The sequence below is a fragment of the Oryctolagus cuniculus genome, chromosome 6, assembly GCF_964237555.1.
Source record: "Oryctolagus cuniculus chromosome 6, mOryCun1.1, whole genome shotgun sequence".
NCBI lineage: Eukaryota > Metazoa > Chordata > Mammalia > Lagomorpha > Leporidae > Oryctolagus > Oryctolagus cuniculus.
Window position 1 is genome coordinate 164,795,345 of NC_091437.1, and position 918,373 is coordinate 165,713,717.

General features: G+C 56.1%; 4 protein-coding genes and 2 long non-coding RNA genes across 8 annotated transcripts; 2 read left to right on the forward strand and 4 right to left on the reverse strand.

Moving 5' to 3' along the window:
* Nucleotides 1-132,622: 132,622 nt before the first annotated feature.
* Nucleotides 132,623-191,332, reverse strand: KCNK9 (potassium two pore domain channel subfamily K member 9). 2 transcript variants are annotated; one of them, XM_002710554.5, is made up of 3 exons: nucleotides 188,550-191,331; nucleotides 140,813-141,685; nucleotides 132,623-136,795 (listed from the first exon to the last, which is right to left on the reverse strand). In XM_002710554.5, the coding sequence occupies exons 1-2, from the start codon at nucleotides 189,157-189,159 to the stop codon at nucleotides 140,862-140,864; spliced, it is 1,434 nt and encodes a 477-aa protein (XP_002710600.2). In that variant the 5' UTR covers nucleotides 189,160-191,331; the 3' UTR covers nucleotides 132,623-136,795; nucleotides 140,813-140,861. The 2 variants fall into 2 exon arrangements, with proteins under 2 accessions (XP_002710600.2, XP_069931640.1); XM_070075539.1 differs by having other exon boundaries at nucleotides 132,623-141,685; nucleotides 188,550-191,332.
* Nucleotides 188,642-211,689, forward strand: LOC138849991 (uncharacterized). Its single transcript, XR_011389348.1, has 2 exons — nucleotides 188,642-188,778; nucleotides 210,076-211,689. It is a non-coding gene; the product is annotated as an uncharacterized lncRNA (long non-coding RNA).
* Nucleotides 211,690-213,275: 1,586 nt separating this feature from the next.
* Nucleotides 213,276-776,005, reverse strand: TRAPPC9 (trafficking protein particle complex subunit 9). 2 transcript variants are annotated; one of them, XM_070075537.1, is made up of 24 exons: nucleotides 775,871-776,005; nucleotides 768,175-768,768; nucleotides 765,888-765,908; nucleotides 760,078-760,223; nucleotides 758,604-758,732; nucleotides 750,534-750,560; nucleotides 734,702-734,823; nucleotides 720,910-721,035; nucleotides 699,946-700,162; nucleotides 689,874-690,017; nucleotides 646,974-647,100; nucleotides 637,832-637,977; nucleotides 631,178-631,263; nucleotides 628,580-628,706; nucleotides 626,233-626,365; nucleotides 621,116-621,279; nucleotides 607,914-608,066; nucleotides 572,569-572,699; nucleotides 418,239-418,381; nucleotides 391,065-391,175; nucleotides 328,842-328,995; nucleotides 314,768-314,858; nucleotides 214,591-214,811; nucleotides 213,276-213,921 (listed from the first exon to the last, which is right to left on the reverse strand). In XM_070075537.1, the coding sequence occupies exons 2-24, from the start codon at nucleotides 768,756-768,758 to the stop codon at nucleotides 213,754-213,756; spliced, it is 3,471 nt and encodes a 1,156-aa protein (XP_069931638.1). In that variant the 5' UTR covers nucleotides 768,759-768,768; nucleotides 775,871-776,005; the 3' UTR covers nucleotides 213,276-213,753. The 2 variants fall into 2 exon arrangements, with proteins under 2 accessions (XP_069931638.1, XP_069931639.1); XM_070075538.1 differs by lacking the exon at nucleotides 765,888-765,908.
* LOC127490769 (uncharacterized) lies at nucleotides 457,332-469,913 on the reverse strand. The gene is made up of 2 exons (XR_007919192.2): nucleotides 469,691-469,913; nucleotides 457,332-469,646 (listed from the first exon to the last, which is right to left on the reverse strand). It is a non-coding gene; the product is annotated as an uncharacterized lncRNA (long non-coding RNA).
* Nucleotides 776,006-807,639: 31,634 nt separating the features above from the next.
* Nucleotides 807,640-809,062, forward strand: CHRAC1 (chromatin accessibility complex subunit 1). Its single transcript, XM_051844845.2, has 3 exons — nucleotides 807,640-807,904; nucleotides 808,516-808,642; nucleotides 808,724-809,062. The coding sequence occupies exons 1-3, from the start codon at nucleotides 807,761-807,763 to the stop codon at nucleotides 808,828-808,830; spliced, it is 378 nt and encodes a 125-aa protein (XP_051700805.1). The 5' UTR covers nucleotides 807,640-807,760; the 3' UTR covers nucleotides 808,831-809,062.
* A 12,379-nt stretch (nucleotides 809,063-821,441) lies between these two features.
* On the reverse strand, nucleotides 821,442-867,147 carry AGO2 (argonaute RISC catalytic component 2; the record flags this gene model as incomplete). Its single annotated transcript, NM_001082710.1, is given in 18 exon segments — nucleotides 821,442-821,823; nucleotides 821,929-822,128; nucleotides 825,180-825,281; nucleotides 828,612-828,746; nucleotides 829,778-829,972; nucleotides 831,474-831,564; nucleotides 835,030-835,189; nucleotides 836,067-836,251; nucleotides 838,412-838,545; nucleotides 839,625-839,747; nucleotides 839,838-839,957; nucleotides 840,396-840,543; nucleotides 841,300-841,387; nucleotides 843,148-843,282; nucleotides 844,121-844,257; nucleotides 845,870-846,051; nucleotides 851,132-851,252; nucleotides 866,990-867,147. Coding segments are annotated over 18 exon segments (2,442 nt in total). The 5' UTR covers nucleotides 867,067-867,147.
* Between the last annotated feature and the right edge of the window lie 51,226 nt (nucleotides 867,148-918,373).

Below are 918,373 nucleotides of genomic sequence, written 5' to 3' on the forward strand. Positions count from 1 at the left end.
ACAGACTGGTCCCGAAGTCTAAACATTTGTTATCCGACCTTACCCAAAAACGTTTGAAGACGTCTCTTCAAGACTGTCATGCAATATGGAGCCCTATATGCAAATTTTGGTTTGTGACCATATTGGTACCAAGGGGATATTAATGTTGCATTAACTTTCTCAGACTGATGAGAGAGCAACACGACAGATTAACTTGGCCGAGTAAATGAAGGGTTGGGGTCTCATACAGTGAAACAGAATGATACACTAGTGCATGGTACTGGTTAAGTCTTGGAGTAGTTTGCAATGAGACATGGGAGAGGAAGAAGTCTTCACGGAGCAATGAGAAGCCAAGGCACGAACATGTCCACGGGCTTGTGGGATGGCAGACATGAAAATCTGTGTTGCACCTGGGCTTCCCATCTACCTGACTCACCCACCCACTGACACTGTCATTTTGGAATTCTTGTGTGCGTTTTGTTTGTATTTTTCTGGCTCATTCTCTCCGCTTCTGTTGTGGCCTTAGGGTCTGGGGTTATTTTCTAAAGGTTGGAGCAGAGCCTCTGATGTCACCAACCCCGCCCCCCACTTAGATGCAAGTCGCTGGGACAAGCCAGGATCAGATGGCAAGTGGGGGGGGGGGGGCTCTGCCCCAGCCTGGGCTGTGGTCAGGCGCGAAGATGAAGCATGTAAACTTGGTCTGCCGGCCCCCATGTCAGCGTGCATGTTACAGACACGGAGCTGTGCGGTCCATCTCCAGATGAGCTCCTTACGCAGAGCAAAGCAAGTGAGAACAAACAAAACCGCGGAGCAAAGGCAGACAGAGTTGAAGGCAGAGACAGGTAATTCAAGGAAACAGTGACTGCTTCACCAGTGCACTGTCGGTAAGGTACAGGACAAGGCAGATTGTCGCTCCCCCTCTTCGTGGAGGAACGACACTAAGCCCTGCCTAGGCTTCATATCCGAGTCACGGCACCATTATGTCGCTCCCCGTCTTCGTGGGGGAACGACACAGGACCCTGCGCTGTTCTTTTTGTCTGCTCGGCCCTCCCCGGGTTTGCTGCTGGTTCTTCCCGGGTTGGCTACTATCTCTTCCACCTCCGTGGAAGGGCGGTTCCCCCTGGCCGCTTTCCCCACTTCCGCAGGGGAGCGGCACACCGCCGGCCGGCTTTCTCGGGGGCTGCACGGGTGTTCCTTCAGCTAGATGTTCCCCTTAGATGTTCCCGGTGCATGCCGTCTCTCTCCTCCTTTATAGTCCTCCTCCGCCAATCCTAACTCGGCTGCCCACACACCGAGTACGCTGCTCTCCTCCAATCAGGAGCAAGTCCTACAGTTTATTAGTTGAACTGGAGGCAGCTGTGCGGAAGCTGTTTACTTCTCTCCCAGCGCCATATTGTGGGGGAGCAGATGCATAGAATAAGTCTTAATTCCAGTAACTCAGTCTAGTCCGGTTTGCTCCCCACAGCAGATGACCCACAGGGGATGGGGGGCTCGAGGAGCTGTCCTCAGCTGACCCGGCCCAGGAGATGGCACCGTCCACCCAGCAGGGCACACCACCGTCGCACGTCACGCTCTCCAGGTCACAGACAACAAGTGAATCTGAATAAATGTGAGAGCAGCAAAATTATACAAAGTATGCTGTCTGACCACTCTGGAATTCAGTGTCAGACATTCTAAGTATGTGGAAATTAAATAATACTTTCCTAAATAATTAGTGATGAAAGGAAAAAAAATCACAAGGGAAATTAGGAAACACTTTAAGGTGAAGAAAAACAAAAACACAACAAACTGAAGCTTTCAGCCAAACAGGGCTTGGAGGGAAGTGTATTATCTGTAACTAGAGAGAGATTAGTAACCTAGATTTCAACATCAAGAAACTAGGGCAAGATAAACAAATTGAACCCCATGTGAGCAAAATAAAGTAAATTATATTAGAACAGCTATCGATGCTTGAGGGAATGCAGAAAGCATTGAGAAAACCTATAGCTGGTCCTCTGAAAACATGGACAAAATTCACAAATCCTTATGTGTACTGGCCAGGAAAAAAGAGAAAAGACCCGAACAACTAAAATCAGGAATGAGAGAAGGGATGTTGGACTTTACTTCTGTGAAGTCCATGCATCCATAAACTATAAGGAAAGACAACAAAAACGGTGCCCTGACAAACGAGAGAGACATCCTAGACGAAATAGAAAGATTCCTAAAAAGACAGAACTACCGAAACCAAGTCAAGAAGACGGAAATCTGAATGATCCTATAATGAGGAAAGAGATGAAATCAGTAATCAAAAGACTTCCAGCAAAGAAAAGTCTTGGGGGACCGGCACTTTGGCGCAGAAGGCTAAGCTTCTGCCTACAGCACCAGCATCCCATATAGATGCTGGTTCACGTCCCAGCTGCTCCTGTTTCAATCCAGCTCTCTGCTTATGGCCCAGGAAAGCAGTGGAAGATGACCCAAGTGCTTGAGGCCCTGCACCCAGATGAAGCCCCTGACTCCTGGCTTCAAATCTGTCCAGCTCTGGCTGTTGCAGCCATTTGTGGAGTGACCCAGCAGATGGAAGATATTTCTCTCTCTGTCTCTCCATTTCTCTCTCTCTATCTTTTCCCCCACTACCCTGCCCATAACTCTGCAACTCAAATGAATAAATACATTTTTTTAAAAAGTCTTGGACCAGATGATTTCCTTCACGAATTCTACCAATAGTTGAAGGAACAATTAATAACCAATGCTTCCCAAACTTGGAACGTGAAAGAAAACAGAAGTGAGAACATGTCCCAATTCATTTATGAAGCTGGTACTACTATCCTAATATGAAAATCTAAAAATGGCATTACACCAAAAAGAAAGCTATAGACTAGTATCCCCTGTGAACATGGATGCAAAATTCTCAACAAATTACTTGTAAACCAAACCCAGCGGCATATCAACAGGATTATGTAACACAACCAAGTGAGATTTACCCAAGATACACAAGGTTGACCCAACATAGAAAAACTCTCAAAGTGACAGATGTTAGTAGAACAAAGGACAAAAAATCCTGGTTGCCTCAACATGTGCAGAAAAAGCATTTGTGAAAGCCAATACTCTTCTATGAAAATAAAAATACTCAACAAACCAGACATACAAGGGGATGTTCTCAACCTGATGAATGGCTAACAGGGCCGTCCATGCTGAAAGACGGAAATCTTCCGTTCCAGGACCAGGAACCAAATCAAGATTGTCACTCCCCCTCTTCGTGGAGGAACGACACTAAACCCTGCCTAGGCTTCATATCCGAGTCACGGCACCATTATGTCACTCCCCCTCTTCGTGGAGGAACGACACAGGACCCTGCGCTGTTCTTCTGTCTGCTCGGCCCTCCCCGGGTTTGCTGCTGGTTCTTCCCGGGTTGGCTACCGTCCCTTCCACCTCCGTGGAAGGGCGGTTCCCCCTGGCCACATTCCCCACTTCTGCAGGGGAGCGGCACACCACCGGCCGGCTCTCTCGGGGGCTGCACAGGTGTTCCCCTTAGATGTTCCTCTTAGATGTTCCTGGTGCATGCCGTCTCTCTCCTCCTTTATAGTCCTCCTCCGCCAATCCTAACTCGGCTGCCCACACGCCGAGTACGCTGCTCTCCTCCAATCAGGAGCAAGTCCTACAGTTTATTGGCTGAACTGGAGGCAGTTGTGTAGAAGCTGTTTTCTTCTCTCCCAGCGCCATATTGTGGGAGAGCAGATGCATAGAATAAGTCTTAATTCCAGTAACTTAGTCTAGTCCGGGTTGCTCCCCACAAAGATGTCCACTCTCATAGTAGGTAAAGCCACTGCCTACAATGCCTTTGAGTCCTGGCTGCTCCACTTCCAATCCAGCTCCCTGCTAATGCACTTGGGAAAGCAGCAGAAGATGGCCCAAGTGCCCAGGCCCCTCCCACCCGCATAGGAGACCTGGAAGAAACTTCTGGCTCCTAGCTTCAGACCCATCCAGCCCTGGCTGTTGCAGCCATTTGGGGAGTGAATCAGCAGATGGAAGACCTCTATCTATATCTTCCCCTCTCTCTGTAACTCTGCCTTTCAAATAAATAAAATAAATCTTTAAAAAAAATGTCCACTCTCCCTCTGTTCACTCACCATGGCCCTGGGGGGTCTGGCCAGGACAATTAGGCAAGAGATAAAAAGACAAAGCATCTAGACTGGAACGTAAGATGGGAAAGGACCACTGCTTGCAGTCAGTACATAGAAAGAAAATCCCAAGGAATCACAAACAGAGCAGTAGAGTCAAGCACGTTCAGGAAGGCAGGGGAATGCCCGATCCATATACAAGTCAACAGTCTCCTGTACATGTCCAGTGAACAATCTGCCAATGAAGTTAAGAAAACAACGCCATTTATAACAGCACCAAAAGAACAAAAACATTGGGGGTCAATTTAAAAAACCCAGTGTAAAACGTGTACATAACAATGTGAGAGGCATATGTATTAACTATCAATAGAGCTAAAGGGAATCATTTATAACAATTAACGGGTCCATTCATAAAGAGGGCATAAACATCTTACGTACACCCATGCCTAAAAGAGACCTGCAGAGTACACAGAGCAAAACCTGTGTTTCCTAACACAGTTTGGAACTAAGAAGGCAAAATGTCCTATCTGCAAGGCCTTGCAGGCACCACCACGCCTTCCTCAACAGCTGTAGAGGAGCTGAAAGGAAACCTGAAGATCCGGAAGACCTGAGCCACATTACCAATCAGGTGGACCGTTCCATTGCCAGAACAGCACTCCACCCCGGACAGCAGAGCACACTCTGCTTACGTGCAAATGAGTATTCCCCAAGGTAGACCTGGTCTGGTCCAAAGCAGGTCCCCCGCACCCACGTTACAGGATTTCATCACAGACAGCGTACTGCCTGCCTGCCATGGAATTCAACTGGAAGTCAGCAGCAGGAAGGTACCTGAGAAACCCCCACAAAGCTGGAAAGTAAACAACACAGTTCTCAATGCCCATGGGACCAGCAGAAGGCAAAGGGGAGATCAGTGAGCAGCTTGGACTGCAGGAAAACAAGAATACGACTTTTCAATAGTTGGGGGTGCGCGACGTTATGGAGCGTTTACAGCACTAATGTGCATACAGCAAAGAAAATCTCAAGTTCACTACCTCAGTCTCCACCTCATGGAAACAAAAGGAAGAGAAAATTAAATCCAAAAAAATGGGGCCAGCGCTGTGGCACAGGAGGCTAAGCCTCCGCCTGCAGTGTCAGCATCTCATATAGGTGCTGGTTTGAGTCCCAGCTGCTCCTCTTCCGATCCAGCTCTCTGCTATGGCCTGGGAAAGCAGTAGAAGATGGCCCAAGTGCTTGGGCCCCTGCACCTGCATGGGAGACCTGGAAGAAGCTCCTGGCTCCTGGCTTCAGATCAGTGAAGCTCTGGCCATTCTGGCCATCTGGGGAGTGAACCAACAGATGGAAGACCTCTCTCTCTCTCCCTCTGTTTGTAACTCTGCCTCTCAAATAAATAAATCTTTTTTTTTTAATTAAGCCCAAAAGAGGGAAGTGGTTGGGACAGATCCAAATATTAGTGAAACTGAAATAAGAAAGGCACAACAGACACAACCGAGTACAATCCAAGTGTGGTTCTCAGAGGTCAGTGGGCGGCCGATCCTCCAGGAGCTGAATGGGGAGGAAGTCGTCCTTCTGCAGGTGCCGGGCTCAGTCTCAGGCTGCATCTCCCCTCATTTTCAGCTGTGTCTCCTCTCATTTCCTTCTACATTCTTTCTGATCCTCACAGTTTTATCAACTTCAAAGGAAGAGCTGGGGAACGTGAGGAAGGCACTTCTGCAGACCCCAGTGGTTGAGGGACGCCGGGGGTACCCGCACCCCAGCCCAGGCCTCAGAGCCTGTGCCTCCAGGATGCAGCTGCAACCGTGTAGCCAGTCAGACCCGACAACAGGCAGAAAGACGAGGCAGCAAGAGCCAGGGGCCTTCATCCCAGGATGTGAGGCTGGTTTGACATGTGAAAATCAGTTGTGTTAACCAAAAGGGGGAAAAGCTCAATCGATGCAGAAAAGCCTTTGACAGCATTTACCACGCATTCCTGATGCAAATTCTCAATGATTGGGGACAGGAGGAATTTTGTGCAACACACACAGATGTCTACAAACACCTGGAGTTAACACCACCTCGACAGGGAGAGTGGGGTCCCCTCCCACACGTGGGGACCAAGCCAAGGCTGTCGGCTCTCCCCACTCTCACCCCACGTTGGATGAAGGTTTGAGAAAATGGAACAAGGAAGGAGACAACAAAGAAAGGGCATCTGATGCTAGGTGCTGTGGCTGCTCACACGGAACATTCTAGCACATCTGCAGAAACGTTCTGAGAATTACTGTGTGCATTTAGCCAGCCTCAGGATACAGGATCAACATGAAAAAGCAATCGAGGTTCTGTTCACGGGCAAGAAACAACCACAGCAGTACTGCACAAGCCAGGGAACCACAGTTAGTAAGAATACATCGTCTCGGGGCCAGTACCGTGGCACAGCGGATAAAGCCGCAAACTGCAGGGCCAGCATCCCACATGGACGCCAGTTTAGGTCCTGGCTGCTCCACTTCCAGTCCAGCTCTCTGCTATGGCCTGGGAAAGCAGCAGAAGATGGCCCAAGTTCCTGGACCCCTGCACCCACATAGGAGACCCAGAGGAAGCTCCTGGCTCCTGGCTTTGGGTCAGGACAGCTCCAGCCATTGTAGCCAATAGGGCAGTGAACCAGAGGATGGAAGACCTCTCTCTCTCTCTCTCTCTCTCTCTCTCTCTGCCTCTCCTCTCTCTGTGTAACTCTGACTTTCATAAATAAATAAAAAGAATATATTATCTCTTACAAAAATGCTGAGAGTGGCCAGCGCCACAGCTCAATAGGCTAATCCTCTGCCTTGCGGCACCGGCACACCGGGTTCTAGTCCTGATCGGGGCACCGGATTCTGTCCCAGTTGCCCCTCTTCCAGGACAGCTCTCTGCTGTGGCCCGGGAGTATAGTGGAGGATGGCCCAAGTCCTTGGGCCCTGCACCCCATGGGAGACCAGGAGACCAGGAGAAGCACCTGGCTCCTGCCATTGGATCAGCGCAGTGCGCCGGCTGCAGCGCTGGCCGTGGCGGTCATTGGAGGGTGAACCAACGGCAAAAAGGAAGACCTTTCTCTTTGTCTCTCTCTCTCACTATCCACTCTGCCTGTCAAAAAAAAAAATGCTGAGAGTAAAGTTTAGACATTCTGAACACATAAAACAGTACATGAGGTGACAGATAATTAAGTTAATTTACTCTTACTACTGTATATATAACATCCCTCAAAACACCACATTGTAAGGTGCTGTGGTGTAGTGGGTTAGGCCTCCACTTGTGGCACCGGCATCCCATATGGGGACCAGTTCGAGTCCCGGCTGCTCCTCTTCCAATCCAGCTCCCTGCTGTGGCCTGGGAAAGCAGTGGAGGATGGCTCCAGTGCTTGGGTTCCTGCAGCACCCACAGGGGAGACCTGGGAGAAGCTCCTGGCTCCTGGTTTTGGATTGGCCCAGCTCTGGCTGTTGTGGCCATGTGGGGGGTGACCCAGCAGATAGAAGGCCTCTCTCTCTGTCTCCTTCGCTCTGTAACTCTGCCTCTCAAATAAATAATATTTTTAAAAACATCACATTGTACCATATACACATAAATAATTTGTCAATTAAGTGTCTTAAAGTGTAATTTTGAAACAAAAGAAACAAGGGCCTCCTCTTCCAGGAAGATGAGCGGGCACTGCTTCCCACCCCTGTCGCTAAGTGCGATGGCCACTCCTGGACATCTGAAAACCAAACACAGGAGACTCTGAGGCTGCCGGGAAGAAGGCAGCTCCTGGGATTGGGGCCAGTGCCCTGGCTTTCCTTTTGCCTCATTTATTCCAGACTCAGAACAGAAGAAAATGGCAACCCCAAAACCAGGCGCAGGAGAGACCCCCGAGGCACAGGGAGGAGCTCTGGGGCCCCGTGGGTTTTCTCGTCCTCATCCCCTGGGTTCACCCCTGTTGACTAGAACAGGAGGGTCTGGAACACAGCTGAATTAATGTGATTGCCTTCATTAATTAAAGTAAACTAACGGGGAGATGACTTTCTCCTCCATCTGCATTTGAAAAACCAAGTTGCAAGCGAAATATAGGGGTTATCCCCCAAAATAAGGAGGCACTTGGCACCATAAAAGTAGGTCCCCATTAACCGATAGCACGGTCCCCCAGGATGAGTCTGCAGGCTGAGCCCTGAAGGGCAGGAGTGCCAGCCCTGGGCCTGGGGATCCCACAGTGGAACAAGGGGCCTCCTCTAGTCCAGGAAAACCATGGACACCCTCGCATCGAATAAGCTGGCTGCATCGTGGACCCTCGGACGGACCTCCGGGCTGGAGGACACGGCTGGGAGAGCCCCTGGTGGCCAGCGCGTGCGCTGGGTGTATGAGCAGGGGCAGACCCGCGGCCCGGCGCCGGCTCAGTGGCGGCTCGGCGGCAGCTCGGCGGTAGCAGGTGCAGGCTCCACGCTCCGTGCTCCGTGCCCATGGCTGAGATGTGCACTGTGCCCTACTGTGCTGGAGGGGCGGCTGCCTGGGTCGTCCACCTCAGATGCCCGGCCACACACTGCGACATAGACCCCTCCTGATCTGTGCCCCGAGCCTCTGCGAATTCCCCTGCTACTCTCGGTCCCCGTTTCCCGAAATTCAGCCCAAAGTGAGACAGACGCGTCTCGGGCTGTGTTCTTTCATCCCCAAGAAGCAAAAGCAAAGAGTACCTCTGATCAAGTCCCAGAAACGCATGTTCTCCTGGGTCGGCTCCCACCTGAGCAGAAAATATTCCTGCTTTAAACTGGAATGCTAAAAACATATTCCAAACAGTGTTGAGTTAAAACACACACACACCCACACACACACACACACACACACCTGTTAGCTCTCTTAAATACAGCGAGGCACAAAGAAATTATGCTTTGTTAATAAAGGACATATTCAGCTCGTGACATCTCCACGCATTCTTTTTTTTAAGATTTTATTTATCTATTTGAGAGGTAGAGCTACACACAGAGGGAGAAACACAGAGAAAGGTCTTCCATCTACTGGCCGCGATGGCTGGAGCCAGACCAATCTGAAGCCAGGAGCCAGGAGCTTCCCCTATCGGAGGTAGAAGTCAAGTCCCCTCCTCACCACAGAATGTGGACCCTCTGCCGTGTGGGAGAAGGATGCCCCACCTCCCACTGCCTCGTGTGGTTGTGAGATCACAGAACTTTCATATTAGCAAATGAGACTTCACACACACTGGTCATGACAAGGGAAATGCTACAGTTCAGAAACTTGGCACAAAACTTTTTTCAGCCAAGAGTAGTCAGCCTGTGGAAGCTAAAGACAAGTTCCAGCTTATCCCACAATACACATTCACCTAAAAACACATTACAAACAACCTGGGAAGACTTCTAAGTGGGCAAATGTTCACCAACTGGCCCCGCTGTTCCTGTTCTTTTGCCCAAAATCCATGGCCTCTGACAGTTTTTATTGGCACTAACCCTTCCCTCCCCTGCAACTACCAGAATTAGAAACCCCAAAGACATCAACATTTGCATTTTAGTTGGCCTTCCTGAGCCGCAAACTCTGAGAGAAGAGAGACGGGTGACAGAGATTTTCAGGAGTTAGAAACCCCAGACTGTGACATGGTGACTGAGTGAATTTTTCTTACTACACTGCTGTTTCTGGAGTTTTCTCCTGGCTGGTTCGCCAATATGTCCTGGGAGAGGTGGGGTCTAGGTTCCTATTCCAGGTCCCTGCCTTCTGCCTTCTACTTAGTCACACCTTCTAAGTGCAGGCACATACCTGGTGCACCAAGTGGAAAAGTTTATGTAAAAGGTGATGGAGATGGTTGGTGCTGTGGCTCACTAGGCTAATCCTCTGCCTTGTGGCACTGGCACACCAGGTTCTAGTCCCGGTCGGGGTGCCGGATTCTGTCCCGTTTGCCCCTCTTCTAGGCCAGCTCTCTGCCTTGGCCCGGGAGTGCAGTGGAGGATGGCCCAGTTCTTGGGCCCTACACCTGCATGGGAGTCCAGGAAAAGTGCCTGGCTCCTGGCTTTGGATCAGCACGGTGTGCCGGCCGCGGCGGCCATTGGAGGGTGAACCAATGGCAAGGGAAGACCTTTCTCTCTGTCTCTCTCTCTCTCACTGTCCACTCTGCCTGTCAAAAAAAAAGGTGATGGAGAAACACGTATACATCTGGGCATAGTTCATGAGCAGAGCAGGCCAGCCAGGGAAAGGAATGCGGGAGAGAATGAGGGCTTAGAAATAGCCCTCAGCACCATCCCTGCTCTCCAAGCCCCTCCCAGTTTCCAGACTCTTCTTTGAGGTTGGAAGGGGAGTGGTTACATGATGCCTCCCCCAGTTCTCAGGTGAAGGGAGACAAATCCCGGGAAAGGGGTCATTTGACAGACAGGTAAGCAGAAGAACTACATGAGGTGGGGAAGGTGTGGCTGCCAGCTCATGGCCTTAATCCACCTACCTGCCTTATTCCATATCAACATTAGGGGTTAGGGCTTCAACATTTGAATGGGGGAGGAGACAGGATTCAGTTCCCCTGCACCAAGAGTCTTTATATTTTTAATTTTGTATTACAGAATAGTTTTAAATTGACAAACCATAATTGTGGAGTTGCAGAGAGTCCCCACATACCTCACCCCAGCTTCCCCCACTACTTTAAGCTTTTGCTTGTTCTTTCCACGTGACCTTTGATGGATCGATGCAGAGAACACGGCTCCCTAAAAGGACAAGCAAGTTCCCTGGGCAAATCCTCTCAGGCTGACCTCAAAAACCCTGCAGGAGTCCCTCTATAACTAAAGACCATAGCCAAAAGCATGCACGCTCAAGCTCTGAAGAGAAAAATCTAACACACATTTGTTGAACTCCAACGTAAATGTCTCTGCAGTAGTATCTGGGAACAATGCAGGCCTTCGATGGCAACCCTTATAGATGCAGAGGGTTGAATAGTGTCTTCCAGGAGTTGGGGAGGCAGAGGAATAGGGCATTGTAGTGCAGCTAAGCAAGACGAACTGTGTTCTAGAGACCTCTGTACAACATCACATCTAGTTAACAGGACCGTACTGGGCGCTGGAAATGTGTTAGGGCAGTCCATCTCATGTGCTTTTTAAAAAAGAGTTATTTATTTGAAAGGCAGAAATACAGAGAAAGAGAGTGCGCTTCCATCTGCTGGTTCACTTCCCAAATGGCCACAGTGGCCAGAGCTGGGCCAGACTGAAGCCAGGAGCTATGAGCTCTTTCCAGGTCTTCCATGTGGGTGCAGGGACCCAAGCACTTGGGTCATCTTCCACTGCTTTTTCAGGTACATTAGCAGGGAGCTGGATCAGAAGTGGAGCAGCTGGGACACAAACCAGCACCCATATGGGAACGCTGGCACTGCAGGCAGAGGATTAACCTACTATGCCACAGCGCCGGCCCCTCATGCTATGTGTTCTAAAGACCAAAACAAAACAACCACACAGGGACCAAAGGAACCTTGGAGGTGATGAACTTATTACCTTGATTGTGGTGATGGCATCATGAATGTTTGCCCGTATCCAAACTCAGGAGATGATGTGAGTTAAAGAAGCACCGCTGTTCTGTGCATTTGCTAGACTTCTAAAGTGGCATTTTTCAGTGGTAGGATAGTGATGTGGCCAAGGCAGGGAGTCAGGAAGGCGTAGGGAAAAAGGACGGCCAGCACCGAGCTGTTGTGCACTGCCCAATCCCACCACCTTCCATGCTGACCCAGCACAGCTGAAGACCAGGCATGCCCAGACCTCCTCACGCAGCTAAGCCTCACCTCGCATCAGGTACCAGGTGCCAGGACACCTCCTGGAGACCACCGTGTGCACCACAGCCCCACCCCAAAGCCTGACGCCCTTGGATTTCAGTCATGCCCTGAGCACCATCCCTACCCTTTCAAAGGATGACCCCAGCCTGTGTGGCCAATTCTCTCTTGAGGTCACCTGGACTCAGTCTAGATGGGGGGTCGCTGCAAGCCCAGCAGGGCTCTCAATCCCCACCACATAACCTAGGGATCCCCAACACCACAGTGCCACTTGTTTCCAAAAGTCTAAGGTCATAACAGAGTTCCACGGACTGAGCGGCTTCGTTAACAGAAATGTGTGTGTTCCCAACGCAGAAGTCCAGGATTGAGGTGCGGGCAGGGTTGGTTAATGAGAAGGCCTCCCTCCTTGGATTGCAAATGGCCATCTTCCCCCCATGTCTGTGTTACCAGAGAAGGCCATCAGGGGTAAGAGAAGAGTTTCAGACGTGGGGCAGAGTGGCTGTGAGCTCGCTGGCTGAGTTTAATGAGAACACACCTGACAGACCACGCTGGCGTCTCAGCAAAGAATGGACAACCGGGCTGCATTCAGATTGCGGTTGTTATAGACAGGGGCACAGACCCGCCGTTCCCCCGACCCCTCTGGGGGATATTAATGGGCCCAGGGCTTTCTGGGTGTGGAGTTCATGGAATTCCTCCCAGACCTTTGGCAGCAATGATATTGGCCTTCATAGCTCTCTTCTGAGCTGCCCCCCAGGCTATTGAAAAGGGCAAGACTCTTAATGGACAAATGCCGGTCTGCTCCCAAGGCTTGCTTCTACAGTTCTGTCCTCAGTGAACTGCATAGAAATTCATTCCCCTCTATGTTCTACAGCCCCTCTCTCACCCGTGGGCGAACTTCTACCCTGGTACCTAACATGTTCATCCCGCCTGCCCTCAGTGTGTGTCCATATCCAAATCTCCTCTCCCCTGAGGACTCCAGGTTGGAATCTGCCACCCTAACGACCTCATTTTAACTTAGGTGTCACTCTGAAAAGCTAACCCCAGGGGCCAGTGCAGTGGCATAGCAAGTAAAGCTGTCACCGGCAGTGCCAGCATCCTATATGGGCGCTGGTTCGAGTCCCAGCTGTTCCACTTCTGATCCAGCTCTCTGCTATGGCCTGGGAAAGCAGTGGAAGATGGCCCACGTCTCCACATGGGAGATCCGGAAGAAGCTCCTGGCTCCTGGCTTCAGATCAGCCCAGCTACGGACGTTGTGGCCATTTGGGGAGTGAACCAGTGAATGGAAGATATCTCTCCTCTCTCTCTCTCTCTCTGCCTCTTTCTCTCTCTGTGTAACTCTCTCAAATAAATAAATAAATCTTTAAAAAGAACAGCTATCTCTAAACGCGGCTCATTCTGAAGCCATGCGGGCTAGACGTCAACACGTGGATTTGGGCTCACAGCTCATCCCGTCGACACTGCATGTGCAGGGGTCTGAGCGTGTGTGGAACATGTGCAGGTGTATCTGTGAAGGTGTGAAGCCGCCTTTGTAAACGTTCACAGAAAGAGCCATCACCTTTTGCTCAAGGAGCTGCGTTTTCAAGACACGATATAAGGGGAGCTTTTGCTTTCGATTCTCCAGGAGTGTTCCTTCTTGATTTTTTTAATGACAAAAATACATTTGTTTGTATTGAAAAGAAAATGTTTTTCCAGCAATAAAGGGAGGAGTAAGGAACCAGGGTCATTTTGCACTTCATTTTGTAAATAAGGTTCCACGGACTCCAAGCTTGTGGAGCTTAACACCAAACCAGATGGCAGTGCCTGGTGTTATTGTTACCATGCAAAATTAGTCCCAGGCTGCCTGGTGCTGCACGGTCACACGGGGAGAGAGGGCCGGCCGCCAGGAGGAAGTGGGCTCCAGCATCCTAACTGTGCTCTTCTGCAAGGTGCAAGCTAGCAGGATGGCTTCTAAAGGAGAAAGGGGTTTAGGGGCAGGAGTGCAGGGAGGCAGTAAGGAAAAACCTTCTTGGAGTGAGAAAAGGGACAGGGTCCTTTTAAGAGTGGACAAAGTGCTCACTTCTCCCCAGAAGCTGCCCTTAGCAAGACAGACTTACCATTGCACCCTTCTGATGGGCGTTTTGTCTTGAGCAGGCTCCACAGCATTACAATTCCTGCCCTCTGGTGGCTTTGTCCCCACCCTCCTCTCTGATTGGCAGCTGTTACTCTGCTCCGCCCCAGAATTGTGCCTAAAAGACCCCACACTGGCAAATTTCTCCTCCTCAGAGCCCTGCTCCGACTGCTGGGCAGGAGGCTTCTCACGGAAGTAAATCTTGCTCTGCTCCTTGTCCACGTGGGAATTCTTCTTCCGCGTGAGGCCAGAACCGAGACCGCCTTCTTCACCCCGTAACAATGTGGCCAAGTCTCGAGGTACAGAAGGAAGAGGAGAGTGAACCAGAGAGACTGCAGGAGTAGCAGGGAAGAGCAGGAGGGTCAGAGGCAGCTCAGGGCATGAATCAGATGAGATAAAGAACAAGGCACCCACGTTGTCATCCAGAGCGCCAGGTGACCTTCCAACGCAGGGGCCCACCTCCCAAGCCCCACGTGGCACCCCTGTGAGGTGGTGTTGTGGGCTAGTTGGGCCTAAATTAATATCCCAGGCTCTTGCCTTTTACTTAGAGAAGTCTAAGCACAGGCACAAACACGCATGCAGAGTGTTTAGGTTTATTTAGAAAGAGAGCAATGCACAGGTGCATGAGGGCTTCATTCAGGAAGAGTGCACCAGGAAAGGTTAAAAGGGGAATTTATACCCTGCTCTGCTGTCCTGGGTCCATGAGGTGGGGGGGGGGAGAGAGCCCTCCCCATAACCAAGCTCCCTGCGAGCTTGGAAAAGGGGAGCAGTGACCTAGTGCTGCCCCCAGGTCCCAGGTAAGGGAGGTGCATCTTGGGGAGGGATCATCTGATTGACAGGTGGGTTAACAGGATTACATGGTGGGGGAGGTGTGGCCTCCAGCTCATGAACCATCTATCTATCACCCTAACTTTTCCCACATGTGTAAGAGTAAGGGCCCACACTCTGCTGGCTTACAGAGACACAGAGGGAGACAGAACAGAGCTGGCGCACAGCCAGGACACAGAGCAGGGAGCTGGCCCCCACCGCGGCCTCCCCAGAAGAGGAGGCTCTTGACCTCCCGAGGCCGGTAGGGTTTGAAGATGTGGAGGAAGAGGGCTCAGCTGCAAACCCATGTCAGCAGCTGTCCACTCCAAAATATTTTCAGTACTTTGTAATGAAGCCAACTCTGAAACCAACACGGAGAGTGCAAAGGTGAGGGCTACTTCGGCTGTTTCTTCTTCTTCTCTTTTCTGACGAAGCTCTTGTAATTAAACGCAAATCTTGAATAATGCAAACCTATAATTCATGCAAATTGATCCCTAATGAGATGGAAACAAGCCAGGTTTTAATTTGTTGAACTTGTGGGAGAGCGGATAATGAGTTGCAAAGAACAGATGCAGAAATATGTCCCCTTTCATCTCAAATGAGCCCGACACTCCATTTCTGTGTTCAGTCTCACAAGCTGTTAATGCCTTCAACGCGATTGTAAATCTTCTTGCTGAGGAGAGGCTCATTCGGCACCGGGGCGTGGAGCTGCCTGCATGGAAACCTCAGAGCTTTCCCAGGTGCCCAGGCTCTCCACAACCCCACTTCCTAGAACTTTCAACCCTGGGTTGTGGGCAAGGGTGCGCTCCTCTCACACCAGGCTCACACCAAGACACGTGGAAGGTGCACAAAGCTATAGCAGAATGTATTCAAAAGGTGAGGAAGAACACGCAGGCACAGGTGAGCGTGGGTTTGCCCCATAGGGAAAAACACCCATTAGGAGTGGATTAAAGGACTTCCTGATGGGAGGGGTGGGGAGGGGGAGGAGCAAGGGCTGGTGTGCACACTTCCAGCTGTGGTCTGTGGGCAAAAGAGCGGGCTCTCCCACCAACCCCCCCAACACGGATTTGGGCCCCTTTTATGAGGCAGAGGGTACGGGAGGTGCAGCCAGAGATGTGAAGCCACCTGGGAATTGTGTGATACTGTCACAAATTCCAGGTGGCACTGGTCCCCTTAGGTTCCCCTTTAAAGTCCCAGATGGAGCAGGTGCAACCTGGGAAAGGGAGCATTTTGATTGACAAGTAGGAGGACCAAAATTACATTCTGGGACTTGCAGCGGACTTCCTGCAAAGGGAAATTAGCTACCTGCCTAAAGCACCCCACATCACCGGGAAGTTTACAAATTAGCAAATTAATGTGGAAGTTTACAAATTAGCAAATTAACGGTGCGTGACCAGGAACCCTTCTCAGTGCAACTCCAAGCAAAGCCTTAAGATTTCCGGTGAATGGTTGGCAATTGGTTCTACATATGGAGACAAGGAAATGATAGTCACAAACCGTCTGCTGGTGGTTTTGCCAAGAACAGATGCCAAGAGGAGAGAGCAGAAAAAACACGTTAGCAAAAATATGGAAGCAGGACTGTGCCTGACTGCTTTCACACGCAAAAACTCAACGGAGGACATCCTGTTCATATTGACTCTTCTCCTAGGTGCATGCAAAAGGCAGCCAACACACGGAGGGTCTCCACGTACCCGCTCCTCAGTTCCTCCGCGTCTGCCCTCCCCAGGGAGTGACGCTTCACTGCCTGAACAGAAGGAGAAAGCACTGTGACTTGGATGCAACCTGTGATGTGTGCCGAGTAGGGGTGCTCAAATTGTGGCCCCTGTCTTGGCAACGTTGCCAATTTCCTAGAGCTGTATCTGGGGTCCCAGGAGCATTCGGTAGGCAGAGTCAGCGCATCAGGGTACCGGTGCCTAAGCCTGATTATAGTGAAGGGAAACAAAGAAAATCAGCAAAGAGGAAAGCACACAGAACAATACCCCGAGGAAGTCAGCTGCGAGCCTCCCAGATCTCTCCCCCAGGAGACTCGCACAGCCTAACCCAACTCCCACGGCTGTGAGCTGTGAGGAACATGTGAAATGTTGTCTACCCAGGGAGCTCATTAGAGACTCTGTGTCCGCGGTTTTTATCCCGGGCTGCTCTCGCAAACTGTCTCTCCCTCACACTCCAGGCTCCCAGAAGAAATGCAGCCATTCAGCATAAACCACACTTTGTCCAAAAAGCTTATGCACAGTGAGGCACTCTTACAAGTTCTGGGCATGGAGGGAACTGGCACCCAAATCTGAGTTCCCATCTTCCTGCTGGGCAGGTGTCTGTTGGATTAGCAGCCCAGGCTTATCTTTTCTCCCTGGAGGACACGGGGCTCTCGAGCAGTTGTCATCCAGTGCGAATGAAGAGAGTTACACCGGAGACTGGAACTGCATTGGGCAGGAACACGGAAGACAGAGAAACCGCATCTACATTAGGACAGCTCAGCAAGTACATATCCCCGGCTTGCAGCAAACCTTCAGGGAGCCCAGGTGATGAGAGAGGAAGGCCCGAGTGCTGGCGAGCCGGGCAGCGGCCCCCAGGCTGGTCTGGAAGCAAGGAGACGGACGGAGCCATGTTGCAAGATCACCTGCAGAGCCCGGGCAAGGCACGTGGGTGATGCGGGAACGAAGGGGCTGACCGAGTAGGCTCATTCAGGCAGCTGTTAGCCTCCTGTGACTGCTGTAAAGATGGCCACGAATGTAGTGGCTTAAAATGACACATGTGTACCCAGCTCCGCAAGTCAGGCCTCTGAAGTGAGCCTCGCAGTGCAGCCCAGGCTGGTTTCTCCCGCAGACACTGATCTCCTGCCCCGTCCCCCTCCAGTGGTCTCCCACATTCCTGCGTTCATGAACTCTTCCTGGCACCCTTGCAACTCTTCGCTCCCATCAGCACATCTGCTGCCCCTCCCGCCTCCTTCTTAGAAGGACTCTCGTGCTTACATTGGGACCAGCTGGCCGGCTCCGGATCATTCTCCCCATCTCAAAACCCTTGGCATAAACCTCCCTGCAAAGCACCCTTTGCCATCTGGGGCTATGTTCACCTGCTCTGGGACTAGGGCATGGACAGAGGACAGGGGCGTCACTCCGGCCACCAAGCAGTCATCCGCCCATTCATTTCTTCATTCAACAAATAGATATGGGTCTGCTGAACACAAGATGGTTTTTAAAGCTGGTCGGCCACTCTGCACGTGTGTTAAGAGCTAGGGTCAGGCCGGCACCGTGGTTCACTTGGTTAATCCTCCACCTGCGGCACTGGCATCCCATATGGGTGCCAGGTTCTAGTCTTGGTTGCTCCTCTTCCAGTCCAGCTCTCTGCTGTGGCCCAGAAAGGCAGTGGAGGATGGCCCAAGTGCTTGGGCCCTGCACCCACGTGGGAGACCAAGAGGGAGCACCTGGCTCCTGGCTTCGGATTGCCACAGGGCCGGCCATGGCGGCCATTTGGGGGGTGAACCAATGGAAGGAAGACCTTTCTCTCTGTGTCTCTCTCTCACTTTCTAACTGTCAAATAAAAAAAAAAAAAAGAAAGAAAAGAGCTAGGTCAAGGGTCAAGGGTCAAGATCTCCCCTGGGTGTGGCAGGAGTATATTATAATCCCCCTTAGCCACGATTTCACCATCCGTGGTCCAGCACAGTCAGGAAATGTTAGATGGAAAATTCCAGAAAGAAACAAGTCACACGTGTCCTGAGTGGCATGATTAAATCTCGGGCTGAGTCGCCCGTTTCTCCAGTGTGTCCACACTGTATACGCTACCTGCCTGTCAGTCACTCAGTAGCCGTCTCAGCTGTCAGAGCAGCCCCATTTCAATGGACCTTCCTTGTACCCGGTTACAGCTGCAAAGCGCACATGTTATGACAGTTTTTCTAATCTTCCTGTTTGATTAGGAGTCATTGTTGTCAACCTCTTATAGATTAACCTTGTTCACACGTGTCGTGTGTATAGGATGAAATGTGGTATACTCGTATATAGGGTTTGGTACCATCCACGGGGGTCTTGGAATGCATCCTCCATGCATAAAGGGGACTGCCACTCAGGTGGCACATAACTCAGAACAGGATTTTTGAAAAATACTGGTCATGGGGCCAGCACTGTGCTACAGCAGGTTAACTGCCACCTGCAGTGCCAGCAGCCCACATGGGCGCTGGTTCCAGTCTCAGCTGTTCCACTTCTGATCCAGTTCCCTGCTAATGCATGTGGGAAAGCAGCAGAAGACGCCCAAGTCCTTGGACCCCTGCACCCCGTGGGAGACCTGGATGGAGTTCCTGGCTCCTGGCTTTGGTCTGGCCCAGCCCTGACTATTGTGGCCATCTGGGGAGTGAACCAGTGAATGGAAGACCTCTCTGTCTGTCTCTGTCCCTGCCTCTCCCTCTCTGTAACTCTGTCTTTCAAATAAATAAATACATCTTTAAGATAAATAAATAAAAACAAAACTACTGGCCATATGTGGAGACATCATCAGGGGATTTTGTTGTAGCCCCACAGTGAGAGCAGATAAGGAATGGTCTTAAAAACCCACGAGAGTGCTTTGCTCCTTATAAGAAGAAAACATGTGTCCCGTGGCATTCCCCAGCCTCAAAACACGGGGGTAGATTTGTAGCAATTCAGAGATTTTATATAAAATGCTGCGGACCTGGAACCACATGGCTTCTCTCTCTTGTGAGTGAAGACCCCAGGCCAAGCAACATTGACGACGTTAACCTTCAGCCCGAGAGACATGCTTCGAGATGTTCTGATGCCAAATTAGGGAATACACTTCCTTGGCTCGTGCCATTTTTTTAATATCAACTTGATCAAAAATTAATTGTTGATGATGACCTAAGCTGAGAATAAACTGCCCCTCCACCTCATTGTTGGGAATGCACAGAATCCCGAGACCCAGGCTTCAGTGTGGAGAGCAGAGTTGGAGCCCACGCTGCCTGGACGTGAGGAGCAGGGAGACCCTGGGGCCCCGTACGCCGCAGGACTTCCCACCTGCAGCAGGCACTCAGGCACTCACAGGTACTGCTGAAGCTGGAATGCCGCTGGTGTTGTGAATGGAGATGCAGGGGAGCCCTGCTCAGAGGTGCTCCTCACAGCTCAGCCCACAAACACAGGCAAAGGCACAGCTCCCGCCAGGTGCGCTGATCCCATGACCGCCCCGCCAGACCCTACCTCGTTCAAAGCCATGGGCTAGTAGCAGGGAAAGCATTGCCATGCGTCCCAAATGCCCGTCACTGCCCAGTGCTGGCCCTAAGGAAGGTGACAACATCGAGAAGACTCTATTACCAAAAATCCCACCTGATTTTATTCAACCAGGAGGACTGACAGGCTGCGTACCACAAGGGTCCAGCACGCAGTGGCCTCTGGAGCCATACAACCTTGGTCCAAACACCCGCCCCACCACCAATGAGCCACACGTCCAGGGCTGTGGTCTGGCCACACCGCTTTGCTTTGAGGATTGAGTAAAGCGAATTTCTTTGTAAGGCATTCAGAACACTCCCTGGCACAGAGTAAGCGCGGTGCGAGTGTCTGTTAAATAAATGACATCTCGTTTGCGTTTCCATGATGTTTCAGGTGTTTTCAATCTCTCCTCAAATGCTGGTTTCAGTCAATTATGTGGCTGCTCGGGTTTCGAATTCCCATATGATTGAATACAGTGCCCCATCATGCTGAATCTCTGCCCTCCACACCCGTTTTTTTGATTCTCATTGAAATCTCCAAATCTGGAAAGCACATTTATCAACCCCTACTTTTTTTTTTTTTTTTTTTGGCAGGCAGAGTTAGACAGTGAAAGAGACAGAGAGAAAGGTCTTCCTTCCGTTGGTTCACCCCCTAAATGGCCACTATGGCCGGCACTGCGCCAGTCCGAAGCCAGGAGCCAGGTGCTTCTCCTGGTCTCCCATATGGGTGCAGGGCCCAAGCACTTGGGCCATCCTCCACTGCACTCCCGGGCCACAGCAGAGAGCTGGACTGGAAGAGGGGTAACCGGGACAGAATCTGGCGCCCTGACCGGGACTAGAACCCGGGGTGCCGGCACTGCAGGCGGAGGATTAGTCAAGTGAACCGTGGCACCGGCCAACCCCCACATTTTACGAACAGAGAAACCGAGGTGCCCAGAAATCACGTGGCCCCGACGCCCCAGCACCCCCGCAGGGCTGAGCTCCCTCCCACCAGAGCCCCCTGCCCAGGATCCAGCCTCATTCAGGGTCTTCCTGTCCCACCACTGCCCTGCTGTCTCCTCCAGCGACGCCAAGCTCTGCTCTCTTCCTCAGAAGGCGAGTTGGACGCAGCCTCACGGCTTCCTGCTAGCGCACAGCCAGTTTGCATGTTGAGCTGTTCCTGAGAAAAATCTCTTCCCGTGAGACTGACTGTTGATGAACTGCACATGGGATTAAAGCCACAAAGGTCGTGAGGTCGTGTGACCTGGGTCTGATTCATGTTAGTGTTGGAGTCCTCTGAAGCTGATGTTGCTGGTGGAAAATTGCTGAAAACGTGGAATTTTGCACAAGACCTTGATTTTTGTTTCCTCTGCATTTTTTAAAAAAGGGCTTTTTCCAAATGAATAAATGCTTCCTACAAGCATTGAATATTTCAACCCATATTAATGATACAACTAAATGTGAAATGTAACATTTATTATCAGTGTTAGGGAAGATCTCCCACCTCAACAAGGAAGCAATAACAGTAAGGGAAACACACTGCAACCTTTCAACACATGAAAACAAGCTTCTTATTTTATCCACCCCCCCCCAAAAAAAAAAACCCATGATGTGACTAAATGCAATCTAGACACTAATACAGGCACAGTAAGACATGGCCTCCAGGGGGCAGCATTGGGGAATTGGGGCACAGAGGGTTAAGCTGTCACTTGGACACCAGCATCCCATGTTGGAGCACTATTGTGACTCCTGGCTGCTCTGCCTCCCATCCAGCTCCCTGCTAATGTTCCTGGGAAACCAGTGGAAGATGGCCCCAATGCTTGGGCCTCTGCCGTCCATGTGGGAGATCTGGCTCCTGGCTTCAGCCTGGTCCAGACCTGGCTGTTGTGACCATTTGGGGAGTGAACCAGTGGACAGAATGGATGAAAGATTGATACCTCCTCCCTCTCTCTCTCTCTCTCTCTCGTGTGTGTATTCATCTCTGGTGAGCTGCCTTTCAAACAAATAAATCTTTATCTGTATATCTATATATACATATGCATACATATATATATATATTCCCTCCCACCCCCTACCCAGACATCAGATTCCAGCTTAGCTGAGAGTCTGTAGTTCCACTCTGTCCTCTGATGCAGGCCAGGTCTGGCCAAGCCCAGCTGGAAGGCACAGTCATTAAGTCCCACAGGGAGTGGGGCTTTATTAACAACCAAAGGTCTGTGCGGAAACCAGCAGAAATCTTCACAGGAATCATGGTATTTTTGGTCTGGGGTGGGGAGACGAGGATTACATTTCTTGGCAATGTTTCTCATTTTTATAAAAATACAGACCAAACTCGGGGATGGCCGAGAGTGCCTAGCAGGAAGAGTTCCCATTCCTGGTTTTATCCCACAGGATGCAGCCAGCTGCAGATCTGCAGTCTTAGATCTGCAGTCAAAAATCTGCTGTCCTTGTGAAACAGGGAACTGACCCTTAGTCACAGTGCACTCAGCAGCGAAGCGTCCATCTTCATTCATCAATCTGCAGAGTCTATTTCTAGGCACAGCTGTGGCCGGTGCTCCCAAAGGTCAGGCGGCAGGAGTGCTGCTCACAGGAGCGTTTGCGGCACCAATTCCCATGAGAGGCCGACGTGGCGTTCGGCGGGGAAGGACCATCGATGCACAGACCCAGCTGGCCATCAGCACGCAGGGTCCCTGGAACCCACACACCCAACACAACAACACATCTGGCATTGACACAGAAGAGAAGGCAAAGCGCTGGGGATATTTATCATCTAGGAAGCGGCACCGCTCGGAAAATAAAGAAAATGCTTCATGATGCCCAAACTCTAGGAATCACGGGGAGCTGTGAACTTCCACACAGTGAACGCTCTCTTATGAGTGCCCGCTTTCTCCCCGTGTCTGCTAGCAAACCTAGAAACAGTGCCCGCTTTCTCCCCGTGTCTGCTGGGAAACCTAGAAACAGTGCCCGCTTTCTTCCCGTATCTGCTAGGAAACTTAGAGACGGCCAACTCACACCCTCACACCATCTTCTCTCTCCTAGGATTCTACAGCACAGATTACATCTATGCCACAACATGGGCTTTATAACGCAAGTTACTTTGTCATTCGCTAGAGTGTATTCATAAGACAAACATGAGCTGATCTCCTTCTGTGGCTGCCCCATGGTCTTGGATCTTGGAAAACGACTTATTGCAACCTTCATATAACAACTATGCACACAAAACTGCCAATCTACGTCTCCCTGTGGCGAACCAATAAGGAGAACCCTCTAAGCCATCTCCTACGTACAAATCTATATATCCAAGCACCTGTAATGCCAAGCCTCTTCTCACCTTCAGCAGTCGGTAATTTAAGCAGTCATAGCAATGTCCGTGATCACCTGAGACGATACACCTGACCGTGATATCATGACGTTAACTCCAAATTAACCTTGAACTTCAATCCCCTTGTCCAGTCCAGAAGCTGGGGTTTGGGGGTACTTCCAAACAGAAATGATAAATGCAATCCACCTTGTAGTCTGAAAGACCCTGTATTGAATTCGAAGTTCATTCCCAGTGAAATTCATCAAAAAATAGGTGCAGCCTCAAAGGACGTCTTGGAGTCAGATGAATTGTGTTCGGCACCTACATTTCCCACCTCCACGGCCTTGAGCACCGCTTCCCTGTTTAGACTCAGCTTTCTCGTCTGTGACATCGGTCACCCACATCTGCCACTCTTGGCTCTGTCTGTCCTCAGAGCTTAACCCTTCTCTTCTTTTCTCGCTGCTGTCCAAACGTAGCGTCTTTGTTTCACATTTGCTGTGTGTTTTCCAAAGAGCACTCAACACAAAGGAGGTACACTCAGTACTTGATGCCATCAGCGTCCGTCCCTACCATGGTGCTTGTTCCGTGGCCATGGTGACAGAGGTGGGGGCTATGCACAGGTGCGAAGCCAGGAGCACGTGCTGGGCCAGCCTGCTCTGGCTGCCACTGCTCCCCTGGGTCTGACTTGCCAATCACGAGCTGCAGCCAGGTCCCCAGTGCCTGTGCTGTCCTGGAGAGCCCGGCCAGCCACCAAGTGGCCAACTGAGTGCACTGGTCTGTGATTTATAGTCACTCTGACGTGCACAGATTCTTGGCTCAGGATTAGCCTTCCTGTGTCTCGGCTGGCCTCTTCCTGCTACTATGCCTCATCTGTGGCCTTACAGAATTCCTCGTCCATCCCCACACCATAGCACGCTTTGGCTAAGAAGTTCACTTTACCACCAAAGGAGAGCAAAAATGGGCTAGGACACATTCTATTTCCTGGGCTGCCACCCACCCGAGCCACATTGGGCAGTCATGACCTGCTACGCAGGCAGGATGTCCTCCTAAAGCCCGAGAGCGAGATTAACTAGGAGAAAACCAGGCAAAGCTGGGGAAGCGGTGGCCAAAGCGAAACACGCGGGCCCAATGAAGGATGATGGCAGAGCAATCCCCTCACTGCAGCACCTGCTCACCCGCCGGAACCCGTCTCTGCTGCTTGTCTTGAAGTCGCGAGTGCTGCTGAGTAAGAGGCTTTGGTGGCCGGCGCAGCGGCTCACTAGGCTAATCCTCCACCTAGCGGCGCCGGCACACTGGGTTCTAGTCCCGGTCAGGGTGCTGGATTCTTTCCCGGTTGCCCCTCTTCCAGGCCAGCTCTCTGCTGTGGCCAGGGAGTGCAGTGGAGGGTGGCCCAAGTGCTTGGGCCCTGCACCCCATGGGAGACCAGGAGAAGCACCTGGCTCCTGGCTCCTGCCATCGGATCAGTGTGGTGCGCCTGCCGCAGTGTGCCAGCCGTGGCGGCCATTGGAGGGTGAACCAACGGTAAATGGAAGACCTTTCTCTCTGTCTCTCTCTCACTATCCACTCTGCCTGTCAAAAAAAAAAAAAAAAAAAAAAAAAAAAAAAAAAAAAGAGGCTTTGGTGCCCCAAAGAAGGACTCTTCCTGTACAGGAGACAAAAGCAATCTAATTAAATTGGGGGCTGAAAACAGCACCTGGCTCTTTTCATCTCGGAGAACAACAGGCAGAGAAGGGACGTCCATATGGGCTGGGTGGTTGATTCAGATGACCACGGGAAAACTGATGTCTGTGCCAGGGTGGGGCAGGGAGAACAGGGAGAACGGAGAGTGAAGTCTCGGGGTTCGAGGATTCATTAGGGCATTTATCAGTGTAGCTGTGTTCGCTGGGAAGAATCAATGGGAGATGATGGCATCCCAGCCAACCCCGGGGCCCCCAGTGACTCACACTTCAGGAGTGAAGATTTAACCACAGCAGGTTAAGACAAGCACACCCCTCTGAGGGGCTGGTTGGATGTGAAAGTAAAATGGATTAACAGAAAAAGAAAGCAACAAATACTGACTACGGCCGCATCCCCATCACGTGTATGGGAACTGTTAAAGCCGGGCATTTTCCCACATGAACAAGTGGCTGCTTTTTTCCCATCTCCCTGTACTCCTGGAATGAAGGTGTCATCGATGCTGAACCTTATAATGTAATCCTTAGAGCATGAAAAGCCTCTAAATTGAGGACTACTCATCACCGACAGGTGCTGAGCTTGAGCCCTGGCCACTTGGGTCCAGTGACAGCGCACTTCATCTCTACAGAGCAATGAAAGTCGTGGGTTTCTACTGCTACCTAATCTGGGCAGTCTCACCATTCCCATGTACCAGTTTTCCTACTCCCCTCTTGGGCTAAACTCCCTCTCTTTCAAATGTTCAGAGTGGTGTCTGCTTCCCTGGGTTTATCCTGCCATGCTGTCTCTCTGGATGTTTGTAAAGATGCAAAGTTAGTCTATGAGCGTACAGATATGCATGCGCCTAATACAACGCCCATCATCAAGCCAGCAGTCCATACACCGTTAGCATGGCGGCCTTGCCTAGGGCAAGGATTTGAAATCTGGCGCCATCACTCACCGGAGATGTGGCTGCTTTGCACAGCAATTGTGCTCCAAGTGTGCCCAGATAGCACCACCACCTACCAACGCGGTGCTGTAGGCATCAGTCGGAGTCACGTGACCCCTTGGCTAGTCCCAGGCACACACAGATCCAGTGAAGGTGGGTTGTTTCCATGAGATCATCAGCTGACAAAATTCCCACAGAAAAGGGAACAAGAAGTAAACCTTTGAGCACCTAGTCGTGGCTGGTTGAAAATCATGATTCCAAGAACAAAACAAAAATCACCTTTTACATCAGCCCTCAAGGCAAGAGGTATTATCCTGGGTGAACCGAAAGGGTCAAGTTGGACTCCCCTATGGAACCGATCAGTAAAAATATGTGTGCGTCCTGGTAGCTACCCAGGGTCAGCTGGACGGCTCGGTGACCACGCAGCTCTGGCAGAAGCAGCACGAGGCCTGGAGTCTGCAGCTGGCATGTCCAGGCCTGGCTGTACCATGTTGAGAACACGGTAGAAATTCCCCAGGTGTCACTGCACCTGCCTATAGATAGAGGATTATGCCTGCCTTCAGCATCTGTCACACAGCTGAAAGGGGATTTTGCCGATTATAAGAAAACCGCAAATGATGACCAGTCTTTCAGGTGTTCTCCAACGAGACGCAGAGGTGCAGAGTACGAGGCAGAAGAACCAGGAACCGATGCTGTCTCCTTGAACACTCGAAACAAACCTACAGTTTGGGGGCTAATATTATGCCTCTCCTTTTCCAGATGAGGAACGAGGTCCGCAGATATAGGATTGGAACCTCAGGGGTCTGGAGCCAGGGCTCAGGTCAGCGGCCTTGACCCTCCAACCACCTCTAACCGGGAGGGGTATGGCCTGGGCTGCACTGTTCCTGGGTCAGAGAGGCAGGACTGTCAGGCGGGCAGAGTGCGAACCCCCGTGAAGGCAGCTCGGGGTAACCGTGAGGAGTCGGGGAGGCGGCTTTATAATCCCCAGGAGCTTCTCGGGGCTGCAGGGGAGGGCCGACATTGCAATTCCCACGAGAGCTTTGCTTTCTCGACAACAATGAGGGGCTGCAGCCTTACCAGCGCCTGCACGTTGGTATTAGGCATCGGTCTGTAACTTGCTGAGCCCTCAGCCAGGCTCGGGCAGGTGCTCAGAAGTACCAACCACCATCACTGTTACTGAGTATGGTACTGAAGACAGCTTGCTGGATTCTGAGCTTACAGTGGACACCTACAGGGGTGCACGGGGAAGACGTGAGGAAGAGACGCTGAGACAGGACAGACGTGGGGCGGGGCACCAGATGCCCCGAGCTGTGGCGTGGCAGAGCCAGGCCTCTGGGGAGTCCCGTGTCACATCCAAAGATGCACCAGGAGAATTGGCAACAGGGCAGGAGTCGCCCTTCCTTCAGGACCCAGGTGATGCGGGGCAGTTGCATCCACCTCTGTATGGGAACGTCCCCTGTCCTGTCTGCGCCAACTGATTCGGAGCACACGCAGGTTTGCAAACCCATCAGCGAGCAGTTTCCATGGGCTTTTAGTTTACTCCTTCAGACAACTGCCTTGTCTCGCAGGAGAATAGGATTGTGAGATCCCTCAGAGAGAGGGACAGCAAGGGACAGGGGCAGGGGCAGGGGGCCAGCCAGGAACAGTGGCCTGGAGGAGGCAGCAGACTGGGGAAGAGATGGGGGCCGGTTGGAAGAGTCACTTGCTGGGGACCAGAAAGCTGAAGTTTGATTCCCGTGGGGATTACAGCTTTGCGCTGATCCAGTTAGACTCTTTGCACTGTGATCAGGGGACGTGGGCCTGGAGGAGGGGGCCATGGGGAGGGGGCTGCTGAGGGGTCTGCGGGGAAAGCACTCACACCAGGGCTGCAGCAGAGGGATGGGGAGCGGTGCAGGAGCCCCTGGGTCCCAGGCTGGGCCACACTGGGTCCTGTTGTTGGCCCCTGTGGAGCAGGAGAGGGGCTGCAGCCTTGGCAGGCAAGAGAGAGCGCTGCCTGAAGCAGGCACTTGAACAAGGTGCTTAGACGGAGATCCAGGGCTGCCTGTCACTCAAGCCGCACCACCAGGGGCTCCAGCCTGGCTCCCTGGGTGACTTCTAGGGGCAGCTCTAGGTACGGTGGAAGGGAGAAAGATGAGGTCTCTTCAAGACGATGCCACTGGCACGGCATCATTGCTGCGTGGGCCCTGGAGGGCAGAGGATGGGAGAGAAGCAGCCCCCGCAGCTACAGTGCAGACCCAAGGCGGCAGTGTCCCTCATGTACCCGTTCCGTGAAAATCCCCGTAATTCTCTTTCGGGTCTTTTTTTGGATCCCCTCAAAAATAGAACATGTGTTTGCATCACTGCTCCCAAGGCACAGAGGGGAAGCCCCATGCTCTGAGCACAGGTCCCAGTCTGGCTTAGAAGCTCTCTTTCTGCATGTGCTGGTCTCACGGCACTCAACGGAAAACCACTACTAGAGCCATGAGCCGGACGACTCCAACTTCCCCTCAGCTGCCTGCAAGAAGGTGGGCTTGGAAATTGAGACTGTAAGCTCAGAACCCAGTGAACTGTCTTCAGTACCATACTCAGTAACAGTGATGGTGGTTGGTACTTCTGAGCACCTGCCCGAGCCTGGCTGAGGGCTCGACAAGTTACAGACCAATCATACGTTCTCCACTCAGCTCTTACAGCAACCACGGAGGGGGCTTCTGTTACCCCTGTGAATATCCAGGGACCAGAGTCTCCTGGATACCAGGAGGCAAATAAGGGAGGCGATCAGGTTCCTTCTATCCCCAAGGCAGGTTGGCATTTCAGACTAACCTGCGACTCACGAGCAGCCGTTTGCTGCCCTCTTCCTGCCCTGCACCTGCTCCCCGTCCGTCCTGAGCTTGCTCCCACTTTGGGACATGGATCGACAGAACACCCCGGCTCAAAACCAGAACCAACCTCCACTCTCCTCTCCCCCATTTCCACCTGATCCACGGCCACCCCAAACCGTCTTTTTTATCCCCTGCGTGTCTCCGCTCCGATTCCGTCTCCCCCGCATCTCACAGCATGAGGCATTTCCCGCTGCTCTCTTTATTTTCCCACACTCAAACCTAAGGTGCAGGAAGCCCACCTGGAGGGCTGCAGGCGTGGATCCCTGGGCCCGGACGCAGAGACTCTGAATCAGCCGATCTGAGGGGTGACCTGCAAATTTGCATCTCGTGTGAGTTTGAGAGGAGGTGACAGCTGCTGCACTGCAGAGCTCACCCTGGGGACCCCCGCCCTGTCACGACCACCAACACGGCCACTTTCCTTCTATGGCGTGACCTCCCCGTGGCTCCTCAGGGCCCCGGGGCAGACAGACACCCCGAGTTTGTTCCATCAGCAGCTCCGACATCGATGAGGAACAAGAGCTGAGAAATGCCACTCACGTGATGGGCCAGCACTCAGCGCAGCACCGGGGTTTTCTTTGGCTCAGAAAAAGAAACTGATGCCGGGAGTATGTGGTCCACAGTGGGGCAGCTGGTCTGTGTTCAGGAGTCTTTCATAACATCAACTTTTCATTCATTCGATTACTCATTCTCTTACTATTGGTGTGGCACCTTTGAGCAAGTGGACAGGTCCTACCTTCGGGTTAAGTGTTACGACAGACACATCTTGTTAGGAGACACAGAAAAGAAGTGGGGGGCGGGGTTGAGAGACTATCTCGCACCTCCACATGGGCTGCCCATTCGCAGCTTGGCACTCAGGCCTGGGGATCCCAGGGCACGGGGTAACAAACACAGGCTGCTAAAAGCCTGCCTGTGCTACGACTCACAAATCCATCTACTGCAGCGTCCTCGCTTCTCCGCGGTTCTTTCCCTCTCTGTGGTTACACATAGTGAACAAAGCTTCGAAAACATTACCTGCAAAGTCGCCGAAATAAATAATTCCTAAGCTTGAAATAACTTTTATTACAGTACACTATTATAATTGTTCTATTTGATTGTTAGTCGTTGTTCTTCATCTCTAACTAGGCCTAATTTATAAACAAAGCTTTATCATAGGTATTTATTTATAGGAAAAACACAGTACCCTTGGGGTTCAGTCCAACCTAGTTTCAGGCACTCACTGGGGGCCTCGGAGCATGTGTTAATAAAACAGGGAAATCACATAATAATCACAGTAGATGCAGACGAAGCACCTGACAGAACCCATCACCATTTCATGATAAAAAATTAAAAAGTCAACCAGCTACGACCCAAGGAGGGTTTCCCTGACCTGACGAAGTCCACCCACAAAACACTCAGCACCGTGCTTCACGGGGAGACAGCACGTTTCACCACTGACGCCAGAGACAGGGAAGTCGCCCTGTCACTTCCCTTCAACATGTAATGGAAGTTCTAACCAGAGCTGCCAGGCGGGGAGAAAATAACATAAAAGTCATGAAAAAAAAAAAACTGAAAGATTTCTGTTTGCAGATGACAAGATCTTGGATATGAAAAAGTACGAAGGAATCCTCCGAAAACCTATTAGAGCTGGTACGCAAGTTGGGCAGTATTTTAGACACAAGGTCACCATACAGTATCCCTCTTCTCCATGTACCCTACAGATAAACAACCCCCCAAGGAAACAAAGAAAACAATTCCATGCACAAGGGTATCAAAGAAGAATAAAGCAGGAATAAAGTTAACCAAAGAAGTGCAATGCTTACACACTGAGAAGTAGCACAAAATACTGTTGACAGAAATCAAACAAGATCCAAATAAACAGGGAAATCCCGTGTTCTCTGATCTGCAAAGTGTCCTTGGACGACAGCAGTCGCCAGCGTGAAGTAGAGATTCTGTGGAATCCCTCTCGAAACCCCAGGCGACAATTCTGCAAACACTCACAGAATGATTCTAAAATCCAGGCGTAAATGCAGGAAAGAATAGGGCTGGGGAGCTAAACTCCTCCCAGGGTTTGATAATCAAGATGCTGGCGTAGGGTGTGCACACAGATCTGTGGAAAAGAATTGCAAGCAAAGAAATCGTCCTTCCTATTTCTGGTAGCTGAGTTGCAGAAGTCTGCCAGAATGGTTCCATGTGAGAGGAGGTAGCAAGTGTCACCAATACTGCTGGGAAGCAGGAATGCACAACACAGTGATGACACTGGGCCTCTCCCTCCCCTCTCACACACACACACACATACACACACGTGGGGTAGGGAGAGGGGTGTGGGAATGAACCTAACCACCCCCCTCTCTCTCTCTCACACACACACACACATACACACACGTGGGGTAGGGAGAGGGGTGTGGGAATGAACCTAACCACCCCCCCCTCTCTCTCTCACACACACACACACATACACACACGTGGGGTAGGGAGAGGGGTGTGGGAATGAACCTAACCACCCCCCCCTCTCACACACACACACACACACACACACACACACGGGGTAGGGAGAGGGGTGTGGGAATGAACCTAACTGAAAGTGGATCAGAGATCTAAGCACAGGAACTAAACGAGGGGACTGGTGTGTGTCGCAGGGGGTCAAGCCTCGGCCTGCAGTGCCGGCATCCCGTATCAGAGCGCCAGTTCCGGTCCCAGCTGCTCCACCTCACTCCAGCGTCCTAGTAACACACCTGGGAAAGCAGCAGATGGAGGCCGTGCACCCACATGGGCAACCTGGAGAGAGGTCCAGGCTCCTGGTGTGGCCTGGCCCAGCCCTGGCCATTGAGGCCATCTGGGGAGTGAACCAGCACATGGAAGACCACTCTCTCTTTCTCTCTCTCTCTCTGTGTGTCACTCTGCCTTTCAAATAAATAAGCTTCTTTTATTAAAGAAAATAATTCAACTACAAAAATCTTGGAAGAAAAGATAGTTTTTATTTTTAATGCTCTGTGTAAGTTACATATTTTGGAATTTTTACTTATCTTTTTTAATTCTAACTAGTTTTTAATGATTCAATATGGTTTGTAGATACAATTCTAAGAACATAATGGTATTCCTTTCTCCCTCCCTCCCCCTTTCTCTCTGCCATCCACCCTTCTTTCTTCTTTTCTCTTAATTTTTGAGACAACATATTTTAAATTTACATTACAGTAGAGCCGGCAATGCGGCTCAATAGGCTAATCCTCCACCTTGCGGCGCCAGCACACCAGGTTCTAGTCCCGGTCGGGCGCCGGATTCTTTCCCGGTTGCCCCTCTTCCAGGCCAGCTCTCTGCTGTGGCCAGGGAGTGCAGTGAAGGATGGCCCAAGTGCTTGGGCCCTGCACCCCATGGGAGACCAGGAGAAGCACCTGGCTCCTGGCTTTGGATCAGCGCGGTGCGCCAGCCACAGCGCACCGGCCGCGCCGGCCATTGGAGGGTGAACCAACAGCAAAAGGAAGACCTTTCTCTCTGTCTACTCTGCCTGTCAAAAAAAAAAAAAAAAAAAAAAAAAAAAAGAGTTCTCCTCTCTCTCCACATCCTCACCAGCACCTGTTACTCTGTGTTTTGGGTTTTAGCCATTCTGACGGGGGGAGGTGATATCTCAGTGTGGTTTTGATTTGCATTTTCCTGGTGGTTACTGCTGTTGACTATTTGTTGGCCATTTGTATTTCCTCTTTTGAGAACTGTTTATTGCAGTCCTTGCCCATTTTCTGGATAGTTTGTTATTTTTTGTTGAGTTGTTGTTTTTTTTTTTTTTTTTTTTTTTTGACAGGCAGAGTGGACAGTGAGAGACAGAGACAGAGAGAAAGGTCTTCCAGGCCGGCACCATGGTTCACTAGGCTAATCCTCTGCCTTGCGGCGCTGGCACACCGGGTTCTAGTCCCGGGCGGGGCGCCAGATTCTGTCCTGGTTGCCCCTCTTCCAGGCCAGCTCTCTGCTGTGGCCAGGGAGTGCAGTGGCATGGCGGCCATTGGAGGGTGAACCAACAGCAAAGGAAGACCTTTCTTTTTTTTAAATTTTTTTTTTTTGACAGGCAGAGTGGACAGTGAGAGAGAGAGACAGAGAGAAAGGTCTTCCTTTTGCCGTTGGTTCACCCTCCAATGGCTGGCGCGGCCGGCGCACTGCGGCCGGCGCACCGCGCTGATCCGATGGCAGGAGCCAGGTGCTTATCCTGGTCTCCCAAGGGGTGCAGGGCCCAAGCACTTGGGCCATCCTCCACTGCACTCTCGGGCCACAGCAGAGAGCTGGCCTGGAAGAGGGGTAACCGGGACAGAATCCGGCGCCCCGACCGGGACTAGAACCCCGTGTGCCGGCGCCGCAAGGTGGAGGATTAGCCTAGTGAGCTGCGGTGCCAGCCCTATTTTTTGTTGAGTTTTTAAAGTTACTGATATATTCAGGATATTAATCCTTTGTTGGATGGGTAGCTCGCAAATATTTTCCCTTTCTGTTGTTGTCTCTTCACTCTACTGATCATACCCTTTGCTGTGCAAAAGCTCTGTGTTTGCTAGAGTCCCATTTGCTTCGTTTTCCTTTTGTTGCCTGGGCTTTGCAGTCTTGTCCAAGCAGTCGTCCCTGCACCAGGTCCTGGAGTGCTTCCCCTGTTCTCTTCCAGCAGCTTCTCCCTCTCGGGTCTTCGCTCCATCTTGAGTTGCCTTCTGCACGTGGTGAAAGGCATGGCTCTAATTTCATTCTTCTACGTATGTACACACAATTTTGCCAGCACCATTTGTTGAAGAGAGTATCCTTGTACCACTGTATGATCTAAGCACTTTGGTCAAAAATCAGATGTATGTACATGGATTATCCCCACTCTGCTCCATGGATCTATGTATTGGTTTCTATACCAGTACCATGCTGGTTTTTAAAAAATTTATTTATTTATTTGAAAGGTAGAGTTACAGAGAGGCAGAGGTTGAGAGAGAGAGAGAGAGAGAGGAGTCTTCCATTCACTGGTCCACTCCCCAGATGGCCTCAACAGCCAGAGCTGTGCCGATCTGAAGCCAGGAGCCAGGAGCTCCTTCCAGATCTCCCACATGGGTGCAGGGGCCCATGTACTTGGGCCATCTTCTACTGCTTTCCCAGGCCATAGCAGAGAGCTGGATCAGAAGTGGAGCAGCCAGGACTCGAACCATCACCCATATGGGATGCCGGCACTGCAGGCGGCCTTACCCACTATGCCACAGCACCAGCCCCCATGCTGTTTTAATTATTATACCTTTGTAGTATGCTTTCAAGTCAGGTTTTGTGATGCCTCCAGCTTGATTTTTCTTGCTAGAATTGCTTTGACTCTTTGGGTTGTTTTGTGTGTGTGTGTGTGTGTGTGTGTGTGATTCCATATGAATTTTAGGATTGCTTTTTCTAGTTCTGTAAAGATTGTCATTGGTATTTTGATAGGGATTGCATTGAATCTGCAGATTGCTTTAGGTAGTATAGACATTTTAACAATATTGATTCCTCCAATCCTTGAGCAAGGAATATGTTTCCATTTTTTTTTTGGTATCCTTAATGATTTTACTCATCAGTGTTTGATAATTTTCATTGTCAAGATCTTTCACTTCTTTGGTTAAATGTATTCCTAAATATTTTATTTATTTTTGTGTGGCTATTGTGAATGGGATTTCTTTCTTGCTTTCTCTTTCTGTGAGCTCGTCACTAACATACAAAAAAGCTACTACTTTTGTATGTTTATTTTGTAACCTGCAACTTTACCGAGTTGGTTTATCAGTTCTACCAGCTTTCGGAGGGAGTGTTTAGTTTTCCGGTACAGCGTCATGTCATCTGCAAACGTGGACAGTGTGACTTCGTCTCTTCCAATTCTGGTGCCCTTCTCTCCTCCCCAGTTGCTCTGCTAAAACTCCCAGTGCTGACTGGGTCAGAGTGGCAAAGCGGGCGTCGTGTGTTGCTCCAGTCTGAAGGGGAACGTTTCAGCCTTTCTCGTGCCGTCCAGCATCGGCTGTTTGCCCGTCACAGGCGGCCTTTCTAGCTCTGAGGGGGATTCCTTCCAGACCCGAATCCGGGGCGTTGTTACCGTCAGGAAGCAGTGTCGCTTTCTCTGCGTCTGTTGCGGTGACTGTGGCTTTTGATTCCATTTTGTCATGTGATTTATGACATTGATTGATTGTGGATGTCGACCCACCCTTGCAGTTCTGGGGTAAATCTGACTTGATCGTGACGTATGATCTTTCTCACGTCGTTTTGGATTCGATTTGCTAGGATTTTGTTGAGAATCTTTGCGTCTGTGTTCATTAAGGAAGTAGGTCTGTAGCTTTCCTTTCGTGTTGTGTCTTTGATTGGTCTGGGTATCAAAGTGATGCTGGCCTCATGAGAAGAGTTTGGCAGAGTTTCATCATGTTCGGTGTCTTGGAATAGTTTGCTATCTTCATGACCTTGGAGTAGGCTATGGTTACTTAGATACAACTCAAAAGAAGAGCACCAAGATAAACAAACTGGACTTCCACCAAATTTTAAAACCTCACTATCAAGGAACTGGAAAGCTAACCCCAAGAATAGGGAAGAACGTTTTTTCTTCATGCCACAAACAAGGAACTTTAATTCAGAATATTTTTATATGTTAAAATGGAGAGTGTTTCTGAATAGATTGTCCTCAGAGAACAGATTCAAATGGCCAATAAACACAAAACGAAGCCTGACATCATTAGTCATTACAGAAATGCAAGTCAGACACACTGAGTTCCCACATCGAGCCCATAAGGAGAGCTACAACCTGAAACACAGACGACGGCATGTGTTGGCAGGATGCGGACACACCTCGGGCAGCATCAGCCAGTGCGGCCACTTTGAAGACCAGTTTGGCAGTTCCTCAAAAGCTCAGTGGGTCAGGGCCTGTGGCAGGGCAGTGAAGATGCTGCCACACGCATCAGAGCGTCTGAGCGTGAATCACGGCTCCTCTCCCAGTACCAGCTTCCCGCCGATGTGTGCCCTGAGAGCGGCAGTTGCCAGTTCAAGTCGTTGGGCCCCTGCCTCTATTCAGTGCCCCAGTCATCATGGGCAGCTGGGCAGTGAACCAGCAGATGGGAGGTCTTTGTTTGTCTGTCTGAATTTTTTAAAAAATTATCTAAAACATAGGTCCCAGCATTGTGGTGCAGCGGGTAAAGCTACTGCCTGCAACATCAGCCCCCCATATGGGCACCGTTTCGTGCCCTGGCTGCTCCACTTCCAGCTCTCTGCCAATAGTCAGCAAAAAGCACCAAGAGACGGCCCAAGTCTTTGGGCCCCTGCACCCTCGTGGGAGACCCAGAAGAATTTCCTGGCTCCTGGCTTCGGCCTGGCTCAGCCCTAGACATTGTGGCCACCTGGGGAGTGAACCAACAGAAGATCTCTCTCTCTCTCTCTCTCTCTCTCTCTCTCTCTCCTTCTTTCTCTCTGTAGCTCTGATTTTCTAGTCAATAAGTCTTTAAAAAATAAAAGTTAAACATAGCAATCCCATATGACCCAGCAAGTCCACCCAGGTGTGCACCCCAGAGAAGTGGAAACCCCAGTCCACGTATGTCCACGTGAGCATTTGCACAGGAACGCTCGCAGCAGCGCAGTCACAATCACCCACGTGTTCATCAAGCAATGAATGGCGAACCCCAGTGAGCTGCAGTCAAACAACAGAACAGTACAAATAGAATATAACCCACGCTGCAAACCAGCTGTTACGGAGAAGCAGTCAGACATACAGGCCGCATCCTGTGTGACCCCCCACCTTGTGAGATGTCCAGAAGAGGCGAATCTGCAGAGCAGAGGTGGAGGGGGCAGCAATGGCCACTGGGCGAGGCAGAGGAAGAGGTGGAGTGGGGCGTGGTGGCCACCTGGGCCTGGTAGGTGCAGAGGTGGAGAGGGGAGTGGTGGCCGCCTGGCCTGGCAGGTGCAGAGGTGGAGGGGAGAGTGGTGGCCGCCTGGCCTGGTAGGTGCAGAGGTGGAGGGGGGAGTGGTGTCTGTCTGGGCCTGGTAGGTGCAGAGGTGGAGGGGGGAGTGGTGGCCGCCTGGCCTGGCAGGTGCAGAGGTGGAGGGGGGCGTGGTGGCCGCCTGGGCCTGGCAGGTGCAGAGGTGGAGGGGGGAGTGGTGGCCGCCTGGCCTGGCAGGTGCAGAGGTGGAGGGGGGAGTGGTGGCTGCCTGGGCCTGGCAGGTGCAGAGGTGGAGGGGGGCGTGGTGGCCACCTGGGCCTGGCAGGTACAGAGGTGGAGGGGGGAGTGGTGGCTGCCTGGGCCTGGCAGGTGCAGAGGTGGAGGGGGGCGTGGTGGCCGCCTGGGCCTGGCAGGTGCAGAGGTGGAGGGGGGAGTGGTGGCCACCTGGGCCTGGCAGGTGCAGAGGTGGAGGGGGGAGTGGTGGCTGCCTGCCCTGGCAGGTGCAGAGGTGGAGGGGGGCGTGGTGGCCGCCTGGGCCTGGCAGGTGCAGAGGTGGAGGGGGGAGTGGTGGCCGCCTGGCCTGGCAGGTGCAGAGGTGGAGGGGGGAGTGGTGGCCGCCTGGGCCTGGCAGGTGCAGAGGAGGAGGGGGGAGTGGTGGCCGCCTGGGCCTGGCAGGTGCAGAGGTGGAGGGGGGAGTGGTGGCCGCCTGGCCTGGCAGGTGCAGAGGTGGAGGGGGGAGTGGTGGCTGCCTGGCCTGGCAGGTGCAGAGGTGGAGGGGGGCGTGGTGGCCACCCATTGTGGCAGGTACAGAGGTGGAGTGCGGAGTGGTGGCCACCTGGGCCTTGTAGGTGCAGAGGTGGAGTGGGGAGTGGTGGCTGCCTGGCCTGGCAGAGGAAGAGGTGGAGGGGGGAGTGGTGGCTGCCTGGGCCTGGCAGGTGCAGAGGTGGAGGGGGGAGTGGTGACCACCAGGCGTGGCAGAGGCAGAGGTGGAGGGGGGAGTGGTGGCTGCCTGGGCCTGGCAGAGGAAGAGGTGGAGGGGGGAGTGGTGGCTGCCTGGGCCTGGTAGGTGCAGAGGTGGAGGGGGGAGTGGTGGCCGCCTGGCCTGGTAGGTGCAGAGGTGGAGGGGGCAGCAATGGCCACCGGGCGAGGCAGAGGAAGAGGTGGAGGGGGGAGTGGTGGCCACCTGGGCCTGGCAGGTGCAGAGGTGGAGGGGGGAGTGGTGGCTGCCTGCCCTGGCAGGTGCAGAGGTGGAGGGGGGCGTGGTGGCCGCCTGGGCCTGGCAGGTGCAGAGGTGGAGGGGGGAGTGGTGGCCGCCTGGCCTGGCAGGTGCAGAGGTGGAGGGGGGAGTGGTGGCTGCCTGGGCCTGGCAGGTGCAGAGGTGGAGTGGGGAGTGGTGGCTTCCTGGGCCTGGCAGAGGAAGAGGTGGAGGGGGGAGTGTTGGCCACCTTGGCCTGGTAGGTGCAGAGGTGGAGGGGGGAGTGGTGGCTGCCTGGCCTGGTAGGTGCAGAGGTAGAGGGTGCAGCAATGGCCACCGGGCGAGGCAGAGGAAGAGGTGGAGGGGGGAGTGGTGGCCACCTGGGCCTGGCAGGTGCAGAGGTGGAGGGGGGAGTGGTGGCCGCCCGTTGTGGCAGGTGCAGAGGTGGAGGGGGGAGTGGTGGCCGCCTGGCCTGGCAGGTGCAGAGGTGGAGGGGGGAGTGGTGGCCGCCCGGCGTGGCAGGTGCAGAGGTGGAGTGGGGAGTGGTGGCCGCCCGGCGTGGCAGAGCGGAGGAAGGAGCGCTGGCTGCCAGTGGAAATGCGTCTGTTCACAGGTGATGAAAGTGTTCCAAGTTTAAACTGCAGCAATAATGATGGAACTGTGAATACTCTAGAATGCCAGTGCACGTTCTCAGTGGTGTGTGAGTTGCAAACAGCTTTTAATCACATTTGGATGAACTCTTTAATTCTTCAAATTGTCACACAATTATCCGAATTTGTGGAGTACAATGTGATGCTTCAGACACATGTACACATTGTGTAATGGTCAGGATAATCAACCTCTCTTTTCCTCTGAACACTTAACCATTCAAAACCCCTCTCTGCAGGCCTGGTGTTGTGGCACAGCAGGCTAACCTCCATGGGCAACGCCAGCATCCCATATCAGAGCACCAGTTCCAGTCCTGGCTGCTCCACTTCCAGTCCAGCTCCCTGCAAATGTGCCTGAGAGAAGAGGACCAAGTGCTTGGGTCCCCACGACCTAGGTGGGAGACCCAGATGGAGATCCAGGCTCCCGGCTTCAGCCTGGCCCAGCCACGGTCTTTGCAGTTATTTGGAGAATGAACCAGCAGATGGAAGATCCCCCACCCCTGCCCACCTCAGTCTTTCCAATAAGCCAATAGATCTTAAAACAAGTCCTCTAGGCTGGTGCTGCGGCTCAATAGGCTAATCCTCCAACTGCAGCGCCAGCACACTGGGTTCTAGTCCCAGTCGGGGCATCGGATTCTGTCCTGGTCGCTCCTCTCCCAGTCCAGCTCTCTGCTGTGGCCCAGGAGTGCAGTGGAGGATGGCCCAGGTCCTTGGGCCCTGCACCCCATGGGAGACCAGGAGAAACACCTGGCTCCTGGATTCGGATCAGCGCAGTGCGCCGGCCACAGCGGCCACTGGGGGGTGAACCAATGGTAAAGGAAGACCTTTCTGTCTCTCTCTCTCTCTCTCACTGTCCACTCTGCCTGTCAAACAAACAAACAAACAAAAAACCAAGTCCTCTCTCCTAGCTGTTTTGAAACATGCACTATGGTTGAAGGCAGTCACCCCACCAAGCAGTGGAACCCCAGAGCCGAATCTTCCTGGGTGTTGACTGCCCTCCTCCCCCATTCTCCCCCCTCCCACCCCAACCCCCCAGCCTCTGGTAACCACGACTCCAAGCTCTACTTTCACGGGACCTACTTTTCGGTATTTTTCCTGCTGTACCTGGCTTATTTCATGTCACATTAAGTACCCTAACGCCCCCCAGAATTTTGCCCTTTTTAAGGACCGAGTAGTATTCCATGGTGTCTGTGCCACCTTCTCTTCTTCTTCTTCTGATAGACGCTTGGGCTGATTCCGTATTTTGAGCATTGTGAGTACAGCGGAATGAGCACAGGGCTGCAGACCCCTCTGACACCTGGGTTTCATCTCCTCTGGGTATACACTGTGGGCTAGACCCAGCAGAAGAGTCCAGGCTGAGACCAGCACTGATGGGATCACCAGGAGGCCGCGCCCGGTGACAGGGAAGGAGACACCCAGCCAGAAGCACAAGGCTGCCTCGGGAACTTCGATAACAGTGCCAGAAGAGGGATAAATGAATGTCGACATTGGAGGCAACAACCAAGAGTGTTCTAGAAGTGAAGAGCTATAGCAAGACATTGCAATTCACCTTGGAAGAGGATAGTCTGGCTTAAAGTGATGGACATTGATGCAAGAAACTTTTTAAGATTTATTTATTGGAGCCGGCACTGTGGTGTAGTGGGTAAAGCTGCCACCTGCAGTACCGGCATCCTAAATGGGTTCTGGTTCAAGTCCCAGCTGCTCCACTTCCCATCCAGCTCTCTGCTGTGGCCTGGGAAAGCAGTGGAAGATGGCCCCAGTCCTTGGGCCCCTGCACCCACGTGGGAGACCCAGAAGAAGCTCCTGGCTCCTGGCTTCAGATCAGCACAGCTCCAACCACTGCAACTAGTTGGGGAGTGAACCTGCAGATGGAAGACCTCCCTCTCTCTCTTCCTCTCCCTCCCCCCCCCCTCCGCCTCCCCCTCTCTGTAATTCTGCCTTTTAAATAAATTAATTAAAAAACTATTGTAACATGTGTTTGCTACCCAGCCATTCAAAATGTTATTAAGTTCATTAAAATGGTGAGACTAATGCCGTAAGTGTGTGTGTGTATGTGTGTGTGTGTGTGTGTGTAATAGTCAGTGGGGACTATAATTTCCAGGAGGAGAGCATCATGTTTTATTCACTGTCATGCCCCCGTCCCATCCAACAGAGCCTCACACAGGAGAGGACAAATGTTCAGTCTGTTGTGGTTGAATATGAAGTAAGCATGAGTCAGCAGCTAATTCAGAAAATTTTTCCAAGTCAAACAAGCAGATTACAAGCCTGGTTCTGGAAGGGTCTGGCTGGACTCTGGGAAGGTGTCACTGTCTCTCAGCAATAGCTTTCCATGGCACACGACGGAAACAGCAGTCTCTGCTCAGCGGTGTCTCCCAGGACGTAGAGGGGACCGCGTGTCCACTACTGCTTCACTGGGTCTCAGCTTCTCTGGGCTTGGGGCGGGGACCACAAACCCAGTGTGTAGCTTTCTACTTAGCCAGCTGGTGCCATGGTGCCCCTTGTTAAATGGACTTTTTCCAGAAGTCGTTAGCCCTGTTCTCTTTTACGATAATAATCTGAACTAGATGTTAGTCTTCACTGACATTTTTAAAAGATTTTTATTTATTTAAAAGGCAGAGTTACAGAGAATGAGAGAGAGAAGGAGAGAGAGAGAGGGAGAGAGAGAGAAGGAGAGAGAAAGAGAGAGAGAGAGAGGGAGAGACAGGGAAAGAGAGGGAGAGACAGGGAGAGACAGGGAGAGAGAGAGAGAGGGAGAGGGGGAGGGGGAGGGAGAGGGAGAGGGAGAGGGAAAGGGAGAGACTCTTCCATCTGCTGGTTCACTTCCCAGTTGGCCGTAACATCCAGGGCTGGACAAGCCCCAAGTGAGAAGCCAAAACTCCACCCAGGTCTCCTGGTTCGGTGCAGGGGCCTGGGCCCGACTTCTGTGGCTTTCCTAGGTGCATTAGCAGGGAGCTTGACTAGAAGTGGAGCAGCTGGGACTGGGGTGCTGGTGTTGCAGGCTGTGGCCTGGCCTTCATTGATTTTATTTCAGCAGAAAATAGAATTTGATCAAAATCTCTCTCTTTTTTTTTTTTTTTTTTTTTTTGGAAATGGTTTCCCTTACACCAACGTTGGTAGTACAGACAGGTGCTGCTTTGCAAATGTGTGACCCCAAAGCGAAGTGCACAGGTATGGTTTCCTTCCATCAGCCATCAGGCAGCCTTGGGAAAGACCTGGAGCCAAGTGACCTAGTGAAAGATAATCAAGTTCCGGGCCGGCTCTACAGCTCACTAGGCTAATCGTCCGCCTGCGGCGCCGGCACACCAGGTTCTAGTCCCGGTCGTTCCTCTTCCTGTCCAGCTCTCTGCTGTGGCCCGAGAAGGCAGTGGAGGATGGCCCAAGTGCTTGGGCCCTGCACCCCATGGGAGACCAGGAGAAGCACCTGGCTCCTGCCATCGGATCAGCGCGGTGTGCCGGCTGCAGCGTGCCGTCCGCGGTGGCCATTGGAGGGTGAACCAAAGGTAAAGGAAGACCTTTCTCTCTGTCTCTCACTGTCCACTCTGCCTGTCCAAAAAATAAAAAAGTTAAAAAAAAAGATAATTAAGTTCCAAACCCAAATCCTGCGGCACGTGGCACTCTCAATGCCTTGCTTGACTTCCACAGAGATCCAACGCTTTCTGTACGGTTCCTGGCACCTACACTAACTCGACGAAAACCACTAGGACACAGAGACTGGTCCAGTCCTCAAAGTGAAATAAAATGTCCCTGTCTTTAAAATTCTCACGAAGTACAACTGGAGAGCGTTCCCATCTCTGCGGGTCTAGGGAGGCTTCCCTGCCACCCTGCTGCGTGGCCGGAGGCCGAGTGTTGCTCATCGATGCCTTTAGGTTTCTGAGCCTGCAGGCGCTCTGACATCCCTCCAGGTCGCTGGTGAAGGAATCAACCCCAACGTGAAACGGCACGAAACCTGCAGAACATCGGCAACCCCAGCAGGTGGGCCGGGGCTCCAGCTCCTGAAAGACACCTGCAGGGCCCAAGGCTGGACATTGCTGCTTCTCCTGTCTGTGTCCTTCCATTTTGCTGAGCCCAGTGGCGACTGCCCCAGCAGGCCAGCAGGGAGATGGCCGAGGACGCCGCACCTGCAGACGAGCCACGGTCACCTCCCAGCTCCCTCTCAGGGCCCCAGAACGCTCCTCAGGCTTCACCTGCTGACCCGCGGCACAGCCCGAGTCCAGATGATCATCGGCGAGACTCGAACGCAGGCCCTGACCTGAGGCTGGAGCGGGAGCAGGTTTTCTCCAAGGTCCCCTGGTGCTTGGAAGAAGGCGAGAACCTCCGAAAACACAGAAACCAGGTTGCCCGCTAGGAAGGAAGGAGTGGGGCTGGGAAGGAGAAGCTATTGCAAAAATGCTGCAGGGCTCTGAGCCCAGTGGGGTCCAAGGTTCCTCTCGGTTCCCCCTCCATGGGGATCCCAGCATAGATCTGCGTCCCAGGGCTGCCGTAACAGGTCATCCCCCACCGGGCAGCTCAGGGCAATGGGAATCCATTCTCTTGCGTTTGCAGGAGACCGGATCAGAAATGAAGGCATAGGCGAGGCCCCAGGGAGGACTCATCCCTCCCCTGCCCCAGCTTCTGTGGCTCTGCGCGTTCCCGGGTTTGGAGCTGGGTCACTCCAATCCCAACCCTGCTGGTGACACTGCACCCCCCACCGCCTGGTCCTCTATCTCGCTCGGAGCCTGTCACTGCGTTGAGCTCTCACCTGAACAATCTAGGATGATGTCACTTCAAGCTCCTTCACTGATTTCCATGCACAAAGACCGCTTTTCCAGACAGAACCTCCATAGGTTCTGAGGATCTGAGCCTGGGCATGTGTTTGCGGGGTTCAGGGGGACACAAGGCTCTGTCCTGGGCCACAGGGTCATTGTGAAACGATGGCTTGCGAAAGCTCCAGCAAGGCGCCGGCACCAGCAGGCATGTGATAAATAGTGGCTGGATCTAAATCCATTTATATATCTTTGCAACCTCAGCATGTATCTTACTCCCTATGCCATGACTTCTGGGGCTTTGGCAAAAGCGTTCTCTTGGCTTGGACAACAGGAATGGAAGCCAACAGGGCAAAGGCTGTAACTGTGGGGATGGAGAATGGGACGCTGGGGAAGCAGGCTGACCCAGATGGCAGAGGAGAAGGCCAAGATGACCATCGCAGCAAGGGGCCGGGGGTGGGAGGTGGGATCCGCAGCACCGAGGGCACGGCACAGGCCTCCCTGCTTTTCTTAGACCTGCGTGGGTTATAAATAACTCAGACGCCTCACGTTGCGCGGCAGCCCCACGGGACTGCAACTCCTTTCGTCTGAAAACTCCCAGCTTCATCAAGGATGTGCTTCACGGACCCCTTAGCCAAGCTTATTTGTCTGCTAGGCAAACGCATCAATCTTCCCCAAGCCCTCATGTTTCAAATAATGAGCCACGGCAGTGTTCTCATTACTCTGCTTCCTATTTTTCAAAGAAAGGTGATGCTGAAATTTCATACTCAAACTTCTGCTCGGAGAACTCCCCAGCTGGGATGAAGCTGCAGGAGTCATACCCGAGCATCTTACAGGAAAGAACCCAGGGCCAGGAGGCTGAGCCACCGTCCAGGGTGACAGCCGGTGGGCTGGGAGGAAGGCGCGCACTGCCAGGACTGACTGTGTGAGCCAAATCCCAGATGAGGAAGTATTCCTGGAAAACCAGGTATTCGACAAGACAGGGAGCGAGGGACAGCTGAGAAAGGGGACCAGCTTGTCACCTTCCTGGGACACCTAGTCCAGTGAAAAATGCCCATGTTTTGTGCCTCCAATTCTCTCTAAGATTTATTTTATTCATTTGAAAGGAAGAGTTACAGAGAGGAGGGAGAGAGAGGGAGAGAGAGAGAGAGAATGAATGAATGAATGAATCTTCCATCTGCTTGTTCACTCCCCAGATGGCTACAATGACCAGGGCTGGGCCAGATGGAGCCAGGAGCCAAGAGCTTCATCCGGGTCTCTCCTACGTGGGTGCATGGGCCCAAGCACGTGGGCCATCTTCTGCTGCTTTCCCAGGTGCATTAGCAGGGAACTGGATCGGCAGTGGAGCAGCCAGGACCCGACACCATGCGGCATGTCGGTGCTGGAGGCGGCTGTGCCCTAACTGTGGACCTTAACTACATCTGGAAAACTTGGGCACAGTTGCATCCAAGTAGTGTTCCACTAACGGGGTCACTGTCAGCCTCACTGAGCAGACAGGTGAGGGATCATCACAACCACTGATGCCTGCCTGCAAGGCCCCAGGGGAGCGGGGTGGGGCTGGAAGAGGGAAGAGGGAGCGGCTGTGAGGCTGGCCCATGATGACAAGGGAAGAGCCGTGGAAGACACCAAGGCACTAGCTGTGTCGCTGAGCGTAAGCAGCCACACCAGTGGATTCAGGATCTGTGCACCTGTTGTCACGAGACACGGTGGGCTTCCCTCTTCCTCACCCGTGATCTCTCTCTGTCCAGCTTCCGGGTCAGGATGCGCTGTCAGAAGTCAGGCGGGGCTCTCCTCGTGCTCCTCTGGGGACCTGGCCCCTCTCTGTGAGGCGGCAGCTGGGGAGAAAGTCAAGGGAGGAGTCAGGAAGGAGAACAGGATCATCTGAATTCGAAGGTGGGGGCCCAGAGGGCTCTGGCAGGTGCTCACCGCTTCATGAACCAAGCAGAGCCTCTCGTGCATGGACCCCGGTGAGGCTGGTCGGACTTGGCTTGACAGGCAGTCAATCAGTCGGATCTGCCGGGGAGAGGGGGAACCCCAGGGCAGAGTTGCCATTCCCCCAGAACAAGAGGTCCACCCCTCAGACACCCACAAGTGGGTGGCTGCGGCTGCAGTCCAGAGCAGAGGAGCAGCCATGAGGGCCACTGGCACCCAGACACCAGGAGAGGCATGTGGGTCCCCAGCAGGTGCAGGGCCTCTGGCCAGACATCCCCAGATGGGAGAACCTGGTTCTCAAACCTCAGAGCCTCAGGATACCTGGAGGCACAGCTGCCAGGGTGACCAACAGACAGCACAAGGTGGTCATCTGGGTGTCAGATAAACATGAGCAGTTTCTAGCACCAGTACTCGATATTGTGTGGGACACATTTAGTCTAAAAATACCCATTATTTATGTTAATTTCAAATTGAACCAAGCATCCTGTAATTCCCCTCCTCCTGGGGTGGTGGCTGGGGGCTCCTGGAGCCCTGGCTCGCAGCTGCTTCCGACTCACTGGGAGGCCTGGGGTGGGGCCTGCAATGAGCCCCACGTTTAACCCTTGCAGAGAGCACACGCATGTCGAAAAGCACTGTCACGGTGCAGCCTTATAAAGCACGGCCGATCGTGAGCTCAGAACCTTCTAGGGCTTTCAAAGTCGTGAGGACGATGTGCCAAGGTCCACACAGCCCACCTAGCCTTGTCCTCTCCTGCCCCCGCCCCGCCCCCCACCCCTCACTCACCACATGCAGAAATGCTGGCTGTACAGCTGTTCCCAGCACCATCAACCCCAGGACCTTGGCACAAACGCTCCCTGTGGCCAGATGGTTCTCCCCTGGGTAGAGACATGGGCCGTTCTTGTGTCTCCTTCAGCTGCGGCTGACCGCCACCCTTTTGCCCTGTTTCTGATTGGACTCCACGCACAGCCATGCACAGCCACGTGCCCTGTCTGTGGATTCTGCTGTGCCTCTGCAGCCCCGTCTCCAACTGACAAAACACGTCATTGCTTTCTGTCTGCTTCCTTCTGCTAAAATGAAGTGCCAGGAACAGAGAGACCTGCGTTCCTTATATTTGCCACTACCTGGTAGCAGTGATACCATCTCCCTGTACGTACATACTAGGTGCCCCCCCAAACATGTGCCATAAATGTTTCAAGACAAGGCGTTGTCGGGCTCTGAGCCTGCAGGGGCTGCCATGCATGCATCCTGGGAACGCTGGCGTGAAGCCACCCTGTGCACGAGCCATGAAGGATGATTGCAGAAGCTGCCTCATGTGCAAACCAGCAAACCTCAGCCGCCCCCGTGCGGGAGCGGACACTGGGGCTTTTGAGAAACACTGTTGCCAAATGACTGCGGGCACTTCCGGCCGGCAGCAGCCGCTGCAGTGGGGGAGGGGCTGTATTGTTGGGTTTCTGTCTTTAGAATCAAGGCTCAGGCAGCAGAGGCAGGTGCAAGGTGTGTTCTGTCTTCCACAGTCCACTACCAGAGGGAGCAGCACAACCAACACTCACAGCCTGTCCCTTCCCAGCCCCCGCCACCCCAGCCCGGCTTCACTGGCGCAGAATGGACGGACATGGAACACACTTGATGCTGTATGCATTGCAGAGTGAGGACCACAAGCCACTGGGGCCCGTTCTGACCACTGTGTGATGAGTGTCGGCCGGCAAAGGAGCGCCAGTAGATACCCTATTTGTGTAAGACCACAGACGTCCCTACATGCTGCTGTCAAATGTTCCAAAAGCAGGCTGGCGACTGCCCTCTGGGGCACGTGTGATGACGTCCTTGGGCAGGAGTCCTTCATGGGGGCAGGGGTGCTCTGACCACCCTGGGCAAGCAGGCAGGTGGCAGCGGACGGGGCCTCGTTGCTCAGATCTCGTCCACCCTAGGGTGCAGACTGTCAGTGTTCCTCCAAGCCAGCCCCATGGCGTCCCCACCACCCACCTGCAAAGAGGCAAACTCACCTGTCTCTTAGATACAGCTGGAGGGGTTTAGAGTGCTCTCTGCTTTCTTTTTTTTTTTTTTGCAGGCAGAGTGGACAGTGAGAGAGAGGGAAAGAGAGAAAGGTCTTCCTTTTGCCGTTGGTTCACCCTCCAATGGCTGCTGCGGCTGGCGCGGAGCCAGGAGCAGGAGCGCGGAGCAGGAGCCAGGTACTTCTCCTGGTCTCCCATGGGGTGCAGGGCCCAAGCACTTGGGCCATCACTGCACTCCCTGGCCACAGCAGAGAGCTGGCCTGGAAGAGGGGCAACCGGGACAGAATTCGGCGCCCCGACCGGGACTAGAACCCGGTATGCTGGCGCCGCTAGGGGGAGGATTAGCCTAGTGAGCCACGGCGCCGGCCAACTCTCTGCTTTCTTCTAAGGGGAAATCTTCCTTCCAGGGTTGGCTGAAGGCCTCAAGGGTATTGACGCTGTTTATGTCGAAACATTTTGATTTAAAATACACACGCAGAAAAAGAATTGGCATTATATGTTAAGTTTTGAAGCCATTAGCTAAAATCATGGCCAGGTGTATCTGCTAAAGTGACCCTTTGCAAACAGATCCAAGATGCTTGCTGTGACATCAACGTTGAAACAGAAACAGAGTGCTGGGTTCCCCGGTCCTGAGGACAAATAAAGGGAAACAAACAAACTGCCTGGTGTGGCATCGTGAAGATTCCAGATCCTTCCATGTACACTGTCCTGTGGAACCAGGTGTCTTTTATGCTGGCAAAGTCCTAACACTAAAACCCCCACACGTGACTTAAAGAGAGGATGATACAACTTGCAGAAAACCATCTCCACCGATGTGATCGGTGAGCTGACGCCTAACAAGTGCTCCAGGGGCACACTCAGCCAAGCTCACCCGACATGCAGCCTCCCTGCCCCTAAGGAACACCACCCGAATCCCCAGTGAACAGGCGGGCCTGGGCGCAGCTTAGGGAAGCTCCGAAGCGTTTGCTTGCCGCTGCCTGTCCCAGCCCAGGCACCCCCTGCCCTGAGAGTGGCAGTGGCCCCTCACCCCGCGGCGGCAGCCCCTGCCCTGTGCTGGGGGACCAGCCAGCACAGGCAGTGCTAAAACCAGGGAAGTTGGGGACCAGCAGGGATCAACCTGCTGTGGCCCCTGAATCCTGGGGCTCCTCGCCAGCCTGGGGCTGCCCCACAAGGCCAGCCAGGATCTCCCCTGGGCGGCATCCTGCTCAACACGGGTGCAAAGCCTCCTAGCCATCAGCCAGGCTCACCCTCAGCTGCCCCTCATCTGCCCGGCAACCCAACAGGACGCAGAGGGGCTGGGCGAGACGGGGGCTGCGGGGCCAGGTGGCTGTAGTTCCAGCTGATTGGGCCGGGAGGGTATAAAGAGAGAGGCTGCGGCCTGGCTGTTCTCCCTAGAGCTGCTGGGGAGAGGGGCGCTGGCTCCTTCCTGCGGGGAATGGACTCTGTGCTGCTGGGGAACCGGGTGGGTGGGGGGTTCCTTTCTTTCTGAAGATGCCTCAGTCTTTCTCTTGCTCAGCTCAGAGAGCCCACAACCTCCAAAATCCTCCCTGGGGTGGTCTCCCTGAAGGAGTCAGGCTGAGTCTGCCAGACTCCCCCTGCTTGGAGGCCTTTCCTTGGAAAGCCGGGTGGAGGGAGCTGAGACCAGGGTAGGGCATAGCTGACTGGGCGTCTAATGGCCTTGCCTCTGAGCGTGTGGGGGTGCCCGGAGGGGGGGGCGGGCTGGCAAGAGGCCTCACCCCCAGGAAAAGCCGCCGAAGGGGAAAGCAGCAGGCAGGGCTGCTACAAGGTGTGAGGCAGGAGCCGGGGGCGTGGGGGAGCCGGGGCCTCGGGCAGGCGGAAGGGAGAGCTACGGAAACCCCGTTGCCTGCTGCCCCCTCCCCCAAGGTGCAGGGCTAGAAGGAGACTAGCGGCTGCAGGGAGTGGGGGCGTGGGGTACCAGGCACCCTAGATGTTTCCTTTAATGCCTTCTCGGGTGGTGGGGGCCTAGGCAGCTTCTCTGGAGTCTTACACAGATGCAAGCGGACCCTGGCCACAGGCGCCCACAGTCGTCCTCTGAGTCGGTTGCGTCAGCAGGCGCTGTTAGCTTGGGACTGAGTTGGGGTGGGTGCCTGACGGAAAAGAGGCGCGCCAGGGCCTCGTCTCAGGCATGGCGGGGAGTCGGGGTGCCGGTAACGGCTCCAGGTGCCGTGTGGCCAGAACAAGGGCTCTTGTTCTGGGGCCTGCGATTGTTAAGCCAAGGCTTCAGAAGCAAAAAGCCGAGGAGTGTGGCCGTAACTGGCTACAGCTGGCTTCTAGGAAGCTGTCCTGAGCAGGTCTCACTCGCGAAGCTCGGGTGTCGCTGTCCTCGCCCCAGGGGTGCAGCCTGGTGTCAGACCAGCAAACGGGAGCAGCAGAGTTTGAGTGCTCCTGTGCATAAGACCTGAGAAGTCCCTACATCCTGTGGCCGAATGTTCCCAAAGCAGTGGAAACCCTCTGGGGCAGCTGTGATGTCCTCAAAGTGGAACCCTCCCCGGGGGTGGGGGTAAAAAAAAAGCCCCCTTGAATGAGGATCCTTGAGACTCGGCCCATTCTAGAGTGCCAGAGTCCCAGCTGGCGGAGGATCCCATGCTCACCGCCACGGCTGTGCTCCTCGTGCCGCCGGGGAAAAGTGACTGAAGTTCTGAGGGAGAGAAAGGTCTTCCACCTGCTGGTTCACGCCGCAGATGGCCACAATGGCCAGAGCGGCACTGCTCTGAAGCCTGGAGCTTCCTCCTGGTCTCCACGTGGGTGCAGGGGCCTAAGCACTTGGGCCATCTCTGGCTTTCCCAGGCCACAGAAGGGACCTGGGTCAGAAGTGGAGCAGCTGGGTCTAGAACTGGTGCACGTGGGGCGCTGGCACTGCAGGCAGAGGCTTAGCCTACTGCACCACAGCGCTGGCCCCTGAGGTTGATCCTCTTGCATATTGCTATCTTGAGACATAGCCTCATTCAACGTCTTTCTCAGTACTATGACAGGCTTGCACCTAAAGACTAAGTGGTTTCAGCTATGAAGCTAACAAGATACAGGGCATATAATCAAGCATATAGGTCCTAATGCTTTTTGGCATCAACTTAAATACAAACCTTCACACTCAAGAGAAGTGGCTACTCATACCAGCACCAATCTTAAACAAGTTTTTTTCTAATGTGGCACATAGGAATTACGTGCACACAAAGGGAAAGGAAACCAATGGAACGGCAAAGGCCGCGTCCCAGGATGGCCATGTCCATCGGCACAACTCCTTCCTCTCCTGTCTGCAAGGTCGGCAGAGATCTTGGAAGGGGGCGGAGCCTGCAATGTTGGGAGTGTCTTGAAGCGACACAGCTGGCTGCTGGTAGAGCAGGGGCTACACCCAGGTCTGTTCGCAGGTTGAAGGAGCCAGGTGAGTCTCGTAGCTCTAAGCCTGGGTTTACTTACCTGCTGGGGTGCAAAATTGCCCCACCTGAGAACCAAGCTCATTGTGTGTGCCTGCTTAGCAACTTCGGTGGGTGCGGGACTGGGCCTGAGGCTGGCCCCCAAATGCTCGCAGTAGCCACGGCTCACTTTAAACACAGGTGGTGTCAGCATTCCTTGTGGGGACCTTGGCAGTGTGGAGGCCCGGAAGCCGGCTGCCGAGCACACTGGCGCTGTGGAGTGCTGCCCGGCTCTAGCTGTCTCGGTAGGACGCCCCCTGAAGCTGCCGTGTGGCGCGGGTGCTGCAGCCCAGCTTCAAGGAGGTTGCCCCAGGTGGTCCTGCGTCAGGCACAAGCCCAGCTTCCTGACCTGGCTGCTGCAGCCCATCACGGGGGTTTTTGCCAGGTGTTTCCTGGACAACCGTATGAGGTTCTTCAGCACCGGCTGGTTTCCACCTCAGAGTAGTGACATAGGCTGGTTGTAAGCCTTAGGTGGCCATCTGAGCCCATGTGCCTTAACCTTACTCCAGGTCCTACCCCCCAGAGACATGGCTCCTAAGTGGAGGCCTAGGGTAGTGCACAAGCGAGAATGACTTGTTGAAGTGAGAGTGAACCCAGTCCCAGGTGAGCATGGGCTTCCCCACGTGGCCACGCCGGGGTGTGGCCACATCACGGGAGCAGGGGAGAAGTCTCAAGCACTCCAAGCGTGGTCCATGACGGACTCCCCCTCCCCCAGCCCATTCGCAGCCCCTTGTGAGAAGGTGGAGGTCTTCTATAACGCCTCCTGGGATTTCCCCCCAACTCCATGTGGCACTTAAAGTCCACATGGTCACTGTCATCTCTGGGTCTGAGACCCAGGTGCACTCTGGGAGGCTGTCTGTTAAACCTCACCTTACAGGACGGGTGAGAATGCCAGCTTGCCCACACCCAACTCCCTGCCTACTTACTCCATACCAGGGCTGCTCCCCAATGGTGCACAGCTGGGAGGGAGCTTGCCAGCGCCTGCCCGGCATCCATGTTGGAGCCATTTGGATGCTGTCCTGTAGGGAGCTGGGGGCCCAGGTGGCAGAGGACAAACTTGCAACGGCCCCAGGGAGATGAAACTGGTTATCGCTTCCATGATCGGCCCTCCATGTCCCCCTCCCCTGTTGGATTCCTTGGCATGGAGGCAAGACACACCTTTCTCAAGAGAGAAACCTCGCCTGAACACCAGGTCTCGAGTCGGATCAGGAAGCACACTTGCCTCATCCCCGGGGAGGGATGAGCCTGGAAGGACCGAAGCTCAGTGCAGGACTGCAAGGGGGGGAACGGTGCCCAGTGGTGCTTTACAGGTTCTGGTTCCCCCAAGCAGAAAGCAAGCAGGAGCCAGCAGGGATCACCTTGGTGCCTGCAGCCGGCCCCAAGAGCTGGCTCTGGCCACAGACCGGAGTATCTGGAGTCTGTTCCGGCCCGGCTGGCTGTCTCTGTTACAGGCTCGTGATTGGGCTGGTATGGAAAGGGCTTGAAAGGCTGCCCTGAGGCCCTTGTGGCCCCTTTAGTTATTCCTTGGCTCTAGGAGCCTTGGATTGAGTGTAGCACAGCATCAAACAGACTGCATTTGTTTGAAAAGCTCATTGAATGTAAGTCCTCAAAGCTGCTGAGGGCTGGGTCACTTATTCCCTGGCTGAACCTGACCTTGGGTAAGAAGCAGGAGAATGAGCTGGCCTGCAGAATGTCGGGGGGCTACCAGCCTCTAGTGGCTTTGTTCTGAGAGATGGGGGCCCAGTGGGGAGCCAGGGTGCTAGGGAGAAAAGCCTTGCTCTGTCACTGGTGAAGCCAAATAGAAGGTGCTAGACTTGGAGATGCCCAGGGTCTCCTCGCCAGCCCTACACCACTTGATGATTCCTGCAGGATGGGATGGCTGTGACACATACACGCACACACCCCCAGATGCTGTCTTGTAGGTCCTGCCTTCCGCCTTGAGGCTGACTGGGGTTGGTCATGCATGCTGCTAGTGAGTTGGGCTCCCCATCTCACATCTGAGATGTCCTTGCTGGGGCCGGAATCTCCCACACAAATTCCAGCTTGGGGTTGGTGTTCCCTTTGGATGCACAGCTATGCATAGTTCCAGTGTGGGTGCTGACCTGAGAAAACAATGTGGGGTTGATCACGTCTTGGTGCTCAGCATGGATCCCAGGCAGCCCACTGCTGCCACAAATGAATCAAAACCATGAAGACACCCAAATCGTGGGCTCACGGCCTCGCTAAGCTGAGGACAGATGCTACAATGATTTCTGGGGCCAGGGTCACTAGACCTGAATGACCTACCTATCTTCAGCTGTAGAACCCACTCCTCACTGTCGGGTACAAGTTGGAGGAACGGGCCATGTGAGATGCTCGTACCAGCTGGGCTTCTGAACAATGCCTTCAGCGGAGAAACATGTGTCCTAGTGGTCACAGGTGATACGGCATCTAACTGGGAGCATTGCTGTGGGGATGGAACCTCCCAGGTGCAGCCCAGAGGGGGGCTCCCTTTGTGTGCAGATGCAGCGATTATTCAAGGCTGCTCAAGAGCAGAAGCCCCAGAGGCGCCTTGGACGCCAGGTCTCCAGCCCTCCTGCCTCTGCAATAAACCTGGCCAAGCTGCTGTGAGATGAAGAACCACTGGCTGCAGTGACTTCGTGCAAAACCAGAGACGAGATTCTTACAACTAGAAGTCCAGACCCATTCAGATGTATATCAAGTTAGGGGTGTCCCTGCTTGCAGCCCCTAGAAGTGGGTTTGATGGGCAGTCTCTACCCTACCTCTCACAGGTCACCCGCCAAGGGAGCTTGTTCTGACTCACCTGGCAGGTGGTAGAAGTTGAAGTTATAAGCTAGCCTGGGTATGAGAAAGGGACTGAGGACCAGCACCTACTGGGAAGCCCCAGAAGCCCAGCACCTCCCACTTCAGTCCTGCCCAGACCTTGATGACCTCCCAGGTGGACCCAGCCCTCACCTTAAAGCTCCAGGAGAATGCTCTCCTCAGGACCAAAAGGGTTACCTGATAACATGGGCAATAAGTCCTTCTCAGACACCCTAAGGGAAGCTCCCCCTACTCTGCCCTGGCACCGGCAAATCTTAGGAATGAACCTCTCTGCCAGGGCTCCCCATCACTGCCCCTGGAGGAGAGGGAGTGTAGACTCCCTTAACCTAGGGAGTCCAAAGACTGCATGTGCAGCTCTGAGCCACCCACCTGGCCTGCCCAGGTGTATTCTCCACTCAACCATGTAACCTCGCTCTCCCCAGTCCGAGTGACTGGGGGCATCCTATCTGTCCCTTCTGTTCTGATGAATGCCCTGTCCCCAATAAAACCTTATCCCTTCACTCTGTCCCATGCCTGAATTCCTTGAAGACAAGAACCCCATGGCTCCCACAGCTCTTCGACCGGGTCTCCTGATCTTTGGGGGGAAGCGGGGAGCCTCCCAAATAGTGCATTTCAAGTCTACAGAGATGGAAATCAGCAGAACCAGGACGTGTGCTTAGGCACATAAAGGGGTTTACTAGGGCAATTCTCTCACGTAGTAGTAGCTGAGAAGTCCCCACACAGGCTGTCAGAGGCTGCTGAACCTGTATGACAGGAGCATGGCCCGGTCCATGTCCAGGAGCCTTCAGTAGCAAAAGAAGCCACCAAGGAGGAGCCCTTAGTTCAGGGCTTGAAAGCCTTCATTGCCAGCGAGAGTGGTGAGGGCGAGTGCTGGAGGCTGAGGGCCAGCCACGGACAAGGCAGGGGCGAGATGTGTCCCAGCTGCCCAGGGAAAGGCCAGATCTCCTGTGTTCATCCTCTCCAGATGCCCAGCCGGCTGATGGTGCCCACTGCACCCTGGCCAGGCCTCCCTGAGTCTGCACGCTCCATGCTGGTCTCCTGGAAACAGCCTCACAGACCCCCAGGGTAGCCTGTATCTGGGTTCTGCATCGCTCCGTCCAGTCCAGTTGGCACCTACAGCTGCCTGTCACCAAGGCAGGGGAGGTGCCTTGGCTCCTAAGCCCTTTCCAGCGACAGGTCATGGAGACTGTGTCCTGAGCTCACAAGGTGCCCTTGGAGAGGTGACCTCCCTGGGTGTCGGCATGCCCAGCAGCTCTCCAGTGTGAGCCTAGGGCAGCTGTGAGCACGAGGCTGGCACGAGCCTGGTGTCCTACGACGTCAGAATGTGCATTTGGGTTGGGCGGTGGATAAGACTGCTAGAGGGTAAGTAGGTCCTGTTGAGTCCCCCCGCCCCAAGCCTCACATGTCAAGCACTCCAGGCTCAGTGAAAGCTGTTAACGGACATTGAAGAGGATCCAGTTCTTCAGACTAACAAACTGAACTGTCCATTACCAAAAGGTCAAGGTGAAGGAGTAAGGTCCTAGAACTAGGATGCTGTTACTTCTGAGTCAGAAGGATCCCAAGGCAAGAGGGACCTCCCAGGAAGTGACTATGCTAGTGTGGTCACAGGTACTGTCTAGGTGTCTGAACCTGGCAGTTATGACGAGCTCTAAAAATGGAAGAATGAGATCATGGAAGAATCCAGAAGGAAAAGTGGGCCTCCCACTCGACTGAACTCTTCATCCCAGCATGGCTGGTGAAAGCATAAATTGACCTCTATCAAAGGCCATGAAAAGCTTCGAGTTGACTTCTAAGGACAACAGGGATTAATATTGATGTGAGGTGTTAGGAAATAGGAAGAAACCACATATCCGTCAGTTGTGTTAAAGCTCATGGCGAGGAATGAGGGGGCCAGAAGGGGTATCAAATATGCCTGTTGATGGCCTCTGTAGCTTCGTCTCAAAATAACGTGGTGCCTGTGTCGCCAAGAAAATGCACCTTTCACAATCTCCTAGACCGGCGGGATGGGGGCCTGACCTGAGACGAAAGTCAACCTTGACGTGGTCTTTGCTGTAACTTGGCCTCCTACAGTGAGGACCTGGGATAAAATCGTGGTGGAGCAGGGCTTCTGCCTCAAGCCCTCAGCTCTGTGTGCTCACTCAGGATGCTCTGTGCGCAGGAGCCACGCCACCCTCTCGGGGGGGGGGGGGGGGGCATGCTTGCTTCTGAGTCTCTGCTGAACATATCCAGGATCCTCAAGCCTTCGGGGTCTGGGAGTCCTGAATGTGCCCCACAAAGGAGCCAGTTTCTCTGCCTGGACACTAGGCGGTGAGGGCCTTGTGCAGCCTGAAGTCCCAAGGACCCAGGCATAGCTCTCGAAGCTCTGGTCTTGGCTTGTCACTGCTTCTCTGGGTGCTCCCGCTCAGCCTTGGGAGACCTGGACCCCAGTGGCTGATTCCGACGTTGGCCTCCCTGCATACCGGTGTGCATGGATGATCTGCCCAGTGTCACCAGTGTGACTTCTGCCATACAGGATGCAATGTGCGTGGAGCTTCTGGCCTGGGTGCACACAGAGCTCTGGGAAGCTGCCCTGACCACTCTCCACTTCTGCATCTCTGTCCTTCCTGGCACTCATCCCCTCCAGGGCAGCTCCTTGGTTGTAGAAGGCGTCCTGATTCTTCAGGGGTTTTTCTGCCATGGACCACTTCTGTTCTGTGATGCCCCACCCCCCATGCAGGTTCTCTCCTAGCCAGTCCCCGCAGCTCCAGCTGGGATCGTGTTCTGGCAGGACCTGTGACACCCCCCACCTTGCTCCAAGCGATGGTTTGGGCCCCCACCTCCCCTCCTGCCCCCTGCCTCTCTTCCAAGCGTCTACTCCACAGCCTCAAATGCCTACTAGTTAGGTCTCTCCTGGGGACTTCAAATGCTGGTGGTTCCAAGTGGAATTTGTCAACTCCCCCAACCCTATTCCCTACCTGGCGAGGAAGAGTGAAGGCTCCTTTGTCTTGTTCCCTGGTGTCATCTGTTGTGGGCATTGCTGACGCTGCATGGGTTTAAGCGGCTATGTAGAGGTGGATACTGAGGAGCCACTAAGGAGAGATGTCTTCATGTGGAACTTCATGTGGGCAATGCTGCCGCTCCAGCTGTGGGGCCTTCTGTCTTCCATCTCAGCAGAAGACCTGAGAGCCATGCTCCAGGGCCCGGAAACCGGGATCAGCATTCCAAGGGGTGGAGCGGCATCTTCGCTTGCCCTGCGTACAATGCATGAGCCACTGAGGGGGATGTGGAGTCCCAGGTATCGCACCCTCAAGTCTGTCCTCGGGTAGCAAAGCCCAGCACCTAAAGCTGGCCCAGGGTCACCTTGTCACAGGAACAGGCCTGGTCAAGGGCTTTTCACCTGTGATGCTGAGGTGGCAAAAGTTGTCTTGGTCTGGCAGCCTTTGGGTCCCAGTGAATTCTGAGGGCCCAGTAGCTGTAGCTTACACTAGAGCTCCAGATTCCTTGGAATATCCTGCCTGTGCATCTAAAGTATGGAAGGTGTTCCCACCAGCGTTCTGAGAGCTGTCTTTGCCTAGCCTTCTCGCCCACTGCTACCTTGTTTGTTTGGAGAGTGGTCCTCATGGCAATGACTGGAGTGAGGGCAGGGAGGTGGCAAATGGTCAGAAGTTGACTCCTTCCCTCCACCTCCACTCTAGAGCCCTAAACTCATGGGTGACATGGATCCCGAGCCCTTCAGACCCAGGGCTGCAGGAGGAAAGGCGGGGCTCTCCTTGGACCCCAGGAACCACGTGGTTCCTCTTCCTCCCTTCCCAGGGCTCTCGATCACTTAGACTTGGGTCATAGCAGATCTTGCTCTCCTGGATCCGGAGCCCTATTTCTGCCCTATGCAGATCAGGCCACCTCTCCCACTGGGGCACTGAGTGCCTCCCTCCGTTGCAGTCTCTGCGCTGGGGTCAGGTGCTCAGGGCAGACTCGGTGGCACTGGGAAGTTTGAGGTTGACCAGCTGTCTGTTTCTGCTTGTTCCATCTGTAATCCAGGTGCAAGGAGCCACTGGTATCCTTGATCATCTTCCTGAACTGATCTGACTTGAGTGGAAAGAATGTTACTTCCTCTTCCACCATCCCCCCAAAAAAATCCCTCTACCACATCATAAGGTGAGACTTTAGTACTCAACAGGAACTCTGACCACCCTGAAGTCCACTTCACAGCTCCTGCCCCTGGTCATGTCTGTTTCCACGGTGGTGACTACACACTTGCTGGTGATGGCCGTGGACCTGCCTGAGACCTAACAGATGAAGGTGTGCACCACCTGGTCTGCCCTGACTTCCTAAGCGAGAGTCCGTGGCTTATTCCTGAACTTGGTCTCTGAGGAACCTGCTACTGCTATGAACACTTGGAACAGGGTACAAGACAATGTGGATGAAATCATAGGTGAGTGAAAGGGAGAGTTGGGAGGGACACCAGACGGTCAGTGTGACCTTGGGAGCCAGGAGGCTTCTTGGTGAGACCTTCACTGTGGGGACAAACGAGTTCCACCGAGGTGCACTCCACTGTTGTGCTAAGTATCTGTAAGATCAGCTTAATCCCTAACACGGTTGCAGCAGGGTATTTTTTCTCAGACCATGTGACTACCATTCTGAGGGTTCCCAAAACCTAAGATGGTCTCAGGCAGCTGGTACTCGGGAAACCCGACTCCTTCTCCCAGAATCTCCCATGAGCATAAGGCCCTAATGGGTCTCAAAGCTCCGTGCAGAGTGCCCCTGGCCCAGGCCTACCATAGAAATAACGTCTGTCCAGCTCACAGCCCAAAGGGAAGCCTTCCCAGGGTCCAGGACCACCCGTGAGCCACTGCTCTAATGTGTTTGGAGTCCCTAACCCCAAGGACCACCTCGTGGACTTCCTTTGGTAGATGGGGGTCAGGGTGCTTGCACTCGGAACAAGGACCTGCTGGGAATACCAAGGTGAGCAGAGCTGGCCAGGATGCTGTGACACGAGTTGTCTCTGAAGGTGATGGAGCCCGGACATTCCTGAAGAAGCCACTTGTCACAGCAATGGCAGGAGACCCTCCTGAGTGCTGGATCTCGCCATGCAGCCGTGTGAGTCGGGGTTTGGTCCCTAGTATTGTTCTTAAACCACGGACTTTGCGGTTGGAGGTGAGACTCTGCCCCTGCCTTCTCTTCTCCACCCAGAAGCTTTGTTTGGCCTTCGGACATGCACTGGCCCTTCCATGACCCTGGCTTCCTTTGACACTCAAGTGATGGCCATGTATTTCAAGGCAGTGCTGGGTGGTGCTTGGAATACGGACACCTGGCTAAACTGACTCTAGCACATGAAGGGGTGGGGCTGGGGGAGAGCCCCCTTTCCCTTCAAGATGCAAGTACTGACGGAGGGGTGAGACGGTGCCTTCTGCAAGTGCTGGGCTAAGCAATCAGTGCTGAGTCTCGATGCTCGGAGACCCCCCTCCCGCCAGTTCTGGGGCCCCCAGGCCCTCTGTGGGGGAGTCCTAAGGCAGCATTGAGGATTAACTGTCCTCCACTAGGAATGGCAAGGTTTGGACAAGGCTTGGTTCTGCTAGAAGCAGAAGTGGTTCAGTCTCACTCCCATGTTCCTCAGCCGGGTGGGACCAGGATGCAAAGTGTTCACAGTAAGAACACGGAGCTCCCTGGGGGCCGCTCTGTGCGAGGTAGAGCAGGATGACAGCACGACCTTCCACGCCTCAGGCCCCACGCTCCCGTCTCGGGTGCCTCATGGGCCAGGAAACTTGCTTGTGGCTCTCTGGGTTCTTGGAGCCATGGTCTCTAAAAGGGGGAAGAACATCAAAACTTAAACACACAGAGCTGAAAGCAGCTTGGGCTTTGGTACCTGCACCAGGAAATGGGCCAGACCCATGGGGATGGACTTGGCCAGGAAGTCTCCCGGGCACTTGGCCTGCCAACATGAGGCCAGAATGGCTCTAGGCCTGGTGGCATCAGCTCAAGCCTGGGTCATACCCTGGAATCCCAACTTCATCTGAACATTGGCTGCTGTGCTAAGGGAAGTCAACTCCCATCTGCAGCAAAGACGCTGGAATTGCAAGGAATCCATCTTCCCAGGCTTGCCTGCCTTCACAGATCGGCTCCCCGGGGGAGGTTTGAGCCTCGGTGTGGTTTGGGCTGCTCACTGCGTGTGGTGCTACAGCAGTAGGGCAAGAGGTTCAGTAAACAGCAAAGCAGAAGTCGGCGTAGTTAAGCCACCACTTAGGACACGGAGCTCCTGTACAGTGTCAGGTCAAGCCATGGCTGCTCTGCTTCCAATCTGGCTCCCTGTTAATGTGCCTGGGAAGCAGCAGATGGCTCCAGTGCTTGGGCCCTGCCACCCACGTGAGAAGAGAGCTCCCGGCTTTGGCCTGGCCCAGCTTCAGCGCTGTAGCTGTTTGAGGAGCGACCATAACACTTAAGTCTTGTGTTTCACCTACTCTGCCTTCTGACTTTCCTGAGCTTGGTGTTCTGTCTAGATCCCATCTCTGCACATTTCCTACTCGGGAGAAATACCTGTAACCTTCCTGCTTACCTGATGGTTCTTAAGCTTCTGAGACTTGCTTTCCCCAGTTGGTGTACAGCAGACACCAAGGCTGAGAATCCCGAAATGGGCGTCTCTAGATAAGAAGGTCCTTATGTCGAGACCAGACATGGTTTGGTCCACACTACATGCCAGGGCTGTTTCTCCATTAATCTCATACTTGGGCTTTTGTGCCTCAATTTCCCACCCTAACCCATCTGTTAGAGGAAGATTGGTTTGGGAGCCAGAGACACTAGCTTGGAAGTTAACTGCTGGTCAGGAATGATGGATGCAGAAACTTATGCTAAAGTGGAATAAGGAGGCTGCAGGGTCTTGGCTCAGGGCTGTCTGATCTGGGAAATACTCCCTGGGAGGACTTGCTGTCACAGCTGGCCTCTGCCCTACACTCCATATTCTGATGGGCCTTTGTTTTCCGGAGTCTTGCGATGCTACCTTAGAGGGCCCTGTGTGGCCAGAAGTGCCCTTGGGTGTCCTTGGTGAGATCCAATACCCTACCCTGACCTTAGTGGCAAACAGTCTGAGGGTCTTGGAGTTACTGAGCTGGTTCTGCTTGGAGTTTTAGAAGCAGGAGTGTTATGAAGGGTATGAGACCAAAAGTCGCTGAGAAAATTCTAGGAAACTAAGGAATGTCATGCAGGAGTAGGATTTTGACTGGTGGCATTGGAAAAGGAGGCAGGGGAGGCTGAGCTGAACCCAATGGACTAGGCAGTGGGTGGATTTGCTAAATAGGACCATAGAAACCTCAAAACCAAGACTGGGTGGCTTACTGTCAGAAAACCAAACTGGATACATTACCCCTTCCCCTTACAGCCAGGCTGGTCTGGTCTCTGAGGACTTGGCACCAAGATGGGGCTGCCCAACATCGCAGCACTGGGTGTCTTGGTGTGAAGACAGGGCCTTGCCTTGGAGTAAAGCAGGACTCCAGGCGACCCTCCTGGTGTGCACCTGGTGAGCATGGACTGTGTGCACACGTGGAGCACAGTTCTGTCCATGCAGGCTCCTGAGCACAGGTCAGAGGGTGAGATAGGAGAAGCATCTCCCCGTGCTCCTCACCTTAGCTCTGCGGAATGTCAACAGGGCCTCCCCAGGGCTGTCCTCGGCACCACTTGCACGGAGCTGCACGTCTGGCAGTAAGCTCATCAGCTGCTCTGACCAGGCGCTAGCCGGCTCCATCTTGACCCCCACTCGTGCGGAGGAGAGTTTGATTCAAACCACCGATAGTTGAACAGGAAGAAAGATGGAAACCACGAAACTGGCTTAGATCCTCAGTCCCAAAAGCTAGCACGGGGGCAATCATGCTATTTCTTGTGGTCCACCCCATGTATCTGATCACAGGAACTCTGGGTGAGAGCAATTCCAAAGGGCACACGTTGGTTAAGAGTCAAGGTACACAGCTAAAGACATTCAGGAGGCATCGAAAGGGTCTGCCTCTTGGATTTTGGTTGGCCCAGGCCACAGACAAGTCCTAGAAGCATTGCCTCTTCCATTCACTGTCGTGTGTGCTAGTGTAGGGCTACCTAGAGCACCAATAACCTGACAGTCCCGTGTGCATTGTGGGGGTGGGAAGAGGGTACTGAGTTCCTGGGAGCCCTTAAGGGGGGCAGTGGGTGGGGCTGACTGCTGGCCAACAGCCTCACCTCAAGACCTGGGCATTAGAGACCCAGGTCTGTCCATGGTCCCAGGTGTAAAGGACAGCACTGCGTGGCTTTGGGGACCTCATGGGGCTCCACCATATGTGGAGTTAATAGAGTGCACCTACATGGTGTTGCCTGTGCTTCTGGGGACAGACAAGTGGGGGGTGGTGTTGAGGGAGGCGGTACTTCGTGGGTGGGGGGGTGGGGGGCATTCTCTTATGCAAGAGCAGACTGGGCTGTGCGGCTTGCAGCAGCTGGAGGGTCTGCACTGTGTGAGCCCTAAAAGGAGCAAAGCTTCCTAGCACTCCAACCTGTTTCCTGGTGCTTCCGCAGAGAAGGACCTCCTCCAGGAACCAACTTCCTGGCATAGATTTGACCGTGTGTGTGGTTGGTCTCTGCGGGATGAGCTTAGCTGAGGATAAAAGTGAGAGGAGATCTCGGGTGAGCAGAAATGACTAATGAGTAGCCAGAAGCCCCCCAAGACCAGTCTCGGTGGTGGTGGTGGGGTCTCTTACGACCCCCTGGGTCTTACACCCTCCAGCATGTTTGCTGCCTCTGGGTGCTCACTCGGCAACGGCTCTGCCTGTCTGGTTTGGCCAATGGGAAGCTCCAGGTGATACAAGACTGTGGTAGAAAGTGACCCCAGGATCTCCCTTTGTAGATCATCTGGCTGGCTGCATCCCCCATCAAAGTTGCACTCAAAAGCTGTCTTTCAGAATCTCCCAAAATCCAACTCTCCATCGCATCCCTTGGAATCCTCCAATTTGAGTGATAGCTCCCGTTCCATGCCATCTGTGGTTTGATAAACTTTACGCCAGTCATTCTAGCCAGGTATTTCGCAGGCCATCAATACCTGGGAACATGCTAGAAACTCAACCTCCCCCGACTCAACGTGATGAAACTAGGCATGGACCTGGAGCTGTGTGGCCTCTCGGGTGTCAAATGATAAAGCCTAAGAACCCCTGCTCTGGACAGCAGAGCCCCAGTATCTTACTCCCCATGGACCTGATGTGGGTCACCTCATTCTGTGAGGTCCAGCCCTGCAGTGCTGGGTGAGCTTTGGAGTGCCCTGTGGTTCCTGAGTGGAAGCAGCAAGTGCCTCGCGATGGCTAGAGTCTTCCTGTGGCTGTGGATTGCTTTTTGTCTAACGTGGGTAGCAAGCAAGGACAAGGAGTTTCAAGTCAAAAGGGTTCCTTGGGAAGGCAGCATTTCTCCCCCTAAAGCAGCCGAGGCAGGTTAGCCCAGGCTGTCAGTATCTGATGGAGAGGATGGTGGCAGAAAACAGTCCCAGGTGGAATCCACTTCATGGTCTCGCAGGCTAGAACTTCTCCCTGACTTCATTGTGGCTCAGCCCCGATGCCAGACCATGGTCTGGAAGTCACCTTTGAATGGCAGATCCCGTGAGGTCCCACTTTGGAATTCCCAGTAGAGTTCCAACTGGATGCCTTAGCTCAGGACACCTGCCTGCAGCACTTCTCTGAATAAGCCTCTTGCTCCTGGTGCCACTGGCCCTGTCCCTGGGGGTTAGATCGGGGTCAGAAAGACTACATTTCCTTGGGCTGTGCTGCCAACACCTCTAGTGAGAACTTCTCAGAGCACAAAGGGTTGGGCTTGGCTAGTCCCAGAACTCTGGGATCATAGCTAAGCCTTCTAGGTACAAGATCAAGAATTTTAAAAGGTGAACCTTGGCGTTCCCTCGCCATGTGGAGTTGTGGCCCTGAGTCAGTCAATGGCAGAACTTCGTGCTGGTGAAGTTGGCCTGAGCCGTCCTATCCTAGGCTCCTGTTCCGCATCACAGGACATCCAGCCTGGAACCCTGCAGCTCCGGGACGACGTGGGCTTTTGACGACTTGTCTGTAGGCTTCTCTTGCTTCCAGGAACAAGCCGGGAGTTGGTTTTCCAATGTGACTGCTGGGACAGAAGCAGGCATAGCACTGCTCCTTCCTAGAACCTGTGCTAGGAGCATCCAGTGGGGTTTTCCAGCAGATCCACATCGCAGACTTCTGCCAAGGAGACTTCTCCCATGCTGTCCAGGTCAGGTGGAGGCTGCTGTCGTGGTCTCAATGGACAATGGAGCCCGCCCTGCCCTGCCGTGCCCTGACCTACGTCCAACTCAGCAGCTGTTTGCTGTCCTCAGTTCTCAAACATGAAACAATGTCTTTGCCCATCATTCCACCTTAAGTTTACTAGCATGCAATACCTGCACACTCCTGGGGCACAAACCCGTAGTTCACATGGGCACACAGTATGAGCTGGTAGAATGGGGTGACTGGCAGCCATGCCTCCCAAGCTGCCTCCGTGTTTAGAGCCTACCAGCTGCTCGTCTCCAGCCCTTGATCCAGTAGGTATCACACATCGATCTGTAGTCACCCCAGCATGCTGGGGCACGCAAGAGCCTGTTTGTCTCGATTCTCCTCATCCGACTTCCTGCATGTCCTACCTCACCCTGTCCACTCTTTAATCACGGCTCCGAGTTTAGATCAACGTTCTCCATGTGACAGAAGAATGCAGTATTTGTCTGCCTTATTCTACTTGATCTCAACTGCCATCCTGTCTGTTCTCGATGTAAACGTCAGAATTTCACTTTACAGTTGGGTGACCTGTTTACACACCTCTTCAAAAACCAATGGACAACCTAGGCTGATCCTATCAGGTCTGGAATAGTGTTACATTAACCATGGGGGTGCAGCTGTCTGGTATGCTGGCCTCACTTCTGTTAAACCTTGGGGCCTCCGGGCCAGACGGTGGATCTGGTTTTAGTTCTCTGAGCACCCTCCACGTTGTGGTGCAGAACAGCTATACTGACTGCCATGAGGGTTCCTTGTTCTCCAAATCCTTTCTAGCAAGTATTTTGTCTCTGATAAGTCATCCTGTTAGGATCTCATTTAAATCCTACCTCATTGTGGGTTTGACTTGTTTTCCCCCTGGTAGTAATACTGAAAGTCTTCCTCAATACTTGTTGCCTGTACATCTCTTAACTGTGTCTTGAATTTTGAGTTGCTGTCTATTCTAGATGCTAAGACTTTGTCCAAGGAATGGTGTCCAAGGGTCTTCTCACTTCCTGTTGGTTGTCTCGACTGCTCGCAGAAAGCTTGCTTAGTTTATTGTAATCCCAAAACCTGGGACTAGAAGACAATGTCCCCTCACTGCTACTTGTGATAGTGTTGTGTCAGTGACACAAGGAGCAGCAGGGGGATCGGTCTAGGTGGCAGTCAAATGCAGACCCTATGAAGCTGTCCTGACTAATCGGGACCAGACCAGCGTGTGCAGCCGTGGCTCCAGGCCACAATTCCCCAATGTGGCATCCTCCCTGCAAGTCTGAAGCGTAGCAAGTGCTTAGCTGTTCTGACCCCTGGGTTGCAAGGTGCTTTTACTGAGAACGGAGCTCTGACTGCAGACAAACTGCCCTCCGCCTGGGTGTATCCCCACCGGGGGCTCCAGCTCTCACCCGGGGTGCACCAGCCCGGTGAGCTGATGCTGCTTGGAGAAAGCACACCTGCCCTGAGGTGTTGGTGACTGGGGTGGCCTCCGGGAGCATGTCTTCCCCCAGCGCCTCTAAGGAAGTGGCCGTTCTGCCTGCTGCACGTTGCTTCTAAAGGATGTGTGCAGAAGATGCTGCCTCATGCTCATGGCATCGACCAAAACCATGATCGAGAGCACCAACGTTCCATGTGCACGTCTCAGTGAGCTTGATCTCTGAAACAAGAATGTCCAGCGTTCAGCTTTGTGTCCTGAGGTCCTCAGTGTCCTGTTCTCCCTAAATATTTTCGGAGACTTGAGTTTTGGTGTTGCTACAGTAGAGAGAACAGAACTTGGATTGCCCGCAGGCTGACCCCAGTGTGAACCTGTTACTGCAGTGGAAGTGTATCGGGTATCTGAAGGTGGGCCCCTGGTCCAGTTGTCTGGCATAATGAAAGGGACACGTGGCCACACATCACTGCCACAAGATGAGTGGCGCTTCTGACAGTTGCACACGCCATCCTCCCAGCACTTTTCTCCCAGGGCCATGCATGGGCCATCCCTGAGTGGAGAGCGGCCTGCCTGGGGAAGCTCTGGCTTTCCCCCAAAGTCTGTCATGGATCTCAAGAGCACCTGCATTCTTAAGAAACCAAACAGTGAACGGGCATCTGGGCACCATGGCACCAGAAAAGGACCGTCCCTATGAGACATGAAAGGGACTTGTTTGGAAAGAGGAGTCTCCTGTTCCAAGTTCCTAAGCTGATGTTGACACTGCTCTTTGCAGGTGGACTAGCTGATCTCAATCTGGAGTTGGGTGGGTTCTTTTGGATCCTGAAGTTTTGAGGGGAATGGGACTCTGCAACTCGTTGGGTGACAGACGATGCACCTGCCATATCCAGACCCCCACTCGGCCCCTCTGACAGTGATGCACTGTCAGACCAGTTCATGTGGACTTGTAACCTCGAAGTGAAATGCACATGACCTCCGTGCAGAGATCCCTAGAGTAAAGCCAGTGGGCTGAAATCCAGAACAAGGACCCCCAGTAGTCAGTGGCAAACTAAGCCCAGGAGGTCTTAAGTAGGTGTGTGTGGGGGGTGGGGGTCACGTCCTGGCAGAAATCGCCATTTTTCAACTAATGTCGCTCCCGCCCGCGGAGGAACGACACCGAACGCTGTTTGCTTCCCCTTCAGTAGGGCTTTATTAATAGAAAATGTTTCCTCTTTTCTATCTTTCTACCCTGTAAAAGAGCTCTACGCTGTATTCTCTTCCATATAGTCCTTTTCCACCTACAGAACTGTCCCTCAGTTCATGCAGCAATCAGACCAATCAGGTTTGAGTCCACGTGGTGTGCATGCAGTTCTCCAATCCATGATAAGGTCAGCTCCCAGTCATTCAGCATTTGCAGCACTCCATTCTCAGTTCCGCATTTTTCCACTTCCTCTCAGCGCCATCTTGTGAGACGGGCCCTGTCTCCCACAACTAAAACCTAGAGTTGGAATTTCCAAAACGAGCCCCTCCCCTATCTTCGGACATCTAAGGGTTTTGTGCAAACTCTTGTGTTGTATGATCCCATTTATAGAATTCTAGAACATGCCAAACCAGTTGACCAATGGTGTGGGTGTCCAATCGGTGGCTGCCTCGGAGGGGTTGGGAAGGGTGAGGAGAGACGTTCTCGGCAGTCATGCCTTCTGTGACGCCATGGGGGTTCCGGGTACTTGTTCAACACAGAACACGCTTGTGGTATGTGAATTCATTGTGGATTTCTGTAAACTTGAAGGGAGGAAAATGAGACCAGTAAAACACTGAACTGAGTAGTCACTGATATGTTTAGGAGCAAGAGAGCTGATGACTAGAACTCCCCTTGAAATGCGTCAAACACAGCCCTACAGACGAGTAATAAAGCAGGTATTGGAAAAATGCTAATTACAGTAACTAAGGGAAACGGTAGAATTCAACTTTTGTGTTTGATTTCCTTGGGTTGCAGCTTGTTTCTTAAAGTATCTGGAAGTCGAAGTTAATAGCTTAATACCTCTGTATCTGAGCACTCATTCCCCTGTAGAGAAACAACACTGCAAGGAATTCCGTGGCCCCTCTTTTCCAGCTGGTTGTATTGAGCCATAAATCATGACTCTTGCTGGAAAACCAGAATTGCAGTTCCTGTAGAAATAAATTACAATAATCAATCACCATAGCCATTATGGGTAACAGTAAAATGAAAAGAGAAGCCATTTAATTGGCAAGTACTTGAGACATCAAGAGAATTAAAACAGACCTCCTAGGCAGTATTCCCTGCTCTGCTCCTGTGCAGGCTTGGGCTTCGGTAATTTAAGGCTTAAGTGAAGAAACGGAAGACTCAGACTGATCTCGGTTATTGAAAGTCGACAGGTACAACTTTGAGTACGAGGACATCTTAACTTCTCAAAGAGCCTTTGAGTAGCCTATCACAGTATCTTATGCAAATTGAAATAACTAAGTGGGTATGACTGTAAAATAGTGTTTAACTTACAGGCTCATCAGCCTGAATGAGAACCCGTAGCTTTACCTTTAGTCTAGTTTGCCACTTCTTGGGTAAATATTTCAGACGTTGATAATGCTCATTCGTATAGCAAAAAGGAAAACGTGATAGAATTGCAAATGAGTGAACTTGACATTATCACATGGTACGTACTGATGGCTGTGGCAACGTATACGACTCCAGGTTGCCAAGAAGGGAGAGGCAGCCTGACAAGTTTCTCTGGAGATGGACAGTGGGCTCCGGTTCCTGAAGCTCTTGGAGCCCACAGCACATCTGACTGCCTCTGGCCATGAAAAACTCATGCTGTCATGACAAAGCATCAAACACCCAGAGCTCTCCCCAGGAGATAACTACCTGCCTGTGGGAGCAGTCCCCAGGGTCCTTACCTCTTGCCTCTGGGGGTCGGTTGGCCTTGATGCCCGACTGGGCTCTGAGACCACCATCCCCTTAACTCGCCGAGAGCCTTTGAGCAGTGCAGCCCGCACTCTCACCTGCCTGGACTCAAAGTGGAGCGGTCTGGTCTCCAGCTTGACAAGAGGCAGGAGAGTCGCCACTGGGCAGCCTGCCCCACTGATGGTGTCAGATTCCCACTGTGTGCTCAGAAGGTGAGCGAGGCGAGGGAACCAGAGCTGATCTTGGCAAGAGTGGGAGAGGGGGGCACACATGGGACTTGAGCAAGATCCACCACCCCATCTAGGGGGCTGGAGTCCACATGGGACCAGGAAGTGTCTGTCAATGTAGAGGCACTGTCCTGGGGTACAGGGCCCACTGCTCTAGGAAGGACCTCATGGGGTGGTACAGATTGACTGCCAGCAGTGCCTGGGGACCTAGGGAAGCCCCACCCCCGAGAGCCAATGTGTTTGCGCTGCCCTGGGAGAAGTGGATGAGTAGGCATGCTGGGGTTGAGTGACAAATGAGTCTCTGCATGAATAGTGGGCGGCGTCAGTGCAGAGGCCCAGAGCATAGGGGCTTCACAAGGCCTGTAGGGAGTGCACTGGAGAGCGCCACCTCGCCGAGGGGTGTGGCAGCTCCTCTGCAGACCAGGGCAAATGGCACAGGGAAAGGGGCTCCTAGAAATCCCTTCACTGACAGTAGGGACTCTCCCACAACCCTACCCCATCCACACAGAAGTCGGGGGGCAACACCAAAACCCCCACTTAGGACTACAGCTGAGGCAGGACCTGCAGAACAGTGGAGGTGACAATATGCTGGGCGCTGGGCGGACACGTGGCTATCCACCTGTCTTGCCCCATGGATATAGTCAAAGGAATCCAGAATGAAGACCAGGAAACCCGGGGTGGCTGGAATAGACTTAATTTCTCATGTGCACCTGTACCTAAGATGGCTTTAGGACACAGAACCCTGACAAGGGAGAAGACCATCAGAAATAACCTGCAGATCTAGGTCCGTGGTCTTGATGTGACCAGTTGTTTCCCAAAGAGGCCTAGGAGCACTTAATTCCTAGGAAGAGTCCAGCCCTTTGAAAGGTGTGGCTAAAAGATGAATTGACGCTGATAACCAAATACCCCTGCCATCCTGGTTCCTGGCTAGGTGGAGGCAACTTGTGAGGAGTCACCTGGACAAGGTCTGCGTGCCGGGTCCTCTATCTGCATCCACACTTGGAAGCCCCTTTCCCAGCCTCTGTCAGATCCCAAGCCTGTAGCCTAAGAGCTGTTGCCATAGGAAGGCGGGGAGAAGCTAACCTTCCCTAGTCTCCAAGATGACAAACCCAAACAACACTACATACTAGGGAAGGGACACACCCATGCCACTCAAGGATGCTCAGTGTGCAGGGATGGCTGTCCCCACCATGTCCCCATCTGATTCACTGTCTTACCTCCCAGCAACTAGAACCTATGGAAAGACCGTAGGACCATCATGAGCACGAAACTCGAGTCCTGACCCCAGCTGCTGGGTCGGGCACTCACACTGTCAGGGCCGGTCAGCGCTACCTATGCCCAGGCATTCCTGGTGCCCACTGTCTTGTGTACCCTCTGTCCTGATAAATGCATTAGTTAGTGAGCAGTTGTTGCAGCAGTGCAGTCCCTGCTCTGGACGCTTGCATTCCTCATCAAATCTCGGCTACATGGCTTCCTGTAACACGTGCCCTGGGAGGCAGCAGACAATGGTAGCATACTTGGGCTCCTACCACCCACCAGGGAGACCCCCACTGAGCTTTGGACCTCTGGCTGCTGCAGGCATTTGGGAATGGGAGACCTTTGGCTCTTTGCCTTTCGAGTAAAATGATTACTTGTGTTTGCGCAGAATGTCCAACCACATGCATTCACCTTGGGTCCAGAACTGTAAACTTCTTGCATATTCATGTCACAGTCCAAGAAAACAGCTGTTTGGGCACCCCACGGAGCAACACACCGACCTGCTACCCTGAGGGTGAACACGAGGGCACTAGCGTGTGAGGTGCTTAGGGAGACTCCTGCACCATAGGGGGGGTGGGGCAGAAAAGCTGCCAGGACCCAGGCAACCTGCTGAGACAAGGCCTCCAACGTCCAGTTAAAGGGCACGCCCGGACAGCTGTGCAAAGGACGAAGTGCAGCATCTGGGCCACAACGACTCGCAATGCCTGTAGGTGTCTGGAAATGCTAGTGACCACACTTTAAATCCAGGGACACTTTGCCAACTCGTACTGGATGACAAGAGGCTGCCAGCTCAGGATAGGCTGAGAGCAGAACGGTGTGGGGAGGGGATTGCAGCAGCTCACTCAGTGGGGCAGGAGCCTCTGGCACTGGGCCACACAACCAGACCCCAAAGTGTTAGAGGCACCAGTGGTGGAAAAAAGTGGTTATGGTTTAAACTCCATAGGGAGGCCCCAGCTTGGAGGCAGCACCCTGAGGCTTGGAGGCCACCCTCCAGGGTACGAGATGTGTGCTAAGCTGCAGAAGTCTGTGGCCTCGAACCCTAACAGCAAGGACACGTGGATCCAGAATGAACCTAGGCATGGGAGTAGACCTGGCCTTTCTTGCCTTCATAGCCAGCGACTCAAGGGACTCGCTGTCTTCCCTCTCAAATTTCAGGCTTTGCCAGATTGAACGTTCTGACCCCCCCCCCCCAGGGGGCCTGGCTATTGGAGGCACAGACTGGGAGGAGGATTCCTTCTTCCCAGGGAACACAAGGGCCCCACTGACTGAGCCGTGACTGCAGCCCAGGCTCTGTGGGCTGCTTGAGCTCCAGGCACAGGTGATGTCCTGATGGGGTGAGGGCGGAGCTGCCACTTCCGAAGGTTGGAAAGGAGAGGTAGACCTACAGGTGGTTCCCAGGGGACCCACTTGGTGCTCCTGCCCCGTGATGCCAGGGAGGGACGAGTGAAAACGGGGTGGGGGTCGTTCACCAGGGACTCAGACCCCATGGATGAAGGCTAATTGCAGCCCTCTAAGCCAGCAGGTACAACTGAGGTGGCTGTTGAAAGAGGGAGATGAGGGGTACCGATAGAGGGTGCCATGATGTGGGCTGTAATCACCCCACTAGCTTCCTCTTGATTTCCCATTGGGAAGGGAGCCCCACCAGAGGCCAGGAAAAACTGACCTCCCCCCACCTCCATCACCGCTGAGACGGCCAGTGCCGTCCTAGCCTCTGCCTGACCCGCTTCAGGCTGTGGCTGATGCACCTCGGATCACTTGGAAAACCCTGTGCTGATGGCTCACAGGCGCTCAGGGGCCACGCACACATCTTGTCCTTGGAAGGGTGTTGGTGTATGCTCAGAAACCCAGAGACCCCGGGTTCTCGTCTGTAGCCAGACACCTCCCTGCCTGTCTCAGCAGATGCCCACCTGTCCCATGTGGGAGTCCCCAGGGCTTCTGGAGAGGTGTGGTGTTTGAAGATGCCTCCAGCAAGGTAACTTGGTGACTGCATGTGCAGGTGTGGCTCTGAAATATTGCAAGTTGGAGTAAATGTTTTCCCTCCCCAGACACAGCAAGAGGAGGCTTCCTCAGGAACCCACCCATGAAACATCACTGCGTCTCCCTGTAGACCCACAACAAGGAGTTAGCTGTGGCTGGGGGTGGGTACCAATGACTATATGCGTTTTAGGAAGCCGAGAAGGGCGGCTACCAAGTAACCTTTCCCCGTGGCTCACCCACACTGCTCAGGGAAGCAGAGCCCTGTGCCTGTGTGGCCCCTACAGATTCTGGATCAAACTCCTTTGTGGGAACAGGTTTTCAATGACTCCCCTATCAGCAGGGCTTCCTCCGGGCACCTGCAGGAAACCCAGTTGCCCTTGACCCCTGTGCTGAGCTTCTCTGGGTGCTTACAACAGGGCACAGCAGACAAAGGCCCCAGGCTCCCAAGCCCCCAACAGAGGACCAGCAAGTGGCTGGCATGAGACAGGGCTCGGAAGAAGGGAACATGGAGCCTAGCGATGCTCTGCCTAGACTGCTGGACTCCAGTCCACAGCTGCAGCCTGCTGTCCACCCAGCAGGGGCATCTCCTAAAGTTAGCACAGGCACCTCATCACCACCCCAAGAGCTCAGCCAGATCAACACTGGGCAGAGCTGACCCCCTGGCTGCCCTGGGGACACCGAGTCACATGGAAAGTTGGCACAGCCCCCTTCTGAAGGGAGGGCTTCATGGGCAGTTGTGGCTTCCCAACGATGCCCTTCTCACAGGACAACAGACTCTGGGGCTGCATCTGTTGCCACCTCATACACATCTCCTAGGATCTTGTTACTGTTCCTCTGAGTGACCAGCTGGCCTGCTGCCTGCAGCCCATCTGCGTTGGGACCTGGCTGAACACTCACATTGGGTTGGTGAGAAAATGCAAAGGGCTTGGGAGTACAAGGTCTGTGCTCCTTAGGGTGAGTCCTGAGCAGCAGGGAGAGGACACTGAAAGCAGGCCAATAGCCTCTGCTTTCTCACTCCCACCGTCTGCTCCAGTGCGACTGATGCTGTGGCCCTGCTAGGCAAGGCCCGCACGCCTGTTGGGCAAGGCCCACATCAATGCACCACGTCGGCTACGTCCTCATCCTCGCCATCCTCCAGCATCCTGACCGGGCCCAGAACGTGGTGCAGGTCTACTTTAATCAACCCGATGGGGAATGACGGCACACAAACTGCCCCTACAAGAGTCTTGCATTGCCATAGCACTGTGCCATGGTCACTGTCTGGTAGGGGCTGCCCAGGTAAGACACTCTCAACCCTAAAAACCACGATTCCCAAGGTATGGCTGCTGGAGGCCCCAGACCAGTTCTCCAAGAAGGAGGAATGTCTTTAAAGGAAAGTCCGAGTTACCCCCCCCTGGCTGCCACAGCCCATCCTGTGTTTCAGGCACATTTGCTTCCCCCGTGCAGAGACTGGCTTCCAGCCTTGAAGAGCGGTCACTCCCAGGAGTTCAGGAGACTAAACGACAGCCGGGTGGCTGCACTTGCTCTTGGGTCACAAGCTCTCACCTCCCGGCCTGTTCCTCCTCCCCATCCATCGGAAACCTTGTTCTCCACCGTGGGCTCATCCTGCGAGGCCCACACTCAGGATGGTGGGGGCAATAGCAGTCTTCAAGAAGCACCAGAGCCCGTTTTGGTGAACATGTCCATTTAACAGTCAGGCATGAGCTCTTACAGGGCAGGCAAAGGGGAGTAGCTGGCTCAGGGTGGCAACCCTAGTTCTATGGGATAAAGCAGAGGCCAGCACCTTTATGCTTCTCCAATCAGCTTGATCGTCACGAAGCCTTCCAGGTGATCTTCATGGGTCTTGGCCACACCCCGGAGCTGTTTACCTAGTTGACAATCACAAGGCCCTTCAGCAGGAAGTAGGGGTGGGAGGAAATGTGCCTGACACCACCCTGGTGATGGGCTCTTAGCTGGACCTCCTCCTGGAGGACCTGAACCCCGGCTACTTCCCTTGGGCTGGCATTGCTCTTTACCCACCTTCACAACGGAGCAAGGGGATGGCCTGAGTGTCTGGGACCCTCCACTCTCCTGTCACGATCAAGTGGTCAGTGCTAACCTCTTACCTGCAGGTCTTAGGCAGCAGCTATAGCTTGAGGTTCGACGGGACCCTCCCCGGGTTCCAGGACTGCTGTATGCCTCCTGTCCTGGTGCCCAGTTGGCTCTGTAGAGCTGTGGATCATCTCCCTGTGGTCACTGGGAGCCACAGGCTTGTCCCGGTTCCACTCCTCGGTCCCTGGATCCCCCGGAGCTGCCTTGTCAGGGAAGCAGCACTGTGGCAGTGCTTGGTCTGCACCCTGCAGCAGAGCACCCATCTGGGCAGAGGACTGCCCTGGAGCTGGTACCCTGGCTGCACCTCCAGGGTGCTGTTCCATTGTTCCAGTAGCAATCTCATCTGATAAACCAGCACCCCCAGGGCTCCTGCCCACCCTGTGCTGTGACGCGACTCTGCCATCAGATGCCAAGTGGTCAATCTTGTACCATGGGTCAAGCATCTGGTAGCCACCCCACCCACCCACCCACCCAGAGGCAGTTCCTGCTGAGGTTTTTAACATATGAAAGGCAAATCTGTACCCTGGCTGTGTATCTGTTACCATGGGAACAAACTGCTGGCCCCTCCAGGGAAGGACCCAGTGGAATGTGGGGGGCATGGTGGCCAGTCTGTGCATCTCGAGGCACGGAGCTGGGTCAGGCATCTCTTGCTGCCAGGGTGGATGCTCGGAGGCCACACTCACTGTACTGCGGGGCCTCCACCTCTGAGTCCCTGCTCCTGCCCCTGCTCCTGGGTCCATCGGGCCCACAAGCGTCTCTACAGACTTGAGCTATAACTCGACTACTGTGAAGTCGCTCAGTAAAGCGACCAATTCAGGGAGTCGTGGTAGAGGTGGTTACACAACCTGGAGAACGAGGCGCCTCATTGTAGGACGATTTTATCTGCCCAGCAGAGCAACCCCATACTGCGAGTCTTGCTCTCTGAGTCGCCCTCTTCCCTCCGTCTTGCTGTAGCTTCTACATCTGGGTATGAAGGCAGCTTTTGAGCAAGAAGTGCATTCCGTGTCTTATCACAGAAGCATGGAAGGCCTGTGGAGCTGGCTTCCTAATGGCTGGAAGCCTCGCCCAAAATTGGCCTGTCGCCCCGGTGGACGTGGCGTCCAAGGACAGAATGTCCCCATCACAGAACCTTGACTTGCTACTCAAAGACAAGGGGTGGCAATTGCTCCTCTATTGCCAATCTGATGTGCCCAGAGGGGAAGGTGGCAGGCTGTACAGCTCAGTTAAGGGCCTTTGTACCCAGGCCGGAAGAACTCACTTCAGGTGACAAATGGCTGTGCATCCCCAGGAAGGCCCAGGCTTGAACAGTGTACTCAAAGGCAGAGTTACAGTACGGATTCTGTGTACCAGCAGGGTCAGCTAAGAGTCTGGGGTACCTCCAGCTAGGAAAACCACTTCTCTTGCAATCAACCACCGGCAGCTCCACTGGAATCAGGTGCTGCTCCTGGTCCAGTCAAGATGGGGCCAGAGGTGCCCTCTTGGTAAAATGACTGGCCTTGGGTGTTTGAGGAGACCATGGGGGAAGTGCTGCCAGGCTCCAGCCTGCGGGCAAGTTCACGTACGCCAAGCATGAAAGCCAAGAGATGCTGGTTCCTGGCTCAGTTTACCCAAGCAGGGGGCTCTGCTGACAGCCAAAGCAGATGAGGGTAGGGTGGGAAGAATTGCTATGTTCCTAGATCTGTATGAAATGCATGAAGTTCATGTACCTTAAATACGAGGTTTCTAGGTTAAGTCGAGGGCTGGCACTGTGGCGCAGTGGGTTAAAGCCCCAGCCTGCAGCACCGGCATCCTATGTAGGCACCAGTTCAAGTCCTGGCTGCTCCACTTCCAATCCAGCTCCCTGATGGTACACGTGGAAAAGCAGCAGAGGATGGCCCAAGTCCTTGGGCTCCTACACCCATGTGGCAGACCTGGAAGAAGCTCCTGGCTTCAGACCAGCCCAGCTCTGGCCATTGTAGCCATTTGGGGAGTGAACCAGCAGACAGAAGACCTCTGTCTTTTGAATAAGATGTAGTCAAATGAATAAACTAATTCCTGATACAAGAGCTTTGGTAGACCAGGAAAACTATCTCAGACGTGTAATTACTCTATCAATAAAACACACTCCGAGTTCTGGCCTCCCAATGAACCCACAGTGGGAATGAGCCTTGTTCTGGGAGCACCAACTTCGGGCTGCAGCTAACACATCCTCCTCCCCACCTCTGCCATCCACACTTCATCCTGCCTCTGTCGAGTCCTCCCATGAAGCTCGGGGGACAGGTGGTAAGATTGGTCTAGAGCAGACACGGCTTGGGTCAAGGTTGCTACCCTCCTAGGAAGAGGGGACAGTCCTCCCACCCCCAGCTGAGTGGTGCTGGTTGTTCCTCAAGGTCTCCTGGGTCCTTGTTTAGAAGCCCTCTGGGAGTTGGGCAGGTGCATCTTCTACCTGGCATGCTACTGACTTCTTACTCCCTAAAACCAAGCACTGGACCAGAGTTGTTGGACCACATCGGGTGTGGGTGTTGTGCAGTCTCACAGCATTCCAGCAGTGTAGCCGGCTTGAGCCACAATGATGACCGGCTATGGTGCCTGTCTGGTCGGGGCCCCGTCAGGCACTACTCTGCCACGTGGAGATCCTGGTCAGGCTCCAGACCTGCCCCACCGTGCTCTGTCAGTGAACCACAGAACGATGAGTTTCCTGGGTTTTGCCGAGGAAGAAACCTAGTTTGAGTCCAGGAGAACAGTGGTGGTGCCCAGGGGAGGAAAGTGGAGGCCAGTGTCCTTGTTCCGGGCTGGGCCCTGCAGACAAAGTGCTGGAAGCCTTGATCCTGGGTTAGGGGTGTGAACTGAATTTTCGTGGGGTGGGAGCAGCCTATGCCAGGTCTGACTCTTGGCCTCTGAAAATAGAACACAGGTTCCTGTTAACCACAAGGGGCGTGGATTCTATGGCTGTTGGAGCATCCCAGGGGAGTCCTCTTCCGGGGTTACCCTTACCTTGCTGCTCACTGTGGGTATTTCTCTCCGTCTCTCTCGCCTTCTATGATTGATAAGGAACCCTGGGCTGCGGTTCATGCTCCTTGACCCTAAGTGGGTCTCGTCGGCCTCAATTACCAGGCTAGACTTATCACCTCTTGGCCTCCAGGAGGGCCCTTCTAAGGGTCTCCTGGTGTCCAGTTCGCACAACGTCACTGCTTCTCCACCAGGGGTGGGTCGTCCTTGACCCTGGATAAACCTCTGCTGCCCCAGGCCCTGTGTCGGCCAGATCCTGGGGAGGCCCCTCCCTCTGCTGGCTGTGCCCTTGCATCCTTAGAAACTCCCTGGGTTCCTTCTCTGGATGCTGCTGCTCCGCCTCCTCTGTGGCCCCTGCCTTCTTTGCACCACGTTCTTGAGTCCCCGGGTTCTCCAGGAACGGACTTCTGAGGGCGTGCCGTTTCCCTGGGTGTCCGCAGGAGAAGCCCTGGGTACAACGTCTAGCCCGCTACTCGATTCTTGCACTCGTAGCCGAGGAATGAGCTAATGCTCAGACCTGTGCGTATGAGTGTCACACGGGCCCTCCTGACTTCATCTTGCCCAAGACTGGTCTCAAAACCTTGCTCCCCAAAAGTGCCCCCTCCCCACATTCCCTGCTCCTGCAATACGGGCAAGCCAACAGCGTTCAAGTCCCCTCCACCTCGGCACCCAAACAGGTCAAACCATCTTCTGTCTAATCTCCTGAATTTGCCTTTTGTGCGTTGATCTTCTGCTGAAATCAACCTTCATTGCTTACAACCACCCTCACTCTCCGGCTGCTCACAGCAGCAACCTAACTTAATCCCATTTCCAGGTTTCCTCCTGTAGCCTGCGTTCCGTCTGGGGGAGGTCTGGCCCCGGCTCCGTTCTTGTGGCTTCTTGGGTGTCTATGAGCTGGGCTATGGGGAGGAGCCACCTAGGGAAAGGACTGAGTCCTGGGTTCCCATCTCCACCCTGCTTTGACAGGACCTCAGACGAGTCTTCTGTATTCCATCTGTAAATGGGTAACCCTCCCAACGACCACCTCGGGTGGTCTGGATGTACGAATTCCTGGGGTGTCTGTAGACAGTGCCTTGCCTGTGCCGAGTGCACAGCTGCTGACTGTGCGGTTGGTGGGCTACCTGCAGCACATCCGTCCTCAGTAACGCCTTGAATTCGATTCATTTGAACTCCAGAAATGCTCAAAACATGTTCTTGTTCTGAAGATCTGTCCATGCTCTTGGAGACATTTTAAGAAGGCTTGCCAAGAGCATGGACAGATCTTCAGAAGGCTTGCCATTGGGTGGCCTTGTCTCCCCCCGCCCCCTCCCGTGTCCGTTTTTAAGCAAAGGTCCCTTTTTGGGTCCTTCCTGATCACACTTCCGTCCTCTCTAAACTTGCGTGACAGCTGTAGACTGGGCTGCATTGTAGAGTGGTTTGTGGGGAAATTGACACGAGGCAATTCAAAGATGGCACCCAAAGGAAGTAAGGTGGGCGGCACCCAGAGTTTACCAAAGCTGATTGGCCATGCAGCATCAAGGTGGCAACTGATGACGAGTGTACAGACATGGTTGGTCCTGTCAACTCGCCCCGTAAAATGACCTTTTAAGTATTTGGTCCTTATGCCCTGCCCCAGTAACCCTGTGGTCCTGTGCTTTAGGAGGCATTGCTATGCATGCAATAAATGAGTTCTTGCTTACTCGACTTGACTCCCCGCTGCGTCTGACTGTCCCCAGGATCGGGGGGCTGGGGAACGGGCGAGCGGCGCACTTACCTTCGGACCCAGTCCATCCTCATTCAGGTGGACTAAGACCCTGGAGTGGTTGCCTCCAGTGGCAGCATCTGCTGCAATGTTGTATCATGGAAACCAGTCCTGGTCTGGACACGCCGGCAGCTCAGACACAACCTCGTGAGGCTCCCCGATGTTCTTCCCCCGCCCACTGCCTTCATCCACTGTCTCCTTAACCCCTCGCCACCACCCCTGATGCACAAAACCACACTTCAAGAATGTCGCATGGGCCGGCGCCACGGCTCACTAGGCTAATCCTCTGCCTTGCGGCACCGGCACACCGGGTTCTAGTCCCGGTTGGGGCACCAGTTCTGTCCCGGTTTCCCCGCTTCCAGGCCAGCTTTCTGCTGTGGCCAGGGAGTGCAGTGGAGGATGGCCCAGGTCCTTGGGCCCTGCACCCCATGGGAGACCAGGAGAAGCACCTGGCTCCTGCCATCGGATCAGCGCGGTGCGCCGGCCACAGTGCGCCGACCGCAGCGGCCATTGGAGGGTGAACCAATGGCAAAGGAAGACCTTTCTCTGTCTCTCTCTCTCACTGTCCACTCTGCCTGTCAAAAGTGTCGCATGAATAATCCGGGCAGTATGTGAACTTCTGGATGGACCTCTCGTTCAGCAGGAATCTCTGGCGGTACACTAGGCTGTTGCAGTGGCTAAGAGAGTGGATTTTGAGTTCTCGCCACAAACTGTAAGGTGACGGGTGTTAACTAGCCTGATACAACCACTTCACAATTTGTCAATTATATCAAAGCTGGAAAAACGAGGAAGACATGAGACCTACTGATGGCAAATCGGCCTTGAAGCCATATTCAATACTGTGCATTTCCACATGGCCAAGGATGAGGTCATGGAATGGCTCGAATAAAAGGACAACAGCAAAAACGTGGAGACAGTCACTCGGCTTGCAGGTCAGGGTGTGTGTGGGGGGTGGGGGGTGAGAGTGCCGCCAAAACTGGCTAACACACTACTCTGACCAGCAAAATCGCGTTCCAGTGAGAATGGGTTGGAGTCGTGGAAAATACCTGCTTTAGAAGGGCAGGATACCAAGCCACAGATAGAGGGTAAGTGTTCAGGTTATACCGGGGACTTCAAGAAGCTCGTGAAAAGTGGAATTAAAAGCTAATTTTGGTTCGAACACAAATCCATACAGTCGAATGTGTTGTCCATGACCTTGAAGATCCCTTATACGCAAGGAACTCAAACTTCGTGGTGTAAGTGAAGATAGTACATACTGCGTATTTCAAATCGCTAGGAGTGAACATCAGATAATCTCACGCTGACGGTGTTTGCAGGAGCTGGTGGTGTGGCATGACAAGCCTCCACCCATGATGCTGGCATCCCATGTGGTTGCCAGCCTGTGTCCTAGCTGCTGCGCTTCCAATCCAGCTCTCCCTGCTAATGGCCTGGGAAAAGCAGTGGACGATGGCCCCAGTGTCTGGGCCCCTGCCACCCATGTGGGAATCCTGGTTGAAGCTCCTGGTGTAGGCCTGGCCCAACCTTGGCTATTGAGCCATCTGGAGAGTGAATCAGTGGATGGACGCTCCCTATCTCCCTAACTCAACCCTCTCAACTACTTTAGGTGATACGTTCATTAGTTTGACTTCATTATTCCCCATGATGTTCACGAATCTACTTGTGCCCCCACAAAAGTACGATTATAATTGGTCACTTTTCCACTTAAAGACCAATCTTTGCCTGCACTCCTGTATCCCAGCACAACCTCATCTGCTCTGTCCCACACCCATTGCTCCCAGTGATAAATACCCCCTACCCACTCATGGGATGGCTCCACCTCCAGCTCACTTTCTGTTCTACCTTTGTCCACTGCCCAGAGACCAGAGGGTTTTCCAGCCAAGGAAGTGGAGGTGTGTCTGAATTGATGAGAAATAGATCAGTGTTGCTGACTCCACACTGTCCAGTTCCTGCAAGGCCCTGAGCTGTGACTTCTGGAATTCACCTTCTCTTCCTATACCCCTTCTTCTGCCTCTTCCCTCGCAACTGTGTCCTGGAATCGCCTCCCAGATCAACTACAGCATCGAAGGGCCTATCTCAGGGTCTGCTTTGGAGAAACATGGCTAACCCATGGCAACCAGAGGGAAGCAGGTTTTATGTTTCTACAGATCTGTCTGAAAGGCGGAGTCACAGATCTTCCATCTGCTTGTTCGCTCCCCAAATGGCCACAGCAGCCGGGCCTGGGCCAGGCTGGAGCCAGGGCCTCCATCTGGGTCTCCCATGTGGGCACTTGGGCCATCCTCTGCTGCCCTCCTGGACTCGCCAGCAGGAAGCTGGACCGGAAGCAGAGCAGCCAGGATTCCAATCTGCACTCTGATAAGGGTTGTTAGTGTCACTGCACCAGCTCGACCTCTGCCATGAGGCTGGCCCAGGAAGCAGGTCTTAGTCGCCAGGGCCTCACGCTCTGACTTGCCCGGATCCTTCCAAGACTTTTAGCCAGACGCACAGCCACCTGATGGCTCACGTGGGAGGCTGCGGGGCAGACAGCAGAGGGGATATCCTTGCAGACTGAACAGACACCTGTGTGCTCCTTGGACTACAGTTCACATGGAGTTAGAAGCCTGTTTCCAGCGGATGTACTCGCAGAGCGAGCCCTGACCTCACTCCATCTTTTCCACTTATTCCACATACTAAGTTCCGATCTCTAGCTCTCCCCTCCAACTTGGTTTTGATATAACAGTGGACCTCCTGCTCCTGCCTCTTCCTGGAAAGTGGGAGGATGATCCACTCTTGGCTGTAACGTTCTCTTCACATACGCTACTCCAGGATCCTTGGACGTCTAAGGCCTTCCTGTTCCAGCCAATGTTTTTGTTCTTCCTCATTCGCATGCCAGTCTGATCACCTGGAGTCCCTATAGTGCAAGTCTGCCATGACAGCGTCGGTGTTTCTCACTAGGAGCCTTCGTTTAGTGTCACAATTCGAGTGTGCTGTGTGGCAGACCACTGAGGTGTGCCTGTGAGTGTCGCTGAAGTCCACAGCCACCAGGACGCATGCAAGCTGTCGGTGCCACTTGGTCCACTTCCGGTACCGTGGATAGAAATGCGATGTTTCTGTGTTGGCCTCGTACCCAGCAGTTTTCCTGAAAGTCGTCTTACGGGACTGGATTTCATATACAAAATCGGATCATCTGTGCTTTATCTCCTTGGAGTCCCAAGGCTTTATCTTTTATCTCCAATAATTCTTCCCCCGAACAAGGTATTGGACATCTCATTCCAAGCTTGGAGCGTTCGGTGAACCTACCATTTGATGGTAAAATGCTGAAGGGCATAGCTTACTTGGTAAAGCTTCTTTAAAACCTTGCAAAGGTGTTGTAACAGCATGCATTTCCTGCACCTGTCCCCATGATTGTCACTTCTTCCCTTTTGATGTGGATTTAAGTACGAACAACGCTGGCATTCTTGCACAGAACCCCATCTGATCGTGAATTGTGTGTTGCTGGATCTCACTAAAACCTGAGGATTTTACAACTGCACTCAGACTGCTGTACAGTTTCCTGTGGACCATTGATGCTGGCCTCAAAGCATGAGCTGTCCCCGAGCAGGTGGTGGAGTTGTGCGAGACCAGGGGGACGGGGATGGCCTCCCATTGTGTGCAGAGCTGACGTCTGGATGACCAGCAGGTGAGCTGACTTTCTCTGACGGCACTTCTCCTGGCAGGGAGAGATGGCCTGTGTTCTTCCCCAAAAAGGAGCCTTTCCCGGCAGTCTGAGCATGATGGGGTCGGTGCCCTCGGTCCACGTGCCCAAAGCGAGGGCCAGGTGGCAGCTCTGCTGATGCTCCATCCACCTCTGCAGGGTCTCTGCTCCCAGACTGGTGGTGGAAAGCCTGGGAGATCTGGCCCCTGTGGGCCACCAGGACGGAAGCTCCAGCTTCATCCATCAGAGGGTCCCTGCCGGGCGTCCCAGCCCCCCACCCCCGTGCACTCGGGCAGGACCAGGCAGATGGCTGAGCTCGCCCCTCCCCCAGAGGTCAGTACTGCACAGCAAGACTGTCAGTGGCCCTGCTCCTCTGTTCAGATGCTTCCTGCCCAAGTCCCCGCCACCTCTGCAGCCTCACAACCTGGAAGGTGTCCTCTGAGAAAACTGGCCCTGGCTCGAAGCCCTTCAAGCTCCCAATCAAACAGCAACCCCTGTAGGAGCAACAGTAAACCCTGGCCCAGCGGAGCCCCCCACTCCCAGGCTGCACCAACCATGTCCTCAGGCCTGCCTGGAACGCTCAGTGGTCACCCCTGAAAGTGGTGGCTGCTACACACAGCTCGCCCCAACCGTTCCTCTCTTCCAATCCCTTTGCTTCTAGGTTTTTTCTGATACCTGTAAAAGCATGAGTTAAAATACCCCAACTTGACAGTTCAATCTGGGATTATCTGAAAAGCATTCGGTAGAAACCACACTTTGGGGCTGGTGCTGTAATGCAGCAAGTTAAAGCCCTGGCCTGAGATGCCAGTAGCCCACAGGGGCACCGGTTCTAGTCCCAGCTGCTGCTCTTCCTATCCAGTTCTTTGTTTATGGTCTGGGATAGCAGTAGAGGATGGTCCAAGTCCTTGGGCCCCTGCACCCATGTGGGAGACCCAGAAGACTCTCCTGGCTTCAGTTTGGCACAGCTCCGGCCGTTGTGGCCATCTGGGGAGTAACCAGCGGATGGAAGGCCTCTCTTCTACTGTCTTACAAATAAAGTCTTCAAATTTGAAGTATTTTTTTAGTTCTCTCTGCCTGGTTAGCACACTGTGGTCCAATTCCCTGTGAGCAGGGCCCCCTGCCTGACTCAGCCAGCACCACCATCACCAGGGGAAACACCTGGCACTCCCCTTGTATGTACGTGGGCCACACGGGTCTTCAACTTATATTTCCAAATGATGGATTTAGCAGAGTAGCTCTACTGTAAGTCTAGGAGCCAACTAATAAGTATAACTTCCCCCTACTTAGCAAGAGTTGTACCGAGTTGTACCTTGGGGTGGGTGCTAGAGACGCCTGCATCCCATATTCAAGTGCTGGTCCAAGTCCTGCTGCTCCACTTCCAATTCCGCTCCCTGCTAATGCACCTGGGAAGCTGCAGAGGATGCCCAAGCACTTGAGCCCCAGAGGGGAGAGCTGGATGGAGAGCCTGGCCCAGTCCCAGCTATTGCCAGCATCTGGGAAATGAACCAGTAGACGGAAGTTCTCTCTCCCTTTCAAAACCATCTTGAAGCAGACATGCTTGGAACAACCTCCTAAAGCTCTCTGCTTCACTACAAAAGAATCCCCGAGAAAGTATAGCATGTTTGAAGCTGTTTCCACAGCCCACCCTAGTGAATAGGCATAGTGTGAGGCCCATTAGCTAAAACAGCACGGGACTGGCAGGAAGACCAGCACATGGATCACTTAGCCCAAAAAGGAATCTTCATACAAACACAACTTATTTTGACCACAGTGCCCATTACATATGTGTGAGTGAAAGTATCTCAGTGTTGGCAAAACTGGATGGATGCTTCTCAGTGTCCCTTTCACTTCACCAGGTTTCCTTTTTGATGCTCGGTTAGCTGTCACCAATCAGGGAGAATATTTGTCCCTTTGGGACTGGCTTATTTAACTCAGCATGATGTCTTCCAGATTCCTCCATTTTGTTGCAAATGACCGGATTTCATTGTTTGACTGCTGTATAGTATTCTATAGAGTACATATCCCATAATTTCTTTATCCAGTCTACTGTTGATGGGCATTTAGGCTGATTCCAGGTCTTAGCTATTGCGAATTGAGCTGCAATAAACATTGAGGTGCAAACTGCGCTTGTTTGCCAATTTGATTTCCTTTGGGTAAATTCCAAGGAGTGGGATGGCTGGGTTGAATGGTAGGGTTATATTCAGGTTTCTGAGGAATCTCCAGACTGACTTCCACAGTGGCTTAACCAGTTTGCATTCCCACCAACAGTGGATTAGTGTCCCTTTTTCCCCACATCCTCGCCAGCATCTGTTCATAGATTTCTGTATGTGAACCATTCTAACTGGCCCTTAAGGCATTCGGATCTGGCTGAAGAGCCCATGAGTATTTCAGGCATGGAAAGCCAAGACACTCTAGCCAAAAAAAAAATAAATAAATAAAAGATCTCTGCAAGTGAGATCCCAGTGGAAAGAACAGGGCCATCAAAGGAGGTACCTTTCTCTGGAGAACTTCCACTTTGACTATGACCCTGTCTGAATAAGATCAGAGTCGGTGAACTCAGGCTTCCATGGCCTTGGCAGCTCATGACTAGAGCCTAGGGTGATTACTGATGCCATAAACAAGAGTGTCAATTTGTTAAGTCAACAACAGGAGTCACTGTGCCCTTACTCCTCATGTAGGATCTCTGTCCTTAATGTGTAGTTCAATGTGAATTAATGATATAACTAGTGCTCAAACAGTACTTGGCAACTTGTGTTCTGTGTGGGGGCAAACTGATATCTTTATATTCAGAAGATCAATTTAGTATAAAGATTAATCGAAAATCTTGATGTGAATGGGAGAGGGAATGGGAGATGGAAGGGTTGTGGGTGGGAGGGAAGTTATGGGGGGGGAGCCATTGTAATCCATAAGCTGTACTTTGGAAATTATACTAAGTTAAAAACTGGAGGATGCATATAGAATGAAGTTACATGTCGCCATATACAAAACTCATAGAGATGGATCCAAGACTTCAAGACCCAAGATTACAAAGGTGCTGGAAGAAGGCGTAGGGGAAACACTTCACGTTGGTGTGAGGACTCGTATAAGAGGATGAAAGCAAAACTCGAGCTTCTCCACAGGGAAGGAGACAACAGACATCCAATGAAATGGGAGAAAACATTTGCAAGCTACTTAAAGGATTAACAGCAAGACTACATCAGCATGTTTAAAACTTCAACCATGAAACAGGGCATCCGGTTCAGTGAGCAAAGGACCTGCATAGATGCTTCTCAAGAGATAGATAGCCAACAAGTATGATTTGCATTTCCCTGGTGTTGAGCATTTTATCAAGACAAAGATCGCCTCACCCCGTCTGAATGGCTATTGTCCAAAACAAAGTTACATGCTGGCGAGGATTTGGAGAAAGGGGAACTTCATACACTGCTGGTGGGAATGTAAATTAGTTCAGCCACTGGAGACTTCTTTAATTAGAACTAGACCTGGGTGGGGGCAGTGCTGTAGCATAGCAGCCATAGCCTGTGGCCCCGGCATCCCCTATGGGCACAGGTTCAAGTTCCAACTGCTCTGCTTCTGATCCAGCTCCCTGCTGATGTGCCCAGGAAAGCAGAAGATGGCCCAAGTGCTTGGGCCCCTGCACGCATGTAGGAAACCCAGAAAAAGCTCCTGGCTTCAGACTAGCCCACCTGTAGCCATCAAGGCCATCTGGGAATGAACCAGCAGATGGAAGATCTCTCTCTGCCTCTCCTCTGTAAATCTGCCTTTCTATAAAATGTTAAACCTACTTGGCCATTGCCGAGGGTGTAGCAAGCTAAGCCTCCACCTTCATCCTCTGCATCCCATATGGGCACCGGTTTGTGTCCCAGCTGCTCCACTTCTGATCCAGCTCTCTGCTTGTGACCTGGTAAAGCAGTGGAAGATGGCTCAAGGGCGTGTGCATCCTAGTGGGAGACCTGGAAGAAGCTCCTGGATTCAGATTGGCTGAGATCCAGCCACTGCAGCCATTTGGGGAGTGAACCAGTGGATGGAAGACCCCTGCCTCCTTTTCTCTAACTCTGCCTCTCAAATTAAAAAGCCTTAAAGACTTGCTATATGATCCAGCAATCCCACTACTGGGTATGTACCCGAAAGACATGAACACATTACATCCAACGCTAATAAATACTTACAGCTTCCTGGGGAGTCATGGAGCCATGGAGGTCACTGCCAGCGGGGAGCTCCACAGGTGCAGTGGAGAGTGGTCCGTCCTGGAAGGTTGGGGACTTGTACTCCAGAGAGCCAAGCGGTGAAGCTGCTCCTGACGCCTTCACTGAATTCCTTCCCCTTAAACTCCATTTAACTCGGCAATTCTGAGGGCCTAAGGCTCAGATGGCTCTTGATTGTATGCTAGCAGTTATGTCCTTAAACTGGAAGACTTGGATTGCTCTGAGACCCCACCACGTGGTGGCCATCTGTGCTACAGCTGCTGGGCACTGCCCGCCAGGAGCCAGCCCAGTCCTGCAGGGGTCATACTTCAGGAGCCCTTCCTTATCTAAGGAGAGCAAGTAGGGACAGGCGTAGCTGCCCTGTCGGTTAACGGGGACGTGGGGGGTCAGTGTGCCCTGTGCTGGATCCAAATCGCCCTGCCCTGAGGCAGATGCCCTGTGGGATGGTGGGGAACAGGCCCTTGACAAAACGACCTGAGGTTCAGTGTAGTCCTCTGAGCAGAAGAGGAAGAGAAGCCGTTGGCCCTGTTGTGCCCTGGAGAGAAGTAAAACCACACCTGGGATAGACACGGATGGGACCCCAGTAAGAACTGGGTGGGGGGCATCAGTAACCTTTGCTCCTCCCCCCAGGAAACTTGGAGTTAAACTTCCTGAAGTCAAGAACTGAGGAGGCATGGCCTCATGGCATAGGTTGGAAAATTAAACAGTACCTGCCCAAGTGTGGCGTTTGCTCGTGTAACTTGGAGAGCACTGGTCCTGTGTTTGTCACAACTTGTCACAACCTAAATTCCAGTTAACACTATCAGCGTCACTTGTCATGCCCGATGTCTCCACGGTTTGTCGGTGCGCCAGGCCTGAGTGCATGATCCCAGACAACACCAAAGGGGGCGAGTAGGGGTGTGGCAATCCCAGACAACACCAAAGAAAGGGGCGAGTGGGGGTGTGGCAGTCTTTTGCAAGATGCAAGGCCTGCTTTCCCCTCCAACTGTACCCCTCTCCACCTCCCCTCTGGTCATCCCACCTCAGCTGAGGCAGCCTCTTCCTGGGTTTTTCTCCGTGGCTAGCACCATCCTGACAGCTTCATCTGAGCTCTATTCATAGTCCCTAGTAGGGACAGTTTTCCCATGGCTTCTCGTCTAGTTGTCGTCTAGGAATGCGTGTGTCTGGGGGAGGGACAGCAGTGCCTCATCTCATTAAGGCAAATGATACCAGTTTCCAGGAACAGATCTGTAGCCATGCTTTTGTGGAATCGAGTTTCTCCCACTCCTACTTGGATTCTCCCAAAAACAGCCTGAGATAAAAGCAGACCTGAGACAGGGTTTGCTTTGAGTGCATGGATGACGCGCAGGGAGTGTGGAGAGGATGGAGGGAAGGGACAGGAGCCAGGAAGGGGTATCCTAATGAGCCAGCTGTCTCAGCAAGCAACTGGAGATTAACCCTTCAGGAAGGCTGTAGGAATTCATATGAAGACTTTGGAATGGCCTGGGGCTGGGAGAGCTGGCTTAAGGTCATGGGTGGGAAAGGGTGCCTTTTGGGGGTTGATGTCAACTCCAAGATGCTGCCAGCCAACAGTGTTCAGAGCAAGTAGCCCGTGGGCAACCCTTCAAAGGAGATGTGGCAAGTGCCTGCTGTGAGGAGGTCCACTTCCTGTGCACAGAAATGGTGGTGCAGGATCTGCCACGCGTGGGTGGTGGGCTGACGTGTGCTCTGGAGAAATGGGTATGGAGTGAAAGTATTCCTCCAGCTGCTGCCTACCGCCGAGTAGGTGATGAGTGGACGGTAAAGTTAGCAGTGGGTTTACCAACTTTGCATTCAAATAGCATTTTAAAAAGTACTAACAGCACCCAAGTACTTTTGTAGTCATTTTGTCTGACAGATTTTCTCCTTTCAATACTTTAAATGCAAACCATTAGCTGAGAACTTCCTCCCAACCCCATCTTAGAGGAGAAAGTGCTGTTGACAGATCAAAAGATGAAAAAGTCCTTGATTTCCCTTTGAAATCTCACATTCTATATCTGGTCTTAGGTCTGTGAAAACATCTGGTCATAGCATCCACAGGTCTGGTCAGTTTACTTTCCTGAAGCAGGCAATCCCAGGAAATGGTGCCACCAGCCAGAAAGTCCTTATCACATCCGTTTCTTGTTCACTGTTGCTTTGGATTCTACAGCTCCCGGTTAGGAAGTTCAGTAACTTCAAGCTGTGCCCAAGACGTGAGCTTGGCCAACTGGTGGTTGTGGGCTCACTGGGTGAGGAGTAGTGAGGTCCTTAGTCCTGCATAGAAGCTGCCGTAGCTGCCCCTCCTTCACCAGGTAGTTGCCAAGCCTGCACATCCTATTTAGATACTGGCAGATATCTCAGACATTCTTCAGCCACCGTCTTGTTACAACACTAAGTCCCCTCTTGCATAGTGTTCTAGGATACAGGAGTATCTGAAGAAGCAAAAGTAGTATGAGGACTGTGACAATGGTGGGGACAAGGACAAAGAACAGCAAGGGTTCAAGGTCGCAACCTCCCCTAGGAAGAAAAAGCTGATTCTTTTATCGCACTTATTTATAGACCAGCACTCTACTTGGTTCACATGACTCTAAAATGAACATCCATGATTACGATGCAAGATGCTAGGTCTATGTCCTTACGATTTGGTTCCTTCACTCACTGGACTCTGATCAGCATCAAACTCTTCCAGGAAGTTACTGAAAAATGGAGTAGGTAGTTGCAAAATGCCACCCTCCCACAAAAGTGACTAATAATCCAGAAGTAAGGAACTGCCACTTCTGAAAGAACTTGTAGAATCCAAGAGAACTCGACCAGTGGAGCAGTTAAGAGAACCTGTTGACTTTTAGTAAAGCACTGTGGCTTCTCAACTTATCTGCTTACTGTCCTCTCTCTCCAGCTCAGCAACACACATGAAAACAGCAAGCTGCATTCTGAGAGGTTGCTGGTACCAGGGCAAGCAATGGAGACTTTATTCCCAAAGAATGTGACTATGTGTTGACTTCTTTTATTTGAATGTTAGAAGTAGAAATGTCATCTATCCCCAAATGGCCAAAACAGCTGAGATGATCCAAAGCCAGGAGCTTCTTCCAGGTCTCCCACATAGGTGCAGGGGCCCAGACTTGGGCCATCCTCCACTGCTTTCCCAGGCACATTAGCAGGGAGTTGGGTCAGAAGTAGAACAGCCAGGACTTGAACTGGTGCCCATATGGGATGCTGGGGCCGCAGGCCAGGCCTTTACCCCTCTGTGCCACAGCATCTGCCCCAACCTCCCTTAGACTCCAGCTCAAGGGCTTGTCCTGGTCTTGCCTGCCACAGAGCTTCTCCAGGGATAAAACAGATGGCCTTTGTCAGAAGCATTTAAGAGTGAATGTGTTGGCCACAACCACACACACATCTAGGATGGGACTCCTATACAGAATTGAAGACTCTGCTTTCACCTCTGGCTGAACTTGAGAATTTGGGCAAGTAGGAAGTGAAGGCTAAGGCGGAGTTACAAATGGCCTGATGAAGCATTGAAGAATCGCCCAACACAGAGCTGGCCCACAAAGATCACAACAGGGTGTGTTGTTCCAGTTTTGATTAGAAGGATTTAAGGAGTCTTGCCAAAGCACTAGCTGAACACTAAGTTAAAGGAATAGATGGTAGTGACCACATACAGAAAATCGACCTCCTAAAAATAGTTCAGAAAGAAAAACACAAGTAATGACACTAAGAAATGGGGGGGAGGGTCTTATTTGTGGCTTTGTCATATTCTAACCAAAGATTTTCATATGCATGGATTTTTTTCTGGTTAAACTAGACCATGTATACCCCAATCATGGGGATGGGAGAGTAATTGGAATTCTCATTGAGGAGTCCCAGACGTTGGGCTTTACTACATAAAACTTCAACCATCGTATGTATGCCCAAAGAGCCAATGGTAACAGACACAGAACCAAAAGGCAAACTGTAGCACTAAATGAGAATACAAATAAAGAGAAATGTGAAGACGACATAAAGTCCTGGGGGGGTACAATACTAAAGTGAAATTCCCCACACAGGTTCAATGGTGGACTTGAGTGGGCAAAAATCAATGAAGCTAGACCAGTTGATGTCATCCAATCTAAAGAACAGAAAGGAAAAAGAAAATATACCACTGAAATGTCATCAACTGTTAACATAAAAGGGCAGAAAATCTTTAATGGTCAAAAAATCCCTGGTTTAATGAAAGACATGACTCTACACAAACAATCTCGGCAAACCCTAAGTGGGATAAACTCTCAACACTGCACACCAGTGGACACTATGATCAAACTGACAAAAGTTAAGAGCTCTTCAGCCAGATCCAAATGCCTTAAGGGCTGATTCTGAGGCCAGAGTGCTATTTAGGACATCTGCCATTCTATGAGTCTGCTGTGTATCCTGCTTCCAGTGTTGGATCGTTCTCTCCTTTTTACTCTATCAGTATTAGCAGACACTAGTCTTCTTTATGTGATCCCTTTGACACAGACCTATCAATATGATCTAAAAAACATGGGTGCAGGGGCCCAAGGACTTGGGCCATCCTCTACTGCTTTCCCAGGCCACAGCAGAGAGCCGGATCAGAAGAGGAGCAGCCGAGACTAGAACCGGCACCCATACAGGATGCTGGTGCTTCAGGCCAGGGCTTTAACGCACTGTACCACAGCGCCGGCCCCATTACAAAGTCTTAAAAAAAAAGAGGACCTAAATGAAAGATTTCTGCAAGTGAGATTCCAGTGGAAAGAATGGGAACATCAAAGGAGGTACCTTTCTCTGAAGGGAGGAGGGAACTTCCACTTTGACTATGACCCTGTCTGAATAAGATCAGAGTCAGCGAATTCAAAAGGCTGCCATAGCCTTGGGAACTCACGACTAGAGCCTAGGGAGGTTACTGACGCCATAAACAAGAGTGTCAAATTAAGTCAACAACAGGAGTCACTGTGTACTTACTCCTCATGTGGGATCTGTCCTTAATATGTTGTCCAATGTGAAGTAATGCTATAACTAGTACTGAAACAGTATTTTACACTTCATGTTCTGTGTGGGTGCAAATTGATGAAATCTTTGGTGCTCCCCGTCTTCGTGGAGGAACGATACAGGACCCTGCGTTGTTCTTTTGTCTGCTCAGCCCTTCCCGGGTTTGCTGCTGGTTCTTCCCGGGTTGGCTACCGACCCTTCCACCTCCGTGGAAGGGCGGTTCCCCCTGCCACTTTCCCCACTTCCACGGGGGAGCGGCACACCGCCGGCCTGCTCTCTCGGGGGCTGCACAGGTGTTCCTTCAGATAGATGTTCCTGGTGCATGTTGTCTCTTCTCCTTTATAGTTCTCTTCCACCAATCCCAACTCTGCTATCCACACGCCGAGTACGCTGCTCTCCAATCAGGAGCAGGTCCTGCTGTTTATTGGTTGAACTGGAGGCAGCTGTGTAGAAGCTGTTTCCTCCTCTCCCAGCGCCATATTGTGGGAGAGCAGATGCATAGAATAAGTCTTAATTCCAGTAACAGTCTAGTCCGAGTTGCTCCCCACAATCTTTACTTTATATACAGAAGATCAACTTAGTATATATTAAGATAACCTTTGTGAATGGAATGGGAGAGGGAGCAGGAAATGGGAGGGGTGCAGGTGGGAGGGAAGTGATGGGGGAAAAGCCATTGTAATCCATAAACTACTTTGGAAGTTAATTTAGTAAGTATAAAGAGCAGTAACTCGTCACATTCAAGGGATCCTTGATAAAACTAGCAAATGCTGTCTGACTACAGAGGCCGGAAGAAGGAATGACAGAGTGGCCTCCTCTCCATAGTTGCAGTTATCTGCCTCAGTCCAAAACCGGTACGTGGAGAATTCCTGGCAAGGGTTGCTGCGCACATATCCGTAGGATAGGAGATCACTGTATTTGGCAAGGCCATTACACAGAAAATGGAGGAATTGGGGCATTCACTTATGAAAAACTAAAGGGGTTGGCACTACTAGGCTGCATAAGAAGTGCTGATCGGGATTTAGTAACTCAGTAACCAAAACTCAACTATGCAGTTTCCTTCAGAAATGATTAAATCGTTCTGGAACTGAACTAGTGTGGTTTTTAACTTTGACAGGCAGAGTGGACAGTGAGACAGAAAGGTCTTCCTTTTCCATTGGTTCACCCACAATGGCTGCTGCAGCCGGTGCACTGCACTGATCCGAAGCCAGGTGCTTCTCCTGGTCTCCCACGCGGGTGCAGGGCCCAAGCACTTGGGCCATCCTCCACTGCACTCCCAGGCCACCGCAGAGAGCTGGACAGGAAGAGGAGCAACCAGGACAGAATCCGGCACCCCGACCAGGACTAGAACCCAGTGTGCCAGTGCCTCAGGTGGAGGATTAGCCTAGTGAGCCACGGCACCAGCCTAGCGTGGTATTCTTACAACATGAACACACTTGGTGCCATTGATGTGAGTATCAAATCTTTAGGGAGACTGGGTTAGCTGAGGAGCTACTTAAGATCTGATTCAATTATTCCCCGACCCCAAAATCTGACACATCGAGGTGTATTGGGCTGCACAATCCTTATTTTGAACAACTAGGACCATCAGATGTGTTCAGCAGGTTGAAGCCAGTCCCACTGAGCTATCCCAACCTTCAACCTTGAGTTCATTGCTTTTGATCCAAGACCAAGATGGAGACCACCGCCAAAAATGCCTGGACCTTGAACCGCATTGGCCTGGGGCTGCCCTGCCCACCGTGTGTTCCTCAGATGTGATTAACTTCACGGTCTGGAACTGGAGGCCAGGTTACCTTCTGGTATACCAGTTCTTCCCTCTTGGGCTGTGTTGGCTCCTCCTGGGAAGGAAATCCATCTTAAACGGTCTTCATACTAGTGGATCGTGGGAGATTTGAAGAATAGATTCATCACGCCATGCTGACTGTTCAGGACAATGATTCCCAACCCAGTTTTTTTCCCAACTAGAAATAGCTGGGAAAGGCTGTTCCCCCTCAATACCCTAAGATTTCTGAATAGCTCTGCTTAATTGGTCTCCAATTTGAGCAGTATATTTGCTTTCCTGGTGGCACTAAATTTTCTTCCAATTTTGTACTACTTAGCACCAATTAAGTGAATTACAGTTCAATCTGTTCTGTATTAATGGAAGCACTCAATATTCAATTGTTTCCAGTTGGGTCCTTTGGCCTCAGATGGTGCATATTTCTACCCAAACACCATCTATTAGGACGTACACCCCTTTGATAACCTTACCTGATAAGGTGCTCAGTTAAACTGTTACTATTCTGAAATTTGAAGTCTTTCTGGTGTAAATGTGTCCCAAATTTTTATTGCATAAAGCAGACTTATACTAGAAAAATCATTTACTTTGTCAGAAAAACTTAGCTTTTGCCATTTAGATAGTAAAGTTGGGATCTCCACAGCCTTATTGCAGCAATTTGCCCAAACCAGTATTATGTTTCTTGACTGTTTCCTGCCACTAACAAAGCCACAAAGCTTCACGCCACTGGTCAGCTAGGGTGCTGGGATAGGAGGTGCTTCCAGCAGACCTGGATAACCGACAGCACCACCTGGGACCTGCCTTTAACACTTGGGCCTTTGGGTACTGTGAACCCCAGACCACAGCCATTGAGAGACCACTCATCTGGGCTCCACACTGCTCCAGAGGCCCCGCAGGACCAAGTACCCCTGGAGGCAGGGCCTTATGTGGGTGCACCTGCCCCACTGCTCGTGCACCCTGGTGCTGAATCGGGAAGCTAGCTTCTTGGGGTTTTGGGGTCCCCACAGAGCCTCAGCTTATTTTGGAATTTGTTTATACCTGTCTGTAGTGACACTGAGCAGACTTTCCCACGTTTTAACCAATGTCCTAGCTGTTTCAGGTTTTTCTGTAAAGATGTACAAACTGCAAAGCAGATACGGACAAACTTCATATCTAGTTTTGCAAAGGGAATTTCGGCCATTTCTTCAGTTCTTTGAAACAACTTGCAGCTCTGGTTCTCGGGACCAGGCAGGTTGTAACTGCGGCATCAAAGGCATCCACAGCACGTGGACGGCGCCTACCTGGGTATTACATGGTATTTACCTCTTAATTTACTCACTTGAAGAGAGATGGGGAGAGAGCTCCAATCTGCTGGTTTGCTCCCCAGTTAGCTGCATGCTAAGAATGGGCCAGACCTGAGCCTGGATCTGCTTCTGAGTCCCCCACATGTGTATAGGTCCCAAACGTGGGCCATCTTCCACTGATCTCCCAGGTGCACTAACAGGGAGCTGGATCAGAAGTGGAGCAGCCAGGACAGGAACCAGCACCCATATGGAGTGCTGGGTGCTGCAGGTGGTTGCTTTATCTGCTGCTCCCCAATGTCAGTCCCAGTGCCTCTTCTGTTTTCATATACCTTCAACATTGCCACTGTGTTTAACTGCACAGTAAAGTCCAGGTGATCCTCTGACTAGAGCAGCCAGGATGACAACCAGAGCTTAACAGGGAGAGCGCACAGTAGGACAGAGTTGAAACTGATACACTGGGAGAAAACAGGACCCAGGACAGCAGGCCAAAATCGGACCTGCCTTCACTAACACTTAAATACATATGTTCTATCTTCCTGAATACTTCAAATTGTTAAAGCTATAAAACAGTATGTCTTCCATCCAGATCACCTTCAAACATTTTCCCACATATGATCAATATCTACTCCTTTCTCCTCTCACATCCTCATTCAGCTTCTTGTATTGCATTGGTTTCTTTTTGCATTTTATAACACTTCTAGGGTGCTGTAACTCAAGTCAAAGTCCCTCCTTTTAAAGTATACAATTCAGTATTTTCAAAACACTTGTAATTTGATCAACACCCTATTTAACTTTATAGCTCTGATTGCCCCAAGTAGAAATGACCTAAACATTAGGGAGTCATTTATCCTCACCAGCACCACCAAACTCCCTGTCTCAGCCCCTGGAAGACACTAATTTTCAGTCTCTGGATTTTCCCATTGTAGACATCTACTGAATAATTACTAAGTATGTGGTCTTGCCAGTGCCATGGTTCAGTAGGCTAATCCTCCGCCTGAGGCACTGGCACACTGGGTTATAGTCCTGGTCGGGGTGCTGGATTCTGTCCTGTTCGCTCCTCTTCCAGGCCAGCTCTCTGCTGTGACCAGGGAGTGCAGTGGAGGATGACCCAAGTGCTTGGGCCCTGTACCCACGTGGGAGACCAGGAGAAGCACCTGGCTCCTGGCTTTGGATAGGCGCGGTGCACCAGCTGCAGCTTGCCGGCCGCAGTGACCATTGGGGGGTGAACCAACGGAAAAGGAAGACCTTTCTCTGTCTCTCTCACTGTCCACTCTGCCTGTCCAAAAATAAAGTATGTGGTCTTCCATGTTTTTTCTCGTGTTCTAATATTAATGTTCATGAGTGGTGTACCAAGCACCCGTTCTTCATTCCTTTTATGATCAAATACTCATGGGTACAGTGCAGCACTCTTATCCATTTGTTTGACAGGTGTTTCTGCTACCATGAACAGTGAAACTGAACACACATGCAAGTTCTTGTGCCATGTGTGTTCGCTTCTCTTGGGTCGCTACCTCCCAATGGAGTTACTGGGTAACATACTTAACGCTTGGAAGAAATGTCAAACTGTCTTTCAAAGTAACCGTGCTGGGTTGCACTCCCACCAGCAGTACGGGAGGCTGGAGTGAACCCCTGGAGCTCTACGTTGCCTGGAGACTGATGCTGAATCCAAGTTGGACTTCCTCATATTCCAGGTGAGTTCCAGGTTCTTGTTGGGCTCAGTCCAGACGTGCACCTCACAAAATCGCCTCCTGGTTCCCACTCCTCCCTGGGGCAGTCGGGCTCAGCATTGTACTTGCCTGCTAATCCCCACACCCCTCATGGGCTGCACCAGCTTACTGCAGTGACCACTCTCATTGGGTGACCTTGATCTAAACCCACCTCCTAGAATTCCCTGTGGGAAACCCGGCTGAGTTAAGGCTTGGATCCGGGTCTCCCCGCCACTGGTGGAATGTGTGTCCTGTCTGGGTGCTGCTTCCCCACTGGCCGTGCTGAGCGTGTGCTGCCTGTACCTGGTACCTGGGCTCTGGAAGCATGCATGTTGAGTTGTCACCTCACTGAAACAAACCTAACCCATCCTGAGCTCTTCCACGGTTGGAATAAGCTGGGCCCCAGTCGGACAAGAGCCACAGGAGTGTTCGCCGGTGGAAGCAAGTTTCCCGGGACAGGACGCTGGTGATGGGGCTCACACATGGACATTAGGTTGCCCACCAAGATGCAGATGCTCCTGTGAAGGGTCCACCATCAATCTGCTCACCCACACCCTCCAGAGCTCTGTCGGGCAGGGCCAGAGTTCATGGCCACATGCAAGACCAAACTACTAAAGGAAGCTTCCTTGACTTCATGCATCCTCATTAAAACATTCATGTCTTTGTTTTGGCCATTCTAATGGGTGTGAAGTACATTCTTCTCTGTTTGACTTTTATTTCCCTGATGACAATGATCAGAGTATCTGTTTATCAACCTTGGGTACGTCTGCTCTGGAGAAATGTCTGAGTGTATTTAAAATTTCATTTGTGTTAATTTGTAAGAATTCCTTACACATTCTGTATATGAAGTCCTTTATGAGATATAAACACCTTTCCCCTATTATGGTTTTTTTTTTAAAGATTTATCCATTTTTGAAAGATACAGAGAGGTCTTCCATCTGCTGGTTCCTTCCCCAGATGGCTGTAACAGCTGGAGCTGTGCCGATCCAAAGCCGGGAGCCAGGAGGTACTTCTGGGTCTCCCATGTGGGTGCAGGGGCCCAAGTACTTGGGCCATCTTTCACTGCTTTCCCAGGCCACAGCAGAGAGCAGGATTGGAAGTGGAGCAGCCGGGTCTTGAACCAGTGCCCACCTGGGATGCTGGTGCTGCAAGTGGAGGCTTAACCTACTACGCCACAGCACTGGCCAATTTTATGGGTTTTTACTTTCTTGAGGGTATCCTTTTAGAACTCAAAAGTTATTTTTAACTAGGTTCAACTCACCTACACTTTTCTAAAGTTATTTTTTCTTATTTGAAGGGAAGAGAGCTTCCATTCACTGATGCACTCCCCAAATGACCGCTGCAGCCAGGAGCCAGGGACCCCATCTGGGTGTAACAGCTTTTGGGCCATCTTGCACTGCCTTCCTGGATTTACTGCTAGGAAGCTGGATCAGCCAGAGTAGCTGGGACTCAAACCAGTTCTTGTATATGGGATGCTGATAACACAAGTGGCAGCCCCTATCTACCTCTTAAATTCTAATCCGTCACCATGTGAATCATTCCAGCCTGTTCCCCTTGTTAACCTGTAAGCTCCCACTCCCACGGTGGACTCGGCACCACTACCCATCATCTATTTACTTATTCAACTACACATACAAGGCAATAGAATTGGCACCCCTATGGGAATGTGTTTTATTGACTAGTTTGTGCATGGGTCACTGCCTGTATCTGCACAGGCTGACTTCTCATGTTATTTGGCTTGTCTTTTCCCTGGCCCTGTAGGGTGGAGGGGTGGTTTCATATGTATCTAATGCAATTGAATTCTCTCATTACACTCTGCCTCTGGCTGAGTTGCCCTGGCCTCAAATCTTATTTGTAAGATGTACTCTTGCGTTCTAAAGTTCTGAGGAATAACGTCACATACCATCGCTACAGTGCCATAAACAGATCCTGTCTCTAAGTTCCCCTGACCCTGCCTGTTTCTCCCCACACCCCCCGAGCCCCGGAAAGCACTTGCCTTCTTGTGTCTATAGCTGTCACTGAGCGTGTTGGAACAGCACAGCACATGGTGTGTGAAGCTTGGCCTCTGTAACTCGGTGGTATGCACTTAGGCTGTTTCATGTCTTGGGACAATCGATCACCTTTAGTGGTAGACTCCTGCTCCATAGTGTTTGTGGCAGAGTTTGCATATCCTTTGATCTTGTGAATTCCATGACTGGTCCCAGTTCTTGGCAATTATCAGTTGCTAGAAACATGTGCAGGTTTTTGTGTGGCTTAAGTTTTGAGATGGATAAAGACACTTGGGTGGGGCCAGCGCCGTGGCTCACTAGGCTAATCCTCCGCCTTTCTGCGCTGGCACACCGGGTTCTAGTCCCAGTCGGGACGCCAGATTCTGTCCTGGTTGTCCCTCTTCCAGGCCAGCTCTCTGCTGTGGCCAGGGAGTGCAGTGGAGGATGGCCCAAGTGCTTGGGCCCTGCACCCCATGGGAGACCAGGATAAGTACCTGGCTCCTGCCATCGGATCAGCGTGGTGCACTGGCCGCGGCGGCCATTGGAGGGTGAACCAATGGAAAAGGAAGACCTTTTTCTCTCTCTCTCTCTCTCTCACTGTCCACTCTGTCACACACACAAAGACACTTGGGTGCGTGATTATGCTAAGGTCATGCTTACTTGGTAACTACCAACCGTGGCTTTCAATGTGGCCGTGCCTTTTTGCATTCCCTGCATCCTCTCCTGCATCTCGAGCAGTTGGCGCTGTGGACTTGATCCTCACGGGCATGTCCTGGCATCATTGTTCTACCTCGAGCACCTCTTCATGGGCTTAGCTGCCATTTGTGTGTCTACTCGGCTGAAGTATCTGGAGGTTGCTGGCCTGTGACTGAGTTGGACTGCTTGTTCTTGTAGTTCTGTGAGCTCTCTGTATGTTTCTCTTACCAGCTATCTTGTTGTTTTCCCCTACTCCCTGTCTGTCCTCATTACTAACAACTTTCACAGGAGTTTCTAATAAAGTCCAATTTACCAATTCTTCCCTGTAGATGGTGCTTAAAGAACCCGTCAAGACTGCCTAGATTTTCTTTAAGCTTTACGTCTGTATACTTAGGTCTGTGACTTGTGAATTTCTGTGAAAGGCACAAGGCCAGTTCCCAGATTCTACTTTGCATAGAACCCCCAGCTGTCTCAGCATCATGGGTTGAAAAAAGATCCTCTGCAGTCGTGACAGCCTCACCAGAGACGAGTGACTGCTCTGTGGGTCTATCTGGGGGCTTCCTGTCCCATGTCTGTCCATCCGTGGGTTACCCTGGATTGATTATAGTACCCTAGAGTAAGTCTTGTGGTTGGGTAACATCAGAATCCCAACATTTCCCTTCACTACCGTGTTGGTAATTCTGCACAGCAGTTCCTCAATCCACACCATGGCACAGTGGGACTTTGGCTGGCATTCTATGCTGTTGTCTCAAGTCAGAACAAAGACTATATAAGTCTGCATATGAACTGCATGTGGCAAGACATCAAAAATCACCTTAAGACTAAAAATCATAGAAAAAACAGTGAACAAACAACCTTGCACTGCCTGCCTTCCTATGCACCTACGGCCTTGCCTTCCCTGGGCTCCTTATGTCTCCCTGTGGAGTCTGGGCACTGCCTGGTTTCTTTGACTACAACTCCTTGAGCACCTGTGAGGGGAAGGTGTGATGAGCTCTGAGCTCTGTTCATCTTCCCTTCTGTGCAGGAGCGACCATTTCTCTGGATACAGAGTTTGGGGCCGACATCCTCTGGGTACTTCGCACCACCCTGCTGCCTCTGGCCCCATGGCTTCTGACGAGAAGTCAGCTGTTGGTCTTATGCAAGAGCCCTGGACGCGATGTGTCAATGCCCCTTTCTGCTTTCAAGACCCTTATCTTCTCCTTGGCTACTAGTGCTTCATGATGTGTCTGGGTATGGATGTGGTGGTTACTGCTCCAGGTCACTCTTCATGGTGTGCGGATCTTTTTAATCAAAACCTAGAAGTCGTGAGCGCTGCTCCAAATATCTTCCCTGCCCGTTTCTCCTGTTCTGGCCCTGCTTATCCATATGCTCATGAGTGCCAGGAAAAATGTTCACCAGCCCCCAGGACTGGGTCCTCTGGTCACAGAGTGACAATTCTCAGGGCTGGAGCTTCAAGGGAACCCCCGGCTAGCTACCCCTTCCAGTGACTCCAGGAAGCTGCTCTTCATGGCTGTTGCAAGGTTGGTGTGACCCCACAGCTACCGTGGAGCTCTGAAGAGGAAGATGGTTCAGGGCAAACTTACTGAAATTAGGGGCTTCTTCCTGTGTTGCAACCTTTTGGTTAACTTCTAGTTATGAGAAAATGGAACTTTGTATACAGATTTCTAAGTTTTATGGAAGAATATTTTGCTGGAGCCTCTTGATCGTGGATATTTCCTCATTGTATTAGGAAAAATGGACACTGTTTTTAAGCAGTTGTCTTCATATTATCATACTATCAAAATCCAAAAAATGTCTTGGGTCAAATGTATTTTCCAAGGAAACTGAGTGAAAGTACAATTTGTTTTCTCTGGAGAACAGGATGGTGAGATTAAGAAATCCAAAACTATCACATTTAATGAATCGATACGTAAAAGCTTCGAGGGAAATCTCTTGTCCTTTGAGAATTTAGTCTACATGAACTCTTGTGTGCTGTCGATGGTTTAGGTCCACAAGAACCAAATGTGACAATCCTACAGCACTTGTGGAATTACAGCATTTAAAGGACACGTTAACATTTAGATACTCTGAAGTCACATGTACATAGCATGAGTTTCTGTAGGAAATTCAAATTCTTACACAGAATGTCTAGTGAAATGCCTGTTTCAACTTTTGTTAGCTGTTTCAAAACTTTTGCATGACTTACAATAGGCTATACCTGCAGCTCAAATTTGTTTTTGGTAATTTGAGTGAAATACACAATCACCATTAAACGGAAGCCTGTTAGCTCCTTGCCACAAGATGCTTTCCCTGATGCAACTAGCAAAGTCAGACAAGGATGTTAGCAACGTGAAAGCTGAAATTCCACTCGCACTCTACATATTCTAACGGTTTCCTTGAGTGTGCTTTACACGTGAGGTACTCAATATCTTCATACTGCGTTACAGGACTTGGATAAGGAAAACCAGGAATAAGGAAATCTAGCCACCCTTCCACTCCACTGAGGTAACAGCCCCAAATAAGAACTTTGTCACTTTTATTTTTTGCCTTTTATACTGAGCCTAAGAGCTTTTATTTCCAAGTCCATAGTATCATTCAAGCCGATTGCTCTATAAAAATGCCTTATCATAAAAGGGATATGAAATTAGAAATATAAGTTAAATCACGTACCTTATATTTAATATTGTTGTCTTATTCATGTGTACTTGAAAGCCATAAGTCACTTTTTTCTGAGCAAATAAGATTTACCAAGCCTTGGCCTAGACATAAAATATTATAAATAGGAGATGCTAAAATAAGCATCTGACAAGTTTAGCAATGGAAATTTCATGTCTCCAATTAAGGATTGTAATTGATTTAGAAGGCTTCTTGCCAAACAATTACTTGGAAAACTTTGTAAATGCCAGGCACTAATTTTAACCCAATTATCTTTCTATTTGAACAATCGAAGCGGAGGGGTTGGAGGTCTCTCCTGAAGGCTGTTCTATGCAGCTTCCTGACTGGAACTGGAAGCGTTTCCCTCAACCCTCAGAGCCTCCACACGCTAAAGCCAGCAAACTTGAACTCCGTCTCGGGGCTGGCTGCTGTCCATTGGTGGCAGGGCAGTCGCCCTTCCCTGCAGTGCCACAGTGGGTGGAAGTCCAGTGACAGCATCGGCCAGAAGCCCTCCTGCTGGGTCCTAGCTACAATGCATATTCTGCCACTGGAAAATAGTCCTGCAGGGGCCAGCTCTGTGGCCAGGTTAGGCCGCTGCTTGCAATGCCAGTGGCCCATGTGAATACCAGTTTGAGTCCTGGCCACTCCGTTTCCACCCCAGCTCCCTGCTAATTGGCCATCTTCCACCGCTTTCCCAGGCTCAAGTGCTTGGGCCCCTGCACCCACATGGGACACCCAGATGTTACAGACTCCGGACTTTGGGGTGGCCCAGCCCCAGCTACTGGGGAGTGATCCAGCAAATGGGAAATCAACTTGCCCTTGCACGGCCCCCTCCCCCTTTCGAGTCTTAAGTCTTGAAGAAAAATACTCAGAGCCTTTGAGGGTGTCCCTAAAACAACTTACTCTTCGACTACAACCGCTCGCCAGCCTGGCCCTCTAGCTCCCGCTACCGGATTGCCTTAAGAGCGGCGATTCCCACCGAGGCTCTTGGTGGCAGCTGTTGGGTGCTCTGTAGTAATGACCTCCAGGCATCCCCGTGATTTGGAGGATGCGATTCCCTGGCCACCTGACTTGAGACACCTGCGGTGACCCTGTGCACCCTGTCCGTGTGTGCTGATGCTGAAAAGCGGGGCGGCCCGATGCTTGCCGCATGGCAGAGCTTATGGAACTGAGAAGGGTGCATGGAGGCCTTGTTTTCAGCGCTGGCTGCCGGGACTGCCTCGAAGCACTTCTCATCTCAGACGGTCAAAGCACTGTAAAATCGCGTCTGCATTTTGATCCTTCTGCTTGGGAAGTAATCGCGAAAGTCGGCTTAATGTCCACGCAGCGGCTCTTACGGGAAAGTCGGATCCATTCGGGTGTCAGCATCCCAATTCCTGGAATTCTGTTCTTTCAAGTTGAACGGGGGCCCTGAAATCCTACTGAGCACCATTGCTAAAGGACTCCATCCTCACCTGCCTGAGGATTGAGCTGCTTTGCTTTAAAAATCCTGTCCTCCACTTAAAGAATGGACTCCAGTTCCCCAGACCCAGAAAGACACTTTATGTGTGGAAGTTAGTATATATTGCAAGTGTAAAAACTACGTGGGTATCACCATATCATGTGGTATTTAGCTAGAAGTCCTCCACTGGACCACAGCATGTATGTGACAATGTACCTTCTCCACGGCAGTAACACTGTCATGAATCCCTAATGATAACATCTGTCTTTAAAGAAAAATACATAGGCATAATGCCTACATTTGAAGTGAATGTGGTAAAGGTTTTCTTTTCAAATACTTGACAGAGTTAGAGAGGTCTTCCATCAGCTGGTTCATTCCTCAAATAGCTACAACAGAGCTGGGGTGATCCAAAGCCAGGAGCTTCTGGGTCTCACGTGGGTGCTGGAGCCCAAGAACTTCAGCTGTCTTCTGCTTTTCCAGGCCATTAACAGAGCTGGATTGGAAGAGGAGCAGCCGGGATGTGAACCGGCACCCATATGCGATACCAGCGCCACAGGCGGAGGCTTAGCCTGCTATGCCACAGTTCCAGCCCTGGGAAAGTGGTGCTAGAGTGTAATAAGAGACGTACAAGGGAAAATCCTCTCTTGACCCTCACATGAAAAAGGGACTTTGTAAGGGTCTTGATCTGTGCAAAGTCCATCCTGGTGCAGCCGTTCTTCGGATGAGTAACTGACATTACTCCACATGAACTCGGACAGCAAAGGCTGGACTACAGAATAGAACTTTGTACACGGTCAAGACTACAAGTGGTGGCTGTTACAGCTGCAGAAACCTAGGTCTGTATGGGAATAGACTCCATGGTGCAAGACCAGGGAAGAAATGTAAAATAGCATTGGTGTCACTCCCCCACTCGCGGAGGAACGACCCCGAACCCTGCGCTGTTCTTTGCCCGGCCCTTCCCGGGTTAGCTGCCGTTCCCTCACTCGTGGAGAAACGACGCCATCCTGGGTTAGCTGCCACCCCCCCACCCCCGCCTCCGCAGAGGGGCAGCACCCCCGTTGCTTTCCCCGCTTCAGTGGAGGAGCGGCACACCGCCGGCCGGCGCTCTCAGGGGTTGCTCAGATGTTCTGCAGATGTTTCTGGTGCATGTTGTCTGTCTCCTCCTTTATAGTCCTCTTCCACCAATCCCAACTCTGCTGCCCACACGCCAAGCACGCTGCTCTCCTCCAATCAGAAGCAGGATCAGCTCCTGCAGCTTATTAGTCGAATTGGTGAGGCAGCTGTGTGGAAGTTGTTTACTCTCAGCGCCATATGATGGAAGATCAGATGCATAGAATTAGTCCTAGCAGTTCCAGTAATTTAGTCTCGGTTGCTCCCCACACATTGGTCCAAAATGGAGCTAATATCCATGCATATAGGAAGACAACTGTATAGCATCTTATTTAGGCACTTAAGTGTTAGGTATGTAAAGGGTTTAAAATCTTGTTTCTGCATCTATAATTCTATGGGCAACTCTGTGGTAGCTTGTTAACTTTCATAGAGTTATACAGTAATTTAACCTGAAATCCAATTTTCCCAGCACCATTTATTGAATAGACTGTCCTTACTCCAGGGATTGGTTTTGGATCCTTGATCAAATATAAGTTGGCTGTAGATGTTTGGATTGATTTCTGGTGTTTCTATTCTGTTCCATTGGTCTATCCATCTGTTTCTGTACCAGTACCATGCTGTTTTGATTACAACTGCCCTGTAGTATGTCCTGAAGTCTGGTATTGTGATGCCTCCGGCTTTGTTTTTGTTGTACAAGATTGCTTTAGCTATTCGAGGTCTCCTGTGTCTCCACATGAATTTCAGCATCAGTTTTTCCAGATCTGAGAAGAAGGTCTTCGGTATCTTGATTGGTATCGCATTGAATCTATAAATTGCTTTTGGGAGAATGGACATTTTGATGATATTGATTCTTCCAATCCATGAGCATGGAAGATTTTTCCATTTCTTGGTATCCTCTTCTATTTCTTTCTTTAAGGTTTTGTAATTTTCATCGTAGAGATCTTTAATGTCCTTGGTTAAGTTTATCCCAAGGTATTTGATTGTTTTTGTAGCTATTGTGAATGGGATTGATCTTAGCAGTTCTTCCTCAGCCGTGGCATTGCCTGTGTATACAAAGGCTGTTGATTTTTGTGCATTGATTTTATACCCTGCTACTTTGCCAAACTCCTCTATGATTTTCAATAGTCTTAGAGTTCTTTGGGGTCCCTAAATAAAGAATCATGTCATCTGCAAAGAGGGATAGTTTGACTTCTTCCTTCCCAATTTGTATCCCTTTAATTTCTTTTCTTGCCTAATAGCTCTGGCTAAAACTTCCAGAACTATATTGAATAGCAGTGGTGAGAGTGGTCATCCCTGTCTGGTACCAGATCTCAGTGGAAATGCTTCCAACTTTTCCCCATTCAATAGGATGCTGGCTGTGGGTTTTTTATAAATTGATTTGGTTGTATTGAGGAATGTTCCTTCCATACCCAGTTTGCTTAGTTTTCATCATGAAAGGGTGTATTTTATCAAATGCTTTCTCTGCATCTATTGAGATAGTCATATGGTTTTTGTTCTGCAGTCTGTTAATGTGGTGTATCACATTGATTTTGCACACATTGAATCATCCTTGCATACCAGGGATAAAACCCACTTGGTCTGGGTGGATGATCTTTCTGATGTTGTTGCATTCTATTGGCCAGAATTTTATTGAGGATTTTTGTATCTATGTCCATCAGGGATATTGGTCTGTAATTCTCTTTCAATGCTGCATCTTTTTCTGGCTTAGGGATTAAGGTGATGCTGGCTTCATAGAAAGAATTTGGGAGGATTCCCTCTTTTTCAATTGTTCTGAATAGTTTGAGAAGAATTGGATTTTCACGTGGAGAATCATGAGGCAAGACCCCTACCTTTCACCTTACACAAAAATTCACTCAACGTGGATTAAAGACTTAAATCTATGACCCAACACCATCAAATTATTGGAGAACATAGGAGGAAACCCTGCAAGATATAGGTACCAGCAAAGACTTTTTGGAAAAGACCCCAGAAGCACAGGCAGTCAAAGCCAAAATTAACTATTGGGATTGCATCAAATTGAAGTTTCTGTACTTCAAAAGATAGTCAGGAAAGTGAAGAGGCAACTGACAGAATGGGAAAAAATATTTGCAAACTATGAAACAGATAAAGGGTTGATAACCAGAATCTACAAAGATCAAGAAACTCCACAACATCAAAACAACCCACTTAAGAGATGGGCCAAGGACCTCAATAGACATTTTTCAAAAGAGGAAATCCAAGTGGCCAACAGACACATGAAAAATGTTCAAGATCCCTAGCCGTCAGGGAAATGCAAATCAAAACCACAATGAGGTTTCACCTCACCCCAGTTAGAATGGCTCACATTCAGAAATCTACCAACAACAGATGCTGGAGAGGATGTGGGGAAAAAGGGACACTAACCCACTGTTGGTTGGAATGCAAACTGGTTAAGCCACTATGGAAGTCAGTCTGGAGATTCCTCAGAAACCTGAATATAACCCTACTATACAACCCAGCCATCCCACTCCTTGGAATTTACCCAAAGGAAAGTAAATTGGCAAACAAAAACTGCACCTTAATGTTTATTGCAGCTCAATCCATGACAGTTAAGACCTGGAACCAACCCAAATGTCCAACAGTAGACTGGATAAAGAAATTATGGGACATGTACTCTACAGAATACTATAAAGCAGTCAAAAACAACGAAACCCGGTCATTTGCAACAAGATGGAGGAATCTGGAAAACATCATGCTGAGTGAATTAAGCCAGTCCCAAAGGGACAAATATCATATGTTCTCCCTGATTGGCGACAACTGAGCACCAAAGGGGAAACCTGTTGAAGTGAAATGGACACTATGAGAAATAGTGACTTGATCAGCCCTTGTCCTGACTGTTGATGCACAATGTAATACTTTATCCATTTTAGTATTTTTTTGTTCTAGTACTATTGGTTGAACTCTGTAATTAACACAATTATTCTTAGGTGTTTAACAGGGATCACTTCAGTTAAAACTTAAATATAAGAGTGGGAATAAGAGGGAGGAGATGTACAATTTGGGACATGCTCAATCAGACTTGCCCCAAATGGTAGAGTTAGAAACGTGCCAGGGGATTCAATTCAATCCCATCAAGGTGGCATGTACCAATGCCATCTCACTAGTCCAAGTGATCAATTTCTGTTCACAATTGATCACACTGATAGGTCTAAGAGTCAAAGGGATCACACAAACAAGACTAGTGTCTGCTAATACTGATAGAATCAAAAAGGGAGAGAATGATCCAACATGGGAAGTGGGATACACAGCAGACTCATAGAATGGCAGATGTCCTAAATAGCACTCTGGCCTCAGAATCAGCCCTTAAGGCATTCAGATCTGGCTGAAGAGCCCATGAGAGTATTTTAGGCATGGAAAGCCAAGACACTCTGGCAAAAAAAAAAAAAAAAAAGACCTAAATGAAAAATCTCCGAGTGAGATCCCAGTGGAAAGAACGGGCCATCAAAGGAGGAGGTACCTTTCTCCCTTTCTCTGAAGGGAGGAGAGAACTACCACTTTGACGATGACCCTGTCAGAATAAGAACAAAGTCAGCGAACTCAAGAGGCTTCCATAGCCTTGGCAACTCATGACTAGAGCCTAGGGAGATTACTGATGCCATAAACAAGAGTGTCAGATTAAGTCAACAATAGGAGTCACTGTACTTACTTCTCATGTGGGATCTGTCCTTCGTGTGTTGTCCAATGTGAAGTAATGCTATAACTAGTACTGAAACAGTATTTTACACTTTGTGTTTCTGTATGGGTACAAACTGATGAAATCTTTATATACAGAAGATTGATTTAGTATAAAGATAATTGAAAATGAATCTTGATGTGAATGGAATGGGAGAGGGAGCGGGAGATGGGAGGGGTGCAAGTGGGAGAGAAATTATGGGGGGGGGGAGCCATTGTAATCCATAAACTGTACTTTGTAAATTTATATTTACTAAATGTTTAAAAAAGTTAACCTGGGCCAGCGCCATGACTCACTAGGCTAATCTTCCACCTTGCGGCGCCGGCACACCGGGTTCTAGTCCCGGTCGGGGCGTTGGATTCTGTCCCAGTTGCCCCTCTTCCAGGCCAGCTCTCTGCTGTGGCCAGGGAGTGTAGTGGAGGATGGCCCAAGTCCTTGGGCTCTGCACCCCATGGGAGACCAGGATAAGTACCTGGCTCCTGCCATCAGATCAGCGCAGTGCGCCGGCCGCAGCGGCCATTGGAGGGTGAACCAATGGCAAAGGAAGACCTTTCTCTGTCTCTCTCTCTCTCTCACTGTCCACTCTGCCTGTCAAAAAAAAAGTTAACCTGAAAACCTAGAGGAAATTCTGAATGCAATTTTTAAAAAATATTTTTTTGAAAGGCAGAGAGGTCTTCCATCTGCTGGTTCACTCCCCAGATGGCCTCAATGGCCAGAGCTGTGCCCATCTGAAGCCAGGAACTTCTTCTGGGTCTCCCGCTCTGGTACAAGGGGTCCAAGGACTTGGGCCATCTTCTACCGTTTTCTCAGGTCAGAGAGCTGGATCAGAAGTGGAGCATCCAGGACTTGAACTGGTGCTCACACAGGATGCAGGCACCGGCTTTACCCACTATGCCCAGCGCCGGTCCCCTCTGCATGTGACTTTGAGACGCTTGAAAATCTGAAGTGCCCAGCAGCTTCTGGCTTGCCTTGGTCCCTTTTCCCCAACAGAGTGACAAATTCTAGTTCAAAGAGACAAAAGTGGTGAGAAATCTACAGAAGTACATTCCAAAGAGGGCTGGGCTGGTGGGGAGAGCCCACGGCAGCCTTTCTCCCCAGCTTGGGGCTTTAATCCCGAAGGTGTGAGGGGTGTCAGTGGTGATGTGGCCCCCGATGCTCATGATGGACAGCTGGGAGGTGCATGCCTTTGGGCCCTCTGCCTGTGGCTACAAACTCCCATAGTTTGGTAGAGCTCCCACTTTATCCCACAAGTTAAACTGCAAGCTGGGTGGTCTCGGGAGGGTCCCGCGGAGAGCAGGGTCCTTAGACACACCCCTTGAGGGTGGTCTTTGTGGCCCCAGTCACTTGTGCCTGACTCCCTACCTGCTAGAAATGGGTGCTTCTCTGTTTGCAAAGGAACAGCTGGCCACAGGGAGAAGACTTGACCAATCCCATAGCCCTAAGCCTCTCAGTGTAACCGAGGTTGCAAGTCTCTCTTGCAGTATCCTACAGTCAGATTTTTGTCTTAAACCAACATGAGAACCATGGACTTCTATATAATGTACTCATTCCCCCACATAAATGAGTATTTATTACCTAGATATTTTTCTTTGCATATTTATAACCTGGGGTTAAAATACAGAACACAAGGCAGTACCCTGGAATTCTTCCATGTGCCTCCCTGGTAGCATCCCCGTTTCCTGCCAGCGTCCGAGAGATTGCCCTAAAAGTTAGCATACTGACTACGATTAACAAGGTCCACTTCAGCACAGTTGGTGGACTAGCTCATGGAAACCTACCATGTCCAGGGTTGAACCAATTACCAGGAGAAAGAGGCTACTCTATGCTGAGCTCTCCTTCCCCGGCTCCAGCTGTGAGAAATGGGGTCCAAGCAGAGCAGGTCTGTTCAGAAACTAGTGTCCTCTAGGGATTCCAGCATCCGGACCTGGGGACACAGGGCCAAGCTTACCTGGGAACTTGTCCTCAGTGAGAGGTAGATCTGGGTCACTCCCTCTGGGGACCCCGTCAGCAAGCTGGTCCCAGTGCCCTGTGCAGGCCATGGGCAAAGACTCCAGAGCTCTCCCTGGTTGAAGGCTGTGCACCCAGCCTGGCCAGCGTCAGCTATGGGCACGACCAACCCCACATCCTGCACAGTGGAGCCTTTAGTGGAGACCCTGTAGGGTGGTTCATGTGACGTCAGTTCTGCTAGGTTATGGTGCCGGTTGTTCGGCCAACACCAGTGTAAATGTTTGTTTCTGAAAAGGCATTTCTAGAGTGGATTCACATTTAAATCCGTAGCCTAACATAAACAAGTCTAGTATCTGCTAACACTAACCGATAGAATAAATAAAGGGGAGAGTGATCCAACATGGGAAGTGAGATACTCAGCAGACTCATAGAATGGCGGATGTCCTAAATAGCACTCTGGCCTCAGAATCAGCCCTAAAGGCACTCGGATCTGGCTGAAAAGCCCATGAGAGTATTTCAGGCATGGAAAGCCAAGACACTCTGGCAAAAAGATCTCTGTGAGTGAGATCCCAGTGGAAAGAACAGGTCTTCAAAGAGGGAGGTGCCTTTCTCTGAAGGGAGGAGAGAACCTCCACTTTGACTATGACCGTGTCTAAACAAGATAAGAGTCGGAGAACTCAAGGGGCTTCCATAGCCTTGGAAACTCATAACTGGTGCATAGGGAGATTACTGATGCCATAAACAGGAGTGTCAATTGGTAAAGTCAACAACAGGAGTCACTGTGCACTTACTCCTCATGTAGGATCTCTGTCCTTAACGTGCTGTACACTGAGGCTTAATGCTATAACGAGTACTCAAACAGTATATTTCACTTTGTGTTTCTATGGGGGTGCAAACGACTGAAATCTTTACTTAATGTACACTAAACTGATCTTCTGTAAAAAAAAAAAAATCAATTCCCAACTTGACTCTCACTGGGATTAAACATGACAATAGGTCTGATCTGATTTCATCATTTAAAAAAAATCATCTATTTTTCACTTTATGTTTCTGTGTGGGAGCAAACTGTTGAAATACTTAAGGTATACTAAGCTGATCTTCTGTATATTAAGATAATCGAAAATGAATCTTGATGTGAATGGAAGGGGAGAGGGAGTGGGAAAGGGGAGGGTTGTGGGTGGGAGGGACGGTATCGGGGGGGGGAAGCCATTGTAACACATGAGTCGTACTTTGGAAATTTATATTCATTAAATAAAAGATAAAAAAAAAATCCGTAGCCTATAAATAAAGCACATAGCATACCTTAATGTGGGGGTTGGGGGTGCTCCATCTGACCCCCTGGAGGCCTGAAGAGAGCACGGGACAGACGCTCTGAGCAGGAGAATTCTGCAGCAGACACACAACTTGGGCTGCAATGCTGGCTCTCGCTGGGGTTCCTGCCAACGGCTTTGAACGTGAACTGTAACCCACTCTTCCTTGAGAATCCAGCCTCATGACTCCCTTGCAGATCTGGGACTTCCAGTCTCCATGACCTCACGAGCCCATTACTTAAAGTAAGCGACACCCAAGCTGCATACCCGCAGTATTGGTTCTGTTTCGCTGCAAAACCCTGGCAAATCCCCACATCCGCTGCAGTCGTGGGCAACACGCTTGGTGGTCTGCTTCCAGTCTGACTTGGACAACGGCCCTTGATGGTTTGGCTCTGTTCCTGGAATCGCCTTGTACTGCCAAGTGCCTGCTTTCTCACTTGACCAGCAATCAGACGCCCCACCCCCTATTCCTCGCCAGTCCCCTTCTCCTGCTGTCCAGCAACTCAACCAGGCATCCACTCCTCTACTACGGTCTTGGGCAACATCTGGGAAGAATGTAACCCCCCCAGTATCCAGCTAACAAGGACCCGGCAGAGGGACTTGCACACTAAGACACAGATGCTTTGTTCCGGGTGTGCCTGCGCAGTCGCCCGTCCTTACCAGGTCGGGAATCGAGCCTCGCTTCTTGCCTGACTTCACATGTTGGAGTTCATCCTTTGAGCAGGTGGTCTCCAGTGGGCGTATTTCCCACATGATCACAACAGCAGATACACAAACACAGCTGCAATCAACCCCTCTGGGGGGGGGGGGTCTGCCCACAGCACACGAGAGCCTCGTGAGAGGATGTTAGCAGGAGTTGGGGTGCTCTGCCACCACGATGGGTGACTGGAAAGCTCGGCCATGCTCTGCAGGCGTCCTTCATTTGCACCCTGCAGATTCGTCACAAGGAGCTGCCTGCCTTTAATTGGCTCCTCCTGTGTGGTCTTGATATTTGAGTTTTTGTTCTTCCTTCTCCCAGGCCAGAGAACGCTTGCTTTGTTCAGAGCAAGTATCTATTTTGACCTTGTAAACACTTGAAATACCTGTATCGGGTCTCAACTCCTAAACACAAGGAGACCAACAAAATCAAAGTCCTTTGCAGACCTGGGGCTGCACTGATCCCCGCTGGAGTCATTTGAAATTCAAAAGAGGGACTCTTCCCAGGAAAACACTGGCATTAAAGGGTTTTCACCATTTTGTTCGATTGATCATTGCAGCAGGATTTGGGGACAGGAGTGGAGTCATACAGGAGTATGGTGGGTGTTTTGGAAGTTGGCACTTATTTTTATCGTCTCTGTACAAGCAAGTACATACCAACTGTCTTGTCTTCCTTGTAAATTGATCAACTATTAGTACAAAATAGCCTTTCATTCTGCTTCATGCTGTGCCTGAAATCAATAGATCCACGTTGGCTTTTTGTTTGCATTGCCGTGAAAGATAAACCTAAGGTTTTCTTGCAAGCAACATTGAGTGTGTTTTGGCTCCTGTAGTTGAAGTGTTTCTAGCCCAGTCAGAGAACTGGGTTTCTTGGAGTTGAAATTGCTGATTCCCTGCCTTTCTTCACCAGTATTGTACGGTCCTTTCAATTCCTGCTTATGTGTGCAAGAGGAGTCACACACAGCCTTAGAAGGTGAATCCTGGACAGCTCCCTTCAAAAGGGAACTGGAAGTTTAAGGAAAACTGACACTATCGAGCCAGTTAAGCTTTGTAATCGGATTAACTGTAGCATCAAGTCACTGTTGTAAGGGTTGAATTAATGTGTATATACGTAGAATCAAGGATGATCTATACACAAGCTGAGTCTGGCTGGCCTTAATACTTGAACAGCATTTTAACCTTTGTTCATAAATGTGACTTCAGATACATACATAACAGTACTCTAGAATCTAAAAGATTGGATCGAATTATTACAAACTAGGAGTGTGAAGAGACACTTGAAGAGGGTATTGTAGTCTGTTTGGCCATTATGGCAACAGGCTGGAGTGCTTCTAAGCGACTGACTCCCACATTCCAGAGGCTGCAAGGCCAGGATCGGGTGGCAGCGTGGCTGGGCTCCACTGAGGGCCGCCTTGTCGGCTTTCTGTGTCCCCACATGCCAGGAAGACAGCTCTGGCTCCTCCGTAAAAGGGCGCGATTGCGTCTGCAAGGGTGCTGCCCTCGGAACCCCCCCACCACTGCCCCAGGCCCCACCTCCCAGCACCTTTCCTTGGGGCTGGGTCCTAAGGAGCTCCTAGTGAGTACCCCCACCCTCTGGTTCCCCACAGGTTCTGGAACTCATGGGGAACAGGTGGGGTTCCGCAGGAACACCTCACTGCCAAAGGTGAGGCCAGAGGATGTGACTTCTGGTCAGAGCCGAAGAAGCGACTGCATCCAATACGCCAGCACATGCACTGGTCATGGCAGAGGAGGCGGGGCCCACCCCGGTGGAGCCCAGGCACCCAGGAGGAGAGAAGGAGGGGCTGCACTTGGCATCCCAGGTTCTCTGAGTTTGCCATTGGTCAGGTTACTCTTGCCCTCCCTGTGCAAGGTAAAAAGGTGGACAATTTTTTGTTCTAGTACTATTGGTTGAACTCTGTAATTAACACACAATTATTCTTAGGTGTTTAAATTTTAACTGAAAAGTGATCCCTGTTAGGAATTTGGAAAACATTATGCTGAGTGAAATAAGCCAGTCCCAAAGGGACAAATATCATGTTCTCCCTGATCGGTGACAACTAACCGAGCACCAAAAAGGAAACCTGTTAAAGTGAAATGAACTCTATGAGAAAGTGACTTGATCAGCCCTCGCCCTGACTGTTGATGAACAACTTAATACATTATCCCTCTTAGTATTTTTTTTGTCTGTTCTACTTAATACTTTTGGTTGAACACTGTAATCAATACACAGTTATTAAGTGTTGAAACTTAACTGAAAAGTGATCCCTGTTAAACATAAGAGTGGGAATAAGAGGGAGGAGATGTACAATTCGGGACATGTTCAAGCTGACTTGCCCCAAATGGTAGAGTTAGAAACATACCAGGGGATTCGAATTCAATCCCATCAAGGTGGCATGTACCAATGCCATCTCACTAGTCCAAGTGATCAGTTTCTGTTCACAATTGATCATAATGATAGGACTAAGAGCCAAAGGGAGCACATAAACAAGACTAGTGTCTGCAAATACTAGCTGATAGAATAAAAAAGGGAGAGAACGATCCAACATGGGAAGCGGGATACACAGCAGACTCATAGAACAGCAGATGTCCTAAACAGCACTCTGGCCTCAGAATCAGCCCTTAAGGCATGCAGATCCAGCTGAAAAGCCCATGAGAGTATTTCAGGCATGGAAAGCCAAGACACTCTGGGGGAAAAAAAAACCTAAATGAAAGATCTCCACGAGTGAGATCCCAGTGGAAAGAATGGGTCATCAAAGAAGGAGGTACCTTTCTCTGAAGGGAGGAGAGAACTTCCACTTTGACTATGACCTTGTCTAAATATGATCAGAGTTGGTGAACTCAAAAGGCTTCCATAGCCTTGGCAACTCATGACTAGAGCCTAGGGTGATTACTGACGCCATAAACAAGAGTGTCAAGTCGTTAAGTCAAGAGTCACTGTGCACTTATTCCTCATGTAGGATCTCTGTCCTTAATGTGCTGTACATTGTGATTTAATGCTATAACTAGTACTCAAACAGTATTTTTCACTTTGTGTTTCTATGTGGGTGCAAACTGTTGAAATCTTTACTTATTATATGCTAAACTGATCTTCTGTATATAAAGAGAATTGAAAATGATTCTTGATGTGAATGGAAGGGGAGAGGGAGCGGGAAAGGGGAGGGTTGTGGGTGGGAGGTAGGTGATGGGGGGGGGGGGAGCCATTGTAATCCATAAGCTGTACTTTGGAAATTTACATTCATTAAATAAAAGTTCAAAAAAAAAAAAAGGATGGACAAAGCCACAGTTAACCAATTCTGTCTACCCAGAAGACACCATTCCCAGTGATGGAAGTTCCGACCATCACACTCACCTGATGGGGAATCCGGGTGTCCCCATGGCTGTCACTGGAGCTCAGAGCTTCCCCAGGGATCATCCCTCCTCACCTGTTCTGTCACTGTCTCCTCTTCCCTCGCTCCAGCTCGGCACCAGCAAGCCCTTCCCGAGAGAGCTCCTAGAGGCTCCTCAATGAATTGTCCAACTCAGCTTTAATAACCAAACTAAGATGGAAGCAAAACACCAAATCTAAAAGTTGGGTAGGACATAAACCCAGTAGACCAGCAAAATGCCAGCTGTGGTGGATGCCGCAGTCCCCATACGGAGGTCTTGTGGTCCCTTGTAGGACTCTGTTACTCCACTGTGGTGAGGGTTTTAGCTGGGAGCTCTTGGCTGAGTCTTGCTTTGGGCCTTGACCCTGACTGCAAGGAGCCATCTTGCTCAAACACACCCTCGTGGAGGCAGAGGTGTGAAAGCCTGGCCACCTCAACTCCTTCCAAGACAACTGAGCCACCCGGTTCAAGTTCACTGTGGGGTCAAGGTTGAGCATTTCCTTGCATCCAGCCCAGCCTCACTCCCTCAGTGCTGTGCTGCATACAACTCGCCCATCCTGCAATCCATGCCCATGGAATCCAAACTCAACATCAGTAGTTGTTGGCCTAGTCGGCTGTAGTCCAAAATACAAGAATTCCACATCAGGGGTCCTAGTCTGATACAGGACTACAGGAAAAAGGAAACAAAACAAAATATATTGGATGATGTAAATCTGAACACCATGCAATATATGAAAATGAATATATTTCCCACCAGACATCAAATGGATAACTTTTACTGAAATTGCTTCAAATTTTCTAAAGGAATAAACGTAAATAGTGTGACACATGGGAGAATGCCCTGGCACGTATTAAAACTTACCATGAAGCCAGCATGGTAATGTCAAAGGAGGACACGGATCTGTCCAGATGCTACCGCAGGGGAGAATTCTGACTCGGTGGGAGTCTAGGCACAGTCTACACACACCTCAGCTAATCCCAGGAAACTTGTACAGCATTGTAAGCTGCAGGTAACTGATAGCAAAGCCAAATAGTTCAACTGTTCTACCACCAGACCCCAGCTTAGGGCCAAAAAATGTCTTGCTTCTGCTATTTAGGCACTTTCTTGAACATTCCTGACCTATAAATACCTCAGCCCGTTGAGTCTCCTTTGAGCTAATACTTAGCATCTGTTGGAAATTTTTACCTAGTTAGCAAAGAGTGGGCCTCCTGCTCTTGTTACTGGATACAGGAAAAGGTTTCAGGACTGGAAGGGTCCCAGGCAGAGCACCAGGGCAAGAAAACTGAGCCGAAAGCACCCGAACCACAGAGCGGAACAATGGGATGTCTGCAGACAACGTGATGTTTATACCCCAAGGTGCCGGGAAGCCAACAGAACTAGACGAGCTGCAGGACACAAACCAGCCTACAGAGGGCGCAGCTGCATCCCGGAGCTCTGAGGCACGCGTGATGCCGGCTGGTGACCCTGCAGGGGCCTCCCACTTGACATGTGTAAGAGGGGACTGTGCGTGTTCCTGCCATGCCGACACTGGGAGCCCCTCTAGGGTCACCAGCCGGAATCACGTGTGGGTCAGAGCTCCAGGATGCAGCTGCGCCCTCTGTAGGCAGGTGTGTGTCCTGCAGCTCATCTGGTTCTGCAATGTGTAGGAGGGGACTGTGGGCGTTCCTGCCACCCCGACACTGGGAGCTCTGTGAGAGGACGGATACTTTCTTGTCATCCCCACTTTGCGTGTGGACAGGAATCTAAACGCATCATGTTTTACTCTACACAATTCTTGTCAAATATGCCTCAAATCTGAAGAGTGTTGCCACCTGTTCATTCTTATATCTGTGTGAGGGCCATGATTTTAACTTGTTAATTGCCTTATGGCGGGTTTGGCAGTGTCTGGCAGAGCTGATGAGGGCCAGAGGACTGTGCTGTGGGCTCTCCACGCCCAGGTGTGAGTTTCTTGGCTCAGAGGTGAATCTACAGCAGCAGTGACACTTGGCTGACTTGGTTCTTCTAACTTCCTGTTTCAGCAATTCTGTATTTTTGCTTTTTTTGCTTCATTTCTGGCCTTTAAGTCACTTCTTCCCAATGACAATGGTGGCTGGGAACTTACGAGGCTTCCATTTGGTGGTCTCTGTAAATTGGCTAATGATGCTTAGAGATAGGGGCTGTCACTTCTTTTTTTTTTTTTTTTTTTTTTTTTTTTTTTTTTTTTTTGACAGAGTGGACAGTGAGAGAGAGACAGAAAGGTCTTCCTTTGCCGTTGGTTCACCCTCCAATGGCCGCCGCGGCCGGCGCGCTGTCAGCGCGCTGTCACCTCGCTGTCACCTCGCTGATCCGAAGCCAGGAGCCAGGTGCTTATCCTGGTCTCCCATGGGGTGCAGGGCCCAAGCACTTGGGCCATCCTCCACTGCACTCGTGGGCCACAGCAGAGAGCTGGCCTGGGAGAGGAGCAACCAGGACAGAATCCAGCGCCCGACCGGGACTAGAACCCGGTGTGCCAGCACCGCAAAGCGGAGGATTAGCCTAGTGAGCCACAGCGCTGGCCAAGATATAGGGGCTGGATAATAACCTGGTGTTAGTCCTGCTCGCTCTTTGAAGACTTCCCTTATTGGAGAGAGATCCTCCATCCACTGGTTCCCTTCTCGAGTGGAATGGCCAGGATTGGGCCAGGCTGAAGCCAGGAGCCTAGAGCTCTATTCAGGTCTCCCATAGGGGTGGCAGGAGCCCGAACTCTTAGGTTAGCATCCTCTGCTTTCCAAGGCCACATTACAGGGAGCTGGATTGGAAGTAGAACAGCTGGGACTCAAACCTGCACCAATGTGGGATGCTGGCATTGTAGGTGCTGGCCCCAGTCTTGTCTGTTTTCAATTAGCAGTTGTGCGCTGATGAGAGAGGGACCATCTTGATCTGTGTTTTCTGTCACCGTGCTCATCCTTGCTTTATGACCACAACTGTAAATTTGAAGCTCGCGGCTCTGTGTGTCTGTAACTGAGTCCTTTACCTCTCACTAGATGGGAAATGTTTCCCTATGTAGGATGATATTAATGAAGTAGGTTGTGTCTTAAGTGAGCTCTCTAATTGGCGCTTCAGTAAGCATTCCTGATAGAATATCCCCAAATATTCCAGGAAAATAAGGAAATGGAAAATCTAATTTAAAATGCACTACAGAGACTTCTACAAAATCAAAGACGACCCTGCAGACTAGAGAGAATACTTTAAAACCTCTGTCCAATGAGGGGCTCCTATCAGGATATATAATGAACTATCTGGCTGCTCCTCTTCCAGGCCAGCTCTCTGCTGTGGCCCGCGAGTGCAGTGGAGGATGGCCCAAGTGCTTGGGCCCTGCACCCCATGGGAGACCAGGATAAGCACCTGGCTCCTGGCTTCGGATCAGCACAGTGCGCCGGCCGCAGCAGCCACTGAGGGGTGAACCAACAGAAAAGGAAGACCTTTCTCTCTGTCTGTCTCTCTCACTGTCCACTTTGCCTGTCAGAAAAAAAAAATGAAAATATATATATAATGAACTACTAAGCTTGATAACAGCAAGCCAATGAAAACAGCAAGGGACTTGGGCATTCGCAGACGTGTGCAGTGGTCAGTAAGGACAAGATGCTCTGAAGGGAGTTGTTAGGGAAATACAAATCGGCAGTAAACGCCACTCCATGCCCAACAGGATTGGCGTCTGTTGTTGGCAAGAACGTAAGAGCCATTCCAGGAAGCAGTCTGAGCTTCTCCCGACCCTAAACACAGGCCATCTATGACTCAGCAATTCTCCTAGGTGCCTTTTTTATCTGATGCCAAGAGTCATTTTGGATATTTATAACATCATTCGCAGGCCACACAAAATTATCAGATCTATACCAGGCTAGTTTTTATTGAACTTCAAGTCCTGTCTGTGGCTGCCTTGGCAGAGCAAGGCTACAGGATTTTGTGGGCTTTGAACAGCCCACAGGCTGGCCACGTTCCCTCCCTGAAGTGAAAGCGTCCAAGAACTCGGCACGGGTGCCCACCAGAGCCCTGTGCATAATAGACCCAAGGGCGTAATGGCTCAATGTCCATGAAGCGATGACCATGTACATGAGTGGGGTGTGTGTGATACGGGATCCTGGAAGCAGTAAGGAGAATGAAGTTCTGACGGATGGCCCCTACGTAAACGGGCCTACAAAGCACCACGCTAAGTGAGGAAAGTCGGATGCGAGAGGACACACGCCAACGTCCAGAGCAGACAAGTCGGTGGGGACAGAAGACACGTGAGAGGCCTACGGGCCGGCGGAAGGGGACGTTGGGCTTGGGGTGCTTTCTGGGTGCTAGAAATCATCCACAATGAAACATGCTTGCAGTAAGTTGCACACTTAAAACAGGAAATGCTACGGCTTAGAACTGATCAAAGCTGTCTTCAAAACTCCAACTCCTGTTTTAAGAGATGACACATCTTTGGCAAACAAAATTATTTTAACAAACTGATTTATCTTATATAATACAAGCATGAGGGAACTTCTCAAACGTTTTGTGACAATGGAACCAAAAGATAAGTTTCTCTGATGCCAAAGTGAAATCCACGTGTCTTTTATACACACTTTCCATAAACCTTCTGACGACTTCTTGTGTTCTGATTCCAGCTGGAAGTTCTTCCTAAGCACGTGCAAGGTTACCAGGATAATTAACATGATTATTATGTGTTTAAGACTGTATGTTTAAAAAAATTCAAACACTTAGCTACACTGAATCATTCTTATGGTGAACTTGCATTTTTCAGTGTTAGTTTATTGGCTTAAAGAATTTCCAGGCCTGCGCCACAGCTCAATAGGCTAATCCTCCGCCTGCGGTGCTGGCACACCAGGTTCTAGTCCCAGTCAGGGCGCCAGATTCTGTCCCGGTTGTCCCTCTTCCAGTCCAGCTCTCTGCTGTGGCCAGGGAGTGCAGTGGAGGATGGCCCAAGTGCTTGGGCCCTGCACCCCATGGGAGACCAGGAGAAGCACCTGGCTCCTGCCTTTGGATCAGCGCAGTGCGCCAGCCGCGGCGGCCATTGGAGGATGAACCAATGGCAAAGGAAGACCTTTCTCTCTCACTGTCCACTCTGCCTGTCAAAAAATTTCCAAGATCATTAGGTGGCTTAAAACCTTGGACTGATTTTTAAATTGAGTTAATTAATGGAGACCCTCTGCATCCCTAAAGAATCCCAGAGTTAAATGAAATAGTGACACACATCACTAAGCACACACTTAAGCTTGGATGCCTTTCTTGTATGTTACAGAAAACCTGCAACCTTGGGTCTGTGGGGGAGACTTCACTGGTGGCATCTTGGATTGAGTGGGGGTGCATGTGGCTTTAAAGAGCTGTGTCATATGCATGAGCTCAGACAGGTCTTGGGGACACACCAGCAGGGACATCAGGCTTCTGGTTTTCAAGAACAAGGGCAGTTTTGTCACAAAGCAGCAGTCGGGGTATTTCTGACCTCCAGACCGCGTCGTGTTCTTCGTGGTCTTGAAGGGTGGGCTTGTGGTGCAGCAGCTAACTGGAATGCTCCCGCCCCCCTGGAGTGCTGGGATTCAAGCCTTGGCTTCGCTCTGCATTCTCGCTTCCTGCTCTCGCTCAACCTAGGCAGCGCTGGGGTCCCTGCCGCCCACGGCGAGACCCAGCCTGAGTTCCCGGATCCCGGCTTCAGCCTGGCCCAGCCCTTACTTCCAGGCATTTACCAATCCTTCAACCGGAGACTCCTTAGGAAAGCTTCCAGCAGCAGAAACTGAAGTCCTGGTGGTCAGTTGAGCGTCTTGCTGCACCTGTATGTGCAACCAGGCCAGGGCTGATGAAGCTAGCCTTCCTTGATGATCATGATCTTCTCTGTGCCATAGCTTTTGAAAAACCACATTTGAAAGGTGGAAGGATGGAGATCTCCCATCTGCTAGTTCACTCTACAAGGGATAGCAACCGTCGGGGCTGGGCCACCTGACACCAGTGTCTCAGAACTCTCGGCCCCCGACGTGAGTGGCAGACACTCAACTACTTAACACCTGCTGTCTTCCTTGTTCCCACTGGCAGGCGGTTAGAATCAGAAGCTGATATAGGATGCTACCTGCAGTGCCTGGGTCCAGGTAGCGCCCTAACAGGTGCACCAAATGCCTGCCCCTGAGATAACTTTGATCAGAAGTGGGGGAAACAGTAGAGAGAGAAACATGCTTTGAAGGCAAACATTAGAAGATTGTACCCATACAGTGCCTGAGTTCCAGTTCTTAACTAAAAATGCAAAATAACCCTTGCATATGGCAATGAAGTGGACCCTCCCCTTCCTGCTCTCCCACCTCACATCAACCCGGTTCAGCTCCATTTGTACATTAATTCAATGTTCAATAACTCGTACCATCTCAGTTTTCTCATTAAAACCTCTAATGGTTTGTTTTCATATATGTAGGAGGGTCATTGTTTTTTTTTCTTAAGATTTATTTTTATTTGAAAGTTACAGAGAGGTAGAGACAGAGGTCTTCCATCTGCTGGTTCACTCCCCAGGTGACTTCAATGGCCAGAGCTGCACCAATCCGAAGCCAGGAGCTTCTTCCTGGTCTCCCACTGGGTGCAGGGGCCCCAAAACTTGGGCCATCTTTCACTGTTTTCCCAGGCCACAGCAGAGAGCTGGATTGGAAGAGGAGCAGCAGGGACTAGAAGTGGTACCCATATGGGATGCTGGCGCTTCAGGCCTGGGCTTTAATCCATTGTGCCACAGTGCTGGCCCCAAGGAGGGTTACTGTTTTACCTCTTGAATATGCTTTTGATGCTGTTCTCTTGAAGAACCCACTGGTGTCCTTGGGAGAGGGTGTTGTGACAAGGATGTGTCACAATTCAGCGAGGAGGGACTTGCTAGGTTAAATGTCCCTGGTCAATTGACTCCACAGCTGGAAGAACACATAGCTCCCCTACCTGACACTGCCCATAGAAGTGAACCCCAGGTGGAATGAAGATTTCCACACAGGCGTAAATAGGAATCATGAAACTCCTACAAAGGGAGAAGTCTTAATAAGCTTGGCTGGATGAGGGACGGGGGAGTGTGCTGCCGGAGCCTAACTATGCTGAATTGCATCTTTCCTGCAGGCTGTACAAGAATCCTACCTATTAAACCGCAAAAGGACAGCATTTCCTCGGGCTGCTATTGTTCTTTTGACTTCCTATCTTGTTATTCAAAATCTAAAACTCCGGTCAACTTTCTGTTACTAAATGGCTTCTGAGCTGCTTATCTCGCTGGGGAAGGTCTCCACTGCAATAGTTACAGTTTTTCTATCGTGCAGAGAAAGCCCTCTACAGACCTAAGAATAGAAAACTCGTCTGGGTGATTATGTAGCAAAGCACTCATTGTATCGGTAGGATTAGGAGTAATTCTATCCTGTGGTTTTGTTTGCTTATCCGTTTTAAACAAGCGATTTGTGTTCACTGTAGTACTACAAAAGAAATGTAACTTCCTAAGAAAACCTAAAATGCCATAATTCTAGAAGGACACATGCACAGCAGGGTTAATGTGTGCCTCTCAGAGTAGCCGCTCGCTGAACGTCCTCATCCCTTTGGGATTGTGAACTCAGTGCAATGCCTAAGGGAGAAACTGGGTTACACTGCAATGCGACTCCCTCCTGCCCCAAGGGAAGTGCCCCACCAGATGGGTGCTTGGGGCATCATGCTACCCTGCCAGCTTGGCTCTCTGCCCCCTCTCGCCCCACAGCTCTGCAGACCACGCCACAGGGCCGTGTGGGCAGCAAAGCTTGGGTTTCAGAGCTAGGCCGGCTTAGGTTTGGACCCAAACCCTTGGCGGTAGAGTCCCATAGAGACCTGGTTCTAGCGCTCTGCTCCGTAACCATGCCTGCCAAGTGGAGGGCATGACCCCAGCAGTCTCTGCGTCCAGAGGTGAAGTACTGTGCAGAAAGCAAGATCGGGAGCTCGGTAGATGCCGGAATCGCCTGTGTCTGCCCCGTGTCTGCCCCGTGTCTGCCCCGTGTCTGCCCCGTGTCTGCCCCGTGTCTTCCACAGCAAGGCTTCACGGTGCGGCAGCACTGACGTTACAGGAGCTCAGCCTCTGTGGCAGGGCCTGTGCAGCCTCCCTGGCTGTGAGCGCCTACCCTGCAAGGCCGTGATAATCAAACGGCTGCAGTGTTGTCCGAACATCCCCTGGACGACAAAACCGGCCCCAGCTGGAAGGCACTGAGGGCAGGGATCTCCAGGGTCCAGAGGGCCTCAGTTAGGTGGGCAGGTATGGGGTTTGCCTACACAGGCTGATTCCCCTCTCGGCGCTGGGCAGCCTGGTCTGGCCATTCCAGGAAGGGCTGGACACCTGTCCTGCAGTGGAGACAGAGGTGGATGCTCGTCATGGCCTTCTCTCCACCTGCCCTGTCAGGTTGCTAGAAGAATTCATTGTGCCCGCTTCCCACGACTCCTAGCAGGACCGTGAAGAAGGGAGCTGGGGTGAGGGGGCAGTCTGTCTCCTGAACCACGTGCCCGCCACTGCCTGTGCCACCTCGGAAGACCATCTCTGGTCGGTCACTGTTCTGTTGCTTCGCAGGAACTTGGAGAACAGCAAACGACAGTCTGGGTTCCCGCTGCTTCTCTGCACACAGGTGAACGCCTGCAACCCTGCGTTTGCACGTTGGCCATTCGGTGGCCAGGATGAGGCTTCCTGGAGCCTGAGACAGTGGGGGGATAAGCGGCTTCCCTGAGACGCAAGGGCTGCTTGGGATGAGCTTCGGTGTGGAAGCTGGGAAGCCACCTGCTCTCAGAGGCTGTGGGGGCTTCCTCCGCTGCCGTGGCTGCACCTGCGTCTCCACCACCTCACCCCTGAGGAGCGGCCTGGAGGTCCAGGGGAGCAGCTGTGCCTCTACCAGTGAGAACGGGGAGCAGGAGGGGCTGTCTGGGTGTTGCCGAGAGCTGATGAGCAGGGTCTGAGATGAGAGCGTCTCCGTCCCGGGGCCTGTCAGGTGTTCAGTGGCTAGAGCTGGCCCTGAGGGCGGCTTCCCTTGGCCAACCCTGCCAAGAAGTGGATGGGGAACACAGCACCCAAGTACCTTCGCAGTCCCTCACGAGTCATGCAAACAGGTGCACCTGTGGCTGGTGGGACCCAGCACTGGGTGCACGCTGCAGGTGGTGGTGGCCGGATTTCCTTGAACTGTCAGGGCTGCAGAGAGACCACCATCAGCCCAGGGGCAGCCTTCCCATCGAGAATCACCCAGGCATGCCGGGGGCTTCCTCTGTCGGAGAGCCTAGCAGAAAGCATTGAAGGTGACCTTGCACAAGGTGGGCAGAATGGAGGTTACCGGGGCTGGGGGGAGCAGGGAACAAGGTTGACTAACAGGTGCTAAGTTATGGTTGGGAGTAAGAAGCTCTGCTCTACTGCGCAGTAAGAGGACTATAGACAGTGATAAGGTACTCTGTATATATTTTTTCTTCTAAGTTACAATCAGTTTTGAGTCTCTTCACCATAAAGAGATGAAGTGTATGAGGAGATAACGTTCCAGTCATGGTACGTGTTAGGTGATGTTTACATGTGTCAAGAGAATGAGCAGGTACCCCATAACTGTGTCCAAAGTTTAAGCAGCAGTTAAAAGTTCTTACTGTAACATAGCTTCCAAAAGCCAAAATGACATCAAAAGACTACATCGTGGCCCAATTAAGTATGAACTGAAATCGCCAACGGTTGGTGTCTGCCCATGCGAGTTCACCGCAGCTGTGCTGCAGGGACGCCCATGCTGGTCCAGGTCTCCCTACAGCCCCCTGGGTGCCCGGGAAGGGGCTCTCGGTGGACTTGCCTGGCTCCACTCTGTTCTCGGCAGAGGCGGCTAGCTGGGGAAGGCAGCAAAGCTTTCCAGTGCAGGCGGCGTCTGAGTGTGGGTTCCGTCCTTGCCCGACACAGCTTGGGAGCTCGGATCGGGGTCACTGGGGAGAGGCAGGGGAGGAGAAAACACACCCCAGGTGCTCCGATGCCACCCGCTACCCTCCATGCCTTTCTTCACCACTCTCGGCTCTGCCCAGACAGCCTCACTCCAACCCTCCCCCAGGCTCATCTGAGCGGACCCCCTCACCACATCTGAGTTCATCTGCCTTGACCTCCAGCCTCCCCACCCATAAAAAGGTGGGGGGAGAGGGTCTTTGTGGTCATTGGGGAAAACATGGAGGAGAACACAGTGGATGTGCGAGAACGTAGAAGGTGGAGCTGACCAGAAGCCCTGGGCACGTGGGGCATTTTGCCAGTGTTGACTATTGCAATCGCCAGTGATCCTTTAGGATCTCTGCACCCCCGACCTCGCCCCCTTTCCCGGGCAGGATCTCGAGTCTGTGACCAGATATCATTGCTGGCAGCATCTTTTTTTTTTTTTTTTTTTTTTTTGACAGGCAGAGTGGAAAGTGAGAGAGAGAGAGAGAAAGGTCTTCCTTTGCCGTTGGTTCACCCTCCAATGGCTGCCGCGGCCTGCGCGCTGCAGCCGGCGCACCGCGCTGATCCGATGGCAGGAGCCAGGAGCCAGGTGCTTTTCCTGGTCTCCCATGGGGTGCAGGGCCCAAGCACCTGGGCCATCCTCCACTGCACTCCCTGGCCACAGCAGAGAGCTGGCCTGGAAGAGGGGCAACCGGGACAGAATCCGGCGCCCCAACCGGGACTAGAACCCGGTGTGCCGGCGCCGCTAGGCGGAGGATTAGCCTAGTGAGCCGCGGCGCCGGCCTGCTGGCAGCCTCTTGACCCGAGGCATTGTTCCGTCTGAGGAGGAACCTCAGCAATGCAAAGCAACTCGGCCAGGCAGGGGTACTCTTGGCCCCCCAGGAGAAAGCTGCCCTGGGCGTGTGATGATGGAGGGGCCTGGGGTGGGGGGTCTTGTCCTCCTACCCACATGTGCAACTGGGAAAGGGGTGGGGGGTTCCAGCTCCTGGGGCCTTGTTCCCTCCCCACCCCTGTGACCTGTGCAGGTGTACCCCCAGCGTTCTCCCTTCAAGAAGGGCCTTGCTGTCCAGTAGCAAGTGTGGAGCTGGTGGCTTCCAGCTGTGAGCACTTGCAGTGTCCACCCCACAGCTTCTGATGTGAGACTTGCACTCTTCCAGGAAGCCCACAGCTGAAGACTGAGCACCAGGAGGTACTAGGGCTTGGTGATACCTGTCCAGTGCAGGCTCTGCCAAGAAATCGTCTCTGCTTGGAAGCTGCTGCTTGGGCTGGCCCGGCCTTCGTTGGCTCTGCTCGTGGTCTGAAGCCCCTCTCTGCCCAAACCTGCTTCCTCCTCCCTCCATCTAGCACCTGACTGGCTGGAGGTGGGCAGAGCCAGCAAAGACGTTCTGGGCACCTTTTATCTGAAACTGTCCCCTCCACGTGGCAAGTTATACACACAGGTCTGGCTCCACTGAAGCCCAAGAGAGGATCTGTTGCAGCTGTCCGTACTGAAAGAAGGGGAGTTGGACAGTCCCTGGAACAGGAGGGCCTCGTCCAGCCTCCCTGAGGAAGTCCAGGTCTAAATGGGCAGAGAAGGCCCTGCGTCAACCGGTCAACTGGTAAACCGAGAATCCCAGACAGATGTAGCAGCCAAGTGCTGGAGAGTGGGAGAGGAGGCTCTGTGGCTGCTGCGAAACCCGCCCTGGCCCCACCCTGCTCTGTGGCTCCCCAGCTCCTCTTGGCAGCCCAGAGAGTGAGACATGGACTCCATAGGCTAGAGGACAGCAGAGCATTTAGGCTGATGGTCTCAAGGTCATGGGTACCCAGTGTGCCGAGATGGCCCAGCCGACAGGAGATGAGACTCTCTGGATTCTGCGACCTCATCCTACATCAACAGTCACAGCCAACATGCCCCACCGTGTGCTCAGAGCTCTTCAGCTCCATTGTCTGAAACAGTCCCCTAGATCTGCGGGCACTGTCCTGCAGGGAGAAGCAAAGTTGGAAAGAACTGAAAGCAGAGGGAGATGTCAGGAGGCTTGTCAGTATCCTCAGACTAGAGCCATGGCCAGCTACAGGGAAAAGTACCTCACAGAGCAAAGGTGCTTTTGCAATTGAAAACAAATGCAGATAAAAAGAGAGAAACGAACTCTTAGAAGCTGGGAGAGCACACTTAGATGGGTGGGCAAAGCCCACCTCCCAAATCGGAGCCCCCAAGTTCAAGTCCCACCTCCACGTCCGACCCAGCATCCTGCTAATGCACACCCTTGGAGGCAGCAAGTGATGGCTCGAGTGCTGGGCCTGCCACCCGTGTGGGAGGTACTGGGTGGAGTCTGCTCCTGACTTTGTCCTGGCCCAGCCCCTAGCTACTGAGGGCATTCGAGGAGTGAACAAGCAGATAGGAGAAAAGACTTCGTGTCTTTCAAATAGTTTAAGAACTAGAAGAAACCCCCAGGAAGTAAGAACAAAAATCAGCGATAGGAGGAGAGATGTGAGATACTAACAGACTATCCCAGGAGAAACAAGAGCTGAAGGGCAGAGCTTTCCAGAAAAGGAAACCAAAGCAGAAACCATTAATAAGTTTGAAACGTCTTCCCGGAAACAAAGGGTGTGACTTCTGAGACTGAAAGGGCCCTCCAAGCTCCCTCAAACAGAGGCCATCATTCTGAGCCGGCAGAACAGTGGGCATGGAAAGAGGATTTTGTGGTTCCAGAGGCAAAACTTGGTCAGGGAAGCTGCCCAGGGCTGGCTCAGCAAGAGGGAGCCCGGGGATTCAGATCTGGACCCACCTGAACCCAAACCCTGCACTTCCCCAGCGACTGCAGCAGGCTGTGTGAACCGAGAGTACACGCTGGGGGCCCTCCAAACCCCCCACCTAGGATGCTCTGGACTTCCCACCCCACGCCCTCACCGTGCCCAGGTCTGTGACCTCTGCCCCAGGCAGGTGTGAAGCCTTCATAGGAGGCAGAGCCACCGGCAGCAGCCCTGGGCTGTGTCAGACGCTGGGACCGGAGCCCAGGCCCTGCTGAGGATCCCTGCGGGGAAGATCCCCTCGCTCCCAACCTGTCAATGTGTTTTTTTTTTCCTTAGAGGAAGTTGCCACCTTCAAAAACCATCTATTCCTGGTGCTGCACTGGGGTGTTGCCATGGCAACAGGCAAAGCAGAGGCCCGGTGAGCAGGCTGGCTTCTCGTGCGGCCGCTCTGTGGGGACTTCACCACTCACAGGGCAGCTGGGCGAGCTAGCGCCATCTGCTCTGAGCAGCAAAGACCTCTCCCTTCTTCCTCATAGCCCCAGACCCAGGCCATTGGGTCCAGGACCCCGGCTGGGGACCACAGAAGTGCAGGAAACCCTGAGTTCGAGTTCTGGGGCTGAAGGCATCGGGGCCAAGATGGGAAGGAATGGTGGCCCCTTGAGGGGAGCATGGGGTGGGTGACACTTCCCAGGGCCATGATGAGAACCAAGCACTCTCTGGTCCCCTGGCCCTCTGCCCACAGCCATGTAGATGTCAACTGTGACCCCAGGAAGGGAGGTCCCCCCACTGGTGAAACTCGGCTTGCACAAAGCCACACATCGGTGGCGATCACCCATACCCTGCTGGAGGCCGTCACCGCCTGTCCAGGCTGCCACCTGCACCAGGTGAGTCGGCAGGTGGCTGGGTGGGCGGCTGCCATCCCCGCCACGCTGCATAGCCCTGCAGAGCAGGTGCACCAGCCCGCCCCAGAGCCCCATACCTCCCGGCCTCGTCATTTGGAGCCACAACCTTGCGAGGGAGGAATCCATGACTTCACCGCCTCGTGCGTGTGGCGTAACCGCCATCATCACAAACCCTGGGGTCCGTGAAGGAAGGGTGAGCCAGCAGGTGGGAGTCGGCTCCGTCTGCTCCGCGGCAGCCTTCTGTGTTCAGTTCCACGGGTGTCCACGCCTGCCTCCCCGTCCTGCCTGAGGTGGCTCCTGCTGTGGATCTCGGGCTGAGCCAGACCGAGAGCTCGCCCAGATAAGGCCTCGGGGAGAGAGGACAGTTGCAGAACTGGGGCCTTCCACTGGCTGGGCAGGGTAGGCTAGCTGGAACCAGGCCCTAAGAGCCCCTAGCTCGCGGGTCTCCTGCCGTGTCCTTGGTCCTGGCGGCTCCCCTGCTGGGCTGTCCTCTCTGACCCCCATCTGCTTGGCACTCTCCTCCCTTTGCTCAGCACCCCCCTTCCGGAGGAAAGGGCACTGCTCCCACTGCCCGCTGAGCTCTAGCTCCCCCTCCCTCTGCCCTTCTCCCTCGTCTGCGGGCTGCCTTCAGACACGCTGCCCATCATCACGCTGGGTGTAAACTGCGCAGAGGCAGGTGGGAATCCCAAGTCCCAGGGACAGCGGCATCGAGTCGGGGGCTCGCAATATTTCTTGAATGAATTGTTTTTGAAAAGGGTTCAGAACTGAGTCTGCCTTAGTGGGTACTCCATAAACTCTGGCCTGTGGGTTTGTGTGCTCAGGACAAGGCATGTGTCAATCACCCACAGAGCCAAGTCCGACTCCCTTCAGTCAACTGACCGCCCTGTGGGATTTGACGTCTGGTCAGTGCCAGGCCTCTGAGAGGGCCTTCCCCACATGACCTCAGGTGCTGCTTTTCCGCTTCCCTGGGAAGACCGAGGGCTGCTGTGTACGGCACAGGTGTGCACAACCAAAGTGAGGCGAAGAGATGGAAATGGGGCTGATGCGGAAACAACCGTGCTGCTGGACCCACGGCCATGCCCAACGTGAAGGAAGGGGAGACTTTGTCCTCCATGGAGGGCCCACGCACCCACCAGATATGGACCCCACTGGACGTAGCCTGTGAAGTTGTTCTTTCTGAGCATAGACCTCCTCTGCTGTCGACCCGGGAGCTGCTGCCTGCCACAGCGCGTTCAACATGAGCCCTGGTTCGAGTCCTGACTGCTGCACTTTCAATCCAGCACTTTGCCCCCGGAAAAGCAGGGAAAGATGGCACCAGCCCTTGGACCCCTGCATCCCCCCTGGGAGACCCTGTTGGAGTTCCTGGTTCCTGGCTTCCGCCTGGCTGTTGCAGCCATCTGGGGAGTGAGCCAGCGGATGGAAGACCTCTCCCTGTCTCCCTCCCTCTCTCCCTCCCTCTCTCCCTCCCTCTCTCCCTCCCTCTCTCCCTCCCTCTCTCCCTCCCTCTCTCCCTCCCTCTCTCCCTCCCTCTCTCCCTCCCTCTCTCCCTCCCTCTCTCCCTCCCTCTCTCCCTCCCTCTCTCTAAATCTCTCAAGTGAATAATTTTTTACAAAAAGAGAAGCAAGGTCCGGGTGTTGGTCAGAAGGCTAGTGCCTTCCGGACTGACTGTGCTGCAGCTGGTGGAGAGAAGGGGAGGCCCCAGGCCAGGACTTCCCCCTTCACCAAGGGGTGTCCTGTCCCTGGTGTGGACTCCCCGACAGGCGCTGTCAAGGGTGTGCTGACTTGGAATGAAGGCCACCTTTCTGAAAGGAGGGTCATGTGTACCAGAGCTTTCCTTTATGTTCTTGGAAGCAGGAAGGACAGGAGTGGGCGGCGTTTACCGCAGAGTGTACTGCATCACGCATGTCTCCAGGAGGTGAGGTGGGCCAGCTGGTCATTCAACAGCTACCTACCACCAGCCAGCTGTGTGCAGGGCACTAACACCCTGGGGAGCCAGCACCGCCTCTCACCTCTGCAGCTGTTGCAGGTGGAACAGAGAGTAAGAATAATCTGGAGAGCCTCACTCCGATGTTGAATGCGCAGGGGCTGGAGCAGCACAATGGGTTAAGCCACCACCTACAACACCGGCATCCCATAGGAGTGCTGGTTTGAGTCCCAGCTGCTCCACTTCTCATCCAGGTCCCCACTATGCCTGGGAGGTTAGCAGAGGATGGCCCGCGTGCTTAGGTCCTTGCCACCCAAATGGGAGACTTGGGTGTAGTTTCAGGCTCCTGGTCATGGCCTGACCCAAGGTGTAGCCATTGATGCCATTTGGGGAGTGAAACAGCAGATGGAAGCTTGTCTCTTGACAATGTTTAAAAAGCTTAATGCCCCAGCCTGGATGTGACAGTCACTTCACCTGAGATTCATTGGTCAGAATGTGTCCCATGGCCACGGCCACCCTCCTACCCTTGGGCTGGAAGGGGGCAGCATGGGGGTTAACCCTCCTGCAGAATCTCTGAGCGGTTTGGTGGCAGGGGGAGGGAGAAATGGGGTCAGAGTCTGAAAATAGGCAGGAGGTACAGCCAATAGGATTCTTCAAAGGAGTGGACTGGGGGTGGCAAAAGTCGGTGGTCCCAAAATCAGCGGGTCTGGAACTGCTGGGAAGACGGCATTGCTGTTGACCAGAGGGGAAGAACTCGTGTGTGGCCCAGTGAGGGTTAACCCAGGTGGAGAGGTGGGCAAGGCGCCGGTTCTACAATCCACAGTGGTTAATGAACATGTTGGGAAGAGATGCGGGGAGGGAAATAGGAGGAGACAGGATCCACTGCTGCTCCCATCCCAACAACCTCCCTCTCTGAGTGGACCTGACAGGTGCACAACCACCCAGGTCACCAGCAGCCCTGGCGGCTTCCATTAGCCAGTGGCCTTACCCCCTACACACACGAGGCGAGGAGGTATAGGGCTTCATCCCCAAGACATGAACGAGACAGGTTTTTAAAAATCCTATGGCAGGTGCTGCACAGAATCTGTTTCCAAACCCAACCGAGCAGGTGGCAGGCTGGAGGATGCTCCCCTGCGCCCCTTCCCACACCTGGTACGTGAGGCAGTGCCCTTGGCCATGACACCTGTGGCTGGCTCATGGCTGCTCTTTGCCTGTGCTGGGGTGGGAGGGGTGTGGCATCAGGCAGCACCACACAGGAGACATGGGCTTTGAGGGTCGGGGGAGCCTTGCCCAGGCAGAAGCCCAAGAAGTGTGGGTGACCCAGGTACCTCCCCTCCATGTCCTGCTAGGGGTGCTTGCTTGAGAGAATGGTTATGGGGATGAAAGTGTGGACACTGGTACCGGACAGCCTGTGAATCCTGGCTCTGTTGCCCCTGGAATCTCCCGAGAACACCTACCCCAAAGACCAGGGATGCAATGAATGCATGGTTGTAAAATGCCTTGGAACAGAAGTCCGAGGACCGCAGGCCCTGGCCCCACCTCCCACCTCCCGCACACAGCCTGTTTCTGGGCGACCTGCTGACTATGGCCTCTATGTCCTCCTTGGGGGGTGTAGGTGGTTCGGAATCAAGAAAGCAGCATTTTGTGTCCTGTGAAAGTTAACGAAGTTGACTTCAGGTCCTGTAAATGTTACTGGAACGCAGCCCATTCGTGCATGGGTTGGTTAGGGTAGCTTTGGGAGACCACAGTGGCAGAGCTGAGTGGTTAAACCGAGTGTAGGCTGGGCGAACCCTGTGGCCCGTTACGGGAAGCTGTTGCCCGACTTCCAGCCCCTGAAATACAACCGGCCCCTCACAGGACAAGCGGCGAGGATGGAACAGAAATCGCAGGACTTCAAGTTGCAGCCGGGGGCTGGCCTGTCGGTTGCCTGCGATAGCAGTTGGTGCAAGGATACAGCTCCTGCAAGACAGGAGCCAGGTCTGTGTAGCCAGGACTCCTGAACACAAAGGACCGAGCTGCCTGCAGCCGGGATCTCCCGTGGACTTCCAAGGAGGAATGGTATGAAGTTCTAGAAGGCCACCTAGGGTGCTCTCCACGCCCAGCAGAAACGTGCACTCCTACCTGTCCCAGGGCAGGCACAGCCACCTGTGTCTCAAAGCCCCAGAGGCTGGGGGCGGGGTGGAAGGCGTGGATTTGGCCTTTGGTTTAGAGAGCACCGGTCTTCTCCTCCCACACAGATAGGCGGGAAGAGGAGTTGTGAGCCAGGAAAGAACGACAGGCGGCCCAGTGGGGCTCCGTTCATTAAGGTCAACGTCTCGTTCTGATTTGGGTTCATTTGCTCCTTGAGATGCAAACCTGTCAAACTTCTGACTCCTGGAACCAAGTCCAAACACCCAGAGAACCAAGCGGGCAGGCGGAGCCCAAGGGGGACTTCCTCCTGCTTAAGGCGAAACCCTTTATTCCCCGGGAACTGAGACCAGGGATGACCACGACACCCACCCGGGCCCTCACCTGGCTGGCCTTTTGCCAGGTGGCTTGGAGGTGGGCGAGGTTGCATTGGGGCGGCTCCCAGCCCAGGCTTCGTCCACCAAGGAAGACCAAGACGCATGTGCAAAGGTGCCTTAGAGATTTTAATGAAAAACTAGAAAAGTGCATTATGTTACAGCGCGACAGCGAATGATGCTCTCCGTTTCCATAAACACACTGTAAAATATTTACAGGGTTGCCCAGTGCATTGGTTACAAAAGACAGGTGTGATCTCTTGCATAAATTACATATGTTACACGGGCTGATGTCTACTTGGACTTGTAAACATTGGTGATACAGGATTTTCTGTTGTCATTCTTGAAGCTGCAATGATAATAAACACATCTAGTATCGGATGGTTGTCTCATCCCGTGAGGCTTCAGCCGGGCATTCTAAGGCCGTTGGTGAGAACACCCTCTCCATGCACGAGAAGGTTGGGAAGATAGACGAGAGAAACACACAGCAGCAGGCAGCGGCTTTGATCCGGGTAGTCTGCAGTCCAGCTGGCATCCCTGGCTCTGCCGTATCTGGTGCGGCTTCCCCCCAAAAAGGCAAGCCCCTGGGATGTCCGTCGGGCCTGCTTGCACTGGCCGTGGTAGGGGAGGGCCCAGCCATTCCATTCCCCCCTAGACCCACCCACTTCCCGTACAGTGTCCGTCTGTGCCCGCCCTCCACTGCCCATAGCCTCCCACTGATAGGACAGAACCAGATCCAGGGCCACACTGCACAGCTGGGAAAGAAAGCCACCCAAATCCAGAGACCCGAGGATACCCAGTGAACACACATACAGCCCACAGACAGACAAATGCGAGGGCCCCATCCCCGTGCCCCTCCCCCCGCCCCCAGGAACCTGCGAGTGCACGCCAATCATTTTGATGGGTATGAGTTTTGAACTAATTCAAGCATAACCTTTATGACTTTGGCCACAAATGACAGGTGAGTTTTCTCTTGTACAAGGATGCATGGTTGACTGAAGGGGAAAAAAAGGACCTCTAGGAGGGACGATGACGGTTTGCTGGCCGGCTATCAGTGCGGCTGGGATTCCACTGGTCATCCTATCTGACGTCTTTGGTGCTATGTCGCCTCTAGGTGCTAACTTGTGAACCTTCTACTCAAAGCTTTGGGACGTACCAAGGTCTCCATCTTCCAGTTGGGTTCATCTGTTTAAATCGTCCTTGGCAGTAGTAACAGTCTCGCCCACCCAATGCAGTGTACTTGGTGGCGTCCCTGCTACAGCTGGGGTGGGCTGATGGACACCCCCACCCCAGGGACCTCCCAGCCCAAAAACGGCTGTCAGGATGCTTTTTCTGGGATGAATAAACAAACGTGTAATTAGCCCTTATCAGAAGTGTGGTGGTCTCGGAGCAGCCATCAAATTAGGGAGAAACCTTGTTAATTGTGGGTTCTGCTCCATTGGGTTCCAGCTAATTGCATTTTTCCTTGCATTTTTTAATTCCACCCAACTCTTTAAAAACTCAGCTTGGGAACATGAAAAATGGCCGAGGCACATTCTGGGTTCCAGGGGTGTGCCGTCTGGCAGCTTGAGGCCCACTTGCCATGGTGGTTCGAGATGGTTGAGATCGCCCCAGCCCCTCACTGAGGCTGACAGTGCAGAAATCAGCAGCCCGCGGTGTACACGGGACCCCAGGGAGCCACCAGACCCTCCACTGCTGCTGCAGCTGCTGCTGGGAGGGGCACCATCCCCTTGCATGCAGGAAAGGTGCGAGGTCCCCTAGGTTCACCAGACGCAAGGTGGGCTTCCCCCGTTGCAGGTTCGCCCCCTCCCCGCCATCCCCTGGGAACTGAGCGGGCCCATAACCGAGAAGCCGCCTTGACGTGCAAGCTCATCCATGGAAGGGTTCTGGGGGCAGGGCGGGGACGGGATTCTTCAGTGGGAGAAGTCCATACAGCACACGTCCACCTGGAAAATGGGGAGCCCCCAGGAAGCAGGAACCCAGCCCCTGGCTGGAAGGGTCCAACCCTGGGCTGCCTCCATGCCTACCCAGCGTCAAAGTCTTGTACATAACACCACCAAGTCTGTCTCCCTGTACCTGCCTGGCCAATGCCTGCGTCTCACCTGGCCATTTCACCTTTGATGGCAGAGGTTAGGAGGTGACTTACCAAGCCATGAGGTCTGACTACATCTAAGGGAGGCCAGGGCTGGGCTGGTGGGAAGGTTCCCATGTCCTCTCCAACCTACGAGAGGCCAGACTGAGCTGCTGCGTCCATGGGGGCCAGGTTCATGAGATGCCACTCCCTGGTGAGGCTGGGCCAGACGCTCCACACAGGGATGGAAGAGTGAGAACATCCCAAGTGGGCCTCTTGGACACTCTGACGCATCCTTCCCCTGCCCCTCCACCGCCCCTCCAGCTCTGACCCCCCCCACCCTCCCAAAGGTCCCCTGCATTGTGCTGACATCCACTGTCCCCTGTCAGGTAGCCCCCCCCCCAGCTTCCTGGCTAACCTGTGTGTCCCACACAGGCTCAGAAACCCCACGCAGCCTGCAGGCACGTTCCTGGATGCCCCCTGCCCTGACCCTTAAGTAGCGATCCCCGTTCCAGGCCCTTCACAGAAGGGGAGCTGGAAGCCTGGGGGTGGATGGGGGTCACCAGCGCTTTCCTCTTATTCTCAGACCTCCCCAGGCCACCACACTGCAGGGACCAGGAAGAAGACACTGCAGGTATCCGGGCAGCTGGCACCCCATCATCTCTTACTGCTTGTGTCAGGCTGGGAAACCTAACCCTCCAGGACTCTGTTGGTCCTCGGGGACCCGCAGGAATGGGGCAAAGCCTGAGGGCCAACATCTGCATAGGTAGTGACCACTGCTGCCTCCACTGGGACGTGGCTCTCCCCTCATCATCGTCCCCAGGGCACAGGACCGAGCCCGGCTTTTGCAGCAGGTGCAGGAGTAGGCAATGCAGCGAACACTCCCTGGCTGGCCTGGACCCATCTCTGCACTGGGGCGAAACGCTCCCACCCCTGGCAGGTGCAGTTGGCCCGGTGCCCAGGGTAAGCTCTGGGGCAGCAGCACCTTCCTTTGCACTGTGCCGCATTCTAGGCAGGGCAGAGCTCCCCTCAGCCCTGGGCCCCACAGAGCAAAGACAGGTTGACACAGCATGGTGCTCGGCGCAGAACAGCCATCGGCAAATGTTACCTCCAGTCCTCACCGGCCCCCTGCGCAGTAGGGGTTATTGGTCATCTCCACGGTAAAGGGGGGGGGGGACCAAGGCTGGTGAGAGGCAAATCCACCACCCACCTGGGAAAGACAGGTGGATTCCAGGGCTGTGAGATGCCGGGGGCCTGCTGCTCACTGGAGGCATTGCCCGCCAACCCTTGCCTCTTCCCGGGGGCCCGGAGCTGGAAGTGGCAGGTGCAGGGCTGTCCAGGCATGGAGTTCTGTGCCAATCACTGTGCACCGCGCTCAGCCACTCGGTCTCCCCGAGACACACCACCATGAGCACATGGCCTAGGCCCAATACAGCACGGCGTAACCGACACCTGCAGGCGCCTATGGGAAAGGCCGGGCTGTGAGGTGGACAGGTGCCGGCTCTGCCCCACATGGCACACTCATTGAATCGTTGGGGGGTGGGGGAGATTTGCAGCCCATGCGTGGGGTTAGGCCATCGGGAATGGAGCAAAGTCCCCAAATTCCCTTGTTAGCAAGGGGAGACTTGCCTTGCTTATTGGTGGGGGGAGGGCATGGCCATTTGGGTAAGAAGCTAAAACCTGTCTCGGCTCCTGGGAGCAGCCCAGCAACTGCTGCTCCAAGGAAGTTTGTCTCTCAGGCTTTGTCCATGAGAGAGACAGGGCCAGGGGAGGCCACCGCTGAGTCCTCCAGGGGGCAGAGGGGCAGGAGAGTGAGCTGCTCCCGCACCACGTTGCAGAGTGACAGGTAGCAGGAACAGCATGGGCAGAGGCGCAGACCTGCTCGGGCACGGGTTCTGGGCTGCAGCAGGCAGAATGCTCAGTGCGCGGGGACCCAAGAAGGCCCCGAGACAGAACCCGCCGGCGCCAAGTATCTCAAAGGCAGAGACCACAGATTACAGCAGAACGGCAGGCGCGTCTCCAGGACCGAGAGCAGGAGGGGCCCCGGCTCCCCGTGCTTGTGCCGTGGAGAGCTGGACCGTCCCTGCGGGAGTTTAGGGACAGGGCACGGAGGAGGTCGGCGTGAGAAGGCAGAGTTCCCAAAGCCTTGTGGGGCTTTGGCGGGGAGACCCAGCGTCCACGGGCACCACTCGCGAAGCTGCAGCTACTTCGCCTAACAGAGGAAAACAACATTTAATATGATTTATTTATCCACGATAAAAGCAGTAACCACAGAGGCCCCCAGAGAGCCGAACATCAAGTGCGTAAGTCAGGGCTACACGACATCAACTATTTTTTAGTTTTTTTTTTGTGGGTTTTTTTTGTCTTTTTTTTTTTTTTTTTTTTTTTTTTTTTGCTAAAATATTCCTTTAACCTGAGGAAACAAGCAGGTAGAAGCAGGTCACAAGGCATTCACAACAACAGGCCTGGACTCTTCAAAAATGCCAACATCGTGACAGACAATGGGGAGCAGAGACGGCAGGATGGGCGGGGCTGGGGTGCGGGTGCACGGCACAGGGACAGTCAGGGTTGTGCACACGGACTGTTACATCGCATCACGTGAAGGCTGAACCGCTTGGGTATGGCACTGGTGCGGAGAAGAATGCTCTTGTTCACGGGGAATTTACAACGGTTTCTTTGGCTGAACCACCCAAAATCCGCAGCCTCCACTGACCAGATCCTGCAAACATCTCGGACTGTGAGTGTCGAGGGTGGGGCAGGGGCGGAGTCCTGAGGCTGTAGGGGCAGGGCCAGGGATGGGAGCTCAGTGTATTTTCACCTTTTTTCCAGGTAACCCTGGAATTCTCAAAGCAGGGAGCTGGCAGAGGGGGTGAGGGGGCAGATCGTGGTCAAGAGCAAGCCCCGTAACGTGGAGCTCGGCCCAGCACTTTGCAGACCCTGGGAGGGGGCCGCGGCGATGGGCGACTCTCTGAACATCTCCCACGCACCGTGCACAACAAGGAAAGCCTCTACTGCTCTTCCCCGGCGGCAAGGGATGGTGGACCAGGAGGAGCCAGAGGGGCCCACCTCTACTTCTGTGGGTATCCCGCTTACCGTCTGGACAGGCTCTCAAGCATGGCCGTGGCCCAGGGGAGCCGCTCTCCCCGTGTGGGGTGGGCTCTCGGGGGCAGCAGCCTGGGAAAGGATCGGCGGCCCAGAGGGGCTCGGGCTGCTTTGACCACCCTCACAGTGAGTGGTGCGCAGATGGGGGGGGACCTCCAGAGGCAGAAGAGACCGACACGTCGATGACTAGAAATAGTGGGGCAGGTGGCAAGATCCCTTTGGATCCGAGCTCTGGGGCTGACCAGGATGTATCAAAAGCCAGAGAGGGCACTGGGCCAAGGGCCGAGATGGCACCTCTCACCCAGGATGGGTGGTCTCGGGGGTAAGAAACGGGAGGGTCTGTAGAAGGCTGAGCCCAAGGCTCCTGCCCAACCCTCTGCCTGTCTTGGGGTTTATAGGTTGAAGAGAGCTCTCTTGGGCGAAAAGAGTTCAAGCAAGAGTTAGAAAATCTTTGGGTATCTACAAGGCATGGAGGTTGCTAGGGAGTGGGTGGGAGGGCGGGGGCGGGCCACCCTGCCTCCTTCCGGCAGAATTCAGCTCTTCCCAAGTTCATCCTCCAGAAATGGGATCCCAGATCCAAACCATCTGCTGTCGTCCTGGCCCCCTAGGTGAGAGCGCATGGCTAAGTGGACAGGAGTGGGCACCCGGCTGGGAGGAAGAAGGTTCCAGCTGCAGGATTGGGGAGGAGAGGCCTGGGCCTGAGACCGTGAGTGCAGCACCAAGGGGTCAACAAGGGTGGCCAAGAACACGGTGGACAGAAACCAGCATGAGCACCTGGCTGCCGGCTGTGAGCTCACACACCACCTCTCCCGTCCGTGGGGCACTCGGATGCGTGTGCGGATGGAGGGGTGGGGCGCTCAGCCCTGTCTCGTCAGGAGAACCCTGGAGCCCCTTCCCGTGCTCCCTGCCCCTGCTCTGTTGGAGACCACGGGAGGCAGACCAAGGTTGGCCACGAAAGTCGCCACAGATATGCATTTCTGCAGTTAGCACAGGAGAGGCGCCACCCTCCATCCGGGATCCTCCAGAGAAGACCCAGCTCCGGGGAGACAGAGGCTTCTACGCCTCCCCCCAGGGAAAGGGGAGGAAACACAGCCCCTGCAGCACCACCCTGGACAGGGACCCTGCTGCCATCCCCGTCACTGACACCAAGGGCCTGGCGTGTGCCCCTGCAGAGAAGCGGAGTCGGGGTCCTGGGTGAGACCATGGCCTCAGCCCCATCGAGACCAGCTCCGCGACTTTGAGCCAACCGCCCGTCCTCTCGTGCCTCGGCGTCGCTCTCCGGTCAGCCAGGGCACAGACGGGCACACGTTACAGAGCTTGGCACGACAGCCCCCACACGTGTTCCAGGCAGAGCGCACTCTGCAGGTGGGCCTCAGTGGTCTCCCACCAACCATCCCTACGGCCACCAATCTTCCAAGGAGGAGAGCACCTGCTCCTATTCTCCGGCAGCCTAAACGGCCACCAGGCGCTCCTACAGACAAGTGCACCCATCAAGACCTTGCAGGCTGAGGCTTCCCCGGCTCCTCCCGCAGGTCCTTGTCCTGGGCGGAAGGGAGGTGGCAACAGGGGTGCAGCGGCACAGTACAGGCACGGCCTTCTCGGGGTCTTCGGTGCTTGTGGCTCCAGCCCAGCGGCCCATGAGCACGGGGCGGGTGGCATTTGGGTGCTGTCTCCTCTTAAGACATCCTGTCGGCCAGCAAAGTCTCCTCCTGAGCAGTACAACCAAAGCCCATTTCATCCAAGAGCCGCGGATTTCCGGCTTACGAGAAAGGCGTGGGAGGTTGGGGGAATGGGTGAGTTTTAGAAATGGCACAGATGGCAATGAGGCAGGAGGTCAAAGCACCCTCGGGGGAAGCTGAGGGTTAACATGAGACGCTGGACCCCCGAGTGTCAGTCTATGCAGCCCCTCGGAGAGGAACAGGCTTCCCTTTGGGACCACCCCCTGCTGACAGTGGCGCAGGGGGCGTTCCCGTGAGATTGACAGGTCCCCAGCAAGCCAAGACCCAGCCTCAAAACTCAGACCAACGTGACCTTTCCCCTACTTAGCAATCGAATGCAATGTGAGCCACTCTTCTAGAAAGTCTCTCACACGTCCCAAATGCCCATTCTCAGCCAAGCATTCCAAAGCTGCCCTTCCTACCCCTGCGGGACGAAGCTGCCCCGAATCGCCAGCATCGTCAATGAGAGGGATGCGAGCCCCTGGGGTTCCAGGCGCGTGTGGCCAAGCATGGGAACCGGAGATGACACAACTGAAAAATGGCCGTGATAACTCCGTACGGTTGGCTCTGGACCGTCCAACCGTCTCTAAGTGCTGTTCTCATATGTTGGTGAAGCGAACCAGTTTCACAAAGTGCATGCTGTAAGTGTTGGAACTGGCAAGCTAAGTGACCCTTTGTCTTCATCCCCACCCACCCTTCCCACCCACCCTGAAAATCCGTGAATACAATGTAGAGCCTAGCGTTTTTTTAAGTTACGGTCGAGACGCGTCTGGGAGAGACGGCTTTAACGGAGCATGCTTGGTTTGGCAACTATGAGAACTCAAAAGCCCCGTGGGTTCTGCTTGTGCCGTGTTGGTTTGGGAGCAGCCAAAGGTAGGCTATGAAACCAGGTGAGTGGAGGGAGAGATGAAGAAATTCTGGAACTTTCCGTCTCATCCCGTGACACACACTTGCACCATCTGAGCGTGCCCCCCCACCACACACACAAACACCCCCCAGTCCTTGGGGGAAGGAGAGAGAGAGGCGCTGGGCAGAGACGCCACTTGGGGCGGGCGACAGCAGGCTCTTGGCTGGGCTTGTAGCTTTGGGTTTAAAATCCTCTTAGCTCTGTCTGCGTGGGCTCCATCTCACCCTGGGACCGGGCCAGTGGCCTCAGGTGGGGAAGGGGCAGGGGGCGTATAAGGCATACTCTGCGGGAAAGGACGACCCATGCCTGCGTGCTTGGGTGCGGGTTTCGGAGGAGGAGGGGCCTTGGTTTTCCCCTGGGCCTGTTCTGCCTGGCTGGAAAGGTAGGGAAGAAATAAAGCCGAGAAGAGGAGAGAGAGAGAAGGCGATGACAGATGGCCGGCACGACAAAGGGTAAATCACAAATAAATAGGGAAAGACGAGTCGGGGCCGATGGAACTTACGTCGACTCTGACACAGGGGACGCGGCCGTGCTGGCGCCCGCCCCGCACCTTAGACGGACCTCCGGCGCCGCATCAGCCGGTGGTGCTCGGAGAAGCTGTGCACCCCAGGGGAGATGGAGCTGATGGGTGATGGGAACAGGCTGTTCTTCAAGGTGCTCGGGGAGATCTCCTCCATCCTGTACGAGATGGACTGCAAGTTCTGGGGTGCGAGCTTGGCACCGAAGGAGTTCTGGTGCGTGGCCACCGAGCGGTAGCACGAGCAGGCGCACACGGACTGCAGTTCGGTGCCCTCGCCCTTGGCGCGGGCACGGCCTGGCCGCGGCTCGTCGGGGACGTGGATGACCAGGCTGTGGTGGTTGCCGGTCAGCGACGCCCGGTCTTCGGCGTCGCGCCGCTCGTCCTCACTGTTCATGGTCAGGAACCTGAGCACGACCAGGTTGAGGAAGGCTCCGATGACCGTGAGCCCCACCAGGATGTACATGAAGCTGAAGGCCACGTACAGCGGCTTCTTCTGCAAGGCACCCTTGCTCTGCAGCGCCACGTAGTCCCCGAAGCCGATGGTGGTGAGCGTGATGAAGCAGTAGTAGTAGGCGTGGAAGAAGCTCCAGTCCTCGCACTGGGAGAAGGCGGCCGCGCCGATGCACAGCGTGCCCATGCAGGAGAAGAAGCCCACGGTCACCATGTTCTCCATGGAGACCTCCGTGTTGCGCATACCACAGCCCTTCTTGATGCGTTTCAGCAGGTAGCGGACGAAGGTGTTCATGCGCTCGCCCAGGCTCTGGAACATGACCAGCGTCAGCGGGATGCCCAGCACCGCGTAGAACATGCAGAAGGCCTTGCCCGCGTCTGTGCCGGGTGCCGCGTGGCCATAGCCTGCGGGGGGAGGGGGGAGAAGAGTGGGGAGAGCGGTCAGAGGCCAGCCCCTGGGGTCTGGGAGGGAGGGGTGGGAAGAGAAGGACAAGGGGGATTGGCAATTTTTTGGGGGGATCACAGGGTCAGAGTGGGAAGGGGGCACGGGCGGATCACCCCAAATTCAGAAATCGGGAACGTTCCAGAATCCCAAGTGGAAAGTTCCACCATGAGAAAGTGCATGGGAGACTGGTTCTGGGCGTCACTCGGGAAACGCGTGGGCGCCAAGCGCACCACATGGTGGGGCCTTTCGGGGGTCTTGGAGCAACACCACTAAGATAACTACCAGAGACCCAAAACCCAGGAGAGAAATTAAAAATGCCCACCGCAGCCGGACACACAGAACATGCTCCTTGGACGATGCCTGCGGTGAGCCGGGCTCTGGGGCCTGCACCAGGGCGTCCACCTTGGCAAGGACACCCAGCAGGTTCCCGTGGGCAAGGCCGCCACCCCCCCCCCGCAGCCGAGGAGGCGGCCAGCAGGGGGCGCTCTGAGCCCCAAGAAAGGCCCGGAGAGGGGGCTGTTCTTCTGTGTCTGCTGAGGCCCCGGCAGCCAGGAGGGGACCTGCCCCTGTGACCCGGGATAGACACGCCCAGCCATTGAGGAGGATGGTGGCCGAGCTGCAGACGGATGCCGCGGGCCCGGGTCACCCAGAGCCTGGGGCCGAGCACTATGGCCTGGCCGGAGGAACACCACCCAGCAAAAGCCGGAGCCGGCCGCGCTCGCTCTGATACTTCAGAGGGTAAGTCGGGGCTGCGGGCGGTTGCCCGCCAGGGTGGGCTTCTCTTCCGAGACCCTGAGCTGCTGAGCGAGCTCCACCCACCGGGGCCTCCCCCACCCAAAGAGGGTAAGAGCTTCAGGTGCGGTGCGCTGAGAGCCAAGGCCACCCAGGCCGGGCTCGGGACACAGCAGGAACCTCACAGCCCCCACGGCTCTCAGCAGGAAGCCCACTGCCCACGCCCCCGGCGTGTACACAGGCCAGCTCCTCGCGGGAGAGGAGACAGCCCATGTTGGTCTCCATGGCCCTTGATCCCCGTCTCCCAGCTGGCACCAAGCTGGGGCCCCTTGGGAGCCCCACAGCCCTGACGCTGGAGCGTGGACAGGGCCACCTGCTCCCTCCAGGTCTCTGCAGCTGCCCCTTCCCCCAGAGAGCACCCTGACTGACCCATGTTCACAGCCAGCTCGGGGCCTGCCCTGCTGCCTCCATGGGAGGTCCCCGAGCCAACTTTGCATTCCTTCTGCCACACAGCAGGGACAAGACCAGTCCCCAGCGGCAGGCTCCTGGTTTGAGCCCCGACGCTCAAGAGGAGGGGGACTCCTCTTCCGGGTCTGGTTCCACCTCCATGAACCAGCTGCCCTGCTCCCTGGGGTCTGACCCAGCCCCTGCCCCCACATGCCCATCCAGGGGAGGGGAGGTCCCCAGCCTGTGGGCTGCCAGCAGCCAGCGAGAAAGCCGGGTCTGCTCAGAACAGCTGCTCCCCAGGGCGGTGTGCCTGGCAGACTGTCTCCTGAGTCTTGGAGGCTAGAAGGATGGAACTTAAGGATGCAGGATCTCAACAGTGTCTAATGCAACACTGGACCAGAGACCCCGCAGGAATGGGCAAGGGAGAAGAGCAGCAGAGGGCAAGACCGGCCCACCCCGGCCAGCAGCACCGGCTTAGCCCATCTCACAGGTGCACCTCTGCCTGTGGCCGCCCACAGCCGTACCTGGAGAGCTCTGGAGTCCCCGTGCAGACAGGCCCAGACCCCCGACACGCCCCCCCCCCAGCACAGTAGGGGCTGCAGAACTCTGCTGAGGGCTCGCCCTGAACACGCGCCGGGGCCCTCGCACCCTCCACCCACCCCGAGGCCCTGGTGACAGCTGGCCCGGGACTCCCTGCCTGCCAAAGGGCAACCTGGAGGACTCCATGCTGGCTTGGGTGGGAGCGCGGGCGCCTCCATGAAGAAAGTAGAGGAAATTGCAGTCCCTCTGGGTTTCCCTCCATTTACATCTTGAGAAAGCAAACCTGAAGAGATTCACGCCAGCCAGGGGCAGGCCATTCTCGCTTCTCCTCCCCCCTCTGTTCCCTGCGAGGACCCCCAGGGAGCGGCTGCCGGACCCGGCTCGGGCCCTGAACACCACGGACCCGCGGATGGCACTAAAGGTTTCATGTTTTAAAAGTCTCAAAGAAAAAAACCTGCTTTCACGCCCAACTCCTCCCACCCTGCAGGTGAGGAGGTGGAGCCACAGAAGGGTCCTCCCCCTCCCGGGCAGCAGCCCCCCAGAGCAGAGCCCCCCAGGAGGCAGCGTGCCGGGCAGAAGACAGCTCGGCCAGGGTGGGGGCTGCAGTGGCCTTCAAGAGAAGGCATGGAGAGGCAGACCTCGGGGTCCAGCCGCAGCCGCCCTGAGCTTGGAGCCACAGGGGCCTGGGCTGTCTGGGCAGAGGCTGGGAGCAGTTCCTGGGCAGTGATGGCGGCACAGGCCTGCAGCCTCCGCACCTGCAGGCCCCTGTGCTGCCGAAATCCGCGGCAGGGAGCAGCGACCAGAGGTGCAAGGGCGCCCTCTGGCGGGCAATCGGAGAGCTGCAGAAACCCAGAGGCCACACAGGGCCACCTGCCCACACCTGGCACGGCAGCTCAAGGGAGAGAAATTCCCTCTTTTCCAGGGCTGAGGATGAGGCACGCGGTGAATTTCCTCTCGGTAAGTCTCATCAGCCAGTGGAATTCTAGCGACGACAAAACCTAACTATGCCAGTGGTGATGACGACACCAGAAATCTGTCACCGCGTCTGCGCTGGGGCAGAGGAGCCCATCTCCTTGGCGGTCAGGCGGTCCTCCTGAGCACCCCACGGGGCTGATCTCGGTTCTGACCCCACCCCGGGTGCAAGGGTAACCCAGTGGGCGCCCGTCTTCGCCTCCTCTCTCACCCAAATTAAGAAAAAGTGCACAGGAAAAAAAGCTGTGAGGGTAGAATGAGAACACTCGAGGCTGGGCCCTGATACGCACCCCCAGTAAGTCACGGAGTAGCACCCGCGCAAGGCGAGCGCTGTGTGCTGACAGGGCTGTGCACGTGTGGTCACAGGCACACCTGCAGGAGTGGGGATTTTAAATGTTGCAAAGATGGCGAGGCCCAGGCACAGGTGCAATCGTGGGGTCCGTGAAAGTGCACATTACGAAAACGTGACGCAGGGATTTCCAAGTTTTCTGCACCAAACTACTTATTTTTTAAATGCACTATCCACAGCGGTTTGGAAGAGTCCCACGTGCACATCCACGCTCATGCACACACACACTGGGCACACCACACGCCTGCTGTTGCGCTGGACCAGAAGAAACGAGGGGAAAACTGGGACTAGGGAGCACTGCCCCCCCCCGTTATTGGGAGCGAACAAACGCTGCGGCTGAGCACGCAGGCCAGGGCCCCAGTCTCCTTGCCAAACCCAGGGCCCCAGTCTCCTTGCCGAACCCAGGGCCCCAGTCTCCTTGCCGAACCCAGGGCCCCAGTCTCCTTGCCAAGCCCAGGGCCCCAGTCTCCTTGCCGAACCCAGGGCCCCAGTCTCCTTGCCAAACCCAGGGCCCCCAGTCTCCTTGCCAAACCCAGGGCCCCAGTCTCCTTGCCGAACCCAGGGCCCCCAGTCTCCTTGCCAAACCCAGGGCCCCAGTCTCCTTGCCAAACCCAGGGCCCCAGTCTCCTTGCCAAACCCAGGGTGCAGAGCAAGGACCTCCTGGAACTGCAGACTCAGCGACAGCGGCCACATCACCTGTGACTCAGCAGACGCCCTGCGCTGGCCGCCTGCTGGAAAAGCTGCAGCCAGCACCTGCGGCCAGGGCACAGCCACACCCGACAGGTACTCTCACCACCACGCCGTCGGTGCACAGCCCCAGTGCACACACGCACATACATCCCTGATACACCCTCAACAGTCACCACTACACTCTCACATACCCCTGACACCACCACCATGCACACATGCCCGCACCCCCGACACACGCACACCACTGTGCACACACCCCCGACACTCACCACTGTGCGCACACACACCCCCGACACACCTGACACACCCTTGCCCTGCAGACACGCACACCCCACCCCAATGCAGACATTGAACAGACATCCACATGCACACACACACACACACGCATGCCGAGGCCCACACCGCCCGGAGCCCATGCTCCCAGGCCCTCCCTTACATAACCACGACCCGAGATGTCTGCGAGCCTGCAGCGTGGAAAAAGCCAGGCTGAGCGCAGCCTCCTGGCCCCGGTGACACACACCGCCTCCCAGGGCTTGCTGGGAGTGGGGAGGGGACAGGCCCTGCGACGTCTCCACGTGGGGACTCCTTGCAAGATACAGAAGGCACATGGTGGCCATTAAGAATAAAGTGAGCAAAAATAAATGGCCCCGTGAGGGGACAGGTCCCTCCTGGGCTGCCAAGCTGACTCAAGCCAGCACCTGGGTGGCTCCCCAACGGCACCAGGACTCCTGAGAGGTGAGGAGAGTAACCAGGGGTCGGGGGCTGGAGACGGAGCACCTGGTCCCCACCCCCAACTTGGGATCTGCAGCCGGACCCGGTGGCCCTGTGCTGCCGGGACAAAGCCATATTCACCGTGCCCTGTGTCGTTCCCCCTCTTCGTGGAGGAGCAACACTGAACCCTGCGCTGTTCTTTTCTCTGCTCGGCCCTCCCCGGGTTTGCTGCTGGTTCTTCCCGGGTTGGCTACTGTCCCTTCCACCTCCGTGGAAGGGCAGTTCCCCCTGGCCACATTCCCCACTTCCGCAGGGGAGCGGCACACCGCCGGCCGGCTCTCTCGGGGGCTGCTCAGGTGTTCCCCTTAGATGTTCCTCTTAGATGTTCCTGGTGCATGCCGTCTCTCTCCTCCTTTATAGTCCTCCTCCGCCAATCCCAACTCGGCTGCCCACACGCCGAGCACGCCGCTCTCCTCCAATCAGGATCAAGTCCTACAGTTTATTGGCTGAACTGGAGGCAGCTGTGTAGAAACTGTTTTCTTCTCTCCCAGCGCCATATTGTGGGAGAGCAGATGCATAGAATAAGTCTTAATTCCAGTAACTTAGTCTAGTCCGAGTTGCTCCCCACACCCTGGAAGGCCCAGCCGCTGCCTGCCCAGCCAGCTGAGGGGGCTGTGGACCTGCCTTCATCTGCACAGCCAGCCACTTCCGGGGTGACGAGGGCTGCCTGTCTTCCCCCATTGTGTCTCCCACACCTGGCCTCCCAGTGCCTGGCCACGCAGGTAACCACAGCACACGTGTCGGCCACCATGCTCAGCCCTGTGCAGCCCACGTGTCAAAGCGATGCTGAGGACAGCAGTGGCATGAATGATGATGGTGACGTCAGGGGCTGGTGCAGGCACCAAGGACCCCACAGCAACGGTGCTGCTGTCGGGCACCACGATGACCATGCACCCTCCCACACACACCCCCGCAAGCTCACTCAGCTGTCTGAGCAGTGGCGGGTGCTCTAATGGCTCTTGCTACCAGGGTCTGTCCGGCGCAAACCCCTGCCCAGCCCCAGCTATAACCCGGGAGTTAGGCTGTGCCCCGCCTGGCCCAGCAGGTGCCTGCGTCCTCGCTCTGCAGCCCGCAGCTGGCCCTGTCCCATCTAATTAGAGCATCTGCCCAGATGGCGGTGGATGAGGGATGGCCCTGGGACAGCCAGGGCAGCACCACGCACGTCTTGTTAGTGGCTGGCGCTGCTTGTGCCAAAAGCACAGCCCTGGAGAGCCTGCCCCCCATCCCACAGGGGCTGCCCCACGGACACCAGATGCTGGCCATAGCCCTGGGGAGCCAGGCCTTTGAAAGCCAGGCCTGGGTTGCGTGCCGGCGGCAGTTGGAGCCCAGGGTCGGTGCTGGGCCTCACGTGCCCGCTGCCGCTTTGGAAGGAGAGTGCTGCTGCCTGGGGTCACCCTGCATAGCGGCTGAACTCGGGTAAGACAGTGCCAGGTATACAGAAAGTGCTGCATTAATGCCTGAAGCCACAACACCACCGCCCTGGTGGTGAATGTCTCCCTCGGAGCACCGAGGTTGATGTCAAATCAGGCCGTGCCCCGCCCCTGCGGCTCCCCCAAGTACTGCTGGGAAAGCCGGCTCCCTGCGGGGCGCGAGAGGCCTCCCAACTGTTTCCTAACAGGATACAGGCGCCCACAGGCAGGTCTACACAGCCAGTGGCCGTGTCCGCACTGGCCGTGCAGCTGTAAACGCATCCCTCAGCCACAGCGCCTCACCCGCCCAAAGGAAAGTGCTCGGCGCACTCCTGCGGCACCCCAGCTCCTGCAGAGCCCACCTCCCATAGGCCGCTCACGCATCCCCCAGCCCAGGGTTCTCCAAGTGGAGCTGCAGACCCTACACGGGACTTCCTCATCTGCTGCCCAAAAACACACAGCCCAGCCCCTGCCCCTCCGAATCGGCACCCGGGAGCAGGCCCTGGAATCTGCACTAGAGAAACCCAACCTGGGTCTGGTGCCCACGTCTGTGTCGTGAGCTGGTCCAGGGGCCCCCCAGAGTTACGCCACACTGCCCCAGTCTGGGAGGGGGGCTAATGGGGGGTGGGGAACCATGCGTGACCACAGCACTGCCCCAAATACCCTTCCCAAGAAGCCAAGGGTGACAGTCACTGGGCAGACACTTCTGCATCTGTCACTGCCAATTCTCATCAAGACCAGAGCCAGGCACCACCAGCAAGGGGCGGCCGGCATCGCCAAGAGGGGAGCGCCGACATCCCCATCACTCTGACAGCAGTTACAGGGGACCCGGCTCCTGCCACCCCTCCCCGTGTCCCAGCTGTGTGGCCTCACCGGGGTCAGGAGGCGGGCGTGCAAACAAGAAGTGGACCAATCCGCACCGCACCATCCCAACCCATCGGTCTCCTAAACGTCCAGCGCCTCCCCTGGGTCTCCGTCTCTCTGGCTGGCTGATGGGGGGAACATACTTGCCGGCTGAGGAGATGCTCAGAGCCATACCGAAGGACACCTGGAGAAGCAGAGGAAATGATGCGTAGCCCCTTCCCCAGGAGGTCTCCGTCCACCTCCAAGTCCTTTTTCCTAAGTTTGCCCTCCACAGCTGTGCGCGAGCAAGCATGCAGCTGGCTTCCCTTCTACTGATAAAGGCGTCTATAATGATATTCCCCATAAAAATCGTTATGAACGCCATTTGTAATTCTTCATCAACTTCAAGCCCACGGCCCTAAACGTCTCTCCCTAAGTAAGATGTCTCGTGGGTTCCAGTGTGTCTTTGTTACAGTGTGCTGTGCTGTGACCAGCAGCTACCTACCGCCAGCTCCCGGCATGTCACTCACCCCACAGGCAGAGCTCTGCAAGGCGCCCCCTCTCCTGACACCCCACAACGGAACAGCTCTGGGAGCGGGCACGTGACTCGCTGCCATGCAGGGCTTGTGAGTGGTGAGGTTGACATTCCCGCCCTTGTCTCTGCCACCCAGCACCTCGGCTCTCCTCTGGTCCCAGCCCGGGCTGGGGCCACCCTGAGCTGGTCACACACCAGCAGGTAGGGTCACCCCTGAGCCTTTTGCCAACCAAACTCTCTCCTCCCCCTCACCGTGGCCCCTGCCTTTCAGCTGAGCAGGTCCCAGCTATAGCCACAGACCCGACCCTGCGTGTACACCCACGGGGCTCCACCACAAAGCCAGAACACAGCCAAAGCCATTGGACGCTGAAGCTAAGGACGTGTCATCGTGCTGGAATGACGGACCTCAGCAAGACGGGGGTGCACAGTGGGGTTGTCCCTCAGGTCCCCCCATCACCCTGCCCCAGCACCAGGGCAGCCTCAAAACCCAACAGCCCCATGAGCACAAGAGTTGCGGAAAGCAGTGTGGGTTTGGAGCTGCCCCAAATCCCCATGTGTGGAGAACTGACCCATCTACAAGGAAGAGTTCCCTACCCAGCTCCTGTCTTCCTGTGGCCTGACTCTGCGCTCCTGTCAGGGAGAAGCTACACCCCAGGTGTCTGCTGCAAAACCCCATCAGAGCCAACATCTTCACCTCGTGGCTGCCTGCAGCGGCGTTACCAGCTGGAGCAAGTGACTGGGACTGGAGGCTCGCTGGCGGCTCTGGGCAGCGCGGGCACGTTCCTGGGCAGCGGGGCGGCCATGTGCACGCACAGAAGGCCCTGGAATCTCACTGCAGGCAGGAAGCGAAAGCTATGGTGGCGCTGTTAGCAGCCTGCCAGGGCTCCCTGACATGCCACCCTGCACACCGGCCCTCGGCTTGAGGCTCGTAAGGACGTCTCTGCCCGGTCCAGTCGTCAACTGATGACCGTGTTAGCCAGGCACCACGAATACGCTCCGAGAACTGAGAGATCACGTCTGAAGATCTCAAGGGAAGCAGGAGGCTAACGTCTCATGGAGCCGACGTCCCCAAGGCATTATAGGAAGAGGGGAAGGAAGAGATCCCGCCGTTCGTGACCACGTGGGTGAGCCTAGGAGGCCCAGTGAACTCAGACACAAAGGCCAGCGTGTCGCCCACACGTGGGACACAACAGTCCCACTCAGATGCAGAGGTGGAAGGGTGGATGCCGGGGCTTGGGCGCGGAGTCTGTTATATACACGGTAAGTAGTTCTGCACATCCACACGGCAAACACTGTGAATCTGTTAGATTAGTTAGAATCTGCCAAGGGCAGGCAGTGTAGCCTCCCTTGGACCCCTGCATCCCACACTGCAGTGCCAGGGTTCAAGTCCTGGGGCCACTGATTCCAACCCCTGGGGGGCAGCAGGTGGTGGCTCAAGGACTTGGGCCCCTGCCACCCCTACGGGAGACCTGGACTGAGTTCCAGCATCCTGGCGTGGGCCTGGCCCAGTCCTGACTACTGCAGCCATTTGGGGAGGGAACCAGCAGATGGGAGATGTTTGCCTTTCAAATAAAAATGCAAACTCTCTAAAGGTGCTGAGAGGGTTCACAAATAACAGTAACCGTTATGACGATGATGAAGGAGGTGGCGGGAGGAAGCCCTGGGAGGTGACAGCTGTACATCTATGGTCTTGGCAGCAGTGATGGCTTTATGGGTACACACTTAGCTGCAAACTCATTGACTCATATGCATTCAACGTGTACAGCTTTGCACCTGTCAATCATACCTCAGTAGTACATACCGTGGCCTAGTGGGCTAAGCCTCTGGCACCGGCATCCCATATGGGCACCAGTTCACATCCCAGGACCCCTTCTCCTGATCCAGCTCTCTGCTGTGGCCTGGGAAAGCAGTGGAGGATGGCCCAAGTGCTTGGGCCCCTGCACCTGCGTGGGAGACCTGGAAGAAGCTCCAGGCTTCAGATCGGCGCAGCTCAGGCCGTTGCGGCCATTTAGGGGGTGAACCAGCAGATGGAAGCATAGAAATCCCACGTTTGTAAAGTACAAAAAATCACTAGTGAATGTTGACGGGTTTCAAGAGTAACTCAAGGCTGCCCGGTCTGAGGGACAGGAAGGAAAACCACACTTAACCTTGGACCTGATCGATATTCTCACGAATCCAGTGAGGCCCCAGATGGAAGCTCTCACACAGGGCAGTGAGGGACAGCATGCTGGTGAGCGGATGTCCACACAGTGTCCCCGTATTGATGGCTGACAACGAATGGATGGATGCCATAGTGGATGACCATCCTGGCCATCTTCCCAGCCTTTCAAATCTCAAATCTAACACAATCAGTCACAGCAAGCATGGATGCACCCGGAATGTCCACGGCAGAGTGTGGCCACCAGTGGGTCCCGCCACTGTGGGGATCAGCAGGATGGCCCCTCAGAGAGAACACAGAATCGCCACGTGACCCAGGACCCTACTCCTTGGAATATGCCAGGGAATGGGAAGCAAGTCCCGAAAACACCTGGCCGCAAACGTTCACAGCAGCGTTTGACCAAAGGGTGGACGACACCCGTGTCTTCCACGCCAGGTGTGGATCAACACCTGCTGTGGAATGTGGCGCCCGCCATGTACCACGGGGTTCCGTTGGCAGGAAACATCCAGAAACAGCCCAACCGAGGGAGACAGAGCGGGCAGGAGGGACTGCTAACCAGTCCGGGTCGGTGTTCCGGCCCCAGCCACTCACAGCCGTGTGGCTGTGCTCAACGCAGCTCAAGTCAACACAGAGGGCTGGCTTGATGCAGTGCCTGTTTCAGCTCCACTCAGGTGGCGGGGGCTGCCACGTTGTCCTGGCGTCTGCCCCCACGCACAGGAGCTGGCTCGCTGTGCAGCACACGCACCCAAGGTGCCAGCAGCTGTGTCTCGGCTCAGAGCCTGAGAGCCCGGGATTCGGAGGGAGAAACACTTCCCTGCCGGCTCGGGGTCAAGGCCCAGGCCATCAGCAAGGAGCCGGCGCCAGGCCCCTCACAGGACCATGATGGGTGGACCAGTGGGCAGGGCCAGCGACATGTCCCGCGGGTCCCTGCTGCCTCTCTGCCCGTCCTTCCTGGATTTCAATCTCTGCCTTACACCTCCACCAGGGAGGCAGCAACCTTAACAGAGAGGGCAAAGAAGCCACGAAAATGGTGGCCAATTCCACAATTCTCTAACAACTCTCAGAAGACTCCATCGCCCACGCAGGGTTCTCCCAGCTGGCCCCTCAGCCCCTGCCATCCACTGATGGATGGGCAGGGCCGCCAGCTCCCAGGGAAGATGGACACCACGGCGCTCCTTCCTCACCGACCCTTGGCTCCTGCAGAGCGGCAGGGCTGTCGCACACAGGGGATCTGGGAAACTGGCCGAGCAGCGCACCAGCCATGTGCGTTGGGTTTATGAGGAAGCCCAGGCACAGGCTGGAGGCACCCACACCAGCATGGGAGCCGGCAGCAAGCAGATGCTGGGGGTGTGGGAAGAGGATGGGTGCGGCCAACAGGTGGTGCTAAGTTCACTCCCAAACATGGCCCCCAGGAACGCCGACCCTTGCTGCGCCCTGCCACTGCCTGCCTCCTGTGGCTTCCCAGCCCCACAGCAGACAGCCACTGCCTGGCTGTGGCCTCTCCACCCCTGCTGTGCCTGCCATCCCTCCCGCCCCCCACACTGTCCCATCACAGACCCTGGCCTGCTCAGAAGCTGCCGACGGCTCCCCAGCGCCGAACGCCAGCAGGGACCAGGTCCAGGCTGTGCGGCCCTGAGAGGACTTGACCTCCTTGCTTGCTCCCTTCTACCCCTCAGATACTCCTGAGCACCCAGGCACCGAGGCCTGGGGTACGGAGAGAAGAGAGCGGCAGTCTGGTGGGTAAAGCAGGAGGCCCCCACTGTGATTGAGACCCCTCCCCCCCAGCTAGGCAGCTCCATGCACTCAGGGAAGGCTCTCCAGCTCCCATCTCCCTAAAGACGGCTGCCAAGTGACATGCGATCCCCTGGGACCTGGTGGCCACGGGAAGAACGTGGCTTCTCCACCCACACAGAGATCCAGAGACTGCGTGGAGTGATGGTTGGCTCACCCTGGCTGCTATTTGAGGAGTGGCCTGTAGGGGGCAAGGCGGGGCCCCCTCTGTCACACCAGCAGAACCACCATTTCCCGTCCATCCAAGCCTCCGTCTTGCTGCATCTCGAAACCCTGGAGGTCCAGCTCACCCCACAGCTGCTAGGAAGAGCACCAAAGAGCCCAAGGAGGCAGGTGCTGATGTGGGACAGGCGCTGGGCAGAGCCGGTTCCTTGCCCCTGCTACACTGCCTGAGGCTGCCGCTCCTCCCCCTCTGGAGGAGGCAGGCTAACCAAGCAATGGCATCCTCGCCCCTCTTCAGGGCCTCGGGGTGCCTGGCTTGTGAGCGGAGGGGACAGGATCTGTCCCCAGACCACAGTGACTCTGGTAATCTGCAGTCCCCGGGAACCACCCAGGACGTCACCCAGCACCCTTGCCCCAAGGGAGGCAGAGCCCCCGTCACAGTGGGTTGCAGCCTGTGGAGGAGACTGGAATCCCAAAGCAGATCCCACCATGCCCCTTGGGGGCCCCCGGCCCCCTCCCCCATCCTGGGAGGACTGCTCCTAATAACACTGAAAGTCCCCGGGTAGCCGGGCAGGTGCGAAGGAAGGAGTGCTGGCTGCACGTCAGGACGAAGGTGCTTTCTACCCCGTTCTCCTCCTAGCTGCAAGATCAGAGCTGTGCATGCGCACAAGGGCAACAGGTGGGTTGGAGGGTCCAGCATGAGACGCCCGACCCCTGGGACCAGGCACGACGCCCACACTGTCAGAGATGCAGGCAACTGGGTCACAAGGAGCCCCTTCCTCTGCGACACCCCCATGTGCATTGCCAATCTGTGGTTGGGGGGGGCTGTAAATCGCAGCCCCACCCCTGATCACAGGCAGGCTCCCTCTAAGGGACGAGCTCGGCAGCCACGCCTTTGCAGAACCTGTTGCTCTGGGCTCAGGACCCGGGACCAAGTGCCAAGTGCCAGGGGCGGAGCTGCAACTCAAAGACCCCCGTCCGCCCTGCCCTCCAGCACCAGGCCTCCCCTCTTGGCTCCTCCTGATGGCAGAGGAGCAGGGTTTGAGCTCCTGGACCCATGAGCACCTGAAACCCGATCCCCGCTGAACTCTCCCATCTTGTAAAGGCCTTGTGTTACCGCCCAGAGTCTCAGGTGTCCTCAGACTAGCCTCTCCCACGAGGAGCAGCATAGGATCCCCGGCTCATGGAGATCAAGGGAGACGATAGCACAGACAGACACAGCCACGGGACCCCCAGGTCCTCCCACCACACACACACACACACACACACAGAGCAGCAGCAGCATGGCCACAACAGCCCAGCGCGTGGCACCAGGCGTGGTCAAGAGCCGAGTTGCCAAACCCACAGTTGTAGACAGGCTTGTTCCCGCATCCCCCAACTCTAGGCCCTGCCCCGCCCCACCCCGCTGCCCATCACACCAGATACAGACACTCCTAGGCTCCCCAGTGGGTTACAACCCGACAACCCCCTCGTACGTGCAAAACACATCAAATGCACCCAACTCACAGACATTACGGCTTAGCCTTGCCCTCCCAAAATGTGCCAGGGCCTCTGGCGTCAGCCTACAGTGGGGCAAAATCACCCCACACAAGGCCTGGGTTCTCATCAGGACTTGAATTCCTCGTGGCTGTGACTGACCTGGATCCATCAATGCTGAGAACGTGGCATGCCGGGGTGCATCAGCTGTCCCCCTCTGGCCTCGGGCTGCCTGGGAGCTGCAGGGGTCCCCACTGCCCGGCATGGGGAGGGGGCACTGGACCACTCAGCGCTATCCTGCGGCTTCCAAGGATGTCCATCTCCACACCCGTGTGGCCAGCTGGGCATCTGAAGATGGAACCCGCACACCGGGAAGTCTGCTGAGCTCACGCATGGCGCGTGCCACAGTGCAGTTGCCCCCCTACCCGGCACGACTCACACACACCCCCCCCCCAAGAGAGGGCGGCTTTGCCCGCTGTGGGGGTTGGGGGAGCCCGCCTGCCCGCCCGGGCTGGGAGCTGCAAGTTGATTAAATAGTTATTTGTTCTGCCTTCCAAATGGGGAAAATATGGGCCTGCAAGGGCTTTCAGGAGACAAAGTGCTGTGTGATAAGGATTTAATATTTTATGGGCCCATAAATACACAAGAGCACTGTGCAGCCAGATGCCGGCACACCAATCAGCAGGTGGCAAGCTCTCGGTACTCCTCGGGGCTGGACAGGACAGCGGTGACCCCCGCAGGGTCCTCTGTGCCTGGAGCTATGATAGATCAGCCGGAAGCCCGACTCCAGGGCCAGAGTCAGAGCCCAGTGCCTGGGGTCAGGGAAGTGTGTGTGGCTCCATCTGAGCCATGCAGGGGCCAGGCACGCAGGCAGGCCCCAGACACTCACACGACACTGACATGCCGGAGCGCCAATGGCGGGCCACCTCTGCCCAGCACTTGGCCAGGCACACACAGGCGCTGCTGGAGTGAGTGTGTGCCATGCAGGCCGGTGAGAACCATCACAGAAGGCCCCGCCCCAGAGGCCTTGGGCTCCACACTGGGTTTCCAAGTGGGCAGAGACCACTGTTTTAAGCAGCACGTCGTTAACTGGGAATGGGGAATGCTACAAACACAATTCATTCACGTTTAGCTTGACGGCAACACAGTAAGGGTGCCCCTGATCAGTGTCGTATTTCTCCGTGACTGCCTGAAATCACAGGACATTCGTGGGGAGAGTCCAGCCTGCGGGCCGCACAAGGCCCTGGGAATCAACTGGTCTGGCCCAGCCAATGCAACCACAGGCAGGGCTCAAACTTTCAACAAATCCACAGCTGGCCGATTTTCACGTCTATGATTGCATGTGACCCACGAGTGGCAAATACCCAGATGGACCTTGGCAGAAAAAAGGTCCTGCACCCCTGAAAAATCCAAGCAAAACCGAGGTCCCCTACCTGGAGCACCTGCCTGGTCAGGTCCCTCCCCCTACGTTCAGGCTCTGTACTCACTGTCCCCAGAATCCCACTTCCTGTCGCTCCAGGTAGACATTCCCGGGGTGTGGCTGAGACCCCCATGGGAAAGCGCGGCCCTGGAGGCCTGAACCTGCCCCCTTCTCTCCCTAACCTGGAAAGGCCCAGGCTGGCATCCCCCGCCCACCATATGCAAACGCCTGTTTGATACTGAACATTCAAATCCCACGAAATGAGGGAAAGTGCCCTCAAAACCCAGAAATCGCTCTACAAACACAAGGCGGCATTATAAGCTCAAGAAAAATCTATCTTCCACACTGCCCAGAGGCCCAGGCCCGCCTCACTCCTCCCCACGCCAGCCAATTCAAACACGAGAGACCCCAAATCCCAAACCCCCGAGTCTCAGAGCACAAGAGGCCGGATCTGAGCACCACGTTCCTTTCTGTGACCTCGGGAGAAGTGGAGGCTGAGTGGGCAAGTGGACAGCTCTGAGGCCACACCCAAGTGCCCAGGCCTGGATGTCCATCTGCACACCCGAGACCTTGTCCCAGGAACAGAGCCTTCTAGGCTCAGACACCCACACAGCAGACAGGTCATTCCTTCATCCAAGGGGAGAAACCGAACGAGACCAAGAGCAACCGCAGAGGCTGACACTCATCTGAATTTCCCGCTGCTACAGCCAGGGAAGGCTCTGGGGAGCACTTTCAACACTTATACCTTGGGGCTGGCGCCATGGCTCAATAGGCTAATCCGGCACCACCTATTGAGCCGTGGCGCCGGCACACAGGGTTCTAGTCCCAGTCGAGGCACTGGATTCTGTCCTGATTGCCCCTCTTCCGGTCCAGCTCTCTGCCGTGGCCCGGGAGTGCAGGGGAGGATGGCCCAAGTGCTTGGGCCCTGCACCCGCATGGGAGACCAGGAGAAGCACCTGGCTCCAGGCTTCGGATCAGCACTGTGTGCTGGCCGCAGCAGCCATTGGAGGGTGAACCAATGGTAAAAGGAAGACTGTCCACTCTGTCAAAAAATAAAATAAATTATTTAAAAAAAGCATTTACACCTTGGACGCCAGTGCCCAGTGTCCTGCTCTGTCCAGCCCTCCTCATCCACGGACAGCTCTGCCCAGGTAGAGCGCAGCTGCTGACCACGAAGTTGGCCCAGTGCACCCTTGCCCCGCAGGCACCTGTGGACTACATCCAGTGGGGCAAGTGGACACTCGCCTGCCTTCAGGCCCCAGTGCCGTCCTTGTCCTCCTCTCTGTCCCCTCCCCTGCAACGAGCCATAGATCCTGTGGCTCTCTGGTGGGTCCCCCAAAACCACAGCTCAGAGCCTCCCTCTTCTCTCCACAGGGAGTGTGACAGTAGGGGACAGACAGCCAGCCCTGAGGTCAGATGTGAAACATGGCCTCCCCTGGGAGTCTTCCATTTTGGTCCTTGTGCAGTTCTCTCTCTCCACCCTCCAACACACAAGACAAGCCTGAAATCTCAAATTCATTGTTGATCATGGTCTTGGGGGTGTGGGGGTGGGGGAGGCATAATGGTAGCACTGTACCTGTTTCTGTTCCATTACCGTAGCTAGTGCACCACCCAGTACAGATGCCAACTGCTCCTACAGTGTCCTGCACTTGCAAGGGTTGGTGAGGGCTGGGTGGGTAGATAAAGAGGGCAAGCAGATAATGGGAAGCGGGTGGGTGGGTGGTGGATAAATAGACAAGTGGATAAGTGGGTGGATGGACAAATGAGTGGGTAAGTGGATGGATATATGGACAGTCAAATGAATGGATTAGTGGACGTGTAGATGGATGAATGGACAAATGGGTAAGTGGATGGATGGATGATCAATAGATAAGTGATTGATATATGGATGGGTAAACAGATGAATGATTAGTAAATGGGTAGATGGATGGATGGATGGATGGACGGACAGATGACTGGACCAGTAGATGGACAGATAGATGGTTAGCTAAAGAGACTTCCAATGCACAAACCAATGGCTGGGTGGGCAGATGGATGGACAAACAGGCAGATGGCTAGTTGGCAGGCTAGAGAGAGTTCAAATGGACAGATTGATGGGTGGTAGGTGGATGGGAGAAGGGCAGAAAGAAGTGATACGTGGTGGCAGCATGGCTGGTTGGGGTGCGGGGTGGGTGTGTAGGCAGATGGCCAGCTGAAGCCAAAGTCTGATACATCAGAATCCACATTCTCTGGTTTCTCAGTGGCCCCGTCCACTCAGACATCGCTTGAGGATGAGCCGACAGCGACGCAGGATTGGAGTCGGGCTGCAGACTCCTGCGGCCTCTGACCCTCTGGGTGTCTGGACAGTCTACCTCACAGAGAACCATGTCCCTCCTTGCTGGCCCCATCCCTCGCCCAGGCCTCATCTGGTGACCAGGAGAGGAGAGCAGGGCTCTGCCACCCCCTGTCATCACGAGGAGCAAACAAAACACTCCTTCCAGACTCCTTCCCAAAATAGCCTCTCTCGCCACCCAGACACGCTGGCTGGCTGGTCCTCCCCCACTCAAACCTGACAAGGCAGATTTTCCAGGCCCTGAGCTGGAGTGGGGCTCCAACTACCCCCAGGTCCAGGCGAGAACATGGCAAGAGCCGGTGCCTCCAGAGGGAGGCAGGCACAAGTGGGGCCAAGCCCGGTGCTAGGGGCTTCAGGATCACTAGTGTGTGAGCCCCCAGACCCATCCTGAGAGAAAGCCCTCTGTTTCTTATCTGAATAAACTGAGGCCCAGAGAGAGAAGTCAATTCTTGGGTGTCCACACATTTGAACCCAAGCAGATGGGGCTAACTCCAGAGGCTTGCTCCTCCCACGGCCCTGGGCAAACTTCATCTGGAAGCTCCCAGAGCCCAGGGCCAGCTGGACAAAGCAGGTGCAGTGACCAGCCCAGGGCAGTCAGGGATGGCTTCTTGGTGGCAGGACAGGACTCAGAAGAGGATTTCTGCCTCTAGCAAGTGAGGAGCAGAGTCGGTGGGCTCTGGGGAAGTGGTGGGCCCTTGGAGACGCGGCTGCATCTGCATATGGGAGCCCAGGGAGGGAGGGAGGGAGGGAGCTCCAAGGGTGGCGACACACTCGGGACCTTGGTGGGAAGCATTCGAGGGGACACTGGCCTTGCCACCTGCCAGCAATGTGGCCCTGGGTGCACCCAGGCTGGTCAGCTTCTGCGTCTCACACTCAGGGTCCCCGAGGACCCACGGGCCTTGGTGCAGAGCAGGAGCCAGAACCGAGGTCTGACTTCTCGTGGGCGGCAGCTGAACCTGCAGAGGTAGGAGCTGGGCTGTGCTCTCTGCTCCCTGATGCCTTTTGAGGTGTGGAAGCAGGCAGGCTCTGATCGAGGGGGAGCTGCAGACAGGGGGCCCAGTGGGAAGAGCAGCAGGGGGCATCAGATGTGGCCCACGTGGCCTGATGCCACTCCAACTTCCTGTGTTCAGGAACGCTGTGGGGGCTACTGCTAGGGGACAGAGCTGGCTCCAGCCACGGCAACCCTGCTCCCTGACCCGCCAGGTGGTCTCTGCCTCCCCTAGTCCACCATCATCCTTGGACTTGGCTTCAAGCGTCCAGCTGCCCTGCCACTGTCCATGGTGCTGACACTCCCTGGGGCACTGGCACAGCACAGCTCAGAGGGTCACAGTGGGAGGCTAAGGTTCCCCAAGGCATCCCCCAAGCAGGGGGTCCTGGAAAATACCTGAGCAGCTGGGACAGGAGTGGGCACAAACATAAAACTTAAGCTTTTTATTGAGGGAGGTTAGCAAGGCAGGCACTCTGGGTAGAAAGCTCACCACCTGCAAAGACCCTGAGCTACAGAGGCCACAGGCTAAATGAACTCAGAAGCAAGAAACTGCGGTGACCTGAAGCCAGCTGTGGGCTGGGACGATGGTTGCTAACTGCCAGCCACTCGGGGGGACCTGCCAGACTATGGCCTCCCACAGGCTAGGGCTAGCTCCAGTCCTGAGACCACACCTAAGGCTTTTCCTGCCCCCCACAGCCCCAGCCACACACACACAAGGCCTCCTTCAAACTACCGGGACAAAGCTCCTGCCACGTGGGGCCATGTTGTGGCACAGCAGGTGAAGCCACCGCCTGCAGTGCCGCATCCCATATGGGCGCCAGTTCAAGTCCCGGCTGCTCCACTTCCCATCCAGCTCTCTGCTGTGGCCTGGGAAAGCAGTGGAGGATGGCCCAAGTCTTTGGGCCCCTACAGTCCCGTGGGAGAACGGGAAGCCTCTCCTGGCTTCTGATCAGCCCAGTTCCAGCCATTGTGGCCCAGCAAATGGAAAATCTGTCTCTCGCTTCTCCTTCTCTCTGTGTAACTCTGACTTTCAAATAAATAAATCTTTAAAAAAAAACCACCTCCCACCACTGAAGGCAGATTCAGGTAGTCTCCTATTTCTTCTCAGGTTCTTGGAGAGCTTGCACTTGAACTTAGGCAGCTGGCCTCGGTCCACTCTCAGCCTCCACGTCTCTGCCGAGTGGGCCACAGGCCCCACTGTGTGCAGCAGGTCCTCAGGCAGCTGCTGACACAGGCCCTGGCTTCAGAGAACTATCCAGAGCCACCTCGGGCTGCAGACTAACAGGCTCCCACCGTGCACCACCACGGGTCGAATTCTGAAATTCCTTCTCCTACCGTTCACTCTCAAGGCACCTGCCGCCTCCTTCAAGAAAAGACCCAAGCCAGGCACCGCCACCTCTGGCAGTGCAGTCACGCCCTCCCCTCCCCAACTGTGGCAGTGTCAAGAGGCAGCGTGTGAGGCCACACCAGGCCATATGCACCACCCAGCGCCCACAGGGAAGGAAGCATAGCCTGGGGTCTCGGGCCTGTAAGGCCGGGTCTTCCAACGAGCAACTAGTACAGGTGAGGAGACTCACTCCCAGGACAGGTGAGGAGGCTCGGGCTGGGCCCACCTGAACCCACTGCGTTCCGACCTCTGCTCCCAAACCCGCCAATCACTCTTCCCAGTCAACAACGGCCCCATGAGACGGCCACATCCATCTGGGCTCCTCAGAGCCCCCACACCAGGGAGGATCAGGGGCAGAGGTGCCCCGAGTGCAGAGTGCTCCACACCAAGGCCAAGGTCAGCACCCCCACAATACTGCTCCTCAGAGAGACTCACTGAATTAAACCATAAATGAGGACAGGTCCCAGCGGGTTCTCAGGGCCAGCATCTGGCCAGATACCTCCAGGGGAAAGGCCCACAGAAACCAAGGCCCAGGCCTCCTCCCCTTGAGCCCATGTCCGCTGGGTCCCACTCGGCCGCAGAGGCCCAGTCTCACAGCAGCCAGCAAGCCGGGCATGGGACACCCTCGGCCGTGGGTAGAGAACACGCTCAGTGAGTTCCACAGAACGCCAGATGCGTCTCACCTTTCCTAGGCTGACTGACGTCCCTAAAATCCGCCCTTGAGCCCTTCCAGTCTCCGCATGGGACAGCAACAGCCCATCACGGGAGAGCCCAGGCCGGCCAGCTCGCTCCTCACGCCAGCTCGCGGGCTCACGTGCCCTCCCCTTCCTTCCGCCCTCTCCACACATGCGCACGTACCTGTTCCTGGTGGTCTGGATGCAAACCTGCTGCACCTGCGCTTGCCTCGCCTGCTCCCTTCTTGAGCCGTCAGGGGGAGCGTAGGTGGGGTGCGGTGGCCTCGGGAGTGGGCCCCTCCATGGCTGGGGGTCCCTGAGCAGGACACTTACTTAACCCCTGTGGCGCCTGTCTCTGTCAGAGAAGCCAATGCGGAAACTCAGCCAGAGCACACACCTGTTTCCCAAATTCAGCCTGGGCCCATGGTGCGTGTTACACATGCTCTGTTGCATCCTGAGACTTAATCAGCACGAGCTGACCCCCTTCCCTGTCCTCCAACCGGCTGCAGCCCTGTGGGCAGGACAGTAGCAGTTCACCCGCCAGCAAATGCCAAGGGGCCCCGGAATCCTAGAGCCAAGGTTGAGGCAACAGCTTTGGCCAGGCAGGGCAGGGGAAGCCAATGCCAACAACAGCTCAACACCGGGCCCCTCGTCTGTCTCCATGGAGCCCTGATGTGGCTCCTTGGGCCAGTAGGGGCACATGCCCCTGTCTCCTGCCTCACCCTGCAAGCTGAAGCCAGGAGCCGGGCACTGTGGCTGTCCCCGGCCACATGTGGGCCAGCAGCCCTGAAGAGGCTCCTCCCGAGACCCCTGCCAGCTGCTACTCATGGGCCTGGGGCACGCTGCATCTAAAGACAGGCAGCAGGCCCTCTCTGGCCAGGGGAATCCGTCTGCTCAGGCAAATGTGGGAAACCGACAGGCAGCACCAGGCAGTATTAAAAATCATGCCACAAAAAAGAGATCTCAAAATAGATTCCCAGACACAATTCCCATGGCAACGGCCCGCGCCTGAGGGAGCAGGGTGGGGAGAGTCCAGGTGTCCACAGCAAGCACAGGTGCACAGGGGCCAGGCTGGCGCCCGAGGGAGGCACGGTCTGGGAAAGGAGTCGGGGTCCCACGTCCAGAGTGGGTGCAGGCCAGGGAGTGTCACGGGAGGAGGGTCCCGAGGCCGATGGCCCCTCCACAGCCCAGCTCCTCTGGGTCATCGCCAGCATCACAAGGGTCCTGCTACTGAGCCAGGCAGGAGGTGGTGCACACACATCAGGGGCCAGCCAGTGCAGGGGAGGGGGCAACCCACCACACGGAGAGAGCCCCGCTGTGCACCACAGGACCTGGGCGTGGTGTGACCTGGGGAGCCGGTGGCCCCTCAGCCTCCAAAGGAGCACCCAGCAGGAAGGAGCTGGAATCCACGCCCAACAGAGACAGAAAGTAGACCCATGGTGGTGGGGGGCTGGTGGGGGGCTGGGTGCCAGCTGAAGGGCAGGGCTTCCTGGGGAGGTGACAAAAAGGTCCCCAAGCCCCCTGTGGAAGTGGCCACCCAAGCCCCTGCCTGTGCCTATGCCAGGAGCCACCAACGGTGCCCTTCAAGTGGGGACACCGGTGCTGTGTGAGCTACAGCTAGAAAACCCTGCCATACTCAGAATGGAAATGAGCCACCAGGCCCGAGCCGGGCACACGAGGGGTAGGTGCCACACCACCTGTCACCTGGGCATCCTTCATCTCTCCTGTCCCTCGCAAGCTGGCCTGGCAGATGCTATGAGCCCATTTGACAGATGGGAGCAGTAGGGTAAGGGGAGCTACAGTGGCTTCCCAGGGCTGCACAGCTGGCCAACAGCAGGCTGGGAAGAGGGTACATGGACACAAGCCGAGGTTGGCAGTATACACATAGCACCACGGGTTAAGCCCGTTCCGAGGTTACAAGAATCCCTCCCAGAGACAAACATCCCTCCCTCTACAGCAGCCAGGGGTGGGGCGGGCCTTGGGGTGCTCCCAGATCCCAGCCCTTGAAGAGTTCCTCCTAGGATTGCACTGAGCCAATGCCCCACCCACTTCCTGGCTTCTCCAAAGCCAGGTCGGGGCGAGACCCAGTGCTCCAGTGGAAGGCAGCTCTCCTTCCACCCCCAGGCCCCAGAAGCTCACGAGCGAGGGAGCCAGTGACTCCAGGCTGGCTTCCCACAGCTTATCTGGGGTGTGCCGTGCACCAAAGCCCCCTGTCCCCCACATTGAAGCCTCCACTCTTAGATGATGGGGTTGAGGTCACAAGGGTGGGGCCCTGTTCCTAGCACCCACCTGCATTCATGTCCATCTCTAGATCTATCATCTCTAACTGTGTAACACCTATCTCTGTCTCACTGACCTCATATCTGTGTGTCTATTCCTATATCTATCACCTACCTATCTCTGTATCAATCATCCACCTGTATCTATAAACATCTGTATATCTCTGTATCACTATCCATACATCTCTATCTGTGTATCTTTTCTCTGTATCTCTGTCACTCATTTTATATCCACGTACCTACATCTATATCATCCATCTGTATGTAATCTATCTCTATGCCATCTCTCTATATATCTATAATCTATTTCTGTTCCTATATCTCTATATATTGTCTATCATCTATCTGTATCTGTATCTCTATATCTGTGGATCATCTCTGTACGTCACCTATCTCTGTATCTACCTTTATCTCTGCCTATATCATCGACCTGTATCTACGTCTATCTCCATATCTTTTCATCTCCGTGTATCTCCATCTCTGTATCTATCTCTTCATCGATGTCTATCTCTACAGCTCTGTACCTGTCTCCATTGCTATGCACATCTATCCTTTTATCTATCTACCCCTGGATCTATCCTCTGTCTATCAGCCGTCTATCCACCACCATCTCTCCATTCCTGTCTCCCGCCACGTGAGAACCCAGAGACCAGCAGGCTGCACCAGGACCCCGTCCTGCTCACGCCTCGATTTTGGACTTGCGGCACCCAGAACTACAAGTTTAAGCCCCATCCAGTCTGTGGTACGTCCACGCGGCACCTCACGAAGTGCCGGCCCACGGCAGACACAGACACGACCCCGGCCCCACAGATGACAGCGCCTGAGATGCTGTCGCTGGTGAGCACCCTCGGCGACGTCCCACGGCGAGGAAATCGCAGCGCGACGCATCTCTGACGCACCCCGTCACTAAGAGACGCATGGCTATCTTACTGTGGCTGCCCAGCTGAGGAAGAGGGGCGCCAGGGCTAGGTGGACAGAGTCTCGGTGGCCACCTGTCTGTGAGGCAGGGACCCTGGCCCTTCATGCACTGTGACAGGTATGGCGCCGGAGCACTTCAGTGGCCTTGGGGCTGAGCAGGAAAACAGGAACTTGGCCGGGTGCAGAGGCCCCGAGCACAGCAGAGACACAGGGATGGGGGGGCGCCCCAGCTGCTCCTTGCAGGCCCTGCCACCTTCTCCACTCCTCCCTACTCTGCGACGGATGGGATGTGCGGACGCCTCCGGAATTCATGTTGAAACCCTATAAGCCCAATGTGACAGCACTGAATCAGGCCACAGGCTGGAGCCCCCGTGAACGGGATGGGTGTGCCCTCCCTGGGAGGGGCTGGGGGCCTGGAGGCCGGCTCACTCCGTGCCCTGCGAAGTTACAAGGAACGACGGTCATCTTTAACTTGACCCTGCCGACTCCTGACCTCAGCCATCCGAGCCTCAGGACACCCGTGCTGTGTGAGCTACAGCTACAGTAAGGAGTGAGTTGCTGTTGCTGCAGCCACACCCGCTGCCGTGTTTTGTCACAGCAAAGTGAAGCAAAGTGCCGGCAGTCCCAGCCTTGCCCAGGCTGACCTGGCCTGGGGAGCAGGTGTCTCTCAGCCCCGCCCGCCTCCTAGCCATCATTCACAACCTAGCTTTTCTGGAAGCTTCCTGGGCCTGACCCTGCTGTGGTTCAACAACCCGCACACGTGGCGCAGCTCGCCCCGCACACGGCTGGACTACATTTCCCAGATACCTCTGCGGTTAGGTAGGATCATGTGACCAAGTGCTCGTCCAGGCCCCTCCCATGTATGCCTGCAGACCGGCTTCCCTCATTGGCTAGCTGCATGGAGGGATGCCAGGCCCTGCAGGAGGGCAGAGTCAGGGGACAGAAGCAGCCAGGGCCCCGAGTGACCCAGTGGAGCAGAGCCTCCGTTCCGAAAGCAAAATAAATTTGTATTCTGTGAAGCTGTCGAGACGTGGGGCTGCTCACTAGGGCAGTTCACACTGTGACAGGAACACACCCGCCGCTCTTCTCCCAGATGCAACTATGGGCCAGTGACTCCCTGCCCCAGCTCCCCTCCCACCACCTGGCCCGTGTGCGTGATCAGCTGGGCACCTGTCTGTCTCCTCCTCTGCTCAGGTGCAGCCCAGGCACACACAAACTGGGCCTGATGAACACACCAGAATCCCTCAGCACAGGGCTCCCTGGGAAACTTCCAGACGGCCTGCCCCCTCTCTCCGAGTGCATGGGCCACAAGCCAGGCACCCTCCCCAGCTCTTCCCACGTGGGTGCTCCCTGAGCCCGCCCCACGGGAAATGGCTCGGGCACAGCCAGCAGCAGGCGCCGCAATGTGCCTGCTTCCTGCAGTCAGGCCTGCCTCGCCCTGGGGTCTGTCGCTCCTCCCCGCTCACTCCATCGACCATCCAGCCTGCTGCTGAGCCAGCCCCTCGCCGCCATCCACCCTTAGCTCAGCGGAGGATTCTGGGAGCACAGGGAGTGGGAACTAGAGCTAGCCCTGCCCACCGAGGGGCTGTGAGGCCAAAAAGGCACTGGGCCAATGGCAGACACCAGCTGGGCTGGACTCGGGCGCCCCCTGGGGGCTGGAAGGAGTCCAGCGTGGTGCGGGAGTCTAAGCCATATCCCTGTCTGGTTGGGAGCCCTGAGGCCACTGTCCCTCCAGGAACCCTGCCCTGCGTCCACCCAGAGCTCCCTGGAAGTCCCCACGAGGGCACTTGTGAGTTGGGGTCTTGGGCCTCGTGGCTCTTGAGCTTGGCCATCGTGGGCCCCTGCTCTGTGGGACGAGGCGCCTGGATGCCCGCTCCTCACCCTTCTCCAGCCTGCAGTGGTCACTGGGTCAGCCCTGAGGAAGAATTAGCCCCGGTGCAGCCACATGGAGCTGACCAGCTACACGGCCCGTGGCCGGCGGTGGGCTGGGCCGGCCTCCAGAGCCGAGGCCACCGCCAGGCCCTCCTGGCCCCTGGCCCCCAGCTGAGGTGCTTGCTCTGCAGAGACGGCATCCACACGGTGTCTCCCCAGACAACCACCCACGGGCAGCGCCCAACCCTTGGGCTTCTCCCTTGGGCCCGCAGGGGCGGGGCCAGGCAGCTGTGCAGAGGCTGGGCCCCGCCCACGAGCCTCTGTGGTCTGCCCCGGGCTGCCCCTCCTAGGTGCTCTGAGCTCTGCATCAGGAGTGCACGGTCGTCCACTCGATCCCTGCTCCCTCCTTCCTCAGCGACAGGGCTGCAGTTTGATTTGGAACCGCAGTGGGTGACCACATGACCTGGAGCCGGCCAATGACGGCCAGCAGAAGTCCATGCCAGGTGGAGCGCTGGGGGTGGGCCTGTGGCCCTGACACACAGGTGCAGGCCCAGCTGGCGCCTGCCTCCCCTCCTCCCATCCTCCCCTCCTCCCTGCCGGGCAGGCAGGGTGCGGGACAGCAGGGACTCGCTGCGCATGGCAGCTCAAGAGGCTGTGGGTGGCCGGAGTCCTGACACTTCCTCAAGGAACCAGCCCCGCTTCCCCGGATGGGGCAAATCCCGACCGGGACGACCCCTGGGTCTGGCTGATCCCAGAAGCAGCACAATCCTTGCTGAGACAGGCGGTGACCGTGTGGGCCGGGGTCCCCCAGAGCTTGGTTCATGCCCTGGGAGCCCCACGTGACAGGTGAGAAAGCTTCCCAGACAGGTCACAGGTCCCACAGCCTGTGAGCGACGGAGCCCGGACTTGAACCCAGGTCTTCTCGTTCTCTCTCGCAGAAGAGACTGAGGCCAGAGAGGGAGGGCTGGGCTCTGTGCCCACTCGCGCAGCAGTAAGCGAGCGTTTGCCAAGCGCTGCCTGCGACCCCCCCACCCAGTGAAGGCAGAAGACAGCAGGAAGGCTGCAGCCCCTCTGGCCTCGCCTCGTCCACTCGGGCCTGCCAGCCCCGTGGGCGTCTCTCCTGAACACCCCTCACGTCACGTCACAGCCAAATTCCTCAGGGAGCCACGGAGTGGGGCCAGCTGAGCACTCACCTGGCCCCCACCCCCACCCCTGCTGGGGGACTTCCTGCGGGGCAGGGCCTGGGGACCAAGGCTCCCAGCCCAGCTGGGTCTCTTGCTGCACCACCTGGTCCCAGCCCCGCACCTGCGGGGACTCGGCAGGAACTGGCAGGAACCCTCTGGCTGGCAGCGCCTCTGCCCAGAGCAAGCCAAGCGCGGGCTCCAGCTAGCCCTCTGGAGCAGCGGCAGGAGCCCGGGGACCCAAAAGTCCAGTGCCCGCGGCCTGGGAGCGGCAGAGGAGCAGGCGGGGCCGGCTGCACCAAGGGGCCTCGGCAGCCACAGAGGTGCTGTGCTGCCTCCGAGCCCCAGTCTGCACCTCGCCTTCCCGGAACCAAGGCCAGGCCGCCATCCTGGGCCCGCAGGTGGCAGCTCTTGGGGCCGGCTGGTCCTGCTCGCCTGGGGAGAGGCGCTAGGACCACTTCAGGGACGGTCCAGGGCAGAGAAGGGACGGGAGGAAAAGCGCCTTCCCCACTGCCACCGCCCCACGCCGGGCCTCCGCCTGCGCGCACCCCCGCCTCTGTGCTGTGGCTCTGCAGCCAGCACCTGCAGCCCGGCGGCCGCTACTGTCTACGGAGGGAAGCCGGCCTGCATCTGCAGCTTAGGCGAGCGCCCACCGCGGGCCTGCACCTGCAGTCTCTCTCTGGATCCACACCCAGGCCTCTGAGCTGCTGCAACGCCACTGTGCAGGTAAGGGAATGAGGGCAGAGCGCTCTCTCTCTCTTCTCACTCTCTCTCTCCTCTCACTCTCTCCTCTCGCTCTCTCACTCTCGCTAGCAGGCAGCGCTCGGGAACCACCAGCACTTACAAAATGGCCAAGCCAGGACTTGTACCCAGTTGGTCTGATCCTCTAATCCCAGAGCGAGGCCACCTCCGATTTCAAATCTAAATTCTTGCTCATCGTTTTAAGGCCAGCCCCCTGCTCAGGGACCCCCACCCCTACCCCACCCAGTCATCCGCTGCCAGCTCTCAGCCTCTCCTCCCACCACCCAAGGCTTCAGATTTGTGCCTGTCCTCGTGCACCCAATGTCTCATGCACACGTGGCCTTCATGCCTGATTTTTCTTCAAGCCAACAGCATCTACTAGCGTCTCGCACAACACAGAACAGGCAAACAATACGCCTACCGTGGGCAGGCTTTAGCCGGTGAGATGCCTGCATCCCACGTCAGAGTGTCCGCGTTCTGCAGCCGGCTTCAACTCCTGACTCCAGCTTCCTGCCTCGCAGACCCGGGAGGCAGCAGTGATGGCTCAAGTGGTTGCACCCTGCCATCCACGTGCAAGACCCCGGTTGCATTTCCGGCTCCCCTGAGGCCCTGAACCAGTCCCCGCTGTTGTGGGCATTTGGGGAGCTAGCAGATGGGAGCTCATGCCCTCTACCGCTGCCTGTCGGACAAATAAACACAGTTTTACATTAAAATTATTGCTAATAATTTCACCGGCTGTTCACTCACTGCATGCCAGCTACCCCTCTTCTCTCAATTAATTCACACAAAATCTGCAGGAAGCAGCCCTTATTCTCCCCACTTTATGTATAGGAACACTGAGCTCTGAGCTTTGTGGTCTCCTTGAGGCTGGGAAACCAGGAGGCAGGGCTGGTTCCTGAGGGAGAGGGAGCCACGGCTGGCTGCAGCCACAGGATGGGGAGCCACAGATGGCTGCAGCCACGGGACAGGGAACCACGGATGGCTGCAGCCATGGGACGGGGAGCCACGGGTGGCCACAGCCACAGGACAGGGAGCCACAGATGGCTGCAGCCACAGGACAGGGAGCCACGGATGGCCACAGCCACGGGACGGGGAGCCACGGATGGCCGAAGCCACGGGACGGGGAGCCACGGCTGGCTGTAAGCTCAGGCTGGACTCCCACTTCTAGCTTACTGCTCAACAAATGCAGCCTGGCCGGCACTCAGAGGCTCAGGGGGCTGGGACGGAGCCCCAGGCTGCAGAGAGCTCAGAGGTGGCCACCCACTGCCTGTACCCTTTGCCCTAAGGGAAAAGTGTCACAGAGGCTACTGGGCCCGCCCCTACCTGGGGAGCTGGGCACTGACCCAATTCTTTATTGCAGCGTGGGGCACAGGCCACTGAGAGAGGATGCCTGCATTCCTGGTATCCTACTCGGGAGAGACAGTGTCTGTGCCGGGCATGCTAGTGCTCACTGCTGGCTGGCACTCCCAGCTCCGGCGAAGAGAGGCCCGCCCCGGGAGGGCACGAAGGGCTCCTGTGACCCGGCCCTGTGCGAGCTCCCAGCACCCCTCGGGCCAGGCCTCACACACTCCGGGGTTTGGAGAAAAGCCAGCAAGCTCGGCAGCACATCCGTGGGCTGCTGCTTTTCGAGGATTTGCTTTTCTGAAAGACCTAGAGAATATTCTAGAAAAGTTAAATATAGCTCTCGTGAAAGCTGTGTCATTTACACGCCAATGTTCATTCAACAGACGTTCTCCAAGGGCCTGCTTGGTGCCAGACACCGGCAGGCGGGCGCCGGGGCCTCTGGGAGATGCGAACACGACAGCCCCGGCTGAGCTCTGAGAGGCGGGAGACCAGCCTGGGAGGTGCTCAGCATACCCAGAGTGACAGGCATGCAGCTGGGGCAGCCCTGGGCAGCAGAGACACACAGGAAGGCCCCGCACCGGCCAGAGAAGGCTGCACAGAGCAGACACGGGTAGTTAGGCATGCCCCGCCCCAGCCGGTGGCTGTCCGCACCTGCTGGGTGGCAGGCAGGAGGTGGGGTTCACATACCCGGGTGTGCAAGGCAGGCTGTAGACCACGGGAGCCCCTGCCGGCTGCAGAGCACTGCGGGGGGCCCAACCTGCTCCAGTGGCCCGCGGCCAGCACATGAGAACAAGCCTCAAGCCCTCTCAAAACACACACAGCCAGGAGAAGGCCGGGGGGGATCACTGTCTCCGTGCGTTGTAGCACCGGCTCTGAAACCAATACTCAGAGCAAGCCAAAAGTTAGAGAGGGCTCCTCCACACGCCCTGTGGATCTGTGCTGAGCTGGGAAACAAAACCCAAAAGAAGCGGGGGGAGGGAGAGAGGGAGAGAGGGACAGAAGGACAGAGAGAGAGAGAGAGAGGAGAGAGAAGAGAGAGGAGAGAGGGAGAGAGAGAGCGAGCGAGAGAGAGAGCATATTTCCAAACACTGGGCTCTTGGGCTTTGGGGCAGGGAGGACAGGATGATGCAGCCAGAACCAGGGACAGGGGCACTGGCCATTCCCTCTGGGCTGATCCCTCATGTCCACCTGCCAGGACAGAGAAAGGGGACCAGCAGCACCTAACACACTCGTAAGGGGAGATTCCTGGACCCAGGAGAGGAAAAAGATGCCCCTCCCCAGCTATAGCTTGCCCCCTCCCCTCCCCCAGGGTGAACAGCAGGTGTCCGGGTGCCACAGAGGGGCTTGGCTGGCCCTGTAGGGTCCTCCTGCTCACCTCCTTCCCTGTGCTCTGCCCCCTGGGAGGAGCTCCCCTGCTAATGGCAGCTCCAGTCCCCCACTGCAGCTCCATTTTTTCCTCTGCATTCCAGGGCCCTCCTGGGTCTGCCCGAGATGCCGCAGGAAGCGGCTGGTGGCCTCTGTTTCCAGCAGCAGGGGTTAGGGCTGCTGTTGCCAGCCAGCCGGGAGATTTCAGAGCCACCCTGAGGCCTTGGGTTGGTTGCACACACACAGGAGGGCTCAAGCCTGGACAACAGAGGCAGCTGCGCCCGGGGTGGTGGTGGCTGACCACGGCCAGGGGCTCGGAGGGCTGCCCTGTTACACAGGGTGTGAGCAGGGTGCTCAGGGCCACACAACAGCTGCCAGATATCCCCACCCCCCTAACGAGTCCCCACGGGCCCTGAGTCTCAAGGCAGACGGATCACGGAGCCACGCCCATGATTGGTCTTAACGTGGCCATGTGACCATTCCTGGCCAGTGACGATGCAGCCAAATTTCCAAGTGGAACGCCCATATAATTGTGTCAAGGGAACACTGCTTCCCTCTGCCCTGAACGTCTTCCTTCCTGGGACACATATGTGATGAACAAAGTACAAATGCCCACACGCGAGGGAAGAGAAAAGGGGAAAATTAAGGACTCAGGCCCCAGGTAGTCCTGCACAGCGAAGCCATTACTCACTGAACACTCCCACAGGCCTCCTGGGGGTGCCACGCCTCTGGCACCCACAGCACCCACGTGTCAGCAGGGTCCTCGTTGATGTGGCTCATGCCCATGAGGCTTCAGCAAGGGCATAAAAACACAACCGTGTGAGAACCAGCGCTAACTGCTCTGATGAGAGCCCACATGACGTGTGCTTCCCACCCTTCTCCCCGGAAAACCTGCATGTGAATCTGAGCCTCTCTCACACCAGTTTGAGGGTTACAGCTCCTGCATCTCACACACACACACCCATGAGATTTTCAAATCAGCTTTGCGCCTTATTTCTGTGCCTTTGTGATAAACCACACCAAAACCTTCCTAGAAGAAAAGGGAAAATACAAGCTAAAAACATGAACATATGTGAAACTGTACTAATAAGAAAAGCAGGCACAGCAATGATATTAGGGGATAAAGAACTTGAGAGGAGAAGCATCCAACTTATTAGAGAAGCTTGTTTGCTACAGGTAAGCTTACCCCCTTACTAAGAAGAAACAACAAACATGAACCCTTATGCATCTCACCACATAGCTTCAAAATGCACGAAGCTAAAAGGGTCAGAAATTGAAGAAGAAACTGACAAATCAGAGGGGTAAGACACAGAAAAGATGCACTCATGGGTCTCCCTCAGAAGTCAAGTGGACCTGACCATCATAAGCCGTTACGTGAGTGAGCGAGGGGAGCCGGCACAGTGACGCTGAGGACTGAGGGTGCTGGCACAGAGCACATGCTCCACTCACAGCTCACACGTCCACACGGCCTTGACCGTCCCATCACCGCATGGCTGAACCCAACAAGTGTACAGGCTGATGGAGCAACTACCACTGCTTTTCAACCCCTGAAAAGGATTTTTTTTTTTAAGATTCGCGTTATTTATTTGAAAAGAAGAGCGACAGAGAAAAAGGGAGAGATAGAGGGAGAGAGAGAGAGATCTTCTACCCACTAGGTCATTTACCAAATGACTTCAGATCCAGGGCTGGTCCAGGATGAAGCCAGGAGGCAGAAACTGCATCTTGGTCTCCTACATGAGTGGGAGGGACACAGGCTGCTCCACTTCCAACTCAGCTTCCTGCCAATGCACCTGGGAAGGCAGTAGAAGATGGCCCAAGTGCTGGGGCCCCTGCCACTCATGTGGGAGACCCAGATGTGTTCTGGGCTCCTGGCTTTGGCCTGGACCAGGTTCAGGCTTTTAGCCATTTGAGGCATGGGCCAGTGGAAAGGAGATTTCTCTCTCTCTCTCCCTCTTCTTCTCTTTCACTCTGCCTTTTAAACACAAAGAAATAAATCAATCTTTTAAAAAATTAAGTAAATGACAAAAGACAAGGTGCAGGGACACTGAATTATATACCCAAGGTTGCAGTTAGTAAATGGTCAAGACAGGAAAATGCCCAGGCATTCTGGCCCCCAAGCTCATGCTCTGAGTCCTTACGCTAACAGAAGTGTATGTGTGTGTGTGTGGCTTTAAAATGCATTTTAAATAACTCTTGGACTAAAGAAAAAATAGTCTTGCAAATTATCTGCAAACAAATGATAATGGGCCATCTATGGGATGCAGCCAATGTCACACTCAGAGGAAAACACATAGCCTTTTGTACATTTATTAAAAATAGATAAACTCTAGTGTCTGCCAGTGCACAACTCCAGGAAAAACAAACACCAGTAATCTAACATAAGCAATAAATATAGGAGCAAAAATAAATGAGATATTCTATTACAATCAGCCAAAAGCAGCTCTTCTAAAAGATCAGTGTCAGCAACCAATTCTACATATTCTCCAACAGTGTGAGAGCTAAAGCAAGCACACGTGCAGGCAAGAGCCTGCAGGGCCCAGGGCCGCCTCCTCCCCACGGAAACCTGCTGCCACCTCCTGGGAGTGGGATGAGACGGAGCTAGGCCAGGAGGGCTCCACTCTTACTCTATGCTGTCTTTGATTTTTTTTTCTCAAATTTTTACTACACGAATTTTCAAATCTAGACGAAGGTAGAAGAGGAAGAAAACTTCACCCCCAGAGGAGAATCAAGCCAGCCTCCTTTCCTCTGAACCCTGGCCCCCTCGGGATGCAGATGATTCTAAGGCAAATCCCAGTCGGTTCATTGAGAAACACTTCAGTATCTGCTGAAGACAAGGACTCGCTTATGTAAAACAATCAACACCAAAGCCTTCACGTCAACACTCGTGCATGTAAATTACAGAAGCGCTGCATATTATCAGTGTGAAAAATGCAGCCTCAGAAACAGCTTCAAGGCACAGTAGACTCTGTGGGTCTCAACACCTGCCACGGCATTGCCAAGCATTCGGGCGGGGACACTGAGGACAAGGAGCTTCCCTGCCGTCCCCTGCTCATAAGAGGGAGCCCAGGTCCCCCCGCGCCCCACACCGGGCTCCATTCTCCTGCCACGTGACCTCTCCACTCAACATTGGCCAGACCTAGAAAGCCACAACAGAGGAACCTGGGTGACCCGACCTTCTGAGTCACATGTGATGAGATACTCAGACTAAGCTCATGTCCTGTGAGGTGGCAGAAAGCCAGGCTTTGTCGTGTGACTTCTGGGGTAGCCCTGGGCTCGTTTCATCCTCACAGCAGTCCTGGAGGCTGTTCTGAGCGCACTAACTGAAAGGTGGAGGGGAGACAACTCGACAAACAGGAAGACAGCACATCAGGGGCCGGCGCTGTGGTGTAGCAGCTTAAGCCACCAGCAGCCCACATGGACAGCAGTTCAAGTCCCAGCTGCTGCACTTCCGATCCAGCTCCCTGCTAATGGCCTGGGAAAAGCAGCAGAAGATGGCCCAAGTGCTTGGACTCCTGCACCCACATGGGAGAGCCCAAGGAGGTTTCTGGCTCCTGGCTTCAGCCTAGCCCAGCCCCAGCCATTGTGGCCATTTGGAGGGGGGCCCAGCAGACAGAAAATCTGTGTGTGTGTGTGTGTGTGTGTGTGTGTGTTTCTCTCTCTCTCTCTCTCTCTCTGCCTTTCAAATAAATACAAAAATAAATCTAAAAAAATAAAACAGCATATCACTTCAGAGCTGTGAAATGGGCAGGATGTGAACCCAGATTAGAATCCGAAGCTGCGCCCTCTCCATGGCATCAGGCAGTTAGAGCGGAGAAGGGCTCAGCAGAGGTGCGGACGGTTTTAGGTCAGCAGGCACGATGAGAAACTGTGCTGCTGCTGCAGCAGAAAACTTCCTGCCCACAACAAGGCCTGCTGTGCCTTCTGCCACCGTTCAGAGGAAACCAAACATCTTGGGACAGAGTGACCCACTCACCTGCAGACCATCAGTGAGAAGAACCTGCCCAGCTGAAAAAGACTGCAAAAGACAGCGAGTGACCGCAGTTGCAAACGTCCACATTAGCCGGCCATTTGTTAGACGTTGCACGCTGACTGCTGCGGAAGCCCAAGAAAGCAGGATGCAACATTATAGTTACAAGGGCGGACTCTGCCAGCCATCATAGCCAGCTGGCAGGACCAGCCGGACAAGGCAAACCCGCACTGTCCCTAGAGCTGGACTGGGGTCCACTGGCCCCTTACCCCACTTGGTTCCATGGTGCTCAGGAGGCTGTGAGTTCCAGAGGTCTCCTTGGACCAGCTGTGTCTGGGATGAGCATGGGTTTCCATAACTGTGGGCATCAGCGCCTGGGTGTGGCCTTGTCTCAGCCACACAAAGATGGCTAAGAAAATGCTATTTCATAGTGAGATCGAAACATTCACACACTTCTGAGGGCTGCTGAGGCTACAGCGAGAAAACCAGCAGCCTTGTAGACGTATCCAAGCTGTAGTCCGGGTACAGCACAGGGACCTGACGGGGCACTCGTGCCCTCTGACCCAGGAACAGCACCACCTGCAGAAAACCTCCAAGGGAGGACCTAGCAGAATCAATAAATGTAGAAAAATGCTCAACAAAGTATTATCTGTGGTGAGTAATTAAAAAAAGGAAATTACACAGCCCTGGCCAATGAGGTACAAGCACGCTGTGAGTGGTCCAGGAAAGCTCTTTAGAAAGAAGTAGGCTCTCCTGGCATTTGCACGGAAGGATGTTGGAAGTGATGGTGGAAATGGGGCAGCCATCCTGGCAGCATGAGGTACCAGCCTGAGGCTGAAAAGGCAAAGGAGACATGCCTTTGGGGAGCTGCCCATCAGGCTCCCCCAGGCTTCCTAGCTGAGGACGGAGCTGTTTGCTGGGGTCACTCTTACCTGGCTCCTCCACTACAGCAACAGGACATGATCCCCAAATGGCTCATTGTGATGAAAAGCAGTGGACACCTCTCGGCGATGACAAGAAAGTAAACACAGGGGCTAAAGCCATTGTTGTGTGTGGCCACAGCATCACAGGTGGGCGTGGGGACGTCCTCCTGGCTTCAGACAGACCTCTTGGCTGCCACATACCACGTCCCCTTCTCGGTGTGCTACGAATCCACATACACTGCCTCCCATGTGCCAGGGTCTGGGTCCCTCTCGCCTGGACAAGGTCCCAAAGAGACACTGGGTCAGTTTCCCCAACTACCCAGCTCCTCAACACAGGGCAGCTGGCAGAGGTTGAGAGGCTGGTATCTCCAGGAACTGGCACCCAGGCCAGCTGTGGCCCTTGCTGTGACCAACAATATCTCTGGACCAGACCCTCTCCTGGGCCCAGACCAGCAGCCCTGGCAAGAAGTCCAGCCTGGGTCTGCCCTGCACTGGCAGTCACCTACCACCAGCGCCTGGCCTGCACCTCAGCCTCACAGTCAGGGCTGCCAGAGGCCAGATGCTGCCTGAAGCTTTGGCCTGGAAAGCAGACACCAAGTGTCCACCCCAGGTCTCCCCATCACTACCCAGCTCACCCCAGTCTCACCCGAATGGGGCACCCCAAACGCACACATCTAAAGCCTTGGGAGTATAGAAGCCCCTTACTGGGTGAGGCAGGTCCCTAACCTGTCCTCTTCTCTTCAAACCAAAAGCTCAAGTTCAAAAGGCTGGAACCAGGGTCCAGCACCTGCTCTTGCCTCAGAGGCACATCCGAGCCCACAGGCATCGCCCTGGACCACTCAGCTGAAGCCAGTGTGCAGCAAGTACTCCCTGTGCACCTGTGGAGGGTCTGGCTGGGCCCTGCTGAACCAAGACCAGGAAGCCCCAGGAGGCCCCTGGGGAGACTGAGGCACAGAGTGCTGGGGAGCAGAGAACCTCGTCTTTTGTTCAAGAGGGGTGAAGAGGTAGGCCGAGCTGGAGCCAGGGAGGAAGGGTGGGCACTGGACCTGGGTGGAGCGTTGTCACCTAGGCCTAACTCCCGGTGGGGGAGGGGGGGATTCGGGAAGAAGATGGCAGCCAAGGGCTTCATAAGGGTCACCATGGTGACAGTGTGGAGGCTGGGGTCCCAGGGGGACTCAGGTGGAGAAATCTACCTCTGTGATTGCAGCCTATGGCCCTATCAGCTCCCAGTCTAACACCAGCCTCTCTCCTTGGCAGGGCGGGGGCTGTTCCTTCTCCAGGGGGCAGTGCTAAACCAGGTTGAGCCTCGGGAAGCCACTCAACAGGATTAGGGCCCTGGGACCAGGAGAGGCAAGGGAGGGGCAGCAGGCAGGGCTGGGTGGGGGAAGCTGCCAACATGGTCTGCAGGCTTGGAGAAAAGCAGCTGCGACCCACGGGGCTTGTGGCACAGGCCTGATACTCGACTTCCCTGGCTGCCTCCTCTGAGCCAAGTAGGGGAGGGAGTTTGCCACACACACCCCTTCCCACCCTTGGGGCTGCATAGATGCTGAGCTCCAACGCCCCATTCACAGACAAGAAAGCCAAGGCTTCGCGAAGTGCCTGGGTTTGGCCTCTGGGATGCTGGGATGGGCTAGGAGCCAGACGCAAGCCTGCAGGACCCCGCATTCTGCCTGTTCCCTGCTCCTCTGCCCGGGTTCCCAAGCAAGCCTCAAGGAGCCTCAGAATCCCTGCCCAGGAGGCAGGCAGCCTTGCGACCCAGGCATCCCACAGGAAGACCGAGGAGCTCCCTCATCTGGCCAGAGCGCTGGCTGAAAAGCTGGCAGGAGGGAGATTGGGCTGCAACATCTTAGAGATGTGCCCACTGACGCCATGGAGGCACCGATCCTTGCTGGGCGCACCTGGGCACTGCACCTGCTCACCACCACGTGCCCCAAGCCAGCACAGGGACACAACTCCACCAAATGCAAGGAGAGGGGTAAAAGGTCAGCGAGTGAATAGCGCAGTGGATGAGCAGGTTAATGGAGAGCCAATAGTATGCAGAAGAGGGCGTGAATGAATGAGTGAGGGGGTGAATACATCGGATGCAGAGGTTGGTGGGTGGGTGACTCAGCAGGTGCATAAAGGATTCTGTGAGCCCTGGGAGATGGGAAGCATGGACAACAGGCATGTGGAGGGCTGAGTGATGCAATGAAGTGAGAGGAAAGAAATGGCAAGTCCACAGAGGAAAACGTATGGAAGGAGATATGAGCCAGTGAAGGCCCGGGGACAGAATGGCGGGTGGGTGGGGGGCCTCGTCACACTGTTGCAGACTGCAGTCAAGAAGGAGCAGCTGTGACAGAGACAGAATGAAAGACAAGCATGTGGAGGCCTGAGCGATAGGCAGACAGGCAAGTGAATGGCAGGTGCACGGAGGACCCACGGATGGAGGGGTAGATAGAGGCACTTCTGAACAGCTACGAGGAGAGCTATGTGTGTCACGTCTGACAGAGCACTTATGAAAGCTATGTGGGAGAACCAGTACAAGGGCAGAAGGGGAGATGGGTGACAGGTGCACAGAGGACCAAGCGAACAGTGACAGCTGGGGCAGTGACGCTAAGTGTGTGGAGGGCCAAAGGATACAACTGTGGATGGGGGGAGATGAGCAGGTGTAGAGAGGCAGCTGGGAAGGTACGGCAGGTGTGTGAGGACCAAGTGACACAACTGCTAGTGGAGAATGAATGACAAGTATAAGGAGCACCCAGTGAGAAACTATCATGCAGAGGAAATAGGAACAAGTGATGGATGTCAAGTGATACAGCTGACGTTGAGGGAACGTATGAACGGGTGGGCTAGGACCCAGTAATGGCAGGAAGGGAAACGAGCGACAGGTACTTGTTGGACTCAATGACGCAATGTATGCAGAGGCCGTGGGTGAAGAGGTGCCTGGAAAAATTGTGACATGCACTTACGGATGAAGCACCGCGGGAGAGGTGCACGGAGCGACCAAGTAGCCCACCACAGTGGTGGGCGGGGAGGTGACAGCAGGTGCACTGAGTAGTGCACCCGGCAGGGATGCCGTGGCAGCTGAGGTATGAGCAGGGGTGTGGGTACAGGCAGGTGTGTGCAGGTGCATGGGGAACCCAGCGACACAACTGCAGTGGGGGAATGAACGGCAGCCGCATGTCAGGACTGAGTGGCATGATGGCAGATGGAAGAATGAGTGACAGGTTCACGGAGGACTAAGGGAAGCAACAGCAGACGGAGAGCTGTCAACATGTGTGTGAAAGATCGGAGGATACACAGCTGATGGGAGAATGACTGCAGGTGCACGTATGAATGAGTGTGTAGAGGATCGCACGCACAGTACTGGAAGGGGCATGTATGATGAGGTGCATGCAGAACTGGGTGAGAACAGCTGCGAGTGGGGAAAGGCACGAGGAGTGTGTGAAACAAATGTGCGTTGAAGGATGAATGAGCGGATGTGGGAGAGCTGAGTGATAGTGACGGATGGGCGAACAAATGCACAAGCCTGTTGAGAGACGAGCGGTAAGGCTATTACAAAGCGGATGGGGTATTACAAACGGGGGGGGGGGGACCAAGCGACACAGTGGCAAACGAGAGGATGAAGGCCAGGCGCGTGAAGGACGGGGCGAATCACTATTTGGTGGAGAAATGTATGAACAGGTGGGGGGGACCAAGTGACACAACGAGGAATGGCCGAATGAATGACAGGGGTGCGGAGAACTGAATGATACACCTGTGTAGGGGGGGACGACTGACAGGTGCACGGAGGGCTGACAGACATGGTGGTGGGGAAGGCAGGCAGGAACGAGGAGCAGGCTCTACGACCGTGGACAGGGGAGTGAATGAACAGCTGTATGGAAAACTGAGTGACTCAGTAGTGGTTGGCAGAGAGTACTAAGTACTGAGTACTGAGTGATGGGATACCCATGAACAGATGTGGGGCCTTAAGTACAGATGTGTCGAGGATGGGCACTGGATGAGCAGGTGTGTGGAGGACAAAGTGATGCAGTGATCGGTGGGGGGCTTGCGAGCAGGTATGGACTGGACCAAGGGATAAAATAAATAAATAAATAAAAAATGGTGGCCAGAGAGATTCACGAACAGGTATGTGGAGACCAAGTGAATAATTTTGGAAGAGGGGATGTCTGAAGGAGGAGTGAGTGAAGGAACTGCGGAGGAGGCAATGATGGGAGATGCGCGGGTGACCCGGTAACACAGTGCAGGGTGGGGGAGTGAGTGACAAGTGCACAGAGGACCAAGGACCATGGTGGCAGAAAGTTGCATGGACAAACAGATGCCTGTAGAATCAAGTGTCCCATGGATGGGGCAGAGGCGGCCAGGAGCGTGGCGGACAGCACGATGCTGGCAGAGAGGTGCATGTGTGAACAGACGCTTGGAGATGGAGGGTGCAGGGTTGGATGGGACCAAGTGGTGCTGTGCAAGGGGACATGAATGCCCAGCAGTGCGGAGGAATGAGACTCTGGTCGGTGGCAGGTGGGGAGTATGAGCGGGTTGTGCAGCCCAAAGTGTGTGAGGTCAGGCAGGCACAGGTATGAACAGGTGCATGGGGAGGGGTAAAATGATGGATCGGGGAATGAATGAATGGGTGTGTGGTAGACTGAGTTACAATGGTAAACGGGGTATGTGTGAACAGCATGTCGGGGACTGAATGGCATAGCAGTGGGGCGGGGGGGAAACAGGTGAATATCTACATGGAAGACAAGTGATCCAATGGCGGGTAGCTGCATACAGGAACACGTGGAGGACTTAGGGCAGCATGTCGGAAAGCGGTATGTCTGAACACGTGTGAGGATCCAGCAATATGGTCGTGAAAGTGGAAAGGCGTGGAGGCTGGAGGAATGAGGTTTTCACGGGAGGATGCATGACAGGTGTGTGAGGACGGAGTGACAGTGCTGCGTGAGGAAACCAAGGAGCAGGTGCATGGACAGGGTGGCATGATGGCAATGGGAGGATGGATGTCAGGGTGTGGGGGGAGGACAGGTACGTCGTGGAAGGAGGGCTGAGTGTGCAGGGTGAAGCACAGGCGTGTGTCTGTGGGCCTCGGGAGACCCGAGGGTCCAGCTGAGGAAGTGTAATTGAACGATCAGGTGTGTGGAGAACCGAGTGTACATTTCTGTACGCATGGAGCGTATGGACAGTGATCGATGAGGAAACGAACAAGCTGGCGGACTGAAGACAGAGTGACACAATGGCAGAGATGGAGCTGTTGATGTGGGAACTATGAAAAGTGGGAGGGGACCCCATCATACAACCGCACTACAGCAGGCACCTGCACAGTTGAACAAGTGATTGGAAAACAAGTAACATATTTGTAGGTGAAAAGAATGAATAGAATGGTGTGTGGAGCCCTGAGTGACACAGTGGGCAATGGGGGGATGTATGTACAAGTGCGTCATGTGCCACCCACTACAGAGAAAGATGGGCAGTAGGAACAGGCTTGTGAATGGGGGGCATGTGTGAACACACGTGTATAGGGCCACCAGATACAGCAGAAGATGGGGAAATGAATGAACAGGTGTATCAGGCATGAGGGAGGGGAAATGTAGGACTAGATGTGTGGAGTAGCCAGTAGCCAACATATGGACAGGAGTGTGGAAGGGCATGTATGGACAGGAGCGTGGATGGGGCACGTATGGACAGGAGCATGGATGGGCACATATAGACAGGGGCATGGATGGGCACGTATGGACAGGAACATGGATGGGCACGTATAGACAGGAGTGTGGATGGGCACGTATGGACAGGAGCGTGGGTGGGCATGTATGGACAGGAGCGTGGGTGGGCATGTATGGACAGGAGCGTGGATGGGCACATATGGACAGGGGCATGGATGGGCACATATAGACAGGAGCATGGATGGGCACGTATGGACAGTGGCGTGGATGGGCACATATAGACAGGAGCGTGGATGGGCACATATGGACAGAAGCGTGGGTGGGCACATATGGACAGGGGCATGGATGGGCACATATAGACAGAAGCGTGGGTGGGCACGTATGGACAGGGGTGTGGATGGGCACATATGGACAGAAGCGTGGGTGGGCACGTATGGACAGGGGTGTGGATGGGCACGTATGGACAGTGGCATGGGTGGGCATGTATGGACAGTGGCATGGGTGGGCACGTATGGACAGGGGCATGGATGAGCACGTATGGACAGAAGCGTGGATGGGCACGTATAGACAAGAGCGTGGGTGGGCACGTATGGACAGGAGCATGGGTGGGCACGTATGGACAAGAGCGTGGGTAGGCACGTATGGACAGGAGCATAGGTGGGCACGTATGGACAAGAACATGGATGGGCACATATGGACAGGAGTGTGGGTGGGCACGTATGGACAAGAGCGTGGGTGGGCACGTATGGACAGGAGCATGGATGGGCACATATGGACAGGAGTGTGGGTGGGCACGTATGGACAGGAGCATGGGTGGGCACATATGGACAAGAGCGTGGGTGGGCACGTATGGACAGGAGCATGGGTGGGCACGTATGGACAGGAACATGGATGGGTACTATAGACAGGAGCGTGGATGGGTACATATAGACAGGAGCGTGGATGGGTACGTATGGACAGGAGCATGGATGGGCACGTATAGACAGAAGCGTGGATGGGGCACATATGGACAGGAGCATGGATGGGCACGTATGGACAGGGGCATGGATGGGCACGTATGGACAGGAGCCTGGGTGGGCACGTATGGACAGAAGCGTGGATGGGCACATATGGACAGGGGCATGGATGGGCACACATGGACAGAAGCGTGGGTGGGCACGTATGGACAGGGGCATGGATGGGCACGTATAGACAGAAGCGTGGATGGGCACATATGGACAGGGGCATGGATGGGCACACATGGACAGGAGTGTGGGTGGGCACGTATGGACAGGAGCATGGATGGGCACACATGGACAGGAGCATGGATGGGCACATATGGACAGGGGCATGGATGGGCACATATGGACAGTGGCGTGGGTGGGCACATATGGACAGGGGTGTGGATGGGCACGTATGGACAGGGGCATGGATGGGCACGTATGGACAGGAGCCTGGGTGGGCACGTATGGACAGGGGCATGGATGGGCACGTATAGACAGGAGCGTGGGTGGGCACGTATGGACAGGAGTGTGGATGAGCACATATGGACAAGAGCGTGGGTGGCACGTATGGACAAGAGCATGGGTGGGCACATATGGACAGGAGCATGGGTGGGTACATATGAACAGCTACACGGAGGACTGACAGTGATGGATGGGGGAATGTATGCACAAGTGTGTGGGTGACCAGTTGATACAAGAGTCGATGGGATTATGTATGAAGAACTGGTTGCACAAGGCCAGACAGGGACATGTATGAACAGGTGTGTTGAAGAGTCATGTGATACAATTCTGCATGGGATGGGGAACAAGTGAACAAGTACATGGGCAGACCGTGTGACACAGCTGTGACGGGGAGATGAGTGACAGGGCCTGGAGGACCAGGAGACACAACAGTGGGTAGGTCCATGTAAGAGCAGGTGTGTGGAAGGCCAAGTGACTGTAGCTATGGTGAAGGAACGAACGGGCAGTTGTTTGGAGGACTGAGAGACAGCAGTAGATGGAGAATATATCAACAGGTGCACGGAAGGTCAAGGTCAGACTGGGGGAGGGGAATAAGTGAAGAGGTGTGTGGAGGACTCGGGTACAGTGGTGGATGTGAGCGAGTGACCAGGTGAGGTGCGTGGCCGACAGAACAGTACGTGGCAGATGGTGGTATGAACGGAGTGTGCAGATTGGGTATACAGTGGTTCATGGGAGCAGGTACGAACAGGTGTGTGGAGGTGCCAGGCCTAAACAGGTGCGTGTGAGACCAGATGAGAAATGGATGATGGGAGAATGAAGGAACATGTGTAGAGACCGGGTGCACAGGAGCACGTGTGAACAGGTGTGTGGAGGGCCAAGTGAGTACCTGGGGGCTGTGCGGATGGAGGCCCGGACAAGCAGGTGCGTGGATGAAGAGCTGAGTGCCGGGGTCTGGCTTGCCTTCTGCTTCTGCCCTTACCTCGCTGAACTTAGCTGGGGAAGACAGCCCAGGATGAGCTGCAGTGGCCGATGGGCGTCTGGAGCCCACCCACTCCCACCCCTGCCTCAGAGCGCCAGGCTGGGTATCTCCATCTCACCAGGGAGCCACGCCTCCGTTACATCACCCAGAATCAGAGGGAGCCCCACTCCTCCACCTCCCCCCGGCTGCTGTAAGCAGGCCACAGGTCCAGGAAGCCCAGAGGCAAGTCCAGGTCCAAGAGGAACCAGGGGAGGAGGAGGAGCTGTCCACATGCCTGCTCTGCATGGCCAGGGGCAGAGTGGACAACAAGCCCCCTCTCCCCTGGTCTGCCCGGGACGCTGGCTAGGCGGTCCTTCGCCGCGGTCTGACTGAGTGGAGTTCAAGGCAGAAGCCGAAAGGTGTGTAGAACACACCGCAGGCCCTGCCCCGAGCCAGCTCCACAGCTGGAGCCCGTGGGGAGGAGCTCCTCATTGCGTCATGGAGAGCAAGACCCTCCACGCTGGGGCACGCTGCCTTCCCGGCCTCAGTGCCCAACTGTGAAGTGGGGTAGCACTCCACCCCAGCATTCGCCCCAGGGGCGAGGACAGCACAGGTGGGTGTGGTCTCCCTGGCACCAGTGTGCAGTGCCATTGGCGCTGCTTCGATTCTGCAACCAATGCCTAATCTGTGCCAGACCCTGCAGCTACAGGGAGAAAAGACGCCATTCTGGTCTGGGGCAGAATGAAATGGGATCAGCCCGGCTGGGATCTCGCGAGGCAGGGGTGGGGGCACTGCTGGGGGGCGGGGGCACTGCTGGGGGCGGGGGCAGTGTAGAGGAAGGCTGGGGGAACACCTTGGAGAAAGAGGACCCACGAGAAGCACTCGCAAGACCAGCGAGGTGCAGGTCGCCTGTGTGCTAAGGCAGGTGGCACAGGTTTAGCCGTCCCCGCACTCCCCCAGGGCTGCAGCCAACTGTTTGGGTTTCCAGCTCGCTCTGCCTCAAGGCCAGGCCTTATCTTGTCATCTAGACTGTCCCCAGAACCTTGGCAGCAGGTTGCATAGGCAAGGCAGGGCCAGGCTCTCGACAGGTGTGGGAGCCCCACACCCAAGCGTGCCCAGAAAAAAAAAATTATAATAAAAGGAAGATGCTGCCCATTTCATGAACCCCCTGGAAGGCTGCGTTGAGGAACGAGACTCGGAAGGAACAAGAAGGCCTCTGGGCTCCAGCAGGCGCAAGGGGATCTCAGAGCTCCTGCTCTAGGTGTGCCCCCGCCCCAGCCAGCAGACCCTCGTCCTAAGTCAGCCACCTCAGTCCCGTCAGCTACTGCCCCAGCTCCAGATGAGCCCCACGCCCCGGGAGTACTGTCCCTCGCGGCTATCTACACCTCCCCCCGCCCCTGCAGCTGCAAAGGAGACCCTCCGGTCCCCGGCTCCCTGCCTCCCTGCAAAGCGGTTCGCCAGCATCTCCCGCACTCTGCAGTTGAGATCCGGCGCCTTCTGTTTTCCCAGTCCTGAGGGCGGCAACAACTTAGATCACAGATGTTAGATGGGAAAGAGAAGTGTCGCAGACAGTCCCGCTGCATCACGGCCAGCAGCCCATGGTGGGACAGGATTTCAGCCTGAAGCGCCCACTACCGGGAGGCTACAAGTTTGCACCAGAGATCCCTGGCACCCAGGCCCTGGCCCAGAGCAGACACGCCCAGAGGAGGCACCTAGGCCTCATCCAGCCCGGCCTGGAGCCTGCCCTTCAGGCTGCCAATGTGGGTGGTAGGCCGTCCTGCTGACCCGACAGCCACACAGGGTGCAGAGCCTCAGACATTTAGAATTAAACAACACAACCCCTTGGAAAAGCTACAAGTGGTGCAGACATCCAAGCAAGCAACTGGGGGAGGAATGGGAACCAGAACAAATTGTCTAACTACACCTGCCCCTGTGAGCCCGGCTGGAAGCGTGCTCTCTCCCGGATATAGGGACGGCCGCTGCCCAGGGCTCCCCAGAGAGCATCCCTCCCAAGCCTTCCACAGGCGCACAGCTGACTGACTCCTTTGCACAGAGGGCGCGCCGGCCGGCCCGAGGAAGCCCCGTTCATTAGCGCACACCCAGCACCCAGGCTCCCACGGCAACCTCCAAGGTGGAGCGCGCCCGCTGGAGCAGGGCTTACAGGAAAAGTCAGGATGCAGGTGCAGTGCATTAACCTCACTGGTTAACACGCCTGTCCAACAGGAGACAGCTCCAGGGAGGGCGTGGCTTCCGGCCGCTTCTCAGGCTAGACCTGGGAGCACCTTAATTTGCATTTATATTAAAAAAGAAGAAAACAAACGGAATTAACCAGAAAGGTGCTTTGTTTCCTGTAAACTGCTGAACTGCCTCTCCGGGCAGAGAGCCTGAGGCGCACTGAGCCTCTGGCCCAGGTCGCCGGCGCCCGGGGTCCCACCCGGCCAGCTAACTGTGCCCCGTCCCTTCTACAGGTGGAGAAGCTGAAGTCAGCAGTCAGGAATGACCTGCTCACGGCCTCGCAGGATTCCACGGCGGGTCCGCGCGCGCCAAGGGCGGTAACTTTCCACTACTGGGCAGCTGTGTTAGCAGAGTCTTCGTGTGCGTGCACACTTGTGCAAGGGCCTGTGTGTGCCATTATTCCAACCTTCCTTTGCAGAAAAGCAGTCGAAAACCCAGTGAAGGCAGTGGGAAAGGCACCCTGAGACCCTGGGGTCCTGCCCTGCCCTCTGTGTCCAGCTCCCCTCCCAGCCATCTTCTCGGGGTTTTGGCCGTTGGAAGCACACATCCAGACGACTCACTGGGAACCCAGCATGGACACGCACCTTGACGAGAACGTCAGAACCAACTTTTTGTTTTGGAACGCTTCCGGATGTGCCTGCAGCTCGGCCCCTTCCTCAGTGGTGCAGTTTACTTGTTGGAACGGGCGAAACGCTTTGTGTGCCCATTTTACCCTGAGAGCCAGCAGAGCAGCCAAGTTCACCTGCCCTTAGCAAGGAGCAGAGAAGGCACCAACCCTGAAGGGTTGGGGGCCCTGTCCCCTGCCCTGGCAGGCGGGAGTGCAAGTGCACAGGCATAGTTCTTGCTCTCTGGTTCTGGGGTGCACAGGCACCTGTCCCCAGAACCAATGCCATGCACGAAGCAATGGCAGAGCCCAACAGGACGTCTCAGAGCCTGGAACACTGTGTGGGCAGGAAGGACAGTTCTGCGTTTCGGGTGCTAGGCAGAGGGCATGGGGCCATGAGGGAGCGGAGTCGGTTGTGTAGACAACAGGAGGACAATTTTCTTCCCTGAACATAAAAGACCTGCACCAATGAATTAACATAGAAAACACGATGACTCTCTCAAAAAAAAAGTCTTCAACCAAGGAGACAGGCCGTCCTATGCTACTGCTTCCTGTTGCATATGGCACTGAAAAATGCTGTTTTTTTTTTTCTTTTTTTTTAGTCACACAGCTTCCACACAAAGCAAAAACACCAAGAGGGAGACAAGAGGGGTGAGTCCAAGGGGGGCTGCGAAGGCACAGGGGCAAAGGGGCCCTGAGGGGGCTCTGAGGTTGGAGGGGATGGCCCGAGGGTGGCAGCTGCCATGCTGGGGAGGCGGTGAGCCAGGGACGCCGCCCTGTCTCCTGCCAGCCGGGCACCAGGATGTGGGCACTTGCTCAGTTCCCACGGGTCTCAGATGGGATGGCAGTGAGGTCTCCCCAGGGGCCACCACAGCCTTCCTTTCAGCCAGCTCTCTGGAGCCGGGGACCCACAGGCAATCCACAGCGTCCCAACTGCACCCTCCCTCGAGAAGCCATTAAACTTGACCGGTCTCTGGACAAGGTCCAGCCTTGCCTTTCTCGCTGTCGTGGCCTCCAGGGTGGGCAGCTACCACCCACCCGGCCGGCCCCTGCCCTGGATCCTGGAGCAGCAACCCACCCACCTCTGCTGCCGTCCCCACCCCAAGCACTGGTGCGCAAACTCCCTCCTGGACAGGGGCTTCCCACCTGCCTCAGCTCCACAACTGGCGCTTAGGGGCCAGGGTGGGGGCAGGGGAGCAGACCTAAAACCTGGGCCCAGAGAAGGGGGGGGGGGGGGCAAAGAGGCAGAGCCCGGCCACCCCAGGCGCAGTCCCTCGTCCACCTGAATCCGTCTCGGCGAACCGGTGCCAGGCCAGCCCTCCCCAACTCCCAGGGAGGTGGGAAGTGCGAGGCTTGGAAGCCCGCGCGGCGACGCGCAGCCCGCGCCGGGGCGGCGGGTGGGTGGGTGTCGGCTCCGGGATTATTCTTAGCGCTCCGCTCTTTTCGCAAAAGTGGCGCCTCCGCCCTCCCCGCTCCAGCACGCTCGCTCCGGGCTCGCGCGCCCGGCCCAGACACCAGAGCCGCGGAGCGCACACCGGGCCGGGTCCCCAGGGGCGAGAAGTGGCGGCGCAGGGCGAGCGGGGCGCGGGGGGGGGGGGCTCCCCCTAGGGAGTCGGGGGCGCTGGGGGAGGGCCCTCGGCCCCCAGCACCCAGCCCTGCGCCTCGCGGTTACCTTACCTATGGTAGTGATGACGGTGATGGCAAAGTAAAAGGAACCGGCGAATTTCCACTGGACGCCGGCGCGGTGCGGCTCCGACTGCAGGATCACCAGCTCCAGCTGCCGGTAATCTTCGTTACTGATGTTGTACTTCCCCTTGATCCGGATCTCCTCCGCCTTGAGTTTCTCCTCCTCGCGCATCTCGTGGTCGGACTCCAGGGCGTCGAAGACCGCGGCGCCCACCAGCAGGTAGGTGAAGGTGCACGCGATCAGCGACAGCGTCCGCACGTTCTGCCGCTTCATGGCTGCGAGCAGGGAGCCGGCGCGGGGGGCATGTCCCGCGGGCTCACCGCCGCCCTCGCCCCACTGCAGCGCCCGCCGCCCTCCGCCGCCGCCGCCGCCGCCGCCAAGTTGCAAGCGGCGACCGCAACAGCAGTAGCAGCAGCAGCCCTGAGGCGGGGGGCGGGGAGGCTGGCGGGGGCCCCGCTGCCAGTGATGGCGGGGCAGGGGCTCTGTGGCAACCACCGACTGGCACAGGACGTTGTTGGAGCGCCGGGGCCAGGCGTTCCGGAATCTGGACACCCTGCGCCAGAGCCGGCCGAGGTAGCCGGTCCCACTGCGCAGGGCCATGCAAAGTGGCCCCACTGAGCACCGCGCGGGCTACGCTGCCCTCCGCACCCCGCCCCCCTGCACCCACCGGAAAGGCAGGGGCGGGAGCGAGAGCTGGCGAGAGAGGCGGGAGTCGGGGGGATGGGGTGCGGCGGGAGAGCCGGGCCGGCTCCCGCGCGCTGGCACCCAGCTAAGAGCCCGCAGGTGCGCGCACGCCCCCTGGGACCTCCTTCGCTTTCACCCCTTCTCGCTCCCCCTCTGTTGGGGGTTAGAAAAGTTTGCTAAGTGTCCGCGGCTCGCGGGTCTCCGGAAAGCGGGTGGGGGGGTGCCCAAGCAGGTGCAGCGAGCAGGGCAACCGCACGCCCCTAGGTCCGAGCGCCCCGAGCCCACCTAGGCGCGCGGGAACGCAGGAGGGTCGCCGCCGAGCGCTGGCTGGTTGGCGAAGTTTGCTCCGCTCAGTCTCCGAGGCGCGGGAGCGGGGCGCGGCCCCAAGACGGCAAAGCCCGCGGCGGAGCGGCTTCGGGTGCGGCGGCGGAACCGCGCGCGGCGGCGGCGGTCGACCAGCCGGCGTCTCCGGGGGTGGCAGTCGCGGCGGCGGCCGGAGTGGTCCCGCGGTCCTGGCGGAGCTGCAGGGTGGGCGCGGGCGCAGGAGCCGCGAGTGGGTCAGGGCCCTTCGGCGTCCGGGTGTCCAAGCAGGCGGCTGCTGCGCTGGTCTGCCCGGGGCGCAGTGTGCGTGCGCGCCGGAGGGAGCCGGAGTATGTATCTGTGTGTGCGTGTGCGTGTGTGTGCCTGTGTGTGCGCTTCACAGCCCCGCTCCGGCGGGAGGGCCGCGGGGGGTGGGGGCCGGGAGACGCCGAGGCCGGGCCTCCCTCCCTCCCTCCATCCTCCCTCCCTCCCTCCTGCAGCCTCCAGGGCGCGCCACCGCCCGCCTGGTCCCCCGCCAGCTGGAGAGGCGGCCGCGGCAGCTCCCACTGCAGCCCGAGCGCGGCGCAGGGCGCACGCGGAGGGAGCCCGGGAGAGGCGGCCAGAGCCGCCTGGGAGCGGGTGGGGGAGGGCCGAGCCCTGGGCGCCGCCGGAGTGGGGTTGGGGAGGAGCCGCCAGCCGGTTTCGGCGGGGGATGGGAGGATAAATGAGACTGGTTAGGTCTTTCCAGCCCGGCTCCCCGAGAGCGCACGCGGCCATGGCGGGCGGAGAGTTTGAGGGACCCAGGGCTGGGAGAGCGACATGGGATTCAGCCCCCGCAAGCAGATGATGGAGGGAGAGGGGAGATCCGGCAGAGAGCGGGGTGCACGCGGGGAGCGCGGCCCACCCCCCGCCAACGCCGCGCCAGGCCCAGCCACCCCGCGCAAGAGCGGGCAGCCGGCCAGAGGCGCAGCCGTGCCGAGTACCGGGTCCCCGAGAACGGCCCAGCACCCGCCGGTCTGAATCGCGCCCCGCGCCCCGCCTGATGGTGGGACTGCAGCGCGGGGACGGCGCACTCCCACCTTCCCTCTTTTCCAAGAATTCGCCTGGGTTCCCTGCGTAGCGCGCCGGGCGCGCCTCGAACGAGGCGGCCCTGCCCCTAACCGCGGCTCCGCGAGCTGCGCGGGGCGCGGAAGGAACCAGGAGCTCGGAGCCGGCGCAGCCGCTCCTCGCGTGCAGACACAGGGCCTTGCCCGGCATTGTCTGTTTCCCGCGCCCCTTCCCCATCTCCCTCTGGGTCGTCGAGAGGTTTTGCCTCGCACACCGGCCTCCTCCATCCCCTGGAGCTCGAAGCGGGGACCCGCCGCAGAGAGAACCCCCTGCCCGGGAGGAGGCGGCCACTTGGGGAAAGGGTAGCTCCCGGTGGCGGGCCAGAGGCCGCCCCCATAGACTCAGGGTGCGCTGAGGAGTGGGGTCCAGCGCCAGCACCGCTCGCGCGCTCCCGTATCCCTGTCCCCTGCGCGAGCCGCCTTGGGCTGTGCTCGCTCCCGGTCTGCACGGATGGGGCCCAGCAGATCCGAGCCCCCTGTGCGCCACCGGGGTCCTAGCGGGGACGCTCCTCACCCCCTTGGAGGGCTCCGAGTGTCCGCTGGGTGGGGAGGGGGCGCGCGCGCTGCGGGCCACGTGGGGACGGCCGGGGTTCTGTGGGGTCTCAGGCGCCGCGGAGCGCGGGGGAGGGGAATGCCACCCCCACAAGCGCTCTCCCCAGAATTCGCTATGGAACCCGAGGCCCCCGGCTGCCGGGTGAGTCACCGCGAGCGGGCGACAAGGATTCCCAGCAGCTGGGAATTCATCGCACCGCGGCTCGGCCCACGACGGATCCCCGGGAAGGCGCCACCCCCGAGTCAGCCGTCGGGCCGCCGCGGAGCGCAACAGCCGGCCGGCCCGGGCGCCACCAGGGGGCGCTGGACTCCGGCCCACGGGCGGCCCCGCGAAGTCCAGCCACCCGTGGGCTCGGTGCGCTCCCGGGACAGGCTCCGTGCGGTGCACGGCTTGAGGCTTCTTGCAGCCCCGAGGGGAGCGAAACGGCTCGTGTGTGTGTACGGGTGGGGACATCACGACCCGGTGTTACAGACTGGAAGGCTTCCAAGGAGACCGCTCCGCGCCCAAGATTGCGCAGCCGTTCTCCGCTCCCTCGACCCCGCGACCGGCCCTCCTCCCTGGCTCCCTTCGGGGACCCCAGCTGCTCTGCGTCTGACTTCAAGCTCCAGGCGCCTTGAGTGGCGGCCCGCGGCTCCCAAGGTGGCCACTCCCTCTCCCGCTCCCTGGGAACCACGGAAGGAGAGGGGGCGTCCCAGCGGGGCAGGTGCATCCCGAGCTCCCTGCAGCAAGGCCTGGGTCCTGCCCGCCCCCTGCACCCGCAGCACGGGGGTGGTCTGGTTCCAGTCCCCGCAGCTGCCCCGGCAGGGGTCCTCGGGGTCTCAACTCCCTTACAGCCTGGACAGGGACGTGGAACTCAGGTGTGGCCAGTCAGGGCCCTGGCTCTCCCGGGGCCACGGGCATTGGCTGTCGAGGGCTCAGGCGCCCACCTCTCAGCCAATGGGAGCCTTGGGACAAAGTCTGAGAGCGGCTGGGGCAGAGCCAGGAGGTGGGAAGTGGGCGGATCACCCCCTGATCTTTCGGATGGTGGAAGTAGGCAGTGTCCTAGAGCAAGCCTCTCTTTGCCAGACGCCACCTGCCCAGTGCCTCCTGGGCCTGCAAGCCGGGTTCACAGCCTGTCTGCGCCCCTTCAGTGGTCACCCCTAAAGCAGTCTTACAGATAATACAGAATGCCATGGCTTTATGGCTCCATTCCCTATGCAGGGAGAGCGTGCCCACTGCACCCTCGCTTTAGTCAGCAGGGCTGGGCAGGACCCGGCTCCCGAGCCAGTCCTTCTTCCCCAAGTCCCCTGTGCCCGGCTGCGCTGGGAGCAGGCAGGCGCCACGCTCTGGGCCTGTTTTCCCCAGGCCAACTCCTGGCTGTGTCTACCAGCACAGCGCAGGTGCACCCTGCGTGCTGGGGAGAAGCCAGGGCTGTCTGTTGCTCCAGTCCAGCTCCCTCCGCTGTGTCTACTGCTGTGTCACACTGGTGTCCCCACCTTTGAAAACAAGCAGAGCACAGGCTCCGTATCCCCATTTCACAGACCAGAAAGGTGAGGCAGGAAGAAGCCTCAAGCCCCAGCGGGGAGCCGTGCTGAGAACAGGTCTCCACGTCCTACCTCTCGGGTTTGGCAGCGACATCTGCACAGTTGATGGACCTCAGGCTGTGTCAGTTTCTGGGGCCTGTCCGGAGCTCCCCGATCTTGGAGCTGACGGCGCCGTCTGGGGAACCGTGGCTGGAACAACAGGCAGTTTCCCAAACTCCTGCGGCCATGCACCTGCCTGTGGGCCGGGAATCTGCCACGCCACCAGTCGTCCTGGAGGTTTCCACGTGGGCACCAGCAGCTGGGTGGCCCGCACGCACGGTTGTGGCAGGAGTGGGCTGGGGGCAGGGCACACAGCTAGAGGACTTGCAACAGACGGGACTTAGCGGATGATGAGCAGGTCACTCGGTGACTCGGGGCACCGGCCTGAGGCATAGCCCGGCCAAGCCCCCTCATCCAAGCCCCTCTGGGCTGAAGCCAGGGACGGCCCCACAGGCTTCGCAAGGCAGCCTGAGCCAGCAGTCTTGTCCACACAGATCCAGAAATAGCAGCACAGCGTTCCCCACAGAGCCCAGGTTGCTGCCCAGATCAATCGGACACTCAGCAGAGGGCTGCCCAGCTGACGGCTCCCAGAGTGGGAGCGGGAGCCCTGTGTCCACCACGAGGGTCTCATTCATGGGGGCTGAGAGGCAGAGCCCCTCCCCCTCCCCAAAGGCCACTCTCCAACCAGGCCCAGGGGATGGAGGGCAGCTAGCTGGGTCCAGGGCTGGCAGGGAGGCTGGTCTGACCCTGGCTTCTGCTTGTGGGTGCCCTGGGACTGGGCACAGAGCAAGGCTGCTGGGAATTTTCTGACCAGGGTAGTGGGTGTGGGGGGAGGTGGGGGGAGGGAACAGGACACGTGTGGCCAGGAAGTGGCACTGGCAAACTCTCTGGGTCACCTCCCCACAGCTCCATGCAGAGACAGGCATTCAGAGTAAAGCGACACTGGCTGGCGGCTCGTCTGCCCCCTTAACGACAGACATAAATTAATTACAAATCAAATTAAAACTAAAACTCTTCTGCTTTTACAACTAAACGAAAATCGTAATTGAGAAGTCACCAAGTGTGAGAACCAGGGGAAGTCAACAAACGCGTTTCCCCGTCTTGCACCTGGGAGACGGGCAGGACTGCCTCCGAGGGCACGGGAGAGGGAAGCACACCGTGGCGGGGGCGGGGGGATTCCCGGCAGAGCGAGGGGCACCCCTGGGATTGAGCTGGGTTTGCCCTGGGCGAGGACCCTCTCCAAGCACGGGCCTGTCCCTAGCGTACACACCCAGCTCCCCACTGGAACCCTCGGTTTGCCCAGCCGAAGCCCCGAAGCCTGCTCAGGCTCCTGTGATGAGCCAGTTCCGAGTCTCTGTGCGGTCATCTGCTCCCTGTGTGTCCTTGGGAATGGGAGGGACCCTCGCTGCTTGTCCATCAAACACTGGGAAGGGAGCTCGACCCACCAGGACAAAGTGAAACGGGGCGTGGCTTGGCCCTGCCCGAGCACCCAGCACCCAGCACCTGCTTGGGCACGGGGGACACGCTGCCCTCTTCTCCCCGCCTTACTGCCCGCCAGCCGGGGCGCAGTGCCAGCCGCTGCCTGCGTGCCCTGGAGACGCTACTACGCCGCCAGCGCCCTCCCGACGGGAGCTAACTTTAGCCCAGTCACATGGTGCATTAGTTGTGCCTGTGCCGAGAGTTTACAGATCCCTGCGGAAGGTGTTTAAATATTTTTCCTTTTCGGAAGCCTGGATCTCGCCTCTGCCATTTTCACCTTTGTGTGGCAGGAGGTATTTTTGCAAACGCAGCTGAGGTGGCAGCGATTTCGCTGCGTGACACGGTGTCCCTGTACACCGGCTGCTATTTCGGGGACACACAGGTGCACGTTTGTATCACTGCAGGCATTGTCAACTCCAGGGAGAGGGACGAGGGTGCTTCCAGAGGCCCCTGAAGGCCCTCTAGGCCCTGCAGCACTGGTGCCTCCCCGAGAAAGCCTTCCTGGACCCCCAGGACTGGGCCAGCTCCCTGGCCCTCAGTATTCCCCACTGCAGAAATGCCTCTGCCCTCAGCACCGTTGTTCTGGCCCCTGCACTAGATGCACAGCTCTCTAGGGGCTCAGAATCCTACTCCACACGCAAGTCCCCTCCCTCGAGGCCTCAGGAGGGGCATGGCTGCTTCTGGGCGGCTATCCCTACCTCTAGGTCGCTCTGAGTCCCCAACACCACCTCCCAGCCAGGCAAGGTGGGCGAGTGATGGCCGAGTCGGGAGGCGGAGGCCCCCAGATGGCACAGGAGCTGGGGAGCGCAGGCCGGCTCCGGCCGTGTGGCCGTGGCGGGCTGGTTGGCAGAGGGGCCAGCTCCCAGGCTGCCAGGATGTGTCCAGCACGTAGTGGGGCCTCAGCCAGTGTGTTAAGCCCTTCCCATCGGGCTGGAGGGCGCTCTGGCAACGAGGTTGTCTTTCTTGCTTGGGAAGTCCAGGGCCTTGCCCAGGGTCAAGGAGCTAATTGCTGGCAAAACCGGGACAGTGTCCCCTGAGGGGCAACCCGGGCTCCAAGCAGCTTAGCAGCCCAGTCCCTGCCCCCAGGGGCAAACAGCAAGAGCCCTGTTTCCACACAGAGATGGTTCACGGAGAAAGGTGGTCCCAGCAGAGCAAAGCCTGAGACAGGTGCCCGTACCGAGACGATGAAGCTGAGGCCAGTGATGGTCTGGGCCAGGGTGAGGGCAGAGTCCCTGGGAAGATGGCATTTGGCCTGAGGCTTGGATGACACACGTGGCTTTGGAAGCAGGAGCCTGGGGGCAGAGGGGACGGATGCAAAGGCCCTGAGGGGACAGGACAGAGCAAGGGGCAGACGAGGCCGGGCTTGGCAGCAGGAGACGCTGGCCTGGAGAGGCTGGGGCTTCCCTCTACAGGCACAGAGCGTCCCACTGCGCTCCGGGTGGGAGTGGGAGCCGTGGCACCCCCAATCCTGCCAGCACCCCAGCACCAGGGCCCGGGGAGCTCCCCCATGGGGCTTCTCTTTCTGGAGGCAAAAGGTCGGCCAGAAATGGGCCGCCAATTAAAGCGATAAAGACTGCAGCTCTGATGAGTGTAACCACGCCAGCTGCAACACGTGCCCGTCAGCAGCCTCCCAGAGACCACAGCGGGCACCCTGTCCACCCTGACCCCTCACGGGGCCGAGACGGCTCCGAGACACCTGGGACAGCCCTGGCAGACACTAGGGGATGGACGTCGCCACCCCCACCCCCACTCCTGGATCCTCTTTAATGTGGGAGGTTGAACCACTGGCCCCGTCTTAATATCATGTCCTTTGTTTTCATCATAGAAGTAATACTTGTTTTGCACAAAACCTGAAAAAGTAGAGAAAAGTATCAGAAAACAAACAAACAAAAAAAAACAGCCCCCCAGTCCCAAGGATCCACCCCCAGGTCAGCGAGACAGGACCACTGCAGCCAAGGGGGGCCAGCACGGCAGGACCACCAAACTAGGAGTCTAGTTTGAGGGAGGAGTGGCAGTGCAGGGTGACCAACGCTCTGGGGGCTGGGGCAGGGGCTGAAGGAGGACCTGGATAGGAGACAGGGATGCCACTGAGGCCACGCCCCTCCCCAGCCAGCACGCTCCGAGTCCATGGTGCCTCTTGTTCTTGCTTTAATACTCAGTTCCTGCTTGTAGCCCTGGTCAGCATGGCACAGGGCTCTGCCCCAGGCCACAGAGCCGGCTTGGGTTGTGCCAGACAGTGGAAGCCCCCCACGCCAGCCCAGGGCCCTCCTGGCTCCCCAGGGAAGCCACCTTCCCCCTGGTTCCCTCCTGGGATCCAGACAGGCTGTGTGGTTCCCTTCTCAGCACAGGTGAGCACGGCACGAAGGCGCGCTGGTCACCGCTGTCTGTCCCCAGCTCTCCAGTGGTGGCTTCCCCTGAGACTCCTGGACATCCAAGCCAGGCCATTCCACACCCATCAGAGAAAGGAGGTGCAGGTGGGGCGCCCAACAGGACAGAGCATGGGGCCAGGTGGCCAGGAGACAGGAGCGATGGTGGGGAGAGGGTCAGTGGCACAGGCTCCTGCCTCGGGTCCAGGTGTTTCCACGCCAGAGCCCCACCTCCCCCAGACTGGAGCCCAGGATCCGGGGGGCTCAGCACCAGAACAGAGCCTCCTTTCTTTCCCGACTCACACACCTGTTGGCCTCTACCCGGCCAGTTCCCAACCCAGGCTCCAGAGGCTGCACCGGTGAGGTGGGCACAGTCTGGGTCCCCAAGGAGCTCACATCACAGCCCCTCCCCCCACGGCTTGGCCACCATCAGCCATCTCCCCCACAGCTCAGCCCCAAACGCACCCCTCCCCTCCTGCCCCAGTACAGCCCCTCCTTGCCCTGCTGAGCCACCCAGCTCACGCCTCCCCCAGCCACGACTTTGCCGTCTGCTCTGGCGTCATGGAAAGCACGTGGGGGAAGGACTCGGGGTTCCCCTGCCTCTCCCTGCTACACACGCACTTGGGGTCAGGTCTGCATCGCCGAGTGAGCGCGCCCAGCCTCTGCCGCTCCCTCTCCTTTGTGTCTCCTGAGTTTCTCTGAGGTTCAGCGTCTCAGCCCAGGGTGTCAGCCATCAGCCACCGTCCCTGAGCCCTCAAGAGCTGACAGTCGGATGCTCCCAAGAAGGGAGGGGTCACATGTAGACATTTCTCCTTCATCCTATCTTCACCACAAATATTTGAAAAATAAAACAAAAAATGTATTTCTCGCGCATGTGAGTCAACAGAGGCCCCTGGAGCCTCACGCCAGGCTCCCCCCGATCCGGGATTCAAACCCTCAACAGGGAACAAGAAGGTGGCAAATCCAGCCATGGTTCCCAGCGCTTCTGCCTTGCCTCGCTTCTGTTCACATCTCACGACTGACCTCACACTCAGCAAAGACCCTGGCCCGAGAGTCGTGTTCCCACCCAAGCTCTCGTGCCCCCCAGGAAGGCAGAGAAAAGCCATCTGGGGGTGCTGTGCATGTCATCAGCCCCCACTGAGGTGAAGACTCAGGAAGACTTGAACCCAAGAACAAGACAGAACCAAGTCCACAAAACAGCGAGATGAGCAGGGCGAGGTATGGCGGTGAGCTGGGACCCAGACACAGGGGCACGTTGACCAGAGTGGATGAGGCTTGGCCTGTCTTGGGCTCTGCAAGGCTCCTGAAATAGAGACCAAGGACAAGCTCCAGTGCCTGCCTCCTCAGAAGTCACAGCACAGGAACCCGAGGAGCTGGCGGCAGGGAGAGGCCGGAGTTCTGCCGTGACCAAGGCCGGAGTTCTGCTATGACCAAGGAGGGACAAGCCGGGGGCCAAGGAGGGACAAGCCGAGGGCCAAGGGAACTTGGTGCTGTGTGACACAGTCGGGATCTTGTCTTTAATCAATAGCAGAGAGATCTGGGTGTGGTTCAGTACGCGGAGAGAAGGAGGCGGCCCTGGAGGCGGGGCAAGGGGACGCAGGGACTCCCGGAGACACGAGGGGAGGAAGGGAGGCAGCACTACTTGAAGAGGGAGGAAGAGCAAGATGAGTCTTCCACCAGAAAACTTAGGAACTGCATGGGATGCGCCAATGGGATAACGGGGAACTTTTAGACGGAAGCGTCCGGATTCTTCCTAGGGAGAAGGGATCCCTCACACGCAGTTCAATGAGCCACAGAAGCCAACTCCAAGCTGTTTATTAGAAACGCACTCAAAAGTGATTTCCAACAGTACTGAAAATAGAAATGGCTGGAAAAATATGGACAAGAGTAAAGTAGATGAAAATAAGGCAGGACTGGCAAATATTTATCTCAAAAAAGTTCCGTGAATTTAAATGTGGTAAATTACCACATTGTACCAAGAAGCAATATATAGCCAGAAGCCTGTGTGAAAAAAAAAATAAAAAATAAAATGAAGGCTACATATGTAGAGCAAAAACTACTAGCAAAGAAAAGAGCATTTAAAAGAAATATAATTACAGGGAAAGACGACTGTGCACCTCTACCAGAAATTAGCAAAAGTGTCTGACAATGATGTGCAGTCCAATGTACCACACGGGCATGGCTTGCATCCTGGCTTGGACAAGTCAGATTTAAAACATAGCTTTAGGGACAATGAGGGCCATGTGGGTGAACATCAGTGGAGCTGTAGCTGATCAGAGAACCTCACTCTGACTTTCTCATCTGCATTAAGCTGCTGGCTATGTAGGGAAGCCTACTCCTTAGTAAAAGAACCTTGGGTTTCCAGGGAGTGAGATACCATGAAGCCTGTGGATTACTTTTACCCACCACAGTGACAAATGTGGCAGAATGAGCACCTCTTGCATCTTGGTTCATTATACGAGAGGTCTTCAAAATCTATGAAAATGTGTATTTTGTCTATTTTCTAAAAGATTTATTTATTTATTTTGAAAGTCTGTTACAGAGAGAGATCGAGAGAGAGAGAGACTCTTCCATCCACTGGTTCACTCCCTCAATGGCCACAAAGCCCAGCACTGGACCAGGCTGAAGCCAGGATCCAGGAGCTTCATCTGGGTCTCCCGTGTGTGTGGCAGGGAGCCAAGCACTCAGGCCATCTTCCACTGCTTTTTCAGGCCATTAACAGAGAGCTGGATCGGAAGTGGAACAGGCAGGACACAAACTGGTGCCCATATGGATGCTGGCACCGCAGGCAGTGGTTTTACCCACTATGCCACAGTGCCAGCCCACAAAAACGCGTCTTCTGAAAAAATTATGAATGGATTTAATTTTGTTTGCATCAGAAACTTTCTGAAGTTCTCTCTCTCTGCTTTTTCTGGCACATTTGAAAATTTTCAAAAATAAAAAATAACCAACGTAATGACACCATAATTGAAAAATGCGAAAAACAAATGTATATATACAAAGGAGAATACATTTTCATACGTCCAAAGACTACTGGTAAGAACCAGCCTGTAATAGGATGTATGTCTTCCCCAATTCAAGAGCAGAGTTTTGCACAGGCTGCGTGCCCTGTGCATGCCTCATGCCAGCAGGAGTCAATAGTAAGAGGGGAGCAAAACAAACAAACAAACAAACAAAAACTTTACCTGAAAAATTCCACAAGCCCAACCTGACCCCTGAGTCAAAAAGAGAACCGAAGGCTATCTGGAAGGCAAAGGATGAGAGAAACGCCTCATATTAAAAGCCAGGGAGCTGAGTTGAGACATTCCACTAGAAATGAGGAGAGACTGAACGTCGGCATTTACCACTTGTCTGGAGAAATCCAGGAACGAAGCAACAGAGGAAACAAGAAAGAGGGAATTCATGAGGATAAGAAAGGCAACGGATGAAAGAGAAAATTATTTAAAAAAAAAAAACAGAAAAATAAGTAAATGCAAAGGCTGGCTCTTTGAACATGCTAATAAAATAGAGAAAAACCCTCGTGAGGCCAATTATGGAGAATGAAGAGAGAGTGAAAAGTAAAATTAGACCAGATTAGGGATGAGACGGCAGGCATAACCAATATAACTACAGATACAGGGGAGATAAAGCCATTAGGAGAGGATATCGTTTGCAACTCTGTGATAACAAAATGAAAACCTCCAGGAAATGGACGGCTTCCTAGTAAAAAAGTAAATTACCAAAATCAATCCAAGAAAAATGGAAAATTTTAATAGACCAATTACCATGGAAGATACTAGCAGGTCACTGGAGATCTATCAGTGAAAAGACACCAAAGTCAGACAGGCTCATGGCTGAGTTTTCTGTAACTTCTAAAGGACTAATCATGTTGATGCTGTTTGAACTATTCTGAGCCACAGAAAAAGATATTAGAGACAGTCCCTTATTCGTTCTATTATTCTAGAATAACTTTAACACAAATAATGCAAGATAATGTGAACTACAGCCCAACAGGTCTTAAAAACATAGGTAAAAAATTCTAAATAAAGTGCTAGCAAATAGCACTTAGCAGCATACCACAAAAATAACTCATGGCCTTTGTCAGATTTATTCTGGGAACTTGTGGCTGAGACCATTGGCCCATTCTCATTTTGTAGGCATACTGATGCCTGCTGTTGGCATGACCCACGTCAGGGCAGGTGAGGCAGTGGTCATTAGGGCACTGAGGTCTAGAAGTGAACAGGGACTGGACAGAACCAAGACATCCAATGGAGCCTAGACATTTGTCAGGAAATGCCAATATTCTGCAGAGAAATTTTACTGGGTTTATTTTCAGAGCAGGTTCTAAAAGATAATAGTGTTTCAGCATCTTCTAAACATTCCGTAATACCGATTCCATTATGATTTGAAATGCACCGAAGGAAAGGCTAAGGGAATTTTCCTGGGTTTTGATTGCACAAGTTGCTGTGCTGAGCACGTGCCAAACCTAACATCACTGAATTCTCCCAGCAACCCTGACACAACTGATGCCCAGGTAGGCAGGGAGTAGGAGGTGCAGGACTTCCTAGACCATGAGGATAGTGAGAGCAGAGTGCAGATCTAAGTGGCAGTTTTCAATGGCACACATGGAAGCCTCACATGTCCCCTGGTGCCTTCCTGGATCATGGAAGTGTTCCAGTCTCTTTATTCAAAGCCAGGAGCTATGGACTGAGCACTGAATTAGGTATCAGGAGACCTGGGCTCTGTTTCATGTTCTGGCACCAGCCTGGCTGGGGGTTAGGCTCTGACTTTTAAGACATTCTCAGGTTTACAACCTCCTGAGGTCCTCCTAAGACTTGCCCCAGCAGGGCTGGCTGCAGGGAGCTGTCCGTGGTGCTGAAAGCGATCCTGCCTGGAGCCTCCAGCTTTACCCGTTTTCAGAGGAGCTGGCTTGGGAGGCTGCCAAGCAGCACACTGTGATTAATCAGCAGGTTTGAAATGGCAAACTAAATTCTAAAGGGGGAAGGGAGGAAGAATTCTTTATTGGTTTTCTGAGTCAGTGCCAAAGGATCTTTCATTTTCCCAAAAAAGCTATGTCTTTGACACTTCTCATCAACTGAATTGGATATCTCAGTTTTTGCACAGAGACATAGAATTAAGTTCCCGCCGTTCAGGTGAAGAAATGGAGAATCAGCTAATTCCAAAGCCCCGCTTGCTCCTCAGAAGGTCCTTTTCTCAGTGGGAGTCAGCATATGAGATCTTGTGTCCATTACTCGTGCATTTTTATTGTTATTTTGGTTTTTTGAAAACAGCGTGTGTATGTATCCTTCATAAACACACTGATTCACTTCTGGAGTTTCTTGTAATTGGAACCATCCTGAACACATCCTTCTGCACCCTGCTTCATTCCTCCCACAGTACGTTTGTGAAATGCATCTGGTCGGCTGTGTATTTACCATTCTGTAATATTCTATGGGAATATATCACAATATATTTATCCATTCCCCTCTCAATGTGGCATTCCAGTTTAGTCCTTCCCCCTATTGTTAACAATGAACAGCTCTGGAATAAAATTCTGGAACATACCTCACATTGAATAAGACCTTGGATTTCATCAAATGGAATTGCTGGGTCACAGCATATGACCACATGACCAGTTCAGCTCTCCTAGGAGTGGTAGAGAATTCTGGTGCCACCACATCCATTCTCCCCTTCGCCCCATGGGAGATACATCCCATGTGCAGTCTGGAGAGGCAAGTAACTTACTCTGCTCCATCGATTGTGAATGTAAATGGCCTATAGCATTCTAGGCGGAGTCATTTCATTAAACTGTCAGACTCTCAGTTTCTTACCTTTTTCCTCTTTATGGGATATGTTGATGAACAAAAGTATTTTCATAAAGTTGAGTCTATCATTCTTATGAATTTTTGTGTCTTGACTTTATACTTTCTGTGTCTTGATTCAGAGTATCTACTCTCTGTGGCAAGATGATGACAATATTTATGTCTTCTAATTGTTTTAGATGTTCATGCCTTGGTCTTTATCTACAATAGATTTTTGCATGTGATGGTATTATGTTACAACATCTCTCTTTCTTTATAGTTGCTTCTACCACACTGTTTCAGGAAAAGTTCATCCTTACTCCACTGATACGCAGCAGTAACATTTCATACATCAAGTGTGCACAGTCAAGTCTTGGCCCCCCATTGGTCCATTTGTCTACCCACATTAATTACTTCATTATGATACACTTTGACTTATTCTTCAAGAGTGTGTTGGTTATTATTGAGCCTCCGCATTCCTATATAAATTTTAGAATCATTTTGCCAAGTTCCACCAAAAATTGTTAAGGCTTTTACTGTTATTGCATTGAATCTATAGATCAATTTAGTGGGAATTTATATCTTTATGATAGAGAGTCTTCCAACCCATTTATTAAGATCTCCTTTAATGTCCTGCAATAACTTTTTATAACTTTTCCTATAAAGGTCTTAACGTTAAAAAAGACTTATTGTTAGGTTCTGTATTAGTCTCCTATGGATGCTCTAACAAATTACCACCAGCGTGGTGGCTTAAGGCAACACAAATTCATCATCTGACAGTGCTGGGAGCCCAGAGTCTGCAATGAGCGTTTAGGAACGAGCTGGCTGAACGCTTTGTGGAGGCTCTAGGAGAGAGTCTCCTTCCTTCACTCTTCCAGATCCGAGTTTGGGGAATTCCTTGGCTCACAGCCCCTTCCTCCATCTTCAGAGGGAAGTTTAGTTCGTCATGCTGCCATCTGTTTCTCCTTTGCTTCCATTCTCTTCTTTGAAGGACTCTTGTGATTACACTGGGATCACCTGGATAATCCTCCTATCTTAAGGTTAGGCCATCAGCAATCTGAATCTGGGCCCATAATTCTCTTCTGTCATGTAACCCAATATATTCACAGCTATCTTGAGGATGCCTTATTCTTTTCATGGGTTCTTTATATTTTTATAATTCTATAAGTAATACTTTTATAATTTTACTTTTTAGAATTTTGCTTCTTTGATACAGAAATGCTGTGAAATTTTGCTTGCTGATTTTTGCTAAACTTATTAATTCTAATAAATCTGAAGATGCAGCAGGATTTTTGTTATTGATCATATATAAATGACAGTTTTGTTTCTTTCTATGCTTTATGCTTTTTTATTTTCTTTACTTCTAGTGGTTCTAGTATATAAGGACCACTTATATAATGTTGAATAGAAGTGGAGATAATTTCCACCCTTGTTTTTTTCCTCATCTTGAGAGTATTTATAAAGCTACAACAGTGAGAATAAGGTTTGCTTTGTTACTATCTTTTAAAGATACTGTTTATCAAGTCACCAAAACTCTCTAGTCCTAGCTTACTGAGAATTCCTTTTAGGTTTGGGAGCTATCCATTCATGAGTGGATACTGATTTTATCAAGGCATTTTCTTATCTATAAAGATGATTAAAGAATTTTACTCCTTGTTATTGTGATGGATGCATCAATAGTTTTTCTTTCTTTTTAAAAAAGATTTATTCATTTATTATTTGAAAGAGTTATACAGAGAGAGAGAAAAAGCAGAAAGAGAGAGAGGTCTTCCATCTGCTGGTTCATTCCCCAGATGGCTGCAATGGCTGAAGCTAAGCCAATCCGAAGCCAGGAGCCAGGAGCTTCTTCTGGGTCTCCCATGCGGGTACAGGAGCCCAAGGACTTGAGCCATCCTCCACTGCTTTCCCAGGCCATAGCAGAGAGCTGGATCAGAAGTGGAGCAGCCGGGTCTTGAACCAGTGCCCATACGTGATGCCGGTGCTTCAAGCCAGGGCATTAACCCACTGCGTCACAGTGCCATTCCCACATCAATAGTTTTTCTAGAGTGAAACCAACCTTGCATTCTTTGAGTTAAGGATAACCTGGTCATGATACCACATATTTTTCACACATTACTGCATGTTTGCAAAAATTTAGATCAGAAATTTTGCACTTAGGCCAATGAATGACTTAGGCTGATGTCCCCTTTCTTGTGGTGTCTTTGTCAAGGTTTTCTGTTAAGGTTGCACTAGCCTCACATAAAATATTTGAGTGTTTATTCTTTTCCTACACTTAGATATACTTTATAATTATTTTTTCTTTGAATGTTTATTAGAACATATAGTTAAAAACCATCTGAGCTTATAGTTCTCTTTTTGGAAAGTCTTTTAACCACTGATTTTGCTTCTTTAATGGGTTTGGGGTTATTCAGTTTTCCTGTATCACAAATTTTTTTAATAATTGTTTCCAGAAAATTTATATTTTATTTGAGTTTTCAAGTTCATTGGCACAAACTTCTTCATAATGTCCTCTTCTCATGTTTATAATATCCTGCTATTACTGCCCGCAGTGTAATTTGTAATGTCGTTATTTGTGCCTTTTCTTTTTTCTTTAATAAGCTAGTCAGAGGTTTTCTATTTTATCAGCTTTTTCAAGAAATAACCTTCGGCTTTGTGCTATTGTGTATTTCTTCCCTATTTTATTAACTTACAGTCTTGCATTTATTACATCCTTTTACTCTCTTCGCTCTCTTAGACCATCACTTCCAGTACCTGGGGAGGTTGCCTGGCTCATTAACTTTCATCTTTTGATTGTAAGTCTTTATGTTTACAAATTGCCCCTCTAAAAGAAACGACTTATCTGAATCAGACACATTTTTATATATACTCTTATTTTCAACGTTTCCTGTTTTCCATCTGTGGTGATTTCTTTCTTCAACTAGGAATTACCTAGAAGTGTTTCCTAGTTTTGAAACGCACAAGACTTAGACATGTCAATCTGTGACTGATTTCTATCTTAGTCATATTGGGTTCAGAGAATGTGATGTATATGCTAATAGCCCTTCCACTGTAGACTAGGGCACAAAGCAAGGCACACCATATGCACTTGATAAAAGTGTCTTTCCTCAGTTGTTGAATGAAATATTCTATACCAGGGCACTTCAAAGATTCCAGAGAATACTGGAATTAAAATAAAAGTCTAGGCTGGCGCCATGGTTCAATAGGCTAATCCTCCACCTGTGGCACCGGCACACCGGGTTCTAGTCCCAGTTGGGGTGCAGGATTCTGTCCTGGTCGCTCCTCTTCCTGTCCAGCTCTCTGCTGTGTCCCGGGAGTGCAGTGGAGGATGACCCAAGTGCTTGGGCCCTGCACCCCATGGGAGACCAGGAGAAGCACCTGGCTCCTGCCATCGGATCAGTGCAGTGTGCCAGCCGCAGCAGCCATTGAGGGGTGAACCAACGGAAAAGGAAGACCTTTCTCTCTGTCTCTCTCTCTCACTGTCCACTCTGCCTGTCAAGAAAATAAAAGTCTACGTTGGTGAAAACAACTTAGAAATCAATGGAAAACTTTTTCATAATGCACATTTTCCACAAACTATTCAAAGACCCCCTTCATGTCAAAGACCCCTTCCACTAGGTCAAAATTCATTGAATCTGAGAAATATTCCATACCAATCTTTGTCCCCTTGATTTTTCATTTACTGTGAGAGGTGGGTGAATTCAAATTTCCTACTATCATTGTGTGTTTGCACCTCCTTGTAGTTTTTCTGTCAGCTTTTGCTTTACGTGTTTGAGATTATTAGTTGCATACATATTTGGAATTACAATCACTCCCTGCTGAGGTATCACTTTTATCATCATGATGTCACTATCTTTATTTTTAGAATTTATGTTTTGTCCTAGACTTCTTTTATTTATTTTTTTTCTGGTTCACTTTTTCTTACCATTTTATTTCAACTTTTTGTAACTTTATATATTAATATCAAATGGGGGGCCAGCGCTGTGGCATAGCAGTTAAAACCACCGCTTGCAGTGCAGGCATCCTATATGGGCAACAGTTTGAATGCTGGCTCCTGGTTTAGGGTCAGTGCAGCTTCGGCCATTGCAGCCAATTGGGGAGTGAACCAGCAGATGGAAGCTCGCTCTCTCTCACCTCTCCTCTGTCTGTGTAACTATTTCAAATAAATAAATAAATCTTAAAAATATCAAATGGGAACATCATAAACCTGATTTATAGTTCTCATCTCATCTTTCATTTAGACTATTTAGTCTATTTTCATTTATTGTTAGTACTGATACAGTTATTTTATAGGTATTTTCCAGCTATTACTTAACTGATCTCTGCTTCACTTTTCTCAATTGTAACCTGTGGAGAATGACATCTATAAACATTTTAAGGGACTTATACACATTTATATACATACATATATATGGGAACTTAGAATAAGGTAAACATATTTATTAAGTGTAAACATAACTATTAGCCATTCTGATTGTGGCTTTATTTGTTCTATCATTTATATTTCTTCCTTTAGTTCCTATTCTTTCCTTTCTTGTCTCATTTTGGCAGGAAAGTTTTCCTCATTTCAATTCTGGATTTCACTCATTTATAAGTTGCTCATGTTATTTCCCATTTCTTAATAATTAGCCCAATAATTAAAACTTCTTTAATTAAAGCACCAAGGTCCAAGTTAATCTTTGAGAATGATATTAAAGTGTCCTATGTTGACCCCCATTATCCTCTCAGCAACATTTGCATGATTTTGCTGCATGTGTTAATCCTACCAGGTTTTAACTCCATAACTCATCATTACTGTTCATTCTGTAAATGTCAAGACTTTTCTCCAGATGTACCACCTTTTTCTTCTTTCCCACATCTCTAACATTTCATCTGCCATCCATTTTCTTCTGCCTATACTTCCTTCTTTCAAATCCCCTTTGATGAGGTTTTATGATGAAAAACTATTTCTGATGATATGAAAATGTCAATATTTCACCTACTGGAAAGCATTTTTGTTACTAAGTATATTCTCAGACATCATTCCATTGCCCCGGATAAGAAGTCATCTGTCAGTCAAATTGTAATGTCTCTGAGGGTAATTTGGCGTTTCTTCCTGTCACTTTTTAATAGTATCCCTTTGTATCTGGTCTCCTGAGATTGCATTGTGATGGTCAAGTGTGTGTTTTAAATGTACTGGTATTTGTAATTTGCTGGGCTCCTTGAACATGTGGACTTTTGTGCCTGTGTGTTCCGAGACATTCTGAGTCATTCCATCTCCAGAGGCTGCCTGCTGTCCATCCTCCTCATCTGTTTCCAGGGTCTGAGATCAGACATACTCGAGAGAATTTCTCATGGTGTCTTCCATGTTCTCTCAAGTCTCCTTCAGATTTTCTGGTGCTTTTGCACTGCATTTATTATCATTATCATTTAAAGAATAATTCTATTTATTTGAAAGGCAGAGTGACAGAGAGGGACTGCCTGTTTTAATAACACCTTAAGTTCTCATTCTTTACTGGGTTAATCTGCTCTTCAACATACTCACTAAATATTTCATTTCCATTCTGTTTTCCAGCTTTGGCATGATTCTTTTATGATGTTCTTGTCTTTTTTAAGATTTGTTTGAAAGATACACATATGAGAGAGAGCGGGAGAGAGGGAGAGGGAGAGAGAAGGAGAGAGAGGGAGAGAGAGAGGGAGGGAGAGGAGAGAATCTTCCATCCACTGGTTCACTTCCCAAATGACTGTAATGGCTGGGGCTGGGCCAGGCCAAAGCCAGGAGCCTTTTCCATGTCTCCCATGTGGGTGGCAGGGGCCCAAACACTTGCACCATCTTTCACTTTCGCAGGCAGATTAACAGGGGGCTGGATGGGGAGTGGAACAGCTGGGACTCAAGCCAGCAGCCTTATTGGATACTGGCATTGTAGGCTGTGACTTAACCCACTATGCCACAACACTAGCCCCAACATTCTGGTTCTTGACCCATTTTGATACATTTTTATTTCAGATCATGTATTAAGGATACTTATTTTTCAGTCTGTCTGATGAGTTCGGTAACTGATTCTTTGGCAAGCTGGCATCTGTTGATTTTCTTTTTTTTTTTTTCCTTCCTGGCTCTCACGTTTGAGGCATTGCTACCTCATGTATTTAGTGACTTTGTTTGTGAAGTCTGACTGATTCATTTTCCTTGTGCAGACTTTGTGGGTCTGGGAGAAAAAGTGGGTTCCTCCAGAAAGGATGCCTTTGCTCTGTAAGATGTCTGGTGTGTGTCTGGATTCTACCGATCCAGGACCACTCTGAAATCAACCGACAGCCTGAAGCCTGAGGGAGGAGTTTACGCCGTGCCATCTGGGGCTGTGACTTCTTGGGTGGGTCCAGTTGGGCTGGACTCCAAGGTGCAGGCAGGGAAACGCAACATCTCCTCTCCTAGGGCGGGAGGAAGGCTGATGTGCACTCACCGTTGACTAAGGCTGTAACCCTTTGGCTCCATGATCAGTGGGGAGCAGTCTCCCATGGGGTCCCCTGCGCGGATGCTCCCACGTCAGCCACACCCACCAAAGTGGCAGCTGGCCTCACTCTTTCTTCCTTTCCTGCCACTCGGATGTATCTAGCACTGTGTACAATCACCATCCTTGTCTGCAATAGGAGTCAGGGCCCCCAGCCCACTCTGCTGAAAGCCTGTTGTCTTCCCCCTTGAAGACACTGTTGGGAGGCCCCAGAAGCCAGGCAGGAACACACATCCCCCTCTCCCCTGCCTGCTGGGGCCAGGTCGCTTCTTCAGATGCCATACTGGCAGTGGTTTCCTGGGGCAGCGGACTAAGAAGCCCCATCTGATGCTTGAAGCTTTGGGAACCACCTGTACCTCCAGCTTTTGCTTGAATACCTCTAGTGACAAAGTGCTCACTCCTTTCCCATTGGAGCATTGCTGTCAGCAAGTTCTGCCTTGCGTTGGTTCTTGTTACCTGATACATGAGCTCAGGCAGGAGACGAGGCGGGCACAGAGGGTCGTGTGCTCAGAGTGCCAGAGGGCATTGGGAAGCGTGTGAGAAGGCGGCAGTTTTGCTGTTGCTCACCAAGAACGACTGGTGTAACGGTGCCCCCGAAATGTGCGTGTTTATCACACTATGGCCAAGCACGGCCACAGGGCTGGCGGGGGCTCAGCTGGGACTTGGCTCCCCGCACATCTCCCCCTGATCCTGGCTCCTGCCTGTGAATGCCTGGTGACTACGGGGCCACTGCAAGCCCGTGCTGCCCAGCGGGAACAAGGATCTGGAGAGCAAAACCAGCCCAGCCAGCTGGCAAAGACCAATGCACAGGGCTCTCATTCCAGTTCTGCCTCTTCCACCCTGGGCAGGGAAGAGGTCTCTGGACTGACAGGGGCTCTGTGTGACTCCACTGTCAAGGAGCTCACAGCCTGGACCTCTGCGGGCCCACGAGGAATGGAGGCATCCCTGGGACTCCTGCCCCAGGTCCTCTGTCTCAGCCACAGGCCCTGCCACAGCTCTCTGGCCAGGAGGATGCAGCCCTGCCACCTGAAAAGGCCCCTGGCTCCCCACGGCCCTGCGACCAAGCCCCAGCTGGCCAAAGCACGCTCAGGGCCTCCTTGCCCTGACCCCAGGTCGCATCCTGCAGTGGAGCAGGGAGGGTACTCGGGGCACAGGAGAGGGCCTGGAGGCACTAGCGCCCGGCCTCATTTGGGCTTCTTTCCAGGTGCCACGGCCATCTCTAACACCCCCTTCTCCAAGAAGGCAGCTTCACCTCCTGTCCTCAGAGGTCCTCCTCTCTCGTGCCATCTGGCTTCCCGTTTTTGGAAACCGAACATGAAGAAAACTTCATGGAAGAATCACCAGCGTGCTTGCCACTCAGAATCAAACACCGCATGGTTCTCCACGCTGGCTTTCCCAGCATCCTGCGTCTCTGCTGCTCTATTCACAGCCGTATCTTTGTCTACATACGCACTGCACTGACACTGCAGCCTCACCAAGTCTCCGTGAGGACGCCAGAGGCGTCACCTGTGCTCCAGGTCAGCTAAGGCAGGTGTCGCATGTTCTGCGGACACCAGGTGATGTGGAGGGGCTGCCTCCAGGCGTGGGAATGCTCACCCCGCGCTCCAGCGAGCTGCTTCAGCAGGTTTTGGGGTCTGTGCATGTAGAGGTACAGAGACACTATTGGCTCCATCCAGAAACGAGGTGCCCAGCCCTGATGCACCCAGAGTCCCTGCCCAGCGCAGGTGGCCCTTCCCAGGTTGCTTCCCCTGCGGATCCTGGAGCTGGGGCTGCTGCTGAATGCGAGCCCAGGCTGAGAGGGGGCGGGGCCCTGCACACCACATGCTCCCACGTCTGCTGGGCCTGGGGCCTGCATGGTGGCCCTGTTGCAGCCTGGGAGGCTGAGACCTGGAGCTGCAGGGGCGTGGGTCCCCAGGCCCCATGGCCTCCGCATGTGGATGGGGCCCTCTCTGTTTCCTGAGAGGTCCGAGCAGGGTAGCCCTCCCTCCCTGGCCCTGCCTGCTTGGCCCCAGCCCTGCTCTTTGTCCCCCACTGCTCCTGGGAGCCATCAGAGCCTGAGGGATGCCCCACACCGGGGTCTGCTGAGGCCCCAGGGCCGTCTGTCCTCCTGGGAGCAGGGGAGCGCAGATCTGCTCCCAGCAGCAATGGGAGCTAAGACAGCCAGGATGCAGGCCCTGAGCAGGGGCTCTCTCGCTCCCCGGGATGGATGACGCTGGCCATGGGCTCTCACTCTCCCTTAAGTCTCCCCGAGGACGTCGGTACCAGGGCCACTGGGTGCCGCTCCACCCGCTCCTCTTATGGCTGCTTCTCTGTCCCAGGACTCCACCCCTCCCCTCCCAGACAACCTTTGGTTCCTGTCTCGTCTCAGGGTTTGCTTTGGGGGCACTCTAGCCGGGACCCTGGCCCGTGCGGGGCCGCAGGAGGCCGGCTGCCACGGTTCCAGTGCGGCTCGTCCACTGGAGCCAGGCTGCGCACACGGCGCTGGTGCCCCGGAAGGGGCTCCTGGAGAGGACGGACGGCCCCAAGTAGTGCACACCTCGGATGCACAGGGCCACCTGGCTGGCAGCTGCACAGTTCTCCAGCAACCCACCTCGTGCTTACGTGCCTGGCTGCCGTGGTGGTGCTGCCAGGCGGCGAGCCATCCTCTCTCCTCTAGGGACTGGACGGTCGTCACGAGGGCATCACGAGGGCAGGGTGCTTCCCGCGAAGCTGCTTCATTTATAAACGCTCGCCTGTCTGATCTCCCTCACCCGCACCGCCACCATAGCCGTGGCCTCCCAACCTCCCAGCCGTGAGCCGAATAAACATGTGTTCTTCAGCGCTTAGTCCTGGCTTTTCTGTTACAGCCGCACAGAGAGGACCAAGGCGCCAGCTAAGGTCCAGCCTCTGTACAGGGTACAGCGCCCAGGTATAGCAGGACCCCAGGCTCCTAGTGCGTGCCCTCAGGGGCAGGGAGGCAGCAAGGCCATGGGGATGGGGGTGGGGAGGGGAGGGGCAGGGGGCACCCCTCAGCCCAGGCTAGGGTCTGTAGTGCCATCGTGAAGGGAGAAGGCTGCCTTCTGGGGGGGCACGGGTGGGGCAGGGTAGTTTTGTAAGATTTATTTATTTATTTGAAAGGCAGAGTTAGAGAGAGGGAGACAGGGAGGGGGAGTGAGAAGGGGAGGGGAGGAGGGAGGAAGAGGGAATGGGAGGAGAGGGGAGAAGGAGGGAGAGGGGGAGGGGAAGAAGGAGAGGGAGGGGGAGGGGTGAGGGAGTGGGGGAAGGGAAGAGGGACAGGAAGAATCTTCTGTCTCTTGGTTCACTCCCCAAATGGCTGCACTAGCCAGGGACGGGCCAGGCCAACGCCAAGGTGCAGGGGCCCAAGTACTTGGGCCATTTCTGCTGCTTTCCCAAGCTGTTGGCAGGGAGCTGGGTTGGAAGTAGAGCAGCCAGGGCTTGAACCAGCATAGATACGGGATGCCGGCCCTGAGGGTGGTGGCTTAACCCACTGCACCACAGCGCCAGCCCCCGCCTGGCAGGATTCCGACCCCACTCTGCCGCTGCCTGTGTGGTCCGAGTGCTCAGAGACTCAATTTCCCTGTGATGGGGGTGGTATGCGGTCCTGAGGCCGGGGGGGGGGGGTGTCCAGGCCAAACCTGGCAGCAGACAGTGAGATGAATCCAATGACCCAAGGATGGCCATGTTACCTCTCGCAAGGCACGTACTCGGGAGGTTGCTCCCTTCCCCAAGCTGGGACTTTCGAGGGAGCTTTTCTAACCAGGGCGCCCTGGACCCTGTTACAGATGAGCACCTGTTGTCACGGCGCCCCTGGCCCACCCCTGCACCCTGGGCCCACCCCTGCATCCCACTCAGGGAGTGACTTCCTTATGGGAACCAGGGCTCAGGTGCAACTCTGCACCCCCACGCAGCAACAGCGGTGTCTGGAGCTTCAGGGTGACCCCAAGAAGAGCGAGGTAGGAACGGGGACCCTCAGGGCAAGTCACTGGGGTTGCCTGTGTCAGAGCCAGGGACGCTCCCATAAGACCTTGGTCTGGCCTTCTCAGGTGCCCGCTGCTACCCTGGATGTGCCCGTGAGTACCTGAGTGGGGCAGGATGAAGGGGCAGGCGTGTGGACCTCCTGAGAGCCAGCCAGAAGCCCAAGTGGCAGGGTCAATGGGGGAGTCCCCAGGGCAGAGGACAAAGTGTGGGGTTCCCATTTGGGGGATCCAGGCCCAGGAAACACACAGCACAGCACGGGGTAGGGGTGAAGGAGAGGTGACCAGGGAACCTGGGGGTGGGGGCTCCCCAGGGCAGACACACACAAGGCCCACCCTGCTGGCCGCGGGGCAGCCCACATGCTGACCTCTCATGACATCAGAGGTTGAGGGGGCGGCCGCTGGCCATGCAGGGCGAGCAGACTCAGAGGAGTGAGGCAGGCCCTTTATTGGAGAACTGGTCACAGATAGACAGCACAGGCCCGGCACCCAGAGTCCAGCCCCGCAGGAGAACATGGTGCAGACGCCTTGGGCAGGGGACAGCCTCCCACCCTCCACAACGCCTCCACTGCCTGGGCTGCTCAGGGGGCATCTGGGAAAGAACTGGCCCTCGGGGGATCCCAAGGGCCAGGGGAGAGAAGGAGGAAGACTGCCCAGCAGGTGGTGGGGACAGGTGCAGGGGACTCGGCCTGGGCGGGGTCTGCGTGTGATGAGCTACAGTGGGGGCCCCTGAACATCAGGATGGGGAAGGGGCGGGGCCGCCTGCTGGGGGCTCCTGCGCAGCACTGGAGCAGCTGTGGGCTGTGGGAGTGGGGGGAGGAGGAAGAGGAGGAGGAAGATCAAGAGGAGGACACGGGAGTCGCAGGGAAGGCCTTGCCTGCTGCAGGGAGCGGGCGGGCAAGGGCGGCTCAGGCCGGGGCCTCCAGGGCGCGCACGTGCACGTTGGGCAGGCAGAACCAGGATGGCGGCAGCTCCTTGCTCCTGCTGTCCTCCTGGAAGCGGATGTGGAGGAAGAAGTCGCCCGTGTAGAGGAAGAGGAGCGCCCCGAGGCAGGCGGACTGGCCCGAGGGCTGCGCCTGGAGGGGCAGGGAGGAAGGGGAGTCAGCACAGGCCCCAGAGGCCTCCTGACCCCACCTGCATCCCCACCCTCAGCCCCACCAGGGGCCTCCTGACCCCCTGCCCCCACCCCCACAGGGGCCTCCTGACCCTCTGCCCCTCCCCCACCCCCACCAGGGGCCTCCTGACCCTCTGCCCAGTTCCCAATCCAACAGGGGCCGCCTGGCTCCTGGGCCCTGCTGTGCTGCCTTGGGCAGGTTGCTGCACCTCTCTGAGCCTCCATTCTCCTCTCTGAAAGGGGGTGCCCCCGGTTCCCTCCCAGAGCCGCGTAGGGGTCAGCCAGATGAGATTGTGGGTTGTGGCTGGGGCTTAGGTGACCTGAGAGGGAGGTCGTGCAGGGGCGTGGGTGGGAGGTGGAGACTGGGTGCTGGGGCTGACCCAGGAGGCCTGGCCCCAAGACCCAGCTCTTGTGGAGCTACCCTGAGGCCCGGGCACAGCCCAGGTGCCACACAGCTCCGGTGACCATGGCACCATGGCGTCATCCCTGTCCTGACACCCAGGACACAGACACACAGCGGGCAGGGGAAGCGCTGACAGGCATACAAGGGAAGCCACTGTGCCTGCGGACGCGCTGCCCCGAGGCCTGCCGCCCAGGACAGGGGACAGTGCCCACCCGGCTGCCTGCTCACCGCGTCCAGGTGGAAGGTGCTGGAGCCCACGAAGGAGACGGTGCTGTGCAGGTCGTAGTTGTGGACGCCGTTCTGGTGGTCCTGGAACGGGACCACGGTGAGCGCGAAGGGTCCCACGCTGCACGGGCTCCGGTTGGTCAGCCGCACCTCCAGACGCACAGGGTCGCCCACCTGGCAGGCCGCTGCCCCCGAGTCGCACAGCTGTCCGTCCACCAGCACGTCTGCAAGGACACACGGCTGTCACACAGCTGCCTCTGCTTCCCCACCATGGCGGCCACCCACGGAGGTGACTGGTTCCTGCTCTCTCCACGTGGGTCCAGCAGTAGACCAGGGGTCTGCCCCTCGCAGAGGGGCCAAGAGGGCTCCAAGGCCACTTTTTTATTTTTTTAACAGGCAGAGTGGACAGTGAGAGAGAGAGACAGAGAGAAAGGTCTTCCTTTTTGCCGTTGGTTCACCCTCCAATGGCCACCGCGGCCGGCGCGCTGCGGCCGGCGCACCGCGCTGATCCGATGGCAGGAGCCAGGAGCCAGGTGCTTCTCCTGGTCTCCCATGGGGTGCAGGGCCCAAGCACTTGGGCCATCCTCCACTGCACTCCCTGGCCACAGCAGAGAGCTGGCCTGGAAGAGGGGCAACCGGGACAGAATCCGGTGCCCTGACCGGAACTAGAACTCGGTGTGCTGGCGCCGCAAGGTGGAGGATTAGCCTAGTGAGCTGTGGCGCCGGCCCCAAGGCCACTTTTGGGGTGGGTCTTGGATGCTGCTGCTGCAGCCTGCCTAGGAGGGGTCAATTTCTGGCCACAGCCCCCAGAGCTCTCCATGAGTCAGATGGAGGACTTGGGAGCCATAGGGGTAAGCACAAGGCAAGGCACGAGGGCTCCCCGGGAGGCAGCGGGCAGGCTGGCAGTGACCCACCATGCAGAGGCCTCTCGTCTCATGCACAGCACCCTGGAGCCAGGGCACCATGGGAATGCCCTGCCCCGAGTCCCCAGGAGACGCCTGGGGTGACGACTCAGTGTCCTCTGGGGACTTCTCCCTCTCTTTTCCCCAACCAGGACCAGGCCAACAGGATGACTGGGGGGAGGCATGCCCTGAGACATGTGTGGGGGGCCAGGCAGGGATCTGAGAAGGGGCTTCCCTCCTGAGGGTCGCCATGTGCAAGGGGTGGAGTCAACCATGCGGGGGCTTCCAGGCTTCAAGGAAGAGAGGCCAGAAACAGGGACTTGAGATGCCCCAAGCCTGCCCAGGGCCTGTCCAACTCTGTCCTCACGCTTCTCCAAGGCGCAGCTTCCAGGGTGTGGGCTGTGCGGGAACCAGGACACTGCCCGCCAGCACGTGCCAGCACAGTGAGAGTGCACGGAGACCACCACGTGCCAGGGTTGGCAGGGATAGGGAGGCCGGCCGAGGGCTGGGCCACACTGAGAGTCTGCAGAGCTCACCACGGAGGGGTGAACGAGACTTTGTGTGGACATAGGTTTTCTTCCTGGTGCGCCCTGGGGCAGGTTGCTGGGTCCATGGGCAACTCTGTCGAGCTGTGGGAGGGGCTGGCCACATTCCTGGTGTCAGTGGCCAAGGGCTTTGACTTCTGTCCTCCTCCACTGCCCTTGCCACTGTCCTTTCCAGTCTGGCCGTCCCGTTGTGGGGGAAGCAGTGGGCATGCTGGTTTTCATTAGCATCTCCCTGTGCTGCTCCAGCCTGGGCGGGAGTCTGCTCCACTGGTAAGCTCTGAGAATTCTCTGGAATCTCCAGCCCCTTACCTCCACTCTCACGTGCTTCTCTCCCATGTAGCCAGGGCCCGGCTAAGGGGTGGATGCAGGCTGGACATCAGAGGTGGGGACCAGAGACTACCAGAGAGGGCCTCGCTCAGACGCCAGGCAAGACACAGCCCAAGAGCAAGACCAGGAGCAGAGCAGGGTGGACCCAGGGGTTAAGAGCCAAGAAGGGGGCCGGGCAGAGGCCAGGTCCCCAGGAGCTGAGGGAAGCAGGTCAGGACAGCCCTGCAGAACCTGTGCAGCTGTGGTCCCAGTCAGCTCCATAGGGAGTGGTGGTTATGGGAGGCTGGGCCTGGGACACCCAGGGGACATCTGCCAGACGGCTGCCTCTGAGAGAACAGCCACGTGGGCAGGGGCTGGGTCAGTGCACACGGCAGTTCTGGGCCCGGGGCAGTCTCACCTCTGCAGAGCTTCTAGACTTTCAGGAGCCCTGCCTGGTCTTAGCCTGGAGAGCCCAGCTCTCTTAGTCCAGGCTGTGCTGGTCCCTTGGCTCTGGTGTGTGTGAGTCCAGGGCCAATGTCCTGGCTCCACTCACCTCTGTCTCACCAGTGGAGGCACAGGTGCATCCCACCCCTCAGGGGGCTGAAGGGAACACGGGAGATGTCCCCAGGCCACGGGGCGCTGTGCAGATCACTCTTTAGGAACAAGAAGGATGCTCTGTGGACCTGCGGCCCGGCTGGCTCATCCCACAGTCTGCTCGCCTTCCCTCGGACGCAGCTCTCCGGCCCAGCACTGGCAGGGCTCCTTCTTCCCCCAGAGCTCAAGATCCCGCCCACGGCCGCCACCCTCTGCCTGCACGACCACGGACTCCTGGCACTGCTGAGGAGACCCTGGTGCGATCGGATTTGGGCCTGGAGAACAATGCAGACCTAAGGCCTCTGCCACGGGCAGAAATGCGCTGGAGGCCCAGGAGAGCCCGAGTGCGTGAGGTGGCCAGGCCGGCCTCAGCCCAAGCGTGCTGCAGGTGCAGAGGGCGCGCTGAGGTTTCCAGGAGGCATCCGTCTTGGATGGAGGGTCCTGGCTCCCAGAGCCAAATCTGATGCAGGAAAGCTTTGACGGCTTCGCTGCTCTGTACTGAAGCCAGGGAAGTTCACGGGTTAAAAAAATTAAATGCAGCCGAGGCGGAGGCGCGGGGTGGGAGACGAAGGCGGAGCCCACAGCGGGCCCAGGAAAAGCCGGTGGTCTTCTCTGCCCTCCCTAGCCGAAGTCTAAGAAGCCACGGGAGTTTTTCTGGTTCAACACAGCACGCGGCTGGGTACACAGCCACCTGATTTCTAACTCTTCGCCAGAGAGAGCTGAGACGCTGACCTTGACTTTGGCTGTGGGGACGCTCAGCACCGTCGGGGCGACCAGCACGCACACTGCCACCCTCCCCCTCCCACTACCCCGACAGCACCGGCTCTGCCTCTCTCGGTCTCGCCAGGTGCAGAGCCCTTGCGTGTTGTCCCGCTCCTTGGTTTCCCGTGACAGCGAGGGGCGGCATGGGAAACGTGCAAGAGCTGCTGAGTCGCTGACCTTGACTTTGGCTGTGGGACGCTCAGCACCGTCGGGGCACCCAGCACGCACACTGCCACCCTCCCCCTCCCACTACCCCGACAGCGCCGGCTCTGCCTCTCTCGGTCTCGCCAGGTGCAGACCCCTTGCGTGTTGTCCCGCTCCTTGGTTTCCCGTGACAGCGAGGGGCGGCATGGGGATGACGCAAAGCAGGCCTGGCACCAAGAGCAGGTGCGCCTCGAACCTCGCCGCCCTCTGGCCCCTCCCCAGCCCCCCTCCTTCAGCCCCAGGCCCGCTGCGGCTGTGCTGGAACCGGAGGCAGGCTCCGACCCAGAGGCGTGGTGTGAAGAACGGAGGAGGGATTGCCTGGTCTCCCTGGGCTTGGCCGAGGCTCCCTGGGCACCCGTGGGGCACGCCTGCACCAACCTGGGCGGGGATGGAACCCCAGCCAGCTCTTCCCCTCTCAGTGCCTGCTGGGGCACACGCCCCGGGGAGCGCCATCCACCAAATGGCATGCGTTTCTAACAGTTATGGAGACAGCTAATGAGCTCATAAAACAGGATGCCTCTGCCTCAGTCGCCAGGGAGGGGCCTGTGTTCAAGATCCGCATGTGTAATTACCCTCAAGTCAGGAACAGCTCCTGAGGAGCCATTTGGCTCTCTGGGGTAAATAATTTACTTTTACAACTTTTCATTAAAGATTAAAGGGAATTAAATTAAAATGAAGGCGAATTGGAGCTGGAGAGACCTGTGCCACTCGGGGTTCTCTCGGAGGAGGCGCCAGGCTCCTGAGCTCCCCCGCCCTCAGCCCTGGGCCAGGGGCGGGGCGGCAGGTGAGAGCCTGTGTCCCAGGGGCCCACGGCTGGTGGTGGGCAGGACAAAATGCACAAGTCCAGGGCTGTGCAGCCCACGACAGCCTCTGGAACCCCTGGGCCACCCAGGGAGCAAAGCTTCACAGCCGGGACCCAGGCTGCAAGCCAGAGCTTCCCTACCTCATCTGGAAAGCAGATGGGGTGTGTGCAGTGTGGGAAAGGACAGGGGACTGGATGCAGGGAAGCCCCAGTGAACCGAGGGACATGACTCCTGGTGGCCCGGGGCCAGGCCAAGCACTCGCGGCAGCCCCAGGCACAGGTGAGGCGGCACACGGAGCTACTGGATCGCTGGGACGGCAGGTGGGCGGGCAGGCAGGTGGGCAGGGCCCCTGGGCTCTGCAGGTCAGTGGGTCTGCACTGGTTGGAACCAGGGCAAGTGGTCACGGAGGAAACAGGAGGTTTCTGGCAGAAGCAGGCCCCGGGCTTGGCCTCTCCACCTGCTGAGCAGCTGGGGGCTGGTGCTATGCATCTGGGAGCTCAAATTCACCCACCAGCCGCACAGGGATGAAAATGCACGAGGCAGCAGCCCGCCTCTGTGTGACCCTCGCGTATTCTTGGCAACCTTCTGGGAGGCCCACTGTCCTGCTCAGTTGATACGTGAGGCTATTTTGGTTTAAAGGAGCCAAGGCAGGGACTTGAACCCTGGTCAAGCACTTGAACCCTGGTCTCTCAACCCCAAAGCCTAAGCATGCCTGTTGAGCCAGCAGCCAGCTCTCAGGACAGTGCTGGCCGCCAACCCCAGCCCTCTGTACTGGGCACTGTGGCCACTCTGTGGGCAGTACCTGTAGCTCAAGGCCTGGCTCACATGCCCTCTGCAAGAGGCTCTCTCTCACTGTCTTCATGGAATACCTGACCTTGAGAAGGCTCTAGCCACAGAGGCCTCTGGGAGCTCTCCAAACCATTCCTGGTCCTCCTGGGTACAGGGGAGCCAGCTGTGAACACGAGACCAAGTCCCGGCCCACACAATGTGGGGGAAAGTGATGCCCTCCCAGACCTGGCCCCCGCACACCCTCTCCAGCCCCACGTCCACGCCAAAGGAAGAGACTGAGAGGTGCAGATGGAGGCACTCGATGGGCGGGGCTGGGTGGGAGTGGCCACAGGATGGGTGGGACACAGGATGGTTGGGCCACAGGATGGGAGAGGCCATGAGTTGGGCAGAGCCCAAAGCCCACGCAGCCTGGGGTCCCTGGAAGAGCTGAGAAAGGTGCCCCCATCAAGACCACCCCCAAAGGAAGGATGGTGTGTGAGGGCCCTGGAAGGCAGGCTGTCCATGGCAGCGGTAGCTGAGACTGCGAGCACGCCCTCCCCTTCAGCCCTGGAACTGGCCCCTCCCATCCCAGCACAAGCCTTGGCTTTCTACAGCACCTGCTCACGGAGGGAGTGACCGTCCTGAGTCCTCCCCTCCACCATTCTCTTCTTGGACGAGCACGTCGGGTAATGGAAGATAAACCAGGAAGTGCAAGAGGGGCTCTGCCTGCTGGCTGGTAGCACCATGCAAGACGCTGTTCTGAGAACAGCAGAGTTCAAGATGGCTCCTCCGTGCCTGCCTCTACCTCTTCAATCTCTCAGTTTCCGTCTTCTCTTAGCCTGTCTCAGTACAGCAGACGCCCACTGTGCAGGCATGCCCCCCACGGCCCCGGCAGCTCCCATCCCACCTCACAGTTGGCCCATCTGCTCATCAGATCACAGGCAGGGCACTGCTGGCACAGGGGTTCCCTGGGGTCCTGGGCCCCTTTACAACGTGAGGAAGCTGAGGGCTGCAACACAGGAGGGTCAGAGCAGAGCAAGCATGGAGGGGGCTAAGCAGAGTCAGGGAAGGTGGGGGCTATGCAGGGGTCAGGGAAGGTGAGGACTATCCAAGGGTCAGAGCAAAGTGAGTGTGGTGGGGGTGTGCAGGGGTCAGAGCAGTGAGTGTGGTGGGGGTGTGCAGGGTCAGAGCAGTGAGTGTGGTGGGGTGTACAGGGTCAGAGCAGGTGGCAGGGAGTGTGGGGGTTGGGACAGGTAGGCAGTGGGCTTCACAGCTGGGCCTGGGTCTTGCTGAGTCTGTTGCCGCCTCTCTCTGGGCATGTGTGTCTCTCTGGACCTGTGAGTCTCTCTGGGCCTGTGAGTCTCTCTGGGCGTGTGTGTGTCTCTCTAGACCTGTGAGTCTCTCTGGGCGTGTGTGTCTCTCTGGGCATGTGTGTCTCTCTGGGCATGTGTGTCTCTCTGGGAGTGTGTCTCTCTGGGCCTGTGAGTCTCTCTGGGCGTGTGTGTGTCTCTCTAGACCTGTGAGTCTCTCTGGGTGTGTGTGTCTCTCTGGGCATGTGTGTCTCTCTGGGCGTGTGTGTCTCTCTGGGCATGTGTGTCTCTCTGGGAGTGTGTCTCTCTGGGCCTGTGAGTCTCTCTGGGCGTGTGTGTGTCTCTCTAGACCTGTGAGTCTCTCTGGGTGTGTGTGTCTCTCTGGGCATGTGTGTCTCTCTGGGCGTGTGTGTCTCTCTGGGCGTGTGTGTCTCTCTGGACGTGTATGTCTCTCTGGGCATGTGTGTCTGGGTGTGTGAGTCTCTCTGGGCGTGTGTGTTTCTCTGGGCATGTGTGTCTCTCTGGGCGTGTGTGTCTCTCTGGACGTGTATGTCTCTCTGGACGTGTCTCTCTCTGGGCATGTGTGTCTGGGTGTGTGAGTCTCTCTGGGCGTGTGTGTTTCTCTGAGCATGTGTGTCTCCCTGGGCGTGTATGTCTCTCTGGGCGTGTGTGTCTCTCTGGGCATGTGTGTCTCTGGACCTGTGTGTCTCTCTGGGCGTGTGTGTCTCTCTGGGCGTGTGAGTCTCTCTGGGCGTGTGTGTCTCTCTGGACCTGTGTGTCTCTCTAGGCATGTGTGTCTCTGGGTGTGTGTGTCTCTCTGGGCGTGTGTGTCTCTCTGGACCTGTGAGTCTCTCTGGGCGTGTGTGTCTCCCTTGGCGTGCGAGTCTCTCTGAGTGTGTGTGTCTCTCTGGGCGTGTGTGTCTCTCTGGTTGTGTGTGTCTCTCTGGGCATGTGTGTCTCTCTGGGCCTGTGTGTGTCTCTCTGGACGTGTCTCTCTGGGCATGTGTGTCTGGGCGTGTGAGTCTCTCTGAGCGTGTGTGTCTCCCTGGGCGTGTGTGTCTCTTTGGGCGTGTGTGTCTTTCTGGGCCTGTGTGTCTCTCTGGACCTGTGTGTCTCTCTGAGCATGTGTGTCTCTCTGGACACGTGTGTCTCTCTGGGCGTGTGTGTCTGTCTGGCTCAGCCTAATCTCCCAGGAGACTCCCGTCCCAGGCCAGCTGCTGCACTCTGCACGCGCACTCCTGCTGTGCCACCCACAGGGCGTTCACCTTGGGGCAGCATGAGCCTCCGTGCCCTAGTGGCGGCAGAGGCTGGCCTGTGCGGCAGGTCCCTGGAGTCCGGGTCTGTCCAGCAGGAAGGGCAGCCATGGACAGGGAACAGGCTTCCAAAGAGGGCGCACGGAATGAGCACAGGTGCTGACGGACACTGCCGATGGCTCCTCCAGCACTGATGGACACTGCCGATGGCTCCTCCAGCGTGGCCAAGGCCCAGGTCCAGCCAGGCCACCCTCCTCCCGGTGCCTCCCCAGCAAGGCCCTCACACCCTCCCTGCTGCTGGCCTTTTCAAGACGCAGTTTCAGCAGCACCTCCTCCAGGCAGGCTTCCTGAGCTACATCAAGCTGCAGCCCACAAACCCTGGCACCTCCCACTGAGCTACTGATCTCTGGGAATGCTGGGCTGCGGGAGGTGGAGGTCAGGGTTCATTCACTGGGTCAGTGGGTGACGGAGGAAGCGCGCTCGGCCCTTCGTCGGCTTGCCCTGTGATCTGAGGTCAATCACTTGACCTCTCCGAGCCTGGACAGTTTAAAAACAGGCGTCCTGTTTCCTGTTCTCACAGCTGGACTCTGCCTCCTCCACCCTCATGCAGACCAACCATCTAAGGGGCCAAGCGGCAGGGGCCCCCCCTCCCTCCTGGGCCAGCCCCTCAGAGCCCAGGGCCCGACACCCGCCCGGTGCCGGGCCAGCACTTAGCAGATGGGATGGATACTCTCAGGGGTGACTGCCCAAGTACCACTAGGTCTGTAAAAGTCCAGGGCACGGACAGGTGGGACAGAGAGGAGGCAGGGCCCAGAAAAATGTTCCGATCAGCTGGTCGCCTGAACACAGGGCGGGCAGCTGGGCAGACAGGGTGGTGTGGCGAGCCTGCTGCCCATGAGCTTACATGGACAGACCAGGCAGCTCCCGGCCATGAGAAGGGGCTGAGGGCCTGCCCTCTGAGCCCAGTTTGGAGTGAAGGGACTTCTGGAATGGTTGTGTGGATGTGGCCAGGAGCTGGGCCCCGTGTTCTCTCAGGCAGCATAGACTGCGGGAAGATCAGAACACCTCCGGGGCGCACAGTACGGGGGAAATGGAGGCTCACAGGACCCCAGGAGCTGGCGAGGCCCATGCCCCCCAACCTGGGCAGAGAAGGGTCCTCCTGAGCGCAGTTCCCAAGACCCCCACCAGCGGTCACTTCGCTGACCAAGGCCCAAGGAACAACCTCCCCATCTGGGCTCCTCTGCAGCTGGGCCCCGGCCTCCTCCTCTCTGAGATGGGCTGGTGACACCAGCCAGGAAGGAGAAATACAGGGCGTTTGAGCGTCAGAATGTCCTGGACCAGTGCAGGCGGGCAGGCGGGCAGGCGTGGCAAGCAGTGCCTCCCTCGTCCTGCAGCTGCAGCCCAGGGTCACGTGCCGAGCTCACGCTCTTATTGCTTGCACCTCTCCGGTGTACTTGTCCCTGCTGTACCAGGTGGCATTACCGGCGGGCCACCACCCCAGACAGGGAAATGGAGGACAACCCCCCTCCCCAGGCACGGTGGCTTGCGGGAGGAGCCCTGGCGATGCGCCTGGGTGGGCCAGTGGAGCTGTGGGATCATCTCAGGGAATGGCTGGCCTGAACCCATCCCAGGCAACCAACCCACCATTGAAAGGAGCCCCGGGCAGTATGGGAGAAAGAGTGTGGGCGGTCACATGGTCTAAACCTCCGCTGGTGGAGTTCTCAACTGCAGAGTAATGAGCAGCCAGCATGAAACACACTACATGCTTGAAGCAGACCAGCAGTGAGGGCACCCAAGGGCCAAGCCCGCCACACCTGGGATTGATCCAGCCTCGGCTCTTCACTAAACCTGGCCCTTCCAGACACGCCACTGGCCACAGGCATGCCTGCGACGGGTGTCCGGCCAATTCCTGGCCCTTGCCTATCTCTGTGCACGCTGCCCGCTGGCTTCCAACACCAGCTCACAGCAGTAGCCTTGGGCGCTGCCATGTCACTTGCTGAAGTTGCTGACCTTGGCCTTCTGACCCCCACAGCTCCTTCTATTTGTCTAACCACCCAGGTTCCTATGCTACTATCCCAGCACAAAGACCTGGATTCCACTTATTCTGTCCACAAACTCAACCGACGCTAGGCTCAGTGCCATCCACCCATCCCCCATCAGTCCCTCCACCCGCCATCTACACTGCATCCATCCACCTATCATCCAATTCACCTCTCTTCTAAGCAGCCACTGACCACCCTTCTATCCACGCATCACCCCTCCACCCTGTCTCCCTCCCTCCCTCCGTTCACCCCATGATTTCTGAGCAGCCCTTCCCGCCTCTCCCTGCTTTGCCGTTGGTTCTGCTCCTCCCTTGGGGTTGAACATCCCCAGTGCCTGCGTCCTCGGAGGCCTCACTAAACGCACAAGCGTCAGACCACGAGACCCTCTGCACCTCCAAATCCCTCGTTGCTTCCCTGGGCTTTGCTCACAGCTGCACTCGCAGCTGAAGGCTCCCCCGCCACTGGTCAGCCGTGTGCCCCTTACAAGACCACACAGATCCTGGAATCCCCACCTGGTGACTCCAAGGACAGGACCCAGGTGTACAAAGCTCCACCCCCAGCACCTGACCCAGGCAATGTCCCCACCTGCCCCCACCACCATGCTTTCTCGGTCTGCGCCACAGGTGTTGGTGGCCAGTTGTCTGCTCAGCCACCGCCTCCGTGGGCGCGACCACAGCCGACCGTGTGTCCCGACTGCATTGCGTGTGCATCGCAGGTATTCACTAAGAACTTGCTGATCCCAAAGGCTGAGAAGTGAGAGAAGAGGCTCTAGCTCATTCCTGCTCTGAGGCAGCGGCCATCAGCCTGGGCAGCCACGGTCACCTCTACGCCATGCCTGCTCTGGACCCATGGGGCTCCCAGGGCTCCTGTCTGGTGACCGAGACACTCAGACCAAGGCCCTCACAGCCCTTCCTCTCTGAGGGACTCATCCCAGCTGCCAAGGTAACAGCAAAGCCACCAGGAACCGGCCAGCTGGTACAAGCCACAGGTGCCCACATCTGCCCCAGGTAGGGTGCCGTGCATAGCGGACACCGTGGCGCCTGCCCAGTTACTGCTCACCAATGACGGCTCTGGGGGCGCTACCTGCACAGAGCCCCCTCTGCAGGCTGCCTCCACTGACCCAGGTCACAGCCCCTCCCTGGGACGGCCCATACCACATGGGGCCACAAGTTCCGAGACTGCCAGGCCTGGGTCCACCCCGCCTCTCACAGTCGGCCACCTCTGGTGCGTGATCCACGCCCCAACTTGGGGCAACACCAAGGGGCCACCCCTGCTCCCGAGAGTTGTCTGAGGCCCTGACCGGCCTGCGGGGCAGTCGGTTTCCCCTCTGCCCAGCGACTGCTCCTCTCCTTCCCCCAGTGCTGGCCTGAGGGCTCTGGGTACAAGTCTCCCTCCCAGAGAGCTTCCTAGGGCCCCTGACCTGTGATGCCAGGGGACTAGCACTCTCCCCTTCCCAACGCTTTGCTAGGCCAAGTGACTCTGGGGGCCTCCATTGCCCACCTATAAAATGGGATAAAGAAGAGATGGTCCCTTAGGCCAGCACTGTTGTGTAGCGAGTGAAGCCACTGCCTGCAGGGCCAGCAGCCCATATGGGCACCAGTTCGAGTCCTGGTTGCTCCACTTCCTATCCAGCTCCCTGCTAATGTGTCTGGGAAAGCAGCAGAAGATGGCCCAAGTCCTTGGGCCCCTGCACCCATGTAGGAGACTGGGAAGCTCCTGGCTCCTGGCTTCCGACCAGGCCTGCTCCAGCTATTGTGGCCATTTGAGGAGTGAACAAGCAGATGGAAGATAACTCTCTTTCTCTCTTTCTTTGCCTTTCAAATAAATAAATGAATATTTAAAAAAGAGAGAGAGAGAGAGAGATGGCCCCTGACTCACAATGCTTGCATGTAGGGTTGTCTGCATTTATCATGGTGTGGAAGTGACACTCGGCAGACAAGGTACTTTGAGTTTTGAATTCGGGACTTTGCCTGGGTTGGCTATGTGGGTCGCACCCTCTCTCATGATGCTGGTGGTGGCTGCCCCACTCCCAGGCAGCCCCATGGTCACAGGGAGATGGCAGGCACTCCACGGCGCGCCATGCTGACAGGTTGCCGTGAGTGGGAGGTCAGGGATAGCACACGCATGTGCGGTGAGGAGACGCTCAGCACACAGTGTGGGGTGCATCGGGACACAGCCTCCTGCTAAGTCGAGGAGCAGGTGCCCTGGGAATGCGAGGTGTGGCTATCACGGAGACACACTGTGACTCACGGGTCCTTTGTGGCACATGGCACCGTCACTGGGTCACTGCCTACGGTCCTGGAAGGACTGGACAGGGCCATCTGTCTGGGAGCAAAGGGACAATAGGTGACAAGATGGCCCTGAGCCAGCCTTGTGGGGGACCCAGGGGGCGCTATAACTTGAGGGCAGAACTGAGAGAAAGGGGCACAGGGAGGCGTGAGCTCCAAGCCAGCCAGGCCTCTGTCCACCAGGCCCTGTCATCAGCCCAGTGCTGGCACAGCACCTGCCACCTGTTCAGTCCTCACATAACTGCGTCCAGGGAGTTAATGAACCTGAGGACGCGCAGAGAAAAACTCCCGGGGAAATAGCATCCCTGCTCAGCCAGACAACTTGGGGCTTGGGGACAGGGGTCACAGGCAGCTTGGGTTCATGGTGCCACCAGCCCTGGACCCCCAGCCCAGCCTATCGTCCTCTTTTGGTGCTGCTCAGAGCTTGCTCTCTTAGGGCCCACTGACCTGAGCACAGAGGTAACTTCCGCGGTTTCCCGAGGGGATGCCTGCCTGTGGCACCGGCCCTCCTTCCTGCTGGGGACGGGAACAGCTGCGGCAGGGAGGAAGCTCGGTGGGGGTGGCCTGCCCAGCGAGACGCGCTCCAGGAGGAGCATTTCCTGGTGCCTTCGTTACAAACAGGGCCCTGCCTCTGTTTTGCTTTAAACAAACGGCCCACGGCTTGTGCCTAGGTCCTGGGGTAGCCTCTCACAGGAGAGGGCTCACAGCAAAGCCACCTTTGTCCTCTTCCACTGTGGGACCACACGGTGACACAGAGCAGGCCCAGCTCTTGGAGCTAGGAGAGCGGGTGCCCCTCCAGGATGGGAATGGCACCCTGACCCTGCCAGCTGAAGTGGCGCAGCTGCCAGGGTCGTGTCGGGCCGGGTCAGGTGTGCTGGAGGGGTGGAGGGGAAAGGAATCGAGCCACGTTGCTCTGTGTGGGACCCGGACTCTCACTGAGGGCCCCTCGCGTCGGGGGCTGGGCCATTTCTCATTTGGCAGCACAGGCTCCCGCCCGCCTGCCTTGAAGACGAGGGAAAAGCAAAACACCTGGGTCAAATATTGACTTAATGTCCTAGCTCCTGGACCAGCGCTGGGGAGCCAGCTGGAAGACGGGGTGCACGAAGAAACGGGGCACCACAGTCCTCCGGCAGGAGGCTTGAGCCGGGGCGGGGGCAGGGACGCCAGGTGAGGAAGGCCTCATCACTCACTCACCCAAGACGCAAACTATTTCCTGAGCACCTCCCAGGTGCCGGGCTTCCTGGAGGAGGCACGGGGGCTAGGTCACCTTGTTAGGAAGGCGATGGCGGTGGGTGCAGGGGAGCCCTGAGGTTTCAGAGGTTCCTCAGGCGGGGCCGGGGAGGGAGCAGTGACAGATACTGGGTGGGGCTGTGGTAGAAAACTCGGGTCACCCACACGTCACTTGAGGGAGCTGGGGAGCTGCTCCAAGCCGCTGCTGGTGTATCTAAGTCAGGCTTCGAGTGCCACAGCGTGTGCTGCCATCCCGTCCTCTGAGGTCCCCGCCCAGGCATCTCTGCAGCTGCGGGAAGGTGTGGAGGGGGAGGGGCAGCCTTGAAGTCCCCAAAATCGAACCCAAGATGCTGTGAGAGCGAGCAGGTGCCTCTGTCTCCTTCCTGCCCTGGTTCAGAATGAGTGGTGGCATGGATGCCGCTGAGGACAGCAGCCGGCTTGCCTCCAGAGCTTACCCAGGGCAGGGCAGGGTGGGGCAGGGCGGGGGCGCTGTCCGAACCCTCACAACAACCAGCCGCACTGGTGAGAGTCACACCCATTTTATAGGTGAGGGAACTGGGGCTTAGAGAAGTCAGTGACTTGCCCGGCTGTAAAGTGGCAGAGCTGGGGCGGGCAGCGGGCTGTCCCCCGGGCTTTCGACGTGCGCAGTCCCCTGCAGCCCTGGCTGAAGTCCCCTTCATGAGGAAGGCAGGGGCAGGGCCAGGGCAGCAGGTGCAGCAATGTGGCCCAGCCAGAGACTGTGTTCCAAGCTTTGCTCCAAGACAGCCCAAGGCTGGGGTGCAACCCCCTGGAGAGAGATGCTGCAAGACCCCCGAAGGCTGCACCCCTCTCCTGCTGCAGAGGAGCGGGGCTGAGCGAGCTGGCAATGTCTCAGACGAGGGCGAGATGGACGAGCGGCTGTTCTGAGCACGAGCCAAGAGCGTTTCTGAAAGCAGCCTCCCCTGGGAAACGCCAACTGCCAGCAGACGTGGGGGCTGGGCTCCCCAGGGAGGGACATGGACTCTGGCTCCAGCTGCCTTCCAAACGCTCCCTGGGGCCAGTCACCCGCTCCTGCCCTTCCCTGTCAGTCCTGCCACATGTGGAAGCACAAGACTGATCCTGATGCCTGGCGTGGGGAGGGGTCCACGGCCCCCACCTGCTGACCACGGGCAGCATCACTGTGCCCATCCCACACCCCCAAGGCCAGTGCCCCCCAATACCCATCCTGTCTCTGCAAGTCCAGACCCCTGGGCCCTCACACTGCAGGTCTGCCCTGCTGCCTGCATCTGAACATGAAGCGTGTACGTCAGTGTGTGCCTGTGTGACATGTGTTCATGCACATTGTATGTATGCATGTGTGTGTGTACTGGGTGGTGTGTGTGCATGTGTACAATGTTCGCCTGTGTAAGTGTGTGCCTGTATGGCATGTGTGTTCATGCACATTGTATGTATGCATGTGTGTGTACTGGGTGGTGTGTGTGTGCATGTGTACAATGTGTGCCTGTTTGCCTGTGTAAGTGTATGCCTGTGCACAATGTGTGCCTGTGTGGCATGTGTGTTCATGCACATTGTATGCATGTGTGTGTGTACTGGGTGGTGTGTGTGTGTATGCATGTGTACTGCGTGTGCCTGTGTGTATAAGTGTGTGCATGTGCACAATGTGTGCCTGTGTGGCATGTGGCATGGCTCCCCCCCTTCCCACCTCACCCTCAAATGCACTGAGCCTGCTCCCCGCACGGGGCCTTTGCACTCACTGTCCCATCCATCTGTGCTCAGGGTCCCTCCTCAGAGAGAGCCTGCCAGGCACACAGGGGCCTCTGCAGCCACATTCCCTTGTTGTTTTTTTTTTTTTAATATTATTTGAAAGGGAGAGTTATAGACAGTGTGAGAGAGAGAGAGACAGAGAGAAAGGTCTTCCTTCAGTTGGTTCATTCCCCAAATGGCCACTACGGCCAGTGCTGCACCAATCTAAAGCCAGGAGCCAGGTGCTTCTTCCTGGTCTCCCATGTGGGTGTAGGAGCCCAAACACTTGGCCCACCCTTCACTGCCCTCCCGGGCCACAGCAGAGAGCTGGACTGGAAGAGGAGCAACCGGGACCAGAACCCAGTGCCCAAATGGAATGCTGGCGCCGCAGGCGGAGGATTAACCAAGTGAGCCACGGTGCCGGCCCCCCCTTGTTTCTTATCTTGGTAGCACAACACTGAGCAGTCTTATGGGTCCAATTAGGCCCCTGACTACTGCCCTCAGAAGGGGTCAAGCCTGCCAACACCTTGGCCTTGGACCTGCAGCCACTCAGTTTGTACTCCTTGGTCCTTTCAGCCTCAGACACTGATCCCACAGTGTTCATTGGGGAGCAGGGTGGCGCCAACCCTCCACCCCGGGAAAGAGCTGATGGGAGTCCTCCCAAACAGGGGGTGTTACCCATTGCCCAGAGCTACCCTAGAAACGTCCCCAAAACACAGGAGCTTACAACAGCCAGTCCACTTTGCTCACAGAGTTGAGAAAGGGCTCAGCTGGGCGGTTCATCTGCGCCCTGTGGCCTCTGCTGGGGCAATGGGCACCAGAGAATCCACCTGCTACTTGGCTTCTACTCCACGCCTGGCATCCTGGGACCCCTTGGCCTCCCTGACTCCCTCCCTTTCCCAGAGGATGTCTCATTCATCAAGGTCTCTCACGGGGATTTGGGCCTGTCACAGCAGGGTGGTCTCAGGTGAGCCCCGACTCAGAAGGGGCAGAAGGTGGAGCCGTCAGGCCAGTTAAGTTACACCAGAACCGGCACACCGTGTCTTCCACCGTATCCTGTGGGTCCAGGCCATACTGCAGAAAGGCGTGTGGGAAGGGGAGAGCCTGTCGTGACCATCTGAGGAAAACATGATCTAACACAGGGTGGTATTTTTCAGTTCACCACTCCTGGCGCCCACCTTGGCTGTTTGTCACTGGCTTGAGTCAAACGGTCACAGTGCTGTGTGTTCCTGTGGTGTGCGTGGGCCGGGGGTACAGGCAGGGTATGTGTGTACAGGTGCATGTAGAGGGGCACGGGGGTGCTGGGAACCACACAGGGGAGGTGATTCTGCTCAGTGAGGGCATTTGAAGGGATGAGCACTAGGGTTGGAGCATCAGGTGATGGGAGGTGGGGATCGGGGGTTGGGTGGTCAGAATCGGGCCTCCCAGCACCTGCCCTGTCTGGCTGGCCAGCCTCTCACTGTCAACCTAGAAGCAGCACAGCTTATCTGGGCCAACCCCACGGCTTCCAGGAGAAGAACCAAAGTTTCAACAGCAACTTGGAAGGCACTGCCTGCAGTCTGCTCAGCTACCAGGAAAGCCATTTCAGATCCCCAGGCTGCATTCTGGGCAGAGGCCAGGGCTGTGATGCGGGGGAGCCGCTGGAAAGGCCGAGGGCAGAGACAGAGACAGCTGGGCCCCCACAACATTTGTAGGGCTCAGGGCCGGGGCACAGGGGACCTGCCAGCCACATGATACCAGCATCTATGCATTGACGAGCTACCAGTCATTATGACATCCACGATACAACACTGGTCTTGTCCTCCCAACTTGACCAGTTTACCTTCATCATGGCCAAGAAGGCCACATCCGAGTTTAGAGTTTATGGGCCCCTCAGAGTCCTGGGCTGGAAAGGTGGCACAGGGTAGACAGCCCTGACTTGCCTGCCTTCTCTATCCAACATCTGCCCTGCCTTGCGCAGTGACCTCATTCTGGCTCCAGACCTGGGAACCCAGCTCCTTAGAACACCTGCCCCAGGTGTCGTCAGGTGTCGTGTGCACTGATGTCCTTGCTGGTCCCTTGCAGCTCTGTGTGCTGTGGGGTCCCTCACAACAGCGTGCTCCACTGCCCCACTCTCCCAGTGCACACCAAGCCCAGGGCCCTCACCTGTGACACTGGCCCCTGACACGCTCCATCCCCAGAGTCCAGCCTGCACCAAGTGCACACCTGCCTCCCGGCGTGTCCTCCACGCAATCCCCCTGAGGGTGCAGGAGCTCCAAGGCAGGCTCATGACTTGGAGAACCACAGGTTTTTCATGGTGGGCAGTCACATGGGGACCTACACAGCCACAGGGCCCTGCATGGATGCGGCCTCCCGGCTTCCCCAGCCCTGCACCCAGAGTAGCCCTGCACCCATTTGTGTAGTCCGAGCAAGCAGCATGGATGGAGAGCTTTGCTGGGCTGTTGCTCGGGAGAACAGGGGAGGGATGGTTTGTAATGAGCATATTAAGGGCTGCTATGCAAATCAGGGTGCCTGAAAACAGTTTGTTCTCTTAAATAATGCAGTCCTGCCACTGCTGTCTCTTCACTGCTGTATGCATTTGCTCAGAAAACAAGCGGCTACGGCAGGCGAGGTCCAGGGAGCCCCAGGGAGCCCCAGGGCTACCCCTCTTGGCAGTGGGACCTTCAGGGAAGCACAGCTTACTGCGGCTTATCTACATCCTTCCTTCATCAAACATGCTCTGCTCTCTGGGGCTGGGGCTCTGCAGTCTGACCTACCTGCCACTGGGCTCTGCCATTTACCCGAAGGGGGGTGGGGGGGCGTAACTAGCTCCCGCCCCCGACCAGGCTTGTTCCCGCCCAACTTGCTCCCCTGGGTAAGTCTCCTGTGGCGATGCAGCAGGCCGAGCAGACACTCCACACGCGGTATCTCATGGGGACCCAGCCCGTTCTCTGGCCTGAGCACGCTGCCCACGCCGGCCCCTACCTGGCTCCTCCCAAGTACGTCGTCTCTACTACAGACAAAGCCAACACTGAGGCTGCCTCCTTCGGGAAGTGCCCGTTTTCCACAGGGAATGGCCTGCCTGTGCATCTCATCCAACCACTGTACCACAACCCCCAGGCCCCAGCCCTTGGCCCGCCCAAGGTCATGCCCTGTGGACCCTGACGTCACGATGAGCCCAGCCACAGCCGTGAACTACTGCCTGGCCCCAGGGGTGCCATGTGTACTGTCTGATGTGGAACTCAGAACACCTCCACAGCAGCCATCACTGCTCCTCACACAACACGGGCAGGATGGACTCGGGGCTGTGTGACAGGGGACTTGCCCGCATCACACTGCTGGACAGGGCACGGGGCAGACATCAACCAGGGCTGTCTGTTTCCACAGGCTGCCTGTCCCACTGTGGTGGTGTTCTGGGAAATGAGCTGTTGATATGAGACACAGGTAGAAAACAGAAGGATCATTTCCTTCTACCCACACCAACAGAGCAGCTGGCCCAGGACAGGGCGGGAAGGGGCTGAGGCCCCCAGGGCTGGGGTCAGGGGAGGGGAGAGAAGATTCCAGATGCAGGAAGCATATGAGCCATGGTGCAGAGGCAGACAGGTGGGCGTGGGCTGGGGGGACGGGCCTGTGGCTGGGCCCGCATCCCGCAAAGTGGCTGACGTGATGGGCACATCACCAGAGAAGCCAGCAGACGAACACACGCTGAAGTCACAGCACCAGGAATCACAGGATGCCACTGGGCGGCCTGACGCCCCAGTCCTTCGACCCAGCAGAGCGGTGCACGCTTTTCCAGAAGGCAGAAGCTGCTGCTTGCCGGGAGTCAAGGGGGCTGGACTTCCCCCTGCGCAGTGACCAGAGGCTGACAGCTGTGGGTTCACAGAGGGCAGTCTCACCGATGAGGCACAAGCAGTCTGGGGACACACTCAGGTCTCGGACCCCACAATCTCCCTCCCGGAGCGTGATTAACAGGGGCACATCCAGACCATAGCCTGAGTCCCAAAACCACAGCGAGAGGGGCTCAGGAGGTGTGGGAGCATCGGTGAGAGCGAAACCCGGCATCCGTCCCAAGCAGGTGCGGACAGGCACCACACACACCAACAGCATGTGTGGCTGAGACCCGCAATGTCAGCTACGCCTCAGGTGGCAAAGCAGGCACCAGACAGCAGCGGGGACCCCCACACAGCTGTTTGCGATGGTCGCCACCTCTGGATGGTGGGGCTCCCGAGTGCCCAGTCCCTCTTCCTGTTCACTCGGGTTGTCCTCCACAGCAGAGCTCAAGGCTCGCTTTCACTCCAGTCCCTGTATGGTTTGTACGGAACCCAAAGTGCACTCGCGTCTCGTGTCGTGAACTGAACTGCATCCCTCAAAATCCCTGCCTCAAGTTCTAACGCCAGGATCTCCAAACAGAGCCAAGTCCTCTGCAGGCTAGCGTCACAACGAGGTCGCAGGGGAGGGCCCTGACCCCCTATGAGGAAGGGGTCGGGACACAGGCCTGCCCAGAGTGAATGCTTCGTAAGGACACAGGAGGAAGACGCCCCTGCCGTCCCCGGGTGGGGAGACCCCAGAGCAACCAGCCCTGCCAACGCCTTGGTGTTGGATGGGAGCCGCCACGCTGGGAGGCAGTAACTCTGCTGTGCAAGCAGCCTCAGCAAACCAGTACGTCTCGACAGCTCCTGCAGTGTGAAAATACACGGTACAGTAAAACAGAGTTAAGGACAAAACTAAACGATAAATGCCCAAAGGTAACCCAGACCCTAAGCGTCACAGAAGGTGTACTCACTGTGTTTCACATGGAGCGTGAGTTACTTTTACATTAGTACCTCATGTTATTTAAAATACGTTTTAAGGAAGGGGAAAAAAAATGGTAGGAAAGAATTGGTCGCTTACACACCAGCTCTGGATCGAATGCCCCCTGGGTGCTGGGCACCTTGCTGGGTGCTGGAGCTGTGACAGTCACCCCTGGGCTCCCGGGGCACTGTGGGCCATCAGGGCCGCTGGGGGCATGGAGTAGGCAGATTCTGCCATGGCCAGAGCCGGGCCAGGCTCTGTGGGTTCTGCTGACTCTACTGGCCTGGCGGCCCTCCAGCCACCATGGGCAGGTGCCAACACCGGCCTCCCTCCCAGAAGGTTGCCCGTGCATCTCACAGCACTCACCTCTCTTCCAGACCTTTCGTTTCCCCCCAGAGCCCAGGGCTGGGCCCTCGGCATTTCCAGCAGCCTGGGTGGTACAGCGGGGCACATGGCTGCTGTTGCGAGCCTCTGCTCATAGCCTGGTGTGGCTCAGACACTCATGCACAAGCAGACGGCTCTTCCAACCCCTCCTGCCTTGTGGGCACTGCACCTGCCCCGAGATGCGCTGGCTCCCGGAAGCTACTCCTCCACTGTGTGGCTTCATCCCCCTCTTCTGCCCTGACCCTGCCTCCCCAGCGGCATGAGGGTAGAGGGACCTGCCCGGGACATGGGTCTATAACGTCACAAGAAAGAGCTGCATGCTGGTCCTACAGCCTGGCCCGTGGTGGGCCTAGCTTGGTGACCTTGTGAACTCTGGCTTGACCTTGCCATCTCTAAAGTGGAATGATCAGACCTGGCTGAGAGCAGTGTACCTGGGAGGCAGGGTGGGTGTGGCAGAGTCCTCTTCCCGAGGACGAGGGCTGGGGGGGGGGGGGGCGGGGGGACTTCATCAGACACGCAGGGCCTGCAAAGTAGGAAAGAGGCAGGGCTGATGGCGAGAGCCCTCAGCACGGCACAGAAGACGACTCATCAGCCCAGGCTCCAGCTGGCAGCAGGAACATTCCAGAAGACGAGAGTGCAGGAAGGTGGCTGAGGACTGGCTGGAGGGGCATGAGGGAGTCTTGGCAAGTGGAGGAAAGGGCTCGGTGAGGGGGTGTGGCCTAGAAAGAGACCCCCCACCTCGGCCAGGTGCAGGAAGCTGCGTAGTCAGCCGAGGCCCCCGCCCCAGCCTCAGCACCTGCCCTCCCGACCCTGCGGAAGGACAGCTCGGTCCCTGTGCCCGCGCCCCCAGGGCTTGCCTGGGCAGCCTCACACTGATCAGCTGAAGGAAGCATGACGCTCCCTTCTGTCCACATGCCAAGGCTCAGACCCCTGCCCCAGTGATGGGCCTGATCCAATCCGCCTCTCAGCAGTAGCTACCGCCTTCCAAGGTCAGGGCACCCAGTGTCCAGCCGTCCAGATCCAGCGTGTGGCCCTGGCTGAGTCTACCTGGCGTCGTCCACATGCCAGGGACAGTGTCCTGCCGACAGCTGATGTGGAGGGCAGCGCCCCACGGCAGGGAGCAGCGTGCACCTGGAGGCTGGGCCTCGTGCTCTTTCCTGCCAGCTGCTGTCCCCTGTGTCGGTAGAGAGGGCTCAGGAGTGGACCTGCCTTGGTGTGTGTGTGTGTGTATGTGTGTGCACGCGCGCATGCGTGTGTATGCACATGGGTGCTCACCAGGACCAGGGCAGCTCTCTCCATTGCCCACACAGCCTCTCTGGCATGGCCATTGGTGTCCTCTCCAAGGGGCTGTCGGCCAGGCCGGGCCACCTTTCCTCCCTGCCCTCTGCCTCCCTGCCCCACACTCACCAACCTCAGGACAGACACTGAGATTCCCTCAGGGCCAGAGAGAGCATCTGGCAAGGAGTGGGTGCTGTCATGGGGACCCAAGGAATGGGTTGCTGCTTTTGAGGTTACGGCTCCCAAAACGCCCAGGCAGGCTCAGCGAGGGGAGGAGTCCATTCACCTGACAGATGACGGACAGCAAAGCCTGTAAGTCTCAGGGAAATGACTCGACCATGGTGTCCAATACCTAAGGGCACTGCATGGCTACAGAGCAGGTGGAGGGTTTCGGTGAGTGGCCCACAGGGTGCTGGACCCTGGGAAGGTCCAAGGGTTACAGCAGGTGCGGGAGCACCTTATAGACAGCTGAGGCCTGTAGGGCAGGAAGCCCTGCCTGGTTCAGACTGCAGGACACACTCCACAGAGGCCCACGTCTTCCTGAGCCGATGCTGGGCAGAGCCCAGGCCCCCTCCTGCCCGTCAGTCTGGGAGGCCTGGAGCGGCTGAGGTCTGTCCTCAGGTCCCTTCTCCAGTGAAGCTGGACCAGACTAGAATATGGGTCTCTGGGGACCCAGAACAGGCTGCCATCATTTGTTTGCTTTGCTCCCCTCTTCCTGCGCTAATGCATTTGCGTTTCCCAGAAGCGCTTGGTACAGGGCACAGAGTGCTGGGAGTCGAGGGGCTGAGGCCGCACCTCAGGGGAGGGGGCAGGTTGGCTCAGGGCCTGGTGCCAACTCAGGGCTGACGTTGTCCTCGCGGCCCCCTACCCGCCCCTCTCACTGCCCACAGGTTGCAGCCCGACCCAGGGGCCTTCGGTGGCCTGGCAGGCGCTCACCAAGGTGACGTGCCTGTCCTCCGCGGCCGCCTGGCCTCCCACACCAGCACCTGGGCCTCAACGTGCCCCCTATGGGGGATGCCCCCTCCGTTTCAGCCCCTGCAATTCAGCTCTAGGGCTCACCCAAAGCAGGTCCACTCCTGAGCCCTCTCTACCGACGCAGGGGACAGCAGCTGGCAGGAAAGAGCACGAGGCCCAGCCTCCAGGTGCACGCTGCTCCCTGCCGCGGGGCGCTGCCCTCCACATCAGCTGTCGGCAGGACACCGTCCCTGGTACATGGACTCAGCGGGGCCAGGGGACTGGTCCTGTCGGCCCCAGCTGGACCCGGTGCTGAGTGGTAAGTACGGGCAGCGGGGGTCCCGGGTGTGTACCTGCAGACTCTGTGAGTCAAGGAGATGGGACAGGCAGCTGCGGGGGCGACGGCCATGAGAAGTTCTTAGACAGAACATTGGAAAGGAGATGGCTGGCGAGGAAGAAACAGGGACCTGCGGGGACTGCTCAGGTATTCAGCAGGACACTCAGGTCCCTGAGGCTGTGGGCAGGAAGTACCTGGGAGGCCTCGCCGGGAGGAAAAGTGACCAGGACCCAGGCAGAGTCACGAGAGCCTCTGACTCGTTCTCAGACAGCAAACCACAGAACCCGTAAGGCATTCAGTAGCTGGCATGGAACAGTCCTGCATCAGTCCTGGAGAGTAACTATCCATAGACTAAACCCTGCTCCAATCCTTCCTAAAAACATAATGGAGGCCGGCGCCACGGCTCACTAGGCTAATCCTCCGCCTGCAGCGCGGGAACACCCGGTTCTAGTCCCGGTTGGGGAGCCGGATTCTGTCCTGTTCGCTCCTCTTCCAGGCCAGCTCTCTGCTGTGGCCAGCGAGTGCAGTGGAGGATGGCCCAAGTGCTTGGGCCCTGCACCCCATGGGAGACCAGGAGAAGCACCTGGCTCCTGGCTTCAGATCAGCGCGGTGCGCCGGCCGCAGCGGCCATTGGGGAGTGAACCAACGGCAAAGGAAGACCTTTCTCTCTGTCTCTCTCTCTCACTGTCCACTCTGCCTGTCAAAAGATAATAATAATAATAACGGAAGCAAATCCCCAAAGGAGGGGCCAGTTTCTAAGCAATTTAACTGTGTCCAGGACTCTCCAGGGTGTGGCCTTCCAGTAGCCAACAGGTATCTGGGGAAAGGGCCAGGGAGGCTGAGAAGCTGACAAGCAAGGCCCACCCCAGGGAGAAAAACAACCAATCAAACCGAGAATTGATAGGATGACAGGGTCAGCCAGGAGGACGTCTGAACGGTTACTGTAACTGCATTTCCCCTGTTCACAAAGCTAAGTAACGTCACAGAAAATACAAAAACGATCCGTGCTGAACACACCTTCGCGAAACTTATAGTGTCTGAGATGAAAATCAACAGAATGAAGCAAATAGCAGGACGGAAAATACATCAACTGGAAGACAGCAGCAGACACCATTCACACTGGAACAAAGAAACTTTAGAAGAGTATCGGCAAGCTCTGAGCCAGCCTCACTTGACTGAAGGGGTCTATGACGGGGTCCTCTGAAGGAGAGGACAGTGGGGGAAGGCAGAAAAAAATAAGAAATATGGCCAGGGGCTGGCGCTGTGGCGCAGTGGGTTAAAGCCCCAGCCTGCAGTACCAGCATCCCGTACGGACGCTGGTTGGATTCCCAGCTGCCCCACTTCTGCTCCAGCTCTCTGCTCTGGCCTGGGAAGCAGTGGAAAATGGCTCAAGTCCTTGGGCGCCTGCACCCATGTAGGAGGCCCACAAGAAGCTTCTGACTCCTGGCTTTGGCCTGGCCCAGCCCCAGTCATTGTGGTCACTGTGGCCATTTGGGAAGTGAACCAACGGATGGAAAATCTCTCTCTCTTTCTACCTCTCTACCTCTCTCTACCTCTCTCTGAAACTCTGCCTTTCAAATAAATAAAATGAACCTTTTAAAAAAAGAAATAATGGCCAAATTCTTCCAAAATTGAGTCAAAAAAATCTAAACTCACAGATCCAGGAGGCAAATAAACCCCAAGTATAAGAAATATGAAACAGGGAGGGGGTCTAGCATGGTATGGCAGTGGTGAAGCTGTTGCCTGTGATGTGGGCATCCCGTATGGGCGTGGATTCCAGTCCTGCCTGCTTTACTTCCGAACTTTCCGATCCAGCTCCCTGCTAATGCATCCAGAGACACAGCAGAAGACGGCCCAAGTGCTTGCCCCTGCCACCCACAGGGAGAACCAGATGGAGTTCCAGGTTCCTGGCTGCGGACGGGCCCAGCCCGGGCTGTTGTGGTTATTTGCGGCGTACTGACAGCACTAAACAACCATCAGAAAAGAAGAGCACAGCTCAAATTTATGATTTCAGCTTCCACTTTAGAAAATGAGGAACAGAAAAACAAATTAAATCCAGTAAGAAAAGCAGTGAGAAATAATGAATGGCAAAGTAGAAATCAATGAATAGAGAAGAGAAAAGCCAACGAAACCCAAAGCTGGTTCTTTGAGAAGTTCTACTCAACTAACAAACCTCTAGCTAAGCTGACCGAGCCAAAGGAGAGAACACATGAACCATGGATTTGGGGAAAGAAAGCGGTAACACATTATAGGTTCTGCCAACATTATGAGGAAAACAAAGGAATATTACGGAAATCTTTATGTCATTAATTTTTTTTTTTTTGACAGGCAGAGTGGACAGTGAGAGAGAGAGACAGAGAGAAAGGTCTTCCTTTTGCCGTTGGTTCACCCTCCAATGGCCACCGCGGCCAGTGTGCTGTGGCCGGCGCACCACGCTGATCCGATGGCAGGAGCCAGGTACTTCTCCTGGTCTCCCATGGGGTGCAGGGCCCAAGCACTTGGGCCATCCTCCACTGCACTCCAGGGCCACAGCAGAGAGCTGGCCTGGAAGAGGGGCAACCGGGACAGAATCTGGCGTATGTCATTAAATTTGACAACTCAGATTAAATGGTTAAATTCTCTGATAGACAAACCAGAGCTCACTAAAGAAAAAAACAAACAAACAAACAGAGGATCTGAATTGTCTCCAATGTGTCTACTAACAAAATTGGATTTGTAGTGAAAACGCTTCTCCTGAAGAAACTCCAGGGTCAGATTATTCCACAAGTAACTTCTACCAAATATTTCAGAACTACATAATACCAATTCTTTATCAACTCTCAGGAAATCAAAGAAGGAATGCCCCTCAGCTCAGCCTGTGAGACCAGCACTATCCTGGCACCAAAATCAGACAGTTACGCTATAAGAAAACTACCGTATTCGTTTACAAAGAGCAGCGGCAAATTTCCTAAAACGTTTTCTTTAGGAAATCGAGTTTGAGATGCCCGAAAAGAACAACATTATCAGCAGCTACAGCTTACCTCTTGAATGCAAGGGTGGTTTAACCACTTTATTAACCAGCTAAACAGAGCAACCATACGATGGTCCCAGCAGACACAGAAGAAACATCTGGCACAATGCAGTATTCACTCCTGACAGAGACTCAGCACAGAGGAGGGCAGAGAACAGTCGGCCTCAGCCTGACGAAGGACACAGCAAGGGGACCCAGCGCTCCCCGTCGGACGAGGGACGCGGTAAACCGTGCAGCCCCACCACTCCAGTCCAGTATCGTGCTGAGAGTGTGGGCTGGTGCTCAGAAGAAATAAACAGACAAGTCAGACTGGGAAAGAAGCGGAGCTGTCTGTAGGCTCCAGTGACGTCATCAACTCTGTAGAAGATCTACACACAGTGGAATCTACACACGCAGCTGGTGAGTGGGGCTAGGGCTGCAGGATGTAAGATGGACACAGAAACAGCAATTGGGTTTCTATTCTAGCAACAACCATCACAGACAAAAATATAAAAAATAATACCACTTACTGAAGCATAAAGAAGCCAAGATACTTAGGGGAAAACCAGACAGAGTATGTGTACAACAAACTCCACTCCTTGGAAAACCAGAGAGGACCTATGTTAAGTGGGGAGATCACGCCTTGATTGTGGATAGGAGGACCTGGCCCTCCCCAAACTGCTCTCTGCAGGCAGCAAAATTCCAGTCAAAATCCCAGCAAGCCTTGCATTTTAAATAGAAAAGGACAAGATGAATGGATTCGTGTGAAATGCAGAAGACCTAGAATGGCCAAAATGCTACCTGATGTCGCGTTTCCACAGAGCTCCGATGGCCACACTGTATGGTATTAGCTTCCAGGTGGACAAGCAGGCCACAGTCAGAGAATAAGGGGCCCGGCAGCAGATCCACACATACACAGACAAGAGACGCCTGACAAATGTGCGAAACCTTCCCAGCCAACGGATGCTGCCGGACGATTCCACGGGCACATGCGGAAATGCGCTGCAGCCATACTTTGTACAATTTACAACAATTCACTCAGCATGAGTCAGAGCCCAAATGTGAAACCTGAAGTTAGAAAAAACTCCTAGAAGAACGCACAGGAGAAATTCTTTATGACTCTGCATTAGGCCAACATTTATTACTTATGACACCAAAAGCACACTCTGTCAGAGAAAAATTCGATCAGTCAGACTTCATAATTGAACACTGGTGCTCTCCGAAGACACTGCTAGGCGCATGACAGGTTGCAGGCCGGGAGAATCTATTTGCAGGTCCCAAATTTGATGGAAGATTTTTATGCACAATCTATAAAGCATGCTTGAATGTCAATAATAAGAGAACCCAACAGAAGAATAAGAAAAGATCTGAATAAACATTTTGTACAGATAATGAAGAAGGTAAAGAGGCTTGTGGTGAGAAGCCGTCAGTAGGGACCTGCCCATCACATCTACAGTGTGACACGACCTGTTGCCTACCGGGAAGAGCTGGAGTGAAAACTGACCTTACCAGGTACTGGGGAGGACAGGGGGGACTTGGCATGCCCACACACTGCCAATGGAGGTGCGGAACGGCCACATCACTTTGCGGAATGGTTTGACAATTTTCTTGGAAAGGTAAACATGCAACTATTATGTGACCCAGAAATGCCACTCGCAGGCAGCCACTCCCACTTAATGAGAGCACGCATCCACACAAAGCCCCTGTCACCCAGGGTCCAGCCCCCCAGGGAATGCATAAGGAAACCCACGGTGCTCACACACGGCAGAGTGCGCCCGAGAGACACAGCCGCAGACTATTGACGCACACCAGACCTCCACGGAGCACCCAGCGAGCATCCAGAATCAAAGGCCTGAGAGCAGAGCGTGTGGGGCACAAATCCATTCACAAAAGATTCCGGAAGGTGACGACGGATCCACAGTGAGAGGAAACGGAGTGCTCAGGACACGGTCGTGCTGGGGGTCTCACGGCGTGGGGCCCTCATTTCTTCAACGTATCAAGTGATTCACTTTGTATATGTTCACTTTACTGTATGCCAATTAGACCACAACAAAACTGCCTTAAAAATCAAAATCCAATGACCCATATCCATCGTGGAACACAGGTTCACTTTTGTCACTGTCCGCACCCAAGGCCACGGCTTCCTCTGGCGAGCAAGGCCCCCCCCCCCCACGCACAGTCACGGCCCTGGGGGCTGTGTGGAGCAGGATCCCCCGCACAGGGAAGCTGCCTGCCCCCCCTGCAGCCCTGGTGTGGGGAGCAACTCGGACTAGACTAAGTTACTGGAATTAAGACTTATTCTGTGCATCTGCTCTCCCACAATATGGCGCTGGGAGAGGAGAAAACAGCTTCTACGCAGCTGCCTCTTGCCAACTTGAGTGATGACCTCCAGGAGCTGATCCTGCTCCTGATTGGAGGACAGCAGCGTACTCGGCGTGTGGGCAGCTGAGTTGGGATTGGTGGAGGAGGACTATAAAGGAGGAGAGAGACGGCATGCACCAGGAACATCTAAGGGGACACCTGTGCAGCCCCCGAGAGAGCCGGCCGGCGGTGTGCCACTCCCCCGCAGAAGTGGGGAAAGTGGCAGGGGGAACTGCCCTTCCACGGAGGTGGAAGCGATAGTAGCCAACCCGGGAAGAACCAGCAGCAAACCCGGGGAGGGCCGAGCAGACGAAAGAACAGCGCAGGGTCCTGTGTCGTTCCTCCACGAAGAGGGGGAGCGACGTAATGGTGCCGTGACTCGGATATGAAGCCTAGGCAGGGTTTGGTGTCGTTCCTCCATGAAGAGGGGCAGCGACATAATGGTGCCGTGACTCGGATAGGAAACTTAGGAGGGAAGAAGCGGGAAGAAGTGGAAAATACCGGAGAGAGAGACTAGCAAAGAGCCTAGGGGAAAGCCGGACGGAAAAGGTGCCGGAAGAAGCTATTGAAAGCCTAGGCATAGACTCGGATATGGACTGTGGGAAAGAAGTTAGGATTGAAAGTGAAAGCAAGAAGAAACTTAGACTCAGATACGGACTGCAGGTTGAAAGCGAAAGTGAAACCTAGAAGAAACACCACGGACTGTGGGGAGAGGCCAGGAGAAATGAGAGGGGAATATTGTTGGAAGAAAAGTTAGGGAAACATACCGGGTAGAGAAAAATGTTAGGGAAATTGAAGCCGCCGCGGGGCGAGGCGCCGAGAAGCCGCAGGGATAAGAGAAACAGTTTAGAAGTAAAATGAGAGAAATAGGAATGCTGGCAGATAGAAGTAAAATAGGAGAGATAGGAATGCCCGGAGGTAGAGAAATAGAGAAAAATAAGGCCTCCCCACAACGTGGCAATGAGAGAGCTTGGATTCGGTCTGCCTGATTAGTAAGACGATAAGCACTTGTGGGCGGCTGCAGGTCACTGAAGACAGGCACGTTATCAACACCAATAAGTCTCCCCACAAGACGGCAATGAGAGGGCTTGGATTCGGTTTGCCTGATTGGTAGGGCTTGTAAGCACCTGCAGGCAGTTCTAGCAGAGCAGAGCATGCGCTGCAGGGCACCGAACACAGGCACGCATCAGCGCCTAAAAACCTCCTCACAACATGGTGAAGAGAGGACCCGGATTCGGTTTGCCTGATTGGTAGGGCTTGTAAGCACCTGTGGACAACTCTAGCAAGCAGAGCAGAGTGTGTGCCGCGGGGCACCGAAGACAGGCATGTATCAACGCCAAAAATAAAAAGAAAGGGGGATCTGTGGGGAGCAACTCGGACTAGACTAAGTTACTGGAATTAAGACTTATTCTGTGCATCTGCTCTCCCACAATATGGCGCTGGGAGAGGAGAAAACAGCTTCTACGCAGCTGCCTCTTGCCAACTTGAGTGATGACCTCCAGGAGCTGATCCTGCTCCTGATTGGAGGAGAGCAGCGTACTCGGCGTGTGGGCAGCTGAGTTGGGATTGGCGGAGGAGGACTATAAAGGAGGAGAGAGACGGCATGCACCAGGAACATCTAAGGGGAACATCTAAGGGGACACCTGTGCAGCCCCCGAGAGAGCCGGCCGGCGGTGTGCCGCTCCCCCGCAGAAGTGGGGAAAGTGGCAGGGGGAACCGCCCTTCCACGGAGGTGGAAGGGACAGTAGCCAACCCGGGAAGAACCAGCAGCAAACCCGGGGAGGGCCGAGCAGACAGAAGAACAACGCAGGGTCCTGTGTCGTTCCTCCGCGAAGAGGGGGAGCAACACCTGGGAGTGGGCGCTGCAGGACCTGCTCGGAGGACAACCTCGGGTTCAGAGAGGCGGCTCCTCCCCCAGCGTGGGGGCAGCCCTCACCACAGCCTGCTGCCTCTACCCTGAGGGTCCACTTACAAACACCAAAACAGAAAACAGGTTTCACCAAGAGCCCAAGGGCAAACAGCTCAAGCACGACACTGGCACAGGTTCAGTCTTTCTCAATCTCCATCAGGTAGAGGCGAAACGTTTGGCTTTGAATGTATTCTCAGGTGAACTCTATTGTTTTTCAAGCGGTGAACGCAGAACCTCCCCACCGCTGGGTCGGGGACCCCTGCCTGTGTGCTTGTGGCTGCTCCCTGGACCCCACAAGAGGGCCGCTCGAGGGGTGTGACTATGAGCGTCTCTCACTGCACCCACTGGCTAGGCCTCCAGGTCTGCCCAGGGTACATGGGGCGAAAATCGTGGTCTGCCCCTCCCCCAGGGCTAACTCCAGGACCAAATGGGTAGGGATGTCCTGGGGCATGGGACCTCCCCACTGTGTGTCCTCACAGCTCCCAGCCCACTCACATGGCCCCCTGAATGCCTGGAGTCCAGCCGGGCTCTGGCCCTGGTCCCGGCTTCAGACTGCTGCTGGTGCCTCAGCCTAACGGGACCCTGCCCGGGTCAGAGAGCCCTCTGGGAGCCCCTCCCCCGCTCCGGCCTCTGGGAGCTCCACTCCCAGAGCAGGCAGCGCACTTGTCAGCGTGTGCTGGGGGAGGGGAAGATGGTGGATTAATTTTAAAATTTAACTTGCTTTCCTTTTCCCACAGGGAGAAGCAGTGGGAACGGCGTTCTAAAAATAGTCTGGCCTGTCAAAACCGCTAACTATCAGGCAGGGCCAAGGCAGGCTGCTCGGGAGGGAGTGCGGCGAGGAGCGGCAGGGGTCCCAGGCCCAGGAGCTTCCTGGTGCCAACACCCTGGGCACAGGTGGCCAGGGGGCAGCCCTCGGTTCCAGCTCGGTGTCCGCTCAGGTGGTGCCATCCAAGCCCTGCACAGGCATCCCAGGAACACCGCCTGACAGCCCCGCCCACCCGGTAAGGAGCAGTAGCCCCACCCCCAAGTCAGATGCTGGCACTGGACCCCACGCTTTGCTCTCCACCCCGCTCCTCACCCCTCACTGAGGACAGAACTACCGTGACTCCCACCTCCACCGAGGCTCAGAGAAGGGGAGCGCCTCTCGTGAGGCACCCAGTGCGCTGGTGCTGTCCCCGCCCGCAGACCCTGGGGCTAGACACGCTCCAGCTGGGCCTCTGTCCACCACCTGCCTCCCTCTCCAGGAAAAGAACAAATTCTGCAGAGAGGGGACAGGAGAAGATGGGAGGAGGCCTGGGACCACCAAAGTGGGGGGCGTGCTTGAGCATGTGGCCCATGCCCCCTAGGGATGCAAAGTCAGTGCTCCACGACCCACAAGCCACAGAGAGCACCCTGGGATGCCGGCCTTTCCAGGGTGGACAGGGGACTGCAGGTGGTCCAGAGAGAACGAGGCATCGGGCGCCAGGCTGGGGGTCCCTGTGGCATGCACCGGAGGTCAGACCAACAACTTTGAAGGAAAAGTCCTAACAATGAGCACCTTGACTCCAAACAGGCGAAAAACACAACTCTATCTTGGGAAGCGTTCCACGCGAGCATGCCAGTGATCGCGGGGGCTGAGAACACCCCGCAGCCACGATCAGCATGCACGTGAAACGTATCACAGAACACACCTGTGATGCCAGTCGGGCGCATCCGCCTGTTCTCACGGCATCATGCACACGCATCCATTGCCTTTCCCACGAGGCCTGGACAAGCAGCTGACAGCTCAGGCCCCAACAGGCCACGGGACCCGCGTCTGCCCTGAAAGCACAGGGCTGGGGGCCTCGGGCCTCAAGGACATCGCTGGTAACCACGCCAGCCTTGTGCCCTCCACGCATTCGAAGGCTCAGGCTACTTGGAGTCCAGCCCACCTGAACCCCACACTACAATGGGAAGGGTGGCACCCATGTGCACGGGCTGCTGTGGGTCCAGCCCTCTGGGGCCATCAGTTCTCGTAACCCAGCAACACCCATTGTGTGACAGTCAGGATCCTCATGCCATTGTGGCGGCCAGGGACGGGTGTGCATGTGTGTATGTGTGTCAACGCTGGCTCAGCAGCCCCTGGGGTGCCCTTACTCCCCTCTTCTAACCGTTCACGAGATCCTGGCTGCTTGCTCGGGAGTCTCCCAGGGGGCCTGGAAGGGTGCTGTGGTCCCAGAGCACTGCAGGCAGAGGGAGTGAAGGGTGGGAAAAAACACTGAGAACAGGGCCAGACGAGGGCGCCCAAAGGTAGCCACAGTGCACCCAGACCTCGGCCGGGGCCTCACACCCCCGTTTTATTACCAGGCCTTGGCTGGAAAATCTGTGATACGTAATCTGATTAAGGAGAGCCCCATTGGCAGCCTTCTCCCACTCTCTCCCCTCCGGGCCGTGGGAAGGGCGTTTGGTGTGGATCATCTTTCCCAGTAATGGGGTTATTTGGGGCCTGGTGGCGCTGGGGAACATTACGACGTGCGGCTGCTGGACTGTGACAGCAGGTGTTTGTCCGTGCATCTGTGGAAAGCGCTCGCAGCACAATCTCCCCATCAGGGCACACACGTGGGCAAGGACACTGGGAAATTGAATCTTGTGACTAATTAATGGTTTTAATGCCTATGATTAGGCCGCAGAAACAGTCTATTTTCTGAAAGATAAGTTTCGTCCTGTTTGAACGGGGACTCCAGGGCCCTGCTGAGGCTGACGCCAAAGGGCTCGGCTACGCTAATCAAATTCAGAAGTTCTAACTCCACCGCCTATGTCGCCACAAGCTGACCGGAGTGGGTGCTCTGTGCCAGGCTGGAGCCAAGGGTGCTGGCAATGTCCTGCCTGCTGGGCCTGGGCCAGGCCCCGAAGCCGCCGCACGGGCAGACTATGGTCTCCACCCCAAGTGGGGGACCTGGGGTGCTATGAGCATTCCAAGGGGTGATGGTATTGATGGGGGGGGGTCCCTCGGTGACATCCAGAGTGGTGACTGTCATACCTGAGGGAGGGAGGCGGTCTTGGCACCAGGGGTGAGAGGCCAGGGATGATGTCAGGGTGCCCAGGCGCAGGGGCTTGCAGGGGGAGCCCACACATGCCTGGTGAGAATGGCTGTCGGCACCTCCGGCTAAGGCCAGGCGTGCTCTGCAGCGGGCACACAGGCACACACACAGTGGCATGTGACGGCTTGCACATGTGCACGCACACAGGCCCGTCAGGGGCTAGGCATCGTATGGTTGGCTCCTGAAGTCCAAAGTCCAGGCAGGGTAGTGGGATGGTGACCACCAAGACAGGCTCCAGGCCTAGCCTGCTGACCCGCTCTGGGCACGATGCACAAGTCCTAGCCTGTGTGTGTGTGGTACACAGGGTAACATCAGGCCCCTGACAGGGCATTTCTGCCCACTTGTCCCCACGGCTGCACTGAAGGCTAAGGGGGATTCACCCAGATGCTGGAAGGTGGGGAAGACCCAGACCCATGAGGTGGACAGGACGGCATGAGCAAAGGCCGAGTGGCACGGCACAGCCCATGTGTATATGTGTGTGTGTGTGCACATGCATGAACACATGCGTCAGGCAGGAGGGGGCACATGTGTATGTGCCCAGCATGGCTTGTGGTGGAGCACACAGGGGTGCTTGGGAAACAGGCCTCACTGTTCCCATCTGGACGAGCAGGGACCTCAAGGCAGGTGTGGCAGGGAGGCCAGGCTCAGGCCACCAGCTGGGAGCCCACTCCCCACATTGCAGGTTCTGAACAGACCACACCGGGGAGGGGGCAGGGCTGAGACACTAACCTCAGCCCCGTCTTCCACAGAGCTGGCGTCCACAAGCCACAGGAGGGTCACAGCCTGCATCGCGCTGCTGACTGAGATTTTAAATCCCATTTATCCAGAGGGGGCCGTCCATGGTAGGTGAAAAACTCAGGATTCTCAGGGACGCCAGGACCAACCACGGGCCTCCTGAGCTGTTGTCTGCCAGGAAACGGCGCCACAGGAGAGCCTATGGTCTTGGGGCCCACAGGCCTGGCCTGCCTCTGGCTCTGGGGATGCAGGGCAATGCACACCTGATCAGGGGTCCCCGGGGCTCATTGCACAGGGTGGAAGAGCTGTGTTCAAATCCAGCCTCACTCGGGCAAGACGCTCACTCTCTCTGAGCCCATCTCTTCCAGCAAGGCTGCGAGGACGACACTGGGGGTCACTGCCACTTCTCTGGAGCCCCTTGTGCCAATACCCCACTCCCTGCTCCCCCTCGGCTGGCCCATTTCCTCCACCACATTTTCCCTTGATTTCTCCCAGCACCTGCTCAGGTCCCACCTCCGGCTCTCCCTGCTCCGCACCTGCTCAGCAGGGGGCCGGGCTCTGCCACTGCTGCCCGTCAGGTAGGAGCTGCCTCTCCATGCCGCAGGCCTAAGCCCAGCACCCTCTTGTTACGGAAGCCTTCCCTGGGCTCCCTGCCTGCTGCCTCAACCCTCAGGCCAACCTGGGAGGAGGCTGGGGCACTGGGAGGGGAAGGGAGGGCGCCCACCTGTGTGTGCTGCCCTGGACAGGAGCCCCAGGAAGGCTGACTGCAGGCCCAACGCCCACCCAGCTCTTGGCATGGAGGTGCAGTGGGAGGGTGGGGGGCAGGCGCTGACCAGTGGGGGAGCTGGGACAGGGTGCCGCGACACATGCTGCAGCCAGGTTTGGTCCGCTCTCAGGAGGCCAGGTGTCCACCCTCGCCTCCTCACTTTCACATTCCCAGGATCTTGCTCTCTGCAGACGGCCGCCCAGGCTCCACGAGACTCGAGGTTCCATGTGGTTCCTGACCCAAGGGGCTGGTTCGTGCACAGGACAACTCCCGGCTCCTGGGACTCCACCTGGCCCTGAGACCTAGCCGCCCACTAGCCGGGATTCCTCAGCTTCTGTCAGCTACAGCTGGTTCACAGGCGCTTGCCCAAGCAGGCCTAGCCCGAGGCAGTTTCCCAAGCTTGCTGTCCGGACAGTGGTATCAGAAAAAAAGGGGAGTTCTGAGACTAAAGACGTGCATCTCAGTTACGGTGGGGGTCGGGTTCCCTTACAGGGTGACTCTGCAGAGGCTCAGCTGGCTGAGGGGCACAGTGTCTCCGAGGGGCACTGTCAGCAGCATCCCACTCACAACCAGCACAGCCCTCCTGGAGCCAGGCCCACCTCCAGGATGCCAGGGGGAGCCCCGGGCATCTACGCGCCCTGGGGTGATCTTTCTCCCTCACTCTGCAGCACCCGGGGCACCAGGCTCCTGCTCGAGAGCGCTCAGTGGCTCGGCCTGTGCTGGCCCCGGCCTCCAGGGGAGGGTACAGCAGGTCCAGGCACTAAGTAAAGGCGTGCAAGCCGAGAATTCATTGTCCCTGAAAGGCCATGCATGTGACAGAGGCTGTGTCCATCCCGTGGGTCACCTGCTGTCAGCTGATGGCCTGGGAAGATGCATTCAGCTCCCCTTCTAACCCCAGAGTGACCACAGCAAAAGGCAGGAAAACCCCAAACGCCAGCATTCGCCCAGCACCCACTGTGTGCTGGGCACTGTTCACACTTGAACTTGACAGGTCTTCCAGGGGAGACATAAGACAACCGGCTCGCCCACAGCCTGGCTCCTTCTGCTGAGGCTCCGAGGGCCAAGCGCGCGGCCACAGTGAGGCCAAGATCCACCCAGACTCTGCTCATGGCAAGCCCGCATCTGCCCATGACCCCAGTTCCCCAGTAGGAGGAACAGCGCGGCCAAGAAGCGGGGAAGTCAGCAAGATCCCGTGTCTCTTGTCAGCTCTCCATGGCCCCCCTGGCAGGCAGGATCCCCACCCCTTGCTGGATTCTGAGCTCTCCAACCCTGCCCGTGAGACTCGGGGGAGTCACAGTGCCCAGGGACCCTCCCAGCTCCAGCAGCCTGCGCGTCCTGATTCAGGCACGGCTTTCACCCTGAGCCTCACGGCTTAATTGCTAGGCCATGGCTGATAGGATCTGCAATCAAGGATGGCAGGGAGGGCTGGAAGTGGACACGTGGCTGAGTGCTCACCACCATCACCTGGCTTCCCAAAGCATCTTTTCCAATTATCCAAAGACCCCCTCCAACAACCCCCACACTCGGCGATACCATCAGACTGCCCAGGGGACCTCTGGTGCACCCGCCAGTGACAGCCTGAGACTGGCCTGGGGAGGGAGGGGCTCGTGCACCTGGCTGCACATGGTGGCCAGGAGAAAGCCGTCAAGCTCCACCTGCCTCTGTGCAGAACCTCACACCCTCTGCAAGGGGCACAAAACGGGCCGGGGGCCCTGCTGGGGCCCCTTGCTCTCTGTGCCACTTACACATACTCATAGAAAGCGGCCTGTCTGGCAGGCCCTGCTTGGCCCTGGCAGGTTGCTCTGGGAGGCAGGCTCAGGCCTTCACCAGCAAAGGGGGACGAGCTGCCTCAGTCACCTGGCGGGTTGGGGGCTCCAGTCCCAGGACCCCAATCCTTGGTGTATGCATGCCAGCTACCACTTTCCTTTCCCCGCGGCCACCAGGCACCACTCCGGTGATTCGGTCTCTGTGACATTGCCTGCTCTGGTTCCTGGACGTTCCGCATCGGTGGAACTGTGCCACCAGGACCTTTCGGGTCCGGCGTCTTCGCGGCGGTTTTGCAGGCCTGTCCGTGTTACAGCACAGGCCTGCACTGCACTCCTTTTCAGCGCTGACCGGTTCTCCGCTGGACGCATGCGCCGCTCTCCTACCCCGGCTTCTCGGCTGATGGATGCTGTTGCTGCTTCCACATTTTGGCTGCTGCTGCGAACGCTGGTGTGCAAGTCTTCGTGTGAATGCGTTCAGTCTCGTGGGTCTCCAGGAAGGACACTGCTGGATCGCAGGGTCACTCCCTGCTTCACACGCTGAGGGACCCACAGGCTGTTTTCCAACGCAGCTGCACCGGGTCACCCTCCCAGCAGCTGCGTGGAGGCTCAGCGTCTCTGAGCGGCCAGCAGCGCCTGATGACGAGGGTCGTTTGGGCTCCGGCCGCCCTCGGTGGTGAGGGGCCGAGTCTCACTGTGGTTCTGATCCGCATTCCCACGAGGACTGAAGGCTGATGCTGGCATCCCATGTGCTTTCTCCTTGAGAGATCGTGCATTCAGCCCTCTGCCATTTTTTAGGTTGGATTATTCGTTCTTTTTGTTATTGAGCTGTGAGAGTTCTTTATATGTTCCAGACCCAGTGCCTTATCCAGTCCCTGACACGCAAACCCTTTCTTCCACTCTGCGGCTCGCATTCGGTCTGGATGGTGTCCTCACAAGCACTGACGATCTCATTTTGATGAAGTCTAATTTATCTCTCTACATATTTTTTTGCTTTTACTTTTGTTGTTCTACCGAGGAAACCCTGCCAAATCCAAGGTCCTGAAGACAACCCCCCGAGAGTTTTACAGTTTACCTTTTACATGGAGGCATTTAATTAACTTAATTCTTTCGCATGTGGACAAGCCAGCAGTTTAAGCACCATTTTTGGAAAACATTCTTCTTCCTCTATTGAATTATCTTGGCATCTTGTCGAAACTCAATTGGCCATAAACACACGGGTTTATTTCTGGACACTCTATTTTATTAAATTGATCTGTGTCCATCCCTGTGCCAGACCACACTGTCCTGACGGCCACAGCTTGTAGCAACTTTGAAACTGGGGAGAGTGAGTCGTTTCCTTGGCTCTCCTGGGTCCCTTGGAGTTTTGCTCAGGGTTCCGAGTCAGCAGCTTCTCCCCCTACCAAGAAGCCAGCTAGGACTTGACGGGGCCTGTGCTGCACCACAGACCACAGGGGAGAAGCAGGCCATCCACTCCACTGACACAGGCCTTTCTGCTCATTTAGGGTTTCCAAGCTTCTTTCAATGATGTTTTATAATTTTAAATGGTCGTAACATTCACTTTTACGTTCAATGTATCCCAAGTATTTTATCCTTTTGGTTGCTATTGTAGTTGGAATTTTTTTCTCTTCTCAAATATTTAATTATTTACTTTCATCTGCTTGAAAGAGAAGCTGGTTCACCCCTCAAATGCCCACAACAGCCGAGGCTATGCCAGGCTGAAGCCAGGAAGCAGGAACTCAGCCTGGGTCTCCCACGTGGGTGGCAGAGGCCTAAGCACTTAGTCAGCTCCTGCTGCCTCCCAGGGTGCAGTATCAGGAAGCCGGATGAGAAGCAAAGTTGGCACGACTGTACCTGGCACTCTAACGTGCGGTACCGGCATCCCAGAGTGGCTCAAAGTCAGCACGGCTGTATCTGACATTCTGATGTGGGGTACCGGCATCCTGGGGTGGCTCAAAGTCGGCACAGCTGTACCCGGCACTCTGGTGTGGGGTACCGGCATCCTGGTGGTGGCTCAAAGTCGGCACGACTGTACCCAGCACTCTGATGTGGGGTACTGGCATCCCGGGGTGGCTCAAAGTTGGCACGGCTGTACCCGGCACTCTGATGTGGGGTACCGGCATCCCAGGGTGGCTCAAAGTTGGCACGACTGTACCCGGCACTCTGATGTGGGGTACTGGCATCCCGGGGTGGCTCAAAGTTGGCACGGCTGTACCCGGCACTCTGATGTGGGGTACCGGCATCCCGGGGTGGCTCAAAGTTGGCACGACTGTACCTGGCACTCTGATGTGGGGTACCGGCATCCCGGGGTGGCTCAAAGTTGGCACGGCTGTACCTGGCACTCTGATGTGGGGTACCGGCATCCCGGGCTGGCTCAGCCCGTAGAGCACAACACCTGTCCTGCAACAGCTTCCTTGATACAGTTGCTGAAATGCTCATTGCTGGTGTATAGAAATGCAGTTGACCTTGTAGACCAACCCAGTGTGGCAAGAGAGACGCTCAAACAGAAGTGGAATCTGAGAATACGACCGTAGCGTCCTTAAAGCACAAGCCTTTGGAGACAGAGACCAGGGGTTGTTGTGCCAGCCCAGGGAGAGAAGATGCGGCTGTTCCTGTTGGTTTAGTTTCTCCACAGACCACAGACGGGCGTGGTGGGGAGGCCCGGGTGGCTGTCGCAGCATCCATGCTTTGAAACAAGTGGCCCTGTGAAGGGGATCATGAACTCGGGGCCCCTGGAGACGGTGTGAGCCGCTGCTCCGGCGGCCATTGTTGGTGAGTGCCAGTCCTGGCCATCACACCGGTCAGTGTGGGACCAAGTGACAGATGAGCGCCGAGCACCTGCGACAGGTCCTATGGCCGCCCTGACAAGTCACCACAGATGCGCTCACTCAGAACCACGCACCCTCTCATGTCTCACAGGTCTGGGGGCCACACAAGTTGGAAGCCGGGCCCTCCAGGTGAGTACCCAGGTGCCAACAGTGCTGTACTCCTGGGCCCCTGGGCGGGACTCCGTGCCTGGTGCTCCCCAGCCTCTGGTGGCCACAGGTGCTCCCTGGCTTGCAGCCATATCATGCTGACCTCAGCCACACGCCCCTTCCTCCTGTGGTGTGACCTCTCGGTCCATCCACCTTTCACAGCACCTCCACATGGGTCCACCTAGACCACCCAGGAGTCTTCCTGACTCAAGTCCTTGACTCAGTCCCAGCACCAAACACCTTGGTTTCTCTCTGGCAGTATGAGGTCACATTCACAAGCCCCAGGGATGAGGAAATCTCTTAGAGGCTGCTTTGCAGCTGACCGTCTTGCCCAGGTGAAGGCGAGGATGGCGCTGACCATGGGCACCCTCATATCCACCGCGTTCACCAAATGACAGCCCGCAGCCCTCAGCCCGAGCCCTGCCGTCAACCCGGCCCCCTCCCAGTTCTCAACAGCGTCCGTTTGCTCAGCCCACACTCTCCTTCCAACTACACAGGCGAAGCAGGACCCTGGGACTCCTGTTCTGTACCGCCCACATCGACGTCTTACGCCCTGTCTCTGCCGTACCACCAGCAGCACGGAAGGGCTCCCGCGAGCTCTTTCTGCAATAGCAGCAAGAAGACCCTCGCCCTGGGGACCTGCAGTGGAAGGAGTGGCCATGCACTCAGTCATCAAACCTTGGCCGGGCCTGCACTGGGCACGGGGACATGGAGGCCAACACAACGCACTTGCTGTCCTCACACTTCTCAGCCTGCTGCAGGAAAACCAACTGTTATAGTCCAGAGAGACCCAGAGGCAGCTGCTCTCAGACGGGGGACACAGGGTGGGGCACACTGCCAGGCACACAGATGCCACAAGACAGCCACAGGCTCAGCTGATCAGGGTGCTGTACTGCACAGGCTGGGCTCTGCCCCCGCCCCGTGCTGCTTTTGTGTGAGGTCCCCTGTCCTTGGCCCTCACTGCCTGGTGCCCCTACACATCAGAGGAGCAAGTGGCGCCTCAACCCACGAGTGGGGACCATGGGGAACATCCCCACGGCAAGCAGCCTGAGGTCAGACTGGAGCCCCTGACAGCAGCAGGGAGGAGAAGACTTGGGAGCAACAGCAGTGGCAGTGAAGGCATGGTGACCACGGCCAGGGCCAGGGCCAGCATCCTGTGCTTGTCAACTCTTCCCACGCCTCACACGGCCTTACTAGTGTCACGAGGCAACATGGCCTGCCCCTGCGACAGGGGCCATCGCTGCCCTGCTAGGTGAGCCCAGGAGTACAGGGAGACCTTCCACAAAACCCACTCTGGCCTGCAGAGGGCCCTGCAGGAGGCAGCCCTGAGTCCCTCCACACCCCAGGCCTCAGTGTGGAACGGGCTCTGCTACTCCGTGTCTTCTCTGCCTTGCTGTCCTGCACACGACAAGGTTGCAACAGCCTATGCCGCCTTTCCCCAACACCTGGCACCAGAACCTGCTTCTCCGGCCGCTGAAGGGGAGGCACAGGAGCAGCTGAATCCGCAGACGCCCTCTGAGGCCCCGTGGTGACCCATCCAGTGGGCGACCATCTCACCCACAGCACCCTGCTTCACTCAGCTGCAGCCCAAGGCTCTCCCTGCTAGTCCAGGACGCGGGTCAGCTGGCTCCAGGGATGTGTTCTCGCACACGCCACTGGTGTAGGCCCTTTCCTTGGGGCCTCTGCCCAGTTGAACGTGCCACGTGTGCCCACAGCCACCTCCCTGGCACCCGCCACACCTGACCTTTGCTCACTGATTCTCGCCACCCGTCTTCCTGCTAGAACGGGAGCTCGGCGGCGCAGGCTCGTGTCTGCTTTGCTCACTGCTCCGCCCAGGGCAAGCAGCAGGTGTTTGACGGATACTGAGAATGTACTAATAGTGACAGGGACAGAAAGTGTGTTCCCCCGTGTCCCACGGCAGTGGGGCCAGGCTAGGATTTACTGCAGAAGTGAGGGTGCAGGGTGCTGCTGCCTGCACTGAAGAATCCTGACAGCGATCAGGGTTAGGCTGGTGCTGTGGCACAGGGGCTGAGCTGCTGCTCGCGAGGCTGGCAATCCAAGCCAGAGCGCTTCCTTGGGGTTCACTAGCCCCTTCTGATCCAGCTCCCTGCTAGTGTGGCTGGGAAAGCAGCAGAAGGTGCCCCAAGTACTCAGGTCCCTGCTACCCACATGAGAGACCTGTTCCTGACTTTCGCCTGGTCCAGACCTGGCTGTTGCAGGCATTTGGGGAGTGAATCTGCAAATGGGAATCCATCAATCGATTGATTGATCGATCTATTTCTCTCTCTTTCCTTTCCTCCCTCCCTCTGGACTGCACTGCCTTTCAAATAGATAAATGAAAGCTGAATTCAGCCTACTTTTTTTTTGACAGGCAGAGATAGATAGTGAGAGAGAGAGAGAGACAGAGAGAAAGGTCTTCCTTCTGTTGGTTCACCCCTCAAACAGTCGCAACGGCCGGCGTGCTGCACCGATCTGAAGCCAGGAGCCAGGTGCTTCCTCTTGGTCTCCCATGTGGGTGCAGGGCCCAAACACTTGGGCCATCCTCCACTGCCTTCCCGGGCCACAGCAGAGAGCTGGACTGGAAAAGGAGCAACCAGGACAGAACCGGCGCCCCGACCAGGACTAGAACCCGGGGTGCCGGCGCCGCAAGTGGAGGATTAGCCTAGTGAGCAGCGGCGCCAGCTCAGCCTACTTTATAAGAAGAAATTAAACCATCAATCACTGAGCCTGACAAGTAGGAGGAACACCTCTCGGAGGTGAGAGAAGCCACGGCAGGGGCAGGGACTTCACGGCAGCCCCATGGCCCTGTGAGAGGGGCAAGTGGAGGTGAGGGATGGGTCTTGTGGGGAACCCAGCATGCACCTGCCCTGCCCCACCACTGCCCATGCCCAGCCGGGAATCCTTGGGCCAGACCCTTCCAGCCCTGAACTCTGAGCTCCTTGTCACTGGGGGCTCCTTATGCCCGGTGCTCTGCAAGTGAGTAGGGCAAGTGCCAGGGGCCTTCCTGGGGCAGCGCACACCCTCCCCCACTGCAGACCATTCTAGGGGAAGCTGTGAAGTCATCCTGTGGCAGAGCTGTCACCAGCTCTGGGGTCGTCCAAACAAATGGGTGTCACACCTGGCACCCATGTAGGTACAGCCCCACGTTCTACAAAAGACAGAAGGCAGCTGGCACCCAGAAGCAGGCTCTCGGCACGCACTTGTTCACGTGTGTGGGGATGCTGGTGCAGCAACCCGCATGTCTGCTGCCACACAGACGGTAGCCCACACCACGTCCTGACACACACACACAGGTGACCGAAGACACCGGGCTCAGTGAACCGAGCCAGTCCCGAGGGGACCCCCGCTGTCTTTCCTCGCGCACGGAACTCCTCGAGGAGTCAAATCCGGGGGCAGAAAGTAGAGTGGGGGCTGCCAGGGGCAAGTGGTTTCCCATGGGGACAGAGTCTCAGGTGGGAAAAAGAGAAAGTGCTGAAGATGGTGGTGGCGACAGCTGCACACACGGTGAACACACCTGATGCCCTGAGCCAGCGCATAAAAACCTCTGCTGTATGTGCATTTCACCAAAATGCGAAAACTCAAAAGAACAAAAAGCCCCGTGTGTGTGGGCCACATGCAGTCACATCACAGCTGAGAGATTTTGACCCCCATCCTTGCCAATTTCAGGGGCTCAGGGAGGAGCTAGGACCAGGGGTCCTCCCCCAAGGGGGTGCCCAGGCTGTGCACTGCCCGGTGCACATGACAGATACAAACGTGCACAACGCATGCCCGCACACAACAAAGGGGCCACAGGAGGTGCATGCTGTGCGCCTCTGCAGGCCAGGCATCACTCTGGACACTGGCTGAGCTGCACCCAGCAGTCAGTGCGGGTGTCCGGCAGGTGCCCCTCACGGCCATGCCGTTCAGAGCCACAACTCCACAGCCACACATCCTGCCTGGTCCCCCGATGCCCTGTGAATTCCCTCACAGGACAGTGGGCTCAGGCAAAGGGGGGACAGCCCGGCTGGGGCTGCTGCGATGCACCTGCACAGGAGCGAGTGTCCAGCAGAGACCCCCCCCCGGGCTGTGCTGCCCCCACCCTGCAGTCGCCGGCCCCTGTGCCCCATGGCTGCGGGCAGTGCATCCTCCTTCACTGTGCTCTTTCCCCGTAAACCACTCAAGTGCCAGTCAGCTAACGTGGGATGTGCCAAGCACGCGAACATGAGGCAGTAGTTCTGCCTGTGAGGGCAGTCAGGGTCTCGGGAGCCTGCTCATCCAGGCCAGAGCGTCCCCCAGGCTTGCAGACGCGGCTCACGGACCTCCCCGCTCCCTTCCAGAAGGCCGTTCCCGCCCAGGCAGGCGCTGTGATCAGACTCCAGCGAGGAACCGCCTGCTGCTTTCTTGCCAAGCTGGGGGCTTCTTCTCCCACCTGCTCCTCTCTCCCTTCGTCCCTCACAGTCCTGTTCACCTCTGCACAGCTTGGCCGAGGGCCTGCTCTGTGCCAGGCAGAAGGCGCAGGGTGGTGAGAGTCTGTAAGGCACACCCGCCCCCCAGTCACCACTGCCCAGACTCCGGCAGAGGCCAGGGCCCCGCAGGCCAGGCTGTGGCAGCAGCTTCCTGCCCACACACGCTATTGGCTGGCAGAGGGACCTGGCTCTTGCGGAGGGGTTGAGGATAGATGAGGAGAGGTGCTGCGTGGGGGTTCAGGGCCCTCTGGTGATCTGGGGTGCTGGCACGGGAGGAGCACTGGGGCAGAGGCTGCACTGCTGTGGTCAGACAACCGCGGCTCCCATCCTGGCTCCCACCCCACCCGTGGGGCCTTGGACTCAGTTTCTCTGCCTGCAAAGTGGGGATGCCGCTTAAGCAGTCACGGGACTGCCATGAAGATGAACTATCACAGGAACCGCGAGCCGTCCGTCCTGCACAATGCTCGTGCTAGTCGGACGCAGTTGTGTAACGCGCTTTTTACGGGCAACAAGTTGACGGTGTTTTTCTGAAGGTGACGGGAATGCATCCTGTTTGGGAGAAAATGGCTGCCTTGCATCTAGATTAGGAGCTGGTCCCCACTTGGGAAGTGAAGCTTCGCACCGTAAGCACCAGCAGGGGGAGGAACGCGTGTGTGAGCCTGGGGTGTGCTTATCCAGTGTGACCACGCGTTGTGCACTGCCCGTGTGTAGGGCTATGACTGCGTATTTTGCATGTGCATCTAGGCACTGTATATGTCTCTGTGTTGTGTGAGTGTTGTATGTGTCTGCATTGTCTGTGTGTTTGCATTGTGTGTTATCTGTGTGTGTCTGCCTTGTGTGTGTTGTCTGTATGCTTGCATTGTGCGTGTGTGTTGTCTATGTGTCTGCACTGTGCATAGTAATGTTGTCTGTGTCTGCACTGTGCATGTGTGTTGTATCTGTGTGTGTTGTCTGTGCATGTGTGTTGTATCTGTGTGTGTTGTCTGTGCATGTGTTGTATCTGTGTGTGTTGTCAGTATGCTTGCATTGTGCGTGTGTGTTGTCTGTGTCTGCACTGTGCATGTGTGTTGTATCTGTGTGTGTTGTCTGTGCATGTGTCTGTATTGTGTGTGTGTTGTCTGTATGCTTGCATTGTGCGTGTGTGTTGTCTGTTGTCTGTGTCTGCACTGTGCATGTGTGTTGTATCTGTGTGTGTTGTCTGTGCATGTGTCTGCATTGTGTGTGTGTTGTCTGTGTGTCTGCATTGTGCATGTGTGTCTGTGTATGTTGTCTGTGCATGTGTCTTCATTGTGTGTGTTGCCAGGGCCCCTTGCTGGCTGTCACCTAAGCTTTGCACCCACTCAGGAAGGCAATGTTGGGAGGCAAACTTGAGAGCAGCCAGTCCCATAGCCTGCCCCTGCCCTCCAGCCCAGTGTGTGGAGACCAACTCCACTGTCCCTAGGACCGGTGCTGAAAGTGTTCCTGTCTCTGCTGCCACCACACAGCACCAGCAGCACAGCCACGTGGCCCAGGAGGGGCCCATCTCCACACAGTGCACCTGCAAAGCAGACCTCGGGTCTGGTCTCTCCATTTCTTGGTACAGGGCACCTGGTCAGGCCAGCAGCCATGGTCTTGGATAGCCCTCAGTCCCCCACACACTGACACAAGGTTCCAGATGCAGCTGAAGGGCCATCCCTTCTTAGGGGTCAGCCCAGGAACAAGCACCTCGTAGACTGAAAGCAGAAGCCCATTTCCTTTCCAATTTGCTGGCAGAAGGTTTTCCAAAGAGCTTCACACCCCCCTGCCTCCAAGGGCACGTTGCACAGACCTCAGGCAGTGGGGCGGGGGGCCTAGTTCTCTCTGGCCCCTGTGCTCGGGACCTGCCACTCAGCTCTCTACTCTCCCAGAGCACCAGGCTGCCACAGGGTTTTATTTCAGTCCCTCTGGCAGTAACCAGCAGTAAGGGACATCCACATGTGCCACCGGAGCGTCCGGTGGGGCTCACCACCTGCCCAGGCAGCAAGGCCCCGCCAAGCCTTGCACAGGGGGCGCTCCGGGTGCTGCCCACTCCTCCCCAGCCTGCACTTCACAGGAGGGGGCTATGAACTTCGGCCGGGCCAAGGCCCCCACCCGTCCTTGCAGCTGGGAGCAGAAGAGCTGGGGTCCAGGGTCATCCCCGACAGCCCTGCCATGCCCACCCTCAGTCAGCAGCACCCCACCCCGTGTTGCACACCTGAACTCACTTATTCCCTGCCCCAGGGAGGGGCCTTCAAGTCGGGGTCCTGGAGGCAGGAGCCCAGGTGAGGCACCTGCTCCCCACGCAGCCAGCGGGGTAGCTGGTGAAGGTGACCGCTGTGTCACCTGCACTTTTGACTCCCGGTCCATCAGTAAAGAAGCCAGGGCTCGGGGGTGGGGACGTGACCACCTGCAACCCAGTGGAGCTGCAGACGGACATGCAGGGTCTACTCCTGCCCACGTCCCGACTGGGTGGAACAGTGGCTACCGGCAGAGGGGGCTTCTTATCCCTCTTCTGTCCCAATGTAGGTTCATGGTCTGGGCCACCAGGACGTCCCCACGTGGGCCTCAGAGGGAGTGACCCAGGGATCTTGGGAGACCCTAACAGAAGCAGGAAGATCAGAGTGGAAGGGAAGCAGACACGGGCTACAGACACACCTGAGTCACACGGCTCGGGGGGTGGCCTCACCTGTGCTTCCAGCAGCCCCCCTCCACCCTCCTGAATCCCCTCTCTGAAACACCCCGTCCCGGGTCATCCTTGGCTGCCTAACTGGCCCGACTCAGGGTCTGTGGGTGCAGCCAAGCTCCCCGACAATCGCCCAAAGGGCCTCTCTCCTGCCAGGATCCCGCTCCTCATGCAGGGGCAGCTGAGCAGCTTCTCCAGGGTGAGAGGAGGCCACAGACACTGGGGGAGCCTTCTTCCCACTTGGCCTTGGAAAGGGCCAGAGCCTCCGTGAGCCGTGGCCACAGAGCTCTCGCTGGTGCCCCGCTCAGAGCTGTCACAGCTGATGGGGTCCCTGAGTGGAGGAAGGCGGCTGCCCCCAATGACAACCCCATTCGGATCAGCCTCCCACCCCGTGAGGGGCTCAGGCTGCCCAGGAAAGGGGGGGAAGCTTGGGAGTCAAGGTCTCCAACATTGAGAGCTGGAGTCCCGCAGTGGGACGAGGGCCAGAAAGCACAGCCAAGGTGTCAGGGCCCTGGCAGTCTCCGCTGATGCTGAGGCCATAGCTGTCTGGGCCTCTCTGGACTCACAGCCCAGAACCCTCGAATTCCCAAGTCTCTGAAGTTCAAGGCACAAGGTGGACATTGCTCAGCCCCTCCCGTGGCCAGCTGGCAAGCTGATGAGCGACGCCTCCTTGCTCCCAGAGTCCCCCAGACAAGCAGGCCCTGTGCGAGCTGCACCCGTGTGCTCTTTCTCCGTCACCAGCACACAACTGCAAGGCAGCCCAGGGGACGGCACTAGACCTGACCCTCACCAGCAGCCTGGATACAGTACTGACCGAGCAGCGGCAGGTGGGGCTGGGAGGTCGAGGGAGACCCCGTCGAGGGCCGATGGCACCAGCGAGGGCTCTGGCTCTGCCCACATACACAGAGGTGGACTGTGCTCCGTGAAGCCTGGGGGGAGGAGCCAAGTCCAGGCACTTGACAGGCGGGTCCTGGAGTCCGGAACCCAGTACTAACTTCCTCTCTGAGGGGCTGTACTTCTCACGCTCAGGCAGGGGACGCCACAGCCGAGGTGGCAGGCGTGCCCACAGCTGGGGTCACAGGAGGGCGAGACGCGGGGAAGTCTCAGGGGCTGGGCTGGGCACACGGAGTACAAGGGTCACAGAGAGGCAGGAGTGGGCATTGCCTTTTTATTTAAAAAAAAAAAAAGGTTATTTTTACTTTTAATGAGATACATGGGGGAACTTCAAAAAGCCCATGGGAAGTAGAATCAAAAGACGTTCATTCTGAAGCCAGCAATTCTGAAACTGATGCACGGTTTTTTCATGAGACACGCCATTCTGTGGAAGCTTTAAGGACTCCTCACACTGATATCTGCTCAGGTCACCCACTGGAGTCCCCAGCCCGGCTGGCTCGCAGCACAGGCAGAGCAGCGCAGCCACCGGCACGGTTTAACCCCCTCCACAGCAGGCATGCCCCCCATCGCTGTGGCTGGAGCACCCTGGGTGCGCGCAGCACCACGTGGCCTCCTGTGTCAGCTGCTTCCTGCCTGCACGGGATTCGTGCAGCACAGCCGTGTCTGAGCGCGCGTCACGGCTACATCGTCCCGCTCGGCTATGTTCTCCCTGTTGTACACACCCGGGGCACTCGTCCTGATGCATTGCAGGGGTGCTGTTTGCACGTCCTGGCTATCTGACCAATGCCGCCACAAGCGTCCACAAGCGTCCACACGCAGGTTCCTGTGTGAACCTGTGCCGGCCTTTCCCGTGGCCCATGTGCCAAAGCGAAGCCTGCGTTCCTCCCACCTGGCTCCCAGGGATGCTCCACCGAGGACACAGGCCAGATTCTCCAGCGACGGTAACTCTTCATCCTCAAAACACTTGCCTGACATCCCTCCTGGGGACAAGGAGACAGCTGCCACACCCAAATGATCCGCTGAACGTCCACCCCCTCAGCGTTTGTCCCCAGAAAGGAGGGGAGTCGCCTCGACGTGCACAGAAGCCATCTCTAAACTCCCTCCACCCTGCAGGCCTGCCCGAACGTCTGCTCTGCAGCGCATCCTGCATGGCAGCAGCAGCAGTTCAGCTGTGCAGGCAGGGGCCGGGGTGACACGTCCTCCCTAGTGCAGGGGCCGGGGTGACACGTCCTCCCTAGTGCAGGGGCCGGGGTGACACGTCCTCCCTAGCACATGGGCCGGGGGTGACACGTCCTCCTTGGCACAGGGGCCAGGGTGACACGTCCTCCCTAGTGCAGGGGCCGGGGTGAGACGTCCTCCCTAGTGCAGGAGCCGGGGTGACACGTCCTCCCTATTCGGGGGCCGGGGTGACACGTCCTCCCTAGTGCAGGGGCCGGGGTGACACGTCCTCCCTAGCACATGGGCCGGGGGTGACACGTCCTCCTTGGCACAGGGGCCAGGGTGACACGTCCTCCCTAGTGCAGGGGCCGGGGTGAGACGTCCTCCCTAGTGCAGGGGCCAGGGTGACACGTCCTCCCTAGTGCAGGAGCCAGGAGTGGCACGTCCTCCCTAGTGCAGGGGCCAGGGTGACACGTCCTCCCTAGTGCAGGAGCCAGGAGTGGCACGTCCTCCCTAGTGCAGGGGCTGGGGTGACACGTCCTCCCTAGTGCAGGGGCTGGGGTGACACGTCCTCCCTAGTGCAGGGGCTGGGGGTGCGTCCTCCCTAGTGCAGGGGCCGGGGTGACACGTCCTCCCTAGTGCAGGAGCCAGGAGTGGCACGTCCTCCCTATTCAGGGGCCAGGGGTGATGTCCTCCCTAGCCCACGGGCCAGGGATGACACATCCTACCTAGCGCAGGGGCTGGGGTGACACATCCTCCCAATTCAGGGGCTGGGGGTGACAAGTCCTCCCTATTCGGGGCCGGGGTGACATGTCCTCCCTAGCCCATGGGCTGGGAGTGCGTCCTCCCTAGCACAGGGGTTGGGGTGACACGTCCTCCCTAGCCCATAGGCTGGGGGTGACACATCCTTCTTAGCGCAGGGGCTGGGGGTGACGTCCTCCCTATTCAGGGGCTGGGGGTGCATCCTCCCTAGCGCAGGGGCCGGGGGTGACGTACTTGAGCAGGAGTTTAGACCCCAGTGTCTGTCAGTGACCGAGAAAGAGATGAGCCCAGCTCAGGGTTTAGAGGAGAGGCATGTTTATAAATATCAACATGGAAAGATAAATCTGACAAGGGGATGGGAAGACAAATGGCATGGCAGCAATTTATTTGGTGCGGCAGCTCAGACACGGCTTAGGATGCCCACATCCAGAGTATCGGGTGTTGGGTTCGAGTCCCACCCTGTCTGCTGCTGATGCAGATCCCTGCTAATGCACACTCTGGGAGGCAGCAGGCTCAAGTACTTGGGAGACCTGGCTTGGCTTTGCCCTGGCTCGTCTCTGGGTGTTGTAGCATCTGCAGAGGGAACCAGCAGAGGGGAGGGTTCTATTTTCCTCCCTCTGTCCCTCTGCCTTTCAAGTAAATAAAAAACAGAAGTCAACAAATGATTTAAAAAAAAAAAAAAAAAACAGGTAATTTTACTTTGCAGCAAAAAAAAAATTTTGAACTCGGGGCACAGTCTTTTCATTCCGTGCACTTTCCATGAACTTTCTGAAGATCGCTGAGGACTCCTTTATTAGACCCTGGAGAAAGCAGAGGAGGACGTGGCCAGGGTGGCAGGGACATGGGGCGTTGTGTGCTGCTTTGTAGTTCACTGGTGAAAACGAGCAGCGATTACTTTTATAATTATTTTTTCAAAAAAGTGTAATAAAGGATGTTTAAGTGCTTTCCAGACTGAAAGCCAACATGGATGGCAACGGTTTATCCATTATCAGCGCTAATGGCCCGTGAGCTTGTTAGGCTTCTGAGGAGGGAGAGACAGCCTCACGGCCCCGCGACAGCCTGGTAAATGCGTCTCAGGGAGCAGCCACCAGCTCCCCACGGAGCCCAGTGGGGAGAGGATGGATCATGGTGCCATGCACGGCTCTTGGGCCTAAATCGTCCCCACTTGGGGAGTTCAGGCACGTGGTTGGGCAATAAAGACAAGAGGTCTGAGAGTTTAGTCTGGGCACCATGGCCTGCACTTGTGCTATGCCAGTCAGGACGGCTTCGTCAGAGAGCCCCAGGGTCCTGCCCTCACGAAGCCAGCCCAGCGGCAGTACCAAACAGGAGAGCTCATCCAACTCAATTAAGACCCAGCACTGAGCTGAGCCGGGCCAGCCTCGGGGGTGATCTCTTCGGTCACTCTCAATCCTACACTGGTGGCCACTCCAGGCCAAGGAACCGGCCCCTAGGCTGGTGACACACGCATGATCTATTGCAAATGTCCTGTACATCAACCAAGAGAGCTGAATCCGAATACTGCCCACATACTCACTCGTATGCTAGAACATGCTAGAATGGTGCTGGTGTGAGGCACACGGGGCCAGGTGGGGGCAGGGACCTGCATCCCCACATGCAGCGCTCCAGGACAGCGCTGAGAGAGAAGGTGCCTGGGGCCGAAGGTCGGGTGGGCAACAGAGGCAGAGGCATCTGGGCAGAACTAGAGGGAGGGGGAGGGCAGGGAGGGACTTTCCCCTGCCAGGGGAGGCCTCCAACACCAGGGCCACATGCAGGACCGGGCACTGGTGACAGGAAAATGAACAAAGCCTTGTCACTGCCCATCCCAGGCAGCTGGGGCTGCCATAACTCCCACAGACCCCAGGGCGGAGACTGCTGATGCGGGTGCCAGCAGGGCCCACAGATGGCCTACAGGTGTCCTCCTGGGGTCTTTCCTCGGTGTGTGTGCCTCTCCCAGTGCCACTCATAAGGACACAAATCCCATGGGGTTGGGCCCCTACACTGCAACCCCATTCAAGCTCACTAAGGCTACCACACCAGGGGCTAGGGCTCAGCATACATACACTTGGAGAGGGTGGGCTCAAACACACAGTCCACAGCACTGGCTGTGCCCGCACCCCGGAGGTACAGAAGAGGAAAGCGCTCAGGTCGTCCTGGAGCACTCGAATGGGCACCCAGATCGTCCTGATCCAATGCACGGGAGGGGGGCTGGGAGTGGGCAACGGGCTGAAGGGCCAAGCGGGAAGAGCCTGGTCCCAGACAGGCAGCCTGGGTGTGGGGGAAAGAGATGGGACAGAGATGCCTGCAGGGTGAGGAGTTCGAGAGGGTGCCAGGAGGGCCTGGAAGGCACACCTAGGACTTCAGATCACATCCTGCAGCCCTGAGCCCGACAGACACCCAAGGGGAGGGACAGCTGTCCAACACAGTCGGCTGGCACTTGCATTTCTCCACACTGATGTGCCTGGGCCTCTGGTCCCGCTCCAGGAGTAGCCGCAGGTGGCTGGGACACTGCAGGGGCCATGCCAGGCTTCCTTGACTATGGAGCGGAGGGGCAAATGCCGTGACGGCTCAAGGGCCTTCTGAAAGGGTCCCATGGGGCAGTGAGCTGCACTGGCTGTGATGATCGGATTCCTGTACTCAGAACGTCTCTGGGATCTCCTGTCCACGTGAGGCCCTGGAGGCGAGAGCTGTGAGCAGGGAGGCCTTCCTGCCCTTCACAGATACCACAAATAACTGGTTTTCCACAGACACAGTCACGGCCTGGGCTGCTGCTGGAGGGAACTGGGAATGGGCCTGGGTCTTGGATGAGGAGCAGCCCCGGAGGTCCAACTCAGCAAGGCTGCCGTCACCACAATGCCTGAGAACGGCAGTGAGGGTCCCAGGAGGGGGAGTCTCAGGGCTGTGGGTGGGGGATCCCCTGTGCCCAGACAGGAAGACATTGCTCTGCGCTGGGGTTCCAGGAAGTGCGGGAGGCTAAGCGTGGAGTCTGGGCAGCCTGACTCAGGGCCCAGTGCTCTCAGGGCTTCGGACGTCAGGCAGGCCCGAGCTTGGGAGCCGTGCAGTGACCCTCACAGCGTCACAGCAATCTACGCCAGACATGCCTCTGTCAACATGAAGGAGGGTCCAGCGAGAGGGCCGGTTCCTATGGGTTTATCCATTCAGACGCTGGGCTCTGCTGCCCTTCGTGGACAGTGCCACGTGACCAGCAGCCCCGGGTGTCTCCACCTTATTGCTGAGGCCACAGGGATGAGACGGCTGAGTGCTGGGAGCAGCAGAGAGAGGGCGGCCTGGGGTGATCTCACAGGACATGGGCCCTGGGCACAGTCCGGCACTTGGGCCCCCAGAGCACAGAGAGACCCCATAGAGCAGCTATGCAGGGCCGGCACCACAGTCCCCGCCTTTGCTGGCCCCTCCCCCAGGACCTGTGGCCACACTGAACACAGAAGGCCCCCCTCCAGCACAGGGCTGGGCGGGCAGCACTGATGCTCCCCTAGGCCAGGTCTTGTTCAGTGGCTGCAGAGGAGGGAAATGACAGACTTTGGGAAGCCCCTCCCACAGGCGGCCACCCTGCAGGTGCCCAGAGTGCTTGCTGGACCCTGGCAGACGGAGCGGGAGCAGGGCTGGGGAAAGGCTGCGGCGGCACCATGCCCTGGAACTCCATTCACAGAGTCTCTGCCTCCAATCCCTTGGGATCAATTAATGTTCCCAGTGAAAATGGAAATTGAATTTCCATACTGAGTTCTAAGGAAAAGGTCACTTCCACCCAGGGGAAATTCCACGGCTTTGGTTGGTTTGTTTATGGCCAGGTACCCTGTGCGGGAGGGCTGGTGACCAAACACTCTGCAAAGGCCCCACGCAGCCCAGGATGTGATGTGAGAGGCGGCTACACCCCACTGCAGGCTGGCATGGGGGCTGTGGGGACGGCGGAGGACAGCGAGGCAGCTGACCCCCCCAGGCTTCTGGCCAGAGCGGTGGGCTGGACGTCCTGGGAGAGAACAGAGTTCCCTTCAGAGAGACACAGGGAACCATGGAGAGAAAGGCCAGCGGGGTCACGGTGTGGTCACGGCCAGGAGCCGGGACACACCTGGGAGAGGAACCACTCACGAAGCTGTCAGAGAACGGGAGAGAACAGGAAATACGTGTGTGATCCGACGGCATGGGGGTGCTTGCAGACGCCCCCGCTGGCGGCTCCACAGGAGCTGTGGAGGAAACTGTGGGGACGCCCTGGAGGCCGGGACCCTGACCCTGCCTGCCTCTTCCTACGGCTGGCACCTGCTCCTCACCTCCACAGACGGGCGAGGGTGGGGCCCTCTTCCGCTGCCAGGGAAACCTGTGAAAGGGCAGAGCAGGAGCGGGGGCTCGGTGGCGGCACCTGGTGCCCTTCACTGTCGGTATCCCGGGGCCTGGGCAGGTGTGCGGCACAGGCTGGACGTTCAGGAGAGGTGTGAGGAGGAGAGGAGGAGAAGTCCTCAGCATGCGCTACCCCACCTGCCCGCCCAGGCCCTTCCCTGCAGGATGCCCAAAGCTAAGTTCAAGGTGGCCACAGAGAGGTCACCCTCTTGTTTGTAAACCCATCTTCAGAGAGGCCTCACTTCTAGAAGAGCATCCGAGCTCCTCCCTCCCCCTCCACGTCTTGGCTTGGCTTCCCATTTGCTCAGCCTCCAAGGGATGGGCCCTTGTCCCGGCAGCAGCCTCTTCCTGGGCCTGACAACGCTCACTGTGCACCCTGCAGACCTTGGCAACCCCTCCTTGAAGACAGGAAAGCTGAGCTCGGTTCACGTGCATCCCGAGGGTCACGTGGCCAGTGAGGGCTCAGCCAAGCCTCTAACCCAAGACTGCAAGTCCCTCCTGCTGCCATCTGATTCCGAGACTTGCCCTCCAGGCCGTGGGAGGGAAGTCCAGGCGTGATGACCCGGTGCAGCCACGATCACTGTGGTCAGCCGGTTGGGAGCTGATGAACACTGGCATCCTATGAGATGCTGCCATCATTCCTCTGCAGGAACCCGCACCAGCGGCAGAGCCAGGAGTCTGGGCCCACAGGGCAGTGCTGGCACAGCTCCGCCTCTCTGCAGCTCACTGTTCAGGCCCCTCTGTCCTTCTGGGTGCAGTGGGCTGAATGTGTCCCCACAGTGCCCGTGTCAGAAACCAACTCCCGTGTTCAGTGTGTTTGGTGGGGGGATCTTTGGGAAGCACCTGGGAGTAGACGAGGTCATAGGTAGGGCACCCACGATGGCATCAGCAGCTTAACAGGAGGAAGACAGACCCCAGCCCGTGCACCTGCTCAGTCTTCAGCACGTCACGGCGCAGCTCACACCAGATGCCACCACCATGCCCTTGGACCTCCCAGTCGCTAGAACCACTAGCTCTACATCAATATCCCGATATCCTTAGCACTCGGTTACAGAAAAGGGGCAGAGACGCTGAGGACAAATACTGTTTTGCTGGCAAACTGCGGAACCCACCAAGAGGCCCTAGGACGAGATATCACCACCCCAGGCAGTTAAAGGTTCTCCTGTGTGAATCACAAGTGACAAGGCCATGTGAGTGGGTGGGGCCACAGGGCTCCTGCACTGCCACAAGGAGGCTGGTGCACCACTCCTTGGGTGTTTTCCAGCTCCAGGGGGTTGGAGGGCAACCTTCAGCTCAGGTTAGCTCACCGGCACCTCAGGAATAGGAGACTGTGGGCCGACCATCTGGCCAGCTGGTGCACAAACTCTCCACAGCGCAGAGTGGACAGAGACATCGGCACAGGCGTGGGCAAGGCGATGTCTCCTGGGGGCCTCCTGTGTGCTGGGCACACAACACAGCCTCCCTCCAAAACAAGGTCTGCTTTCTGCTCCCCACAGTGGAAAAAAAGAATGCTCAGAGAAGGGAGGCCCCGGGCCCCACCCTACTGTTGGCCCCCAGACTCCAAGCCCACAGGCATCCACTTCCTCTCTTCCAGGAGCCCCTGGTCCAGGTGTGCCAGCGCGAGGACAGCTGCAGAGGCTGTGGCGCTCGGAGTCGAGGCTGCGCTGCAATGTTCACCCAGAGGTTGCTCTGCTGGGCTTCACGCCCTCCCCAGGTCCTTCGCACAGCAGGCACAGGACGCATCAGCTACGGGGCATGGTGGCACTAGATACACAGGACCAGGCTTCGGGGTTTCAAGGAACGGGACAAAGCAAAGGGCACTTTTCCCGAGCACCAACAACACGCAGGCACCTGCAACACATCGTCTCCCTTCCCTTCCACCCCCGGAGTAAGCCCACATGGTTACTAAGTCCTGGATGCCAAGGTGACAAAGTCACACCAGGGCACGCCAGCCTGGTCCAGCATGTGGGCCAGGAAGTCACCTTCCCACAGCCTCAGGGGAGAGTTCCCACCTGCTGGAGCAGCCAGTGCAGCCTCCACAGCCCAACACCTGCTGAGGCTGCCCCCAGGTCCTGTGGCCACAAGGTGAGGCTCTCTGCTGGGACCCTGGACAGGGAAGGCCACAGCATTGGCCAGTAACATCTCCCACAGACTGGAAGGTCAACACCCTGGCTCCCAGGACCAGCAGCTCACTAGGAGCCACAGTGAGTCTCAGTTTCTGAGGACGACAGAGCGATTCTCACGGCAAAGGCCAGCAGGATGAGGACCCCAGGGGCCGCTGCCACCCCGAGCAATCTCCTGGCCAGACGGAGGCCCAGCTCTGCGATGACGGCCAGTGCTTGGTGCTTGTGATGAGATCTACACTCCCTCTCTTGGTAGAAAAGGAGGAATTTCAGGGTGTACCCAGGTCCTTCCCCCTGGAGCTGTCACTACCAGATTGCAAACACAGCCCTATAAGGGGGACTGTCCAGGTCACAGACCTGGGGAAGCTCAGGCTGCAGCTCCTACTGGTTTCCATCATCTCAGGACAAGTCACCCTTGACCTCACTGCTGGTGGCCTTTGTGCAGGACAGAGGCAGGCTGAGCTGTGGAGGGTGCCTGCAGCCCGGTGCCAGCTTCCGCAGACATGGTGACAGGCAGGCTCCCTGGAGCAGGGTGTTCAGAAAAGCAGCTGACGGGGCTGGCTCCAGAGCCCTTGATGGGCTTTCTGGGGAGCACAGCGGAAAGTGTGAAGGGAGGCGAGGCCTGCCGTGTACCAGGGGGCTGCTCACCAGGACTGGCCACCCCCTCGGAACAGTGAGCCAGCGAGAGAGAGAAGCTCCACCCAGCATCTGTGGCTGTACAGCTGGATTCCTCTTCTCTACATCTCTCTCCCTACGAACACAGCCACTGCTCTACTGCCGCTGGCCATGCAGCCTCCAGCAGCCCACAGGGGCACCGGCCCATATAGTCCTGGTCTGCACTAGCCCTTCCGACAGAGTATCTTCTACCATGCAAGGCAGCCGCGTCTCCCACTGTGTGCTCTTCTTTGATATCTCTGCTTCCTGCACGTGCTCATCTGGAAAACACAGTATCCATCACCCTGAAATGAACCAGACAGTGTGGCCTCAGACCCCCAAAGGCCGTCAAGTGCAGGTAACAACTCAGGTGTTCCACCAGTGGGTCAGAGACCCAACCTCCATGGAGAAACGTGATGGTGGGATCAGGAAAGGCTCCTCCAAAGGGGGAACCGAGAGTCCTCAGCGCGGGGATGGGCACAGATGGATTCACTGGCTGGGCTGCCCTGGGTCTGACCCTGGACTGAAAGGTCTAGCACGGGCCAGGCCTACAGATGAATCCACACAGCATTTCATTTCTGGGAGGCTGATCACCAGAGAGCAACTAGAAGGATCCTGCCCAGGCTGGCGTCCCAGGACCATGCCCCAGGGCCCCGCCCCCGAGTCTAGGGTCTGCACCTTGGCAGGAAACCAGTAAACAACAGACACATGGTATCCACAGGAACGGGTGCAGAGGGAGAAAATGAGGTCTGAATAAAATCGGACAAAAGTGGACAAACGCAAATGCTCCTTGACTTACGATGGGCTATGGCCCAACAAAAACATTCAACACACCTAGCCACTGAGCTCCACAGCTCAGCCACAAGGTGCACAGCGGCATGGCGGTGACCCCGTGGCTCCCCGGGAGCCACGCCTCACTGCCAAGGCCCAGCAGAGACCAAAATTTCAGAAATCAAAGCACAACGCCGGCTGGCGCCGTGGCTCACTAGGCTAATCCTCCGCCTTGCGGCACCGGCACACCGGGTTCTAGTCCCGGTTGGGGCGCCGGATTCTGTCCCGGTTGCCCCTCTTCCAGTCCAGCTCTCTGCTGTGGCCCGGGAGTGCAGTGGAGGATGGCCCAGGTGCTTGGGCCCTGCACCCCATGGGAGACCAGGAGAAGCACCTGGCTCCTGGCTCCTGGCTCCTGCCATTGGATCAGCGCGGTGCGCCGGCTGCAGCGCGCCGGCCGCAGTGGCCATTGGAGGGTGAACCAACGGCAAAGGAAGACCTTTCTCTCTCTCTCTCTCTCACTGTCCACTCTGCCTGTCCAAAAAAAAAAAAAAAAAAGCACAACGCCCACCGAATGCTTACTGCTTTTGCGCCATCACAACGTCAAAAAAAAAAAAAAAATCCCAAGATGACTCATTGCAAAGTTGGGGGTCATCTGTGTTCTAGAACTCTATGAGCAAAACTGAGACAGGAATCCCTCATCCCTTCCCATGCAAGTCCCTTACTGAAAACCTCCTACAAACCAACGTGGTGAGCTTCCCTCTCTTCTTGGAATGCAGTACACGTGTGCAGGTACGTGTCGGGGCAGAGAGGCACACTTTGGGGGGCAGAAAGCCTCTCCTCTCTCTCCCCAGAACTCCTCACTGCTTTGGCGTGTGTCCCACCTTCGCACACCTTCATCTCGTTAACTCCTCACAACCATCATGCAGGCGGGACACAGGAGTAAGCCAGGCTCAGGGAAGGTGAACTTGGGGCCACGTGCTCACAGCCAGGACACGGCGGCCCCTGGCCCCAGGCTGCAGCCTCGGACTCCTTCACCACGTGGCCCTGAGTCTCCCCGAAACATGGTAACGCGAGAGAGGGCACAGCATCTACACCGACCTGCGGCTGCCCACGCCCCGGCTCTCACCAAGTGCCCTGCACAGACTCCCACTGGCGCAGGGAGGGCCTTCCCAGCTCCCACCTCTTGCAGGGCTCTAATTCTACATATTGTAATACGTAGGAGGAAATGACATGTCCTAAGAGGCAGGCGAGGAAGAATACACCGAGGAAGAACCAACCGTAGCTCCTAACTGTAGTGGGCAGCACACACACAGGGATGGCACCCCACTGGCCCTCAGGCCCTCCAGAACCCCCCTGCCAGGGTCCATGAGGGAGATGGCAGCTTGAGCCTCCCCGTTTCTCAGGGCCGGAAACTGAGGCTCAGGGAGATCAAGTGGCTGGCCACGGTGGCCTGCCTGGTGAGGGCCCCAAACACCACGCGTGTAACATTGGCTTGTGTCATGGAACTTGTCTCTCTGTACACGGGTTATGGGAGGGGCAGGGAGAGGAATGTGGCGGGAGGAGGAGTCAGCTGATGAGGAGCCCACACTCTGCTGGGACAAGTCTATGCTAGCTGGGAATAGGAATGCAGCCAGACAGCTCTGCAGTCCACCCTGCACAGCTCAGCAAGGCAGGGCAGGCAGGAAGTGCGGGTGTGCCTGTGTGCAGGCACACACATGTGCACGTGTGTGCACATACATCCACACACACACACACGCACACACGTGCACACACATTCACGGGTGTGCAGGCATGTCTACGTGCACTCATAGACAAGCACAAGTGAGTGCCTGCAGGCCTGTGCGTCTGCCATCAGTCAGCTGCTCCGCTCCTCCCCAGGGACGGGCGCCAGGCATTTAGACACAACCTCACTCGTGGCAGTGGAAGTGTGGCTCCTAGCGTGGGGGAAGCTGAGGCCCAGACAGGCTTGAGGGATTGTTTGCTAGGGCGCCTGGGCCACAGGTGAGGGCTGGCATGCCACCCGGCCAGCTCCTTGGCCCCTGCTCCGGTCATGAGCCTCCTGTTAGAGTCCCCACCTGCTCCTCTGTGATTCTGTGAGCTGCTCAGGGGTGCATCTGCCTTGAGTGTCCCTTTCCCTCCACAGGAAGCGCCATTCACCGGGGCTCCAGGTTTCCTGCTCCCCTCTCTCAAGGTGCCCATGGCCAACTCCCTTCCTTTGGTGCTGTTACTACAACCCTACCAGGAGTCAGCCCAGAGCTTCCCCTGGGAGGCTTGGCTCTGTGAGGCACCCTGGGACGTCAGAGTGAGCCTGTCACTAGTGGGAGCGCTGTCTGATCAGAGAGCGACACGGCCTCCTCCTTGTCCTGGGCCATCACGACTGACAGCAGCATTTGCCTGACAGCACCTGCGGCCACAGAGCAAGCACACAGCCTGCTGCAACACTCCAAGTCTAACGGGGCACCAGGACAGCAGATATGGCTCTCAGGACCCTAGTGCAGAGCTGCTCCTGGGCCCCGCCCGGCTCTGCCAAAAGCTGGCAGGCATGACCACAGCACAGAAGAGCTGAAGGAGGACCACTTGTTTTACCCTCTCCCCCAGCCCAGCGCTGCCACCTTGAACCGAGTGAGCTCCGTGACAGGCAGGGAGCAGAGAGCGCCTGAACCCTGGCTGATGCTCGGTGGCTCCCCAGGGCTGCCACGTGGGAACAGCCTCCTGCAGGGAGCTGCCTGGGCCTCCCTGCAGCGGGGCGGATTACCAGCAACCTGCAGGGACCCTCACCCCTGCACAGTGTCCTACCCAGGAGTGCGAGCTGTGCCTCCCATGATCAGGGCACCTGGGCGAGCCGCTTCACACCACAGAACACTCCCCAGCCGACCTCAGAACAGGAAGGCAGGGATTCAAGCTGGAGGAGAGGTCCACATGCCCTTGCAGGTCCGAGGCAGAGGGGCCCACATGTCAGGGAAGGGGCAGCCCCTGGCTGATGCCAACAAGGACCCCAGCCTTGTGATGTGAACTGCGATGGATGCGCCCAGCCTGGGATGTTCCCCCTGAACCTGCACAACAGCTCAGTCTGACAGGCGCCCTTGAGTGTGGCCCCTTCAGCAGGGAGCCCTCTTGACACCTGAGGCTCCCTTGCCGCTGGCTGGCATCTCCCTGGCTTTCAGATTCTGCCAACAGTGGGGCTTCTGCCTCAGGTTCTCCAGAGAACTCCCTCCTGCCTGCTGAACAAGAAGCATTCCTGGGCGGCTGCCGATTCCTCCCCAGCGCCTGTGCAGCTTTCTCTCCCTGGTCGGAAGGAGCCGCCGTTGACACCTATCTGACTTTGGAGGCTGGATGGACACAGGCTCTGCAGACCAGAGAAAGCTCCTTGCTGCGTGGACGCTGCCCCTGACGCAGGTGCTGGCCTGTGGCTCGCCGACCAGACACTGCCACAATCCTCCCAAGGTGTGGCCCTCCCTCCAGCATGGGCATAAGAGAGACGCACTTCCGGAAGAGGCTGGTGCCAAGCTGGGGGATCGATGCTAACGTCCACGATTGACTTTCTCATTAGAGGAGCTGAAAGGTGCGCCTGTGGCAGGAATGACTCACTTCAGCTTCGCTCTGCGTCACGGGCCCAGGGGGCAGAGAACGAATGGAGAGGAAGGGATGCAGGTAGAGGCCACGCGCAGGGCTACCAAGAGTCAGTGGGGGTCAGAGACGCGAGTGCCATCCGTGGGAAGGAGCTACGTCAGCAGAGGGAGTGCAGGCTTCACCCGGCACCAACTGCGCGCAAATCCCTGCCCAGCACCCATGAGCCATGTGACCCTGGGCAAGTGATGGAACCCCACGGGCCTCTGTGGTCCAAGTCGCTGTTTCATAGGCTCTCCCTTGGGGCCACTGGCTGCCAGGGCTGCGGCCACTGCTCTTTGCTAGGAACTGGTTGAGGCTGGGTCTCACGCCTGCATCTGCGGGGAGCGGGAACAGCGCCCAGCTGCCCGTTGCTCTCTAGAGGAGGAGTGAGGCGGCAGACGGCTGCCCGTTGAACAGCCAGCCTGAGACACCATGTGCTCACACTGCAGGACTGGTACGACTTCCAGCGACAGCTGCGGGGCTGGTGGGGGACCTGCTGGGCAACACGCATGTTTGGTGCCACATCCATGTCCGGCGAGTGCCAAGGAAAGCGTCAGCAAGGCACTCGGCCCCCAGGCTCCGGGAGCAGCAGGGACTTTACTGCCCCTTCCCGCAGCAGCTGGGGGAGCGACTTGCCCAGGGTCCTTCCGGGAGCCAGGGAACAGCCCCAGCGTGGACGTCCCCGCTGTTGGGTTTTCCTGGCTGTCTTTGGCAGAAGCAACCGATGTCCCACACGCTGATGCTTTCTTTCACCTGTATGGTGGCAGCGCTGGGACGGGCATCTCACCTGAGTGTGGCAGGTGTTGGTGTCGTCCCTGCCACCCTACTGCACGCCAGCCGAAAGCTGATACCGCCCTCCCACAGCAGTCACTAAGCTACCAGGCTTTTACCCCGTGAGCTGTGGACTGCTTCCACTCCACAGCTGCCAGCTCGGACAGGGCAACTTGGAGGCCGAGGTCAGGATTTCAGAGGTGGCTGGCAGGAGCCCTGGGCCCTCATGGTTTGGAGGTGTTTCTGCCAATCGGGGTCTTGCTGTGGGTGGACGTGACCCTGACAGCCGGGGACGACAGCGCCGGCTTTTAAACTGGGAACAGCTCCTCTGGCTGCCTTCCTTATCGCTTTCAGCCAGAGCAGGGCTGCTCTTTATTTGTTTTATACACTGGGCTGGGCGCACGTTGCATTTGATTAATAAACTTTTAAGCCCTGGGCTGAAGAATCTGGAAGGTTCTACACTGCCACTCTGCGATAAGCCTCTTGTCACTGCCGTGCCTTCCCCTGTGGGCCTGCGACCGTGACGGAGCCTGTGCGTGCTCGCCCCCCATGCGCGTTTAGACACCTGCCCACCTTTTCATCTGGGTGTCTATTTTTGTATCCACGAGACAAGCTCTATAATGACCATGGGGATGGCAGTGAAGATCAGCAAGAAAGACCATCACTGCTGCCGCTGTAAACCGTGCAAGTCCCAGAAGGCAGCCGAGACGCTGGCGCCAAACCGCTTTCTTTAATTACGGGGAGATTGATAAGAACTGTCAGAGTGAAATGAAGACACTGCAAGCCTCACTGGTTTGCTAAGACACGAGAGGGAGGGAGCGCTGGAGATTAAAAATCCACAGGAAAAGCTTCCCCTGGAAGGCCGCAGAGGCAGCTGCAGCAAGGACGGGGCCCCGGAGGCCAGCAGAGGCCCAGGACGAGAGGCGAGCGGCCCCAGGCCACCAGCAGGGGATGGGCTTGGGTAAAGCACAGCTGTACCTGGATCTTGCATGAGCTCCCTTAGGCACCCTTCCCGAGGCTGGCTGGAGCTGCACAAAGGGGAGCGACCCTGGACCAACACGCGGCTCCCCACATAGCTAGACAATGGTGGAGGCCTGTCCTGCCCTGCCCCAGACGCTCCCACGCACCTGCCTCATGCACTGCTCCCCACCCCCAGAGGCAGGCATTGCCTGTGGCCTGTGCAGAGACCTGGGAGAGGGTAAGAACTTGCTGTGACTGAGCCCCGAGGTGGGGAGCAGGCCCGGTCCCCACGCCACTGCTGCATCCATGCCCCACAGAGCCACACGGGAAGGCTGGGCTTAGCTGCGGCAGACTGACGGCTCACGGTTCACCCGGATCCCAGAGAGAACAGAGGGGAAGCAAGCTCTGGAACGTTCTGTCAGATTCCCATGGGCGAGAGCAGAGCTCTGAGACGGCTCGTGAATGTGTGCTTTGTCACAAGGAGACAAAGGCGCTTTCGGGACGTGCTGCTAACTGGTGACATTTTATCTTGTAAACTGCAGTCGGATGGTCACGGAGCCCCAGTGTTCGCTGTCACTGCTGGCCACAGTGAGCCATGCCAGGTCTCTGACGTTGGAGGGTCCCAAAGCCGCGACATGGATCAGAGACGTCTGGCCCTGTGCAGTTTTCCCCTTAAGATGAACAGCAACCGTGAGGACTTGGAGACTATAGATCTGGGTCCAGTGCCCACTTAGCCGTGAGACCCTGGGCAGGGAGCAAAGGCAGAGGTGGGGAGTGTTAGCAGCTCCCCTGCCATGGTGTTGACGTGGGCATCCACTAAGAAAGGGGCAGGAGTATCTGATAAAGCATCAAGCTCTCTGCAGCACACGTGGACAGCCGAGAGGCCCGGGCAAGGTCGGCAGCTAGAAGATGTTCTTACTGTTGCCATGATACACAAGTGCAGTCCTCCTGTAAGATACATGTGAGGACACACGAGACACACACCAGAGCCCCCTGAGAAACATGGGAGGTCACATCAGGCACGCATGAGAAGCCTCCGATGACATACACGGGATAACGCCTGAGTCACGTGTAAGATAACGTAAGACATAGCTGGGAGATACACAGGAGACATGTGTGACAGCCTCCCTGAGGCCCTCACTCGCCTCCCCACTCCTCACTCGGCACTGAGATCCTTCCGGAGCCCAAACCACACAACGCTTCCATGCCAGACACCTGCCCGTCACCCAAACCCTCCCATGCCCAGGGCCTCTCTGCGAGGACTCTTCTCTCTCTGTGCAGTCTTTCCCCCCACCGTGCTGCTGCCCAATGGGGAAGCGTCCCCTCTTTGTGACTGGCAGCTCTCCTCACGCTGCAGGTCTTAGCTTACACACCACCTCCTCCAGGAGGCCCTGGCTGGGCAGGGAGCTGGGCTCTCCGCTGCAGTTGCCTGCCCTCCACGTAGCATCATGGAGCATTGACTACACACCTACTTGCTTTCCTTCCCGCTAGGCTCTGAGCTCTGTGAGCCAGGAGCCCTGCCTGCCCAGCTTACAGTGGGAACTCCAGGTGCTCGCTCCTCCAACTGGCAGGAGCAGCAGGAGAGTAAGAAAGTGCGAGTGACAGGAATTGGGGTCCTGGGCACTCCCAGGGACCGGAGGGAGAGCAAGCTAGCACCATGGACAGCTCCATCCCAGCGTGTGCTGTTGTCAGGAGCCTTGCAAAGGAGAAGCTGAGTGCCTGGGAGCCACCCAAGGGTCCTTGGCCAGCGGCAGCTCTGATGCTGTGCTTGGTGCCGGGGACATCACCAGGGCAGAAAGATTAAGGTTCTGCTGTCACCAAGGCCATTCTTGAACGGGATGCCCAGCTGGGCACTGAGTGCGCTGCACTGGGGGTGGGGCTGCCCTGGCGTGGCAGAGAGGGATGGCTCTCACCCAGGGCAGTCTGCACTGAAGGAGGTAGCCGGACAAGCCCTAAGAAACAGCCCAGGCACGAGACAAGAGGCTGGCACTGTGGGGCAGCAAAGAAACGGTAGGTTCAGGAGAGGTTCTCAGGGAAGTCAACAAGGCAGCCACAGGGCCGATGGCTTCTGACCACTGAAAACTGACTCGTTCCAGTGGAGTCCAAACCCCCGGCAGCTGGCCGTGCTCTGGTCCCGCCCTGAGCCAGCCTCACCTCCCCACCTGGGCAGCTCCTCCAAGTTTGGTTCACAGGAAGGGAAGGATGGACTATTCCAGAGAGAGCAGGCAGCCTGTGCAAAGCAAGTGGGAGAGGGGCACCTCCTAGAGACAGGAGGTATAGCCCCGAGCCAGACACTGGAGCCTGGGACAGGACCTCAGTTCCCGGCACAGGATCTCGGCTTTCCCGGCGCAGGACCTCGGTTCCCGGCACGCTCTCCTGTAGTCCCCAGCAGCTTCCCCAACCCAGAGACCCATGAACACAGGAGCTGCGGCTGTTAACGGCTGCTTTGATTCTGGAGGGAGGGCCGTGAAGGCTATGATCTTCCACCAAAAGGCACAGTGGCTGGACTGCCAGCCGGCCTTGGCAGCCCGGACCCAAGCTCTCCGAAGGGCTGGAAGTGGTTCTCAGCCCCCAACTCCCTCGGAGACCAGGAACCTCAGGTGGGACCCACAGGGAGATGGGCCCTGGGTGCTGCCGTGTGCTCAGGAATTGGCAGAGGGCAGAGCCAGGTACAATACAAGATGATTTCAAAGGCTCACGGAAAATTGAATCAAAAGATAAATATATTTTGGCATAAAACATTGCAAGGCACACCATAAGAGGGCTCTTCAAAACGGTCATGGAGAATGTGTCCGACAAGACACTGTAGGTGGATTTCAAGACACCTGGGCGGCCCCTCAGCATGGGGTGCACAAGGAGGAAGGGACATGGTGTGCCACGTGGCAGAGGGCCCAAGGCCACGGTTTTGCCGTCGTGCACAGGGGCAGATCCAAATGCAGACTCTAGTGACAGGTGTGAGGGCCCTGCCCTGCTCGGGAATGCACCCCGGTAACCCCGGGGGCCTTCTGTGGCAGGAGCTCCTAGCTACTTCCTCTTGCAGGTGGCTGTGGCTGTGCGGGGACTCAGGCACCTCCTGACGGCATCCCTGCCCCTCAGCAGAGGTGTCTTTCGCTCCTGTCCATCCCTCAGGCACCTCCTGACGGCATCCCTGCCCCTCAGCAGAGGGCGTCTTTCACTCCTGTCCATCCGAGGGCCCAGGGCAGAGCTCGGGAAGACTCGTGCAACCCAAAGTTGCTGGAGAAGCAGCTCTCACAGTCTCTGCCACAGAGGACTCCAAAGGCACACGCTCTGGGTGGCATCCCTTGGCACTGGTGACATATGCCCACCCACCTCCCCCAGCAGCAGGGGACAGTTCCCGGGAACTCGAGGTGCTCCTGATGGAGGTGGCAGGGGCATGGCCTTGGAAATCAGACACAGGCAGGTGACCTGGGAGGAGGGCCTCGGGAGAACACGGGAAACACTTTCCCTGCCCCGGGGGAGGACGTGAGGACTTGAGGCCCTGAGGCCCTCAGGACCCGGCTCAGCACAAGGTGCTCTCCTCTGCCTTCCCTGGCCACTGCAGCCTCCAACCCAGACGCGTGGCCAGCTCCCCATGACCCTCACAAGTCCAGCTCCTAGAGCTCCATGAGCAAGACCTGCTCAGCTCCTGGGGCCCTGGCCCAGGTGGGGCCAGAGAAGGACAAACCAGCTGAGCTCACAGCCACAGAATCCGCAACTGAATCCCAACTCAATAGCTACTTCCTGGGCGTCTCGGGGCTGGGCTCCAGCCTCACTCCTGCTGATCTAAGGTCCCTTGTTCAGTCTCCTGACAGTCCTGGGGCGAACACAACGGCTCCACTGCACAGATGTAGCAGTAGAGGGTCAACCTGGTCACCAGAGTCCCTCAGTGACACGAGTGACAGGCGGCAGGTGCTGGACTGGGATGTGAGAGAAGATACGGCCTGGCCGTCATGGCCACGGGGGAACAGGCAGTCAGCCCAAAGAGAGGAGGGCAGAGGGGCCACTTGAGACGAAGCTGGATGCTGCACTTCTGCTGAGCCGGGAGCGGCGGCTCAGCCACCCGGCCTCCCTCCCAGGGTGCTGGCAGGGTAGGACCAGATGCTTGGGATGGGACGGCAGCAGGTTCCTCCCTGTTCCCAGGGGAGGCTCCAGGGAGGAACCTGCTGCCGCTTCTCCTGCTCCTGAGGTTGCCCACCCCACCCGCCTTGGCTGCACGCCCCTCCACTGCCCTTTCACACAGCACCCCTGTGGGCCCCTCCTGCCTCCCTCACCTGCTTTTAAGAACCTGTGTGACGACACTGGGCGCACCGCATCATCCAAGCTGACCTCTTACTCAGGCCAGACGACTGGTAACCTTCACTGCACCTGCAGACTTAATTTCCTTTGGCACGTAAAGTCGCACACTCATCGCTCAGGGATTCAGATGTGGACACCTTCCGGGGCTGTTTTTCTGCCTAGTACACTCTGCTGCTCTGGGTTAGTGTATCTTGCTACTGTGCCACACTCCTGCCTTCGGCTCTCCCAGAATCCCGGCTTGCCCAGCAGGAACAGTGACTGTGCTAGTGGTCAGTATACCTGCCAACTGTCTGCCTCCCTCGCCTGATCTGTCTCAGGAGCACATGCATGGTCCACTGATGGCTGTCTCTGAGACACGGGTTCCCATGGCGGGCAGAGCGCAAGAATCTGCGGGCCACAGTGCGGAGCTCAGGGAAGTCACCTCCGTGCTGGGCCCTGAGGAGACACAGAGCAAGCCCAGAGCTCACCCACCACACGAGGCCACATGACGTGTCCCAGGGCAGACGCCGACCAACGCTTGAGCTCAAGGAGGAGGCGGCAGCCCTGAGCAGGGGCAGTCAGAGCAGGTGGCACAGCAGGGGGAACCTGTGTGGGCCTGCGCAGGAAGGGCCAGCTCCCTCCTGGTCAGTGTGTAGGACAGCAGCAGGGGAGGATGCATGGGGCTGAGCAAGTGAACAGAGGGGCAGAGGGGAGGACACCTGTGAGTACAGCCTGGAGGACACCTGTGAGTACAGCCTGGAGGACACCTGTGAGTACAGCCTGGGGGACACCTGTGAGTACAGCCTGGAGGACACCTGTGAGTACAGCCTGTGGGACACCTGTGAGTACAGCCTGGAGGATACCCTGTGAGTACAGCCTGGAGGACACCCTGTGAGTACAGCCTGGGGGACACCTGTGGGTACAGCCTGCGGGACACCTGTGAGTACAGCCTGTGGGACACCTGTGAGTACAGCCTGGAGGATACCCTGTGAGTACAGCCTGGAGGACACCCTGTGAGTACAGCCTGGAGGACACCTGTGAGTACAGCCTGGAGGACACCTGTGAGCACAGCCTGGGGACACCTGTGAGTACAGCCTGGGGGACACCCCTGTGAGTACTGCCTGGGGGACACCTGTGAGCACTGCCTGGGGACACCCTGTGAGTACAGCCTGGGGGACACCTGTGAGTACAGCCTGGGGGACACCTGTGAGTATAGCCTGGAGGACACCTGTGAGTACAGCCTGGGGGACACCTGTGAGTACAGCCTGGAGGACACCCTGTGAGTACAGCCTGGGGGACACCTATGAGTACAGCCTGTGGGACACACTGTGAGTACAGCCTGGGGGACACCTGTGAGTATAGCCTGGAGGACACCTGTGAGTACAGCCTGGGGGACACCTGTGAGTACAGCCTGGAGGACACCCTGTGAGTACAGCCTGGGGGACACCTGTGAGTATAGCCTGGGGGACACCTATGAGTACAGCCTGGGGACACCTGTGAGTACAGCCTGGAGGACACCCTGTGAGTACAGCCTGGAGGACACCTGTGAGTACAGCCTGGAGGATACCTGTGAGCACAGCCTGGGGACACCTGTGAGCACAGCCTGGGGACACCTGTGAGTACAGCCTGGAGGACACCCTGTGAGTACAGCCTGGAGGACACCTGTGAGTACAGCCTGGAGGACACCTGTGAGTACAGCCTGTGGGACACCTGTGAGCACAGCCTTGGGACACCCTGTGAGTACAGCCTGCGGGACACCCTGTGAGTACAGCCTGCGGGACACCCTGTGAGTACAGTCCACAGCAGGGGCTCCCAACCACGGCAGAAATCAGCGGCAGCCAGGCTGCGAGGCCCTGCAGTTGGGAGCCAGGACGTCTGGCCTGCACTGCTGGCTGCTGCTCAGAGTTGTGCTTTTAGAAGATTGTCCTGGCAGCAACGAGGCTGACTGGCAGGCTTCTTACGGCTGCAGGGATGGTTCATTTCATCGCCTATTGAAATATTGCTGCTGCTGGGCCTGGGGGCTTTTCCCTCTTCCTCCTCTTTTGGGCTGGGGGTATCCAACCTATGGGAGCACACTCCAAAATGTCCAACACAGCCCCCTGCTTTCTCCTAGGGAGAGGCCCTCCAGCCAGGCCACCCTGCTCCGATCAAAGGGAGCAGAGATTCCGTGGGGGGAACACAAACCCAGCTTCCAGCTCCTATCGGGAGCAGGTTCCTGCTTCTACCGGCAGGCACAGGCACCCCCCCCCCCCCGCCCCGCTGACACGGGGGCTTCAGGCAGCCCTCACACACACACACATGCACACACACACACACGCACACTCAGTGGGTGTTTCTCCACATTGGTAAACAGAATCAACATCTCCCATGCTCCTGCCCTGAGCCACCATCACAGCCCCCTATGCACAGGAGCCTGGGTGCCCACGGAGGAGGGGCAGGCAGAGGTGGGTGCAGGATGCAAGGTGTGGCTGCCCAGAGAGGGGGAGGGGCAGTCCTGTGCCTCCCCAGATTGCAGGAGGGACCTCACACAGCATGCGTGAAACAGAGGGGCATCCCGCCACCATTCCCACCACTGGGCTCAACACCTCACCATCAACAGTTCCTGCCATCTCTCTGCTACCAGCCAGCATCTGGCCAACCTGGACTCATACTGGAGAGGATGCCCTGGGGCGAGGCCTCGCTTAGTCCAATGCCCTACAATCCTGGGAGGTGGCTATGAGTATTTCTGTTTCACAGAGTGGGAGGTGAGGGGCAGGTACACGACAGGGCTGTGCCCACTGCACCAGATGCACCTGGCAAACATGTCCCATCCAGCCACTGTCCAGACGGCCAGGCAGTGGGAACAGAGGCTGCGGGAGTGGAGGGCCACTTCATCTTGTTCACCAGTCATAGCCAGTGCCCAATACCCTGCAAGTACTCACATATATGCTGGATAAACAGGTATTAGGAGAACAGGGCCAAGACGGGGGGGTGGGGGGGTGTGTGCACACACATTCCACATGAGTCAACCAAGGCTGGGAGAGGTGAAAGTGAGGAGTCAGGGTGTGGCAGGGCCGGGGCCAGAGCCCTGCTGGACTCTGCTGACTGCCCACAGGTCCCTCCGGCCCCACAGTACCTGAGGAAGGCCCTGGAAGGCCACTTGATGGGGCAGTTCCCCTTGAACTCTGCAGCAAATGTGACTGACAGAACAGCGGCCCCCACAGATGCTGCCCCCGGAACTGTTACCATGGGTCCTGCTGTGGCCAAGAGGAAGTAGGGCAGCCAATCAGTACCCTGCATTCAGAGAGAACCTGGACCTGCCCAGCTGAGCCCAACAGAATTACAGGGTCCTGAGATGAGAGTGAATGGCGTCCAGAGGAGGCTGGCCCAGCCCTTGCTGGCTCCACCACGGGAGGGCTGACGGGCCCAGACAGGCAGGAACACAGAGAGCTCCCTCCCAGATGCTTCTTCAGGGCATCACAGCCCTGCTGACCCCTGGACTTGACCTCCAGATGCACAGGGAACAAGCATGGGCTGCTAAGGGCCACCCTGCATGGACCACCACACCATGAGACAGCAGCCTTGGCCACCGAGGCAGTGATGGGCTCCAGACCTCAGCCCTGGGCACTCGCCACAGAGCTCGGCTCTCCTCACTCCACATCCTAGAAGGCTGGCACCCACAGGCTTCTCCTGGTCTCATCCCCTGCTCATCTAACAGGGAAGGTTTCCCCAGGATACCTGCCCTAGCACCCAGACAGACAGGCCTGTCCACCCAGGAGAGCTGGGCACACACAGGAAGGTGCATCCGCACGGCCATGCACCCTCAGACACCACAATGCCTCAGCCTCACTGCCCTCTCCTGTGCACAGGGTCCTGGCCCCCAGCCCAGGTGTCATGGAGGCATGCCAGACAACCGCCAGGTCTCCAGGCAGAGTGCCTGGCACTGAGAAGGGGCTCAGCCCGGGCAGGCTCCCTAACCCCACCATGGTAACACCCAGGCCTTAACCTTGTCCCAGGGCAAGTAAGAATGCACCACGTCTGCCCCAGGCAAGCTGCCCACCACCACTCTTCCCCAAGAAATGGAGGGGCCACCGCTTCCCCGAGGCCATGTCCAGAGGAAACACACAGCGTGCAGGAGGGGCAGTGAGGGCGGCCTGGGGCTGGCCGGCTCCTGGACGCAGGCGGGGGGCTCGGAATCTACACGTTGGGGAGGGAGGGCGAGGAGCCCGAGGAGAGCTGCACCCTCACTGAGCACTGGCTTGGCTGTAAATTGGTGCAAGCTTTCCGGAGGACAGTCCAGAGAAATAAAGAAAAAGACACTCTGTTCTGTGCAAGGCAAGCCCTCCCCATTTGCCAGCTACAGGAAGTATTTCTTCTGCTTTCGAGAGCTGGGTCTGGGCTGCCTGGGTACGCAGATGCTCTCGCCTGGGACCCTCGGGCTGGGCTGGGTTGGGAGGCCTCAGCCACCGCCATGCTCTCGGCTCACTGCCCGACACGCCGCTGTTGCTTCTGTGTCCCTCGGATCAGCGTTGAGGGCCTCCGACTGGAAGCAGCTACAAAGCCTACAGCCTTTGCAGGCAGAAAACGGCTTTCACCCAGGTCTAGCATTTGCACAGCGTGGGGAAGTCACTGCACCTTTTCTGCCTGCCGGGGGCGGGGCTAACCCCACCAGCACACTATGGGGCTGTCATGAGGACCTGCAGGGTCCCGTCCTCACGTGGTGGGCATCCAGGGACACCTGCTCCCTGCCTCAGGCCCCTGCAGATACTCACCTATGTGGCCCCACCTCAAAGTGCACACGTCAGGAAGGAGGCAGAACGGCCAAGGTTGCACCTGCTCCCAGTCTCCACCTTCCCCTGCCCGTAACGGGGGAAGCCCGAACTTCCCAGCTTCCCTTGCAGCTAGGTGCAGAGCTCCATGGACACAGGGCGGGGGCTGGTCCAAGGACAGTGCCCTGCTCCTCCCCTTCCTGTCTCCTGAGGCTGAGGGTCCACGTGGTGGCAGGTGTGGAGTGGCCGTCCTCACTCCAGTGTGGCCTGTCTGTCTGCCACCAGACTTCTGTGCGATTGAGACATTTCAGGGTACTGAAGCCACCATTATTTTTTGGGGGGTGGGGGTTTCTTCTATTTGTGGCCAAATGCAACCCTAACAGATAAGCTGTAGCCTTCTGTGTGTCACAGACAGGATCCTCGTCTTCCAAGAGTGGCCAGTCAGGTGAGCCAGTGGATCACAGTCGGAGGAGGGATCTTCCCTGGAGTGAGAACACAGGACCAGGGCTTCTGGGAAGGTTTCCTGGAGGGCATGCTGACCGGGAACTTTCAAGGGCCAGCGGCAATGCAGGGGAGGGGGCCGCAGACCGAGGGAGAGGCAGGGGACCCACAGGGAGGCTGCAGGGGAGTAAGGGAGAGGCTGTTGAAGTGGTCAGGCCCCCAGCTTCAGGGAAGCCAGGCGATGCCTCCACAGGGCTGGCCTGGGAGACATGGTCAGGGCTGCACTGCAGAGAGATGGCTCTACCAGAAGCACCAGGCAGAAGGAGCTGTGTTAACAGACCCGGCAAGACCCGATGCCGACCTGGGCTGGCCTGAGCTTGGGCTCCCCATGGAGAGCCAACAGCACCCCTCGAGGGGAGGGTGGTGACCAGGGCCGTCCTCCTGCTTGGCTTTGGCCACCGTTTTCTAACCCCACTGCCACAGGCCCCGCTACAGCCTCACCGCCTGCAAAACAGACTCTTCCTTCTCTAAACTGAAAGATTCCAGCAGGATGCACTGAATTACATCGTAAATCAGACTGAGGTAATGAACACATTATTTCAGGAGAAGATGAACAATGGAGGTAGCTATTTACACATGCCTTTAAAGGAATTCACACACACACACACACACGCATGCACGCACTTTCAGGGTCTCCGACACCACAGCCGTGTCACTTCAGGCTCACCTGTTTTGGCAGGTTCTGCTCGGGCCACGATGGAAGCTCACAGGCACCAGGCTGCAGGGTCCCAGTGGACTCAGAGGTGAGCGCAGAAACGTAGCTGGAGAAAGCACGTCCTACCCCCACCCGCGGCCCTGTGGTTACACAGCTGTGCCCGGCTGGCAGCGCCTGGGGAGGCGGGAGGCCAAGGGTAAGCAGGACAGGCCAGGAGCCTGGCTGCACGGTGCAGCCCTGCAGTGCAACATCGCACCAAATCAACAGGACTTTCCTTTACTTCATGTCTCCTTGATTACCCAATGTCATTAGCAAGCACTGAAGCTGTGTGGTCCAGTCTATCGGATTGTTCATTCTTTCCATCATCCACTCAGTGACAACCTACTAAGAGGCACTTTTGGGGCTGATGCTGTGATGTAGTGGGTAAAGCCGCTGCCTGCAGTGCTGACATCCCATATGGGCACCGGTTCGAGTCCCAGCTGCTCCATTTCCCATCCAGTTCTCTGCTATAGCATTGGAAAGCAGCAGAAGATGGCCCAAGTCCTTGGGCCCCTACACCCATGTGGGAGACCCAGAAGAAGCTCCTGGCTCCTGGCTTCAGACTGGCCCAGATCCAGCCATTGCAGCCAACTGGGGGAGTGAACCAGCAATGGAAGACCCCTCTTTCCCTCCCTCCCTCCCTCCCTCTCTCTCTCTGCCTCTCTGTAATTCTGCCTTTCAAATAATAAATAAATAAATCTTTTTAAAAAAGAAAAAAAAAAAGAGGCACCTGTTAGCTGGGATTCCGCAACCATCTCTGTCATGTGGGACCCCTAAGACAAGGCACTTCTGGGTGCACAGGCAGAAGGGAGCCCCGGGGCTGCCTGGGAATAAACGCACTGGTTTTCCATAGACTGGAGCTCACACCCAGAGATCCGAGCACAGGCTTGCGACTAACAGAAAACAATGGACGTTTCTGAGCAGAGAACACACACAGGCGTGAGGTGAACAACAAGCGGAAGCACCTCTCGTCCTGCGTGAAGGGAGGGCTCCAGCCCAGGAAGGCATTATGGCGACACGCACAGGCCCCTGCAGGCAGCTGGAACAGGCCTCCCCTCACAACCACCTTATACCTGCAGACAAACACGGCCATGGGCCCCACTCTGCCTGGGACTGGCCCAGGGTGACATGAGAGCACCTAGCCCACGTGAAGCAGGTGCAGATGGCAGTGGCTCTAAAGCCCTCTCAGCCAAGGCACAGGGACCACCCCCTCCCCACCTCCAAAGCAGGGGCTCCCTAGCCGGTGGCCTGGGCCCTTGTCCCAGAGCAGGAACTAGGTCTACAGTAGCTAGAACCTGGTCCCAGTCCCTCTCACAGGGCCTCTGTCGGGAAGAGAAGCCACAGGGTCTCCCTTGTATAGGCACAGCACTCAACCTAACTGCCTGTCTCAACAGGTTTGGGAGGAAAAGGCAAGAGAGGGAAACAGGTGATGGAGGCAGGATCAGACGGCCTAGCTCGCGGCTGAGGGCAGACCCGCAGTGCCCAGCCAGCTACCAGCTCTGGAACCAAGAGGGCATCCTGCACAGCGAGAGGGGGAGAGGCCCCTCCCGACAGAGAGCATACGACTAACCAGTCCCTCTGACACTACCAGGATTCCAGATGGCAGAGGAGGCACACCCAGCCTTCGCAGCGTGGTAGACTGCCCTCCGGAAACAGCTTCCAGTGCTCCCGAGAGCGCCACCGTGTGATGCGGGGCTACCCATATGCACACGGAGCATACGTATGCAAAGCCACATGCCTGCATCTCCAGTTGGATGGCTGTCTACATACAGACCGGCAGAAGCATGACGCAGCTCCCTGCCCGTATAAAGATGCACATGTGGGTGTACACATATCTCCTTCTCTCTCCTCCCAGGCCCTGGGATGGCAGGCTGTCTGCTCAGATGAACGGCACCGCTTAAAAACAGAGACTCCAGCACTGTGTGTCCCAGGCTGCAGACGAAAAGCACCCAGGTTTTTCTTTCTCTGGGTTCTTCGGCGGCCGCGCCTAGCTCAGTGCTGGCTCTTCAGAGGCCGGGTGAGGCGAGTCGGAAGCCGGAGCCCAGCTCTGGGTGCGCCGTCCAGGCTGACCACCCCGCGCAAGGGGCAGACTTGCTCAGGACAGGGTGTTCTGCAGACATTACAAGCTGCGGAGACCACCTCAACGGGCCCTGGCCTGGTCCGTCCTCAGTGCCCCACACAGGAGGGCCCAGATCTTTCTACCTGGGAGCTGGACTCAGAGCTGCCGGCCCCCACACCCCCACACAAACTGCTGGTGCTCAGCGTCCGATCAGGCCTGGATGAGGCCTCCCCAGCCGTCCCTGGGTTGCCGTGTTCTCCTCTCTGGCCTTTGGGACACCTGGAGAAAAGCCCCCTGGGGACCTCAGAGAACAGGCTCGAGGGGCCACAGCAGGGGACGCAGCGCCGGCAGGAAACAGGTCCCGAAAGGAGGGGACCAGCAAGGCGGCTGCAGGCGCGGAGTGTGAGCACTTGTGATCTGGGCCGCTGGGGCTGTCCCCGGGGGCCAGGCTTCGCCCCGATCAGGTGTCGGCAGGTAGAGCTGCCCGTCTGGGGAATGGTTTCAGGGTGCCAGGCACCAGAGCAGAAGCGGAAGTTTGGTGGCTTCGATTGTTCCTCACTGTAACTGTAGGTGTAACTCCAGGAACTTACTAATGAACACAAGGGAAACTGCAGGATGGCTACCATTCAGTGAGACGCGCATTCCACGCGCACTGGTAAACAGATCCTACGTTCTAGGCTCTACGGGACGCTACGCACGCCATTCAGTAACATAATGTACAGCAGAAGAGACTGTCATGCTGACGTGTCCTGAGCGTCAACTCCGCTCGGGGCTCTGCCGCGCACACTCAGCTGCCACGCTGCCCTGCGGGCAGAGGCTTAAGGCTCCATTCACACCGGGCCAACAGTCCGCAGGTGACACGGCCTCCTTGAAGTCCCCCGGCTGACTTAGGTGTGTGACTCAGGGACCGGCTCCGCCAGCACTCCTCACCTCAGCCCACTGGCACGGGGCTCCCTCGATCCTGCACCAGGGAAGGCCTGGAGGCCTCGGAGGCCTGCACACTCCTGGCCTCCTTGAGGCTTCCTGCTCTTTCTCGGCCCTCACACTGGCTCCAGGGCAACACCTGAGCCCAACCCTGAGTCTGCCCGACTACTTGGGTCTCTGAGCTGGTATCAGTCCTGCCAGCAGAGCTAGGACGTCAGGAAAGCGCAGCAGTAGCTTCTTCTTACCTGGCACACTTGAGACATGGGGACAAGGGACTCAGAGGAGCCTTGGAAGAGTGGAGTGCACACTGCAATCTGAGTGCCCGTCCTGTGTCCCCCACAGTGGCCCTGACTGACTAAACGGGACTTCAGTCACTGCCCAGCTCTGCAAAGTGGCCCCCTCTCGTGAGGAGTTGTGGCAGAGCGAACATGAGAGCCTGCGCTTCCTGCCTCCAAGCTCAGTCCTCCCAACACGGCCGAGGTCAGGGCCTGGGAACTGCCAGCCCCCCGCTCTGCCTCTGCCCCAGGGAGAAACTGGGTTACCTGTGACAAGGCTTCAGGCACAAGTCACCACGGCTGCTGAAGAAAAGCAAGTGGCCTACCACACAGGCCAATGCAGCTCAAAAAGCTGGGCCGAGAACCCGCCATCGGCATGGCCCTAAGTCAGGCGGGCTTTGCAGGGATCAGTGAGTTGGGACACTGAATCACCCACCCAAGCATAAATGCACACAGCCATCCACCCCTGCACTGGCTGTCCCCACACGGATCCTTGTCACCCAACCAGCCATCCACGAACTCTACTCTTCACCCAGCCTACCACTTACCCATCTAGCTCCTGACCCCTCTTCCCATCTAGCCCGCACCTGTCAGCCTCCCCAGCCTCCGCTAAGCAGTCTCAGCCCACACTGAGAGCCATGCCAGATGTCAGAGCACCCAGATGAGGACATAGCTCCTGATCGAGCTATGCCATGAAGACAGCGCTGTAGACGCTCTCCCGCTGCATGTGTCTGCCTCAGGAGCCCCTGTGAGACCAGATAACGGAGAAAGCACAGGTCAGCTCTGCCCCCAAACCACAGGCAACGCTGTGGGTCACTGGCATGGTGCTGGTAAGCAGACGAGCATCTGCACACAATGCCACAGGTTCTCAGAGACAGAGGGCTGGACAAAGAACCGCAGAGGCCGGGAGGGCACAGTGCCACGGTGAGGGAACCTCGCGTGTTACACGCACCTGACTGTCTGCTGACTCCAAAGCTCATCCTCGCCCCAGGCCAGCGTGCTACTCGCAGAACGCAGCTCGGGCCCAAAGCCATCAGAACAGAGACACGCCCGACCCCAGGTGCTGCCTGTCATCCCAGCATCTGACTCCAAGAGCAGCAAGGGGCAAATGGACAGGGCTTCTCCTGGGAATATCGCATCCTGACAGCCAGGGGACAGGCTCTGGTCTTGCCATGCACCACTTTCTCCAGAGGAAGCCCAGAGAGAGGGAGGCCAGTCCAGGCAGGGCTGCAGCTTGGAGAGTCCAAAACCCAAATGGCAACGCTCACCTGGGGAGCGAGTCAGGACGGGGACGGTCTCCCATGGATCTGCTGGAGAGGCTCATATTTAATGACCTGGGCAGAGCAGGCGGTAGCAGCATAAAATAATCTCATTGTAACATTCTGGGGGAGAGGGAGCTGGGGTCAGCCCTTCCACCCACGTTGTCAGGCCACGAAAGGGGTGCCTGGAGGAACCCAGGGCGATGGAGAAGGGACCCCGGCTCACAGGGTGGGGCCTGTGACGCAGAGAGCACTGCCAGGTGCTGGGGAACAGAGGGTGTCTGAGGACTGCTTCCTGCCGTCCCCACAGCACGCCGGTGTGCACTGTGCTGGGCGGTGCCCACGCGCCCGCTGGGCCAGGAGCTCCTTGCAGGGAGCCGCGGCTGCAGTGGCAGCTTCATCGGCACGTGCTGCCTTCCCTGGCCCTGGCTGTGCCGCTGAGAGACTCGGTCCTGGCAGGCAGCTCCTGCACGCATCAGATACCAGCAGAGTCAGGCTGATGGCTCTCCCCTGGTGCTCTTAATGGCATTCATGGTAATGATGTTCAATATTTCAAACCGTCAATTGGAAATCTTATCTTTATCCTCCGTCAGGCAAGCACAAACCAAAGGAAACGTTAAATTAGATCTCTCCCCTGCGGTCTGGACCAGTCTCAGCTCTGTGAGGCTACACCGCCTACCCCAGGCTGGCCATGAGCACGCGACTTCTGATTAATGGCATGAAGACATGAGTGCGTCAGGTTGGGACACAACCTCTCACCCTGTGGGGGATCCTGGGAAAGAGTCAGCTGCAGACAGGCGTCTCCAGGCAGGCAGGGAAACCCAGCCTTGCGTCCTGTATCCCTGGCCCAGCATCAGTGCAGGCTGCTGACCAGGACGTGTGCTGTTCCTCGTGTCTAAACGTTCCTCGTGTCTTCTTTCCTGAAACGCTTCTGAGTCAGAGCTTCCCATGAAACGCTCCGCGGGCCGTCGAAGCCTGGCGCTGCTAGACTGCTCTCCTCCTGTCTGCACAAGGGGGCTCCAAGCTCTAAGCTGGCGAAGCCCCAGGTGCACAGGCCTCCCACCCATACTGTCACCATGTGGATGACACCGTCATGGGAGCCTGCCCTCTTGGAGACCCAAGGGACCAACTTCCCCTCTGCAGCCAGGTCCTCGGGAGACAACGAATGGGCAAGGCCAAGTGACCGTCCGGGCTCACGCGGAGGCACTTCACACATCTTGTCTCCTTTCTGGAAGGAGTTGAGAAGCAGAACTTCAGCCCACAGTGCCCGGGGCCCCTCCGCCTTATTCACCTTGCGTGCTCTGGCTCCGCGTGACTCACAAGCACCCAGCACAAGCTAGGGGTCTGCCATACACTCATGGAAGAATGAGCTTTCAGACGACAGACAGCGAACCAGAGAGTGAGCTAACTGACTACGGACAAGTCACGGAAAGAGTGGGCTAACAGATGAAGGACAAGTCAGTGAGCTAACAGGATGGACCCCTGACCTTGCCAAGTGTGGGTTTAGCTCTAATCTCCCAGAAGACAGAGGCCAGGCCAGGCGGCTCCATAGAACTATGATTCTGTTTCCTTCCAGGTCAGCGATGGCAGGGCCAGCTGAGGGGTCGGGAGCAGGACGCACGAGGGGAAGGTGAGCTGGGGGTGGGATGCACTGTGCACCCACTCTGAGGACCCACAGGTGGGCCGGGCAGGTCACCCACCGTGGGCAAGGGTTTGAGGGCCAAGGCGGGTCCCTTCATAGCACTTCATGCAAAGTGCTCTTGCCTTAGTTTTGTGTTTTCAGATTTGTGTTTGTGAATATAAACAGGTAAATATTTAGTATTTAATGTCTGCTGTATCATATATGTGCAACTACGACACATACATGTGTGCACACATGTAGCTACATGTACTTACACTCATACAATACATGAGGGCTCTTTATTTAATTTCATTCTGCTTCAGTGCTTAGCGCAAATGTTCTTACTGCAAGGGTCATGCAAACACAACAACAAAACCGGAAGAAGTCACAGCCCAGACTGCGTTCTGTGAGCGTACTCTATGGTAGAAAACCCAAGACCTTCAGGTTACCAGGCTGGGGAGGGTTCCATGGACGCAGGCCACGCCCAGAACTCAGCTCCACGGGCTCTCCGGAACTCTCTGCAGGTCCATGTGACTTCCGAACTTGGAGAACTATGATCACCCTCTTCTTGAGGCAGAGTTCACAGAGCCTCCACGCACAGATGCCAATACAGGGGAAGCTAATAGCCCCGCGCCACAGCCAGGCCTGGTTCCAGCCCCACCACGAAAGCTGGGCACCGGTCAGACTGCTGCTGTCCTGGTCTATGTCCAGGGGTGAAGAGGGGACACCCGGAGCCCAGCACAGGGTTTGGGGCACACAGGAAGCCACGAGAGCAGAGCAGGAAATCCAGCTGCCCAGACTCAAACCCTGGCTCCTCTCCTTCCCAGCTGGGCAGTTCTGGGAGAGTGCTCAAGCTCCCCGTGCTGGGGTGGCCGTGGTTACAGCCGCTCCCTCACAAAGGGGCACAGCGACGTGTCTGGTGCACCGCACACGGCAACCAACACTGCCCTCGCTGGCTCTGCTATCCTTCCCTCCGCTGGTCAAATCCTGCAGAAGACCTGGTGCCAGGCCCAGAGGGTGCCAAGCAGGCGCCGAGGCCAGCGCTGGACTTCCAGGCCCCATCAGGATGCACACTAGTCTGCCTGCATCCCTGAAAATGACAGAGGCCTGGCCGTCCCCTTCCCAACAGGACACAAGGACCTTTGACAGGCTCTCTGGTTCCTTCCTTTGTGCCATCAATCACCTTCGTCCGCAGCTGGCAATGCGCTCCCAAGACCACACACCCATTTTTAAACCATTGTCCGGGGGCCAGTGCTGTGGTAGTGGGTAAAACCTCCACCTGCAGTGCCAACATCCATATGGGCGCCGGTTCAAGCCCAGTTGTTTCACTTCCAATACAGCTCTGCTGTGGCCTGGGAAAGCAGTGGAGGCTGGCCCAAGTCCTTGGACCCCTGCACCCGCGTGGGAGACCCGGAAGAAGCTCCTGGCTCCTGGCTTCAGAATGGCCCAGTTCTGGCCGTTATGGCCATTTGGGGAGTGAACCAGTGGATGAGAGATCTGTCTTTCTCTCTTTCTCTGCCTCTCTGTAACACTGCCTTTCAAATAAATGAATAAATCTTGAAAAAAAGTTAAAAACAAACCATTGTCTATTTGTGTCTGGAGAGGCAGGAGCTATTGCCTCTTCCACAAGTATCCCTGGAAGACGATCAAGCCTACGTGGTTACTTGGCAACCAGGAGCCAGGCCACAGATTGCGAGACAAAGAAATAAGACAGGTCGAACACCTGGAATCTGAGAACGTGGAGACAGGTGTGGAAGGTGAACAGGGAGCCATCAGGAGAACAGGCACAGGCTTTCCAGGCCTCCGGCCACCAACCTCGAGCAGCTCCCACCCCATGCTGGGCAAGGTGGCACATGTGCCCAGCTCCAGGTGTGACCCGGCCAAGACTCCTTCCTTCTCTGGGCATCAGACTCAACACCTCTCAAGCGGCAAGGGTGTCACCAAGAGGCAGGCGCACACGGCAGCAGTCCTGAGGCCACGGAAGGCAGAAACTCCAGGCAGCTCTGCTCAGACGCTGGGGAGACGCTCAGCACGCCCAGGAAGCGCCATGCTCAGGAACCAGCGAGCGGTCACCACGCGCCAGGACTGCTGAACCAGGGCACAGCCTGCACGGCCACCCTGAGCCCCGACAGCCCCTCCTCCTGGCCTGGCACACCTGCTGTCTCCACCCAGCCCGACAGGTTCCTTCTTCCCTGAATTCTGCCTCGCCACCTCCAGCAGGCGCGGTCCACTCAGTGCTGCGAGGGTGCCTCAGCCCCACTGGCGGACTCTGGGTCCCTGTGGGGCTCAGGTGCCTGAGTCACCATTCAGGAAGGGATGCTGGCTTGAAATGGGGTGCTCATGGCTGGGTGCCTGCAGGGCCCTTTGCTCGCAGGAGCCTTGAGGTGGGCTCCATTCACAACTCCCAGCCGCCCATGTTTCTGGTTGCAGAGGGGGCAGCAGAAGCGCGGCCGGTTGTGCTCATGACCCACAGAGACGCTCCACCGAAGCTGGCCTTCTACTGCGTACCACGCAAACCGGAGCTGTGCACAACAGAGTTCATGCTTCCAGAAATAGAGGCGGCATCTGGATGGTGACACGCCAAAGCCTCAGAGGCAGGGAAACTAAGGCTTCCTCCCAGTGGTAGCATTCGGCTTCCCGACCAGAGCCAGGTCTGCACCACATGACAGGGCCTGAAGCCAGCTTTGCCCCAGGAGGCCAGCCAGGTGCTGGGACAGACCCTGGCTCCCGGAGGGCCCAGGCCAGGGTTCTTGAGGGGTGGAGAGGGAAGTCCCCCAGGGAGCCGACGATGACTCCCGTCCCAGCCCAGCCCTCTGTGTTTGCTGAGACCCACTGCCCCGAGGCTCATCCAGGCAAAGGCCAGCAGCCCTGCCCTGCAGGAAACAAGTTCACAGTCAAGCGCAGGACATCACAAAAACTACAGGTGGATTTTCACCAAGACAGCCTAACAAATTCAAACCCATCCATTCTAAACCAAAATTCCTGAGGAGGCGGGGTTCCTTCCCCACCCCCGCCGTTCCTCTCTTTCAGGACGCCTATGGGGCCCTCTGGGCCTTGTCCCAGTCACTAGGGCCAGGAGGGACTGGAAGCCCCCAGCGGCCCCATGTTCACAGCACAGCTGCCCATGATGCCTGAGGCACTGACACACTTGTCAGAGCTCAGGACCCAGTTTCAGCTTCACACATCAGGAGGTCACAGGGCCTGTGTGGGCACCCACAGGGCACGAGCAGAGGGGAGATTCTGACCCCACAGAGATTAGTGAGGACAAGAAAGCAACCTCATGAATGACAGTCTGGCAATATCAAGAGTGGCCGGCAGGGCCGGCACTGTGGCTCAGCGGGTTAAAGCCCTGGCCTGTGGCGCCAGCATCCCATATGGGTACTGGTTCGAGTTCTGGCTGCTCCACTTGCAGTCCAGCTCTCTGTTATAGCCTGGGAAAGCAATGAAAGAAGGCCCAAGTCCTTGGGCCCTTGCACCCATGTGGGAGACCTGGAGGAAGCTCCTGGCTCCTGGCTTCAGAACAGCATAGCTCCAGCCATTGTGGCCATTTAGGGAGTGAACAAGTGGATGGAAGACCTCCCTTTCTCTCTCTGGCTCTACTTCTCTATGTAACTCTGTCTTTCAAATAAATAAAATAAAAATCTTAAAAAAGAAAAAAAGAATGGCCAGCGTGCCCAAGAAGGGCAGAGGGCAAGGCCAGGTGTGTGGGGACGGAACCTGGGGGCAGAGGCAGGGTGGGATCACCTTGGGCGGCAGTGGTTTGCTTTCTCATCTCCATGGCAACAGGCAATTCAGGTCCCTCTGCCCAACTCTCTACTTCCTCTTGGTTTTCATAGTCGACTCCCTCATCATCCCAGCCCCTTTTCCCAGGACCCCCTTCCTCCACGTACACCCACATGGAGGGACCTGCCTGCATCCCCTCTCCAGTGCAGGGCTGAGGACCACGGGAAGCTAGAAGGGAGACAGGAGGCGAGGCACAGCCTGGATCAAGCTGGCGGAGCTCAGGAACCAGGGGCAGGGGGCCTCCTGCTCCTTCCTGTTGCTGTCTGTGCAGCCTCAGCAACACTGAGGTGCGGTGATCAGTGATCCAGAAGCAGGTACACACCTGATGACAGCCGCTGCTCACGCCGGGAACTCTGATTCTTGACCATTTCCTCCCTCCTTCCCGCTAACTCAGTGACCACTGAGTAAACCCTGACTGCAAGTCGTGCCTGACTGCGTGCACATCCCCAGGACCACGAGATGACCTCACTTCCTGTTCATGAGGAAAACCCACCCCGTCAGTGGGGGCTCTGTGTCTCGTCACTGCACACCACCCGCACCCCGACACACAGGACCCTGTCGCACTTAGTGGAGCGCGACTCTGCCTCCTCCTGTGACGGCCGGCACTGGGGACAGGAAGCAGATCAGACTTGGCACGGCCCTCTTGGTCTGGCACTTGCCTCGGGCTCCGGCCTCCTCCTGCACGCACACTCCTCGTTGCTGGGCTCAGGCCACCTGCCCCTCAGAGAGCCTCACGCAAACCCGGCATCCGCAGGCCCGCTCTGCCCCACTGCCCCCTTCGCCTAGGGAACTCCCTCCTGCTCATCTCCACTCGGACACCGCTGCACACGCTGGCCTGTGTCCTGGGCACGCAGAGGATGCTCAGCTTGCACCGCTCCATTCCCACACGGCGTCTGTCACCTGGTGAGGGATGGCTGCCTCGGAGACAGTCGGTCGCTGTGCTCCTGTGGGCCCCAGCGTCCCTGGCCCTGAACTCAGAGAGGCTTTGACAAGGCTTGTGACTCACTCACGGGCCATCCAATGAGCCAGGATCAGACCCAGGAGCGTGTGAGGTCTGGGCCCAGCCCTCTCTGTTGCACCCCAGGTCCTGGCCTGGAAGTCGGTTTACAGCTTGTTCTCAGGAAACAACCACTCAAAGGAGTGAGTCCCACGCTGAGCAGGGACCCGACGCTGTAGCTACCTACTGTCCATGCAAGGACAGCTTCCTTCCCTGGGACGCTGGTGAGGGGCCTCTGATATCTGCATGCCTCCTCTGCTCTGGGGTCAGCCACCTAAAAACAGCTGCTCCTTCCTCCAGCTGCACTAAGCGAACACAGCAGCCCATAGGTTCTGGAAGCTTCCAGGCTCATAGCAGCTCAGCCCTCACAGGCTGGTGTGAGCTGGCCAGGCTTCCCTGCCCCTGCCCACTCCTGGATGGCTGCACTGCTGTCCAGCAGCACAGGTGCAAAGGAGGAGCTGGCTTCTGCCTAGGCCCTGGGCCTGGTACCTCTCCTTGGCCCACTCTGGACAAACTAGGCCCCAGGGTCCTGCGGAGACTGCGACTTGCGTGATTTTGATACTCAGAGCCTCTGACTCTTGGTCTCCTTGGGTGGCAAAGTGGAGGTGACAACGTCCACCCTGCTGCCACCTGATCACACACCTGCGCCCTCAAGAAAACAGGGCTGAGGCATCTGCAGGATCTGGTCCCCTCTCAGAGGGAAGGCATGTGCACAAGTCCTGCTCTGCAGAAACTCCATGGGAAGACCCACCCGTGGATCTCACAATCATTTTTGCATCCAATAAACGTCTCCTTCTAGTTCTGTCTTCCCCACAAACTTTCTCAAGTGCCCGAATGTCTGTCCTTAGATTCCCCAGAGGTCTCGACACAAGGCAGCCTCAGCCCGGCTCTCCAGCACAGATGCCACGTCTGGTAGGCACTCAGGCCAGACAGAAACAGTGCTTACAGCACAGCGTCCCCTCTTCTGCCCATCGCAGGCTGGGATCAGAGCTCCCCGTGCAGGGGCAGGGCCCACAAGGGAAGGGGCGGGATGGAAGACGGTTCTGTCGGGAGAAAGCGCGGGCTGCTTGCTGCGTTCGAGGAGAGCGACCAAGGCCCTGCCTTCCTCCCACCCCACTGGGACCTTTTCCACTAAAACTGGCACGTTTGCTTCCGGCGTGAGGACTGGCCTGCGATCGGCAGCGGTCTCGGGAGCCAAGGTTACTCAGCTGTTTTTTTCCAGCTGTGGGAATGGACCCAGCGCCTGGGGACGGAGCAGCAGCCTTGGCCTGGGGGCGAAGGACGCCTGTCAAGGGCTGCTGGGGAAACGTCAGGGGCTGAGCCTTTGAAGTCCCTTCCTGGCCACCCTCAAGGTCCGGCTTCAAAGTGGCCTGGAGGCCGGCTCCCCTGGAAGGAGCCCTTCCTCTGGCATTCCCCCAAGTGGGGAGTGGGTACTGGTCCCCAGGCTGCAGGAGCTGAGGCCCAGGCTGACCCACATTGGCTCCAGACCGCCTTTTTCCCTAAGAAACTCCACATCTGCACTCTGCATAGTCTCCATGGGGCACCTGCTCTGCAAGGCTGAAGAACAGAGGCAGAGCCAACCCCTTCCGGCAGGCTCCTTGTCCCTCAGCCACGGAGTCTGGGGTCTCTGGTCCCTGTGTGTGAGGCCAGGGAGGGACGAGGTGACACTTACACTCCACACCCGGCCACCCTCAGCTTGGCCCAGGAGGACAGGGAAACAGCCCTTTCTCTTCACCTGCTTCCCACAGCCTCCACAGCCCCCACAGCCCCAAGCCACCTGCTGGGGCCCCTCTACAGCCAGGGCAGGGTCCACGGTGCCTCTCCCCTCTCCAGTGTGTGCCAGGGCCTCCCAGGAAGATCCAGAACCTCAGGTACAGGCCCTGCTTTCATCTCTATAGGTCGTTCCAAGAGCACCAACAGAGGCTCATCTGGCTCATCTGCTCTGCGAGGACAAGCGCAGGACCTGGCTGCATCTGAGCACAGCACAGGACCTGGATGCCTCGGAGGTGCAGTGCCGTGGCCGTGAAGGGACAGCTTCCAGGGCTCTCAGCTTCAGCTGAGCCGAGGAGCAGGGACTATGCCCAGGCTCAACCGCATCACAGCAGGCGGGGACACGTAGGGGATCCCCCAGCCTGGAAACAAGGAGGGCATGGCCAGCTTTCAGGCTCTCGCTGTGTACCAGGTAAGAGCTCCTGAGGCCAACAGGTTTCTGCAGGTGAAATCTAGGGTACAGCTTCAAGCCGGCCATTTTACTGGCCCATAGGTAGCTCAGCTCCTGCCGCACCTGGACCAGGCCTCAGGTGGGACCCAGCAACTGTGGGGAATGCGTGACAAGATGCCCGTGCAGCACTTCCTATCCAAACATCCTGCGGCATCCCTCCCTCACACACAGCTCAGCAGGTGCACCTGACAAGCTGTTCCCACCACTGAGAAAGGTGAGACCGTGAACGGGTCAGCACTGGGAGGGAGGGCAGGGATGGCCCCCAGCCACAGCCTGCTTGTCCCGCCTGGACGCTGCCTGTCTGATTGCTGCAGCTAAGAATAGATCTGCCACCAACAGCACAGGGAGGGGCCTGCCAGGCTCCGCAAGCAGCGGCGTCCTTACCATGGCAGGCTAGAAATAGAACCCGGGATTTGGGGTTGCAGCCAGCATCGCCCCAGATTGCCAGAAGCCTGGCGGTTCCCTGCCAGGATGGGTCCACAGAGCTCAGGGGACTTAGCACCCACCAAAGACAGGGCCGAACACTGGCCTGGCCCTGGGAAATCATCCACCCTTCCAGGCCCTCCATGCCCTCCCCCCTGCCCTTACGGGGAACACAGGGCTTGGTTTAACTCCCTGTGGATGGGTCTCCTTGCCCTCGAGGATGCCCGTGGGGTTGGGGGAGAAAAGGAGGCTGGCAGTGACTCCCAGAGCACCACTGACGCACAGGTCTACTCTGGGTCTTAGGGCAAGGCGCCTGCTCCAGGTCAGAACACCGGGACTGGAACCCAGGTCAGCTGCCTCCCGAGTCCACCAAGCAGGGAGATGGGGCTGCAAGTCGTGGGAGAGGAGAGGGAGGCCAAGGCTGCACGTGCAGATGGGGCTATGTGGGAGTGGGTGTTGCCTCTGGAGAGGCAGCTTCACTCCAGGGTTTTCCCCAACACCTGTGTGGACCCAGCAGCACCCTGCAACAGTGTGGTGGCTGGGGAGGGGCTCCAGGCGGGGACAGCAGGTGAGGAACAGCCTGCCGGGAGCCCTGGCAGCACAGCCTCTGGCCTGCTCCTTGATGACAGGAGCTGACCCGGGCTCTGGGGCTGGGAAAGCCACTACTGTCTGGGGAAATCCCCTGGAAGTGGCCAAGCACTCAGAGACGGGAAGAGAGGCAGCCACTCCTGGGCTGCACACACCTGCCGGCCACTGCCCAGCCCAAACGACAGCCAATTTCTCCTGTTGTGGTCTTCATAACTCAGGGCCCCCCCCCCAATGTGCTTGCAGAGTAACAGATGCCCGGGGTCTCAACAAGGCCCTCTCTGGTGGGCTTCATTCACCACACTCCTGGGCACCCAACCACCTGCAGCCAGGGGCTTGGCCAACCCCCCTCTCCCTCTGAGACAGCTTCCCCACCACAAGCCTGGGGTACCCCGGGGTAGCTCAAGGAGACATGCACTCAGCGGGCACCCGAGATTCCTTCCTGAGCCGTCCTTGGCCAGGGCATCCAAGAAAAACAAGAGGTTCCACTCAGTGGTACAGTGAGTCTCGGCTGGCTGCGTCCATACGTCCCACTCAATTACTCTTATCTCTAGCAACAACAGATGCTCTCTCCCTCCGTGTCCTTCAACACAAGAGTTTCAGACTGCTGCACCATTCAAAGACACAAGCTCCTGCAGGATGGACGCACCAGGGGCCAATTTTAAAAAAGAAACAATGAAAAAAAAAACTGGGGAAAAGAATAAAAACCCCAACCCTTATTTTTAGCATGTCATACTGGTGTATCTGGAAATCTGCCTTCCCACTCCAGGGATGGAACACACCTAGGACACTGTGTCACACGCCACATCCTGTTGCCAGCCCCATAAAGACAACAGACGCAAACACCAGCCCTTTGACAGCCCAGCTGTGGACTGAGAGGGGCGTGGGGAGCCAGGGGGATGGTGTCTGCAGGGCAGGCGCCGTTTTCCTGGTTGTGATGGGGAAGTCAGCCATGGGAAGAGCCCTGGATGGCCAAGTCCAGTCCCCTCACCTGGCCTGCCACTTCTGCTGGGACCGAGGGCTGCATCCCACAGTCATTCACCAGTACGACGTCCCTTGCCCTTTGCAGACGTGGGGTGATGGCAACCATGAGGATGCGGGCATTCTAGGGTGCGGACCACAAACATCACGGGTTCAAGGGCAGCGGCACGAGCACCGTAGAAACACATCTGTGGGCTCTGCCCGGAAGCGCCCGAAACTTCGGAATGAAGAAGCCCTCTGAGACCTGGGCTTGATTTGTATCTGTGCTAATTAGCATCCATTCAAGCCGGCAGTCTCAATTCACTTGATTTCACTGTGATTAGATGGCAGCAGAGGAAAAACTCAAGGAGCCCAGCAAGAGAAGTTGTCATCACACTTCAGGCCGTCTCCACAGGTCGGACGGGGACCCGGGGAAGGGCTGCCCCTCATGGATGAGCAGGACCCCTCTCCCTGCCAAGGGGTTCTGGCCTGGGGACTCTGGTCTGGGGGGTTCAGAGGCCTTGGCCCCAGCAAGCCTGGCCTTCATGAATCAGGCCACTTCCCTCTCCCGCCTTCCCTCCTTCATTCCTTTCTTCAGCGAGTTTCACTGCAGGCTTCCTCTCTCCCACCCATTCAGTAAGCACACACGTTCTACCTTCTCTGTGTTCTGAGTTCAGAGAGAGCACAGGACACAGACAATCACGGAAGAACCAGGAAGGGCCAGGCCTACTGTGGGGACGGAGCGGGGAGCAGGGACAGGTGGATTTGAGGAGAGCCACAGCTGACCAGGCAGGGGCGTGAAATGGGGCAGGGGAGGGAGTCATACAGGCCCAGGCACAAGCCTGTGACACAGGCAGACAACAGCGCCTCTCACATGACTCAGTGGCAGGACGGGGCGGTGGCCCAGGAGGAGGAGGTTCCAGGGGCACAGGAAGGGTGAGGGGCACCTGCACAGTAAAGCTCCATCCTCGCAGTGTGGGATCTGCCCTACTCGGGTCTCGGAGCTCCTGGAGGGCAGGAGGCATAAGGAGGGTAGCCCAGCCCGGGCACTGGTGCTCGCTGGGGAGTGGCCAGCAGTGTCCGTGGGGCATGTCCTACAAAGGGACAGGAGGGGTGGAGATAGGACACTGGTTCCATGGAGAGGATCTGCACACACCCAGCGACTAGGCGAGAATACAGAACACGTGAGCATTTTTGAAGAATAATCCAGGGGGACTGGCACTGTGGTGTAGTAGGTTAAGCCACTGCCTGTGAGGCGGGCATCCCATATGAGCACTGGTTCAAGTCTCAGTTGCTCTGCTTCCAAACCAGCTCCCTGCTGATATACCTGGGAAAGCAGCAGAGGATGGGCCCCTGCCGCCCATGTGGGAGACAGGATGGAGTTCCAGGATCCTGACTTCAGACTGGCCACTGCGGCCATTCAAATAAATTAATTAATTTGGATTAAAGTGAAAAAGAAGCATCCAAACGGGGAAGTCTTTCTAAGTATAACACAAAAACCAGAGAGATTTCTTAAGAGATTGCTCAGTTTTCAATAAACACCCCATCGTGTGACTCACTCTGGAGAGGAATATTTACAAGGCTATTTATTGCAACAGTGTTTGTAACAGCAAAAGAGGAGAAGCAACTTAAGCACCCACCAGAAGAGGCAGAGAGGCAGGATGGGGACGGGCTGGACGCAGTGGCTGGACGCAAGCTGCGGGCCTGCAGGGCTGGGCAGGCTGCCGCCCAGGGCGCAGAGCCCAGAGGACAGGGTGGCTGACCACAGCTGCCGCTGGGGCCGAGAAGCAGCAGACCACGTCTGGAAACCAGAGCACAGCAGGGACAGCTGTACGCAGACAGAACTGGGACGTCCTTTGCACATCTTAAATTCTGAAGCACATGCCTTCGCGTTTGCGTTTTGCAAAATAAAGAAGCCAAACACACACCTGTGTGGCCTGGGCCCCATGGAGGCTGAGGCCGGAGGCTCCGTCACAGGGGCCGCTGTGGGTCCCTGGCTCGCATCTGAGAGCAGAGGTTATCCTGGCCTGTGGCTGTCTCGCTGTAACCGGGGTGCCTGCTCCCACTGCGGTGGCTCCACTGAGTGCTGACCTCAGCCTACTCATCAAGCTCTTGGCTGGTCAGGGCTGCACGCTGGCACCTGCCGCTCTCCGCAGACTCCAGCCTCCTTTCCTCTGCCTTTCCTGGAAACCTGGAAGCTCCACTCACACCTGCCCTTCTACCCAACACGTGGCAGGCAGGTGTGTTGCATAAGCGTTCACACTGCATCCCTCGTCTCTTGTTGGGTGATCTGCCCGGCCCAGGAGCCAGAAGGTACTGGGGACACACTGGCAAACCACAGGCCACAAGGGAGGACTGTCGGAACAAAGGGTGCTGGGTCTGACCCACAATATGGAAGGTCCCCGCCGCCCACAGAATTGGCCCCTGCTGCAGTCCTACCCACAGAGAAGCCTCTTGAAGAAGCCAGCAGTGGGAAGGGGGTAACAAGAGGGGAGGCACCCCAGAGGCAGCCCCCAGGTCCAGACTAGCACACAGAATGTGCTCAGCAGCACTTGCTTGATGGCCGGGTGAAGGGACAGGTGGGTAGACAGGTGAGCAGAAGGCTGAAGGGGATAGGGTGAGGATGGATGGACAGACGGACAGATGGACAGATGGATGGATTGAGGAGGGAGGATGGACTGAGGAGGGAGGATGGATGTGTCTATACCTGGGTAGGTGGGAGAATGGATGAGTGGACAAGAACGTAGATAGGCAGGTGGGGAGCTGTGGGGAGCAACTGGGAGCAACTCGGACTAGACTAAGTTACTGGAATTAAGACTTATTCTATGCATCTGCTCTCCCACAATATGGCGCTGGGAGAGGAGAGAACAGCTTCTACACAGCTGCCTCCAGTTCAACCAATAAACAGCAGGACCTGCTCCTGATTGGAGGAGAGCAGCGTACTCGGCGTGTGGGTAGCAGAGTTGGGATTGGCGGAAGAGGACTATAAAGGAGGAGAGAGACAACATGCACCAGGAACATCTAAGGGGAACACCTGTGCAGCCCCCGAGAGAGCTGGCCGGCGGTGTGCTGCTCCCCCGCGGAAGTGGGGAATGTGGCAGGGGGAACCGCCCTTCCACGGAGGTGGAAGGGACAGTAGCCAACCCGGGAAGAACCAGCAGCAAACCCGGGGAGGGCCGAGCAGACAAAAGAACAGCGCAGGGTCCTGTGTCGTTCCTCCACGAAGAGGGGGAGCGACATAATGGTGCCGTGACTCGGATATGAAGCCTAGGCAGGGCTTAGTGTCGTTCCTCCACGAAGAGGGGGAGCGACAGGGAGCTAGTTAGGTGAGTGAGGGGGTGACTGTAGAAGGAGCAAGAAGCCTGCACCATGCTCGGAGGCTGGTGTCTTGAGGTTAGCTGATTTACTGGGAGCCCCGAGTGGGTCCATCACCCCTCCGAAGCTCGTGTTCCTCTTTGACAGGGAATGCTCGCCTCTCCTTCACAAGAAGCCGGGAGTAGTAAGTGAGCACTCACCACGGAGCCAGCAGCTATCTTCCAGAGCCGTGCGCTGCACGGGACTCCCCTTCCCTGTGACCACCCAGTACTTCCATTCCCCGCCACCGTGCGGGGCCACAGGCATGGATCAGGCCCTGCTGTGTCCAGGGCCTGTGGGCAGCTGCTCGAGGACCAGACCCCTCCAGATGGACCCAGGAAGCCCTGCAGACCACCTGCAACCTGCCAGCACTCAGTCACTGCTCCCCGGAGCTCAGTCTTGGAGGGCAGGCGAGGGAGCAGGCGAGAGGCCTCCGAGTGGTAAGGGAGGAGACAGGGTGCACCCTTGGTGGCAGTGGTGACAGCTTCCCACAGGGAGGATGTCAGAGCTCGAGGGAGCTCCGTTATATGAGGGAGCGGGGGTCTGGAGCAGCACCCCGCACTTGCTTTGTTCTGGGCCCTGCTCCTGTCCTCTGTACTTGAGTACCCGCAGGGCCTGGCTCAGAAACACTTGTTCCCGATCAGACCCTTGCCCCTGGAACAGAGCTCAGCCCAGCCAGCATCACCCCACGTTCTTTGCTAGCACTGGAGTAAGACAGAGGCAGGGGCTGCGCCAGGCTCAGGAAGGCAACCACACCTGGTGCCTCATAGGGCACGCAGAGGGACCCACACTATGTCACTGTGTCGTGGCTGGCAGGTGAGTGGATCGGTACAACTTCCCCAGAGCCACGCCAGCCACAAGCACGTGGGTCCTCACGAAGCTCGCTCACACCACACCCCTGACCCTGCTCGAGACTGAGCCCTAGGAACCCACCAAGCCTGCCACAAGGCACAGGATGCCCACCTCAGCTGTACCGATGGGGAAATGAAACCACTGACGACAAACAAGAAGGGATCGCCTGAGTGCACGTGGGCACGTCAACATGGAACCAGTGAGGTTGCATGGACAAGTAACCGCGATGCCGTGGCTCGAATCTGGCCATGCACACGTGGGAGGAGGACGGCCTCCTTCACTGATGCTGTCATATAGTCAACTCCCCCTTCCTGGGCACCACCTGGTTGCAGGGGACACGGGCACGCACCAAGGGAAACCTCAGGGGAAACCCACAGCGCAAGGGCTGTGGGAGGGCACAGCAGCACCGGAGCTCAACTGAGAGGGGTCTGGGACATCCAGAACGAGAGAGCTGCATGGGATTACGAGGGCAGCAGGTGCAATGGCCCATGAGAACAGGCTGTCCATGGCCACAGGGACAAACGATAGCAGGTGATGGAGTCTGGAGGCAGCTCCCTAGGAAGATGCAGTGGGTGAGAAAGGAGGAGCAGGTACGAGGCCAGCAGCAGGGCACTGCCGGCCAGGGAGAGCTCTCTGAGCCCTGCCACAGGGGGCCCCTGCAGCCTCCCAGGGCCCCAGAAGCACTTTGGGCAGGAAGCCAACACAATACGGTTGGAAGATGGCCCTGAGCTACAGTGAGGACCGCAGGCAAAGCAGCAGGCCTGGCAGTGGGGACACCGTGGGACAGCTCCTTGCAGACGATGGCTGTTCCCGAGGGACTGCGCAGAATCCAAAGGGTGACACCCACATCACTCAGCTCTCACGAGGAAGATGATAGGGGCAAGAAGTCCCCCAGGAGTTATCTTAGAGGAGGGTGTCCATGGCAGCATAGGGGCTGGAGGGGAGGAGAGGCATAGCCATGAAGGGAGGTGGTGTGGAAGCGAGGGGAAGGGGCCAGGTGCCTCTCAAAGCTGCAGCAGGGCACAGAGACAGAGGAGCAGCAGGAACAGCAGGCGGTGACCTCCAAGCACAGGTGCTAGGAGCTGGGGCTTTTTCCCCGCATAGGGATTTTTATTTTTTGTCTTCACTTTTTATTTTTTTCAAAAATAAATAAAATCATTACTCCTGGAAAGAAGAACAAAAGAAGAGTCCTCTCTTTCGCTCTGTGCCCAGAGACACCAGAGTCACAGGAAGACATCCCTCAGTCTCCTACTGCCCGGCCAGTAGGGCCTCAGGCCAGATGGCTACCAGCCACGGCTGTACTCCAAGGAAGTGGTCCTCGGCCCCAGCAGAGCAGCCTCCAGGCCTCACGGAAACCACCTGGCCCAGCTGCCTGGGAGCAGATGTGGGGAGATACGGGTGACGCTGGGGAAGCCACATTCCAGGGCCACTGCTAGGTTACCCGGCAAGGAGGGGGGACTCCGTGGGCAGGCTGCTGCCAGGGAGGCCACACGGAGGTGCTGGTTTCCTTGCCACCTCGCCCGGGCAGTCTGAGACGTGGCTGCGCCTGGTGAGCTGTGGTGGCCACTCCGCAGGGACCTCAGGTTAGAAATACACCACCCTTCTCCCAAGACAGCTATGCATGCCATCTGACAGGAAACGTCTCAGCAGAGTTCTGGACAGCCCCGAGAGGTAGGCCGGCGGCCTCAGCGCCTGCACAGCCTTCCAGCTGCCTGGCTCTGCAGGACGCAGACCTCTGAGTGGAGCTGGCTGGGTGCAGAAGGCGCCGCAGAGAGGGGAGGCCTGGTGGGCTCCATGGCCTCGCCCAGCCGCTGAGTTCAGTCAGTGCCCGCAGGATCTGCGCTGCATCCCCAAGCACTGGCTCCTTCCCTGCTCCAGCTGTGCCCAGGACACTGGCCTGCTCTCCAGGGCTGCGCGTACCAGCATGGGTGCGGTCTATGGAGCGCTCAACAGTCTGTGCCTCTCGCCATGGCAGGGAGTGAGGGTCACTTATTCTGGGGTCCCCCACACCAGGAACGGTGCCTGGCTCACAGCTGGCCAATGGGTAGTTACTGAATGATGGATGAATCAGCCAATTGGAGAACCAGCAAACGCCGTGCAGCGCGAGGTCAGGCCTCACCTCTCTGCTTCCCAGTTGGTGAAAGAGGAAGAGCAATTTGGTCAGAACAAATGCACGTGGACAGTCTGGGCTCCACGCCGGGCTCCCCCCGTGTGAGGGAGGCAGCCACGTCCCCTCTGGGACAAGGCAGAGGGGCACCCTTGCACAAGCGACCAGGCGACCACTCTGTCCCTGCTGCCGGCCTCATCCCCACCTCCACCAGCAGACGCGCGCTCCCGGGGGCCCTGCTGGCTGATTATTTGGAGGCTGTGTACTGAAAATACCCACTCCACCAGGCAGCTCCAACCTCATCTGTATTCACTGGACGTCCCGGAGGGACAGCACAGACCAATCACTGAGGCGTCTGAGAAGACATGAAGAGCTATAAAGAGAAGAGTGTTAGCAGTTGAAGGAGGTGGTGGTGGCTGGCAGAGCAGTGGGACATTCCAATCAGTGTGGCAGAGAGTGAGCCCCATTAGTCACCATGGCCAGGTATCTATGGAAACACCAGGAAGACGCGCCTCACAGCAGACTGCGAGGGAGCACACCGGGCTCTGCGACAGGCACAGAGAGGTCTTGCCTGCTCGCCTCCTGGGCCTACCTGGAGCTGCTTCCAGGGCCACTCGTGGACTGACACAAGAGACGTCTCAGAAGCCACAGCTGACACGCAGACTGAGGGTTGGCAGAGGCCCACTGGACCCTCTGCAGCCGCAACACTCAGCCCCAAGCTCGCATCCCAGAACCTCAGCTTCCTCTTCTCCACATCAAGACAGCAGGGTGATTCCAGTGGTCCTCACAGACCCCGGTCCACCTCCAGTGCCCACAGCATGGCTTCTGTGAGCCCGAGGGACAGCTCTCCACGGCGATCTAAGAGCTTCCTCAAACCCTACTGAGGATCTGTGGCCCCCGGCGTCTTCACTCTACGGAGGAGCAAATGGAGGCTCAGAAAACAGGCTCACTGGCCCACGCCGAGATCCAGCAGAGGCTGGGGCACCCGCGACTAGACCATGCTGAGGCCATACCCTGTGCTCGATGCACAAACCGCTGCTTAGACTGACATCAGTCAACAGTCTGCACGGATGTAGACTGCGGCCAACAGGACCAGACTGTGGTTACCTTGCATCCATCTGACCAAGCCTCCTTTAGCCTTGAGCGACATGTATAAAACATGTTTACTATACAAGAAACATCAATGTTTCCGTTCAGCATAAAAAGCACACAGATGTACACACACACACTACAATCACCTCTATGAATAAAAGTGGAGAGCAGCAAAAAGACCTGGAAATGCACAAAAATGGGGGTAGGAAAGGCTAATTTTTCATTTTGTCTCTTGCTATCTGCCCTGAGGAGGATCCTTGTAGGAAACCAGCTGTCTCCCCCTGGCCATGCAGTGTGGTGTTGTCCCGTCCCAGAGAGACGCTAACCCTGCAGAGTTGCAGGTCCTCACTCCACTTCCTGCAGGTGACAGGTTTTGCAACATGGTCATTCTAAAGGAGCAACCGTTTTCTTCTTGAATGGCCTGTGGGAGGCGGCTCTAAGGGTGAATATGGGGACACCCAGAAGCAGCACCGTGCAGGCGCCCACATGCTGTGATCTGCAGCCTCGGCTCACTCTCTGTGGGGACACAGGCAGCACAGTTAGGGGAGCCCACGACATGGAGGCTGGGAACACAGGAAATGAGCCCATCAGCCCTCGGAAGCCCCAGCTTGGTTCCGAGCTGGCTGCCTGAGAGGGAGATCAATCTAGCACACAAGAGATGGGGAGGGGACGGTCCTGAGGCTACCTGTGGGGACCCTGCGATGCCACACTCCACCACGGGGCTGGGAAGCAAGCCCAGGGCGAGGCGGACGGAACTCACCTCCTGCCTGGCACCACCACGCTGCAATGGCTGGAATGGCCGGCCCACAGCCCCTTCCCTGTTGGCGAATTCTGCCTAACCGCTGATCCCCCAAAACCAGCTGGACAGCCCCCCAGCAGGATAGCCCCCCAGCAGGATGCTGAGCCCGGCCCTCCTCCACCCCCAGACGCTGTCTGCAGCCTGCAAGGTGCCCCACCCTGGGGAGCCAGGCTGCTCCCACCCCCAACAGTCCCCCCACAGCCTCCTGTCTCTGCTCCCGGTCTGTGAGCTCCCTGAGGGGACGGAGGAAGAGAGAGAGCCTCAGAAGGAAGCCTGAGCCTCAGAACACTGAGTCTATGAGCAGCTGCACTTCCTGAGGTTTGGAATCTCCCCACAGCCCTGTGAGGTTGCTGCTGCCACTCTGCCTCGAGACCAGCCTGGAGCTCCCAGCACTGGGCCAGCGCCGCCAACCAGGGCGAAGCCAAGGCCTAGCCCCGGCCTGCAGCCACCCTCTAGGGTCTGTGTGTGGCTTCCTCCTCGGCACTGCGGGGCCGGGGCTGTAGGTCAGGTGGCGAGGGTGCTTGCTCCCCTTCCAAGCACAGGGCCCACCAAGTCCTGTTAAGAAAGGGGACCCACCTCTCAGCCCAGTCCCCTGAGGACACTCATTGTGTCTCCTCATAGTCAGACCAGCCTGGGGGCAGGCAGACACCTGGGGCCTGAGGAACGCAGGGGCAGTGGCTCTGGAGCCATGGCAAGATCTGTGGTTTAAAATGTCTCAAGGAGGTGTTGGACCTGACTCCAGTGAGGCCACCCTCTCTGCCTCTGCCCAGTTTCTGCCTGTGATGAGTGAAAACGCCACCCCAGAAGTCCAAGTTCCCACAACATCCCTACGTGACCAGCAGTAGCATCCTCATTTGACAATAACCATCTTGAGAGCCTTCCACATGTCACAGCTGCGACCCAGGAGTCTGGCCGGAACACTGATCTGGCCAGAGAAACAGACATAAATCTGTATGTTCACTGGAAGCAGACAAATAGGATAATAGCTACATCAATCAGGACATGCCCGTCAGGACGATACGGTGCAGGCTCTTTCCGGAGACACTGCTGTGCCCTAAGGACAGGAGCGGGGCCTTGGCTGGGGCCGCGGCTGCAGACCACGGCACAGACCCAGAGGCTGGTGGAGGGTCTCCTGTGGGACCTGGCTCATGTCTCCTTATCAGCAACATCTTCTAGGTCCTCATCTTACGTTTGAAAAGCTGTGTGCGCTCTCCAGGGTACAAGCGGCAGTTCCTGCAGTATTTGCCACTGTACTGCTGAGCACAGGAAATGTGCCCAGGCAGCTGGCCCAAATGTCCACTGCCCACAGCAAGAATGCCGCACGGGAACGGTGCAAACAGCAGCAGGAACCCGGACCCCTCCTGAGATCCCTCCCAGGGTCTCCGGTGTCAGAGGCCCTGCAAGGCTTCCTCCAGGGCATGGCACAGCTGGACGCCTCCTTCACTGGGGACTTTATTGGTAGTATTACTTTTCAGATTTATAAAGGCAGAGTGCCAGAGACAGAGAGAGAGAGATGTTCCATCAACTGGTTCACTGGCTCAAGTCAGGAGCCTGGAACTCCATTCAGGTCTCCCACAGGGGTGCAGGGGCCCAAGCACTTCAGCCACCTTCTGCTGCTTTCGCAGGTGCATCAGCAGAGAGTGGGATCCGAAGGCAGAACTTGAACCAGTGCTCTGACAGGGAAGCCGCCATCGCAGGCAGCAGCCTAATGCTCTGTGCACAATGCCGGCCCAGCTGGCATGGGGGACGATACACTCGGCTTCACTTTCATCAGCCCTTTCAGGGAACACAACCCACTTCAGAGCCAGGTGGGCTTTCTGCTCCAAACTTGGTATTACCAGGGGGCCTCAGAGAGTTCACAGGCAGATGGAATGGGAATACATTTATTTTTCCATGAACTCTCTCAAGCACCCGTTTAGAACAAGAATAGGTCACGCTGTCAGTCCCCTTGCGGTCTGTAATAGACAGCTATTCACAGATCACCTCACCCGCCTCTACTTAGCACCACCCACCCAGCCACTAGGCCAGGCAGGTGTTCTGTGTCCTTCAAACAAGCAGGGGAACGTGGGGTGGGGGCAGAGGAGCCTGTCCAGGCTACAGCACAAGGAAGTCCAGTCGCACCTCAAAACCATCCTTAGAGTTCCAACACGCTGTGTCTCAAGTCCCGGGCTGAACTTCCAACAAGGCAGACAAAACGAGCTGCCTTCCACACTGCTCACCCTCCTCTGACATGCTAACGGGACCCCACAGCAGCCCTCTCAAGCTGTCCAAGGACAGAGACAGCACAAGAAGTCAACGCCCAGGCCAACCCCGATGCACTTGCGATGAACGTGAGCCCCAGACATGGGCGCTGGGCCATTTGCCTTCCTGGCCACACCCCTTCCACACTGCTCCTCTTCCCCAGGACCCCTGGCAGGCACCTCCCTGTCTCCCTCTGAAGGTGACCAGGCTTCCTGCAGATGGCAGGGAGCTGTCCAGCTGCTGCCCAGGCTCTGGGGCAGAGCCGAGGGCTGTGGAGGGTCAGTGGGACGGATTCCCAGGCCCCTCCCAGGCTCGGCTGCGTGGCTCCTGGATCTGAGCTGATCTTCCAGGGATGACAGGAATATCTGCATGAAGACAGCGGTTTCTCAAGCATGAGTGATTACACCAAGTCCGTGCTCTGCAGCCCACCAGACACAGTCACCAGTGCCATCTCCCCATGACTGGTCCTCAGAGCAGCCTGCGTGCTAGGCAGGCGGACACCTGAGAGCTGGAGGCTCGGGGACCCGACGACCCCCTCCGACCCCCACCCAATACATGGCAAACCCAAAACCGAAATCTGAGACAACTGAAAAGACCCCTGTTCTCAGAGAATGTGGCCCAGACAGGGCCCCTGCTCCCACTCCACCCCACCTCCCACTCGGAGCCCACAGTAGGCCCCACCCCACTTGTGTCTCCTCAGCTTCCAGGCGTGCCTGGCCAGCCCGACTCCTGGCTCCGTCCAGTGCTCCCCCAGCTTCAGAACTTTTTAAAGGGTATTCTTAGGACCACTGGGGAGGGGGGAAAAGGAGCAGAGGAGACCTTCATTATGAAGTACTGGACCCTACCTTCATCCACAAAGCCCAAATGCCCAGGCTGCTTCCGGCCCAGACTGGTGTGGGGCCAGTCTGCACAGCGCCTGGGGCGGGAGAGGCTCAGCCACCACTTCCCCCAACTCTGCCCCGTGCCCCTCAGGTGTCAGCACCCTCCTCTTCCTCACAGTATGCCTGGAACAGCACCCAGCCAGCCCTCACCCAGGGCAAGGCGTCCACGAGAGATAGCACATTTGACCCCCAGCACATGAGAATGCAGGGCCTCCCCCCACCCCGCACCGCTGGGCCTCCTACCTGAATTTTCCCCGGGCGTCTGCTCCTGAGCACTCCCCGGGCCACCCCTAGCCCAGGCTCCAGTGCCATAACACAGAACCTGGCTTGGGGCTGGGCCACCCCTAGCCCAGGCTCCAGTGCCATAACACAGAACCTGGCTTGGGGCTGGGCCACCGCTACCCCTCACCTGCTGCCCGCCACCCAGCAGAACCCCTCTTCTCCTTGGCACAGGCCCTGTCCTGCCTGTGACCCGTCTCACAGAAGTCTAGCTTACCTCCCCCAAGGACTCTCTCTGCCTATGGATTGAACAGGACTGGTTTTCGGGGCCCCAGCCCAGCACAGCAGCCAGGAGAGTCCAGGTGCCCGAGAAACGCCTGTTTCTATCCCGAAGCCCTGGGATCAAGCCCACATGCCTCCAGCAGGCTAAAGGGGCTGTGGAAGCCAGCGCATGGCTAGATCAAGAGGAGACGCTCCCTGCCAGCACCTCCATGGAGAGAAGACGCAGGGCCTCAGCACGGGACTGCTCGCTGTCGACCCAAAACGGAAATCATTTTCCAGGAACAAAGACTCTCCCTGCAGCAGAAACGCTCACTTGTATCTCAGAGGGGCACGGCGGAGGCCACTGAGAAAGGCACAGGCTGGGGTCAAAGGTCACAGGGCGACAGACGTGCATGTGCAAACAGTGCTAGGTGTTAAACCATGGCCATCGCTTGAGGGTAAAACATCAAATGGAGCGACGGTGTTTCCAGAACACGCACCCCCACAGTCGTTGGTGTGAGAAGCTGCCAAGGCCAGCGCAGGCAAAGGAAGCGAAAGCATGGAAGTGGCCACACTCTTGCTCTCTTCCACCACCCAGACCCACTCCAAGTAAGGCTCTCGGCAGCCCGCACAGGGAGCTGGGCACAGCAGAGGCGCCGGACCACCAGCTCTAGCTCCGCAGTCACCTCTGCTGCCTTGGGAAAGGAACCCCCCCCCCCCACCGGACTGCAGGCGCAGACGCCCACCTGCAGAGGGCCTGCTGCCCCCCAGGTTTTCATGGCTACCTCAGCACCTGCCCACGCCTGGGGCGCCCACTGTACTTCCCTGTGCACGGAGAGCCACTGGCGTCATGCGGAGGTACTCACCCCACTGCAGAGGCGCCAGCTGCAGCTGCTCCAGGACCAGCTGGCTCAGCACGCCCTCCACGCTGGCCTCGCCGCTGCGCTTCAGGGAGGGGTGGGACCAGGTTAAGGAAAACTCGGCTCCTGCTGAGCCCCGCGGGCAGGGAGAGAAGTTCACAAGTTTCGAGGCAGAGACCCCTACCTCTCCACCCCCAAAGCAGGTGTGTCCCCTCCTCTCAGGAGATGGCCCAGCCCACCCTGGGACAACACGCTGAGTGTACGGAAGTTAGGGGCACACAAACAAGTGTCCCCCCACCCTCCAATGTCCCCCAGCCCTGCCCCAACTGGTGGCATTAAAGCTACTGCCGGAGAAGGAAGGGAAGTCCCCTGGGGTCACTGGAGCCCAGCGACTGCTCCTGTGGGAGGGAAGAGGGAGAAATGCAAGGTTATCACTCCTTAATGAAACACGCAAACCACGGTTCAGTGTGTTTCCCGACACGTCTTGGTTCCATGCTGGTTTCATTTTTGCTGCATTACACGTCCTGATGTAATTATGTATATTATTACGAATGGCTCACTTAGGCAAGCTCATAATCGAGGAAGTCATAAAGCCTCCCAGCGAGTATCAGTGGATGGAGAAATTAGGTTTAGAAATGCAGAAAACGCAAGTCCCCAGGCACTGCTATCAACCAGCCAGGGTGCCTCTCGGAACCTCGCCCCTCTTGCCACTGTGTGTAAGCTGCAGTCAGACAGGAAACATGCAGTGTCTGACAGCCCAGTGACAGGGAAGTGGGGTCAGGGAACCAGCCTGCTCTGCCTCTGGGGGGTTAATTCCACTCAACAGGCGCATGGGGCATGGCTGAAGCCAGACCGGCCTGGGGGTGACAGGTTGAGAGACAACCAGCTTGATCCCTGAAGTTGAGGGGTTCACGTGGGAAGGTGGTAGCACCACAGTGGGGGTGTCCTGGGGGGGGCTGGGTTCTGCAGGTAGAGGGCGAACCATGCAGGAGTTGGACGGAGAGGGCGCAGGACCTGGAGGGAATGGAGGCCAAAGGGGCTGGCTCAGCTGGGAGTTGGCTCGGAGGCCCCGGCAAGACAGGCCAATCCCGCGTCCACAGGAAGCTGCACGGCCAAGAGAGAGCCGGGCTGGCCACAGCAGTGCAGGGTGAGGAGCAGAGAGGCCTGGGAAGCCCTGGCTCCTGAGTCTAGCGCAGCACGTGGGACTTCTCTCAGCTCTGGACCAGGCCCTGTGCCTCCGGCATGGGGAGGCCGCCCCCGCCCCTGCTCCCCCTGACTTCCCTTAATCCCTTAATTCTCCCTTAATTCTCCGTTCAGGCTTCCCTTCCCCCAGGAAGCTCTCCTGTTCCTTTACAGACACTGAGCCAAGGCTGGGAGCCCAGGCCTAAGGAGCTCACAGATTGCGGGGTTTGGGGGGGAAGCTAGCCTTGTGGACAGTAAATGCCACTCTCCAGCAAGCCCCTCCCCGAGGAGAGATCCCAAAGAACTGAGCACAACGTTTGTGGACCAATGGTCACAGCAGCGCTGTCCACTGCATCCAAAGGGTGGAAGAAACCCCAGCGTCCAGCAACAGAGGAACAGACCCACCAACAGCAGCTGGTGCACACAAGGGAACGCTACGCAGCCTCGGAGAGGAAGGAAACTGGCGGGTGTGAGGACACAGACGACCTGTGTGACACTTCCCCAGGGAAAGAAGCCAGTCCCCAGGGGAGGAGTCAAGTCCAGAAACTGGAACTGGGATGGGGGAGGATGCTGTGCTGGGTGGGACAGGAGGAAGTGCAGGAGCCGGGTGGTGGGGCTGCCGCACAGTAACCAGAAGGAATTTCACTGCCGCAGGGTCGGTGGACAGCCAGCCTGGGCGAGGACGACTGTACTCAGGAGAGAGCGCTGAGGCCAGGAGCAGTGCCCAGGTGCAGGGCACAAGCACTTTCCCTGAGCCGTGCCCACGGGAAGCACTTGGGAAGTCTGGAGAGGCTGCCCCTGGAGCCGTTGCCAATCATGCTGGTCTCAGAGGAGACCCCATCCCCAGCGCAGGACCTGGTGACGCTGGCGGGAGTGGGGGGTCTCCTCACAGGGCCACCTCTACTGGGTCAGTTTCCCAGGCTTTGGCCCAGAGCCACGGTCCCCAGCGAGCATCCCAGCACCTTTCCTCCCCCAGAAAGGCCCCCGCAGACTCCAGGATATGGGGGTGGAGAGGAATTCGCTCCTTTCACAACTTTCTGCCTTGTGGAAGACATCACAGGCCCCTCCCCAGCTCACGCTCTGATTGGCTCTAGCCAAAGCCAGGGAAAAGCAGTGGCATGTGTGTAGTGCTGGATCAATGTACCCCACCCCACCCCCAGCTCCCACTCCTGGCCCACCCAGCCCACTGGCACATGGGGATGCGCCCTCAGTGCAGGGGATGCTCCCCAGGGAATGCTGTATCCTAGGCTCAGAGTCCTGCACCTGGGTCCCAGAGGGCAGGCCCAGGGCTGATGTGGAGAGGCCCCTGGAAGGTGGTGGGCACTCTGGGGAGTGTTTCCCAGGCTCTCTTTAGCTAGCTCAGGCTGCTGGGGACCCGGACGACAGAGGCTTCAGCCACCGGGGGCGGGGGTCCTGGCCCAACCCCGCGAGGGGCAGCAACCACGCTGCCTTGCACTGCAGTGGCAAGTGCTCTCCTTGCCAGGCTCCTCCAGCACGCACACCAGCCAGCGTGGCACACGTCCAAAGCCGAGAGCAGCCCTGTTGACCGAGCTGTGGGCACCAAGCACACGGACGCTTTGCTGCAATGTTCCACAGTGGAGAGAAGAGACAGGAAGGTCTCTACAGAGGATGCGTGAAGTTTTCCAAGAAACGTAGTAAGTGAAACAAGCAGGATGCAAGACAGCATATTCCTCGTGTGTGTGTGTGAGTGTGTAAAAGGGACTAAAAATAAGACTATGTTTGTGTTTACTTATAATTTCAGAAATTCCAAAAACTTCTACAAAGAAAGAGTTAAAATGGAATCTCAGGGGGCAGGGCAGGAACGGGGAGGGTGGCCACAGTTCCACTGTGAGCCATGTGCACCCACTCCGAATAAAACAAAAATCATTTCAGAGAAGGTAAGTAATCGTGCCCCAGAGAATGCTGTGGACTCAATGCCATGAGCTGCTCTAGACCTTGGACGTGGGGGTGCAGCCAGGAAGGCAATGTGGTTTAAAATGCATCTGTCTGGGGCAGTACTGTGCCACTGCCTTCAAAACCTACATCCCATATGGGCACTATCTTGAGTCCCGGCTGCTCCATTTCCAATCCAGCTTCCTGCTTCTGCTAATGTACCTGAGAAAGCAGCGGAAGATGGCCCAAGTGCCACCCATTTGGGAGACCCCAAGTGAGTTCCTGGCTTTGGCCTGATCCAGCCCTGGCTGTTGCAGGCATTTGGGGAGTGAACCAGCGGACAGAAGATGTCTCTTTCTCTGTAACTCTGCCTTTCAAAAGAACAAATAAATCTTTTTGAATAACATGCAAATGTTCGTGTTTTCTCTGCTTCCTTCCCGCACTCTCTCCACGCTTTAATTACTTTCAAAGCAAGACCTCAGAGTAGAGCATAGTACAGTCTTATTAAAAACCCCAGTGCAGAGTTTGTAGAGGCCGGTGGAACAGGCAAGGCCCGACGGACAAGCCAGCTGACGAGCTGGGGGACACCCAAGCAGAGGGGCAAGGGGCACTGTATGAACCGTCACCAAGTTGCCATGGGCCACTGGGGCAGGGAGTCTGTTTCCAAAGCACAGCTCTGTATCAAGTCACTTTCGGACGTGAGCCACGGAAGTACCCAGCTGTACCAACCAAGCAAGTCCCCTGTGTGCACCCCCTACACCCACCACCAGCTGCCTCACGCCTGAGCCTGTGCCCACGACTATGATGTTGGCTGGCCCATCCACCACCCTCTCAGCAGTACTCATGACCTTATCATGACCTCCTAAATCCGCAGAGCCCAGCATCTGCTGCCAGAGCAGGTAGATGATGACGACAGCGATGAGACGACACCCACAGTTCCTGACATGGTGGCTCCTACACAGGACAGCTCCAGGACCTTCCTGCTCAAAGAGGCCTGTGCTTCTTAGGGTTATCCTCCGGCTTCCCTGTCCTCTATAGCCACATCCAGGCTTCAGGGCTTGGTGGGTGTGAGGAATGAGGGAGCAGGTCCTGCTGGCCAGCCCTGAATCAGATAGCGTCCCTGGAGCCCCACCCTGGAGGTCACTTTCAGACCCTACCGCAGGCCTGGTGTGGATGCCTCATAGTACTCCCAGAAGCCAGCAAGGACCCTGCTGGCCCGCGCACGAAGCCGTGTCAGGGCCCTGTAGCTGACAGCAGCCCGGCCACATCAGCCCAGGGGAAAAGCTCTGCAGAGCTCTCGTGGTGCTCAAGAGCTGCCTGGGCTGCAGGACCTTCCTCATCACCAGGGGACACAGCAATCACATGTTCAAATCACCCACAAGTTCTTGCACCTGCCCTCTCAGGAGGGTAGGACAAGGACACCAGCAGCGAAAGGAGTATAAAATCTCAGCTGGTGCCAAGCCAGCTTTGCAAAGTCTGCTAATCCCACCCACTGCCACAGCTGACCATCTCTGGGATAACACAAGTCCCAGTTCACTAAAACCCAGCTCCCAGTGTGTGTCTGGAGCGGCCCACAGGCAGTCCTACCACCCTTGCCAGGATGCAGAGAGTCCTCTCACAGTGCCACCTCCCACCACCACCACCACAAGTTCTGCTTTCTACCTGCACTGAGTTACACGTCCTGTGGGTCGCAGACTCTTGGGGGCAGTGAGCGCAAGGCCCAAGGTCTGGGGTTGGCCTTCGCTTGGCTTAGCCCTCCCCTGCCATCCTCACACCAGCAAGGTCAAGGAGCAGGCAGCCACCTTCCCAGCTGCTTGGTTTTCCCATGGGAATCCATTACTTTATGGGGCAGAAACACACAAGCCAACGAGGCAGGCCCTCAGAGGACTGCCTGTGGCTCTAAGCCCAGGATGCTAAGAAACAGTGTCCTCAACTCACTAGCACGACACAACATACAGTAGCGTGTGCAGGTGCATGCCTGCGTGTCTGCTGCAGCCATGGAGCTGCCTCCGTGCCTCTGCTCTTGCTCTCCCTCCAGCTGGAGCTCTTTTTCTCCTGCCCCGTGAACACCAAATCCCCCTCCACACACACACACACAAACACACACACACACACACACACCAAGCTTAAACGCCATCTCCTCCAGGACGTCCTCTCTACCTACCCTGCCCAGAAGCCCATCTTGCTTCTTCCCTGAAGAACCTCTATCCAGGGCCAGCCCCATAATGCTGTGTTTTCCTCTCTAATGAGTGCCTGGTTCACTGAGTTCACGTATCTCACACACCTGCTACCTGTGTGGGGTTAGACGCTAGGGACAGGAAGATAAAGAGGACATCTTCCTACTCTCCAGAAGCCCAGTTTCTCGTGCAACCATATGTCCTGCTCATTGGTCATCCATCATTTTTATTATATCTGATTAATTAATCGATACCTGTGCAGAATATTTTTGTTTACAGACGCTTTCGTGCATGCTGTCCCGGTTAATTTATGTATCTTGGGAGCCATCAATGTTCGCTTCCAAAGCTGAAAAACACAGCCAGATGCGAAGAAAATGCAGACGGTTAATAAAACACCTCGCCTCTCATTTCCTGCTAGGCCATTATCAGCGACATATTTGGGAACAGACCATAAGCGAAGGGCCATTTGAAACCATTCGAGCAGCTTCTGAGATCCTGTCTGTATTTATGGAACTGAAGTCTACCATGACCTGGCCGGGTATCTAGGAAAAATGACTGCTCAGTCAACCCTGAGCTTGGGGAGTGTGAGCCCCTCTGGTGAACCCGTGGACCCCAGCAGCGCCAGCCTCACCGAAAGGGGCAGCAGTGTCTGGCTGTGATCCCAGGTCTACCAAGCAGACGCTGGAGACCCCACGGGGGTGTTCATGCTGGCCCTGACGCAGGTGCTCCCCGGTGGGTGTGCCTTCACCTGGGGCACCCCCTCGCCTCAGCAGACAGACTGCATCCCATGTGTCAGCTCTGGAGCAAACAACTACAGGTGCCAGGACTCAGCCCAGCCCCACTCGAGCTCAAATAAATTAGCAAATTGTCATAAATAGGAATTACACTAATGGAAAGGCTGCTTTAAATGATTAATGAGCCTCTCTGCCCTGACTTTGTTTTCCAATTTGCATCGTGAACTTTCAGAATGCTGACGCTGCTCTCCTTCTCATCTCACTAAGTGCTCAGCAGCTCAGCTGGTCTCCCCAGCGTCAGAGGCCCAACTGGACAGGGCACACCCCGCTGCGAGGGTGCTGCCAAGGGGGAGGGGAACAGCTGTGCACTGCTGCCAAGTCTTGCTTGGTGGAGACCATTCTAGACTCCCACGGTGGACAGCAGGTGAAACACAACTCCGCACTGGGGGGCTGGCACCTCTCAGTGCTGGGATCAAGAAACACTGCCCTTGCTATGGGCTTCCCCTAGGATGGGACAAGTGCAAGGGCACGGCAGAGGCCAGAGGCTCCCACACTGCTCCTAGACAGGGCACAGGCCACAGCCCCAAGGACGGACAGATGGCTGCCTCCAAGTCCCAGCTCTGCCACTTACTGGCTGGGTGACCTTCGGCAAGGAGCCCACCCCACCAGGCCTCAGTTTTACCATGTGGCTGGGAAGGACCTCAGAGAGCTGTTGTCAAGTCCAAGCTGTGTAATCTGCTCAGAACGATACCTGGCACCCAGTAAGTGCCATATGGACGTGAGCTGTTCCATAAGCTGTTACGTAAGATACGCGTGCTCACAATGACAGCGGCACAAAAAACAGAGGACGCGTGTGTGCCCAGCCCACAGCCAATCACACGAGCACAACACACGGCGATTCCTGCGGGTGTACACACACACACACACACACACACACACACGTCAGTGCCATGCAAGCCAGGGAAACGCCCCTCCTCGCTTCCAGCAGACAGCCAAATCCGAAATGTGGGTTCTCTGTGTGTCCAACTCTGACTCCTTTCATTTTAAGGGGTGTGTGTCCACCACATGTGGATTTGGGGGAGACAGCGCATCACATCGGCATCCTCCTCCCCAGCGCAGGCCCAGTACCGGGGAGACTGGATGGCATCACGGGCCAGGCACAGCTTCCCTTCAGCTGGCAATGCTTGTCTGCCAAGACTTAAGGCCTTCGAATCAAGTTGTTCCCAACAGCTCTGAAAGCCAAACTCCCTGCAGGCAGATGCGAAAGGCAGCCCTTCCTTTCACTCAAGGCGATCAAGGTGTCCGCTGAACCAATGATGGCAGCTGTTTGCATTAAAATTCAAGCCGACTCTGCAGCTCACTAGGCTAATCCTCCACCTGTGGCGCCGGCACCCCGGGTTCTAGTCCCGGTCAGGGCACTGGATTCTGTCCCTCTTGCTCCTCTTCCAGTCCAGCTCTCTGCTGTGGCTCGGAAAGGCAGTGGAGGATGGCCCAAGTGCTTGGGCCCTGCACCCGCATGGGAGACCAGGAGGAAGCACCTGGCTCCTGGCTTCAGATCGGTGCAGCGCACCAGCCATGGCAGCCATTTGAGGGGTGAACCAATGGAAGGAAGACGTCTCTCACTGTCTAACTCTGCCTGTCAAAAAAATTTCATTCAGATAAAATTATGTCTCCAAACACGCCTATTACAAAAGCAGAGTGCCCTGTGTCTTCTAAGAACCATACTGAAAGGGCTTATTATTTTATTCAGAACATGAGAAGGCAGAGCTCCATGCAGAAGCTGCTTTGAGCGTAATCGAGACGTCAGTCACTGAGGCTGATGGGGAGCCTGCGCAGCCCGGGGAGAGGCAGGAGCCGTCAGGTGAAGCCATCGCCCTCCAGAGAGAGCAGTGGTGGGGACCAAAGACTCAGAGGCAGGTTGTGGCGGGTGGGGCTGTGCTCCAGGTCAGCGGTCCTGGTCATTATCAACCAGACTGATGGCACTGCGCCCCATGTCTACGCAGGGCTGTGCTTGTGAACCCAAAGCGGAACTGCTGAGAAACGTCTCGGCCACTGGGAGCTCCTTCAGCATGCCTGAGTGAGGGGAGAGTACTGGGACCCCAAGACAGGAACTGTCCTCGGTCCCCCAAGACAGGAACTGTCCTCGGTCCCTGAGCCTGGGGTCCCTCTAGGGGTGCGCTCTGAGACAGAGGCACTGCTGCATCCTTCTACCTTGCAAACCATGGACATTTATCTGACCTCTGCACCCACAGAGGAATTCCATCTTCCAGTCCAGGTCACAGATTGCTGGGTGTCCAATGCCCGGCTTGCTGATGGGATCTCCAGGCCTCCACCTCACCCTCAGAGCAGCCAAACACGTTAAAAATGCTTCTCCATATAGAATGAGAGGGACAGAGAGGGCTCCGAGGTTCCGGCCACTGGCCTTTGCAAGTGGGAGAGAGAAAGGTCAGCCCAACCGTGCCCACCACACTTCCTCATTAAAATTATGAGTCTTTAGGCCTGGTGCTGTGACACAGTAGGTTAAGCCTCTGCCCGTGCTGTCAGCATCCTATACGGCCACTGGTTAATGTCCTGGCTGCTCCTCTTCCTATCCAGCTCTCTGCTAATGGCCTGGGAAAGCAGTGGAAGATGGCCCAAGTCCCTGGGCTCCTGCACCCATGTAGTAGACCCTGAAGAAGCTCCTGGCTTCAGATTGGCCCAGCTCTGGCTGTTGCAGCCATTTGGGGAGTGAACCAATGGATAGAAGATCTCACTCCATCTCTCCCTCTGTCTGTAACTCTGCCTCTCAAATCAATAAATCAATCTCTAAATAAAATTGATGAGGATTGGACATGGCTATGTCAGCAAGTCTCTCACCAATGCCCAAAATGGTCTTTGAAGAGATTTGAATAAACAAAACCAAACAATGGGGAATGAGATGAGACAATCTCACAAGCTCGTGTGAGCCAGATGCATGTGTGTTCAGGGATGGCTTTGGAAAGGGACTGGTTTCAATTCAGGTCAGTGCTGCTGCTTGCAAACTCGTTGTTCACTGCAGCACTCAGCACAGTGCAGCCAGGCTGCCCAGTGCTCCACTGGCTGTGCCATGGGCTGGAAATGCTTCCCTCGAAGGTTTGGGAATCTATGTGCTGGGACCACACTCGGGGCGGGGCTGGGAAGTGGGGATGCTCTAGTGGGGCAGGTGCACCTGTGGCTCTGCCAGCGCTCAGCACACTCTCCAGCACCTAGCAGGTCCTCAAGACTTGGCTCTGTTGGGAGGATGGGATTCCACCTGACTCGAGAGAGCACAGTGCAGCAAGGGAGACAGGCTCACAGAGCCCAGGGCAGTGTGGAGCCCAGGACAGTGTGGAGCCCAGGGCAGTGCGGAGCCCAGGGCAGGGTGGGAGGGAGGCCAGTGCCAGCAGGGCTTCTGGGAGGACAGGAGCAAGGTCCATCTTCAGCATGAATAAGAGGGAGCGCACCTGAGGCCAGGGCACAGGATGACCAGGCATCTTACAAAGGCGGGGGGAGCGGGCTGTGATGCGGAGCTCGTATCTGCCAACGCCTTGTGGCCATGACCGCAGGTGAATGACCTGCATTGATTCAACGGGAGAATGAGCAAGCTCAGGGTCCCACTGGTATAGCAATCTGAGGCAAGTCACTGCACTTCCAAAATTCCCTTATGTCTGGTGAGTAGAAGGGGTAGAGACTACCTGTCTCCCAGGTATAGGATAAGCAAAATGCTTGTGCAATGCAGGTGGGCTATCAGAACACTCGGCAGCCGCCCTCATCACTGTGGCCCGACAGCGGCAGACAGGGCCCTCCGAGGTCCCCTGGCCTCCTCTCCTAGCTGCTGGGAGCAGCAGGGCCCGCCTGATCCCAGCAGCCTCTCTAGTCTTGGCTCAAAGTCAGATGCAAGTTCTGGGTCCTGTGCTTGGAGCTACCATTTGCTATTAACAGAGTACACAGAGAGAGCTGGCTATCTTAAGATTTTCCAAGTCCTGTAAAAATAATCCAATACTGGTAGCCAGAGGGGAAGAGGAAGGTTAAAAGGAGGGCACACTGGGGAGCTGAATCTACGGTTTTAACCAACAAGCCTGGCTCCTTGAGCAGACGCTGCCAACAAGCCTGGCTCGTCAAGACAGCGCGCGCTGGCCAGGAAACGCCCTTTCTAAAGGACCAATGTCGTTGACGAGAAATGGGCGGAGCAGGGGGAGAGCTGCACAGAGGCTGCAGTCTGAGCAGTCCCTTGTGAAAACTTTGATCCCGGGATAGAACCAAGATAAAAGCAGGAGAGGACAGAAGGCCCCATGCAGGCTGGGCGGGTTGGGGGCGGAGAAGCACGGCCCACGCAGGGCTACACACTGCCCCGCGGCACTGGTGAGGCAGGGCCAGCACCGTCCCCACTGGAGGAAGGGAACAGAGAAGGAAAGAGAGCAAGGCCATGGCACAGGTCGTGCCGGGAGGAGACAGGTGAAGGGTGCCAGGCAGCCATCAAGTCTGACTGTCCTGTCTGGGCCCCTCCCTCCTGGGCACTGTGCCCTGGGACGCTGTGGGGTGTGGCGAGGCCAGCCACCACCCAGGAAGTGGTTTCTCACCATAGGCCTAGGGATAAGAAAAGTGAGAGGGCTGAAAAAAAGAAATAGATTTCTTAGAGAACAAAGGGAGTCTCTCACACACGAGGGCTGGCCACACAGGAGGGAGACTCCTACTGAGAATTAGCAAGCTCCAGGGCTCAGAGCACCAAGGTGAAGGCCCCAGTGCTCACATCCTTGAACAGCTAACCATCCTAGGCTAGTCCTCCACACAAGGCCACCCTGTCCTCAGCAAGGACGGAGCCCTCGTGACCTCCCTAGGCAGCGGGGCTCTGCCGAGGTCACGGCAGGGGACTTGGGATGCAGTGGCCAGCTCCTAGGGACGGCGGCCTGAATGGCGCGAGTCTCAGGCTCCCATGGGAAACCCTGTAGCCTCCTCCACAGCGCTGGGACGAGGCCAGGCAAGAACGTGTCACGTGCACAGTGGGGGCCTCTCAGGCCTGCTGCAGTCAGTGGGTCCCACAGTCATGCTCACAGAGCCGGGGGCGGCGCAGGAACAACGGCCACCAAGTCCAGCTCTGTCTGCCACAAGAAAGGAAGGACAGGAAAAACGAAGAAGGGGCTCCGAGTCCCTGAACTCTGCAGTGCCTGGGGACGAGCGGCCCTTGCACTGAACTGGGGTGACGGGCACGGCTGCCTCACTTGCTGCTGCCGGTGCCCAGTCTCTCACAGCCTCTAGCTGGGACTGCTCACAGCACAGCTCCTCAGCCCACTCCTCAGGTCACTCTCGCTTCTCCGAGATCTGGTTATGTGGTGGCCAGCGTGGCTTGCTGTGACCTCAACCTGGCCACAGCAAGACTCCTTCTGCCTTTGCAGGTTCCCACCGCCCTGATGGGAAAGGCGTGGCTTCTCACCACAGCACAGGGGCCCCTGTGAGTCCTGCCGCACCCTCTAGCATCACTGGCACACAGAGGACCTCACACACCTGCCTTTTTCCTGTTTGTGGCTTGCGACACTGCCCAGGCCTGCCAGCATCTTCCTAGCTGAGCCTCCGTGTCTTTTCCCCCCGACGGGGACATGTCCAGGCCCCACACACAGAACAGGGGAACGTGCCAGGGCACAAGCATCAGGGCAGGCAGCTGTGCCTCCACCACAGGAGCCCCTGTTCCTGCTACAACAGGTCACCGGCCACGCGTGCCGCAGAAGGGCCACTGCTGTAACTGATCGGTGTCAACGCAGGCTCAGTTTTTTTTTTTTTACAAAGTCTAAATATCTAGAAAACATTAAGAAACGCATAATGAAATTATTAGCCAATTCAGTCACAGAGCTTTCCCTCTGCTTCAATTCAGGGGCACAGCAACCGAAGCCTGCTGCTCGTCTCACGCAGACGTCACCCCCAGACGGCGTCACCGAGGTCACGTCTGCCTCCGGGGCACTCTCCAGCAGCAGGTTTGTGGGGCAGGTGTGCTGAGCCCCAGGCAGGCGCTCAATCCACACTTGTGTGCGCACGGGAAACAGGATGCCAGCCTCTTGAAGGAGGCCAGGCTTCACAGGGAAACACGGAGACTCTTCTGTACTTCTCTGCTAAGAGTGCAAAATCCCAGGGGCCCGTGGGCCACTGGGGTCCTGTTAGAAGGCCGCGTGCTGGAGGCAGCTCTGAGAGCTCAGGTGCGCGTTCCTCCACACTTCTCACCTCACACAGGAGGACGAGGTCACCCTGGTGTGCAATGCAAGAGACAGGTGCAGCCCCGGCAGGTGGCAGCTGTGACATTAGTCAGATGCTGCTGGGTGCCCCAGGAGGGCAGAGCCCCATCTCTCTGTGCAGCCTGGGGCTAGGCTTCCTGCTATTACCTGAGTCCCAGAGCGAGACATCCATGAGATTCCAACTGGGCACCAAGCACACTGCTGTATCTGCCACTGGGTGCTGCTGATGGTGTCAGATCAGCGCAGGCCTGCCTTGCTTAAACCCCACGACCCCAAGCAAGGAGACCAGCTCCTCCCCAGGGGATTTCCTGGCAGGAGGTCCAGGAGTCTCCCAGAGTCCTGCTAGCAAAAAGAACAAGTCACTCCCGGGCACCAGGGTCCCATCCGAGAGACATACAGGTCAGCACCCAGGGCCCCTCCTGTCCCCACCCAACAAGACCCAAGTTGTCACTGCCCACCCTACCCCCTTGCAGGCTGGGACTTACGGGGGACACTGTGTGACAGCTCACGACACCTGGCTGAGACTCAATTCCCTCCATGCAGTGCCAGGGGCCCGTCTGAGAAATGTAGAACTGAATGAGCTCACGGCCATGGCGCACCTGGCTACAGCGGGGGCCGATACTGGACCTGCCTCCTCCTCCTTTGTCCACTCAGTCCGCAAGAACTGAGTAAACCCAGAGCTCTGTGGGGAACACCGCCTGCCAGAACCCTGCAGCTCCCACCCCTGCCTTCTCTGCGTCTCCACTGCAGGCTGTGCCAGGCATCCCTGAGTTCTATTCTTAGTGTCTGGGAGGCGGGACTTCCTGTTTTTATCAGACTCCTTGGAGTTAGTGGGCCTACCAGGCCCAGGCTCACTCAAGTGCAAACGGAGGAACTGCCTTGGGTCCTGGAACCTGTGTGTGTGTGTGTGTGGCCACAGTTTCCTCTCCATCTCAGCACCCTCGGGGCATTTCCCACCCTTGTCCCTGCGATCAATCTCTGGGCACACCCGCCCACCCAAGGCCATCCCTGATTGCCCCTCTGAACCTGGGGTGCGGGGCTCTGTGCTCTGTCAAAGCTCCAGAGACTGCAGACTCCACTCCACTTCCTGCTGGACCGGGAACCACACCGACACCCTGCCTTGGCCTCTCAGCCTCCCAAGGGCCTCAGGGAGCACAATGGGACTTCAAGCAGCCTGCGGAAAGTGGAATGAAAATGCCTGGTGCAAAGAATTTTGACTTCTGCACAGTCTTTTTCTCAGGATACGTGTGTTTCATGAACTCTCTGAAGCCTGTTACATGCACGGAGTTCAAAAGTCTTCTACAACAGACTCATCTTTTAATGCCACTGGCCACGGACGATTGGAAGCCTCAGGCAGGAGCCCCTGAGGACAGCTGGGGCGCATCGCTGGGTAGCAGCCACGCTCCAGGCGCTGCTCTTGAGCTTGGAGCAGGCTTGGACAACTGACGAAGCGCCCTTCATCACACAGACCTTCTGGAAACTCTCCCGGTCATCTCCACACCTCGCCAACTTGTGTCACCTAACTCCCGTTTCCCGGACAACTGCCTCGCATTCCCAGCCGTCGCACGGCAAATCTCCCTGGCCGGCACTGACAGGCGGCCGTCAGGACCCGTCTGACGCGCACGTGCACACCGGCAGTGAGACACGTGGGACTGAAGGCGAGAGCAGCACCAGCCCGGAGACGATCAATTTTCCCGGCCCCGAATGCCCACCCCACCCAGTGGGGCCTCTGAGGCAGTCAGACGTTAAGCACAGGACAGGCCCCGGGCCCCGGGCCCCTCACCACGGCGCTTCTGAGCACTCCGTAGCTGAAGCTTCAAAGCTCAACCCGCCCGGGCGCTCGGCGGTGCACAGCTGTGCAGCGTGGGAAGGATATGATCGCCCAGTGGATGTCCAGCCTGCTGCTGATCTCCAAGCCGCGGGCCTCCTGCCGCTCCTCTGCCAGCTGCTTGGGGTTTGCAAACTGCCCCTTCTCCCCAGGGGACTCGGGGACGCTCTCGAAGCTGAACTTGTCCACTTGAATAGCCATTCTGCAAGAGGAGAGAAAACACAAGAGAGCATGCATCAGGAGGGCAGCTTGTGCTGCTGGCGTGGGCGTGCCAGCGTGAGACAGCCTAATGAGTCATTATCGTCAGCAATTCAGAACAGACGAGACAACTCCCAGGAAAGGCTCCCAAGGTGGCCCTGACCAGGTCGGGCCCGACGCACCACTGGGGCCTGGAGACACTATCGCAGGTGCAAAACACGCTGCCCTGGATGAGCGTGGTGGACAGGACCCAGTGCGTTGTGGACAATGGGCAGTGCCTCAACTTGGAGTCCTCTGTGGGCCTTCACAGAGAACGCTGGGACTTGGTAACCAGGGACCCCCCAAACCCTATGGGGAAACCCCTTCAGCTCTGGGCTCCTCCCGTCATGTCCCCAGTGTGCACGTCCTCCTCCAGCCAGAGGGACTGGTCAGCCCCCGTGCATGCCCACAGCTGCCACAGCAGACTTCTCACCCAGTTCCCTGCACTGTGGACCCCTCTGGTCTCCTGAGCCACTGTCATCTCCACACAGCTTCCCTTTGGTGGCTGTCTCGCCCCCTCAGCGCCTGACCAAACATCCCTGGAATGCACCAGCTCTCCCTGCTGTGGCCTTGGTACTCGCTGCCTCTTCTCCTGCACCCTGGACTGCAGGACTGGACAGCTGGGACCTGCCCATGTGAGTCCCCAGGGTGTTCTCCATCCCCTCACTTTGCTCCCCATGGCAGCGTTCAACGTGCTTCTGGCACAACAGCATTTATTAGGAACCGGAAAACACATCTTTCAACTTGTAACCTGCCCTTCAATTCCACTGGCATTTGGCTCCCGAGGGCAGAGACCCTCTTGGTTGTGTGTCTCAGTTTCCTGGGCCTGGAACACTGCCTGGTACTGCAGTAACTCGACTCTTAGCAAGACAAACACATGAACGAGCCAATCACAAGCCTTCCCTGACATGGCCTATGTTAGCACCCACTGTGTCCCGGGCTTCCCAGCACAGGCCCTGGCCTGTACAATGCAGTCCATGTGTCTGCCTGCTCGAGGGACCTTTTGTCTCCTCTGCCAACTCCAAATCATAATGCGCAAGTAGGCAGAGGCCATGTCTCACGGATGTCTGAAACCCAGTGTCTTAGCACAAAGTCAGGCACACAGTAGGTGCTCACTACACAGGGGATGCAGGGAGACAGGGAGGAAGGGGCATGCCTTCTGTGAGTTCTCTAATCTGGCTCCACCTGAGAGGCCTGCGTCCCTCCAGCGAGGCGTACAAGAGGAGCACGTGTGACCGCCAGGACACTCAGCGGGAGCGTTCCCAGTGCTTCGTGCCGGGACCCCAAGAAGAGGCCTGGGGAGCCACGACAGCTTGGGGAGCACCCAGAGCACACAGGGCGTCTCGAGCACTCGCCACAGCCTGCAGGGGAGCACCGGGCGCACACAACAGCACCTGTGCTGGCAGTTTTTTATGTTTTTTTTGCTTGTTTTTTGTTTTAATTACCTTAACTTTTTTTCTCTCAATTACTAAGGTTGATGGCTCAGTGTAGAAAGTCAGAACAGAGAAAAGTACAAAAAAGAAAGCAAAAACACACAGAATCTTACACTGTAATGTAAGCAACCTGACCCCACGGTCTTTGTCTTCAGTGTTTGAATTTTGACAAGTTAAGCCGTGATATGTACACTTGTCAATCATGGTGCATGTATTGTTCACATCCACACACCCACAGCGCAGGTACAATTTTCAGCCTTGTTTTATTCTCTTAATACACTATGTCCGTTCTCACGGCACCCATCACCATCCTTAACAATTTCCCTACTTTTGGACCTTTCGGACTCAGATCACTTCCACTACAAAAAAATGACAATTATAAAATGTCCTGGGCAACAGGACTCTGAGGGTTTATTTCCAGGGCAGACCTGCTGACTTGGGTGCAGCATGCGTCAGGTGTGGCCATGGTCTCCCCATCTATTTCCAGGTCTTTTCTGAGGTCCACTGGCCCCGGTGTGGTGTGGAGGGGCCTCTCCCTTCCTGCCGGCCCCTTACCAGCACTGGCAATGACCAACTTTTTCATCTTTGCTAGTAAAAGATAAAAAAGTGCCTCATGGATGCTTCAATTTGCGGGTGTGGATGAGCTGAGGTTGAACATTTTTCCAGAATACCCATTTTTCCACACACCCTCCCCCCACCCCGTGAGTTCTCCCACCCAGCCAAGCTCCTCTTGTTTCCCACCACCAAGAAGAACGAGGCCAAAGAGCACACTCTTCAGAGACGGTCGGAGGGCCTGCTGAGCTTCGCCCGAAAGGCCACTTGGAGCTCACTGGCTGGGTACCAAGAACTAAGAGCTTTCTCCTCGCAGCTGGGCCTGCAAACAGTCTCGGACGGAGAGGCAGCCACAGGCAGCCGCCCGAGTGCTCCCGGGGCCGTGGGCCCTGTGGCTGCTTCGAGTGGCTGTCTGGGGTGTCTTCGGAACCACTGTGAGAAGAGTGAGGATCGCTCACTGCCGTGCCGTCTTCCACCCTCAACAGCACCACAGCCAAGTGTGCCCCCGGAGCCGCAGAGGGCAGAACGCGAAAGGCAAGGAGCACCTGCCACCTGCCACGTCCTGCACACTGCTCCCTGACCCACAGCAGCCCAAGCTGTGCAGCAGAAGCCATGGGCCAATGTCACGGAACCATGCCACGTGCCCAGGCTCAGCCCTGCCCTACTGTGCTGTTTTAACTTGCTTCTCCTGTGGTGTGGCAGAAGGTCCAACAGGAGACTGTCTCTTGCTCAGACTGTGTGCAGTGCAAGTTCGGGACACACAGCTGCCCTCTACAAACGCACAGCAGCCCTCCACGCCCCGTCCCCCCGCAGCCCTGTGATGGGCAATGCTGGTGGGCATCCCAGGGGCAGGATCCCCTTTCCTAAAGTGTCAAAACTGAGCAACTGGCCGGCACCGCAGCTCACTAGGCTAAGCCTCCGCCTAGCGGCGCCAGCACACCGGGTTCTAGTCCCGGTCGGGGCGCCAGATTCTGTCCCGGTTGCCCCTCTTCCAGGCCAGCTCTCTGCTGTGGCCAGGGAGTGCAGTGGAGGATGGCCCAAGTGCTTGGGCCCTGCACCCCATGGGAGACCAGGATAAGTACCTGGCTCCTGCCATTGGATCAGCGTGGTGAACCAGCCGCAGCGCGCTGGCCGCGGCGGCCATTGGAGGGTGAACCAACGGCAAAGGAAGACCTTTCTCTCTGTCTCTCTCTCTCACTGTCCACTCTGCCTGTCAAAAAAATAAAAATTAAAAAATTAAAAAAAAATTAAAAAAACTGAGCAACTAAGGAATGCAGAAATTCACCCAGGGTCATCCACACTGGATACGGCCTGCCTCTAACAGCCAAGTACCATGCCCCAAACCAAAGGAGGCGCTGCCCAGCAGATCCGCCCTGTAACCACACGGACCTGGAGCACAGTCTCCAAAGCCGACGCCTCCTGCCCCTCCCCCCCTCCAGGAAGGGCACTTACGGCGCACGAGGGCTCCCGAGGAGGAGGTCTCCATGCGTGAGGCACTGCAGGAAGAGACTGCCTAGCCACACATGGCTGTGGCAAGGGCAACTGGATCAAAGGGGGTGCCCGTGGCCCGGCTGCCTTCGCGGGGACTCGCTGTAAAGCCGACCACACAACTGACAGGAGGACTGAAGCCATCGTGCTTGGAGGCTGTCACTTCCGTGGCCAGCAGGGCTCCCCGGACATGGTGGCGGCTAGAGAGATGAGCATACAGACTGGGCCGCAGCAGGCTGCCCAGAGAGGAAGCCGCTTGCTGACGAGGGCTCCCGGGGAAGAGAGGGCTGGCTGTGTGGGGAACTTGGGTGCTGAAAGCCGGAGAAATCCAGAGCAGTGAGGGTGACAACCCCCTGCGGCAGTGGACCCTCGTCCCCCCGGAGGGCACCGAGGCAGCAGTGGTGCCGAGGGCGGAGCTAGGGCTTCTGAGCCAGCCACGGGGCTGGATGCCAACAGCACCTCCGCCCGGGGTGACCCGGGGCAAGGTCTTTGTTCTCGTGGAGCGTCCCTGTGGAGTTGCATGGCCTGCACCGAGAGGCGTGGGTGAGGGGACTCTCGTGCTCTTGGTCAGTGCCAGCAACGCGAGCTGCCGCACCAGCCCAGGCTTCGAGACCAGCGCCTTGACAACTTGGAGACCGCTGTCTCAACTGGCCAGCAAGTTTTCACAACAAGGAAGCTGCAAAGCCTTGAAATTAAATGAAAGCCAGGCCTCACCATGCCTGCTGCAGCCTCTTAGAGAAGCCCCAGCCCTGCAACGTGGGTCGTGACTGCGCACAACCTGGGTTCAGCCTGTACACACAGCTGAGGCCTCTTATTGGGTAGGGTAGCGCTGTGGTACAGCAGGTTAAACCACCACCTGTGGTGCTGGTATCCCATATGGGCGCCAGTTTAAGTCCCAGCAGTTCCACTTCTGATCCAGCTCCGTGATAACGTGCCTGGAGGGACAAAGTGCTTGGGCCCCTGCACCCACATGGGAGACCCAGGAGAAGCTCCTGGCTCCTAGCTTTAGCCTGGCCAAGTCGCAGCCATTGTGACCATTTGGGGAGTAAACCAGCAGAGAGAAGCTGTCTCTGTCTTTCCATCTGTAACTCCACCTTTCAGATAAATGAACAAATCTTTAACACACGCACATACACACCAGAGAGTATGTGCACAACCCACACTAACAAGTGTCCAAAGAGTAATTAAAAATGCAGCTGATGATGCCGGCCAATCACAGCACAATCCATGGGAATCACTGGAAGGAGGCTGAGCAAGCCCCCACGTGACTGGCACCCATGCACCTGCGGCCTTTGCAGGGACGGTGTTGGAGGCGGTGATGCGTAGGAAGCCTTCTGAGGGGTGGCGGCACCGGCCTATGCCCGGGGCTCTGCCCACCATGCCAACTGTCCTGTGAGAACTCTTGTTGCCTCAGCGGTTTCTGCTGGTGGTTCTGATTGTTCACAGAGCCAGGGCATTCTGACACGGAGAAGAGGGAGCAGCCAGGGGTCAGCACACCCACAGCGTGGGAGCCCGAGACCGGCTCCTGGAGGAAGCAGCCTCCGACAGGGCGCGCACCTCCAGCCTGGGCTCTGCGGGCAAGGCTTGCTTTCTCTGCAGCTGAGCTCTTTCCTAGCCCCAAGATCGAACGCCCGTCAGGTGCAGCAGATCCAGCCCTCGTCAGTCACCAAGTGCTTCTGAAAAGGTGCACTGCACACCGGTTCTCGCTGCAGGGCCACCCCTCCCCCAAAGCGTGCGCCCCTAGGGTCGGCTGTGTCTGCGGCTCCGCAGCCTTGTCTTCCTGCTGCACGTGCAGGCCTCCAACAGGGAGCTAAGACAGACTTCCAAAAACACAACCTGAGAACACTCACCTGGGATGAAAGTCTGGCCCCTGGCTCCTGCCTACGACTATACACACACACACACACACACACACACACACATACACACACACATGATATAGGAGGACTTTATTTTATTTATTTGACAGATAGAGTTAGACGGTGAGAGAAAGAGACAGAGAGAAAGGTCTTCCTTCCATTGGTTCACCCCCCAAATGGCCGCCATGGCCGGCGCTGCACGGATCTGAAGCCAGGAGCCAGGTGCTTCCTCCTGGTCTCCCATATGGGTGCAGGGCCCAAGCACTTGGGCCATCCTCCACTGCCTTCCTGGGCAACAGCAGAGAGCTGGACTGGAAAAGGAGCAACCAGGACTAGAACCCGGCGCCCATATGGGATGCCGGCGCCGCAGGCAGAGGATTAATCAAGTGAGCCATGGCGCCAGCCCAAGGAGGACTTCTTTTTAATATTATTTAATATTACAATATTAATACTATTCAATATTAAAGATTTGTTTTTATTTATTTGAAAGGCAGCGTTACAGAGGGAGATGCACACACACACACACACACATACACACAGATCTTGTATCCATTGGTTCACTCCCCAAATGGCAGCAAAGACTAGGGCTGGGCCAGACTGAAGTCAGGAGCCAGGAGCTTCATCCAGGTCTCCCACAGGGGTGCAGGGGCCCAAGCACCTGGGCCATCGTCTGCTGCTTTCCCAGTCACATTAGCAGGTTGCCGGATTGGAAGTGGAGCAGATTGGACTTGAAGCACCACCCATACAGGATGCTGGCATCAGAGGCGGTGACATCCCCTGCTACGCCACAAAACGGGGCCCCAGCAGGACTTCTTTCAGGAACACAAGGATGGGGGTGCCTTCCCAGCGACAGGGCATGGGGCTGCGAGGCTGGGCCTGTCACAGCAGTCGGCCGACCCGGGGAGTGCTCCATGCCGCACTGGCCTTCTCCGTCCTCTGTGTCTCTTCCTCCACACTCCTCTTGCACATGGCGTGCGGTGGTGGGGTCACTGGCCACCCTATGAACGGTGCTGAGCACTGAGATGGTCCCAGCAGGGCAGCTGAAGGGGTGAGGCGTGATCTCATCAAAGCCAAGATCACAGCTCAGCGCTTCAAGTGGCTCATCCCATGACATCAGCTGGCTCCAGACACCTGCCTCCTGCAACAGCTGTGTTGTCTCACAGCCCTAGCGTCCCTAGCCCCGTGCAGAACTCCCTGGTTCGGTGTTGGCATCAGATCAAGCTCACTTCAGAAAACTTGGTGAGAAGTAATTAGGAGGCTGGATACGGACGGAGTGGCCAGCCACGCGAAGAGGAGATAAAGAGACGAAAGGGCCTGCCGGTCCGGGAAGTGACCGCAGGGCTTGGCCGCAAAGGTCGGACTCTGTGCCGACCCCAGACTCGCTACTCCTGGTGCTGCCCATCTTGAAGGTTTGAATCTGTTCATCTTTGACGGGTCAGAGTTAAATAAAATCACTACTATCATCAAGCACCGATTTTCATGCTTAATGTTATGGCCAAGGTAACAATAACAGTTAAGGGTGGCACTAAGGAAAAAAAAAAAGTCGCCAGGAGTTTTTGAAGAGTCTACAAAAACAGCGGTGGTTTTTAAAATACCATATCGTATGATTCAGTCTTTGAGCAGCTGATCACCTCACTAGGGAAGTCATAATGATGACATTTACATACAAATCAAGGAGTCGGATTTAAAAGGACTATCCGCGTATAATTAAATTGAACTTTCATTGGGAGATAATTGATAGTTAGGAGACTCGTAGTCTAAATTTATGAGGCACATCACGTGGAGCTCTACTTCTGCAGAATACCTGCCTATGCTAGTTTACAATGAAGCTCAATGCCCAGTGAAAGGAAGCCTCCCGAGAGGGAACCGGACTTCAGGCAGACAAGGACATGGCACCGGCACCAGCACCCGAGTCACGCCCAAGGCCTCACGGATCAGTCAAGGATGGTAAAAGAAGAAAAGTCCTATTCCATTACTTCTAATGAAAGGGAAACGATAGGCTGTCAGTCAAAGCCCTAAGTGGCCCAATCACAGCATCCCCAGGGGTCCCAGCAACACCAGGGAGAGGGCACCCCCACCCCCAGGGTCTGTCTGCTGCCGCACGGCCCCTCGCGTGTCACCCCGTCCAGTCTCGCGGCAGCAAGGAGGGGGTGCATCTGCAAGCTGCAGAAAATCAAGAGGCTTGTCCGAGGCCACAGGAAGCACACGGGGGAGACGGAGAAGTCACAGCCAGGCCCGCAGGAGCCTGGAGCCTGCAGCTGAGTGATGTCGAGAGGGTCCACAGGGCAGCCCCATCCCCTGAGCTCAGGCAGCTGCGCCGATGGACACCACTTCCTGTTAACCAGCAGGCTCACCAGCAGCGGCAGCCCAGGCAGCCCTGTCAGGGTCAGGGAGACCTGTCAGGGCCAAGGCTGCCCAGCTGCAAGCTCTGGCTGGGCCAGGCAGTGGACAGTGCATCTCTCCTCTCTGGGCACGACGAGACCACTGAACTCGAGGAGATACAAGCACATGCTACAACCTGGACTCTCAACCACAAACCCCTCTGATCCTGAGCCAGCTGGTTTTCCTGGGTCTTGATTCCCTCAAGTCTAAACGGAAGGTTTTCCGGATCCTCCTGTGCGGACCGTGTGAGCGTGGAGAACGCCAGGGGCTGGGATCAGAGTGGGCACTGGGGCCGTAGTGGCCTCTGGCTGCAGAGACGGCTTCACAGAAGCATGATGGTGTGCCCTGCGTCCACCTCAGCCCAGCCAGACCCACGGGAGAGCGGGGCAGCAGGGCGATCCCTGACGCACAGGTGGCCTGCGTGCACAGCGGCTCAGCTTGTGCTTCTGCGGACACTGCTCCCTAGCCTCACCCTACAGAGGGCAGGTGGAACTCCTGAGGGTGCCAATGACCCACCATAGTCACCAGAGTGCTGGTGAGAGAGCCGGACCCTACGCCACTTCTGTTCACGGAGGCCAGAGGCCAGAGGCCCTGACCCGTCCGTCCTGGTCTAGCCTACCCTGCACAGGGCTTGCTCCACTCCCCATTGAAGACCCAGCCATACATGGCCTCCCCCAGGTTGCTTTCTGGCCTGAGCTCCCTGTCTTCCAAGCCCTTACTGAGTGTCAGTCTACTCTGGGCTGACCTCCTCCCTGAGGCCAGGGACCTAGTTCCAGCTATTTTGTGTGGCTGCAGCACGGTGCTTGCTCCACACACCTGCTACGGGGGCACGTGGTAATGAACCAACTTGGAGGCTCTGAAGGATGCCGCCGGATGCTAACCAGTGCTGACGTAACACTTACATGTATTTATTCTGCATTGGGCGGGGGGATGAAGCAGTGCTCCTAATGGCCAGAGATGGATGCTCCTTGCCTCACCAGAGCACAACCCCTTACCTTGCACTGCTCTAGACGAACATTCACTTTGGGACTGTGAAGTCCCTTCTTTACCCAGCACAGAAAATGTGCTTAATACAATGCATTCACCCTCAATGCCACTGCCGCTGGCCGCCCCCTCCGCAGTTGGCCCAGCAGGACTCGGGTTTCTACATCACACGTCACGTGTGACCAATATCCCCCCGCACAGGACTCCTGACAGAGTGGCTTTTTCACCTCACCAGGGCTGCCTGGCCCGCACCATCCACACGGTCACCAGTCTAGCAGAAGCAGGGAGCAGCAGGGCCCCTGCCTCTCAGCAGGCTTCCCAGTGCCACAAATGGGTACAACCGTATGGTTTGTGGCATCTCAATACAGATGTGAGATACCGCAAACCAAAACCACAGTGGGTTATCATGTCACCCCACGCAGAATGGCTCTCATCAAAAAGACAAAAGGTGACAGACGCTGGTGAGGAGATGGACGGATGGGAGCCCGAGCCTGTGCACGCCATCACAGAGCAAAACGGCATGAAGATGTCCCAGAACATTAACGACGGAACTGCTAGGGGACCGGAAACCCCACCGCGAGCATTTACCCACAGGGAACGAAACGGGTCCGTGGAAGACGCACCTGTACTCCTCCCATCAGCCAAGGCAGAGAATCGAGCCTGGTGTCCATCAGCTGGGCGAGGGCAGCGGTCACAGGCACCGTCGGACACTCCGCCTTAGGCAGGAGGAGACGCAGGTGCGCCTGCGGAGCAGATCAGGGGAAACAGGCGAGGGGCAGGGGAACGTGGCATGAGCGTGCTGGCATGTGGGGTCTGAGCAAGCCCGCCGACAGGCACAGAGAGAAGCAGAAGCTGCCAAGGCCTGGGGAGGGGGAGGGGCAAGAGCGGCCACAGGCACAGTGGCAGTTAGAGGGGAGGAGGGGGTTCCACTGCCAGGCAGGGTGGCTGCAGTTAACAACTCTGGATAGTGAATTCCAAACAGCTTCGAGAGAGGAGCTTGCTCTCAGCACAAAGACAGGAAAACGGCTCCGGGTGTCAGATACACTCGAGGCCCTGGTCTGCCCGATCCATGCGCACACGGGATGCATTGCACCAAAACCCAGTTATTGGGTGTCGCAGCAAAGAAAACAAAACTAGAGAAAGTAAAGCTGTTGTTAAAAACTGGGGCTGTTGAAGGAAGTGATGGCGGCGAGGATCACGGGAAGACGTTTTGATGTACACGGTGCCAGGTACCTTGTGTGTTCTCACTGACTGTGCCGTGCTCATCAACAGCTCCCCACGAAGGCTGCGTGCCACAGCTCTCTCCTAACTCGGTTCCCGCACTAGCTGAGTGTAGGGCGCCATGCTGGGGAAGGAGCTGCCCCAAGCATCGGCTGCAGGAGTCGCGCCACCCTGCTCCCACTCCCGCCTTCCATACCTGCCCTCTACCCCCAGGCACAGCGCAGCCCTGGCCAGCACCAGAAACAGCCAACGTTTCTCCAGATTTGTGGGGATTTGGGTGGGTAGGGGGGTGTGCTCCAGTGATCTCCTGAATATTCTGGGATGTTTGTACTAAGATTCAAATGCAAATGTAGGGGCAGGCACAGGGCCTGAAGGTTAAGATACCCGTGTCCCAAATGACAGTGCCTGGGTTGGATACCTGGCTCCAGCTGCCAGTTCCAGCTTCCTGCCAATGCAAGCTTTGGGCTGTGTAGGAGTCCTGGGTTGAGTTCCCGGATCCTGGCTTCAGACCAGACTAGGCCTGGCTGCTGCCAGTATCTGGGGAGTGAACCAACAGACCAGAGTTCTCCGTATTTCTATCTGTGTGTGTGTGTGTGTGTGTGTGTGCACTTACCAAATAGATAGAAGCTAGACAGACAGATAGATGACAGGCAGGTAGATGGGTAGATGACAGTTGATATACAGATGACACGCAGATGATAGATAAATGATAAACAGACTGAATGACAGGCAAAAGAGATGACAGATAAGGAAGTCTTCAAGGCTTCTTGCAGAGGTAGAGGGACCTGGACCATCAAATCCTTTACCAGTTTTCTACTTTTCTTCAAAGTCTGAGAAACCTGAGTTCTAACTGGGTCTGACTTTGCTGTGTCTTTAGGGAAGTCCCAGACCTCTGAGCCTCTGTCCAGGTCTGGACAGGAGGGGCCACACCCTGCAGCCATGACAAGGGGCATGAGTCCGGCCCCCCTGATCTGCAGTCTCTCTGGGATATGACCCAGGGAGCCAGCTCTCTGGATTCCCACAGGGTCGGCCCAGCTGCCCTAGGCTGGGGATGAGCCATGGCCAGAGAATCCTCAGGGCTGCAGGGGCTCACACAGGGACTCAGATAGGCGGACGTGGGTGCAGACGTCCTTAAAGGAAAAGCTGGCATATTAACCAAACCTCAGGCTGCCTTAGGTTCGCACAAAGTCTTGGCTAAGCCTGTGAGGGATAAAGCAGCAGCTGTGTGGTAGACACGGCCACCTGAAACACCTGTGGCACAGCGACAGGGTGTGGGTACCACAGCCAGGAGCTCCCCTGCCACATTCACACACTGTGTATCTTGTCCAACAGCTTGAGAGCCCAGCACGAGTGAGTGCAGCTGCCCCCAAAAAACTCAGGTCAGGGGTGCCCACAGGGCCAGAGTGGCCTGCTGCTCCACAAGGTCTCGTCCAGCGAGCAGCTCCACCAGCTCATGCGTGCAGAGGGCAGGCAACAACACACGGTCCACACGGGGCCACTGCGAAGGGAGCATCGCTGGCCCAGAGCCCAGTATAGGTGAGCAGGGAGACAAGCCAGGGGAGTGGACGATGACAAAGCTACTGGGGCAGCTGGGGCCAGACATCAAGGATCCTGTCTGCCTCTTCTCTGTTGCCCAGATGGCCAAACAGAAGGCCGCTGGAGCCACAGGGGAATGACCATCAGAAAACAGGAAGTCACGGGGACTGGCACTGTGGTGCCGTGGGACAAGCGCAGCCTGCAGTGTGAGCACCACTTCAAGTGCTGGCTGCTCCACTTCAGATCTAGTGCCCTGCTAATGTGCCTGAGAAAGCAGCGCAAGATGGCCCGAGTACTTGGGCCCCTGCCACCCACGTGGGAAAGCTGGATGGAGTTCCAGGCTCCTGGCTTTGGCCAGCCCCAGCCACTCTGTCCTTCTGGGGAGCGAATCCGTGGATGGAAGATCCCTCTCTCTGTAAGTCTGTCTTTCAAATAAATAATATATACCTTTAAAATATGTAATCTCAAATATATAATAAAAATAGTTGAAAAGAAGCACAAATATTTAAAATAAAAAACAGTAAGAGAGGAACTCAAGAGAGGGAGCAGAACAAAGGACCCCGGAGGAGGAGGAAGAGGAGGAGGTACCTACTGGGTGCCGGCAGTGGACACACGAGTAGCTCACTCGTTTCCATCTCCCTCCAAGACTGACCCTTGAAAGGGGCTTTACCTGCACAGAGATCCAGGCAATGCCATGGCCAGCCAGCATCAGGTCTACATGGGGGCATACGGCACTTCCTTCCATGGAGCAGCCCAGGGTGTGGCCAGGCAGCTGAGCAGAGGGGACAGAGATCCACACGGCCTCCTCTCCCATTCCAAGTGACACCTGGGACACGGCTCAGAGCCAAAGCCCAGCATCAGGGTCAAAAGTTCCGAAGGACAGAGCGGGGGAGGTGGCCAGGTGTCCTCAGCTGCCAGCAGACAGAGGACGCAAGCCAGGGTGCCTACTGGGACCCAGAGAGCCAAGGGCAGAGAGAGGGAGATTTGGATCCTCTCAGGCAGGTTTTTCTAGTGTGTCCCTAAAGAAAGAATGCAAGAGTGAGCCTCGAAAGTGCCTCTGACACCGGATTTAAGACGCTGTGAGGGCTGGCATCATAGCATAGCTGGTAAAGCCTCCGCCTGCAGTGCTGGCATCCCATAAGGACACCAATTCCAGTCCTGGCTGCTCCACTTATGAACCGGTTCCCTGATGATAAGCCTGGGAAGCAGTGGAGGATGCCCTGAGCGCTCGGGCTGCTGGTACTCAGGTGGGGGACGTGTATGAAGCTCTTGGCTCCTGGCTTTGGATTGGCCCAGAGCTAGCTGTTGTACCCACACGGGGAATGAACAGAGGATGGAGGCTCACTCTCTGCTGTCTGTTTCTCTCTCTGTGTAATTTTTTCAAATAAATAAATAAATCTTTGAAAAAGACAGAAAGATTCTAGCAGGTTCCCTCCTCAAGCTGATCAGGAGGCAGCGGTCAAATCCTGAAGTCGCTGTTTATAGAGCAGCTGGCAACGGATCCCCTGGGGAAGGCAGACACAAAGGGAACCGAGAGCCCGCGGAAAGACGGGGAGCACGCGGCCCCGCTCACCTCCACGCTCACCGAGGTCCCTGTGCCGAGCGGCTCCTGCTCAATGGGGCCGAACCTGTGGGACTCCCGTGCCACATCTGCCTTCATCGACAGAAACCTTTCCATGTCAGGACACCGGTCTGCTCTGGCACAACGCCGTGCCGACTTGTGGTGAGGGTCCTTGGCATGTGCGTGAGCCGGCAGCAGGGCAGTGCACCATGTGCCTGGGCCGGGCCCGGGCCCCTGACTCTGCAGACCTGGCTACTGCACCTGCACTCCACATGGCCCCAAAGGCGGGGCTCCCACGAGGCAGGCACCCACTCATGGACCCCGTGGCACAGTGGCAGCCATCACAGACCAAACCCACAGAGAAGGAAGCTGAGGTTCAGCCATCCCGTGGGGTGCACGTGGCAGGTCCCACAGGCTCGGACTGGCCCCGTGGCACTGCACACTGGAGCCGACTGTGCACAAGACTCGTGACTGCTGCCATCGCCACAGCTTGAGAACTCACTGCACCTCAGACTCTATCACACCCCATGCCAGGCTGCTTCTCTCCTCTGGCACAGCCTGCCAGGGCCCCGGCTCACCCCAGATCCCCCCTCTGCCTCAGGGGTGTGCACCTGCCTCAGCCACATCTCACCCCTGGAACCCTGCCTCCTCTGGGGCTTGGTGGCAGCAACACCACTGCAGCCCCCGTCTGCTCTCTCCAGCTCTTGCGGTGTCAGTGTCCCTTCGGCAGGAATCGGGCACCTATATACAGAGCAGGCCTGGTTCTGAGGGCTCCTGCTGCCTGCTGGGACTGCGGTTGGGGCCCCAAAGGTGGGAGAGGCGGGAGCCTGTGCAGAGACCCACCTGGAGGGTGCAACAGGGCCCAAATTCAAACCCAAATGGCCCCCAGGAGAACGGCAATACCAAGTGATGGAATTCTCAGGGATTCAGACATTGGAAACTGGCTAATTATCATCCGCGCCTACAACAATGTTCTCATAACCATCAACAAAGAGTGTAAATACAGAATGGAATAAAGCATTAATATTCCTTTAGAAAATAACAATTCCATGTGCATCTTCAGAAAGCCAAAGCCCACTCAGGGGCACGGTGCTGGGAAGGCGTTAGGATTTACAAATGAGGCAACGGCCCGTGTGGGGCTGTCACTGGGACACAGCACCACCGCCATCCTCACGAGGCCCCTGGTGGCAGGCACTGCCGCTCCTGAACCCCTGGGACGGTGAGGAATACAAACAAGGTGGTGACACCAGTGGGATGACAGGTGGCAGGAGGAGGTGGGTGCAAGAGAGGGAAGGAGATCTTCCATCTGCTGCTTCACTCCCCAAATGCCGTCAACAGCAAGGGATAGTCTAGACTGAAGCCAGGAGCCTGGACTCCACCCAGGTCGCCCACGTGGATGGCAGGGACTTTAGCACTTGAGCCATCACCTGGTGCCTCCCAGGGTGCATTAGCTGGAAGCGCGACAAGAAGTGGAGCAGCCAGGACTCAAACCAATGCTCTGATTATGGGATTCAGGCGTCCCAAGCTGTGATAACCTCTGTGCCACACACCTGCCCCTCCACACGCTTGAGAACATCACAGGGCTCAGCAGCATCTCCTACAACTTCCTGCCTAGGGCATCACCAGGGTTTGTGGCTCCCTACTCCCGGCGCCCAGCCCACTGGAGTCCGCCCTCACTGGAGGGCTCACCTTCCACCCAGCTGTTTCCCTGCTGAGGCACACGGGGAAAGACCGGCCTGCATGCACCTTTCTCCCCTTGCCAGGGTGGACACGGGTGGCTGGGTCCTTGCCAGCTCACAGCCAGGGAGAGGCCTGCCGTGGAGCTGGCACTGGAGAAAAGCCTCTACCATGAGGAACCGAGAGCGTTTTATCCAGCAGGAGTGGGCAGCTCGGTGTGGAGCTGGGTGGCACCCACAGCCCAGACACCCACAGGAACACCGTCTGCCTGTCCAGGGAATCCAGGAGGCTAGAGGATGTGTCTATGGAGCTAGGGGGACTTGGAGGGGTGAGCCAGAGAAAGGGAGCCTCCAATTCCAAGTGTGAACCTGCACAAATCTGAGACCTGACCCAGCATTTCAACAGCACTGAAAACAGAACCGGGAGCCACACCCAGGGTTCAGATTCAGCTCCCGGCTATGTACGTAACGGACTCCGGCCAGCAGAGGACTGGACTGAGGTTGGACCCCTGAGGAACTCACAAGTGGGACAGACACAGCAGCACGCTGCAGCCAGCCACAGACCAGACCATCTCCCGTCCAGACCACAGAACGCTCAAGACACGACAATGAGAAAAACGCCGGGTTAGAAAGGGGCAGAGTATGCATCCAGATGCTTCACCGAAGAAAGCATAGGAAAGGCCAATGAGTGTGCAAGACCACACACAGGGCAGGGGCCGGCTCTGTGGTGCAGCTGGTGAAACCTCCACCTGCGACGCCGGCATCCCACGCGGGCGCCCATCTGAGTCCTGGCTGCTCCCCTTCCAATCCAGCTCCCTGCTGATGCACCTGGGGAAGCAGCAGTGGACGGCCCGAGTGCCTGGGCCCCCAACCCGTGCAGGACACCTGGATGATCTGGCCTAGCCGGGGCCACTGCAGCCATCTGGGGAGTGAACCAGCAGATGGAAGATTGCTCTCCCTCTCTGGAACTCCCACTCCCAAATAAAATAAATCTTAAAAAATGACGCACAGTCAGCAGTTATTAAGGGAATAGGAATTTTTAAAATCACGACAGACACATCCACCAGGATGGCTGCAACGGCAAAGACGGAGCCTGTCCAGCAGGGAGGAATTGGACCCGTCACGCACAGCCACTGGAGACGGCTTGGTGATCTCCCGGACGGTTACGCACGCGCTGGGATGCGTGCGCCTGCAATGTCACTGCTACACGTTTACCTAGAGAGAGGCTTGTAAATGAACGGTCACAGTAGCTGTAACCACAACAGCCACAAAGTAGGCGATGCCCAATGCCCCTCAGCAGACAGTGGCACAGACTTGGAGGGCGACACCAGGCAGCTGTGAAAGGGGACAGCTACCGTTCCATGCCGAGGAGGGGGCTCCGTCTCGGCGTCACTGTGCTGAGTGACGTCACACGAGAGCACACACGCACTCCCGGACCCCGCTAAATGACGCTCCGGGACAGACACGCTAGCTAACCTGTAGCGGCGGAAAGGCGCGAGTCCACAAGAAGCACGGGGGACGTCTAGGGAGCGTGAGAGCGGGCTCTACCGAGTGTGCTCACAACCCCCGGTGTGTGCTTGTCACAGCGTACACTTGGCACACATGCAGTCTGCTCACGTCAGCAGCCCTCTCCTGAGGTGCTCTGAAGACACACATGGTGCACACCTGGCTCCGGGAGCCGGAGACTCAGACCTCATGCCCGGGGCTGCTGACGGGCTGGCCATCCGCAGTCTCCGCTTCGTCGTCTATAAAACAGAAACACCCACAGCACCTGCCTGGCCGCTGAGTGATCACTGGGGACCCCCATGTTCTGTGGCTCTCTGGGCTTTGCGATCTCCCAGCTCCTCCCCATGGCGTACCCCTAGCCCCACACAGATGCAGTCTGTCTGTGGCGCTTACTGGCTTCGCCCCACATTTTGCCTCTAAAGAAAAATGTGGGCACTCAGGGCGTGGGGTGAGTCGTACTCTGTGGAATCCCCCGCGAGCCCCAATGCAAGGCCTTGTACACCCAGAACTCAGGGAGCCGCAGCAGGGAGATGGCTGAGGGGCAGGGAGCAGAGTCTCCACCAGGCAGCTCCCCCGGGGGGTAGCTTTGTGACTGGCAGCACCTCGGTCCTGTTCCTTTAGAACAAAAGCGACTGTCCCGAGAAGGTGTTAAATCACAGCAACCCTCTACAGGCTAGGTCCAAGACAGCTTCCTGTGGCTGTGACGGCCAAGTCACAGATGTGGGGACCATGCCCATCCCACCCGGCATGCCGGCGACCGAGTCCCACACAGGGCGGCAGAGGCCGTGAGCAGCCCTGGACGACATGAAACCTGACACGCCCGAGTTAAACAACCCCGAGACGGCCGTTCTCACCACAGCTGCTGGCCTCAGAGTTGCTGAAGCAGAGCAGCCAGAGTTCAGCCCTCCTGGGCCCCGGGCAGCCACTGAGCTCCTGGCGCTGGCGTTCTCGCCTCACCGAGCCATCTGCTGCCCGATGCACTTCCACAGCCACCGGAACGGTGACACTGAGCCTCTTCTGAAGCCGTGTCCTGCGTGTGCCCTGCAACTTCGGGGATTACGATGCCACACATCCACATGCAAGTGCATGACCAGTGAATGCTGAGATACCCCGGGCCCATGACCACGGCCGAGACTTCATGGGATTTGCCAAGGGTATCAGGCGAAGGCACTGGGACCTGTCCTCACGGTCCAGCCCAGGCCTCTCTCCAGTGGCCCAACCGAGGGAGGCAAGCACGCAGAATGGGGGCAGGTCCAGGCCTGGGAGCAGCACGCGGCACACAGAAAGCCATCAGGACAAACTGCAGATGCTCCAATCATGTTCTGCCCTTTCTCTAAACTTCTGTTACGCACAGGTAACTTAGCAAGGTGTACAGCAGGTAACAGGTGTCGGACAAGCACTGCTTCATGTCTCTTACTGTGGGGACCTCCTGTCTTAGATGTGACAGGTGAGTGGTTGAAGTCTTGTGCCGTCTATTTCAAATTGCATTTATTGCCCCCATACCCCTCCCCGACTCCTGGGAGGGGCCGCAGAGCCGCAGTCGACCTGCGGGTGACAACTAGCGTGAACGATAAGCAGCAGGAAGAGTCCTCCATCTGGCAGAACCCCGCTGCGGAGCAGGTAGGATGGATGGATGGCTCCGGAGTACATGGAAAGACAAGGGAGTTAATGATGAGATCAAAGCCTTGGAAATGAACTTCTGTTTTGCATTTAAACAGCAAGCGCCAGACAGGTCTGTGAGGAGGCAGCCTGGCACTACCTACAACCCCCTTTTCCAGGGCAGACATTAAAGGGACACAGAGGTGGCAGGGGAAGGTGAACATATGAAGCCAATCCCAACACTTCTAGGCCCTTTACAGACAGTGAGGGGCAGACCCACAGGGAGACGCGTCCAGCCAGCCCTGCAGACTGCCAGGTCTGCGTGCTGTCCTATGCATGAGACGCCAGGAGGAGGAAAGGGAGAGAATGGACTGCCCGGGGGCTCACAAGGACGGAACAGGGACAGTGTTGAGTACTCACCGTGCACCTCACAGTTCACCAGCATCAGCCCCTCGTCCCACAGGCAGGCACAAGCGGGTCACCCGACTGCCCAGTGCAGAAAGCAGACCGAGGCCCTGACTCTGCCCTACCTCCCAGGCTGCTCCCTCGGGCTCAGAGAAGCCGTTTCTAGATGATTCTAACCCCATCTCCACAACCACCAGCGGTGAGGTCATCACAAACCTCCTTCAGCCTCATGAGGCTCAGCCTTCTAATCTGAAATCTGAGGGTATCTGTAAGAGGTAACTGGTGTGAGCGGACGCCAGACGCCCTGTTTCCTGCAGTCATCACAACCCCTGTAGGAGCTGGGCATTAACATCCCCACTTCACAGAAGGGAAAACTGAGGGTTGGGGAGTCGATGACACGCCGGCACAGGGTAGGGCGTCTTCACACGAGATTCTATCAGTGGGGTCACGCGCCGTGTGCACGGAGCGCCCTGCGCTGGGTGACTGCACGGGGCACCAACTTGAGATGGTCCCGCTCACAAAACCGCATCTGTGCAACCTGGGCACGGGCAGGCCTCTCTGAGACCGCCGCCCTGACCACTCCCCGCTTCGCAGTGGTGTCCAGGATCACAAGCGCAACAATGAGAAATTAAACTCATTTGGCGCCGAGAGTGCGACTGTGATTCATTGCTCCACAGCGGCTGACGATGGCCTGTCAGAGAGACCCTGTCGCAAACGAAGAATGAAAATCACCCCGAGCTGTTCGCCACACATCCGAATCAGGGAATGCTACTCGGCGCATGAGTTATGCTTCAATTTTTCTCCCCTTATTCACAGGGAAGTTGTCAAGCACTGCAGGAGCTCTGACAAGCAACAAGACAATTCAGAGAGAGAAAAGCCCCGAAAAGCCCAGAGCCACAGCTCGAAAGCACTGGACGCCCGGGGGCAGCGGGGAGACCGAGGCAGCCCCCAGGGCCCCTGCAACTCTCACACCACCAGGCGTGCCCTGCATGGCCACCGCAAGAGGACGTCACAGAGGGTCAGGCCTGCCCACGAGGCTGCAGCCACCAGACCTGGGTACAGGCACGCATGCCACATCAGGTCTGGGGTCTGAGGCTGGACGTGACATGAACATTTGTCTCTCCCTGCCCCCAGTGCAAGCCAGGGGCACTGGCCAGACTCCTGGGATGGGAATGGCACGTGGGGCCCCAGCTCAGCGGTGGGAAGATGGCGGCGACTCTGCTGTGACACACTGACACTCGGGGTGGTAGCCAGCAGGGCTCTCCCTGGGTGACCCCCGGGCATCCTCCAGGCCTGGTGCAACAGGCACTGCTCCGGAAGGGCCTCTCAGCCCCCAGCCCGAGCCTAGGTCTGTCGTGCAGACCCTAAGCCCAGGATCCGTGTGCCGAGGGAAGAGCGCTCTGCCTTGCTGGGACCCTGTCCCTATCGGAGACAAGATGCTCTGTAACCAGCCCAATCGGCACACGAGTATGCTATGAGTTATGAAGGAATCAGGACACTGGGAACCAAACGCAACCCACCTGCAGGCTGAGGCATCGTGTCTCCTGCACAACCCGACTCCCAGCTCTCGTGAATCCATTCAGCACAGCAGCTACAAACCTCAGCTGTGAGCTCACCACCAGAGGCCCTGGCACAACAGGGCTGCAGGTGGAGCCCTCGGCAGGACGCCTCTCCAGGCTGCTACCCAGTCCTCACCTCCCTGAGCACCAGCTGAGTGCCCCTCAGACCCGGGCCCCTCTGCAAGGCCTGCACACCACTCTTCCTCCCTCCCAGCTGCTCCCGGGGTGGTGTCCGTCTGGCCACACTAGGTGTTCCAGCTCAATTCACAGGCAGTCGGAAGATCACTGAAATGAGTGCCGGGTGTTGGACTGACAGAAATCCCAGAGCCACCACCCGCAGCTCTGTGAGCTCAGACAAGCTGCAGTCCCTCCCTGACTGGTGACTCCTCCTCTCCAGAAGAGCAAGGCCAGGTAAAGACTAGACGACACCCAGCTGTCGATGGTGCCACGCCACTGTGGGTGCGGCACCGGAATTATCTTCTGTGTTGGCCTGGCTGCGCCAGCGTCTGTCCGGAGTTCCCACCTCTACCAGACAATGAGCTACAGAAATCTGGGTGAGAAGTTGGATTTCACAGGCTTCATTTTTGAAAACAAATTTAAAGGAAAAGAGACCGAGTTGTGCCAGTGCTTTCATTCCTTCAACCAAATGCTTGTGTGCAGACGCAGTCAGTCAGAGCCCCAGGAAGAGGCGGCTCAGTCCCTGGCTTCCAGTACAGAGACAGACGGGCGGACAGAGGCAAGTGACCGTGGGCGCTGCATGAGCAAAGCGGGCTGTCCTGGAAGGCGGACTCCGTCAGTGTGGTTTCTGACGGCAGCAATGAGGACCACGCATGACGATTTGCACACACGGAACAGCTGGGGCCTTCAGGGTTCAGCAGGCGCACTGCTGACTGGCTTTCCGGGTGCTACCTGGTGGCACTCACAGCGCAGAGAACATCTTTTCTCAATAATCAGCCCTTGATTGAGCCATCACTTCTAAAATACTAAGCGGTTCTCCTTCATCCTACCTGCAGGGAACGGCCTCCTGCCCGGCAGAGCAACCTCCACGGCCCCACTGCAGACCAGAGGCCGTTCTCAGACACACAGCGCCCACTCCGGAGGTTCCAGTTACAGGCACACAGAGACCCTGGCCTGGACAGGACAGCATGCTGACCCAAAGACCAGCACAGCCTAGCCTGGAGCTTCCCACAGTTGGGTCTGCAGCTCCGGAGCTGCCCAGTCCTGTCTGTGGCCTGGGTAGAGCCAGGTAACCATCCAGACGTCTCACCTTGTTCACTAGGGTAGCGGGGAGAGTGCCAGCTTTTGGCTGGTGGTGAGAAGGAAGTGAGACGAGGGGCACAGGTCTCTGGTAAGACACAGTAGGAGAGACACACAGCTGAAGGTATTCCTTGGCGCACCTGTCGCCTCACCACTCAGGGTGGACATGTGTTTACCCGGAAATGGTCCCACACAGCCATGCAGAGGCCGACGGACGCAGGAATGTGTGAGAACCCTTAGAAAAAGACAGAGTGGGCTTGGTAATCCTGGACACGTCCGTCAGGGAAAGTGAAGGGAGGACAGAACTGCTGCTTCTATGTTCACATCCACCATGGGAAGCCCTACTTGCCCCGCCCGCTTCCCAGGGACACGGGGCCCAACCAGCTCTGAAACCTCCTACTCTTCTAAAAAATTATTTTTTTAAATTTTTAAAGATTTATTTATTTTATTTAAAAGGCAGAGTTACAGAGAGGCGGGGGGGGGGGGGGTCTTCCATCTGCTGGTTCCCTCCCCAAATGATCCCAATGGCCAGAGTTTTGCCAGTCCGAAGCCAGGAGCCAGGAGCTTCTCCCAGGTCTCCTACGTGGGTGCAGGGGCCCAAGCTCTTGGGCCATCCTCCACTGCCTTCCTAGGCCATAGGAGAGAGCTGGATTGGAAGTGGAGCAGCCAGGACTTGAACCAGCGCCCATATGGGATGCCAGCACTGCGGGCGGCAGCTTTACCAGCTACACCACAGCACAGGCCCCTCTTTTTTATTTTTAAAGATGTGTGTTTTTGAAGGGGAGAGCAGGAAGGCGGGAGGGAGGGAAGGAAGGCAGGGGGGAGAGAGAAAGATCTTCCATCCACTAGTTCACTTCCCAAATGGCTCCAGTGGCCTGGAGTGGGCCATGCTCTGCAGCTTTCCCAGGCCCATTAGCAGGGAGCTGGATTGGAACTGGAGCAGCTGAGACCTGAACCAGTGCTCTGACGTGGGATGCCAGCTCGCAGGCAGCAGCTTCGCTCCCTGTGCCGTGACACCAGCCTCCGAAACCTCTCCGTCTTGTCTCACTTCTCTGGGCCGCAAGGGCCTCACTTTCGACTGAGGAAAACAACCTGCGCTGCTGCGTTCCTACCAGGATTAAATGACAGAGAACGGAGCAGGTGCACGGTGAGGTGGGGTCCTCGACAGGTCTGTGTAACCCCTTCCGTCCCTCCTGCCAGGCCCTGCACAACGGGCGGCGGGGACCCCACCGCAGAGCTCACGGAGGAGTGGCGCACGTGGCACACGCAGCGTGGCATTCCTGCGCAAAGCCCGAGAGCTGAACCCCACGCTGGAACACGCTGCTCCGGACGCTGCATTCTGACCCAGTCTGCTGGCCTCAGGCCCGGGGGACTTGCTGTAGAACCAACCACGTGCTGAGGGTGCTGTTTCGGATTCGTGCCGTGTGATGCAGCACCTCCAGCTCAGCCTCCATGCTCCCCAGCACAGATGGGGAAATCAAGGCACACAGCAGGCTCCACAGTCACCCCAACGCCTGAGCTGGAAGCAGTGCCAAGACGTGCACACAGGACCCCTCCCCTGCTTCTAGGCCAGACAGGGGCGGTGTGGCACTGAGGGGGTGCTGCCCAGAGCCACCGCAACCCCCCATGGCTGCTAAGACTCACCCTCGTCCAGGCCAAGGCAGCGGGTGCCACGTTTGTCCCAATGCATCAGTCTTACTAAGGGGGACTGGGAGACAGAGAACCAAGCTCATTCCAGGGACCTTTGAGTGTGGCAATACATTCACTCAATCATAAAACGTGACCTAAGCAGCAGCCTGTATACACCAGAGACACAGACGCAGGCCCTGCGGTCAGGAGTGAGGTCAAAGGCACCAGACGCACACCCACGGGGCCCTGCAGGTGCCCCAGCAGGGCTGGGCACAGGGCCCATGGGGACGGAGCAACCTGCGAAGGGGGCCGAGAGCTAAGTGTGCACCAAACCGCACTGCCCCCGGGGGAAGGGCCCCACCGCCAGGAAGAGTCTGCTCATGTCAACTGTTCACTGAATGTTGGGAAGCCATGAAGAATTCTTCTCCTGAAGAAGGACAATGAAAACTTGGACAAGAGGGAAAAGGCAAGCTCCAAGAGTGGGAACAAAAGGACCCCTGCTTTGCATAAAGCCTTAACCGAGGCACAGACGCCAGCAGAGTTGTGGGTGTGCACAGTGAAGGCGGCGGTTCTGGGTGGGGGGTCTGGCATCATTTATGTTATTCTCTTCACCCTTTCCCTTGTTTCCTAAAGAGGATGTACGAGGGAACCCTCACGGGCTGACCAGTTCCATCTCCAAGGAGAAAAGACTCCCCACTCCTGGGGCTCAGCTGGAAGCAGCCAGGACCGGGAGGTGGCAGCCGGGGGACGAAGAGGTAGGTGCGGTGCGAGCAAGAGACAGGGACGAGCCGGGTCCAGAGGCGACACGGCCAGGAGCGGGCGGTGGGAGGATTGCCGTGAGGTGGTTCCAGAACGGCTCCTGGCAGAGGGCAGAGCTGTGAGAACCCTGGGAAGGCAGGCACAGCGTGAAGTGCAAATGCTAACATAAATGTCACCGCGGCTTCGGATCACATTAAGCACGGGTGATGGAGCTTTCTCGGCGCTGCTGCCCAGCCTCACCCCGGCTCCGGGGCCCGGCAAGGCCGAGGAACACAGACACGGCGAGGTGATGCCACCTGAGCCGTCTGGCAGGTGTGGGGCTGCACGTCACACAAGTCAGCCTCGAGGGAGCGGATTCCAGGAGCCTGGCTCGGCGCGGAACACGCCCCGACACGGAGACGCTGACAGGAGCAAGCCCTCTGGAGTGTGCAGCTGACAACTGGGGACAGAAACGAACTCCTGAACTGGAACAATAAAGCGTGGCCTCCTGCCCCACACACAGCACGGCCAGCCTTTGGCGAGCGGAGCAAAGTCCCGGCAACACCCTCGGGGTGTGAAGACAGCTGAGAAGCAGGCTGCGAGCTGGTCACCTGTTTGCCTGCGAGAGCTCGGAAGCAGCTGGTCCTTCCAGTCACGTCGGTCACTTCTCCAAGGCCAAAGGAGAAATAAGGCAGGACTGAACACAGCTCCGCGCTTCCTCCCTTCCTCTCAGCAAACAGCTCAGGAGAGCCAAGGTGTCTGCTTCCTCTGCCAGCTACTGAGGCCCAGGGCAAATCCAGCAGAAGCGGCTATGTGTCCTGGGGAGACACAGATACTGGGGGACACACCATAGGAGCCAGAGAAGGAGCAAAAGCCCAGAATGAGACCATGGGAAGTCCCCAGAAGATGTGACACCTTGGCTGGGTCCCCGAACCCACAGAGCCAAGAGCGAGCCTGCAAGCCAGGAAGGAGAGTGGAGGGCAGGTGGCAGAACCTGCCACAGAGGCTAGTAGGGGGCAGAGCCGGGGACAAGCCAGGTGAGGGCTCATGAGACCCCTGGGAAGGCAGGAAGTCACCCTGAGAAGACCGAGTCTGTGAGTCAAGACCCCTCCCCAGCCCCCAGCTCCCATGTGCTGGGTGGGCTCTGCCCGGCACCGTGCAGGCTGTTCGTCAAGATCCAGGCCTGCAGGTGGAAGGAAGGCGTCAGTACCTGTCTCAAGGCTGCGGTGGGCTCTTGCGGCCCCCCGTGCCCGGTCTGGACAGGCCAGAGCTCACACGCTGAGGCTGGCTGGAGGGACACCCTGGTCTTACATAACGGCAGCTTATTCACAGTTGCCCCATCTCGCCGTCCTAAATTCGTGAACGAGGAAGACTCCTCCGGGTTGGAAGTGACAGCAAGGGTGCATCTGGGGCCCAGGAAGAGAGGGGGTGCGGAGTCCTGGCCCCAGTCCCTGTGCGGTGGTGACCAGGAATGAATGACACAGCCAGGCAGATCTTCGGGTGCTGCCTCTTCTGCCTCCTCGAGGTACCAAAGATGGAATCCAAAATGTCAGAATTTTATAAGCAACAGCCCAGTTTGGTCTTTTTTGGGGGAGGCCACACATCTGTGAGCTGGACTGGGCGACAGCCACGCATCTGGGGTGCACTGACGGGTCATGTGATTGGCACACACCCTCCTCAGCTACCCCCATCCCCACTCCCACCCCAAACACTCCACAGCCCCCGCCCCAGGCACAAGGAGCACAGGCTGCAACCACAGGCCCCTCCCCAAGCAGCTCAGGCTGGACGTCTCCCCTTCCTCATCGCCCGACAACCTGACACAAATTGCTGGACAGAGAAATGGAGAAGGAAACCAAACACAACACGGACGTTTATTTTAATTGCAGATTCTTCGCTGTGTTCAATCCCAACCAGTATTATCATCTTCGTTATCTTAATTTTAAATTTCATACTGTGAAAAACCTCACAGAGCCAGATGGAAGGAAATGAAACATCAGAATGAAATGGGGAAAAAACATTAAAAAGTGAATGAGTCAGACGCACAGCCGAGCACACCTGCCCCCTGCAGAGCCGGAGCAGGAATCTCAGGCCACACTCCCCAGTCCAGCTGCACGGGCCGAGCCCCCGGCCCCAACAGCCAAGGGGAGGGGCAGCACTGTGGCCAAGGCCCGTCCCCTCCTCCCAACTGTCAGGGCTGATGGGGCTTTGGGGGTGGGAGCCAGCCATTGGCAAGGTCACCCACGGCTCTCAAGGCACAGAGCTGCTACCCCGAGAAGCCCTGGGCCCGCGTGAGGGGCAGTCAGGGAGGGGCCCAGGCAAAGTGTGCTGGCCAGAAAGCCACAGCACCAGGGACCCCTGAGAGGTGACGGAGGTGGGACCTGCGTGACTGGTTTCCTGGTGGGCCCAGACACGTTGGCGCAGGTGAGGGAAAGCCTCAGCCACGGGTGGTGCGGCAGGACTGGGGGCCGGGCAGAGCCCCCGGAGGCCCTGCGGCCCTTCCTCGGAGATGTCAGCGCTCGCCCTGTGCCCCAGCGCTCAGCAGGGGACTGCAGTCCACACCCACCATGAGCAGGATGAAGACAGACGTTGAGGGAGCATGCGTGGAGGCCCCGGAGGGCCAGCGCACCTCAGGCCAGAGGCAGGTGCTGCCCCAGCACCCAGAAATAGAGAATGAGGTGTGGCTTCACTCAAAAGTAGCCAGGTTTGTGGCTGCAAGACCTCAAGAAGAGGCGTGAAAACAGTGCAGAGTGGCTGGTGGGAGAGCAGGCCAGGCCCTGGCAGGAGGGCAGTCCACGCCCTCAGCCCAGCCTCTCCCTCCCACCGCAGGCAGGGAGAAGCCAGGCTCGGCGGCACCCACACAGCACAGCGAAGGTGATGTCCCAAGGCTAACACGGCGGTGACCGCCTTGTCCCCCCCACAGAGTGCGTGAGGAACTGCAGCCAACTGCTGGCCCAAAGTGTGAGCAGATGCGGCCACGTGGACGTGCAAAAGGCAGACCGGGCAGAGGAGGTACACAGGCCTGCGGCACGGGCTCCGTCTCCTGCCCGCAGGAGCTCGGGGCGAGCTTTGCTGTGCGGCTGTGCAGGTATCTTCTCTAGGCCTGAGGGAGGAAATGCGAGTGCAGAGCCGCAGGAAGTGCCTGGGCGGCACAGACACTCCGGAGCAGATCCCGAGCTTGCGGGCTCCGGAGAGAGGCGGAGCTGGGCCTGAACCCGCCCAACTCCTCCTTCAAGTCCCTCAGCCTCTGAAGCCCCAGTTCCTCGTCTCCGTCAGAGGAGCTGGCCCCCTGATCAGCACCCACCAGGGAGTGCAGGCTGTGACCTCAGAGGGCAGTGGCACTATAGGACAACACGCGGCCCTCGTCCAGCTCTTGGCAAAGGAGATGGGGCCCTGGCAGGCCCTGCCCTCTTGGTTTCCCTGGTCAGGTCACGAGGACCTTCCTGGTGTCAGTTAAGGAGTGGACAAACGACAGCTATGGATTTGGGGATCTCTGGACATTGACCTAAAGGATTCCCGTTTGGATCAGGAATTTGGTCACTTGCTCTCAGAAAGCAAGAAGAGTCCCCTCGAGCTTTGCCCGCCCGGAGCAGCAGCTCCCAGTGGCCAGAACAGAGGGGCAGAGCAGCCCTTGGTGGCAAGGGGGCAGCAGTCACGCCATCCCAGGGCCACACGAGGCACGAGGCGAAACCTAAATAAAGAAAGAAGTAAAATAAAATAAAATAAAAAAAAGAAAGCACGGAGCACCTCGACAGTGTGCCCTCACTGGAGACGGAACTTCAGCAGACAGGTTCCCAGAGGCCTCAGCGCTGTCTCGCAGGGCAGGGAGAGGGCTGGGGTCAGTAAACACGGGCCACGCGAGGGCTTCGGGGCCAAGAGGGCCGCGCGCGTCTGACTATGCTCCAGCCGCCCGGCACAGCGCGACGGTGCATTCCAGGCAAAAGCTTTTCAAACAAGCAGCAATCTGAAGGCATCGGAGGGCGCGGCGAAACAGGCACGTGCGTGAGGAAAGCTGGCATGGGGGGAGACACGTGGGGGTGTTTTCCCTTTCTTCACGATCTTTGGCCTGAGAACAGACCAAGCAGACCACACGGCAGGGAATCCAAGCAGAGGAGCCGCCTCTTCTCTTGGCCAGAGGAACCGGCAGACGGATCCGGGCATGCACGCAAGGCGAGGTCAGGGGAGAGAAGTCCGCAGAGCAGAGCCCAGAACGCGCATGGACCCTGCCCGCATCGGGGGGCCGTTCCTGAACCCTGTGTGCAGCCAGCAGAGCCAGTGAACTTCAGCTAAGTGTAAACAAGACAGTAGTTGAGATACTCAAGAGAGAGAATTTTCAATTAGAGTCCAACAAAGATAAGTACCTGCTGGATTTGTTTTTAAATCAATTCCCTTGAAAATATAACAGAATCCAGAGACTCCACAACACAGCCCTGTGATGTCCAGGATAGAAGCAAAACCTAACTGGCCTTGCAGAACCAAGAAATTTACGATCCAATCTTATCAGCAAACTGGTATCAACCTGCGATGAGCTGGGTGCTGAGATCACCAGACACAGGTCGTGAGGTCGTGAACACAGCACTCAAGGACATTAAGGAAACAGTCTGACAAGAAGTGAGCAGAAACACTACTCAGCAAAGAGACAAGGTTACAAAAAAAAGTATAAAACTAAAACCAAGAAATAAAAGATGTAAAGAGGATAAAGAGCTGACGGGGTTATGAACGAATATGATTCATCTGTAAATGCATGCACACAATCATAACATATCGCATTATTAGAAAGATGGTTCAAAAGAAAGCAGAGGGGACATATAAGAAACCAGGAATAAAATGGTAGACTTAAGTCAAGTACCAATAAATATTAATGAACATAAGATCCCAATAAAAAGCAGAGATTATCTCACTAGATAAAAAGCAAGATTCATCACCTATCCACAAGAGGGGCTATTTAAATATAAAAACGTAAACAGGTTTAAGGTGAGCAGGAAGAAACAGGTGTCCCTTTTGAAGAGCATGGCATCTGACCACCGTCCTGGAGAGGGTACACGCACACCACCCACAGCAGGCAGCAAGAAGAGAGTATTCCCAAAGACAAAACGTCTGTGTGGAAAAAGGAATCCACCAACGGGGCTCAACAGTCATACAAATTGGGGGATGTAATAAAAGACAATGAAATTAGAGAGCAAAAAATGGCTACAATGACATGGAGGCACACACAGCTCCATGCCATGTTTGGACAGCTGCAGATCCCGCTCTGAGCAACTGGGAGAAGACTTACACGGTCAGAACACCAGGACAGACGTGGATGGACCAGCACGCTACCTACTGCGGATGTAGTGCATGGAGAACACTGCAGCAAACAACTTCAGAGTCGCATTCTCAAGCGCCAGGGCCAAGTGCATGCTGGGCCACAAACAGCTCCCCATATATTGAAAACAACTGGAAACTACTGAGGACGCATGAACTCGGGTCACTGACACACACACACCGAGCTTTTTAGGTGGAAATACGGTGACATTTGCAACTCACTTCAAAAGCATGAACAGGGGCTGCTATTGTCGCTTAGCAGGTGAAACCACCACGTGCAATGCCCCCAGCATCCCATATGAGCTCTGGTTTGAGTCCCAGCTGCTCCACCTCCCATCCAGGCTCTGCTAATGGCCTGGGAAAGCAGAAGATGGTCCAAATGCTTGGATTCCTGCACCCACGTGGGAGATCTAGATGAAGTTCCTGGCTTCAGCCTGGCCCAGCCCTGACTGCTACAGCCATCTGGGAGTGAAGCAGCAGATGGAAGATCTCTTGTTGTGTTTCTTCCTATCTCTCTATAATTCTGACTTTCAAATAAATAAATAAACCTATTTAAAAATGCATGTACTGTGTATGATGGATGAGTGGATGAATAAAAGGATGGATACACAGGTATGTGACAAAGGAATCATAGCAAACTATTAATGGTAGAACTGAACTGTGATGTCTACATTTTTCATAATAAAAATCAGAAAAACAAAATCACATTCTTTAATTTCAAAGACTTCTCAGAAACCTCAAGTTACAACTGTGCAGTGACGTCTCCAAGAGGTGTCGGGGCTCTGCAGCTGATGGTTGGTTATGGCAATGACTGTGCAACTCTGAATATATTAAATACATTAAAAACCACTGACCTGGGGCCGACATTGTGGCACAGCAGGTAAAACTGCGACGCTGCTTTCCTATAGGGACAGCAGCTTTTATCCCAGCTGCTCCTCTTCCAATCCAGCCCCTGCTAATGGCCAGGGAAACGCAGCAGAAGATGGCCCAAGTGTGGGCTCATGTGTGGGCCCCTGTCACCTATCTGGGAGACTGGATGAAGCTCCTGACTCTGTAAGCCCTGGCTGTTGTGGTCGACTGGGAAGTGAACAGCAGATGGACAATTCTCTCTCTCTCTCTGTAACTCTTTCAAATAAATAAATAAATCTTTAAAAAAAAAAAAAAAACAAGCCATTGACTATACCATGTAAAGGGGTGTGCCACACGGTATGTGAGTTACCTCTCGACAGAGCCATTATTTGAAGATACTTGCTATCGATCACCTCCATCTGCCGTCACTCACTCTCAGCACCCTGGGAGCAGGTGTCTACAGAGGCTCACAGGCCACAGAAGCCGCCCCCAAGATGGCAGCACGAGTGACACGCCCAGCTCAGGGCGGCTGTGGGGCGGCAGGAGGATGCAGGACGGCACTTCAAATGTGTCACAGAAAAATGGGATAAAAGAGAAACTTAATTCTTTGGGTTTTTTTTACAGATAGAAGTTGAAATCCCTGCATAGTCTTTTCACCATGCACAGTTCCCACAGAGTTTGCCGGGCACCCTCACATGGCCAAAGGAGCACCAGACAGAATCAGCATTTTCGTCTCAAGTCCAGGTTTGGCTTGATTCTCTTCCACATAATGAAGAGGACTTTTATCCTCAAATAGTATGGTGAGGATTAAAAACACGACGTAAACACGCGTGGCATACTCTGTGAACCACTAGGCTCAGGCTCTCACGGCCGGCACACCAAGTGGAATCTGCGTCTGATCCCTGGTCAACTGGTCATTCCTCTCCCCAAATCAAGGACAAGGTCACTCATGTCCAGAGTGCTGAAGGAACGCATCCCACCACCTCCAACATTGCACAACGAGGAACCCAGGACTCAGACAGACGCGCTGCCCACTGAGCAGCATAGCCCACCAACAGGCAGGAGCTGACTCCCCTGCTGGGGGGCATGGCAGGCGTGGGATCAAACAGGTTGCACCAGCGATTGGTGTTCCAAGTACGGAGAATGAAAATGACACAACAGAAACCCAAAAACCCTACAGGTGTGAACCAAGTGGTTCCCAAACACCATCATTTCTTGATGGTCACAGCAATCAACAACTCTGGATCGCTGAGTAAATATGGCGACTGGCCACTCAGCGAGGCTACCAGGACAGGGACAGCTACCAGTGCACCGGGCGCACACCACACCCTAAACTAACACAGGCCCTGGCAACTTTTGTGGGGTGCACCAGAACGTATTGGCACGTGGCCACAGACTGCAACGGGGAGGGAGTGGCAGTGTTCCCATCCCGTCATGGAAACAGACAAACTCTAAGGAGGTTAAACAAGTCAACCTGGTGGTCACACTCTGGAGTCAGCTGCCACCTCCTCCCCGTGACCCAGGCCAGGTCCGTCACCTCTCCAAGGCCGACTTCTTCAGCTGCAGAATTAGGGGGCTTGGCCGGAAAGGAAGTGAGAGAGCAGCTGTCAAGGCCCCCTGACACAGAGCCTGGGCATGCAGGGGCACCACACCTGCAGGGCCCTGCCTTTGTCCCTCAGAAGTGGCCCACAAACTCGTGTCCCAGTGACCGGAACACAAGGCAGGTGAGCGGAAGCAAACCGAGGCTTCTGTCATCTTAGTAATCAATACAATGAACAGAACCGTGCCAAGAGGGCCAGGGAGGATGAGGACAGACAGGGCAGCTGTTACCACACCACTGTGATGGACTGGGCACCGGCGCGAGCTGGCTGGACCTCCTGTCTGCTGCCAGTTCTGCAGGGCAGGAGGCGCAGAGCCCACGGTGCTCGCTGGAGAACAAAGTTGGCATTTTACATGGGCACCGGGGCCACCAGAGACGACTTCTCCCAGGCTCATAATTGACAGCTGGGATGCAAACGCAGGCCATGGCTCTTTTCACTGCATGGCTGCCAGCTCCAGGTTCATCCTGAGTTTGCACCAAAGGGCTTGACAGGACGGAAGGGGGGCTGGCCACGAGCAGGTGGAGCCCGGAGCACGACTGCTGATCCATCAGTCTCTTCAGCTGTATGCAATGGAGGAGCAACGTCTCCTCAACACCCGTCAGGCGAGTGCGGGAACAGGCACTGCTCACCAAGCTCACCAGGAAATGCATTTAACTGAAGGACAAACTCCCTCTTCTGCTTCCCCTTTCCAAGGGGCAAGAAGGAAACAAACCCTCTCACCAAGCTTAAGATCTGAGCTGAACTTTTTGCTCTCCCTCCTCCCTATGAGGTAAGCTGTCAAGCTCACTCTCCACACAGCTAGACCTGAGGCAGCACTGCAACCCACAGTGTGCGCCCACGCCCGCGGTCACTGCAAGGGCCGTGCAGCCAGTGCCCTGCCTCACCCCACAACAATCCCGGGAGAACGTCCTTTTCCTTATCAGAGTTCAAGTGCCTCGCCCAAATCAAACAGCCGAGTAAGTGACCCCACCACGGTACAACCCTGGGTCTGTCAGCTGTAGGTCCAGGACTTCCTATTTCACAGGACTTTCAGGGGAGAACAGAGTGGAGCAAACCAAGCAGGACCTGAAATTAGGAGACCTGACAGGAGTCCAGCAGCTTAGATTAGCAGAGTGGACAAAGGCCTGGAGACACCGCATCCCCGTGGATGGCACAAGAAACAACGGTGGCCCAGAAGACGGAAGCAGAGGACACAGGGAGCACGCAGATGTGCAGAGTGAGAAACCACAGGACAGGGCCGGACCTCCGAGGGCTGGGGCTGGCAGTAAGTGCTGATTGCTGCAAGGAGGCCAAGGGGCAGCACTGAAGCCAGAAGGTGACCCTGACCGTGACCATGACCGAGGGCTCCCATGCGCCGGACGCTGCCCTGTGCGCATCAGATTCATTCTCTAATCGGATTTCACAACTCTGGCAAGTGTGTTCTATTATTAACTTCGCTTTGCAGATGACGAACTTTCCAAGGTCCTACAGCTCACAAGGGGCAGAGCTGGACTTGAATCCAAGTCTGAGATGGCAAAGGCAGTGCCCTGGGCTGGGTACGTGCTGGGATGGCTATTCCGAGCAAGGAGAGTGACCCCTGGGCCACACTGTGCGCCATCCACAACAGTTAACCCGAAGTGGACGACTGATGGAAAGGTCAGACCTCAAACCACAAAACTTGCAGAAGTCAACCAGTCCTTGGGTTGGCAAAGGTTTTGCAGCAACAACCCCAGAGGCGTGAATCATGAAACTCATCAATGACTTCACCAAAGCTAAAACCCGTCACCCTGACGCTTGAAAAGATAAACCCGATTGGAATCAAACACTTGCAAGGCACACACCTGATTAACGACTTCTATCAAAAGTATACAGAGATCTCAAAACTCACGCACTTCACTGAGAAAAGCTTACAGATGGCCAGTAAGGACATGAAAAGATGTTCGTGAATCATTAGGGAAATTCAAATCAAAGCCATAACAACCTGCCACTACACACCTGTTAGAACAGCTACAGTGAAAGAAACAGACGGCCGAGTGTTGGGGAAGACAGCGTAATTTCTGATGTCTCAACAGCACGGCTCCATCTCAAAACAAACAACTGTGCTGACTGACAGAAGCCAGGCCAAAACGAGCATGCAATGCACTATACAACCCGCCCACAGAAAACTCTAGAAGGGGCCTAATGGGTTACACTACAACCTGTGACACCAACATCCCATACGGGTACGGGTTCAAGTCCTGGCTGCTCCACTTCCCATCCAGCTCGCTGCTAATGCGCCTGGGAAAGCAGTGGAAGATGGCCCAAGTACTGGCTACTGGCTTCTGACTGGCATAACCCTGTTGCTACAGTCACCTGGGGAGTGAACCAGCAGATAGAATCAATCAATATCTCCTCCACCCCCCCCCCCCCGCCAATAACTCTTTCAAATAAATAAATGAGTCTTAAAAAAACTCCAGAAAATATGCACAAGTCTAAGTGACAGAGAGCAGACTGGTCCCCTGGGGACTGGGCCGGGGCAGGGAGGAAGGACAGGTGGTGATGGGTATGTTCACTGTCATGACTGCGCACACATGCACCCAAACTCAGCAGATTATACACTTAATACCTATAGTCTACTGGATGTCAGTCACTTCTCCAGAAAGCTGTCGGTACTACTGTAGACCTGCATTCCCCTAAGACACATAGGCCAAAGCCCTTGCCCCAGGGTGATGGCATCTGGGGAGGGGGCCTCTAGGAGGTCATGAGCACAGGGCCTCCATCACGAGGTAAGCGTCCTGACCAGCAGATTCTCTGGAGAGATTCCTTGCCCTCTCCAGGCACACACGCTGAAGCGAGGCCATGTGAGGACACGGGGAGAAGGCACCCGTGTGCAGGCTGGGATGAGAGCCCTCACCAGAACAAGCCAGCAAACTCTGTGTGGTGTTTCCCTGTGTCCCTGAGCACACTAAGACGGCTGTTCGACACCAGCCCCAGCACGTCCTGGTTCATGTTGATGACCAGCTTGCACGAGAAAGTACCACGAAGCCCCCAGACCCGCACCTGCTCTTGTGCCTCTGCCTGTGCTGATGCAAGTCTCCCTGCTCTCACTGTCACCAGCTAACAGTAAAAGAATGAGGCTGGGCATGCAGACACCACAGGACACACCAGCGACATCACGGCCCTCGTTTAAACCAAGACAAACACGGAGAACCCCATCTGTGCCATTGAACCCAGAAGCCTGGTGAGTCCAAAGGGCCCAGCTCCACACTGGGCAATGTCACGTTCACAATTCTACTGGCAAGTGATTTCCACTGAAGCATCTTATCCAGCTTCACTGAGATCTGCATTCAGATTGATCTTAAGATCTGTCACTGGCTTCATAAAAATGAGTGCTGAATGCCTAAGGAGTCCATACTTAATTTTATGTGAATGCATATTTAAATTATTTTATTGCAGCATGAGTTACATTAACAGTAGGGATCTAAAACATGCTTTCTTGTAGAAAGGGTCAGATTTCAAAACCCAGGAGACACGGGCCATCATTGAGCCTGCCTGCCCACCTCCCAAACCACGTGCCCCATTTCTCACCAATCTCAAAGGAACTGTTGGCACAAGAAGGATCCTGCAACAGACACACACACACGCCTCGTTTGTTGGGTGTCTGAGATCCAAGTCAGGAACTCAAGCATATCCTTGTGGGCTCTCAGCAGGCTGTGGCACACAGGACACACCCCACACCCTGGGGAGCCCTGGGAGGGTTCCAGAGGCTCCTGTGGGACGGATCCAAGGAGGAACTAGTTTCAAGGGCCTGCCCGTGTCCCGCATCAACACATGGAACAGATACCAAGTCAAACAGCCCCGTGTAGCCCGGGGCAAGGCTCCATCTCCACTCTTGAGAAGGCTCCAAGACAGAAGGCAGGCCGGGGCAGCCTCCTGCGGAACCACTCCAGCAAGGCAAGTCCGAGAGGAGGAGAAGCACCTAACTGGGAAGCAACAATGTCCTAAGTTGCCAGGGCTGCTGCAGCCGGAAAGGCTGCTCCCCCGAGCTGCCCGGCTCTGGGGCGCACCTGCGTTCTGACCTTGCAGTTTTTGAGGTCTCTGCTCACGGTCAATGTCCAGTCAAGAATCCCTGCAATGGGCCAAGGTCTTTTTCCGAAGAAACTCAAGACACCTGTTGCACCCACCATGGCTCTTGGCAAACGACTGGCACTCAATCACGAACATGCACGATGACCCAGGTCGCCCACATCCCACAGCCTCCTCCAGGGACCCACCTGGCACCCTGAGCAGGGTCCCAGTCTGGGTCCTCCTGACGTCCCCGCTGCCCCTCCTGCCTCTTGGCTCTAGGGAAGACAGGTGCTGAGTCAGCACAGAGCAGGTGCGAGGACAGGTGAGTCTCGATGCAGACCAAACTCTCCTGGTGGGACACGGACCCACCTCTGGGCACACGGTGCTCTGTTCCTCTCTTGCTAGGTTTTGCCCTACTTGGATCACTGTGCCTAAGGATAAGCCCCATCTGGTTCTACTTTTTTGTTTTGTTTTTAATTTAAGTTTCATATATTTCATATATATGGATTTAGGAACAAGTGGGGCTTCCCCTCCCTCCGGCCCACATTCCAGCCCTCCTCCCACCCCTTGGATTTCCATTCTTAATGTATACGATAATCTATTAGCAGTTTAGTTAGTGATCTTACAGTTACTTTAGTCTAAGTGGAGGAGTTCAGCAAATAGTATGAAGACAGATTGTTCCTCAATGGAAGAGACAAGGGCTATAGACAATCACCCATTCTCCTTCTCAGGGGGGCCTACCTGCTTCTCCTCCCTCCGGCCTGGTTCCTCCCCAGTAGCAATGCTTCATGGGATTGTCTGGGAACAGACTGGGAACAGCCAGCGGGTGCTGGCTGACAAGGAGCAGAGACCTGTGTGCCCAGGTCGGCTGCGCTCAGCTTGCTGGAACCAGAGACTGAGAAAAGCAATGGGGGAAGAAGGTCACTTCCTCTGCTGGCAGCCCCAGAAGCTCTGAGGAGGAAGTGGCCGAGCTCGGCTTGGGCACTTGGGGCCTGCAGAAGACAAACAGACCCTGAAACTGAACCTTGAGGGGTGAGGACAACAGGGTTGGGAAGAAGCGGGTCCCGGTAGGTCTTCACAGGTGAGCACTGCAGCAGAGAGCATGCCCACGAGCGCAGGCCACCTGGGGGGGGGGGGTACAGGCCCAGACAAGGGCAGGTGCAGGGTCTGACGGGGTGGAGGCTGGCTGCTGCATCAGGGAGGAGCTACAGCCGGCCTGGGCTGTGGCACAGGGGACTCCACTCCCTAGGGAGACCCTTCACACCGTGGCCACGGGAGAGGCACAGATGGGACTCGGAATCACCATGCCTAGAGCAAGGGCTGCATCTTGGAACTCGTTCAAGGCTATCCCTTCTGTGCCCACCCGACCTTGATGAGGAGTCGCAGGGCTGGGACGGTGACTACGACCCTGTCCAGACCCGATCCAGCAGGCTGGTCACTTCCGTAGGCAGCCCTGGATCAGAGGCCTGGCTGTGTGGTGGAGTCAGCATGGGACCTCCCTGCCCACCCACCCTGCAGACCCAGGGAAGGGGACATGAGGCCCCCTTCCCGGGAGGAGGCGCCTTGCTTTCAGGCCAACTGAGTCGATGAAAGAACCATCACCTTTTGTGTTTAACCCAGAAACTCTCTCTGGGGCTCAAGCAGTGAGGCCAAATCACCCTGGGCAAACCCAAGAGGCACTTCTGGGGAATGCCTTGGAGTCTGAGAGGAAATTGCACCAAATGGCCATGTCCCCAGAGACGGCACGTTCACGTTCCACACACATGCACAAACGTATTTTATCCTGGAACATTTTTAAGCAAAAGAGCTTCCTCTCAGGAGCTAAAAATAGCAGACAATTCCAATTAGGCACAACAGCCACAACCACCTCTGTCCATGGATGCACGGGCCAGCCCAGGCCGAGGCAGTTGCCATGGCAACAGCGCACTGCCAAAGGCTCAGCGAGTCAGAGGACACAGCGCGCGACTCCCCGGAGGCGGCCCAGGACCACACTGGAAGGGGGCGCGGGCTGTTGCCAGGAGATGCTCCCCAAACACCTGTCTTAGGGCGACAGCATCAGACCTTCTAAAGCACTGACATGGAATCCAGCCCCTTCTTTCCAAAACAAGTGAAGGGAGATAGGGAGGCGTTTTGGAGACGGGTGCAGTCGATGGGCACTGCCTGCTTGCACTACAGCAGAGGCCCCAGGGAGTACCAGGGGGACGGCAGTGCCCACCCCCCAGGAGTGTGTAGACCAACATGAGGGGGCTCTGGGGCCCGACGCACGGGAGCTTGGTAAACAGGACCATGAGAGTGTCTCGGAGAGGTCTGATTCCCAGCACAGCTCAGAGCAGCAGCCCCAGGTCACACTCCACATGCCCACACCTCCAGGGCAGAGACACAGGGGACTACGGTCAGCCTGGCAATCTGGGACCTGCCAACGGCCCCCAGCCTCCACTTAGTCCCCTCTGCCCATCTTCTAGCCCCTCAAGGAGCAGCCCTGTGACTGAAGGGCCTCCGAGCATCAGAAGGTACCTGTTGGCCTGCACCGGCCGCAGGTACAAGTCAGGTACATGACTGGCTCGCCCTAGACTGGGGGACTGGAGCTCCAAGGGCTCGGTGCCTCGTGGCCAAGCCAGCCTGGAAGGGGCCCAGGCCCGCTGCAGGTCACGGCGTGAGAAGAGAGGCTCCCAGCACCTGTGCCACCCACCCTGACCTCACACTCACTCTGCACCACCCGTGTCTTGTTTCCTGCCAACAAACAGCCTTGCGTCTCTAGCTTCCGTGCTCGTCCTCATTCCCCCTTATGGGGTCACAGCTCCACTCCCAAACGCCGCCACAGAACCCACGCCAGGGCTCGCACCCGCAGCCCCTCTCAGGGCATCACAGGCACTGCCGCATCCTGTTTCCAGGGCTGTCGCCCCGTATCCTCTCGGGACAGTAGCACTGGCAACGGCCCCGCTCTGAGTCATGGGCTACACGCGGGAAGACTGATCTCTAAGCGGCTCATTTTACCCGCCACGGCGCCTGGCACAGAGCAGCCGCTGGGCGAAAGTCACCTGACCCATGACCTCACTACACACCTGCTGAGCACCTACTGTGTGTCGGTTACTCTCTTGGGAGCCACAACGTCCATAAATCCATGGCCTTCAAAGAAAGCTTGTAAAACCAGCTACCACTATCCCCACTTACAACCAATAAAACGGAGGCTCCAAGAGGCATGAGTTGTTTAAAACCCCACAAGTGCTAAGAGGTGAAGCCAGGCCTTGCACTAAAGGCATCTGGTACCAGGCCAGAGGCCCCTTCAGGAAGGCCATGGCCAGTGGCCACTGCTCCATAAGCAGTGCCCTTCACCTGAGGTCGCCTGGGCACTGAGGGAGGGAAACCACCCGAGAACCCCCAATGATGTCGTGGGGCGCCCTCATAGCCACCCTTCCAGCCAAGCTGGCCACACAGCAGAGACATGAGCTGCAGGACATGCAACCCACTGCTGCTCCTTGGTGGTGACCCCACGGGGGCACAGGTCAAAGACTCCATGGTGGTGACCTCACAGGGCACAGGTCAAAGACGCTAACTGGAGTCCCCAGTGGAACTCTGCAAGCAGAGAATGTCAGCTCAGGCCACATCTGGGTGTGTCACCACAAAGACAAGAAGAGCAAGGCCCACGGGAAGGAGGGAGGGAGGAGCTGGCAGGAAAGTGAGAGCTCCCGGGGCAGCTCAGGGAACGGCTGTGCGTCACTTTCAGATGTGAAAATCATGGCCTGCAGGGCAACGGCAAAGTGATGCCAGGGTTGGCGGCAGACAAAGGCTGCCCGGCCTCCCTGCTGGGATGGGCGCCCTGCAAACCATGCCCTACGCCATGCTGCGAGTGACCAGGGCTGGAATACGCACTTCCAAGGAAAATACAGAAATGAGGGGCTAAAAATGTATGCCCACAAGAGAACAAATGACTCACAATGAGGTCTGGGGTGTCAGGAACCCCAGGGAAAGTCACCCATCACAGGGAGCAAGGGAGAAGAGTGTCCCTGTGAGGGCACAGCACCTGTGGGGAGTGACACACCCGCCTCGGTGGGGCCAGCCCTGGGCTAGGATGTGAAACGCACGAGGCAGCGGCAGTGGACATGAGCAGAAAGAGCAAGCCAGAAGACCACACGGGAGAGGAAGCCAGGGCCTTCCCTGCAGCCTGACGGCTGTGCACCTGCCTCTGCCTCCCCCCACCCTGACAGCAGGTTTCTTTAAGCAGAAACTGTGTCTTTTGTCCCCGAGTCTGGAACAGCACCTGCATGACCTCAAGGCACATCTGCAGAACAGGTCGGGTGGGGAGGGGACACGGCACTTGTGAGGGAGCTGTGACTGCGTGGGATACCGAGAGGGGTCTCGGGATGACGAGTGGACACTAAGAGGTGGGCATCTGCACAATGATCTTGATTAGGGATGCGGGTGGACAGCAGGGAGTCCTGTGTGGCTGGTGGACAACAGCAGTGGCCCTGCAGGCTGGGCACAGAGTGGACGGCATGGAGTGGGGGGCGCATCTGGTGCAGTCCCCGAGGGAGGCTGCTTCCACATCAGAGGTGCTGCTGAGAGCGCCCCCGGGCGAGGCCCCCTCCCTCTGGGTGCTGTGAATGGGAGCCAGGTGAGGACTCTCCTCCACTTGCTCTGGGCGAGACTGAGCAACCCCAGCGAGAAGAGACCCCATCACATGCACAAGTGATCAGATGAAAAGACCAGGGGCAGCGGTAAGTGCAACAGTCGGCCACAGGTCCCTCCCAGGGAGCACTGGCCCCAGAGTGCCCCCTCTTCCACACAGGCTGGATTTCCCACGGGCCTAAGAACCCCTCAGCTCCTCCCAGCCCCTGCAGCTGAGCTGCTGCCCCGGCAGAGCCCTGGCCCCACTCCGGAAGCTGCATGGGTGAGCAGTGGGAGCTGAGGTCAGGTACACACGTGTCGAGCTGGAAACTGTGTGGGACACAGTGAGGAAGTCCAAACACACACACAGACAGCAGGAAAGGACAAAGGGCAGGACGACGTTTTGAGAACTGAGAGGCCCTGGGAAGGCTGCTGGTGGAGGATTTATATGCAGCTTGTGCACGTTCCTGATTGCAACATGACATGCACTTTGTAAAAGCTGGAAAACGCAAGAGGGCAAAGTCGGCAGTGACTCTCCACCACGGACACCCACACTGCAGTACTTGCGTTTGGTGATTCGCACATTGTGTATCGTACCTAAGTACCATCTGTAGCCTGCCTTTTCCACCTGCCAAGTAGAGGCTGGTGACCCACTCTGCGAGAAAAATGTAGACATGCTCACGGGTAAGCCTGGAGCATCACCCCTACATGGGTGACCCGACTGTCCCAGCCTCGAGGGACACTCCTGGGAAGGTGCCTGCCCCGGTGTGGAGCTGGGGAGGGGAGCGAGGGTGCACGGTGCAGAGAAGGCCAGAGGCCTGAGCTCAGCAACCAGCAGCCAAAGGCAAGGGTCCCGGGGGCTTCTGGCAGAAAGCTGCCCGGATGAGGCCAGTGCTGTGGTGTAGCAGGTAAAGCTGCCGCCTACAGTGGCAGCATCTCATGTGGGCGCTGGTTCAAGTCCATACACTTCCAATCCAGCTCTCTGCTATGGCCCAGGGAAGCAGTAGAAGATGGCCCAAGTGCCTGGGCCCCTGCACCCACGTGGGAGACCCAGAAGAAGCTCCTGGCTCCTGGCTTCAGATCAGCACAGCTCCAGCCATTGCGCCCAATTGGGGAGTGAACCAGCAGATGGAAGACCTCCCTTTCTCCCTTTCTTTCTCTCTCTCTCTTTCTCTCTCTCTGCTTCTCCTTCTCTCTGTGTAATTCTGACTCTCAAATAAATAAAATAAATCTTTAAGAAAGAAGGAAAGAAAGAAAGAAGGAAAGCAAGCAAGCGAACAGGCAAGCTGCCCAGAGCCCACCCCCATGGGAGGGGACACAGCAGCTCACAGGGGCCCTGGGCCCTCTGAGGGCTGGGCCGTTGGTCTCCCCCGACCCTGTCCCCGGCCTGGCCGTCTCTGCAAGGACGTTTCCTTCCTGTGCGTATGGGACACTTATCTCTCTCCTTAGTCCGCTGGCATCGCTAGCCTTATTGTGACAGTCGAGCCTGGCATTACAAATTCTATAAAAGCACAGTTTCTGTGTACTGCCTAACAGTCAATTATACAAATGTACCATAATTTGCTCATCACGCCCTATTGTTGGACATTTTGGTTTTTTGCATTGTTTCTGTATTGTAAATAACACAGAAAGGAGCATCGTGTGGTAAGACTTGGTCTGTGGTTTGGAGTCCCTTCCCGAGAGCGCTTCCAGGGGGCAGCCACTCCCCCGGGCCCTGCTCTCGGCTGTGCAGCCAGACAGGTGCGGCGTGGAGTGTTCCCTTTCATGGAGACCTGACCTCCGGTGAGGCAGCTACGGTGGCAGAGCGCCCACAATCTGGCGATTGGTTAAGAACAGAGACGGATGCTGCTCGGGGTCTGGAGGCTGGGCGTGCAGGAGCAGGGTGCCTGGTGTGCTCGGCTCCTGGGGGAGACCTGCTGCTGCACGCCCAGCACAGAGGCACCCAGGCAAGGGCCGGGAGAAGAGGGACAACCCTCTGGCGAGAACCAACCCAGTGTGGCAGGAACTACATCCCTCCCTCCCTTCTTAACTACTCAATCCCCCCCCCTTTTTTTTTTTTTGACAGGTAGAGTGGATAGTGAGAGAGAGAGAGAGAGAGAGAGAGAGAGAGAGAGAGAGAGAGAAGGTCTTCCTTTACCATTGGTTCACCCCCCAATGGCTGCTGTGGCTGGCGTACCGCATTGATCTGAAGCCAGGAGCCAGGTGCTTCTCCTGGTCTCCCATGTGGGTACAGGGCCCAAGGACTTGGGCCATCCTCCACTGCACTCCCTGGCCACCGCAGAGAGCTGGCCTGGAAGAGGAGCAACCGGGACAGAATCCGGCACCCCAACCGGGACTAGAACCCAGTGTGCCGGCGCCGCAAGGCGGAGGATTAGCCTAGTGAGCTGCGGCGCCGGCCCTCAATCCCCTCTCAATGCCACTGCACTGAGGCCAAAGCACCACATTTGGGGGGGCAGTCACATTCAAAATACAACACTCATCTTCCCTTAAGAGGAGGGGTCCCTCATTCCTCCAAGAGCTCCTCAATACCGGGGGCCACAGGAGCCACGCCTGCCCCGAACAAGGAAGAAACGGATGCTGAGAGGATGCGGACCAACACCTTGACGTAGCACACCCAGCAACGCCAGAACAGAAGGCAGCGCCCGCTGCGAGGGATGAACCTTGGGGCCAGCATCACCCACGATGCAAACGCGCTTCCTGAACCTACCAGCTGGTCCCTTAAGACGTGAGTGGGACGGCGCCCGCCCTCCCTCCTGCTGGAACCCTGCCAGACCAAGTAGGCACTGAAACACTTTGCAGCCCGTGAGCGCTTGGCCGCCCTGCATGTGAGCGAGCGGGGACTCGGCTGCTCAGTCTGCACGGCCCCCTCGCTCCCCCACTTTCCTCAGAGCACCTCTGGTCACCCAATAAACCACAAGTGGACCACCAGCCCCCCCCCCCCCCCCAGCTCACAGTTAAATCCCTGCAGCTTGTAGGGATGTGGCAGCCCTCAAGGTGTGTTAGCAAAGGGACGAGGGGAGGAATAAAATACAAAAAGTAAAAATGGCCCACTTACTTAACTCCTCCAAACCCTGGCTCTTGCTTGCAAACTCTGGGACTCAATCTTCGACCATGCGGGAAGTGCCAAGTCAGGGTGGGGCACAGGAGTGGGCAGGGCCCACCGTGGCCATCACACCCTGGCTGGTGGCAGAACGTGCTGAGAGCGGGCAACCCACGCACCCCAAATCCACACCTCGGTCCTCCAGAGCTAACTCCTTAACAGAGCTCTCAGAGATGGGGAATGCAGACCACATAGAACCAAGGCCACCGAAGGAAGATGATCCTTAAGGTCTCTGGACACAGGAGAAAGCGGTTGAAGGCCTGAGGCCCCAAACCCGGCACGGCACAGTGACGTGGCCACAGTGCAGCCTTAGGCCCCGCAGTCTGCAAAGGAGAAGGCACCAGGACCCGTGTCTGGGAAACAGAAAGAGAGGCTGAGGGGCCAGGGCTCCGGGGTGCACGTGCCCCCTCTCCTCTGTGCTGTGCCACTCTCGATTGTGGCCTTAACAGGTGACCACAAGCTCAGCCCCTTCAGACTGCACAGTTCCAGAGGTCAGAGACCTTCAGGGTTGTCTCCAGGGGAGCTCTTCAGCTTCCAGGGCTATCCACGGTCCTTGGCTCACACCCCCGCACCCTCCAACCTCCCCTTCCCCTTCCAAGGGCCTAGTGACCACAGGGACCCACCTGGCTGACCTAAGGCACACCCCCAATTTAAAGTTCCCTCTTTGCCATATTATGGTGCCACACACTCAGGTTCTGGTGGTGGGAGGCCTCTGTCCTGGGGAGGGGCATTAGCCCGCCTCCCACTACCCACACACATGGCAGCCACAGGCCACTGTGGACAGAGAAAGTGCAGAAGGCATCTACTTAGGCACAACACCCGTTGACACACGGTGATGGCACAGATGAGCAGCCGTCATGGGGCAGGGTGGGTGGGAACCAGCTACAGGACAGAGAAGGAAGGACCGTGCAGGAGGTCGAGGAGGGCTCTGTGCTGACAGGCGCCTGCCGTGGGCCTGGCAGAACAAGCAGGGCTCCCGCAGGCTGACGGCCGAGGGAGACACAGGGTGCGTGGAGCTCAGTCCTCACAGAGAAGCCCCCCTCAACTGGCCGAGAAGAAAACGGCTGTGACCTGGGCCTCCGCAGGCCAGGGTCTAGCCCGGGCTATTCCCCCTGCAGACCTTCAAGAAGCCGCTCTGCCTTCTGTGAGCCGTGGGAGTCCCATAGTAAACCACGGGCCTGGGCTGGAGGATGGCAAGGCCTGTTGCCACGAAACCAAGCTGTGACGGGCGCAAAGGGTGCTTCCAGAACCACAAGCCACGAGAACTCAGGACTGCAGCCCCAAGACAAGGCAGGGATCATCACTCAAGGAAACATTACTAGACAAAATATGGAGGGGAAGGGGCACAGGGCAAGACTGTAGCTGCAAACACTCAGCAAACTGGAGGAAAATCATCCAATGGAGGCTGGATGTTCAATTTCCTGAAGACACTGAACACGGCCACCACCAGCTGAGACCCAGTGCGGTCAGCACAGCCATGTGAGCACAGTGCTGCTGGCTGGCTGCAGGACAGGACAGCGGTCCCAGCACCCCTGCCCTAGGCTTGCCTTGGTCTCCTCCTCCGGGAGGCCCCTGGGGTGGCTGCTGCCTGCCACCCTTGGCCACTGCTTCTCACCACGAGGAAACAGCTTGTTCATTGGCACACTCCTGCCCTCAGCACGAGGCCTCGCATGTTCCTGCGTTCAGAAATGAGTGGTGGCCCATGGAAACAAAGACTCGGAACATTCTTGAACATTCTGGAATGTGCCCCATGTAACCCACAACGCAGGGGCCCTGTTCTGCCCCCAGAGGGACATGGCCGCCCTTGAACTCGTGCCTGTTTTCCCCAGGCTGAGTGCTCTGGGTGTCACAGCAGCTCCCCAGGGCCCCCAGAGCACCCCTGGCCTCCTGCAAATGGACTGGAATCTGTGCAGCCTTCCCCTTGGTGGACGGAGCGGTAGCCTTGGGCAGAGCTGCCAAGCCACAGCCACAGCGGCCCTGAGAGCACACTGAGCAGGAAGTGATGTGCCCAGAGGCTTCCAACAGCCAGACCCTGCGTCAGGAAGGAAGAAGGTTGCCAAGGCAAGGCAGCTCAGCCTGTGTCCCCAGCGTGCCCCACTGACCCCAAGGGGCCGTGAGCTCCCACCCTCCCTAACCTCTGCTTCCCTGTCCCAGAGGCAGCCCCCAAAGCACAAGCAGCACTGGTGCAAACAACGCGACCTCTTCTTAAAAACAGGAGACTCGCACAGGGGAACGTGCTTCCTGTCTAACAGGGAGTGGCTGAGTGATGAGCTCAGGGTCGGTCCACGAGGAGGACAAGGAAGAAAAGGAATCCGCTTTACTCAGTCGCCCATATCCAAGCACATGCAAGCCCTACAGCCCGCCCAGCACACACGACAGCACCTTCCAGCACGGCACTGGGCTTCTCTGCAGGGGAGAGACGTCCTCAACACCTCCTGATAATGGAGATCAAAAACCCTCTGTGGGACGTTTCCAGGAAGGGAGCGCTGTCCTGCCCATGTCCTCGGAAGCCACTCCTCCCTGCCAGCCACAGCATTCGAGGAGAGGGTTCAAGGACAGAACAGATCCGGTCCCTGGTGTGTGTGGGGGGGTCTCACTCTGAGGGGAGCTGGATGCAGATGAGGCCATGTTGCACAGCCCTAGAGCAAAGAGATCAGATACCAGGGGCTGCACTCAAGTGTGAACGACTGGCTTCCTGGGGCCTGAGTGTAGAAGATGGGGAAGAAGGAGGGCCCAAGGGGTGGGAGACAGGGGAGGGGCAGGGTCTGTCTACTCCTCCGGCTGACAGGGACAAGAGGCTCCCACCCCATGTCCAGGACTTTGTCCAACGCGCTTGTCGGTCCTGCTACCTGCTCCCACCAGGCACACTGGCTCCCACAGCTGGGGGAGACACACAGGCCCAAGCTTGGTCCTGCTGACAGCAACGTGTTTTTGTTTTCCACTTGTTCTCAGTCTGTTGGTAAACAGGCATGGTTCTCACTGGGTTTTCAGGTTACAAATGAAGTTGAGCCTGGTGCATCTTGGGTGTCAACCATGGGGGTCCCTTTCTGATCCCACTGTAACAAACGCTTTGTGAGAGCAGACCGGGCTGTGTGTGCTGCCAAGGGAGCTTGAGTCTCATGGGGGTGATAAACCCCTTCACTGACACGAAGCACACGTCTGCAGTCATGCCATACACAGGTCAAAAAGATTATTTCTAGTGACCGTCTACCCCGACACAACACGTTCCAGTGCAGGAAAGAACGAAAGGACACTGAATCAGCTCTAGGAAGCCATATTCATGTGGGATAAGAAACAAGCACACGTGGTTAAAGAGGACATAAGAGTGGGGCGGTCATTTGACATGGGTTAAGACACCGCTTGGGATTCCTGGAGTGCCTGCCTGCATCCTAGACCTGGCTCTGCTCCCCATTCTAACTTCTTGATGGCGTCCACCCTGGCAGGCATCACGTGCTGGCTCAAGTCGTTGTGTCCCTGACACCCATGCGGGAAACCCGGATTGAGTGGCGGGTGCTGGCTTCAGCTCCCAGACTCAGCTGTTGTAGGCATTTGAGGAGTGAACCAGCAGATGGAAGATTCTCTCTCTCTCTCTCTCTCTCCCCATCTCGCTGTCTCGCTCGCTCACTCTGTGTCTCGCTGTCTGTCTCGCTGTCTCACTGTCTCTCTTTCCCTGTCTCTAAATAAAATAAATTTTAAAAATAAAAACTAAAAGCAGAGGGCAAAATACTAAGATGAAGACTAAACACTGAGAAGCAGCAGTTTCCCTTCATACTCACAGGAAGCGTGGTCGACTGTGTCACTGTCCCAGCCTCGGTGTGTACCCCTACAGGATCAGCCAACCTCGCCTCCCCGACTTCAGGCTGCCCCGGGACCTCCAGGCGGGCCAGGAGCCACTTCCAGGCGGGTGCTTGGGAGGCCCACATGGTGCCTGCCCCTCCTTTTCCCTCTACCTCACAGCCAGAATATCTCAGGGGTCAAGGCACAAAGCCCAGGGGCTGTGCGGCTAAGACCCACCAGGGAAGGTGAGCTGTGAGCAGACACGAAGGAGAAAGGTATCTGTGCTGCTGGCAGTCATTTGTTCCTGCAGAGAACTCTTCATAAAATGCATCGTCCAGATTAGGATTCAATTCCATTCAGTGCCAGCTGTGCCAGGCAGTAGGTAGGGGTCAAGACAGAGCCATGGTGTAGACAGGGCCGCTGGCACAGGTGGCTTCCAGCAGAGAGATGGATACCCCAACAAAGAGCAAGCTACAGCACGGGGTGCACTGGACACATGGACAGAGGAGCCCCTGCCTGCATGGCGGGGAGGCCCAAAGGGGCCCTACTGTGTGGGGAGATAACTGGACACAGCTGGGGTGCAGGAAGAGGACCCCAGACACAGACGGGGGGCACTCTTGGCTGTGTCACCCGGCTCTGTCCATCCCTTCAGCTGTGCAGCAGCAGCTGGGAACAGGGTGATGAAGAAGCGCTGGCATGTGCACAGTCTGTGGCTCTTCAAATGCACACACATGCCTGCCTGTGCCCGGCTGTTAGGTAAACTGAGAACCGTGCAGCTGTTGCCCCTCTGCACAGCCGCCTGTGCTGCCCACCCAGCATCCCGGGCCCCCGCTCAGCCTCACAGCAGCATTCCCCAACGTGGGATGCTCAGCCCGTCCCCATCTTCCTTGCATCTCAGGCATCTCTAAGACCACCTGGAATGGGCGGGTGGGGGTGGGAAGGACAAGGCCAGGAGGACAACAGGCTGAGCCGGCCAGGCAGTGGAACCGTGCTGCTGGCACACCGCCACCACACGCCTTCTCCAAGTCACCGTCCCTGAGCTGTGGTGTCTCTGCAAACCTCATCTTCGAGAGGCGTGGCCTCTCCTCTGCAGAACGGCGTCACTGACACTAGAGTGGCCCACGTCCTCAGAGGGAAGAGGAGCAGCCCCTGGGTGTCCGTCAGTCCCCAGACACTTCAGGGACACGCCAGGCGCCCAAGAGCTGTCTGCCCAGCCATCCTCACGCTCAGGCCTGGGGAGGCACAGGTGTCAACACTGATGCTCAGAAAGGCCAGAGGGCTCACCCGGGACTGTACGGGGTCCAAATGTAGTGGGGAGGCGACCCCAACGTCTCTGGAGCCCTCAAGTTCATGGCCTTTCTACTATTTTTTAAATGGGGAGAATATCTTTGCAGCTGGCCTGCAGAAAAATCCAGTGAGTAGGACAGAAACAGTCCAAGGACAGTGAGAGCATTCATTTATTGTCACATACGTGTGTGTGAACCCCTCTCCAGATACCCGCATGCACACAACAAACCTACTGTGCACGTCTCACACAGTCACTCCCACACTGGTTGCTGAGTGAAGCCACCGAAAAGATGGCCTGTGCCTGTGCCCCTGCTTTATGACTTCGGGAAGGAGACAGGACACCCCCCATGGTCCCTGCTACCCAGAGTGACTGGCAGGCCCTGTCCTAGCACCCGCTGTGCCCTGGGCTTACCTTCTGTGCAGCCTTTCCCTCCCGTGGCGCCCCAAGGTCCCATCAATGTCTCTCTCTTTCCCCCTTTCCAGTGCCCAACACACAGCCAGCTCCCAGCAAGGACTTTGGACTCAGCAAGCAAGCCAAGTGCAACAGAGCTCCCTGGAGTGGGCGTCTCACAGCCTCCGTTCAAATCCTAGCACAGACATGGCCAGCAGGGCTGCCTGGGCCAAGTCCCTCAATCTGGCTGTGCCTCAGTTTTCTCAGCGGGCAAGTGGGGTGGTACAAGGTTCCCAGGGAGGGCCTGATGGACCTGGAGACCTGCTGCTCATGCTGAAGGCCCTACCAGAGGACGTGCACAAACATGCATCAGCAGTGGGCAGCGCAGGAAGCCATCCGTGCATAGGCCGCCCTTCCTCCAGCGCTGGAAGACAAGACACCCCTCTGACCCACCTCATTTCACTGGATCTACCTGGGGCAGGTACCAGTGGCTGATGGGTCTTCTGGGTTAACGTGACTTCAAGGGGACTTTCTGAATGAATACAAACTAAAGGACTGCATCCCATCGGCCTCATTTTGCCCAGGTCTTGGTGCCAACAGCTCTAACAGGCAGGCGAGCTCTTCGCTCCCGGTGCTGCCTTGCCACCTGCGCTCCTACCTCGTTTTCAATGCTCAAGTATTTTTCTCACTGTGTGAAAAATGTTGGGTGAGCCAATATCTCGGGAATGAAAGGGTGATCTTTCTGGGCCACTGACAGTCGGCTGGAAGAGGACAGGATGCTCCCCTCCCCCACCCTTGAGGACTTCCTTCCCGCAAGCAAGTCCCCAGACCGGCTCCTGCCCTGCAAGCCCACCAGCCTGGCCGCAGGGACCAGCCGGGCCAGCCTCAGACGTTGCCACAGAGCAGACTCTGATGAGCAGCCTCATCCGTATTTCTCTGCTCCTGCTCCAGGCCACAGGGGGGTCCAAATCCAAGGGAACAGACGCACAGTGTGGGAGGCGGGAAAGCAGCGCCCATTCGGGGTTGGAAGGAGAGGCCAAAACACATGGGCCAGAGTGAGGGCAGAGGCAGAAGGCCCCGGGAGCCAGACCTGCAGCTATGAAACGGGGCTGAGCCTGTGGTGCAGTGGGTTACGCTGCCTCCTGGGATACCTGCAGCCCACGTCAGAGCGCCCAGTTCAAGTCCCTGCTGCTCTGCTTCCAATCCGGCTTCCTAACAAAGCATCCCGGGAGGCAGCAGGTGACGGTTCAAGGACTTGGGTCCCTGCCACCCATGCAGGAGGCCCAGATGGGTTTGCTGGTCCCTGCCCTTGACCTGGCCCAGCCCTGGCTGTTGCAGGTATCTGGAGAGCAAACCAGTGGATGGAAGATAGCTCTCAACCCACCTCACTCTGCCTTTTAAGTAGATGAAAATAAGCATTTTTAAGAAAATAAAACTACAATTTGTGAAAGAAAAGTTAGGAGAAAATATTTGTGATCTTGGATTATACAAAAATCTCCATGGATTAGACACCAAAAGCACAATCAACAAAAGGAAAAAAAAAAACCCTGAAATGTTGGAGGTCATCAACGCTGAAAACTCCTGCTCATCCTCAAGGGGGCAGACCACACAGTGTGACCCAAACCGTGTGGCTGCCAAGAGAGCAAGCACAACTCACAGCTCTACAACTCACTGACAAGACGACGCCCAGCAAAAATGACCTCAATGAAAGATCTCTGTGAGACCCCAGCAGAAAGAACGGGCCGTCAAAGAAGGAGGTACCTTTCTCTGAAGGGAGGAGAGAACTTCCTCTTTGACTATGACCCTGTCGGAGTAAGATTGGAGTCAGCGAACTCAAAAGGTTTCCACAGCCTTGGAGGCTCATGACTAGAGCCTAGGGAGATTACTGACGTCATAAACAAGAGTGTCAATTGTTAAATCAACAACGGGAGTCACTGTGCACTTACTCCCCATGTAGGATCTCTGTCCTTAATGTGTCGTACTATGAGAATTAACAGTAAAACTAGTCTTCAAACAGTACTTTATACTTTGTGTGACTGTGTGGGTGGAGTCTGTTGAAATCTTTACTTAGTATATACTAAATTGATCTGTATATAAAGATAATTAAAAATGAATCTTAATGAAGAATGGGATGGGAGAGGGATTAGGAGATGGGATGCTTTGCGGGTAGGAGGGTGGTTATGGAGGGAAAAGTTGTACTTTCCAAATTTATATTTATTAAATAAAAGTTTTCTAAAGAGAGAGAGAGAGAGAGATTACGCCTAGCCCAGTTAAATCCAGAGGCTCCGCCACTCTGACAGCTAGCAGTGGGTGGTCAGCGTACCGTTGGGGCAGATGCTTCTCACTGCCGACCACAACACATGCAGAAGGGGCCGGCCCCTCACACTTCCAGGGAGCGGCCTCCGTACCCTAGCCCTTGAACACGTGTGCTCATCTAAGGGGAGCAGTGTGGGGCAGGCTGTGCAGGCGAGGGACACGGGGTCCCTGAGACAGGCTGCTCGGGGTAAGAATCTGGCAAAGGAACTAACCCAGCTGTGACTGAGCAGTTCTGAACCCATCAAGGACGAACCTCACACAAAAACACAAAATGCTGCAGGCTCCAGTGCCTGGAGGAGCTGGCCCGAGGCGTGGCACACAGAGATGCTGCCCAAGCTACCTCACGCCCCAGGCCCCAGACCCCCTGGGCCCAGCATGCCCTGCCCTGTCCCAGCCCCGACACAGGTCCCATGGAGGGTGTGTGGTCCCTGTTGCTCCCTCGGCAGCTGAAGCCAGCAGGCCCTGCCACGACCCAGGGCCACCCTCGTGGGCTCAGGGCTGCCTCAGCCCCTAGAGGTTATTCGAGGTTTCCAGGTCCGGCTGGGCCAGGTTTCTCTCCCCGGGCAGCTGAGGAGCCCACGTCACCCGAGGAGGGTGAGGATTTAGTGCTGACAGCATGCAGGCAATGCCCCTGCATCTCACTCTGACCGTTTCCAAGCCTCAGATGGAAAAACGCCTTTGTGTTCTGTTTTCAGCCGAGGCAGGGAAGAGTTAAAGGATTTCTGAATGTTGCCACGGGCTCTGGGGAGGAACGTGCGTGCACGTGGCATAAGGACTCCATGCTAGGCATGTGGGGCTAGGGAAGGGGAGCGATCCAATCCAACGGCTCCATCCCGGCAGCGTAAAGCAAGCCCCTGTCCCTCGCAAGGGAGACTCACGGGGCATCCCTGATGGAGCCTGGCACGAACAGTCACCAAGTGTTCTCAAGCCTCTGGATCCTACTGCTAATGTAATATGGAATAAGAGAAAAGAAAGAAGTCAGAGAAAAAGCAAATGCCACCACGGGCACGAAATGGCAAATCCCCAGGGCAGAGGACCCGGTTTGTTCCATGAAAAACCTATGAGAGAAAGAGAGACGAGCCAAACCCTGCCCATTAAAAAAGGATTTGCAATGTGACAGTGCCTGGAATCCTGATTCAAACGAACGTTATAAGAGATAACAAACATCTAGATGTTTGGCAACTGGAACACTGGCTGGATTGTTGCTGATAGTGAGGAACTGTTGGTTTTAGGAGATAACATGGTTTTGTGGTTTTTTAAAAATGAGTTCCAGCATTAAATATTCAAATAGTTACAGATGAAATAAAATGAAATCTTGGCTCTGCTTCAAAACAACACAGGAACTGGGAAGAGGGTAGAGGAGGATGGACAGGCAGGAGCTGCATACCGGGAACCTGGAGTCCGTGACACCATCGCGGCACCTTCTGTGTGCACCTGAGATCTCTGTACAAGGTCTGGAGACCAGGGTGCACAACAGAAGCTCGCGTGTGCACACCAGGCTGCCCTCCGCCGCCCCGTGGCTCGGGTGCTGAGGTGCTGGACAGGTGGCCGAGGCAGGGAAGGGCACAGGACACAACTGCTGCCTCAGAGGGCACGAGCAGCTGCGTGTGGCATGGCTGTGCCATGCGTTGCTGCACGTGCATCAACGTGGAGTGTTACACAACCTGTGGCCCAAGTTGCACACTACCAGTGAAATCTCAGTGCTGTCAGGGATGAAAGTGGGCCATCACATTTTGGAAAGATCCCCAGGCAATTACAAGACGCAGCAAAGAGTAAGAGCCTTGAGCCACAACAGCAGAGAGGCAAGACAGAAAAACCCAATCATGGCACAGTGGGTTAAGCCACAACACGCAATGCCAGCATCCCATACAGGTGCTACTCAAGGCACAGCTGCTCCACTTACGAACAAGCTCCCTGCAAATGCACCTAGGAAATAAGAAGCTGGCCCAGGTCCTTGGGGCCCTGCACTCATGTGGGAGACCTGGATGAAGCTCCCGGGCCTGGCCCAGCCCTAGTCTTTGCAGCCGTTTGAGGAGTGAACCAACAGATGGAAGATCTCTCCCTCTCTCTCTCTAAATGTAACTCTGCCTTTCAAATCAATCAATCAATCTTGAAGAAGGGAGGGAGGGAAGAGGAGAGGCACGGCAAGCTGGAGGCAGCGTGTGAAGGAAGCAAACAGGTTTGACCGGGTGCAGTTCTACAGCCGCTGCCCGCACTACACACACCTTAGAGAAGCAGGGCCTCTGTAGGTCACACTTCTGCTCTCTGCTTCGGCTTCCCAGTGTGCCCGGAGGGCCTTCGGTCTGCCTGTGATTCCTCCTGCAGCACACCCAGCCACGTGGCACCTTCACACCCCCTTACACAGGGGCCCAGCTGTGGGACCGTGCTGGGCCCGCAGCTCTGCTCCCAGCCACCTTCCACGTGTTCAGCTACCCACACGATGATACCACCTGACTCTCCACAGGAAGGGCTCCCTGGGGAGTGGTTCTGTGGCTTCCCACACTGCCAGAGAGAAGACTTCCTGCCTGCACTTCGATGGCACTGAGCAGCCAGGCAGTGAGGCCACCAGCAGCCACATGTGTGCAGAAGAGCACCCTCCTCGCAGGCTGTGCTGTGCTCCAGCCGTCGCGCCTGCACGGGCCTCCGTGAGGGCACAGCCCAGGGGCGAGCACTCGACATGGGTTACGTCTGCCACTGAGCACACCCATGGGGCTTATCATCCCCATTTGGTTCAAAGCCCTTGGGAGCTTAACAAGGCCAGATGAGCTGCCTAAGACAAGTGAGCCAGCTTATGGCTTGGAAAGGAGCCAAAGAGCGGACAAGTGGGCCTACAGGTGGGAGGCAGGGGCCAGCCCTTGGGTGCCTCCCAACCTTCAGGCTAGGCATGCCCCTGCTGCAGGAGCCCCTCTCACGCCTACGATCTCGGAGGAACGAAAAGCTGCACAGACTACAAAGACCCAAGCAAGTCGTCGTATTTTTCTTTGCTCACAGAAAGGAAAGAATTTCTCCTGGGTCAGCAAACCCCCGCGCCTTCCACAGTATTGAACCTGGCTAATCAAATTGGTTCTCTCGGCTGAGCTCTGCCATCTCTCCTTTCTGCCTATTAATCATCGTGAGGCACCTATTGATCCCAGGCCATCTGGGCTTCCACCAGGAAAGCTTTAAGAACTGCTAATGAGCAGGGGGACAGTCTAGGGTGCAGGGCCAGCTCCGGGAAGGGGATTGGGAGCCTTGGGGTTTAAGGACCCTGTGACAAGTGCTTGCCAACTGAAAGGGAGCCTCGGTTTTCCCCACAACCAGACAAGGCCAGACCACATCAAGATGCTTCCTTTTATAAGAAATTTATTTATTTATTTGAAAGCCATTGTGAGAGAGAGAGAGAGAGAGAGAGAGAGAGAGAAATAGAGATCTTCCATCCCCCAGCTCACTATCCAAATGGCCCCAATGGCCAGGACTGGGCCAGGCTAAACCAGGAGCCAGGAGCTTCATCCAGGTCTCCCACTGGGTGCAGGGGCCCAAATACCTGGGCCACCTTCTGCTGCTTTCCCAGGTGCATTAGCAGGGTGCAGCCAGGACTGGAACCGGTGCCCATGTGGGATGTGGGCACTGCAGGTGGCAGCTTCACCAGCTGCACCTCCGCACCAGCCCAAGATGGTCTCCCCTTGTTTCCTGAAGGACTCTCCCACTTTCCTTTCCAGTAAAACCGCAGGAGACACGGGAAACCCCCAAAAAGTCTACGAGAAAACTCAGAGAGCCGGCAGAAGGGAAGCCTGGGCCGAGGGATGCAGAAATGTAAAATGTCGTAAGTGAGGGAGGAGAAGGATTATGGGCCCCTGGATCCCTGACGAGGCTCTGGGGATCGCTTGAAAGAACAAAGGGAGAAGCAGAGATACTGAGGGTGCAGCCGGTTCTCGAGTGTGGGGCAAGGACCCCCAGAAACCACAGCCGCGGGGCCCCCAGCTGTGGAATCACCTCTGAGGCCCCTCCTAGGCCCGGCTGCGGTGCCCGGGACTGACTCAGACCCCCGGCACTCAGTCTCTCCAAAGTGACAGTGCACGCACACACTGCCAGGCCTGCTGCCGAAATCTCGGTCTCTCCACCACCACCGTGGGGGGCACAAAACCAGGGATCCCGAAGCATGGAGTGAGATACGTGCATTCCCATAAGTCATAAAGAGATTTATGCCTAAGTGAGAGTTATCACAAAATTCAATTTTAATGGTTGGATAATTAAGCCAAAGAAGCATAATAATTATCATATCTTAATTTTCCACTACGTTTGCTGCTGGCAACACCATTTTTCTTGAGTTCATGGCATCTCTCGGAAAAGCCTTCCGCTGTTGCCAGTCATCTTGGATGAGGAGCGCCCAGTTCTGTGGCCTCGGGTGCCCAGCAGCCGCCTTCTAGCTCCAGGTGACCGCAGCTCCTGGCTTCCTGGGACCAAAGGGTGCAAGGCCCACCCCCTGCAGAGGTCCAGTGAGAATCAAAGGGTCTGAGCCTGTGAAAGTGGTGCTTACGGAGACCACCCTGGGATAACAATCACAGCTGCACTGCTGGTGGCACTGAGACGGACGGGGTGGGCCGAGGAAATGCGGGTCAGTTCTGGCGAGCACCACGAGTCGCCCCGCAAGAGCACGGGGCGAATGGCCCCAATCGCAGAGCTGATGCAGAGCGGGTCACGGGCCCTGTGGGCGCAGACGTGAGTCACTCATTCCCACAGGGACTTTCTCACCGGCCTGTTTAACTGTCACTTTTCAAATTGAAAGATTAAGAAAGTCCCTGTAGGAAATAAGGTGATGAGAGCATTTTCTAACTTCAAAAGACCTACACACTCACTCTCTGAACAACGCTTTCTTTGAGCCACAGCGTGCCTGCACACACATACACCTGCACACACACAGCCCACACGTGCTCCCATACCTGCACGTCACAGACCTGCACATGCACAGACCTGCACACACGCACACCCCACACGTGCTCCCATACCTGCACACACCCCACACATGCTCCCATACCTGCACACACCCCACACGTGCTCCCATACCTGCACATGCACAGACCTGCATGCACGCACACACACACACATAACTGCACATGCACCTTTCCACGCTGTGCTATGTCTCCTGCCTGTGCTGCCCTCTCAAGCCCTGGCTAACTCCTACTCATGTGCCATGCTCTCCTATGGACTGAATGTGTGTGCCCATTTCCCACCCCACCCCCGATTCCTACACTGGAACCACCAGCCCCAAGCGGTGGGGAGACCTTTGGAAAATCAATGCATCCCGAGGGTTGAGCCCTCTCCAATGGGATTAGTGCCATCCTCATAGAAGAAGCCCAAGAAAGACCCCCGCCCCTTCCACCATGGAGGACAAAGCAAGAAGGTACCATCTCCGAGCCAGAGGGCAGGCCTTGACCATGCACCAAACCAGCCGGCACCTTCACCTGGGACTTCTAACCTCCACAACAGAGAAGTCAACTTCTGTTACTCCCAGCCCAGGTGGACTAGCACAGGTCGTTGGTGCTGAATGGAAGTGCCTGTGACAGACCCCTGAAGCTGCGGAAGCAGCTCTGCACGGCACATGGGCAGAGGCTGGGGGAGGGGTTTCCGAGGGAAAGCCGGCACTGCCCTGAGCAGCTAAGGGCAGCCTGGTGAGGACCAGAGGCAGGAACTCTGCAGGGAGGGGCTGGGTCTTCTAGGAGAGCGCATCACGTTCTCCCAAACAGATCATTAACGGAAACCCAGATGAGATAGCAGAGAAGAGTGTGGTGTCAGACAGCAGAAGGAAGGACATCCTCGTCAAGTGCCAAAGACCTTGGCTGACTGGAACCTTCTGGAAGGTAGACCTTGTGAGCTATGTGACTCGGTATTTGGCAGAGGAAATATCAAACCAAATGTGGAAGGTGCAGCCTGGTTTCTCTTGACTGCTGGTGGCAAACTCAGAGAGGAGACACGTGGTGTCGAGGCGGAACTGTCTGTCAGGAAATGGAACTCAAACCCTGGAGCATTCTGACTTTCCACATCGAAACCGGCGGTCAGCTCTCCTCTGGGCGCCTGCTTGGTCCAGCAGGTGTCCTCTCCTTCGTTTACCTTTACTTCACAATTCAAAAAAAAGAAAGGGAGACAGGGAGGGAGGGGAACAAGGCAAAAAGGAAAGAAAAGAAATGGAAGAGCCAGCACAGGTGAGAACATGGAGGGTGTGGCCAAGTGACCGCCTGATGAGGTTAGTAAGCCACGAAACAGAGGCCAGGACCTGTTCTCCAAGGCAACTCGGAAGCACCAGGACGGCACGTCCCATCACAGGTGCGAGAGTTCCACTGAGACCACAGACAGCCTCCTTCACAGCCATGCCGGAGGAGCCACCAGTGCAGGCTTCTCAGCCAGGGGACCACAGACAGAGGGCTGCCTCAGGGTGGGGCCACCCAAATCCGTGCCTGGCAAAAGTGTAGGGTCATCATCCCAGTGTGTCCAGAAGGTGGGACTCCCACCCCAGCATGCCTGGAAGGCAGAGCGAGCCAAAGAAGAGAATCGTGGAGCCTCAAGGTTGATGTTCACTTGCCCTGCTGGGTTTTGGACTTGCCTGGGACTGGTGACTCAGTTCCTGTTGTCCCTTTCGGATTGGGAACATCCTACACCTGTCCCACGTGGTATTTAGCAAGCACAGACTCCCGCGTGGACTTGACCTTGAGTCTCGCTCTCAGTGACTTGGGTGTTTGGGTGAGGCCATAAGCTGATGCTAGAATGAGCCGTGACTTTGGGGTGTGCCAGGGTGGCGTGAACGTACTTTGCATATGGGAAGAGGGCCAATGGAAGAGTACTGTGCTCTTGAACATGGTCCCCACAAATTCACCTGTTGGAGTCCAAACCCCAGGGGTGACAGTCACAGGAGGCGGTGATGTGCGGGGGTGATCAGGTCAATATAGCAGAGTTCTCCAGAACGGGATCAGTTTTCAGAACAAAGAGGCAGAGGCCCCTCCCTCTGCCAAGTGAAGATCTGCAGGAAGAAGCAGCCGCCCAGGCCCACCCCAGACACGCACCCTGCTGCAGCCTGGATCGTGGACACTCAACCTGCGGAACCGGGAGCCATCGCTGTCTGTTGCTGATAAGCTGAAGTGGACTCAGCCACTCTCCCTGCTGACACCACTTCCTCCAGGAAGTCTCCCGAGCCGCCCTCCCAGAACCTCCAGCCTGGGCGGGCGCCTCCCACGCGTCTTCACTTCTCACTCCACACAACCATGGTCTGTTGGGTGCTCTACTTCCACACAGCAGCCAGAAGGCTCACTCAGGGCCCTTCCAGCACGGCTGGGTGCCTGGCAGACACCGGGGAAGCTCCTGCTGAACCAGCCACGGGACACTGTGAGTCGTCTGTCTGCTCTGCCCACCTTCACTGCTAGCCGTCTGTCTGCTCTGGCAACCTTCTCTTCTGCAGGCTGAAGTGAGGCTTCCCCACGCCGAACGCCGCGCATGGAGCCTGCTCAGAGCCGAGGGAGGAGGACGTGCCCCTCCTGCCAGAGCATCCCGCTCTGCGCCAGGCCCGCTTAGTGGGAGCGTGGCCTCCCCACAGCGCCGACCCGGCAGGAGCACAGCCTTTGGCAGCTGACAGATGGGTTCCCGCTAAGTGACTTTGATCAATTTATTCAGTTTGCTTTTCTGGAAAATGAGTACAAAACCTTCCACAGGAGGATTCTGTGAGGCCTGAATGAGATTTCACACGGGAGACGCCCCCAGCTTCCCAACACACTCCCATCCCTGCCGACACCCCTGCCCCAGGCCGCAGGCGACTCTGCCCTCCCTCCAGGGCCGGGTGCTGGGAGAAGTGAGCCCAGCTTTCTCTCCCAGAGGGAGTGGTACGCCACCAGCTGGGACCAGGGGCCTTCCCAGGGCGCCGAAGGCCTGAGAGGGCAGCTTCACCCACGTTCATTGTTAGATGGTCTCTGAGAAAAGGCTGCGCACGCTCCAGAAGAAAGCACTACGCACCTGCTGCTTCCTTCAGGCAGCGAGAGCATCGCCCGCCAGTGCCGCTGGTAGAGAGGTGACACGGGATCCCAGGACCACTACCAGCCCACAGCAGGGGTGACCACCAGTACAGGGAACCTTTCTTTGGCACCTGAGGAGCAGCAGGGGTGCCCACCATGGGGCCAATGGAGAACCAGGATTCTGCGAAGTAACAGAGCACAGAGGGGCCAAGCCAGGGTGTTTGAGGACCGTGTCGAAGGCAGGGCCTGTGAGACGCTTCCCAGGTGAAAGGTACAACTACCTCCACCTCCTCCACCTGAGCTGCTCCAGGAGCCCCAAACAACTGTGCGTCCCACTAAACTGGGAGAAGGAAGGAAGGGGCTCCCTCATGCTGGGCCTCCAGCCTCACAACGGGGACTCGGGTGGCATCTCCCCGGGTTAGCAGCAAAGTGCCAAAGACGACTCCCGGAGAAATGCCCCCTCTGCTTGGCCCTGCTTGGCCCACACGCACTGCCCCAGTCATCACAGCCAGGGGCCCTTGTCGGGCAAAAAAGCCAGGGCCCCAGGCCGGCTTCCCTGTGTGTCACACCACGCCGCCGCTCCCCTGCCAGGAGGGGTCTTTATTTATTCATCTTGTCACTCCTGGAGCCTGACGCAGGGCTCGCCACACAGCAGGCTCTCCAAGTATCAATATTTATTGAATGAATATTTCATGAAAGAATAAAAGAATATGTGAGTTAGGAGATTTCAGAAATGAGAATTTAAGCAAAAAGCTTAATAATGAAGGAGCCCGGAGCACAAAACAAAATTGCAATTATTTGAGACTGGGGCTGTTAATATCACCCAGCCTCCCATGGCCAGAGCGAGGCAGGCTTCTGACACAGAGCAAGCCTGGCCAGCTGCAATTTCTCAGGAGTGTTTTATATTTGGTGCCATCAGAAAGCCAGACAGTGTCCTCTGGGACTCCAGGCTACATCAAAGCGTCCCCACAGGAAGAGCAAGACCGGGGTGGGGCAACACAGATCCCCACGCAACTGTGGGAGCAGCACAGGCTGCCACCCAGACACCAATCGGGCATGTCACAGCCCTCGGGGGCCCAACGTGCCCCACAGCACACACACGGGAGGGTCCTGGAGCCCCCACAGGCCTGCACGCTGCACACAGGGAGGAGGGCCGGCCTGGGGAGGCCGTGTTTCCTGGCTCCTCTCAAAGGAAGACCAGAGTCACTGGACCTGGCGCGCCTGACCCCCAGGCCAGCCAGGCCGTGCTGGAGGGTGGCGGGGCCTGCCTTCCAGCTGTGGACGGTACTGACAACAATCACGTTAAATATGAACGCCCTGGAAACTGCCCCACAGCAGTGCATTGGCATGGAAATGAAACAAGTGGCCTATTTACACAATGAAATATTAATAACAGCCAAAATGAGGGGATCAGATTTATGATTAGCTCCAAAGTGTAGAGCTGATTTTAAGCTTTAAAAGCACGTATATATGGGGCCACTTATGTCAGTAAAGAGACACAACTCTCAAAGAGGCGTTTGGTGGTGGATGTGCGCATGAGTGTGCACAGTGACTGGAGTCAAGTCCGAGCGTGCCAGCACCATCACCCCCGACAAAATCTATCCCCAGGGGGAGGGGAAAGAAGACAGCAGCGGCTGGGGAAGAGGCAGACATCGGCGACGCGTGCTTCTCTCGTCATTCCCAGTGTTTTCTCACGAAAATCGGCAGTCACTCTGAGAGAAACGAGCCCCTGGTCCCGCCCAGCACGGACCAGGGAGACGCTCCGGGTGGTGCAGCCCCACCCCTGCTGCAGCTCCTCGCTTGTCACCTGCTCGCCCCTCTGCCTGGCCATTAATCCGGCTGTGTTTTTGTGCATTCCAAACACTGCTGCTATCATGCAGAGCCTGCGCGTGCCTGTCATTAACCGGAGCTCAACTTCTGTTTACAGCTTTTTCTCTTGATGTAAAATTGACAGACAGTGAAATGCACACATCACATGTGAACATATCCTGAGTTTCAACAAATGTGTAGCCTTGTGTGACCCAAACTCCCGTGGAGTTAAAACCACAGGACTGTGACCTAGAAAATTGCCATAAGCCCTTTCCCAATCAAACCCCTTCCTGGCCCTCTCCGGAGGCCTCGACTGTCTGGTTAGGCTTTGCTAGGACTTTTACATTAATGGAATCACACAGCATGGCCCTCAGCACGACAGCCGTGACCTGTGTGCGGGTTGCCTGCAGGCTGTGTGGGTCATCTGCTCCCTGTTCTTGCCCCGGGCTGATCCATGGGTAGGAGATACAACCAGCGCTTATCCATTCTCCCATGATGGACACCTGGGAGCCCTGTGCTGTCTGGCCAGGAATGTTCTAGCTCAGGTCTTTTGTGGCTGTATAATTTAATGCTTCTTGAATAAACGTAGGGTTGGAGCAGCAGGGTGAAGGGGAAGTGTGTTTAGTTTTACAAGAAAGTGCAAGCCCGTTTTTCACAGCCACTGCACCAGTTCATGTCCCCACCAACGGGGCCCGAGGGTCCCAGTGGCTTCCCACCCTGCTGCCACTGGTGGCTGTGCTTTTTAATTTTTAGTCTGATGCCCATGTCAGGGCATCACACTCAGGTTTGGACTGGCATTTCTTTGTTGATGGAGAACGGCAAGTTAGTGATTTCTTAAACTATTTCATTTTCTTAAAAGAGAGGAGAGAGACAGAGAAGCAAAGAGAAACAGACCTGGAGCAAAGAGCTAAGTGTTTATTCTAGGACGTGGTGTGCTGGTTTCTAAATTATTTTCTACATGTTTGCAGTATGTGGTGGCTAAAAGTAAAACATACTAGTCCATCCATAATCCCACTCATGAGCACATACACCTAAGGCCGCCCGGTGTGCACAGAGGCTGAGGGGCAAGGGGCTCTGGGTCCTCCCTGCCCCGGGACACGCCCAGGGCTCCCGCCTGGCCACTGGCCGGCCCACCTCCCCTCACGCGCAGGGACCTCTGCTGGGTCAGGGAAGCTCCAGAGCCTGACCCAGGCCTGGATTCGCTGGTCCCTCTCACTGCCCTGCACACAGGGCCTGCAGCAGTATCCCTCTCCCACGGGTCTCAGCCAGGCCCACCTCTCTGCGGCATTAAAGGAGCTTGAGCCTGAAACACAGCTGCCGAGTCAACAGCAAATGCTGCCAGAAACCACTTCCTTCAGCACTTAGGCCTCAGCGCCTCAGGCCCGGGGCCCGGCACATGCCACCACCTCCCATGCCGGGCTCTGACCCAAAGCCACCCTGGACTCTGTCGCTGAACCTGCGGAACCACCACCACAGCTTCAAATCAGCGCCAGCACTGGCTGAGCTCGGTGGTCCCAGAGGCCAGGTTCTCCCCGCCGCCCCTCCCCCAAGCAGATGAAGGACTTCCAACAGGAAGCCCGGCCAGGGGGGGCCAGGGGACTACAGGACACTCACCGCTGGCACTCGCCGGCACGCAGGACGAGCTCCTCATTGCTCCGGGCACTAACTGTCAGCTCCTGCTCCGTGGAGTTGAAGACATCCAAGAGCAGGTGGCACTGTCGGGTGCTGTGGTGAAAGACAGATGAGAATTCAGACCATTCAGACCCTCAGACGGCCATGGGCCCCTGCCATGCCTTACCCCTCCCCAGGGACTACCCACTCCCTGAGGCTGAGCCCAGGCGGCCCTGTCAAAACCCCAGAGGCCCTGGACACAGAGAGGTACTGAGGCTCGGTCTGAACCAGCTGTGGACGATAAAGTGGCTTTGGGCATCAGTCTTCCCTGGTCCTGGGGATGAGTGTTTACAACGCAGCTGTACTCTCCAAAGATGTGACCTTGGCTGGGAACTCGAGGCCTCCAAGCCTCTGCCTGTGAGTGGGACCAGGACACCTGGCTCTCATATAGCATAAGTGGAAACACCTGTATACAGTGGCGCTCGATAAATGCTGAGTCAGAATCCCTTCAGCTACCAGGTACCACAAGAGGTGTTAGGGACGGGAACCCCAAGAACTTGTGCACACGTCGTCCCCGAGCGCCTGACCCTGGGCTCCCCTGGCTCCCCTCCAACTGCAGCAGACACCACAGGCTACTCCCCACCATCTGCTACCTCCACACCTCTTCCCGCACTGCACAGCTGCAACAGAAGAGACGTCCATTCCCAGCACTCCCGGCAGCACCAGGCATCCCAAGTGCACAGCGCCTTGAGAGGAAGCCATCACCCTTCAGCCTCTCCCACTCCCCGTCCTCCTGCTCCCGGAACAAGAAAGACCCCTAGAAGCTTGAAGACGACAAGGACCAATGCCACTGGTGGGGGGGGGGGGCAGAGGAGAGGTCAGAGGATGACATTCTGCCTGCAGTAGCTGCCACAGCCCCCACCACCTCCCATGCGACATCAAAAGCCCCGCAGCATGCATTCTGTTTGTGTCAGTCACCACGGGCTGGCTTTCCTTCGGTTCCACGAGCCCTTGCCTAACACCACCATCACGGAATCCTAAATCGGAAGCGTCACAGCTAGCACTGGGCAGACTGGCCCTGAGCGCTCACAGATCTCAGTGGGCCAGCCACAGCCATGGTGGGGATGGACAGAGGAGATGGCCACAGAGCAGAAGCCATGGTCCCTCCTGGGGAGCAGGGCAGAGGGACTCCGTGCTCTGGGCTGTTACTAGCTCAGTGTGGCTGCCAGAAGGCATGTGGGTGGCCAAGTGCAAATGCCAAAGTGGCAGACAAGAGGACTGACACCCCAACACCGGCCCTGTGCCTGGGCCACCGCCCGATTTGCTCTTTCACACTGACAGCCCTAACAGGTGGTCCTCCTGACCCCTTCACCCTGGGGCAGAGGAGGCTCTGGAGGGGCTGAGAGCGCTGGGTGATGGCTGAGATCAAGACTCGGACTCAGTCCTTCACGTTCCACGAGACATCATGGTCCGTACTGCAGAGCCACAGCTGCCATCTGTGCCGTTCAGGGATGCACAGGGGTTCACACAGGCCCGTGCACACACGTGTAGACCCGAGCACCCATGCACACACACCTGTGCTCACACAGACACAGCATCAGTGTGTGTCGGAATGTGTGCGTTCCCTGTGTCCACGGGGGCCCGCCCACGCTGGCAGATCCCAGGGGTCCTGGGTGGAGGGCCTGCCCCAGGGGCTCCGCACACGGGCAGTTTTCACCAGCTGGGCAGCTGCCTGCCACGCCCCCTCAGCCAGCTCGAGGGGGACAAGCGTCCGGGAAGGAAGATCTGGCCCACCTCCGTCGTGACTGCACGGATTCTTTCCTCAGGAAATCTCTCGTCAGGAGGCAGAACTCGCAAGACAGTGATCAGAGGAGGAAAGCCGAAGAGACCCGGAATAGAAGACTCAACTTCACGTTGCTCTCACTCACAGCCTGGACTGGCGGGAGGGCTGCACGGAGGGACCAGCATCGCCGCGCAACACGTCCTGCGAGCTCCTTCCCTTCTCTGCCTCGCCGTCTGAGAGCGGCGATCTCCATCCAGAGCCCCCATTCCTCCGATGGTTGACGCTATGACGTATTGGTGGGCCTTGCTTACCGTTACTCATAAACCAATTCCCTCTCCAGACAGCAGCAGCATTTTTTGCCCACCATAACCTCATTTACTCTGTGTATTTTTCCACTGCACTTTGGATAATTTTCTTTAAGGCTTATGGTCTACCTGGGTATCATGTTTATCTTTTTCTAAAAAAAAAAAAAAAAAAAAAAAAAGATTTTATTTATTTGAAAGGCAGATAGAGAGAGAGATATCTTCCATCTGCTGGTTCACTCCCCAAATGGCCACAACGGCCGGGGCTGGGTCAGGCCAAAGTCAGGAAACTGGAACTCTGTGTGGGTCTCCCTAGCGGGAGCGGGAGTCCAAGGACTCAGGCTACCTTCCACTGCCTTCCCAGGTGCATCAGCAGAGAGCTGGATCAGAGGTGGAGCAGCCAGGACTTGAACCAGCACCCCTGTAGAATGCCAGCGTTGCCTTAACCTGCTGTGCCATGATGCTGGCCCCACAGTTAACTTTTTTTTTTTCTTTTTGACAGGCAGAGTGGACAGTGAGAGAGAGAGAGAGAGAAAGGTCTTCCTTTGCCGTTGGTTCACCCTCCAATGGCTGCCGCGGCCGGCGTGCTGCGGCCGGCGCACCGCGCTGATCCGATGGCAGGAGCCAGGTACTTATCCTGGTCTCCCATGGGGTGCAGGGCCCAAGTACTTGGGGCATCCTCCACTGCACTCCCGGGCGACAGCAGAGGGCTGGCCTGGAAGAGGGGCAACCGGGACAGAATCCGGCGCCCCGACTGGGACTAGAACCCGGTGTGCCGGTGCTGCAAGGTGGAGGATTAGCCTAGTGAGCCGCGGCGCCAGCCCACAGTTAACTTTTTTTTTTTTTTTTTTTGACAGGCAGAGTGGACAGTGAGAGAGAGAGACAAAGGTCTCCCTTTGCCGTTGGTTCACCCTCCAATGGCCGCCGCGGCCAGCGCACTACAGCCGGCGCACTGTGCTGATCCGATGGCAGGAGCCAGGTGCTTCTCCTGGTCTCCCATGGGGTGCAGGGCCCAAGCACTTGGGCCATCCTCCACTGCACTCCCGGGCCACAGCAGAGATCTGGCCTGGAAGAGGGGCAACAGGGACAGAATCCGGCGCCCCGACCGGGACTAGAACCCAGTGTGCCAGCGCCGTAAGGTGGAGGATTAGCCTAGTGAGCCGCGGCACCGACTCCCACAGTTAACTTTTAATTGTTTTGGTTGTGTTTTCTAGATGTGTCTTTCTGAAGGGGAAGGCCAAGAAAGCTTCCTGGAAGAAGTGAGCTCAGAGCAAGTCTTTAAAAGGCTGAACCCTACGCCTGGTGTCAGGGAGAGAACACAACATGGGACCAGCAGTGTGAGGAGCACGAGGACCCTGGGGTCCAGGGTGAAGCTGGGAGAGGGGCTCAGGCTGCTGGGCAGAAAGGCAGAGAGCGGCCTGTGCACAGGGACCTGGGTGTAGGGACTCTGCTCAGGAACGAGGGTTTTGTTAACTAATCTACCCAACAGCACTCCACAGAGTGCCTCCTGTTGTGAGCATGCAGGATGTGCAAGGGAGCAGGATAGACCGGACCTCTGCTGTTACAGAAATCACACCTCTGGGAGGCAGGAGGGCTGGGAAGGCCAGGGGAGTTAAAAAAATAAAAATAGGGGCCGGCACTGTGGTGCAGCAGGTTAAAGCCCCAGCCTGAAGCACTGGCATCCCATGTGGGCGCCAGTTCTAGTCTCGACTGCTGCACTTCCGATCCAGCTCTCTGCTGTGGCCTGGGAAAGCAGTGGAAGATGCCCAGGTCCTTGGGCCCCTGTACCCTCGTGGGAGACCTGGAAGAAGCTCCCGGCTCCCGGCTTCGGATCAGCTCGGCTCTGGTCATTGCAGCCATCTGGGGAGTGAACCAGCAGATGGAAGACTTCTCTCTCTCTCTCTCTCTGGCTCTACCTCTCTCTGTAATTCTATATTTCAAATAAGTAAAATAAATCTTTAAAAAAACTTAGGCTTTTTTTTGTAAGATGAGAAAGACCAGGTTCAAAAAGGTTGTTTAACAAAAGGTTAGGACATGCAAAACCCCACAGTATTCTTATATATCAACTAAAAAGTTACAAGATAAAAAAAATTTAAAAACATAAATTAATGACAGCAATGCAGTCCAAAATGCACATGGGACTAAATCTAAGAAAACAGAGACGAAAGCCATTTGTACAGAAAATTATAAAGGTTCACGTCAAACAAAGGCAGAGATGGCTTATAGTCAAAGATGGGAAGACTTCGTATTTTAAAGCGACCATTTTCCAAATTTACATAAATTCACTACAACTCAACAGTAAGTTGTGGTTTTGGTGAACTTGTGGTGCTGATTCCAAAATGTACATGTATGACAAAGGGCCGGCAACAGGCAGGACACTGAGGAAGCAGACCGTGGGAGGGATCTGGCCTTCCCGGTACGAGGCCAGGGACAGAGCTGTAAGTTAAGGAGTGACACAAAAACACGGGAATGAAAGGAAACAGGGCCCAGAAGCAGAATGGGGCTGTGCGGGGCTGGGGCTGGCGAGATGGGGATGTCGGGAGGGTCTGGTAAATACACCAGGAAAATGGTTCTGCAGAAAGACAGCAGATGACACCCCTACCTCACACCATGAACAAAAATAAGATTCCAGATAGATTAAGTATCTGACCACACGCAAAAACCTTTAGAAGAAAACAGAGGTAAAGGGCTCATGACCCTGGAAGAGAGAGAGAGAGAGAGAGAGAGAGAGAGAGAGAGAGAGAGAGAGTGTTTTAAAGAGAGAGTTCAGGCACACAGAAAACAAAGAGAAAAACTAAAATGTCAGACTACATTCAATTAAGAACTTCAGCACAGAGAACCTCCAGAAGCCAAACCAAAGGCAGACTACCTATGAAAAGGTGTTTGCAATACACAACCCTGACAAAGGGCTGAAATCCTGAGTTTATAGGGAACTCTTACAGATCAATGAGAGAAAATCAAGCAAAGGGTTAAGACTGACAATTAAGTAGGGAACATCAAAGGGCTGACAGATGGGAACAGAGCCCAACCCAACCAGCAGCCAGAGGAAGGGTGAGAAAACCCTAAGATATCATTCCCCACCAAACCTACTGGGAACATTTTAAAAGTGGTCCAGCTCCAAGTGTTGGCCAAGACACACATCAGTAAGAACCGGGAATTCTCCCCTCTGCGGGCAGGGAATGGGCACAACTCCTTCACAGAGAACATCGGGACTACCTGGCCAGTCTGTAAATTGAGAACTCTCTGACAGAAAAATTCCACTTCTACTTGATCCATTTCTTTTTTTTTTTTTATCTTTTATTTAATGAATATAAATTTCCAAAGTACGACTTATGGATTACAATGGCTTCCCCCCCATACCGTCCCTCCCACCCACAACCCTCCCCTTTCCCACTCCCTCTCCCCTTCCATTCACATCAAGATTCATTTTCGATTACTTGATCCATTTCTTGGATCAGCTCAGAGTCTGGCAGAAGGACACATCCAAAAATGCTCACTGCCATACTGCTTATTGTAAAAAGCAAAGTGCTACTTTTGACTAAGTGTGCATCAGCGGGAGGGCAGCCCTGGGACCTATGCAGACGGGAAGATGGAGTCACAAGAGCTACGTGCCTCCCCGCGGACACCTATCGCGTTAATAACCTTGGGTATATAAAATTTGCATCAAATTTATCAAATAATTTTTAAATTAATCTGCACCGCTTATACACATCAAATTTGCTTACTGCCTATTCATAGCAAGGAAGAGAAACACAAAGAGCTTTCATAGTATAGTTTTATTTTTTTAAATTAAAAAAAACAGAAGCAAATGCAATATCGCAAAACATTACAATCTGACAAAGTGGGGTGGTGGACAGACTCCTGTCCCCTTGATCTTCCTTTATGTGTCTTCTCTGTGAAATGTGCACGCAATGTCAAGTGCTAATTCACCTGGCATCAGGGGCTGCACCTGGCTCTCCCCAGAACCGGGTCTGCAAAGCTCTGGCGTGAGGGTTCCTCTGGGGCCTGAGGAAGAGATGGCGGGAGGGGCAGAGCCTGGCAGGAGGGCAGCAAGTCCTGGGACCTCTCCTTTCGCACTGCTCAGCCGGATGCCCTGTGACTACTACGGCTCAACCTGACAGGTCTGGGAAGCCCTGGGGAGCTCAGAAATGTGCACTGAGACACAGCGGAAGGCGGAGCTTCTCCACCAACTCTTGCCCTCACAGCTCAAGCCCTCGCCAGGGGGAGGGGTCCATTCCCTCCCACTTCCTGTCTGTGCTGTGCAGAGTGGATACTCACAGGCACCCAGTCCTGCAGCCCCACAGAAGGCCTTTAGAATATTCCAGAAAGCCAGAGAGGCCCCGCACGGCTGAGGTGAGGTACGGTGCTCTCGGATTACACCTGCACAAATCTGGTTGCCTTGGCAATGACTAGAGCAGAACTTGGTTGTGACGTACGGCAGGGCCCAAGACTTGGATGATACGAGATTTGAAAAACAAAAAAACTAAATGCTCCTGAAAACCTAACCAGGGCTTTACAAAATGAATTCAGTTTGACAGCAAGGAGGCCTCCCCAGGGAAAAGGCACCTGAGACTCGGATGACAAGAACGCAATCATGCAAAGGTGTGGAAGGGCCGTGTTCCAGGGAGAACAAGTGCTTCACGCAGAAATCCTGCGATCACAGGCTAGAACAAGCAAAGGGCGTGGCACGAAATTGATGAGAGGTTTCGGGAAACGCTGACTTGATGCACGGCGTGATGCGGCACCGTTCGAGTGTCTCAAGCAGATGAGTGACATGCATCGGCTTCTGTTTGAACCAATGGTGAGCTCCAATTTTGGAGGAGACGGAGCAAGCAGGGCCCGCCCCGTCTCTCCCCCAGAAGGCAGCCGAAGTCACAGAACGCATGGGGACTCAGAAAGCAGCCCGAGGCCAGGGAACCCAGGGGACAGGGCAGTCAGCGCTCCTGAGCAGGGAGCCAGTGCCACCTTCCCTGGAGCCGAGTGGCCTGGACTGAGAAGCAGCTATGGCGGCTGCCGGAAGGGGGGCACCGAGAAGCCCTCTTCCTGAGCTGATGCATGGGCAGAGGCGCCAAGAAATGTTCGGGAGGAGAGGTCCCTAGAGACTCCCCTTCCCTTCTCTCCCAGCCCAGTCTATAGGCAGCACAGCAGAGGGCCCCCAAAGGTCCCCAAGGCTGCTCAGGCACATCCACCTCCCTGACCTAGGAGCTGGGGTCCCCAAACCCCAGGGCCAGTTCCTATCGTCCCCCTCTGGGCCTCCGCCAGTTAGTCCAGTGCTGAGGAGACATCAGAGTCAGAGAGGAGGGCGATGAAGGGAGCCACCTGAGAAAGTCACACAGAAACCCCCAGTCTCTCTGTGGAGCTGAGCAGAGGGAACCAGAGCCCACACAGTCAGCTCCAGGTGTTGGCAATGAGTCCCGGGAAGGGTCCTGGGTGGTGTGCACATGCAGCTGGCCCAAAGGGCACCACGGTCGCTTTGAAACCCCAACTGCAGCACAGCCCATGGTGGACACTCCAGAAATGGGAGAGAGGGAGGGGACGGGAGGGAAAGACCAGACCCACCCAACTCTGGGCTACCTGCTAAACCTGATTCCAACAGTCTCTTAGGATTCCAAGAACCCATGATCTCACCACATCGTATTCAAAACGTCCAGAATACACTCTAAAGCGACTTAGGGTAAGAAGATCTGGGAACACATAACTCATAAGGAAAATGATTAATCAACTGGCAGAGACCTCAAACACATTGTGAGAGGCAAGGGTGAACATACCTCCAAGCCACAGGAAGACAGAGTCAGCAGAGCCACGGGGGACACGAGTATGGAGACAATGCTAAGAGAACCTTCAGAGAGCAGACAGTGGGCTGACAAACTCCATGGGGAGTGCGTCAGCTCAGTAACTGATGGGACAAGCAGACGGAAATCAGAGGATGTAAAACACACACACAGCAGACGGACACTGGGATAATACCCCCCCCACACACACACAAAGCCAGCAGAAGACCCCTGTGTCTCAAGGGCGCATGTAGCCCGACATGAGAATGAGATGGAAAACAAAGAGGAGATGGAACAAGAAGAAGAGGTGACAGACCGCCAGCTCACAGGCAGTGCAGGCTACTCCAAACCTGAGATAGTGACTCACTGCCAGAGAAGGTAGACAGCCCCCTCCCTCACAGGCTGGGGTTTTACAGACAGGAGTGGGTGGGCTGCAAGGCAGGGGTCTCGCAGGCTCAGCGGCTGTGGCAGGGTTATACTGTTTGTGAGCAAGAACACCGGGAAGGGTTAAGTCAGACAAGGAGCCTTCGAGAAAGGGCACAGGGGATTGGGATGTGTTCTCAGCTCCAACACACTGGCAAGGGAGGAACATAGATCTAAGGCGTTCGTCCTGGCTCCAGCACCCACCAAGAACCACATGCCGGCTATGGAGGGAGACAAACCCTCTCAACCTCGAAAAGAGAACACTCACCAAGTAAGTTTCTGGACCGTGAAGAAATTAAACTAGCAAACCTGGAGATAGATTCACAAGTCTCCAACGGAAAAGACAGAACAAAACTGGGGGAAAAAATCACATCCATGGGACAATAAAATCCCAACAGGCTGTGTCATAGGAGATCAGAAACAAAGAAAAAATGCAACGTTTAAAGAAATAATTGCCGAAAAACTCCTGAATTTTGGCAAAATACATGAAGAAATTCACAAATCGCAGCGAACCCCAAAGAGTGTAAATTTTAAAAAAAGCCTTATGTAGGCACATCATGAACAAGCTTGAGAACGCTGAAGAGAGTAAATCTCAAAGCAGCCAGGATGGCCCGGGGAGGCAGGGACGGACAAGTCCAAAAGCAGAGAGGGCCGAGATGTCATTTTCAAAGTGACACAAGAAGAGCTGTCGCCCACGAAGCATATACCTGGGGATAAGACCGTCGGGTGTGAAGGCAGAATGGGACCCTCTGAGAAAGTTAGTCACCACAACCTCCACAAACCAAGTGTCACTCGGTTCTCCAGGTGAGCGGGAAACGACATTACCAGAAAACATGCACTCAGGGGAAAGAAGGAAACGCTGCAACAACGGGGCAGTACCGGGCAGAGCAGAAATGCCGAGGAATTCAGCTGTCTGGGTCGCTAACTCTGTATATTCACCCTGTGTTACTGGGTCGGGCACTCTGTGTGTTACTGGGTCTCCCCCTCTGTGTGTGCACTGTGTTACTGAGTCTCTCTCTGTGTGTGCATCTGTGTTACTGGGTCTCTCCTCTGTGTGTGCATCTGTGTTACTGGGTCTCTCTCTGTGTGTACACTCTGTGTTACTGGGTCTCTCTCTGTGTGTGCATCTGTGTTACTGGGTCTCTCACTCTGTGTGTGCATCTGTGTTACTGGGTCGAGCACTCTGTGTGTGCACTGTGTTACTGGGTCTCTCTCTGCGTGTGCATCTGTGTTACTGGGTCTCCCCATCTGTGTGTGCACGCTGTGTTACTGGGTCTCTCTCTGTGTGTGCACTCTGTGTTTCTGGGTCTCTCCTCTGCATGTGCATCTGTGTTACTGGGTCTCTCCTCTGCATGTGCATCTGTGTTACTGGGTCGGGCACTCTGTGTGTTACTGGGTCTCCCCCTCTGTGTGTGCACTGTGTTACTGAGTCTCTCTCTGTGTGGGCATCTGTGTTACTGGGTCTCTCCTCTGCGTGTGCATCTGTGTTACTGGGTCTCTCTCTGCGTGTGCATCTGTGTTACTGGGTCTCCCCATCTGTGTGTGCACGCTGTGTTACTGGGTCTCTCTCTGTGTGTACACTCTGTGTTTCTGGGTCTCTCCTCTGCATGTGCATCTGTGTTACTGGGTCTCTCCTCTGCATGTGCATCTGTGTTACTGGGTCTCTCCTCTGCGTGTGCATCTGTGTTACTGGGTCTCTCCTCTGTGTGTGCACTCTGTGTTACTGGGTCTCCCCATCTGTGTGTGCATCTGTGTTACTGGGTCTCTCCTCTGCATGTGCATCTGTGTTACTGGGTCTCTCCTCTGTGTGTACATCTGTGTTACTGGGTCTCTCTCTGTGTGTACACTCTGTGTTACTGGGTCTCTCTCTGTGTGTGCATCTGTGTTACTGGGTCTCTCACTCTGTGTGTGCATCTGTGTTACTGGGTCTCCCCATCTGTGTGTGCACTGTGTTACTGGGTCTCTCTCTGCGTGTGCATCTGTGTTACTGGATCTCCCCATCTGTGTGTGCACGCTGTGTTACTGGGTCTCTCTCTGTGTGTGCATCTGTGTTACTGGGTCTCTCCTCTGTGTGTGCATCTGTGTTACTGGGTCTCTCTCTGTGTGTACACTCTGTGTTACTGGGTCTCTCTCCGTGTGTGCATCTGTGTTACTGGGTCTCTCACTCTGTGTGTGCATCTGTGTTACTGGGTCGAGCACTCTGTGTGTGCACTGTGTTACTGGGTCTCTCTCTGCGTGTGCATCTGTGTTACTGGGTCTCCCCATCTGTGTGTGCACGCTGTGTTACTGGGTCTCTCTCTGTGTGTGCACTCTGTGTTTCTGGGTCTCTCCTCTGCATGTGCATCTGTGTTACTGGGTCTCTCCTCTGCATGTGCATCTGTGTTACTGGGTCGGGCACTCTGTGTGTTACTGGGTCTCCCCCTCTGTGTGTGCACTGTGTTACTGAGTCTCTCTCTGTGTGTGCATCTGTGTTACTGGGTCTCTCCTCTGTGTGTGCATCTGTGTTACTGGGTCTCTCTCTGTGTGTACACTCTGTGTTACTGGGTCTCTCTCTGCGTGTGCATCTGTGTTACTGGGTCTCCCCATCTGTGTGTGCACGCTGTGTTACTGGGTCTCTCTCTGTGTGTGCACTCTGTGTTACTGGGTCTCCCCATCTGTGTGTGCATCTGTGTTACTGGGTCTCTCCTCTGCATGTGCATCTGTGTTACTGGGTCTCTCCTCTGTGTGTGCATCTGTGTTACTGGGTCTCTCACTCTGTGTGTGCACTCTGTGTTACTGGGTCTCCCCATCTGTGTGTGCACGCTGTGTTACTGGGTCTCTCTCTGTGTGTGCACTCTGTGTTTCTGGGTCTCTCCTCTGCATGTGCATCTGTGTTACTGGGTCTCTCCTCTGCGTGTGCATCTGTGTTACTGGGTCTCTCCTCTGCGTGTGCATCTGTGTTACTGGGTCTCTCCTCTGCATGTGCATCTGTGTTACTGGGTCTCTCCTCTGCGTGTGCATCTGTGTTACTGGGTCTCTCCTCTGTGTGTGCTCTGTGTTACTGGGTCTCCCCATCTGTGTGTGCATCTGTGTTACTGGGTCTCTCCTCTGCGTGTGCATCTGTGTTACTGGGTCTCTCCTCTGTGTGTGCACTCTGTGTTACTGGGTCTCCCCATCTGTGTGTGCATCTGTGTTACTGGGTCTCCCCATCTGCGTGTGCATCTGTGTTACTGGGTCTCTCCTCTGTGTGTGCACTCTGTGTTTCTGGGTCTCCCCATCTGTGTGTGCACGCTGTGTTACTGGGTCTCTCCTCTGCGTGTGCATCTGTGTTACTGGGTCTCTCCTCTGTGTGTGCATCTGTGTTACTGGGTCTCTCCTCTGTGTGTGCATCTGTGTTTCTGGGTCTCTCCTCTGTGTGTGCATCTGTGTTACTGGGTCTCCCCCTCTGTGTGTGCACTGTGTTACTGGGTTTCTCTCTGTGTGTGCACTCTGTGTTACTGGGTCTCCCCATCTGTGTGTGCACGCTGTGTTACTGGGTCTCTCTCTGTGTGTGCACTCTGTGTTTCTGGGTCTGTCCTCTGTGTGTGCATCTGTGTTTCTGGGTCTCTCCTCTGTGTGTGCATCTGTGTTACTGGGTCTCCCCATCTGTGTGTGCATCTGTGTTACTGGGTCGAGCACTCTGTGTGTGCACTCTGTGTTACTGGGTCTCACTCTGTGTGTGCATCTGTGTTACTGGGTCTCTCCTCTGCATGTGCATCTGTGTTACTGGGTCTCTCACTCTGCGTGTGCACTCTGTGTTACTGGGTCTCACTCTGTGTGTGCATCTGTGTTACTGGGTCTGTCCTCTGTGTGTGCATCTGTGTTACTGGGTCTCTCCTCTGCGTGTGCATCTGTGTTACTGGGTCTCTCACTCTGCGTGTGCACTCTGTGTTTCTGGGTCTCTCCTCTGTGTGTGCATCTGTGTTACTGGGTCTCCCCCTCTGTGTGTGCACTGTGTTACTGGGTCTCTCTCTGTGTGTGCACTCTGTGTTACTGGGTCTCCCCATCTGTGTGTGCACGCTGTGTTACTGGGTCTCTCTCTGTGTGTGCACTCTGTGTTTCTGGGTCTGTCCTCTGTGTGTGCATCTGTGTTACTGGGTCTCTCCTCTGTGTGTGCATCTGTGTTACTGGGTCTCCCCATCTGTGTGTGCATCTGTGTTACTGGGTTGAGCACTCTGTGTGTGCACTCTGTGTTACTGGGTCTCACTCTGTGTGTGCATCTGTGTTACTGGGTCTCTCCTCTGTGTGTGCATCTGTGTTACTGGGTCTCTCCTCTGCGTGTGCATCTGTGTTACTGGGTCTCTCCTCCGCGTGTGCACTCTGTGTTACTGGGTCTCACTCTGTGTGTGCATCTGTGTTTCTGGGTCTGTCCTCTGTGTGTGCATCTGTGTTTCTGGGTCTGTCCTCTGCGTGTTCACTCTGTGTACTGGGGCTGGCTGCTTTGTCTTCTTCTGGAGGAATGCTCTGGCTGTTGCATATGCCATTCTGTGCACACCGTGTACTTTAACTGTATTTCTCTGTGTGGTTTCTTCAGGAGCTGCTGTGAGGATTACAGGACGCCTTCTTGCCTTTCAGTCTACTGGGAAGCACTCCTTCCTTTCTCACTGGAACACAGATTCCCAAAGCACCACAGCCCCTTCGGTAAAGACTCCCTGCTTATGCTGTGGCTGCCAGCATGCGCTGGTAACGCACACGGTGCTGGAACTTCTGTCTAATCATCACATATGTACGAGGCATGATAGATATAAGATATAGATACCTACAACAGACATCACAGATCTAGTTATCATAGATACACTATTTAAAAATCCAACTATGCACTCCCTACAATAAACCCACTCTAAATATAGTGATACAGCTAAGTTTAAAGTAAAAAAATAGAAAATGGCATACCAAGCAAACACTAAGATATATAAACAAGAAACAAAGAAATAAAGTGAAAGACCCAAATCCAAGCTTATTAAGAATCACATTAAATGTAAATGGCCTAAATAATCTAATTTATAGGTGTTGTCAGGATGAATTATAAATTATTTTTAAAATCTATAAATATACCTACAATAAATCCACATTCAATATAGAGAGCAGCTTTCTTTTTAAAGATTTTATTTATTTATTTATTTATTTGAGAGGTAGAGTTACTGAGAGGGAGAGACAGAGAGAGAGAGAGAGAGAGAGAGGTCTTCCATCCTCTGGTTCATTCCCAAAATGGCTGCAACGGCTGTTAACTGGGCCAATCCGAAGCCAAGAGTTTCTTCTGGATCTCCCACATGGGTGCAGGGGCCCTAGGACTTGGGCCATCTTCCACTGCTTTTCCAGGCCATAGCAGAGAGCTGAATCAGAGGTGGAGCAGCCGGGACTAGAACCTGCGCCCATATGAGATGCCAGTGCCGCAGGTGGAGGATTAACCTACTGTGCCACAGTGCCAGCCCTGAGATAAGTTTTAAATAAAAGAATAGAAGCATAGTAGGCAAAGCCTATGTCTGAGACACGATATCCCATATGGATACTGGTCCAAATCCTGGCTGCTCCATTTCCCATCCAGCCCCCTGCTGATGGCATGGGAAAGCTGCAGGAGGTGGCCCAACTGCTCAGGCCCCTGCTGTCCACATACGTGACCTGGATGAAGCTCCTGGCTTTGCCCTGGCTCAGCCCTGGCCATTGCAACCATCTGAGTGACCCAGAAGGCGGAAGATATCTCTTTCTCTCTTTCTCTCTCTCCACCTCTCACTGTAACTCTGACTTTCAAATAAATAAATAAATCTTTAAAAGAAAAACAAGCTGTAAAACAGGTCCCCTAAAGACAGACCTGAGTGTAGACGCAGAACCAGCCAGGGTATGCATGGGCTGACACCAGAATCAGGGAGCACTGACTCTGGAGTCCTTGTCCACCGAGTGGGAGGGAATGCCTGCTTGTCCTTGCCCATGGCAGGCGGGAACCACCTCCTGACCTGCACGCATCCACAGTATGTACATAACTGGACATGACAGGGAGCGTATTCATCGTTTCGCGGGACACGAGCCAACACGTAAGGGGTGGGGTGACCCAAACTCATCAAGTTGCTACGCTCCCTTCCATCCAGCAGCATACGAACTGCCTGACGAGTGACAACAGTCTCGGACGGGATGGGAGCTCAAACACGACCCCAGCCCCTGAGCTCAGGAAGTGGGTCTCAGGGCTGCCACTCTTGGCGTCTCCCTGGGGGTCTCCTCAACAGCCTCGTGTGACCACTGACTCCCGCTGTGGTTAGGGGGCTGAGGGCCACTGTGGGTAACAGAGCCCCACCAGGATGGAACTGGCCAAGGGCTAGTCTCTGCAACCTGCAGAAGGAAGTGGCTGAGCCCCTTACTCCATTTGCCCCCAGACTCTCCTCCTGGGGATTCCGAGATGGAGAGAGCTGCTGGAGGCATCGGAGTTATGAAGCCTCCAGTCACAGTGGGAGTGGGCAGGTCACTGACATGGGAGGGAGAGCAGGGCACGGGCACACCCTCAGGAGGACCACCTACATTGTGGAGGCACTCACTGTGCCACAGCTGCTTCCCGGCCCACAGATACCTGTGACAGATACGTAGTGTTTCTCAGGGAAAAAAATGTGATCAGATCTTTAAAATATCTCAAAGCATCCTAATTTGGTACTTAAAAGGAATTCCTTTCAGTATTTACTTTCTAAGCATCCCAACCACAGACGGAATATTCTATACCCCAGGCAGGGAAGGCTGGGTGCAGTGTGCGTAACGGATTCCCTGTACAGCTTTTTTTGTAACTTCCTGTGAATCTATAATTATTCCAAAATAAGCTAAAAAAAAGTGACATGGGTTTGAATTGAAACCACAGAATCTAGAAAACACTTCTATTTTCAGTCATCTGAGAACAGGAGGAGAGGAGAGAATTTGTCTCCAGTGCTGCAAAATGATGGCCAGGACTTAGAAGCATGATAGGGTGAGAACATTTTTTTCCCTGTAGAAATGCACTTATGAAAAAAAAATGTTTTAGATTTTATGAAAAAATAGTCTTAGATCCTTAGTACTACAGGAGGGCATCAACAGAGACCCCATTTGCACGCTAACATCGCTGCCGCGGTGCCCACGTGCGGCTCTTCCTATGAGCACACCTGATACTGTCAGGGCGCCACAAGACAGACAGGCAACAGCGACTTATCACACACAAAGGCGGAAGCCCAGGAAGCAAGGACCAGGGGGAAAATGTCATATGGAAGACAAAATGATGTAAATTAGAAAAGTGTCTGACCTTTATTCATGCTTCATACTTATTGAATTATCAAATCATTTAACAACGCGTTTCCCCTACAATCTTCTCCCTCTCAGCACTTGGCACCTCCAGTTGCCCGGACTGCTCGGGACAAAAGCCATGGAGCCACCATGCCTCCTGGGAAACAGCCATTCTCATCCTACATATGGTTCTTTCAAAGCATATCCAGGACTGGACTGGTTACCAGCCCTCCTGCATTCCTCCCCCAACCCCAGGACTGTCATGTCAACCACAAGATGCCACCCTCCACCCCAGGACTGTCATGCAACCATGAGATGCCACCCCCCACCCCAGGACTGTCATGTCAACTACAAGATGCCACCCCCCACCCCAGGACTGTCATGCAACCATGAGATGCCACCCCCCACCCCAGGACTGTCGTGGCAACCATGAGATGCCACACCCCACCCCAGGACTGTCGTGGCAACCACAAGATGCCACCCCCCACCCCAGGACCGTCATGCAACCATGAGATGCCACCCCCCACCCCAGGACTGTTGTGGCAACCATGAGATGCCACCCCCCACCCCAGGACTGTCGTGGCAACCACAAGATGCCACCCCCCACCCCAGGACTGTCATGCAACCATGAGATGCTACCCTGCAGCCTTGTTCCTATAGTAGATTCTCCCCACAGCAGCTCTGCTTTACTTTGTAAGACTTGTCACCTGGTATGTTTATGTCTGTTGTCTCTAAGAGGGTACCTGAGTAGATTTATGGAACACAGAATTAAAATGTAAGTTCATCTTGGTCCAAAAACTTTTACATTCCATGCACAGTTTTTTTTTCACAATACATATTTACATAAAATTTTGAAGACCTCTCATATACTGGATTTCACATTTGTTTTGCACCAAAATATACTTATCATTCAATTCTGTTTTCTAAGGATATTTTCAAGTGTGCTCACGCTCTGTGGAGAGCACAGCCCCGGGGGTACTTATGCCCACTGCCTGGCTCTTCCACGGAAATGCAAGCCGTCCGAGAGCATGAACTCAGCCTTACTTCCTGCTGTGTGTTCAGCACCTAGGACAGCGCCTGGCGTCACACAGGCTGCAAAGGAGCTGCTGCCCCAGGAAGGAAGGGGAGAGGGAAGTGGATACACTCTGGCGTGGCTGCATGGAAACAGGCACATTCATGCACGCTGAATTGTGCATGAAACTGGACATTTTTGAAAGGCAATCACAACACACACAGATCCAGAAATCATCTGTAACTTTTCTAAGAATTATTTATACTACAAATAATGAATATTTAATTTTTAACAGTGATAACTAGATTTATGTAATACTTTAGAGTTTACACTTTTAGATTTTTATATTACAATCTCACACTATGGATAAAACATAAATGAAAGATGGATGAAAAATTTCAGTACAAAATTATAAACATAGCAGAAAATCAAGGGTAACATTTATGAAACTTTGAGGAGGGAAAGTTTTTCAAAACAATATATGAAACCAAGAAGCTGCTAAGAACAAAATGAAAATTTTACCACCTAAAAATGAAAAATATAGTAAAATGGCACCAAAATAATTTGTGTTAAACTGCAAATGTAAATTGTTTTTAAAATACAAATGACAAACTAGAATAAGTTTAGAACACACAACATACAAAAGTTCCTGAACATCAATAAAACTTTCATAAAAATTTTAAATAGGCTACAATTATGTATATGAAAGAACACACAAAAGAAATGTGAATGTTAAATAAACATAAAAAGATGGTTCACCTTACTCAAAATGCAAGAAATTAAATCACAAAGAACGGTGAGGTATTATTTCACATCCATCAAACTGCAAACAGTAAAGAGTAACAAAGATGTGGAAAGAGAAATATCCTCACGGGCTCAGGACTGTCAATTGTGCAGGGCATTCCATAGGATATATTAAAACCACAAATTCTGGGCATGTGTTATGAAATGACTACATGTGCACGAAGATTTATGTTCAAGAACGCCTGATGGATGGATGGATAAAGAAAATGCGGTAAAGGGCAGGAGTCTCCTGCAGGAATTATGATGCCCGTTGGCATACCCACATCCCACGTGCCTGCGTTCCAGTCTCGGCTCTGCTCCTGACTCCTGCTTCTTGCCAAGGCGTACCCGGGAGGTAGCAGGTGATGGCCCAGGTGGTCAAGTCTCTGCCACTCTCATCTGGGGGACTGGGTTTGAGTTCCTGGCCCCAGGCATTTGGGGAATGAACAAGACACTAGGATCTCTGTCTACTGGTCTCTCCAAATAAGTAAACATACACAAAGATAGCCAAGAGAGCGTCATTTGTTTAAGAATGGAATATGGTTCAGTACAGAATGGAATATGGCTCAGCTGTAACAAGGGGAATGCGATCCTGTCACATGCAGCAACATGGATGGGCGTGGAGGACGTGCTATTAAGTGAGCAAGTTGGCCATGAAAAGACAAACACCACATGTTCTCACTCAGATGTGGCGCCTCAAAGAGTGGGTTTCACAGAAGTGCAGAGCAGAATCTTGGTTCCCAGGGGCTGGGTAGGGTGGGAGGGAGGAAGGGTCAGGGAGAGATGGGTTAGCAGGCACAGGGTGCAGCTGGGAGAGAGGATTAACTCCTAATGCTCTACACAGCACAACAGGGTAACTACGCGTGATGGCAATCATTGATTTCTTTTTTTTAAAGATGTATTTTATTTCTTTGAAAGACAGAGTCACAGAGAGAGGTAGAGCCAGAAAGAGAGAGTTCCTCCATCCACTGGTTCACTCCCCTAATGACAGCAACGGCCAGAGCTGAGCTGATCCAGAGCTTCCTCTGGGTCTCCCATGTGGGTGCAGGGGCCCAAGGACTTGTTTTACCATCTTCCACTGCTTTCCCAGGCCACAGCAGAGAGCTGGATCGGAAGTGGAGCAGCCGGGACTAGAACTGGTGCCCATATGGAATGCCAGCATTGCAGGCTGGGGCTTTAACTCGCTGCACCACAGCGCTTCCCCTACGACCACCAATTTCAAAAGAGCAGTAGAGAGATTCTGAATATCCCCAGGACTGAGCACTGCTGAGTGTCCAGGCTGAAGGATGTGCCCGTCACCCTCACCTGCTCAGGACTCATGGTACACAGGCTCTGAAACACAAACCTGTACCCCATCACCAGGTGCAATCAACGTGTGTCAATTAAAACGTTTTTAAAGAATGTTCGATGATAAACTCTTTGAAATAGCAAGAACAAAAACGACTCAAATCGCTAACAGAAGTCACTAAAGCATCCAGGTGTGCCCATCTGATGGAAGAGCCCGCGGTTTGTAAACCAACAGGAAGACCAACAACGGACCAGAGGAAAAGGTGAACAACGTGGAGTATAGATGTTATTAATTTTCAAAAGACTAAGATTTCACTGTTAAAATGATAGCAACAAAGCAATGGGTACATACTTCGATGGATAAGTAATTTGGGGAAATTTGCATCGAGCGGTTATAATGGGCGTCTTTGCGAGAAAACACTGTGTCGCATGCTCATTTTCTACTTTCCTCATGTCATGAGGCACAGATTCTGTGCAACAAGTTCTACCGGCTTCAGTGTTCGGCAGAAAAAAAGCGAGGGAGGAAACATCTTGTGTTACGCAACACCCCTCCCCCGCCTTTTCAACACAGAGCAAGCAGGGCTCAGAGCATCAAAGACGCTGTCCAAGGTAGGAACCAGACAGCCAATCCCCTAACTCCAAATCTTTTCTTCCCTGCATAAAATCAAGATGCACTATCAGTCAGCCACTCGCTGAGTCCCTTCCGTGTGCCAGGAATGCGGGACTTTCTGAACAAGTGGAAAGAAAGAAAAGATTGTGGCCTGCACCACAATGACCAGGCCTGGAGACAAGAAGGCAGGCCAGTACCAACCTCCCACCCCAGGCTGCACGCCCGCCCTGGGCGAGGCTACACTGTTGCATGTCACCCACAGTGTCCTACTCCAATCCTAGCAGCAATCCTACAAGCAGCCCATTTGATAAAGACTCCATGCCTCACCCAGCATGACACCAGTCAGTCTGCCTCTAAACCCCGTTCTCCACTCCATGACTTGGCAGGCTGGCCCACAAAGCCCCACTGAGGCCACACCCACCAAGGCACAGCCTCAGGCAGCCACACAGAATCACAGCTCAGCTACTTCTCCTCCCTGTACCTTGGTTCTTTGGCTACAAGATCCCATAACATGTGGTGCAGCCACACTGCCCAGCCCGAGGCCCTGACCAGGATGGCCCCCACGTAAATCTGCAATGAGCCTGGGAGGAAGTGACTGTGGTTGTGTCACTTTCCAGAGGGGCCCCTGGCAGCAGAAAGGTGCCGATGCCCAGAAGGTGCTCACAAGGCGGTGAGGAGCCAGCACTTGGTGGGCACTCAAGGACAACTCCACAGACACACACGCAGAGGGCCGCCTGGGGAGCACGAAGTAATGAGAGGTGCTAGCATCTTGCTCGATGTGACCCTAAGATGAACTGGCAGTCAATTCTTTTGTGAAAATACGAGGTTGTTCTCGGGTGCCTGCCGTACAGTTAAGGGTCAGGTAGGGTAAGCAGGGGACGTGAGCTCCACGCTGGTCAGCCACCTCTCCTCCAGGTACCCCCAGGAAACTGCATGCCTCGCAGACAAGGGGTAGCCTCATCCTTCTCCCTTTAACTACACAGAGGCCTCTTGCTGCACCTCCCACGTCATCAGTGCAAGCTCAGTTGCTCTTTATTTAAAGCTCCTGCCACGCAACACTGTTCCCTGCCTGATTGTAATATTATGTGACAATTCAACAGAGTATTAACTGCCACGTTTACACCAGGCACCAGGCGAGGTGCTGCCAAAACAAGTGAGTCACGCCTGCCTTCAGAGAGCCAGCAGGGAGGCGGGACACCCCGAGGAGGTTGCTGGGGATGCCCTGACAGGACAGACTCCTCCCTCCATCCCCAGAACTCAGCACACCTGTGCACACACTGGAGCCAAGTGACTGCCACCAATTCTCAAAGATCCACCATGGGCCAGGTAGTGTGTGAGACTCTACATAGTTTTGGTTTTTTTATTTAAAAGATTTATTTGTTTGAAAGGCAGGGAGGGGCAGAGAGAGAGAGAGAGAGAGAAAGAGGTCTTCCATCTGCTGGTTAACTCCGCAAATGGCAACAACAGCTGGAGCTGGGCTAATCCAAAGCCAAGAGCCTGGATCTTCTTCCAGGTCTCCCATGTGGGTACAGGGGCCCAAGGACTTGGGTCATCTACTGCTTTCCCAGGCCACAGCAGGGAGCTGGATCAGAAGTGGAGCAGCCAGGACTCTAACTGGCACCCACGTGGGATGCTGGTGTTGCATGTGGCGGCTTCACCCGCTAACCACAGCGCCAGCCCCGTGCAGTTTCTAACACCACGGTCTTGGGACCCCCAGGATCTGTGGTCCTGTCGTTTCAAAAGGAAGGGAAACTGGTGCTTCTGGAAACATGGATGACCTGCTCAAGACCACAGTGCACACAGGCAGCAGAGGGAAAACCAGGTCCATCTGGGCCTGAACCCCGGCGTTCCTCAGAACTGTAAATTCATGTTAAGTTGGAAATCAACTTAATAAACAAAATACAGCAACTTGAAAGGGGTTCCCCATGAGTGCCCACTGCCGTGGGGGAGGGGAGATTTCTGCCAATAAGTAAGGGAGCAGTTGCAGTGTCTCAACGTGACTTCTTCTTCTTCTTTTTTTTTTTTTTTTTTTGAAAGGCAGAGTTAGACAGTGAGAGAGAGAGACAGACAGACAGACAGACAGACAGTGAGAGACAGACAGAGAGAAAGGTCTTCCTTCCGTCGGTTCACTCCCCCAAAGGTCGCCATGGCTGGCGCTGCGCCGATCCGAAGCCAGGAGCCGGGTGCTTCCTCCCAGTCTCTCATGTGGGTGCAGGGACCCAAACACTTGGGCCATCCTCCGCTGCCCTCCCGGACCACAGCAGAGAGCTGGACTAGAAGAGGAGCAACTGGGACTAGTACCTGGCACCCCAACCAGGACTGGAACCCAGGGTGCCAGCGCCGCAGGCGGAGGATTAGCCAAGTGAGCCATGGCGCCGGCCAGCGACGTGACTTCTATTCCTAAAGCGGTAACCACTGCACCCACCCCCTCCTCCGGGCTCAGGGGAGAAGGGTCTAGGATTGGATCACTGATTGAAATAGGCTGGAGAGAAACTGCCCCTGGGGGTGGGGGGGAGGCAGCTCAACGTTCAGACAGGGACGGCCCGGCCTAATCCACTTCAATCCGGCCCCTAACAAGGTTACAGCAGCTCTGTGCAAAAGCAGACCTCCGAGGAAACCGATTTTCTAAATAAAAGTCAACGGAGACCTCCGTGGGCCCTGCAGGGAGAGTGGTTCAAACAGAAGAGAAGAGATTCCACCTCACAGCTAGACTGTGCTTTGGTGTTCGGGGGAAAAGCTGCCCCTCTCTGGTTTGACGTGACTCTCCCCTCACTGGGCCCAGGAGAAGTGGTCAAGTTTCAGCCGTCGTTAGGCAGGGCCGAAGAACCCCGGCCCCTGGGCCAGAGCTCTTACAAAGCTGGGGGTGGAGGCGCAGCAGTGCACAACCCAGCGCCCAGAGGGAGTGTGGCCACAATCTCCCGTCCCGCTGCCACGAAGCCACGATTCAGTCTCCTCCACACACGGACCTGCACCACACGTGAGCTATTTCACCTCTGCAGGTAGCTACAAGGACTTCAAAGGCCCCCGCAGCTTACATGGCACGTGGAACACAACACATCCAGGACACCCCTGGAACATGGAAGGCTCAGAACAAACTGGATACTCTGCCTTCGGACTTCCAGAAGACTGTCTTGGTAAACACTCCCAACGAATAAGTAACTGCAGAAATCGTCAATATTCACGAGAGCAGGTACACCGACTTAAAATCCATACCCACATGCATTTCACAAAAGAATGTGCCATTCTGTGCACGCCCGCAGTACAGTGATCTCCCATGTCTACTGGCCCCTGCTTACACGAAACCGGCCGTAGTCCGCACACACCTGGCTCTGCACACTGCATTAACCTTCAGGCTGAGCTGGCGACAAACCAGCCCCGTCACCAGCGAGCTCTCGGCCTCACTCCTAATGCAAACGTGTAGAAACGGGCCATCTCTGGGGACGTGGCCAGCTCTAACACGGCACGATGCAAAAAGAAAGATCCTCACCTCTGAGCAAAATGGAAAATTAAGAAAATCACAGTACACCAGCCACACGACTTCAATGAACTACACTCACCCAGGGCCCAGAGTGCAGGCTGATTCTGCTGTATCACCAGCCGTGCAGTTTATACTGGTCACAAAGAAAAACAGGACTTCCACCTACTCCAGACTTGAACAAGGCCCAAATTCTAATGAGAGAGTCAAAAATACAATGCCATTCACCCACCCCCGATCCCTCCCATCAGCAGGGTTGCAAAATCCTATTAGTTCTGCAAGGATGAATACGAAGGCACTTCAAAAAGTTCATGGAAAACAGAATTAGAGGGTACCTTCAGGGGGCACATCAGGGGTTAAGATAGCCCCTCCCACGTCACAGCACCTGGTTCAATACCTGGCTCTAGCTGCTGACTGCAGCTGCTTACCAAAGCAGAGCCTGACAGGCAGCCAGGGTGGCTCAATTCACTGGATTCCTGCCACCCACAAGAGAGATCAGGATAATGTTCCCAGCTCCTGGCTCCTCTGGGCATTTGCTGAGGGAGCAAACAAGTGATGGGAACTATGTGTCTGTTCCTCTCTTGCTCTCCATCTCTTAAATAAATTATGTGTGTGTGTGTACATATATATAAATAAAAACTAATTTGGGTACAAAATATTTTTAAATCCATATATGAGGGGTCTTCAAAAAGTTCATGAGAATGCGTATTATGAAAGCACTATGTGTGGATGTCAACATTTCACATGTGTGCTAACACTAGGCACGAGGTCCCTGTTGCATAAAAGTAGCGCAAACCTTTGGTCCCAGCGTGCAGCTTGCTGCTGCCTGAGCTCAAGTTCCGAACTCTCATGAGACGGACCTCGTCGACTTTGCACTTCACTGTTAGTGGTTTCTGATCCCACCTAAGGAATCTCTGCCACAGAGCCACGAGGATGTCATGCTATGCTGTCTTTGAGGAGGCTTACATATAGCTTGAGGGGTACTGTTGGGCCCAGAACGCGTCACACGTGAGTTTGAGGGGAGACAGTGCTGTGTTCAGGTGACTGTTCACTGCTTCCCTGCTTCTCAGAGACACGTTCAGCTGTTCCAGCATCATTTGTTAGGAAGACTTTTCTTTCCCCACGAAACTGTTCCTGTATTTATTGAAATACTATTTTCTACAATATTCTCTTATCATCCTTTTAAAGTCTACAGAATCCATGTGATGCTTTTTTCAATGTTCAGTATTGGTAATCAATCCTTTCTGTTTTTTCCTGTTCATCCTAGCTACAATTTATTAACTTTATCATAGATTCTCAAAACCTCGACAGTTAATTTCACTCATTTTATATATTCTTTTTACAAATTGTTTCACTGATTCCTGCTCTTTATTTTTCCTTCTGTTTATGCTGGCTACATTGCTCTTTATCTGATGCAGAAACTTGACCACTGATTTCAGGCCATTCTGTGTTTCTAAAACAAGCATTTACTATTCCATAAGTATCAATTAGATCACACAGGTTAATACACTGTCCAAATTTTCTACATTTTATGGACCTTCTTGTCTATTTCTTTTACCAAATACCGAGACAAATGTTGAAATACCCGACAATAATGATGGAGTTATCTAAGTCTCCCTTCAGTTCATCAGCTTTACTTTGGAATTATGGTTAAAAATACACTTGTACTTAGGGCTGTCATCTACCGCAGTGACTCAATCCTTCAATCACGGTATTCCCCTGTCTCCCTTCCCCACCCCACAATGTCTGCCTGCTTAATATTAGCACACCCATGCCAACACTCTTCACGTTGGTGTTTGCGTGATACGCCTTTTCTCTCATTTTTTCTTTTGCTCTATGCATACTGAACGCCCGCTCCTTGTGAAAAGCACAGTGGACATTCTGCCTTCCCGCACAAGGCGACAACCTCCACTTACACATGCAGAGCTTAGTCTGTTTGAGTCCCGCAGCATCCTTGACACAGCAGGTTCAAGTCTTCCACACTGCCGTCGCTGTCCTGTTGGACTAGTGTCCTCTGTTCTTTCCTCCTTCCTTCTTGAAATGACTTCCTCCTTTTTTATGGATTAATTATTATTTAAAATTCCATTCTATATCTTCTGGCTTATTCCCCATAGCTCAAGTAGTTGCTCTACAGTTTACAGTATGTGTTTTTGGCTTTTCATTTGCTAACTTAAACAACATTGTAACACTTCACACATAACACAAGAACTTCTCTTTCCCCACCACCCATTTTCATCACATATTTTACTCGTACACATGCCAGACACTTTCATAATATGATTTTTTCTTTAAACGGGCAACAGTCATCTAAATGAGGACTGTGTTCCACCCACCTCTCACTCCAGAGAGTGACTCACATAACACCTGAAATGTGCACCTGTTGGTTTACAGAACAAATCAAAGTATTTCCAACTCAAGCTGGTGTGTATTTACTGAAAGTACATGCAATGTGGTGAGCATTTGGTCTAGCGCTTAGGATGTCTGCTGTCCCACAGTGCAGTGCCCGGGCTTGAATACTGTCTCCTCACTCCAGACCCCTGCTGACATGTACCCTGGGGAGCAGCAGGTGATGGGTCCCTGCTACCCATGGGAAACCGGGATTGAGTTCCCAGCTCCTGGCTCATCCTGGCCCTGTCCCAGTCATTGCAGGCACTTGGGGCGCTCTCTTTCTCTCTCTCTCTCCATTTCTCTCTCTTTGACTATTAAAAAAAAAGTATGAGGAGCATTCAGGGGAACCCACACAAAGAACCCAGTCTGCCTAGTCACGCTCAGGAGGACTTCACAGAAACGGCAACACAGCTCGCCCAGGGCAGGGTTCCATGAAACAACAGTTAGCTGGACGCCCCCCAGGGGCCGTGGCTTGCGATGTGGCGAAAGGAGCTGAAGGGGAGGTCTCGGTCACATCTGCACACACCCTGGCCGTGGCACGCAGGCCTTGCCACCTCCCCTGAGCACTGTGAGGGCACGCACCCCCGACAGGACCCGCGGCGGAGCACTTGCATTTCAGGGATGACAAAGACGGGCCCGGCGGGCAGAGAGCAGGCCACAGGATCTGGTGACCCACTAGATTTAGGGAATGGGGGAAAGGAGGAGAAATCAACTCTCAACCCCAAGGCAGGGAAGGGAAACGCCTGGGCCCCAGGACAAGGGTGGGAGGTGTGCAGGCTGAGGGGTCAGGATCCAGCAGCACTCACTAACGCGCTCGGCGGTGCCTTTCTCACCTTAAACTGTCATCCAGAACGGCAGAGGCTGTGATGCAGAAGCCAGATATCAGTAAGAAAAGGGGAGAAAGGCCGTAGTGACAGCCTGTGCCGCTTCCAGAAATTACCACTGGGGGCAGCAGCAGCAGGAGATGCAGGAGTGCCAAGACTCCCGGGTTACGATGGAGCCGACCTAACGCACAGGCGGGGCCTGGAGACTCCAGCGCCAGCTGGCAGCGGGCCTGGCCACCTCCTCCCCGGGGGCAGGTACCGTAATGCTTCACACAAATTCAAAACCGAGGCAGGTCTTGGCAGAAAGACCATTACTCTGAGGACTGAAGAAGTGATAAATGATGAGAGGTGATGCTGAAAGGTCCAGCGGAACCATTAATCTTTGCCGAGGCCATTCTCCAACGGCTGGGAAGAGTGATCGTCTCTCCTGTACGCCAAAACCACACCGGGCATTTGGGGCTGTAGTGCTTTAGTGGCATTTTTAGCTCAGAATTCATACGGGCCTCAATACAGAGCCATTTACACCATGGGACACAGGGTTTTCTCTCTCTCCCCCCACCCTGCCCACCCATGTTCCAGGACACCCTTGTCCTCACCACCACCTTAACTATATTAAGGAAGAAGTCACACCCAGCCCTGCTGTGCACAGCTGGAGTCTGGAAGAACTCAATGGTGACCAGCGCCTGCTTCCCAAAGACACCTGGCTCCTGGGACACCTGCCACAGTCTCCAGGGGCTCCTGGACTCCATTCCTCCTGCCATACCCAGGTCAAAGTTTAAGGTGAGAAACTGTCACTACCCCATCTCAGAGGACGGCACTCCTTGCATCACGGCCCACTTCTCTGTCTGCGGGGGACGCATGTTCAGTTCCTTGCTCCCTGAGGGAGGACCAGGCCTGGGACAGTAAACCCGAGAGTGCTGTGTGCAAGAAATGCTCCCGGTACGGGGCCCGAGGCCCCAGAGGGCCAGGAGCTGCAGGAGACGCAGCGGACTCAGTCCCAAGACCAAAGCTCTCATCTCAGGAGAAGCCAGGCATGTGGTCCGTGCGAAGGCCCCTGCAGACTGGAGGGGAGCCAGCCGCAGTGAGGACTGGGCTCGGGCAGGGGCAGGGAAGGCTTCCACACGAGAGGAGCCCAGGCAAGAGGCTCCCTGCAGGATGCCTGCTTCTCTAAGCCCTACGTCCTACGTCCCAGAGAGGCTGGGCCAGCTGCAACAGGCCGGCCCCCGAGAGGGGCGCGGGCTCAGCCTGCAGGACGCGGCTCTTTCCTTTACCTGGTGGCTGGGAGAGTGCTGACGCGGGTGAAAAACACGGATGGCTCCACCTGCACGTGCAGCCCCAGCGCGAGGTTCCTGTAGTACCCTTCCACGTGGCCCGGGCCGCCGGAGTACTTGAAATTCAGGATGGCTTCCAGGGTCTGGAAGGACATAGAAAGGCAGAAAGCAGTTAGCACTCCCCAGGAGGCAGATCCCACGGGAGGGGTCCCGTGATAAATTCAGCCGCAGCTGCTGTCCTGAGCACCCGGCTGCTCTGGCTCCCGGGGCAGGCCCGGCACCATCTTCCTGAGCCAAGTCAGCCCAGACGCACAGGTGCACGGAGTCCCAAGTTTTCCCGTGCCGTGGGACAGGGCATTTCAGAGAGAAAAGATGGACTTCACCTCCACCTAGGTCTAGTGGGGGCAGGGTGGGGGCTCCCACCAAGCAGGCACCGCGTGGAAAGGCAGCCAGCTCCACACACTGGACACGTCCCGAGCCCACCCAGAGGTGGGTGCACTGCCCTCCCGGAGGGGCAGGTCCTGTGCCTCAGCTGCCCCACACAGGGGTGGCTCCTCAGGAAGGAATTGCCCAAGGCCGAGCAGGGGCACCCGGGGCCCAGGCAGAAGCACATTTCCCACCCCACCCAGGCTCTTCACCCTCTCCTGGGCGCCCGCACAAAGGACGGGCAGGTGGGGGAGCAGAGAGCGCCTCAGTGGTGCAGCTGTGGCCAGGCCCGCTGGAGGGCAGGAAAAGGGGGAGGCCCTTGCGCCACAGGTACAGCCTGCCGGAGACCACAGAGGACGGGGATGAGAGTCCCACCTGGCCCTGCCAGCAGTCCAGCAGGCACCCAGAGAGAGTCACCAGAGAGAGGAAGTCGAGGTGTGGAGAGCCCCTGTCCCAGGCCGCTGCTGAGAGCTGGGGGCAAGGATCTACCATCTGTCCCCGGCTGCCTCCTGGCTTCATGACTGCCCCTGAGGCCCACAGCAACTCGAGAGGAGCTTGGAGGCCTGTGGGGGAGCTGAGGTCCCCAGCAACAAGCAATCCCACCGGCTCAACTCCTGACTACAAGGACTCCTCCTGCCACTGAAACACCCAAGGATGGTGCCGGCAGGCCCGGGCCCACCGGCCGGATCCGAACCTCAGCCTGTTCTACTCGGCCAGAGAGCACAGAAGAGCTCTGACGTTTCATAATGGTCACAACCAGAACAAAGCCTCAAGCATTTATGATCCAGCCCTGCCCAAAAAAGACTTGCGGATCAGACAGGACAGGAGGAAACCTCCACGACCGTGGGCCAGGCCTTGGTCACACCTACAGCAGCAAAGCACAGCGACAATCAGCAGTGTCAGGGAACGAGGAGGAGGGAGGGCTCCAGGCAGACGGAGCAGCGCAGCCACGCTGCAGGCACCGGTCCGGGAAAGTCTGAGAGAGCACGCCCACACCAGCAACTGGCTGCTCACTCATGACCGCAGCAGCAGCATGTTCCAGAAAAGCACAGTGCATGAGCTCGGAGCGAGAGGCCAGCAGTCGGCCCCACCCACTCAGGCCGCCAAGCCACATGCAAGGGTGCAGACGGAAGCGCGTGCACGCACCTGGCGAGAGCAACACGCAGCCACGCTCCCTGCCTTCCTCCCTGAGCTCCCACCGCCACTTTTTCTCCTTCAGTCTCCCCAGCAAGACCCATTTAGCCTGCAGTTATCGCTTTTTTGTTTGTTCTTCCTTCTTTCCAGTGGGGAGGCAGCCACAGGTACGTGGCTGCTCTCAGAGGCACCAGTCTGCATATGCATGTGTCACAGACAGGGCACAGCACTGAGGACAGAGGTCTCCTGGGGGAGGCAGCGTGGTACGGAGCTCGGGGCAGGTGCAGCACTGGTCCATTCTGGTTTGCCCTTTGGGCTCTGGGATGCCAGGCACAGCGTCCTGCTATCTCAACCTCGGCTTCCCAGCTGTCCCTTGTGGACAACAGTGGAGGGCCACCTCACTAGGCTTTGCTGAGGACGGGAGGGGGAAATGCAGTAGCAGAACAGGCAGGTGCTCACAAATCTCTCTCTGTGTCTCTGTGTGTACGTGTCTCTCTCCCTCCCTCCCTCCCTCCCCCTCTCTCTCACACACACACAGGCTTACCACCTGACACCCTGGGGCAACGCGGGAGGCCAGCTCACTTCCCTGCTGGCTCATCCGTGTTCTCATGGCGGCAAAACGCACCCAGTGCAAGTGCTCAGGTGTGCAGTTCTCCGGCACACAACCCCCACTGCAGCGGCCCTCTGCTTCCCCAGCTGACCCTTGAGCGCAGCGGACACCAATCCCGAGCCCCTGGCACTGCCTGCACTTGCCGCCTCTCTGGGGTGGACGCCTCGGGGAGCCTCGTGCAAGTGGAACGTGCCACACTTGCGCTGCGGGGTCTGGCCTGTCTCGCGGAGCATCCTGAAGGTCCGCCCACGTGGCAGCTTGCGTCCCACTCCCCCATTTCTTGGGCATGAATGAGCATCGCTCATCAGCCCAGGCTCGCTGGAGTTGCCTGCCTACTTGGTGTACAGACTGAGACCCTGCGATGCACTGGGACGTGGTCTCCTGGCTCTTACGCTTAGTCCACCCATTGTCCTTTCATGGAGTCGCCACACTGTTTTCCCCACCAGTTGCCCCGTGATGCGACCCCACAGCAGTGCCCAAGGCTTCTGCTTCCCACGCCCTTGACTCCCCTGGCTATGTTCTCCCTCTGTGGTGAGAGCCACCCAAACGGTGTGAAGCGGCAGCTCGGCGTGCTTGCGCCTGCACTGCATTTCCCTGCCGACCGGGGACGCCAAGCCTGGCTCACCTGCTTACTGGCCACTTCTGAGTCCTCTTTGGAGAAATGTCCACGTGAGCCCTCCAGTCCCATCTGAAAAGTCCCTGTCTCAGCTCACCGGCCGCCACCTCAAAGCACCCTCCTGGCCTGCGTGTCAACAGGGTTCCCTCGGGGTCTGGGTTCCCAGAGGATTCCTGTCTCCCCTTCTCTGACAGCCCGCAGAGACCCTGCCTTCTCACTTCCCAAGCGCCCAAGGAAACAAAGGTTCGCTTTATTAATATCCAAAGACCACACTCTGACCTCCTCAAATCCAAAATCGTGTCCCCCTCTCCTTGGCCCCAAGCACGGGCCCCACATCTCCCAAGCGTTGCTGGCGGCTCCTGGGCGCTCCTTCCCACCTGGGAGTCAGCCCTTGTGGGCAGCAGAGGCGACAGCCACCCAGGCTCAGTGCTGACTGCCAGGCGCCCGTGCCATCCGCTCTCCCCTGTGGCTTTGCAAGCTCCCTGGGAAGCCACTGGGAGCCAGAGTCTGTACTTAGGGCAAGACCAAGACATGGCTTCTGACCTCTGAAAGCTCAGTCAACACTTGTGGGGAGCAACTGGGAGCAACTCGGACTAGACTAAGTTACTGGAATTAAGACTTATTCTATGCATCTGCTCTCCCACAATATGGCGCTGGGAGAGGAGGAAACAGCTTCTACACAGCTGCCTTTCACCAACTTGACAAGCTGCAGGAGCTGATCCTGCTCCTGATTGGAGGAGAGCAGCGTACTCGGCGTGTGGGTAGCAGAGTTGGGATTGGTGGAAGAGGACTATAAAGGAGGAGAGAGACACCATGCACCAGGAACATCTACGAGGAACACCTGAGCAGCCCCCGAGAGAGCTGGCCGGCGGTGTGCTGCTCCCCCGTGGAAGTGGGGAAAGTGGCAGGGGGAACCGCCCTTCCACGGAGGTGGAAGGGACGGTAGCCAACCCGGGAAGAACCAGCAGCAAACCCGGGGAGGGCCGAGCAGACAAAAGAACAGCGCAGGGTCCTGTGTCGTTCCTCCACGAAGACGGGGAGCGACAAACATTCAGTGACTAAAGAGACGTAAAAATCTCCCCACGCACAGACAGGCACAGCCACGCCACCTGACCCGACACGCAAAAAGCACTTTTCTCAAGCTGCAGGCGTCGTGGCCGAGGCAAAAACCAGACTCGGAAATGATGGTGAAAAGCCAGAAATCTAAGACCTGTGCACTAACAACCCGTGGCACGCTGGCTTCTCTGCTGTTGCTGGTCAGCCGTGAACCGAGACGTCACCTCCAGAGGATCTGGTAGGAGAAGTCGCCAAGGAAATGAGCAAAGCCCCAAGACAGAAAACTGTCAAGCACCATGTAACAAAGGAGAGACGCTCTGTGTGTGTCGTCGTGAATGGCTGCTTCTTTACTCTCCAGACAGCCTAGGAAAGGATCTAATTACGGGGGGGAATATCTGTCCAATTTATGAAAATCAAGTACAGAAAGGGTTTTATGAAACTGAGCATTACCGCTTTCCTCCTAATGATTAAAAAAGAAATCCTTCTCAGCCTGGTGAAATGAGGATATTCTAATACAACCACAAAGCGGGCTGCTAAGGCAGAAGACGCAGGATGCCCTCGCTTCTGTCCCACTCTAGAGCAGCAGGAAGCAGGGCAGGGCTCTGCTGTGAGACTGTCTCCTGGGAAGACGGGGGTCTTTACTCCAAGAAAAGACACTTACAGAATCCGCCAATAAGCAAGCAACGTTTAAAACAAATATTTGTTTTCCAGGCATCCTGCAAGCTACTGTTCAAGCTGAAATGAAAGGTCTGTGGATGCTCACCTGCTAACCAGGGCCTCTGGTTCTCATGTTCACGGAAGCCTGGTGCTACCTTTGTTAACAAGGCTCAGAGCGATCAGGTGACCAGCCTAGGCCACAGAAGCAGCACACCCAGAGTGTGCGTGCCAAGCCCCATGGCTGCACAGCGCACGCTCCTGTCATCCTGAGAGCAGCCCTCACCCATCGCCGTTCACTTGCTGGCCCACACAGGTGTCCACCATCGCCAGGCACATGGAACACAACTGAGAGGAAGCAGACACCGGGCCACCGTTGTGGTGCGTAAGAGGATCAGCCCAGAGACCTCTAAGAGAAATGGGGACGTGTGACATCACAGACAAGTGCATCAGGACGCAGGCGGGGACGTGTGACATCACAGACAAGTGCATCAGGACGCAGGCAGGGACGTGTGACATCACAGACAAGTGCATCAGGACGCAGGAAGGTGTAGGCAGGGACGTGTAACATCACAGACAAGTGCATCAGGACGCAGGAAGGTGCAGGTGGGGACATGTGACATCACAGACAAGTGCATCAGGACGCAGGAAGGTGCAGGCGGGGACATGTGACATCACAGACAAGTGCATCAGGACGCAGGAAGGTGCAGGCGGGGACATGTGACATCACAGACAAGTGCATCAGGATGCAGGAAGGTGTAGGCGGGGACGTGTGACATCACAGACAAGTGCATCAGGATGCAGCAGGGTGCAGCAAGATAGAGGACAGTGATATGTGGGCAGGAGCTGGACAGGAAGGAACAACAAGCAGGCAAGGAGGACAGGAGTGGGCACTTATTAAATTGAAAATGGACAGAGAGAAACCAATTAAGCTAAAACCTTCTTTAAAGATATCAATAAATGAGTCTGATAAAGGAAAAAAGGAGAAACAAATTGTCAACATCAGGAAAGAAAGTATTAGTATAGATTCTACAAACATTAAAAGGACAATGAAGAAGCAAGGCAAACAATGTGGCAGCCACAGACAAAACAGCTTGGCTGAAGCCGGCACAGTGCAGAGGGGAACGCAGGACAAACGGAAGCCTGCCGACCTCACCCGTGCACGGCTGGGGAGGGGAACGCAGGACAAACGGAAGCCTGCCGACCTCACCCGTGCACGGCTGGGACTCTGCACTGAGAACACCCCCTCCAGGACACCCTGGCTCTGACAATTCCCAGCTGAATTCTAGCACACAGTTGTGTTAGGGAGAGTTGAACTTTAGAGACTTGTCCAGGAAGGATAAAACTTCCCCACTCTTTTTATATCAGCATTACCCAAAATATCAAAATCACACAGCTTACAAAAAAATAGTGAAGAGGTCTATATTGCTTATGAATTCACAAAATATCTGAAAATCAAATCCAGGAACACATGAAATGGACAATACATGAAGGCTGAGTGAGCTTTGTCTCAACAATTCAAGGTTAGTTTAACCTTCAAAATTCAGCCTATTTCATTCCATGTCTTAACAGAAAAAAAAAAAAAGGAAAGTCATGTGATCAACGGCTTCAGGAAAAGCCAATGACAAAATTCAAAACCCAATTTGTGATTTTTTTTTTTTAAAGGAACACCTTTAGTCTATGCAATCATACTGTATAGTAAACTTCAGGGGGCCGGCGCTGTGGCATAGCGGGTAAAGCTGCCGCTTGCAGTGCCAGCACCCCACATGGGTGCCAGTTCGAGTCCCAGATATTCTACTTCCGATCCAGCTCTCTGCTATGGCCTGGGAAAGCAACAGAAGATGGCCCAAGTCCTTGGGCCCCTGCACTTGTGTGGGAGATCCAGAGGAGGCTCCTCATTCCTGGCTTCAGATCGGCCCAGCTTCGGCCATTGCAGCCATCTGGGGAGTGAACCAGTGAAGGAAGACCTCTATCTCTCTGTCTCTGCCTCTATGTAACTGTCTTTCAAATAATAAGTAAATCTTTTAAAAATATAAACTTCAGCTGAATGTTTCGCAAGGAAGCAGCTTCTGCCCTCCTATCAGCATTGTACCTGACATCCTAGCAAGTTCAATGAGTCAAGACAAGAAAGGCATTTATGTTGTAAAGGAAGAGGTAAAACTGTCTTTGCTGGCAGACAACACTGTCACATACAAAAAGAATAAAAACCCTAAGAAATCTACTGGAACTCTCGTAAATTGCTGATGTTACTGTAAATGATATAATAGTTTTTAAACATTTATTTATTTGAAAACCAGAGTTACAGAGAGAGGTAAAGACAGAGAAAGAGCTCTTTAATCCACCGGCTCATTCCCCGAAATGGCCACAACGGCCAGGAGGAAGCCAGGAGCCAGGAACTTCTTCTGGGTCTCCGATGTGGGTGCAGGGGCCCAATCACTTGGGCCATGGTCTACTGCTTTCCCCGGCCATAGCAGAGAGCTGGATCAGAAGAGGAGCAGCTAGGACACGAACCAGTGCCCATGTGGGATGCTGATGACACAGGTGGCAGCTTAACCCACTATTCCACAATGCTAACCCCAATACAACAGCTTTGAAAAACAGCAAGGGAATTCCTTAGAAACTTAAACCTAAAATTAACATACTGCCCAGCAAAAATAAAAGCACATATCCACATACATACAGACATGTATGCAAATGGCCACTGAAATTTTATTCATAATCAAACCAAACTAGAAATAATCTGAGTGCTCAACCAAAGGTGGGTGACAAGACAAACTGTAGTAACAACAAGATGGGACCGATCACTGCCTGCAAAATGGCACATACGCATCCCAGAAACGTGACACCTGAAGGAAGCCAGGTACACACAGGTATATCCACAGAGGTCTGCCTGTGTATGAGACACCAGGAAAGCCCACCTTCAGGGGCCAGGAGGAGGCCAGAGAGTGCCCGGGGCTGGGACAACAGAGGACTGGCCACAAAGGGCCAGGGACACCTAGGGGAGGTGATGGACATGGTCTGCATCTGCAAGCAGTAGTGGTGACAGGGCACGCACTTGACCAGCTTGCACAGCTGGGCAGCACATGTGGCCACCTTCACAGAATGCGGAACCCTGACCATCCACAGGCAGAACTACAGGTCATCACACGGGACGTGGGCAAGCGGGAACGGCCATGGTCATGGAGGAAATGAAGTCCTAGGAGAGCTTCAGGTGCATGCTCGGGACCCCAGGTCCTGCAGCGGCAACTGCAGGAGTGAGGTTAGGATGAACCAGTGTTACAGCTTGAACCTGGAAAAGTCACCCTGCTTGTCTGGTTCTCCACACCCTCACCTTACAGTCTGACTGTCCTGCCAGATATTGTCTGAGGTTCTGATACCAACCGTTACGGTTCACTCATCAAATGTTCTAAGATTTCTCATAAAAGGCAGGCTATTGCCAGAAAGAAAGATTTTTTAAAAATCACCCTCATTTGTGTCTTAAACTGGTACAGAACGCAGATTTCCATCACTTACAGACCCCAGCTCTCCCTGCGCCCCGTTCTGTGGTCTGATGTAGAATTAACAGCTGTGCAATGGTCCACTTAGAAACTCCACCTCTCAGGACCATGGCTCAGGCCCATTCCCTGAGGGACCAGCCCAACGGTTTACTGAGGCCACGAAACTCACAAAGCAAAGCCCCACCACTGCCGTCCAGTTAATCGGCACATTCCACCAAAGTCTCTCCAGGGATAACTGCACCTCAGAGATGCCAAACCACTGCAGATTAAGCGGGGGTGCCCACGGTGCAGCAGGCGGCAGAGTGGGCGGCAACAGCCACCCACACAGCACCCGCTGCGAGAAGACAGGACGCAGGAGAATGTGTCGCTCCCTACGGGGTGCTGCAGGAGACGGCTTTACCCCACTCTGGTGCCCAGCACGCTTCAACTCACACACTTTTCTCAGCAGGAAAAGCACTCACGTGGCTGAAGCCTAAAGGCCAGAAAGTGGTGTGCATGGCCAGCTCCCACGCCTGTCCCGAAGTCCTCACCATTCTCCTCGCCCATCTCAAGCAGAAAGCCACTTTCATTATGTTTGTTCCAATCCACCCGCCAGGTGTCTGTTTAGGCTGACACAAGAAGACACAAATCACCAACTTCCGTCCAACCCAAACTTTACCCCAAAGCAGCCGGGGCGCCCACTTCTGTCTGTCCTAGCGCTTGCTACGTCCGGAGACGAACCAGGGCGGAGAGCGCCTTCTCTGCGGAACATTCTTCGCAGATCACTGGTGGACACTGTGGTACTCTGCTGTGTGGATGTGCTACAGCTTAGTTAAGGTCTCCTAGACACTTGCTTTTTATTTCACTACTATGAACAATGTCACAATAAGCAATGATATCTGCTAGTCATATTTTCCCCATTTCTGAAACTCTGCCTAATAAATAAATCTTTAAAAAAATAAACATACATCTAATATTAACTGATCTCACCAAAACATTTTCATGGCAAAGTGTTTCACAAGCTCAAAGCAGTGTTTGATAGCACTTCTTCTCTCAGAACCTTGAAAACAGACTGTGTTGGCCAACTTTTGGCTTTCTGACAGTCTGACAGATTAAAAAAAAAAAAAAAAGCCCAATGTAGTTTTATTTTACGTTTTTCTCATTATCAAGAGACTTGAATGCCTGTTCCTATGTTCAGGCCATCTGCCTGTCTTTTTTGTGAATTACATGTGCATGTCATCTGCCTCTTCTAACTGACCTATCAATCTCTTTTCAGAGAGGAGAGGAGCTTACACACGCATTACAGAGATTACGCCACTACAAATTCACGTCTCCAGATAAAGACAAGCTTGCTGCTTCCTCATTTCTAGTATCTATGCTATGTAAACGTTCTCTCTCTTTTTTAATTTATTTTTTTATTGTTTTTGGCCGACTGCACTGACTAGGGCTAGGAAATCAATGGCTGAGGACAAAGATTCCAAAAATAAACCCACATTGATAAAGCTAATTGGTTTTTGACCAAAGGCTAAGGCAATTCAGTGATCGAATTAGCCTTTCCAGCAGACGGAGAGGGAATGACTGCGGAGGTGTTCACAGACAGATCAGCCTCGTCCTGAGCACAGAAACAGGCACGCCCAGACGGGCTACACGGCTAAGCACGCAGCATAAACACCCAGACTTCTGGGAGAAAACCCACGAAGTTCCCTGTGCAAGCTCAGGAGAGGCCAAGAGCTCACAGAAGACTCAAAAAGCACTCAACATTAAAAGAAAAATAATTTTGTTAATAATAAAAAAAACTAAGTTCCAGTGTTGTGGGGCAGCAGTAAGCCTCTGCTGCAACACAGGAATTCCATAAGGGCATTGGTTGGAGTCCCAGCTGCTCTAACTTCCCATCCAGATCCCTATTGATGCATCTGGGAAAGCAGCAGAAGACGGCCCAAACACCTGGGCTCCTGCCATCACGTGCGAGACCCGGATGGAGCTCCAGGCTCCTGGCTTCAGCCTGGCCCAGCCCTGACCATTGTGGCTGTTTGGGGAGAGAACTCTCTGTCTCTCCTCTCTCTGGAACTCTGCCTTTCAAATAAATAATAATCTTTTAAAAAAAATCAATCCAAGGAAACCTCCAAAAAAATAAGAATATAAAATTTGCTCATTTCACCCAACTTGTCAAATTTACTGGCACACACCTATTCACATTATTAACCATTTCATGTCCAAGATCTAGAACAGGTTCCTTTCATTCTTGATTCTGAAAGACTGTGTCTCTCTTTGTATGTGTCTGCTGTCTCTCTCTCTGATGTTTCTGCCTGCCAGGGGATTAGCAATTTCATTAGTATTTAGAAAGAATGGATTTTTGGCTTTGTTAACTTTCTCAGATGTTTGTTTGTCCCCAGCATGAGACTTGGCACGGATCAAGTATTCACTGAGTGCTTGCTGGAACTCAGTTTCTTGATGTCTTTGGGACAGACGGGTGCGTAACATTATTAATACACGCACTTCCCCCTCTCTGCTTTCCCTGGCTTTACAAAGCCCTCCCCAAGCTCCCAGACTACCAGACCCCCACTGACACACCCTCTTCGGTTGCTGGGTTTCTGCCCAGAACTCCCACCACCACAGGAGCCTCTGTGATCCTGCAAAGACCCCAGCCCCAGTGTCACGCGCAGCCGAGAACGGGACACCCTCTCCACCTCTTGCCTAGCACACGGCAGCACCAGGGCCTAGACCCTCAATCAAATAAAAGCCCCCTGGAGGCAGGCACCCTGCTCCATACACCCAGGGCCTTGAAAAGCAGGTGCTCCACACACACACATGTTCCCTGGAACTGAACGACAGCATCTTGGTCATAGACTTTGCAGAGAACATCCACCAGGCTCCTACTGTGTTCCAAGCACATGATAGGTGCTTTATGAACTTGCAGCATTGCCACAAAGCTACACAGATACTGTTTCTTTTATTATCATGTGGGGCATGTGTTTGGATAAGTGGTCAGCATGGCATTTGGGACGTCTACATCCTACATCGGAGCACCAGGGTGCAAGTCCTGGTTCCTCTTCCAATCCCAGCTCCCTGCTGGTATGCACCATAGGAGTGATGGCACAGGTAGTTGGGTCCCTGCCACTCACACGAGAGCCAGGGAAAGGGGAGGCGCCTGGGGACAGGAGGAAAGCCGGCACCGGCCCAGAGGACAGGCGCCCTGCAGGGGCACAGACAGGCTCAGGGTTCTCTCCCTGTGCACACAGCCACAGGAGGGTGGGCTGGGGCAGGACTCCTTCAGCATGAAATGCATTGCTGCCAGGAATGTGAGGTCATTTTGGCAGGCCTTTTTTTTTTTCTTTTTTGACAGGCAGAGTGGACAGTGAGAGAGAGAGACTAAGAGAAAGGTCTTCCTTTTTCCATTGGTTCACCCCCCAATGGCAGCTGCGGCAGGTGCACTGCTCTGATCCGAAGGCAGGAGCCAGGTGCTTCTCCTGGTCTCCCATGCAGGTGCAGGGCCCAAGGACTTGGGCCATCCTCCACTGCCTTCCCGGGCCACAGCAGAGAGCTGGACAGGAAGAGGAGCAACTGGGACAGAATCTGGTGCCCCAACCGGGACTAGAACCCGGTGTGCTGGCACCGCAGGCAGAAGATTAGCCTATTGAGCCACAGCGCCAGCCCGGTAGGCCTTTTAAACACCTCTTCTCTCCAGTGTGGGAGGACTGCACTTGGGAAGTGGACCCCAGCCGAATCCTAGGCTCACAGAAAGAAGTGCCACCGCCCTCTGGAGCCCTGCAGCAGAGTGAGCCCCACAGGATCCCAGGACCAGGCAGCCAGTGGGACCTGCCGCCAAGTGGCCGGCTGCTGGGGCTGCAGCCAGGGGGCCTGAGCAGCTGGGTGGGAACTGACCGGGGGGAGTTAGGCCCACTGCTCTTCCAGCAGCGCCAGGCTGTGTCTCAGGAAATGCAGGTGCCTCACACTCCCATGGCTGGTAAACGCCAGAGCCCAGGGGAGCCAGGCCCCAAATGGCATACTGGCCAGACCCCCAGCATGCTGCCAACCACAGCTGAGGGGCAAGTGGACAGGATGCAGAGGCAGACCTGACACTCTGGTGGGGGACACGCGCTGCTTCCAATCCCAGAAGCAACCAAGTGGACAGCGTGTGACGGATGTGTGCCAGGTGAGGGGGAGCCGGGGCAGGAGGGCAGGCAATGGCAGGAGCTGGAGACGGGTGGGACCCCTGGGCCATGCAGATGGTCAGACGCTGCAAAACCACCCGCCCAGATCCCTTGCCCTTCGGCCCTCATGCTATTAAACATTTGTCCAATGATCTTTTTCACATTTTTACAAAAGATATCCTAGGCAGCTAACTGTACAACCTCACACGCTTGCTCTGAAGGCAGACTGCCTGGCCACAGCCCCAACTGCCATTTCCTGCTGCACACATGCACACGTGTACACACACCTATGTGCACACACACACACGCGGGCCTAAAGCTTCCACCAAAGTGCATGCTGGGAAGAGAGCAGGGAGGCCACAGTGTTTCACGCCCCCCACTCTCCCCGGTGGGCCGGCCCCTACTCCGGACTGCTGAAGTTGAAGGAACACGGAGCCCTCCCTCCCAGAGCCCACACCCTCAGCTCACAGACGACCTCTCTGTCCCATGTCACTGTGACAGGCCACTCACAGGAAGACGGGGACAACAGTAACGAGAGCACAGAGCTGCTGTGAGGATGAAATGAGACCATCTGTTTGCCACAGTGCCTGGCTCCAAGCGAAGTGCCTGCCACAGCGGGGTCTTTGCATGGTTTGTTCTCTGCTGCCCACCAGTGCTCCTGGGCTGGGGTCTTGTGTGTCTGTGGAACCCAGAGCAGGGCCTATACTCCAGCCAGCTGAATCCAGTGCTGGGCTCTAGGTCCAGGTGGTGAGCCAGTCCAGGCCAAGGCAGGGAAAACATGGTGGACAAAGGCAGCCTGCACCCCATGAACCTCAGGGTGGCCAACAGCCTACATGGGACATCCGTAGGGACGGTTGGTCCACACCAGCTACATGTGAGTGGGGATGTGGCCCTGGCTGTGTCCACCCTGCTCTCTAAGTGACCACTCAGTGATGACACAGATCCAGAGCCCATGGCATGTACCCATAGAGACAGGACACACAGCGTGCATCACCAGCCCCTGGTGCCTGCCACTCACAGGGACTCAGTGTGCAGCTGTGGAAAGAGCAGAGGCGGGAGGAGCTCAGATCTGCATCCCAGGATCCCCAGCCTGAGACCCCACCCGGGGTTAATTTGCCTCTGATGGCACGAGCCCCAACACCCTGTGCTCTGCTCCCTCCCAGGCATGGACCACGTGGACTCCCCCACCACGGCCGAGCACGCAGCGTTCATTGACTAGATGGCGGAGACGCAGTTACAGCTTCACCCAAGAGATGTGGGAGAACCGGGCAGGCTTAATTCACAGGGAGAAACACTTTCTTCTTAATGAGGTCAAAATAAACACCAGGCTCCTATTCGGGGACAGCGAGTTCACCGGATAAATACCGGCAGGGTTTCCAGGCACCTAAGGGCTTCCCTGAAGGAAGCGACTTCCAAAACAGAGTGGCATACAGAGTATCTTTTTAAACATTTATTTATTTATTTGAAAGGCAGAGACAGAGATAGAGAGAAAGGTCTTCCATCCACCAGTTCACTCTCCAAATGGCTGCAACGGCCAGAGCTGGGCCAATCTGAAGCCAGGAGCCAGGAGCTTCTTCTGGGTCTCCTGTGAGGGTGCAGGAGCTGAAGGATTTGGGCCACCTGCTGCTGCTTTCCCAGGCCACAGCAGAGAGCTGGATCGGAAGTGGAGCAGCTGGGACTCAAACCGGCGCCCATATGGGATGCCGGCAACACAGGAAGCAGCTTTACCCGCTACGCCACAGTGCCATCCCCAAGATACATAGTGTTAACACATAATTAGACCTAATTATCATATACAGGATCGATGACTGTTATCTATGTGTTATAGGTAAGGAGGCTGTGCACCACATGTTTAACGTGCCCAGCAGTTACACAGTGGAAACGTCAGCTGTATGTCAATTCCAAGCTGCATTCTGGTCCTTAAACCATGGCAGGTACTTCACTTCGCCCCTAATTCCCACTTCCGTGTTCCGGTGCAACGCCCGACGTGAGAAGGTCCCTGCAAACAGGAGCTCAGTGTGGCAGCTCCAGTGCTCTCTGCTCGGCCTTGCCTGTGGAGCCGCCTCATCTCTCAGGAGACAGAGGTGGCAGGCAGGGCGCGTGGTGCGAGCTATGTCGGGGCTGACTTGAATCCTCCACAGATGAGCATGGTGACCATCAACAACGCCTATGCTGACTTTTCCACTCAACCCCTCGATGACCTTCCTGTCCCAGTATGAGAACAGCACTAAAGGGACCAGCACACTGGAAGCTTGTGACCAATGTCAACCTCACCTCCATCTTCCACAGGCGAGACCCCACCTCCGACGGGACAGCGCTAACGCCGAGCATGTTGTGGACTGCACGGCCACCCTGAGAAGCCTGGGCCCACCAAAAAGGTGGGACAAGGAGGCGTCCCCTCCTCCCTCTCCTACTAACAGCCCCACGCCAAGACTGATAAAGACCACAAGACACTGTACACCCTCGCCGTGGTCAGCCACATGCAGCCCACCACCAGGGTCCCTGGCCAAGAATGTGCGTTATAATTAAGGCAGAGTGCACCCCAGAGCCACATCTCAGAGGGTGCCCGGAAGCCGTCCTGATGAAGTGAAGCTCAATGGCCACAGCCACCCCTGAGGTCAGAGGTCAAGCTGAGCTCAACGGGAGCATGCTGGCAAAGCCTTATGTCTCTGCTCCCCACATGTCTGTCGGGGACATGATGTTCTGCAGAGCGGAAGTCAGCTGTGGAAACATCAAGAAGAGGGTGACAAGGCACTGAAGCGTAAGGACGCCTGGCCTCCCGGAACCAGGACATAAATGCAAACTCAGGTAGAAACTTGTGACCCTCGGCTGAGCGAGCGTTAGCTTCAAGGATTACCTTGCCAAGCTACTTTCCAGGCCTGAATGCGGCCACGAGTGCACGGTGGACGTTGGGGCCAGGTGGCTTCTGAGGGTGAGCCCTCAGCCACCGGCCCACCCCAGCCACCTGTGTCCACAGCTGCCATCCCTGCCTCCTGAAGGAGGGAGGTTAGCAGAGTCGGGCTTATCAGTACCCAGCAGGGGGGAAAACACACAACACAGCAAAATGGCCCATAATGGCCCTGCAAATAAGGGGCCCAACAGCACACAGATGTCAGGGCGGCGCGGCGCGGCACGGCGCGGCACGGCACGGCACGGCACGGCACGGCAGAGCAGCGGGCCTCCAGGCTCTTTCCTTCCAACATCTAAGATTTAACACCCTAGCACAAAACTTTAGGATTAAACAGGCCTCTGAGGCAAGCCAGCCAGCAGCTTTGTCTTCTGGCTGAGGAGCCCTGGTCAGGACAGGAACAATCGTCAAGGAGCAGGGTCAAGGCTTGTGTTTGAGTCTGGCCCTCCCTGGAGGGACGGACAGGCCAGAGGCCTGGCAACCACCTCCCTCCCAGTGTCTCAGTTGTGAGGCAAAGCAGACACGAGAGAGAGACAACATCTGAACCCGAGGATCACAGACAGAGGAAGAAATGATTGTGGGCGAAGCCACAGCTTGGGACAACTGGGGGAATCTGAATACAGACTACATCTCAGGTAACACTGGTAAGGTGTCATTTATCTTAGAACTGTGCGAAGACATATTAGGAAAGCTATTATCAGTTCTGCAGCTTTTCAAATGGGCTGGCGCGGTGATGTAGTGGGTTAAGCAACTGCTCGCAGTGCTGGCATCCCATAGGGGTGCCGGTTCAAGTCCCAGCTGCTCCACGTCCAATCCAACTCCCTGCTAATGTGCCTGAGAAAGCAACGGAAGAAGGCCCAAATGCTTGGGCCCATGCACCTACATGGTAGGCCCAGATGAAGCTCCTGGCTCCTGGCTTCGGCCTGGTCTAGCCCTGGCCATTGCAAACATTTGGGGAGGTGAATCAGTTCTCTCACACTCTCTCTCGCTCTCTCTCTCTCTCACTTTGCCTTTCGAATAGGTAAAATCTTCTTTAAAAAGTTTGTCTGTGTGTGCGTCTGTGCAGATACATATGCAGAGAAAGAAGAGGAAGGGTACAGATGTCCATTACGCTATTTAAAATCCCAACTTCACATCTGACACACTTCCAAGTGGCCTGTGGTGGCACAGCAGGTTAAGCTGTTGCTTGGGATGCCCACATCCCCTGCCTAGGTGCCAGCTGGAGTCCCAGCTTCTCTACTTCCAATCCAGCTTCCTGCTAATGCACCTGGCAAGACAGCAGGTGATGGTCCAAGCGTGAGGCCCCCTGCCACCCACATGGGAGACCTAGATGGAGTTCCAAGCTCTGGCTTCGGCCTGGCTCAGTCCTGGGTTTGCAGGCATTTGGGGAGTGAACTAGCAGGTGGGAAGATGTCTCTGTCTCTTTTCTTCTCCCTCTCCTCTGCCTTTCAAATACATAAATGTTTGAAAAAAATCAGACATTGTTGAGGAAGTACAAACAAATCACGCAGGGACCTCTGACGTCACAAATGACTGAAAGCTTACAAGCTACTACCTCCCTGAGCAGACAAACACCCCAGGATGATTCTGGCTGCTTTTCACAGAAGATCCCTAAGCTTGGCCCCCTGCCACCTCCATGGAGACCAGATGGAGTTGCCAGCTCCTGGTTTGGGCTTGGTCTAGTCCCAGTTATAGTGGGCATATGGGAAGTGAACCACTGGATGTGAGATCTCTCTCTGCCTTTCAGATAAATAAAATAAACTCATTAGTGACTGGAGTCACAGCAGGAGTGTAAATGTGTTCCCCAAGCAAATGCACCCACTCTGCCTCTGTTGCCATCAGGGAACCAGGACCAGGAAGGGGAGGGGCGGGGCATTCCCCATCCTGCAACTTCTCCCCGGCACTGGAAGCCACACAAGCAATCACACAGGCTGGCCTGGCCAGAGCAAGCGAGGGGACCGCCAGAGGACCAGGAGACAGCAGGCACCAGAGCAGGGCAGTAAGGTGCAGGTGCCTCGGCACACGGGTACATGACGCCGACTCACAGCCAGCACAGCACTGCCCAGGAAACAGCAACAACAGAGGTACTGCCCTTTCTCTGCACTGCAAATATATATCCATATATAGATGAAAAACCTTCCCTTCTAAAGTGAGGGATGCCGGACGGCTGAGTATGGGATCATTGGTGCCACAAGATAATGACAGGAGTGGACTCTCGTTCACAACGTGCATGAGGGCGGGGAGAGGCACCTCGCTCCTGCAGGGGAACAAGGGGCTGGTCGCTCTCCAGTGCAGCACCCCGGCAGGGGCCACCTGACCACGTGAAAAAGTCACCAGCTCCAGGGATGGGCCAGAGTGACGTCGTGTGCCACTGGCGTGAGGCTCTGAGCTTTTCCTGCCGAAGTCTCAGAACCTCCATTTAACGAGGAGGAGCTCTGTCGTCTCATCATCTGGACAGTCTGAAGACATGAGGAAGGCTGCTGCTCTCCCAAGGTGTGCACGTCATGAAAACAGGAGACGGAGGTGCTGCTCCGACCACAGAGACGGGGGCGCCTGATTCCTATCGCCGGTGTGGCCTCCGCCCAGGAAGCGGACAAGACTACCAGTGGTGAAACGCCAGTTGGTTCACAGAACTGTACCAGTGTCCACTTCCTGGGTCTAACACTTTTACCCAGGCGACAAGTATGCACAAACTCTGGGAGCTACTGTCACTATTTTTTCATACATCTGAAATTTTTTCAAAACACAATGTTAATTTTTTTTTGACAGGCAGAGTGGACAGAGAGAGAGAGAGACAGAGAGAAAGGTCTTCCTTTTGCCGTTGGTTCACCTTCCAATGGCCTCCGCAACTGGCGCACTGCGCTGATCCGATGGCAGGAGCCAGGTACTTATCCTGGTCTCCCATGGGGTGCAGGGCCCAAGCACTTAGGCCATCCTCCACTGCACTCCCTGGCCACAGCAGAGAGCTGGCCTGGAAGAGGGGCATCCGGGACAGAACCGGTGCCCCGACCGGGACTAGAACCCGGAGTGCCAGCGCCGCAGGCAGAGGATTAGCCTAGTGAGCCATGGCGCAGGCCTAATTTTTTTTAATTGTGAGCAAGCCAACAGCTAACGTTTCTGGATCATGCAGTGCTAGACGATACATGGAGTATCATTTCTGGACCGGCTCGCTGAATCCTATCCACAGCATGTGAGCCAGGGTCACTTATTACACTCCCCGTCCACACCAGAAAACGGAGGCAGAGGTACCATCAGCTACCACAGGTGCTGAACGGTGAGCGCGGATATGGGGAAGGAGCGGTAAGAAAGAACTGAGCGCACTGCTGCCGCAGCTGGAGCTGCCGGTCCCCCGGTAGTCTGCCTGCACCTCTGATCCTGGGAGGGACACCACCCACGGCCACACCCTAGTCACGTAGCTGGGCCTTGGAGACGAGTTCGAGGAGCCTGAGGCCCGTGGAGGATGTCCGCGGGGCCTGCCTGTGGCCCAGGCGCATCCTGAAGCTCTTGTTCTCGCATTAACAGGGAGTTGTGCACACAAGTCCCCACCTCCTGCGTGAGGGCACTGGCATGGGAGGGGACACACACGGGACTGCCCACATGTCCTACGTCCTGGAGCTGAGGGCCCCAGCACTTCAGACAGCAGGGAGGCTGTGCCTGGGGCAGAGCTGGCTGGGCAGGGCAGCACCGCGGGAGCTCCTGTGCGAGGCGGAGCCCAGCATCGCGCCCGCCAGACGTCTGCTGCACGTGGGCCGCGAGACGTGCAAGTCCCTGCAACTGGAAAGGCGAGCCCGCTCTGCCTGGCTCCAGCGCCAGCTCCCCTCGTCTCACAGGTTTCCTCTACAGACAGCGGCGACGGCCCAGAGCCTCTGAATAGCTCCCTTCGTTTAGACTGAGCTTACTCTCTTACCTCACTACCCCCAGAAAACATCTTTGAAAGCTGCCCTCATGAGGTGCCCGGAAGCGGGGCCTCTGGCCTTGGCCTGTGAACCTCCAGCGCCATAAGCCAAAATGAGCTTCCGTCTGTCCAGAGGAGCACCTCTCAGGTGTCCTAGTTAGGGTAACGAGGAGCCGTGGTGAAGACGTGACACAATGCCGCCGCGGTGGGAGACAGCACACAGGTGCCTCAGCAAACGGAACGGAACGGCCACGTGGGACCCTGCAGGCCCACTCACGGGCACGGATAAACAAGGACTGCAGCCGGGCTCGCCAGGAGGCGCTCACACTCGCACGGTCACGGCGGCCAGGGTCTGAAACAACCCGGACATCCGCGGATGGAGAAGTGGATAAAGATGACACGTGCGTGGTCCTCTGACGGGGGAGGTTCTGCCCCTGCCCCGAGGGAGCACCCTCGAGGACACGCTGCTAAGGGGGTGGGCCAGTGCCAGTGGCGCGAGCACCGCATGAGCCGGACGCAGGGAGGCCCGAGGTGAACGGTGGTCCCCGGGCTGTGGGGGTCGGGGGAGACAGAGCTCCGGAGCCGCAGTGTTGCAGGGTGCACCAGCTCTAGGCACGGGCTGCGGCCACAGCGAAGGCCTCATGGTTACAACTGGGGTGACGGAGCAGTTCTCACGCTGCGTTTCCTCACTGCAAACGCGGACTGCGGCAGCTGCGCTGGCGCCCAGCAAGGGCCGGCCAGGCAGAGCTCAGGCAGACGTGCAGCCCACAGGGCAGGCGAGGCGGCCCCCGCAGGCGCCCTGCACCCCCACCCCTCCCGGAGAAGGGCAGCATCTCGGCGGCGGGGGGATGGGGAGCTTTGTGTTCCTAAGCACACGGCACACAGGAAGCTCTTGCGAGTGTGACAGCACAGACAGCGTGTCTGCTCCTGACCTCTGGGACGACATCGTTAGGTGTAGAAGATACCTGGGTCAGTCGTTATATGAGTCGAGAGGGAATCAGTCGGTGACGATGGAAAGTTAATTTGCTTTCCCCTCGTCACTTCTCTGGATCTTTAATAGAGACGTCCGGGGTGGGGTGGGTGGGAGGAGAGATGCGGGGGGCACTGTGGTGCCACTGCCATAGCCATTACCAGGATTCCTCCCTGTGAATGTCCACAGGGCTCAGAGGCAACTCCGCAGCCCCCAGGTGAGAACTCGAGCCCGCGGACCAATGCCCTGGAAGGCCCTTTCCCTGGCAGTGTTCTCTCTCTGCATCAGAACACAGCAGCACAGCCCTCGTCCCTGGAAGCCCTGTTCATCCAGCTTCCTCTACGAAACCTCCCTCGACTACTCACCCGTTCATCCATTATTCATCCACCCGCCTCTCCTGCTCCCCAGACGCCTCCAGCCCTGGGCTGGCTGTGCACCAGGAACACAGAGATGGAACAGCAGGGCCCGGGCCCATGGATGAGGGAGAGACGCCTCAGCCACAAAGACAGGCTGCGCAGGAAGCACCTGATGCAGACCCCCGAGGGACAAAGGCAGCTGCAGACGGGCCGGGAGGAGGATGGGGAATGTGGAAGACACGCACCTTAGGCAGATGGGACAGACTTGGCAGACACAGAACCAAACACACCTCAGATGCGCCATGTCCGGGAAGCTGCCTGATGCTCCAGGCAGGCTCTGGCCAAGCAAAAAGACGATGGAGCCGAACGAGATGGGGACGGAGCCTGGCCAGGTGCAGTCAGGTTGTGGAGGGCCTGAAGGGCAGCAGCTTTCAACTCTGCCACAGGCCGAAGACCCAGGAGCTTGGTGGTTTTTGCTGCTACTTTTATTTATTTTTTTTTCAATCCATGATGGTGGGGCTGGTGCTGTGCCAGAGTGGATAAAGACATTGCCTGCAACACTGGTTCTTGCTCTGGCTGTGCCACTTCCGATCCAGCTCCCTGCTAAAGGCCTGGGAAAGCAGTGGAAGATGGCCTGAGTGGGGGCCAGGGCTGTGGCGTAGGAGGCTAAGCCTCTGCCTGCAGCGTCAGCAGCCCATATGGGTGCCGGCTCATGTCCTGGCTGCTCCACTTCTGATCCAGCTCTCCGCTATGGCCTGGGATAGCAGTAGAAGATAGCCAAACTGATTGGGCCCCTGCACCCCTGTGGAAGACCAGGAAGAAGCTCCTGCTTCTGGCTTTGGATCAGCTTAGCTCCAGCCTTTGTGGCCATTTGAGGAGTGAAACAGCTCTTTCCCTTTCTCTGTAACTACCGCTCAAATAAATAAAATCTTAAAAAAACAAAGAATGAAAGAAAGAAAGACACAAAGATGGCCCAATTGCCATGGGCCCCCTGTACCCACGTGGGAGACCTGGATGAAGCTCCTGGCTCCTGGCCTTGTCCCAGCCCAGCACTGGCTATTGCAGCCATCTGGGGAATGAATCAGCGGATAGAAGATCTCCCTCTCTGTCTCTCCCTCTCTATATAACTCTAACTTTCCAAATAAGTAAATAAATCTTTGAAATGCATGGTGGTGAAGTATAACTGCCATACAGTAAAACATACTTCCCTGAGCTGCCTACTGCACCATTTTTTTTTTAAGATTTATTTACTTGAAAGTCAGATTTACACAGAGAGAGAAGGAGAGGGGGAGAGGGGGAGGAGGGAGGGGGGAGGGGGGAGAGAGAGAAAAAGAGAGAGAGAGAGAGAGAGAGAGAGGTCTTCCATCTGCTGGTTCACTCCCCAGATGGCCACAACGGCCAGAGCTATGCCGATCCAAAGCTAGGAGCCAGGAGCTTCTTCCAGGTTTCCCACGTGGGTGCAGGGGCTCAAGGACTTGGGCCATCTTCTACTGCTTTCCCAGGCCATAGCAGAGAGCTGGATCGGAAATAGAGCAGCTGGGATGCAAACCGGCACCCATATGGGATGCCGGCACTGCAGGCGGTGCCTTTACCCGCTAAGCCACAGCACTGGTCCCTGCACTGTGTTTTGACAAATATATACCCTGCGTAACTGACACAGAGAAAAGATGAAGTCTCACTCCCCACCCCACCCCCCAAAAAAGTTCCTTCCTGCCCCTTAGCAGCTGATCCAACAGAGATCTGCTACCGGCATCCTGGGCTGGGTTTGCCTATGCTGGAACTCACAGGGAAGGAGCCACACAGGATGCACGCTGGCGTCTGGCCCCTTCTGGCCAGCCTGTCTCTCACGCCCACCCGTGCCCTCAGGTGCATCTAGGCTTGCTCCCTCTGACGGCCGCAAGGGTCCCAGAGTTCCACAGCCGGCTACTTCTGCTGCTGCTGGACACAGGGGTGACTTCCCGTTTGAGGCTGGTCTCGGCTGGGCTGCAGGGACCATTCGCGACCAAGCTCGCGGGAAGCACATGCTTTTTACTTTGTGAGACTCGGGATGAGTCTGCTTCCTGGGAGCGGAGCTCCTCGTTCAACTCTGAACGGAACGGTGTCCGTGCCACGTCACAGCCTCCCAGCAGGCGGGCTGGGTCAGTGTAGGGTACGTGCAGGGCTGTTCAACCACAGCTTAGTCCCTGAAAACAGGTGACGCTGAGCATGCTGGCCCGTGCACCCTGCCCACCCCTGGGCTGTCTTTTGTGAGACCTCTGTTGAAGGTTTTGCGCATTTCTCATTGGGTTTCTTCTTGCAGTCGAGTGACAAACTTTCCTTACATACTCCAGACACAGATGCGTTCTCAACTCTAAACATCCCGTTTCTTTCCGTTCTGTTCACGTTTGCCTTCAAATCCTCGAGCAAGCCGATGACAACTGTGCATGCCAAATCCATTGCCCTTTTCGCCTCCGTGGGTCTTGGGTGCCTGAGCACGTCTGAGCATTGTGCCTGTCCGGCCTTCTGCCGCCTGCCCTTTGGCAAGGCAGCCAGTAGGGGGCCAGTGCTGGGAAGGGGCCCCAGGAGCAGCCCTCCGTGCGCCCCTCAGAATGCCTAAGGGCTCAAGGGGTTCTGTCCTCTGGCTGCTTGGTGCGCACACTCCCAGCCCTGATGGGCTACGGGGCTCAGCCCACTTAAAGCTCACCTGGAGTTCTTTGCTCAGCGTGGGGCCGGGCAGGGGGCTCATGGGGACCCCCATGCAGTTTGGAGCTCTCTCTCTGCCTAGCTCCTGGTATGGTCCCATGCCTGACCCCTCAGCCACCTCGGTCTCCCAAACCCTGGCCTCCACCTCCTCAACTCTACAAAGCTGTCCTCTGCTTCGGTCTGTCCCCAGACACCCGATCCTTACTTCATTCATCCCCTGCCCCGCCCTGTCCTGCTAATGGGGCACAGCACCGGGGCGAGTTGGGACCAGCAGACGTTTACCTGGCTGTGTCCTGCACCAACTGGGTGGGTACCTTTGGGGGCAGCCCCAGCAATAGGAGGGTCTCCACTCTCCAGGCCTGTCTGAGACTCTAACATGGTGAGAGACAGGAAACAAGATGGAGGCATCGACATCACAGCTGTCACTCCTCAGTCACATTAAAGCTGCCTGGGGAGGGGCCAGCGCCATGGCTAAGCTTCCGCCTGCAGTGTTGGCATCCTATACAGGCACCAGTTCATGTCCCTGCTGCTCCACTTCCCATCCAGCTCTCTACTATAGTCTGGGTACGCAGTGGAAGATGGCCCAAGTGCTTGGGCCCCTGCACCCACGCTGGAGACCCAGAAGAAGCTCCTGGCTCCTGGCTTCGGATCGGCCCAGTTCCAGCCCTTGCAGCCATTTGTAGCATGAACCAGTGGATGGAAGACCTTTCTCTTGATCTCTTCCTCTCTCTGTAATACTACCTCTCAAATAAATAAATATTTTAAAAAAGCTGCCTGGGGAGACCACTGGGATGCCCCTCCACTCACATGCAGATCCAATCACTCTGGCAGGGGGCCTAGGCTTCTTTTCTTTCTTTTCCCAACATCCCCAGATCCTTTGGATCTAATCTGAAGTCAGAACTGTGAAACAGATCTGTAGGCAATGAAACATCAGAAGATCTCAAAGCAATTCAGGGGACCAGCATGCGGCATGTGGCTCAGCAGGTAAAACCACTGCCTGCAGTGCCAGCATCCCACATGGACACCGGTTCTAGTCCCAGCTGCTCCACTTCTGATCCGGCTCTCTGCTATGACCTGGGAAAGCAGTGGAAAATGGCCCAAGTCCTTGAGTCCCTGCACCCATGTGGGAGACCCAGAAAAAAGCTCCTGGCTCCTGGCTTCTGATCAGCACAGCTCTGGCCATTGTGGCCATTTGGGGAGTGAACCAATGGATGGAGGACACCTCTCTCTCTCTCTCTCTCTCTCTAACTCTGCCTTTCAAATAAATAATAAATCTTTAGAACCAAAAAAAAAAAAGCAATTCAAGCCAACATTTGGGTTCGATTGCAGGCGGCATAACCCTGTCATCCATGAATCCCCAGGGGTGGGTGAGAGGGGCGATCGTCATGGGAAGGCGGCCGTGCCCAAGACTGGCCAGCAGCCCCCAGTGGCTCCCTCTGCAGCCCTGGATGTCACAGTTTGAAATGTTCTCCCACATGCGGCGGTGGGTTCACACTGCAACCAGTAGCTCCACATCGCCAATATTTCCAGGAGAGGTAAAATCATAGGTCCAAAACCTTATTTATGTACCAATGCTTATGACAGCTTTATCCACAATATCCACAGGTTGAAAATAACTTGAAAGTCTGCCAGCAGGGGAATGGACACACTCACTGGGGTACGTCCACACAACAGGTTACTCATGCAGCAACAAAAAGAAATGACCTGGAGCGCAAATCCTGGATGGAGCTCGGGGGTGCTGTGCCGAGTAAAATAAGCCAACACAAAGGCTGCCTGCACCACTGCCTACTATCGGACGCCCCGGACAGGCAGGGTGGGGCGAGTCAGACTGGAAGCCACCTGGGCCCAGGGTGTGCGGGCTGACTGACAACCTCCTGGGCACACGAAGATGTTCCCTATCACGAGAGTGAGAAGGTACCCACCCACCAACAGGGCAGAGTGGACGTGTGTGCAGGTGTGTAACTGCACTACTCCTGGGGACAAAGAGGAAATCAGTTCTCAGCAGCAACACCCAGCTGTCACTCAGGAAGGGATGGGGGGTGGGGGGGCCACACCAGCTGACTTCAGGCTCTCCCACAGCTGCTCAGCGCACACGCGGGGGCTTCTTCACGCTGCTCTGCTCCCTCTGCGTCTGAAACATCCCCCAGCGGGTTACCCCACACATGGTGACACGGCATCCCAGACTCGGGTTTGCCGAGTGCTTCCACACCCACTGTGTGTGAAATCTCCCCAACATCCAGGGGGCGGCTTCATTACACACGTGCAGAAAGTGGGAAACAGGTTGCTTCCAAAGGCACAGGAAAGTAGAATTAAAATACTGGTTTCAGAAATCCACGCACACACGCTCCACTTCAAATAATGTGCACTTCCTATGAAGCTCAGGAAGAGCCCCCGCAGCGGAGCAGGGGCACTTTGCAAAGGAGCCTGATGTCACCGGTTGCCCCGCTGGCCCTGCCCAAACACAGGTGTTTATCATCATAGACAGGAGGTGACTCAGGTCACCATGGTGATGTCACGGGGCAGAGGGCAGCGTAGTCCGGCAGGGCAGGTGGAAAGTAAACCCTGGGCAGCTGCAGGTGGAGGGGCTGCTTCCCCAGCAAGCCTCAGCCTCCCTCCCACCCCAGCTCCAGTCACGCCTGCACAGGCGCAGAGCTCCACCGCACTCCCTCAAGGCACAGCAGCCCCAAATCTCCACCACAGGGACGCCAGCCGCCCCCTTCAGTTCCTGCTTCCCTCTGGGTGCACCGTGGGGTGCACCGTCTTTGAGCCCTGGTGCCCTTTGAAGAAATGACAGAAAAGCCACTGCTTTGCATGCTCTCTCCCTCCCACGTCTCATCTCCACATCTGCTACCACTGGGGCTTCTGTCCACCCAAGTCCCTCCCCGGGGGAGGAAAGACGAAGCTCAAAGACGCGGGGGCTGGAAGGAAAGGGATGTGCCATTTAACCCACATCTCGTGGGCTCCCCACTGTGGGTCAGGCAGCCTTCGGGCACTGGAAACACCCAGGACAGCCAGCCCCGGCGCTCCAGGCCACTCCTCAGGAGACACGGAGATGAAGTGGCAGAAGCAGCTGCCCTGGAGGGCAGCCCTCTGCTTCAGGACCACAAAGGTCCCACGAGGAAGAGCTGTGCAGCAGGCCCGGCAGCCATGGGGCAGATGGGAGGAAGGAGAAGTGAGGGTAGGAGGGCAGGGCTCCTCCAAGTGGCTGAGCCATGGACGACGGTGACACACACACTCCCATCTGAGGCACTTGCAGGGGCTGGGGGCCAGCAGGGGAATATGGCTTGCCCACAGTCCTACGTTTCAAGCCTCTGTCACCATCCATGACAATGAGAGGCCGCATGCGCAGGTCAAACAGGGAGTGGTCAGAGCTGCAGATGAGTTTGGCCCCACAGCCAGAGACCCTGTGGGCCCCCAGGCCCCCATCTGTAAGGTGGAGGTAATGATCTGCTGTCCTGTGTCACAATGTACACTGCACAGCTACTGACAGGGAAACTGGAGCCTCGTCATCGTGACAACTACTAGGAAGTCCGGTTGGGACCAACTAAGACAGAAGTGGCACTGAGTGTCATCATGGGGCGGCCACAGGACATGACCCGCTCTGACGCAAAGACCTCAACTCTGTCACACACGTGTCCCCTCTATCCTTCCAAAAGCAAAGGGCCAGTCTGCGTCCCGCCCTGGACGAGCAGGCCAACACCTCCTCCATCAGGACCCCCTGACCTCCACCGGACCATAAAAGGGGCCAGCACCACCTGTGTCACCCCTTCCTTCAGGGGGAACCTGCAAGCCACGTGAGATGCATGAGCACATCTCTCCATTCACCTGAGGCTTGGGGTCCATCTCTCACAGAAGAGACCACCAAGTAGGCAAGACCCCTGCCCATTGCAGCTCCAGTGTCCCTGTGCCTCTAGGCTGAGTGACCTTCGGAAGCAGGGCAAGGGCACAGTGATGAGCTTCTCCTCGCGACCTCCCTGACCGAGACAGCGAGAGCAGCAAGAACACAGACAGCGACCACAGGTCCTCCGCGAGCTCCCGGTGGGTGACTCCTCCTAACCTCACGCCAGTCCTGAGAGGAGGCCCTGTTTGCTGCCTGCATTGCGGGGGAGGAAATGGAGACGCAGGAAGTGTCGGACCGCTCCCAAGCACCATTCCCGACTCAGAGCCGCTGTGAGGACCTCCCAGGAAGACAGGACACAATGGCCTGTGCAGTGGCTGTTCCACGACATCACTGCCAAAGCGATGCTCCCAAGAACCTGCCCAAGCCTGGGCACCTCTCCCGCGGCTCTGCGGTGGACCTCGGCTGGAAGGGCGGAGCTATCCTGCCCCATTGTCTCATGGGCCTCATTCTCCCGCGCCTAAGTGCACAACGCAAAAGTGTGCCAAGCACCATTCTCAGAAAAGCCAGGATGAAGCCAGGCCTTGGGTCAAGGTACATGGCCCTCCTTACACCCCGTCCTGTGCTGCGGGCCACTGGCCCATCCACTCTGGCTGCCTCGGTGCCCACTCAAAGCTCAGGAACAGGCCGGCGCCGCGGCTCACTAGGCTAATCCTCCGCCTAGCGGCGCCGGCACACCGGGTTCTAGTCCCGGTCGGGGCGCCGGATTCTGTCCCGGTTGCCCCTCTTCCAGGCCAGCCCTCTGCTGTGGCCAGGGAGTGCAGTGGAGGATGGCCCAGGTGCTTGGGCCCTGCACCCCATGGGAGACCAGGAAAAGCACCTGGCTCCTGGCTCCTGCCATCGGATCAGCGCGGCGCACCGGCTGCAGCGCGCCGGCCGCGCCGGCCATTGGAGGGTGAACCAACGGCAAAGGAAGACCTTTCTCTCTGTCTCTCTCTCTCACTGTCCACTCTGCCTGTCAAAAAAAAAAAAAAAAAAAAAAAGCAAAGCTCAGGAACAGCAACACCCAGCTCCCAGGCAGGTTGTGGGATGGGAATAGGGTCAGTCCTGGCACCCAAGGTTGTGTCAGCTCCACTGGCCCCACTGGAACTGCCAGTCCACAGTTTCATGAGCTAGACCAGCTGGTTTATCATGACACCAGTGACAGGGCACAGCTGTAACTATATACACACAGCATGGAAAATACAGGTATAATACACAGAAAATGAAAAACAAAATAGCACACGACAGAAAGCATGCCACGCACACCGGCTTGTGTGTTCAACAAATGTCTCCCCCAGAGATCTGGGACAGGGATGTGGGCTCATATGCTCACCCCTGCGTACCCCACAAACAGGATGAGAGCAAAAGGCACAGCTTGTGGGAAGAGAGAGAACACAGCAGATAAGTCGACAGCTTTCCTACCTTCTCTGTCAACTCACACAAAGGGGTGCAAAGGTGCATGCGATGGAACCTGTCCTCATGGAGCTGACCTGGGGGTCACGGCTGAGCCCCAGTGTCACAGCTGGCCCGCACGAGGCGCTCTGAGGTAGCAGCCCCTGGCATGCCTTTCCGGGGACCCCACTGTAAAGCCACAGGTGGATGCAACACGATGCAAGTGAGACACAGCAGGAGACACCCAAGACACGGCCTGAACGTGGCGGCAGCCAGGCCAGCTCTGGGGTGGGGAGGAAGGCAATGCAGGGACGGGAAGTCAGGCAGAGGAGCGATGGGCAGGGGAGAGGCAAGAAAGCCGCAGGAGCCTGGTGACCAGAACGAGAGGCGGTGAGAAAGCCTGTGTCTCAGGCGGAGAGGAAAAAACCCAACATGCACACCACCGTGCTCCCTACACACACACACAGCGCTCCTCTACAACGTGGGACCTGTTCCCTGTGCTGGTTCCACACGCCAAGCATGAGGAAATGCAGAAACACAGGGAGAGCCAGGGCACGCAACATGTCTACAAAGCACGCAGGTCCTCTCTGCTGCACGGGAAGCCACTCAAAGGAACGCACGGAAGGAGCCGGCACTGCCCGCGTGGCTTTCAAACCTCCCCACGCGGCCTCTTGAAGACTGCAAAGTTTACAGAACACATTTTTAAAGAAAAACTTATAACAAAAGGCAAAAAAAATGCTGCAAAAGTGCTCGTGGTAGTGGCTCCCTCAGTGTTGGGGGTGGGATCAGTGTTCTCTGAACCCACCAAAGCACGGCCTGGGGGAGGAAAAGAGGGGGCCGCCCACACGGGTGGGCTGGGGACTGGCCAGGGCTGCCTCGGGGGGGAGGGAGGGGCACCCATGCCCTGCCAGCGCAAGGAACAGCCAGCTTTCAAATGTTCGGAGCCATCCTTGACTTCTCGGGACTGTCAGGGTCTGCCCAGTCCCTGGGAAGGGCCTCCTGTTTGTGCCATCGGACCCCACAGCCACCTGCAAGCTACCTGTTTTTATGGCCTGGGTCCAGCAGCGCCTCTTCTTCCTGCTAAGCATTTAAGGGAAGAAAGACTAAAACGTGACCTTAGACGGTGAAGAGTGGAGGTGGGAAAAGGTGCCAAGTGAGGGAGTCAATCCTCATTCCTCTCCACAAAGGAACTCCTGGGAAACCAGCCCCGCTGCTGGTGGGAGCCAAGACAACAGGCCAACAGAGGGGGCATTCTCAGGTCCCAAATGATCAAGGGGGTGGGGCAGAGCGCCACCGCGGTTGAATGTTTCACTGCATCTTAACACGCAGGAGGATTACGAAGGATCGAACTCGGACGACTGCTCTCGGTCTGCTCTTTTCCCCAGTCTGGCATGCAAATCGATGCTCCTCTAGAAATAAAGCTCCCGCAAAAGACAGTTCAACACAGGCTTCTCTGCTTCTGTCAAACAAGAGAGATCAAAGATCCTGTGCCTGGAAGTCAAAATTCCAGAAAGCTGGGGTCAGGCCGCTGCTTGGGATGGCTTCATTCCACAGCAGGGTGCCGGCAGCTCCGCTTCCAGTCCAGCTCCCTGCTAACGCGGATCCTGCGAGGCGTACTGACGCTCAAGTAACTATGTCTGTGCCATCCACATCAAAGACGGGGATGCAGTTCCTGGCTCCTGGCTTTGGCCAGGCACAGACTTGGCTGTTGCAGGTGACTTGGGAATGAATCAGCAAACGGAAGAGAGAACGCTCGCTCGCTTGCACTCTCTCTCTCTCTCTCTCTCTCTCCTGTCTCTGTCTCTCTCTGTCACTCTGCCTTTCAAATGGATGAAAATAAACATTAAAAACATTACCATGAAACATAAAGAATTATAGAAGGAGGCTTAAAGATGTTTGTAGAAAATGTATATTATTGGCTGGCACCACGGCTCACTAGGCTAATCCTCCACCTTGCGGTGCCGGCACACCAGGTTCTAGTCCCAGTCGGGGCCCCGGTTCTGTCCCGGTTGCCCCTCTTCCAGGCCAGCTCTCTGCTGTGGCCAGGGAGTGCAGTGGAGGATGGCCCAAGTGCTTGGGCCCTGCACCCCATGGGAGACCAGGATAAGTACCTGGCTCCTGCAGGATCAGCGTGGTACGCCGGCTGCGGCAGCCATTGGAGGGTGAATCAATGGCAAAAGGAAGACCTTTCTCTCTGTCTCTCTCTCTCTCTCCCTGTCCACTCTGCCTATCAAAAAAATTTAAAAAAAAAGAAAAAAAGAAAATGTATAGTATCTTTTAATTCCACGGTTCCATAAACTTTTTTCCTATTTTGAGAGAGAACGAGAAAGCACTCTCCCACCCACTGGTTCATTCTCCAAACGCCTGCAACAGCCATCAGCAGGGCCGCCCAAGGCCAGAACAGGGGGCTCAATCCAGGTGTCCCACAAGGGTGGCAAGGACGGAACCACTTGAGCCATCACCAGGGCCTCCCAGGGTCCACATTAGGGGAGGCTAGAATCAGGGGCCAGAGCCAGGTGTCAAAACCAGGCACGTCCTAACCAGGGACTTCAGCACCAGGCCAGCTCCTCCCCAAGTGTTGTGAAGCCCAGTAGGGAACACCTCATGAGCTCACGCACGCTGGGGCCCACGCTATGGGGTAGAACTCACATGTGCTAGGGTTAGGACAATGTGGCGCCCACAGCTACGGGGCAGAGCTCACACGTGCTAGGGTTAGGACAATGTGGCGCCCACAGCTACGGGGCAGAGCTCACACGTGCTAGGGTTAGGACAATGTGGCGCCCACAGCTACGGGGCAGAGCTCATGCATGCTGGGGTTAGGACAATGTGGCGCCCACGGCTACGGGGCAGAGCTCATGCGTGCTGGGGTTAGGACAATGTGGCGCCCACGGCTACGGGGCAGAGCTCACGTGTGCTGTGTTAGGACAACGTGGCGCCCATGGCTATGGGGTAGAACTCACGTGTGCTGGGGTCAGGACGACGTGGCGCCCACGGCTATGGGGTAGAACTCACACGTGCTAGGGTTAGGACAATGTGGCGCCCACGGCTATGGGGCAGAGCTCATGTGTGCTGGGGTTAGGACAATGTGGCGCCCACGGCTACGGGGCAGAGCTCACACGTACTGGGTTAGGACGACGTGGCGCCCACAGCTACAGGGCAGAGCTCATGCGTGCTGGGGTCAGGACGACGTGGGCACCCATGGCTACAGGGCAGAGCTCATGCGTGCTGGGATTAGGACAATGTGGTGCCCACGGCTACAAGGCAGAGCTCACGCATGCTGGGGTCAGGACAACATGGGAACCCGCAGCTACGGGGCAGAGCTCACGCGTGCTGGGTTAGGACGACGTGGCGCCCACAGCTACGGGGCAGAGCTCACGCGTGCTGGGTTAGGACGACGTGGCGCCCACAGCTACAGGGCAGAGCTCACGCGTGCTGGGTTAGGACAACATGGCGCCCACGGCTACGGGGCTGAGGCAAGCATTCTCCAGCACAGCCAGGGAGGCTAAAACGGGCAGCTTTTCTGGAAAGCACTGTGACACAGGTGACAGAGGACTTAAAAGTGCTTGTACCTTTTAACAAAGTCACTCTGCTTCTTTGGGTCTGTCCTCAGAACATGGTCCAGAGTTCAGAGGACATCTTCCCACCGAGGCAAACGACATCCATCAGATCCCATACTATGGATCTTCCATGCACTTTCTGAAGAACTTGCACAGGCTTGGATTTCACAATTTTTTTTTTTTTTTTTTTTTTTTTGCTCCTAAACGCCTTTCAATCCAGTTTTTCCAAGAATGTATTAAATCCTCTCATGTACACAACTCAGCAGTCAAACAAGAGCCTCAGAGTCGGAGGGCTGGGACTCACATCCTAGCTCCACTGTTCACCTGCTGTGAGGCCATGGTCTGACCACCTGCCCGCTCTGATGCTCAGTTTCCACGAGCGTGAGACGGGGAGAGGAGTACCCAGCTCAGGACTGTTTCCACAAAGCTGAGGGCAGGCACTGAGCAGTGGTGGCTACGACTGCAACGCGTGCAGAAACCTGAGGAAAGCACACAGCGGCTGAGGCCGGGTGGCGGGACACCGCTGATGCTTAACCCCAACAGCTTCACATTCCTCCGCTATTCTGCTTTAACGAAAATAAACCTCTGCAAATCCAAAACCGCGCACTAAAGAAATGCTAAGTGGGTAAAGTCACACAAATAACGAGCGCCCTGCCGGTGGCCTCACTGCCACCTGAGGGACGCAGATGCCCTCATCCGGCCCCCCTCCTGGTAAGCGCGTGGTGGGGCACAGCACGAGCATCGGAAGCCATCAGCTCCCTGCTGCTCATTCCACTTCTGACTTCCAGGGAGAGCCCCGAGGAGGGTTGGGGACGGGCATGGGCACGCAGGGTCATCCTGCCTGAGTCCCAGCCCCAGCACAGGTGGGTCTGAGAGCCCTGACTCTGGGCCTGAAGCTCACAGGGGGGACCTCTGCCACCCACGAGGCAGTAAAACGCCCATGGCTAAGCTCCCGCCCAGCATCTTCTTCCTGAAGCAACCTGGCCGCCACTCCCATTTGACAGACAATAAACTGAGGCCCAGGGCAGGGTGGGGGAATGCCCATGGTGGCAGGGCCGGTGGCTCCCAAGTGTGCACTCTCAGCAGTTACTGGGACAGGTTTCTAACTGTGTGATCAGCAGCCAAGTCAGGGACAGATACACAGGCGGTGGGGAGAGAGAGAGAGAGACGGACAGACATGTGGATACGTGAACAGAGAGATGGACCAACAGATGAACAGGCAGATGGCCAGAGAGATGGACAGACAGGCAGATGGACAGCAGATGAACAAGTGGACAGGAAAGGAGAGGGGCACGAGTGAGAGAAGGAGCCTGCCAAGTTGCTCTTCAGGCACCTCTGCAACCTGGGGCAAGGACTGGCTGAGCACGCGGCTTCCCCTGGGCTCCCCAGGGCGTCAGGCACTGCCTCGGGATGGGGGACCGTGAGACGGAGGGTCCACCCGGTCACAGCCTCACTTCTAGGAGATAGGGGGTGGGAGGGTCAGCCCGGCCACAGGCCCACTTCCGGGAGACAGGGCCGGAGGGGACGCCTGGCTACAGCCCCACTTCTGGGAGATGGGGATCTGCCTGGCCACAGGCCCACTTCTGGGAGATGGTGGGGTCTGCCTGGCCACAGCCCCATTTCCAGGAGATGGGGAGGTCCACCAGGCCACAGGCCCACTTCTAGGAGACAGGGGTCAGCCTGGCTACAGCCCCACTTCCAGCAGGTCTATTCCACTTCTGCTGACTTCAAACTTTAGGGTTCCTCTGAATGATTTTTTTTTGTAGGAAAAGATGCTTCTATGGAAAATAAAGAGCAGGACCGGCACTGTGGCGCAGCAGGTTAACGTCATGGCCTGCAATGCTGGCATCCCATATGGGTGACAGTTCGAGTCCCAGCTGCTCCATTTCCGATCCAGTTCTCTGCTGTGGCCTGGGAAAGCAGTAGAAGATGGCCCAAGTCCTTGGGCCCCTGCACGCACGTGGAAGACCCAGAAGAAGCTCCTGGCTCCTGGCTTTGGATCAGTGCAGCTCCGGCCATTGTGGTCAATTGGGGAGTGAACCATCTGATGGAAGATCTCTCTCTCTGCCTCTCCTCTCTCTGTGTAACCCTGCCTTTCAAATAAATAACTAAATCTCTTTAAAAAATTAAAAATAAATAAATAAATAAAGGGTTTGGAAGTCCAAGACAGGCCTGAAACACAGACACATCACCCTCTCCCCTCTGTACCACGCTGATCAGACATGACAGGTCGTCAGTCCATGGAAACATGGGTGACGAAAAATACACGCATGGCTTTCAAACAGTTTTTGTACCAAAATCGATTTAACTTTCAATTCCACTTTCCCACGGACGCTCGGAGGGCCCTGGAGCTCCGTCTAGCTGTAACACCCCTGCCGTCACCTTCCTCACTGTTCTTCCGCTGCAGAATAAGCATCACCCAGCACAGACACGGGGGAAGCCATTACCACCTGAGCCCACACGTTCTGGACGCTGGCTTCCTGACGGCAACACCCTGGAGTGGACAAGTGACCGGCTCTGTGGTTTCAAAGCCACCTCTGCCTTCTGCACCACATCCACACAGGCCAGGGCCCCAGCAAAGGCGGAGAAAGCACCACCTAGGCTAATGATGGGGTACTCCCCACAAGGGGAGCCGCAGCCCCTGTCAGCACCCGCCTGTCACAGCTCCAGCCCCTCACTTAAAACAGGAGTTTCTTCCTCAAAGGAGCTGGCAGGGCTCTCTCCTCCCCACGCACGGGCTGCTCCTTCCCAGTGCCTTAGCTCACAGTTGGTAGGGCGTCCCCACAGCACGGCGCTCAGGCCCCCCAGCCAGGCCCGAGACCACTGGTTTCCAGGCCGCTGCCCCTCACCCGTGCCCTCCACAGGCTCGGAGTAACAAACACAGTAGGCCCAGAGGGAGTCCGGTGTCTTCCCCACAATCTGATCCCCCACTGACCTCTCTCCATACCAGAAATGACACAACTCGTGCATCCAGCTGCTGGGGTCAAACATGGACAGGGCGGCCTCACGTGCTCCCGGCTGTCGCGTGCCCACTCCCACCGCCACCACAGCTGCAGCCTGGCTCACGCCACCATCCTCGCCAGTGTGCACAATGCCACAGCCTCCGACCTTGTCTCTCGTCTCTACACTTCACCCTTCCCTCTCCATCCCACAGTCCTCTCCAAGCAGCAGCCAGAGACCAGCCTCAAGCACGCAGAGGAATGACAGGGTCCCCTGTCTTGCTGCCTGAGGGCCTCAGCGCCCACAAGGGCCCCTGGAGGGGGGCAGGCCCTGGCTCCGGGCCCCCATGCTCCGTGGCCAACAGTTCTTGAAAGCACGGCGCCCAGGGCCAGCGCCGGCCTCTGCTCAGAAGACGACTGCTCGCCTGGGCCTCCCGTGGCGGCCTCCCTCAGTGCTCAGGCCCCGTACACGCCCCGTTCCTGCAGAGAGGCTCTGGCTCCCTCGCAGTGCCTGCCACGCCACACCCCGTCTGTATCCCTGAAATGGCTTGTGTACCGGCTCACACTCACCCTTCCGCTGCCCTCCACAGGAACACAAGCTCTGAGAAGGCAGACTGTGCCTGCAGGCCCTCAAAACCTGTCTGACACACAGTCCTTAATCCCAAAGTGTTGGCTGGCTGGCTAGGTAAGAGGCAGCCATTCTCAAGTCATCTGGATGATAACATCCAACTGACCTACAGAGAAGTAACAGCGAATTTTGGGATGGAGGTGTGGTGGCCAAAGACTAGAGGCAAGCAGGCTCTCCACGTGCACGCACAGCTGGGGGTGAAGTACGTTTATACTTATAATTTGACACTGGAACCTAACGTTTGTATAAACCTAAACAAAGAAGAAATGGCCAGTATTTGGAGGCGGGGCCAGGAGACAGCGAACTGCGAGCAGCCTTTCGAGAGTTCAGGGAAAATGCACTTGTGAAAAATCTCTGCTTGTGTTTCAAAAATTTAACACCAAAATAAACTGATCTTTTTTTAAAGATTTATTTATTTATTTGAAAGGTGGAGCCACAGAGAGGCAGAGGCAGAGCGAGAGAAGGAGGGAGGGAACGGGAGAGGGAGAGAAGAAGAGAGGGGGAGAGAGAGAGAGAGATCATCCATCCACTGGTTCACTCCCCAGACAGCTGCAATGAGCAGAGTTGGGCTGATCCAAAGCCAGCAGCCAGGAGCTTCCTCCCAGTATCCCATGTGGGTGCAGGGGCCCAAGCACCTGGGCCATCTTCCACTGCTTTCTCAGGCCATAGGAGAGAGCTAAATCGGAAGTGGAACAGCTGGGGTCTGGAACCTGTGCCCATATGGGACGCCAGCACTGCAGGTGGCAGCCTCACCTGCTATTAGGCCACAGTGCCAGCCCCTACACTTATCTTTTCATTCCATTTTTCCACCACCTTGTTGGAGCCCCCTCAGGTAAGAGTTCAAGAAGGGGCTGGTGCTGTGGCCTAGTGCGTAAAGCCACAGCCTGCAGTGCCAGCATCCCATATGGGCACTGGCTTGAGTTCTGGCTGCTACACTTCTGATCCAGCTCTCTGCAACGGCCTGGGAAAGCAAGTAGAAGATGGCCCAAGTCCTTGGGCCTCTGCACCCGCGTGGGAGACCTGGAAGAAGCTCCTGACTCTGGATCAGCGCAGCTCTGGCCGTTGCAGACAATTGGGGAGTGAACCAACAGATGAAAGACCTCTCTCTCTCTCTCTCTCTCTCTCTCTGCTTCTCCTTCTCTGTGTAACTCTTTCAGATTAATTAATTAATTAATTAAAGAATTGCTCATCTTTGCTGACAAGACATTACATGACACCTACTCTAAGTGACAGCTGCACTGACAGTGTGCCAGGCTTCCCTCCGCACCCTCACAGGTGTCACCCTCACTGTCGCCTTGATGACAGCCACTCTAACAGGAGTCAGGGATCTTGCTGTGCTTTCCATCTGCATACGCGGAGTGGCTTCTCCTGCACCTGCTGGCCATTGGTATGCCCTCCTTTGAGAACTGCATGTTTAGATCCCTTGCCCGTGTTCTCGGTTGGAAGGTTTGTTTCGCTACTGAGTTGTGAGAACTCATAATATATTCTGGCTATGAAGCCCCTATCAGTTGCACAACTTCCAAATCTTCTCTCCCATTCTGCAGGTTCTGTCACCACACTGCTGTTTCCTTTGTTTTCCTTAGTTTGATGAAATCCCACTTGTCTCTTTTTGCTCATTTCCTGTGCTTTTGGGGTCCGAGCCAAAATGATTCTTGCCCATTCCCATGTTCTGAAGCATTTACCCTGTCTACTTCCAGCACTTTCAGACGTTCAGATCTTACACTCAGGTGTTTAATACACTTTGTTTTTGTACATGGCGAGAGGTGGGGTCTGGTTTCATTCTTCTGCACGTGGATATCCAATTTCCCCAGCAGCAGTTTTTGAAAAGGCTCCCCATTTCCAGGTGTGGTCTTCACACATTTGTCAAAGCTTCAGTTGGCCATAAAACTGTGGGCTGCTAAGATCTCTATTCTGTTCCACTGGCCCATGTGTCTTTTATGCTGATGCCATGCCATTCTAACTGCTGTAACTTTAGAATATATTTTAAGATTTAATTTATCTGAAAGTCAAAGAGAGAGGGGGAAAGAGAGAGAAAGAGAGATCTTTCATCTGTTGGTTAACTCCCTAGATGGCCACAGCAGCTGGGACTAGCCCAGGTCAAAGCCAGGAGCCAGGAGCCAGGAGCTTCTTCCAGGTCTCCCACATAGGTGCCAAGCCCCAGGTACTTGGGCCATCCTCCTCTGCTTTCCCAGGTGCATTAGCAGAAAGCTAGATGGGAAGTGGAGCAGCCGGGACTCAAACAGGTGTCCATATGGGATGCCAGCATTGCAGGCAGCAGCTTAACCTGCTACACCATGCAGGCACTATAATGCGTTTTGAAGTGAGACTGTGTAATTCTTCCTGCTTTTATTATTTAGGATCTTTAGTGGCTCCATAGAAATTTCTGGATTTTTTTTCCTGATTCTGTTAATAACATTCTTGGTATTTTGATAAGGATTGCAGTGAATTTATGAATGGCTTTCAGTAGTATAGACATTGTAGTGAAACAACTCATTCAAACTATGAACACAAGATGTCTTTCCACTTGTGGCCTCTGTTCCATTTCTGTAACCAGTGGTTTAGAGTTTTTATTAGAGACATTCTACCTCTAGCTAAATTTATTCTTGGTCATTTTGTTCATTTATTTGGTGGCTGTTGACACTGGGATTGCTTTCTTGATACATTTTTCAGATGGTTACCATTGGTGTGTAACAGCACTACTGATTTTTGTAGATTTTGTAGACTGCAATTTTACTAAATGTGTTTACTAGTTCTAATAGTTTTTGTCAGTATCTTTGAGGTTTTCTATATGTAAGATCTTGTCATCTGCAAAGAGTGACATTTTATTTCCTTTTTGCCAATTTGGTTGCCCTTTATTTCTTTCTCTAACCTAATTGCTCTGGCTAGGATTCCTAACACTGTTTTTCATAAAAGTGGTCGACGTGGGCATCCTTGTCTCATTCCAGGTCTGAGAGACAAAGCCTTCAGCCCTGTCCCAATCTGCAGGGTATTAGCTGTTGGCTTCTACGTTGAGATATGTTCCTTCTCTACCTAACTGGTTCAGAGTTTTTGTCATGAAGCAATGTTGGATTTTCCTAGAAACCTTTTCTGCAACTATTAGATGACTTCTCTCCTTCATTCTATCTGCTGTGTCACGTTTACTGAACTGCCCACGCTGAGTCACTCTTGCACACCCGGGGTGAACCCCACTTCATCAAGTGTGCCGTGCTTTGTTGAGGACTTCTGCCACTATGCTCACCAAGGTCTGTAGTTCTCGTTAGTTATGGCCTTATCTAGTTTGGGGATAAGGATAACCACAGCCTAGCACAGTGAGTTTGATAAAATTCCCTCTTTCTCAGGATAATTTAAAAATAATTAGTGTTAATTCTTCTTTAAATATTTGATAGAATTCAGCAGTGATGTCATATGGGATTTTCTTTGATGGACAACATTTTATCACTGATTCAGTTCTGTTACTATTGACTAGTGTGCTTATGTATTCTAGCTCTCCATGATTCAAACACTAAGTGTATCTGTCCACGAATTTGTCCATTTCTCCGCTTATCAAATGTATTGCCATATAATTGCTCACAATAATCTCTACCAATCTTCTGTGTTTCTAGGGTATGAATCCTAAAGTCTCCCTTCTCCTCACTGATTTTCAGTCTTCTCTTGTTTTTCTTAGTCTAGCTAAGGATTTCTCAATTTTATTTATCTTTTCTAAGAACCAGCTATTTGTTTCAGTGATTTTTTTGCATTTTCTTGAATCTATTTCACTTATTACTTCTCTGAGTTTTATTCTTTCTTTCCTTCTAGTTTTATATGGCCCAGCATGTACACTACTGTACACCCATCATGGGATATGAAATCACTCAGCTGAATGCATTTCTGTACACTCACGTTTATTTCAGCACTACTAGCAGACAAATAAAGATAAACAGAAACACCCACCAACAAGTGAAGGGGAAGATGACACAGTACAAGTACACAGTGGCGCACTACCCAGCCAGCAGAGAGGATGAATCCTGCCATCTGCAACAACACGGATGGTGCTGGGATCCTCACGCTATGTGACCCAGCCAAGCACAGAGGGTGCGCACCACATGGTCTCACTGATACTGGAGTCTGAAACAGCTGATCGCATGGGAAGCAAGGGTGCAGTGACAGTTACCCAGGCTGGGGAGGGGAGAGGGGGCAGGGATGGGGGAGGGTTGATTAAGAGGCTAAGCTACAGATAGATTCCAGTAAGGAGTGTAAGGAGTTCTGGCATTCTGTGGCACAACAGGGTAGCTCCAGATAATGACAATGTGCGGTGTCCATCTCTTTAACAAAAAAAGGCAAGAAAGGACCCTGAACGTTTTCAACATGTTAAATGCTTGAGAGGATAGACATGTATACTCTGGATATTACACAATGTATTCATGTATCAAAATATCACATAGTACACTATAAATATGCATAATTTTATGTAAGTTAAATTCTTTTAAATATTTAAGAAATAAAGACCTTAGCCTCAATAAGGCAATAAAAAGAAATGAAAAGGCACAAATTGTTAGAAATAAAGGAGGAAAATTATCACTATAGGTGATATACTTGCATGTGTAGAAAACACGATGGAATCTTCCAAAGAAATTTCTAGAAGTAATATGTTAATTTGGTAAAATAACAGGATACAAGGGCATCAAATACCAAAGGGTACTGTACTTCTAAATCCTACAAACAAGCATTTGAAAAATCCACAAGGTCCTAAACAGCAAACTGAAGAATCCATCTGATGAGTGATGCACTCTGCCAGCGGCTGAAAGGAAAGCACACCCAAGGAACGGGGAAACAGCCTGGTCACGCAGTGGAGGCCGAGTGCGGTCCAACTCATCAGGACGCCACACGTTCTCAACCACAACCGACTTCCAGGCTTCCAGACGTAAGAACACATAAATACCCACAGAAAATCATGTGCACACAGAAAGTCTGGTCCAAGGGCTTTCAAAGCAGCCTTCTCATGAGGGTCTACATCTAGAAGAATCCAAGTGTTGGCCTGAGCATATAGTGTATTCTTACAACGGCACAATAATTCAGCAATACAAAGTAAGGGAAAAAAACACTGAAATATACAATGACATAATGGACCTGAAAACAACAATAAAAAACTAATTAGTCGAGCAAAAACAGTCAGACAGGAGAGCGCACATACAGCCTCTGGTCTGGGGACAGGCAGAAGCGAGCTGCAACTCTCTGGGAGGCCAGAGGGGAGCCTTCTGAGGGACCCACACAGGTGAACGCACGGACGACTACAGGCGTCAGGATCCATCAGCCCGGAACTCCACGTCTGTTTTTTATTTCACATGAGTTATAGCTCAGTAAATGAATGCTACCTAGATAGAAACATTAATCAATCTGAAGCAAACTGAAATCCACAGCCCAGCGATCCTACCACTTCCTGTTTTCCACAATCCTTTTCCTTCCTCTTAAAGAGACCTTAGTGTAACTGCGGTTGACGGGAATAAATGCCTTACATTTTTGGATATGCCTTACATTTCACTGCCGCTCATGTTCCCTGTTACACAAGCAGGCTAAAACTGGACAGTCCTGGTGAGAACAGCGCGTGTGGTGTGGCACTGTATCTTGCAGCCTTTGCACTCGTGCACCTGTGCAGGTGCACCTCGCACGAGACACAACTCTTTCTGGGGGAGACTCTGGGGCACTTTCTTCACGCACTCTGCTGTGCCTGAATTTTGGCGGTGGAAATCAGGCTGGTCCTTAGACAAGCCGTGTGTAAAACAAGTGAAGCAACAGAGACGGCGGCTCCTCCTCTCCGTTCAGGGAGCACATTCCGGCCACAGGCTCCCTTGACAAGGCCTCTCTTCCCCGCGCCCTCCTCAGAAAGCTCCTGCAGACCTCAGCCGGCCTCAGAGCCACCTGCTCCCTGGGCCAGGAGCAGGCGCTGCACCTGCTCCCGGCCACCAGCTTCTCCCCTTCAGAAGACAGCCCAGGGCCCGCAGGGGTTCAGACAGGCCGTGGGGTGTGTGCGCCTCACGCCAGGCTGCAGGCTGCGATCACACCCAGCTCTGCAGTGAAACAGAGAAGCTCCTGGGAGGCGAAACGAGACAGACTTTTAAATGCCCGCAGGTTGCACAACCACACGGGCTACCACACGGGCTTGGATACTGTCTTCCCAGGAAAGCAGTCCTTCGTGGGGAGGGCTGGGATCTGCTAAGAGCAGCCATGCTCCATCGATGCTGCTCCCTGCCTGCTCCCTGCGACAGCCTGAGCTGCCCCACAAGGATGCAGCACTGCCTCCCTCAGCACAGAAGCCTCGCCCCCGCCCCAGCCGAGCAGAAGTCTCTGCAGGAGTCCCAGAGCTGGACAGACCCAGCACGCAGGTGTGCGCACGGCAGGGTCCAGCCAGGCTCGCCGAGCTGGTTCTGAAGTCCACTGGCGCACTCCCGTGTGAATACAGACTCTGTCCTACCACATGCAAACACCCTCACCAACACTCACACATGGCACAGCCTGTCCCCCAGCTCTGCACCTGGCCCCCCATCCATTGCAGCTTCTGCACGAGACCCCCTGCCGAGAGCTACACCTGCGCAGAACTGAGGCTGAGAAACCCAGCTCCTCGAGTGTCCCTGCTCGCAGGGAACCTTGACCTGCAGGCAAATTCCATTTGTCCACCCGATAATGAGTAGCAGACGCTTCTCCAAAACGTCCTCATTATCTTAGCTCCACTGGCCGAGTCACCAGGAGATTTGGTCCAGTTTACCAGGAAGATCGGGGATTGGAGCTAACCCAGTAATACCGCTTACTGGACATGTGGGCGGGGCCAAGTTCTGAGCACTTCACCACTGGTCCTGGAAACCACCCCACACCCCATCACACATACCTGCCCCACTTTGGGACAAGGCTCACAGACCACCTGTGCACAGAGAGAGAGAACAGCTGGGCACTCCCAGCACCCCGGCTCTCCTCTGAGGTCCCCTGCCCATCTTCCCAGCAAGCTGCCCACAGAGACAGACGGCCGGCAAGCTCACCTGAGCCCACTTCCTCAGGCACAGATGGATTCCCTGGGACCCACCAGGCTCGGGGAGCCAGGCTGGTGTGACTCTGAGGGCACGAGAATGAGCCGGTAGAGGCTGACAGGCTGATGTCCAGCCTGCAGGGCTGAGAGGAGCCCACTCAGAGAAAGAGAATGAACTGTGGTCCTGCGGGAGCAAGTCATAAGACGCTCACTGCCAGGGGAGGGGCCATTTCCCTTCACCAAGGAAACAGAGGCACAGGGAGGTGAGGTGGTCCGTCCCCAGTCCCATGATTGCAAGCTGGGCAGCTGGACTCAGGCCCGGGCAGCCTGCTGTCCCCATCCAGCACTTGGCCCCAGGCTCCCTCTTCCTCATCTGGCATCCCCCTGCAGAATCCGCCTTCCCTCCAACTCCCCTGTTGTACTGTGATGGCCCCGGGCCCCACACTGGACCTGGCAGGTACTGCACACCAGCAATCGGGGAAGAAGCAAAGCCCAGCAGGATGGGCGTGCCCTCCTCCCAGGCTTCCCCTGGGCTTGCACAGAGCGGGGCCTTTCATACTCACCTGTGCACAGGCAGCTACTCTCCCACCACCAAAATACTACCGCCAAGGGTGCTTCCTGGAGCAACGGAAAGAGGTTCGCCCGGGAGGATGACGGACAGCCTTGGTGTACAGTCGCAGACAGGGAAATAATTAACCGGGGTGATTGAGATAAGCGTCAAGATGAAAGCCGGTGGGAAGTTCACAAGTGCGGCTGAGATGCGACATGAGGGCCTCTGAAGTCTGCTTCAAAGAGTCCTGAGTGGCTGCCTGGCCCACCGCGAGTGCCCTGCCCACCGCGAGTAGGTTACAAAAATAACAGGACTGAACCAACTCCTCCCATCCAAGCACTGCTCCCCTCAGTGGTCTTCTCTCCACTATGGGGAGCCCCCACTGCCCTGGACAGGGGCCAACCCCAGCCCTTGCAGGGCCTTGCGTGTGCAGGTCTGTGCCCCCCCACACACACACACAGACACACCCAGTCCCACGTGCTATCCACTCTAGAATTCAGCCACAGATCACTGTCCACTGCCAGCCCTGGCTGCAGCTGCCTGCTCTGTGCAGAGGGAATGCCTGCCTTCCCCATGGCCACCTCCTCGGGACACCCCCCAGGCATTCACAAACACTTCCTTTGCCACAGCTCAGAGAGCAGCCACCAGGAACTCAGTGCCCAAGATCACATAGCTGGGGAGTGCAGGAACCCGACCTGGGACTCACCCGAGGTGTCCCACCCCACGACCATCAAAGAGTCCTGCCTCTGTGAAGCAGGAATGAGGGGGCGAGAGCCTGGCACGACTCGATCCCCTACGAGAACAAACGATGGCTCATGGACTTACTCCTGCACCCACTGCCTGTGTTCTCATCAAGAACACACAGGGCACGGGCTCCGAGACCAGCTTTAGAGCCGGCACCCGAGACTTGGCTGAGATCAAAGGAAGAAGGGCACACGAAGCACTCGGTACACTGTATCTGCTCAGTAACCACTGCTTTCATAGCCAAAGTTAGGAAAGCACTTTAAGTGCCCTGCACACTAACTGACCCTTAACACCCACCGATCTCAGCAAGCTGAGCACCTCCAAACTCTGCAATCAGCAACTTGTTCTTATCAACACGTCCTGGCAGGGCCTCCAGGTCTCTGCTCCCTGAAGGGGGGCCCTGTGTGGGAACCACCCCTGGGGCCATCAGGCTGACCACCAGTCTTGGGAAGAAGGGGGTGTCCAGCACAGCAGTGCCTGAAGGACAAGCTCTCGACGTCCAACACCTGGAGGGAAGGCTGCTGGCAGAAACACTAAGCTGCTGGACATGACGTGGAGGTCAAGCCCAACCCCTCCTGGGCCAGACTCATTTGCCAGTGACTCCCAGGGGTCACCAGGGGCATCGCAGCCACAGTCAGCATCCTGCAGTCCTCCCAGCTGGCTGTGCTTCCCTTCCAAGACCGCCCTGGTCATGAAGCACAGAGAGTGCTCGCACAGAAGCACTGGTCATCCTGGAGGGGCCCCACACGGAGCCCCGCCTCAGAGAGGCTTCTCTCCACTGACTGCTGGGCAGTATGCTAGCTCGCGCGCTCTCTCTCTCTGCACCAGGCACAGCCTGGGGCACCAGCTCTCTCACCCCACCTGCCACTCTGAGCTCACAACTGCCCAACCTGTGGTGGGAGCAGTACCTGCAGGGAGCCCCACCCACAGCCCCCTCCAGCCCAGTCCCTGACTGCCCACCATGCACAAAAGGGAACTCCACAACACATCAGCCAACCAGTGAGGGCAGCAGCAGAGACGTGAGGTCAGGATGGCTACGGAGGCCACACACCGTCATGCTGTACCTCAAAGCAGAGCCTCCTCACGGCTTGCACCACCACACTGGGGTCCAGCACGGTCCAAGGAGCAGTCTGGAAGGACTAACACCGTGCTCTCAGCTGCTGGCCAGCCGGGCGCTGTGGCAGCCCTCACTCCACGAGTGCCCCAGCAGGGCGAGGGCACGGCCACCAAGCCCATGTCCTCTATGCTCCAGCATGGGGTCTGGCAGGGGCTGCCCGTGAAGTAGCACGGACAAGGCCAGCTCTCCCGCTGCTGCAGCGTGCGGCTGGGCAGCTTGCTTCGGTTCCTGGATCTCAGGTCCCTCGCTCCCGAGACAGGGCTACCACTAAGGAGCTGGTTAGCTTGGCGCCAAGATGAGATCACAGCTAGTCGCCTTCTTCCTTGTACCAGGCACCCCCAAGCATGGCTGCTGACCACCAACCGAGGCCCAGCCCCGAACGCTTCATTCAAACAGTGACCACACAAAACAACTCATGGGAATGGAGTCCCGGAAACCAAATCTGGTGGCCATGCCAGAACACCACGGAGTCTCCAAGCTGCTGTGTGCCTGCCCCAGGAGCCAAGCTACTCTGAGATTTGAGCATCTGAGACACAGTCCGCCTGTAGCCATCTGACCAGAGACTGATGCCCATCTTCAACCCCACAGCCAGCCATGCCTGAGAGCAAACGCAGGTGAGCACAAGAGCTGGTCTCAGTGACAGTTTCCGTAACCCGCATCAGGGAGACGCTAAATGAACAGCGAGGGGACCTTCTCTGGGCTGGGGCAGACACCAGCCAATCGAGGGCCACTAGAGCACGGCTCTTCCAGTGGCGACATGGGAGACTGGAAATGCGATGGCCGTCTCTAGTTCCGACACAGGTCCACGACCTAATAGCTGTGTCTTCATCAAGCAACAGCTCCCACAGAGAAGGGGAATGAGAAAGAGGAAGTGCAGGAGAGACGGGAGAAAGTGGTCCGCTCCCTGTAAGCTCAGCATTACCTTCAGGCCTTCTAACAGAACCCAACGGACCCTTACTGCGCCGTGTGCCGTGGAAAATCCACCAGAACACGAACCTCACATTCCCCAGTGAGATTTTTCTAAATTTTATTGACGAGTATAACATGCCTAGCACTTGGAATATACCCATAAATAAAACAACAAACTTACCTCTGTAAGGGCAGAAAAACAACAACAACAAAGACATAATGATTAGGAACACAAGGGGGCTTCAGGAATTCGTGGAAATGCGTGTCATGAAAAACAACGTATGCGTCACAGAACGTTCTTGCATCAAGATCAACTCACACGAGCACGTTACATGCCTGAACAGGTACACCGTAAGGCACTAAGAAGGAGAAGCCATCAGTCTGAGAGTCCCACAGAGCAACACAAATCCTGCTAGAATTAAAGCACGAACACACATCAGTGTGGCGGGGAAGCTTGGGTGGGAGAACGGTGAGATCGGCGACGCGTGACGCGCAGTTTGTGGGAACAGTGTCCCCCAGAGCAGTCAGCAGGCTGCAAGCAGATTAACTCCTTTCAGGAACAGCTGGGCGTCGCCGAGGACGGAGTGGACCATCCTCACGGGCTTGGGAGGGAACATCAACCTCACCCACGCGCTCGCTGAAGAGGACCGGTGATCGGCAGGAGAAACGGCAACACCACAGACATCTCGGGTGGCCCAGCTCACCCAATTCTGACGGCAAAACGAAAGCTGCTTCACGGTGCCACAGCGGCTGCGCCCAGACCGTCTGCAGACGCTTCCCTGAGGAAGCCGTCAACAGCTGGGATCCGGTCCCGAAGCGCTGCTTCCAAGAACTGGAGCAGGGCAGGCACGCGGCTCTCCCAGGGCAACGCTGAAGACACAGCACAATCCAACAGCAGCTACCGGGGGCAGACGCGGTCCAGCCCAGGGCAAACGTCAGGCAGCAGCTTTGGGGGACGCCCAAGGCACGGTGCTCGCTGACTTCCTGGAGGACTGCTGTTGGGAGAGGGTCTCGAGGAGGTGAGCCCAGCTCCAGCGGAACACCTTCCAGGACAGTGTCCCCAGGGTCCTTCTCCACCACGATGACGCTCTGCCCATGCCTCGAGCCTGACCCAGGTGACTCTTCTGAGCTTCTGCTGGGAAAGTGAATCAGGTAAATCCACTTACAGTCCTGACATGGCTCCTTCGGACTTCTGTTTCCCAGCCTTAAAACATCTTTAAAGGGCACCCATTTCTCTTTGGTTTATGACGTAAAATGGACCACACAGACGTGGCTAAATTCCCAGGGCCCTCAGCTCTTTGGAGATGGACTCAGTGGCTGGAGTCATCACTTAGCAAAAGAGTCTTGAGCTGTGTGCAGAAATAAGGTCTTCATTTTGATCTTTTAATTCCATGTTTCCACAAACCTTTTGAAGTACCTCCATGCAGTATGTTACAAAATGAGAAGTGCTTTGGAAGAAAAAAAAAGTAGAGGAAAACAGGAGCTGCGAAGGAGGTGCCAGGAGAGAGGAGGATGGGCTGCCATGTTAAGTGGGGCACGCGTACTCAGAATTTTAGAGGTTAGCAGGGACCTGAGGAGGGGAGGAAGCCATCCTTGTGGAGATACAGGTCCCCAGCACCTCAGGAAGAGGCAAGAGCCTCTGCAGACGGTGAAGTGCAAGTGTTCCCACAGGCCTGCTCCCCCAACATGCTCCACTGGCGCACCTGCGCCGAGTGCCAGACAGGAGAGAGGAAAACTGGAGGAGGCGGGGAGGTGGGTGAGGAGCGCCTTCAGGCACCGGCAAGAATTTCAGATTTCACTCCAGGCAGCTAGGGGACCTCTGCCGAGCGCTAACGGGGTCACCCTGGCTGCTGCGCTGACAACAGAACAACCGCAGGGAGAAAAGCCCCAAACACTCAAGTTCTTAGGAAATTACTGCAAGGATCCAAGTGCGCCTAGCAGTGGCCAGGAACAGTGAAGCAGATGAGAAGTAGCTGGGTTTGGAGTATGTCTTAGAGACAAAAATAAAAAGAATTCACTAGAAGACTGGGTATGGGTATGAAGTTTAAACAAAAAAGCTGAGAACGACTCCAAAATTTCTGGCCTGAACAACTGGAGGGATGGAGTTGCCATCGGCAAAGATGGGGGAAACTGCAGAGCAACTGTGCGGCCGGCAATCCGTGTGCTCAAGTGTGGGACGCCTGGGCCACCAAGTAGAAGCACTGCTCCCAGGACGGCGAGCGAAGGCAAAGCGCAGATTCTCCTCATCCGGTGCTGACCGCTGCAAACATGCATACGATCACGGAGCGAGCAGGGGCCCAGCAGGACCTGGGATGACACCACCCCAATAAAAGTCGGGGGGGGGGTGTCCTTCAGCTCCACCCACAGCAAGGGCCCAGGACTTGTTTCAAAATGAGGTGAGCGAGCCGGCTCGGCCCGCGGTGTGTGCAGCAGGGAGCCATTTGCACTCCACAGGAAAAGACCTGCCCAGGTTCCTGGTGAGTGCCAGAAGGGCAGCTGGCAGGAGGGGCTTCGGCCTAGGTCCCTGCCATGCAGCTGTGGACTGGTGGCCATCGGCAAGGTGGCTGGAGACCTGCACAGGTCCTGTGTGTGGCTGGCACCATGCCACCATCCGCAGAGGGAGGACGCCCATCTGGGTCTCTGCTTGGTGGGAGACTGTCACAGGCAGCAGGACAGGCATGCCCACCAGGTCCTCCTCCACGGGCAGAGTAGTTGTGCCCTGGCTGCCCTGGCAGGGCCACAGCTGTACCAGCATCTGCAGGTCAGGAGGCACACTGGAATCCTCCCCTGGCCAGTTCTCAGGGTAAAAACTCTTGCCCCTGCTCCAGGTCCTCTGTCTGTGCCACAGTCTACAGGGTAAGGAGGCCCCCAGATCTGAGCCATAGTGCAGGCCACAGGGTAAGAACACCATCCAGGTCCTCAGTGCAGGGCCGTGGCCACACTGTGGTCACCAGGACAGCAGCCCAGATACTAGCCATGCCACAATCCACAACAAATGCTGACCCAGGTTCCAACCACGTGGAAATCCACAGGGCGAAACACATGCCTAGGTTCTAGCCAGGTCAAAATCCAGGGCAAGTACATGGGCCCAGGTCCTTCCACGCCATCATCCACAGGGTTAAAAACGTCCTCCCAGGTCCTAGCCATGTTGTAATCCACAGAGTACTACTGCTCACCCTGGTCCTAGCCGTGCCGCAATCCAGAGTAGAATTCCTGACCCAGAGCGTGGCTGTGCTGCAATCCATGGAGTAAGTAACAACTCCTGCCCAGATCCTGTCTGAGCTGTATAATCCACAGAGCAAGAACACTCTCCCAGATCCTAGCCAAGCTGTAATCCAGAGGAAAAATCCCTGCCCAGAGCCAGGCTGTGCTGCAATCCACAGGGAAAACAAACAAACAAACAAAAAACCAAAAACCTGCCGCCCACAGCTTAGGACACAGGTCCTAGCTGTGTTGTAATTCCCGCAGTGAGAACACAAATCCAGATCCTGGGGTAAAAATGCCAAGTTTTGGTCGAGCGGCTACCCATCGGGAACAAATGCCTGCCGGGGGGCCTTGTGGCACAGCCGGTTAAATCTCCTCGCCAGCTGGAGCGCAATCCAGCTCCCTGCTCACGCGCCTGGGAAGGCAGGAAGATGAGTGCCTGGCCCTGCCGCCCACGGGGAGACCAAGATGAGTGCCTGGCGCCTGGCTTTGGTCTGATCCAGACCTGGCCGCTGCCACCATCTGGGGAGCGAATCAGCAGATGGAAGATCTTTTTCGCTCTGTCATCTTTTCTTTCAAATAAATCTTTAAAAAAAAAAAAAAAGTCCCACTAACCATGCTGCAATACACAGAGTAAAAACATAGATGGAGTGGAGACTCCGCCCAGCCCTAGGCAGGCTGAAATTCTTGGAGTACCAGCACCCGCCCTGGCCCTAGCTGGGCCCCATCCATGGAGCAAAGCCGACCGTCCAGATCTCAGCCGTGCAGAAATCCACGGTGTGAAATCTGCGGCCCATGGAGTCAAATGCCCTGCCAGGCCCTGGCCGCGCCGAAATCCACGCCGACGTGAAGACCCTAGGCCGCTGCAATCCACAAAGGAAAACGGCCTGCCAGGTCCCAACAGCGGGGCAATCCGGGGCAGAAGTCTCCCGCCCAGATCCCAGCCAGAACCCAAATCTCTGCGTAGAATTGCCCGCCTAGACCATAGCCTTGCGCAATCCGCAGGATAACAATGGCCCACGAGATCCTAGCCGGCCCGGAATTCACAGAGTAAAATCATCCACACAGACCATGGTCGGGCGGCAACTCCAGGTGGTCCCTGGTATGCAGCTGCGCCCACAAAGCAGTCCCCAGAGGAAGGACGCCCGCCCAAGTCGGAGCCACGCCGCCACCCCCAGGGCAGGCGTCCGTGCAAGTTCAGCCGAGCCACCACCTGCATCCTCCTTCCGCAGTTCTCGGGGTGGAAACCGTCCTTGGTCAGGCCACAGGGGGCAGGGGAAGTTAAGGAGGCCCAGGATCCCGCTGCGTGGCTGCGCCATGACGCAGTGAGCGGAGCAAGGACGCGAGCCCAGGTCCTAGTCACGATGCGGTCTGCGGAGCAAACACAGACGCCCAGGCCCCCGCCGCGCTGCCGCTCGCAGCGGCAAAATGCCCACCCAGGTCCTCGGCGCACGGCTGTAGACACGCCGCAGTCCACACGGTAGGGACACGCGCCCCGGCCCCAGTCGCGCCACAACCCACAGGGTGAAGACGCCCTTCCGGCTCCTGTCCGTGCGGCACTCCGGAGCATGGACGCGTTCGCCCGGGGCCCCTGCGCGCCGCTGCTGCCCCGCCTGCTGCAATCTGTAAGACAAAATCCGCCCAGGTGCGAGCCAAGCCGCAATGCGTAAAATGAGGAGGTCCGCCCAGGTCCGGGCCGTGCTGTAATCCTCGGCGTAGCGACGCCCGCCGCGTCCCCGCCGCGCCACGATTCGCAGGGTGAAGACGCCCACCCAGATCCTTGCCGCGCCGCCATCCACGGAGTGACAACGCCCGCCCAAGTCCTCCCCGTGCCGCAATCCACGGAGTAAAAAGGATCGCCAGGTCCTCGCCATGCCAGCCTCCGCACGCTAAAACCTTGTGCTGGAGGCGCTGGCGAGCTGAGCTGCAGTCCGCAGGACAAAGACTCCCCGCTGGGTCCTGCTGTGCGGCGACTTAGTCCCAGCGAAGCGGTGACCCGCGGAGTAAACACCTACACCCAGCTCCTGGCCGTGCCGCGATCCGCGGCGTAAACGCGTCTACTCAGGTCCTAGTTAAGCGGCAACCCTAGGCGTAGACACGTCCACTCGGGTCCTAGCTAAGCGGCAATCCGCAGCGTAAACACGTCCACTCGAGTCCTAGTTAAACGGCGATCCGCGGCATAAACACGTCAACCCGGGTCCTAGTTAAGCGGCGATCCGCGGCATAAATGCGTCCACCCGGGACCTGACCGTGCCGCGATCCACGGCGTAAACACCAATAACCGGATTCTAGCCGAGCCGCGAGCCGCGGCTTAAACAGCTAGACCCTGGTCCGAGGCCGATTCGCGAGTCACGGCGTAAACACGTCCACCTGGGTCCTGGCCGTGCTGCGATCCACTGTGTAAACACCTAGACCCGGGTCCTAGCTGAACCGCGAGCTGCCATGTAAACAGCTAGACCGCGTTGCTGCGTAAACACGTCCACCGGGGTCCTAGAGGCGATCCGCGGCGTAAGCACGTCCACCCGGGTCCTGGCCGTGCTGCGATCCGCGGCGTAAACACCTAGACCCGGGTCCTGGCCGTGCTGCGATCCGCGGCGTAAACACCTAGACCTGGGTCCTGGCTGTGCGGCGAGCCGAGGCGTAAACACAGGCAGATAGACGGCGTAGACACATCCACCTGGGTCCTGGCGGTACCGCAATCCGTGGCGTCAACACCTGCTCCCGGGTCCTAGCAGAGCCGTGATCCGCGGGGTGCAAACATCTGCCAGAACGATTGGTGCCGTAATCCACAGCGCAAAACGCCCGCCCCGAGCCCCGCCACACCGCAACCTACAGGGCAAAATCGGCCTCCCAGATCCTGGGTGTCGTGCCACCACCGTGCGTAAGTTCCCGGGGTACGAAGCCGGCGCAGGTTCGCCCTGCACAGCCGGCCGGGCACCAGCGCCAGAGAAGGTCCTCAGCTCTCGGCTACAGCCGTGCCGCAGTCTGAGGGGTGGAAACCGCCGCCTGCGTCTTATGGCCCTGCTGCAGCTGTGACGCACACAGCTGGGTTCCAGTCCCCGCCCAGGTCCGCGGTGCGCAGCCGCAGCTGCACCGCCACCAGGATGTAGGACACCCGCTGGATCCTCCAGCACAAACACGTCCGCGGCGGGCCTTGCCCTCAGTCAGTCCACAGGAGAAAACACCTGCCCAGGTCCACGGGTGTAGCGCAGCCACGCCGCAGTCCATTCCAGCCCTTGGTGCTTGGTGGTAGCCCTGGCGCACACGGCAGGATAGGGGTGCCCACCCAGGTCCTTCGTGGGCAGCCGCAGCTGTACCGTTGACCGCTGCTGGGTCCTCAGTGTGCAGCCACTGCCCTCTGCCGGGCGCTGTGGTGCGCAGCCCGCCGACAGCGGACAGAGGTCCATCCACAAGGGCGTGTCTAGGTCTTGCCGCGCGCTAGGCCCCAGGCACCCTCCCTCCCCCTAGGCACTGCAGGGGTGTCCCAGCGAATCAGATGAGGAGCGGACGCTGCTTTGGGGTGGCCCGCAAACTTGGGCAGGAGCAGGCGCGGGGCTCCCCCGGGACACCTCGCTTGGTGGCGGCGGCACCGCGCTGGACCAGGTTTTGCGCGGGGCCCTCCCTGCGGCTTTCGGGAACGCTGTTCCGCTAGCTCCCCGAGGCGGCTGTCAGTGAGAGCGCAAGAGCGCCCCCTGGAGGGTGCTGCGAAAGGAACAACTTCCACCCTAAGCCGAAGGCAAGTGGGCCCTCCGCGCTCCGCTGCCAGCCTGCGCGGTCTTCCCGTGGGCAGCTGTACGCGAGCATTTCAAACACGTTTTTACGTGCTTGGGGGAAAATGTGGAAGCTCCATGTACCTGGGGCTTGGGCTGGTTTTATGAAGGCCCCCCACACACACCTCCATCAGGGGAAGGCGTGACCGTGGTGGAGGCGGGGAGACACGACGCCACACGGCGCGGCGGCCTGGCACTGTGGAATGTCTGGTCCCTGCTGCATCTGGATTTGCTCCTGCCAGTCGGCAAGCTGTCTTCCGCAGCTGTCCCAGGACCTCTGCGACGCTCTCCGGCGTTCGAGGGGAGCTTGCTTTGTTGTCCGGGTTAGTCATCGGACGTGCAGCTCGAGCTAGAGATTGGTTTTGACTAACAGCGGTTTGTCGACACGAGTGTGAGGTCTGGAGCTACTGCCAGGGGTTACCACACAATTCAAAATGACTGCTGCTCTCCAGGCTTAACACCCTGTGTGTTCACTTTAATTTTTAAAACTCCATCTAGTGTGTTTTCCTGACTACTCAGGTGGAACTAGAAAATGAGAGGGGATAGACGCAGGTAAATTTAATTGAAATTCTTAGTCTGGGCTGCAGGGAAGTTCTCAATCTTCTCAATGTCTTAAGTAGTGCTGAATAAATAATAAAATACCGACTGAAAAGGAAAACCCAAGAGGCGTGAGCGGAGGGAGCAGGTGGCCGGTGGTCTCCCTGCCGGGTCTCTCTCTGTCTAGCGCTCAGCTCCAGGTTGCTTCTGCTGCAGTGGGCAGAGGGAGAGTGGAAGGAGGGGCCCTGGGAGAACCCCTTCGAGCCAGGCTGCAGCATCCTCAGGAGTGGGCGGTGCACTCCAAAGTCGCTGAGGGAGCCTGCGCTGTGGCGTGGTGGGCTAAGCCTCAGCCTGCAATGCTAGCATCCCTTATGGATGCTGCCTCGTGTCCCAGCTGCTCCTCTTCTGATCCGGCTCTCTGCTGTGGCCTAGGAAACCAGTGGAGGATGGCCCATGTGCTTGGGCCCCTGCACCCACATGGGAGAGCTGGAAGAAGCTCCTGGCTCCTGGCTTCGGATCTGTCCAGCTGAGGCCATTGCAGCCGTTTGGGGAGTAAACCAGCAGATGGAAGACCTCTGTCTCTCCCTCTCTCTGTAACTCCGCCTCTCAAATAAATAAATTGTTAAAAAAGAAAAGACACTGAAAGCCTGTGTCTTGCGTCTGATGCCATGTTGCTGCAGGACTGTGGGAAACTCCTCCCAGTTCTGTGCCTCTCACTGTGCCCACCTGCAGAGTGAGGACACTGGCCGGCCCTGCTCCACCTCCACACTCTGGGGTTCCCAGCTCCATAGAGCCAGGATCGTGACTCACCAGGACACACACAATCTGCACCATGCAGACGGCACATAAAGAAGTGAGGAGTGCGGGCGGCCAGGAATGCCACTGGCAGAGAGGACTCCAAGACTGTTCCGCCTCTCCCCAGCACGGATGAGGAGACTCAGGTCTGAGAGGGGACGGCACAGGTGAGCCCTGCGGTCTCCCAGGCTCAGCAGAGCAGCGCTCTCCTCAACTCCTCCACCTCTCTCTCCTGCATCCGTGGGCGTGCGCTCGGGAGGCATGTCTTTTCTCAGAAGCTCTCTGCAAGCATGTTGCTGGGACACTCACCTCCCTGCACCTCAACTACCCCCTCTGCAAACCAGGACTGAAGACAAGACCTGCCTTGGGAAACTGCCGATGAATGTGAGAAGGAAGGCGGTACAGGCAGGAGTCCTCCCCAGGGGGACTCTGTCCCCCAGCCCCCGGGGACCTCTGCCAATAACTGGGGACATTCCAGTTACCACAGCTGGTGAGGGGTAAGGGGTGAGGGTGAAGGGCTGCCTGTCCCTGGTGGTACGGCAGTCAGGGGTGCTGCCAAAGGGGCTGTGCTCTAGAGCCCCCACGACATGAAACGTCCAGCAGGGAGGTGTCGGGGTGCTACTGCTGGGACCCCACAAGCAAAGGGCTGGAATCCAGGGAGCAGCGATCCACAGAGGGGGTGTGACATTGTTGATGGCCCTTTAGGACCCCAAAGCACACTTCTAGGGGCTGTCTTGGCTTCACACAACAACCCTTAGATACACAACTACTATTCCTTTTCTTTTCTAACAGATCAAATCCTGAGGTTTCAGGAGCCAGTGTGACTGACCGGCCGAGAGTCACGACCCACCTAACAGGTACGGGAGCCAAGCCTCAAACCCTGGCTCCCTCCTTGCCCCAAGCTTCCCTGACGGAAGGCGAAGCATTGCAGAGCTGCAGCTGGTCCCTTGGCTACAGAAATGCGTTGTCGAACACCTGGATGAAGATACCTGCGTGCGTCTCTTACTAACATGTGTCTGTGCGTCCAGACCCGGGCCGCCCCTCAGCGCTGAGTGTTGATTCATTCCCTCAACATTTGCTCAGCACTTATCCTGTGTACCAAGCCTGGTGCGCTACACCCAGCTGCCGACGCAGGGGAAACGGCCTGTTGGGAAGGCAGGTGTGCACAGAGAAGGAAGCGAGGGCTACCAGGCTGTGGGGCGGAGGAAAGACCTCTGCACCTGCTCCCCTCTGAGCCGGGCCTGGAAGGAGGAGGTCTTCTAGGCAGGTCAGTGAGGGAGAGGGTACCCCTGGAAGGGGAGAGACATGAAGCAGCTGGTTGACCAAGACTGTGTGCGAGAGTCAGACACACAAATGGAAACAACACATCACTAGAAGCACAAGAACCAGCTCTGGTCATCCTGTCATTGTCAGCCCCAGGCACTGGAATGCGGAAGCAGGGAGGCAGGGAGGCAGGGAGGTGCCAGCTCTGCCTCCAGGGGTGCTGTGGTCCAGGGGCCCCGAGCAGCCGTGGCACGCAGCCTTGCAGCCATCAGCACCCACACCGGCGCATCTTCAACGCCCCTTCCAGGGTCACAGCATCTCCTGTCTCCCGTTGGCAAGCCTCTCAGGAATGGGGCTCACCGACCTCAACAACCCCGCGTGCCTCGAGCTCACTCTGCCCCAACCTGCCCCCAGCCTGGACTCTGCACCACAGCAGGGTTCCCCGCTCAGTGGCACCAGGTGCAGGTGCATAGGTTCGTGGTCAGCCACCAGGTGATCTGCCTCCACACCCCTACCAAGGTGGGCAAGAGCATATGCCATAGTCCCTGCTCTCCCCCTCCTCTCCCTCCCCCTCCTCCCCTCCTCTCCCTCCCCCTCTTCTCCCTCTTCCTTCTCTCCCTCCCCCTCTTCTCCCTCTCCCTCCTCTCCCTCCCCCTCCCCCTCCCTCTCCCTCCTCTCCCTCTCTCACCCCCTTCCCCTCTCCCTCCTCTCCCTCTCTCACCCCTTCCCCTCTCCCTCTTCCTCTCCCTCTCTCACCCCTCCCTCTCTTCCCTCTCCCTCTCCCACCCCCTTCCCCTCCTCTCCTCCCAACCCAAGACCATCAGTACCACATTCCTGATGAGGAATCCCAGCACCAGGCCCCTGTCTCCTTGCTGTGACACAGGGGTATCTCGTGCTCACTGGTGGCATCACTTTGCGGCCTCATTTAAGAGAAGCAGTGGCTGTGCTCAAACGGCGCCTGACACATCAGAAATGCTCTCTAGATGTCTGGGATGAGGATAAACCATCGGGGCACTTATCCTGGACCTTCGGTTCTCCTAGAGCCCTCGGCCAGCACTGTGAGACCTGCCTCCCTGCGACTCGGCTCGGTGGGCCTCACTCCCCAGGGCTGATCAGTCCTTCCGGTTCTAAGTGCAGCTTCTTCATTCTCTGCAACTTTCTAGCCACCCTGTCTTGCAGACAGAAAAACACAGCCACACTTCTTGGGATGCAAGCCTCAGAGAGAACCAGCCCCGTGTGGAGAAGCATGCCCACATGCCCCGCCTTTCCACGCCTCCCTCCCTCCCTGTGAACATCCTGGCTGCCTTCCCAAACAGGCCCTGTCTGCCTTTCTCCTGTCCGCCTAGCTCAAGACGGAACTTCCCCAGAACCTCCTCCGTGCGGATTTGCCACTTCTCTCCTTGCCTGCCTCATGCCCTCTCTGTCCTGCAGCTATGTCTGAGCGCCGTGGCTCACCACGTGGGGACAGGCTCGGGGAAGGAGACAGACTGCAGTGGCAGGGGTCTCTGGCAGGGACAGTTAGTGGCAGCAGTCCAGCACTGGACACTGCACCATGCTGTCCTCCCTGGACCCTGGAAGCAAGGATGGGAGGGAACCATGCAAGAGCTAAGGCTGTTCCAGGAGGGAAACTGGCAGGCAGAAGGCAGACTTTGTAACGAGACTTAAGAGGAGAAGTCTGGGGCTAGATCAAAAAGAAACACCAACGACAATGTTTGGCTGATGAATCACACGGGCCCCAGCTCAACCTTCAGAACAAAGGCAAGGTTAGTGCCGCCTCTCGGCTTCCTCGCTCAGCCCCTGAACAAAGGCCACAGCACCGTCAGAGTGGAGGCTGGGGTCCCAGGCATGGTACACCAGGCTGGCGTCTCGGGGTGAGGGATGCAGAGAAAGGCACCGGAAATGGTGCTGACAGACAGCGGCTCCTTGCAGGTGCCGAGGTTACTCCTCTTCACATCCCTGCAGCCTGCAAAGTGCCTGCTTGGCACGGCGTACAGTAACAGCAAACGTTCATCAAAATTCCAATCCGTCTTCATGCCACCTCTGCCCAAAACAGGAGCCCTCACTGGGAACTCCGTGGGCTCCAAGGGATGTCAGAAGCTCTGGACATCACAAAGGGGACTTTGTGGATGTGATCCACGCTCTTATTAGAGATTCAAAGGAGCCCTGGACTGAAGCCACAGCAAGGGCCACTGTACGACAGGCACCAAATCCACCAACAGGCATCGTCCCTCCTCCCCCCGCTCAGCCTTCCTGCCTGGGTCAACACAGATCCCTTCCCGTGACGTCACAGGCAATGCCGTCTGTACAGCACTCAGGAATGACAGACGCTCACACCCATATGAGGTAAGAAGGGCTCCTTGCACGGTCACTCCTCCAGCTATTCACTCATCAAAGATTCAGCTCAGCTGTGACCATGGAGCAGTGGGGTGCTCTGTGCTGAGACCAGAACAGCATGCAAAGTGGAGTGGGCCTGTCCTCAAGGTGACTGCAGCAGAGACATGGCTGCCGGCATGCCATTCCACAGGCACTGCAGGGTTCCTCGGTGGCACCCAGGAGGAGTGTGCAGCCAGCTGGCCCAGAGCAGAGGCAAATGTCCCCACAGGAAGGGACCCAGTTCAGAAAACGCTTCCCGGGAGACGAGGCATCCAAGGATCACAGAGCGCAGAGTGCATGCAGAGGCAGAGGCAGAGGCAGGCCTGGCGGGTGTGCACTTCCGTCCCGTGGGCAGCAGGGAGGCCTGAAGTGCGAGGCTGGCCTTGCGCCCCTGGCTCCCTCAGGTGGGGCTCGCAGAAACACCCCAGGCACGACACTGGTGCGGGAAGATGGGAGCCCGACTTCAAACGCCTGAGGTCTCCATCAGGTCCACAGGCGAGGCCAGGAAGGACAAGCAGGAGGCACTCAGTTTCAAAATGTGATGCTAGACACACACACACCCCACATGCACCTACACACATGTGTCTTTAAGGACCCACACGATGTAAGGGCAGAAACAGATGTACAAACACACACACAAACATCCCACATGTAGATATACAGTGGGGCTTCATGCACCCATAAAATATGAGGGCAGAGACAGACAGATGTAAAAGGTGTACACACACACATACACCACGTGTGTACACACAGCATTTCTTTATACATCAACAAAGTGACAGAATGAAGACAGACACACACATACCATGAATGTGTCTTTACACGCCTAAAAAACATCTATGGGTCCTACATGAACTTAAACATCATTGGTTCCTAAATCTGCAGCAAGTCAGGAGCCTGGAACGCCATCTGGGTCTCCCATGTAGGAGGCAGGAGCCCAAGAACTTGACCCACCACATGCTACCTACCGAAGCTGGATCAGAAGCAGAGGGGGGACATGATACAGGCATCACAGGCAGCACTATAACTACTGTACCAAACGCACCCCCCCCCGCCTCCTGTGGGGACCCTGACTGGCTGCGTCCACCCCCCAACCTGCCTCCTGTGGGGACCCTGACTGGCTGCGTCCACCCCCCCCTCCCCGCCTCCTGTGGGGACCCTGACTGGCTGCGTCCACCCCCCCACCTGCCTCCTGTGGGGACCCTGACTGGCTGCGTCCACCCCACCTCCCCGCCTCCTGTGGGGACCCTGACTGGCTGTGTCCACTAAAAGCTCCCTTTCCCTTTCCCTCAGCTTCAAGCACTGGGTCCAGCACAGGCTAACACATGTCAGGCGCTGAACAGGGAAGTGAAGCCACACAGCCCCTTGCATTTCCCAAGGCTCGGGGAAGCCAGCTCCTCCAACAGCGCAAGCCCAGAGGTCACAGAAAACGCCCGCACAGATCCTGTCCTCTGCCTGCCTCTGCCCTGGACCCATGAGCATCTCGGCCCACACCATGGCGCTCGGTCACCTGCATGTAGCACAGAGAACAGCCTTTCTCCCCAAACAGCACAGCCCTGGAACCAGGAGCCCCAGAACCAGCCTCCCCGAGATATGAAACTGGACCGCACCTGCTCACGTCTCCCCTGGGTGAGGGGAGTTTGTCAAGGGCCCCAGTACACGGACGAGGACGGTGCAGAATTTTACTCAAAGCGGAGGTGCAACAGAAAGGGAAAGACACCGACGGTGGCGCCTGTGCCTCCCTGGTAAGAACAAGGCAAGCTCCTTTGTCCTGACACCGTGATCGATGCGACAGATCCGCATATGGCCAATGGTGGGCAGAGAAAACGCCTTGAAATATTGATGACTTCCAAGTGATTTTGAAAAGAAGCATGCTCTGCCCGCGCCCGCCGCACACTCCATCAAAGGGGACGCTTTAATAAGGTGACTCCTCCACGCATGGTTCATAAAATATTCACGGCTCTCTCTAGAAAAGAACAATTTTGGGTAGCCCTTCTCCCTTTATCAACTCGGCCATTTCATAAGCAGAGAAGTGGTGATACAACCGGCGCGTCAACAGGAAGCCGAGGCTGGCTTTGCCTGGAGGCGGAAGGGAGGCGGCAGGATCCCGCCACCTCACACTCAGGTCCGCGTCCCGCCAGGCAGCGGGCTAGAAGCTGTGATGCATGGCTCTAGTGCTCTCAACAGGTCTAGCAGCCGCCCCGTGCCCATGTGAGGGAGCACAGGTGAGCGCCGCTGGGGTGTGGCCAGCAGTCTCACAGCATCACAGCTGAAGAACCGCTGCTGACAGGCCCTGCTCTGCCTGTGGCCATGCAGGCCACGCAGGCCACGCACTGCACCTCAAACCCACGCCGGCCCAACTCCAGGACCTGTGTCCCTTCTACGGCATCACAGTGCATCCTAAACTTTCTACAGACATCTGAAAAGCAAGAAATAGTCTTCTTTGTCTCTTTTTTGCACCTACTCACTCCCTCGCGTGTGCATTGTTTAGTGAGCACACGTGCTCTTGAGACTACTGTAGGCATTGGAAACACGCATAGTGTGACTTGGGAAGCAGAGAGGTGGCTAAGGAAAGGAAATGCCAGGCTAAGGAAAGGAAATGCCAGGTGCCCAGCCTGAGCCAGGTGCTTCAGAGGGGCGCCAAACTGGACCCGGTCCCTGAGGCATGTCGGGAGCCTCAGAAAGACAGGTGCAGTGTCGCCTGCAGGCTAATGCCCACTCTGACCGCTATGCAGGTGTTGAGAGCAGGGGGCACAGGGAGCTCTGAGAATAAGTGGGGCTGTGACCCTGACGGTGTGGGGCGCACCAGCAGGAGGGACTCTGGGAGCTGAGGCACCACGCTGGCGAGGCAGAAGGCCCGGCCTCCAGGGATTCCTCGGGGCTGCACTTGGCTGCACACAGAGAAGTGCCAGGCCTGACTCGTGCATGTGGAACTCAGGACGGCACGGATGTCCGTCACCACAGGCGGGGGCAGAATGAACTGTTCTCAAACAGCAGAAACACCGAGTGGTGATCTCTGTGGTGAGGATGGGCTGCACGTTTCCCGGATGACCTGTTCAGCATCTCGCTGGCTGGGGCCTGGGAGAGCCTCTCTGCTTCCCTCGGGATCCAGTCCATAGGATGGAATGGCTTCTGGTCACAAAGGAGCAGTTTTCCAAGGAGGAAGCCTTGAGGGCTCAGCTCAACTCGGGGAACCTCCACACATCTATTCCGCCAGTGGGACCAAGCCAAATATTCCACTGCTGATTTTAGTAGCGGTGTGGGTGGTGTTTTCCCTTGCCGGTTGACTCTGTCTTTAATTGGCCCTAAGCTCAGAAGGCCCTGCGTTCCCAGCCGAAAGTCCTTTCCGGCTGCTGTGCACATCCCACCGTTTGGGCAACCCAGGCCTGCTCTTCTCCCAGCATCTGCCGCACCGACACATGGCTAACTGTGGCTTAGGGACCACTCTCGGGCAAAGCTGCCTTAGCGGCTCCCTTCGTCACCTAGAACAGCGGTCACTTCCTGAGTCAGGTCCCTCCCACACTCTCCACAGGAGCCAGGAAGTCCCTCCATTAGCACTGGGTCCCCACAAAACTCATTCCCCTCCAGAAGGGGTGGCTGTGTCCTGTTTGTAACCCCGTCTCGTCGCCTGACACCTCCAGGCCAGGACACGGTACTCACAACATGGGGGAGACTGAAGGCCCCAAAGCTGTGCACCCAGCAAGTTGGTCTACCCCAGTGCTCCCAACATGCCTTGCAAAGGGTTCACAAAGATGAAAGAGACTGTTGAAAACAGACTTCCACCAAAAGATACTCCTACCAGCAACTGCCAAACCTTGCCAAAGACACACGATGCAGCCTCAAGTAGAATCTGTCATCATGATGTCAATAATTAGACTGTTCCCAGCCACAAAAATTTGAGTTAAGCTTGATTACAAGATACAGCCCTCCCCGGCGCTTCATGGTAGGATCTTTAGTACCAGCACTGGGTGGGCTCCTAGAGGGGCCAGTCATCCCGGAGCAGTCATTTCAACATGGCTCTAGGCCCCAGTCACTGCACCCAAGTCTCGGAGACAAAGGACTAGGACTGAGGTGAGGCGGTGAATAGAGGGGCAAGTGAGCAGCCATGCAGGAAGCTGAGGGCAGGGCAGGGGAGGGCAGTGCCCTGGAGGACCTGGCAGGGACAGACCCTAGAGAAGCAGAAGGAAGAATCAGTCCCAAGACGGGATGCGGGCGGGGAGTGCTACTGCAGAAATAGCGCTGTTGTCTGCACAATGTGTCTGTGTCCATCGTGGGTCTCTGACGACCTCCTGAGAGCGAAATCTGGCCGAGCGCAGAGGGAAAGAGTCAGAAAGGATCGGCGCTGAGGAAGGAAGCAGAGCTGCCCTCCGTGAACTGCACACGGGGTGCTGAGCACAGCGACCCCCGCACAGTGACACCCAGAGAAAGGACTGGCAGGTCATCCCCAGGAAGCATGGGCTCTGCAGGCAACTTGGGGTGGAAACCCGGCCCTACACTTAGGGGTTGCAGACCTGGGGCTGCTGTTCCCTTGGGAGTGGGTGACTGTGACGTAATGGTACTCACTGCAGAGACCACCTGTCACACAGCACTGGGTGAGGGAAGCCTGCAGAGAAGGGGGCAGCAGGGGGCGGGGCCTGGGTAGCCAGGGTGTAGAACCGTGGTCCTGCAGGGTGGGGAAGCAGAGGACGGGGCAGGCAGAGGGGGTGGATGAGGATGAGACTCCAGGGTGGGGTGCATCTTACAAACAAAAGCAGGGAGAGCTTATTTTGCACCTGCTGGGAGAAACCCTGGCCAACTTTCAGAGACAGGAAATTCGTACTTTAAAGCAGCGGCCTTCACTCCCCCTGGAGGCAGGCTGTCTCCACCTGTGACACGTCCTGTACCTGTGAAGACCGCAGAGCAGTTCAGGTAAGCAGTCCACTAACACTCATTACATGTGTTTTTACTTGAGAGGCGCTTAAGAACCAAGGAGCCCGAGGGAACGTGATGAGTCACGGGCTTGGCACTGTCATCATTTTACTGATGCTGCTGCCTGTGATTTACAAATCTTAGGGGCCCATTATGAAGAATTACCTGTATCTTAAGCACCAAAACTGACTCATGACACCCTTGTAAATGCCAGCTGTGACTGCAAGTGAGACTTCCCCAGGCTGCGCCGCTGCCGACAAGCTGGGGAGGGGAGCTACAATTCCAGCCGAGTCCACCGCTCACCCACAGGGGTGCAGAAGCCGAAGGGGGCAAGTCTTCCGGGCCAGGCCGTAACAGCCTCCGGCTCTGGGTAGTGCGGTGGTGGTGCTGTGGGGCCCAGGGCATGTCTGGAGTCGCGGTGTCTGGCTGACGTGACTAATGCCAATCACTTGCACTCGCTAAGATGCAATTTCCTTATCTGTAAAGGGGACAAGCTGCTCTGGTGTGAGGTGACCAGAAGATGATGCGTGTGATATGTATGCTGAGCACGCAGCAGGCACGTCTCACTCTATCCTGTGGACTGGGTAATGCAATTATTTTTGTAAAAGACTTATTTATTTGAAAGGCAGAATTACAGAGAGAGGGTCGGGGACACACACACGCACACACAGTTCTTGCATCTGCTGGTGCGCTCCCCAAATGGTGGCAACAGGCCAAAACCAGAAACTCCACTAGAACCCCATCCGGGTCTCCCACGCAGGTGGCAGGGCCCAAGCACTGGGCTATCGTCCGCTGCCTTCCCAGGCGCACTGGCAGGGCTTCACGTGGCACCCCAGAGCTTAGGCTGCTGTACCACAAGGCCATCCCTGTGACTGGGTAAGAGAACCCAGCAGGATGCTGAACCAGCTGAACAGGAACGCAGAGCAAGCTCCGCTCCGTCACTTTTGCAGTGGCTCCGGCACCCTCTACGGGCTGGCTCCCGCCACGCAACCAAGCTGGGTTGAGCCTTAAGGTACCTACATGCATTGTTATATCACATGGTCATCACCACACACTTCAGCTGCTAATATTCCCATCTAAGGGGCTCAAAAATGGAGGTAAGAGGGGCCTGAGCTGTGGCACAGTAGGTTAAAGCCCCAGCCTGCAGTGCCGGCATCCCATATGGGCACTGGTTTGTGTCCCAGCTGCTCCTCTTCAAATACAGCTCTCTGCTATGGCCTGGGAAAGCAGTAGAAGATGGCCCAAGTCCTTGGGCCCCTGCACTCATGTGGGAGACCTGGAAGAAGCTCCTGGCTCCTGGCTCCGGATCAGCTCAGCTCTGGTCATTGCAGTCATTTGGGGAGTGAGCCAGCGGAATGAAAGACCTCTCTCTCTCTCGCTCTACCTCTCTCTGTAACTCTTTCAAATAAATAAAATAATTCTTTTAAAAAAACGGAGGTAAGAGGCACTTAAGTAACTTCTCCAGAGAAGTTCAGCTGGGACATAAAACAGGGGACTTGGCTGGGCCTTCTGACTTCCGTTTCCTCCACACCATCCCAGGGGCCCCTCAAGGTCTCCCCCAACTCACACCTGCCACGTTCGTTCTTCCCCTCGGCCTGGCTCCCGTAGGACCCTCTCTGAGGGTTCCTCTTCCCACGGACGTCCCAGCAGGCCGGAGGGGCTAAGTCCCTGGGCTGTAAGCCTCACTCAGACCCGCGGCTGCCACGGAATGAGCGGTCAGTCAGTGCTCAGGAAGCTTTCTCGGGGATTTGCTTCGCAGGCACCTGCACGGTGCTGGTGAGCACGCGCGCAGCACTGGGCCGGGGCACGCTGGGACAGGTTCCACAGGGACAGCGCAGGCGCCCCACAAGATGGAGGTGGGAGCAACTCTGACTCCGGAAGAAAGCCCCTTCAGCTCCAAGTCCAGTGTGATTTCCTGTCTTATTTACCAGAAAACAGGCACAGGCAGCCCAAGCTGCGAGTGACGAATGGGCGGGTGCTCTGCCAGCTCCTGTCCTGAGCAATGGGAACAGAGGTCGCGAGCATTTCCCCGATTTGCAAGCTTCTGAGCTAATTGATACGATCCAGAGTGCTTCTCCCAGAAAGGACGTGGGAACAGATTCCGCTTTGAAGGTTGTCAGCTCCGCACGCTTCCCCGCAGCACTCTCGCGCCTTCACTCAGTCGAAAGGCAGGGAGCGCGTGCCCCAGCTCCCACGGAAGTTCTGAGAATGCACAGAACAGCTCTCCAAGGTCAGGAGACGCAATCAGAAGTGGGCTTCTGTAGGAGGGGCGTGCGGGGCGCTGCGTGGGCAAGCGGGGAGGGCGAGCTTCTCCCAGGGACACTGGAGAAGCCTCTAGGGCGCCGGTCCTGCTTTCAAGGAGGGGTGGAAGTCACTGAGCCGCACATCTATAGGGAAGAGCACAGTGAGGGTGGGGCTAAAGGGACACACAGGCAGCGAACGCAGTGGGTGACAGGCACAGTGATCCGGACATGGGCACTGCTGGACCCTCTGTGTCTTCACGTGGTGTCCAAAGACGGCTGGAAAGACCATGGAGGAGGCCACAGTAAGCTCTGCCCCTTGGAAGGCGGGGAGCAGACAGACAGGAGGGCCTGAGCCAGGGCACAGAAACTGCTGCGGGAACCCAGAGAAGTGAGGGCCCTGGGCCAGGGTGGGGGAGGCCACAGCAGCTCAGAGGTGAAGAACGGATTCAAGAGGCCGGCTGAGACTTCCCCGGCGACGCTCCGCTACGGGCGCACTGTGAAGCTGTGCCGCACGCAGGACTGCGCCTGTCCCGCTGCAGCCCTGTGAGTTCCTGGGTGGAGATTCAGTGGCTTTACTTAGTGAAAGCCTCCTCTGCATTCATGCACTCCACGGCACAGAAGAGACGAGGTCTGGCTCCCGATGCATGGCAGACAGGCTCGAGGGGGCCCATGACCCCGCCCCCTGGCGTCACAGTGTGATCCCTTCCTTGAGTGTGAGTGGGTGGGGCCTCTGGTTTGCTCCCCACCCACAGAACATGGCAGAGGTGGTGACATGTGTGCTGAACTCTCTCTCCCGTCCTCATGGGAGCCAGCAGTCACTGGGCAGGGCCCTACAGGTGGACTCTGCAAGGTGAGTGATCTCCGGCCAACAGCTCACTAGGAACTGAAGCGCCCACTCCTGTGTCTGCAAGGAACTGAATTCTGCCAGAAATCCTCAGGGAGTTGAGAGACAGGTCTGCCCCCAGCTGGGCCTTCCGTAAGATGCAGCTCCAGCTGACACCTTGACTTTTGCCTTCTGAGACTGACCGGAAGCAGAAAACCAGCTCAACCATGCTGGACTTGTGACCCATGCAAACTGATAATAAACACCAGGGTGGTTCAAAAAGGTGGTGCAAAAGTGGAACTGAAAGATACATGTGTTTTGATTGGTGCAAAAAGTTGGAAATCCATGCAGATAAGCTGTCTCCAAAACATTCCTGGCAAACATTAGTAAAAACCTCGCACGGCATCAAAGCTGGTCGCAGCGTAACAAACTCAATTCCATTTTCTAATTCCATCTTTCAGTTCCATTCTCTACAACCTTTGTGGAGCCCACACATACATGTGATGCCAAGCCACTATGTGTGGGATCCAGTGTTAGCAAGCAAAGGACAACTAATACACAGGATCGTCAAAAGTCCAGGGAAAATGCACACGATGGAAGAACCGGCCTGAGGGCACAGCACGAGGTTGGCCACTCACCGGCTGTGTGACCTGGGGACTCGGGAGAAGACACACAGGCTCTCCCTGCCTTCGTCTGCCCTTCCGCGGAGAAGCAACGCCTGCGTTCAGGAGTTTCAGTGACAATCTTTGTCCAGGAACTCTGTGCCTCTCCTGGACCCAGAGGCCTGGCAATGAGTAGACAAGAGTTCCACCAGCCCCAGAGGCGGGCATCCACCCACAAAGGGTTGGGCACAGCACAAGGCAGACACAGAGGAGGAGGAGGAGGAGGAGGAGTAGAGGAGGAGAAGGGCCATCCTGCACAGGGCCAGTTCTACCAGGCTGGAGTGAGAAATGAGAGAGCTGCAGCTCGAGGCACGTGTGCAAGGGTCGACAAGCCACGTGAGCTTCACTTCCATTGGATGTGCTACGGGTGACGGCTGCACACAAGTGCCACTCGGACACCCTCCCTGTATGCCATACCAGTGCCTCCCCAATGAACTTCCCACGGTCCCCTGACACCGGACCCTGTCCCAGGCTGCCCAGCTGCCTTGAACAGCTGCTGTCACTGTCCCCCGTCGCCCTCCCTCACCCCACAACTAGTCTGGCCATTTGTCCTGCAAAAGGCACTACGATACACTTCCTGTCTTAGCCACAGCAAGCCTCCCTAGCTCCGCCGAGCTCACGGTGCCACAGCCGGCCTCCCCAGCTCCACCGAGCTCACGGTGCCACAGCCGGCCTCCCCAGCTCCGCCGAGCTCACGGCGCCCCGGCCGGCCTCCCCAGCTCCGTCAAGCTCACGGTGCCCCGGCCGGCCTCCCCAGCTCCGTCAAGCTCACGGTGCCCTGGCCGGCCTCCCCAGCTCCACCGAGCTCACGGCGCCCCGGCAGGCCTCCCCAGCTCCACCGAGCTCACGGCGCCCGGCCGGCCTCCCCAGCTCCACCGAGCTCACGGCGCCCCAGCCGGCCTCCCTACTGCCACGCTGCCCTCTCCAGTTTATTAGCCGCACTCCAGCCAAAACAGCCATTTTCTTAAGTGAAATCGCAAACGCGACTCCCTGCTAAAGCCTTTCCCTGGCGTCCGCTGACTGCTGATCGAATGCAGTCTCTGACCCCGCGGCCCTGGCCGCTCCGGATCCGTGCCGCTGCCCCCTCCCCTCCCAGCGCCAGCTTTCTTCCAGGGGTTCTGCTGTGCCGCCCACACCCTGGAACCAGGATGCTCATCTGCTTGCTGTCCACTGTGTGTCTGGGGCCAATACAGCACCTGGCTGTCCCAGAACACCCATGTCTGCTGCGTGGATGGATGGCTTCAATCTCTTTGAGGAGCCTGGGCGCAGGGGCAGCACGGCCGGGCTGGGTCATGAGGTGGGATCATGCAACATGCACGCCCCACGGCTCCCAGCAAGGTGCCCGTCTTCCTGTGACAGGCTGTGCGCACAGCAGGCTTCACCCTGCCCTGGCCGAGGAGGCAGGACCTGCCCAGCACACTGCTAGCCTTGTGCAGGCGCCCTGTGTCAGAATCCGACTGCTGCTGGGGCCAGCGCTGTGGTGCTGCAAGTCAAGCCACTGCGTGCCAGCAAACATCTCATATGGGAGTGCTGGTTCGAGTCCCAGATGCTCCACTTCCAATCCAGCTTTCCACTAATTTACCTGGCAAGGCAGGAGAAAATGGCCTAAGTACCTGGACCCCTGCCACCCATGTGGGAGACCAGGATGGAGCCCCGCCCTGGTGTTGCAGCCATATGGGAAGTAAACCAGCAGACGGAAGGTCTCTCTTTGTCTCTGTCTCTCCCTCTCTCTGTCACTCTCCTTTCAAATAAATTAATTCATCTTTAAAAAAGAAAAGAAAAAAAGAAAACCACTGGGGCAGGCACTGTGGTACTGCAGTGTAAGCCACAGGCAGCAACACCAGCGTCCCACGTGAGTACCAGTCCCCAGTCTTGGCTGCTCCACCTCAGCTCCAGCTCCCTGCTCAAGCGTCTGAGAAAGCAATGGAACATGGCCCAGGTGACTGGGCCCTGCCACTCACATGGGAGACCCAGATGGAGTTCCAGGCTCCTAGCTTTGGCCTGGCCTAGCCCTGACTGCTGCAGCCACTTGTGGAGTGAACTAGCACATGTCCCTCTTTCTCTCTAACTCTGCCTTTCAGATAAATAAATCTTTGAAAAATTAAAAAAAAAAAAAAAAGCTCCTGTTGCAACGGTGACAGTGACCACACTGGTGGTTCAATGCACCCTCTCAGTTCTGGAAGGTGGAGCCCTGGGAGTGAGGCATCTTCAGGGCTGCACTCTCTCTGGAAGTTTCCAGGCAGTGCTGTTCCCTGGACTTGATCAGCTTGCAGAGGCGCCTCGCCGCTCAGCTGGGGCCCGCAGTCTTGCTCGCACTGTCATGTCTCCCACGACCTCTCTGCCCCCCCGCCTCCCTGCTCCAAGGTCCCTGGTGGCTTCACTGTGCTCACTGGACAACCCAGGGCCCTCTCGCCACCACAGGCCCTTAATTTAATCATGCCCACAAAGTGCTGGGCTGCTGTGTGAGGTCATACATGCAGATGTCTGAGGGTCTGGACAAGGACATCTTTGTGGGGCGACCACGCTGTCAGCCATGCGAGCCGAAGCAAATCGCAAGATCAGGCCTGACACGGCCAGGGGAGGGGCATGGTCCCTGACCTGGAGGGGCAGCACCCCCTTGGTAACAATGACGTCATCCCAGGCTTGGAAAGAGGGCACTCAGCATGCTGAGCCGTGATCTTGCTGCTGGCTCCAAAGCTGTGGAAGAAGGAGCAGGGCCTCGGGCAGCTCCGATGCCACTCTCCCACCTCTACGTCAAGGTGGCAGTGATCCCTCAGAGGGGCCAGGGGGGACGACAGGGTGGGGCCGCCAGGAGCCAAAGCAGATGACCAGAGGACGTGCAGAGGGAAGCACGGAGATGAGCTCTTCCTGGGAGAGAAGCCTCTGGAAGCTGGGGAGGGGGCACAGACAGGAGGCGCACTGGAGCCAGGGGCCCCCCAGGCACAAGGAAGAAACACCTGGGCCCTAAACACCAGCCTCTGACTGTCTTTGAAAGAGATCTTTGTCATCCATGCAGACCCTGCGCAAGGCAAAGCCCATCTCTGATTTCAGGACGCAGGACAGCGTTCGCCTGGGAAGGGTCTGGGGAACCTGTGGGGTGACGGAACACTGTCCGGATGGCAGTCACGACTTCCTAGACAGGGACGCCGGGCAAACGCGGGCCTCTGCACCATGAAAACAGGGCGCTTTATGGCGCGTAAATTATGCCTCCGCAAAGTGGATTTGAAAGAGACCAGAGCGACTGTCACTTCCCCCAGCTGCCCGCTGGGGATAAATCACGGAGGCGGGGGGGGGGGGAGGGGGGGGGCGGGGGGCGGGGGCTGGGCTCAGAGGAGAGGGGACGGCGGGTTCTGCACGGAGCCTCTTGGTGGTGAGGTGCAGTCTGGGGGCTCCAGACAAGACACACGCACGCTGGCAGGTGCCTTTCAGAACTGGCCCCCGGAGGCCCCAGCTTGCACACGAGCAGATGAACTCAGCAGCCTCCCCCCGCCACCACCCCTGGCCAGGAGTCCTCGCAGAGAACAGCAGCAGGAGGGAGCTCAAACAGCCCCTCGCGACGAGTTAATCAGACGCTCACGGGAACGTTAGATTTTACAACGTATAAAGGCTCCGAGATAGGGTCCAATTTAGTCTGCAGTTGAATACAAGGAGCACAATGATCCTAAAATTAAATGACATCATCTGTCAAAACAGCAGCTTTCTCATTTGAATTACGGCACTGTAGAATTCTAAATGAAAGAGAAACATTTAATTAGGACAGTGTACTTCGCCAGCGCCGAAGGACCGAGACGTGGCTCTGTCTGGCCAGCTTTGCCAAATCCCACCTCCAGGCCCCGCAGCCCCAGGAGAGGGAGGAGGGGCCCTGAGCCCTGCTGGTCCCCCAGGCACGAGGCTGCGGTGACGGGGCCCATCACCACTGCCACGTGCCTGTGGTTTCACAGCACCCTGCCTAGGATCCCAAGTCCTAGCCCTCCCCAGACAGGGCGGGGGTCCATCGCTGGAGCAGCCCCCGAGGTGGTGGGGGGCACTGCTGGGTCTGTCGCGTGAGCTGTCCTCCTCCCTTGGCTACGCCCCGGCCCTCCAGCAGAGGTGATGGGAGTCGTCGAGAGGGAGGAGCACTCCGCCAGCGCACCCTAGGACTTCAGCGTGGTGACGGGGAAAGCGCGTCGAAGCAGATGTCTGACCATGGTTTCCTCCCAACACGCGGGCTCAGGACAAGCGAGGCACGCACAGACGTGAGCTGCACATCTGCCCAGCTCACCAGGGCGCTGGGCAGGGGCTCACTACACACTTCCTTGCTGACTGACTGACTGACTGATGGAACAAATGAATGGGCGTGCGAACGGAATCATGGAAACACACCTACGCAACCTCGTACGCTACAGTGTGAAGAAACGGCGTTCACCTTACATTCAGTGAGTTACAGGCCGCAAGGAAAAACGACTCCAGAACCGCAGCACCACACTGCCCCTCCCACCAGACGCCCAGCTCCTGGGGGCAGGGCCAGGCTTGACCCACAACACACGTGAGCATCTTTTTCCTGACAAAATCCACCAAGAGAAATAAACTCAGGAATCTCTCAGCCTCCCTCAAAGCTCATTGAAAAAAAAAGACTCATTATAAGAACATGTGCTTTTTTTTAAAGCTACGGATTTCATCAATGACATAAAAATACACGCTCCTGAAAGAATTTCATTTTATCAACGTTTAAAGGAGTTTCTGGTGGTGAAGGCATCCCCGTCCCAGGAGACACTTGGAAGTGCCACTGCTATAATAAACCAGCATCAGTCTAGAACCGCGATGATTAAAAAAAATCTGAGTTTACAGATCTGTGTTGCCCATCAAAACTGAGGCTCCAAGAACGTGTGCGCTAAGGTGCTTTTCCCAGATTAACCTAACATCGTAAATTCTATAGCCCAAATTCGCTGGCATTATGAAAGCCTAAGTAATAATATAACGTTTGCAGAGTGAGTTATACCCCAGCAAACAAAGATAGCGTCGACTTGACTCATCAAAATGATTCACAACAAAGAGTGAAATTGGCTTTTCCGCCAAAAACAAAGACAGGACAGACACTGACAAATACAAGAGTTGGGGTTTACAATCGGTTTAATTTGTTTTTATCAACACCAAAGGCAAGAAGTGTTCATCTTACTTCCTGTGGCCGTCTAGTTGCTGTTTAATTCAGATTATCATAGTAGAATTCAATCAAGATGATGCTCAATTCTGAGACTGCTCAAATACAGGCCATTTACCTTGGTGCAGGAGAAACACGCACACACACACACACACACACATACACGCACACATATATATATATATATACACTCACATATACATATATACACACATGCATAGATATATATACATGCACACAAATATTCATATACATATATACACATACACATATATACACATACACATATAATACACACATACATATACATATATACATGCACACACATACACATATACACATACATATACATGCATATACATATATACATGCACACATGCATATACATATATACATGCACACGAATATACATATACACACATATACACACACATATACATACACACGTATACGTTTACATATACATATGTCCACACATATATACACAGATATATACATATGTGATATGCCAATGTGCACATGTACCACACATACACATATCATATACATATAAGAGATATGCCAATATGCACATGTACCATACACACATATACATATATGCACATATACATATATGTGTGTGTGCACATATACATATATGCCAATGTGCACATGTACCATACACACACACACAGCATTTGCAGGCTGTCCATGGGAGCCAGCAGCAGTCCTAGAGGGATCCCGGAGACCCGTGGTCACCTGTGCCCACGGAATGGTGACGTGTTGGGAACAATGGGTGAGGGCTGGAGGCTGCTGTGCAGGCTGAAGCTGTCTCCAGCTTTTCCTCAGAACACTCTGTCTGGGGGAGGCTGCCCGAGGGGTGACAGGCAGGGACCATCAGCGCGGGGCTTCCCACAGAGGAGATCAAGGCTCAGGGAGTGTGAACTGCCTGCAGGGGCACCACAGCGTGGCCTGTCGATGGCAGCACCTACCGTGGAGCCAGGCCTGGCCAGCTACAAACAGCTCCCTCCGCGCACTCACTGTGTCCGTACGGACCTCCCTCTGCGCACTCACTGTGTCCACACAGACCTCCCTCTGCGCACTTACTGTGTCTGCACGGACTTCCCGACAAGGTCTGCACACGGGGACATGGCGGCCCATGCCTGTCGAAGGCCATAGCCCCCATAGAAGAAGGGTCCCCTTGGAAGATCCCTGGTGCTCAGGGAGTTTGAGTTAGCAGAAGGTAAGCCTTCCAGCTCAGCCTTGTCATCTCTAAAGCACTTGCTAATCCCCTAATGAAGCCCGTCTGGCTTCATCAACAAGTCAGTGCCCGTCTCCCTCTCTGCAGCTCCGTCCCCAAGTTCTGGGAGAGGCCAGGAAAGCCAGGGCCAGGCAGGTGGCCATGAGCAGGGTGAGGTGAGGGGCAGTGTCCACTGAGTGAGCGCCTGGACAAGGAGTCCAAGCCCAAAGGGTCGGAGGGGATGCCCATGTCGGGGGCCTCACTGCCTGAGCAGGGTAAGAGCAGAGGGTAAGCAGCCCACAGGGCAGGTGCAGCTCAGGCCACCAACATGAGCAGCCCATGTGGGGAGAGCAGAGTGGCCTGGGCCACCTGAAGTGGGGAGGGGTACAGAGGACTCCGGACGTGGCGTCCAGAGCAGTGGGAGGGGTCTGACCAGGGTGACAGGGACAGGGGCAGCTGCAGTGGCAGGGAGTCAGTTACACACAGGGGACTGAGTAAGAGCATAAATACGTAGGGGCCCTCTCCGGAAGCAAAGGAAGTTACAGGTAGGAGAACGGACTGGAACTGGAGGGACCCCTGAGGAGCCATGCTTCAACGTGCAGAGCCGGATAAAGACACAGACAGCGATGTGTGTCTCTGCACCGCGCACCTGCACCCCATCCACGGACAGGGCCAGGAAGCAGAGGCGCCCAACACTGTAAGCATGCTCAGAGCCACAGCCTTGGTTTCTAAAGAACAGAACAGAATTAGCTCGGAGCACCTTACACCAAAGAGCTGGGATGCAGTCAAAGAATGATGCCCATGTGGGCATGGGCAGCTGGCAGGGGTTCCCACCGGTCGCACGTGAGACTGCGACGGTATGGAACACAGGCTGGTACAAGGGCAGGATTTACGGCGCCGCAGGTAAAGAGGGCATGGTCAGCGCGCGCTCCTCACACAGCTGCACCTTTGTAGGGAACTCGCCTTCATTTCAGAGTAGCTTCCCAGTGCACGAGCCCGGAAGATCGCAGTCACCAGAAAGGACACAGACACTGCCTGACAGCTGCAATGGGAACACAGCGTGGCCCCTGTGACGCTCCTGCCCACCACAAAGAACCGATCTACCACGAGGGAACAGCAGACCCAGCTGAACTTGAAAAATATCACGGTCATGAGCATCAAAGTGAGCCTGAGGAACTCCCCCAGAGGGTGGCGAAGACGGAAGGAACATGACCAAGAAGAAATGAAAAACGGTGAACAGACCCTTCGCCATGGAGACCAGCACGCAACAGCTGGCACGAGCTGGTCCCAGGGATGAAGTGGCTGTGTCCTTCCGCAATTCTGACACCAGGAACGGCCAGCGTGGCCTGGGAGCAGGGAGCAGAGGCAGTGTTGGGCATCGGCTGGACTGTGGGCTCCAGCCCATGGACGTACAGGACTCCCTTGATTTGCACACTTCTTACGAGAGTGGCTATTCCACAGTTTTAAGAACATAACACAAAAATTAATCGAGTACCATCAATGTTCATCGTAAACACAATTCAGGAAACAGGACAGAAACTTCATCTATCATTTTGTCACTGAGGTACCCACAGCCTTGCAGCTATTTTTCTATAAATAGATTTTTAAAAAGCTGAAATTAGACTATAAAAGTATTTTTAAATGTGCTTTTTAAGCTTTCTCAATAGCTACCTATTATTCCATTGGAAATGTGTTCAATAATTCAATTAATCGATCCCCTAGTGTTTCATGTTCACGCATTTCCAGTTTTTCCTTTGTTGTCAATAATTCTGCAGCACTCCTTTGTGCATATAAACTTTGTGCCGCAGGCTTTTCCCTGGGGCACATCAGAAGTGACACTGGTGAACATCAGAGCACAGACTTTTTCAAGGTCTTGCTATAGGCAGGCCGGCCCCATCTCCCTAGAGAAACTCTGTAGTCAATGACCCCACACGCGCTGCACGGCGCCACCCATGAGAAACCACCTGGGCAGGTATTCAGCGAGTGCTGAGACTCTTGCATCCTGTGTCACACTGCCTGACGCTGCTTGCAACCCCAGCTCCCTGGGTCCCTGTCACCACATGGGAGACCTGGGTGGAGTTCCTAACTCCTGGCTACAGACTGGCCCAGCCCCAGCTGGTGCAGGTACTTGGAGAATGAGCCAGCAGATGGAGAATCCATCTCTTTTTTTCTCTTTCTCTGCCTTTCAAATAAACATAAAATATTTTTAAGGACTGCTTTGATTTCAACACAATCACCATCTGTCCAGGGCTAGCTACTTACCAGGCTCTCTCCTGCGGCCTCGGCAGCAACCCTGGGAGGAGAGATCCCAGGATCTCTACGCACACCCAGGGAAAGCCCCAGGCTCAGTGGACAGCACAGCAGGGAACTCCCACACACTCTCTCCAAGAGCCTGTCTCTCACTTCCCCACCCACGAACTTCCAGCTGGGCCTGGGGGGCCTGGGCCACAGCCTTGCCGTCCTCCCTCATCATCCCCGGGCTGTGACACGCGGTGGTGACTGCCTGGGGCTCTCTCCTCTGCACTCAGGGCCCAGCACAGGACACACCGTCTTGAAGGCCCATGCCCAGGATGTCTCCGAAGGACGCGCTCTGTGGGCACTCCAGCTAACTCTTAAAAGAGACAAAAGACCACTAAAATGGGACTGAAACCATGGAAGACTTCATTTCTGATCTCAGAACCCGAGGATCTTTTTCTTTTCCAGAGATGTTTTTAAAACAGCACAACTTTCCCTCATGTTATCACCCGCACTCACTCTCAGTGGTTCACCGTCATCCTCCCTGTCTTGCTGTGAGTCACCCAAAATGAGCTCAGAGCACACGGCTGCTGCAGCATCATCAGCTCACCAAGCCCCCCACCACAGGCCTGACACAGGGCAGGGCCACAGCCCCCATCCCCCCACGGGGTCAGCTCACCAAGCCCACCACCACAGGCCTGACACAGGGCAGGGTCACAGCCCCCGTGCCCCTACAGGGTCAGCTCACCAAGCCCACCACCACAGGCCTGACACAGGGCAGGGCCACAGCCCCCATCCCCCCACGGGGTCAGCTCACCAAGCCCACCACCACAGGCCTGACACAGGGCAGGGCCACAGCCCCCATCCCCCCACGGGGTCAGCTCACCAAGCCCACCACCACAGGCCTGACACAGGGCAGGGCCACAGCCCCCATCCCCCCACGGGGTCAGCTCACCAAGCCCACCACCATAGGCCTGACACAGGGCAGGGCCACAGCCCCAATGCCCCCACGGGGTCAGCTCACCAAGCCCGCCACCACAGCCTGACACAGCACAGGGCCACAGCCCCCATGCCCCCACGGGGTAAGCTTACCAAGCCCACCACCACAGGCCGGACACAGGGCAGGGCCACAGCTCCGTGCCCCCACGTGGTCAGCTCACCAAGCCCACCACCACAGGCCGGACACAGGGCAGGGTCACAGCCCCCGCAAGCCCACCACCACAGGCCTGACACAGTGCAGGGCCACAGCCCCCATTCCCCCACAGGGTCAGCTCACCAAGCCCACCACTACAGGGCCTGATGCAGGGCAGGGTCACAGCCCCCATTCCCCAACAGGGTCAGCTCACCAAGCCCACCACCACAGCCTGACACAGGCCTGAGCCATGCAGCCCCTCACACATAGCACCCCCACAATGCCCACTTGTAAGCACCGACCATAACACTCTCGTGTGCCTGCAGAGGCCTCAGCCCCGAGAGCCAGGTCCATCAGGAAGGACAAGAGGACACAAGACAATCACAGGGTGCTACTGCCGATGACCACAGAAGGACACCAGGGGCCTCGGTCAGAGTGAACTCTCAAGAGGCCCAACACGTGCAGGAGGGGGAGGAGTTGGGGGGTGGGGGCCCTCGGTGCAGCACCCAGCAGCTGTGCCAAGTCCTGGAGGCCAGGGAGGGAGTCACCTGACCTTACCAACAATGAGAAGATGAGGGACCAGACAGCATTGCTCGTGAATTCAACCAAACACGGAGAGAAGAATTACGCCCGGTCCTTCTCAAACTCTTCCCAAACTATATAAAGAGGGGAACGTTTTCTAACTTCTAAGAGCCGGCACCACACTGATACCAAAGCCAGACCAAGACACCACACTACACCCGCAAAGCAAGGAGATATGAGGGCAGAAAGGTGGACGGCTTGGGGGCCGGGAGGCAAGGAAAACAGGACAAGGATGGGTCAGATTCCCACCATGCAGAGCAAGGCTGCACAAAACCAGACTGAGGGTCTAGGGCTTAACCCCCACAGCAGCTGAGCAACACAGCAAGGGCACCATCGCCCCAGGTCCTCCCTGACTGCTAGGACCTGCGAGGTACAGGAAGGAGTCAGCTAGTCTACCCCTGAGCTGCAGGAATCTGAGGCTGAGGCCAGGGCCTCTCTGCCCTGCAGAAGGGGAGGAAGTGCAATTGGAGTTGGGGCTAGGCAGGTGGCGACAGATGGGCAAACACCCAAGCCACGGAGGGGGCCACGCACAGGTGCAGACTTCTCAGTCCAGACTTATGCCATCCCCCAACAGGCAAAGACACAGCAGAGAGACAGGACGGAAACTGAGCTGACCCTGGGCACCCTGACTGGGGAGACTTCTAACCAAATTGGGAGCAGTTTAACTGACAGCTAAGCTGGGGGGATCCAACGGCCAGCCCTGCTGTGAAGCGTACCTGGCACCTGCAGCCACAGCGCAGGGGAACGGAAAGGCCAAAACAGTTCTCTGGGAAAAAGCACGTGAGTGCAGGTAGGGCTGGGGCTGCGCGGCGGTGGCTCCCTGCCACCCACACCCATGATGGCCCAGCAGTCGTAGCCTGCATCAAACAGAGCCATGGGCAGCAGACAAACAGGGCCGTGCTGTGCACCAAGTGGTCTGCGGGCGGCTTCTCCTGGCTGGCAGCTGCTCTCACTGGGCTGTGAGCTCCAGTCACCACCCTGGCCCCAAGCACCTGGCACGTGGTCAGCGCTGCCTCATTAGTGGCTGCTGGATCCCACCAGGTAGATGACTAACGGAAGCTTCCAGAGGCAGTGCTGTGCCCCATGCCACTCTGGAAGTGAGCGAGAGCCTTGCTACGTGCATTTCCTGGGCACCCACCGGAAACCAGACCCACTGAATCAGAGCGCATCTCTACAAGACCCTCGGGAGAGTCCCAGTTCTTATGTAAGTGCCTGGTTCACTCCAGTACCGCATCTGCAGTACTGTGAAGAGGCCACACCGCAGAAAACCAAGGCTCCGTGGCACTGTCTGGCCCAAGACATGTGTGTTTTGTGACCCATACATAAATAGTGACAATTCTGAAACGCGTGCCCACAGCATACCCTGCGGGGCTGCGTGTCCATGAGCAGTGGCTGGAGTACGGCAATCACTGTCCCGTGATCAAGGTGAAAGTGAAGGCAGTGGCCGGCACCTGGGGAGCACGCGTGTCAGGTCCGACACATTCTCTCTCCGCCCTCCGAGCTGTCTGGGAGGGGCAAGAAGGAAGCACCCGTGCCAAGGCCCCTTCTCAAAGAGCAGCTCTGCCAGCCCCATCCTCTCGCCCTGGGTCCCCTCCGCACAGGCCAGGTGCCGAGCCATGCTGCCGGAACGCACGGGAATGCTGAGCTCCGGGCTGACTTGTCCCACAGGGCGAGAGCAACTTCTCTGCCGTGGTCAATGACCCTGGTCTGGGGACAGAGCTGGGAACAATCAGCGCACCATGCCTTGTCCACTCAGGGACTCGACAGGCAGAGATCCAGAGTGACAGGGACGTGTCTGCTGTGCACGGCCTCGAGCAGGGAAAGAGACAAGTGGTAAACAAACAGGTTGACGCTAAGGATTTTTTTTCCCTCAAAAAAGGCGGGGGGTTGGTCACCTAAGGACACATGGCATCGCTGTCCCCCCTCTGCAGGTTGGTGGCCAGCGTCTGCAGCCAGGGGCAGCGACCCAGGCATGCTGTCCGAGGGTAAAGCCCCCACTGAAGACCCGCTGTGTCCCCACACCGCGAGACCCCACGGCCTCCTACAGCTCAGAGCGCTGTGGGTAAGCCTGCCTGACGAGTGGTGCCCAAGTCCACCCCTGAGAGCGTGGACAAAGGGCCTCAGGAGCAAAGGACAGCTCAGCCACAGGACTCCCAGGCAAGAAGCTGGGTGCCACTGACTCCCACTGTGCCCAGGGCCCACCCCACCCTCCATGGCCTGGCCAGATGGCGAGAAAGCCTCCCCAGAGCCTTCCTGCCTTGCCTCCCTGTGCCCCCTTCTCCCACAGAGCCCACATCCCAGCCCCTCCGCTCCGAGGGGCGTGCCCACCAGCAGGGCGTGAGTGTGTGCTCCAAACACCAGCGCGGGCACACAGCGTCCTCACATCGCGGTCCCTGCAGGGAATGACCTCCAGGTCCGCCGACAGCAGAATGAACAAACTGTGCGTTCACGCGATGGAAGGCTATTCGGCATGAAGACGGAATAGACTCCTGCCGCGAGCAGAAACGTGGACGAATCTCCCAGACGTGGCGCCGAGGAAGAGCCTGGTGCAGAAGCAGTACGTCTCCTGCGCGCGAGCCGTGGCAGGGAGCCCACAGCAGGCAAGACAATCGTTCCCCACCAACTGTTACTGAGGGGTGCAGGGTGGGTGGTGAACGGGGGCTGGACATCAGCAGTCCCACAGGGACCTGTACTGTTCCAGGAAGGCATGTGGAACCTTAGCATTTGTGCATTTTTCGGATTTCACTGATTCAGTAAAAACTCCGTTTAAAAAAATATATACCGGCCGGCGCCGTGGCTCACTAGGCTAATCCTCCGCCTAGCGGCGCCGGCACATCGGGTTCTAGTCCTGGTCGGGGCGCCGGATTCTGTCCCGGTTGCCCCTCTTCCAGGCCAGCCCTCTGCTGTGGCCAGGGAGTGCAGTGGAGGATGGCCCAGGTGCTTAGGCCCTGCACCCCATGGGAAACCAGGAAAAGCACCTGGCTCCTGGCTCCTGCCATCGGATCAGCGCGGTGCGCCGGCCGCAGCGCGCTGGCCGCGGCGGCCATTGGAGGGTGAACCAACAGCAAAGGAAGACCTTTCTCTCTCTCTCTCTCACTGTCCACTCTGCCTGTCAAAATATATATATATATATATATATATACACACACACACACACACACACCAAGCAGCTACCATTTACTGAGTGAACATCAGGTGGGGCAGGGGACGCACACGACGTCACTCAAGCCCCCACCAGCCCTGCTCAGTGTTTTCCTGGGGCCTGGGAACCATCAATAGGCATGGCCTGCGTCACTCAGTGACCAGGATTTCAACCAGGTTGTTTTTGTTTTTCTAATAATAAATTTCAGGGGGCCAGTGCTGTGGTGTAGTGGGTAAAGCTGCCACCTGCAGCGCCAGCATCCCATATGGGTGCCGGTTCAAGTCCCAGCTGCTCCACTTCCAATCCAGCTCTCTACTCTGACCTGGGAAAGCAGTAGAAGATGGCCCAAGTCCTTGAGTCCCTGCACTCCTGTAGGAAACTCAGAAGAAGCTCCTGGCTCCTGGCTTTGGATCAGCACAGCTCCAGCTGTTGCAGCCATTTGGGGAGTGAACCAGTGGATGGAAGCTCGTGCGCAGTCTCTCTCTCGCGTGCTCTCTCTCTGCCTCTCTGTATTTCTGCCTTTCAAATAAATAAATCATTAAAAAATAATAAAGCTCAGGGCCAGGGTTGTAGCTCAGTGGGTGAAGCTACTACCTGCAACACCAACATCCCATATGGGTTCCAGCTTCAAGTCCCAGCTGCTCCACCTCCAATTCAGCTCCCTCCTAATGCGACCGAGAAAGCATCAGAAAATGGCACGAGTGCTTGGGCCCTTGGCGCTCCTGTGAGAGACCCAGATGTGGTTCCAGGCTCCTGGCTTTAGTCTGGCCTAGCCCCGGCTGTTGTGGTTGTTTGGGGAGTGAGCCAGTGGAAGGAAGCTCACTGGGGCACACGCTGCATGTGTGTGAGTGTGTGTGTGTACTCTGCCTTCCAATAAATCTTTAAAATAATAATGAAGCTCCAATCCTGTTTATTCTGTGATTTTCGTAACAAAACCATGAGCACCTCCAGAGCCTGCCGGCCATGACGTCTTTTGCTCCACATCCCCAGAACCTAGCATAGCCCAAAGGGAAGATGAATAAGGGATCCTGACCACGGCCAACCACACCAAGAGATGGGCAGGCGCCGCCCTGACAGCAGGGCCAGCAGTGTCTCCCCAGGTCCTCAGAGGACTCTGCAGGGCACAGACGCTGACGATCTCTGTGGTGGGGGGAGTGCAGATCCGGACAAAAGCCCTCAGAAAGTCGGGGGAAACGGAACTGAAAGGGGAGTTTATTTTGGTGCAAAGTTTGAGGAGACTTCAGAAAATTCACGGAAAATGCACATAACGAAAAAACGACATGTGGATCTCGGATGTTTTTGCACTGAACTCCATTTCTCACGAACTCTGTGAAGTGTGCTTGCAGACACGCATGTGCAAATGAATGGACGAAGGAACGAAAGCTGAGGATGCCTCCAACCGCAGGACTCCAGGCAGTAAGCCACAGCCGCGCGGCTCCTAACCGGCTCGCTCCAGGGCATCTGCCCTTACGCTGTCCCTTGAATGGACTCTGAAACTGACTCCATTTTCCCCCTCTTTGATGTCAGAGTGCCAGCGCAGCTGCACCAACCGGGGGAACCCACAGCGGGACACGCCACCGGCAGAGCACAGCCTTCCTCTCGCCACGGCTGACCTCCTGCCTGGTCCCCACAGCAATACTACAGGACTGGTCCACCCAAAGACCACCTCACAAGAAAGGCACGACCGGTCTTACTTAAAATCCACCTTGAAATAAGTTCATAAGCTGAGATGACAATGTCCAAACTTCCAGCTATAGCTGGTGATACAGTCTCTTTACCAAGCACATGTCATTTTTTTCAACAGCATCTACACTTGATAAACACACTCGTGATGATGCATTGGCATGGGAGTTTGGTGTAGCACTTAAGACACCGATTAGGATGCCCGTATCTCATACCACAGCGCCTGAGTCCCAGTGCCTGCTCTGCTCACAATCCCAGATTCCTGCTAGCACACACCCTGGGAGGCAGTGGAGACGGCTCAAGTAGTTGGGCACCTGCTGCTCACTTATGAGACCTGGCTGGAGGTCCTGGCTCCCGCCTTCAGCCTGGCCCAACCCTGGCCATCACAGGCATTTGAAGAAGGAACCAGTGGCTAGGCGTTCTCACTTTGACTCTGTCTCTCTCTTCGTCTCAAATAATATTTTTAAATAAAGCAATAGTAATGTGCTGGCAGAAAGCACTAGAATGTTCCCAAAATTTCCTCTTGGTTCCACTGGCTTGCTGATTGGGTTACTTTCTTCCTGGGAAACTGATACCAAACAACTCAGGCAACCCTTTAAAAAAGAATGGAGGAGCCAGCATTTTGGCACAGTGGGTTACACTACCACCTGCAATGCCAGCATCCCAAATGGGCACAGATTCAAGACCCGGCTGTTCCATTTCCTATGTGACTCCCTCCTAATGCACCTGGGAAAGCAGTCGAAGGTGGAGTGCTTGAGCCCCTGCACCCACATGGAGACCCAGGTGGGTTCCATGTTCTCAGCTTCAGCCTGGCTCAGCCAGGGCCACTCTAGCCACTTGGGGAGTGAACCAGCAGATGGAGGCTCTGTGCCTGTCACTCCACCAATCCCCCTGTAAATATACCTTTCAAATAAATAAGCCTTAAAAAAGAAAAGCTGAAATTCTACAAACCAGTGAGGCTACTGTTGAGTGAGTGGTAAGATTTTACTGCAAGCACAGAGGTCAGGTTCAGCCGCACGGGGACTGCCAGGAAACAGGGACATCAGGGCTCCCCGAGGGAGCCGCTCCTCAAGCTGGACACTATGTGCACAACCCATCGCTCTGTCAGCCTTCACACCTTCTCGGTACATGGCAGACAACTGTGATGAACGGTTTACAAATCCACCCCACCACAAAGCCATCCCGACTTCTCAGAGCTGTGTCTTCATTCATTCGTTCTTTGGACACCACTGGTACCTGTCGGAAGCAAGGGTCCATCGTAGGAGCAGGGACACAGAAATAAGCAAGGGCAGTGGCTGCCCTGGAAGGAGGACGTGGTGGGGAAGGCAGAGCTAGAGACCACAGAAATGCAGTGGATGAGGGCAGGCACTGTGTCCCAGCCGGTTAAGTCCCACCTGGGACACCCACATCCCTTCGCTGAGTGTCCGGATCAAGTCCTGCCTCCACTGATGACCCCATTCCCTGCTGTTGCACCTGGGACAAAGCAGATGCTGACTCAAGTGCATGGGCCCCCGCCGACCATGGGAGACATGTGCAGTTCCTGGTCCTGCCTTTGCCTTGGCCCAGCCATGGCCGCTGTAGCCATTAGGGAGCAGACCAGCAGACAGAAGATCTCCCTCTCTCTCCGTGTCCATCTGTCTGTGTGTGTATGGGTGTCTGCCTTTCAAATAAAATTATTAAATAAATAATAAAAACAAAACACATTCTCCCCTATTTAAAAAACAAAATGCAGATGATGACCACAACCTGTGGGGGAAGACCACAAGAGGGCGCATGTGTGCAGGGACAGGTGAGCGCTGCCCAGCAGGTGAGGATGGAGCTGTGCTGAGAGAGGAATCCCAGTGGACTTCCTGGAAGCAGTCCCACGCAACTAGATAGATCACTCATTCAGTCTTGAGCAGTGCTTGCCTCCCTCTGCATTTCACACAGGAGGAAAGAGAAGCCGACAAGCTGAATTCAGATGTCCCGGCTCCCAGCGGCAGCCCTGCGGCTATATCCACACTTATGAATTATATTGTGCACGTAGCTTGTTCACATGCACTATTCATTCCAGCCATGCCTGTGTCCCGATTAAGTGACAAGCTCTACAAACTGAAAGTGACCCATTTTCCCACTGTTGTTGGCTCCTAGATACAGCAGATGTCAAAAAAAAAAAAAATTCATGGAAAAACTGAGTTAACAGGTAAGTTTATTTTAGTGCAAAAAGACTCTGAAACTAACATGTAATTTTTTCATAACACATCTCCCATGAGCTTTCTGAAGACCCTCAGACGAACCAGCTTGCTTCTCCCAGGATGCCCGGCACATCTGACATTTAGCAAGGACATGAGGGTCTCTGTCAACAGGCCACTTTCCTAGGAGAAAAAGTCTGCGCACTTTGCAATTACGCCCAGAAACACCTCCTGCTGCCCGCCCCCCGACTCCCGCCCCTTGCCACACCCAGCCCCCCTCCTAAAGCAGGAGTCAGACAAGTCAATGCTTCCCCTTAAAGACCTGCGATCACTCCTCAGTGACTGCGATCCCTGGACCCCTGGATCCCTGGGCGTGAAGGGCTCAGCCGTCAGCACACCACAGGGAACGCCTGCATGCCACACCAGAGGGCCTGGCTCCACTCCAGGCTCCACTCCCGGCTCCAGCTTCCTGCTCATGTGCACCCAGGGAGGCAGCAGGAGGTGCTCAAGCATTTGCGTCCCTACCCACCAACGTGGGAGACCAGGACTGCGTTTCGAGATCCTGGCCTCGGTGTGGCCTAGCCCTGGCTGTTGCAGGCATCTGGGGAGTGAGCCCGATATCAGTCTGCCTGCCTCTGTCTTAAATAAGCAAAACACACCACATTTTTTAAAAGAAGACAGAGCGCCCTTTTTGGTCACACCTGTGTTGTCGTCCCAGGCCTGCACCCTCAGATTTCCCTGCGGTCAGCGGTTTCTCCACTTGCTCCCCCTCCCCCCTAGAAGATCAGCCCCAACACCAGCTTTTCTCTGCCTCTGTGGAGACTCCCTCTGTCTTCTTGACATTGACTCTGCTCTTCCAAGGGTAAGCCACCTGCGGGCGGGAGAAGCAGCCCCGTCTGTCGCCCAGCGCATGGCAGTGGGGTGCAGGGAGAGCGTGTACAGTGGGCGTCCGCTTGCTGGGCTGTGTCTCCCTTCCATTTCTTTGGATGCTACCGCCCCATGAATCCTTCTAGAGAAATCAGGACTGCGATGAGCCCCAAGGGACACTGGCTGCAGAGCTTATTTGCAGGGGTGTTTTGGTTTAAAAAAAAATGAGTATTAATAAAAAAGGTGCTTTGATGTTTAAAATCAATGAACTGCTAAAGTAGAGCAACCGTTCAGAGTGAGGCAGTGACGACGCGCCTGGAGGGACGGCGGCCATACTCAGGCCCCGGCGATGACTGACTCGCTCAGCAGCGACCCCAGCGCCACCTCAGCTGGTTTCTAGGTTTGGTTTGGTTTGGTTCGGTTTTTTGGTGAGGGCAAGGGGGAACCTATGCTAACATTAATTGCTGGAGCTGCTCATTCACTTACGGAGTGTATACTGTTGGAGCCCGAGACACGCCCGGTTCTTACTTCTCTTCCACCCTACACTTATGCATTCAAATGCTACCAGCACCCTGGGGGGAACAAAGCCTGCAACTGACAGACTCTTCCTGAGCCAAAGGGTTAATGGTAACCATGGCGACTGCCTCCCAGAATAGCATCATCCGCAGCAGCTTTCGGGCTGGGGAGTCGACAGAATGGTTATAAATACACCTATTAGCAGCCTGAGCTGAATCTTTAAACAGCTCTGTTGGGAGGAAGGGCGCCTAAAAATAGATCCCTGCGCTCGCATTTGAAGACGCGTCCTCAGAAACACCGCGTCGTGTGCACACACGCGCACACGCACACGCACCGACAGATTTTTTTCATTTTCTTCTTCCGAGGCACTGAGACTGGAACGCTGGAGGCACACAACAGATGAGGTGACATTTTATGACCTCCCTCTCCTGCTACGATATCCCAGAGAGAAGCCCCTGAAACACAGTGGCCACCTAAGGCAGCCCAGCCCCCACTCAGCTGCGTGGGTCCCCGTGGCATGCCCGCTGGGAAGGCAGCTCCCGGGAAGGCCCCACACAGAGGGGACAGACAGACGGCAGCCTCCAGCAAGGGGTGGTCAACTGTAGGCAGGCAACACAGCTCCCCTCCCTGCCCTGTCCACTCCAGGGCCACCCCAGCCCTCCTGGGACACAGCTGGGGCCGAGTCAGAGGGCTACCGGGTGCAGTTTCAGCTCAGCCACAGTGAGTGCTCACGTCCACAAGCAAATTAATCTCGCCAAACCTTTGCTTCGTCGTGTGTGCAGAGGATGAGCAACTGCCTCACTGAGCAGGCTGCTGGCAGGGTCACCAGGCGGTAAGGGAAGAATGCCAGCACCTGCTCCTGCTCGGGCCTCTTCCCCTTCTCCTCACCTCCTCTCCTACCCAAACAGATCACAGCCCTTGGGAAGGCAGCAGCCCCAGGACCCAAAGCACACAGCGGCGTGGCACAGCAACCAGTTTATAATCGCAGTGAGTGAGGCCACAAGATACAAACACAGAAGAGACCCGAGCAGAGGCTATGGGAGCTGTGCCTTTACAGTGTGGTAACAAGGATGCTAACCCCAGTTAGCATTTATTAAAAAAAAAAAATTCCACCTCCAGAAGGCACAGGCACACAGAACCATCAGCCTGGCCGTGCTAGGCACATGGGCTCCTGCAGCAGCCCGGTCAGGCAGGCCGCCTCTTCCGCTCAGCTCCTCCGGCCACTTCCCACCTACTCCCTAGTGATCCGCATGGGCGGAGACCCACCAGCCGGTCTGTGTGTCAGGCCCGCAGGGGCCAGGTGTGACCACATCTCTCGTTCTCTGCGGCCTATCTCACCCCCACAGGCAGGTGCATAGCACGTAATGCACATGGGATCCGGGTTGTACATTTTGCTCTCGTGTCCTTTGGAGGATTTTGTAGTTTTAGTGTTCTCTAACTGATCAGTCTTTTCATCTGGGTTTGTACTTGATCTGCCAAGCTTAAGAAAGCCTTCCGTATGCCAAGGACTGTGAGGCAGTCTCTGTATCAACTTCTGATTTTTCTTAGCAAGCTGCTCTTTCACAACTCTGTATTTATCCTACCTGGAGCTGATTCTACACGTGCCATTCTGCTGTTGTTTTATGTGTGTGTGTGTGTGTATATGTATGTATATGTGTATATATGTATATATGTGTATATGTGTATATGTATATGTGTGTGTGTGTATACACACACACACACACACACACAAGCAAAAGTCCCAGATTCATTTACGAAAAAGTTCTCGTTTGCTCCCACCGATTCGAAACACCCCGTTATAGTCCATCCATTCTAGAATTATGACCGGTGGGTTCTCATCAAGCTATGCCAGGTCTACCGTCTGGCCAGCAACCCTCACACAAAACTCCAGGACGAATTTGTATCTCAGAGATAGCGCAGAGCAGCACCTTGGAGCGAATGAAGCCAAGCAGATCAGATTTCCTGTATGTATGGATCTGATGTGGGGCCTGCTATTCTCTCCCGTTCATCTGTCTCTGTGTATTTATCAGGCTGCTTTAATCACTGCTGCCATGGAAGCTTTAATATCCGAAAGGACGAGACCTGCAACCTGCTCGTGTATCCCGGCTATTCTTGGTTCCTTCTGGGGACTGGATTCTAAGACCAGCTTCTCAAGTTCACGTCAAATTCCTCCCGGGTTGTTGCCGGGAATGGCGTGTACCTGGCAGGTTAATCTGAGGGTGGGCAGACGCCTTCACGTCTTTCCCCCGTGACGGCGGTCTGTTTTGCTACTTCACCATCTCTGCCCTTCTGTCTGTGCCCCAGTGTTTGCCAGTTTCCTGGTAAGGCGTGCACACATCACTGGGGTTTCTTTCAAGGTGTCTTACAGTGGTGATGGCTCACGGAGGAGAAAGCTCTAAATTGCATTTTCTAGCTGGCTTTTATCGACAGAGCGGACTGCTAATTGCTTCGTATCTTGCATTGGGAAAACTTGCTGACCCCTCCTTCCCCAATTCGGGCAGGCTGTCCACAGCTTCTCTAGAATCTTCCGTGAAGACAAGCCTGATGGTTTTGCCTCTCCCATGCTAGCTCCTGAGCCCCTTACAGCCTCATCATTCCCCACTGCAAGGCTGAGACTGGGATATACTGCACAGAAGCAGCGGTGGCACGCACCTTGTCTTGCTCGTGACGTAAAAGGCCGTGTGCCTGAAGTTCCACCTGGAAGCATGACACCTCCCAGAGATTTCCGAGACACCTTTACGAGGCTACCAGTGCTCCCGTGCAGTCTCGTCTACAGAGAGCTACTAGGAACAAGTGAGTCTGGCTGAATTATTTTTAACTGTTTAAGTATATTTTTGTTCCTCAATGCGTCTGCTGGTATAACAATGAGGTATTTTCCGACACGGAGCCATCTCTGCAATTCTGAGATAAACTCCACTTGCCCATGACATATTATTCATTTCATACCCAGTCTTTGACCTGCTAAAGCTTTATTTTGGGTTTTTTGCAATGTGCTAAAATCCTACCCACCAATGAAGTTTCTGCGCCCAGAATTCAACTAACTGCTTCACAGTTAACTTTATATCTATTTCATTAAATCTTTTTTTAACTCATTGACATATTTTTGGTTTTCTCCTTCTTAAATTTTTTGGTTGATATTGCTGTCCAAGCTCTCGGCTGGCAGGGACAGATCACAACCTTGCTGGGCCATCTGGGCTGGAGTTCCATGCCCATTCCCTTTCCGTGTTTCTACCCCCCTGGTCTGCTTTCTCACCTAAATTCACTACTTGCTATCTAACACCAAAAACTTTAGTCTACTAAAGTTCCTAGTACAATACTTGGCACAGGGTAGATTTTGCTGTTTGTTTTTAAGATGCATTTATTTGAAAAGCACAGGGAGAGGGAAAGGGAGAGGGGAAGAGGGAAGAGGGGAGAGGGGTCTTCCATTTGCTGGTTCACTCTCAGGATGGCTGCAAAAGCCAGGTTTGGGCCAGGAAGCAGCCAGGGGACAGGAACTTCACCCTGATCTCCCACATGTATGGCAGGGACCCAAGAATTTGGGCCATCCTCTGTTGCCTTCCCAGGCACATCAGCAGGGAGTAGGACTGGAAAAAGACCATCTGGGACTCAAACCAGTGCTCCAACATGGGATGTGGGCACTGTCGCTCCCCGTCTTCGTGGAGGAACGACACAGGACCCTGCGCTGTTCTTTCGTCTGCTCGGCCGTCCCCGGGTTTGCTGCTGGTTCTTTCCGGGTTGGCTACCGTCCCTTCCACCTCTGTGGAAGGGCGGTTCCCCCTGCCACATTCCCCACTTCCGCGGGGGAGCGGCACACTGCTGGCCGGCTCTCTCGGGGGCTGCACAGGTGTTCCTTCAGATAGATGTTCCCCTTAGATGTTCCTGGTGCATGTTGTCTCTCTCCTCCTTTATAGTCCTCCTCCGCCAATCCTAACTCGGCTGCCCACACGCTGAGTACGCTGCTCTCCTCCAATCAGGAGCAGGATCAGCTCCTGGAGGTCATCACTCAAGTTGGCAAGAGGCAGCTGCGTAGAAGCTGTTTTCTCCTCTCCCAGTGCCATATTGTGGGAGAGCAGATGCATAGAATAAGTCTTAATTCCAGTAACTCAGTCCAGTCCGGGTTGCTCCCCACAGGCACACTTAGCCCACTGCACCACAACATTGGCCTACATAACAGATTTGGCCCAACCCAATTGATGAACTGCTGAATTTCAATGCTCAAAGTATCTTTTCTAGGACAGAGAGGTTGGAAGTGGCATATATTCAAGGAGTATACCAACGAGTGTACATTTAATGAGTTCTTCGCCATCTGTTCCATTGTTGTGCTGTGGAAATGCATCACACAACACTGGGCACAGAGGGCACGCGTGCCAGCAGCTCAGCAGACACCCGAAAGCCAACTCGTGCTGGCGCAGGCTCCAGGTGGGGTTTGGTGAAGAACCGAATCCTACACATAACCATGTGCCCGTGGCCAGGGGAAAGAGAGGCAAACACACACGATCAAGCTCATTTGTACATTTTTTTTTTTTTTTTTTGGACAGGCAGAGTGGACAGTGAGAGAGAGACAGAGAGAAAGGTCTTCCTTTTGCCGTTGGTTCACCCTCCAATGGCCGCCGCGGCAGGTGCGCTGCGGCCGGCGCACCACACTGATCCAATGGCAGGAGCCAGGTACTTATCCTGGTCTCCCATGGGGTGCAGGGCCCAAGCACTTGGGCCATCCTCCACTGCACTCCCTGGCCACAGCAGAGAGCTGGCCTGGGAGAGGGGCAACCGGGACAGAATCCGGCACCCCGACCGGGACTAGAACCCAGTGTGCCAGCACCGCTAGGCGGAGGATTAGCCTAGTGAGCCGTGGCGCCGGCCTCATTTGTACATTTTTAACTCAATTTATTGGACCCAGTGTAAATGTCTCCATGTTAAAAAAACACCTATCCTTGGACACCAGCTCTGCTAAAAAAGGAAAAAGGAAAAGGAAAAGGAAAGGAAGAAAGAAAAGACATTTGTAACCGACCCGAGGTTTTAAATGTCCTTGGAAAAACCTGAGGTGTAGGTCCATGTTATGGCACAGCAGGTTAAGCCACCACCCACAATACACGCATCCCATGTGAGTGCTGGTTTGAGTCCCTGATGCTCCACTGTTGATCCAGCTCCCTGCTAATGTGCCTGGGAAAGCAGCAGAAGATGGCCCACGTGCTTGGGCCCCTACCATCCCCATGGATACCCAGATAGAGTTCCAGGCTCCTAGCTTCAGCCAGGCCATTGCAGCCATTTGGGAAGTAAACCAGCAGACAAAAGATCTCTCTCTCTCTCTCTCCCTCCCTCCCTCCCACTCTGCCTTTCAAATCAATCAATAAATCTCTGTTTTAAAAAGTTGTGTGGCCTTGCTGGGAGTCCTGCCTGTCTCTGGCTACTGTGCTTCTGACACTGCACAGCGATGATCACGCAGGAGCTGCTCAGAGCTCCCCACCCAGCAGGCTCGCACACCACCTGATCAACCAGAACCGTAGACAAGCTGCTTAGCAACTGTGGGCCTCAGTTTCCCTGTGGGAAAATAAAAGCAGGGGTCAGAGAAGGCGTTCTGCAGACGATCTTGATAACTAAATGCAGCCCAGCAGGCAAGGGCTCAATACAGATGAGCCGCCTTCCACTGCCACCACATGACCAGTGTCTCCCTTCTTTCTATGTTGCTGCCTCCTCCGCTCTCCACACTCTGTCCTGCTATAGGAACCACTCTGCTGCTCCTGGCTCTCCTGGATGGGCTCTGCCCTCTGAGACTGCTCTCCGCAGTGTGAGCTCACAGAGAAACTCAGAGAAGCACAAGCGCCCCCCTGGTGGGCAGGAACATCTTCCTCTGTCAACAATGCCATGGGCCTCTCACTCAACGTATATGTAAATGAATGGCAGAGCTCCACATCTCATCTTCTCCACGGCCACCTTATCGAAGCCAGGAGAGGCGGAGTTACGTGGCCAGCACCATGCAGGGACGCTGGCTGCATCAGATAAGCAGCTCTGCTCCAGTCCCTTTGTCACCAACTCGTCATAATACTTACTGATCGATTGATAACTTCAGGGCAAGAAGATGAGGAATCGAAGGCTAACTCAAAACTAACGTTATTAGTTATTTTTATCATGTGCGAGCATCACTCCAGCCTAAAGGGCCTAATTCCAGTGACAAACGGTGGCTGGCGGGCGGGCGGACAGGCAGGCAGACAGACAAGACAGACATGGCCTTGTCACCAAACACCTCCTCATTTGGTTTGAAGAATTCTTTCTCTTTGAAAGGCAGGGCAACAGAGGAGACAGACAGACAGGCAGACAGCTTGCATCTGCTGGCTCACTCCTCAAATGGCCGCAACAGCAAGGGCAGAGCCGGAGCCCAGGACTCCACCCGAGTCTCCCACGTGGGTGGCAGGGGCCAGGGAAATTCAGCCATCTCCCACTGCCGTCCCAGGCATGTTTCCAGGGAGCTGCATGGGAAGCAGAGTAGCTGGGACTCGAACCAGCACTCCAATATGGGAGCCAGCATTGCAAGCAGGGACGTGGCCCTCTGCTCCACAATGTCAGCCCCCACCTCATGGTTTTCAAAACCATTTTCATTTGTGTTCTATGAGTTAATTCTCAAAATAAGCCACGGAGAGCTAACTGATAGAGGAGGACACTGCATCCCAAGAGCGACGTCAGCAGAAGGCCAGGAAGCACACAAAGTCCGCGCCCAGAGCACTCACGCCTCACGCCAGGCACTGTGTGGGCACAGGGTAGCAGGAAAGCTGCACACACAGCCTCCTGGTGCCACTCAGACACAGGGGAGAGGCAGCCATGCACCTGCTCCCCTACTCAGCTAAGGTACGCAGAGCTCCTGGATGCCAGCGGCTGGCTCAGGTGCCACTGGCAAGGCAGAGGACACAGCGGGCACACACACGGCACTGCCCTCGCCAAGGGTCCTAGGGGTCCCACAAACAGCCAGCACCAACAGAACGAGACCCGAGACCCAGACACAGGGAGGGTGCAGGGACGTGGCTGGCGGGAACATCCAGTACCTCTACCTGCAGATCACTTCAGAAAGAGAGATTCCCTTGGTCGCTGCGTTTCAGAGTCAGTCCCCACTCACCATCACAAGACAAGTCACACCTGTGCTGGACTTTCACACCTGCCTTCTGGACTCAGGTGAGCCACACCGAGATCTTTCTATGCCAGGTGCCCTGTCACCCTTCTAGGTTCACTATCACCAAAAGAAACAAAAGAACTGCCCACGGGCAAGAAAGAACCTCCAACAAAGCTCAGGACAGCAAGAATCCCTTGGGAGGCAGGGCCCCACCTGCCATCAACCCCTGTGACTCGGGAAAGCCTCCCGCCCCTCCCTGAACCCCATGGAGTCCTCCACGCACACACAAAGGCTTTCCTTTCAGGTGGCCATCTCCATCTGAAGCAGGGAAAAGGCCAGGATGCTCATCAGGGAATCACACCTAATACCACTTGTGTTCCTCTCCCGGCAGAGGCATTCTTGGGGGCCAGTGCTGTGGCTTAGTAGGCCAAGCCTCCACCTGCAGTACCCGCATCTCATATGTCCCGGCCGCTCCTCTTCTGATCCAGCTCTCTGCTGTGGCCTGGGAAAGCAGTGGAAGATGGCCCAAGTGCTGGGGGCCCTGCACCTGCGTGGGACACCTGGAAGAAGCTCCTGGCTCCTGGCTTCAGATCGGCCCAGCTCCGGCATTTGCAGCCATTTGGGGAGTGAACCAGCAGATGGAAGACCTCTTTGTCTCTCCCACTGTCTGTAACTCTGCCTCTCAAATAAATAAAATCAAAAAAAGAGATAAAGAGAGAAAGGGGGGAGGGGAGGAGGGGAGGAGGGGAGGAGGGGAGGAGGGGAGGAGGGGAAGAAAGCATTCTCAGAACTAGCGCGGCCCCAGGACTCAGCACAGGACGATGGCATCAGGAGCAACTGGGATTGATTTGTGTTCATTTCGGGGCTGGGTCTTTGTATCTATTGTCACGACCAGCTCCTATTTGACTGGGAAGGCACAGACACTGCTGGCGGCCATGCTCTCTGCATGGCCTTTCCTGAAGGAGCTAACCCAAGCAGGGCGGGCTTCTTGTCAAGCCTACTGCATGGAAAGCTGAAGGAGAGCACAAGTCAGGTTTCACAGCCGCGTCCTACAGCCAGCTGGCTAAGCCAGCTTTGTGCTGTGGCACTAATGAAGGTGACACACAGGAAACACTGTCCAGGCAGCAGGAACCCTTCCAGGAGGGTGCTCCAGGAAACACTGGTGCTGCGGCCCTCAGCTCTCATTCCACTGCTCTGTCCAAGGAGGCCAGCCCATCTTATATGGCCTGAGAAATGCAAAAGCGACAGCGGGGGGAGCAGCATTATGGCACAGCTGCACTTTCGATCTGGCTCCCTGCTAATGCGCCTGGGAAAGCAGCCATGTAGGAGACCAGGATGGAGTTCCTAGCTCCTGGCTTTGGCCTGGCCCAGCCCCAGCCATTGAGCCACTGGGGAGCTAAACCAACGGAAAAAAAGATCTCTTTATCTCCCTCTTTCAAGTGAGTAAATAAAAATACTTAAAAAAAAAAAAAAAACAGGCAAGTGCAGGCTGCTTGTGCTCACAAGCAGGTGTGGGAACACAGTCTCCTGGGACAAGCCCTGGGCCTCACAATCTCGTCTGTGAAATGAGGACCAAATACTGACCATGCAGGGCTGCACATGAGTAATACATGAGTCATCCTCCAGGCTGCCTGCATGGAGGAGTTCCCTGCTCCGTCTCAAGAGTCTGCCCCAGAGGCCAGCGCTGTGGTGTAACAGGCCCAGCAGCCACCTGCAACACCGGCATCCTTTATGAGCACTGGTTTGATTCCTGGCTGCTCCACTTCCAATCCAACTCCCTGCTAATGCAGCTAGGAAAACAGAAGGTGAACCAAGTCCTTAAGCCCCTGCATCCACGTAGGAGACGCGGATGAAGCTCTGGGCTCCTGGCTTCGGCCTGGCCCAGCCCCAGCCATTGTGGCCATTTGTGGGGAGTGAACCAGCAGATGGAAGATCTCTATATCTTCCCCTCTTTCTGTAATTCTGCCTTTCAAATAAATAAAATAAATCTTAAAAAAAAAAAAAAGTTCGTTCCACCAAGCCCAGCACACAAAGGACTCTGTGTGTCCTGCGGCACCTGTGTGGGACAATGCCACCAGCATCACACACAGAACGAGAAGAACTGAAGACATTCAAAACAACACAAAATCAAAAGCAAGCCGGCTTCGGTATGTATGGTGAAATCCATTCACAATTTTTCATAATACATATTTTCCATGAACTTGTTGAAACCTGCTCGACACACACACGTGTACATGTATGATCAAAAAGTTCACAGAAATGTGTGCTATGCTACACACAACACACGAGGCCTCTGCCTGTATGCCCCAGCACAGGTGCGCCCTGAGTCTCAAGGTAGCACACTCCACCCTTACCATCACATCAGTCCGCCCTTATCTTTATACACCAAAATAAACTTATCTTCTCATTCCATTTGCCTTGAACTTTCTGAAGCACAACATTACTGAAAGCCCAAAATATCCCAGACCTGATAAGAGGAGGGCGCAGGTCAGCAGCTCAGCTGGAGCCAATGTGTGTCGCCGGCTGTCCCACGGCTGTGCTCAGAGAGACGTACAGGCCCTCCCTGATGACAGGCACGTGCCCTGTGACGGTGACAGCCACGGTGAGCCTCAGTGCACCGGCGTTGAGGGCTTGGTACGCAGCAGGCACTGTTGCCAAGTTCTCTACTTAATCACCACAAGGAACTCAGGCATGTGGATCCCCAGCCTCGCTGTAGGGAGGCACTGAACCCAAGACTTCAGGTGGGCAGATCCCAAGAGGGTGGAACTGACAGATCCTAACAGTGAGGACTGGAGAAGAGGAAGGGTGTGAAGATCAGGTGACCGTCAAGTCCTGGACATCAGCCACATCCGAGGGGCAGGAGCGAAGCCAACCCTGGCAGGAGTCAGGCAAGGGGCAAGAGCGGGACTTTGAGGGCCCAGGCCCAGGGCCCAGAGCCGGGGGAGAAGCGCTGTTAAGCCAGACACCAGGCCTTGGCAGCCTCTGTCCTTTGGGGCCGCCCCTCCAGCTGTCTCTTACAGCTTAGCTCTTCTTTTTCAGTAAGGACAGAGCAGGTTTGCTTCCATCCTGTGGATGCCACAGGTCTGCAGAGAAAGCTGCCATTCTAAGCGACAGCTGACAGCTACACAGAACCAAAAACAACAAGACCACCTGGAGCAGGGACCCGCCAGTGCACAGGGACAGGTATGGGGAGGTGGGGACTGACAGCAGCTGAGGAATAAAGTGTGAGGGGAGGGTGCGCCCAGGGGGACCAGGGAGTACAGCCCCAGGTCAGGCCCCCATCAGAGCAGCCCTGGCTCTAACCTGTGTAGAGCACCTCCTACTGGTCACCCTTCCCTCCTCTCTGGTCACCCTTCTCCTCTCCAACAGAACTGCTGTATCGTCCTGCCACACTGGAGGCTAAAATCCTCCGTTCATGGAGTCAGCGGGGCTGGTTCTTCCCCCAAAGACCTCTCCTGGTGGCTTGCAGACCGTGTTTTCCTGTCCCACGACACCTCCCTGGTGTCTCTGCCTCCACAGCCCCTTTTCATGAGGACACAAGATGGACGGAACCGGGCCCCCCAGAGCCTCATCCAGCTGGATCACCTCTGTGAAGAGACCATATCCCGGGTACTGGGGATCAGGCACTCCACCCAGGATGCCACAGGAAGGGCTGGCGGACCAGGAAACTGTCACCCCAGCCTTCTAGCCCAGAAGGTTGACCGCTGACCTGCTGACCGCTCGTCCCCAGCACCGCCCTGCCCTGTGGTCTCCCGTTGGGACAGCGGTGCCTTCCCTACCGTCAGGGACACATAAGCCTCAGCCTCCCTCTCCTCCCTGGTCCCCAGTGTGCAGCAGCTGCCCACCAAACACCTCCACGAGATGCCCGCAGACCCGCCCAGGGTGGCCACACCAGCCTGCACTCTGTGTCTCACAACACAGGCTCGGAGGCCAGACTGAGTGCTGGGGCTCCTGGGCAGGCAGCGCCCCGCTGGGTCACTTGGGCTGCTCATTTCCTGTGTCCCCATCACCCAGTGACGTGGACTGCAGGCTCCTCAGACAGACCGAGACAACGAACAGGAAGGGGTGAGAGCAAGGCCTCCGGCCACACAGTGTCGCACACGTGTCACCACTAAGCGCCTATGACTGGGTGCAGCACTCTCCCGGAAATGCACGCCACACTGCAGCGTGCATTTGTCGGGCTCTGCAAAGCAGTCAGCCGGGACTCTGATGGAGAATGCCGTGAATCCGCGCACCCCGTGCGGCACTGCCACCTTCACAGTAGTCTTCCAGGCCTTCAGCCCAGCACGCCTTTCCATTTACTTAGATCTTTAACTTCTTCCAGGGATGTTTGGAGGCTGCCTGTCTTGGACCCCACAACCTGCGGAACCCGCTAGTCCTAGCCGTGTTTCATGAATGACTTGCGTTTGTCAAGCACACAACCACGTGGTGTCAGGACTCACTTCTTTGTCCTAACCGTGTGAGTCCAGGCTCTTGGTCCTGTGATGTGCAGACAGGACTGATTCTATGTCTTACTTTCAAAGCTGGGTCCTTTGCGTGTCTTGTCCTGGCCCGCACCTGGACTAGGACCCTGTGCACCGGGCTGCATGTGAACGGCCCGCCCCCACACACACCCAGTCACCACGCCACAGCCCACTCCCTGCCTGCCCCCAGGGACCGTCAGTCCGTTCACGGTGCTGTCTCTGCCACACAGACCCTTCCTTTCTGGGCTTAGCTACCGCACACGGCACTGCTGAATGAATGAATGACTCATCCAATCGCCCCTTCGCTTACAGGCACACTGCCTTTTTTCTACAGTGCAAATCGGACTGTAATGGTCCATTGCTAAAAACCCTTCACGAGCTGCAGATACCCTTCGAGATCAAGTCCAAACTTAACAGCCACGAACGGTTCTCCATGACCTGCTCAGCTCCGCATCTCTCTATCTGCATCACTGGCAACATGCCCCAAGCGCTGCAGACCACAAGCAGGCCCAGAACCCAGCAGGGCTCACCTGCTGCCTCAGACACCACGTATGCCCTCCCCTCCTGCCCCTAAAGCTGCGTGCTCACATCTCCCGGACCACCGCTCCAGCCTCCGGGCCCCACTGGGCCGCACTCCTCCGAGTTGCACCTGTTCTTCATCACCTCCCTCTGTGCAAGCAGCCTCTCGCCTGAACTGAGCGACGGCGCTGCTCCAGACAGTAAACCCACGGGAGAAGACATCGCACGCCTTGTCCAGCACACGGCTGCCCAGTGGAACCCACACTCACTGCCACTTGCAGACAGAAAAGGCCACTCGCCATTTAAGGGGGTACATCATTCCTTGGACGCTCAGCCACGTGCAGGCTGCCGGCATTGCGACACGGGTCTTCTCTCCACCTGTGAGAGGAGGGTGCTTCACAGAGTTCAGGGAGAGATGGAATGGGCAGAACTCTGAAATCGTGCATTACTTTCCATATGCACTTCCCATGAACTGGGGCGGAGGAGACCCTCACCCTCTCACATCTGCCTTGAACGGCCTGTGAGTTCCAAGATGCCCCAGCAAACAACTCGGGATCAACGGGCCCCCTCCGAGGAGGGGGGATTGCGAACTGCAGGCGCTGCAGTCCCCAGGAGCAGAGCAGGCGGTGAGAAGTGGGGTGTCTAGATGGGCCCGTTCAGCTCAAGACACAAGGCCACAAAGAGACAGAGGGCCTCTCCTCAGGGCCAGCAGTCCCCAGACAGACGTCGAAGGGCTCCAGGGGTGGAGGCGCAGGCCTACAGCAGAAGCTGCTCCACACCCACTGTGGGGAAGACCCTGGGCTCCCATCCTGGACGGGAGCCGGCAGAGGTCCCGCGGCCATGGCTCTCGCACAGCGCACAGGGTCCCTGCGGCTGGAAGAGACTGCACCAGGACTTGTGGAGTGCCTCTCACAGGCATGCCAGGAACGAAGGAATCAGACACAGGGAAGACCCACGTGGCGATGCAGAGACCACCTGCATACCTCAGCTTCCAGACCTGACCATTCAGAAATGGCTTTTGTCAATTAAAAGAACAGTCTCATTTGCTTTCATATGGTGCGCTTTGGGTCTATTGATGTGACCCCTTGGCTGTCAATCAACGCCCGAAAAAGCAGGCTAGCTAAACCAGTTGGGGGCATAATTTGATTCTTGCAACACTTGCCAAATTGATTGGCAATGCCTAATGGGAAAAGAGTTGTGAGGGTTGCGTTCCAATAGCAACAACAACAAAGACATCATCTTGCTGCTTTAGAGACACTTGCAAATCTTCACAATAACTCGTCTGGGGGCCACCACTGATGTACAAGGGCATATTTTGTATTTTCTTGGGTCCCTGATTGTGGGTGCCCTTGTTTATGGCCCCTGAGGACAGAGCAGAGTAAGACGAGATCACACCAGCTGGCAACTGAGGACACTTCTCTTTCCCGCTCTGTGTGTCAGCTCACTCCTGCTCTCAACGCACACAGGACTGTGGGGAAGACGGGGAAAGTGACCCGGCGATGCTGCTGAGGCCCTGAGGCCACCACATGTTTCACAGACCAGAACGACCAGGACACAGCCATGTGGCAGGTCTGAGCCGATAGCAGGGAGAGCTGGACGTGCAGGCCGACTCGCCGCTCCCGAGCTGCGTGACTGAAATGTGCGTCAAGCATCCAACAGCCTCCTCCATGTCTGCCCCAGAGCAGTGACAGTCACCACAACGCCCCTCCCAGGCTCCTGCAAGGCCCCAGGCAAAGTGGACACAGAAGTGCCGAGCTCTGCAGCTCCTGCTATTAGCGCTGTAAGCGAAATGCTATCAAATTATTTTTTAATTACAAATTTATTTTCTTTTCTCCCATCACATCTGAAAAAGACCACATGATTCCTGATAGCAATCTGGCATTAGCTTGTGTCTGCAGCAGGAGCCTGGGCTGAGTTTCGCAACACGAGAACATCACTAAGAGGCAGGGTGCATCTGCCCTGCTTCCCCCGCCCCCATGCCCTCTGCCTGCACAAAGGACACAGCACAGGGAGACGGGAAAGGAACCTGTCTGTAAGTTGCAGCGCCCAGCGAAGAGCACTGCTACTGCTGCAGCTCGAGGGCTGTCTCAGAATCTCTAGTCTGAAGATACGGCCAAGAAAATAAAGGGAGAGAGGAGGGAGAAGAGCAGAAACGTCCACGCGAGACAGAGGGGCTTCCAAAGAGCAGGGCTAGATAAAAGAAGCAGGCAGCCGTTGTGCTGCAGCAGAATGGAAATTCCTGTGCCATTCAAGCGCCTTCCTCTTCTTCTCTGAGGGCAAGCGGGGGGGGGGGGGCAGCAACATCTCCACAATGGATGGCGAGCTGGGAGCCCACCAAGGCAAAGGCAGCAAGGGGCTGCCATCCGGTGGGGGCTGAGGAGCCCAACTCTCCGAGGGGAGGGACTCTCGGCCGCCAACTCTGCGCCAGACCCTCGCCGACATTCTTTTCCACTAAACTCAGTCATCTGTCCTTAAAAAGACGAAGGGGGTCCACACGTTATCCTGTGCAAACATCAGGGAAGTGAGATGCAGAAAGGAGAAATTGCCTATGACCCCTAAACACGGCGACAACCCCCTACCTTGCTGACTGCTCTTACACACGCGTGTTTTTATAGCATCAGGATCACACCCTCCTGCTGCTTTGTAACTTGCTCTTTGTTTCTGAAGTCAGAGGTATCTCCCCATGTTAATATCTGTCCTTCTCCATCTCCCCTTTCAGGGGCCGTATAGCAAATGCATCATCCTTTCATTCAATGAACTGCTCACAACCGGACACTGGTGTTGCTTCTGTTCGTTCTGGCATAATTAACAGTGCTGTGACAAACGTCCCATATGCCTATCTTTCTGCACTCGTCCATTCTTCTCCTGAAGCCAAACTGGACATGGAATTGTTGAATCTAGTGACCTGTACATTGCTGTAGGATAGGTGATGCGCCCACACCCATTGTCCACATCCCACCCGCCAGGACCTCTGGTTCTGTGACCACAGATGCTATGGGGTCTGGCAGATGTGGCCAAGTCAAGGATTCTGACACAGGAGGAGCTGCCGGATGAGCCAGGTGGGCTCCCAACATGGTCACAGAACCGGGAAGCAGTCAGGCAGTCAAGGAAGCTGCACTGCAGGCTTTGAAGACAGCCAAGGCCAGCGGTGGGTGCTCTCCCAGAACCCACAGGAGCAGCGGCCAGCAAGGCCTCTGACTCCCGGGCGGGAAGAGTAAGCACGTGCTGTCTCCAGTCAGAGGGCGTGGGAGCGGCACGCGGCCTCCTAAGCACAAGCGTGCATTTATGAGACCCAGCACGAGCTCTGGGGCACCAGCCTCCACCACAGGCCCCGCCCAGGGCACACGGACAAAGGGTCTGTGGGTGGGAGCCGACGTTTTCCCGAGCATCCCCGGTGCCAAGTACCACCCTGCACTGGCTCATCTCTTGCCCACCCTGGGAATCACGGACTCATTCCGGATGATGTTACAGCTTGACAGACTGACTCAGGAGGGCCGGGGGATCCCCCCCACCAGACGCACTGTTCATTCAACAAGCGCTGAAGAGCACCTCCTCCACCATCCAGACACTCGCGTGCAGGCACCCAAAGCGCACCATGACCAAGTCAGCATCCCGGACCTCAGGAGCTGCCAGCCCAGGGACTTTATCAGGAGGAGGGGGTCCTGGCTGGCAGCTTAAGTCCTGCCTACCTAACCAGTACCTGGACCCCACCTGTCCTTCTTCCCTCCTCCACTCTACTTGTTCCTTTCGTCCCCTGTGTCTGATACCTGAGACCTCGCTTCAATAAGTCTAGATTTCAAACGCTTCTTCTACGTCACTGCGCTTGCGATCTTCCCTGCCAAAACCTCAGCGCCACTGTCGGGGCTGCTTCTCTCCTCTTCACCAAGGCCCCCCCCCCCCCCCGAGAACAGTGCCTGGCGTGCAGGCTCCCGTAAGCATTTGCTGAATGACTGTCCACCCCCACCCCCGCCCCGAGACACACACACACACCCTGCTGTTCCGACTCCTTGGAAATCCGCAATGCCTTCCCGTAACGCTTGTCCTCCGGCCTGCCTCCAAATCATGTCCAGTAGAACAGCACATTAGGCAAGGATAAAAGATAGTGCTGCATTTTAACGAAAGCGATATTTCATTGCAAATGCCAGAATTTCTTCTGAATTGCACCCAAACTATTTGTCTACAGTGAAGAATAAAGTCAGGTCTCTCACTCTGCAAATTCAAAGAGAAGCAAGTGTTGCATGCAAACGAAGGGTGGGAAAAAAGAATCACACGGGCAGCGTTTCTGAAAGCAGCCTTGAGGCACAAGGACGGATGGTGCGCAGCTCGGCATTCCGTGAGAAAGGGCAGCCCTGTGTGGCGGAACGGAAGAACTGCAGGCTTCACGTCACCTGACTGCCGCACCAGCGGGCAGAGGAAACAGGCTGGCAGCCTCTGTTCTAGAAGGTTCTGCGCTACTCACAGCTGGCGAAGGGGTACAGACACCAGCGAGCCAGACTGCCCCAACACTGAGACAAGGACCGCAGGGGAACTGGTGTGGTCACTACAGACAAAATGTGTGGGTGCCCACCGCCAATCACTGAGCCCTCGCCTGGTGTCACAACTCGCCCAAGGCTCAGACCCATGCCTGACTCACGCAGGGGCCACTATCATCCGGGGAGGAAGGGGAGGCTTGGAGAAGGCGAGGACCTGCTGACACATCTCAGGGCTAAAACCCCCTATGACCTCCGTTTAAAGCCAGAACCGACTCCCTCCCCCACAGCCTCTGTGGGCACCTGCTGGGCACTGCTGTGTCCATCACCTCTGCACACAGCATGTGAAGTAAAGCTCATCCCAGTTTACAGGTACAGACGCTACAGCCCTGAGAGACCCTGTGCTCCCCCTGTGGACACGGTGGGCAAGTGGCCCGAGTCGAGGTTCCTTCCCAGGTCCTACTGCCTCCGACATAACCGCACGTTCAGCAATGTCATACGGCCACAGCAGAGGTACAGCAGCAGGCTCAGGATCCGAACCCCGGGAATGTGAGGCCTCAAAAGGCAGTGGGGGAGGAGGACAGGAGGGGTGAGGAGGGGAAGGAGGAGCAGAGGGGGAGAGGGAAGGGGATGGGGGGGAACATGGGGGCAGGGAAAAGAAGAAAGAGAAGGAGGAAAAAAGGGAAGAGGAGGAAGAGGGTGTGTGTGTGTGTGTGTGTGTGTGTGTGTGGGTTACAGATACAGCACCAATGGAAAAAGCCACCAGGATGCCCAGAGCAGCCACACATTACAGACACTAACAACAGAAGCCTGGCTTCTCTGCACACAGCAGCTTCCTGAGGCCAAGTGCAAAGGTCTAGCAGCAAGGAGTCCAGAAGCATCATCTGTCTTTCTCTTTGCACTGCCCTGTCTGGCCTCCTCTGCACGGAGACGCCCCCTCCCCAGCCTGCCCAGACTTCCAAGGGGCCAGCAGAGCTGCCAGCTGATATCACATGCCCGCTTGGGCTTGGCTGGTCACTCTGTGAGTGCAGACTGCACTGTGTGGCACCAGCACACTGCTCAGATGGATTTGAGAAGGACTGCAATGTCTGGTTTTCTGTTTCGAGCAAACCCGGATGAGGGCTACAGGGACCAGCACAGCCTGCCACCTGCTGTCCCTCGCCCTTGAGCTCCGGTGCTCAGCTTCCTGCCCCAGGCCGCAGCCATATTACGCTCCTCGTGGTGCCCCCAAATTGCCAGGCTGCTTCAGGTCTCTACGCTTTTTCACACACTGGCCACTGGAAGGTTTTTCCATGCACTCCTACCTGCCACACAGTGAACTTCCACAGCTGTCTCCATGGAGAGCGTGAGCTCCCTGAAGCCACCACCTGTCTGATCTGCACGCCCAGGACTACATCCAGGTATTAATTCCTACCAAGTGTGCAATACAGACAGAGTGAATGCAAGACGGCGACTCACAGTGCGCGGAAGCCTGTTCACTCTGCAAAATAACTCAGGTGAGGGCTGAAGGCAGAAGCAGAGCATAGGGCCCCGTGGGTGGCTGGAGGGACCAGCCACACTACAGAGGTGCACTCGGTGCCACCGAGCTGGGCACCTAAACTGTGACGGTAACAGATTCTGTTTTAGCAATTCCACCAGTTTTAGACAAGAATTGCTTAAAAGCATGGTCCCCATGCCTGCAGCTTTGAGGTCAGCCTTCCTGCAGCCCATTCAGCTGCGCCCCCACCCCCTGTCACAGCCTTGCCCACCGTCCCATAGCTCCCTGGCACACCAGCCGGCTATACATCCCGAGGACTCTGAAAACCAATCACCCCAGTTTCTAACTCGGGCTGTGAGCTCCTCACAGAGGTTCTGACGCCCAGACCCCAGCCAGCACGTGGTCAGGAACCACGGCAGCTGCGCACGGCCTTGGCACGGAGACTGGGGAGACTTCTGGATGCTCTTGCCCTTTACCCCTGGGGAGAACCAAGCCCAGGTCCGAGCCCACCTCAGTGTCAATGGACGGCAGAGGTCAGAACAGAGGGTGCAGGAGCAGAGCTGGAGAGAGCTGTGCCCCAGAGCGCAGCCGCCTTGGGCCCTGTGAGTCCCTACGGCAGATCACTCCGGCTACATCTACAGAGCACTTCACGACGGTCCGTTAGTTATTACAGCCTTTGTTTCCATAAACTGCTTTTTCACAGGAAGGGGGTGCTGCTCAGAACACAATCACCAACTCAGATCGCAAGGAACAGATAAGACCAACGCAAAAGCCTATTAACTCCAGGTTCAAGAAGACAGCGGGAAGAACTGACTTAGAGATTATATTTTAAAAGATGGTTTAGGATTAATTAGCAAATGGAAAGAAAGAGAAATCTTTGTGAGAAACTAAAAATATCTCACCTAATAAAAGAGCTGCGGCTTAAATATTTAATGACAACAAGAAATGAAGGATTGAGAGAGTAAAATCTTCATATATCTTTTATCAAAGAACGTGGCAGACGGGTTGGGAGAAGTCTCTGGGCTCACACATCCACATGGCAAACGTGGCCAGGCACAGCCACGTGGGGGTGTGGGGGTAGGGGCTATGTCCAGAGGGCACCTCAGAGGGGTGAGGCTGATCCCCACCCCCAGACGGTGGACTGAGAAAAGGACGTGGGCTCATCAGGAGCTACAGCGCTGGCTCTTCCCAGGGGGTCCAGCTGAGCCTCAACACACGATGCCCCTAGCCCGATTTCCAGATGTGAGCCGGGAACAGGCCTTGGAAGTACAGCAGGCGCCCTCCAGCGATGCTGCTGGTGCAGCCACTGTGACCTGAGCAAAGCCTGCCCCTTGGAGCCCCCTTGATGCCTGTGCTCTGCAAGAACTAGGTCCAGAGCCGTGCGTGGGGCTGGGGAGAGGAAGGACCTGGCAGCCTTATGCTCGCCTTGCCTTCAGGGGCTCAGGAGTTCATGGTGCTGGGTGGCAGGGGGTGTGGGGAGGTAAGGACCAAACTCACAGGAAAATGTGGCAAGTGCATGGCAAAGCACAGTTAGGGAGGCTGCAGGAAAACACAAGCGTTAGGACCAGCGCTTCTTTTTCTTTTTTTCTAAGTGATCTGAGTATTTTTTAAAAGAGTTAAATAAATCTTGACAGAGAGAGAAATAGAGAATATGAACCTGCCATCCACTGGTTCCCTCCCCAAGTGGCTACAACAGCCAGGGCCCAGCAACACCATCCCGGGCTCCTGCATGTGCAGCAGGGGGCCAAGCACTTGGGCCATCTTCCGCATTAGGCAGGAGCTGGATCAGAGGCAGAGCCCAGCTCTCAGATGTGGGATGCAGAGGTTGCAAGCAGAAGCTTAACCCCCTGCCCACAAGGCTGACCCCAGCAAGCAGTGTTTATAAGGAACCATCTTCCCGGGACCCACCCACCACAGGCAACACTGTAATAAGTTCGTTGAGTGTGAGGGACCTCAGGCTAGGGTCCAGAAGCCTGCCTACGGCAAGGCAGAAGCAGGCGGCACCCTCAGCAGCGCCACTCACCCGCCAGTCCGCCCCGTCCACGGTGTGTCTCCAGCAGCCTCCTCTGCCCTATCCACAGCGTGTCTCCAGCGGCTTCCTTCCACAGAAGGCTGGCAGCTCCCACAGAAGCAGCCCTGGGCCAGCCTGAGCCCCAGGTGCCACCAGACCTACAGACTGGGATCCCGTCCATCAACAGACAGGGGAAAGCAATTGGTCCCCAGTGTCCTAACCAGAACAACTGCTGTGTGGACAGCTCCGTGCATCAGACCACAGAAGCCCAACAACAACAACTCAGGTAGCTGAATCAGTCCAACCCAAGTACTCACTGTCAGCTGCCTTTATGGTCACAGTAATACCAGGTCACACGAGATGGAGCCGTCCTGGTGGCTGTTCCTGGCTTTAACCCTGACAAAACTTACAACCAGGCTGATGGGATCAAGCGTACGCAGAGCCAATGTCACACGGAGGACAGGCAAGTGTCTTGGACAGGACAGGGGCCCTGGAAGTCGAGTGAAGGATTCAGGTTTGTGCCGTGGCTTCTCACGAGCAGACAGCAAACAGAAGAGACAGGGATGGGGAGACAGGATGGGCACCTGTGCACTACCCCACATAAGAGAAGCACGCGGTGGCTCCTGCACACACCGCACTCCGCCTCGTCTTCACAACGGCCCCAACCAGGCGTCCTCATCACATCCCACAACTGCAGAACCCGAGGTTCTGAGAACCCGTGGAGCCGGCACAGTGGGCAAGCAAAGGCACCGAGTGCGGTGCCAGGCCTGCGTGGTGACGAGGCCGCTCCCACTGCGGACGTGCTGAGGTCAGAAGGCACCTAAATGGGAAGTTGACAGCTTTTACAGAGAACTGGAAATTCAGAAGACGGAACTGCCGGCGAGCCTGAGGTCTGTGATCTTCACAAGCGTGAACCTGCGCTTCTCTCTCCCTTCCAGACTGCAGGCCACGTGAGAGCCGGCCAGCGCCATTCCCGAGCAACGCCTGCCACGGTGGAAGCGGCATCCGTCTCCCTGACGGCACCTGAAGGGCACGTCTCCCTCCCAGGAGGGCTCCGCTCCGAGCAGCTCCAGGAACACCCAGGAACAGCCCCCGTGGACAGAAGTAGAGGCGGAGGTTCTGCAGGAATCTGCACAGCGACAGCACGAAAGGAGGGTAAAGAAACCAGACTGGAAAAGAGGTCAGGCCGCCAGCACTACTCGCCAAGAGATGGCTCTGTCCGCAGCAGGGCAGCAGGGCGGGGTGGCGCGGGGCGGCCTGTTAGGGCACATCGTGCAGTTCTGTCGCCGCACAGACTCGCCTGTCCAGTGGTCAGGGAGATGTTTTCTAATTGTTCTGATTGAAGATGAGGTTGATCATGTGAGAGGAACCGTTCACGACACTGTGCCACCACCCCCGTCCCGCTGCAGGACATGTCACCAAGCCAGAAGGAAGCCGGTGCCCTCTTGGCGCTGCTCGCCACCCGCCCATGCAGAACCTGCAAACCATGGGTCTGCCTCCCTCCACGGACTGAGCTGCTCTGCACACTTCTCATGAGGGAGCCACACAGGTCGCCTTGCTCCTTCCCCTGAACATGCGCTCCACGCACGTTCCCACATGGCGTGTGCGGGGCTGCCGTGCCTCCGTGTGGCTGAGCAGCACGCCATCAACGCGCACGGCTATTCCAGAGATGACCGACGTCTGGGCCGTTCCCACCCTCTGGCTGTTGTGAGTAGAAACTGTCATCGACACGTGTGCAAATGCCTGTTTGCATAGTTTTCCATTTGACCTGGGACACGTGTGCACATGCCTCTGAATGCCGTTTGCCATTCCCTGTGGGCAGGTGAGCCGCTGCACCCTATGTATAACCACTCGAGGACTTCCACACTGTTCCACGGCAGGTACCCTCCGTGCTCTCCTGCCAGCGCGGCCTGTGCTTCCTGTCAATGCCTGGGACGGACTTGCCGGAGTTTCTTTTATTATTAGTAGTAGTACAGCCATCCTAATGGCTTACTGTGGTTTTATTTTGCAATAACTTTTTTTTATTTCAAGTAAAACCAATGCTTAAAACAAAATTTTTCTTACTTAGAAGAACTTAATTTTCCCTGGGTTCTAGAGCACGGACAGGCTCCTCTGGATTCTCCTCCTGTGCTTCCCAGTCACTGCTGGTTCATCCGCCTGCCCCTGCAGGGGACGGGGCGCCCCCTGAAGACAGTGCCGTTGCTGCCAGCGTGCAGCCATGCGTCCATAAGTTTACTGAAGCCTGCTACACGCCAGGGACTGCTGAAGCCATTAGGGGCACAGCAGCAAACATAATCTAGTTCTTATCCCCAGAGGAGAGACATGCCAAAGGAGACACAACCGGCGATTCCATCCCTAGCAGGGCGTGGCGCTGTAGAGAAAATGCACACTAGGGCCAAGGACGGAGCTGGAGGGAGAGAGCTGGCAGCTGGCCTGTTCCTCCCATACTGGACACCCCTCAGGCAGCACCTCCTCTCCTGGCCCCCCACTCACTTGGCCCTGCCTTGTGGGGAAGACAAAACTGCCACACAGAGGAACGGGGAATGGGAACTCGAGTCTGAGGTCAGAGAGGCATCACCCAAGAGCCCCCAAGGCTCATGTGAGCAGATCGGACTGAAGGGTTCAGGAGGCAGCTGGCTGACCAAGTCCTCCCCCTCCTGTACATGTGTGTGCACCAGTTAGCGCACAGAGCCGCTAAGACCAGTGGCAGGCAACGAGAATGCTGGAAGCCTGCTGGCACTAGGCAGCTCTGGAAAGAAATGTGGCTCAGATCGATGCTACACCTCACTTCTCCCCGAGCATTCTACTAGGAGCAATAAAAACACTGCATGTATTTCTCTTTCACGGCTGTTTCAGCAAACAGAAGTCCTGCCGGGTCCTCACCGCTTGTGGTTTCTGAGAGTGGTGACAGGGAGGTGTAGGGACATGGGGCGCTGCTCCGTGGCTCCGTCCTGTACCTCACTCACTCACGTGAGAGCCATCGTCAGCCATGCCTGTCGGCGCTCAGGCAGGGCTCACCTCACACTGTCACGGTGAAGCGACACCACACCTGCCTCCGAGACAAGGCATCCGAGTTCACAGACGAATACAGACTTCCCAAGGCTGTACACAGGTCAGCCACCCAGCCCCAGCTGGACAGCAGGTGCTGCTGACAGCTCTCTGCCCGCTGCCTTCCCAGGACATCTGCTGAGCATCTCACACAGGCCAGGGGTTGGAGGAAGAAGGCAGAAAATACCTTTCAGGAACTCAACATCTAATCTGCGGAAAATGCAGGTGTTAAACTCTGCGGAATAGCAGTGTGAGTGACAGAGACTCAGGAAGTCTGGGGAAAGGGCAGGGGGAGCCACAGGGATCCAGAAGGGTCCCTGAACTGCAGCCCTGGAGGCAACGAGGAAGCGAAGCAGGCGAGACATGGCTACCACAGCCCCACACCCTCTCATGGCCCTGCTCTGCCCAGGGGGCTCTCTGGGGCCTGGCACCCAGCTCAGGGCTCTTGTACATGCGCTAGGGGAACACAGAGGCAGGCATGAGGCTTTCCAGTCAAGAAAGCGGAGCACAGCCTTTCTCGTCATCTTCCGCCTGCTGCCACTGGGCTGCTGCAGCCCCGGCATGGCGCACCTAAACATGCATCCCGCGTGGAGCGGGCCATGGGAAAACAGGCCTGCACTGCCCTCTTCCACAGAAGGAGCCTCCATGAGTCAGAAACTGAGAGCCAGCATCTCTGCCCTAATGGAGAATCCTGCTGCAGAGACGATGGACGTCCAGGAAGTACAGGGACTCGAGGGAAGGTGGCTGCTGACAGCATGGGACCCGTAGGAACCAGCTCCTGCTGGGCGTACACAGGCTCTGGGACGGGCTTGGGCACCCGACAGCCACACACACCTGTGACACGCCCCTCAGCAGGAGGGGCAGCACTGTGACCCAGCAGCAGCTGCGGCAAATCTTGGACAGCACAGGCGGGGGGACAACGGTTGCCTCCTTCCAGCCTCTCCCTGCATCTTTTGTGGCCAAGAGGGGTCGCCATCACCCCTGAGACCTCCATGCCCAGTGAGGAGCTGCATGGCTCAGTAAGAACTGGGAGGGAACCAGACCCCGGCCTCATGTCGGTGCCACAGGCCCCACGGTTTCACCACGGCACCTGTACGTGGCCGCCGACAGCGCTGTGCTCCGAGTCTCCTGGAACCTCCGTCCAGCACAGCTCCCTCAAGACCTTGGGTGGGAAGGGGCAGGTGATGAGCAGGTCACCACAGGGCACCTCTGGGTCTCCGGCCACACCATCAAGACGTCCTCCTCAGTCCCCACATTCTTATGCATAACCATTTCAAACAGAATTACATCCCTATCGACAGAAGGATGTGATCCGATAGACTGGTGAGGAAAAACACTCTTTTAAAAGAATAGAGAAAAACGATTGACTACCACAGATTATCCACTTGCTCATCCATCCACTGAACACATCAAATATTTACTATGCAAAAATGGAAAATTAACTAGGAAGCTGCTGCAGATTAACTTCTGGGCCGAAGTCAGATCCGTGAGGTCACCTGAGCTTACAGCAGTGTCTTGTGACATCTTACAAGAGTCAGCAACAGTTAGAGTCGTGGGCACAGGAGGAGCTGCTGCGGTCAGAGAATGCGGAAGAGCTGGGTGCTGGATCATGGAGGCTCCCCCACCCCCTGGAGTCCCCGACACCTGCATCAGCTGCCCCCATCTGAGTGGGGAGGGGCCTCGCAGGGCCACAGGAGGAGCACGTGGAGACTCCCAGTGCTATATCCCAGAACCATGACAACAGCTACACCTCCATCTATGTTGTGAGTGAGGTTCTGCACACAGGAAGAGCCTGAGGGACAGAGGGTCAAGACGCAGGAAGGAAGGGCTCTGTCCTCAGGAGCTGGACCTGAAAGTCCCCGAAGTGAGGGAAAGACGCCCGCCGGAGACGAAGCCCCAAGGCCAGGCCTGCATCCGGCTGCAAGGGGCTGCAACCATCTCTGGATGGTGGAGGGTCTTAAGAAAGGAACTCGCCAATCAGAACTGAGTGATGTAAGATACGATAATAATGACGACGGCCGCTGACAGTGACCGAGGACTTACAAGTGCTTTGTGCTGAATTCTTTACATGAGTTTAGAAAGTAGCCAGCATGCCACAAAGTTGGAGGTTACTCTTAGGAAAAATAATTCTCTTAATAAGCCTATAAGGGCCGGCGCCATGACTCACTAGGCTAATCCTCCACCTTGCGGCGCCGGCACAGCGGGTTCTAGTCCCGGTCGGGGCACCGGATTCTGTCCCAGTTGCCCCTCTTCCAGGCCAGCTCTCTGCTATGGCCCGGGAGTGCAGTGGAGGATGGCCCAAGTGCTTGGGTCCTGCACCCCATGGGAGACCAGGAGAAGCACCTGGCTCCTGCCTTCAGATCAGCGTGGTGCGCCGGCCGCAGCGCGCCAGCCACGGCGGCCATTGGAGGGTGAACCAATGGCAAAGGAAGCCCCTTCTCTCTGTCTCTCTCTCTCTCACTGTCCAATCTGCCTGTCAAAAAAAAAAAAAAAAAAAAAAAAAAAGCCTATGAGAAAAGTGTCCGCTTTCCCATTCTACAAACAAGCAAGCCAAGTTCAGTGAGACAAAGATCAGCCTGAGCCAAGTAAACAGCAACCAAACAGCTGGATCCAACAGTCTGCACCTCTGAGCCACCTGGCTGGAGCAGGGTGGAGAAGGGGAAGAAGAGGGGTGGTGGACATTCAAAAGCCAGAGATCACGGTCCCTAACATATGTGACAGTAGCTACAGACACAGACACACTACACAGCAACTCAGCAGCCACACCCTGGCAGAGGATTCCAAGATGGAGGAGCCAGGAGGGAGCCTACTGCTCCAGTCTAGGGGAAGACAGATTAAAAAAAAAAAAAAGTGGATAGAGTGCAAACTCGGTAGTTAGGAAGAAAAATGCAGAGGAGACCCCACACAAATTAGAGGGGCACTGTAGATCTAGGTGGAGGGTGTGGTCACGCACAGCTCAGGGCCCCAGCAGCCCGAGACCCTCAGCACCAGCACTGGAGAGTGATGAGACCACACTGCAGCAGCCCAAGCCACTGGCCGTAAAGCTGCAGGAAGAGCCTGGCCCGAGTCTGGCCTAGAGCCCTGTAGGGGACAGCGTACCTGCCAACCTAGAGGGAAAAAAGGAACACATTTCTCTCCCTCTGACCACCCGGCACCAGCACCCTGTAACCAGCCAAGAGTGGGCAGGAACCACGTTGCACACACGTAACAGCAGTGGTAGTTCATGTCACACGCCCAGCATGTGGAAAGAGGAGACTCCCAAGTCTGGCTGGGAGAACTGACAGGGGGCTGGGTGCTCGTGACTGTGGGAGCCTTGTGTGCTGGGACTATGAAAACACTGTGGCTGTGTGGGAGGGTACAGGGTATGGCTCGGTCTTTGGGCAGTGGGAGGCGCCACACACTTGGGACTCCCTGATTCCCTGGTAAGGGTCATTGCTGTGGCATCCATGCTCACACCAAGAACCACACAGATGGTTTGTGTGGGTCTTGTGGCAGCACAGGTGAATACTGTACCCGCTGGGGCTAGTGCCCAGGCACTGGTCTCCTTAGAAGAGAGGAGTAAGCATGAGACTACTATCAAATCTCCGCTCTGGGGGCCAAGCTGTGGCATAATGGGCTAAGCCTCTGCCTGCGGAGCCAGCATCCCATATGGGCACCAGTTCTTGGCCCAGCTGCTCCTCTTCCAATCCAGCTCTCTGCTATGGCCTGGGAAAGCAGTAGAAGATGGCCCAAGTACATGGGCCCCTGCACCCGCATGGGAGACCCAGAAGAAGCTCCTGGTTCTTAGCTTCGTATCAGCTTAGCTACAGCCACTGCTGCCATTTGGGAAGTGAACCAGCAGATGGAAGACCTTTCTCTGTTTCTCCCTCTGTCTGTAACTCTACCTCTCAAATAAATAAATAAAACTCTTTTTTTTTGACATGCAGAGTGGACAGTGAGAGAGAGAGACAGAGAGACAGAGAGAAAGGTCTTCCTTTTGCTGTTGGTTCACCCTCCAATGGCCACCACGGCTGGCGCGCTGCGGCCGGCGCACCACGCTGATCCGATGGCAGGAGTCAGGTGCTTCTCCTGGTCTCCCATGGGGTGCAGGCCCAAGCACTTGGGCCATCCTCCACTGCACTCCCGGGCCACAGCAGAGAGCTGGCCTGGAAGAGGGGCAACCGGGACAGAATCCGGTGCCCCGACCGGGACTAGAACCCGGTGTGCCAGCGCCACAAGGCGGAGGATTAGCCTAGTGCGCCGTGGCGCTGGCCAATAAATAAAACTTTTTAAAAAAAAACTTTACCGGGAAGAACAGGTCTTCAAAGAAGGAGGTACCTTTCTCTGAAGGGAGGAGAGAACCTCCACTTTGACTATGACCTTGTCTAAACAAGATAAGAGTCGGAGAACTCAAGGGGCTCCATAGCCTTGGAAACTCATGACTGGAGCATAGGGAGATTACTGATGCCATAGACAGGAGTGTCAATTGGTAAAGTCAACAACAGGAGTCATTGGGCACTTACTCCTCATGTAGGATCTCTGTCCTTAATGTGCTGTACATTGAGGCTTAATGCTATAACGAGTACTCAAACAGTATATTTCACTTTGTGTTTCTATGGGGGTGCAAACTGTTGAAAGCTTTACTTAATGTATACTAAACTGATCTTCTGTAAAAAAAAAAAAAAAAAGAAGAAGAAGAAGAAGAAGAAGAAGAAGAAGAAGAAATTATCAATTCCCAACTTGACTCTCACTGGGATTAAACATGACAATAGGTCTGATCTGATTTCATCATCATTTAAAAAAAATCATCTATTATTTTTCACTTTATGTTTCTGTGTGGGAGCAAACTGTTGAAATCTTTACTTAATGTATGCTAAACTGATCTTCTGTATATAAAGAGAATCGAAAATGAATCTTGATGTGAATGGAAGGGGAGAGGGAGTGGGAGAGGGGAGGGTTGCGGGTGGGAGGGACGTTATGGGGGGGAAGCCATTGTAATCCATAAGCTGCACTTTGGAAATTTATATTCATTAAATAAAAGTTAAAAAAAAAATTTTACCACAAGAATATAATGGAAAAAAAAAAAAAACCTCCCTTCTGATTAAAAAAAAAAAAGAGATTTAACATGCCCAATTTGGGTGTCATCTTAGACACTCCTCTCACCCTAGAGCACAGAACAGAGCTCCCTGGCCACACTCAGCACAAGCCACTGAGCCACACCCGGCACAAGGCAAAAGAACAGACACTCCCCTAAGCCTCAGAGGCACAAAGATAAAAGCCTTCACAGCAAAAAAAAAAAAAAAAAAAAAAAAAAAAAGTATCACCCCAAATGCCTAAAAATAAATGCAGCAATTTAAGAAACAAGAATAAGGAAGACAACATGATGCCCCCAAAGGAACACAACACTAGAATGTGAAGATGAAGAGACTGAAGAAATACCAGAAACAGAATTCAAAATCTGATTGTGGGACTACTTAGAAGTAATCAAAAGCAAATGCACGAATTAAAAGAAATCCATACATGGCATGAATGAAAAATTTTCCCATGAAATTGAGAAAAGAAAATGAAATATTGGAAATGAAGAATTCAACAGATCAAATAAAAAAATGTAGTGGAAAGCCTTAACAACAGACTCAATGAGGCAGAAGAAAGAATATTCTACTTATAAGACAAATTTTTAGTCAGACTAAAAATAAAGAAAAAGAAGAAATTAGAAAACTAAAAAACAGCATTGGAGATTTATGGGATACTATCAAACAATCCAACATAGAGGTCTTAGGAGTTCCTGAAGGTGTGGAAAGAGAGAAGGGATTAGAAGGCCTTTTTAGTGAAATAATCAGAGAAAACTCTCCTAATTTGGAGAAATATAGGGACTTCCAAGTACAGGAAGCACACAGAACTCCGAACAGACATGACCAGAAATGATATTCACAATGATACACTGTAGTCAAACTCACCACAGTAAAACAGAAAGAAAAGATTCCAAAATATGCATGAGAGAAACCCTAGACCACATTCAGAGGATCTCCAAAGACTCACAGCAGACTTCTCACCAGACCCTACAGACAAAGGAGAGAATGGTAAGATACAGTCCAAGTCTTAAGAAAGAAAAACTGTCAACGCAGAATACTGTACCCTGTAAAGCTCTCATTTATGAATAAAGGTTCAATAAAAACCTCCCACAACAAACAAATCGAGAGAATTGGTCACCACTCTTAGTCTTACAAAAGATGCCTAAGGTGAAGGCAGAAAATCTCCCAGTAAAAGCTCAAAGGAAATGCAAAGTAAACGATAGGAGTATGTATGGAAAATAGCAGGGCCACGTCACCTTGAATGTAAATGGCCTCAACCTGCAGTTAAAAGATACAGACTGGGGCCAGTGCTGTGGTGTGGTGGGTAAAGCTGCTGCCTGCAGTGCTGGCAGCCCATATGGGCACCATATCACACCAAAGGACTTAAACAGGCATTTTTCAAAAGATGACATCCAAACGGCCAGCAGACACATGAAAAAACGCTCAGGATCACTAGCCGAAAGGGAAATGCAAATCAGAACCACAATGAGGTTTCACCTCAACCCCGTTAGAATGGCTCTCACACAGAAATCAACAAACAAATGCTGGCGAGGACGTGAGGAAGGAGGTACCCTAACCCACTGGTGGTGGGAATGTAAAGTGGTACAGCCACTGTGGAAGACAGCATGGAGATACCTCAGAAATCTGAATACAGACCTACCGTACGACCCAGCCATCCATTCCTGGGAATTTACTCAAGGGAAATGAAATCAGCATGTCAAAAAGTTATCTGCACCCCCATGTTTATTGTAGCTCCATTCACAACAGCTAAGACATGGAATCAACACCATGGAATACTACACAGCGGTAAACAAATGAAATCCGGTCATTTGCAACAAAATGGAAGAATCTGGAAGACATCATACTTAGTGAAATAAGCCAGTCCCAAGAGGACAAATAGCATATGTTATCCTTGATCTGTGGCAACTAATAGAGCACCTAAAAGGTAATCTATGGAAGTGAAATTGACACTTTGAGATGTGATAATTCTGAATAGTCCTTGTCTGTTGAGGAACAATTTTTTTCATACTATTCACTGAATTCTTTACTTAGTATAAAGTTAATTGCATGTGTATAAAGTTAATTGAAAATATATCTTAGTAAAAAATAAGAATGGGAATAGGAGAGGGAGGAGGAAGAAGGGTGGGGGTACGAGTAGGAGGGTGGGTATGGTGGGAAGAATCACTATGTTCCTAAAGCTGTATTAGTGAAATGCATCAAGTTAGTATTCCTTAAATAAAAGGTTTCTGGGGAAAAAGAATAAAAATAAAACAGCCACATCCTGCCTCTGATTGGCAAAGGTGATCTGACCGTTCTATACAGCTTACACTTTTACTTCACTGACCAGTGTACAGCCTATTAACTGACCATGATTTTTGATGAATTGCTTACAAATGCAAGAAAAAAGAGGGAAAAGAGACAGTAAGGGGATCACCAACTAGAATCCCTGAGTTCAGGCCATCCATGCAGTTAGCCCTCTAAGTATCTGATGAAAACCAATGACCCAATGGCCTCCAGTCAGGGTACAGATCGCCTGTTCTTCCACAGCTCCAGATGGGGGAACCTGCCTGGTCCTGTAGGCATTCCTCCACCTTGATCTAAGTCGGCTCTGTAGGCCAGTGTATCAGCTCAGTAATCCAGTCACTCAAAATATACACCAAGAAGATTTCTCTGAATGGGGCAGACTAACATCAGAGATCAAAGATGAGAGGCAGAGACCAGTGAAGACAGAACATGCTTCCATTCCAGCTCTCCCTGCTTCCTGGAGACGGGGCAAGTGGAAGAGGTCAGTATCTGTGAAACGGGGTGCTGTAAACAGCAAATACAATGGCAAACACTAAGTGCGGAGCACACAGATGGCACGTGGTAGGAACTCAATAAATGGCTGCCCATTGTCGTAATTATTCATAAGACAGGACTTTTGGGGTAAACGTAACGAGAAGTGGAGAAGAGGGTGGGGGGTTGCCCTATGCATTTTTTAATTGAGGTATAATTCATTCTTTGAAAGTATAAAATTCACCCTTTAAAAGTGCATACAACTCAGGGGTTTTTAATATATTCCCAGTACTGTGCTGTCATCACCACTACCTAATTTCAAAATATTTTCACTACCACAGAAAGAAATCCTGTGCCCATGAATAGCCACTCCCCATCCCCTTCCACCTCCTCCCAAGCCCACTGCACACACCAATGCGCTTCTTGCCTCTGCAAAATCATCCACTCTGGCCACTGCCTCTAAGTGGCACCAGACTACGTGTGGCCTTTTGTGTTTGGCTTCTCCCACCTCACATAGCGTTCTGGTGTGGCATGTTGCAGCAGGTATCAGAACTGCATCCTGTTCTACCACACGGACAGACAACAGTTCGCTTACGCACTGCTCAGCCATATGACAACGCTGCCGTGGGCGTGCCTGCACCAGCTTGTGAGCGAACATCTGTTCCAGTTCTCTTGAGGATGCATCCAAGGCAAAACTGCTGGTTCATACAGTAACACCACGTTTGTTTTTGAGGAACCACCAGACTCTTCTCCAGTGCACCTAGGGACCGTTTTCTGTCAGCTAAAGCCAAAGATATTTTTTAAACTCTTTAGAACTTAACAGAAAAGAAAAACATGGCAGTAGTGGTGTTGCCTGGTTTCAATCATCAAATCTCAAAATCCATTCAATATAATTAATTTCCATCAGACAACCACTTACCACATTGCTACTGAAAACAGCACACACAGCTAACTGGAAAATCCGCCAACAGAATGATGCCAAACGACATTCATCCCACAGTTCCCAAAGTAACTGCTTTGTGAACTACAAACTTCCACTACCCTGAGGGTCAGCAGGAGATTTAATTCTTTTCTTTAAGGGAAACAGAACACACAAGAATTGGCATCAGAGTTGTCACGAGAGTTGTCTGGGCTTATGTCACACAGTTAATTTGTTTATTGCACAATGAAGCAAGCAACAGTGCCGCTCAGCTCAACGCCTGGCCAGGTTCTGAAGACTCAAGTTCTGCAACATTTTCCACCTCCAGTCATTCACCCAAACAAAAGACAATGATGTCAAAGAGATCAGAAAAGAGTCCCCATCCCCAAAGCGAACTCCACTTGCCAACAAGGCTAATTCTACAAACAGAAAAGTCACTGTGTCTTCAGCACAGGCAGGTGACAGCTGAAATCTGTGTGTGAAACAACAGAACCCCCCGGCTTCCAGGGGTTCAGTCCTAACACTGCCATGAGACAAGTACCGCAATGATCTGACCTCCAGTCCTCTGTGTGGTCCACTTTACATTACCATAGTGCAAGCACACTACTGCCATTTCTGGAATGTACTGAGGATTCTTGACTCGTGCACAAACGTTGTTCAAGAACTAAAGTAATAAAAGTGCCCAGCAGTATCCTGGGTGCAGAGTTAGGCCATCAACACATGGCAGCTATTATTCTAAACACACACATCCCTGGCACACAATGGGGGATGCTGCAGGGAGGGTCCTGGGCCCTGCAGACCCAGGAGGCAGGGAGGGACGCGATGACAACACAGGGTGTGCTAAGTGACAAGGAGACAGAAAAGCACACAGTGCCACCAAACTGAAGCAATTTGGTGAGGAAAGACTGTCCAAGCAGACTCTCAGAACGAGGAAAATAAATCAATTCTACTAAGGAATGATCAGCATTCAATAAAATGCTACCACGTGAAGTACTCTTAGAACAACCTTCAGTTGTTTAACCTGGTGGTGTAGTCACCCCACAACCAACAAGACTCCTTCTGGGCTCCCCCCCGTCAATGCCAATGCCCGCCTCTCCTGGAGTCACCAGCGCCTGATGGCCTGCTGACATCATTACAGTCTGTCTTCACACCTTCTAGAATTCCCTGCAAGCAGAGCCTTCCGCTATGTCTTCCTTTGTTTCTGGCTTCCTCGGCAGAGCGACAAGTCCGAGATCCGCCTGTTACTGGGAGAGCAGCAGTCCATTCTATGTCGCTGCTCAGTGGCGTAAGTGGTATTCCATCTTGCGGAGCTGCCACAGCTCACCCTTCTCCTGCCCACAGGCACTGCTGCTGCCACGTGGGGTCTATTACCAACAACGGAGCTGTGAACACCCATCGTGTCTTTGGGTGGGCCCACGTTCTCCCTTTTCTAGGGCAAACGCCCAGGAGTGGAACTGCTGGTCCTAATTCAGTGCGGAGAGGCCGCGTGGCCCTACAGGGAAGCTGCACTCTTCTGCTTGCTCAGTGCCAGCGCAGGCGAGGGCTCCGCTTGCTCCACAGGCCTCAGCGGCAGTCACTGGGACTGCCATCAGTGCAGTGGTGGGCAGGGCCGGGGCGGGGCGGGGCGGGGCGGGCTGCCAAGAGTTCACATCCCCCTACCGCAGGGCAGCCGAGCATCTTCCCGTGCGTTTCCTTGCCACACAGGTATCCTCTCTGGTGAACTGGGATTCCAGTCGTCCCCCGATTTTAAAATCATGCTCTGTCTTACTGGTTGGAGAGTGTTACGTGCACTCGGGATACAGGTCCTTTATCGGATGCACGTTTCACTCACACTTCCTCCAGGGCTGGGGCTTGCTGTTTCGGGTCCTTAAAAGCGACTTTTGAAGAGAAAGTTTTAAGCTATCATTTCATCCCCTGTGTGCCTTTCATGCTTTCTTGTGCAGGAAATCTGCACCCACCCAAGGCTGAGAAGATTCTCTGCAGGGGTTTCTTCCAGGAAACCGACTGCCTCGCACCTTCTAAATTAGAGGCAGGGTCCATCTTGTTCAGTGTTCATGTCTGTGTGGGGCAAAGGGCAGTCAGTCCTCCGCGCTGATCACTGCTTTTTCAAGCATCCCTTGTTGAAAATGTCAGCGTCTCCTCTGTTGGGTTATCTTGGCACACCGGGCAAAATCGGGGACACGCCTGTGCAGGGATCTACTGCAGCACTCCGGCTTCGCCCCCATCGCCTCTGAGCTGATCCTTAAGCCAACATCACACTATCCCAGTCAATGTGGCTTCGCTGTCTGTGGCATTTCAGTTCCAGTTCACTTCAATATAACTTTCAGAATAAAGCAATCAATTTCTTTAAAAATAAGTCTGCTGGAATCTGATTAGAACTGCATTAAATCCAAAGGTCAACTTGGAAAAGACTGTCATCTTAATATTGGACACTACAGTCTGTGAACATGGGTAGCTTTCACGATCTTTCTACTTATTTATGTCTTTATTTTCTCAAGGCAGTTTTTTACAATTTTAAATGTACAGTTTTGTACATCTTTTCTTAAATGTATCTCCAAGTATATATTTTTGTTTTTGTAAACAATACGATATTCCTAATTTTATTTTCCAAATGTCAATAAATAATATACAGAAACAAAACTACTTTTGTATGTCAATTCTGGATTCTCTTTACTTGCTAGATTATCTTACTCTAACAGACTTTTCACCAATTTCTTAGTGTTTTCTATGTATACAGCCAGGTTTTCCACGAATAGGATTAAGCTTTTCCAATCGGGGCACTCATTCCTTTTTGTTACTTATGTTGCTAACTAGGCTTTTCAGAGCGACATTGAATAAGAACAGTGGAAATGAACACCCTGGCCTTCCAGGCAGCCTTAGGCAGCAAGCATCCCCCATTAAGTTCCACGGTAAGTTCAGATTTTTCTGTGGATGTCCATTAGAAGCTGAACAAGAGGCCTTCTCATATCACAGACCTGTGCCACATTTTATACATCTCTCACTATGACCATGTTTTTCATTCTCGTTTATTCTGACTACATGGTAAAACATACGGATTGAATTCCGGATGTTTAGCAAGCTTTGCGTTCTGAGAACAAATCCCACTGCGTCATAATGAACGACCCATTTCACATTATTATTGCATTCTTTTTCTTTTTAATAAGTACTTACATCTATGAATTCCAAAAGCTCATTCTAAGGGCTTTTTGCATACATGTTTATGAAGGATGATGTTCTATAGTTTTCTTGTAATGTCTTTGACTTCTGTATCAGGAAAAGGCTGGTCTCATAAATAAATTGGGGCCGCCGCCGCGGCTCGACAGGCTAATCTTCCACCTAGCGGCACCGGCACACCGGGTTCTAGTCCTGGTCAGGGCACCGGATTCTGTCCCGGTTGCCCCTCTTCCAGGCCAGCTCTCTGCTGTGGCCAGGGAGTGCAGTGGAGGATGGCCCAAGTACTTGGGCCCTGCACCCCATGGGAGACCAGGAGAAGCACCTGGCTCCTGCCTTCGGATCAGTGCAGTGCGCCAGCCGCAGCGCACCTGCCGTGGTGGCCATTGGAGGGTGAACCAACGGCAAAGGAAGACCTTTCTCTCTCTCTCTCTCTCTCTCTCTCTCTCCCTCACTGTCCACTCTGTCAAAATAAATAAATAAATAAATAAATAGGGAAGTGTTTCTTGCTATTTTCTGAAAGAGTTTTTAATAAAACTGGTACTACTTCTGTTATGTGATAACATTCACAAATGAAACTGCTAACTGACGTTTTGTTTTGCAAAATATTATGCAATGAGTTGCCTCTCTTCTGTTAAAGAAAGGGCTGTTGGGGCACTCTATTTCATCCTGACTCAATTTTGGTGATATGTATCTTTCGAGAAATTCTTCCATTTCATCTAACTTATCAAAATTACTCACAGGGAACTGTTTAAGTGCTTTTTTACCTTTTAGTATCTGTAGAAAATACTGATGTCCTCGTTTCCATTCCTAGTATTGACATTTAATGTCTCCTTTTTATCTTGATCAGTCTGGCTGGGAGTGCATGCATTTCATCCACCTTTACAAAGAACAAATCTCCTGCTGTCACTTTTTTTCTGTACTGTTTACCTATTTTTCATTTCACTGGTTTCTGTTATTTTATTCTTCTTTATGGTGACTTTGGCTTTAATTTCCTTTTTGATTTCTTTCGGTGGAACACAGTTCATTAATTTTAAACTACTTTTCTTTCCTGGTATAAGCATGCACAGCTCCAGATTTCCCTGCTAGGATATGCTGTGTTTTTCTTTTTTTCAAAGAGTTATTTATTTATTTGAAAGTCAGAGTTACACAGAAAGAAGGAGAGGCAGAGAGAGAGAAAGGTCTTCCATCCACTGGTTCACTCCCCAGATGGCTGCAATGGCCGGAGCTGCACCGATCTGAAGCCAGGAGCTTCTTCTTGGTCTCCCACAGGGGTGCAAGGGCGCAAGGACTTGGGCCATCTCCTACTGCTTTCCCAGGCCACAGCAGAGAGCTGGATTGGAAGTGGAGCAGCCAGGACAGGAACCAGCGCCCGTATGGCATGCGGGTACTGTAGGCGGTTGCTTTATCTGCAACACTACAGCGCTGGCCCCTATGCTGTGTTTTTAGTCAACTCACAATGTTTTCATATTGCCCTTTTTGCTTCTTCTTGTAGCCTGTAAACTGTTTAGAATTGTGTTACTTAATATTCAAATGATTGGGACGTATCAGACATCTTATTGTTATGGATTTCTAATTTACTTCTGTTGTATTCACAGATCATTACTCAATATAATTTAAATACTATCAATTTTAACGAGAATTTATGGCCCTGCATATGTCCGTCTTACTAAGTGTCCAACATGCCCATTAAAAAATGTTTATCAATTTGTACTGGATAATCTACAAAGTTCAACTAGACTAAGTTAGTTCTGAGTACAGTTCAGGACTTCTGTATCTTTACTGGTGTGCTATCTGTTTGACCTACTGATTACTAAGAAAAGACTAGTGAAATCTCCAACTGTAATTATGGACTTGTCCATTTCTCATTTCAACTTTGTCAGCTCATAGCTTCATGTAGTCTGAAGCTCTGTTACTAAGTGTATGCACATTTGCAGATGTGACATCATCCAGAAGAATTTACCTTTTCATCACTGTGAAATGTTTCACTTTGTTCCTGGTGATATTTCTGGTCTAGTTTGTCTTACATTAATGTCTGTTTTCTTAAGGTTAGCATTTGCATGGCATATGTTTCCTCACTCTGAACCTACCTGTGTTCTTGTATTTCAAACAGTTTTACTACAAACACATAAGTGTTTTGCCCAATATGAAAGTCCCCAGTGTTAATGTGAAGTTTGTAGACTACTTACGTCTAACATAGGATAAATATGATTGGGGTCAGTCTACCACCTTGCTATTTGTCTCATTTCTTCTTTGTTCCTTTTTCCTCTTTTCCTGCCTTATTTTATGGGTGTTTTTTAGGATTTTTTTCTTTTTCTTTTTTTTTTGACAGGCAGAGTGGACAGTGAGAAAGGTCTTCCTTTTTCCATTGGTTCACCCCCCAATGGCCTCTACAGCCACTGCGCTGTGCCAATCCAAAGCCAGGAGCCAGGTGCTTCTCCTGGTCTCCCATGTGGGCGCAGGGCCCAAGGACCTGGGCCATCCTCCACTGCCTTCCCGGGCCACAGCAGAGAGCTGGACTGGAAGAGGAGCAACTGGGACAGAATCTGGTGCCCTGACCAGGACTAGAACCCAGGGTGCTGGCACCGCAGGCGGAGGATTAGCCTAGTGAGCCGTGGCGCCGGCCAGGATTTTTTCTGCAATCCTGGCTTACCAGCTATAATACTTTGTACTTCTATTTTGTGATTTTTTCTATAGCTATAATGTGCATCTTGAGCTTATCATAATCTATCTTCAAATATCATATAACCTTATGTACAGTATAAGAATTTATCATTTCTTTCAATTCTCCCATTCTACATTGGTTACATGTTTTTATATATGTCTCTAAAATACAATAAAAGGCTTGGGGCTTGTTTTTCCTTAAAATGTAGTCAATTTCCTTTTAAGAAAACTTAAAAATTTTAAGAGTGAGTATTTTTTATATTTATCCTTACATTTATCATTTTTCTACTATTTCCAACACATTTCAACACGTGGGACTGGGCTACTTCTGTCTTATGGACCTCCTTCAAGCCTCAGGCCCTCCGGTGGAGCAAGTTTGCTGGTGATGCCTTCCTTCAACTCTTGTTCGTAAGTACTTTACCTTTATTTCTTAAGGATATATTAGCTAGATACAGAGTTCTTGGCTTTTATCAAGTGAAGATGAAATTCTGCTACCTCCACCTGCACTTCTTCCTGACAAGCCACCTACAGTCCTCTCTATCTTCACTCCAATGCATTGTGTTTTTCTCTGGTTGTTTTAAAGGCATTCCTCAACACAACCAGTTGTTAGCTATTTGATTTCAATGGATCTTGGGTGATTTTCCTTGTGTTCACCTTGCTTCATTTCAGTTTCTTGAATTGAGTCTTTATCATTCTAATTAAACTTATATACCCTGCTGGACATGGTAATTTGAGAACTCCTGCCTACCAGTCATCATCTCAGAATATTTCTCCCTCCAGCACTTTTTCTGCCCTCTGTTCCTGGAAGGCCTGCAGGACACATATCTCAGAGTGCCTTCTTCTACTCTTAACTACTGTGCACATTTTCCTCACCATAACCCCCCGGGAGCACCCCTAAGATCTATCTTCCACTCCACTTACTGTGTCTTCAATTGTGCCTGGTGTCCACTTAACTCACCCACTCTTTAACTTTTTCTTTGCACCTTAATGCCTATATATGAAGAGGCTTCCAAAAGCTCATGGAATAACAAAAATAAAAGAATGCAAAACGTCCCCTATCACTTCTCCCCCCTCCCCTCCTCTGCTCCCCCCACCACCAGTGGTGGTCTGTGACCACACACTCCACTTCCTCACAATCTCTCTGGGAAGGTTCACCTCCCCTGGCCGGGGAAATGTCTCCACCAGCAGTTCTGCACCTGCCACAGCTGCCCTGCAGGCCTCAGGAAAGTATCCTCCGGGCAACTCTTTGCAACCCTGCGATGCTGAGCCATCACACGCTGCCTTGCCCTGCCCCAGTCTGGGGAGCAGGCATTCCTGGCCCAGCTTCAGCGAAGCCCTTCGTGACTCAGAACCAGAGGCCGGCAGCCTGCCTTCCTTCTCCAAGTTGGCACCAGAGCCCGGTGCTGGTGGAAAGCTTATTGCAAGGAGGCAAGTCACGGTTAGTTTCAAACACCCGCAGGGGCTCCGAGTTTCTTCTCTGCTTCAGGCACCTGGAAATCTTGTCCTTTAGGTCTCTGGTGTGGACATACACCAACACTCCTGAAACTTTAGTCTCTGGGGGCTGGTACAGTGGGCTAAACTGTTGGCAATGCCAGCATCCCACACGGTCACCAGTTCAAGTCCTAGCTGTTCCACTTCCTATCCAGATCCCTACCAAGACACCTAGGACAGCAGTGGAAGATGGCCCACATGCACAGACCCCTGCCACCCACACAGAAGACCTGGATGGTGTCCCAGCATCCTGATTTGGGCCTGATCCAGCCCTGGGGGAGTGACCCAGTAGGTGGAAGATAGACAGACAATTTTTCCAACTCTGCATTTCAAATGAAGAAATAAATCTTATTTAAAAAATTGCCATCTCTGGGTTGAAGCAGGTAAATGTTTCAGAAGCCTGCCTTACCCTAAAAACTCAATCTATTAATCTATTTTCTGCATATTTCAACCAAATCAACATAAAGACAGCTTAGGAATGTTGGCTTCCAAAAATAACTGCCCCCTACTTTAAACTGAATTTCACAAATATTTCTGAGCGGCCGCCTCCCCAAGCTGCATTCAGTAGCTGGAAAACAGCCCCACTGCTGACAGGCTGATGTCTCCAACTCTCCACCTGCACAGCTCCACCTCCACCCTGACTTTCAAACCATTTAGTGCGCATCGATCCACTGGAAAGTGTCATTTTGTTAAGTGCACTCTTAGCCTCCTGCGCACAGTCCTCCCATTTCATTCTCCAATAAAGAATATCAGGAGCTGGCAGAACGAATCCCTGGGCCATCTGACTATTAAATCCTAAGAGCTCACTTTAAGAAATTTCGAATGCTAAAAATACAGTCTCTTGGCAATCAAGACCTTTGTGACCTGGCCTTGACCTACCCTGTCATCCACACATGCAGTCATACCCACCATGCCTTGAGCCACGCGCCCTTCAAAGCACAACGCCATCTTCAGCTCCTCAGGGCAACATTCCCAACACACAGGAACCGGGACACTCTCTCTCTTGCAGCCCTTTTTCCACTCCATTAAATTAGCTTAAACCACCTTCCAGAATAAGCTAGAAGCTTCCATATGCATCCCTTGGATGTGGGGAAAACGTACAGTTCCGACTTTGGCCTATGTTCTCTCCCCTCCGCACCCTGGGTCTGGTTTTCTCCACCACTAACAACTTCCTTCAGGGAGAGGACTGTGCCTCCACTCATCCTTTAATCCAGAAAATACGTCCCAAGTCTCCCAGATGCCGCGCCCCATGCTGAGTATCCAAACAGGAGTAAAAATTAAAGAATCAAGCCCTGCCTGGAGGTGCTCCCACAGGGCTGGGGACAGGACACTGCGGGACGACCTGCTCGCACGCTGACATGGAAGGGACCGGCCCTTCTTGTCTCCACATGCCCAGCCCTGGGAATCTTCACAGAAAACAAGGGGAGGGGAGCCGGGCAGGGAGTGGTTAGAGACTGGCGAGTCCCACGACACAGCCAACACAGCCACAGGGACCAGCCTAGCACAGCGTGAGGCCATCAAGGAAGACAAAGTACGGAATCCTCACCTCTACGCCACCTCGCTCAATGCAGCAGTTCTGCAAGTTCAAGGCTGAATGTAAAAGGCCCAGGCAACACCAGCTGGTCAACAGTCCTAAGCCTCTGACCACAGGAAACTGAGAGACAGTGTCTGAGCACCAGCCTCTCCCGGCGGTGAGGAGGCCTGACCCTGTGGCTGCTGAGCAGGCTGAGAGAAGCATCAGAGCCATCAGCTCCCCAGCAGGAGTGGGCTGAGGCGCGGGCAGTACAACAGCTGGTGGGAAAGGGCACAACGCAGTAGACACACCTGTAGGCCTTGAGCACAGCTCAAGAATGCCCTCTCTCCAGTACAGACTAGTTTACTTCAACCAAGACATGGCACGTGGCTTTTTCCATTGTAAAAATGTTCCATTCTTCCCCGGGGGCCAGAGCCGTGGCTCACTTGGTTAATCCTCCGCCTGCAGCACCAGCAACCCATATGGGTGCTGCGTTCTAGTCCCAGCTGCTCCTCTTCCAGGCCAGCTCTCTGCTGTGGCCCGGGAGGGCAGTGGAGGATAGCCCAAGTGCTTGGGCCCTGCACCCACATGGGAGACCAGAAAGAAGCACCTGGCTCCTGGCTTCAGATTGGTGCAGCGCCGGCCGTGGCGGCCATTTGGGGAGTGAACCAACGGAAGGAAGACCTTTTTCTCTGTCTCTCTCTCTCTCTCACACTGTCTATAACTCTATCTGTCAAATAATTTTTTTTAAAAAAAATGTTCCATTCTTCCTTAAGCAGCAATGTGCATACAGAAACGGACTGAGGAAAAATGTGCGCTAAGTTGATCCTGGCTGTCTAACTGCTAGAGGTAGCGGTCATTTTCTTAAAGCCGTTATTATATTTAATTTAAATCGGCTATTTCTGAAATACTTTTATTATTAAGTAAAACGTGTTAACAGAAAATGCCCCCAAAACAGAAAGGTGAGCTCCATGGATTATAACAAAGCAAACATCCAAACCCAGCACTCACTCAGCTGGGGAGAGAACGCAGCCTGCACGCCAGGACCCTCCGCTGCCCAAGCCCAGCCACCAAGCCTGGCTCTCCCCAGAGCAACCTCTCCTGCTCGCCAATTCAAAATCTCAGGTTGGCACGACGTATGCACAGAAACAGACTTCCCATTGGTAAAGTCACTGCATCCGTTCCAGAAAGAAGCACACTCTTTCCGTGCGATATTTTGGGAAGCTGTTGACCAAATGACCCCACTACATCCTCAAATGCAGCCATCCGTGCATAGGATGGACAGAATTTCACAGTCACAGACCACAGCCCCTGAGCACCCGCTGGGACCCGGGCACCGTGGGAATCAGCCAAGGGGCACACAGGTGACAGGCACTCATCGGCACAAGCGACACAGCAGCCTCCAGGGGCTCACGGTCGTGGGTGGTGCCCACACTCAGCTATGGAACCGGGTGGTGGGCGGGATGCTGGGCACGACACCCAACTTGAGAACAGGGAAGACTGAAGGCAAAGAAGAGAGCAGCAGGAGGCCGGGGGGGGGGGGCAATGTAGGAGACCACCGCAAGATGCCAGAGACTCGGAGATGACACAACCGTGTTTCTCTCTTGTAACGGCCCACACCCACGTAGCTCAGGCCCACGCCAGCTCCAGGAGGCTGAAGACAGCCCTGCCTCACGGCCCCGTCACGCCCAGGGGGTTGCCTACTCCTCAGCAAACAAGACTAACCCTGCCTAGGCATTTCCACCAGACCACCCTAGGCCTTGCCCAGAGCTCTGCCACTGGCCCACACCAAAGACAAGACGAGGCTGCACCTGGCGGGAAGCAGGAACCACAGTGCCGAGCGCTCCGTGTGCTGCATCAAGGGACCGGAGCTCTCCCCCAGATGATGGGGAGACCTGGAAGAGTCTCGGTGAGGGGTGCTGTAGAAGATGTAGCAAGCAGCTTGACAGCAGAGACTAGAGGCACAAGAACCAGGCAGGGCACGCTCGTGGAACCCAGAGACACTCAAGGCCTGGCCCGGAGTAGGCGGCAACTACCACAAAGAAGGGGCCAGCTAGATGAGCCTGCACAGTGTGCGAGAGGACCATCTCTGTCGCTGGAGTTGGGATACTGACACCCACACTGTTAGATGGCAGTATTGAAGGCCAAACAGCGCAAAGGAGGTTGAAGACCCATGGGAAAGTACAAATCACTCCACAAACCTCAGAGTAAGATTTCTCAAGTGTAATTCGATCAACTTACAAAACAAATTTAAAGAACCCAGTTAAAGAATTTCTATAATCCACAAGGTAGGCATTTTATAAACTTTTATTATTACTCCTTGTTAAATAGAAACAACTGTGTTCGTTGGCAGTAGATGTATGGATTTATTTGAGGGCTCCCCGTTCTGTTCCACTGGACCAGGTGTCTGTGTCTCTGTCCATACCATGAAATTTTGATTGCTACAGCTTTGCAGCTTTGAGTATGTTCTGAAGTCAATTGTCTTGTGCCTCCATCTTTGCTCTCTTTGCTCAGGACTGCTTGACCACTGAGGTTCCTGTTGTTCCGTGCAGAGTCCACGACAGCTTCACCACTTCTGCGAAGGAAGCCACTGAGGTTGCGTGAATCTGCAGATCTTGTGGAGCCCATGGACAGCTCAGCGATATTTCTTCTAATTCATGAACACAGGCACTTTCTGTTTACCTGTGTCATCTTCAAATTATTTCAGTAATGTTTTATAGTTTTAAATGTACCCATCTTTCTCTTCTCCAGTTAAATTCATTCCTGAGCACTTCAGATTTTCTGGAGTTACTGTAAAAAGGATTGTTTTAATAGTTTTTCAGATCATTTGCTATTCATGTATAGAAATGCTACCAACTTTGTTGGTTGATTTTATCTATTCATTTACTAGCTCTAAAAGAATGGTGGTACACAGAATTATTTTTAGGTGTTTAAATCCAATTGAACATTGATTCCTGTAAAAACTAAGAGTGGAAATAAAAGAGGGAGGAGATGTACAGTTCAGCACATGTTCCCACGGACTGACACCTGAGGGTAAAGCTAAAAACTTGCCATGGGACTCCAATCCCATTAAGTTGGCAGGTACTAATGCCATCTTACTAGTCAAAATGATCATTTTAAGTGCATAACTGATCATAAAGATAAAAGTAAGTATCAAAGGGATTACACAAATAAGACCAAGTGTCTGGTAATAACAACAGATAGAATTAAAAAAGAGAGTATGATCCAACATGGGAAGCAGACCACACAGCAGACTCATAGAATGACAAACACCCTAAACAGCACTCTGGCCTCAGAATGAGCCCCTAAGGAGTTCAGATCTGGCTAAAAAGCCCATGAGAGCATTTCAGGCATGGAATGTGGCAAAAAATGGCCTACATAAAAGATCTCTGTGAGTGCAATCCCAGTGGAAAGAAGGGGCCAAAGAAGGTGGTACCTTTCTCTGAAGGGAGGAAAGAACTTCCACTTTGCTTATGGCCCTGTCTAAATACTGATGGAGTTTGTGGACTCAAAAGGCTTCCATAGCCTTGGCAACTCATGACAAAAGCCTTGTTGATCACTGAAGTCATAAATAAGAGTGTCAATTGTTAAATCAACAACGGGAGTCTGTGCACTTGCTCCACATGTAGGACCTCTGTCCATGAGTTGTACTATAATTAATGGTAAAACTGGTCTTCAAACAGTACGTTATACTTTGTGTTTCTGTGTGGGTGCAAACTGTTGAAACCTTTACTTAGTATAGAGCTGATCTTCTGTATATAAAGATAATTAGGGGCCGACGTTGTGGTGCAGCAGGTTAATGCCCTGGCCTGAAGCGCCAACATCCCATGTGAGCACCGGTTCAAAACCCAGCTGCTCCACTTCCCAATCCAGCTCTCTGCTGTGGCCTGGGAAAGCAGTCGAACATGGCCCAAGTCCTTGGGCCCCTGCACCTGCGTGAGAGACCCAGAGGGAGCTCTGGCCGTTGCAGCCAATTGGGGAGTGAACCAACAGATGAAGATCTCTCTTTTCTGTCTCTCCCTCTCCCTCCCTCTCTCCCTCTCTCTCCTCTATGTAACTTTCAAATAAATAAATCTTTAAAAATATAAAGATAATTGAAAATGAATCTTAATGAAGAATGATATGGGAGAGGGAGTAGGAGGTGGGATGGGAGTTGGGGGGGGCAGGTATGGGGGGAAGAACCACTATGTTCCAAAAAGTGTACCTATGAAATTTACAGTTATTAAATAACTGTACAGTCCTTTGGGTTCTCTATGACGGACAGGTGGACTTGTAAAAATTTGTGGAAAATGGAAGCAAAAGATAATGCACATTTTCCATAAACTTCTAGAAGTCTTCATGTGCGATTTTATCATCTGCAAATAGGGAGTTTTAACTTGTTCCTCTCCAAGGCAGAGGTCTTTTCTTTCTTTTCCGGGGTGATGCTCTGGCTAAGACGTCCAGGACTTTGTGGAATCCAAGAGGCAGAGCGGGCAACCTTTATCTTGTTGCAGATCTTAAAGGAAGGTTCTCAATAATCAGCTGACATCAGTAGAAGGTGTATCAGACACGGACTTTACTACTCTGAGATGTGTTCCTCCTCCACCTATCTGTTCAGCATTTTCATCGTGAAGGGGTGCTGCACAGGCAATGGGGAGCACAGAGTGCTGGCACACCGCTGTCTACGTGCAGAAGGAGAAGAGCAGCCTCTATCCCTCACACGCGGCGCAATCAACTGCAAGTGGGTTAAAGCCTAAATCTGAGGGCCAAAACTATGAAACTTATGTATTAGGGGGAGAGGAGATACCGGACTTTAGTCTGGGAAGTGATTTCTTGTAAATGACCCTCAAAACGCCAAAAGCAAGAACAGAAAAATAGAAATACACCACACACACACACACACACACACACAAATACTTCTACACAGCAAAAACTCCAAGTGAAGAGCCCACCTGCAGAAGGGAGAAAATGCTCAAGAGTCGCCCACGGGAGAAGGGGCTGGTAAGCAAAATACATATTTGAACTCAAACTAGTAGATAACAAGAAAACAAAAGCCTCTAATTCCAAAATAGGCAAAGGACCTGAATGGACATTTCTCAAAGGAAGGCATTCAAATCGCCAACAATACATGAAAAGGGGCCCAAAAAGTCAATCATTACAGAAAGGCAACAATGAGGTCACTGCATACCTGTGGGATGGCCTATTGCTAAAATGTGGAAAGACAACAGGTGCTATCGAGGATGTGGATAAAGAGAAACCACGTTGGTGGGAACATAAATTAGTGCAGCTACTGTGGAAAATATACAGAGGTCCCGTTCAACATAGATTTACCCTACGACCCATCAATCCCACCCCTGCGTCTGTCCCGCAGGAAGTGAAGTCTGTCAGGGGACAGCTGCCCCCCCGTGTCACTGCATCCCGCAGGAAGTGAAGTCTGTCAGGGGACAGCTGTCCTCCCGTGTCACTACATCCCGCAGGAAGTGAAGTCTGTCAGGGGACAGCTGCCCCCCCGTGTCACTGCATCCCGCAGGAAGTGAAGTCTGTCAGGGGACAGCTGCCCCCCCGTGTCACTGCATCCCGCAGGAAGTGAAGTCTGTCAGGGGACAGCTGTCCTCCCGTGTCACTGCATCCCGCAGGAAGTGAAGTCTGTCAGGGGACAGCTGCCCTCCTGTGTCACTACATCCCGCAGGAAGTGAAGTCTGTCAGGGGACAGCTGTCCTCCCGTGTCACTACATCCCGCAGGAAGTGAAGTCTGTCAGGGGACAGCTGTCCTCCCGTGTCACTACATCCCGCAGGAAGTGAAGTCTGTCAGGGGACAGCTGCCCTCCCGTGTCACTGCATCCCGCAGGAAGTGAAGTCTGTCAGGGGACAGCTGTCCTCCCGTGTCACTACATCCCGCAGGAAGTGAAGTCTGTCAGGGGACAGCTGCCCTCCCGTGTCACTGCATCCCGCAGGAAGTGAAGTCTGTCAGGGGACAGCTGTCCTCCCGTGTCACTACATCCCGCAGGAAGTGAAGTCTGTCAGGGGACAGCTGTCCTCCCGTGTCACTGCATCCCACAGGAAGTGAAGTCTGTCAGGGGACAGCTGTCCTCCCGTGTCACTGCATCCCGCAGGAAGTGAAGTCTGTCAGGGGACAGCTGTCCTCCCATGTCACTGCATCCCACAGGAAGTGAAGTCTGTCAGGGGACAGCTGCCCTCCCGTGTGCGCACTGCATCCCGCAGGAAGTGAAGTCTGTCAGGGGACAGCTGTCCTCCGTGCGCACACTGCATCCCGCAGGAAGTGAAGTCTGTCAGGGGACAGCTGCCCTCCCGTGTCACTGCATCCCACAGGAAGTGAAGTCTGTCAGGGGACAGCTGCCCTCCCGTGTCACTGCATCCCGCAGGAAGTGAAGTCTGTCAGGGGACAGCTGCCCTCCCGTGTCACTGCATCCCGCAGGAAGTGAAGTCGTCTCTCAGGGGACAGCTGCCCTCCCGTGTCACTGCATCCCGCAGGAAGTGAAGTCGTCTGTCAGGGGACAGCTGCCCTCCGTGCGCACTTCAGCCAAGAAACGGAAGCAACCTTGAGGCTCTCAGGAAGTTAATGCAGCTGACTGGGCTCTAAACATGCGGAATACACACACTTACAGACGCTACGCAGCCAGAAAAAATGACAAAGTCCTGTCATTTGCAACACATGGATGAACCAAGTGGACGTTACGTTAAGCGAAATAAGCCAGGCACAGAGGGACAAATACCACATGAACCTCACTTGCGAAGGGGAAACTGGAAACTGGTCTCATCAGAGTAGAGAGTAGAATGGTGGCGACCAGAGGCCAAAGCGGGAGGGAGCCGTCACTCCACAGCACCGAGAGACAGGCAGGAGGCGTGGGGGCTGCTGTGCGACCACACGGCTCGACTCCAGGTGACAATAATGCACTGCAATTGCCAAACAGCTACGAGAGAGGATTGAATGCTCCACCCACAGAAAAATGATAGCTGTCAGAGGCGGCAGACACGACAAAACTGATTTAATCATCATGCAAGGTGCTAGTGCATGCAGAGAAACACCACATTGTACCCCCAGATATGGATCCTAATTTATCAATGAAAAATAGAACTTTATAAAAGTGACCAGATGGCTGCCACGTGCACTGTGGTTTAGCACCAGCAATTTTCCTTTCTTCCTGGCTGCACACATCACTCAAAACGAAGTGTCTGCGCAGGCATTCAGCCCAGCAGCAGTTCAGACACTGGCTGGGAGGCCCGAGTCCCACACCCGAGTACCCGGGTTCAATGCCCAGTTCCAGCTTCTGATGCCAGCTTCCAGCTCACGCAGACCCGGGAGGCCGAGGTGATGGCACAAGTAACCGGATTCCTGGCGCTCCGGCAGGAGACCTGGACTGAGTTCCCCACTCATTCCCAGCTGCTGCAGGCTTCTGGGGAGTGAACCAGCAGATGGGGGTGCATCTGCTCACTCTCAAATGAATCAAGGTTTTTTACGTTAATGAAGTTTCTGTGTCCCTTCATCATTCCTGATTAAGGAATCAGGTACAAAGAGCAGAACCCTGCAATGATCAGCCCTTGACGATGCCGGTGAGACTCAGCGCATGGCGCACATCTACCTCTGGGTGTAGAATCATCAGGGTTTCTTAATTATTTTTAACACTGAAAGGTAAACCGAATGTTTCAAGATCCTCCCGTGTTTTGTGATCCACCAAATCAACAAAACTACCACAGCCAGCCAGCTGAACACGAGAAGCACGCCCAAGGTACACGTTGTTTTATTGCTGCAACGACATTCCGCTGGTACCCAGCTCTGCGCGACGCTCTAAGGAGCTGCAGCTGCCGCAGGTCCCCCCTCACTGCCCAGCTCTGGGGGGGCGTCGCCCAGGCCTAGTTCAGGGCCACACTTCCTGAAGCACAGGTCAACAGCCAGGTGCCACTGAAAGACTCCTGCCTTCTCTCTGGTCCCTGGAGGAGCACTGGAGGAAGCTAACTTAGGGGAGGGGCCTGGAGCCCCAGGGAGCCCCAACCCCCACCCACTCCGCCAGTCCTGGCCTCTCCCATAGCTCCTCCTCCTCGTTCCACTCCACACCTGCAGGCCCTCTGGGCTTGTTTTGCTCTTCCTGCTAAATGGGTGAGCAAGACCAGAATATTCTTCAGCACATTGGTGGGGAGCAGAGAAGGGGACCTCACAACCTCCCCTACATGAGTGGGAAATGGTGCCACGGCCTTCAGGGAATCTAAATGTTAGACACCCCTAGTATCTCACCAGCACATGAAGTACACATAGCGGAAGCAAGGCACAGAAACGCGGCTGCCCCTCAGGGGCTCACCCTCACGCCCCTCTTCTGATTTGTTCCATGGAATCACACACAAGCCCAGCACTGCCCACAGGACGGTGATCCCAAGCTGACGCACAGCAGGGCCCGCCTCAGGAACCCGGCTGGTACTCCCTTCCCTGCCACAGGGCGGGCGGTCACGGGCAGCCCGGCAGCGGCCTCCAAAGCCTGCCCTCCAGCCCACAGGACGCTGCCGTCTGCTGCATGGCCGAGCTTCCCAAACCCACTCCTGACACCCGTGACGCCAGGCCCCTCGCAGACACGCCCCTGCAAGCCCGAGTCACCCCTCGCTCCTGGGCCCTTTCCTGGCGTTCGTGAGGACACTGAATAAAGCCCGCGCAGACACGGGATGAAAGGCACGTTTGGGTGCAGAACTGACATCCACGCTCAGTATTTTTTCATTTTCAAGGGCCATTGCACTCGCCAAGACAACGCTGCAGGGTGCACACTTCTCCTGCACCCAGGGTCTCCTCCTGCCAGCCTCAGGCTCCAGGTGACGTGCAGCTCCTTGCTTGGAAAGGTGCGCCCGTTCACGGTGGCCACCCAAGCCTCACACGGGAGGCCGTCCCGCTGTGTCGCCTGCTGGCCTGCAGTGAGGAAGTCGTTGCTACTTTAGTGCAATGGACAGAGGGCTAGACCTCCATGAAGTGCAATCTCACCTGAGCAAACAGACACACAAGCCAGGATGGAGGGAAACACACCGAGCACAGGCAGAGCGCCATCCCTGAGGGGCAAGACTGTGGGGAGTATTTTGCTCTTCTCTTTTACATTTCTGTGAACTTTCCGGATTTTTCTTACAACGATTATTCATTACTTTTGTTAGAAGCAAAGAGTAAGCAGGAATAAAAGAACAAACTCCACAACCTTCTGCTCTGAGCTCGCAGCACACGCCCTCTGGCCGCCAGCTCTCTCAAGTCCCGTCTTCCCTTCCCCTCCACCCCCATAGCAGTCCCCATGCACCAGCCCGGCTGCAGCGGCCAGGACACACGTGTTGTCTCGGCATGCCCCGGTGGGTTCCGTAGGGAGTCTGGAAACAGATACTTCCAGAAGGAGGTGACGGATTAAACTGAGAACACAGATATCAAAGCTCATAGGCACCTGTCGATTGCTGTCCTGTACCAGGAGTGCTGATCAGAAACCACAGGTGAAAATGACACTAAAATCCCAGGGAGAACAGCTAGCAGTACGAGGCTGACTGGCAGCTTTTTCCAGCACAGCAGACTGGCTGGAAGAGTTTGAGTCCAACCATGCAGAAGCAGAGTTGCTGGCCCTGGATCCACCCTCCTTGAGGAAAGGTGCTCGGTCTGTTACACCAAAGACCGTCACGCAGGGCCAGCGTGTGGGCAGTGGTTAGGCCACCGCTTGCACTGCCGGCCTCCCATATCAGAGTGCAGGTTAAGTCCCGGCTGCTCTGCTTCGGATCCAGATCCCTGCTAGCACACCTGGGAAAGCAGCAGCTGACGGTGCAAGTACTGGGCCCCTGCCACCCACATGGGAGATCCAGGTGGAGTTCCTGGCTCCTGGCTTTGGGGTGACCCAGAGCCGGCTGTTACATCCATTTGGGGAGTGAACCAGTAGATAGAAAAGTTCTCTGTGTCTCCTCCTCTCTCTCTCCTCCATCACTCTGCCTTTCAAATATGTAAAGCTTTCAAAAAAAAAAAAAAAAAAAAAGACTTACAGAGAGAAGGTGAACATCCAACAGAACAAGCGACACGGCTCTGATCTCACTTGTCAGCAACCTCAAGAACTTACCGAGTTTCGTCGCTCGGATTTCACCAAGGGAAGAAAGTGAAACACAGGGACAGCAGCCGGGGCATTCCTGCTGCTGCTGTCTCTGACGCTGCTTGGGTGAGCGGCACCAACCGTGGGATTCTCAAGGTCACTGTCCAGGACCAAAGTCACGCCTGCAAGTCCATGCTCTCACGTGAGCAGAGCTGGCAGTGTCTCAGAGAGGCCAGCCGACCTGGCAGCAGAGGACTGAGCCGGGGGGGAGGTGCCATGACCTCAGACTCTCAGCACCCGCCCCTCCCAGGCCCACGTGCAAGCACTCAGGCTCTGATCGCCAAGACTTCTCCTGAGGACCTGCAATGGGCTGGAGGCCCCACGTGCACTTTCTCCCGCCTCACAAGAATCCTCTGGGGGTGCACATTATTCCCATTTTACAAAGCAAACGGAGACTCCCAGGAGCTCAGCAACACGCCGACCGACGAGGAGATGGACAGCAGCGGCCCCCTGGATGGGAAGCCGGGTCTCACGTTCCCTCCAGCAACACCACACTGCCGACAAGCAGATGGTCCTGGGCTCGCACCCCACAGCATGACGGAAGAGACAGGCAGGCAGCAAACCTCACTGTGAACCTCCTCTCCTGCTCTTCCCCCCGACATGACACTACTCGTCGACGGACTTCCCCGGGGCCTACACGTCCCTGAAGGGAGATCAGTGTCTGCCGCTCAAGACCAAAATGAAGATTCAACAGAACTGCGGATGTAGCCTGGCACACGCTGGGCATCTGAGAAATGTGGCATCCTTTCTCTCCCTTAGAAATGTTAACATCTTGGAGCTCAGATTACTCAAAGGCCTGAATCAGCTGTGTCGACTCCGGACGCCAGCCCTTGGCGCAGGTTCCTTGAATGGGCTATGATTTGCAAATCCGGATCCAGGCAATAAAGGCCGCGCTTAGGAAAGAGTTCCGGAAGGCGCAGGCAAGGGCGCAAGAGCAGCACGCGAGTGGCCACTTACTGAACTGGGGGGGGAATCCATCAGCACCGCCTCGGGGCTAGGTGTAGAAAGCAAACTCAACACAAGGAGCTGGGAAAACCAGCGGCACACACGCAGACACCCTCCCCCACCTCTCACCACACACAACCCGACCCGACCCCACCACAGGCGCGCGTCTGAGACCCCAGGAGGAAACACAGGGAGCCACCTCAGGACGCTGGTCTGGAAAAGACTTTTTAGAAAAGAAGCCAAACGCACAGACAACAGAAGCAGAAGTTGACAAATGGGATTCCACTGCACCACAGCGCTTCTGCAAGAGAGGAGCAAAGGGACGGGCTGCTGGAGGGGAGAAGCGCGTGCAAGCCGCTCGCCGGCAAGGGCCTGCCACCCAGAGCAGACAGCAGCCGCAACTCCACAGCAAGAACAGTGACCTGATTAAAAAGCGGACAAAGACCTGGACAGACAGCTCTCAAAAGACGACATACAAAGGGCCAACAGTTACATGAAAAGAAGGCTCCACATCAGCAATCAACAGGGAAATGCAAACCAAACCTACAGAGAGATGCCCTCAAACCCACAGTGGCTATTACCAAAAAGACAAGAGAGCAGCAAACGCTGGGGAGGGCGCGGCGGGGGGTGTAAGGGAGGGAGGCCATTATGGGGAACAGTCCAAAGTTTCCTCAACACTGAGAGGGCCACCGTGAGATCCACTAACCTGGCCAGCGCCGTGGCTCACTAGGCTAATCCTCCACCTGTGGCGCTGGTATCCCATATAGGCGCCAGGTTCTGGTCCGGGTTGCTCCTCTCCCAGTCCAGCTCTCTGCTGTGGCCCGGGAGGGCAGCGGAGGATGGCCCAAGTGCTTGGGTCCCTGCACCCGCATGGGAGACTGGGAGGAGGTACCTGGCTCCTGACTTCGGATCGGCACAGCACCGGCCGTAGCACCCATTAGGGGAGTGAACCAACAGAAGGAAGACCTTTCTGTCTCTCTCTCTCACTGTCTATAACTCTCTCTCTCTCTCTCTCTCTATCTCACTAACTCTGCCTGGCAAAAAAAAAAAAAAAAAAAAAAAAAAAAAAATCCACTAACCCCACTGCTGGGTGCACAACTAAAGGAGATGCAATCAGTCTGCCAAAGAGGCATCTGCACCAGCATGCTTTTAGCAGCACTATGTCAAGCAGCCTAGATGCTGGAATCAACCAGCTGAAAATGTGACACACACACATACAATGGAATACTACTCAGCCATAAAAATGGGTGACAGTCGGCCATTCCCAGAGACGAGGAGACAACTGGAGGTCATTATGCTGAGTGAAACAAGTCAGGCACGGAAAGACAAAAACTGTGTTCTCACTTGTGCAGGGAAGCTGCAACGCTGACCTCAGCAGAGAGCACCTCACCAGAGGCCCGAGTGGGGGTGGGGAAGGAGGAAGAATGGGGGACAGTTTCAAGGGTGCAGGTGAACAGGACAAACTTCTGGGGTTCCACAGTGAACCAAGGCTGCTGACAACTAACTGCATTTCAAAATAGCAAGTTCTCAATTCAAAGAAGTGTAGACACTGGAGAGGACAGATGCGGCAGTTCCCCTAATCTGAGCAGTACACACTGTACACGTGAACTGAAGCTCCCCACCGCCGTGAACACGTACGAGTGCTGTGTCCACTAAACACGGGAAGGAAGTCACGGCAGGCTGCTGCAATCAAGACTCAGCCACAAAGCATGGTGACAGACGACTGCCCAGCACAGGGCCTGGGACACACGTCACGGTGAGAAGAGGCTGCCGGCGCAGGACAGAGGGCCCAGGCGGCTGCATCCGGCCTCCCCACAGGAGGCCAGGAGGGGAGCAACCTGACGTGAACTTAGCTCAGCCCCTGTTAACACCCACTCCGCCAGGGTGGCAGTCAGCAGCGGGCACCTGCTGAGCATCCTAACCAGCAACAACCGGGGACCGCCTCTGACCAGCAGCGCTCCCGGACCCCCGGGACACAGCCGCCGCCGCCACAATGCAGTGGCGATGCGGCACCCAAGTGGCCCACGGCGGGCGACAGCCCCTCGCTGCCTCCGCTGCTGGTCCCTCCATTCTCTGCTTGCTTGCAGAGCTCTCTCTCAACATGTAAGCTTCGAAGTCCCTGGCTCTCCACCTGAAGTGTGCAGGTGTGCTCTGAAGCGATTTTCTGGAGGAGATCTTAGCTGTTCCCCCGCAGGAATACACTCAAATCGCACACGTAAAGCCAAGGCTTCGATTCTTGCAGATCTCAGCTTAAAACTCGTAGGCACAGATGTAACCCAGACTGGTCTAGCTGCAGGAGGGGAGCAGGCTCACCGTGCAGACCCGGCAGGGCGAGCTCTCACCCGCAGCTGAAGGAGGAAGCTTGAACACAAATGTGCAAGCATCCATGAGGACGGAGCTGTCCATTTCCACGTGACTAGCGAGTGGAAGATGTTCAGATCTGAACCGGAGGAGAGAAAACGACATCTTCCCACGAAGTGGAGATCAAAAGGGAATACCTACTTTCAGGGGAAAGGGCACACCCGGAAAGTGTACCGGGACATCCCGAGAAGCCTGAGGCTGCGCCACAGGAGCCCAGCCCTGCCAACACGGCCAAGCTGTGCGCTGTGGACACCCACCCATGCCAGCGCAGAAGGCGAGCTTGCTCACGAGATTCTCCAAAGGAATTTCACCCCTACTGTTCCTTTCCTTAAAATGCCCATGACCACCCATTTCATACCCAAAATCCTGACTGCAGCTAAGGCCCTCAGGCACTGCCCTCCTAACTGACCCACCCACAATCCTCCACTGGCTCAGCCATGCAGCACACCCCCGAGGAGCTGGGAGCTCCTGAAACGCACTCGCTGAGCACTGAGACCTGGGGCACTCGCTGACTGTAGGGCCCTGGAGGAACCTGACAGTCTCCCAGCTTTCCTACCCAGCTCACCTAGCAACAGTCCTTCCACACTGCACACACACCCCTACCCAGGCCTTCTGTGCAGACAACACCTGGGCCTCTGGCACGCACTTAAACTGTCTACACCGAACTCCTCTGGGGGAAGTATGGTGTCTTTTCCATAGCCACAGCACCCAGCAATTGGCAGAGCCGAGCAGTGATCAGCAAACGGAAACGACGTGCCTCAGTGAACGCACACTTGGATGTGGACTCATACAGAACCGTGGCAGGGCAGTTACGTCACCACGGCGACACGGCGTCACTGGTGGTTCGTCAGGCAGGCTGGAACTCCTGTATCTGCAGAGTGGCGCTGTCTCTTCAACTGTCCATTTCATACTCATCCCTCCCCAGGATGCACCTGCCACGTCTGGGACCAGGGCGCAAGCTGAGACCCCTCCCCGTTTATCATCCAAATGCAGCACCACCCGCTTCCTCATCAGAAGAGGCGGAAAGCAGGAGACAGCATTCCCCGGCCACGGAGAGGTCTGGGACGGGCCTCCAGATCTCTCACCCGCAGAGGGACCCTGCCAACCACGGGCACCGTTTTCGGTTTCTTCTCCTCTCGTCATGGGAAGTCCCTGACCCACTCGTGTTGGGTATTTCTTGTGTAGAGCAGCTCGCATTTGCATGTGATTGTGTGTTTACTCCCTCACTGCTAAATAAATTTTATTCCTATTTGCACAGGACACCAATCTCCACTTAGTATTTTCTAACTACAGGAGGCAAGAACCTGGACTAAAAATTAATATCTTCATTGCCTGCGTCAATTTGGGACACCACATTCTATACTGAAGTATCCAGGCTGGAGTTCTAGTTCCACTCTGGATCCCAGCTTCCTGCTGACGGGCAGCCTGGGAGGCAGCAGGTGATGGCTCAAGTGCCTGGGTCCCTGCCACCCACACGGGAGACCCAGATGCAGTCCTTGGCTCTCAGCTTTGACCTGGCCTAGCCCTGGCTGCTGTGAGCATTTGGGGAGTGAACCAGTAGACGGAAGACACTCATTCTCTCTCCCTCTCCCTCTCCCTCTCCCCTCCCCTGCCCTGCCTCCCCCCATATATTAAATATACAAATACGTTTAATGAATTGATAAAAACTGAGAGGATGGGTTGGGAAGACTACAGGGAAAGGAGGAGAGGAGGGCAGGGAGGCAGGGAGGAGGAGAGCAAACCTGAGGATACACTATGCAAATGCCCACATTCGGACACAGCTAAGCACAGTGTACCGACGCTGACCTGAGAGCACTACAGCCTTGACACGCCCATGGCTTCCCTCTGCGCTCGGGGAAGGACTGTGAAAAAAACAGAGCTGGAACCACCCTCCCCACTGCAGAGAGGAACCGAGGCTCAGGGCGGCGCAGGGACTTTGCCAGGGACCCCGGAGCCAGGGGTCTCCGTCGGGGGACCCTGCCCTAGTGCTGAGGACCCTCCAGGTGAAAGGCAGCGATTGAGGCTGCAATGTCCTCTTCCCCCCAGGTGGACGCTGAGACTCAGCCCTAGCCCACCCTCAGGAGGGGGTCGTCGAGCCACATAGCCCACCCTCAGGAGGGGGTCATCGGGTGAGACTCCTGATGCTCTGTAAAACAGCTGCATCTCCTCACAGCCCAGGGCAGTGCGGGGGGAGGGGGGGTTGTCACGGGGAATCTGCGTGCACAAGATGAGGGCAGAGCAAGTGGGCTTCGGGGCTCAGTAAGAGCCTGTCCCTGAGCTCACAGGGTGCCCAGGGTGCTATGGTGGAGCAGGACTCGTCCCCCCAAAACTCATGCAGATGTTTAAACTCTGATGGCTTCATGTTAACAGGTGACAAGTTCAAGCCAGAGCCTGGATCTAATCGTGGTGTCTGGTGGGAGGTGTTTCGGTCAAGGGGTGGGTGGGTTCTTGCCAGAGGGCTGACTACCTGAGTTCAAGTCCTGCCTTGCTGACCTCTCTCCTTCCCGCTGACCAGTGTGATCGTTCCTCTGCACCGGCCACAACCAGCCACCACCTACTGGGCAGTGTGAATGCCTCCTCCTGAGCTGTCCCCTCCAAACTGTGAGCTGAAATAAATCCTTTCCTCCCAGGGCGCTCCTCGCAGGCACTCTGGTTAAAGGAACAAGAAGCAGACCACTGCCGCTGCCACCTGCTGCCATGCCCACGACTGGCTCTCGAGAAACCACTGCGTCCAGCTTCCCAGGATGCCTGCGCGGAGCAGGGAGGAGCCCAAGTCACCGGCGGGTGAGTCTTCTGCACCGGGTGCCAGGGCACCACGCCGGGGAGCTGGCCCTGCTGCCCTCCCCACCTGGGCATTCCCGCGGCCAGGGCTCAGGCGCCTGCACTGTCACGGGCCACCTCCCGTCTGCTCCCCTGCGCGGAGGGCGCCTGAATGCCAGGGATGCTGTCTTTGCTCTTGCAGTCTCAGAAGCTGGCCTAGAACCAAGAACATTCTTGTATTCAGCAAATATTTATGAGCACTAAATTGCTATTATCCTGGAGCTCATGAGAAGGGAAGCAGGAGCAGAGGGTTATCAGCCGTGGATGGGACGAGGCTCAGAGACTGGAAGATGACCTTGTCTGGTCAGCACATGTGCCCTGAAGACACTTGCAATGCAGGTACAAAGAGAACGGCCGCACCGCAGAGTGGGACACCTACACACCTGTGGGCACACGGTAAGAGCCACAGCAGAATGGGAAGGAGCCAGAGCTTCCGGAGACTTCAGACCACAGCAACCCTATTTAGTAGTTGTGCCAACTTCCACAGAGTATCTTCTCAAGCCTCCACTTCCCCATTCCAAAGGGAGAAGTTGACATCTCACCTGCTGCTGGTCAAGTGAAAAGAACGAGACCTGCGGCACAGCCCGCACAGGGCAGTGGGGTGCACGAGGGAGATGGGAGTGTCCAGTAGCACCCCGTGTGGTGCACAGACGCAGACAGGCGCAGGCTGGGAGAACAGGACCCCTGGATTTCATTGTGGGGAGAGACGGGTTCACAGGGAATCTCAGAGAAACACATTCCACCAGGCCGCTGAGGGGTAAAGCCAGACGCCAGAAGGCTCGGGAGGCAAAAAAGAGAAATGACAAAAGAGTTCGTTCAAGGAAGTCAGGAGTCACCTGCGGAGATGTCAGTTTAGAGACAGACAAGCAGCAGGTGCAGGAACGCCCTGAAGAGCTGCAGGGCGACCACAGGAAGTGCTCCTGAGGTCCCTATCGCCATGTCTATCGGGTCACAACTATGCCGCCTAGGAAGTTCTTAGAGTCACCGAGGGTTACACAAGATGTCACTGGTATTCAGAAGGTACAAAGATGGTCAGAAACATGGCTAAGTCAATTGACCACTCAAAATGTATCACAAGGAAGTCACAACACCCAGGGCACGCACTCCTAGTCTAAAGTCTGCGTAAATGTGTCCATTTATCTTTAGCGCTGCAAGAACAGCAGCCTAGGGGCCTGCACTGTGGTGTAGCAAGTAAAGCAACCACCTGCTGTGCCAGCATCTCATATGGGCACCGGTTCAAGTCCCGACTGCTCCACTTCCAATCCAGCTCTCTGCTGTGGCCTGGGAAAGCAGTAGAAGATGGTCCAAGTCCTTGGGTCCCTGTACCCATGTGGGAGACCAAGAAGAAGCTCCTGGCTCCTGGTTTTGGATTGGCCCAGCTCTGGCCATTGTGGCCATTTGGAGAACAAAACAGCGAAGGGAAGACTTCTCTCTCTGCCTCTGCCTCTCTGTACCTCTGCCTTTTAAATATATACATAAATCTTTTTTTAAAAAATCCATATAAAAATAGCATCCCAAAGTCATGATATCTGGAAAGATCGAGAATCATCACTAAAACACCACTTGGAAAGAAAGTGTTGTATAAATCTCAGAACGCAGAATGCGTGTGACCCAGGATGGCGATTAGGAACTGCTGACCTAGAAAACCTCAGGACATGGCCCTTTCAAGGCCTGTTTGAAACGAGAGGTTTTCAATCAAGAGTGTAGTAAGCAAACTGTCTTTAAAGTCTAAGAGAAGAACTCAGATTAATGAGGATTCAGGTGAGCAAGGAGCCTTGCCGGATGCTCTAACGGCCATCCTGGAGGCAGTTAGGGCAGCACTGGGCAGCAAATCAGAATGCGGGGCTCCTGCTGGTCACCACTGCCCAAGCCTCGCAGCCTCTCTTGTCAGCTCACCTCACACTCTCCGTGCTCAGTCACAGCACAGGGCAGAGCTGGCGTTAGCTAGGAGGGGCCCTGCTGAGTGGGCACGCCCGCCCCCAGCCCGCTCCCTGCAGCCCCTTCCCTGCTGCCCATCTGAGCGCAGGGCTCCTTTGCTCCGGTGTCAGACATGCCCACGACTTCCCAGTCTCGAGCTGGACGCTGCATCGAGACGAGGGGAGGCTCTAGCTTAAGAATGCAAAGTTGGTTTCTATCCCACAGCGGACCAGTGCAAGGCGCCATGTTAACAAACTAGGAAAGGAAAACCATGCGATCATCTCAAGACACATGAAAAGCTTTTGAGAAAATCCAGCATCCACTTTCGGTTTTAGAAAACAAGTTCTCAACCAACGAGGAACAGGAAGTGCAGAAAGGAAAGGCAATGATTTTCTAAAGTTGGCCGAAGAACCTGACTTGTGCACACCCAGTCTTACTGTCTGGCTTCTTTCTCTTGCCTTCACACCTCCTTCAGGGGCTTTCACTTATAAAAGCTGCAGGTTTCCCTCTCCCAGGGCGTCTCTGCCTAGAGGCCGTGCTGCCGGTCCACCTAGAACAGCAGGCCGGGTCACAAGCGCTACCATCTGTTTGCCGCCTGTCTCCTCCACCAGCAGTGAGCCCTGGGACTCAGTCCTGCTTACCACCACATGGCCAGCATAGACACCAGGGTGTGCCATAGCCTCTCACCAGACACGGGCTAGCCAAACGGATCAGATGCAGCGCTTCCAGGGGAGGCAGGGGCTCATCAAATGGACAGTGATTACCACACATGGCAAGAGTGCTAAGGGGCCAGGGAAGCTGAAGGAACATTCCTCTGACCTCTGCCCCCACTGTGTGTTCTGGATTCCACAGGCAGTACAGACTCTCTCCGTATATCTCACTCTTAAATTTCTTATTAAGTTTTGAAATTGTTGAGCAGATTAAAGGATTCCTTTGAAGCTTTTATGCTTATACTTTGTAGAAAGAAATTCCCTGTCTCCGTGACTATTACTGGGGCAGATTAGCAATAATTTGGAACTGAATTGGATTTGCCATTCTGTAAGCCTTTCTTATCTACCAGGGCTAATAGCAGACACTTAACTCCGACAAAAGCCCAGGAGGAAGTATTATTATCTGCACTGCACAGAACGGAAACTGAGGGTCAGAGAGGCTAAAAAGCTTAGACTCAGCGGCTCTCTAAGTGTGCCTTCAATCAATAGGGAATGTCTTGTATCCCATGATAAGTTCGGAAACTTAGAAATTACGCGTAGAGAAACACCATGATACCCTGGAAGCAGCTCAAGCTTTTGGTTTGCATTTTAACTTCTACTTGGGAACTGCTTGTCCCTGGGCACCCCATTCAACCTTCCGAGCTGCTTGGTAATTTCCACTTGAATCCTGTGACGTTGCAGTCGGGAGTGAAGCCATCTGTCAGTGCTGCTCAAAGTGCCAAGGCCCCCTGGTGTGGCACGGCAGCCTCCCAGGCCACACTCCCCTCTGGGCCAGGCATCCTCAACTGCTGGCCATCCTCAAGTGAGCTGGGGGCCAGGGAGGACGACAAGTTGTGCACTGGACAGCCAGTGCTGACCCCACCCCCCCCGTCGCCCCACTGAAGCCCTGGGGTGACCTGGGCAGGTCACCTAACAGGTGCAAGCTACCACGTCTCCAGCTGAAAACCACGGCTGGTAACAGCCCCCTCGTAGGTGTGCGGTGAAGACTGCACAGTGCCTGTGAGTAAAGAAAGTGCTGGGCACGGGGCCAGCCACAAAGTGGACACCAGGAAACACGGGCAGGATAGCTGCGGAGACTGCTGCTGTCCGGGTGTTTTTCCCCTCCACTCTGGATTTCCCATTCATTGCCTTGTCTGCCTGGGGAACCCCATCCGGAGCCCCAGGACTGGTACCTGCAGCCCTCATTGGGTGAGGCCTTCACTTCTCCTGACGCCTCAGCTAGCCACGCCTCCCACCCCTTCCTAGGGACTTTTCTCTCCTCGGCCCACTCCCCTTCACCTGCACCTCTTCTCCCCCCTGGCAAACAGATGACTGCAGAATGCCCCGTGAGTAAACGGTTTATCAAGGTGTCCGAGGAAGTCACCAGCACCAGTGCGAACCCAAGGACAAGAGCAGAGCCTGGCTTCAGTGCTCCACTCTGCATCTCCTCCCGAGCCTGGCTTCAGTGCTCCACTCTGCATCTCCTCCCGGGCCCCCAGAGCACAGCTAGCACAAGCCTGCAGCCAAAGCCTCACACCCATCCCTGTGCTGCAGGCATTTTCAGGGAACAAATGCATCACATCGCAGCTGACGAGAGCCTTCCTTCTGCTGGCCCAGGCCCGAGAGATCCGTGGGACCGGTTTTCATGTGTGAGTCAGCCCGATCAGAGAGTGTGCCGTGCAAGGCATAGCTCACCAGTTGTTCCTAAGTTTTCCTTGCAGATGCACCCAGTCAGCCCCATTGTCCCATTTGAACTACAGTTATTAAAATGTGAAAGCATGGAAGAACTTTATGAATGTTCCACCATTCTTTATCTTAAAGACCAAAACGATATAAAACATTATTAAGTATTAATGATCTTCATATTTACATTACATATAAAATATTATTATGAATATTATTATGAGCTCAGGTTCTCTCTGGAGTGAGGAGAAACAAACTCTTGGAGCGTTCTTGTGGTATAGCAGGTAAAGCCACCACCTGCGATGCTGGCATCCAACGTGGGTGCTGGTTCAAGTCCTGGCTGCTCCACTTCCAATCCTGCTCCCTGCTTATGGCCTGGGAAAGCAGCAGAAGATGGCCCAAATGCCTGGGCCCTGCACCCACATGGGAAACCCAGATAAAGCTCCTGGCTCTTCTTGGCTTCCACTTGGCCCAGTGGATAGAAAATCTCTCCCTCTCCCTCTGCCTTCCAAATACATAAATGCATCTTAAAACATAGAAGAGCTCATCTTTTCCTCCCTTGAGTGTTCAGCAGTAGCGTCAGTGAAACCATCTGGGTCTGGAATCTCTACGGGAATGTTTTAGAAGCAGCAGCAGCAGCAAAGACCTGCTTCTCCCTGGCTCTAGGACCACTCAGGTCGCCTCTTTCTTTCGGTGAGTCTTTCAAGCACACCTCAGCTCAGTTTGCAGATGTATCGGCATAAAGGTGCTCACGGTATGTTTAACATCTGGCAGATCTGTCCTGGTGGCCTATCCCATGCCTGATATGGGTCATTCATGCCTTTCCTCTCACCCACCCTGCTAGAAGCTAATAAATTTCACTGCTTGGGGTGCCTTGCCTATATTGGGTTTTTCATTTCCTAGTTCATTGATTTCTGCTTTAATCTCTGCTATTTCCTTTCTAGTCACCTGGACTTTAATTTCCACATTTCCTTCTAGTGTCTTAACTTGCAGCACAGTCCCTGGCTGCCAGGAGGAGCGTCGTGAATGAGGCTGCAGTTTAAGACAGGCCGTGGCCTCCAGGTGGCCGTGGTGCAACAAGCTCTTCACAGGCCGAGCCCAGATCTCTGGGGAAAATTTGGTTTTGTTGAGATATCAAAACTGCTTTCCAGCCAGTGCCGCCATAGCTCACTAGGCTAATCCTCTGCCTGCAAGCCGGCACCCTGGGTTCTAGTCCCGGTCGGGGAGCCGGATTCTGTCCCGGTTGCTCCTCTTCCAGGCCAGCTCTCTGCTATGGCCTGGGAGTGCAGTGGAGGATGGCCCAAGTGCTTGGGCCCTGCACTTGCATGGGAGACCAGGAGGAAGCACCTGGCTCCTGGCTTTGGATCAGCGCGGTGCGCTGGCCGCAGCAGCCATTGGAGGGTGAACCAACGGAAAAGGAAGACCTTTCTCTCTGTCTCTCTCTCTCACTGTCCACTCTGCCTGTCAAAAATAAAAATAAAAATAAAAAATAAATTAAAAAAAAAACCACTTTCCTGCGGGCTTGCAGAGCAAAGAGCAGATGGAGGGGAACGGACTCTGCTGGGCAGCCGGGCACCGCGAGGATCGGCTTGCAGACTGCCCACTCTGGGCCTTGGCCAGCCCCCCGCTCCCTGAGGAGCCCAGCTCTAGGAGCCGTGAGTAAGGGGACCCCTCTGGGGGCGGGCAGGGCTGCAGGTACCCTGGCACGACCATCAGCAAGCTGGGGAGCAGCCTCCCTTTCCCGGGCACTTCTGCGGCCCCAGACAAGGACACAACCCTCAGCTCGGCCACCCTGGGGAAGCTCTCGGCAGAGCCCCAGCCACGTGCTGGTCACACTGCCACATCTCCTGCACCTCATGTGGGAGTGAAGAGGAGGGCACCAGTGGGGAGAGAGCAGGACTAAGCAGCACTGGGGACCTGCCCAATGATCTGGGCCAAGACTGGACTCCAGGCCCCTGGGGGGACCCCAGGCCCTGCTCACCACCCACGGGGCAGCTACTGAGCCAGACTCACTCACCTAAAACTGTTTTTCTCTTGCCAGACAAAAGTCAAGTCCCAATTCACCACTTTATCCTTGTCTTGGTGTAGGTTAACTCCTTCCCCGCTGAGCTCCTGAATTACTGAAGGGTCCGAAGACTCCTGAGAGCAGCAGGTGGGGGCGGAGGGGCTGTCCCATGCATCTGTCTGCCCTAAATAGAATCTCTACTGTACGCCCACGTGACACACGTCCTCTTCCAGCCCCAGAGGACTCTTCCCGGGGTGTGCAGAGCAGGCAGCCCCTAGCACAGACAGACATGACCCCTGCTGGCTACTTGGGAAACCCCTTTCCAGGCACCTGAAGAACAGCGCCAACCCACCATGCACTCCCAGAAGCCACTGCACTGAATCAGTTGTTTCCATGGCTACGCCATTCCTCAGGGATCATTTTACAGGTTTACAGGACTCCAGTTAACTCCCATCACTCCTGCTTCAGGGACAAGAGCTCAGCAACCAGCGCAGGGGCGCCAGACACCCCACCACCTCCCAGACAGCCCGACGAGCCTCCTCCCTCCTCTGGGACACCAACTGTCCCATGGGGACGATCCCGACGCTGGGGAGGCTGCACCAATGCAGAGCCTCCTGCCCACACTGTGCACACGCCCCTGCCCGCCCGCCCTGGACGCTGCCACGCCCTTTTCAGCCCTCACTCCAGATCTACCCAGACAGGTCTGACCCTGGGATGGAGCAGAGCAGAGTGGAAGGGAGTGGTGCCCTAAGTCCATGATCCACTAATTCCATGAGCTTGGTAGGTTCTCCTTAAACTTCACTCCTCCAACCACGTCACGGGGTATCTGCAGGGACTGAGAAAACCTAGGAACAAGCACCAGGCGCAGCTCTTGACCCCAAAAACATACTCCATGAATGTGAATCCTTTGATGTCCAGGTTCACTTGGTAAAAAACCAGCAAGGGGCTGGCACTGTGGCATAGCAGGTAAAGCTACCCATATGGATGCCAGTTCGAGTCTTAACTGCTCCACTTCTGATCCAGCTCTCTGCTATGGCCTGGGAAAGCAATGGAAGATGCCCCAAGTCCTTGGGCCCCTGCACCCACGTGGGAGACCTGGAAGAAGCTCCTGGTTCTTGGATTCGGATCAACGCAGCTCTAGCTGGCCACTGTGGACGTCTGGGGAGTGAACTAGCAGATGGAAGACCTCTCTCTTTCTCTGCCTATCTAACTCTGCGAAGGGGGGAGAGGGGGGAGGGAGTGAGGGAGGGAGGGAGAGAGGGAGGGAGGAAAGCAGCAGAAGAGGCAGCCAGGCCCCATAGAGCTGCAGGAACTCAGCCTGCCTGGAAGGCTGCACAGGAACACGGGGCACAGGCCCTCATGTGCAGGAGCCAAGGCCCACTGGCCCTGAAGGCAGGCAACAGTGCTCTGAGACTGACTCCGTCCAGATGTAGTAGTGAAAGAAGACAGGGTCACAGCACATCGGGGAGAGCATGCGGCAGGGGGCTTGGACTGCAAACATCATTCTCTCCAGGGGATAACACCATCCACCAAAACACCCTCGTGAGCACCTAAAGGGTACTAAGCCTCTGCCTGCAGAGGGGCACTGGCTCATGTCCCAGCTGCTCCACTTCCAATCCAGCTGTCTGGTTTATGGCCTGGGAAAGCAGTAGAAGATGGCCCAAGATGGCCAACCCTATACCCACATGCAAGACCAGCAAGAAGCTCTTGGCTTCAGATTGGTCCACCTCTGGCCACTGCAGTCATTTGGGGAGTGAACCAGAGGATGGAAGACACCTCTCCCTCTCTCTCTCTCTCTCTCTCTCTCTCTCTCTCTCTGCAATTCTGCCTCTCAAATAAAAATAAATGAATCTTTTTTGAAAAATGCATGCACAAACATCCACCTACATCCACACACATCTATAATCATTCCAAGAGAAAAACAACACATTTATCCATGCCACACCCGATGGAGGTAAACAAAATTCTTGCTGCAGGCACCGATACTCAGCCAAGTGTGAACAGTATGTCCTGGGATTTGAAATTTCACCCTCAACTGTAGGGGTTTATTCTGCAGGAGGAGGAGAAATCCTCTTATCATCGAACAGAGTGCCTGATATGTGATAAGTGTCCCCAAAAGAAGTACGAGTGAATCACCAGCGACGAACCTGGCGCACGTCCAAACCTTCCCAGCCAGACCCAGTCTCCCTGGGCCCTGCCCACGTCCCTGTGCTCCAGGACCCCAGACCCACAGGGCTGTGATGGGCACCCCCCACCCTGGCTCCTGGGTGCATCCAGTTGCCCTCCCCGCAGCTTTCCACCTGCGTGCCACTTCTTTGGCTTCCTCTGTGCCAACACAGAGATGCTTCTTTTGGCTTCTAATCATGTCTTCCTGTGTGGTTTATGCCTGTCTTGCCCACCAGCCCACCCTGAAGTCAAGTGTGGCCTATCTGCCGCTGCCTCCCCACCCCCTGGCACACTACTCAACTGCAGCAGGTGCTGAGTAAACCCCAGCGAGGGCCGGTGCAGGACTAACAGTCTCTGAGCTGCTGACTTACACAACCGCTCCTAGAAAGGACACCTCTGAATTCAGCCACTGTGTCCCATCGCCAGGCCAGGTGCACAACCGGAGCACCACATACATTGTGCTTCCACTAAGCACAAAGCAAACAGGCGGCCGAGGATGGGTCAGAAAGGGGCCTGAGCCCAGCTGAGGAGAGGACTCAGAACTGCTAGGACAGGGATTTGTCCAGATAAATGCCATCATCCCCCATGCTGGCCACATGCTCAGGGCCAGCGGGCGCAGGGCAAAAGGTTGTGTAAGTGGGACCTCCCCTGTGGTCCATTACACCCATGCACAATGGATGGAAGGGAGATGGTCTGGCAAAACCAAGATGCAGTCTGTGGGCTGGAGGAGCTCCTACCGGCGAAGAAGCTGGGATAACACCAGAAGGTGCGAGAGGAGGATACCGGGCAGCCGGCACCGGGACAGAAACCTGCGTGGGGCAGCTGCAGTGAGGCAGCATTGCTCGGTGGAGAAGGCATCAGGACAGTTGGCAGCCCCGACGGGGCTGAACGTACACAGCTGAAGTGGGCACCAGGCAGGTTCCTTCCCAAGCAGACTCCGCACTCCCAGTCCACATTTGCATGACAAACACATCCAGGGCTCTGTGGTGGCAGCACCAGGACCATGAGGGACCTGCCCCAGCTAAGCCCTGTTCCAATAAAGAGCGATAACCTCAGAATGACAACGCTGAGCAGGCTATTGTATCTAAAGCAGTGGGGGAAGTCTATGAGGAGTTCATCGAGACAAAGGCATGTTGACAATCTGCATAGAAAACTGCACCTGTTCTCACAGCAAAGCTGCAAACGCTCACCACAACACTTACACAGACCTCACCATCACTCTACCAACCTTTGGGACACAAATGCTAGAGACAGTAACAGGCTCAGAGGAACATCCTTCCAAATAAGCATCTTTCATTCCACCCTCAATTCTGAAAGAATAAACAAAAGGGAAACTGGCTGAGGGCTGGGACCTCCAGAAGAGCTGAGTGACAAGCTCAGGGCAACCTGAGCACAACACACGAAGACGGAACAGGGCGAAACCCTCAGGATGCCCATCCGAAGGCTCCTCGGACTAACCAAAGGCATACAACAAGCACCTGTCTGTGGAAATTCACTCGCTCCTGGTAAGAACAGGGGAGACCAGGGGCTATTCCCACCCTAAGTCCTTGAGCACAAGTTCTAGCTGGCAGGCGAGGCAGGTGTGGAGTTGGCAGCTCACCACCTGTGGGGAGGCTGTCTCTATCTGGAGCCCCACTGGGGCTCCAGGAGCAAAGCACCAGGAAAAGCCGATGCTGCTGCAGCTGGCTGAAGCCACGGAACGAGCTGGGGCAGACAAGATCTGGCAGGGAAAGCCAGCGCATCACAGGGCAGGGGAGGCCCGGCGGCTTACAAGGTTCCACACACTCTCGGGAGAAATCAGGGAAGTCCTCAGGGAGCCACTAGTCCCTGGCTCACGTTGAGGCCTTGTGAACTCAGAGAGGAAAACCCGAGGTAGACCCATCAACTCCCTGAACTCGGCAAACCGTCCACAAGGCACACGTGGCTCCTCTGGTGAAGGGTGGACTCAGCGGCACGACCTCCAGCCAGACTCTCCCGGCCACAGCTGAGCCTGGGGCAAGCCCTGGAGCACGGGCAGTGAGAATCAACAGACAGCAACAACCAAGCAGGGGCTTCCAATGCCACAGGGAAACAGACACCACAGAAGGAAGCAAGGGACCAGACAGGCCCCAGACCCAGGGAGCAGTCAGAACCCAGTGTCACACCACGTCATCCCGGACACGCAAGTTGGTGAGAGGCAGCTGGGTAGAAGCTGTACGCTCCTCTCCCAGCACCACATTGTGGGAGAGCAGATGCATAGAATAAGTCTTTTTTTTTTTTTTTTTTTTTTTTTTTTTTTTTTTTTGACAGGCAGAGTGGACAGTGAGAGAGAGAGACAGAGAGAAAGGTCTTCCTTTTGCCGTTGGTTCACCCTCCAATGGCCGCCGCTGCAGCCGGCGCACCGCGCTGATCCTGGCAGGAGCCAGGAGCCAGGTGCTTTTCCTGGTCTCCCATGGGGTGCAGGGCCCAAGCACCTGGGCCATCCTCCACTGCACTCCCTGGCCATAGCAGAGAGCTGGCCTGGAAGAGGGGCGACCGGGACAGAATCCGGCGCCCCAACCGGGACTAGAACCCGGTGTGCCGGCGCCGCAAGGTGGAGGACTAGCCTATTGAGCCACGGCGCCGGCCAAGAATAAGTCTTAATTCCAGTAACAGTATAGTCCGAGTTGCTCCCCACAGTCAGGTCAGGGGTGCAGGAAGTTGGAGGGGACGCCAAGCGGCAAGGCTCCCAGGAGCCACCTCCCGGCCCCCTCCACCCCTCCCCACCACAAAGCCAGCCCTATGGCCACCCAGGCTGGACTGCAGCGCCCAGCGCCCAGAGCGTGGGCTGCCGCTTCCTGTCCTGCACCTCTGCTCTATCAGGGCATCTCCTCACCACACACCAGGTCACCCAAGAGTGCTAGGGACAGGAACAGGAGCTCTCCAGGGAGGGTCAGCTTCCGGCTCATGGCCACCTGCCTCTGCAAGCCCTCGGTGGGCAGACTCTGGCTCCTCCAGGCCGCCGCCCACTGATAAGACCACCAGTGAGCACAGTTGCCCTCTTTCCCTCCAGCCAGGGCCTCACGTAAGATGGCGTCCCGTCTCCCATCACCCTGCATCCTGGCTCAATCACAGCAGCCCCAGGGCCTCCACGCCGGTGGTGCCACTGAAACGGAGCAGCCTGGCCTAGCTCACGGGCAGGCCCGCCACTGCATGCCCTTCTTGGTCCTTGCCATGCAGTGTTCCAAAGGCTCCTCCGGAGCACTGCTCCCTGCAACACAGCCCAGTCACGGCTCCCAAGCCATCTGCCCCCCACACAGGAGCCCTGGGCAGGTGCACAGCGCCGCAGCTCTGCTGTGCAGTGATGGCTATGACGCTCAGGGCCGTCACACAGACCCCTCCTTAAAGCCATCTGCCCTCCACACAGGAGCCCTGGGCAGGTGCACAGCGCCGCAGCTCTGCTGTGCGGTGATGGCTATGATGCTCAGGGCTGTCACACAGACCCCTCCTTAAAGCCATCTGCCCTCCACACAGGAGCCCTGGGCAGGTGCACAGCGCCGCAGCTCTGCTGTGCAGTGATGGCTATGACGCTCAGGGCCGTCACACAGACCCCTCCTTAAAGCCATCTGCCCCCCCACACAGGAGCCCTGGGCAGGTGCACAGCGCCGCAGCTCTGCTGTACGGTGATGGCTATGACGCTCAGGGCTGTCACACAGACCCCTCCTTAAAGCCGCCAATCTCTACCGGGCTGGCCCCCAAGGCTCAGGCTTCCCACTCTTGAGTGGGTGCTCGCCTAGGATCCAGCCGCCCACTATGGCTTCCATAGCACCCACAAACCAACAACGGGAAGGAGCTGCCACAGGATTAAGTAAAACCTGAGGGATAAACACCCAAACCGAGAACAGCGAAACAGAGCAGCTTTCCGAGTGGACGGGAAACAGGCAGGGCACGCTCCACTCCAACGTCCTCTCTGATTTCGCCCCAAATCCCCGAGTTCCAAGGACACGAGAGCTCCCGACACCAAAACCCCACGCCCCTGGGGTTCAGTGGGGGCTGCCTTCTGAAGGCTCCCACGCACAAAGAAGAGGCCAGCCACCCATGCTCAGAGAGGGCGCTGTGGGGACTCACCTTCCCGTGGCCATGGCCCAGGTCCCCCGCTCTGCCGCCTTCAGTGGGGTTCGCAGGCTTGCCCTCCGCTCGTGGCCTCACGACCTGTCGGAAGGGGCTGGACAGGGGGAAGCCGCTCACGCTGATCCCATCTGAAAGGTAAGAAGAGAGGGGTGAGCAAGCCATGGCCAGCTGGGGTTTGTTTGTAGGCGGAAGGGGATCAAACACAGGGACCAGAAGGAACACTTCCCACACTCACCATCACTTCACGCAGGGATCATCCTGGAGCAACATTCACACCTGCTCTGCCCCCATGTGGGGAACATGGCCCTCCCTACGAGAGGAGAGTCACTGCTACCCGAGTGGGACGGCCCACCCAGGCCAAGCCCACCTCTCGCTGGGGCTAGAGGTTTCTCCTTTCCCCTTCCCCCAACTTTGTGTGGCCAGCTCCTCTGACAAATGTCTAAATGCCACTTCCTCGCCCAATGTTAAGTGACTACTCCCCCAGCCACAGAGCCCTATTTATTTTTAAAAAGACTTATTTATTAATTTGTTTGAAAGGCAGAGAGAGATCTTCCACCTGCTGTTTCACTCCCCAGATAGCTGTAATAGCTGGGGCTGACCAAGGCAGAAGCCAGGAGCCAGGAGCTTCACTTGGGTCTCCCAGGTGGGTGCAGGGGCCCAAAGGACTTGGACTACCTTCTGCTGCTTTCCCAGGCCATTTGCAGGGAGATGGATCAGAAGTGGAGCAGCCGGGACATGAACGGTTGCCCATATGGGATGCTGGATTGTGGGTGGTGAATTTTTACCCACTGTGCCACAACACCAGCCCCATGGAATGTTCAAACCACTCACGAGCACTTGCTGCAATGGGCTCCCTGTCTTACTGCTAACATTACAACTGATCTACCTATCCCAAGCCTAATCCTTGGGTGCCCGCTGTATCTCACAACCCACATCCAATCCAAGCTCACGGGAGACACTTAGCACCTGCCTTCATGGCAGCCTCCTAGCCTGTGTCCCTAAGGCAATGGCCTCCTGGCTGCTCTCCCAGGTCACCTCATTCTTCCACCCCCTCCACCCTGCACCCTGCACAAGGGGCCGAGGACGCTCCTGGAATGTGAGTCACGTGCTGGCTCTCTCGCAACGCCCGTTTCCCTCAAGGGGAAACACCGAAGTCTGCACAGGTCTCCAAGGGCACTGCGTGACCTCACCTGGACACCCTCCCATTCCCAGCTCAAGCAGTGAGCTTCCTGACTATAATCTTATTACTTTCATAAAGAGACAGTCTTCTAGGAAATTTTTTCATGTATTTGGAGTTCCCTGACAGAAGCCAGCTGGCACGTAGAGGCATACCTGTGAGTGTGTCAAGTACAACAGACTCGAAGAACAAACCCCATCACAAGAACCAACCGCCACCAGCAGTCCTTGCAAGAACAAAGTTAACACTAATTTTGGCGTAAGATGCATGGAACAGCAGAGATGGTACATGTCGGAAAGTCACACCTTTCACCCTCTTCTTAAAGAAGAGCAATGAACGTGCCCAAGTCCATGCTGGCAACAAGGAATGCCAGGCTCAGTTCCAGGCACGAGCGGATGTTTGGCCAACCTGACTGGATGGGTGGGTGTGCAAGTGAATGGAGGGACGGGCGGGTGGATGGGTGGATGGAAGAATGGGGGGTGGGCGGATGGGTAGATACACAGGTGGGTAGAAAGGCTTGTGGACAGGTTGCTGTTTGGGTGGGTGGGCGACGACATATCTGAAATTCACACTCAGTGCCTCTGATGTCAAGTATTCTCTTTATTACAACACAATGTAAATGGCTGGATATCTCACACAAGCCCACCTAAGTAACTTCGTATTAAGAAAGTTCCCTGTGATAAGATAAAAAGTATTTACTTTTAATTGATACAAAATATATTTCCAAATTCCTAATCACCTCCACTCAAAGCTTTCTGCCTAATACCTCCTTGCGAAAACTGATAATTAACTATGCATGGCAGAAATGGTTCACGATTCTTTCAAAGAGAAAACTTCTCTTAGACATCATTTGCTAAGGCACTTTCCCCTTAAGTAATTCCATTTTCAGTACATCAAACAGTATTCAACAGAGATAAAGAAAAATAAATAATTATCTGTTCAGACACTTCAAATCTTCAAACACCAAGTTATCTTGAATAAGTTTTTAAAAATACCAACTTGAAAGATTTATTATCATTTAAACTCAAAATAGCACATGTAGGAATAAGACACTGAACAGCTCTATAGTAAGACTAGTTGATCTGTTTCCAGTAGCAAGCCTGTGGCAGACACACAACAAAGACCATGATTAAGCACTGAAGTCCATCCGTGCACTTCCAAGGAAAACATGGGTGCCAAACAGGCCCCTGTGGGAGCGCCAAGTGCAAGCAACTGAGACCTGCTGGGTGTCTCAGACGCAGCCCCAGCTGAACAGGTACCCAGTGGACCGAAGGCGACTCCACTGCTGACACCCTAGATCAATCAGGCCGCCCCAGCCGGGGACAACAAGAGGGAAACACACAGCTCCCAATCTGTTCCGGCATCAGGACAAACGCGGCAGTGAGAGCACCATGGGACTGTGGTCTGGCAGGAGGAGGCACCGTGGAGCTGAGCCTGGCCTGTGCCTGCTGGAGGAGGGGCCTACAGACTCCAGATCGGTGGGCCATGAGGCTGAAACTCTGAGCAGAGCGCTCGACATACTCACAGGGCTGGGTGTGACCACAAGTGGCCTTCACGGATGGCAAATCTGAAAGCTCCAGTGAGGGCCCCAAAGGGTGATTTGGTGCATGAAGAGTAGACTGGAAACCAGCAGCTGTCACAGGGACGGGCCAGCCTTAGAGCCACATCTCCCTGCCCCTGTCACAGGAATGGGCTGGCCTTGGAACCACATCTCCCTGCCCCTGTCACAGGAACGGGCCAGCCTTGGAACCACATCTCCCTGCTCCTGTCACAGGAATGGTCCAGCCTTGGAACCACATCTCCCTGCCCCTGTCACAGGAATGGGCCGGCCTCAGAACCGCATTGCTCCCTGCCCCATCACAGGGATGGGCCAGCCTCGGAACCACATCTCCCTGCCCCATCACAGGGACGAGCCAGCCTCGGAACCACGACATTCCCTGCCCCATCACAGGGATGGTCCAGCCTTAGAGCCACATCTCCCTGCCCCTGTCACAGGAACGGGACGGCCTCGGAACCACATCTCCCTGCCCCTATCACGGGAATGGGCCGGCCTCGGAACCACATCTCCCTGCCCCATCACAGGGACGGGCCAGCCTCAGAACTGCGTCGCTCCCTGCAGCTGGACTTAGGCACCGCTGCTGCCGCGGTGCAGCCTCATCACTGGCCATTCTCTTCCCTTCGACAGCGACCTTCTCATATCCCCGATCTTCCCAATTTCCTGGTCTCATCCGAATGCTACCTTTCCCTAAGGCCCCCCGCGCCTGCCCTAACGGGAGCACACACTCCTTCCTCCGAGCACCAGCGTCCCCTGCACCCTGCGCTTATGGCTGCCCTCACAGGCAGAGAGGCTGTGTAGAGGGGGTCAGAGGGCTTGGGACCTGCATCTCAGCTCCTGCGCTATTTCTCTGAGTGACCTTTACCAAGTTATATAAGCTGCGAGGGCTCATTCCTAGGACGGGAACAGGTGCACCATTCTCCAGAAGAAAAGAAACTTCGACTAAAGCAGTTATCACAAGGCCTGGTGTGTGGCACTCACTCGCCCAGAAGGGCTGGGAATATTACTACAGCAGCTTACATACCGTCTTGGGTTCCTCGCTTGACTACAGCCTTGAGGCCCAGATTCTTGTCAAACTCATCCCTGTGTCCCTCATGGCCCACAACGCAGGATCTAGCAAGCTGTAAAGCCCTCAGTCAGTATAAGCTAACCGAACTGGTAAGCTACAAGGTCAAACTTGATATGTAATTGATACACACAGGCTCAGTAAAAATTCTGTCAACCCAAGTCGCACTCAGCAGCAACTCCTGGCTCACTGAAGGTCAGCATCGTGAGTCAGGCAGACCGTCACAGGCTGCTGTGTCCGGGTGAGCTGGTGTTCTCTCTCCTGTCTCCACGGCCAGGATTTATGACACTCCCCCTTCACTGCAGTGTCTCCAGGACGGAGACTGTGTGAGCACAGCCACTCGCAAACCACAAACCCCAGTTAGCACCCTACCCTAGAACCTAGGTCAGATGGAGTCTGCACACAAACCTGGTCCTGAGACCCACGCAGTGACCCGGCCCCAGGCGGCATCCTCTGCCGGGTTAAGACAGGTGCCCAGGAGGTTGTGTTGTGTTACATGCCTTCTCTCACACACATGCACACGCAGGGCCTGGGGCACGGCTTGGTGCTCCCAGGCTATGAGCTCCTAAAGGGCTCGGATCCCATTTTGCCTTGGAAATACCAACCCTGTTCTATACACAGAACGGTGCTAAGTGGTTCACTTCTGGAGGCGGCGTGCGGTAGAAACGCACAGTGGCGCCGGGTTCTGTCTCCCAGTCTCCTCTTTGGGAGCAGCACCTTCTCCCTCCCCGGTGACTCGTGTACAGCCGGAAGAGGCCCTGAGCCCGCGTGGCCACCCATGCAGATGTCTGTCCACTGGGCGATCCAGAGGGTGGACAGAGGACACGAGAAGGGTCACACAGAGCCGTTCCGTGAGCTTCCATCTACAAAGTCCAGGAGGAAGAACGGGTGAGGCTTGTCCCCCTCTACACCGCCTGCAGCTGTCCTGCCCCACCACCCACACTGAGGCAGTCTGGGAAACCCACACAACTCCAGAAACCTCGGCTGTGGGGGCTCTAAAACAGGAACCGACTAAGGGGATCTGACGGGGAAAGCTAGTGCAAAATGTCTGAAAGACACAAATCTGCATCTGAGATGATGGAAGCATCTGAGATACAGGTACTTTGTGGAAAGTTTTAGAAAAAGGATAAAAAGCACCTCTGAAATGTGCCTCTTTTGGGAGGCACAGACCTCAAAATCTCAAAGTAACCTCAAAAACCTTGAACGCTCCCACTCAGAACGCTAATCGCCGCGTGGCTCCTTTACAGACCACACGGGTGTGCTGTCCCACCCCACGGAAGATCGCAGGGACGACGGACGAGCACATCAAACACAAGGGGCAGACATGACGTCACCCCCGCAGGCGGGAGGCCCACTCCGCACTTGGGGGAGCGGAAGACGAGCCCTGTGCCCGCCCAAGAGCAGAGCTGGGGAGAAGGGACGGCGCAGAAGGCTGTAAGGGTCTGGGTGGCAACAGCTCCCTGGGGACGCCAGGAAGGGACTCTGCACCGGGCAAGGGGTGGCAGCAAGGAAAGTGTGTTCAGCCGCTGGGCCATTCCTTCTGCCAACACAGACTCTCACAAACAGGGCGGGGTACAGACTGGGATGACAACTGCCCAGAGGTCAGGGCGGGAGAGCTGCCACGGGGGGAGAGCTCGTGGATGGACCAGGATGGGGTGCTTCAGCATGGCACAGTGCAGTGGCGCATCATGAAGAAAACAGAGCTTCCAGAGAGAATTTCAGTTTCCAGCTACAGTCCTCAGTGCCTCTCTGCGGGCAATCCAGACACAGAGCCCTGTGCGCTGCAGCAGCTTCTCACGGAGTTCAGCCATGGCGACAACCAGGAAGGACAGCTGGAAGCTGGGTGTGCAGGTGGAGAAAAGCAGCGGGCTAAGAGAAACAGCTCTACACGTAAGGATGGCAAGCCAGGGCGGCGAATTTTAGGTGTCAGCTGGACTGGGTAGGGAGCTGACAAAGGACTAGTTCCAGCTGTGTCTATGGGGGCAATTCCAGAGGAGATGGGTGTGGGAGGCGTGGACTGAGTGGGAAGACACGCTCTCATAGTAGGCAGTGCCACCCAGTCACATGGGACCCAGAGGAGGAAAAGGCAGGACAAGGACGAACTCACTCTCCATCTGCTGAACTGGGACTCTCTTCTCACCCCACCCTTGGACATCAGAACTGTAGGCTCTACAGCCGGGGGACCCCAGGAAGTGCACCAGGGCCCAAACCCCCGCCCCCATTTCTCAGGCCTTCAACCTCGGACATAAAATTACACCATCATCTCATGCTGAGGCTTCTGAACTTGGACCAAGCCTTGCTACCAGCACCCCAGTCTGCCCAGCAGGGACAATCTGTCACATGACTCCTCAGCCTGCAAGATTACAGGAGCCAATTCCCCTAATAAATACCCTTGTGTCTATCTAGATGAGGGGACACATGCATGGGGGGACAGACAGCATACGGCACCTTCTCTAGGGAGAACCCTGACAAATACAGCAGCTGAGTACTGTGCCCCGGGTGTGGCATGGGGCACGTGGCACCATCCAGCTTACCCCTCAGAGCCTGCAAGGCAGGCTTCATCTTCCTGGGTTCTATGGATTCTACAGAACAGAGAAGAAGCCGGGGCTCCTGGAAGACAGTAGCTTCTTCACTATCACACAGCTCCCCGGAAAGCACTGCCAAGCAAGAACTTGGGACTGTCAGGTGTGACAACCCAGCAGAACCAGGCCAAACAGCACGTCAGCCCCATCGCTGAGCTGCTGTGAAAGCCCAGCCTGGGCAGGTTGTTTGTTTGTTTGTTTGTTTTCCTAAGATTGATTTATTTGAAAGGCAGAGTTACAGAGACAGAGATAGACAGAGATAGAAATGATACAGATGATAGAGGCAGAGGCAGAGACAGAGACAGAGACAGAGACAGAGACAGAGACAGAGATAGAGATAGAAATAAAGAGATTGATCTTCCATCTGCTGGTTCACTCCCCAGATGGCCACAATGGCCAGAACTGGGCCAGGCCAAAGCCAGGAGCTTCACCTGGGTCTTCCACATGGGTGCAGGCACCCGAGCACTTAGGCCATCCTCTGCTGCTTTCCCAGGTGCATTAGCAGGCAGATGGATCAGAGTGGAACAGCCAGGACTTCAACCAGTGCCCGTTGTGGTGGTGGCTTGACTACCTATGCCACAGTGCTGGCCCCCAGCCCATGTTGCTGCACAGTGCATCACAGGGTCAAGACTGTACACCAAGCACCCCACTAAACTTCCTGTAAGGACCCTCACCATAGTTAGAGTTCATCTCCAGGGATGGACAGCGGGTCTACTCAGGGAACAGGTCCTTTTCTGCAGACTTTCAAAAAGACACGAGTAAGGATAAATATACATTTCTTCTCTCTTATGACAGGCATCTCAAGTAAACCAGAATAACATATATTCACAAAGGCAAAAGGAGGCAACCAGTTTCCCAGAGGAGTTTGTCGGAGTGTGCTGTTTCAGGTAGAGCACATTTCAGACACTTCCCAGTTATTCATAAAACCTACAGGTTCCAAAAAAGCCCATCTGGTTATCATAAAATATCCTCAAGAAAACCAAAGTAGCAGACACAGTTGGCTAAGAAATTAGCCAATACTCATCCTCAGTTTCCATAACGAAAGCAGCATGCTAATTCATTCAGAAACATGGGAATATGCTGTGGAACGACAACAAAAAAGCACAGTAACTCACACAGACACCACAGTCTTCCAGTCCTACGCACGTGGGAACGCACTAATGCCCACGGGTGGCCCGCTGAGGCTGGTCTCCATGCTCTGGGTGCTCCCTGCCAGGGGCCCAGACTCAGCCTCCTCCCCCCTGCAGCCACCAGGGGCCTGCCTGTGCCCACTGACCACCAGCTGAGCACACAAGATGACCCCTACTTGCTCTGAAGTTAGACCATGGGGATAGACGCGCCCCTCTGTGAATGCATGGGACACCACTGGCTTGCAAAATGGGCAGGAATCCCATTTTGACCAGGATGTACCAGACAGTGCTACCACTTCCTTAGGATGGAAATACACTTCAAATAAACAAAGCAAAAATATTAATAATAACAAGTAAATAAAGGAAGATGATAGATTAGATCCAAGCGAATAACAATCAGATCCACAGCGAAATTTTAACAATCATGGAAGTCATTAGATCGTAAGAATTCATCATCAAAATACTTAGTAAATTTTAATTGCAAAACTAAATTTAGGAACACAGCCTAACTATTCCCCAGGATGATGATGAGGCCAGGGCATTTTTGGACAAAAACAGAGAACTCACACCAGCACATCATCACAAAGAACTTCTAAATGACACATTTCAATAAGGCAGAAAATGCAACGACCGAGATGTCACAGAAGCAAGCATGTGTGAGAAGATTCCGGAACATCCACGGAAGGGCCAGCACTCAAGAGTAGCGGATAACGCTGACATCCGCAGTGCTTATATACCATATGGGCACCGGTTTGAGTCCCGGCTGCTCCACTTCTGATCCAGCTCCCTGCTAATGAGCCTGGGAAAGCAGAAGAAGATGGCCCAAATGCTTGGGTCCCTGCACCCACGTGGGAGATCCAGAAGAATCTCCTGACTCCTGGCTTCAGTCTGGCACAGCCCTGAGTGTTGCAGCCACACAGGGAGTGAACCAGTGGATGGAAGATCTCTCTCTGTCTCTCTCTCTGTGTCTCTCTCTGTGTCTCTACCTCTGCCTTTCAAATGAGTAAAATAAATCTTTACTAAAAAAAAAAAAAAAAAAAAAAAAAAAAAGGAAGAAGAATGGGGGCCAGCACTGTAGTGTAGCAGGTAAAGCCACTGCCTGCAGTGCCAGCATCCCATACGGGCACTGGTTTAAGCCCCAGCTGTTCCACTTCCAACCCAGCTCTCTGCTAATGGCCTGGGAAAGCAGCAGAAGATGGTCCAAATCCTTGAGCCCCTGTACCCCACATGGAAGTCCCAGAAGAAGATCTAGGCTTCTGGCTTCAGATTGGCGCAGCTCTGGCTGTTGCAGCCATTTGGGGAGTGAACCAGAGGATGGAAGACCTCTCTCTCTCTCTTTCTGCCTCTGCCTCTCTGTAACTCTGCCTTTTCAAATAAATAAATAAATCTTTAAAAAAAAATGTTCATGAAAAATTGAATCAGAGATATGTTTATCTTGGTGCCAAAAAATGAAATTCATTCATAGTTTTCTCTCATAAAATGCATTTTCTATGAACTTTTTGAAGACACATAGCACACACAGCTCCAAAGTTAACTTCTTGGCACTGAAGTACGGTTGTCTGCCCCTCCAGTCTCCACGCACTGTGTGAAATGCCTTACGTACATGTCAGCACTGTACCTGAGTCAACTCCGTGCTCTCAACCCCACAAACACCCCAGCAGCCCGTGTGGTGCACAGGGCCGCGTCTCATGGACCAAGCATGCCCAGTAAAGTCACAGGGCGTGGGACTCCTATGGCGCACACAGCCCTGTGCCTCCCACAGTAGGATAGAGAGAATGAGGCCCAGGCCCCACCGAGGGAGGTGCAAACATTCCCCCAGCACCAAGGCCTTCTCAAAGCAGACCCCATGTAACGTGTGCACCAAGAGCAAGTTTCCAAAAAGACCACATGTGGAGCCTGCTGATGATAACAATCGCTTTCGTTGGTCAGTAATGCCATTTGGGTCATTGGCCACACAGAAAACCAAACACAAAGTTGGTATAAGAACTTATTGTGCAGTCGGCGCCGCGGCTCACTAGGCTAATCCTCCGCCTAGCGGCGCCGGCACACTGGGTTCTAGTCCCGGTTGGGGTGCCGGATTCTGTCCCGGTTGCCCCTCTTCCAGGCCAGCTCTCTGCTGTGGCCCGGGAGTGCAGTGGAGGATGGCCCAAGTGCTTGGGCCCTGCACCCCATGGGAGACCAGGAGAAGTACCTGGCTCCTGCCATCGGATCAGCCTGGTGCGCCGGCCGTGGCGGCCATTGGAGGGTGAACCAACGGCAAAAAGGAAGACCTTTCTCTCTGTCTCTCTCACTGTCCACTCTGCCTGTCAAAAAAAAAAAAAAAAAAAAAGAGAGAGAACTTACTGTGCATTCTTCTCCTTTCAGGATGAGCAAGAAACTCAGAAAAGAGGCAGGGACGAGCCTCGAGCAGGATGAGGAGCACGCGGTGCCGACCGGGGCGGCCCAGGAGCCGTCTCCAACCACAGGCACTGCCTTCTCCAGGAAGTTTGCGGGGAACAGCACACCTTCCAGGGCTGGGGCCAGCTCAGAGTCCCCGACTGGGGACTTACAACACCCTGAGAGGGGGCCAGCTACCGCCTGTGACACCAGCATCCCATATGAATGCCAGCTGCCCCACTTCCGATCCAGCTCCCTGATTATGGGCCTGGGAAAGCCGCAAAAGATGGCCTGAGTTCTGGGGGCCCCTAATACCCACGTGGGAGACCCTGCTAGAGTTGGGGTCCTGGCTCCTGCCACGGTTTGCAGCCATTTGGGGACTGAACCAGTGGATGGAAGATCTCTCTGTGTCTCTTCCTCTCCCTCTCCATCTGTAATTTTGCCTTTCAAATAAATAATCTTTAAAACACACACACATACACACACACACACACAGTCCTCTGAGAAACACTCAGAGCTTCAGGTGCTACCCAGCACACAGGTGGTCCACGGCACGCACACACATTCACAGGGCCATGATGCACAGGTGTTCCTCCAAGTCATGCAATAATACAGTGGCCCAGAACTGCATGCCTGCTTTGAAAGAAATCTCATAAAAAGGGGATGGCGTGAACACCTTCATGAATAAACAGGCAAGTGGCCAACTTTCCAGTGAAAAGAGAAGGCAGCGGGCTACTGCCAGGCTTTCAACCCCAAGGATTATTATAGAAACATGCTAATAAATCACTTCTTCAGGCCAGTGCTGTGGCACAGTGAGTAAAGCCGCCGCCTGCAGCGCCAGCATCCCATGTGGGTGCCAGTTCCTGTGCTGGCTGCTCCACTTCCGATCCAGCTCTCTGCTGTGGCCTGGGAAAGCAGTGGAAGATAGCGCAAGTCCTTGGGCCCCTGCACCCGCATGGGAGACCCAGAAGAAGCTCCTGGCTCCTGGCTTCAGATTGGTGCAGCTCCGGCTGTTGCGGCCAAATGGAGAGTAAAGCAGTGGATGGAGGACCTCTCTCTTTCTGCCTCTGCCTCTCTGTAACTCTTTCAAATAAATAAATAAATCTTCAAAAAATAAATAAATCACTTCTTTCAGAATAACAACGTCAGAATGGACTGTTTTGGAGAGTACGGAATCCCTTGTCACAAGAACTGCCAGCCAGGAGGTAGGCAACTTCCCCCGACCCCTCTGACACACAGGGCACTGGGCATCAGAGCTGTGACCCTCACGGTGCTGGAACTATGCTCCTCGTATGTTTCCAATCTGGGGTCTGCATCTCTCAAATTTTGTTTACATGTGTTGCTGCATTTCTACTTGAAGAGAATCACAAATAAATAAACGTCAATTCTCCAGAAACAGCCACGGAAAGAGCTCAATTAGCATCGGCTACTTTAGGATAGAAATCAGGGAAACGGAACCAGAGAACTCCCAGCTTGAGTTTGAAGTACAGTGAATGCCTTTCTCAAAAGGCAACACAGAGGGAAGACAGGTGTCCTGAGCCAAGGCGTGACGTCTGCTCGTGCCCCTTCTAGACCCAGGGCTCTGCGCGTCCCTCCCCGGAGGGGGCCTCCTTACTTCTTCATGGAGCGCCCAGCCAAGCCATCGCGCAGCAACGCTCACAGCTTCACAGTCGGACACGGATTCCAAACCTGACTTCCCCACAAATTAGTTTTAAAACCTATGGCCCAGGCCAGCGCCGTGGCTCACTAGGCTAATCCTCCGCCTAGCAGCGCCGGCATACCGGGTTCTAGTCCTGGTCGGGGTGCTGGATTCTGTCCCGGTTGCCTCTCTTCCAGGCCAGCTCTCTGCTGTGGCACAGGAGTGCAGTGGAGGATGGCCCAAGTGCTTGGGCCCTGCACCCCACGGGAGACCAGGAGAAGCACCTGGCTCCTGGCTTCGGATCAGCGCGGTGCGCCGGCCTCAGCATGCTGGCCGTGGCGGCCATTGGAGGGTGAACCAACGGCAAAGGAAGACCTTTCTCTCTGTCTCTCTCTCTGTCCACTCTGCCTGTTTAAAAAAAAAAAAAAAAAAAACCCGATGGCCCAAATCTCTTAAGGACTAACCTTAAGAGTTTTCTCTCTCCCTCATCTCTCTCTCTCTCTCTCTCTCTCTCTGTGACCCTTCCCCCGCCTCCGTCTCCCTTGCCTCACCCCTCCCTCTCCCTTCCCTCTCCCCTTCCACCTCCCCCCGCCTCTCTCACACACACACACACACACACACACACACACACACATTTCTCAAAGGTGACAGGTCCCTGAGCCCACTTTGTCCTTTCTTGCCACACCCCTCCCTCTCCCCCGCCACACACACACACACACACACACACGCATTTCTGAAAGGTGACAGGTCCCTGAGCCCACTTTGTCCTTTCTTGCCACATGCAGCAACATTGCCTCTTCCACCCCATGCTCTTCGACCCAGTGTCGTGCTAGTTATTCTGTAGATTTTCCTTCAACATCACTTCCACAGGAAAATCTCCCCAGAGCTGCAGACCTGGGTCAAATCCTCCTTAAACACACATGGCACCATGTGCCTTTGGGCCGCCCATCAGCAAAGTCACAACCTCTCACTTCTCTGCGAACCTGCTGGTTTCTCCCACTAGGCCTGTGTGGTCTAACACAGGGACCACTGGAGAGCGTGGGTACTCACGGTCATCACCGTCAAGGTACAGTGACTATCACTCTTTGAGAGCCCTGCCCACTTGAAAAGTGACTAAGGGCACACAGCTCCTGGTCCCTACAGTGGAGGGCACAGGACAGGTCAGTTCAGCCAGCGCGGAGAGCTCAGCTGGACGGCACCACACTGGACACTGCACTGGACACGGTGAGGCCTGTCCCCCGATCAGAGCACAGCAGTACTACCAGTGCTTCCTTACCCTGAAGCTGCCTGACTCGATGCCTAATATGCTGCCGTGCCCATTCCTGTTCAACAAGTACTTGTGAGAACGCACTGCACGCAGAAACTGATTCAAGAGGGCTCACGAGCCTAAATGCAAAAACTAAAACAGCCAAATCTCTAGCAGAAAACATAAAGTGATATTCCCATGACTGCAACGTAGGTAAAGTCTTCCCAAACAAAAATTAGCACTAAGCAAAATGAAAAGAATGACAATAAAATTGACAAATTGTGCTCTCAGAAAACAACAGTAAGAGATTAAAAGGCTTTGCCTTACTGTAAGAAGGTATTGGCAGTTGTCACTGTTGACAGTGGACTATGTCCAAAATATGCACAGTTCTCCAATAAGAGATTAACAAAGAGGAGCTGCAAAGCCCCATGAAAAGAAATACTGTGAGACACTCCTACAAGGGTGAACATGACCCTAAATAAGCAGAGGAAGGCTGCAGCAGCATTAATTACTTGGACAAAGCTCATCAGAACCCCGGGAAGGCTCAGCCACGCCTGGTGTAGAACACTGTAAGTTCAAAGCCTGGCACGGGACCAGCGCTGTGGCATAGCAGGTAAAGCCACCGCCTGCAGTGCCAGCATCCCATATGGGTAACAGTTCGAGACCCGGATGCTCCACTTCCAATCCAGCTCTCTGCTACAGCCTGGGAAAGTAGTAGAAGATGGCCCAAGTCCTTGAGCCCCTGTACCCCGCTTCTGGCTTCAGATTGGCCCAGCTCCGGCTGTTGCAGCCATTTGGGGAGTAAACCAGCGGATGGAAGACCTCTCTCTCTCTCTCTCTCTCTCTCTCTGCCTCTCCTTCTCCCTCTGTGTAACTCTTTCAAATAAATAAATAAATCTTAAAAAAAAAAAAAAAAAAAGCCTGGCAGCACCTGGGGTGGTGAGGAGCTGGGGCAAGAGAGAGCTTGCACACGTCGCTGTGTGAGCGGCACTCACCGTGACCACTCTGAGAAGGTGTGCGGCTCTGGCTCCGTGAAAGTCAGCAGAAGCATGGGCCATGTCCACCAAGTGCACGTGGAGACTGAACACGGCGGCACCATCCCTGACGCTGAGAAACTGGTGAGATTGAACACAGCGGCACCATCCCTGACGGTGAGAAACTAGGGAACTGAACACGGCGGCACCGTCCCTGACGGTGAGAAACTGGGGAGACTGAACACGGCGGCACCGTCCCTGACGGTGAGAAACTGGGGAGACTGAACACGGCGGCACCGTCCCTGACGGTGAGAAACTGGGGAGACTGAACACGGCGGCACCGTCCCTGACGGTGAGAAACTGGGGAGACTGAACATGTCAGCACCGTCCCTAAGAGTGAGAAACTGAAGACAACCGGATGTCTACCACAAGTGGCATACACAGTGCTATTCTCGCACAACTGCACACAATCCAGCAACAAGAGAGAACAAACAGCACAGAGCAGAGCCCCTGCGTCGGGGAGGAGATGCGTCGCTGATCCCTACTGCTAGCTGACAAAAATATGAGCGAATAGGGATGTCACTTTTATTTCTTTGTTTTCATCTACTTGAAAAGCAGAGTGACAGGGCAGGGCGGGGGTGGGGAATAGTGGTACATCTGCCATCTGCTGGTTCACTCTTCAAAGGCCTGCAACAGCGAAGCTGGGCCACCCCAAAGCCAGGATCCACCCGGGTCTCCCACAGGGGCGGGAGGAGCCCGAGCATCTGCTGCCTCCCAGGTGCATTAGCAGGAAAGTGGATCAGAAGTGGAGCAGCCAGAACTCAAACCAGCGCTCCAGTGTGGGATGCAGGCGTCCTGCACCAGCCTAATCCACTGTGCCACAGACACGCCCCACACTTGCCATTTTTAAGACAAAGAAGGGGATAAAAGACTGAACAGATGTGTTGTGCAGCTGTCCTCTGTTAGGCAACAGGGACTGGGTCCAGGGTCCCCTGGAAGGGCTAAGTATCAAAAAAGCAGCACTTTTTCCTCAAAGTACTCCCTAGACTGGACGGAGCCCCAATCTCTGTGACGGGCTACCCCGAGGAACTGGACACACTGGTTTCTAAATTGGAACAGAAGATCATAGGGCAAGGACATCCAGGAAGCCCCAGAGCCATCACCTGGAAGCAGCATCGGGAAGCACCGAGCCTGAGAGGGGGAGAATGAGCAAGAGCTTCCCAGGAGGACCAGCGGCAGGTGCTCGGCACCTCGGGTCGGGCAAGGTGCCGTAGACCCTCAGGGCAGTGAGCTCACGGGGCTGGCGGCCCCCAGGCGAAAGCCTAGAGACTCATGGGCAGCACACGGGTGAGTGCACACTAGAGCAATGCGAGGAATTCAACAGAGGAGACTTCAGCAGTTGCTAGAAAAGTGGAATTGAAAGATCGGTCTACGGGCCAGTGCTGTGGCGCAGTGGGTTAAAGTCGCGGCCTGCAACACTGGCATCCCATATGACTCCTGGCTGCTCCACTTCCCAATCAGCTCTCTGCTATGGCCTGGGAAAGCAATAGAAGATGGCCCAAGTCCTTGGGCCCCTGCAACTGTGCGGGAGACCCAGAAGAAGCTCCTGGCTCCTGGCTTCAGATCAGCTAAGCTCTGACCATTGCAGTCATTTAGGAAGTGAACCAGCGGATGGAAGACACCCCACCCCCGGCTCTACTTCACTTTGTAACTCTATCTTTCAAATAAATAAAATAAATATTAAAAAAAAAAAAAAGATCAGTCTAGGGACCGGTGCTGCGGCGTAGTGGGTAAAGCCGCCACTTGCAGTGCTGATATCCTATATGGGCGTCGGTTCGAGTCCCAGCTGCTCCACTTCTTTTTTTATATATATAGATTTATTTGTTTATTTGAAAGTCAGAGTTACATACAGAGACACAGAGAGAAGGAAAGGCAGAGAGAGAAAGAAATGTCTTCTATCTGCTGGCTCACTCCCCAGTTGGCTGCAACGGGCCAGAGCTGAGCTGATCCAAAGCCAGGAGCCAGCAGCCTCCTCCAGATCCCCTACGCGGGTACAGGGGCCCAAAGACCCAGGCCATCTTCCACTGCTTTCCCAGGCCATAGCAGAGAGCTGGATCGGAAGTGGAGCAGCCAGGACTTGAACCGGTGCCCACAGGATGCCGGCACTGCAGGCAGCGGCCTCACCAGCCAGCCACAGCTCCAATTCTGCTCCAGCTCTCTGCTATGGCCTGGGAAAGCAGTGGAAGATGGCCCAAGTCCTTAGGCCCCTGCACCTGTATCGGAGACCTGGAGGAAGCTCCTGTCTCCTGGCTTCAGACTGGCACAGTTCCGGCCATTGCCATCTGGAGAGTGAACCATAGGATAAAAGACCCCTCCCTCTCCTTCCCTCCCTTCCTCCCTCACTCGCTCGCTCTCTCTCTCTCTCTCCCTCTCTGTAACTGACTTTCAAATAAATAAATAAAATAAATCTTTAAAAAAATCATCTATTTTGATGTCCCCCAAAAATTTTAAATCCATGCATAGTTTTTCATAAAACACATTTTTCCATGAACTTTTAGAAAACCTCCTACATAGATGGATCTCAAAGACTTCTCTTTTTTCGCACCAAAATAAATGCATCTTTTAATTCACTTGTCCACTAATGTGCACGTTTCTGGAATATGAGCTCCATGAAGGAGAAGGGCGGGCAACAAGGCTCAAGGACAGTGAGGGCACGGCCGTGCTGGTGACTCCACGCTGAGGGTGGCAGGCGGCCGCAGGGAGTGGATGACGGGTGGCAATGTGGAGGCTGTGGGGAAGGGGCAGAACCAGCAGCTGGGAGAGCAAGCAGAAGACTGCAAAAACACTAAGGATGAGACGTGACAAGGGCATGAGTCACAGAGGTGAGGACAGGCACGGAGGAAGAGCTAGAAACACACAGACGACGAGACAGACAGGCCTCGGCCATGGCTCCCCCGTGAGCTAACAGGGAAGCAACCCGCAGGGGTCCACGGAAACCACTGTCCCTCTCTGCAGACAGAAACGCTCTTCAATCCTCTCTGCCCAACGCCTTCCTACTCTGTCTCACGGTGAGTCACCACCAGCTTGGCTGGAAAAGGCCATGATGAGAACATGAGATCAATGGTCCAGGAGACTCCAGCTCTGGCTGCTTGCAATAAGATCACCTGTTGCTGATGAATGACGAACACCTGGGCGTTCGTTCGGTCCTGGGGGTTCAGGAAGTCATTTTCCAAGCTTCATTTAAATCAAAGAGCGGAATCAACCCTCCCACCTGCAGGGCTGACAGTGCTGGGGGGCAGTGCACGTCACAGGCCAGCAGACAGAAGTCTGGGGGTGTCATGAAGAAAGCCCCGGCACTCAGAGAGGTCTCTGGAGACGTGGGAGCCGGCCGACCTTTCCCCCGCTCAGCCGCCGTGCTGTGAGATTACTGTCTGTGAGTCAGAAGGCGGGTAGGTGGTGCAGCTAAATATAGCGACGGGCAGCTGTCCGGTGCGTCATTCACCTTCCTTCAGAGCAAAGGAGATAGCCCACTGAACGCAAAACAGAGCGGGCTACAGCATGACGGCCGGCGCACTGCGAAGATGAGCGCAGGTCTCGCTCAGAACTGAAGCCCTGGACTAGCGAATGCAGCGGCAAGAGGCGGAGCTGGAGGAAGCAGTGGCCCCAGCCCTACGACAGGAGGGGAAGCGAGAAACCAACTTGCCCTGACTGCTCAGAAAGCCGAAATCCCAGGGAAAACCAAGATGCTGACCAGGGCAAGAGGCACTTGCAGGGGAAGCCACCGAACACCAGGCAGGCCAATCAAAAGTCTCAGCCACAGGACCAACCAAGGCCAGCGCCTGGGAGGGCGGGGCAGGCACCCACCTCTGGTGGGGGAGGGGCGGCAGCCAGGAACCCACCCCGGGGAAGTGAGATGCAGGAAGGGATCTGCCCCTGAAGCCACTGGAGAGGGGGTCTCGGGAACAGGAGAAGTGGGGGGAGTAGTGCCTCAGGGTTCCCGCTCCCTACTTGAGGGGAAGAGGGAAGGGAAGAATGAAGGAAAAGCCGGAGTGAGGAGCAGGGAGGCACCTGCAGGCCCGGAGATGAGAGTCAGAAGACAGAGAAGGTGTGGGCACTGCCCTCAGCACCCACGCCTTGCAGGGAGATGGACCAAAAGGGTACAGGCCACTCTGCCCTGGGCCCTGCCCAGCACACAGGCAGGGTGGAGGAGCCCCCAGCCAATGCCCCCTCTCCATCACTCCTGTTCTCTAGCCTCAGGAAAAAACGTAAGTTTGAATTAAAACCCCTAGTCTTCTGAAAAAAAAAAAAAGTATGACAGTGAAAAACTCAGTATCTAGGAACGGCAGAGCAAAAAGAAATACGGCAGCATGATGATTCCAATCACCTTTGCCTGCCTCGTGAGTAACTCGGGATGAGTCACTGCTCTGTGGAAAATAGGACCGAGGATTTCAAACATCGGTATTTTCAAAGGGAGCAGCACACGAGGACAAGGGGCTGAACGACTGTGTCAACCTCAGACTCCAGTGGTGGGAGAGGCCCTGCAGAGGGGCGGCCCTCACATGCAGGGAACGCTGGGAGCCCCAGCACCCGCTGCGGCTGAACTGTGAAGGGGCCACGAGGACAGGGACTTTTCACACTAGTCTCTGATTCTGGACACAGAACAGAGCTGATTCCAACTTCTCAGGGGCAGAGTCTGCCTTTAGCTTCTAGCTAACAGGAGGTAATTCAGGGAAGGGAGAGCCCATTTTTATCTCGGTGAGAATAGAGGCTAGCAGGAGCTTGCCAAGCTGCCTGGCCCAGGCCTAAATTCTGCACAAGCCCTCCGAATGCTTTGGGGAGGTGCAAGCCACCAGGGGAGGGGAGCCCAGGCCAGTACAGGCTCCCACCTGGCACCTGCTAGTTAAGACCTGCACACCTTGCCCTTGGACGCTGATACCACCTGCCACAGCCAAGTGCATTTCAGAGGACACTTCCAGGCCCCTCTCCCCTCCCTCAAACACTCTCCTCCTATAAAGTACTCCCAGATGCTCCCCGGCATCTTCCCAGTGAAGCCCAACGGCCTGCGGGGGCCCTGGCCCTCTGAGCCTCCACCCCGACAAGGGTGCCCCTTGCTCCAGCAGCCCGCCCAGCCTCATCTGTATGTAGGACAACACGCAGCCTCCGTCCCTGCCCGCCCAGCCTCATCTGTATGTAGGGTGACACACGGCCTCCGTCGCCGCCTGTGATGCCCAGCTCATCTTCGTCAGGCTCCGCTCAAGGGCCTTGACTTCAGAAGGCAACCCCGGCCGTCCCTGCCCACTGAAGTCAAGTCCAGGACACTGAGCTGGGCTCCAGGACTTGCCTTCCGTCTCCTCCTTCGGTGGACATTTCCTGGGAATCGCCTCTGAGCTGACCCTATACTGAGCACTTCTCTTGAAAGAAGTGAAGGGAACAGTGTGGAGAGACTGGGGCAGCACTGGAAGGGAGGACACGGGGGTGGGGGCCACAGTGGGGTCTGCAGGCAGAGGGCGGCAGATACCCTGTGTGGAGGGCAGAGTGCCTGGGGCTGGCAGTGAGCATGCAAGGCAGGGCCTGGGGACGGCTAAAGGGGCCTGGAGGACTCCAGCAGCAGCAGGGAGGAAGGTCGGGACCCGGCCACACAGGCCCTTAGGTGCCCAAGCCAGGAGCATATCTGTGTTTGAGAACAACTAAGACACAACAGAAGATGGACTCGGGACGGTAAGGTTCGTCACCGGGAGAGTACCCAGGCTCCCGGGCTGCTCGGAGGGAAAGACGCTCAGAAGGTGGACCGCAGGCAGGGCTCGGCCAGGGCTGACGGGCGCTGGCCGTGTGGGAGCAGAGGGTTCCGGAACGACGGCCGTCCTGGCAGACAGATGGCCAGCTGCCGGCACTCGCCAGCAGAGAACACAGAAAGAGGAGCACGTCTGGGGGCATTACAGCGTGATTCAAGCAGGCTCGAGGCCTGCGGATGGTGGTGGAGGTGCCTGGGGGCCTGCCAGGTACAGATGTCAGGGAGCTGGCTAGAAATGCAGGGTGGAATTCAGGACAAGAAAGCAGGATTTCGGAGTCGTTACCACGGCTTTGGAGCTTGCAGAATCGTTCCGCAGGGAGAAATGCGGCAGAAGAGGAAAGGATAAGGACAAAGTGTCAGGTGTGACAGAGGCTGGGACACAGAGGAGAGGAGAGCCAGGAACCCAGCCTGGCAAACAGAGCCCCGACAGGGGGCATCCCGGTGGGAGGGGCCAGGCCAGGCTGCTGCAGCTGCCGAGGACAGATGAGTAGCAGCTGCACAGGAAGACACAGTTCTGTCCGGGTTTTTGAAATGGACCACGACTGAGCGCTTTTGCTACAGGACGGGATCAGACTGCAGAACCCCAGCGGGCAGAGGAACGCCAGGGAAATGTTGGGCAGTGGGCGTGCACAGGCCCCCGTCCAGCGTGCAGAGCTGAGTGGATCCAGGAATCTGCATGTTAGCGAGGACCGACCGTCTGATACAGGCTGACAATGGGCAGGGCCTGGGGAGACAGGCCAGGTCCAAAGCTCAGAGGGAGAGCCTGCCTGATCCAGAGCTGCAGCCACAGGAGGGTGCATCTTCCCCCAGAGTCAAACAAAGGAGCACGCAAAGGCATCCAGGTGGGCGGGAGGGGGAGGAACATATTCCCCGACGGCCCCCACTTGGTTTTGAAAGCAGGTCTCTGGCGGGGGCGGGGGGGCAGGAGCGGGGAAGGTTTGAAAAGCAGGACACCCTGACTACAGCCCAACGAGGCATGCAAGCCTCCGTACACTTCCTGAGGTTTGTTTATCTATTTATCTATTTATTTATTTATTGACAGGTAGAATGGACAGAGAAAGAAAGAGAGAGAGAGAGAGAGAAAGGTCTTCCTTTTTGCCGCTGGTTCACCCTCCATTGGCCGCCGCGGCCGGCGCACCATGGCCGGCGCACCGCGCTGATCCGAAGGCAGGAGCCAGGTGCTTCTCCTGGTCTCCCATGGGGTGCAGGGCCCAAGCACCTGGGCCATCCTCCACTGCACTCCCGGGCCAGAGCAGAGAGCTGGACTGGAAGAGGGGCAACCGGGACAGATTCCGGCTCCCTGACAGGGACTAGAACCTGGGGTACCAGCGCCACAGGTGGAGGATTGGCCTAGTGAGCCACGGCGCTGGCCTCCTGCAGTTTATTTATTTACTAATTTATTTGAAAAGCAAAATGACACAGAAAGAGGGACTGAACCCAGAGAGAAAGATCTTCCATTTGCTGGTTTACTCCCCAGATGGCCACAACAGCCAGGGCTGGGCCAAGCCAAAGCCAAGAGCCCAGAGCCTAGAACTCTGGATCTCCCACATGGGAGGCTGGGACCAAGAATCTGAGCCACCATCTGCTGCTTTCCCAGATGTAACAGCAGGAAGCAGGGGTGGGACTTAACCCCATGCACTCCAATATGGGATGCGGGCCTCCCAAGTGGTGACAACCCACTGTGCCACAACGCACACTGGGCCACGGATCCTGAGTGAGTGAGCGTTCCATGCCGGAGAGCTGCCTGTGACGAAAGTAAGTACACTGTTCCCTAGGGCACCACCATCACGAGATGAAATCAAAGTCAACCAGAACCTTCTCAAGAAAAAAGCAGCAGAGGACATGAAGGATGGGATCAACCACGAGCTGCCAGGGGTGAGCAGACACCTCACATGTCCCGGTATCAGGTCCCCACCCAGAGTCATGGAGGTCTCCATTTGTCCACAGAGCCACACCGACATCTCGGTTCTTAGCAGGCCAGAACTGTGTCTCCAGAAGCACCTCAAAGATGCCCCTGAAAATCATTTCCTGGGGCCGGTGTGTGACAGAGTGGGCAGAGCTGCTGCCTGCCACGCCGCATCCCATGCCGGTGCTGGCTGGATTCCCAACTGCTCCACTTCTGATCCAGTCCCCGGCTAGTGCGCCAGGGAAGCCAACAGAAGATGGCCTGAGTACCTGGACCCCTGACCCCCAGGTGGGAGACCCTGATGGAATTCCTGCCTCTTGGCTTCAGCCTGGCCCAGCCCTGACACAGCCATTTGGGGAGAATACCCATAGATGGAAGATCTCTGTGTGTGTGTGTCTCCTTCACTCTCTGTAACTCTAGTTTTCTAATAAGTCAATGAAAAAAAAAAGTGACTTTCTGCTGATCTCTGCGGGAAAGGTGGATGAGGGAATGATCAGACTGCAGCAGGGGCAGCACCGTGGGCAGCGAGAGCCCCAGACATCCTTCCACCTTCTCAAGACTCGAGATCCTGCTTTGTAAACCAAGCCGACCGGACCCGATGACATCAGCTGTCTCGCCCTGCTCTGCAGTACTTACGGATCACTATTTCCCATATTGAAATTGAAATGCCACATTGAATTACCAGGTCTAACAGAAACTGTCAGCAGGGAAAGCTGACATTTGTCTTACAAAACTGAGAGCCAGAAAGTAAACCACATTAAAAAAAATTAATTGAAAAGGAAGCCAAAAGGCAGGTGACGCTTCCATTGCACTGTCAAGAAGCAGCACGCCCTGGAGGCGGTTTGCATCCAAAGCATCAATCCCAATAAAATCAAAACACCCATTTATCGAACGCTGAGAACACTCCTGCGCTCAGACGGGTCCGCAGACAAAGAGGGCGTGCACAGCGTCCTCACGGGCCCTTTAAGACAACACCACGGAGACAAACTTCCCAGGTACACGTAGCGTTCCATCTGGTCCTGTGAGAAAGCCGTTTGCCCCACAAAAGTGGTGTTGCCAAGGCACTGCTCACTTTTGTTATTTTAAAAAACATTTTGGGGCCAGTGCTGTGGCATAGCGGGTAAAGCTGCCGCCTGTGGTGCCAGCACCCCATTCGGGCACCAGTTCAAGTCCCAGCTGCTCCACTTCTGATCCGGCTCTCTGCTATGACCTGGGAAAGCAGTAGAAGATGGCCCAAGTCCTTGGGCCCCTGCTCCTGTGAGAGAGACCTGGAAGAAGCACCTGGCTCCTGGCTTCAGATCGGCACGGCTCTGGCTGTTGTGAACCAGTGGATGGATGACCTTTCTCTTTCTCAGCCTCACCTTCTCCCTCTCTGTACCTGTGACTTTCAAATAAATAAATAAATCTTTAAAAAATTTTATAAAATATAGCCACTGACAACATTCCATAAAACAAACGCATTGCTTAATGACTCATTACAAACAATTGCCCTGGAAACCACCCACAGGTCAAGAAGTGGAAATTTTCAGGCACATCCCCTGCCCTCCAAGGAGCCCTCAATCCGCCTCATCCCAAGCACATCTCCTCCAGGGAGTGCCCTCCTGACTCTGTGAAGCCACTTCCTCGCTTTTCTGTACCATCCACCACCCACTCACGCAGACACCAACCCTGTAGGTCAGAATCTTCCAAAGAATAGATGGCCCGCTCGTCTCCTTTGCTGTGTGTGTAAGATACACAATGTAAGGCCGCCCAGGGGCCAGCACTACAGCGCAGAGGTTAGGCCACTGCCATCCTCCCATATGGACAGAGGTTCAACTCTGCCTGCCTCTCTTCCAATGCAGCTCCCTGCTAATGGCCTGGGGAAGCAGCAGAAGACGGCCCAAGCGTCTAGGGCCCTGCACTCACGTGGGAGACCCAGAAGAAGCTCCTGGCTCCTGGCTCCAGCCTGGCCCAGCCCTGGCTGATGTGGCCATCGGGGGAGTGAGCCAGCGGACAGAGGATCTCTGCCTCTCTCCCCCTCTCTTTGACACTCTGCCTTTCAAAAAATAAATCTTAAAAAAAAAGCTCGCCCACCGTCACATTTCTCAGGTGCATCGCTTCAGGTCCCTCTCCAGGACCTCCCCTTCCCCAGCACTACACGGGGAGGACGCCAGCCCGACTGCCCAGCTTCCTGGCGTCTGCACTGCTGCCCACAGCGCATGCTCAGGACACTGCCTCTCCAGCGAGGTGCCGGCCACCCCCGCCCCAACCCCACAGGAGCCTCGGGAAGGAATCCTGAGGACACAGCCCTTCGTCCCTGCGTGGGCCACAACGTGTCTGAGGCCTTTAAACGGGAAAGTCACACAGGGAAGCCTGAACTCTCTGCCTCCCATCTGCACTGCCTGTTTCCTGTCCCCCAGTACCCGTAATCAGAAGCTGGAGCCAGGGTACCCACCAGCATCGGGTGAGAATCCGGCCGAGCAGCCGCAGGTGTGGCTGCTTCCTATCTGGTGACACGTGCTAGCCATCCCACGCACTGACCTGTGAGGGACTGTAGACAACGGTACTCCCACCCCGTCACCCTGCTCTGCTACCACGGGGCTCCATCTGTGACATGCAATTCCCTCCGTCAGCCCTCAGGTTGTCTCCAGAAAGGTAACAGTATCACTTATAATTTACCAGACAACAAACTGGCTCCATCGTTTCCAGGAGTGAGCAATTAGAGACTCACAGCTGAAACAGTCACCGCCCCGACGCACGTTACCAGCGCGACCCTGCAGGCTGTCCTTTCTGCAGCCGTCATGCTCTCTAGCAACCCTTGTCACCGGGCTGACAGGCGTTCTGGGACCGCGCTGCTCTCCAGTTCCTGCTCCAGACCCAGAATCTGCCCTCTCTCCGTGCAGCACTGGCTTCTCCAGAGGGGGAAGTGTGTTTCAAGACCATGAGGCACAGAAATGGTCGCTGCCGCTGGGCTAGCTAGGATCTGGGGTCTGGCAGGGTGCAGTGCTTGGAGACAGACAGAAGAACGATGGTTGGTTGGTTGGTTGGTTGGATGGATGGACGGATGGATACACAAATAAAAGGAATGATGGGGGGCACAGTAGGTTAATCCTCCCCCTGTGGCGCTGGCATCCCATATGGGTGCCGGTTCCAGTCCCGGCTGCCCTTCTTCCAGTCCACCTCGCTGCTGTGGCCTGGGCAGTGGAAGATGGCAAAAGTGCTTGGGCCCCTGCACCCACATGGGAGACTGGGAAGAAGCTCCTGGCTCCTGGCTTTGGATCAGCACAGCTCCGGCCGTTGGAGCCATCTGGAGAGTGAACTAATGGAAGGAAGACCTCTCTCTCTGTCTCTCCCTCTCACTGTTTGTAACTCTACATCTCAAATAAATAAAATCTTTAAAAAATTTTAAAGAAGAATGATGGGATGGATGAATGGATGGACGGATAGAAAGAACACTGGATGGATGAACAGAACAATGCAAAGCTGGGTGGATGGACAGAAAGAATGATGAAAGGCTGGATGGATAAGACAGAATCATGAATAGATGACAGAATGATGATTTAACTTTAGATAGCTAACAATTTCTCTTTTAAAAAAGATATTTATTTATTTGAAAGGCAAAGTTACAGAGAGGCAGAGGCAGAAGCAAAGAAAGAAATCTTCTATCCACAGTTCACTCCCCAAATGGCCACAATGCCCGGACCTGGGCCAATCCAAAGCCAGAAGCCAGGAGCTACTTCTGGGTCTCCCATGCAGCTACAGAGACCCAAGCACTTGGGCCATCCTCTACTGCTTTCCCAGGCCATAGCAGAGAGCTGGATCGGAAGTGGAGGAGCCAGGACTTGAACTGGTGCCCATATGGGATGCCGGCACTGCAGATGGCAGCTTTACCTGCTATGCCACACCACTGGCCCCATAGGTAATGATTTCTTACTGATTTTTTTTTTATTTTTAAATATCTACTTATTTATTTGAGAGACAGAGAGAAGTCTCACTCATAGGTTCACTCCCCAAATGCTCACAACAGCAAGAGGTGGGCCAGGCCAAAGCTGGGAGCCAGAAACTCAATGCAGGCAGTCTGTGTGGGCAGATGGAACCCAGTTGTTTGAGCCATCACCTGCTGCCCCCCAGGCTGTGCGCTAGCAGAAAGCTGGAACTGGGAGCGGAGCCAGGACTTGAACTCAGGAACTCTGATATGGAATATAGGTGTCTTAACCAGCATCTTAATCACTGTGCCAAACACTCACTCCATCACACTGATTTTTTTTTCAATATTTTATGTATTTGAAAGGCAGAGTGACAGAGACAGAGAAGGGATCTTTCATCTACTGGTTCAATCCACAAATTGCCACAATAGCCAGGACCGAGCCCAGGAGGAACCCAGAACTCCACCAGGGTCTCTCACATGATTGGCAGAGAGCCTAGTACTTGGGCCATCGTCCACTGCCTTCCCAAAAGCATTAGAAGGGAGCTGTGTCAGAAGCAGGTAGCCAGCACTTGAACCAACGCCACAATGTCAGCCCCTTTACTGGCATTTTTAATTCAAATTCTAGACTACAAGGTTTTAACTCAACCTCTTGTATCTTCCATCAGTTACCTCCCATCTCCCGTATGAGAATCCTACTCAAGGGCCGTATTAAAATCACAGAACTGGATTCTCACAAACTTAAAGAGTTACTTCATTCCACATGAAACCACAGTTTCAGAATATCAATACAATACCAACATTATCTCTAGCAAAATAATTACAGAACACAGTTTAAAAGTCACTTTTACCTATGTCTTCCCACACTGCCCCACCTCTTAAAGTAGCGTCGTGTACAGATACTGTCCCAGTGCTGGCCACGACGTGCCACCCTCTCCCTTCTGACCATCGCTCGGTCCTCACCCCACAGGCAGCGGTGTGCATCCTGAGGACACTGCCTCTCCAGCGAGGTGACGGCCACCCCCACCCCACCCCACAGGAGCCTCGGGAAGGAATCCTGAGGACAGAGCCCTTTGCCCCTGCGTGGGCAACAACGTGTCTGAGGCCTCTAACCGGAAAGTCAGCGCCGGGAAGCCCTCCGCCCCCACTGCCTGAGCGCCCCAGCTTTGCTCCTCTACCGACTTCTGCCAAGAAGCACTGCTGCCAGGGTCCAGGGAGAATCTGACTCTACTTCATCAACCGCTGCAGTCACCCTAAAGAGTCAGAAGACCATTTCCAGGTCCGAGAATTCTCCTGGGCTGTCTCAGTCGCTCTGGGTCACTGTTCTCGGACAGAGAGGACCAGATCAGAAACACAGTTCCAGGCCGGCGCCGTGGCTCACTAGGCTAATCCTCCACCTTGCGGCGCCGGCACACCGGGTTCTAGTCCCGGTCGGGGCACCGGATTCTGTCCCGGTTGCCCCTCTTCCAGGCCAGCTCTCTGCTGTGGCCGGGGAGTGCAGTGGAGGATGGCCCAAGTGCTTGGGCCCTGCACCCCATGGGAGACCAGGAGAAGCACCTGGCTCCTGCCATCGGATCAGCGCGGTGCGCCAGCCGCAGCAGCCATTGGAGGGTGAACCAATGGCAAAGAAGACCTTTCTCTCTCTCTCTCTCTCTCACTGTCCACTCTGCCTGTAAAAAAAAAAAAAAAGAAAAGAAAAAAGAAAGAAAGAAAGAAAGGAAAAAAAAAAGAAACACAGTTCCAGGGAGTTTAAGTTTCAGAAAGTTCTCTCACACTAATTTTTACTGTACTCTGGTTGCCTCCACGGTGTCTCACAGCGGATGAGGCATGTATCTTATGAACATACAACATGTCGTGTGCACTTATGATGTGTGTCATATGTACATGACATGCATGTATGTGTGCACATGGTGTGTCTTGTGTATGTGACGTGTGTCGTATGTGCATGTGGCATGTATCTTATGTATATATAACATGTGCCGTATGTACTGTGATGTATACTGTATGTACATATGGCGTGTATCTTGTGTGTATACTACATGTGACATGTATCCTGTGCACATATGACATGTGCGTGCCAGGTCTTTTTGCTTGTTTTCTACATGTGCTGCTCTTCTCCTTAATCATTTTCCTCTCTTGATTCTTCCTTTCCTTTCCCCTTCATCTCCTTTGTATCCTAAGGTATTGTTAGGTACACTCACTGAAGCCTACCACTGAAAGCAAGCTTGATCTTGTCCCTCCAGTTCCTTCCCAAGTTCCAGCCCTCCCCTCTGAGCGGTTCCGATCTGCATGTATCTGACTCCCCTGCAGCCATGACGTCAAGCAAAGCAAAGCTCCCGCTGAAAGCACACTGGGAAGCAGCCCAGTACTTCACACCAGGAAGCCGGACGGCATCCCAGTAACTACAGGTGGTCCCAGCCCTCCCCCACGAAGACACCCCAGGAGACTCTCCTGTGCCCAGTGCCAGGTGGGCTACACAGTCTCATAACACTGGAGAATAAAACCTTAGGAGGCATTTTACCTGCTTCACCGCCAGCAGACCCTTTGTGCACAAGAAGAGGGTTGGGGGAAGGAGAAACGGCGGGAAGAACTGGGCCCCGCTCCCTCAGAAACCCAGTCCGAACGCAGACTGCGTGCTCAGCTCTCAGCGCACTGCTGAGCCGCCCACCTGGCCTGTCAGGTGTGTCCTGTCCATGAAACCACGTAACCTGCTTTCCCCGGTCTGGATAAACAGGCACTCTCAGATTCTGTATGAGAGGTGCCCATCCATTCTAACAGATGCCCTGCCCAGCAAACCTCACCGCCTCGCTCATGCCTCGCCGTCTCCAGGACCAAGTGTTTCTTGTGTGATCCACAGGTCTTTGCTAACCGTGAGCGCGTGCCGGCTACCTGGACGCCGGAGTCCGAACTGCACTGCTGCCCCTGGCTTTCCTGCACCTGCTTACATCTGGGGGCCCCTGACCACACACACTGCCGTGGATACTGGGTGTTCCCACTCTAATCACACAGATGCTTGCCTGGATCACGCAGGGCCACAGCCTGAGACCGTTCACCACAGTTCCTGATTTCCAGTCTTACACAAAACCTCCCTCGAGTCAGAGACTGCTGCGTGCTGGTCAGACTCCTGGGGACAGCAGACGCCAGCTTCGGGGACAAAGGCTTTCCCCCCTCCCCCAGGCTGGCTGCCGGTGTGAAAGAAGACAGATCTCACCTGAGAATCTGAAGACAAGGGAAATAATTTGCTTTCTGAGAATTCATTTAGAATCAAGACATAATGGATTGCAGCAGCACTCTGCAAAGCCATCATTTCCTCACGGTCTTTCACTTTGAAAAATACCAAACCTACATGAAAAATACAATAGAAATGAGGGGGAAATGTGGCGCAGCAGCTGAGCCATCACCTGGGACACCCACATCCCCCATCAGAGTGCCTGGTCCAAGCCCTGGACACTGCTTCCAACCCTGCTTCCACTAACACACACCCTGGGAAGCAGCAGATGGCGGCACGAGTGCTTGGGTTCCTGTCACTCGCAGGCAAGACCTGATTTCAGTTCCAGACTCCTGGCTTTGGCCTGACCCAGCCCTAGCTGTCGTGGGTATTTGGGGAATGGACCAGAAGATGGAGGATTTCTCTCTCTCTCTCTCTCTCTCTCTCTCTCTCTCTGTCTCCCCCCCTCCGCCGAAATAAAATGAAAAAAAAAAGTTTTTAAATTACATAAAAAGAGTAAAAATAGCCATCAATCAACTATTTATCTACAACCACTGTTTTGGAACAATTCAATACTCACTTTACTTCACATTCCCAGTCTTTATGTCTCCTGAACTATATCAAAGTTAAGTGCAGACATGATGATCTTGAACCTGTAACTACACCTGCATAGGTTTCCTAAGAACAAAAACATTCTGATATAATTTCACTTTCATAATCACACTCAGTATATCTGTGACTAAATAGCAATATCAGGTCCTGTACAGCATACATTAAATTTCTCCTATCGTTCCAAAAATATCTTTAACCTTTTCTTTTAATCCAGAGTACAAGGGGTCTTCAGGAAGTTCATGGAAAAAGAATTTTATGAAAAAAATCTATTTGTGGATTTCCATCTTTATGCATCAAAATAAGTTTATTTTCATTCTATTTTTCTAAGAACTTATATGATTAGGGACAGCGTGGGCTGGTGCTGTGGCACAGTGGGTTAAAGCCCTGGCCTGAAGCGCCGGCATCCCATATGGGTGCCGGTTCGAGTCCCGGCAGTTCCTCTTCAGATCCAGCTCTCTGCTGTGGCCTGGGAAAGCAGTGGAGGATGGCCCAAGTCCTTGGGCCCCTGCACCCACCTGGAAAACCAGGAAGAAGCTCCTGGCTTCAGATGAGCGCCGCTCTGGCCGTTGCAGCCATCTGGGGAGTGAACCAGTGGATGGAAGACCTCTCTCTCTCTCTGTCTCTACCTCTCTCTATAACTCTGTCTTTCAAATAAATTAATTAATCTTAAAAAAAAAAAAAAAGACAGTGCATAGCACTGGATTGTTCTCTCTCTCCTATCTACCAAGCAGGGATTGAAATACCAGTATCTACCTTACAGAGTTGGTGGAGAGCGAAAGGAATCACAGGAAGAGCCCAGCGCAGCCTCCCACACGGCACTAAGGACGCCCAGCACCATGGACTCCCCCGTGCCCCCACGGCATCCAGCAGCCTGCTCTGCACTGCACTTGTTGGTGGGAGAGGGCACTAAGGACGCCCAGCACCTTGGACTCCCCCGTGCCCCCACGGCATCCAGCAGCCTGCTCTCTGCTGCACTTGTTGGTGGGAGAGGGCACTAAGGACGCCCAGCACCATGGACTCCCCCGTGCCCCCACGGCATCCAGCAGCCTGCTCTCCGCTGCAAACAGCAACACCTCACTCCAGGAGCCCGAGTTCGTGTGAGTCCTTGCCAAGGAGCAAACGGGGCCACAGGTGCTCCCCAGTTAGATGCTTCTGAGAGGGGCAGGCTGAGAGCCACTGCGGGTCAGCTCCTGCTCCCAGGAGGCCACAGAGGAGCCTCTGCCCCCGAGCCTGCAGCTGTCCCTAGACGAGGGCTTCACAGTGGCCTCGTGAATGCACAGGTGGAACTGCAGTGACAATTCACAGCCTGGACCAAAATCCCCAAGGGCCCTGGGTGTCCGCCTTGCTCCCCCATGACACTGGCCTGCCCTGCCTTCTCCTGTGCAGTCAGCCTTGGGCGTCTGTTAACCATGATCAGCAAGGAGGGCATCACACACACATGTCCTGTCCCACGTATGTGCGTGGCTCCCTCATAGCACTTACAAACCACAGGGTATCCAGCATGCTAGTTCTGATTTGCTTTCATTTCAAAAGACAGAGGAAGGTGTTCCCACATGTGAGCCACAAACTGCCACTTCGCTCTCCACTTAGGATGGCAGAGGGAACGCCGGAGCCTTTCCCGTGACAGACGCCAAGGCAACGACAGCACCAAGCAGGTCAGTGTCACACACTGAAGGTGCCACCAAAACCCACACAGCTCAGATGTCCACGGGAAGCTTGTATGCTGTTCCCAGGAAACGACACGACGTGGGTGGCACTGCCCCCGCTGCTCACAGACAATCCCCACTGGGAGCCTGACGGCCGAGCCTGCCCAGGACAGGCATCTGCCCAACTCCCTTATGGAGAACTCGGGATCTGTTTACCCTCTGCCCACTGAGAGGAGCACGCAGTGCCGCGGCACAGAGCACCGCACAAACCGAGGAAACCCACCGCATCTGATGCTTGAAGCCTGCTAAGACGCCCCTCGACTGTCTCCGTTGCTACCGCGCCCAGTGCTAAGCCTGCTTGTGAACGACATGAAGACAATGTTTTCTTAAGCACCAGCACAAGACAAAGGAACTTCCCGATGGGTCGTCAGACACTGCAGAGACAGCAAATTCTATGCAGGCTGCCATGGACTGAACTGTCTGTCCCTATGACATCCATGTGCTCAGGCCCTGGACCCCAAGGCGAGGGCTGAGGAGGCGAGGCCATTGGGAGGTATCTGGGGTGGCTAAGCTCAGGAGGGTGGGGTCTCTCCCTGATAAGAAGAGGTAGAGGCCGGCACAGTGGCTCACTAGGCTAATCCTCCACCTAGCGACACCGGCACACCAGGTTCTAGTCCCGGTCGGGGTGCCGGATTCTTTCCCAGTTGCCCCTCTTCCAGGCCAGCTCTCTGCTGTGGCCAGGGAGTGCAGTGGAGGATGGCCCAAGTGCTTGGGCCCTGCACCCTCATAGGAGACCAGGAGAAGCACCTGGCTCCTGCCATCGGATCAGCGCGGTGCACCGGCCGCAGCGCACCAGCCGTGGCGGCCATTGGAGGGTGAGCCAAAAGGAAGACCTTTCTCTCTGTCTTTCTCTCTCTCACTATCCACTCTGCCTGTCAAAAAAAAAAAAAAAAAAAAGAAGAAGAAGAAGAAGAAGAAGAAGAAGAAGAGGAGGAGGAGGAGGAGGAGGAGGAGGTAGAGGGCCAGCGCACAGGCAGACTTGGTAAATCCTCCGCCTACAGCACCAGAATCCCATATGGGTGCCAGGTTCTAGTCCCGATTGCTCCTCTTCCAGTTCCAGCTCTCTGCTGTGGCCCAAGAGGGCAGTAGAAGATGGCCCAAGTGCTTGGGCCCTGCACCCGCATGGGAGACCAGGAAGAAGCACCTGGCTCCTGGCTTCGGATCAGTGTAGCTCCGGCCATAGTGGCCATTTGGGGGGTGAACCAACAGAAGGAAGACCTTTCTCTCAGTCTCTCCCTCTCACTGTCTGTAACTCTACCTGTCAAATAAATAAATAAATAAACTTTAAAAAAAGAAGAAGAAGAAGAGGTAGAAACACCAGAGTTCCCCTCGGCCTCCTCCATGTGAGGACACAGCGAGTGGGAATCCCACTCTGCCAGCCCCGTGGTCCCGGCCTTCCCAGTCTCCAGACGTGAGAAGGCAATTTCTGCTGCCTGAGCCACGCGTCCTGCGGCGCTCTGTTCCAGCAGCCCCAGCTGCCCAACATGGAGTAGAAGAGACCCCAACAAGCTCCCTGTTACAGGAAAGCAGGTGACACGGCCATGCAGGAAGCTGAGCCACACACGCACGGATCGGAACTCTGAGATCTGGAACAACTCCCCAGAGAAGCTGGGGGAATTCTGAGGGGGCATGCTCACAAGAAAGAACAGGAACACAACCCAGAACCCACACACTCGGGGAGGAGCAGGCGAAAGAGGCCCCACTCATGATCCACGCCAAAGACACAAAGCCCTTTGCCTGTCACGGCCAGAGCACTGGGAACACAGGACAGAACGAGACAGGGCCCTGTGCCACACACCTTCTAAAGGATGGCATCTGGCCTCGGGCTTAGGACACCCATGTCACACGTCAGGGCTCGGCTCCTGACTCCAGCTTCCTGCCAGGGCAGACCCTGGGAAGCAGTGGTGATGGCTCGAATAACTGGGTTCTTGCCACCAATGTCGGGGACCTGGATTGAGTTCCTGATTCCTAGTTTCAGCCCTGGGGCCAGTGGGGGCATTGTGGGAGTGAACTAGAAAATAGGAGATCCCTCTCCCCTCTCTCTTTCTCTTTCTCTCTCTCTGCCTCCTTTGCCTTCCAAATAAAATGAAAATAAATTAAAATTAAATGCCTGTGATAGTGGTTTGTGCTAGAGACTTGATATCTATATATGCACACATTCACACATACATACACACATATCCCAATAAGTAAATAAATAAATAAATAAATTTTTGATCATAAGACCCAAAACTCTAAAACGACTAGAGGAAAGCAGAGGGAAAGGTCTATGGCATTGGTCCGAGCAGTAATTTCTTGCATGTGACCCCAAAGGCGTGGGCGACAAAAGCAAAAACAGACATATGAGATCACATACAAGAAAATCCTTCTCCAAGCAAAGGAAACAAGTAACAGAGTAGAGAACTGACCCACACACTGGGAGAGGATATCTGAAATCATTTATCAGGTGAGGGGCTACTATCTAAATACGAAGAACTCAAATGAATCAGTAACAAGAGAACAAACAGCCCCTGAATGGACGTTTCTGGAAAGAAGACATACAAGTAACCATCGCCAATTATCAGAGAAATGCAAATCAAAATCACAACGGAGAGGCCAGGGCTGTGGCACGGCGGGTAAGCTGCCACCTGGGACGCGGACATCCCACGTGGGCACTGGTTTTTGTCCCACTCGCTCCACTTCCGATCCAGCTCCCTGCTAATGACCTGGGAGAAGCAGTGGAGGACGGCCCACGTGTTTGGGCCCCTGCGTCCAGATGAAGCTCCTGGCTCCCGGCTTCGGCCTGGCACAGCTCTGGCCATTGTGGCCACCTGGGGAGCAAACCAGCAGATGACAGAGCCCTCGCTCTGTCTCTCCCTCTCACTGTAACTCTAACTTTCAAATAAACATATAAATCTTTAAAATAAATAAATAAAAATAAAACCACAATAAGTATCAAGTCACTCCACTAGACTGGCTATTACCAAAAGACCAGGCCACAGGTGCAGGTGAGAATGTGGAGAAACAGGGATCCGGCACACTTCTGATGGGAACGTCAGTCAGTACAGCATGTTGAAAACGAGCATGGAGGGTCCCTAAAAGCTCACACACACAAACACACAGAGAGGGACAACTCAAACTCTCCCACGACCCTGCCAGCCCACATCCCGATTTACGTACATGTGCATGAAGTATACATGTACATGGGTGTAACGTGTGTGTGTACATGTGTGCGATATCTGTATGTGACACGTATATGTGTGGATGTGTGCAATATGTACGTATGAGTGTGATGTGGTATATACACGAATACACATATGTATATGGCAGAGCCATGTCTGCACTCACATGTCCACTGCAGCACGGCTCACCACAGCCAAGACCATGGAAACACATGAATGCCCCTTGGCAGGTGAACGGACAAGGAATGGGAGCTGCAGCGCACCCAGGAATACCCGGACTCAAAACACCCACAGGAGGGTCTGTCATTTGCAGCATGTTCATGGTGACGAAAGTCACACGCTGTATACGAGGACTCCAAAGTCCTCACAACACAGGACTGAAATGTTCTCACTGGGCTGGTGTTACAGCACAGGGGTGAAGCCACCTGCCACACACAGTGGAGACCTGGATGGAGTTCAAGGTTCCTGGCTTCTGCCAGGCACAGTCCCAGCCATTGTGGCTATTTGGGGAGTGAACCAGGAGATGGAAGATCTTTCTTCTCTCCTTCTCTGTGTGTTTGTGTGTGTGTGTGTGTGTGCACGCACACGCGTCCCTGTGTGTGTCTCCCTCACCACACCCATAACAGCACTTCAAGTAAATAAATAAATCTTAAAAAAAAAAAAAAAAGAAAGAAAGAAAAGGAAAAGGAAGAAATCCCAGAGAGCTGATCTGTCTCCACCTCGTGAGAACACAGCAAGCAGATGGCCGCCCTCACCAGGAGGTCAGCTAGCATGCTAGCACCTGGGTCAGATTGCAATGCTGAGAACTGTCAGAAAACCAATGCCTGTGGTCGGGCCGGGCCAGGCCAGGTGTGGGGTTTTGTTATGGCAGCCTGAGCTGACTAACACATCCCCAAGGCCTCCAGAAGAGCATGTGACAACCTGACACAGCTAACCCCACGCGGCCAGGCCTGGTGCTGCAGCAGATACACGCTGCCCCCGGCTCCATCTCCTTACTGGCATCACCAGATGGGAGAACTCCTTCATCACCACCGTGTGTCCCACCGACACAGCAGGTACACTTGGGGGAAAAAAATCACAGCATTCCACTCCCTTAGGACGACCTCCTAGCACATCAGGACAAGGCGGTCAAGAGTGGGAATTGAGAAACTGTCTCTATAATGTGCCTGCAGTAAGCCACGCTGCTAACAAAGTGCCGGGGCGAGGTCTCGGATGGGCGAGTCACAGGGCCGGTGGCGGGCGCCATGGAGAACTGGCTACACACACACCTGGGAGCAGGTGAGCTCTCGGAAACGAGGGAGCTGCTTACCGTCACTCAGGTCCTGCAGGAGACCCTCCTGGCAGGAGAAGTCCAGGCTCGCTTTGATGGTGACAGTGAAGGTGGCCGCCTGCCCAGGCTGCAGGGGGAACTGGGCGAGGGTTTCTTCCAGCTTCCAGCTCAGGAAGTCGCCGTACAGTTTCTCTGCAATGATAACAACAATAGTGATGTTGATGGTGACGGCAGAGCAGAGGCACAATGAGACTGATACCAACCCAGCTGGAAAATTCTGGCACACACTCAAAAACAAGATGAGAAGCGTTCAAGATGTCAGAGAGCAAAGTCCCAGGAAAAGTCCTGAATCAGAAGAGGCCGTGAGGCACAAAGAGGAGGGAGAATGCATCACGCCCGGCCCCGGGCCCCGGCCAGGCCACCATCCCTCCTGGGGTGCCGCAGGACCTGCAGACGGAATGAAAGCCTGTGGCTCTGGCAAGTGAAGCTACGTTTCTCCACCATGAACATTTTCTGTATTGTCCAGCTGTGGGGAACCAGACCCACGTTAAGCAGGGACACCGCTTCAGAGAAAGGAATCCAGAATCAGAAACACACAGCTGGCCGGCGCCGCGGCTCACTAGGCTAATCCTCCGCCTAGCGGCGCCGGCACACCGGGTTCTAGTCCCGGTTGGGGCGCCGGATTCTGTCCCGGTTGCCCCTCTTCCAGGCAAGCCCTCTGCTGTGGCCCGGGAGTGCAGTGGAGGATGGCCCAGGTGCTTGGGCCCTGCACCCCATGGGAGACCAGGAAAAGCACCTGGCTCCTGGCTCCTGCCATCGGATCAGCGCGGTGTGCTGGCCGCAGTGCGCCGGCCGCGGCGGCCATTGGAGGGTGAACCAACGGCAAAGGAAGACCTTTCTCTCTGTCTCTCTCTCACTGTCCACTCTGCCTGTCAAAAAAAAAAAAAAAAGAAAGAAAAGAAACACACAGCTAAGAGCAGAGCCTCAGGCAGGGCCAGTGAGGAAGCGGCCTTGGGCCTGGAGCACCGTGCAGAATGGTAAATCCTTGGAGAAGAGGTTTGTCTGCGGACAGCATGGGGGGACAGCCACTGCATCAGGGCTGGTCAGAGGCTGCACAGGTGACCTCCGCAGAGAAGGGGGGACAGCCACTGCATCGGGGCTGGTCAGAGGCTGCACAGGTGACCTCCGCAGAGAAGGGGGCGCATCGTCACTGCATCGGGGCTGGTCAGAGGCTGCACAGGTGACCTCCGCAGAGAAGGGGGGGGGCATCGTCACTGCATCGGGGCTGGTCAGAGGCTGCACAGGTGACCTCTGCAGAGAAGGGGGGGGTGGCCACTGCATCAGGGCTGGTCAGAGGCTGCACAGGTGACCTCCGCAGAGAAGGGGGGGACAGCCACTGCATCGGGGCTGGTCAGAGGCTGCACAGGTGACCTCCGCAGAGAGGGGGGGGGGGCATCGTCACTGCATCAGGGCTGGTCAGAGGCTGCACAGGTGACCTCCGCAGAGAAGGGGGGGGACATGTCACTGCATCGGAGCTGGTCAGAGGCTGCACAGGTGACCTCTGCAGAGAAGGGGGGGGGGCGGCCACTGCATCGGGGCTGGTCAGAGGCTGCACAGGTGACCTCTGCAGAGAAGTGGGGGGACATGTCACTGCATCGGGGCTGGTCAGAGGCTGCACAGGTGACCTCTGCAGAGAAGGGGGCGCATCGTCACTGCATCGGGGCTGGTCAGAGGCTGCACAGGTGACCTCTGCAGAGAAGGGGGGGGGGGGGACATGTCACTGCATCAGGGCTGGTCAGAGGCTGCACAGGTGACCTCTGCAGAGAAGGGGGGGCATCGTCACTGCATCGGGGCTGGTGCAGAGGCTGCACAGGTGACCTCTGCAGAGAAGGGGGTGCATCGTCACTGCATCAGGGCTGGTCAGAGGCTGCACAGGTGACCTCTGCAGAGAAGGGGGGCATCGTCACTGCATCAGGGCTGGTGCAGAGTCTGCACAGGTGACCTCTGCAGAGAAGGGGGGGGGACATCGTCACCGACAGCAAGGCACCCTATGGAAGGACAGGAAGAGACACGGGGACACCCAGTGTGGCCTGGGAAGCGGCCATCCCTCCTTCGTTGGCAACTGGGAACAAGGTGCGAGACATCCAACCAAGGCCCAGTATTCCACACCTGGGGAAACTGGGACAGCCTCCAACGGCTGCACCACAAGGTCCCCTTCCAACTCTGCTCCACTGAGAGGCTCCCAGCCCCACTGCCCTCCTGCTCACAGGGGCAAGCACAGAGGCCGCACAGCCCTGAGCAGTGAAGTCCAGCGTTCGGCCAGCCAGCAGAACGACAGACACACCAATCACCTGCAGGGCGGGTCAGTCGTGGCTCCCGGGCAGTGCACTGCAGAGCCCAGGGTCCAGGTCTGGAGCACGAGGAACCTTCCCAGAGAGACTTGAGGGGAGGAGGAGAAGCCAGGGTTAGTTAGGAGGAGGAGGGTTCTGGACTTGCGCTGTGTCCAGCACGATCTTGGCATGTGGCACAGCTTAACAGACGTCACGCTCAAAACCGCCTTCACACACTGGCTTTGTGGTCTGCCTCCGGTGTAGCCGCAGCACGTGGGGACTTCAGACATTCCCAGCAGCTATCCTTGGCGGCCACGGCACTGCCCTAGCCCTCAAAGATCCCTGAAGCCTTGTGTGTGTTCCTACTCCCCAGTCTGCACTGCAGCCCTGAGGTCCAAACTGCCCCAGGACACCTGCTCTGGTGCTGTACCAGCTCCAGAACGGATGTTACACCATTCCTCCCGCACCACGGACGGGACCGAGACCCTCCAGTGACCCAGAAAGTCTATAAACATATTACGTGGATTTTAAGGAACTCCACTTTTTCGCTTTTCAGCCCAGTCAATCTATTCAGAAATGGAATGTGTAAGAGACGCGAGGTGACAGAGAGCCAAGCGGGCCCTGCTTGCTGGGGCCAGTTCCAAGGCCCCAAGAACAAGGAAATGCAGGCTGACTGCCTCCACGGCCTGTGCATGAGCCACACCAGCAGCGGCCCCCTTCCTGAGCACTGCCCCTGTCAGACAAGACACCGGGGCCTTGCAAAACCTCAGTCCCAACATTCCCCCAAGCTGTTTCTAGAGCACAGTCCGTAAACGGCAGCCACTGTGTCAGCTGCCCGGTTCACGCAGCCGGGGGTGGGCAGGAAGCACGGGCAGGCCCTGAGCGAGCGCACCTGCAGCAGGAGGAGCACACACTGAGGGGCCTCGGGAGGGCACTCCAGCCCACATGCCGCACGGGCAGGCCCTGAGCGAGTGCACCTGCAGCAGGAGGAGCGCACACTGAGGGGCCTCGGAGGGCACTCCAGCCCACATGCCGCCCGCTCTCCTCCACCAGCACAGCCTGCTGCCTCTGTGGAGAGGGCCAGGCCCAGTGTCCCCACAGTGGGGTCCCACCTGTCCTCCACAGCCCCACTCACGGGCTGCGTTCCTGTGGGCCTTGTCCCCCCACACACACATATACATACATACACACAACCCTTCCACGCCCCGACAAGTAGGACACTATATCCACGGGACTCATTCTCCCACCAATCAATCAATCAATGGAAGGCACCAGCCCCCAACACTGAGACCCAGCACCTGCCTGGAGAGGCAGGCACCGTGAGGGTTAGGAGCACCTGCTACAGGACAGGGCACCTGGGCTCACCTGCCAACACTGGCTGCGTGTCCTAGGTGAGCCACCACACTTCCGTGTCTGTCAGTTTAGCCATCTGTAAAATGGGCTGTCGTGCCAGGTCAACGAGGTAATGGAAGCCAAGTGCTTAGAACACAACCCGGACTAGAACAGCACTTGGTCAGTGTGATTCCTCCCATGCATCAAAAACCCCTCTCTCTTGTCCTAAGTGAGTAGTCCCTCCCTAGGGCCACGTGAGGATGAGCTAGCCCTGCAGAGTGTGGGACCCCGGCCAGCAGTCAGCAGACATTCTAGCACTAGCTGCCACCAGAGTTCCGCCCCTCCAGCCATGAACAGGACCTGGCACAGGGGAGCAGACAACAGTGACCATAGCGTGGGCCAAGCCACGGTGTTCGGTTTATAATGAGAAAATGGAAACAAGTTACACGGAAAAAAAAAAAAAACACAAGTAGAAAAAAATGGAAACATATCTGTAATATTAGTCATGGGATCATGGGTAATTGCAAATGGTTTTGCAGTTGTTGAATTTTCTGCAATGAGTTTTTATCATGTTTTTATAAAGAAATACACACAAGGATACTTCAAGAAGTTCACAGAAAATAGAATTAAAGGGTAAGTTTATTTTGACGCCAAAAAAAGATGGAAATCCTTGCATATGAGGAAACTTCAAACCGTTCACGAGAAATGTACAATATGAATAAAGCATGCACGGATTTCAAAAACGTTTGGCACCAAAAAAAATTACTTTTAGTTCTGTTCTTCCATGAGCTTTGGGAAGTTCCCTTGAGCCTGCACACACACACACACACACACACACACGTATATATATTTGTATAAACCTGGGCTAACAGCTTTAAGTCTAGGCCCCTGCCCCCCTACCCTGGTTTCATGCAGGGAGAAGCCCTGTGGGTCCAGCCTACACATCCACACGCGAGACCAACCACACCAAGGCCCACCCGACAGAGAGAGATGGGTTCTGAGCCAGTGCAGATGCCCTCATGGTGCCCCACGCTATGGCCAGCAGTAATGTTTCCTGATGACAAGGGCAGCAAATCACAGGGACGGTGTGTCCCCAAGTCCCAGGCTCGTCTCAGCCAGCTGAATAAACTTCCCTGGAGCAGCGGATTAACTCTGTGGCAGCCATGCGCATTGGCAGGCAATCAGATGCCTACAAGAAGTTTGGCCAGGCTAAGGAAAACTAGCCCACACTAATTAGGTGAGCTCTGCCTCTCCGCGCCACTACCGCGCTCACTTGGCAAGGCAGGGACCATCCGGAGGGACCATCCAGCAGGAACAGCCCCAGGCAAGCAGGGCAGGGATTGGAGCAACTGCCTACTGAGCAGCTTCCCAACAGAGACGCTCCATCCCAAGTCATAAAAGAGCCAATTACAGCACAGAGAGTGCCAGCAATTTGCCCAAAGCCAAGCAGCTGTAAGTCGTGGAACCAGGAGTCGGTGCCTGCCTGGCAATGGCCTCCTCCCGCGATCTGAGGCCCTGAACAGAGCCAGAGTGAACTCCGAAGTGGAGGCTGCATACCAGGGAACTTCATGGAGGGCATGCAGAAAACAACACGGAACACTCCAGTACAGGAGCTCTGGCGTCCGCAGACCCGAGGGTGAAGCCCTGCTTTGCCCTTCACAGCTCTCGGGACAGGCAGGACTGCGAGTCCTGTCAGCCAAGATGCCCTGACCCCCGAGGAGGTGGTAACGGAGTCAGCGTGACGGTAACACAAAGCAACGCGAAGTCTTAGCACAGCAACGCGGCGCCCAGAAACTGCTGGGATGGTGGATGAGAAAGCCCGGGCCCCAGCGAGGTTTGCTTCTCGCATTCCACACTGCCCGTTTCACTCGTGCAAGGAGCATTCGAAGCTGCACAGCCGCTGAGGGCCTCATGGCAGGCACGAGGCACGGTTCTGAGCATGAGGAGACCAGGAAGACGTGGCCTGCCCTCGAGAAGGGTCGGGGAGAGGTCTCTGACTGCACCACAGAAGCCCCAACATGGGCCAGATGGAGAAGAGCTCCGTGAATCTGAGTAATGCCTAAATACCACCACCACTGCGTCACAGAGAACGGGGACAGTAATGCCTGCTGAGCTCACTGCCCACTATCCAGGGGCCCGGAACTAAAGGAAGACTCATTGCCCAGTGGCTTGAACTGCTGCGTCCCAGACTTGGCGGCTGCCCATCTAGCCTGTCAGAAATCCATAACTAGTGGGGCGGAGGGCTACATGTTACAACCGGCTACAGCACTCTCCTCGCCTGTCCAGAGGGCTTTTCCTTCCTCAAAAGTGCTTCCCTGGAGAGATGAACTCTGGGGCTGAGGCCACAGAGCTCTAGGGGCAGGAGGACTGAGAGGTGGTGGTGTACAGCGGAGAAGAGAGGTGCGAGGAACATCAACCCTGATTGTAGCTGGGCTGCAGGAGGCACCTACCAACCGCAACCCCCAAGGAAGGGGAGGAGCAGGGGGCAAACGTGGGCTCAGTGCTAAGTGCTGTCCCCGAAACACCAAGCGCCAGGCAGCTGGTGTCTGCGTGCTCCCCTAAGCAGGTACCTGCTAAGATCCGTGTATATATTTTCCCCCTGACTTCTGCATGGGCTCTGCTCCCCATCCCATCTTAGGGAGGGCACCAAGTCCACACAGCATCCGGCACTCGGCTGTCAACCCTGACCGCAAGCCTGTGAAACGGTGCCATTCTTTCAAGTGTAATTCTTTACATGAGCGTGGCGCACCGAGATCCCGGGATAACCGCCTGGGAATCTGCACCCAGTGGTCTCCGAGCTGCAGGGGCAGGCATCCTGTGTTCTCCTGCCCTGCTCACCTAGGTCCCATCTGTGCTCCCACGAGCAGAACTTAGCAAGCCCCACAGTGCGCACCTAAAGCCTTTCACTTTCTCTCGAGATCAAATTTCTCCATGATGACCCTGGTAAGAAAGCCGCTGCCATGTGGCGCACAGTAGGCCAGCAGGCTGGAGGGCTCTTAGTCACTCAGCAGTTCCCAGGTCCTTCTAGGAGGCACACCCAGAAATCCACTCACTGTGGCAAGTGGCATGGAGCAGGAAAACACAGGATGTGTACCGAGAGCTCCATTCCGGTAGGTGAGTGGGTCTGACTCCTACACCCCCACCACAGCCCCCCAGCAGTGTTTATGTACTAAGCACGTGCCCGGGGTGGCGACTGGCGTGTAAACGTGGTGCACACACGTTCAACTGTTGCCAAGTGAGGTGAGCATCTCTGCAACAGAGCGCAAGCAGACGTGTGAGGTGGAGAGGCGGACTTCATCCCGCTGGATGGGGAAGCTAAGCGTTCGGGAGGGGACACAGGGCCTGGGCTGCACAGAGGACAGCAGGAGTGCGTGCAGAGACCACGGAGCCCAGTGGCACAGAGGTGGGTCCAACTCATCCTGCAGTCTCCAGGGCACAGGCAGCCCCAGCAGTGGGAGGCGCTCAGTGTGGGCTCACCCAGCAAAAGATGAACAGCTGATGGCAAAGGACAGACACCCGGACAGGCAGAGGCAGCAACGGCAGGGAAGGGGAGTGGAGCGCCTGACCCCTCCCTGGACGGCCCCGCCCTGTCCCTCTGCTTGCACAGGACATGCTGCACCCGCCCCTGTCCAGCTGTGGTACCTCATCCTCAGCCCCATGAGGACACAGATCACGGTCCCTGAAGCACAGTGGGCACCAGGGGAGGACAGAGGGAGAAATGTGGGCAGGGAGCCTCTGAATGTAGGCTAAGAAACTGAGCAGAGGAAAATGATTTTAAAATGTTCAAGAAAGGTGGGGGCCTGGCTCTGTGGCGTGGCAGGCTAAGCCTCCACCAGCGACGTCAATATCTCATACAGGCACCCGTTCGAGTCCCAGCTGTTCCACTTCTGATTCAGCTCCCTGCTGACTGCCTGGCAAAGCAGCAAAGAATGGCCGAAGTGCTTGGGTCCCTGCCACCCATGTGGGAGACCCAGAAGAAGCTGCTGGCTCCTGGCTTCAGTCTGGTTCAGTCCTGGCCGTCACGACCCTCTGGAGAGTGAACAAGCAGATGGAATATTTCTCTCTCTCAGTCTCTCTCACTCTCTCACTCTGCCTTTCAAACAAATAAAATAAAATAAATCTTTTTTAAAAAAAAGAGTTCAAGGGGCCAGCGCTGTGGCATAGTGGGTAAAGTTGTTGCCTGCAGTGCAGGCATCCCATATGGCTACCAGTTCAAGTCCCAGCTGCTCCTCCTCCAATCCAGCTCCCTGCTAATACACCTGGGAAAGCCGAAGAGGATGGTCTATGTGCTTGGGCCCCTGCACCACATGGGAAACCTGGATGGAGTTCCAGGTTCCTGGCTTCAACCTGGCCAAGCCCTGGCCGTTACTGCCATTTGGGGAGTGAACCAGCAGATGGAAGATCTCTTTCTTCATCTTTCCCCCTCTCTTTGTAACTCAGCCTTTAAAGTAAATAAATAAAATTCTTTGTAAGATAGATAGATAAATAGACAGATAGACAGACAGACAGATAGATAGACAGATAGATAGACAGATAGATAAATAGACAGATAGATAGACAGATAGATATGACCTGAATAACTCTGATGTCTCCCAGGCACCAGCAGACCAGGGCAGCAAACCTCAGCTCCTGTCCCCACTCACTGGGTGGTGACACAGCAGGCACTCCTCAGGCACTCTGGGGAATTACTCGTTCTAGAATGACTGCATGAGAGGGAGACTAGACCCGGTGAGTATCCAGGGAGCTCATTAAGCCTGCAGCAGTCGAATGGCTCAGGCCTCGTCAGGCAGCTGGTCACCAGCAACATCCGGGAGAGGGAAAGCAGCCCTGAGGAATCTGAGGAGTGCAAGGGGCGGGGCCGTCCCACATGTGTGCGGCAGGAGCAACGCACGAGCAGAGGTGTGGAAACTGCCGCTTTGTCCACGACCCACCCCGGCACAAGGCCAGAGTGTCAGTGACGCTCCAGGTCGCACACACAGAGCCCTGGGAGGCCAGCACAAGGACACTCAGACACCGAACACTCTGCTTATAGTGTAGGAAACTCTGCGCCTTACGTGGTGAGTGCAAATCACAGGCAGCACCACGCTCAGGACGGTCTGATGCCAAACAACCAACGCCTTTAAGGCTAAGACACAGCACGCAGCAGCGGGCAGGGCCAGCGAGCCGTCTCTGTGGCTGCAGTGTCACGGAAAGCTACACAGCTCGGGCGCCAGATTCAAGACCAGGCCCTGCCTCCCAGGCGGCCCTTCCTGTTGGTTTCTTCTCTGTATTTCTGTGCTACCAGACTGAATGAAGAAAGCTTCTCAAAATCCCACAGAAGTCAACCGTGGGGCGCCCGTCACTCATTCTCCCCTGAAAACAGCGGCGTCAGCATCTTCACACCGAGCAGCACTGGATGACCACACAGCTCTGCCTGTGCTCGCTGGCTTCTCCCTGCACCCGGCTGAGCTCCAGCACCCGTGGGAAAAGACGCAGCCCAAGAAGCTCGGCCCCGTCAAAACCTGCGTGAACCTTCAATCGCACTGGCATGGAGTCCGCACTTCTTTTGAAGGAAAAAGACATCCCGGAGTGCGTGTGGGTGTGGCTACGCATGTGCATGCGTCTGCATGTGTGCACACCCTCACACACGTGGATCACAGGACATTTGCTGGAAAGCTTAAACAGCAGGCTTCTCTGAATCTGGGACTATTTAAGCAAGAGTGAGAGTTGACATCTCTCCAAGTCTACAAAGGAAGACTTGCTGCAGGTGAATTATAGGTAGGAGGGTTAACCCACTAGATAATCCTGGTCTTGAAATGGGATGGAGTGTGACGGCTCATCTCCCTGGAGGGAATGTGTACACGCGGGGACAAGCTTGTCCCATGAAAGCTTGAGGGGTCCATGAAGGCTGGCCCGATACTTCATAGCACTGATCCTCACCGCACACTGAAAATTCAAAGGAGTTAAAATAAGCCAGGAGGGGCAGGAGTTGGACAGGAGTCCGGCACAGTGGTTAAGACGTCACCCAGGGGGTAGGTATTGTACTGCAGCAGATTAAACCTCCGGGTGGGGACCCACATCCCACTCTGGAACACCTGGCTCAAGTCCCAGCTAATCGGCTTCCCTGGGGCAGCAGATGACGGCTCAATTACCTGAGTCTCTGCCACCAACATGGGAGATCTGGGTGGAGGTCAGGGCTCCTGGCTTTGACCTGGCCCAGCTGCAGCTGTTGTGGGCATTTGGAAAACTAACCAGAAGATGAAAGATCTATTTCTCTGTCACTCTGCCTTTCACATAAATATACCAACAGTTAACAAGAAAGGAAAAAGAATTTTATTTATTAAAAAAAAAAAAAAAAAAACACTTGAGACGCCTGCAAGTTTGAACCCCAGCTCCACTTCTGACTCCAGCTCCCTGCTAATGCACACCCTGAGAGGGAGCCAGCAAACGGGACCTCTCAGTCTCTCCCTCTCTCTCTGTCCACCTCAGCCTCTGTCTCTGACTTCCAAATAAATTAAACAGATAATTTTTTGTAGTAAAATAGGTCAGGAAAGCAAGGCAGACGGGAGGAGGGAAAACAGAACAAGAAACTTCTCTTTCTCTGAGGTTGGTATCTGAAGAAGGGGGTTATTCAGGGTGAGTGCAGACGCGTGCAGGGGCTGTGGGGGCCCTGCCGGGACCCTCGGTGCCTCCCAGCAGTCAGGCAGGAGCAGGAAAGGCCACAGGGTGCCGGCAGGTTCAGGCATCGGGCACTGAGACCACAAACGCAGTCCTGCCGAGGAGGGTGCACCAAGCACCACCACTGCCAAAGTAATCCTGGGTCCAGCGCTTTGGTGCCCAGTGCTGTCCCCCTGTGTCCTGCATCCTCAGGACGGCCACAGGAGGTGAGAACCGGGGTTGACACTTGTGCAGCACCTGCTAAGTGACAAGCGCTGCTCTGGGCTCTCAGGCACGGGGGATGTCGCGGTAAAATGAACAGATTACCAGAGCACCCACCCGATAGCCCTCCTGTGGCCGCTGGGACAACTTCACGTGGAAAAAGAGTGTCAAGTGCCTCACACCGGGCGCATGGAACGAGCTGCAGGGTGGGAGCTCTTCCTAATATTAAGGTAGAAAATAACTCTACCAGCGGCACAAAGAAAGAGAATGTTGCAGGCACCAGAGAAGCATCCAACCCACAGAGCAGGCATTCAGTAGGCTCGGTGGGCCCAAGGTGAAGCTGAGGTGAGAATGGAAATGGATGCTCTTTAATATCCACAGGCAAACTGCCGCTGTCGCCAGGGCCCACACAGGAGCCTTGCACACGTTCCCAGCTTCTAGCGCCAGCAGTCATCTGTCACCACTGGCAGCCTTGCCATGCACGGCAAAAGCACCAGGAATTATTCCTTTTGTATATTCTGGAAAAAGATGGTTTGTTTCCATTAATTTAATTCCACATGTAAATGTATGGCAGCTTGGGAGGAAACTAAAGAAAGAATGATGGCTTTAATTTTTCACTGGCAACTGCGTTGCTCTGAGATGGCTACACCGGGCAGTGTGTTACATGATTATGATTATCGTGTTTCTGCCTCCTAAGGGTGAGGACACCAAAGCTGAGAATCAGGAGACTTTGGTCCTCGCACTGGTTCCCCGCCCACCTGCCATGTGACCTTAGTCAGTCACCTCTTCTGCCTTAAAAGGGAGGAGAGTAACACAGACCCCAGCCATGCCAGGCCTAACTAGAGACAAGCCAGGCAAAGCAACGGAACACAGGGACACATCAGGGGTCAGCATCTGGCTCAGCCATTAAATGCCTGGGACCCCTACATTTCATGTCCAGGCTCAGCTCTGCTCCGGATTCCAGCTTCCTGCCAGTGCACACCCTGGGAGGCCATGAGTGATGGCTCATGTACTTGGATCCCTGTCACCCATGTGAGAGGCCTGAATAGAGTTCTGGCTTTGGCCTGTCCCAGCCCCAGCTGTTGTGGTCTTTTGGCCCTTTGGGAGTTAAACAATCTATGGATAATCTTTGTCTCTCCGTCTTTCTGCCTTTCAGACAAATGAAAGTAATTTTTCTAAGATTTATTTTATTTGAAAAGCAGAATTACACAGAGAAAGACACAGAAAGAGAGAACTCTTCCATCTGCTGGTACACTCCCCAGATGGCTCCAACAGCCAAAGCCAGACCAGGCTGGAGCCAGAAGCCAAAAGCCAGGAGCTTCCTTCATCTCCCACAGGGACTCAAGCACTTGGACCACCTTCCATTGCTTTCCCAGGCATACTAGCAGGGAGCCGGATCAGAAGTGGAGCTGCTGGGACACAAACCGGCACCCACATGGGATAGCAGTGCCACAGGCGGTGGCTCAACAAGCTACACCACAGTGCCAGCCCGAAAATAAATGTCTTTAAAGATTTTTAAGACCGACCAGGTGTGGGCAAGACCCAGCAGAAAATTAAACTCAAGGCAGGGAAGAGAAGGTGACTGGGCTGCACATCTGCCAATTGCCACCTGCCGGTCGCCATGCATGTCACCCACACCCTGCATCACCAGCAGTAAACACCCAGTGGGGCTGCCCCGCACACAGATGACAGACAAGAACGTTTGTGCCTGGGTTGCACCGGGACTTGCTGGGAGAAAAGCTGGGGAGCTTTCTGGGGGGATGGAGATGTTCTGTATTACATCTTGATGAGGGCTTAGATTACAGTGACATGGGCCAGCACCTGCTGAAACTCATCGGATGGAACACGTCACACCTGCACATTGCAGCGCATGTGCATTTTACCAAAAACATCGAGCTCAGAAGCACTCACAGGTGCTTCTGAAATCCGGAACTTTAAACAAGATACTGGGAAGGGGCGGGTAGGAGGCCAGAGAGATGTGTTACAAGGCAAATGCAGCATTAGCTAAGTATGGAAGCTACATAGCAGGCACATAATTGTTTAGATAGGATTCCTGCAAGTCTCCAAGGAATACTGTCCTGATAAAAGGCAGGAAAAAAAGGAATCGTTGACACGGGACTGAGTTCCAGAAGAGTTCAAAGGCACAGCAACAGCAAAGGAAACAGCGCCCAGAAAGGGGGAAAAGCTGCACCTTGGGCTTGGCACTGTGGTGCCGAGGGTTAAGCAGCCTCCGGCAAAGCCGGCATCCCAGATGGGCATCAGTTCGAGTCGTGGCTGTTCCACTTCTGATCCAGCTCCCTGCTAATGAGCCTGGGAAAGCAGCGGAGGTTTGCCCAAGTGCTTGGGCCCCGGCTCTCCACATGGGAGTCCTGGATGCATTTCCTGGCTCCTGGCTTCAGCCTGGCCCAGCCCTCAAGGGCTGTCAGGAGGTGGCCCAGGGCTGTGGGCACCATGGGATCGGCCCGCTCCTGTTTCCCGGTCTTCCACTCAGTGACCAGTCTGCTGAGGATCTGACCCCCATTCAGAGCCAGTAATGGGAACCAAGGGCACGAAGGGGTCAGCCTCGTGCCTGCAGCATGTGCTGTGTGGTCTCCACCCCCACCAGGACTGCACCAAACTAAAGGAAGCTTTGAGGTTTTCTGAACAGTAGCTATGTAAAACATCGCTTGTGCAAGGCAACAACGCAAACTTCCCAGGGTCTGATGCACAGACCACACCTACCCTTGGTGGGGAGCAGTTTGGAGGTGACCTCCAGTGTCTCCAGGGGTTCCAGGCCAATGTTTTCTAAGGTGACGACGAGCTGCTGCGTCTCCCCGTTGAACAGCTGCATAGACACGTTGGTAGATATCTCGTCACCAGAGGAAGGCTGCAACGAGTGTGCCGATCTAAACCAAACACAGGGAGAAGAAACTGAAGGAAGAAACCAACGCTGTGCAGGAGTGATTCACATCAGGGGTCGGTGCTGCAGTGCAGCAGGTAAAGCCGCTGCCTCAGCACCAGCAGCCCATGTGCGCGCCAATTAGAATCCCAGCTGCTCCACACCCAATCCAGCTCTCTGCTAATGTGCCTGGGAAAGCAGCGGAAAACGACCCAAGTGCTTGGGCCCCTACACCCATGTAGGAGACCCAGAAGAAGCTCCTGGTTCCTGGCTTTGTCTTGGCCCAGCCCCAGTCATTTGGGGAGTGAACCAGCAAATGAAAGATTGATTCATTCTCTCTCTCTCTCTCTGCCTTTCAAATAATAAATTTAAAAAACTGATTCACATCAGATAAAAGGACGACCACATTTTGGCATTTCAGAAATAGGAGCTAGAGAATCTTGGCTTTGAATGAGAAATTCGGGAGCCAACCATGCTGAGAACAAGTCGGGTTCTGTAAGCCAGGCACACCATGTGCCTCGGTTCCAGGCTCTGATCAGAGGCACTTTTTTTCCCAAACCAAATCCTGAGAAAATAACAACACAACAAGCTGAGGCGACGTCCTCTGCACCATCTGTAACAGCGCTCCTCGTTCCTCGGTCAGGGAAAGAAAGCCGACGCACAACCTCTCTGCTTGACCCTGTGCGGCTCGCACATCAGTCGCTCCCGGGGGAAGGTGTCAGGAGGAAACAAAACAGCCAGGACTACTCACTGGGTGTCTCGCACAGCAGGGCGCCCAGGCCCTCTGTGTTGCAGGAGAGAGGGGCGGAAGGAGGCACCCACAGCGCAGGAGCCCCAGAGCTGTGGGCAACAGCGTCAGAGTGAGACTGCAGCTGGCACTGCCACAAAGGCGCACCCGGGACGTGGCACTGGGACCCAGCTCCCACCGGCAGCACTGTCCTCCTCGGCCCTGCGCTCGCCCCAGAGCCTTCCCAAGGCAGGAACAATGTTTCTGTCAGTTCACTATCAGCTCCTAGCCAGACACCTAGTGTCTAATGGGGGTACTCATTAAGAATGCACTGAGGGCCAGCGCCGCGGCTCAATAGGCTAATCCTCCACCTGCGGCGCCAGCATACTGAGTTCTAGTCCCGGTCGGGGCGCCGGATTCTGTCCCGGTTGCCCCTCTTCCAGGCCAGCTCTCTGCTGTGGCCCGGGAGTGCAGTGGAGGATGGCCCAAGTCCTTGGGCCCTGCACCCCATGGGAGACCAGGAGAAACACCTGGCTCCTGGCTTCCAATCAGCGCAATGCGCCGGCCACGGCGGCCATTGGAGGGTGAACCAACGGCAAAGGAAGACCTTTCTCTCTGTCTCTCTCTCTCACTGTCCACTCTGCCTGTCAAAAAAAAAAAAAAATGCACTGAACAGACCGATAAGCACCTCAACTCAACCTCCTGTGTGGCACACAAGAACATCTTGGCAGGGACTGCCCGAGCCCAGGACAGAGTGACCACCGCGTGTTCAGCAGCTGCTTGCTTTGTGCCTGGCCTGGTGCGGCATCTCTCAAGGTGCGCAATGCAAGAGCTGGTGTTGTGGCGTAGCAGGTTAAGTCACCGCGTGCAACACTAGTATCCCATAATGGGTGACGGTTCAAGTCCCAGCTACTCCACTTCCAATCCAGCTCCCTGCTAATGCACCTGGAAAAACAGAGGAAGATGGTTCAAGTATCTAAACTCCTGCCACCCACACAGGAGACCAAAATGAAGCTCCTGGTTCCTGGTTTCAACCTGGCCATTGTGGCCATTTGGGGAGTGAACTAGCAGATGAGCTTGCTCGCTCTCTTTCTCTCTCTCTCTCTGGGCATGTGTGTGTCTCTCTCTGTAACTCTGCCTTTCAAATAAAATAAATAAATAAATAAATCTTAAAAAAGAGACGGGAAGGCAGGCACAGCCCCATGTGTGCCCATACATGAGCCCTGAGGCCACAGGCCCAGCCTCAGTTCTCCTGCCGGGCTCTGTGCCCCCACTGCCCACAGGGTTCTGTTCCTTTGCGTGGCCGACCCACAGGGAGCCTGTGCCCACTGTTCCACGCGCTGAGCTTCCTTCTGTCTCTGGGGAGCTGCCTCTCCAGGGCTCTCAATCTGCCCCGTCCTGCTGTCCTCAGCCACATTTCACTCCCTTCCTTACGGTCTGTGTTTGACCATGCTTTGTAGATCCCACACTGTCTGTGGAGCCTTCCTGAACCCCAGAAGGCAGGGTCGGCGTCCCCTCCTCTGGTTCTCACATTACAGGAGTGGTCAGCAAATCCTGATGATTGCTCCAACCGCCTAAACCCCCCATCCCCACCGTCAGGGAGCTCTTCTAAGGTCATGGCCTAGGTCAGGGTCCTGGAGCACACGGTGGCGCCCACAGATGCTGGTGAGTGGATTTCAGCAGTCACAGGGGCCTTTATAGCAGCTGAGTTACAATCAACACTCACCTAATCAAGAGTCACTTGAAAAAACATTATTTTTTTATTTATTTGAAAGGCAGAATTACAGAGAAAGAGAGAGAGAGAGCAAGCACACTTCCATCCACTGGCTCACTTCCCAAATGGTTACCAAGGCCAGGGCTGGGCCAGACCAAAGCCAGGAGCCAGCAGCTTCTTGCAGGTCTCCCACGCAGGTGCAGGGGCCCAAGCACTTGGGTTATCTGCTGCTGCTTTCCCAGGCCATAGCAGGGAGCTGGACTAGAAGTAAAGCAGCCAGGACACAAACCAACACCCACATGGGATGCCAGTGTTCAGGCAGCGGCTTTAACCACTACACCACAAAAGCCAGCCCAGAGAAATAGGGGGCCTTTTGAAAAACACGTCTTACACCATTTTTTCAGTAAGAGTCAAAAGGCAGTCATCCTGGCCTTCTGTGCCCCTGCTGGAGCATGTGTGGAGCGGGTGTCAGGCCCCCGTGTGCCTCTACCACTCAGCCGCACCCTGGGTGTAAACGGGCCATATTTGGTTCCCATGTCAGGGCCCCGCTTGCCTGTCTTGCTCAGCGGCAGCCACATTTTGTTGAGCCATTTGCCAGGTGATGGGCATCCAAGTTCTGCCCACTTTCTGGACTATTACAAAAAATGCAGCTGTGAACATTCACATACAAGTTTCTGAGTCACTGTGTGCTTTCCTTGGTCTTGGGTAGATGCCGAATTTCTGAGTCATACGGTCAATTTACGTTCAACATTTGTAGAAACGGTCAGGGTGCCTTGGAGACGGCACTCACATGGTGATGGCGCCAGCGTCTCCAGCACCGCACACGGCCACCGCCTGTCTTCTGACGACAGCCACCCGGCAGGTGCGAGCAGGACCCGCACACCGTCCCAGCTCCAGAAAGACTGATGATGCTGCACACCCCTCCAGGTTGCTCATTAGTTCCTGGGAAGTCCTTCATGGGGAGAGGGCTAGCCCATTCTTCTGTCAACCTTTTTAATTTAGTTGTTTGCCTTCTTAGTACTGAGTTTGGGTGTTAAGTAGAGCTCCTTACCAGAGACATGAAGTACAAATATTTGCTTCCAGCCTGTGAGTTGTCTGTTCATTTTCTTAATGGTGCTTCTGGAAGCACAGCAGTTTTTAATTTTGATGAAGCCCAATTCATCAGTGTTTCCTTTTGTGGATCTTGCTTTTGGTGACATGTCAAAGAACTCTGGCCAATCCAAGATCATGAAAACTCTCACCAGCTTTCTTTTCAAAGGCTGGTGCTCTGAGCTCTCACAGTCAGGTCTGGGATCTGCTTCCGAATTCATGTTTCCTGCGTTTCACTGCAGTCCCCAGTCACCGATGCTTTCTCCACCTCTGACAAATGCTCCCAGCTGCCCACTGCGCATGGCTAACTCCTGCTCCCAGCCCCTCACGGCCCCCAGCGGGGTCCTGAGGGCAGTGCCCATGCTGGTCCCGCCTTCTCCATCTCTCCTGCTAAACACAGCCTCCTTGAGCACAGAGCCCCGGAATGCTGGGCCCACGGTTTCAGCTCTGGCACCCGGCCCGCTGCCCAGCAGGCAACACGCGTGCATCAGACACACAAACGAGCTTAAAACCTTTCAGAAAATCCCAGACACATCTGATAAAAATAGCCAAAGGATGTCCAAGGAGTGTCACCCCTGAGGGCAACAATGAGAACGCCCCAAATCCAACCGCAAGGAAAGGGCGGTTATGCACTCCTGAGATATCCTCAGGGTGTCCTTTCTCTGTGAAAGTCTGAGGAAAAGCTTACTAATGTGATTTCAAAGAACTCATCTATGACACTGTGTTCAGACACGCGTTTTCCCAAGTGGCAGGAAGCACCTCCAAGCATTTACGGGGACTGGCTCCGGGCCTCCCGACACCCACTTCCCTTTCTCCTTTACGCTTCCCTGTGATGCTGAAAATCTAAAACAAAAATAAAACAATCCCATATGGGTGCCAGTTCGGGTTCTGTCTGCTCTACTTCCAATTAAACTCCTGGCTAATGGCCTGCGAAAAGCAGCAAAGGACGGCCCAAGTGTTTGGATCCCCGCGCCCACGTGGGAGACCCGGGTGAAGCTCATGGTTCCTGGCTTCGGCCCGGCCCAACACTCCCCATTGCAGCCATCTGGGGAGTGAACCAGAGGACGGAAGAGCTCTCACTCTGTGTCTCTCCCTCTCTTTGTGACTCTTTCAAAATAAATAACTACTTCTTTAAAAAATAAAATAAGATAGTTCTGTCAAAGAGAAGAGTGATTTTCTTAGATGCCCTAAGATCCTGACTGTTTTTGGAAGAATAATTTCACATTCGGTCCTAGCCTTAGTATGGGAGATCTTGACTGCTCCAATTTGCTCTGGGCAAAACACATGAATGACTACGCACTCTCAAGGCCCCCTCCTGCAGATTCTAGGCCTGAGAATGCTGGACGCACACAGAGCCTGCGTGCCTCATGAGGGGAGGCTCCCCGGGGCTGCTTCCTGCCCGCGGCTGGACACCTGCGCTCGCCGGGTACCTGGGCAGGGAGGTGCTGATCTGCAGTCTTGGCAAAGCAGGGATGACTTCCACGGTAGAGCCGCTGGTCTTTATTCCCGGGAGGTGGTCCAGCAGGCAGTCACTGACAACACCAAAGACGGTGGCGTGGTAACCTGAGGCACAGGAAAACAGAGACGTCACAACTCCCAGCAAAGCTCCATGCCCTGCGTCCACTGCTGAAGTCCCCAACCAGCAAGGGCAGCCCTGCAGAAGACCTGGGTCCCAGTGCTGGCTCCGTCACCTGCTGGTCCCTGCCCACAGCCTCAGCATCCCTCAGGCTCCTCCTTTGTGGTGGGGTTACAACAGCACCTGTACTCCCATCCCACCAGGCTGACTGGGCCCAAATGGGGAAGCTCCTGTAAGCCATCAATCTCTGCACAACCCGTAGTCAGCATCTCAGCCCGGGACTCATTTGCTTTTCAGATTTATCCATCTCCACAGTGAGGATGACAGTTAATATTCCTTCCCGGGACATAATGCAATTTAATGAGTATTTGAAAAATGCTTCAGAACCTTCTGTTGAGAGACGAAAGTTCAAGAGCCCATCATTATTACTGCAGCGGCTTCGTGACGGGGCGAACCGGCTGTGTGTGTGTGAGCACTGCCGTTTAAGATGAGCAAATTTTCCACTGGTGAGATAAGCACTTGAAACTAGTTAAGCAAAGATGTAGAATGGTTTTTGAAATTTAACTAATTATTGTCAACAACATTTACTGTGCAACAAAATGAAACCATACCCAGCGGCTCGAGGCTCAGGTGACAACCTGCCTACACGCGTGTGAGCCTGGGGTGTGCTCAGTGGAGAAGCCAGCATGGCTTTCAAGGGCTCCCGGGGCCCCAGCAGCCTCCTCGGCCCTCCTGCGGCTCCTGCTGGCTGGGAGCCGCTCTCTCAGCACCACTCCAGCTCACCTTCCCCCAGAGGGTGGGCTTGTCAAAACACCCCTGCAATGGGCAAACCACTGTTTTCCTCCCAAACCCACACCTGGACCCAGGGCCTCTCGCACTTCTCTTTCAGTAGGAACCTGATACATGTTCCGCCTGCTGAGCAACCACTATTTTATAATCCCTAATCAGAATCAGGCCTTTCCTCACCATTGCTGAGAATGGCTGTCACATGACAGTCTGATGACAAACACTTGGGGTCCACACGTTACTGTGCCCAGCAGTACAGGGTCAGCCCGTCTAGCTTTGTGCACAAGACACACCAAAGAACAACACCAACTGCCCTGCACAGAGACGCACGGCTCAGGGCCACTAAACCCACACAGGTGGCGGAGGAAGTGGAAAAGGATAGGGCACTCGCAAGACAGCACAGGCAGAGGAACAAAGTGTAACCCAGCAGGAAGGCTCGGCAGAGGAGCACAGAGATGGACCACACAGGGCTGGGGAACTCAGCCTGATGACAAGGGAAAGTGACTCCCACTGGCTGACCATGATGCCTTCAGAGGAGAGAGAGGGGTCTCAGAGGAGACCCCTCTGCTTTGGGGAGGGGAGGCAGTACACTTGGGTTGGACGTGTCGAACATGCGTGTCCCACCCACTGGACACCAGGGGGATAGCTGGGAAGTGCTGGGGTGCAGGCCAGGGAAGGGCACCCGACCCCAGGGGTGGTCAGCAGTCTGCAGGGCTGTGAGGCTGGGGACACCCTCACCACAGGTGACTTACGGAGGACAGAGAGGAGGACAAGAAACACAGAGCAAGGAGCACCTGTCAGAGGGCTGGGCTGCCCAGGGGCACCTGCACGAGACCAGCAAGACTGAGGAAGAAGGGCCAAAGAGGCAGCGGAAAATCTGGAGGGTGTGGTGTCACCGACGCTGGAGGACAGAGCTCGCCACACATGCAGGGTGGCAAATGAGCACTAAAGTGCCAAGCAAACCAAACAACTGGTCCAGGTTTAGGCAGAAAAATGCCACTAGTGACGTCACAGACAGGAGTTAAACTCAGGACGCGGAGGGGTGCAGGACCATGGCACCGGCGGCAGAAGGGCTCAGCGTGCACAGCCAGCTCTCCCAAGAGGTCCAGCAGATGACAGGGGCTTCCTGAGAGCGCGTGGGACACCATGGCCTCAGGAAAGGTCAGGGTGCAGAGGTAGGAACCACGCTGTTGGAAGGCTGTCGGAGGAGCACAGGAAGGGCCCCGCCCACCGCAGCAGGGGCCTGGCAGGTGCCAATCACACCCCACACACTCGCACCACATCCCACAGAAAGGCAGTCTTTCCCCATCCCTTGATGGACAAGGACTAACGAGACGGGTGAGAGGCTCTGGCCCCCGGTGTACGGAGCAGCAGTGTGGCAGCCCCGCAACAGCAGCAATCGGAAAAGCCCTTACCGTTCACGGTGATCGTTCCAGTCGTCTGCGGGACCCCCACGAGTGTCACCGGGTACAGACCAGACTCGGCCGGAAGGGAGAGCGCTGCGGGGAGCGACTCGAACTCCACTCCGCTGGTCAGCAGCCCCTGCAGCAAGGCACAGAGCAACGTGAGCAGGACCAGCCTGCACCGCACGCCTGGCAGCCCAGAGCAAGGCAGTGGAAGGCTGCGGCTTCTAGAACCCACAGAGAACTGCAGAGCCCAGGCACACGTGACGCACGGGGCGTCAGGTCAACAGCCGCTGCCTGGATTCTGGCCCTCTCCACCATGTTTCTGATGTTCGCTTTGCTTTCTTCTTGTACCAAATGGGAATATGAACACAAAGGAAAAATTTTATTTATCTTTTTTTGAAAGACTTATGTTTTATTTGAAAACAGGAGGGAAACAGAGACAGAGATCTTCCATCTACTGTTTTACTCCACTAATGGCTGCAATGGCCGGGGCTGGGCCAGGCCAAAGCCAGGATCCAGGAGCTTCTTCCTGGTCTCCCACAATCTAAAAGATGTCAACAATCTACCAGTCAACTATTGGAAAATAAAATGTTTAAAAAAATTAACAAGACACCAAAAACTCCAACTATCTGGGAGTAAATCTAACAAATAATGTGCAAGATTTCGTCACAGTTACAGAACCCTGCTGAGATAAATTAAAGAACTCAAGACACAGAGAGTCCCGCCCTGTTGGGGGGGGGGGGGTCCACTTTCCACAGTTGGTAGTCAAGGCAGCCCTCAAACTCTCAGATCCAGGGTCGGCACTGCGGTGTAGCAGGTAAAGCCGCTGCCTACAACACCAGCATCCCACATAGCTGCTGGTTTGCATCCTGGCTGCTCCACTTCCGATCCAGCCGCCTGCCAATGTGCCTGAGAATACGGCAGAAGACGGCCCAATGTGGGAGATCCAGACAGAACTCCTGTCTTCAAGCCTGGCTCAGCCCTGGCTCGGGCGGACATTTGGAGAGTGAACCAGCAAAGGGACTCTGTGACTCAACTTTCAAATAAATAAATAATCTTTAAAAAGAAAAAAACAAACCTCTTTTATCTGTGGCAGGACAAGGCAGGAGAGTGGGTGTGCTGGGAGAAAGGGCGCGAACACGGAACGCAGGGAAGCAAGATGCCGGGCCTCGGTGTGAGGTCGGATGTCTGAAAACGGCATGCACAGATGTGCGCGTGGTGTAGACGGCTGGATGTGTGGAATGCACATGCACTGTCTAACTCTGTGCACAGGGAACACCGGCAGCAAAGACACTCTGGGAGCAGTGCGCACGCCTGCCGCCCGCATGTGAGGCACAGGCGTGGAGTGATCTGCCTGTGTGCGTGTGGAGGGGTGCAGTGGACAGGGCACGTCCATCTCTAACAGACACTCTGGCCTCTCTGTCTTTTTAGAACAGCCAGGGCGGTGTGGCCACCGCCGCCTGCCTGAAATGTGGGTGGCGTGTGCACGTCTGAAGCGTTCCACAAGTCAGCTTTCAACACAGCACCGTGGTATGCCGGCTAGACCCAAGTGGTGCTTTGCCCTTGTCTAAGTCTCCACCCTTGCTGATTTATTAAAATACATCATTTTTTACTTTTAAACCAGGTAAAAATGCTACTTTTAAAATGAAAAAAAAATGTACAAGAAACAGCAGCAGGCATCTGACAATTCAACCACTTCGGGGTAAATTCCCCCCTTGGATTCCAAGAGCCAGACGGCCACTGTAGAGGCTGACCACGGCCATGTCCTGAGGCCAGTGCAGCCTTGTCCGACAGCTGGGGAAACACCGGTCCTCAGTGAGTCTCAGGACTGCAGGCTTAACACAGGCTCGGGGAGCAGCCACACGCAGCAGGGCTGCCCAACAGTCCTGGCCCACAGCAAACTGTGGCTCTACCCTGCAGTCTGGCCCAGCCAGCAGGGGCGTCTCTTCCAGGCAGACGCCATGCACCCCCACACCAGGGATGAGGCTATGGGCCCTCGTATCCCCAGGTCCCACCCAGGGCCTGGCACGGGGTATGGCCCTCAGCGAGACACCAGCAGGAAGAGCCTGGCTCTCACCTGGAACACCAGTTATGAAACTAGAAGGAACCCAACCACGTCGCACACAGACAACCTTGGGAAGGGACCCACGGTAGCCTGAAGGTGGCACAAGTGCCCCAAGCAAGCATGGGCCCAGGGCGTGACTCTTCCACAACCTACGTGGCGCAGCAACACAGCACCTCCCTACAGCTCCCTCTGCGCCCGTCCCTGTGTCCCCTCCCAGCAGCACAACAACCTCCAGGAAGCTCTGTGCACTCCAAAGCGCTGACTTCCAACCTCAGCCAATGGGCGAAGCGCGGTGCATGCACAAGCCCCAAGTTGCTCTGTGCCTCCGATGTCTACTCGGCAGCAAGCATGAGACATGGTAATGCCAAAACACGACTTCCCTCGCCAAACGCTTACCATCTCGGCAAAGCAGACAGAATTAGTGTGCCAGAATTAGTGCACAGAATTCTGTGCCAGAATCAGTGCCTCTAACACTAAGCAAAGACGCGTTTCAGTGACACGCTGGAGTTCTCGGTCACAGAGGCCCCGGCGGGGGTACGTACCATGTTCTCCACTCGGAGCTCAAACGGCATGGGGTTGTACACCATCAGCTGGACTTCACACACGTCCCCTTGAACCCACTGGAAATCTGGACACACACGAAAGAACCCTGGGGTTAGCAGTAGTTCTGAACTTCTCACGGGTTTCAGATCAGCCCACTGACGGCTAGTTTTCTTCCCACCAAGGCGGTCCTGCCACGGCCATCGCAAGATGGGAGTTCAAAGCGTGGTGTGCCCCTGCTTTCTCTGAAACCATGCAAAGCAAGGTATCACCGTCGTCCTGACAGTACACACAGGGTGCCTCCCCCACCCTCTGCAGGCTGCGCTCCCGCTGGCACGCCCAAGGCTACCTCACAAAGCTACAGCTGGACCTGGTGTGGCCCTTACAGCACACAGCACTGAGGGCCCACAGGCTGTCAATGCAGGAAGAAGGCTGGGATCACTGGCAAGAGGCCCAGAGTGTGGGTCACCTGTGCCCCCCAAGACCATGCCTTCTCCACCCAGCCCACCTCCTTGTCAGTTGTAACTCAGCAGCCACTGGGGGAGACAGAACTCTGAAACAACCCCAAGACCCCAAGCACACCCTGAGTGTGAACATGATGACCAGGCCACACGACAGAACACAGGTGAATGGTTCCTGTAGACCTAATGAAGGTCCCCAACCAGCTGACCGAGTTCCTCAAAAGGGAGATTGTTCTAGATGGGTCAGACGTGATCAAGTGCACCCATAAAAGCGGCCAGACCCCTCCTGGAGGGGTGGCCCCTAGGAACTCAAGCCTGCAGCACAGGGAACTGAAGGAGGGGCTGGGGGCTAGCAGGGGAACAGGGACCTGAGGGAGGGGCTGGGGGCCAGTAGGGGAGAAGGGGGACCTGAGGGCGGGGCTGGGGGCCAGCAGGGGTGAACGGGGACCTGAGGGAGGGGCTGGGGCCAGCAGGGGTGAACGGGGACCTGAGGGCGGGGCTGGGGGCCAGCAGGGGTAAACGGGGACCTGAGGGCGGGGCTGGGGGCCAGCAGGGTATGGGGACCTGAGGGCAGGGCTGGGGGCCAGCAGGGTATGGGGACCTGAGGGAGGGGCTGGGGCCAGCAGGGTATGGGGACTTGAGGGAGGCCACCTCAGGGAAATGGCTGAAGACACAAGAGGGGTATGGACACAGACCTCCCCTGGACGAGCCTCAGATGTGGACACAGCCTGGGCACAGGACTCCACTAGACGCCCTGATCTCACAGACAGTGAGGAAATCAATCTGCATTGCTCTAAACTGGGAAGCTGGTGATTTCTTACAAAGCAACGAGACACCAGCAGGGCACCCACGACCGGCGTCCAAGATACGCCAGCAGGCAGAGCCTGGCTCTCACCCGGAACACCGGCTATGAAACTGGAAGGCAGAGAAGGAAAGTCAGACCCCGCGTGAGGCAGGAAGCCCTTCCACACGGCTGCCCCACTGCTGTCTGTATTCACCCCAGGGCAACAGCAGTGACCCCGGGGTCACAAGGCAGGCACTCGGGGTCTCAGCAGGTGGGCAAAGCTGCCTGGGAAAACCACCGCCAGCAATTTGTGCCACAGGGACTCTGGCCCAGGCCTGGGAACTCCGGGGGGGCCTAGCAGAGACATGGTGGCAGAAGGGAAGAAGAGACTTTTCCAGCATTTGCTGACCGGAATTCCTTGGCTTTCACGGAGCCTTCGGCTTCTGCAAACACCCTGTGCCGGAGCAGCCTGCACAGGGTCCAGGACCAGCTCCACCACACCGGTGATGATGACCGGGAGCCGGCATCTTGGATCCACTCACGAGAGGATGGCACCGAGTAACACAGTGCAGGACCGACCGCCAGCTGGTCGGAACCAGCACTTGTCTTATTTTACAAAGAAGGAAAACTCTACCTGACAGGCGTGGGGGCCTGCCCATCCTAAGCCCTGATAAATCATTGCTGAGACTCAAAACACAAGGCTGTCAGCTCCGGAACCCATGCTCTTTCTCCCTCCACCAGGCTGCCCCTCGGTAGCTCCTGGGACTCAGGCTGCCCTCCCTCTGCAGGGTCTGACGTCAGCCTCTGGTAAGCTGCAGGGGCTTCTCCACAAAGGGGCCAGGGCAGCTGTGCTCATCCCACCTGCCCCCTCCACCCTTAGCAGCCTCCCTTGGCCTGCAGGGGACTGGCACCCAGCCCACCCCCAACCAAAGATGAAGAACTCATTGTGTCTTAAACAGCTCCTTATGCCTGGTATCACAGATCCGTTCTCTCTCATGGTCAAAAAATCATCATTGTGCTTTCCAGGGTGCCGGAAAGAGTAATTTGTACTTTGATGGCCTTCGTCCACGTCAGGTAAGTCTAAGGTCAATCACTGAGTCTGTGAGAAGCGATTTTTGTCAGAAACAGACAATCCCCTGCCCGTGCCCCTGCCTCAACAGTCCCTCCCTGAAACAGCAGGGGAGCAGGAGTCAGCGGCAGTGAGAACGGCCCATCCCCTGTGCCCGTTATCACCTGTGCAGACAGGTGCTTCCGTGGCCACGTCTGCCTCCGCCTGTGGGAGGAAGCGCTCCTGACTGCCTGCTGCATCCCAGAACCGAGCCCCAGGCACGCGAGTGCCGCTGCAAACGTCATCTGCAGGGACTTCAGGAATTCTCTCACCTGACCCTCAGCACAAGGCTCCCAGTGAGCTCCCAGCGTGCCCACAGTATGGAGGGAACATGTGCAGCCCAGGTGGCCTGGTCACACGGTGTCCAAGGTCATACGGTGCAGAGTGGGGGCTGTAGGGCTAGGCTGCAACCCCAGGCTGCCACATCCTGTCCAGGCCACGCTGCCTGGCAGCAGTGACCTCAACCTGATCTGTGGATACCACAAGGTCCTTTCACAAGAGGGAGGAATCTATCTCTTCACCCCTCCAGGCCTTGCCTGGGACCCTGGGTGCCGTCATCCCTCTCAGAGCAGGGCCCAGACGAAGCCTGCACACAGGCACTCAGGCCGGGAACTCAGTGCAGGCAGAGCACAGGTGGTTAGCACTGGCCCTCAGGGTCTGCCTCACCTCCAGTGCCCGGTTAAAGATGGACTTACAGAGACTAGAATCTCAGGCTAAAGGGACACGAGTCTTCACACTGTAGGCAGAACTCTGTCAAAAAGCTATCAGAAGTCGCGGAACAGAGTCTACTCTCCCACCCGTGAGTGTTCAACAAACACCATGCGTCTCAGCTGAGCCTCCAGTTACAGGCATTTCAGAAAAGCACGAAGTCTGACATCACCCACTGAACGAGCAGATGAGCAGGCACTTCCTACTGTGATGGAAACCGTACCACAGAGGACAAGAGCGGAGGGCGTGTGGCACGGCGGTTCAGACACCACTGGGGATGCCTGCATCCCAGATCAGAATGCCTGGGTTTGCATCCCTGCTCCACCTCCAATTCCAGCTTCCTGCTAACGTGCACCCCGGGAGGCAGGAGGTGACAGCTCGGTACTCAGGTCCTTGCCACCTGGATCACTGAGTTCTGGGCTCCCGTCTTTGAACTGGCCCGGCCCTGGCTGTTGTAAGCGTTTGAAGAGTGAACTTGTGGATGGAAGATCTCTCTCCACGTCTCCCTCCCTCCCTCACTCTCTCTCAGTCTCTCCCTTTCAAATAAAATGAAAATAAGTAAACAAACCGTCAGTCCCTGAGTGCCGAGCTAAGCCGAGGGAAGGAGACGGGCCCTGCCGTGCCCTGGCTGGCCGGCCCAGGGCAGGCGATGTGCACCCCTCGGTCTCCACCCTCTCCGTGAACAGGCACCTGCAGCACCAGCATCCCACCACGATGAGAACTCCCACCTGGTGTCGGCGCCGGGCCTCGTTCACAAAAGGAAGCCCATCAACTGCTTAAGAACAAAGAACAGTAATGAGGCTGGATGCTGGGCACGAGCCACAAAGGCAGAGACTCCAAGCCAAGCTCCGAAGCCTTGGGTTTAAGGCTCTGATGTTGCTGTCTTTGAATCCTTAATAATGTTGTAACCAGGGGCCCCGCGATCCCCTGCTGTGCTGGGCCCCGTGGATCACACAGCTGGCCTCAAGAGGAGGAGCCTGGCCTCCAGCCCCTAAGCCCTCCGTACAAGTCTGCTCTAGAGCCTCTCTGGCCCCGCCTCCCCAGCGCTCAGTCTTTGCTCAGGCTCAAAGGGGAGGTACCCAGGAGCACCTGTGCTGTGCTGGCCTGTGGTTCTGGAGAACGCTCACCGACATCCTGTCTCCCTGTTCGACTCCCCATGCACTTGTCCGGCCTGCATGAACTGGGTGGGTAGGGGCAGGCTGCACCCCTCTGGCTTAGCTCAGTGCAGCCCAGTGTCAACGTGGTTGGAATACTTACACAGCCAGGAGCTGGGCTCACATGATTTACTGAACACTGACAGCAAAGGACAGAATGGTGTACAGGTGGCTGCCACGCCACCATGAAGCCAGGACGCTGTACCTGAGCCCTCAGGAGCCAGGCGTCATCTGCATCTAACTGGGGCCCACACCAGGTGCGCATGTGCGTTAGAGCAAACCAGAGAGCACCCCTCGGAGCGGGATACTTGGTCTGGGGATGTGCGAGCCCAGCTCTTGGCTTTGCCACTAACCAGCTGAGTAACCTGTAGGAAACCCTCTCTCTTAGTCTGTTTTTCCATCTATAAAACGAGATAAAAATCAACTCCTCCAAAATTAACAAGACAACTAAAGGCACAAAACTACGAGCCAGCCTCTTCTCAAGCAGCGTCTGAACGAAGAAGTGATCTGCAGGGACAGAGAGCACAGGTCTGTCTAGGACTCCCACCTCGGCCTCGCCCTGCAGCGGAGCAGACAACTTTACCTCCAGACGCACTGTTTCCAGGGAGTTCTGACAGCCTGCAGCTGCTGGTGATGGTTACGGTGAGGCCCTGCCAGGAGCTAAGGCCAGCAGTGCCGGATTACAGGAGACACACTCACTACGATGAGGAGCTCCACACAGCGCTCCGGTGTCCCTTCTGCCGGGGACAACGCGGCACTGCGGACAGCACAGACTGGGCTGCGAGGCCAGTTCCCCCGGCAGTGAGGTCCTGGGCAAGCTCCGTCCACTCCATTCACTCTTTCATTGTGCTGTGGGCACTAGGGACGGGGCAGGGAGCAGCACAGAGCTCCCGGCCTCTTGCTACATTGCGGGAGGGAAGCCATGAAGAGGCAAACGTCTATTTGAGTAGGGGAAAGGTACTACTGAGGGGCAAGCTAGGGATGCTGAGGGCAGGGTAGCCTCCAAAGTGCTGGGAGGCCGGCGCCGCGGCTCAATAGGCTAATCCTCCGCCTAGCGGCGCTGGCACCCCGGGTTCTAGTCCCGGTCGGGGTGCCGGATTCTGTCCCGGTTGCTCCTCTTCCAGGCCAGCTCTCTGCTGTGGCCCGGGAGTGCAGTGGAGGATGGCCCAAGTGCTTGGGCCCTGCACCTGCACGGGAGACCAGGAGAAGCACCTGGCTCCTGGCACGATGCACCGGCCGCAGTGGCCATTGGAGGGTGAGCCAACAGCAAAAGGAAGACCTTTCTCTCTGTCTCTCTCTCTCTCACTGTCCACTCTGCCTGTCAAAAAATAAATAAACAAACAAACAAAGTGCTGGGAGCAGCAGATTCCCCCTCTGAGAAGGCGACATTTGAACAGAGACCCAAACTGCGTGACTGTGAGTGAGGCAGGGACAGCAGCGGGACAAGGTCCAGGCAGAGACCAAAGCCATGGGACCGGGACAAGTCGTGGTGTTCAAAGAGCAGAAAGGAGTCACGTGGCTGGATCTGAGAAGCAGAGGTGAGAGAGGCGGGGGGTCAGGACAGGCAGGCGGCGGGGGTCAGAACGTGTCGGCCACATTCTGGAGGAGGCACGGGAATCAAAAATGGAAATAAAGAGGCAGCACAGAAAGCGCCGAGGATCAAAAGCCGAGAGCGAGAGAGCTGCTGGCGGCCTTGGGCCTGCACACCAAAAGGGGACCAAGGGTGGTCAGCCTCTGGCCAGGGCCAGCCCTCCCTAAGCTCGGGCTCCTTGTCTAGGAAATGCAGGCCCCTGCCCCCTGCCCCTTGAGTCATGGGGACGCACAGGCCAACCAGCATGACGGGCGATCCCCGCCCCACATGCAAGGAGACCCTGGGGTCTGTCTCCAGGGCAGTGAGGGAGAAAGCTCAAGCCATGGCCAGGCCTTGCAAAGGACACCAGGACACAGGTCAGGGCAGGCCTGGGGCACACTGTGCCCTGGGCCAGTGACAGAAGAGACATGAGCGGCTGTAGCTGGGAAGGGGCGGGGAGATTGGAGAAGGAAGGGCAGAGGCAAGGTCTTCAAGAGAACCAGGGTTCTGCTCCCCCTCTCCCCGCATTCACAGGGAAACAGCACCAGGGACACGGCCCAACCCCGGAGCGGAGCTTTCTCTGCTGGGTGGGAAGTCGGCACGGACCGTGTGAGATCACGCTCATCTCCACTGCCACTCGATGAACACAGCTCTTTCCAGTTCCTGGGACCTTCCTGAAAACGCCTTCGATGAAACAGATCTTTAAAACTCAGCTCCACGGACAGCTGCCTGCCAAAGGCAGCCAACCAGACAAGCTTCCGAGGGAGGAAAGGCACACACGTGGCCAGCCTGGGGCTTTGCGCTGACATCCAGAGGCGCCAGGGGCAGCGGGAGGCAGGGCGGGGGACAGAGCTGGGGCCACGGGGCCTACCTATCTTCTTGTTGCGCTCTTCCCCGCGGTTGTGCGCGATGATCGGCGAGTAGATGAAGGGGCTCTTGGCCGACACGTTCTGACCCAGCGCGCTCTTCATTTTCTGTGGCCGGAGGCTGGCGGGGAGGTTCAACAGCTTCACGCGCCTGTGACAAATGGCACAGAGACGTCAGCGGCCACAATGGCCTGGCCTCAGACACAGGACGTGTGGGAGCAACAGTGGATCGGTCAGAGGAGATGAACCAAAGGAAGGGAAAGCCCTCAAAGTCAGCAGCCAGGCAAGGCGGCCAAATGCCACACACAGTGAGCCCAGGAGGTCCCAGAAACGCGCCCGCCCCGGGGCAGGGGCACAGCCGCTTTCCCCTGGCCCCACAGACAAGGTCCAGGGTGAGCCCCCACTGCTACTGCAACCAGCAGGCTGGGCTGCCCTGGGCTCCAGGAGGTCAGAGGCCAACAGCACCTCTGCTTTCCCGTCAGTGCCACCTGACCCTTACTCTGCCTCCCTGGGGTGGGTCGGCTCACAGACACTCACCGAGAACCAACCCCACACTTCATCTGTGTGGTCTCACTGACGCATCACATCCACTGTCTCAGCTTGGGTGTCGTTACCAAACAAGAGATTAAGTGCACAGCCCCAAATCCCACAGCTGGACATGGATGACAGCAGGAGATGCTGGCTCTGAAACCATGGCGGGGGGGGGGGGGGGTGTCTCTCCTGGGAGATTGTCTTGGCAAGGTGGTGGATCAGCTCAGGAATACTGCTGGGTCTGGGACCCAGACGACAAGGAGCCCCCTTTGGATGGGGGAGAACAGGTATGACAGCAACCCTGCGGCAACGCACCTGCATGCCCCTCCACCCCCACCTCCCAGAGATAAGGCCACGGGAGCAGCTCTGACCCCGGGGAAGGGGTGGGAGCCAGGCCGGTCCCTCCCAGAGGAAGCATGGCAAAGCGATACCCGGGCCTCCTGCTTTCTCCCTACACGACTGTAAGGCCAGACGCAGGGAAGGTGAAGCAGCCAGGACCACGGAACAGCCCCAGAGAGCTCGGGGGCCTGGAAGAGGGCCCGGCTGGCATCAGACTTCATCGCGGCAAAGCACTGAAGGCAAGGTCAGCCAGAAAAGCACCCTGCTGAGTGGTCATAGCTCAAGTTTCTGCGTCTATGTCATTTTATAAAATATGCCCCCACCACCACCACAGAAAACTGTCCAAGGTCCTCCCTAAAGACAACATAATTTGTTTGGCACAGATCGCCACAGAACTCACGCATTCAGCCTGTGACACTGCCTGTGGTGGAGCAGGATCCCCGGGGCAAGCAGCCCCAGAGAAGGAATGTTCTTTCAGATTCCATCTGGAAAGCCTGGCTCTGCTCAGCACACCGTGGCTAACTGGAATCAGGCAAAGCAACCAAAAACCAAGTGGACGGGAGGGAAGAGACAGAACAAACAGCACCCCTTTCTCTCCTCCCCTCTTAGTTCCTCAGCCTGCCTTCTGGGGAAGCGTGGAAGGCAGCACTGGAGAGCAGGTAACAGAAGGGCGATGGCTGTGAGAGGCCTCACCGGGCCACAGGTGGAGGCCGCCCACGCTCCAGGTCCTGCACTGACCACACTGCAGGGGAGGACAGGACCTCCCCGCTCTGACTCCCGAATGCAACAGACATTCCTCACTGGCTCCAACAGCCCTGGCTTGAGAACTACTTCCAGGAGGATACCAAGTAGGGGAGAAAATGCAGGACCAGGGCTCACAACTGCTGAGAGCACAGGGCCCGCACCCTGGGCACCTGTGAGGCTGACAGCTTGCCTCAGTGCTGGGCCTCTCAGCCTCTGTGTGATTAAATGTGTATGATCCCTCCTCACGCTGCGTAATTAAACCTAAACTTTAAGTTGCAAAAGCACCAAAGGCACTCAGAACTCTAACTGGAGGATTCAGATCCTTGATTCTTAGCAATTTCAATGCCTTCAGTAACTCTAGGGCTCTTTGCCAGGTAGGAGCTCAGCGATAGCTCCTAAAAAAACAGACTCCCCACCCATCACCACCCCAACTCGGAGGCTCACTGGAGAGCGGGAAATGGCACCTATTTCTTCTTTAATAAGGTGTGCTTTTGGTCTGCATGGTTATTTGTGGCTGGTGCTCTAACTACTGGTCATCCCCCTCTGTGGGCAATTCTGTGGAGAATCAAGTGGAAGGCTTGTAATCTGAACTGACTGTCCTCGGCAGGACCTCCGGACAGCAGTGCCCACGGAGGGCTTGGCAGCCCTCCTGGCAGATGAGGTCACCCTTGACCATGACTGAGTCCCTGGCAGTTAGCACAGGGCCAGACCCGTCTTGGGCACTCAATACATATTAGATTAATTGAATTCTGCAATAGAATTAAAATAGAAATGCACTTTGTCTCCTCTTTTATTATTAATTTGCATCATAATTACTTGAAACCATTTAGGGGTGAGGTTAGTTCAGGCTCTCCTGCTCCAGAGAAGAGGTAAGTATTTTCCTGTAAATTGCTAAAACGGTTTTATCGTCAAAAACTGAGAGACTTCAACAGAAAGGAAAGCGGCTTCAATCATCTGTTCTGGCACCAGAATCAGGAGGAGGGCTCTCCTCAGGTGCGTGTGACAGCTCTGTACCGCAGGTGTGCTCCCTCCCTCCCCAGCACAGGCAGGGACCTTCCAGGCAGCTTATGCGTAGCACTAACAAGGTGCTTCACTCTCCACAGGCACCTCCGCTGAGGCTTCCTGCAGCCAGCAGGGGGACGTGCAATATTTTTTTAAATTAAGCGTTCCTGGGCATAGGACTTTGAAATCATCGGCTACTACATTAAAAGAGCCACAGACTGGATTGCTGAGGAAGACTATGGCCCAGTCCACAGAGCTGCTGTATAGGACTAGCCAGCAAAATACCTGGGACAAATACCCATGCAGAAAGACGGGTTTATGTAGCTCACTGTTTTTGGAGGTTCAACTCCAAGACTGGACGCGGCATCTGGTGTGCGTCTCTGAGGGCAGCAGATGGCAGGAGTGGAGCGCACACAGAAGAAGGACCCCCTGGCCAGCCAGGAAGGGGACACAACCGCTGGGCCGACTCAGGCATCCACAATCACATGAGAGCTATCTTTTCTGGGTGACACCCACCAAAGACCTGGGATCTCCCAGTAGGCACTCCTAGGCCATGGGACTGCAGGAGGCTTCCACCCTCGCATCCCATCAATGCAGGATCTCCCAGTAGGCACTCCTAGGCAGTGGGACTGCAGGAGGCTTCCACCCTCGCATCCCATCAGTGCAGGACTTGGCTCTGACATCATGTTCCAACTCTAGGTGAGGATGAGAAGCAAGACTGAGGAGGAGCAGACCACCTGCATGCGGTGCCTCTAGTTAAGCATCCCATACCAGCTCGCCGGCCGACTGCCAGGAACCAAGCACCTGTGACAGGCAGCTGCCGCCCTCAGTCAGCACCCCCACGCCCAGCCGCCTCTCTCTGATGCCTGAGAACATAACTCTGCAAGGTGCTGCCTGACTCCTGCCAAAAGCTCACTTAGGAGAAATCACATTCACCAGGCAAAGCTGATGTGTCAGCAGTCCATCCGTCATTCTGGACATTCTTGGTGGTGGTGCTGGAGCAAGCCAGACAGCAGCCAGCCAGCCACACCGCTGGCCGTCGGTGAGCACACTGGGGCGACACACCCTGCGTGTGCACAGCCGACTGCTGGGACTGGAGGAGACCTCTGCAGTGATGTTGTGCAGGAAGCCATCCTCTGTACCCAAGGTCTCCCGAGACCCCACGAGCCTCGTCACCAGGAAGACGTGTCTCCCCAGGGGGACTGGACGTGTCTGCTCATGAGACAGAGGACCTCAGCACCCAGCAGGCTGACTTCTTGTTGGCCACAGCCGGGTCATGCTTTGCCCCTTCCAGCTCTCACATGGTACCTTAAGACTACTAGGTACTAACAGAACTTGTCCTTTTATTTTCCCATCGCGCCCTTGCTCTCCCATCACTCTGGCAGGACTATTTTTAATGTATATTTATGTGTGCTGCTGCAAACGCTCTAGGAAATAAGGCAGAACAGCACCCGCACAATAACCACTTGAACCATTTCTAGGCGAGCCGAGCAGGCTAGACTAAGAGTCTAAGGACGAGTGTCTTCACTGATCAAAACGCATCCAACAGCACTCACCCCCTTCCCTTCCTGCCCCTAACAAGTCAGTCCTGATGCCACCAGGGAGGGCAGAGCCAGGTGGGTGCCTGCACCGGCCCAGCATGGGTGACGGGGTCCAGGCAGAGCAGGACGGGCCCATGGGATGGGTGCAGCAGTGGCCCAGCACAGGCAGGTAGAGCTGCACAAGGAGACACACAGGACAACAACAGGTGACAGACGAGAAAACAGAGAGGTAGCTGTCCACGACAGTGGAGGGCAGGGTCCTCACTTCCAGAGAAGGGGCTGCAGATGTGAGACACCTGCAACACAGCCGGCTGGGCTGGGCTGCAACTGCAGGCACCCACATGACCCCGTGGTTTTCAAGGTGTCCAAATACAGAAATAACTCCAGACATAACCCTGGGTGCACGTAATACATGTACGTAAACAGACACTCTGCCTAGCAGGCCCTCCGGGGGCAACGTGTACACCCAGCACCTGCGATCTCGTTCTACATGCCATCCTCCACTGCAAGGAGCCAGAGCTCTTGAAGAAATGGCTGACTGCAGGGCTGGAGCAGGGGAGTGTTAGATAAAACGAACCCTACGCATGTGACAAAGGACACAGCCGTCTTCTTGAAGGGGCCCCCACTGGCCAAATCAGGAATGATGCAAGCATCAGAACAATAGGATGGAGTTTATCATATAATAATATGTTACAGGAAACCATAAGTATACATATAGCAAAGTAGGCAGGTGGACAGATGGGTGGAAGGACAGACAGTGGATAGATAGAAAGATGGATAGATAGAAAGACGGTCAGACAGACTGGTAATCGACAGATATATAGACAGATGGGCAAACAGAAAGGTAGGTGGGTGGATGGATAGATTATAAAAACAGATGGGGAGAGAGAGACAGGAAGATGGATAAATGGATGGATGGACAGATGAGAGGGTGAGAGTGACAGAGAGAGATGACAATCGGATGAGAGACACATGGACCAACACAAGCACTCCTCATTTCCTAGCTCCAGCTCTAAGTAACATGAATTTTCAAGAGTAAATAAAGTCACATTTCATTTCATAGGGAGCGATGGATTTACTTCAGCTGACATAACTTAATACTTGTATGTATAGGCAAAAGCATTAACTGGCAGGAAACGGTAAAGTCACTTTAATCAGTGCAAGAGCTCCCTGGAGCTTCCAGAACACGGACCTGCAGAGACCTCTGCTGCTTCCACTGCACTTCCCCAGCGTCTCACTCAGTCCTCGCAGGAGCTCGGCACCAGCGGCTCACTCTGCGAGGAGGAGATGAAGGCACAGAGAAGCGAAATGGTTCTCCCACAGTCACACGATTAATTACAGAAAACAGAGTTTGGATACAAGTCTACTGGGCAGAATCCTATGGTTTTTCCAATTTTACATTAAAGGAAGTTATTAATGTTTGGCCTTAAGAAGTCCCATCAATAACTGTTAGCTACAGTTCCTCCTTCCTGAAGCCCAGAGAAGTGCTTACGCATCAGATGCCTGTGACGGAGAGGGATTCGGAGGAGGAAGCTCCCACGGCCTGTTCCAGAAGCACGACCCAGGGCATATCTCTGGAGAAGAAAGATCTTGCTTGGACAGGAGAAGAAAAACACTAGAGGCTGAAGAATTACAGAGCAAGGACATCACGTTTGTCCTAATTCCTTATCTTTCCAAGCAGCGGAAACTGAGGAGAACAGCACACAAGCAAAAGCTGGCAAGCACGTTAAAGTAGGCGAACGTGTATCTGTGCATGAAAATCAATCTTGGATAAAAACACAGGCCCCCAGACCCAGCCCCTCTAGCAGACCATGTCACGAGCTCAGGAAGAGGCAACACACCTCACAAAATAGAGCGCTGTCCACGGCCTCCCTCTCGGAGGAGGGAAGGGCAGCTCCCACCAGTGTGCTGTCTGGCCCCACAGCATGGCCTCTGTGCCCGGGACAGCATGGCAGGCTGAGTGGGTTACAACGCACTGCATGGGGCCTGGACTGAGGGCTGACTCCTAACGTCCACTCCCCCACCCCCGCCCCAGTGGCCAACAATCCTGCAGCTTCACCGCCATCATAAGGTTTGGGGGCGTGGACCTGGGGCGGTGGAAAGCACAGCGACACTTGTCGAGGCCCCTGGGAGGATGGCCCCCACCTTTCCTTCTGTTTTCCTGGACACTGTGCGATGAGGATGCGAGGCAGGGAGCTGCTGCTGTCACTCTGACACCACACCAGGCCTACGTGATCCATGCACTGTTGGGAAGTGTGGGCATAAAAATGTCTCCAAGAAGAAGAAAACGTGGCCAGCGTTGTGGCTCAGTGGGTTAAGCAGCAGCCTTCAAAGCCTGCATCCTACTTGGGTGCTGGTTCAAGTCCCGACCGCTCCACCTCTGACCCAGCTCCCTGCTGGGAGCACCTGGGAAGCCAGTGGAAGATGGATGGCCTAGGAATCTGGGCCGCTGTCACCATGTGGGAGACCTGAATGCAGCTCCTGCTCCTGGCTTCAGCTTGGCCCAGCCTGTTGTGGCCATCTGGGTAATGAACCAGCGGATGGAAGACCACTCTCTTTCTCTAAGTCTGCCTTTCAAACAAACAAATAAATCTTTAAAAAAGAAAAACAAATCTTTTAAAAAGAAAAACAAAGGGCTGGTGCTGTGGCATAGTGGGCTAAGCTCCACTTGCAGGGCCAGCATCCAACATGGGCATCAGTTCAAGTCCCGGCTGCCCCTCTTCTGATCCAGCTCTCTGTTAATGGCCTGGGAAGGCAGTGAAAGATGGCCCAAATGAGTGCACCCCTGCTCCTGTATGGGAGACCCAGAAGAGGCTCCCGGCTTCAGATCAGCCCAGCTCTGGCCACTGCAGCCATGTGGAAAATGAACCAGTGATTGGAATACCTTTCTCTGTTGTTCCCTCTGTCTGTAACTCTAGCTCTCAAATAAACAAATTTAAAAAAAAACTTTAAAAAAAAGAAAAAAAAAAGACAACAGAGATTCACTGAGTGTTTCTATGGGCCAGGAACTATGCTGGTGCTGGTGTATGTAGGCGCCATGGCGAAATAAAACCAAACAGCCCGTGAAGGGGCCATTTCTAAGCCTGTGGGAAACCTGAGAGCGAAGCTCAGAGAGGCTACGTCCTTGTCCAAGGCCCCAGGTTAGTGGAGAACAAACCCAAGGCCTCAAGTCTCAGCTCCAGGGCTGCCTGGACAGCTCAGCCTCCCTCCCCTCCGGCGTCTCTGGGAGATCAAGTCCCCTCTTGGTGGCCATGCCCTGTGAGGAACAGCCCTTTCCAGCTCCATTGATGAGAGGCCTGCTCGCATCAAAGGCCCAGAACGTTCCATGAAGTGCAGAGTGCTCTATTATACAAGGTTTTCTAAATTTAAAAATGATCCAAGCCACGATGCAGATAAAAATTAAGAAAGGCTTTTCTAGTCTTTTATTAAAAAAAAAAAAAAAAAAAAAGAATCATGCCCTTAATCCCAAATCAAACACTTTCCACTCGACGCCTTAGAGAGAAGCCCACAAGGAAGCCCCCCCTTCCCAGCAGGCAGGGGGCACGGCGGAGCACCTGCGCTCTCCTCGGGCCCACCCATGCCTCACTGCTGCACATCCCTCCCGAGACAGAGCCAGTGGCAGCCAGAGCAAGCCCTCAGGCTGCAGCCCAGCCTGTGGGCACTGCCCTGGCCAGCTCCAGCTGAGCAGCCACTCAGGAGTGCCCTTTGGACGCCTGCCAGGAATATGTGTGCCAGGTGCCCTGCCAGCCCAGCTCTGGGGGTCACTCAGCTCTGGCTACACCACACCTGCCTTCAAGGAGCTGCGGGGAGAGAGACACTGAGCAGCCCCACGCCACACACTCCTGCTGCATGAGGTGCTCACAGAAGCCTCATGCCCTAGGGCTGTTCTCAATGTGGGGGCAGGCGGGGACCAGCAGCCCAACCCCAAGAAGACTGAGTGATTCCACAGACACCTAGGGTCACAGCACCCGCATCAGCAGCAAAGCCATGTCCAAGCTTCTTTACAGTCTTCAGATGGGTCAGGGACATGGAAATCACTTGAGGTCAGTTCATCCATTTCTACAGGTGCCCACTCTGTAGGAGTCACAGGCCTCCACCGTCTCAAGTCTAGACCCGGCAGGAGAGACAGTCACATGGGAAGGCAATTCCTGGACCACACACGATGGCGAATGCCAGGACGGAGGTGACGAATGTACCACGAAACCAGAGGACTGGCTTTGCACCCAGAAGGCAACAGAGCTGGCTGTGAATCTACAGGCACGGTGCGGGGAGGGGAGGCAGGCATTTAGCCTAGTGGTCAAGACACCACTTAAGGTGCCTGTTTCCCACATTCGAGTGCCTGGGCTCAACACCGAGCTGACTCCGGCCTCCTGCTAACGCAGACCACAGGAGGCAGTGGTGACAGCTCAGGTGATGGGGTTCCCGACACCCCTGTCGGAGACTTGGACCGAGTCTTGGCTCTGTGCTTCAGGACTGGGCTAGACCACTGCAGCCATTTGGAGTGAACCAGAGGACAGAATCCGTATCTCTCTCTCTCTCTCTATTTCTGTGCCTCTCGAATTAATCGTAGAAAGAAAAATCTCTCTAAAATAAATGAACAAAGGAATGAGTGACACCAAAGTCAGGGACAACGAATGCCAGGAGGAGGCAGAGCGCGTGCAAAGGCACCGAGGCCGGAAAGCTGCTGGCGTGTTCCAGAAGTTTCTCCCATTCCTGTGCTGCTGGGCCACGTGGCCCGAGAAAAAGGAGCTGACTGGAAGCTTGTAGGTAGGAGAGTGACGAGGTCACACTGGTCTCAGTCACAGCCCAGGCAGACCTGGGTCCGGATGTGGCTCTGCCGTTAAACAGGCAAGTGCCTGGGGTCACTGTGGGACGCCACAGGCCTGGGCTCTCGCGTCCACACGTCCCAGGATGGCTGTCAGCCGGGAAAGCATGGAAGTTCTTCTCCAGATCTCTACACATGGGGTGGGGGAAGCCCCGCCCACCTTACCTGACAATGGGGAGCTTGGTGAAGGGCACAGGGGGCAGGGTGAGGCCATCCGGGAGGGTGATGGGCTCCATGGTCCCAGGACACTTGGAGGTGTAGTTCTCCAGGCTCTGAGTCACATCTTTCTTCTCTGCAGAGAACACAAACACAAGATAAAGGCTCATAAACAGACGGGCAGCCGCGGTGTGTCCTGAGCGCCCCGCGGCAGACAGGTTCGGACACGGAGGCGAGGGCTGTGCAGGGCGTCCCTCGTGGATCCAGACATCCAGCAGCAGCTGCTCCACGTGAGGGCCTAAGGATGGAGGCAACATCAAGGCAGGCTCCTCGACGAGGTTTCCACTGGCCCAGGAAACGCGTCCGCACCAAGTTCCAAGGCAGCCAGCAGGCAGGACGGGAGGAAGAGTGTGCCTGCGACCAAACAGCACTTTCCCAGCTGTCACAAAGGGGCCAGGCTGGACGCCAGACTCGTCCCCAAGGAGTCTACAGTCTGTTCTGTGTGACAGATGTTTAAGCAAGTAATAATTAGAAATCAGCATTTCTGCGCGAATGCAGAGCTTTCTGAGATAAAGAGCGCTGTCCTGCTCACCCCGTCCCTCTCATCAGCAGGGAGGGAAGGAGGGAAGCGGCACCACCATGCCCGTGAGCCTGCTGTCTGGGACAGGCTGCACATGGACATTCAGACTCCTGACACCCACGCCAGAAGCAGCTGACCGGGCACCGACTCAAGACAGGAGCGTTATCAGCCCCCTTTTCCAAATGAAGAAAATGGAGACCAAGTGCAGTTAAATGCATGTGCGGCCGTCTCCCTAAAGGATTAAGGAAGGAGCTGGGGGTGAGTGGGGCTGAGGAGGGCAAGGCCTCTGGCCTCAAAGGTCAAAGTCACCATGGAAGGGAAAGGCACAGATCCTAAGGACCACAGCAGCAGAGGGGTCTGCGTGGGGAGGGGCCTGGGGCAGGGCAGTCAGACCCACGCCTGAAGAAATGGCTTGGTCCTTCCCCATTCCTCACGCAATCCTTTAAGGGACATCACTCAACCCTGCTGAGAGCCGTTTTGCTGCAGCAAGGAGCTAAGGAATCACCGATGATAAAATGAGATAATGCGCCAAACAACGGTGACCCACAGAAACCAGCACTGAATAAATCTAACCAGTGACAACTATAACGCCATCAGCATCCTGCTGCACCAAAGTAAATGTCAGAAAATGGACAGAGAGGGGCTGATGCTGTGTGCAGCGCTTACAGCCCAGAATTTGTCCACGGGGGAGGACAGTTTTCCCACCAAGCGTTTGGGGATCCTGAAACACAGGACACTGACAGGAGGGCCAATGCGTGGTGCGGAAGACGCTTTACTGAGGAAGGAGCCGGAGTCCATCAGTTCCAAGCTGTGTGCGCACTGGCACCATGACGAGCAGACGGGCGCTGGTGATGATCTGACTGGCTGCCACCTCTGTGCTGCTCAAGTGGTACCACCTTTGGCCAGCAGGAGTCTCTCTGGGGTGGTCCTTGTGCCCATTTCTCATCGACAGCCTCCGTTCCTCTGGCTCGTCCCCAGCCCCTGACCTAGAACTGAATCCCTTCTCCATGGAGCCCTGAGCTCTTTCCGTGGGAAGCGGCATTTCAAGAATGGAATCTGGAGGCCAGGGCCCCTCACTATCTCCCTTGGCCTACACACAGATCAACTCAGAAAACGGTGGATGTGGTCACAGCATATGTGATTTTACTGTGAACTCTTTTTTAAAGGTTCACAAGTAAAGATATGGCTTTCGGGACACAAACTCCTTAAAGGGAAGAAAACCTGGCCATTGCCCATCCTTGCATTTTCTGAGCACTAATGCAGGCCAAGTACCATGCTGTGCTCTTCAGGCTACAGAATCTGGAAGGAGGGGCCGGCGTTGTGGCATAGCGGGTAAAGCCGTCACCAGCAACGCCAGTATCCCACATGGGTGCCGGTTTAAGTCCCAGCTGCTCCACCTCCAATTCAGCTCCCTGCTCATGTGCCTGAGAAAGCAGCAGAGGCTGGCCCAAGTCTGTGGGCCTCTGTACCAGCACAGAAGACCCAGACGGAGCTCCAGGCTGCAACCGGCCTAGCACTGGTCATTAAGGGCATTTGGGGAGTAAACCAGTGGACAGAAGATCTCTCTCTGTCTCTCTCTCTTTCTGTTATTCTGTCTTTCAAATAAATAAAAACAAATCTTTAAAAAAAAACTTGAAGGCAATAAATCTTGGTATATTTACAGAACTTCAATACTTTTTATACAAAATAGGTACATGATACTTTCCCACAAAGTTTCTGTAAAAGAAGGGGTAAAGAGAGGGTCCAGTGCAGTGGCACAGAAGGTGAAGCCTCCACCTGCAGGCCAGCATCTCACAGGCGCTGGTTCAAGTCCTGGCTGCTCCACTTCCGATCCAGCTCCCTGCTAATGGCCTGGGAACACAATGGAAGATGGCCCAAGTGCTTGGGCCCCTGCATCCACATGGGGGACCAGATGAAGCTCCTGGCTCCTGGCTTCAGCCTGGTTCACCCCTGGCCACTGCAGCCATTTGGGAAGTGAACCAGTGGATGGAAGATCTCTCTGTCTCCACCTCTCTCTTGGTAATTTTGCCTTTCAAATAAATAAATCAATCTTTTTAAAAAATTCTTCAATTATTATTGAAACAAAAGGGAGGGAGGCTTTATTATCCCCTTTGGAACATGATAGACTAGCTCAAGGATAATCTGGAAAATCTCATTATGCATGGGTATCAGTGCTACCAAAATCTAATTTCTTTAAAGACTTATGTTCAGCACCCATATGGGATGCCAGTGCCAGAGGCAGAGGCTTAACCCATTGCACCACCGTGCCAGTCCCTAAACATTAATTTTTAACTATGATATTAACATTGTGGTAATATAAGAGTATGTCCATTTTTTAGAGGCATACTAAAGTATGAAGATGTGAAATGACATAATGTGGCCAGGATTTTCTTTTAAATAACTCAAACAAAAAAAGCAACAGATAAAATAAATACACAAAAAGCTTGGTAACTAGTGAATTTCGGTGGCTTACATTTGGAGATGCACCTTACTATGCTTTGTGCCTCTGTTTTTAAGATTTTTTTCAGCTGAGGAGGCTTCAAAAAGTTCATGAAGGAGCCAGCGTTGTGGTGTCGTGGGTGAAGCTGCTATCTGCAACACCAACATCCCATACGGCTGCTGGTTCAAATCCCAGCTATTCCACTTCTGATCCAGCTCCCTGCTAATGAGAAAGCAACAGAAGTTGGCCCAAGTGCTTAGGTCCCTGAATCTCCATGGGAGACCTGGAAGAAGCTCCTGGCTCCTGACTTCAGTCTGGCCCAGCCCTGGCCATTGTGGCTACTTGGGGAGAGGACAGGCAGACGGAAGATCTCTCTGTCTCCCTCTGTCTGTAACTTCACCTTTCAAATACATAAAATAAATCTAAAAAAAAAAAAAAAGCTCATGAAAAACGTGTATTATGGAAAATCTATTCATGAATCTCAAAAATATTTTTTACTGAAACAAAGTTTTCTTTTAATTCCTTTTTCCTTTAACATTTTGAAGGACAGGACATGATTTCTTCCGGGTCGCACAGAGAAACAGGGTCGGCTTGCAACCTCCTGTTCCAATCTGCCCAGGTACCCATGTGACAAAGGGGAGCGGGCACAAGGCCCCACGCAGCGGCCGCTGACATCTGCTCCACACACCCAGATTCTCACCCCAGAGACTCCGGTCAGTGGGAGGAGGACACTCATTATTCCACTAAAATCCAATACATCCTGTCCATGTTGACCAGAGTATCTGCCAGAGACTGTAGACAGAGCATCTAACGCCTTTGAAACTCAATTTTTCCACCCCAGAAATTAAAGAATTCACACAGAAAAACAGAGCATTCTCAATGAAAACGAGCTGTCGCCTCACTAAGCAGCAGGAAACCCGACGGCCAGAGCTTCCGACCATGAGCGGCTCCCAGGCCATTTTGCCGTTCCACGAGCCGACGCCGGCGAGAACGCCAGCACGTCAGGATGTCACAGCTCACGCCTGCTTCTCCCCAGCATCCACGCGAGACAGCCGCGTCGGCACCCGGCCAGGTGCGGTTTTCTAAACAGGCGGACCACAGGTCGAGGACAAGCAAACGCGCCCCTGTTCTCTGCAGCAAAGTGAAGAAGGCAGAGGTGAAAGCAAGGCTGAGGCCGGATCCCAGCTGAAACAGTGTTTCCCGGATCTGACCCGGACTGTCAGCTAACAAGCGGGGACCACACTGACGCTCAATTCTCACAAATGGCACTGTTGGTCTGCGTGGGAAGAGAGTCCCAGCACACGGCTGGTGGGAATGCGGCTGGGAAAACTCCACGGAGGCTCCCAAAGAAACTTAAAAGTAGACTTTCCAGTCCCGCCCTTAGCTACCGACCCAAAGAGGGAGAACGGCCTTGTGCAGATATGTGCACCCTCATGTTCACTGCAGCTAAGACACAGAAACAACCAACAGGCTCACTGGTGAGGGGGTGAATAAAGAACCATGTGTGTGTGAGAGAGAGAGAAACAGAGAGAGAGAGAAACGGGATACTATTCAGCCTTAAAGAAGTACGAGATCCTGCCATTTGCCACAGCACAGAGAGAACTGGAAGACTTGCTGTGTGAAATAAGCCAGACACAGGAAGAAAAACACTGCATGATCTCATTTACATGTGGCATGTTTAAAAAGAGCTCAAGGGGGCCGGTGCCGTGGCTCACTAGGCTGGCTAATCCTCCACCTTGCGGTGCCGGCACACTGGGTTCTAGTCCCAGTAGGGGCGCCAGATTCTGTCCCGGTTGCCTCTCTTCCAGGCCAGCTCTCTGCTGTGGCCCGGGAGTGCAGTGGAGGATGGCCCAAGTGCTTGGGCCCTGCACCCCATGGGCCCTGCCTTCGGATCAGCGCGGTGCATCGGCCACAGCGCGCGGCCATTGGAGGGTGAACCAACGGCAAAGGAAGACCTTTCTCTCTGTTTCTCTCTCTCACTGTCCAACCCTGTCAAAAATAAAATAAAATAAAATAAAAATAAATAAAATTTTAAAAAGTTAAAAAAAAAAAAAAGAGCTCAAGGGGCCGGGGTTCTGGCACAGTGGGTCAAAGCCACTTCTTGTGATGCCAGCATCCCACACCGGAGCACTGGTTCAGGTACAGGCTTTGTGCTTCCAATCCAGTTCCCTGCCAGTGCACGTGGAAAGCAGCAGATGGCCCAAGTGCTTGGGCCCCTCACCCAGGTGGGAGACCAGGAAGAAGCTCCTGGCTCCCAACTTTGGCTTGGCCCAGCCCCAACCACTGCAGCCATTTAGGGAGTGACCCAGCAGATGGAAGATCTCTCTCTCTCTCTAACTCTGCCATTCAAATAAATAAATAAATCTTTAAAAATACCAAATGCACAAAGATATTCACTGCCCACATCAAGATGACATGTTAATCCACTCCACTCTAGTAGCCATTTTACTACCTATACAAAGAGTACTCAGAAAGCTCATGGAAAAATTCACATTTACATATATATATATATAAATGCATTACATATGTATAGATTTCAAACATGTCCGCATTAACACAGGCTTACCTCGTAATTCCATTTTTCCATGAACTTTCTGGAGGCCCCTCATAGGCGAGTCATGAAACCATGTTGTAAGCCTCAGACAGACACGCGGACCTTTATTTTAAGTAGGTAAATCGGGAAGAACAGAGTCACAGTGTCTCCAAAGCTGGAGGCCTTGTGAAACAACTGAGAGAACGATGGTCAGCAGAGCAGAGAGGACGTACAGCAACCGCGACTGAGCGACACAGGACGGCGGAGCCCCAGCTGCAGACGCACGCTCTTCTCCGACGCTCACAGCGCCTGCAGGCTGGGCCGCTGCTCCGCCAGCACGCAAGTCCCCGTCCTTGGAGACTGGGGCCACAGGCTTCCCGCTAACCTAACAGTACTGAGAGTTACCAGTAACAGCACCACATCTACAAAGTTCCAAACACCTCTTAGTTAAGCAGCACACACAAAACAGGTCGAAAAAAAGCCAAAAATGACAATTTAAAAACATTTCTGTTAACAAACACACAACCTGCTGGTACTTGTGACTTGTACCTGAGGCAGTACTGAAGGGAAATTTGCAGTTTTGGGTGTTTATCCTAGGAGAGAAGGAAGGCTGAAAACCAAGGATCTGTGTCTTCACTGTTAAAGCTAGAAAAATCTTATAATTAAACCCAAAGTGCAAAAGTCCATGTCATAGAAAATACAAATTAATTTTAAAAATCAACAAAGTCAAAAATTGGTTCTTAGAAGAAAAATTAATAAAACTGATAAATCCCCTAGGAGAAAAATACAAATCATCTAAATTGGGATAAAGGGGCACAGATACTATGCTCATTAAAAGGATATTAAGGGGGCCAGCGTTGTGGTGCAGCGAGTCCTGGCCTGAAGCACCAGCATCCCATATGGGCGCCGGTTCAAGACCCGGCTGCTCCACTTCCGATCCAGCTCTCTGCTATGGCCTTGGAAAGCAGAAGGACTTGGCCCAAGTCCTTGGGCACCTGCATGGGAGACCCAGAAGAAGCTCCTGGCTCCTGGCTTCGGATCAGCACAGCTCCATCCAGCCTTGTAGCCAACTGGGGAGTGAACCATCGGATGGAAGACCTCTCTCTCTCTCTCTCTCTCTCTCTCTCTCTAAATAAATCTTTTTTTAAAAAGGATATTAAGCAAAAATTAATAGCCATATGCCAACAATTTTGACAACTTTGGTGAAACAGGAAAATTCCTTGAGGGAAAAATGACAGAAGACAAACTGACAGTCTGAACAGCCCTGCATTCATTAAAGAATCTGAATCTGTAATCAAAACTCCCAGAAAGAGCGTCCCGCCCCAGGCGGCCTCGCTCCGAAGTCCCATCACACATCCAGGAGGAGTGTTACCAAGCTCACCGCTTAGACGAGTGCTCCAGAAGACAGAGAAGGAGGGCGTACTCCCCTCCATGCAAAACACTGACACCAAAGCCCAGGCAAGAACTGAAAGAACACCAGTTCACTCAGCAAAGGCAGCCTGGAGTCTTCAGCAGTCTCACAGAGCTGAAGAGACACACGCCCAGCTCTCACAGGGACCCACCGTAGGGCCATCACGGGGACCCTGGGCAAAGCCAGAGCACCACACAGGGAGAGTAACCCAAGCCTCCACACAGGGCAACACACCGATGCTCAGACAGAAATCACGGAGTGTCTAAGAAGCAGGAGGTAATGGGGGACAGGGGAAACACCTAGGTGTGAGTCCAGCCAAATATCTACACCACCAACTGTTGTCACACAGTGGGGCCGGCGCTGAGGCAGGTAAAGCCGCCACCTGTGACACCAGCATCCCATATTGGCACCGGTTCAAATCCTAGCTGCTCCACTTTGGATCAAGTTCTTACTAATGGGTCTGGGAAAAGCAGTGGAGATGGTTCAAGTGCTCAGGCCCCTGCTAAACCCTGATGAAGCTCCTGGTCCTGGCTTCGGCCTGGCCCAGCACTGGCTATTGTGGCCATATGGGGAATGAACCAACAGAGGGGATATGTCTGTCTGTCTCTGTCTCTCCCTCTCTCTATATAACTCTGACCTTCATAATAAATAAATAAATCTTTTTTAAAAAATGGTTGTGATACAGTGGGGTGCCGAGCACAGTACAAGGCTCTGGAGATCCAAGATGCACAGACCTAAGTAACTTCCTTATCACTAGTGAGTTACAGCAAAACGATTCAATGTTCAAATGGACACAGGAGCTGAAGACAAAGATGGAGACAGGGCTGACACCAAAGGGAACGGCTCTGGACTGGGAGAAGCCCTGAGCAAGGCAGGAGTACAGAAGACGAAGGTCAAGGTGACCCCATCTGCGACAGGGGCACCGAGGGACCACCAGGAGATGAAGAGCACACAAAAGCTGTGGCACAGCCACAGAAAAGCGCACGGGGCACAGGGAGGACCCCCAAGCACCAGGAAGACCAGCAGAGACAGCATTTCCTAAAGAAGGTGACAGAAGGAAGATGCGGGGCCCAAGGACGACACCTGGGAAACACAGAGGTCAAGGGCAGTGGGGAAATGAGGGTGGAAAGAACCCTACAGGTTCAGGACTCAAGAAGGTGATGGGGGGGGGGGGCGGCAGCATTGTGGCAAAGCGGGCAAAGCCGCTGCCCACAGTGCCAGCATCCCACACGGGCGCCAGTTCAAGTCCCGGCTGCTCCACTTCTGATCCCGCCCCTGCAAATGCACCTGGAAAAGCAGTGGAAGACAGCCTGAGTGCATGGGCCCCTGCACCCACGTGGGAGACCCAGAAGAAATCTATGGCTCCTGGCTTCAGCTTGGCCCTGCCCATGGCAGCCATTTGGGGAATGATCAAGGTAATGGAAAAATCTCTCTCTCTCTCTCTCTCTCTCTCTCTCTCTCTCTAACTCTGTCTTTTAAATATAAATAAGATAAATCTTAAAAAAAAAAAAAAAGACAACGGGTGGGGGGGGGGTTGTTCTCTGGAAAGAAGAGAAATGGGCATAATGTGACGGGAAGGAGGTGTGGTCATTTGTCATCTCCAAAGCAAACAGCAGGTGCAGGACCCCAGGCAACACGAAGAGTTGGGTGGGAGCAGGATGAGCAGCAGGGCTCCTCGGTCCTGAGCGCTGCTCAGTGGGTACCCAGGCAGGACCCCCAGGATGAGTGTACCACCAGGGGCTTCCCCAGCTCTGCCTCACACAGAATTTGCACTCGCCCACGGAGTACAAAACCATCCCCAGCCCCACACAAGGGACCATCCAACTAGGCCCCGAGACACCCAGTCCCTTTCCCAAGGTCACACAGCTCGTGAGCAGAGCTGAGGTTCTAGGCCAGCCCGTCAAGCCCGTTCCAGTCCCAGTGCACAGTGCATCCCTGGGCATCACAGCGCCCACTTCACAGACCTGGAAAGGTGACATGGCTTTCACGGGGTTCCTGAGGTTCTTCAGACTCGGAGCCATGAGCTCCGCTTTTCCTTTTGTCACACTGCCCACCCGTGGTGCCCCAACTTGTAAAGTGTGGAAGAAAACACAGATATCCTGAAACAGCCAACCCACCACAGCCAGCGAGTTCAGCACCTTACATGGGCAAGAAAAATCCACTCGGCTTTCCTGGACTCTGCACATATGTCCTTGTGGCGTGGCGGTCCCACCACACGAAGTGAGGAAGACGCGTGCCACCACCGTGAAGACAGGCCGCGACACACCTGCACCCTCGCGGAACACTGGTAAACAGGGATGAGCCCTGCCTCCCTCCCTCCCGGCAGCAGCGGCTCCTGTCTGCGATCACTTCATTTACATACGACAGGCTGCAGGCCCTGAGAAGCAATCATTCAAGTAGATCAAGAGACTAAATATTTTCCTTGTTCCTTTCAAGTGCATAAACATGTTCCACCAAACTGCAAGGCAATCACGTGAAGTTGTCAGCTTATTACTTAATCATCTGTGAGAAGCACTACTAGGAAATTAAGTATTTCTACGGATCTTAACATAATATCCAGATGGAGAAACTACCTTAGTAACAAAGACTTGGGGCTGGCAGCATGGCACAGCGAATTAAACCACTGCCTGCAATGCCACCATCCCACATGAGCACGGTTGCAGTCCGGCTGCTCCACTTCTGATCCAGCTCTCTGCTAATGCACCAGGAAAACAGTGGGAGACAGCCAGGTCCTTGGACCCCTGCCACCCACAAGGGAGCCCCAGATGCAGGTCCAGGCTCCTGACTTCTGCCTGGCCTGGACACTGCAGCCATTCAGAGAGTGAGTAAGCAGACGGAAGAGCTCTTCCTCTCTTTCTTCCTCTCTAACTCTGCCTTTCAAATAAATGAAGAAATCTCTTTTTTTAACGTTTGTTCATTTACTTACTTGAAAGTCAGAATTACAGAGAGAGAGGGAGAGATAGATAGAGAGCTTCCATCCGCTGGTCCACTCCCCATATGGCCACAACAGCCAGGGCTGGGCTAGTATGAAGCCAGGAGTCAGGAGCTTCTTGCAGGTCTCCCATGTGGATCCAGGGGCCCAAACACCTCGGCCATCTTCCCAGGCACATTAACAGGGAGCTGGATTGGAACTGGAGCAGCTGGGACTCCAATGGGTGCCCATATGGGATGGTGGCATTGCAGATGGTGGCTTAATCCACTGTGCCACAGTGCAGGCAGGCCCCAATAAAAAAATCCTTAATAAAAATAATTTTAGAATACTGATAAATAATTAGAATCTATTGACTATGAACTGGTGGTTATAAAACCTATGGCACAGGCTGGTGCTGCAGCTCAATAGGCTAATCCTCTGCCTGCAGTGCCAGCACCCCAAGTTCTAGTCCCAGTTGGGGCACTGGATTCTGTCCCGATTGCTCCTCTTCCAGTCCAGCTCTCTGCTGTGGCCCGGGAGGGCAGTGGAGGATGGCCCAAGTCCTTGAGCCCTGCACCCGCATGGGAGACCAGGAGAAACACCTGGCTCCTGCCTTCGGATCAGCACGGTGCACTGGCCACAGCGCGCCGGCCGCAGCGGCCATTGCGGGGGGTGAACCAACAGAAAAAGGAAGACCTTTCTCTCTGTCTCTCTCTCTCACTGTCCACTCTGCCTGTCAAAAAAAAAAAAAAACTATGGCACAAAAACATTCCAAACAGATGCAGCGATTAAAAGTGACATTTAGGAGCCAGTGCCATAGTCTAGCAGGTTAAGCCTCCACTTACAGTGCTGTAATCCCATACGGGCACCAGTTCAAGTCCTGGCTATTCCACTTCCAATCCAGTTCCCTGCTAACGGCATAGGAAAGCAATGGAGGATAGCCCTAGTTCTTGGGCCCCTGAATCCATGTGGGAGACCTAGAGGAAGCTCTGGCTCCTGGCTTTGGATCAACCTAGCTCCAGCTGTTGCAGCCATTTGGGGAGTGAACCAGTGGATGAAAGACTTCTCTGTCTGTCTCTTCCTCTCTAACTCTGCCTCTCAAATGAATAACCTTTAAAAAAATATTAAAAGTGACATTTTTTAAAAAACCTTCATAATATGGAAAAGGCTTATGCTGCTTCAAAAATCAGAATACAGATTTATAAAATAAATTCAATTTTTAAAATCAATCCAATTTTTAAAAAGAATAAACAATACTAAATAAACACATAAAATGTTAAGTGTGCCTGTCTATGCACAGTTAGGATGCAGGATGAGGAATTATTTTTTTCCTATCCATTTATATTTTTCAAGATTTCTAAAAGGAACATACATAATTTATAAGCTAAAATTTATCATTAAGATCCTTCAAACTGCGGCAGGCATTGTGGTGCAGCACGTTAAGCTGCTGCTTGGGACACCCGCATCCCACACTGGAGAGTCTGGTTCAAGTCTCGGCTGCCCCATGCCACAGATCTGGTTTCCTGCTCATGTGCACCATGGGAGGCAGCAGGTGATGGCTCAAGTGCATGCGTCCCTGCCACCCACACGGGAGACCCACAGGAACTCTGGGCTCCTACCTTTGGCCTGGCCCAGCCCTGGCTGTTGCAGGCATCTGGGGAGTGAACCGCTGGATGGAAGATTTCTCTCTCTTTTTTCTGTTACTCAGCCTCTTACATAAATACACAAACAAATTTTTTAAATGCTTCAACTTGAATTTTCAAAAAGCTTTTACAAAGAAAATTCGGGGTCTGCTACCACCCTCCATCCGGGTACAGAACCCAGCACCATAAAAGGTCAGGCGGACAGAAGCTGCAAGCTGCCTTGGTATGAATGCCGGCAGCTCGTGGGCATGCCTAGACCTGAGAGGACGGCGGCAGCAGTGACAGGCATCCAGGACAGTGCAAACTCAGGACACACACAGTCACTGCCATCCCTTCTCCACAGATTAGGAAGCCAAGACTCGGAGACTCACGCCAGGCCGGGGGTCTGCCACTCCTCCACCACGTGCCCAGATTTCACTCCACTCCCCCAGCACACAGACACTGCCTAAGCAGCCATCATCCTGTGAGGAAGACCCTTCCTGACACCACGCAGCGCGATTCCATCTCGTGAAGAAAAGCAGCAGTCCTCTAACTGCTGGCTCTCACTCTGCCTGCGTTACTAAACCTTCAGAAAAGGCAGTGTCAAGTCGTTCAGCTCCACACAGACTGCCCGACTTACAGGGAAAGAAAGACAGCAGGTTCCCCGTCCCCGGGAGTGCACACCCCAGGGAGAGATCAGCTAGCTAAGGGATGCTAGGAGCAAATGAAATGATCTCACTGAGCACTCAGCCAGGTAATCAAAAGGAGAGGAGGAAGAATGTGCTGACTTCTTAACAGCAGGGGAGCTGGGGAAAGGACCAGCAGAGCTTCTGCTCCGGCAGGACAGCACCAACTACATGACTGCTCCAAGAACCAAAAATGCCCAGTAAACCAAACACGCACTATGTAGATGGGGAAAGTATGAAAGCAGGCTAAAAAGATGGCTTGAAGCAAACCATGAGTGTCCTTGAGATAGAGCCAACACTTCACAGGGTACACGAGGCCAGTCCCACAGGTTCCTGAGCTTCGGAGAACGCGCAAACTCTCCTTTCCCTGTGACGAGTGGGCTGGAAAGGGCCAAGCCAGGGGACGGGGCGTGACATCGAGAGGGTGCTGCAGAGCAAGAGGGGCCCAGAATCTGAACCAGGGCCATGACAGTGGAAAGGGGAAGACCTGGCCCAGGTGAGATCAACTCACATGGACATAGGACACGCCAGGCAGGTGGGGCCCAGGTGAGATCAATCACATGGACACGGAACACACCAGGCAGGTGGGGCCCAGGTGAGATCAACTCACACGTGGACGGGGGACATGCCAGGCAGGTGGGGCCCAGGTGAGATCAACTCACATGGACATAGGACACACCAGGCAGATGGGGCCCAGGTGAGATCAACTCACATGGACATAGGACACGCCAGGCAGGTGGGGCCCAGGTGAGATCAACTCACACGTGGACAGGGGACACGCCAGGCAGGTGGGGCCCAGGTGAGATCAATCACATGGACATAGGACACACCAGGCAGGTGGGGCCCAGGTGAGATCAATCACATGGACATAGGACACGCCAGGCAGATGGGGCCCAGGTGAGATCAATCACATGGGACACAGGATACTCCAGGCACATAGCAGGACAATTCAGGTGACTCCAAAAGTCTCAGCTTCCAAGACTAAGAAGATGGTGGCACCCTTGACTCAAAACAGGAAACTCAGGGCTGGCGCCGTGGCTCACTTGGCTAATCCTCCGCCTGCGGCGCCAGCACCCCGGGGTTCTAGTCCCAGTTGGGGCACTGGATACTAGTCCTGGTTGCTCCTCTTCCAGGCCAGCTCTCTGCTGTGGCCCGAGAGTGCAGTGGAGGATGGCCCAAGTGCTTGGGCCCTGCACCCGCATGGGAGACCAGGAAGAAGCACCTGGCTCCTGGCTTCGGATAAGCGCAGCATCAGCTACGGGAGTGAAACAACAGAAGGAAGACCTTTCTGTCTCTCTCTCACCGTCTTTAACTCTCTCTCTGTCTCTCTCTCTCTCACTGTCTAACTCTGCCTGGCAAAAAAGAAAAAAGAAAAAGAAAACCAGGAGACTCAGGAGGAAAAGACAGAGCATTCAACAGAGGAGACAGTGACTTAGGCTCCCATGAGACAGCCTCCAGTTGTGAGCTGGAGCTCAGAGGTCAGGAACAAAACCACGAGCGGGAACGCTATTTTGAATGCACTCTGAGTTTCACCCTTGAATCCCTACCATAAGTCTTCCCACAGTTTCTAAGTGTGAGTCCCCACTGACCCTCCTTGTAATTCCTAGGTTTTTATAACCTGTTTCTCAGAACCCAAATCATTACCTTTAATGAATGACTAATTTCCTAATTTTTCTGAAATCCAAATTTCTGTCCCAGCTGCTTGGTTTTCTTCCCCACCCTGAGGTGCTTGAGGGGTGCTCCCCTGAGCCACATGGGCTCTAGGTGGCGGCATTGGGAGCAGGAAGTGAACAGCCTTCTGGGCTCCATGACCTCACGGTCCTAAGTCACCACAACACAACGAGATCCTGACTGGGCGAGATCCCCACGGCTCTGCCATCCTGTAGAGGATCCCAATGCTGCCTGTCTCTGCCTCTGATACTCTCTACTCGGATGCAGATCTGGGAGACAGGCAGGGCAACATCAAAGCTGAGGACCACAAGAAACAGTTGGGAAAATGCACCACTTCTTTCATTTCCTGCCTCTCAACAGCCCCAGGAACACGGTGAAAGGAGAGACCGGGGGTCCCCAGCATGAGGATCCGGGCCCTGGTGGAGCACAGCTTTGCCTGGCCAAGTCCCATCAACGTGACAACAATGGACAGCAAACTTCTAACACATTTCCTTTGAGCTGAGTAGCAAGGTAATGAGCTGACAGCACAATGAAGGAGCAGCTGAATAAATTAAATTTGACATCTCCTAGCTCATCCCATCCTTGTCTTTCAAACAAAAAACAATTGTGTCTGAGTGGACAGGTACCCTCCCCGTGACAGGCACAAACACAGAGGTATCAGATGCGGCTGGCACAACCTTGGTGGGGTCAGCTCCTGGTGGGTGCTGGGCAGCACTGAGCTCATGCTCACTGGGCACACGTGGCCGGCTGGGGACAGGGGAGGGCAGGAGTAGCATCAGGGCCTTCTGAGCCAGTAAGCCCCCAGTGCCCTTCCCAGTCCTGCAGACGCCGCCCAGGAGGCCTGGGTGTGGTAACAGACGCCTTTATGCCCCAATATCCTCCCTGTAAAATGGGCTCTTTGGGCAACCAGGAGGGTGGACAAGGCCAGTGCTTGTAAAGGCACGCACACAGGGTCTGCATACGGAAGGTGCTCAACAACGCGCCCTCAGACCCCTCTCGCAGCAGTCCGGGCCACCTTCCTCTGCATCTGAGGGAGATGTAGCAGAAGGGCATTCTAGAAAGCTAACTACAGGCTAGGTGAGAGCGAAGACGTGTCAACAGAGCTGCATGCCACATCAGGGACAGTCGAGCCACAGCTGAGACAACCACGACTTGTCCATCTGGAAGCCAAGACCAGAACTCAAACCAAACAAGATGTGACAAGGTCGAGAACAAGTCAGAGAGGCGGGCGCGGGATCCACCTGCTCTGAGCAGGGGCAAAATGGGCCTAGGGGGTCCAGCAGAGGCTGTGAGAGCAGGGACGTGGTGGACGTCCAGCGTACGGGGTGCTGCAGGCTGTTGTGCACCTTCCTCACCCACACGCAACATGCCACAGCACAGGGCTGGCGACAAGGGAGAGAGAAGGCTGGTGACTACAGCTCAGATCCCGGCACACGCCCCGAGCACGGAGCACCTCACTGGAGCATTTCAGAGACGAATGAGGTCAGTCTCAGAGGGTAGGCAGCTGTTGCTGTCCGCACCACCATGACGGCCCCATGGCATGTCTCAGCTCCTAAGGCGCACCTGTAACCTCACTGGCTTCAGGAGCTCAGGGCGGGGGGAGGGGAGTCACATCCTCCACATCTCCAATTTTTGTGGAATTGCTTTTTTTCTTCAGTCTGGAGCCCCCAACAAACCACACCCCTCTCCTCACAATCCCACACCCCTCTCTTACACCACCACCTGCAGCAAAGCCTTCATATGCAGGAGACGTGGCCGGCACAGTCACACTGTGGGCTAAGCTGCCACTTGGGACACGAGCTTCCCGTATCAGAGTGCCAGCTGCTCCTTTTCCAATCCAGCCTCCTGCTATGGCCTAGGAAAGCAGTGGATGATGGCCCAAGTACCTGGGCCCCTGCTACCCACATGGCAGACCCAGAAGTTGCTCCAGGCTCCTGGCTTCAGCCTCGCCCAGACCTAGCTGCTATGACCATTTGGGGACTAAACCAGTGGATGGAAGATCTCTCTCAATATCTCTACCTTCCCTCCCTCCCCTCCTCTCTCTGCCTTTCAACTAAATAAACGAATCTCTGTACAAAGTACAGGAGAAATGAGTCCCTGGACCTTTGCAACTTCCATAGCTCCACAAGAACTTTCCCGGGAAATGCACAAGCTGGGCGAGGATGTGCACAGAGCCCTGGACACCCCTGAGAACCTTGCACTCCGGATAACGACTGGAGAGAGGCAGCCACACAGCGACACGTCGGCCAGGATCAGCCATCGGCCACACAACACCTTCTCACACGAACCTCACACAGGTCCAGTTCAAAGCCCCGGTCCTGCAGAGCCTGATGTCTCCTCCACCACCTGGACCCTGCCATACTGGGCCTTGCCATCTGCAGCCTGGCACAGCCGTTCTGGAAGTGGCTCTGAGAACAGGCTGGGCCCTATGGGCACCCACAAGCCTGAGAAGAGAGGGGATAAGGGCAGGCGGCCACAGAGCAGATAAACACTAATAATCTAAGATGGATCTCTGCTTTATCTTACTAGGGATATGCCAGTGTTTTCCCTAAGACAGGTCCTGTCACCTACAGGTTACTTAATAAATACCATCTTCCTTAAAACGATATGCAAAGAAGCCTGGACACAGGCCTTCCGTCCTCTCCAGAGAGATGTGACGTCTACGCAGGGCAAAGGAACACTGTGCACAGGCACCGCGACTCAGCCAAGCTAACAGACCCTGGCCCCCACCACCCAGGACCCCAGGAGGCACACAGCTGACTCATGTCTAGGGTGTCAATTCCATCGTTTTTTTTTTCCAAAGAAACCTTTTATTTAATGAGTACAAAGTTCATAAGTACAACTTCAGGAATATCAGTGATTCTTCTACCATACCCGCCCCCCACCACTACTCCACCATCTCCTCCCTGTCCCATTCTCCACTAAAAAATTTTAAAAAAAACCTGTTCCTCAACAGTCAAGAAAAGGGTTGTTGAAGTCATTGCTTCTCAAAGTGTCAATTTCACTTCCACAGATTTCCTTTTAGGTGCTCTATTAGTTATCACAGATCAGGGAGAACATATGGTATTGGTGCCTTTGGGACTGGCTTATTTCACTAAGTATGATGTTTTCCAGATTCATCCATCTTGTTGCAAATGACCAGATTTCATTTTTTAACCACTGTATAGTATTCCATAGAGTACATATCACATGATTTCTTTATCCAGTCTTCAGTTGACGGGTATTTGAGTGGATTCTATCTCTTAGCTATTGTGAAATGAGCTGCCATAGACATGGGGGTACAGATAACTCTTATTTGCTGACTTCATTTCCCTTGGGTAAATTCCCAGCAGTGGGCTGGCTGGGTCTATATTCAGATTTCTGAGGTATCTCCCAACTGACTTCCACTATGGAAGTCACACCAACAGTGGATTAGGGTACCTTCTTCCCTACATCCTCACCAGCATTTGTTGTTTGTTGATTTCTGTATGAAAGCAGTTCTAACTAGAGTGAGGTGAAACTTCACTGTGGTTTTGATTTGCATTTCTCTGATGGCTAGTGATACTGAACATTTTTTCACGTGTCTGTTGGCCATTTGGATTTCCTCTTTTAAAAAATGTGTGTTTTAAGTCATTTGCTCATTTCTTCACTGGGTTGTCTGTTTTGTTGTTGTGGAGTTTCTTGATCTCTTTATGTATTCTGGTTATTAATTCTTTATCAGTTGCATTGCTTGGAAATAATTTCTCGCATTCTCTCAGTTGCCCCTTTACTTTCCTGAATGTTTTTTTGAACTACAGAAGCTTCTCAATTTGATGTAATCCAATTTGTTAATTTTGGTTTTGCTTGCCTGTGTCTCTGGGATCTTTTCCAAGAACCCTTTTCCTCTGCCATTGTCTTACAGGGTTTCCCCAATGTTCTCTAATAATCTGATGGCATCAAGTCATAAACTTAGGTCTTTCATCCATTTTGAATGGATTTTTGTATAAGGTGTAAGTAAGGTAGGGGTACTGCTTCATATTTCTGCATGCAGAAATCCAGTTTTCCCAGCACCATTTGTTGAAGAAATTGTCCTTGCTCCAGGGACTGGTTTTAGTTCCTTGGTCAAATATAAGTTGGTTGTAGATGCTTGGATTGGTTTCTGGTGTTTCTATTCTGTTCCATTAGTCTATCCTTCTGTTTTTGTACCAGTATCAGATAGTTTTGATTATAACTGCCTTGCACTATGTCTTTTTGTTTGTTTGTTTGTTTGACGGGCAGAGTGGACAGTGAGAGAGAGAGACAGAAAGGTCTTCCTTTTTCCGTTGGTTCACCCCCTCAATGGCCGCTGCGGCCGGCGCACCGCGCTGATCCGAAGCCAGGAGCCAGGTGCTTCTCCTGGTCTCCCATGCAGGTGCAGGGCCCAAGGACTTGGGCCATCCTCCATTGCACTCCGGGCCATAGCAGAGAGCTGGCCTGGAAAAGGGGCAACCGGGACAGAACCCAGCACCCCAACCGGGACTAGAACCCGATGTGCCGGCACCGCTAGGCGGAGGATTAGCCTGTTGAGCCACAGCGCCGGCCATAGGTGCATATACTTTCATAATAGTTACATCTTCTTGTTGAACTAATCCCTTAATCACTACATAGTGTTCTTCTTTGTCTCTTTTAACAGTTTTTATGTTAAAGTTTACTTTTTCTGATATTAGGATGGCTACACCAGCTCATTTTTGGTTTCTGTTAGCATGAAATATATTTTTCCATCCTTTCACTTTCAGTCTGTATGCATCTTTGTTAGTGAGATGTGTTTCTTATGGGCAGCAAATTGATGGGCTTTGTGTTTTAATCCATTCAGCCAATCTGTGTCTTTTAACTGGAGAGTTGAGGCCATTTATATTCAAGGTGACTATTGATAAGTAACGACTTTACCCTGGCATTTTTCCATAAATATTTCTTTTTTGTTTACTTTGGATTTCCTTTGTTCTTTTACTGGCAGATCTCCTTCCTGTATCTTATTCCATAGTGATGACCATGTTTCTGTGTTTCTGTGTGCAACACCTCCTTAAGCATCTTTTGCAGGGCTGGACAGGTGGTGACAAATTCTTTCAGTTTCTGTTTGTCATGGAAGGTCTTTATTTCACCTTCGTTCTTAAATGAGAGCTTTGTGGGGTATATTATTCTGGGTTGGCAGTTTTTTTCTCTTAAGATTTAGACTGAATCTCGCCATTCTCTCCTATCCTTGTAGGGTTTCTGATGAGAAGTCTGCTATGAGTCTAATTGGAGATCCTCTGAAAGTAATCTGGCATTTCTCTCATGCACATTTTAGAATCTTTTCTTTATATGTTACTATGGTGAGTTTGATTATAATGTGTCATGGTGAAGATCTTTTCCGGCCATGTCTATTAGGAGTTCTATGTGCCTCTTGTACTTGGATGTCCCTTTCTTTCTCCAAATTGGGGAAATTTTCTGTTATTACTTCACTAAAAAGGCCTTCTAATCCTTTCTCTCTTTCCATGCCTTCAGGAACTCCTAGAACCTGTATGCTGGGTCATTTGGTAACGCCCTGTAGATTCCCAACAGTGTTTTTTAGCTTTCCAATTTCTTCCTCTTGTGTTTGGTCTGACTGTATAATTTCCTGTGCTTTGTATTCTAAGTCGGATACTTCCTTCTGCTTCTCTGATTCTGTTGTTAAGGCTCTCCAGTGTATTTTTTATTCTATTAAATTCTTCATTTCCAAGATTTCACTTTGATTTCTCATTAAGATCTCAATTTCGTAGGAGAAATTGGTTTTCATGTCACATATGGGTTTCATTAGTTCGTCACTTGCTTCTGATTACTTCTAAGTATTCCTATGATCAATCTTTGGAATTCCATTTCTGGCATTTCTTCAATCTCATCATCTTCACAAGCCAGTACTGAGGTGTCATGTTCTTGTGGGGGTGTCGTGTTGTCTTCCTTATTCTTGTTTCCTGAACTGGTGTGTTTGTTATTTGGCATTCATGGAGATACTCATTGGTGTCTTTGTTTTTACTCTGTGGCAGCTTTTATCTTTGGACTATGTCTGTACAGATTAGTGGAGTGTAGAGTGTCTGCTTCCAGGGAATACCTAGAGGCATGTGGTGGGAGTGGCCAGGGAGCTCCGTTCAGTGCTCCAGGGTAAAGGGCATGTCTAGGTGGCAACCCCAGGTTTTCCATGGTAAATCTTATTTTTAATCATAGGGGAGGTTTCTTCTTGTCTGTTGGTATAGACTCAGCTGAGCTCCTCTACTTGAAGGAGACCAGTGCGGGGGTGCTAGTCCCAGTGAGTATATTTGTCTGCTCCACAAGGGCCACACACAGGATCTGTGCAGCCCTCAGCGTACGCTCAGATTCCCCAGCAATGCCCATCACTGGGTAACCAGGGAGCCTCCCACCACGAGTGCCCAGTGTCCCAGCCACACCCTGAGTCCCCCACACAGTCTCCGTGTTTTCACAGTCCCAGCACACAAGCCTCCCACAGTCATGAGCACCCAGCCAGTTCTCCCCACCAGACTCAGGAGTCTCCGCTTGGCTGGCTGCTGTGCACGGACACGAGCTGGTACAGCTGTTACATATGTGCAAAATGGCGCCTGCCCTGTCAGCTTGTTACAGGATGTCTTTACAGGATGATCGGGGAGAGAGAAAACGTGCCCCCACCTTTGTTTTTTCTCCTCTAGTTTGGCAGGTACACAACCTCCCACAGGGCTCCAGTCTGAAATCCCTCTTCCTGCAGCTTTTTCGCCAGTGGCTCGGGCTGCTCCAGTCCGGTCTCACCTTGCTCTACAACGCTGGTGTGAAGGCTCTCGGCTGCTGAGGTCCTGAGCTGTGCACGTCCTTGCCCTCCACATAGGTAAATGGTTTTCCTCCAATTTGTGTAGAGTTCTCTCTGCTGTTTTCTCCCTATCTCTTCCCTGAGACTCAATTCCATCACTTGTAAAGGAGCCATGCAGGGGCTGGCGCTGTGGCGTAGCAGGTAAAGCCACCGCCTAGGACACCAGCATTGCATATGGACACCAGGTCAAGTCCCAGCTGCTCCACTGCCAATCTAGATCCCTGCTAATGTGCCTGGGAAAGCAGTGGAAGATGGCCCAAGTGTTTGGGCCCCTGCACCCACAGGGGAGATCCAGATGAAGCTCCTGGCTCCTGGCTTTGGCCCAGCCCAGCTCCAACTGTTGCAGCCATTTGGGGAGTAAATCAGTGGATAGGAGATTTCTCTCTAGTAATTCTGACTCTCAAATAAATAAATTTAAAAATATATAGGCCAGCGCCATGACTCACTAGGCTAATCCTCCGCCTGCGGCACCAGCACACTGGGTTCTAGTCCCGGTCGAGGCGCTGGATTCTGTCCCAGTTGCTCCTCTTCCTGTCCAGCTCTCTGCTGTGGCCCGGGAAGGCAGTGGAGATTGGCCCAAGTCCTTGGGCCCTGCACCCACATGGGAGACCAGGAGAAGCACCTGACTCCTGGCTTCAGATCAGCACGATGCGCCAGCCGCAGCACGCCAGCCACAGCGGCCATTGCGGGGTGAACCAACAGAAAAAAGGAAGACCTTTCTCTGTCTCTCACTGTCCACTCTGCCTGTAAATAATAATAATAATAATAATAATAATATAAAAAAATATATATATATTAGCCATGTTAGTGGGTATCACACTGCAAGTCACTGTGACCCCTTCCTGGGTCATAAACTTCAATTTAGTGGATGCAGGGTGGGATGGGATGAGACAGGGGGGACATACCAGGGAAGGACAGCCCCCAGGTGCTCACAACTTGACTGCACTTAGACACAGGCTCTTTGAAGAGGCTGTGAAGCAAAGTGAAGCCCTACAGGTGGGCCCTCATCTTATGCTGGAAAGAAGCAGGTGCCACATCAGGGCAAAACCCTCACCATGCATCCAAGGCTGTGAAGGGGCCCAGCTTCTGGGCTCCCACGGCTGTAGGTGCGGTGCCGAGCAGTAGGCACCTTGTTCCTGATACCCCTGCACTAACCAGACACCAGCTTCCTAATTTCACAGTCAGGAAAACAGGCTTAGGAGAGCCAATCGACAGTCAGATTTAGTAAGTGGATGAGGCAGAATGCAGACACAGCTCAGCCTGGGTCCCAGGCTCACAGCCTACACACCTTCTGATAGAACAAGGACATAAGCCTCAGCCATTCTCCCTCATTGCCCAAAGGAGATAAACTTGGGAATGCATTCCTTGTCCTTGAAACTCAATTGGGTCTCATACCCCACCCTGCATTATTTTCCAGGTTCCCAAGGCCCCCTGCCCAGTTCCTGGAATTCCCCTCCCTGCTGCCCCTTACCCCCACCCCCAGCCCTAGCCCTCCTTAAAATGGCCCGGCCCCCAGGGCTCAGAGCCTTCTGCCACATGCTGCATCATGTACAGGCAGGCAGCTGGTCACCGTCCTCTGCGGATTTATTTTCTCTGAATAAATACGTCATGGCTGTAAATCCGTGCACTGCCTCTTCTCTACTCTGTGACTCTTTCCCTAACATTTTGGTGCCCCGTGTGAGGAGGCACCAATCTGCAACTCTTTTCCTAACACCATCCTTTGCCAAAATTAAGTGTCACTGTCCCAGTTCCACACACCTGGCAGCCCAGACCCAGGCCCACTCAGCACACGGCCCACAGTCCTGCAACTACCCAACGAGTGATAATGCACACATCACCAAAAGAGAACTGCACGATGCTCGTCTAGGAAAGGCATTGCTGAACCACGACTCTGCCCCTCAGAAACTAAGTGACACCAACGAGCACCACTGTTTCCTGCGAACCCGTTAGGGGTCAGGTCCTCGGCAGACGTTTTAGAAACCACAGCAGACAGGTGTCCATCCTCAAGCAAGAAAATCATTTAACAAGCTATGGGGGTTAAATTAGAAAAAATATGGCTCCAGGGCCAGCAGGTTAAGCTACCACCTGCAACACCAGCATTCCATATGAGTACCTGTTCAAGTCCCCGCTGAACCACTTTTGATCCAGCTCCCTGCTAATGTGACTAGGAAAGCAGCAGAAGATGGCCCAAGTGCTTGGGCCCCTGCACCCACGTGGGAGACCCAGAAGAAGCTCCCGGCTCCTGGCATGGGCCTGGTACAGCCCTGGTCACTGTGGTCATTTGGGAAGTATACCAGCAGATGAAAGATCTCTCTCTCTTTCTGTAATGCTACCTTTCAGATAAATTTTTTAAAACTTTTAAAAAATGGAATGTGGTAAATATGGCTCTACATATGGGAATAAACTTCTGGAGAAAAGGAAATTGTTTGCTGCCTGAAGGAGTGAAGGAAACAGACTGCAAGGTGAGGTCTGCTCTGTGCGGTGGAGGGGGGCACAGGACAGACACAGGGACAGAGCTCTGTGCAGTGGACAGGGGCACAGGACGGGACACAGGGACAGAGCTCTGTGCGGTGGGCAGGGGCACAGGACGGGACACAGGGACAGAGCTCTGTGCGGTGGACAGGGGCACAGGATGGGAAACAGGGACAGAGCTCTGTGCGGTGGACAGGGGCACAGGACAGGACACAGGGACAGAGCTCTGTGCAGTAGACAGGGGCACAGGACGGGACACCAGGACAGAGCTCTGTGCAGTGGACAGGGGCACAGGATTGGACACAGGGACAGAGCTCTGTGCAGTGGACAGGGGCACAGGACAGAGCTCTGTGCAATGGACAGGGGCACAGGACGGGACACAGGGACAGAGCTCTGTGCAGTGGACAGGGGCACAGGATGGGAAACAGGGACAGAGCTCTGTGCAGTGGACAGGGGCACAGGACGGGACACAGGGACAGAGCTCTGTGCGGTGGACAGGGGCACAGGAGAGGACAAAGGGACAGAGCTCTGTGCGGTGGACAGGGGCACAGGAGAGGACACAGGGACAGAGCTCTGTGCGGTGGACAGGGGCACAGGACAGGACACAGGGACAGAGCTCTGTGCAGTGGACGGGGCACAGGACAGGACACAGGGACAGAGCTCTGTGCGGTGGACGGGGCACAGGAATGGACACAGGGACAGAGCTCTGTGCAGTGGACAGGGGCACAGGACGGGACACAGGGACAGAGCTCTGTGCAGTGGACAGGGGCACAGGATGGGACACAGGGACAGAGCTCTGTGCAGTGGACAGGGGCACAGGAATGGACACAGGGACAGAGCCCTGTGCAGTGGAGAGGGGCACAGGAGGACACAGGGACAGAGCTCTGTGGACAGGGGCACAGGACAGAGCTCTGTGCAATGGACAGGGGCACAGGACCGGACACAGGGACAGAGCTGTGCAGTGGACAGGGGCACAGGATGGGAAACAGGGACAGAGCTCTGTGCAGTGGACAGGGGCACAGGACAGGACACAGGGACAGAACACTGTGCGGTGGACAGGGGCACAGGAGAGGACACAGGGACAGAGCTCTGTGCAGTGGACAGGGGCACAGGAATGGACACAGGGACAGAGCTCTGTGCAGTGGACAGGGGCACAGGACGGGACACAGGGACAGAGCTCTGTGCGGTGGACAGGGGCACAGGACAGGACACAGGGACAGAGCTCTGTGCGGTGGACGGGGCACAGGAATGGACACAGGGACAGAGCTCTGTGCAGTGGACAGGGCACAGGACGGGACACAGGGACAGAGCTCTGTGCGGTGGACAGGGGCACAGGACAGGACACAGGGACAGAGCTCTGTGCGGTGGACGGGGCACAGGAATGGACACAGGGACAGAGCTCTGTGCAGTGGACAGGGGCACAGGATTGGACACAGGGACAGAGCTCTGTGCAGTGGACAGGGGCACAGGAATGGACACAGGGACAGAGCTCTGTGCAGTGGAGAGGGGCACAGGAGAGGACACAGGGACAGAGCTCTGTGCAGCGGACAGGGGCACAGGACGGGACACAGGGACAGAGCTCTGTGCGGTGGACAGGGGCACAGGACAGGACACAGGGACAGAGCTCTGTGCGGTGGACAGGGGCACAGGAGAGGACAAAGGGACAGAGCTCTGTGCGGTGGACAGGGGCACAGGACAGGACACAGGGACAGAGCTCTGTACAGTGGACAGGGGCACAGGACAGGACACAGGGACAGAGCTCTGTGCAGTGGAGAGGAGGGCACAGGACGGGACACAGGGACAGAGCTCTGTGCAGTGGACAGGGGCACAGGACGGGACACAGGGACAGAGCTCTGTGCGGTGGACAGGGGCACAGGAATGGACACAGGGACAGAGCTCTGTGCGGTGGACGGGGCACAGGAGAGGACACAGGGACAGAGCTCTGTGCAGTGGACAGGGGTATAGGAGAGGACACAGGGACAGAGCTCTGTGCAGTGGACAGGGGCACAGGACGGGACACAGGGACAGAGCTCTGTGCAGTGGACAGGGGCACAGGACGGGACACAGGGACAGAGCTCTCTGCAGTGGAGAGGGGCACAGGACGGGACACAAGGACAGAGCTCTGTGCGGTGGACAGGGGCACAGGAATGGACACAGGGACAGAGCTCTGTGCAGTGGACAGGGGCACAGGACGGGACACAGGGACAGAGCTCTCTGCAGTGGAGAGGGGCACAGGACGGGACACAAGGACAGAGCTCTGTGCAGTGGACAGGGGCACAGGATTGGACACAGACAGAGCTCTGTGCAGTGGACAGGGGCACGGGACGGGACACAGGGACAGAGCTATGTGCGGTGGACAGGGGCACAGGACAGGACACAGGTACAGAGCTCTGTGCGGTGGACGGGGCACAGGACGGGACACAGGGACAGAGCTCTGTGCAGTGGACAGGGGCACTGAACGGGACACAGGGACAGAGCTCTGTGCAGTGGACAGGGGCACAGGAATGGACACAGGGACAGAGCTCTGTGCAGTGGACAGGGGCACAGGACGGGACACAGGGACAGAGCTCTGTGCGGTGGACAGGGGCACAGGAACGGGACACAGGGACAGAGCTCTGTGCAGTGGTCAGGGGCACAGGACAGGACACAGGGACAGAGCTCTGTGCAGTGGAGAGGGGCACGGGAACGGACACAGGGGCCCTGTTCTGCTGCCAGCAGCAGACTCTGGCACCTATGCTATGAGCCGGCTAGGGGCTGCATAGAAAAGAACATTCCACAACCCACTAAAGCCTCTGAACTTCATATCCATAGGCACCGGGAAGCCCCTGCCGTGCCTGGAGCGGAATAATGCTATGGAAGAACACCTGCTGTAGAAAGACGGCCTTTTGCTCTGGTGGTCACCAAGGGGAGGCCACAGGCATTGGGGTCCCTCGGGAAGGTGTGTTTCTAGACTTCACACCAGAAGTCGCATAGGCCAGCCTGGGCCTTGGGGAGCAGAGCTGAGATGCACACACCACTGAGAGCTGTGTGGGCCAATGCACAAGGCCTGCCCGGACCTGCAGGGGGCCCCTCTGGACACCAACCGCAGGACGTTCCGTTCAGGTTCACCTGAAGCTTGCAAGTGGTGTTCTCCTGTAAGCAGCAAGCCCACCGCACACACTGGGGAATCACACACACCAATGGTGTTCCTCAGCTCGTTATTTCTCATGTGTCGTTTCCCTACCAAGAAAGCAATCTATTAGCAGGCAGTTACTGCGCTGTGCCACACAGTACTTATCTCCTCAGTGCAGAACCAAAGGAAGTCCCAGGCTCCTCTTTATTTCTGCTGGGTTTTTGTTCAGTCCCTTCTGTCTATTTCTGAACAAAGCGACTGTAGGAGCTGCAATGGAAACAAATTACACCCTTTGCTGAAGGGCTCCCCCAGGATTCTTTATGACACAGAGATTCACAGGCCTTCCTCCCTTCCCCCATCCAGGTGAGAAATCAAATACATCAAATCAAGCTCCTGGGGCCGGCACAGTGACGTCACGAGTAAAGCCGCTGCTTGCAGTGCCGGCATCCCATATGGGCGCCTCCCGTCCCGGCTGCTCCACTTCTGATCCAGCTCCGCTATGGGAAAGCAGTAGAAGATGGTCCAAGTCCCTGGGCCCCTACACCTGCATGAGACACCTGGAAGAAGCTCCTGGCTCCTGGCTTCAGATCAGCTCAGCTCCGGCCAACTGGGGAGTAAACCAGCAGATGGAAGACCTCTCTCTCTTTCTCTGCCTCTCCTTCTCTCTCTGTGTAACTCTGACTTTCAAATAAATAAATAAATAAATAAATCTTTGATGAAATCAAAGCTCCCAAAGAGGGCAGGAAAGTGCTGTGATGTGACGCTGTAGGCAGGTGGCACTGCAAGGCGGGAACCACGGAAAGGGGGTTGGACAGAGCTGCCGAGGCCCTACAATGGCCGAGGCCGTGCCTGTGACCGTGGAGGTGGAAAGCAGATGTCCTGCCTGGGACCTAGGACCAGCCATGGAATGCTCTTACTCACGTATCAGACATGGGTGCAATGGGGAAGAGGCACCGGCGGGGTGACTGGCCTGCTGAGATGGGGAAGAGGGGGCGGGCCAGGGGGTGGAGCTCTGTGGAAGACATCAGCAGGAGGCCCGTTAGTGTCCTTAGTGCCCAAAGCAAGCTCAAGGCCCCGGGGCCAGAAGAGCTCACCCTGGAGAAGCGGAGAAGCGGCATGCAGGGTAGCCCTTGGGTGTGGACACCGCAGTCCCTAGGAGCAGAGTGCAGCAAGAGGGAAGAGGAAGCTGGGAACTGAAATTACAGGGAGGGAGGGGCCAGCGCCTTGGGAAATTACCCCAACAGAAGGAAAGGCAGGGCGATGAATGCTGCCCGTAGGAAGGGGAGGGTCTGCAAGGAGCAGCGGAAGACCCTGCCCTGATCCCCTTGGGAGAACAGTGGGGGAAGCAGGCCCGGAGGACAGGGCTAGCGTCCACCACAGCCGGGCATTCTGAGTGGAACAGCACGTCCCGCAGGACTGGGCTCCTCCTGTGGTTACTTCCTTACCCGCTGCTAAATGCTGGTGACATCGCTGGTCACGGTTTTACCGAACACGTCCATGCTTTCCTCCCTGCCACCAGCTGGGTGGCAGGAGTGGTGAGGAGCCACCAGCTGCCAGGGGAAGATTAGCAAACATCCGGGGCAGCAAGAGAGAAACGGGAGCACTGGCTCTCAACAGCCCTGGGGTCCTGGGATCCCGGTAGAGGGGCTACAAGGCAGGGAAGGAAGAGAAAGGGGGCCTGGGTGGTGCCCATGCCCTTGGGGACGGATGGCCCAAGGACTGGACCTTGGAGGGTGAGGATTTGCACAGGTGAGGGAAGCAGGGCGTCCTGGCCCACAGCACACCTCAGAGGGGGCCAAAAGGACCAGGAGTGCTGAGGAAGCACGTCAGCAAGACGATCCCAGCGCCGGAACGCAGGTCCGCACCCCCAAATCCAAGCGGGAGAGACAAGAGGTAGGAAGGCGGCAGTCAGAAACTTGGTATCCTATGGGGCCAGCGGTGCTTTGTGGGGTCTTAAAGATGCGTGTGGGACAGTTATTCTTAAGTGTTGAAAATTAACTGAAATGTGATCCCTGTTAAACATAAGAGTGGGAATAAGAGAGGGAAGAGATGTATAATTTGGGGCATGCTCGGGCTGACTTGCCCCAATTGGTAGAGTTGGAAACATACCAGGGGATTCCAATTCAATCCCATCAAGGTGGCATGTGCCAATGCCATCTCACTATTCCAAGTGATCAATTTCAGTTCACAATTGATCATAATGAAAGGACTAAGAGTCAAAGGGAGCACATAAACAAGTCTAGTATCTGCTAACACCAACCGATAGAATAAATAAAGGGGAGAGTGATCCAACATGGGAAGTGAGATACTCAGCAGACTCATAGAATGGCGGATGTCCTAAATAGCACTCTGGCCTCAGAATCAGCCCTAAAGGCACTCGGATCTGGCTGAAAAGCCCATGAGAGTATTTCAGGCATGGAAAGCCAAGACACTCTGGCAAAAAGATCTCTGTGAGTGAGATCCCAGTGGAAAGAACAGGTCTTCAAAGAGGGAGGTGCCTTTCTCTGAAGGGAGGAGAGAACCTCCACTTTGACTATGACCGTGTCTAAACAAGATAAGAGTCGGAGAACTCAAGGGGCTTCCATAGCCTTGGAAACTCATAACTGGTGCATAGGGAGATTACTGATGCCATAAACAGGAGTGTCAATTTGTAAAGTCAACAACAGGAGTCACTGTGCACTTACTCCTCATGTAGGATCTCTGTCCTTAACGTGCTGTACACTGAGGCTTAATGCTATAACGAGTACTCAAACAGTATATTTCACTTTGTGTTTCTATGGGGTGCAAACGATTGAAATCTTTACTTAATGTACACTAAACTGATCTTCTGTTAAAAAAAAAAAAAAGAAATTATCAATTCCCAACTTGACTCTCACTGGGATTAAACATGACAATAGGTCTGATCTGATTTCATCATCATTTAAAAAAAATCATCTATTATTTTTCACTTTATGTTTCTGTGTGGGAGCAAACTGTTGAAATCCTTACTTAAGGTATACTAAGCTGATCTTCTGTATATTAAGATAATCGAAAATGAATCTTGATGTGAATGGAAGGGGAGAGGGAGTGGGAAAGGGGAGGGTTGTGGGTGGGAGGGACGGTATGGGGGGGGAAGCCATTGTAACACATGAGTCGTACTTTGGAAATTTATATTCATTAAATAAAAGATTAAAAAAAAAAAAAAAGATGCGTGTGGGAGGCAGCAGACCCGGGCTTCCCTCACTTAACTCTGTTTCCCCACGCCCAAAATAATCTAAGCCAGCTTCTCCAGGTCCTCCCAAGCCCGGCCTCTGCCTCTCCTCCCCCCTCCCCCCACACAGGTAAGCTTCCCCCAGCTCCGGGCTACAGATGAGCACAGGGACTGGCACCACCACTCAGGTGCTCCTCTCAGCCATGTCTCCTGCCAAGCCCTGACCCCCTACTGACCTGCCCCTCCCACAGCCTCGCTGGGGCTGCCCCCGCTCCGGAAGCTCAGCTCAGGGTCTGTTCCCATGCCGCCTGGATCCAGCACAGCTCCCGAACGGGGGGAGATGTGAGCACGCACCTGTGAAAGGAAACGAAGGGCGCTCCGTGGTACGATTCGGTCGCCTCGCCTTGTCCCCGGCCCTCAGAGCACTCTCAGAGCCCTCAGCTGCAACCTCTCGGCACCCCAGGGCCCTGCTGCGATCGCACTCACAACTCTACCTCCTTTCCATCTCACAAGTCAGAACTCGGCTCCAACAAGCAAGCTCGTCGCTTGACGGTACGATCAAGCCTCCCTCAGAAACCCATACAGGATGCGTGGGTGCTGTGGTGTAGAAGGTTAGCCTCCACCTGCAGCGCCGGCATCCCACATGGACACCGGTTTAAGTCCTGGCTGCTGCGCTTCCAATTCAGCTCCCTGCTGAGGGCCTGGGAAGGCAGCGGAAGATGGCCCAAATGCTTGGGCCCCTGCACCTGCATGGGAGACCCTGAGGAAGCTCCTGGCTCCTGGCTTCGGATCAGCCCAACTCTGGCCATTGCAGCCATTTCGGGAGTGAACCAGGAGATGGAAGACCTCTCTCTCTGTCTCTCCCTTTGTCTGTAACTATGCCTTTCAAATACATAAATAAATAAATAAATAAATCTTTTTAAGAAAAAAGAAAAAAAAAAAAAAAAAAAAAAAAAACAAAGAAGCCTACACAACAACAGCTCAGTACTTCCCAGTGTAAGAAAAGCGAGGAGGAAAATTGTCCTGATGATTCCTGCCTAGCCCCCAGAACCTGCGAAGACAGACTTGCCAAGGAAAACTGAAATAAAAAGTTCTGAGTGTTGAAAAGCAAGTAAAATATCAACTACGCTAGACAGAGAAGAAGAAGAAAAAGCGTGGTTCTTGGTGGAGATTTATCCCCTGCTTCCTGAAAGTGGACTGGAGAGCCACACCAGCAAATCCTCCCCACCACGGCCACCTAGCTAAGCTGCGGCCACACGTGCAGGCCTCCCTGCATGGCCGAGTCAGCGGGCAGCGTGCAGTCTGGCAGGAGGAGGGGCACGGGCGCAGGCAGGACCCACACTGGTGGACAGGCAGCTCCCTGCCATGGTTCCTCCAGACCCTGCTAGAGTTTCGGCTGCAGCAACACCAGTCCCCAGGCCAGAGCCCTCACCACCACCACAGCTGGAGGCTGCGATCTGGGGAGAAACAGACACAGGTTCCAGACCACCTCCAGACAGCACACCAGCCCTGCCTCCCACTGCACATTCACGTTCCCTACTGACCACCTGCCCAGCCAGGCACCTGGAGAGGCTCGGCTCCCTCTAGCACAAGCCCCAGTCGCTGGCACGGATCAGATGCCGGCGTGTGGATGGATTTACACACACTAACAAGCACAGACAGGCTCCTGCACGCCCTCTCTGTGGCAAGGCCGCATCCTTGGGCCCTGTCCTCAGCCTGCTCACCCCAGCTTGTGAGAACCCCAAGAAACCAGAACAGTGTAGCACCAGCTTCCCACACAGAGCCAGTGTGAGTCCCTGCTGCTCCACTTCTGAACTACCTCCCTGCTAGTGCACCTGGGAAGGCTGCAGATGACAGCCCTACTACCAAGCCCCTGCCACCCACATGGGAGACCCAGATGGAGCTCCAGCTTCCTGGCTTTGGCCTGGCCCAAAAACCCTGGCTGTTGCAGCCATCTGAGGCATGAACCAGGGGATGGAAGCTAGCTCTCTCTCTCTCTCTCTCTCTCTCTCTCTTTATAACCCTGCCTTTCAAATAAATCTAAAAAAATTTCTCCAAGCCTCCAAGTCTCCTCTTAGTAAGTGTCCACACAGTCACCCCTCAGACTGCCCGACAGCTATAACTCCCAACTCGAACTTGTATTTGGAGTCAGCCTTAGCCTCCTCCCACCTCAGCAGCCTGAACAGAGCCATCCCTACCGCTGTAACAAGGGCAAAACAGCTCCACCCTGACAGTCTGAGTGTCTCTCGCACCCTGATGAACGCAGTATTACCATCCTCTTCGGGCCAGCACTTCTTCCTTTGTACAGGATATTTGCCTCAGCCACTCCAGCGGGGCAGAGGGGCAAGCTTCATGGGGCAGACGGGTGAGCTGCCACATGCCAGGTCAGTACCCCGGAATGCAGAGTGGGCTGCAGCCCCTGCTAACGCACCTGGGAAAGCAGCAGAGGTCCCAAGTACTTGGGCCCCTCTTTTCCACTCGGGAAAGCTGGATGAAGCTTCTGGTTCCTGGCTTTGGTCTGCACCATCCCTGGCTTTTGCAGCCATTTGGGGAGTGAAGCAGTAGATGGAAGACATGTGTCTGTGTGTGTGTGTGTGTGTGTGTGTGCCTTTCAGAGAAAAATACATAAATAATCTGGCCAGAGGCCCAGCCAGCAGTGAGTAGGGGGAAAGGGTTACTAATTACACTTTCTACCGGTCATGACATTTTTTTTTAATGTAAACAAATGCCAAGGGCATCTTGGGTTAAACTTTATTTATTTAAATATTTATTTATTTATTTGAAAGGCACAGTTCAGAAAGGCAGAGGCAGAGAGAGAGGTCTTCATCTGCTGTTTTACTCTCCATATGGCCGCAATGGCCGGAGCTAGGCCGATCCAAAGCCAGAAGCTTCCTCCAGGTCTCCCATGTTGGTGCAGGGGCCCTAGAACTTGGGCCATCTTCTACTGCTTTCCCAGGCCACAGCATAGAGCTGGATCAGAAGTGGAACAGCCAGTACTTGAACTGGCGCCCATATGAGATGCAGGCACTCTGCAAGTGGCAGCTTTACCCACTATGTCACAGTGCCGGCCCCCTAACTTCATTTAACTATGCCTTCAAAACAAGTCTGCAAATGTCCTGCTCCCGCCATATACTGTGCCCAAGCTCCTGCAGCACTTTGAGTGTCCCTGACCGTGGTCCCAGTTGTCCAGTCACTTCACAAATACTTGCTGAGCACCAACCACAGCCTCTGGGGCCACAAATGCAAGACTGAGCAATGCAAAGTTCATGCTCATTAGAAAACATGTTCTGGGCCAGCGCTGCGGCTCACTTGGCTAATCCTCCACCTGCGGTGCCAGTACCCTGGGTTCTAGTCCCGGTCAGGGCGCCGGATTCTGTTCCAGTTGCTCCTCTTCCAGTCCAGCTCTCTGCTGTGGCCCGGGAAGGCAGTGGAGGATGGCCCAAGTCCTTGGGCCCTGCAGCCGCATGGGAGACCAGGAGGAAGCACCTGGCTCCTGGCTTCAGACTGGCACAGTGTGCCGGCCATAGCGGCCATTTGTGGGGTGAACCAACAGAAGGAAGACCTTTCTCTCTGTCTAAATCTGCCTGTCAAAAAAAAAAGAAAGAAAGAAAACATGTTCTGAGTGCCTACATTGTGGCATGGTGGGTAAAGCCACCACCTGCAATGCCAGCATCCCTTACAGGTTCCAGTTTGAGCCCTGGCTACTCCACTTCTGATCCAGCTCCCTGCAAATGGCCTGGGAAAAACAACAGAAGATGGCTCAAGTGCTAGGGCCCCTGCACCAACATGGGAGATGAGAAGAAGCTCCTGGCTTCTGGCTTCCACCTAGCCCAGCCCCAGCCATTGCAGCCATTTGGGGAGTGAATCAGTGGATGGAAGATCTCTACCCCTCCCTCCCTCCCTCCCTCTCTCCCTCCCTCTCTAACTCTAACTCTAACTCTAACTCTGCCTTTCAAACAAATAAAATAATCTTTAAAAAAAAAAATGTTGGGGCTAGCTCTGTGGAGTAGGCTAAGTGATGGTACCAGCATCCCATATGAGCGCCGGTTCATGTCCCAGCTGCTCCTCTTCCAATCCAGCTCTCTGCCATGGCCTGGAAACGCAGCAGAAGATGGCCCAAGTGCTTGGGCGACTGTACCTGCGTGGCAGATCCAACATGAGCTCCTGAGTTCCTGGCTGCTAACTTTAGCCTGGCCCAGCCCTGGCTGTTGTTGGCATGTGGAGAGTGAACCAGAGGATGGGAGTTCTCTCTCTCTTTCTCTTTCTTTCTCTCTTTTATATAAAGTGAAAAGAAGTAAGTAAGTACATGAAAGGAAGGAAGGAAAGAGGAACAGAGGGAAGAGGGCACAGAGAGGGAGAGGGAGGGAGGGAAGGAAGGAAAGCAGGTGGATGAGAGGAGGGAGAGGGAGGAGGAATGATAAAGTAAGGACTGTCCTCCACTCAGTGGCCTCTCCCAGTATGGGCAGCAGCGCCTTCTGCCAGCCCAGCCTGCACCAACACCTCCATCCTCAGCCTACACCAAGACCTCTATACTCAGTCTGCACTGCAGACCTCCACCCTCAGTCTGTACTGTAAACCACAACCTCAGTCTGCACTGCAGACCTCCTCCCTCAGCCTGTACTGTAGACCTCCACCCTCAGTCTCTATTGTAAACCGCCACATTCAGCCTGTACCAACACCTCCACCCTCAGTCTGCACTGTAGACCTCCACCCTCATCTTGTACCACAGACTGCCACACTTACAGCACACAACTGCTCACCACACTGCACCAGTGGTACATCCAGTATCATTCACGCCTTATTCTCCCACCTTGGGCTTTGGACTTGAATCCCCAAAACTGCTTCCCCTGATCACTTCTCCCCTTGTTCCCTCCCTAAGGTAGGTGACAGCAGAATAGTAAGTCTCCTTCTTCCTGCAGAAATTGGTGGTAGTGGCTACAAACTCATCCTGGGACAGCCAAAAGCAGGCAGTGGCCATGTTTGACCCACGGACAGAAGTCGGCCAAGACCTGGTCCAAAGCCACAGAAAGATCTTTAGAAGTAGCCACTTAGAGGAGATAGCAATTTGGCAATGGAACACAGGCTTGACCTAAAAAACAAGAGCCTTCACTCATCCGACCAGCAGGTGAGGGCCTGCAGCACCAGGTGCTGTTCCAGGCACAGGTGACGGTACCTGTCCCGAAGGAGCTCACAGCCAGTGGGTGCCGCAGGTGTGGAGAGAACAACTTCCTGGACAGCGTGGGGAATGGGAACAGGGAATGCAAGGGCAGCAGAGGGAAGAGCAGCCCGGAAGGTGGTAGGGCCACAATGAAGGCGAGGAAGACGAGGCCCGAGAGCAGATGAGTATGTGCCACTCTTCCCCCACTTCCCCCACCCCTGACCGAAGATTCCTCTGCTTACTGAGACACTGGTACAGCCCACAGAACAGGTGTGCACAACCCACACCACCTCCGAGGACGGACTCTGTGCCCGTGCACCCAGAAGGGACGCCCAGGACAGGTGTGCCTGCACAACCCACACCACCTCGGAGGACGCGCTCTGTGCCCGTGCACCCAGGAGGGACCCAGGACAGGTGTAGTGCACAACCCACACCACCTCTGAGGACACGCTCTGTGCCCATGCACCCAGGAGGGACACCCAGGACAGGTGTAGTGCACAACTCACACCACCTCTGAGGACAGGCTCTGTGCCCATGCACCCAGAAGGGACGCCCAGGACAGGTGTGCCTGCACAACCCACACCACCTCCGAGGACAGGCTCTGTGCCCATGCACCCAGAAGGGACGCCCAGGACAGGTGTGCCTGCACAACCCACACCACCTCTGAGGACGCGCTCTGTGCCCATGCACCCAGGAGGGACGCCCAGGACAGGTGTGCCTGCACAACCCATACCACCTCTGAGGACGCGCTCTGTGCCCATGCACCCAGGAGGGACGCCCAGGACAGGTGTGCCTGCACAACCCACACCACCTCCGAGGACGCGCTCTGTGCCCATGCACCCAGGAGGGATGCCCAGGACAGGTGTGCCTGCACAACCCACACCACCTCCAAGGACACGCTCTGTGCCCGTGCACCCAGGAGAGACACCCAGGACAGGTGTAGTGCACAACTCACACCACCTCTGAGGACGCGCTCAGTGCCTGTGCACCCAAGAGGGACACCCAGGACAGGTGTGCACAACCCACACCACCTCCGAGGACGCACTCTGTGCCTGTGCACCCAGGAGGGACGCCCAGGACAGGTGTAGTGCACATCCCACACCACCTCTGAGGACGGGCTCAGTGCCTGTGCACCCAGGAGGGACACCCAGGACAGGTGTGCCTGCACAACCCACACCACCTCCGAGGACAGGCTCTGTGCCCGTGCACCCAGGAGGGACGCCCAGGACAGGTGTGCCTGCACAACCTACACCACCTCCGAGGATGCGCTCTGTGCTGTGCACCCAGGAGGGACGCCCAGGACAGGTGTGCCTGCACAACCCACACCACCTCCGAGGACAGGCTCTGTGCCTGTGCACCCAGGAGGAACGCCCAGGACAGGTGTGCCTGCACAACCCACACCACCTCCGAGGACAGGCTCTGTGCCTGTGCACCCAGGAGGGACGCCCAGGACAGGTGTGCCTGCACAACCCACACCACCTCCGAGGACAGGCTCTGTGCCCATGCACCCAGGAGGGACGCCCAGGACAGGTGTGCCTGCACAACCCACACCACCTCCGAGGACGCGCTCTGTGCCCGTGCACCCAGGAGGGACCCAGGACAGGTGTGCCTGCACAACCCACACCACCTCCGAGGACAGGCTCTGTGCCTGTGCACCCAGGAGGAACGCCCAGGACAGGTGTGCCTGCACAACCCACACCACCTCCAAGGACGCACTCTGTGCCCATGCACCCAGGAGGGACGCCCAGGACAGGTGTAGTGCACATCCCACACCACCTCTGAGGACGGGCTCAGTGCCTGTGCACCCAGGAGGGACACCCAGGACAGGTGTGCCTGCACAACCCACACCACCTCCGAGGACGCGCTCTGTGCCCGTGCACCCAGGAGCAAAGCCTCCACAGAAGTGATCATGGAAAGTAACAGCCATGTTTCCACAGAAAATCCCATAAACCCTCAGACTAGCACCGCTACCCTACCCAAAAGTGACAAAAGCCTGACAGCTTGGAGCTCTCCTGTGCAAAAATCCTTCCCCAGAACTCACTGTGAGGTCACCCATTTGGGAGCCTACCTGAGGTAAGAAATCCCATGACTATGCTGCCTTCACCTGCAAGGAACCAGGACAGGCCTACAAGTGACAAGGAGGCTAGGGACAGCCCTTCTCACACCCAGTACAGGGTGGGCATCGCTCATCCAGAAACCCAGAATCCAAAATGCTCCAAAGGCCAAAACTCACTGAGCAGGGCTGATCAGGGAATCCCGACATGCAACCAGCAACGTCTACGCAAACATGTCCAAACTGGGAGCAACAATGAAACCAGAAACATCCCCAGTCCCAAGCTCTCCAGGGGAGGGGCGACACTGAATCTGTCCCAGTGTTTTTCCTTCTTGGTTGCTCTCCTGTTCCATGCTTAATTTCAATGCAGCAATACTGAGAAATGTTCATGATCAAGTCTAGGAGTAGTACCACGAGCTCTGCCAAAGAAAGGTCACGCCACAGACTAAAGTGTCTGTCGTTGGAAAGTAACGAACGCCACACAGAAGTGCCCCGTCCCGGCTGTCCAGTGGGGAAGAGGAGGTGCGGGCAGTGCTTAATCAGGGATGTGGGGCTGCAGTGTCGAGCGTGGAGGCGTAGGTCAGGGGCCTCTCAGACCTCCTGACTTCTGCCCTCTCCCCAGAAGCTCCAATTACCCAGGTCGTGTCCTAGGCCTTCCAGGGGACAGCACTGTCTTCAACTGTGGACTGGCCCAGGCCCTTCACCTTTCACACTTGCTGTCTTTAAATTGCAGGACCTCACATACTCAAGCAGATGCTGCCAGCACCTCGCAACCAGGACCCCGCCCGCCCCAGCAGGCACCCTCCCCCAAAAGGGGCGGGAACTGGATGCCACACCCTTCCAGAGGAAGGCGCGTGCTGCTTTCCACCAGAGAAGACACAGCGTCTGTGGACTGGGCAGGGGTCAGCACCGACCCCCTGTGGCTGCATCCCCTGTGGCCTCACTGGGAACCAAGCGGCCCCGACACCAGGCGGAAGCAGCACCGTGAAAGCAAGCCCTCAGCCACTGCCTGACTGGAACTCCCCCCGAGTCCTGTGCAGCTCTGTCCGTTCTCCAAGTCAAGATGCAGATGACAAATCTGTTCTAACCACCAGCACCAGAAGGGAGAAGCTTACCACAACCAACTGAAACTCAGATTTTAAACTGTCTCCTCGGCACCCCTGGGTGCCCCGAGAGAAAGCTCCCATCTGTGGGCTCTTACCCAAGTGCCCACAAAGGCTGAGGCTGGGCCAGAACAAAACTGGGAGTCTGGAACTCAGCGCAGGTCACGAACGCGGGTAGCAGGGACCCAGCCACCCGAGCCGTCACTGCCCTCTCCCAGGGTGTGCGTCAGCAGCAGCTCACACTGGAAGCAGAGCCAGGGCTCAACCCGGGCACTCTGACGGGAGGCGCTGTGTGACCACAATGTTCAGTGCTGGTCCTGGAAACCCAGGCACTCTGACGGGAGGCGCTGTGTGACCATGATGTTCAGTGCTGGTCCTGGAAACCCGGGCACTCTGACGGGGAGGCGCTGTGTGACCACGATGCTCACTGCTGGTCCTGGAAATCCGGGCACTCTGACGGGAGGCGCTGTGTGACCACGATGTTCAGTGCTGGTCCTGGAAACCCGGGCACTCTGACGGGGAGGCGCTGTGTGACCACGATGCTCACTGCTGGTCCTGGAAACCCGGGCACTCTGACGGGGAGGCGCTGTGTGACCACAATGTTCACTGCTGGTCCTGGAAATCCGGGCACTCTGACGGGAGGCGCTGTGTGACCACAATGTTCAGTGCTGGTCCTGGAAACTCGGGCACTCTGACGGAAGGCGCTGTGTGACCACGATGTTCAGTGCTGGTCCTGGAAACCCGGGCACTCTGACGGGAGGCGCTGTGTGACCACGATGCTCACTGCTGGTCCTGGAAACCCGGGCACTCTGACGGGAGGCGCTGTGTGACCACGATGCTCACTGCTGGTCCTGGAAACCCGGGCACTCTGACGGGGAGGCGCTGTGTGACCACGATGCTCACTGCTGGTCCTGGAAACCCGGGCACTCTGACGGGGAGGCGCTGTGTGACCACGATGTTCAGTGCTGGTCCTGGAAACCCGGGCACTCTGACGGGAGGCGCTGTGTGACCACGATGTTCAGTGCTGGTCCTGGAAACCCGGGCACTCTGACGGGAGGCGCTGTGTGACCACGATGTTCAGTGCTGGTCCTGGAAACTCGGGCACTCTGACGGGGAGGCGCTGTGTGACCACGATGTTCAGTGCTGGTCCTGGAAACCCGGGCACTCTGACGGGGAGACGCTGTGTGACCACGATGCTCACTGCTGGTCCTGGAAACCCGGGCACTCTGACGGGGAGGCGCTGTGTGACCACAATGCTCACTGCTGGTCCTGGAACTCTCACAAACTTGCAGGGATTTTCTTTGCCGACTGAAGAAAGACGCTGTGCCTGAGTCCCTGGCAGGAAGGGCGAACATGCGCTTCTGCTTACACACACGGGCCCGTGTCAGCCGTAAATGAAAGCTGTCCACAAAAAGGGAAACGCCCCATAAAAATGCAACATGTGCCTCAGCTGTCTAAAGGGGCTCGTGACTGTGCACTCTGCCTTCCCGGAGGCCATCCTGTGGACACGTGAGCACATGAGGCCGGCAGACACACCCCATGGTCTTCCAAAGCTGGGAGAAAGGCCCACACGCCAGGCTTGTCTGCCTGACACTGAAGAATCACACAGACAGCCCCAAGTAGAGATCCCACGCACAAGCCCTTGGACGAGCACGAGAAGCTCCCGACATCCTGGGTTAACAGCCGGGCACTCAAAGGAGAAAATATGGCCCAGGCCCTGGAGAACGGCAGCACATGAGGGGACTGCAAAGGCTCATGGAAAACACATATGATGAAAACATCATGCTTGTACTTTCAATCTTTTTTTTTGGCACCAAAAGAAACTTTCCTTCTAATTCCATTTTCCGTGAACTTTTCAAAGCACACTCATGCACAATGTCAGAAGAACGTGTTTCTGAAACACGCCTACAGACCCGAGTCAGAATCAACTCTCCCACACGCACCACAGCTGAAGTGAGCGCTGTGAAGGTACCAGCCACACCTAGGCCAGCAAGCCCCTGGCCCCCGCCCTGCCAGGTCTGGCTCCAGGGCTGGGGAGAGAGCAGGAGCCCGGGCATATGGGGTTCCTTCCACACGGAGCTGCTGGAGGGAAGAGGGGCCTCCACCAACTACATGTGCAACCGATTACTGACCTGTAACCGTGAGAATTCACTCAGGGAGAGACCGCACCAGGAGTTAGTTCCTGGTCTCACTGGGAGCTTGTTAAAGGCTTTCAAGAGAGGGGCTGGTGCCAGGGCATAGCAGGTAAAGCCACTGCCTACAGTGCTGGCATCCCATATGGGTGTCGGTTCGAGTCCCAGCTACTCCACTTCCGATCCAGCTCTCTGCTATGGACGGGGAAAGCAGTGGAGGATAGCCCAAGTCCTTAGGCCCCTGCATCCACGTGGGAGACCTGGAGGAAGTTCCTGGCTCCAGATCGGCACAGCTCTGGCCATTGCAACAACCTGGGGAGTGAATCATCGGATGGAAAACACCTCTCTCTCTCTCTTCTTCTCCCTCTCCCTCTCCCTATGCCTCTCTGTAACTCTGCCTTTCAAATAAATAAGTGGATCCTTAAAAAAAAAAAAAAAAAAAGAAAAAGAAAAGAAAAGAAAAAAAGAAAGGCTTTCAAGAGGAAGGCAAGATCTAGTAAAAAAATTAAAAAAGTGGGGGCGGGGAGGGGCCAGGGCTGTGCTGCAGGAAGGAAGATGCTTCCTGGAGAGGAAAGCAGGCTCGATTCACGGCCGACAAGGAGGGGCGGTGCAGGCAGCTCAGGAAAGGACACAGGGACAGCACACACGGGACTGTGGGGAAGGTGGGCACACTGTTCCCAAGAGAGAACAGAGCCCTGGCTAAAAGGCAGAGGGACAACAGCACGGGGCAGGGACGGCACTGGAGATTCTCAGCTCCCACCCAAACGGAGTCCAGGCACTGCCCCAGGTAGCTGCAGGGTCACAGGGAGACTGGAGAAGCGCCAGGGGAGAGGCGCCCGGGCAGCTCCTGCAGCAGCTGCGGAGGGCACATGGATCAGAGCAAGCAAGGCCCAGCCCCCGCAACTGCCCTGCGGGGCCCCGGAAGCTCCGCCTCTGTACCCTCCCCTCTGAGGCCCCAGAGTGCAAATGGATCATGAAGCCAGCTGTGGTGACCTTGCTCTGCAAGGCAGGGCAGAGAGGACACCGCGTGCAGCCGCCCGGAGAGGGGCCCTGTCACAGCGGCACTTCGCTGGGGGCACTGGAGGTGCAGGACAGCCCTCCCACCCCGTAGAAGGCCACACAGCCACAGGAAGCGGCCAGTGCATGAGGAACACGAGTGACAGAGGCCACTGCGGAAGACAAACGTCTTCTTTCAGGAGTGCCGGCACTGGGGCCAGCGCTGTGGCGTGGCGGGTAGGGCAGCCACCTGCAACAGCAGCATCCACTAAGTGGCCACTCGCATCCCTGTGCCGTGTGCCGGCTGCAAGTCCCAGCCGCTCCACTTCCAATGAAGCTTCCTGCTGACAGGCAGCCCTGGACGCACATGGGATGGAGCTCCTGCTTCCTGGCCCTGCCCTGGCTGCTGCGGACACTGGAGAGTAAAACAGCACATGAAAGATCTGTCTCTCATTCTCTGCCTTTCGAATAAAATGAAAATAAATTTAAATTTTTTTGACAGACAGAGTGGACAGTGAGAGAGAGAGACAGAGAGAAAGGTCTCCCCTTCTCTGTTGGTTCATCCCCCAGTGGCCACTGTGGCTGGCGCGCTGATCCGAAGCCAGGAGCCAGGTGCTTCTCCTGGTCTCCATGCTGGTGCAGGGCCCAAGCACTTGGACCATCCTCCACTGCACTCCCTGGCCACAGTAGAGAGCTGGACTGGAAGAGGGGCAACCGGAACAGAATCCAGCGCCCCGATCGGGACTAGAACCTGGGGTGCCGGCGCCGCAGGCAGAGGATTAGCCTAGTGAGCCACAGTGCCAGCCTTAAATTTAATTTGTTTTAATTTAAGTATGAAGACAGAGGAACATGAAATTCGGTACATGCCAGGATGAGGGGTGAGGGGTGAGGGAGTGGGCAGTAGGCAGTGGGTGTCTTGGGCCCCCACGTGTATAGATGCAGTGACAGAAGCAGTGCTGCAATGGACACGACACACCGCCCAGACCGTCTCGCAGGGCAGACAGCCTGCTTCCCCAGGCGCTCCCAGTCATCCTCAGCTGGAAGATGCCGCCTCGTGTGAGAGTCCACCTCTCAGACACCCGGGGCCCAGCCCAGCACAGGAGGGCACAGCCCCTGCCCGCCCTCATGGCAAGCAACAGCTCTCTCTGATGGGCCGTCCAGCTGCACAGGCCTCGCTGGGCGAGCTGAGGCCTTCTCCACTCACCACTGAGGACACAACATCCCCCAGTGCAGCCTACATCCTTTGGGGCAACAGAGGATGCTCAGCAGGGCCTCCCAACACACAGTTATGCAGGAGCCACCGAGGCCCACCTTCTCCCTGTGTCCCCCCTGCCTCTCTCCCCTTGCTTCATGGGGTGTGGATCCCATGAGGACCCCCTAGCACACTTCCTGCACAGTAATCTCAGCATGGAAGGGCCCTTCCCTGAGGAACAACCAGTGCCGTCCCCTGAACAAGGTGACAGGAGGCAGAGCCCCCGCTGCCCACACCTGCTTGCCTCAGGTGCCGCTGCAGCAACGTGAACACAGCCAGGGCTCAGGCTGCCCTCCAGGGGACGCCCAGGGCAGTGACGGGAGCCCCAGGGCACCACGGGCCAAGCGGGTGGCTCGTGGAAGCCTGTGGCTCTGGAAGCCCAGACAGAAGCAGCGCTGACCAGGAACAGTGGCCAGAGGGGGCACAAGGCCCCAGGTGTGTTCCATTTCTGAGCTGGGTGCCTGTTGCACTGAGGCGGGTGGGGAGCGGGGGGCACTTTGTAAAAATCCCCTGGGCTGCGGAGTCAGGAGCCGTGCACATCCCTCCATGAGAGACTCTGACACCCGAGGAGGCTGGAGAGGGAGCTGAGAGGCCGTGGGAAGAGCAGCTGAGTCTGGCAGAGGACCAGGGAGGGGAGGGGCAGAGGAGGAAGGAGCAGCAGCCCAGGGTGCGCAGGGCAGGGCAGAGCCTGGTGCTTCCGCACTCACACGGAGCTGGAAACCCAGGGTCTCCATGGGCAGCACTCAGAGGGCTCTTGTTCCCGCTCCCCGGCTTGGCCTTACCTTGGTCGGACAGGAAGTCCAGCATGGTCTGCAGGAGGAAGGACAGGTGCCTCACGGACAGAGCAGGGTTCCCCATCCGTCGGGAGGCATAGACCAGCTCGTGCAGCAAACGCATCTGGACGGCAGCCCAGCCCCTGTGCGTGCCTGCAACGAGAGGGAGACGGCGTCACCGAGGGGCAGGAAGCCGGGCAACGTGCCCACGCACAAATGCAGGGGGCAGCAGAGCTACGTTCACTGACACCGGAAAAGGACTCTCAAGTCGCAAGTTTTCTGTGTGTTAGAAATATGCTTGATGTCATATGAATGTGCCCCCAAAAAGTCATGGGCAAATGGAATCAAGATACTTTTTATTTTAATGCGAGAAAAACTTATATACACGCAAGTTTTTCATATCACACATTTTCCATGAAGCTTCTGAAGACCCACATCTACATGGATTTCAAATCTGCTGCCCCAGAATAAGCTTACTTTTTAATTCCACTTTCCATGAAATTTGTGGAGTACCCTCAAATTTCCTGTCTTCTCCAAAGACACAAGTTCAAAAATGTCCCACTTGGGAACCATGATATGTTTAGAACTAAAGATGACATTTTAGACGGCATGTATTGCAGTTCCACGCATAATCTGTTTCAAGAAAATACTGGTATGGCCGGCGCCGCGGCTCACTAGGCTAATCCTCCGCCTTGCGGCACTGGCACACCGGGTTCTAGTCCCGGTAGGGGTGCCGGATTCTGTCCCGGTTGCCCCTCTGCCAGGCCAGCTCTCTGCTGTGGCCAGGGAGTGCAGTGGAGGATGGCCCAAGTGCTTGGCCCTGCACCCCATGGGAGACCAGGATAAGTACCTGGCTCCTGGCTTTGAATCAGCGCAGTGCACCGGCCACAGTGCACCGGCCGCGGCGGCCATCGGAGGGTGAACCAATGGCAAAAGGAAGACCTTTCTCTCTCTGTCTCTCTCTCTCACTGTCCACTCTGCCTGTCAAAAAATAAAAATAAAAATAAAAAATAAATTAAAAAAAAAAAAATACTGGTATGGGCTGGTGCCACGGCTCACTTGGGTAATCCTCTACCTGCGGTGCTGGCACCCCGGGTTCTAGTCCTGGTTGGGGTGCCGGATTCTGTCTCAGTTGCTCCTCTTCCAGTCTAGCTCTCTGCTGTGGCCCGGGAGGGCAATGGAGGATGGCCCAAGTCCTTGGGCCCTGCACCCACATGGGAGACCAGGAGAAGCACCTGGCTCCTGGCTTCGGATCGGCGCAACGCACCAGCCATAGAGGCCATTTGGGGGGTGAACCAATGGAAAAGGATAACCTTTCTCTATGTCTCTCACTGTCTAACTCTGCCTGTCAAAAAAAAGAAAAGAAAATACTGGTATTTGATGGGCCTTCATTATAAACAACCAAGAATATGAAGTTAACAAGTACGACAAGTCTCTAAAGTACGAGAACAATGCAGAAGAGTGACCAGCTACGCTGGAGGGCGGGGTCTCAATGCACTGTCAGGACTGCTCTCACCAGAACCGTTTAGCACGGCTGACATCAAAGGTGGGGAAATGGGACGCAGAGCCGACTGGCAAGCATCTCTTTAAGATGAGGCAGTCTCAGCGTGAGCTGCTCCATTTCCCATGAGGCAGCAGGCACCACCTTGTGACCTAATAAGATTCCACAACCAGCAAGCTGCTGCCCGGTGCTGTGAGTCATCCAGGGCTGGATCCAAGGATGTGGCTACCGCAAGGCCACTTGAGTTCATGACCCTGCTGGGCGCTCAGCAGTGACCCCGAGTGGCCACCACCTTTGAGTCTATGAGGGGCACACAAGCAGAGTCTCACGGAGACTCGGGATTACAGAATGCTCCACTCGCTCCATACAAGACTGTGATTTCCACAAATCCAGAGGCAGCCAGGAAATCTGAGTTCTTAACACCTGATGCCCAAGGGCTCCACCAGTCAGGCAGATTGCTTGATCACTGGTCCCCCAGTCCAAGAGGCTGTGAAAAACACACACATGGGGCGGGCACTATGGTGCAGCAGGTAAAGGCACCACCTGCGATGCCACGGTTTGTGTCCCAGTTGCTCCTCTTCCCAACCAGCTCCTTGCTAATGCACCTGGGAAAGCAAGTGGAGGATGGCCCAAGTGCTTAGGCCCCTGCACCCACATGGGAGACCCGGGAAAAGCTCCTGACTCCTGGCTTCGACCTGCCCCAGAGCGGGCCATGGTGGCCAACTGAGGAGTGAGCCCTCGGATAGAAGATCTCTCTCTCTCCCTCTCTCTCTCTGTAACTCTTTTAAAATTAAAAAAAAATAGATCTTTAAAAAGAAAAGAAAAATAGACACAGATGTTATTCAGAGGTTCAGACAAAACTACCACTCACTGAGGTCTGCCAGTTCACAGGAACCCACTGGGACAGGACACAGAAGAAGAGGGACAAAGCACCCGCCCTCAGGCAAGGGCCATTGTCCTAGGGCCAGCCAGGCGATGGGCTCAGTGGCTGAGGGCAGGGTGACACTGGCAGGGGCGGGGCACCCTCTGCAGTGGGATCTGGATAAGAAGGTGGCGACAGCAGTGTCCGTCATAATGTTGGGGGTTAATACAACAGCTCACTGACAGGCTTCCGCAGCTCGTCCATCATAAACGCTCCAGAATCACCAGCTGCCGTCGGTATTGCTCAATGAACACGACATGGCCAACACTCAACGTCACCTTTGACGCTGGAGTTAACGATCCAGCCTCCTGCACTGTGCCCCCGGGAACATGCCCTCCATTCTCCGGTCTCTACTGACAAGTTCACAGGGTAAAACTTCTGCAGACTGTATGGTGTTCATTCTGGGACCCCCGCACAGGGCCTGCCGGAATCATGCACTCGGTTGGCCTGGTTGATGAGTCAACAGAATAAGATGCATGGTTTATCTTCCAGAAATCTTTTGGAGAGTAAAATGGCGGCACATTTCACACAACAACTGCAAACAGGAAAGAAAGCTGAGTGCCTGCAGTATTTCCACACTGTCGAAGAGGCTAAGATCCAACGCCAAACCAAAAGGAGAGACTTTCTTAAAGGACAACCTGAAATCAATGTCACAACCAATCTAACTATGACTCAGAAAGAACCAATTTAACTAATCCCTTCGCTTCTCGTGTAAGAACTGGACAAATTCACTGCTGAGTTTTTTTAAATGGACAATGAGCCAGTTCCTACCACAGGCAATTAAGCGTAAGACCCAGCGTGAACGTCCTTAACAGTAAACTGCGTGCAAGTCACAATTTCCATGGGATGCAAACTGTTCCTCCTATAACACGTGATTTTTTAAGAAAGACCTGCAGCAAATGACCCAGTGATAAAGCTTCCAACACCCTCGTAATTGGAGTTTGCTGATTTGGGGTTCACTGGGTGCATCCAACCACTGCCTGCTAGCAAATCTCTGCTCCTTACCAAGCCTGTCCTCACAGCTCAGGGGGAAAGTGTAATCCTTCATTTAGGAAAAGGCAGAGCAAAAGGCATCATCAGAAATCTTCAAACAGAGCAACACGGAGAAGGGCCTGCAGGCCCGGATGTGGGCAACACTCAGCCCTCAGCCGCGCAGCTACAACCAGCTGCCACGAAACCTCCATCTCGAGAGCGCCACAGAGGCATTCCAGCGCCTGAGAACACAGGCACTTCCCTCTCGTTCCCAGGGACAAGGCTGCAGAGTCCCAACTCCTTCTCTGCAGAGTGTCCACGGCGGACCAGAGCAATAGCAGAAATGGAGCTTAAAGTGACTTCTGCTTCTGTTAAAATTACAGCAAGTCAGGGCAGGCACTGGGGCAAAGTGTATTAAACCTCCACTTGGAACGCTGCATCCCAAATCAGGGAGACTGCCTCTGGCACCTCCGCTTCCGATCCAGCTTCCTGTTACTGCATGCTGGGAGGCAGTAGATGATGGTCCAAGTACTTGGGTCCCTGTCATTCATGTGGGAGACCCAGCTGGAGATGCTGGCTCCTGGCTTCAGCCTGGCCCAGCCGTGGCTGTTGTGGGCATTTGGGCAACGACCCAGAAGATAGAAAATCAATCAACCAATCAATCAATATCTCTCTCTCTCTTTCTCTCTCAGCCTTTCAAGTAAATAAACAAACATTTACAAATATATAGCCAGCTGACATTTATCATTTTTACTTTATTTGGTCTCAGTCCCTGACCCTCGTTCACAGAATGATGGCCAATGGAGACACAGGTCTGAATATACAGGGACAAATCACGTGGAAGCAGGCCCTGTTTTATTTTCCAAAAGAAATATGTTTCGTTCATCAGACTTCAAAATTAAGGGCAAGAAATGAACCTTATTCAATAAATGCTGACAACCATGTGGCCCTGGCTGCTTACTGGGGTTCACGTGGGCACCAGAGGGTGTCCCAGGCACAAAAATTGCAGGGAACTCTGCCTTCTCGGGGCTGACAGGCTGCTGACAGAGACAGGCACTAAACAATCCCCCAAGCTTCTTTAAACTGCATTAAAGACTGAGAAGTGGTGACGGGAAGCACAACAGAACTCAAAAAAGGGAAAAGCAAAAGGACCCCAGTAGAGCCGTGGGGACCCCAGGGGACCGTGTGAAGAAACAGCATTGCGCTGAGAGCTGAAGAGCGCGGAGGCGCACAAGTGAGGAGCAGGGCTGGGCAGCCCAGGAAGCAGGAAGAGCTGCCAAGCCCTGGGGCCGGGCTGGCGCGGTGAGATGGGTAATTGGCTCCCATACAGAAAGGAGAAGCTCAAGCCACTCCTCCCGTACCTTGAGGAAGCCCAGGTGGCTTTCACCCAGGGGCCAGCCTGCAGAGGTATTCAAAGGATACAAAAGAATGGACTCGGGCAATTTCCATCTTGCCGCAGTCTCTCCAAAGTGCACCAAATGGGGAATCCATGCACAGGGCGTACAGAAGCCTCTGGAAATGCACTTCCCTTCTTCCCACAGAGAAACGTGTGATGCTCTCAACCCTCTCTCCTCTCTTCCCTCTCCCCAGCAGTCTCCGGAATACTGGAGGAGGCCAACTCTGCCTCCTCAGACGGGGGCTGGTTCTCGGCGCTTCCACCAGCAGCTCTGCGCCTCCTGGACGCCCCCGTCTGGGGGCTAGGGCTGCCCGGCTCTTTCTGCCCTTAACTCGGACTCGTCGGCACGTGCTCCTGGGGGAGCAGGGAATCCCCTGGCCTGGGGGAGGCTGCAGAGCTGTAGCCGGGGACCACACGTCTCAGAGAACATGAACGGCTGCAGACTGTTGCTGGGACTATGCTAAGCACCTCACAGGGACAACCCACTGGCTCCCCTATCCTCCAGACACACAGTGACTTGGCCAAGGTCAAGAGCAGCACGACCTTGGCAATGACACTTCACTTGGTCAAGCCCTCATGGCGCTCATCAGGCCTGGCCAGCGCCCGCGTGCAGCAGGAAGACACCCCTCTGGGGCCAGTGCTGTGGCACAGCAGGTTAAGCTGTCGCCTGCAACACCAGCATCCATATGAGCACCTGTTCTACTCCCAGCTGCTCCCCTTCAGATCCAGCTCCCTGCTATGTGCCTGGGAGAGCAATGGAGGACGGCCCCTGCCACCCGCATGGAGACTCAGTACTGCTCTGGGCTCCTGGCTTCAGCCTGGCCCAGCCCCAGCCATCGTGGGCATCTGACGAGTAAACCAGAAAAGAGAAGAACTCAGTGTCTCTCTCTCTAACTCTAACTAACTCTAACTCTAACTCTCTATCTGCCTTTCAAATAAATAAATAAATAAATCTTTAAAAAAAAAAAAGAAAAGAAAGGGGAGGCACAACAGGTTAATCTGCCACCTGCAACACCAAATCCCATATGGGCACAAGTGCGAGTACATAGACTGCTCAACTTTGCATCCAGCTCTCTGCTAGTATACCTGGGAAAGCAGAGGAAGATGGCCCAAGTGCTTGGTCTACACCCACATGGGAGGTCCAGTGGAGGCTCCTGGCTCCTGGCTTCAGCATCCCACCCAATACGGCCACTTGGGGAGTGAAACAGAGAACGGAAGTGCTCGCTCTCGCTCGCTCTCTCCCCCCGCCCCCATAATTCTCCCTTTCAAATAAATAAAATAAACCTTTAAAATAAATAAATAGGGACTGGCACTGTGGTATAGCAGCCACCTGCAGTGCCAGCATTCCATATGGGCGCTGGTTCAAGTCCCAGCTGTTCCACTTCTGATTTCACTCTATGCTATGGCCTGGGAAAGCAGTGGAAGATGGCCCAAGTCCTTGGATCCCTGCACCCATGTAGGAGGCCAGGAAGAAGCTCCTGGCTCCTGGCTTCAGATTGGCATAGCTATGGCCATTATGGCCATCTGGAGAATGAACCTGCAGATATAAGACCTCTGTCTCTGTCTCTGTCTCTCCTCTTCTCTTCTCTCTCTCTCTGCCTCTGTCTCTCTGTAATTCTACCTTTCAAATAAAAAAATAAATCTTTTAAAAAATAAATACATAAAAATAAAAAAGAAAGGTGCCTGGGTGAGCTCACCCCAGGGGCACAGGCACAAATTCCAAGAACGTTGCTGTTTAAGACACGGACAGAGGCATCCCTTGTACTGGCCTCACCCAGCCCTCAGCCAGGCATGTGGACAGGCAGGCAGGCCCAGAACCCCTCGTGCAGGCCATAATGGCGAGCAGTGACCACCCAGCATGGCAGCTGCTCTAGCCACGTCACTGAAAATACCAGCAAATGGTGAAGGAAATGTGAACAATCACCTTTTGTGAATAACCACTTTTCAAATAATATCCAATTTGGGCAACTTTTTTCAATAAATAGAAGTATCTCCAACTTCGGTACTCACTATAAAGCTATAGCAATCAAGACTGTGGTGTTGTGAAAGAATAGACCAAAAAAATCAATGGAGATAACAGAGGGCACAGAAACACAGCCAGGTAAGTGGAGCCAACTGGTCTGTGACCCAAACAGAGCAAGGACAGCCGGTCCACCAGGTGGCGCTGGGACGACTGGACACCCACAAGCAAACAAGCCTGTGCCCTTCACAAAAATTAACACAAAATCAGTCTTAGACGTAAACGTAACACTGCTAGGAGTTAACACTCGAAAACCTAGATGACCTAGAAGAGTACCCTAATGACTTCTTAGCTGCGGCATCAAAGGCATAAACCATGAGAGAGAGAACTGAGACACTCCATGTCATTAAAACCAGACACATCTGCTGCACATAAAACACTATTGAGAGAACGGGAAGACACAAAAAGGAGACGAACTACTTGGAAAAGACACACCTAATAAAGGACTACTGCTAAACTATACAAAGAACTCTTAAAACTCAACAGTGAGAAAGCCAGGACTCAATTTAAAAACGGGCCAGAGGGCAGGCGTCTAGTGCAGTGGCTTCTAAGAAACCACGTGGGGCACCTGCATCTGCACCAGAGCCCTGGGTTCAAGTCCCGTGGGTTCAAGTCCTGGCTCCACTTCTTTTTTTTTTCAAGGGTTTTTATCTATTTGTTTGAAAGGCAGAGTTACAGAGAGGCAGAGGCAGAGACAGAGACAGAGAGGTCTTGTGTCTACTGGTTCACTCCTCAAATGGCCTCAACAGCTGGATCTGAACTGATCCGAAGCCAGGAGCCAGGACTTGGGCTACCTTCTACTGATTTCCCAGACCATAGCAGAGAGCTGGATTGGAAGTGGAGCAGCCAGGACTCGAACCAGCACCCATATGGTGATGCTGGCACTGCAGGCAGAAGCTTTACCCACTATGCCACAGTGCCAGCCCCCTAGCTCCACTTCTCAGCCATCTTCTTGCTAATGCACGTCAAGGGAGAAAACAGATGATGGCTCAGGTACCTGAGGCCCTGCCAAGTACCTGCAAGACCCAGACAGAGTCCCAGGCTCCTGGATTTGGCCTGGTCTCACCCAGGCTGTTACAGATATTTGAAGAGTAAACCAGCAAATTGAAGATCCCTCTTGTTTATCTGTCTCTGCCTCAGTATCTGTCTCTGCCTTTGTCTCTGTCTCTTTTTCTCTCTACTATTCAAACAAAATAAAAAATGGGCAAGAGATCTGAACACCTCACCAAAGATACACAGATGGTCATTAAGTGTATAAACATATGTCCAGTACCATGGGTCATTAGAGAAATGCAAATTAAAATGAGATACCAGGATACACCTTCCAGAACAGCCAACTTCAAAACACTACCACCTCCAAACCCTAGCAGGGTCATGGGGCAACAGGAAACCCCACTCATTGCCAGTGGGGATTCAAACTGGCACAGCCACCTTGGACATGAACGTTTGTGGCTGCTTTACTTGTGATTTCCAAAACTGCAAGTAACTGAGATTCCACCAAGAGTCACAGGTGAGGGTGGGCACTGTGGCATAGCGGGGTAAGCTGCCACCTATGAAGCCAGCATCCTATATGAGTGCCAATTCGAGCCCCAGCTGTTCCACTTCCAATCCAGCTCCCTGCTAATGCACCTTGGGAGGCAGCAGATTATGTACCAAGTACTCAGGCCCTTCCACCATGTGGAAGACACCAGCCCTCTGGGGAGTGAACCAATAGATGGAAGATGAAAGAGCGCTCTCTCTCCTTCTCTCTCTCTCTCTCTCTCTCTCTCTCTCTGCACCACCCCTACCCCATCCCCTCTGTAACCCTGACTTTCAAATAAATAAATATATCTTTAAAACAAGAAATAAAAGACCTGTTAGACAGGACTCCAGCTCCTACTCCTAAGCGGGGACAGATGAGAGTGAGCATCACAGATGGTATCTGACGATGACAAACGTCAGGCCCGTGTCCCACATTGAACAAACGTGACCACATACAGACAACACCTGCAGGACCCTCCTGTGCCCTGTCGAGACAACAACCCAGAGCACAGCTCCGTTCCTTCCACGTCCACAAGTCCACCTTCACCAACCCCACACCCGAGCTGGAGGAGAGCACGTTACGTCCCCAGCCTCCAGCAGCCACTAAAACACGGCCTCCCTGCCCCTAACCAGCCTGTGGACACTTATGGTCAGGTCTGTAGCTGTATTTTAAACATGGACTGCCCTGCTCGAATACTTCGGAATAAGAACTTACTCCCAGGACAGGCATTGAGGCACAGCAGGTTAAACTGCCACTTATGACACTGGCATCCCATATGGGTGCTGGTTCGAGTCCTGGCTGCTCCACTTCTGATCCAGCTCCCTGCTAATGAGTCTGGGAAAGCAGCAGAAGATGACCTAAGTGCCTGGACCCCTGGACCCATATGGGAGACCCAGATGGAGCTCCTGGCTCCTGGCCTAGCCCTGGCCCTGGTCCATTTGGGGAGTGAACCAGCAGATGGAAGATGTATGTGTGTGTTTCTCCCTCTCTTTCTGTAACTATACCTTTCAAGTAAATGAAAATAAATTTTAGGGGCTGGCGCTGTGGCATAGCAGGTTAAAGCCCTGGCCTGAAGCACTGACATCCCATATGGGTGCCAGTTCTAGTCCCGGCTGCTCCTCTCCCAATCCAGCTCTCTGCTATGGCCTGAGAAAGCAGTGGAAGATGGCCCAAGTGCTTGGGCCCCTGCACCCACATGGAAGATCTGGAAGAAGCTCCTGGCTCCTAGCCTCAGATCGGCGCAGCTCTGGCCGTTGCAGCCATCTGGGGAGTGAAACAGCAGATGGAAGACCTCTCTCTCTCTCTCTCTCTCTCTTTCTCTATGCCTCTGTTACTCTTTGAAATAAATAAAATAAATATTTTTAAAAAGAAAATAAATTTTAAAATAAAAAAGAACTTCCCACCCACTGGACAGCCAGTTGTGTGTGCTTACACTCAAATATATTTATTCCTGGCTCATTGGTTTTTACTAACTCAACTAAGTGTCATAAGATAAGTAAAATTCACTAGGAATTAATCTGAAGTTCTTTGCTGATGGCACACATCAGCTCCAGGACAATCAGGGACACCCACACGCCATGGCCAGGCGGTTCCACCACGTTCTGCCAGCACGTGTCCTTCCAGGTGCCCAGCACAGGCGGGGTCCGTCTCCTCTGAGCCGCCAGCTCCGGTCACAGTGCCTGCCATGCACAGCAGGTGCCCGAGCCCCACGACTGAGTCGGGGAAGCGCCTGCCCAGCCCCCCAGTACCTCTGTTGAAGTCGTTGGGATCCAGCGAGAGACTGTAGCCGGGCAGCGTCTCCAGCAGGAGCTTGTAGCACGCCCTCCAGCCAGGCTCCGAGATGCTGGGGGCCACACACTGCATGGCAGCCACACGCTTGAAGAAGGCCGACTTGCGGTGGAAGCCGATGAGCTCGTAGAGCTCGGACAGGATGCTGTAGCGCTGGATTTTTTCTTCTTCTGAAAGCTGCAGCACAGAGAAGAGGTAACAAGCCTTTCAGAGACACTTCCGAGTGGAAAAGGAGACACACGTGAAGACAGTTCTTCGTAAGACAGAGGCCTGCGGGAACGTCCAGGGCAGGCAGAGCCCCGGCAGCAGCCCCGAGACGCGGTAACCCCGAGGGGAGCTCTGAGAGCCTGGCCGGGTCCCAGCTCCCAGCGCACCTTCTTCCTGCTGGTAAGGCCAGGCTCTGCGAAGCAAGGGCACTGGCTGCACACCAGGACGTCAGCCCTACCGTCCACCGTGAAGGGAAGGAGCGGAGCTCACCTCGGGGTGCTGGCAAGCTTTCATCAAATACACAACGTGCAAAACCACAGTAAGGACCAGGCGGTCAGGGGATGGCTTCCCGGAGACACCGCCTAGGCCAGACTGGACAGCTCACAGCTCACAGCTTCCTTCATGAGGGCCCTCGCGCAGTTCCCCAACAAGCCAGTGGCTTCTGGCAGCAACTCCAATTTCGGAAAGCCCCTACTATACGCAGCAACCTTGGCACACCCTGAGAAGCCAACTCAATAGTCCTGTGCGTTGCCATCACCCCAGCTCACGACAAGGACGGGGAAGCCCAGGGAGGCGCACAGCCAACAGGTGTCCGAGACAAGAGCCGACCTGGGTTGGGCCCTGGCTCACTGCACCTCAGCTCCCTTCAGCAGGGAACAGGGGCAGAACCTTGCTACTGCCAAAGGACATGGCTCTCTCCCACCACACCCTGGCAATAAACCCGTTTCTGACCACCGGCCAGCCAGAGCTCTTCAGGCCCTCCCGCCCTCTCTTCCCAGGCCCACTGCTGGGGTCCTGCCTCAGCCCTTGCAGCTCTCACCTGGAAGACCAAGTGGCCTCCTCCCCACGTTTCTTGGCAGCCCTCAGTCCAACCCCACACACCGGCCAGACCCACGCTCCTCAAGCCAGGCTCAGAGCCATTACCCTGGCTTCTGTCCCGCAAACTTCACGTTGCAACCCTAACCCCCTGGCTGACAGTGTCAGGAGATGGGGCCTCTGGGAGGGGAAGGACTGCCCCCTGCGCCATCTGAGGACATGGCGGTAAGATGCCATCTTTAACCAGGAAGCAGGCCCTCACCAAGCATCAGACTTGCCCCACCTTCATCCTGGGTCCCCCCGGAACTCCGAGAAGGGCAGATCAGCTGCTGGGAAACCCACTCCTTGGGGTTTTTCTGTAGAAGCCTGAGTGGCCAAAGACAGGCACCTTTCAAAGCTGCTCAGGGACCCTGGCTCTGCAAGGAGACACTACAGCACCTCCACGCACGCCGGGCCCTCCTGGTCCCTCCACCCTCCCAGTGTAGCCCACAGAACTCATCTATGTTCTCGTCCTGGGAACACGCCCAAGGATGCGTCAAAAGCTTTGTGAAGACACAGAACTGAATGATAAGTTGAGAGGCCAGCGTTGTGGAGCGGAGAGTTAAGCCCCTGCTTGTGACACCAGCATCCCATACCAGGGTGCCAGTTCAAGTCCTAGCTGCTCCACCTCTCCTCTCTCTGTGTCACCACCTTTCAAGTAAATAAATCGTAAATAAATTAATAAGTAAAAGGAAGTTTAGGGTTGGGCATAGTGGTTAAGAAACTGATGGGGCCACCACCTGCAATGCCAGCATCCCATATTAGCACCTACTCACATCGCAGAGTCTTCACTTTAAAACCCAGCTCCCTGCGAATGCACATGAGAAAGTAGTAGAAGATGGCCAAAGTACCTGGGCCCCTGCCACCCACATGGGAGACCCACCACTCCTCCTCCAGCTATTGTGGCCTTTTGGGAAATGAACCAGTAGATGGGAGAGTGAGCTCGCTTGCTCACTTGCTCTCTCCTTCTCCTCTCTTCCTCCCTCATTCTTTCAAATAAATAAAATTGATCTTTTTTTAAAAAAAAACACTGATCGAGACACCTGCATCCCACGTTGGAATGCCTGGATTCCATATCCGGCTCCACTCCTACTCCCAGCCTCCTGCTACTGCATATCGTAAGAGGCAGAGTGACTGCTCAAGGAGCGGGTCTCTGCAACTCACAAGACGGACCTAGACTGGGTTCCCAGCTCCTGGCTGCCACCCAGCCCAGCCCCAACCAGCGCAGGCATTTGGGAGTGAAACAGTGGTCGGGAGTTAGCTCACTTGCTTTCTCTCTCCCTCTCTCCCTCTCTCCCCCTCCCTCCCTCCCTCTCTTGCCCCTTACCTTTAAAATACATTTTCTTAATCTTTTGTTAGGGGCAGGGATTTGGTGCCGCAGTTAAGACACCACTTGGAAAGTCTGTGTCCCACACGGGAGGGCCTGGTCTTTGTCCCCACTCCTCTATTTCCAATGCAGCTTCCTGCTTAATGTGCCCCCAGGGAGGCAGCAGAGACAGCTCAAGTATTTGGGCCCTACCACCCCCATGGAGCCAGTCCGAATCCCTGGCTCCCGGCCTTGGAGTGTTCCTGACCCAGGAACAGTCGTAGGTACCTGGTAAGCAAAACAGCTGATAGAAGATTCCTCCCTGTCTCTCTTGGCCTTTCAAATACAATAAAAATAAATAAATATTGTTTAATCTTTTTGGAAATAAAAAAGGTAAGGCTTTTTCGTGTACAAAACATTTGTGAAATCCATTCGTCATTGTTTCGTAACACACATTTCCGTATCGGATGCCTATCGCGCGGTGGCAAGGACGTGGCAGTGAGCCAAACATGCAAGGGCTCTGCTCCCAGAGCCCCGTGCGGTGACAGCCAGTGCCAACCCTCCAGAGTCCGAGGTGAGGCGGCGAGACGGCAGCAAGCAGATGCTGCCAGCCCTGTGCCAAGGAGCCCACGGCGCGGAAAAAGGGCGGGAAGGGGGGCTCACTTTGCACAGGAACGGGAAGGGCTCAACCACGGGAGCCACTCCAGGAGTCTCCCTCCCCATCCTGTGCCCACACTCCCACCCCCAGTCCACTCCCTGGACTGTCAGCTCTCAGGAGTGAACCAGCCATCCCCCACCCCCACGCCCACCCCCACGCCCACCCCCCCGGCCTCTGATGCCATCGGAGCTGTGGTGCTTCCACGCGCACCTCCCTGACGGCCTGACGTTGAGCAAAGCGCTCAGTCCCACAGGATTCCTGGACGGCTGTGAAATGGATGCTCAAACCTGGGGACGGCTTTTAGAGCCGGATCATCGTGTCCTGGGCAGGAGTTCTGTGTGCGTCCTGGACGCAGATCCTCAGGGTGCCGGGCGAGCTTTCTCCGGGTCTGTTGGCACTGTGTCCTCCTGTGGGGTTTCTGATGAACAGAAACATCTCACTGTGACCTGACTAGGTGTATCAACCGTTGCTTTCTGGGTCCCTGCAAAATGTGATGGAGATGTCCTCCTGTTTTCTGCTAGGCCTGTGACCCACGGACACTCAGATGTGTGTAGGACACAGCTCCTGCTGCCCAGCTGTGAGAAGTCACCCCGCGCAGCACAGCGGCGCTGGGGCTGGGGAGGGGAGGCGGGCGTGCCTGACGCCTGTGTCACCAACTCACATCCACTGTGTGCTGAGTAAGACGGGAGCCACTCGGGGAAGGGACACGAATGGTGACCTTAGCGCATGACCCTGGTAAAACAAAGGTGACGGCCCAGGGAGGACCACGAGCCTCAGCTTCCGGGCCACCAGAGTCCGCGGCTTCCTTCTCCCATGGGAGGCCGTGGTACCCGGTCAGCAGCGTGTTCTGTCATACTCCTTCCCAGTGCTGGACGTGATGAGAAAGCAGATAAGAAACACCACATTGCAAATGGAACGGAAGTCGGCTCAAGCCCTGAAAAAGATCCTTCACGGAAAAGCCTGGCACAACCGCCTCTGAGCAGGAGGCGGCCGTTGACCGGGAAGTTGCTTGCGAGCCACCAGCCCCACGGGCTTCAGGACAGGGCTGTATTCCTCGGGGCAACACAGACGCCCACGGCCCCGGATCTGGGAGTGCGGGCGGTGTCAGGCAAGAGGCGAGGCCAGGGTCCTCAGGGAATCACGACTGAGACCAAATCCCCACACTCATTTCCCGCCCGCTGCTCTTCACAGCATGTCGCTGTCCTAATTGTTCCGCAGGCTGCACAGTCACAACGTGTGCACTCGGGGCCCAGACATTGATGCGAAGCCCCTGTGAAAGTGGCTCAAAGACCACTCGAGACAAGCGGCTGCACTACCAGCACAGGACCCGAGGAACTGGAATATTAATGGACCCACCCATCTCCGACTGGAAAGCAGGTGCAGGCCTGCTTCATGCTACCAGCGAGAAAGAAATGGCTCTGTGGTGGGAAACACGCAGCACAGGCCCAGTGGGTCAGCTCTGCCTGGCGGGGCAGCGGGGAGCACAGAGCACAGTCGGGAAGCCCTGGGTTCCAGGCCCACGACTGCACAGAATTACCTTAAGTTAACCACGAGTGCTGAAAAGAAAAATGAAATAACAGTGATGCTGCAAAGTTGGCATTTGCAGTGGCTGCTCAAGACACGGCAACTATTACTGTGCATCGACGCCTCTGAAATCACAGGCAGGGAGAGACGTTCTAGAAAATTCCTCGGGCCCTCGGCCTCCTGGAACATCGGTACCCACGCGGATGTGAAGGACGGGTGTAGGTAGGCAGGGGTGGAGGCTTTGGGCAGGGGTGGCAGTACTCAGTCATCTACCATGGGAAAACGCACGGTGGAACACGAGAGACCATACATTCTCTACCACAGAAAACGTTCTGTGTCTCTTTTTACAGTTATTTCTAGCCATTGGTTTTTTGGTTTTTTTGTTTTTTTGGTTTTTTTTAAGATTTTAGTTACTTATTTGAGAGGTAGAATTACAGGCAGAGAGAGACACACACACAGAAAGGTCTTCCAACTGCTGGTTCACTCCCCAAATGGCCACAACAGCCGGAACTGCGCCGATCCAAAGCCAGGAGCCAGGAGCTTCTTCCGGGTCTCCCACGTGGGTGCAGGGGCCCAAGCACCTGGGCCATCTTCCACTGCTTTCCCAGGCCACAGCAGAGAGCTGATCAGAAGAGAAACAGCTGGGACACGAACCAGCGCCCATACAGGAAGCTGGCACCGCAGGCAGAGGCTAAGTCTACCACTCTACAGCGCCAGCCCCTCTGGCCATTATTACATGAAGAGAAGACACGTACTCAAAGTCACTCAAAGTCAAGGTGGGCGCTTGGCGCAGCAGTGAAGATGAAGTCTGCTGCACTCAAGGCTCAGCTCTTCCCGATTCCAGCTTCCTGCTGGTGTGCACCCTGGGAGGCATCCATCAGGGGAGGGTTCAGAACTTGGGTCCTGCCCCCCATCTGTAAGACGCAGACTGAATTCACAGCTCCTAGCTTCAGCCTGGCCCAGCCCCAGCCATGTGGGCATCTAAGGAGTGAAGCAGTGGATGAAAGCTCTGTGTGTGTGTGTGTATGTGTGTGTGTGTCTGCCTCTGTTTCTTGCCCCCCCACCCCATTTCTCTCTGTGTCTGTTTTTCTGTCTCTCTGCCTGTCTCTCTATGCCTCTCTCTGCCTATTTCTCTCTCTCTGCCTCTCAAGTTTAAAAAAATGCCATTTGTTTTCCCATCGCTGGGCTCAGTGAGTAAGCAAGTCCTGTGTATTTTGAAGATCACACAGCCTGGGACTGCAGTCTTTATCAGCACTCATCCCTCCACGCAGAACAGTCCTGAATTCAAGTTCATCCTCCGTAAAAGCTACTCACTCCAAGGGCAACGCACAGAGCCTGCAAGCAAAGCCCACTTAGACCAGGCTCAGCTAAATGTCAGCAACCCACCATGGCTCTCCTGACCCTCCCCACACACACACTGATCAGAAGAGGCAGGTCTGTCTCCAGATACAGACAGGGCGTGGGCGCCACGGCGAGGAGGCTCCGCCCCGAGCTCACCCCGAGGCCCCGGCACACGGCAGTGCAGACAGCACTGAGAAGGCTTCTTTCCTTCCGAACTCTGCAGGCTGCAGGGAGACCCCGGGAGAGTGGCCACGTCAGCATGGGGTCTTGCCCCACGGCCCCTGTGGGCCTCTGTCATCCTGAGTCTTCATGGATCCACTCAGGACACAGCGTCCGGTTCCCAGCACAGCTTCCGACTAGACCCTGCCTGGACCCCTGGCTGTCTGTCCTTCCAGGACCATCCACAGTTTCTGTGCCTTCTTGCTTTGTGGAGGAGGTTTGGTTCTGTCTTTGATGTGTGTTCCTCTATTTCTTGCTGTCACTGAACAGGCTTTCTTGGGGCATCGAGGCTTTCCACCGGGTCTGCATCCTGCAGAGCTGGGGCAGGTTCATCCTGCAGGTGCGAGCAGGAGCACCTTGCCCAGCCAGGCGGGGCGTTCTCCGGCTTCCTGAGGCTCACTCACTGCAGAACCCCTGCCTTCTGTGCCTGGGCCCGTGAGGACTTCCCCAGACTTTGCTGACGATGAACTGCGTGTTTCAAAAGGTGGGAGGCACCCAGGGACCTCTCACCCAGCATCCTCAAGGAACCTGAGCTTCCCAGCCCCTACTGCCCAAGCAGAAACCAGTGCGTAGTTTCCAGACTTAATGCATTGTTGCAAATGTTCTTCTTTCTTTTCTTTTCTAACTACTAACAGACTATGCTTCCTTTAATTGGAAAATTAAAAAGTTGGCAGCCACAGGGTGCTCACCTGGCTTCCCCTGCCCCACACGGCAGGCGCCTCTCCTGCAACGTCAGGGCATCCCTCTTCCTTCTGTGCTGGTGACCCCTGGCTCTTGGGAGGGGACGCTGGTGCAGGGTGGTGTCGGGATGGAGTTCTCGGGTGGACAAGTGCTGGAAGGTTCCACCCCACCCTCTTCTGTCATCACTCCTCCCCTGACAGAGTTACTATCAGCACCAGATCTTCACAAGATCCCTTGTGCATTTAAAGAAAGAAATGTGAAGATAAATCCCTTGCCCCTATATATTGTTGGTTTTATAAATAATTCTTTATTAGAATTAAATTTGAATAAGCATCAAAAAATCGTTGAGGTCCCCTCCCCCGACTGGAACAGAGCCTGGTAGGGGTTTACAAGACCAAGAAAGGCTGAAGCAGGGAAATGAGGAGACACTCAACAACGCAAACACGACCCGGAGGGGGACACACAGTGTAAACCGTGCTCAAAGTGTGGAGGGCCACCAGCCAGCGTGCACCCACCCTGCACGGGAGGGAGACACGCCAACTGCTCTGATGTCCCGTGTTCACAGGCGGGAACACAAGGCACAACAGCAAAACCCCCCAAACTGATCTCCAGGCTTAATGCAACCCCCATGAGAATCCAAGTCGGCTTCCTTGGTGAGAGGGAAGAGCTCATCTTCAGATCCCCTGGGTTAGACTGCAGGTGTTTAGGGTTCAAGAAGAAGAAGAGGCGACTGTTAAAGCAGAAAAGACTATTGTAGCGGGGACAGAATGGGGGTGGGGATAAAGCAGGAGTGGGGGTCGAGCCTGCGGGACAGGGGCAGGGGTCTGACGCCAGGCTTCACTCCCTGTGAGCAGCAGGCACGGCCCCTTCTTAAGCAGCGTGCTGGGGGAGGTGCAGAGCATGAGAGACCCCGACAAGGTGGGCGGGGCGTGTGAAGTCCACAGCGTGTCATCTTAGCAGCTGGGAATGTCCCAGGCGCCCACTAGCCGTCAGAGTCACTGTCTGCACCCGGTTTCACTGGCCTGGGGCTTCAGGCCCAGTGTCTCACAACCTGCTAGTCCAGGAGCAGAACAGTCTCGCAAGAGGAGGACACGCACTCCTCAGACCCCAACTTCAGACAAGGCAACGGTGACCACAGCAGAACGCAGACCCGGGGATACAGCGAAGACTTAGGAACCCGTCTCACTCTTCCAGCCAACCTGTTCTCCACAGGGTGGCCAAGACCAGCCAGTGGGGACACAGGAGCCTTCTCAACACAGAGCAGGGACCTCCACGTGCAGAAGAAGCGTGGTGGAGACTCCCTCGCACAAGAAAGCGCTGACTTGGAGCCAGTGTGTAGCCTAGTGGTAACGATGCCCACATCCCACGTCCAGAGTACCTAGGTTTGATTCCCACCTCCAACTCCGTGTCCAGCTTCCTGTCAGTGCACACCCTGGGAGGCAGCAGGTGATGGTTCTAGTAACGGGGACCCTGCCACCCACACGGGAGACCTGGATCCGAGTTCCCAACTCCTAGCTCTGGCCCTGGCCTAGCAGTGGCCATTGGAGGCATTTAGGGAAGGAACCAGTAGATGAGAGAGCTCTCTGTCTCTCCCCAGCCACTGAAATAAATATTTTCAAAACTAAGCTTATAAAATTCCTAGAAGAAAACACAGCAAACCTTTAGACCTTAGGTTAGCGATGATCTCTTACGTGGAACACCAAAAGCACATGTGACAACACACAGAAAAGGTAAATCAGAAACCCTCAGTTACAAACTTGCATCATCCCGCAAAAGACAGCATCAAGAATGTGAGACAACACCACCAGAGCAGGAGGAAAATTTTCCAGCCACACACCTGATTAGAGACCAGTATCCAGAACATTCAGTAAACTCTTTTTTTTTTTTTTTTTTTTTTTTGACAGGCAGAGTGGACAGTGAAAGAGAGAGAGACAGAGAGAAAGGTCTTCCTTTGCCGTTGGTTCACCCTCCAATGGCCGCCGTGGCCAGCACACCGTGCTGATCCAAAACCAGGAGCCAGGCGCTTTTCCTGGACTCCCATGCAGGTGTAGGGCCCAAGAACCTGGGCCATCCTCCACTGCACTCCCTGGCCACAGCAGAGAGCTGGCCTGGAAGAGGGGCAACCGGGACAGAATCTGGCGCCCCGACCGGGACTAGAACCCGGTGTGCCGGCGCCGCTAGGCAGAGGATTAGCCTGTTGAGCCGCGGCGCCAGCCCCAGTAAACTCTTACAACTGAACACAAAAACAAAAGAAAACCCAATCTTAGACTTGGCCAAGGATTTGAGGGGCCTCACGAGTGGCCAGGAGCAGCCTCCTCGCCTGCAGGGAAATTCAGGTTGAATCCACAGTGAGACGTCTGTCGCTCACACACCACCCCCCCGGCTGTCACCGCAGGGTGGACCCAGAGACATCGGGACGCTCATGCATTTCCCCACAGCCACGGAGGCCAGGGACACGGCGTGTCAGTTCCTATGGCCCACAGAGTCGTCCTATGGCCCAGCAGCTCTGCTGCCACGCGTGCTCCCAAAAGAAGTAAAACGTGTACTCCCACAAAAACTTACCCATGGATGCTCACTGCAGCAGTGTCACGCTAGCCAAACACGGCAAATCCCCACCCCACAGCGAGCAGCGTCTGCCCGCAGACCCACATCCAACACCGACACACTTTATGCGGAGCGAAGAAGCCACACACAGAGGGCTGAACCCCGCTGTTTTAGGTCCAGGGACGCACACGTTCACGGCACGCCTCTCCCAAGTCTTCCGAAGGTGTGACGCCTCGCCAAATGTGAAACAGTATAGACACAAAAAAATAAAGATAGTGCCTTGTGGGAGAGCTCTCAGGACTGAGTGCAGAAGAGGGGGACCCCCTGGTGCCAAGCCCAGCACTCCCGCTTGGTGGTCACTGGCACCACTGAGCTCGAGTGGCAGTGCTCACGTGGGGGCAGCCAGCACAGGGCAGGCATGGCAGGAGGTGGCTACGAAGACGCTGCACAACTTGTACTCGCTACCAAACCCATCGCCTTCATCCGCAGCTCAGCTCTCACCTCCCAGGTACGTGGCTCAGAACTGCCGGGAGCAGGGAGTCTGAAACGCTGTCCACCCACGTGTTTGCATTCTGCCTCCTTCCTTTGTTTTTGTTAAGACTTATTTATGTGAAAGTCAACTATGGGGGGCACAAAGTCAGCTATGGGAGGGGTCGGGGGAGACAGAGAGAGAGACAAAGATCTTCCATCCACTGGTTCACTTCCCAATGGCCTCAATGGCCAGAACTGGGCCAGACCAAAGCCAGGAACCAGGAACTTCTTCCAGGTCTTCCTTATGGCCGCAGGGGCCAGAGCACTTGGGCCACCTCTGCTGCTTTCCCAGGCACGTTAGCAGGGAACCAGACTGGACATCGAGAAGTTGGGCCTTGACCCAGCACCCACGTGGGATGCTGGTGCTGCAGGTGATAGCTTTGCCTGCTACGCCACAGCAACATTCTTAAAAAAAGGACCTGAAGTCATTTTTTAAACACACAATTTAAGAACAAAAGCAACAAAAAGCCAAAAACCTGAGTGAAGAGAAGAGAAATGAGTGAAACCAGGGAAGCTCGAAGCACAAAGATGCACAGCAGGAAGCAGGAGCGGCTAAAGGCGGACGGACGCGCTCCAGGGTCCCTCACTGCGAACCCAGAAACAGCACCACGGCGCGCACCAGGGCTCCCAGGGCTCCACAAGTCCCCTGGGACACCCTGGAGCAACACTCCCACCACAGCCTTCCCAGCCCCTCCCGCACTCCGAATCACGTGCGCAACCATGGGGCTCCTGCTCCAGGGTCCAGCTCTGTCCTTGCTCTCAGGCCCCTCCCTCCTCTACCACTTCACTGGGCTACAAATGAGATCTAAAAGCCCAGTGTAAAGACTCGATGTGGGGCCAGCGCTGGGACACAGCAAGTAAAGCCACCGCTTGCAGTGCCACCATCCCACATGGGTGTGGGTTCGAATCTCGGCTGCTCCACTTCTGATGCAGCTCTCTGCTATGGCCTAGGAAAGCAGTGGAAGATGCCCAAGTCCTTGGGCCCCTGCACCCATGTGGGAGACCTGGAGGAAACTCCTGGGTCCTGGCTTCGGATTGGCTCAGCTCCAGCCATCACGGCCAATTGAGGAGTGAACCAGCGTATGGAAAACCCCTCTCCCTCCTTTCCTCTCCGCCCCTTCCCTCCCTCTCTCTCTCTCTCTGCCTCTCCTTCTCTCTCTGTGTAACTCTGACTTTCAAATAAATATATAAATCTTAAAAAAAAAAAAAAAAAAAGACTGGGTGTGGGCCAGGGGCATGGCACAGTGGCTGAGATGCTGCTTGGGAGGTCTGTATCCCAGACCTGGTGCCTGGACATCCCAGTCCATTCTCTGCTCCCCATTCCAGCTTCCTGCTAATGAGCACCCTGAGAGGTAGCAGGTGAAGGCTCAAGTACATGGGTTCCTGCCACCCCCCTGGGTGACCCAGGTGGGTTCCCCACTCCTGGCTTCAGCCTGGCCCAGTCCTGGCTGCTGCAGGCATTTGGGGAGGGAACCAGCAGGTACCTTTCTCTCTTTTCTCTTCCTCCCTCCTTTCCAAGTAAGATGAAAATAAGTAAGTTAAACTGTCACAGATTCCAAATGCCTCATCTGCAGCCCAGGGTTCCAGGGCCACCGCCTGCCACGTCCCTGCAGCCAGGACTTCCCATTCAGCAGAGGTCTCCTCATGGCCCCTTCCACACAAGGGGCAGGCACACCTCATCTCTCATTCTCCATGGATTTCTCAGTCCCCCCCCGCCTTTCTCCTTCTCCTGCAAGGAGCCTGGAGTGTCTGTGAGAACAAGTCCCCCTAAGCTGTGTCTGCCAGCCGCGAGCCTGGTTCAGCCTCACCGAGGCTGCCCACCCCAGCCCGCCCTGTTCACTTCCCGATTCCGCCCGCCCCTCATTTCTGAGCGTCAATGGACACAAAGTCCTGAGGTGGCAAGGATTACGTGTGCATCCACCCAGCTTCTGCAGGGTCACCTTGGCAACAGCTTCATTAGAGTCGCATCAAAAACCCTAAAGAGACCATTCTTAATCTGAATGGGGCGGCCTGCAGACAGCATGAATGGCCTTAGTCAGAGAATTAACAAGGAACAAACAGGCTGCAGCCCAGAGCAGCATCGTGGGCAACAGGCTCTGACCGGCTCCGAGCCCTCCCTGGGCACTGGGGTGTGGAAGGCCAGGGGAGCGGCTGCAGCGCCCCTCGGTCCCAGGGTGCTTGCACGCCTGGTGAGGTCAGGCTGCTTTCCGGTCTTCCAAACCATCCCTCACTGCATCTCCTCCTACCAATCAAGAGCACCACCTCAGCCCTTGGAGCCGTTGGAGAAAGGCGCATGACGCAGTACACAGGCGGGACCTCACGGTCCCAGCAGCAGCGTCCTCCCTGCCCGCGATGTCCTCACTTCTCACCCAGTGCAGCAAGGAGGGCCGGTGTCCGCAGTGCCCCCAGCTACACGCCTGCAACGAGCCAGCCGCTTAGCCGCTACTCATCCCCGCTGAACTGGTGACCATGGAGGGACAGATCCTGCCTGTCAGCCCCAACCAGACAATCGCCCAGACCTGCAGAACCAAGCATGCACGCGTCAATCAAACTTGCAGTCACTCATTTTCACATGTATCTGTTCAGCGCCCAGGTCTCACCCCACAGCGTAGCACCTAGCTTGCCTGGAGCCTGATGCAAGTTCGGGCCCAGGCTGACAGCGTGACCCAGCGTCCCGTGCCCACCCCAGGATGGCTGGCTGGAGCAGAAAGGCAAATGAGGAGCCTGCTGTGGCCCTCCGCCTCTGAAGCTTGGCCTGATTCTGCCCAGGCGACATCACCTCCCTGAGCCTGAGGCTCCTCCTCTGCAGCCAGGAGACCCTGCACTTGGAACTCAGAGTGTTAGGGGCTTTAGGAAGTCACCCAAGTCACAACCTAGCAAGTGTGTGAATGGGACGCAGCAAAGAGCGGGGAGCTGCCCTGGTTCCTCGGGCCCACAGCTCGGACCAGCAAGGCAGGCACGCCCGTCCAGCACTTCACCTGCGCCCCCTCGCCATCACTGTAGCCACGTGGCTAGCGCCATATATGCATTCTTATGCCACTGACGACTCAGGATGACTCCAAGAAGGAGTGAATGGCTCCTTCCCACTTCTCAAGACTTTTTTTTAAAGATTCATTCTTTATTTGAAAGTCAGAGTTACACAGAGAAAGAAGGAGAGGCAGAGAGAGAGAGAGAGAAAGGTCTTCCATCCACTGGTTCACTCCCCAAGTGGCTGCAACGGGCGGAGCTGCACCAATCCGAAGCCAGGAGCCAGGGGCTTCTTCTGGGTCTCCCACGCGGGTGCAGAGGCCCAAGGACTTCGGCCATCTTCCACTGCTTTCCCAGGCCACAGCAGAGAGCTGGATCGTAAGCAAATCAGCCAGGTCTTGAACCCATGCCCATATGGGATGCTGGCACTGCAAGTGGTGGCTTTACCCGCTACGTCACAGTGCCGGCCCCTCAAGACCTGGTCTGGGCTCCAAAGGCTGAGCCTCAGCACTAACCTAGAAAAGCTCCACATGCACTGCCAGACTCACGGACAGCAAACCGACGGCAAAACCAAACATCACCTGCCACTGGTCAGTGCCGCACACCGGCCTCAGCCACTCTGCTGAACCGCCAAGGGAAAGGCCACTGAGGCCGAGCCCCGCCCGCAGACAGGAGGGAGCCTGCGCTGATTTTGGGAGTGAAGAGACCCTCCCTCCCCCACGAGTCCACATGCGGGACACTGATGGGTCTTCACATCGGCACAGGGAGTCTCGAAGCAGAAGGGACCTGCAGGGGCTGGCGCAGCGGCGAAGTAGGTTAATCCTCAGCCTGCAGCGCCAGCATCCCATGTGGACGCTGGTTCTGGTCCTGGCTGCTCCACTTCCAGTCCAGATTTCTGCTATGGCCTGAGAAAGCAGTGGAAGATGGCCCAAGTCCTTGGGCCCCTGCACCCACATGGGAGACCCAGAAGAAGCTCCTGGCTCCTGGCTTCAGATCGGCACAGCTCCGGCCATTGCAGCCATTTGGGGAGTGAACCAACAGAAGGAAGACCTCTCTCTCTGTCTCTCCCTCTCACTGTTTGTAACTCTACCTCTCAAATAAAATAAATAAAATCTTAAAAAGGGCGGGGGGGGGGGGCCTGCGGCAGCCACCTCTCGACCCCCTCACAGTTTCCACGTTAGCCAGAACCATTCCCAGGCACGGGTGCAACTCATCCGATCTACAGCAGAGCCCGCCTGAGCAAGAACCAAAGCTTGTTCTAACTCAGAACACACGACAGCCCTTCTCATTTATTGCTGTTATAAAATCCCACCAGAACTCATTATCTTGCTGCCTGCTCGTCTGGCAAACAAACATGGAGATGACTCAACTACAGCTAAGAACCGCACCGAGGAAAACTCAGAAGGCCCAGTCCCCACCTTTGCAGGGGAGAGGGGTCCGTGGGGCTACCTGCGGGCCTCTGCTGCCCTCTAGTGCTCCGCGGAAGACAGCACCTCCCCCACCACTGCCAGGGCGGAGCAGAGCTGAGCAGCAAATGTGCATCTACACAATCACCTGTGAAACAGCGTCCCAAAAAGCCAGCATGCCAATTTCCCCAGACACCCCCAGCGGCAAAGGGCAAGCGAGTGTTCCCAGGGGATCCTGGGGACAATCTCTGCAGCAGGTCCCGGGCCCCCACCGCCTGCCTCCCCAGCACGCACTCTCCCTTCCACAGCCTTGCGCCTTCTGAGGGTCTGTGTGAAAAGCAGAATCCAGGCTCTGCTGTCACAAAATGTGTCCCTAAGCCTTCCAATCGGATACTGACAACACTGGCCCACGCAGGGTCGCGTCACAGGGCAGGCACCTGCACGGAGGGACCCATCTCAACCCAGCTGACTGCCCTGGGGCTCAGCTGTGTCAGCTCACGCGTGGAAGTGGGAAGAGGGACAGGCACCGGGAGATCCTGCTCAAGCTCTGCTGACACACACAGCCAGCTCAGCCGACGGCGTCTCCACTGTGGAGAGACTCCCCAGCTTGAAAGTCAGGTTCTCTTGCCTGACAAGGCCCGAAATTCATTACCTTTATGCATGAGCCACCCAGGATCTGACCTCAGATGGCCTTAGAAACATCCCCCTTGGGGCTGGCACTGTGGAATAGAGGGTAAAAAAGCCACCTGCAGTGCCAGCATCTCATATGGGCACCAGTTCAAGTCCCAGCTGCTGCACTTCCAATCCAGCTCTCTGCTATGGCCTGAGAAAGCAGAAGATGGCCCAAGTCCTTGGGCCCCTGTACCCATGTGGCAGACCCACAGGAGGCTCAGGGCTCCAGATTGGCACAGCTCTAGCTGTGGCAGCCATTTGGGGAGTGAACCAGAGGATGGAAGACCTCTCTCTCTCTCTTTCTGCTTCTCTCTGCCTCTCCTTCTCTGTGTAACTCTGACTTTCAAAGAAGGAAGGAAGGGGGGGAGGAGAGAGGGAGGGGGAGGGGGCAAGGGAGGAAGATCTCCCACAGTTCTCCGCAAACAAAACCACAGCTGCTGGCCACCGACTTGACCTAGTCCCCTCTAAGCCTCACACCTCCGCAGTCTCTGCTGCATCTCTAACCTCCATCAGCACGCACCCCGCCAGCACCGCGTGTAACAGCACCATCAGCACGCACCGCGCTGGGACCACGTGTGTACACAGCACCATCAGCACGCACCCCGCCAGCACCGCATGTGTGTGCAGCACCATCAGCACGCACCGCGCCAGGACCGCGTGTAACAGCACCATCAGCACACACCGCGCCAGGACCGCATGTGTGCGCAGCACAATCAGCACGCACCGCGCTGGGACCACGTGTGTACGCAGCACCATCAGCACGCACCGCGCCAGGACCGCATGTGTGTGCAGCACCATCAGCACGCACCGCGCCAGGACCGCATGTGTGTGCAGCACCATCAGCATGCACCACGCCAGGACCGCATGTGTGTGCACAGCACCATCAGCACGCACCGCGCCAGGACCGAGTGTGTACACAGCACCATCAGCACGCACCCCGCCAGCACCGCGTGTAACAGCACCATCAGCACGCACCGCGCTGGGACCACGTGTGTACGCAGCACCATCAGCACGCACCGCGCCAGGACCGAGTGTGTACACAGCACCATCAGCACGCACCCCACCAGCACCGCGTGTAACAGCACCATCAGCACGCACCGCGCTGGGACCACGTGTGTACGCAGCACCATCAGCACGCACCGCGCCAGGACCGAGTGTGTACACAGCACCATCAGCACGCACCGCACCGGGACCACATGTATACGCTGCACCATCAGCACGCACCGCGCTGGGACCGCGTGTATACACAGCACCATCAGCACACACCGCACCAGGACCGCGTGTGTACACAGCACCATCAGCACACACCGCACCAGGACCGCGTGTATACGCAGCACCATCAGCATGCACCGCACCAGGACCGCGTGTGTGCGCAGCACCATCAGCACACACCGCGCCAGGACCACGTGTGTACGCAGCACCATCAGCACACACCGCGCCAGGACCACGTGTATACGCAGCACCATCAGCACGCACCGCACCAGGACCACATGTATACGCAGCACCATCAGCACACACCGCACCAGGACCACATGTATACGCAGCACCAGCAGCACGCACCGCACCAGGACCACATGTATACGCAGCACCAGCAGCACGCACCGCGCCGGGACCACATGTATACGCAGCACCATCAGCACACACCGCGCCGGGACCACATGTATACGCAGCACCAGCAGCACGCACCGCGCCGGGACCACATGTATACGCAGCACCATCAGCACGCACCGCACCAGGACCACATGTATACGCAGCACCATCAGCACGCACCGCACCAGGACCACATGTATACGCAGCACCATCAGCACGCACCGCACCAGGACCACATGTATACGCAGCACCATCAGCACACACCGCGCCAGGACCACGTGTATACGCAGCACCATCAGCACGCACCACACCAGGACCACATGTATACGCAGCACCATCAGCACGCACCGCACCAGGACCACATGTATACGCAGCACCAGCAGCACGCACCGCGCCGGGACCACATGTATACGCAGCACCAGCAGCACGCACCGCGCCGGGACCACATGTATACGCAGCACCAGCAGCACGCACCGCACCAGGACCACATGTATACGCAGCACCAGCAGCACGCACCGCACCAGGACCACATGTATACGCAGCACCAGCAGCACGCACCGCACCGGGACCACATGTATACGCAGCACCATCAGCACGCACCGCACCAGGACCACATGTATACCCAGCACCATCAGCACGCACCGCGCCGGGACCACATGTATACGCAGCACCAGCAGCACGCACCGCGCCGGGACCACATGTATACGCAGCACCATCAGCACGCACCGCACCAGGACCACATGTATACCCAGCACCATCAGCACGCACCGCGCCGGGACCACATGTATACGCAGCACCAGCAGCACGCACCGCGCCGGGACCACATGTATACGCAGCACCATCAGCACGCACCGCACCAGGACCACATGTATACGCAGCACCATCAGCACGCACCGCACCAGGACCACATGTATACGCAGCACCATCAGCACGCACCGCACCAGGACCACATGTATACGCAGCACCAGCAGCACGCACCGCACCAGGACCACATGTATACGCAGCACCAGCAGCACGCACCGCGCCGGGACCACATGTATACGCAGCATCATCAGCACGCACCGCGCCGGGACCACATGTATACGCAGCACCATCAGCACGCACCACACCAGGACCACATGTATACGCAGCACCAGCAGCACGCACCGCACCAGGACCACATGTATACCCAGCACCAGCAGCACGCACCGCGCCGGGACCACATGTATACGCAGCACCATCAGCACGCACCGCACCAGGACCACATGTATACCCAGCACCATCAGCACGCACCGCACCAGGACCGCGTGTGTACACAGCACCATCAGCACACACCGCACCAGGACCGAGTGTATACGCAGCACCATCAGCACGCACCGCGCCGGGACCACATGTATACGCAGCACCATCAGCACGCACCGCGCCGGGACCTCGTGTATACCCAGCACCAGCAGCACACACCGCGCCAGGACCGCGTGTATACGCAGCACCATCAGCACACACCACGCCGGGACCGCATGTGTACACAGCACCATCAGCACACACCGCACCGGGACCTCGTGTATACCCAGCACCATCAGCACGCACCGCACCGGGACCGCATGTGTACACAGCACCATCAGCACACACCGCGCCGGGACCACGTGTATACCCAGCACCATCAGCACACACCGCACCGGGACCGCGTGTATACCCAGCACCATCAGCACACACCGCACCAGGACCGCATGTGTACACAGCACCATCAGCACACACCGCGCCGGGACCACGTGTATACCCAGCACCATCAGCACACACCGCACCGGGACCGCATGTGTACACAGCACCATCAGCACACACCGCGCCGGGACCACGTGTATACCCAGCACCATCAGCACACACCGCACCGGGACCGCGTGTATACCCAGCACCATCAGCACACACCGCGCCGGGACCGAGTGTGTACACAGCACCATCAGCACACACCGCGCCGGGACCGCGTGTATACGCAGCACCATCAGCACGCACCGCGCCGGGACCACATGTATACGCAGCACCATCAGCACACACCGCACCAGGACCTCGTGTATACCCAGCACCAGCAGCACGCACCACGCCAGGACCACGTGTATACCCAGCACCAGCAGCACGCACAGGGCCGGGAACGCGTGTGTGCGCAGCACACCAGTCTTGGGGACATCAGCCTCGGGGGCAGGGTTCTTACCACCCCTTTAAGTCCACAGCCTGGCGTGGCGCCGAGCCCTTAGTAGGGCTGCAGGAAAGTCAGGCTAACAGAGCGCAGATGCAGGCTCCCGCCCGCCCAGCACCAGCAGAGGTGGCAGAAGCCGTCTCGTTGGGCAGTTTCCAACAGAACAGAAGCTCCTACTTTGAAGGGCCAGGTGCTCGCTTTTCCTACCCAGCTGCACTGGAAACGTCGCCCGGATGACACCACGCACCTGTGACTCTGGCACACCTGATGGCTTCGGTCTGTGTGACTCATTCCGTTAGGCAAGCGTCGTGTGAGGCTTTTGTTGGGTTTGTTCCCACTGGGCATCTTGCCTTCATTGCAGTTTTGTCTCTCCCGTTGGCACTAGGCTGACCGTAGCCACCTCACAATCGCTTCAGCAGCCTTGCCCCAGTCCCTATCCCCAGACACGCACTGGGACGAGGAGGAACAGAGGAGGAACAGAGGCGTGCGGGGCTGCAAGCCTCGCCCAAGCCGAACTCCGGCCGTCTGCCTCTGGAGTCCTTGTGCTCCACTCTGACGCTGAAGCAGCCCCCTCTTACGGCGCCAAGCCATCGGCATCGAAACAGCTGAGATGCAGTTAACTCTGCACTTTTGCTTCCACGCCAGTTCTGGAGTCCCTGCCACCAATCCAGCACCCGTCACAGGCATCTTCCCGTCAGTCACAGGGGTTTCACGTCTCTCCCCTCTCCTCCATCAGAGGCCCCGGCCCGCCTATCGCAGGGCATTCTCATCATCAGCCCCCGTGCCCGGCCCCTGCAGCCTGCCCTGCTCAGGACCCGGCCTGGGCGTGGCTCAGCCAGTGCCGAGCAGGCCCGGGCCTTACTCCTCCCGACCTCTCACGTGTCTGCCACGGATCTGTCCTGCAGCCCGGAGACTTTTCCGTGACAGTGCCACCCTCCGTGGACGCAATCAGTGCTGCTCTCCTCGTCCCCAGGTTCACCTCCCGTGCCCAGCTCCACGGGAATCTGACCACATCAAATCCACTGCTCCTAGAACAGCTCCCAACCCTCACCCGGCCAGGAAACCCCCTGCTCAGACTCACCCCTCCCTGCCCTCCCTCCTCCCCTCCGGCTCCCACGCCCACCCCATCCTCCTGCCTTGTCCCCACTCTCTCTCCACCTGGCCACCTCCAGGGCATCCTCCAGGCCCAGCTCCCAGTGCACGGCCTCAGGGACGGTCCCTGCCCCCATACCTGTGCCTCACTAGGGTAGCTCCCTTCTCCACTTCCTCCTTGGCCCCTGTGCCTTCACTGACCCCACTGGTGACGTGTGCCCCACCCAGGACACCCTCAGCTCAGGAGCACAGGATCTGCCAACGTCCCCCCAGCTCCCAGCACCACAGTCCCCCCACTATCGGCTGCTCAGCCACCGGGACAGCAGTCCCATCCTGATCCTGGGCCCTTAAAGAGGCAGCTTAGACCACTAAAGGTCTAAAATCCTTCCAAGGCTAGCAATTTAGGGAACTTGCTTTATCTTACAGCTAAATACTTTAACAGAGTTTGTTTTATAGAACCTCTATTCAGATTCCAATTGACTAATGTGTGTTGAGTGACACTGTGTGAACAGAGCCATACGGGGCAGTGCTGTGGCATAGCAGGTTAGGCTACCACCTGTGACACCAGTATCCCATACGGATACTACTTTGTGATCTAGCTGCTCCACTTCTAATCCAGTTCCCTCCTTAAGGCCTGAGAAAGCAGCAGAGGATGGCCCAGGTGCTTGGGCCCCTGTACTCATGTGGGAGACCTGGAAGAAGCTCCTGGCTTCAACCTGGCCCTGGCCTGGCCATTGCAGCCATTTGGGGAGTAAACCAACAGATGGAAGACCCCTCTTTTTGTGTCCTTCCCTCTCTACGTAACTCTGCATTTCAAATAAATAAATAGATCAAGAAAGGAAGGAAAGAAAATGAAGAGAAAGAAAGGAGTCCCATAAAGTACTTCGACAAACTTCATGTCAGGGACGCTCAGAAATCCAGACAGGGCTACAAATGGCACAGGCTTCACAAGGTTTCAAACCTGAAAAAGTCACTGGTCTAATCAAAAAAGAATTCTGAATCTTGGAAGTAAAATACCATAAAGAAAACAAAGACGTAGAGCATACCAGTAACCACGTGAATTAGCCAACGGCACGCACCATGCCACTCCGAACCCCAGCCCAGTGGCATCCGCTGAACACCCAGCTCCACGGGACTTCCGCCCTCACGGCGGCCGCCACTCACCTGCCGGAGGTTGATGTAGACTGCGTTCTGCAGGAACTCCGAGGCCTCCATGCTCCGCTTCTGAATGGCAAGGACGCGCACAGCTTTGACACACGCCTCCAGCTCGATCACCCCGGCGTTCTTGTACTGCGGGGTACGAGGGAGACCTTCGGTCAGTAAGGGGAGCAAAGCAGCTTCCGTCCCATCAGCACGGCGGTGTCCTCCGCCCCACACAGGGTTTCCGACAGCCAGCCCCACCAAAGGGCTGAGAGTTGGGTTTTGAGAAAGTCTACCCACTCTGGGGACAAAGGAGTTGGCAGGACCGTGTGAGCCCGGGACTGCGTGCTGAAACGACACCACATCTCAAAACACTGCCAGTGGTCACTGGGCTATCGCTGCCACCCATCGCCTCTTGGACTCGGAAACTCATCAAGATCTCACACCCGGAGCTCCAACACAGCCAGCGCGCGTTCAGAGAGGCTGGCTGCCTGCATGCGTGTTCTCTCTCCGATCGTTCCATCTCGGAGGCACTTGTTCCTGCTTCCTGGGTGCTGTGCCAGTTCCTGAGACAGGCGCTGGGCACAGCAGGTAGGTCCTCATTTGGGATGCCCGCATCTCCTAGGAAATCCTCTCTGTTCTGATTCCAGCTTCCTGCTAATGCACACCCCGGGAGGCAGCAGGTGATGGCTCAAGTACTTGGGTCCTTGACACCCACACGGGAGACCCACAGCCAGGCCCAGCCCTGGCTGTTGCAGGCATTTGGGGAGTGAACCAGTGCATAAAAGATCTCTCCCTGTCCCTCCCTCAATCTCTCTGCCTCTCAAATCAAATGAAAATAAATAAATAAAAATTTAGGAAAGCAGCACACTTGAAATGTAAAGGGCTTTGTGGAACTCCATTTAACTACTCAATGAACTACATTATCTCTCAAAACCCACTCCTGGGGTCAAGGAGTGTTTCCTCCCTCGTTATTCCAGCTGGGATGATGTTTAGTTGATGCAACTGAAAAAAAATTGAAGAAAAGGTTCACAGAGATTTAAAACGTGAACCAGTGGGTTCCAAGATGGTGGAGTAGCAACAGGGTGGCCTGCTCTAGGCTTAAGTGAAATTCAGAGAAGTGGAGAAAGAGCAGTCTCGGGCAAAGCTGCAGGGAACTGCCGTGTGGGGTCCTGCGAAACAGCAGACAGGGCCTGACCTGTGTGGGAGGTGCAGACACCCAGCAACGAGCAAGAAAGCATCAGAGGACCCAGCGGCTTGGAACCAAAAAAGCACCTGCCCTGGCAAGGTGAGGTCAGACTGCACGGGCCCAGCCGCGGCTGGAGGCAGAGCCTAGCGGACTGCACCGTTTCTGAGTCCAGCCCAGATCTCTCAGGGCAGCGGAGCGACTGATCACCCAGGGTCGGGGTGGGGGAGGTGGCGGAGTGGCACATCTCTCTCCCCTTCTCCCCCCACAACAGCAATCTGCGGCCAGCTGCGGGAGGGCTGGAACCGTTTCTGGACACAAGCGGTTAGCAGCTGCGCCAGCTCTCACACATGCACCCAGCAACCATCGGGGACACTCTCCACCCAGTCAGCAGGGCAACCACAGCAGATCAAGAGCAACTGACGAGGACGGTCTCCACCCCACCAGCTGCACCCACCTGGCAGCGGGTGGGGAGGGGCAGCCCTCCCTGCGGAAGGAGCACCGCCCAGCTCAAGTGTGACGCGACCGGGGCTGCGCCTGGTGGATACTGTCTGTGCCTGCCATGAAGAGACTGTACCAGACGGAAAAACCCACACTCCCCACCAACCCTGAGTCCGGCTGGGAGGATCGGGCTCGAGCCAGAGGGGCGGGACACACACGGCAGTGGTCTCCCTATGGACAGGACAGGCTAGCGGGGCAGAGTGGTCCCTCTTGCACTCCTTGACTGTGAGAGCCCTGGGTGCCGAGACTGGCTGTGTGAGAGGAGACAGGCTATAGCTGAGTTCTGGGCATCACAGAGGGCTGCTGCACACTCTCAGAGCTCCCTGGTTGCCTAGAGCAGCTCACAGCACAGGGAACCACACTCATAGGGAGGACTGTGCATATCATATGTGCAGTTCAAATGGCTATGCGGATGAGTGCTGAACACACTGGAGTAACACCTAGGCATTCCTCAGCTCGGAGGACAGGAGGTGAGGGGGTGGTCACTCCAACAGAGGTGACCATTCCTCTCCACTCTGTTAACCACAGGAGAGCTATTACGCTCAACTTGGGTGTTACCCTGGATACTCGCCCCACCCTGGAGCACTGACCAGAGCTCCCTGGCCATACCCACCACACACCTCTTGGTATTCACTGAAAGTCCAGACATTCCATTAAGCCACAGAGGCATAGCTCAAAGATAAAAGCCATTAGAGGAAAAAAAAATTATACAAATACCAAAAAATAAATGCAGAAATCTGAGAAACAAAAATAAGGGAGACACCATGACCCCCGCTCCCAAAAGAACACAAGAACACTTCAATATTAGAATATGAAGATGAGGAGACTGAGGAAATGCTGGAAACAGGATGTGAAAAATTAGTCCTGGGATTACTCACAAGCAATCAGAAGCAAATCCACTAACTAAAGAAAACTATACACGAATGAAAATTTCTCCCACGAAATTGAGATTTTAAAAAGAAATCAAAATGAAATATTAGAAATGAAGAATTCAGTAGATCAAATAAAAAATGCAGTGGAAAGCTTAACAACAGACTTGGTGAGGCAGAAAAAATAATAACCAAGCTAGAAGACAAATCTCTGAAAATCAGTCAGAACAAAAAAAAAAAAAAACCAGGAAGAAATCAGAAAACTTAAAAACAGTGTTGGACTATCAAACCACCCAACATATGGGTCCTTAGGAGTTCCTGCAGGTGGAAAGAGAGAAGGAACTTGATGGCCTATTTAGAGAAACAATTACAGACAATCTAATTTAGAGAAAGAAAGGGACATCCAAGTACAGGAAGCACACAGAACGGCTAATAGACATGACCAGAAAAGATCTTCACCATGACCCATTGTAGTCAAACTCTCCAGGTTAAAACAAAGAAAAGATTCTAAAATGTGCATGAGAGAAATGCCATATTACTTTCAGAGAATCTCCAATTAGACCCACAAACTTCTGGCCAGACTCACTGACTCCCCATCAGAAATCCTTCAGGCTAGGAGAGAACAGAGAGACACAGTCCAAGTCTTAGGAGAATAAAAACTGTCAATCCAGAATACTGTGCCCTACAAAGCTCTCATTTATGAATGAAGGTGAAATAAAGACCTTCCACAACAAACATAAATCGAAAGAATTTATCACCACTCATCCAGCTTTACAAAAGATGCTAAAGGATGTGCTACATACAGAAATACAGAAAGAAAGCCATCATTGTGAAAGGATGTGAAGGCAGAAAATCTCCCAGTAAAAGTGCAAAAGAAATCCAAAGTAAACGATCAGAATATTCATGGGAAAATGGCAGGGCCAAGTAGTTACTTATCAATAGTTACCCTGAACGTAAATGACCTCAACTCGCCAGTTAAAAGATACAGATTGGGGGCCGGCAATGTGGTGTAGTGGGTAAAGCCACCGCCTGCAGTGCCGGCATCCCATATGGGTGCTGGGTCAAGTCCCAGCTGCTCCACTTCCAATCCAGCTCTCTGCTGTGGCCTAGGAAAGCAGCAGAAGATGATCCAAGTCCTTGGGCCCCTGCACCCATGTGGAAGAAGCTTCTGGCTTCAGATTGGCTCAGCTCCAGCTGTTACAGCCATCTGAGGAGTAAACCAGTAGATGGAAGGCCTCTCCCCCCTCCCCCTCTGCCTCTCTGTAGCTCTGTCTTTCAAATAAATAAGTAAATCTTTAAAAAGATACAGACTGGCAAAATGGATTAAAAACAAGACCTATCCATTAGCTGCCTACAAGAAACACACATCACCAACAAAGACACACGTAGACTGAAAGTGAAAGGACAGAAAAAGATATTCCATGCTAATGAAAAGCAAAAAAGAGCAGTTGTAGCCATCCTAATATCAGACAAAACAGTCTTTAAGACAAAAACTGTTAAGAGACAGAATAGTGAGGGAGCTAACCGCTCTAGTCTAGAGGAAGGTGGTTTTCAGAAGTAGAAGGACTACCGCCTAAGGGAAGATCAGGAGGAAAATGGCAGAGGAACTCCACGCAAACTGTAGGGACGTTGTAGACCTGCATGGAGGGTGTGGATGTGCACAACTCAACACCCCAGCAGCCAAGCCTCAGCGCCAGCTTTGGAGAGTGATGAGACCAGACCGCAGCCCAAGCCACTAGAGATAGAGCTGCAGGAAGAACCTGGCAGGAGTCCAGCCCTGTGGGGACAGTGTACCTGCCAACCTAGAGGTGAAAAAAAGGGGCACATTGCTCTCTCTGAGACCACCCTGTCCTGGCATCCTGTAACAAATGGAAAGAGGACAGACACCACTTTTTTTTTTTTTTTTTACCATTTTGGATATATTTAACAGCTGTGCCAACTCACGTCTACACGCCCAGCAACCAGCCAAGAAGAGACACCTGAGTCTGGCTGGGAGAACTGATAGGGGACTGGGTGCTCCTGACTGTGGGAGCCTTGTGTGCCAGGACTGTGAGAACACTGGCTACATGGGAGGGTGCAGGGTGTGGCTGGGTCTGTGTGCACTCACTGTGGTGGCTCCACATGCTCAGGGCTCCCTGATTCCCTGGTGAGGATCATTGCTCCAGGATCTGCGTTCACACCAAGGACTGCATGGATCCTTTGTGTGGTTCTTGAAGCAGCATGGATGAATACTGTTCTCACTAGGACTAGCACCCAGGTAGTACTCTCACAGAGCAGAACAAACATCCCCTCCCATTAAAAAAAAAAAAAAAAAAAAACCACAGATTTACCAAGCCGAACCTGAGTTTTACCTTGGACACTCCCTTTACCCTGGAGCACTGAACACTGAACAGAGTCACTGGTCACACCCACCACAAACCTCTGGGTATTCACTGAAAAAGCAGACACCCCACTAAGCCACAGAGGCATAGTCCAAAGATAAAAAACATCACATGAAAAGAAAAAAAAAAGAAAACAAAAAAGAAGCCAACAAGTATCTCCACAAATGCCTAATAATACACACAGCAATGCAAGAAACAAGAATAAGGAAGACAACATGACACCCCCAAAAGAACACAACACTTCAATACTAGATCATGAAGATGAAGATATTGAAGAAATGCCAGAAAGGGGATTCAAAAAATTTATTGTAGGATTACTCAGAAGTAATCAGAAGCAAATCCACGAACTAATGAAATCTGTACACGACATGAAAGAAAATTTCTCCCATTAAATTGAGATCTTAAAGAGAAATCAAGACAAAATATTAAAAATGAAGAATTCAATAGAACAAATAAAAAGATGCAGTGGAAGGCCTTAACAACAGACTCGGTGAAACAGAAGAAAGAATATCCAAGTTAGAAGACAAATTGCTGATTTTTCAAAAGATGAAATTCAAATGGCCAACAGACACATGAAAAAGTACTCAGAATTGCTACCTTATCAGGGCAATGCAAATCAAAACCACAAGGAGGTTCCACCTCACCCCGTGTTAGAATGGCTCTCATACAGAAATCAACAAACAGCAAATGCTGGTGAGGATGTGGGAGAAGGAACCCTAATCTGCTGTTGGTGGGAATGTAAACAGGTGCAGCCACTGTGGAAGACAGAATGGAGACACCTCAGAAAGCTGAATATAGACCTAACAAATGACCCAGCCATCCCACTCCTGGGAATTTACCCAAAGGAAATGAAATCAGCGTATGAAAGAGTGATCTGTACCCCTGTGTTCATCTCAGCTCAATTTACAATAGCTACTAAGACATGGAACCCAGATATCCATCAACTAGATACTGGATAAAGAAATTACAGTGTATATATACACTATGGGATACCATACAGAGGTGAAAAAAATGAAATCCTGTCATTTGCAACAAAATGTATACAACGAAAACCATTATACTTTGTGAATAAGCCAGTCACAAAGAGACAAATACGATATGGTCTCTCTGATTTGTGGATCTAATAGAGTACCTAAAAGGTAATCTAAAGTAGCCAAACTGACACCTTGAGATGCAATGATTTTGAACAGCCCTTGTCTTCACTATGGAGGAACAATGTTTTTCTTGTTGTTTTTGTTCTTTTTTTTTTCTTTTTTCTTCATACTACTCACTGAACTCTCTACTTAGTGTAGGGTTAATGTTATGAGTATAAGATTAACTGAGAATTGATCTTTGTAAAAAATAAGAATGGGAGAGGGAGAGGGAGAGGGAGGAAGAAGAAGGGTAGGAGTATGGGTGGGAGGGAGGTGGGGGCCAGGGGAGATTCACCATGGTCCCAAATTTGTATATATTAAATGCATAAAGTTTGTATTCCTTAAATAAAATATTTTGAAAAGTGAATCAGCAGATTAAAGGAAAAAAGGGGTCATAGATGTGAAGTGCAAGAGCACTACCAGTCCCGAGAACCTGAGGTTGCACGGAGGGAACACACAAGTGCTCTTTCACGGAGTCAACAGGGCATGGAAATCGATGCACTTCACCAACAAGCTAGGCTAAGACCTGCTCTGGGCTGGGCCGGCGCAGCTGCTGGTGAGAACACAGACTGCCTGCTTGCCAGTCACCAAGAGGCTGAGTTACAATCGGCCGCTTCTCCCACCAACAGCCAGTAAAAGTGGGACGAGGACCTCGGAGCTGCTGTGCTGGGTTGGGCATGGCTTCACCTCTGCCTGCTTTCCACGTGTGTAACGTGACGTGGTCTGTGACATGGTGCACGTGTTGCACCATAGAGAGCCGGGAACAGAAGCTTATCCTCACCTAAACACCCACACTGAAGCCAGAAACCCAAATTGTGTATCATTCAACGTAACAACAAAAAAACTAACAGAGGGACTTGTTCCACTGAAATAAATCACCACTTTCCCTTCAAAATTCAAAACAGTTTCTACTGAAGTGAAAGCCAGCCTGAGCTTTTTTCCATGTATTTTTCCATGTATTTTCCATGTATTTTTGGTGAAATTTACATATTTTAAATGATATTTCAGAGAGGTGTCACATGGAGTTGTAAAAATTACTCACAGCATCGTGTCTGTCACAGTGGGAAGTGGTACAGAACCAGTGAGGATGAGGAAAAGGGACGTTCCCGAAGAAGCCGTGGTCTTCTCAGCCACTGTGCTTTAATGCAGGCCCTGGCAAGCAAGGGCTGCGGCTCATCCCCACTTTCACAGCCAAGGTCCCAGGACAGCACCCAGCAATCAGCACTTCAAGACCAACGAGGGAACTGTCACATTCACTTCTCTTTTTTTAAAGATTTTATTCATTTATTTGAGAGGTAAAGTTACAGACAGTGAGAGGGAGAGACAGAGAGAGAGGTCCCTTCTCCACTGGTTCACTCCCCAGATGGCCGCAACAGCTGAAGCTGCGTCAATCCAAACCCAGGAGCTTCTTCCAGGTCTCCCACAGGTGCAGGGGCCCAAGGAACTGGGCCATCCTCCACTGCTTTCCCAGGCCACAGCAGAGAGCTGGACTGGAAGAGGGGCAGCCGGGACTAGAACCGGCACCCATATGGGATGCCGATGCCACAGGCGGAGGATTAACCTACTACACCACGGCACTGGCCCCTCACATTCACTTCTAAAATGAAAACCCCACAGTCAATCATCTTTCTGATGATCTTACAATCACAGTGGCCCTTCCACGCCACTGTCATGTCACCTGGGAACCAGGGAATATTAACACCTAGGTTCCTGTCCAAACCCTCCACTGTGCTAATGTGACCCAGACATCTAGCCCCCACTTCAGTCTCCTCACACCACAGGGAGGCAGGCACAGGGCTGTGCACTGCCTGAGGTTCCTTGCCGAAATACAACGATCAGGGCCTGCCCTGTGGCGTAGCAGGTAAAGCCACCGCCTGCGACACCAGCATCCCACATGGGTGCTGGCTGCTCTACTTCTGCTCCAGCTCCCAGTTAATGCACCTGGGAAAGCAGCGGAAGAGGCCCTGCCACTGACATGAGAGACCTGGACGAAGCTCCTGGATAGGGCCTGGCCCTGCCCTGGCTGTTGCAGCCATCAGGGGAGTGAATCAGCAGATGGAAGATCTGTGTCTTTCTGTCACTGAATGTGTGTGTGTGTGTGTGTGTGTGTCTGAAACTCTTTCTTTTTTTTATTTTTATTTTTTATTTTTTGACAGGCAGAGTGGACAGTGAGAGAGAGACAGAGAGAAAGGTCTTCCTTTTGCCATTGGTTCACCCTCCAATGGCCGCCGCAGCTGGCGCGCTGCGGGCAGCGCGCCACGCTGATCCAATGGCAGGAGCCAGGTACTTATCCTGGTCTCCCATGGGGTGCAGGGCCCAAGCACTTGGGCCATCCTCCACTGCACTCCCTGGCCACAGCAGAGAGCTGGCCTGGAAGAGGGGCAACCGGGACAGAATCCGGTGCCCAGACCAGGACTAGAACCCGGTGTGCCGGCGCCGCAAGGCGGAGGATCAGCCTAGTGAGCCGCGGCGCTGGCCCTGAAACTCTTTCAAATAAACAAGTAAATCTTTTAAAATAAAAATAAAAAACATGATGACGCCAGCGCATTATCAGAACGGCTACTCCCCCAATCCTCTCTTCTAAGAGGATTTCCTTGGCCAAAAATCATTAAGCCAGGAAAAGTCTGCCCAAGATTTCGTTATCATTCTCTGATTGAAAACCAAAGGCAGGGCTCCACCCTCATCCAGTGGGGGCCACTGGGTATGGCATTCACACACAGAAAAGTACAACAGTTAGGGGCAGCACTGTGGCAAAGTGGATTAAGCAGTCCCCTACCATGCCAGTACCCAACATGAGAGTAGGTTCAAGTCCCAGCTGCTCCACTTCTGATACAACTTGCTGTTAATAGTCTGGGAAAGCAGTGGAAAATGGCCCAAGTTCTCGAGCCCCTGCCAGCCCCATGGGATGCAGAAGAAGCTCCTGGCTTCAATCTGGCCCAGCCCTGGCCATTGCAGCCATTTGGGGAATGAATCAGCAGATGTAAGACCTATCTGTGTGTGTGTGTGTGTGTGTGTGTGTGTAAATTTGCTTCTCAAATAAATCTTTTTAGAGAAAAAGGAAAAGGAGAAAAACACAAGGGTTCTCTGAAACGCATAGTTGTGTTGCATCACTGGCATCTCATGGTGATAACCAACTTAACAACAACTTCAGGGGCAGGCGTTTGACCTAGTGGTTAAGACTCCTGCCTCCCAGGGACGGCACTGTGGTCCGGGTCCCGGCTGCTCCACTTCCTATCCAGCTCCCTGCTAATGCACCTGGGAAAGCAGCGGAAGATGGCACAGTGCTTGGGCCCTTGTTCCCACATGGGAGACCCAGATGAGGTTCCTGGTTCTTGGCTTCAGCCTGGCCCAGCTCTGGCCATTGCAGCCAGCTGAGGAGTGAACCAGTGGATGGAAGACCTCTCTCTCTCTCTCTCTCTCTCTCTCTCTCTCTGTGTGTGTGTGTGTGTGTGTGTAATCTTCCTTGCAAATAAATAATAAAACTTAAATGTGGGGAGCAATCTGGACTAGACTGAGTTACTGGAATTAAGACTTATTCTATGCATCTGCTCTCCCACAATATGGCGCTGGGAGAGAAGTAAACGGCTTCTGCACAGCTGCCTCCAGTTCAACCAATAAACTGTAGGACTTGCTCCTGATTGGAGGAGAGCAGCGTACTCGGCGTGTGGGCAGCCGAGTTGGGATTGGCAGAGGAGGACTATAAAGGAGGAGAGAGACGGCATGCACCAGGAACATCTAAGGGGAACATCTAAGGGGAACACCTGTGCAGCCCCCGAGAAAGCCGGCCGGCGGTGTGCTGCTCCCCTGCGGAAGTGGGGAATGTGGCAGGGGGAACCGCCCTTCCACGGAGGTGGAAGGGACAGTAGCCAACCCGGGAAGAACCAGCAGAAAACCCGGGGAGGGCCGAGCAGACAAAAGAACAGCGCAGGGTCCTGTGTCGTTCCTCCACGAAGAGGGGGAGCGACATAATGGTGCCGTGATTCGGATAGGAAACCTAGGACGGATAGGAAACCTAGGACGGATAGCAAACTTAGGAGGGAAGAAACGGGAAGAAGTGGAAAATACCGGAGAGAGAGACTAGCAAACAGCCTAGGGAAAAGCCGGACGAAAAGGGTGCCGGAAGAAGCTATTGAAAGCCTAGGCATAGACTCAGATACGGACTACGGGGGGAAGCTGGGAGAAATCTCTAAGGTCGAAAGCGAAAGTGAAAGCTAGAACAAACAGACTCGGATGCGGACTGTGGGGAGAGGCCAGGAGAAATGAGGGAGGAGTATTGTTGGAGGAAAGCTTGGGGAAACATACCGGGTAGAGAAAAATGTTAGGGAAATTGAAGCCGCGGGGGGCAGGCCGAGGCGGAAACGCAAGCCACTTTGGGATTCTCAAGTTAGCCCGGGAATAGGGGGCGAAAAGTTGAAACCAGAAGCTGAAACGTAAGCCAGATTGGGATCCGTCTGATTAGCCCGGGGAGCAAAGGACGGGAAGCCAAACCGTGGGGCGGAGACGTAAGCTGGGTTGAATTCGCCAGGCTAGCCCGGGGAACTTAGATTGAATGCTAGTGGCGGACACGTAAGCTACGCTGTGTGACTCGCGGAGGCTGCCGCGCGCAGACAGAGCGTGCGGGGCTCAAGTACATAGGGAACGCGGGGCTGGCACGAGGCCGTGGTTCAGACGCGAAAGGGTTAAGTGCGAGACCGCGGAGTGTGCTCGCAAAGCCGAACCGCGCAGATGAGAGAGGCGCGGGCTGAAGCGGCTCAGAGCCGGCGAGGCGCCGAGAAGCAGCCTTGGGGCGGAGCCCGCTGGCGGGGCGAGGCGCCGGGAAGCCGCACGGAGCCGTGAAGCTGCCGGCAGGGCGAGGCGCCGGGAAGCTGTGGGGATAAGAGAAACAGAAGTTTAGAAGTAAAATGGGAGAAATAGGAATGCTGGAAGATAGAAGTAAAATGGGAGAAATAGGAATGCCCGGAGATAGAGAAATGGAGAAAGAGAAAGGCCTCCCCACAACACAGCAATGTGAGAGCTTGGATTCGGTCTGCCTGATTAAGTGAGGCGATGAGCACCTGCGGGCGGCTAGCAGCTTATGCGCCGCAGGTCACCGAAGACAGGCACGAATTAACATCAGTAAGGCCTCCCCACAATACAGCAATTAGGAGGCTTGGATTCAGTCTGCCTGATTAAGGCGGTAAGCACCAGCAAGCAGCTCGACCAGAGTATGAGCTGCAGGTCACCGAAGATAGGCACGAACCAACACTAATAAGTCTCCCCCACAATACGGCAATGAGAAGGCTTGGATTCGGTTTGCCTGATTGTTAGGGCTTGTAAGCCCCTGCGGGCAGAGCAGAGCATGCGCTGCAGGGCACCAAATACAGGCACGCATCAGCGCCTAAAAACCTCCTCACAACATGGCGAAGAGAGGACCCAGATTCGGTTTGCCTGATTGATAGGACTTGTAAGAACCTGTGGCAACTCTAGCAAGCGGAGCAGAGTGTGTGCCACGGGGCACCGAAGACAGGCGCGTATCAACGCCAAAAAATAAAAAGAAAGGGGGATCTGTGGGGAGCAATCCAGACTAGACTGAGTTACTGGAATTAAGACTTATTCTATGCATCTGCTCTCCCACAATATGGCGCTGGGAGAGAAGTAAACGGCTTCTGCACAGCTGCCTCCAGTTCAACCAATAAACTGTAGGACTTGCTCCTGATTGGAGGAGAGCAGCGTACTCGGCGTGTGGGCAGCTGAGTTGGGATTGGCAGAGGAGGACTATAAAGGAGGAGAGAGATGGCATGCACCAGGAACATCTAAGGGGAACATCTAAGGGGAACACCTGTGCAGCCCCCGAGAAAGCCGGCCGGCGGTGTGCCGCTCCCCTGCAGAAGTGGGGAATGTGGCCAGGGGGAACTGCCCTTCCACGGAGGTGGAAGGGATAGTAGCCAACCCGGGAAGAACCAGCAGCAAACCCGGGGAGGGCCGAGCAGACAAAAGAACAGCGCAGGGTCCTGTGTCGTTCCTCCACGAAGAGGGGGAGCGACACTTAAAAACAAAAAGAAAGAATTATAACCCTAGAAAATCGTCCCCTCTTCCACCCAAGGCCACTTCTAGAGCTGCTCTCCTGAAACCGAATAGTTGGAACGAATCATATCTGGGGACACTTCTCAGAGCACTGTCCCAACGTGGGGAGGGAACCAGGGGACACTTCTCAGAGCACTGTCCCAACGTGGGGAGGAAACCAGGGGACACTTCTCAGAGCACTGTCCCAACGTGGGGAGGAAACCAAAGGCAAAGCATATTCCTTAAGAGAGGACTGGTTACACGAATAATTCTACGTCCTTTCATTCACTACTGAGGGGGAATCTGGAGAACAGAGTGTGAACAGCCTGTGGTCAGTGTGAACTGTGTGAACAGCCTACGGTCAGTGTGAACAGCCTGTGGTCAGTGTGAACAGCCTGTGGTCAGTGTGAACAGTGTGAACATCTGTGGTCAGTGTGAACAGCCTGTGGTCAGTGTGAACAGTGTGAACAGCCTGTGGTCAGTGTGAACAGCGTGGGGTCAGTGTGAGCAGTGTGAACAGCCTGTACAATCTGCTCTACTTCAAAGCCAACTCCTTGCTAATAGCCTGGAAAAGCAGCAGAGAATGGCCCAAGGGCTTGGGCCCCAGGCATCCATGTGGGAGACCCAAAGCAAGTTCCTGGCTCCTGGCTTTGGATTGGCATAGCTCCAGCCATTGTGGCCATCTGGGGAGTGAGCCAGCGGATGGAAGACCTCTCCCTTTCTCTCTCTCTTTCTCTCTCTCTCTAAGCCTCTCCCTCTGTGTAACTCTGCCTTTCAAATAAATAAATAAATCTTTAAAAAAAAAAAAACAAGAGTATTAGGTAAAGTGTCTTTGTCAACAGTGGAAAGGTGAGGCAGTCTAAGCACCAACCAGTGACAGAGGACTTGGGCAACAAATCGTGGGCTCAGTAGGAGCAGCTGTCTGGGAGTCTCTCACAAGACAACCTGAGGAAGAAGCAACTTCGTGCACCATCAAGAAGACTTTTCCACATTCTCAGAAAGACCCAGCCAGCCCGGGCCAGGAGGACACCCAGGATCTGTGTGTTGCTGGGCCTGAGGGCAGGGCCAGCATGCCCCGGGCCTGCCAGCAAAGGCCTGCACATCTTCCACAGACACCTGGGCCATGCCTGGCACACAGCTCACCGCTCATCGTCATCTGCAGCAGTGAGGGTCAGCAGGGAGGGGCTTTCACTGGTCACTTCAGACCACTCTTGGAATAAACTGAGTTTTCTTTTTCAGTATTTCAGTGAGCCCACTCAGCAAAGTCCAAAGTAAAAAGGACGGTGCATTCACATGACAGGTTGCTCTCTAGGTCTTTAAGACTCACAGCAAGGAAGATCTGATCACATAGAAAAACACATAATGCGCTGAAAAACGCAGGGAAGTAGGTATCCCATGCTCCCCACCTCCAGGAGGCAGAAATACACACTGACAACAGGACCAGAAGACAGACAGCAACGTGTTAACAGCGAGTGTCTCCATGGACCTGGGGTATGAGAGCCTTTCCCTTTCTTCAAATTTATAATATTTAATATGAATCAGGGGAAAACCCTATTTTAGCCAGAGAGTATGCATTAGGGAAGGACATGTGAGCACTTACAAAAGCAAATAGTGAAGAGACACTACAGCACTACGCAGGGTAAAACAGGAAATTCTGATTAAAACAACACGATCCTGTGAGAAATTTATAAAGCAATAAATCACCTTGCTGTAATAGGAAATGGCCTCTTTGTATCTGTCAATGATGTCTTCAGGGCTAAGACAGTTCTTCGCACGTCCAATTTCAGTGCTGGTGTCGGGATTTATGCCATTGGTGGTGAGGGCGCCTGCAAACCGAGAAGAAGAAAAGAAATAACCTTTGACTTTTTCTTTGTTACTTGAAAGAGGAAGTGAGTAAGGTAAGACTTCGCCCTGCCCTAGTATGAGGTGGTGAAATAGTGCTGAAACGTTCAGAGCTTATGTACTCCCTGTAACAGTCTCACCATTCTATGAAATGTTAATTAGCTCAGAATACATCTTCCACCATGTTGAAATGTGCTCCAGAGAACCCGAGTTGCACCACAGAGAAGTTCCATGTTCACCACTGGCTTAGGTGTCCTGAAGACGGTGGTGAGGCCCACATGCACTCTGTCCCAGCTTGACGTGCTCAGCGCTAGCCAGGGCCCACGAGGTGTCCTCAGCAGAGACAGACTACGTGAGAGCATTTTTAAGATACACGACGACAGATACGCGTATCCTCTCCATGGCTGGTATCTGTTTCTGACCACTGCCTGTCTGTGAGCAGGATCACTACCTCCCCACCATCAAACCCACACGGGGAAGAGTTTAGGAGACACTTCCACCTTGGAATAGAAACACCCACAGCAGACTCTGGCACGAAAAAAAAAAAGATGAAACATTCTTTGATTTCATAAAACACTCAAAAAAATATTCCACGCCTCAGTAGCTGGAAAAGCTAGGCTTCTCCTCCTCTTGTTGATCTGATGGACGGCGAGCACCTCCCACAAGGCCTGCCTCCTGGCGCCCAACAGAGGCCAGCCAGGAGCCAGCTGTGCGTCCTCGTAACTGAGCATGGTCAAGGTCGTGCACCTCACACTGCTCATGTCTGACCCATGTTCTCTAATCATGGTCCAGTTTTCTCACCTGCTTACCTCCTGCCTCAAATGCTTCTGGAACAAGACAGAGGGAGAATGCAGAGACAGAAAAGGGGATGGACGGATGGATGGATGGATGGGTGAGGGGCAGTCAGACAGACAGAGACACTCCAAAAAAGGAGAATGAAGAAAATCTCATACGCAGAATCCTTCCAGAGGGAGAACTGCAGCAGAGGCATGACGAGGCTGGTGGTGTGGCTGAGAAGAACCATAACAGACGACAGGAAAGGGAGCACTCGGGGAAAGCAGCTAACAGCAGACTCAAGTCAGTGAGACCTGACAGCAAGCCAGCCACCTCCCAGCGCAGGCACCTTCTGAGCAGCAAATGGGCAGGCTTCGCACAGAGGAAATGGGGACCAACACCCAGGGCTTCTGTGCAGCTGTCACCCATGCCCACGGCAACCCCAGGAGGGAGGTCTCCTGCGTGCCCAGCCCTGCAGGAGGCGGGGTGAGGCCCTGGAGAGGTCGAGCGTGCTTACTAGGGCTCACGATGGCAGGGCTGGAGAGCCCACAGTAGGACCGACCCTGGGCCCGACTTCCTACCACAGTGCTATCGTGCCTTGTGTGGCAGTCATGCTTATAGCACATCTGTTTCTGACACAAGTTGATTTTTGGTAAATTGCAGGGAGTTTTTATTTATCTCAGCTTTAACAAATTGCCTTTGTACTGGTGGGTTTCCACTCCTCTTTTCCCTGGAGAAAAGAAAGATACCGAGGGTAGGAGGTGAGAGTGAATCTGGCTTCTCATTCCCCATGCACAGCCTCATCTCCTCTAAATAATGCACGACCAGGCACGAGGGGAGGTCCCCAACCACGGCCAAGGAGCAGAAGTCCCTCCACCTTTAGAGAATGGCACCCTGAGTCAGCCTCCGAGATCGTGACCTGCAGGGAGATAAAGCTCACGGGACAGCTTCTGGGTCAAAGTGACTCAGTGTCACTCAATGCAAGAACAAAGAGCACTGAGAATCTGGTGCAAAGATTCGGTCGTTTTTGACATCCATGGCTCTGACAGCCCACAGGGAACATGACAGGGTCAGCAATGCCCACCAGCAGGCTAAAACCTCAACTGGAGGCAAGAAAAGGAAAGGGCGTGATGAAGGAGAAATGTGGGGGAGGGGAGGCAGCAACAACACCGCCACAGTGTTCTCAGACAGTGCAAAGCCCCCCCGCCATCCATTCACAGGTGGTCACCACTACGCACAGGATGGCACACAAGGCACACCCCAGAAACTCAGACACACCGATAAAGCAAAGCACAGAGAGCAGGGAATAAGGCAGAGGTGCCTGAGGTCGGAGAGAAAACGGCAAAAACCGTGGAGAGCAGGACAGGCCTCGATGAGGAAACCGCCAGGACGGCAACCATGGCACGGCCAGCAGGCTGGAGCCAGACCAAGCCTGAGAGCTGCGATCCAGCCCAGGAACAAGGGCAAGACCACCGCAGCGTGGGTGCAACCGGCCCCAGCTACAGTGGAGTCTCTACAGGAAAACTGTGTCCACAGGCGTGCACCTGACACCGGGCAGCTGCCAGGACAAAGTGCTCCAGCGGCAGGACCCAGCAGCTGCACTGGCTGGGGGGGACTAGGATGGAGAAAATACCTGCAATGTATACAAAGACCAATCCCCTTAATATATAAAGTAATAAAAATTCAGAGAAAAAATAATCCAACAGATAAAGAAATGAGCAATAGATATGAGCAGTCAATTCAAAATGGTCCTTAAACATGTAAAAACATGCCCACTGGGCCGGCGCCGCGGCTCACCAGGCTAATCCTCTGCCTTGCGGCGCCGGCACACCGGGTTCTAGTCCCGGTTGGGGCGCCGGATTCTGTCGCGGTTGCCCCTGTTCCAGGCAAGCTCTCTGCTGTGGCCAGGGAGTGCAGTGGAGGATGGCCCAAGTCCTTGGGCCCTGCACCCCATGAGAGACCAGGATAAGTACCTGGCTCCTGCCATCGGATCAGCGCGGTGGCCGCGGCGGCCATTGGAGGGTGAACCAACGGCAAAGGAAGACCTTTCTCTCTGTCTCTCTCTCTCACTGTCCACTCTGCCTGTTAAAAAAAAAAAAAAAAAAAAACATGCCCACCTTCACTAAAAATCAGGTATCACTTGTCACATATCTCAGTGGCAGCCTTGGAAGGCTCCACGACCCGGTGTGCTGGCAGCACCATGGAGGAAACGCGTTCACCTGGTAGGCCTATGAAGACCAAGTGAGCAGACTGGGGACAAGTCTAACAAGACTGTATCGAGGCTTCCCTTTAGAACCAGTGAAGTCTAGGGCCGGCACTGTGGACAGCGGGTAAAGCCGCCACCTGCAGTGCCGGCATCCCATATGGGCACTGGTTCAAGTCCCAGCTGCTCCACTTCCCATCCAGCTCTCTGCTATGGCCTGGGAAAGCAGTGGAAGATGGCCCAAGTGCTTGAGCCCCTGCACCCATGTGAGAGACCCAGAGGAAGCTCCTGGCTCCTGACCAGATGAGCGCAGCTCCAGCCATTGTGGCCAACTGGGGAGTGAACCAGAGAATGGAAGACCTCTCTCTGTCTCTCCCTCTGTCTGTAACTCTACCTCTCAAACAAAATAAATAAAAAATCTTTAAAAAAAAAAAAAAAGACCTCTCTCTCTCTCTCCTTCTCTCTCTGTGTAACTCTGATTTTCAAAAAATAAATAAATCTAAAAAAAAAAAAAAAGAAAGAAAGAAACCATTCCAGTCTGAGTGGCATTCAGTGATGTGGAGACCAAAGGTCTTGCATGACCGGGAACTGGGACTGTACTGCGGCAGGAGGCTGGTCAAGTGGAGAAAGGCACTGCCCCCGTGTGAACCGCCCTGGTTTTGTGTGATGACCTTGTCCTTGGGAAGTACACTTGGAGGCGTCAAGTGTGCAGGTCACTCTCAGATAGCCCACAGATGCAGGTGTGCAAAGAGCAATCAATAATGAAGCAAATGATAACAACTGGCAGATCTGAATGCAGAGGCTATCAAAGTCCTTTGTGCCACCCTTAAAACTGTTGAAATAAGTGTAAGTTTTAATTTATTTCTAAAGCAACAGCTGGGGAAGGGCAGGCACTGTGGCACAGCAGGTAAAGCTGCCACTTGCCGTGCTGGCGACCCATATGGGTACTGGGTTCAAGTCCCGGCTGCTCCCCTTCCAATCCAGCCCCCTGCTAATGCACCTGGGAAAGCAGTAGAGGATGGCCCAAGTCCTTGGAGCTGTAACAACCACATGGGAGACCCGGATTAAGCTCCTGGCTCCTGGATTCGGCTTGGCCCCACCCCAACCACTGCAGCCATTTGGGGAGTGAACCAGCAGATGAAAGATCTCTCTCTACATCTCTGTCCCTGCCTCTCCTTCTCTCTAACTCTTCCTTTCAAATAAAATAAATAAATCCTTTGTTTAAAAAAAAATCAACAGCTAAAAAACCAGAATTGTAACCTAACTCACAAAGTAAGTCTATTTTTATTTATTTATTTATTTATTTGACAGGCAGAGTGGACAGTGAGAGAGAGAGACAGAGAGAAAGGTCTTCCTTTGCCGTTGGTTCACCCTCCAATGGCCGCCGCGGCCAGCTTGCTGAGTGCAGCACACTGCGCTGATCCGAAGGCAGGAGCCAGGTGCTTCTCCTGGTCTCCCATGGGGTGCAGGGCCCAAGCACTTGGGCCATCCTCCACTGCACTCCCTGGCCACAGCAGAGAGCTGGCCTGGAAGAGGGGCAACTGGGACAGAATCCGGCGCCCCGACCGGGACTAGAACCCAGTGTGCCGGCGCCGCAGGCGGAGGATTAGCCTAGTGAGCCGCGGCGCCGGCCACAAAGTAAGTCTATTAAAAACAGAATGTACTTCCGAAGAGACAGAACACTGAAACATACACCATGGGAATGTAACGAGAGGAAGATGACAATGCAGACAACAGGTTACACACTGGGATCGCAGGCTGTGAGCAGAGCGCATCGCTCTGTGAGCTGCAATACCCTCCGTGCACTTCCTCTGTGCTGGGCCCTGGGCAAGGACCCCACAGCAATCTGTGCTGCGATTCCGTCACCACTAGGGACCCAGGACCAACAGGACGTGAGCCAAGCCTCCCTCTGCCCTGTCTGACAGCTGCCAGGCTCCACTAGAGCCTAGGACAAGGGTCTGTTGTCCCTTATTTCCCCCAAGGAAACTAAAATCTTGGAGTGAGACTGGGGATGCAGATCAAAAGAATTCAAGAGCAACAAATGCAGGAACACTGCAGGTGGGGTGGCTTTAGGTGAGCTGCCAGAAGAGCCTGACGACTGGTAGACCTAACAGACGCCCACGCTCCACCCGGCAACAGAATACGCATTCCTCTCAGGCACACAGGAACATTCTCCAGGATGGAGCCGTGCTAGGCCTGAAATACAGCTCAACAAACCTAAGTACATGCAAGTCATGCAAATACGCTGTTCGACAACAACAGAGTTCCCTCAGGACTCACAGGGGGCCTGCGGGACATCCGCAAACCTGGAAATGCGGCGGCACACTGCTGAATAACCAGCGAGGCAAGGGAGGAATCTCAAGGGAAATCAGAAAGTACTTTAAGATGAATGAGAACAGACACAGTTCACCCAAAAGGAAAGGCCACAGAAGCAGTGCCAGGAGCTACAGATACCCACGTTGAAAAGAAAGAATGATCCAAAGCCAGCAACCTAAGAAACTAGGAAATGGAAAGCAAACTAAATTCAAAGCAAGCAGAAGGAAAGAAACAACAACGATCAGAGCAGAAACAGAGAAGAGAAAAATCAGCAAAATCAAAGGTTGACTGTTTAAAGTAATCGACAAAACTGACAAATTACAAACCTCCAAGAAAAAAAGACAAAAGACTCAAATTACTAGAAGCAGGGCTAAGACGCAGACGTTACGATCAACACCACAGGAATAAAAAGGACTACAAGCAAACACGACGAACAACTGATTGGCATTAAATTGTATAATCTGGATGAGATGGGAAAAGCTAAATAGCAGAACTGACTCAAGAGGAGAGAGAGAATCTGAACAGGCTCGTAACAAGTGAAGAGACTGATCAGTAAACAACAACTCTCCCAGGAAACAGAGAAAGATGCCAAAGCGAAGAACATGCAGACCGCCATCTCAAAACACAGATGCAGGGGGCGGTGCTGTGGCACAGCCAGTGAAGCGCCACCTGCAGTACCAGCACCCCACATGGGCGATGGTTTGAGCCCAGGCTGCTCCACTTCTGATCCAGCTCCCTGCTAATATGCCTGGGAAAAGCAGCAGACGGCCCACATGCTTGGGACCCTGCACCCATGTGGAAAAACTGGAAGAAGCTCCCAGCCCTGACCACTGCAGCCATTTGGGGAATGAACCAACAGATGGAAGATCTCTGTCTCTCCCTCTCTAACTCTGTCTTCCAAATAAATAAGTCTTAAAAAAAAAAAAAGTTGCAGAAATCCTCAACAAAATACTAGCAAACTGGATCAAGCAAGAAATAAAACACTGGGGCCAGCATTGTGACACAGTGGGTTATGCTGCCCTCTGTGACACTGGCATCCAATATGAGCACCAGTTCAAGTCCCAGCTGCTCCAGTTCTGATCCAGCTCCCTGCTAATTGTGCCCAGGAAAGCAGCAAAAGATGGCCCAAGTACTTGGGCCCCTGCACCTCTATGTGAGAGCTGAAAATGGAGTTCCTTGCAAAAGCCGCATGATCACTGACAGACACAGAAAAAACATTCGGCAAGTCCAACACCGTCTGACGATAAGAAAAGTGCTCACCGCGGAAGGGGACGCTCTCCACCTGGTGACAAGCACAACCACAGCTAACACGGTGCTTAACCGGGAAGACGGAAGGCTGTGCCCCCACGATCAGAAGTTCCATTTTCCACGTTGGAAAGGAAGAAGTATAACTCTATTTCCAGGTGATATGATCTCTCATACAGAAAATCCTAAAGAATCTACTAAAAGAACCACTGGAGCTAATACATTAATTCATTCAGCAAGGTTACAGGATAGATAAGAAATTAATCCTATTTCCATATACTTGCAAAGAACCACTTGAAAATGAAATTAAGATAACAGTTCCATTCACAATGGCATCAAAAAGAATAAAATTCTTAGGAATCAATCTAACAACAAACAAGTATAAAGTGATACCTGAGAACTGAAAGTACTGCTTAAAAAAGTAAAGATCAATAAACAGAAAGGCAGCTTATGTCCGTGGACTGGAAGACACGATTCTCAGGAGGCACAACTCGCCAAAGTCTCCCAGACTCAGCACAGTCCCTCTCAAAATCCCAGGGGGCTCATCCCGGGGGCTGGCCAACTGACCCTAAAGTTCACAGGAGCAATCACAGCTCCAGGAATAACACAAACCACCTCAGAAAAAAATAATAGTAATAATTCAGAAATTTGGAGGACTTTTATTTCCCAATTTCAAACTTGACTACAGTTTATAGGGGGTGGGACATGGGTAATTTTGAAATGTATTTTGTTTAATCTTTACTTTCTAAATTCTGAGAACAGCCTTTTACAATAAGAAAAAGGTTATTTTAGAAATATGTATATTAGGCCGGCGCCGCAGCTCACTAGGCTAATCCTCCACCTTGCGGCACCGGCACACCGGGTTCTAGTCCCAGTCGGGGCGCCGGATTCTGTCCCGGTTGCCCCCCTTCCAGGCCAGCTCTCTGCTGTGGCCCGGGAGGGCAGTGGAGGATGGCCCAAGTGCTTGGGCCCTGCACCCCATGGGAGACCAGGAGAAGCACCTGGCTCCTGCCATAGGATCAGCGCAGTGCGCCGGCCGCAGTGCACTGGCCGCGGTGGCCATTGGAGGGTGAACCAAAGGCAAAGGAAGACCTTTCTCTCTGTCTCTCTCTCTCACTGTCCACTCTGCCTTGTCAAAAAAAAAAAGTTAAAAAAAAAAAAAAGAAATAGGTATATTCACTACTTGGAAAAATTTAATTGTAAGAAGATAAACGAATCATTCATGAAAAGGAACTTTACAAATTAGAAATCATTTGAGTTTGTCAAAAATTAGAAATGCAGGGCCAGCGCCGCCGCTCACTAGGCTAATCCTCCGCCTGTGGCGCCGGCACCCAGGGTTCTAGTCCTGGTCGGGGCACCGGATTCTGTCCCGGTTGCTCCTCTTCCAGTCCAGCTCTCTGCTGTGGCCCAGGAAGGCAGTGGAGGACGGCCCAAGCGCTTGGGCCCTGCACCCACATGGGAGACCAGGAGAAGCACCTGGCTCCTGCCATCGGATCAGCATGGTGAGCCGGCTGCAGCAGCCATTGGGGGGTGAACCAACAGAAAAAAGGAAGACCTTTCTCTCCGTCTGTCTCTCTCTCACTGTCCACTCTGCCTGTCAAAAAAAAAAAAAATAGAAAAGCAAAAGCACAAACACATCAGGTCCCTAGGAAGATTCATACGAGACAGTAAAACAATCATTTCCAGCAGTTCTGAGGGTGGGCGGTGGCACAGCAGGCCTCGCTCCCCCTTGAACACCTGCACGTATGGAGTGCCTGGTTCCAGTCCGGCTACTGCACAGGGATCCAGCTTCCTGCCAGTGCAGATCCTGGGAGGCTCAAGTACTTGAGTCCCTGCCACATGCACAGGAGACCCCAACTGAGTTCCAGGCTCCCGGCTTCAGGCTGGACCAGCCCTGGCCATTGCAGGCATTTGGGGGTAAACCAGGAGACAGAAGACTTCTCTGGCTGTCTCTCCTTTACACAAGTGTGAAAATAAACAAAAGATTTTTTTTAAATTCTAGTTGAATAATGAAAACCCCAGAAACGAAAAGGAAATCACACTGTGTAGACCACTTCAAAGGCATGGAAAGCAGAGGCCTAGAAATGACAGTTCCTGTAACTCTGTCGCTAACCAAACTTAATAAAGGAAAATCTTTACCTAAGAGACAGTGGGAGTCCATGCCTAAGACAGGATAAACTGGGTGCTAACTGCTGCAGACACAGTCAAGCTGTTGTAAATAGAATTCTAAAGTTAGGACACCGCTGAAAAGCTACCAAATAGTCTGAAAACACAAGTATGGGCCTATGTACACACACTCACACTCACACACACCCCAAGTCTGCCCCCACGTTGCATATAAATGCAAACTTATTTTTATTCACGCGTGGGCACTGATTACTTTAACTGAGACAAAATATTTTAATTCAGACACGTAATCAATACTGCACTTCTCTTGTCAAACCTAGCTAATGAATTTCTCTGCTGTGTGAGACAGAACTAAATCAGAGGAAGCCCCTCTGGACGGTTTCGGGACCTGCTCTCAAAAGCCCAGGCTTTGTTCACATACCTGAGAGGTATTTCTATATTTTCCCTTATAAACAAACAACAGAGACTGTCGTCAAAATCTGTCACTGCAGGCGATGAGTCAGGCGCGCCATGCTCTAAGGTACTGGACAACAGGGCTGTGCTGGTCGCTGCGCGGGAGCAGAAGTAAGAGGACGACAAGGACCCTGTTCGGGACAGGCCTCCAGTCACGTCAACTGGGGGCTTTCTATTCCGCTGGGGAATGAGACGAAATCAATGAAGGCTCCCTGAACTTCCTGTAGTCGTGACTCCACCTGTCTTTCATGTGCTGACCAGAAAAGGTGTTCTGTTAGGTCAACTGGCAGCGGCCCTCACTGGAGGGCAACTAGTGCAGAAAGAGCTGGCGGCCATGATTCTGACCACACGGACCTGAAATAAACCCGCACTGATTGAAGAGATGAGACCCCCACTAAGAAAACACAAATCCAATAAGCAGAGAGGTGTTTTTTGTTTGTTTGTTTGTTTGTTTTTTTGGACAGGCAGAGTTAGACAGTGAGAGAGAAAGGTCTTCCTTCCGTTGGTTCACCCCCAAAATGGCCGCTACAACCGGTGCACTGCGCTGATCCGAAGCCAGGAGCCAGGCGCTTATCCTGGTCTCCCATGCTGGTGCAGGGCCCAAGCACCTGGGCCATCCTCCACTGCCCTCCCGGGCCACAGCAGAGAGCTGGACTGGAAGAGGGGCAACCAGGACAGAACCGGCGCCCCAACCGGGACTAGAACTGGAGTACCGGCACTGCAGGCAGATTAGCCTCGTGAGCCGCAGCGCCGGCAGCAGAGAGTTTTTAACCCAGGATTCCCTACAGAGAGGAATGGATTGTGACGGTTGAGAACTGCAGCAGACAATCCGCAGGTCTGAATTCCCACATCACAGCTTGCAGGCCGTGACCTCAGGCAAGCCAGCGACACGTTTTGCACCTCGGCTCCCTCTGGACGGGGGCAAGGGCAGCAGCCACCTCCTGAACACTGAGGCTTAGATTGCGTCATGTGTGAAGTTTACATAAAGCACCCCAGAGCTGACGTACGACAGCAAAAGCACAAGCAACACAGATAAACTGGGATTCTTCAAAATTTAAGTTTGGAACACTTCAGAGGACACCACCAAGAAAACAAAAAGACAACACACAGAACACAAGGAAATGTTTGCTAATCATGTACCTGATGAGATCCTGTATCTACATTACAAAAGGAATGGTCCACGTGGAGCCCAATTTAAAGATCGACGAAGGATCTCAACAGCCATTTTTCCAAAGAAACTATACAAATTGCCCAACAGATGCATGACATGTTCACAGCACTGGCTGTAAGGAAAATACAGATCAAGGCTGCAGTGACAACCGCGTCACACCCCCAGGACAACTTGAATCCAAGCCACAACGAATGTGGATGGAGACAAGGAGAAAGGCAGTGACAACTGCGTCACACCCCCAGGACAACCTGAATCCAAGCCACAATGAATGGCGATGGAGACAAGGAGAAAGTGCAGTGGAAACTGCGTCACACCCCCAGGACAACCTGAATCCACGCCACAATGAATGCCGATGGAGACAAGGAGAAATTGCAGTGACAACCGCGTCACACCCCCAGGACAACCTGAATCCACGCCACAACGAATGTGGATGGAGACAAGGAGAAAGTGCAGTGGAAACCGCGTCACACCCCCAGGACAACCTGAATCCAAGCCACAACGAATGGCGATGGAGACAAGGAGAAAGCGGGACTCTCAGAGCGCGCTGGGAAGAGTGGGGACGGTGTGGTCCAAGCACAGCTGAGGGCCAAGGGAAACAGACCCTCAGACAGCCCTGGCAGGAGCGTCACATGGCGAGGCTGCTTTGAGATGAGCTGGCACTTTCTCAAAAAGGCAAACAGGGGCCAGCACTGTCACATAGTAGACTAAGTCTCCACTGCCGGCATCCCATATGGGCACCGGTTCATGTCCCGGCTGCTCCACTTCCCATCCAGCTCTCTGCTACGGCCTGGGATAGCAGTGGAAGATGACCCAAGTGCACCCCTGCACCCCTGTGGGAGACCCGGAAGAAGCTCCTGGCTCCTGGTTTCAGATTGGACCAGTTCCGGTCGTTGCAGCCATCTGGGGAGTAAACCAGTGGCTGGAAGGCCTTTCTCTCTGTCTCTCCATCTGTCTGTAACCCTACCTCTCAAATAAATAAATAAAATATATTAAAAAAAGGCAAACCAGAAGCTAGAGCTCCACTTCTGGACACATACATATGAGAATTTAACAGACATGGCCACATGAAATCTTGTACAAGAATGTTCACAGCACCATCACTCATAACAGCCCAGAAGGAGAAACACCACACACGTCCATCAACTGACAGAATGCATCAACAAAATGTGGTCTGTCCATGCAGTGGGCTGTGAGTCAGCAGTAACAAGAAATGAAGTACGCCACATGCTGCAGGGGGTGAACCTCAGACACACCGTGCTTCACTGGGGGCAGGCAAGGCACGGCGGCTCCACCTGCGTCCCACACCACACTGCCTGGGTTCAAGTCCCAGTCCCGGCTCTGACTCCAGCTCCCTGCTAATGCTCACCCTGGGAGACCTGGATTGAGTCCAGGGCTTCTGGCTTCAGCCCTGCCCAATTCAGGCAGTGAACAAGGGGATACAAGACCTTTGTTTCTTTTTCTATGTTCCTCGGCCTTTCAAAGAAATAAAAACAGATCTTAAAAACTGTTTTAAACATGATGTGACAAAGGCCTCACATTTTAGGACACCACTGATATGGAATCCAGAGTAGGCAAAGTCACAGGGACAGACACCTTATCACAGCTGCCTGGGGCCAGGGTGGGGAGGAGGAAACAGGCAGGGAGTGCTAAGGGGTACAGAGGCTTCTTCCTGGGGCAGGGAAATGTATTGGGGACAGGTGCACGTCTCTGTACCAAAAAGGATATTTCAAAAGGTCCATGGAGAAGCAGGAGTGTAGCCTAGAGGTTAGGGTGCCCACGTCCCGCATCGGAGGACCTGGGTTCACTCCTCAGCACCAGTTCTCGACTGTGGCTCCCTGTTAATGTGGATCCCGAGAGGCAGCTGGTAACAGCGTAAGTTCTTGGGTCCCTGCTCCCCTGGCTCCAGTCCCAGCCTGGTCCTAGCCTGGCTCCTGCCATTAGGGGCACGTGGGTAGTGAACCAGCAGACAGGAATTCACTCACTCCTTCTCTCTCTCTCTCTCTCTCTCTCTCTCTCTCTCTCTCTCTCAAATTAAAAAACAAATTGAAGTTCATGAATAAAATGGAATTAAAAGGTAAGTTTATTTTGGTACAAAAACAATTTGAAATCATGAATAGTTTTCTTTTTTTTTTAAAGATGTATTTATTTATTTGAAAGGCAGAGTTACAGAGAGGCAAAAGCAGAGAGAGAAAGAGAGAGAGAGAGAGAGAGAGGTCTTCCTTCTGCTGGTTCACTCCCCAGATGGCCGCAAAGGCTGAAGCTACACTGATCCAAAGCCAGGATCCAGGAGTTTTCTTCCAGGTCTCCTATGCAGGTGCAGGGGCCCAAGGACTTGGGCCTTCGACTGCTTTCCCAGGCCATAGCAGAGAGCTGGATCAGAAGTGGAGCATCCGGGACTCAAACCAGCACCCATAAGGGATGCCAGCACTGCAGGCAGTGGCTTTACCTACAACACAGCGCCAGCCCCTTGGTTTTCTTTTTTGGTTTTCTTTTTTAAAAAAGACACATTTATTTATTTGAAAGGCAGAGTTATAAACAGAGTAGAGAAACAGATCTTCCATCCACTAGTTCATTCGCCCAGATGGCCAAAAGGCCAGTGCTGGGCCAGGCTGAAGCCGAGATCCAGGAACTTCATCAGGGTCTCCCAAGTGGGTGCAGGGATCCAAGCACTTGGGCCATCTTCTGCTGCTTTTCCCAGGCCATTAGCAAGGAGCTGGATCGGAAGTGGAGTAGCTCATAGGGGATGGCACCATCACAGGTGTCAGCCCAACCAGCTGCACCACAATGTTGGCCCGCATGATCTTTTCATAGTACACACTTTCCATGAACTCTCTGAAGACTCCTTACATACTAAAAACCATTGATTTACGCACCGTAAGTGGGTAAACTGTTATTAAAGATGTTTTTTAAAATAACAATTAAAAAAAACAGTGCCTCTCACATGATAAATGCAAATGGCTCATTTTTTATTATAGCAAGAAGAAACTCACTCGCCATCAAAACAGGAACAGCAAACACAAGGTGAGTGAAATCAGCCAAACACTGGTTTAGCTTGAACAAAGTAGTTGCTCAATGTAAATGAAATGTTCAGAAACAGTTAAAAAGAGGCTTCTGACAAGGCTTTGTGGCATTCAGAATGCAGAAGTGACCTGGGCCACCCAGCTGCCCGTAATGCCATGGCCTGAAGGCCTACCAACCGGCCAGCCTCCCGCTGGACTGGGAGACAGTGTAGGGAAACAATTGTGAGGCGGTTTGCCTCAAATACTGTACCTGTTTAAGACTCAAACATAAAAGGAAAGGGATGTGATTTTGGGAGAGCCTCCGTGAATGAGTTTTCCATGTGGCTGAACAATTTCACGACCCCTGAGAGGGAGTAGGCTGTTCAGATTCAAATCCCTCCCAGGGCACTCAGCACTAACATCCCTGCAAGGCCTTCCATAGCAGAGAAGGGAACAAGTCTAGCAAGAGACCCCAGGACTCAGATCTCAGCAGGTGGGTCACTCCCCTTCCAAAAACGCCCACAGCCACCCGGCCAGCGGCCAAGCTGAGCCACGTGCAGGGCTGGCACTGGAATACTGGGGAAGCAGAGTCAGAATGGCCCCTGAGTGTCTACCCTGGTAGCTGGCACCTCTCTAGCTCCTTGAATAACATAGCCCCATGGAATGAACCTCGCTTTACTCCCAATACTAAACTCAATTCTTGGACCACTGATTTTGAAAAATCAGGAACAACATGTATTCCTTTTTTGTCTCAGCAAACAATTGGTTTTTCCTGTAGCACTAAGCTACTTCTGCTTGGTGCGTGCATCTAATTCTCCTCCCCAAGTCAAGCCACTGGCACTGGAATTCGGGATTTTATGCCAGGCACAACTAGCCAAGCTGGGCTCAGAAACTTGCTGGTCAAATACCAACACAGCCAACATCGATTTAGTTTTTCACCAGTTTTGGCGGGGCGGGGGTGGTCACTCAGCTCTTCAGCCACCCCAAGTCCCCCATACCTTCTGTCCCTAGACTGTCTTCACATCAGTGACTCAGCTCTCCTGAAAACAAAACCAAGGCTGTGTTTGCCTCTCAGGGTTGGAGTCCTGGCCCTCCCTTTCCAATCCAGGCTTCTGCTACTGTGCCCCCAGGAAGGCAGCAGGCAATGGCTCAAGTACTCGGGTCCCTGCCACCCATGTGGGAGACCCTGACTGAGATCCAGGCTCTTGGCTTCAGCCTGGCCCAGCTCTCGTGGTGACAGGCTGCTAGGGAGTAAACTAGCAGAGAGATCTGTCTGTCTGTGTATGTGTGTCAGTGTGTATGCACCCATCTTTCCTTTCAAATAAAAAGAACAAACAAACAAAAAACCTTCAACTCTGAAGCTACTTCATTTCTGAGCCAAGACACACAATGGGAGGAAAGAACACCCTGTCAGAAGCCTGTGCAAGCACAACTCTCTGGTCTCCTGCAAAGGAGAAAGCTTTCGGCTTTCTGTACTTACCCTGTCGTCATTTCTGATTAGGTCAGAAAATAACAGAGCTCACTATGAAACAACCAAGCACAACAACGAAAGAGGTTCTTGACAGGGCCAGCATTGTGGGACAGTAGGTTAAGCCGACACTCGTGACGCCCACATCCCAAATCCAAGTGCCTGCTGAAGTCACAGCTGCTCTGCTTCCGATACAGCTTCCTGCTTAAGCACCTGGGAAAGCAGCAGAGGATGGCCCAAGTCCTTGGGCGCCTGCCACACACATGGGAGACCAGGATGGAGAGCCTGGCTCCTGGCTCTGGCCTGACCCAGCCGTGGCTGTTGCAGCCATCTGGAGAATGAACTAGTAGATGGAAGACACCTCTCCCCACAACCTCCCCACCCCATCTTTTTCCTTTCTGTTGCTCTGCCTTTCAAATGATAAATAAATCATTTTTTAAAAAATAATTTTTCCATATTAATTCCAGAAAGTATTAGGAGGGTAAACAAAATCCACCTCTGAAAAAAACTACAAAATTCTGTTCCTGTTAAAAATACAGATATGAAATGCAGTAGGAAATTTCAGTTCATGTTGAAAGGAACATAAGCCACAGAATCAGAGCCAAGTCATTGCTAGGCATGAATTCAAAATTAACAGACAGGCATGCTCAATGCATTCACGGAATTACGGCAGGATTCTCAAGTCATTCACTTAACCATGCTGGAGGAAGAACCTTCCTCTGAACAGACAACACAAAGCAACAGGATGTACCACCAAACAGGGACCAAACAGGGACCAAACAGGGACCAGGCTTCTACAGTCTGATTTAAAGCTACTTAAATCAGAATGTTCCAAAAATCACAACCCAGAAATTTAAACCGCTTATTTGCACCACCAGGAAACAGGCACTTTAAAAAAAATAAATAACCAAAAGAAACTAAGCACATAGATTGTGTACCTGGATCAATGAGAACTTCCTGTGCCCCTGGAAGAAAGAACAGATTATGGTCTTTTATTTGGAAAACAAAACTGCTTTCAAAGATAACTGCTAAAACACATTTCATAATTCACACAGCCTTGAGACACTTGCATCTGATTGGAAAAGCAATTCTGGGTAACAATACGCCTCTTGCTTCAGAACAAAAATATAAATAAAAAGAAAACACTAGGGCTCAGCTCCTGGACACGCTGGGCAGTGCCCCCTTCCCGCTCTCCAAGCTCAGCCTCCCGACTCTTCGTACGGGAGTATGAGGATTTCCTACTCCCACAAATGAGCCAAGGGACAAGGAATACTATGTGTGCAGATTCAAGTCAGCACCTGGAAAGGGAGACGCAGTGCCAGAAGGCTGTGTGAGCTTAGCACTGAAGTCAGCCCATCTCACGCGCACACGCGTGCCCGCGCACGCTGAACCGCTGGGCCCCTCATAGAGCTACGGCTTTCCAACTTCTAAACCGCAGCCTCACAGATAGCTGGAAATATAGGACGGCTTTATCATCATCAGGAAGCCTTGGAAAGCCTTGGCCACCTACTGAACGGTGCGACTGCGCCCCTCCAGGTGGTCCCGGTTCCAAGAGTCCCGTTTATGGTGAGCAATCATCACTGGTAAACATGTTTGCAAGAATCAAACAGGGGTGGCCCAAGAAACGCATCAGTGCTCAAACGGCTCACTCCAGCCAGCAGTCTCCTGAGGGCGGCGCTGGTGAGCAGCTGGTCTGTGTGTAACAGTCTCTATTTTTAAATGCAGACTACACAGCACTGCACTCTGGAAGCCACCACCAACAAAAAAAACAGGTGCTTTCCACTGAATAGCAACCCCCCTCCCTCCCTCCCTCCATGGGCATCTGCAGGCCCTGCCTCCTCCCTCCCTCCCTCCCTTCCTCCGTGGGCATCTGCAGGCCCTGCCTCCCCCCTCCCTCCCTCCCTCCGTGGACATCTGCAGGCCCTGCCTCCCCCCTCCCTCCCTCCCTCCCTCCCTCCATGGACATCTGCAGGCCCTGCCTCCCCCCTCCCTCCCTCCCTCCGTGGGCATCTGCAGGCCCTGCCTCCCCCCTCCCTCCCTCCCTCCCTCCGTGGGCATCTGCAGGCCCTGCCTCCCCCCTCCCTCCCTCCCTCCTTCCGTGGGCATCTGCAGGCCCTGCCTCCTCCCTCCCTCCCTCCCTCCCTCCGTGGGCATCTACAGGCCCTGCCTCATCCCTCCCTCCCTCCCTCCCTCCGTGGACATCTGCAGGCCCTGCCTCCCCCCTCCCTCCCTCCCTCCCTCCCTCCATGGACATCTGCGGGCCCTGCCTCCCCCCTCCCTCCCTCCCTCCCTTCCTCCGTGGGCATCTGCAGGCCCTGCCTCCCCCCTCCCTCCCTCCCTTCCTCCGTAGGCATCTGCAGGCCCTGCATCCTCCCTCCCTCCCTCCCTCCGTGGGCATCTGCAGGCCCTGCCTCCTCCCTCCCTCCCTCCCTTCCTCCCTCCGTGGACATCTGCGGGCCCTGCCTCCTCCCTCCCTCCCTCCCTTCCTCCCTCCATGGACATCTGCGGGCCCTGCCTCCTCCCTCCCTCCCTCCCTTCCTCCCTCCATGGGCATCTGCGTGCCCTGCCTCCCCCCTCCCTCCCTCCCTTCCTCCCTCCGTGGACATCTGCAGGCCCTGCCTCCCCCCTCCCTCCCTCCCTTCCTCCCTCCGTGGACATCTGCAGGCCCTGCATCCTCCCTCCCTCCGTGGACATCTGCAGGCCCAGATGTGGGACACGGCCTTCGGAGTCACACTCTGCTGCCTCCCTGAGGTTCAGGACGATGACGCCTCATCACCAACAAAGCTGGCAGTTGGATTCTCTGCCTCCCCACCTGTCAGTCTCACCTCTCTGTGGACTGGTGGAGAAAAGCAGGGGTCGTTCTTGGGCCCACACACACACCAGCTAGGAGTTACCCTCTATGGTTGTGTGCCCAGCACGCCACTCAGCTACAGCCACAGGGACTACTGACCCATCCAGTGGCTCATCGCTTCTGCACGGGGCCATTCTTCTGAAAGCCATGTCTCCCTTTTGAGTTCCCTAGTTAACTGCCAAACAGGACAAGATAGTGGCTTTGTACACGGTCGCCGCGACTGGCTAAGAGACCCTTTATGAAACAGCCACTGGGCTGAGCACGCTGCCCACACACTCACCCCCACAGCTGCACCGGTGAAGAGGAGACCTCTGGGAAGGCCCTGAGCCCATGGGCGTGGTGGAGGGTCTGCGTTCAGACACAAGTCAGCTGAACTGGGCTCTGTCCCCTCCTTGCACTCACACCACGGTGTTTCAGAACTCAGCTGGGAAGGCTCCACAGACTGTCTCTGCATCCCCCTTATGAAATCACGGCTGCCTGGTTTCTATTTTGGAAGAAACTCTGATTTCCCCACAGTTCACCCAGCATGTCTGAAATGTTCACGCTGGGATGACAGAGCAAAAACAAGACAGAATTGGAATACTTTCCCAGGTGCCCATACATAACAGACATGGTGCTATTCTGAAGCATCAAATAAAGAAATCAAATTAAAGGAACCTTGTTTAAGTCTTTCATAAACAGGAAAATTAAAACTTCAGCAAGAAACAGGTGCAACAGTGCCACCTATGGCCAAAAAGGCCTCCCCACACTGCTGAAAAAGATGGCAACAAAATAAACTGCCTGCCTAATAAGATGATCAGTGGGGCTTTTTTAATAGGATGCTCAGAGACCGTAGCAGAAAGCTTAGCTATCCTAAACTCTGCTTTGGAGGAAGGCAGTAGTACTCCGTAATTAATCTGAAAAACATAACGCCTCGCACGGAAACCCATCTCAGAACAGGGAAGACGCAGGCACCTGACCCAGCCTCTGTGTCCCACAGGTGCAGGCTGAGCCCAGGGACTCTGTCCTCCCAGTGAGCAGTGGCACAGCTCCCGCTGGTGTCTGCATCCTGTACCACACCAACCAGCTCCTCCCCCCGACCCTGTTATTACCGAAGTCACTTCACACAGTGGACAGCTTTAGAGCCTTGGAAAGCACCTCTCAGAGGACTGGTGGCCACAAATGATACAACCTAGTGAGACCCGAATGTTTGTTTTACATTAAGACAGCATGATTGGGGCCACGTTGAGGCATACCAGATTAAAATGCTGCTGCCTGCGATGTCAACATCCCATAGGAGCGCCAGTTCAAGTCCTGGCTGCTCCACTTCTGATCCCGCTTTCTGATAATGAGCTAGCGAAGGCAGTGGAAGAAGGCCCAAGTGCTTGCACCCCCAGCACCTACATGAGATTCAGATCTTCCAGGTTTCTGGCTTCCACCTGGCACAGCCCCCACCGTTGCCACCATTTGGTGAGTGAGCCAGCAGACAGAAGATCGACTGATCTCTCTCTCTCTCTCTCTCTCTCTCTTTCTCCCTTCCTCCCTCCCTCTCTCTAGCTCTGCCTTTCAAATAAATAAATAAATCTTTTTACAAAAAAATTATTTGAAAGGCAGAGTTACAGAGAGGCAGAAAGAGAGAGAGAGAGACACAGAGACAGAGAGAGGTCTTCCATCCACTGGTTCACTCCCCAGACGGCCACAACGGCCAGAGCTGCACTGATCCAAAGGCAGGAGCCAGGAGCTTCTTCCAGGTCTCCCATGCGGATGCAGGGGACCAAGGACTTGGGCCATCTTCTCTGCTTTCCCAGGCCATAGCAGGGAGCTGGTTTGGAAGTGGAGCAGCCAGGATTCAAACTGGCACGCATATGGGATGCCAGCACTGCAGGCAGCAGCTTTACCTGTTACGCCACAGCACCGATCCCAATAAATAAATATTAAAAAAAAAAAAAGATAGCATGGTGTCCCCAACAACATCACCTTTCAATCCCTCCACAAAGGAGAAAAGACAAGTGCCAAAGCAACAAAATTTTTTTAACTATCAAGGGATATGAGAAACATCAAAATTTTCTTCAGTCACAAAAGAGATTGTCCTATTCTGTGAAAATGGCACAATATCAATTTTACTAAACTGGATGGCTCAGGTCAACTTCTGAATGACAAAATCCTTGTCATTTAAGGTGCTGCTGGACGATTCTGTGGCAATATGAAGTTACCGCTGTAGAAACACACAGTCCAAACAAATAATCTTTGCGTTTTCCGCCTGAGGTGGCTGAGCTATTGCCTATCTTACCAAAATCACACCAATGTCATCAAAACTTCAGGCTGCATTTTAAAAAACTGACTCCTTCTCCGTGTAATCCCTACGCACACTTACCATACGTGTGTGTACACTGAACACGCACAGAAATAAACCACCAGCTCCACTGTCCAGAGCTGCTGCTCTCGCACACACGCTGGCCTCGCAGCCAGGACGCTGCTGGGGACACCCACACGCCACGGCGGAGTGCCTGGTTCGAGTCCCTGCCCGCTCTGGATTCCAGCTTCCTGCTAATGTGATCCCTGACAGGCAGCAAGTACTTGGGTCCCTGCCGTGTGTGAGGGAGACCTGGATTATGTTCTAGGCTCCGGACTTCAGCCTGCCCTGGTCCTGACTGTTACGGGTATTTAGGGAGTGAACTAGCTGATGGAAGACTTAACTCTCTCTCCGTCTCTTTCTCTCTCTCCCTCTCCAATGAACTGTTTTACCACAGATGCCTGTAGCCCATCTGTGTCATAATTACTACAGCTGACGCTTACGGAGCTTTGCCAGGTGCTCTGCATCCCTGATTTCCCACGCTCACAGCCTCGCGGGGAAAGTAACGTCACCCTAACTTCACAACTGAGGAAACGTAGCCTATGGCCACACACACAGGGCTGAGGAGTCCCGAGTCACACAGAACGTCTACGTTCATTATCAGGGAAGAAAACAGAGTTGACCTTTACCTTTCTCGAAATTCAGTAACTTAATCTTCCCATCCATGCTAAAAACAACTTTTTCCCTTAAGAAGCTTCGCTGGAGAAAAACAAGTCATAAGTCATTAGCAATTTTCGCACTGTAATCATTTTTATTATGTTGCTTCTAGAGCCTACAAAGAAAACAGAAGCCCAGGATTTTCAGGCTGTTGGCTGGGAATAAGACATCTGTGAAAAGGCACAGCCTGGGGCGCTGGCCATCTGTCCCCTGCTCTGGACAACACCTCTGCTGCTGAGGCCTCAGACCGCCACAGTGTGTCACTTGCAGACTCCCTGGGTTTCAGGCCACGACCCAAGGGAGGCCACGACCCAAGGGAGGCTGCACACTGTGGGGACTGTAAACACACGCTCAGCCTCAACCTGGCCGGCTTCAGACAAGTGACTTGGGGCAGGTTACCTGTCCCCAGAGCCTCCCCTGCAACACGCAGGCGCTGACACCTGCCCCAAACCCCGGAGAGGGAGGCGGAGAGAGCGCCCGTAGCACGGACCAGGCCTCTGAAGGAGCCTAGGCCTTTCACGGCCGCTAGGATCACTGACGGGGACTGCTGTCAGTGTGTCCGGACAGACCACAGAGTAGAAATGACCACGTACAAAAACAGGTACAACGCGAGCATTTCCTCACTGATGGCGTGTACACCATCAATTTTTAAATAAACTAGGTGTCGCCCACTAATCATGGACTCGCAGTTCCACATGGAAGTATTCAGAATGAAGAACCAGTGGTCCCAACCTCTGAATATCAACAGAGTTAAAAGAGAGACGAGGGAGAGGGGAAAGGGGAGAGGGGAGAGTGCGAGGGAGAGAGGGAGAAGGAGACAGAGAGAGAGAGGGAGAAGGAGAGGGAGAGGGGGGAGAGGGAGAGAAATAAGGCAGAAACAAGGACTGCAGAACAGTGTTTTTAAAGGAAGAATTCCATTTTAGAAGAGAAGCAATTCCCCTTTACGAGAGGAAATCTGCCTAAAAGCTACGAAATCTGGACCCGGGACCTGCAGCATCGCGATGGCACCCTGAAGTCAGGATCCGATGGCCCACAACAGCAGGCTGGCGCTCACAGCCACCGACTATCCATGCACCGGGTGGCGGTGTTCTGGGGCTTATGTCCAACTTTCACCACAAGGCTGTGGGCAGAGACTCCCACGGTCCCATTTCACAGATAAGGAGACTGACATCAGCACTTCTTCTGCCGTCTTGTTGCGGAGAAGGGAACCTGAGACGCTCACTTCATGAAACCGCAGGGAGGAGGCTCCATCAGCCGCTCGCCTGGTTCTCATCCCAGACAGCCCGCACGTGGGATGAGGCTGCCAGCAGAAGCTAAGCAACCCTGAGCTTCCTAGCCAAGGCAGGAAACGTGTTTGTCCAGGAGACTGGGCCAGCTCCTGGATCTGAACACCAGCCTCGAAGGACCTTGAAGGACCTCGAAGGACCTCAGAGGGTCCCTGGAAGCCTTGTGGCCTGCAGCGCTCGTCCCCACAGGCTGTCTCCACGGCAGGAAACTCCCCCGACTGCCACCCCGTGCAAAGCTAAATCACGACACTTCTCTGCTGCAGACAGACAGGGGAACAAAATGCTGCCCTCGGGGTTCCTGGCCTGACCCCTCACAGCGGTAGGACGGGCTCCACATGCTCACAACTCTCGAAACTGCACAGGGAAAACAAGAGACCTCCAGCAAAAGGCACTGGTGCAGTGCATGGAAGACTTTCTCTGAAAAGAAATCGGGGCCGGCGCCGCGGCTCACTAGGCTAATCCTCCGCCTAGCGGCGCCGGCACACCGGGTTCTAGTCCCGGTCGGGGCGCCGGATTCTGTCCCGGTTGCCCCTCTTCCAGGCCAGCCCTCTGCTGTGGCCAGGGAGTGCAGTGGAGGATGGCCCAAGTGCTTGGGCCCTGCACCCCATGGGAGACCAAGAAAAGCACCTGTCTCCTGGCTCCTGCCATCGGATCGGCGCGGTGCGCCAGCCGCAGCGCGCCAGCCGCGGCGGCCATTGGAGGGTGAACCAACGGCAAAGGAAGACCTTTCTCTCTGTCTCTCTCTCTCACTGTCCACTCTGCCTGTCAAAAAATAAAAATAAAAAATAAAATTAAAAAAAAAAAAAAAGAAATCGGAGCTGCCTCCGCCTCTCTGTGCTGGCGGCTTCAGCACAGAGCCTACTAGCAGGGCCAGTGCGGTGCAGCTCCAAGCGCCCGTGCCCACCTCAGGGACTGCGAGTCCAGCAACAAGGACTCCACCCAGGCGGCGGCCACCGCAGCGTGCATCCCGGCCGAGCCAAGCACTGGAGACGGGCGCGTACGTTCCTGTTCCGAGCCTTCAGACTCAGCGTCACCCCTGCTGCGGGGGGAACGTTCTGCTGGAGAGCAGTGCACACCCCTCCAGGCCTCACTGTAGCTTCCCCCAAGCAGCTGCACCTGGCACGCACCCGGACTCGACCCGAGCACCTGTGCCGCCACGGTGACCGCTTCCCACAGGCGGTCTCTGCATGCTTTGCTGATGATTGGGGAGTGACACAACTCTGGGAAAAAGAAACAGGCAGGCCTCACCCCACCCAGTGCACACAAGTGACTTTTCTTCTTATTAGGGGAGGGAGAAATGTCTGAAATAAAATCTCATGAACCAAAACAGAGCTATCACTTCCATGTCCAGCCTTGCCTGCCCGTCTTTGCGACCTGTGCAACCCAATAAACCATTCAAAGGCAAGTTCATCCATTAAGGGAGCTAAGGTTCAAGTTCATTCAGCATTGAGGGGTGTGCTCCCTCAAACCTCCCTTCACTGATGCTGACAAACCTGAGCAAATCAACCCTAACTTCATCAACCGCTAAAATCAGACACGGCCCCCAGCCCCAAATTAGCTGTGTGACCCGACCTCTGGGACTGGCTTCACCCAAGGCGTGGAAATGCCAAAGGCAGCCCGGACACAGAACCTCCAGCCCTTTCTGCCAGAAAACTGTGTGTGAGTCTTGCAGTAGTCAGCCCATCCTGAGACCCACTAACAGAGCGCCCTATGACCAATAAAAGCCCTGGACAAAGCCCAGAAAACGGCTCGTGCGAGATCGCGGACTCAAAGAGCATGTGCTTAACTTAAACCTTGGTCAGGCCTCACTCAGTGGGAAGGCAGACTTCCCTGCGCTTCCTGGGAAGGCCGCATGGGGCCAGGCCGGGGAGGGAGGGCTCACCTGGCCGGTGTCTGTTGGCTGCTTCCGCGGGAAGGGAGCTACCAAGGAGCCTACGGGCTCCGGTCTTACCACCGGTTCCACCAGGATAGTGCGAGATGACAGAAGCTGAGCACAGTCCTTCCAGGGCAGCTGGCGTGGGGAGAAACAGCACAGTTAGTAACGTGGCTCTCATTAGCTAAGAAGGACTCAGACAGGCACACGTTTGGAAATGCCAATTGTCCCCAAAAAACAAAGATCAAACCCAGATTTAACCAGTTTTGCTGCAAACAGGAAGTTGCCGCCTGTCTCTCGCAGGCCCACGTCAGGCCTGGCAACGCGGAAGCCTCTCACGACACTCGAGGTTTCCCTGAGGAGCTGAGCGCACGGGCGAACAGGGCAGCCTCCTCATTCACTCACTCACGCAGCCTCTGACACGCACCGTGCGGCAGATTCCATGCCAGATTCTGCAGCTGCAGAACCAAGGAGCAGAACGCAGCCTGGACTGAGCTGCCACACAGTCATCCCAGCAAGGCAGGGCCAGAACACGCCCCACACCGTCCACCGCACCACGAGACCGGAGTCTCCAGTGTTTCCTGCGCTCCACACGCTCTCTAGCACCACCTCAGAACTTACTGCAGGACCTCCCTCTGACTTGGCTCGCCACAAGCAGCGGACAGCTTTCAGTCCTGCTGCCCCGGCACTGACTTAGCAGGCCGTGAGACACACTCCATTGCTGGACGATGGGCACACCCAGAGGCGGCGACACCATTCACGCCTCCCACTCCCACCGACACAGCCTCTGAAGGGAAAACACACATCAACAAGCAGTCCCGGCGCCCAGAGTCAGCGCCAGGCACTCCTGACGGCCTGGGGACGCCAGAGGCATCTTGCAAGGAGATTTTCTGCTTTTCTTTTTCTAATTTTAAAAATCGAGATAAAATTCACACACTACACTTGAAGTATACAATTCAGCCATTTCTAGCAGGTTCATGAGGGCATGCAAATGTTTCAGAACATTCTCACCACCCCACAAAGAAACCACACGTCCATTAACAGTCACATCCAGCTCCTGAAACAGAGTCCCCTGCCTTGGACATTTCCTACAAATGGAATCCCGCGGCAGGCGGCCTTCTGCGTCTGGCCTCTGTCACCTAGCACTGGCTGGCAGGTTTGTGTGGCTGTAGCAGTCAGGCTGCCGTTCACGTCCATGGCTGAATGATCTTCCACTGTAGGCACACGGCACACTTGCCGTGCACACGTCATCTGATGGAGGAGTGAGTGGGAGAGGTGAAGGCCACGGGAGTGGGTTCTGAGCAGAGAGAGGGCACGTTGTGCTCAGAACGTTGGAAGAAGGAAGCCCAGGAGCGGAGGGAGGTCCAGGCCGAAGGGCAGCAGAGGAGGATGGAGGTGGTGCCAGACAGTCCTTCACCTCCGCTTCCCTCTCTCGTCTCTGGTTTCCAGTAACAGCTGGGACATGCCCTCCCCTGACCCTCACCTCCAAGCCACAGGAAGTCGTTGACGGAGCGCAGCAGCTCCACGGCCATGTGGTAGTGCACCAAGGCATCCTGCAGCATCCCGGCCTGCAGGCACAGGTCCCCCACGTGCTTCCGCATGCGCCCCTGGCACCGCTTCTTATAATGCCTGCAAGGTAAGATGGGACAGGAGTGCATCACGCTCGCCACACAACTCCCACCCCAGGCACGGCCGCGGGCTAAGCACCACGCCGTTCGCCCACCGCCGGAAAGCGCTCACGAGGCAGCTCTGGGCTCTGCCACCGAAAGCCAGCAACAGCTCTTAGCCATTGCTTGGGCAGGAGCAGGGCTGGCTTCAAGGACATGCTGCCGAGGGATTCATAAAGGCAAAGCAGGTTCCCGGGACCTGGGATTTCAGGGAGACAATGCCGGAGTCAGGGCTTCCTCTCCAGATTTTCCAACCACAGCATTAGCCCAAGGAAGTTTGCTCCAGCTTTTTAAAGAATCAATTATCTTCCACTTTCGTAGCTCCGAGCCTATTATTATTTCATATAGAGAGAGAGATGCTGTGTATTATTAGCAGAGCACTTGGCACTGGCAAACAAGGCTTGTACCCTGGCTGGTGCACAGCAGGCTCCACCAGCCTCCCAGCCAGGCTGCCCCTGCATCTGCCCGACTCTCACTCTGACTTCAGGACCCAACACAGAGCCCTTCTGCGCCAGGAAGTGTCCCCTGAAAACAGGCTTTAGCTCTCGGCTGGGCCTCCCAATAGCACGGCAGTCACTACCCAGATAATGACTATCTGTCTACCCCCTGCATTAACACAGGACCTCTCCAGGGCACCTGAGAAGAAGACAGAGAGGAGAAGAGGGAACACCATAGTCCAGGTGCCACGTCGCGGACTCTCACCTACGTGTCCTATGCCACTGGATCTGTTAGGGAGAGAAAGGAGCAGTCCAGCCACTAAGAAGCTCTCCCTGTGCAGAGGTTCTCTGCCGCCACCTGCTACAAATGACAGAAGCGAGACCCGTGACCTGCAGAGTCCTGCCCTGTCCACTTATTCCGGGGAGGAGAAGACACGACCTCAGCTCACAGAAACCTCCGTGCTGTGCTATCTCCTTCACACCGGAACCAACACTCACCCCTCCAGGGACAAGACTGCCGGCTCTGCCGTGGGGCAGCTCACAGACACTAGCATTCGCTCAGATTTTACAGACTTCACACAAACGTTGGCTTTGACCCGTCCTGCCTTGACTCCTCCCAAAAGGTAAATCCCGGGCCAGCACTGTGGGGCAGCATGTTAAGCCTCCACCTACAGTGCCAGCATCCCATATGTGTTCCCGTTCAATTCTCAGCTGCTCCACTTCCAATCCAGCTCCCTGCAAATAATGGCCTGGGAAAGCACTGGAAGATGGCCCAAGTCCTTGGACCCTACACTCCTAAGGGATACCCGGAAGAAGCTCCTGGCTCCTGGCTTCAGATCGGTCCAGTTCTGGCCACTGCAGCCACTTATGGAGTGAACCAGCGGGTGGAAAAACCTCTCTCTGTCTCTCCCTCTGTCTGTAACTCTGTCTCTCAAATTAATAAACTTTTTAAAAAAGTAAATCCTGACCTCTCCACAAGAACTTCACAGAAGTGCACACCTGGTATCAAGCAACACAGCCAGGTGTTTTTCAAAAACAAAAAGTACAGACATGAGACTGGTATTGGGATACAGCGGGTTAAGCCACCACTCACAATACTGGCAACCCACACCGGAGCACTGGTTTGAGTTCTGGCTGTTCCACTTCCGATTCAGCTCCCTGCTAATGCACCTGGAAAGGCAACAGAAGATGGCCCAAGTGCTTGGGGCCCTGCACCCACATGGGAGACCTGGAGGAAGCGCCTGGCCCCTGGCTTCAGATCAGCCCAGCTCTGAATGTTGCAGCCATTGGGGGAGTGAACCAGTGCACAGGTCTCACTTGCTCACTCTCTGTGTCTCTCTCTCTAACTCTGCCTTTCAAACAATAAATCTTAAAACACAAAAGACAAATACTGTTTTTCTTTTTTTTTAAGATGTATTTATTTATTTGAAAGGCAGAATTAGAGAGAGGGTAAGAGGCAGACAAATCTGCCATCCTTTGGCTCACTCCTCAGATGGCTGCAATGGCCAGGGCTGAGCCAGGTAGAACCAGGAGCCAGGAACTTTATCAGGGTCTCCCAAATGGGTGGCAGAGGCCCAATGACTTGGCCATCTTCTGCTGCCTTCCTAGGCACATTAGCAGGGAACTGGATCAGAAGTGGAACAGCTGGGTCTTGAACCTGGCCTCTTTGGGAATGCCAGCACAGCAGGTGGCAGCTTAATACGCTGTACCACAGTGCTGGCCCCAATACTGTCTTTTGTATTAAGTTCACATGATTCAATAAATATTTTTAATCATATAAAAATAAAATGAACCCGGCCAGTGCCACGGCTCACTAGGCTAATCCTCCGCCTTGCGGCGCCAGCACACCGGGTTCTAGTCCCAGTCGGGGCGCCGGATTCTGTCCCGGTTGCCCCTCTTCCAGGCCAGCTCTCTGCTGTGGCCCGGGAGTGCAGTGGAGGATGGCCCAAGTGCTTGGGCCCTGCACCTGCATGGGAGACCAGGATAAGCACCTGGCTCCTGCCATCGGATCAGCGCAGTGCAGCGGCCATTGGAGGGTGAACCAAAGGCAAAGGAAGACCTTTCTCTCTGTCTCTCTTTCTCACTGTCCACTCTGCCTGTCAAAAAAATAAATAAAAATAAAATGAACCCTAATAGTTGGTGGAAATCTCCAAACACCTACAAACAAAATTCTTACCTTAGATGTACATAAAATCAAGCACAGCTCTCAGAGTACAGTATACCCAAGACCGAACAGTCCCTAGATTGCAAGCAATTCCGCTGTAATCCTCTGACATGCCAAGAGATGGGTAACAGGGGCAGGCCCTTATCCCAGCAGCTAAGATGCTACGACCCAAATCGGAGGATCCGGGTTCAGTGCCAGCTCCAGACTCCAGCTTCCTGCCAGCACGCACCCTGTGGAGGCCATGGCGACGGCTCAAGTGCTTGTGCTCCTGCTGCCCACGCGGGAGACTCAGACTAAGGCTCCAGCTCTGGCTTCAGCCTGGCCCAGTCCTGCTCACTCCAGACATCTTGAGAGGGAAGACAGACACGGGAGCTCGCTCTCTGCCTCTCAAATAACAAAAGATAACTTTAGAAGCAGATAATGGAATTAAGACGACACAATTGTTGGATGCACTTGAACGTGGCATCCAGCACACTCACAGGAGGCGCTCGGAGTGTCCTTCCACTGCACTGGACCTGATCAAAGTTCAGTTACACGCACAGGCTGTGTGACGTTCACGACGCCTGACCAAACAAAGGACACTTTCATACTCTTTACGTGGCTCGTGGAAAACAAGAGCTTGGTCTTCCAGTCCAAAAGCCAATTGCTATGCAAAGAAACTGTGGGAAGCTGCAGCACTCCCGGGAGCTCTCCCTGAAGGCTCCCAGACTGCCATGAGGACCACAGTGCCATCAGCAGAGAAAACGTGCCCGGATCTGGACCCTGCTCCCCCACACGCCAGCTGCGTGGCTCTGGGCTGCTGACCTGGCTTCTCTGAGTGCTTCCTGGCCTAGGGAACCGGCCTGCATGTGACCAGGTGGCTGACTGGTGCCCAGCATGCAGGCCCTGCACCTCTGAGCCTTGCAGCCTCATGCTACTCCCTGCCTGGTCCACACCAACCCACTGGGGACAGACTGTCCTCCCCTTCCCAGTCCCAGTCTCCGCGCGACCCAGCACCTCCCACTCAGATGGACATCTGCCTCTGCAAGGCTACTCAGGGGAGAGACGACCCTGACCACCCAGCAGTCCTTCTCAGGTCCTCCCCCACCGGAATCCCACCCAATCTGCCTTCCACCCCACTGGGAGCCCCACCCCTCCTTCAGGGACAGCCCGACTCTCCCCACGCCCACTCAACCCTGCTCCTGCACAGGCTGGCGCCCTCCACCCTGCCACAGGCGGTGACTGAAATGCATCACTCCCTCCAGACTGCTTTCTTGGCAGCCCCGACCCCAGCGCCTGCAGGATAAATGGGAGCTGCTCTAAAAGCTCCACACCCCTCAGAATAATATCCAGGGGCCAGTGCTGTGGCACAGTAGGCTAGGCCTCCGTCTGCAGTGCGGGCATCCCATCTGGGCACCAGTTGGAGTCCCGACTGCTCCACTTCCAATCCAGCTCTCCGCTATGGCCAGGGAAAGCAAGTAGAAGCTGGCCAAAGTCCTTGGGCCCCTGCCCCTGCACGGGAGACCAGGAAGAAGCTCCTGGGTTCAGATTGGCCCAGCTCTGGCAGTTGCAACCATCTGAGGAGTGAACTAGTGGATGGAAGATTCTCTCTTCTCTCTCTGCCTGTCACTCTGCCTTTCAGATAAATAAATATTAAAACAAAAAAAGTACACCTCAACTTGGTCCCACAGCTTAGCCCAGCACACAGCAGGCACCCAGTGGACACGGGCTGAGTTTCCCCCCTGGGTACGGCACTGCAGGCCTCTCCTGAGCAGGTCACTTGGGAAAGGCACTTGTCTGTCATTCAGGGGCCCCTAAGACAACCCAGGACGGGAGGAGAGGTGTCAGGGTTCTCCACGGTCTGATCCTGGGAGGGTTTGATATGCGCAGGGCTCCTGGGTGATGACGACCTGAATGACGAGCCTGCCAGGAGCGAGGAGGAGAGAAGGGACGCCCAGCCAGGCTGCCCTCACACGGACCCCGGGCTCCAGGGAGGAGCAGGAGGGTCTCTACCTGCATTTCCAGCTCCTGGGCTCGCTACCCTCGTGTCTGTTTGCCCCTCCCTAGACCGTGAGCAGATCTTTCAGAAGGCCTCCCTCAACTGAGACCAAGTAAACCAAGGACGCAAAGGTTCCACTGCACCAGAGCTTTAAAGAGCTGGGCTCACACTGGCGCCAGTGGCACAAAGCTTTCCCTACGGTAGAACGAAAACACGGGTGGTGGGGAGAGACAGGTCAGCCAAGGACTGTCCTGCGGGTGTCAGGGTTCTCGACCAGTGGCACGGGGCGGGCATCAGCCCTGACCAAGGCAGCCCCGGCTCTCTCTCGCCCGCTGCAGGTGAACCACCTAGCTAGCCTCTAGCGCTGGCTGGCTGAGGCAGAGAGGAAACCAGCGGTGGGTTCCAGACACCATGGTGTCCATGAGATCTGAGTGAACTCGTTTCTTAGGAGAGGGCCGGCTCTCTCAGCGACGTAGGGAAAGAGCCCTGGCCTTCACCGAGGGGGCAAAAGGCTGGCGTGGGTTCTACCACAGCCTCTCCCCGCTTTGAGGGGAAAGTGGCCGAGGCAAAGGACACAGAAAACAGTTGCATGCTCAAGGTGACAGCAAAAGAACAGTCGAGCAGTGCCAGCCCCCGCCTGCAGCTACCCTGCCCCCAGCACACACCTGAGCCAGGTGCCTGGCACGGTCATGCACATCCAGCAGCCACAGCCAAGACTCACATGCCCGGGAGGGACGCCGACAAGCTTCAGGTCCAGCAGGGCGCTACAGCCTCAGAGTCTCCCTGACAGTCCCTCTGTGGCAGTCTGCTGCCTCCGGAGGAACCAGGATGAATGAGGGCCCCACCAAGTCCCCCGAGCAAGTCGGTCAACCGGGATCAAACAGCACGGGTTAGGTGCTCGGAAAGCCAGAGTTACAACACTGCAGGGTTCCCCGGCTGATGGATGGATTTAGGCAGCGGAAAGTGTCTGTTTTGAAGCGAGGAGGGCTACGGGGAGGCAGCACCGGGCAATCTAGCTAAGGTTGATGCAAACCATTCTCAGCCTACCTTTTCAGACCCAACAACACACTCACAGGGCGGTAACGGTAGACAAAAAAAAAGAAAAGAAAGAAAGAAAAGAAAAAGGAAAAGAAAAAGGAACAAGCAGAAATTAGAAACACACCAGAACAGAAGTGCCTTTACCAGCTGCACACTACACGGATGAGGACTGACAGGTTCTGGCAAGGACGCCACACCAGGGGCTACTGGCAAGTCTAGAACCCCAGCCGGCCCAACCGACGCTGCACTTCCTGCGGCCACAGACGCCTCCTGCTTTCGGGCTGAGCATTCTCTCACTCTTGCGGCCAGGAGGCGCAGGCGGGAGGAAGCTTTGTTCCTAAGCCATGAAGACCAGCGCACATGGGGAACAGGAAAGGTGTTTGATTCCCTGCACCGACGCCATCAAGTCACTCCAAGTTTGTATGGCAGTCGAGCAGGGAGCATCACGGGCTGTGAGGGCAGCCTCACTCGCTGCCCATGGAGCCTCTGGCGCAGAGCTCATGTACACACCTGTCTGCTATTACCTCGGCCCTGAGAAGTGGGGACAGGCTGCTCCCTGCCCTTCCTGCAGCTGCTGTGGGGACAGAGAAACACAGCAAAGCCCAGGGCAGTGCACCTGCTACAGCTCCTCTGTGCAAGGGGTAGCCACTGCAGGGCCGCGTGGGCCTACAGCCACATGGAGGTGAGCGGGGAGGCCCCAGGCTCTGCAGTCAGAGCAGGGGCGGTGTCAGCAACGCCACGCGGTACCTGACAGGTAGGTTTCAAACCCTACCTGAGTGTGTGTCAAATGGAGGTACCCATGTAGGTCCCAGGTTGGTGGACAGGGAGATGCTACACCTTTCCCTAGCCTTAAGCCAATGTCTGCACACACTCGGGAGGGTAGGACTCAGGTGTGACTGGGGCTGCTTTGTGCCTGCCACCCCCAGGGATGGACTTGGCCTATTTCTTCTCAGTTCCATGACTCTCTGGCAGGGCAGGCCCGTGACACCATTGCATCCTCACTGCCCGTCATGGGAGATGTACACGGGGAAGGGAGGCTCCATTGCCAGGCCACGCCTGAGACCATAAAGCTGCTGAGTGGCACAGCCCTTGAGAGGGGAGCAAGTATTCACTAGTGGCCAGTGTCTCTCTCGTGCAGTGAAGCGGTGGCAGCAAGGCAAGTGGCCGAGCAGGGCCCATCTGCAGGCCTGCTGCGGAGCCACGTCTGACCTCACAGCCCAGCAGGTGGGGCCCCTGCCCTGCTCCTTTCAACGTACCGTGGCCCACAGAGACCACACACCTGCTTTGCACATGTCTGAGGACATTCCAAAAAGTTCACGGAAAATGTGTATTATGAAAAAACCCACATGGAGCCCAAATTTTTTGCACCAAAATAAACCGATCTTTTAATTCACTTTTGCATGAATAGCTTAAAGTGCCCTCATCACCAAAGGGACGTCCTTAGGAGGCCTAACACGATGACACCTGTGGACCTGGCATGGGCAGAGTGCCGGCGCGGACCACACAGCGTATTCTGCACAAGGCACAGCAACAAGGCTGAACACTGGGGTTCAAGCCACAGTGGGGCAGCGGCACCCAGCAGAAACAGACACAGGTCACATAAGCACAGGTACATCCCCAGCTCCCACATGTTAAAAAGTAAACGACGATAGCTGACATTGACTTCAACGTGTTTTATTTAACCTAATACGTGTAAAGTACTAACATTTTTACATGTTAGTGAGGTGGTCTACACTCCCTTCTCAATGGTGAGTCTCAAAATCTGGCGTGCATTCAGAACACATCTCGACTCAGACTGGTCTGGGTCCTGATGCTCAAATGCCAGAGGCCGGGGCAGGCAACGGCTAGCAGCGAAGATGCCGGCTAAGAACCCGACATCGGGTGCCTGGGTTCAATTCCCAGCTCCGGCTCCTGACCCCAGCTTCCTGCTAGTGCAGACCCTGGCAAACAGCTGTGAAGACCCTAGTTACCGGGTTCCTGGCGACTAGATTGAGTTTTCTTACTCTCAACTTCAGCCAGCCCAGATCTAGCCACAGTGGTCACAGGGGAGCAGGAGCCCCTTCTCCCCTGCTCTCCCTGAGCGTGGCCATGGCTAGAGCACAGACAGCCGCCTCAGGGAGTCCCTCAGGGAGCAGGCGCACGCACAAACCCTGAAGGGCTGTTCCCACTTGTAGTCCACATCTGAACCAGCAGACACCACTCTCCACTCTTCACTGCGAAGTCTGCCACCTGCTCATGCCTCTGACCTAAGGAAGCCGCCCACACAGCGGGGAGCCTGGGCCTCGGGTCAACTTACCTGCTGTCTGTGTCCAGCCCCACAAAGTCCTTTTTCTCAAAGGGGACGCAGAGGAGGGGGATCTTGTCCCCAGACTTGTCGGTGGCTCTATCCAGCCGCTTGGACTCAAGGACAATGAAGAGCGACTCGATGAAGTCCTCGATCCTCTTCTCCACGCTCTCGCAGGCCTCGTAGCTGGGGTAGAAGGCCACGTCGGTGCGCGGCTGCTCAGCCACCTCCCCCTGCAGCCCGAAGACAAAGAGCCGGGAGTCGTACAGCGTGGAGCCATAGATCTCCTTCTGCACGTGGAACTTCTCGAAGGTCTGCGGCCAGTCCTTGGCTGAGAAGCAGTCGGTGATGGTGATGAGGCCGACCGCTTTGCGGTGGGTCTGGAAGTCGCCCCACTCGTTGTTCTCGGGCGGGTAGTGGTGCCGATAGCGGATATAGAGCACGCGCTGGGAGTCCCGCACGCTGACCTGACTCACGGACGAGATCCTCCTGTAGATCCTGAAGAAGTTCTCCTCGGAGACGATGCCCACGGGCTGGACCACCACGAGCAGGGTCTGGTGGTCCTCCGCGCACTGCATGTAGTCAGGGACGCTCATGGTGAAGTCCCTGCCAGAGAGAAGGCGAGGTTTGAGAGCAGCAGAATGACCACCCGGGGCCACTCTGGGCGCAGAGATTCTAACCGCACCACCCGGACGGCGAGCTGAGGAGCCAGGGCCCTTCGGATTCCACGCCCGGCTCTCACAGCTCTTACCCCACACTGCCACTAAGTCCACCTCCCAGACTCAGCATTCAGCTCCTGCAGAGAGCTCCCACCACCTAGCCAGGGGCAGTGCAGCGTCAGTGCTCAAAACCGCTGAGGGGCTGGCCCGCTGGCCGTTGTGACATCTGAATTCAAAGTTGTTGCCTGTGACTGAGATCTTTTCAAGGCATCATGAAAATTCCAGGCTTCTCCATGGTGCTCTCTGATTCCAGCACGTGGCTATTCCGTGCCAGGACCTGAGTGGCCCAGATCTGATCTCTGGCATTTACATGCTTGCAACTCACACACACAAGGTCGCACTAGTGAAATTTAAAGCAGCTAGGTAGCAGACAAAAGGGGGCAGCCAGCACAGCACTGACCCAGGGGTAAGCAGACCCACTCACAAAATCAGGCCCGGGGCCGGACCCACACAGGAAAGGAACTTTGAATTCCCGCAGAGTTGCCACTGCAGAGCGGCAGGAAGAGCCGGGCTCCGGATAAACAGTCGGGGACGACGGACGATCAGTAAGGAAAAGACACACAACCCAGCTGGGCTGTGGGCAAAGCACTCTAGCAGACGTCTTGGAAGACAACACGGACGGCCACAACCCGCACAGGAAGCTGCCTCACTTCAAAGCCACAATGGCCACCGCCAAACCATGTCATATACAAACCACACCCTGTTGGTGTCTGTTCCGTGGCACTGAGCGCACTCACACCACTGTGCAACCCCACCACCACCCATCTCCAGAACTCGATCTCGTCCCTGCACCTGCTGGACATCAGCTGGCCACGCCCCCAGCCTCCCTCCCTCAGCCTCTTGCTACACTAGGTGGTGGCCTAAGTGGACCACACAGCTCTTGTCCCTCTGCGACTGCTCTTTGCACTCAAGGTTCTTCCACACCGTGGCACGGGCCAGGGTTGAATGACACTGCTTGTGTGTGCTCTGCTCATTCATTATCACGCGGCCCTGCATAGCTCCTACTTTTTGGCTTCTGTGACTAATACTGTGATGACAGGCAACGTCTGTTACGTAGGGGAGGCAGCAAGTGTCTGCAGAGATGTAGATCAAAGGGAATCCTTCTGACAGGCGGACTCAGCTTGGAAACCAACGCGGCATGTGGTAAAGGTGGGCACATGTGCTCCCCAGACCTAGCCATGCCCTCCTAGAGGAAGGCTGGTGTACAGACAGCAGGAACTAGAAACCGGCTCACAGAAGCAAGCTTGGGGGCCCTCAAACGCCCACTGGCAGAGACTGGACCAAATACACTATGATCTCTTAACAGGCGGACAAACAACGTACAGCCACACTCAGAAGCAGGTTGGCCAAGGGCAAATAAAGCAAGTTGCAGATGAACACACACACTCCAGCAGCAAACAGCTCGCTCAGTGCATTGTTCAGGGACACCTACACACGTGGTAGAGCCACAAGAGAAAAATAAATGTGGATGGTGGTACCCAGAGGGCAAGGAGGAATGCAGGGCGAGAAGCAAACAGCAAGCCTCAGCGCCGCTAGGCGGAGGATTAGCCTAGTGAGCCGCGGCGCCGGCCTGTTTTGCTGTTCTTAAAACCATATGTAAGGCTGGCGCTGTGGCTCACTAGGCTAATCCTCCGCCTAGCGGCGCCGGCACACCGGGTTCTAGTCCCGGTCGGGGTACCGGATTCTGTCCCAGTTGCCCCTCTTCCAGGCCAGCTCTCTGCTACGGCCCGGGAGTGCAGTGGAGGATGGCCCAAGTCCTTGGGCCCTGCACCCCATGGGAGACCAGGAGAAGCACCTGGCTCCTGCCTTCAGATCAGCGCAGTGCACCGGCCGCAGCGCACCAGCCGCGGCAGCCATTGGAGGGTGAACCAACAGCAAAGGAAGACCTCTCTGTATCTATCTCACTGTCCACTCTGCCTGTAAAAAAAAAAAAAAAAAAAAAAAAAAAAAAAAAAAAAAAAACCAACCACATGTGGCCAGCACCACGGCTCAATAGGCTAATCCTCCACCTGCGGCGCCAGCACACCGGGTTCTAGCCGGTCGGGGCGCCGGATTCTGTCCCGGTTGCCCCCCTTCCAGGCCAGCTCTCTGCTGTGGCCCGGGAAAGCAGTGGAGGATGGCCCAAGTACTTGGGCCCTGCACCCCATGGGAGACCAGGAGAAGCACCTGGCTCCTGCCTTCGGATCAGCGTGTTGCGCCGGCCGCAGCATGCCCGCCGCAGCGACCATTGGAGGGTGAACCAACGGCAAAAGGAAGACCTTTCTCTCTGTCTCTCTCTCTCACTGTCCACTCTGCCTGTCAAAAAAATAAAAATGTATGTAAGAGGCCAGCATCGTGGAGCTGCAGGTTAAGCCACCTCCTGCAATTGTAGTATTCCAACGGGGTGCCGATTTGCTTCCTGGCTGCTCAACTTCTGATCCAGCTCCCTGCCAATGCACCTGGGAAAAGAGCAAACAAAGGCCCAAGCACCTGGGCCCTGCCACCCACTTGGGAGACCCGGATAAAGTTCCAGGCTCCTGGCTTCAGCGTGGCCCAGCACCAACCCGTTGTAGCCATTTGGAGAGTGAATCGGTGGATGGAAGAGTTCACTCCCTCTCTCTGACTTTAAAATAAATAAATCTTTAAAAAATAAAACTGAATATATCACTAATATATATTTTAAAATATAAGTCAAAAAGGGTTTTTATTTCAAATATTATATATTAAGTACACTAGTACTGCATGCACAAATATCATATATTAGATACATTAAATACTTCGCAATTTTGTCAAGAGGTAAGAAAGGAGGAAGGTCTGACTTCAAGGAGCCCATGGTCCGGCTCGGTCAGCCAGGCAGCCTCTGTCCTCCACCCGTCAGTGAGGTTTACGCTGCTCCTTCGCAAAGCCCCAAGAGGCGCAAAACAGCAAGTGTGTCACAGACACAGCTCGGCCTGAAGCCAGGGGCAGGAAACGCTCAGGGTCTCCCAACTGAAGTAAAATGAGGACAGCAAGGAGAGTGAGCTGTCGTAAAACTAACCCCAAGTCGTAAGTGTTGACAAGTATGAACTCCCACTCCCTTTAGGTTATGCACCTCCTGGGTTTTGGTGTTAAACCATCTGTGCTCCAGGGCTGGTGCTGTGGCACAGCAGGTTAAGCCTCACCTTGATGCCGGCATCCTACGTGGGCGCCAGTTCATGTCCCGGCTGCTCTACTTCCCAAGCAGCTCCCTGCTAATGCACCTAGGAAGGCAGCAGACGGGCCAAGCGCTTGGGCCCTGCACCGCATGGGAGACCCAGACGCTCCTGGCTCCTGGCTTCAGCCTGGCCCACACACCTCCAGCCGCTGCAGCCATTTGGGGAGTGAACCAGTGGATGGAAGAGCTCTCTCTCTGTGTCCCTCCTCTCCCTCTCTCTCTGTAACCCTGCCTTTCACATAAATATTCTTTAAAAAATGTTATACTTTCACAAAAAGATGGTGAGAGGGGAAGATGGCCATTTTCTGAGCATCCTGTCTCGGCAAAAATAAAAACGGACCCTCAGCTGTCAGCCCTCCAGCCACTGGGATCTCGCTGACTTATGAAACGCCAATGACCCCTCCAGTTCTCCAGAGGCACTGAGAAACTGGAGAGGGTCACACCCATGGCACATGGGAGACCCGACGGCCACAGGCAGAGGCCACCGAGAACCAGAGCCACCCTCTTGGGAACTGTCACTCCAGATTCATGCTGTGTATCCAACGCTGTACAAACAAGCTCCACACACCTGCCCGGGCTCCTTGGGAGTCATGCCACACTGACACCACAGACACCCCAACAAACAAGCACCACGGGCCCCAGGCCCCGCCCACAGCAGCCTCAGCAACCAATTGCCACTCTAGAGAGAACCTGATACCGCTTTTGTGTCTGCCAAGAAACCACCCCAAGAGCCCCCCTTAGCCCTGGGGGGCACTCTCCACGGTTTCCATTACCTATGGTCAACCGTGGTCCACGAATAACACCTGGGAAGCTCCAGAAATAAACCATCTGTAAGTTTTCAATTACACGCTGCTGAGCAGTGAGGAAGGCCGGAGCAGCACTCGGTGAGCCACTGCACAGCTGTCTTGCTGTGGGAGCAACTACAGGGATGCCGCAGTGTTTGTGGTCTCGGTTACCCAAGCAGCCACAGTGGTGCGTGCTCAGGGAACCCTTAATTCACTTACTGATAGCTCCGAGTGCTAAGCAGAACTGCTGGCAGTTTCCGCACTGTGACTGTCGTATTTCACTGTCGGTTATTGTTATTCTCTTGTTGAGCTTCATTTAGCAACTGAGCTTTGTCACAGGCACATACACATGGCAGAACACACAGGACATGCACTAGCCATGGCTTCAGGCACCCCCGGAAGCTGAACCCTGGGGGTGAGGGGAAGGCTGTACAAACCTTACAACATAAGAAGTGTGTTTCTTCAACCTAGTAGTGCCTCAAAACGTTAAACGCAGAGAGCCAGCAGTCCTACTCCTGAGTCCTACTCAAGACCACGTGGGGGCCGTGCTGTGGTGCACTGGATTAACGCCCTGGCCTGAAGCACCGGCATCCCACGTGGGCGCAGGTTTGAGACCCGGCTGCTCCACTGCCGATCCAGCTCTCTGCTGTGGCCTGGGAAAGCAGTGGAGGATGGCCCAAGTGCTTGGGCCCTGCATCCGCATGGGAGACACGAAGGAAGCTCCTGGCTCCTGGCTTCAGATCAGCACAGCTCTGGCCATTGCTGCCAATTGGGGAGTGAACCAGTGGATGGAAGACCTCTCTCTCTCTGCCTCTCCTCTCTCTGTGTAACTCTGACTTTGAAATAAATACATCTTTAAAAAAAAAAAAAAAAAAGACCCTGTGTCCACTCCAGAAACTGGAACGTGAATACCACAACAGCATTGTTCACAATAACCAGGAAGTGGGAAAAGCAGATGTCCAGCAGGCTAAACAGACACGCAGTACTATCTCCACGCGACGGAACAGCGCTCAGCCAGCAAAAGGAGCAGAGCGCGGAGGCACCTCCCACCACGGAGGGAGCCTGAACACAGGCCACTGTGTGAAGGGAGCCAGACACAAAAGACGCGCGCTGCGTGGCTCCACGAACGCGCAGCGGCATGAACGCGCAAGCCCATAGACAGGAAGTCAGCCAGTGGCCACCAGGACGGCCATGACCGCTCACGGTGCAGAGCCTCTCCCGGGGTGACGAGTGTGCTCTGGGAGGGCAATGGCCACTCAGTGGACTGAGGCCACTGAACTGGACACTGTGGACAGTGGACATCAGGATAGCTGAACGCCATCATTTCCTGACACCTACTTTTTCCTCTACACTATTCGTCAGCCACACAATTCAAAAAGCAAACAGGGGCAGCCGAGTAGCACAGGGAGTTAAGCCGCCAATGGGAGGTGCGCGTCCCACACCAGCTGCCTGGTCCACGGACCCTGCTACCCACTACTTCCAATCCAGCCTCCTGCTAAGGGCACCATGGGAGGTAGCGCTGACGGCTCAAGGACTCGGGTCCCTGTCACCCCTGCGGGAGACCCAGATGGAGCTCCTGGCTCCCAGCTTCCGCCTGGCCCAGCCGCAGCTGTTAAAGCCCTTTGGGGAGCAAACCAGCAGATAGAAAAATCTGTCACTCTTTAAAATAAATGAAATCTTTAAAATAATAATTTAAACACATAGAATAAAACCTTGCCATCTGCAAATCATGCTCCTGGTGCCCCAACTCCATGTTCACCACAGTGGCCTGCATGGGGAGAAGCTATAGCCCACTTTTTTTTTTTTAAGATTTTATTTATTTGAAAGAAAGAGTTACAGGGAGAAGTAGACACAGACACACACAGAGAGAGAGAGAGGTCTTCCTTCCACTGGTTCACTCCCCAAACGGCTGAGCTGATCCAAAGCCAGGTGCCAGGAGCTTCTTCCGGGTCTCCCACGCGGGCGCAGGGGCCCAAGGACTTGGGCCATCTTCTACTGCTTTCCCAGGCCACAGCAGAGAGCTGGATCGGAAGTGGAGCAGCCGGGACTCGAACTGGCACCCATATGGGATGCGGCACCCACTGAGCCCCAGCGCACTTCTCAAAGCATCAGCAGGTGTACGGCACAGCAGGTAAGACCCAACGGAGATTCCCACCTCCCGTATCCCAGGGCCTGGCTCAGCTTCCACCGTCCAGCGTCCTGCTGTAGCAGCTGGTGCCGGCTCCTGCCACGCCCCCTGGGAGACCTGGACTGGGTTCCGCCTCCCGCTTCCAGGGGACTGAACTCTGCCTTTCCCATCAAATAAACATTCAAGGAAGAACACAGATCTCCCAGGCTCACGCCCAGCGATTCTGATTCCTCAGGTCTGCCAGCAGTCAGTGCACGAACCTACTTTTAAAAATAAATACTAAAGGACGGTGCCGGGTTTAAAGTGCGTTCCAACGGCTGAGTTTCGCATCTCCAGCCCGTCGCCGTGAGCGGACGCTGAGAGAGCGCACAGCGCACCCTAACGAGCGGAAACTCCGCGTTCCCCGCGTCTACGCGCACAGGGTGCGCTGTGGACGCGACCTCAGCGGGACGACTCGCGGTGGACACTGAAGGCCCGGGGCCGCTAGTGGCCACCGCCAGGCCAGCACACGAAAGGCGCGAAGGAGCCTCCGGGCAGCGGCAGCGGCGGGGACCCCGGGCCCCCCGCGCGGGGTCGGCGGGCAGGGGGCGTCGGCGCTGCAGGCTGTCCCGGGAAGAAGCCGGCGGCCGCAGAGCGCCAGGAGGCGGAAGAGCGGAAAGGGTACGACCGCCTCGGACCAGAGAGCCCAGGCCGTGCGGGGCCCGGGGCAGGTGTGGGCACGGCCCTGGACAGGTGCACACAGGGCGCGAGGCAAAGGGAACGGGGCCTGAGGCAAGCGCGAGCTGGCCCCGCGGGGCGGGCGGACCCGGCCAGGTGTGGGCTGGGCGAGCCCCGCAGCCGGACACACCGCCCTCCCGCTGCCGGCCCGGACCCCCAGGCCGGGAGCCCCCCGGGTTGCACTTACACAGCCGGTGGCCCCGGGCCCGGAGCGGGAGCCAACGGCCTGGCGGGCAGCGGGTCCGGGCAGCCTCTACAGCCGCTTCCCCGCCTCAGCACTGGAGCTCCCGGCAGGCGGCGGCGCCGGCGCTACTACCGCGCGTGCGCGGAGGCTGGCCCCGGGCCGCGATCCGCGCCGGGGTTTGTGGGAGGTCGGGGCGGAAGCGCGCGAGGGAGGCGAGGGGTGGGGAGGACGGTGACGCGGAGCGCGGGGGCGGCTGCTGCTCCCTGGGCCCGCCCTTTCTCCTGGCCTCCCGCCGACCCCTCCGGCGCCCCTCGCATCCCAGAGCCGAGCGGGCATCCCAGAGCCGAGCGTCGGGGTGCGAGTGCCGGCGCCGTCTCCGATACAGCCCGGAGGCCGCGGCTAAGGGCTCGGGTTCTGGGGTCCCCGCCGCCCCCGTGGGCAGCCTGGTTGGATGGCCCCTGCGCCCAGGGTCGGGCTGTGGCGGGCCTCAGAACCAGAGCAAGGAGACCTCTGTGCGCGCTTTCCAAAGCAAAAGATAGATAGATATATAGATAAAGCCTTTTTAAAGCCGCCTCCCCAAGAACTCCTGCGGCAGAGCGCCCGCAAGCCCCCGCCCCCTGTCCGGGTGTGCCTCCTGGACACGCCGGGGGTCCGCCGGTGCGGTAGCTGGCATCGCCAGCAGGTGAGAGGGCCCAGGGACCCAGCTCCCGGGCTGGGGCGGGCCCAGGGTACGACGCGAGCGAGAAAGAGGCTGCCTCCCCCGTGTGCTTTCATCACTCTTTGGATCTCTCACCACATGCGTGGGTTTTATTTTCCCATTAAAAATGCCTTTTGGAAAGTTGTTGGACAGGAGTGACCCCTCAGCAGGCGCAGCAGTGGGAAAATCTTCGGAGGCAGTGGTTTTTTGCTTTAGGCCAGCAAGCGTTTATGGACTCTCTGCTGTGTAGCCAACGCTGTTTTATGGCGTATTTTATTATTCATGTTGTCTATAAAATAATAATATGCTAGCCCTCATCCCTGCCCAGGGCCAGTGGGAGAACAATTGAGTTTTTGTTGGCTTGTTTTCTGAGGAGCAGGGAGGAGCTGTAAACAAAGCAGGTCCCTGGGGAACAGTGGGGAGACCAGGGCCTCAGGGCTGAGGACCAGGACCACCCAGAGGGCGGGCGGCTGCCGCTGGTGCTGGGCTGGACAGGGGTGGGGGGAGAGAGGCATCTTCCCAGTCCACCACGGACACAGATCTGTGCTCAGCTCACGGCCCTCTGAGAGCCAAGGTAGAGCCTGCTTGAGCACTGAGGGGTGGGCACAAGGATGCACGCAAGCAAGTGGCGGGAGCCGCGTGGCCCCGTGGTTGTATGCCCCCCCAGTTCTTGCCAGTCCTGTTCTCTCTATAAATGGGGAGCACTGGGCCTTGGGCACCGCGTTGCCCTGTGTCCCACCCTCCTGCTGGCTGGGCCTTGTCCTCCCAGCACACGGGGGGCGGGGCTCCTGTTGTGGCCTCTTCAAGGAGGACGCAGAGGCTCAGGGTGGAGGAGGGCTTGCTCAGCTCGCCACCGTCCCGCCAGGGCGTCCCGATGGGTCTCGCGGCTCTCGCATTTCCCAAGCATCTCTCCTCTGCACGTTGAAGACTCAAAGACGATTCAGACCTGTCCCAGGAGTTTGTAGACAGCTGGGGCTGCAAGGGACCTCTAAACAAGGTCCAGCAGCAGACCCACACCAGGTCCCTCTGCAAGAGACAGGAGAAAGCTGCTGTGACAAACTGCCATCCATCAGCCGCATGCCTGAGATAGCAGGCATGCCGACCTCGCGGGTCTGAGACTGGAGCCTGACACGGTCAGGTCTGGTGAGGCTGCCGGACTCCCCCCGTGGCTGGCTCACCAGCCTCTTCCCACACCGTCTCTGCGGATCCCCCTGTGGCTGGATCACCGACTTCTCATGCCTTCCCCTGGATCCTCCCATGGCTGGCTCCCCAGATCCCCCGTGGCTGGCTCACCGGCCTCTTCCCACACCGTGTCCCCAGATCTCCCCGTGGCTGGCTCACCGGCCTCTTCCCACACCGTGTCCCCAGATCCCCCCGTGGCTGCTTCACCGGCCTCTTCCCACACCGTCTCTGCAGATCCCCCCGTGGCTGGATCACCGACTTCTCATGCCTTCCCCTGGATCCTCCCATGGCTGGCTCCCCAGATCCCCCGTGGCCGGATCACCAGCTCTTCCTGTCAAGGCACTGATCCCACTCAGGAGGCCCCGTGCTCACGACCTAAGCACCTGCTAAAGGCCCCACGCCACACCGTCACACAGGGGACTGAATTCAGCCCTGTATGGGGACGGGACACACACATTCAGCTCACGACAAACTTTATCGGAAAATTCTCCAGGACACCGAGCCAGAAGCCACCTCCCTGAAACACTCAGGCCATCTCACAAAGAACAGGACTGCGGCTGGCACGGTGGTGCAGCAGGTCAAGCTGTCCCCTGCACTACCAGCACCCCGCAACTGAGTGCCCGTTCCAGTCCCCGCTGCTCCCTGCTAACGTGCCTGGGAAAGCTGCGGAAGATGGTGTAAGTCCTTGGGCCCTTGCCACCCATGTGGGAGACTCAATGGGACTCCAGGATCCTGGCTTTGGCCTGGCCCAGCCCTGGCTGTTTTGGACATTTGGGGAGTGGACCAGCAGATGGAAAATCAGTCTTTCTGACTCTGCCTTTCAAATAAACAAATTCTTTAATAAAATTAAAAGAGAATCATCTCAAGTTTAACAAATCAGGCTGGTGCTATGGCGTAGCAGGTAAAGCTGCCACCTGCAGTACTGGCATCCCATATGCACACTGGTTTGAGACCCCGCTGCTCCACTTCTGATCTGGCTCTCTGGCCTGGGAAAGCAGTAGAAGATGGCCAAGTGCTTGTGCCTCTGTGCCTGCGTGAGCTCTTGGCTCCTGGCTTCAGATCAGCCCAGCTCTGGCTGCTGCAGCCATGTGGGGGGAGTGAGCCAGCAGATGGAAGACTTTCTCTCCCCCTCTCTGCCTTTCAGATAAATCCTAAATAAATAAATAAAACAATGAAGACACTGAAATTTAAAAATAAAAAGTGCAGGCCAAAGCCCCTGCTTCAACTGAACCTAACTACATGAATACCAGTAAACAGATAATCACTTCATAAGGATAAGGCTGTTTAGGATGAAAGAAAAAATTATGGGGTTGGCATTGTGGCGCAGTGAGTCCAAGTCCCCACCTGGGATACTAACATCCCATACGGGCACTAGTTCAAGTCCCGGCTGCTCCAATTCTGATCCAGCTCCCTGCTAATGCACCTGGGAAAGCAACAGAAGATGGCCCACATCATTGAGCCCTGCACCCATGTGGGATAACTGGATGGAGTCCCAGGCTCCTGGCTTCAACCTGGCCCAGCTCTGGCTGTTGTGGCCATTTGGGGAATGAACCAATGAACGGAAGCTTACTCTCCCCCTCTCTATAACTCTGCCTTTCAAATAAATAAGTCTTTAAAAAAAAAGTTTGAGAAAGTGAAATGAGACAGAGTGGGTCAAATTGTCACATGCTACTCTCATAGTTTTGGAATACAGTGAATATGCCTTTATTTCCTAGGATAATTCCTGTTGATGGTTTCCTTGCCACAAGGTGTTCCCACTGGGACAGTGTTGTGGCGTAGTGGGTTAAGCCCCTTGCTGGGAGGCTGGCATCCCCTGTGGACACCAGTTTGTGTCCCAGCCGCTGCACTCCCGATCCAGCTCCCTGCTAATGCACCTGGGAAAAGCAGCAGAGAGGGTGGCTAATGCAGGAGACCCACATGAAGCTCCTGGCTCCTGGCTTCAGCCTGACCCAGCCCGGCTGATGTGGTCCTATCTGGGGAGTGAACCAGCGGATAGGAAGTTCTCTCTGTCTCTCCCGCTCTCTAAATCTGCCTTTCAAATAAAGAAAGAAATCTTTAAAAAGTGTCCAGGTTGGGTGATATAATCAGCCCTCTTTGGGCAAAAGCCCGCCCCCTTAGGGGCTCTGATCCACACCAGCACCCCCCCACACCCCCGCAGAGGGACCTTCCACCTGCGAGCCCACCAGGGTGCCTGTCCACAGGGCCGGGAGCACCTGGACCTTCCTGGCTCACAGGGCTCACTGGCTGACCACCACTCAGCCACAGCCACTTGGATAAAGCTTGAGATCTCCTCCCTCAAAACAACACGGGAAGGCAGCTACGCCTATGGGACTCCCACCCTCAGCTTTTTTTTTTTTTTTTTTTTTTTTTTGCCAGGCAGAGTTAGACGTTAGACAGTGAGAGAGAGACAGAGAAAGGTCTTCCTTCCGTTGATTCACTCCCCTAATGTCTGCTACGGCTGGCTCTGCACCGATCCGAAGCCAGGAACCAGGTACTTCCTCCTGGTGTCCCATGCGGGTGCAGGCCCAAGCACTTGGGCCATCCTCCACTGCCTTCCCGGGACACAGCAGAGAGCCGGACTGGAAGAGAAGCAACCAGAACCGGTATGGGGAACGGCCGGCCATGGCCCAGGGAAGCCTGCAGAAATCATCTGGCCCTGCCAAGGCCGAGTGCAGGAAGGTAAACCTACAAGGCAGGCAGATTTCCTTACGTTGATAACTTTCATGGTCTGCGAGTGATGTTACAGAAGTAGCCAAATGGCTCTTCCCAGGGGGAAAAGAAAAGTTTCCAGGCAGTGGAGGGTGGCCCAAGAGCTTGGACCCTGCACCCGCATGGGAGACCAGGGAGAAGCACCTGGCTCCTGACTTCGGATCGGCTCAGCACCGGCCACAGCGGCCATTTAGGGGGTGAACCAACGGAAGGAAGACCTTTGTCTCTCTCTCTCTCTCTCTCTCTCTCTCATTGTCTAACTCTATCTGTCAAATAAAAAATAAAAATAAAAGTTTTCCAGCCCTGCCTTAGAATTATTGACTCCAGGGACAGGGGGCGCTGTGGGCAGCAGTGCAGCTGCTAACCCACCTGGGAGGCAGCAGGCGGCAGCCCCAGCCCTCGGGCCCCCGCCACCCACGAGGAAGACCGGATGGCGTTCCAGGCTCCTGCCCCCGGCCTGGCCCAGCACCAGCCAGCGCGGGACAACGACGGGCCAGGGAGGGACGGAGCGCGAGGCGGCCGCGGGGCCCGGAGGCCGGGACGCCGGGACAGGCCCCCGAGGGCTGTCACTGCAGACTCGGACGGAGAGGGGCAGCGCTGGAGGGCTCCGCACCCCGGCGCCCCGCGCCCGCTCACACTCCGAGTACGCCCGGTGCTGGGCCCTACGCAGTAGGGGCCACCGGTCCAGGGCATGAATGAACCAGTGAATGAATGGGAATCCGACGCCCGCCACCAGGACCCAGGGGGCCGGCCCCTCTAGCCGACCAATCAGCGCCTTCGCCCGCCGGCCCCGCCCATCGCGTCACGATTCCCTCCGGCTGCCCGGAAATCCCGGAGCAGTGGTGTTCCCCGAGGCGGGAGTGCGCATGCTCTAGGGGCGGCGGCAGCGAGGCATCATTTTCCCGCGGCGCCTAGGGGGCGGATTTCAAAGCGATTGGCTAGGGAGACGGAAGCCAAGCTCCACCTGCTACCCCGGCGTGGCTCCTATCGCAGAACGGGGGACTCCTCTTGGCCAGCCCTTCCCCAGCGCCGTCCCCACCCCGACCTCACGGTCCCGATCGGAACCAATCCTCGACCGGGCCGACATGCGAGGGGAACGACCGGAAGTGACACGCGAGAGCGCGCACGAGCGGAAGGAGAGGGGCCCGGGGCCTGTTGCCCTGGAAACCGGGCTCCCAGCGTGCGTCGCGCGTGCGTCACGGCTGCGTTGGTGGGGCCGGCGCGGGGATGGCGGGCGGGGCCGCTGCGGGCCGGAAGGGGCCTGAGGGCGGGGCTGGTGTGAAGCCGGACCGTGAGCGGAGTGACCCGCGAGGTCGCTGCCGCCGCGTCCTCCCGGGCTCCTGCCCGCCGCCGCCTCCGCGCGGGCCTGTCCCCGCGGTTCCCCCGAGCGCTCCCCCGTGACAGAAAGGGCCCTCCGTTCCCTGTCACTCTTCTGAGTGGGGCGGCCCCCAGTTCTCGCCGAGGGCCGCCTTTCCTTGGGGAGCCCCTGGCGGGGGCCTTCTCGGGCGCGGGAAGTTGGCGCCGACCCTCGAGGGAGTTCTGCCCCGGCCTTGGTCCACGCTCATCGTCCTGCCTTTTTACCGCGTTTGTGTCAGCAGGCCCGCGGTGTGCCTCTGTGAGACAGCGGATTTATTTGAAAGGGTTACGGAGAGAGGCGTCCATCCGCTGGGTCACTCTCCCAATGGCCGCAGGGCCAGGCCTGGGCCTCCGGGAGCCAGGAGCGCCTTCCGGGCCTCCCTCGCAGGTGCAGGGGCCCCGGCAGCTGGGCCGCCCTCCACTGCTCTCCCAGACCGTCGGCAGGGGCTGGATGAGAAGTGGAGCGGCCGGGGCTCGAACTGAGGCCGAGACTACAAAAGGGTGGACCAGCGCAGAATTCGAGAGAAGCAGGGCCGGGGCGAGCGGAGGGGGCTGCGGTTCCCCCAGTGGCCGCCAGAGGCCGGACGAGGCCAGGCCGCTCCTGCTCCGCAAACCCGGATTCGGGCTCGGTGGGCTGCGAAGCCCAGGACTCCTCCATGGCAGGGGAGCCGGGACCGCTGAGTCCCGCAGGTGCGCAGTAGGCTGAAGATGAGCGGGAATCCACTGCGTTGGCAGAGGCTGTTGTTGGAGCCTGGTGATTGAAGAGTTCGTGTTGCATTGTGTTACACACACAGTAACATAGTAATCCAACCCATGTTGTGTATACTATACCAAATTGTTATGTTATGGGGCCGGTGCTGTGGTGCAGAGGGTTAAGCCCAGCCCATAGGAGTCGCCGCGTGGATCCAGCTCCCTGCTCAGGCGCCTGGGAGAGAGAGCATCGGAAGACGGCCCAAGTGCTTGAGCCCCTGCCACGCATGCGGGAGACCCAGATGGAGTTCCAGGCTCCTGGCTTTGACCTGGCCCGTTTGGGGAGAGATTTCTCCCTCTCCTTCTGCACTGTGCCTTTCAAATAAATAAAATAAATCTTTAAAAATTGTTACATTATGGCTGGCGCTGCAGCTCACTAGGCTAATCCTCTGCCTGCGGCGCCAGCACCCCAGGTTCTAGTCCCAGTCGGGGCATCGGATTCTGTCCCGGTTGTTCCTCTTCCAGTCCAGCTCTCTGTGGTGGCCTGGGAAGGCAGTGGAGGATGACCCAAGTGCTTGGGCCCTGCACCCGTGTGGGAGACCAGGAGAAGCACCTGGCTCCTGGCTTCGGATCAGCGCAGCACGCTGGCCGCAGCAGCCATTGGTAAAGGCTTACCTTCCAATGGTAAAGGAAGACCTGTCTCTCTGTCTCTCTCACTGTCCACTCTGCCTGTAAAAAAAAAAAAAAAATTGTTTCATCTTGATGAATCAAGATACTGCTTTTTGTATATCGAATAGTACAGCATCCAGGCCACATCTTGAACGGAAAGACCGAAGCTTCGCAGCCCAGCTGTGATGCTCCTGCCATCAGGAAACTGGGCAACCAAGATGAGGGAAGACTGACGGGCCAGGTCAGGCCAAAGAAGAAAGAGGGTGAGCCGACACCTGCGACGCCAGCATCCCATCTGGGCGCCAGTTCTAGTCCCCGCTGTTCCATTTCTGATCCAGTTCCCTGTTGACATGCCTGGGAAAGCAGTGGGACACAGCCCAAGTGCTTGGGCCCCTGCACCCAAGTGGGAGACCAGGATGAAACTTCTGGAACGACACACGACCCTGCGCTGTTCTTTTGTCTGCTCGGCCCTCCCCGGGTTTGCTGCTGGTTCTTCCCGGGTTGGCTGCTGTCCCTTCCACCTCCGTGGAAGGGCGGTGCCCCCTGCCACTTTCCCCACTTCCGCGGGGGAGCGGCACACCGCCGGCCGGCTCTCTCGGGGGCTGTACAGATGTTCCCCTTAGATGTTCCTGGTGCATGCCGTCTCTCTCCTCCTTTATAGTCCTCTTCCGCCAATCCCAACTCTGCTACCCACACGCCGAGTACGCTGCTCTCCTCCAATCAGGAGCAGGATCAGCTCCTGCAGGTTATTGGTCGAACTGGAGGCAGCTGCGTAGAAGCTGTTTACTCCTCTCCCAGCGCCATATTGTGGGAGAGCAGATGCATAGAATAAGTCTTAATTCCAGTAACTTAGTCTAGTCCGAGTTGCTCCCCACAAGAGCCCTTCCTTCCTCTTCTGGGAAGCCTGCCCTGACTGCCCACAGACAGGAGTAGGCGCTGTGTCTGCGCTGGGCAAGTGCAGCCCTTCCCTGGCTAGCATTCCTTAAAAACAGGGCAACAACTACACGGTACGAGACTGTGTGAGAGGTCGCCCGAAAGCCAGGGGCAACTTAAGGTGCACGGAGGGCTGCACAGGGTTTAGGGGATACTGTGCCTTGCTATGGACGGGACGGGAGCACCCACGGATTTGTCTTCGAGGTGGGTCCTGGAAGCAGCCCCTGTAGACGTGAGACAGAGGCTGTGCGCCGTGCTTGGGGCTCAGCTGCCGCCACTTCTCCCTCCCCTAAGATCCGCCCACCCCCAGACTCTGGCTGAGTGAGCTCACAGCTCCCCTTGCCCTTCTGCATGGGGAGCAGGACCAGGTCAACATGGCGTTGTAAATGAGTAGACAGAGAAATGGGATACAGCTCGGGAAAGCAATGGGTCAGAGCCCTGGTGATGACACAAGGACCCCAGGGGCATCAGGGGACTAAGTAGCCTGCTCCCGACGTGAAACTGCCCCATCCTATCAGCGCACGACGCCAGGAAGGCTACTGTGTACCGAACAATGGCAATCCGGCAGACCCTCGCCTACGATCTGCAAACTAGGTTTGCTGGCTCGCTCACCTCCAGAGGTGCCACGGGAGCATCGCGCTGGGCCCAGCCAGGTCAGAGAGAGTCTGCCCCAGCTAAGGAGAAGCTGCAGAGAGATGTCCCCGGCCCAGCTCGGTCACGGCATTCCCCGGGCCCTGTGTGTGTGGCCATCTGAACGTTGGGCAAGGCTATCAGCTGTTGAACTTGGAAAACAAACACAGAGGGAGGGACAGCACCCAGAGTTGCCCTTCTGCTCTGTGAGAGAAACAGACGACAGCAGCAAAGCATTAGAAGATGGGCAGCGCGGGACCAGTCCGGGTGAGCACATCTGACCCAGGGCACAGACAGCAACTGTCTAGGGCCCTGCACCCACATGGGAGACCTAGAGGAAGCACCTAGCTCCTGGCTTCGGATCGGCGCAGCACTGGCCTTAGCGGCCATTTGGGGAGTGAACCAACAGAAGGAAGACTTTTCTCTCTGTCTCTCCTTCTCACTGTCTATAACTCTACCTGGCAAATAAAAAAATAAAATAAAATAAAAACATGAGTCATAGGGCTGGCACTGTGGTGTATTGGATTAAGCCACCACCTGCTGTGTGGCTTTAAAAAGCTTTCAAAAAAGGGGGCGGGGCTGAGAGGAAATGGACGCTCACAATGCAGATATCTGGGAAAGGAAAAAATGAAAAATTTTTACAATTCAGTAACAGGAAGGCGAACAATAAAGTGACCAATGAAATCGCAAGCAGGGGTGAACATTTGACTTTGTGGTTAAGACAACCACAGCCCTGTGCCTGAGTTCGAGACCCACCTGCAGCTCAGGCTCTGACGGCGGCTTCCTGCAATGCAGACCCTGGCAGACTGCGGGGATGGCTCAATTATCTGGGTTCTTCTTAACCATGTGGGAGACCTGGATTGAGTTCCTGGCTCCTGGCTTCAGTCTCCGCCCAGCCCTGGCCATCATGGGTGTTTGAGGAGTGAACCAGTGTATGCGTGGCTTCTCTCTTTCTCTTTTTCTCTCTTTCTCTCTCTCTCTCTTTCAAATAAAATGAAAACAAAAGTACAGTAAAAAGTAGGCAACATATTGGAGCAGCCATTCCACACACCCACAGCAGGGGCATAAGGAATTCTCAACATCCGGGAAACACATACGGACGCTGGGGTCAGGCTCCCCGGAGCCCTCCCCCCAGAAGCCCTCAACCCTGGCCCCTCCTTTCCAAGGCCTGCACCACCCAGTCCCAGCAGAAATCCTGCCACGTCGGGTCAGTGAGAACTCCCCGCCCTCAGCAAGGGTCTGCATTAGGTGGTTTCACAAGAACCCCCCACCTCTGACCCCTCTGCTTAGCCATTTCCCGTCTACCACCCCAGCACCTGCTTGCTGGTCCCCCGCCCCAGCCGTCTGTCTGCCCGCGGTGAGCCGACCTCTGTCCTTTAGGGAGAGGTTGCTATCGCTAGAGCGGTCTTGGGCCCACAGTTAGGCAGCCCTCGGCGTTCACTTCAGTGCTAGCGCGGACAAGGCTGCCCGGCGTTCACTTCAATGCTAGCGCGGACAAGGCTGCCCGCACGTGTTGGTAAGGATGCAGGGACTGAACACAGCTCAGCACAAACGCTTCGGGCTGAGGCCCACGTGGGCGGGGAAAGGGGCAATGAGAGCCGCGGATCCGCGTGCGTGTCGCGGTCGGCTGACAGGGAAGGGAAGGCTTGTGGACTCCACTGATGGGAGACTCGGGAAGAGACAGCCAACCCCAGTGGACAGAAAGCCTCAGGTCAGACTTGGCCAGGAGAGACTCGGGGCCTTCCGCCCAGGGATGAGGATGGCCACTGCTCAGTTACGGTGGTGGTTTCACAGGTCTGGCCACTCACCACGCCTCCTTGCAGCTTACTTTCAAAACAGGTGCATTTTGTTATCTGTAATGATGTATTTGATAAAGAAGATGTAAGACGGACACCTGTCTAACTGAACTCCTCAAGGAAGGAAGCAGCAGGATAACGGAGCTGCTCCCAAGGAGGGTATTAGAGAAAAGCAATAACCCAGGAAAAAGAATGCAAAGCAAATACAAAACAGAGCTCTAGGCTGCAGCCTGCAGGCTTCGCATTTGCAACTCCACGGGACAAAACTCATTTGCCTTGTTGTAGCTCCAGTCATCCCGATCAACGTCAACTTTCCAGAACTTGGCACCTGTCCTTACTCGTCTGTAAGAGCCCCAAGTTGGGGTTGGTGTTGTGTAACAGGCTAAGCCGTCACCTGCAGCGCCGGCATCCCACAAAGGCGCCAGTTCATGTCCCGGCTGCTCTGCTTCTGACACAGCTCCCTGCTGATGCTCCTGGGAAAGCAGTGGAAGATGCCCAGGTGCTTGGGCCCCTGCACCCACGTGGGAGACCTGGAAGAAGCTCCTGGCTCCTGGCCTCAGCCTGGCCCAGGCCTGGCCATTGCTGCCATTTGGGGAGTGAACCAGCAGATGGAATCTCTCTCTCTCTCTCTCTCAAATAAACAAAATAAATCTAAGGGCTCCAAGTTACGCCATCAGACACAACCCTAACGCATGCCCAGTGGGGCTCTGAAGAGCCTGTCGTCCCGTGGCCTCATCTGTGAGCTCTGGATGCTTTCCCCAAGCTTGGAGTTTTTGAGAAGTGGGAGGAGCGAGCTGGGAAGCAAACCGTCTCCCGAGCCTGCACTCCCCTTCGTATCCCTGGCAGGAGACAGGTGTGGGAGGACCCCTGCTCTCCCTCTGCTCGCCGAGACTCCGTCTCACATTTCACATGACGTCAGCAAGGAAGACCTGGAAAATGTTGCTTCTGACAGATCAGTGTTCTGGATGCATGTCACTCATACAGTAGAAAACCATAATGCTAACCCTGACCCTAACCCTAATCCCAAATGCTAACCCTGACCCTAACCCAACCCCAAATGCTAACCCTGACACTACACCCTAACCCTAAGCCCACCCCAAGTGCTAACCCTCACACTACACCCTAATCCTAACCCTAACCCTAAACCTAAATGCTCACCCTGACCCTAAACTCTAGCCCTAAATTCTATCCCTAAGCTTTTATTTTTTTTTTTAGATAGGCAGAGTTAGACTGTGAAAGAGATAAACAGAGAGAAAGGCCTTCCTTTTCCATTGGTTCACCCCCCAAATGGCCGCCACGCCGGCATGCTGCGCCAATCCGAAGCCAGGAGCCAGGTCCCTCCCCCTGGTCTCCCATGCAGGTGCAGGGTCCAAGCACTTGGGCCATCCTCCACTGCCCTCCCGGGCCACAGCAGAGAGCTGGCCTGGAAGAGGAGCAACCAGGACAGAATCCGGCGCCCCAACAGGGACTAGGACCCGGTGTGCCAGTGCTGCAGGCGGAGAATTAGCCAAGTGAGCCATGGCGCTGGGGCCGGCTGCTCCACTTCCAATCCAGCTCTCTGCTATGGCCTGGGAAAGCAGTGGAAGCCAAGCCCCTGCATCTGTACGGGAGACCCAGAAAAAGCTCCTGGCTTCGGATTGGCCAGCTCCAGCTGTTGTGGCCAGTTGTGGAGTGAACCAGTGGATGGGAAGATCTCTCTCTTTCTTACTCTCTCCCCCTCTCCCTCCATCCCTCACTCCCTCCCCCCTCTCTCTCTGCCTCTCATTCTCTCTGTGTAACTCTTTCAAATAAATGAATAAATCTTTTTCAAGAGGGGGGTACACGGACTGGTGCCTCCTGATCAGGCATCAGTATAAGGAATAGGGCACAGAACAGAGGGGAGACAGAATACAAACTTGCGACCAGACCAAATTTATTCAGAGAACAAACTCGCAGAGGGTGACCAACTGCCGGCGTGTACAGACGGAACATGTGGCAGACGGCCCAGGCCCCAGCAGCCTGAGCCCTTTCGTATCCTAGGTGGGCTGGGTGTGGGCGTGGGGGGGGGCAGAAGATGGACAGGTTTGGCCCACCTGCTCCCAAACCTGGGGAAGAATGCAGGGGTGGGGTGGGGAGCAATACAGGGTGTGAGACGGCACCGGGCTCTAGAAGGAAGGCGGGGTAACAGAACCTACAATGGCTGAGGCCCTGACCTTGGTCCATCAGTGGAAGCATCACTAATTCATTTAGCTCCACAGGCAGCCTCAGTCCAGGGAAACGGTGATCCTCAAGCGTAGATGGGATGCAAATGGGCAGGTGTGGAGGCGGATGATTGGACTACGGGGTTTGATTGGCAGACGGTAGGGAACTGGGAGGGCTTAGCCAGGTTTAGGAGCTTAGCCTCTTGCTGGCTCGCAGTGTGTGTGTGTGTGTGTGTGTCTGTCTGTCTGTCTTTGGGGGGTGGGGGGAGATCAGGGAGACCTGTGTGTGTGTGTCTGTCTGTCTGTCTTTGGGGGTGGGGGGAGATCAGGGAGACCTCTGTGTGTGTGTGTGTGTCTGTTTGGGGGGTGGGGGGAGGTTAGAGAGACCTGTGTGTGTGTGTGTGTGTCTGTCTGTCTGTCTTTGTGGGGCGGGGGGAGGTCAGGGAGACCTGTGTGTGTGTGTGTGTGTCTGTCTGTCTGTCTCTGGGGGCGGGGGGTGGTAAGGGAGACCTGTGTGTGTGTATGTGTGTGTGTGTCTTTGGGGGTGGGGAGAGGTCAGGGAGACCTGTGTGTGTGTATGTGTGTGTGTGTCTTTGGGGGTGGGGAGAGGTCAGGGAGACCTGTGTGTGTGTGTGTCTGTCTTTGGGAGGCGGGGGGAGGTCAGGGAGACCTGTGTGTGTGTATGTGTGTGGTTGTCTCTGGGGGGCGGGGGGAGGTCAGGGAGACCTGTGTGTGTGTGTGTGTGTGTGTGTGTCTGTTTGGGGGATGGGGGGAAGTCAGGGAGACCTGTGTGTGTGTATGTGTGTGTGTGTCTTTGGGGGTGGGGAGAGGTCAGGGAGACCTGTGTGTGTGTATGTGTGTGTGTGTCTTTGGGGGTGGGGAGAGGTCAGGGAGACCTGTGTGTGTGTGTGTCTGTCTTTGGGAGGCGGGGGGAGGTCAGGGAGACCTGTGTGTGTGTGTGTGTGTGTGTGTCTGTTTGGGGGATGGGGGGAAGTCAGGGAGACCTGTGTGTGTGTGTGTCTGTCTGTCTGTCTCTGGGGGCGGGGGTGGTCAGGGAGACTTGTGTGTGTGTGTGTATGTGTGTGTGTGTCTGTCTTTGGGGGGCGGGGGGAGGTCAGGGAGACCTGTGTGTGTGTATGCGTGTGTGTGTATGTGTCTGTCTGTCTGTGGGGGCGGGGGGAGGTCAGGGAGACCTGTGTGTGTCTGTCTGTCTTTGAGGGGTGGGGGGAGGTCAGGGAGACCTGTGTGTCTGTCTGTCTGTCTTTGGGAGGCAGGGGAGGTCAGGGAGACCTGTGTGTGTGTGTCTGTCTTTGGGGGTGGGTGGAGGTCAGGGAGACCTGTGTGTGTGTGTGTGTGTGTCTGGCTGTCTGTCTTTGGGGGGTGGGGGAAGTCAGGGAGACCTGTGTGTGTGTATGTGTGTGTCTGTCTGTCTTTGGGGGGCGGGGGAGGTCAGGGAGGCCTCTGTGCTGTCATTTCCTCCCAGTGGGCCACGGGGCCGTCTTCCACACCAGCACTTTTTGCCACTTCCATAGTTTATTTCCTTTCTTATTTTATCGTTAGATGTTCGAAAGGCAGAGAGACACAGAGAGCTCTTCCATCCACCTGCTGCCGGTTCACTCCCTAGATGCCCACAACAGGTAGGGCTGGGTCAGACTGAAGCCAGGAGCCTGGAGCTCCACCCAGGTAGCCTGGTTGGTCCAGGGACCCAAATACGTGAGCCGTCACCGGCTGCCTCCTGGGGTGCGCGTGAACAGGAAGTGGGATTGGAAGCAGAGCCGGGACTCAAACCCAGGCCCTCTGATTTGGAATGCCAGGATCCCAAGAGGCGTCGCGGCCACTGTGTCACTGCAGAATTCAAGGGATGAGCACGCAGGGAGAAGACGGTCCCCACAAGCTGACCCTGCCCACAGCTGGAGCACGGACTCGCAGCGCCCAGAACAGGGAGAGAAGACTCCCGCTGTCCGGGCTGAGACCCATGGGTATTTGGAGGCTCCGCAGCCTGCCCAGCCTGAGTGAGCCGTTCCCCCCACCGTCCCGAAAGGCCGTGTGCTCCCCGGGACCTGGGAACCTGCTCCCATGGTCGAGGACCTGGCAGATGTGACGGCTCTGGATCACGCAGGCCCACCATGACCACAGGGATCCTTACAGGGGAGGCAGGAGGGGCAGAGTCAGAGCAGAGAGGAGAGAGAGACGGGCTGGACGCTGCCACGCTGCCCTTCGTGTCACGGGCAGTGGCTTCACCCATTACGCCACAGCGCTGGCCGCAGGGCTACAGCAGAGCATGGCTCGGGGCTCGGGCCTCTGCCGCCCACAGTTGGGAGACCTGGGTTAAGTTCTGGCACTTGGCTTTGACCTGGCCCAGCCCTGGCTGTTGCAGGCATTTGGGGAGTGAGGCAGCAGATGAAGCTCTCTCTCCATCTGTGTGTCCCTCTGGCTTTCAAATAAAATGAACATAAATACATAAAAAGTAAAACACATAAAGTGCCCAGCTCCAGGCGTTTTGTTATAGCAACAGAAATGGCCCGAGGCAGAGGGGTGTTCCTTACAGCTTCCGGAAGGGACATGGTCCTGCCAACACGTCCACTTCGGGACTTCGGACCGGCATTACTGTAAGATAACAAATGCGTGTCGTTTTAGGCAGTGTGTACAGCAGCCACAGGAGATCCGTATAACACCACCTTACAGACAGAATGACCGAGGCTCAGCATGCGTTCTCCCAGTGAGTGCAACGCCAGTGTTTAAGGCCACGTCTCTCCCCAAGCCCACCCTGCCCCGTGTCAGGTCTCTGGGCACCGGGGCAGGTTCGAGCTGTGCTGCCCGAGCCAAACCCAGGCCTACTCAGAGGCTGCGGCCCCTCGGGAGGCAGCGCAGGGGGTGGGCTGGGCTGGGGGCTTTCTGTCCTGGTGGCAGCTCCCTGGCCAGGGCTGCTGGGTTTGCACAGGAGGGCAGGGGCAGGGAGCCCACGCCCCGCCCCAGCGCCAGGTGCACGCGGTGGCCAGGCCTGGCCCTGGGGAGCTCCGGCTCCATGATCAGATGTCGGACGCCCGCCCCGAGACCTCCCGGCAGTGCCCTGGCTTCTGTCGTGGCTGGTGATGTCAGCGCTGGGAACGGCGCGTACTGGGAGTAAATTCCCTGTCAGAGGGACGTGTCTGAGCCAGCGCAATCAGGAAAAGTGGGTCAGCACTCGGCTCTTTTCTCCAGCAAGCGCTCTTATACCCAGAGTTTGGTTTGGGCATGAAACCAAGTGAGCTCGGGCTTCTCGAGGCCCCTTCCCCTGCGTTCCGGCCAGAGGACGTGGGGAGCTGACCCTGCTCCCGGCCTCGGGAGGGTGGGCCCGGAGCCCAGCACGAGCGGAGCCGCTCCAGGGCACGCCTAGGACCCTCCCAGTGGGAAGGAAGGGAGTCGGGGCCGTGTGTTCGTCCCGCGGCAGCCATCACAACAGCTGCGCAGACGGCAGCTGCCCATCTTCCGGCTCCGAGAGACTCCCTCGTCCTTGCCGCTTGCTCTGCATCACAGGCCGGGGTCCCTGCGTCCTTGCTGTGCCGCGGGCTGCCTTCTCGGTCCCCCAGGGGGCCTCCCTGCCTCCTCTGCCCTCTGCCCTCCTCCTCTGGTCTGTGGTCGCCCTGGGCCTGCCTGGAGGAGTCCGGGTCAGCAGCTGCTTCTGCCTAGAAGGGAGCTCACCGGCCCCGGGCCTAGGGCACATCTATGGGGCCGCTATCTGGCCAGCCGTGGTGAGGAGGCAGAGGAGTTGGGGGCTTGAGGGGGCTGACCAGGCCCGAGAGACACCCAGTGTCATCCAGGGACCCACCAAGGCCTCCACGTGTCTGCTCCCGACCCCCACGGCTGTCCCCAGTGGGGCAGAGACCTCTGAAGACACCCAGGCACCTGGGCGAGAGACCTGCTGGGGCCACAGGGCTGGCAGGGAGCCGTGGCCAGGCCCGCTGGGTCCCAGGAAGTGGATGTCAGCCGCGCCGAGTCAGCAGTGAGTGACAGGGCTGGGGCATAGCAGTGGCTCCCCCCAAAAGCCGTGCAGGCCAGGGTGCGGGGCTAGCCGAGGCCCTGCCGCCGCTGTCTGGCCAGCCAGCAGCTCCAATCAGGCTCCAGGCTCTGTCCTCTGTCCAAAACCCGCCCCGCCCTGCCCTGAGCGTCCCACACAGGCCACTCTGTCACTTCATCCATGTCACCACCTGGCCCCAAGCCACAGGGCTCCGGGCACCCTTCACAGTGGGTGAGCATGGGCTGGGCGCCACTGGCTCTCCCATCAGCCCCAGAGTGGCGGGGGCAGGCGAGCACCTCGGCCACCTCCGTGAACGCAGGGCAGGTCTGTAATCGCACCGTGTGGGGAGAGCTGGCTTTCCCATCCCACACTGTGGCCACACCCGGCCTTGGTGATGGGCAGGCGACTATGCGAGCCAGGGCTGCAGCGATGCTGACGGTGGTGGAAGAGCAGGGGCGCTGGAGCCAGGCCACGTCCTGCAGCAAAGGGACCGTACATGACCCCACGCACCACTCCGGAGCGACCGGGGTGGGTGCAGGCTCTGGGAGGCCCAGGACTTTCCCCAGGCAGGCAGAGCAGGGCCCTTGGTCCCCTCCTGATGCCCTGGGGCTGGTGCTGCAGGGGGCTCCACTAGGGGCTCACAGAGGAGCCAGACAGGATAGGCGGGGGGGGGGGGCAGCCCTGGCCACAGGATGCCCAGGCGAGAGAACTGTGCGGCTGGGAGGAGCCTTAGGGGAGAGGGCGCATGCTCTCTTCCTGGGGGTTGTTGGGCAGGGGCCCCCTGGATAATCTTCAGTATACTCAGGGCTCTGTTAAGGGAGGCTGTCGGCCACGAGCACCAGAAAACCGCACTTCATTGATGATACCATTACAGGAAGTGGGGGGGGGTAGCCAACACCTGAGGGCCCAGGACCTCGCATGGGGTGCCTGCGGTCCTCATGGCTGCAAGACGGTTGCAGCTGCTCTGGGCATCACACAGCTGTATGTCAAACCCAGATGCGGGGAAGAGGAGTAGTCCCTGTTTTACACCCCCTTTTTTTTTTTAACTGAGCTAAAATTCCTGTAACGTCAAGTGTGCAGTTTAGTCACTGTCAGTACATGCACCACAGTCTGCAGTCACGCAGTGTCTCGTTCTCTCTGGGGCGGACTCTGCTCTGAGCTGCCCCCTCCCTTGGTCACGGCCCCTCCAAAGCCGGCGGCGGCACCTACGTCACACCCCACGGACTCTGCTCTTTCTCCCCGTCTCCCACTTGTGGTGTCCTTGTGATGGCCTGGGGCACACTCAGGTGACCTGGGATCATCTGCCTGCTCTGATAGCCATGGGTCAGCAACGCCAACCTAACCGCAGCCTTAACCCCCTTTGCCACATAACCTAACACATTTGCAGGTTCTGCAGTGAGGAGGCAGAGGGGCAACCCGGGGTCGCGGTGTCCAGGAAACCACACCCTCGCGTGGCCCCTCCGAGGACTGGGTCTGTGGGAATCCACACTCTCATTTCCTCGCTACTGACACAAAGCTCCTTTCTCGGTGTCTTCAGTGCGGTCTGCACAGCACATCCCTGGACGGATCACAGCTCAGCCTCCAGGGGCACCCTCCGCACAGCCCCAGGGCACGGATTGGGGGCGCTCAGAGAGGCGCCCTCCGCCTGGCCTGGCTGCTGGTGGGCAGGGTCTTCTCGGCACATGGAAGCCTTATTTCTCCAATCCCTACTTGGATCCCCTGAAATAAACCAACTCCAGACGGGCCCAAGACCCCTGTCCTGTGCCTGAGCACACGCCAGGTGCCAGGCACCGGGGGAAGAACAAGAACCGGTGCCTGCCTCCTGGAACCCACCTTTCTTTGTTAAGTGGGCACTCTCACACGGAGACTGCCGGGGGGTCCTCCTGGGTGCAGCCACAGGGGTCTCCTCACAAGCAGGATGCGAGCCAGGCCAGCCAGAGCAAGCTGCTGTCCAGCATGGCACAGTGTCAGGCTGGACGAATCCACACGTCGGCTCTAGAAGGGTGACATGGTAGCCAGGGGCTTGTCTTCCAACGAATGGCATGAAATGTAAAGATGAGAGGTACAGGAAGAACATTCTGGAATCGCCTTCCTGCGACACGTCCTCTCACCCAAGGCCTGGAGACTGCACGCCAGGACACGCCTGGGGCGAACACGCCGACGGCAGAATCATCAGGTGGGGCGGCGCTGGGGGATGGACACACTCCGGATTATTTCCAGATCCTTCTGTGGTGAACTGAAGCTTGATGGTTGCCGCTCAGCCAAGAGAAGCCGAGCGGTGCCTTGGGCTCAGGCGTGTGTGACAGGCGGGACAGGCACGGGCGGCCATGAGACCCACCACTGGGGGGTAGGGGACCGTGGCACAGAGAACCCAGTCTCGGGGCTGGCGCTGTGGCACAGCGGGGTAAGCTCCAGTTGCCTGCAGCGCCGGCATCCCCTATGGGAGCCGCTCAAGCCCCGGCTGCTCCACTTCCCATCCAGCGCCCTGCTAATGCGCCTGGGAGCCGCTCAAGCCCCGGCCGCTCCACTTCCCATCCAGCGCCCTGCTAATGCGCCTGGGAGCCGCTCAAGCCCCGGCCGCTCCACTTCCCATCCAGCGCCCTGCTAATGCGCCTGGGAGCCGCTCAAGCCCCGGCCGCTCCACTTCCCATCCAGCGCCCTGCTAATGCGCCTGGGAGCTGCTCAAGCCCCGGCCGCTCCACTTCCCATCCAGCTCCCTGCTAATGGTCCTGGGAGCTGCTCAAGCCCCGGCCGCTCCACTTCCCATCCAGCTCCCTGCTAATGGTCCTGGGAGCTGCTCAAGCCCCGGCCGCTCCACTTCCCATCCAGCTCCCTGCTAATGCGCCTGGGAACGCAGCGGAGGGTGCTCGAGTGCTTGTGCCCTGCACCCACGTGGGAGGCTGGATGGAGCTCCTGGCTCCTGACCTTGGTCTGGCCCAGCCCCAGCAGTTGCAGCCATTCGGGGAGTGAACCAGAGGACATGAGATCTCTCTCTGTCTCTTTCTCCCTCTCTCTGTAATTCTGCCTTTTCAAATCAAATTTTTAAAAATCTTTAAAAAAAGCCAACAGCCTAGCAAGTCAGGGGGTCTGACGGAAGACGGGAACCCCTGAGTCAGAGACAAGCACTGCCTGAAGCCCAGGGCGGAGGAGCTCCATCCGGGAGTCCGCAGGGTCACAGGTGCACCTGCACGCTCGCACGTTTGCATTAGAGCTGAGGGATCGCAGGTGTTGGCCTACCACGATTTTTTTTAAATAAACTTATCTCTTTAAAAAAAAAACTTTATTCATTTATTTATTTGAAAGGCCAAGTGACTGAGAGAGGTTTCATTTTCTGGTTCACTCCCCCAAGTGCCCTCAACATCCAGGACCGGGCCAGTCCAAAGCCAGGAGCCCACACCTCCAAGCTGGTCCCCCGTGCCGGTGGCAGGGACCCGAGTTCCTGGGCAGTCACCCTGGGCCCCTCAGGCACAGCAGCGGGAAGCTGGACGAGGCGCGGCTCCACCCCAGGCTCCTCTGTGGACATCCCACGGTGCAGCCCAGCCTGTGCCACGGAGCCTGCCCCGAAACCCCAGACGCGCACACCGGGCGGCAGGCGAAGCTGCTGTTTCCTGGGGTCCTCGCTGCACCCTGTGGTTAACGTCCGGGCCCTGGCCCACGCCAGGGAGGAAAAGGACAGCCTGGAACAGCCGTGGCGGTGCCGTGCTCACAACTCTGCAGAGTTCACGCTCAGGCGGCACAGCCTCCCCGGTGCCTCTCGGGTTTTCTGGACGGCCTTTGTGCTCGTAGCTGCAGCCGCCTGGCCTTCTCGTCTGCTTCTCCACAACATTGTCCACGCCGTTAGTAGTTATGCATGAACATGTTGAAAGCCCTGGTGTGAAGCTTTTATTTCTGACATTAATCATCCCGTCACCCCTTCCACTCCACCAAGAGGCCCCACCAGGCTCTTGGCGCTCGCTGCTTTGGCAATCTCGCTGTCGAAGCTTTTCCCACCGTCCAGACGAGGCAGAGCCCCTGCAGTGAAGGCAAAGCCCGTTTGTGCGGCCCTGGGTGCACGCAGGCCGGGACCCCCTGGGACGTCGGCACAACTGACACAGTGCCGGCAGGCACAGGCCACACACACGAGAGCCCTGCCCAGCTCTGTCTGCTCGTCCGCACTAAGAAACAAACGTGATCAGACCCCCTGTCTGCTGCTGGACCCCATGCGAGCCAGCGCCCCCCACACCCATGCCGATAGCTCGGACGGAGTCCACCTGCGACTTAACCGAGAATCAGCAACAGCGGCGGGACAGGTCGGGCAGGGCTGGACAGGGCTCTGGCTCCCCCCTGCAGGGCTTGCCCCCCACCCCGGGTCCCAGTGCATGCGGCTCTCTGCCCAGTGACAGCATCACACAGCCCTAACAACCCCTCCCACAAGGCACTTCAAAAGGTTCCTGGAAAAGTGGCTGCAAAAATTCTGAAATCTGCACGTAGTTTTTATAACACATTTCCCATGAGCTTTTGGGAGAGCCCTGGTACCACAGGGAGGACGGCCTGGGGCCCAGAGCAGCAGCCCCCCTCAACCCCCTCCATGCCCCCAGGCTGAACACCTGATTAGAAACATAGTTTGGGGCTGGCGCTGTGGTGCAGTGGGTTAACGCCCTGGCCTGAAGCCTCGGCATCCCAGCTGGCATCCCATATGGGTGGCCGGTTCGAGTCCTGGCTCCTCCTCTTCTGATCCAGCTCCCTGCTATGGCCTGGGAAAGCAGTATAAGATGGCCCAAGTCCTTGGGCCCCTGCACCCACGAGGGAGACCCAGAAGAATCTCCTGGCTCCTGGCTTCGGATCGGCACAGCTCTGGCTGTTGTGGCCAATTGGGGAGTGAACCATCGGATGAAAGACCTCTCTCTCTCTCTCTCTCTGCCTCTCCTCTGTGTAACTCTAACTTTAAAATAAATAAATAAATCTTTAAAAAAACAAAAACACTGAGAGTGGGAGGGTGCCCCAGGCGCTTCCCCAGAGCCATCTGGGAGCCTTGGGAACCCAGAGCGGACCACAGTGAGCCATCCAAGCTGACTCCTGCTCACCCCGTCGCCTCCCCCACACCCACCCGGGGTTGGCCAGCCCTCTGTCAGCCCTGACTCAGACCCCTGGGGCTCCTGCTGACGCTGCCTTTCCTTGAAGACCCCGAGGTTGAGGTCGGCAGGAAGGGTCTGCAGCGGGACCCCAGAACCCTGAGGCGGGGCAGGGGCGTGCAGTCTCGCCTCTTCTTCCTGCCCATCTGCTTTTCCTCATTGCCTTCTGCATTCTAGCGGTGTTTCCGCCATGGTGCTGAGGTGACCTCGGCAGTGACTGGCCCCAGGTCAGAGTCCGCCTCTGCCGGGATCCCCTGCCCTCCCAGGAGTTCTGGGTGCCGGGTCCCTGCTTGTTAGGCCCAGCATCTGCACGGATCACCGCCCCTGCGTCTGCCGTCCGCTGGGGAGCCCGCCCCAACCTTGGGGCCCCTCAGTGAGGCACCTGCAGAGACCCTGCACCCTTTCTCCCACACACGCATCCCACTTTGGGGTGCTGTGTTTCTGCATGGCCAGAATCAGCGCGTGCCTATTCCCCCACGTCCCGCTCATCCCACATCAAGAGTGGTAAGTTCTGACAAACGTGGCCACCATGACGGCCAGGCTACAGGCGTCCCCCGCGCCCGCTGTTGGCTGACCCCACACGTCTGTGTGCCCTCCCGGTGTTTGCTCTGACCCAGAACTCCACTGCTCCGGGGTTGGCTCCTCCTATTCGCAGAGGCCTGCGGCATGCTCCCCCGTGTGGACGTGGTCTGTTCAAGGGGTCCTGGTCCCGGGCGTGGGCCGCTGCCATCCTTGGGCACGCCAGCATGCGGGCGATCTGTGTGCACACACTGAGAGAATCGCGGGGTCACGTGGTGGTGGTAGGGGTAACGTTCTGGAACAGCGAGCTGTTTCCCATGCTTGGGGCCCCCGACGTGCCGCAGCTGCCGCAGGGGCCGCATCACGCTAACCCCGGCGTCCCGGCCCTGCCCCCTCGGCCCTGCCCCCTCGGCCCTGCCCCCTGGGCATCAGGTGCTTGAGGGTTTGCTTGTGGATTTCATTATTTACCACTTCCAGCTCAATGTTATTCACTCCTATGTCTCCCTTTTTGCTTTGTAGCCTGTTATTCTTACGTCTTTATTTGAGAGGCAGAGCAAGCCCTCCCATGTGCTAGCTCACCCTCCAAATGCCCACAGTGGTCAGGGCTGGGCTGGGCTGAAGCCTGAAGCTGGGAGCTGAATCCAGGTCTCGCCTGTGGAGGGCAGGGGCCACTTACTGGAGCCATCACTGCTGCCTCCCAGGGTCTGCATTAGTGGGAGGCTGGAGTCAGAGCTGGGGAAAAGAACCTGGCACTCCCACCTAGGACACAGGTCTAAACGGGTGCTTAACCCCCAGGCCAAGCTCCTGCCTTTAACCTTTGCTTTTTTTTTTTTTTTTTTTTTGGACAGGCAGAGTGGACAGGGAGAGAGAGAGACAGAGAGAAAGGTCTTCCCTTTCCATTGGTTCACCCCCAGTGGCTGCTCCGGTGGCCCGCTGCAGCCGGCGCACCACACCAATCCGAAGCCAGGAGCCAGGTGCTTCCTCCTGGTCTCCCATGCAGGTGCAGGGCCCAAGGACCTGGGCCATCCTCCACTGCCCTCCCCGGCCACAGCAGAGAGTGGACTGGAAGAGAAGGAACCGGGACAGAATCCAGTGCCCCGACCGGGACTAGAACCCGGAGTACCGGAGCCGCAGGTGGAGGATTAGCCTAGTGAGCCATGGCACCAGCCACCTTTGTTGTTTTTAATGATGACACAAATCACACACAGCCAGGGTATAAAAATTGGAACATCCGTGGAAAAACGATTTTAAAATCAGAGAGCCACACTGCAGGCTCCGCGTGGGGCCCTGGGAGACAGTGAGTAGAATTCATGCCTGTTTCTGTGGGCTGCGGGCGCTCCCACAGGCAGACGGCCAGGGGTCGGCTGGAGGAGACAGGTGCATGGAGGGTAGGGGGGGCTTGGGGCCTGTTTGGGGAAGAAGTGAGGCACACAGAGAGGTGGGTGGAGCCTGGCGTGGACAGTGAGGGGCGGCAGATTCAAGGTGTCTGGGAATGAGGCACAGGTGCCCTGGCTCTCCATGGGGGCGCAGGGGAGAGCAGCCCCAGGACTCCACCCCCACAGGTACCAGGGTTGTGGTGTTGGCCTTGGCATTGGTATCCAACCTTCCCACATCCTCTCATGCCCTTCAGGTCATCTCTGGCCGCTTAAAACAATGCCCAGTGCAAGGAAAGTGCCCTTAAATAGCGGTTACGTCCAGGGAAAGACGGAGGAAAATGGCCTATCAACGCAGGTGTGCTTTGCCCTGGCTGTTGGCGCTGTGGACCTGCAGCCTGGATGCGGAGGGCGGCAGGGGGACTGCAGGGGACTGGCAACCAGCAGAGGCGGGCACGGGGGACGCCTGGCTCCTGGATTCCTTCCGGTTTCCCTGCTTGGATACAACAGTGAACGGGAGCAAGCCTGCTCCCCAGGGACTGGAGCCACCCTTGCTGCCACCGCCTCCTCCCCAGAGTCCCAAATGTGAGCTAACCAGGTGGGGCTGCTGCCCCGGGAGGGGGCACTTCTCCAGCCACTCCTGCCTATGAGGCCCCTCTCTGGTGGGGACCCTCACGTTTCTGCCGCCAGGGCCCGGAGGCTGGGGGTCCTCGGCGTATCTGACCTCCTGCCTGCATGTCTGTGGCCATCATGGGCATCCTGCGCCCTCAACACATGTTCTGAAAATTTCCGTTCCTTGTTTTATTGCATTTTACTTTTTTATTTAAAATTTTTTTCTTATTTCTTTTCTTTTCTTTCTTTCTTTCTTTTTTTTTTCTTTTTTTTTTTTTTTTTGACAGGCAGAGTGGACAGTGAGAGAGAGAGAGAGACAGAGAGAAAGGTCTTCCTTTACCATTGGTTCACCCTCCAATGGCCGCCGCGGCCAGCACACTGCTGCCGGCACATCACGCTGATCTGAAGGCAGGAGCCAGGTACTTCTCCTGGTCTCCCATGCGGGTGCAGGGCCCAAGGACTTGGGCCATCCTCCACTGCCTTCCCGGGCCACAGCAGAGAGCTGGCCTGGAAGAGGGGCAACCGGGACAGAATCTGGCACCCTACCAGGACTAGAACCCGGTGTGCCGGCGCTGCAAGGTGGAGGATTAGCCTAGTGAGCCGCGGCACTGGCCTTTTCTTATTTCTACTTTATTTGAAAAGCAGAGAGGGAGAGAGAGGATTTCCTCCCCAGATAGGCCCCAACAGCCATGGCTGGGCCAGGCTGGAGCCAGGAGCCTGGATGGAACCTGAGTTCCCCATGCGGATGGCAGGCGCCCAGGTACTCGAGCCGTCGCCACCTTAACCACCACACCAAACACCACTCCCTCGGCGAAACTCCTGGTACCGCTGCCCCAAAGCCTCCGCATCCCACCTCCCAGCACGGCCGCCTGCTCCGAGCTGAACTGAGGTGTCACTGGCAGTCCCTTCCCAGCCATCGCCGCCTCCTACTGTTCCCCACGCAACACGCAGAGGCCACCAGGCTTCCCCAGTCAGTGCCACCTCCCCGCCAGGCCTCCTGCGTCCATGCAGGGGTGGGGTGGGGGCACAGTGGTTAAGACGCCCATACACCGCATCTGAGCGCGGGGGTTCGAGTCCCAGCTCTGCTCCCAACCCCAGCTTCCTGCCATGCACATCCTGGGAGGGAGCGGTAACGGCTCAAGCAGTCGGGTCCCTGTCGCCCAGTGGGAGACCTGTGGGGAGTTCGCAGCTCCCCTGAGGCCTGGCCCAGCCTCAGCTACTGCAAGCATTTGGGGTGGGGGTGGGGTGGTGAACCAGAAGACAGGAGCTGTCTGTCTGCTTCTCTCTCTCATTAAAAAGCAGCAGCGGCAGCAGCAGAAACCATATTGCCAGCCATCAGCCATCTTTTGCAGAAATAAAAAAATCCATCCTGAATTTCACATGGAATCTCTAGGAACCCCTCACACAGCCAGAACACTCTTGGAAAAGCGTAAAGCAGAGGACTCACACTTCCTGGTTGCCAAATGTACCACAAAGCTCCAGCAACCACACGGCGCTGTGGTGTGGCTGAGCTGCTGCCCGAAACGCTGGCATCCCACACGAGTCCCGGCTGCTCCACTTCCGATCCAGCTCCCTCCCAGTGTTCCTGGGATAGCAGTGGAGGAGGGTCCCAGTGCTTGGGCCCCTGCCACTCATGTGGGAGACCCGGAAGAAGCTCCTGGCTTTGGCCTGGCCCAACTTTAGCCATTGCAGCCACATGGGGAGTGAACCAGTGGATGGAAGCACTCTCTCTCTCTCTCTCTCTCTCTCTCTCTCTCTCTCTCTCTCTCCCTCCCTCCCTAACTCTGCCTTTCGAGAGAAAACAGTGTGGTATGGGCACAGAGACACACACATGGACCAATGCACCGGAACACACAGCCCAGAAACACTCCTGCACATACAGATGAATGATTTAACGAGGGTCACTCAGTGGGGGAGCAACAGTCTTGGCCACAACTTGGGCTTGGAGAACCGGCACCCACACACCCCAGCAGGAAGCTGTAGCCTCGCCTTAGGCCGTATACACACGTGAACTCAGAAGAAACTGAAGGGGGCTGGTGCTGTGGCAGAGTAGCTTAAGCCTCCGCCTGCTGTGCCCGCATCCCCGATGGGCGCTGGTTCGTGTCCCAGCTGCTCCAGCAGTGGTCATCAAAAGGGAAGGAGTTCCGACACCTGCTACCACACAGGTGACCCTGGAGGGCTCGGTGCTCGGTGGACGACCCAGTCAGAGGCAGAGAGCAGAGCTGGCTCCTGGGGCTGAGGGGAGGACAGACAGCTGTGGTGGCTGGGCACCAGTGGGACTTGCTTACTGCCAATGACATGGCTGAAATGGTAAACTGTGTTATGCATATTTCACCACGATAAAGACATCTTTTAAAAAAGATTTATTTGAAAGGCAGAGTTAGAGAGAGAGAGAGGGAGATCTTCCATTCACTGGTTTACTCCCCAGATGGCTGCAATGGCTGGAGCTGGGTGGATCTGAAGCCAGCAGCCAGGAGCTTCATGCGGGTCTTCCACATGGGTGCCCAAGGACTTGGACCATCTTCTGCTGTTTTCCTAGGCACATTATCACGGAGCTGGATAGCAGGTGGAACAGCCAGGACTTGACTGGCGCTCATATGAGATGCTGGCGCTACAGGTGGCTGTTTCACTCGCTGCACCCCAACACCGGCCCTGTGGGGAGCAACTGGGAACAACTCGGACTAGACTAAGTTACTGGAATTAAGACTTATTCTATGCATCTGCTCTCCCACAATATGGCGCTGGGAGAGGAGGAAACAGCTTCTACATAGCTGCCTCCAGTTCAACCAATAAGCAGCAGGACCTGCTCCTGATTGGAGGAGAGCAGCGTACTCGGCGTGTGGGTAGCAGAGTTGGGATTGGCGGAAGAGGACTATAAAGGAGGAGAGAGACAACATGCACCAGGAACATCTATCTGAAGGAACACCTGTGCAGCCCCCCGAGAGAGCCGGCCGGTGGTGTGCCGCTCCCCCGCGGAAGTGGGGAAAATGGCGGGGGGAACCGCCCTTCCACGGAGGTGGAAGGGTCGGTAGCCAACCCGGGAAGAACCAGCAGCAAACCCGGGAAGGGCCGAGCAGACAAAAGAACAGCACAGGGTCCTGTGTCGTTCCTCCGCGAAGACGGGGAGCGACACGGCCCAGATAAAAACATTCAAAAAAAAAAAAAAAACACGTCAACTCTTGTCACTCTCCAGCTGACAACTACCAATGGCTCCCTCTGCCACAGAGGGGCAGAGGGTGCAGCCTGGCTCCACCCTCCCCCACCGCAGCCCCTCACCTCCCAGCCCACTCCCCGACTGTGCAGCCTGGCTCCACCCTCCCCCACTGCAGCCCCTCACCTCCCAGCCCACTCCCCGACTGTGCAGCCTGGCTCCACCCTCCCCCACTGCAGCCCCTCACCTCCCAGCCCACTCCCCAACTGTGCAGCCTGGCTCCACCCTCCCCCACTGCAGCCCCTCACCTCCCAGCCCACTCCCCGACTGTGCAGCCTGGCTCCACCCTCCCCTCCCCCACCCCAGCCCCTCACCTCCCAGCCTGCTCCCCGACTGTGCAGCCTGGCTCCACCCTCCCCTCCCCCACTGCAGCCCCTCACCTCCAGCCCACTCCCCAACTGTGCAGCCTGGCTCCACCCTCCCCCACCACAGCCCCTCACCTCCCAGCCTGCTCCCCGCCCGTGGGCCTGCTTGGCCCTCGCTGTCCCCACACAGGCCGTTCTCTGTCATCACAGCCTGGTATCATTTTCGTCACTTGTCAATCACATTCCTTGGAGCATGCTCATTAAGCACTTGTTAGGCGCGGAAATCTCAGTGCGGGGGGGTGGGGTGGGGGGTTGGTGGCCTCCGCTCTTGAGGTCCTGCTTCCTAATCCCAACCCAAATCCGTTTCGGCTTAGGTTATCCTGGCTTCCTGGAGGAGGAGGGAGCCTGTCTCGTGCCTGGGGCTCCACGGGCAGGTCCCAGCAGACTCATCTCCCACACGTGAAAGCTGGGGTACCTCCAACGCTGGCTGCTAAGGACCGGCTCCTTAAACCTCCCGCCCCCTGCCGGCAGTTATGTCCACGGGGTGGCCTCGGATCTCAAGATGACAGCTCCAGCGGACAGACAGGTCTCAGAGCGGGTGGGCGACCCAGCTCTGGTGAGATGTAAGAGCAAGACTGCTAAGATCTTCCCGTCCTCAGCAGGAAACACTTTTTTGTCTTGAAGTTTGGAGTAGCAGCAGCCATCTTGGAGCCACGAGGCAATATGCACAGAGCCTAAAACCAACTCTCCAACTGCGGCAACAGAGACTCTGAGCCAAGGTCTTCCTTGCACCCTGCGTTTGGCTTCTGCAGCAGCAGACGTGGCCATGGCCGTCTCAGCCTGGCACCTGAGACAGGCCTGCTGGCAGGGTCCTTGGCCAGCACCTGCCACCCCTCCCTGTTCTGAGGTCTTGTCGCTGGGTCTTCAAACCTCGGCTCTGACCGGTAGCTTCTGTCCCTGAACTGTGTGGACCCTGCGCCTCTGCTGCCTCTCCCTTCACCCCTACCTTCCCGCACACCCTGGAGCCTGGTGCCCTGAGTTACCAAGCCACCCGCTGAAGGGCAGGATGGGCTGGGAGGAGGGGAGAGAAGCCGGGGTCTGAGACCTGGTCCCTGGGACTTGCTCAAGACTGCCCACCACTGGAGGATGGGCAGAGGAAGTTACCACGCCCAGAGCAGGTCACACAGGCACCTGGTCTCCCTACCAGGGCCCAGCCGCGGCACTCAGGGAGTAGAGGCCTTGTCCTTTCTCTCACTGGGACCTGCCAGGACCCACCAGGACCCACGAGGGCACGGTCAGCCACCGGCTGCCTGGTAAGCGGTCAGAGCCAGGTGAATCCGAGCGGGCTCCAGGCCATCTCCCAAAGTCAAAGCGGCCTGCAGAGCTCACGCCCAGCTCCGCTCAGTAAACCTGGCGAGGCCCTCCCAGCTGCAGCTTCCGGAAGCCCCCAGACCACTTGGCTGCTACTGCTAAGTGCTGCCATAAAAGGGGTTAACAGTAAGCCCCTCCTCCCATGTCAGGCCCTGGGGGGAGGCTCAGCATCCGGCCAGGTGGCCCCGTCAATCAAGTCCATCAACAGGTCCCCTAGGTGGGCAGCAGGGGCCAGCGGGATCCGGGGTTGATGCTCTCCTCCCAAGCACCCCGCCCTTGCCAGCCAACAGCCCAACTCCACTAAGACCTGGTGCAGGCGAGTTCAGTGGCTGCTGGCATTACGCAACAGGCACGTGGGCCTTCAGCCCTGGGGCTACAGAGAGGGACCTCACGGGCCTCCGCCACCTGCTCTCTGTGAGTGCCCGAGCTCTAACCCGGAACTCTGGGTTCCAGACTCCTGGCTTTGGCCTGGCCCAATTCCAGGTATTGCAGGCATCTGGGGAAGTGAACCCACGGGTGAGAGCTCCATTTCAGACACAGACTTGGTGCCAGTGATTGGTTTTCCAGGGTGTTGGAGGAGCTGGAGGGCTCGTGGGGGAAAGGCTGGCCATGATGCATCTGCCTCACGTAGGCTCCAGGCGCCGCTGCAGGGCAGGAGCCCAGGCCAAGGCCCCTCAGGCCAGCACCACGTGCCGTCCATCAGCGAGACCTACGCAGAAGCCAGCACCCTGGGGTACTGACAGGGGGCAACAGCCGGCACAGCTCTCGGGGGCTCCTGTGGACGGAGTGAGCAGGCGGGTCAGCACAGCAGAGTGGCGCCGGGGAGGGAGATCCCAAGGATGGGGTCGCCACCTGTCGCCCTGGGGCAGCTGGGACCGTTTGGGGCTTTATCTTTCGCTGTGCGTGTTCTCTGCCAGTCAAAAGGCTTCTAGACTGTTCTATCTCCCAACGGCCACTTCCCATGCGCCCTTCCTCCTAGCTCAGGCTCCTCCCCAAGCTTAGCCCACCCTGCTCTCACACACACTCGCAAGGGAAAGGCTGGCCAGCCAGGGACCCAGAACCCTGAGGCTTAGAAAAGATGTCCACACGACAGTCGCGCCCTACTGTGGGGCTGCCTCTCGCCCAGCGGCTCCTTTGTGCTTTGTGACCCTCGAGGGATTCCTCGCTCTCAGGGGAACCAGCGCCCCTGACCAGGAGCTGACCCTGAGGGCAGCGGCTTCCCCACCCTCTGCAGCGCGGGGCGGTGCCAGGGTGGCCTTGGGAACCACACCTGCTCCCCGGCCTCTCCTCCGCCTTCAGCCCCAGGGCCACCCTTCTCCCCCAGCTGCCTGGCCGGCCACAGGGCTGCTTGGGTCCTCAACGTGTGCCCCTCCCTCCGGCTGTGGGGGTCGGCAAGCGCGCCTCGCGCCAGCCTTCTCCATGCCGGGTCTCTCCCTTCCCTGTCCTCTCTCCCGCCACATCCTCGCGGCCGCCCCACCGGACGAGAGCTGTGCGGCTCCCTGGCTGTGCCTTGCGCTCGGCTCTGTGGGCCAGAGCCCGCGGTCGCATGGGGGAGGACCACGTGTGCACTCGGCTCTGCTCTGCCGAGACCACCCACTCGCCAAAGCACTGACAGAAACAGGAAGGAAGCAGGCAGGCACCGCCTGTTCCTCAGGGACCCCTCACCCAGCATGGCTAGGGCGAGGGGAGGGCGCCGCCGGGAGCCTCGAAGTCCGCCCTCGCCCCTGCACCTCGCCGGCCACTGCGGGCTCCAGGTGGGCCCCTCGGCCTCCTGACAGCTCTCTCCCCAGGCGGGGGCCCCAGGGCAGCTCTGAGCAGTGCCCAGGGGCCCGGGGGCAGAGCGGGGGCCCCGGGGCAGCTCTGAGCAGTGCCCAGGGGTCCGGGGGCAGAGCGGGGGCCCCGGGGCAGCTCTGAGCAGTGCCCAGGGGTCCGGGGGCAGAGCGACGATGGGGGAGACGCCGGAGCCGGCCCGCCCGGCGAGCTCCGCACCAGGCCCCGGCAGCGCTGCTGTCCTCGGGAAAACACGCCCCAGGCCACTTCCCCCGACTGCCGTCACCCGCGGCGCGCTCGTCCCTCTTCCTCTCCCAGTCCGGCTGGCGTCACCGTCCCCCGAGGCCCGGACCCCACCATTCCCGACCGCGGGCTCCGCCTCCGAGCCGAGCACGGCCCCTCGTGACGCCTCGGACGGCGCTCGCCGAGCTCACTCGAGGCGAACCGTCCCCGGGGCGGCACGACCAGTCGCCTTCGCTCGCCCGCCGGCCGCCTTGCTTGCTGCCCCGCCCTGCAGCCTGTTCGCCCGGCTGCCCCTTCCAACCCCTGCCCGTGGGACCGGCCGCTCGGCCCTCGCATGCAGGGCGCCCGCCCCCGGGACAGCGCGGGCGCAGGCGCAGGCGCGCGGGGCATCACGGGGCTTGTAGTTCGCACGCGGAAGGGCCGCGCTCCTGCCCTGCGCGCGCGCCTCCGCGACACTACAACTCCCACGGGGCAGTGGGCCGCGGGAGCCCGCGCCGACCGACTGGCCCGGCCGCTCCTCGCAGTGGGGCCGCCGGAAGATGGCAGAGGTGCCCGTGGGCAAGGATAAGTGCGGGGAGCGGCTCGTCTCGCTGCCCCTGTCCCGCATCCGAGTCATCATGAAGAGCTCCCCCGAGGTGTCCAGCATCAACCAGGAGGCGCTGGTGCTCACGGCCAAGGCCACGGTGAGGCGGGCGAGGACGCGGAGGGCGGGCGGGCGCGGGGCCGCCCTGAACCACCGCGCCGCGGAACCCGGCCCGCCACGCTGCCCAGAGCCCTCGGCCCGCTCGCCGCCGGCGGCTGTCGGCAGGCGCGTGCGCGCCGCACTGCCGCTCCCACCCCCGCGTCCCTCCCGCCATCCCCTGCGCGGGTCCCGCCCCGCCCGCCCGCCGCGTCCCTCCCGCCGTCCCTTGCGCAGGTCCCACCCCGCCCACTGCGCGTCCCTCCCGCCGTGCCTCGCGCGGGTCCCGCCCCTCCCACCGCGTCCCTCCCGGCGTCCCCTGCGCAGGTCCCACCCCGCCCCACGCGCGTCACTCCCGCCGTCCCCTGCGCGGGATCCGCCCCGCCCACTGCGCGTCCCTTCTGCCGTCCCCTGCGCGGGGCCTTCCCCGCCCACTGCGCGTCACTCCCTCCGTCCTCTGCGGGGTTCCCGCCCCGCCCACCGCGTGCCTCCCGGCGTCCCTCGCGCGGCTCCTTCCCGCCCACCGCGGCCGGGGAGGGTTCTGCACGGGGCCCGCGGCGCCCCGGCTGCCCCGTGTGCTCCCGCGGGCTCAGCGCGCTTGTCCGTGCCGCCCAGGAGCTCTTCGTGCAGTACCTGGCCACCTGCTCCTACAGCCAGGGCGGCGGGCCCGAGCGGAAGGCGCTGACCTACAGCGACCTGGCGAGCACCGCGCAGCGCTCGGACGCGCTACAGTTCCTCGCAGGTAGCCGGCCCGGGACGGGGCGGGCGCGAGGGGGCGCGGGGCGCCGCTGACCCAGCTGACCCAGCTCTGTGTCCATCTCAGATATATTACCGCGGAAGATCTTGGCGAGCAAGTACCTGAGGATGCTGGCGGAGCGGAGGGGCGAGGAGGCGGAGGAGGGCGGCAGCGACGAGGAGGCCGCGCCTTGAGCCCGGGGCCCCGACCCCGGGTCCCCGCCGGCTGGAGCCCGGGGCCCGGAGCCCAGAACCCTGAGCCCGGGCGGGCCCCGGTTCCCGGCTCGCCCTGCGCGTTCCCGCACTGCCAGGTGCAGGCTCTGTCTGGTGTTTTAACATTGTGGTTGGCTCTTTGCCCAGATACTATTTTTTTATTGTAAAGCACCGTGTTTGCGTTTTCTATTAAAGACCGGTCCGTATTCTCACAGTGAAGTGTGTCTGGAATACTGTTAGAGCCGGGGCACTCTGAGCTGTGGATCCCCGAGGGTCCAGCGGTCCAGACGGGCGCCCCGCGACTCCGGGGATCCACAGGTGGGAGCGCTCGCTTGCTCCCTCCCAGAGAAGCTTAGAAGACAAAAACATTGTAACTACTCTAGAAAAACATTCATTTATCTGCGAGGTAGAGTCACGGAGGGAGACGGGGCTCCCATCTGCGGTTCACTCCCTAAACGGCCGACCCGAAGCCAGGAGCTTCTGCCGGGTGTCCCACCTGGGTGCAGGGCCCAGGCACTTGGGCCGTCTCCACTGCTTTCCCAGGCCACAGCAGGGAGCTGGATCAGAAGTGGAGCAGCCGGGACCCGAACCGGTGGCCGTGTGGGATGCCGGCTCCACAGGCGGGAATTCCCCCCACTGCACCACGGTGCCAACCACAGAACTGCTGAAAGGCGGCCGCCAGCCCTGACCCTGCGTGGGAACAGCGGGCTGATGGGTCCAGGCCGTGAGAACCACCGTGCAGGGCAGACGGAGAGCGGAGCACAGACACGCGGCAAGGCCCTGTGGAGCCGGGAGCTTACGAACACCCAGGACTGATTTATGTATTTGATTTCGTAATTTCACTTGGAGTTTTCCTCTGGGAATAAAAGTCCATAGATTAGGGGGCTGGCACTGTGGCGTAGCAGGTAAAGCCACCGCCTGCAGCGCCGGCATCCCATACGGGCATGGGTTCCAGTCCTGGCTGCTCCACTTCCGGTCCAGCGCTCTGCTGTGGCCTGGGAAAGCAGTAGAAGATGGCCCAAGTGCTTGGACCCTTTCACTCGCATGGGAGACCTGGAAGAAGCTCCTGGCTCCTGGCTTCAGATCAGCTCCGCTCCGGCCATTGTGGCCAACTGGGGAGTGAACCAGCAGATGGAAGACGCCCCTCCCCCCGCCCCCACGTAACTCTAATTTCTGAAGTTCTAATTAACATCCAGTGCATTTGTCCTTTTTAGTGTCAGGTCTGTCTGTGAGCGTTGACAGACGTGCAGTTCTGTAACCGGTCGATGACCGAACACTCCCGTCACCCTCAGCCTCCCTGTGCCGTGGGCGCTCCCCCCCCCCCCCCCGGGACTCAGCTGCTTGCTCTCCGCTCCTGCACGTTAGGACCGTGTGTCGGCGTGTGGCTGTGTGCTGCCGCCAGCACGGAGGGCAGCCCCTTCGTCCTCACGGCCCGATAGACGCCAGCCCGCGTGGCTTTGTGGCCGGCGGCCGATAGGTTGTGTGGCTCCACCTCCAAAACTTCACAGAGTTGATTTTGTGAGACTTCCCTGCGTCATGGAAACTCTTGATTTTCTGCAAGCATTTAAGAATGAAGTTCTTAAGGGCTGGCGCTGTGGCATAGCAGGTAAAGCCGCCGCCTGCAGTGCCGGCATCCCATGTGGGCACCAGTTCGAGTCCTGGCAGTTCCACTTCTGATCCAGCTCTGCTATGGTCTGGGAAAACAGAAGAAGGTGGCTCAAGTCCTTGGGCCCCTGCACCCACGTGGGAGACCTGGAAGAAGCTCCTGGCTCCTGGGTTTGGATCAGCACAGCTCTGGCTGTTGCAGCCATCTGGGGAGTGAACCAGCGGTTGGAAGACCTCTCTCTCTGCCTCTCCTTTTCTCTCTGTGTAACTCTTTCAAATGAATAAATAAATCTTTAAAGATGAAGTTCCTAGTTGATGTGCCATATGCAGATGGGACTGGACCTGGCCCCTGCCCTGCGGTCTGTGCACCCCACCCATCATCGTGAAGCACCTGAGGCCCCTCCCTCTGCTCCCCTGTGCGTGGGGGGTACCCTGCTTAGATTTCGACTGGACCTGGCCCCTGCCCCGCGGTCTGTGCACCCCACCCATCATCGTGAAGCACCTGAGGCCCCTCCCTCTGCTCCCATGTGCGTGGGGGGTACCCTGCTTAGATTTCGCTTCTTAAGGTTGATTGACTTGAAGGCAGCATGGCAGAGAGGGGCGGGGCAGGGAGAAGCGAGTTCTCTTCCCCAGACGGTGTAGCGGCCAGTGCTGGCCAGGGCAAAGGCAGGGCCCGTCTTGGCCATCTGCTGCTGCTTCCCAGGCCGTTCGCAGGGAGCTGGACGGGAAGTGGACAGTGCGGGCCACGTGTTTGCAGTCCTGCTGATTCTGGGCTCTGAACAAGGCTTCCGGTTCACTGGGTGAGCTCCTTAGGACTGGGGCACCCGCTCGGTCACAGGACGGTGTGCTGTTCTGCACAGTGGCTGTGCCACTGCGGCACGTGGGGGGGCTCCGCCTCTCTGAATTCCAGTGGTCGGCACACAGGTCGTGGCTGGGTTTGCTTCTGTGACAGCACGAAGCATTCTGCCTGTTGTGGGTCACACTCCTCCCTGTGGCCCTGGTCAGCCACAAAGATTCTTCTGGGGACCCGTGCTGGGACCCCCATTCTGTCCCCACAGCAGTGGGGTGCTCTGTGAGCAAACCCCAGAGGAGCCCTGGCCAGCTGCGCCCCTGAACCCACCACGCGCACTGCGCATCTGACTGTTGGCGTGTTCTTGGTTCCTCTGTCCACTGTCAGCTTCCTCCCGTGCCTGCACGGTTAGCAGCCGAGACGCTGGCCCGTCTTGGAGGGCTTCTGATCCCTGGGAGCCGAGATGGTGGCCGTGTGCCCCCACGTGGGACACCTGCAATGTGCCTGACACCGCTGCTGTGGCGTTTGGGGAGTGAGCCAGCAGGCAGGAGAGCTCTTCTCATTGCCTTTCCCGTAAAATGAGAAGAAACTAGCCAACACCGGGCAGCGCTGGGGGCCGTTTCATTTGTGTGCACTGTGTGTTCATCAGATTCTCCCATCTTGAAATAACCACACTTTACAAATACGTCCCGAGACCTGCCTGCCTGTGGGGACGGCTGCCCCTGCCGGGCGCTGCGGCGCCTGGAACCCTTTCCCCACTGCAGTAACACGCGGCGCCGGCACCGGGGTCTTTCCTAGGCGACAGGAGCCGGAGGAAGTGGATTGCTGGGGGCACAAAATGGCTCTGTGGTTTGGGGTACGAAGAAGTACAGGGGTCTGTGGAGTGGGCGTCTGGTACAGCATTAGGGCGACCTGGGGGTGGAGGGTGCACGGTGGCACCGTGGCACCACGGGTTAAGCCTCCGCCTGCAACACCGGCGTCTCACATGGGTGGCTGCTCCACTTCCCGTCCAGCTCCCTGCTGATGTGCCTAGGAGGGCCGCGTGCTCGGGCCCCTGCTCCCATATGGGAGACCCAGATAAAATTCCAGGTTCCTGGTTTTGGCCTGGCCCAGACTTGGCCATTGTAGCCATTTGGGGAGTGACCCAGCAGACAGGAGATTTGTCCGTCTGCTCCTTCCCTCCCTCCATGCCACGTTCTGTCTTTCCAAATAAATACTTTTTTTTTTTTTAAATGGTATATGGTTCTGGGGCCGGCGCTGTGGCACAGCGGGTTAAAGCCCTGGCCTGCAGTGCCGGCATCCCATATGGGCACCGGTTCTAGCCCTGGCTGCTCCTCTTTGATCCATCTCTCTGCTATGGCCTAGGAAAGAAGATGGCCCAAGACCTCGTGCCCCTGCACCCATGTCTGCATCCATGTGGGAGACCCAGAAGGAGCTCCTGGCTCCTGGCTTTGGATCGGCACAGCTCCGGCCCTTGAGACCAATTGGGGAGTGATCCAGCAGATGGAAGATCTCTGTCTACCTCTCTCTGTAACTCTTTCAAATAAATAAAATAAATCTTTTTTTTTAAAAAAGGTATACGGTTCTTTAAGAACTACATCTTAATGTATTTTAAAATGTGGAACAAATAGACCAAAATGCTGGTAATTACCTGTTAGTGTTTACAGGCAGTTTAAAATGTTCACATTTATAGTTACCTGAATTCTCTAGATACTTTTTTTTTTTTGACAGGCAGAGTGTACAGTGAGAGAGAGAGACAGAGAGATAAAGGTCTTCCTTTGCCGTTGGTTCACCCTCCAGTGGCCGCCGCAGCCAGCACACTGCAGCCGGCGCACCGTGCTGATCCAATGGCAGGAGCCAGGTGCTTTTCCTGGTCTCCCATGGGGTGCAGGGCCCAAGCACTTGGGCCATCCTCCACTGCACTCCCTGGCCACAGCAGAGAGCTGGCCTGGAAGAGGGGCAACAGGGACAGAATCCGGTGCCCCGACCGGGACTAGAACCTGGTGTGCCAGTGCCGCAAGGCGGAGGATTAGCCTAGTGAGCCGCGGCCTAGATACATTTTCTTAAAAATCAGAAAATAAGGACCAGGGTTGTGGCTCAGCGGTTAAACCTCTACTCGCAATGCCAGGGTCCTATCAGGCAGCAGGTGCAAGCCCTGGCTGCCCCACTTTTGGTTCAGCCCCTTGCTGACCCTAACCCTCACACATGCCCGGGCCCTGCACTCACGTGGGAGACCAGGACAGAGCGCGTGGCTCCTGGCTTCTGCCTGTTCCTGTCCCAGTCTTTGTGGCCATCCAGGGAGAACCAGAGGATGGAGGATTGCGCGCCTCTTTTTAATTAATTTTGAAAGAGTGACAGGGGGAGGAAGAGAGAAACAGAGATCTTCCATCTGCTGGTTCACTTCCCAGATGGCTGCAACAGCTAGAGCTGGGCCAGGCGGGAGCCAGGAGCTTCATCCAGGTCTCCCATGTGGGTGCAGGGGCCCAAGCACTCGGGCTGTCCTCCACTGCTTTCCCAGGCCACAGCAGGGAGCTGGATCAGAAGTGGAGCAGCCAGGACTTGAACCGGCGCCCAAATGGGATGGCGCTGGGTTCAGCAGCCCCGCTGTAGTGCCAGCCCCACACCCTAACCTTTGTTAGCAACAGCGTCCACCCTGGTGACCTGCAGCCGTGTTCTGGGTTCCCTCATCCGGCCCTTTCCCAGCATCACCACCGTCCACTGTCCTCAGCCTAGCCGGAAGTCAGGGCCAGCCAGGCAGGGCGAGGGCCCCAGGGCTCCGAGGGCAGTGCCGCTGAGGCCTGCCTGCCTCCGAGCCCGGCTCTGCCTCCGGGGACGCCCGTCTGTGCTAACACCGCCCCCGCCCCGCCCCAGGAGGCCGTGCCCAGAGACACCGAGAAACTGCAAATAAGAGGAATTTTATTTTATTACTTTTTTGCTGACATACTATGAGGCAAAACAAAGTTGACACCATACAAAATAACTTTATAAAATATCATTCACATCATATTTGATCAGGTTTACAGCATTCTGTGCATGTTAGGGGTTGTGTAAGGAGGTGAAACACGATGCCAAACCTTGGGATTAGTTTATATACACACGGTAAGAAACAGAACAAGTAACTGTTAGGGTTCCCATGAATTTATTGCAAAAATAGTGCAAACTACTCAACCTAGGAAGCTGTAAAAACAAACTCGAAAGGACCCAGCGAAGCTGAAACACAACAGATGCTCAGGGTCGTGGCTGGAGCCTTCTTCACCAGCTTATCTCGTCCATCGAGACCACGCCCCGGGCCGGGAGACTGCGTGCTGAGGTCTGCGTGGGCACAGCTGGGGCCACGGCTGGGAACCGAGCTGGGAAGGGGGGGGAAGCAGCAGCGAGGGCGGGCCTGCGTCTCCCCCTGGGGGTGTGGGAGTGAACTATTCCAACTCAGGGCGGGGAGGTGCCAGCAAGGACGCCAGCGGTCACTTCAAACTCTTTCCACAGTCCATCGGGGTCCACAGAGCATTCATAGTCAACACAGTAATAAAGCAAAACTAAACGCTACATGGAGAAGCTAAAGAAACAAAATGCAGCATATTCAGGTTCTTTGTCTTGAGGTACCAGTAAATCTACTCACGCCCCCGCGGACTCGCAGGGGACAGACGCTTGCTGGCCAGCCAGTGGCAGGGCTCGTGTTATTACTGAGAAAGTGCAACCACGCTGATCTGCAATGCAGCATACTAACGGATGATTACTCTTACAAAATATAGCTTAAGTATCAACCTGATGGAAGGTAAAAAATTAAAAACATTTAATTAGAATCATTTCATTTTTTTTTGAGATCCTGCAGCAAAAAGCTTTCTGAATCAGCTTCCAGAGTGTTGCCGTAAGGAATGTTGTTCTCTTGAAAAACTGAGATCCCTCCCCTTAAAATAGTAAAACTAGACTACAGGAAAGATCCCTAATTTTTATTTCTTGGTATAAAATCAAATTCTTAAGACTCCAAAATATTGTGTTACCTCCAAAGAATTACGTAAAAAAAGGTCGCCATAGTAGGAAAAGTCTGCAACTGGAAACTGCCAATAGAAAAGCGCGGGAAGCCGTCCGTCCCCCACCCCGCCCCGCCCCGCCCCGCCCCTGGCCGAGCCCCCGCCCGAGCCCCCGGCCCAGGTGGGTCAGCAGAGACAGAGAACGACCGAGGTCCACCTGCTGCTCGTAAAGCCAACTCACAAAACACGCCAGAGGACGAGGGACGCGAGGACTCGGGTGCGTTCTTGGCCGCCCCTTCATGGGCACAGAGAGGGAAGTGGTAGCTAGAAACTATGCATAGAATAGAGGTCGGAATTCACTACTTGCAAAATGACACATCTGCTCTCGGACAGGGGGCGGCCTGCACCGCCCGTGGGCTCTGCTCCCCACTGCACTGCGAAACAGCTGACTTCAGACTGGTTTGTTTAATGCATTAGGGTACAACATAAAAGGCACAAAATAAATAAAAATAGTATTAAATAAACGGAAATTATGATTTCAAGTTTCACGTGGAGTTGTATCCCGCTGTTTGGTTACTTTTCCCAATTGAATTTGACAGACGTAGTAAATAGCACCCAACTGTGAACTGAGGTAGATCCACATTGTAAAGGGAGCTGGGCCCCTCCGCTTCACGTCTAAATTTAAGATGCTTTTAGAAAAACGAGAATCCACGCGGTCCCGCACACAAGTGAGGGCAGGCGGCTGAGAATGCGGGCAGCCGCCGCCGAGCCCCACACCGGCGCCTCCTCCGCGCAAGCCCTGGGCTGCAGAGAGAGAAGCGTGCGTGCACGGACCCCCGGGACACGGCTCAGGACCTCCAGTTTTGGGCTGACTGCCGCAGAAACGTGCAATGGTCCATTTTCTCCAAGCAACGGCACCAGCCAACCAGACCAGAGAGGGAGGGAGGGCGAGACTGGGAGACAGCAAGAGGGAGAGGGAGGGGGAGAGGGGAGAAGGGGAGAGAGAGTGAGGGAGGGCAAGAGAGGGGGGGAAAAGGGGAGAGAGAGAGGGAGGGAGGGAGGGAGAGAAGAGGAGAGGGCGAGAGGGAGGGGGACAGAGAGGGAGGGGGAGAGGGGAGAGAGAGGGAGGGAGGGAGGGAGAGAAGAGGGCGAGAGGGAGGGGGACAGAGAGGGAGGGGGAGAGGGGAGGAGGGAGGGAGGGAGAGAATGGGAGGGAGAGGGAGAGAAGGGGAGAGGGAGGGAGGGAGGTGGATCACTGAGCGCTTCCCTTAACTCCAGAGAAAACGGGGGTCGCAGCCTCCTGCGGCTCACTCTGCCAGGTCTTTTCTTTTTTTTTTTTGCATCCTCTGAAACGCACGGCATGCACATCTGATTAAGGCTTAATTTAAGTGGCATTACCACGGAGCATCATGCAAGCACGGGACATCCTCGGGACGCACAGGAGGGACGATGACAGGGAGCCCCAGCGCTGTGTTTAGCGGGTGCTGCAACGTCAGGATGAACCGCACAGTCCACGCAGCAAGGGGAAAGCAGAGAGAGGCCGATGCATATGCACAGCTTTACGGGGCTGCCAGTCCCGGCAGCACTGCGTGGTGTCCACCCGGCGCTGCGCACCCCGGGGCCACCTGCAGCCGCGGCGCGTTCTCATTCCAGAGGGGCAAGTCGAGGGGCGAGGCCCACCTGGGGGACGTCTGAATTCATTTTTGGTTCTTTTTCAATTATTTTATAAAAATAAAATAAAACTAGAAAAGTCGATAAGACTACGGGGTGGAGTCCCTCGGGACGTGTCGGGTGAGCGGGCCGCAGAAAAGTCTGGACCGAGATCCTGCATTCTCCCTGGTACCGCGCTCTGGCGCACGCAACGTCGTCATCATCCCCTCAGATTGTTTAAACACAAGAACCTGCTCGCCTCTACGGTTAGGAAGCCTCAAGTCACAGCTCGAACGCACACCCACCGTCAGCTCAGGACTCGCCTCCCGGCGCCCTGGCCCGGGGCTCTGCGAGGGAGACGCTCTCTCAGCCACACACACTGGGTGACTTCCCCACTTCAAGCCAGTAAACCAGACCACCGGCCAAGACAGGGCTCAGCCCCTGGCTGGGGGAGACCTGGAGACCGAGCGTGTGGCCGTCCCACCCCAAGGAGCCGAGGAGGCGGCGTCCCGAGCAGCCCCTCACACACTCTGCACACACAACGACAGCTCCTTTATAAAGACCCCCTGCCCCCACCCCCACGGGCGACAGTGCTCGTGCTGAGCCCTGGAGAGCACACTGCCAGGTTTTGCTGGCACCGCCCTCCGGGTCACAGTGTCAGGGCTGGAAGGACTCACTGACCACGCCCACCGTAAAGGCACCAGGCTGCTCTGGTGGGGACCCTCCCCCACCCCTGCAGCGGCACACATAGCCTCCAGGGGCCCGGGTCCCCTCTCCCCACAGTGGGATCCTGGGAGCTGCGGTGGGCTGAGGGACCTGGAAGGTGCAGGAGGGACCAGGAGGATGGCCTTGCCCCCGGCTCCCAGAGCACGGGGTGGTAGAGCCTCCTCCAGCGCCCCTGCGGTGGGTGGGGGTGCACGGGGTGACCCGCCCGACCGGGAGACAGTGGCAGAGGCCGCTGCTGCTGAACCCGGCACTCCGCGCTGGCTCTGGCTGGAAGCCCCGGCAGAGCCACAGCACGCGAGCAGGCCCAGGCAGCGCACCCAGACGGGTGGCCAGGGATGCGTGCGCTCCCGGCATCCGGGAAGCACTGACGGGAACCAGCGCTAAAGAGAGTGACGCCCAAGACCGGGGTTAGGGCTGTCGGGCGCAGCCACACAGCAGCCCCAAGGGCAAACCGCAGCCACTGGAGGCAGCAGCGGCAGCAGACGCCTCCTCTCCAGTGGGGGGCCTTGGACTGGAACAGAGCGCCTTGCCTTCAACCCTTAGCACGTTGCCAAGTCGCGTGCGGTAACTCACGTCCCAAGGTGAGAAGGCCCATTTGCCTGCACTGGCTTCTGTGTTCAATCTGTGAGGGTCGGCGTGGAGCACCGCAGGGATTTTACAGCGTGTAGAACAGGGGGCGGCCGAGAGCAGGGGAGGCCACTTTAACCCACTCCTAAGTGCCTTCCTGGAGGGACGGGGCAAAGCCGGGTCTTAGCGCACGTACGCCAACACGGCGCCTCTGCCGCCAGCCAGGCCCACACGGGCGGGGGCCGCCCCGGCCACGGTTTGGCACTGGGCTTTTAAGCCGCAAGCGGCAGACAGATGTTACCCCTCCGTGTGGTCAGGGAACACTCTGGCTTCTTTCAGTGTAGACAGCTACGCCTAAGAGCACACGGGAATCCACTGGGGAGTTCAGAGGTAGCTTTTATCTGCGCTTGGTTTGCTTTTGTTTTTGTAATTTTTAAACTAAAAGGTATTTAGACGCCACCTTCCTCAGTGGCCTGGCGAGGCCGATACATTCACTCGAGACAGTAAACTGCAGAACACAACCGGAGAAGCCCACGCGAGGCCCCGCGTGGACACTCAGGCGACTCCCGAGCCGCAGCCACCAGCGATGGCTTTGACACAGCGGTGACCCCGCCGTCACTTCCCCGGGCCATGCCGCCGCCACAGCCTGGGTGGATCGAGGGCAAAGTGCTTGGGGGGGAGCACGCCCTGCTGCCAGGAGGTGGAAAAGTTCCTTCCAGAACAAGAGGACGAGGAGAGGCGGGCAGCAGACCCAAGCCCACGCAGCACTGAGGACGCACGGGGCCGCCTGTCACGCCCAGCACCACGAACCCACTCACGAGCATCAGCCAGCACGCACGTGCCGAGTCGGACGCAACAGAAACAAGTTGCCCCCCCCCAAAAAAAATCAGTGCAATTATTCTGAGTTGAAATCTTCCTTAGAGAAAAGAGTTGGCGACGCGTGCGACACAGCCAGCCCTGTGAGGAGGCCACGCGTGCGGTGTGTCCGTGCCGCAGGGCCTCGAGCCGCCACACCATGCGGCGGCGTACATTCCTTTCCCCACGAGCGCGAGGGCGGTCACACAGAGGTCACGGGCGAGGTTAGCATGGCTTCTCAGGGCCTCCGGGGTCGGCAGCTCTCCAGCTCAGGCAGCCCCTCAAGCTGTCCCTCCCAGAGCTGCCTCCGGCGTAGGGAGCACACCCACAAAGACAACCCTTCCACAGGCCGCAGCCGCCCGCCGGGGCCCCTCTGGACACGAGCCTGCCTGCGGTCCACCCTAACATCGTATCAAATATAGAATCTCACTGCAAAACAGCTTTGCAAAAATAACATCTGAGTCACCTCGCAGGCCAATGTGAAATCACACTGCGCAGAGACTACGGAAAGCAACTCATCCAGAAAGACTACACTGTGGCTCGCAGACAGAAATCACCCGGCACACGGGAGTAACAATTTATAAAAGTTGGGGAAGATGGCCGCTCGCATATCCATCGGGCACCACATGCAGGGCACAGCCACATTGGCCATAGGAACCAGGGCGGAGGGGGGAAATAAATAGCAACATTCACACTGAACAGCAATAAAAGCAACACGCGACAAAGTGACACGCGAACGCCGGGCAGCCGGGGGCTGGGGCGGCGCCAGCAGGGTCGGGGCAGCCTCCCAGGGCACAGAGGTCAGGAGGGCGGGCAGGGCCAGCGGCCGGGCGGAGTGTGCGGCCCCCACGGAGGCGGTACATCCAGCACACTGGGCGCGGACCTCATCACGCGGGACGGGGGTTGCGCGAGGAGGCCTCCTCTAAGGGGTGCACTGAGTCCCAGTTTCCCTTGACAACGAACCCCGTCCTACATTCAGGCTGCTGGGAGCAAGGCACACCTGACTTGACAGCAGGGTGAACCGGGCCCGGGCGCTGGGGCGGGCTTCGACACGGACTCCACGCGCACGCTGGCGGCGGGAGGCTGGCAGTGAGGAACCTGAGAAACGGGAGCCGCAGCCATTTGCATTCGGGCCAGCGGTCCACTCAAGGTGTCACCACTCGGAGTTTCACAGAGCAGGTGCAGGGCTAACAGACTGCGCCCCCCCAGCGCCTGGGGCCCCCTGCGCACAGAACTCCCCGACCATCGCCGCACGGATTGGGCCCAAGCCCTGCCTCCCCCACGGTCCCCAGCTCAGGCGCCTCGGCCAGAACCGGCATTTGCCAAGAACCACCGTGAGCCGCGGCCCTTAGCTTGAGCGCGCCTGGTAGTCTGAGCCAGAGTGGGTCCCCGCCGCCCGCCCATCAATAGCAGAGGCTGCAGGGCTTCTTAGAGCAGAGGCTTCTGGCGCGGAGATCCAGAGGGAAAAAGATACAGGAGAGACTATGCCGGTACCGCGACCCCACATGCACACAGACGCACGCACAGCGCTCGGACCCCACTCCACCGCGGGGCCAGAGGTAACTGGCCGAGGCTGGGCAGGAGGAGCACGAGGGGAGGCCCGGCTCCTCCCGGACTTCCCACGTGGAACACGGATTGGATTCTTACAACATCGTACACGGACGAGAAGCCCACTCAGCACGCGCACGCTGCCTGCTGTCATCCTGGGACACTGCCCAGGGGCGCACTTTCCAGACTGGCGACCCCGCGTCTGGGGCCCGGCCGTGGGGCAGCGGGTGGCGGTCACGCGGATTGCACACAAGCACGGAGGGCCACCGGAGCTGGCCAGGTGTCCTGATGTGCTGCACAGTGAGTGGGGAACAGCATCTACCTAGCACATTAATACTGCAAACCAGATATATATATTCTCTCTCACGTCACAGACAGAACAGTGGGGAAGGATTGTACTGTATTTATCACCACAGACCCGTATTCTTCAGAAACTTTGGAAAATAAATGTCACAGTCCCGTAGGACAAATCTTATGATTAGACTCTCGGTATATTGTCTCTTCTTTTTTTTTTTTTTTTTTTTTAAATACATTTTTATTAAAATGGCACTTGTCTGCCAATCTCTCTGGACCTGTCAGCGCTTTGAACACACGCGGTCCGTCTTCTGCCACCGCCCCTCGGCGGGAGGCACCTGCAGCTGGTGTGGCGGGGCTGCCCGCCATGCCAGGAGCCACGAGTGCCGCGTGGGTTGCAGTGTCGTGACGACATCAGAATGTTCAAGGCTTTAAAACCACAATGGTGCTTCTGTTGCTTTCTCTCAGAGGAGGTTCACAGCTAGTTTGAGCCCATCAATTTCACAGACAATCATGTGTTAAAAACAAGTAAATTCAATGACCAAATAAATTAAAAATGTTTTAAAGCCCTGAGTTCATAGACTGGTTTTAGGAGAATTTTAGGAGACACGGGACTCTACTTTTAATCAGCAGCTCATAGATTTTGGCAAACCACATTTCCTACGGCGGTGGGGTCTCATACAGGCCTGCAGTTCAAAATCCGAGTTGAAATCTGGGACGGAAGGCATTCTGGAAAATGGAGAATCGGGTAAAACCAGTGGCGTCTCCGGTCGGCTGCCCGGTGCTGGCTGTCGGGGAGGGCTGGGCCTCTGTGGTCTGAGTGTGGCTGGTCTCACGTGACAATCGCCGGACACGAAAACACGTCAAGCAAAGTACATGGTGCGCAGTGTGTCCTGGTGGACCTGCACGGCCTTGGCCAGGGCCTGGTGGTCTCGCCCGTTGCTCTGCCCAGAGGTATGGCTTCCTTCAGCGCTGCAGGGCCGGGGGGGGGGGGGGGGCGGGCAGAGAGAGAACGGCCGTCACTAACTGGGGCTGCGGAGGGGCGCCCCGGCAGCCGCGACGTCACACAACACCCACCTGTCGTGTTCTTTGTCCACCAGGTGGTACCTGGCGCGGAAGGCGACCAGGTGAGCGTAGTAAGCCGGCGCCGGGATAGAGACGGAGCGCGTGCAACGCACGTAGGTGTGACACAGCTGGTAGGTCAGGATCTGTAGCTCATCGGAAGAGAAGCGATTGTCATCCCACAAGACGTGGTAGTGGGAGGGCCTGCTTGTCCCCTGAAAGCACATCGGAGCGCCAGTCAGTTGCGAGAGATCTTTAGACACAAGATCCGTGCAGGGAGATTTGGACAGAGACTCAGCGCCGCATCATTGACTGCTGAAAGCACGGGTGTGAAGAGCTGGGTGTGAAGAGCTGGGTGTGAAGAGCTGGCTGCACAGCCAGCGTCCAAACAGCAACGCCGCACACAGCGCGAAGCAGCGGCCGCGCCTCGCAGCAGTGGCCGTTCAGCCGAGGGTTAAGACGCCTGGGGCCAGCGCTGTGGGCGCAGTGGGCTGAGCCTCTGCCTGCGGCGCCGGCATGGCTCTATGGGCACGGTTCGAGTCCCGGCTGCTCCTCTTCCAGTCCAGCTCCCTGCTAATGCACCTGGGAAAGCAGCAGAGGATGGCCCAAGTGTTTGGGCCCCTGCACCCATGTCGGAGACCAGGAGGAAGCCGCTGGCTCCTGGCTTCAGATCGGCCCAGCTCTAGCTGTTGTGGCCATTTGGGGAGGGAACCAATGAATGGAAGGCCTTTCTCTCTGTCCCTCCCTCTCTCTGTCTGTAACTCTGCCTCTCAAATAAATAAATAAATAAATAAAATCTTTAAAAAAAGTGCTCTGTTCCACGTCTGAGTACCTGGCCCAAAGTGCAGTGTGCTCCTGGGCTCAGACTCCTGACAGTGAAGACCCCGGGAGGCGCCCGCCGCCCAGCACAGGAGACCTGGCTCAGTCCCAGAGTCCTGCTCCAGCCACTGTAAGCCGTGAGGGAATTCACCAGTGATGGATGCGGCTCAAAAGACATACATATGCATACTTTTTTTAAAATTTATTTATTTTTTGACAGGCAGAGTGGACAGTGAGAGAGACAGAGAGAAAGGTCTTCCTTTTGCCATTGGTTCACCCTCCAATGGCCGCCGCGGCCGGCGCACTACAGCCGGCGCACCACGCTGATCCGATGGCAGGAGCCAGGTACTTATCCTGGTCTCCCATGGGGTGCAGGACCCAAGCACTTGGGCCATCCTCCACTGCACTCTCTGGCTACAGCAGAGAGCTGTAGAGGGGCAACTGGGACAGAGTCCGGTGCCCCGACCGGGACTAGAACCCGGTATGCCGGCGCCGCTAGGTGGAGGATTAGCCTAGTGAGCCGCGGCGCCGGCCACATATACATACATTTAAGACAAAAAGAAGCCCGGCGTCCCAGATGAGAGCGCCTGGCTGGACGGCCAGTCACTGCCGGCCCCGGCGGCGGGGTCCCTGCACCCCTGTGGAGACCGCACTGCGCTCCCCTGGCCCAGTCAGGGCTGCTATGGGCATCGGGGGAGCGAGCTACCAGGTGGCAGCTTTCTCCGTCCCCCACTCCGCCCAGATAAAGGTGTGTGTGAGAGTGTGCACACCCACACACTAGGTTTGGAATATTCCCAACACAAAGAAAATGAGAAGTGTTTCAGGGCCAGCGCTGTGGTGCAGCGGGCAAAGCCTCGGCCTGCGACACCAGCATCCCCCGTGGGTACCGGTCTGTGTCCCAGCTGCTCCACTGTAAGACCCAGCTCCCTGCTAGGCCTGGGCGGGCAGCAGAAGATGCCCACGTCCCTGGGCGCTGCACCCACGTGGGAGACTCAGAGGGAGCTCCTGGCCCCTGGCTCCAGCCCAGCCCAGCCCTGGCCGTGGCAGGATGTTTCTTGTCTCTCTCTCTTCTCTCTCTCTCTCTCTCTCTCTCTCTCTCTCTCTCTCTCTCTCACTCCGGCGCGCACTCCCGTGTTGCATAAGCACACGCAGTGTGCACTGATCACACACTTCAAGTGGCCACACTGAAGGCCGTGTCATCTGTTATGAGGGGTTTCAAAAAGTTCATGGAAAACGCACCTAGCTTTTCAGCCCACGGCCCCACCAGCTCTCAAGCACCCCTGCAGGCATCAGGGCTCCCTCCTCTACACCCACAGAAAAGGATCTCCACTCCCAGGCCCCGCGGTCAGCAGCACTTCAGACCGGGGGCTGGGACACCCATCATTTTCTGCAGTTTTCGGCAGCTTCCAGTCTGCAACGAGAGCAGCAGCTGAGCTGCCCTCCCCCGCCAGGCCCTGCCGGCACAGCCCCAACCACTCAGCAAATTCCTGAAAAGCAGCCACGGAGGCCCTGGCAGTGTGCGGAGCCGGGCCGGGGACACGCGGCACGGCCTGCTGCTTGCTCCCTGGCGGGCGGTGGACAGCTCCAGGGCGGCCACCTGCCACTCAGTGTGCAACCAGCCTGGGCTCTTGGGCGGCAGACCACACGTGGCCCGGGCCACAGCTCCCTAGCCAACAGTGGCATCAGTGACACGGAATTTTAAATACATCCACTGGAACATCAACAGTTCACGTTCGGGAGCAGCATCTGGTACACAGCTAAGACGCCAGCGGGGGATCAGGGTGCCTGGGTTCAAGTCCCAGCTCTGCCTCTGATGCTGACACCCGCCAGGAGGAAGCAGGTGTCGGCCCCGTCACCTGGACGGCGTGCAGGGCTCCGGCCCAGCCTGGCCGTCGTAGGTGTTTAGGGAATGAACCAGAGGATGGAAGGGCCCTGCCTCTTTCTCTCTTTCAAACCGAGTGAATATAAATCAAGGCCAAGTTCACAGTGAGCTCCCAAATTTTAGGTCCTGATTCTTTGGGGAGGGACCTTGCGTCCCATCTGGAAAGCCGAGGGCTGCTGACGGCAAGGTGCTCTCCAGGGAGGGCCAGCGCCTGCAGTGGGTGGGGCCCTTGTGTGGTCGCACTGTTAGCCACTGAGAGCCCCCGAGCGGCCTCCTGTGTGCCCAGGGCACAGCTGGAGCCCGTCCTGACAGAGGCCCAGCCTGCTGTCCCACCCCACGGCAGCCAGGGGCCTCGTCCCCGCTCAGCCTCACCTCTCAGCTCACAAGGCCCCAGACACGCGACACCTGCCCTGGACACTTGCCCTCCTGCCTGGATCTCAACAAAATGAGGCCTCCCAGGGAGGTCCTGCCACCAGCACCCCGAGGGCCGCACCCCGAGGGCCACCTTGCCTCCAGTCCGTGCAGCCAGGGCGTGGGCGCCCCCGAGTGCGCCCGCTGTGCTCACCTGGATGCCGGCGTGGCTGCACAGGTAGAAGTCAAACTCGGTCGGGTGTGTGATCTTCGTGTCCACGGTCGTGCCCGCTGGAATGTTCCCGCTCTTGCCGACCTTTGTAACGAGGAGGCTGGTTAGGGCACAGGCAGGGTGGCGACAGAGCTGATGCTGCGCTGGGGCTGGGTTCTCGCATGTTTCGTCACCATCCGCAGGTTCAACACGGCCCTGCACCCTGGTCACCGCTATTGTGATTTGTGACCCAGACAGAAACTGTCGCTGACAGACACAGAAAGCCCACTGGCGCAGAACAACCATGCCCACAGCCCGCGTCTCTGGCCACAGTCCCCTGCCACCGGCAGCCTGCTTTGGCTTCAGACACGTGACGTGGAATGTGCGGACAGCCGACCGGTGCCCGGGAACTCGCACTTTGCCTTGGGGCAGCCTTTTTTTAACCTTCAGATTTTTTGAAAGAAAGAGAATTTGGGGGGCCGGGGCTGAGGCATAGAGGGTAAAGCTGCCTCCTGCAGTGCCAACATCCCACAAAGGTGCTGGTTCGAGTCCTGGCTGCTCCACTTCTGACCCAGCTCTCTGCTACGGCCTGGGAAAGCGGTAGAAGATGGCCCAAGGCTGGCGCCGAGGCTCACTAGGATAATCCTCTGCCTTGCAGCGCTGGCACACCAGGTTCTAGTCCTGGTCAGGGCACCGGATTCTGTCCCTGTTGCCCCTCTTCCAGGCCAGCTCTCTGCTGTGGCCAGGGAGTGCAGTGGAGGATGGCCCAAGTGCTTGGACCTGCACCCCATGGGAGACCAGGAGAAGCACCTGGCTCCTGGCTTCGGATCAGCGCGGTGCGCCGGCCGCAGCGCGCCAGCCGTGGTGGCCACTGGAGGGTGAACCAACGGCAAAAGGAAGACCTTTCTCTCTGTCTCTCTCGGCTCCTGGCTTCAGATCAGCCCAGCTCCGGCCACTGCAACCATCTGAGGAGTGAACCAACGGATAGAAGACCCCTCTCTCTCTCTCTGCCTCTGATTTTCTCTCTGTGTAACTCTTTCAGATAAATAAATAAATCTTTTTAAAAAAAGAAAGGAAGAAGGAAGGAACTTGGGAACCATGGGGGCCCTGACCTCTTCCAGACCCCAGCCCCGTGCCTGCCGGGCTGTGATCTGAGTGAGGCCCGATTCTCCCTGCAGGGCTGCTCTGTGTCTGCCACACCTGTCAGTGTCCGCTGGCATGGTACTTGTCGGGGACTGCAAAGCTGTGTGCGTGTACCACAGATCTGGGCTGCTGCCTGCTATGTGCTCGCGCGTGGGAGCACACGCCGTCTCTCCTGCTGGCGCTCCCAGGCAGGCCGCTTGTGCCCCACTGTTCACTGCCCCCAGCACCGCCGCCACCCTCCGCACACAGGCTTCCCCAGGATGCGCTCCCAGAATCCCAAGGGTGCCCCGCCCAGCTGCAGGACCTCCCAGGGAGGCAGCGCGGGGCTCAGGGACAGCTTAGGGTCAAGCGGCCAGGCCACGCAGGAAGCAGATCTGGGCCTGGGACGCGTGGCTCCAGACTCGCGGCACCGCGAGTGACCGCACGTGTTACTGTTTCTCCCACTCTCCCGTCCTCTGGCACACTTCATGCGAGACTGTTCCAGGAGGATCTGGTGGTGCTGCCCGCGAGGGGCCAGCACTACGGCACAGCGGGTTCAGCTGGGGCTGACACACTGGCAGCCCGCACCGCAGTGCCAGCGCCCCGACTGCTCTGCTTCCATCCAGCACTGGCTAACGCACCTGGGAAGCCATGGGAGGCGGCCCAGGACTTGGGCCCCGACACTCCCGTGGGAGACCTAGACGGGACACCTGGCTCCTGGGGTTGGTTTCGCAAAGCTCTGGCTGTTTTGGCCATTTGGAGTGAACCAGTGGATGGGAGATCTGTCTCCCCCTTCCTCTCTCCCTCTGTCTTCCAAACACATTGACTAAATCTTCGAATCCTGGGGGTGTAGCACGGTGGTGCCAACAGGCTAAGCTGCTGCTTGGGACGCGCACGTGTCTGCTTCCGACCAAGGCGCCCGGGGAGGAGAGGCTGACGCTCCGAGCACCTGGGCCCCTGCCACCCAGCTGGGAGACCAGGACGGAGTCCCGGGCTCCTGGCCTCAGCCTGGCCCAGCCCTGGCTGCTGCGGGCACTTGGGGAGGGAGCCAGTGCACTGAAGGTCTCCGTCTCGCCCTCCCTGGGCCATTCTGCTTTACAATTAAACAAGCACTGATGTGAGCAGGGACGACCCCGCAGCGCCCTCTGGGGCCGCCTGGGGAACTGTCCATCGCCGAGTTCCCCTGTTCGTAGAGCAGGTTCCGATTTTCACTTGCTGTGCTGCCTTCTTCCTCCTCCGCTACCTTCCTGTCCATTCCAGGAGGGGAGGGGGCACAGTGCAGGCCTGGGGCTGAGGGAGGCGGGGCCCCGCCGGCTTATTTCATGGGTCTCCTTCCCGTCCCACAACATCGCAGCCGCGGCTGCAGACTGCATGGTTTCAGCGGCCTTGCAGGGGTTTTAAAAGAAACCCTCTCGCTCCTGCTGGGTTCTGCGCGCCCTGCAACGCCATCCTCGCACGTCTCAGGCCTGAGCTACGCAGAAGTGAGCGGAGTGCTTCAGGCCTTTGTAAGCTGCATTTCTTCTGTCGACTTAAAATGTCTAATGATAAGAAATGTCTTTAGGAGACAGGCTTGGAACCCTCTGGAGACCTCCTCTCTCCGGTGGAGGCCCTGCTCCCGCGGCTCGCCCGCGCCACTCCTGACGCACCGTGCCCGGTTCCAGCAGAGATGGACTGCGGGCGGCGGGCGGGTCAATCTCTCCCGCACCGTGCTCCCCCTCCGTATGTGCAGGTCCCGGTGCAGGCACACCCGCGACAGTGCCCCTCCGCCTATTCTGTCCCCAGCTGCCGCCTCCGCCTCCCTCCCGGGCGCCAGGCTGACTCCCGTCTACGCACTTCCTCCTGTCCTGGTAGTCGCTTTGACACAGGCGGCTACACGTAGGGCGGCTGTCTGCTAAAGACTCAGTTTTGCTTATCCCGTGAGGGGACACAGAGCTTTCTTTGGCTGTCACAGCCACAGACCTGCTGAGGAGCACCTGGGGGCCGGCCTGGGCCTGGCACACCTGCGTGCTCCCAGCCCCTCCATACCACCGCACGTGGCTTCTCTGCTCGCCTGGAACAAGCATGGTGGGGACCTGGGTGTCTCCACTCCACCCATTTCCTCCTCATCGCATGGCCACGGCCACGGCCACGGGTCCCGCCCGTCCCGTGCCTGTCTGAGCTGCCTCTCCAGCTGATTTTCGGGACAAACGAGCTGGCAGTGGCAGGCCTGGACCCGCCCCCCCGTGTGACTGACACACCGAGTGTCCTCAGCACACGGAGGGGAGCCTGCCTCTGACGCTGGAGGCGGGTCTGCAGGGCCGCGGGGACACTCACCCGCTCGTTCTTGTCCGTGCAGAAGAGCCTGGTGTGGTGCCGCTTCTGCACCACGATGAAGGTGATCCCCGGCTGGTAGTCCTTCTCCAGCTTGATGCAGGCCTCGCGGATGGCGAGCAGCTCGTGGTGGAGAACCTGGGGCCGGGAGGGACGCGCTCAGGGCCCCTCGCTCCTGGAACCCCCGGCAGCACGGCCGTGCAGCCCAGACGCGGTGCGGCCTCCCGGCCCCTCAGCGCGGTGCCAGCCGTGACTTCTCCCTCTGCAGGTGTCGTGCTAGAGAGGACTTGGGCTCGGGAGGCCCCGAGTTCAGACCCCAGCTCTTCACCAGCAGCTGTGGCTCCGGAAGAGCCCCGACCTCCGCTCCCCGGCCTCGCCCTGCCGGACCTCGCAGGGCAAGGCTAGCGGTGGCAGGCCAGGCACCTGGCACACTAGCACCAGCCCCGATGCCCCACAGGCAGTGAGCGGCCCCTGCTCACTTCCAGGTCGGACAGATGGACCCACACTCAACTGTCCCTGTCAACTACCATGCTATGACACTGCAACAAGACAGGCTGGTTCCGGGTCAGGAAAACCCAGCTGTGATTCCAAGACATCTGGAGGGTGTTTGCAGGGCGGTAAGAACCGGACGGCAGATCCCTCGTGCAGAACGGGTGCAGCGGGCACTCCGGGAGGAGGTCAGCACCAGGCTGGCCAGTGCAGGAGCAGCGGCCCTGTCCACCCAGGAGACCAGGACGGTGAGTGCACACGCCTTGTCCCAGGCCTCAGAGACACAGCAGGCCAGCTACCAAGGGTGCTCCCCCACCCGGCTGGGTCTTCCCTAGCACCGGGTGCGGCCCACACCGTATTTCTGCCTCTCTCCAAAAGCCCAGGTGGCGTGGAGAGAGCGGAGGCGGACGTGGCCCTCGCCGACAGGGAGAAACGTCAGCTCATTCATTGTCTGAGTTCCAGGCTGGGATGGCTCTGTTAGGCCAAGGCACCTTGACCTGACACCCCCCGCCCCCCCAAGGCAGCCTCGCTCCACCCCCAGCCCGCCCCTCGGCAAGAGCACTGCAGACGGCCAGGCCCCAACCCAGACACAGCCCTGCCTCTCTCCATCCCACCCCCCCGCTCCCCTCCTCTCCTCTGCCCCACCTCGGAAGCTGGCCGGGGCGGGCGAGGGCACCCACCTGCTGGAACTGGCCCTCGGAGACGCCGTCGCGGTAGAAGATGATGCGCGTGGGCTTGAAGCGCGTGGACTTGTAGAACTGGATGAGCAGCTCGCGCACCATGGCGGCCAGGTCCTGGATGATCTCCTGCCGGTGCTGCTGCACCCGCACGGTGGCGCAGTAGCGGTTGGGGTGGGCGTCCATGCTGCCCACGACCTGTGAGGACACACAGTGAGCGCCCTCTCGTGGCGCACACGCAGGACAGCTCCCGGGACGGACCTCCCACCGTGGTCAATGGCAATGACCAGCTACGCGAGCACTGGTGACGTCACTCCTCGTGTTTGGCGACGGGGCTTACAAGAACAGATACATAACAGAAAACGCGACGGCTCGGAAGCTCGTTCTGCTGGCCGTGGGCACACGTCGTTCACCAGCTCGAAGACAGCAAGCGGCGACGGTGCCTTAGGTTTCAGGACAAACAGCCCAGGCGCCAGGGCGGGTGGGGCATCCGGCAGGCCCCCGGGGGCCCCCACCCCCGCTGCTCCCCTCCTGCTCTGGGAGCGCTCAGAAGGAAACCTCTGGTGCCCCAGAGGCAGGGACTGCTTCCCGGAGTCTCTCCCCTGGAAGGCCTCACCCCTGCCTTGGGACGAACTCTCCCTCCCGCTCCACGTCCTGGGTCCTGCCTCAGGCTCTGCTTTTTCTCTCAAACCAAGAGAACAAACTGGCTCCGACACATTTCAAGTTGGGGCAAACAAACGCGTCACCACAGACACACATCTGTGGCTGCCGATCTAGAGCCGGGCCAGAGAACGCACCGGCCCCTGCCCCTCCGCAGCCTAGGGACGAGGTGCCCAGGGCCAGCAGGAGTGGGGAGCCGCGGGCACCCCTCTGCACACCGGAGAGCGCCCTGGGGGAAAGGCTGTGGGGCCGCCCGGGGCACCGCAGGCCGCTCAGCACTCCGCCTTCCAGAGCTCGCAAACCACTCATTGAAGAGTGAGCCGCCTGGGTCAGGTTTTGTTTGTTTGTTTGTTTTTTAAATAAAAGGCCAACAGGCAAGGGCACTGGCTCCTGAGAAGCAGCCACGGAAGAGCTGACGCCCGGGCCGCACGGGGGAGCGCAGGGGCACTGGCCAGGACGCTGTACTGAGGGCCAGGACGCTGTACTGAGGGCAGGGGCACTCCCCGGCCTGGACACTGTACTGAGGGCAGGGGCACTGGCCAGGACGCTGTACTGAGGGCAGGGGCACTCCCCGGCCTGGACACTGTACTGAGGGCAGGGGCACTCCCCGGCCTGGACACTGTACTGAGGGCAGGGGCGCTCCCCGGCCAGGACACTGTACTGAGGGCAGGGGCACTCCCCGGCCTGGACACTGTACTGAGGGCAGGGGCACTCCCTGGCCTGGACACTGTGCGGGAAAGGGCGGACTCTATTGACAGTCTGGTTAATGCTTCATTTGGCTTAGCATCTGCTGCCAGGGCTACAAATCTCCGATCTCAGTGGAGCAGCAGGGGAGCCCCCAAAAGGCTGTAGGCAGCCCTCGTCTGGCTTAGGGTCTTCTGGGCTGGGCGGCCTCAGAGCCCCGGACTTCGCCCCTCCAAGCACCCACTGGCCACAAGACTGCTCTCAGCAGCTGGCAGTCCGGTAAGCCCCACGCCTCTCAACACCACCAGGCCCCCGCAGGAGGGTGTCCCCGAGAGAGGGCCCTAAGCACACTCACGGCAGCGATCGAGGGCTTCTTGCCATCCCCAGCGGGTGGGTGAGTGACATCTGCACCCAGAAATATGACCGGCTGCTGGAACACGGGGGGCCTGTGGGGAGAAGCTGGCGTGAGCGGCAGGCACCTGACCTGGGGCCGAGGGCAGCGTGGTAAAGCTTGCAAATCCATCGAGGGCAAGCAGACAGGACATGCGAGAGGAAGCCTGAGAGGGAGCCCATGCATGCTGACCATCCGTGCACGCCCACACCGCTACCTCCGTGCACGCTGACCATCCGTGCACGCCCACAGCGCTACCTCCGTGCACGCCCACAGCGCTACCTCCGTGTACGCTCACACCGCTACCTCCGTGCACGCTGACCGTGTACGCTCACACCGCTACCTCCGGGCACTCCATGGACTGTCCGTGTAAACTCACACCACTACCTCCGTGCACGCTGACCGTCCGTGCACACCCACACCGCTACCTCTGGGCACTCCATGGACTGTCCGTGCACACTCACACCGCTACCTCCGTGCACGCTGACCGTCCGTGCACACCCACACCGCTACCTCCGGGCACTCCATGGACTGTCCGTGCACACTCACACCGCTACCTCCGTGCACGCTGACTGTCCGCTCCCGCGGCCCCTGTGCTGGAGACGGCTGCCCTGTGGACGTGCTGGCATGCCTGTGGAGCACTCTGAAGGGCACGGGGAGGACTCCGTCTCACTCGACAGAGGGCTCCACTCCGCAGCACAAGGGCAGCTGGGGACCGTCCTGGGGCTGCTGCGCACATACAGGCGGGTTCCAGAACCTTCCTCAGCCTCTCCAAGCTCCCCGCCCACACCCCACAGAAAAGGAGCAGCCTTGTTGGGGGACACGGACTGTGGGCTGCTCCCCTCCCCCACAGTGCTCCGCTCAGTCCCGAGGGCACAGGCAGTGTGCAGAGCACTGGGCCAGTCCACTGGCCAGGAAACCCAAGTTGCGGGAGTGGGGCAAGAACCAGGTCCTGGTGGAACCATGCGGCTAGGCACTTGCACCATACATGGTCCAGGACTGCTGGCCAGAATCTGCAGAGGACAGGGGACAGGAGCCACCAGGAGCTACCACCAGGCTCCCGGAAGCAGAGGGCCCAGCAGAGCAGTGACAGAGGGGCCAAGGAGGGCACCCCCCACTTCCCGCTCCCTTCCCAGGTGGCAACGCTCTGTGTGCGGGGCTGTGTGCACCTGTGATCCCAGCTGAGCTACGCCCCTGCACTCACGGCAGCCTCATGTGGCACAGGGGCCTGGGGCTGGCACAGGTATGCCTGCTGGGCACTGTCACCCGCCTGGGCAGTGAGCTGGGGGTCCCCATAGGAAGCAGTCCCACCCCCACCCCACCCCGTGCCTCGAGTGCTGCTAGCGAGGGGAGAGGAGTGCGTGAGGGTCTCATCTGTGTGCTTCCACGTCTCAAGGTCCACAACAGGTGGGCAAGACTCCCCTTCAATGCAGCTGGGCCTCTCCTGCCCGGGGCTGTGCGCCGGCCCCTCTGGGAGTGCCGGGCAGACGCTGGGCAGGTGCGCGCTGTTCCCTGCCCGCCCTGTTTTGTGGAACCTCTTGGAAGGCAGCACATGCGCACAGACACCGCCTCACTGTCCACAACTCACAGTGGCCGGAAGCCACTGAAGCCACTGCTGGGGGCCCTGACCGCACAGGGCCTGCAGGGCACCCTCCACAAGCCCCACACCGGCTGGGCCGCACCTTGGACAATGCCACGCCTGCCCTCGCTGCCTCCCCTCCCTGCTTGTCCCACGCAAAGCTCCCCGAGCTAGCTGAACCTGTCGGGCCCCTTCCACGCGGAGGCGGGCTGCCGCGGCAACGAGACGGCCCGGCATTGGACGCAGGACGCACTTGCGCAGCCGTCTGGGACCTGGCTGTCTCCCAGCCTCCCTGCTTCCGTCTCCCCGGCTGGTGGCTGGCGTCTCGGCCCCTGAACCTCAAGTGCCCCAGGAGCAGGGGCCTCACCTCACCCAGCTACACTCCCTCGAGACACCTGCCCCGTGCTGAGGACCCCTAATTTCCGCCTTCCGCTCCTGTGGTCTCCCTGCTGTCTCCCGCAGGGGCTCGGGGCCCTGGAGCCATCCTGGTTCCTCTCTTTCCTTCACAGCCCGTGAGCTGAGAAAGCTCCATCTTCACACGCCCCAGGCCAGGAACGCTCTCCGTGGGTTAGCGGGAGCGTCTCACCTCTGCTGGCCTCTTGGATCAGGTCACCCGGGAGGCCGCAATGGCCCAGTCCCGCGGGCAGCACTCCTCTGCTCTCACGGCCCGCACACCTCCACCGCACACCCGACACTCCTGGCAGGCTCCCGCCGGGTCCCCTGCTCTCGCTCCACCCTCTCCAGGCCCTCCCCTCCCGAGCTGCCGTGCCCTCGGCCTCGCTCTGCTGCTCTGCGTGTTACAGCCGTCTGGGTCCCTCCACTGGGCTCCTGCCCCAGACTCGGCCGAGCCCGCTCCCGTCGCCCCCAGGACTTGCACAGGACCAAGCCACAGCACGGAGCCGACATCAAGGTCCAAGCCCATGTGACTGCAGACACGGGCTCTGTGCCTGATATCGTTCAAGAGGGCCCTGCAGTCAGTGAGGTCAGGGTCAGGGGGGCTCAGCCAGTGTGCTCAGGGTCAGGAACCCTGCAGTCAGTGTGCTCAGGATCGGTGGGGCTCGGTAAGTGAGGTCAGGGTCAGGGGGGCTCAGCCAGTGTGCTCAGGGTCAGGAGCCCTGCAGTCAATGTGCTCAGGGTCGGGGGGGCTCAGTCAGTGTGCTCAGGGTCAGGGGGGCTCGGTCAGTGAGGTCAGGGTCAGAGGGCTCAGTCAGTGAGGTCAGGGTCAGGGGGGCTCGGTCAGTGTCGGGGGGCTCAGTGTGCTCAGGGTCAGGGGGGCTCGGTCAGTGTGCTCAGGGTCAGGGGGGCTCAGTCAGTGTCAGGGGGGCTCAGTGTGCTCAGGGTCAGGGGGGCTCGGTCAGTGTGCTCAGGGTCAGGGGGGCTCAGTCAGTGTGCTCAGGGTCAGGAGCCCTGCAGTCAGTGAGGTCAGGGTCAGGGGGGCTCGGTCAGTGAGGTCAGGGTCAGGGGGCCTCGGTCAGGGTCAGGGGGGCTCAGTCAGTGTGCTCAGGGTCAGGGGGGCTCAGTCAGTGTGGTCAGGGTCAGGGGGGCTCGGTCAGTGAGGTTAGGGTCAGGGAGGCTCGGTCAGTGTGGTCAGGGTCAGGGGGGCTCAGTCAGTGTGGTCAGGGTCGGGGGGGGAGGTCCAGTTAGGGCTCCGAGTGTGCTGCCAGTGCAGCCATCTCAGGACGGTGGTGTGACACCTGTTAGGATCGCAAGGCCTTGTGCCCCACCAGGACACAGTCAGGAACCCTGTGGCAGGCGGCCAGCCAGGGCCCTGGTTCCTTCAGGCTGGGCCTTTGCCCCGCTGCTCAACACAGCTTCTACTGCTCCAGGGCCAGGAGGCCACCCCCCGGCCATGTCAGGGGCAGCCTCGAGCCCCTCCGCCCCGCCCCCGCCCCGCCGCCCAGCGCTGTCAGGCCCCACGTCTGCCGGCCGGCCCGCCCTCACCTGCCCTGCGGGAGCAGGATGTTGTTCACGCCGCCCAGCTTCACGTTGATCTTCAGGCAGAGGTTGGACAGCGTCTGCGGCGTGGTCCTCTGCACGTTCTTCATCTGCACGCACTGCGTGGCCATGCCCAGCACCGTGTCCCCGACGCGCTTCACTTCAGCTGAGGACACCAGAGGCACACACGGCACATCTCGCTGGCACCTGGTTCTCCACGCAGCTGGCCCCAGCCCGCCGCCCCACCCGCCCCGGCGGCCTCGCAGGGAGGGGAGGCGGAGGTCCCCGTCCCACCCTCATCAGAAAGGGACGCTGGGCAGGCCCCTCCCGCTCCGCCAGCACAGGCAGCACCGCGGGCTCGGGATTCCTGCGCGGGACGACACCTATCAAAGGGCTCGCGCCAGCACGCACACTCGCGCTGTTAAAAATAAGCGGAGCAGCTCCTCAATCCCTGGCAGATGCGAATCTGACATCAAAGAGCCGCGCGGCCGCCCCACCCGGGACGCTTCCAGGAGGCAGCTGGGCGGCGCTCCCTGGCAGCTCCGGAAACGGTGACGCCGGGCCGGTATTAATAGCGCCGACGCCAGCGCTCCTCTCGCCTGCTTTTTTTGGAGGTTGGGCTTGGCGGCCAGCAGCACGGCGCTCACGCGTCCGCGGTCTGTCCCTGGCTGGACAGCAGTCCCTGGAGACCGCCGTGGCATCCCGGGCGGCTCCCTCTGCCCCAGGCACCCCCGCCACTCCCGCCTGCCGCCTGGGGCCTTCCTGAACAGAGGGGCCGTGCGTGGCTTATCTCTGCCTTCCAGGGGCTCAGGCCACAGTAGCTGCCTCAATGGGAGCTCCGTGACACCTGTCCCCAGAGTGCAGGTGGGCACGGGGCGCCAGCAGACGCCGCCACGAGCCCCGGGGTTGCTGGGTCCCCTGGACTGTGACTTGGACAGGACACGGTGGGGCCCTGAGCCCTGACACATGGGGCCCGACGGCGACCCAGCCAGGGGCGCAGGCCGCACGCACAGCCAGAGACGCGCGAGCCCGCGGGCACCAACCGTAGACGGGCGTCTTCCCGGGCAGGATCACCACCACCAGCTGCAGCCCGGCGTACGTGTTCTTCAGGTGTCTGAACATGGGCTCCACGCTGTCGGCCCCCTGCGCGTACTTGCAGAAGCACGGCTGGCCCTGGATCGGCATGCCCGCGTCTCTCGAGATCTTCCTCAGCTGCTCTGTAAAGGACCTGGGGACCCGGCTCGCGTCACCGAGGGGCACCCACCGTGCGGGACCACAGAGCCAGGCCACGCCCCGGACACACACAACCCACAGGTCCGGCAGCACCGGCAGCTCGGGAGGCAGGGAGCCCGGTCAACAGCTCCTGTGTTGGGTCTAAGAATAAAGCCTGGGCCCCGCTGTGGTGTGGCAGATAAGCCGGCATCGCACACGGGCCCAGGCTCATGTCCTGTCCACTCTGCTTCCAACAGGGCTCCCGGCTGACGTGCCGTGGAAAGCAGCGGAAGGTGGCCCAGGCGCTCGGCCCCCGCCACCCACGTGGGAGATCTGGATGGAAAAATCTTCCTATTTTTTTTTTTTTCTTATTGACAGGCAGAGTTAGACAATGAGAGAGAGAGAGAGAGAGAAAGGTCTTCCTTCCGCTGCTTCATCTCCCAAATGGCTGCCACAGCCGGCGCTGTGCCAATCCGAAGCCAGGAGCCAGGTGCTTCCTCCTGGTCTCCCATGCGGGTGCAGGGCCCAAGCACCTGGGCCATCCTCCACTGCCTTCCTGGACCACAGCAGAGAGCTGGCCTGGAAGAGGGGCAACTGGGACAGACTCTGGCACCCCGACCGGGACCAGAACCCGGGGTGCCAGCGCTGCAGGCGGAGAATTAGCCTAGTGAGCCATGGTGCCGGCCAAAGTCTTCCTATTTTTTAAAACAGTTATTTATTTATTTGGAAGTCAGAGATACAGAAAGAGCGGGAGAGACAGGACCTTCCATCCTCTGGTTCACTCCCAGATGGCTGCAACAGCTGGGACTGGATCAGACCGAAGTCAGCAGCCAGGAGCTCCTCCCATGTGGGCAGCAGGGGCCCAAGCACTCGGGCCACCCTCTGCTGCTTTCCCTAGACCAGCAACAGGGAGCTGGCTCAGAAGTGGAGAAGCCGGGACCTGAACCGGGGCCAACGAGCTGCTGGCATTGCAGGCAGTGGCTTTACCCACTCTGCCACGATGCCAGCACCTCAAATAATCAATCACATTGCCTTCTACCCTAAGCAGGGAGCGCTGGGATGCAGCGGTGACTCGCTGAAGTGTTCAGTTTCTCACGTATCACGGCAGCTAAGAAAACGTATGTGGGTGACCTCTCTCTTATTTAGTTATTTTCATTGCATTTGAAAGGTATAGAGACTGATGGTTCACTCCCCAAATGCCTTCTGCAGCTGGGGCAGGGGCGGGGGTGGGGCCGAGACAGGCTCACGATAGGGGCCTGGAACTCCCTCCGGGTCCCCCGTGGTGCGCAGGCACCTGCTGCCTCCCAGGGTGTGCGGCGGCAGGAAGCCGGACCAGGAGCAGAACCTGTAGCAGCGCCAGGCCCTGACCCGGCGCTGCCGTACGGGACGTGGCATCTTGAGCAGTGCCTCGAGCCCCTGGGCCACAACACCCACCCGCCAAGTCCGTGTTGGTTCCTAAACCCGTCTCTGCGTTTCCAGCTCATCCTCTGGCAGGCTCTGAGGACACCGGCCCGAGATCCACGGCCTCTGAGCGTGGCCCCTTGCTGGAATGACCGTGTATGGCGAGGCCCCTGGATTTCGATTCTTCTCACTCTCGCTCTAAGTCTGTCTGACTGGGACCAGCGCTGTGGCACAGCAGGGGAAGCTGCCGCCTGCCGCACAGGCTTCCCATTTGGGCTCTGGTTCGAGTCCCGCTGCTCCACTACTGATCCAGCTTCCTGCTAACGTGCTTGGGAAGGCAGCACGAGATGATCCAAGTGCTGGGGCCCTGCACCCACGTGCGAGACCTGGAAGAAGCCCCTGGCTTGGGCCTGGCTGTTGTGGCCATTAGGTGAGTGAACCAATAGGTGCAAACTCGCTCCCCCCCCTCTAACTCTTTCAAATAAATAAATAAATAAATAAATCTTTGTGTGACCCCAAAGCAGAAGCCACGTCCGCCAGCAGCCCTCTCTGCCGGGGCCCCGCGCCTCGCCAGCACCCCGACGGCGCCCTCTCTTCTGAAGCCCCCGCCCGCGGAGGGAGCCGCCCAGCCTCCTGGGCCCCTGCTCACTTAGTTCCCAGAAGCACGACGCTGAGGGGCTTCTATGGGCGTTCCAGGTCACTGCTTGCTACTTCCTCTACCGCCTGCGTGCTCACCCCGCCCAGGCCCAGGGGTCCCAGCTCTCGAGGGGCTTACTTAAGGTGGACTTCCGTGCACTGGCGCTGGGGCGCGAAGCAGGCGATGGCCCACACCTTGATCTCGATGCCCGTGTGGAACTGCTTGTTCCTCATGTCCCACACGCCCTGCACGGGCGTGGCGATCGCCTTATTCTGCAGTGACGAGACCTCAGAGTGAGGAAACGCGGGAGACGTGCTCCCCTGGACTTGACCTTTCCCACTCCCGCTGCTGTTCCCAGACCGACAGGGGCCCCCAAGGACAGGAGCCTAACCGTGGGTGTGTCTCCCATCTGTGACCTGCCCAGCACTGCTGGCAACCTGCACAGATTTGTAGAACGGGCAGCTGAGGTGGGGGCGCGGGCAGAGCAGGCTGGAGAAGAGAAGGACAGACGGGGCGGACGGACACGCGGACAGAGCCGGATGGACAGACGGGGCGGACGGACACGTGGACAGAGCCGGATGCAGGACGGATGGGGGTGGACGGAGGGTGGACAGAGCAGTGGGGCACGGGGGTGCTGCACTGTACGAAGACAGCGAGGGCAGCGAGGGCAGCAGGATGGGCCGGGAAACAGCCCGCGAGGACTGCTGTGCAGCTCTCCGGCCAGTCACAGACGGAGGCGCCTCTCACGGGAGCGAGCAGCACATGGCGGAGCGGCTGTCTGGCTTTGTCATCCCCCAGTGACACAGGAGCAGCCCTCCACGTTGCCTTCGGGCAGTTCTCAAGGACGAGGGCCGGGACAGGAAGGGCCAGGTGTTGAGGGGGTGCAGCCTGAGGCCCGCGGCACCACCGCAGGACCTGGCAGGGCCCAGCTGCCAGCAGGGGCTCCAGGGGCTCCATGCCAGCCTGCGGGGAACTCAAACACACTCCACAAACGATGCCTGTGTCTCCTGGACGGCCCCACGGGCTCGGGCGCGTGGGGCTGGACGGTGCGCTGCTGTGGGCTGCAAACAGCCCAACACCAGGCTGCCGTGTGCACCGAGGGGCGGCTGCACCAGCCTCAGTAAAACAAGGCGACACGGGTTGGGGTCCAACTACGGGAGGGGCCTTTGAAATTCTGACGGGATCACAAAAGTTGGGGCCCATTCAGACATCCTGGAACGTGCGAGGGGACCAGGGAAGGCGAGCACTCCGTGAAGTCTGACTGCCTGGCACCTGACCTCGGTCCACACCGCCGGGGAGGGCCCTGTCCCTGCCGCGGCCACGCCCACGCCCACGCCCCCCCCACACCTACCCGGCCCCCGTACAGGATGGAGGGCGGCTGCAGGACCCGCCCCGTCACGTCCGTCATCTCGTCTTTCACCATGATTCCGAACTCGCGGACGTACGGATCTGTGTTGAAGCTCGCGCTTCGCATCTGCGGGAGGGAACAGGAGCGCGGGTGAGGCGGGGCCTCTGCGGCCTCTGGCGCCCTCCCGCCACCGCCCGCGGACGCCGCCGCGCTCACCAACTTGCTGATCTCTTCTTGCCGATCGGGCGCAGACCTGGCGGTCGCTCTGATCATAGTTGAGGTTTGATTGTCCGTTAATTTTTTTATACATCTCTGTCCGGCCACTATGTTGCAGACCTACGGGAAGAGGCGGCGACAGGTGTCAACTCCAGGGCGGGGGTCCGGGAGCCGGCGGGTGCCTCGTCCTCCACAGGCACCGCTGGCTTACCACGGAACCCCTGGCATGGGGCCAGCCTGGAACCCACGGCCTCTGCAGCTGGCTGCGTCCCGCCCCCCAGAGCCAAGTGCCCGGTGGACGGACACTGGCTGCAGACGCAAAGGGAGGCGGGGGGAGGGGAGGAGCCCTGACGGAGCCAACCAGAGACCCCCGAGAAGTAAACTCTAAAGGAAAACAGGGTGGCTTTCCTACTATCAGCATTTCATTTTTTCCCAAGGCGAGTAAGTTAGTTTTTTTTTTTTTTTTTTTTTTTTAATTTTTTTTGTTCTATTTGAGAGGGGGAGAGAGAGAGAGACAGGGGTGGGCGGAGGGCCCCAGGGCGTCCCTCCGAGACTTGCCTCCAGGGGAAGGTAGGTGTGCTTCTGCTCCTGTCCCACTTGCAGGCACGGGAGGTGGGGGTAGCGCAGAACCAGCTTGTGCCTGTCCTTGAAGTACTGGGCCACCGTGCACTCCACCGTCTGCCCGCTCTCTTGCTGCAGAGGGAACCTGGGGGCAGAGCGGCGGCTCAGGCGGGCGAGGTCCCGGGCTCCCTGCACTGGCCGCTCACCTGTGTCTGCTTCTCAGGTGTGTGTGGGGTGCAAACACTCACAGCACCTCCCGAGAGTCAAAACCAAATCGAGTCACCTGCAATATTCCGGCGCCCCTAACTCACTGTGCTGTGTCTGAGCTGAGAAGTACGCCCGCTGGCGCCGCCAGCACCCCTACCCAGCGTCACAGCACGTGGAAAGGGTTTGGGGCAGAGGAGGGCAAATCTGCAAAGGGTGGTGGGGCCTCGCCAGCAGCCCGCAGGGACTCTGAAAGTCAGTCAGGTGCCGAGCCCCAGGCCCCCAGGAGCTGGAGCTCCCAGGACGGGGCGAGGAGGGGCGGGGCTGAGGCGGGAAGGGACGCCCGAGTGCAGGCATGGGAGGCAGAGGTGGTGCTGCCGCCAGGTGCAGAACTCGCGTGGGGACAAGGCCACGTGCACCAGCTTCTGTGCCGACTGCTCTGCGTGCCCTGACCACACGGCCTCTGACCAGGAGAGACGGCAGGACCAGCCTGCTGCTTGCCGGGGCCCTGGGCACTTGCCATGGGACACAAACCAGTCCTCCCTGGACACAGGGCGTACCTTCCTGGTACTGCAAAATTTGGGCAGCCCCTCCCTCCCTCCCTCAGGCAGAATTTGAGCGTCTCCGAGGGGTCGTCTGGGCTCTGCGGAGCCGTGCAGCCCACAGCCCGGGCACCTGCAAAGGGGAGGCGGCTTACGTCTGGTGGCTGGCGGGCCGCCGGGTCACGTTGCAGACGCGGTACTTCCTCTTCATCTGCCCACAGTGCGTTATCTCCACCTTCAGACCTGGGGACGGAGGGCGTGGGTGCCTGTGCTCACCCTGCACCTGCAGGCCCAGCTCTGCTGCACAGAACCCGCCCTCCCGGGAGCCGGCTGCACGCCCAGTCCTGCACGACTCCACGGCCACAGCTGGACCCACCTCCCACCCACGCGCTCCCATCACCCGGCCCGGGGACCACGTGGGCTTGGGCGCAGCGGGGACGTCAGACATGGGGACTGCTGGGCCTTGCTAGGTTGTTTGGGACAGAATACTTAACTCCAACGCCTGGCACACAGAGGCCCAACTAGGAAACACCTGAGGGGTCATGTCCGAATTTTACGGCCTGGGGTTCGGCTGGCCTTTCTTTTTTCCCCTCAAAGATGTATGGATTTGAATGTCAGATTTACAGAGAGTGAGTTTCCATCCACCGGTTCACACCCCAAACGGCTGCAATGGCCAGGGCTGGGCCAGGCTGAAGCCGGGAGTCAGGAGCTTCATCTGGGGCTCCCATGTGTGTACGGGGGCCCGAGGACTTGGGACACCTTCTACTGCTTTCCCAGGCCACAGGAGGGAGCTGGGTGGGAAGTGCAGCAGCTGGAACTTCAAACGGTGCCCATATGGGATACCTGCACTGCAGGCAGTGGCTTCACCTGCTGTGCCACAGCACTGGCCCCCGGCTCTGACCCTTGACAGCCGCCTGCCTGTCTGGGAAGTGTGAGCTGATAAGGGGGCTTCGTAAACTGGTAAATATGATAAACACCCATCATGGGGCGTCCTGCCCAGCCGTGCAAACCTACTGGCTGTGGACATGGGCTCTGCGTGTACACACGACCCTCCCCGGGCTGTGCACGTGGGCTCTGCGTGTACACACGACCCTCCCTGGGCTGTGCACGTGGGCTCTGTGTGTACACACGACCCTCCCCAGGCTGTGGACGTGGGCTCTGTGTGTACACACGACCCTCCCTGGGCTGTGCACGTGGGCTCTGCGTGTACACATGACCCTCCCTGGGCTGTGGACGTGGGCTCTGCGTGTACACACGACCCTCCCTGGGCTGTGCACGTGGGCTCTGCGTGTACACACGACCCTCCCCGGGCTGTGGACGTGGGCTCTGCGTGTACACACGACCCTCCCTGGGCTGTGGACGTGGGCTGTGTGTGTACACATGACCCTCCCCGGGCTGTGGACGTGGGCCCTGCGTGTACACACGACCCTCCCTGGGCTGTGCACGTGGGCTCTGCGTGTACACACGACCCTCCCCGGGCTGTGCACGTGGGCTCTGCATGTACACACGACCCTCCCCGGGCTGTGCACGTGGGCTCTGCGTGTACACACGACCCTCCCTGGGCTGTGGACGTGGGCTCCGCGTGTACACACGACCCTCCCCGGGCTGTGCACGTGGGCTCTGCGCATACACAGGACCCTTTCCGGTCCAGGGTATAAAAAGACAACAACCCATCCACGGAGTCTGAGCTTTCTTGTGGTCCCCACTTGCTGTCCAAGTGGATCCCCTCCCTGCCTTCGTGATACTCTGTTCTCAAAGGCCGGGAACCAGCAGGCAGCACGCGGGCTCACGTCGAGCGCGGCTTCGGCCTCACCATGTCTGCGCCCCCGTCTGCTGTTCAGGGGCAGCGGGAGGCCTTGAACCCCCGACCTGCCAGGGCTGTGAGAGACACCAGCCTCATGTTCCAGAATGTTCTGAAACACAGGCCTCACCTGGAGGCCAGTTCCCGCCACCCACTCCCGGAACGCCGCTCCTGCCCACGCCTGACGCACGCGGTCTTTTACCTTTGATTTCTTTGGTAAACTTGACCCTTTGGGAATCTGTCAGAGGTTTCTGTTGTTCTTCAATGCTTTTAAAATCCAGAACTTCACACACAAACTCGATTACTGGCTGCGCCTTGTAGAATGCCGTCGCTGACACTGCGGGTGGAGACGAGAGCGTGACCCGAGCGCCGATGCTCGATCGGCTCGGGCCGGCCAGGCCGACCCTGGGCTCGAACAGGCCAAGCAGACGAGCCCCGAGGAGGCTCCCTCCGGCCATCGCACCAGCAGGTCACCCTCTGAGAGCAAGGATGGGCTTAAAACAAATAACACCTAACAGATTCCGACAAGCACAAGCCTCGGATGCGACAGGACTGTCTGTCTATGGGCACGGGTTTTTTTTTATCATAACACCTACTATTCACTCAAATACAATTCTGCTTCGATAAATGCATATCTGAACAAGATGTGACTGTCGAGTCTTTCTGGGCTTTTCATAACTTCTCAAATGAGGAGACAGAAACTCCTTTTCTGACCTTCACACTTTTCATTTTACTTACGGAGTTGGGAGGCAGAGGGGAGAGAGAGGGAAGTTCACTCCTGGCGCCAGGAGAAGGGAGCTCACTCCCACCAGGGTGGCAGGGACCCAAGTGCTTGCGCCATCACCTCTACCTCCCAGGGCCTCCAGGAGCAGGAAGCTGGACTGTGGGGCCAGAGCCAGGGACTGAACCCGGCACCTGCTATGGGACACAGGCACGTTAACTGCTGGTGCAACGTCTGCTCCTATGCTGTCTGTAACAGGCAAAGCGGAGGTCTGACACGGAGCAGCAACCGGGGTCTCCCGAGACAGCGACGGCAGCGCCCAGAGCTGAAAGGAGGTGTGCGAGCTGCCGGGGCCCGCAGGAGGTGCTGATCTCCGGGAAGAGGCCTCGCCCTGGCTGGCTCCTGCACACCTTCCCGCCGTACCCTGCAGCGAGGACCCCACGGCTGGGCTTACCGTCAATATTCAGCATCATTTTCCACAGAGAAGGTCGGACAGACTGGTGGAAGCCGAACCACACTTCCCGGCCCCCGCCAAGAGGGTTGGAGCAGCCCTCGGACGCGGTGAAGAAGGAGCGGCCCACAGGCGTGTACCTGAAACCAACAGGGCCCCGTCTGTCAGAGGCGTGCACGAGGGGGAGGCCGCTCCACGCTCGCTCGCCGCCCGTGCCACGCGCACGCACGGAGAGCTCTGACATTCACTGCACCACGCTCCTGTCTGCACCGTGGCCTACCCCAAGGGGACGCTGCACAAGCAGCAGCCTTGGGGGCTCCTGGCCTCGCTGCAGGGACAGCGAGACGCCCGGCGTCACCTGGCGGGGCCTCTCGGTCGCAGTGCTGGTGCGAGCCGGCCCGACGGCTGGCACCACGGCTCAGGGCCCGGGGCACGTGCGCGGCCCTGGCCCCACCTTCCCTCCCCCAAGGCCTCTGGTGCTTACTTTTCATCTGGTGGTGCAGGCATCTGTGCGCCTCAGCTCAAGTCTTTCTAGAATGGGCTGTGCTGTGTATAAAAGCACAGAGGAAAATGAGTGTTTGCTGAGAGCTGATGACCAGACAGAGGCCACTGGAGCAGCCCAGCCCCGGGCCCGGGGACACTTGCTGCCGCTGGCGACGGGGCTGCTGAGGGCCCCAGCACCCGTCCCCTGCTGTGCTCACTCCTCCTAGAGTGCCCCAAGGGTCGGGGGCAGTGACACACGGGGAGCTGACCCTACTGGCCGCAGCAGACCGTCTGCCGCCCACACCACATCGCCGCCAGGCGGCACGGGCGCCGGGGCCTGTCCCCAGGACAAGGCCGCATTCTGCCTGAGGCGCATCACTCCTGCAGCTCCACCTACGGCGTTTTCCACCCTGACTAGAGAATTCACACACAGACCCAGAGGAATGCAGAGCAGAGGAACCTCACAGTTCCCGCCACAGTGACACAGGCGGGCAGCCCCCGGCAGCCATCCGGCTCCGAGGCCTCCCGCCAGCAGCTCCAAGCAGAGACAGCCCACGGGCCAGGGTCCCTGCCAGGAGCGGGGGGCTGGACTTGGGTATCCTGGCTCTGGCCCCAGCCAGCACCGTGACTCCCTCTGAAAGCCACCATGTGGCCCTGTAGCACTTGCTCTGCGGCCGCTAAGGCAGCCCCAACCCTCCTTGGAGCTGAGTGCTGGCCAGCCAGGACAGTCCAGCGTGGAGGGCTCAAGCTGCGCTCCACGCCTGGGCACCCTCATGGACCCTGCGGCCCGAGCGGGTGCACTGCGAGGAAGGCCCGCCCGGTGCGAGGACCAGGCGTGCCCGGGCTGGCACTGTCCAGCTGTGGGCCCAGGGCGGGACCCCGATGGCTCCCTCCCCGTCTACCACGATTCCAAGGACGGGAACGGCTGGCGCACCGTGGAGCAGAGAAAGATAAAAGGCCTGGGGCGTGGCCGCGCTGCCAGCGACCCTGCAGAGCGGGTGGAGGCTCCCGGGGGCGGACACTCAGCAAAGGACACGCGGGGGACACTGCTGTCCCCAGGCCCATGGTGCCGCCCGGCACAGAGGGGTCATCTGTTCTGCAGGGCCAGCTCCACTGGGGGCTGTATCTCTTCCACCCCAGCACCGTTTATCACCTTGTGCCCAGCAAACCCGCACCGGCTCCCCCAACTCCAGAAGCGGCTCTCCTTGGACTGGCGGCAAACCGTGCGGGGAGCGCGCAGGACCGGCAGCAGGTGCCCCGGGCCCTCACCTCATGGATGGCAAATGCCTCATGACCACGTCCAGGGCCTGGATCGTCTCGAACGGGACGCTGGGCAGCCGCCCGGAAAGTGCGTCGTGCAGCGCCTGCAGGCTCACGCACGACACCCACTTGATGGACACCTTGAAGATGCGGTCCTTGCCTTCTCCCGGCAGCGTGACCTCCAGCTCCACCTGTGGGGCGAGGCGCACAGGTCAGTTTCGGAGCGCTCCTGGGGACAGGGAAACTCCCCTCGGTCCTGCCCGCCAGCGCCCACGTGTGGCCACACTGCATTTTGAACGTTAGTTACCTTTCTTGTCTGCTCGCTCTTTGAAAGGCAGACATATCTCCCATCCTCTGGCTTGCTCCCCAAGGGACCGCGATGGCAGGAGCCGGGCCAGGCTGGAGCCTGGGAGCCCGGAGCTCCACGGCGGTCTCCCACTTGAGCCATCGCCTACCACAACCCCAGCAGAGGCGGATGGGAAGCGGCGGTGGGACCGGAACCTCGGCACTGACGTGGGATGAGAGCAGCCTGAGCAGCGCCCCGACCACCATGCCCAGCGCCACCTCCTGACTGCTCTCTAATGACGGCCATGCCAGAGCCCGCCTCAGCCCGTGGGGAGCCACACTCCCTGCCCGCGGCCACCCAGCTCACCACACTGCCAAGCTTCCCAGAGCCCCTGCCTTACCATGGACCAGACACTTTATCCCTAAATGCCAAACACGCCAGATGTAAACACATGCTCACGCTTTAAACACAGCCCAGGCCACAGCACTACGAATGGCAGGGAAAGGCTGTGACCCTGGCTGGTTCCACGCCACAGGCCCTCGCTGTAGGGCCGTGGCCACAGCTGCCCGGCCACACTCCTATCCCAGCCCAGGTGCTTGTAACACCTGCCGCCACTCAGGGACACAGCACACTGCCAGGTGTGGCGCTACCTGCTGGAGCAGGCGTGTTTGTGCAGGTGGCCCACCTGCTACGTCTCGGCCCAGCCTGAGGGCAGCGAGCAGACTCCGCAGCCGCTGCCTGAGCAGCTGAGCCCCAGGCGGGGGCCTGAGCCTCCCCAGCACTGCCAGTCCTCAGGCCCAGCAGCACTCACAGCACCGCTGCACCTGCTGGCCCCAAGCCGCAGATGTCCCATGGGTCCACCCAGAGGCCGGCAGTGAGGAGATGGACAGGCTGCAAGAACCGAACACCCTGGCGGGCAGTGTGTCTGCCGGAGCGCGCCCTGCTCTCGTGCCTGGAGGCAGCAGGTGACGTTCCAAACACCTGAGCTCCTGCCATCCACGTGGGAGACCCAGTGGAGTTCTGGACTGCTGGCTTTGGACTGTTACGGGAATTTAGAGATAAAAATCGGCAGATGGAAGATCTCTGACACTCTGCCATTCAAGTAGATGAAAACAAACATTAAGACAAGAGAGACTTGGGGCTGGCACGTGGCGTGGTGGGTAAAGCCACAGCTCGCCGCACCGCTGCCCTGTAGGGACACCTGTGGGAGTACTGGCTGCTCTGCCTTCCGATTCTGCTCCCTGCCAATGGCCTGGGAGAAAGAGCAGAAGGTGGCCCAGCACTGGGCCCCTACACCCACATGGGAGACCCAGATGGGGCTCCTGGCCTCAGCCTGGCTCAGCCCTGTCATTGTAGCCACTTGGGAAGTGAACCAGGAGATGGAAGATCAATCTCTCTCTCTCTCTGGAACGCTGCCTTTCAAATAAATCAATCTTGAGAGAGAGAGAGAGAGAGAGAGAGACAGACAGACAGACAGACACTCTCCTCCCACCGAGAGCCCCCAGGGAGGACAGCGGCCGAGGCCCCGCAGACCCTGCGTGGTCGGAGCACAGCCGGGGCGCACACAGCGGCCTCACCCCGAGCAGGAAGGGAACTGCGACTTTACCCAAGTCACATAAAAGCAACAGCAGCGACAGGGGAGTCTGGGTGTGCTGACACCGAGACAGGCGTTGGCCAGGCGTCAGTTCCAACACCCAGGCCTCCTCTGCTTTCAGTTAAGGGAACAGATCCCCGGAGGCCAAACAGGCGCCCCACACCACACAGGCAACAGGACTCCAGGAAAGCGGCCAGCGTCTGGCGTGAGCAGGGCCGGTGGCATGGCTGCCAGGAGCAGGGCAGAGCTCAGGTGGACTGGGCCGGGCCTGGTTCCACGGACAGAGGCCACAGGCAGCAGGGAAGGAGGGCAGTCCCCGTGTCCAGAAACGACACCCAAAGGCGGCAGGGTGCGCAGGTGACTGGTGAGCAACCCGCATGGACGGGGCCCAGGAGCCAGCCCCACCCAGCAGCACTAGCGAGAGCTGGTGCCCACCGCACACTTCTACGTGCTCCTTAGGAAGGACTCTGGGAGGGACCGGCGCCTGGCGCCGCAGGTAAAGCCACTGCCTGTGATGCCGGTACCCGACACGGGCGCCAGATTAGTCCCAGCTGCTCCACTTTGGATTCAGCTCCCTGCTGGTGGCCTGGGAAAGCAGTGAAAGATGGCCCAAGTGCGTGGGTCCCTGCACCCACATGGGAGACCCAGAGGAAGCTCCTGGCTCCCGGCTCTGGCCTGGTGCAGCCCCAGCCGTTGCAGCCTTTTGGGGAGTGAACCAGTGGACAAGCTCTCTCCCTCTGTCACTCTGCCCTTCAAGTAAAGAAGTCGCTGTGGGATGCGGTGACTGCCCCATTCTGAATGCGTAGCACACACGGCACGCAGCATGCGGACGGCGCAGACGCCTGTCGGAAAGCCCCAGGGTGGGGGCGGCACAGGAAGGCCCCCCGTTTGGGAGAAAGCCAGGGGAGCCGCATTTCTAGGAACACAAACACAGGGCAAGAGAAGTCGCCGCGTCTGCAAGGGTTTCCGTGCCTGGAACATGGCCGCTGCGGAGGAGTGGAGCGCCTGTGGTGAGGATTCTCCCGGGCCACCCTCGCCGCACCTGCCAGCCAGCCAGAGCGACAGCTGCAGGCCTCCCTGCCACAGGCCCTCTCCAGGGAGGGAGTCGGGAGGCGTCCAGTTTATGTGCACCCAGAGAGCTGACGTCCACAGGCCTTCCTGGGCAAGCACACTGCTGCCCCCAAAACACAGTGGGAGAGCCCCGGTCTGCCTGGCGTGCCCACAGACACGGAGCCCCTCCCGTTCAGGGTGAGGCACCCGGACCGACGCACACTGCAGCATCCCCGGAGGGACCCTCAGCCTCCAGTAGAGCCCCCGTCCCCCGCCTCCGCTCCCGGAGCAGCAGTGCCCAGTGCCTGACTGCCCGTGCTACCGGGTACCTTCCAGGCCATGCCAGCAGGCACGGGGCTGGACACAGAAGCCCGGCACGACACGGCACTGCTTCAAGGCAGGGTCTGTCCAGGATCTGAGCTGCTAGCGAGAGGCTGTCACTCGCCCAGAAAGACCCAGGGCTGCAGCCAGAGCCGGGGCAGCAGACCCACAAGTCCTATCAAGCCACTGAGAAAAGGGCCCCAGGAATGAAGCTCTGGGCTTTGAGCACCTTCTACGGCTTCCTGGGCCCCCGTCTCTCCCCAGGCAGGGGCTGGCCCTGCAGTGGGAGGGGCTGTGGGTGGAGAGGAGCCCGCCGAGGACAGCAGGGAAAGGCGTCACACAGCATAGGGCAGGCAGGGACGCGGCGGGCGACGGCAAGTCCTTGGGTCCCTGCACCCACATGCGAGACCCGGGTTCCTTCTGCGTGCCTGGCTCTGGCCTGGCCCAGCCCTGGCTGCTGCAGGCGCCTGGGGAGTGAACCAGTAGATGAGAATTTTCTGCCTCTCAAATAGCTAAAAATAACAAACGAGGGGGGCGGTGTTGTGCAGGGAGTTAATCCCCCGCTCGTGGAGTCAGCATCTCACACCGCAGCACCACTCCGAGTCCTGCCGACTCTGCTTCCCGTCCAGCTCCCAGCTACTGTGCCTGCGAGGGCAGCTGCCGGCACCAGCGCTCGGGCCCGGCCACCCACAGCGGGAGCCGCAGGGAGGCCCTGGCTGTGTCCTGTGCAGGGCTGCTGTGGCAGGCACTTCAGAGTGAAGCCGCAGACGGAGGCGCTCCCTCCCTGCGCCCGCTCTCGTCCCTGTCACGTGGGCAGATACATCAATCTTCTTATAAACAGAAAGGCCGAGGGAAGGCTGGTGTGGAAGGGGCAACTCGACACCAGAGTGGGGGCAGTGGCTGCCGGGGTTCAGCTGAAGGGCACGGAGCACCCACTGGGCACTGGGGCGGGCGCCCCCAGCTGTGCTCCGGGCGCGGGCTGTGACCACAGAGCGGGGACATCAGTCACTGGACCCCTGACAGTGGACCCCAGCGCCAGGAACCCCGGCTCCAAGGGCGCTCCGGGGACCGGTGTGGCAGCTGGTGAGGAATGCAAGCTCCCACCGCAGGGTCGCTTCCTTGCCTGTCTGTGCAGTGTCCCCGCGGGAAGACAAGCAGAGTGAGGATCCGGTCCCCACGCGCCATCACCCTGGGTCCAGGCGGTCACCCTCCGACCCACACCCCCAGGAAGGCTCCCGCGTGACAGGGGTAACACAAACTGGGCGCAGCCTGCCTGCGCTTTGCCCTTGATTCAACTTTGAACAGAAACAAGTGTGCCAACTACAGTAAGGCTGTGAGGTCGGGGCACTTCAGATTCACAGAATGCCCATCTGCGGGGGTCCCGCGTCCCCGACCACCTCTGGCACAGCTCCAGGCTGTCCCTGGGAGGGTCAGCTCACTCCTCCTACAGTGATCACAGGCCGCTGCGGCCCCTCCCCTCCCCGACGCAGGCCAGCAGCGGCGTGGGGCCTCTGGGCAGAGGGCGGTGCGGCTGGCGGCTCGGGGCGGGTTTGTGCCCGGGTGGGCTGAGCCGGGTCTCTGCTCCGCTCTTCTGCTTCCCGGCAACACCCATCCATCCCCTCTTGGCAGCAGCGGCAGCGGCATGGCTCAAACAGTGCCAAGAAGTGACAACTTCTAGGTGGAAATTTTATTACTTTTTAAATAAAGCTACGATGAGGATAAAGATAAAAGGAGAGGCGACACTTTAATAAACCACGACTCCCGGGGGAGTTCTCAGACGTGCCGCCGGCTGCAGCAGACAGGAGCCCCCACCCTCCCTGGTCCAGGCTCTCGTCTGGTGGCGGCTTGTGCTTGTACTCTGGGTGTGTGCACGTGGGGCAGGTGTATTCTGTACTTAACCCCCCACCACCAAGAACCACAACACAGCTTCCTGGCGGATCCCAGGGCACGGGCACAGCCACGCGGTGTCCCGCTCCGAGGGGACGAGGAAACGTGTGCACGCGGAGAGAAGCGCCCGTACCTTCTCCCTCCCGATGGGCAGCGGCATCGCCGTGTACAGGTTCTTCCTCCCGTCGAACACCGGCTTCCGGTCGCCGAAGATCTGGGCTTTAAAGTGCTGCACCATGTGCTCTACTATCTCCCTGAAACCAGAAGTCGGAGAGGTCAGTGCCTGCAGGCCGCGCCAACACCGCAGACCCGCACGCAGCGGCGCGCCACGGGCCTGCTCCAAAGCCGCAGGCTGGGGCGCTCTCCATCCCGACTCCGAAGGGCCACCCCCGGGCACAGGGATCCCAGGTCAACTCCGGCCTCGGGAGCGGGACAGAGGCCCTGCCGTGTAAGCAGAGGCCACCAAGGGCCTTGGCCTTCCTTGTTCCTGGGGTCACCGGGGGCACAGGCCCCTACCGGCCCGGTTCTGTTTGAACCTGGGGCACCATAGCCACAGAAACCTGCTGGACAGAGCAGCTCCTCTGTGGCACAGAGCAGACCGGTGGACGCCCGGCTCCATCTACCTCCCCCACGGCCGGACAGAGAGAGGCATCTGAAACACACTGTGTGTGCCGCTGGGGCAGCCGTGGCCTCCCACGGGCTGAGGATGGCCGTGCACCTCAGAGGGCCCACGCACAGCGTCCGTGAGGCACAGACGCGGGGAGCCCCAATCCTGCCCCTGCCTCCAGCCCCAGCACAGGGGAGGCGGTCAGGAGCAGGGCCAGTGTGGCAGACCCACGCAGACCCCCGTGGGGAGGACCCAGGGCTCTGCTGCGCTGGCGTGTTTGCCTCCCAGCACGGCCCCGCCACATCTCTGGAAGAAGGCTGGCCCCAGGCTGTCCTTGCTCGGCCTTGGGAGGCGAGTGTCCAGGGCCCAGGGAGCTCTGCCCGGGCAGCACGGCCGAGGCCCCAGGACGGTCAGGGGCTCCAGCATCTGCCCCACCTTCCCTGCCCAGCAGCCAGGGGCAACCTCACCCTGAGTTTTCCCAGCTCCTTGGGCGGCTGTGCTCCCACGCGTGGACGGCTCTTCTGGGGCCTCCACTCACAGCCAGGGATAAAACCCTCCACCCAAATTCAAACGACCCTGCCCAGCGCACACGGGCACACACCCCGGCTCAGTTGGAGGCCTGCAGCCTTTATCAGCAAGAGGGGCCATGGCCAAGCTCACCGACAAACACAGGTGCAGAAACAAACAAAACCCGGCGCAGCGGCTCCAGCAGCCCACGGGCAATCAGCACCCGTCAGCGTTCAGTTCCGCCTGCGGTGACAGGCTGGGTTAGCATTCTGAAGGAATGACTGTGCGTGGATGGCAGCTTCCAGAGGAAAGCAGAAGAGAACCTTTGTGAGCTGGGGGACAAAGATTCCTCAGGACAAAAGTACGAACCGAGCGGGCGTCGTGGCGCAGGGGGTTCAGCTGCCCCGTGACACCGGCACCCGCGCTTGAGTGCTGCTCCACTCCAATTCACCAGAGGAGACCACGGCCCAAGCGCCTGGACCCCTGCCACCCGGAGGACCTGGCTCTGGCCTGGCCCAGCGGATGGAGGTCTCTCTCCTTCTGTCAGTCTGATTTCAAATGAATACGCCTTCTTCCTCCGCTGCCCCCCCCACCCCACCCTGGCTGGGACTGGAGGGCAGCTCAGGCACGGGGTCGTCAGTAAAGCAGCAGCCCCGAGCAGGGGCTGAGGGGACCCCACCAGTCAGACGTGCAGGAGGACGGACGGGGGCTGAGTCCCACGCTGCACCCCGTTCTCACCGCGTCTGTATCGCACTTGAAAGGCACGCGCACACACGCCCCCCACAGCTACAGTGCACGCCCCACAGGCCCGCGACGGCTGCCAGTCCCCCGCACGGGGTCAGGGACCCAGGCACTCAAGCTGTCACCTGCTGTTCCCAAGGCTGCACCCGAGCAGGGGCAGGAAGGGACAGTGGAGGGGGACTAAACCCAGGCTCCCCAGCTCAGGATCTGGGCGTCTACACCACATGCCGGCCCCTCACAACTCCTTTTCTGGAATTACAGATTTTTGATGTTGGAAACGCCATTTTTTAAAGAACACACATGCTGGCCGGCGCCGCGGCTCACTAGGCTAATCCTCCGCCTAGCGGCGCCGGCACACCGGGTTCTAGTCCCGGTTGGGGCGCCGGATTCTGTCCCGGTTGCCCCTCTTCCAGGCCAGCTCTCTGCTGTGGCCAGGGAGTGCAGTGGAGGATGGCCCAGGTGCTTGGGCCCTGCACCCCATGGGAGACCAGGAGAAGCACCTGGCTCCTGGCTCCTGCCATCGGATCAGCGCGGTGCGCCGGCCGCAGCATGCTGGCCGCGGCGGCCATTGGAGGGTGAACCAACGGCAAAGGAAGACCTTTCTCTCTGTCTCTCACTGTCCACTCTGCCTGTTTAAAAAAAAAAAAAAAAAAAAAAAAAAAAGAACACACATGCTATATTTATGGTCTGGAATATTCAATTCTGAAGCAAATCCACTTTAATCCCAATAAAATACAGAGAACGGTTTATCTCTACGCGGGGGAACTTAGCAAAGTCATCCTAAAACGTGCTTGCAGACGGGAAGGGCCGGCCGCCGGAGCCAGGGCCGCCCGGCGCCTCCTGCACGCAGCACCTACGGAGAGCAAGGCCGCCCTCTACAACCCGCGCCGTGGACGGGGCTCCGTGTCAACGCTGGCTGTCCCTGCTGGCCAGCGAGCCCGTCAGCACTCACTCGCTGCCGGACACAGCTCTCAGTGAGCTGGGAGACAGACACCGCCCACGGCCTGCGACGCCAGCAGCTGGCCCAGCGCTCGGCTGTTAGCAGGGGGAAGGGGCATCTGTTTGTCCAGGGAGCCGCCACAGGGTCTGCACAGGGAGGGCCGCCCCGGAGTGCGAGCAGACCCTCAGCCGCAGCGCCCAGCCAGCGCTGAGGCAGCCGCGGGCCGCGGGCCCAAGCCTGGGCATCCGGGGCCGCAGACTGGCCCTTTCGGTGAAATCGTGGTAAAACGCAGGTAGCGCGAAGTCGCGCACTATAAGCGCACACAGCTGAGTGACATTATGCAGCCTCACCAGCATCCGCCTCCAGGACGTCTGCCTTAAAACCCGCATTTGGACACACGCACGCAGCTGCAGGCAGACGCAGCTCCCGCCTGTGGCTCGTTCCCCAGATCCTCCAACCACCCCTGGCTGGGGCTCAGGCCGGAGATCCGGAGCTGAATCCAGGTCTCCCACGTGCGTGGTGGGGGCCCAGTCACTTGAGCCACCTCCTGCCCGGAGGAAGGACTGGAGGAAGCCAGGCGCTCTGCTGTGGGACACGGGCACCTAACCCACGGGCACCCGCCCAACACCCACCCTCCACAGCCCCACCCTCCTCCCAGACCAAACACTGACTCCACCCCCGTGCCCGGCGGCTGACAGCTGGAGGGGCCTCTTTGGGGTGCTGCACCTGCACATCCCGTGTGACCACGGGAGAACCACGCACACGCGGGCTTCTCAGCCCGTGCCCTGACCACGCTCAGGGCACAACGGCCCACAGCACGGCCCGCGGGCCCCATGCTGTCCCGTGTCCTACAGAAGCCAGGCTGCACCACCTGCTCTGGACAGAGCTGGGCTGTGCGGGAGGTCAGAGACCGGCCCCTCCCTCTCCAGGGGGCGCCTGCCAGGCGCCCAGCGAGGTCCCCGTCAGAGCTGGTGCTGTGCTGCTGGACTCAGCCTCCAAACCTCTCTGTTCCCAGCCTCACGGGCCACGCAGCAGTAACAGGAAGCAGGCTACCGCGACGACACACTGCCTTCCAGAGACTCTGGGCCTGTCTACGCTCGCACCGGCAGCTGGTGGTCCAAGCTACGGAGCTGCAAGTGGGGGCTGCAGGCGGCCCCGTCTGCCCCAGGAGCAGAACGGTCACTCCCACAGCGCTGTCCTGGTGCCACGCAGCGGAACTCACCCAGGACGGGCAGAGCAACCACGCTCCTCCCTGCAGCCCACTCCCCGTCTCGTCAGCCTTCGCGGTAGCACGCGCGGCCTGGGCACTCCCCGAGTGAGGCCCCGGCCTCCGTGGAATCCCAGCCCCGCAGCAGCCGCTCCGCCAGCAACTGGGGGCACCAGAGGCGAGGACGCCCTGCGCGCAGCACAGCGCAGAGCTGGGAAACGAAGGCCTGCTTCTCACGGCCTCGCACAAGCCTCAGGGCCGGGTTTACTGCAACCCGCCTGGGCACCGCACAAGCTTCCGAGAACTTGGCCGGGCCAGGTGCTGTGCCTTCAGGGGCGGCAGTGCGGTAGGAGACAGGCGGGGGGCGTGGGGGGGGGTAGGCACCAGGCACTCGGGGCCCTCCCACTCTGCCAGTGAGCACTGTCACCGCTGCGGGAGGGAGGGAGGGAGGGTCCCGCCGCCAGCACACACCCTGACTCCCAGCGCCACTCTACCCTGAGAGTTTTAAGCATGAACCTTGGCCAAGGTTTATCTGAATTCACAGCAGAATGAAGAATTCTAAAGGTTCACACACTGAATGAAGCCAGAATTCCCAACTGGGCTCAAACCTAGGCCACAAACAGCCCCAGGCGCTCTGTGACCGGAGGGCACTGCTGGCCGCAGGGCTTGACCGCAACAGGTGTGGCGCAGTGTGGCCAGGACGGGCGCACTTCCATCAGCACCGCCAATCAAAAGCCAGGTGACCCGCCTGCTTGCCACGGCGGCACTGCGGGCCTGGGAGCAGGCCCCAGGTCACACAGACACACATTTCTAACCCCAGCAAACTCAAAACCAAATCACCACGCACATCCCCAGGGTGCCACGGGGCATCTGACGCAATCCAAGCCCCAGGGAGGCTGGAGCGCCCTCCTTGGACAGCGCGGCCCTCGCTGAGTCTCTGCACACCGTCCTACAGAAGTCTGCGCAGGAGGGAGCAGCCCAGGTCATCAAATGAGCATGGCTGCAGCTGAGACTTGTCTCTGGCCACCACAAAGTCACCGGCATCGGCTTTACCCACCCACCCTGAACAAGAGAAACAGACAGCTGCTTTTGGCGCTAGGAAGCCGGCAGCTGGGGGCCCTGACCATGGAGGTGAGACAGGCAGGCCGACGGGAAGAAAGCAGCAGACTCCGAGCTGGGAGCCCACGCCTGCGCCCTGACCGGATCTCACCTGTACTACGCCCCTCCTGGAAGGGGATAAAAGGTGTGCAGGCTCGCTCTGCGTTCCTGTCCTCTCCCAACCGCAGGCTTTGCCCACGTGGTTCTGGCCTGTGGATTTCTCCCACGTGGCTCCCGGCCTGCTCTCTGCCTGCTGTGGACCCAGCTTACCCTTCACACTCCTTTCCCCCTTAAATAAAGTTCACTTTCCTGGGCGTTTCTCTCACCAAATAAATGATGAAACTTAGCGCGTCGCCTGTTTCATTCGAGCTGATGCTCAGAACGCCCGTCTGAGCCGACGGCAAGGACCTTGAGATACCGATCCTAAAACAATACAGGTGACCCACAGCAGGCGGCGTGGCCGGAAGCAGTTTCCAGAGCCGTGGAGTCCAGGGCTGAGGAGCGGGCCCTCAGGGAAGGTCACTTGGAAAGAGTGACCCGACCGGCTCGACGGAAGCCGCCCGCGAGGACCACGCCTGAGCCCGACAAGGTGACGTCGCCAGAGGCAAAGCTGGCCCAGAAGCAGCCCAGACATGAGCCCAGGCCACCACAGCAGGGGTGCTGAGACTGAAACACCAAAAACCCCCGGCAGTAAATGCGGAACCGAGGGGAGCGGCCCCTGCGCCAGAGAACCAAACCTAAACTCTGGGACCGAAAGCCACAACATCCAACAATCCAAGAAAAAGCTCGGGGGTGGGGGCACCAGCACTCCAACCGGAGTCCCCGCTTCTGAGTCTGACTGCCGAGTCCAGAATCTGTTCACGGGCACCGTGGAGGCAGCAGGCCACCCGCACGGAGACCCACGTGGAGTTTCAGAGCCCTGGCTCCTGGCCCAGCCTCAGCCGCTGCGGCATCCGGGGAGGGAACCAGGAGAGGAAGACCTCCCTCTGTCTGTCTCTCTCTCTCCACCTTCTAAACAAACAAGAGTAAACCAACCAGGAATTTACGATGCCAGTCAAGACCCTGCCTCCTGCATGTGGGCACCAGCTTTACTGCCAGCGGCCTGCAAACGCAGACCCTGGAGGCGGGGGTGGGGCAGCGACGGGGACCCAGCACAGCCCCGGCCCCCGCCCAGGAGAGCGCCCAGGAGAGCGGGAAGACGCGGCACAGCCCCGGCCCCCGCCCAGGAGAGCAGGCAGCGATGGGGACCCGGCACAGCCCCGGCCCCTGCCCAGGAGAGCGGGAAGACCCGGCACAGCCCCGGCCCCCGCCCGGGAGAGCGGGCAGACCCGGCACAGCCCCGGCCCCCGCCCGGGAGAGCGGGCAGACCCGGCACAGCCCCGGCCCCCGCCCGGGAGAGCGGGCAGACCCGGCACAGCCCCGGCCCCCGCCCAGGAGAGCGGGAAGACGCGGCACAGCCCCGGCCCCCGCCCAGGAGAGCGGGCAGCGATGGGGACCCGGCACAGCCCCGGCCCCCGCCCGGGAGAGCGGGAAGACGCGGCACAGCCCCGGCCCCCGCCCAGGAGAGCGGGCAGACCCGGCACAGCCCCGGCCCCCGCCCGGGAGAGCGGGCAGACCTGGCACAGCCCCGGCCCCCGCCCGGGAGAGCGGGCAGCGACGGGGACCCGGCACAGCCCCAGCCCCCGCCTCGGAGAGCGGCACCGATTCCCAGCTCCCAGCCTGGCTCCAGTCCTGGCTGTTGAGGGCATTAGAATGAACCAGCAGACAGCAGGCGCTCTGTCAATCTTTCTCAAATAAACACACTCAAAAAATTATCTGACAGTTCACAAAAGCAAGTCAGTAATCTGGAAGTCAGCGATCCAACACGCATGTGATGGCCAGGGCACGGAGAAGGAGACGCCCACTCTCCCAACGCTGGCGGAGCTCACAAAAGGCAGGGACACCGACCCGACCCCAGCTCAAGGAATCCCACGGAGGAAGCAAAGAGAACCACACCAGGTGCGGCACAAACACTGCGGGGGAGCAAGGGCAAACTCAGGGACGAGACAGACTGCACGCAGGGCAAGTAACCGACGCCGCACAGAAGCATGGAGTCAGCAGACCATGTAAGAAGCTGGGGCCGGGGCCGGCGCAGCGCCTCACTAGGCTAATCCTCCGCCTAGCGGCGCTGGCACACCGGGTTCTAGTCCCGGTTGGGGCGCCGGATTCTGTCCCAGTTGCCCCTCTTCCAGGCCAGCTCTCTGCTGTGGCCAGGGAGTGCAGTGGAGGATGGCCCAAGTCCTTGGGCCCTGCACCCCATGGGAGACCAGGAAAAGCACCTGGCTCCTGGCTCCTGCCATCGGATCAGCGCGGTGCGCCGGCCGCAGCGCGCCAGCCGCGGCGGCCACTGGAGGGTGAACCAAGGGCAAAGGAAGACCTTTCTCTCTGTCTCTCTCTCTCTCACTGTCCACTCTGCCTGTAAAAAAAAAAAAAAAAAAAAAAAAAAAAAGAAGCTGGGGCCGGGCTGGCGCTGTGGCGTAGCGGACGAAGCTTCTGCCTGCAGTGCTGGCATTCCATACGGACGCCGGTTTGAGACCCGGCTGTTCCACTTCCCATCTGGCTCCCTGCTAATGGCCTGGGAAAGCAGTGGGAGACCTGGAAGAAGCTCCTGGCTTCGGATCAGGGCAGCTCCAGCATTTGTGGCCATTTGGAGTGTGAACCATGTTGGAAGCCTTTTCTCTGTCTCTCCCTCTCAAAAAAAAAAAACAAACAAAACAAAACAAAAAAAAAACCTGGGGACCAAAACTGTCAATTCAGAATTCTATATCCAGCAAAAAAACTTTAAAAAATGATGATGAAATGCACACATTTGCCTAGTACTTTTAAATGCTGGAGGAACTGATTTTGGCCGACCTGTGCAGCTCGCAGGCTAGTGGACATCCTCCAGGGTGAGGCACTGTTGCCAGATGGAAATATTGGTCAATGGAAGAAATAAAAAGCACAAGACAAGGTATCTCATGTATAAAGCAACAGTATTAATTCTAAGAAACATAGAAAAACCTGTAAGACTATCATTAGAAAGTAAAACAGAGTTAAAGTTAACAGCCAATACAGGGAGGGGCCGGCATCCCATGTGGGCACTGGTTGGAGCTCCCTGCTACTGTGGTGGACGGCCCAAGTGCTTGGGCCCCTGCACCCGCGTGGGAGACCCGGAAGCTCCTGGCTCCTGGCTTTGGCCTGGGCCAGCCCTGGCTGTTGTAGCCATTTGGGGAGTGAACCAGCGGGTGGAAGACCTCCCTCTCTCTGCAAGTGTGACTTTCAATAATAAGTACATAAATGTTTTTAAAAAGCCAATAGGGCAATAAGCAGAATACTAAAAGCATCAAATGACTTCGAACGGGAAAGGGAAACAGAAATTAAAGGCAGACACAAAACAGGAAACAAGCAGCAACGGGGCGGGGTGGAGCGAGCACCGGCAGCAAGAGAGAGGATCAACAAAGTGTGACGGCTGCCCGCGGGGCGGGCCCTGCACACACACACACTCAGAGACGTGGGACACAACAGACAACAGTGACTGTGCTGCCCGCGGGGCGGGCCCTGCACACACACACACTCAGAGATGTGGGACACAACAGACAACAGTGACTGTGCTGTCCGCGGGGCGGGCCCTGCACACACACACACTCAGAGACGTGGGACACAACAGACAACAGTGACTGTGCTGCCCGCAGGGCGGGCCCTGCACACACACACTCAGAGACGTGGGACACAGCAGACAACAGTGACTGTGCTGCCCGCGGGGCGGGCCCTGCACACACACACACTCAGAATGCAGGAGTGGAGACAACAGACAACAGTGACTGTGCTGTCCGCGGGGCGGGCCCTGCACACACACACACTCAGAGATGTGGGACACAACAGACAACAGTGACTGTGCTGTCCGCGGGGCGGGCCCTGCACACACACACACACTCAGAGATGTGGGACACAGCAGACAACAGTGACTGTGCTGTCCGCGGGGTGGGCCCTGCACACACACACACTCAGAGATGTGGGACACAACAGACAACAGTGACTGTGCTGTCCGCGGAGTGGGCCCTGCACACACACACACTCAGAATGCAGGAGTGGAGACAACAGACAACAGTGACTGTGCTGTCCACGGGGCGGGCCCTGCACACACACACACTCAGAGACGTGGGACACAACAGACAACAGTGACTGTGCTGTCCGCGGGGCGGGCCCTGCACACACACACACTCAGAGATGTGGGACACAGCAGACAACAGTGACTGTGCTGTCCGCGGGGTGGGCCCTGCACGCGCGCACACACACACACACACACACTCAGAGTGTAGGAGTGGGACTCATCAGACAACAGTGACTGTGCTGTCCGCAGGGTGGGCCCTGCACACACACACACACACACTCAGAGTGCAGGAGTGGGACTCATCAGACAACAGTGACTGTGCTGCCCGCGGGGCGGGCCCTGCACACACACACACTCAGAGATGTGGGACACAACAGACAACAGTGACTGTGCTGTCCACGGGGTGGGCCCTGCACACACACACACTCAGAGATGTGGGACACAGCAGACAACAGTGACTGTGCTGCCTGCGGGGCGGGCCCTGCACACACACACACACTCAGAGACGTGGGACACAACAGACAACAGTGACTGTGCTGTCCGCAGGGTGGGCCCTGCACACACACACACACACACACACACACTCAGAGTGCAGGAGTGGGACACAACAGACAACAGTGACTGTGCTGCCCGCGGGGCGGGCCCTGCACACACACACACTCAGAGATGTGGGACACAACAGACAACAGTGACTGTGCTGCCCGCGGGGCGGGCCCTGCACACACACACACTCAGAGACGTGGGACACAACAGACAACAGTGACTGTGCTGTCCGCGGGGCGGGCCCTGCACACACACACACTCAGAGATGTGGGACACAACAGACAACAGTGACTGTGCTGCCCGCGGGGCGGGCCCTGCACACACACACACTCAGAGACGTGGGACACAACAGACAACAGTGACTGTGCTGCCCACGGGGCGGGCCCTGCACACACACACACTCAGAGACGTGGGACACAACAGACAACAGTGACTGTGCTGTCCGCGGGGCGGGCCCTGCACACACACATTCAGAGGGCAGGAGTGGAGACAACAGACAACAGTGACTGTGCTGTCCGCGGGGTGGGCCCTGCACACACACACACACACACACACACTCATAGTGTAGGAGTGGAGACACAATAGACAACAGTGACTGTGCTGTCCGCGGAGCGGGCCCTGCACACACACACTCAGAGTGTAGGTGTGGGACACAGCAGACAACAGTGACTATGCTGTCCGCGGGGTGGGCCCTGCACACACACTCAGTGCAGGAGTGGACACAACAGACAACAGTGACTGTGCTGTCCGCAGGGTGGGCCCTGCACACACACACACACACACACACACACTCAGAGTGCAGGAGTGGGACACAACAGACAACAGTGACTGCTGTCCGTGGGGTGGGCCCTGCACACGCACACACACACACTCAGTGCAGGAGTGGAGAAAACAGACAACAGTGACTGCTGTCCGCAGGGTGGGCCCTGCACACACACACTCAGTGCAGGGGTGGGACACAACAACCATTAAGAACGTTCCGGGTACGTGAATGTCCACACAAGCCCATCTTCACTGTTCGGTGATAAAGAAGGGCGTTTCTTGAAGGCATCAGCAGTGCACCAGCGCTGCCCACAATCACAGCTGTGCACGCGTCCACCAGAGCTCAGGGTGCGCGAAGGGGCACACACGTCCTCGTGCACATGGACAGGAGGTGTCTCAGGAGCCGGGGCTGGAGCAGCCTCCTCCGGCGCGAACGGAGCCCCCACACAACAGCAGCCAGCACACACGCTTTTCTCGCGCCTAGGAACTGCTCGGCATGAGAAATCACAGGCTCGACCGCACAGCCGCACTGACGTCTACGGAGCACGCACCGTGCTCACGCGGGAGCCAACTCCGAGGTCAGCGGCAGCACTCGCTCGGAGCGTAAATATTTCACCGCTTGCTTGTGAAAGCCCGCGGGGCCTGAAATCACAGGCAGCAGAAGATATTTTGAACTAAATGAAAACTGACACGCAGGAAACAAACTACATGGCTACGGCTTTGCCTTTAGTTTTTCAATTTTTATTGAAAGGCAGAGTTAGAGAGAGAGAGGGAGGGACAAAGACAAGAGAGAGAGAGAGAGATTCTACCCGCTGGTTCACTCCCCGAATGGCCACGACAGCCAGAGCTGGGCCAGGCTGAAGCAGGGGCCCAAGCATTTGGGCCATCTTCCGCCACTTTCCCAGGTGCATTAGCAGGGAGCTGGAGTGGAAACGGAGCAGCCGGGACTCGAACCAGGACCCACGTGGGATGCCGGCGGGCAGGCGGAGGCCCAACCTGCTGCACCCCAGTGCCGGCCCCTTGGCTACCACGAAGGGGACAGGTTTAAACTGATGGCCCAAAAGTGAGTAAAATGAGGAAAACACTAACGGATCAGAGCAGAAAAACCAACAAAGTCAAAAGTCAGTGCTGGGAAAGACGAATAAATCACACTCCCAGAAAGCCCAACCAAGACAGAGCCAGGTGGAACTCACAAGGCCAGAGCTGAGGCTCCCCGCGAGCCCCGCAGGCGTGCAGAGCACCCGCCCCGCGAGCCCAGCCCGATGCAGGCCGATGCAGGCCGGGGCAGAAACACAGGCAGCCACAGCAAGCCCCGCCCAGAAACGCCCGGCCCAGGTGGTTTCTATGACAACGTCAGCCCCGCGCTCAAGGAAGAAGTGACACCAGCCTCACATCCGACTCTCCCAGGGCCCAGACCCCGGGAGGCCAGCACACGCCCTCCACTGCCCCCTTCACCACGGCAGAAGTGCAAGGCTGGCTTTGCATCCCAATCAGGGTCCCGCGTGGATGCAGGGACGCCCTCTGGGGGTGGTCAGCCAAGGGGGCACGCCCCACAGAGGATTCAGGAACCCCACTGCCGGGCCAGGCGTGACCACTCCCTCCTCCGGATCCAACATCGCATCCGTTTCCAACCCACTGCCAGGAGACAGGCGAATGAACAAAATGCATCAGAAATGGACAAAAAGAAGTGAAACTGTATCTAGTTCCAACAACAAAGTTTCACCATCTTTGAGATCTCACTCACCTAACCATAAAATTTGCTCAAAGTGGATAACACAGAGATTTTAATAAACTCGGTGTTTTGCGACATCACAATTAGCTAAGAAAATCTTCACTACTTTTTATAAAGGAACACCACATGCACGGCCAGTCTTTCCATCCCTCCTTGAAAATGCCATCTGATGGCTGGCGCCGCGGCTCACTAGGCTAATCCTCCACCTGCGGCGCTGGCACCCCGGGTTCTAGTCCTGGTCGGGGCGCCGGGTTCTGTCCCGGTTGCCCCTCTTCCAGGCCAGCTCTCTGCTGTGGCCAGGGAGTGCAGTGGAGGATGGCCCAAGTGCTTGGGCCCTGCACCCCATGGGAGACCAGGAGGAAGCACCTGGCTCCTGGCTTTGGATCAGCGCAGCGCGCCCGCCGCAACGCACCAGCTGTAGCGGCCACTTGGGGGGTGAACCAAAGGAAAAAGGAAGACCTTTCTCTCTGTCTCTCTCTCACTGTCTAACTCTGCCTGTCAAAAAATAAAAATAAAAAAAAAGCCATCTGAAATCCTTATTTACAACAGCATCAAAGAACAACACAACACAGATTCAAAGCAATCACAATTTTAAAAACTCCAAGCGGCTTCTGGTAGAAATCGACAAGTTGTTGTATTTATTTGCAAAAGCAAAGGGAGCATAACAGCCAAATTCGGGGCCAGTGCTGTGGCGCAGCAGGTTAAAGTCCCAGCCTGCAGCGCCCGCATCCCATAAGGGCACTGGTTCGAGTCCCAGCTGCTCCACATCCGACCCAGCTTCCTGCTAACACACACTCTGACAGGCAGTAGTGATGGCTCAAGAAATTGGGTCCCTGCTGTCACGTGGGAGACCTGGACTGATTCCTGGTGGTTGACTTTGGTTTGGTCCAGCCCCAGCCAATTGTGAGCATTGAAGGAATGAACCAGACGGGTCAGGGGGCTTTCCTGCTAATGGAGCTGGATCCTAACGACCTGGGAAAGCAGCAGAGGGTGGCCCAAGTGCGTGGGCCCCTGCACTTGAGTGGGAGACCAGGAAGAAGTCCTGGCTCGGGAGCGGCTCAGCTCTGACTACTGCAGCCACGTGGGGAGTGAACCAGCAGATGGAGACCTCTCTCCCTGTCTCTACCTCTCTGTAATTCTGTCTTTCAGATAACAAAATAAATCTTAAAACAAAACAAGCCGGCGCCGCGGCTCACTAGGCTAATCCTCCGCCTAGCGGCGCCGGCACACCGGGTTCTAGTCCCGGTCGGGGCGCCGGATTCTGTCCCAGTTGCCCCTCTTCCAGGCCAGCCCTCTGCTGTGGCCAGGGAGTGCAGTGGAGGATGGCCCAGGTGCTTGGGCCCTGCACCCCATGGGAGACCAGGAAAAGCACCTGGCTCCTGGCTCCTGCCACCGGATCAGCGCGGCGCGCTGGCCGCGGCGGCCATTGGAGGGTGAACCAACGGCAAAGGAAGACCTTTCTCTCTGTCTCTCTCTCTCTCACTGTCCACTCTGCCTGTCCAAAAAAAAAAAAAAAAACAAAAAACAAAAAAAACAAAAAGGCGTTTGTCACACTTACTCCAACACAGCTCTGAGTTACCAGCCTGAAGATAGGAGAAAATTCAGAAATAGACCCACACATGTGTAACACACATGTAATAGAACATACATGTGCATAACAGACCAGCACATCTGTTAACACAGACTAGACCCACACACATAACACAGAACAGAGCCACGTGTGTAATGTACAACAGACCTGCACACACGTAACACAGAACAGAGCCACACGTGCAGGACCCACACAGACCCGCATGCATGAGAACTGACCCACACAGACCCGCATGCATGAGAACTGACCCACACAGACCCGCATGTGTAAAACCCACTGATTTCTCCTGCAAAGCGCCAGGCTGTGTCAATGGGAAACACCAGCAGTTCCCAAGGAACGGACTGCAGGTGGCCCCCGCCCCCAGCGGGAGTCAGGGAAGCCCCGTATGCCCTCCGGGTAGGAGAGCGACCCTAACAGACTTAGTGCCTGCACTCCCAGAGGACGCAAACGCTCGCTCATCAGGGCACCATCGAGAGAGGCGGCTTCCCAGCAGGACAAGATGCCCGCACCCCACGTGGGATGCCAGGTTCTGCCCCGCCTGCGGCTCCTCCCCAGCTAGCTGCAGCGTAGCCCCGGCGGCAACAGGCCCCCCGCTCTGGCACTGGCCTAGCTCTGGCTGTTGGGGGTGTCTGGAGAGTGAACCATGGGGTAGGAGCTCTCTATCTGCCTCTTGGGAAAAAATATTTTAAATTATATTCAAGTTAAAAAATTCCCCTAAATAGATTTGCACCTAGAATAATCTATAAATCAGTAAAAACAAAGCAAATAAACAAACCCCACACAAATAACCCAGTAAAACACAGGTAAAAGACTTCATCATCAGGGGCTGGCACTGTGGCATAGTGGGCTAAAGCCGCTGCCTGCAGTGCCGGCATCCCATATGGGTGCCGGTTCGAGTCCTGGCTGCTCCTCTTCCTATCCAGCTCTCTGCTATGGCCTGGGAAAGCAGTAGAAGATGGCCCAAGTCCTTGGCTCCTGTACTAACGTGGGAGACCTGGAAGAAGCTCCTCGCTCCTGGCTTCAGATCGGCTCAGCTCCAGCCATTGCGGCCATCTGGGGAGCGAACCAGCAGATGGACGACCTCTCTCCCTCCCCCCCCACCCCCGTAACTCTGGCTTTCAAATGAATACATAAATCTCAAAAAGAAGATTCATCATAGACATGTCCCGAGAAATACTGTATTCGCTCTGAGTACAACATACGGATATAAGCACATGGGAAGGTGCTCTACTGAGTCGTGGCAGGGCAGCTGGAACCGCCACACTGCGCCGCCCTGCACAACTACTGCGTGCGTTCAAAGGCAGCAAAGCCACTCGCAGGCGCTCTCGGAGGGCAGTGAGGACACATCTCTGCACAAGGACTTGAACGAGGAGGTCCAGTGCCCGCACGTCTAATGGGAGCGTGAAAAAGAAACTGCGAACAGACAAGGAGACGCCACTCAGCAGCCACGAGCCGGGGCTACAAGTGCACAGTGACATGGGTGCCTCTCGAAGCACCCTGAGTCAGAGAAGAGGCCACAGGGAGGCCACGGCATGGCTGCCACCTGCTCTCTGCAGGCCGGGGGACACGCTGAGTCAGGGAAGCCAGGCCACGGGGACGCCACGGCACAGGCTGCCACCTGCTCTCTGCAGGCTGGGGGACACGCTGAGTCAGGGAAGCCAGGCCACGGGGACGCCATGGCTCGGGCTGCCACCAGGTTCCCTGTAGCTGCCACCTGTTCCTTGCGGGCTGGGGGACACGCTGAGTCAGGGAAGCCAGGCCACGGGGACGCCACGGCACAGGCTGCCACCCGCTCCCTGCAGCTGAGGCTCCCTGCCTGCTGAGTCAGGGAAGCCAGGCCACGGGGACGCCATGGCTCGGGCTGCCACCCGCTCCCTGCAGGTTGGGAGACCGGCTGAGCAGGCACGAGACAACGTCCAGGCTGACGGCCACACGCTTGCCACGCTCTGAACTCAGGGAGGCACCCACGCGTGGGGGTTCCCAACGCACTGAATAGCGATCTCGACGTGAAGATAGTCTCCAACAAGCAAAAGCACAGGCGGCCCGGGCGGTGCTGGGGAGAGGGCTGGGTGGTGTGGCGCCTGTGCCTGGGCGGCCAGGAGCACGTGCACGCGGCAAGGGAGGAATACCGCACCTGTTCACTCTCCTGGGGCATTTCTCGGGCTTGATATCCAATTCATAGTGATAGATGTCAATTTTGGGGATGTCCATCTCGAAGAAATTGGCCTGCAACTTGATTGTTCTCCCGGAGGTCCCAAAGTCGGGCCTCGGCGGAGGCTTGAAGGCATATCCTTGGATGGGCGGTGGCGGCGCAGGAGGCGCGAGCACTGGAAAACAGCAGAGAACGCGCGTTAGAGCGGCGGCAGCCGGGCCTCGGCACGCGAGCCCACACACCCCTCCCCCATTCTCTTCCCCTCGGCGCTGTACCGATCCACTCACCGCAGGCAAGCCCTCTGACCACTGGGTGCACGTGGCACCGCACCCTTCCTGTGCAAGCTGTTCCCTCCTGGGTCCTCCCCTTGCTCTGCCCAGATCCCATAGAGGATGCTCTCCGCTGGGCCTGCCCCACTCCTCGGGGGCTCCCAGGCAGGTCCAAGCCTTGGCCCAGGCTCGTGCCTCTGCGGTCTGCCCTGTGTAGCATCCTCCTCACGTCCCGCCACCCTCTCGGGCCCTGGCTGGGGCCCCTCCTACCCTGCGTGGGCCCCACAGGGCCTCACGGTGGCACCGCTGTGCGCACTCTCCAGCCTGCAGGCCGGTGTCTGATCACGCCTGCTCCGGCCCCATGGCTCCCCAGACTCCAAGGCACTTCACAACCTGGTCTCAGCCTTAAGGTGAGGCCCCTGGGGGCCACCCCCGACCCCCCGGGCTGGCCTCCACGGCTGGAGTCCCGCTTCTGCTGTCGCTTTGCCAGACTGCACCGTCATGTCTGCCTTCCTGTCTCCCTGGGACCTGGGTGCCCGTGCCCCGTGCCCAGTCAGAGTCCCAGAATCAGCCCAGCACCCCACACACGGCTGAGGACGCTGAGGAGCTAGGACACGCCAGGGAAGTTCCCCAAGGACCCCAGGACGTGTCCTCTGCAGTGACGGCCTCAGAGGAGCTGACAACCACGCGGCAGCGCCCCAACGGCTGTGCGAGCTGTCTCTGCCACGGCCCAGGGACACGCCACACCCGACCTGGGCATTCACTGAACACGCCTGGAAACTCGCGCCGGCTCTCGCACCTGCTCTTCCTCCTCGCGAGCAACTGGGAAGTGAGCGCTGTGGACCAGCTGCAAGGCCGAGCAGGCCACGGGACGAGACCTGGCCGGAGGGAAGGACTCCGACTCAGCAAGGGGCGCCCCTGCGTCAGCCTGAGCCGGGGAGAGAGCGGTTCACCCCTCCAATGCCCGGCCAGCTGGGTGCTCGACCCCAGGCACGCTGGCTGGCTCCAGTGGGCACCGGCCATGCTGTTCCCTCGGGAAACGCTCTTGACTGAGGCGGTGAACGAAGCTCTATCCCGACGCAAGTCCCCACCAACTCCATCCAGCAAACTTCCAACTGTGCGCTTTGAAAAACAGCAATTAAATACTCGCTGACTTATGGAACTTCTAATTTTCAATCAAAGGCCTTTGTCTCAAATAACACCTTCTGCTTTTTAAAACATTCCATGACTTCAATCACTACGCACCAAAGTCCCGTTACTAAAAATAGCGCGAGTCAGCCGTTCTTACTGTATTTCTGACCCAGAAAACTCCGAGTTCCTGAATCACTTGGCTTTGGTTTCCGGTGAGAACACGTGCTCCCGAGACGATGAGTCTCGCCGAGCGGCACCATCTGGGAACCCTCGGGTCTCTGCTGAGTGACGACGACTCTGGGCGCCCCGCCCTGCACGCATGCGTGCCTCTCCATGCCAGACACCGAGGTTGGAAAGCTGGCTGCTCCCCGGCCGGCTTCTGCGCGCAGGTCATCCAGAGGCTGCATGCGCCCCCACCGCGGACCCTGACCACGGCCGTGCAGAGGGCTCGGCACGCCTGCTGCTCCCCTGGAGCCCCGAGCAGGCCCAACAGCGCAGCACCCAGCACCCAGGCCCCCGTCCTCAGTGCTTCCCACATGCCCGGCAAGACCTCGGAAGTCAGGGACAGCCCACGGAAACCTCGTGGGGAAGAGGCTGTCCTCGGCGGGCCACGCCGGCCACAGCAGAGGGGCAGAGTCCCCTGCCCCAAGGCCCCCTAGGGGCCTCCCTGGAAACGCGATCCCTGGGGCAGGGGTCGGATCCAGTGCAGCAGGGGCTCAGAACAGGCGCGGTCCAGGCCTCCGGCTCCCACAGGACACAAGCCGGAAGCCAGGGCACAGTGTGGCCCTGCAGCGTGGGCCGAGCGGGGACCGGAGCCGCACTGCCTCAGGGTCAGGACGTTCCCTTCTGAGGGGCCTGAAAGCTGGGCTGAGCTTAGGATCAGTCGCATCTCCAGGGTGCGCCAGGTCCCAGCTGGCTGCAGCCCAGTCCAGGGACGTGGTCAGGACGTGTGCCTGCCCCACAGCTGCGCGGCTGCTCCCAGCGGGCAGGAGGCTGGGAAGGCCGAAGTGACAGCGGGGACTGCTGGGCCGCTCTTCTGGGGAGCCGGGGCCACCCTCGAGCGGCGGAAGTGGTCACTCCCTGGGCCCCGCCCCGGGGTCCTGTGCTGCTGCCGCCACCCTGAGCGTAAGCGGACCCTCAGAACTTGCACTGAGGCCGCCTCCGTGCCCCTCCCTCAGGGAGCACCGCCTCGCCAACCCCTCCCCCGCAGGACCCGCCCTCCACGCTCCTTTCCCAGTGGGACGAGCACCCCTGGGGCCCGCCCAGCTCAGCCACTCATGTCTTACAACTTCCCTCGCACAGCTTGAGAACGCACGGGCCCACTCTGGGTTCTGGGCCTGGACTCACAGTGGTCAGGGGACCCCAACTGTGGCGGATATGCTTGGGGGTGAGGGGCTCTGCCAGCTGCCGACCCCACCCAGGAACCCCTGGGGTCCCTCCTGAGAGGGCTGGGTCTTCCTGTTCCCAAGGTTTTGGGCCCCGATGCAGACAAGACAGAGACAACTGGCAGCTCACTTACACACACCTGTGCCCTTGGTCACTCGGGGCAGACAGGTGAGGAGGTAGAAGTGTGTCTCCTGGGTGTCTCCTAGGCCTTGGTCCCCCCCCCCCCAGCAGTCTCCTGGCGACTCCTCCCAACGCCCCACCCCCCCCTTCATTCACTCAGTGGAGGGCATTGGAGGACTCTTCCTAGGGTGGGGTAAGACCGCCAGGGTCACGTGTGACGGCGCGTGCGCCCATGCTTGTGCGTGGAAGTCCCTCGGGGCCCCGCTTGCTCCTCTCCGGGACCTGGTTTCCAGCCCTTCCCAGGGGGCGGCTCCGGCTCGGGCTCTCCTTCCAGGCCGACTTTGGGAGCTGCAGCAGGCAGGGAGCAGTGGGGAATCTGTGCGCTGCGCTTGTGGCTGACCTGGGCACTGCTCACGCACCCGGCCCACGGGGAAGGCAGCCTCGGCCTGGTCCCCAAGCCCACCCTGCGTGTACACTCCCTGGTTATGGGCGTGCCGGCATAGCCCATGGCTGGTGCTCCTCACCTGACCACACCTGTGGGCCACCAGCACTGAAGCAGGGAGGGGCTTTCATCCCCAACCCCACTGGAGGCGGGACCGGGCACTGCCGGCTTCCAGGCACTGCAGACCTTCCGGGTCATCAAAACTTCACTAGAGGGGCTGGCAGTGCGGCGCAGTGGGCTAAGCTGGCACGCTGCAAGGGAGGCAGGTTTGCGTCCTGGCTGCTCTGTTTCTGACCCAGCTTCCTACCAATGTGCCTGAGGGGGCAGCAGAGGATGGCCCAAGTGCCTGGGCCCCGGCCACCCATGTGGGAGACTGCCATGGAGTTCCTGGGTCCTGGCTTCAGTCTGGCCAAACCTGGCTACTGCAACCATCTGAGGGGGAATCCAGTGGACTAACGATCTCTTCCACTCAGCCTTTCAAATAAATAAATAAATAAATAAATAAATCTTTTTTATCTTTTATTTATTTATTTGAGAGGCAGAGTTACAGAGAGAGGGAGAGACAGAGAGAGAGGTCTTCCATCTGCTGGTTCCCTCCCCAGATGGCCACAACAGCTGGAGCGGAGCTGACCCGATGCCAGGAGCCAGGAGCTTCTTCCAGGTCTCTCACGTGGGTACAGGGCCCAAGTACAGGAGCCATCTTCTATGCGTCTATGCTTCTGTGCTTTCCCAGGCCATGAGCAGGGAGCTGGACTGGAAGTACAGCAGGCAAGACCTGACCCAGAGCCCGTATGGGATGCCGGCACCACAGGCAGAGGCTTAGTCTATTATGCCACAGCGGCGGCCCCTAAATAAACCTTTAAAAACCAACTGTGGAAGATTCTCCAAACTGTCCAGTGACCGCGATACTCAGAGCCTCCTCCCGGCGCCATCCCGTGCTGCTTTCAAGATTTCCGCCACACACCGCAGTGCCGCTACGCCGCCCCGTGCAAGCCTCTGTCTCCACCTGGGGAGGAAGCAGGGCCAGCATGGGGGTGCCCAGGGGACACCCGCCGTCCACCCACACCCCTGCGCTCCCTGGCCTCCAGCTGATTGCCTCACTGGCCAACGGCTCTGGTCCATCTGTTGGTCTGCCACTGGTGGACAGGCACCACGCCAGGCTCAGAACCACCACGCAACCCGTCTTGCACACGGCACTGGTGCGCTGGCACCCGGACACACCCGGAAGGCACTGAGGTGCCTGTGAGTGGCACGTGCACAGGGCTGGGCCTGCAGGGACGAGACACTGCTCCCGCTTCTCAGGAGGGCTCCTCCCCAGCCCACCTGGCTCACGGCAGGGCACTGCCGTCGCATCTCGGGCTCCTCTGAGAACGAACCAGCTCCCCAGTCCAGCTCTCCCTTGGGAGGAACCGACGGGCCAATGGGTGGGGCGTGGAGCCATCACCAGGCAGGGCACACTGCCCTGGTGGCGAGGAACCCGTGGTCCCTCCACTATCCAAGGGACAGCCCAGGGCACACTGCCCTGGTGGCGAGGAACCCGTGGTCTCTCCACTATCCAAGGGACAGCCCAGGGCACACTGCCCTGGTGGCGAGGAACCCGTGGTCTCTCCACTATCCAAGGGACAGCCCAGGGCACACTGCCCTGGTGGCGAGGAACCTGTGGTCCCTCCACTATCCAAGGACAGCCCAGGGCACACTGCCCTGGTGGCGAGGAACCCGTGGTCTCTCCACTATCCAAGGGACAGCCCAGGGCACACTGCCCTGGTGGCGAGGAACCCGTGGTCCCTCCACTATCCAAGGACAGCCCAGGGCACACTGCCCTGGTGGCGAGGAACCCGTGGTCCAGCTGCAGACCAGAGAAGCCAACCCGCAGGAGGGGCCGTGAGCCCAAGGGCAGGGTTTTCTACCTCGACTCGCACAGGGGCTGTGACCCCGGATGAGGAACGTTTCCAGGTGTCTCCGCCAACCTCACCTGGAAGGCAGCCTAGGTACCTGTGACACCGACAGCAGAAGGCACAGGGCGTGTTTAAGCCTGGCCCCGGCCGGCCTTGCGACAGACGCGATACAGCAGCCCCGTGCTCCTCACAGGCTCGGCTGCTCCGCTCTCCCGCTGTTCAGACCCGATGGGTCTGTGTGCCACTCTGTAGGTTCATTTTGTCCTGAAAACATCAGCCCTGGGAAGGGGTCTCTCACAACGTCACCAGGCTGCCCTGCAGCTCATGCCTTCCAAGGCGAGGGATCACCTGCTCTCAGGGACAGAACACAGAAACCTCACCACTGCCTCCCCCAGCTCCCACAGTGGGTGGACAGGGCCTGCCCGGGCCCCAGGAGGCAGTGGCTCTGAGGACAGAGAGGCACCCGCAGCCAGCAGGGGCTCTCCCGTCTCCATGGCTGCAATGATGTGCACCAAGCTCGCAGTTTACTGCTGCCATGACAACCAGGCTCTCGCCGCGTCAGGCTCAGCACCACAGAGGCGGCTGAATGCAGTCACGGGGCTCGGGCTGGGGCTCAGGCAGCAAAATCCTGATAGACTTGGTGGCACCCTGACCTTGCACCCCCATGTCAACGTGCGGCCCTGACCCTGCACCCCCAAGTCAACGTGCAGCCCTGACCCTGCACCCCCAAGTCAACGTGCGGCCCTGACCCTGCACCCCCATGTCAACATGCGGCCTTGACCCTGCACTCCCAAGTCAACGTGCAGCCCTGACCCTGAGTCCCCCCACGCGGTGGCCCGTGGCGGCCACCGGGCTGGAGACCCTGGAGACCTTGTTTCTGGCACTCTCTGCGGACTGATGCACATCGGGCCAGGAACAGGGACCTGCTCCTTGCTCCCTGCGGCCTCAGCGCCCCTGTGCCCGGGCTCTCAGGGCGTGCCCACTGTGTACCAAGTGCGCACGCCTCAGACCGCGGACAGCGTCTGTGGCCACAGGTAATGTGCAATAAATCACAGAATCTGCAGCTGGAAGTTGCCTTGGAGACGGAGGGGGTTAGATACCCCCCCCCAGCCTACTGAGTCATCAGCTGTGGGCCCAGGGACACAACACTGGGGGCGGGGCTGGTTAAGGAAAGAGGAAAATTCGAGAAAATCAGGAGGCAGCCCTGAGGTTCCCCCTGGGGGCGGGGCCGGCAGCAGCCTCTGTAGTCTGTGGGCTGCGTGACCTTTTATGACACAGAAGAGCGGAGTGAGTGTTCCCTCCCTGGTGACTCGAACGTTCCAGAAGGAAAACCCAAGCCACACAGGATCACTGACTAAGCCACAGCCTGGCTCTCAGCTCAGCCTCCCGCTCAGGCGTCCCTGACCTGCTGCCTGCCCTCGGCACAGGTCTGGGTGAGGCCCAGGGCCCAGGGCTCGGTAGGACTTGGTGGGACGGGGGTGGGATATTTAAAGATCTGCCACCTGGAGGAGGGGCTGCTGGGCACAGCAGCTAAGACGTGGCTTGGGACGGCAGCGTCCCACGGCAGAGAGCAGGTTCACGTTCCGGCTCTGCCCCCAGGTCCAGCGCGTTGCTGGCGCACCCGGGAGGCAGCCAGTGACAACCGCTGCCTGGATCCCGACACCCACAGACCCCAGGCCTCGGGCCTGATCCAGTGCCGGCCATCGCAGGCGTCTGGGGTCTGATAAAATAAATAAATACCTGCCGCCCCAAACACGAGGATAGCAGACCTCTTCCCAGAACTTCCCGGCCAGCGTGATATTCTGAATTCTGTTTCCACTGGACTGGGCGTCAGCCAGAAACAGACCGCAGGGAGTGACAGAGATGGCGGAGAACCGCCCAGCCCAGGCCTGGGCCACTCGTCAGGGCCCCGGCGGGATGGCCGGTGACGCCTGCTCTGCAGAGCCTGGGCCGCACACCAGGGCAGCTCTGCTGACCAGGATACCTGCCGTCTTGCACACGGCCCCCCGGGCCGGCTGAACCAAATCACACACCCACAGCAGCCTCCCCAGGGACCGGACAGGAGCATCTGCTGCTGCCCGCGGGAGACAAACCCAGACCACCTCACAGTCTACAGACTGTGCTGAGACTCGTCAGCCACCTGCAAACAAAGAAAACAAAACCCAGCCTGCCCCGCGTTCAGGGAGGCCAGGGCCGAGACGCAGGCACCTGCGCACAGCCCACACGCCACGGCCCGGCAGAGCCAGGATGGGAACCTCATCTGCAGCCAGACACCTGCCCCCGCCAGTCTGACGCCCACATAGGGCAAACTCGACTCACAGGGAGCAGTGAACCCCCCTGGGCCTGCACACAAAGTCAAGTCACAGGCAGCATGGAAAAGGAACTCTTGGCCCAGAGACACCGACCAAAAACGCAGGAGCAAGAGGGCACGCCACCATCCCAGGGACCAGGAGGGCAAACCGGGGCAGGGCGCAGGCAGGGGCGCCTGTCCTCGGGGCTTGGCTGCTGCCAATGCAGCACGTCAGTGTGGCAAGACAGGCCCAGAGAGCAGCCAGGGCCCACGGGCCCTTCTCCCTGGCACAGGCCTTGGGGGGGGGGGTGGTAGCAGCCAGGGGGAGGCCTCCCCTTTCTCCTGTGGGGCCCAGCCACATCCTGAGAAGGGGCTTCCGCCTGCACCCCACTGGGAGAGGAGTGGCCCAGCTCCCCGGGGAGGGCTGGGGGTGGTTCCTGGAAGTCCGTCACTTCTGCCCTCCCCGGGGATTTCCGAGGGGGTGGGAGGGTACCCCAGGGAAGGCAGGGCCTGAGCCCCTGCCCCCACGGGGACTTCCCAGGTCAGAGTCACTCATCCCACTCACTGGTCTAATGAGTAATAGTCTAAAAGTGTTTTAAATACTTTAGTGAGCAATACAGCGTGTGTAAGGAGAGGGATGACACATCCATACCCTCAGGAACCGTCACCAAGCAAACTGCCGTCCCACGCCGCCGCCCGCGCGGCCGCCTACCCCGCGGGTCCCCGCTGCCGCTGCAAACGTGCCTTCTGCACGGGGCCTCTGTGGCTTCACGGAGCGCTCAGGCCTCGCCGCCGCCTCGGAGAAACCTCCCCAGGGCTCCCCCACCCCCGCCGTGATTTGTAAAAAGACTTGGTTCCTGTAAGCTTCAAATACACTCTCCCCCGTGAGTCAGTTACACACAGCCCCGACGGCCCACGGTGACACCAGCGACCCCCACTGCAGAGCTGGCTGAGGTCCTGGCTGCTCCAGTTTCCATCCAGCTCCCTGCTAATGTGCGTGGGAAGGCAGCTGAAGAGGGTCCAGGTGCTTGGTCTCCTGTCTCTCAAATGGGAGACCGGATGGAGCTCTAGGCTCAGGCTTCAGCATTTGAGGGATGAACCAGTGGATGGAAGACCTCACTATGCCCCCCGACAACACTCCACAGATCTTTCAACTAAGTCAGTCAGTCAGTCCATCCTAACGTGGTAAGTACAAGGTGGGCATCGTGAGGTCAGCCAGTGCCACTCTGCAAGCACTGGTGAAAACCCCAGCCCAGGACCAGGGCCCCGCGGTGCCTGGCGGTGCCTGGCGGCGCCGCGGAACAAGGCGGCAGGTGAGGAGAGGACCAGCTGGCCACGCTCAGTGAGGGCACCCGCCGACCCGTCAGTCGGCGCCCGGCGTCTCTAAGGCGAACCGCGGCGTCCCCAGGAAGGCTGCCGCCCTGTCTCCTGTGACGTCCGCCGGCACCCCTGCACTTGACTCCAGATGCTCCCTTCTCCGGCAGCCCCTCCTGGGCCCGCAGCTGGGCTCCCTGCAGGGGCGCAGGGCAAGGACACAGCTTTCCTGCTCCCGCCTCTGCAGACGCCCTGCAGCCCCTGCAACGCCTCCGGCGCCTCGGCCCTGGCCTCCAAAACCCCGAGTCCTTCCCACCCCAACCCTCGCTCCTCATCCACACTGGGCAGCCTGGCAGGGCCGTCTATCTTTCATGCCAGACTCACCCTGGACACCCGGACACACTCAGTACCCACACCACGACACTCACCCTGGACGCCCGGAAACACTCAGTTCGCCCACCACGACACTCACCCTGGACGCCCGGACACACTCAGTACCCACACCACGACACTCACCCTGCACACTCAGTACCCACACCACGACACTCACCCTGGACGCCCGGACACACTCAGTACCCACACCACGACACTCACCCTGCACACTCAGTACCCACACCACGACACTCACCCTGGACGCCCGGACACGCTCAGTACCCACACCACGACACTCACCCTGGACGCCCGGACACGCTCAGTACCCACACCACGACACTCACCCTGGACGCCCGGACACGCTCAGTACCCACACCACGACACTCACCCTGCACACTCAGTACCCACACCACGACACTCACCCTGGACGCCCGGACACACTCAGTACCCACACCACGACACTCACCCTGCACACTCAGTACCCACACCACGACACTCACCCTGGACGCCCGGACACACTCACTACTCCCACCACGACACTCACCCTGGACACCTGGACACGCTCAGTACCCACACCACGACACTCACCCTGCACACTCAGTACCCACACCACACTCACCCTGACACTCAGTACCCACACCACACTCACCCTGGACACACTCAGTACCCACACCACACTCACCCTGACACTCAGTACCCACACCACACTCACCCTGACACTCAGTATCCACACCACACTCACCCTGACACTCAGTACCCACACCACGACAATCACCCTGCACACTCAGTATCCACACCACACTCACCCTGACACTCAGTACCCACACCACACTCACCCTGACACTCAGTACCCACACCACACTCACCCTGGACACACTCAGTACCCACACCACGACACTCACCCTGGACACACTCAGTACCCACACCACGACAATCACCCTGCACACTCAGTATCCACACCACACTCACCCTGACACTCAGTATCCACACCACACTCACCCTGACACTCAGTACCCACACCACACTCACCCTGACACTCAGTACCCACACCACACTCACCCTGCACACTCAGTACCCACACCACACTCACCCTGGACACACTCAGTACCCACACCACACTCACCCTGGACACACTCAGTACCCACACCACACTCACCCTGGACACACTCAGTACCCACACCACACTCACCCTGGACACACTCAGTACCCACACCACGACACTCACCCTGCACACTCAGTACCCACACCACACTTACCCTGGACACAGTACCCACACCACACTCACCCTGACACTCAGTATCCACACCACACTCACCCTGACACTCAGTACCCACACCACACTCACCCTGACACTCAGTACCCACACCACACTCACCCTGCACACTCAGTACCCACACCACACTCACCCTGGACACACTCAGTACCCACACCACACTCACCCTGGACACACTCAGTACCCACACCACACTCACCCTGGACACACTCAGTACCCACACCACACTCACCCTGGACACACTCAGTACCCACACCACGACAATCACCCTGCACACTCAGTACCCACACCACACTTACCCTGGACACAGTACCCACACCACACTCACCCTGACACTCAGTATCCACACCACACTCACCCTGACACTCAGTACCCACACCACACTCACCCTGACACTCAGTACCCATACCACGACAATCACCCTGCACACTCAGTACCCACACCACACTCACCCTGGACACCCTCAGTACTCCCTCCACACCACTCACTGCAACGCCACTGCCCAGGCCACCTCTCCCGACAGGTGGCACTCACCACAGCTTCCCCAGGAGCAGTGCACACACGGGTGGCCAGAAGAGCTGGGCTGGGCAGGGGGTGCTCGGTCAAGGGGACAGTAGGGAAAAATGAGGCAAGCCTTCCACAAAAATCCCCTAACGAGTATGAACTGAACAGTCGGCGCTCTTTAAAAAAGATTCATTTATTTTATTCAAAAGGCAGAGTTTCAGAGAAAGAGGTAGAAACAGACCGCTGGCTCACTCCCCAAATGGCTGCAATGGAGCAGGGCTGATCCGAAGCCAGGAGCCAGGAGCTTTATCTGGGTCCCCCACACGGGTTCAGGGGCCCAAGGACCTGGGCCATCTTCTACTGCTTTCCCAGGCCACAGCAGAGAGCTGGATCGGAAGTGGAGCAGCCGGGACTAGAACCGGCGCCCATGCGGGATGTCGGCACTGCAGGTGGAGGTTTAACCTTCTCTGCCACAGCGCAGGCCCCACAGGTGGCACAAGTAAACAAAGCAAAAACTTCCTCAGAAATACCTTAGGGTGGCAATGTTCTTTCCTAGAGCCAAAAAAGCAGAGGCTGGGAAGGCCAGTTGGACCCTGTGAGTGTTTGTACTCCACCTGCATGACAAATGCAGAAAACCTCATGAATGCATAAACTCAAACCTAAAAGCAGAAGCCTAAAATACAAATTATGTAAGTTTTAGTAAGGAGGAGATTAGATGTGGCCTGTGCCGGTTCAAGTCCCGGCTGCTCCAGTTCCGAATCAGCTCCCTGCTAATGTGCCTGTGAAACCAGTGGAAGATGGCCCAAGTGCTTGGGGCCCTGTACCCACGTTGGAGACTGGACAGAGCTCCTGGCTCCTGGCCTCAGCCTGGCGCAGCCCTGGCCATTGCAGCCATTTGGGGAATGAGCCAGCAGATGGAAGATCTCACTCTCTCAACTCTGCCTTTCAAGTAAATAAATAAATATATACATAATTAAGTCTTTCAAAAAATAAATAAGGAGGAGACTAGAAACTGCGACAGGTGGGGCCAGCATTGTGGCAACAGCGGGTCCAGCCTCTTCCTGAGACGCCTGCTCCCCGTATCAGAACGCCAGTGCCCGTCTGGCCGCTCTGGTGAGAATCCAGCTTCTGCTAAGGAGAGAAAGGCGGCAAATGACGGTGCGCGTGCTTGGGTGCCTGCCCCCCCGCCATGGGAGACCACGATGGGGCTCCGGGCTCCTGGCCACTGCAGCCACTGGGGAGTGACCAGTGGATGGCCAACCTCTCCCTGTCCCTCGCTGACACGCTTTCTTTTTTTTAGATTTACTTATTTGTGGGGGCTGGCGCCATGGCGCACTAGAGAAATCCTCCGCCTGCGGCGCCGGCGTCCCATATGGGCACTGGGTTCTAGTCCCGGTTGCCCCTCTTCCAGGCCAGCTCTCTGCTGTGGCCTGGGAGTGCAGTGGAGGATGACCCAAGTGCTTGGGCCCTGCACCCCATGGGAGACCAGGAGGAAGCACCTGGCTCCTGGCTTCAGATCGGCACAACTCCGGCAGTTGTGGCCATTTGGGGATTGAACCAGAGGATTGAAGACCTCCACCCCACCCACCCACCCCCGAAAATCTGCCTTTCAAATAAATAAACCTTTTTTTTTTTTAAAAGAAAAGTAACAATGAATTTTTTTTTTCTAAAAGCCTACAAAGGCAAATAGGAACCAATTCTGAGAGGAGGACAAGGGAGTGCCTGCTACCTTTCTCTACTTTTCTCTGACGTTTCCCAAAGTACAATTACAAACTCTAAGGGTAAGCATAGTCGGTGCCACATTCAACACGCGCCCAGGGCCTGAGCCGAGGCTGGCCCGCGCCCCACCCCGCAGGCACGCAGGGGCAGCCCCTGGCCCTGGTCACAGCTGGGAGGCAGAAAGAGGTGCGACCACGGCTAAGAGGCAGGCGCGGCACTGCCCCAGCTCCGGCCACACAGGTGGACACGCCATGGGAAGCAGGCCGGGGGCTGGCGTCGCCCTCACAGGGCAGGCTGCAGGACCCCCGCCCGCGCCGGTGAGTGGCTTCTGCAGCCTCTGCCCGGCCTTCCTCCCCCGTTTGCAGGGGCCCCAGCGCTGGCGCGAACGCCCCCGGGAAGCGAGCCCCCGGGAAGCGCGCCCCCGGGAAGCGAGCCGTCCCTGCCAGCGCCCAGGCGCCTGCAAGCGCATCTCCCTCCGCGCTGTCACACTTGCACATGCGCAGTGTGGGCGGCTCCCCAGCCCGGCTGGCCGCACCTGCTGCCGCACCGGCCCCGCGGCGGGCCAGGGCCTTCCCTCATGTCAAGCCTGCATTTCCGTCCCCGACTAGAATCCATGGCACTGGATCTCCAGCTGATCTGTCGGTAGTAGCTGCTGAGGTCAGACAGATTTTTAAGAGAAAAGGAACCAGGGGGAGAAAATGACTTCAAGAATAAAAGCCACGATTTCAGTTCCATTCCTGCAGGCCTCCAGCGTCTGTTTCCACCGGCGAGGCACGGAGACCCCCGGTGCCTCCCGTTCCTCCGCTGAAGGGCGGAGGGCGGCACCCCCTGTCCCGGGCGCCCAGCGCCGTGCAGAGACCCTCCACTGAGTGACGGCGAAGGAGAGAGCAGGCCACGGGCAGGGCCGGCGTTCACGCAGCAGCTCATCGTGACAACAGCCACACAGGCGGAAAGAGCCGCCCACCAGGCAGCCGCGCTCTCGGAGAGGCGCGAAGCCACTGCGCTGGGGGCGCTGCGCAGACACCGGATCCTGCCGCCGCCGGCGCCGCAGGACTAACGCACCGAGGTCAGACCTCCCCCGTGCCAGACCCCGCGGGCTGACCTGACCCACGGAGAGCGGCTCCCAGGCGCAGTGCACGCGTCCGCCTCGGCCTGTGCAGTGCAGCCTCCTCTGTAAGGTTTACCAGCGTGGGGCCAGCACTGTGGCACAGCTGCGAAGCCATCGCCGAGGCGCCAGCATCCCACATGGGCACCGGTCCACGTCCGCTGCCCCACTTCCTATCCAGCTGCCGGCTAATGGCCTGGGAAAAGCAGCGGAATTTGGCCCAAGTGTTGGGACCCCTGCCACCCACGTGGGAGACCCAGATGAAGCTCCTGGGTTCGGCCTGGCCCAGCCCTGGCCATTGCAGCCACCTGGGGGTGTAAACCAGGGAATGGAAGGTCCCTCTCTCTCAGATAAAACTTAAAACAAAACCAAGCTTCGCTAGGCTGGTCCCAGCCCTTCCCATTGCTCCCCAGGCTGGCCTGAAGCCCCCAGGAGTGCAGAAGGTGGCTGCACCAGGCTGGGCCGCACCCCTGCCGCATCGGCACGGCACACCCCACCTGTACACGACTGGTCCACTAAGACTCCAACCTGGCTCTTGCAGCTGGGGCAGCAGAATTACTGAGATGATGCTGTGAGTGCAGAGTGGACATGGCCAGTCCTCCACGCCCCGCCCACCCAAAGCTCCACCTCCTGACAGAACCACCCTCACATACACCGGTCGGGGGACAGCAGTGGTGCCACCGCCGGGCCCTCTCAATCTGTCCCCCAGAGGAAATGCGTCAACACGCCACTTCCTGCAAGGTCAACTCTACCGTGTACCAGGGTCGCAACACCACACTGAGACCCGACGGGCTATGCGGGTGCTGGGGCCTCCACAGAGCCGAGCCAGCACTCAACACCCAAGACAAGGGCGAGCTCACCGGTCAGGGATGCTCGCGGGCTGGGCCAGGGCCCTGTGAGCTCTGGCAACATCCAGGAGAAGCCGTCAGGTCCACGCTCAGAAGGCCGCCCCGCTGGGGCTGGAACCCACGTCTGAGGACGACTCACGGTCTGTGGTGCCAGAAGTCAGCCCCGCGGGTGAAGGAAGGGAGAGGGGGCACGGCCCCTCCCACCCCCGCACATCCTGCCTCCCGCTTCCCCACCCCCAGGTCGGGTCCTGATCCTGCACTAGGGACCGGGTCAAGCAGCCCTAACGCAGTCATCGGCGTGTCCATTAAAGTCGCCCAGCCCGTTCTCTGAAGTAGGTGCCAGTACACAGACATTGCTAACCCATTTATTTATTTTTTTGTCTGAAAAACCAAGGCCTTCTTGTGATTAAACAGATAAACAAAAGCCCCCGGCCACTTAGCTTCTCTGGACAGATGAAGGGAATCTGAGGAAACTTCCCAAGCATCAGAGACACACACAGACACACACCCCCCAACGGGGGACGTAAGAACTGAACGCAGCCTCCCGATACCACCACCGCAACAGAGCTCAGCGTGAGAGGGGGAAGAAACCAGACACATCTGTCACATGCAGAGGGCGCAGTCACCCACCGGCACTGCTTACAACTCCAGAGTCTGGGGCTGGCGCTGTGGTGCAGTGGGTTACTGCCCTGGCCTGAAGTGCTGGCATCCCATATGGGTGCTGGTTCTAGTCCCAGCTGCTCCACTTCCGATCCAGCTCTCTGCTGTGGCCTGGGGAAGCAGTGGAAGATGGCCCAGGTGCTTGAGCCCCTGCACCCACGTGGGAGACCTGGAAGAAGCTCCTGGCTCCTGGCTCCGGATTGGTGCAGCTCCGACTGTTACAGCCAATTGGACTGTTACAGCCAATTGGAGAGTGAACCATCAGACGGAAGACCTCTCTCTCTGTGTAACCCTGACTTGCAAATAAATAAATAAATAAGTCTAAAAAAAGATAACAAACAAACAAAACAACTCCAGAGTCTAGGGGCGGGCATCGGCTCAGTGGCAAGACGCTGCGGGAGACAGCGGCGTCCGGTCAGAGGGCCTGCTCCAAGCCCTGGCTCCGCCTCCCATCCAGCTTCCTGTCAGTGCGTCCCGGGAGGCAGGAAGTGAGGACAGGAGAGCCAGGCGGAGTTCTGGGCTTGTGGCTTCATTCTGGCCCAGCCCTGGCCCACTGAAGGCATCTGGGGAGTGAACCAGCAGACTGAAGATCTCCCTCTGTCTGTCTCCGTCTTTCAAAAGTGAAAATAAAATAATTTTTCAAAAGAATCTAGCTTGTTGAAAACAAGATGCTTTTTAAAATTCATCACATTCCTAGTGAGGAACTATTTATTTTAACAGTTGATTTTACAAAGACACCATTTACAAACAAAAACTTGTGACATAAAAGAGATTCCCACCAAGCAGGCCTGCCCCCGGGACAGCCTCAGCCCTGGGCGCTGCTGCCGAATGTTCTAGACCGAGCCCTGCAGCACCCGGAGGAGGCAGCCACCCAGGGCTCAGGGACCCCAAGTGTGCTCTCTCGCATACCTCGTCATTAGTAACGTCACCTCACCTCCTCCACAAGAGTGGCACAGCTACGTGGCCGTCCCGGCCACCGGCAGACGGCAGAGCCGGGTTGCGGCTCAGGTTTTGGACGCCAGATCTGAGCTCTCGCCAAGACACTGCACAACAGCACCGGCCGACCCCAGCTACGTCAGGACTGCTGCCGTCTGTGTCAGGCGCGGCTCCCGGTGCCCACGCAAGGTCACAAAGCAGGGAGTGGCGTTTGGCAACCGGCCCAAGCAACACGACCTCCTGTGTGGCTCCCGCTGCCACCCCGGGCTGATCCGGGCAGCCGGCCACTGTGCTGGCCGACACGGCAGTGGGGAGGCATCTGAGGCTGGGCACGAGGCCATGCAGCTCCGGCCTCACCCTCTGGGAGCATTTGCTTTCCAGCACCCAGCCTTCGAGTGCCCGGCGCCCGGCAGCAGGCGGTGAGATGCCCCCATGCCGTGGCGCAGAGAGAGACCACCCCACCACGTGCTCACCGACCCCTGACCCAAGGACCCAGGAGCACCGTCAGAGTGGCCACTTCACACCAGGAAGCGGGGCGGGGGGGTTCCCACGGCGTCACACCAACCAGACTTTCCCAGCCCCGTCCCTCGCGACCAACCAAGCGTGAGCGTGCATCTTCAAAGGGGCACAGGCACAGCGCACCCACGTCCAGGGGAGGCTCCTGTCCATCACGTTTCCAGTCACGAAAATGGGGCGCTTCCGTGGGGCTCCACACAGGATGCCAGCCAGGCACCTGCACGCGCACAGAGGTGGCGCACGTCAGCGTGCAGCGTGAAGACGGGTGGAAGTGTTCTCAGGTAACCAGCAAGTCCCCCACCCCCGCCAGGACCCACGGTGGCTCCCCTGCCCCTCCCCCACACGGCCAAGCCTCAGCCCACCCGCCCACCGCCCGCCCAGCCGCAGCCCGTTTTTGCCCTCTGAGCCCTGATCTTCACCTGCCTGGCGACCTCCCCCAGCCGTGCGCCCCCAGCGCCCCGCGTCCCCCTGCACTCGGTCTCAGCTCACCTCCTGGCAGCCCAGACCTGCTCCACACCCGGTGGCTGCCGGCCCTCACTCCTCACAGGGCCTTTCTGCAAAGGGCAGCCCAGGGGCCGGCGCCGTGGGCAGAGGGTTAAGCCGCTGCCTGACGTGACGAAACCCACTCTGCACCAGTTCCAGTCCCGGCTGCTCCACTTCAATCCAGCTCCCTGCTAACGCTCCTGGGAAAGCAGTGGGAGACAGACCAGGTGCTGGGGCCGCTCCACCCACGTGGGAGACCTGGATGAAGCTCCTGGCCTTGGCCTGGCCGAGCCCTGGCCGTTGTGGCCACTTGGGGAGAGAACCAGAGGACAGACCATCTGTCTCTCTCTCGCCTCTCCCCCTCTCTTATTTGGCCTTTCAAACAAATAAATAAATAAATCTTAAAAAAAAAAAAAAAAAGAAAAGAAAAAGAAAGAAAGAACGAACGAACAGCTGCCCACACCAGCTGCCCCAAGTCCTAGCCTCCAGTTGTCCAAGAGCAGGCCCCCACCCCCTCCCCTCTCTGGGGCTATTCCTGGCTCTCTTCTGCTCCGTCGTGTCTGCCGGTGACAATCTTATTGACCCTGCCTTCAAGACGGCTGCAAAATCTGCCTAGAATCCGTGGACATCAGTATCTCTGCAGCTAAGAAGCTGGTCCAAGCCATCTTTCTCTCCCACCCGGAGCAGTCCACAGTTCCTAACGGGCAGCCAGAGGCACTGGCAAGGACCACTGGGTCTCTCCTGGCTCGGAAGCCCCAGTCAAATCGAATCTTCATCAGGGTAAGAGCCAAAGTCCCGGCAACTCCCACCACGGCCCCACACCTCCTCCAGCCCCCTCGGCCCGCCGCCAACCACAGCAGGCCAGCAGCCCCGGCTTCAGCCCCTGCACCTGCCGTCCTGCGGAGACGCTCCCGGCGCGCTCACTCCCGCAGCTCACACTGCTGACGGCCCTGCCCTGGGCACCACGGCCCTTGCGCTCGGCACTGCTGACGGCCCTGCCCTGAGCACCACGGCCCTTGCGCTCGGCACACGACACGGGAAGCACCAGGAGGCCAGCTGGACGCCCCGTTCCGGTCCCCAGCAGCGTCCCAGCGCCCTGAGCGTGGCCTGGCTAGCGGCGTGCTGCTGGGCGTGAGCGGCCACGAGGAAGGGCCTTCAGGCAGACTTAACTCTCCCACCTGCTGGCTGTCCACAAGGCTGGCAGGAGGGCCAAGGGCAGCCCACGGAAGCCCCACGGCCCCCATGGACTTGATGGAGCAGGACACAAAGCCCAGGCGGCGCTGGAAACCACACGAAGGAGCTCCCATGCTCATCTGTCGTGGGAGCTCCCTGCCCCAGGTCACCGCGTTTTCTACAATGCACACACAGGGCCCTTGTTTTGTAAAACGGGCGCTAAAAAGAACTATTGTGAAGGGAAGATGTGGCCTGTTTGTGCTGTCTTGTTGTGGTAAACATGGTTTCTTCATACACATCAAAGTAAGACACACCCATCCTAGGCATCCACACTGCACTGCCCCTCAGCGGATTCTGGTAGGAAACACCCTCACATTCGTCTGAAATCCCGAGCACCACTTCCTGTGACCAGGAACGCTGTGGGCCGGCACCACGGCACAGCAGGGAACGCCGCCGTCTGCAGCACTGGCATCCCGTGGGAGTCCCGGCTGCTCCACCTCCGACCCACTTCCCTGCCAATGTGCCTGGGAAAGCAGCAGCAGGTGTCTCCACGTGGGAGACCAGAAGAAGCTCCTGGCTCCTGGCTTCAGCCTGGCCCAGCCCTGTCACTGCAGCCACTTGGGGAGTGAACCATGGATGGAAGACTCTAATTTTCTCTCCTTCTCTCTCTGTACTTCTCACTTATAATAAATAAATCTAAAACATTAGTTGACTAAAGAAACATTGTTTTACGTTAATAAAGACAGCGAACAATTATCACCAGCTGTCAGAAAGCCACGATGCCTCTGCCACCAGGGAGGTCTGAAAGGACTACGCAACACGCGCTTCGGGGAGGCGGTCTCGCCTCTGCACCACCCTGTGCTTCAGTCCCGTTCAACTGCAATTCCCAGCCCCCAGCGTGAACACGACTCCCGAGGGGACGCCAGGAACCGGGCCGTCCCGCCCACTTCTGCACGCGGACATCTGAAATGCGGCTGTGCGTCCCGGCATCCCGCAGAGGCCCCGCGTTTCCCAGTCGGGACAGTCCATGAGGAGTGAACTGCTGGGAATCAAGCAGCCACAATCGCCAGCACCGTTTGGCTCTTCAGTCAAGCCCTCCCGAAGGCAGACAAGCTCACACTTCACACGGAGGGAGGCTGCGCTCCACAGCCTCCAGGACCCTGCAGAACCGCACGCCCAGCTCCGGCGGCTGCCGCTCCACGACTCAAGGTGAAGCTGCTGCTTCAACGCTGCCAGCCCCATCACAGTGCAAGTTCAAGTCCGGCGGCTCCCCTTCCCGTCCCGACGCCCGCTCAGGCACCTGGGAAAGCCGTGGAAGACGGCCCAGGGGCTTGGGCCCCTGCACCCACGTGGAGACCAGGATGGAGGACGTGGCTCCCGGCTCTGGCCTGGCCCACGTCTCGCTGTTGTGGACATCTGGGGAGCGAACCACCGGATGGAAGACCTCTCTCCCTCTCTGTCACTCTACCTTTCAAATACACACAGAATGACAAACCTCTGAAGGAAAATTAAAACAGCACAATGATGGAACCTTCCTATCAAATCGGGCCCCACCAGTCGCTGACTCGTCTCTGCGCTCTCTGTGAGGTCCAAGGAGGCCCCAGCTGCTTCTCCACGGCTCAGGCTGCAGGGTGAGGCAGAGCCGACCACCCGGAGTCGGTCCCCGAAGCCCACACCAGGGCCAGCGTGCTGGATGGGGCCTGGAGGCCAGGCTGTCACAGACCGTGAAACGAGCCGGGGCCAGCTGTGCTTTGTCTTTTCCAGTGTAAAATTCACATAAGATGTGCCCTTAACCAATTTAAAGAGGGATTCCATCACCACCCTGACTCCAGGGCGTGTCCATCACCCAGAGAAGAAACCACGCAGGCATCAGGCGGCCACGCCCGCTCCCTGTGAGTGCAGCCCGGCCGAGATGGGTGCGAGATCCCTCGCGGTCTGTCCCTGGCACAGGTGCCTTCCACGTGCAGCTGGCGCCAGCACCAGCACACAGAGCAGCCCCTCTTCCTGCAGCTCCACTCTCCCCGTGGCTCAGGCTCAGCAAACGCCCCACTCCCACTGGGGGGTCACGTGGGTCAGTGTTTTGAGTGACCGGGCACCCCGGGCTCTCTCATCGGGCGGCGTCCCTGAAACAGGAAAAAGCAACCCCGCCTAGGAACGTCGGCATCAACACAGACACTGATTCAGACACCGAGCACAGACGAGCAGGGACCGAGCAGGGACCGTGCACCGGAGGCCGCAGCGCCGGTTGTGGCGCGAGCCCCCGCCTTCTGCAGACGCATGCTCAGGGATCTGAGGGCCAGGCTTCAAAGCACGGGGTGAGGGAGAAGCCGGCCACGTGCTAGTCCCTCCCAGGGTCCGTGATGCACACACCAGCCTGCTCGCCTTCCTACACACGCGAGATTCGCGACTGATTTTTAAAGCTTAAAAAGAGATCAGCGAGTGAGGGAACGATGGCAGCGGGACAGGACGACTTATCTGCGGGGAGCAGGGGCCCTCCCTGCTGGGGGCACAGGGACGCCCGCCCCAGGGGCCCGAGGCTGCACCAGCGGCGCGCTCACAGTGGCAGCAGGTCAGGAGCCAAACTGGGAGCTGGCTGAGGGTGGCACACACGACGCCGGCTCAGATCTCAGCCCCAGCGGCTTTCTCCTGACGGCGAAGCCAGCGACAGGCCCGGTGCAGGAGAGGCGGCGGGAGAACAGGAGACTGCACTGCCAGGGTCACGTCCACGGACGATGGAGAAGAAAGAGAGGGCGAGGCGACTCCTCCTTCAAGGCCTGCGATGCAGCCGCCATGACCACAGTTGCAGACCCATGATGGGAATACATTGTTTCCCCTAATTCTCCATCACTCATGCTCACTGCAAAACCTCTACAACTCAGAAAGGTTGACCCAAGGTATGTGAGAATCGTCCATGACTGAGGACACAGAGAAGCAACAGTGAGGCATACCCTTTCAGAACGCCCAGAGTTCTAATCCGCCTCAAGAAACCAAGAGGGGTGCGCCTGTGCACAGCGGGTTAAGCCACCGCTAGGGCGCCCACACTCCGTACAGGAGAGCCTGGACTGAATCCCACCTCTGCTGCCAATCCAGCTCCCTGCTCGCACGCCCTGGGAGGCAGCAGCTGACGGCCCAAGCACTTCGGTCCCGGTTACCCAGGTAGGAGACCCGGACAGAGTCCCCGGCTTTGGCCTGCACAGTCCCAGATGTTGTGGTTGTCTGGGGAGTAAACCAGCACACGTAGATATAAGATCTTCCTCTCTCTCTGCCTTTCAAGTAAAGAAATCTGTGTGTGTGTGTGTGTGTGTGCACACGCGCACGTGTGTATAAGACAGACAGGCGGCAGGCGTTTGGTATACTAAGAACTCCGCTTGGGATGCCTGTGTCCCACATCAGAGTGTCCTGTCCGCCCCGGCAGGCATCAAGTGCCGGTCTGAGCAGCTGGATCCCTGCCACCCCCACGGGAGCCCTGGGCTGAGTCCCCAGCTGCGACCTGCGCCCAGCTGCAGGCCACGGGAGACGGAACCCGTGGACAGGACCGCATGGCGCACTCTCCCCTCACCTCAAACGAAGAAACGGAGAACGCAGCACAAGTTTTTAAAAATAAATAGGGCACCCCTCCCTTGCAGCCCCGCCCCCAGCTGCCGTGGCCCGAGGCCTCTCGCTGTCCCTGTCCGCGTGGAAACTCCCCCACGTGAGGCCAGAACCGAGCTTGTCTTCATTGTCCCCGAGACACCAGCTCTGTTCCAGAAAGGGTGTGGGGAGAAGGGGGTCCACACCCACAGCCGTGGGAACGCCACTCCGGCGGGCGCCCGCGCCTCCTCAGCTGTACCCCCTCCATGTTTCTCCTCACTCAACTCTGCACCCTGCTTATCACTGCTGTCTCACGTCTGAATTCTTTCTTGAACCCCGAGCAACCGATCCCCAGTAACAATACCATTACACGTCAGTAAAAATGGCAGGTTATAAAACAGCCCGAGGGGCCAGTGCCGTGGTGTGTCGGGTAAAGCCGCCACCTGCGACGCCAGCATCCCATATGGGCACTGGTTCGAGTCCCGGCTGCTCCACTTCTGATCCAGCTCCCTGCTGTGGCCTGGGAAAGCCTCGGAAGATGGCCCAAGTGCTCGTGCCCCTGCACCCATGTGGGAGACCCAGATGAAGCTCCTGGCCATTGCAGCCACCTGGGACTGAACCAGCAGATGGAAGACCTCTCTCCCTGTGGCTCTTCCAAATGAATGTGCAAACAAAGCACGGTAAAGCCCCACGAGAGCACAGAGCATCCCAGCAGGGAACTGCCGCAGCCGCAGCCGCAGTGGGGTAAACCTTGACAATGACGTTCAGACGGAAGAGGGTGCAGTGAGCGAAGATGCCACCTGGGACGCGGGCACCCTGTATCAGAGGGCCAGTTCGCATCCCAATACCAGCTTCCTGCTAATGCAGGTGGCCCAAGTGCTCGGGCCGCTGCCCCCCCGTAGGAGGACTGGATGGAGCTCCAGGCCCCTGCCTGTGGCATGGCCCAGCCCCAACGCTTCCAGGCATTTGGGGCGTGAACCAGCAGATGGAATCCATCAACCAGTCTCTCCTCTCTCTGTCGCTCTTTCAAGCAGATGAAAATAACCTTTTTTAAAGAACAGGTAACGGAAGCCTGGCACACAGCGCTCCACGCAGGGTTCTCTGGCTATGAAACAGCGAAATCAGACGCATCCACAACACAGACGGAGAGGGGGAAGGGAAACGAGGCTGCTGGGGGTGGGGGATGGCTGCAGGACACTGTGGCCGCATTTAACGCCACGGGAGTGCCGCTCCATGCAGCCCACACACAGGCCCACTGCCTCCACTCCACACTGGCCGGGCCCTCCCGTGGCCTTGCTGGCAGCATACCCCCAGGGCCTGGCTGGCCATGGCCTTGGGTCTGGGGAGGAAGCAAGGCTGTGGCCTGCCCAGTTCGGCACCAGCTGCGCACCCAAGACAGCCAACGTGAAAGGGACGGCTCGCTGCACCCTCGTCCCCGCTGGCTGTGCTACCCTCGGCCTCCAGCTCCTTTGCCCACGGCACCGGCAGAGCTGGCAGCCAATGTGCAGCCAGCCAGTGAGTGAGCGCCACTCTCCAGCTGGGGCACGCACACGCTCCCAGGGGCTGCCTGGGTCGGGGACCCAGCAGACGCTTTCTTCGTGTGGAGCTCGGAAGCCATGAGCACGGCACGCAGAACTCATCTACACGCAGCCACGACGGCACTGCGCCTAGACGCGCCCACCAGCAGCCCTCTGGCTGCTCCCTGCCACAGACAGACACATACTTCCAAACACGTGCAGGGGAGGGGTCTTTCTCCGGGACCCACACACACACTCAGCGGTCCCTCCAGGACAGCGGCGTGACGGGGGCACTCCCAGAAGACCGCCCTCAGAGGCACAGCCAGTTCCACGTGGACTTCACACGAGCCCCACGCGTGTCACCAGGCACGGCCTAACTCTCCACATGCAGCACACAGCTTCACCACCACTCACCAAAGCCGCCTGCTTGCAGAGAGCCTTGCAAGACACGAGCGGGGGCCCGGCCCCTTCACCCTCAGCCCAGACAGGAGGGGCAGGCGGCCCCCTGGGCCTCACCTGCTCCTGCACTGGAGACGTGGGGAGCCCTTCCGTGCCCCCAGGCCCTGCGCAGACGCCCCCGGAGCCGGGGCACACCAGTCAGCCTCTTCTTGGAAACGTGTACGTCATGACACTTAGCTGCAATGGGACATCTCTAGAGCGCGCTGGGGTTCCGCACACTACACACAGCAGAGTAAAGCAGAGGGGAGGACTCCCCTCACCTAGCAGTTCCCCACGGTGGGCCACGGAGCCCCAGGAGTCCCCAAGGTCAGAACCACCGTGCGTCCTGCTGACCTTCGCAGGTGGGGTGTGAGCGCTCCCGCACAAGCAACACAAAACTCGCTCCAGCACGCACACGGCACTGCAAAGCCGACTTACTGCCCAGCGTCGGGCAGCAGGCAGGAAGAGGCACCGGTTTATGAATGGCGTGCTCTTAGCCTTTTGAACATTCTGGGGATGCACTCCTAACAGCAACGGCTGTCCCAGGAGAAGCCGAGAGGAGCTGCGAGCCAGCCACTGCCTTTCTCACAAGACTGCCACTGGGGGCTGGCGGACTTCCCCCAAAGCCAAACCAAGTGACTCCAAAGAAAGTGGCTTGGGCAGGAGTTTGGCGCACAGGGAAGCCGCCACTCAGGCGCCTGCAGGCCCTATCAGAGCGCCTGGTTCAGGCCTGGCCCTGGCCCTATCAGAGTGCCTGGTTCAGGCCTGGCTCTGGCCCCGCTTCCTGCCAATGCAGCTCTAGGAGGCAGCAGTTACGACTCAGGTGCCTGGGCCCCTGCCACCCACGTGGGAGACCGGGATCGAGTTCCTGGCTGCTGTGGGCATCCGGGGAATGAAAACCGTGGGTGGAAGATCTCTCTCTTTCAAGCAAATAAAAAATAAATGCAAGCTGTTTTAGCCCGTGAGCTTAGCTCTTCTGCACTGCGAGGTGCACCTGCCAGGGCAGATGTGACAGGCGTGGTACTCGTGTAACACAGAGCGCAGGCCCCGCAGGCCCGGAAAGGCCTGGAGAGCTGGAGAACAGGCGCTCGGGCGCGGCTGCCAGGCTCCCACCCCACACTGAGCTCCCTGTAAGAGCTACCAAGGCTCCAGTTCTGGCCTGGCGGCAAGCGCATCCACAACAGGTAGCCTCTAGCTTCCCCTGTGTTGAGGCCAGCTTACGTAGGTACTGGTTTGTCTTTCTTCAAGAGCCAGAGAGAGAGAGAGAGAGAGCGCGCGCGAGCGAGCTCCCTTCTGCCGATTTGTTTCCCAAACGTCTGCAACGGTGGGGGCTGGGACGGCGATGCAGGTCCCACGCGGGCGTCAGGAACCCAATCAGTTCAGCCATCACTGCTGTCTCCCAGGGAGCACGCGGCCGCAGGACACAGCCACCCCAGCCCTGAGGCGAAGTTCCCAGCTCCACATCAACCACGGCGACGCATCCCCACTGCTGCCTCCTGTCAAGCCAAACCTTAGGGAGACTGACGAGAATATGAACGATGCCACTACTCCCCTGACACTTGTTTTAGGAAGAAGTTGCTAATAAGAATGTGTTCATATTAATACATCTTTGGTTTGTTGTTGCCATCACGTAGATGTTTCTAAGCTGCTCATTTTTAACTTCTTTCCATAAAGATTTATTTATTTGAAAGTCAGTTACAGAGAGATGGGGAGAGACAGACGGAGAGAGATCTTCCATCCGCTGGTTCACTCTCCAGATGGCCACAACAGACAGAGCAGGGCCAGACCTGAGCCAGAAACTTCATCTGAGTCTCCCATGTGGGTGCAGGGGCCCAAAGACGGGGGCCACCTTCCACTGCTTTCCCAGGCCACAGGAGGGAGCTGGATCAGAACTGGAGCACTGGGGACTCGAACCAGTGTCTGTGAAGGTGTGAGGGCTCCTGGGTCGGGAGGGCGTGGACTGTCACTCAGCACTCCCGCAGGCCGAGGCTCTGCCTGCACTTCCTTCAGGACTAACGGCAACGCTCACGCCATCCATGCCAGCAACCGGGAGCCCCCACTGCCGGGACGGCCACAGCAGAGCCCGGCTGGGTGGTGGAGGTGGGGCGCAACCAGGCTCCCTGACCACAGCAGCTGTTCTGCCGACTCGGCCAGACGGTACCCGACAGCACCTTGAAAGCACGGGAAGGCGCCACAGGACACGCGGAGCGAATCCCCGGCGGACAGGCCAGCTCTGCACCAGCTGTGGGCCCAGGCTGCAGAGGGAGGGATGCACAAACCTCAGCTCCCAGCATCTGGCCGCAGGGACCACCCCACCCGCCCGCCCCCCGGAGGGTCGGCAAATCATCTTGTCACCTCCAGGTTCCTCCAGTTACTTCAGTTTGAAGAACTATTTATCAAGTGCTCAACTCAAAGACAGCAAACATCATTCACTTCAAAATACATAAAATTGCAGCAGGGAAAGATCTGAGCAAACAGGTTCCCTTCACCACTGTCGGGGAGCAAACAGCCTGGCCACCTGCCACTAAGCCCGAGGATTAACGAACCGGAGCGCGCTGGGTCCAGCCCGTGCTGGCTGCCCGTGGGAACGCCGCCCGTGGTCTCCTCGTCCCTTAACTGAACCTTAGAAGCCACGAGGGGCCACACAAGACAGGCGATGACAGTGCCGGGGGAGGTGGCCCCAAAGCAGGGGGTGCAGGGCACCGACAGCTGGAGGCTGCCACCTTCAACCTGAGCCCCCCCTCCGGCGCCTCGCCTGGAGCTGGGCTCTCCGAGGGCTCCCTGCCCGCTGCCCGCCACGCTCTCCCGGGCATGGGGACGGAAGCCGGCTGCTGTGGGAGTGCCCCCAGGGGTCCACCGAGGCCCAGGGCCAGCCTCCCGCGGTGCACCAGAGGGACCCACAAATCCATCGCTAAGAACAAGAGCAAGGGGAGAGTGCAAGTCTGTATGGGTTTATTCAAAACAGCACTCAACTGACTGTTCGTTAATTCAAACACCAGAAAATCCAAACCCCCTTCGTTCCAAGCCAGCATCTTTCCTATATTCCTCAATGAGGTTTGCTCTACTTCAAAGAACTCCCTTAAGGTTGGCACGTTGGCACAGCTGGCAGGGCAGCACAGGCCCGGCTGCTTGGGTGAGATCCCCCAGCTGTGCCACCCCGGCCAGCGCCTCCTCCCAGGTCTCCCCACACCACACACACAGCGGCCAGGCTCCAGGTGCGGATCCGCTCTAACACTGCGGCACCTCCCGGGTCTCATACCCCATCTCCCTGGTCTCCCGCACCTCCCAGGTCTCACCCCCACACCTCCCGGGTCTCACCCCCCATCTCCCGGGTCTCACCCCCGCACCTCCCGGGTCTCACCCCCCATCTCCCGGGTCTCACCCCCCATCTCCCTGGTCTCACCCCCACACCTCCCAGGTCTCACCCCCCATCTCCCGGGTCTCACCCCAACACCTCCCGGGTCTCACCCCCCATCTCCCGGGTCTCACCCCCCATCTCCCGGGTCTCACCCCCCATCTCCCGGGTCTCACACCCCATCTCCCGGGTCTCACCCCCCATCTCCCGGGTCTCACCCCCACACCTCCCGGGTCTCACCCCCCATCTCCCGGGTCTCACCCCCCATCTCCCGGGTCTCACCCCCCATCTCCCGGGTCTCATACCCCATCTCCCGGGTCTCACCCCCGCACCTCCCGGGTCTCACCCCCACACCTCCCAGGTCTCACTCCCCATCTCCCGGGTCTCACCCCCGCACCTCCCGGGTCTCACCCCCCATCTCCCGGGTCTCATACCCCATCTCCCGGGTCTCACCCCCACACCTCCCGGGTCTCACCCCCACACCTCCCAGGTCTCACTCCCCATCTCCCGGGTCTCACTCCCACACCTCCCGGGTCTCACCCCCACACCTCCCAGGTCTCACTCCCCATCTCCCGGGTCTCACTCCCACACCTCCCGGGTCTCATACCCCATCTCCCGGGTCTCATACCCCATCTCCCGGGTCTCATACCCCATCTCCCGGGTCTCATACCCCATCTCCCGGGTCTCCCCTACCTCCCATGTCCCCCCAACAGCACATGCACAGCGGCCTGGCTCCTGGCTCCTGGCTCAGATCGGCACTAACGCTGCGGTACCTCCCGGGTCTCCCCTACCTCCCATGTCCCCCCAACAGCACACGCACAGCAGCCTGGCTCCTGGCTCCGATCGGTGCTAACGCTGCCACATGACCTGAAGCTCTCGGGCCTCGGTCTCCTCACTTCCGGGGGGGGGGGGGGGGAGCTGCTGGCTCTACTGCGATTATTGCTGAAACAGTGTCGATTCACCTGCCCCTTCCTGCAGACAGCCTGATTCCACTGGTGCAGCCACTGCCCACGCCTCGTGCCCGGCCTCTCGGAGCATCTTCTCACCACCCACAAGCAGCCTGTGCGTCACCTGCACACCCCACTGTGCAGGTCTCTCCTACCTTCGGTGCAATTCCACTGCTTGTTCTTTTTATCTAGATTTACTTATTTGAAAGGTGGAGTGAGAGAGAGAGAGGGGACAGAGAAAGATCTTCCATCTGTTGGTTCACTCCCCAAATGGCCACAATGGCCAGAGCTGGGCAGACCAAAGCCAAGAGCCAGGAGCTTCTTCTGGGTCTCCCACGTGGGTGCAGGGGCCCAGGCACTTGGGCCATCCTCCACTGCTTTCCCAGGACATAGCAGAGACTGGAAGAGGAGCAGCCGGGACTTGAACTGGCAGCCATATGGGATGCTAGTGCAGCAGGTGGTGGCTTAGCCTGCAATGCCACAGCACCAGCCCTACAAGTCCACTGTCAAGCATTTTATAAATCCTGTAATTATGCTACCAATAGCACCTTATTTTAGCTTTAAGGCTAAACACATTGATGCACTAAATGCAAGCATTTAAAACCTGCCACTTAAAAATAAACTAAACATAATGAAGTGGCCAGAGCCAGCCACCTTCCTATGCTTGCGCTCAGCTGTGGGAGCCCGGTCCTGAGCTGGCGGGCTCACCGTCCACTCAGACAGCCCCCTGAGCGAGCGGGCTCACTGTCCACCCAGATGGCCCCCCGGGCTCACCATCGGCTCAGACGGCCCCCTGGGCTGGCAGGCTCACCATCCACTCAGACGGCCCCCTGGGCTGGCGGGCTCACCCTCCGCTTAGACGGCCCCCTGGGCGAGCGGGCTCACTGTCCGCCCAGACGGCCCCCTGGGCTCACCATTCACTCAGACGGCCCCCTGGGCAAGCGGGCCCACTGTCCACCCAGACGGCCCCCGGGCTGGCGGGCTCACCGTCCGCTCAGAAGGCCCCCTGGGCTGGCGGGCTCACGGTCTGCTCAGAGGGTCCCCGGGCTGGCAGGCTCACCGTCCACCCAGATGGCCCTGCGGGCTGGCGGGCTCACTGTCTGCTCAGACAGCCCCCCGGGCTCACTGTCGGCTCAGACGGTCCTCTGAGGGAGGGCAGGCCATGAACTGAGAGCCGAAGAACGCAGTGACAAGGGGACCTCTTCTCGCCTGCCTGGCGGCTGCACTCCCAAGAACAGGACACCTGGGCCCCTGCGTGGGCAAGGGCGGTCTGCGTGCGCCGCAGCCTGTGTTTGTGTTCCGGGAAGGAAGGAAAACCTCCGGGCCGAGAGCCGCTCTGTTTTCTCACAGCGCACGTGCCAGCGCCCGCCCTCGCCCAGCTCGGCCGCAGACCGGCCGTCCCCTCCGCGCCCGGAGCCCGCCCAGCGTCTGTTCTGAATTAAAACGCGCTATTGAGTTACAGCACTAATGTGTCTGCGCTGCTTCTTCTGGGGCTTTGTTTAGAAAACAACGCTGACAACGTCCAAGCGCACCACTGGGACCAACACCAGCACCGCAGTCAGAACAAAAGGTGTCTGTTCCCACTGAGAGAGGACGTCTTATGAGAAACACATGCTCGCATCACGTCACCCGGCCCTGCCCACGCCCGCGGGCCCTCCTCATCCTCTGTGGGCACCCCCGTGTGGGGCCCTGCCTGCCTCCTTTGCCCCTCAGTCCAAGCCCAAGACACCCCAGTGGGTCCCCAAGCGCCACGCGGTCAGCGCCTTGCTCCCCCGGCCCCACCTGCGTGCCCTGCTCTGATCCCTCCTCAGAGGAGCTGCGACACGGCTTCCACCCTCACGGCAAGCACAGGTTAATGAGCACCACGCGGCGAGCGCCCCAGGCCGGGGAGACTGCGTGTGGTGCTGCTATCGACACGACGTCGGCACGGTCAGGAACACAGCGGCTACTCTGCAGGGAGCACCGTTCTGGCACAGGCATCCTGTGTTACAGGACACAGAACACAACGCAGAACGTGAACCCTCCGACGTCACGACACACAGATCCGTGCTTCACAAGGTCGCGTGGCCTGACACCAACCAGGCCCCCCAGTACTCCACCCACTGAGGAGGAAACTGGCCCAGCGCTCGCAGCAAGGCCAGGCGTGGGCGGACGCTGGCCCTTGCCAGGAGCTGTGCTGCCTCTGGGCGCCAGCAGTGAGGTGGCCCGGCCCCTCGGGGACAGGACGCCAAGCCCTCCCTCGAAGGTCCCCACCTCTGAAAGAAGACGTGGTTCTTTTAGGAGATCGCAAGCAACTGTGACACTCAGCACCCGGCCCGGGAGCTCGCTGACCCGCGGGATCTCTGGGGCAGGAACCCCGAGGCTCACTCCCGTCACGCAGCGAGGAGACCGAGGCCCAGGAGAGGCCACACTGGGGCGTCCGCACCACCGCTGCCCACGCCCACATCCTGAGCGTGCTGCCGTCGCCTCCTCACAGCGCTCGGAGGTGCTCCAGGGAGGAGGCCAGGAGCAAGGCCGACCCCGACTTCCCAGGGAAGCCCTCTGTCAAGTGACATCATGGGGCTCTTGCTTTCCTTCCCGTATCTGTGGAGCCTGGGAGGTGACAGGGAGGGGGGCGCCCCTGGAGAAAACAGCCGTGACCTTATCGCCTTATCAGCGGGACACAGAGACAGCAAGGGGGGGCACGGCCAGCCCGTGCCACCCATGTGCCCAGCACGCTGCACTGAGCGGCACCTGTCGCCAAGCCACCAGTCGTGGCTCCGGGCTGGAAGAGGGCTCTGCTCCTCTGCAGGTACCCAAGGAACTGTCCCCATTCCCAGACAACACTACACTCTCACCGCACCGTGGCACTCAGTTTGTCCTCTGCTGGGAGAGGAGGCACGGCGCACAGGCGGCATCCTAAGTGCGTGGCCCAGACCAGAGCCGTCGGAGAAGGGAGCACAGGAAAACAACGGGGTGCTCCCTGCGGGACTGGGCAGTGGGAAGCCACGGGCCACGTGGGGGCCCTGTGTGCACTCAGGCCCCAGACAAGCTCAAGTTAGCAACCGCTTGTGTACGCGCCCCCGGGGTTGAACAAGCAAGCTCAGGGAGTGTGCTGTGGGTGGGAGGCGGACTCCGCACCGTCTCACAGAGCAGACACGACTAAGCAGGGGGCTGCATTTCAGCCAGAATTCTCACAAGAACACAGTTCCTAAAAGCACTCCCTAGTGGCGTCATCAGAGCTCACCAATCAAAGACCCGGGGCAGAAAACACACAGGTGAGCCCTGAGCATCTCGCAGCCCAGGAGGGGAATCGAAACCTGAAGGGCACACAGAGAAGACCCAGGCGCCAACCTGAAGGAGCCCCGCATCCGTCACAAAAGGCAGGGGCAGGGGCCGGCGCTGTGGCCCAGCGAGGAAAGCCACCGTCCGCAGCCTGGCATCCCTTACGGGCACCAGCTCAAGTCCTGGCTGCTCTGCTTCTGATCCAGCTCCCGGCTAACGCACCTGGGAAAGCAGCAGGGGACGGCCCAAGTGCCTGGGCCCCTGCACCCAGTGGGAGACCTGGATGGAGCTCCTGACTCCTGGCTCCGGCCTGGCGCAGCCCTGGTCATTGCGGCCCCTTGGGAAGTGAACCGGCAGATGGAGCGCCTCTGTGTCTCCTGTCGCTCTCTGTAACTCTGTCTCTCAAATAAAGAAGTCTTTGGGGGGAAAAAAAAAAGATGAGGGCAGACGGAGGAACCGTTGTGGACACAGCAACGCGGCCGCCGCGGGACCTGGGCAGGGCAATCCCGCACGGGATCTGCGTGCGGGGCCACGGGCCTGAGACTGCCCTGGGAGATGGGTGCGCTGGGGAGCTGCGTACTGCGTTTTCCACACCGCAAAGCCCTTCAAGACTTGCTCTCAAAATTCACAAACGCAATGGAAACCTGTCTCTTCTCTCAGGGAGCTGCCTCCAGCAAAGCCAGGAACAGAGACGCTCCCTGCACCGCGCTCTCCGGGAAACACGACACACGGGGCGCACCGCGCGACCGCCGCCTCTCACCTGCGCCCCGGGCCACACCCCTCCCCTGCACCCCAAGCGCACGTGCCAAGGACACGTGCAGTGCCCCCGATCCGGAGGGACCCCCCGAGTCACTCCAGCACCGTGACCCGGCTCACCCATGGAGAGAGACCCCAGACCGCAGGCACCCTGGACTGCACCCGAACGCTGCCCCTTCATCTCGGCCCTGCTACACTCCGCTCACCTCTGTGCCCATCCAGTCACCCGGGCCCCAAGCACATGCCACGTTCTGGCTGAGGCCAACAACAGAACTCCCCCAACTCCTTGATTAGGGACAGACCCCGCACACTAACTCTATGCTCCGAACTCCATTCTCCCATCTAACTGTGCCAGAAATGGCTGCCTTCTTAGGGACTTCCCTCTTCCACAGGCTGGGACAACAGGAGCAGTGTTGACCAGGATGTGGGCAGACCAAGCCCCGTGTACACCTGCTGGGGGATGAGACGCGGAGGTGCGACAGGTTGCAGGCCACAGCGACCGCGCGGAGGATGCTACACTTCCTCCTGCCCCCGGGCACGTGCACCACGGAAATGCAAACAGAGCACTGTTCCTAACAGCCAAAAGGTACGTGAACGGACACGCTACCTGTGGGAGGTAAATCCACACAACAGAGCATGCGGCCATAAAAAACCGGAGATGCCTTAGAAATTCACTGCTAAGCCCGAGCAGCCGGACACAGAACGCCCACTGTCGTCACTGCGCAGGGAGGGGGCGGGAGGCCGGGGTCCCCAGGGCTGGGGACAGGGGCTAATGCACACTGGGAACGTTTCCTCTTGGGGTGACAAAACGTGTCGGGAATAGATGGCGCTGGCACTCTCCCAACCCCATGTGCTGAATGCCACCAATCGCTCCCGGCAAGCGCTGAATTCCACGTTTGGACACGACTCCTTCCCTTCTCTAACAACGCAGGGACACTTGCAGGCAACCACACACGCATTATGAATAGCAGCCCGGGTCCTGGAGCCAGACAAGAGTGAGGATGGTGCATGCTAGCGCCGGGGAGCCCGGGGGAGCCCGGTGGAGCCAGGGAAGCAGACGCAGCCATCGGCAGCTGGGATGCAAGGCACTGCCGCGGGAGGCCTCCACACCGCCATTGCACCGGCACAACACCCCACCCATCCACAGAACGACACCTGGGACCATCAGCAGAGCCTGCCCGACAACCCGCAACTCCAACCCTACCCACGGCCCAGGCACCGCCCTCGCTGCCCTCTGTGGCCAGCACAGATAAGCGCTGTGGGCCCAGGCCCTTCCCTCCTCCCGGGATACCAGCCTCGGCTCAGCCCGCTGAGGGGCAGGCAGCTGGCACTCCGCCTCTGTCACCCCAGGGGAAGCAACTCTGAGAAGAGATCTGGACCCCTCCGAGGGCCACCCTGCTCAGTCGCACACACACGTGCGTGCACACATCGCCGACGCCGCCCAGGGTCCCACAGCTCTCCAGCCAGTCTCTCGCCATCTCTGCACTTACCCCATAGCATTAACCACGGACTTTTTACCCGGCTGCCATTCCTCCCTTAGCTCCCTTCTAGACATTGGCCATTAAGAGGCGGTGTAAAGGCGGCGGTGCCACAGCCTCAGCTAACAGACCCTCCTACCAAAGGGCTCCCCAAAGGTGACAGTGCCACGAGCCCCAGGCAGGGTCCGAGTCAGGCCCTGAGACCCCAAGGCTCCCAGGCACTGCAGGCTTCCACGTGTGGCAGTGCACTTGACCGTCTCGGGAAGGGAGCTGTCACCATCACGCCCACCTGACAGATGCCCACTGAGCACAAACAGGCTGGGCAGCTTTCTCAGACCCACAAGGGACGGGCCGGCCCCGACCCCTGCCCGAAGGCATCCAGCTGGGCCGCCCGCCTGTCTCCCAAGGGCACAGCCTTGGACTGGTCCCGAGGGGGCAGAAGGGGCACGGCACCACGTGGGCGTGGCACACACAGGGAGCATGGGGGGGAGGCGTCCCAGAGTTGCCCCGTGTATGTCAGCTCCCCTCACTTCCTTCCAGAACCCCCGGGGGCCTGTGCACACGGATGCCGGCTTCCTTCCAAAGGCACAAGGGGCCCCACTGGCCAGGGAGAGCCTGGGGTGGGGGGGCAGCTGCCGGATTCTTCTCAAAGCACACACAAGTCTCGGGGCACCAGCGTTAACGTCTAAACCAGAAACAAATGGAGCGAGTGTTCAGTAAGAAGAAACCGCCACCGCGCATGTGCAGAGTCAACCAAAGGAGCCGCGGAGGCTGCTGGGGAGAAAGGGGCTTGGCGGGCTGCCAGCTGAAGGGGCTGACAGAGCCAGTCTGCGACAGGGGCACACCCCACGCTGCTCATTCACGCCCACCCTGGGAGCCAGCATCCCCCAGCACACCCTGTCCCCAGCGGGGCTCCAGCCTGTCACCCCCACTCAAGCCCCACAGGGGCTCCCTGCCACCCACAGACCCAACAAGCCCCCAGCCCTGCCACACCACCTGAAGCCGCAGCCGCTGGGCCCAGGGGCTTCTCCCACCTTCCTGCCACTCACAGATGCCCCATGCCCTCGAGCACAACCACAGCAAACGGCAGGCCAGGGTGAGGCCTGGCGGGGGAAGCGGGATCAGAACACTCCACAAGCCCAAGCGGAGACCAACAGTGCCAGCCGGAAACGCACACCGCTGTGACGAACAAGGCTTGCCCGCTGTGGGCAGCGAGGAGTGAACTAGCTGATGAAGATCTCTCTCTCCCTCCGTAGTCCAGCCTGTCAAGCTAATGAGGAAACAAAACTAAGGACTGGGTGGGGCTGAAGGAACAGTGAGATGGCGGAGGGCAGAGCCCCCGCGCTGGGCACTCCTCCTCCGGCCGGTCCCCTCGAAGCCGCTTCATCACTGAGCGTGGCCCCGGTTCCTCACCCCGACAGAGCCCTCTGACTGGCTCAGGCTCACCCGCCTGCACCCTACACTGACGCCACGACGCTTCCGGGTTCCCGCAGAAGGTGCTGCCTTCGTGCGGCTTCCCCCGGCTCGTTCCAACCACGATCCTGGCTCCTCTGACCTCCGCTAACTCTTCCAGCTCCTGGGATGGCGGCAGGGCTATCCTCTAACACTCCACGACATTCGAAGAGGAGGCAGCTGCACTCCCTGGGAGTGGACAGAGCGGGACAGGGACCTGGTCCACCCCAGGACCCCCTGCACTTCCTGTGAATGGACAGAGCGGGACAGGGACCCGGCCCACCCCAGGGCCCCTGCACTTCCTGGGAGTGGACAGAGCGGGACAGGGACCCGGCCCACCCCAGGGCCCCTGCACTTCCTGCAAGTGGACAGAGCGGCTCAGGGACCCAGCCCACCCCAGGGCCCCTGCACTTCCTGGGAGTGGACAGAGCGGGACAGGGACCTGGCCCACCCCAGGACCCCCTGCACTTCCTGCGAGTGGACAGAGCGGCTCAGGGACCCGGCCCACCCCAGGACCCCCTGCACTTCCTGCGAGTGGACAGAGCGGCTCAGGGACCCGGCCCACCCCAGGACCCCCTGCACTTCCTGCGAGTGGACAGAGCGGCTCAGGGACCCGGCCCACCCCAGGACCCCCTGCACTTCCTGGGAGTGGACAGAGCGGGACAGGGACCCGGCCCACCCCAGGGCCCCCCTGCACTTCCTGGGAATGGACAGAGCGGGACAGGGACCCGGCCCACCCCAGGACCCCCTGCACTTCCTGCGAGTGGACAGAGCGGCTCAGGGACCCGGCCCACCCCAGGGTCCCCTGCACTTCCTGCGAGTGGACAGAGCGGCTCAGGGACCCGGCCCACCCCAGGGCCCCTGCACTTCCTGGGAGTGGACAGAGCGGGACAGGGACCTGGCCCACCCCAGGCCCCCTGCACTTCCTGGGAGTGGACAGAGCGGGACAGGGACCCGGCCCACCCCAGGGCCCCTGACTGTTTGCCTCCCCAAAGCTTTCAGCACCCACAGCACCAGGTCTCACTGTAAGTGCCCGTCCCAGGTGCCCCGAGAAGCCCTCCGGTCGGACATGACCGTTCTCTCGAGCCACATGTGTAACACGTAACAAACTGTGCCCTCGTGAAGCAGCCACACACAAGCAGGAAGCAGGCGTGCCCGCTGCGTCCCCGGTCCTGTTATCAGGGCCACGCTGGAGCCCTGCAGGGACTCGAGCAGAGCACCGCCCTCCTCGCTGCCCCCTCGGCCTGGCTTTGGCGTGGGGGCCTCGTGTGACCCCTTCCGCAGCGCTCCCTGCCGGCTCCGCGGGTCCCACCTGCCCTGGCGTCCACGGCGGACTCTGCCAGGGAACACGAGCTGGGCAGCGACTGCTCCCATCTCCCGACGGCAGCCGTGGGCACCCAGCCCCTGGTGAGCGTTACTCCTCAGGGATTCGGTTTTTAAATGTTTCGGATCCCTGTGAAGCCCCACTGGGGAGGAGCGGCAGTGGGCCAGGCGCTGGGCGCTCGTGGCGGCACGCACACGGCAATCCCAACGCGCCTGCATCTGTCGTCGAGCAAAGAGCTCCGCTGTGGTTTCCGTGCTCTGCCCATGAGGGTGCAGAGGCAGCGTGGTCGGCCTGACCCGGCCCTGCGCTCGGGCTGCCCCGTGCTCGGACCCCGCCCCCGCAGGTGCGCCGGGCCACCCTCCCAGCACACTTGCTGCTCCCTTCGCTCCCGTCCAGTACCACCTGCACTCACCTCTGAACTCCTTTGTTCCTGGAGGAGACCCCTCCACCTCAAGTGGTGCCACGGGCAGATGCCACGGGCAGATGCCACGGGGAGGCTCGCCGGGCTCCCAGTCCGCACTGCTCTGCCCGCGGTGTCAGGCCTCTGAGCACCCAAGCGCTGAAGACGGGAGCGCCAATCACCCTCTGAGGCTTGAAGGCGGTCTCCTCCACCCTGCCGTTTACCCGAGCTCAGTAACAGCACAGCTGCCCAGGGTTGGAGAATGTTCCAGAACAAGGCACCGGCCAGCCCTCAGACCCAACCAAGGGCGCTGGGCCCATGCTCCTCCACCAACAAATAGACTTGGCGTGGTCGAGACAAACAGCCGACAGTGGCCGTGTCTCTGTCTCGGGCCCTGGGAGCCTCTACCCCAAGGCCTCCAGCCACGGCCTTTCCGCACTCTCTAAGCTTCCAGGTGAGAGCCGAGCCGTGGGAAGTCCCGTCACTCACCAATCACGGAGCTGGCGGGGAGGGGTCTGGGGCCCAGATTCCAGCGCCTGCCTCGGTAAGCCGAGTGTGCCAGAACCGACGGCCCGCCTCACTGTCCAGAGGGAACCTGCCCAGACACCCCCAGGCGCTCACCCTCCTACCCTGCCCCCACCTGCCATCTTCCCTCCCACTTCCATCTTCACCTGCCCCGCCCCTGCCGCCAGGGCCCCGCCCTGCACCTGCAGTGACTGCTCTAGAACAACCCGAGCACCCAACACTGCACGTGCTCAGCCCCCCCCACCCTGGGCTGTCGCTGGGCACTGGGCCCGGGGTCCAGAAGCCCCTTTCCCTGGGCCCCCTCAGAGCCTGAGGGGCTCAAAGCCACAGCATCCCTGTCTCCTGTGCGCACGAGCCTCTCCTTCCAGGATTCAAGACGAGACCCTCCAGGGCCGGGAATCAGCTTCAGACAGCTGGCGCCACCCAGCTACCAAACCCCTGGACGACCGCCCCACCCCCGCCCGTGCTCCCTCCCCCACCTCCGGGCTTCCCTGGCCCCTGAGCCGCACCTGCGGCCCCAGGAGCGCTGCGTGTACGTGGGTGTGCGCGGCGTGGGGGAGGAGTCTTCATTTCTGTTCACGTCTCTACAGTTTTGCGCTCAGCGTCAGGCAGCACAGACGCTTAAAGCAGCGCCTGGCTCCGCATCCGAGGTCCAGTTCAGCACATTCCAGACAGTGCAGGCTACACAGCCTGCGGGCCGGACCCCCGCCCTGGCTCGGGCCCGCCTGGCCCGGCGTCCGGGGTGTCCTGAGTGACTATGGACCCCGCACACAGGCAGCAGAGTCATCCAGGCAAGTGGCCCCCGACAGGTGAGGACGCCACCGCCAGGGAGAAGGCGCGCCGGACGCGGGCAGGGGCCGAGGACACCGCCACAGTGCAGCCGTGACAAGGAGGAATTAAGATCACAAGATGGGGTTTCAGGCTCTTGGTGCAGGGCCTCAATTCCTGGCAGACAGCTGTGGGGGAGGGGACACGCGGCAGCATCCTTAGGTACAAATCTGGAAACCTCTCCAAGATACCACCCTTGGCGCTGTGGCACAGCAGGTAAAGCTGCCGCCCGTAGTGCCAGCATCCCATATGGGCACTGGTTCGAGAGCCGGCTGTTCCACATCCTATCCCGCTCTCTGCTATGGCCTGGGAGTGCAGTGGAAGATGGCCCACGCCCTTAGGGCCCTGCACCCTCATGGGAGACCCGGAAGAAGCTCCTGGCTTCGGATCAGCTCAGCTCCGGCCGTCATGGCCATTTGAGGAGTGAACCAGTGGACAGAACACCTCTCTTTCTCTGCCTCTGAACACTGCCCTTCAAATAAATAAATGAATCTTAAAAAAAAAAAAAAATACCACAGCTGGCAGCAGTGTTGTGGCGTAACAGGTGAGGCCGCACCCATGGGCGCAGGTCAGAGTCCCAGTCCCTCCCCTTCCGATCCAGCGCCCCGCTGCAGCGCCTGGGAAAGCAGTGGAGGGCGGCCCAAGTGCCTGGGCCCTGCCTCCCTGGAGTCCAGGCCCCTGGTTTCAGTCTGGCCCAGGCCTGTCCATTGTGGCCATCTGGGGAGTGAACCAGGATGAAGCTCGCTCTCTCTGTTTCTCCCTCCCTCCCACCCTGCCTTTCAAATAAATAAAATAAATCTCTTTTAAAAATACGCTTGGTCAGAGGCACCGTCCACGCCGGCTCGCGAGCGCCTGCTATCCGGGGGAAGTAAGTGCTGGCGCCGCCTCACTTGCGAGGGTCTCGGCTGAGAGGATACACCGTTCAGTGAGCAGGCACAGGTTCAGAGATCCAGGAGAGGCGCACGGAAGCTGGATCAGAGACAAAGCGCCGCGCCAGCTTCCTCAGCTTGCTGGGGGAAGCAGAGAAGGGAAGGGGATTCTGCCCCGCGCGCGCTGGGCTTTCACTGGCTGGCGCGGGGGCACCGGACAGGGGTCCGGGAAGCGTGGGCGCGTGCCAGGGCAGCAGGGCAGTGGGGTCAGGGTGGAGCTGGAAGGCGCAGAGACTGGCTGGGAAGAGAGAAGGGTGGGATGTGGCTGAGGAGAGAGCCCATCTCCCCATCTCACCCTAGGCAGCCCTTCCTGGCCCAAAACTGGAGGATCCACCTTATTTGAGCTTGTGAGAAAACCGCACAAGACTCACAACCCGCATTCTCTATGCATTGTACACCGTCACTTCTGCCCAGAGAGCCACACAAAAGCAGGATCCTGCTACAACCAAGACGCAGAGATACAAAGTGACCCCCCGAAACCCCTGCTCGGGTCCCCACGAGTGAATGAAAGGAGGGAGGGGTGTGCTACACCCTAGAGGAGGGAGGGGTGCTACACTCTAAAGGAGGGCGGGTGTGCTATACCCTAAAGGAGGGCGGGGTGTGCTACACCCTAGAGGAGGGAGGGGTGCTACACCCTAGAGGAGGGAGGGGTGCTACACTCTAAAGGAGGGCGGGTGTGCTACACCCTAAAGGAGGGCGGGGTGTGCTACACCCTAGAGGAGGGAGGGGTGCTACACTCTAAAGGAGGGCGGGTGTGCTACACCCTAAAGGAGGGCGGGGTGTGCTACACCCTAGAGGAGGGAGGGGTGCTATACCCTAAAGGAGGGCGGGGTGTGCTACACCTCTCAAGGAGGGAGGGGTGTGTTACACCCTAGAGGAGGGAAGGGTGTGCTACACCCTAAAGGAGGGCAGGGTGTGCTATACCTCTCAAGGAGGGAGGGGTGTGTTACACCCTAAAGGAGGGAGGTGTTACACCCTAAGGAGGGAGGGGTATGCTACACCCTAGAGGAGGGAGGGGTGTGCTACACCTCTAAAGGAGGCAGGGGTGCTACACCTCTGAAGAGACCCTCCTTGCCCACCACCTGGTGTAAGAAGTCAGGAGCGCAGGGTGCGAGGCGAGCCCACCTGTCGAGCCGGGAGAGCCTCAGAGGCCAGGACACCCTCCCTTCACACAGCTCCCGAAGTCCAGGCCGCAGACCCACAATGGCAACCAGCTCGGGAGCACGGAGACACGGTCGCGGCTGCCTCAGTGTCGGCCAGGCCCCAGGTCCTGCTGGACACAGGCTCGCTGAAGCGCCAGGCTGCGCGGACGGGCTGGGGGCTGCTCCGGCAAGCACGCGCCCCCAAAACCGGGAATGGGCATGGACGCAAAAGGCAGAGCTCTGTGCCGGACCAACAGGGAAGCACCAGTCCCGTCACTGCACTTCTGCGTCCGCTGCTTGTGTGAGATCACGCCACAAGAGGAACCTTCAAAAGTCAGAGCTGCATTTTGGAATCTCACCGTCGCAATTAATGAGGCAAAGACGTACCTTATCTGGCTGGCGGGCTGACAGCCGGAGGGTGGGTGCTCCCAGCGCGGCAGACGCCCTCAGCCTGGGGCCCTGTGCCCGCTTCCAAGCCTCAAGCTCCCGACTCAGCTTCCTGCTACTGCAGACCACACCAATGGTGGGGGGGCTGCCCGGAACCCCGCCTCCCGGCTTCACCGTGGCCGCCCCTGGCCATCACAGGCATTTGGGGAGTGAAGCTTCAGGTGGGAGCTTGCTTGCAAAATTTTTTTAAAAACTTTAAAAAATATAAAAAAGACACTTGACTTGCATTATTTTGGGTACAGAAACTAGAAGTTAGGAATCATCCTACTTCTTGTAACTGTATAGGTTTTAGAGGCCAGCGCTGTGGTGTAGCGGGTAAAGCCACTGCCTGCAGCGCCGGCATCCCCTATGGGTGCTGGTTTGAGTCCTGGCTGCTCCACTTCCAATGCATCTCTCTGCTGTGGCCTGGGAAGGCAGTGGAAGATGGCCCAAGTCCTTGGGCGCCTGCACCCCCATGGGAGACCTGGAGAAACCTCCTGGCTCCAGGCTTCCGATTAGTTCAGCTCCGGCCGTTGTGCCCATCTGGGGAGTGAACCAGCAGATGGAAGACCTCTCTCTCTCTCTCTCTCCGCCTTCAAATAAATAAATCAATCTAAAAAAAAACTAGGTTTTAGAGAAGATGGGGTTTTTACATCCCCTCCTTCTGTGTTTAAATTCTTCCTCAAGGTTTACGATGGACTCAGGAGGCCGCGTCCAGGCAGGCTCTCTAGGCCCCGCAGTTGGGAGTGGAGAGTCCAGAGCGGAGTGTGGGGGGTTAACTGCACAGGTCAGACACAGAGTCAGACCCTGCTCAGACCTCCTCGGAGGAGCCCAAGAAGTCCCTGCTGATACTCTGTAGCGATTCTGCCAGGGGCCCCCCACGGGGTTCTCAGCACAGCTGGGGCCACCCCCAGACACAAGGGTAAGATTTTTAAATGGTTCGAAGGCTCAGGTTCCCTGGGAAACCCGCCCATCGGACTACTTATTCTTTTCAACAGCTCAAAAAAGCGAGAACCAGTCATGTTCCTGCCTTTGAGGTAGACGAGGGCACCAATGTGATAGCATCTATCCGCCCGCAGCAGGCCTCGGCAGACCCACCGCGGCCACGGCCAAGTGCGCTCAGCTAGGAAGTCCTTAGTGTTACAAATGGAAGTAGCAAAGCCATTTGCAATTTTTCAGCAATTCAGATAGAATGTATTTAATTACTCTAAATTAGGGAACAACAGAGGCTCAGGAAGACACTACTCCAAAAATTCCCTTTTAAGTGAGATTATAGTCTTCACGCGAAGAATGAAAGCCAACTGCGGGGCGGCCCTCTAACCACAGAGCGGCCAGCCCGCCCGCCGCCTGCCAGCACTGACCCTGCCTGTATTTCTTCAAGCAGAGCCGCCCCCTTCCAGGGCCCTCCTCCCACGACACAGCAGCCAGCCCTCAGAAATGGGCCTGCAGATCCGGACGGCGACCGCATTTCACGCCAGAAATGGGCACAGCCCCAGACCCGGACGGGCGTGGGCTGCTCAGGTCTGGACCTAACAGGTATTTCTTCCTTCGGGTCAAGGTCAAATGGGACTGCGAGGGCGGCTTCTCCAGGGAAGGTGCTGAGAGGCCGCTGCCCACATGACCTTGGCGCGGCTCCGAACCCCTGGGCCCCTGGCACTGGCTGCAACACCAAGAAACACCGGGAACTTCGGCCGGCCCGACGCAGGGTCTGCCCATCACAACCCCAGCGCCGCCTTCCCCAGGGGTCTTCACTCTCTCCAGGCCTCCAACGTGCAAACTGGAATCCCCGGCTGAGGCTCCCACTCCACACCCCAGGACAGCGGCCCCTCCCTGCTCTCCACGTTGGCCAGGCTCAACCCAACCAAGTGACATCAGGGAATGCAGAAGGCAGAGAACTAACGGAACGGACAGCTGGCCAGCCCCATCAGGGGAGCGACCCGTGGGGACCAGGGCTTCGGGGCGGCAGGCCTGTGGCAGGGCAGGCTCAGGGGTGTGACCAAAGCCGGGACCGCGGGGCCTGCAGCCGCCCGGAGCCCGGCGGACAAAGGCAAGCGATGCCCCTGCCCAGGGCAGGCGGCGCTGGGGAATTTGGGAGCCACGTGCCTGGGGAGCAGGCTCAGAGCAGCAGGAGCCCTGGCCGTGTCCTCGGCCGAGTGAATGCGCCCACTCCCGCTCTGCTGTAAGACAGGGGGATTAGAAAAAATGTGCTACTGCTCTAAGTTTTTTGGGAACTTTTCCAAAGAAAGAGCCCCACTCCGAAGCCGGGGTGCTCAGGAACCCGCACATCTCCCCCCTGCCCCAGGAAATCGCGAGAGCACTCAGCACCTGAACAAGGAAGCCGGCGCGTCTGGAGCGGAGACCAGCGGCGCACGCAGCTTCCAGGCTCGGGGAGCCGCTTCCTGCCCTACGCGGCTGACCACCAGCGGGAACCGGCCAGACGCAGCCTTGCCAGACGCTCCTTCGGCGCAGGGACCGAGAAGCCGCGGCGACGGGGAAAACGAAAGCGGCTGCGAGGCCGGCTCCCGCGGCCGGCGCAGCTGCGCGGCGCCCCCGATCCAGGCCCCGAGCCCCAGGACGCGGAGGGTCCCGCCCCGCCCGGGCCCCGCGGCCAGCGTCCCCGCCCGGGCGCCAGGCCGGGCCGCGCGGGCCAGGCGGGCCAGGCGGGGCGCGCGGGCCTGGGGCCTACACGCGGCGGCTCCGGCCCGGCCTGGCGCCCGGCGCGCACGGCCGCGGCCGAGGACGCGGGACACGGCGCCCAGGCGCCGAAGAGCCCAGGCCGCGCGGGCGCCCCGACGACCCGTGGGGGGCCGCGGGAACGAACGGCCGGGCCCGCCGCCCCCGAGCCCCCGCCCCGACCCCGCGAGCCCCCGGCCCGCCCCGCCCCCGCCCCTCCGGCTCCCCGGCCGGCCCCCAGCCCGCCCGCCCGCCCGCGCCGGGCCCGCCAACCGCCGCGCCGCGGGGAGGAGCGCGCGAGTGGCCGGGCCGGTGCCCCGAGCGCGCGGACTCACCGGGGCCGGCTCCCGAGTACATGGTGGCGCCGCCGAGGGCTCCGGGCCGAGGGGCGGCCGCGCGCGCGCCACGGGCCCCGACGCCGCGAGCCGCGAGGGAGCCGCCGGCCGCACGATCCGCCCCGGCGCGGCCGCCTTGCCAAACAGGTTTACCCGACGCGGCCCGGGCGGCGGGCGGAGGCGGCGGGAGGGGGAGGAGAGACGGGGAGGGCGGGGGGGAGGGCGGAGGGGAGGGGCGCGGGCGGGAGGAGGGGCGCGGGCGGAGGAGGCGGCGCGAGGGCGGGCCGCGGCGGCGCGCGGCGCTGGGGGCTCCGGCGGAGGCCGGGGGAGGCGCCTGGGGCCCGGCCGAGCGCGGGGAGAGGGGACGGAAGCGGACGCGGGGCAGCGGGGGCCGGGCTAGGAGGGGACCCTTCCCCGCCGCTCAGTAGGCGACGTCTCTCCCGCGGGAGCGGGGGGCTGGCCCGCGGGGCCCGGGAAGAGAAGGGGCGGCGCCGCCCTGGGCCCCCCTGGCCCCCGGGCCCTGCCAGCCCGCAGTTGAGTTATTCACCAAAGCGAACGTCGGGAAGCCGCCTCCACACCCAGAGCTTGAACTTGAACGCTCCGGCCCCTTGCGCGTGGCCACACCGCCCCCTGCCGGCACGGCCGAGAAACAGGTCATCTCGAAGCATCTAAGGACGGGGGTCGGTCAGCGCCGGCTGCTGTCGGCGGGACGGGGGTCGGTCAGCGCCGGCTGCTGTCGGCGGGACGGGGGTCGGTCAGCGCCGGCTGCTGTCGGCGGGACGGGGGTCGGTCAGCGCCGGCTGCTGTCGGCGGGACGGGGGTCGGTCAACGTCAGCTCTGTCGGTGGGACGGGGGGTCAACCAACACCAGTTGCTGTCGGTGGGACGGGGGTTCAGTCAACGCCAGCTGCTGCCGGTGGGACGGGGGGGTCAGTCAACACCAGTTGCTGTCGGTGGGACGTGGGCTCAGTCAACACCAGCTGCTGTCGGTGGGATGGGGGTTCAGTCAACGCCAGCTGCTGCCGGTGGGACGGGGGTTGGTCAGCGCCAGCTGCTGTCGGCGGGAAGGGGGTTCAGTCAGGTCAGCTGCTGGGAGGGGTTCAGTCAACGCCAGCTGCTGTCAGTGGGATGGGGGTTCAGTCAACGCCAGCTGCTGTCGGTGGGACGGGGGTTCAGTCAACACCAGCTGCTGTCGGTGGGACGGGGGTTCAGTCAACACCAGCTGCTGTCAGTGGGATGGGGTTCAGTCAACGCCAGCTGCTGTCGGACGGGGGTTCAGTCAGGTCAGCTGCTGGGAGGGGGTTCAGTCAACACCAGCTGCTGTCGGATGGGGGTTCAGTCAACGCCAGCTGCTGTCGGTGAGACAGGCTTCAGTCAACGCCAGCTGCTGCCGGTGGGACGGGGGTCAGTTAGTGCCAGCTGCTGCCGGTGGGATGGGGGTTCAGTCAACGCCAGCTGCTGTCGGTGAGACAGGCTTCAGTCAACGCCAGCTGCTGTCGGTGAGACAGGCTTCAGTCAACGCCAGCTGCTGCCGGTGGGACGGGGGTCAGTCAAAGCCAGCTGCTGTCGGTGGGATGGGGGCTCAGTCAATGGCAGCTGCTGTCAGTCAGTACTTCTGCACTCTCCTCCCACTCCCCGCCTCATCTCCCGGCTCCCCAGTCCTGGGGAGTCTTGAAGGAGCAGCCAGCCAGTGGTCAGCCTCTGTCCCCCATCTTGGCGGGGGATGAGAAGCCAGGGCTGGCCGCTCACCCAGCACAGACATGCACACTGGGGCGAGGCTCGCGCAGCACCAGGGCCGAGTTCCTGGCCGCCTGCAGCCTCGGTCAAGGCAGAACACTGGTCTAGTCCGGACTCGGACAGACCCGGTGCTCCAGTCCTTGACCCAGCCTGCGTCCCGTGGAGTGTGTCCAAAGTCTGTAGGGGGGTGTGGCGTGGACGCGGCTGTGTTGGTCAGTGCCAGGCTGGACACTCGGAAGCTCTAGGGGACTCAGAGGGTGGGTGTCCTGGAGGACTCTCGCCGTGGACGTGGACGTGGGGCGGGCCAGTCCGCACGGTGGGGCGGGAAGGAGGCCATGCAGAGACATGCCCCCCGCCCAGGGACAGCCACCCCCAAGCAGGCCAAGTCCCGCCGCGCTGCGGGGCGGGGTCTCCGGGGTCTCGGGGGCGGGGGGGCGCTGGGGATGGGACAGGGCTGCACACGGAGGTGCTGGAGGCCCTGCGGCGAAGAATCGGGAATGCTGCCCGTCCTCCGCACGCCGCGGCGCCCGCACACTCGAGACCTGGCCGGCCGAGCCTCAGCGGAGGCCCGAGCCGCCGCGGCGGAGAGCCCGGGCCTGGGGCACCTGCTTGCGGGCTCCTTCCAGAAGACGGGCAAGATGCGGTCTCCCTCGCGGCTGGCGGGGTCACTTCCCACCGAGCGCGGCCTCTCGCGGCCCCTGCTGGCCACGAGGCGTCATCACAGCCCGCCTGGGCTGCGTGCATGCAGGCCAGGACACGCAGCGTTGCTCTCTGCTGCCCTCTAGCGAGCGAGCTGTGTCAGCGCTCGGAGGCGCCCTCTCCCAGGTCGGGTCACAGATCTGCCCCTACCCTGCTAGCCCCCAAACGCCCATCCCCTCTGCTTTCCCTCTGTCCCGGGGAGCTTTGCATTTGGGGTAATGGCTGCACGCACAGCAGGGCTGGCTGAGGCAGGCCGCTCCCGGCTTGGCACACTGGGTGCACCCAGCCCCAGCACTAAGGGAGGCCGAGGGAGAAGGACAAGGCACACTCACGGGCCTGTGGGGCCTGCACACTTCTCAGCTTGGGGAGCTCTCAGCTTCAAAGCCAAAAGACGGGCACCAGAATCAATGAGTCCTTCCCCAGGTATTTGCATGGGATTAACCGGGGCCCAGCAACGCTAAGCAAGGTGGCTGGCCTCAGGCCTTCTCAGAGCCTTTAGCAATTACAGAGGCCACGCCTTTCACCCCGAGGTGCCTGGGGTTCCACGGAGCAAACCCGGGAAACACGGAGCCAAAGCTCCGCTGTGTCCGCTTCCAGCTCCAACATGTAAGACGTTGGCATAAAAGTGCTGCTTGTCTTTCTGAATTCAACTCAGGAACAGGGCTGCGGCTTGGCAGATGTGGCTACCATACTAGGAACAGACACACACTGAACCCCACATTACACGGACACCACTTCATGTGGATAGGTAAGTCAGTTCTCATGCTGTGCAGTCAGGGCCACCTCTTTGCACAACTCCAGGGGGCGCCACTGAAGCCACTTCCGGGCTGCCGTTCACATGGAACCGAGCAGTACAAGAGGGGCTGTGTCTAAGAAACTCCTGGACCCAGGAGACTGTTCACTCTCGGCGGCTTTGTGCGCAGCCAACGTGTCACTGACACGGAGACTGAAAAGTCAACTCGCGTGGCGACAGATTTAAATTCAAAACAGAAAGCTGTAAGACTTTGAGGGGGGAAACTGGCTCAAATCTTTAGGACCTAGGGCTAGGCAAACGGGTTAGATTTTGTCCAGAAGCACAATCCATAAAGGGAAAATCGATAATTGAACTGTATCAAAGTTTTAAAAGGCTTCTCCCTGAAAGGACAAAATGACACGCTACGGAGTGGGAGACGTCTGCGAACCACAGGTCCAACACTGGCAACCAGAAAACTCTCAAAACCCCACAGAGGAAAAGCAAACAACGCAAGCGGAACATGGGCACCAGGGGGAAGGGACACAGGGCCGAAGGGGACGTCCAGGCGGGCACACGCAGGGATGCCCCGCGTCACTGACCCGCCGGACACCAGCAACACACCCCATCGGAAAGGCTCAAAACAGTAAATAGTGACAACACCCAGGCTGCGGAAGCCATGTGGCTCCTGACCACTCCGGGAAGCAGCCCGGCGGGCGCCCACCTGGCCACACACGTGACTGCCGCTAACCCAGCAGGCGCGCTCCCAAGCACCCATCTCAGACGACGAGGCAGTTCACACGTACATCTACACGGGGACCTTTCTTGGACAAGAAAGGCAGAGTGACACATAGAGACTGTCCATCTGCGGGTTCACTCCCCGAATGGTTGCAGCTGCAAGGGCCAGGCCAGGCCAAAGCCAGGGGCTGGCGCCCCATCCTGGTCTCTCACAGGGTGGCAGGGGCCAGATACTCGGGCCAGCCGCTGCTGCTCCCCAGGTGCGTTAGCAGGAAGCTGTGTTGGAAGCGGATCAGCCAGGACTTGCGTTGGTGCCCCAACGTGGACGCTGGCGTGGCGAGCAGCAGGCTCACTGCAGTGGCAGCCCCACGTGAACACGGACAGCAGCTACACTGGTGACAGCTGTGGGTGGTGCCCACACAGACAAGAGGCACCCTGTGCAGCACCCAGCGAGACGGGGAGGAGCGGCAGGCGCACAGCCACAGGAGCCCACTCGAAGCACGAGCAGGAGGCCGGTCCATGCGGTCATGTGCCGTGCAGTCCCATCGATGGGACGCCCTTGAAGGGACAGCAGTGGGGCCGGTGCCCTGGCACAGTAGGTGAAGCCTCCGCCTGTGGCACCAGCAGCCCACATGGGCACTGGTTTGACTCCCAGCGGCTCCACTTTCCATCCAGCTCCCTGCTAATGGCCTGGGAAAGCAGTGGAGGACGGCCCACGTGCTTGGGCCCTGCACCCACAGGGGGGACCCGGAAAGGCTCCTGGCTCCTGGCTTCAGATCTGCCCAGCTCTGGCAGTTGCACCATCTGGGGAGTGAACCAGCAGGTGGAAGACCTCTCTCTGTGTCTCCCTCTATAACTCCCTCTCAAATAAATAAATCTTTTTTTAAAAGGAAAGGATGAAATTATATAAACGGAGAGAGCTGATTAGTGGTTGCTGGGGACTGAGGAGGGCACGGGGACAGAAGAGAAGTGGCTGTGGCTATGAGAGGTGACTTGGGCGTCCCTCGAGGGTGGGAAGTCCTGCCTTGACAGTACCCACGTCAACATCCTGGCGGCAACCAAGTGCTACGCTTGTCCAGGACGTCACCCGCGGTCTCCGTGTGACTCCTTACCACGGCACGGAAATCGACAGTGATGCCGAGATAAAAAGTGTCATTGGAAGGCCCCCTCTAGGAGGCTGGAATCCCCAAACGGGATGAAGGCAGACAGCTTGCGAGAAACGCCTCTCCCCTCCCTGGAGCAGTCAGCTCTCAAACCTCTAAAAACAGTTCATGGGGCATGACTGGGCTGTCAGAATCACGACCCGAGACCACCGCTGACCCCCGCCTGTCCGGCCCAGACCCCCCCTCCATCCGCTGCTTCTTGAGGTGAGCTCTCCAGAGCCTTCTGGGTCCTGTGTGCCGAATCCTCTCAGCCTGCAGCATGGTGCGCGCGGGACTTCGCTCTGCGCCTCAGCGCGGCCCCCTTCCTGAGGTGTGACCAGGGATCCAGGCCCTCCTGGCGGCACCAGGGGCTCCCCTGGGAGTGTGGGCGCCCCGCCTTCCTTCTGTGTCTCCGTGTGTGGCACGAAGACCACCTGGGACGCGTGCCCGCTGCCCCGCCCACCTGCTCCTGTCACGTCAGGAGTCACAGGCACCCTGGAGGGAGGGAAGACTGTAGGTGTGGTGTGTGCAGCTTGTAGCATTTTCTGGAGTAAAAAAGACAAACAAAAGAGATCTTTCATATGGAGACCAACTATTGAGTGGAAATGACAGCACGTCCCCAAGGAGCAAAGCAGGTGTAAACGCAAACTCCCAGAGTCCTTTGTGCCGTCGTCACCTGCTGCGATGCTGCTCTGAAATAACCCGATAGGTGTTTTCAGCAAGGGTTTTGGCTATAAGGGCAATGCTTTTTTTTCCCTTAGGATTTATTTACTTATGGAGAGAGAGAGAGAATCTTCCAACTGCTGGTTCACTCCCCAAATGGCTGCAACAGCCAGGACTGGGCCAGGCTGAAGCCAGAAGCCTGAAACTCCATCCGGGTCTCCCACGTGGGCACAGGGCCCAAGCACGTGGGCCATCCTCTGCTGCTTTCCCAGGCACACCAGCAGGGAGCTGGACCGGAAGTGGAGCAGCTGGGACTTGAACTGATGCCAATATGGGCTGCCAGCGTCTCAGGCAGCAGCTTAACCCACTGTGCCACAACACATACTAGTGACAAAAAAATGGAATCGAAACAGAATGAAACACAAATTTAGGAAGAATCCTAGTGAGAAAGGTGCAAACCTTTCGTACAGAATTGGAGTGACGTCACTGAGAAATGGGCTGAGCCGGCAGAGGGAGGGAGACATCCGTGTGTAGGTCAGGACTTGGAACGCATGGTGCCCGCTGTCCCGGCCTGACCGACGCAGTCCGTGCGGTGCCGACTGTCTGAGGGGTTTGTTTTTTGTTTTGTGGGGGAAGGGGCAGAGCTTGACAAGCTTGTGTTTACGTGGAAATGCAGAGGGCAAAATAACCAAGTCCATCTTGAGGAAGACCCTGCCACGAAGCCGCGGTGGTGGACAGCATGGCAAAGCTCTGTCCAGTGGGGCAGAGAGCCAGAGAGTGACCACATGGACATGGGCAGGGGACAGGTCGGTCACGGAGCAGTGGGGAGAGGATGGGCCGCATGGCCTACAGTGCTGGGACAAGGCGCCGAGCCAGTTCTCCGTGCTTGGGAGAGCCAGCAAAGAAAACAACGCAGGAACCGGTCGCCATGTCCGTGGGGTGGGGCGAGGACTGCCACCACGTAGGAAGACAGACCCCGCGTGCCCGCCACCGAGAACTTCCCCGAGAGGCGCTGGGGGTGAGCTCCTTATTTGGGTTTGTTTATTTATTTTTAATGAAAAGAGTTCATGAGACTAAGAAAAATTTGAATCCTGACTGTGTATTTGATGACATTAAGGGAAAGTTATTCACTTTTTAGCTACGATAATGGTGTTTTGGTTGTGTTGGTAGAAGGAGTCCCTGTCTTGTAGGAGAGATACAACGGCTGGAATCTGCTTCAGCGAAACCCAGTAGGAGAGGGGGTAATGGGGCCTGAGGGTCGCCAGGCTGTGCTGTCTGTGTATCCAGAAGTTTCCAGCATGAGGGGAAAGCCGCGCACAGCACCACAGACAGGGTCAAGTACAGAGGAGAGAGCTGGGTGTGGAGGTTGAACTTGGCGCCTGCTCCCACACTGCAGGGCAGGTTCACGTCCTGGTTCCTTGGCCTTGGAGCCAGCTTCCTGCTAACGTGCACCTGGGAAGGCAGCAGCCGGGGGCTCCAGAGCTTGGGCTTCCGCCACGCACGCGGCAGGCCCGGGGGAGTTCCTGCCTCCTGGCTTTGGCCTGGCCCAGCCTGCCCTGGTGTCGTGGGCATCTGGGGAGTGAGCATGCCAATGGAAGACCTCTCTGTCTCAGATTGAAATAAAGGAAGAGTGAAAAGCAGCCCGCAGAGTGGGAAAAGATATTTACGCCACGTACATTCAACACTAAGCAGAGGGAGCCCCTTCAGAATCTACAGTTTAAAAAAAAGAAAAATGATGGTCCAGTAGGAAAATGGGAAAACACAGGCACTGAGAGGCCAGCGAGCACAGGACGAGGTGCCAGCCTCACTGGTCAGCAGGGACGCGGCTGCTGTGGCAAAGTCGGCGAGACCGTGACCGTGACC

What these genes read in the sequence shown, in the direction of transcription:
- KCNK9 (XM_070075539.1), bottom strand. Translation starts at nt 189,159, where the DNA reads ATGGCCCTGCGCAGTGGGACCGGCTACCTCGGCCGGCTCTGGCGCAGG. An exon ending in CACCGTCATCACTACCATAG is followed by an intron (nt 141,686 to 188,549) that starts GTAAGGTAACCG and finishes CTCCCCCCGCAG; the next exon opens with GCTATGGCCACGCGGCACCC.
- TRAPPC9 (XM_070075537.1), bottom strand. Translation starts at nt 768,758, where the DNA reads ATGAGCGTCCCTGACTACATGCAGTGCGCGGAGGACCACCAGACCCTG. An exon ending in CGACTTCCTGTGGCTTGGAG is followed by an intron (nt 758,733 to 760,077) that starts GTGAGGGTCAGG and finishes TCCCCACGCCAG; the next exon opens with CTGCCCTGGAAGGACTGTGC. An exon ending in ACCAAGCTCCCCATTGTCAG is followed by an intron (nt 637,978 to 646,973) that starts GTAAGGTGGGCG and finishes CATTTGTCACAG; the next exon opens with GCGCGTGAAGCTGTTGAACC.
- CHRAC1 (XM_051844845.2), top strand. Translation starts at nt 807,761, where the DNA reads ATGGCAGAGGTGCCCGTGGGCAAGGATAAGTGCGGGGAGCGGCTCGTC. An exon ending in TGCTCACGGCCAAGGCCACG is followed by an intron (nt 807,905 to 808,515) that starts GTGAGGCGGGCG and finishes CGTGCCGCCCAG; the next exon opens with GAGCTCTTCGTGCAGTACCT. An exon ending in CGCGCTACAGTTCCTCGCAG is followed by an intron (nt 808,643 to 808,723) that starts GTAGCCGGCCCG and finishes TGTCCATCTCAG; the next exon opens with ATATATTACCGCGGAAGATC.